Raw genomic sequence first — 1,153,433 nt, forward strand, 5'->3', positions numbered from 1 at the left:
GTGTATCCACCTCTTACTTAGGTGTAGTATGCCTATACCTAACCTTAAATGGGACACATGTTAACCTATAAGTCACTCCTATGGCAGGCCTTAACAATCCTGAAGGCAGAGTGCTTGGTTTTATGTGAGATGGTGCTCTGGCATGAGCTGAGCCTGTCTGCAGTAGTCGGAACAACTTCCTTCTACCATTTCCAGATATCGCCATACAATATACTCTTAAGTGCATTATGAACCTCGCGGTTAAATGCTATCTTTGGTTTGGCTTTATCAAAACATGTCGAGTAAGGTGTCATACGAATTGGAATACTAACCCCTCGCCAATTCTGGCGACGGGGTTAGCATTCCACCCTCCTAGAGGGACACGACATGTACAGAACCTGAAACCCGGGTAAAATCAGACATAGCCTCAGCTCCACAAAATGGACGCTGCCACCACAGACACAAGTCTGCCCTCCTGCTGCTGGGAGTCCTTCCAGCTTGGGAGACGTGGACAAAGGGTTTCCTGCCAGGGGAGGTGCGAGCACCACCCCAGACAGGATTTTGTGTATTGGTCAGCTAGGGCTTGAAAAGAAACAGACATGCCTGAGGCTCACAAGGAGCCTCGGTGCATATGCCAGTTCAAACCGGTCCTGGGGCACACCAGCCCCAGACCTGGGGCGAGCTGGACAAAGGATTGGGGGTGTAACCACCCCCCGTCCTGGTCCCACCCTTAGGGAGGGACCTAGCAGGTAGTCCGGCCCCTAGAATCCGCTTAAAGGTAGGAGCTGTGTCCTAAGACTTTAGACATCCTGGAATCAACTTGAAACTAAGAAGAAGACGGGAACTTCGACGTTCTGCTGCACAGAAGACTGAAGGAAATCTCCCCTATGGTCAGGGAGTGACCATCTTGCTAACGCAAGCACCATCCAGCGAATCGACGTCTGCTTTGCCGCCGCCTCCCGCCTGAGCCCGAGCCCAGAGACCAACAAGGACTGGACCTCCAGACCTCTCACCGCCCGATCCACAGTCCCTGAAAAGAAGGAACCCGTGGAGGCACCGAGACCCGTGGAGCCAGCCATCTTGAAAGACACTCGACTAGCTGAAAGCGCAACAACAGAGGCTCCCTCCAAGTTGTGCTTTGGGTCCTGAGAAGCCCAACATCCGAGCAGCATCTGCACTAAGGGTGAGCCCTCCAGCATCTCCACGATCTGCGTGGGGCCCCTCTGCACTTCGCGACTCGACGCGCCTAACCGGTTACTGGTCCGTTGACTAGTGGCCATCTTGGCGACCATCTTGAAAAACTACGATGCTGGTCTGGTTGCTCCAGACTGGCCCCTGCTTCCCTCCAAAGGAGCAGCCCCTCTGACCTTGCTGGTCAGAGCTAACAGCTTTCTTCGATTCCTGCGACTCCTGCTTTTGCCAAGGCTTGTTTGCTTCTTCTGAGTCGCTGACACCGCCGACAGCGAGAACCTGCGTGGGAAAGCTCGTGAACCGACCTTCAAGGACCACGTGGCTGCAGAGACAAGCTACACCTCTTCACCTGTTTGCACCCGACATCGCCTGGTACCTACCTGGTGCCACGCCGGTCACTGGCTAGTGACTGTGAACACTGTCCCCTCTGCTTACAGGTCTTCTACACTTCCGATCCATCCTTGGATCCACCGCATCTCTTCTGGACCGACCGCCTGCAGCATCTTTGTCGTCAGGCTCCATTGAACAGATAGACGAAACCCGACGCACTTCGAGCCCTATGCACCCGCTTCCTGTGGGTGAGGTAAAGCTGGCACTCCGGTGCACAAGTGTAGAGTAACATCTCTAATGTCTAGGTTTGACGTCTTGAATTCGTAGTCCAACCAGAAGACCCTTCTAGCAGTAACTTTTGAACAATTACGCACCCATTGAAAACCTATGGGCGCCCGCGTGTAACTTTCCTCACTGCACACGCGACCCGTGGACCTCCTGGTCACTAACTAAAGTTAGCTCCTTGTAGGCCCAGCGATTCTAGAGGCCCTAGGCCTTCTCCCTTTCCTGTTCGTGGTACTTATACCACTATTTTAGTATATGGTTTGAGCGGCCACCAGGGCCTATCCATATAAAGTGCAAGTTTCGTATATTGTAATACTTTCTTGTTTAACGATTTGTGCTTCTGTGCTCATAAAGAGTCTAGGGGATACTTTGAGTAATAAATACATATATATTTTGAATATATATCTGTGTGGTGCCCTTTCATTGGTATAAAGGGGGGTTACATATGGTAAAACAGCTTGCTTAACGCGCCTAAACGAGTTTAGCCTCAAAGACTGCTTAGCCTACGCTACCACTAGGGCAGCTGATCCGAAAAGGTTGACTTACAACCACACCATAAGGGTTGCTTGGCATGGTACAAGGTGGTCACTTTAACTAGTGAACATCATATACCAGGCCAACTTCTCACACACCTCCACAAAGGATTCTCGACATTCAGGAAATGATTCCCTTGTTTTTCAATGGAGCGGTCGTTCCAGTACTGAAGGTCCTTCGTCTGCTCGGTCTGTTAGCTTCCTGCATTCTGTTGGTCAACCATGCACGCTGGCACATGAGGGTGCTCCAGTGGTGTCTCCGCAGGCAGTGGTATCAACACAAAGGAGATCTCAGGGAGTCTGTGAGGATCTCCAGAGAAGCTGCAGCGGATCTGTCTTGGTGGAGCGTGGAGGGCAATCTGTCTCAAGGAAAGCCCTTCCATCTTCCTCCATCGGTGGCCACAGTGATAACGGATTCATCCAGTTTAGGGTGGGGTGCGCATCTGGGGGATCTGGAGATTAAGGGTCTTTGGTCTCCAGAGGAGAGGTTGCTTCACACCAACCCTCTCGAATTGCGGGCGATACGTTTGGCGCTCAAGGCCTTCCTCCCTTCCCTATGCGGTCAGTCGGTTCAGGTTCTGGCGGACAACACTACTGCGATGTGGTATGTCAACAAGCAGGGAGGAGTAGGGTCACATTGTCTCTGCAGAGAGGCTCTGCGTCTCTGGTCCTGGGCTCAGGATCATCGGATTTGTCTGATGGCAAATCATCTGGCCGGAGTTCTGAACGTGCGTGCAGACAGTCTCAGTTGGCAGTTCTCCGCCGACTGCGAGTGGAGGCTCCATCTGGAGGTGGTTCGTCACGTCTTTCGGAGGTGGTGAACTCCTCGGGTGGACCTGTGTGCCACTCACGAGAACGCTCACTGCCCGTCTTTCTGCAGTCTCCAGTATCCGATGCAGGGAGCTTTGGGGGACACGTTTCAGTTGAGATGGGACTCACAACTCCTTTAAGTGTTTCCTCCCATGCCCTTGATTCCTCGGGTTCTGAGGAAGATTTGCCAAGACCGGGCTCAAGTCATTTTGATTGCCCCGGATTGGCCAAGAAGGGTGTGGTATACAGATCTTCTCCACCTCTCCTCGTGCCCTCCGCTCCGTCTCCCTCTCAGGGCAGACCTCCTCTCGTAGTCGGAGGGGCAGGTTCTACACCCCTACCTCCAGAGCTTACCCCTTCATGCCTGGAGATTGAACGGGGCAACCTGAATTCTTTTGCTTTCCCGCCTGATGTGGTAGATGTAATTGTGCCTGCCAGACGTCATTCCACCAAATCTATCTATTCCTATAGGTGGTCTAAATTTGTTCTTTGGTGCGGAGAGAAATCTATTGACCCTTTGAGGGCTCGTTTATCCAACATCCTTCAGTTTGCTCATTCTCTTGCTCAGCAAGGCTTTGCTGTAGCCACTGTGAAGGGATATCTATCGGCTTTGTCGGCTTTCCTTTGCTTGCCGGATCAGCCGTCATTGTTTAAATCACCTATTGTTTTACGATTTCTTAAGGGCCTTACCAATAAGATTCCACCTACTCCTTTTATTGTGCCTCAATGGGACTTAAATCTTGTCTTAACTTACTTGATGGGTTCTCCCTTCGAGCCCTTGCACATGTGTTTCTTGAGGCTGTTGTCTTTCAAAACAGTCTTTCTCATTGCTATTACCTCGGCAACGAGGGTAAGTGAGCTTCAAGCTCTGAGTTCAAAACCCCCGTTCTTAACCATTCATGCTGAAAGAATGGTACTCAGGACCATGGCTGCTTTTCTGCCAAAGGTGGTAACTCTTTTCCATCTGGGGCAATCCATTACCCTTCCTACCTTCTATCCTCCCCCTCACCCTTCCGAGGAGGAGGAGCCGCTTCACCGCTTGGACCCTAAGAGGGCAGTGAGCTTCTACCTCGAAAGGACTAAAGACTTTCGAGTGGACGACCAGCTCTTCGTGGGTTTTGTTGGCTGCTGGAAAGGCAGAGCGGTGCACAAGCGCACCCTTTCCAGATGGATTATCTTGTGCATCAAGATATGTTACTCTTTGGCCGGTAAGGAACCTCCAGAGGGTATAAGGGGTCATTCTACTAGGGCTAAGTCTTCTACTTCTGCCATGTCTAGAGGTGTTCCTGTGGAGGACATGTGTAGGGCGCCAACTTGGGCCTCCCTCCACACTTTCGCGAAGCATTATTGCTTGGATTCCGAGGTGAGGCGGGACGGACACTTTGCTCGTTCCGTCCTTCAGGACTTTCTGTTATAGAAGGGTGGACACCCTCCTCCGGGAGTGGGACAGCTGTGGGAATATTTTCACAAGATGAAGAATCCACTGGCAGATGTATCCATCAGAAAAACCAGTTACTTACCTTTGGTAACGCTTTTTCTGGTGGATACAGTATCTGCCTGTGGATTCCTAACTGGCCCACCCGCCTCCCCGTTGTCCACCTTTATATACCTTAAAAGATGCTTTGTTTGACATGTTGTTTTATATTGTATCTTCTCTCTTTCTGGTACACTTATAGGAAATGCTTATGTTCTTTAGCTTTCCTTTTTGCATATGTACTATGTATATTTGTTCGGATGTTGTATACTATGTATATTTTGATTCTGTTGTCGGTCCACCTATTCGCCTCGGAGGCACGGAAAAAATGGGTGGAACTGGCATCATCACACCGACGTGGCTCTCTTATGGCTTCGGTGACGTCATACGGAGTCGCGAGCAGAGCCGTGATATTATAACGTCCACGTCGGCATGGAGAGCTGGGTAAAAAAATCTGTGGAATGCTGGCACAGGGGATATTCACAAGGTGAGGAATCCACAGGCAGAAACTCTATCCACCAGAAAAAGCGTTACCGAAGGTAAGTAACTTGTTCATTACAAGCTCATATTGATAGTTTTACCTTTTTTAGTGAGACAAAGGTCCCTAGAGAAATTAAAAGGTCCCTACATGGTTTGAGAGACCATTATAATGTGAGAAGTAGGTCTGTTATGCGCAGCGGGCTGCCTCCGGCAGGGAAGACCGTTTTTAGGACTGGCATGTCTGTTACCATCTCTTTCCAATAGACAAACAGTGAGCTCTTGCTTCATGTTAATCTTTGGGCATTTTTGCTTTCTTTAACTCTCTTTTTCATCATTCTGTCTTTATTGTTCCATTTCCATTTTCACCTTTATTTTATTTTCACTCCAGTTGTTCTCTTTCCACATATTCGTTCCATCTCCGTTTCATTTTCCTCTTTTCTCTACCATCCTTTGTTTCAATATTCTTTCCTATTTCATCGTTGTCCGTCAGGACTTGTAACAACTGACCGCGATGGGAAGGGAGGTTAGCCTTGAGCGCCAAACGTATCGCCCGCAATTCTAGAAGATTGATATGAGACAATCTTTCCTCTGGAGACCAAAGACCCTTGATCTCCAGATCACCCAGATGAGCACCCCACCCCAGGGTGGAGGCATCCGTTATCACTGTGGCCACCGTTGGAGGAAAATGAAAGGGTTTTCCTTGAGACAGGTTGCCCTCCACGATCCACCAAGACAGATCCGCTGCAGCTTCTCTGGAGATCCTGACTGACTCCCTGAGATCTCCGTTGTGCTGATACCACTGCCTGCGGAGACACCACTGGAGCGCCCTCATGTGCCAGCGTGCATGGTTGACCAACAGAATGCAGGAGGCGAACAGACCGAGCAGGCGAAGGACCTTCAGAACTGGAATAATCGCTCCATTGTGGAATAAAGGGATCATCTCCTGAATGTCGAGAATTCTTTGTGGAGGAGGAAATGCTTGACACACAGTAGTGTCCAGTACCGCCCCTATGAACAGGTTGCGCTGAGAGGGCACCAGGTGAGATTTGGGCACATTGATTGAAAATCCCAAGTTGAATAACAGCTGAGATGTTACCTGCAGATGATGATGCACCATCCCTGGCGACTCTGCTTTCAGAAGCCAGTCGTCCAAGTAGGGGAAAACCGGAATCCCCAACCTTCTGAGATGGGCAGCCACCACCGAAATCACCTTGGTGAAGACTCGAGGTGCAGTAGTAAGACCAAACGGGAGAACCGCAAACTGGTAGTGTTGCGACCCAACCGTGAAACGGAGATACTTCCTGTGCGACTTCATGATTGGGATGTGGAAATATGCTTCCTGCAAGTCGATCAACACCATCCAGTTTTCTTGCTGCAACACCTGAAGAACCTGTGCAAGGGTTAGCATCTTGAATTTCTCCTGCTTCAGTTAAAAGTTCAAGACTCTGAGGTCCAGGATCGGACGCAATCTGCCGTCCTTTTTGGGAATCAGGAAATACCGGGAGTAGCATCCCTGACCCCTTTCCTGCTCTGGAACCACCTCTACCGCACCATTTTGTAGCAATGCAAGAACCTCCTTCTGCAGAAGAAGCAGATAGTCCTCTGAGCAAAAACCTTGGCAAGGAGGGTAAGGGGGAGGAAACTCCCGAAAGGGAAGGGCGTACCCATTCTCCACAAGGTTTAAAACCCAAAGGTCCGTCGTGACCGATTTCCAACCTCACAGAAAGTGGGACACCCGACTGTAGGAGATTAGGGTCTGCTTTCTATGTTCACACCCACTTTTTGCTTTTGCTTTACTGGTTTTCGACTTAGATGTGGCTGTGGGCCTGCTAATCAGACCCGCAGCCCTGCTGTTCTCTCTAAATTAACACTATGTACTTTAGGTGCATAACCCAATTGGATAGGATCACCTTATTGGCCCCTGTACAGTGTACCTTAGGTACCCAGGGCATAGGTGTACCCTAGGCCTACCAGGGGCTGCAGCATGTATTATGCCACCCCAGGCCTTCCATTATGACACAACTGGCTGATCACTCAGCTGGGGCAAGGTCGTGTACCTATCAGCCACTCCTATGGCAGGCCTTAACAATCCTGGAGGCAGAGTGCTTGGTAACATGTGAGATGGTGCTCTAGCATGACCTGAGCCTGTCTACAGCTTTCGAAACCATGTCCTTATAGCTGTTCTATGATATAGCCTACCATATACTCTTAAAGTGCCTTATAATCTTAAACGGTTATGGTAACTATGGTTTGGCTTTATCAAAACATGTTGTGTAAGGTGTCTAACACTTTGGAATAATACCCCCATCCCATTTCTGGTGATGAGGATATTATCCCTCCCTTCTAGAGAGAGAAGACATGTTGAAACCTACTTACCCGGTTAAAATTAACCAGAGCCCCAGCATCACAAAATGGATGCTGCTGCCACGACACAAGTCTGACCTCCTGCTGCTGGGAGTGATCCCGGCACGGGAGGCTTGGACAATAGGTTTCCTGCCTTGGGAGGTGCGAGCACCACCCCAGACAGGCCTTAGTGTATTGGGGCAGGGAGGGATGAAAGAAACTAGACACTGCCTGGGGCACACAAGGCGTCCCAGGCATAGTCCAGTTCAAACCGGCACTGGGGCACTCCAGCCCCAGCTCTGGCGCGAAACTGGACAAAGGAAAGGGGGTGTAACCACTCCCCTTCCTGGTCCCACCCATAGGAGGGACCTTGCAGGTAGCCCAGCCCACTAGCCCAGTATATCAGTAGGTAGCTGAGCCCTGCAAATTAGATTATCCTGAATCTGCAACTTGAACAGAAACTCTGGACCTTCGACATTCGACCTCAGGAAGAAGACTGAAGAATCTCCCTTGTGGCCAAGGAGTGACCACCCTGGCTACCAGGCACCATCCAGCGACCGCTGCTTGCTTTGCGACTGATCCTACGAGGGACGACTGCAGAGACTGACCAGCGCCGAGACTTCCAGACTTCTCCGACCCTGATCCACATCCACAGCCAAGCTGAGATCCGTGGAGGCGACGAGAGACGTGGGACCGGCTACCTGGGAAAAGTGTATACAAACAGAAGGTATGAAACACACCCAACAGTGGAGCCCTCTATAGAACAGCACCTAACCTGCTATCCCTCCCATATTCATGTCCCTATATATTTGCTAGGGGTTTGTGTGCACACTGAATCGCACCCACTGTTACAATGCAAGTCCCCAACAGGACCTAACAATTTCAAAACAAAAGCACAGGTGCACCACACGTCAAAGACTCAGGAAGAACAATAATATAATTCATTCCCCACATCGAGATTCTTCAAAAACAGTTCCTTTTTATTCCAAGATTATAATAATTCATTTTAAAATACAAGATCATGGATACAATTTGATCTCAACAGCACAGCCGACGCGTTTCGTCCTTGAAGCGGACTTCTTCAGGGCGTGTATAAGATGCAAGACTAATCAATCCTATGCGGAAAGAATAGAGACAAAGTCAGATCCGTGATTTGTAGAGGATTCCCCTTTTCCTTATGTAAAATAAGATTATATCAGAACGTCGCATTTTCTAGGGTCACCATAATATTATCAGTCAGTCAAAGCTTTTATTTCGGTAAAATACCATAAAAAGACATAAATAGTAATATACGTTAAAACATGATTAGATAGACATTGTATAGAGTGTAATCCATTAAAACATTAGAACTATTACATAAAAGAAATTACACAATGAAGAAACAGGGTTTTTCCACCAAAACAAAATTGTTAAAAATTGTATCCGGGACCAAAAATGTACTCGCTACACCTCAGAGTTCTGTGGTAGCAAAGATGACAATACTAAAATCAGGGGAGTTGTGTGACAGGAATCATAAATTTGGACCTTGTAAACCACATGGAGAGAAGAAATTTGGCCATTGCAAACACTATCACTGGAGTAGTATCGTATTTCAAAATTCTAAACACCTCCTTGTGGTCCCTGAGACCCCTAGACTTGCATAACTGGACGATCCACTTTTTCCTTGCTGTAATGTATAAAGGGCAAAAAAGGACAACATGCAACTCTGTTTCGCAGGTGGCAGTACATAAAGGACACGTGCTTACGGGATCCGAAACATTGGACCATCTATGTGTAAGATCCCTCAGCGGTAGCGAGCCGTGTCTGAGCTGTATGTTATGTTATGTTATGTTAAATTAAATTTATTAAGCGCACGTACGCCCGTAGGCTTCATGGCGCTGTGCAAGACTAGCAAAACATAACATGTGACAGAAAAAAAGAAAATTTAACTAAGGATAAGCTTGCTTAAAGAGCCAAGTCTTAAAAGCCTGTCTAAAGGCTAACAGATCTTCGTGGAGTCTTAGTGGCAGTGGCAAGGAGTTCCACAGGGAGGAAGCTAGGAAGTGGAAAGATCCTCCTCCCTGACGTTGTTTCCTGATCCGGGGCACGACTAACAAATTCTTTTGGCCAGAACGGAGAGCACGGGAGGGAGTGTAACTGACCAGCAGGCAGCTAATGAATCCAGGGCCCTTACCTTGTAGAGCCCTGAAGATAATGCATCCCGCTTTAAATGCTGCTCTCTGCGCTACAGGCAGCCAGTGGAGACTGGCCAGTCCAGGTCTAATAGACTGCCACTTAGGAATTTTACAGATCAACCTGGCCGCTTGGTTCTGAACCAGTTGGAGTCTCTTGAGCTGCCCCGCCGGTAGGCCCAGATATAAACTATTGGAATAATCCAAACGGGACAGCACAAGAGCAATGATGACCTGAATCAGAGCAGGGTGGGTTAAAAGGTGGGCGATCTTCTTAATCTTGCAAAGTTGGAAGAAACTTGCAGATACCACAGTCCCTACCTGGCTTTTGAGCGAAAGATCTTCATTAAAAGTGATACCTAAGCTCTTAACTGTTTGGGATTTAGCTGGAGGATCTCCCATTTCTGGAGGCCAGAAGTGTGGTCCCCAATGCAGTTCACTCTTCCCAGGCAAAATCAGTTCAGTTTTGCCTGGGTTGAGTTTCAGATGATTTAAGCCCATCCATCTCTGAATGTGAACCATGACCTCCCGAAATTCGGTGGCAGCGCCAGGGGAGTCCAGACAGAAGATCAGTTGCAGATCATCTGCATAGTTAAAAATTAAGGCGCTAAACTTTTTTAATGAAAATAACAAGGGTCGTAAGTACAAATTAAACAAAAGTGGGGACAGGGACGAGCCTTGGGGGACTCCACATTCATTTTTGATTTTGGGCGCTGTAAAAGTTCCCAATCTCACTGCCTGGGTACGCTCCGAGATAAATGACTTCAGCCATCTAAGTGCCGAGCCTCTCAGGCCAGCCTGTTCGACACGGTCGACCAAGATGGTGTGGTCGACCGTGTCGAATGCGGCCGATAGGTCGAGAAGTACCAATGCTTGGTGAATGTCCCTATCTGCATTGCTTCTTAGTACATTCTGGACCGCCAGTGTCACCATCTCGGTTGAATGCCCTGGTCGAAACCCAGCTTGGTTATGCTCCAGATATCCAGTGGTTTCAACGAAGCTAGAAAGACAGCTAGCAACGTGTGCCTCCAGGATTTTTGATAGGAATGGCAGCAGGGATATCGGGCGGTAATTAGATGGATCGTGAGGATCAAGACTGGGTTTTTTGATCAGGGGAATCAATAGAGCATGCTTAAATCCTGCCGGTACCTTTCCCTGGTTAAGTGAGTCGTTAAGCAGAGAGAGGATCCCGTGAGGGATAGAGTGCCCAATCTCTGTAAAAATGTGGGGTGGGCAGATGTCATCGGGTGATCCAGACTTAACCCGTGCCAGGAGAGTTGAAAAAGTTTTAGCATCTATAGCAGGAAGGGTGTCTAATGTAGTGGGGTTATTAAAAATATCATCTAAAGGAGACGATTTAGGAGAGCTAGCAATGTTGCGTTTTATATTTACAATTTTCTCTCTGAAAAAATCATTCAGAGAGTCACACAACTTCTGGGTAGGGGCTATTGATGGGGCTGTCCTATCATCGTCACAGAGTTCGTTGACTATGTTAAAAATATCTTTAGTTTTATTTGAGGAATTTAAAATTTTTTGAGAAAAATAGTCAGATTTATGTTGGAGCAAGATTTTTTGGAACTCCTTTCTTGCGGTACAGTACACTGTCCTGGCTTGAGGGGAGTAGCTTTGTCTCCATTTCCGTTCCTTCTGTCGAACTCCCAGTTTAAGATCTTTCAGTTCTTGGGAGAACCATTTGTGTGCTTCATTTCCTCTAACATTAGGGACCCGTACTAAGGGGGCTGAGAGGTCAGCTGCGTTAAGTAACCAGTTAGACAGCGCTCTCTCGCTAGTGTCCAGATCATCGTACGGTGGTGGTACGGTTTTGTTTAAAATGTCAATAAATCCCGGAAGGTCCATAGATTTCCATTTGCGGAATTCTTTGCTCTTGCATGGCTTGGGTTTGACATTTCCGCCTACTTCTAGTGTGAAATAGATGATGAAATGATCCGACCAGATACATGAGCTGATGACTGGATTGGATAAAGATAGATTATGCGTCCATATCTGGTCCAAGCTATGACCTTTCTGGTGAGTGGGTACATGGATGTGCTGATTTAGATTCAGGTCTGTTAGCAAATCTATCAATTCAGCAGCTTGAGTATCTGTGCCTATGCTATCAAGCCAGTAATTTAGGTCCCCAATAAGGATGATTTTAGAGTAGCTGACTACATATGAAGCCAGCTGCTCTGCCAGAATGGATGGATATTTGGCCATGGATTGGGGGGGTCGGTAAATCAGGACCAGAATGAGGGACCCACTTTCAGTGTCGAGATTAATCACCAAGTTCTCAGTGTCCGGAAGGATCAAAGAAGGCAGTTGCCTGACCTGAAGGGATTTCAAGATTATAGCTGCTACTCCACCTCCGGCCTTCCCAGGTGTACGGTTGGCCGTCAGAATATAGTATTCTGCAGGAAGAGCCACGAGTACGTCGGGGAGGGAGTGAGGGGTTAGCCAAGTTTCAGCTAATAAGAAGATGTCAGGTTTTACCTCCTTCAGGAAAAGAAAAATGTCTATCTGGTTTTTGACCAGGGACCGAGTATTGAGGTAGTAGCAGCGCAAGCTGTGTTTTACAGAGGGTGCAGTTTGAGGCTCAGGAAAAGGTTGTTTTAAAGGCTGAGCATGAGGCACAGCATTGATGGAAGAGGAAAGCCCTAGGCTTTGAATGCAAGTCAATGTGCGTGGGGCTAGGGAGTGCTTACAGGGACCATCAGGATTGTGAGGGCGTAAAAGCAGGAGTTCCTGAGATGAGTATTTATAAAAATGGCCAGGAGGAGTGGGCTCGGGTCCCGGTCGGCCGCGGACGAGCGCAGACGGGCTTAACTCAGGCGCAACTCCGGCGCGCCTCCGTCGCGCCCGCTGCGCTCGTCCGCTGCGCTGACACATGATGGCCCGTTTAAGTAGGGGCGGTACTCGTGGGGGTGTGGCCAAGATGACCGTGGCCTCGCCTCACCCGAGCAGCCCAATCCAAGATGTCGGCCCCAGCTGCTGCGAGCCGCCGCTGTGTTCAGCGCTGTGCCGTGCCGGTGCACTCAGAAGGAGTGGAAGGTGAGCGTCAGGATTTCCGTGGGGGAAGAGATGAGCAGAGAAGATTAAAAGCGCGCCTCTGCGCTTTATGCAGGAGCGCAAGTTAAAACAGCGTCTCTTCCTGGGAAACAAGTCAGGTAGTGCAGCTTCCTTTAGCTACAGGCGCGGACCCCCTGCCACAGGGTCAGCCGCCTGCTAGTGCCAAAGGATTGCAATGAACAGTGCTCCTAAGTAGGGGCGGTACTCGTGGGGGTGTGGCCAAGATGACCGTGGCCTCGCCTCACCCGAGCAGCCCAATCCAAGATGTCGGCCCCAGCTGCTGCGAGCCGCCGCTGTGTTCAGCGCTGTGCCGTGCCGGTGCACTCAGAAGGAGTGGAAGGTGAGCGTCAGGATTTCCGTGGGGGAAGAGATGAGCAGAGAAGATTAAAAGCGCAAAGAGTTTCTTTGCCAAAGGTGGTTGGATAACGTCCAGAAAAACTTCAAACTGGGGACTAAACTTAATATCCAAAAAGGTGTCGGTAAGCCTACCCAGAGAGGAGTGGTATAACATTCCCTTCCGATATGATTTCAAGACCTCCCGCAATGATTTCTTCGAAAGTGCACGGCATGTCTCTTCCGGGGCGGACCATAGGTTCCCCATCCCAATGGAGTAGCAGAGGTTCTTTACATAGGTAAGCCAAGGGATCTTATCCGTTTTTCCCCTTGCCAATATATCACCAAGATCATACCTATAGCTTACCAGCTCGGGCGTTGACCAAAGACGTCTCCAAAACTGGAGAGGGCGATTCAGGGCAATCTCTTCTATGGGCACCAGACCCAGATCCCATCTCAAAGGAGTTAAAGGAGTGCTAACAGGTAGTTTCAGCAGTCTCCTAATAAAGGAATTCTCAATTGAAGAAAGGGAAGCGGGAATGGAATATCCCCATAGTTCAGCGCCATAGAGCGCCCCTCCTCTAGCTTGAGATTTATAGATTTCCATGGGGGGGCCCAAAGGTTTAAAAGAGGTGTTATTATACACCTTCAGGATACCCCCCACTGATTGAGCTAGTTTCAAATTAGCCTTCGCCAAATGGGACCCCCATTTCATTTTATCGTTAAGGGTCACCCCCAGATACTCAAAAGTGGCAACCCTATCCAGCTCTACATCTCCCATCTTAGGGTGGGGGCAGTTAAATGAATTGGAGCCGAAAACCATACATTTTGTTTTGGATAAATTCAGTTCCAAATCCCTGTTTTTACAAAAGGAGCAGAAGGCCTCTAATGTACGCTGGATGCCCATGTGAGATTTAGACAACAAAAGCGTGTCATCCGCGAACATTAGGGCCGGTACCTTACGCCCCGCCAGGACAGGGGAGTCCAAATTAGCGGTGCACAGGAGATACTCAATCAACCCATTGATGAAAAGGGAGAAAAGAGTGGGGGCCAGGACACAGCCCTGCCTCACACCCTTTTCAACCGGAAATGGCCCAGATATTTCCCCACATCTCCCATATCTCACCCTTGCATAGGTGCCTGAATGGAGGCGTTTGAATAAGTGTCAAAGATAGGGGGGAACACCCATCTCTAACAAAAGGGCCCATAATTTTTCCCTTTGGACCATGTCAAAAGCGGACCGAAGGTCCACAAAAATCAAGTAAAGATTACCAGCACCCATGCTGACTAACTTCCAGTAAATCAGCTGCAATCTAAATAATTGATCAATGGTAGAAACCTTTGCACGGAACCCCGCCTGGAGGGAGGTTAGAATTTGGTGATCCTCCATCCAGGACTGCAATCTGGTTAAAAGGACACGGGCAAACAGCTTCTGTAAAACATCAATCAAGCTTATGGGGCGGTAATTGGCTGGATCCAAAGGGGAAGATTTTTTATAGATGGGTATAATTTCTGCACCCAACCAGGTCTCCGGGATTCTAAGGCCCTGCAGAATGGTGTTAAAATATACACAAATATAAGGGGCCCAGATTTTTGGATCACTTCTGTACAGGTCACCAGGGATCCTGTCAAGCCCCGGGGCTTTCCCTACTGCTAGGGTGTTGAGGGCCAATTCTATTTCTGAAAGGGAAAAGGATCGGCTCTCAGGTTCTTCCTGGCCCAACTGGTCCATTGCAATATCCTTCAGCGGGGTACCCGGATCGGGACCTCCCCTAGAATTACTGACAGAAAAGAGGGGTTGGAAGTGGGCCAGCCAGACCTCCTCGCTGAGATTAGGAATAATTGCAGGGCTGCTGGCTACCGTGCCCGTTCGAACAATGTTCCAAAACGCCCTCGAGTCACGGTCTGCTATTGCTTGCATTAAATTTTGCCACCTTTGATCCTCCCACTCGGAATTTGCCTCCTTAATCAGATTTTTGTAGGAGGCCCTCGCCGCCCTGATACTAGACTGGGTGCCCTCTTTTACCTCTTTTATCAGGGCAGTCTTAGCCCGCCTACAAGAACCATTAAACCAGTGCTCAGGCCTAGGAGGCCTTGGTTTTGAGGCAGTAGGACTATAAAAAAAGCCAGCCAGGCTGTCAAGGAGATCCTCATGGATGTTCTGGAAATCTAGGAGGCGGATCTGCGGAATGTCCCCATTGGGGCTCAGAAGGTGGGAGACTGCCTCCAGAGAGGCGGTCACACTGCTGTATATAGCTGCAAGCTTTAGATCATCGGTCGCAACCCTTGCCCACCTAATCCGTCTGCCACCTGCCGCTAGCACCAGATTCTCGCTATTTAATGGTGATAGGTGCTTATGGATTCCACTGCCACCAATCTTATTTACCAATTCCAGTGACAGTAGATTGTGATCACTATCGACCCGCGGAATAACAGAGAAGGCTGCCAAGTGGGCCCAAAATTCCACGTTCACCAAAAGGTAGTCGATAGTCGAACAGCTCCCGGGTCTATTAAAAGTAAAAGACCCCGGCACGTCCGGGCAGAGTCTGCCATTGCAAGCCCTCAAGGAATGTGCAAAGGTAAGCTTATTGATCTCAAGTGCTAGAGGGGATAGACGTTTGGCAGGATAAATAATAAGGTCTGGGATTACGTAGTTTTCATCCTCGTCACAGGTGGGGAAGGGGATCCCAGGAAGGGGTTCGAAATGACAGTTAAAATCTGCACCTATTAATTTATGGGACGCAGGTGGAAGAGAATGTAATACATCATCCAAGGCGCCCAAAATCGACAGGCCCAACTGTACCGGGTGGGGACGGAGGTAGACATTTATTACTACCAGCGAATAACTAGCCGGGAAAGTAAGTATCAGACACAAAATGTCGGAGGACTTTGAGTCTAATAGCTTTACAGAGCAACCCAAGTGAGTTGCAACCCATACTACTAACCCCCCCGATGGTCTGCCTCTCACCCCTTGGACTGCAGGGACCGAAAACGATGCATAGCCCACCCTCCGTGGTATGGACCGTAACCATGTTTCTTGGAATATGCAGATGTCATAATTGTCCATTAGCTCTCCCCACTCGGGATCAGAGAGTTTGGACTCCAAACCAGCCACATTCCAAGACCCTACTAGAGGTCTACGAGTAAGTGTACGGGGAGGACTATCAGCCAGAGGTAGAGAGGAGGGGGAGCGGTGGGAAGCAGAATGCTCAAGGGGGCCCAACACGGGACGTCCCTCCATGTCGCTGAAGTTCAAGGGTGAAAAAGGGGTGGGCTCAGGACCACTCTCCGTACCAAGAGCGGCCATGGGGAGACCCGTCTCCGCACCGGGATCGTCCCTTCACAGGTTCCCCCCCATTAGCGTATGCCTTCCCTTGTTGAGCCTCAGGGGTGATGGTCAATCCACGGAGTTGAGCAGTGAGCACATCGAAACGGTTTTCGACCGGGATAATAAAGTAAGTGTTGTGAGAGGCTTGATGACAATACGGTAGTTCCACCGGATTTAAAACATTGGGGAGGGAGTAGAAATACCCCAAATGCGATGTGTCAATAGCTCCTGGTTTATGGTGCCCACCCAGCTCCAGAATATGACCTACTACTCTAGGGTCCCTAAAATTGATCAGGACACAATCCCCACCAATGTCCTTTGGACGAGTCCCTAGCCAGCTAACCCTCCGAACAAAGAGGATCTCCCCTCTCCCTGCTCCCTCCAGTGGTCTATTTTTGGACAACCAGTGGATGACTTTGTTTTTTAATTCATAGTAAGATTCCCCCTTACCATTTGTTAGTGGGGGAACTCCAGTGAGCACAGTCACATAAGGAGCTGCCTCGGGGGGAAGCTGTACGAGAGGAAGGGAACCATCCGGGCTCCGTGGGGCTCTGTTCCCCCCCCCAGAAGGAAAGGTCCTACCCCCGTCAGGACTCCGTAGAGCTAGGTCCCTACAGCTATGGGGCTGTTCCCGTGATGAAACAACAATAGGGGCTCGGGGAAAAGTCGGGGGCAAATGGGGACCAGCAGGGCGGGACGGGGCAGTTAGCTGCACCAATGGAGGCTGGGCTGTGACCGGAGCAGTATGGTTCGAGGGTAAGTTTGTCTGGCCTAGAGGGGTAGGGTTGTTAGACGTTACTTGGATACCAGCACCCTCCGTGCTACCCGAGTTATACAATAGATCATGATTTGTCTGCTTCTTCCCAATACCTTTGGTATTAACTAAAGATACCAGCCTGTCAATTTTGGATGACAGGGTTTTTAAAAGGAGGTTTAGGGACTGATCTATATGTGACTGTAGGTCTGTTAATAAAATAGTAACCCAAGTCGGAGGGTTAGAAATAGGAGGGTGATGGGTCAAGGCCGATGGAGCAGGACCGTCTGCAGGGGGGGCTGGAAAAAAACTCCTTTTTCTAGGTTTCTGTTTTTTTTTCCTTGGCTTTGCCTGCTTCCTGGGGGCCACTATAGAAACGAAAGAAGATGATGATGGGGCAACTTCCTCTTGTTCAGGCTCATCTAGTAGTGCCTGAGCACACGGTAATTGGGTAAACGAAGGCAACATAGAAGACATAGCTTCCGGATCCACCTGATATGAGGATAAATCAGCCAATCCATCAGAAGGGGGGGCCAAAGTAAATGCCGGGGTGTTGGACAACCGTCTTTCGGTATTTTCTATGGCTGTAGCCACCACCCCAATTGTCTTCTGCAGCATTTTATCTATCGCTGTAAGGCTGGGGATCGGCGGGTTGGAATTGACTAGCTGTCTAGTCATAGGGCGACTTGCTGTAGTTTTAGAATGTTTCCCCATAATTCCAATGAGACCTAGCAGCTAGTATGTTGCAATAGGAAACCCCTAACACAAATACCTAAAATCCACACAGAATAGGATAAAAGAATACACACTCTATGCACAGCTTAAGACTGAGAAATACATAAAAAATAAAAGGTAAAAATGTCAATAACCATTAAAGGTTAGTCCAGACTGACCCGAAATCCACAGCTAAGAGGTGCGGCCCAGCCCGGCCTCCTGCGTCCCTGGACAGCCACAGACGGCCCGCCCTCTGCCCGGGCTCAGCCCGGCGGCGCCCGCGCGCGTCCCGCGACGCGGAGGGCGTGCTCCAATTTGTAGCGCCTCCAGGCACGTCCAATGGGCGTGCACTTTCGCCCTGCCCCACCAGGTGCTGCTGGGAATAGTAGTCCCCCTCCTTGCCGGTTCTGCGGGTGTTGTAGCGCGGCAGCAGGAGGGAGACCCGGACACAGGCAGGTAGGCTGAGTGCGAAGTTCCCGGTATCAAAGGACAGGACAGGAGACAGGAGACCTCTGCTGACACGACAGTTCAGGTACGACACCCCCAATCTGACCAGGTCACGTCAATCCAACCATTTCTTTGTTGTATAATACGAAAATTATCGGTCTTCACAGCCGATATGAGGCTGTATCGAGCGCCCGAGTGTTCCGGAAATAACGGCTGGCTCGTTATTTTGTCTCAACCCGCCAGCCGTTATTTCCGGAACACTCGGGCACTCGATACAGCCTCATATCGGCTGTGAAGACCGATAATTTTCGTATTATACAACAAAGAAATTCCTGTCGAGCCAAAGCAGCATCCTGTCACAGCATAAAATTACATGAGCCATTTTATCAGGTCTAAATGGTGGAGAACAAATGACCTTTGTGTTGCTTGCTGAAACAGGAAAGACTTCTAAACACAGGGTATTCCATGTTTTAAGAGACAGAAAGGGCCTATTCTATCTTGTGCTGCTTACAAAAATGAACAAGTTTATACTCCCTTGTGCAGATTAAGGAGGACAAGTTGTTAGATACATATGACATGTGTCCTTTTTAAAAAAAAATTGATATGGTATAACTAGCTGCACAGAATACATAGAGAGTAAGGGCAGAGATCACTATTCGATGTAGGATAAAGATATGATGTCTAGGTGAAACTCATGAACCCGGATAATTATCCAACGAGATGAGAAATGTGTCCTTATTCCTCCCACAAACCGGACTTGGTACAGACCCCTCAATAGACCACTACATGCCGGATATCCGTTTAGAGATGTGATCTGCAACACATTGATAAAACAGTAGCGTTACTATGTTTATAGGAATTAAATATCGTAATGCATTCCTTTGTCTCCGGGTACAACGTTGGCTGTGTCTGGTGGATTAATACGTTCACGGTAGTGGCTGGCCTGTGTTCAACCTTATTGTCACACGTTCAAATCCCGCCGGGTACATTAATCCTTCTGAGGTCGATAAAATGAGTACCGTTGGGTAACAAACATCTATTATTCAGCACTAAGGTTGGGTGAACATGTGCTTTACAAATAGACATTATGCTATGCCATTGCCATTGATAAACTTTATTTCGGCTCTATGGCCATAAAAGCGACATAGATTATCACAATACACAATATAATAAAAGGAAAGATAAAAACACAGCCAGTCAATTCATATTTGGAAAATATTGCAAATACATTCAAATAAAACAGGAAAATATTTGGGCAAAATGGTTAATTATAAAAATTTCCTACGTGATATCCATACAGCATTAAGGAACCGGGAAACTGCAAAGACTATCGGGGGTTTGGTATCGTACTTTAAGACTCTCATTGCTTTTTCGCACTCTCTGAAACCAAGATTGTTGCATAAGGGCTTGATCCAACGTTTTCTTTGGGGTAAATATATTGGGCAAAAAAAGAAAACGTGTCTTTCATCCTCCAATATATGGTTACAACCCGGACAGGCAGTAGTATTGTTGGCATCCCAGCCAGATGTGAATGATCTGAGCGGGAGACAACCCATTCTCAATTGGCAATAAAGCTTCCTCACGGCCGGAGGACTAACCAGATCTAGAAACTCCTCTCTCCTGTAGTTGTCTTTAATTTGGAGGAACACAGCCGTCAGCCTGCCGATCTTAGGGCATTCGTAAAGGCACGCTAGATGGTAGTTATTAAACTGTTCGACCAATTTTACTTTGGATAGAGCCGGGCATGAGACCTCCGGAGAGGTCCATAATTCGGGAAGGCCAATCTTAGTGCAGATATCCCTGACAAATCTCAACCAGGGGACATTATGCTATGCAACTATAGTAGGCACCGTTTACATAGCAGGTCTGGCTCCTTCTTCTGCTCCTCCAATACATTTCTGAACAAGTCTGAATTGTAAAACTTTAAATTATCAAACTGACAATAATATCTGACATAAAATGAACTCTGACTCCCACACAAGCTGGTTTTTATGAACTCAAAGCATACCGTACAATAGCGCCCTTACATTTCGTCTGGTATTGAAAACAATGGTATAAAGAGGGTAACAGAAATTGCGAAAGCAGTTCACCGGGAACATGCAGTCATGTAGGATAAGGCGTTACTTTTTAGAAAAGCCATCTTTTGGAGCAAAAGGCCAACCCGATACGCATTAATTAGTTAGATATACAATCTAAAGGGTTATGTATATAAAACATTAAGGTAAGCTGTTTTACGTTGCACCGGTGGGTATGCACGGTTTTTCTTTACTGCACTATGCTTTGTTTGGTTGGACTTGTATATAGCGCGAACTCGACCATAAAGTATCACAGCGCTTTACATGAGCACAAGTTGCATTACGGATGGACACATTCATTTTATCTGAAAGAAACACGTTAGTTAGATTCCTCACCTTAGAATAACCCCAGGCGTCAGACTGGATCCGGAAGATTTTTGTAGCAATACCCCTTGCGCGTCGCTAGGCGTCATCTGCGGCTCCGCGTCCGCCGTTGGCGTCGTGCCCCGGAATGATGTCGTCGGAGTACTTAGACGCCGCCCTCGCGCGCTGACGTCAGTTCTTCTTTTTTCCGCTCCAGTAAGCGCCGATCCGGGAGAGCTACCCCTTTAGTCATTTTTTGACTAAATATTTTGACTCTTTTTGGTCACTTTCTCGACTCTGGTGCCGGTAGGATGCCTGGTTTCACGGCCTGCGACGACTGTCACCGACTGATGTCGGTGACCGATCATCACTGCCGGTGCCTGTACTGTTTGGGACTCGACCACGACGCGGAGTCGTGTTCCGATTGTATGGCCCTGACCTCGAAAGCTAGGCGGGAGCGGTCCCGTAAGCTTCTCGAGCTTTGCCACTCGGCTCCGCGCCCCTCTCGATCCCAAGCCAGGAGGAGGTCCAAGGATCGGTCGCGGAGCCGCACTCGACATCATCGCTCGTCTGGCTCGAAGTCTTCGGGTAAGTCGAAGCACTCCAAGAAGTCCAAGAGGCGAAACCGCTCTTCGGACTACCCTCGCCAGTCGCACGAATCGGCTGAGGGTCAGGGTGGTTCCACCCCCGTGGCTCCGCCGGAGCCGCAGGCGCCGCGCATGTCCCCATACCCGCCGGTCCCTGGGACTGACGCGACGCCGGCGGTGGTCAGTGCCTTCCTCTCGGCCATGAGGAGCCTGGCCCCGCCGTCGATGCCCGCTGGCGCGCCTTCGGACCCCGCGGACTCGACTGGGCGACCTTGCGCGCCGGCGGCTCCGGCCCCGGCGCCGTTGGAGGCTCCGGCCCGACGCCGCAGGTCCCCGAGGGGCCCAGGCCTGGGCCCCGTCGACGCCGGTCGACCTCGTCACGCCTCCTCCGCCGGCGTCGATACTGGTGCCACCTCCGACGCCGACTCCGGGTCGACGTCGATCCCTGGTTCAGCCCCTGTCCGGACCCGACGCCGGTGCGGCGCCGCTCGACGCCGCATCCGACGCCGCTAGAGACACATTTTGTTTATCGTCCGGCTCCGATCATTCCTCCTGTTTACCAGGAATCGGATGACGGGGGCGACTGGGAGGGGTCCGTGGACCCTTTGGCCCTTCAGGGCCAACTTTCGCAGGACTGGGCAGATGAACTGGGGGAGGCCAGTGGTTTGGATACCTCACCGGACACTGGATTCATCTCTCCTCCGACTGTGGCTTCGGAGGAGGGTGCAGCTTTTTCTGTGGTGCTGCGCAAGGCAGCCGCGGACCTTGGGCTTGAGCTGCCTGCCGTGGCTGTGAGGACTAACATCCTCACTGAGGTGCTTCAGTCTGCAGCAAGTTCCACTGAGCCTCTGCTGCAATTCAATGAGGCCCTCATTGACGTTCTGCAGGGCACCTGGTCCAAGTCCTCCACAGTCCCTCCTGTGGATAGGAACGTTGCCAGGCGCCACCGCCCTGCTCCGGGCGACCCCGGTTTTCTGTCCCAACAACCCACCCCGAGAGTCTGGTTATCTAGGCCTCTACCTCCCAATCCTACTTCCGTCCGCTCCTCTGGACCGGGATTCCAAGAGACTGGAACAGTTCAGTAAGAAGCTGTTCTCCTCGCTCAGTTTGGGCCTGCGGTCTTTGAACACCGCCTGTCTCTTGGACCGTTATTCCCACTCTCTGTGGGATACGATGGAGGATGTGCTGCCCCTGTGCCCGGAGGAGGCCGGGGCACGGCTTTCCTCAGCTCTGGCCGATGGGAGAGATGCAGCGCGCCATGCAATCCGATGTGGACTCGACACTACGGACTCGCTGGGTAGGGCGATTTCTACCACGGTGGCGCTTCGACGTCACGCCTGGCTGCGGTCCACGTCCTTTTCAGGGGATGTCCAGAACACTCTCATGGACATGCCTTTTGATGGCACCCGCCTTTTTGGTGAGAAAGCGGACAGTGCGCTGGCTCGCTTCAAGGACTCCCGGGCTACGGCCAAGTCCTTGGGCCTCTCGGCCCAGCGGCCACAACCTTCCGCTTTTCGCTCCTTTCGTGGCCAAGGAAGGGGCACCTCCTCATGTCCGCCTAGCCACCGGCCGCAGAACCAGCCTGCACGCGGTCGCGGATGTGGTTTCCGCCGAGGCGGTACTGGAGGACAACGCGGTCAGTCCACATCCACCCCGGCAGCATCCGCCTCCAAGCCTTCCTAGTCCGTGCTTTCAGGCCCATTCCTCGCCAGTGGGAGGCAGGGTTCGCCATCACCTGCTCCACTGGCGTACCATTACTTCGGACAGGTGGGTGCTGCAAATCGTCCGAAGGGTCTACTCCCTCCCCTTCGAGACGACCCCTCCAGCCATGCCGCCGCAGCACCAACGTATCTCGGAGGATCATTTGAATCTTCTGCAAGAGGAAGTTTCGGCCCTCTTGGCCAAAGAGGCCGTCGAGCACGTTCCGAGCCCAGAAGTAGGTCGTGGTTTTATTCCCACTACTTTCTGGTTCCCAAGAAGGGCAAAGGGGGCCTACGCCCTATCTTGGACCTCAGGAACGTCAATGCCTTCCTCCGGAAGGAACGGTCCAAATGTTGACTTTGGCTCAGGTTCTAGCTGCCCTCGACCCTGGAGACTGGATGGTAGTGTTGGACTTGCAGGACGTATATTTCCACATCCCCGTCCTGCCGGCCCACCGGCGTTACCTGCGGTTCACGGTGGGTCAGGAGCACTTTCAGTTCACCGTGGTCCCCTTCGGCCTTACCAGTGCCCCTCGGGTGTTCACGAAAGTGATGGCGGTGGTCGCAGCTCAGCTGCGCAGATCAGGGGTTCCAGTCTTCCCCTATCTCGACGACTGGTTGTTGAAGGCGGGCTCGCCCCAGGCTGTCGTCTCCCACCTCCAGACTACGGCGGATCTCCTACATTTGCTGGGGTTTTCCATCAACATGCCAAAGTCACACCTGAGCCCCTCTCAGAAGCTCCTCTTCATCGGAGCGGTTCTCGATTCGGCGCAGTTCCGGGTTTATCCACCGGAACAGCGGGTCCGGGATATACAGGCCCTGATTCCCATCTTTCGGCCTCTATCCTGGGTTTCGGTCAGGCTAGTGTTGCGGCTTCTGGGGCTGATGGCCTCCTGCATCCTACTAGTGCATCACGCCAGGCGGCGCATGCGGGCTCTGCAGTGGGACCTGAAGTTTCAGTGGGCCCAGCATCACGGCAACCTGTCCGACCATGTCTTGATCTCGGAGGGCACTGCACAGCAGTTGCAGTGGTGGCTCACGGACCGCGATTGGGTCACGGGCAAGAGCCTCTCCCTACCCCTGCCGGAGCATGTCGTAGTGACGGCTGCGTCCCTCCTGGGATGGGGTGGCCATATGGGAGAGGCGGAGATCAGAAGCCTCTGGTCTCCGGCGGAGTCTCGCCTCCACATCAACTTGTTGGAGCTGAGAGCGATCCGACTTGCACTGAAAGCCTTCCTTCCCTCTGTCCGGGGAAGTGTCGTGCAGGTGTTCACAGACAACACCACCGCCATGTGGTATTGCAACAAACAGGGCGGGGTGGGGTCGTGGACCCTTTGTCAGGAGGCCCTGCGCCTCTGGACATGGCTGGAACACCAGGGCATCACCCTGGTGGTTCAACATCTGGTGGGCTCTCTGAATGCCAGAGCAGACGAACTCAGCCGCCGGCGCATGATGGATCACGAATGGCGTCTGAACTCAGAGGTGGCGCAAGGTCTCTTTCAGCAGTGGGGAGAGCCTTGGTTAGATCTATTCGCCACCTCCGAGAACGTGTAATGTCAGCAGTTCTGCGCGTTGGAATTTCCAAGGCGGCACTTGCTCGGCGACGCTTTTCGTCGCGAGTGGAGTTGCGGTCTGTTGTACGCCTTTCCGCCTATACCACTTCTGCCCAGAGTGCTGAAGAAGGTCAGGCACGACCGGGCCCAAGTCATCTTGGTGGCTCCGGATTGGGCACGAAGGTACTGGTATCCCGAGCTACTCAGTATGTTGACCGATCCTCCGATACGTCTGCCCTTCGGGAGGATCTTCTGTCGCAGCAGCAGGGGACGGTCCTCCACCCGAACCTGTCCAGCCTCCACCTCCATGCGTGGAGATTGAGCGGCGGCAGTTGATGCCATTTGACTTGCCTCCTGAAGTCTGTGATATCATTCTGGCAGCCAGGCGTCCCTCCACAAAGACGGTATACGCCTGCCGGTGGAACAAATTTGTGGCATGGTGCACAGCAAAGGCTGTGGATCCCCTTTCCGCCCCTCTTTCTGAGGTTCTCCTCTTTCTTCTTTCTTTGGCCCAGCAGGGCTCTGCCTTGGGCACCTTGAAAGGTTATCTTGCTGCCATCTCTGCCTTCTTACGGCTTCCTGATCAGCCTTCTCTGTTCAAGTCCCTTGTAGTTTCACGCTTTCTTAAAGGCATTACTCACACGTTCCCTCCTGTCCCTTTCGTAATGCCTCAGTGGGACTTGAATCTTGTCTTAACATTTCTGATGTGCGCTCCCTTTGAGCCTCTTCACAATTGTCCTCTTCGTCTTCTGACTCTTAAGACTGCTTTCCTGGTAGCCATCACCTCGGCTAGACGGGTGAGTGAGCTCCAGGCTCTATCGTCCAAGCCTCCTTTTCTATCTGTTCATCCGGACAAGGTTGTCCTTCGGCCTCGTCCTTCCTTTCTACCGAAAGTGGTGACCCCCTTTCATCTTGGGCAATCTGTCACCTTGCCCACCTTCTTTCCGCCTCCGCATCCTTCCAAAGAGGAAGAGCGGCTCCACCGTCTGGACCCAAAACGTGCGCTCTCCTTTTATTTGGACCGCACGAAACAGTTCTGGGTGGACGACCAGCTTTTCGTTGGCTACGTGGGTGCTAAGAAGGGGAAAGCTGTGCACAAACGGACCATCTCCCGGTGGGTCGTTTTGTGTATAAAAACCTGTTATTCCTTGGCGAAAAAGGACCCTCCTGTTGGGCTGCGAGCCCATTCTACTCGGGCCACAGCGGCCACTACTGCTTTGGGACGGGGAGTCCCTTTGCAGGACATCTGTCAAGTGGCGACGTGGGCTTCGCTGCACACTTTTGCCAGGCATTATTGCCTAGACAGCCAAGTCCGGAGGGATGGCTTCTTTGGCAGTTCTGTCCTCCAGGACTTTCTGGTGTGATCTTGGTTCGCAGACCCACCACCGGGGTTGGTATTGCTTAGGTATCTATTCTAAGGTGAGGAATCTAACTAACGTGTTTCTTTCAGCTGAACAAGTTACTTACCTTCGGTAACGATGTATCTGTAAGAAACATTAGTTAGTTAGATTCCTCACCGACCCACCCATCCTCCCCGTTCTGCGAACCAATATCTAGGGTTGAGGTTATCCCTTTCAGGGCCCTAGAATTTTTTGGCACCAGTGTCGGTCTCTTGCATGGCTCTGCGTTCCTGGCGCGGAAAGCTATGTACAAGAACTGACGTCAGCGTGCGAGGGCGGCGTCTAAGTACTCCGACGACGTCATTCCGGCGCACGACGCCAACGACGGACGCGTAGCCGCAGACGACGCCTAGCGACGCGCAAGGGGTATTGCTACAAAAATCTTCCGGATCCAGTCTGACGCCTGGGGATATTCTAAGGTGAGGAATCTAACTAACTAATGTTTCTTACAGATACATCGTTACCGAAGGTAAGTAACTTGTTCGTTAGGTAAAGGGGATATTAAGTGATTTGCCCAGAATCACAGGGTGCTTGAGCTGATGCCGAGACTCGAACCTGGTTGGTTCCCCAACTTCAAAGTCGGCCGCTCTAGCCACATCCTCTCCTTGACCTACAATGTAATTTTACCATTGCCAGCGACAATTATTAAGCTCAGAGCCTACAGTAGTCCTCTCTGTGCTAACCCCTAAGAGGTAGGGGAGCCCGCTTTTCAACATCCTGCGCAGCCTTTCCTGCCGGTGGTGTATTCTGCAACACGCAAGCAGCACATCACCCAGCCCCGCCCCTCTTACGCCTGCACTTCGGTGTTTACAACTAGGACAGAACGTCTTCTCTCCAATTCCATCCGCGTTGTCATGGGCGCCACCTGCCAATCACGATGTTCTGTAGACGCCCTCGCCCCGCCCATTCGCGGAACCCGCTGCCTTTAATAGGCAATATCAATCAGAAAAAATCTAATAAAATAATTAATTAATAAACGCGGTACCCTGTAGACCCATTTGGATATGATCTGAGAGATACAAAATAGTGAGACTACGGCGCACGCTCTTTCACAGTTCGGTTTTCAGAGGCTTTCGACGCGCCGTTAGAAGGATCACAGCCTTGAACGCCCCACTTTACCACCTTGGTCGGCTACAGTTTAGTTTTGCATTTAAATAAACACATCGTACAGTATCACACAAGAGCGGGCTAAACTACACAAGCACTTGATTAGGCACTTCAACTGGTTAAGACGCGTGTCCCAACATTCACCTAAAGTACCCAAGGCTACTGATACTGCAAGGGGGAGGACCCGAAGCTGTGTGTGACGCGCGGGTGCCATTGCCTCGCATTTTAAGCAGAAGACACAAGGGTGCCATTACGGTTGTCCCATGCTCGGAACCCCCCCCCACCCCCAAAAAAGCAAGACACATTAAAAAAAAGAGATCCCCCCAAAACAAGAGATGGACTAACACCAGTAAAGGGGCCAATAGCCTTAGGCGTGCCCAAAAGGGAACAAGCATTGGCATAGCCAATAGGTCTCGCCTTTGGGACCTTATAAGTATTTAGTTATGCAGCGCAATATCCTTACTGCAACAACATCAACTGTTGCATGGCTAAACACTTATAAGGTCCTAAAGGCGAGACCTATTAGCTATTTATTTAGGCTATCTGATGGATCTGCATGCATATAGGATAGATGGATAGATAGATTGTGACTGCCGCAGGGCTTGTAATTACATAAACAATTTTATTATCCGTTTACTGATCTAATGTTTTCAAGGGCCTGCGTCGTCAATAGCTCCGAAAAGGTAAATTGCCAACATTTAAGAACGCTGCATAGAGCCCTTGTAGCAGAAAAAAGAGGGGTACATTTTCCACTCTATCTGTACTGTAGAAAGAGATATAAAAAAGCGTTCACCCCACATGTAGTGTCTACAGTTATTACAGCAGAAAAAACACATTGCTGAGATTAACGACAAAATCAGCCACACATTACAAGAGCACCAAGTAAGAAGGTGTAACCAAACCAATTCATGTTTACGTTTTATATTCTCTCAGCTCAACACAAAAACAAAGGGTTCTGGAGCATTAACAACAAATGTTTTCTTCACACGCAGATATGACCTCGCACGCCAGGCTTTTATTGCATTTGCTGTGACTCGCTGCTTTCCTATTTTTTCGTCATAAAATGCTAAATCCACAAACCCAGAAATATAAATAGCTGCTGCCTTGGAAACGAGAGGGTATTCTCGTTTTTCGCGGTACTGACCCCAGCGTGGTATTTTGGTTAGTGCGACGTGAAGTCGTTGCACGGGAATGCTATTAGACTGCTTGGAAATATTTCTGCGGTTTGTTTTGGTTCTGGCTGGCGGCGCCTCGGCCAAAAATTAAAGATAAAGGAAGAGACTGCGTCGTGGAGCATGAGGCAGAGGAGGGCTGTAGAGGGGAGAAAGCGTGCGGGGGGGAGAGAGAGAGCACAAGGGAGGGGTAGAGGAGAGAGAGCACACAGGAGGGGTAGAGGAGAGAGACAGTCCAAGAGAGGGAGAGAGGCAGTCACAGAGAGACGCAAGCCAGGCAGTGGTTAGTGAGAGAGGCAGAGACAGGCAGCGGAGTGAGATAAAAGCATAAAGAGAGAGCGAGAGCGAGAGGAGCGAGGCCAAGTAGAAAAGACAGGCAGACAGAAAGTCAACGGAAGAGAAAGAGACAGGCAGTCAAAGAAAGAAAAAGAGACATTCAGCGGAAGAAAAAAATGAAACGGGCAGAGAGAGCAATTCAAAAAGAGAGGGCGGGGCAGAGATGGACCGTGGAAGAGTGAGACTGGCAAGGTAGAAAAGAGAGACATCGGAACAGAAAGAGACAGGCAGTCAGAGAGACTATCTGGGGCAGACAGTGGAAGAAAGAGGGGCAGAGACAGTCAGGGGAAAAAAAAGGGAATCAGCAGAGGCAGATAGCGGAGCAGAGAGGGAGGGAAATACAAGGGAAACGATAGAGTGGCGGTGACAGAAACAGTGCAATGCACAGAGACAGGGAGACTGATACACAGAGCGAGGCAGATGCGGACTGTGGAGAGATAGACAAGGAGACACAATGAAAAAGATAGAGACATTCAGGGGGGAAGACAGAAGCGGAGAATGACAGTGGGAAAGAGGGGCGCAGACTGAAGCACAGAGAGGCAGATAGCGACAGCTGAAAAAGAGAGAGAGGCTCAGTGATCGGAGACGCGATCAAGGGAGCAGAAAGGAAACTGATTAGAAGGGAGGGGGTAGTGTGAAAACAGCGGGGAGAGAAGGGAGGGTGTAATAAAAAACAAAGAAGCCAAAGCTATAGAGAAGGGAGGGGGGAGTGGGAGCAGCTGTGCACGTGCATGTGATCGTGCACTCAAGGTTTAGGCCAGCCAAAACTGTGGGTAGCACTTTGAAAATCCCACATATAAAATGGCTCTTCGAGCCTTTGGCTCAGCGAGACCTAAAAAGGAGGACATAAAGCACGCTTAGTCAATAGCAAGTAGTAGACTTTGGAAGACACACTCAATAACAAATAGGAAAACGGAGGCGGGGACTCACCTAGTAAAGCATATACTGCATATCTCAACGAGACAGCGCATGCGCTGCCTAGGCGAGACCTAAAAAGCAGTATAATAGTACATAAAATAAAGTAATGGATACATTTGAAAACCCACTACACAACAATTGCATAATATAATTTTTTTCCATTGCTTCGATGCGTACAAACTTTGGTTTGACTGTTTTGCCCATGTTCATCCGTTTTATTATCTGCCTTTTTAGGTCTCGCAAAGGGCAGCGCATGCGCTGCCTCTCCGAGGCATGAAGTAATTTCTATGTTGGGTGAAACTCCGCCTATTGGCAGCTAATATGTCCTGTTGATCACCATTTGTTTAACATTGTATTGCTCTTTCTTATCTTGCTTATGGTTGGCTCACGATGCGAAACGTCACTTCCGCTTTGCTCCCGTTTTGCAGGAAGCAGCACCGACCAACTACAGTGTAGGTACGCTGCTGGGCTGTTATTATTCCATTTAGGGACTACTTTTATTGCAGCTTTGTACCCGCGTGTGCTTTTCTGCCTGTTGCTGCTTGCGCAATGCGCCCGCTTTTGTATTTATGCAAATGACATAGTTAATTACAGTACAGCGCCCAAACGCGGTAATGTTTAAAACACACAAGCTATGTCCGGACCATGCGCCAGCTTTTGTATTTATGCAAATGAACTATTTATTTACAGTACAGCGCCCGAACGCGGTAATGTTTAAAGCACTCAGGCTCTGTCCGGAGATTGGTGTTCAGCATTCAAAATAATCACAGGGTGTACCAAATTAAACACACCACGCAGTTTGCAAGCAATCACCACTGGCTATTGCATTTGTGTTAGAAAATGCCTCGGGTAGAATCGTCTCGGAAGTACACATGCACAAGTGACCCGGAAGAAACATGCCGACGACAGAAGTGTCTTTATATGTAACCTTTCCTTCTGAGGGATCAGTTTTATGGCCCCACTCAGCCTCCATATACACTGACCCATGGTGGGCAAGAATCAGTAGAGGTGACCCCCTCCCGATAGAAGCCATCACACACAGCCCCGCGGTGGGGTGAACTTTCGTGCCTTCTGACAGGCCAGTCACTTGCTCCCCACTGAGCCCCGAGACACATCCCCACATTGAGCAAATGTCCAGGCCTCTGAGAGGCCAGCCCCCCTCCCACTCGTCTCATCACCTTGTGGGGGCAAGTATCCCCTTCTGAGAGGTCATCTCCACAGAGCCACAAAATACACGCACCCATGCAGAATTTCTGCAAAAACGTTGCTTTATGTAAAGTGCCTTGTGGCGCCTTCCTGTTTAAACTTCAATTAAATCACAGCTGGAGGGGGCTTGAGCCGCCATTGTTCACATGCGCCCATATTGATAATCTAAAAGAGCATCCATATGTTCTGTTTTAGTAAACCAGTGCTTTTGTTTAGTCTTGCATGGCATAAGAAGCGGCATGCTGCGAGGGGCCATCGTGTAAGTAGAACTTTTTATTTCTTTCGCATGAAGCCTTTCTCTTGTTATGTTAGCCTGCACTGTAGTGAGACGCGTTCGTGTTTTGTTTGCTCTGGTTCATTTTCCATGTGCAGACTCTTTAATCACTGACGCCATGCTCGGTGTTTACTTTAGATGGCTATATTAATATAGAAACCCCACTTCCAACAATAGGTCTCGCATTTTGTGTATGGGCAGCACAGCAGAGGTAGCCCCCCTGTTGACCGATTTATTTCGATTACAAAAAGCCACACCAGTCTACCCTATTACAAGTAACCTGATAATTGCCATGGTGCCGGTTACGCAAGTTATCGGACCATTACAATTACATATTTAGTGTGACCACCTCATGTCCACTGCATGTTGTCCAGCGTGTTTTACCCTTTATTTTTCCCCTTCTGGAAGCAGGCAAATTTGTGTGTCTGATTGGTGAGTGGGGGAATGTGAGAACGGGTGGATGGATGTGTGAATGCATTGATGGATGAATGAAGTAGTGGCTGAGAGCATGGTTAATTAATGAACTCATGAATGGGTGGTGTGCTGTGACAAGACTGTCCGCTCAACAACAACAAAAAAGCATTTGCAATAGGCCTCGCATTTATGCGAGTCTAACCTATTGGCATTGTAAATAACAATGCGTTTTTGTTTATGTTTCAAAAACCAAACCATAAATAAAAGGCATTGTCATTTACAATGCCAATAGCTCAAACTCACGTAAATGCGAGACCTGATGCATTGCAAATGCTTGTTTAGGGACTGGAAGCACAAAAGGCAATTGATCAAAGTCTTGAGAAGTCATCAGCAGAAGAGGCAAGTGTCTCATGTTAATATTTCAATAGCTCAGCTTATGGAATTCATGAAACCCATTATATGCTAAAGTTTGTAAAATTTTAACAAAATTGGACTCCTTTGAACAAGAGCGACACCCCAAGTTATAATTTCTATGAGCAATTTTTATCAATGTTATCATGCATCTTTGTTTCCGATAGAGACTTAATCACTCACTCAACTCTAACTTTCTGTCTGTGACTCACACTTTCACTCACTTAGTCGCTCACTATTAGTCACTCACTAACTCTTATTCTTTCTCAGGGGATATCCATTGCTAATCATAAGCTCTGAATAGTCCAGCCAACCTGTGGTGACCCAGGAGCAGTACTTTCAAAGTCACATCCACTTCTCCTTACTTTGGAAAGGCCAAGAAGCATATGTGACAGACAAGTTAGATTTCTGCAACTTTAAAAACAGGCTATATTGCCAATCTTCATTAAATTACTTTAAAATTTAGAAGGAGAAAATGTTCACAACCTTAAAAATCTCTTAAGCTAAAAGACAAGTCATCTTTTAAAAACATCCTTCACAATCACTTTTTACTTCTTTTTGATGTAAGATAGGGAGTATAGCAGTGTAGCCTGAAATCATTGGAGTCATATAAGTCCCCTCTGGCACGCGGACATCAGTTTCTTCTTTTCTGTGCTGCATCGCAGATCCAGAGAAGCTGTTTTTATCTTACTTTGACAGTTTTTGTCATTGGGAACAGTGAGACGTTTTTTCTTCTTGTCTTTATGCTTTAAGACTTGTGAGTCCTGTAGTCAGCAAATATCTGTTACAGACCCACAAACGGTTTGTATGTGGTGTTTGGGCAAACACCATGACACAAGGATTGCGACTCCTCCCAAAAGCTGAAGCCAAAGGTGCTAAAAGAACACTGTATGAAGTTTACAGCAGTGTGTAAGTCGCGCTCTTCGGAGACTTCCCGGCCTGGGTCTTTGTCATCCCAGAAGGAAGTCCATTTGCGGGTTTGGTCTAGAAGTCAGAGCCGGTCCAGAGGTTGACGTTCTCCAGAGACGTCAAAAAGTAGGAAGCGGTTGAAGTCTCAGTATCCCCCAGTTTCACCACTTGGTGTTTCTGTCTCCAACGGCTCCTCCCACTCAACGGTTAAGGAGAGTTTACGCAACTTTGCACTGCATCTCCCTGTCTTTTGGGCAGCAGGTGAGTCGATGGACCAGATGAGGGAGTATTATAACTCTTTACACCTCATCTTTGGGACACCATCTCCTTTTGGAGTGCCTCTGGGCCCCAAGGAAGTGAGTTTGGTGCTGCCGGAAGGTTCAACCTCAGTGACGGTTGGGCTATTAGAGTCATTGAGTCAGTGCAGATCGGCTTTGTCCGGCTCCGCTTCGGCGCAGGTATACAGTCCTTCGGGATTCCCACTTCCACCTTCTGTGTTTGATCAGTTGACTCCGATATAGGTGGCGCAAATCGAAATCATCTCTCCTTCTCCTACCCATGTTGAGGCATCGCATTCTCAGTGTCAGACGGCATTGAATGCAGTCGACAGTACAGACTGAGGGGAATGTGCTGTTGTTGGTTCCTTCTGAGAGGAGACTTCTGAGAGTCACCTTGTGTCGGTTCAGACAGGGCTTTTTCAGCCCAGTTCTGATAGTTTTACATCTCAGATGGAAATGTAAAATGGCATTGGTGGAGGTCATAGACACTATCAGGATGTCACTGGCTAGAGGGACCCCCACTATGCTGGTGCTCCTGGATCTGTCAGCTGCCTTCGACACCATCTCTCACCGCTTCCTGCTGGACAGGTTGCGGGAGATAGGTGTCAAAGGCCGAGCTTGGACCTGGCTGCAGAGCTTCCTTAAAAACAGAACACAATGTGTCCAATTAGACAAATTTGTCTCTCAGAGCACGGCAGTAGATAAGGGGGTCCCGCAGGGCACTATCTTAAGTCCCACCTTATTCAACATCTATGTGGCTCCGCTGGCTACCATTATTAGATCTTGTGGTTTTGAGACAGTCTCGTATGCGGATGACACGCAAGTGATAATCCCCATCGAGGCGGAAGCAAGAGTAAAGTTCAAGGCCTGTATGCTCAAAATCGCTACTTGCATGAGCGAGAATTTCCTGCAGCTAAACTCCAATAAAACTGAGATCTTCCTATTCGGGAAGGCCACGGAAATATGGTCCTCGGACTGGTGGCCACCGGAACTGGGTGAGGCACCAAACCCAACCTTAGAGGCCCAGAACCTGGGTTTATTGATTGACAACATGCTTTCGCTGGAGGAACATGTGAAATCAGTATCAGGCACCTGTTTGGCATCATGCAGATGCTGAGGAAGATTTTCCCTTGGATCCCTGTGCAGGCCAGAAAGACCTTAGTACAGGCATTACTAGTCAGTAGACTAGATTATGGTAATTCACTACTAGTAGGAATTAGGGAGGACCTAGCAGCTAGGCTACAAGTAGTGCAAAATACAGCGGCACGACTGGTCCTTAACAAACCAGTGCATACCCCCTTCCGCCCTCTTTTGCAACCGCTGTACTGGTTGCCTATGAGAGAGAGAATTGTTTAAGGTCCTGCTGATGGTGTTTGGAGCCCGGCAGGGAACTGGCCCGCTCTACTTAAGGAGGAAGAAAATAGACTGTATACCTCCACGCCTACTAAGATCCAGCAATCAGAATCTGCTTCGTCCGTGTAAAATCAGGGAAGGCAAAATTGGAGGGCGCACCTTCTCTCATCTAGCCCCTCTTCACTGGAATCGTCTGCCGGATGAGTTTCGCGCCTGCTCCTGTTTGGGACAGTTCAAGAAGCTGTTAAAAACCTGGCTGTTCTAAATCTGTAACTCTGTCCTAGCCACCAGCACTGTGCCGCCAAAAGAGCAGAGAGATCCCTGTAGGGATGATTCGTTGCGCGATATAAATCCTAATAATAATAATAATAATAATAAAGAGCTGGATATCTGCTCTTGGAGAGGCTAGTGGGCTAGAATCTTCACCTGCTTTGGGGTTACTTTCACCCCCTAGTCTCGCTACGGAGGCAGGTTCCTTCTTCGCATATATGCTGAGGAGAGTAGCTACAGTTTTGGACTCTCTGCTACCTGTTGTGCAGAAGTCAAGAAGAGACGGGGGAAGAGCCTGTTCTTCTGTACAATTAGGCCCTGTTTGATATTTTATTAGGAACTTGGGCCAAGCCTGAGTCAGGTGTCTTAGTGGATTGGGCTATCGCTCGCAGACATTTGTCTGCTCCTGGGGACCCAGTTTGCCTCCTTAGATATCCTTCCGCTCATAGCCTGGTGGTTCAGGCTGCAACATCGGCACATGATGTGGATTCTGTGCCTGAGAGTCCAGTAAATAGGAATTCTAGGAGTCAAGATGCATGTGGCAAACACATCTTTGCTTCTGGCAGCCCTGCCTTGAGATCCACCAACATTTATTGCGTGTTGAGGCATTTTTCCCATGCTTTGTGGGATTCTTTGCAGAATATGTTGCATTCTCTTTCGGATAACCTCCATTCTGAGATTGATGGCTTGATTAGAGATGGTCAACACACAGCTAAGCTTTCAATTAGGTGTGCAATGGACACTACAGATTCTGTAGGACGAGCCATGGCATCTGCAGTGGTGCTACAGCGTCGTGCTTGGGTGGCAGCTTCAGGTTTTTCAGAGGCTGTACAGTCAACTTTTGTCGAGATGCCATTTGATGGTGCCCATCTCGGCGGGTCTCAGGCTGATGCAGCATTAAGACGCCTCCCTTATACGCGAAGGAATACAGAGTCGTAATTCCTAATTCTCTATTTATATGCTGTTTGTGCTATACAAGGATTCTATAGGCAATGCAAGCTTTTTCTTTATCAAGAGTTAAGACTTCTTAGTGCATTGTCATGTCCACTTTTAGTGCACCAGATAGTGTTCCTGCGAGGAGCAGATGTTTTTGTTTCAATGCCATCTTTATTAGGGATGTCTAAAGGATGATTGTGCCTGTTTTTAGGTCTCGCCTGACCAGCGCTTTAGCGCTGCTCTGGCGAGACTTATAGTAAGCGCGTTTTGGAAGTGCAAACAGTGGCTTTGCAGGCCTCCAACTACAGTGCATGTGACCCGTCCGGGCGCGCGCACCATTTGGAGTCCTGCAACCACTTGTTTGCTTTCACTTTAGCCGTGATTCATCGCACCATTTGGCAGCCTGCGTGCCCGCCCCCACTCCCCCTCCCACTCCGTCAGCTTCAGTGCGCGCTTGTTTAGGTTGTGCCTACGACGCTTGTAAATCATGCCTTATCTCCTTACATTTGCTGTGCATTTAAAGATCAACGCCAAATGTTACCAGCAGTTTTGGAGGTGCCTTCCCCTCTTTCCTTGTACTGCTGCTGGGTCTTTAAAGTACAATGCTGTCAAAGTAAACTTTGTGTAAGAATTAACACTGCCTCGGCTGTGGGAGCGCGTGAACTTCAATGCTCAATTATTATTTACAGGAGCACTTTACAGAAGTGCCTGCGCTGTTAAATCCTGGCTGAAAGCTTTGGTTGTGTGCGCGCAGACACATCTGCTAGAGGTTCGCAGTGGTATAGGCAATGTACTATATGTATGTGATCGCATTTTCCCCAGGCCGTCCGATCTAGCACCACCTCCAACCCTCCGCTGGTTGTTTACCTGAGTCCAGTCCCTCCCTTCCTCCTCTCACGTCTCTGCTTTTAACTCCCGCCCTGTCTCCTTTGTGTTGCTGCTCATTAACGCCCCCCTCCTCTAATACCCCAACCTTGTTGCTTGTTCCAAGCATGTCATTGCATGTGGAAGTTGTTAACAGATGCATGTGTCTGCTGTAAATTAAACAGCTTTTCGACATGCCCTTACGTGTTAATCTTTGAACATATGTCTCATCATAGTATGTTCTTCTACTACGTATCCCCACTGTAGCAATTATTTGACCTTTTAGCGCTTTCCCGTAACACTTGGTGATCTTGTAAACCCTAATGTTCAGCATGCACTTTCAGTGCTGGTTATTAATAGAGCGTACATTTTCGGCGTTTTTTTTTCAGGGACTTATATGCTATGTGAGTGCATGTTCAATTTATAAGGAGATGTTCAACATGATCATAAACTTAGATCTTGTGAACACACTTTAGGCATGCTATTAAACATGGGGGTTGTGAAAATGTTCAGCTAGTCACGCATGGCACGTTTATCTTAAGAGCATATTTTCGGCTTGTTTTACGTGGATTATCTAGAGAGATCTTACCACGTCGAATGTGGAGTTTATACTGAGGCTTTTAGCTGAAGAAGATTCTCTGAGAACTGGCCCCCAAAGAATCGCATGCTAAGAAACCCCGCAGTGTACATGCAGGGGCATGCGAGCATAAAAGCCAGGGGTTATTTGGTGTAAGCAGGCAAAAATGTATTTATTTGGAAGTAGGTTGTAACCAAAATGTGCCACTGGCCTACAAATCACAGTTCGAAAGCAGCAGCATTCATAATTGTGGATATGTCACGGCCCGGAGAAGGTTAATGAGAGGGTTCAATAACACGGACATTCCAGGGCTTCTACATTTCAGTTACAGCTCCTGTCTGGCTCCATTCCCCAGTGATGAATTGTGCCACCTAGGAAATGAAGCACAGTGCCCCTTAATAATTAATATTGGAAACATTCTATTTGCTTGATTTGTAAAAAAAAAAATAACTGCCAGGGCTCTTCTTAGAAGGCTACTGCACCCCGCACCACGCAAACCCGACAGCACTGCCATTGACAGTACCAACATAACACCTAAGCAGCAATATCCTACAAGTTTAACAATTCAGAGATTTCCAGCTTTCCAAAGCTATAATAACTGCATGAGAGGCTGGTATTATTCATGCCCAGTGTATGTTCACATAATAGACACAGATGATGTGCTCACCTCAGAATTAAAAAAGACAACCTCACCATGTGCTGGGCTGTCACTAGAGCCAGTGCTGACAATTATCTGCCAGTGCCGCGCACCGGAAACCGCTGACCCAAATTAAGCTTCTCTGCTTTTTGAACACTATGCATTAAATACAGTAATTATTGGAGTCACCAGCTATTGCCTGCTTATAGTTATTTGCAGGGGATTGGACTGTTGCTTGGAATGCCCTGACTTTGCTGAACACGTTACATGGAAACAAAAATCTGCACTGTTTTATGTGCTGGTATTCATTTACAAATCCAATACTATGAGATGGTCTGACTATTGAGTGGAACTGACATCATTTAAATTAATTGTTTGAAAATGAATCATACCTAGACATTCTGAAAATAAGACATGTACCTGCCACTCACGTACTTACTACGTAGGACGCCCCTGCATTAAAGGCGCTGTTAACTCGGTGACCGCCGGCCTCTCGTGACATTATTAGCTCTAGACGACTTCATGGATTCCGTTGTGCACATACTAAGCAATGTATGCTAAAAGGGTGAATACCTACCTGCCAGTTGCTGGTCATTTTCTGCCATTTGAACCCCAGGTTCATAAACACAAGAAATAATAACATTGTAACTAACTCAGCTATGTGTTCTAGCCCGGCTGATGAGGAGCAACACAACTATGTTTTTAACATTCAAATCTCAACAACCAAAAGCCACTTTCACTCCACTTACAGTGAGAACACGAGTTTGCACTACCCGACGACACTCAATGCACAAGCTTTTGCAATACAATAGGTCTCGCATTTACGCAAGTTTAAGCTGTTGGCATTGTAAATGTAAATGACAATGCCAATAGCTTAAACTCGCGTAAATGCGAGACCTATTGCATTGCAAATGCTTGTTTCTTTTACCTCTGAGGATGAGCTTCACGCTCAAGAGGTTTATAGAAAGAGAAGTGTCACCCGGTTGAGAAGTTTTTCTGCTCACATGCTTCTTTGAAGCATTTCTGTATGGTGAATTAGCATTGCTTCTGTCTTTAAGTATTTCTGATAGAGACGTATTGTTATGCCAGTTATGAGACCTGGTATATAGTGTGTATATCAATTTTTCCATTACTATTATTTTACTTTACAGGATAAGCAGCGTGCAGTGCTTTTTCTGATGGATACATCTGCCAGTGGATTCCTCACCTTCTGAATATTCCCTGCGCCAGCAACATTCGGTAACATTTGTAGCCCTCCACGCCGACGAGGACGACGTCACAGAAGCACGGCTCCGCTCGCTGCTCCGCTGACGTCACTGAATCCATAAGAAGACCTCGTCGGCGTGATGATGTCAGTTCCCTTTTTTCTGCTCCGTCGACGCTAACGGTTTTCTGCGACTCTCCATAGCTTTGGCTAGTTACTTTGTTTTTCTGCTGGTGTCTCTCTTTCTTCTTGCTTCCTGTTAAAGATGTCGACAAAGAAGTCCGGATTCAAGCCGTGCAGGGAGTGCGGTAAGCACATGTCTATCACGGATCTGCACGAGGACTGTGTCTGGTGCCTGTCGTCGGATCTCAACGTCGAGGGATGCTCTTGCTGTCGAAAGATGAGTACTAAAGCTTTAAAAGAAAGAGAAGCCAAGTTGTTTATTGCTAGAATGAAAAAAGAAAAGAGAGGTTGAAGACGATCCAGATCGAGGTCAAGGTTGAGGTTGGTGTTGAAGTCGGGGCATGCTTCGAAGTCCAAGAAGCAGAAAAAGCGGCATGGTTCTCGACACCGTTCGGATAAAGAAGCGGCTCCGAGATCTACTTCGCCTACTCAACGTCGTAAGGACTTTGTGTCTCCTTCTCCTGTCTCTATTCCTGCCTCTTCTGATGGCCTGACCTCGCCTGCGGCTTCACCGGAGCATTCTCCGGCTCTGGCGCCATCTCCGACGCCGGCTCATTCTCCGGCTCCAGTTGAAGAAGATCCGGCTCCTGATGAGTCTTCGACTCCGCTGGCTCCACGGTCGGCACCGATTGACCCGAGTCCGGTTATGCCTCAGTCTGAGCCATATCCCCCCTTTCCAGGCCCGGGTCAAGATTCATCGCATTATTTGAATGCGATGTATGGAGTCTTCACTGGAGCGATGTAGCCCTCTGGAGCACCTTCGGGTCCCATGTGTCCAATGGCTTTCAATCTGGGGGTTCCTCAAGCATACGCTCAGGCTCCACTCATGCCTTTTTTCCCAGCGACGCCGTCTTGGCATTTCCCGGCGCCGAGGACATCGACGCCGCTTCCATCTTCACCTACTCCAGCTCGACCTCGTTCGACTCTAGCTGCTCCTCCAGATCCGTGTTCGACACCGGCTCCGGCGCCGTCGGAGTCGGTTGCGGCGCCGCCGACGCCGGTCGTGAGGATTAGGTCCAGGAGAGAAGCTCAAAGAGTCCTGGAAGAACAAAGGTACCATGTTGAGGAGATGGAAGAGGGTGAACTCATGGAGTCTGATTGTTATTGTTATTGTTATTGTTAATTCAATCTTGTGTAGCGCATATATACCGGCAGGTCTCATAGCGCTCAGACAGAGGAAAAAACAAGACAACGGAAACAGGCTGGGTCCTTAGATGCTAAAAGATTTCACACCAGATCAAACGCTTCTCTGAAAAGGAGGGTGTTAAGTTTTCCACGGAAGGGAAGAAGTCTAGATTCCTTCCGTAGCTCTCCGGGCAACTGATTCCAAAGTTGAGGCAGGAGGATCGAAAAGGCTCTGCCTCCTTTAGATGCGAGGTTAAAACGAGGACATATTAGTCTACTGGCTTCTGCTGAGCGCAGCACCCGTCCAGGCACATATTTGAGTACACGTTCTTTTATGTACTCAGGGGCATGTCCATAGAGGGCTTTGTGTGTGATACACAGACCCTTGAACTTGGCTCTTTGCCTAATGGGTAACCAGTGCAGTTCACTCAGCAGAGGGGTAGCATGAGCTCTTCTAGGTAATCTAAAAATGAGCCTGGCTGCATTGTTCAAAACTATCTGCAGTTTATTTGTCAACTTCTGAGGTAACCCAACATATAGTGCCTTTCCATAGTCAAGTCTGGAGACTATCGTAGCAGCTACTATTGTCTTCATGGTCGAGACCGAGAGGAGGGGAACAAGTTTCCTCAGCTGTCGCAGCAGACCGACACAAGTACCGACCACCACGTTAACCTGGTTAGTCATAGAAAGCTCAGAGTCGATCTTTATACCCAGGCTTTTCACCACAGGTGCTGGCATGGGGGGGGGGGTCCTAACTCCTGAGGCCAAAAAAGATCATTCCAGGGGTTACCTTTAGTTGAAATGGCAAGGACCTCAGTTTTATCAGGATTGATCTTTAAAGAGTTAGCCGCCATCCAGCCTACCGTGAACCTGAGTATGCTCTGAGCAGACTGTTGAGCAAGGGTCGAGTTCTCAATCCGTAGGATAAGCTGAGTGTCATCCACATAGTTGAACACTCTGCAGTCCATTTTGGCTAGCGCGGTCACCAGGGGCTGCAGGTATATATTAAAAAGAAGGGGGGATAGTGCGGATCCTTGAGGGACCCCACAAGATATGTTGCCCTTGTCTGATACCTGCTCGGCCAATTGGACCCTCTGCGTTCGTCCTGATAGAAAGGATTCTAGCCATTATGGACCTGTCCTTGAATGCCCAGGTCTGCCAAACGAGAGAGTAGTTTTTGGTGGCAGACAGTGTCGAACGCCGCTGACAGATCTAATAAAATCAGGGCGTTCGATTCTTTAATATCGGCTTTTCGTCTGAGTTCATCCACGACCGACAGCATAACCATCTCAGTACTATGATGGGCTCTGAAGCCTGCCTGGTGGACCTGGAGAATCTCATGCTTTTCCAGAAATGCTGAAAGAGTTATCAGAACATGTTTCTCTAAGACCTTCGCCAGAAAGGGAAGCTGAGAGATAGGCCTATAGTTCTTAAGTATGGTCCTGTCAGCACCTGTTTTTTTTTTAAGTGGAATAACTCTGGCCTCCTTCATATTAGCAGGGACCTGACCGATTGTCAGGGATTTGTTCAGGAGCATAAGAATCTGATTCTTTAACGCAGGAAATGCCATTCTAAAGATCCGAGGAGGACAAGGGTCAATAGGGGAGCCAGACTTGGTCCCGTAGGCTAGAAGAGAAAGAGTACTTGCTTCCAAGAGCGGAAAGCTGGAGATGGAATTGCCCTTAAGAGGAGAGGAAGTAGGCGGTTCCGAGGTGCCTGTAGTGATCCGAATGTCTTTAATCTCTAGAAGGATGCCAGCTACTTTCTGCAGAAAGAAGACCTGAACAGCGTTGCAGTCAAAAGGTGTGGCTGCAGGATTGATGTCAGGCTTTTTGCTAAGTTCTTTCAGAATCTTAAAGGTCTCTTTTTGGATGTTCGGTGCGCTGGCAATACGCTCCGCATAGTATTCGGCTTTCCTGGATGTAATGGCCTTTTTGTACAATGTAAGGAGGGATTTATAGGTAGTTAACTCGGCTGGGTCATAGACTTTCCGCCAACGTCTTTCAGCTTGACGGAGGCTTTGTTTCCTTTCCCTCAAAGATTCATTGAACCAGGGGGCCCCCTTCTGTTTGTGTCGAATACTTTCCGCACGCTCTGGAGCCACTTGATCAATAGCAGCCTGTAAGGTGTTAGTCAGGGTAATGCTTTCTAGATCAATGTTGCCTGTGTAGAGAATGGGAGGAGATGGCCTCTGTAATATCGCCCCTAAAGTCTCGGCCTGGATTTTATTCCAGCTCCGTGATGATTTGTTTGAAGAGTTGAAAGAGGCTAGTGGCCTGGATTTATCACCAGAGTGTGAGATTACTCCTCTAGCTGATACTCCCTCTAAAGATGTGGCCCCCTACCACACGGTTATTAGAAGAGCAGCGGAGCTTTTGGATCTACAGCTACCAACTGCTGAATTCAAGCCTAACATCCTCACTGAGGTTTTACATTCTCCCTCCACTGTGTCAGAGCCCTTACTACCATTTAATGAGGCCATCACTGAACCAGTCATGGAGGTATGGCGAAAGCGCTTTTCAGCTCCTGCGGTCTCTAAAACTTTGGCTAGAAGGTACAGGGCGGCTCCAGGAGATCCAGACTTTCTTACTTCCCATCCTTCACCGGAAAGTCTGGTGGTTCAGGCTGCTTGCTCTAAGAGGTCTTCAGGTGCCATTCCTCAGGTCCCTAGTGACAGGGATGGTAATAAGCTTGACCAATCAGCCAAGAAAGTCTTCTCCTCGGCAAGTATGGCCTTAAAATCGACATATGCCACCTGTCTTTTGGGCCGTTATATCCATGCTCTCATGGATTTCGCTAAGCAACTGGCCCCTAAGTTATCTGAGGAGGACAGACAGAACTTTAATGAGGTGCTGTCGGACACTCAGGCGGCTGCATGTCAGGTTATCCAGAGTGGTCTGGATACTGCGGACTCTGTCGCTAGAATTATGGGCTCTTCTGTTACCACAACGAGGAGTGCGTGGCTGAAATCATATGAGTTCTCCCCTGAGGTGCAGGCAACGCTTCTGGACCTGCCTTTTGACGGTTCTGGGCTTTTTGGAAAAAAGGCTGATGCTGCACTAGAGAGATTTAAGGAAAGTAAAGCCACAGCCAAATCTCTGGGTCTGCAGACACAACCTAGGGGTTCTTTCAGGAGGTACAGAGGCTTTGGAAGGTCGAACTTTCGGACCTACAGGCAGCCCCAGCAGCAGCAGCAGCAGCAACAGCAACAGAACAACCTGTATATGAGATACAGGGGCAGAATCAGAGGTCATGCTCAAGGTCGGCAGCTCTCCTCCTCCTCTTCCTCTTCCTCTTCCTCCATCCCTCCCACCACTGCAAAGCAGCCCTAAATCCAACATTCTGGATCATGTTGGTCCTGTTGGGGCCGGATTACCCATTTTCTACAAGATTGGGAATCGGTCACTTCAGACCTTTGGGTTCTAGATCTTGTAGAAAATGGGTACGCCCTTCCCTTTCGGGAATTCCCTCCGAATTACCCTCCTTGTCAAGGTACTTTATCGGAGGACCACCTTCTTCTCCTGCAGGAGGAAGTCCTTTCGTTATCTAAAAAAAGTGCGATAGAGGTGGTTCCGGAGCAAGAGAGGGGTCAGGGATGCTACTCCCGGTTTTTCCTGATTCTGAAAAAGGATGGCAGGCTACGTCCAATTCTGGACCTCATGATCTTGAACCTTTTTCTGAAGCAAGAGAAGTTCAAGCTGCTCACCCATGCGCAGGTTCTTCAAGCGCTGCAACAGGAGGACTGGATGGTGTCGATCGACTTGCAGGATGCGTATTTCCACATCCCCATCCTGAAGTCGCACAGGAAGTATCTCCGTTTTACGGTAGGGTCGAAACATTATCAGTTTACGGTTCTTCCGTTTGGTCTTACTACTGCACCTCGAGTCTTCACCAAGGTGATGGCAGTGGTGGCAGCCCATCTAAGAAGGTCGGGGATTCCAGTTTTTCCCTATCTGGCCGACTGGCTGATCAAAGCGGAGTCGCCAGAGAAGGTGCTTCATCATCTGCAGGATACAACCCAGCTGTTGTACTAATTGGGTTTCTCGATAAACGTGCCCAAATCTCACCTGGTGCCCTCTCAGCGCAACCTGTTCATAGGGGCGGTACTGGACACTACTGTGTGTCGAGCATTCCCACCTTCACAACGGATTCTCGACATACAGGAAATGATTCCCTTGTTTTACAATGGAGCGGTCGTTCCAGTCCTGAAGGTCCTTCTTTTGCTCGGTCTGTTTGCTTCCTGCATTCTGTTGGCCAACCATGCATGCTGACACATGAGGGCCTTCCAGCGGTGCATCCGCAGGCAGTGGTATCAACACAAAGGAGATCTCAGGGAGTCTGTGAGGATCTCCAGAGAAGCTGAGGCGGATCTGTCTTGGTGGAGCGTGGAGGGCAATCTGTCTCAAGGAAAGCCCTTCCATCTGCCTCCATCGGTGGCCACAGTGATACTGGATGCATCCGCTTTAGGGTGGGCTGCTCGTCTGGGGGATCTGGAGATCAAGGGTCTTTGGTCTCCAGAGGAAAGGTTGCTTCACATCAACCTTTTGGGGTTGCGGGCGATACGTTTGACACTGAAGGCCCTCCTCCCTTCTCTATGCGGTCAGTTGGTTCAAGTCCTGATGGACTACACTACCGCGATGTGGTATGTCAACAAGCAGGGAGGTGTGGGGTCGCGTTGTCTCTGCAGAGAGGCTCTGCGGCTCTAGTCCTGGGCTCAGGATCATCAGATTTATCTCATGGCAAATCATCTGGCCGGAGTTCTGAACGTGCAGTTTTCTGCCGACCACGAGTGGAGACTCCATCTGGAGGTGGTTCGCCACGTCTTTCAGACATGGGGAACTCCTCGGGTGGATCTGTTTGCCACTCACGAGAATGCTCACTGCCCGTCATTCTGCAGTCTCCAGTATCTGATGCAGGGGGCTTTGGGGGATGCGTTTCAGTTGAGATGGGTCTCACATCTCCTTTACGCGTTTCCTCCCATACCCTTGATTCCTATGGTTCTGAGGAAGATTCGCCAAGACCGGGCCCAAGTCATATTGATCGCCCCGGATTGGCCAAGAAGGGTGTGGTATACAGATCTTCTCCACCTCTCCTCGTGCCCTCGGCTCCGTCTCCCTCTCAGGGCAGACCTCCTCTCGCAATCGGAGGGGCAGGTTCTACACCCCCACCTCCAGAGCTTACACCTTCATGCCTGGAGATTGAACGGAGCAACCTGAATTCTTTTTCTCTCCTGCCTGATGTGGTAGATGTAATATTGTCTGCCACAAGTCATTCCATTAAATCTATCTATTCTTATAGGTGGTCTAAATTTGTTCTTTGGTGCGGTGAGAAGTCTATTGACCCTTTGAGGGCTCGTTTATCCAACATCCTTCAGTTTGCTCTTTCTCTTGCTCAGCAAGGCTTTGCTGTAGCTACTGTAAAGGGAAATTTGTCGGCTTTGTCGGATTTCCTTTGCTTGCTGGATCAGCCTTCTTTATTTAAGCTGCCTATTGTATTACGATTTCTTAAGGGCCTTACCAATAAGTTTCCGCCTACTCCTTTTATTGTGCCTCAATGGGACTTAAATCTTGTCTTAACTTACCTTGTGGGTTCTCCTTTCAAGCCCTTGCACAAGTGTCCCTTTAGGCTGTTGTCTTTCAAAATGGTTTTTCTCATTGCTATTACTTCGGCAAGGAGGGTAAGTGAGCTTCAAGCTCTGAGTTCGAAACCTCAGTTCTTCATCATTCATGCTGAAAGAATGGTACTCAGGACCAGGGCTGCTTTTCTGCCTAAGGTGGTAACTCCCTTCCATCTGGGGCAGTCCATTACCCTTCCTACCTCCTATCCTCCCCCTCACCCTTCAAAGGAGGAGGAGCGGCTTCACCGCTTGGACCCTAAGAGGGCGGTGAACTTTTACCTCGATAGGGCTAAGGACTCTCGAGTGGACGACCAGCTCTTCGTGGGCTTTGTTGGCTGCAGGAAAGGCAGAGCGGTGCACAAGCGCACCCTTTCCAGATGGATTATCTTGTGTATCAAGATTTGTTACTCCTTGGCCGGTAAGGAACCTCCAGAGGGTATAAGAGCTCATTCTACCAGGGCAAAGTCTTCTACATCTGCCTTATCTAGAGGTGTTCCTGTGGAGGACATTTGTAGGGTGGCAACTTGGGCCTCCCTCCACACTTTCGTGAAGCATTACTGCTTGGTTTTCGAGGTGAGGAGGGATGGACACTTTGCTCGTTCTGTCCTTCAGGACTTTCTGGTATAGAAGGGTGGACACCTTCCTCCGGGAGTGGGACTGCTGTGGGAATCTTTTCACAAGGTGAGGAATCCACTGGCAGATGTATCCATCAGAAGAACAAGTTACTTACCTTCGGTAACGCTTTTTCTGGTGGATACAGTATCTGCCTGTGGATTCCTCACCGACCCACCCTTGTATACCTACAATAGTGATGATGTTTCAAAATTCATTTATTACTGTCAAAGGAAGAGTGATATTTCTTTTGCCTTCCTGTGTTATCTTCACACTGTGTGTGTTATTTTGTGTATTATGTTCTATGTATACTGTATATGTATTGCTGTCAGTCCGTCTGTGTGCCTCGAAGGCACGGAAAAAAGGGCGGAACTGACGTCATTACGCCAACGAGGTCTTCTTATAGATCCAGTGACGTCAGCGGAGCCGCGAGCGGAGCCGTGCTTCTGTGACGTCATCCTCGTCGGTGTGGAGAGCTACAAAAGAGTTTGAATGTTGCTGGCGCAGGGGATATTCACAAGCTGAGGAATCCACAGGCAGATACTGTATCCAGCAGAAAAAAGCGTTACCGAAGGTAAGTAACTTGTTCTTCGCTACTTAAGCGGAATGCATGTTCATAGTGGGTGCTTCACTTTATTAAAGCGTTGCACTGGTAAGCTCAGAGTTTATGGGCCTGATTACGACTTTGGCGCAGCAGAGACGGCGCAATGCCACCTCCACTGCGCCAAAGCCGTGCATGTACTGCTGACCATATTAGGAGTCAAAAATGTGTAACTCGTATTACGGTGGGCGGCCCTATGCAATTCCCATGGCAGCACCTGGAAAAACAGGCACCGCAATGGAAACAGCAAAAAAGTTCCAGCACGGCATGGACTTGGACATCCAGGCCGTGCTGGAACTTTGTGGTGGTACAGATAGGGGACACATGTGTGCCCTTTTTTGGCGGGTGTATCTGGGCTAGAGTATAAATTTTCGTTAATTAGGATAAAAAATCCAATTGATGCAAGTAGATTGGATGATCAGGATCAGCTTTTTGTATTTTTTATTAGTAGCTGCAAAAGAAGAAAGGATGGCACAGCCAACACGTGTTTCGCCCCCTAATTGGCCATCAGGCCTGGGGCTTCCTCAGGGCTGTACATATACAATGTGAAACCAAGGGTTGAATTAAGACACAGTGTGGTAAGTCATGTGTATATCATGTACATAATAGTGGGTGGTAAGTATATAAACAAAGCGTGGGGGGAAGAGAGAAAAATAAGTTTAGGAAGAGAGAGTGGAAATAAAGTGAGAAAAGGATCAGGGTTGAGGTGCGGCGGATTGACAAAATTAAGGAAAGTAGGTTTTGTGGTGTGATTAAGAGCGGAAGTGTATAGGTGAGGGAGGTAGAAGTATAGTAGCATAACTATTCTACTATACTTCTACCTCCCTCACCTATACACTTCCGCTCTTAATCACACCACAAAACCTACTTTCCTTAATTTTGTCAATCCGCCGCACCTCAACCCTGATCCTTTTCTCACTTTATTTCCACTCTCTCTTCCTAAACTTATTTTTCTCTCTTCCCCCCCACGCTTTGTTTATATACTTACCACCCACTATTATGTACATGATATACACATGACTTACCACACTGTGTCTTAATTCAACCCTTGGTTTCACATTGTATATGTACAGCCCTGAGGAAGCCCCAGGCCTGATGGCCAATTAGGGGGCGAAACACGTGTTGGCTGTGCCATCCTTTCTTCTTTTGCAGCTACTAATAAAAAATACAAAAATCTGATCCTGATCATCCAATCTACTTGCATCAATTGGATTTTTTATCCTAATTAACGAAAATTTATACTCTAGCCCAGATACACCCGCCAAAAAACTTACTTCAATTTAGGGGGAAAAGGGGCCTCTCCCCCTGTTTCTGGGCAAGAACTAGTATAAGAAGGATACTTGCTTATTAAATGACGAGTAAGGGATGAGGATTTTTTCCCCTCACCTACATACAACGACACATGTGTGCCCCCCTGAATGTATCCCCATGGGGGTTGCCATTGGGGCCCTGTATGCCTCCTTTATTTCTTCACCGCCAGACTTTTCATGGCGGTGGTCCCCATAAAAAGGCTGGTGGTCCAGGAACTGGTAATATACTGAGCGAGATTTTGCCAACAACTGTTCCCTGGAGCACCTAACGGTCCACCTCCACAACAACTTTAGGAGTCGAATACAGCGGATGGTGGTTTGCCACTGTAGGAAAGTAGGATCCGCTTCTTATGGTTACCCCCACTTTTTGCTTCATATTGCACTGTTTTTGACTAGTCTGACTGGGATCCTGCTAATCAGGACCCCAGTCTATCTGCTTTCTCCCTAAAATGTTATGTAATGTACTTAGTTACACTCCAGATTGGATACTGGGGTCCCTAGTATATGGTACACATTTACCCAGGGCATAGGTACCCCAGAGGCCTCCCCTGCTTAAGCATGTATTATGCCACCCATGAGATGCCATGCAAAATGGATCTAAAGGCCTGCCGTTGCAGCCTGTGTAAGTTGGTGCAGGCACCACTTACTTTAGATATAGGTTTACTATATCTAAGGGTCACTACACTTAAAACCTATAAGTCACCCCTATAGCAGGCCTTGACAATCCTAAAGGCAGGGTGCTTGGTTCTAAGTCAGAGGGTGCCACTGCATGAGCAGGACACCCCTGCAGCCTACGGAGTCCATTCTGCCAGGTTGTTAGTGCAACAGTCATTTACGACATATGGAGTGGCATTATGCGACCGCGTGATGACCAACTCTAAAACGGCTGAAAGTAATTCTATTGTGTTTGGTGTAAACATTTTGGAATTGTACCCCCACACTGGTAACCGGTGTGGGAGTTATAATTCCATATGGTGTAAGGGTGTGTTTCCACCATTCAGTAACGAGCTTTGTGAGGTTCCTGGTGTTTCAGGTAGCAGCCTTCTAGTCCCCGGCAGCCCAAAATGGTTGCTGCCGACCATAGACACATTTCTGCCCCCCTGCTGCTGAGCCAAGCTTGAGCAGGGGAAGGCAGAACAATAGGCATCCTGTCACAGGGAGGTGTGACCACCTCCCAGACTGGATTTAGTGTATTAGGCCTGGGTGGGTACGCTTACTAGCAACTGAAAGTGCCCATGTGCATAGTCCAGTTCAGACCAACCCTGGGATCCGTTGGCTCCTGCTCTGGCGCGAAACTGGACAAAGGACATTGGAGTAACCTCCCCACTGTCCACCGAATCTGTCCAACCCTATCCCCTGGGTACAAAAGGGCTTACCTGGCTGTAGGACCCAAAGGAGTCACTCCCCTGCATTTGCAGGCACTGTAACGCAACTGGCCGGTCTGCTGCTCCTGAGCTCCTGCAGACTCCGAAGGCTCCAGCAACACAGGAGGTGGGTTTCCAAGTCCTTCGAGGTGCAAGTTGTCCTCTCACCAAGTTTGAGGTCAGAATCCCTCGTAGGGGCTGCAATACCCGTACCCCTGTGCACCCTGCACTTTTGCAAATGCATTTGCTTGTTGGCGTTCCCAAAACAAGTGCACTGGGCTCTGAGGGGCCCGACCTCTGGCATCAGTTTCACCAAAGTACTTCAACCTCCATGCACCGCATGATCTGTAGGCTGTTGCTTTGTAAATATGCTCGAGGTCCCCTCGTGACTCCTGTGCCTCCAGTCTGTGGGTCCTCTTGAGGGTCAACACTGCTTTTCCTCAGCTCCACTGGTTGCTCCAGGCTTGCTCTGACTCCCTTGTGTGTGGTGAGTCTCCTGGACCTTGCTGGTCCGAACCGTAACCTTTCTTGACCATCTCCGTGGGTTGCTGCTGCCAAGGCTTGTTGTTGCTCCAATCGACCCCTCAGCACTCGACATCCTTTGTCGGACAGCTGGAATCCGGCTCCTTGTCGTCCTTGACATCTCCTGGTCCGGGTTGCTGCAGAGTCAAGAACCCCTCAGCACACCAGAAGCACCCTACATCGGTGGGCATTTGTCTACCGAGCCCCTGGTCACTCCTGAGTAACCAAGACTCTGTCCCCTCTGCTCTCAGGTACTCTTCAGCAAGAATCCACCTTTGGGTTCCAACTGCCACTTTTCTTCCTTCCAGCAGTGGCTCATCTTCGAAGTCGTCTATTGAGTTCGGCAGCGGTTTCCGGCGCCTTTTAAGCCCTATGCACCCGGCTTCCCTGGGATAGGTAACTCTGGTATTACGGTATCCAGGGGTGGGGTGGCTCTCCAACCTCCTAAGTTCACAGGGTTTCTTCGAAGTCCACTCAGCAGGGTCCTTAAACTTTAAAACTGCAACCACGACCCTATCATAGAATTGTATGGCACACGTGGTCGTGTTTCCACACTGCACCTGGCCCCCGTTGGGTCTCTACTTACTCACTTTGGGTGGTTCCTTGGGGTTCCAGCGAATCTACATCCTCTAGATACTGTTTTGACACAAGTCGTGGTTCTTATACCACTATTTTAGCATATGGTTTGGTCTCCCCCTGGAGCTCACTGTGTAGTAGTGCTACTTACGTTTGTTTCTGTGCCACAGTGTTGTGTGCTTTGTGTTTATCTGCTTGTAGCAGAGACTATGAGGTATTTAGAGTGTGTTATAATAATAAATACATATACGTACATATACATATACAACTACTGTGTGGTTCTTCTTTCATTTAACCAATACAATAAGGTTGCGTTCTGGTAAAACAAGCTGCTTAACATTCCTTCAAGACTAAGCCTGAAGGCTGCTCTCCACAGCTACCACTTGGATAGCTGTCTAATGTTATCTTTGACCTCTTAAATCACCATAAGGGTTGTTTGGGCTGGTACAAGGTGCCCACTTTGGTGGACAGCACATATCAGGCCAACTTCTCACAGCCACCGTGAGTCTTCCGGTCCGCTAGACTCGAAATCACACTCTTGGTTTCCTCTTTTATTGGAGGATATATGTAATTCCTCTATTCAGTTTTGGATCATGGTGGTTATGTGAACTCTGTGTCTAAAGTTATTTAAGAGGTAGTGTTCAAAAATACTTTACCTTCAGGCTGTTTTTGGCCATGTCTTACATAGTAGGAGAATTTTGAGCTTTCTTAAAACCTCTTTTTCTCTTCATTTTCCTGCAATGTTCTTAGCATTATTCTGTCTGGAGGTCAGATGTTCCCTGTCTCCTTGAAGAAATGTGTTCCTTCTCTAGTATGCATCTGTTATTCTCTGTACTTTTTAGCCCCTGAAAGACCATGGTGCGAGCATATGGTCTGTTGCTTCTTGAAGGAGCAAGTGTTACTGTGAGTGCTTTCTGCTGGCGAGGGTTCATTTTTTCCATGTTTTCTTTTAAGTAGTATCAACTTGTTAAGACACTTTTGTCAGACAGTATTAACTTTATGTTTTATTAATGGCGTGATATTCTATTTGATGATATATCGTATGGTGTTGTGTGGCAGTTCCGTTTATCTCTTACGTATACAGGGTATACATATATGTGTGCATATGTGTCACGCATGCTTGGATTTAGTTTGTCTATATGAATATATATATATATATATATATATATATATATATATATATATATATATATATATATATTAAGAAAGATATTTTTTACTAAAAAAAAGGAAAGATTTTATTGTGGGATGCAATTGCTTCCTTTTTCACAGTTAGTTTTGGTGTATGGTACCTTATACATATATCTTTACATATGTACATATGTATGTGTTTGAGTATGTGTTATGTAATGGGGTTTACATGTATGCGTGAAGCCAGGTTATATAGTTCTGACATAAATGATCAATATCTTTAGCAGATTGAAATCTGTTTGGGTGTAATTACATCTTTACTATCATTATGTAAACCTTTAGGTGGTCATTTTATCAACAACATGCAAACCTTTTGGTGGTCATTTTGTCTAAACAATATTTTTTGTTCCAGGGATGTACTATTGTTCATCTTTCTTAGTACATGGATTAAGTCTCAAGACCTTGCAATGATAGTTTGTTCATCTTGGTTTTAATGAGCTTGAGTTCTGGAAGTCCTTCTTTCTGGATTTATTGGGACAGGTCTTCTTCAAATATTTCTTTATTAATGTAGAGAATGCAGTTGCATGGCTTTTGTTTTATCCTTGGCCCTTCTGGTCTAGTAGTATTCCTTCCCTTTGGGAGTTATTTACTAACGTCTGACTGTTGTCAGCTGTTCTTGCTCAGGGTTTTATCCTGTTCCCCTTAAGGCTCTGTTATTTCGTGCCTGTGGGGTTGTTCCTTATTTTTATCTGGTATTGGACCTTTCATAGATTCACTTGCCTGAATTATCTCGTTATCGAGGTGGATGTCTTACAGTAAATTTATAATAGTAGAAATTCAGTTCCTCATAGGCAACAATGCATTGCACAGTCACTGCAGTAGCCCATCTATATCCTTTAGTAAAAAAGAACCAAAGTTGAAACACAGCCAATCAGACACCAGAACCCTCTAGAACACTCCACAGGCAGGCAAGACCCTCAGATTTTCTACCGCACGTCGTTGTGATAGGGAGTCTCCCTGAGCTCTGCTCAGTTTTTTCTCTTCATATTGGATTTCTGTGAGTTCATGATGATGGAATCTTCTAAAAAGGACTCTTCAGGCCTTGTGGGTCATGTGGAAAGTAAAGGCTGCATTTTGCAGATCCCACAAGGATTCTATTTACTGCCTGTACCCTCTTCATAAGGGAAAGGACTGTAGAAACTGCAGAAAACTAGGAAGGCGGATTGCTATCTGCAGAACACAAGTAAGGCAGATTGCTAAGTGCTATAAAGACTAAAATCAAAATCCTCTGTACTATCTGATGAGGAAGGCAGTGTTAGTTCCCAGGCGTCAGTCCAGCTCTCTAAGAAAAGAGATAGATCTGTGAAATCCCCTGAGGGACATAAAAAAGCTTCAATAAAGAGCCATCATGAGTCTGAACATACTACCTCTAAAAAAGGGAAGCTTCCATTCCCTTCTGAGGAAAAATCTACCTCAAAAAACGCTTCAAAAACTGCCTATAAACACCCTAAGGCTCAGTGAGATGCTATCATGGCTTCTTCGTCATTGAAAAAGACCTCATCAACGACACAACCACCGTTAGAGTTTGTCTCTCGCCTCAACGCTTGCACTGGGAACAGAAGCTTCAACAAAGGTTTTGCCGTTGTCGACGACACCCATTACATCGTCAATGCCAATCTAGTTGTCGGTGTAGGAGAGTAGGGTCTGCTTTCTATGTTCACCCCCACTTTTTGCTTTTGCTTTACTGGTTTTCGACTTAGATGTGGCTGTGGGCCTGCTAATCAGACCCACAGCCCTGCTGTTCTCTCTCTAAATTAAGACTATGTACTTTAGGTGCATAACCCATTTGGATAGGATCACCTTATTGGCCCCTGTACAGTGTACCCTAGGTCAATCAATCAATCAATCAGTGACATTTATAGAGCGCACTACATACCCGTAGGGTCTCAAGGCGCTAGGGGTGGGGGGGTGCCGCTACTGCTCGAACAGCCATGTCTTCAGCTTCTTCCTGAAGGAGAGGTGGTCTTGGGTCAGGCGCAGGTCGGTCGGGAGGGAGTTCCAGGTCTTGGCGGCCAGGTAGGAGAAGGACCTTCCTCCTGTAGTCGCTCTTCGGATGCGGGGGACGGCGGCGAGGGCGAGGTTGGCTGATCGGAGGTGGCGTTTGGGAGCGTAGAAGTTGACTCGGCTGTTGAGGTAGCTCGGGCCTTGGTCGTGTAGGGCTTTGTGTGCGTGGGTGAGGAGGCGGAAGGTGATTCTTTTGTTGACGGGGAGCCAGTGAAGGTCTCTCAGATGTCCGGAGATGTGGCTGGTTCGTGGGATGTCGAGGATGAGTCTGGCTGAGGCGTTCTGGATCCGCTGGAGTCTCTTCTGGAGCTTGGCGGTGGTACCGGCGTAGAGGGCGTTGCCGTAGTCCAGTCGGCTGGTGACGAGGGCCTGGGTGACGGTCCTCCTGGTCTCGGTGGGGATCCACCAGAAGATCTTCCGTAGCATGCGTAGGATGTTGAAGCACGCCGAGGAGACGGCGTTGACTTGCCTGGTCATGGAGAGGGAGGAGTCCAGGATGAAGCCCAGGTTGCGTGCATGGTCTGTCGGTTTGGGTGCGGTGCCCAGGGCGGGAGGCCACCAGGAGTCGTCCCAGGCGGAGGGTGAGGAGCCCAGGATGAGGACCTCCGTCTTGTCCGAGTTCAGCTTCAGGCGGCTGGTCGTCATCCACTCGGCTACGTCCTTCATCCCTTCGTGTAGGTTGGCTCTGGCGGCGGCGGGGTCGTTGGTCAGGGAGAGGATCAGCTGGGTGTCGTCGGCGTAGGAGATTATGTTGAGGTTGTGTTGCCATGCGATGGCCGCGAGGGGGCTCATGTAGACGTTGAAGAGGGTGGGGCTCAGCGAGGATCCTTGAGGGACGCCGCAGATGACATCGGTGGCCTCTGACTTGTACGGTGGTAGACGGACCCAGGTACCCAGGGCATAGGTGTACCCTAGGCCTACCAGGGGCTGCAGCATGTATTATGCCACCCCTGCCCTGGCCTTCCATTATGACACAACTGGCTGATCACTCAGCTGGGGCAAGGTCGTGTAATCACTCCTTGCTTAGGTGTAGTATTCCTATACCTAACTTACATATAGACACATGTGTACCTATCAGCCACTCCTATGGCAGGACTTAACAATCCTGGAAGCAGAGTGCTTGGTAACATGTGAGATGGTGCTCTAGCATGAGCTGAGCCTGTCTGCAGCTTTCGGAACCATGTCCTTATAGCTGTTCTATGATATAGCCTACCATATACTCTTAAAGTGCCTTATAATCTTAAACGGTTATGGTAACTATGGTTTGGCTTTATCAAAACATGTCGTGTAAGGTGTCTAACACTTTGGAATAATACCCCCATCCCATTTCTGGGGATGAGGATATTATCCCACCCTTCTAGAGGGAGAAGACATGTTGTAACCTACTTACCCGGTTAAAGTTAACCAGAGCCCCAGCATCACAAAATGGATGCTGCTGCCACAGACACGAGTCTGACCTCCTGCTGCTGGGAGTGATCCCGGCAAGGGAGACTTGGACAATAGGTTTCCTGCCTTGGGAGGTGCGAGCACCACCCCAGACAGGCCTTAGTGTATTGGGGCAGGGAGGGATGAATAGAATGAGACATGCCTGGGGCACACAAGGTGTCCCGTGCATAGTCCAGTTCAAACCGGTGCTGGGGCACTCCAGCCCCAGTCCTGGCGCGAAACTGGACAAAGGGAAGGGGGTGTAACCACCCCCCTCCCAGGTCCCACCCATAAGGCGTGACCTAGCAGGTAACCCAGCCCCCCAGATTTGGACAAGAGTGGTGGCTGGGCCCCAGGAAATTAGATTATCCTGAACCTGCAACTTGAACAGAAACTCTGGACCTTCGACATTCGACGAAAGAAGAAGACTGAAGAATCTCCCTTGTGGCCAAGGAGTGGCTACCCTGTGCAAACAGGCACCATCAAGAGACTACCCTTTGCTTTGCTAAAGTTCCACGAGGGACCAACTGCAGAGCCCGACCAGAGCCTTGACTTCCAGACTTCTCCGACCCTGATCCACATCCACAGCAGAGCTGAGATCCGTGGAGGCGACAAGAGACGTGGGACCGGCTACCTGGGAAAAGTGGCTAGTATCTTCAAGCGCAGCTTCTGAGGCACTCTCGAAGTTGTGCACCGGGGATTGAGAAGCCCCCACCCCAAGCACCATCTGCACCGAAGATCAGCCCCCCACACTCCACGAGTCCTGCGTGGGGCCCTTCTGCATTTTCCTGCTTGCCGCGTCTGTCCGGTTGCTTGCCCGCTGGCTAGTGGCCTTTGTGACGACGCATCCTGTAATCTTCAGCGCTGGTTTGGCTCCTCCAGACTGGCTCGTGCTCCTTTGAAAAAGAGAAGCACCCCAGACCTTCCTGGTCTGCACCAGAAGCAAGTCCTCTGTTCTTTGTGGGTTCCGCTTGCCAAGGCTTGGTGAGTCCTAGTCCAACTTCGACGCCGCCGATAGCAAGAGCCTTCGTGGGACAGCTCGCCTCCTGGTCCTGGTCGTCCTCGACGTTCCCTGGTCCTCGTGGCTGCAGCGACAAGCTTCACCTTCACCTGCAATCTTCACAACATCGCCTGGTTCCTTCCTGGTTCCACGTGGTCACTGGCTAGTGACCTTGACTCTGTCCCTTCTGCTTGCAGGTCTCCTCTCTTCTTGATCCCAGCCTTGGGATCCACCGGACACTCTTCACTGACTGCCTGTCAGCAACTTTCCTTCAGGCATCCATAGAAGTCCACGACGAAACCCGTCGCAAGTTCACACCTATGCACCCGCAGCCCGTGGGCTAGGTAACTTGGGTACTTCGGTGCTCACAAGGGTAGTGACTATCCTAAGGTCTAGTTTCCGAGTCTCGACTTTCTAGCTATACCAGAAGTGTCCTTAAACTGTTTATATCTAACTACTAGTAATTCTATCGACTTTTACGCATTACGCGTGAGTGTTTCCACTCTGCACCTGAATCCCGTGGGCCTCCCACTTCCTAACTGTTGCTAGTGTAGTATAGCCCCAGCGATTCCCTAGGCCTAGGCCTATTCTATTTCCGTGACAGTGGTCCTTATACCACTTACTTAGTATATGGTTTGCGTGGCCCCTAGGGCCTAACTGTATTACTTACCTGTGTGACTTAATGTATGCTTAAATAAGACTGTGTTGTACTTACCTCTAATCTCATAAAGAGTGCTGAGGGTTTGACTAGAATAAATACACTTTATTTTATATATATATCTGTTGTGGTGTCCTTTCATTTGGTATTCAAGGGATTATATATGGTATCACAGCTGGCTTCACATGCCATTCAGAGTTTAGCCTAAGACTGCTCTTGTCCATGCTACCACTAGGATAGCTGGTCTATAAGGTTGACTTTACAACCAATCACCATAAGGGTATTTGGACTGATATAAGGTGTACACTAGAACTAGTGACATCATACATCAGGCCAACTTCTCACATTGGTGAGCAGCGGTTGGGATCTGAGCTTGCTGTTGTAATACCATTGTAATCTTGAGATACTAAATTGAAAGATCACACAGATATTGTCTAGGTACATATAACATAGATTATAATACTTAAGTCCTACTGGACTTAGTGGTTGTAGGTTGAAGGGAGTAACACACCCTGACTACAACTGCCAGAGAGGTTTAGTAGAAACAACTAGTGTAGGTAGGTGCACACACCACACCCTCACTAGATCTTGTCTCTGGGAAGAGATCAAGAAGATGCTCTCTCGGGAGGGGCAGACCTGCAGAAGACCCCCTCTAGATATGATACCCTAACTTTTCAGGAGATGAGACAATTGTGTACCTCCAGAAAGATAAAACAGGGTGCAAACCCTACCCTCCTTCAGCTAAGACAACTCCTAGAGAAGTATGATGCTCTTAAAGCCTCACAGGCCGGTACCCTAGGTACAAAGGAGGGTCTACCCACCACAGATGAGTCAGATGGGGCTTCAGATGAAGAGGTAGACAGCCAGGGCCAAGTAGGAAGACTTAGCCAGGCTAACCTAAGCTTACATGGGAGTTTGCATGGGGTCCTCCCATACAGACCCCCAAGTGGGCTTACACAGAGAAGCAGGAGGGACAGATCCCCTTCAAGGGAATCCATCCACTCCCATGTCTCTAGCATCTCTAGTGCTTCCTCCCACAGGGGAATGACTTCCCCTGAGAGAAAGGAGCATGAGGCCAGAATGAGGGAAGCTAATCTGAGGATTCAGAGGGAAGAACTTGCCCTTGCCAAGGAGAAGCTTGCTCTGGCTAGAGAGCAAAAGTTAAGTGGGTCAGAACCCACTGGTGGCAGCAATATCCCTAAGGATAGAGACAGGCACTATGATAATAGAAACCTGAGCAAGATTGTCCCTCCCTACAAGTGTGGGGATGACATCCACAAATGGATAACTGCTTTGGAGAGAGCTTGCAAAGTACAGCAGGTACCCCAAAGTCAGTGGGCAGCTATCTTGTGGCTCTCCTTCTCTGAGAAAGTTATAGACAAGCTCCTCACAGTTAGTAATGAGGATGCAGACAATTACACTGTCCTGAAGAGTGCTCTGATTGATGGGTTTGGCCTAACCACTGAACAATACAGGTTGTTGTTCAGGGATACCCAGAAGACACAGACTCAGGACTGGACTGACTTTGTAGATTGTGCCACTAAGGCTCTGGAAGGCTGGCTAGTGGGAAGTAAGGTTAAGGACTATACAGGATTGTATAATTTGATCATGAGAGAACAAATCCTTAACAACTGTCAAAACCAGCTACTGCATCAACACCTGATTGATTCTGATCTGACTTCTCCCCAAGAATTGGGAAAGAAGGCAGATAGATGGGTCAGGACTAGAGTTAAGCAGAAAAACCAGAACCAGGGTGGTGATCAGAAAAAGGCAGACCAGAAGGGTAATGATCAGAAACAAAAAGACCAGAAGTCTTCACCAGGCCCCCAAAAGGCTCAGGGGGAGGGTGGTCCCAAAAAGGATAAAAAGAAAGATGGCCAAAAGAAACCATGGTGCAGCTATTGTAAGTCCAACTCACATTGGTTTAGTGAGTGCACCAAAAAGGATAAGCCCCCAGCCACCATTGCCCCTAAGGCAACTGTACCCCCTAGTCCAGCTGTAAGTGGTGGTTCCCAGCAAAAGGGTGTAGTAGGGTTAACCCTGGGAGCTGAGGAGGATTCTGGCCTAGTCAGGATACCTACTCAGGCTGTTCTGATCTGTGATGGGGACTTAGCTTTGTCCTCTACTGTAGGCCCCAGTAACTTGGGCAAGTACAGACAGACTCCTTTTATCAACCAAAGAATGGCTCAGGCCTACAGGGACACTGGGGCTAGTGTCACAATGGTGACACCGGCCTTTGTGGACCCTGGACAGATCATACTAGGTGAGAATTACCTAGTGGCCAACGCTAGCAATGCCACTACCTCCCATAGTGTGGCTATTGTTAACTTCTCATGGGGAGGGGTAACTGGCCTCAAGAAAGTTGTTGTTAGTTCAGACCTTCCTGTAGAGTGTTTACTGGGCAATGATCTTGAAACTTCAGTTTGGTCTGAAGTGGAGTATAGGACCCATGCAGAAATGCTGGGGATAGATGCACATGTCCTTGCTGTGACCAGGTCACAGGCCAAAAAGTGCACCACTGAACAAGTGCTGGATCCTGAAACTATGGACCAGTCACAACCCAAGAGAAAGAGCAGTAGGGTTAAGGCTGTGCCTTCCCCCCTGCCTCAGGTGGTGGATCAGCCCTCCCAGGAGGATGATTCTGAGAGCCCTGAAGGAACTGTCCTAGAAGAACTTGAACCTGATCAGGTTGAGTTTCTTGGGACAGGGGGACCTTCAAGGGCAGATCTGAGGCAGGCTCAATTAGACTGCCCCTCTCTTGAACCCCTCAGACAGCTGGCTGCTGCTGAGGCTGCAGGGAATGCTCAAGGTACAAAACAAGAAAGAGTATGTAGTTCCTAAAAAGAGTCGTGAGCAGGTAAGAGAGCCAAAGTAACTATTACTACGGAAGTAGTCCAACTGATATTACAAGGGGATAGGGGAATTCCCTTGTTTGGAACTAGGGCCCTCACACACCCAGCCAGCTAGGTGTCATGCTTCATCATTGGGCCTGCTCCTCGTCGGGTCGGCGCTGCAATACCCGACGGGCACCCAATGAGGGGCTCTTTGGCGGAGATCTTTTGTTCCACGCCGTATGGTGTAGTGGGGGTGAGGGGCCCAAAGTGAGTAAATGTGGTGAGTGCAGTGATTAAAAAAGGTAAGGGAATCCAATAAGAGACCTTTATTCAGATAGGTTCCCTGCCTCATTAAAATGAAGGTCGAGTGGCGTATATGTGGCTGTGATAAATAAAATCATTTACGCTCTACTCGTATTTGTACAGGTCAACATGTTTCTTGCCTTGCTCGTCAGGAGGATCGAATGGCAATTCATCAGGACCAAGTGACATACATCTGCCCATCAAGGAGAGGTGGAAGCACCTACCTCCCAACTAATCAAACTGTGGGAGAAGTGACCACAATGATGGAGGACGACCTACAATTGTAGGAGTCATACCTCAGCAGTTGCCGGCGGGTCATGGGACACCTATCATGTAGTGTCCCCAAGTCGTTGATGGTTTCACTTAATTTCTGGCACCAAATGTAAAGGACGTGGCCCTGCCCTGCCTCTTCCTGGCAATGACGGGCACGGACGGTCCAGCCCTCGGCCCGGACCTCGCCAGGTCGCCACCCGCACATGTCCCAATGCTCAAGGTACCCATAGAGTGTATTGGGATGAAGGGCTACTGTATTCAGAGGCTAGAGACCCTAAGCCTGGTGCGTCCAGGAGGTTGGTCATACCACTGAAGTTCAGAGGCTTCCTTCTTACCTTGGCCCATGATATTCCCCTTGCAGGACATTTAGGCCAGAACAAGACTTGGGACAGGCTTGTCCCTCACTTTCACTGGTCCCATATGTCAGAAGATACTAAGGAGTTTTGTCGCTCCTGTGTCACCTGCCAAGCCAGTGGCAAATCAGGTGGCACCACAAAGGCCCCCCTCATACCACTACCTGTGGTGGGGGTTCCCTTTGAAAGAGTGGGCATAGATATTGTAGGACCAATGGACCCACAAACAGCCTCTGGGCACAGATTCATACTGGTGATAGTGGACCATGCCACCAGGTATCCAGAAGCTATTCCCCTGAGGACCACAACAGCTCCTGTTGTGGCAAGGGCCCTGCTTGGAGTATTCTCCAGAGTGGGCTTTCCAAAGGAGGTCATTTCTGACAGAGGTGCCAACTTCATGTCAGGATACTTGACTGCAATGTGGAAGGAGTGTGGTGTGAACTACAAGTTCACCACACCATATCACCCACAGTGCAATGGGCTTGTTGAGAGATTCAACAAGACCCTAAAGGGAATGATAAAAGGTTTACCAGACAAGCTTAGGCGAAGATGGGACATCCTTTTACCCTGCCTTCTGTTTGCTTACAGAGAGGTCCCACAAAAGGGGGTTGGCTACAGCCCTTTTGAGCTTTTGTTTGGGCATCCTGTAAGAGGACCCCTGTGTTTGGTAAGGGAAGGATGGGAGAGACCTCTCAGACAACCCAAACTTGACATACTGGATTATGTACTTGGTCTCCGCTCCAGGATGGCAGAGTATATGAAGAAGGCTTCTAAAAACCTTGAGGCAAGCCAAGAACTCCAAAAAGCTTGCCATGACCAAAAGGCTGTACTGACTGTTTACCAGCCAGGACAGAAAGTGTGGGTGTTGGAGCCAGTGGCCCCAGCAGCACTCCAAGACAAATGGTCTGGACCCCACACTATTGTTGAGAAAAAGGGAGAAGTCAGCTACTTGGTGGACCTTGGGACTCCCAGAAGCCCCCACAGGGTGCTTCATGACAACAGATTGAAGGCATATGTTGACAGGGCAGACACGGGGCTACTCATGGCTACAGATGAGGGGCAGGAGGAAGAGATTGACCCTCTCCCAGACCTGTTGACTCAGAACCCTGATGATGGCTCAGTTGATGGTGTGGTCTTTTCTGACAGCCTCACTGTCCATCAGCAACAGGACTGCAGGCAAGTTCTGCAGTCCTACAGACATATGTTCTCTCTGACCCCAAGTCAGACAAACTGGTGCACCCATGAGGTGGACACTGGTGACAGTCTGCCTGTGAAGAGTAAAATCTACAGGCAACCTGACCATGTCAGGGACTGCATAAAAGTTGAGGTACAAAAGATGGGTGAGCTGGGAGTCCTTGAACCTTCAGAGAGCCCTTGGGCTAGTCCTGTAGTCCTTGTGCCAAAGCCTCACACCCAAGATGGTAAGAGAGAGATGAGGTTGTGCGTGGATTACAGAGGTCTCAATGCTGTCACTAGGACAGATGCCCACCCAATACCTAGGGCAGATGAGCTCATTGACAGACTGGCAGCTGCTAAGTTTTTGAGCACATTTGACCTGACAGCAGGCTACTGGCAAATCAGACTAGCTGAGAGTGCAAAGGCCAAAACTGCTTTCTCGACCCCAGGAGGACATTATCAATTTGTGGTAATGCCCTTTGGTTTGAAGAATGCACCTGCCACTTTCCAAAGGTTGGTGAATCAAGTCCTTACTGGGTTGGATGATTATTGTGCAGCTTATCTTGATGATATTGCTGTCTTTAGCTCCACCTGGGAGGATCACCTGGTCCACCTGAGGAATGTTTTAGAGGCCCTGCAAAAGGCAGGCCTCACTATCAAGGCCACTAAGTGCCAGATAGGGCAGAGCAAGGTTGTATACCTGGGCCACCTAGTTGGTGGGGGTCAGGTTCAACCACTGGAGAGCAAGATCCAGACCATAAAGGACTGGACTCCTCCAACTACCCAGACTCGGGTCAGAGCTTTCTTGGGCCTGACTGGGTACTACAGAAAGTTTGTTAAGAACTATAGGTCCATTGTGACACCACTTAATGACTTGACCTCCAAGAAGATGCCAAAGAAAGTTCAGTGGACAGTAAGCTGTCAAAAAGCATTTGATGACCTGAAGCAGGCCATGTGCAGTGCACCTATTCTGAAAATTCCAGACTACTCCAAAGAGTTCATTGTCCAGACAGATGCTTCTGAGTTAGGTGTGGGAGCTGTTCTTTCACAACTGAATGTAGATGGTCAAGATCAGCCCATTGCTTTTATAAGTAAAAGGCTGACCCCTAGAGAGAAACGTTGGTCAGCTATTGAGAGGGAGGCCTTTGCTGTGGTTTGGGCCCTGAAGAAGCTGAGGCCATACTTGTTTGGCACTCACTTCAAGATTCAGACAGACCATAAGCCCCTCTTGTGACTAAATCAGATGAAGGGTGAAAATCCCAAACTTCTTAGGTGGTCCATTTCCCCACAGGGGATGGACTTCACAGTGGAACATAGACCTGGGACTGACCATGCCAATGCAGATGGACTCTCCAGATATTTCCACTTAGAACATGAAGACTCAACTGGTCAAGGTTAGTTTAATGTCCCTAAGTTTGGGGGGGGGGGGGTTGTGTAGGAGAGTAGGGTCTGCTTTCTATGTTCACCCCCACTTTTTGCTTTTGCTTTACTGGTTTTCGACTTAGATGTGGCTGTGGGCCTGCTAATCAGACCCACAGCCCTGCTGTTCTCTCTCTAAATTAAGACTATGTACTTTAGGTGCATAACCCATTTGGATAGGATCACCTTATTGGCCCCTGTACAGTGTACCCTAGGTACCCATGGCATAGGTGTACCCTAGGCCTACCAGGGGCTGCAGCATGTATTATGCCACCCCTGGCCTGGCCTTCCATTATGACACAACTGGCTGATCACTCAGCTGGGGCAAGGTTGTGTAATCACCCCTTGCTTAGGTGTAGTATTCCTATACCTAACTTACATATAGACACATGTGTACCTATCAGCCACTCCTATGGCAGGCCTTAACAATCCTGGAGGCAGAGTGCTTGGTAACATGTGAGATGACGCTCTAGCATGAGCTGAGCCTGTCTGCAGCTTTCGGAACCATGTCCTTATTGCTGTTCTATGATATAGCCTACCATATACTCTTAAAGTGCCTTATAATCTTAAACGGTTATGGTAACTATGGTTTGGCTTTATCAAAACATGTCGTGTAAGGTGTCTAACACTTTGGAATAATACCCCCATCCCATTTCTGGGGATGAGGATATTATCCCTCCCTTCTAGAGGGAGAACACATGTTGTAACCTACTTACCCGGTTAAAGTTAACCAGAGGCCCAGCATCACAAAATGGATGCTGCTGCCACAGACACGAGTCTGACCTCCTGCTGCTGGGAGTGATCCCGGCAAGGGAGACTTGGACAATAGGTTTCCTGCCTTGGGAGGTGCGAGCACCACCCCAGACAGGCCTTAGTGTATTGGGGCAGGGAGGGATGAATAGAATGAGACATGCCTGGGGCACACAAGGTGTCCCGTGCATAGTCCAGTTCAAACCAGTGCTGGGGCACTCCAGCCCCAGTCCTGGCGCGAAACTGGACAAAGGGAAGGGGGTGTAACCACCCCCCTCCCAGGTCCCACCCATAAGGCGTGACCTAGCAGGTAACCCAGCCCCCCAGATTTGGATAAGAGTGGTAGCTGGGCCCCAGGAAATTAGATTATCCTGAACCTGCAACTTGAACAGAAACTCTGGACCTTCGACATTCGACGAAAGAAGAAGACTGAATAATCTCCCTTGTGGCCAAGGAGTGGCTACCCTGTGCAAACAGGCACCATCAAGAGACTACCCTTTGCTTTGCTAAAGTTCTACGAGGGACCAACTGCAGAGCCCGACCAGAGCCTTGACTTCCAGACTTCTCCGACCCTGATCCACATCCACAGCAGAGCTGAGATCCGTGGAGGCGACGAGAGACGTGGGACCGGCTACCTGGGAAAAGTGGCTAGTATCTTCAAGCGCAGCTTCTGAGGCACCCTCGAAGTTGTGCACCGGGGATTGAGAAGCCCCCACCCCAAGCACCATCTGCACCGAAGATCAGCCCTCCACACTCCACAAGTCCTGCGTGGGGCCCTTCTGCATTTTCCTGCTTGCCGCGTCTGTCCGGTTGCTTGCCCGCTGGCTAGTGGCCTTTGTGACGACGCATCCTGTAATCTTCAGCGCTGGTTTGGCTCCTCCAGACTGGCTCCTGCTCCTTTGAAAAAGAGAAGCACCCCAGACCTTCCTGGTCTGCACCAGAAGCAAGTCCTCCGTTCTTTGTGGGTTCCGCTTGCCAAGACTTGGTGAGTCCTAGTCCAACTTCGACGCCGCCGACAGCAAGAGCCTTCGTGGGACAGCTCGCCTCCTGGTCCTGGTCGTCCTCGACGTTCCCTGGTCCTCGTGGCTGCAACGTCAAGCTTCACCTTCACCTGCAATCTTCACGACATCGCCTGGTTCCTTCCTGGTTCCACGTGGTCACTGGCTAGTGACCTTGACTCTGTCCCTTCTGCTTGCAGGTCTCCTCTCTTCTTGATCCCAGCCTTGGGATCCACCGGACACTCTTCACTGACTGCCTGTCAGCAACTTTCCTTCAGGCATCCATAGAAGTCCACGACGAAACCCGACGCAAGTTCACACCTATGCACCCGCAGCCCGTGGGCTAGGTAACTTGGGTACTTCGGTGCTCACAAGGGTAGTGACTATCCTAAGGTCTAGTTTCCGAGTCTCGACTTTCTAGCTATACCAGAAGTGTCCTTAAACTGTTTATATCTAACTACTAGTAATTCTATCGACTTTTACGCATTACGCGTGAGTGTTTCCACTCTGCACCTGAATCCCGTGGGCCTCCCACTTCCTAACTGTTGCTGGTGTAGTGTAGCCCCAGCGATTCCCTAGGCCTAGGCCTATTCTATTTCGGTGACAGTGGTCCTTATACCACTTACTTAGTATATGGTTTGCGTGGCCCCTAGGGCCTAACTGTATTACTTACCTGTGTGACTTAATGTATGCTTAAATAAGACTGTGTTGTACTTACCTCTAATCTCATAAAGAGTGCTGAGGGTTTGACTAGAATAAATACACTTTATTTTATATATATATCTGTTGTGGTGTCCTTTCATTTGGTATTCAAGGGATTATATATGGTATCACAGCTGGCTTCACATGCCATTCAGAGTTTAGCCTAAGACTGCTCTTGTCCATGCTACCACTCGGATAGCTGGTCTATAAGGTTGACTTTACAACCAATCACCATAAGGGTATTTGGACTGATATAAGGTGTACACTAGAACTAGTGGCATCATACATCAGGCCAACTTCTCACAGTCGGCACCTACATTGTCGACAGTGCTACCAACGACGACTCTGTCGCCATTGTCGGCGTCTCTACCATCGACGGTGCCTCCATCGTCGATGATACCTTCATCGTCGACACCTCCACCATCGACGACAACTAGTTCGTCGATGACGACATCTTCATCGACGATATTTATGCCATCAACGGCATCGACGATTATGACTCCATCATTGACCAAATTTTTTTTCTACATCAACAGTGTCTGTTTCATCGTCGATTAGGATTTCGACGACTCCTCAAGCAAAGAGACCTTCCTCATTACAGTTCACGCCGGTTTTGTCATCCAGATTCTCGTTGACGATCCCATCGTCGAGAGGGTTTTATCAAGATCCATCTTACATCCTCACTTTGTCTCCTTGTCAATTTTTGGAGAAATCTGAAGATGATGGTGGGCCCGATTCACAGAACTAACTTAAGACAAAATCCTAAACTTACTACCATTTTGGTATTCACAGAAGGCACTTACTCATTTCGGTATTCACAGAAGTTAGGAGTCCTAACTTTAGGACTCCTAAATGCCTTCTGTGAATACAGAAAGTCTTAAAGTTAGGATTTTTCTCAGTTTAGGAGTAGTAAAGTTAGGACTCCTAACTTTAGGACTCCTAACTTTAGGACTCCTAAATGCCTTCTGTGAATACCAAAAGTCTTAAAGTTTGGATTTTTCTCAGTTTAGGACTCCTAAAACTGAGAAAAATCCTAACTTTAAGACTTTCGGTATTCACAGAAGGCATTTAGGATTCCTAAAGTTAGGAGTCCTAACTTTACTACTCCTAAACTGAGAAAAATCCTAACTTTAAGACTTTCGGTATTCACAGAAGGCATTTAGGAGTCCTAAAGTTGGGAGTCCTAACTGTACTACTCCTAAACTGAGAAAAATCCTAACTTTAAGACTTTCGGTATTCACAGAAGGCATTTAGGAGTCCTAAAGTTAGGACTCCTAACTTCTGAGAATACCAAAATGAGTAAGTGCCTTCTGTGAATACCAAAATGAGTAAGTCTCTTCTGTGAATACCAAAATGGTTGTAAGTTTAGGATTTTGTCTTAAGTTAGTTCTGTGAATCGGCCCCGGGATGTTTGGTCCGGCCCGCAGACCTTCGCAACTTCATGTAAAATCTCAGGAAGAGCAGGATGAAGATGAGTATTATGGGCCACAATGTCATCAATCTATGGATAGGTCACAGGTGCCACACCAGGAAACAGTGATTTAATTGCCTGTTGCATTGGTTCAGGGTCTAACAGCTATGTTGCACGATAACCATACACGTTTCCCTACAGCAGCAGGAACTGTGGAAAAAGAAAGGTCTGCGGCACCTGTTTTGAACTCTGGAACAGTCTCAGTGCCCCCTACTGAGTCACAAGATTCTGTACCTGTGCCACAAGACTAGATGCCCCAGGATGACGATGATGACCCTGAAGAAAGCGAAATTCCTAAAACCCTTACTATTATGGATGAGTGGGAAGATTATCTAATCCCTACAACTTCTTCGCCAGCTCCTCAAGCAATTGACTCTCCACCTGAAGATATTTGGGGATTCCATGCCTTAATGGAAAGAGCGGCAAATCGTTTTCACCTACCAATGCCTGTTAAATATTCTGTCTATTTTTTATATTATTTTAGAGATCAGAATAGGAAATCTGTATGTGCAGTTCCAATTATAGCCCATATTTGGGAGGAAGGAATAAAAATCAAGAAAACGCCATATTCTGTGCCGGCAATCCTTCCCAGGATTGATAAAAAATATAAAGCCCCTGACAATGCGCCAGCATGCTTAGGGGGACAACCGAGACCAGATTCTGTAATTATCCAGGCTGCGCAACGAAGATCACGGAATCCCTCTGTGCCCATTACTGCGCCGCCTGTTAAGGATGGAAGACGTTTAGACAACAGTGGAAAGAGGTTCACCACCGCTGGTGCGTCAGTGCATGCAGCAAACTCCCTAGCAATCCTAGGAAGATGTGACTGTCAAATCTGATCTGATGTGGCATCATATCTTTTTTTTGCCTGACGATAAGAAACAGGCGGCAAGAAAGATTCTGCTGTAAGGTGAATGGTCAGGCTCTGAGATTATCGCTATATCTATGGATATGGCTTCTCTGTCTTTTAGATAACTAGCTGAAGCAGTGGTTCTCCGTCGCCAAGGAAGGCTCAAGTCTACTAACGTCCGTCCAGAGGTACAAAGTAACATTTTAACATGCCGTTCGATGGGGATGCTCTATTTGGGAAACATTTCCTTGAGGCCTTATAAGAGATTAAAAAGGATACTGACACAGCTAAGGCATTAGATATGCTCAAGTATAGGAAAACACCCTTTCAAGGAGCCTGTGGTAGAGGATCATATTCCTTTTGAGGGAGCTATCAAAAGTACCAACCACAATCATATCAATACAGATATGGCTATCAGCAACAGCAGTCGTATCGATCCCCATCATCTCCTGCATACTCCAGACAGCAACCCAGGAGAAAGAAACCTTCTCAGGCCAGAGATAATGCTAGAAAGCAGTGACAACTTCCCAGCACCTGCTATGACTCTGCTAGAAGTGATGATCAAGGAGAAGGATGAATATAGACTTAGAGTCAGTGCTATATTTAAATCTGTCCAGCCGGACAGGAATGCTTTTAATTTATAAAATTGAACAAAATCAATAAAGTGGGACCCAAGCCTGCATCCTACTAAACATGCAAAAAGAGCAAAAAAATTAAACTTAGAACATGAAGACTCAACTGGTCAAGGTTAGTTTAATGTCCCTAAGTTTGGGGGGGGGGTTGTGTAGGAGAGTAGGGTCTGCTTCCTATGGTCACCCCCACTTTTTGCTTTGGCTTCACTGGTTTTCGACTTAGATGTGGCTGTGGGCCTGCTAATCAGACCCACAGCCCAGCTGTTCTCTCTCTAAATTCACACTATGTACTTTAGGTACATAACCCAATTGGTAAGGATCACCTTATAGGGCCCTGTACAGTGTACCTTAGGTACCCAGGGCATGGGTGTACCCTAGGCCTACCAGGGGCTGCAGCATGTATTATGCCACCCCTGGCTGGCCTCCCATCATGACACAACTGGCTGATCACTCAGCTGGGGCAAGGTCGTGTAATCACCCCTTGCTTAGGTGTAGTATTCCTATACCTACCTTATATATAGACACATGGGTAACCTTTCAGTCACTCCTATGGCAGGCCTTAACAATCCTGAAGGCAGAGTGCTTGGTAACATGTGAGATTGTGCTCTAGCATGAGCTGAGCCTGTCTGCAGCTTTCGGAACCATGTCCTTATAGCTGTTCTATGATATTGCCTACCATATACTCTTAAAGTGCCTTATAATCCTCACGGTTATAATAACTATGGTTTGGCTTTATCAAAACATGTCGTGTAAGGTGTCTAACACTTTGGAATACTACCCCCACACCATTTCTGGTAATGAGGATAGTATTCTCCCCTTCTAGAGGGAGAAGACATGTTGAAGACCTACTACCCGGTTAAAGTTAACCAGAGCCCCAGCATCACAAAATGGATGCTGCTGCCACAGACACAAGTCTGACCTCCTGCTGCTGGGAGTTATCCAGCGAGGGAGGCTTGGACAATAGGATTCCTGCCTTGGGAGGTGCTAGCACCACCCTAGACAGGCCTTAGTGTATTGGGGCAGGGAGGGATGAAAGAAACGAGACACTGCCTGGGGCACACAAGGTGTCCCATGCATAGTCCGGTTCAAACCGGTGCTGGGGCACTCCAGCCCCAGTCCTGGCGTGAAACTGGACAAAGGGAAGGGGGTGTAACCACCCCCCTCCCTCTTCCCACCCATGGGAGGGACCTAGCAGGTAACCCAGCCCCCCAGATTAGTATAAGAGTGGGAGCTGAGTCCTTAGGACTTTTGATTATCCTGAATTGAAACTAGACACGAAACTCTGGACCTTCGACATTCGACAAGAAGACTGAAGAATCTCCCTTGTGGCCAAGGAGTGGCCACCCTGTGCAAACAGGCACCAACAAGCGACCTGCCGTTTGCTTTGCCCAAGTTCTACGAGGAACCGACTGCAGAGCCCAACCAGAGCCTTACCCTCCAGACTTCTCTGACCCTGATCCACATCCACAGCCAAGCTGAGATCCGTGGAGGCGACGAGAGATGTGGGACCGGCTACCTGGGAAAATTGGTGAGTAGCTTCCAGCGCAGCTTCTGAGGCATCCTCGAAGTTGTGCTCTGGGGATTGAGAAGCCCCAACCCCGAGCACCATTTGCACCGAAGATCAGCCCTCCACACTCCACGAGTTCTGCGTGGGGCCCTTCTGCATTTTCCTGCTCGACGCGTCTGTCCGGTTGTTGGCCCGTTGGCTAGTAGCCTCAGTGACGACGAACTCTTAACTTTCCACCACTGGTTTGGCTCCTTCAGACTGGCCCTTGATTCCCTGTGAAAGAGAAGCACCTCAGACCTTCCTGGTCTGCACCTGACGCGAATTTCCCATTCCGCGTGGGTTGCCTTTGCCAAGGCTTGTTGACCTCAATCGGGACGTCGACTCCACCATCAGCAAGATCCTTTGTGGGACAGTTCGTACCCTGGTTCTGGTCATCCTCAACGCCTCCTGGTCCACGCAGCTGCAGAGACAAGCTTCAAGCCATCACCTGTGTTCTGCACGACATCGCCTGGTTCCTTCCTGGTTCCACACGGTCACTGGCTAGTGACCCAGACTTTGTCCCCTCTGCTTGCAGGTGTTCTTCCTTCAAGATCCACCCTTGGATCCACCGGACATCTTCCTCCTGGCCGTCTGCCAGCATCTGTTCTTCAGGCATCCATAGGATCCATCGACGACACCCGACACATCTTCACACCTATGCACCCATCTCCTGTGGGTGAGGTAACGCGAGTACTCCGGTGCTCCAGTGGATATTGACTATCCAAGTGTCTAAGTCTCTAGTTGCTTCCTCCCAGTTACTTCGGAAGTGTCCTTATTCTTCCTATTTCTAATTACTACATTCCCATTGACTTTAATGTAACCCGCGTGTGTGTTTCCACACTGCACACGCTTCCCGTGGGCCTCCCACTTCCTAACTATTGGTAGGGTAGTGTAGCCCCAGCGATTCCCTAGGCCCTAGGCCTACTCCCTGTTCGTGACGTGGTACTTATACCACTTTCTTAGTATATGGTTTGCGTGGCCCCTGGGCCTAACTGTATTTTTCCTGTGTAACTTAATGTATGCTACTTAAGAAATTGTTGTGCTTAGACCTCTGAACTCATAAAGAGTGCTGAGGGTATATGTTAGAATAAATACATTCTAATTTTATATATATCTGGTGTGGTGTCCTTTCATTTGGTATTCAAGGGATTATAATGGTATAACAGCTGGCTTCACATACCATACAGAGTTTAGCCTAAGACTGCTCTTGTCCATGCTACCACTAGGATAGCTGGTCTATAAGGTTGACTTTACAACCAATCACCATAAGGGTTGTTTGGACTGATACAAGGTGTACACTAGAACTGGTGACATCATATATCAGGCCAACTTCTCACAACTGTGTGAAATTGTCTACATGGAATTGCTTAATTGATGTGGTGGATATTTTTTTTTCTTCCTTCTTTTTTCAATCTTTATTCTAGTAAATACTCTAAAAAAATGTTAGTCAACTCCTCACTTATTAGTGTATATAATTGATTTAGCGACACTAATTCAACCTACTGCCTTTGATTCTTAACTGCAAACAATAATCAATGCACGCCCTTATGGCAGCATAGAGTTTATCATTGAGTGAGATACGTTAAAAACAAAGAAAATTGTGATTTTTATATTGATTGCCAGTCACATGTTGTATGAGTGAAGATGAATGAATGAGTATAAATGGGGTGTTATTTTAGCATGAAATAATTTTTTCGCTATTTAATTGATCGTTAATAAAAACATATTTTATCTGTTTGGAGAGGTCTCGGGACTACGACTTAACCGCAGTAAGTCCCTGATCTTCCCACTGGCGGGACTGGCCTCGGTGCCCCCGGAGGATCTCCCAGACCTCGAGTTCCGCTGGGAACGGGAAGGGTTCCGTTATCTTGGGATACAGGTGGTCCTGACGAACACACAGGCAAAAGCCCAGAATGTGGACCGCATAATCGCTTCGTTACAGCAGTCGGTGTCATTTTGGAATACCCTGCCACTTTCATTGATGGGCAGGTTGGCCATCTCTAAGATGGTGATGCTTCCTAGGACGCTATACGTGCTTCAGAACTCATTATGCCCGTTGTCGCCATGAGTTTTCAATACTCTCAACACCTTACTTACGTCTCTGCTTTGGGCGGGCGGGCACAGTAGAGTAGCGCTCAGCAATATCGTTCGTAGCTATGAAGAGGGTGATCTGGAAGCTCCATCCTTCGACTTGTACTATTATGCGGCACAGCTACAACCTGGGCACGTTGGTTTTCAGACACGGACAATTGGGAGAAACGCCTCCTTTCTGGCAGTGTAGACACTCAGACACTGCAGGAAGCACTGATGCAGGGCAGGGGGTTGGACACGTCTCTTCCTTATGTCATAAGACACACAGCTGATATTTGGCAGCAGTTTGTTGAGAAGGTCTTAACAAGGGCGCCCTTTCATAGGGAGCTCCCGATCTGGATACTGGCCCCCTTCATAGCCGACCTCTTTCCCCATGAGACCTTCATCACGTACGAGCAGGCGGAGGAAAACTTTGGCCTTCCTCCGCCACTTCCTACACTTCCGGGGAATTCAGGATGTGGTGAAGGTCACCTGGCCTGAGTACCCAGACATCCCACCACCGACACACACCTTAGATATCATACTCTCCTGCAGTGCCGGCCGCAAATTGATTTCACTCTTGTACAAAGTGATGAAGCAGGACTCAACCCCCCTGGTACTGCCGTCTCGAAAGGCCTGGGAGAGGGACCTCGCAACCCAGCTAGAAGAGACACAATGGGCACGCATAGGCTCCCTCACACACTCGGTTTCATGAAACGCCAGGTTTAAGTTGGCACACTTCAACTTTTTACACCGCACTTATCTGACCCCGGTGTCCCTGAAACGCAACTCTGGTGACAGGGGAGATAGCTGCCCGAGATGTACCGCGGACAAAGCGGGCTTCCTACATTTAGCATGGGACTGTCCAATGATCCGGCAGTTCTGGTTGGAGGTGGTGGGAAGGATTGTGGCAGCCACTGGCCTTCAGATGACGCCTGGACCCTTGTATTGCTTGCTGGCACTGGTCTGGAAGCCTAAGAAAAAGAAACTCCAGTATAAGCTGCTACAATTAATGCTGGTGCTCGCTAGGCGTAGGGTAGCTATAATTTGGATGGGGCAAAGGGCCACAGAAGTGCCCATCTGGCTGAAAAACGTTCGTGAATAGTCCCTAGCCAAAGAGGTCCACATGAAACTCACCAGAAGGGATGAGAAGCTGCAAGAAGATCTACTAGCTTGGTGTGACATGTGTACCTCTGGGTTGGCTGAAGGGGAACTTTCTCCGCAAGATGTAACTGACAGCGAGGAGAGTGGGTTGGATGTAACCGGTGGGTCGAGTCATGACGGGGAGCGGGAAAGTCGACCCTGATAGTGTACGCATTAGACCTCAGTAATGTGCACGGATTCCCTTCTCAATGTGATATGAATGCTAATGATTTTCTCTTTTCTCCATTGTAAGTTTCCTTCTCGGATGCTACCTTTTGCCCTAAATGCCATTAGTGCTGTCAACGATATGCTTACATATGCTGATTTGATGCCAAATTGTTTTTTTCTTGTATTTGCAATCTATAAATTGAAAAATAAAGTTCATATAAAGAAAAAGTACTGGAATCCTGCACTGCCATACTGAAAAAGGGAAATTAAATTTAAGGTTTGTTAGTTGAATAATGAAAGACTCTACCCCTGTACAATTTAATAAAAGTTGTCAAATTAAAAACAACTTATTTTTGTAAAGAAAAACAGATATTGTTGTTTCTCCCCTTGTTTTCCATATAGTTTGTTTCAATCTTGTTATGTTGGTATCATTGTTGCCTTAAGTCTGTACACTAGATTAATTAGCCCTGCCTTAAGGAACTGTACCCTATTACCAGGGGGCCTCTGTCTTTACAATATTATTCAGCATTTCGTCCATCATTTGTTTACATAGCACTTTTCACCCTAAGTGGGATGGGTATGCCCAGACGTGGGTCCCTTGCTCACTCTGCCACTGGACTCAAGCTAGCCTAGCTGATGGAGGGTAATACCCAGAAACCGATCCCAGGATGCTTGTTTCCGGTCCAGGGAGGACCTGGCTTGGCAGTTCGGTCTGGTCTGTTCCCATGAGGCACAGGGTCAAGACTGATTTGCTTATGACTGGGTCTAAACTGGGGTGGCATGGTGAGCAAAAGTACAATGAATTTAACCCAGATCTCTTTACTTGGGGTGAATGTATGTCCTTACCCCGATGACTAGTGAAAGCACTGTCTTTTCAGCAGGCCTCAAACGCAACTTCAATCTGCTTACAAATGTTTTGTTCCCAGGGGCTAGCACACAGTTATCAGGAATCAGTTCTGCAACTATCTCCAAAAACTTTTTTTCTCAAAGCAATCCTAGACACCATCCAAGACAAGGCATTCTTATCTACAGAAAGGCAAGCACACCTTATTTCTCTGGCGACAAAGCTAACAGGATAAAAGTTTGCTTCTATGCGACTGATAACATCTCTGCTCAGCATGAGGTCCTCAGCAATTCTTATGGTACCTTATGCACGTCTCAGAATGAGACCATTACAGGAGGAGCTGGACAATCAATGGCTCCAAGTAACCGGCTCGTTCGACAACCTAGTGCAGATAACTCCAGTCATGAAAACAGCACTTCTCTGGTGGCAATCCTCTGGGAATCTCTCGACAGGGCAACTTTCCATTCTCTGATACCGGATTTCGTCCTCACTACGGACGCTTCTCTAGAAGGCTGGGAGGCTCACCTTCAAGACCTTGGGATAAGAGGCAAGTGATCCAAGGCACTTCTAAAGGATGCACCTCAATTTTCTGGAGTTACGAGCCATTTTCCTAGGCATTCCTTCCACAAATACGGGGTGCTACTGTCCTTGTAAGAACATACAATACTACATGCTTGCATTACCTCAACAAGCAGGGAGGCACATGCTCCCATATCCAATCGCTGGAATCACAGGAAATCTGCAAATGTGTTCTCCCACACCACATCTCTATCAAGGTGGAACATGGGTGCACAACAGTCTGGCAGATACTCTAAGCAGAACTTCTTATTCTTGCCACAAATGGGATCTAAATCAGATTGTTCTCAATTATATATTCGAGAGATGGGGTAAGCCCAACTTGGATCTCTTCGCCTCCAGAATGAACTCGAAGTGCCAATTCTTTGCCAGCGGTAAACCAGAAAGAGGATCATGAGGAAACGCTTTTCTAATAAGGTGGTTGGAGATCTTCGCTTACGCTTTCTCCCCTTACCCGTAATACCAAGGCTTCTGCTGAAAATGAAAAGGGAGCCTTGTCTGATCCTCGTTGCTCCGCATTGGCCACGCCAACATTGGATCACGGAGCTTCTTTCTTATCGCCATCCAGTGTCATTGACGCTGTTAACAATGAGCAAGGGCCAGATTCTCCATCCACATCCAGCATCACTACATCTGCATTTGTGGTTACTGAACTCAATGAATTTAATGATCTAAACCTACCACACGAATGTAGAGACATTCTATCTAAAACAAGGTCATTCTCTACTATTAAAACTTACAGTATCAAATCGAAATTATTCTGTTCATGGTGTCTTCAGAACAATGTGCAACCGTTTGAGTCTTCTCTAGATAAAATTTTGCCTTATCTTCTCTCCCTGGCTAAATCAGGCCTTATTTACACTTCTATTTAGGTACATCTTGTCACTGTTTCTACTCACAGACATTTCTCTGGAGGTTTTTCTCTTTGTTTATGTCGACTGGTAAAACAGTTCATGAAAGGTCTTTACAGAGTGGACACTCCTATTAGAGCTCCTCTTCCGGAATGGAGACTTAATTTAGACCGTACACAACTTATGAAACCCCCCTTTGAGCGTATACACAAAGCTGAGCTCAAGTATAGTTCCTGGAAAGTTTAATTAATGTTGGCTCACAATTCGAACGCGAGGTGGCGGTACAGGACTGGGACTCCAATATATTCCATTTTTGTCAAACATAACAAGTGCAGACATAGAGAGTGTCCATTTTGAACCAAGGGACGAATTCCCCAATCAGGAAAACACGATAGTTACTTGGATAAATCAACACATCGCAGAAGCTGTGCTCGTAGAAACAGAAACTTTCAATAACTGGGGCATAGTGGTTACGACTCCCGAGCAAGAAAAATATCCACAAATTCTATTTGATTTATCGAGCTCGGTTAAAGATATAATGAAAGAAAGGCAACCTCGAAGCATATTGACTGGAACCTTGAATAAACAACCGGATCAGAACTATAACATGGTAAGCACCAAGGAGGAGCAACCCCATATAGAACAATAAAAAAAGCAGAAGAACCTCATAAAAACCAATGTAGGGACAATTTTATGGGTCATCACAGTGGCACAAAGAGTTCCGCTCACCGTACCTGATGCAAAAGGGTATTCCGCTAACCTTTTGGGAGATCCTCTATTAAAGGTCAGAACAAATTCGTTAATAAAGGATAACACTGGTAACCCAGGCCAAACGCAAAGAATACATCAAAGTTTAAAACTCATTTCCTGGAATGTGGCTCGCTTACAAAAAACCCTTAGACAAGCAACAGCTACAAACAAATTGTTCGAAGGTGACATCCTATGCCTACAAGAAACCTAGGCAATTGAACCAGTACACTTGGAAGGGTATGCAGGTTACCACCAAACTGCTATCAAACATAACAATTATGGAAGACCATCAGGCGGGATCACGTTCTATGTCAAACACGCAATACAACTAACTGTTAGGAACTTAAACATCAACTCAAACATGCTACAAGTATTGCTAATGGAAGGAAAAAGCGACTTTGAAAACATTGCTTCGTTGCTTGTAATTAATGTATATTTAAACACACCAGCTCAATGGAAATTAAAAGTCATAAGATCTATGATAACAACGTTACAGGAAATTTTATGCAAATATCGGACATCGGCGAAAATGCTCGTGGGCGACTTTAATTTGCATCACATAGGAACAAAACAGCAAGAAAGAACTCACATAACTTGCGCCGAAAGACTCTTTAACAACTTCTAACTAGAATACAAACTTAATTCAGCTGAGTACTTACAGAAAAGCTTAGACCCAAACAACCAAGGGATACCCACATTTAAGAACCGCTCTACAATTGATTACATTTTCCTATGCAATCAGCTTGCTAGCAAAATTGAAAAGTTTGAAATTAAAACAGATGACACAAGTGACCATGCAATACTTCAGGTAGAACTCAATGTCTCTATCAAAGAACGAGAAAAAATCATAACGCTCTCCCAATCAACAGGCTCTGAAGAACATGCCCTAGTAAGAAAATGGAATACCAACCAGGTGATGGCTCTAAAGCATTGGAAAGAACAGAGGATAAACCTGGCGTGGCACCAAATAGGGAAAATTGGACTGAGTGGACAAATGACCTGAAAATATGCTTGAAGTCAGCTGAGCCCAACTCTAAGGAAATGACCCTTACACAATTTACGGACAATAATAAAAAATTAATTGAAATAACTCGCAATTTAAAAAGGGCAAAGAGAACGCATAAGAAAGTAGGCTCAAAAAATACATTGGACAAGTACAATGAGTGGCATAAAAAACAGAAACAACTGCTTTGGACAATTAAGCAAAACACGCTAGAAGAAGAGTGGCTTAAAATCCACAAATTAACGAAACCCCACAAACAACAACAACTCTGTTATGTTACTGGGTATTTGTTGAGCGTGTGGCTACTCCCAAGAGTGTCCCAGCGCTGTGTGCTGCTGGGGAACCCATCCTGGCTTTCCCTGTGAGATGGTCCCTACTGGGCATCTCCAAGGTGAAGACAAGGGGGAACAACCTTTACAACGCAACTTTTACAACGCACCACACTTACAACGCATTTTTTACAACGCAAAATCGATTACAACGCACTACACTTACAACGCATGACACTACAACGCATTTTTAAAAACTACCTTTACAACGCATTCCATTACAACGCCTACCATTACAACGCATAATATTACACTACACTATCCAACACTTACCCTACTGTTGCACCCCCTGGAGTTAGAATAGTAATTTTTACCCCTATACTATCCAACACTTACCCTACTGTTGCACCCCCTGGAGTTAGAATAGTAATTTTTAGCCCTATACTATCCAACACTTACCCTACTGTTGCACCCCCTGGAGTTAGAATAGTAATTTTTACCCCTATACTATCCAACACTTACCCTACTGTTGCACCCCCTGGAGTTAGAATAGCAATTTGTACCCCTATACTATCCAAAACTTACCCTACTGTTGCACCCCCTGGAGTTAGAATAGTAATTTTTACCCCTATACTATCCAACACTTACCCTACTGTTGCACCCCCTGGAGTTAGAATAGTAATTTTTACCCCTATACTATCCAACACTTACCCTACTGTTGCACCCCCTGGAGTTAGAATAGTAATTTTTACCCCTATACTATCCAACACTTACCCTACTGTTGCACCCCCTGGAGTTAGAAAAGTAATTTTTACCCCTATACTATCTAATACTTACCTTAAATGCAATTTACTATTATGCGTTGTAATGGTATGCGTTGTAAAGGTAGTTTTTAAAAATGCGTTGTAGTGTCATGCGTTGTAAGTGTAGTGCGTTGTAATGGATTTTGCGTTGTAAAAAATGCGTTGTAAGTGCATGCGTTGTAAAAGTGTGCGTTGTAACGACATACATCCGAAGACAAGCATCCCCGGCATTGATGGGGCCGTAAGTGGAGATTAAGCAAGCTATTGCCCAGAGTTGCTGAGTGGGATCCATGGTTAGAGTGGGCACCGAGGGGAGAATTATCGTGTCCGCTGACCTTGGTCCAAGACCCTGCCGCGTCGGGAATCAAAGCCTGGTCCCGGGACGACTTCTGCTTCCGGGTCTGCCGCCTCTAACCAGTGAGCCACACCACTCCACTCTGGCACTATATAGTAGAATTGGATAACAACAAAGTACCCCGGACTAATGCTGTACACGCCGATGCATGGGTGAGACATGTCGACGCAATATACGTGGATAAGGAAGATTTCATTAACTCTGGAAGCTCGAGGGTATACATAGAGAGCATGAATAACGACTTAGAATCCACGCTCAAAGAGCAGGACGTAAGAGCTGTGGAAAAAGTGATCAAAAAGATAAGGAAAGATGGGGCTCCAGGTCCTAACGGCCTGCCTGCCGCAATGTTCAGGGAAGACCCAACTTATTGGGGAAAAGTCTTATCTTCCTTATTCACCGAATGCCGATTACAGGGCAAGGTGCCAGACTTGCGGCGTGGGTCAATCTTACAACCCATATTCAAGAAGGGTGATAATACAGAACCGAAAAACTATAGATTAATAGCCCTTCTGGATATTGAGGGGAAAGCATATGCAAATACCCTGCTAACAGAACTAACCAGATGGGTTGAAGATAAAGAAATTCTCCCCTTCTATCAAACAGGTTTCCGCAAAGGCTGCCCGACAATCGATAACATCACGGCAATATCTTATCTAGGCCATCAAGCCAATATTAAGGAAAATAAACCAGTTTATGCCTGTTTTATAGACTACTCAGCAGCATTTGATGGAGTGCCCTGTTGCAAACTTTGGTCTAAACTGCGTAACTGGCAAATTCCATCTGGCCTCCTTAATGCCATTATTTCACTATATAGTAATACCTGGATCAGAGTCAAACTGGCAAAAAATATAACAACAAAAAAGTGCTTTACAAACCGGGGTTTAAAACAGGGATGCGTACTTGCCCCAACACGCTTTAATCTTTACTCAGCTGACTTGGGCAAGTCGCTCCAAAATGCTAATCTAGCAGTCCCAAAAATAGCCGTGAACAAAATTCAAATTTTACAATATGCAGACGATTTAGTGGTGATGGACCACACAAAAACAGGCTTACAAAGGGCCCTTAACGCTCTAAACAACTACAGTCTGAATAAGAATTAACGATAAATCCGGAAAAAAACAAAGTTTAGATCTTCGTGAAACGTATAAAAAAAACATTCCTAAAATGGCACGTGGGAAAAAAAACAATAACCGTCTCAAAGTTTTATAATTACCTTGGGTGTTGGTTGAGTGACACAGGAAAAGCCAATATGCACTTACATAAAATGAAATCCAAGGTCGAGTCCACAATATATGCTCTGCTTACCCAACCCATGGCAGGCGTATCTGCAGGAAGCAGTAGAGGATCTGGCCTTGGCAACACAAAATTGGAGCCACGAGGGTATAACCTACCCGATAATTAAAATGGCAATAAATAAACAATGTTATCGACTGTCAAGAGAAACTGACTTAATAAACTTCGAAAAAGGAAGAGGTAAAACTGGGGTGACAATAACTTACAACAACCACAAATTCCAGCCTTATCTTGATCAAGCATTGGGGAGAAAGGCCCTAAAAAACATCCAATGGGCAAGACTTGTACCTCTCCCAATTATCCTGGCTGGAAAATCTTGGAAAATAAAATCCGTTGCAGAGTATGTAACTTCAAAACAGAATCATTGCTACATTAGATATGCTGTTGCACGGGGCTGAGAAAAGGTGTTCGAACAACAAAAGAGGCAGTCTCAGCCATATTTTCTTGTACATTAACAACAGATTTGGCCAGAATCGGGAGATACATGCAGGTCGTTCGTGCCCGTCTTGACCAAGAAAATGGACTCGGACAATCTCAGAAAAATAGTCCTGAGGTGTACAAATGAACTTGATACTATGGTGATAATGTCTTTTTAAATGTAACTCATTTTTAAGTTTTATATATTGTTGATACTGCTTTATCTTTTTACGGAAAGGTAAAAGCCATAACTGTAATTTAATTCACCTTCTTCTTATTTTGCTATATTGCAAATGGTTTTAAGTAACTGTGCAATAAATAAATAAATACTTGGTTAAATACTTGGCTCTTACTTCAGCCAGGAGAGTCAGCGAAATTTAAGCCTCCACGATTAAAGAACCTTACTTTCGTTTTACAAATGACTATGTATTGCTTAGATCAAATCCAGTATTTATTTCCCCTTCCCTGGCCGAAAAAGCTCTTTATCCACTGGATATAAAGAGATGTCTCAAATTTTATTTATTACATACTAAGAACATCCGAAAATCTGATCAGCTGTTTGTCACCTATGGTTCAGAAAAGGCAGATACACTGCTGTAAACAAAAGCAACGATTGCCAGGTGGATTGCAGCTGCTATTCATTTCTGATGGATACATCTGCCAGTGGATTCCTCACCTTGTGAATATCCCCTGCGCCAGCATTCCATGGAACTTTTCTTTCCCAGCACTCCACGTCGACGTGGTCGGCGTCACAATGCATCGGCTCCGCTCGCGACTCCGTACGACGTCACCGGAGCCATAAGAAGCCCACGTCGGCGTGATGACGTCAGTTCCCTTTTTTCCACGCCGTCGACGCGCAACGGTTTTTTCCAGTGCTCTCTAGCTACTTCGTAGTTTAGCTGTGTTACTGTTTTAAAATTCGGCATGTCTTCGACGAGGAAGTCGGGCTTTAAGCCCTGTAGGGAATGTGGAGGTCTGATGTCCATGACTGATCCGCATCAAGACTGCTTGTGGTGCCTTTCTTCGGACCACGATATAAGATTGTGCGTGCTGTAGGAGGATGAATCCTAAGGCGCTGAAGGAGAGGAAGACTAAGCTCTTTATGAAGAAGATCGGTGAGGAGAAGAGAGGAAGAAAAAAAGAGAAGTCGAGGCGGGAGTCGTCGACTTCGAGGTCGTCGAAGTCGAAGAAGCATCACAAAAAGAGAAAGCATTCTTCTCGACGTGGGTCCTCGAAGTCCAGGAAGTCGAGGTCGACTTCGCCCCGTCGGCGTCGAAGCAAGGACTTGTCACCTTCTCCTTCTCCTTCGAAGTCTTTGAGAGGTTCTCCTTCGCCGAAGCGGGCTCCAGCTCAGTCCCCGACGCAGTCACCGGCTCCGTCTAAGGCATCGACTTCGGTTCGAGTGGAGTCGGAGGTCTCTGTGGATGAACAAGAACAGGAAGAGCCTGCTCCGGTGCCTAATGAATCTGCAGCTCTGGTGGAAGACACTGCGGAGCCGACGCCGGAGACTCCACAAAGGGATACAGGGTCTGCTCCTTATCCTCAATTCCCGGCTCCAGGTACCGATTCAACACATTTTCTGAATGCCATGTATGGTATATTTAATAGGGCGGCCTTCCCATCCGGAGCACCAACTGGTCCCGTGGGTCCGATGGCGTATACGCTAGGGGTGCCGCAGCATTATGCTCAGGCCCCCTTTTTGCCCTTTATGCCGATGGCGCCTTCGTGGCAGTTTCCGGCGCCGTCTGGGGATCCGACACGACTTCGGATGGACCATCAGACTTCGGAGCCTGCTTCAACGCCGCGACCGGCTCCGGTACCTCTGGCTCCACCGACGCCGCGTACGACGTCGACGACGCCGGCTCCCCGGATTTGATCAAGGAGGGAGGCCCAGAGGGTTTTGGAGGAAGGAAGATATAGAGCAGAGGTGGAAGAAGGTGAAGTCGACTCTTCTTCGGATGAGTTTGAGCGAATTGAAGAAGCAAGTGGTTTGGATACAACCCCAGAGTTGGAGCATACTTCTGCTAGATCTTCTCCACCTCAGGAATTGGCGCCCTATCATGTGGTGATTAAGAAAGCCGCAGAACTGTTGGATCTGCAGCTACCCTCTGTGGAGTACAAGTCAAACTTGCTTACGGAGGTGTTGCATTCTCCGTCATCAGCTTCGGAGCCTTTGTTAGCTTTCAATGAGGCCATCTTGGAGCCGGTCTTGGAGGTGTGGAAGAAACCTCTTTCATCTCCGGCGGTTTCCAGACAGGTGGCAAGAAGGTACAGGGTTGCACCAGGGGATCCTGATTTTTTGTCTACTCATCCATCTCCGGAGAGCCTAGTTGTGCAGGCTTCTTGTTCAAAACATGCTTCGGGTGCTTTCCCTCAGTCTCCAGCTGATAGGGAGTCCAAGAAAGTGGATCAGGCGGCCAAAAAGTCCTTCTCCTCAGGAAGTATGGCGTTGAAATCATCTAATGCCACATGCCTGCAGGGGCGTTATGTTCATGCCTTGATGGACTCTTTGGCCCCTAAGTTGCCTGAGGGGGATAAGTCGTTCTTCTTGGAGGTTGTTGCGGACACTCAGGCAGCTGCCAGACAGGTGATCCAGTCAGGGCTGGATACGGCGGACTCGGTGGCGAGGATTATGGGGTCGTCTATAGCCGCAAGAAGGCAGGCTTGGCTCCGTTCCTCTGGATTCTCGGCGGATGTTCAGGCCACATTGGTTGATCTGCCATTCGACGGACAGAAACTGTTTGGGGAGAAAGCAGACTCTGCCCTTCAACGATTTAAGGACAGCAGATTGACGGCGAAGTCCTTGGGTCTGCAGGCTCCTGCTAGGGGTTCAGCTTTTTGGAAGTTTAGGGGTTTCGGAAGAACATCCTTTCGCTCCTTCCGACAGCCCCAACAGCAGCAGCAGCAGCAACAACAGAATCCCCTCTATAGGTCCTATAGAGGGAAGCAAAGGGATCGGAGAGGTTCTGGTCGCAACCCCTCTTCTTCCTCCTCCTCCTCTGCTCCCAATGAGGCTTCAGGGAAGCAGCCCTAGATCCCCCATCCCGGATCATGTAAGTCCTGTGGGGGGTCGGGTGTCCTACTTTCTACGGGGTTGGAAATCTATTACAACAGACCTTTGGGTTTTGAACCTCGTAGAGACTGGGTACGCCCTTCCCTTGCGGGAGTTTCCTCCCCCTTACCCTCCTTGCCAAGGTTATTGCTCGGAAGACCATCTGCTTCTCCTACAGAAAGAGGTTCTAGCCTTGCTTCAGAAGGGTGCAATAGAGGTGGTTCCGGAGCAGGAAAGGGGTCAGGGATGCTACTCCCGGTATTTCTTGATTCCCAAAAACGACGGCAGATTGCGTCCGATTCTGGACCTCAGAATCTTGAACTTTTACCTGAAACAGGAGAAATTCAAGATGCTGACCCTTGTGCAGGTTCTTCAAGCATTGCAGCAAGGAGACTGGATGGTGTCGCTTGACTTGCAGGACGCGTACTTCCATGTCCCAATCCTGAAGTTGCACAGGAAGTATCTCCGTTTTACGGTTGGGTCGCAACACTACCAGTTTGCGGTCCTCCCGTTTGGTCTTACTACCGCACCTCGAGTCTTCACAAAGGTGATGGCAGTGGTAGCTGCTCATCTCAGGAGGTCGGGGATTCCAGTTTTCCCCTACCTGGACGACTGGCTTCTGAAGGCTGAGTCCCCAGAGATGGTGCAGCGTCATCTGCGGGTAACATCTCAGCTGTTATTCGACTTGGGTTTCTCGATCAATGTGCCCAAAGCTCACCTGGTGCCCTCTCAATGCGGCCTGTTCATAGGGGCGGTACTGGACACTACTGTGTGTCGGGCATTCCCTCCTCCTCAAAGGATTCTCGACATTCAGGAAATGGTCCCTTTATTCCACAATGGAGCGGTTGTTCCAGCTCTGAAGGTCCTTCGCCTGCTCGGTCTGTTCGCCTCCTGCATACTGTTGGTCAACCATGCACGCTGGCACATGAGGGCGCTCCAGTGGTGCCTCCGCAGGCAGTGGTATCAGCACAATGGCGATCTCAGGGAGTCGATCAGGATCTCTGGAGAAGCTGCAGCGGATCTATCTTGGTGGAGCGTGGGGGGCAATCTGTCTCAAGGAAAGCCCTTCCATCTACCTCCATCGGTGGCCACAGTGATTACGGATGCATCCACTTTAGGGTGGGGTGCTCATCTGGGGGATCTGGAGATCAAGGGTCTTTGGTCTCCAGAGGAGAGGTTGCTTCACATCAACCTTCTGGAATTGCGGGCAATTCGTTTGGCACTCAAGGCCTTCCTCCCTTCCCTTCGCTGTCAGTCTGTTCAAGTCCTGACGGACAACACTACCGCGATGTGGTATATCAACAAACAGGGAGGAGTGGGGTCGCGTTGTCTCTGCAGAGAGGCTCTGCGTCTCTGGTCCTGGGCTCAGGACCATCAGATTTGTCTGGTGGCAAATCATCTGGCCGGGGTGCTGACGTGCGTGCGGACAGTCTCAGTCGACAGTTCTCCGGCGACCACGAGTGGAGGCTCCATCCGTAGGTAGTTCGTCACGTCTTTCGGACGTGGGGGACCCCTCGGGTGGACCTGTTCGCCACCCGCGAGAACGCGCACTGCCCGTCATTCTGCAGTCTCCAGTTTCCGATGCAGGGGGCGTTGAGGGATGCGTTTCAGTTGAGTTGGGGCTCACGACTCCTTTACGCGTGTCGTACTTTTGAATTTGGGACCGCGTAGGAGGCAGGGCCCTACCCCTGTCTATCCCGGTATTAGCGAACCGCGAATGGTTAATGCGGTATGTACAAGTGCTTTGTGTAACGTTTTAGCTATGAATGCACTGTGTATACGCTATTATACATCACTACTTGGGTTCCATTTTAGAGCGGTGGCCATCTTATGGTTGCCCTCACATAGGCTACATAGCATGAAGCAAATACGGGCCTTTTAGAGCACATGTGCTTTCCTTTGACTTCTCTGTGACCTGGGCAGCTTGGCTCCGCTGCCCCAGGTCAGTCCGGTCTCACGAGCTCCCCGTCCTCTGGCCACCTGTGATTAGCATCAGGGCTTGACACACCATAAAGCCTTTTCATCCTACACAAGCCTCCAGCTAATCTCTTTCGCACCTGACTATTCCTGCTTTATGGCTTGTTTTCCAAACAGGAGATGCTCATGTTTATTGGGGCCTATCGATATCTGATGTGGGATCTGAGCCTTGCTGGGTAAATAATTGCGGGCTGGCTTAACTGGAATGTGGGATGGTCATCATGACTCTGCCTTTTCGTTTGAAATGTATACATGTATATGGCCATATCGTAAACCAAGGAATGCGTGCCTGAAGCATGATATTTTGTATTTAAGGAGAAGCCCGCTTCTGTGATTTTCAGCAGTCTCCTGAGAACATACACGCTGTTGTACTTCTAGGATACCTGTAATTGGTCTGCAGCCAATAAATTGATCTTTGACTTCACCCAGAAGACTCTGTGTTTCTGTAGGTCTGAAACAGGAAGAACCCGAAGTCATAGGGTGTGTTCCCCTGCACCGCTGGGCTTAAAATTCCCAGTACTTCAGTTGGCGCCCAACTCGGCGCGATTTCAGCGGTACCGGTCCAAGCCAGAGGTTCGTGAGGAGCTTCGTGTGGAAATTCTGGAGGAAGGCCGCCACTTCATCGACCCCTGCATGTCGACGTGGTCCAAAAGTCTTTTCTGCGAGGTTCTCCGCGTTCCGACGGCTACGAAGGACTGCTGCCCTGATTAATCGCCCTGTTTTGGACCCTTGACGATTTTTGGTAGAGCGAAACAATCGAGAGAGTCTTCTGGTGACGCCATTGATCATTGATATTCAGTTAAGTATAAGTGGAGCGTCTCCCAGTTTGAATTTGGTATCCTTCGGGATTATTTTGATTTGGAGTTTGCAAACCCCAAAGCCAGAGGACTCGTGTATTCACGAGACTATCGTAATCGATAATCCTTTGAAGTTGGGAACTAGACTAGTGAGCGAAGATGCCTGGTGCTAGTGTATTTGGTAATTGGTTTTGTTTAAGTTGTAGAAGGGATTTCCAGTTAGAGGATTCATGTCCGGTTCCTCCAATTGGTACTCCAACTTATGAGCTTTATGTAAAACATGGCGTGGGCCCCATTGCATATAATGAAGTATGGATCCGATACACCAGAAAGGACGGTGTTTATAAAAATGGCCCCAAAATGGTAGTTTCGATACAGATAACTTAGATAATTTGGAAGTTAAATTGTTTAAAAAGAAAGCCCGGCTGGTGATGTTTGATTCTTTCCGCCTATGGCGGAAGGAAGCCAAACAGAAGGAAATTAAGCTAGTCGAAAGAAATAAGAGAGAAAGAGGTATGTCAGTGATGCAAGCAGCTGTGCAATTTAAAGATAATGAGGAGGAACAAATGAAGGAACAGTTACATAGACAGCGCAAACTAGGGATTGATAAATGTTACCCTGTTTTGTCACCCCTTGTGTAAGATGAGACAAAAGAGAAAGAGAAAGATTCCCTAATGTCCCATTTGTTAAGTTCACCACCCCCATATGCGCAAAATGCAACAGCACCTCCACAGCTTGTAAATGTGCAGCCTCCAGTAAATATGCCGCAAGCCTTCCCACAGCCGCCAGCTCCTCTTCAGCTGGCTCCTATCCCTGCAGTGCAGCCCTCTCAAGGGCCGCCAGTTTTGTTACCTGTTGCCCCCGCGCATCCTGTGACTTTGCCTAGCACGCCAGCGGCTTCCCCTGGCGCTCCTTCTTACACTACCCAGGTACCTGTATCTGAATCTGTTTTTCTTCCCTCTGTTTATCCCCCCGTTTTCGCCTCAACCTCTCCTTCAGCACGACAACGACTAGCTAATGTAGTTACTAGTCTAATGTCGCCTCTCTTTGGGTCATCTAGTGCGACTCCTGCCTTACAGCATAAGCAATTGCGCAGTCAGCTGCCTGGTCCCGACGAGAAAGAGGTGTTAGATCATCTGGCGCGTAGGTGGATTGGTTTCCCTTTACTCTATAATGTGGAATCAGTTGTTACCGTTTTTCACCAATGGGATGCCCCAACACAGAGGTATGTCTTTGACAAAATGTGTGAATTCCTCTGTGAGGAATTGGAGGATAATGGTGCAAACCCAAACCCACAGGAATTGTGTCGAGTGCGATTTGATTTTGAAAAAGGTACAATTGTGGGCCCCAATGTAGATAAAGCAGTTGCAATTTTACTGTCCTTCAGAAATGGTGATTGTCAGCAATCGTTGTTTGAGCAGGATTTCCCTGTGGGGAAGAAGGTAAAAGCACGCCAATATCCAATGCGTGAGGTTCCTCCAGTTTGGAGACCTGGTGATTTAGCTGCTAACCCACCTGTTCAGCCATATTTTCAGCGTGTTTGGGTGCATGTCCCATGGAAGCGATCTGAGGTGTTAGCGCTTAAGCAGACATTGCCTGACCCCCGTAAAAACCCTACCGGTTATTATAAGGAGTTATCACAAACTGCAGAATCATGTGTAATGAATTTGGCTGACATAGATATGTTGTTTGGGAATGTTGTTCCACAGCCTTTATGGGGATCCATTCGTAATGTAGATCACGCTGCAGAATTGGGTAACACATGGGCTAATATCATTGCTGCAGATGCTGGACAAGTTGGTGGCGCGAAGCCTGACCCTTTGGTAGCAGAACTCCCTGGTAGAATTATCACATACATGAAGAGTATAATGCCCGCGATGCGCGTAAATTGGGATAAACTATCCGCATGTAAGCAGAAGAAAGATGAGACAGTGTCCGATTTCTTCACCAGGTTTGAAGAAACGTTTATCGATCACAGTGGTCAAGACATGAGCACTGAAGGTGGCCAACGGTTATTTGTTGATAAATTTGTGCAGAATCTACTTCCCCAGTTGTGTAAAAAATTAAAAGACTCAGAAAGTTCTTGGGCCGTTTCCTCTTCAGCACAAATACTGGCTACTGCACAGTATCATGAAAATAGAGACAAAGATGAGAAGGATAGAACAGATAAGAAAACGAAAGAACTGAAAACAAAGGTCCTCTTGCAGCAGGCTTATCCACCACGTGGAGGACAGAATAATTATAGGCAAACACAAGGTATCTATCCGCAGCCCCAACAATTTCAGAATAGTCAGCAAATGAATGGGTATTATCAACCACGAATCCCTGTAGGTCCCAACCAATGTTCATATTGCAAAGAGGAAGGTCATTTTAAATTTAGATGCCCTAAATTAATGCAGCGTAACAGTAATGCGTATGGTGCAAGAGGTAGAGGTGGTCAGCAAGCTCCTAGAGGCAGAGGGCGTGGAAATGTTCCCCAGAACGCACGTCCTCTTCCGCCTCAAAATACCATAAATAGCTTTGATCAGCAAGCCAACGCGACAGCTCAGTACTACAATAATGATTATTATGCAGAAGATGACAATGTAGAAGATAATGATTACTAGGACAGCCGTAGACAGAGAGAGGGAGTTGTTTCAGTGACAGTGGATCAGAGCGGACCTTATGTTAAAGTAACTACAGCAAATGTAACGGAGCCCTTTCTGCTGGATACTGGTGCTGCAAAGAGTTCAATTATGCATTCAAAACTCCCTGGCGCGCCTTTGTCTGGCGAAATGAATGTTTCAGTAGGTTTTTCTGGCGCCCCAGTTAGGAATCCGATTTCTAGTCCTATGTCACTTTCTGTTGGACCTTGTGAGCTAAAAGCACCCCTCATCCTAACGACAGGTTGTGGTGACAATTAGCTAGGATTAGATTTGCTAAAAAGATTGCATGCGACGCTATATTGTTCTCCCTCAGGAGTACAACTTACATTAGGCAAGAAAGTGATTTCCCCGATGTATTTTTTTAAAAATGCAATGCCACCTGAATTGTCATCCCTTCCGGATGTCCTTTGGGCTACTGGTCCCAATGATGTGGGTCTTTCGGAAATACCGCCATATGTGGTCACTTTAAAAGCCAATGTCAGATTGCCACGTATTCCCCAGTACAAGATCTCCAATGAAGGTCAGAAAGCATTGTTAGCAATTGTCAGTGATTTGATTAAAAAGGGTGTAATTGAAGAGACAAGGGGCAACGTTTGCAATAGTCCTGTTTTACCTGTCTTAAAACGAACGGACCCTTCACAACCACCTGTTTACAGATTTGTGATTGATCTTAGAGAGGTTAATAAGATTGTTGTGCCACAGTTTCCAGTTGTCCCTGATATAACTGCCTTGTTAACCATGATTCCAGCCTCCGCTGCATGGTTCTCAGTGATCGATTTAAAGAATGCTTTCTTTAGCATCCCAATTGCAGAGGAGAGCAGAGACATTTTTGGCTTTAGTTTAGGAGGTCGCAGCTTCCGCTTTAAACGCGCTCCCCAGGGCTACTGTGAAAGTCCATCAATATACAGTCAGGCTTTAAAAGCGCAGCTTGATGCACTTGTTTTACCGAGTGGCGCTATCCTTTTTCAGTACGTCGACAATTTACTAATCGCCGCGGATACTGAAAAGATTTGCAAAAACGCTACCTTGTCATTGTTGCGTCATTTGTCTGCATTCCATCACAAAGTGTCTCTCTCAAAGCTGCAATATTGTCGACAAGAAGTGACCTACTTAGGTCATCTCTTATCGAAGGAGGGAAGGAAACTGACCCCAGAAAGAATTCAAGCCATTACACAGTTGAGTGTGCCAAGAACACAGAGAGAAGTGCGTGCTTTCTTGGGCATTACTTCATACTGTAGGCATTGGATTCCTAATTTTTCCTTGTTGGCAAAACCTTTGTTAGCATTAACATGCAAAGACACACCGAATCCTATCCCATGGTCTGAAGAGTGTCAGAAAAGTTTTGTGGAATTGCGCAATGCATTGTGTTCAGCTCCTGTGTTGGGTACCCCTGACTACAGCAAGCCTTTTACATTGTATGTTCATGAGAAAGATGGTTGCGCATTATCAGTGTTAACACAACCTTTTGGCGACAGACCGCGTCCATGCGCGTATTTTTCGTCAACCTTGGACCTGGTAGTGAGGGCATTGCCAAGTTGTCTGAGAGCCACAGCCGCCGCAGCTATGTCTATTCGACAGTCTGCTGGCCTAGTAATGGATCATACATTGATTGTTATGGTTCCACATGCTGTGGACACATTGTTAAACAGGACCAAGACACAACACTTAACTAGTGCGCGATTATCTGGTTATGAGCTGACACTGTTAGCAAACCATATACACATAAAGAGATGCAACACATTGAATCCAGCTACACTATTACCAATTCCAGCAGACCTAGATGAGATTGAGCAACATGATTGTCTGTTCATAACAGAAGAAGAGACGAAAGGGAGAGTAGATCTTAAAGATACTCCCCTGACTGAGTGTGATGGTACTTTATGGGTGGATGGTTTGTGTTTTAAACTTCCGAATGGTGATACGACTGCTGCATATGCTATCACGACTTTGCACACGATTGTGGAAACTGCGCGTGTGCCACAAAATTCGGCTCAAGCAGCAGAATTGATTGCCCTTACAAGAGCATGCGTGTTGTCTGAAGGAATGAAAGTGAACATATATACGGATAGCCAGTACGCCTTTGGCGTGGCTCATAGTTTTGGGCGATTGTGGAAGGAACGTGGGTTCCTGACTTCGCATGGAGCTAAGATTCAGAATGGCAAGTTGGTGAATGATCTCCTTGAGTCGCTCACCCTACCATTACAAGTTGCGATTATGAAATGCAGTGCGCACAAGAAAATCACTGATGATGTTGGTCGTGGTAATGCGTTTGCTGATGAAACTGCGAAAGAAACAGCGAAAGATGTGAAGACTCGAATGTATGTTGCAGGCCCTGCCAGATGGGTTGGTGATGTTGGAATGTGTGAAAACACAATAGAGAGTGTAAAGTCCCTTCAAGCTGAAGCCACAGAGAAAGAGTTGAGCAAGTGGAGAGAAAGTATGGGTAAGTTGGATGAGAATGGTTGTTGGATTGATCTGTCAGAACATAGGCGATGGTTGTTACCTGATGCATATGTGCTTCCAGTGGTTACTATGGCACATGGAATGGCACATATCAGTACGAAAGGAATCTGTAAGTTGTTGGCTCCAGTATGGCAGAATGCTGGAATTCCTAAGTGTGCAGAGAATGTGGTCAAGAATTGTATGGTATGCTTGAAGTACAACCCTGGTAGGGGAACCCCAACTCCTGCTGGTCATTTTGCGCCTCCATCATATCCATTTGAAGTTTTGCAGCTAGATTTTATCCACATGGAAAGGTGCAACAACCTGAAATATGTGTTGGTGGTTGTCTGCGCTTTTTCAAAATGGATAGAGGCGTATCCCCTAAAAGACAACACTGCTCTATCCACAGCCAAAGCCCTTGTGAAGGAATTTTTCCCTAGGTTTGGAATGCCAAGAATGGTGTGGAGTGATAATGGGAGTGAGTTTGTGGGTCAAGTGATGAAGAATGTGTGTGAGGGAGTAGGGACAAAACAGAAATTCCACGCTGCAAATCACCCCCAATCAGCTGGATTAGTAGAGCGCTACAATGGCGCTCTAAAACTCAAACTGGCTAAAATCCAGGCGAGCTCAGGTCTTAAATGGCCTGACGCTCTGCCTCTAGCACTCCTGTCCACCAGAATGACCGTGCATTCACGAGTGGGACTTAGTCCCTACGAGGTCGTTTTTGGCCGCCCGGCCCATGTATGGGGTGTGCCAAGACCGACAAAATTCAGTGAAATCGAACATCCAGTACTGCTTGATTACTTGTATGAATTGACGGCTAAAGTACGTGTTTTACACCAACAGGTGCACGATACTCTTCCCCAGGCCTCTGAGGCTCCAGGACACCCTATCGACCCTGGCACGTGGGTTTTGGTGAAAAATTTCCAGCGCAAAAGCAACGATGAGCCTCGTTGGATCGGCCCTCATCTCGTACTTCTGTCTACAAGATCAGCTGTTCGAGTAAAGGGGAAGAAGAACTGGATCCACGGCGCCCACGTGAAAAGGATCCCTTTGCCTCTGCCGTGTGACCAGTGGTTCCAGGAGGGTATCGCAGACTCTGAAACAGACACTGTACCTCGTTTTGTGCCGTTCAGTGATGCACGCATAAAAGGCACAACTTCAGTACAACAGAGTGACGATATTTTGCAAGAAGCTGTGCCACCGTCAATTCGATTGGACACCACAGAGCCTGAACTCTTGTTTCAGATCAGACAGTACCTGGCCGTTTTCATTATAATCTAAGACCAAGGACTATGGACAAATAAATATTCTTTTTCTTTTGCCTTTTTATTTTTTGATAACCAGAGCTCTCCCATCTGAAGGACTTTCTTGATTTTTGTTTTTCGAACCACCATCCGGGTTCAGCCGCAGGGTCGCGGTGCCAAGACTTTGGGGTACAGGCTGAAGACGTTAGGTCAACGGTTCTGGTTGGTCTAGGGCGTTCCCTGGACTGACAGGCGTACTCCTTAGCAGAAGATACTCACCCGCCGCGAGCGGCACGATTAGAGGATGGAGTTTTTCAAGATGGAGAGACCCGCTGAGGAAATGAACTTTAAAGCAAGAATGTGTAAAATAATGAAGAGCAAACGTTTTGTATTTTTATGTCTGTTTGTATTATGTAGTATGGTAGTGTTTACTGTAGGATTTGTATTCTTCTCCTCTCAAGAGCCCATTGCACCCACTGTACAGCCTATACCTCCTCCTACTGTCTCCTCACACTCTTTTCACCCTCTGCCTGAACATGAACAAGCTAGACGGTCTGAGTTTGTAAACAACTTGTTTATTCAGCTCCTGCACCAGCACCAACTAGTCATGAATACAACCAATTGCTGGGTGTGTGGTTTAATGCCACATACCATTAATAAGGGTATTCCTTATCTAGTGCTGCCGTTTAGTTACAATGGATCGTCATGGGCATTCCAGACCATGTTTCTCTTTGCTCTAGATGCGTACTCCCCGCGACAACCGCGTTCCATCAGACCTAGTACAAATAATAAAGCCTTAATGAAAGGAGTTGCCGATATGAGCAGAGATATCGACGCATACTCATCTATACCCAAGGAGGAATTGAGAGCTTATGTAGGGTGGAACGTGACGGGGTATAGTATTAGTCTGGGTGAAAGACAGAGAAAAATCTCATCCCCAATCTGGGTCGTACCCCACATAGGTCGGTTCTGTTTACAAGGTAATGGTCAGAATCCTAGAGCTCAACTGGGAAGAAGTGACTGTACTGAAACGTACACTTTTCCGTCACAGTTTTTCCCTGCGTTTTTGGCTGCCAAGGGTACATATTTTATCTGCAATGACCGAGCATATACATGGTTGCCCCCTGATTTCTCGGGCACATGTTATATTGCAAATCTGCTACCGCCAACATTTACTGCCGCCTCTGACTATCACAAGACCAGAGTTGTGAGAGGCGTGATTAGTAAGGAGGATACTGCCGGTCAGGAAGCTGGAGATTTCTTTTTGGGTTTCCTGCCGTTTTGGGGACCTATGGTTAATAGTAGGAACCTGAGACAACTGACTCGTGTGGTTGAATCCACTGTTAATGTTACAGCTGGTGCCCTTGGTAATTTGACAGCTGAGCTCCAAGCGGATCGCCTCATGACTTTGCAGAACCGCATTGTTCTTGACGTCATACTTGCAGACCGCGGTGCGGTATGTAAGGTTATCCAATCTAGTTGTTGCATTTTCATACCAGATAACGCTCCAACAGTTTATCAAGCCATCTCCAAACTACATAAAATATCTGAGTCCATACACGTGGATAAAGGAGATTGGTCACTGGTGGGGTGGTTCTGGGAACTGATATCTGCCTGGGGTTGGAAAGTTCTGATGGTCATTGGAATGATCTTAGCCATCCTTTTCCTGTTCTGTCTGTGCATACAGTATGCTCCTGCGATATGTGGCCTCTGTGCTACATTATGTGTAAGGAAACCTGTATCGAGGGACGAGCTAAGTAATAGGATGATGCTACAGCAACATCTCCATGACTTCGTGAATATTGACCTAGACTCGGATTGAAATGAGTATAGTTATTGCCTATGTAAGGGCAAAAGGAGGGTCTGTCGTACTTTAGAATTTGGGACCGCGTAGGAGGCAGGGCCCTACCCCTGTCTATCCCGGTATTAGCGAACCGCGAATGGTTAATGCGGTATGTACAAGTGCTTTGTGTAACGTTTTAGCTATGAATGCACTGTGTATACGCTATTATACATCACTACGTGGGTTCCATTTTAGAGCGGTGGCCATCTTATGGTTGCCCTCACATAGGCTACATAGCATGAAGCAAATACGGGCCTTTTAGAGCACATGTGCTTTCCTTTGACTTCTCTGTGACCTGGGCAGCTTGGCTCCGCTGCCCCAGGTCAGTCCGTCTCACGAGCTCCCCGTCCTCTGGCCACCTGTGATTAGCATCAGGGCTTTGACACACCATAAAGCCTTTTCATCCTACACAAGCCTCCAGCTAATCTCTTTCGCACCTGACTATTCCTGCTTTATGGCTTGTTTTCCAAACAGGAGATGCTCATGTTTATTGGGGCCTATCGATATCTGATGTGGGATCTGAGCCTTTCTGGGTAAATAATTGCGGGCTGGCTTAACTGGAATGTGGGATGGTCATCATGACTCTGCCTTTTCGTTTGAAATGTATACATGTATATGGCCATATCGTAAACCAAGGAATGCGTGCCTGAAGCATGATATTTTGTATTTAAGGAGAAGCCCGTTTCTGTGATTTTCAGCAGTCTCCTGAGAACATACACGCTGTTGTACTTCTAGGATACCTGTAATTGGTCTGCAGCCAATAAATTGATCTTTGACTTCACCCAGAAGACTCTGTGTTTCTGTAGGTCTGAAACAGGAAGAACCCGAAGTCATAGGGTGTGTTCCCCTGCACCGCTGGGCTTAAAATTCCCAGTACTTCACGCGTTTCCTCCCATACCCTTGATTCCTCGGGTTCTGAGGAAGATTCGCCAAGACCGGGCCCAAGTCATTTTGTTCGCCCCGGATTGGCCGCGAAGGGTGTGGTATACATATCTTCTCCACCTCTCCTCGTGCCCTCCGCTCCGTCTCCCTCTGAGGGCAGACCTCCTCTCGCAGTCGGAGGGGCAGGTTCTACACCCCCACCTCCAGAGCTTACACCTTCATGCCTGGAGATTGAACGGGGCAACCTGAGTTCATTCTCTCTCCCGCCTGATGTGGTGGATGTTATTTTATCGGCCAGGCGACACTCCACCAAGTCCATTTACTCCTACAGGTGGTCCAAGTTTGTTAAATGGCGTGGAGAGAGATCCATTGACCCTTTAAAAGCACATCTTTCTGAGGTGCTCCAGTTTGCCCTTTCCTTGGCTCAGCAGGGCTGTGCTGTGGCCACAGTCAAGGGCTATCTTTCGGCCTTATCAGCTTTTCTTTGTCTACCTGATCGACCGTCATTATTTAAATCTCCGGTTGTACTGAGGTTTATCAAGGGCCTTACGAACATGTTTCCTCCCACTCCTTTTGTAATGCCTCAGTGGGACCTTAATCTTGTTTTAACCTTTCTGATGGGGTCCACATTTGAACCTCTACATAGCTGTCCTTTGAGGCTGTTGTCCTTTAAGGTGGGCTTTCTTGTAGCCATAACCTCGGCAAGGAGGGTGAGTGAGCTTCAAGCTCTTAGTTCTAAACCCCCTTTTCTTACATTACATGCTGAAAGGATGGTTCTGAGGACCAGGGCTGGTTCCTGCCAAAAGTTGTTACTCCGTTCCATTTGGGGCAGTCTGTTACTCTCCCTGTTTTTTATCCTCCTCCACATCCTTCCAAAGAGGAGGAAAGACTCCATCGCCTGGACCCGAAGAGGGCTGTGAGTTTCTATCTGGACAGGACTAAAGACTTTCGTCTTGATGATCAACTCTTCATTGGCTATGTTGGTCAGTCAAAGGGTAAAGCGGTGCACAAGCGCACGCTATCGAGATGGATCATCCTTGCCATCAAGATCTGCTACGCCCTGGCTGGTAAGACTCCTCCTGAGTGCATTAGAGCTCATTCGACTAGAGCTAAGTCATCTACATCTGCTTTGGCCCGGGGTGTTCCTGTGGCAGATATTTGTGAGGCCGCGACTTGGGCCTCCCTCCATACTTTCGCAAAGCATTATTGCTTGGACTCAGAGATGAGGAGGGAGGGTCATTTCGCGCGCTCTGTCTTGCAAGACTTTCTGATATAGGAAGGTGAACACCCTCCTCCGGGAGTGGGGACTGCTGTGGTAATCTATTCACAAGGTGAGGAATCCACTGGCAGATGTATCCATCAGAAGAACAAGTTACTTACCTTCGGTAACGCTTTTTCTGGTGGATACGGTATCTGCCAGTGGATTCCTCACCTTGTGAATATCCCCTGCGCCAGCATTCCACTGAACTTTTCTTTCCCAGCACTCCACGTCGACGTGGGCGACGTCACAATGCATCGACTCCGTACGAAGCCCACGACGGCGTGATGACGTCAGTTCCCCTTTTTTCCGCGCCTTCGACGCGCAACGTTTTTTTTCCAGTGCTCTCCAGCTACTTTGTAGTTTAGCTGTGTTACTGTGTTAAATTCAGTATGTCTTCGACGAGGAAGTCGGGCTTTAAGCCCTGTAGGGAATGCGGAGGCCTGATGTCCATGACAGATCCGCATCAGGACAGCTTATGGTGTCTTTCTTCTGACCACGACATGGAAGAATGCGGGTGCTGTAGGAGCATGAATCCTAAAGCGCTGAAGGAGAGGAAGACTAAGCTCTTCATGAAGAAGATCGGTGAGGAGAAGAGAGGGAGAAAAAAAGAGAAGTCCAGGCGGGAGTCATCGACTTCGAGGTCGTCGAAGTCGAAGAAACACCACAAGAAGAGGAAGCGTTCTTCTCGGCGTCGGTCCTCGAAGTCCAGGAAGTCGAGGTCGGCTTCGCCCCGTCGACGTCGGAGCAAGGACTTGTCACCTTCTCCTTCTCCTTCTAAGTCTCCGAAGTCTCCCTCGCCGAAGCGGGCTCCAGCTCGTTCCCCGACGCCGTCACCGGCTCCGTCTAAGGCTTCGACTTCGGGTCAAGTGGAGTCTGATGTTCCTTTGGATGAGCAAGAACAGGAGGAGGCTGTTACGGTGCCGGATGACTCTGCGGCTCCGGTGGATGATTCTGCGGAGCCGACGCCGGTGACTCCACAAGGGGATACAGGGACGGTCCCTTATCCCCAATTCCCGGCTCCAGGTACAGATTCCTCAAGCTTTCTGAATGCCATGCATGGTATTTTTAATAGGGCGGCCTTCCCATCCGGAGCACCAACTGGTCCCGTGGGTCCGATGGCGTTTACGCTAGGGGTGCCGCAGCATTATGCTCAGGCCCCCTTTCTGCCCTTTATGCCGATGGCGCCTTCTTGGCAGTTTCCGGTGCCGGCTGGGGATCCGACTCGACCTCGGATGGACCGTCAGTCTTCGGAGCCTTCTTCGACGCTGAGGCCGACTCCATCGGCGCCGCGTCCGGCGCCCCCGACTCCACCTATGGCGCCTCCGACTCCGGTACCTCTGGCTCCACCGACGCCGCGTACGACGTCGACGACGCCGGCTCCCCGGATCCGGTCGAGGCGGGAGGCCCAAAGGGTATTGGAGGAAGGGAGATATCGAGCAGAGGTGGAAGAAGGTGAAGTCGACTCTTCTTCGGATGAGTTTGAAGGAATAGAGGAAGCAAGTGCTTTGGATACCACCCCAGAGTGGGAGCATACTTCTGCAAGGTCTTCTCCTCAACAGGAATTGGCACCCTACCATGTGGTGATTAAGAAGGCCGCAGAGTTGTTAGATCTGCAGCTACCCTCTGTGGAGTACAAGTCTAACCTGCTTACGGAGGTGTTGCATTCTCCGACGTTGCCTTTCAATGAGGCCATCTTGGAACCAGTGTTGGAGGTGTGGAGGAAACCTCTTTCAGCTCCGGCGGTTTGCAGACAGGTGGCAAGGAGGTACAGAGTTGCACCAGGAGATCCGGATTTTTTGTCCACGCATCCTTCTCCGGAGAGCCTAGTTGTGCAGGCTTCATGTTCTAAACATGCTTCGGGTGCTTTCCCTCAGTCTCCGGCTGATAGGGAGTCAAAGAAAGTTGATCAGGCAGCCAAGAAGGCTTTCTCCTCAGGAAGTATGGCGCTGAAATCATCTAATGCCACATGCTTGCTGGGCCGTTATGTTCATGCCTTGATGGACTCTATCAAATCTTTGGCCCCTAAGTTGCCTGAGGGGGATAAGTCGTCCTTCCTGGAAGTTGTTGCGGACACTCAGGCGGCTGCCAGGCCGGTGATCCAGTCTGGGCTGGATACGGCGGCTCGGTGGCGAGAATTATGGGGTCGTCTATAGCCGCAAGGAGGCAGGCTTGGCTCCGTTCCTCTGGATTCTCAGCGGATGTTCAGGCCACGTTGGTTGATCTGCCATTCGACGGACAGAAACTGTTTGGGGAGAAAGCAGACTCTGCCCTTCAACGATTTAGGGACAGCAGATTGACGGCAAAGTCCTTGGGTCTGCAGGCTCCTGCTAGGGGTACAGCTTTTCGAAAGTCTAGGGGATTCGGAAGATCATCCTTTCGCTCCTTCCGACAGCTCCAACAGCAGCAGCAACAACGGCAGCAGAATCCCCTCTATAGGTCCTATAGAGGGAAGCAAAGGGGTCGGAGAGGTTCTGGTCGCAACCCCTCTTCTTCCTCCTCCTCCTCTGCTCCAAATGAGGCTTCAGGGAAGCAGCCCTAGATCCCCCATCCCGGATCATGTAAGACCTGTGGGGGGTCGGGTGTCCTACTTTCTACGGGGTTGGAAATCTGTTACAACCGACCTTTGGGTTTTGAACCTCGTAGAGACTGGGTACGCCCTTCCGTTTCGGGAGTTTCCACCCCCTTACCCTCCTTGCCAAGGTTATTGCTCGGAAGACCATCTGCTTCTCCTACAGAAAGAGGTTCTAGCCTTGCTTCAGAAGGGTGCAATAGAGGTGGTTCCGGAGCAGGAAAGGGGTCAGGGATGCTACTCCCGGTATTTTCTGATTCCCAAAAAGGACGGCAGATTGCGTACGATTCTGGACCTCAGAATCTTGCATTTTTACCTGAGACAGGAGAAATTCAAGATGCTGACCCTTGCGCAGGTTCTTCAAGCGTTGCAGCAAGGAGACTGGATGGTGTCGCTCGACTTACAGGACGCGTACTTCCATGTCCCAATCCTGAAGTCGCACAGGAAGTATCTCCGTTTTACGGTTGGGTCGCAACACTACCAATTTGCGGTCCTCCCGTTTGGTCTTACTACCGCACCTCGAGTCTTCACAAAGGTGATGGCAGTGGTGGCTGCTCCTCTCAGGAGGTCAGGGATCCCGGTTTTCCCTTACCTGGACGACTGGCTTCTGAAGACAGAGTCCCCAGAGATAGTGCAGCGTCATCTGCAGGTGACATCTCAGCTGTTATTCGACTTGGGTTTTTCAATCAATGTGCCCAAATCTCACCTGGTGCCCTCTCAACGCAACCTGTTTATAGGGGCAGTACTGGACACTACTGTGTGTCGAGCATTCCCTCCTCCTCAAAGGATTCTCGACATTCAGGAGATGGTCCCTTTATTCCACAGTGGAGCGGTTGTTCCAGTTCTGAAGGTCCTTCGCCTGCTCGGTCTGTTTGCCTCCTGCATTCTGTTGGTCAACCACGCACGCTGGCACATGAGGGCGCTCCAGTGGTGTCTCCGCAAGCAGTGGTATCAGCACAACGGGGATCTCAGGGAGTCAATCAAGATCTCCAGAGAAGCTGCAGCGGATCTGTCTTGGTGGAGCGTGGAGGGCAATCTGTCTCAAGGAAAGCCCTTCCATCTACCTCCATCGGTGGCCACAGTGATAACGGATGCATCCACTTTAGGGTGGGGTGCGCATCTGGGGGATCTGGAGATCAAAGGACTTTGGTCTCCAGAGGAGAGGTTGCTTCACATCAACCTTCTGGAATTGCGGGCGATTCGTTTGGCGCTTAAGGCCTTCCTCCCTTCCCTTCGCGGTCAGTTGATTCAAGTCCTGACAGACAACACGACCGCGATGTGGTATGTCAACAAGCAGGGAGGTGTGGGGTCTCTTTGTCTATGCAGAGAGGCCTTACGACTATGGTCCTGGGTTCAGGACCATCGGATTTGTCTGATGGCAAATCATCTGGCCGGGGTGTTGAACGTGCGTGCGGACAGTCTCAGTCAGCAGTTCTCCGCCGACCACGAGTGGAGGCTCCATCCGGAGGTGGTTCGTCACGTCTTTCGGACGTGGGGGTCTCCTCGGGTGGACCTGTTTGCCACCCGCGAAAACGTGCACTGCCCGTCATTCTGCAGTCTCCAGTATCCGATGCAGGGGGCGTTGGGGGATGCGTTTCAGTTGAATTGGGGCTCACAACTCCTTTACGCATTTCCTCCCATTGATTCCTCGGGTTCTGAGGAAGATTCGCCAAGACCGGGCAAAAAGTCATATTGGTCACCCCGGATTGGCCAAGAAGGGTGTGGTACACAGATCTTCTCCACCTCTCCTCGTGCCCTCCGCTCCGTCGCCCTCTGAGGGCAGACCTCCTCTCGCAGTCGGAGGGGCAGGTCCTACACCCCCACCTCCAGAGCTTACACCTTCATGCCTGGAGATTGAACGGGGCAACCTGAGTTCTTTCTCTCTCCCGCCTGATGTGGTGGACGTTATTTTATCGGCCAGGCGACACTCCACCAAGTCCATTTACTCCTACAGGTGGTCTAAATTTGTTAAATGGTGTGGAGAGAGATCCATTGATCCTTTAAAAGCCCATCTTTCTGATGTGCTCCAGTTTGCTCTTTCCTTGGCTCAGAAGGGCTGTGCTGTGGCCACGGTCAAGGGCTATCTTTCGGCCTTATCGGCTTTTCTATGCCTTCCAGATCAACCGTCACTTTTTAAATCTCCGGTTGTTCTGAGGTTTATCAAGGGCCTTACAAACATGTTTCCTCCCACTCCTTTTGTAATGCCTCAGTGGGACCTTAATCTTGTTTTAACCTTTCTGATGGGGTCCCCATTTGAGCCTCTACATAGTTGTCCTTTGAGGCTGTTGTCCTTTAAGGTGGTTTTTCTTGTAGCCATAACCTCGGCAAGGAGGGTGAGTTCAAGTCAAGATATACTTTATTCGGTTAAAAAACAATAACCATAAAAGTAGCAAAAATACAAATTCAATTAAAATAATTCAGTACATAGTTATTATTACAGAGGAGAAGTGCAAGAGAATTTCTGTATGGACGATTTAAAAATTATCCATCCATTGATTTACGCAATTTAAAAACATTTTAAAAAAATTCTGTCAAAGAAGCAACAGTAAAAATAGTGTCCATCCTTTGCAATTCTAAAAACGCTGGGCGGCATCTATTTATCTTCATCTCTTTGAGAATTGGGACGATAAATTTCCTACGGGGCAAGATATAAAATCTGCAGAAGAACAGCACATGAATATCAGATTGCGAAGATAATTCATCACATGGACATAAACACAGTTCATTAGAGCAAGAATTCATTTCTGGGAAAGTTAATAGTCTAAAAAGGATATTAAATCTGAAACGTGTAAGGCAAAATCTGTCATGAGTCTCCATGGAAAGGGATAAGTATGGTTGTAATTCAGCACCACTCAATGTCAACTGGTGGGAACACACGGTCTTTTTCTTTTTTTCCTCCCGTAATCTTTTTTCCCTGAGATGTTCCATACAGGTTTTTTTCAGTGATTTTCTAGAGATGTGTACCATTGAGAGTGGGTCCTCAAAATATTGTTGGCAGTATATATCGGTCAAAAAGGACTTCACATAGTTTAGCCATTTAAAGGCATTTACATGTTCAAGTTGTAACACATCCTGGAGTATGGCACGATTTACAACACACTCATTGACAGTCCAAACCCTGTGCCATAGTAGAATGGGCTGAGTTCTAATTATATCTGAGATATACGGCTGTCCCAACTCCTCGTGGCAGTTGAGGGTTGCAATACTATCGGGTACGGACAGCATGTACCGCATGAACTTCTTTTCAATTAATTGGATAGCATTTATATTGGCATACCCCCAGAGTCCTGCTCCATACACAGCCACCGATATGCACGTTGCATTGTAAACAGTTAAAATTTCCCTAAAGAGTTTCTTTCCCAATTTCTGTATGAAACTCTTCAAGGCCATTATTGTTTTTGAGAACAAGAGAGATCTTGCCCTAATCGCGTTTGTCCATGAGCCAGTCTCATGAAATAAGATGCCTAAATAAGAAAAGGCGGGCGTGTTTTCTATGCAGACGTTATTTATTAGGATAGTTTTCATCTTCTTCTTAGAACGTGTTCCGCAGTTCATGGTGTAAGTTTTACTACAGTTGATTTTTAAATCCAAACTGTGCATGAACTTATTGAAGGAAGTTATTAAGTTTTGGAGGGCATTTGGTGTTCGCGCCATTAAAACGGCGTCGTCCGCATAGAGGAGCACAGGGATACGCCTATTGCCAACAGCAGGCATATCCCTGCCCTCCTGCAGTAGACGGTCTTCTAACCCGTTTATATATATCAGGAATAGGAAAGGCGCCAGGACACATCCCTGACGTACTCCACGCCCTATCCCGAAAAATCTACTGCATTCCCCCCCTTTTCCATAGCGGACAGTGGCTGTAGCCCCAGAATACAGCTCCTACAGAAAACAAAGAATCGAGTCATCCACGCCCATCCTTTGCATCAGTTTCCATAATTTGTCATGAGACACGCAATCAAAGGCTGAAGTAAGATCGACAAAGGCAAAATATAAACGCTCTTTCTTTATCGATATATACTACTGCTGAACAAAAAATAGATTAAAGCACTGCTCTATAGTCCCTATGCCCCTTTGAAAACCAAACTGTAGGTCACTTATTACCCCATTCTCCTCCGCCCAGTTTTGTAATTTAACTAAAATAACTCTACCAAGGATTTTTATAGATGAATCGAGTAAGGATATTGGCCTGTAGCATGTGCAGTTTTGTCTGTCTCCCTTTTTATAAATGGGAACAATAATGGATGTAAACCATGACGGGCTTAAACCCTTTGCCAATGCTGCGTTAAAAAGCTGTACCAGAATGGGACCCCAAATATCACTGTTTGCTTTATACAGGTCAGCTGGGAACCCATCTGGGCCTGACGCCTTTCCACCCTTTGTGGCTTTTAGGCTCATTAATACCTCAGGCAACGTAACCACTATTTTTTCGGGAAACCCCCCTTTCTCCCGTTGGACCTCCAATGGTGTGACCGATACTTTTTGTACATCCATCCCTTTATCTTGTGGCAATGTAGAAACCTTTTGTGGGGGCTGTTCTGAACTCATATAGAGGGTGGAAAAATGGGTGACCCAATCGTCCTCACTGATTGCAATTTCTAAGCGGGCCTTGCTATTATCAAAAAGGAGGGGCGCATTAACCACCCTCCAAAATGCGTATGTATCTTTAGACTGTGAGGCTTCACATAATTGTTCCCAAACCATCCTCTTTATGTTATTCTTTCTTTGTTGTAGTGTAAGATTGTAACGGCGCCTTAAGTCTCTTATTAGGGTTGGGTTACGGGGTTCCCGGTGAATGGCATGTTTAAGCTCAGTCAGGGCTTTAGTGCATGCATTATCGAACCATCTTCTGTCATTTTTAGACCTATTTCTAAAAGCCACCCTTAAGCTCTCTTTAACGGTAGCAGCTATAATGTTAAAATGTTCAATTATATGATCACTCTTTGAATTTTCATCAAGGCAAATTCTAAAGCTATCTGAACAGGTAGTGACCAATTTAGCTAAGAATTCGTCGGGGACCACTTTACTCCACTTGAGGGAATACCCATTTTGTCTCCCCATCAGCACATCTGGGGCTGCCTGTATCTGCAAATTATCTTGTTGGCGTGCTGTAAATGGGCTATCAATTTCAAGTACTTGTGGGTAGAGATCGCTCAATGGCAATTCATAAATCTTATAGTTTGTGGCTCTAAATCCAGAGGTGTTTGAACAAATGATAAAATCAATAGTGGTCGATGCACCCCTTCCAATAAAGGTCGGGGCAAAAGATGTTGGGGACATGCCCAGTTCATTTACATATCCTAAATCACAATTAAATAATATCTCGTTCAACAAGTCCCCAGTTAGAGTGTGGTCAAAATGTGTGAGATTAACGTCTTGCTCTAACATTAAACCACAAATTCCCTTTTGACCCATTTTGCAAAGATGACAATTAAAATCCCCCCCCCATAAAATCATTACTTCTCTCGTCTTGCTAACTATCTCCCCTTGTAGATCCTCATTTAGCTTTTTCAAAATCTCCTGAACTGCAGTACGTGAGATGTTGTTATAAAAATTAACAATAACAAGACATATCCCAGATTTAGTATCTATGACTACTTTATGATAGAAGCTGCAGTTTTGGTAGAAACGAACCCTCTCATATGATAAAGAATTTGAGAGGTAGGTGATTATACCACCTTTAGGTCTCCCATGTGTCCCACCTACTGCGGGAGTACAATACGTTTTGTAGCCAGTTAAATGGATCGGGTTTATAATCCAAGTTTCTTGAAAGGCCAGGGTGAGTTAGCTTCAAGCTCTTAGTTCTAAACCCCCGTTTTTAACCTTGCATGCTGAACGGATGGTTCTCAGGACCAGGGCTGCTTTCCTGCCAAAAGTTGTCACTCCGTTTCATTTGGGGCAGTCCATTACTCTCCCTGTTTTCTATCCTCCTCCTCATCCTTCCAAAGAGGAGGAAATGCTTCATCGCCTGGACCCAAAGAGAGCTGTAAGCTTTTACTTGGATTGGACAGAACGAAGGACTTTCGTCTGGACGATCAGCTCTTCGTGGGTTATGTTGGACATTCCAAAGGAAGAGCGGTGCACAAGCGCACGTTGTCGAGATGGATTATCCTTGCCATCAAGATCTGCTACGCCCTGGCTGGTAAGACCCCTCCTGAGGGCATTAGAGCTCATTCAACTAGAGCTAAGTCACCTACATCTGCTTTGGCCCGGGGTGTTCCTGTGGCAGACATTTGTAAAGCCGTGACTTGGACCTCCCTCCATACCTTTGCAAAGCATTATTGCTTGGACTCGGAGATGAGGAGGGAGGGCCACTTCTCGCGCTCTGTCTTGCAAGACTTTCTGGTATAGGAAAGGTGGACACCCTCCTCCGGGAGTGGGGACTGCTGTGGGAATCTATTCACAAGGTGAGGAATCCACTGGCAGATGTATCCATCAAAAGAACAAGTTACTTACCTTCGGTAACGCTTTTTCTGGTGGATACAGTATCTGCCTGTGGATTCCTCACTGACCCACCCACCTCCCCGTTGTCCACCTTTGTGTACCATGAAAGAGGTCTTGTTGGGATGTTTTGATACTTTCTTGTACATTGGTAGGAAATGCTTGTTTGTTTAGCATTCCTTTTATTTGTCTGCTATGTATATGTATTGGTATTCTGTATACGGTGTATACTTGGAGTTGTCGTTGGTTCACCTGTTCGCCTCGAAGGCACGGAAAAAATGGGTGGAACTGACGTCATCACGCCGACGTGGGCTTCTTATGGCTCCGATGACGTCGTACGGAGTCGCGTGCGGAGCCGATGCATTGTGACGTCGCCCACGTCGACGTGGAGTGCTGGGAAAGGAAAGTTCCGTGGAATGCTGGCGCAGGGCATATTCACAAGGTGAGGAATCCACAGGCAGATACTGTATCCACCAGAAAAAGCGTTACCGAAGGTAAGTAACTTGTTCTTTGGTGGATACGGTATCAGCCTGTGGATTCCTTACTGACCCACCCGCCTCCCCGTTGTCCACCTTTGTATACCATGAAAGAGGTCTTGTTGGAATGTTTTGATACTTTCTTGTACATTGGTAGGAAATGCTTGTTTGTTTAGCATTTCTTTTTCTTTGTATGCTATGTATATGTGTTGGTATACTGTATACTGTGTATACTTGGGGTTGTCGTTGTTTCACCTGTTCGCCTCGAAGGCTCGGAAAAAATGGGTGGAACTGACGTCATCACGCCGACGTGGGCTTCTTATGGCTCCGGTGACGTCGTACGGAGTCGCGAGCGGAGCCGATGCATTGTGACGTCGCCCACTTCGACGTGGAGTGCTGGGAAAGAAAAGTTCCGTGGAATGCTGGCGCAGGGGATATTCACAGGTGAGGAATCCACAGGCAGATACCGTATCCACCAGAAAAAGCGTTACCGAAGGTAAGTAACTTGTTCTTCTGCCATTCTAAAGCAGGCAGGCCACTCAATTTCAAGCCTTAGGCTTATTCTACAAAAGCAGTATCATCCTCAGCGGCGCTCTTTGCAGGAGTGTCATTGGACCAAATTTGCTGCGCTGCAACATGGAAAAGTGTATATACATTTACGCGGCATCACTGCTTGGATATGGCTGCGAATGCGGAAGCGGCAGTAGGACAAGCAGGATCATGATATTGATATGTTTTGCATGCTCCTTTATAAACATTGGTATATGTGTGTGTGGGTGTGTTTGTGTGTATGTGTGTACAGGTATCTCTATTTATTTACATATCTGTTAGTTCTTTGTATGGTACCCACCATTCTCTAATGTTAAATTTGAATAATTATTCTTTGGTAACTGCTAGCTATTCTGATTCAAGCATGTGAATCTACGAAAGATCCAATTATAGATAAGGAAACAAGTTACTTACCTGTAACTTCAGTTATTCAGTATTGATATCTTTCATAGATTCACATGTGACCCACACTCCTCCCCGGAGAGGCTTCCCTTATTAAAATTATAAATACTCTTGTCACTTGTGCAGAAAAAATCTGAGGGGCCAATCCACAGAACTAATCTGAGACAAAATCCTAAACTTACTACCTTTGGTATTCACAGAAGGCATTTTGTAGTAGTAAAAAAGTTAGGACTACTAAGTTTACTACTACTAACTTCAGACAAAATCCTAAACTTACTACTTTTGGTATTCACAGAAGACATTTAGTAGTAGTAAAGTTAGGATTACTAAACAGTAGTAATTGCAGCACCACACATTGTCAACCACTGCTACTGCTGCACTCTGCATAGAAATGATTGGAGGCATCGACTTTAAATAAAACCCTTTAAAAACAAATGTTAAAATAAATGGTTTAAAATAAGTAAATATGATTTCATGTTAAAGTCTAAAAATAAAACATTTATTATTTAACTATATAATATTTTATCAACGTTTTTCAAATTCATAAAGCAATATAACTTTTTTTTAATAAAATATAAATATACTATCTTTACTTAATTCTGTACGTTACTTTTAATAAGTATTAATGCACAATAAATAATTGTTTTGCATTTAATGGGAATGTTTTTATTTGAACTTCAGAAAAATATTTTTAGTGCATTTAATATATTTAAATTTTTTTTTTTTTTTTTTTATGACTCTTTTTATTAACATTGCTCATACCATCAAACAATACAGGACATTTAGCACAATGCATGCGGTAAATTCCCAGTCTGTAGGACAATGACAGACCTTCAATGGCACAAGTGAGACAAATGACAGTGGATATTAAAGTCTCAATTCTCTCCTATCTGCCTGTACTTCCGCCATGGCCCCCATATCTATGTCCCGGTCCCATTGAGGTGGAGTCCGCTAGCCCCAGTCCCTTGCAATATTCCTCTTTGCCACCCCCGCCGCCAGTGCCAGCCAGATCTCCTTGTGTCTAGTCCAGTCAGAGTCACTTCTAATCATTAATAGTAGCCATCGGGGACTCCAGCGGCACCGCTGAACCCACCACAGTCGTCATCACGTCGACTACCTTAGTCCAGAAAGGGACTATCTGCGGGCATTCCCATAGGGTGTGGTAGAAGGTGCCCTCCTCCCCACATCCCAAAGGGCCGACTGAGTCCTCCCCCAGGCGTACAGATGGGCGCGGGGATAGTATACTCGGTGCAGGATCTTAAGCTGTACTAACCGGAACCTGCAACGGATTGCAATCTCCCGTGGGCTCTGTAGGGCGTCCTGACAGTCTTCATCTTCCAGTTCTCCTATGTCCCCCACCCATCTCTCCCGCAGCGTCGCCAGTGGGTCTGTCATGTTATTTATGAGTTTGCGGTATATTGTGGAGGTGGGCTTTTCCGCTATCGGGTCCAGGAGTAACCTATCCTCCATAGGGGAGTACTCTGGGATAGTCGTGCCGCGCACTATGTGAGCCCGCAAGGCGTGGGTGAGGCGTAGGTACTGGTAGTGTTGGGAGTCGTGTAGGTCATACTCTTTTTTAAGGTAGGCAAAAGATTGCGGGGCATCTCCCTTCCAAACGTCCCCCAGGTATTCAATGCCTATGAGTTTCCAGCCCCGGAACCCTGTCAAACGAGTCACATCCATCAGCTGGTCCCCGTGCCATAAGGGGGTTCTACCCATCAGGGAGCCTGACCACCCCAAAAATGTATCACCCCGGTGTGTGACGGCCAATCCTTTCCCTATTTACGGGCATACAACAGGGGCTCGCAGTTACCACCTGGCATAACCCATCGATCTGCTCTATAGGCCAGTTCCGACCGATCCGCGTAAACCCAGTCGTTTACCACCTGCAACTGGGAGGCCCAGTAATACAGCTTGACGTCCTGAAGGGCCAGCCCCCCATCAAAGGCCCCCCTCGTCAGCTTGGGCAACGCTATCCTGGGGTTGCCACCATCCCAGAGCAAGACATGTAGATCTTGCGCTATCCGCATGAACACCCCCGTTGGTATCGGGTATGGCGTGTTTTGCAGGATGTAAAGCAAGCGTGGCAATGCGAGCATTTTGAACATTGTCGCCCAACCCATAAGGGAGAGAGGTAACGACCTCCAGTGGTTCACATCGGTTTTAAGGCGCAATAGTTGGGGTTCCAGGTTCCTAGCGAAGAACTCCGCCCTGTCCCTTGTAATGTATAGTCCCAGATATTTAAATCCGTCTACAGCGATAGAAGCGGGACACCGGGTCGGGATTCTCGGTGGAGGGCCTGAGAGCGGGAAAATCACTGACTTTCCCCAATTGATCATATAGCCCGAATAGCTACCGAACAATTCAAAGAGGTGTAGAGCCTGTGCGATCGAGTGGTAATGCCTGGCCATGTATAACACAATATCATCGACGAATAAAGAAATACACTCCTCCCACTCATCACTCAATGCCAGGCCCCAGAACGAACTGTCCCTCCTAATGCCGTGCGCCAGCGGTTCCAGGGCTAATGCGAAGAGGAGGGGGGTGCGGTCTATTGTACGCCTTTCCGCCTGTATCACTTCTGCCCAGAGTGCAGAAGAAGATCAGACGCGACCGGGCCCAAGTCATTCTTGTGGCACCGGACTGGGCTCGAAGAGTTTGGTATCCCGAGCTACTCAGTATGAGCGTGGATCCCCCGATCCGACTGCCTCTTTGGGAGGATCTCCTGTCGCAGCAACAAGGGACGGTGCTCCACCCAAACCTGTCCAGCCTTCACCTCCTTGCGTGGAGGTTGAGCGGGCACAGCTGATTCCATTTGACTTGCCTCCTGAAGTCTGTAATGTGTCCCTCCACTAAAACGTTATACGCCTGTCAGTCAAAAAATTTGAGGCATGGTGCACAGCGAAAGCTGTAGATCCTCTTGCTGCCCCTCTTTCTGAGGTCCTATTCTTCCTTCTCTCTTTGGCCCCAGCAGGGCTCTGCTCTGGGCACTATCAAGGGCTACCTCTCTGCTCTTTCAGCCTTTCTTAGGCTGCCTGATCAGCCCTCTCTTTTCAAGTCCCCAGTTGTCAATAGATTTCTCAAAGGCATTACTCACCTTTTCCCTCCTATTCCTTTTGTGATGCCTCAATGGGACTTGAACCTGGTTCTCACATACTTGATGTGCGATCCCTTTGAGCCTCTTCATAACTTTCCTTTGCGGTTATTAACTTTCAAAACTGTCTTCCTGGTGGCCATCACCTCCGCTCGACGGGTGAGTGAGCTCCAAGCTCTTTCCTGTAAACCTCCTTTCCTGGCGATTCATCTGGACAAGGCTGTGCTTCGACCACGTCCCTCCTTTGTACCAAAAGTAGTCTCTGCTTTTCATCTCAGGCAAACTGTCACTCAGCCAACTTTCTTTCCGCCTCCGCACCCTTCAAGAGAAGAGGAGATGCTCCACCGTCTGGACCCAAAACGTGCGCTTTTGTTCTATCTCAACCGCACACAACAGTTCCGGGTGGATGCTCAGCTCTTTGTTGGCTACGTGGGTGCCAAGAAAGGCCAGGCTGTGCACAAGCGAACTATCTCCAGATGGGGTGTCTTGTGCATTAAAGCCTGTTACTCTCTGGCTAAAAAGGTCCCTCCGGTTGGGCTGTGCACCCATTCTACCAGGGCGACAGCAGCTACTACAGCATTAGGACGTGGTGTACCCATGCAAGACATCTGTCAGGCGGCCACTTGGGCCTCGTTGCATACTTTCACTAAGCACTATTGCCTTGACAGTCAGGTCCGGAGAGACGGCTTCTTTGGCCGTTCATTTCTCCATGACTTTCTGGTGTAGTCTCACTTTGTAGACCCACCACCGGGGTTGGTATTGCTTGGGTATGTATTCTAAGGTAAGGAATCTATCACTAACGTATCTCTTTCAGATGCACAAGTTACTTACTTGTGTAACAATAGGTCTGTAAGAGACATTAGTTAGTGATAGATTCCTTACCGCCCGCCCATCCTCCCCGTTCTGCAAACTGTTCTCTAGGGTTCAGGTCATCCCTTTCAGGGCCCTAGTTCTATTGCACCAGTAGTCGGTCTCTGGCTTGGCTCTGCGCTCCTGCCGCGGAAAAGTTGTGTACAGAACTGACATCAGCGATGCGTGGGCACATCTAAGTAGCTCGACGACGTCATTGCGGCGGCTACGACGCCAGCGACGTACGTGGAGCCGTACAACGACGCCTACCGATGCACAGGGGTACTGCTGACGAAAGCTTTCTGGATCCAGTCTGACGCCTGGGGATATTCTAAGGTAACAAATCTATCACTAACGAATGTCTCTTACAGATATATCGTTACACAAGTAAATAACTTGTGCATTAAGGACGAAAGAATAACTGAGATCGTTTTTAGTTAGTTAGAGAGACGTCGATGCAGAGATGCTGTGAGCCGTGGGTGCTGTCCGAAGAGTGGGTGATGCTGATGCAGAGGAGAGATGTTGTGAGATGCTGAAGAAGAATCAAATGCAGAATGTTCTATCCTAAATTAATTTGGGGTTAGATAAGAAGATCGTGGAAGAATCTCGAGGAGGAAGAGAGTGTCAGAGAGGGGTGCGGCGCAATCGTTGGTTCTAAAGAGGTCATCTATCCTGTCCTGAAGCCTTTGTCTCCTGAACTCTCCTGTGGGACCTTTACCAGCCCTTTGGCCAGAGGGCTGGTCTTCACACCATTCTTGGTAATTATAATTCTGATGGATACACCTGCCAGTGGATTCCCCACCTTGTGAATATCCCCTGCGCCAGCAACATTTGGAAACTTTTGTAGCCCTCCATGCCGATGAGGTCGAAGACGACGTCACAGAGGCACGGCTCCGCTCGCGACTCCGCTGACGTCACTGGATCCATAAGAAGACGTCGTCGGTGTGATGACGTCAGTTCCCTTTTTTCCGCGCCGTTGACGCTAACGGTTTTCGGGGACTCTCTCTGTAGCTTTAGCTGGTTACTTTGTTTTCCTGCTGGTATCTCTCTTTCTTCTTGTTTGCAGTTGGAAAATGTTGACTAAGAAGTCCGGGTTTAAGCCTTGAAGGGAGTGCGGTAAGCACATGTCGATTACGGATCCGCACGAGGACTGTATCTGGTGCCTTTCATCGGATCATGATGTCGAGGGATGTTCTTGCTGCCGCAAGATGAGCACAAAGGCTATGAAGGAAAGAGAGGCCAAGTTATTCATTGCCAGAATGAAAAAGGAGAAGAGAGGTCAAAGAAGATCGAGGTCGAGGTTGAGATTGAGGTCGGCGTCTAAGTCGACGTCGGGGCATGCTTCAAAGTCCAAGAAACACAAGAAAAAAAAGAGGCATGGTTCTCGACATCGTTCGGACATGGATGCGGCTCCGAGTTCGACCTCACCTTCTCGACTTCGTAAGTACTTTATGTCTCCTTCTCCTGTCTCTGTTCCTGCTTCTCCTGTTGGCCTGACCTCGCCTGCAGCTTCACCGGAGCATTCTCTGGCTCCATCTCCGACGCCGGCTCCATCTCCGGCTCCAGTTGAGGAAGTTCCGGCTCCGGGGCGAGTCTTCGACTCCGCTGGTTCCACCGTTGGCGCCGATCGGCCCGAGTCCGGTTATGCCTCAGCATGAGCCATATCCTTCCTTTCCAGGCCCGGGTCAAGATCCGACACATTATTTAAATGCAATGTATGGGGTCTTTACTAGAGCTTTGTACCCCTCTGGAGCGCCTTCGGGTCCCATGGGTCCAATGGCTTTCAACTTGGAAGTTCCTCAAGCTTACCCTCAAGCTCCCTTTATGCCATTTTTCCCGGCGACGCCGTCTTGGCATGTACCGGCGCCGAGGACAGTGACGCCGCTTCCATCTTCACCAGCTCCGGCTCGACCTTGTTCGACTCCGGCTGCTCCTCTGGATCCGGGTTCGACACCGGCTCCGGCGCCGTTGGATTCGGTTACGGCGCCGCCGACTCCTGTTGTGAGAATCAGATCCAGGAGAGAAGCTCAAAGGGTACTAGAAGAACAAAGGTACCAGGTGGAGGAGATGGAAGAAGGTGAGCTCATGGAGTCTGATGATCTGTTTGAGGAGTTGAAAGAGGCTAGTGGCCTGGACTTGTCACCAGAGTGGGAGATTACTCCTCCGGCTGATACTCCTTCAAAAGATGTGGCTCCCTACCACTCAGTTATTAAAACAGCGGCTGAGCTTTTGGATCTGCAGTTACCATCTGCTGAGTTTAAGCCGAACATCCTCACAGAGGTTTTACATTCTCCTTCCTCTGTATTGGAACCCTTGCTTCCATTTAATGACGCCATTATTGAACCGGTCATGGAAGTATTACGTAAGCCCTTCTCTGCTCCTGCGGTCTCTAATATTGTTGCAAGAAGATATAGGGTGGCTCCAGGGGACCCAGACTTTCTGACTTTCTATCCTTCTCCGGAGAGTCTGGTGGTTTAGGCTGCTTGTTCTAAAAGATCTTCAGGTGCCTTTCCCCAAGTCCCTAGTGACAGGGATGCTAAAAAACCAGACCAGTCAGCCAAGAAAGTCTTCTCTGCTGCCAGTATGGCTTTAAAACCGACAAATGCCACCTGTCTTTTGGGCTGATATATCCATGCTCTAATGGATTCAGCAAAACAACTGGCCCCTAAATTGTCAGAGGAGGATAGACAGAACTTTAATGAGGTGCTATCGGACACTCAGGCGGCTGCACGTCAAGTAATCCAGAGCGGCCTGGATACTGCGGACTCTGTCGCTAGAATCATGGGCTTTTCGGTTGCCACAAGGAGGAGTGCGTGGCTGAAGTCTTCTGAGTTTTCCCCTGATGTGCAGGCAACTCTTCTGGACTTGCCTTTTGACGGTTCTGGGCTTTTTGGTAAAAGGGCTGATGCTGCACTGGAAAGATTTAAAGAAAGCAAAGCCACGGCCAAATCTCTGGGCCTGCAGACTGCCTAGGGGTTCGTTTAGGAGGTACAGGGGCTTTGGAAGATCGTCCTTTCGTACTTACAGACAGCCCCAGCAGCAGCAGCAACAACAGCAACAGAACACCCTGTATAAGAGCTACAGGGGCAGAATCAGAGGTCGTGCTCGAGGTCGGCAGCTCTCCTCCTCCTCTTCCTCTTCCTCCGTCCCTCCCACCACTGCAAAGCAGCCCTAGATCCACCATTCTGGATCATGCTGGTCCTGTGGGGGGGCCGGCTTACCCATTTTCTACAAGATTGAAAATCGGTTACTACAGACCTTTGGGTTCTAGATCTTGTAGAAAATGGGTACGCCCTTCCCTTTTGGGAATTCCCTTCAAATTACCCTCCTTGCCAAGGTGTTTACTCGGAGGACCATCTTCTTCTCCTCCAGGAGGAGGTCCTAACGTTGCTAAAAAAAAGGTGCGATAGAGGTGGTTCCAGAGCAGGGAAGGGGTCAGGGATGCTACTGGTATTTCCTGATTCCAAAGAAGGATGGCAGGCTGCGTCCAATCCTGCACCTCAGGCTCTTGAATCTTTTTCTTAAGAACGAGAAGTTCAAGATGCTCACCCTTGCGCAGTTTCTTCAAGCGCTGCAACAGGAGGACTGGATGGTGTCGATCGACTTGCAGGATGCGTATTTCCACATCCCCATCCCGAAGTCGCACAGGAAGTATCTCAGGTTTATGTTAGGGTCGCAACATTATCAGTTTGTGGTCCTTCCGTTTGGTCTTACTACTGCACCTCGAGTCTTCACCAAGGTGATGGCAGTGGTGGCAGCCCATCTCAGAAGGTCGGGGATTCCAGTTTTCCCCTATCTGGACGACTGGCTGATCAAAGCGGAGTCGCCAGAGATGGTGCTCCATCATCTGCAGGATACAACTCAGCTGTTATACAAATTGGGTTTCTCGATAAAAGTGCCCAAATCTCACCTGGTGCCCTCTCAGCGCAACCTGTTCATAGGGGCGGTACTGGACACTACTGTGTGTCGAACATTCCCACCTCCACAAAGGATTCTCGACATTCAGGAAATGATTCCCTTGTTTTTCAATGGAGCGGTCGTTTCAGTACTGAAGGTCCTTCGCCTGCTCGGTCTGTTTGCTTCCTGCATTCTGTTGGTCAACCATGCACGCTGGCACATGAGGGTGCTCCAGTGGTGTCTCCGCAGGCAGTGGTATCAACACAAAGGAGATCTCAGGGAGTCTCTGAGGATCTCCAGAGAAGCTGCAGCGGATCTGTCTTGGTGGAGCGTGGAGGGCAATCTGTCTCAAGGAAAGCCCTTCCATCTTCCTCCATCGGTGGCCACAGTGATAACGGATGCATCCACTTTAGGGTGGGGTGCGCATCTGGGGGATTTGGAGATTAAGGGTCTTTGGTCTCCAGAGGAGAGGTTGCTTCACACCAACCCTCTCGAATTGCGGGCGATACGTTTGGCGCTCAAGGCCTTCCTCCCTTCCCTATGCGGTCAGTCGGTTCAGGTCCTGACGGACAACACTACTACGATGTGGTATGTCAACAAGCAGGGAGGAGTAGGGTTGCATTGTCTCTGCAGAGAGGCTCTGCATCTCTGATCCTGGGCTCAGGATCATCGGATTTGTCTGATGGCAAATCATCTGGCCGGAGTTCTGAACGTGCGTGCAGACAGTCTCAGTTGGCAGTTCTCCGCCGACCACGAGTGGAGGCTCCATCTGGAGGTGGTTCGTCACGTCTTTTGGATGTGGGGAACTCCTCCGGTGGACCTATTTGCCACTCACGAGAACGCTCACTTCCCGTCTTTCTGCAGTCTCCAGTTTCCGATGCAGGGAGCTTTGAAGGACGCGTTTCAGTTGAGATGGGACTCACAACTCCTTTAAGCGTTTCCTCCCATACCCTTGATTCCTCGGGTTCTGAGGAAGATTTGCCAAGACCGGGCTCAAGTAATTTTGATCGCCCCGGATTGGCCAAGAAGGGTGTGGTATACAGATCTTCTCCACCTCTCCTCGTGCCCTCCGCTCCATCTCCCTCTCAGGGCAGACGTCCTCTCGCAGTCGGAGGGGCAGGTTCTACAACCTACCTCCAGAGCTTACCCCTTCATGCCTGAAGATTGAACGGGGCAACCTGAATTCTTTTGCTCTCCCGCCTTATGTGGTAGATGTAATTTTGTCTGCCAGACGTCATTCCACCAAATCTATCTATTCCTATAGGTGGTCTAAATTTGTTCTTTGGTGCGGAGAGAAATCTATTGACCCTTTGAGGGCTCGTTTATCCAACATCCTCCAGTTTGCTCTTTCTCTTGCTCAGCAAGGCTTTGCTGTAGCCACTGTGAAGGGATATCTATCGGCTTTGTCAGCTTTCCTTTGCTTGCCGGATCAGCCGTCATTGTTTAAATCACCTATTGTTTTACAATTACTTAGGGGCCTTACCAATAAGTTTCCACCTACTCCTTTTATTGTGCCTCAATGGGACTTAAATCTTGTCTTAACTTACTTGATGGGTTCTCCCTTCGAGCCCTTGCACAAGTGTTTCTTGAGGCTGTTGTCTTTCAAAACAGTCTTTCTCATTGCTATTACCTTGGCAACGAGGGTAAGTGTGCTTCAAGCTCTGAGTTCAAAACCCCCGTTCTTGACCATTCATGCTGAAAGAATGGTACTCAGGACAAGGGCTGCTTTCTGCCAAAGGTGGTAACTCCTTTCCATCTGGGGCAATCCATTACCCTTCCTACTGTCTATCCTCCCCCTCACCCTTCCAAGGAGAAGGAGCCGCTTCACCGCTTGGACCCTAAGAGGGCAGTGAGCTTCTACCTTGATAGGACTAAAGACTTTCGAGTGGACGACCAGCTCTTCGTGGGTCTTGTTGGCTGCTGGAAAGGCAGAGCGGTGCACAAGCGCACCCTTTCCAGGTGGATTATCTTGTGCATCAAGATATGTTACTCTTTGGCCGGTAAGGAACCTCCAGAGGGTATAAGGGGTCATTCTACTAGGGCTAAGTCTTCTACTTCTGCCATGTCTAGAGGTGTTCCTGTGGAGGACATTTGTAGGGCGGCAACTTGGGCCTCCCTCCACACTTTCGCGAAGCATTATTGCTTGGTTTCCGAGGTGAGGCGGAACGGATACTTTGCTCGTTCCGTCCTTCAGGACTTTCTGGTATAGAAGGGTGGACACCCTCCTCCGGGAGTGGGACTGCTGTGGGAATCTTTTCACAAGATGAAGAATCCACTGGCAGATGTATCCATCAGAAAAACCAGTTACTTACCTTCGGTAACGCTTTTTCTGGTGGATACAGTATCTGCCTGTGGATTCCTAACTGGCCCACCCGCCTCCCCGTTGTCCACCTTTATATACCTTAAAAGATGCTTTGTTTGACATGTTGTTTTATATTGTATCTTCTCTCTTTCTGGTACACTTATAGGAAATGCTTATGTTCTTTAGCTCTCCTTTTTGCATATGTACTATGTATATTTGTTCGGATGTTGTATACTATGTATACTTTGATTCTGTTGTTGGTCCACCTGTTCGCCTCGGAGGCACGGAAAAAATGGGTGGAACTCGCGTCATCACGCTGACGTGGCTCTCTTATGGCTCCGGTGACGTCATACGGAGTCGCGAGCGGAGCCATGATATTATGACGTCCACGTCGGCGTGGAGAGCTGGGGAAAAAAATCTGTGGAATGCTGGCACAGGGGATATTCACAAGGTGAGGAATCCACAGGCAGATACTCTATCCACCAGAAAAGGTAAGTAACTTGTTCATTACATGCTCATATTGATAGTTTTACCTTTTTTAGTGAGACAAAGGTCCCTAGAGAAATTAAAAGGTCCCTACATGGTTTGAGAGACCATTATAATGTGAGAAGTAGGTCTGTTATGCGCAGCGTGCTGCCTCCGGCAGGGAAGACTGTTTTTAAGACTGGCATGTCTGTTACCATCTCTTTCCAATAGACAAACAGTGAGCTCTGGCTTCGTGTTATCTTTGGGCATTTTTGCTTTCTTTAACTCTCTTTTTCATCATACTGTCTTTATTGTGCCATTTCCATTTTCACCTTTATTTTATTTTCACTCCAGTTGTTCTCTTTCCACATATTCGTTCCATCTCCGTTTCATTTTCCTCCTTTCTCTACCATCCTTTGTTTCAATATTCTTTCCTATTTCATCGTTGTCCGTCAGGACTTGTAACAACTGACCGCGATGGGAAGGGAGGTTAGCCTTGAGCACCAAACGTATCGCCCGCAATTCTAGAAGGTTGATATGAGACAATATTTCCTCTGGAGACCAAAGACCCCTGATCTCCAGATCACCCAGATGAGCACCCCACCCCAGGGTGGAGGCATCCGTTATCACTGTGGCCAGCGTTGGAGGAAGATGAAAGGGTTTTCCTTGAGACAGGTTGCCCTCCACGATCCACCAAGACAGATCCGCTGCAGCTTCTCTTGAGATCCTGACTGACTCCCTGAGATCTCCGTTGTGCTGATACCACTGCCTGCGGAGACACCACTGGAGCGCCCTCATGTGCCAGCGTGCATAGTTGACCTACAGAATGCAGGAGGCGAACAGACCGAGCAGGCGAAGGACCTTCAGAACTGGAACAACCGCTCCATTGTGGAATAAAGGGATCATCTCCTGAATGTCGAGAATTTTTTGTGGAGGAGGAAATGCTCGACACACAGTAGTGTCCAGTACCGCTCCTATGAACAGGTTGCGCTGAGAGGGCACCAGGTGAGATTTGGGTACATTGATCGAAAATCCCAAGTTGAATAACAGCTGAGATGTTACCTGCAGATGATGATGCACCATCCCTGGCGACCCTGCTTTCAGAAGCCAGTCATCCAAGTAGGGGAAAACCGGAATCCCCAACCTTCTGAGATGGGCAGCCACCACCGACATCACCTTGGTGAAGACTCGAGGTGCAGTAGTAAGACCAAACGGGAGAACCGCAAACTGGTAGTGTTGCGACACAACCGTGAAACGGAGATACTTCCTGTGCAACTTCATGATTGGGATGTGGAAACACGCTTCCTGCAAGTCGATCAACACCATCCAGTTTTCTTGCTGCAACGCCTGAAGAGCCTGTGCAAGGGTTAGCATCTTGAATTTCTCCTGCTTCAGTTAAAAGTTCAAGACTCTGAGGTCCAGGATCGGGCGCAATCTGCCGTCCTTTGTGGGAATCAGGAAATACCGGGAGTAGCATCCCTGATCCCTTTCCTGCTCTGGAACCACCTCTACCGCACCATTTTGTAGCAATGCAAGAACCTCCTTCTGCAGAAGAAGCAGATAGTCCTCTGAGCAAAAACCTTGGCAAGGAGGGTAAGGGGGAGGAAACTCCGGAAAGGGAAGGGCGTACCCATTCTCCACAAGGTTTAAAACCCAAAGGTCCGTCGTGACCGATTTCCAACCTCACAGAAAGTGGGACACCCGACCCCCAACAGGCCTCACATGATCCAGGATGGGGGATCTAGGGCTGCTTCCCTGTAGCATCATCGGGCGCAGAGGAGGCTGAGGAGGTGGAGGGATTGCGGCTAGAACCACGCCGACCCCTTTGTCTTCCTCTATAGGATCTGTAGAGAGGATTTTGTTGCTGCTGTTGCTGCTGAGGTTGACGGAAGAAACAAAACAATGACCTCCCAAATCCTCTATACTTCCTGAAGCCAAACCCTTTTGACTGCGTCTGCAAACCTAAAGATTTCGCAGTAGCTCTGCTATCCTTGAATCTTTGCAGGGCAGAATCCGCTTTTTCCCCAAAGAGCTTTTCCCCATCAAAGGGCAAGTCAACCAAAGTGGCCTGAACATCCGCAGAGAAACCGGAAGAACGAAGCCAAGCCTGCCTTCTAGTGGCTATAGAAGATCCCATATATCTGGCCACGGAATCAGCCCTATCTAGGCCCGATTGAATAACTTGCCTAGCAGCAGCTTGAGTGTCTGCAACAACCTTCATAAAAGAGCCCTTCTCCTCATCAGGCAGTTTAGGAGCTAACTGCTTCACAGAGTCCATCAAAGCATGAACGTAGTGGCCCAATAAGCAAGTGGCATTCATTGATTTAAGCGCCATACTTCCAGAAGAGAAGACCTTTTTAGCCGACTGCTCGATCTTCTTTGAGTCCCTGTCAGCTGGAGCCTGTGGAAAAGCACCTGAAGATTGTTTTGAACAGGATGCCTGCACTACAAGACTCTCTGGAGAAGGGTGCGAGGAAAGGAAGCTCGGATCCCCCGGAGCCACTCTATATCTCCTCGCCACAGTTCTGGAAACCGCAGGTGAAGAAAGTGGCTTGCGCCAAACGTCCATAACAGGCTCTAAGATAGCCTCATTAAAAGGCAACAGAGGCTCAACAATGGATGAAGGAGAATGAAGGACTTCAGTCAAAAGTTTTGGCTTATATTCCACAGAAGACAACTGTAAGTTAAACAACTCCGCAGCCTTCCTGATGACCAAATGGTAAGTAGCCAACTCTTGAGGAGGAGAAGACCTGGAAGAAGAATGCTCCCATTCAGGAGTAGTGTCCAATCCACTTGCCTCCTGAATACCTTCAAACTCATCAGTGGAGTCACCCACTTCACCTTCCTCCACTTCCTCGGCCCGATATTGCTCTTCCTCTATAATCCTCTGAGCCTCTCTTCGAGACAGGATCCGCGGAGTCAGCGGCACCGAACGTGGAGTCGGCGGCACCGGAGGAGTCGGCGGCGCCAGACACGGTGCAGCTGGAGTCGGCGCCGGCGCCGTGGGAGGCTCCAATGAAGGCATGCGATCCAGTCGAGGCCGGGAGGAAGGCTCTCCAGACGGCGCTGGTAACTGCCATGATGGAGCCATAGGCAATCAGGGCATAAAATGTGCCTGAGCGTAGTGTTGCGGCACGCCCAAACTGAACGCCTTTGGACCCAGGGGACCTGAAGGTGCACCGGATGGGAAGGCTGCTCTCTGGAAAACATCATACATAGCATTAAGGAAATGCGTTGGATCCGCACCTCGAGTCAGGAAATGCGGGTATTGGTTCAAACCTGAATCCAGCCGAGGAGTAGCTGGAGCCGAAGCCAAAGAATCCTCTACTGGAGCCACAGGTTCACCTTCAAGCACAGGCGAAAGATCAACAACCTGCTCCGGCTCGGCGTCGGAAGCTGGAGAATCCACCGGCGCCGGAGACTGCGCCGGAGTTAACTTGGGTGAAGGTGACTTCTCCGGAGAAACACGAGGAGAAGGGGAAGGCGAAGGAGAGACGAAGTCCATACTTCGACGTCGAGGCGACGGCGACCTCTAAGCCTCACTCTTCGATGATTGGCGCAGAGAGCTATGCTTCCTCTTCTTCTTGTCTCTTCTCGACTTCGATGAGTGCGAAGTCGATGACGCCGGCTTTGACTTGTCTCTTTTCCGACCTCTGTCCTCCTTCTTCGCCTTAGCTATGAAAAGCTTTGCTTCTCTCTCTTTCAGTGCTTTAGGATTCATCTTCCTGCAGCTGGAACAGTCTTCCACATTGTGGTCCGACGAAAGACACCATAAACAGTCTTCATGGGGGTCAGTGATGGACATGTGACCCCCACATTCCATGCACTGCTTGAATCCTGATTTCCTCGACGAAAACATGAGTATTCCAGAAACAGTAACTCACAAGGAGACTACAAAGTGACAGGAGAGTGCTGGAAAACCGTTACGCGTCGACGGCGCAGAAAAAAGGGAACTGACGTCATCACGCCGAGGTGGCTCTCTTATGGCTCCGGTGACGTCATACGGAGTCGAGAGCAGAGCCGTGGTATTATGACATCCACGTCGGCGTGGAGAGCTGGGGAAAAAATTCCGTGGAATGCTGGCGCAGGGGATATTCACAAGGTGAGGAATCCACTGGCAGATGTATCCAGCAGAATGTTGTGTACAAACAAGCCAAAAAGAATCCACAAGTATATATTAATTTGTAATTAACCAAAGTATTACTGATGTTTATAACCTTAAACTAATAATATAATTTGTGTCCTATAAGTTGCATTGTGATTTACATGTAAAACCCATCATTATCTGTGAATGATTTTAAATCAGAAGTAAGGTTTCTTGTTGAAAAATACTCTAAAACCCAGGACTGGGTAAACTTTGTTTTAGATATTTATATAATGGGTCACTCCCAGTTGAGAAGCTTTGAATGAGAAGGGCATCCCCTTATGATGGAAGGCCAAATTGTCATGGTTTAGTGGGATGAGCTCTAAACAGAAAGTTATTGACGTTGATTCACCAAAATGCTTCAGATAGTGGAAGTGCCATCACATGTCCTTTGAACCTCCCCCAATGACATCGCAGGAAGTGACGTCACATAACCTTTGACCTTAGAGACATCAAAATAAGAGATGTTGTGATCTTTGAATCTGTTGGTGTTGCAGGAAAGTATCACTAAAGTTTAAAAAAATGCACAATAACTGATAATCGAAATCTCAAAATTAGCTAAAATGCATTTTAGATATCATCCAAATACAGACTGTCATGAAAGGCCAGTGGCGGAACCACAAAAAGTGAGGACCACAGTCATCATGCACCAGGGGAAAAGACATCACAGGTCAACTACAGTCATCATATTCCGAAACATAGCTTCAAAATCCTAATTATTGCCTCAAAATCAAAGACTAGGGGCCCGATTCACAGAACAAACTTAAGACAAAATCCTAAACTTAGTACCATTTTGGTATTCACAGAATGCACTTACTACTTCTGGTATTGACAGAATGAACTTACTACTTTTGCGATTCACAGAATAAACTTACTACTTTTGCTATTCACAGAATGGATTTAAGACTACTAACTTTACGTCCGCACTCGGGCCGGAAATTCCGGCCCGGAGGCGGAGCTTCCGGCACGGAGGCGGGGCTTCCGGGCCGGAGGCGGGGCTTCCGGGTCGGAGGCGGAGCTTCCGGCCCGGAGGTGGGGATTCCGGCCAGTGGCGGAGATATAAAATCTCCACCTCTGGCCCGGAAGCTCCGCCTCCGGCCCGGAAGCTCCGCCTCCAGCCCGGAAACCCCGCCTCCGGGCCGGAATTTCCGGCCCGAGTGCGGACGTAAAGTTAGTAGTCTTAAATCCATTCTGTGAATAGCAAAAGTAGTAAGTTTATTCTGTGAATCGCAAAAGTAGTAAGTTCATTCTGTCAATACCAGAAGTAGTAAGTGCATTCTGTGAATACCAAAATGGTACTAAGTTTAGGATTTTGTCTTAAGTTTGTTCTGTGAATCGGGCCCAGAATGCCCACATGCCAAGACAAATCTAAAATATGTCCAGGCATCCCCAGGCTAAATGATGACTCAGAACAGCCTTATCATTAAACAGAAGTTACCTTTGGATAGAACACGTTTAGGGTCACCTTATCACAGCCAGTCTGCTCCCAGGCTCCACACACCCAGACCCAGGTTAAAATGGCCCAACAAAAAATGCATATACTCATCTCGCACACAATTCTGAATTATTTCCCTTTCTCCTGTCATCGCTGCCTGTGTACACAGAAAACCTAAATGCCAATTCCGGGAGGAGAATGTATAGTTTATTAATTGATTTGTGTGGCATATATTTAGCCTGTCAATGGTAATAATTCATACTGTTTTATTTTATATACATCAGGAATAGCCACCATAACTCCATGAGGCCTTGATTTATGCCGGATCTTTCGATTAATCACTGACTGAGTAAATACGTTGCCTTTAGGTTAATTTTAGTTGAATAGGTTTTATTTGGCTACCATAAAAATCTACAGTATGGTTCCAGCGTTCCTGAACTTTTGTTTGACGCTGTACACTGTTTTAGTCATATACTTAACACGTGCCACAAACTGGATTGCCTAATGGTTCATTTTCAATTAGAGTGCACCTAGTCACATCTCGCTTGTGTGAACTATGTGCACACTGAACTTTCTCTCATGTGCGCACACGGACACCCCTCGCTTACGAACACCTGGCCTGCTGGTACCTACGTTCACAAAGCAACTTTTCATCGCTGTACATTTACTGCCCCCATTTTAAGTGACCGGCTGTAGGTCATTCTCTCACCTTTGTGCTCCTAGACACATCTCATATTCTTGAAAGCAAGACCACAATTCTCTGAAGCATGAGCGATGTAGTTGAAATGCAAGTTGCTTGCAATCCTAAAGCCATGCCTGAGTTAAAGAAGAACAGCAGGAGGATTGTGCAGATAAAAACCAGGAAAAAGCCAGGACATGCCAGATAAAAAGGGCCATGTGGGTGTTTTCAGCAATACCAAATAGCAGGTCGTTATGAGACGAAATTGCACCCCCTATTGTTTATGCTTTCTTTGCCCTGTGAAACTAGCACAAGGAGAAAAGCTGTCCTTGACCTTTAGCTTGTGAATACACTCAAAGGCAGTTTAAAAGGTTTTTGTGAAGTGTATGTCGAGCCTAAGCGGCATCCTGTCACAGCATAAAATTACATGAGCCATTTTATCAGGTCTAAATGGTGGAGAACAAATGACCTTTGTGTTGCTTGCTGAAACAGGAAAGACTTCTAAACACAGGGTATTCCATGCTTTAAGAGACAGAAAGGGCCTATTCTATCTTGTGCCGCTTACAAAAATGAACAAGTTTATACTCCCTTGTGTAGATCAAGGAGGACAAGTTGTTAGATACATATGACAGGTGTCCTTTTAAAACAAAATTGATATGGTATAACTAGCTGCACAGAATACATAGAGAGTAAGGGCAGAGATCACTATTCGATGTAGGATAAAGATATGATGTCTAGGTGAAACTCATGAACCCGGATAATTATCCAAAGAGATGAGAAATGTGTCCTTATTCCTCCCACAAACCGGACTTGGTACAGACCCCTCAATAGACCACTACATGCCGGATATCCGTTTAGAGATGTTATCTGCAACACATTGATAAAACAGTAGCGTTACTATGTTTATAGGAATTAAATATCGTAATGCATTCCTTTGTCTCCGGGTACAACGTTGGCTGTGTCTGGTGGATTAATACGTTCACGGTAGTGGCTGGCCTGTGTTCAACCTTATTGTCACAGGTTTAAATCCCGCCGGGTACATTAATCCTTCTGAGGTCGATAAAATGAGTACCGTTGGGTAACAAACATCTGTTATTCAGCACTAAGGTTGGGTGAACATGTGCTTTACAAATAGACATTATGCTATGCAACTTTAGTAGGCACCGTTTACATAGCAGGTCTGGCTCCTTCTTCTGCTCCTCCAATACATTTCTGAACATGTCTGAATTGTAAAACTTTAAATTATCAAACTAACAATAATATCTGACATAAAATGAACTCTGACTCCCACACAAGCTGTTTTTTATGAACTCAAAGCATACCGTACAATAGCGCCCTTACATTTCGTCTGGTATTGAAAACAATGGTATAACGAGGGCAACAGAAATTGCGAAAGCAGTTCACCGGGAACATGCACTCATGTAGGATAAGGCGTTACTTTTTAGGAAAGCCATCTTTTGGAGCAAAAGGCCGACCCGATACGCATTAATTAGTTAGATATACAATCTAAAGGGTTATGTATATAAAACATTAAGGTAAGCTGTTTTACATCGCACCGGTGGGTATGCACGGTTTTTCTTTACTGCACTATGCTTTGTTTGGTTGGACTTGTATATAGCGCGAACTCGATCAGAGCGCTTTACATGAGCACAAGTTGCACTACGGATGGACACATTCATTTTGTTAGGTAAAGGGGATATTAAGTGATTTGCCCAGAATCACAGGGTGCTTGAGCTGACGCCGAGACTCGAACCTGGTTGGTTCCCCAACTTCAAAGTCGGCCGCTCTAGCCACATCCTCTCCTTGACCTACAATGTAATTTTACCATTGCCAGCGACAATTATTAAGCTCGGAGCCTACAGTAGTCCTCTCTGTGCTAACCCCTAAGAGGTAGGGGAGCCCGCTTTTCAACATCCTGCGCAGCCTTTCCTGCCGGTGGTGTATTCTGCAACACGCAAGCAGCACATCACCCAGCCCCGCCCCTCTTACGCCTGCACTTCGGTGTTTACAACTAGGACAGAACGTCTTCTCTCCTATTCCATCCGCGTTGTCATCGGCGCCACCTGCCAATCACGGTGTTCTGTAGACGCCCTCGCCCCGCCCATTCGCGGAACCCGCTGCCTTTAATAGGCAATATCAATCAGAAAAAATCTAATAAAATAATTAATTAATAAACACGGTACCCTGTAGACCCATTTGGATATGATCTGAGAGATACAAAATAGTGAGACTACGGCGCCCGCTCTTTCACAGTTCGGTTTTCAGAGGCTTTCGACGCGCCGTTAGAAGGATCATAGCCTTGAACGCCCCACTTTACCACCTTGGTCGGCTACAGTTTAGTTTTGCATTTAAATAAGCACATCGTACAGTATCACACAAGAGCGGGCTAAACAACACAAGCACTTGATTAGGCACTTCAACCGGTTAAGACGCGTGTCCCAACATTCACCTAAAGAACCCAAGGCTACTAATACCGCGAGGGGGAGGACCCGAAGCTGTGTGTGACACGCGGATGCCATTGCTAGCCTCGCATTTTAATCAGAAGACACAAGGGTGCCATTACGGTTGTCCCATGCTGGGAAACCCCCCCCCCCCCCCCCAAAAAAGCAAGACACATTAAAAAAATAGAGATCCCTCAAAAACAAGAGATGGACTAACACCAGTAAAGGGGCCAATAGCCATAGGCGTGCCCAAAAGGGAAAAAGGAGGGTCATGAAGCATGCTTAGCCAATATCAAGTAGTAGACTTTGGAAGACATACTCAATAACAAATAGGAAAACGGAGGCGGGGACTCACCTAGTAAAGCATATACTGCATATCTCAACGAGACAGCGCATGCGCTGCCTAGGCGAGACCTAAAAAGCAGTATAATAGTACCTAAAATAAAGTAATGGATACATTTGAAAACCCACTACACAACAATTGCATAATATTATTTTTTCCATTGCTTCGATGCGTACAAACTTTGGTTTGACTGTTTTGCCCATGTTCATCCGTTTTATTATCTGCCTTTTTTAGGGACTGGAAGCACAAAAAGCAATTGATCAAAGTCTTGAGAAGTCATCAGCAGAAGAGGCAAGTGTCTCATGTTAATATTTCAATAGCTCAGCTTATAGAATTCATGAAACCCTTTATATGCTAAAGTTTGTAAAATTTCAACAACATTGGACTCCTTTGAACAAGAGCGACACCCCAAGTTGTAATTTCTATGAGCAATGTTTATCAATGTTATCATGCATCTTTGTTTCCGATAGAGCCTTAATCACTCACTCAACTCTAACTTTCTGTCTGTGACTCACACTTTAACTCACTTAGTCGCTCACTATTAGTCACTCACTAACTCTTATTCTTTCTCAGGGGATCTCCATTGCTAATCAGAAGCCCTGAATAAACCAGCCAACCAGTGGTGACCCAGGAGCAGTACTTTCAAAGTCACATCCACTTCTCCTTACTTTGGAAAGGCCAGAAAGCATATGTGACAGACAAGTTAGATTTCTGCAACTTTAAAAACAGGCTATATTGCCAATCTTCATTAAATTACTTTACAAATTTAGAAGGAGAAAATGTTCACAACCTTAAAAATCTCTTAAGCTAAAAGACAAGTCATCTTTTAAAAACATCCTTCACAATCACTTTTTACTTCTTTTTGATGTAAGATAGGGAGCATAGCAGTGTAGCCTGAAATCATTGGAGTCATATAAGTCCCCTCTGGCATGCGGAGTTGCGGACATCAGTTTCTTCTTTTCTGTGCTGCATCGTAGATCCAGAGAAGCTGTTTTTATCTTACTTTGACAGTTTTTTGTCATTGGGAACAGTGAGCCGTTTTTTCTTCTTGTCTTTATGCTTTAAGACTTGTGAGTCCTGTAGTCAGCAAATATCTGTTACAGACCCACAAACGGTTTGTATGTGGTGTTTTGGCAAACACCATGACACAAGGATTGCGACTCCTCCCAAAAGCTGAAGCCAAAGGTGCTAAAAGAACACTGTATGAAGTTGCCAGCAGTGTGTAAGTCGCGCTTTTCGGAGACTTCCCGGCCTGGGTCTTTGTCATCCCAGAAGGAAGTCCATTCGCGGGGTTGGTCTAGAAGTCAGAGCTGGTCCATAGGATGACGTTCTCCAGAGACGTCAAAAAGTAGGAAGCGGTTGAAGTCTCAGTATCCCCCAGTTTCACCACTTGGTGTTTCTGTCTCCAACGGCTCCTCCCACTCAACGGTTAAGGAGAGTTTACGCAACTTTGCACTGCATCTCCCTGTCTTTTGGGCAGCAGGTGAGTCGATGGACCAGATGAGGGAGTATTATAACTCTTTACACCTCATCTTTGGGACACCATCTCCTTTTGGAGTGCCTCTGGGCCCCAAGGAAGTAAGTTTGGTGCTGCCGGAAGGTTCAACCTCAGTGACGGTTGGGCCATTAGAGTCATTGAGTCAGCGCAGATCGGCTTTGTCCGGCTCCGCTTCGGCGCAGGTATACAGTCCTTCGGGATTCCCACTTACACCTTCTGTGTTTGATCAGCTGACTCTGACATAGGTGGCGCAAATCGAAATCATCTCTCCTTCTCCTACCCATGTTGAGGCATCGCCTTCTCAGTGTCAGACGGCATTGAATGCAGTCGACAGTACAGACTGAGGGGAATGTGCTGTTGTTGGTTCCTTCTCAGAGGAGACTTCTGAGAGTCACCTTGTGTCGGTTCAGACAGGGCTTTTTCAGCCCAGTTTTGATAGTTTTACATCTCAGATGGAAATGTAAAATGGCATTGGTGGAGGTCATAGACACTATCAGTATGTCACTGGCTAGAGGGACCCCCACTATGCTGGTGCTCCTGGATCTGTCAGCTGCCTTCGACACCATCTCTCACCGCTTCCTGCTGGACAGGTTGCGGGAGATAGGTGTCGAAGGCCGAGCTTGGACCTGGCTGCAGAGCTTCCTCAACAACAGAACACAATGTGTCCAATTAGACAAATTTGTCTCTCAGACCACGGCAGTAGATAAGGGGGTCCAGCAGGGCACTATCTTAAGTCCCACCTTATTCAACATCTATGTGGCTCCGCTGGCTACCATTATTAGATCTTGTGGTTTTGAGACAGTCTCGTATGCGGATGACACGCATGTGATAATCCCCATTGAGGCAGAAGCAAGAGTAAAGTTCAAGGCCTGTATGCTGAAAATCGGTACTTGGATGAGCGAGAATTTCCTGCAGCTAAACTCCAATAAAACGGAGATCTTCCTATTCGGGAAGGCCACGGAAATATGGTCCTCGGACTGGTGGCCACTGGAACTGGGTGAGGCACCAAACCCAACCTTACAGTCCCAGAACCTGGGTATATTGATTGACAACATGCTTTCGCTGGCGGAACATGTGAAATCAGTATCAGGCACCTGTTTGGCATCATGCAGATGCTGAGGAAGACTTTCCCTTGGATCCCTGTGCAGGCCAGAAAGACCTTTGTACAGGCATTACTAGTCAGTAGACTAGATTATGGTAATTCACTACTAGTAGGAATTAGGGAGGACCTAGCAGCTAGGCTACAAGTAGTGCAAAATACAGCGGCACGACTGGTCCTTAACAAACCAGTGCATACCCCCTTCGCCCTCTTTTGCAACAGCTGTACTGGTTGCCTATGAGAGAGAGAATTGTTTAAGCTCCTGCTGATGGTGTTTAGAGCACGGCAGGGAACTGGCCCGCTCTACTTAAGGAGGAAGATAATAGACTGTATACCTCCACGCCTACTAAGATCCAGCAATCAGAATCTGCTTCGCCCGTGTAAAATCAGGGAAGCCAAAATTGGAGGGCGCACCTTCTCTCATCTAGCCCCTCTTCACTGGAATCGTCTGCCGGATGAGCTTCGCGCCTGCTCCTGTTTGGGACAGTTCAAGAAGCTGTTAAAAACCTGGCTGTTCTAAATCCGTAACTCTGTCCTAGCCACCAGCACTGTGCCGCCAAAAGCGCAGAGAGATCCCTGTAGGGATGATTCGTTGCGTGATATAATTCCTAATAATAATAATAATAAAGAGCTGGATATCTGCTCTTGGAGAGGCTAGTGGGCTAGAATCTTCACCAGCTTTGGGGTTACTGTCACACCCTAGTCTCGCTACGGAGGCAGGTTCCTTCTTCGCATATATGCTGAGGAGAGTAGCTACAGTTTTGGACTCTCTGCTACCTGTTGTGCAGAAGTCAAGAAGAAACGGGGGAAAAGCCTGTTCTTCTGTACAATTAGGCCCTGTTTGATATTTTATTAGGAACTTGGGCCAAGCCTGAGTCAGGTGTCTTAGTGGATTGGGCTATCGCTTGCAGACATTTGTCTGCTCCTGGGGACCCAGTTTGCCTCCTTAGATATCCTTCCGCTCATAGCCTGGTGGTTCAGGCTGCAACATCGGCATGTCCACTTTTAGTGCACCAGATAGTGTTCCTGCGAGGAGCAGATGTTTTTGTTTCAATGTCATCTTTATTGGGGATGTCTAAAGGATGATTGTGCCTGTTTTTTCTTTTACCTCTGAGGATGAGCTTCACGCTCAAGAGGTTTATAGAAAGAGAAGTGTCACCCGGTTGAGAAGTTTGTCTGCTCACATGCTGCTTTGAAGCATTTCTGTATTGTGAATTTGCATTGCTTCTGTCTTTAAGTATTTCTTATAGAGACGTATTGTTATGCCAGTTATGAGACCTGGTATATAGTGTGTATATCAATTTTTCCATTACTATGATTTTACTTTACAGGATAAGCAGCGTGCAGTGCTTTTTCTGATGGATACATCTGCCAGTGGATTCCTCACCTTCTGAATATTCCCTGCGCCAGCAACATTCGGTAACTTTTGTAGCCCTCACACACGCCAACGAGGACGACGTCACAGAAGCACGGCTCCGCTCGCTTCTCCGCTGACGTCACTGGATCCATAAGAAGACCTCGTCGGCGTGATGATGTCAGTTCCCTCTTTTCTGCTCCGTCGATGCTAACGGTTTTCTGGGACTCTCCGTAGCTTTGGCTAGTTACTTTGTTTTTCTGCTGGTGTCTCTCTTTCTTCTTGCTTCCTGTTAAAGATGTCGACAAAGAAGTCCGGATTCAAGCAGTGCAGGGAGTGCGGTAAGCACATGTCTATCACGGATCCGCACGAGGACTGTGTCTGGTGCCTGTCGTCGGATCACAACGTCGAGGGATGCTCTTGCTGTCGAAAGATGAGTACTAAAGCTTTAAAAGAAAGAGAAGCCAAGTTGTTTATTGCTAGAATGAAAAAAGAAAAGAGAGGTTGAAGACGATCCAGATCGAGGTCAAGGTTGAGGTTGGTGTTGAAGTCGGGGCATGCTTCGAAGTCCAAGAAGCACAAAAAGAGGCATGGTTCTCGACACCGTTCGGATAAAGAAGCGGCTCCGAGATCTACTTCGCCTACTCGACGTCGTAAGGACTTTGTGTCTCCTTCTCCTGTCTATTCCTGCCTCTCCTGTTGGCCTGACCTCGCCTGCGGCTTCCCCGGAGCATTCTCCGGCTCTGGCGCCATCTCCGACGCCGGCTCATTCTCCGGCTCCAGTTGAAGAAGATCCGGCTCCTGATGAGTCTTCAACTCCGCTGGCTCCACGGTCGGCACCGATCGACCCGAGTCCGGTTATGCCTCAGTCTGAGCCATATCCCCCCTTTCCAGGCCTGGGTCAAGATCCATCGCATTATTTTAATGCAATGTATGGAGTCTTCACTGGAGCGAGGTAGCCCTCTGGAGCACCTTCGGGTCCCATGGGTCCAATGGCTTTCAATCTGGGGGTTCCACAAGCCTACGCTCAGGCTCCATTCATGCCTTTTTTCCCAGCGAGGCCGTCTTGGCATTTCCCGGCGCCGAGGACATCGACGCCGCTTCCATCTTCACCGACTCCAGCTCGACCTCGTTCGACTCCAGCTGCTCCTCCGGATCCGTGTTCGACACCGGCTCCGGCGCCGTCGGAGTCGGTTGCGGCGCCGCCGCTGCCGGTCGTGAGGATTAGGTCCAGGAGAGAAGCTAAAAGAGTCCTGGAAGAACAAAGGTACCATGTTGAGGAGATGGAAGAGGGTGAACTCATGGAGTCTAATGATTTGTTTGCAGAGTTGAAAGAGGCTAGTGGCCTGGATTTATCACCAGAGTGGGAGATTACTCCTCTAGCTGATACTCCCTCTAAAGATGTGGCCCCCTACCACACGGTTATTAGAAAAGCAGCGGAGCTTTTGGATCTACAGCTACCAACTGCTGAATTCATGCCTAACACCCTCACTGAGGTTTTACATTCTCCCTCCACTGTGTCAGAGCCCTTACTACCATTTAATGAGGCCATCACTGAACCAGTCATGGAGGTATGGCGAAAGCGCTTTTCAGCTCCTACGGTCTCTAAAACTGTGGCTAGAAGGTACAGGGCGGCTCCAGGAGATCCAGACTTTCTTACTTCCCATCCTTCTCCGGGAAGTCTGGTGGTTCAGGCTGCTTGCTCTAAGAGGTCTTCAGGTGCCATTCCTCAGGTCCCTAGTGACAGGGATGGTAATAAGCTTGACCAATCAGCCAAGAAAGTCTTCTCCTCGGCCAGTATGGCCTTAAAATCGACATATGCCACCTGTCTTTTGGGCCGTTATATCCATGCTCTCATGGATTTCGCTAAGCAACAGGCCCCTAAGTTATCTGAGGAGGACAGACAGAACTTTAATGAGGTGCTGTCGGACACTCAGGCGGCTGCATGTCAGGTTATCCAGAGTGGCCTGGATACTGCGGACTCTGTCGCTAGAATTATGGGCTCTTCTGTTGCCACAATGAGGAGTGCGTGGCTGAAATCATCTGAGTTCCCCCCTGATGTGCAGGCAACGCTTCGGACCTGCCTTTTGACGGTTCTGGGCTTTTTGGAAAAAAGGCTGATGCTGCACTAGAGAGATTTAAGGAAAGTAAAGCCACAGCCAAATCTCTGGGTCTGCAGTCACAACCTAGGGGTTCTTTTAGGAGGTACAGAGGCTTTGGAAGGTCGTCCTTTCGGACCTACAGGCAGCCCCAGCAGCAGCAGCAGCAACGACAGCAACAGAACAACCTGTATATGAGCTACAGGGGCAGAATCAGAGGTCGTGCTCGAGGTCGGCAGCTCTCCTCCTCCTCTTCCTCTTCCTCCATCCCTCCCACCACTGCAAAGCAGCCCTAAATCCAACATTCTGGATCATGTTGGTCCTGTGGGGGGCCGGCTTACCCATTTTCTACAAGATTGGGAATCGGTCACTTCAGACCTTTGGGTTCTAGATCGTGTAGAAAATGGGTACGCCCTTCCCTTTCGGGAATTCCCTCCGAATTACCCTCCTTGTCAAGGTACTTGCTCGGAGGACCACCTTCTTCTCAGGCAGGAGGAAGTCCTTTCGTTATTAAAAAAAAGTGCGATAGAGGTGGTTCCAGAGCAGGAGAGGGGTCAGAGATGCTACTCCAGGTATTTCCTGATTCCGAAAATGGATGGCAGGCTACGTCCAATTCTGGACCTTAGGATCTTGAACCTTTTTCTGAAGCAAGAGAAGTTCAAGCTGCTCACCCATGCGCAGAATCTTCAAGCGCTGCAACAGGAGGACTGGATGGTGTCGATCGACTTGCAGGATGCGTATTTCCACATCCCCATCCTGAAGTCGCACAGGAAGTATCTCCGTTTTACGGTAGGGTCGAAACATTATCAGTTTACGGTCCTTCCGTTTCGTCTTACTACTGCACCTCGAGTCTTCACCAAGGTGATGGCAGTGGTGGCAGCCCATCTCAGAAGGTCGGGGATTCCAGTTTTTCCCTATCTGGACGACTGGCTGATCAAAGCGGAGTCGCCAGAGAAGGTGCTTCATCATCTGCAGGATACAACCCAGCTGTTGTACTAATTGGGTTTCTCTATAAACGTGCCCAAATCTCACCTGGTGCCCTCTCAGCACAACCTGTTCATAGGGGTGGTACTGGACACTACTGTGTGTCGAGCATTCCCACCTTCACAACGGATTCTCGACATACAGGAAATGATTCCCTTGTTTTACAATGGAGCGGTTGTTCCAGTCCTGAAGGTCCTTCGTCTGCTCGGTCTGTTTGCTTCCTGCATTCTGTTGGTCAACCATGCACGCTGGCACATGAGGGTGCTCCAGTGGTGTCTCCGCAGGCAGTGGTATCAACACAAAAGAGATCTCAGGGAGTCTGTGAGGATCTCCAGAGAAGCTGAGGCGGATCTGTCTTGGTGGAGCGTGGATGGCAATCTGTCTCAAGGAAAGCCCTTCCATCTGCCTCCATCGGTGGCCACAATGATACCGGATGCATCCACTTTAGGGTGGGGTGCTCGTCTGGGGGATCTGGAGATCAATGGTCTTTGGTCTCCAGAGGAAAGGTTGCTTCACATCAACCTTTTGGGGTTGCGGGCGATACGTTTGACACTGAAGGCCTTCCTCCCTTCTCTATGCGGTCAGTCGGTTCAAGTCCTGATGGACAACACTACCGCGATGTGGTATGTCAACAAGCAGGGAGGTGTGGGGTTGCGTTGTCTCTGCAGAGAGGCTCTGCGGCTCTGGTCCTGAGCTCAGGATCATCAGATTTATCTCATGGCAAATCATCTGGCCGGAGTTCTGAACGTGCGTGCAGACAGTCTCAGTCGGCAGTTCTCTGCCGACCGCGAGTGGAGACTCCATCTGGAGGTGGTTCGCCACGTCTTTCAGACGTGGGGAACTCCTCGGGTGGATCTGTTTGCCACTCACGAGAATGCTCACTGCCCGTCATTCTGCAGTCTCCAGTATCTGATGCAGGGGGCTTTGGGGGATGCGTTTCAGTTGAGATGGGACTCACATCTCCTTTACGCTTTTCCTCCCATACCCTTGATTCCTATGGTTCTGAGGACGATTCGCCAAGACCGGGCCCAAATCATATTGATCGCTCCGGATTGGCCAAGAAGGGTGTGGTATACAGATCTTCTCCACCTCTCCTCGTGCCCTCCGCTCCGTCTCCCTCTCAGGGCAGACCTCCTCTCGCAGTCGGAGGGGCAGGTTCTACACCCCCACCTCCAGAGCTTACACCTTCATGCCTGGAGATTGAACGGGGCAACCTGAATTCTTTTTCTCTCCTGCCTGATGTGGTAGATGTAATATTGTCTGCCACACGTCATTCCACTAAATCTATCTATTCTTATAGGTGGTCTAAATTTGTTCTTTGGTGCGGGGAGAAGTCTATTGAACCTTTGAGGGCTCGTTTATCCAACATCCTTCAGTTTGCTCTTTCTCTTGCTCAGCAAGGCTTTGCTGTAGCTACTGTAAAGGGAAATGTGTCTGCTTTGTCGGCTTTACTTTGCTTGCCGGATCAGCCTTCTTTATTTAAGCCGCCTATTATATTATGATTTCTTAAGGGCCTTACCAATAAGTTTCCGCCTACTCCTTTTATTGTGCCTCAATGGGACTTAAATCTTGTCTTAACTTACCTTGTGGGTTCTCCTTTCAAGCCCTTGCACAAGTGTCCCTTTATGCTGTTGTCTTTCAAAACGTTTTTTCTCATTGCTATTACCTCGGCAAGGAGTGTAAGTGAGCTTCAAGCTCTGAGTTCGAAACCTCAGTTCTTCATCATTCATGCTGAAAGAATGGTACTCAGGACCAGGGCTGCTTTTCTGCCTAAGCTGGTAACTCCCTTCCATCTGGGGCAGTCCATTACCCTTCCTACCTTCTATCCTCCCCCTCACCCGTCAAAGGAGGAGGAGCGGCTTCACCGCTTGGACCTGAAGAGGGCGATGAACTTTTACCTCGATAGGACTAAGGACTCTCGAGTGGACGACCAGCTCTTCGTGGGCTTTGTTGGCTGCAGGAAAGGCAGAGCGGTGCACAAGCGCACCCTTTCAAGATGGATTATCTTGTGTATCAAGATTTGTTACTCCTTGGCCGGTAAGGAACCTCCAGAGGGTATAAGAGCTCATTCTACCAGGGCAAAGTCTTCTACATCTGCCTTGTCTAGAGGTGTTCCTGTGGAGGACATTTGTAGGGTGGCAACTTGGGCCTCCCTCCACACTTTCGCGAAGCATTACTGCTTGGATTCCGAGGTGAGGAGGGATGGACACTTTGCTCGTTCTGTCCTTCAGGACTTTCTGGTATAGAAGGGTGGACACCTTCCTCCGGGAGTGGGACTGCTGTGGGAATCTTTTTACAAGGTGAGGAATCCACTGGCAGATGTATCCATCAGAAGAACAAGTTACTTACCTTCGGTAACGCTTTTTCTGGTGGATACAGTATCTGCCTGTGGATTCCTCACTGACCCACCCGCCTCCCCGTTGTCCACCCTTGTATGCCTACAATAGTGATGATGTTTCAAAATTCATTTATTACTCTCAAAGGAAGAGTGATATTTCTTTTGCCTTCCTGTGTTATCTTCACACTTTGTGTGGTATTTTGTGTATTATGTTCTGTGTATACGGTATATGTATTGCTGTCAGTCCGTCTGCGTGCCTCGAAGGCACGGAAAAAAGGGCGGAACTGACGTCATCACGCCAACGAGGTCTTCTTATAGATCCAGTGACGTCAGCGGAGCGGCGAGCGGAGCCGTGCTTCTGTGACGTCGTCCTCGTCGGCGTGGAGAGCTACAAAAGAGTCTGAATGTTGCTGGTGCAGGTGATATTCACAAGGTGAGGAATCCACAGGCAGATACTGTATCCAGGTGAAAAAGCTTTACCGAAGGTAAATAACTTTTCTTCGCTACTTAAGCGGAGTGCATGTTCATAGTGGGTGCTTCGCTTTATTAAAGCGTTGCACTGGTAAGCTCAGAGTTTATAGGCCTGATTACAACTTTGGCGCAGCAGAGGCGGCGCAATGCCACCTCCGCTGCGCAAAAGCCGTGCATATACTGCTGACCATATTAGGAGTCAAAAATGTGTAATTCGTATTACGGTGGGCGGCCCTATGCAATTCCCATGGCAGCACCTGGAAAACAGGCACCGCAATGGAAACAGCAAAAAAGTTCCAGCACGGCATGGACTTGGACATCCAGGCCGTGCTGGAACTTTGTGGTGGTACAGACAGGGGGACACATGTGTGCCCCCCTGAATGTATCCCCATGGGGGTTGCCATTGGGGCCCTGTAGGCCTCCTTTGTTTCTTCACCGCCAGACTTTTCATGGCGGTGGTCCCCATAAAAAGGCTGGTGGTCCAGGAACTGGTAATATACTGAGCGAGATTTTGCCAACAACTGTTCCCTGGAGCACCTAACGGTCCACCTCCACAACAACTTTAGGAGTCGAATACAGCGGATGGTGGTTTGCCACTGTAGGAAAGTAGGATCCACTTCTTATGGTTACCCCCACTTTTTGCTTCATATTGCACTGTTTTTGACTAGTCTGACTGAGATCCTGCTAATCAGGACCCCAGTCTATCTGCTTTCTCCCTAAAATGTTATGTAATGTACTTAGTTACACTCCAGATTGGATACTGATGTCCCTAGTATATGGTACACATTTACCCAGGGCATAGGTACCCCAGAGGCCTCCCCGGCTTAAGCATGTATTATGCCACCCATGAGATGCCATGCAAAATGGATCTAAAGGCCTGCCGTTGCAGCCTGTGTAAGTTGGTGCAGGCACCACTTTCTTTAGATATAGGTTTACTATATCTAAGGGTCACTACACTTAAAACCTATAAGTCACCCCTATAGCAGGCCTTGACAATCCTAAAGGTAGGGTGCTTGGTTCTAAGTCAGAGGGTGCCACTGCATGAGCAGGACACCCCTGCAGCCTACGGAGTCCATTCTGCCAGGTTGTTAGTGCAACAGTCATTTACGACATATGGAGTGGCATTATCCGACCGCGTGATGACCAACTCTAAAACGGCTGAAAGTAATTCTATTGTGTTTGGTGTAAACATTGTGGAATTGTACCCCCACACTGGTAACTGGTGTGGGAGTTATGATTCCATATGGTGTAAGGGTGTATTTCCACCATTCAGTAACGAGCTTTGTGAGGTTCCTGGTGTTTCCGGTAGCAGCCTTCTAGTCCCCGGCAGCCCAAAATGGTTGCTGCCGACCATAGACACATTTCTGCCCCCCTGCTGCTGAGCCAAGCTTGAGCAGGGGAAGGCAGAACAATAGGCATCCTGTCACAGGGAGGTGTGACCACCTCCCAGACTGGATTTAGTGTATTAGGCCTGGGTGGGTACGCTTACTAGCAACTGAAAGTCTGCATGAGGGGCACATTTGGTGCCCATGTGCATAGTCCAGTTCAGACCAGCCCTGGGATCCGTTGGCTCTTGCTCTGGCGCGAAACTGGACAAAGGACATTGGAGTAACCTCCCCACTGTCCTAACCCTCCTCTGGGAGGGTCCACCGAATCTGTCCAACCCTATCCTGTGGGTACAAAAGGGCTTATCTGGCTGTAGGACCCAAAGGAGTCACTCCCCTGCATTCGCAGACACTGTAACGCAACGTGCCGGTCTGCTGCTCCTGAGCTCCTGCAGACTCCAAAGGCTCCAGCAACACAGGAGGTGGGTTTCCAAGTCCTTCGAGGTGCAAGTTGTCCTCTCACCAAGTTTGAGGTCAGAATCCCTCGTAGGGGCTGCAATACCCATACCCCTGGGCACCCTGCACTTTTGCAAATGCATTTGCTTGTTGGCGTTCCCAAAACAAGTGCACTGGGCTCTGAGGGGCCCGACTTCTGGCATCAGTTTCACCAAAGTACTTCAGCCACCATGCACCGCGTGGTCTGTAGGCTGTTGCTTTGTAAATATGCTTGAGGTCCCCTCGTGACTCCTGTGCCTCCAGTCTGTAGGTCCTCTTGAGGGTCAACACTGCTTTTCCTGGGCTCCCCTGGTTGCTCCAGACTTGCTCTGACTCCCTTGTGTGTGGTGAGTCTCCTGGACCTTGCTAGTCCGAACCGTAACCTTTCTTGACCATCTCTGTGGGTTGCTGCTGCCAAGGCTTGTTGTTGCTCCAATCGACCCCTCAGCACTCGACATCCTTTGTCGGACAGCTGGAATCCGGCTCCTTGTCGTCCTCGACATCTCCTGGTCCGGGTTGCTGCAGAGTCAAGAACCCCTCAGCACACCAGAAGCACCCTACATCGGTGGGCATTTGTCTACCGAGCCCCTGGTCACTCCTGAGTGACCAAGACTCTGTCCCCTCTGCTCTCAGGTACTCTTCAGCAAGAATCCACCTTTGGGTTCCAACTGCCACTTTTCTTCCTTCCAGCAGTGGCTCATCTTCGAAGTCGTCTATTGAGTTCGGCAGCGGTTTCCGGCGCCTTTTAAGCCCTATGCACCCGGCTTCCCTGGGATAGGTAACTCTGGTATTACGGTATCCAGGGGTGGGGTGGCTCTCCAACCTCCTATGTTCCACAGGGTTTCTTCAAAGTCCACTCAGCAGGGTCCTTAAACTTTAAAACGCAACCACGACCCTATCATAGAATTGTATGGCACACGTGGTCGTGTTTCCACACTGCACCTGGCCCCCGTTGGGTCTCTACTTACTCACTTTGGGTGGTTCCTTGGGGTTCCAGCGAATCTACATCCTCTAGATACTGTTTTGACACAAGTCGTGGTTCTTATACCACTATTTTAGCATATGGTTTGGTCTCCCCCTGGAGCTCACTGTGTAGTATTGCTACGTACGTTTGTTTCTGTGCCACAGTGTTGTGTGCTTTGTGTTTATCTGCTTGTAGCAGAGACTATGAGGTATTTAGAGTGTGTTATAATAATAAATACATATACGTACATATACATATACAACTACTGTGTGGTTCTTCTTTCATTTAACCAATAAAATAAGGTTGCGTTCTGGTAAAACAAGCTGCTTAACATTCCTTCAAGACTAAGCCTGAAGGCTGCTCTCCACAGCTACCACTTGGATCGCTGTCTAATATTATCTTTGACCTCTTAAATCACCATAAGGGTTGTTTGGGCTGGTAAAAGGTGCCCACTTTAGTGGACAGCACATATCAGGCCAACTTCTCACAGCCACCGTGAGTCTTCCGGTCCGCTAGACTCGAAATAACACTCTTGGTTTCCTCTTTTATTGGAGGATATGTGTAATTCCTCTATTCAGTTTTGGATCATGGTGGTTATGTGAACTCTGTGTCTAAAGTTATTTAAGAGGTAGTGTCCAAAAATACTTTACCTTCAGGCTGTTTTTGGCCATGTCTTACATAGTAGGAGAATTTTGAGCTTTCTTAAAACCTCTTCTTCTCTTCATTTTCCTGCAATGTTCTTAGCATTATTATGTTCCCTGTCTCCTTGAAGAAATGTGTTCCTTCTCTAGTATGCTTCTGTTATTCTCTGTAATTTTTAGCCCCTGAAAGACCATGGTGCGAGCATATGGTCTGTTGCTTCTTGAAGGAGCAAGTGTCACTGTGAGTGATTTCTGCTGGCGAGGGTTCATTTTCATGTTTTCTTTTAAGTAGTATCAACTTTTTAAGACACTTTTGTCAGACAGTATTAACTTTATGTTTTATTAATGGCGTGATATTCTATTTGATGATATATCGTATGGTGTTGTGTGGCTAGTTTTTCAGTTCCGTTTATCTCTTACGTATACAGGGTATACATATATGTGTGCATATGTGTCACGCATGCTTGGATTTAGTTTGTCTATATATATATATATATATATATATATATATATATATATATATATATATATATATATATATATATATATATATATATATATATACATACATATGTATGTATATACAGACACGAATCCCGATAATTTCATAGAGGCTGTCTTTGTAGGGCGGTCCTCGCACAGGGTATCGGCACCCTGTAATATTCAGTACCCTGTGGTAAACAAAAATCTTCTTTACCGGACTGAATTTCATACGGGATCTTGAAATAAAATAAAATAGCTCAGAATAACAAGAGGCAGAATCCGTGGTATAAGAGTTTCTAAATGGGCTTTATTCCATCAAAAAAATGGCCGACTCGAGTCGCGGCCTTCAGGTTCCGTCACCACGAGGGTTCAGGAAGTGAAGTACAATAATTTATTGACAGACATGCATTTTTATAATAAGTACATTACAATGAAACGAATGTAGAAGGCGTAACATTTGATAAGAAAAGTGATAAAACAGGTACGTAATCGAAACTAGGCGTAATAAGGAATAAAAGAAACATGATTGGTTAGGATTATCAGACATAGGTGGATCTATAAGATAATACTTGGCATAGATGCGCGCGCAGCAGCATGACGTATGATTGACGTGCAACTAGGGGGTGAAGGGGACTTGACATTTAGCTCTACATGTGGAGACGAGAAGTCTGGGGGGTCAAGTCAACCTAATCCCAAATCATATCTAACATCCTATGTTTAAAGAACTATGTTATCCACAAGGAAGGACTCTCGGACAGAATCTAGTCTATACTGACTGTGTGCGTGCACAAACGCCTAAGTGTCTATATGAGATGCGAGGGGCAGAAAACTTTCCATGGCAGCAGGGCTATGAATCATTTGCAGGAGGACGGAAAGGCCGAGTCCTTTGCTTGTGAGCTAAAGGAAATGTTTACCTAAATCACTAGACAGGAATGCATCGGCTGAAGAGCAAAATAGATAATTCGAAGGTGAAATACAGCTTCTTGGCAGGCAGGCGAAAACTGGCCGAGGCAGGCACCGTTAGCTGCACAGGGAGTAGGGCAAAGTTCATGGATACAGATGCGAGCTCAAGCTGAAGCTGTCAAAGACAGAGAGCAGGGAAAGGCTTTGAGGACAGAATCGGGCCTACTTGCCTGAACTGTAAAAATGGAGTAACTTAGCCATATAAAGTCGGTGGCCTTTCATACTTAGGAATCGAATATCCAGCCCATCGATGGCGGATCTGACAGAGAACATGTCGACGGTAGACACACATATGTTTGCGTCTTAGAAACCGGAACTAGAGGGAACATACATGTACTTGTAACATGCATATAGAACCATTGGGGTCCAAGATAGGGGACATAACTGATCAGGAAAATCCACATTTCCACATTCCCTCCTTGTCCCCTACTTGCCCTTCAAGAGATATCAATCTTCATCATTCCATCGATTTGCTCATGAAGCATCATTTCTTCTTCCTTCTTCTTCCGGCATTTTGAACGAGAACTGTGATATGGAATGCATGATGTGGCACACAGACCACAAATCGCTGGTCCACATTGTAGGCATAAACAACAACTGAAGAGCATAAGAAGGCCAATACCTAGGAAGGATAGAACTCTCCATCCCCAGGCTGATATCACACTCCAAAACCACCCGGACCACGTCCAAGTGCCTGGATTTTCGTGTATCTGGCTTACAATCTTATGAAGGCGTGTTATAGCTTGATATACAGATGGCGAATTTTCTGGTATGAATATGCAGCAGCTGGATCCGATGACCCTGCAAGCTCCGCCCCTATCGGCCAGGATGACGTCAAGGACAAGACGATTCTGGAGAACAACAATTCTCATCACTGATTGTTCCTCTGTCAGATTGCCTAGGGCGGCTATAGTCTCATTTACTACAGCTTCAAGAGTCTTGGTGAGTCTACGTATCAGCTTACTATTTGATATTGTACCTATATAGGGAAAGATACCTTTATTGAAATCTGCATACTTGTCCCATGCCGTCTCAGTATAATCGACAACTGGGAGATCTCTTCGCTCTCTATTGTGTACTAAATGAACATTTCGATAATAATCAGGGGGAGCTAGAAAAACAGGTGGCAGAAGGAATGCTATGTAACAGGTACCATCCCAATCTAGAGGCAAACGCATATATGCAGTCTGACCACATATAAAGTAAGAATGGCGAGAAGCTCTAAATGAAGATTTACCTTGATCACTATATTCTACTGTAGTAACGCATTGGCTATGGCCCATGTGTATGGAACCAACTTTTCTCACACATAATTCACCCTTAACTGGAAATACTGACATAGTGGGCAGAATTAGTTCAACTTCGGATTTGACATTCAAAATCATAAGATTAGGCGTAAAATTACCTAATTTATACACTTCATTTTCTAAATCAGTTCCTGTTCTACTGGGGTGACCCTCCTTATTAGGGTGACAGACTTCGAATAAAACTAGATTCAGATTTCCCCATATCCAATGTTGTTGATAAACTGCTGTGTCTGGGTCTATGGAATTTAATAAACTAAACCATGCTCCACAGGAGCCATTGTGTGTGAACGGATGTGGAAAGAAAGGCAGAACTCCTTTGTTATTCTGATAGGGAGGGAGTCGGCCACACACCCAACAATTGGTGGCATTACTAGTCTGATGGGAATGATGTAACATACTAATGAATGTGTTATTGCGCAGCGCAAGTCTATAGGACAACTCATGTGGGGGGAATTCACTAAAAGAATGTTCATCAGTTATATTGAAAGCACGTTTAGAAACAGGATAATACATATGCAACAATATACTTGCAGTAACTAAAAAACTCAAGAAAAACAAAATTAATAAAGTCACAATACAGTGGTTACGCAGTAATTTACAATAAGCATGTCGTTTCATTATGATTCTGGACTCTACATGATTCAGACCTAAGGGATACATGTCGGGACAGATTCAACCGCTTCACCTTGGAGAGGACTTAAACAATCAAATCGTCCGACAGTTTAGATCTGGACCTGAGTTTCTGCTTGTAAAGTTCGGTGCTACTGGCCTCAGCCAAAGGTAGCTTTGAGTCAATGGGGGAAGACACACGGGGAGTACTGTTTGTGTCAGGAGGAAGTCCATGAAATTTCTTTATATGGCTGGAATGCACCCAGCCTTTTCTCCCTTCGATCTTCACAGCTGTTCTGGTCGTCAGCAGGACCAACTTAGGACGCCTCCACCTTGGCTCCAGTTGAGTTTTCCGATCAAAATTCCTGACGAGAACATAATCGCCGGGAATTACATCATGAGGTTTCACCTCGGTGTTGTCGGGAAAAGCTGCGACTACCTGTGAACGACAAGATTGTAGTGCAGACATCAAGGAAGCCAGGTAATCTGTCAGCATATTACAATCAACATCAGTTATTTTACGGGGTATAGGCGTCCCCCACATATTCGGTGGTCTACCAAAGATCACCTCATAAGGGGATAGCCCTGTTCGAGAGTGTGCTACCATCCTCATGAAAAATAGCGCAACTGGTAAAGCTACTATCCAGTCCACACCTTTCTCCTGACATATCTTAGACAGTCTGATTTTTAAAAGTTGATTATGTCGTTCCACGAGACCTGCTGCCTCGGGGTGTCGGACACAGTGGAATTTCCACTGATATCCCAACAAAAGAGAGACATGTTTCATTAATTCGGATGAGAAAGGCTGGCCGTTATCTGAATATACAACACGTGGTAAACCGTACCGTGGGAAGAATTCTCGAACTAGCTGCTTGGCAGTAGTCGGGGCAGTGTAATCTGATACGGGATACGCCTCTGTCCAACGGGAGAGAGCGCAGACAACTACGAGAACATATTTGAATCCTCGACAACGTTCCATCTGAATATAATCCATCTGGAGGACTTCAAAAGGATGGTCAGGAGGCTGAAATCCACCCTGCTCTACGGGAACACTCTTTCCTGGATTAAACTGACAACATATCATACAGGTACGAACCTTTTGTTTAGCTGCTGCTCGTAAATGTTTGTTGAACCAAATGTGCTGAATGCTGTCTAGCATAGCCTTCTCTCCTAAATGTGCTGGACTGTGAACTGTAGCTATAATGGCTTGAACCATGGAATCAGGGAGAAACCATACAGATTTCTCCTTCGTCATCCATCCTTGATCTGTCTGGATCCCTCCTAGTTCAGTCCACTTCTTTATTTCTTCTGCTGTGGCATGTGTCTGTATATCAATTACGTCAAGTGCGGGATCCTTAATTGTCATACACTGTGTTGGTGTCTGAACTATTGGCTTTGTCATGTCTAATGTGCGATTCTGAGCAGTCTGTTTAGCTGTTCTGTCAGCTAAATCATTGCCTTGAGAAATGATATCAGTAACCTTCGTGTGTGCTTTACATTTCATAATCGATATAGCAGTGGGTAGATGTATTGCGTTTAACAAAGCATGAATGAGGGGTCCGTGCTGAATGTGGGCACCATGGGAAGTTAAATAACCTCTCTCTCGCCACAACACGCCGAAGTCGTGTACAACTCCGAATGCATAACGTGAGTCAGTGTATACATTAACTTTCTTATTTGTGGCTTGAATACAGGCTTGTGTTAGAGCAATAAGTTCTGCTGCTTGGGCGGACAAAGTATCTATACAATTTGTCTCAATAACTTCAGTGTCTGTTGTGACTGCATACGCGGCCACTAAATCTCCTGTACTTGTTCTCATGCACGATCCGTCTACATACAACGTCAGGTCTGGATCTAACAACGGAACGTCTGTCAAGTCTTGTCTAGGTTTCGTCTTTATTTCAATGATTTCAACACAATCATGAGCTAGTGGGTCTGTTCCAATTACAGGTAATAGTGTAGCAGGATTCAATGTATTACACCGTCGGATCTCTATGTGTGGTTGAAACAATGTCAATTCATAACCGGTAAGTCTTGCTATGGTCAAGTGTTGTGTTTGTGTTCGGTTCACAAGAACCTCTACTGCATGTGGTACTTGTACTGTCAATGGATGTCCTAATACTATGGCATCGCTTTGTCTGATTGCTAAAGCTGTCGCTGCCACTGATTTCAGACATGCAGGCAAAGCCTGAGCTACGGGATCTAATGTACTGGAAAAATAAGCACATGGCTTGCGTGATCCTGCTTGATCCTGAGTGAGTACTGACAAGGCAGTACCTTCGCGTTCTGTAACAAAGAGTGTAAAATGTTTGCTATAACATGGTGTTGCTAAAACAGGTGCTTGACATAAAGCTTTCTTTAAGCTTTCAAAAGCTTGTGTATGTTCCTGAGTCCAAGGGAGAACAGTCGATGTGGCTGCCTCCTGTGTGGTTAACTGAATGAGTGGTTTTGCTAGAAAAGCGTACTGAGGGATCCACTGCCTACAATATGAAGTGAGGCCTATGAAAGCTCGCACCTCCTTTTGTGTCTGGGGTATTGACATGTTAGCAATTAACTGGATGCGATCTGGTGTAAGCTGCCTTCCCTCCTTGGACAGCGAGTGACCAAGATAAATAACTCGCTGGACACAGAATTGCAGCTTAGAAGGAGACACCTTGTGCCCCTTGTCGGCTAGGAAATGTAAAACTGTCAGAGAAGCTTTTTCACATTCTGGCTCGCTTCTCGCTGTGATCAGCAGATCATCGACATATTGAAGCAGTGCAGTATTGACTGGCATGTGGATACTGTCAAGTTCTCTCTTCAGTGCTTGGCTGTAGATGCTGGGGCTTTCTGTGAATCCTTGGGGAGCGCGTGAGAATTTAAAGCTGCGCCCATTTAAACTGAATCCGAACAAATATTGGCTTTCCGGATCTATTGGGACGCTGAAAAAGGCATTCTTGAGATCGATTACAGTAAAGAATGTTGCTTCGGAATCAATTGCTGTCAACAATGATGATATATCAGGGACCACAGGGAATTGTGGTACAATGCACTTGTTTAGTTCACGCAAATCAATAACCAATCGGTACACTGGTGGGGCAGTAGGATCAGTTCGTTTAAGAATCGGAATTATCGGTGAATTACATACATTGGAGTCTGTTTCTACAACTACTCCCTGGACAATCAGCTCATCAATGATTTTCAGCAAAGCCACTACAGCATCATGCGGTAACTTGTATTGTCGCATTCGTGGTAGTACCACTCCTGCTTTCAGGGTGACTCGATAGGGTGTAATGTTCATGCAGCCAACATCCGTAGGGCCTTGTGCCCATAGATGTACTGGTAAAGTCTGTAGTCGGGGATCCATGTCTCTAGACACATAGTGACCTTTAAAATCACGTAAAAACAACCTTACTCCTTCCGGAGAACAACATATTATGGCTCCTAGTGCTTTCAGAGTTTTAATTCCTAACAGATTTTCTGGGCATGATTTAGTAAGCAATAAATCTGTAGTTCGTGTCAAAGGTCCTATCGTAAGTGGTAGAGGCTGTGATACTTCATTAACAATAGGTTTTCCTGAAAAACCAAGGGAAATATTTTGAGAGCCTGAGAGGGGTGCCCCTGGAACTTCACTACGTTTTATGGTTGTTCGACTTGCCCCTGTATCGAGTAAGAATTTTCTATCTTGACCTAATAATTCACTATGTACATAAGGTCCTTCTTGATCTACAGGAATCTCGATAAGCGGTAAGTCAACTTCCCTCTCTAGGCTTGTTCATGCGTAACGCTGATACTCAGGGTATTCATACTGTGCAGTCTGATACATTTGTCGTGTTGTGGTTTGTGTGGCAGTAGCAGGCAACGGCGGTGCAGCTGGCACAAACTGTATGGGTTGCTGTGAGGCTGGCATGGACTGTTGTTGAACTGGCATGGACTGTCCATGCTGCATAGCTCCTTGTTCATTCTGATCTTGTCTAACTAATCGTGGTCTCTCCTTTGCAATACCTGTAGCTATATTACGTTTCAGGACTGGACAATCGTGTACATAATGGCCCAGTTGTTTACAGTAATTGCAGCTTCCTTTTACAGGAACTGCAGAATCACCAGAATGTGTCACACCCTTTTTGTGACCATCTGCTGGTACTGTCTGAGAAACTAGCATTTTCATTTTTGTATCCTTCATGCGTCTATGCTCGTGTTCTTGTTCATCCCTAATTCTATTGTGATGATACTGTAACATTTGTAGCATTTGTGACGGAGTGTTACTTTGCCAGGTACTCTCGAATTTCAATATTCTATTCTTTACTGGAGGCAATGCATTTTCCACTAATTTTGTCACAAATAAATGTGGATATGAGTCACTACTTGCTTTTATACCACTATTTATACCAAAACATTTTTCAAATCGAGCATAGTAATCGCTTGTGTCTTCATCTTGCTTTTGTTTGCAGGCTGTGATTGCACCCCAATCTTCCTTTTTTGTAGTTAATAAACGTGGCAGTACCTGTACTAGTAAACCTGGTAACAGTTTAACTTTATCCCCGAGCCCTGAACCTGCAGTTCGGCCCCTTTCTTCCTCTGCTAATGCTGTCCAGTCTATCTTTTGGTCACCCACTTCCCACTCTTTTTCTTTCAGTTTTTCATAAATGCCAGCAGGCAAAAGCACCTTTAATATCGTCATAATATCAGGAAAGGTGTACTCTCCCATCAGTAACATGTCTTTAATTTCTCGGTGGAAACCTGCTGGGTCTTTGTCATGACTAGGTACTACTTTCTTCATTTCCAATAATTCCATTTTTGATATGGGTGTGTAAACAAATACACGGTGAAACTCATTGTCCTCGCCTTTTATTGGGTGTACTTCTCGTAGGGGATTTTGTCTATCCATATAGTACGGCGCTCTTTCTCTGCGGGGCAGCGAGAGAGAATCCGGACTTACAAAAAGGACATACTGCTTACGTGACACTAATATCTCTTTAATTAGCTTGTTACTAGAACCTCTCCATCTGTTTGTGAGTAGTTCCGTTAATATATCAGGTAAAGGACCAGGGTCAGCATGTTGGCTCTTATATAATATGAGGAGTTGCTGAATCATATAGATTCCAGCTAAACGTTGTTCATCTGTACTGAGATTAAAAAACGTGTGTGCTACGGTCTCATCACCGTATTTTTCAGGACTGTCAATCCAGTGAACGGCTGATCTGGCTAACTCTTGCTCATCCATGGAATCGAGGAAGTGGTAACCCCTTCGTTCTCGTAATATTTTATCTGCGGCTTGAAACGAATGTTCAGGAGACTTCAGATTTATTATAGGCGTCGGATACGTTCTGCTATTATTTGGGCATACTGAGTGTATGGGATCAGAAAAACATCTAGTATTTTCACAGGATCTTCCTCTGCCTACATAAGCTATGGTCTCTGACTGTCTTGCGGAATTCCCTGATTCGGACATTTCATCTTGCTCAAACTCGTCTGTTCCCAATCTCTCTTCATGAATACGCTCTATTTCTTTACGGATTTTTCGGCACATGGCTATTATACAATTTTGCTTATCGTGTCTCCCTTCTGATATATTCTGACTCCATTTTGTAAGAATAAGCATTGCATTCGGGTCTACCCCCGGGCGGTCTTGATTTCTGATCACACAGTTAATGAGGAAACGTAACAGCTCCCCCTGTATTTCTACTTTCTGGAATTCCATAGCTCTGTTAATACATCCTGGATCTCGTCCTGTTTGAACAAAATGATATATGTTATCTAGATGCGTAGTCATTCCTGGTAACCTTGCTAAATACTCTGCGGCTCGCCTGATACGTAATGATGCCAGGACCATTTCGTCCTCTTTACCAACCACTGGGTCATATCTACAGTTTACAAGGAGTTCCTTAAGCGTACGTTCACTTACGAATTTAGGTGTACGTGAATGTGCTGACTCTTGAAAAACAAGTTTATTTATTCTGGGTGGTGTAAAGGTAATGCTAGCACCTCCCGTGGCCCCATCTGGGGCGTCGGGTGTGAATGGGTTCGTTGAACGTGACACAGCAACTATGGGTGTCGATACCCCTGTAGAATCGACTGCGGAAACAGATGCGGAAACGGATGTGCTTGCTGACGCTTGCGTCGGGACTTGCTGTTGCACGGGGACAGATACCTGATCCTGACGTTGAACCCCTACACCAGACGGTCTATGTGGTGCGGCGTTAGCATATTCGGGAGCTGCGTCGTCTAGATATGAGGAAAGAAAAACATCTTCTGCGGTTCTGGGATGCCCTTGTGGATGTACCTTAATTGGAAATAATGGGGGTGGCAAGTCTTTTGGCATTTCTGGAGCAGCCTTAGGTAGTCCTTCGGCTAGAAGGGGATACATACCATTCATAAGAGCATTTCTTTGTCTATTTACTTGTTCTGATTTCACTCGGATACCTTCCTCAATTAATAGACTTTCTTGAGCTTTATTTGAACTTTCTTTACTCCTCTCTTCTTGTCTACGTGCTTTTTCTGTTCGTCTATGAGATTCTTTACGCCATAACTCAACAGCGTCTTTCTGTGACTGTCTGACCTTTCTTTTCCATAACTCTTCCTCCACTTTCATGATGCACTCTGCATCCCAGGTTCCCGCTACGGGCCACCTTTGACTTTCCGGCAATCCCTTGGTATAGTCTACCCATAGATCAAGAAACAATATGGCATCTAAGCCATGCTTATGGTACATGAAATGCCCTGGAGTGTCCCTAGGAGGAATAGGAACTGCTTCTTCAAGCACCCCTTTTCTGGTAGTAATCTGTCTTAACTTCGAGAAGAGCGGCATATTGACAACTGATCTGATACTTACTCTTGAACTCACCTAATACGAAAAACACAATAATGAACAGTGAACAATGAACACTCATTCATACCACAATATTTGAACACTTTAAACATTAAACATTAAACATTTTAACAACGACCGACAATGATGACAGTCTGCCTAACTAATCACCACGCTGAATTCTTGACAATAACTGCATACTTCGGAATACTTGATATACTGCTAAACAGTACATATACACTGCTAAACAGTGCAGACCGGATTTGTGTACCTAAATCCGTCTTGACCGGCACAACCTATGTGCGCGTCAACACGCCTCCCCGGCGATGGTACTCACCGAGTAGCTCCTTGAAACGGAAGGCCTCAGAGAATGGACGGGACTCAATGACTGCGGACAGCGGACCCTCTGGACATCGGGACTTCGAAAACCTGGTGGGCCTCTGTATACCTCGGATCTTGCTCTCTCAGCTAGGCTCTGGTCGGGATACTTCGCACTTCTCACCGCCTCGTCTGGGTTGATCGCAGCCTCAGTCGCCCCCGCTTGACCGGAGGGAGCTTACAGGAAATCCTGCTGGTACGCGTTTATGGTCCGTCCAGCTGTGGCAGGAGACCGGGCCTGCAACGCACCGCCGGCGCGTGAGATGAGAAAGTGTCCCTATTCGGGCGCCATTATGTGGTAAACAAAAATCTTCTTTACCGGACTGAATTTCATACGGGATCTTGAAATAAAATAAAATAGCTCAGAATAACAAGAGGCAGAATCCGTGGTATAAGAGTTTCTAAATGGGCTTTATTCCATCAAAAAAATGGCCGACTCGAGTCGCGGCCTTCAGGTTCCGTCACCACGAGGGTTCAGGAAGTGAAGTACAATAATTTATTGACAGACATGCATTTTTATAATAAGTACATTACAATGAAACGAATGTAGAAGGCGTAACATTTGATAAGAAAAGTGATAAAACAGGTACGTAATCGAAACTAGGCGTAATAAGGAATAAAAGAAACATGATTGGTTAGGATTATCAGACATAGGTGGATCTATAAGATAATACTTGGCATAGATGCGCGCGCAGCAGCATGACGTATGATTGACGTGCAACTAGGGGGTGAAGGGGACTTGACATTTAGCTCTACATGTGGAGACGAGAAGTCTGGGGGGTCAAGTCAACCTAATCCCAAATCATATCTAACATCCTATGTTTAAAGAACTATGTTATCCACAAGGAAGGACTCTCGGACAGAATCTAGTCTATACTGACTGTGTGCGTGCACAAACGCCTAAGTGTCTATATGAGATGCGAGGGGCAGAAAACTTTCCATGGCAGCAGGGCTATGAATCATTTGCAGGAGGACGGAAAGGCCGAGTCCTTTGCTTGTGAGCTAAAGGAAATGTTTACCTAAATCACTAGACAGGAATGCATCGGCTGAAGAGCAAAATAGATAATTCGAAGGTGAAATACAGCTTCTTGGCAGGCAGGCGAAAACTGGCCGAGGCAGGCACCGTTAGCTGCACAGGGAGTAGGGCAAAGTTCATGGATACAGATGCGAGCTCAAGCTGAAGCTGTCAAAGACAGAGAGCAGGGAAAGGCTTTGAGGACAGAATCGGGCCTACTTGCCTGAACTGTAAAAATGGAGTAACTTAGCCATATAAAGTCGGTGGCCTTTCATACTTAGGAATCGAATATCCAGCCCATCGATGGCGGATCTGACAGAGAACATGTCGACGGTAGACACACATATGTTTGCGTCTTAGAAACCGGAACTAGAGGGAACATACATGTACTTGTAACATGCATATAGAACCATTGGGGTCCAAGATAGGGGACATAACTGATCAGGAAAATCCACATTTCCACAACCCAATTTTCAATATTATGAAAAAAACGCCAGGACACCTTGAAAATGCAGTGTAGTAGTACTGACTGCACCAGCAACGCGTTTCAGCTTTCGCCTTGGTCACGCTGAGGTTAACGCAGAAACAGTATCTTTTTTATTTCTCATTGTAGTGCAATAAACATAGTGAAAGGACCAGTGCATTAAACAATACTAGTTCATTCCAAAGTTTTTAGCGACCATCTTAGAACTATAAATCATTGTCAAGTGCTGCTTTCATAAATGCCTATACATATACAATCTCAGTAAAGCAAAAGCCAAAGCACAATTACGCCCAAGTTGGCCAAAGTGTTTCTGACAAATTTCTGATCAACAACATAATTGGGCGTTGGATTCCATAGTGCTCTTGTCAAAATGACTGGCCTGATTTTTAATACACCTCACCTGAAAATATACAAAAGGAAGTTTTAGTGAAATAAAATTTAAGTTAAGTGTACAAAACTGTTTAAAAAGCAGAAAATTACAACACGAATCACAATAACTTCAGAGATCCCCACTCACAAAGTTCATTTTACATCTCATTTCACTCCGAGTTCCGATAATCTCTATACAATTTACAATCCTGATTATTAATTTCGTAAGTGTACCACAAATTCTTCACTTGAATTTAATCCCAACGGGGACATGGTCTCCAAATCAATAATATATCTAGATTCTAGTTGGCGTAATGTCAGTTGTCTATTTCCTCCCCTTACACCAATTGGGACTGCATCAATCACCACCATTCTCAACAATTCCTCATTCTGAAAATGCTGTTCAAAAAAATGTCTAGCAACTGGATATTGCCTATTGTTGTGTCGTATAGCTCTGACATATTCCAACACTCGTTTCTTTGCACAATGAATTGTGCTGCCAATATAGACCCTATTACAAGGACAAATCAGTGCATAGATACAATACGTGGTGTTACACGTTAGGGCCTTTTTAATTCTGAATTCCCTTCCACTGTTTGCCAAAATGAGTGTCCTACAATCAAAGCTGTTTCGGCATGCCTTACATTTTTTGCAACAACGAAAACCTGGGCAATTAGTGCAGATCTACTCATCCTTGCTAGTCACATAATTAGGGCACATTTCATCTCGGAGTGATTTACTTTTCTGAAATGTAATTTGCGGACAGCTACTTAGATACTTTTGAAGATTGGTGTCAGTTAATAGGACATGCCAGTTCTTTTTTAATATTTGGCGAATGTCTTGTGCTTGCCCTGAGTACGTGGTGATGAATCTCAGTGTTTCAGCATCTGTCTCACGGTTCTTATAGTATGTAGTAGTTCAGTACGTGTTACCAACTCCACTCGATCACATGCCTCTGAGATAGTTTTTTTATTGAATCCTCTTTCTTTGAAACAACGAATCATAATGGCCTTCTCCTCTTCATATAAGCTCACTGAGCTACAATTACGTTTTGCACGTAACAGTTCCCCATACGGGATACTATATATCAGTTTACGAGGATGAGCACTAGCAGCATTTAAAATACTATTCCCTGCAGTGGCCTTACGAAAGAGTTTGGTTTCAATGGAATTCTCCACAATCTGGACTTTCACATCCAAAAATTCAATTTCTGTTACACTTATGTTTTCAGTTAGGGCAATGTTAAACTGATTGTCATTCAACCTGCAAATAAACCTCTTGACTGACTCAGTATCACCATTCCATATGATGAAAATATCATCGATGAACCTGAGCCACAAGGCACAGCGATCAAAATCTGGGATTGATGACACTACCTGCTCCTCCCACCAGCCCATCACCAGATTGGCATAGCTGGAGGCGAAGCAGGTTCCCATCGCTGTGCCCTGTGACTGCCGGTAAATGACATCATCAAACATAAAGAAGTTATTCTTTAAGCAAAATTGAATCATGGCCAAAATCATCTCAGAATGTGACCATAATGAGATTGAGCGAGTTTTCAAATAATGTCTGACTGCTTGTAAGCCAAAATCATGATGGATGCACGTATATAAATTGCATACATCAAGGGTCACCAGAATATAATTGGGTTCCCAATGAATGCCAACAATGATTGTCAAAAAGTGGGTTGTATCCCTCAAATAAGCTGGTAAACTGACCACAAATGGTCTCAAATAGTGGTCAATAAAACGGGAAGTATTTTCTAATAAGGATCCAATTGAGGAGACAATTGGTCTCCCCGGAGGATTCATTGGATCCTTATGTAGTTTTGGCAATAGATAAAATATGGGAATACGGGGAAATTGGCATCTGAGATAGATATTTTTTACTAAAAAAAAAAGGAAAGATTTTATTGTGGGATGCAATTGCTTCCTTTTTCACAGTTATTTTTGGTGTGTGGTACCTTATACATATATCTTTACATATATACATATGTATGTGTTTGAGTATGTGTTATGTAATGGGGTTTACATGTATGCGTGAAGCCAGGTTATATAGTTCTGACATAAATGATCAATATCTTTAGCAGATTGAAATCTGTTTGGGTGTAATTACATCTTTACTATCATTATGTAAACCTTTAGGTGGTCATTTTATCAACAACATGCAAACCTTTTGGTGGTCATTTTGTCTAAACAATATTTTTTGTTCCAGGGATGTACTATTGTTCATCTCTCTTGGTACATGGATTAAGTCTCAAGACCTTGCAATGATAGTTTGTTCATCTTGGTTTAAATGAGCTTGAGTTCTGGAAGTCCTTCTTTCTGGATTTATTGGGACAGGTCTTCTTCAAATATTTCTTTATTAATGATGAGAATGCAGTTTCATGGCTTTTGTTTTGTCCTTGGCCCTTCTGGTCTAGTAGTATTCCTTCCCTTTGGGAGTTATTTACTAATGTCTGACTGTTGTCAGCTGTTCTTGCTCAGGGTTTTATCCTGTTCCCCTTAAGGCTCTGTTATTTTGTGCCTGTGGGGTTGTTCCTTATTTTTATCTGGTATTGGACCTTTCATAGATTCACTTGTCTGAATTATTTTGCCATCGAGGTGGATGTCTTACAGTAAATTTATAATAGTAGTAATTCAGTTCCTCATAGGCAACAATGCATTGCACAGTCACTGCAGTAGCCCATCTATATCCTTTAGTAAAAAAGAACCAAAGTTGAAACACAGCCAATCAGACACCAGAACCCTCTAGAACACTCCACAGACAGGCACGACCCTCAGATTTTCTACCGCACGTCGTTGTGATAGGGAGTCTTCCTGAGCTCTGCTCAGTTTTTTCTCTTCATATTGGATTTCTGTGAGTTCATGATGATGGAATCTTCTAAAAAGGACTCTTCAGGCCTTGTGGGTCATGTGGAAAGTAAAGGCTGCATTTTGCAGATCCCCACAAGGATTGTATTTACTGCCTGTACCCTCTTCATAAGGGAAAGGACTGTAGAAACTGCAGAAAACTAGGAAGGCGGTTTGCTATCTGCAGAACACAAGGAAGGCAGATTGCTAAGTGCTGTAAAGGCTAAAATCAAAATCCTCTGTACTATCTGATGAGGAAGGCAGTGTTAGTTCCCAGGCGTCAGTCCAGCTCTCTAAGAAAAGAGACAGATCTGTGAAATCCCCCGAGGGACATAAAAAAGCTTCAAAAAAGAGTCATCATGAGTCTGAACATACTACCTCTAAAAAAGGGAAGCTTCCATTCCCTTTTGAGGAAAAATCTACCTCAAAAAACGCTTCAAAAACTGCCTATAAACACCCTAAGGCTCAGTGAGATGCTATCATGGCTTCTTCGTCATTGAAAAAGACCTCATCAACGACACAACCACTGTTAGAGTTCGTCTCACGCCTCAACGCTTGCACTGGGAACGGAAGCTTCAACAAAGGTTTTGCCGTTGTCGACGACACCCATTACATCGTCAATGCTAATCTAGTTGTCGGCACCTACATGGTCGACAGTGCTACCAACGACGACTCTGTCGCCATTGTCGGCGTCTCTACCATCGACGGTGCCTCCATCGTCGATGATACCTGCATCGTTGACACCTCCAACATCGACGACAACTAGTTAGTTGACGGCGACGTCTTCATCGACGATATTTATGCCATCAACGGCATTGACGATTATGACTCCATCGTTGACCACTGTTTTTTCTACATCAACAGTATCTGTTTCATCGTCGATTAGGATTTCGACGACTCCTCAAGCAAAGAGACCTTCCTCATTACAGTTCACGCCGGTTTTGTCATCCAGATTCTTGTTGACGATCCCATCGTCGAGAGGGTTTTATCAAGATCCATCTTTCATCCCCACTTTGTCTCCTTGTCAATTTTTGGAGAAATCTGAAGATGATGGTGGGCCCAATTCACAGAACTAACTTAAGACAAAATCCTAAACTTACTACCATTTTGGTATTCACAGAAGGCACTTACTCATTTCGGTATTCACAGAAGTTAGGAGTCCTAACTTTAGGACTCCTAAATGCCTTCTGTGAATACAGAAAGTCTTAAAGTTAGGATTTTTCTCAGTTTAGGAGTAGTAAAGTTAGGACTCCTAACTTTAGGACTCCTAACTTTAGGACTCCTAAATGCCTTCTGTGAAGACCAAAAGTATTAAAGTTAGGATTTTTCTCAGTTTAGGACTCCTAACACTGAGAAAAATCCTAACTTTAAGAATTTCGGTATTCACAGAAGGCATTTAGGAGTCCTAAAGTTAGGAGTCCTAACTTTACTACTCCTAAACTGAGAAAAATCCAAACTTTAAGACTTCCGGTATTCACAGAAGGCATTTAGGAGTCCTAAAGTTGAGAGTCCTAACTGTACTACTCCTAAACTGAGAAAAATACTAACTTTAAGACTTTCGGTATTCACAGAAGGCATTTAGGAGTCCTAAAGTTAGGATTCCTAACTTCTGTGAATACCGAAATGAGTAAGTGCCTTCTGTGAATACCAAAATGAGTAAGTGCCTTCTGTGAATACCAAAATGGTAGTAAGTTTAGGATTTTGTCTTAAGTTAGTTCTGTGAATCGGCCCCGGGATGTTTGGCCCGGCCCGCACACCTTCTCAACTTCATGTAAAATCTCAGGAAGAGCAGGATGAAGATGAGTATTATGGGCCACAATATCATCAATCTATGGATAGGTCACAGGTGCCACACCAGGAAACAGTAATTCAATTGCCTGTTGCATTGTTGCAGGGTCTAACAGCTATGTTGCATGATTACCATACACGTTTCCCTACAGCAGCAGGAACTGTGGAAAAAGAAAGGTCTGCGGCACCTGTTTTGGACTCTGGAACCGTCTCAGTGCCCCCTACTGAGTCACAAGATTCTGTACCTGTGCCACAAGACTAGATGCCCCAGGATGACGATGATGCCCCTGAAGAAAGCGAAATTCCTAAAACCCTTACTATTATGGATGAGTGGGAAGATTATCTAATCCCCACACCTTCTTCGCCAGCTCCTCAAGCAATTGACTCTCCACCTGAAGATATTTGGGGCTTCCATGCCTTAATGGAAAGAGCGGCAAATCGTTTTCACCTACCAATGCCTGTTAAACATTCTGTCTATTTTTTGTATTATTTTAAAGATCAGAATAGGAAATCTGTATGTGCAGTTCCAATTATAGCCCATATTTGGGAGGAAGGAATAAAAATCAAGAAAACGCCATATTCTGTGCCAGCAATCCTTCCCAGGATTGATAAAAAATATAAAGCCCCTGACAATGCGCCAGCATGCTTAGGGGGACAACCGAGACCAGATTCTGTAATTATCCAGGCTGCGCAACGAAGATCACGGAATCCCTCTGTGCCCATTACTGCGCCGCCTGTTAAGGATGGAAGACGTTTAGACAACAGTGGAAAGAGGTTCACCACCACTGCTGGTGTGTCAGTGCATGCCACAAACTCCCTAGCAATCCTAGGAAGATGTGACCTGTCAAATCTGATCTGATGTGGCATCATATCTTTTTTTTGCCTGACGATAAGAAACAGGAGGCAAGAAAGATTCTGCTGTAAGGTGAATGGTCAGGCTCTGAGATTATCGATATATCTATGGATATGGCTTCTCTGTCTTTTAGACAACTAGCTGAAGCAGTGGTTCTCCATCGCCAAGGAAGGCTCAAGTCTACTAACGTCCGTCCGGAGGTACAAAGTAACATTTTAACATGCCGTTCGATGGGGATGCTCTATTTGGGAAACATTTCCTTGAGGCCTTATAAGAGATTAAAAAGGATACTGACACAGCTAAGGCATTAGGTATGCTCAAGTATAGGAAAACGCCCTTTCGAGGAGCCTGTGGTAGAGGATCATATTCCTTTTGAGGGAGCTATCAAAAGTACCAACCACAATCATATCAATACAGATATGGCTATCAGCAACAGCAGTCGTATCGATCCCCATCATCTCCTGCATACTCCAGACAGCAACCCAGGAGAAAGAAACCGCCTCAGGCCAGAGATAATGCTAGAAAGCAGTGACAACTTCCCAGCACCTGCTATGACTCTGCTAGAAGTGATGATCATGGAGAAGGATGAATATAGACTTAGAGTCAGTGCTATATTTAAATCTGTCCAGCCGGACAGGAATGCTTTTAATTTATAAAATTGAACGAAATCAATAAAGTGGGACCCAAGCCTGCATCCTACTAAACATGCAAAAAGAGCAAAAAATTTAAATTAGAGACTTGATCATCCCATTGCGAGATATAAGGTTAACCTTCAAAAAGTTTTTAAACACTGCCACTTTTTAGAGGCGATCACTGTTGTAGGAGAGTAGGGTCTGCTTCCTATGGTCACCCCCACTTTTTGCTTTTGCTTCACTGGTTTTCGACTTAGATGTGGCTGTGGGCCTGCTAATCAGACCCACAGCCCAGCTGTTCTCTCTCTAAATTCACACTATGTACTTTAGGTACATAACCCAATTGGTAAGGATCACCTTATAGGGCCCTTGACAGTGTACCTCAGGTACCCAGGGCATGGGTGTACCCTAGACCTACCAGGGGCTGCAGCATGTATTATGCCACCCCTGGCTGGCCTCCCATCATGACACAACTGGCTGATCACTCAGCTGGGGCAAGGTCGTGTAATCACCCCTTGCTTAGGTATAGTATTCCTATACCTACCTTATATATAGACACATGGGTAACCTTTCAGTCCCTCCTATGGCAGGCCTTAACAATCCTGAAGGCAGAGTGCTTGGTAACATGTGAGATGGTGCTCTAGCATGAGCTGAGCCTGTCTGCAGCTTTCGGAACCATGTCCTTATAGCTGTTCTATGATATCGCCTACCATATACTCTTAAAGTGCCTTATAATCCTCGCGGTTATGGTAACTATGGTTTGGCTTTATCAAAACATGTCGTGTAAGGTGTCTAACACTTTGGAATACTACCCCCACACCATTTCTGGCGATGAGGATAGTATTCCCCCCTTCTAGAGGGAGAAGACATGTTGAAGACCTACTACCCGGTTAAAGTTAACCAGAGCCCCAGCATCACAAAATGGATGCTGCTGCCACAGACACAAGTCTGACCTCCTGCTGCTGGGAGTCCTTCCAGCGAGGGAGGCTTGGACAATAGGTTTCCTGCCTTGGGAGGTGCTAGTACCACCCTAGACAGGGCTTAGTGTATTGGGGCAGGGAGGGATGAAAGAAACGAGACACTGCCTGGGGCACACAAGGTGTCCCATGCATAGTCCGGTTCAAACCGGTGCTGGGGCACTCCATCCCCAGTCCTGGCACGAAACTGGACAAAGGGAAGGGGGTGTAACCACCCCCCTCCCTGGTCCCACCCATAGGAGGGACCTAGCAGGTAACCCAGCCCCCCAGATTAGTATAAGAGTGGGAGCTGAGTCCTTAGGACTTTGGATTATCCTGAATTGAAACTAGACACGAAACTCTGGACCTTCGACATTCGACAAGAAGACTGAAGAATCTCCCTTGTGGCCAAGGAGTGGCCACCCTGTGCAAACAGGCACCAACAAGCGACCTGCCGTTTGCTTTGCCCAAGTTCTACGAAGAACCGACTGCAGAGCCCGACCAGCGCCTTGAACTCCAGACTTCTCTGACCCTGATCCACATCCACAGCCAAGCTGAGATCCATGGAGGCGACGAGAGACGTGGCTACCTGGGAAAATTGGTGAGTAGCTTCCAGTGCAGCTTCTTAGGCATCCTCGAAATGTGCTCTGGGGATTGAGAAGCCCCAACCCCGAGCACCATCTGCACCGAAGATCAGCCCTCCACACTCCACGAGTTCTGCGTGCGGCCCTTCTGCATTTTCCTGCTCGACGCGTCTGTCCAGTTGCTTGCCCATTGGCTAGTAGCCTCAGTGACGACGAACCCTTAACTTTCCACTTCTGGTTTGGCTCCTTAAGACTGGCCCTTGCTTCCCTGTGAAAGAGAAGCACCTCAGACCTTTCTGGTCTGCACCTGAAGCGAATTTCCCATTCCGCGCGGGTTGCCTTTGCCAAGGCTTGTTGACTCCAATCGGGACGTCGACTCCGCCATCAGCAAGATCCTTTGTGGGACAGCTGGTACCCTGGTTCTGGTTGTCCTCGACGCCTCCTGGCCCACGCAGCTGAAGAGACAAGCTTCAAGCCATCACCTGTGTTCTGCACGACATCGCCTGGTTCCTTCCTGGTTCCACACGGTCACTGGCTAGTGACCCAGACTTTGTCCCCTCTGCTTGCAGGTGTTCTTCCTTCAAGATCCACCCTTGGATCCACCGGACATCTTCCTCCTGGCCGCCTGCCAGCATCTGTTCTTCAGGCATCCATCGGATCCAGCGACGACACCCGACACATCTTCACACCTATGCACCCGTCTCCTGTGGGTGAGGTAACGCGAGTACTCCAGTGCTCCAGTGGATATTGACTATCCAAGTGTCTAAGTCTCTAGTTGCTTCCTCCTAGTTACTTCGGAAGTGTCCTTATTCTTCCTATTTCTAATTACTACATTCCCATTGACTTTAATGTAACCCGCGTGTGTGTTTCCACACTGCACACGCTTCCCGTGGGCCTCCCACTTCCTAACTATTGGTAGGGTAGTGTAGCCCCAGCGATTCCCTAGGCCCTAGGCCTACTCCCTGTTTGTGACGTGGTACTTATACCACTTTCTTAGTATATGGTTTGCGTGGCCCCTGGGCCTAACTGTATTTTTCCTGTGTAACTTAACGTATGCTACTTAAGAAATTGTTGTGCTTAGACCTCTGAACTCATAAAGAGTGCTGAGGGTATATGTTAGAATAAATACATTCTAATGTTATATATATCTGGTGTGGTGTCCTTTCATTTGGTATTCAAGGGATTATAATGGTATAACAGCTGGCTTCACATGCCATACAGAGTTTAGCCTAAGACTGCTCTTGTCCATGCTACCACTAGGATAGCTGGTCTATAAGGTTGACTTTACAACCAATCACCATAAGGGTTGTTTGGACTGATACAAGGTGTACACTAGAACTGGTGACATCATATATCAGGCCAACTTCTCACAACTGTGTGAAATTGTCTACATGGAATTGCTTAATTGATGTGGTGGCTATTTTTTCTTCTTCCTTCTTTTTTCAATCTTTATTCTAGTAAATACTCTAAAAAAATGTTAGTCAACTCCTCACTTATTAGTGTATATAATTGATTTAGCGACACTAATTCAACCTACTGCCTTTGATTCTTAACTGCAAACAATAATCAATGCACACCCTTATGGCAGCATAGAGTTTATCATTGAGTGAGATACGTTAAAAACAAAGAAAATTGTGATTTTTATATTGATTGCCAGTCACATGTTGTATGAATGAAGATGAATGAATGAGTATAAATGGGGTGTTATTTTAGCATGAAATAATGTTTTCGCTATTTAATTGATCGTTAATAAAAATGTATTTTATCTGTTTGGAGAGGTCTCGGGACTACGATTTAACCGCAGTAAGTCCCTGATCTTCCCACTGGCGGGACTGGCCTCGGTGCCCCCGGAGGATCTCCCAGACCTCGAGTTCCGCTGGGAACGGGAAGGGTTCCGTTATCTTGGGATACAGGTGGTCCTGACGAAAACACAGGCAAAAGCCCAGAATGTGGACCGCATAATCTCTTCGTTACAGCAGTCGGTGTCATTTTGGAATACCCTGCCACTTTCATTGATGGGCAGGTTGGCCATCTCTAAGATGGTGATGCTTCCTAGGACGCTATACGTGCTTCAGAACTCATTATGCCCGTTGTCGCCATGAGTTTTCAAAACTCTCAACACCTTACTTACGTCTCTGCTTTGGGCGGGCTGGCGCAGTAGGGTAGCGCTCAGCAATATCGTTCGTAGCTATGAAGAGGATGGTCTGGAAGCTCCATCCTTTGACCTGTACTATTATGCGGCACAGCTACAACCTGCGGCACGTTGGTTTTCAGACACGGACAATTGGGAGAAACGCCTCCTTTCTGGCAGGGTAGACACTCAGACACTGCAGGAAGCACTGATGCAGGGCAGGGGGTTGGACACGTCTCTTCCTTATGTCGTAAGACACACAGCTGATATTTGGCAGCAGTTTGTTGAGAAGGTCTTAACAAGGGCGCCCATTCATAGGGTGCTCCCGATCTGGATACTGGCCCCCTTCATAGCCGTCCTCTTTCCCCATGAGACCTTCATCACGTACGAGCAGGCGGAGGAAAACTTTGGCCTTGAACGGGGCCAATTCCTAAACTTCCGGGGAATTCAGGATGTGGTAAAAGTCACCTGGCCTGAGTACCCAGACATCCCACCACCGACACACACCTTAGATATCATACTCTCCTGCAGTGCCGGCCGCAAATTGATTTCACTCTTGTACAAAGTGATGAAGCAGGACTCAACCCCCCTGGTACTGCCGTCTCGAAAGGCCTGGGAGAGGGACCTCGCAACCCAGCTAGAAGAGACACAATGGGCACGCATAGGCTCCCTCACACACTCGGTTTCATGAAACGCCAGGTTTAAGTTGGCACACTTCAACTTTTTACACCGCACTTATCTGACCCCGGTGTCCCTGAAACGCAACTCTGGTGACAGGGGAGATAGCTGCCCGAGATGTACCGCGGACAAAGCGGGCTTCCTACATTTAGCATGGGACTGTCCAATGGTCCGGCAGTTCTGGTTGGAGGTGGTGGGAAGGATTGTGGCAGCCACTGACCTTCAGACGACGCCTGAACCCTTGTATTGCTTGCTGGCACTGGTCTGGAAGCCTAAGAAAAAGAAACTCCAGTATAAGCTGCTACAATTAATGCTGGTGCTCGCTAGGCGTAGGGTAGCTATAACTTGGATGGGGCAAAGGGCCCCAGAAGTGCCCATCTGGCTGAAAAACGTTCGTGAATGGTCCCTAGCCAAAGAGGTCCACATGAAACTCACCAGAAGGGATGAGAAGCTGCAAGAAGATCTACTAGCTTGGCGTGACATGTGTACCTCTGGGTTGGCTGAAGGGGGACAAAGCTAACAGGATAAAAGTTTGCTTCTATGCGACTGATAACATCTCTGCTCAGCATGATGTCCTCAGCAATTCTTATGGTACCTTATGCACGTCTCAGAATGAGACCATTACAGGAGGAGCTGGACAATCAATGGCTCCAAGTAACCGGCTAGTTCGACAACCTAGTGCAGATAACTCCAGTCATGAAAACAGCACTTCTCTGGTGGCAATCCTCCGGGAATCTCTCGACAGGACAACTTTCCGTTCTCTGATACCGGATTTCGTCCTCACTACGGACGCTTCTGTAGAAGGCTGGGAGGCTCACCTTCAAGACCTTGGGATAAGAGGCAAGTGATCCAAGGCGCTTCTAAAGGATGCACCTCAATTTCCTGGAGTTACGAGCCATTTTCCTAGGCATTCCTTCCACAAATACGGGGTGCTACTGTCCTTGTAAGAACAGACAATACTACATGCCTGCATTACCTCAACAAGCAGGGAGGCACATGCTCCCATATCCAATCGCTGGAATCACAGGAAATCTGCAAATGTGTTCTCTCACACCACATCTCTATCAAGGTGGAACAGGGGTGCAAAACAGTCTGGCAGATACTCTAAGCAGAACTTCTAATTCTTGCCACGAATGGGATCTAAATCAGATAGTTCTCGATTATATATTCCAGAGATGGGGTAAGCCCAACTTGGATCTCTTCGCCTCCAGAATGAACTCGAAGTGCCATTTCTTTGCCAGCGGTAAACCAGAAAGAGGATCATGAGGAAACGCTTTTCTAATAAGGTGGTTGGAGATCTTCGCTTACGCTTTCTCCCCTTACCCGTAATACCAAGGCTTCTGCTGAAAATGAAAAGGGAGCCTTGTCTGATCCTCGTTGCTCCGCATTGGCCACACCAACATTGGATCACGGAGCTTCTTTCTTATCACCGACATTTCTCTGGAGGTTTTTCTCTTTGTTTATGTCGACTGGTAAAACAGTTCATGAAAGGTCTTTACAGAGTGGACACTCCTATTAGAACTCCTCTTCCGGAATGGAGACTTAATTTAGACCTTGCACAACTTATGAAACCCCCCTTTGAGTCAATACACAAAGCTGAGCTCAAGTATAGTTCCTGGAAAGTTTAATTATTGTTAGCTCACAATTCGAACGCGAGGTGGCGGTACAGGACTGGGAAGAGCAGGCGAGCGGAGAGCGGCAAGCGGAGATCGAGCGAGAGTGAGAAACAGCCGAGAAGCAGTCGCTGCCCGAGGTCGCCCAGGGGGGCTTGGACCAGCCGCAGACCGTATCCTGTAGATCCAGTAGATCGCGGTACAAGGTACAAGGTACAAGGTCCGAAAAATTAAGGCCCGAGATCCTGCTTGCTCCTTACAGCCCTACAGCTGCTGCTGTTGCCTCCGCATTTGCTTTTTGCCTCCACATCGGCGCCGGGCGTCAGACAGCCTACGCAGCTCCCCATCAGACTTTGCAATACGGGCGGCTGGGCATCTGCTGAAGGGCCCCCGCTGGGGGAACGCTGGGATAATGCAAAGGGCCCCTGCTGGGAAGACGAGAAATGAGAAGCGGCGGAGAACGGTATAGAGTCACAGTAGAGAGCCACGCCAACACAGAGAGCCGCATTTTCTCTCCTCCGCTTTGCTTCACCTGTGCCTGTGCTGTGCTGACACGATAGGACACGGTAGGAAGACTGTATCTGCTTTTAAAGTGGTGAGCTGGCCGTCAGCCTTTATTGCCCTTATTGCCTCCATTGCCTCCATATATTCCATTGCTTCCATTGCCTCCATTGCCTACTAGTCCCACTAGGACCTCCACGGCTCGCCAGCATGCTTGGCGAGCCATCCTTGACCCCCTCTGTTGTGCAGACATCTGCTTTGAGGGGTAGCGTAGCCCCAGGACAGTGCTGCAGACGTGGAAAGCGGGGAGGGGAGATTGAGGCCGTTAGTGAGATGACCATAGCAGCCTAAAAAATCCCCCTATTTCCAACAGTCACCTGAAGCTGAAGCGGTGCGAGGAAGGGCATCGTATCTGAAATTGCAATTACTTCATTACTGAAACTGCCGCACATGTTTCTATTCTTGGTTTCCGGTGCCCCTCTGCTTAGCCCAGATTAGATTCAGGCATTAAGGCATTGGACTATCCCTGAGGGGGTGTTACAGTGGTCGAGCGGACGAGCAGACCAAGCAGACCAATCGGAGCAAGGGTGCAGATTTTAACTCTGTTGGGGTAGCAATCTAAGGTGGAGCGTGAGTGAGGCGGCAAGGTGTAAGATGATATAGAGAGCTTTTGGTTGATAACAGCGTGAGTATTCCCGACCTGCATCTAAACAATCGTCACTCGCCTTTAGAGCCCCTTAGTGTCTCCCTGCCGCACCAGCGCTCAGAGACTGATCGGAGTCTGCAGCCTTGGGAGAGTTTGAACAATAAACACAATAATTGAACAACAAATATAACAAACACAAAAATATATATACATACATAACAAAATATGAGGTCAAGAAGAGACAGAGTTCCTTGCCCCACAACAAAAAGGAAAAGAAAAGCGCAAGGAACGCCAGCCAAAAACAATTATAAAGCAAAAGTGGAGGGGGAGGCGCAAACATTAATATCACCAAACTTTCATATATTTACAAAAACAAACAAAGTTCGATGCAAGACTGACGTTTTAAAAGACCCTGCAGGGACAATGCTCACTAAACAAGATGGAGGAAATCAATTACCCTCACCAATAACACCAATTAACAAGAAAACTTGGGAAAAACAAGTAAAGGACATAAACGCAGCATTTGACATAAATGCCCTTGATAATCTAAATGACCCAAGTATAGCCGTGGGTCCAACCGAGGGTATTCCACGACAAGATACAACAGAACGACAAGGAAATCCATGTGGATTTATAACAGATTCTTAGTTAATTAGATCTAGAGAACAATCCCCCCTGGCCACAGAACGTCCATTCGAGGAACCGGAAAGCCCTTTCTGGAACAAAATACAGGAAACATTTATGAATACTGAGGCCCAACAACCTATAGATGTCCAGGTAAAAATTCTCAATCAGACACCAATGCAAGCATATCAAGAGGAAGCACATCAGTACATTAAGGTACTAGAAACAACTCTACAATCTGTAACATCACCGTTAACATTAAAGAATATGCCTAAAGGAGCGAACTTGAGCCAAAATCTTGAGTTTCAACCTCCACCGTCAACAACTAAAACAGCGTCAGTAACTGATTCAGGGACAATATGGGACATCTTCTTCAAAACATCACAACTCACCCTGGAGGCATTAAACTACCATTCAAACAAGATGGACGTACAAGAAGACTTGCTAAACTTCATGGCAAATGCAATCACAGGGATTGATCAAAAATTGGTTGATCTCAATTATCTAATCAGGCGAGCACAGGCATACGCGACCACAATAAATACGGAATGTGCTTGTGGTCCAACAATAGATAAATTGGCAACAATTCCGGAAATTCTAACTACCCTCATCGAGGATCTAAAGACCAGGGTAATTAACAACAATAAGTCTAACAACACGCCAGTAAGCCTTCAGCCCAATGATAACAAAGAGGAATTAAATAAGCCAAGCATAGATGTAGACTCAGCCAAGAAATCGCTAGTTACCATAGAAAATCCGAAGATGGAGGACAATCAACTAGCTTCAATCCAACTAACTCAATTGAACATGATCAGACGCATGAAGAAAAAACTAAAAAAACAAAAAAAAGGTGTAAAAACTATACAACTATGAAGATGCTGGGGACAGCTTACACACGGTCATAAAGAACAAGCAGCAATAACATTTAACCAGCAACAGGTTCAGCAAACAAATAAAAATCTATATCCAATTTTTCACAAGTATACAAAGGTAAACAAATATGCAAGTAACAGTATTGAGGCAGTGAAAAGTCCAGTCGAACTAGCCACCAGAGAATTGCAGAAGAAAGTTGAACAACCGGCCGTTAGAGAAATGCAGAAGAAACGTGAGCAAGAGGAGGTACCAAAGAGGGCTTATATGGATACAACAACTACTTGCTTGGACAAAACACTAAACAAACACCTCAAAAATATAAGGGGGCAAGGTATGACCCAGCCTCAAGGGGTTACATATAAGCTTCCAGGTGAAATAATGCCGGATGAAAGTAAATCCCTGCATAACGTAATATACAACAATAGCCACCTTGCGGACAGAAAAAACTCGAGTCTAAGCGTCTTTCAACCTCTTTATAAATCAAAAGGCAGACACAACATCATAAATAGGGGCAACCTATTAAGGCTCCTCCAATATATTCCATCTTTGTCAAACATAACAAGTGCAGACATAGAGAGTGTCCATTTTGAACCAAGGGACGAATTCCCCAATCAGGAAAACACGGTACTTACTTGGATAAATCAACACATCGCAGAAGCTGTGCTCGTAGAAACAGAAACTTTCAAAAATTGGGGCATAGTGGTTACGATTCCCGAGCAAGAAAAATATCCACAAATTCTATTTGATTTATCGAGCTCGGTTAAAGATATAATGAAAGAAAGGCAATCTCGAAGCATATTGAAAGGAACCTCGAATAAACAACCGGATCAGAACTATAACAATTTAAGTATCATGGTGAGCACCAAGGAGGAAGCAATCCCATATAGAACAATAAAAAAAGCAGAAGAACCTCATAAAAACCAACGTAGGGACAATTTTATGGGTCATCACAGTGGCACAAAGAGTTCCGCTCACCGTACTTGATGCAAAAGGGTATTCCACTAACCTTTTGGGAGATCCTCAATTAAAGGTCAGAACAAATTTGTTAATAAAGGATAACACTGATAACCCAGGCCAAACGCAAAGAATACATAAAGTTTAAAACTTGTTTCCTGGAATGTGGCTGACTTACAAAAAACCCTTAGACAAGCAGCAGCTACAAACAAATTGTTCGAAGGTGACATCCCATGCCTACAAGAAACCTGGGCAATTGAACCAGTACACTTGGAAGGGTATGCGGGTTACCACCAAACTGCTATCAAACATAACCATTATGGAAGACCATCAGGCGGGATCACGTTCTATGTCAAACACGCAAAACAACTAACTGTTAGGAACTTAAACATCAACTCAAACATGCTACAAGTATTGCTAATGGAAGGAAAAAGCGACTTTGAAAACAATGCTTCGTTGCTTGTAATTAATGTATATTTAAACACACCAGCTCAATGGAAATTAAAAGTCATAAGATCTATGATAACAACGTTACAGAAAATTCTATGCAAATATCGGACATCGGCGAAAATGCTCGTGGGCGACTTTAATTTGCATCACTTAGGAACAAAACAGCAAGAAAGAACTCACTTAACTTGCGCCAAAAGACTCTTTAACAACTTCTTACTAGAATACGAACTTAATTCAGCTGAGTACTTACAGAAAAGCTTAGACCCAAACAACCAAGGGATACCCACATTTAAGAACCGCTCTACAATTGATTACATTTTCCTATGCAATCAGCTTGCTAGCAAAATTGAAAAGTTTGAAATTAAAACAGATGACACAAGTGACCATGCACTACTTCAGGTAGAACTCAATGTCTCTACCAAAGAACGAGAAAAAATCATAACGCTCTCCCAATCAACAGGCTCTGAAGAACATGCCCTAGTAAGAAAATGGAATACCAACCAGGTGATGGCTCTAAAGCATTGGAAAGAACAAACAGAGGATAAACCTGGCGCGGCACCTAATAGGGAAATTTGGACTGAGTGGACAAATGACCTGAAAATATGCTTGAAGTCAGCTGAGCCCAACTCTAAGGAAATGACCTTTACACAATCTACGGACAATGTTAAAAAATTAATTGAAATAACTCGCAATTTAAAAAGGGCAAAGAGAACGCATAAGAAAGTAGGCTCAAAAAATACACGGGACAAGTACAATGAGTGGCATAAAAAACAGAAACAACTGCTTTGGACAATTAAGCAAAACACGCTAGAAGAAGAGTGGATTAAAATCCACGAATTAACAAAACCCCACAAACAACGACAACTCTGGCACTATATAGCAGAATTGGATAACAACAAAGTACCCCGGACTAATGCCGTACACGCCGATGCATGGGTGAGACATGTGGACGCAATATACGTGGATAAGGAAGATTTCATTAACTCTGGAAGCTTGAGGGTATACATAGAGAGCATGAATAACAACGTAGAATCCACGCTCAAAGAGCAGGACGTAAGAGCTGTGGAAAAAGTGATCAAAAAGATAAGGAAAGATGGGGCTCCAGGTCCTAACGGCCTGCCTGCCGCGATGTTCAGGGAAGACCCAACTTATTGGGGGAAAGTCTTATCTTCCTTATTCGCCGATTACAGAGCAAGGTGCCAGACTCGTGGCGCGGGTCAATCTTACAACCCATATTCAAGAAGGGTGATAATACAGAACCGAAAAACTATAGATTAATAGCCCTTCTGGATATTGAGGGGAAAGCATATGCAAATACCCTGCTAACAGAACTAACCAGATGGGTTGAAGATAAAGAAATTCTCCCCTTCTATCAAACAGGTTTCCGCAAAGGCTGCCCGACAATCGATAACTTCACGGCAATATCTTATCTAGGCCATCAAGCCAATATTAAGGAAAATAAACCAGTTTATGCCTGTTTTATAGACTACTCAGCAGCGTTTGATGGAGTGCCCCGTTGCAAACTTTGGTCTAAACTGCGTAACTGGCAAATTCCATCTGGCCTCCTTAATGCCATTATTTCACTATATAGTAATACCTGGATCAGAGTCAAACTGGCAAAAAATATAACAGCAAAAAACTGCTTTACAAACCAGGGTTTAAAACAGGGATGCGTACTTGCCCCAACACTCTTTAATCTTTACACAGCTGACTTGGGCAAGTCGCTCCAAAATGCTAATCTAGCAATCAAAAAAATAGGCGTGAACAAAATTCAAATTTTACAATATGCAGACGATTTAGTGGTGATGGACCACACAAAAACAGGCTTACAAAGGGCCCTTAACGCTCTAAACAACTACAGTCTGAATAATGAATTAACGATAAATCCAGAAAAAACCAAAGTTTTGATCTTCGTGAAACGTATAAAAAAAACATTCCTAAAATGGCACGTGGGAAAAGAGACAATAACCGTCTCAAAGTTTTATAATTACCTTGGGTGCTGGTTGAGTGACACAGGAAAAGCCAATATGCACTTACATAAAATGAAATCCAAGGTCGAGTCCACAATATATGCTCTGTGTAAGCTACAAGATAAAATGCAGAGCCCCTCCACCATCCCAATTAGAAAGGTGCTACAATCAAAAATAAGGGCAGTCGCGGGTTACGCCCAGCAGGCTTTTCCCGGAAAAATGAGCACAATGGTGGATAGAGCGCAGTGTCGGGCATACAAACGTATATTCAAACTACCGAAATATACTAGTAACACCGGGATTCGCCTGGAATTCGGCCTGGTGCACCAGAGCAAAGAATGCTTAGGTAAGCATGCAAAATACTACCACTCAGTGCTTAAGGCTCCGAACAGGAGTTTGAAGTACATGCTGAAATCCATCTATGACGGCTTACCCAAACCATGGCAGGCGTATCTGCAGGAAGCAGTAGAGGATCTGGCCTTGGCAACACAAAATTGGAGCCACGAGGGTATAACTTACCCGATATTTAAAATGGCAATAAATAAACAATGTTATCGACTGTCAAGAGAAACTGACTTAATAAACTTCGAAAAAGGAAGAGGTAAAACTGGGGTGACAATAACTTACAACGACCACAAATTCCAGCCTTATCTTGATCAAGCATTGGGGAGAAAGGCCCTAAAAAACATCCAATGGGCAAGACTTGTACCTCTCCCAATTATCCTGGCTGGAAAATCTTGGAAAATAAAATCCGTTGCAGAGTATGTAACTTCAAAACAGAATCATTGCTACATCTGATATGCTGTTGCACGGGGCTTTCAGAACCACGCCGGAAGATACTGAAGCCAATATGGCTGAGAAAAGGTGTTCGAACAACAAAAGAGGCAGTCTCAGCCATATTTTCCTGTACATTAACCACAGATTTGGCCAGAATCGGGAGATACATGCAGGTCGTTCGTGCCCGTCTTGACCAAGAAAATGGACTCGGACAATCTCAGAAAAATAGTCCTGAGGTGTACAAATGAACTCGATACTATGGTGATAATGTCTTTTTAAATGCAACTCATTTTTAAGTTTTATATATTGTTGATACTGTTTTATCTTTTTACGGAAAGGAAAAAGCCATAACTGTAATTTAATTCACCTTCTTCTTATTTTGCTATATTGCAAATGGTTTTAAGTAACTGTGCAATAAATGAATAAATACTTGGCTAAATACTTGGCTCTTACTTCAGCCAGGAGAGTCAGCGAAATTTAAGCCTTCACGATTAAAGAACCTTACTTTCGTTTTACAAATGACTATGTACTGCTTAGATCAAATCCAGTATTTATTTCCCCTTCCCTGGCCGAAAAAGCTCTTTATCCACTGGATATAAAGAGATGTCTCAAATTTTATTTATTACATACTAAGAACATCCGAAAATCTGATCAGCTGTTTGTCTTCTATGGTTCAGAAAAGGCAGATACAGCAGTGACCAAAGCAACGATTGCCAGGTGGATTGCAGCTGCTATTCATTTCTGCCATTCTAAAGCAGGCAGGCCACTCAATTTCAAGCCTTAGGCTTATTCTACAAGAGCAGTATCATCCTCAGCGGCGCTCTTTGCAGGAGTGCCATTGGACCAAATTTGCTGCGCTGCAACATGGAAAAGTGTATCTACATTTACGCTGCATCACTGCTTGGATATGGCTGCGAATGCGGAAGCGGCAGTAGGACAAGCAGTATCATGATATTGATATGTTTTGCATGCTCCTTTATAAACATTGGTATATGTGTGTGTGGGTGTGTTTGTGTGTGTGTGTGTACAGGTATCTTTATTTATTTACATATCTGTTAGGTCTTTGTATGGTACCCACCATTCTCTAATGTTAAATTTGAATGATTATTCTTTGGTAACTGCTGGCTATTCTGATTCAAGCATGTGAATCTACGAAAGATCCAATTATAGATAAGGAAACAAGTTTCTTACCTGTAACTTCAGTTATTCAGAATTGATATCTTTCATAGATTCACATGTGACCCACACTCCTCCCCGGAGAGGCTTCCCTTATTAATATTATAAATACTCTTGTCACTTTTGCAGAAAAAATCTGAGGGGCCAATCCACAGAACTAATCTGAGACAAAATCCTAATCTTACTACCTTTGGTATTCACAGAAGGCATTTAGTAGTAGTAAAGTTAGGACTACTAAGTTTACTACTACTAACTTCAGACAAAATCCTAAACTTACTACTTTTGGTATTCACAGAAGACATTTAGTAGTAGTAAAGTTAGGATTACTAAACAGTAGTAATTGCAGCACCACACATTGTCAACCACTGCTACTGCTGCACTCTGCATAGAAATGATTGGAGGCATCGACTTTAAATAAAACCCTTTAGAAACAAATGTTAAAATTAATGGTTTAAAATAAGTAAATATGATTTCATGTTAAAGTCAAAAATAAAACATTTATTATTTAACTATATAATATTTTATCAACGTTTTTCAAATTCATAAAGCAATATAACTTTTTTTATTAAAATATAAATATACTATCTTTCCTAATTCTGTACATTACTTTTAATAAGTATTAATGCACAATAAATAATTGTTTTGCGTTTAATGGGAATGTAGGTTTTTTTATTTGAACTTCAGAAAAATATTTTTAGTGCATTTAATATATTTAAATTGTTTTATTTTTTTTTATAACTCTTTTTATTAACATTGCTCAGACCATCAAACAATACAGGACATTTAGCACAATGCATGCAGTAAATTCCCCGTCTGTAGGACAATGACAGACCTTCAATGGCACAAGTGAGACAAATGACAGTGGATAATAAAGTCTCAATTCTCCCCCGTCTGCCTGTACTTCCGCCATGGCCCCCAAATTTTCCGACATTTTTTGGTGCATCCTGTGCTTTTATAGTTAGTTTCTTCGGCCCTTTGGCACCAGTCTATGTCCCGGTCCCATTGAGGCGGAGTCCGCGAGCCCCAGTCCCTTGCAATATTCCTCTTTGCCACCCCCGCCGCCAGTGCCAGCCAGATCTCCTTGTGTCTAGTCCAGTCAGAGTCACTTCTAATCATTATTAGTAGCCATCGGGGACTCCAGCGGGACTGCTGAACCCACCACAGTCGTCATCACGTCGACTACCTTAGTCCAGAAAGGGACTATCTGCGGGCATTCCCATAGGGTGTGGTAGAAGGTGCCCTCCACCCCACATCCCCGTGCACAAAGGGCCGACTGACTCCTCCCCCAGGCGTACAGATGGGCGCGGGGATAGTATACTCGGTGCAGGATCTTAAGCTGTACTAACCGGAACCTGCAACGGATTGCAATCTCCCGTGGGCTCTGTAGGGCGTCCTGACAGTCTTCATCTTCCAGTTCTCCTATGTCCCCCACCCATCTCTCCCGCAGCGTCGCCAGTGGGTCCGTCATGTTATTTATGAGTTTGCGGTATATTGTGGAGGTGGGCTTTTCCGCTATCGGGTCCAGGAGTAACCTATCCTCCATAGGGGAGCACTCTGGGATAGTCGTGCCGCGCACTATGTGAGCCCGCAAGGCGTGGGTGAGGCGTAGGTACTGGTAGTGTTGGCAGTCGTGTAGGCAAGCGGAGATCGAGCGAGAGTGAGAAACAGCCGAGAAGCAGTCGCTGCCCGAGGTCGCCCAGGGGGGCTTGGACCAGCCGCAGACCGTATCCTGTAGATCCAGTAGATCGCGGTACAAGGTACAAGGTACAAGGTCCGAAAAATTAAGGCCCGAGATCCTGCTTGCTCCCTACAGCCCTACAGCTGCTGCTGTTGCCTCCGCATTTGCTTTTTGCCTCCACATCGGCGCCGGGCGTCAGACAGCCTACGCAGCTCGCCATCAGACTTTGCAAAAAGGGCGGCTGGGCATCTGCTGAAGGGCCCCCGCTGGGGGAACGCTGGGATAATGCAAAGGGCCCCTGCTGGGAAGACGAGAAATGAGAAGCGGCGGAGAACGGTATAGAGTCACAGTAGAGAGCCACGCCAACACAGAGAGCCTCATTTTCTCTCCTCCGCTTTGCTTCACCTGTGCCTGTGCTGTGCTGACACGATAGGACACGGTAGGAAGACTGTATCTGCTTTTAAAGTGGTGAGCTGGCCGTCAGCCCTTATTGCCCTTATTGCCTCCATTGCCTCCATATATTTCATTGCTTCCATTGCCTCCATTGCCTACTAGTCCCACTAGGACCTCCACGGCTCGCCAGCGTGCTTGGCGAGCCATCCTTGACCCCCTCTGTTGTGCAGACATCTGCTTTGAGGGGTAGCGTAGCCCCAGGACAGTGCTGCAGACGTGGAAAGCGGGGAGGGGAGATTGAGGCCGTTAGTGAGATGACCATAGCAGCCTAAAAAATCCCCCTATTTCCAACAGTCACCTAAAGCTGAAGCGGTGCGAGGAAGGGCATCGTATCTGAAATTGCAATTACGGCATTACTGAAACTGCTGCACATGTTTCTATTCTTGGTTTCCGGTGCCCCTCTGCTTAGCCCAGATTAGATTCAGGCATTAAGGCATTGGACTATCCCTGAGGGGGTGTTTCAGTGGTCGAGCGGACGAGCAGACCAAGCAGACCAATCGGAGCAAGGGTGCAGATTTTAACTCTGTTGGGGTAGCAATCTAAGGTGGAGCGTGAGTGAGGCGGCAAGGTGTAAGATGATATAGAGAGCTTTTGGTTGATAACAGCGTGAGTATTCCCGACCTGCATCTAAACAATCGTCACTCGCCTTTAGAGCCCCTTAGTGTCTCCCTGCCGCACCAGCGCTCAGAGACTGATCAGAGTCTGCAGCCTTGGGAGAGTTTGAACAATAAACACAATAATTGAACAACAAATATAACAAACACAAAAATATATATACATACATAACAAAATATGAGGTCAAGAAGAGACAGAGTTCCTTGCCCCACAACAAAAAGGAAAAGGAAAAGAAAAGCGCAAGGAACGCCAGCCAAAAACAATTATAAAGCAAAAGTGGAGGGGGAGGCGCTAACATTAATATCACCAAACTTTCATATATTTACAAAAACAAACAAAGTTCGATGCAAGACTGACGTTTTAAAAGACCCTGCAGGGACAATGCTCACTAAACAAGATGGAGGAAATCAATTACCCTCACCAATAACACCAATTAACAAGAAAACTTGGGAAAAACAAGTAAAGGACATAAACGCAGCATTTGACATAAATGCCCTTGATAATCTAAATGACCCAAGTATAGCCGTGGGTCCAACCGAGGGTATTCCACAACAAGATACAACAGAACGACAAGGAAATCCATGGGGATTTATAACAGATTCGTAGTTAATTAGATCTAGAGAACAATCCCCACTGGCCACAGAACGTCCATTCGAGGAAGCGGAAAGCCCTTTCTGGAACAAAATACAGGAAACATTTATGAATACTGAGGCCCAACAACCTATAGATGTCCAGGTAAAAATTCTCAATCAGACACCAATGCAAGCATATCAAGAGGAAGCACATCAGTACATTAAGGTACTAGAAACAACTCTACAATCTGTAACATCACCGTTAACATTAAAGAATATGCCTAAAGGAGCGAACTTGAGCCAAAATCTTGAGTTTCAACCTCCACCGTCAACAACTAAAACAGCGTCAGTAGCTGATTCAGGGACAATATGGGACATCTTCTTCAAAACATCACAACTCACCCTGGAGGCATTAAACTACCATTCAAACAAGATGGACGTACAAGAAGACTTGCTAAACTTCATGGCAAATGCAATCACAGGGATTGATCAAAAATTGGTTGATCTCAATTATCTAATCAGGCGAGCACAGGCATACGTGACCACAATAAATACGGAATGTGCTTGTGGTCCAACAATAGATAAATTGGCAACAATTCCGGAAATTCTAACTACCCTCATCGAGGATCTAAAGACCAGGGTAATTAACGACAATAAGTCTAACAACACGCCAGTAAGCCTTCAGCCCAATGATAACAAAGAGGAATTAAATAAGCCAAGCATAGATGTAGACTCAGCCAAGAAATCGCTAGTTACCATAGAAAATCCAAAGATGGAGGACAATCAACTAGCTTCAATCCAACTAACTCAATTGAACATGATCAGACACATGAAGAAAAAACTAAAAAAACAAAAAAAAGGTGTAAAAACTATACAACTATGAAGATGCTGGGGACAGCTTACACACGGTCATAAAGAACAAGCAGCAATAACATTCAACCAGCAACAGGATCAGCAAACAAATAAAAATCTATATCCAATTTTTCACAAGTATACAAAGGTAAACAAATATGCAAGTAACAGTATTGAGGCAGTGAAAAGTCCAGTCGAACTAGCCACCAGAGAATTGCAGAAGAAAGTTGAACAACCGGCCGTTAGAGAAATGCAGAAGAAACGTGAGCAAGAGGAGGTACCAAAGAGGGCTTATATGGATACAACAACTACTTGCTTGGACAAAACACTAAACAAACACCTCAAAAATATAAGGGGGCAAGGTATGACCCAGCCTCAAGGGGTTACATATAAGCTTCCAGGTGAAATAATGCCGGATGAAAGTAAATCCCTGCATAACGTAATATACAACAATAGCCACCTTGCGGACAGAAAAAACTCGAGTCTAAGCGTCTTTCAACCTCTTTATAAATCAAAAGGCAGACACGACATCATAAATAGGGGCAACCTATTAAGGCTCCTCCAATATATTCCATCTTTGTCAAACATAACAAGTGCAGACATAGAGAGTGTCCATTTTGAACCAAGGGACGAATCCCCCAATCAGGAAAACACGGTACTTACTTGGATAAATCAACACATCGCAGAAGCTGTGCTCGTAGAAACAGAAACTTTCAAAAATTGGGGCATAGTGGTTACGACTCCCGAGCAAGACAAATATCCACAAATTCTATTTGATTTATCGAGCTCGGTTAAAGTATAATGAAAGAAAGGCAATCTCGAAGTATATTGAAAGGAACCTCGAATAAACAACCGGATCAGAACTATAACAATTTAAGTATCATGGTAAGCACCAAGGAGGAAGCAATCCCATATAGAACAATAAAAAAAGCAGAAGAACCTCATAAAAACCAATGTAGGGACAATTTTATGGGTCATCACAGTGGCACAAAGAGTTCCGCTCACCGTACCTGATGCAAAAGGGTATTCCACTAACCTTTTGGGAGATCCTCAATTAAAGGTCAGAACAAATTCGTTAATAAAGGATAACACTGATAACCCAGGCCAAACTCAAAGAATACATCAAAGTTTAAAACTGGTTTCCTGGAATGTGGCTGACTTACAAAAAACCCTTAGACAAGCAACAGCTACAAACAAATTGTTCGAAGGTGACATCCCATGCCTACAAGAAACCTGGGCAATTGAACCAGTACACTTGGACGGGTATGGTGGTTACCACCAAACTGCTATCAAACATAACCATTATGGCAGACCATCAGGCGGGTTCACGTTCTATGTCAAACACGCAAAACAACTAACTGTTAGGAACTTAAACATCAACTCAAACATGCTACAAGTATTGCTAATGGAAGGAAAAAGCGACTTTGAAAACATTGCTTCGTTGCTTGTAATTAATGTATATTTAAACACACCAGCTCAATGGAAATTAAAAGTCATAAGATCTATGATAACAACGTTACAGAAAATTCTATGCAAATATCGGACATCGGCGAAAATGCTCGTGGGCGACTTTAATTTGCATCACTTAGGAACAAAACAGCAAGAAAGAACTCACTTAACTTGCGCCAAAAGACTCTTTAACAACTTCTTACTAGAATACGAACTTAATTCAGCTGAGTACTTACAGAAAAGCTTAGACCCAAACAACCAAGGGATACCCACATTTAAGAACCGCTCTACAATTGATTACATTTTCCTATGCAATCAGCTTGCTAGCAAAATTGAAAAGTTTGAAATTAAAACAGATGACACAAGTGACCATGCACTACTTCAGGTAGAACTCAATGTCTCTACCAAAGAACGAGAAAAAATCATAACGCTCTCCCAATCAACAGGCTCTGAAGAACCTGCCCTAGTAAGAAAATGGAATACCAACCAGGTGATGGCTCTAAAGCATTGGAAAGAACAAACAGAGGATAAACCTGGCGCGGCACCTAATAGGGAAATTTGGACTGAGTGGACAAATGACCTGAAAATATGCTTGAAGTCAGCTGAGCCCAACTCTAAGGAAATGACCTTTACACAATCTACGGACAATGTTAAAAAATTAATTGAAATAACTCGCAATTTAAAAAGGGCAAAGAGAACGCATAAGAAAGTAGGCTCAAAAAATACACGGGACAAGTACAATGAGTGGCATAAAAAACAGAAACAACTGCTTTGGACAATTAAGCAAAACACGCTAGAAGAAGAGTGGATTAAAATCCACGAATTAACAAAACCCCACAAACAACGACAACTCTGGCACTATATAGCAGAATTGGATAACAACAAAGTACCCCGGACTAATGCCGTACACGCTGATGCATGGGTGAGACATGTGGACGCAATATACGTGGATAAGGAAGATTTCATTAACTCTGGAAGCTTGAGGGTATACATAGAGAGCATGAATAACAACGTAGAATCTACGCTCAAAGAGCAAGACGTAAGAGCTGTGGAAAAAGTGATCAAAAAGATAAGGAAAGATGGGGCTCCAGGTCCTAACGGCCTGCCTGCCGCGATGTTCAGGGAAGACCCAACTTATTGGGGGAAAGTCTTATCTTCCTTATTCACCGAATGCCGATTACAGAGCAAGGTGCCAGACTCGTGGCGCGGGTCAATCTTACAACCCATATTCAAGAAGGGTGATAATACAGAACCGAAAAACTATAGATTAATAGCCCTTCTGGATATTGAGGGGAAAGCATATGCAAATACCCTGCTAACAGAACTAACCAGATGGGTTGAAGATAAAGAAATTCTCCCCTTCTATCAAACAGGTTTCCGCAAAGGCTGCCCGACAATCGATAACTTCACGGCAATATCTTATCTAGGCCATCAAGCCAATATTAAGGAAAATAAACCAGTTTATGCCTGTTTTATAGACTACTCAGCAGCGTTTGATGGAGTGCCCCGTTGCAAACTTTGGTCTAAACTGCGTAACTGGCAAATTCCATCTGGCCTCCTTAATGCCATTATTTCACTATATAGTAATACCTGGATCAGAGTCAAACTGGCAAAAAATATAACGGCAAAAAACTGCTTTACAAACCGGGGTTTAAAACAGGGATGCGTACTTGCCCCAACACTCTTTAATCTTTACACAGCTGACTTGGGCAAGTCGCTCCAAAATGCTAATCTAGCAGTCAAAAAAATAGGCGTGAACAAAATTCAAATTTTACAATATGCAGACGATTTAGTGGTGATGGACCACACAAAAACAGGCTTACAAAGGGCCCTTAACGCTCTAAACAACTACAGTCTGAATAATGAATTAACGATAAATCCAGAAAAAACCAAAGTTTTGATCTTCGTGAAACGTATAAAAAAAAACATTCCTAAAATGGCACGTGGGAAAAGAGACAATAACCGTCTCAAAGTTTTATAATTACCTTGGGTGCTGGTTGAGTGACACAGGAAAAGCCAATATGCACTTACATAAAATGAAATCCAAGGTCGAGTCCACAATATATGCTCTGTGTAAGCTACAAGATAAAATGCAGAGCCCCTCCACCATCCCAATTAGAAAGGTGCTACAATCAAAAATAAGGGCAGTCGCGGGTTACGCCCAGCAGGCTTTTCCCGGAAAAATGAGCACAATGGTGGATAGAGCGCAGTGTCGGGCATACAAACGTATATTCAAACTACCGAAATATACTAGTAACACCAGGATTCGCCTGGAATTCGGCCTGGTGCACCAGAGCAAAGAATGCTTAGGTAAGCATGCAAAATACTACCACTCAGTGCTTAAGGCTCCGAACAGGAGTTTGAAGTACATGCTGAAATCCATCTATGACGGCTTACCCAACCCATGGCAGGCGTATCTGCAGGAAGCAGTAGAGGATCTGGCCTTGGCAACACAAAATTGGAGCCACGAGGGTATAACTTACCCGATATTTAAAATGGCAATAAATAAACAATGTTATCGACTGTCAAGAGAAACTGACTTAATAAACTTCGAAAAAGGAAGAGGTAAAACTGGGGTGACAATAACTTACAACGACCACAAATTCCAGCCTTATCTTGATCAAGCATTGGGGAGAAAGGCCCTAAAAAACATCCAATGGGCAAGACTTGTACCTCTCCCAATTATCCTGGCTGGAAAATCTTGGAAAATATAATCCGTTGCAGAGTATGTAACTTCAAAACAGAATCATTGCTACATCTGATATGCTGTTGCACGGGGCTTTCAGAACCACGCCGGAAGATACTGAAGCCAATATGGCTGAGAAAAGGTGTTCGAACAACAAAAGAGGCAGTCTCAGCCATATTTTCTTGTACATTAACCACAGATTTGGCCAGAATCGGGAGATACATGCAGGTCGTTCGTGCCCGTCTTGACCAAGAAAATGGACTCGGACAATCTCAGAAAAATAGTCCTGAGGTGTACAAATGAACTCGATACTATGGTGATAATGTCTTTTTAAATGCAACTCATTTTTAAGTTTTATATATTGTTGATACTGTTTTATCTTTTTACGGAAAGGAAAAAGCCATAACTGTAATTTAATTCACCTTCTTCTTATTTTGCTATACTGCAAATGGTTTTAAGTAACTGTGCAATAAATAAATAAATACTTGGCTAAATACTTGGCTCTTACTTCAGCCAGGAGAGTCAGCGAAATTTAAGCCTTCACGATTAAAGAACCTTACTTTCGTTTTACAAATGACTATGTACTGCTTAGATCAAATCCAGTATTTATTTCCCCTTCCCTGGCCGAAAAAGCTCTTTATCCACTGGATATAAAGAGATGTCTCAAATTGTATTTATTACATACTAAGAACATCCGAAAATCTGATCAGCTGTTTGTCTCCTATGGTTCAGAAAAGGCAGATACAGCAGTGACCAAAGCAACGATTGCCAGGTGGATTGCAGCTGCTATTCATTTCTGCCATTCTAAAGCAGGCAGGCCACTCAATTTCAAGCCTTAGGCTTATTCTACAAGAGCAGTATCATCCTCAGCGGCGCTCTTTGCAGGAGTGCCATTGGACCAAATTTGCTGCGCTGCAACATGGAAAAGTGTATCTACATTTACGCTGCATCACTGCTTGGATATGGCTGCGAATGCGGAAGCGGCAGTAGGACAAGCAGTATCATGATATTGATATGTTTTGCATGTTCCTTTATAAACATTGGTATATGTGTGTGTGGGTGTGTTTGTGTGTGTGTGTGTACAGGTATCTTTATTTATTTACATATCTGTTAGGTCTTTGTATGGTACCCACCATTCTCTAATGTTAAATTTGAATGATTATTCTTTGGTAACTGCTGGCTATTCTGATTCAAGCATGTGAATCTACGAAAGATCCAATTATAGATAAGGAAACAAGTTTCTTACCTGTAACTTCAGTTATTCAGTATTGATATCTTTCATAGATTCACATGTGACCCACACTCCTCCCCGGAGAGGCTTCCCTTATTAATATTATAAATACTCTTGTCACTTTTGCAGAAAAAATCTGAGGGGCCAATCCACAGAACTAATCTGAGACAAAATCCTAATCTTACTACCTTTGGTATTCACAGAAGGCATTTAGTAGTAGTAAAGTTAGGACTACTAAGTTTACTACTACTAACTTCAGACAAAATCCTAAACTTACTACTTTTGGTATTCACAGAAGACATTTAGTAGTAGTAAAGTTAGGATTACTAAACAGTAGTAATTGCAGCACCACACATTGTCAACCACTGCTACTGCTGCACTCTGCATAGAAATGATTGGAGGCATCGACTTTAAATAAAACCCTTTAGAAACAAATGTTAAAATTAATGGTTTACAATAAGTAAATATGATTTCATGTTAAAGTCAAAAATAAAACATTTATTATTTAACTATATAATATTTTATCAACGTTTTTCAAATTCATAAAGCAATATAACTTTTTTTATTAAAATATAAATATACTATCTTTCCTAATTCTGTACATTACTTTTAATAAGTATTAATGCACAATAAATAATTGTTTTGCGTTTAATGGGAATGTAGTTTTTTTTATTTGAACTTCAGAAAAATATTTTTTGTGCATTTAATATATTTAAATTGTTTTTTTTTTTTTATAACTCTTTTTATTAACATTGCTCAGACCATCAAACAATACAGGACATTTAGCACAATGCATGCGGTAAATTCCCCGTCTGTAGGACAATGACAGACCTTCAATGGCACAAGTGAGACAAATGACAGTGGATAATAAAGTCTCAATTCTCCCCGTCTGCCTGTACTTCCGCCATGGCCCCCAAATTTTCCGACATTTTTTGGTGCATCCTGTGCTTTTATAGATAGTTTCTTCGGCCCTTTGGCACCAGTCTATGTCCCGGTCCCATTGAGGCGGAGTCCGCGAGCCCCAGTCCCTTGCAATATTCCTCTTTGCCACCCCCGCCGCCAGTGCCAGCAGATCTCCTTGTGTCTAGTCCAGTCAGAGTCACTTCTAATCATTAATAGTAGCCATCGGGGACTCCAGCGGGACTGCTGAACCCACCACAGTCGTCATCACGTCGACTACCTTAGTCCAGAAAGGGACTATCTGCGGGCATTCCCATAGGGTGTGGTAGAAGGTGCCCTCCACCCCACATCCCCGTGCACAAAGGGCCGACTGACTCCTCCCCCAGGCGTACAGATGGGCGCGGGGATAGTATACTCGGTGCAGGATCTTAAGCTGTACTAACCGGAACCTGCAACGGATTGCAATCTCCCGTGGGCTCTGTAGGGCGTCCTGACAGTCTTCATCTTCCAGTTCTCCTATGTCCCCCACCCATCTCTCCCGCAGCGTCGCCAGTGGGTCCGTCATGTTATTTATGAGTTTGCGGTATATTGTGGAGGTGGGCTTTTCCGCTATCGGGTCCAGGAGTAACCTATCCTCCATAGGGGAGCACTCTGGGATAGTCGTGCCGCGCACTTTGTGAGCCCGCAAGGCGTGGGTGAGGCGTAGGTACTGGTAGTGTTGGCAGTCGTGTAGGTCATTCTCTTTTTTATGGTAGGTAAAAGATCTCCCTTCCAAACGTCCCCCAGGTATTCAATGCCTATGAGTTTCCAGCCCCGGAACCCTGTCAAACGAGTCACATCCGTCAGCTTGTCCCCGTGCCATAAGGGGGTTCTACCCGTCAGGGAGCCTGACCACCCCAAAAATGTATCACCCCGGTGTGTGACGGCCAATCCTTTCCCTGATAGTGGGCATACAACAGGGGCTCGCAGTTACCACCCGGCATAACCCATCGATCTACTCTATAGGCCGGTTCCGACCGATCCGCGTAAACCCAGTCGTTTACCACCTGCAACTGGGAGGCCCAGTAATACAGCTTGACGTCCGTAAGGGCCAGCCCCCCATCAAAGGCCCCCCTCGTCAGCTTGGGCAACGCTATCCTGGGGTTGCCACCATCCCAGAGCAAGACATGTAGATCTTGCGCTATCCGCTTGAACACCCCCGTTGGTATCGGGTATGGCGTGTTTTGCAGGATGTAAAGCAAGCGCGGCAATGCGAGCATTTTGAACATTGCCGCCCAACCCATAAGGGAGAGAGGTAACGACCTCCAGTGGTTCACATCGGTTTTAAGGCGCAATAGTTGGGGTTCCAGGTTCCTAGCGAAGAACTCCGCCCTGGCCCTTGTAATGTATAGTCCCAGATATTTAAATCCGTCTACAGCGATTGAAGCGGGACACCGGGTCGGGATTCTCGGTGGAGGGCCTGAGAGTGGGAAAATCACTGACTTTCCCCAATTGATCATATAACCCGAATAGCTACCGAACAATTCAAAGAGGTGTAGAGCCTGTGCGATCGAGTGGTAAGGCCTGGCCATGTATAACACAATATCATCGGCGTATAAAGAAATACACTCCTCCCACTCATCACTCAATGCCAGGCCCTAGAACGAACTGTCCCTCCTAATGCAGTGCGCCAGCGGTTCCAGGGCTAATGCGAAGAGGAGGGGTACAGAGGACACCCCTGCCTAGTGCCCCTTCGTAGCGGAAAGGCTCCGGACACTGCACCGTTCACTCTCACCCTCGCCATTGGTTGTTCATACAGAAGCCAAACCCAACTGCAGAATACGGGACCAAACCCCAGTCGCCGGAGCACCATAAACAAATAGGGCCATTCAATGCTATCAAAAGCCATTGAGGCGTCCAGCGCCATCAATGCTGTCTGGGTGGCCCCCACATCCTCTGTCATGTATAGCACTCCATAGAGGCGACGTAAATTGTGTCGGGTGCTTCTGGGAAATCCTGATTTGCAATAGACGCTATAACCTGATGCTCTTGATCTGTTTAATCTTGGGACTGCCATTTGTTGTAACACTGTCGCATGTGATGAGATGCTTCGTTGGGGTCACAATATCTTTTTTAGTGCCGTGGGGGAAAGGGAGATGAGGGCGGTCGGAAGTTCAGTGGGTTGTTACATTTGTTCTATGGAAAAGGCTTGTACTGTTTGTGATCCTTGATATCCGCCTTGGGCCCTCATCGGGGACCTACTGTGTACTATACAAACTGTTCAATAAACAAATAAAAAAACTTCTCAGCACATTAAACCCACACTGATGCCAGTGTGGGATTTAATGTAAAATGCACAACAGAGGGCATCTTAGAGATGCCCCCTGAAACTCGACCAACTTCTAGTGTCCCGACTGAGTGGCTGCTTAGGCTGCCATCAACAGACATGTTTCTGGACCCCTGGGTCGAGAGCCTGCTGCTCTCGGGGGCCTGAAACAATGCAGATCCTGGGACGAGGTGCCAAGCCTCCTCCTCCAGGATGGGCAGGGTTCACGAAGTGGAAGCTTCAAAGGCATGCCGCCTTTGTGAGCTTCCCCAGACCACTTGCTGCTTTCAGCAACTGGTCCCCACTGATTCTGCCCCTACTTTGGGTGGGAGAACCGGCGGGAAAAACAAGTGAGGGAGAGAGGTGTGCCCACCTCTGCTAACTCCACCCCTCAGGTGGGGGAGGCGAGGTGAAGCACAACTCTGAGTCCCCACCATCTTGAGGATGGGGGACCCAACCAACCAGGGACAGGCTCCTGCCCCCTCCCACTGGAGGGTGGCACAATAGGGGGTGTACCCAGCCCAGGGAAGGGACCCATTGGTCCCTGCCTTCTACCTACCTGTAACACTGTTAAATCTAGTATTTAGGGGGCACCCTGAACCTTGCTTCCGCAGATCCGGAAACGACAGAAAGAATATAAGAAGAAGGACCGAAGAACTGTGCAGAGCTAACAAGAGGATGACGCCCACTGACTTGGCCCCAGCCCTACCAGCCTGTCTCCACTTGAATCTGCTTCTGCAAAATCCCGGTGGATACTGCAGCCAACAACCTCAAAAACCCCGGAGGACCTGCCTGCCTTCACTTTCAAAGACTGCTTCTCCTGTGAACACCGGATTTGTTTAACTGCAACCTCTGGCTCCGGCCAGACACCACGAATCCAGCCCACTCTGTACCCCTCGAACCCCGCCCAAGCTGGAGTGGAAAAACACCACGAAGAGGTCTCCCTGGCGATTGAGACCCAAGATCTGGAGATCCCAGACTAGCCTCAAGACCCCAGCAGACGCCTGCATCCTCAATCCAGAGGATCCTCTCTACCGCGACCAAGAGCAGGTAATACTTTCCGACGCAAAAAGGCACCCCTGCACCCAACGCCCCACGGCCTTGTGTGCCCCAACCAACGGTGCTTAACCAACCCAAGACATCCCAACTTACCCCTCAAAGTGGTGGTTGCACCCAGAAGATCTTCGTCCCCAAGCCTGCAGTGTTTCTTTCGACCGGAGCCTCTCCACAGCAAACAACAGGGCACCCGGCGCCAAAACGGCACTCTGCACCTGGCCGCCCCAGTGCCGCTGAGGGTGCACCTTTTGTGCTGACCTGCAACCCTAATTGCCCTGAGCTAAACCCTAGGGGCCTGATTCACAGAACTAACTTAAGACAAAATCCTAAACGTACTACTTTTGGTATTCACGGAAGGCATTTAGTAGTAGTAAAGTTAGGATTTTCTCTTAAGTCTGTCTTAAGCCTGTCTTAAGTCTGTTTTAAGTCTGTCCTAAGTTTGTCTTAAGTCTGTCTTAAGTCTGTCTTAAGTCTGTCTTAAGACTGTCTTAAGTCTGTCTTAAGTCTGTCTTAAGTGTGTCTTAAGTCAAACTTAAGACAAAATCCTAACTTTACTACTACTAAATGCCTTCTGTGAATACCAAAAGTAGTAAGTTTAGGATGTTGTCTTAAGTTAGTTCTGTGAATCTGGCCCTAAGATTGGTCATGTTACCAAATCGTAATTTGGAAATAACATACCAAAATGCATTTTTCTGGTCTCAAAAAGCCGATTCTGCTAATCGGACCTTTTGCGACTGGAAAAATGCTTGATATATCTGGCTTTTAGTGTGTTGAAATATGATATGATATGAAAAAATGTTCCTTTTAAGGTGAGGAGCTCTTGGCAGGGCAGTGTGAAGGGAGAGAGAGAGCTCCCATCATATCAATACCTGCAACTCAGGCCAACCCATCAAGCTCACAAGGCTTTCCTAATGTCTGTGATGAGATCAAGATTCTGATTAAAACGACCATGCATTATGTAGACAAGCAAGTGGGCTCAATATGAAGAACTCTGTCACTGAAGTCACAGAAGATCATGTTGTGGGCCCTACCCAGGGGTCTCTCAATAAATGTAATAGACAAGGAGTTTACCAAATACTCCTGCCTGGACAGTCAGCCTCATCATGACTGGCATTCAGCCAGTTTGGTCCTCCAGGACTTTCTGGGCTAAATCTGTTCACAGACCCAACTCCGTGGAGCTATTGTTTGGATATCTATTCTAAGGTAAAGAATCTGGTGATATAAGTCTACCTTTGGCAGAGATTCTATCTAGCTGCAGATTTCTTACCGTATCTCTCATCCTCCCCTTTCTGCAAACATAATTGTCTGCATAAATTGACCATTGTAAGCTCTCAGTGTCTGCAGATTGATCTATCAGCATTCTGTAGTGGCTCTGTGCTTCTGGCACTGAAATGTCAGAAAAAGTAACTGATGTCAGTGCTTTGGGGTGGCGCCTATATAGGCACTGTGCATGCCACTTCTAGCATACAGAGGTACTGCTCAAGATTGTTTTGATCCAGTCTGCAGCCTGGATAATATTCTACGGTAAGGAGCCTGCATCTAGATAGAGTCTCTACCAGATAAGTTGTTACGAAAGCTAAGTAACTTGTTCATCAGGCATTTTGTTTTCAAACTTCCTGTCATTAAAGATTTTTAGACGTCTTTCCTCCCGTATGGACACCACCTCCTTCTTTTGAGCTCAGTGTGCTTTTATCAAAATGAAGCGGTCCAAACTTTGAACTTATTTACAACGCTTCTTTACAGCATCTTTCGTGGAAGACTCATTGTCTAATAGCAATCACCACAGTCCTATAGGTTAGTGAAATTGAAGCCCTCTCAGCTGTTAGGCAGCCTTTGGCAGTGTTTCACGCATAGATGGTGGTGAAGAGAACTAATGCTTTTTTTCCCAGATGTAGTATTCGATTTCCACTGGATATTGAACTTGTTAGTGTCCTAGTAGGAGCAGTGTCTTAGTTTGCCACCACAGACCTGCTACCTATCTTGTCCCAGCTTCCGAATTGGACCAGGTTTTCCTTTTATGATTGCTTTGGATAGGCTGCTGCATCAATTAGCATTTTTAAATATAAGATTCATTTCTTAAAATATGTTTTTAATCTAATCAAATATTTATGTCTTCCATCAAAGGTCACACAATGGAGAACAAGGTATTCTAATTGATTTGTTTTCTTTCTTGCTAACAATCATGATTTGGGTCTGACTTGCATAAATCTCTTACATAAGAACACATGTGTATCTTGTGTACACCTAAAAAAGCTGTGTAATAGTACATGAAATAAAGTAACAGACACATTTGAATACCCACTACGCAACAGTTGCATAATATTCTTTTTTTTTTCATTGCTTCGATGCGTAAAATCTGTGGTATGACTGTTTTGCCCATGTTCATCTGTTTCATCATCTGCCTTTCTTTAGGGACTGGAAGCACAAAAATCAATTGATCAAAGTCTTGAGAAGTCATCAGCGGATGAGGCAAGTATCTCAAATTCATATTTCATTAGCTCAGCTTACGGAATGCATGAAACTCTCTACATGCTAAAGTTTGTAAAATTTGTACAACATTGGGCTCTTTTGAACAAGAACGACACCCCAAGTTGTAAATGTTCATCAATGTGTGCTCACTAACTCTCATTCTTTCTCAGGGGATCTGCATTGCTAATCATAAGCACTGAATTGTCCCGCCCACGTGCGATGACCCAGGAGCAGTACTTTCAAAGTCATATCCACTTCTCCTTACTTTGGAAAGGCCAGGAAACGTATGTGACAGACAGGTTACATTTTTGCAGCGTTAAAAACAGGCTATATTGCCAATATTTATAAAATTACTTTATAATTTAGAATGAGAAAAGGGGCACAACCTTAAAAATCACTCAAGCGAAAAGCAAAGTTATCTTTTAAAAAACATCCTTCACAATTGTTTTTTTTTTCTTTTTGAAGTAAGATAAGAAGTATAGCAATGTTACCTGTATAGGCTGCAGCATTGAAACAATCTAAATAGAACACTGCACTTGTAATGGCCTTCTGACCTTAATTGTCCCAACATGCCCTGTGAGTGGCAGTTTATCAGTTTGTTTTTGACAAGCGAATCAGTAATATAGTGGTGTAGAAAAGTGCTCGTTTTTGCATGAGTACCCCCCACTTTTTACCTGACATCTGATGCAACCTGACTTGATGTGCCCTGGGTCTCTGCCAGTCAGGTTCCCAGGGCCTTTGTTCATTCCTAGGACTGTATCTTTGTACCCACAATTGGCACAACTCTGGCCCAGTGCCATACTTGGCACTGTTACCAAGTATGGCCTCTAAGGGCTGCAGCACCGTTTGTGCAGCCCTTAGAGGGCCTGTACCTTAATACTCACACATTGCCATTGCAGGCTGAGTGTTTTGGTGTTTAAAAAAGTGAAGAGTTGACATGTCACACATCCCTGTGTGCCATGCCTGCAACCCACTGCCTGAGGCCTAAGTAAGTCACCCCTCTAGCAGGGTGCACTAGCCCTAATGTGAGGGTACAGGGGCTTGAGCCCTGTACCCCTACTGTGTCTAAGCACATTCTTAGACATTGTAAGTGTAGTAAAGCCATAAAGATTATATGGTCTGGAAGTTGGTCAATACGAATTCCACACCTCCATAATGGCTTTACTAAAAACTGGGACATTTGGTAGCAAACTTCTCACCACACTAAACCCACATTGATGCCAGTGTTGGATTTAATGTGAAATGCACTCAGAGGGCATCTTAGAGATGCTCCCTGAAAATCAACCAGCCCTGGTGTGGTTTCCGAATGGCTGCCCACCATTTGCCACCACTAGACAGGTTTCTGTACCCCTGGATAGAGAGCCTCCGCTCTCTGGGTTCAAAACCAAAGCGCATCCTGTGCAGAGGTGTCATGCCTCCTCCCGCAGGATGGGCTGAGTCCATGAAAGGGGAAGGTTCAAAAGCCTGCCACATTTGGAAGCTGTCTCTGCCTTTTGCTGCCCCCAGGAACTGGCTCCCACCAATTCTGGCCCCTTTGTTAGCGGGAGAATTAGCAGGAAAACCAAGCTAGGAAGAGAGGTGGGCCCACCTTTACCAACCCCACCCCTTGGTAGGGGAGGCGAGGTGAAGCACACATCTCAGTCCCCTCCATCTTGAAGATGAGGGGACTCAGCCAATTAGGGAGGGGCTCCTGCCCCCTCCCACTGAAGGATGGCATAATAGGGGGTATATACACCACAAGGAAGGGACCCACACACCCCTTTAATGCCCTAAATCTAGGATTTAGGTGCAACCCTGAACCTTGCCTTCTCAGATTCGAGGAAGAAAGAAAAGGAAGAAAGAAGAAGGACTTAAGAGCTGTGCTGACCCAGGAAGAAAAAGATGACACCAACTGCTTTGGCCCCACCTCTACCTGCCTGTCCTGTGTACGATGTGCCTACAGCCAGCAACCCCCAGAGCCTGGAGGACTTGCCCTGCAGCCCTCTTACAGACTCTGTCTCCTGTGAGCACCGGATTTGCTCAAGCAAAGACTCACCCACAGAATCCGGATTCCGGCAACTCTGCTATTCTGCACCACTCTGCACCCGACAACCATGGCCGGAGTTCGAGTGGGCCAACACTACAAGGAGGTCTCCCCAGCGATCCTGACCTGGGATCTGGTTATCCGAGACCTCCCTCAAGCTTCGAGACAACGGTTGCAGCCTCATCCTGAAGAGTCCCCATGACCGGAGCTGGTAAAAAAATCTGACACCAGAATACATCCCTGCACCCGATTCACCATAGCCTTGAGTGTCCCAACTGACTGTGTCCAGGCATCACCCAAGATCCCAACTTACCTCTCCAGTTGGGGGTCACCTTCAGGAAGTCCCCCTGCCCCTGCCTGCAGCAACTTCACAAAACCAAAGGTCTCCATTGAAAAGCACAGGGTCCCTGATGCCCGTTTGCACCCTACAACCCAGCCACCCCAGTGCCCCTGGTGGTGCATCTCCTGTGCTGGTTGTTGGTCTCTGCAGTTCTGACCTTAACCCCCGGATGTTTGGTCCCACACCTGAGTGGCCAGCTTGTCAGCAGTCCCTAACCGAAGGCTCCCTTAGCCCCATTGACTAACATTGGGCCCCTGAACTCTGCACCTGGCCACCCCATTGCCGCTCGCGGTGAAACTCGAGTGCCCATCTATACCTTGGGGAACATTGGTCCTAATCTCCAGAACTCTCACTCCTAAGTCATATTTTTGCCTGGGAAAAGCTAACACTTTTCTCCCTTAAAAATCTATGTTGAGAGATTTTGGGCCTAAAAATGTTATGTGTTGAACTGTTGTTGCATGGAGGAAAAGAGAAATCAATTGCAAAGTATAAAAAGTTGCACTTATCTTGTATTGCGAGATCCTAAGGTGTAGTATCTGGTCATACCAACCCCAGTACGAAAAGTAACTTAAAATAAATATGAAAGTACTTACTGTATAATTCAAACTGCATTTTAAAAGTTGACCTTGTGACTAAGGGTGGGCGTAGTTCGCGAAGTAGCACTTCGCGAAGCTATGCAAAGTGAAGTTCGCACTACGCGAGCTACGCGTAGCACTTCGCGAACTGCGTAGTAACATGTTCGCACTGTGCAAGATGTTGTTTTCAATGATTGCACAGAGCGGACAAGCAACCGGCACTGTGCAATCATTGAAAATGGCATCTCGCACAGTGCGAGCTGTAGTTTTCTGCTGCTCGAGTAAATTTGTACTCGAGCGGCAGCTTTCTCAACGCGAACTGGTAGTTTCTCATCACGAGCGGTCGCGAGCATACGCGACCACTCGCAATGAGAAACCTGACCTCCTCGCGTTGGGAATCTCGCCGGGAGGTTTATTTTCCATGCTCGCGATCGCGAACAAGGAAAAAGTCTCGCCGGGATGTCATTTTGCTTGCTCGCGGTCGCCAACTTGTTGTTGAGGACCGCGAGCAAGCAAAAAATGACCGCAGCACTACGCAACACTACGCTACGCGTGTTCGCACTGTGCTACGTGCAGTTCGCGTAGTGCGAAGTAGCGCGAACTTCGCAAACTACGCGAGCGTAGCGTAGTGCTTCGCCCAGGCCTACTTGTGACACCTCCACCGACGTCGGCACCACCTCCGACATCGCCTGGCCCACCAGACGACATCGCCCCCGGTTTCATCCCCGTTGTGGAAACGGCGCTGGAACGGCATCGTTCGACGCCGATTCCGACGGGGAATTTTTATCCCTTTGTCCATCCTCCTTATTTTCGGCCTGTTCATCAGCCTTCGGAGGAAGGGGCAGACTGGGAGGGGTCTGAGGACCCTCTCACAGCGCAATGTGAGTTTGACCCAGACTGGGTAGAGGAGTTGGGGGAGGCCAGTGGTCTTGATACCTCTCCTGACCTTGGCATGCTCACTCCTCCTACCGTGGCTACGGAGGAGGGTGCAAGTTATGCAGTGGTGTTGCGTAGGGTGGCCAAGCCCCTCCACCTCGAGCTCCCTACAGTGGCCGTCAGCACTAACCTCCTGACAGAAGTGCTTCAGCTAGCAGCTACCTCTGCGGAGCCACTGCTCCCTTTAAATGATGCACTTACTGAAGTTTTTTTGGGAACCTGGTCCAGGCCCAACGCAGGGGCTCCTGTGGATAGGAACGTGGCCCAATGCCATCGGCCGGCCCCGGGCGATCCCCTATTCCTTTCCCATCACCCCACTCCTGAGAGCTTGGTTGTCTAAGTCTTTGCGTCTCCGAGCGCATTCCCTACCACACCTCCGGACAGGGAATCCAAGAAACTGGAGCAGTTCGGTAAGAAGATTCTTTCTTCCACCAGTTGTGGGCTGCGATCTGTGATCACCGCATGCCTCTTGGGCCATTATTCCCACTCTGTGTGGGATACGGTGGTGCAAGTGCTGCCTCAGTGTCCCGAGGAGGCCCGAACAGTGCTCTCTCTAACTATAGCTGAAGGGAAGGATGCAGCCAAGTTCACTATTCGATGTGGCCTTGACACTGCCGACTCACTGAGCAGGGCGATTTCTACGACAGTGGCTCTCCGTCGCCACGCATGGCTGAGGACTACTGGTTTTTCTGGGAATGTTCAGAACACTCTGATGGACATGCCCTTTGATGGCATTCGCATTTTTGGCAACAAAGCGGATAGTGCATTGGAGCGCTTTAAGTTTAAGGACTCACGGGCTACGGCCAAGTACTTGGGCCTTTCGGCCACATCCTCCTCCGCCTTCTGCTTTCCGCTCCTTTCGTGGCCACGGAAGGTGCGCCCGACACGTTCGCTTGAGAGCCACCGGCCCTCGGAGCAACAGTCCCAGTGCAGCCGCGGAAGTGGGACCCCCAAGCCGGGTCAGGGGGCCAGGAAGCGGGTCAGTCCACCTCCACCCTTGCCCCCACTGCCTCCAAACCTTCCTAGTCCGGTTTTTCAGGCCAATCAAATGCCAGTGGGCGGCAGGATTCGCCATCACCTCCCCCACTGGCCACCATCACGTCGGACAGGTGGGTTTTACAAATAGTCCGAAGGGGCTACTCCATCCACTTCAAGACTACCCCTGCAGCCATGCCACCCCAGTACCACCGCATGTCGGGGGATCACTTGGCACTTCAACAGGAAGTCGTCGTCCTCTTGGCCAAGGGGACCATAGAGCGCGTTCCTGCACCGCAAGTAGGACGTGGTTGTTATTCCCACTACTTTCTGATGCCCAAGAAGGACAAGGGTCTGCGTCCTATCTTGGACCTCAGGGACGTCAATCGCTTCCTCCGGAAAGAGAAGTTCAAGATGCTAACTCTGGCTCAGGTCTTGTCTGCCCTTGACCATGGAGACCGGATGGTAGCATTAGACCTGCAGGACGCATATTTCCATATTCCCGTCCTGCCGGCCCTCCGGCGTTGCCAGCATTTTACGGTTGGCCACCAGCACTTTCAGTTTACCGTGCTGCCCTTTGGCCTTACCAGCGCTCCTTGTGTGTTCACGAAAGTGATGGCGGTGGTCGCAGCTCATTTGCGCAGATCAGGGGTTCCAGTCTTCCCCTATCTTGATGACTGGCTGTTGAAGGCGGGCTCGCCACGGACAGTCGTCTTCCACCTCCAGACTACGGCCGACCTCCTGCAATTGCTGGGGTTCTCCATCAATGTGCCGAAGTCGCACCTCAGTCCGTCTCAGAAGCTCCTCTTCATCGGAGCGGTTTTGGATTCGACACACTTTCGAGTCTATCCTCCCAAACGGCTAGTCCAGGATATTTAGGCTCTGATTCTGATCTTTCGGCCTCTATCCTGGGTTTTGGTCAGGATGGCCCTGAGGCTGCTGGGCCTCATGGCCTCCTGCATCCTGCTGGTCGATCATGCCAGATGGCATATGCGGGCTCTGCAGTGGGCCTGAAGTTCCAGTGGGCACAGCATCAGTGGAACCTGTCTGATTACGTCCAAATCTCGGAGGGCACTGCACTACAATTGCAGTGGTGGCTCACAAACCGGCTTTGGTTCAATGGCAGATCCCTCTCCCTTCCCCAACCGGAGCACACAGTGGTGACGGATGCGTCCCTCCTGGGATGGGGCAGCCACATGGGAGAGGCGGAGATCAGAGGCCACTGGTCTCCGGCGGAGTCCAGGTTCCGTATCAACCTTCTGGAGCTCCGGGCGATCCGACTTGCACTGAAGGCATTCCTTCCCTCTGTCAAGAGGAGAGTAGTGCAGGTGTTCACAGACAACACCACCGCCATGTGGTACTGCAACAAACAGGGCGGGGTGGGGTCGTGGACCCTATGTCAGGAGGCTCTGTCCCACTGGACATGACTGGAACATCGGGACATTTCCCTGGTGGTTCAACACCTGGCAGGTTCACTGAACGCCAGGGTGGGCGAACTCAGCCGCAGGTGCATGATGGATCACGAATGGCGTCTTCACTCGGAGGTCGCACAACGTCTCTTTCAACAGTGGGGAGAGCCTTGGTTAGATCTATTTGTCACCAAAGACAATGCGCAATGTCAGCAGTTCTGCGCGTTTGAATTTCCAAGGCGGCACTCGCTAGGTGATGCTTTTCGTCGCGAGTGGAGTTTCGGTCTGTTGTACGCCTTTCCGCCTATACCACTTCTGCCCAGAGTGCTGAAGAAGATCAGGCGTGACCGGACCCAAGTCAAATTTTGTGGCTCCGGACTGGGCTCGAAGAGTTTGGTATTATGACCATCGAACCCCCTATCCAACTGCCTCTTTGGGAAGATCTTCTGTCGCAGCAGCAGGAGACGGTCCTCCACCCGAACCTGTCCATTCTTCACCTCTTTGCGTGGAGATTGAGCGGCAGCAGTTGATTCCTTTCGACTTGCCTCCTGAAGTTTGTTATGTCATTCTGGCAGCCAGGCGTCCCTCCACTAAGTTGGTATAAGCCTGCAGGTGGAACAAATTTGTGACATGGTGCACAGCAAAGGCTGTGGATCCCCTTTCTGCCCCTCTTTCAGAAGTCCTTTTGTTTCTTCTTTCTTTGGCCCAGCAGGGCTCAGCTCTGGGCACTATCAAGGGCTACCTTTCTGCTATTTCGGCCTTTCTCAGGCTTCCTGATCAGCCCTCTCTTTTCAAGTCCCCTGTTGTTAATAGATTTCTCAGAGGCATTACTCATCATTTCCCTTCTATTCCCTTTGTAATGCCACAGTGGGACTTGAACCTGGTTCTCACATATTTAATATGCGCTCCGTTTGAACCTCTTCACAACTGTCCTCTTCGTTTGTTAACTTTGAAGACTGCTTTCCTGGTTGCCATCACCTCTGCTAGGAGAGTAAGTGAGCTCCAGGCTCTTTCTTATAGACCTCCCTTTTTGTCTGTCCATCTGGATACGGTTTTGCTCAGGACACGTTCATCCTTTCTGCCAAAGTTTGTCACTGCCTTGCACATCGGGCAGACCATCACTTTGCCCACCTTCTTTCCGCCTCTGCATCCTTCCAGAGAGGAAGAGAGGCTTCACCGTCTGGAACCAAAACGTGTGCTCTTATCTTACCAGAATTGCACACAACAGTTTCGGGTGGATGTCCAGCTCTTTGTTGGCTACGTAGGTGCCAAGAAAGGTTGGGCAGTACACAATCAGACTATCTCTAGATGGGTCGTCTTGTGTATTAAAGCCTGTTATTCTCTGGCAAAAAAGGAACCTCCAGTGGAGCTGCGCGCCCATTCCACCAAGGCGACGGCAGCCACTACAGCATTGGGACGTGGTGTCCCCTTACAAGACATCTGTCAGGCAGCTACGTGGGCCTCGTTGTACACTTTTACTAAGCATTATTGCCTGGACAGCCAAGTCCGGAGAGACGGCTTCTTTGGCCGTTCTGTTCTTTGGGACTTCCTGGTGTAATCTTGGTTCGCAGACCCACCACCGGGGTTGGTATTGCTGGGGTATCTATTCTAAGGTAAGGAATCTATCACTAACATGTTTCTTTCAAATGCACAAGTTACTTACCTTCGGTAACGATATATCTGTAAGAAACATTAGTTAGTGATAGATTCCTTACCGCCCCACCCACCCTCCCCATTCTGCGAACTGATTTCTAGGATTGAGGTCATCCCTTTCAGGGCCCTAGTTTCTATGCACCAGTGGTCAGTATCTTGCATGGCTCTGCATTTCTGACTCGGAAAATCGTGTACAGAACTGACATCCGTGCGGGAGGGCGGCGTCTAAGTAGCTGCCGCGACGTCATCTCGGTGACCACGACGCCACCTTTCGACATGCAGGGGTACTGATGCCGAATATTTTCTGGATCCAGTCTGACGCCTGGGGGTATGTCTAAGGTAAGGAATCTATCACTAACTAATGTTTCTTACAGATATATCGTTACCAAAGGTAAGTAACTTGTGAGTTAGGTCCTTGTGTTAAGTCCCTGTAGCATTTTGTTTAGAATAAGTAAGTGTTACTGAAGTTAGGGGGGAAGTATCTAGAGCTGTTAGTGTAGGTTGTAGGAAAGTAGGATATGCTTTTATGGTTACCCCAACTTTTTGCCTGGTGCTGTGCTGTTTCTGACTAGTCTGACTGGGATCCTGCTAACCTGGAACCCAGTGTCTGTGCTTTATCCTTTAAATTGACTATGGTGAGTACTTAGGTACACCTCAGATTGGCTTCTGGTGTACCATTTTAAGTCCCAGGTATATGGTACTGAGGTACCCAGGACATAGGTACACCGGGGGTCTCCCATGGGCTGCAGCATGTATTATGCCACCTATGAGAGAGCACTCAGGTTGTGACTACAGGCTTGTCATTGCAGCCTGTGTAAGCTGGTGCTAGCACCACTTATGACAGATTTAGGTTTCCCTATATCTGAGGTCACTGTACTTAAAACCTATAAGTCACCGCTAAGGCAGGCCTTCCAAACCTGAATGCAGTGTGCTCGATTCTAAGTGTGAGGGTGCCTCTGCATGAGCAGAACACCTCTATAGCCATCGGAGTTCATTCTCCCGGGTTGTAAGTGCATCAGCCATTATGGTACATGACCATTCATCATTACGCGATGACCATCTCTATAACGGCTGTAACGAACCCTGTCATGTTTGGTAACAAGCATGTTGGAATCGTACCCCTACACTGTAAACGGTGTGGGAGGTATGATTCAATGCACTGTGAAACTCTTCCAGGAGGCCCTTAGTGCTCCCGGTACCAGTCTTCTAGACCCAATCAGCACAACATGGCTGCTGCCGACCAAAGACACGATTCTGCTCTCCTGCTGCTGAGCCAATGTTGAACAGGGGAAAGCAGAACAATAGGTATCCTGTCACAGTTAGGTGTGCCCACCTCACCTCCCAGACAAGGTTTAGTGTGTTGGTACTGGGTGGGAGTGCTTGCCAGCACCACTCAGTCTGCTTGAGGGGCACATTTGGTGCCCTCCTTGAATAGGTCAGTTCAAACCAGCTCAGGTAGCCATTGGCTCCCCCTCTGGTGCGAAACTGGACAAAGGACATGGTAGTATCCTCCCCACTGTCTAAACCCCTCCCCTGAGAGGGAGCCCTGAATCGTCCCAACCCTTGCCTTGGGGTACTTAAGGGCTTACCTGTAGATGGGTCCCTAGATTCATCTTGGGACAAGATTCATATCAAGACACCACTTCTTCGACCGTCTGGGTACTCTTGACTTCGCTGGACTATGCTCTGGGTATCGAGACTGCAACTGGGAAGACTCCTGCTTCTCCAGGTCTCGTCGCCCTAATTGTCTGCTGCAATACCTGTGCCTGTGCTCCATACAGGAACCTTCCAAGGCCTGTGAGCATCCAAGACACCGGAAGGAATCTCCCTTGAAGTGAAGGAGTCATTTCCATGCATCAGCAGGCACTGCAACGAAGCTGACGGTCTGCTTTCCTGGGCTCCCACGGACTCCAAAAGGTTAAGCAGCACAGGTGGTGGTTCTTCACATCCCTCACGGCCTGCCCTGTCCTCTAACCGAGTTTGAGGCCAGAATCCCTCGTCTTAACCGCAGGAACCAAACCTCTATGTGCCGCGTCGACTTGCCACTGCAAAGGCTTGTTGACTCTCTTCCTCAGATATCTTCATGCCTGTGAAGCCAGAAAAGTGAGGAAATATCGCAGACGAGCAGTCCTGTTGAAACAGTTCTCTGGTAAATGCAGAATCTGAAAGAAACAGTTAGTTATAGATTCCTCACCTTAAAATGACCCCCAGGTGTCAGACTGGATCCGGAAAGTTTTTGTCAGCAGTACTCCTGCGCGTCGGTAGGTGGCGTTGGTCGGCTCCGTGTCCAGCGTCAGCGTCGTGGTCGCCGGGATGGCGTCGCGGTACCTACATAGACGCCACCCTCGCTCGCTGACGTCAGTTCTTTCTTTTTCCGTGGCAGCAAGCCCAGATTCAGAGAGTGCAGTACCCCCAGTCACTTTTTGATTGAGTTTTTTGCGTTTTTGAGTCTTCAACCGGCTCCTGGTGCACGAGGGATGTCCGGTTTCAAGGCATGCGGTTCCTGTACTCAACTGATGTTGATGGCAGATCCGCACCACGTGTGCTTCTTCTGCCTGGAGCGCGACCATGACCACAAGTCGTGCTCCTACTGTCGAACCATGGGCCGAAGTCTTTGTGCGAGCAATCCCAAAAGCTCCTTGAGGCCCGGCAGTCGGCTTCGCGTCGCGCATGGTCCCGGTCGCATGGACGGTCGAGGGACCGATCGCGGAGTCATCATCACTCCTCTTATAAGTCTTCGCACACGGGTCAGGTAAGTCGAAGCATAAGAAGAAGTCGAAGAAGCATCATTGCTCTTCAACTTCCCCTCGTCTGTCGGCTGCCGCGACGCAGGGTGCGGGTGGTGCTCCTCCCGCGGCTCAATGTGCGGAGCCTTCAGGGTTGATTATGACCTTCCCTCCCTTTCTGGGACCGGGAGCGACCCCTGCCCAGCTTCGTCAATTTTACGAAGCGATGCACGCCATCTTTGGGCAGCCCAACTCTGCCGGCATGCCTTCGGGCCCCGCGGACTCGGCTGGGGGCCTTAGGCCTTCAATGCCGGCGGCTCCGGCCTCAGCACCGCAGGGCCCCATCCAGGCCTGGATCCGGATCGCCGCTGGTCGACCTCGTGACACCTCCACCGGCGCCGACTCCACTGGCACCAAGTCCGCAGCCGACGCCGGTGTGGACCCCGGCTTCCAACCCGGCATGGACATGGAGCTGGACCGGATGCGGCGCCAATGGGTACTTTTGTCCGTGTGTTCCACCCTGGCCATTTTCAGCCAGTTTGGCAGCCAGAGGAGGGTGAGGAAGACTGGGAGGGGTCTGGGGACCCTTTGACAGACCAGTTGGAGTACGATCCGGACTGGAGAGAGGAACTGGGGATGCCAGTGGTCTGGATACCTCCCCAGACCTAGGCATGGTGTCTCCTCGTACCGTGGCTACGGAGGAGGGAGCGTCATACGAAGTGGTGTTGCATAGGGGGGCCGACGCTCTGCACCTTGAGCTATCTACAGTGGCAGTCGGGACCAACCTCCTGACAGAGGTCCTTCAACAGGCAGCGTGCTCTTTGGAGCCCCAGCTGCCGTTAAATGAAGCCCTCACGGACATCCTTTGGGCACTTGGTCTAGGCCTAACACAGGGGCTCCTGTGGACAGGATGATTGCCTAATGCCACCGTCCGCCCCGGGCGACCACACTTTCCTCTTTCCACACCCCACCCCTGAAAGCTTTGTGGTTTAAGCCTCTACTTCTAAAGGCGCCTTCCCTAACGCACCACCGAAAAGGGAATAAAAAAAGCTGGACCACCTTGGGAAGAAAATGTTTTCATCTGCCAGCTTGGGACTGCTGTCGGTAAACACTGCATGTCTGTTGGGCCTCTACACCAACTCTGTGTGGGAAACGGTGGCGAAGGTGCTGCCTCAGTGCCCGGAGGAGGCCTGGGCCATACTCTCCCGTGCAGTTGCCGAGGGGAGAGATGCAGCGAAGTTTACCATTCGCTGTGGGCTAGATGCCGCCGACACACTTGGCAGGACGATTTCAAAGTCAGTATCCCTTCGAAGATACGCCTGGTTGTGTTCAACTGTTTTTTTCGGGGATGTTCAGTCCACCCATATGGACATGCCCTTTGATGGCTGGCACCTTTTTGGCGACAAGGCAAACAATGCGCTGAAGACCTTAAGGACTCTTAGGCTACGGCCAGGTCCTTGTGCCTCTCCACTGCCTGCCCTGCGCAGTCTGCTTTTCACCCCTTTCGTGGCTACGGATGGGGTGCCCCACTACGTCCCGCCCAGAGCCACAGGCCGGCGCATGCTGTTTAGCCCCAGCACAGCTGGGGACGTGGGAACAACCGGCGTGGTTCTGGGGGCCAGCGGGTGGGCCAGGCTACCACAGCCCCCTCTGCAGCAGTCTCCAAACATTCCTAGTCCGACCTTTCAGGGCCACCAAACTCCAGTGGACGGCAGTATCCGCCATCACCTCCCCCACTGGCGCACCATCACGTCGTACAGGTGGGTTTTGCAAAGAGTCCAAAGGGGCTACTCCTTCCCCTTCGAGACTACCCCTCCCTCCATGCCACCTCAGTACCATTGCATGTCGGAGGATCACCTGGCCCTTCTCCAACAGGAAGTTTCTGCACTCTTGGCCAAGGATTCCATTGAGTGCGTTCCTGCCCCAGAAGTAGGTCGTGGTTGCTATTCTCACTAATTTCTGGTTCCCAAGAAGGACAAAGGCCTGCGTCCTATCTTGGATCTCAGGGACGTCAACCGCTTCCTCCGGAAGGAGAAGTTCAAAGTGTTGACCTTGCCCAGGTCTTGTCTGCCCTAGACCGCGGAGACAGGATGGTAGCGTTGGACTTGCAGGATGCTAACTTTCACATCCCTGTCCTGCTGGCACACCGGCATTACCTGCGGTTCACGGTAGGCCACGAGCACTTTCAGTTTACCGTGCTCCCCTTTGGTCGTCCCAGCGTCCCTGGGGTGTTCATGAAAGTGATGGTGGTGGTCGCCGCTCACCTGCACAGATCAGTGGTTCTAGTCTTCCCATATCTCGACGACTGGCTGTTGAAGGCGGGCTCGCCCAAGTCTGTCGTCTCCCACCTCCAGACTATGGCCGACCTCCTGCATTCGCTGGGGTTCTCCATCAACATGCCAAAGTCACACCTGACCCCCTCTCAGAAGCTCCTCTTAATCGGAACGGTTCTGGACAGAACGCAGCTTCGGGTTTTTCCTCCAGAACAGCAAGTCTGGGATATTCGGGCTATGATGCTGATCTTTCAGCCTCTATCCCGGGTTTCGGTTAGGATGACCATGAGGCTGCTGGGTCTCATGGCCTCCTGCATCCTGCTGGTCGATCATGCCAGGTGGCATATGCGAGCTCTGCAGTGGGACCTGAAGTTCCAGTGGGAGCAGCATCAGGGGAATCTGTCCGATTGCGTCCAGATCTTGGAGAGCGCTGCACGACAATTGCAGTGGTGGCTCACGGACCAGTATTGGGAGATTGGCAGATCCCTCTCCCTTCCCCAACCAGAACAGACAGTGGTAACAGATGCATACCTTCTGGGATGGAGCGGCCACATGGGAGAGGCGGAGATCAGAGGCCTCTGGTCTCTGGCGGATTCCAGGCTTCATTTCAACCTTCTGGAGCTTTGGGCAATCCGTCTTGCACTGAAAGACTTCCTTCCCTCTGTCCGGGGAAGAGTAGTGCAGGTGTTCACGGACAACACCACCGCCGTGTGGTACTTACAACAAACAAGGCGGCGTGGGGTCGTGGACCCTATGTCAGGAGGCCCTCCGCCTCTGGACATGGCTGGAACATCAGGGCGTATCCCTGGTGGTTCAACACCTGGCAGGTTCACTGAACGCCACGGCCAACAAACTCAGCCGCAGGTGCATGATGGATCATGAATGGCGTCTTCACTCAGAGGTGGTGCAAGGTCTCTTTCAGCAGTTGGGAGAGCCGTGATTAGATCTATTTGCCACCAAAGACAATGCGCAATGTCAGCAGTTCTGCACGTTTGAATTTCCAAGGCGGCACTCGCTAGACGACACTTTCCGTCGCAAGTGGAATTGTGGTCTTCTATATGCCTTTCTGCCTATACCACTTCTGCCCAGAGTGCTGTCGAAGATGAAGCTCGACCGGGTCCAAGTCATTCTTGTGGATCTGGATTGGGCGCGAAGAGTCTGGTATCCCTAGCTGCTCAACATGGTCATTGATCCTCCGATCTGACTGCCTCTTCGGGAGGAACTTCTGTCTCAGTAGCAGGGGACGGTCCTCCACCCGGACCTGTCCAGCCTCCACTACCTTACGTGGAGATTGAGCGGCGGCAGTTGACGCTGTTTGACCCGCCTCCTGAAGTCTCTGATGTAATCTTGGCAGCCAGACGTCACTCCACTAAGACAGTATACGCCTGCAGATCGAATAAGTTTGTGGCATGCTGCACAGCAAAGGCTGTGGATCCCCTTTCTGCTCCTCTTTATGAGGTTCTCTTGTTCCTCCTTTCTTTGGCCCAGCAGGGCTCTGTTCTTGGCTCTCTTAAGAGCTACCTCTCAGCCATTTCAGCCTTTCTCAGCTACCTAATCAGCCTTCTCTTTTCCAAGTCCCCTGTTGTAAATAGATTTCTTAAGGGCATTAGTCATCTTATTCCTCCTGTTCCCTTCGCAATGCCCCAGTGGGACTTGAATTTGGTTCTGACATATCTTATGTGCGCTCCCTTTGAGCCACTACATAACTGTCCTCTACGACTTCGCACTTTGAAAATTATTTTTCTGGTGGCCATCACCTCTTCGTGCAGGGTGAGTGAGCTACAAGCTCTGTCTTCCATGCCTCCCTTTCTGGCTGTCCATCCGGACAAGGTCGTCCTTAGAACTTGACCTTCCTTTCTTCCCAAGGTGGTCACTCCTTTCCACATTGGCCTAACCATCACTTTGCCCACCTTCTTTCCGCCTCCTCATCCTTCGAAAGAGGAAAAGAGGCTCCAGCGTCTGGATCCAAAGCATGCGCTTTCTTTCTACTCGCACAAAACAATTCCGGGTGGATGACCAGCTCTTTGTTGGTTACGTGGGCGCTAAGAAAGGTTTGGCCGTGCACAAATGTACCATCTCCAGGTGGGTCGTTCTACGCATCAAAGCCTGCTATTCTTTGGCTAAGAAGGAGCCTCCAGTGGGGCTGCGCGCCCATTCCACAGGGCTACGGCAGCTACTACTGCTTTGGCACAAGGAGTCCCCTTAAAGGACATCTGTCAGGCAGCTACGTGGGCATCGCTGCACATGTTTATAAAACACTATCGCCTGGAGATCCAAGTCCGGAAAGACGGCTTCTTTGGCCATTCTGTTCTAAGGGACTTTCTGGTGTGAACTTGGCTCGCAGACCAACCTCCGGAGTTGGTATTGCTGGGGTATCTTTTCTAAGGTAAGGAATCTATAACTAACTTTTTCTTTCAGATGAACAAGTTACTTACCTTTGGTAACGATATATCTGTAAGAAACATTAGTTAGTTATAGATTCCTTACCGCCCCGCCCATCCTCCCCTTATTGCGAACTGATTTCTAGGGTTAAAGATATCCTTTCAGGGCCCTAGTTTTGTGCACCAGTGGTCTGTGTCTTTGATGGCTCTGCGTTTCTGGCACGGAAAGTCATGTACAGAACTGAAGTCAGCGCGCAAGGGCGGCATTTAAGTAGCTACCGCAACGTCATCCCGGCGACCACGACACCAACAACGGACGCGGAACCGACCGACGCTACCTTCCGACGCGCAGAGGTACTACTGACGAAGAAACTTTCCGGATCGAGTCCGACACCGTGGGGTAATTCTAGGGTAAGGCATCTACAACTAACTAATGTTTCTAACAGATATTATGTTCCTGAAGGTAAGTAACTTGTGCTTCAGGGACTTAATCGGCAAGAGGCGTATGCTGTTTGTCCTGTGTTAGCTAGGACAAATAAGGTAAGGCTGTGTTTTTCATTTTAACATTTTAAATCAACATTCTCCAAAGCAGCTATGATTTTACAGGAAATCTGACATGCTTTCCCATCCTCTACTATACCGCCCTGCTTTATGTGTAACTTTTTTTATCACTGCGTACATGCTTGCAAATCTGGGCTAAAAACAATACACATGTTGCAATGCTAACGTTGTAACCAAAAGGAACATTTATATTTCTCTAATTCAATGTTTTTTTATTAAGTACCAATTGCAGCACAAAGCAACAACAGTCACAGTGTTCAAATAAAAACAAGAGGTAAAATCCCAACAGACTGCTCCTATTCTCTCCGCTCTCCCTCTTCTGAAACTATGGAGTTTAATTGTAACTCTCTTCGCACCCCTCCCCCGCACCTAGGCTCCGCCTGCCAAACTCCAACAAGCATTTGCAATGCAATCGGTTTTGCATTTGTGAAAGTTAGAGCTATTGGTGTGATAAACAATATTGTATTTTACTTATATATTTTTTTGTTTGTAAAGGTGGAGAGTGTGTGTGTTTTTTTTAAACCTGATGGTAAAGAAACTGTGTTGAAAGACATGAAAAGAACCAATATGGAAAATGCTGAATTAGTGTGTGCATGTGCAATCAAATTATGTGGTTAGTGATTATGTGGTATGAAGTGTAGTGGTATTGCATGTCCTGGAGTGGCATGTATTGAGTGGAATTATGTGGTATGATGTGGAAATCTGTGGTGTGGATTGGATGTATGTGGTGTGTAGTGGAATTGTGTTGTGGACTTGAATTTTTTGCCATGGAATTATGTGGAGTTGAATTGTATTGCATGGAATTGTGTGGCATAAAGTGAAATTATGTTGAGTGTAACTATCTGGCATGGTGTGGAGTGTATTTATGTTGAGTGTTGCTATGTGGCATGGAGTAGATTTATGAGTGTACTTATGTGGTATGGAGTGTAATTTTGTAGGCTGGAGTGGAAATATGTGTAGAGGAATTATGTGGAGTTAAATTGTGTTGCGGAGTGTAATGAAATTATGTTGCAAGGGAGAGTAATGTGTATTTTGTTTTTTGGGGAGCGAACGGCTGGGAAGACAGCTTTGGTTCAGAATGTGCACAGAACGATTTTTAGGATTTTCTGCATTCAGGAGTATTCCTTGGCTGTTAAACTGACTGCTGTTTTAAGGCAATCATGATACAGGATTTTAGTGGTCCGGCCAGAGATTTTATATCTGTGTTAACACCTGAAGTGTGTAAGGCTTACGGAGGAAGAAAATTAGTTAAGCAGCAGGGAGGGACATGAGTTGGTGTGGGGATGGCAAGGCAGATAATGTTAAATACAAGTTTCACAAAGTGACTCCACATTTTGTAACAAGAGTTGCTGTGCCTCTGCGTTAAACGGACCTCTCTCTTTAAGGCAATCATGATATTGGATGTTACTGGTCCTGGGAGAGATTCTGGTCTCTACAGCTGAAGTGTGTAATGCTTAGGGAAGAAGACAAATACTTAAACACACATGGACAGGCGGGAGGTGGTGGAAATGACAACCCTTTTTTTTTTTGCAGTGGAATGATAATTTGATATACGAAAAAAGTAACATTCTGAAAAAAAGTGGTTATCAAAGGAATAAACAGGAAAAATATAATGTGTTAAAAGTAGGGAATTTCTGCTGTTATTGCACAATTTTTAAAGAAAACCCGACGTCTGCCACTCGTGTATATATATTTTTTAAAAACAGCTTGCACGAAGCAACAGGCAAGTGGGAAGAGCATGAAACGTAAATCAAAATAAAACAAGGTGGATGGGAAAGTAACGGGGCAGGGACAGCCGGTATGTGGCTGTTAAGGTGCCAATAATTTCAAGAGTGTACATTGTGAAGACGAAGGAGCTTTAACATACCTTGTCTCTCCTTCTCCAGCCATAAACGCTTCAAGCTCCCCAGCTGCTTCTCTTCATTCCAGGGCACGGTACATACTGTAGTACCTGCGTCTCATGCTGAGAGTGGGTGATAAACATATTTATTGCTCGTTGTTAACAGAAACAAATGTCGGCCACTTATCAGTTAATCATTTTCAGCTGTATAGATTGTGACGTAAAACCAATCTTGGATCCACGCTTTATAATTAATTGGAATTATTCTGCAATTATTACAACGCATGCGTAGGATTAACCAAAACGCAGCTTTAACAAAGCCCACAATAAAGAAAGCCGTGACGGCCTGGGACGCATCTCAGAGTGGTTGGAAGGCTGGCGGCATCAGCTTAAGAGAGAAGAACGAATTGCTTCATTACTCTATGTGCAGACCACAGCTAGACGGGCAATGTAGTTGTACTGTGTGTTTCCGAATACAGTGCCAGGAGTCTGTGAATAGGCAGCAAATGTTAAGACTAGTGTGAAGGGCTGAAATGTCTCCTTCCCTCAGCAGCGCTCCATGGAAGCCTGTTGGAGCGAATATGGAGCGAACAGAAGTGTGTTAAATTACCCAGTCTGGACGGGAGCAGTTGTGGGCATCCCAAATAAAAACTATACAGCTTGTGTAAAGTCTGTGAATGCGGAGCAGACGTTAACAGTATTGGGAGGGGCAGAAATGCCTTCTGCTCTCTGCAGTGCACAAAGCAAACTTGTCGGAGCAACTATAAGTTACAGTGCAAGCAGGATCGGTTGAAGGCGCGTAGGCAACAAAAGACCACATTTTGATAAAATGTAAAGGCCATGGGAAACATGTGCGCGCCATGCTCATACACGACAAAAAAAAGAATGTGAATTCGCCCATCAAATCCCACGACAAACAAGCATTTGCAATGCAATAGGACTCGTATTTATGCAAGACCTATTGCATTGGAAACGGGAGTGCGGGCGTCCAAGAAGGCACGAACGGAAGTGGGGTGGGTGAGGGGGGGGGTTGAGAAGTCACGGACTGCGGGAGGGTGTGTGGGGGCACAGGGAAGAAAATAGTGTTTGGAGTAAAGTAGCCAATAGCCAGGAACGAATACAAATGACAACATGGCCGTCAGGAGGAGGGGCTAACAAGCCTAAAACCAATCAGAAGGCAGCATTTAGGATCTAAGCCAATTAAAAATATGGGCAGAGAGTGGACGGAGCTTCCACAAAGCTACTACTCTATAGGGTATACTGCATGCCTCGCAAAGCGACAGCGTATGAGTTGCAATGCTAGGCGAGACCTAAAACACAGTCCCCGTCCGTCCGTAAGTGTAAAGCGGTTAAAAAACAAATGTAATCCAGTCTTGGAGCTTCCGCTGTATAAACTGGCAAACGGGCAGGTGTTAGGAAATTCCTACATGGTAGAAAATGGAATGGTTACAATATTTAATTTAAATAAAGTGATAGTTTGTTTACTACGTTTCTGTATGGAATTTTCTACTGCACATGTACTCATCTTAGTGTAGTCAAGCTACAAATAGCAATAGTCCTATGCAAATATGAACACTCAACTGGAGAAAGATACTTATATTGTTGCTTTAAAAAAGGTTAGTTAAGTTTCATTTTGTAAATTGCTACATGCAGTGACTAGTCTCAGACGGCAAAGTAAACATAAGTCACAACACTGTCCTGCTGAATCAGTGTTGTGAAAGTCAGAAACAGGTCCTGCCCACTTGTCACTGGCACTGAACAAAACAACTGTGTCGATATGCTCCTTGTGAAAGAATGGAATGCTGTAATCACAGTGAAGCTAGCCGATAGACAGAGAGAGAGAGAGAGACAGAATTTTAATAAACACAAAAGGCCATGGTTAACGCCAGACCTAATTAGAGGCCAAATTATTGGATAAAGTCTCAAAAGTGCATCCATGTCCTTGCATCAATTGCAGATTACGGCTTTCATGAATTCAGAAGAGTTTACAGAAGTTGGCCAAGAAATAGTACTCCTGGAAAATATTTGTGAACTGCATTTTAACATGAGCAAATATGTAGGTGTAGATTTGCTCATGCTAAAATCTGAGTGTTTTCAAGTTCTTTGCCTCCAACCACTTTTTTCCCAACCCTGGAAGACGTTTTATGTCTGCCATTGTCAGGAGTACATTTCCAACCTTTCTCAGCATGGGAAAAGATTAGAGAAGAGTTGGTGAAATCCCTTAAAACATGCAAGTTGGTAGGTTTGCACAGACTCAAAAGGGCATTCCAACCCTGGAACTGCTGCTTACGATTACCTTCATCCCCAGTATGTAGATCTGCTGAAATGTGGCAACATAAGAGAATTGCTAGTATTCGAACCCTACTATGGAAGGATCCCTGGCAAAATCAGAGAGGCTGTTTCAGAGCTCTTATATAATGAGAATGCGGCCATAATTTGTTGCCGCATTACATGGCTCAAAAGGAAAAAGTTGATTTTATTACAGAATAAGTAGATTTATGAAGCAACCAGTCCCATGGGCAAGTAGATATTTTATTGAATTCCATACCCCTGCACACTCCTCAGCCCATATGGGTTAGTGAAATTGAAGCCCTCTCAGCTGTTAGGCATCCTTAATCAGTGTTTCACGCATAGATGGTGGTGAAGAGAACTAATCCTTTTTTCCCCAGAGGTAGTATTGGAAGTCCACTAGATATTGAACTTGTTAGTGTCTTGCTAGGGGTGGGCGGAATTTGCGAAATTGCCTTTCGCAAAATTGCGCAAAACGGCAAAAAATCTCTGCGAACACGCAAAATTTCGCGTGCTCGCGGAGTTTTTGGGCTGCTTAATGCATTACTGAATTTGAGCTTCAACTCGGGCACCTGCTTTATTTATATCAGTAAGTGCTTCCTGTTGAGGTTTAATTTTTGCGACAGGAGCATCGTGCCAGAATGAATACTGCCCTGCATATTTACCCAAGAAGATGCCACCGTTTTGTGCAATACCTCTACTCAACTGGAGTACTGTCTACTGGCTAATCAGTAAGTGCTACCTCATGGGTAAATGTATAGTGCTTTTCCTACACTACAGCTGCGTAAAGGGCCAGAAGAGTTGTCTACAGCGACCATGTGTGTCTGTAACTTTGCCACCGCGCCGATGGGTGCCGGTGTCACTCGTGTGAGCTGTCCATCATAGTGGGGGAAAGGGCGGGAAGACGTTGCACACCGCTGGTGTGTGGGCTGGAGCCAAACAGGCGGGGCTTCCATGCAGGTCACATGCCTCTTGTTTATAAAGGGCCAGAGACCGATCAGAGCAGCAGATGAGGAGACAGAACCTCCTGGTTTCAGGAACTACACGGGGATTGCGCTCGAGAAACTCGTGGGTGCACAGAGCTCCATCAAGGATTACAGCAAATTGTTGACGGTAGATATGGGGAGAAAGCACACCTGCCTAGCCTCGACCGTGCTCACAAATGTTTTGTGCTGATTAATGCGTTACTGAATTTTAGCTTCAACTCGGGCACCTGCTTTATTTATAACTGTAAGGGCTTCCTGTTGCGGTTTAGTGACAGGAGCATCGTGCCAGAATGAATCCTGCCCTGCATATTTCCGTTCCACCGTGGACCGCGGAAGTTTCGACATTTTCGCATTCCGCGCGGAACGTGAAAATGCCGAAGTTTCGCAAGTTCCGCGAGCGGAACGGAATTTGTCGTCCACCCGTTGTCTTTGCAGGCGCAGTGTTATATTTCACCACTACAGACCTGCTTTCTATCTGGTCACAGTTTCCGAATTTGATTAGGTTTTCCTTTTATGATTTCTTTGGACAGGCTGCTGCATTAATCAGCATTTTTAAATAAAACATTAATTTCTTAAAATATGTTTTGAAACTAATCAAATATTTATGTCTTCAATTAAGGATCCCACGATGGAGATCAAGAAAAACGATTGATTTATTTTCTTTCTTGCTAGCGATCATGCTTTGGGTCTGACTTGCATCGATCTCTTACATAAGAACACGTGTATCTTGTGCACCCAAAAAAGCAGTATAATAGTTCATGAAATAAAGTAATGGACACATTTGAAAACCCACAACCCAACAGTTGCATAATATTTTTTTCCCATTGCTTCTATGCATAAAAACTTTGGTATGACTGTTTTGCCCATGTTCATCAGTTTTATTATCTGCCTTTTTTAGGTACTGGAAGCTCAAAAATCAATTGATCAAAGTCTTGAGAAGTCAACAGCGGAAGAGGCAAGTCACTCATGATAATATTTCATTAGCTCAGCTTATGGAAAGCATGAAGTCCTCTATATGCTAAAGTTTGTAAAATCTGTACAACATTGGGCTGCTTTGATCAAGAGCAACACCCCAAATTGTAAATTCTATGAGCAATGTTCATCAATGTGAGCTCGTATCTTTGTTTCCAATAGAGGCTCAGTCACTCCCTCAACTCTAACTTGCTGTCTGCCTCATCCTCAGTCGCTCACTATTAGTCACTCACTAACTCTCCTTCTCATTCAGGGGCTCTCCATTGCTAATCATAAGCACTTAATAATCCCACCTACGTGCGGTGACCCAGGAGCAGTACTTTGAGAGTCACATCCACTTAGCCTTACTTTGGAAAGGCCAGGAAACATATGTGACAGACATGTAAAATGTTTGCAGCCTTAAAAACATGCTAGACTGCCAATCTTTATTAACTTACTTTACATTTTTGAACGAGAAAAGAGTCACAACCTTAAAAATCACTTAAGCATAGTAATCTTTTAGAAACATCCTTTACAGGTTTTTACTTTTTTTTAAAGTAAGATAAGGAGTATAAGGCAACGCTGGGTGGCAGCAGACGGCTTGTGTTGAAGAGGCCGAAATCCGGCAACCTCGCAAGATGACGGCATGGCCTGTGGCCTGATGCCGCGGAGCACTGGTGACCAACGCAGGCCACGTAGCCCCGTCGGGGGTGCCTCGGACCCTCTGCCCCGGTGGCCAAGAAGCGAACAACCCAGCAGCGGAGTCTTCAGACCCCAGATGAGACCCTGACGCCCTGCTGCTGGCATGCGGGGACTGCAGCCTAGGCTCAAGACTCAAGGTTGGCACTGCCGGTGAGAGGGCCCCGCTGCAGCAGGAGCGGTTAGCGGGAGGCCTACCTGAAGTTGGTGTGGCGGGCGGCCCGAGAGAAGCCAGGCCGTTGAGACTCGAGCTCCAGCCGCAGACTTGAGGCCCGGACAAGCTGCGGCGACCTGCGCCCTGAGTTCCTTCCTGGGGGGCCTGCTGGGTGACGCCTTTCACTGCGGGAAGCGCTGGACGCGTGCTCGCTTGGGCGCTGCACAGCCCTCTGAACCTGATGCACGCTTGGACGTCACACAAAGGCCCAGGAAAGGCAGGTGGGCCCGGCGAACAACGGCCTGGACTCGGACCACTGAGGTGTGGCAGAGGAGACTACCTCTTGGGCCGGTGCTGTGCGGTCGGCTTTGGCTGTACGCGAACCCCCTTCTTCCCCGACAGACCGGTAATCAGTCGGGCCTGGGGGCTGGGGTTAACAGAAGGGGCGTGGCATCTCCCCTCATGGGCCACCCTGACAGTGCTAGATCTTCCCGGGGAGACCAAGGGAGTGCTGTAGACCCCAGGGCGACCCGCTAGCCATGACCCAGGTCCAGGCCCCACGCAACTACAGGCGGGCCGGGACAGACAATTACCAATCTCCACGCCCCTCCCATGGGTGGTGATCAGCAGCCTGGGGGAGTGATCTGATGGGACCACCAGGGCCTGAAGACAGAAGGTCCAAACTGGGTTGATGGGCACTCGGTACTATGAAGGTCCTCTACTGGGAGCATGCCAGACATTCAGTTTCCCCACAGAACCCTGCACCATGGCTCATAGAGGCCCATACCCGATCTGACCGCCCGACTTGTGGACCAAGGGCCTGGAGGAGCCCCAAGAGAGCTTGGTCACTCCTCTATCGCTCCACCCGGTCATGACTGGAGGGCACCCCTTCGCCTTGGCCCTCGCCCAGGGGCTTTAACCCAACACCCTGACAATCCTTTGATGCTCCCTGGCGTGCAGTATACCAGACAAAACAAGGATATTGAGACGGCTGACCCCCCAAGAACATCCCGCCATGCCTGTAGCTACCTGCGACGTGGCGTGGTGGCCTTAGAACACTGGACTTGATTGCCTCCTTTCCTTCCACACACACGTCAAAGAAACAGTGACTATTTCCCCTCCCAGACACAACAATCCATACTCCGAAGTAGCCAGAAAGGAGACAACCTGTGCCCAGCTGTCGCCATGAGGAAGGACCGAGGGCCCAAGCCTCCCTCAACACAGACCAAAATTGACCAATACACAACCAATGACCCCGAAACAGAGGCCAGGTCCAATGAGAAACCCACCCCAGCTGCCGTAGATCTCAACACTATCCTACAAGCGATCAGCGCCTCACAGTCCTCAGTTAAAAATAAGATTGGTGAGGTCCGAGTGGATATGGCTCACCTCCGACAGGATCTCCGAAACGCGATGACCCGTATCCCAGAAACTGAATCCCGCTTCTGATGGATACTTCTGCCTGTGGATTCCTCACCTTTTGAATATCCCCTGTGCCAGCATTCCACGGGAAAATTCTTTCCTAGCTCTCCCACGTCGATGAGGACGTCACAATGGACCGGCTCCACTCGCGGCACCGTATGACGTCATCGGAGCCACAAAAGGACCTCGTCGGCGTGCTGACGTCAGTTCCCTTTTTTCCGCGCCGTCAACGCTTAACGTTTTTTTCAGGACTCTCCATACTCATCGTGGAAAACTTTGACCCTTGACCCTGTCACCAGGCAGGTCGCTCCCCTCACTGCCACACAGCCCCCCTGTGTGCCCTGTGCCCGCTGCTGCTGCCGCTCGTAATTGGTTTGTGCCCCGTAATTGGTTTGTGTCTGCTTTTTTGATCCACTGCTATTACTGTGTATTTTTCTGCTGTCTTGACCCCGTTTTGCCTTGTGTCTCCCTTGTGCCCCATTTTGCCTGTGTCCCCATTTGCCTTCTGTGACCACCGCCCGCTCCCCCCTTCGTGTTTCCCGACGCTGCACCCCCTGCGGCCCCGCCCCCCTGCATTCCCATTCGCCACCCCGCTCCCGCCTCCTAGATGCTCCTCCCTCCCACATCCCCTCATATGGAGGCCGCGCAGCGGTAGAGAGAGCGACCCTTGACCCTGTCACCAGGCAGGTCGCTCCCCTCACCACCACACAGCCGCCCTGTGTGCCCTGTGCCCGCTGCCGCTCGTAATTGGTTTGAGCCGCGTAATTGGTTTGTGCCTGCTTTTTTGATCCACTGCTAATACTCTGTATTTTTCTGCTTTTATGCTGTCTTGCCCCGTGTTGCCTGTGTCCCCATTTGCCTTCTGTGACCCCTGCCCACTCCCCCTTCGTCCCCGCCTCCTGCATTCCCATTAGCTACCCCGCTCCCACCTCCCAGCTGCTCCTCCCTCCCACATCCCCTCATATGGAGGCCGCGCAGCGGCCGTCCCGATGGCACGCCGAAGGTGCGCCTAAGGCAAGCCCATCTGCCACCCGTCCGTGCCTGGACCGCAACCAGTGCCAGAACCCCTGGCTCCCACACACACCACGACGCCCGCCTCCGCTACGACTCCAGTACCCTCCACGCACTCAATGCCGGACGATCACGCACCTGCTGCCTGGCTGCCCCGAAGCACACCCAAGGACCCTTCTCCTGCCGGAACTGCAGCTTCACCAGCATCCGGACCGCATGCCCACCCACCGAAGGACCCAATTTCCTCAGATGCATCCAGCTCAACACCCGCTCCGCCCGCAAACACGCCTTTGAACTCTGGGACCTACTCTGCACCAACGTCCCAGCCGTCGAACTCTGGGACCTACTCTGCACCAACGCCCCAGACATCGCCTTCCTGACAGAGACCTGACTGACCTCCTCCTCGGCACCCGACATCGCCATAGCCATCCCGGAAGGCTACAAGATCACCCGCAAGGACCGCACCAAAGGAGCAGGAGGAGGAATCTCAAAATCTCGACAGACGCCGACGACACCCTCAGCACCGCCGAACACCTGCACTTCCAGATCCACACCGACCCCAACACCACCCTCAGAGGCACCCTCATCTACAGACCCCCCGTGTCCCGACTGCAGTTTAGCGACTCCATCGCCGACTTTATCAGTACACACAACCTCGCCTCCACGGACTACATCCTCCTCGGGGACCTAAACTTCCACCTCGAGAACCACAACGACTTCAACTCCTCCACCCTGATCGACAACCTCGGCAACCTCAGACTCAGACAACTCGTCACAACACCCACCCGCTCCGCTGGCCACACGCTTGACCCCCATCTTCTCAGCAAGCACCTACGTCTTCTTCGACCGCACCACCGAACTCCACTGGACCGACCACCGCTGCATCCACTTCACCTTCCGGAAACCCACCACACACCACCGCACCCAGCAGATGCCTCGCCGCAGCTGGAGCAAGATCACTGAGGACCAGCTAACCACCGCCCTCGCCCAGAGCCCACCCGCAGACCCGACCGACCCCGACGTCGCAGCCCGCAGCCTCAGACAATGGATCGACAACTGCGCCAACACCCTTGCCCCAATCAAGAAGCCCCCCAATGCCCACACCAGCAAGAGAGCCAGCTGGTTTACCGAAGACCTCCAGGCCTCCAAGCATACCTGCCGAAAACTAGAAAAAAGCTGAACCCGCGAAAAAACACCGGAAAGCTACACAGCCCCCAGGAACGCCACCCGCTGACAGCAACACCTCATCAGATCCGCCAAAAGGACCGCCTTCAGAGACCGCCTAGACAACAACACACACAACAGCAAAGAGCTCTTCAGCAACGTGAAGGAACTCTCCAACCCCAGCTCCAACACCAACGACATCCCACCATCACAAGATCTGTGCGACTCGCTGGCCACCTTCTTCTATCGCAAGATCGCAGACATCCACTGTAGGAGGGTAGGGTCTGCTTCCTATGGTCACCCCCACTTTTTGCTTTTGCTTTACTGGTTTTCGACTTATATGTGGCTGTGGGCCTGCTAATGAGACCCACAGCCCAGCTGTTCTCTCTCTAAATTCATACTATGTACTTTAGGTACATAACCCAATTGGTAAGGATCACCTTATGGGTCCCTGGACAGTGTACCCTAGGTACCCAGGGCATAGGTGTACCCTAGGCCTACCAGGGGCTGCAGCATGTATTATGCCACCCCTGGCTGGCCTCCCATCATGACACAACTGGCTGGTCACTCAGCTGGGGCAAGGTCGTGTAATCACCCCTTGCTTAGGTATAGTATTCCTATACCTACCTTATATATAGACACATGGGTAACCTGTAAGGGGGAACAACCTTTACATCGCGGTTAGGACACCGCGATGCAGTTACATCGCAATCGTTACAACGACTGCGATGTTACCACGCCATGCCATTACAACGCAAGTCTTTACATCGACTTGCGCTAGATGGCGTGCTAACATTACAAATAGTGTAGTTTACTATCCCAACACCTTCCCTACTGTTAAGTGGACTGGAGTTGGAATAGTAAATTACGCTTTTCTAATGTTAGCACGCCATCTAGTGCAAGTCGATGTAAAGACTTGCGTTGTAAAGGCATGGCGTGGTAACATCGCAGTCGTTGTAACGACCGCGATGTAACGGTACGCGTTGTAAAAACTCGCGTTGTAACATCGTACATCCACCTGTAAGCCACTCCTATGGCAGGCCTTAACAATCCTGGAGGCAGAGTGCTTGGTAACATGTGAGATGGTGCTCTAGCGTGAGCTGAGCCTGTCTGCAGCTTTCGGAACCATGTCCTTATAGCTGTTCTATGATATCGCCTATCATATACTATTAAAGTGCCTTATAATCCTCGCGGTTATGGTAACTATGGTTTGGCTTTATCAAAACATGTCGTGTAAGGTGTCTAACACTTTGGAATACTACCCCCACACCATTTCTGGCGATGAGGATAGTATTCCCCCCTTCTAGAGGGAGAAGACATGTTAAAATCCTACTTACCCGGTTAAAGTTAACCAGAGCCCCAGCATCACAAAATGGATGCTGTTGCCACGGACACAAGTCTGACCTCCTGCTGCTGGGAGTCCTTCCAGCGAGGGAGGCTTAGACAATAGGTTTCCTGCCTTGGGAGGTGATAGCACCACCCCAGACAGGACTTAGTGTATTGGGGCAGGGAGGGATGAAAGAAACGAGACACTGCCTGGGGCACACAAGGTGTCCCATGCATAGCCCGGTTCAAACCGGTGCTGGGGCACTCCAGCCCGAGCCCTCGCGCGAAACTGGACAAAGGGAAGGGGGTGTAACCACCCCCCTCCCTGGTCCCACCCATAGGAGGGACCTAGCAGGTAATCCAGCCCCCCAGATTAGTATAAGAGTGGGAGCTGAGCCCCTAGGACTTTGCATTATCCTGAACTGAAACTAGACACGAAACTCTGGACCTTCGACATTCGACAACAAGAAGACTGAAGAATCTCCCTTGTGGCCATGGAGTGGCCACCCTGTGAAAACAGGCACCATCAAGCGACCTGCCGTTTGCTTTGCCCAAGTTCTACGAGGAACCGACTGCAGAGCCCGACCAGTGCCTTGACTTCCAGACTTCTCCGACCCTGATTCACATCCACAGCCGAGCTGAGATCCGTGGAGGCGACGAGAGACGTGGGACCGGCTACCTGGGAAAATTGGCGAGTAGCTCTCAGCTCAGCTTCTGAGGCATCCTCGAAGTGGTGCTCTGAGGATTGAGAAGCCCCAACCCCGAGCACCATCTGCACCGAAGATCAGCCCTCCACACTCCACGAGTTCTGCGTGGGGCCCTTCTGCATTTTCCTGCTCGACGTGTCTGTCCGGTTGCTAGCCCGTTGGCTAGTAGCCTCAGTGACGACGAACCCTTAAACTTTCCACCGCTGGTTTGGCTCCTCTAGACTGGCCCTTGCTTCCCTGTGAAAGAGAAGCACCTCAGACCTTCCTGGTCTGCACCTGAAGCGAATGTCCCTTTCCGCGTGGGTTGCCTTTGCCAAGGCTTGTTGACTCCAATTGGGACGTCAACTCCGCCATCAGCAAGATCCTTCGTGGGACAGCTCGCACCCTGGTTCTGGTCATCCTCGACGCCTCCTGGTCCACGCAGCTGCAGAGACAAGCTTCAAGACATCACCTGTGTTCTGCACGACATCTCCTGGTTCCTTCCTGGTTCCACACGGTCATTGGCTAGTGACCCAGACTTTGTCCCCTCTGCTTGCAGGTGTTCTTCCTTCAAGATCCATCCTTGGGTCCACCGGACATCTTCCTCCTGGCCACCTGCCAGCATCTGTTCTTCAGGCATCCATAGGATCCAGCGACGACACCCGACACATCTTCACACCTATGCACCCGTCTCCTGTGGGTGAGGTAATGCTAGTACTCAGGTGCTCGAGTAGATATTGACTATCCAAGTGTCTAAGTCTTTAGTTGCTTCCTCCTAGTTACTTCAAAAGTGTCCTTATTCTTCCTATTTCTGACTATTACATTCCCTTTGACTTTAATGTAACCCGCATGTGTGTTTCCACACTGCACACGCCTCCCGTGGGCCTCCCACTTCCTAACTATTGGTAGGGTAGTGTAGCCTGAGCGATTCCCTAGGCCCTAGGCCTACTCCCTGTTCGTGACGTGGTACTTATACCACTTTCTTAGTATATGGTTTGCGTGGCACCCGGGCCTAACTGTATTTTCCTGTGTAACTTAACGTATGCTACTTAAGAAATTGTTTGTACTTAGACCTCTGAACTCATAAAGAGTGCTGAGGGTATATGTTAGAATAAATACATTCTACTTTTATATATACCTGGTGTGGGGTCCTTTCATTTGGTATTCAAGTGATTGTAATGGTATAACAGCTGGCTTCACATGCCATACAGAGTTTAGCCTAAGACTGCTCTTGTCCATGCTACCACTAGGATAGCTGGTCTATAAGGTTGACTTTACAACCAATCACCATAAGGGTTGTTTGGACTGATACAGGGTGTACACTAGAACTAGTGACACCAACTTCTCACATTGGTGAGCAGCGGTTGGTATCTGAGCTTGCTGTTGTGATACCATTGTAATCTTGAAATATCAAATTGAAGGATCACATTAGGTACTGTAAGGTACATATAAAACAAAATCTTAGAATACTTATGTTCTACTGAACTTAGTTGTTGTAGGTTGAAGGGCCTAGCACACCCTGACTATAACCACTAGAGAGGTTTTTAGTAGATACAACTAGTGTAGGTAGGTGCACACACCACACCCTCACTAGATCATGTCTCTGAGAGGAGATCAAGATGATTCTCTCTCAGGAGGGGTATTTCCTAGAAAGATACCCTCTAGATATGATACCCTAACTTTTCAGGAGATGAGACAAGTGTGTACCTCCAGGAAGTTAAAACAGGGGTCCAACCATACCCTCATTTATCTAGTGGAGATCTTAGAAGAGTATGATGCTCAGAGAGCCTCCCACGATGGTACCTTAGGTACAAATGAGGGTCTGCCCTCTACAGAAGACTCCCCTCACCACACTGATCAAGATGAGTCAGAAGGGACTTCAGGAGATGAGGTAGACAGCCTGGTCCAAGTTAGGAGACTTAGCCAGGCTAATTTAAGCCTACATGGGAGTCAGAATGGGATCCCCCCGTTCAGACCCTCAAGTGGACTTAACCAGAGAGATAGGAGAGGAAGATCCCCTTCCATGGAATCTATCCACTCCCATGTCTCTAATAGCTCCAATGCCTCTTCTCATAGTGGAATGACTTCTCCACAGAGAAAAGAGCATAAGGCCAGAATGAGGGAAGTCAATCTGAGGATTGAAAGGGAAGAACTTGCATTTGCCAAAGAGAGACTTGCTCTGGCCAGAGAGCAAAGGTTAAGTGGGTTAGAACCCACTGGTGGCAGCATTATCCCTAAGGATAGAGACAGGACCTATGAGAATAGAAACCGGAGCAAGATTGTCCCTCCCTACAAGTGTGGGGATGACTTCCACAAATGGATAACTGCGTTGGAGAGGGCTTGCAAAGTACAGCAGGTACCCCAAAGTCAGTGGGCAGCTATCTTGTGGCTCTCCTTCTCTGAGAAAGGTAGATACAAGCTCCTCACAGTTAGTGACGAGGATGCTGATAATTACACTGTCCTGAAGAGTGCTCTGATTGATGGGTTTGGCCTAACCACTGAACAATACAGGTTGTTGTTCAGGGATACCCAGAAGACACAGACTCAGGACTGGACTGACTTTGTTGATTGTGACACTAAGGCTTTGGAAGGCTGGTTATTGGGTAGTAAGGTTAAGGACTATACAGGATTGTATAATTTGATCATGAGAGAACAAATCCTTAACAACTGTCAAAACCAGCTACTGCATCAACACTTGATTGACTCTGACCTGACTTCTCCCCAAGAATTGGGAAAGAAGGCAGATAGGTGGGTCAGGACTAGAGTTAAGCAGAAATACCAGAACCAGGGCGGTGATCAGAAAAAGGCAGACCAGAAGGGTAATGAGCAGAAAGCAAAAGACCAGAAGTCTTCACCAGGCCCCCAAAAGGCTCAGGGGGAGGGTGGTCCCAAAAAGGATAAAAACAAAGATGGCCAAAAGAAACCTTGGTGTAACTATTGTAAATCCAATTCCCATTGGTATAGTGAGTGCACCAAAAAGGACAAGCCCCCAACCACCATTGCCCCTAAGGCAACTGTACCCCCTAGTCTAGCTGTAAGTGGTGGTTCCCAGCAAAAGGGTGTAATAGGGTTAACCCTGGGAACTGAAGTGGATTCTGGCCAAGTCAGAATACCAACCCAGGCTGTTCTGATCTGTGATGGGGACATAGCTTTGTCCCCTACTGTGAGTGCCAGTAACCTGGGAAAGTATAGACAGACTCCTTTAATCAACCATATGATGGCTCAGGCCTACAGGGACACAGGTGCTAGTGTCACAATGGTGACACCTACCTTTGTGGACCCTGGACAGATCATGCTAGGTGAGAATTACCTAGTGACCAACGCTAGTAATGCCACTACCTCCCATAGTGTGGCAATTGTTAACTTCTCCTGGGGAGGGTTAACTGGCCTCAAGAAAGTTGTGTTAAGTTCAGACCTTCCTGTGGAGTGTCTGTTAGGAAATGACCTTGAAACTTCAGTTTGGGCTGAAGTGGAGTATAGGACCCATGCAGAAATGCTGGGAATAGATGCACATGTCCTTGCTGTAACTATGTCACAGGCAAAAAAATGCAACACTGGACAAGTGCTGGATCCTGGGACAATGGACCAGACACAACCCAAGAGAAAGAGCAGTAGGGTTAAGGCTGTGCCTTCCCCCCTGCCTCAGGTAGAGAATCAGCCCTCACAGGAGGATGATTCTGAGAGCCCTGAAGGAACTGTCCTAGAAGAACTGGAACCTGACCAGGTTGAGTTTCTTGGGACAGGGGGACCTTCAAGGGCAGATCTGAGGCAGGCACAATTAGACTGTCCTTCTCTTGAACCCCTCAGACAGCAGGCCTCTGCTGAGGCACCAGGGAATGCTCAAGGTACCCATACAGTGTATTAGGATGAAGGGCTGCTGTACTCAGAGGCTAGAGACCCCAAGCCTGGTGCTTTCAGGAGGTTGGTCATACCATTGAGTTTCAGAGGCTTCCTTCTTACCTTGGCCCATGATATTCCCCTTGCAGGACACTTAGGCCAGAATAAGACTTGGGACAGACTTGTCCCTCACTTTCCCTGGCCTCACATGTCAGAAGATACTAAGGAGTTTTGTCGCTCCTGTGTCACCTGCCAAGCCAGTGGCACATCAGGTGGCACCACAAAGGCCCCCCTAATACCACTACCTGTGGTGGGGGTTCCCTTTGAAAGAGTGGGGATAGACATTTTTGGACCAATGGACCCCCAAACAACATCTGGGCACAGATTCATACTGGTGATAGTGGACCATGCCACCAGGTACCAAGAAGCTATACCCCCGAGGACCACAACAGCTCCTGTTGTGGCAAGGGCCCTACTTGGAGTATTCTCCAGAGTGGGGTTTCCAAAGGAGGTTGTCTCTGACAGAGGTGCCAACTTCATGTCAGGATATCTGACTGCAATGTGGAAGGAGTGTGGTGTTAACTACAAATTCACTACACCATATCACCCACAATGCAATGGGCTTGTTGAAAGGTTCAACAAGACCCTAAGAGGGATGATAAAAGGTTTACCAGACAAGCTTAGGCGAAGATGGGACATCCTTTTACCCTGCCTTCTCTTTGCTTACAGAGAGGTCCCACAAAAAGGAGTTGGCTACAGCCCTTTTGAACTTTTGTTTGGGCATCCTGTAAGGGGACCCCTATGTCTAGTAAGGGAAGGATGGGAGAGACCTCTCAGACAACCCAAGCTTGATATAGTGGATTATGTGCTTGGCCTCCGCTCAAGGATGGCAGAGTATATGAAGAAGGCTTCTAAAAACCTTGAGGCAAGCCAAGAACTCCAAAAAGCTTGGCATGACCAAAAGGCTGTGCTAACTGTGTACCAGCCAGGACAGAAAGTGTGGGTGTTGGAGCCAGTGGCCCCAGCAGCACTCCAGGACAAATGGTCTGGACCCCACACTATTGTTGAGCAGAAGGGAGAAGTCACCTACTTGGTGGACCTTGGGACTCCCAGAAGCCCCCACAGGGTGCTTCATGTCAACAGGTTAAAGGCATATGTTGACAGGGCAGACATGGGCTTGCTCATGGCTACAGATGAGGGGCAGGAGGAAGAGAGTGACCCTCTCCCAGACCTGCTGACTCAGAACCCTGATGATGGTTCAGTTGATGGTGTGGTCTTTTCCGACAGCCTCACTAACCATCAGCAACAGGACTGCAGACAAGTTCTACAGGCCTATAGACATATGTTCTCACTGACCCCAAGTCAGACAAACTGGTGCACCCATGAGGTGGACACCGGTGACAGTCTACCTGTGAAGAGTAAAATCTACAGGCAACCTGACCATGTCAGGAACTGCATAAAGATTGAGGTACAAAGATGTTGGAGCTGGGAGTCATTGAACCTTCAGAGAGCCCTTGGGCTAGTCCTGTAGTTCTTGTGCCAAAACCTCACACCCAAGATGGTAAGAGAGAGATGAGGTTTTGCGTAGACTACAGAGGTCTCAATGCTGTCACTAGGACAGATGCCCACCCAATACCTAGGGCAGATGAACTCATTGACAGATTGGCAGCTGCCAAGTTTCTGAGTACATTTGACCTGACAGCAGGCTACTGGCAAATCAGGCTAGCTGAGAGTGCAAAAGCCAAAACTGCTTTCTCAACCCCAGGAGGACATTATCAATTTGTGGTAATGCCCTTTGGCTTGAAGAATGCACCTGCCACTTTCCAAAGGTTGGTGAATAGAGTCCTTACAGGCCTGGATGACTACTGTGCAGCTTATCTTGATGATATTGCTGTCTTTAGCTCCACCTGGGAGGATCACCTGGTCCACCTGAGGAATGTTTTAGAGGCCCTGCAAAAGGCAGGCCTCACTATCAAGGCCACTAAGTGCCAGATAGGGCAGAGCAAGGTTGTGTACCTGGGCCACCTAGTAGGTGGGGGTCAGGTTCAACCACTGGAGAGCAAGATCCAGACCATAATGGACTGGACTCCTCCAATTACCCAGACACAGGTCAGAGCTTTCTTGGGCCTGTCTGGGTACTACAGAAAGTTTGTTAAGAACTATGGGTCCATTGTGACACCACTTAATGACTTGACCTCCAAGAACATGCAAAAGAAAGTTCAGTGGACAGTAAGCTGTCAGAAGGCATTTGATGACCTAAAGCAGGCCATGTGCACTGCACCTATTCTGAAAAGTCCAGATTACTCCAAAGAATTCATTGTCCAAACAGATGCTTCTGAGTTTGGTGTGGGAGCTGTTCTTTCACAACTGAATATAGATGGTCAAGACCAGCCCATTGCTTTTATTAGTAGAAGGCTGACCCCTAGAGAGAAACCTTGGTCAGCTGTTGAGAGGGAGGCCTTTGCTGTGGTCTGGGCCCTGAAGAAGCTGAGGCCATACCTGTTTGGCACTCACTTCAAGATTCAGACAGACCATAAGCCCCTCTTGTGGCTAAATCAGATGAAGGGTGATAATCCCAAACTTCTTAGGTGGTCCATTTCCCTACAGGGGATGGACTTCACAGTGGAACATAGACCTGGGACTGACCATGCCAATGCAGATGGACTCTCCAGATATTTCCACTTAGAACATGAAGACTCAACTGGTCAAGGTTAGTTTAATGTCCCTAAGTTTGAGGGGGGTTGTGTAGGAGAGTAGGGTCTGCTTCCTATGGTCACCCCCACTTTTTGCTTTTGCTTTACTGGTTTTCGACTTAGATGTGCCTGTGGGCCTGCTAATCAGACCCACAGCCCAGCTGTTCTCTCTCTAAATTCATACTATGTACTTTAGGTACATAACCCAATTGGTAAGGATCACCTTATGGGTCCTTGTACAGTGTACCCTAGGTACCCAGGGCATAGGTGTACCCTAGGCCTACCAGGGGCTGCAGCATGTATTATGCCACCCCTGGCTGGCCTCCCATCATGACACAACTGGCTGATCACTCAGCTGGGTCAAGGTTGTGTAATCACCCCTTGCTTAGGTATAGTATTCCTATACCTACCTTATATATACACACATGGGTAACCTGTAAGCCACTCCTATGGCAGGCCTTAACAATCCTGGTGGCAGAGTGCTTGGTAACATGTGAGATTGTGCTCTAGCGTGAGCTGAGCCTGTCTGCAGCTTTCGGAACCATGTCCTTATAGCTGTTCTATGAGATCGCCTACCATATACTCTTAAAGTGCCTTATAATCCTCGCGGTTATGGTAACTATGGTTTGGCTTTATCAAAACATGTCGTGTAAGGTGTCTAACACTTTGGAATACTACCCCCACACCATTTCTGGCGATGAGGATAGTATTCCCCCCTTCTAGAGGGAGAAGACAGTTAAAATACTACTTACCCGGTTAAAGTTAACCAGAGCCCCAGCATCACAAAATGGATGCTGCTGCCACGGACACAAGTCTGACCTCCTGCTGCTGGGAGTCCTTCCAGCGAGGGAGGCTTGGACAATAGGTTTCCTGCCTTGGGAGGTGCTAGCACCACCCCAGACAGGACTTAGTGTATTGGGGCAGGGAGGGATGAAAGAAACGAGACACTGCCTGGGGCACACAAGGTGTCCCATGCATAGCCCGGTTCAAACCAGTGCTGGGGCACTCCAGCCCCAGCCCTGGCACGAAACTGGACAAAGGGAAGGGGGTGTAACCACCCCCCTCCCTGGTCCCACCCATAGGAGGGACCTAGCATGTAATCCAGCCCCCCAGATTAGTATAAGAGTGGGAGCTGAGTCCCTAGGACTTTGGATTATCCTGAACTGAAACTAGACACGAAACTCTGGACCTTCGACATTCGAAAACAAGAAGACTGAAGAATCTCCCTTGTGGCCAAGGAGTGGCCACCCTGTGAAAACAGGCACCATCAAGCGACCTGCCGTTTGCTGTGCCCAAGTTCTACGAGGAACCGACTGCAGAGCCCGACCAGCACCTTGACTTCCAGACTTCTCCGACCCTGATCCACATCCACAGCCGAGCTGAGATCCGTGGAGGCGACGAGAGACGTGAGACCGGATACCTGGGAAAATTGACGAGTAGCTCTCAGCGCAGCTTCTGAGGCATCCTCGAAGTGGTGCTCTGGGGATTGAGAAGCCCCAAACCCCGAGCACCATCTGCACCGAAGATCAGCCCTCCACACTCCACGAGTTCTGCGTGGGGCCCTTCTGCATTTTCCTGCTCGACGCGTCTGTCCGGTTGCTGGCCCGTTGGCTAGTAGCCTCACGAACCCTTAAACTTTCCATCGCTGGTTTGGCTCCTCCAGACTGGCCCTTGCTTCCCTGTGAAAGAGAAGCACCTCAGACCTTCCTGGTCGGCACCTGAAGCGAATTTCCCTTTCCGTGTGGGTTGCCTTTGCCAAGGCTTGTAGACTCCAATCGGGACGTCGACTCCGCCATCAGCAAGATCCTTCGTGGGACAGCTCGTACCCTGGTTCTGGTCGTCCTCGACGCCTCCTGGTCCACGCAGCTGCAGAGACAAGCTTCAAGACATCGCCTGTGTTCTGCACGACATCGCTTGGTTCCTTCCTGGTTCCACACGGTCACTGGCTAGTGACCCAGACTTTGTCCCCTCTGCTTGCAGGTGTTCTTCCTTCAAGATCCATCCTTGGGTCCACCGGACATCTTCCTCCTGGCCGCCTGCCAGCATCTGTTCTTCAGGCATCCATAGGATCCAGCGACGACACCCGACACATCTTCACACCTATGCACCCGTCTCCTGTGGGTGAGGTAAAGCGAGTACTCCGGTGCTCCAGTGGATATTGACTATCCAAGTGTCTAAGTCTTTAGTTGCTTCCTCCTAGTTACTTCGGAAGTGTCCTTATTCTTCCTATTTCTGACTATTACATTCCCATTGACTTTAATGTAACCCATGTGTGTGTTTCCACACTGCACACACCTCCCGTGGGCCTCCCACTTCCTAACTATTGGTAGGGTAGTGTAGCCCCAGCGATTCCTTAGGCCCTAGGCCTACTCCCTGTTCGTGACGTGGTACTTATACCACTTTCTTAGTATATGGTTTGCGTGGCCCCCGGGCCTAACTGTATTTTCCTGTGTAACTTAACGTATGCTACTTAAGAAATTGTTTGTACTTAGACCTCTGAACTCATAAAGAGTGCTGAGGGTATATGTTAGAATAAATACATTCTACTTTTATATATACCTGGTGTGGTGTCCTTTCATTTGGTATTCAAGGGATTGTAATGGTATAACAGCTGGCTTCACATGCCATACAGAGTTTAGCCTAAGACTGCTCTTGTCCATGCTACCACTAAGATAGCTGGTCTATAAGGTTGACTTTACAACCAATCACCATAAGGGTTGTTTGGACTGATACAGGGTGTACACTAGAACTAGTGACATCATATATCAGGCCAACTTCTCACATCCAATACAGCTTCGACGCCGTCACCACCCCGGCAACTGCCGATACCCCCGCTCCCACGACCGCCACCCGCACCAACCGCCTGCTCGCCTGGACCAACATCTACGACAACGACACCATCAAGATCATGAAAACCGTCCACTCCGGATTCCCAGAAGACCCCTGCCCACACTACATCTTCAACAAAGCCAGCAGCACCCTCACACCCCATCTCCAGAAAACCATCAACATCTCCTTTGAGACCGCGACTGTCCCGGAGAGCTGGAAGCACACAGAGATCAACGCCTTACTCAAGAAACCCAAGGCGGATCCCAAGGACCTCAAGAACTTCCGACCCATCTCCCTGCTCCCGTTCCCGGCGAAGGTCATCGAAAAGGCCGCCAACAAACAACTGACCAGCTTTTTCGAAGAGAACAACATCCTGGGCCCATCCCAGTCCGGGTTCCGCAGCAACCACAGCACCGAAACTGCCCTCATCGCCGCCACCGACGACATCAGGACCCTGCTCGACAACGGAGAAGCCGCGGCCCTCATCCTCCTGGACCTGTCAGCCGCTTTCGACACAGTCTGCCACCGCACACTAAGAGCACGCCTCCACGATGCCGGAATCCAAGAAAAGGCCCTGGACTGGACCACCTCCTTCCTCTCCTGTAGAACTCAGAGCGTCCGCCTCCCCCCCTTCCGCTCCGAAGCCACCAAGATCATCTGCGGCGTACCCCAAGGCTCATCCCTCAGCCCAACGCTGTTCAACGTCTACATGGCACCGCTCGCCCACGCCGTCCGACGGCACGACCTCAACATCATCTCGTATGCCGACAACACCCAGCTGATCCTCTCCCTCACCAATGACCCCCACACCGCCAAAACCAACCTCCACGAAGGAATGAAGGCCGTCGCCGACTGGATGAGAAACAGCCGACTGAAGCTGAACTCCGACAAGACGGAGGTCCTCATCCTCGGTTCCACCCCCTCGGCCTGGGACAACTCCTGGTGGCTGACGGCACTAGAAGCATCCCCTACACCCACCGACCACGCACGAAACCTAGGGGTCATCTCCGACTCCACCCTCTCCATGACAAAGCAGGTCAACGCCGTCTCCTCCTCCTGCTTAAACACCCTCCGCACGCTTCGCAGGATCTTCAAGTGGACCCTCACCGAAAGTAGAAGGACGGTCACCCAGGCCCTCGTCAGCAGTAGACTGGACTACAGCAACGCACTCTACGCAGGAGCCCCGGCCAAACTACTGAAACGGCTCCAACGCATCCAGAACACCTCCGCACACCTGATCCTCGACATCCGCAGCCACATCACACCCCACCTGAGAGACCTGCACTGGCTCCCCATCAACAAGAGGATAACCTTCAAGCTCCTCACCCACGCACACAAGGCACTCCACGACACCGGACCAGCGTACCTCAACAGCCGACTCAGCCACTACACCCCCACCCGCCAGCTCCGCTCCGCAGACCGTGCCCTCGCCACCATCCCCCGCATCGGAAGAGTGACCGCCGGTGGCAGATCATTCTCCCACCTCGCCGCCAAGACGTGGAACACCCTCCCCATCCGCCTACGGCAGACCGAAGACCTCTTAACCTTCAGGAGACTCCTCATGACCTTGCTCTTCGAACAGTAGCAGCGTTTCCCCCCCCCCCCCCCCCCCTAGTGCTTTGAGACCCTCACTGGTATGTAGTGCGCTTTACAAATGCTATGATTGATTGATTGATTAGTTTGTTTCAGAATGGCTACTTCTAGGAAGACCGGATTCAAACCCGGCAGAGAGTGTGGCGGGCACATGTCAATCACGGACCCGCATGATGACTGCCTGTGGTGTTTATCCTTGGACCACGACGTCGAGGAATGCAGGAGCTGCAGGAAAATGAATCCGAAGGCGATCAAAGAACGTGAAGCCAAATTGTTTAGGGCGAAAGCCAAGAAGGAAAAGAGAGGTAGGAAGAGGACGAAGTCTTCGTCTTCTCACACTTCGAGGTCGAAGAAGCACAAGAAATCCAAGAGAAGACATACCTCTCGTCATCGTTCTTCGAAGGCCAGGGTCTCGAGATCGAGTTCGTCTACTCCAGCTGAGCGAATTCGGAAATAGGACTTTATCTCTCCAACTCCTTCCCCTTCGACGCCAGTACCATCTCCGGCTGCGGCGTCGCCGGTTTCAGAGGCTTCTTTGCTACATGAAGGTTCACCGGCTCCAGCGACGTCACCGGCGCCAGGTGGGACCTCTCCAGGCCATGTGACTTCACCTGAGCGGGCGCCGTCCCGGCTCCGCAGGCTTCAGCGCGACCTCAGGTGACTCCCCTACAGGAAGGTACGGATTCATATCCTCCTTTTCCTGCTCCCTTGGGCTGACTCTTCGCATTTTCTCAATGTGATATTTGGTTTATTTACTAGAGACTCGACTCCGTCCGGCGCGCCTTCAGGCCCCGTGGGTTCTTTGGCTTTCAAACTGGGTTTGCCTCAGTTCTATCCCCAGGCACCTTTCATGCCTTTTATGCCGTCGACTCCGGCTTGGCATTTCCCGACGCCGCGATCGTCCTCTCCGGCTCCCCGGACTCCTTCAGCTGCTGAGTCGGCTCCACCTCGAATTTGGTCGACATTGAGGTTTGACGTCGAGGTATCCTCCATCGACGCCGTTAGTGTCTTCTCCGGCTCCACGTGTGGCTCCACCAACGCCGTTGCCTAAGCAACGCTCCAGGAGAGAGGCTCAGAGATTGCTTGAGGAGGAGGAGTATTTACAAGATCAGGAGGAAGGGGAAATTGTGGGCTCTGTGGATGAGTTTGAGGGCCTTCAGGAAGCTAGTGGCCTAGATACTTCCCCTGAGTATGACTTACTGTGAGAAAGTGGCTCTGTATATACTGTTCCTTAATAGGTAAAGGGTGTACAGAGTCCACAGTCCCCAAGGGTTTGGCAGAGGCTAAAGTTAGATATAACCTTACTCTCTAAAGTGGTAGCTTGGTCGAGCAGTAAGGCAACATCAGAGGACAGTGTAAAGCATTTGTTGTACACACTCAGTCAGCAAATAGTCTCACACACTCAATAACTGAACTCTAGGCCAATGATATATATATAAAAAATATATGCTTGTTTTATTTTAGAACCAACAATAGGTATTAAAATATACTTTCTCAGAATGAGATGCTTTATATAAATACTTTTGCAATATGCAATTGACTTTTGTAAACAGTTACAAGTGGTTGCAATAGGCAACACTATTTTAAACACAATAATGCATTAAATTCAATGGAAGTTTCAAGTTATTTGCAACAGATTACTTTTAGGATTACTTTTGGAATTCCAGGACTGGATCCTAGATTCAGCCCTGGGTCAGTACTTAGAATCAAGTGATGAAAGTCGACTTAATTACTGTGATGATTTTTAAACAATATTTAGCTATTTTAAAAGTTGACACTTAGAAAATATTTCAGAGAATACAGTCAATGATTCCCTATGGAAGAACATTCAAGTTGCAGGTACAGTATGTTCTCGTTACTTTTGTAATCCAGTACTGGGTACCTAGACTCAGTACTGGGACCTTTATCCAAAACAGGTAAGTAATTACGTTTTCAGATATTATACGGTTTTTAAGGAATATTTAAAGATTACAGAAATTGACAAGAAATTTCATAGAAAAACAGTCAATGGTTTCCTATGGGAGAAAATTGGGTTACTGGTAAGTACAGTTGTAAGTATTTTTCAGAGTCAGTGCTGGGCACCAAGATCCAGCACTGGGAGCTCACCTAAGAGCAGGTGAGTATTTTCGTTTTCGTTACTCGGCTGATTTTTGGTGAATATTTTAAGATTTGAAAAGTCCACACTTAAAAGAAATTTCAGGAAAAAGCCAGTCAATGTTACCCCATGAAGAAAATAGAGTTATCGGTTTAAAGATAAGTACTCGACTGGCAGAGTTGAGGTTCTGGGCATAGACTCAGGGGTCCCCCAGGGTCAGGTAGGTACAGTTAGTTCACCCTCAGCGACACTAGGGCGGCCGGGTGCAGAGAGAGTTAGGCCCAATGTTATCCTATGAGGGATAGGGGGGCCTTGGTTGGTGGCTGCTGACTAGCAAGCCACGCGGCTGTGGGAGCTGAGCTCCTGGTCACTTACTCAGGGCAAGTGGGCAAGTAGATAGGTGTAGAGGTTGCACTGCCAGGGCCACTCGGGCGACTAGGTGCAGGGTGCTTTTGAGCCTTCGGGCGCTCAATTGATTTCAATGGGAAATCTCCGGTTTAGAAAAAGACTGCAAGCTCGGGGACGAGGATTCTTCAGATGCCACCACCACTTCAAGAGGTAAGTTGGGTAGTTGGAGGATAGGTAGGTACCCTGGGAGTGGGCACAGGGGGCCGCGGGGCGCGGCGTGCAGGGGTACCTTTTGGTGTCGGGAAATCTTACCCTCTGTTGATCGCGGTAGGGGGGGCACCTTGTTCTGAGGCTGCAGGCTTCTTCAGGAGGGTCTAGGGAGGTCCTTGGGTGCCGGACTCGGGGTCACAGTCGCCGTGGGGTCGTCCTCGTGGTCTTTGTCCACTCCGGCACCGGCCAGGCTTGGCTGGTGCAGAGCGTGCTGGGTTCGCGGTTCCGGGCTGATGCAAGGGATTAGAAGTAAGTTCTTGAGTAGAGCCTCTACTCATGGGAGTCCCAGGGGCTTAGAGTTGAAGGGTAGCCAGGTCCTCCGGGGTTTGTGAGGTTTCTGGCCACAAGAGATGCCGGGTTGGAGCAGGAGCAGGTTCGAGGGTCGACAGGCCGGTAGGGCTGGGGCCAAAGCAGTTGGTGTCTTCCTCTTCTCAGCAGCTGCAGGGCAGGTCTTCTTTCTTCTTGCTCTTCTTTGTATTTCGGAATCTGGAATCCGGGGAAGGAAGGTTAAGGGTGCCCCTAAATACTAGATTTAGGGGCGTTACAGGTAGGTGAAGGGCAGGGACCAATGGGTCCCTGTCCTGGGGTGGGTACACCACCTATCCTGCCTCTCTCCTGTGGGAGGGGGGCAGTAGCCTAATCCTGATTGGGTAGGGCTTCCAATCTTCAAGATGGCGAGAGCCCGGGGATGTGCTTCACCTTGCCTCCCCCACCTGAGGGGTGGGGTTGGCAGGATGGCACATCCCCTGTCCTTATTTGGGGTTTCCGGCCAAGCTTCCCGCCAGAGTGGGGGGTTGCAGTGGCCTGGGGAAGCTCACAGAGGCGGCATGCCTTTGAAGCTTCCCCCTGCCCATCCTGGGGGAGGAGATTTAGCACCTCGCCCAGGATGTGCATTGTGGCAGGCCCAGGAGAGCAGGGGCTCTCCTACCCATGTCTGCTGTGTGGCAGCCTAGGCAGCCTCAGAACAGACGTGGATTGTAGGTTAGGTTTTAGGGGGCATCTCTAAGATGCCCTCTGGGGTGCTTGCTACATTAAATCCCACACTGGCATCAGTGTGGGTTTAATGTGCTGAGAAGTTTGATACCAAACTTCTCAGTCTTCAGTGTTGCCATTATGGTGCTGTGGAGTTCGTGTTTGACGAGCTCCCAGCACCATGTACTCTTAAATGGCAGCACTGCACTTACAGTGCTTTGGAATGGACCTGGGTACTGTAGGGGCACAGGGCTCCTGCTCCTGTGTCCACACCATTGGCATAGGGCACCCAGCTAGAGGGGTGGCTGATATATGCCATGGCAGTGTAGGTGATGGGCATGGCACACAGGGATGTGTGCCATGTCGACTATTTGTTTTGTCTTGCACCCAGACACCCAGCCTGCAAGGTCAGTGTGTGTGTGTAAGGGTAAAGGGCCTCTAAGGGTGGCATAATGAGTGCTGCAGTCCTTAGAGGCCTTCCCTGGTCACAAGGCCCTGGGTACCTAGGGTGCCATTTACCAGGAGTTGACATGTGGCCAGGGTTTTGCCAATTTGGGTTTTGTGTTTTTAATGAAGGAACATAGGCCCTTGGCACCTGATTGGCAGGAGTCCAGGGCACACTCAGTCAAAGTACATTCAGCAATTCATCAAAAAGTGGGGGCATACCATGCAAGAAAGATGACACTTTCTCACAGTGCTCATCTGGGGGATCTGGCTGTCAAAGGTCTTTGGTCCCCAGAGGAAAGGTTGCTTCATATCAACCTTCTGGAATTGCGGGCGATACGTTTGGCACTGAAGGCTTTTCTCCCTTCCCTTTGCGGTCAGTCGGTTCAGGTCCTGACCGACAACACTACCGCGATGTGGTACATCAACAAACATGGAGGTGTAGGGTAGTATCGCCTCTGTCGAGAGGCTCTGCGGCTCTGGTCCTGGGCCCAGGGCCAACGGATTTGTGTGTTTGCAAATCATCTGGCTGGTGTGCTGAATGTGCGTGCGGACAGTCTCAGTCAGCGTTACTCGGCCGATCACGAGTGGCGGCTTCATCCGGAGGTGGTCCATCGCATCTTTCAGATGTGGGGATCTCCTCGGTTGGACCTGTTTGCCACTCACGAGAACGTGCACTGCCCGTTATTCTGCAGTCTCCAGTTTCCGATGCAGGGAGCTTTGGGGGATGCGTTTCAGATAGATTGGAGCTCACAACTCCTTTACACGTTTCCTCCCATACCATGGATTCCTCGAGTTCTGAGGAAGATTCGCCAAGACCGGGCCCAAGTTATATTGATCGCCCCGGATTGGCCAAGAAGGCCAAGAAGGGTGTGGTACACAGACCTACTTCACCTCTCGTCGCACCCTCCGCTCCATCTCTCTCTCAGGGCAGACCTCCTCTCGCAGTCACAGGGGCTGGTTCTACACCCCACCTCCAGAGCCTGCACCATCATGCCTGGAGATTGAACTGGGCAACCTGAGTTCTTTCTCTCGTCCGCCGGATATAGTGGATGTTATTTTATCATCCAGGCGACACTCTGTTTACTCTTCCAGATGGTCCAGATTTATTAAGTGGTGCGCAGAGAGACATTGATCTTTTGAAGGCCCGCTTGTCTAATGTTTTCTCATTCTTTAGCACAGCAAGGTTGTGCTGTAGCCTCTGTTAATGGCTATTTTTCGGCTTTGTCGGCCTTTTTATGTTTGCCAGACCAGCCGTCTTTATTTAAGTCCCCCATTGTCATGAGGTTCATTAAGGGCCTTACAAATACGTTTCCTCCCTCACCTTTCATTATGCCTCATTGGGATTTGAATTTAGTACTCACTTTTTAATGGGTTCTCTTGCCAGTTGAGGCTTCTTTCTTTTAAAACGGTTTTCTTGATTGCCATTACCTCGGCTAGGAGGGTAAGTGATCGCCAAGCTCTTAGTTCGAAACCTCCTTTCCTGTCCATTCATGCGAATAAGTTGGTTCTAAGGACCAGGGCTGCTTTGCTTCACAAGGTAGTTACCCCTTTTCATATGGGACAATCCATCACTTTACCCACCTTTTATTCCCCCTCACCGTTCCAAGGAGGAAGAGAGACTGCATCGGTTAGACCCTAAGAGGGCTGTCAGCTTTTATTTGGATCAGACTAGAGATCTTAGGCTGGACGATCAGCTCTTCGTTGGCTATGTTGGGAAAATGAAAGGGAAGGCAGTGCACAAGAGGACGCTTTCCAGGTGGATTATCTGGTGCATCAAGATTTGCTACACCCTGGCCAAGAAGGAACCGCCTCAAGGTATCAGAGCTCATTCCACCAGAGCTAAGTCTACTTCTTCTGCTTTGGCTAGAGGTGCTCCTGTTCTTGATATCTGTAAGGCAGCAACTTTGGCCTCCCTCCACACCTTTGCAAAGCATTACTGCTTGGACTCTGAGGTTAGGAGGGATGGCAATTTTACTCGCTCTGTTTTACAGGATTTTTGGGTTTAGTCAGGTGGACAACCTCCTCCGGGAGAGGTACGGCTTTGGGAATCTATTCAAAGGGTGAGGAATCCACAGGCAGAAGTATCCATCAGAATAACAAGTTACTTATGTAGGAAGGTAAATATCTGACTATGGTTACCCCCAACTTTTTGCCTAGTGTCTAGCTGGTTTTTCGACTTAGTTGGCCTGAGATCCTGCCATTCAGGGTCTCAGGCTGTCTGCTCTCTCTTTAAAATGGACTCCATGTACCCTAGGTACATACACAATTGGTAAGGATCACCTTATTGGACCCTGTACAGTATACCCTAGGTACCCAGGGCATAGGTGTACCCTAGGCCTCCCAGGGGCTGCAGCATGTATTATGCCACCCCTGGCCTGGCCTTCCAATCAGACACAACTGGCTGATCACTCAGCTGGGGCAAGGTCGTGTAATCACCCCTTGCTTAGATATAGTATACCTATATCTACCCTTAAAATAGACACATGTGTACCTATCAGCCACTCCTATGGCAGGCCTTAACAATCCTGGAGGCAGAGTGCTTGGTAACATGTGAGATGGTGCTCTAGCATGAGCTGAGCCTGTCTGCAGCTTTCGGAACCATGTCCTTATAGCTGTTCTATGATATAGCCTACCATATACTCTTAAAGTGCCTTATAATCTTAAACGGTTATGGTAACTATGGTTTGGCTTTATCAAAACATGTCGTGTAAGGTGTCTAACACTTTGGAATAATACCCCCATCCCATTTCTGGGGGTGAGGATATTATCCCTCCCTTCTAGAGGGAGAAGACATGTTGTAACCTACTTACCCGGTTAAAGTTAACCAGAGCCCCAGCATCACAAAATGGATGCTGCTGCCACAGACACGAGTCTGACCTCCTGCTGCTGGGAGTGATCCCGGCAAGGGAGGCTTGGACAATAGGTTTCCTGCCTTGGGAGGTGCGAGCACCACCCCAGACAGGCCTTAGTGTATTGGGGCAGGGAGGGATGAAAAGAATGAGACATGCCTGGGGCACACAAGGTGTCCCGTGCATAGTCCAGTTCAAACCGGTGCTGGGGCACGCCAGCCCCAGTCCTGGCGCGAAACTGGACAAAGGGAAGGGGGTGTAACCACCCCCCTCCCAGGTCCCACCCATAAGGCGTGACCTAGCAGGTAACCCAGCCCCCCAGATTAGTATAAGAGTGGTAGCTGGGCCCCAGGAGATTAGATTATCCTGAACCTGCAACTTGAACAGAAACTCTGGACCTTCGACATTCGACGAAAGAAGAAGACTGAAGAATCTCCCTTGTGGCCAAGGAGTGGCTACCCTGTGCAAATAGGCACCATCAAGAGACTACCCTTTGCTTTGCTGAAGTTCTACGAGGGACCGACTGCAGAGCCTGACCAGAGCCTTGACTTCCAGACTTCTCCGACCCTGATCCACATCCACAGCAGAGCTGAGATCCGTGGAGGCGACGAGAGACGTGGGACCGGCTACCTGAGAAAAGTGGCGAGTATCTTCCAGCGCAGCTTCTGAGGCACCCTCGAAGTTGTGCACCGGGGATTGAGAAGCCCCAACCCCAAGCACCATCTGCACCGAAGATCAGCCCCCCACACTCCACGAGTGTGGACTGCTTGCCGCGTCTGTCCGGTTGCTTGCCCATTGGCTAGCGGCCTTTGCGACGACACACCTTTGAGTTTCCACTGCTGGTTTGGCTCCTCCAGACTGGCTCCTGCTCCTCTGCAAAAGAGAAGCACCCCAGACCTTCCTGGTCTGCACCAGAAGCAAGTCCTCCATTCCTTGTGGGTTCTGCTTGCCAAGGCTTGGTAAATACTAGTTCGACTTCGACGCCGCCGACAGCAAGAGCCTTCGTGGGACAGCTCGCCTCCTGGTCCTGGTCGTCCTCGACGTCTCTTGGTACCCGTGGCTGCTGCGACAAGCTTCACTTCTTCGCCTGCAATCTCCCGACATCGCCTGGTTCCTTCCTGGTTCCACGTGGTCACTGGCTAGTGACCCAGACTCTGTCCCTTCTGCTTGCAGGTATCCTTCCTTCTTGATCCCGGCCTTTGGATCCACCGGACACTCTGTACTGACTGCCTGTCAGCAACTTTCCTTCAGGCATCCATAGAAGTCCACGACGAAACCCGACGCAAGTTCACACCTATGCATCCGCAGCCCGTGGGCTAGGTAACTTGGGTACTCCGGTGCTCACAAGGGTATTGACTATCCTAGGGTCTAGTTTCCGAGTCTCGACTTTCTAGCTATACCAGAAGTGTCCTAAAACGGCTTATTTCAGAACTGTACTATTTCTATCGATTATACGCATTACGCGTGAGTGTTTCCACTCTGCACCTGAATCCCGTGGGCCTCCCACTTCCTAACCTTGGGTAGTGTAGTGTAGCCCCAGCAATTCCCTAGGCCTAGGCCTATCCTATTTCCGTGACAGTGGTCCTTATACCACTTCTTTAGTATATGGTTTGTGTGGCCCCTAGGGCCTAACTGTATTACTTACCCGTGTGACTTAATGTATGCTTGAATAAGACTGTGTTGTACTTACCTCGAATCTCATAAAGAGTGCTGAGGGTTTGACTAGAATAAATACACTCTATTTTATATATATGTCTGTTGTGGTGTCCTTTCATTTGGTATTCAAGGGATTATATATGGTATAACAGCTGGCTTCACATGCCATTCAGAGTTTAGCCTAAGACTGCTCTTGTCCATGCTACCACTAGGATAGCTGATCTATAAGGTTGACTTTACAACCAATCACCATAAGGGTTGTTTGGACTGATATAAGGTGTACACTAGAACTAGTGACATCATACATCAGGCCAACTTCTCACATTGGTGAGCAGCGGTTGGGATCTGAGCTTGCTGTTGTAATACCATTGTAATCTTGAGATACTAAATTGAAAGATCACACAGATATTGTTTAGGTACATATAACATGGATTAAAAATACTTAAGTCCTACTGGACTTAGTTGTTGTAGGTTGAAGGGCCTAGCACACCCTGACTACAACTACTAGAGAGGTTTAGTAGATACAACTATTGTAGGTAGGTGCACACACCACACCCTCACTAGAATCATGTCCCTGAATGGAGATCACACTGATACTCCCTCAGGAGAGGAGAATCCTAGACAGATTCCCTCTAGATATGATGCATTCACTTTCCAGGAGATGAGACAACTGTGTACCTCCAGGAGATTAAAACAGGGTTCCAACCCTACCCTTAGACAGCTAGTGGAGCTTCTGGAGGCCTATGATGCTGAAAGAGCTGCCAAGTATGGTGCCATAGCTGTAGATAAGGGCCTCCCCTCCACAGAAGAGACCCCTGACTTAACTGATACAGATGAGCCAGAAGAGACCTCAGAGGAAGAGGGAGGTAGCAAGACCCCAGTCAGAAGACTTAGTCAGGCTAACTTAAGCTTGCATGGGAGCTTGCATGGGAGCTTCCCTTACAGGCCCCCAAGTAATCTTAAAAAGAGAGTTAGAAGGGGTAGATCTCCCTCAGGGGACTCTCTCCACTCCTATCACTCGAGAAGCTCCAATGCTTCATCCCACAGGGGGATGACTTCCCCCCAGAGGAGAGAGCATCAGGCCAGAATGAGGGAAGCCAATCTGAGGATTGAAAGGGAAGAACTTGCCCTTGCCAAAGAGAAGCTTGCTCTGGCCAGAGAGCAAAAATTGTGTGGGTCAGAACCCACTGGTGGCAGCAGCATTCCTAGAGATAGGGATAGGTCTTATGACCATAGAAACCTAAGCAAGATAGTCCCCCCATACAAGAATGGGGATGACATCCACAAGTGGATGACTGCTTTGGAGAGGGCCTGCAAAGTACAGCAGGTACCCCAGAGTCAGTGGGCAGCTATCTTGTGGCTCTCCTTTTCTGACAAAGGTAGAGACAAGCTCCTCACAGTTAGTGCTGAGGATGCTGACAATTACAAAGTCCTGAAGAGCGCTCTGATAGATGGGTTTGGCTTAACCACTGAGCAATATAGGTTGTTGTTCAGAGACACCCAGAAGACACAGACACAGGACTGGTCTGATTTTGTGGATTGTGCCACTAAGGCTTTGGAAGGTTGGTTAACTGGCAGCAAGGTGCAGGACTATACAGGATTGTACAACTTGATTATGAGGGAGCAGATCCTTAATAATTGTCAAAACCAGCTTCTCCATCAACACCTGGTAGACTCAGATTTGACCTCTCCCCAAGAATTGGGAAAGAGGGGAGATAAATGGGTCAGGACCAGGATTAGGCCTAAAAATCAGGGTGGTGACCAAAAGAAAGATACCACCAAGCCTCAAGAGAAGGGTGGGGATAAAACAAAAGAGAAATCTTCCTCAGGGCCCCAAAACTCCCCTCAGGGTGGTGGGTCCCAAGCTCCCTCCTCTACCACAGTTAAAAAGCATTACTGCCATGAATGTAAAACTCCTGGGCATTGGAAAACTGACAGCAGTTGGCCAAAGGCTAAAAACAAAACTGTTCCTCCAATTACTCCTGTAACACCACCTATTACTGTCAGCAGTAATCCCCCAGGTGGTGGGAGTGCCCCCAAAAATTTGGTTGGGTTTTCTTGGGGAACACAGGGGGACCCTGGCTTAGCCAATTCCCCTACAGCAGCTACTCTTGTCTGTGATGGTGGCATGGGGTTTGTCAACTTCACTGCCTGTCCCAACACTTTGGGTAGGTACAGACAGAAGCCCTACATCAATGGTAGAAAAGCTGAGGCCTACAGAGACACTGGAGCTAGCATCACTATGGTGACCCATAGGCTAGTTCCCTCTGAGCAGCTTTTGCCTGGTTTCTCATACCAGGTAACTAACATTGATGGCAGGCAGAACAGTCATCCCATGGCAGAGGTATGTCTCAGCTGGGGAGGTGTCAGTGGCCCTAAGAGGGTGGCAGTGTCCCCAACCTTGCCTGTAGACTGCTTACTGGGGAATGACTTGGAACTCTCAGCTTGGGCTGGAGTTGAACAAGACACCCATTCTAAAATGGTAGGCCTTTCACAAAAGGGTAGTGGGGTTGTGCCAGCCACAACCCCTGTCCAAATAGATTTCCTCCCTGAAAAGGTTGGAAGGGCAGTGGTAGCCACATCACAGGCAAAGACAGACTTCCCTGTAGAGATTGGCAGAGCTGTGACAGTCACAGCTCAAACCCAAACTGAGTGCCTCCCTGAAAAGGTTGGCAAGGCTGTAATGGTCTCAGCCCATACTCAGACTGACATAGGTGTAGTGAAGCCTGAAACTATGGATCACTCCACACAAACAGAGAGTAGTGGAGAGGAAGAAAAGTCTCCCTCTCCCCAGACATTAGGAAAAGGTCAGCCTCCTCAGGGATCTGACCTCACCCCTTGTGAAGGAACTGCCCCAGAGCTAGCCAGGCCTGGCCTGGCAGAGCCTCTGATGTCAGTGGCCCCTTCCAAGGTGAGACCCAGTCTGGTGCAGGTAGCCTGCCTCTTTCTACCCTGCCTCAGTCAGCCCAGGGCTGTAGAGGTCAGGGAGGCCAGTGGACCCCAAGAGGGCCCCTGTCCACAAGAACCCCCCCATCAAAAGAATGAGGGTTGCCTGGCTAGTAGCCCTAGCCAGGTGATGGTTAAAAACATTCCTGAGGGATCCCCTTTACAGGTAGTTAGGGACCTCCCCCAGAGGGATTCTGTTGGGCACAGGCAAACATGGGACCTTAGGGCCCCAAACCTGACCTGTCCCTCCAGTAAGCCCACAAATGGGACCCAGCCTCCAGCTTTAGGTAGACAGAGGCTGACCCTGAGAGCACAGTGCAACTCAGTTAAAGAAAGAAAGGCATCCATGGTGGAGGATGATTGGAGGAAGCTGAGGCCTCACTTTGAGGACACTCACTTCAGTACTCCATCTCAACACCAGCCTTTTACTTTGCAAAGACACACCCAAGGTAGAGATTCCCTATGGTGGAGACCCTATGATACCTTTAGGATGAGGGATTGCTTAGTGGACCATGAGACAGGGGTAACCATGCCAGTGCTGGTTCTTCCTTATATGGCCACTTAGGCAATATAGGCTTACCTGGTCAAGGACAGCCTTATCTCCTTTCGTTTGGGGGGGGGGGGGGGGGGTTGTGTAGGAAGGTGGATATCTGACTATGGTTACCCCCAACTTTTTGCCTAGTGTCTAGCTGGTTTTTCGACTTAGTTGGCCTGAGATCCTGCCATTCAGGGTCTCAGGCTGTCTGCTCTCTCTTTAAAATGGACTCCATGTACCCTAGGTACATACACAATTGGTAAGGATCACCTTATTGGACCCTGTACAGTGTACCCTAGGTACCCAGGGCATAGGTGTACCCTAGGCCTCCCAGTGGCTGCAGCATGTATTATGCCACCCCTGGCCTGGCCTTCCAATCAGACACAACTGGCTTTTTGCACTTTTCGGTTGTACGCTCTGAGGACAGGTTGTGGATTTCAAGAATATTGGAATCCTTGATATTTTTGTGCTCGAATTATGGAGCCGTTATTCTGGTCACCTGCATTATAAAGCTACATATGCTGTCGAGGTGACTCTTCCTGTCCTGAACTCTAACATGAGACGAAGCGATACTTTACTTTTACTATTGATACTCTTACCATTTGACTACTGTCTGTGAACTTATATTCTCCATACGTGCGGGACACAATTACGTTGCACCCTCTACTACATTGTTTGTTTAACGGAAGCCTGTTTTTTGCCTTGAAGAAGTTCCAGTGTGGAACGAAACGCGTTGGCTGCGAGTCTTTTTTACAAGAAAATTAAAGGAATATTTCAAAGATATTGTTTGGACTTGGACTTCTTACTGGTGCACCTTCCTCTTTTGCCTTTTTCACAACTGGCTGATCACTCAGCTGGGGCAAGGTTGTGTAATCACCCTTTGCTTAGATATAGTATACCTATATCTACCCTTAAAATAGACACATGTGTACCTATCAGCCACTCCTATGGCAGGCCTTAACAATCCTGGAGGTAGAGTGCTTGGTAACATGTGAGATGGTGCTCTAGTATGAGCTGAGCCTGTCTGCAGCTTTCGGAACCATGTCCTTATAGCTGTTCTATGATATAGCCTACCATATACTCTTAAAGTGCCTTATAATCTTAAACGGTTATGGTAACTATGGTTTGGCTTTATCAAAACGTGTCGTGTAAGGTGTCTAACACTTTGGAATAATACCCCCGTACCATTTCTGGTGATGAGGATATTATTCCCCCCTTCTAGAGGGAGAGACATGTTAAAATCCTACTTTGATGTTTAACTCTGACCAAAGCCTCAGCATCACAAAATGGATGCTGCTGCCACAGACACGAGTCTGACCTCCTGCAGCTGGGAGCCCTCCCAGCCAGGGAGGTCTGGACAATAGGTTTCCTGCTTGGGGAGGTGCTAGCACCTCCCCAGACAGACTTTAGTGTATTGGGGCAGGGAGGGCTGAAAGGAATGAGACATGCCTGGGGCACACAAGGTGCTCCATGCATAGTCCAGTTCAAACCGGTGCTGGGGCACTCCAGCCCCAGCTCTGGCGCGAAACTGGACAAAGGAAAGGGGGTGTAGCCACTCCCCTTCCTGGTCCCACCCATAGGAGGGACCTTGCAGGTAGCCCAGCCCACTAGCCCAGTATATTAGTAGCTAGTTGGGCCCTGCTAGATTAGATTATCCTGAACCTGCAACTTGAACAGAAACTCTGAACCTTCGACATTCGACGAAAGAAGAAGACTGAAGAATCTCCCTTGTGGCCAAGGAGTGGCTACCCTGTGCAAACAGGCACCATCAAGAGACTTACCCTTTACTTTGCTGAAGTTCTACGGGGGACCGACTGCAGAGCCTGACCAGAGCCTTGACTTCCAGACTTCTCCGACCCTGATCCACATCCACAGACGAGCTGAGATCCGTGGAGGCGACGAGAGACGTGGGACCGGCTACCTGGGAAAAGTGGCGAATATCTTCCAGCGCAGCTTCTGAGGCACCCTCGAAGTTGTGCACCGGGGATTGAGAAGCCCCAACCCCAAGCACCATCTGCACCGAACATCAGCCCCCCACACTCCACGAGTCCTGCGTGGGGCCCTTCTGCATTTTCCTGCTTGCCGCGTCTGTCCGGTTGCTTGCCCGTTGGCTAGCGGCCTTTGCGACGACACACCTTTGATTTTCCACTGCTGGTTTGGCTCCTCCAGACTGGCTCCTGCTCCTCTGCAAAAGAGAAGCACCCCATACCTTCCTGGTCTGCACCAGAAGCAAGTCCTCCATTCCTCGTGGGTTCCGCTTGCCAAGGCTTGGTGAATCCTAGTTCGACTTCGACGCCGCCGACAGCAAGAGCCTTCGTGGGACAGCTCGCCTCCTGGTCCTGGTCGTCCTCGACGTCTCCTGGTACCCGTGGCTGCTGCGACAAGCTTCACCTCTTCGCCTGCAATCTCCCGACATCGCCTGGTTCCTTCCTGGTTCCACGTGGTCACTGGCTAGTGACCCAGACTCTGTCCCTTCTGCTTGTAGGTATCCTTCCTTCTTGATCCCGGCCTTGGGATCCACCGGACACTCTGTACTGACTGCCTGTCAGCAACTTTCCTTCAGGCATCCATAGAAGTCCACGACGAAACCAGACGCAAGTTCACACCTATGCACCCGCAGCCCGTGGGCTAAGTAACTTGGGTACTCCGGTGCTCACAAGGGTATTGACTATCCTAGGGTCTAGTTTCCGAGTCTCGACTTTCTAGCTATACTAGAAGTGTCCTAAAACTGCTTATTTCAGAACTGTACTATTTCTATCGATTATACGCATTACGCGTGAGTGTTTCCACTCTGCACCTGAATCCCGTGGGCCTCCCACTTCCTAACCTTCGGTAGTGTAGTGTAGCCCCAGCGATTCCCTAGGCCTAGGCCTATCCTATTTTCGTGACAGTGGTCCTTATACCACTTCTTTAGTATATGGTTTGCGTGGCTCCTAGGGCCTAACTGTATTACTTACCTGTGTGACTTAATGTATGCTTGAATAAGACTGTGTTGTACTTACCTCGAATCTCATAAAGAGTGCTGAGGGTTTAACTAGAATAAATGCACTTTATTTTATACATATATCTGTTGTGGTGTCCTTTCATTTGGTATTCAAGGGATTATATATGGTATAACAGCTGGCTTCACATGCCATTCAGAGTTTAGCCTAAGACTGCTCTTGTCCATGCTACCACTAGGATAGCTGGTCTATTAGGTTGACTTTAAAACCAATCACCATAAGGGTTGTTTGGACTGATATAAGGTGTACACTAGAACTAGTGACATCATACATCAGGCCAACTTCTCACAACTTACCTACGGTAATGCTTTTTCTGGTGGATACAATATCTGCCTGTGGATTCCTCACGCTCCCACCGCCTCCCCTTTGTCCACCTGTTTCTACCAAAAAATATTTTAATTTAATATGTCTTAATCATGTTTATATTTTAATAATGAGAAATGCTTATTCTGTTGCTATTTCGCTATACCTTTATTGATTATGCATTTGTGAATTTATATACATGTATATATTTGGTATGCTATGTTTGCATTTGAAGATGTGTCGGTCCGCCCGTTTGCCTCGGTGGCACAGAAAAAATGGGTGGAACTGACGTCAGCACGCCGACGAGGTCCTTTTGTGGCTCCAATGACGTCATACGGTGCCGCGAGTGGAGCCGGTCCATTGTGACGTCCTCGTCGACGTGGGAGAGCCAGGAAATAATTTTCCCGCGGAATGCTGGCGCAGGGGGTATTCAAAAGGTGAGGAATCCACAGGCAGATATTGTATCCACCAGAAAAAGTGTTACCGAAGGTAAGTAACTTGTTTATATTTACCGTTGAGGACAACATTACCCAACTAAAGGAACAAGTGGCCCACCTACAGACCCACACTAAGGAGCTGCACAAAAGGGCGGGCTCACCGCTCTCTGGCTCCCAGACCTCCACTTGGAGCACCACATAGGCCCATAATTGCCAGGATCTTTAATTTCAAGGATAGAGATTCTATCCTGAGCGAAGCCTGCAAGCAAAAGACTTTGACTTACTGTGGCCACCCCATACTGATCTTCCCCGACTACACACAGGAGTTCCAGACCCAGAGCCGCTCATTCATTGAAGTGAAACAGAAACTGCACTCTTTGAATCTTAAATACAGGTTGCTCTTCCCAGCTCGGCTCCGAGTGGTGTTCTAAAACAAGACTCATTTCTTCGAGTCTCCTGAGGTGGCCTGGTCCTGGCTGACCGAGGAGTGCCCTCTCAGGATTGACACCTCGGCTCTGCCCTCAGGCGCCCGATTGGGGGTTGCCCGAGTGGGGTCACCCAAGCCAAACGGAAGATGCATACCTTCCCCCAGGAGGTGGGGAGTTCGCCGAAACATGTCGGACTCACCCACAGATTCTGGTTCACACTCTGGAGATCGGGTACAATTGATCCGGTTCCTTGGTCGGTACGGCTTCCAGAGGCACCTCTCCTAAAACTCTCCACATCGACTCCACTGAGTCGGACCTCTCTCGCAGTACAATGCTTCTGGTGTGACTGGCCCGACCGAGGTCTTGCTGTCCAGCTCGTTGCCAAAAAGGATACACTTATATATATGGTCATGGTTTATTAAAATCTGTAGACACTTTTGCCGAGATAATGAAATATCCTCATGTAAGGAGTGGTCCTCTACGCAACTCCAAACTCAAACGTTTTGGTTTGGTCAGTTAACTTTACCTTAATTGGAATGACAGATGTAGGAATCTGGCTCTGTATATGCTATACCAAAGTGAGGTATAGTGTGCACAGAGTGCAGTGGAACCCCAAAGGTAGGCAGAGGTGGTAAAGTTAGATAGAACCTTACTCTCTATTTGTGGTAGTGTGGTCAAGCAGTAAGGCAGTATCAGAAGACAGTGTTAAGCATTTGTTGTACACACTCAGTCAGCAAATGAATTCACACACTCAAAGACTGAACTTCAGACCAATTGTTGTTGTATAAAAATACTCTATTAATTATTTTATTTTCTAGAACGAAGCAAGCCTGGCACAGGTGAGCAATAAATACTTTACAGTAGTAATCCAATTGAAATAGAGTTTGATTGATAATTGTATATGCAGTTTGGTTTGATTTACAGTATGGATGCAGAGAAATGTAATACTTAGTAAATGCAGTAAATAGACTTGACTAGGCTTTTTGGTAAAATAGCAGGTAAGTAACTTTTGAGATTACTAGGCTTACACAGAGTAGTATACCTAGATACTACTCTGGGACATTTCCTGATAACAGGTAAGTAAAATCGTTTTTGTTAGATTATGCAATTTTAAAGAATTTCTTTAGTTTCTCAAACTCCACACTTAAAAACTTTTCACAGAAAAACAGTCAATGTTATCCTATGGAGGTAAATAGTGTTATCAGTTTTGAGGTAAGTATTTGGTAGTGGGAGTTGAGGTTCTAGGGGTAGACTCAGGGGTCACCCAGGGTCAAGGATGCACTCTAGTTATCCTGTATTGGGGTATCTTTCATAGATTCACATGCCTGAATCATTCCCCGTCGCTGTGGCGGGAGTCCCCGGTAAATAAAAACGTAGTGCCAAAATGTTAGTAGTAGTAGTAGGCCCAAAGAAAAGGCCTAAAGCCTATATCTTAGTAGCCTATCTACCTCATTATGCAAAAGAACCAAGAATTTGGTAACAACCAATCAGACACTAGCACCCTTCTAGAACCCTCTAAGCAGAGCCAGTTCTCCTCAGATTTTCACCGCACGTCGTGTGGAAGGGAGTCTCCCTGAGTGCCTCTCAGTTTTTCAACTTACTACAGTATGTCTGACAAGAAGGCCTTGTTTAAATCCTGCAGGACCTGCGCCAAGAAGAGGGTCCATGTTGATGATCAACATTTGGACTGCATCTACTGCCTCTACCCTAAACATGAGGCAAGAGATTGCAAGATTTGCCGCACCTTCCCTACCAAAACTCTTAGGGATAGGGAGCCAAGAGTGCTTTTGTGGCTGAAATCCTCCTCGGCTGAGGAGGATGACAGAGCCTCTACTTCTAGCAAGAGAGCTAGATCGCAGGACAGCTCTTCCAGTGAGGGGAAGAAGCGCCAGAAATCTCACCATTCTACTTCTGGTTCTGTTCAGAGGAGTCCCAACATTTCCTCTGAATCAGCGCACTCTCCTCAGGATTCTACGGTCAAAGCTAGGACACAGACTGTGAGTAAAAGCCTTTCAAAATCCCTGGCTTTCTCTCCTTCTACGATTTCTGTCACCTCGTCTGCTCCTTCATTGACGGATACAATCTTGACGATGGCCATTACCTCTCCTATTCTGTCAACGAGGATTACTATCCTCTCAAAAAAGCTCGTCGTCGACGTAGTCCTCGTCGACGAAGCCAGCATCGACGATACCATCGACGAAGCTTTCAACGTCGAAAAGAGAAGCGTCGACAAAGATCTCGTCGTCGAAAGTCCCGCCGACGATGATCCCGTCGATGAAGAGCTCGTCGACGAAAATCCCATCGACGAAGGCTCCGTCGACGAAGACCTCGTCGACGACGACCCCATCGACGACGACGATCCTGTCGACGATGATCCCGTCGACGAAGACGATTCCGTCGACGACGACGATCCCGTCGACGACGATTCCATCGACAAGTCTGTCGACGATAGCCTCGTCGACGACGACCTCGTCGACGATGGACACTAAAAACCTATTAACATCAAAGGAATCCATTTCTACTACAATGTCTGGAGATTTACCTGTTCAGTCTCCGACACTTGCAATGGCGCCCACTCATTCCACTCCTATTTCCACCAGGAGTTTCCAGCTAAAGACTTTTCAAAGACAGGAATGTAGCGACATATCACCGCTTATTCCCTCACATCTCCTAGAAACATATGTGCAGGGTGAGGATGATGATTATGAGGATGACGAGGACGAAGGGCCCTTTAGGATCGCTCGCCATCCTTCTGAACTGCACATCAAGTGTCAAGATGACGATGATGCTGAGGAGGCGGACAATTGAGCCAGACTGGCAGGCCTGGTGGCCGATTGATATGTTTCCTCCGTCCTGCTCCTCCCAAGCCGCCAAGAATTTGGGGGTTAAGATGGATAAGGGGCTAACATTTAAATCCCAGATCCTCGGGGTGTCGGGCACCTGCTTCGGCATCCTCAGGATGCTGCGGAGGTTCCTTCCCCTGCTGTCTGAGGAGCTTAGGAAACTGACAGTGCAGGCTCTGATCGGGTCCAGGTTGGATTATTCTAACATTCTTTACCTGGGACTGCCAGAGTATTTGCTGCAGCGGCTCCAAGTGGTGCAGAACGCTGCTGCGAGAGCAATCTTTGGATTAAATAGACGGGCCAGTGCATCTGGCTTGTTGAGAACCTTGCACTGGCTCCCTATCCGGAAGCGGATCGCCTTCAAGGCTCTGACTCTGGCCTACAAAGCTCTCCACGCGGTGGGAGCTAAGTATCTTCAAAAGAGACTGGTCTTTTATCAGCCGACCCGGTCTTTGAGGTCGGAATCTTTGTTTTTGGCGGTTGTTCCGCGCGTGAAGAGAGCTCGCCTGGGTGGCCGTTCTTTTGGACTACTGGCGCCACAGTTGTGGAACTCTCTGCCGCTCACTCTGCGGGGAGCTACCAGCCTATTAGCTTTTAGAAAAAGCCTTAAAACCTGGCTGTTTACCCAGTAGTTTGTTTTTCTTGCATGTATTTGTCTGGCATTCTGTTTTTTCTTTTAATGGTGTTATGTTATTGTGTTGCAGCCTTCCTTTTCCAAAAAAAGCGCCGGGACACTCTTTTTGAGTAGCCGTGCGCTATACAAAAGAATAAATAACATAACATAACATAACATAACAATTATCAGAGGCATTACTATCAGGAAGACATAGTCGTTCCGCATCATAGACCTTGCTACAGACAACCTCGTCAGAGCGAGATGTCACATCTGCCTCCGACTTTAATTCAAGACCTGCAAGCCATGCTTGCAGATTATAAGCAGCGTTTTCCACCGCAGCCAGTCATTCCACAGGTTCCGCGGACTGCGCCGCAGCCGGACCCATTGCCTTTGCCTGAAGATCCAGCCCCAACGCCTCAACTGCCTGATCCTCCACAGGACCCGCGTCAAGGTCAAGATTCAACCTCAGAGGAGGAATTTGAAGAGGGTGAGCTACCAGACCCAGCAGACCCTTGGGATTCTTATATAATCCCTATGCCTTCGCCACCCACCCCTCTACCATCTGATTCGCCTCCAGAAGATATAGGGGGGTTCCATAACCTTATGCAGCGAGCTGCGACCAGGTTCCATTTGCCGGTTACCATTGAGCAGTCTGACTGTTTTCTTCATGACTTTAAAGAGGAGTCAAGAAAGGTCACAAGAGCTATCCCTATCATTGACTACATTTGGAAGGAAGGAGTTAAAATTATGAAAAACCCAGCATCAGTTCCAGCGGTGCTTCCACGGATTGACAAAAAATACCGTGCTCCTGCCAACAGTCCTTCCTGTCTCATTGGCCAACCTCGGCCAGACTCGGTTATCTCACAGGCAGCCCAACAAAAATCTAAGAATCCGGCAGCACCTGTCACTACACCACCGTATAGGGAAGGACGACGCCTGGATTTAATTGGCAAAAAATTTTCAACGATGGCAGCTGCATCCATCAGGTCAGCCAACTCGTTGGTGATAATAGGGCGTTATGACCGCCAAATGTGGTCAGAAATGACAAGCTTTATTGACCTCATCCCAGAGGACAACAGACAAGACGCTCTGAAGATTTTGTTGGAGGGTGAGCGTGCAGCATCAGAGACTATCGACTGCGCTCTGGATATTGTAAATACTCATTTTCGCCAGTTGGCTGGGGCAGCTGTTCTCAGACGCCTGGGTTGGCTTAAGGCCACCACGTTCAGACCAGAAGTCCAGACAAAAATATTGGATATGGCCTATGATGGCGAATCGTTGTTTGGAAAGCATATAGATGACGCACTCCAAGCAATAAAGACCGATACTGATACCGCAAGATCATTGGGCTCCTTGCAGTACAAATGAGGTACCTTCAGAGGAGCAAGAGGCCGTGGATTTTCATCCAGAGGAGGTTATCACACCCAACAGAATAGGTACCAGCCTCAGTATCGACAATCAAATCAATCTTCCTACAGACAAACCAACACCTCTGGTTTCTCTCGTCAAGGCGGACGAAAAAGATCGCAGAATCAGGGAAGAGACACCACAAGGAAGCAATGATTTCTGCAGGGCGCCTTCCACTCCTTTTCCCCTCCCTGTGGGTGCGAAGATTTCAACTTTTGTGAGCAAGTGGCAAGAAATTACGTCGGACCAGTGGGTTCTGGTCCTGGTTCTCAACGGTCATACCTTAGAGTTTGTCACCAAGCCACCCAACACACCACCCAAGGGACCCCCTCCCCCTCGTCTTCACTTACTATTCAAAGAAGCTTTAACGATGCTCCTCAAGAATGCAATCGAGACGGTTCCTGCACTTCAAAAGGGGATGGGTTTCTATTCCCGCTTTTTTCTCATCAAGAAGAAATCAGAGGAGTGGCGTCCAATCTTAGACCTTCGCAATCTGAACAGATTCCTCAAGGAGCAGGGATTTCGCATGGTCACTCTGGCAGAAATTCTAAGTTGCCTCAACGAGGGAGATTTTCTAGCTTCTTTAGATATGGAAGACGCTTACTTTCACATCCCAATACATCCGAAGCATCGCAAGTATCTTTGCTTCACAGTGGCTGGCGCCCATTACCAGTTCAAAGTGCTCCCGTTTGGGTTAAAATCTGCCCCAAGGATATTTACGAAGTGCCTAGCTCCAGTGGCAGCAGCGTTACGATCCCAAGGAATCCAAGTCTTCCCATATTTAGACGACTGGTTGATAAAAGGTCCTACGGAAAGCTCAGTCAAGTCTGCCGTGACAACATCTCTTCATCTGTTCCACTCTTTGGGGCTTACGGTCAACAGGAGCAAATCTCAATTACACCCAAGGCAGATCATTCCTTTTCTGGGAGCTCTGCTAGATACCGTCCGCTGCAAGGCATTCTTATCTGACGAACGGCAGGTTCGTCTTCAAAAGTTAGCAATCCTGATTTCCAAAAGAAAGTCAGTTTCTGTCCGGATGTTCGCGTCGCTTCTAGGGATGTGCTCCTCTGCAATACTCCTCGTCCCTCTGGCACGGCTCCGGATGCGACCCTTGCAGGAGGAGTTACACCTTCAGTGGCAGCAGGCGATGGGTTCCTTCGACGACATCCTCAGAGTCACTTCAGGCATGAAGAGCGCTCTACGTTGGTGGTCCCACATACCCAACTTAGCAGAAGGGCTCACTTTCATACAGAAGATTCCAGACTTTGTCCTCACTACAGATGCTTCCATGGAAGGATGGGGAGGTCATCTCCAAGACTTACAGATACAGGGGAAGTGGTCTCCAGAGTACAAGAACAAACACATCAACAGTCTGGAATTGCGAGCAATTTTCCTGTCTCTGCAAGCTTTCCTTTCAAGGATTGCAGGTCTTCGGTTCTGGTTCGGACCGACAATACCACCAGCATGTTTTACGTGAACAAGCAAGGAGGGACAAGATCAGCAACTCTGTCCACAGAGGCTCAGGAGTTGTGGGAATGGGTCACACTCCACAACATAACCCTCAGAGCAGAACATGTCAGAGGTCTCTGCAATACATTAGCGGACACGCTCAGCAGATCCCAATCAGATTGCCACGAATGGGAGCTAGAGCAAGCTCAAGTGCTCAGAGTATTCAGAGCTTGGGGTACACCGCCACTGGATTTGTTCGCCACAAAAGAGAACAAGAAATGCCGCTTTTATGCCAGCAGATACCCTCAACAGGGGTCAAGGGGGAATGCCCTGTCCATGCGATGGTCAGGGATTTGTGCTTACGCTTTTCCCCCGATACCTCTAATACCGAGGGTCATACGCAAAATTAAGTTGGAGGGCTGTCGTCTCATCTTGATTGCACCCAGATGGCCACGCCAATACTGGTTTCAGGAGCTTCTATTACTATCCCAGGACCAGCCGATCCATCTTCTCCCGACGCCCACAATGCTGTCAAGGAACAGAGGTCAGGTTCTCCACCCAGACCCTCAGTCCCAACATTTACACGCATGGCTCCTGACTTCTTAGAATTTAAGGACCTGGATATCCCTCAAGACTGTAGGGATATTTTAACGAAATCACGAGCCCACAGCACGATAAAAACTTACTGTCTGAAATGGAAACGGTTTTGCTGTTGGTGTGAAGCAAACCAGGTGCACCCGGTGGACGCTCCTGCAGAACAGATCCTCCCTTATTTGTTACACCTGGCAAGATCTGGACTTTCTTTCCCTTCAGTCAAAGTCCACTTAGCTGCACTTTCCAGATTCAGAAAGGGTGCTCATGGCCCTTCCCTTTGTTCATCCTCTTTAATTAAGCAGTTTATGAAAGGACTTTTCCTGGAGTTTCCTCCGGTCAGACTTCCGCCACCAGAATGGGAACTCAACACAGTCTTAATGCAATTAATGAAGCATCCATTCGAGCCTATCCACAAGGCTGACCTCAAATTCCTTACCTGGAAGGTTGCTTTACTTCTGGCTTTAACATCAGCTCGACGAGCGAGTGAAATTCAGGCATTTACAATAAAGGAAACTTTTCTACACTTCACTCAAGACTACGTGCACCTCCGAACTAATCCAACATTTATCCCTAAGGTGCCGTCACAGTTTCATCTTAATGAACCAGTGACGTTAAAAAATGTCTTTCCTAACCCATCTACTCCAGTGGAACGAGCCTTACATTCTCTCGATATCAAGAGATGTCTTAAATTCTATCTTCAAAAAACAAAGAACCTTAGAAAGTCCGACCAATTGTTCGTGGCTTATGGCCAAACTACCCTGGGAAGGGCGGTGACAAAATCCCCCATTGCCAGATGGATAGCATCTACAATCCTTTTCTGCCATGACAAAGCTCACAGGCCATTGTTCCGGAAACCCAAGGCCCATTCCACGAGAACAGTAGCAGCGTCTACAGCATTGTTTGCTGGTGTGACTCTAGAAAATATCTGCCGTGCTGCGACATGGAAAAATGTCCACACTTTTACGAGACATTACTGCCTCCAATCTACGCATCGAGACAATGCAGCAGTTGGACAAGCTGTCCTGCTACATCTGTTTCTTTGAGATATTTTCAGGTACCTTTTTCATACTTTTAACATGTAATATGTTGATATCTTTTGGTATGGCAATGCAATGTTTTACAATAATGATTTGCTTTCATTTTAATGTTATTGCTTTACATGCTGTCTTCTCTTTATAGATTGCATGTTTCGAATTTTAAGATTCTTTTTCTTATACCTCTTGTTAACAAGCTGTGGATGCAACTAGGGAGTATCAGCACCAGTCTCCCACCATCCGCAAACGACTGTATACTTGGTATACTGCTCGCTATTCTGATTCAGGCATGTGAATCTATGAAAGATACCCCAATACTGGATAAGAAAACAAGTTACTTACCTGTAACTACAGTTATCCAGTATTGGTATCTTTCATAGATTCACATGCACCCACCCCCCTCCCCGTAGAGTCAGTTCTATTATATATTTTGGGACGTTTACTTCCCACTTGTGCTACGAAAATCTGAGGAGAACTGGCTCTGCTGAGAGGGTTCTAGAAGGGTGCTGGTGTCTGATTGGTTGTTACCAAATTCTTGGTTCTTTTGCATAATGAGGTAGATAGGCTACTAAGATATAGGCTTTAGGCCTTTTCTTTGGGCCTACCACTACTACTAACATTTTGGCACTACTTTTTTATTTACCGGGGACTCCCGCCTCGGCGACGGGGAATGATTCAGGCATGTGAATCTATGAAAGATACCAATACTGGATAACTGTAGTTACAGGTAAGTAACTTGTTTTCTTACACCCTCAGCAGCACTAGGGCGCCCGGGTGCAGAGTGCTGATGCACAATGTTATCCAATAGGGGATAGGGGACATCCGGTTAGTGGCTGCTGGCAAGCACGCCACTTGGTTGTGGGAGCAAAGCTCCTGGACTTTAGCTCAGGGCAAATGGGGAAACAAAGTTGCACCAAAGGTGGACCCTCAGCGGCACTCGGAAGGCCTGGTGCAGAGTGCTGTTTTGACGTCGGACACCCTGTTGTTTTCAATAGATAACCTCCAGTTTGGAAAGACACTGCAGGCTTGGGGCCGAAGGTCTTCTGGGTGCGACCACCACTTCGAGCGGTAAGTTGGGATGTTAGGGGTTGGTTAGGCACCGTCGGTTTGTGCACACAAGGCCTTGGGGCGTCGGGTGCAGGGGGACCTTTTGGGGCTGATCTTCGTACCAGCTCCTGGTCACAGTTAGGGGTCCTTCTGGATTTAGGCTGCAGGTGTCGGCTGGAGGTTTGAGGCGGGTCAGGGGTCGCCGGATCTCGGGTCAGTATCGCCGGGGTGACCTCCTCGTGGTGTTTGCCCACTCGAGCACGGGCTGTGGATGGAGGGTGCAGAGTGGGGCGGATCCGCGGGTTCCGGCCCGAGCCAGAGGTTGCAGATGAACAAATCCGGTGTTCACAGGAGACATAGTCTTTGTAGTTGAAGGCAGGCAGGTCCTCCAGGGTTTTTGAGGTTGCTGGCTGCAGGACACACTGGGATTTTACAGGAGCAGGTTCAAGGGGAAGACAGGCTGGTAAGGCTGGGGCCAAGTCAATGGGCGTCTTTCTCTTGTTAGCTGTTCTGTCCTTCTTTTTCTTCTTGCAGGTTTGAGGAAGCAAGGTTCAGGGATGCCCCTAAATACTAGATACAGTGGCATTACACCCCCTATTATGCCACCCTCCAGTGGGAGTGGGGCATGAGCCTGTCCCTGGTTGGCTGAGTCCCCCCATCTTCAAAATGGGGTGGACTGAGAGTTTTGCTTCACCTCGCCTCCCCCACCTGAGGGGTGGAGTTGGCAGGGGTGGGCACACCTCTCTTCCTCGCTTGTTTTTCCCGCCGGTTCTCCCACACAAAGTGGGGGTCAGAACCAGTGGGGATCAGTTGCTGAGAGCAGCAAGTGTCCTGGGGAAGCTTCACAAAGGGGCCAAGCCTTTGAAGCTCCCCCTTCAGGAACCCTGCCCATTCTGGGGGAGGAGGCTTGGCACCTCGTCCCAGGATGTGCATTGTTTCAGGCCCCAGAGAGCAGCAGGCTCCCGACCCAGGAGTCCAGAAACATGTCTGGTGGTGGCAGCTGAAAGCATCCCCTCAGCCTTGACACTAGTGGTAGGTTAGTTTTTAGGGGGCATCTCTAAGATGCCCTCTATGTGCATTTTTCATTAAATCCCACACTGGCATCAGTGTGGGTTTAATATGCTGAGAAGTTTGATACCAAAGTTCTCAGTTATTAGTGTAGCCATTAAGATGCTGTGGAGTTCGTAATGACAATCTCCCAGCATCATATACTCTTAATGGCACCACTGCACTTACAATGTCTAAGAATGGACTTAGACACTGTAGGGGTACAGGGATAATGCATTATAACAACAAGTGGCCTGCCCTGCGGCACACCTAGTCCTACAATACCGACACTAACAGGGTTTCCAATCCTTGCTGATTCCCTAGAGTGTGTTCCCTATCACTACTCAAAAGGTCATGGTGTATCAAATTAAAAGTGTCATAAAAACCATCATAGCACTACTTCTACCAAAAATTGGCTAGAAAAAATGTGAGGAAAGAGAAAAAGCACCTCACGGCAGTAACACCAAGGGGGTTGCTGGCTGGTACTCGCCAGCATACCCACTTATCATCATAGGTTGCTCTTACTCAATGTGAAAAACAAAAAGTGTAATGTTTTAATACACGAATCTCAACCCCAGTGAAGTGAGGTAGTGAAAAAATTAAAAACTACCAGTGCCTGGTGCTTTTATACGTGCCCTTTGGACCCCAGTGAGAATATGATAATCTAATTCTCACCATTAAAAACTGGTAACGCTTACTAGCTTGACGTAACTTTATTGAATGCTGTAAGCTCCCACGATTAAAAATGGTTTCAATCAAACCATAGTCAACTCTATAATGCCAACATGTTTCGTTGCAGTACCATCACGCAACTTCTTCAGGGTTGTTGGGGTTCCAAATCAACTTCACGTGCGATTCACCTAAAACCTCAAGAGGTTGCGAAGTCTTCTCATACCAGCAACCGTCTTCGGAATGGAACACGTGTCCTCTGATCACGTGCCCCTGGGGTGACTACCAAATGTCTTGTCCCCCATGCCGCGTCCCACCGGCGTCTGTGCAGCTCCAGACGGGGGTTGAGATTCGTGTATTAAAACATTACACTTTTTGTTTTTCACATTGAGTAAGAGCAACCTATGATGATAAGTGGGTATGCTGGCGAGTACCAGCCAGCAACCCCCTTGGTCTTACTATCGTGAGGTGCTTTTTCTCTTTCCTCACATTTTTTCTAGCCAATTCTTGGTAGAAGTAGTGCGATGATGGTTTTTATGACACTTTTAATTTGATACACCACGACCTTTTGAGTAGTGATAGGGAACACACTCTAGGGAATCAGAAAGGATTGGAAACCCTGTTAGTGTCGGTATTGTAGGACTAGGTGTACCGCAGGGCAGGCCACTTGTTGTTATAATGTATTGAGTGGGGGGGCGGCCTTGCTCGGTTTTTTCCCCCTGTGGCTCCAATTGTGTTATTGTACAGGGATCATGCACCTGTACCCTCACCACTGGTATAGTGCACCCAGCTAGAGGGGTGACTGATCTATGCCAGGGCAGTGGGTTGTAAGCATGGCACACAGGGATGTGTGCCATGTCGACTCTTTACTTTATTCTGCAAAAAAGACACGTAGCCTGCAAAGGCACTGTGTGAGTGTCAGGGTACAGGACCTCTAAGGGTGGCACAATAAGTGCGGCAGCCCTTAGAGGCCTTCTTTGGTTACAGTGCACTGGTTTCCTGTGGTACCATTTACCTGGGGCTGACTTGTGGCCAGAGATGCCAATTGAGTTTAGGCTTCAATGCAGTTTTGAGGAAAGAACATAGGCCCTGAGTACCTGATTAGCAGGAGCCCAGGGCACACTCAGTCAAAGCACACCAGCAATTCAGCAAATGGTGGGGGCAACCATGCAGAAAGAGGGCACTTTCTCACAACAGATGCTTTTGTTGTCGAAGTAAAGGGAGGGGAAAGAGAGGGGTGTTGGGACCTTTGTCCCGAGTTTTCGTTGATGTACCTTGTTTGTCACACCAGCACTCTTACTCTGCAGCATGACAGCCATGTATACAACTCACAGGATGACACTACAATGATCGCCTTGCAGCTAGAACATATCCCAACCAATCCCACAACCAGTTTAGGCCCCACAGGCTTTCAAGTTAACCCAAACCCAACATGACACTTACGGGGATCCCCTCCGAATATTATCATGGAATGTCAATGGGCTGCTCAACAGGGTCAAACGGACGTCAGTTTTGCTCTACTCCCTACGCTAGGCATCTGACATACGCCTGCTCAAGAGTCCCACCTCATGGGCAACAACTGTCCCTTTCTCGCAAGATACGGCTATGACAGAGGAGTGTGGCAATTCTATTGTGATGTAACCTCTTCTTTGTACTTATGCAAGCCACTAGTGACCCTTAGGGATGTTTTGTGGCCCTGAGTGGAACAATAGGATGGAACGCCCTAAACTTAGTGTCCATATACTCTCCTCCCTCGACGCTCACACTGACCTTGAAGCGAACCGCTGATCTTATTGCTTCTGTACCCCTGGGGATGACAGTGGTCGGGGCGATTTTAATGCGGTAATGCAACCAGACCTTGACACTACAGGCATACCCTCCACCACGAGGACCGTGCACAACAAACATCTAGCAAACTGGGCAAGTACCCTGGGCATCTCTGACACCTGGAGGACTTGGCACCCCCACAGCAGGCAATTCACTCTTACCTCCGCAGCACACCAAACCCACGCTCGAATTGATAGCGTTTTCATGCCTGCCCTTGACTGCCAGAAGATTAGAGATGTCACCATCCTTCTCAGGGGCATCTTGATCACTCACCTTTGCTCCTGAATGTGGGTGATCCCCCTGACTAACTCGGTCCGACGTGGAGGATGAATGCATGGTTCCTTCAAGACAAAGTCTTTAAGAAGGCAGTTGCGGCAGAGCTTCAGCTCTACTTTCTCACCAATGACGGCTCTGTCTCCTCTCCAGGTACCCTGTGGGAGGCAGGTAAGGCCACCATCTGTGGCTTCGCCAAAAGCCACCTCATACTCAAAAGCCTGGCCATGATAACCAGATTACCCTCCTGGAAGCCCAGGCAACCCTCCTTGAGAGGCGCCAGCCTGGAGAACGGGATGAGATTCAGACAAGGCAGCTAATACATTTGAGTAATGAAATCAAACAAATCTCCATGGAATCCGCTAAGCTACTATGGAGATCCTCCGTAGCTCAGGTGTATGGCTGGAGGGACAAGAACAGGAAATACTATATAGATTAGCCACATACCCCATGTCCAACCGCATAATTCCAGAGATTAGGGACTCGAAGGACCTCTTCCACCGATCTCCCTCCAGCAACGGCTCAGACCTTTGCTACCTACTATTGTAAGCTCTACTCAGCGCAGCGACCTGAGGTTTCCCTATCGGAGTTAATCCACCGGGAACGCCTCCGCCTCCCCCGTCTTAACGTGGCGGAATCAGCTGAAGTTGATCTCCCCATACCCCGGGAAGAAATCAATGAGGCCATTTCTGATGGATACATCTGCCAGTGGGTTCCTCACCTTGTGAATATCCCCTGCGCCAGCAGCAACATTCGGAAATGTTTCGTAGCTCTCCACGCCGAGGACGACGTCACAATAGCATGGCTCCGCACGCAGCTCCTCTGACGTCACTGGAGCCATAAGAGAGCCTCGTCGGCGAGATGACGTCAGTTCCCTTTCTTCCGCGTCGTCGATGCTAACGGTTTTCTGGGACTCTCCGTAGCTTGTCTAGTTGCTTTGTATTTCTGTATTGTGTTTCTGGTCTTCTCTTGCTTCTTTCCTGAAGATGTCGTCAAGGAAGTCAGGGTTCAAGGTCTGTAGAGAGTGCGGAGGACATATGTCCATCACGGATCCTCACGAAGATTGTGTCTGGTGCCTGTCGTCGGATCACGACATCGAGGGGTGCTCTAGCTGCCGTAAGATGAACGTGAAGGTTTTAAAGGAGAGATAGGCCAAGTTGTTCATGCCGAAGATGAGGAAGGAGAAGAGAGGTCGAAGGCGATCGAGGTCGGGTTCAAAGTTGACGTCGGGTCATGCTTCAAAATCAAAGAAGCATACGAAGAAGAAGAAGAGGCACGGCTCTCGATGCTGTTCAGATAAGGAGACGGCTCCGAAATCGACTTCTCCAGGTCCTCGGCATCGTAAGGACTATGTTTCTCCTTCTCCTTCGGTTTCGAATCCGGCTTCACCTGTTCGTCCGGCTTCACCTGCAGCTTCTCCGGAGCATTCTTCAGCTCCGGCTCTATCTCCGACGCATTCTCCGGCTCCAGTGGAAGAGGCTCCGGTACCTGATGAGTCGTCGACTCCATTGGCTCCACCGTCGGCGCCGATTGGCCCGAGTCCGGTAATGCCTCAGCCTGAGCCTTTATCGGGCCCTTACCCACCTTTCCCTGGCCCGGGTCAATACTTGAATGCCATGTATGGTGTCTTTACAAGAGCAATGTACCCCTCTGGAGCACCTTCGGGTCCCATGAGTCCAATGGCCTTTAATTTTGGGGTTCCTCAGGCCTATGATCAGGCTCCCTTTATGCCATTCCTTCAAGCGGCGCCGTCCTGGCATTTCCCGGCGCTGAGGACGTCGACGCTGTTCCCTTCATCTCCGGCTCCGTCAGCTCGACCTCGTTCGGCTCAGGCTGTGCCTCCGGATCCATGTTCGACGCCGGCTCCGGCTCCGTCGGAGTCGTATGTGGCGCCGCTGACGCCGGTTCCGAGGATAAGATCCAGGCGGGAGGGGCAGAGGATTTTGGAAGAGCAGAGGTATCGGGCAGAAGAAATGGAGGAAAGTGAACTTCAAGAGTCAGATGACTTATTTGAAGACTTAAGGCAGGCAAGTTGCCTTGATATGTCCCCAGAATGGGAGCTTTCTCCTCCTTCAGATGCTCCCTCTAAGGATGTGGTTCCTTACCACACAGTTATAAGGAAGGCTGCGGAGCTCTTAGACTTGCAGCTCCCAACGGCTGAATTTAAGTCCAATATCTTGACGGAGGTTCTTCATTCTCCCTCCACTGTAGTAGAACCTTTGCTTCCTTTCAATGATGCCATCACTGAGCCAGTTATGGAGGTTTGGCGTAAGCACTTTTCGGCTCCAGCAGTGTCAAAATCTGTTGCTAGGAGGTACAGGGCGGCTCCAGGAGATCCGGACTTCCTAACATCCCATCCTTCTCCTGAGAGTCTCGTGGTTCAAGCTGCCTGTTCGAAGAAGTCTTCTGGAGCATTTCCTCAAGTTCTTGGTGATAGAGAGTCAAAAAAGCTTGACCAGTCAGCCAAGAAGGTGTTCTCCTCGGCAAGTATGGCCTTGAAGTCCACAAATGCCACCTGTCTTTTGGGCCATTACATCCACGCCCTACTGGACTCTGCAAAACAGCTGGCTCCTAAATTGTCTGAGGAGGACAGGCAGAATTTTAATGAGGTCTTGTCGGACACTCAGGCAGCTGCACGTCAAGTTATTCAGAGTGGTTTGGACACTGCGGACTCTGTTGCAAGGATCATGGGCTCCTCGGTTACCACAAGAAGAAGTGCTTGGCTCAACTCGTTGGAGTTCTCTCCAGATGTGCAGGCAACACTTCTAGACCTACACTTTGATGGTTCTGGACTGTTTGGAAAGAAAGCAGATGTAGCCTTGGAAAGGTTCAAGGACAGCAAAGCCACAGCTAAGTCTCTGTGCCTGCAGGCGTAGCCTAGAGATTCCTCTTACAGAAGGTACAGAGGTTTTGGGAGGTCGTCCTTTTAGACCTACAGGCAGCCTCAGCGGTAGCAGCAGATGTATATACCCTGTATAAGACCTACAGGGGTAAGAACAGAGATCGTCCACGAGGTCGTCAGCCCTCCTCCTCCTCCTTCTCTACCTCCCTCCCTCTTGTCACAGCAAAGCAGCTCTAGATCCACCATTCTGGATCATGTTGATCCTGTGGGGGGTCGTCTTACCCATTTTCTGCAAGATTGGGAATCGGTCACTAGAGACCTTTGGGTTCTAAATCTTGTGGGAAATGGGTATGCTCTTCCCTTTCGGCAAGTCCCTCCAAATTACCCTCCTTGCCAAGGTGCTTGCTCGGAGAACCACCTTCGACTCCTGCAGGAGGAAGTCCTAACATTACTGAAAAAAGGTGCGATAGAGGTGGTTCAAGAACGGCAAAGGGGTCAGGGATGCTACTCCGGGTATTTCCTGATACCCAAGAAGGATGGCAGGCTACGTCAAAATCCTGGATCTCCGGATCTTGAACCTTTTTCTGAAGCAGGAGAAGTTCAAGATACTCACCCTTGCGCAGGTTCTTCAAGCGCTGCAACAGGAGGACTGGATGGTGTCGATCGACTTGCAGGATGCATATTTTCATATTGCAATCCTGGAGTCGCACAAGAAGTATCTCCGTTTTACGGTAGGGTCGCAACATTATCAGTTTGCGGTTCTCCCGTTTGGTCTTACTACTGCAACTCAAGTCTTCACCAAGGTGATGGCAGTGGTGGCAGCCCATCTCAGAAGGTCGGGTATTCCAGTTGTCCCCTATCTGGACGACTGGCTTATCAAAGCGGAGTTGCCAGTGAAGGTGCTTCATCATCTGCAGGTTGCAACTCATCTGTTGTACAAATTGGGTTTCTCAATAAACATGCTCAAATCTCACCTGGTGCCCTCTAGGCGCAACCTGTTTATAGGGGCGGTACTGGACACTACTGTGTGTTGAGCATTCCCACCTCCACAAAGGATTCTTGACATAAAGGAAATGATTCCCTTGGTTTACAATGGAGCGGTCGTTCCAGTCCTGAAGGTCCTTCGTCTGCTCAGTCTGTTTGCTTCCTGCATTCTGTTGGTTAACCATGCATGCTGGCATATGAGGGCGCTCCAGTGGTGCCTCCGCAGGCAGTGGTATCAGCACAATGGAGATCTCAGGGAGTCTGTGAGGATCTCCAGAGAAGCTGCAGTGGATCTGTCTTGGTGGAGCGTGGAGGGCAATCTGTCTCAAGGAAAGCCCTTCCATCTACCTCCATCGGTGGCCACAGTGATAACAGATGCATCCACTTCAGGGTGGGGTGCGCATCTGGGGGATCTGGAGATCAAGGGTGTTTGGTCTCCAGAGGAACGGTTTCTTCACATCAACCTTTTGGAATTGCGGGCGATAGGTTTGGCACTCAAGGCCTTCCTCCCTTCCCTTCGTGGTCAGTCGGTTCAAGTCCTGATGAACAACACTACCGCAATGTGGTATGTCAACAAGCAGGGAGGAGTGGGGTCGCATTGTCTCTGCAGAGAGGCTCTGCGTCTCTGGTCCTGGGTTCAGGATCATCAGATTTGTCTGATGGCAAATCATCTGGCTGGAGTTCTGAACGTGCGTGCAGACAGTCTCAGGCTCCATCCGTAGGTGGTTCATCACGTCTTTTGGTCGTGGGGAACTCCTCGGGTGGACCTGTTTGCCACTCTCAAGAATGCTCACTGCCCGTCATTATGCAGTGTCCAGTATCCGATGCAGGGAGCTTTGGGGGACGCGTTTCAGTTGAGATGGGACTCACATCTCCTTTACGCATTTCCTCCCATACCTTTGATTCCTCTGGTTCTGAGGAAGATTCGGCAAGACCGGGCCCAAGTCATATTGATCGCCCCGGATTGGCCAAGAAGGGTGTGGTATACAGATCTTCTCCACCTTTCCTCCTGTCCTCCGCTCCGTCTCCCTCTCAGGGCAGACCTCCTCTCGCAGTCGCAGGGGCAGGTTCTACACCCCCACCTCCCGAGCTTACACCTTCATGCCTGGAGATTGAACGGGGCAACCTGAATTCTTTTTCTCTCCCGCCTGACGTGGTGGACGTGATTTTGTCTGCCAGGCGTCACTGCACCAAGTCTATCTATTGCTATAGGTGGTCCAAATTTGCCCATTGGTGTGGGGAGAAGTCTATTGACACTTTGAGGGCTCGTTTATCCAACATCCTTCAGTTTGCTCTCTCTCTAGCTCAGCAGGGTTTTGCTGGAGCCACTGTGAAGGGTTATTTACCGGCTTTGTCGGCATTCCTTTGCTTGACGGATCAGCCGTCCCTGTTTAAATCACCTATTGTGTTACGGTTCATTAAAGGCCTTACCAATAAATTTCCGCCCACTCCATTTATTGTGCCTCAATAGGACTTAAATCTTGTCTTAACTTACTTGATGGGTTCTCCCTTTGAACCCTTGCAGAAGTGTCCCTTAAGGCTATTGTCTTTTAAAACAGTTTTTCTCATTGCCATTACCTCGGCAAGGAGGGTAAGTGAGCTTCAAGCTCTGAGTTCGAAACCCCCGTTCTTGACCATTCATGCTGAAAGAATGGTACTCAGGACCAGGGCTGCTTTTCTGCCTAAGGTGGTAACTCCTTTACATCTGGGGCAGTCCATTACCCTTCCTACCTTCTATCCTCGCCTTCACCCTTCCAAGGAGGAGGAGCAACTTCATCGCTTGGACCCTAAAAGGGTGGTGAGTTTTTACCTCGATAGAACCAAAGACTTTCGAGTGGATGACCAGCTCTTCGTCGATTTCATTGGCTACAGAAAAGGCAAAGCAGTTCACAAGCTCACCCCTTCCAGATGGATTATCTTGTGCATCAAGATCTGTTACTCTTTGGCCGGTAAGGAACCTCCAGAGGGTATAAGGGCTCACTCTATCAGGGCAAAGTCTTCTACATCTGCCTTATCTAGAGGTGTTCCTGTGGAGGACATCTGTAGAGTGGCAACTTGGGCCTCCATCCACACTTTTGTGAATCATTACAGCTTAGATTCCGAGGTGAGGAGGGACGGACACTTTGCACGTTCTGTCCTTCAAGACTTTTTGGTATAGAAGGGTGGACACCCTCCTCCAGGAGTGGGGACTGCTGCGGGACTCTATTCACAAGGTGAGGAATCCACTGGCAGATGTATCCATCAGAAGAACAAGTTACTTACCTTCGGTAACGCTTTTTCTAGTGGATACAGTATCTGCCTGTGGATTCCTCACTGACCCACCTGCGTCCCCGTTGTCCACCATTGTATACCTACAATAGTGATAATGTGATAAAATCTATCTGTTACTGTCAAAGGAAGTGTGTTATTTCTTTTGCTTTCCTGCATTGAACACTGTGTGTTGGTTTGAATATTATGTATTGTTGTCGGTCCGTCCGTGTGCCTCGAAGGCACGGAAAAAAAGGGCGGAATTGACGTCATCACGTCGACGAGGCTCTCTTATGGCTCCAGTGACGTCAGCGGAGCTGCGTGCGGAGCCATGCTATTGTGACATGGTCCTCGTCGGCGTGGAGAGCGCCGAAACATTTCCGAATGTTGGTGCTGGTGCAGTGGATATTCACAAGGTGAGGAATCCACAGGCAGATACTGTATCCCCTAGAAAAAGTGTTACCGAAGGTAAGTAACTTGTTCATCGTGTACAGCATCGGATAAAACTCCAGGCCCGACGGTCTTCCGGAGGAATACTATGCCGCCTACCGGGAGATACTCGTCCCACACCTCTCTGACTTATTCGCTAACACCGCTGAGAAGGGCTCCTTTCCCCCAGAAACAGACGCAGCTACCATCGTAGTTATTCCTAAAACACATCCACCTTCATCAAACTGAGCCAAATATCACCCAATCTCTCTCATTAACACATAGGTTAAAATATTTGCCCCTGTCCTGGCTCAGTGCCTGAGATCCTATCTCACCAAACTGATCCATCCCAAACAGTGTGGATTCATGCCATCACGGGGGACTAGGCACTGCCTCCGATGGCTCCTCCTGGCCCTAGCAAACCGCCATTTATTCACCCCATATCTAGCACTTCTAATTGATTTCGAGAAGGCCTTTGACTCTGCGGATTGGCAATACATGGAGGATGTGTTGGTTGAAATGGTTCTGGGCCAACATTTCCAGAGCTTGGTTAAGGTCTTGTACTCTAGACCTCAAGCACAGGTGCTCATCAGTGGGGCACTTTCCAAGATGTTCCCCATCAGCAGGGGCACGAGGCAGGGCTGCCCCCTCTCGCCCCAACTCTTCGCCCTGGCGATGGAGCCCCTGGCTTGCCTCATTTGGTCCGATGACCGAATTCAAGGATGGAAGTGGCAGGATTCAGAAGAAAACAAAATCGCCTTGTATACGGATGACATCCTGCTCTTCCTCGTGGAACTGGCTCAATCTGGGCCCCAATGCCTCTAGGCATTGCGCTCCTTTGGGCAGGTCGCCAAATTCCTCTACATGATCCAAAACACCCCATTCCACTTCCCACGGACCTGGTTCAAAGATCTGGACAATCTAACCACTAAGTTCCTCTGGGATGGGTGGAGACCACAAATGGCCTTATCCCAATGCCAGATCCCGCTCTTCGACAGAGGGCTGGTCTGACCCAGCATACAGAATCAAACAGAACGAGCTGGGCTTTCCCAGGATCCAGGCGATGATGTATGGGGGGGCCTATACCCAGAACTCTGCCTGTAGTGACACGAGCAGTTCTCCTGGCCTGGCCTGGCGCGCTTCCCTGCGCCATACCCAGTGGACGAACAAACTAACCCAATGCACACTGCTCTGGCAGTGCCCCTGGCTCAGGGAGGTTAGTGAACTAGAGGGGTTCTGGTCTTGGGACCTGATTGGTATCTCTCAGTTGAGGGACATGTGGACCAGCGACCATATGCGCACTTTTCGCGATCTGCAGACCCGCTACTCCCTGCATTCATCACAATTCTACAGATACCTGCAATTACGCCTTGCCCTCCATACGCATTTACCAAACGGAACAACACTGACAGAATACAGCCCTCTAGAAGCACAAACCATGATGGGAAACCTGGGAAGGGAAGGAGTCTCACATATTTACCGCTCCATAACGAACAACACCCCTACCACCCTGGGTCGGCTCTGGAGTCAATGGGAGGGCTGGGTGGGACTCCTTGAGGAAGAAGATTGGAGGGACGCAATGATGGCACCCAAAACCGTCACCACCTCATCCAGGCTCTATCTGGTCCCACTGTACTACCTGCTTGCTGCCTACTTGACCCCAAAATGTCTTCATACCTCTGGCTTGAAACCGACTCTCCTGCACTCGCTGCGAACAAGACCAAGCAGACTTCTTCCACATGGTGTGGACCTGCTCCCTCCTAACGCAATATTGGGAGACTATAGAAAGGGAAATCACAGAGGTCATGGGTTGGCAGGTCCCACATAATCCACTGAACACACTCCTGGGGATCACAGATGGGTTGGATGGATCCTGAGCTGACAAGCTATTCCTTTGCATGGCCATGATGGTGGCCAAAAGCGATATTGTTGCCCACTGGAAAAGCCCTATCCCACTTAATATAGCTAAATGGTGCAGAGGGGTGGATTGGTGCGCGGCACAAGAGAAAACTCTGTATGAAGCCAGAGAATGCCCAGCTAAACATTGCAAGGTTTTGGGCAAATGGTTGGGTCAGGTAGAATAAGCATGCTCTACCCCGCTGACTATGTAAACTGTATGTGGAATCATGGACTGCAAAGCGTACTAAACTCCAGAGACATAATTTGGTGACTACCTATCATTTCTGTGATGTGCTGTGTTTCAACTTTTCATTGATGTTCTTTTTCTTAAAAAGCAATAAAATTGAGTATATGTTAAAAAAAAAGATAAGGAATATAGCAATGTAGCCTGTATAGACATGCTAATTGATTGTGTTATTTCTTTGAGTCTCAAGCCGATGCGGCTTAAGACGCCACTGGGATTGGCGAAGGAATAGAGAGCCGTAATTCCTCATTTTTTGTTTATATGCTGTTTGGGCTATACAGGGATTACATAAGAGATGCAAGCTCTTTCTTTATCAATATTTAAGACTTATTAAGGTATTTTTATTGTCCACTGTTGGTGCACCAGATGATGTTCCTGCGAGGAGTAGATGTTTTTGTAACAATACCATCTTTATTGGGGATGACTAAAGGATGGTTGTGCCCTTTTTAGGTCAAGCTAGACAGCACAGCTGTCTCTTCAAGACCTGCTGTAATCGGTCTGTGTGCATCAAATCCATCCCCTTTCTTGACATTGCATTTCATTTGTCTATGTCAGTGTCCTTCCAAAATCCTTGCTCGCTAGTGGTCAGTCCTTCCTCTTTGTCCCTCCTTTCACTCTTCTGTTCCTCCCACAGAGCAGGGATTTAGCACTGGCTCATTCTGCCATGGTTTTTAATCTGTTCTCTGGGGGACTCTTTTTTGCTTGGTTTCCTGCTCTGTTACTGTTTGTCTGTGTTTAGCTTCAGATCCCTAGCTGCTTACATTCAAATAAAGCATTCTCTCATCCACCTCCTCTTAATGCAACAGTAGTGTTACTGTTGCCTTTTTTACTGCTGCCTCCCCCACCTGTGACTCCTGCTGGGTTATTTGTTGTAAGAATTGTTGACATTTAGCCAGCGCCCATTTCACGAGCAGGGCGCTGGTTTCCCGTTCAATCTAATATATTTTCTCTGCTCTCTCAGCTCCCCTCAATCAGTCAGCAGGCTCCTGTCTGGCTTGCCTCACAGCTGTGTTCATAGTTTACAATGCCCTACTGGTGTCCCAGCTTGGCTGTAATTGACTCTAATTGGATCATCTGTGCAGAGTGAATGCTTCATTTTCACCCTCTAACACACGCTCCTGAGAGACGTCCCTTTGATCACTTGTTTTACTTTAAGCTGCGAGTTGTAATGCACCAGTAAGTATCTGACGGTACAGAGGCATGAACACAAGCAGTAGGAAGGCAGAGAAAGTGAAGAGCACGCCTAAGCCTGAAGGAGTGTAGCGCTACTAATTTGCATAGCCCTGCCTCCTCATTGGTCTAAACATGCCATTCCTTCCTTCTAAGCATGTGCCAGCCTGGCATGGAAAAAGCCTTAATGACCGTTGTCACGTTTCTGTACACGACAAGCTCGGCTCCCATTGAACAAATGCCAAAATAGATTTTCGATAGATAAGCGAAGGAATGAAAAGGTGTGCATTTGTACAAAAAGATGGCTTGTTGGTCAGCAATAAGCACCAACTTTGGTTTTGATTATGAGATTTGCAAATAATTGTAATACTTTCTACTGCCTGCTTTAAGGATGATTTCAACCCCCTTCTGTTCTCTGCACACTGGCACTTTTCACTTTTGACTGTTGCCCAGGCAACAGCTTACTGATATTTGATGTGTACGCAAGCGTCTTGCAGTTGCAAGGCCTGACTTGAGGTTAAGACTAGGCCTGTCTCTAGGGTTAAGCAACGTTTGCACAATAGCTGATTATTATTGCACTTTATGTTGACAACACCATTTTAAAAACCCAGGACAAAGCTACTCCTACCCATTTGGAGGAGAGATAACAAGCACTTGCAATGCAAGAGGTCTCACATTTACGTAAGTTTAAGCTATTAGCATTGTAAATGACAATGCCTTTTATTTATGTTTTAAAAACCAAAAAATAAATAAAATACATTGTCATTTACAATGCCAATAACTCAAACTTGCATAACTGCGAGACCTATTGCATTGCAAATGCTTGTTTTCTTTTACCTCTGAGGGTGAGCTTTACGCTCAAGAGGTTTATTGAAAGAGAATTGTCTTCCGGTTGGCTGATCTGTTCACATGCTTCTTTGAAGCAGTTTGGTATGCTGAATTTGCATTGCTCCTGTCTTTCAGTATTTCTTATAGAGAAGTATTGTAATGATGGTTATGAGAACTTGTATATAGGGTGCATATCTGTTTTTTGCCTTACTCTGATTTTCCCTGTCAGGATTTTTGCTACTCAAGCGGAGTGCATGTTCATTTTGCGTGCTTCACTTTATTGAGTCTATGTTTTATATTCTTTCAAATACTCACACTCTTGGTTTCCTCCTTTATTTGAGTATATATGTAATTCCTGTGTTCAGATTTGGAGCATGGTGGTTATCTGAACTCTGTGTCAAATGTTATCTAAAAGGCAGTGTCTGAAAAGACTTTACCTTCAGGCTGTTTTCAGCCATGTCTTACATAGTAGCAGAATTTTAAACTTTCTTTAAAAAAGCTCTTCTTCTCTTTATTTTCCTGCAATGTTCCTAGCATTATTCTGTCTGGAGGTTAGATGTTGCCTGTCTCTCTATTAAAAAAAAAATATTTTTATTGAGTAGCTTGTAGCAAGAATATACATTGTCCCAGTAGATGGGGCGACTTAGACCTTTGTAGTATATAGCAATACAAGCATTTTACATAATAAAGAGTGCAATGTATAACAAACCCACAAAAACCCCTCCCCCTCTCGTCCCGGCACGTTAGGTGTTATTCTTGAACCCCTGCCATCTTAAACATCATATTTGTGGCTGCTCTATATACAGACCCAATTCTTGCGATCACTGGCAGCTCACGCAATTTGACAACAGGGTTACTACAGTTTCGGACGCCCAAGTAGGTATATAGTGAGCGGGACCCAAAAGTCCTTGGGCCGCGAGGGTAAGTCTTCCGCATAGGTCCCCAGTTGTTCCCTACACTATATCAAGTCCTGAACCCACTTTTTTACAGTTGGGGTGGTTTTGGCTCCCCAGCATTGCGCCACAGCCCACTTAGCCAACAGGGTCAAGACTGCTACAATGCGCCGATTACTTGACTTAAGATTCTTTGCCCAACCAAGTAGGCAAACATCAGGCACACACACCACATTTTCCAACACAACCTCCCAACCCTAGTCCAAAACGCGAATATTCCTGCACAGTGCCATGCAATATGCATCCTGCCCGCACCTCACACAGTAGACATGCTCCCTCAAACCAAACCTCCGCAATTGTATGGGTGTATAATATAACTGATGCAGGTATTTGAAGTGTATAATGCGGAGATTACAGTTCGCATTCAAGCGACCAGTCAGCTCACAACAAAACTACCATTGCTCCAGAGACAGTGCGGACCCTAGCTCCATGTTCCACTTAATGTATGAGCTATGTTCCATGTACTCCCTTTCTCGCAGTGACGCATTTTACAGCTTAGTTATCAGACCCTTATGCTCTTCCCCTGCTAGCACCGCCTGCAGTGCCAGCAATATTATTGGTTCCACTGGATAGTCAGGGTAAATGGCTCTGGCTGCCTTTCTCACTCTTACATATGAGAACCCCAGCATCATACTATGATCTTGTCCCCCTGCACATCCAGGAGCAAGCGGAACTGACCCTGCTTGTACAAGTCTCCCATCTGTTTGGTCCCCACTGCCTCCAGTGTTCACAGAGCAGCCTGCTCTTGTGTCACAGAGATTTCCGGGTTGTGCGGCCAACGGCAACGACGGAGCATATAGGTAGTCCAGCTGTGCACGTTTAGCAAGGGCCTTCCAGGCTCACATAGTACATTGAACAGGGTTGATTTCTGTCCTGGGACCACCCCCTCCGCCTGACAGTGCCTCCAAAACAAGTGGTACCGGAAGCACAGCATCGGCCTCAATTGTGGTATGTGGTTGGTACTGCTGCGGAAAGAACCAATAGTCCGCAAACTGTGCCTGCACGCACGTCGCCTGTCTCTTTGAGAACATTTGTTCCTTCCCTAGTATGCATCTATTATTCTCTGTACTTTTCTGCCCTTGAGAGATCATGATGAGAACATATGGTCTGTTGCTTCTTAAAGGAGCAAGTGTGATTTTCTTCCAGGGGATCCTCATCAATAGTTAATTTTAATGTTTTCTTTTAGGTAGTATCTGTAGGAAGCTGGCTCTTTACAAATCATACTAAGTATGGTATAGTGTGCACAGAGTCCAGGGAGTCCCCAGAGGAATAGCAGAGGCATAATTAGGTAAGTACTAGCAGCTCTCTTTGTGGTATTGTGGGCAAGCAGTTAGTCTTATCCAAAAGGTGTGTTAAGGATTTATTGCATTCACTCAATTAAGACTGAAGGCACACACTCAGAGACTGAATCCAGACCAATTGGGTAAGTATAAAAAAGGTTTTATTTTCTAGAACCAAGCAGGTCTTTGTAGAGGTAGGTAAAATATACTTTAAATCATTGAACATTTCAAAAAGTGCAATTGGGAATGGATTTGCAATCATTACAGGTTTGTATCGGTTCAAAAAGTAGTTTAAATTACACAGTAATTAGATTGGATAACTCTCTTGTTACTGTCTTCCCATACAAAACAAGAGTAGAACACAGAACATTTTGGGAACAAAAAGCTGTAACATTAGTTCCTATGTGAGAAAAATGTTTTTTACGGGTAAGTACTTGACTTACAAGTAGGACTTGTGGGGGTTAGGACCAAGGATCCCCAAGGTCCAGACAGGCTCTGAAATTGCACCACAAGTGGCACTAGGGCAGCCGGTTTCATAGGACAGAGGCCCAATTTTATCCAATGGGGCTAAGGAAGCCTTCGGTCAGGGGCTGCTTACGAGCAGGTCACTTGGATGTGGTAGCAAAGCTCCAGGGTTTAGGATCAGCACTGCAGGGGCCAACAATAATTACAAGAACTGCACCATGAGCCTCACAGGGACCGAAGGGGTGCAGAGCACCTAGGTGACTTTGGAGACCCTGTGGCTTTAAATGGAGATCTTCAGTTTGGTAAAGATGCTGCAGGCTCGGGCAGAGAGGCTTACTGGAGGTAACCACCAGCTGGAGAGGTAAGTTGGGATCATGGGGGATGCCTGAACACCGTCGGTTGGACCACCCTAGGCCTTGGGGCATCTGGTGCAGGGGTGTGTTTTGGTGTTGAGTTAGATGACTGCAGGGCAGGTCTTCTGGGCTCTGGGGGCTGCTGGCTGGTGAAATCGCCGGTGTTCTGGCTGTAGGCAGGTTGAAGTCGGGACAAGCTGGTAGGGCTGGGACCAAAGTAGTACATGTCCTCTTCTTCCTGGGTCAGCACAGTTCTTCGGTCCTCCTTCTTTCTTCCTCGAATCTTAGGAGGCAAGATTCAGGTTATACTAAATTTAGGGGTGTTAAAGGGGTGTGCAGGACAACACTAATGCATCGCTTCCTTGGGGTGGGTAAACCCCCTATTATGCCACCCTCTAGTGGGAGGGGGGCTGTAGGAGAGTAGGGTCTGCTTTCTATGTTCACCCCCACTTCTTGCTTTTGCTTCACTGGTTTTCGACTTAGATGTGGCTGTGGGCCTGCTAATCAGACCCACAGCCCAGCTGTTCTCTCTCTAAATTCATACTATGTACTTTAGGTACATAACCCAATTGGTAAGGATCACCTTCTAGGGCCCTGTACAGTGTACCTTAGGTAGCAAGGGCATAGGTGTACCCTAGGCCTACCAGGGGCTGCAGCATGTATTATGCCACCCGTGGCTGGCCTTCCATTATGACACAACTGGCTGATCACTCAGCTGGGGCAAGGTCGTGTAATCACCCCTTGCTTAGGTGTAGTATTCCTATACCTACCTTATATATAGACACATGGGTAAGCTATCAGTCACTCCTATGGCAGGCCTTAACAATCCTGAAGGCAGAGTGCTTGGTAACAAGTGAGATGGTGCTCTAGCATGAGCTGAGCCTGTCTGCAGCTTTCGGAACCATGTCCTTATAGCTGTTCTATGATATCCCCTACCATATACTCTTAAAGTGCCTTATAATCCTCGCAGTTATGGTAACTATGGTTTGGCTTTATCAAAACATGTCGTGTAAGGTGTCTAACACTTTGGAATACTACCCCCACACCATTTCTGGCGATGAGGATAGTATTCCTCCCTTCTAGAGGTAGAAGACATGTTGAAGACCTACTACCCGGTTAAAGTTAACCAGAGCCCCAGCATCACAAAATGGATGCTGCTGCCACAGACACAAGTCTGACCTCCTGCTGCTGGGAGTCCTTCCAGCGAGGGAGGCTTGGACAATAGGTTTCCTGCCTTGGGAGGTGCTAGCATCACCCTAGACAGGACTTAGTGTATTGGGGCAGGGAGGGATGAATGAAACGAGACACTGACTGGGGCACACAAGGTGTCCCGTGCATAGTCCGGTTCAAACCGGTGCTGGGGCACTCCAGCCCCAGTCCTGGCGCGAAACTGGACAAAGGGAAGGGGGTGTAACCACCCCCCTCCCTGGTCCCACCCATAGGAGGGACCTAGCAGGTAACCCAGCCCCCAGATTAGTATAAGAGTGGGAGCTGAGTCCCTAGGACTTTGGATTATCCTGATAACTGAAACTTGAACAGAAACTCTGGACCTTCGACATTCGACTACGGAAGAAGACTGAAGAATCTCCCTTGTGGCCAAGGAGTGGCCACCCTGTGCAAAGCAAAAAGCGACCTGCCGTTTGCTTTGCCCGAAGTTCTACGAGGAACCGACTGCAGAGCCCAACCAGCGCCTTGACTTTCAGACTTCTCCGACCCTGATCCACATCCACAGCAAAGCTGAGATCCGTGGAGGCGATGAGAGACGTGGGACCGGCTACCTGGGAAAATTGGCTACTAGCTTCCAGCGCAGCTTCTGAGGCATCCTCGAAGTTGTGCTCTGGGGATTGAGAAGCCCCATCCCCGAGCACCATTTGCACCGAAGATCAGCCTTCCACACGCCACGAGTTCTGTGTGGGGCCCTTCTGCATTTTCCTGCTCGACACGTCTGTCCAGTTGCTTGCCCGTTGGCTAGTGACCTCTGCGACGACGAACCCTTGACTTTTTACCACTGGTTTGGCTCCTCCAGACTGGCCCTAGCTTCCCTGTGAAAGAGAAGCACCTCAGGCCTTCCTGGTCTGCAACAGAAGCGAATCCTTCATTCTGCGTGGGTTGCGCTTGCCAAGGCTTGTTTTATCCAAACTCGACATCGACGCCGCTGACAGCAAGAGCCCTCGTGGGACAGCTCGCCTCCTGGTTCTGGTCATCCTCGACGCCTCCTGGTCACCCTGGCTGCTGCAACAAGCTTCACCTCTTCACCTGCATCTTCACGACATCGCCTGGTTACCCCAGTATTGGAACTTTCATAGATTCTCATGCTTTGTATCATTCCCCGTCTCCCATTCCGACTACGGGGAATGATACAAAGCATGAGAATCTATGAAAGTTATCAATACTTGGGAACCAAAGTTACAGGTAAGTAACTTGTTTTCTTGCTTCCTGGTTCCTTCCCGGCTCCTGGCTAGTGACCTAGACTCTGTCCCCTCTGCTTGCAGGTATCCTCCTTGATTCCATCCTTGGAATCCACCGGACACTCTTCACTGACTGCCTGTCAGCATCTTTTCTTCAGGCATCCATAGGAGTCGACGACGAAACCCGACGCAAGTTCACACCTATGCTCCCGCAGCCCGTGGGCTAGGTAACTTGAGTACTCCGGTGCTCACAAGGGTATTGACTATCCTAGTGTCTAGTTTCCAAGTCTCTAACTCCTAGTTCCTTCCGAAGTGTCCTAAAACTCTTAATTCTAAACATTACTATTTCTATCGACTTTAACGCATTACGCGTGAGTGTTTCCACTCTGCACCTGAGTCCCGCGGGCCTCCCGCTGCCTAGCAACTGATAGGATAATGTAGCCCCAGTGATTCCCTAGGCCTAGGCCTAACCTGTGTTCGTGACAGTGGTTTTTATACCACTTACTTAGTATATGGTTTGCGTGGCCCCTAGGCATTTGCCTCCCGCGGTCCCTTGTCTCTCCACTTGTGGGCCCTAGCGGAGGTCTATTTCTACAATCAAGAGTTCCCCTGGTTGCTCCAGGCCTGCTCTACAGTCTCTCCAAAGGAGACCTCTCCCAGACCTCGTGGGTCTGCACTGTAGCTGATTTGTTTATTCTTCGTGGGTTGCGGTTGCCAAGGCTTAGTGGATCCAATCCGGATACTAACACCGCAGCGACCCTCATCCGACGTGGGACAGTCGCCCTCCGGAAGCTGGCCTTCCTTGAAGCCTCCCGGAGCCCGTGGCTGCAGATCCAAGCGACAGCACCTCTAACCTGAAGCACCCGACATCGAAGGGCTCTTTGCTTTGAGCCTCCTGGTCACTGTGCCGTGACCCAGACTCTGTCCCCTCTGCTTTCAGGTTCTTCTCGACAATCTTCACATCTTTGATCTTCACGGCATCATCGACGCTTTTGGCTAGCAGCACTTTTGAACATTTTCCTATAGAAAATCAGCCCGCGACCCGACACCAGAATCGACCTATGCACCCGGCTTCCCTGGGGCAGGTAACAGTGGTACCTCGGTACTCTCGTGGTAGTGGGCTCCTCAAAAGCTTAAGTCTAAAGTTTTAACGTTGTACTCCTGCTAGAAGTGACTTTAATCTGTATAATTTAAACCGCAACATTCTCCGTAGGCTAACATTGAGATCCCGATAGCAGCTCTTTGCACTGCACGCGTCTCCCGTGGGTCCCCTTCCTCATAACTGTGGGTGGATTCTGAAGGGGCAAGCGATCCTGAATGCCCTAGGCATTGCCTGTAGAATTGTCGTGGTTCTTATACCACTTTTTTGATATATGGTTTGGTCCCTGATTTCTGTGCTATTTATTGTGTTTATAAATGCTTGTTTGAAGTGTAACTTTGCCACTAGTCACATAAAGCGACTGTGGGATTCTGTCTAGAATAAATACATATATTTTATATATATACCTGTGTGGGCTACTCTTTCATTTGGTTATTCAAGAGGTTATTATGGTAAAACAATAAGCTTAACACTCCTTCAAGACTTAGCCTGAAGGCTGCTCTCCACAGCCACCACTAGGATAGCTTTCTTAAAAGGTTGTCTTTACCTATCATCAATAAGAGTCGAATTGGACTGGTGCAAGGTGGCCACTATAACTAGTGACCAGCATGTGCCAGGCCAACTTCTCACACCGCTCTTCTCGGATCTGCTCTGGCTGGCGCGGAAAAAGAAAGAACTAAAGAACAAGTTACTTACCTTCGGTAACGCTTTTTCTGGTGGATACAGTATCTGCCTGTGGATTCCTCACTGGCCCACCCGCCTCCCCGTTGTCCACCTTTGTATACCCTAGAGGATGCTTTGCTTGACATGTTGTTTTACATTGTATCTTCTTCTATCTGGTACACTTATAGGAAATGCTTATGTTCTTTAGCTTTCCTTTTTGTATATGTACTGTGTATATTTGTTCGAATGTTGTATACTGTGTATACTTTGAATCTGTTGTCGGTCCACCTGTTCAGCTCCGAGGCATGGAAAAAATTGGGGGAACTGACGTCATCACGACGACTTGGCTCTCTTATGGCTCCGTTGACGTGCTGGGGAAGAAAAGTTCCATGGAATGCTGGCGCAGGGGATATTCACAAGGTGAGGAATCCACTGGCAGATGTATCCATCAGAAGTCAGCACGCGAGGGGGGCATTTAAGTAACTGTGGCGACGTCATCCTGGCGACCACGACGCCAACGACGGACGCGGAGCCGACTGACGCCACCTTCCGACGTGCAGAGGTACTGCTGATGAAAAAACTTTCCGGATCCAGCCTTATTCCTGGGGGTATTTATAAGGTACGTAATCTATAACTAACCTGTTTCTTTCAGATAAGTAGGAACGTGCCCCTTTTTGCATGGTTACCCCCCACTTTTTGCCTAACACATGAAGCGTTTTGACTTGGTGTGCCCTGGGTCCCTGCCAATAAGGTTCCCAGGGCAGTGTTCTTTCCCCAAAGCTGTACCTTTGTACCCACAATTGCTACCTCTTTGGCCACAGGTAATCCCCTTGTAAGAGGTACCATGGGTACTGAGAGCACTGTGACCAGAGAAAGCACCTAAGGGCTGCAGCACCTATTGTGCCACCTTTAGAGGCCTTGTACATTAACACCCACACACTGCCATTGCAGGTTGCGTGTTTTGGTACAGAGAAAAGTGAAGCGTCAACGCCATGCCTGCAACCCACCACCTGGGCCTAGCTAAGTCACCCCTCTAGCAAGGTGCACTTGCCCCCTGGTGAGCGTACAGTGGCATGAGCCCTGTGCCCCCACAGTATCTAAATCCATTAGTAGACATTGTAAGTGTACTAAAGCCATAAAGAGTATATGGTCTGGGAGTTGGTCATTACGAACTCCACAGCTCCATAATAGCTTTACTAAAACCTGGGAAGTTTAGCAGACCACTTCTCAGCACTTTAAACACACACTGATGCCAGTGGTGGGTTTTAATATAAAATGTACACAGAGGGCATCTTAGAGATGCCCCCTGCAAAACAACCAGCTCTGGTGTGCTTTCTGAATGGCCGCCGCCATTTGACACTACCAGACAGGTTTCTGGACTCCTAGGGAGATAACCTCCGCTCTCTGGGTCCAGAAACGAACCCATTCTGGGCAGAGGTGTCAGGCCTCCCCCCCAGGATGGGCTGTGTCCATGAGAGGGGAAGCTTCAAAGGCCAGCCACCTTTGTAAGCTGTCCCCGCCTTTTGCTGCCCCCAGCAACCGACTCCCTCCAGTTCTGACCCCAACTATGGGTGGGAGAATCGTTGGGAAACTGAGCTAGGAGGAGAGGTGTGTCCACCTTTGCCAACCCCACCCCTCAGGTGGGGGAGGCGAGGTGAAGCACTCATCTTAGTCCCCCCATTTTGGAGATGAGGGGACCCAAACAATTAGGAACAGGGCCATGCCCCTGTGTGAAGCCAGCTGTTATACCATTTGCAATCCCTTGAATACCAAATGAAAGGACACCACAACAGATATATTATTAAAAATAGAATGTATTTATTCTAGTCAAAATACCCTCAGCACTCTTTATGAGATTCGAGGTAAGTACAACACAGTCTTATTCAAGCATACATAAGTCACACAGGTAAGTAATACAGTTAGGCCCTAGGGGCCACGCAAACCATCTACTAAAGAAGTGGTATAAGGACCACTGTCACGGAAATAGAATAGGCCTAGGCCTAGGGAATCGCTGGGGCTACACTACCCTACCAACAGTTAGGAAGTGGGAGGCCCACGGGATTCAGGTGCAGAGTGGAAACACTCACGCGTAATGCGTAAAAGTCGATAGAATCACTAGCAGTTAGAAATAAGCAGTTTTAGGACACTTCTGGTATAGCTAGAAAGTCGAGACTCGGAAACTAGACCCTAGTATAGTCACTACCCTTGTGAGCACCGGAGTACCCAAGTTACCTAGCCCACGGGCTGCGGGTGCATAGGTGTGAACTTGCGTCGGGTTTCGTCGTGGACTTCTATGGATGCCTGAAGGAAAGTTGCTGACAGGCAGTCAGTGAAGAGTGTCCTGTGGATCCCAAGGCCGGGATCAAGAAGGAAGGATACCTGCAAGCAGAGGGGACAGAGTCTGGGTCACTAGCCAGTGACCACGTGGAACCAGGAAGGAAGCAGGCGATGTCGTGAAGATTGCAGGTGAAGAGGCGAAGCTTGTCGCAGCAGCCACGGGTACCAGGAGACGTCGAGGACGACCAGGACCAGGAGGCGAGCTGTCCCACGAAGGCTCTTGCTGTCGGCGGCGTCGAAGTCGAACTAGGACTCACCAAGCCTTGGCAAGCGGAACCCACAAAGAATGGAGGACTTGCTTCTGGTGCAGACCCGGAAGGTCTGAGGTGCTTCTCTTTGGCAGAGGTGCAGGAGCCAGTCTGGAGGAGCCAAACCAGCAGTGAAGATTCAAAGGTGTGTCGTCGCAAAGGCCGCTAGCCAACGGGCAAGCAACCGGACAGATGCGGCAAGCAGGAAAATGCAGAAGGGCCCCACGCAGGACTCGTGGAGTGTGGGGGGCTGATCTTCGGTTCAGATGGTGCTTGGGGTTGGGGCTCTTCAATCCCCGGTGCACAACTTCGAGGGTACCTCAGAAGCTGCGCTGGAAGATACTCGCCACTTTTCCCAGGTAGCCGGTCCCACGTCTCTCGTCGCCTCCACGGATCTCAGCTCGGCTGTGGATGTGGATCAGGGTCGGAGAAGTCTGGAAGTCAAGGCTCTGGTCAGGCTCTGCAGTCGGTCCCTCGTAGAACTTCAGCAAAGCAAAGGGTAAGTCTCTTGATGGTGCCTGTTTGCACAGGGTAGCCACTCCTTGGCCACAAGGGAGATTCTTCAGTCTTCTTCTTTCGTCGAATGTCGAAGGTCCAGAGTTTCTGTTCAAGTTGCAGGTTCAGGATAATCTAATCTCCTGGGGCCCAGCTAGAACACTTATAGTAATCTGGGGGGCTGGGTTGCCTGCTAGGTCACGCCTTATGGGTGGGCCCTGGGAGGGGGGTGGTTACACCCCCTTCCCTTTGTCCAGTTTCGCGCCAGGACTGGGGCTGGAGTGCCCCAGCACCGGTTTGAACTGGACTATGCATGGGAAACCTTGTGTGCCCCAGGCAGTGTCTCGTTTCTTTCATCCCTCCCTGCCCCAATACACTAAGGCCTGTCTGGGGTGGTGCTCGCACCTCCCAAGGCAGGAAACCTATTGTCCAAGCCTCTCGTGCCAGGATCACTCCCAGCAGCAGGAGGTCAGGCTTGTGTGGTGGCAGCAGCATTCATTTTGTGATGCTGGGGCTCTGGTTAACTTTAACCAGGTAAGTAGGTTTCAACATGTCTTCTCCCTCTAGAAGGGAGGGATAATATCCTCATCACCAGAAATGGGATGGGGGTATTATTCCAAAGTGTTAGACACCTTACACAACATGTTTTGATAAAGCCAAACCATAGTTACCATAACCGTTTAAGATTATAAGGCACTTTAAGAGTATATGGTAGGCTATATCATAGAACAGCTATAAGGACATGGTCAGAAAGCTGCAGACAGGCTCAGCTCATGCTAGAGCACTATCTCACATGTTACCAAGCACTCTGCCTCCAGGATTGTTAAGGCCTGCCATAGGAGTGGCTGATAGGTACACATGTGTCTATATATAAGGTAGGTATAGGAATACTACACCTAAGCAAGGGGTGATTACACGACCTTGCCCCAGCTGAGTGATCAGCCAGTTGTGTCATAATGGAAGGCCAGGCCAGGGGTGGCATAATACATGCTACAGCCCCTGGTAGGCGTAGGGTACACCTATGCCCTGGGTACCTAAGTTACACTGTACAGGGGCCAATATGCTGATCCTATCCAATTGGGTTATGCACCTATAGTACATAGTATTAATTTAGAGAGAGAATACAGCAGGGCTGTGGGTCTGATCAGCAGGCCCACAGCCACATCTAAGTAAAAAATCAGTAAAGAAAAAAGCAAAAAGTGGGGGTGAACATAGAAAGCAGACCCTACTCTCCTACACAACCCCCCCCCCCCCAAATTTAGGGACATTAAACTAACCTTGACCAGTTGAGTCTTCATGTTCTAAGTGGAAATATCTGGAGAGTCCATCTGCATTGGCATGGTCAGTCCCAGGTCTATGTTCCACTGTGAAGTCCATCCCCTGTAGGGAAATGGACCACCTAAGAAGTTTGGGATTTTCACCCTTCATCTGATTTAGCCACAAGAGGGGCTTATGGTCTGTCTGAATCTTGAAGTGAGTGACAAACAAGTATGGCCTCAGCTTCTTCGGGCCCAAACCACAGCAAAGGCCTCCCTCTCAATAGCTGACCAACGTTTCCCTCTAGGGGTCAGCCTTCTACTTATAAAAGCAATGGGCTGGTCTTGACCATCTATTTTAAGTTGTGAAAGAACAGCTCCCACACCCAACTCAGAAGCATCTGTCTGGACAATAAACTCTTTGGTGTAGTCTGGACTTTTCAGAATAGGTGCACTGCACATGGCCTGCTTCAGGTCATCAAATGCTTTTTGACAGCTTACTGTCCACTGAACTTTCTTTGGCATCTTCTTGGAGGTCAAGTCATTAAGTGGTGTCACAATGGACCTATAGTTCTTAACAAACTTTCTGTGGTACCCAGTCAGGCCCAAGAAAGCTCTGACCTGAGTCTGGGTAGTTGGAGGAGACCAGTCCTTTATGGTCTGGATCTTGCTCTCCAGTGGTTGAACCTGACCCGCACCAACTAGGTGGCCCAGGTATACAACCTTGCTCTGCCCTATCTGGCACTTAGTCATGCCTTTTGGTCATGCCAAGATTTTTGGAGTTCTTGGCTTGCCTCAAGGTTTTTAGAAGCCTTCTTCATATACTCTGCCATCCTGGAGCGGAGACCAAGTACATAATCCACTATATCAAGTTTGGGTTGTCTGAGAGGTCTCTCCCATCCTTCCCTTACTAAACATAGGGGTCCTCTTACAGGATGCCCAAACAAAAGCTCAAAATGGCTGTAGCCAACCCCCTTTTGTGGGACCTCTCTGTAAGCAAACAGAAGGCAGGGTAAAAGGATGTCCCATCTTCGCCTAAGCTTGTCTGGTAAACCTTTTATCATCCCTTTTAGGGTCTTGTTGAATCTCTCCACAAGTCCATTGCACTGTGGGTGATAGGGTGTGGTGAACTTGTAGTTCACACCACACTCCTTCCACATTGCAGTCAAATATCCTGACATGAAGTTGGCACCTCTGTCAGAAATGACCTCCTTTGGAAAGCCCACTCTGGAGAATACTCCAAGTAGGGCCCTTGCCACAACAGGAGCTGTTGTGGTCCTCAGGGGAATAGCTTCTGGATACCTGGTGGCATGGTCCACTATCACCAGTATAAATCTGTGCCCAGATGCTGTTTGTGGGTCCATTGGTGCTACAATATCTATGCCCACTCTATCAAAGGGAACCCCCACCACAGGTAGTGGTATGAGGGGGGCCTTTGTGGTGCCACCTGATTTGCCACTGGCTTGGCAGGTGACACAGGAGCGACAAAACTCCTTGGTATCTTCTGACATATGGGGCCAGTGAAAGTGAGGGACAAGCCTGTCCCAAGTCTTGTTCTGGCCTAAGTGTCCTGCAAGGGGAATATCATAGGCCAAGGTAAGAAGGAAGCCTCTGAACTTCAGTGGTATGACCAACCTCCTGGATGCACCAGGCTTGGGGTCTCTAGCCTCTGAATACAGTAGCCCTTCATCCCAATACACTCTATGGGTACCTTGAGCATTCCCTGCAGCCTCAGCAGCATCCTGCTGTCTGAGGGGTTCAAGAGAGGGGCAGTCTAATTGTGCCTGCCTCAGATCTGCCCTTGAAGGTCCCCCTGTCCCAAGAAACTCAACCTGATCAGGTTCAAGTTCTTCTAGGACAGTTCCTTCATGGCTCTCAGAATCATCCTCCTGTGAGGGCTGACCCAGTGCCTGAGGCAGGGGGGAAGGCACAGCCTTGACCCTACTGCTCTTTCTCTTGGTTTGTGACTGGTCCATAGTTCCAGGATCCAGCACTTGTTCAGTGGTGCACTTTTTGGCCTGTGACCTGGTCACAGCATGGACATGTGCATCTATCCCCAGCATTTCTGCATGGGTCCTATACTCCACTTCAGACCAAACTGAAGTTTCAAGATCATTGCCCAGTAAACACTCCACAGTAAGGTCTGAACTAACAACAACTTTCTTGAGGCCAGTTACCCCTCCCCAGGAGAAGTTAACAATTGCCACACTATGGGAGGTAGTGGCATTGCTAGCGTTGGTCACTAGGTAGTTCTCACCTAGTATGATCTGTCCAGGGTCCACAAAGGCAGGTGTCACCATTGTGACACTAGCCCCAGTGTCCCTGTAGGCCTGAGCCATCCTATCATTGATAAAAGGAGTCTGTCTGTACTTGCCCAGGTTACTGGGGCCTACAGTAGAGGACAAAGCTATGTCCCCATCACAGATCAGAACAGCCTGAGTAGGTATCCTGACTAGGCCAGAATCCTCCTCAGTTCCCAGGGTTAACCCTACTACACCCTTTTGCTGGGAACCACCACTTACAGCTGAACTAGGGGGTACAGTTGCCTTAGGGGCAATGGTGGCTGGGGGCTTATCCTTTTTGGTGCACTCACTAAACCAATGTGAGTTGGACTTACAATAGTTGCAACATGGTTTCTTTTGGTCATCTTTCTTTTTATCCTTTTTGGGACCACCCTCCCCCTGAGCCTTTTGGGGGCCTGGTGAAGACTTCTGGTCTTTTTGTTTCTGATCATTACCCTTCTGGTCTGCCTTTTTCTGATCACCGCCCTGGTTCTGGTTTTTCTGCTTAACTCTAGTCCTGACCCATCTATCTGCCTTCTTTCCCAATTCTTGGGGAGAAGTCAGATCAGAATCAATCAGGTGTTGATGCAGTAGCTGGTTTTGACAGTTGTTAAGGATTTGTTCTCTCATGATCAAATTATACAATCCTGTATAGTCCTTCACCTTACTTCCCACTAGCCAGCCTTCCAGAGCCTTAGTGGCACAATCTACAAAGTCAGTCCAGTCCTGAGTCTGTGTCTTCTGGGTATCCCTGAACAACAACCTGTATTGTTCAGTGGTTAGGCCACACCCATCAATTAGAGCACTCTTCAGGACAGTGTAATTGTCAGCATCCTCATCACTAACTGTGAGGAGCTTGTCTCTACCTTTCTCAGAGAAGGAGAGCCACAAGATAACTGCCCACTGACTTTGGGGTACCTGCTGTACTTTGCAAGCTCTCTCCAAAGCAGTTATCCATTTGTGGATGTCATCCCCGCACTTGTAGGGAGGGACAATATTGCTCAGGTTTCTATTATCATAGGTCCTGTCTCTATCCTTAGGGATATTGCTGCCACCAGTGGGTTCTAACCCACTTAACTTTTGCTCTCTAGCCAGAGAAAGCTTCTCCTTGGCAAGGGCAAGTTCTTCCCTCTCAATCCTTAGATTAGCTTCCCTCATTCTGGCTTCATGCTCTTTTCTCTGGGGGGAAGTCATTCCCCTGTGAGAAGAGGCATTAGAGATGCTAGAGACATGGGAGTGGATGGATTCCCTTGAAGGGGATCTGTCTCTCCTGCTTCTCTGGTTAAGCCCACTTGGGGGTCTGTATGGGGGGAGCCCATGCAGACTCCCATGTAAGCTTAAGTTTGCCTGGCTAAGTCTTCCTACTTGGCCCTGGCTGTCTACCTCCTGATCTGAAGTCCCATCTGACTCATCTGTAGTGGGTAGACCCTCCCCTGTACCTAGGGTACCAGCCTGGGAGGCCCTAAGAGCATCATATTCCTCTAGGATCTCTACTAGCTGAACGAGGGTAGGGTTTGCACCCTGTTTTAACTTTCTGGAGGTACACAATTGTCTCATCTCCTGAAAAGTTAGGGTATCATATCTAGAGGGGATCTTTCTCAGACCTACCCCTCCTGAGAGAGAATCTACTTGATCTCCTCCCAGAGACATGATCTAGTGAGGGTGTGGTGTGTGCACCTACCTACACTAAGTATCTACTAAACATCTCTAGTAGTTGTAGTCAGGGTGTGTTAGGCCCTTCAACCTACAACAACTAAGTCCAGTAGGACTTAAGTATTATAATCTATGTTATATGTACCTAAACAATATCTGTGTGATCTTTCAATTTAGTATCTCAAGATTACAATGGTATTACAACAGCAAGCTCTGATCCCACCGCTGCCACCAATGTGAGAAGTTGGCCTGATGTATGATGTCACTAGTTCTAGTGTACACCTTATATCAGTCCAAACAACCCTTATGGTGATTGGTTGTAAAGTCAACCTTATAGACCAGCTATCCTAGTGGTAGCATGGACAAGAGCAGTCTTAGGCTAAACTCTGAATGGCATGTGAAGCCAGCTGTTATACCATATATAATCCCTTGAATACCAAATGAAAGGACACCACAACAGATATTTATATATAAAATAAAGTGTATTTATTCTAGTCAAACCCTCAGCACTCTTTATGAGATTCGAGGTAAGTACAACACAGTCTTATTCAAGCATACATTGTCACACTGGTAAGTAATACAGTTAGGCCCTAGGGGCCACGCAAACCATATACTAAGTAAGTGGTATAAGGACCACTGTCACGGAAATAGAATAGGCCTAGGCCTAGGGAATTGCTGGGGCTACACTACCCTACCAACAGTTAGGAAGTGGGAGGCCCACGGGATTCAGGTGCAGAGTGGAAACACTCACGCGTAATGCGTAAAAGTCGATAGAATCACTAGCAGTTAGAAATAAGCAGTTTTAGGACACTTCTGCTATAGCTAGAAAGTCGAGACTCGGAAACTAGACCCTAGGATAGTCAATACCCTTGTGAGCACCGGAGTACCCTAGTTACCTAGCCCACGGGCTGCGGGTGCATAGGTGTGAACTTGTGTCGGGTTTCGTCGTGGACTTCTATGGATGCCTGAAGGAAAGTTGCTGACAGGCAGTCAGTGAAGAGTGTCCGGTGGATCCCAAGGCCGGGATCAAGAAGGAAGAATACCTGCAAGCAGAGGGGACAGAGTCTGGGTCACTAGCCAGTGACCACTTGGAACCAGGAAGGAAGCAGGCGATGTCGTGAAGATTGCAGGTGAAGAGGTGAAGCTTGTCGCAGCAGCCACAGGTACCAGGAGACGTCGAGCACGACCAGGACCAGGAGGCGAGCTGTCCCACGAAGGCTCTTGCTGTCGGCGGCGTCGAAGTCGAACTAGGACTCACCAAGCCTTGGCAAGCGGAACCCACGAAGAATGGAGGACTTGCTTCTGGTGCAGACCCGGAAGGTCTGAGGTGCTTCTCTTTGGCAGAGGTGCAGGAGCCAGTCTGGAGGAGCCAAACCAGCAGTGAAGATTCAAAGGTGTGTCGTCGCAAAGGCCGCTAGCCAACGGGCAAGCAACCGGACAGATGCGGCAAGCAGGAAAATGCAGAAGGGCCCCACGCAGGACTCGTGGAGTGTGGGGGGCTGATCTTCGGTTCAGATGGTGCTTGAGGTTGGGGCTCTTCAATCCCCGGTGCACAACTTCGAGGGTACCTCAGAAGCTGCGCTGGAAGATACTCGCCACTTTTCCCAGGTAGCCTGTCCCACGTCTCTCGTCGCCTCCACGGATCTCAGCTCGGCTGTGGATGTGGATCAGGGTCGGAGAAGTCTGGAAGTCAAGGCTCTGGTCAGGCTCTGCAGTCGGTCCCTCGTAGAACTTCAGCAAAGCAAAGGGTAAGTCTCTTGATGGTGCCTGTTTGCACAGGGTAGCCACTCCTTGGCCACAAGGGAGATTCTTCAGTCTTCTTCTTTCGTCGAATGTCGAAGGTCCAGAGTTTCTGTTCAAGTTGCAGGTTCAGGATAATCTAATCTCCTGGGGCCCAGCTACCACACTTATAGTAATCTGGGGGGCTGGGTTGCCTGCTAGGTCACGCCTTATGGGTGGGCCCTGGGAGGGGGGTGGTTACACCCCCTTCCCTTTGTCCAGTTTCGCGCCAGGACTGGGGCTGGAGTGCCCCAGCACCGGTTTGAACTGGACTATGCATGGGACACCTTGTGTGCCCCAGGCAGTGTCTCGTTTCTTTCATCCCTCCCTGCCCCAATACACTAAGGCCTGTCTGGGGTGGTGCTCGCACCTCCCAAGGCAGGAAACCTATTGTCCAAGCCTCTCGTGCCAGGATCACTCCCAGCAGCAGGAGGTCAGGCTTGTGTGGTGGCAGCAGCATTCATTTTGTGATGCTGGGGCTCTGGTTAACTTTAACCGGGTAAGTAGGTTTCAACATGTCTTCTCCCTCTAGAAGGGAGGGATAATATCCTCATCACCAGAAATGGGATGGGGGTATTATTCCAAAGTGTTAGACACGTTACACAACATGTTTTGATAAAGCCAAACCATAGTTACCATAACCGTTTAAGATTATAAGGCACTTTAAGAGTATATGGTAGGCTATATCATAGAACAGCTATAAGGACATGGTTCCGAAAGCTGCAGACAGGCTCAGCTCATGCTAGAGCACTATCTCACATGTTACCAAGCACTCTGCCTCCAGGATTGTTAAGGCCTGCCATAGGAGTGGCTGATAGGTACACATGTGTCTATATATAAGGTAGGTATAGGAATACTACACCTAAGCAAGGGGTGATTACACGACCTTGCCCCAGCTGAGTGATCAGCCAGTTGTGTCATAATGGAAGGCCAGGCCAGGGGTGGCATAATACATGCTACAGCCCCTGGTAGGCCTAGGGTACACCTATGCCCTGGGTACCTAAGTTACACTGTACAGGGGCCAATATGCTGATCCTATCCAATTGGGTTATGCACCTATAGTACATAGTATTAATTTAGAGAGAGAACAGCAGGGCTGTGGGTCTGATCAGCAGGCCCACAGCCACATCTAAGTCAAAAATCAGTAAAGAAAAAAGCAAAAAGTGGGGGTGAACATAGAAAGCAGACCCTACTCTCCTACACAACCCCCCCCCCCAAAATTTAGGGACATTAAACTAACCTTGACCAGTTGAGTCTTCATGTTCTAAGTGGAAATATCTGGAGAGTCCATCTGCATTGGCATGGTCAGTCCCAGGTCTATGTTCCACTGTGAAGTCCATCCCCTGTAGGGAAATGGACCACCTAAGAAGTTTGGGATTTTCACCCTTCATCTGATTTAGCCACAAGAGGGGCTTATGGTCTGTCTGAATCTTGAAGTGAGTGACAAACAAGTATGGCCTCAGCTTCTTCAGGGCCCAAACCACAGCAAAGGCCTCCCTCTCAATAGCTGACCAACGTTTCTCTCTAGGGGTCAGCCTTCTACTTATAAAAGCAATGGGCTGGTCTTGACCATCTATTTTAAGTTGTGAAAGAACAGCTCCCACACCCAACTCAGAAGCATCTGTCTGGACAATAAACTCTTTGGTGTAGTCTGGACTTTTCAGAATAGGTGCACTGCACATGGCCTGCTTCAGGTCATCAAATGCTTTTTGACAGCTTACTGTCCACTGAACTTTCTTTGGCATCTTCTTGGAGGTCAAGTCATTAAGTGGTGTCACAATGGACCCATAGTTCTTAACAAACTTTCTGTGGTACCCAGTCAGGCCCAAGAAAGCTCTGACATGAGTCTGGGTAGTTGGAGGAGACCAGTCCTTTATGGTCTGGATCTTGCTCTCCAGTGGTTGAACCTGACCCGCACCAACTAGGTGGCCCAGGTATACAACCTTGCTCTGCCCTATCTGGCACTTAGTCATGCCTTTTGGTCATGCCAAGATTTTTGGAGTTCTTGGCTTGCCTCAAGGTTTTTAGAAGCCTTCTTCATATACTCTGCCATCCTGGAGCGGAGACCAAGTACATAATCCACTATATCAAGTTTGGGTTGTCTGAGAGGTCTCTCCCATCCTTCCCTTACTAAACATAGGGGTCCTCTTACAGGATGCCCAAACAAAAGCTCAAAATGGCTGTAGCCAACCCCCTTTTGTGGGACCTCTCTGTAAGCAAACAGAAGGCAGGGTAAAAGGATGTCCCATCTTCGCCTAAGCTTGTCTGGTAAACCTTTTATCATCCCTTTTAGGGTCTTGTTGAATCTCTCCACAAGTCCATTGCACTGTGGGTGATAGGGTGTGGTGAACTTGTAGTTCACACCACACTCCTTCCACATTGCAGTCAAATATCCTGACATGAAGTTGGCACCTCTGTCAGAAATGACCTCCTTTGGAAAGCCCACTCTGGAGAATACTCCAAGTAGGGCCCTTGCCACAACAGGAGCTGTTGTGGTCCTCAGGGGAATAGCTTCTGGATACCTGGTGGCATGGTCCACTATCACCAGTATAAATCTGTGCCCAGATGCTGTTTGTGGGTCCATTGGTGCTACAATATCTATGCCCACTCTATCAAAGGGAACCCCCACCACAGGTAGTGGTATGAGGGGGGCCTTTGTGGTGCCACCTGATTTGCCACTGGCTTGGCAGGTGACACAGGAGTGACAAAACTCCTTGGTATCTTCTGACATATGGGGCCAGTGAAAGTGAGGGACAAGCCTGTCCCAAGTCTTGTTCTGGCCTAAGTGTCCTGCAAGGGGAATATCATAGGCCAAGGTAAGAAGGAAGCCTCTGAACTTCAGTGGTATGACCAACCTCCTGGATGGACCAGGCTTGGGGTCTCTAGCCTCTGAATACAGTAGCCCTTCATCCCAATACACTCTATGGGTACCTTGAGCATTCCCTGCAGCCTCAGCAGCATCCTGCTGTCTGAGGGGTTCAAGAGAGGGGCAGTCTAATTGTGCCTGCCTCAGATCTGCCCTTGAAGGTCCCCCTGTCCCAAGAAACTCAACCTGATCAGGTTCAAGTTCTTCTAGGACAGTTCCTTCATGGCTCTCAGAATCATCCTCCTGTGAGGGCTGACCCAGTGCCTGAGGCAGGGGGGAAGGCACAGCCTTGACCCTACTGCTCTTTCTCTTGGTTTGTGACTGGTCCATAGTTCCAGGATCCAGCACTTGTTCAGTGGTGCACTTTTTGGCCTGTGACCTGGTCACAGCAAGGACATGTGCATCTATCCCCAGCATTTCTGCATGGGTCCTATACTCCACTTCAGACCAAACTGAAGTTTCAAGATCATTGCCCAGTAAACACTCCACAGTAAGGTCTGAACTAACAACAACTTTCTTGAGGCCAGTTACTGGCGTACTTTAATATTCGGGACCGCGTAGGGGACAGGGCCCTACCCCTGTCTATTTTGGTATTAGCAAACCGCAAATGGTAAATGCGGCATGTACGAGTGCTTTATATATCGTTCTAGCTATGAATGCACTGTGTACACGTTATTCTGCTTCACTACGCGGGTTCCATTTTGGAAGCAGTGGCCATCTTGTCATTGCCCTCACATAGGCTATAATGGAGTAAATACGGACCTCACAGTACATGGGCTTTCCCTCTGACTTTTCTGTGACCTGGGCAGCTGGCTCTGCTGCCCCAGGTCAAACCGGTCTCACGAGCTCCCCTTCCTCCTCCACCTGTGATTAGCATCAGGGCTTGACCCGTCATAAAACCCTTTCATTCTATACAATCCTCCGGCTAATCTCTTCCACACCTGCTTGTTCCTGCTTTATGACTTGTTTCCCAAAACAGGAGATGCTCATGTTTATTGGGGGGTCTATTGACATCAAATGTGGGATCTGAACCTTACTGTGTAAATCATTGTGGGCTGGCCGAACTGGAAGGTGGGATGGTCATCATGACTCTGCTTTTTCGTTTGTAATGTATACTTATAATGGCCATATCGTAAACCAAGGAATGTGTGCCTGGAGCATGATATTTTGTACTTAAGGAGAAGCCCGTTCCTATGATTTTCAGCAGTCCCCTGAGAACATACACGCTGTTGTACTTCTAGGATACCTGTAATTGGTCTGCAGCCAATAAACGAATCTTTGACTTCACCCAGAAGACTCTGTGTTTCTGTAGGTCTGGAACAGGGTGAACCCAGAAGTCATAGGGTGTGTGCCCCTGCACCGCTGGGTCTAAAATACCCAGTACTTCAGTTTGGCGCCCAACTCGGGACGATTTCAGCGGTACCAGTCCAAGCCAGAGGTTCGTGAGGAGCTTCGTATGGAAATTCCGGAGGAAGGCCGCCACTTCATCGACCCCTGCATGTCGACGTGGTCCGAAAGTCTTTTCTGCGAGGTTCTCCGCGTCCCGACGGCTACGAAGGACTGCTGCCCTGATTAATCGACCTGTTTTGGACCCTTGACGAATCTGAGAGAGCGAAACAATCGAGAGAGTCTTCTGGTGACGCCATCGATCAACAATATTCAGTTAAGTATAAGTGGAGCGTCTCCTATTTGTTTTTGGTATCCTTCGGGATCGTTTGATTTGGTAATTTGGTACTTTGGAGTTTGCAAACGCCAAAACCAGAGGACTCGTGTATTCACGAGAATATCGTATTCGATAATCCTTTGACGTTTGGATCTAGACTAGTGAGCAAAGATGCCTGGTTCTGGACTATTTGGTAGATTATTCTGTTTGGGTTGTGGAAAATATTTCCAGCTGGAGGAATCATGTCCAGTTCCTCCGGTTGGAACTCCAACTTATGAGCTCTATGTAAAACATGGCGTAGGCCCCATTGCATATAACGAAGTATGGATCCACTACACCAGGAAAGATGGTGTTTTAAAATGGCCCCAAAATGGTAGTTTTGATACCGATATTTTAGATAATTTGGAAATTAAATTGTTTAAGAAGAAAGCCCGGCCGGCGATGTTTGACTCTTTCCGCTTATGGCGAAAGGAAGCCAAACAAAAGGAAATTAAGTTAGCGAAAAAGAATAAGAGAGAGAAAGGTATGACAGTGATGCAAGCAGCTGTACAATTTAAAGACAATGAGGAGGAGCAAATGAGTGAGCAATTGCACAGGCAGCGCAAGTTAGGGATTGACAAATGTTACCCAGCTTTACCACATTCTAAGCAGAATGAGTCCGAAGAAAAGGAGAAAGATCCCCTGATGTCACATTTGTTGAGTTCGCCACCCCCGTATGCTCAAACTGCCACGGCGCCTCCCCAGCTTGTAAATATGCCACCTCCAGTGCATATACTGCAAGCCTTGCCGCTACCGCCAGTTGCTTTGCAGCCGGTTCCTATCCCTGTAGCGCAGCCCTCTCAAGCACCGCCAGTTGTGCTTCCAACTGCCCCCGCACTTCCTGCGACTTTGCCTAATACAGCAGCTGCCTCCCCTGACACTCTTCCTTCCACCACTCCAGTACCTGTCTCTACATCCTCTTTTCTTCCCTCTGTTTTTCCCCCTGTTCTCGCCTCAGCTTCTCCTTCAGCGCGACAGCGCTTAGCTAATGTGGTTACTACATTAATGTCTCCTCTCTTTGAGTCATCTGGTGCGACTCCTGGTTTACAGCGTAAGCAATTGCGCAGCCAATTACCTAACCCCGATGAGAAAAAGGTAATAGATAACATGGCGCGTAGATGGATTGTTTTTCCTTCACTGTATGATGTGGAATCAGTTGTCAACGTTTTCCATCAATGGGATGCCCCGAAACAGAGATATGTGTTTGAGAAAATGTGCGAAATTCTCTGTGAAGAATTGGAGGATAGTGGTAAAAATCCGAACCCGCAGGAATTGTGTAGAGTGAGGTTCGATTTTGGAACTGGTATAATTGTGGACCGTGGAGTAGATAAAGCAGTTGCGGTTGTATTGTCCTTTAGGAATGATGATTGCCAACAGTCATTGTTTGAACAAGATGTCCTTGTGGGGAAAAAGGTAAAAGCGCGACAATACCCTATGAGAGAAGTTCCCCCGGTATGGAAGGAAGCGGTTGCAGCTGCCGGTGGTAACCCCGCTGTGGCAGCGCATTTCCAGCGTGTTTGGGTGCATGTTCCATGGAAGCGCTCTGAGGTGTTAGCGCTTAAGCAGTCCTTGCCTGATCCCCGTAAAAACCCAGCAGGTTATTATAAAGAGTTATCACAGACGGCAGGGTCATGCATTATGAATCTGGCCGACATAGACATGTTGTTTGGTAATGTTGTTCCACAGCCTCTATGGGGGTCAATTCGTAATGTAGATCACAATGCAGAACTAGGGGATACATGGGCTAACATTGTTGCTGCTGATGCTAGACAAACTGGTGGTGCGAAACCAGAACCTTTAGTAGCTGAACTGCCTGGTAGAATCATCACGTATATGAAGACAATAATGCCTGCGATGCGCGTAAATTGGGACAAGTTATCTGCATGCAAGCAGAAGAAAGATGAGACAGTGTCAGACTTCTTTACTAGGTTTGAAGAAACGTTTATTGATCACAGTGGGCAGGATATGAGTACTGAGGGTGGCCAACGGTTATTTGTGGATAAGTTTGTGCAGAATCTACTTCCTGACCTGTGTAAAAAGTTAAAAGATTCAGAAAGTTCTTGGGCTGTTTCTTCTTCAGCGCAAATACTGGCTACTGCACAGTATTATGAAAATAGAGATAAAGACGAGAAAGATAGAACAGAAAAGAAAACGAAGGAACTAAAGACAAAGGTCCTTTTACAGCAGGCCTATCCGCCACGTGGAGGTCAGAATAATTATAGGCAACCCCAAGGTGTCTATCACCAACCCCAACAGTTTCAGAACAATCAGCAAATGAATGGGTATTACCAACCACGTGTCCCTGTAGGTCCCAACCAATGCTCATACTGTAAAGAGGAAGGTCATTTTAAATACAGTTGCCCTAAATTGATGCAGCGTAACGGCAATATGTATGGCGCCAGAGGAAGGGGTGGTCAGCAAGCTCCTAGAGGCAGAGGGCGTGGAAGTGTTCCCCAGAACGCGCGTCCTCTGCCGCCTCAAAGTACCATCAATAGCTTTGATCAGCAAGCTAACGCGACTAGTAATACGGCCCAGTATTACAATAATGATTATTATGCAGAGGACGGTGATGCAGAAAGTAATGACTACTAGGACAGCCGTAGACAGAGAGAGGGAGTTGTTTCAGTGCCAGTGGATCAGAGTGGACCGTATGTTGAGGTGACTACAGCAAATGTAACGGAGCCTTTTCTGCTAGACACTGGTGCTGCAAAGAGTTCAATCATGCATTCAAAACTCCCTGGCGCACCTTTGTCTGGCGATATAAATGTTTCAGTAGGTTTTTCTGGCGCCCCAGTTAGGAACCCGATTTCTAGTCCCATGTCACTTTCTGTTGGACCTTGCGAGCTGAAAGCACCCCTGATTCTGACAACAGGTTGTGGTGAGAATTTGCTGGGATTAGATTTGTTGAAAAGATTGCACGCTACACTGTATTGTTCTCCTTCAGGAGTACAACTTACGTTAGGCAAGAAAGTGATTTCCCCAATGTATCTGTCTAAAAATACAATGCCACCTGAATTGTCATCCCTTCCGGATGCCCTTTGGGCTACTGGTCCCAATGATGTGGGCCTCTTGGAGATACCGCCCTATGTGGTGACTTTAAAGGCTAATGTCAGACTGCCACGTATTCCCCAGTACAAGATCTCTAATGAAGGGCAGAAAGCATTGTTAGACATTGTCAGCGACTTGATTAATAAGGGTGTGATAGAAGAGACAAGAGGCAACGTTTGCAATAGCCCGATTTTACCTGTCTTAAAACGAACGGATCCTTCACAGCCACCTGTTTACAGATTTGTGATCGATCTCAGAGAGGTTAATAAGATTGTTGTGCCACAGTTTCCGGTTGTCCCTGATATAACTGCCTTGTTAACAATGATTCCAGCCTCTGCTGCATGGTTTTCAGTGATTGATTTAAAGAATGCTTTCTTTAGTATCCCAATTGCAGAAGAGAGTAGAGACATTTTTGGTTTTAGTCTGGGAGGCCGAAGCTTCCGCTTCAAACGCGCTCCCCAGGGCTACTGTGAGAGTCCATCCATATACAGTCAGGCTTTGAAAGCGCAGCTTGATGCACTTGTTTTACCTAGTGGCGCTATCCTGATTCAGTACGTGGATGATTTACTAATTGCTGCGGATACTGAGAAGATCTGTAAAGAAGCCACATTGTCACTGTTGCGCCATTTATCCGCTTTCCATCACAAAGTGTCTCTCTCTAAGCTGCAATATTGTCGACAAGAAGTGACCTACTTAGGTCATCTCTTATCGAAGGAGGGAAGGAAACTGACCCCAGAAGAATTCAAGCCATTGCACAGTTGAGTGTGCCAAGAACACAGAGAGAAGTACGTGCTTTCTTGGGCATCACTTCATACTGTAGGCATTGGATTCCTAGTTTTTCTTTATTGGCAAAACCTTTGTTAGCCTTAACATGCAAAGACACACCGAATCCTATCCCATGGTCTGAAGAGTGCCAGAAAAGTTTTGTAGAATTGCGTAATGCATTATGTTCAGCACCTGTGTTGGGTACCCCCGACTACAGTAAGCCTTTTACATTGTATGTTCACGAGAAAGATGGATGTGCGTTGTCAGTGTTAACACAGCCTTTTGGTGACAGACCGCGCCCATGCGCATATTTTTCATCAACCTTGGACCCTGTAGCAAGGGCATTGCCAAGCTGTCTGAGAGCGACAGCTGCTGCAGCGATGTCTATCCGACAATCTGCTGGTTTGGTAATGGACAATACATTGATTGTTATGGTTCCACACGCTGTAGACACATTATTAAATAGGACTAAGACACAACATTTGACTAGTGCGCGATTATCAGGTTATGAACTTACACTGTTAGCAAATCACATACACATAAAGAGATGCAATACGCTGAATCCAGCCACGTTGTTGCCAATTCCAGCAGACTCAGATGAGATTGAGCAACATGACTGTCTGTTCAGAACAGAAGAAGAGACGAAAGGGAGAGTAGATCTAAAAGATACTCCCCTGACTGAGTGTGATGGCACTTTATGGGTAGATGGTTCATGTTTCAAGCTCCCTAATGGTGACACGACTGCTGCATATGCTTTCTGATGGATACATCTGCCAGTGGATTCCTCACCTTGTGAATATCCCCTGCGCCAGCAACATTCGGAAACTTTTGTAGCAGTCCACGCCGATGGGGTCGAAGATGACATCACAGAGACACGGCTCCGCTCGCGACTCCACTGACGTCACCGGCTCCATAAGAAGACCTCCTCGGCGTGATGACGTCAGTTCCCTTTTTTCCGCGCCGACGACGCCAACGGATTTCGGGAATCGTTACTGGTAGCTTTACCTGTTACTTTGTGTTTATTCCGAAGTTTCTCTGTCTTTCTTCGAGAATGTCGGCAAGGAAGTCTGGTTTCAAGCCTTGCCATGAATGTGGCAAACACATGTCCATCACTGACCCGCATGACGACTGCGTTTGGTGTTTGTCATCGGACCACGATGTTGAAGGATGTTCGTGTTGCAGGAAGATGAGCTCAAAGGCTCTTAAGGAAAGAGAGGCAAAGCTCTTTATCGCCCGGATGAAGAGAAAGGAGAAAAGAGGTAGAAGAAGATCCAGGTCGAGGTCGAGGTCGGCTTCCAAGTCGACTTCGAGACATGCTTCAAAGAGCAAGAAGCATAAGAAGAAAAGGAGGCATTCGTCTCATCACAAGGCCTCGACGTCGAAGTCTAAATCACCTGCTCGGCGTCGAAGGGAGTCAGTGTCTCCTTCTCCTGTTCCGGCTTCGCCTCCCGTTCCATCTTCTCCTGTGTTTTCTCCGGCTCCGGCTGATTCGCCGGTGCCGGCGTCCTCTCCGGCGCCGATGGCTTCTCCAGGTCCTGCAGGTCCTTCGGCTCCGTCTCCGACTCCGGCCCAGGATGAGGATGATCAGGCTCCGGGTGAGTCTGTGACGCCGCAAGTTCCACCGTCGGCGCCGGCAGGCCCGAGTCCGGTGTTACCTGACCAGTATCCGGCTTTCCCTAATCCAGGTCAGGACCCCTCGCAGTATCTCAATGCGATGTATGGGGTGTTCTCACGGGCCATGTATTCCTCTGGTGCACCTATGGGTCCGATGGGTCCGATGGCTTTTAATCTGGGAGTGCCGCAGGTTTATCCTCAAGCACCGTTTATGCCTTTCTTCCCAGCGACGCCGTCTTGGCAGATGCCGGCGCCGAAAACATCGACGCCGCTTCCCTCTTCACCGGCGCCGACTCGACCTCGTTCGACGCCGGCTGCTCCAGCTGATCCGCGTTCGACGCCTCTGCCGGCGCCGTCGGATTCGATCACGGCGCCGCCGACGCCGCAGGTGCGGATCCGTTCCAGGAGGGAGGCGCAGAGAGTGCTGGAGGAGAGGAGCTATCTTATGGATGAGGCTGAAGAGGGAGAATTGGTCGAATCCGATGAGGTGTTTGACGAGTTGAAGGAGGCAAGTGGGTTGGATTTGTCTCCGGAGTGGGAGATCACTCCTCCTTCAGATGAACCTTCTAAAGACGCGGCTCCTTATCATGCTGTAATCAGCAAGGCTGCAGAGTTGTTGGACCTTCAATTGCCATCTGTTCAGTTCAAGTCCAATATCTTGACTGAGGTGTTGCACTCTCCAACTGCGGTGTCAGAGCCGCTGTTGCCTTTTAATGAAGCAATATTGGAGCCTGTGTTGGATGTGTGGCGCAAGCCTTTTTCGGCTCCTGCGGTGTCCAAGGTGGTTGCAAGGAGATATAGGGTGGCTCCGGGGGATCCTGAGTTTTTTGTCATCACACCCTTCACCTGAAAGTCTGGTCGTTCAGGCTGCTTGTTCTGGACGTTCAAAAGGTGCGTTTCCTCAGGTCCCAGGGGACAGAGAGGCCAAGAAGGTGGACCAATCAGCCAAGAAAGTCTTTTCTTCAGCCAGTATGGCATTAAAGTCTTCTAATGCGACTTGTTTATTGGGGCGCTATATCCATGCGCTTATGGATTCAGCTAAAAAGTTGGCACCGAAGCTGTCGGAGGTGGATAGGGCAGGCTTCAGTGAAGTACTGTCGGATGCCCAGGCGGCTGCTCGCCAGGTTATACAGAGTGGCTTGGATACAGCAGACTCAGTTGCCAGGGTCATGGGGTCTTCAGTTGCCACCAGGAGGGGTGCATGGCTTAAGTCCTCCGAATTTTCTTCGGATGTCCAGTCGACCTTGTTGGACTTACCTTTTGATGGGTCTGGTCTGTTCGGGAAGAAGGCTGATGCTGCTCTCGAGCGCTTCAAAGAGAGTAAGGCTACGGCTAGTTCGTTGGGCCTTCAATCCCAGCCAAGAGGTACTTTCAAGAGGTACAGAGGTTTTGGAAGGGCGAGTTTTCGTTCTTATAGACCAGCCCAGCAGCAGCAGCAGCAGCAGCAGCAAAGCTCCAAGGGATATAGAGGAAGACTTAGAGGTCGCTCACGTGGCCGTCAACTCTCCTCCTCCTCTTCCTCTTCCTCAGCCCCTCCCACCACCGCAAAACAGCCCTAGATTCGACATTCCGGATCATGCTGGTCCTGTGGGGGGCCGGCTTACCCATTTTCTACAAGATTGGGAATCGGTTACTACAGACCTTTGGGTTCTGGATCTTGTAGAAAATGGGTACGCCCTTCCCTTTCGGGAATTCCCTCCAGTTTACCCTCCTTGCCAAGGTGCTTGCTCGGAGGACCACCGTCTTCTCCTGCAGGAAGAAGTCCTGAAGTTGTTTCAGAAAGGGGCGATAGAGGTGGTTCCGGAGCAGGAGAGGGGTCAGGGATGCTACTCCCGGTATTTTCTGATCCCGAAGAAGGACGGCAGATTGCGTCCGATACTAGACCTCAGAATCCTGAACTTTTACCTGAAACAGGAGAAGTTCAAGATGCTCACCCTTGCGCAGGTTCTTCAGGCGCTGAATCAGGAGGACTGGATGGTGTCGCTCGACTTGCAGGATGCGTATTTTCACATCCCCATCCTGAAGTCGCACAGGAAGTATCTCCGTTTCACGGTAGGATCGCAACATTATCAGTTTGCGGTCCTCCCGTTTGGTCTTACTTCGGCACCTCGAGTCTTCACAAAGGTGATGGCAGTGGTGGCAGCCCATCTCAGAAGATCGGGAATTTCGGTTTTCCCTTATTTGGACGACTGGCTGATCAAGGCGGAGTCGTCGGAGAAGGTGCTGTGTCATCTGCAGGATACAACTCGGCTGTTGTACAGATTGGGTTTTTCGATCAACGTGCCCAAATCTCACCTGGTGCCCTCTCAGCGCAACCTGTTCATAGGTGCGGTACTGGACACTACTGTGTGTCGAGCATTCCCTCCTCCTCAAAGGATTCTCGACATACAGGAAATGATTCCTTTGTTTTTCAGCGGAGCGGTTGTTCCAGTTCTGAAGGTCCTTCGCCTGCTCGGTCTGTTTGCTTCCTGCATACTGTTGGTCAACCATGCACGCTGGCACATGAGGGCGCTCCAGTGGTGCCTCCGCAAGCAGTGGTATCAGCACAAAGGGGATCTCAGGGAGTCGATCAAGATCTCCGGAGAAGCTGCAGCGGATCTGTCTTGGTGGAGCGTGGAGGGCAATCTGTCCCAAGGAAAGCCTTTCCATCTTCCTCCATCGGTGGCCACAGTGATAACGGATGCCTCCACCCTAGGGTGGGGGGCTCATCTGGGGGATCTGGAGATCAAGGGTCTTTGGTCTCCAGAGGAGAGGTTGCTTCACATCAACCTTTTAGAATTGCGGGCGATACGTTTGGCGCTAAAGGCCTTTTTCCCTTCCCTTACATAAGTGTCCCTTGAGGCTGTTGTCTTTTAAGACGGTTTTCCTCGTTGCTATCACTTCGGCAAGGAGAGTAAGTGAGCTTCAAGCTCTTAGTTCAAAACCCCCATTCTTGACTGTGCATGCTGAACGAATGGTTCTCCGGACCAGGGCTGCGTTTTTGCCTAAGGTGGTAACTCCCTTCCATCTGGGGCAGTCCATTACCCTTCCTACCTTTTATCCTCCCCCTCACCCTTCCAAGGAGGAGGAGAGACTTCACCGCTTGGACCCTAAGAGGGCGGTGAGCTTTTACCTGGACAGGACTAAGGACTACAGGATTGATGACCAGCTCTTTGTGGGCTTTGCTGGCTGCTGAAAGGGTCGTGCGGTGCACAAGCGCACCCTTTCAAGATGGATTGTGCTATGCATCAAGATCTGCTACTCCCTAGCTGGTAAGGAGCCTCCGGAGGGTTTAAGAGCTCATTCCACTAGAGCAAAGTCTTCTACCTCTGCTTTGTCTAGGGGTGTTCCTGTGGAGGACATTTGTAGGGCGGCAACTTGGGCCTCCCTTCACACCTTTGCTAAACATTATTGTTTAGACTCTGAGGTGAGGAGGGACGGACATTTTGCCCGTTCCGTCCTTCAGGATTTTCTGGTATAGGGGGATGGACACCCTCCTCCGGGAGCGGGGACTGCTGTGGAATCTATTCACAAGGTGAGGAATCCACTGGCAGATGTATCCATCAGAAGAACAAGTTACTTACCTTCGGTAACGCTTTTTCTGGTGGATACAGTATCTGCCTGTGGATTCCTCACTGACCCACCCGCCTCCCCGTTGTCCATCCTTCTATTCCAGTGACTCTATGACGGTAATTCTATTGATGATTTCAAATGTATTTATGACTGTCAAGGACATTGGGTTATTTCTAGTGCTTTGATGTTTCTTTTCCACACTGTGTGTGTTGATATGCATATTGTGTACTGTGTATGCTGTTTATGTACATATTGCTGTCAGTCCGTCCGTGTGCCTCGAAGGCACGGAAAAAAGGGGCGGAACTGACGTCATCACGCCGAGGAGGTCTTCTTATGGAGCCGGTGACGTCAGTGGAGTCGCGAGCGGAGCCGTGTCTCTGTGACGTCATCTTCGACCCCATCGGCGTGGACTGCTACAAAAGTTTCCGAATGTTGCTGGCGCAGGGGATATTCACAAGGTGAGGAATCCACAGGCAGATACTGTATCCACCAGAAAAAGCGTTACCGAAGGTAAGTAACTTGTTCATCACGACTTTGCACACGGTCGTGGAAACTGCACGAGTGCCACATAATTCGGCCCAAGCAGCAGAATTAATCGCCCTCACGAGAGCATGTGTGTTGTCTGAAGGAATGAGAGTGAATATATACACAGATAGCCAGTACGCCTTTGGCGTGGCTCATAATTTTGGGCGACTGTGGAAGGAGCGTGGGTTCCTGACGTCGCATGGAGCTAAAATTCAGAATGGCAAGTTGGCGAATGATCTCCTTGAGTCACTGACCCTACCGTTGCAAGTTGCGATCATGAAATGCAGTGCGCACAGGAAAGTCACAGATGATGTTGGACGTGGGAATGCGTTTGCTGATGAGACCGCGAGAGAAACAGCACAGAATGTGAAGACTAGAATGTATGTTGCAGGTCCCGCAAGATGGGTTAATGATGTGGGAATGTGTGAGAACACAATAGAGAGTGTGAAGTCGCTTCAAGCTGAAGCCACAGAGGAAGAGTTAAGCAAGTGGAGAGAAAGTATGGGTAAGTTGGATGAGAATGGTTGTTGGATTGATCTGACAGAACATAGGCGATGGTTGTTGCCTGATGCATATGTGCTTCCAGTGATTACTATGGCACATGGAATGGCACATATCAGTACGAAAGGTATATGCAAGTTGTTGGCTCCAGTATGGCAGAATGCTGGGATTCCCAAGTGTGCAGAGAATGTGGTCAAGAATTGCATAGTATGTTTGAAGTACAACCCTGGTAGGGGAACCCCAACTCCAGCTGGTCACTTTGCACCCCCATCATGTCCATTTGAAGTTTTGCAGCTGGACTTTATTCACATGGAAAGATGCAACAACCTGAAATATGTACTGGTGGTTGTTTGTGCTTTCTCAAAATGGATAGAGGCTTATCCTCTGAAAGATAACACTGCCCTATCCACAGCCAAAGCCCTTGTGAAAGAGTTTTTCCCTAGGTTTGGGATGCCAAGAATGGTGTGGTGTGATAACGGAAGTGAGTTTGTGGGTAAAGTGATGAAGAATGTATGTGAAGGGCTAGGGATAAAGCAGAAGTTCCACGCTGCAAATCACCCCCAATCAGCTGGATTAGTAGAACGCTACAATGGAGCCTTAAAGCTCAAGCTGGCCAAAATCCAGGCGAGCACCGGTCTTAAATCGCCTGACGCTCTGCCTTTAGCACTCCTGTCCACCAGAATGACCATACACTCACGAGTGGGGCTTAGCCCTTACGAGGTTGTCTTTGGCCGTCCGGCCAATGTATGGGGTGTACCGAGGCCCATGAAGTTCAGTGAGATAGAGCATCCAGTACTGCTCGATTACCTGTATGATTTGACTGTTAAACTGCGTGTTTTGCACCAACAGGTACATGATACTCTTCCCCAAGCTTCTGAACCTCCTGGACACCCTATCAACCCTGGTACGTGGGTGCTAGTCCGAAATTTCCAGCGCAAGAGCAACGACGAGCCTCGCTGGATCGGCCCTCATCTTGTTCTTCTTTCGACAAGATCAGCAGTGCGAGTGAAAGGGAAGAAGCACTGGATCCATGGTACCCACTGTAAAGTAGTCCCCTTGCCTCTGCCATATGACCAGTGGGTCAAGGAGGGTATCGCCGACTCTGAGACAGACACTGTACCTCATTTTGTACCATTCAGTGACGCACGCATAAGAGGCACAGTTTCAGACCAAGAAAGTGACAATATTCTGCAGGAAGCTGTGCCACCATCAAATCGATTGGACACCATTGAGCCTGAACTTTTGTTTCAAGACCAAACAGCACCTGGCCGTCTCCGCTATAATTTGAGACCTAGGCCCATGGACAAATAAAGATTTCCTCACTATTTCCTTTTTTAACATTTTTTGCTCTCCCATCTGAAAGACTTTCTTGATTTTTTGTTTTTCGAACCACCATCCGGGTTCTGCCGCAGGGTCGCGGTGCCAAGACTTTGGGGTACAGGCCGAAGACGCTAGGTCAACGGTTCTGGTTGGTCTAGGGCGTTTCCCTGGACTGACAGGCGTACTCCTTAGCAGAAGAAACTCATCCACCGCGAGCGGCCCGAGTAGAGGATGGAGTTTTTTAAGATGGAGAGACCGATTGAGGAAATGAACTTTAACACAAGGATGTGTAGAATTGTAAAAAGTAAATGTTTTGTCTTTTTGTGCCTTTTTACACTGTGTAGTATCATGATGTTTATTGTAGGATTTGTGTTTTTCTCCGCTCAAAAGCCCATTGAACCCACTGAACAGCCTATACCTCTTTCTACTGCCTCCTCTCACTCTTTTCACCCTTTGCCTGAGCACGAACAGACCAGACGATCAGAGTTCGTAAATAACTCGTTTATCCAACTCTTGCACCAGCACCAACTGGTAATGAATACGACCAATTGCTGGGTGTGTGGGTTAATGCCCCATACCATTAACAAGGGTATTCCCTACCTGGTGCTGCCGTATAGTTACAATGGATCGTATGGGCATTCCAAACCATGTTTCTCTATGCTCTAGATACATATTCCCCTCGCCAACCGCGTTCCATCAGACCTATCACCAATAATAAGGCTTTGATGAAAGGAGTTGCCGATATGAGTAGGGATATCGATGCATACTCATCCATTCCCAAAGAAGAGTTGAGACCTTATGTAGGATGGAACGCGACGGGGTATAGTATTAGTCTGGGTGAAAGACAGCGAAAAATCTCATCTCCAATCTGGGTCGTACCCCACATGGGTCGGTTCTGCTTACAGGGTAATGGTCAGAATCCTAGAGCTCAGCTGGGAAGAAGTGACTGTACTGAAACGTACACCTTCCCGTCACAGTTTTCCCCTGCGTTTTTGGCTGCCAAGGGCACATATTTCATCTGTAATGACCGAGCATATACATGGCTGCCCCCTGATTTCTCGGGCACATGTTATATTGCGAACTTGCTACCGCCGACATTTACTGCTGCCTCTGACTATCACAAGACCAGAGTTGTGAGAGGTGTGATTAGTAAGGAGGATACTGCCGGTCAGGAAGCGGGCGACTTCTTCTTGGGTTTCCTGCCATTTTGGGGACCTATGGTGAATAGTAGGAACCTGAGACAGCTGACACGTGTGGTTGAATCCACTATAAATGTAACGGCTGGTGCCCTTAGTAATCTGACAGCTGAGCTCCAAGCGGATCGCCTTATGACTCTGCAGAACCGCATGGTTCTAGACGTTATTCTTGCAGACCGCGGTGGGGTATGCAAGGTCATCCAATCCAGTTGCTGCATTTTCATACCAGATAATGCTCCAACAGTGTATCAAGCCATCTCCAAACTCCATAAAATATCTGAATCCATACACGTGGATAAGGGAGACTGGTCACTGGTGGGGTGGTTCTGGGAATTGATATCTGCCTGGGGTTGGAAAGTTCTGATGGTCATTGGAATGATCTTAGCCATTCTTTTCCTGTTCTGTCTGTGTATACAGTGTGCTCCCACGATATGTGGCCTCTGTGCTACCTTATGTATAAGGAAACCTGTATCGAGGGACGAACTAAGTAATAGGATGATGCTACAGCAACATCTCCATGACTTTGTGAACATTGACCTAGACTCGGATTAAGATGAGTATAGTGATTGCCTATGTAAGGGCAAAAGGAGGGTCTGTCGTACTTTAATATTCGGGACCGCGTAGGGGACAGGGCCCTACCCCTGTCTATCTTGGTATTAGCAAACCGCAAATGGTAAATGCGGCATGTACGAGTGCTTTATATATCGTTCTAGCTATGAATGCACTGTGTACACGTTATTCTGCTTCACTACGCGGGTTCCATTTTGGAAGCAGTGGCCATCTTGTCATTGCCCTCACATAGGCTATAATGGAGTAAATACGGACCTCACAGTACATGGGCTTTCCCTCTGACTTTTCTGTGACCTGGGCAGCTGGCTCTGCTGCCCCAGGTCAAACCGGTCTCACGAGCTCCCCTTCCTCCTCCACCTGTGATTAGCATCAGGGCTTGACCCGTCATAAAACCCTTTCATTCTATACAATCCTCCGGCTAATCTCTTCCACACCTGCTTGTTCCTGCTTTATGACTTGTTTCCCAAAACAGGAGATGCTCATGTTTATTGGGGGGTCTATTGACATCAAATGTGGGATCTGAACCTTACTGTGTAAATCATTGTGGGCTGGCCGAACTGGAATGTGGGATGGTCATCATGACTCTGCTTTTTCGTTTGTAATGTATACTTATAATGGCCATATCGTAAACCAAGGAATGTGTGCCTGGAGCATGATATTTTGTACTTAAGGAGAAGCCCGTTCCTATGATTTTCAGCAGTCTCCTGAGAACATACACGCTGTTGTACTTCTAGGATACCTGTAATTGGTCTGCAGCCAATAAACAAATCTTTGACTTCACCCAGAAGACTCTGTGTTTCTGTAGGTCTGGAACAGGGTGAACCCAGAAGTCATAGGGTGTGTGCCCCTGCACCGCTGGGTCTAAAATACCCAGTACTTCATTACCCCTCCCCAGGAGAAGTTAACAATTGCCACACTATGGGAGGTAGTGGCATTGCTAGCGTTGGTCACTAGGTAGTTCTCACCTAGTATGATCTGTCCAGGGTCCACAAAGGCAGGTGTCACCATTGTGACACTAGCCCCAGTGTCCCTGTGGGCCTGAGCCATCCTATCATTGATAAAAGGAGTCTGTCTGTACTTGCCCAGGTTACTGGGGCCTACAGTAGAGGACAAAGCTATGTCCCCATCACAGATCAGAACAGCCTGAGTAGGTATCCTGACTAGGCCAGAATCCTCCTCAGTTGTTCCCAGGGTTAACCCTACTACACCCTTTTGCTGGGAACCACCACTTACAGCTGAACTAGGGGGTACAGTTGCCTTAGGGGCAATGGTGGCTGGGGGCTTATCCTTTTTGGTGCACTCACTAAACCAATGTGAGTTGGACTTACAATAGTTGCAACATGGTTTCTTTTGGTCATCTTTCTTTTTATCCTTTTTGGGACCACCCTCCCCCTGAGCCTTTTGGGGGCCTGGTGAAGACTTCTGGTCTTTTTGTTTCTGATCATTACCCTTCTGGTCTGCCTTTTTCTGATCACCGCCCTGGTTCTGGTTTTTCTGCTTAACTCTAGTCCTGACCCATCTATCTGCCTTCTTTCCCAATTCTTGGGGAGAAGTCAGATCAGAATCAATCAGGTGTTGATGCAGTAGCTGGTTTTGACAGTTGTTAAGGATTTGTTCTCTCATGATCAAATTATACAATCCTGTATAGTCCTTAACCTTACTTCCCACTAGCCAGCCTTCCAGAGCCTTAGTGGCACAATCTACAAAGTCAGTCCAGTCCTGAGTCTGTGTCTTCTGGGTATCCCTGAACAACAACCTGTATTGTTCAGTGGTTAGGCCACACCCATCAATTAGAGCACTCTTCAGGACAGTGTAATTGTCAGCATCCTCATCACTAACTGTGAGGAGCTTGTCTCTACCTTTCTCAGAGAAGGAGAGCCACAAGATAGCTGCCCACTGACTTTGGGGTACCTGCTGTACTTTGCAAGCTCTCTCCAAAGCAGTTATCCATTTGTGGATGTCATCCCCACACTTGTAGGGAGGGACAATATTGCTCAGGTTTCTATTATCATAGGTCCTGTCTCTATCCTTAGGGATATTGCTGCCACCAGTGGGTTCTAACCCACTTAACTTTTGCTCTCTAGCCAGAGAAAGCTTCTCCTTGGCAAGGGCAAGTTCTTCCCTCTCAATCCTTAGATTAGCTTCCCTCATTCTGGCTTCATGCTCTTTTCTCTGGGGGGAAGTCATCCCCCTGTGAGAAGAGGCATTAGAGATGCTAGAGACATGGGAGTGGATGGATTCCCATGAAGGGGATCTGTCTCTCCTGCTTCTCTGGTTAAGCCCACTTGGGGGTCTGTATGGGGGGAGCCCATGCAGACTCCCATGTAAGCTTAAGTTTGCCTGGCTAAGTCTTCCTACTTGGCCCTGGCTGTCTACCTCCTGATCTGAAGTCCCATCTGACTCATCTGTAGTGGGTAGACCCTCCCCTGTACCTAGGGTACCAGCCTGGGAGGCCCTAAGAGCATCATATTCCTCTAGGATCTCTACTAGCTGAACGAGGGTAGGGTTTGCACCCTGTTTTAACTTTCTGGAGGTACACAATTGTCTCATCTCCTGAAAAGTTAGGGTATCATATCTAGAGGGGATCTTTCTCAGACCTACCCCTCCTGAGAGAGAATCTACTTGATCTCCTCCCAGAGACATGATCTAGTGAGGGTGTGGTGTGTGCACCTACCTACACTAGTTGTATCTACTAAACATCTCTAGTAGTTGTAGTCAGGGTGTGTTAGGCCCTTCAACCTACAACAACTAAGTCCAGTAGGACTTAAGTATTATAATCTATGTTATATGTACCTAAACAATATCTGTGTGATCTTTCAATTTAGTATCTCAAGATTACAATGGTATCACAACAGCAAGCTCAGATCCCACCGCTGCCACCAATGTGAGAAGTTGGCCTGATGTATGATGTCACTAGTTCTAGTGTACACCTTATATCAGTCCAAACAACCCTTATGGTGATTGGTTGTAAAGTCAACCTTATAGACCAGCTATCCTAGTGGTAGCATGGACAAGAGCAGTCTTAGGCTAAACTCTGAATGGCATGTGAAGCCAGCTGTTATACCATATATAATCCCTTGAATACCAAATGAAAGGACACCACAACAGATATATATATATAAAATAAAGTGTATTTATTCTAGTCAAACCCTCAGCACTCTTTATGAGATTCGAGGTAAGTACAACACAGTCTTATTCAAGCATACATTGTCACACTGGTAAGTAATACAGTTAGGCCCTAGGGGCCACGCAAACCATATACTAAAGAAGTGGTATAAGGACCACTGGCCCGGAAATAGAATAGGCCTAGGCCTAGGGAATTGCTGGGGCTACACCACCCTACCAACAGTTAGGAAGTGGGAGGCCCACGGGATTCAGGTGCAGAGTGGAAACACTCACGCGTAATGTGTAAAAGTCGATAGAATCACTAGCAGTTAGAAATAAGCAGTTTTAGGACACTTCTGCTATAGCTAGAAAGTCGAGACTCGGAAACTAGACCCTAGGATAGTCAATACCCTTGTGAGCACCGGAGTACCCTAGTTACCTAGCCCACGGGCTGCGGGTGCATAGGTGTGAACTTGCGTCGGGTTTCGTCGTGGACTTCTATGGATGCCTGAAGGAAAGTTGCTGACAGGCAGTCAGTGAAGAGTGTCCGGTGGATCCCAAGGCCGGGATCAAGAAGGAAGGATACCTGCAAGCAGAGGGGACAGAGTCTGGGTCACTAGCCAGTGACCACGTGGAACCAGGAAGGAACCAGGCGATGTCATGAAGATTGCAGGTGAAGAGGTGAAGCTTGTCGCAGCAGCCACGGGTACCAGGAGAAGTCGAGGATGACCAGGACCATGAGGCGAGCTGTCCCACGAAGGCTCTTGCTGTCGGCGGCGTCAAAGTCGAACTAGGACTCACCAAGCCTTGGCAAGCGGAACCCACGAAGAATGGAGGACTTGCTTCTGGTGCAGACCCGGAAGGTCTGGGGTGCTTCTCTTTGGCAGAGGAGCAGGAGCCAGTCTGGAGGAGCCAAACCAGCAGTGAAGATTCAAAGGTGTGTCATCGCAAAGGCCGCTAGCCAACGGGCAAGCAACCGGACAGACGCGGCAAGCAGGAAAATGCAGAAGGGCCCCACGCAGGACTCGTGGAGTGTGGGGGGCTGATCTTCGGTGCAGATGGTGCTTGGGGTTGGGGCTTCTCAATCCCCGGTGCACAACTTCGAGGGTACCTCAGAAGCTGCGCTGGAAGATACTCGCCACTTTTCCCAGGTAGCCGGTCCCACGTCTCTCGTCGCCTTCACGGATCTCAGCTCGGCTGTGGATGTGGATCAGGGTCGGAGAAGTCTGGAAGTCAAGGCTCTGGTCAGGCTCAGGCAGTCGGTCCCTCGTAGAACTTCAGCAAAGCAAAGGGTAAGTCTCTTGATGGTGCCTGTTTGCACAGGGTAGCCACTCCTTGGCCACAAGGGAGATTCTTCAGTCTTCTTCTTTCGTCGAATGTCGAAGGTCCAGAGTTTCTGTTCAAGTTGCAGGTTCAGGATAATCTAATCTCCTGGGGCCCAGCTACCACACTTATGCTAATCTGGGGGGCTGGGTTGCCTGCTAGGTCACGCCTTATGGGTGGGACCTGGGAGGGGGGTGGTTACACCCCCTTCCCTTTGTCCAGTTTCGTGCCAGGACTGGGGCTGGAGTGCCCTAGCACCGGTTTGAACTGGACTATGCATGGGACACCTTATGTGCCCCAGGCAGTGTCTCGTTTCTTTCATCCCTCCCTGCCCCAATACACTAAGGCCTGTCTGGGGTGGTGCTTGCACCTCCCAAGGCAGGAAACCTATTGTCCAAGCCTCCCGTGCCGGGATCACTCCCAGCAGCAGGAGGTCAGACTTGTGTCGTGGCAGCAGCATACATTTTGTGATGCTAGGGCACTGGTTAACTTTAACCGGGTAAGTAGGTTTCAACATGTCTTCTCCCTCTAGAAGGGAGGGATAATATCCTCATCACCAGAAATGGGATGGGGGTATTATTCCAAAGTGTTAGACACCTTACACGACATGTTTTGATAAAGCCAAACCATAGTTACCATAACCGTTTAAGATTATAAGGCACTTTAAGAGTATATGGTAGGCTATATCATAGAACAGCTATAAGGACATAGTTCCTAAAGCTGCAGACATGCTCAGCTCATGCTAGAGCACTATCTCACATGTTACCAAGCACTCTGCCTCCAGGATTGTTAAGGCCTGCCATAGGAGTGGCTGATAGGTACACATGTGTCTATATATAAGGTAGGTATAGGAATACTACACCTAAGCAAGGGGTGATTACATGACCTTGCCCCAGCTGAGTGATCAGCCAGTTGTGTCATAATGGAAGGCCAGGCCAGGGGTGGCATAATACATGCTACAGCCCCTGGTAGGCCTAGGGTACACCTATGCCCTGGGTACCTAAGGTACACTGTACAGGGGCCAATAAGGTGATCCTATCCAATTGGGTTATGCACCTATAGTACATAGTATTAATTTAGAGAGAGAACAGCAGGGCTGTGGGTCTGATCAGCAGGCCCACAGCCACATCTAAGTCGAAAACCAGTAAAGCAAAAAGCAAAAAGAGTGGGTGAACATAGAAATCAGACCCTACTCTCCTACAGATGAGATCGACTGGCTTTTCAGGGGATGTCCAGAACACCTTGATGGACATGCCCTTTGATGGCCGTCGCCTTTTTGGCAACAAAGCAGACAACGCCCTAGAGCGCTTCAAGGACTCGTGGGCTATGGCCAAGTCCTCGGGCCTCTCCTCCCATCTGGCGCAGTCTGCTTTTTGCCCCTTTCGTGGCTACGGAAGGGGTGCCGTGCTACGTCCCACCCATGGCCACAGGACGCAACAAGTTAACCAACCTTCGCGCAGCCGGGGACGTGGAAACAACCAGCGAGGTTCCGGGGCCAGCGGGGCGGGCCAGTCCACCAACACCCTCTCTGCTACAGCCTCCAAACCCTCCTAGTCCGACCTTTCAGGCCCATCAAACGCCAGTGGGCGGCAGGATTCGCCATCACCTCCCACACTGGCGCACCATCACTTCGGACAGATGGGTTTTGCAAATAGTCTGAAGGGGCTACTCCCTTCCCTTCAAGGCTACCCTCCAGCCAGGTCTTGTCTGCCCTCGACCCAGAAGACTGGATTGGAACGTTTCAAGGACTCATGGACTACGTCCAAGTCCTTGGGCCTCTCCACCTGTCCTGCTCAGTCTGATTTTCGCCCCTTTCGTGGCTACGGAAGGGGTGCCCTGCTAAGTCCAGCCCAGAGCCAATGGCCGCAGCAAGTTACCGTACCTTTGCGCGGCCGGGGACGTGGAAACAACTGTCTTGGTTCCGGGGCCAGTGGGCGGGCTTTCCACCAATCCCCCTCTGCAGCAGCCTCAAAACCTTCCTAGTCCGACATTTCAGGCCCCTCAAACTCCAGTGGGTGGCAGGATTCGCCAACACCTCCCCCACTGGCGCACCATCATGTCGGACAGGTGGGTTTTGCAAATAGTCCGAAGGAGCTACTTCCTCCCCTTCAAGGCTACCCCTCCTGCCAGGTCTTGCCTGCCCCCGACCCAGAAGACTGGATTGTAGCATTGGACTTGCAGGATTCTTATTTTCACATCCCCATCCTGCCGGCCCACCAGCATTACCTGCGGTTCACGGTAGGCCACGAGCAGTTTCAGTTCAACGTGCTCCCCTTTGGCCTTACCAGCGCCCCTCGGGTGTTCACGAAAGTGATGGCAGTGGTCGCAGCTCATCTGCGCAGATCAGGGGTTTCAGCCTTCCCCTTTCTGATGGTACATCTGCCTGTGGATCACTCACCTTATGAATATCCCTTGCGCCAGCATTCCGCAAAATTTTTGTCCTAGCTCTCCACGCCAACTAGGACGTCGGCTCCGCTCGCGTCTCGGCATGATGTCACCCGAGCCATAAGAGCGCCTCGTCGGCGTGATGACGTCAGTTCCCTTTTTTTCCCCGCCGTCGACGCGTAACGGTTTTCTAGCACTCTCCATATTTTGTGGAGTTACTTTGTTGTTCCTTCTGCTTTAACTTGCTGTAGCGATGTCGTCTCTCAGGAAGTCTGGGTTTAAGCCCTGTAGGGAATGTGGGGTCACATGTCCATCACTGACTCCCATGAAGATTGTTTATTGTGCTTGTCGTCAGATCACGACGTGGAGGACTGTTCCTGTTGTAGGAAAATGAATCCTAAAGCACTTAAAGAACGGGAAGCCAAGTTCTTTCTGGCTAAGGTCAAGAAAGAATAATGAGGGCGTAAGCGAGATAAGTCGAAGTCGTTGACTTTGCATACATCGAAGTCGAGAAAGTATAAGAAAAAAAGAAGATATGGATCTCGGCGCCATTCGACGAAGGGTAAGGCTTCGAGGTCGCCTTTGTGTACCCCTCGACTTCGCCGTAAGGACTTTGTATCTCCTTCGCCCTCTCCTTTGCCTCGTGCGGCTCCGGAGATGTCGCCTAAAGAACACCCCAGCGCAGTCTCCGGCGCCAAGGGATTCACCGGCTTCAGAACCTGAGCTGGTTCAGGATGTTCCATCTTCTCCTGTGCCTGAGAGTGAACCGGTGGATTCAGCAGTGGATCCGATCGTTCTAACGTCGGATACTCCCTGTTTGGATACTGGCTCGAATTCATATCCACAGTTCCCGGCTCCAGGTGCGGACCTGTTGCATTTTTGAAATGCAATGTACGGAGTGTTTACAAGTGCGGCTTTCCCATCTGGAGCAACTTCTGGTCCCGTGGGTCCGCCGGCATTCAACGTTGGCGTGCCCCATCACTATGCCCAGGCACCCTTCGTGCCCTTCATGCCGATGGCGCCGTCATAGCAATTTCCGGCGCCGAGAGTCTCAACGCCGTTGATAGAATCCTCGGCGCCGTCTGGTGAGCCTTCCTCTCGGCCTCGTGCGGATCTCTTGCCTCCTTCGGAATCTCCTTCGACGCCGGCTCCGGAGCAGTCGGCGCCGCGTATGACGCCACCGATGCAGCATTCACGGATTCGTTCAAGGAGAGAGGCACAGAGGCTGTTAGAAGAGGAGCAGTATCGCAGAGAAGAAGTAGAGGAGGGCGAATTGGAAGAGTCTATGGATGAATTCGAGGGAATTCAGTAGGTGACTGGTTTGGATACCTCTCCTGAGTGGAACTCTCTTCAACAAGGGCTTCTCCTCCTCAAGAGGTAGCTCCCTACCATTTGGTTATAAGGAAAGCTGCAGCGCTTTTGGAATTACAGTTACCTACTGCCGAATATAAACCAAATTTGGGGACAGAGGTTTTGCATTCATCTTCCTCCACAGTTGAGCCTCTGTTAACCTTTAATGAAACCTTATTGGAACCTATCCTTGAGGTTTGGCGTAAACCACTCTCTTCGTCTGCTGTTTCTAAGGCTGTGGCTCGAAAATATAGGACTGCACCAGGGGATCCAGATTTTCTATCTTCTCATCCATCTCCAGAGAGTTTGGTGGTGCAGGCATCGTGCTCCAAGCAATCTTCAGGTGCTTTTCCACAAGCCCCAGCTGACAGGGACTCTAATAAAATGGAGCAGTCAGCTAAAAGGTCTTCTCTTCTTCTAGCATGGCACTGAAATCGACCACTGCTACTTGTCTGTTGGGCCGTTATATACATGCTTTGATGGACTCGGCAAAACAATTGGCCCCCAAGTTACCTGATGAGGAGAGAGTTCTGTTAGACACTCAGACTGCGGCTAGACAGGTTATTCAATCAGGCCTGGATACGGCTGACTCAGTAGCCAGAGTTATGGGCTCCTCCATAGCTACAAGCAGGCAGGCTTGGCTTGGATCTTCTGGATTTTCCCCTGATTTCCAGCCCACTCTTTTTGATTTGCCCTTTGACGGGTCTAAGCTCTTTGGGGACAATACAGATTCGGCTTTACAAAGGTTTAAGGATAGCAGAGCCACGGCTACAAGAAATATCATGGCTTTGGAAGGTCTTCGTTTTGCAGCTTCCGTCAACCTCAGCAGCAGCAGCGGAATCCACTCTATAAGTCTTATAGAGGAAGAGCCAAAGGTCGCCAATGTGGTTCTGCCCGCAATCTCTCCTCCTCCTCTTCTGCCTCCCCCGCTCCCTCTGGTACCGCAGGAAAGCAGCCCGAGAACCTGGATCATGTGGGTCCTATAGGGGGTCAGCTGTCTCACTTTCTACAGGGTTGGAAATCGGTCACGTCAGACCTTTGGGTTTTAAACCTTGTGGAGAGTGGGTACGCCCTTTCCCTTTCAGCATTTTCCTCCTGCTTACCCTCCTTGCCAAGGTTTTTGTTCAGAGGATCATTTGCTTCTTCTACAGAAGGAGGTTCTTGCATTACTACAAAAAGGTGCGATAGAGGTGGATCTGATAGAGACATCTAGCTACAGATTCCTTAACTTGGAATATCCCCAGTTGTCAGACTGGACCCGGAATCTTTTTGCAGCAGCACCTCTGCGCGCCAGGGCACGACGCCACACGACCACGCCCTGACGTTGTCCACGTACGTGATGTCAGCGAGGTCATATAAGTCTCTCCCAGCGCGTTGACGTCAGATTCCTTCTTTTCCACTGCAACGCGGATCCGGAGTGTGCGGTTCCTCTGGCCTGTTTTCAGGCTTGCGGTTCCTTTGGCCTGTTTTTCAGGCCCTTTTACGATGCTTCGCATTGGGAACAGTGTCCGATGCCCTCGGGCTTTAAATCCTGTACTTCCTGTTCACGGCAAATGTCCGACCCACATCTTATTTGTATGTGGTGTCTGGGAGAGCAACACGACTCCACGGACTGCGAAGCCTGCCAACACCTTAAGCCAAAGTCCCGGTGGGAGGGCCGGATAAAGCTTCTTTCGGCACGACTGTCCAGGTCCGAGTCGTCTCATCCCACGGTCTCTTCAACGCAGTTTTGCCATTGATTGCCCTCTGGGGCCTGAGGCCGTCGTTCACCACTTCTTGGTTGGTTGCTGCGCAGGTCGCCGAGGTCCTCGACCTCCCTTTCATCTGTTGTCAGGGGCACTGGTTCCCAGAATATTCCGGACGTGCACCCCCGACAGTCGCCCTATTCGGGTGCAGGGGCGACTCGGGCCCAAATGGAGGCTTATGCCATGGCTTTGCAAGCCTCCCTTGGGTCCTCTCCCATCTCTGGGGCGTCCTCGGGGCCTCCGCTAACTGTGGGGTCCCCGACGGACTCGCCGGTGGGTTTGCCCCCGGCGTCAGATGGGCCTTTGCCCTCCAGGGATGTCAGAGATGTGGTATCGTCAGGGCGCAGCCCGGCTGGGTCCCCCTCTACGATCCCTTTGGCGTAGTCAGGGTGCTGCCCAGCTGGGTCCCCCTCTACGGCCCATTGCACCCCTGCCGCACAGTCCCGTCGGGCTCCCTGTGGCGTCACAGGTGGTTGTTGGTGCCCAAAGCATCGCTTTGTGCACACCTCGGCCTTCTGGGCAGACAGCTGCCTGCCCTGAGCCCGAGACGGCGCCGTCCAGGCGCCATAGACTCGCCTCCCCGACTTTGCCTCCACTTCTTTCTGTGGAGTGGGAGCCTGTTGCGGTTGAGGCTGAGATGGTGCCGTTGCGGTGCCGGAGTTTGGCGCCGGAGTTCGGCACCGGTGCGGCTCCGGAGGCTTGTATCCCCGGCTCCGGCGCCTTCTCCTTCTTCAGAAGGGGAGCTTATCGTGGATTCGGTGCCGGACGGAGTCGAGTCGGAGCTGGAAAAATCTCGGTCGGCGCCTGCTAAAGTGATTCTGGCGCCGCATCGACGCCGGGTTGTTGACTCTTCTCCGGAGGCGTCCGGAGAGAGTTTGGCGACGCCAGATGTATTCTTGCCTGTGCCTCCCATAGAGTATGTGAATCCGGCAGGGTCCCCACCTCCTCAAGAGTACCCACACCCGGCAGGCTCCGAGCCTCCTCAAGAGCCTCATCAGGACCCCCATTCATCTATGGGGCTCCCTTCAGTGGGGCATTGGTCGCACCCTCACTGTCTTGGGAGGGTTAGCTTACAGCCCTCACCTACTGATGAGCTACTGTCCCCTCCTCAGAGGCATACCGAGGCTGGTGCAGCTTTTCTCAGAGTGGTCTCTTTGGCCACTCGGATTTTGAACATGCAGCCCCTTTCGGCGCCCTTGTCTGTTGACCCTTTACTTGATGTCCTTCACCGTGGGTCAGGGAATGTGGAGCCACTTCTGCCCTTTGAAGCTTCTCTTTATGATGCTCAATTGGGCACCTTGGTTCGGCCAGCTTCTGGTGACCCGGTGTGCTGCACTGCGGTCACTAAATACAGTATGTGTCCTGGCTCGGGCTACCTCTGCCCTGTGGGACTCTGCAGTCTTTGTTCTCCACCAGCGCTGAAGGCGCTCGTGTTGACCTACTTCATCTTCTCCGGGATGACTGTGACCTTGCTGAGTTTACAATCCACTCCGCCTTGGATACTGCTGATTCCTTGGGCCGGGCTATGGCTGGTTCAGTCGCCTTGCGGCACCATGCTTGGTTATGGGATAGCGTCTTCCCAGAAAATATCCGGGAGAGACATGTTGATTTACCCTTTGATAGGGTTTTATTGTTTGACGCACACGCCGACTCAGCTGTTCAGCGCCTCCTTGTGCGCTTTCACCCCCCCCTTAGGCCTGTGTTCTTCAGGTGTTTGTTCTGGGGTGGTACCCTTTCATTTAGCATCCTTTTAATGCTTTATGTGTTTTAGGCATATAGTAAGCCTCAGGTCTTCTTTTTGCATGGTCGGAGTTGTTAACCCTTTCATTTCTCATCCTTTGGATGCATTATGCTTTTTAAACTGGCGGTTAACCTGCTTTGCCAATGTTCCACAGATTGTTCCTCTGACTGTGGCTTGCCATTATGAACGTGTTCCCCGTTGTTAGGGGGGTACATACTCTGTGTCGGGTACTTGTTTGCTATTATATAGCTCTGTTAAGTCAACTGGACCTACGAGTTCCATTGGTCTCTAGGCGCCCTCTGGTGCTCTTCTCTGCTGTTGTACGATGCTCAATGCGGTGCCTTGGCGTCATCTTTACGTCATTGGTCATCTTGCTTTATTCTCCTCCTTCGGAGGTTTTTCGGGGTGTTCAATACGCTTTAACGGCAGCTTCCGTCTGCTATTACGGTACCAGGTGTGTTCCTCTACAACGATGTCGTGGCTAGTTAACCTATTTTTTGCTATATATATCTGTAATTAGGTATATATACCAGTTCCATGGGTACTCTTCTTCCTACTCTTCAACTCTCTTCGAGGCTGTACGGTCTGGTCCGAAGTCTCCATGTTCCAGGGACTTTCCACTTATGCATGCAGCGTTACCAATAAGGCCCCTTTTTGTGTTCCGCTTGCTGGGGTAGTTTCCCAGTTTTACACTGCTCCCTTCTTCATGTTCAGTTACTGAACGATTCTCTCTTCTGGACAAGGGTTACTTTCCTTCCAGTCAGTGGGTGTGGTCTGACATTTTGCGATTATTCATCCGTTTCTATGCCTTAATACTTTGGTGCCTTTGCTGCACCTTCTTTCGGCTGTGCTATATTGTATCAGCTGGGCATGCGGGACGGCTCTTCTAATCTCAGTCGTCCTAGTTCTCCACCTAGCATATCTGTATTTCATGTGTTGGTTCTCACCTTGGTCTTGACGCGGCCTGGTCGAGCAGCCTTATGCTTATTTTAGCTACGCCACCTTATTTGAATTGTTATTTATAGAGCGCAGCGAATGCCGAGGCGTCTTGGCGCTAACTGTGATACATAGGTGACTGGAGCATCCTGACTCTAGATGCTTAAGTTTTAGCAAACAGCCAAGTTTTTAGTTATTTCCTAAACCTCATCCGATTTGGTTGAAGACGTAAGGTGGATGGCATCTGATTCCAGAGTTTTGCCGCACAGAGTGACAGTGTGCGGCCCCCCATCTTACCTTGCGTGTTTTTGGAACACAGACAAGGCCCTCTGTAGAGGATCTGAGAGTTCTTGCTGGAGAATACCTGGTGAAAAGTTTCCATACCTCCCCGGAGATTCCTACATAGAGGACCTTATGCACCAAACAAAGAGACTTAAAGTTGGCTCTTTGGTGGACAGGGAGACAATGTAGTGCTCTAATGGCCTCTGAGGTGGGGCGACCCTTAGGGATGTTCATAAGCAATCTGGCAGCTGCATTTTGCAATGATTGTAGCTTCTTCTCCTGTGCCTTATCAATTCCCATAAAGAGTGCATTGCAGTAATCTAATTTAGATAAAAAAAGTGCAACTACAACTGTCTTTTGGAGTACATATGCGATGAACGGGAAGATTTTCTTCAAAGTTTTTAAGAGGAAAAAGCAGGAGGAAGTTATTTGGTTGACGTGGGCCGACAGATTGAGCTGTTCGTCAAGGATCACCCCTAAGTTTTTGACTTTGGTAACCGGGGTAGGACAGACTCCCGCCTTTATGGGCCACCAATTAGTGTTCCATAACAACGGTCCTTTACCAAATTCTAAGACCTCAGTTTGTCCGTATTTATTTTCAGAAAATTTAAGCTCATCCAGTTCATGATATCTTTCAGACATGCATGAAAGCTGATGGCTACTGGCTCTGATGGTTTGGAAACCGAAATGGTGAGCTGCGAGTCATCGACATCCATTATCAAAGAAAAGCCATGTTTCCTGACTAAGTTAGCCAGTGAGGACACATAGATGTTGAAAAGAGTTGGTGACAGAGCAGATCCTTGCGGAACACCATACGGGAGTTGAAAAGTTCCAGACTGTATGTTCTCCCAATGTATGTTTTGTTCTCTGTTTTCTAGAAAGGAGGAGAGGAGAGTTAGTGCAGTATCCTCCACCCCCACATCTCTCTTCCGCTTCACCAACACCTTGTGGTTTACGGTGTTGAATGCCGCCGAGAGATCTAGTAGGACCAGGATCGCTCTGCCACCCCTGTCCATTATCCTCCATATCCCCTCCGTGGCTAGCACTAACGCTGTTTCTGTCGAATGACAGGGCCTAAAGCCATGTTGTCTGGGGTCCAGCAGAAGATTGTCTTCTAGGTAATGTATTAGCTCCCTGTTTACGGCTCTTTCCAGTATTTTAGCTGGTAGAGGTAGTCGGGAAATTGGCCGGTTATTTTTTGGTGTTAACGGTTCCAAGGCTGGCTATTTAAGAATTGGCCTTATGCAAGCCTTTTTCCAGGCATTGGGATATTTGCCCGTTTCGAGGACTTGGTTCAAGAGAGGGGTAAGATGTGTACTAACAGTCTTAGGTACCAAGTGGAGAACTGCTGGGGGACACGGATCGTTTGTTGAGCCAGATTTTGTGGATGTCAGAAGGTCATGGACCTCCTCCACAGTAAGTGCTCTGAAGCGTGCAAGTCTGCCAGTTCCTGCCCATACATTTATATTTAATGGGGTATTACCTGGCATAATAGTGGCCGAGTTTAGAAGGTCATCATAGATCACTTGTACTTTGCTTTGGAAAAATGTGGCCATCACATTGCAGAAAGCTTGGTCTGGTCTAAACTTGGCTGTAAGTTGGGGTTTAGCAAGTGTGTACACAGTTTTAGTCCCTTTGAGGAGTTTGTTGCATCTCCTATTTTAGTAGTGAAGTTTGCCCTTTTAGCTTTAATAATAGCTTGCTTATATTCATCGAGACATTGATTATAAGCTAGCTTATGCTCTGTACTATAGTCTGTCCTCCAGGTCCGTTCTGTCCTTCTAAATTTCATTTTTATTGTTTTTAGCTCCGGACTATACCAGGGTGCTGTTGCGGTTGCTCTTTTTTTTTTTGTTGAATATTTTTATTGGCATTTAAACACTCAGAAAACAATACAATCAACGACTATCCCCCGCCTGGGCATGTCAAAATACAATTTCCATCGCATAAATTTCCCAGCTATGAGTCCACAGTACATGGGTAAATCGTTGCTCCCCCCAGTCACCCTGCAGGATAATCCTTAGAGGCCCGCCCCCTGGCGGCCCCCCGTAGGCATAGATGTTGCGGTTGCTCTTATAGTGGTTTTGTTAATTACAGGAGCAGTACTATCTGCGGCTGTTCTGATCATATTGTTAAATTGGTTGGCTGCTATATCATTATCCCTATCTAATGCAGGCGGGCCCGAATTCAGCGCCTGTTCCAGATCATCCTTTTTTACCTCATTCCATTTCTGAACCCTCTGTTTTGTGGCGGGAAAGAATTGAGGTTAGGTAAGCGTCTCTGTAGGTGTTTGCTCTGCGCATGTTTCTGTGGTGGCCTGCGTCAGCGGGCTTAACATTGTTACTGTTTGCATCTGTTCCCCCTTTTGGGATTGGGTGTGCACTTGGTGTGTTTCTTGTCTCTGCCTGCAATTCTAAAAACATTGCTAATTTCTTTCTCTTGACCTTGGATTCTTGGCTGTAGCCTCTCCAGCCTTCCGTCCGTGGGCTAGCCTGGTAGGCTCTGGTTGCATGTTTCTTCTCAACCTTTGGTCGGTGTTCACATAGTGTGCCATTACGCTTAGAGTGGTCCTTCTCCCCCTCTCTTTCTTTTGTTCTGGTTTCGTTTCTACCTGTCAGGCTTATACAGGTATGGTGTAGCACCATTATGGCCTTTTTGGGATGTCTTACATCCCATTATCTTATGCTCTTTCGAGCTATTTGGGTTGCTGTCTGGCTGTTCCGCCACAGCCTTCCCCATTGTCCGTCACTCTGTTGCCGGCTCAAATGCTTGGCGCTTTCTGTTGTTCTGTCGCAGACCCACCTCCCCTTTGGGGTATGGCTGTGGCATCTATTCTAAGCTAAGGAATCTGCAGCTAGATGTCTCTATCAGATGTACGAGTTACTTACCTTCGGTAACGATGTATCTGGTAGAGACGTTGTCTAGCCGCAGATTCCTTAACGCCCACCCAGCCTCCCCATTTTGCGAGGACATTGCCAAGTGGGGTTCTCCGTTGGCCTCCCTTTTACAGTTGGCATTAGTGTTTTTCTCTCATGGTGCTCACATTGTGGTGTCCCTTTGAGATTTACCATAATACAGCTGACTCCCTCTTAAGGGTTTCTGTTACCATAATGCAGTTGACTCCCTCTCAAGTGTTTCTTGTCTGTAAAATGATGCCTTTTTGATTGACTTTCACCAGGAGATTCCTCTTCATTTTCTTATCTTCTCCTGCTGCCTTCCCGCCTTTCCTATTGGCTCAGGTTTCTGGTCTCCTGTACAGTAGTCTTTGGGGTTCTGTTCACCTCTGTCTCAAACCTCCATTACTTTAGGGGCAGTGCCTGTCTTTCATACCTTCCTGCGGTGGACTGTTGTTCTCTCTGTGCTCCGTTCTTGCTAGACGACACAGTTCTACATGGTACTGACAGCCTGTTTCTGTCTGTTGTTCTGCATGGTAATAACAGTCTGTTTCTATCTGTTAAGATATTCTTCCCTTGTTGCACTTGGGAAGGATCTTCGCTTAGCTTGCGGAGTTGTTTCTCACAGCTTTTTTCACTTACATGTAGGCAGTGTCTAATTCTGTCTTTTACGATGGTGTCTTGCACCATCCTCCTTATTTATTCACGGATTTTCATCCCTCGCACACTGTTCCCATACTTTCACAGTTTGTTTGTTGGTGGCTCCGCGTTGTGTCACGGAAAAGTTTCTCTGCTGAAAACTGACGTCAGCACGCAGTGAGGGACTTATATAACTTCGCAGACGTCACGTACGTGGACGACGTCAGGGTGGGGTCATGTGGCACCGTCCCCCGGCGCGCAGAGGTGCTGCAAAAAAAATGTCTGGATCCAGTCTGACGCCTGGGGATATTCTAAGTTAAGGAATCAGTGGCTAGACAATGTCTCTACCAGATACATCGTTACCGAAGGTAAGTAACTCGTACTTCCAGAGCAGTAAAGGGGTCAGGGTATGCTACTCCCTGTATTTCCTGATCCCCAAAAAGGACGGCAGGTTACATCAGATCCTGGACCTCAGGGTCTTGAATTTTTACCTGAAGCAGGAGAAATTCAAGATGCTGACCCTTCCTCAGGTTCTTCTGGCGCTGCAGCAAGAAGACTAGATGGTGTCGATCGACTTACAGGATGCGTATTTTCACATCCCCATTCTAAAGTTGCACAGGAAGTATCTCCGTTTTAGGGTGGGGTCGCAGCACTACCAGTTTGCGGTCCTCCCATTTGGTCTTACTACTGAATGACATCACACACACAGGCTGAGCAGCAGGGAAGGAGAAGACCAGAATATAACACCTCGAGTCTTCACAAAGGTGATGGCAGTGGTGGCAGCTCATCTCAAAAGGTCGGGGATTCCTGTTTTCCCCTATCTGGATGACTGGCTGCTCAAAGCGGAGTTGCTAGAGATGGTGCTTCATCATCTGCGGGTAACATCTCAACTGTTGTTCAACTTGGGTTTTTCAATCAATATGCCCAAATCTCACTTGGTGCCCTCTCAGCGCAACATGTTCATAGGGGCGGTACTGGACACTACTGTGTGTCGAGCATTTCCTCCTCCAGAAAGAATTCTCGACATTCAGGAGATGATCCCTTTATTCCACAACGGAGCGGTTGTTCCAGTTCTAAAGGTCCTTTGCCTGCTCGGTCTGTTCGCCTCCTGCATTCTGTTGGTCAACCATGCACGCTGGCACGTGAGGGCGCTCCAGTGGTGCCTCCACAGGCAGTGGTATCGGCACAACGGAGATCTCAGGGAGTCTGTCAGGATCTCCAGAGAAGCTCCAGCGGATCTGCCTTGGTGGAATGTGGAGGGCAATCTATCTCAAGAAAAGCCCTTTCATCTTCCTCCATCGGTGGCCACAGTGATAACGGATACCTCTACCCTAGGGTGGGGTGCTCATCCAGTGGATCTGGAGATCAAGGGTCTTTGGTCTCCAGAGGAAAGATTGTCTCATATCAATCTTCTAGAATTGCGGGCGATACGTTTGGCTCTCAAGGCCTTTCTCCCTTCCCTTCGCGGTCATTCAGTTCAAGTCCAGACGGACAACACTACCGCAATGTGGTATGTCAACAAGCAGGGAGGAGTAGGGTCGTTCCGTCTCTACAGGGAGTCGTTGCAGCTTTGGTCCTGGGCTCAGGACCATCGGATTTGCTTGATGACAAACCATTTGGCTGGGGTGTTGAACGTGTTTGCGTCAGTCGGCAGTTCTCCACCGACCATGAGTGGAGGCTTCATCCGGAGGTAGTTCGACACGTCTTCCGGACGTGAGGGACTCCTCGGGTGTACCTGTTTGCCACTTTCGAGAACGCACATTGCCCGTCATTCTGTAGTCTCCAGTTTCTGATGCAGGGGTGTTGGGGGACGCGTTTCAGTTGAGTTGGAGCTCTCAACTCCTTTACGCGTTACATTCCTCCCATACCCTTGATTCCCCGGGTTCTGAGGAAGATTCACCAAGACCGGGCCCAAGTCATATTGATTGCCCCGGATTGGCCAAGAATTTGTACACAGATCTACTTCACCTCTCATCGCACCCTCCGCTCCGTCTCCCTCTCAGGGTAGACCTCCTCTGGCAGTCGCTGGGGCAGATTCTTCACCCCACCTCCAGAGCCTGCACCTTCATGCCTGGAGATTGAATGGGGCAACCTGAGTTTCTTCTCTGGCGACACTCCACCAAGTCCATTTACTCCTACAGATGGTCAAGATTTGTTAAATGGTGTGGAGAAAGATCCATTGACCCTTTGAAGGCCCACTTGTCGAATGTTCTTCGGCTTGCTCTTTCCTTGGCTCAACAGGGTTGTGCTGTTGGCCACGGTTAAGTGCTATTTGTCGGCCTTATCAGCTTTTCTGTCTACCTTATCAACCGTCTTTATTTAAGTCTCCTATTGTTTTGAGATTTATCAAGTTACCAATAGGTTTCCGCCTACTCCCTTTGTTATGCCCCAATGGGCTCTTAATGTTGTTTTAACTTTTTTGATGGGTTACCCTTTTGAACCGTTACATAGCTGTCCTTTGAGGCTTTTGTCTTTTAAAACAGTCTTTCTGGTAGCCATTACCTCAGCAAGGAGGGTGAGTGGGCTTCAAGCTCTTAGTTCAAACCCCCCGTTTTGACCATACATGCTGAGAGGATGGTCCTCAGGACCAGGGCTGCTTTTCTGCCTTAGGTAGTTACTCCTTTTCATCTGGGGCAGTCCATAACTCTCCCTGTGTTTTATCCTCCCCCTCCCCCTTCCAAGGAGGAGGAGAGACTTTACCGCCTGGACCCTAAAAGAGCGGTGAGCTTTTATTTGGACAGGACAAAGGACTTGCGTATGGACGATCAGCTCTTTGTGAGCTACGTTGGACACTCAAAAATGCAAAGCTGTGCACAAATGCACTTTATCCAGGTGGATCATCTTGTGCATCAAGATCTGCTACACCCTTGCTGGTAAGGAACCACCTGAGGGTATTAGAGCTTATTCTACTAGAGCCAAGCATTCCACCTCTGCTTTAGCCAGAGGTGTTCCTGTGCTGGACAGTTGTAAAGCAGCGACCTGGGCCTCCCTCCACACTTTCGCAAAGCATTATTGCTTAGATTCTGAAATGAGGAGGGAGGGCCATTTTGCGCGCTCTGTCTTGCAGGACTTTTTGGTATAAGAAAGGTGGACACCCTCCTCCGGGAGTGGGACTGCTGTGGGAATCTATTCATAAGGTGAGGAATCCACAGGCAGATGTATCCATCAGAAGAACAAGTTACTTACCTTCGGTAACGCTTATTCTGGTGGATACAGTATCTGCCTGTGGATTCCTCACTGACCCACCCTCCTCCCCGTTGTCCACCTTTGTATACCTTAAAGGATGCCTTGTTTGACATGTTTTTTTACATGGTTTCTTCTTTCTATCTGGTACATTTATAGGAAATGCTTATGTTCTTTAGCGTTCCTTTTGATTACGTACTATGTATATTTGTTCGAATGTTGTGTACTGTGTATACTTTGATTCTGTTGTCGGTCCACCTGTGCGCCTCGGAGGCACGGAAAAAATGGGTGGAACTGACGTCATCGCGCCGGCAAGGCTCTCTTATGGCTCTGGTGACGTCATGCGGAGTCGCGAGTGGAGCCGACGTCCTTGTCGGTGTGGAGAGCTAGGAAATAATTCCACAGAATGCTGGCGCAGGGGATATTCATAAGGTGAGGAATCCACAGGCAGATACTGTATCCACCAGAACAAGCGTTACCGAAGGTAAGTAACTTGTTCATCTCAACGACTGGCTGTTGAAGGCGGGCTCGTCCCAGGCAGTTGTCTCCCACCTCCAAGATTACGGCCGACCTCCTACATTCGCTGGGGTTCTCCATCAATGTGCCAAAGTCACACCTGATTCCCTCTCAGAAGCTCCTCTTCATCGGAGCGGTTCTGTACACAATGCGGTTTCGGGTCTATCCTCCCGAACAGCGAGTCCGGGATATTCAGGCTATGATTCTGATCTTTCAGCCTCTATCCCGGGTTTCAGTCAGATTGATCCTGAGGCTGCTGTGTCTCATGGCCTCCTGCATCTTGCTAGTCGATCATGCCAGGTGACATATGGGGGCTATGCAGTGGGACCTGAAGTTCCAGTGGGCGCATCATCAGGGGAATCTGTCCGACTGCGTCCAGATTTCGAAGGGCACTGCACGGCAATCGCAGTGGTGGCTCACGAACCAGGATTGGGTCAACGGCAGATCCCTCTCCCTTCCCTAATCAGAATACATAGTGGTGATGGACGCATCCCTTCTGGGTTGGGGCGGCCACATGGGAGAGCGGAGATCAGAGGCCTTGGGTCTCCGGCGGTGTCCGGGCTCCAAAGCAACCTTCTGGAGTTTCGGGCGATTCGTCCTGCACTCAAAGCATTCCTTCCCTCTGTCCGGGGAAGAGTACTGCAGGTGTTCACAGACAACACCACCCCATGTGGTACTGCAACAAACTGGGTGGGGTGGGGCTGTGGATCCTATGTTAGGAGGCCCTCCGCCTCTGGACATGGCTGGAACATCAGAGCATATCTCTGGTGGTTAAGCACCTGGCAGGTTCACTGAACGACAGGGCCGACAAACTCAGCCGCAGGTGGATGATGGATCACGAATGGCGTTTTCACTCAGAGGTGGTGCAAGGTCTCTTTCAACAGTGGGCAGAGCCTTGGTTAGATCTATTTGCCACCGAAGAGAACGCGCAATGTCAGCAATTCTGTGTGTTGGAATTTCCAAGAAGGCACTCGCTAGGCGACGCTTTTTGTCGCGAGTGGAGTTGCGGTCTGTTGTACGCCTTTCTGCCGATACCACTTCTGCCCAGAGGGCTGAAGAAGATCAGGCGCGACTGGGCCCAAGTCATTCTTGTGGCTCCGGACTGGGCACGGAGTGTATTGTATCACGAGCTGCTCAAAATTTCTAATCGATCCTCCAACCCGTCTGCCTCTTTGGGAGGATCTTCTGTCGCAGCAACAGGGGACGGTCCTCTACCTGAACCTGTCTAGCCTCCACCTCGTTGAGTGGAGATTGAGTGCAGGCTGTTGACATCATTTGACCTGCCCCCCGAAGTCTGCGAGGTAATTCTGGCAGCCAAGCGTCCCTCCACTAAGACGGTATATGCCTGCCGCTGGAACAAATTTGTGGCATGGTGCACAGCAAAGGCTGTGGATTCCTTATCTGCCCCTCTTTCTGAGGTTCTTTTGTTCCTTCTTTCCTTGGCCCAGCAGGGCTCTGCTCTGGGCACTATCAAAGGCTATCTCTCGGCCATCTGTGCCTTCCTTCGGCTTCCAGGTCAGCCTTCACTTTTCAAGTCCCCGGTGGTAAATCGCTTCTTGAAAGGCATAACACCATCTCTTTCCTCCTATTCCTTACGTTATGCCTCAGTGAGACTTGATCCTGGTTTTAACTTATTTAATGTGCACTCCCTTTGAGCCGCTTCCCAACTGTCCTCTGAGGCTCTTGGGTTGTTCGGTGTATCAAAGCCTGCTATTCTCTGGCAAAGAAGGAGCTTCCAGTCGGGCTGCGCGTCCATTCCATCAGGGCAACGGCAGCAACTTCTGCTTTGAAGCTAGGAGTGCCTCTCAACGACATCTGTCAGGCAGGCTTTGCTGTACACATTTCCCAAACACTACTGCCTTGACAGTCAAGTCTGGAGGGACGGCTTCTTTGGCCGTTCTGTTCTCCTGGACTTTCTGGTGTAATCTTGGTTTGTGGACCAACCTCTGGGGTTGGTATTGCTGGGGTATCTATTCTGAGGTAAGGAATCTATAACTAACGTGTTTCTTTCAGATTAACAAGTTACTAACCTTCGGTAACGATATATCTATAAGAACCATTAGTTAGTTATAGATTCCTTACCGCCCCACCCATCCTCCCCGTTCTGCGAACTGATTTCTAGGGTTAAGCATATACTTTCAGGGCCCTAGTTTTGTGCACCAGTGGTCAGTGTCTTGCATGGCGCTGCACTTGTGGCGTGGAAAGTCGTATACAGAACTGGCGTCAGCGCGCGAGGTCAGCGTCCATGTAACTACCGCAACGTCATCCCGGCGACCATGATGCCTACGACGAACGCGGAGTCGACTGACGCCACCTTCTGACGGGCAGAGGGACCTGCTGACGAAAAACTTTCCGGATCCAGTCTGGCGCCTGGGAGTAATTCTAAGGTAAGGAATCTATAACTAACCTATGTTTCTGACAGATATATCGTTACCGAAGGTAAGTAACTTGTTGTCTAGGGACTTAATCCAAGTCGCTATCCTGACTTTTAGAAATTTGTAAAATACTCAATTCAAAAACTGAGTTGTACTGAAGTCAATTTTTTGATTCTTGTCTTGTGATCAGGTGTTGACTAAGTTAGTCCAATATTTGCAGAGCCTTAAACCCCACCCATGATGTAGGAAGCTGGCTCTGTGTACACTATACCAAAGTGAGGTATAGTGTGCAGAGAGTCCAGTGGATCCCCAGAGGTATAACAGAGGCTAAATTAGATAATTACTTACAGTTCTATTTGTGGTAGTGTGGTCGAGAAGTTAGGCTTATGAGGAGGTGTGTTAAACATTTATTATTGCATGGCTCTGCGTTTTCGGCGCGGAAAGTTGTGTACAGAACTGACGTCAGCGATCAAGGGCGGTGTCTAAGTAGCAGCCACGACGTCATCCCGACGATCATTAAGCCAACGATGGACACAGAGCCGACCGATGCCACCTTCCGACGCGCAGAGGTACTGCTGACGAAAAAAAAATCTGATCCAGTCTGACGCCTGGGGGTACTTCTAAGGTAAGGAATCTATAACTAATTAATGTGTCTTGCAGATATCTCGTTGCCGAAGGTAAGTAACTTGTTCTTTAAGTTACTTTTGTCATACAGTATTATCTTTAGGCAAGTTGTGAGAAGTTGGCCTGGCATATGCTGGTCACTAGTTATAGTGGCCACCTTGCACCAGTCCAATTCGACTATTATGGTAGATAGGTTTAAGATACCCTTTTAAAAAAAACTATCCTAGTGGTAGCTGTGGAGATCAGCCTTCAGGCTAAGTCTCTGAAGAATGTAAAGCAGCTTGTTTTACCTTATATTCTCTTGAATTACCAAATGAAAGGACACCACACAGGTATATATTTCAAATATATATGTATTTATTTCTAGACACACTCTACTAATCTCTTTATGAGATTAGAAGTCAGGAACACATTCAAATATCAACGTTTCACAATAAGGTAAGCACAAATATGGCTGGGGCCCTAGGGGCGTACCAGACCATATACTAAAAAAGTGGTTTAGGACAGTCGACTTGCAGAGGGACAAGGCCTGGGCCTGTAGAATCGCTGGGGCTTCACTAATGCAGCAAAAGCAGGTAAGTAAAAGACCCAAGGGAGACGCGAGCAGTGTGAGAACACAGCCGCAGGTTCCCTATTGATTTCAATGGAGCAAGTCGCGGTTGGATTTTTAAAGTTTTAGGGTACTTCGAGGAAGTCTACAAGCAAGCCACTTACAAGGTAAGTAATTTGAGGGCCAACACGCACTAGGCACCGGAGTGCACAAGTTACCTCACCCAGGGAAGCCGGGTGCATAGGTGTCTTTTGGTGTTGGGTTGTGTCGCTGTTTTCTATGGAAGCCAAAGAAGATTTGCTGCTTGCGAAGACTAGAGAAGTGTCCGGTGGAATCCAAGGCTGGATTCAAGATGAGGATTACCTGAAAGCAGAAGGGACAGTGTTCACAGTCACTTGCCAGTGACCCGGAGCCAGGAAGATGGATGCCCACGGAAGTCGGGTGATTTCAGGTGATCAAGGGTGTTTTCACTCTTTGCTCACGAGGACCAGGTGGCATTGACGATGACCAGCAGCTGGATTCAGAGTGTCCTACAACGTCTGCAGTTTATTGAGGTGTCGGCAACCGGATTGGAGTCAACAAGCCTTGGCAACAGCAAGTCTTGTGGAAAGTGAATATAGTCAATGGTGCAGACCAGCAAGGTCTGAAGGACTCACCCAGCAAGGGTAAGTGAAGGCAGGCCTGGAGCAACCAGGGGATTTCTTTGATTTGATCAGAAAGTCTTCAGAGAACCCGCAAGGGATCGCAAAGACGCCTCATGAGGAAATGCTTTACAGGAGCCCACGGTCACTCAGGACGGGGTAGGCCTCTGATTTTCAGTGCACGACCTGCTGGAGGCTTGGGCCACAAATGGTCCAATGCACAAGTTCGTAGAATGTCATGAAGGGGTTGCACTTGACAATAGTGCACGGTACACGGGTATTGCTGTTCCTCGTCACTCGTGGGGTCCACTCACCTCAGCTCTGCTGGGGACTCACAATGGCCGTCGAGAAGTCAGGATATGCACTTCTGGGGCTGCAGAGACTTCGGGCTCCAGCGGTAGCGGCAAAGATTGCGATCGTTGATTTAAAGTTTTGGTGCCTGCCAAGCAGGGGAGTCACTCCTTGACTCCAAGGGAGATTCTTCCATCTTCCAAAGGTAGTGGAATGTCGAAGGACCAGGATTCTTCTTGTAAAGCGTCGTCAAGGGATATCTAGTTTGCAATGGCAAGGGTTCCCTATCTTATACTAAAAGAAAGGGAGGGACTTGCGTTATGACCACTCCTCTGAGAGGGTCAGGGTAGGGGGTGGTTACACCCACTTCCCTTTGTCCAGTTTTGCGCAAGAGCAGGGACAGGTAGCCCCAGAACCGGTTTGAGCTGGCATATGCACAGAGGTGCCTACTGCTCCCCCAGTGCAGAACTTCAAAGCACTCTAGGAGTGCACCCACCCAGCCCCAATACACTAAATCCTGTCTGGAAGGTGGTGACACCTCCCTGTGACAGGATGCCTATTGTTGGGCCTCCTCCACTGTGAGTTTTAGTCAGCAGCAGGAGGGCAGCCCAGTGTCTGTGCTGGTGGCATCCATTTTGTGATGCCAGGGCTCTTTCAGATTTCTACCGTGTTTCCACAGTGGGTACATGTCATCTCCTCTAGAAGGGTGGGATCATACTCCCACACCAGTTACTGGTGTGGTGGTATGATTCCAAGTTGTTTGACACCAAACACAACATGTTTTGATGCAGTCATTCCAAAGTTAGCATTTACCAGTAGGTTATAATGCACTTAAGAGTATATGGTTTAACCGCATCCACAAACAGCCACAGAGAATAGACTCTGCCAGCTGCAGAGGGGCCCTGCTCATGCAGAGGCACCCCCTCACATTGTAAACCAAGCACCCTGCCCTCAGGATTGATAGGGCCTGCCTTAGGGGTGACTGATAGGTTTATATGTGTGTGTATGGTGAGATATAGGAACCTATACCTCAGTGAGGAGGGCTAACACTACCTCACCCAGGCTGCAGTAGCAGGCCTGTGGTGTCAGATTTAGTCTGCTTCCCAGGGGTGGCATAATACATGCTTCAGCCCCTGGTAGGCCTGTGAAGTACCTATGCCCTTGGTACCTAGGGTGCCATATACTAGGGGCTCATAAGGTACCACAGTATCCAATCACTAGTGCATCTAGTATGTGTGAGAAGTTGGCCTGGTATATGCTGCTCACTAATTCTAGTGATCACCTTGTACCATGCCAAACAACCCTTATGGTGGCGGTTGAAGTCAACCTTGATAGACCAGCTATCCTAGTGGTAGCGTGGACAGTGCAGTCTGCAGGCTAAACTCTTGAGGGCATGTGAAGCCAGCTGTTTTACCATATGTAACCTCCTTGAATATCAAATGAAAGGACACCACACTGATATACATTCAAAATATATATGTATTTATTTACTTAAAAGTATCCCCTATACTCTTTATGAGCACAGAAGCACATTCGTTTAAACAAGGCAGTGTTAAAATATACAAAAGTTGCACAATTATGGATGGGCCAGGTGGCCAGCTAAACCATATACTAAAATAGTGGTATAAGAACCACGAAGAGAAAGGAAGGAAGGCCTAGGGCCTTGGGAATCGCTGGGACGACAAGGAGCTAACTGTAGTTAGTGACCAGGAGGCCCACAGGATGCGTGTGCAGTGTGAAAAGTTACACGCGTGCACCTATTGATTTCAATGGGTGCGTAAAAGTTACAAAGTTAAAGGAAAAGGAGTCTTCCGGATGGACCAGAACCTAACAACTGGAAACCTAGACACTAGAGATGTTTCTCTACCCAGGAGCACCGGAGTGCCAGCGTTACCTCACCCACAGGAAGCGGGTGCATAGGGGTCAATGTGCGTCGGGTTTCGTCATGCAGGTCTATGGAGCCTGAGGATGAAGAAGCTGCAGGCGGCCAGGCAGGAAGAGTTCGGGTGGATCCAAGGGTGGATCTGAAGAGTAGACGACCTGTAAGCAGAGGGGACAGTGTTCAAAGTCACTAGCCAGTGACCGGCGTGGAACCAGGAAGGAGCCAGGCGATGTCGGTTGCCAACAGGTGAAGAAAGGAAGCTTGATTTTTGTAGCAATACCCCTTGCGCGTCGCTAGGAGTCGTCTGTGGCTCCGCGTCCGTCGTTGGCGTCGTGCGCCGGAATGACGTCATCGGAGTACTTAGACACCGCCCTCGCACGCTGACGTCAGTTATTCTTTTTCCGCACCAGACAGCGTCGATCCGGGAACAGCTTACCCCTTAGTCAATTTTTGACTAAACTTTTTGACTCTTTTTGGTCTTCTGTCGACTCGACTCTGGTGCCGGTAGGATGCCTGGGTTTAAAGCCTGTGACTCCTGTCATCGACTGATGTCGGTGACGGACCACCATCGCCGGTGCCTTTACTGCCTGGGGGCCGACCTCGACGCGGAGTCGTGCCCCGATTGTCAGGCCTTGTCCTCGAAGGCTAGGCGGGAGCGGTCCCCTAACCTTCTCGAGCTTCGGCACTCGGCTCCGCGCCGCTCACGGTCCCGGTCCAGGCGGAGGTCCAAGGACCGGCCGCGGAGCCGCAGTCACCATCATCGCTCGTTGGGCTCGAACTCTTCGGGTAAGTCGAAGCGATCAAAGAAGTCGACACCGCTCTTCGGACTCCCCTCGCCGGTCGCGCGACTCGGCCGAGGGTCAGGGTGGTCCCACCCCCGCGGCTCCGTCAGAGCCACAGGAGCCGCGTCCGTCTCCATATCCGCCAGTCCCTGGGACTGACGCGACTCCGGCGGAGGTCAGTGCCTTCCTCTCGGCCATGAGGGGCCTGGCTCCGCCGTCGATGCCTGCCGGCACGCCTTCGGGCCCCACGGCCTCAACTGGGCGACCTCGCGTGCTGGTGGCTCCGGCCCCGGCGCCGTAGACGACTTCGATCCCGACGCCGCAGGTCCCCGAGGGATCCAGGCCTGGATCTCTGTCGGCGCCGGTCGACCTCACGACGCATCCGACGCCGACACCGGTTCCACCTCCGGCGCCGTCTCCGGACGACGCCGTTCCCCGGTTTAACCCCTGTCTGGACCCGGCACCGGCGCGGCGCCGCCCGGCGCCGCACCCGACACCGATGGATGAGCGTTTCATCTACCGCCCGGCTCCGATCATTCCTCCTGTTTATCAGGAATCGGATGACGGAGGCGACTGGGAGGGGTCTGAGGACCCTATGGCCATCCAGGGCCAACTTTCACAGGACTGGGCAGACAAACTGGGGGATGTCAGTGGTCTGGACACTTCACTGGATGCTGGTTTCATCTCTCCTCCGACTGTGGCCTCAGAGGAAGGTGCAGCTTTCTCAGTGGTGCTGCGCAAGGCGGCCGAAGCCCTGGGGCTCGAGTTGCCTGCTGTGGCCGTGAGGACTAATATCCTCACAGAGGTGCTTCAACCGTCAGCAAGCTCCACAGAGTCTCTGCTGCAGTTCAATGAGGCCCTCATCAACGTTCTGCAGGGCACTTGGTCCAAGCCCTCCACAGTTCCTCCTGTGGATCGGAACGTGGCCTGGCGCCACCACCCTGCTCCGGGCGACCCCAGTTTCCTGTCCCAACACCCCAACCCCGAGAGCCTGGTTATCCAGGCCTCTACTTCCCAATCCTCCTTCCCGTCCGCTCCTCCGGATCGGGAATCCAAGAGGCTGGAACAGTTCGGAAAGAAACTGTTCTCTTCCCTGAGTTTGGGCCTGCGGTCTTTGAACACCGCTTGCCTCTTGGACCGTTTCTCCCACTCTCTGTGGGATGCGGAGGAGGACGTGCTGCCCCTGTTTCCAGAGGAGGCCCGGACACATCTCTCCCAGGCACTTGCTGACGGGCGAGATGCAGCGCGACATGCCATACGGTGTGGACTTGACACCACGGACTCGCTGGGTAGGGCGATTTCCACCACGGTGGCGCTCCGGCGCCACGCCTGGCTGCGGTCCACGTCTTTTTCGGGGATGTCCAGAGTACCCTCATGGATATGCCCTTTGATGGCGCTCGCCTTTTTGGTGAGAAGGCGGATAGTGCGCTGGCTCGTTTTAAGGACTCCCGGGCTACGGCCACGTCCTTGGGTCTCTCGGCCCCACGGCCGCAAACTTCAGCCTTTCGCCCCTTACGTGGCCAAGGAAGGGGCGCCTCCTCACATCCGCCTAGCCACTGGCCGCAGAACCAACCCGCACGCGGTTGCGGACGTGGGTTCCGCCGTGGCGGTACTAGAGGACAACGTGCCGGTCAGTTCACATCCACCCCGGCAGCATCCGCCTCAAAGCCCTCCTAGTCTGAGCTTTCAGGCCCATTCCACGCCAGTGGGCGGCAGAGTTCGCCATCACCTGCTCCACTGGCGCTCCATCACTTCGGACAGGTGGGTGCTGCAAATCGTCCGAAGGGGCTACTCCCTCCCCTTCGAGACGACCCCTCCAGCCATGCCACCGTATATCGGAGGGTCACTTGATTCTTCTGCGGGAGGAAGTTACGGCCCTCTTGGCCAAAGAGGCCGTCGATCGCGTTCCTGGTCCAGAAGTAGGCCGTGGTTGCTATTCCCACTACTTTCTGGTTCCCAAGAAGGGCAAAGGGGGCCTACGCCCTATCTTGGACCTCAGGAGCGTCAACACCTTCCTCCGGAAGGAACGGTTCAAGATGCTAACTTTAGCTCAGGTTCTGGCTGCCCTCAACCCTGGAGACTGGATGGGAGCGTTGGACTTGCAGGACGCCTATTTTCACATCCCCGTCCTGCCGGCCCACCGGCGTTACCTGCGGTTCACGGTGGGTCAGGAGCACTTTCAGTTCACCGTGCTCCCCTTCGGCCTCACCAGTGCCCCTCGGGTGTTCACGAAAGTGATGGCGGTGGTCGCAGCTCATCTGCGCAGATCGGGGGTTCCAGTCTTCCCCTATCTCGACGGCTGGCTGTTGAAGGCGGGCTCGCCCCAGCAAGTCGTTTCCCACCTCCAGACTACGGCCGACCTCCTGCATTTGCTGGGGTTCTCCATCAACGTGCCGAAGTCACACCTGAGACCCTCCCAGAAGCTCCTCTTCATCGGAGCGGTTCTCGATTCGGTGCAGTTCTGGGCTTATCCTCCGGAACAGCGGTTCCGGGATATTCAGGCTCTGATTCCCATCTTTCGGCCTCTATCCTGGGTTTCAGTCAGGTTGGTGCTGCGGCTTCTGGGGCTGATGGCCTCCTGCATCCTGTTGGTGCATTACGCCAGGTGGCGAATGTGGGCTCTGCAGCGGGAACTGAAGTTTCAGTGGGCCCAGCATCAAGGCAACCTGTCCGACCATGTCTTGATCTCGGAGGGCACTGCGAACCAGTTGCAGTGGTGGCTCACGGACCGCGATTTGGTCAGCGGCAGATGCCTCTCCCTACCCCAACCGGAGCATGTAGTAGTGACGGACGTGTCCCTCCTGGGATGGGAGGGCCATATGGGAGAGGCGGAGATCAGAGGACTCTGGTCTCCGGCGGAGGCTCAACTCCATATCAACCTTTTGGAGCTGAGAGCGATCCGGCTTGCACAGAAAGCCTTCCTTCCCTCTGTCCGGGGAAGTGTCGTGCAGGTGTTCACGGACAACACCACTGCCATGTGGTATTGCAACAAACAGGGCGGGGTGGGGTCGTGGACCCTTTGTCTGGAGGCTCTGCGCCTCTGGACATGGCTGGAACACCAGGGCATCTTCTGGCGGTTCAACATCTGGCGGGCTCTCTGAACGCCAGAGCAGACGAACTCAGCCGCCGGTGCATGATGGATCACGAATGGCGTCTGAACTCGGACGTGGCGCAAGGTCTCTTTCTGCAGTGGGGAGAGCCTTGGTTAGATCTATTCACCACCGAAGAGAACTCGCAATGTCAGCAGTTCTGCACGTTGGAATTTCCAAGGCAGCACTCGCTCTGAGACGCTTTTCGTCGCGAGTGGAGTTGCGGTCTGTTGTACGCCTATCGCCTATACCACTTCTGCCCAGAGTGCTGAAGAAGATCAGGCGCGACCGGGCCCAAGTTATCTTAGTGGCTCCGGACTGGGCACGAAGGTTCTGGTATCCCGAGCTACTCAGTATGTCAATCGATCCCCCGATACGACTGCCTCTTCAGGAGGACCTTCTGTCGCAGCAGCAGGGGACGGTCCTCCACTCGAACCTGTCCAGCCTCCACCTCCATGCGTGGAGATTGAGCGGCGGCAGTTGATGCCATTTGACTTGCCTCCTGAAGTCTGTGATGTCATTCTGGCAGCCAGGCGTCCCTCCACTAAGTCGGTATATGCCTGCCGGTGGAACAAATTTGTGGCATGGTGCACAGCAAAGGCTGTGGATCCCCTTTACGCCCCTCTTTCTGAGGTTTTTCTCTTTCTTCTTTCTTTGGCCCAGCAGGGCTCTGCTTTGGGCACCTTGAAAGGTTATCTTGCTGCAATCTCTGCCATCTCACGGCTTCCTGATCAGCCTTCTCTTTTCAGGTCCCCTGTTGTTTCACGTTTTCTCAAAGGCATTACTCACATGTTCCCTCTTGTCCCCTTCGTAATGCCTCAGTGGGACTTGAATCTTGTTCTGACCTTTCTGATGTGCGCTCCTTTTGAGCCTCTTCACAATTGTCCCATTTGTCTTCTGACCCTGAAAACTGCTTTCCTGGTAGCTATCACCTCGGCTAGACGGGTGAGTGAGCTCCAGGCTCTGTCATCTAAGCCTCCCTTTCTTTCTGTTCATCCGGACAAGGTTGTCCTCCGGACTCGTCCTTCTTTTCTACCAAAAGTGCTGACCCCCTTTCACATCGGGCAATCTGTCACGTTGCCCACCTTCTTTCCGCCACCGCATCCTTCAAAAGAGGAAGAGAGGCTCCACCGTCTGGACCCAAAACGGGCGCTGTCCTTTTATTTGGACCACACCAAACAGTTCCGGGTGGACGACCAACTTTTTGTTGGATACGTAGGTGCTAAGAAGGGGAAAGCGGTACACAAACGGACCATCTCACGGTGGGTCGTGTTGTGTATTAAACTTTGTTACTCCTTGGCAAAAAAGGACCCTCCTGTTGGGCTGAGGGCCCATTCCACCCGGGCCACAGCGGCTACTACTGCCCTGGGCCGGGGAGTTCCCTTGCAGGACATCTGTCAGGCGGCGACGTTGGCTTCACTGCACACGTTTGCCAAGCACTATTGCGTGGACAGCCAAGTCCGGAGAGATGGCTACTTTGGCCGTTCTGTTCTCCAGGACTTTCTGGTGTGATCTTGGTTCACAGACCCACCACCGGGGTTGGTATTGCTGGGGTATCTATTCTAAGGTGAGGAATCTAACTAACGTGTTTCTTTCAGATGAACAAGTTACTTACCTTCGGTAACGATGTATCTGTAAGAAACATTAGTTAGTTAGATTCCTCACCGACCCACCCAACCTCCACATTCTGCAAACTGACATCTAGGGTTAAGGCTATCCTTTTCAGGGCCCTAGATTTTTTGGCACCAGTGTCGGTCTCTTGCATGGCTCTGCGTTCCTGGCGCGGAAAGCTATGTACAAGAACTGACGTCAGCGCGCGAGGGCGGCGTCTAAGTACTCCGACGATGTCATTCCGGCGCACGACGCCAACGACGGACGCGGAGCCGCAGACGACGCCTAGCGACGCGCAAGGGGTATTGCTACAAAAATCTTTCTGGATCCAGCCTGACGCCTGGGGATATTCTAAGGTGAGGAATCTAACTAACTAATGTTTCTTACAGATACATCGTTACCGAAGGTAAGTAACTTGTTCTTTAAACCTTGTAGGGAATGTGGGGGCCACATGTCCATGACTGACCCCCATGAGGATTGTTTGTGATGTCTTTCTTCAGATCATGATGTGGAGGACTGCTCCAGCTGTAGAAAGATGAACCCTAAGGCCCTGAAGGAGAGGGAGGCGAAACTCTTCATGGCCAAGGCGAAGAAGGAAAGAAGAGGTAGGAAAAAGGAGAAATCGAGGCCGGAGTCGTCGACTTCACACTCTTCGAAGTCGAAGAAACATCATAAGAAGAGGAAGCATAGCTCTCGGTGCCGATCGTCGAGGAGTAAGGCTTCAAGGTCACCGTCGCCTCGACGTCGAAGCAAGGAAGTTGTATCTCCTTCTCCATCTCCTTCTCGAAGGTCTCCAGAGAAGTCACCTTCGCCGAAGCAGACTCCGGCGCAGTCACCGGCGCAGTCACCGGCGCCAGTGGAGTCTCCAGATTCTGACGCCGAACCGGATCAGGAGGAAGAGCCTTCTCCAGTACCAGCTGAACCTGTGGCGCCAGTTGAGGACACTTCGGCTCCGGTTCCTGGTACTCCTCGACCGGATCCAGAGTCAAACCCATACCCACAGTTCCTGACTCCGGGTGCGGATTCAGCGCATTTCCTCAATGCGATGTATGGGATTTTTCAAAGGGCTGCCTTCCCATCCGGCGCACCATCTGGTCCCGTGGGTCCTATGGCATACACTTTGGGAGTGCCGCAGCATTATGCTCAGGCTCCCTTTATGCCCTTCTTGCCGATGGCTCCTTCGTGGCAGTTCCCGGCGCCGTCTGGTGATACATCCCGGCTTCGTCTGGATCAGCCTTCTTCGGAGCCTCCCTCGACGCCGTTGCCGACTCCTTCGGCTCCACCCCCGGTGCCGCCGACTCCTCCGGCGCCGCCGACTCCACGTTCGGTTCCGCCGACTCCGCGTATGGCGCCGCCGATGCCGGGTCCTCGGATCCGTTCTCGAAGAGAGGCCCAGAGGATTTTGGAGGAGGAGCGATATAGGGAGGAAGTGTAAGAAGGTGAGGTTGGTGAATCAACTGATGAGTTTGAAGGCATTCAGGATGCTAGTGGACTTGATACTACTCCGGAATGGGAGCATTCTTCTGCTAGGTCTGCTCCTCCACAAGAGTTGGCCCCTTATCATTCGGTCATCAGAAAGGCTGCAGAGTTGCTGGACTTACAGTTGCCCTCTGCGGAATATAGACCAAACCTTTTAAGTGAAGTCCTACATTCACCATCATCGATTGTAGAGCCCGTGTTGCCCTTTAATTAGGCTATTTTAGAGCCAATGATGGACGTTTGGCGCAAGCCTCTTTCTTCGCCTGCAGTATCCAGACAAGTGGCAAGGAGATACAGGGTGGCTCCGGGGGATCCAAGCTTTCTTTCTTCTCACCCTTCTCCAGAGAGCCTTGTGGTGCAAGCTTCATGTTTGAAGCATTCGTCAGGGGCCTTCCCTCAAACACCAGCGGATAGGGATTCTAAGAAGACTGATCTGACAGCCAAAAAGGTCTTTTCGTCAGGAAGCATGGCTCTTAAGATTGATCAGACAGCCAAAAAGGTCTTTCATCAGGAAGCATGGCTCTTAAATCAACCAATGCCACTTGTTTATTGGGGCGCTATGTTCATGCGCCGATGAACTCTATGAAGTTATTAGCCCCTAAGCTGCCAGAAGAAGAGAAAGCCTCTTTTATGGAGGTTGTCAAGGACACTCAAGCTGCTGCAAGGCAGGTTATTCAGTCGGGCCTAGACACGGCTGATTCTGTGGCTAGAATTATGGGGTCTTCGATAGCCACTAGGAGGCAAGCTTGGCTTCGTTCTTCCGGCTTTTCTGCGGATGTTCAGGCCACGTTAATTGACTTGCCTTTTGATGGAGAGAAACTATTCGGGGAGAAAGCCGATTCCGCCTTGCAAAGGTTTAAAGATAGTAGGGTTACTGCGAAGTCTTTGGGTTTACAGACTCCTGCTAAGGGATTTGGATTCAGGAAATTTAGAGGATTTGGGAGGTCCTCATTTCGTTCCTTCCGGCAACCCCAGCAGCAGCAACAACAGCAGCAGCAGAATCCCCTCTATAGGTCGTATATGTAGGAGAGTAGGGTCTGCAATCCTATGATCACCCAGATTTTTTGCTTTTTGCTTCATTGGTTTACGACTTTCCCTGGCCGTGGGCCTGCCAATCAGACCCACAGCCTAGCTGTTCTCTCTCGAAATTAACACACATGTACATTAGGTGCATCCACTAATCGGAACTGGGCCGCCTTATCAGTCCCTGTATCAGCATACCACAGGTATCCAGGGCATCGGTGTACCCAGGGCCTACCAGGGGCTGCAGCATGTATTATGCCACCCCTGGATGGCCGCCCAAATCTGACACAACTGGCTGCACGACAGCTGGGGCAAGGTGGTGTAATCACCCGTTGCTGTAGGTGTAGTATTCCTATACCTAACCCTAGAATGGACACATGGATTCCTATCAGTCACTCCTATGGCAGGCCTTATCAATCCTGAAGGCAGAGTGCGGGGAATCATGTGGGATGGTGCTCTGGCACGAGCTGAGCCCGTCGACGGCTTGCGGAACCAAAGCCTAATAGCCGTTCCATGGTGACGCGGGCCAACTACCTTAAAATGCATTATAATCCTCGCGGTTATTTGCTAACTCTGGCATCGCATCGCATCACCCACACATGTCGAGTAAGGTGTCATACGGGCGCTGTCCTTTTATTTGGACCACACCAAACAGTTCCGGGTGGACGACCAACTTTTTGTTGGATACGTAGGTGCTAAGAAGGGGAAAGCGGTACACAAACGGACCATCTCACGGTGGGTCGTGTTGTGTATTAAACTTTGTTACTCCTTGGCAAAAAAGGACCCTCCTGTTGGGCTGAGGGCCCATTCCACCCGGGCCACAGCGGCTACTACTGCCCTGGGCCGGGGAGTTCCCTTGCAGGACATCTGTCAGGCGGCGACGTTGGCTTCACTGCACACGTTTGCCAAGCACTATTGCGTGGACAGCCAAGTCCGGAGAGATGGCTACTTTGGCCGTTCTGTTCTCCAGGACTTTCTGGTGTGATCTTGGTTCACAGACCCACCACCGGGGTTGGTATTGCTGGGGTATCTATTCTAAGGTGAGGAATCTAACTAACGTGTTTCTTTCAGATGAACAAGTTACTTACCTTCGGTAACGATGTATCTGTAAGAAACATTAGTTAGTTAGATTCCTCACCGACCCACCCAACCTCCACGTTCTGCAAACTGACATCTAGGGTTAAGGCTATCCTTTTCAGGGCCCTAGATTTTTTGGCACCAGTGTCGGTCTCTTGCATGGCTCTGCGTTCCTGGCGCGGAAAGCTATGTACAAGAACTGACGTCAGCGCGCGAGGGCGGCGTCTAAGTACTCCGACGATGTCATTCCGGCGCACGACGCCAACGACGGACGCGGAGCCGCAGACGACGCCTAGCGACGCGCAAGGGGTATTGCTACAAAAATCTTTCTGGATCCAGCCTGACGCCTGGGGATATTCTAAGGTGAGGAATCTAACTAACTAATGTTTCTTACAGATACATCGTTACCGAAGGTAAGTAACTTGTTCTTTAAACCTTGTAGGGAATGTGGGGGCCACATGTCCATGACTGACCCCCATGAGGATTGTTTGTGATGTCTTTCTTCAGATCATGATATGGAGGACTGCTCCAGCTGTAGAAAGATGAACCCTAAGGCCCTGAAGGAGAGGGAGGCGAAACTCTTCATGGCCAAGGCGAAGAAGGAAAGAAGAGGTAGGAAAAAGGAGAAATCGAGGCCGGAGTCGTCGACTTCACACTCTTCGAAGTCGAAGAAACATCATAAGAAGAGGAAGCATAACTCTCGGTGCCGATCGTCGAGGAGTAAGGCTTCAAGGTCACCGTCGCCTCGACGTCGAAGCAAGGAAGTTGTATCTCCTTCTCCATCTCCTTCTCGAAGGTCTCCAGAGAAGTCACCTTCGCCGAAGCGGACTCCGGCGCAGTCACCGGCGCAGTCACCGGCGCCAGTGGAGTCTCCAGATTCTGACGCCGAACCGGATCAGGAGGAAGAGCCTTCTCCAGTACCAGCTGAACCTGTGGCGCCAGTTGAGGACACTTCGGCTCCGGTTCCTGGTACTCCTCGACCGGATCCAGAGTCAAACCCATAACCACAGTTCTTGACTCCGGGTGCGGATTCAGCGCATTTCCTCAATGCGATGTATGGGATTTTTCAAAGGGCTGCCTTCCCATCTGGCGCACCATCTGGTCCCGTGGGTCCTATGGCATACACTTTGGGAGTGCCGCAGCATTATGCTCAGGCTCCCTTTATGCCCTTCTTGCCGATGGCTCCTTCGTGGCAGTTCCCGGCGCCGTCTGGTGATACATCCCGGCTTCGTCTGGATCAGCCTTCTTCGGAGCCTCCCTCGACGCCGTTGCCGACTCCTTCGGCTCCACCCCCGGTGCCGCCGACTCCTCCGGCGCCGCCGACTCCACGTTCGGTTCCGCCGACTCCGCGTATGGCGCCGCCGATGCCGGGTCCTCGGATCCGTTCTCGAAGAGAGGCCCAGAGGATTTTGGAGGAGGAGCGATATAGGGAGGAAGTGTAAGAAGGTGAGGTTGGTGAATCAACTGATGAGTTTGAAGGCATTCAGGATGCTAGTGGACTTGATACTACTCCGGAATGGGAGCATTCTTCTGCTAGGTCTGCTCCTCCACAAGAGTTGGCCCCTTATCATTCGGTCATCAGAAAGGCTGCAGAGTTGCTGGACTTACAGTTGCCCTCTGCGGAATATAGACCAAACCTTTTAAGTGAAGTCCTACATTCACCATCATCGATTGTAGAGCCCGTGTTGCCCTTTAATTAGGCTATTTTAGAGCCAATGATGGACGTTTGGCGCAAGCCTCTTTCTTCGCCTGCAGTATCCAGACAAGTGGCAAGGAGATACAGGGTGGCTCCGGGGGATCCAAGCTTTCTTTCTTCTCACCCTTCTCCAGAGAGCCTTGTGGTGCAAGCTTCATGTTTGAAGCATTCGTCAGGGGCCTTCCCTCAAACACCAGCGGATAGGGATTCTAAGAAGACTGATCTGACAGCCAAAAAGGTCTTTTCGTCAGGAAGCATGGCTCTTAAGATTGATCAGACAGCCAAAAAGGTCTTTCATCAGGAAGCATGGCTCTTAAATCAACCAATGTCACTTGTTTATTGGGGCGCTATGTTCATGCGCCGATGAACTCTATGAAGTTATTAGCCCCTAAGCTGCCAGAAGAAGAGAAAGCCTCTTTTATGGAGGTTGTCACGGACACTCAAGCTGCTGCAAGGCAGGTTATTCAGTCGGGCCTAGACACGGCTGATTCTGTGGCTAGAATTATGGGGTCTTCGATAGCCACTAGGAGGCAAGCTTGGCTTCGTTCTTCCGGCTTTTCTGCAGATGTTCAGGCCACGTTAATTGACTTGCCTTTTGATGGAGAGAAACTATTCGGGGAGAAAGCCGATTCCGCCTTGCAAAGGTTTAAAGATAGTAGGGTTACTGCGAAGTCTTTGGGTTTACAGACTCCTGCTAAGGGATTTGGATTCAGGAAATTTAGAGGATTTGGGAGGTCCTCATTTCGTTCCTTCCGGCAACCCCAGCAGCAGCAACAACAGCAGCAGCAGAATCCCCTCTATAGGTCGTATATGTAGGAGAGTAGGGTCTGCAATCCTATGATCACCCAGATTTTTTGCTTTTTGCTTCATTGGTTTACGACTTTCCCTGGCCGTGGGCCTGCCAATCAGACCCACAGCCTAGCTGTTCTCTCTCGAAATTAACACACATGTACATTAGGTGCATCCACTAATCGGAACTGGGCCGCCTTATCAGTCCCTGTATCAGCATACCACAGGTATCCAGGGCATCGGTGTACCCAGGGCCTACCAGGGGCTGCAGCATGTATTATGCCACCCCTGGATGGCCGCCCAAATCTGACACAACTGGCTGCACGACAGCTGGGGCAAGGTGGTGTAATCACCCGTTGCTGTAGGTGTAGTATTCCTATACCTAACCCTAGAATGGACACATGGATTCCTATCAGTCACTCCTATGGCAGGCCTTATCAATCCTGAAGGCAGAGTGCGGGGAATCATGTGGGATGGTGCTCTGGCACGAGCTGAGCCCGTCGACGGCTTGCGGAACCAAAGCCTAATAGCCGTTCCATGGTGACGCGGGCCAACTACCTTAAAATGCATTATAATCCTCGCGGTTATTTGCTAACTCTGGCATCGCATCACCCACACATGTCGAGTAAGGTGTCATACGAATTGGAATACGAACCCCTCGCCAATTCTGGCGACGGGGTTAGCATTCCCCCCTTTTAGAGGGGCACGACATGGAAGTAACCTTGAACCCCGGTTAAAGTTGACTCAAGCCTCAGCATCACAAAATGGATGCTGCCACCAGACACAAGTCTGACCTCCTGCTGCTGGGAGACCTTCCAGCGAGGGGAGCTTGGACAAAGGGTTTCCTGTCGAGGGCGGTGTTAGCACCATCCCAGACAGGGTTTGTGTATCCCAGGTAGGCAGGGCTGAAAGGAAGGTGATTGCAAGTGGCACCCCGGTGCTCACTGTGCATAGCCCGGCTCAAACCAGTTTCGGGGGCAACCCTGCCCCTGAGCTGGGGCGAAGCCGGACAAAGGATAGGGGTGTAACCACCCCCCTCCTGGCCCCACCCATAGGTAGGACCTAGTCACGGGCCAGCCCCTTTTCCTAGAATAAAGGTAGGAGCGAGTCCCCTTCCCAAATTGGATAATTCTGAATCTTGAACTACTTTCCACGAAAGGAACTCTTGACTATTTCTGAAGACTCTCCCTTGTGGCTAAGGAGTAGCCACCCTGCACCAGCAGGCACCACCTAAGCGCTTGCGGTTTGCTGTACGTCTCTCCCACGGATCAAGACTGCCCAGCTCGACGAGACCCGGGTTCCCTGCCATCTCTGACCTCTACCTACATCGTCAGCCCAGCTGAGATTCGTAGGTGTGACGAGACCTGCGGGACCGGCCATCTTCAGAACCTGCACGACGCTTATCTAGCACGCCCACCGAGGGACCCTCGAGTGAGTGCACCTAGGGTTTGAGAAGCCTTAACCCTGAGCGGCTCCAGCACCGAAGTCTGCCTCCCCAGCATCCACGAGATCTGCGTGGGGGCCCTTCTGCTCCTTGCTGGTCACCGCGTTGTCCGACCACTCGCCGACCAGCTTGTGGCCCTCTTCACGACGCACCACGACAGTCTTTCATCACTGGTCTGGTTGCTCCAGACTGGCTCTTGCTCCCCTTCAACAGAGGAGTACCTCGGACCCTCCTGTTCCACTCCCGACGCCATCTTGACTCCCCCGCGTGGGTTTGCCACTGCCAAGACCTGCTGCCCCACTCCTGGGCCCAGCATCATCGACAGCAGACACCTTCGTGGGACAGCTCGCCCTCCATCCTGGTCGCCGCCGCGCCTCCTGGTCCGAGGAACAGCCGAGTCCGACGTCATCCACCCACCTGGTCGAGGTGACTTCATCTGGTACCTTCCTGGTACCCCCACGATCGCTGGCTAGCGGTTGAGAACTGAGTCTTCTCTGCTTTCAGGTTTCCTTCATCACCGATCCAGGCTTGGATCTCGCTGAACATCGACACTGGTCGCCTACCAGCAACTTCTTCTTTCAGGCTCCTGAGACTACAACGAGGAGTCCCGACATCTTGCTGAACCCCACGCAGCCGCAGCCTCTGGGCTAGGTAACTCGAGCATCTCGGTGCTCCCTCGTAGGTTCACTCTACAAGTGTCCAGTTCCTTTTTCGTTTAGTCCCACTGATCGGATTCCTCCGGAATCAGTAACTTTAAACTTTCTAACCTCTCCCATTCCACTTGCAGTGTAAATGGTTTCGTGCCCTTCGGGCATTTGTGTAAATTGTGCAACCAGAAGTATTTTCCTAAGAGTTTTGTATTGTGCTTAGCTCCCTGACTCATAAAGAGCCAGGGTAGTCTTGTTATAAATAAATATCCTTTATTTTCATAACAACTTGCGTGGTGTCCTTTCACTTGGCGTTCAAGGGGTATATGTGGTGGTAAACAGCTGGCTTAACACGCCCTCTAGAGTTTAGCCTGAAGACTGCTCTTGTCCACGCTACTAGGATAGCTGGTCTATAAGGTTGACTTACAACCAATCATCAATAAGGGTCGTTTAGAATGATACACAGTGATCACTAGAATAGTGAGCACTACATATCAGGCCAACTTCTCACATTGGTGAGCAGCGGTTGGGATTTGAGCTTGCTGTTGTTTTACCACACACGTATCCTAAGAACATCAAGTTGAAAGATCACATAAGTACCCAGGTACATATAACTTAACTTAGAATATTCTGAGTTCTACTGAACCAGCTGTTGTAGTGTAACAGGGCTTAGCACACCCTGACTACAACTCTTAGCAAGGGATCAGTAGGTAAACACATAGTGTAGGTAGGTGCATCACTTACCCCTCACTAGAAAGCATGTCGGTCCACAGAGAGTCTGCAGAGACTCCCTTAGTGGTCATTGACCCTCCACAGGTCATGTCACGATATGCAGCTCTTAGCTTCACGGAGATGAGACAGCTGTGTGCCTCCAGGAAGCTAAACCAGGGTTCTAACCCTACCATCACATTTCTGATAGGTCTCTTAGAGACTTACGATGCTAGGAGGTCCTCTAACACAGGCCCCCCTAATGCTGATGGGAACATGCCTCCCTTAGAGGGAACCCTTGGTGACCCTGACCTCGACCTCCATGGTGAGGAGGAAGAGGAAGAAGAGTTAGCAGGAGACGAGGCAGACGGAGGTCCCGTAGTGGTCAGTAGGCTCACAAGGACCAACTTAAGCAGGCATGAGAATAGAACTGGGGGAGCCCCGGGCCCACGCTCAAGCAGGCTTAACCTTGGGAACGGACGAGCTAGGTCTCTCTCGAGAGGCTCTAACAGATCTGTTCGAACACATGTTTCTCAGGCATCTTCTCAGAAAGGAATGACGTCCCCTCAGAGAAGGGAGCACGAAGCGAAGATGAGGGAAGTCAATCTGAGGATCGAGCGGGAAGAACTTGCCCTCGCCAAAGAAAGACTTGCCTTCGCCCGAGAGCAGAAATTGAGTGGGTTAGATCCCACTGGTGGCAGCATTCTCATTAGAGAGAAAGACAGGGGTATAGATACTAGACACCTGAGTAAAATAGTGCCCCCCTTTAAACAAGGGGACGACATCCACAAGTGGATAACTGCTTTGGAGAGGGCTTGCACTGTCCAGTGCGTCCCCCCAAGTCAGTGGGCAGCTATATTGTGGCTCTCCTTTGAAGGTAAAGGACGAGACAAGCTCCTCACTACGAGAGCTGAGGATGCTAACAACTACCAAGTCCTGAAGAATACACTGATTGATGGGTTCGGCTTAACCACCGAGCAGTACCGGGTGCTGTTCAGGGACACCCAGAAAATTCAGTCTCAGGATTGGACTGACTTTGTCGATTGTGCCACTAATGCTTTAGAAGGTTGGTTGCTGGGTAGCAAGGTTACTGATTACACAGGATTGTACAATCTTATCATGAGAGAACAGATTTTAAACAACTGTCAGAACCAATTGTTGCATCAGCACCTTGTCGACTCGGATCTGACCTCTCCCCAAGAATTGGGAAAGAAGGCAGACAGATGGGTCAGAACAAGGGTCAAGCAGAACCAGACTCAGAACCAGGGTGGTCAGAAGAAAGCAGACCAAAAGGGTAGTAACAAGAACGAACAAAATGACCAGAAGTCTTCGAAAGGGTCCCAAACAAACCAAAGAGGGTGGGGGTCAGGCTTCACAAAAGAAGAAGACTCAAGAAGGCCAGTCAAAAAGGTGGTGCCAATACTGTAAAAGTAAGACTCACTGGTTTAGTGAGTGCACCAAGAAAGGAGGGCAAACTCCTGCCACTGCAGCCCCTAAGGCACCTGCACCCCCTAGTACAGTCAGCAGTGGTAGTGCGCCTCCCAAGGCATTAGTTGGGTTAACCTTGGGAACCGAGGGGGGTGACGACTTAGTCGACACACTCACTCAGGCCGTCCTTGTCTGTACAGGGGATATGGATATGTCCCCTGATGCCAGTCCCAATACTTTGGGCAAATACAGGCAGACGCCTTTGATCAATGGAAAAGTGGCTCAGGCCTACAGGGACACTTGTGCCAGTGTCACGATGGTGACACCTAACTTTGTGGACCCTGGACAGATCATGCTAGGTACCGATTACCTAGTGACCAATGCCAGCAATGTCACTACCAATCACAGTATGGCAGTTGTTGATTTCTCCTGGGGAGGGGTAAGTGGCCCAAAGAAAGTTGTGGTTAGTTCTGACCTCCCCGTAGAATGTCTGTTGGGCAATGATTTGGAAACGTCACAATGGTCAGAAGTGGAGCAGAGGACTCACATGGAAATGTTAGGCTTGCCAGCACATGTCCTTGCTGTGACCAGGTCACAGGCCAAAAGATGCCCCACTGAACAGGTGCTGGATCCTGGAAGAACGGACCAGACACCTTCCAAGAAAAGGAGCAGTAAGGGTAAGGCCTCGCCTTCCCCCTTGCCCCAGGTCGTGGATCAAGTCTCTGAGGAGGCTGACCTTAAAGAACTGAGGGAAACTGAGCCAAAAGAGCTTGAACCTGGTCAGGTTGAGTTTCTGGGCTCAGGGGGACCCTCCAGGGAAGACCTGGGGAAGGCACAGTTAGACTGCCCCTCACTTGAAACCCTCAGACAGCAGGCGGCTGCTGAGGCTGCAGGGAACGCCACAGGTACCCACAAAGTGTACTGGGACGATGGACTCCTGTACTCCGAGGCAAGAGACCCCAAACCTGGCGCGACCAGGAGGCTGGTCATCCCCTTGTCTCTGAGAGGTTTCCTTCTCACCTTGGCCCACGAGATTCCCCTTGCAGGTCACTTAGGCCAGAATAAGACTTGGGACAGAATCGTTCCACACTTTCACTGGCCCCACATGTCCGAAGATACGAAGGAGTTTTGCCGCTCCTGTGTCACTTGCCAAGCCAGTGGTAAGTCAGGTGGCACGACAAAGGCCCCCCTCATACCACTGCCGGTGGTGGGGGTACCCTTTGAACGAGTGGGGATCGACATTGTCGGACCAATGGAACCCCAGACAGCATCAGGGCACAAGTTTATACTGGTGGTGGTGGACCACGCCACCAGGTATCCTGAAGCTATTCCCCTTAGGACCACTACAGCACCTGTTGTGGCACGAGCCCTAGTTGGAGTGTTCTCCAGAGTGGGCTTCCCTAAGGAGGTTGTCTCTAACAGAGGTGCAAACTTCATGTCGGGATATCTGACTGCTATGTGGAAGGAGTGTGGTGTCAACTACAAATTCACCACACCCTATCACCCACAATGCAATGGGCTTGTTGAGAGATTCAACAGGACCCTAAAAGGGATGATTCATGGACTACCTGAAAAGCTTCGGCGGAGATGGGATGTCCTGATACCCTGCCTCTTGTTCGCCTACAGAGAGGTCCCGCAGAAGGGGGTTGGCTACAGCCCTTTTGAACTTCTGTTCGGACATCCTGTAAGGGGACCCCTTTGTTTGGTAAAGGAAGGATGGGAGAGACCTCTCAAAAAGCCGGCATCAAACATTGTGGACTATGTGCTCGGTCTCCGCTCGCGGATGGCTGAGTACATGGAAAAGGCATCTAAAAACCTTGAGGCGAGCCAAGAATTACAAAAAGCTTGGCACGACCAAAAGGCTGTCCTGACTGTGTATCAGCCTGGACAGAAGGTGTGGGTGCTGGAGCCAGTGGCCCCAGCAGCACTCAAAGACAAATGGTCTGGGCCCCACACAATCATTGAGCAAAAGGGAGAGGTCACCTACTTGGTAGACCTGGGAACTCCCCGGAGCCCCCACCGGGTGCTCCATGTAAACAGGCTCAAGGCATATGTCGACAGGGAGGGCATGGGCTTGCTCATGGCCACAGATGAGGGACAGGAGGAGGAGAGTGACCCTCTCCCGGACCTGCTCTCTCAGAACCCTGACGATGGGTCAGTAGATGGTGTTGTCTTTTGTGGCAGCCTCTCTGGACATCAACAACAGGATTGTAAACAGGTTCTTCAATCCTTTCGACATATGTTCTCTCTGACACCCAGTCAGACCAATTGGTGTACCCATGAGGTTGACACTGGGGACAGTCTGCCCGTAAAGAGTAAAATCTATCGACAGCCTGATCATGTCAGAGACTGCATCAAGACAGAGGTGCAGAAAATGTTGGAGCTGGGAGTCATTGAGCCCTCGGACAGCCCCTGGGCTAGTCCAGTAGTTCTCGTGCCAAAACCTCACACCCAGGGCGGTAAGAAAGAGATGAGGTTTTGCGTGGACTACAGAGGCCTCAATGCAGTCACTAAGACTGACGCCCACCCGATACCAAGAGCAGATGAACTTATAGACCGGTTGGCTTCGGCCAACTACTTAAGTACATTTGACCTGACAGCTGGGTATTGGCAAATCAGGTTAGCTGAGGAGGCCAAGCCCAAAACAGCATTTTCTACCCCGGGTGGGCATTATCAGTTCGTGGTAATGCCCTTTGGTTTGAAAAATGCACCTGCCACATTCCAAAGGCTGGTGAATCGAGTTCTCACTGGGTTGGACGACTTCTGTGCGGCGTATCTGGACGATATCGCTGTCTTTAGCTCCACCTGGGAGGATCACCTGGTCCACCTGAGGAAAGTGTTAGAGGCCCTGCAGAAGGCAGGCCTCACTATCAAGGCCACTAAGTGCCAGATAGGGCAGACACAGGTTGTATACCTGGGCCACCTTGTAGGTGGAGGCCAGGTTCAGCCATTGGAGAGCAAAATACAGGCCATCCAGGACTGGGCTCCTCCAACCACCCAGACTCAGGTTCGAGCTTTCTTGGGCCTGACTGGTTATTACCGGAAATTTGTCAGAAATTATGGATCCATTGTGACCCCGCTAAACGATCTGACAAGTAAAAAGATGCCAAAAAAAGTTCTGTGGACAGCAAGCTGTCAAAAGGCATTCGATGACCTAAAGCAGGCCATGTGCACAGCGCCTATCCTAAAGAGTCCAGACTACTCCAAAACATTCATTGTCCAAACAGACGCTTCGGAGTTGGGTGTGGGAGCTGTTCTATCTCAGCTGAATTTTGATGGTCATGACCAGCCCATAGCTTTTATTAGCAGGAGGCTGACCCCCAGAGAGAAGAATTGGTCAGCTATTGAGAGCGAGGCCTTTGCTGTGGTTTGGGCCCTGAAGAAGTTGAGGCCATACTTGTTTGGCACTCACTTCAAGATTCAGACCGACCATAAGCCCCTCTTGTGGCTAAATCAAATGAAGGGTGAAAACCCCAAACTACTTAGGTGGTCCATTTCCCTACAGGGGATGGACTTCACAGTGGAGCATAGACCTGGCACTGATCATGGCAATGCAGATGGGCTCTCCAGGTATTTCCACTTAGAGCAAGAAGACTCACCTGGTCAAGGTTAGCTTATTGTCCCAAAGTTTTGGGGGGGGGGTCATGTAGGAGAGTAGGGTCTGCAATCCTATGATCACCCAGATTTTTTGCTTTTTGCTTCATTGGTTTACGACTTTCCCTGGCCGTGGGCCTGCCAATCAGACCCACAGCCTAGCTGTTCTCTCTCGAAATTAACACACATGTACATTAGGTGCATCCACTAATCGGAACTGGGCCGCCTTATCAGTCCCTGTATGAGCATACCACAGGTATCCAGGGCATCGGTGTACCCAGGGCCTACCAGGGGCTGCAGCATGTATTATGCCACCCCTGGATGGCCGCCCAAATCTGACACAACTGGCTGCACGACAGCTGGGGCAAGGTGGTGTAATCACCCGTTGCTGTAGGTGTAGTATTCCTATACCTAACCCTAGAATGGACACATGGATTCCTATCAGTCACTCCTATGGCAGGCCTTATCAATCCTGAAGGCAGAGTGCGGGGAATCATGTGGGATGGTGCTCTGGCACGAGCTGAGCCCGTCGACGGCTTGCGGAACCAAAGCCTAATAGCCGTTCCATGGTGACGCGGGCCAACTACCTTAAAATGCATTATAATCCTCGCGGTTATTTGCTAACTCTGGCATCGCATCACCCACACATGTCGAGTAAGGTGTCATACGAATTGGAATACGAACCCCTCGCCAATTCTGGCGACGGGGTTAGCATTCCCCCCTTTTAGAGGGGCACGACATGGAAGTAACCTTGAACCCCGGTTAAAGTTGACTCAAGCCTCAGCATCACAAAATGGATGCTGCCACCAGACACAAGTCTGACCTCCTGCTGCTGGGAGACCTTCCAGCGAGGGGAGCTTGGACAAAGGGTTTCCTGTCGAGGGCGGTGTTAGCACCATCCCAGACAGGGTTTGTGTATCCCAGGTAGGCAGGGCTGAAAGGAAGGTGATTGCAAGTGGCACCCCGGTGCTCACTGTGCATAGCCCGGCTCAAACCAGTTTCGGGGGCACACCAGCCCCTGAGCTGGGGCGAAGCCGGACAAAGGATAGGGGTGTAACCACCCCCCTCCTGGCCCCACCCATAGGTAGGACCTAGTCACGGGCCAGCCCCTTTTCCTAGAATAAAGGTAGGAGCGAGTCCCCTTCCCAAATTGGATAATTCTGAATCTTGAACTACTTTCCACGAAAGGAACTCTTGACTATTTCTGAAGACTCTCCCTTGTGGCTAAGGAGTAGCCACCCTGCACCAGCAGGCACCACCTAAGCGCTTGCGGTTTGCTGTACGTCTCTCCCACGGATCAAGACTGCCCAGCTCGACGAGACCCGGGTTCCCTGCCATCTCTGACCTCTACCTACATCGTCAGCCCAGCTGAGATTCGTAGGTGTGACGAGACCTGCGGGACCGGCCATCTTCAGAACCTGCACGACGCTTATCTAGCACGCCCACCGAGGGACCCTCGAGTGAGTGCACCTAGGGTTTGAGAAGCCCTAACCCTAAGCGGCTCCAGCACCGAAGTCTGCCTCCCCAGCATCCACGAGATCTGCGTGGGGGCCCTTCTGCTCCTTGCTGCTCACCGCGTTGTCCGACCACTCGCCGACCGGCTTGTGGCCCTCTTCACGACGCACCACGACAGTCTTTCATCACTGGTCTAGTTGCTCCAGACTGGCTCTTGCTCCCCTTCAACAGAGGAGTACCTCGGACCCTCCTGGTCCACTCCCGACGCCATCTTGACTCCCCCGCGTGGGTTTGCCACTGCCAAGACCTGCTGCCCCACTCCTGGGCCCAGCATCATCGACAGCAGACACCTTCGTGGGACAGCTCGCCCTCCATCCTGGTCGCCGCCGCGCCTCCTGGTCCGAGGAACAGCCGAGTCCGACGTCATCCACCCACCTGGTCGAGGTGACTTCATCCGGTACCTTCCTGGTACCCCCACGATCGCTGGCTAGCGGTTGAGAACTGAGTCCCCTCTGCTTTCAGGTTTCCTTCATCACCGATCCAGGCTTGGATCTCGCTGAACATCGACACTGGTCGCCTGCCAGCAACTTCTTCTTTCAGGCTCCTGAGACTACAACGAGGAGTCCCGACATCTTGCTGAACCCCACGCAGCCGCAGCCTCTGGGCTAGGTAACTCGAGCATCTCGGTGCTCCCTCGTAGGTTCACTCTACAAGTGTCCAGTTCCTTTTTCGTTTAGTCCTACTGATCGGATTCCTCCGGAATCAGTAACTTTAAACTTTCTAACCTCTCCCATTCCACTTGCAGTGTAAATGGTTTCGTGCCCTTCGGGCATTTGTGTAAATTGTGCAACCAGAAGTATTTTCCTAAGAGTTTTGTATTGTGCTTAGCTCCCTGACTCATAAAGAGCCAGGGTAGTCTTGTTATAAATAAATATCCTTTATTTTCATAACAACTTGCGTGGTGTCCTTTCACTTGGCGTTCAAGGGGTATATGTGATGGTAAACAGCTGGCTTAACACGCCCTCTAGAGTTTAGCCTGAAGACTGCTCTTGTCCACGCTACTAGGATAGCTGGTCTATAAGGTTGACTTACAACCAATCATCAATAAGGGTCGTTTGGAATGATACACAGTGATCACTAGAATAGTGAGCACTACATATCAGGCCAACTTCTCACAGTATAGAGGAAGGCAAAGGGGACAGAGAGGTTCTGTCCGCAACCCATCTTCTTCTTCTGCCTCCTCTGCTCCCAATGAAGCTTCAGGGAAGCAGCCCTAGATCTCCCATCCTAGATCATGTGAGACCTGTGGGGGGTCGGGTTTCCCACTTTCTGCGAGGTTGGAAATCTGTCACGACCGACCTTTGGGTTTTAAACCTCGTGGAGAATGGGTACGCCCTTCCCTTTCGGGATTTTCCTCCACCTTACCCTCCTTGCCAAGGTTTTTGCTCAGAAGACCATCTGCTTCTTCTGCAGAAGGAGGTTCTTGCATTGCTACAAAAAGGTGCGATAGAGGTGGTTCCAGAGCAGGAAAGGGATCAGGGATGCTACTCCCGGTATTTCCTGATTCCCAAGAAGGACGGCAGATTGCATCCGATCCTGGACCTCAGAGTTTTGAATTTTTACCTGAAGCAGGAGAAATTCAAGATGCTGACCCTTGCACAGGTTCTTCAAGCGTTGCAGCAAGGAGACTGGATGGTGTCGATCGACTTGCAGGATGCGTATTTTCACATCCCAATCCTGAAGCCGCACAGGAAGTATCTACGTTTTACGGTTGGATCGCAACACTACCAGTTTGCGGTCCTCCCATTTGGTCTTACTAGCACACCTCGAGTCTTCACGAAGGTGATGGCAGTGTTGGCTGCTCATCTCAGGAGGTCGGGGATTCCGGTTTTTCCCTACCTGGACGACTGGCTTCTGAAAGCAGATTCACCAGAGATGGTGCAATATCATCTGCAGGTAACATCTCAGCTGTTATTCGACTTGGGTTTTTCGATCAATGTGCCCAAATCTCACCTGTTGCCCTCTCAACGCAACCTGTTCATAGGGGCGGTACTGGACTCTACTGTGTGTCGAGCATTTCCTCCTCCTCAAAGAATTCTCGACATTCAGGGGATGATCCCTTTATTGCACAATGGAGCGGTTGTTCCAGTTCTGAAGGTCCTGCGTCTGCTCGGTCTGTTCGCCTCCTGCATTCTGTTGGTCAACCATGCACGCTGGCACATGAGGGCACTCCAGTGGTGCCTCCGCAGGCAGTGGTATCAGCACAACGGAGATCTCGGGGAGTCGATCAGGATCTCCAGAGACGCTGCCGCGGATTTGTCTTGGTGGAGGGCAATCTGTCTCAAGGAAAGCTCTTCCATCTACCTCCATCGGTGGCCACAGTGATAATGGATGCCTCCACCCTGGGGTGTGGTTCTCATCTGGGGGATCTGGAGATCAAGGGTCTTTGGTCTCCAGAGGAAAGGTTGCTTCACATCAACCTTCTGTAATTATGGGCTTTACGTTTGGAGCTCAAGGCCTTTCTCCCTTCCCTTCGCGGTCAGATTGTTCAAGTCCTGACGGACAACACTACCGCTATGTGGTATGTCAACAAGCAGGGAGGAGTAGGGTCGTATCGTCTCTGCAGGGAGGCGTTATGGCTCTGGTCCTGGGCTCAGGATCATCAGATTTGCTTGATGGCGAATCATCTGGCCGGGGTGCTCAACGTACGTGCGGACAGTCTCAGTCGGCAGTTCTCCGCCAACCACGAGTGGAGGCTTCATCCGGAGGTGGTTCGTCACGTCTTTCGGACGTGGGGGACTCCTCGGATAGACCTATTTGCCACCCGCGAGAACGCGCATTGCCCGTCATTCTGCAGTCTCCAGTTTCCGTTGCAGGGGACGTTGGGGGACTCGTTTCAGTTGAGTTGGGCCTCACAACTCCTTTACGCGTTTCCTTCCATACTCTTGATTCCTCGGGTTCTGAGGAAAATTCGCCAAGACCGGGCCCAAGTTATTTTGGTCGCCCCGGATTGGCCAAGAAGGGTGTGGTACACAGATCTACTTCACCTCTCATCGCACCCTCCGCTCCGTCTCCCTCTCAGGGCAGACCTCCTCTCGCAATCAGAGGGGCAGGTTCTTCACCCCCACCTCCAGAGCCTGCACCTTCATGCTGGAGATTGAACGGGGCAACCTGAGTTCCTTCTCTCTCCCGCCTGATGTGGTGGATGTTATTTTATCGGCCAGGCGACACTCCACCAAGTCCATTTACTCAAATAGGTGGTCTAAGTTTGTTAAATGGTGTGGAGAGAGATCCGTTGATCCTTTAAAAGCCCATCTTTCTAATGTGCTTCAGTTTGCTCTTTCCTTGGCTCAGCAGGGTTGTGCCGTGGCCACGGTCAAGGGCTATCTATCGGCTTTTCTGTGTCTTCCAGATCAGCCGTCATTATTTAAATCTCCTATTGTATTAAGATTTATCAAAGGCCTTACTAATAGGTTTCCACCTACTCCTTTTGTAATGCCACAGTGGGACCTTTATCTTGTCTTAACTTTCTTGATGGGGTCCCCTTTTGAGCCCCTTCATAGCTGTCCTTTGAGGCTGTTATCCTTTAAGACGGTTTTTCTTGTAGCCATAACCTCGGCAAGGAGGGTGAGTGAGCTTCAAGCTCTTAGTTCTAAACCCCCGTTTTTAACCTTACATGCTGAAAGGATGGTTCTTAGGACCAGGGCTGCTTTCCTACCTAAGGTAGTTACTCCCTTTCATCTGGGGAAGTCTGTTACTCTCCCTGTGTTTTATCTGCCTCCTCATCCTTCCAAGGAGGAGGAAAGACTTAATCGACTGGACCCAAAAAGAGCTGTGAGCTTTTACTTGGACAGAACGAAAGACTTTCGTTTGGACGATCAGCTCTTCGTGGGCTATGTTGGACATTCTAAAGGAAAAACTGTGCACAAGCGCACTCTGTCCAGATGGATCATCTTAGCCATCAAGATCTGCTACGCCCTTGCTGGTAAGGTTCCACCTGAGGGTATTAGAGCTCATTCAACTAGAGCTAGGTCTTCTACCTCTGCTTTGGCCACGGGTGTTCCAGTGGCAGACATTTGTAAAGCCGCGACTTGGGCCTCCCTCCATACTTTCGCAAAGCATTATTGCTTAGACTCTGAGATAAGGGGGGAGGGCCACTTTGCACGCTCTGTCTTGCAGGACTTTTTGGTAAAGGATGGTGGACACCATCCTCCGGGAGTGGGACTGCTGTGGGAATGTATTCACCAGGTGAGAAATCCACTGGCAGATGTATCCATCAGAAGAACAAGTTACTTACCTTCGGTAATGCTTTTTCTGGTAGATACAGTATCTGCCTGTGGATTCCTCACTGGTCCACCCGCCTCCCCGTTGTCCACCTTTGTATACCTTAAAGGTTGTCTTGTTTGACATGTGTTTTACATTGTGTCTTCTTTCTATCTGGTACACTTATAGGAAATGCTTATGTTCCTTAGCTTTCCTTTTTCTATATGTACTATGTATATTTGTTCGAATGTTGTATACTGTGTATACTTTGAATCTGTTGTCGGTCCACCTGTTCGCCTCGGAGGCACGGAAAAATGGGTGGAACTGACGTCATCACGCCGACGTGGCTCTCTTATGGCTCCGGTGACGTCATACGGAGTCGCGAGCGGAGCCGAGGTATTAAGAGCTGGGGAAAAAAGTTCAGTGGAATGCTGGCTCAGGGGATATTCACAAGGTGAGGAATCCACAGGCAGATACTGTATCCACCAGAAAAAGCGTTACCGAAGGTAAGTAACTTGTTCGTTAGGTCAAATGTACTCAGATATTTGGCTGAGGCCAAAGTATCAATGAGCTCATCTGCCCTGGAAATTGGATAGGCATCAGTCCTGGTGACTGCATTGAGGCCTCTGTAGTCAACACAAAACCTCATTTCTTTCTTACCACCCTGGGTATGAGGTTTAAGCACAAGGACTACTGGACTAGCCCAAGGGCTATCTGAAGGCTCAATCACACCTAGTTCCAACATTTTCTGGACTTCAGTCCTGATACAGTCCCTGACATGGTCAGGTTGCCTGTAGATTTTACTCTTGACAGGCAGACTGTCTCCAGTGTCCACCTCATGGGTGCACCAGGAAGTCTGACTAGGGGTCAGGCTAAACATATGTCTGAACTGCTGCAGAACTTGTCTGCACTCAGTTTGCTGATGGTCAGTGAGGCTGCTTGCCAAAGCAACACCATCTACTGACCCATCATCAGGGTTCTGTGAGAGCAGGTCAGGGAGAGAGTCACTCTCCTCCTCCTGTTCCTCATCAGTTGCCATGAGCAAGCCTATGTCAGCCCTGTCCACATATGGCTTTAATCTGTTGACATGGAGAACCCTAGGGGGCTCCTGGGAGTTCCCAGATCCACCAAGTAGGTGACTTCTCCTTTTTTCTCAACAATTGTATGGGGGCCACTCCACTTGTCTTGGAGAGCTGCTGGGGCCACAGGCTCCAACACCCACACTTTCTATCCTGGCTGATAGACAGTCAGTACAGCCTTTTGGTCATGCCAAGCTTTTTGTAGTTCTTGGCTAGCCTCCAGGTTTTTGGTTGCCTTCTTCATGTATTCGGCCATCCGGGAGCGGAGACCAAGTACATAGTCCATCACATCCTGTTTGTGAGGTTTGAGAGGTAACTCCCAGCCCTCCTTCACCAAACATAATGGACCTCTTACAGGATGCCCAAACAGAAGTTCAAAAGGGCTGTAGCCAACCCCCTTCTGTGGGACCTCCCTGTATGCAAACAGAAGGCAGGGAAGTAAAAGATCCTATTTTCGCCTAAGCTTTTCTGGGAGTCCTTTAATCATTCCTTTTAGGGTTTTGTTGAACCTTTCAACTAACCCATTGCATTGTGGGTGATAGGGAGTAGTGAACTTGTAGTTTACACCAGACTCCTTCCACATTGCAGTTAGATACCCTGACATGAAGTTGGTACCTCTGTCAGATATAACCTCCTTAGGGAAACCCACTCTGGAGAAAACTCCAATGAGGGCTCTTGCCACCACAGGGGCTGTGGTGGTGCTGAGGGGAATTGCTTCTGGGTACCTGGTGGCATGATCCACTACCACCAGGATAAACCTGTGCCCAGATGCGGTTGGAGGGTCAAGGGGACCAACAATGTCAATCCCTACCCTTTCAAAGGGAACCCCCACCACAGTTAGTGGTATCAGGGGGGCCTTTGTTGTGCCACCTGACTTGCCACTGGCTTGGCAAGTGACACAGGAGCGACAAAACTCCTTGGTGTCCTCTGACATGTGTGGCCAATGAAAATGTGGAGCAAGCCTATTCCAGGTCTTGTTTTGGCCCAAGTGTCCTGCCAATGGGATGTCATATGCTAGGGTCAAGAGGAACCCCCTAAACTTCTGAGGTATTACCAACCTCCTGGTGGCTCCAGGGGTAGGATCTCTAGCCTCAGAATATAGGAGTCCCTCATCCCAATAAACTTTATGGGACCCACTAGCAATCCCAGCAGCCTCAGCAGTAGCCTGCTGTCTGAGGGGTTCAAGAGAGGGGCAGCACTGTTGCTCCTTACACAGATCTTCCCTGGAGGGTCCCCCTGCCCCCAAGAACTCAACCTGACCAGGCTCAAGTTCCTCAGGGGCAGTTCCTTCTTCAGGCACTGCTTCTCCTCCCTCAGGAAGGGAATCCGAGATCTGAGAAAGAGGGGAAGGCACTGCCTTAACCCTACTGCACCTCCTCTTGGGTAGCATCTGGTCCATAGTTTCAGGATCCAGAGCAGGTTCAGCTTTATGCATTTTGGCCTGTGACCTGGTCACAGCAAATAAATCTGCAGGTATGCCCAACATCTCAGCATGAGTCCATAACTCCATTTCAGACCAGGCTGAAGTCTCTAGATCGTTACCCAATAGACATCCGACAGGGAGGTCTGCACTGACTACTACTTTCTTGAGGCCAGTTACCCCTTCCCAGGAGAAATTCACAACTGCCAGACTATGGTTGGTCCTGACATTGCTTGCATTGGTAACCTGGTAAATTTCGCCCAGGATGATCTGTGCAGGGTCCACTAGATCCTCTGCCACCATGGTGACACTAGCACCTGTGTCTCTGAATGCCAAAGCCTGTTTGCCATTTATTATAGGCTGCTGTTTGTATTTGCCCAGATTAATGGGGCTCACTAGGAAGGACATGTCAAGGTCTCCCTCACAAACCAGCAATGCCTGAGTGGGTACTCTGATTAGGCCAGAGTCCACATCAGAATCCAGGGTCAACCATACTATACTCTTTTTCTGATTACCACCTCCAGCAGTAGCTGCACCATGGGGAACAGTTGCCTTAGGGGCAGGAGTGGTGGTGGTTTGGTCTTTGGACTTAGTACAATCAGAAGTCCCGTGCCCTTTCTGTTTACAGAATTTGCACCAGGGCATCTTTTGGCCTTTTCCCTTTGTAGACTGTGAATCCCCACCAGATGCAGATTTTTGGGGCCCTTGTGAAGACTTCTGGTCTTTTGACTTATCCCCACCTTTCTCAGAGCCTTTAGGATCCTGCTTCTTAGTGTCACCCCCTTGGTTCTAGGTTTTCTGCCTCACCCTGGTTCTGACCCATTTGTCTGCCTTCTTTCCCAATTCTTGGGGAGAGGTCAGATCAGAGTCCACCAGGTACTGATGCAACAACTGGTTTGGGCAAGTATTAAGGATCTGTTCTCTCATCATAATATTATACAATCCCTTAAAATCAGTAACTCTACTACCAACCAGCCAACCCTCCAGAGCCTTGGTTGCACAATCTACAAAGTCTGTCCAGTCCTGATTCTGTGCTTTTTGGGTGTCTCTGAACTTCAACCTGTACTGTTCAGCGGTTAAGCCAAACCCATCTATTAATGCACTTTTCAGGACATCATAATCATCAGCATCATCTTCTCTAACAGTGAGGAGCTTGTCTCTACCTTTATCTAAAAAGGAGAGCCACAAGATTGCTGCCCACTGTTTCTGGGGGACCTGTTGAACTTTACAGGCCCTCTCCATAGCAGTTATCCACTTGTGCATATCATCCCCACTCTGGTAGGGAGGAACAACCTTGGACAGGTTCCTATGGTCTGGGATATAATCTCTGATTCCAGGGACACTGTTGCTGCCACCAGGGGTTTCTAACCCCTCTTTCCTAGAAGCTCTCTGGAACTCAAAGGCTTCTTTATCTAATGCCAACTTCTTGGCCTTAAGGGCAAATCTTGCTTCCTCATACTGTAGCAGTTTGTACATTCTTTCAGTGGAGGTCTCTCTTCTAGTAAAGTATGAGCTCCTCTGATGAACAGGTTCTCTTCCAGAGTGATATGAGTGGTCAGATTCCCTTGAAGAGGACCTAACCCTATCTTCTACTCTGTCATTTCTCTTAGGGAGAATTCCTCTGTTCTGTTCAGATACTTCTGGATCTGGCCCTTCAATCACAGAGTCCTGGTCATCTTGATTTTCATCATCTGACCCAGACACTGTAATTGACCCACTCCCTGATTCAGATCTGTTAGCTCCTAGAGCCAACCTCAGATCATCTGCTGTCAGCAGATCGATCAGGCCTAGTGTGGAGGGACTCTGTCCTAGCTTCAGGTGTCTTGCAACACACATGGCCTTCAGGTCAAAGAAGGTCATGTCCTTATACTGAGGCTGGGTGGACCCAATGGCTCCATCCCTTGAGGACATTCTAGTGTTATGCAGTGTTGCACTACCTACACTAGTTTGTGGCCTACTGATCATAACTTGAGCTGTAGCAAGGGTGTGATATCCCTTCACAAACAACTCTAAGTTCAATAGAACTTAATGATACTAAGCTTGGCTTTTATATGTACCTTGAGTACCTTTAGTGGTTTTCAGTTAGTAATTCAAATAGAGATTTTCTGGTAAAACAATGGCAAGCTAGAATCCCACATGCTGCCCACCAATGTGAGAAATTGGCCTGGCATATGCTGGTCTCTAGTTATAGTGGCCACCTTGCACCAGTCCAATTCGAGTCTTATGGTAGATAGGTTTAAGACAACTGTAGGAAGGTGGATATCTGACTATGGTTACCCCCAACTTTTTGCCTAGTGTCTAGCTGGTTTTTCGACTTAGTTGGCCTGAGATCCTGCCATTCAGGGTCTCAGGCTGTCTGCTCTCTCTGTAAAATGGACTCCATGTACCCTAGGTACATAACCAATTGGTAAGGATCACCTTATTGGACCCTGTACAGTGTACCCTAGGTACCCAGGGCATAGGTGTACCCTAGGCCTCCCAGGGGCTGCAGCATGTATTATGCCACCCCTGGTCTGGCCTTCCAATCAGACACAACTGGCTGATCACTCAGCTGGGGCAAGGTCGTGTAATCACCCCTTGCTTAGGTGTAGTATTCCTATACCTACCTTATATATAGACACATGTGTACCTATCAGTCACTCCTACGGCAGGCCTTAACAATCCTGGAGGCAGAGTGCTTGGTAACATGTGAGATGGTGCTCTAGCATGAGCTGAGCCTGTCTGCAGCTTTCGGAACCATGTCCTTATAGCTGTTCTATGATATAGCCTACCATATACTCTTAAAGTGCCTTATAATCTTAAACGGTTATGGTAACTATGGTTTGGCTTTATCAAAACATGTCGTGTAAGGTGTCTAACACTTTGGAATAATACCCCCATACCATTTCTGGTGATGAGGATATTATTCCTCCCTTCTAGAGGGAGAGACATGTTTAAATCCTACTTTGCTGTTTAACTCTAACCAAAGCCTCAGCATCACAAAATGGATGCTGCTGCCACAGACACAAGTCTGACCTCCTGCAGCTGGGAGTGATCCCAGCCAGGGAGGCCTGGACAATAGGTTTCCTGCTTGGGGAGGTGCTAGCACCTCCCCAGACAGCCTTTAGTGTATTGGGGCAGGGTGGGCTGAAAGGAATGAGACATGCCTGGGGCACACAAGGTGTTCCTTGCATAGTCCAGTTCAAACCGGCGCTGGGGCACTCCAGCCCCAGCTCTGGCGCGAAACTGGACAAAGGGAAGTGGGTGTAACCACCCCCTCCCAGGTCCCACCCATAAGGCGTGACCTAGCAGGTATCCCAGCCCCCCAGATTAGTATAAGAGTGGGAGTTGGGCCTCAAGAGATTAGATTATCCTGAACCTGCAAAACTGAACAGAAACTCTGGACCTTCGACATTCGACGAAAGAAGAAGACTGAAGAATCTCCCTTGTAGCCAAGGAGTGGCTACCCTGTGCAAACAGGCACCATCAAGAGACTACCCTTTGCTTTGCGACCGTTCTACGAGGAACCGACTGCAGAGCCCGACCAGAGCCTTGACTTCCAGACTTCTCCGACCCTCATCCACATCTGCAGCAGAGCTGAGATCCGTGGAGGCGACGAGCGACGTGGGACCGGCTACCTGGAAAAAGTGGCTAGTAACTTACAGCGCAGCTTCTGAGGTACCCTCGAAGTTGTGCACCGGGGATTGAGAAGCCCCAACCCCAAGCACCATCTGCACCGAAGATCAGCCCCCCACACTCCACGAGTCCTGCGTGGGGCCCTTCAGCATTTTCCTGCTTGCCGCGTCTGTCCGGTTGCTTGCCCGCTGGCTAGTGGCCTCTGTGACGACGCACCCTGAAATCTTCTGCGCTGGTTTGGCTCCTCCAGACTGGCTCCCACTTCTCTGCAAAGAAGAAGCACCCCAGACCTTCCTGGTCTGCACCAGAAGCAAGTCCTTTGTTCTTCGTGGGTTCCGCTTGCCAAGGCTTGGTGAGTCCTAGTCCAACTTCGACGCCGCCGACAGCAAGAGCCTTCGTGGGACAGCTCGCCTCCTGGTCCTGGTCGTCCTCGATGCTTCCTGGTCCTCCTTGCTGCAGCGACAAGCTTCACCTTCACCTGCAACTCTTCACGACATCGCCTGGTTCCTTCCTGGTTCCACGTGGTCACTGGCTAGTGACCTTGACTCTGTCCCTTCTGCTTGCAGGTTTCTTCTCTTCTTGATCCCAGCCTTGGGATCCACCAGACACTCTCCCCTGACTGCCTGTCAGCATCTTTCTTCAGGCATCCATAGGAGTCGACGACGAAAACGACGCATCTTCACCCCTATGCACCCGCAGCCTGTGGGCTAGGTAACTTGGGTACTCCGGTGCTCATCAGGATAGTGACTATCCTAGTGTCTAGTTTTCAAGTCTCAACTTCCTAGCTACTCCGGAAGTGTCCTAAATCTATCTATTTCTAAACTGTAATATTGCTATTGACTTTTACGCATTACGCGTGAGTGTTTCCACTCTGCACACGAATCCCGTGGGCCTCCCACTTCCTAACTAACGCTAGTGTAGTGTAGCCCCAGCGATTCCCTAGGCCTAGGCCTATTCTATTTCCGTGACAGTGGTTCTTATACCACTTACTTAGTATATGGTTTGCGTGGCCCCTAGGGCCTAACTGTATTACTTACCTGTGTGACTTACTGTATGCATTAATAAGACTGTGTTGTACTTACCTCTAATCTCATAAAGAGTGCTGAGGGTTTGCTTAGAATAAATACACTTTATTTTATACATATATCTGTTGTGGTGTCCTTTCATTTGGTATTCAAGGGATTATATATGGTATCACAGCTGGCTTCACATGCCATTCAGAGTTTAGCCTAAGACTGCTCTTGTCCATGCTACCACTAGGATAGCTGGTCTATAAGGTTGACTTTACAACCAATCACCATAAGGGTATTTGGACTGATATAAGGTGTACACTATAACTAGTGACATCATACATCAGGCCAACTTCTCACAACAACCTTTTAAGGAAAGCTATCCTAGTGGTAGCTGTGGAGAGCAGCCTTCAGGCTAAGTCTCTGAGGAATGTAAAGCAGCTTGTTTTACCTTATAATCTCTTGAATTACCAAATGAAAGGACACCACACAGGTATATATATCAAATATATATCTATTTATTTCTAGACACACTCCAATAATCTCTTTATGAGATTAGAAGTCAGGAACACATTCAAATATCAACGTTTCACAATAAATCTGAAAGAAACACGTTAGTTATATTCCTCACCTTAGAATATCCCCAGGTGTCAGGCTGGATCCGGAAAGATTTTTCGTCAGCAATACCCTTGCGTGTCGCTAGGCGTCGTCTGCGGCTCCGCGTCCGTCGTCGTAATCGCCGGGATGACGTCGTCGGAGTACTTAGACGCCGCCCTCGCGCGCTGACGTCAGTTCTTGTTCTTCTTTTTTCCACGCCAGTAAGCGCCGATCCGGGAGGAGCATACCCTTTTAGTCACTTTTTGACTAAACTTTTTTGAACTCTTTTGGTTCTATTCTTGTCGATTTCGACTCTGGTGCCGGTAGTGATGCCTGGCTTTAAGGCTTGTGACTCCTGTCTGTGAGAAGTTGGCCTGATATATGATGTCACTAGTTCTAGTGTACCCCCTGTATCAGTCCAAAGAACCCTTATGGTGATTGGTTGTAAAGTCAACCTTATAGACCAGCTATCCTAGTGGTAGCATGGACAAGAGCAGTCTTAGGCTAAACTCTATATGGCATGTGAAGCCAGCTGTTATACCATTATAATCCCTTGAATACCAAATGAAAGGACACCACACCAGATATATGTAAAAGTAGAATGTATTTATTCTAACATATACCCTCAGCACTCTTTATGAGTTCAGAGGTCTAAGTACAAACAATTTCTTAAGTAGCATACGTTAAGTTACACAGGAAAATACAGTTAGGCCCAGGGGCCACGCAAACCATATATTAAGAAAGTGGTATAAGTACCACGTCACGAACAGGGAGTATGCCTAGGGCCTAGGGAATCGCTGGGGCTACACTACCCTACCAATAGTTAGGAAGTGGGAGGCCCACGGGAAGCGTGTGCAGTGTGGAAACATACACGCGGGTTACATTAAAGTCAATGGGAATGTAACAGTTAGAAATAGGAAGAATAAGGACACTTCCGAGGAAGCAACTAAAGACTTAGAGTACTCGCGTTACCTCACCCACAGGAGACGGGTGCATAGGTGTGAAGATGTGTCGGGTGTCGTCGCTGGATCCTATGGATGCCTGACGAACAGATGCTGGCTGGCGGCCAGGAGGAAGATGTCTGGTGGATCCAAGGATGGATCTTGAAGGAAGAGCACCTGCAAGCAGAGGGGACAAAGTCTGGGTCACTAGCCAGTGACCGTGTGGAACCAGGAAGGAACCAGGCGATGTCGTGCAGAACACAGGTGATGTCTTGAAGCTTGTCTCTGCAGCTGCGTGGACCAGGAGGCATCGAGGATGACCAGAACCAGGGTACGAGCTGACCCACAAAGGATCTTGCTGCTGGCGGAGGTGACGTCCCGATTGGCGTCAACAAGCCTTGGCAAAGGCAACCCACGCGGAATGGGAAATTCGCTTCAGGTGCAGCCCAGGAAGGTCTGAGGTGCTTCTCTTTCACAGGGAAGCAAGGGCCAGTCTGGAGGAGCCAAACCAACGGTGGAAAGTCAAGGGTTTGTCGTCACTGAGGCTACTAGCCAACGGGCAAGCAACCGGACAGATGCGTCGAGTGGGAAAATGCAAAAGGGCCCCACGCAGAACTCGTGGAGTGTGAGGGGCTGATCTTCGGTGCAGATGGTGCTCGGGGTTGGGGCTTCTCAATCCCCAGAGCACAACTTCGAGGATGCCTCAGAAGCTGCGCTGGAAGCTACTCACCAATTTTCCCAGGTAGCCGGTCCCACGTCTCTCGTCGCCTCCACGGATCTCAGCTTGGCTGTGGATGTGGATCAGGATCAGAGACGTCTGGAGGTCAAGGCGCTGGTCGGGCTCTGCAGTCGGTTCCTCATAGAACTTGGGCAAAGCAAACGGCAGATCGCTTGTTGGTGCCTGTTTGCACAGGGTGACCACTCCTTGGCCACAAGGGAGATTCTTCAGTCTTCTTGTCGTCGAATGTCGAAGGTCCAGAGTTTTGTGTCTAGTTTCAGTTCAGGATAATCCAAAGTCCTAGGGATTCAGCTCCCACTCTTATACTAATCTGGGGGCTGGGTTACCTGCTAGGTCTCTCCTATGGGTGGGACCAGGGAGGGGGGTGGTTACACCCCCTTCCCTTTGTCCAGTTTCGCGCCAGGACTGGGGCTGGAGTGCCCCAGCACCGGTTTGAACCGGACTATACATGGGACACCTTGTGTGCCCCAGGCAGTGTCTCGTTTCTTTCATCCCTCCCTGCCCCAATACACTAAGCCCTGTCTAGGGTGGTGCTAGCACCTCCCAAGGCAGGAAACCTATTGTCCAAGCCTCCCTCGCTGGAAGGCCTCCCAGCAGCAGGAGGTCAGACTTGTGTCCGTTGCAGCAGCATCCATTTTGTGATGCTGGGGCTCTGGTTAACTTTAACCGGGTAGTAGGATTTTAACATGTCTTCCCCCTCTAGAAGGGGGTAATACTATCCTCATCGCCTGAAATAGTGTGGGGGTAGTATTCCAAAGTGTTAGACACCTTACACGACATGTTTTGATAAAGCCAAACCATAGTTACCATAACCTCAAGGATTAGAAGGCACTTTAAGAGTATATGGTAGGCGATATCATAGAACAGCTATAAGGACATGGTTCCGAAAGCTGCAGACAGGCTCAGCTCATGCTAGAGCACCATCTCACATGTTACCAAGCACTCTGCCTCCAGGATTGTTAAGGCCTGCCATAGGAGTGGCTGAAAGGTTACCCATGTGTTTATATATAAGGTAGGTATAGGAATACTATACCTAAGCAAGGGGTGATTACACGACCTTGCCCCAGCTGAGTGATCAGCCAGTTGTGTCATGATGGGAGGCCAGCCAGGGGTGGCATAATACATGCTGCAACCCCTGGTAGGCCTAGGGTACACCCATGCCCTGGGTACCTAAGGTACACTGTACCGGGCCCTATAAGGTGATCCTTACCAATTGGGTTATGTACCTAAAGTACATAGTATGAATTCAGAGAGAGAACAGCTGGGCTGTGGGTCTGATTAGCAGGCCCACAGCCACATCTAGGTCGAAAACCAGTGAAGCAAAAGCAAAAAGTGAGGGTGACCATAGGAAGCAGACCCTACTCTCCTACACAACCCCCCCCCCCCAACTTAGGGACATTAAACTAACCTTGACCAGTTGAGTCTTCATGTTCTAAGTGAAAATATCTGGAGAGTCCATCTGCATTGGCATGGTCAGTCCCAGGTCTATGTTCCACTGTGAAGTCCATCCCCTGTAGGGAAATGGACCACCTAAGAAGTTTGGGATTTTCTCCCTTCATCTGATTTAGCCACAAGAGGGGCTTATGGTCTGTCTGAATCTTGAAGTGAGTACCAAACAGGTATGGCCTCAGCTTCTTCAGGGCCCAAACCACAGCAAAGGCCTCCCTCTCAATAGCTGACCAACGTTTCTCTCTAGGGGTCAGCCTTCTACTAATAAAAGCAATGGGCTGGTCTTGACCATCTATATTCAGTTGTGAAAGAACAGCTCCCACACCCAACTCAGAAGCATCTGTTTGGACAATGAATTATTTGGAGTAATGTGGACTTTTCAGAATAGGTGCAGTGCACATGGCCTGCTTCAGGTCATCAAATGCCTTCTGACAGCTTACTGTCCACTGAACTTTCTTTGGCATTTTCTTGGAGGTCAAGTCATTAAGTGGTGTCACAATGGACCCATAGTTCTTAACAAACTTTCTGTAGTACCCAGACAGGCCCAAGAAAGCTCTGACCTGTGTCTGGGTAATTGGAGGAGTCCAGTCCTTTATGGTCTGGATCTTGCTCTCCAGTGGTTGGACCTGACCCCCACCTACTAGGTGGCCCAGGTACACAACCTTGCTCTGCCCTATCTGGCACTTAGTAGCCTTGATAGTGAGGCCTGCCTTTTGCAGGGCCTCTAAAACATTCCTCAGGTGGACCAGGTGACCCTCCCAGGTGGAGCTAAAGACAGCAATATCATCAAGATAAGCTGCACTTTAGTCGTCCAGGCCTGTAAGGACTTGATTCACCAACCTTTGCAAAGTGGCAGGTGCATTCTTCAAGCCAAAGGGCATTACCACAAATTGATAATGTCCTCCTGGGGTTGAGAAAGCAGTTTTGGCCTTTGCACTCTCAGCTAGTCTGATTTGCCAGTAGCCTGCTGTCAGGTCAAATGTACTCAGAAACTTGGCAGCTGCCAATCTGTCAATGAGCTCATCTGCCCTTGGTATTGGGTGGGCATCTGTCCTAGTGACAGCATTGAGACCTCTGTAATCTACGCAAAACCTTATCTCTCTCTTGCCATCTTGGGTGTGAGGTTTTGGCACAAGAACTACAGGACTTGCCCAAGGGCTCACTGAAGGTTCAATGACTCCCAGCTCCAACATCTTTTGTACCTCAATCTTTATGCAGTCCCTGACATGGTCAGGTTGCCTGTAGATTTTACTCTTCACAGGCAGACTGTCACCAGTGTCCGCCTCATAGGTGCACCAGTTTGTCTGACTTGGGGTCAGTGAGAACATATGTCTATAGGCCTGTAGAACTTGTCTGCAGTCCTGTTGCTGATTGTTAGTGAGGCTGTTAGAAAAGACCACACCATCAACTGAACCATCATCAGGGTTCTGAGTCAGCAGGTCTGGGGAGAGGGTCACTCTCTTCCTCCTGCCCCTCATCTGTAGCCATGAGTAAGCCCATGTCTGCCCTGTCAACATATGCCTTTAACCTGTTGACATGAAGCACCCTGTGGGGGCTTCTGGGAGTCCCAAGGTCCACCAAGTAGGTCACTTCTCCCTTCTGTTCAACAATAGTGTGGGGTCCAGACCATTTGTCTTGGAGTGCTGCTGGGGCCACTGGCTCCGACACCCACACTTTCTGTCCTGGCTGGTACACAGTCAGCACAGCCTTTTGGTCATGCCAAGCTTTTTGGAGTTCTTGGCTTGCCACAAGGTTTTTAGAAGCCTTCTTCATGTACTCTGCCATCCTTGAGCGGAGGCCAAGCACATAATTCACTATATCAAGCTTGGGTTGTCTGAGAGGTCTCTCCCATCCTTCCCTTACTAGACATAGGGGTCCCCTCACAGGATCCCAAACAAAAGTTCAAAAGGGCTGTAGCCAACCCCCTTTTGTGGGACCTCTCTGTAAGCAAACAGAAGGCCGGGTAAAAGGATGTCCCATCTTCGCCTAAGCTTGCCTGGTAAACCTTTTATCATCCCTTTTAGGGTATTGTTGAATCTTTCCACAAGCCCATTTCATTGTGGGTGATAGGGGGTAGTGAATTTGTAGTTAACACCACACTCCTTCCACATTGCAGTCAAATATCCAGACATGAAGTTGGCACCTCTGTCAGAGACAACCTCCTTTGGAAACCCCACTCTGGAGAACACTCCAAGTAGGGCCCTTGCCACAACAGGAGCTGTTGTGGTCCTCAGGGGTATAGCTTCTGGGTACCTGGTGGCATGGTCCACTATCACCAGTATCAATCTGTGCCCAGATGCTGTTTGGGGGTCCATTGGTCCACCAATGTCTATCCCCACTCTCTCAAAGGGAACCCCCACCACTGGTAGTGGTATTAGGGGGGCCTTTGTGGTGCCACCTGATTTGCCACTGGCTTGGCAGGTGACACAGGAGCGACACAACTCCTTGGTATCTTCTGACATGTGAGGCGAGTGAAAGTGAGGGACAAGTCTGTCCCAAGTCTTATTCTGGCCTAAGTGTCCCGCAAGGGGAATATCATGGGCCAAGGTAAGAAGGAAGCCTCTGAAACTCAATGGTATGACCAACCTCCTGGATGCACCAGGCTTGGGGTCTCTAGCCTCTGAGTACAGCAGCCCTTCATCCCAATACACTCTATGGGTACCTTGAGCATTCCCTGCAGCCTCAGCAGCAGCCTGCTGTCTGAGGGGTTCAAGAGAAGGACAGTCTAATTGTGCCTCCCTCAGATCTGACCTTGAAGGTCCCCCTGTCCCAAGAAACTCAACCTGGTCAGGTTCCAGTTCTTCTAGGACAGTTCCTTCAGGGCTCTCAGAATCATCCTCCTGTGAGGGCTGATTCTCTACCTGAGGCAGGGGGGAAGGCACAGCCTTAACCCTACTGCTCTTTCTCTTGGGTTGTGTCTGGTCCATTGTCCCAGGATCCAGCACTTATTCAGTGTTGCATTTTTTTGCCTGTGACCTAGTCACAGCAAGGACATGTGCATCTATTCTCAGCATTTCCGCATGGGTCCTATACTCCACTTCAGCCCAAACTGAAGTTTCAAGGTCATTTCTCAACAGACACTCTACAGAAAGGTCTGAACTTACCACAACTTTCTTGAGGCCAGTTACCCCTCCCCAGGAGAAGTTAACAATTGCCACACTATGGGAGGTAGTGGCATTGCTAGCGTTGTTCACTAGGTAATTCTCACCTAGAATGATCTGTCCAGGGTCCACAAAGGCAGTTGTCACCATTGTGACACTAGCACCTGTGTCCCTGTAGGCCTGAGCCATCCTATGGTTGATTACAGGAGTCTGTCTGTACTTGCCCAGGTTACTGGGGCTCACTGTAGAGGACAAAGCTATGTCCCCATCACAGATCAGAACAGCCTGAGTTGGTATTCTGACTAGGCCAGAATCCACTTCAGTTCCCAGGGTTAACCCTATTACACCCTTTTGCTGGGAACCACCACTTACAGCTGGACTAGGGGGTACAGTTGCCTTAGAGGCAATGGTGGTTGGGGGCTTGTCCTTTTTGGTGCATTCACTATACCAATGGGAATTGGACTTACAATAGTTACACCAAGGTTTCTTTTGGCCATCTTTCTTTTTATCCTTTTTGCGACCACCCTCCCCCTGAGCCTGTTGGGGGCCTGGTGAAGACTTCTGGTCTTTTGCTTTCTGCTCATTACCCTTCTGGTCTGCCTTTTTCTGATCACCACCCTGGTTCTGTTTTTTCTGCTTAACTCTAGTCCTGACCCACCTATCTGCCTTCTTTCCCAATTCTTGGGGAGAAGTTAGGTCAGAGTCAATCAAGTGTTGATGCAGCAGCTGGTTTTGACAGTTGTTAAGGATTTTTTCTCTCATGATCAAATTATACAATCCTGTATAGTCCTTAACCTTACTACCCAATAACCAGCCTTCCAAAGCCTTAGTGGCACAATCTACAAAGTCAGTCCAGTCCTGAGTCTGTGTCTTCTGGGTATCCCTGAACAACAACCTGTATTGTTCAGTGGTTAGGCCAAACCCATCAATCAGAGCACTCTTCAGGACAGTGTAATTGTCAGCATCCTCATCACTAACTGTGAGGAGCTTGTCTCTACCTTTCTCAGAGAAGGAGAGCCACAAGATATCTGCCCACTTGTAGGAGAGTAGGGTCTGCTTTCTATGTTCACCCCCACTTTTTGCTTTTGCTTCACTGGTTTTCGACTTAGATGTGGCTGTGGGCCTGCCAATCAGACCCACAGCCCAGCTGTTCTCTCTCTAAATTCATACTATGTACTTTAGGTGCATAACCCAATTGGTAAGGACCACCTTATTGGCCCCTGTATAGTGCACCTTAGGTACCCATGGCATAGGTGTACCCTAGGCCTACCAGGGGCTGCAGCATGTATTATGCCACCCCTGGCTGACCTTCCATTATGACACAACTGGCTGATCACTCAGCTGGGGCAAGGTCGTGTAATCACCCCTTGCTTAGGTGTAGTATTCCTATACCTACCTTACATATAGACACATGTGTACCTATCAGCCACTCCTATGGCAGGCCTTAACAATCCTGGAGGCAGAGTGCTTGGTAACATGTGAGATGGTGCTCTAGCATGAGCTGAGCCTGTCTGCAGCTTTCGGAACCATGTCCTTATAGGTGTACTATGATATAGCCTACCATATACTCTTAAAGTACCTTATAATCTTAAATGGTTATGGTAACTATGGTTTGGCTTTATCAAAACATGTCGTGTAAGGTGTCTAACACTTTGGAATAATACCCCCATACCATTTCTGGCAATGAGGATATTATTCCTCCCTTCTAGAGGGAGAAGACATGTTGAAACCTACTTACCCGGTTAAAGTTAACCAGAGCCCCAGCATCACAAAATGGATGCTGCTGCCACAGACACAAGTCTGACCTCCTGCTGCTGGGAGTCCTTCCAGCGAGGGAGGCTTAGACAATAGGTTTCCTGCCTTGAGAGGTGCGAGCACCACCCCAGACAGGACTTAGTGTATTGGGGCAGGGAGGGATGAAAGAAACTAGACAGTGCCTGGGGCACACAAGGTGTCCCATGCATAGTCCAGTTCAAACCGGCGCTGGGGCACTCCAGCCCCAGCTCTGGCGCGAAACTGGAGAAAGGAAAGGGGGTGTAACCACTTCCCTTCCTGGTCCCACCCATAGGAGGGACCTTGCAGGTAGCCCAGCCCACTAGCCCAATATATCAGTAGGTAGATGAGCCCTGCAGAAATTAGATTAACCTGAATCTGCAACTTGAACAGAAACTCTGGACCTTCGACATTCGACCTCAGGAAGAAGACTGAAAAAATCTTCCTTGTGGCCAAGGAGTGACCACCCTGGGCAACCAGGCACCATCCAGCGACCGCTGCTTGCTTTGCGCCGAGACTTCCAGACACCTCTGACCCAGATCCATATCTGCAGCGAAGCTGAGACCCGTGGAGGTGACGAGGGACTTGGGACCGGCGACTTGGGAAAAGTGGCTAGTAACTGACTAGCGCGACTTCTGAGGCTTCCTCGAGGCTGTGCTTGGGGAATTGAAAAGCCCCCATCCCGAGCACCATCTGCAAAGAAGATCAGCTCCCCACACTTCATGTGTTCTGCGTGGGGCCCTTCTGCACCTGAGTTGCTCGACGTGTTGTCCGGTTGCTGGCCCGTTGGCTAGTGACCTCTGCGACGACGAACCTTTGATTTCATCTTGCTGGTCCGGCTCCTCCAGACTGGCACCTGCTCCTCTGTGAAAGAGAAGCACCCCAGACCTTCCTGGTCTGCACCATAAGCAAGTCCTCCATTCTGCTTGGGTTCCGCTTGCCAAGGCTTGTTGGGTCCTAGCCGACATCGATGCCGCCAACAGCAAGAGCCTTCGTGGGACAGCTCGCCACCTGGTCCTGGTCGTCCTCGACATCTCCTGGTACCTGTGGCTGCTGTGACAAGCTTCACCTCTTCATCTGCATCTGCACGACATCGCCTGGTTCCTTCCTGGTTCCTTCCCGGCTCCTGGCTGGTGACCTAGACTCTGTCCCTTCTGCTTGCAGGTATCCTTCCTTCTTGATTCCATCCTTGGGATCCACCGGACACTCTTCACTGAGAGCCTTTTGGGGGCCTGGTGAAGACTTCTGGTCTTTTGCTTTCTGCTCATTACCCTTCTGGTCTGCCTTTTTCTGATCACCGCCCTGGTTCTGGTTTTTCTGCTTAACTCTAGTCCTGACCCACCTATCTGGCTTCTTTCCTACTTCTTGGGGAGAAGTTAGGTCAGAGTCAATCAAGTGTTGATGCAGCAGCTGGTTTTGACAGATGTTAAGGATTTGTTCTCTCATGATCAAATTATACAATCCTGTATAGTCCTTAACCTTACTACCCAATAACCAGCCTTCCAAAGCCTTAGTGGCACAATCTACAAAGTCAGTCCAGTCCTGAGTCTGTGTCTTCTGGGTATCCCTGAACAACAACCTGTATTGTTCAGTGGTTAGGCCAAACCCATCAATCAGAGCACTCTTCAGGACAGTGTAATTGTCAGCATCCTCATCACTAACTGTGAGGAGCTTGTCTCTACCTTTCTCAGAAAAGGAGAGCCACAAGATAGCTGCCCACTGACTTTGGGGTACCTGATGTACTTTGCAAGCCCTCTCCAAAGCAGTTATCCATTTGTGGATGTCATCCCCACACTTGTAGGGAGGGACAATCTTGCTCAGGCTTCTATTGTCATAGGTCCTGTCTCTATCCTTAGGGATAGTGCTGCCACCAGAGGGTTCTAACCCACTTAACTTTTGCTCTCTGGCCAGAGCAAGTCTCTCTTTGGCAAGGGCAAGTTCTTCCCTTTCAATCCTCAGATTGACTTTCCTCATTCTGGCCTTATGCTCTTTTCTCTGTGGAGAAGTCATTCCCCTATGAGAAGAGGCATTGGAGCCATTAGAGACATGGGAGTGGATAGATTCCCTGGAAGGGGATCTTCCTCTCCTATTTCTCTGGTTATGTCCACTTGAGGGTCTGAATGGGGGGACATGTAGGCTTAAGTTAGGCTTAAGTTAGCCTGACTAAGTCTTCCAACTTAGACCTGGCTGTCTACCTCATCTCCTGAAGTCCCTTCTGACTCATCTTGATCAGTATTGTGAGGGGAGTCTTCTGTAGAGGGCAGACCCTCATTTGTACCTAAGGTACCATCCTGGGAGGCTCTCTGAGCATCATACTCTTCTAAGATCTCCACTAGATAAATGAGGGTAGGGTTTGAACCCTGTTTTAACTTTCTGGAGGTACACAATTGTCTTATCTCCTGAAAAGTTAGGGTATCATATCTAGAGGGTATCTTTCTAGGATATCCCCCTCCTGAGAGAGAATCATCTTGATCTCCTCTCAGAGACATGATCTAGTGAGGGTGTGGTGTGTGCACCTACCTACACTACTTGTATCTACTAAAACCTCTCTAGTAGTTGTAGTCAGGGCGTGCTAGGCCCTTCAACCTACAACAACTAAGTTCAGTAGAACTTAAGTATTCTAATATTTTTTTCTATATGTACCTTACAGTGCCTAATGTGATCTTTCAATTTGATATCTCAAGATTCTAATGGTATCACAACAGCAAGCTCAGATCCCAACCGCTGCTCACCAATGTGAGAAGTTGGCCTGATATATGATGTCACTAGTTCTAGTGTACACCCTGTATCAGTCCAAACAACCCTTAAGGTGATTGGTTGTAAAGTCAACCTTATAGACCAGCTATCCTAGTGGTAGCATGGACAAGAGCAGTCTTAGGCTAAACTCTGTATGGTATGTGAAGCCAGCTGTTATACCATTATAATCCCTTGAATACCAAATGAAAGGACACCACACCAGATATATATAAAAGTAGAATGTATTTGTTAGACCTGGCACCTTTGGGTGAGTTTCCCTTCCACTTTTTGATGGTGTGCCTCGATTGTTTTGCTGGTGTTGTCCGCTCAGGGCACTGCGCCACGGCTAATCCGTGCCGCAGTGCAAGTGCTCCCTAGGTAAAGTGTACCTGTAATTGATGTTCATGATTGGTTTATTGGATTCGCTGTCAGGCCCCAGTAAAGTGCACCAGGGGTGCCAGGGCTTGTGAATGCCAATGCTGCTGGTGGGCTTGCAGCGCTGGTTGCGCCACCCACAGAAAGCGGCCCTGTAAAATGTGTCTGGGGTCTGCCACCGCAGACCCTGTGCGCGGTCCGGGACCGTCGCGCTGACTGCGCAAGTGCCCCCACTTGCCAGTCCCTAAACCTTCCCTTACCTACATATTAGCCACCCCTCTGGTAGGCCCAAGGGCAGGGTGCATTGTAGGCATAAGGTAGGACATGCCCTGATGTGTGTGGCATGTCTTAGTAGTGAATTACAGCCCTTGTCGTTTTTCACTATTGAAGGCCACCTGCTCTCCATAGGCCAGAATGGGCTGCTGGGATCACGCCAACGCTGTGACCCCAGTGGACTCATAGAGCATGGTAGAATGTCAAGTTTAGTATGCCTGAACTCAGAATAATAAAATACTTCTTGTAGCCAAGTTTATTTTAATATCCTGGGTTTGTAAATACTACTTTTAGAAAGTTAGTATTTACTGACCTGACCATCTCAGTCCGCCTCTGCTGTGTGTGTGTGTTCTGCCTAGCAACAGTAAGGAGCAGGGTTGGGGAATCCCCAGAGACAGGTTGGCTGCCAGGTGGTGGGTAGAGAGATGACACCAGGATGGGTGGGAGGAGTACACCTTGACTCTTGAATAGACCTGTGCTCTGCCACCACAAAGCCGGCGCCGCCCCCTGTGGGGCGGCTGATGTCTCTGCCCTGCTGCTGAAAGGAAAGAGCAGAGTCACCATAACAAAGTGCTCCAGAACTGGACTGAGCCAGGCCCAGGCCCCCTGGCGCTAAAGAACAAAAGAATCATGGTATAAAAGTAGGAGCCTGGCTCCTAAGAAATCAGAATCCTGTTTACCACAAAGAACCTCTGCCCGACTAGAAGGAGAAGAAGACGCTGGAGGAGCTGGCCTGCTGCTTGCCTTGCTGAGAAAGGAGAGGAAGAGACTTACTGAAAAGACTTTGCTACTTTGTGCTTGAACATTCTCCAAGGGCTTGATCTGAGCTTGCCCCCTGAACTGAACCCCAGGACCAGTGGGTTCTCTGTGCTTTTGCTCGTCCTCCAATTCGAGCCGTGTGTGCATCCCGCTGGAAAGAGACTGCGCCCCTCATCGCCCCTCCTAGGGCCGTGACACTCAGAAGCTTGCCTGCCTCAAACCCGTGAGAGCCCCGCTCCGTCCAGAGCCGCTCTCTGTCCCCGGGCCAGGCCGCCTGCATCCCTGTCACCGCCTGCTACTGGAGCGCGCTGACCGCGCTATCACCCCTCCCGCCGGAAGCCGTCCGACGACTGTGATCTACGCCGGGTCATCCAGCTGCACTGACCGTGCCCTGCGACCCCGCTTCGCTATCCCCGGACATCTCAGGCCGCGCCGCCCCCGCTGTGGAGACCCTCCGGCACCGCCGTGCTAAAGGGTCACTGGCCGCGCCTGCCTACGTGCCCACACCTGCTGATTGAGGACCCAAGAACACTTCCCAAGCTGAGAATCGCACCGACCTGTGCCGACTCTCCACATCACGAAAGAAGTTCCAGTATCGGGCTCGGGGCCCGCAACGCCTTATTTCCCCGTTCACAGGAGCCGATCTCTGTGAGTACTGGAACCACAAGTAACATTTGCAAGAGACTACAAGGTCTCCATTGGAAGCTACGAACAAAGAACATTTGCCTGCTTTACAACCTGGTGGCCTAGCGAAAACGTTATTGGTCTTGTGATAAGTCTGCTGAGATATATATACCTATTTTTACATAAAGAAGCGTATTTTTATATATATCCAAGTCTGGTGTCCGTTTCTGGGGGGATTGATGTATTTACTGTGTGTATGATTGTAAGTGCTTAACCAACAAACGCCTGAGGAATCGCCTTGGCTGCTCACGCCACGCACCTAGAGGGTGAGCAAGGGTCATTCGCGAGGGGGTATCCTGCGCCCTGACGTGGAGGAGAGGGTTCCTGCTTGACACAAGGGCAACCTTGCGCCAACCAGAGATCCCCGACTCTAACATTGGTGGCAGCGGTGGGATTTCGGATTTGCACTTGTAATTTGCATACAGTGAATTATTAATCACCAGATAGTGAGAGCAGACCAAGTAACGCAGCCACAGGTTTTCATTTTTGGAACTTTGTTGAGACATCTGCCATTACTGCAACCATGCCTAGCTCACTCTCCGCTGGAAGAGCACTCTCTGTGATTTCTGGAATAGACGAGGTGGATTGGGAGAGACTGGAAGGCTACTCGATGGAGCAATTGAAAGGCTACAGTGTAAAATTCCGAGTTCCCCATGCTGGATTCAAGAGGAAGCCCCAGTACACCAAGGCGCTGAGAGCCTGGAAGGAGTCAAGAGAACCACGGAATGCGGGGGACATCGTTCCACCCGACAACCTTGAGGAGCCCAGCAGAGTCCGGTCGCCAGAGGAGCTGGCAGACAGGGCAGCAGACAGGGCGCATGCAATGGAGATGGCAAAGTTGGCAGGACAAATGGAAATGGAAAAGCAGAAGTTGGCCCTGGAGGCACAACAACGCCAAATGGATCATGATATAAGATTGAAGGAGTTGGAGCTGAAGGCGAAAAGTTTGGACACCGCTCCTTCTGGTGGCAGCACTCCACCGGTGCAGGTAGAGTCCAAGGTGTACATCCCCAAAGATGTAGTGAAGGAGTATTTTAGAAAGGATGACATAGGGCAGTGGTTTAGAGCCTACGAGGTGGCCATGTCCTCACACCGGGTCCCTGAGAAAGACTGGGGAGCGGGGTTGTGGGGAAGGTTCCTTGCTGAAGGGCGTGACACACTGTTAGATTTACCCTTAGATCTCCAAGCCTCATACCCCCATATGAAGGAAGCTTTAATGAACAGGTATGGGTTAACTCCGGAGCTATATAGACAGCGGTTCAGGGAGACGAAGAAGATCCCTGAGAGTACGTATGTGGAGTATGTGACCTTTTTCTGCAGAGCGCTGGATGGTTGGGTGAAGGGTAGCAAAGTGAATGATTATCAAGGGCTGCTTGATTTAATTGCATGGGAGCACTTGTCCAGTCAATGTTTTCCTGAGCTACGCCAGCACCTGATTGATAGGAAGCTGTCCAACCCGAGGAAGCTTGCTGAGGAGGCGGACCGCTGGCTCAGCACCAGGGTCCACAAGGGTCAAGTGGGAGACTCCGCCAAAGGTGGGCAGGGTCCCCAGCAGAAGAGTGGGGGGGACAGGGGTAAACAGAAAGGGTTCCAAAAAGGCCCCCAAAGTAATCCCCAAGGGAACCAGCAGAAGGGTTCTCAGCCTCCCCCACCCCCGCAGCAGAACGGGGCCCCGACAGGTAGACCTGTTCCAAAGGGGCCCTTCAATTGTTATAGGTGTGGTGACCCGGGTCACATTGCCTCTGATCCTAAGTGTCGCCTGTTTGGTAAGACCGCACCCACTGGTGCTCCACCCCGGCAAGTAGCTAATATTAACTTTGGGGAGGAGGTAGCAGTCCAGGAGGGTGGGGGTCCCGGGCAGATGACCCTAGTCTCGCTAGGAGACAGTGAGATGGTCCCTGTAACCTACCTGCCCTCTAACACTAAGAAATATGGGCAAGTAGTGACCATCAATGGAAAGAAGGTTGAGGCTCTTAGAGATACAGGAGCCAGCGTGACCTCGGTGAGGCAACACCTGGTGTCTCAAGAGCAGATTGTACCCAATGCCTACTGTAGGGTTGTCAATGCTGACAACATAGAGAGTCGTTGGCCAATGGCTCAAGTTCCCTTTGAGTGGGGGGAGGTCTCTGGTACTCTACAAGTCGCTGTGAGAACTGACATGCCTGTAGACTGTCTGCTGGGGAACGACCTGGAGAGCTCCCCTTGGGAAAAGGTGGAGAAGACCACGCATCTGAGGATGGTGGGTCTACCCGACTGGGCGTGCGTGACCACCCGGTCCATGGCAGCCAGTAAGGGTGTTGAGAGGGTCCTGGAGCCTGAGGGAAAGGTCCAGGAACCGGCCTTAGGGAGAAGGTGCAGGAGGCGCGGGAAGCCGGCCCCCGAAGTTCCCACGGCCCAGGAGGAAGCAGACCCTGAGGGGGATGCTCTGGAGCCTACCGGGGAACAGATTGCCGAACTGGGAGACCTGCCTGAGCTGACCCATTGGCAGCAAGAAGGAGGTCCCTCCAGGGAGGAATTCTGCAGGGAGCAGAAAGAATGCCCTTCTCTCATGGGTATGCGGCAACAGGCGGCAGACCAGGCCAATGGTGTTCAGGCCAAAACACATTACGTGTACTGGGAGAGTGACCTCCTGTATTCCGAGCCTAAGGCTGCTGAACCTGGGTCAGCCCGTGTGCTGGTGGTACCCCAGAAGTTCAGAACCTTCCTACTGGGGCTGGCTCACGATGTGCCGTTAGCAGGACATTTGGGGATGGACAAGACCTATGACAGGCTTGTCACCCACTTTTACTGGCCCCAAATGCACAAGAATTCAGATTCCTACTGCAGAACCTGTCAGACTTGCCAGGCAAGTGGTAAGAGCGGAGGGAAGCACAAGGCTCCTCTGCAACCTTTCCCTGTGGTCGGTACGCCATTCCAGCGAGTGGGTATTGACATTGTGGGGCCTCTGGACCCCAAGACAGCCCTGGGCAACAGGTTCATCCTGGTCTTGGTGGACCATGCCACCCGGTACCCTGAAGCCATCCCTCTGAGGACAGTGACGGCCCCCGTGGTGGGACGGGCACTGATGGGAATGTTCTCCCGAGTGGGATTCCCTCTAGAGGTGGTGAGCGACAGGGGGACCAATTGCATATCCACATATATGTAATCCCTGAGGAAGGAGTGTGGGGTAACTTACAAGTTCACCACTCCTTACCACCCCCAAGGAAATGGGTTGGTTGAGAGATTCAACCGAACCCTCAAAGGCATGATCATGGGCCTGGACGGTCCAATGAGGCGTAAGTGGGACGTCCTCTTGCCATGCCTGCTCTTCGCTTACCGAGAGGTGCCACAGAAGTCTCTAGGATTCAGCCCCTTTGAGCTTCTGTATGGTCACCCGGTAAGAGGATCTCTGAGTTTGGTAAAGGAAGGCTGGGAGCAATCTCCCAGGAAACCCCCCCAGAATGTATACAGTTACATGCTGGCCTTCCGAAACCAGACTCAGCGTTTCAGGCAACTTGCTGAGGCAAATCTGGAAGCCAGCCAGGAGGAGATGAAGCGGTGGTACGACCGGAATGCCACTCTGGTAGAGCTTCAACCTGGACAAAAGGTGTGGGTCTTGGCCCCAGTGGAGCCTTGTGCACTTCAGGATAAGTGGACAGGTCCATTTGAGGTTGTGGAGCGCAAAAGTCCTATCACCTACTTGGTGGACATGCAGTCTCCCAGGAACCCTTTGAGGGTCCTACATGTTAACCGCCTTAAGCCCCACTTAGAGAGGACCGAAGTGGGCATGCTGCTGGCCACTGATGATGGAATAGAAGAGGAGACCGAGCCTCTTCCTGACCTCTTAGTGGCCTCTGAGAAAGATGGGTCAGTGGATGGAGTTAACCTCTCACCCACCCTGACGCCCGAACAACAGGAAGATTGCCGCCACTTACTGGGGCAGTTTTCCGATAGGTTCTCCCTGGTTCCTGGTGTCACAGATTGGTGCGTCCATGATGTGGACACAGGAGACAGCTTACCTGTGAAGCACAAGGCTTACAGGGTAACTGACAGGGTCAGAGCTTGCATCAAGGAGGAGGTCTCCAAGATGCTTGCGCTAGGGGTGGTTGAGTCCTCCAGCAGTCCTTGGTCCAGCCCCGTGGTCTTGGTCCCAAAGGCTGCTGCACCGGGAGCCACACCTGAACTCCGGTTCTGTGTGGACTACAGAGGACTCAATTCAGTAACGAAGACTGACGCGCACCCCATCCCCAGAGCTGATAAGCTCATTGATCGGCTGGGGGCTGCCCGGTTCCTCAGCATGTTTGATTTAACGTCTGGGTACTGGCAGATCGCCTTGACCGAAGGGGCCAAAGAGAGGTCAGCATTCTCTACTCCAGATGGGCACTTCCAGTTCCGAGTCATGCCATTTGGAATGAAGAATGCCCCTGCCACCTTTCAGAGGTTGGTCAACCAGGTACTGGTTGGGCTGGATGCGTTCAGTGCCGCCTACCTGGATGACATCGCAGTGTTCAGTGCCACCTGGCCCGAACACCTGCGCCACCTCTGGGAAGTGTTGATGGCTCTGCGCCGAGCAGGCCTCACGATCAAGGCAAGCAAGTGCCAGATTGGGCAGGGTTCCGTGGTGTACTTGGGACACCAAGTGGGGAGTGGCAAGGTGGCACCCTTGCAACCCAAAATTGAGACCATCCTGGCTTGGGAACCCCCCAAGACGCAGACCGCAGTGAGGGCCTTCCTGGGGCTCACTGGGTACTACAGGAGGTTTGTCAAGGGCTATGGAACGATTGTTGCCCCCTTGACAGAGCTGACTTCCAAGAAGCAGCCCAGGAACGTGATTTGGACTGACACCTGTCAGAAAGCTTTCGACACCCTGAAGACTGCCATGTGCACGCGCCCGTGCTCTTGGCCCCTGACTTCTCCAAGGAATTCCTAGTGCAGACAGACGCTTCAGAGCATGGTGTAGGGGCTGTTCTCTCACGGATGACTGAGGAGGGCTGGGACCAACCCGTAGCCTTCATCAGTAGGAGGTTACTTCCACGGGAAAGTAGGTGGAGTGCAATTGAGCGAGAAGCATTTGCTGTGGTCTGGGCGCTGAAGAAGCTAAGACCCTACTTGTTTGGGTCTCACTTCCGGGTTCAGACGGACCACAGGCCCCTCAGATGGTTGATGCAAATGAGGGGTGAGAACCCGAAGCTGTTGAGGTGGTCCATCTCCCTACAGGGTATGGACTTTACGGTGGAACACCGTCCTGGTACAGATCACGCCAACGCTGACGGTCTGTCCAGGTATTTCCGCCTTAGTGACGAGGAACCCCCTGGGCAAGGGTAGTTCTCCCCACATTTCAGCTGGAGGGGACACGTGTTAGACCTGGCACCTTGGCGTGAGTTTCCCTTCCACTTTTTGATGGTGTGCCTCGATTGTTTTGCTGGTGTTGTCCGCTCAGGGCACTGCGCCACGGCTAATCCGTGCCGCAGTGCAAGTGCTCCCTAGGTAAAGTGTACCTGTAATTGATGTTCATGATTGGTTTATTGGATTCGCTGTCAGGCCCCAGTAAAGTGCACCAGGGGTGCCAGGGCTTGTGAATGCCAATGCTGCTGGTGGGCTTGCAGCGCTGGTTGCGCCACCCACAGAAAGCGGCCCTGTAAAATGTGTCTAGGGTCTGCCACCGCAGACCCTGTGCGCGGTCCGGGACCGTCGCGCTGACTGCGCAAGTGCCCCCACTTGCCAGTCCCTAAACCTTCCCTTACCTACATATTAGCCACCCCTCTGGTAGGCCCAAGGGCAGGGTGCATTGTAGGCATCAGGTAGGACATGCCCTGATGTGTGTGGCATGTCTTAGTAGTGAATTACAGCCCTTGTCGTTTTTCACTATTGAAGGCTACCTGCTCTCCATAGGCCAGAATGGGCTGCTGGGATCACGCCAACGCTGTGACCCCAGTGGACTCATAGAGCATGGTAGAATGTCAAGTTTAGTATGCCTGAACTCAGAATAATAAAATACTTCTTGTAGCCAAGTTTATTTTAATATCCTGGGTTTGTAAATACTACTTTTAGAAAGTTAGTATTTACTGACCTGACCATCTCAGTCCGCCTCTGCTGTGTGTGTGTGTTCTGCCTAGCAACAGTAAGGAGCAGGGTTGGGGAATCCCCAGAGACAGGTTGGCTGCCAGGTGGTGGGTAGAGAGATGACACCAGGATGGGTGGGAGGAGTACACCTTGCCACCACAAAGCCGGCGCCGCCCCCTGTGGGGCGGCTGATGTCTCTGCCCTGCTGCTGAAAGGAAAGAGCAGAGTCACCATAACAAAGTGCTCCAGAACTGGACTGAGCCAGGCCCAGGCCCCCTGGCGCTAAAGAACAAAAGAATCATGGTATAAAAGTAGGAGCCTGGCTCCTAAGAAATCAGAATCCTGTTTACCACAAAGAACCTCTGCCCGACTAGAAGGAGAAGAAGACGCTGGAGGAGCTGGCCTGCTGCTTGCCTTGCTGAGAAAGGAGAGGAAGAGACTTACTGAAAAGACTTTGCTACTTTGTGCTTGAACATTCTCCAAGGGCTTGATCTGAGCTTGCCCCCTGAACTGAACCCCAGGACCAGTGGGTTCTCTGTGCTTTTGCTCGTCCTCCAATTCGAGCCGTGTGTGCATCCCGCTGGAAAGAGACTGCGCCCCTCATCGCCCCTCCTAGGGCCGTGACACTCAGAAGCTTGCCTGCCTCAAACCCGTGAGAGCCCCGCTCCGTCCAGAGCCGCTCTCTGTCCCCGGGCCAGGCCGCCTGCATCCCTGTCACCGCCTGCTACTGGAGCGCGCTGACCGCGCTATCACCCCTCCCGCCGGAAGCCGTCCGACGACTGTGATCTACGCCGGGTCATCCAGCTGCACTGACCGTGCCCTGCGACCCCGCTTCGCTATCCCCGGACATCTCAGGCCGCGCCGCCCCCGCTGTGGAGACCCTCCGGCACCGCCGTGCTAAAGGGTCACTGGCCGCGCCTGCCTACGTGCCCACACCTGCTGATTGAGGACCCAAGAACACTTCCCAAGCTGAGAATCGCACCGACCTGTGCCGACTCTCCACATCACGAAAGAAGTTCCAGTATCGGGCTCGGGGCCCGCAACGCCTTATTTCCCCGTTCGCAGGAGCCGATCTCTGTGAGTACTGGAACCACAAGTAACATTTGCAAGAGACTACAAGGTCTCCATTGGAAGCTACGAACAAACAACATTTGCCTGCTTTACAACCTGGTGGCCTAGCGAAAACGTTATTGGTCTTGTGATAAGTCTGCTGAGATATATATACCTATTTTTACATAAAGAAGCGTATTTTTATATATATCCAAGTCTGGTGTCCGTTTCTGGGGGGATTGATGTATTTACTGTGTGTATGATTGTAAGTGCTTAACCAACAAACGCCTGAGGAATCGCCTTGGCTGCTCACGCCACGCACCTAGAGGGTGAGCAAGGGTCATTCGCGAGGGGTTATCCTGCGCCCTGACGTGGAGGAGAGGGTTCCTGCTTGACACAAGGGCAACCTTGCGCCAACCAGAGATCCCCGACTCTAACAGTATTTATTCTAACATATACCCTCAGCACTCTTTATGAGTTCAGAGGTCTAAGTACAAACAATTTCTTAAATAGCATACGTTAAGTTACACAGGAAAATACAGTGAGGCCCAGGGGCCACGCAAACCATATACTAAGAAAGTGGTATAAGTACCACGTCACGAACAGGGAGTAGGCCTAGGGCCTAGGGAATCGCTGGAGCTACACTACCCTACCAATAGTTAGGAAGTGGGAGGCCCACGGGAAGCGTGTGCAGTGTGGAAACACACACGCGGGTTACATTAAAGTCAATGGGAATGTAACAGTTAGAAATAGGAAGAATAAGGACACTTCCGAAGTAACTAGGAGGAAGCAACTAAAGACTTAGACACTTGGATAGCCAATATCCACTGGAGCACCGGAGTACTCGCGTTACCTCACCTACAGGAGACGGGTGCATAGGTGTGAAGATGTGTCGGGTGTCGTCGCTGGATCCTATGGATGCCTGAAGAACAGATGCTGGCAGGCGGCCAGGAGGAAGATGTCCGGTAGATCCAAGGATGGATCTTGAAGGAACAGCACCTGCAAGCAGAGGGGACAAAGTCTGGGTCACTAGCCAGTGACCGTGTGGAACCAGGAAGGAACCAGGAAGGAACCAGGCGATGTCGTGCAGAACACAGGTGATGTCTTGAAGCTTGTCTCTGAAGCTGCGTGGACCAGGAGGCGTCGAGGATGACCAGAACCAGGTTACGAGCTGTCCAACGAAGGATCTTGCTGCTGGCGGAGTCGACGTCCCGATTGGAGTCAACAAGCCTTGGCAAAGGCAACCCACGCGGAATGGGAAATTCGCTTCAGGTGCAGACCAGGAAGGTCTGAGGTGCTTCTCTTTCACAGGGAAGCAAGGGCCAGTCTGGAGGAGCCAAACCAGCGGTGGAAAGTCAAGGGTTCGTCCTCACTGAGGCTACTAGCCAACGGGCAAGCAACCGGACAGACGATTCGAGCGGGAAAATGCAGAAGAGCCCCACGCAGAACTCTTGGAGTGTGGGGGGCTGATCTTCGGTGCAGATGGTGCTCGGGGTTGGGGCTTCTCAATCCCCAGAGCACAACTTCGAGGATGTCTCAGAAGCTGCGCTGGAAGCTACTCGCCAATTTTCCCAGGTAGCCGGTCCCACGTCTCTCGTCGCCTCCACGGATCTCAGCTTGGCTGTGGATGTGGATCAGGGTCAGAGAAGTCTGGAGGTCAAGGCGCTGGTCGGGCTCTGCAGTCGGTTCCTCGCAGAACTTGGGCAAAGCAAACGGCAGATCGCTTGTTGTTGCCTGTTTGCACAGGGTGGCCACTCCTTGGCCACAAGGGAGATTCTTCAGTCTTCTTGTCATCGAATGTCGAAGGTCCAGAGATTCGTGTCTAGTTTCAGTTCAGGATAATCCAAAGTCCTAGGTACTGAACTCCCACTCTTATACTAATCTGGGGGGCTGGGTTACCTGCTAGGTCCCTCCTATGGGTGGGACCAGGGAGGGGGGTGGTTACACCCCCTTCCCTTTGTCCAGTTTCGCGCCAGGACTGGGGCTGGAGTGCCCCAGCATCGGTTTGAACCGGAATATGCATGGGACACCTTGTGTGCCCCAGGCAGTGTCTCGTTTCTTTCATCCCTCCCTGCCCCAATACACTAAGCCCTGTCTAGGGTGGTGCTAGCACCTCCCAAGGCAGGAAACCTATTGTCCAAGCCTCCCTCGCTGGAAGGCCTCCCAGCAGCAGGAGGTCAGACTTGTGTCCTTGGCAGCAGCATCCATTTTGTGATGCTGGGGCTCTGGTTAACTTTAACCGGGTAGTAGGATTTTAACATGTCTTCTCCCTCTAGAAGGGGGGAATACTATCCTCATCGCCAGAAATGGTGTGGGGGTAGTATTCCAAAGTGTTAGACACCTTACACGACATGTTTTGATAAAGCCAAACCATAGTTAACATAACCACGAGGATTATAAGCAACTTTAAGAGTATATGGTAGGCGATATCATAGAACAGCTATAAGGACATGGTTCCGAAAGCTGCAGACAGGTTCAGCTCATGCTAGAGCACCATCTCACATGTTACCAAGCACTCTGCCTCCAGGATTGTTAAGGCCTGCCATAGGAGTGGCTGAAAGGTTACCCATGTGTCTATATATAAGGTAGGTATAGGAATACAATACCTAAGCAAGGGGTGATTACACGACCTTGCCCCAGCTGAGTGATCAGCCAGTTGTGTCATGATGGGAGGCCAACCATGGGTGGCATAATACATGCTGCAGCCCCTGGTAGGCCTAGGGTACACCCATGCCCTGGGTACCTAAGGTACACTGTACTGGGCCCTATAAGGTGATCCTTACCAATTGGGTTATGTACCTAAAGTACATAGTATGAATTTAGAGAGAGAACAGCTGGGCTGTGGGTCTGATTAGCAGGCCCACAGCCACATCTAATTCGAAAACTAGTGAAGCAAAAGCAAAAAGTGGGGGTGACCATAGGAAGCAGACCCTACTCTCCTACACTGTCACCGACTGATGTCAGTCACGGACCACCACCGCCGGTTCCTCTATTGCCTTGGAACCGACCACGACACCAAGTCGTGCCTCGACTGCCGGGCCTTGATTTCGAAAGCTAGGCGGGAGCGGTCCCGCAAGCTACTCGAGTACCGGCAGCCACCACCGCTCGTCGGGGTCCAAGTCTTCGAAATCCGGTGAGTCGAAGCACAGCAAGAAGTGGAAGAAGCGACATCGCTCTTCCGACTCCCCTCGCCAGTCGCGTGACTCGGCTGAGGGTCTCGTCCGTCCCCATACCCTCCGGTCCCTGGGACTGATACGACTCCGGCGGAGGTCAGTGCCGTCGACGCCTGCGGTGCGCCTTTGGGCCCCGCAGGCTCGACTGGGAGGCCTAGCGAGCCGGCGGCTCCGGCCCCGGCATCGTCATCGACTCCGGTCCCGATGCCGCAGGTCCAGTCGGCGCCGGTCAACCTCACGACCCCTCCACCGGCACTGACTCCTCCGGTTCCCATCCCCGGCGCCATCCCCGGATGACGCCGTTCCCCAGTTTAGTCCCGGTCCGTGCCCGGCGTCGGAGCGGCGCCATCCGGCGCCGCACCCGACGCCGATGGGTGGCAATTTAATCTTACGCCCGGCTCTGATCATTCCACCTATATACCAGGAATCAGATGACGGTGACGACTGGGAGGGGTCTGAGGACCCTCTGGCCCGGCAGGGCAAGTTAAATCAAGACTGGGTAGACAAGCTGGGGGATGCCAGTGGTCTCGACATCTCCCCTGACACTAGCTTCATCTCTCCTCCGACCGTGGCTTCAGAGGAGGGTGCTGCATTTTCTGTGGTGCTGTGCAAGGCGGCCGAAGCCCTTGGGCTAGAACTGCCTGCTGAGGCCGTGAGGACGAACCTCCTCACCGAAGTGCTTCGACCATTAGCAAGCTCCTTGGAGCCTCTACTGCAGTTCAGTGAGGCACTCATTGACGTTCTGAAGGGCACCAGGTCCAAGCCCTCCACAGTTCCTCCTGTGGACCAGAACGTCACCCCACGCCCGAGAGCCTGGTTATCCAGGCCTCTACCTCCCAGACCTCCTTCCCGTCCGCTCCCCTGGATCGGGAATCCAAAAGTCTAGAACAGTTTGGGAAGAAGCTGTTCTCCTCTCTTAGTTTGGGGTTGCGGTCTATCAACACCGCGTGTCTTTTGGACCGTGACTCCCACTCCCTGTGGGATAAGGTGGAGGAAGTGCTGCCCCAGTGTCCGGAGGAGGCCCGGACACGACTCGCCCAGGCTCTTGCCAAGGGGCGGGATGCGGCACGGCATGCCATCCGATGTGGACTGGACACAACGGACTCGCTGGGCAGGGCAATGTCGATCACGGTGGCGCTTCGTCGCCACGCCTGGCTGCGGTCCACGAGTTTTTCCGGGGATGTCCAGAGCACCCTCATGGACATGCCCTTCGATGGCAGTCGCCTTTTTGGCGACAAAGCGGATAGTGCACTGGAGCGCTTTAAGGACTCCAGGGCTACGGCCAAGTCCTTGGGCCTTTCGGCCCCGCGCCCGCAAACTTCCGCTTTTCGTCCCTTTCGTGGCCAAGGAAGGGGTGCCCCCTCATGTCCGACTAGCCACAGGCCACAGAACCAACCTCCACGTGGTCGCGGACGTGGATTCCGCAGCAGCGGTACAGGGGGACAACGTGCCGGTCCGTCCACATCTACCCCAGCAGCATCCGCCTCAAAGCCCTCCTAGTCCGAGCTTTCAGGCCCATTCCATGCCAGTGGGAGGCAGAGTTTGCCATCACCTGCTCCACTGGCGCACCATCACATCGGACAGGTAGTTGCTGCAAATCGTCCGAAGGGGCTACTCCCTCCACTTCGAGGTGACCCCTCCAGCCATGCCACCGCGTTGCCACCGAATTTCGGGGGATTACTTGTAACTTCTACAGGAGGAAGTTACGGCCCTCTTGGCCAAGGGGGCCATCAAGCGCGTTCCTGGTCCAGAAGTAGGTCGTGGTTGTTATTCCCACTACCTTCTGGTTCCCAAGATGGGCAAAGGGGGCCTACGCCCTATCTTGGACCTCAGGAGCGTCAACGCCTTCCTCCGGAAGGAGAAGTTCAAGATGCTCACCTTAGCTCAGGTTCTGGCTGCCCTAGACCCTGGAGACTGGATGGTAGCGTTGGACTTGCAAGACGCTTATTTCCACATCCCCGTCCTGCCGGCCCCCGGCGTTACCTGCGGTTCATGGTGGGCCAAGAGCATTTTCAGTTTACCTTGCTCCCCTTCGGCCTCACCAGTGCCCCTCGGGTGTTCACGAAAGTGATGGTGGTGGTCGCAGCTCATCTGCGCAGATTGGGGGTTCCAGTCTTCCCCTATCTCGACGACTGGTTGTTGAAGGCTGGCTTGCCCCACGCACTCGTCTCCCACCTCCAGACTACGGCCGACCTCTTGCATTTGCTGGGGTTCTCCATCAATGTGCCGAAGTCGCATCTGAGTCCCTCCCAGAAGCTCCTCTTCATCGGAGCGGTTCTGGACTCGGCGCAGTTCCGGGCCTATCCTCCGGAACAGCGGGTCCGGGATATTGAGGCTCTGATTCCCATCTTTTGGCCTCTATCCCGGGTTTCGGTCAGGTTGGTGTTGCGGCTTCTGGGTCTGATGGCCTCCTGCATCCTGTTGGTGCATCACGCCAGATGGCGAATGCGGGCTCTGCAGTGGGACCTGAAGTTTCATTGGGCCCAGCATCGGGGCATCCTGTCCGACCACGTCCTGATCTCGGAGGGCACTGCGAGACAGTTGCAGTGGTGGCTCACGGACCGCGATTGGATCAGTGGCAGATCCCTCTCCCTACCCCAACCGGAGCACGTAGTAGTGACGGATGCGTCCCTCTTGGGATGGGGGAGCCACATGGGAGAGGCGGAGATCAGAGGCCTCTGGTCTCCGGCGGAGTCCCGGCTCCATATCAACCTTCTGGAGCTGAGGGCGATCCGACTTGCACTGAAGGCATTCCTTCCCTCTGTCCGGGGAAGTGTAGTGCAGGTGTTCACGGGCAACACCACCGCCATGTGATATTGCAACAAACAGGGCGGGGTGGGGTCGTGGAACCTTTGTCAGGAGGCTCTGCGCCTCTGGACATGGCTGGAACATCAGGGTATCACCCTGGTGGTTCAACATCTGGCGGGCTCTCTGAATACCAGAGCAGACAAACTCAGCCGCCGGTGCATGATGGATCACGAATGGCGTCTAAAATCGGACGTGGCGCAAGGCCTCTTTCGGCAGTGGGGAGAGCCTTGGTTAGATCTATTCACCACCGAACAGAATGCGCAATGTCAGCAGTTCTGCGCGTTGGAGTTTCCAAGGCGGAACTCGCTCAGGGACGCCTTTCGTCGCGAGTGGAGTTGCGGTCTGTTGTACGCCTTTCCGCCTATACCACTTCTGCCCAGAGTGCTGAAGAAGATCAGGCGCACCCGGGCCCAAGTCATCTTGGTGCCTCCGGATTGGGCACGAAGATACTGGTATCCCGAGCTACTCAGTCTGTCGATCGATCCCCCGATACGACTGCCTCTTCAGGAGGACCTTCTGTCGAGGCAGCAGGGGACGGTCCTCCACCCGAACCTGTCCAGTCTCCACCTCCATGCATGGAGATTGAGCGGCGGCAGTTGATGCCATTTGACTTGCCTCCTGAAGTCTGTAATGTTATTCTGGCAGCCAGGCGTCCCTCCACAAAATCGGTATACGCCTGCAGGTGGAATAAATTTGTGGCATGGTGCACAGCAACGGCTGTGGATCCCCTTTCCACCCCTCTTTCTGAGGTTCTCCTCTTTCTCCTTTCCCTGGCCCAGCAGGGCTCTGCACTGGGCATCCTCAAGGGATACCTTTCAGCTGTTTCTGCTTTCTTACGGCTTCCTGATCAGCCTTCTCTTTTCAAATCCCCTGTTGTTTCTCAATTCTTTAAGGGCATTACTCACATGTTTCCTCCTGTCCCTTTCGTAATGCCTCAGTGGGATTTGAACCTTGTTTTGACATTTCTGATGTGCGCTCCCTTTGAGCCACTTCATAATTGTCCCCTTCGTCTTCTCACTCTTAAGTCTGCTTTCCTGGTTGCCATCACCTCTGCTAGACGGGTGAGTGAGCTCCAGGCTCTCTCTTCTAAGCCTCCTTTTCTTTCTGTTCATCCAGACAAAGTTGTTCTCAGGACTCGTCCTTCCTTTCTTACTAAGGTGGTAACTGCCTTTCACATCGGACAGTCTGTTACTCTGCCCACCTTCTTTACGCCTCTGCATCCCTCGAAAGAGGAAGAGAGGCTCTACCATCTGGACCCAAAGCAGGCGCTGTCTTTCTATCTGGACCGCACCAAACAGTTCCGGGTGGACGACCAACTCTTTGTTGGTTACGTGGGCGCTAAGAAGGGGCGGGCGGTGCACAAACGAACCATCTCTCGGTGGGTCGTTTTGTGTATCAAGGCCTGTTACTCCTTAGCTAAAAAGGAACCTCCTGTAGGGCTGAGGGCCCATTCCACTCGGGCCACAGCGGCGACCACTGCCCTGGGCCGGGGAGTCACCTTGCAGGACATTTATCAGGCAGCAACGTGGGCCTCGCTGCACACATTTGCCAAACACTATTGCCTGGACAGCCAAGTCTGGAGAGACGGCTTCTTTGGCCGTTCTGTTCTCCATGACTTTCTGGTGTGATCTTGGTTCGCAGACCCGCCACCGCCAGGTGAGGAATCTAACTAACGTGTTTCTTTCAGATGAACAAGTTACCTACCTTCGGTAACGACATATCTGTAAGAAACATTAGTTAGTTAGATTCCTCACCGTCCCACCCATCCTCCCCGTTCTGCGAACCGATATCTAGGGGTGAGGTCATCCCTTTCAGGGCCCTAGAATTTTTGGCACCAGTGTCGGTCTCTTGCATGGCTCTGTGTTCCTGGCACGGAAAGCTATGTACAAGAACTGACGTCAGCACGTGAGGGCGGTATCTAAGTACTCCGACGACGTCAACCCGGCGATTACGACGCCGACGACGGACGCGGAGCCGCAGACGACACCTAGCGACGTGCAAGGGTATTGCTAACAAAAAATCTTTCCGGATCCAGCCTGACGCCTGGGGATATTCTAAGGTGAGGAATCTAACTAACTAATGTTTCTTACAGATATATCGTTACCGAAGGTAAGTAACTTGTTCGTTAAGCACAAATATGGCTGGGGCCCTAGGGGCGTACCAGACCATATACTAAAAAAGAGGTTTAGGAAAGTGGACTTGCAGAGGGACAAGGCCTAGGGCCTGTAGAATTGCTGGGGCTTCACTAATGCAGAAAAAGCAGGTAAGTAAAAGCCCCACAGGAGACGCGTACGGTGTGAGAACACAGCCGCGGGTTCCCTATTGATTTCAATGGAGCAAGTCGCGGTTGGATTTTTAAAGTTTTAGGGTACTTCAAGGAAGTCTACAAGCAAGCCACTTACAAGGTAAGTAATTCGAGGGCCAACACACACTAGGGCACCAGAGTGCACGAGTTACCTCACCCAGGGAAGCCGGGTGCATAGGTGTCTTTTGGTGTTGGGTCGTGTCGCTGTTTTCTATGGAAGCCAAAGAAGATTTGCTGCTTGCGAAGACTGGAGAAGTGTCCGGTGGAATCCAAGGCTGGATTCAAGATGAAGATGACCTGAAAGCAGAAGGGACAGTGTTCACAGTCACTTGCCAGTGACCCGGGCCAGGAAGATGAATGCCCACGGAAGTCGGGTGATTTCAGGTGATCAAGGGTGTTTTGACTCTTCGCTCACGAAGACCAGGAGGCATCGACGATGACCAGCAGCTGGATTTGAAGTGTCCCACAACGTCTGCAGCTTACTGAGGTGTCGGCAACCGGATTGGAGCCAACGAGCCTTGGCAACAGCAAGTCTCGTGGAAAGTGAATATAGTCAATGGTGCAGACCAGCAAGGTCTGAGGGACTCACCCAGCAAGGGTAAGTGAGGGCAGGCCTGGAGCAATCAGGGGAGCCTTTTGGTTTGATCAGAAAGTCTTCAGAGGACCCACAAGCCAATAGGCAAGCGATCGCGAAGACGCCTCGTGAGGAAATGCTTTACAGGAGCCACGGTCACTCGGGACAGGGTAGGCCTCTGATTTTCAGTGCACAACCTACTGGAGGCTTGGGCCACAAATGGTCCAATGCACAAGTTCATAGAACGTCGTGAAGGGATTGCACTCGACAATAGTGCATGGTACCCGGGTATTGCTGTTCCTCGTCACTCATGGGGTCCACTCGTCTCAACTCTGCTGGGGACTCACAATGGCATTTGTGAAGTCAGGAGATTTGCTTCCGGGGCTGCAGAGACTTCGGGCTCCAGCGGGAGCGGGACAGTTTGCAACCGTTGATTCAAAGTTTTGGTGCCTGTCAAGCAGGGGAGTCACTCCTTGACTCCAAGGGAGATTTTTCCGTCTTCCAAAGGTAGTGGAACGTCGAAGGACCAGGATTCTTCTTGTAAAGCGTCATCCAGGGATATCTAGTTTGCAATGGCAACGGTTCCCTATCTTATACTAAAACAAAGGGAGGGACTAGCTTTATGACGCTCCTCTGGGAGGGTCAGGGTAGGGGGTGGTTACACCCACTTCCTGTTGTCCAGTTTCGTGCCAGGACAGGTAGCCCCTGAACCGGTTTGAGCTGGCATATGCACAGAGGAGCCTACTGCTCCCCCAGTGCAGAACTTCAAAGCACTCTAGGAGTCCACCCACCCAGCCCCAATACACTAAATCCTGTCTGGAAGGTGGTGACACCTCCCTGTGACAGGATGCCTATTGTTGGGCCTCCTCCACTGCGAGTTTCAATCAGCAGCAGGAGGGCAGCCCAGTGTCTGTGCTGGTGGCATCCATTTTGTGATGCCAGGGCTCTTTCAGATTTCTACCGTGTTTCCACAATGGGTACATGTCGTCCCCTCTAGAAGGGTGGGATCATACTCCCACACCAGTTACAGGTGTGGGGGTATGATTCCATGTTGTTTGACACCAAACACAACATGTTTTGATGCGGTCATTCCAAAGTTAGCATTTACCGGTAGGTTATTATGCACTTAAGAGTATATGGTTTAACCGCATCCACAAACAGCCACCGAGAATAGACTCTGACAGCTACAGAGGGGCCCTGCTCACGCAGAGGCACCCCCTCACATTGTAAACCAAGCACCCTGCCCTCAGGATTCATAGGGCCTGCCTTAGGGGTGACTGATTGGTTTATATGTGTGTGTATGGTGAAATATAGGAACCTATACCTCAGTGAGGAGGGCAAACACTACCTCACCCAGGCTGCAGTAGCAGGCCTGTGGTGTCAGATTTAGTTTGCTTCCCAGGGGTGGCATAATACATGCTTCAGCCCCGGTAGGCCTGTGAAGTACCTATGTCCTTAGTACCTAGGGTGCCATATACTAGGGGCTCATAAGGTACCACAGTATTCAATCACTAGTGCATCTAGTATGCACTCCAAGTTGTTTTGAGAGTACAGAGAGACTGGGGCCCTGATTAGCAGGGACCCAGCCAGACTATAGCCAGAAACCAGTGTTAACATCAGAAAAAAAGTGGGGGCAACATAAGTGCAGATCCTACTCTCCTACACAAGTCATCTACTGTGTTTTATTATCTGATAGAGACATCTAGCCGCAGATTCCTTAACTCAGAATATCCCCCAGGTGCCAGACTGGAACCCAGAAAATGATTTTTCCCAGCAATACCTCTGCACGCCAGGAGGTGGCGTCGCCCGGCTCCGTCCTGACGTCGTCCATAGCAGGCGCCAGTGGAGCATTGGCCTGCTCATCCTGCTGCTGTGCCTCTATTAATTGGCCGGTTTAGCTTGTGTCCATCACCTACTGATAACTTGCTTTCACCGCCTTGTGGGGCCATGGAGGCTGGTGGCACGTTCGTTGGGGCTGTTTGCGGGGCTGCAGATATTTTAAGGATGTAGCCTCCCTCATTCTCTCATCCTTCAGAGACTTCGCTGGATATTCTCCACCAGGGCGCGGGGAACATGGACCCGGACCTTTTGCGGAGTCATTGTTTGACATTCTTCTCGGAACGTGGGCACGGCCCTCCACGGGAGACCCCGTGGATCGTGCTGTGGCACATCGGCCGGCTCCCACTAACCCCACCTGTTTGATCCTCCATCCTGGAGCTGGAGGACTTGTGCTTCAGGTGGCTCTCTCTGTTACTCCTGTTCCGTTGCATCCTCTCACTCGGGAGTCTCGGTTTCTGGAGTCGTGTGGCCGCGATGTGTTTGCATCTGCCTGCTCGGGACTCCGGTCTCTCTGCACATTGTCTTTATTTGCTCGGGCTACATTGCCCTTTGGGACGCTGTTGACCGGCTCTTCCCCTCCTTGCTGGGGATCACTTGTGCCGATCTGGCCCGCCTAATCAGTGATGGCCATGATATGGCACACTTTTCACTTCGGTCTGCCATGGACGCCACGGACACTGTGGTCGTACTATGGCCAGGCCAGTTGACAAAAGCCGCCACACGTGGTTGCGTGATGGCATTTTTCCAGGGCATGTTCAGGGGCGGCTTCAAGATATACCGTTTAATGAGGTCATTCTTTTTTTTGCCCAAGCTGATTCGGCAGTCGGGCGCCTACTGTATATGTGTCTCTTTTCTGTTACCCGTTGTGGGCCGCAGATGTTCTGGGTTGCATGGCTGCTCAGCCGTGTTGTTTTCTTATTCTGGTACAGCTGATTAAGCTGTGTTTACCTTTCTTTTGAGCCTCTGCCTACGAGCTTGTCTCAAGAGGGACCCTTCTTTTTGTAAGGTTGTGCCTTGCCCTATAGGGGGGTATTTGTTGGCGGCCATATTGCTACTCTCCTTTGCCCAAGTACCTTGGCGCAAGCTGCCTCTCCCTACTGTTGTAAGTAAGTAAAAAATGTATTGTATTAAAACCATTACAAAAATACATTCAAGTGTAAAGTTTGATTAAATGACTTTTCGATCAATGCACTGTTAAAAGGTTTTTAAATATCGGTGCAAATGTGCGCAAGTTAAAAGTACAAAGTGTTCAGAGTGTTTTTGCTGGGAGCCTGTGAAGAGTTATACGCTAGTTGTAGTAGCAAGTCTCTTTTGCTTGGATGCTACTAAAAATAGGAACTTGACAAGCTTTCCATTCAGTTGTGGATCCACTGGGTTGAAGCATGCGAGTACTGCTTGTCTCCGTGTGCGTATGCCTCGTTCGTTAAAATGAGTTTTTAGCAGGCCAACCCTTTCCTTTTTAAGCTTTACGCAGGAGCATATTATGTGTTCAATGTCCTCCTTTCCAACTCCACATAGCCGGCATGAGTTCCCGTAGTTCTTTCTCAGCCATGGTGGAAGATGAGGTGTGGCTGGCAGGATTCCAAGCCTGTGCTTTAAGAAGGCTTCTTTAGACTTCCTTGAGTACCCTATTTCAAAGTATGCCTGTGATCCAAATGATTTATAATTGGATAGAGTCATCCATGCATGACTCCTGTGTGCAAATGCAGCTTTGTCTTCTACAAAGGAGAGTTTCTTGACAACCTTATTAGTGATGCGTATAAAGTGCAAGTGTGTTGTTGGGATTTCCCATAGGTCGACTAATCCCGTTATGGCGAGCGATTCCTCCAGGTAGGCTTTAGCCGGCGAGGTAGGTATGCTCCACAGTTCCTGCCAGATCTGGTGATTCAGTGTGTTTGTGGTGGAGTTCTTACTTTTATGCCAGCACTTGATGTACGAACCTCGCCTTGTGAGGAGTTGCTTCGTTAGACCAAGTTCGAGCCGAATCTGTGCTAGCGACGTATAAGGTGGGAAGTTTAACATTACTCTGTATTCTTTTGTCATAGTGGTGTCCAGTGTGAGAAGTTGGCCTGATGTATGATGTCACTAGTTCTAGTGTACACCCTATATCAGTCCAAACAACCCTTATGGTGATTGGTTGTAAAGTCAACCTTATAGACCAGCTATCCTAGTGGTAGCATTGACACGAGCAGTCTTAGGCTAAACTCTGAATGGCATGTGAAGCCAGCTGTGATACCATATATAATCCCTTGAATACCAAATGAAAGGACACCACAACAGATATATATATAAAATAAAGTGTATTTATTCTAGTCAAACCCTCAGCACTCTTTATGAGATTAGAGGTAAGTACAACACAGTCTTATTTAAGCATACATTAAGTCACACAGGTAAGTAATACAGTTAGGCCCTAGGGGCCACGCAAACCATATACTAAAGAAGTGGTATAAGGACCACTGTCACAGAAATAGGATAGGCCTAGGCCTAGGGAATCGCTGGGGCTACACTACACTAGCAACAGTTAGGAAGTGGGAGGCCCACGGGATTCAGGTGCAGAGTGGAAACACTCACGCGTAATGCGTAAAAGTCGATAGAATTACTAGCAGTTAGAAATTAACAGTTTAAGGACACTTGTGAAGCAGCTAGAGAGTCGAGACTCAGAAACTAGACCCTAGGATAGTCAGTACCCTTGTGAGCACCCAAGTACCCAAGTCACCTAGCTCACAGGCTGTGGGTGCATAGGTGTGAACTTGCGTCGGGTTTCGTCGTGGACTTCTATGGATGCCTTAAGGAAAGTTGCTGACAGGCAGTCAGTGAAGAGTGTCCGGTGGATCCCAAGGCTGGGATCAAGAAGAGAGGATACCTGCAAGCAGAAGGGACAGAGTCAAGGTCACTAGCCAGTGACCACGTGGAACCAGGAAGGAACCAGGCGATGTCGTGAAGATTACAGGTGAAGGGTGAAGCTTGTCGCTGCAGCCACGGGTACTAGGAGACGTCGAGGACGACCAGGACCAGGAGGCGAGCTGTCCCACGAAGGCTCTTGCTGTCGGCGGTGTCGAAGTCGAACTAGGACTCACCAAGCCTTGGCAAGCGGAACCCACGAAGAACGGAGGACTTGCTTCTAGTGCAGACCAGGAAGGTCTGGGGTGCTTCTCTTTTGCAAAGAAGCTGGAGCCAGTCTGGAGGAGCCAAACCAGCGGTGAAGATTTCAAGGTGTGTCGTCACATAGGCCGCTAGCCCACGGGCAAGCAACCAGACAGACGCGGCAAGCAGGAAAATGCAGATGGGCCCCACGCAGGACTCGTGGAGTGTGGGGGGCTGATCTTCGGTGCAGATGGTGCTTGGGGTTGGGGCTTCTCAATCCCCGGTGCACAACTTCGAGGGTGCCTCAGAAGCTGCGCTGGAAGATACTCGCCACTTTTCCCAGGTAGCCGGTCCCACGTCTCTCGTCGCCTCCACGGATCTCAGCTCGGCTGTGGATGTGGATCAGGGTCGGAGAAGTCTGGAAGTCAAGGCTCTGGTCGGGCTCTGCAGTCGGTCCCTCGTAGAACTTCAGCAAAGCAAAGGGTAGTCTCTTGATGGTGCCTGTTTGCACAGGGTAGCCACTCCTTGGCCACAAGGGAGATTCTTCAGTCTTCTTCTTTCGTCAAATGTCGAAGGTCCAGAGTTTCTGTTCAAGTTGCAGGTTTAGGATAATCTAATCTCCTGGGGCCCAGCTACCACTCTTATCCAAATCTGGGGGGCTGGGTTACCTGCTAGGTCACGCCTTATGGGTGGGACCTGGGAGGGGGGTGGTTACACCCCCTTCCCTTTGTCCAGTTTCGCGCCAGGACTGGGGCTGGTGTGCCCCAGCACCGGTTTGAACTGGACTATGCATGGGACACCTTGTGTGCCCCAGGCAGTGTCTCGTTTCATTCATCCCTCCCTGCCCCAATACACTAAGGCCTGTCTGGGGTGGTGCTCGCACCTCCCAAGGCAGGAAACCTATTGTCCAAGCCTCCCTTGCCGGGATCACTCCCAGCAGCAGGAGGTCAGACTTGTGTCGTGGCAGCAGCATCCATTTTGTGATGCTGGGGCTCTGGTTAACTTTAACCGGGTAAGTAGGTCTTCTCCCTCTAGAAGGGAGGGATAATATCCTCATCCCCAGAAATGGGATGGGGGTATTATTCCAAAGTGTTAGACACCTTACACAACATGTTTTGATAAAGCCAAACCATAGTTACCATAACCGTTTAAGATTATAAGGCACTTTAAGAGTATATGGTAGGCTATATCATAGAACAGCTATAAGGACATAGTTCCGAAAGCTGAAGACAGGCTCAGCTCATGCTAGAGCACCATCTCACATGTTACCAAGCACTCTGCCTCCAGGATTGTTAAGGCCTGCCATAGGAGTGGCTGATAGGTACACATGTGTCTATATGTAAGATAGGTATAGGAATACTACACCTAAGCAAGGAGTGATTACACGACCTTGCCTCAGCTGAGTGATCAGCCAGTTGTGTCATAATGGAAGGCCAGGCCAGGGGTGGCATAATACATGCTGCAGCCCCTGGTAGGCCTAGGGTAGACCTACACCCTGGGTACCTAAGGTACACTGTACAGGGGCCAATAAGGTGATCCTATCCAAATGGGTTATGCACCTAAAGTACATAGTATCAATTTAGAGAGAGAACAGCAGGGCTGTGGGTCTGATTAGCAGGCCCACAGCCACATCTAAGTCGAAAACCAGTAAAGCAAAAGCAAAAAGTGGGGGTGAACATAGAAAGCAGACCCTACTCTCCTACATCCAGTAGTCGAGCGACCCTGCCTCTCAAAACCTCACTGCCATATGTAATTGATGATGGAATTTTTGCTTCCGCAACGCGGAGAAGAGGAGCGAATGTTGGTCCTCTCAGTTTTCTTTTAAGATGTCTTAGCGTGGTCGCAATCACCATTCCTTTCCTCTTAAGGGCTTTGAGCTGATTCATGAAGTGACCCCCCTTGTCGATCATAACACCTAGGTATTTATACACATCACATTTGGTAATTGCAGTTTTACCTAGTGACCAAGAGTGGGACCGTTTCCCATTTATTGTCAGTGTTTTAGTTTTGTCGATGTTGACTTCCAGATAATTCTCGCCGGCGTACCTATGCAGTGTGTTGAGTAGCCGTTGTAGGCCAACTTGAGCTTGGCTGTTTAGAACAACATCGTCCACGTAAGACATGCTCGGAGTGAATTTTCCTCCTAGTCGGGGGGCGTGCGCATTGCAAGCAGTAAGTGCTATTGTTAAATCTGCTGTGTAAAGGTTAAAGAGAAAGGGTGCGAAAACGCACCCCTGTTTAAGGCCTTTAGTTGTTTGAATGCACCTCGACAGATGAGCGCCGTTGCCAAGCTTGAAAAGAGCTGCCGGGATCTCATTCGGCCCGGGTGCACCATCCTTTTTCCCTTTACGTATTTGCTCTCTGATCTGGTCGGCATCGATCTCAATTTCTTTTGCCTCGTCGGTCGTCATGGTATGAGTTTGAAATACGGGTTGTTTGTCCATACTAGTGTTTAATCCAAGAACCTGTTGATTAAAGTGATGTTCTAATGAGGAACTTACTCACGTGGCCTCACACACACAGCACCCACAAGTTACTCAGACCCCACTAGTGCCTAATACAGATGGAAACTTGGGAGAGTCTGACCACACTATCCCTAAAAACTCTGCCCCAATAGGGAGAATATTGCAGGAGGGGATTGAATTGGTCTCATGGAATGTAGCTGGGCAGTCCTCCAAATTTCACAATCAGGAGTGGAGGCAATACATTTCCAGATTCCACATAATCTGCCTGCAAGAAACTTGGGTTGTGGACCACAATCCTTACCATTTAGCAGGATACAAATGCTTTGCTGTTCCTGCAAAAAAACTGGCCCCGGGAAGAGCAATGGGAGGGTTAATCACCTATGTGGACCTAAAGTTAGAAGGTTCATGGATTGATTTAAATTGGAACTCACCCAACATTCAAGCTATTGGGTTTAATGCAAGCAGGATAAACGCTGTCCTAATTAACGTATACAATGCTATAGCAGGGAGTGGGAAAGGGCAAATAATACACGACGTGGACACCTACCTGACCCGAGAACTGAGCCTAAGGAAGATAGGTAGGGAGCCATGTGTGGTTATAGCAGGAGACTTAAATTGTCACCTGTGTCCAAATTTGAGCCCATCAAAGGGTGCCTGGACCGGCTGCACACTGGCAAAAGGGGCGCACTTTGAACACACACCGGGAGGGCTGGAGTTACAGAGGGTCCTGGAAAACCATATGTTGAGGCATACATTAGACCTGATGGGTTTCAAAGATAGCTGTGAGGTCATACCTACATTTAAGGGGAGAGGGCAATGCTCTATTATAGACTACATAGTTGTCTCTCACCATTTTAGGGATTGGATAAATGATGTAGGAATTGAATGGAGCATATTCAGTGACCACAACCCACTAGTACTGAATATCAAAAATGGGTTTGCCCGAAATGTGAAGAAAAGGACCGAGGTTATTAGCACAATGAGGGCCACTGACCAAGGGAGACGCCTCAGATGGGCAAAAGTGGATGGGGAGGCCTTTTATAAATCTCTAATAGAGAAAGGCAAAGAGATGATTGAGGTGTGCTTAGATCCATCACTTAAAGGTCCTGTGGTGGTTAAAGCGTTCGAGTCTATGGCACACCTTATAGATGGTTTACTTAAATCATCTTCGAGACCGGTAGTCAAGACTTTCCCTAGATGGTTTGACAAAAACTGTTCCCGGGCCCACAAAGAGCTAAAAGAATGTTTAAAAATAGTTCCAAAAAACAAGAGGGATATTGCACAGTGTAGGATTGCATATAAAAAGGCAATCAAACAAAGGAAATTGGCATTGCAAACACAGGTATGGGAAGACTTGCGGGACGCAGCTGATAGAAGAGACTCAAGTGCATTCTGGAAAATAATTAATAAACCCTGTTTCCAGGACACTGCTGCCCCAGTAATTGGCACATTTATTCTCCCAGAGCAATGGTCCAAACACTTTGAACTACTGTACAATCACTCGAATGTGAACTCGAGGGGCGATGGAAATCTTTGCCCATGGGCATCTAATATTGAATTCTCGCTGGAGGAAATAGCAGAGGGCATTAAAGGTCTTACAAAAAATAAAGCCCCCGGCCCGGATGGAATCCCTCCCGACCTCTATTTAAGTAGGGTTGAGCTCTGGGCCCCAATTCTCACAAGAGTAATAAATACAGGAATAGCAACCGGTTTGCCACGATCTTGGTCTGAGGCTACAATAGTCCCAATTTTTAAAAAAGGGAAAAAGGACGACCCGCAGTGTTACCGCCCCATATCACTAATTGATGTGACTGCTAAAGTCCTGGGGCGTGTAGTTTTGAACCGCCTATTAGACTGGGCCACTGAACACCAAATAATCACGGATTTGCAATATGGTTTCAGGAGTGGAAAATCAACAACAGACCAATGCCTGAACCTTTACCTAATAGTGGCCAAATACACCATTGCAAGTGATCAGGCGGTATATCTGGGGTTTATGGACCTCTCAGCCGCTTTCGACCATGTCAACAGGGAAAAACTCTGGGCTCTGATGATTAGATTAGGGGTAGAGCAGGGCCTAGTGGATATTCTAAGAGCACTTCACTGGAACACTTCTGCTAAAGTGCGCTTTAACTTGGAGGGTGACACGACAGCATCCTTCCCTTGCACAAGTGGGGTGAGACAGGGATGCATCTTGGCCCCGTTCTTGTTCTCTCTATACATAAATGAGTTAGACCGAGCACTGTGTGAGATGAACGTGGACACCCCCAGACTAGGTTCCCGACCAGTTCCCGTGCTACTGTACGCGGATGACGCGGTACTTTTAGCCCGCACACCTAAAGGTCTTCAGAGCCTGCTAGACGGGTTCGTTAGCTTCATGGCCAGTTTAGATCTATCGGCCAACCTCACCAAGTCTTATGTGATGCTGGCTGGGTCTAAACCTTGCAAAAGATTTTCTTACAAAATAGGCACACATAAAATGGAAAAGGTTGAAACCTTCTCCTATCTGGGTATACTTTTTGATGGGCTTTTAAATTTTTAATTTTTAACTGAAGAGCGTAGGTCAAAGCTAGTGGTATCCACAGGGGCCATAATGAGCTATGGGCGCAGGCTGGGCAGGTGGTCCCCTGAGCAGGTTATGCACTTATATGGCTCCATCTGTTGCCCCAAAATATTATACGGGGCAGAAGTGTGGGGCTTTGTAGCTACCCAGCAAATACAGATTGAGGAGAATAAGTTTCTGAGAAAGATTCTCCAAACCTCTCAGAGTATATCGGCCTTTATTTGCCATGACGAATTGGGTAGAACATATATGGAAGATCTGATTAAAATCAGACCTATTATGGCCTGGCTAAAAATCTGGACCAATCCAGAGGCGGGATTGAGCAGACAAATACTCATTGACTGCATGAATAGGGATAAGGGAATGTGCATACCATGGCTGAACTACGTTAGAGTCACCCTGGAGAGTTTAGGGTGTATGGATCTTTTTTATAACCCGCTAACAATAATTCCCGAGGACAAAACCAGAATTAAAAGAATTTTCTTCGAAAAAGTGACCACACGAAGAGCGATCCTTGTGGAAAGTAAGCCTACAGTCCGCGCCCACATAATGGTAAAGACAGTAGAAGGTATGGAACCGTACCTTTCCCTCCTACACAATGCACAGGACAGGTTCCTAATTACACGATTTAGGTTCAACCTTCTACATCATCTACTGGCTGACCCGCTTGGTTTTACTGTCACAGTCGAAGAGAAGGGTACCTGCGGCTGCGACAATAGGTCTCCGCAGGATACCCTTCATTTCGTTTTATTATGCCCTTTTTATTCGATACCTAGACGTACATATTTAGTAAGGATTCTTAAACAAATGAAGTTTAGACATGCTAAGGTCGCTCTTTTATATTTACAAAGATCTGAGAACCCACTAGCACTGGCTTGTATTTTAAATTTTATTAAAGTTGCCATAAGACTTAGGAAAACCAAGGGACTCCCTTGATTTAAATGTGAATTGGGAATGAATTGATGATAATGGTCTCTGTGCAGTTATTGGGTTTGTAATGAACTGAATGTTGTTTTTTAACTGTATATTTGTACTTTTATGATATTTTTTAAATATCGAATAAAGGAATTAAATTGAAATTGAAGTGATGTTCTAAAAAGGATGTCCAGTTGTTTTCTTTTATGTATGATGTTAGACCACCATGTGCGGGTTGTAAAACTTTGTTTATCGTTGCCCAGAATCGTGCGCCGTTATTCCCATTGGAGTCATGATGGAGTTTAGCCCAAAGTTTGTTTTCTTGTGATTTTCTTATATCCCATTACAGTTTCCTGAGTTCGGCTTTTTTTTTGCGGAGCTGTTGGTGTAGAGCCTTATCCCCCGGCTGTCCCCTCAGTGACCTTAGTGTTTTTTTCATTGCTTTTTTTAGGCTTTTCAGGGTCGCCCTTTGCGCGCGTGTGGCCTTCCCTGCGATTGTTTGGTCGTTGGGCAGAGTGTGCCGGACTACAGATGAGTAGGAATTTGAAAACGTGGCCGTAAAGGTTTCCCAGATATGAATGTTGTTTCCCATAGTTTCATTAAGCTCATTTAATTGCTGTTTTGCTGCCATGAGAACTTCTCTGGAATTTGCTATTGATGACTTAACTCTCTTGAGGTTTATTGTGTGACATGCATGCGTTTCAACTGGGTTTGGGATTGATTTGTCCGGTGTAGCGTAAAGTGAGATTTCCTGAGGCCGGTGGTCACTGTCCCTTTGTCTCCTAGACAGTAGCCTTTTAAATTTTGGAAAAATGAGAGAGCCACTAGGGTGTAGTCAATTGTGGAGGTTACATGGCCAGAGTGAAAGGAGGCAGACGGTGGGGAATCGTCCACCAATCTGCCATTTAGTACACGTATGCCAATGTTCTCTAGATCATTTAGCAACTCCGACACACCCTTACCTTTTCTCCCTTGAGGGCTGTGCTGTTAAGTTGAAATGTTCCAATAGAAGGATTGTGCTTGGATGTCTTCATTTGGGGAGCTTCCTAATAAATGTTGATTGAAATCGCCTGACAGAATAAGGTTTGGAGTAGTGTGTGTACCCATCAGTTGGTAAAGGTGTTCAATAAGTGAATTTGAATCCTGCTTTTTCTTTTTTGGATTGATGTATGTGTTAATCAGCAGTACCTCCTCCTTTTTCCCACAGAGGTCTAATTGAATCTTTGTGGTATTTACAGATGGGTGTGGGGGAGGTAATTCCTTCGCACTATGAATTTTTGTTATTTTGATGTAGGTTGCCAGGCCGCCTGATAGACGGCCATAGCTGCTTTTCCTTAGGGCAGGAGTGTGGAAACAGGTGTATCCCTCTATTTGCAGAGGCTCCGCTTGCCATGTTTCCTGCAATAGGATAATGTTGAATGTTCTTATGTAACCAAGGAATTCAGTCAGTCGCCTTGTTGTTTTGCCCGTTGATGTTCCATGAGCATATCCTCAGAGGCGATATGCTTGAGTTTCTATGCCTCGTTAAATTTCTATGTCAGTGTAAGTGACCGGATATGTTAATAGTTCTAGTGATCCTGAGGAGAGATGGAGCAGCTACGCTATTATCTGCTATGCTCATTTGTATGTTCGATGCATGTTCATTTTGTGGTGGCCGTCCTCGGCCTCCCCTAAGTATGGACAAGGTTTTATGGTTTTTGCAGGTTGTCCCTTCTCTTGTTATGTTGAGTAGAGGAAATGGGTATCCATTGTTATGGAACATTGTGGCTTGGATCCCCCAGGTTTTAAAGATTTCCTGTTCTTCCAAGAGTTTGTTTGCTATTTGGATGGTCCTCCAGGTGGCTTTGGTGGATTCTGTTCTTTGCGTTTTATCCAACCTTGTAAATTCTCTTGAAAGCAGATCCGCAGAGCATAAGCCTTTCAGTGCTGGTATTGAGCTTAGAAGTTGGAGAATATTCCCTCTGTTTAGGATATCGAATGGTCCTTTTGATTAGTATTCTGGGATGAAGATAATGATGGTAGAGTTCCCTGCTTGGTCTACTGACTTTGTCCCCAAATGTTTTTCCATAGAGCTGATTGTGGAGTGCTGAGATGATACAATGGGGATATCGGGAATTATTGGCTCTTGATGCCTAGGGCCTGTAGAGCCTCCTGGGCCTTGATCTTAGTTTAACGAGAGACCCAAGTGCCCAGTTGAAACAGACCTCGACTCGTTAGGGCTCTCTGTGTTTCATTGCGCGATCTGAATGTGTTTTTGTTTGGTTGGTTTTCCTCTCCTGGTGCCTTAACTGGACCGTGACTAAGCGTGTGAACTGGCTGTTCAATTTGCATGGTAGGGGTACTAGGATTGATGCCCAATTTAAGTGGAAAGTGCAATTCTGATGGATACATCTGCCAATGGATTCCTCACCTTGTGAATATCCCCTGCGCCAGCAACATTCGGAAACTTTTGTAGCTCTCCACGCTGACGAGGATGAAGACGACGTCACAGAAGCACGGCTCCGCTCGCAGCTCCGCTGACGTCACTGGATCAATAAGAAGACCTCGTCGGAGTGATGACGTCCGTTCCCTTTTTCCCGCGCCGTCGACGCTAACGGTTTTCTGGGACTCTCTGTAGCTTCGGCTGGTTACTTTGTTATTCTGCTGGTGTCTCTCTTTCTTCTTGTTAGAAAATGTCGACTAAGAAGTCCGGGTTCAAGCTGTGCAGGAAGTGCGGTAAGCACATGTTGATCACGGATCTGCACGAAGACTATGTCTGGTGCCTTTCATCGTGATGTTAAGGGATGCTCTTGCTGCCGCAAGATGAGTACGAAAGCTTCGAAGGAAAGAGAGGCCAAGTTATTCATTGCCAGAATGAAAAAGGAGAAGAGAGGTCGAAGAAGATCAAGATCGAGGTCAAGGTCGAGGTCGGCTTTGAAGTCGACGTCGAGGCATGCTTCGAGGTCCAAGAAGCACAAGAAAAAGAAGAGGCATGGGTCTCGACATCGTTCGGATAGGGATTCGGCTCCGAGATCGACCTCACCTTCTCGACGTCGTAAGGACTTTGTGTCTTTGTGTCTCCTTCTCCTGTCTCTGTTCCTGCCTCTCCTGTTGGCCTGACCTCGCCTGCGGCTTCACCGGAGCATTCTATGGCTCCGGCTCCATCTCCGACGCCGGCTCATTCTCCGTCTCCAGTTGAGGAAGTCCTGGCCCCGGGTGAGTCTTTGACGCCGCTGGCTCCACCATCGGCGCCGATCGGCCCGAGTCCGGTTATGCCTCAGCCTGAGCCATATCCTCCCTTTCCAGGCCCGGGTCAAGATCCAACGCATTATTTAAATGCGATGTCTGGGGTCTTTACTAGAGCAATGTACCCCTCTGGAGCGCCTTCGAGTCCCATGGGTCCAATGGCTTTCAACTTGGGAGTTCCTCAAGCTTACCCTCAAGCTCCTTTTATGCCATTTTTCCCGGCGACGCCGTCTTGGCATTTCCCGGCACCGAGGACATCGACACCGCTTCCATCTTCACTGGCTCCGGCTCAACCTCGTCCGACTTCCGGCTGCTCCTCTTGATCCGGGTTTGACGCCGGCTCCATCGGAGTCGGTTACAGCGCCACCGACTCCTGTTGTGCGAATCAGATCCAGGAGAGAAGCTCAAAGGGTAATAGAAGAACAAAGGTACCGGGTTGAGGAGATGGAAGAAGGTGAGCTCATGGAGTCTGATGATTTGTTTGAGGAGTTGAAAGAAGCTAGTGGCCTGGACTTGTCACCTGAGTGGGAGATTACTCCTTCAGCTGATACTCCTTCAAAAAATGTGGCTCCCTACCACTCAGTTATTAAAAAAGCAGCTGAGCTTTTGGATTTGCAGCTACCTTCTGCTGAGTTTAAGCCGAACAATTCTCACAGAGGTTTTACATTCTCCCTCCTCTGTATCGGAACCCTTGCTTCCATTTAATGACGCCGGGCCCGATTCACAGAACTAACTTAATACAAAATCCTAAACTTACTACTTTTGGTATTCACAGAAGGCATTTAGTAGTAGTAAAGTTAGGATTTTGTCTTAAGTTTGACTTAAAACAAACTTAAGACAGACTTAAGACAGACTTAAGACCTGACTTAAGTTAGGATTTTGTCTTAAGTTTGTCTTAAGTCTGTTTAAGTCTGTCTTAAGTCTGTCTTAAGTCAAACTTAAGTCAAACTTAAGACAAAATCCTAACTTTACTACTACTAAAGGCCTTCTGTGAATATCAAAAGTAGTACGTTTAGGATTTTGTCTTGAGTTAATTCTGTGAATCGGCCCTGCCATAATTGAACCGGTCATGGAAGCATGGCGTAAGCCCTTCTCTGCTCCTGCGGTTTCTAAAACTGTAGCAAGAAGATATGGGCCGTTCCAGGGGACCCAGACTTTCTGACTTCACATCCTTCTCCGGAGAGTCTGGTGATTCAGGCTGCTTGTTCTAAAAGATCTTCAGGTGCCTTTCCCCAGGTCCCTAGCGACAGGGATGCAAAAAAACTTGACCAATCAGCCAATAAAGCCTTCTCCTCTGCCAGTATGGCTTTAAAATCAACAAATGCCACCTGTCTTTTGGGCCGATATATCCATGCTCTGATGGATTCAGCGAAACAACTGGCCCCTAAGTTGTCAGAGGAGGATAGACAAAACTTTAATGAGGTGCTATGAGACACTCAGGCTGCTACGTGTCAGGTTTTCCAGAGTGGCCTGGATACTGCGGATCCTGTTGCTAGAATCATGGGCTCTTCTGTTGCCACAAGGAGGAGTGAGTGGCTAAAGTCATCTGAGTTCTCCCCTGATGTGCAGGCAACTCTTCTAGACTTGCCTTTTGACGGCTCTGGGCTTTTTGGTAAAAAAGCTGATGCTGCACTGGAGAGATTTAAAGAAAGCAAGGCCACGGCCAAATCTCTGGGTCTGCAGACTCAGCCTAGGAGTTCGTTTATGAGGTACAGGGGCTTTGGAAGATCGTCCTTTCGTACTTACAGGCAGCCCCAGCAGCAGCACCAACAACAGCAACAGAACACCCTGTATAAGAGCTACAGGGGCAGAATCAGAGGTCGTGCACGAGGTCGGCAGCTCTCCTCCTCCTCTTCCTCCATCCCTCCCACCACTGCAAAGCAGCCCAAGATCCAACATTCTGGATCATGTTGGTCCTGTGGGGGGCCGGCTTACCCATTTTCTATAAGATTGGGAATTGGTTACTGCAGACCTTTGGGTTCTAGATCTTGTACAAAATGGGTACGCCCTTCCCTTTCGGGTATTTTTTCCGAATTACCCTCCTTGCCAAGGTACTTGCTCGGAGGACCATCTTCTTCTCCTGCAGGAGGAAGTCATTACGTTACTGAAAAAAGGTGCGATAGAGGTGGTTCCAGAGCAGGGAAGGGGTCAGGGATGCTACTCCCGGTATTTCCTGATTCCGAAGAAGGATGGCAGGCTGCGTCCAATCCTGGACCTCAGGATCTTGAATCTTTTTCTGAAGCAAGAGAAGTTCAAGATGCTCACCCTTGCACAGGTTTTTCAAGCGCTGCAACCGGAAGACTGGATGGTGTCGATCGACTTACAGGTTGCGTATTTTCACATCCCCATCCTGAAGTCATACAGGAAGTATCTCCGTTTTACGGTAGGGTCGCAACATAATCAGTTTGCGGTCCTTCCGTTTGGTCTTACTACTGCACCTCGAGTCTTCACCAATGTGATGGCAGTTGTGGCAGCCCATCTCAGAAGTTTGGGGATTCCTGTTTTCCCCTATCTGGACAACTGTCTGATCAAAGCGGAGTTGCCAGAGAAGGTGCTTCATCATCTGCAAGTTACAACCCAGCTGTTGCACAAATTGGGTTTCTCGATAAATGTGCCCAAATCTCACCTGGTGCCCTCTCAGCACAACCTGTTCATAGGGGCGGTACTGGACACTACTGTGTGTCGAGCATTCCCACCTCCGCAAAGGATTCTCGACATACAGGAAATGATTCCCTTGTTTTACAATGGAGCGGTTGTTCCAGTCCTGAAGGTCCTTCGTCTGCTCGGTCTGTTTGCTTCCTGCATTCTGTTGGTCAACCATGCATGCTGGCACATGAGGGCACTCCAGTGGTGCCTCCGCAGGCAGTGGTATCAGCACAAGGGAGATCTCAGGGAGTCTTTGAGGATCTCCAGAGAAGCTGCAGCGGATCTGTCTTGGTGGAGTGTGGGGTGCAATCTGTCTCAAGGAAAGCCCTTCCATCTGCCTCCATCTGCGGTCACGGTGATAACGGATGCATCCACTTTAGGGTGGGGTGCGCATCTGGGGAATCTGGAGATCAAGGGTCTTTGGTCTCCAGAGGAAAGGTTGCTTCACATCAACCTTCTGGAATTATGGGCGATACGTTTGGCGCTCAAGGCCTTCCTCCCTTCCCTTCGCGGTCAGCCGTTTCAAGTCCTGACAGACAACACTACCACGATGTGGTATGTCAACAAGCAGGGAGGAGTGGGGTCGCATTGTCTCTGCAGAGAGGATCTGCCTCTCTGGTCCTGGGCTCAGGATCAACAGATTTGTCTGATGGCAAATCATCTGGCCGGAGGTCTGAACATGTGTACAGACAGTCTCAGTCGGCAGTTCTCTGCCGACCACGAGTGGAGGCTCCATCCGGAGGTGGTTCGGCTCGTCTTTCGGACGTGGGGAACTCCTCGGGTGGACTTGTTTGCCACTCACCAGAACACTCACTGCCCGTCATTCTGCAGTCTCCAGTGTCCGATGCAGGGAGCGTTGGGGGACGCGTTTCAGTTGAGATGGGACTTACATCTCCTTTACGCGTTTCCTCCCATACCCTTGATTCCTCGGGTTTTGAGGAAGATTCGCCAAGACCGGTCCCAAGTCATATTGATCGCCCCGGATTGGCCAAGAAGGGTGTGGTACACAGATCTTCTCCACCTCTCCTCGTGCCCTCCGCTCTGTCTCCCTCTCAGGTCAGACCTCCTCTCGCAGTCGGAGGGGCAGGTTCTACAACCCCACCTCCAGAGCTTACACCTTCATGCCTGGAGATTGAACGGGGCAATCTGAATTCTTTTTCTCTCCCGCCAGATGTGGTGGATGTAATTTTGTCTGCTAGACGTCATTCCACCAAATCTATCTATTCCTATAGGTGGTCCAAATTTGTTCTTTGGTGCGGAGAGAAGTCTATTGACCCTTTGAGGGCTCGTTTATCCAACATTCTTCAGTTTGCTCTTTCTCTTGCTCAGCAGGGCTTTGCTGTAGCTACTGTTAAGGGATATTTGTCGGCTTTGTTAGACCTGGCACCTTGGCGTGAGTTTCCCTTCCACTTTTTGATGGTGTGCCTCGATTGTTTTGCTGGTGTTGTCCGCTCAGGGCGCCGCGCCACGGCTAATCCGTGACCGCAGCGCAAGTGCTCCCTAGATAAAGTGTTCATAATTGATATACATGATTGGTTTATTGGATTCCCTGTCAGTCCCCAGTAAAGTGCACCCGGAGTGCCAGGGCCTGTGAATGCCAATGCCGCTAGTGGGCTGCAGCGCTGGTTGCGCCACCCACAACAGCGGCCCTTTAAAATGTGTCCTGGGTCTGCCACTGCAGACCCCGCGTGCAGTCCCGTACTGTCCCGCCGGCTGGGCAAGTGCCCACACTTGCCAGCCTCCAGAACCTTCCCTTAGCCTCGTGTTAGTCACCCCTATGGTAGGCCCGCGGGCAGGGTGCATTGTAGGTGTAAGGTAGGACAAGCCCTGGTTGTGTGGCCTGTCCTAGTAGTGAATTACCGCCATATTCGTGGTTCACTATTGCAAGGCTACCTGTTCCCATTAGGCCAGATGAGCTGCTGGAATTATTACACCTTATAATCCCAGCAGGCTCAGGGAACATGGTAGAGAGATATGTTTCGTATGCCTGAACTCGGAATGATAAAATACTTCTTGTAGCCAAGTTTATTTTACTATCCTGGGTTTGTAAATACGACTTTTAGAAAGTCCGTATTTACTCGCTTAATCATTTCAGCCGCCTCTGCTGTGCGTGTATCTGACTGTCTGGGCTATGTGAGTGACAGGGCTGGGGGGATGACAGGTAGCGAATGGCAAGAGAACACCTTGGTGGGAGGTGGGGGTGCCCCTTGGACTCTGAATAGGGCAAGTGCTCCACCACCACAATGCTGGCTCCACCCCCTGGGGAGCGACTGATGACTCAGCCTGCACCTGGCCCAGGACGGGCGAAGCGCTGTCCACAAGGTGCTCCTGAAGGTACTTGTCCCCTGAATGCCGGCTCCACCTCCTGTGGAGCGGCTGATGTGCCGGCCCCTCTCCGTGAAAGCAGAAGTCAGAGTACCCCCAACAAAGTGCTCAGGACTGAGAACGGTTATGCAAAGGCCCCCCTGGCCTGAGAGAACAAAAGAAATGTGGTATAAAAGTAGGAGCCCTGCTCCTTGCAAATCAGAATCCTGTTTTACCACAAAGAACCTCTGCCCGACTAGAAGGAGAAGAAGACGCTGGAAGGACTGGCCTGCTGCTTGCCTTGCTGAGAAAGGAGAGGAAAAGACTTGCTGAATAGACTTTGCTGCTTTGTGCTTGAACATTCTCCAAGGGCTTGATCTGAGCTTGCCCCCTGAACTGAACCCCAGGACCAGTGGGTTCTCTGTGCTTTTGCTCGTCCTGAAACTCGAGCTGTGTTTGCATCCCGCTGGAGAAAAACTACGCCCCTCATCGCCCCTCCTAGGGCTGTGACACCCGGGAGCTCGCCTGCCTTTGACCCCGTGAGAGCCGCGCTCCGACCGGAGTCGCTCTCTGCCCCCGGGCAAGGCTACCTGCTCCTCTGCCACCGTCTGCGACTGGAGCGCGCTGAAGCGCTGTCACCCCTCCCGCCGGAATCCTTCCGACGATCGTGATCCTCGCCGGGTCATCAGCTGCACGGACCGTGCCCTGTGACCCCGCTTCGCTATCCCCGGAATACCCCAGGCCGCGCCGCCCCCGCTGTGGAGACCCCCCGCACCGCCGTGCTGAGGGTCGTTGGCTGCGCCTGCCTGTCTGCATACACCCGCTGACTAAGGCCCCAAAAGTACTCCCCGAAACACCGAGTCGCACTGACCCGTGCAGACTCCTAAATCAACCGCAACGTTCTTCACAGAGTTCCAGTATCGGGCTCGGGGCCCGCAACGCCTTATTTCCCCATCAACCAGAGCCGATCGTGCCAGAGGACTGGGCTTCCTTCAACGATCTCCTAGGTGAGTGAGAGCGAGCGCTTTTCCCCGTCCTCACCCCTGGGATCTCGAGCCCTCTGACAGTTACCGGGTTCCCGGTAGCCCCCACCGCACCGCACGCCCGTCTCGCCTCCCGCTGCCCCAGAGCCGCCGGGAAGAGCCGTGCACGGCGCAGGCGCGCCGCGGTAGGGTCCGGACCAAGTCGTGTGTGGAACCACGAAGGAACATTGCTAAAGACTAAAAAGTAACCATTTGACACTGCAACAAAGAAACCATTTGCCTATTTTAAACCTCAGGTGGCATGAAAACAACGTTATTGGTCTTGTGTTAAGTCTGCATATATATATACCTATTTTTACATAAAGGAGCGTATTTTCACATAACCAAGCCTGGTGTCCGTTTCTGGGGGGATTAATGTGTTTACTGTGTGCGGTTTCAATTGCTTAACTAACAAACGCCTGAAGAATCGCCTTGGCTGCTCACGCCACGCACCTAGAGGGTGAGCAAGGGTCATTCCAAAAGGGGTTATCCTGTGCCCTGACGTGGAGGAGAGGGTTCCTGCTTGACACAAGGGCAACCTTGCGCCAATCAGAGACCCCCGAGTCTAACATTGGTGGCAGCGGCTGGGATTTCGGACTTGCACTTGTAATTTGCCTACAGTGAATTATTAATCACCAGATAGTGAGTGCAGACCAAGTAACGCAGCCACAGGTTTTCATTTTTTTAACTTTGTTGAGACATCTGCCATTATTGCAACCATGCCTGGCTCACTCCCTGCTGGAAGAGCACTCTCTGTGATTTCTGGAATAGATGAGGTGGATTGGGAGGGACTGGAAGGATACACAGTAGAGCAATTGAAAGGCTACAGTGTAAAACTCCGAGTTCCCCATGCTGGATTCAAGAGGAAGAATCAGTACACCAAGGCGTTGAGAGCCTGGAAGGAGTCAAGAGACCCACAGAATGCGGGGGACATCATCCCACCCGACAACCTTGGGGAGCCCAGCAGAGTCCTGTCGCCAGAGGAGCTGGCAGACAGGGCAGCAGACAGGGCGCATGCAATGGAGATGGCAAAGTTAGCAGGACAAATGGAAATGGAAAAGCAGAAGTTGGCCTTGGAGGCACAACAACGCAAAATGGATCATTATATAAGATTGAAGGAGCTGGAGCTGAAGGCGAAAAGTTTGGACACCGCTCCTTCTGGTGGCAGCACTCCGCCGGTGCAGGTAGAGTCCAAGGTGTACATCCCCAAAGATGTAGTTAAGGAGTATTTTAGAAAGGATGACATAGGGCAGTGGTTTAGAGCCTATGAGGTGGCCATGTCTTCACACCGGGTCCCTGAGAAAGACTGGGGAGCGGGGTTGTGGGGAAGGTTCCTTGCTGAAGGGCGTGACACACTGTTAGATTTACCTTTAGATCTCCAAGCCTCATACCCCCATATGAAGGAAGCTTTAATGACCAGGTATGGGTTAACTCCTGAGCTATATAGACAGAGGTTCAGGGAGACTAAGAAGATCCCTGAGAGTACATATGTGGAGTATGTAACTTTTTTTGGCAGAGCACTGGATGGTTGGGTGAAGGGTAGCAAAGTGAATGATTATCAAGGGCTGCTTGATTTAATTGCCTGGGAGCACTTGTCCAGTCAATGTTTTACTGAGCTACGCCAGCACCTGATTGATAGCAAGCTGTCCAACCCGAGGAAGCTTGCTGAGGAGGCGGACCGCTGGCTCAGCACCAGGGTCCACAAGGGTCAAGTGGGAGACTCCGCCAAAGGTGGGCAGGGTCCCCAGCAGAAGAGTGGGGGGGGACAAGGGTAAACAGAAAGGGTTCCAAAAAGGCCCCCAAAGTAATTCCCAAGGGAACCAGCAGAAGGGTTCTCAACCTCCCCCACCCCCGCAGCAGAACGGGGCCCCGACAGGTAGGCCTGTTCCAAAGGGGCCCTTCAATTGTTACAGGTGTGGTGACCCGGGTCACATTGCCTCTGATCCTAAGTGTCGCCTGTTTGGTAAGACAGCACCCACTGGTGCTCCACCCCGGCAAGTAGCTAATGTTAATTTTGGGGAGGAGGTAGCAGTCCAGGGGGGTGGGGGTCCTGCGCATATGACCCTAGTCTCGCTAGGAGACAGTGAGATGGTCCCTGAAACCTACTTACCCTCTAACACTAAGAAATATGGGCAAGTAGTGACCATCAATGGAAAGAAGGTTGAGGCTCTTAGAGATACAGGAGCCAGCGTGACCTCGGTGAGGCAACACCTGGTGTCTCAAGAGCAGATTGTACCCAATGCCTACTGTGGGGTTGTCAATGCTGACAACATAGAGAGTCGTTGTCCAATGGCTCAAGTTCCCTTTGAGTGGGGGGAGGTCTCTGGTACTCTACAAGTCGCTGTGAGAACTGACATGCCTGTAGACTGTCTGCTAGGGAACGACCTGGAGAGCTCCCCTTGGGAAAAGGTGGAGAAGACCACTCATCTGAGGATGGTGGGTCTACCCGACTGGGCGTGCGTGACCACCCGGTCCATGGCAGCCAGTAGGGGTGTTGAAAGGGTCCTGGAGCCTGAGGGAGAGGTCCAGGAACCGGCCTTAGGGAGAAGGCGCAGGAGGCGCGGGAAACCGGCCCCCGAAGTTCCCACGGCCCAGGAGGAAGCAGACCCTGAGGGGGATGCTCTGGAGCCTACCGGGGAACAGATTGCCGAACTGGGGGACCTGCCTGAGCTGACCCATTGGCAGCAAGAAGGAGGCCCCTCCAGGGAGGAATTCTGCAGGGAGCAGAAAGAATGCCCTTCTCTCGTGGGTATGCGGCAGCAGGCTGCAGACCAGGCCAATGGTGTTCAGGCCAAAACACACTACGTGTACTGGTAGAGTGACCTCCTGTATTCAGAGCCTAAGGCTTCTGAACCTGGGTCAGCCCGTGTGCTGGTGGTACCCCAGAAGTTCAGAACCTTCCTACTGGGGCTGGCTCATGATGTGCTTTTAGCAGGACATTTGGGGATGGACAAGACCTATGACAGGCTTGTCACCCACCTTTACTGGCCCCAAATGCACAAGAATTCAGATTCCTACTGCAGAACCTGTCAGACTTGCCAGGCAAGTGGTAAGAGCGGGGGGAAGCACAAGGCTCCTCTGCAACCCTTCCCCGTGGTCGGTACGCCATTCCAGCGAGTGGGTATTGATATTGTCAGGCCTCTGGACCCCAAGACAGCCCTGGGCAACAGGTTCATCCTGGTCTTGGTGGACCATGCCACCCGGTACCCTGAAGCCATCCCTCTGAGGACAGTGACGGCCCCCGTGGTGGGACGAGCACTGATGGGAATTTTCTCCAGAGTGGGATTCCCTCTAGAGGTGGTGAGCGACAGGGGGACCAATTTCATATCCACATATATGAAATCCCTGTGGAAGGAGTGTGGGGTAACTTACAAGTTCACCACTCCTTACCACCCCCAAGGAAATGGGTTGGTTGAGAGATTCAACCGAACCCTCAAAGGCATGATCATGGGCCTAGACGGTCCAATGAGGCGTAAGTGGGACGTCCTCTTGCCATGCCTGCTCTTTGCTTACCGAGAGGTGCCACAGAAGTCTCTAGGGTTCAGCCCCTTTGAGCTTCTGTATGGGCACCCGGTAAGAGGACCTTGAGTTTGGTAAAGGAAGGCTGGGAGCAATCTCCCAGGAAACCTCCCCAGAATGTATACAGTTACATGCTGGCCTTCCGAAACCAGACTAGGCGTTTCAGGCAACTTGCTGAGGCAAATCTGGAAGCCAGCCAGGAGAAGATGAAGCGGTGGTACGACCGGAATGCCACTCTGGTAGAGCTTCAACCTGGACAAAAGGTGTGGGTCTTGGCCCCAGTGGAGCCTTGTGCACTTCAGGATAAGTGGACAGGTCCATTTGAGGTTGTGGAGCGCAAAAGTCCTATCACCTACTTGGTGGACATGCAGTCTCCCAGGAACCCTTTGAGGGTCCTACATGTTAACCGCCTTAAGCCCCACTTAGAGAGGACCGAAGTGGGCATGCTGCTGGCCACTGATGATGGAACGGAGGAGGAGACTGAGCCTCTTCCTGACCTCTTAGTGGCCTCTGAGAAAGATGGGTCAGTGGATGGAGTTAACCTCTCACCCACCCTGACGCCTGAACAACAGGAAGATTGCCGCCACTTGCTGGGGCAGTTTCCAGATAGGTTCTCCCTGGTTCCTGGTGTCACAGATTGGTGCGTCCATGATGTGGACACAGGAGACAGCTTACCTGTGAAGCACAAGGCTTACAGGGTAACTGACAGGGTCAGAGCTTGCATCAAAGAGGAGGTCTCCAAAATGCTTGCGTTAGGGGTGGTTGATCCTCCAGCAGTCCTTGGTCCAGCCCCGTGGTCTTGGTCCCCAAAGCTGCTGCGCCGAGAGCCACACCTGAACTCCGGTTCTGTGTGGACTACAGATGACTCAATTCAGTAACTAAGACTGACGCGCACCCCATCCCCAGAGCTGATGAGCTCATTGATCGGCTAGGGGCTGCCCGGTTCCTCAGCACGTTTGATTTAACGTCTGGATACTGGCAGATCGCCTTGACCGATGGGGCCAAAGAGAGGTCAGCATTCTCTACACCAGATGGGCACTTCCAGTTCCGGGTCATGCCATTTGGAATGAAGAATGCCCCTGCCACCTTTCAGAGGTTGGTCAACCAGGTACTGGTTGGGCTGGATGAGTTCAGTGCCGCCTACCTGGATGACATCGCAGTGTTCAGTGCCACCTGGCCCGAACACCTGCGCCACCTCTGGGAAGTGTTGATGGCTCTGCGCCGAGCAGGCCTCACGATCAAGGCAAGCAAGTGCCAGATCGGGCAGGGTTCCGTGGTGTACTTGGGACACCAAGTGGAGAGCTGCAAGGTGGCACCCTTGCAACCCAAAATTGAGACCATCCTGGCTTGGGAACCCCCCAAGACACAGACCGCAGTGAGGGCCTTCCTGGGGCTCACTGGGTACTACAGGAGGTTTGTCAAGGGCTATGGAACGATTGTTGCCCCCTTGACAGAGCTGACTTCCAAGAAGCAGCCCAGGAAAGTGATCTGGACTGACACCTGTCAGAAAGCTTTTGACACCCTGAAGACTGCCATGTGCACGGCCCCCGTGCTCTTGGCCCCTGACTTCTCCAAGGAATTCCTAGTGCAGACAGACGCTTCAGAGCAGGGTGTAGGGGCTGTTCTCTCACAGATGACTGAAGAGGGCTGGGACCAACCCGTAGCCTTCATCAGTAGGAGGTTACTTCCACGGGAAAGTAGGTGGAGTGCAAATGAGCGGGAAGCATTTGCTGTGGTCTGGGCGCTGAAGAAGCTAAGACACTACTTGTTTGGGTCTCACTTCCGGGTTCAGACGGACCACAGGCCCCTCAGATGGTTGATGCAAATGAGGGGTGAGAACCCAAAGCTGTTGAGGTGGTCCATCTCCCTACAGGGTATGGACTTTACGGTGGAACACCGTCCTGGTACAGATCACGCCAACGCTGACGGTCTGTCCAGGTATTTCCGCCTTAGTGACGAGGAACCCCCTGGGCAAGGGTAGTTCTCCCCACATTTCAGCTGGCGGGGACACGTGTTAGACCTGGCACCTTGGCGTGAGTTTCCCTTCCACTTTTTGATGGTGTGCCTCGATTGTTTTGCTGGTGTTGTCCGCTCAGGGCGCCGCGCCACGGCTAATCCGTGACCGCAGCGCAAGTGCTCCCTAGATAAAGGGTTCATAATTGATATACATGATTGGTTTATTGGATTCCCTGTCAGTCCCCAGTAAAGTGCACCCGGAGTGCCAGGGCCTATGAATGCCAATGCCGCTAGTGGGCTGCAGCGCTGGTTGCGCCACCCACAACAGCGGCCATGTAAAATGTGTCCTGGGTCTGCCACTGCAGACCCCGCGTGCAGTCCCGTACTGTCCCGCCGGCTGGGCAAGTGCCCCCACTTGCCAGCCTCCAGAACCTTCCCTTAGCCTCATGTTAGTCACCCCTATGGTAGGCCCGCGGGCAGGGTGCGTTGTAGGTGTAAGGTAGGACAAGCCCTGGTTGTGTGGCCTGTCCTAGTAGTGAATTACCGCCATATTCGTGGTTCACTATTGCAAGGCTACCTGTTCCCATTAGGCCAGATGAGCTGCTGGAATTATTACACCTTATAATCCCAGCAGGCTCAGGGAACATGGTAGAGAGATATGTTTCGTATGCCTGAACTCGGAATGATAAAATACTTCTTGTAGCCAAGTTTATTTTACTATCCTGGGTTTGTAAATACGACTTTTAGAAAGTCCGTATTTACTCGCTTAATCATTTCAGCCGCCTCTGCTGTGCGTGTATCTGACTGTCTGGGCTATGTGAGTGACAGGGCTGGGGGGATGACAGGTAGCGAATGGCAGGAGAACACCTTGGTGGGAGGTGGGGGTGCCCCTTGGACTCTGAATAGGGCAAGTGCTCCACCACCACAATGCTGGCTCCACCCCCTGGGGAGCGACTGATGACTCAGCCTGCACCTGGCCCAGGACGGGCGAAGCGCTGTCCACAAGGTGCTCCTGAAGGTACTTGTCCCCTGAATGCCGGCTCCACCTCCTGTGGAGCGGCTGATGTGCCGGCCCCTCTCCGTGAAAGCAGAAGTCAGAGTACCCCCAACAAAGTGCTCAGGACTGAGAACGGTTATGCAAAGGCCCCCCTGGCCTGAGAGAACAAAAGAAATGTGGTATAAAAGTAGGAGCCCTGCTCCTTGCAAATCAGAATCCTGTTTTACCACAAAGAACCTCTGCCCGACTAGAAGGAGAAGAAGACGCTGGAAGGACTGGCCTGCTGCTTGCCTTGCTGAGAAAGGAGAGGAAAAGACTTGCTGAATAGACTTTGCTGCTTTGTGCTTGAACATTCTCCAAGGGCTTGATCTGAGCTTGCCCCCTGAACTGAACCCCACTACCAGTGGGTTCTCTGTGCTTTTGCTCGTCCTGAAACTCGAGCTGTGTTTGCATCCCGCTGGAGAAAAACTACGCCCCTCATCGCCCCTCCTAGGGCTGTGACACCCGGGAGCTCGCCTGCCTTTGACCCCGTGAGAGCCGCGCTCCGACCGGAGTCGCTCTCTGCCCCCGGGCTAGGCTACCTGCTCCTCTGCCACCGTCTGCGACTGGAGCGCGCTGAAGCGCTGTCACCCCTCCCGCCGGAATCCTTCCGACGATCGTGATCCTCGCCGGGTCATCAGCTGCACGGACCGTGCCCTGTGACCCCGCTTCGCTATCCCCGGAATACCCCAGGCCGCGCCGCCCCCGCTGTGGAGACCCCCCGCACCGCCGTGCTGAGGGTCGTTGGCTGCGCCTGCCTGTCTGCATACACCCGCTGACTAAGGCCCCAAAAGTACTCCCCGAAACACCGAGTCGCACTGACCCGTGCAGACTCCTAAAGCAACCGCAACGTTCTTCACAGAGTTCCAGTATCGGGCTCGGGGCCCGCAACGCCTTATTTCCCCATCAACCAGAGCCGATCGTGCCAGAGGACTGGGCTTCCTTCAACGATCTCCTAGGTGAGTGAGAGCGAGCGCTTTTCCCCGTCCTCACCCCTGGGATCTCGAGCCCTCTGACAGTTACCGGGTTCCCGGTAGCCCCCACCGCACCGCACGCCCGTCTCGCCTCCCGCTGCCCCAGAGCTGCCGGGAAGAGCCGTGCACGGCGCAGGCGCGCCGCGGTAGGGTCCGGACCAAGTCGTGTGTGGAACCACGAAGGAACATTGCTAAAGACTAAAAAGTAACCATTTGACACTGCAACAAAGAAACCATTTGCCTATTTTAAACCTCAGGTGGCATGAAAACAACGTTATTGGTCTTGTGTTAAGTCTGCATATATATATACCTATTTTTACATAAAGGAGCGTATTTTCACATAACCAAGCCTGGTGTCCGTTTCTGGGGGGATTAATGTGTTTACTGTGTGCGGTTTCAATTGCTTAACTAACAAACGCCTGAAGAATCGCCTTGGCTGCTCACGCCACGCACCTAGAGGGTGAGCAAGGGTCATTCCAAAAGGGGTTATCCTGTGCCCTGACGTGGAGGAGAGGGTTCCTGCTTGACACAAGGGCAACCTTGCGCCAATCAGAGACCCCCGAGTCTAACATTGGTGGCAGCGGCTGGGATTTCGGACTTGCACTTGTAATTTGCCTACAGTGAATTATTAATCACCAGATAGTGAGTGCAGACCAAGTAACGCAGCCACAGGTTTTCATTTTTTTAACTTTGTTGAGACATCTGCCATTATTGCAACCATGCCTGGCTCACTCCCTGCTGGAAGAGCACTCTCTGTGATTTCTGGAATAGATGAGGTGGATTGGGAGGGACTGGAAGGATACACAGTAGAGCAATTGAAAGGCTACAGTGTAAAACTCCGAGTTCCCCATGCTGGATTCAAGAGGAAGAATCAGTACACCAAGGCGTTGAGAGCCTGGAAGGAGTCAAGAGACCCACAGAATGCGGGGGACATCATCCCACCCGACAACCTTGGGGAGCCCGGAAGAGTCCTGTCGCCAGAGGAGCTGGCAGACAGGGCAGCAGACAGGGCGCATGCAATGGAGATGGCAAAGTTAGCAGGACAAATGGAAATGGAAAAGCAGAAGTTGGCCTTGGAGGCACAACAACGCAAAATGGATCATTATATAAGATTGAAGGAGCTGGAGCTGAAGGCGAAAAGTTTGGACACCGCTCCTTCTGGTGGCAGCACTCCGCCGGTGCAGGTAGAGTCCAAGGTGTACATCCCCAAAGATGTAGTTAAGGAGTATTTTAGAAAGGATGACATAGGGCAGTGGTTTAGAGCCTATGAGGTGGCCATGTCTTCACACCGGGTCCCTGAGAAAGACTGGGGAGCGGGGTTGTGGGGAAGGTTCCTTGCTGAAGGGCGTGACACACTGTTAGATTTACCTTTAGATCTCCAAGCCTCATACCCCCATATGAAGGAAGCTTTAATGACCAGGTATGGGTTAACTCCTGAGCTATATAGACAGAGGTTCAGGGAGACTAAGAAGATCCCTGAGAGTACATATGTGGAGTATGTAACTTTTTTTAGCAGAGCACTGGATGGTTGGGTGAAGGGTAGCAAAGTGAATGATTATCAAGGGCTGCTTGATTTAATTGCCTGGGAGCACTTGTCCAGTCAATGTTTTACTGAGCTACGCCAGCACCTGATTGATAGCAAGCTGTCCAACCCGAGGAAGCTTGCTGAGGAGGCGGACCGCTGGCTCAGCACCAGGGTCCACAAGGGTCAAGTGGGAGACTCCGCCAAAGGTGGGCAGGGTCCCCAGCAGAAGAGTGGGGGGGGACAAGGGTAAACAGAAAGGGTTCCAAAAAGGCCCCCAAAGTAATTCCCAAGGGAACCAGCAGAAGGGTTCTCAACCTCCCCCACCCCCGCAGCAGAACGGGGCCCCGACAGGTAGGCCTGTTCCAAAGGGGCCCTTCAATTGTTACAGGTGTGGTGACCCGGGTCACATTGCCTCTGATCCTAAGTGTCGCCTGTTTGGTAAGACAGCACCCACTGGTGCTCCACCCCGGCAAGTAGCTAATGTTAATTTTGGGGAGGAGGTAGCAGTCCAGGGGGGTGGGGGTCCTGCGCATATGACCCTAGTCTCGCTAGGAGACAGTGAGATGGTCCCTGAAACCTACTTACCCTCTAACACTAAGAAATATGGGCAAGTAGTGACCATCAATGGAAAGAAGGTTGAGGCTCTTAGAGATACAGGAGCCAGCGTGACCTCGGTGAGGCAACACCTGGTGTCTCAAGAGCAGATTGTACCCAATGCCTACTGTGGGGTTGTCAATGCTGACAACATAGAGAGTCGTTGTCCAATGGCTCAAGTTCCCTTTGAGTGGGGGGAGGTCTCTGGTACTCTACAAGTCGCTGTGAGAACTGACATGCCTGTAGACTGTCTGCTAGGGAACGACCTGGAGAGCTCCCCTTGGGAAAAGGTGGAGAAGACCACTCATCTGAGGATGGTGGGTCTACCCGACTGGGCGTGCGTGACCACCCGGTCCATGGCAGCCAGTAGGGGTGTTGAAAGGGTCCTGGAGCCTGAGGGAGAGGTCCAGGAACCGGCCTTAGGGAGAAGGCGCAGGAGGCGCGGGAAACCGGCCCCCGAAGTTCCCACGGCCCAGGAGGAAGCAGACCCTGAGGGGGATGCTCTGGAGCCTACCGGGGAACAGATTGCCGAACTGGGGGACCTGCCTGAGCTGACCCATTGGCAGCAAGAAGGAGGCCCCTCCAGGGAGGAATTCTGCAGGGAGCAGAAAGAATGCCCTTCTCTCGTGGGTATGCGGCAGCAGGCTGCAGACCAGGCCAATGGTGTTCAGGCCAAAACACACTACGTGTACTGGTAGAGTGACCTCCTGTATTCAGAGCCTAAGGCTTCTGAACCTGGGTCAGCCCGTGTGCTGGTGGTACCCCAGAAGTTCAGAACCTTCCTACTGGGGCTGGCTCATGATGTGCTTTTAGCAGGACATTTGGGGATGGACAAGACCTATGACAGGCTTGTCACCCACTTTTACAGGCCCCAAATGCACAAGAATTCAGATTCCTACTGCAGAACCTGTCAGACTTGCCAGGCAAGTGGTAAGAGCGGGGGGAAGCACAAGGCTCCTCTGCAACCCTTCCCCGTGGTCGGTACGCCATTCCAGCGAGTGGGTATTGATATTGTCAGGCCTCTGGACCCCAAGACAGCCCTGGGCAACAGGTTCATCCTGGTCTTGGTGGACCATGCCACCCGGTACCCTGAAGCCATCCCTCTGAGGACAGTGACGGCCCCCGTGGTGGGACGAGCACTGATGGGAATTTTCTCCAGAGTGGAATTCCCTCTAGAGGTGGTGAGCGACAGGGGGACCAATTTCATATCCACATATATGAAATCCCTGTGGAAGGAGTGTGGGGTAACTTACAAGTTCACCACTCCTTACCACCCCCAAGGAAATGGGTTGGTTGAGAGATTCAACCGAACCCTCAAAGGCATGATCATGGGCCTAGACGGTCCAATGAGGCGTAAGTGGGACGTCCTCTTGCCATGCCTGCTCTTTGCTTACCGAGAGGTGCCTCAGAAGTCTCTAGGGTTCAGCCCCTTTGAGCTTCTGTATGGGCACCCGGTAAGAGGACCTTGAGTTTGGTAAAGGAAGGCTGGGAGCAATCTCCCAGGAAACCTCCCCAGAATGTATACAGTTACATGCTGGCCTTCCGAAACCAGACTAGGCGTTTCAGGCAACTTGCTGAGGCAAATATGGAAGCCAGCCAGGAGGAGATGAAGCGGTGGTACGACCGGAATGCCACTCTGGTAGAGCTTCAACCTGGACAAAAGGTGTGGGTCTTGGCCCCAGTGGAGCCTTGTGCACTTCAGGATAAGTGGACAGGTCCATTTGAGGTTGTGGAGCGCAAAAGTCCTATCACCTACTTGGTGGACATGCAGTCTCCCAGGAACCCTTTGAGGGTCCTACATGTTAACCGCCTTAAGCCCCACTTAGAGAGGACCGAAGTGGGCATGCTGCTGGCCACTGATGATGGAACGGAGGAGGAGACTGAGCCTCTTCCTGACCTCTTAGTGGCCTCTGAGAAAGATGGGTCAGTGGATGGAGTTAACCTCTCACCCACCCTGACGCCTGAACAACAGGAAGATTGCCGCCACTTGCTGGGGCAGTTTCCAGATAGGTTCTCCCTGGTTCCTGGTGTCACAGATTGGTGCGTCCATGATGTGGACACAGGAGACAGCTTACCTGTGAAGCACAAGGCTTACAGGGTAACTGACAGGGTCAGAGCTTGCATCAAAGAGGAGGTCTCCAAAATGCTTGCGTTAGGGGTGGTTGATCCTCCAGCAGTCCTTGGTCCAGCCCCGTGGTCTTGGTCCCCAAAGCTGCTGCGCCGAGAGCCACACCTGAACTCCGGTTCTGTGTGGACTACAGAGGACTCAATTCAGTAACTAAGACTGACGCGCACCCCATCCCCAGAGCTGATGAGCTCATTGATCGGCTAGGGGCTGCCCGGTTCCTCAGCACGTTTGATTTAACGTCTGGGTACTGGCAGATCGCCTTGACCGATGGGGCCAAAGAGAGGTCAGCATTCTCTACACCAGATGGGCACTTCCAGTTCCGGGTCATGCCATTTGGAATGAAGAATGCCCCTGCCACCTTTCAGAGGTTGGTCAACCAGGTACTGGTTGGGCTGGATGAGTTCAGTGCCGCCTACCTGGATGACATCGCAGTGTTCAGTGCCACCTGGCCCGAACACCTGCGCCACCTCTGGGAAGTGTTGATGGCTCTGCGCCGAGCAGGCCTCACGATCAAGGCAAGCAAGTGCCAGATCGGGCAGGGTTCCGTGGTGTACTTGGGACACCAAGTGGAGAGCTGCAAGGTGGCACCCTTGCAACCCAAAATTGAGACCATCCTGGCTTGGGAACCCCCCAAGACACAGACCGCAGTGAGGGCCTTCCTGGGGCTCACTGGGTACTACAGGAGGTTTGTCAAGGGCTATGGAACGATTGTTGCCCCCTTGACAGAGCTGACTTCCAAGAAGCAGCCCAGGAAAGTGATCTGGACTGACACCTGTCAGAAAGCTTTTGACACCCTGAAGACTGCCATGTGCACGGCCCCCGTGCTCTTGGCCCCTGACTTCTCCAAGGAATTCCTAGTGCAGACAGACGCTTCAGAGCAGGGTGTAGGGGCTGTTCTCTCACAGATGACTGAAGAGGGCTGGGACCAACCCGTAGCCTTCATCAGTAGGAGGTTACTTCCACGGGAAAGTAGGTGGAGTGCAAATGAGCGGGAAGCATTTGCTGTGGTCTGGGCGCTGAAGAAGCTAAGACACTACTTGTTTGGGTCTCACTTCCGGGTTCAGACGGACCACAGGCCCCTCAGATGGTTGATGCAAATGAGGGGTGAGAACCCAAAGCTGTTGAGGTGGTCCATCTCCCTACAGGGTATGGACTTTACGGTGGAACACCGTCCTGGTACAGATCACGCCAACGCTGACGGTCTGTCCAGGTATTTCCGCCTTAGTGACGAGGAACCCCCTGGGCAAGGGTAGTTCTCCCCACATTTCAGCTGGCGGGGACACGTGTTAGACCTGGCACCTTGGCGTGAGTTTCCCTTCCACTTTTTGATGGTGTGCCTCGATTGTTTTGCTGGTGTTGTCCGCTCAGGGCGCCGCGCCACGGCTAATCCGTGACCGCAGCGCAAGTGCTCCCTAGATAAAGTGTTCATAATTGATATACATGATTGGTTTATTGGATTCCCTGTCAGTCCCCAGTAAAGTGCACCCGGAGTGCCAGGGCCTATGAATGCCAATGCCGCTAGTGGGCTGCAGCGCTGGTTGCGCCACCCACAACAGCGGCCATGTAAAATGTGTCCTGGGTCTGCCACTGCAGACCCCGCGTGCAGTCCCGTACTGTCCCGCCGGCTGGGCAAGTGCCCCCACTTGCCAGCCTCCAGAACCTTCTCTTAGCCTCATGTTAGTCACCCCTATGGTAGGCCCGCGGGCAGGGTGCGTTGTAGGTGTAAGGTAGGACAAGCCCTGGTTGTGTGGCCTGTCCTAGTAGTGAATTACCGCCATATTCGTGGTTCACTATTGCAAGGCTACCTGTTCCCATTAGGCCAGATGAGCTGCTGGAATTATTACACCTTATAATCCCAGCAGGCTCAGGGAACATGGTAGAGAGATATGTTTCGTATGCCTGAACTCGGAATGATAAAATACTTCTTGTAGCCAAGTTTATTTTACTATCCTGGGTTTGTAAATACGACTTTTAGAAAGTCCGTATTTACTCGCTTAATCATTTCAGCCGCCTCTGCTGTGCGTGTATCTGACTGTCTGGGCTATGTGAGTGACAGGGCTGGGGGGATGACAGGTAGCGAATGGCAGGAGAACACCTTGGTGGGAGGTGGGGGTGCCCCTTGGACTCTGAATAGGGCAAGTGCTCCACCACCACAATGCTGGCTCCGCCCCCTGGGGAGCGACTGATGACTCAGCCTGCATCTGGCCCAGGACGGGCAAAGCGCTGTCCACAAGGTGCTCCTGAAGGTACTTGTCCCCTGAATGCCGGCTCCACCTCCTGTGGAGCGGCTGATGTGCCGGCCCCTCTCCGTGAAAGCAGAAGTCAGAGTACCCCCAACAAAGTGCTCAGGACTGAGAACGGTTATGCGAAGGCCCCCCTGGCCTGAGAGAACAAAAGAAATGTGGTATAAAAGTAGGAGCCCTGCTCCTTGCAAATCAGAATCCTGTTTTACCACAAAGAACCTCTGCCCGACTAGAAGGAGAAGAAGACGCTGGAAGGACTGGCCTGCTGCTTGCCTTGCTGAGAAAGGAGAGGAAAAGACTTGCTGAATAGACTTTGCTGCTTTGTGCTTGAACATTCTCCAAGGGCTTGATCTGAGCTTGCCCCCTGAACTGAACCCCAGGACCAGTGGGTTCTCTGTGCTTTTGCTCGTCCTGAAACTCGAGCTGTGTTTGCATCCCGCTGGAGAAAGACTGCGCCCCTCATCGCCCCTCCTAGGGCCGTGACACCCGGGAGCTCGCCTGCCTTTGACCCCGTGAGAGCCGCGCTCCGACCGGAGTCGCTCTCTGCCCCCTGGCTAGGCTGCCTGCTCCTCTGCCACCGTCTGCGACTGGAGCGCGCTGAAGCGCTGTCACCCCTCCCGCCGGAATCCTTCCGACGATCGTGATCCTCGCCGGGTCATCAGCTGCATGGACCGTGCCCTGTGACCCCGCTTCGCTATCCCCGGAATACCCCAGGCCGCACCGCCCCCGCTGTGGAGACCCCCCCGCACCGCCGTGCTGAGGGTCGTTGGCCGCCCCTGCCTGTCTGCATACACCCGCTGACTAAGGCCCCAAAAGTACTCCCTGAAACACCGAGTCGCACTGACCCGTGCAGACTCCTAAAGCAACCGCAACGTTCTTCACAGAGTTCCAGTATCGGGCTCGGGCCCGCAACGCCTTATTTCCCCGTCAACAGGAGCCGATCGTGCCAGAGGACTGGGCTTCCTTTAACGATCTCCTAGGTGAGTGAGAGCGAGCGCTTTTCCCCGTCCTCACCCCTGGGATCTCTAGCCCTCTGACAGTTACCGGGTTCCCGGTAGCCCCCACCGCACCGCACGCCCGTCTCGCCTCCTGCTGCCCCAGAGCCGCCGGGAAGAGCCGTGCACGGCGCAGGCGCCCCGCGGTAGGGTCCGGACCAAGTCGTGTGTGGAACCACGAAGGAACATTGCTAAAGACTAAAAAGTAACCATTTGACACTGCAACAAAGAAACCATTTGCCTATTTTAAACCTCAGGTGGCATGAAGACAACATTATTGGTCTTGTGTTAAGTCTGCATATATATGTATACCTATTTTTACATAAAGGAGCGTATTTTCACATAACCAAGCCTGGTGTCCGTTTCTGGGGGGATTAATGTGTTTACTGTGTGCGGTTACAATTGCTTAACTAACAAACGCCTGAAGAATCGCCTTGGCTGCTCACGCCACGCACCTAGAGGGTGAGCAAGGGTAATTCCAAAAGGGGTTATCCTGTGCCCTGATGTGGAGGAGAGGGTTCCTGCTTGACACAAGGGCAACCTTGCGCCAATCAGAGACCCCCGAGTCTAACAGGCTTTGACGGCATTTCCTTGCTTGCCGGATCAGCCTTTCTCTGTTTAAGTCACCTATTGTATTACGATTCCTTAAGGGCCTTACAAACAAGTTTCCGCCTACTCCTTTTATTGTGCCTCAATCTTGTCTTAACTTACTTAAATCTTGTCTTAACTTACTTGATGGGTTCTTCCTTCGAGCCCTTGCACAAGTGTCCCTTGAGGCTGTTGTCTTTCAAAACAGTCTTTCATATGGCTCTTACCTCGGCAAGGAGGGTAAGTGAGCTTCAAGCTCTCAGTTCAAAACCCCCGTTCTTGACTATTCATGCTGAAAGAATGGTACTCAATGTGAGAAGTTGGCCTGATGTATGATGTCACTAGTTCTAGTGTACACCTTATATCAGTCCAAACAACCCTTATGGTGATTGGTTGTAAAGTCAACCTTATAGACCAGCTATCCTAGTGGTAGCATGGACAAGAGCAGTCTTAGGCTAAACTCTGAATGGCATGTGAAGCCAGCTGTGATACCATATATAATCCCTTGAATACCAAATGAAAGGACACCACAACAGATATATATATAAAATAAAGTGTATTTATTCTAGTCAAACCCTCAGCACTCTTTATGAGATTGGAGGTAAGTACAACACAGTCTTATTCAAGCATACATTAAGTCACACAGGTAAGTAATACAGTTAGGCCCTAGGGGCCACGCAAACCATAAACTAAAGAAGTGGTATAAGGACCACTGTCACGTAAATAGCATAGGCCTAGGCCTAGGGAATCGCTGGGGCTACACTACACTACCAACAGTTAGGAAGTGGGAGGCCCACGGGATTCAGGTGCAGAGTGGAAACACTCGCGCGTAATGCGTAAAGTCGATAGAAATAGTACAGTTCTGAAATAAACAGTTTTAGGACACTTCTGGAGCAACTAGAAAGTCGAGACTCGGAAACTAGACCCTAGGATAGTCGCTACCCTTGTGAGCACCGAAGTACCCAAGTTACCTAGCCCACGGGCTGCGGGTGCATAGGTGTGAACTTGCGTCGGGTTTCGTCGTGGACTTCTATGGATGCCTGAAGGAAAGTTGCTGACAGGCAGTCAGTGCAGAGTGTCCGGTGGATCCCAAGGCCGGGATCAAGAAGGGAGGGTACCTGCAAGCAGAAGGGACAGAGTCAAGGTCACTAGCCAGTGACCACGTGGAACCAGGAAGGAACCAGGCAATGTCGTGAAGATTGCAGGTGAAGGGTGAAGCTTGTCGCTGCAGCCACGGGTACCAGGAGACGTCGAGGACGACCAGGACCAGGAGGCGAGCTGTCCCACGAAGGCTCTTGCTGTCGGCGGCATCGAAGTCGAGCTAGGACTCACCAAGCCTTGGCAAGCGGAACCCACGAAGAAGGGAGGACTTGCTTCTGGTGCAGACCAGGAAGGTCTGGGGTGCTTCTCTTTTGCAAAGAAGCGGGAGCCAGTCTGGAGGAGCCAAACCAGCAGTGAAGATTTAAAGGTGTGTCGTCACAAAGGCCGCTAGCCAACGGGCAAGCAACCGGACAGACGCGGCAAGCAGGAAAATGCAGAAGAACCCCACGCAGGACTCGTGGAGTGTGGGGGGCTGATCTTCGGTGCAGATGGTGCTTGGGGCTTCTCAATCCCCGGTGCACAACTTCACAGGTGCCTCAGAAGCTGCGCTGGAAGATACTCGCCACTTTTCCCAGGTAGCCGGTCCCACGTCTCTCGTCGCCTCCACGGATCTCAGCTCGGCTGTGGATGTGGATCAGGGTCGGAGAACTCTGCAAGTCAAGGCTCTGGTCGGGCTCTGCAGTCGGTCCCTCGTAGAACTTCAGCAAAGCAAAGGGTAGTCTCTTGATGGTGCCTGTTTGCACAGGGTAGCCACTCCTTGGCCACAAGGGAGATTCTTCAGTCTTCTTCTTTCGTCGAATGTCGAAGGTCCAGAGTTTCTGTTCAAGTTGCAGGTTCAGGATAATCTAATCTCCTGGGGCCCAGCTACCACTCTTATACTAATCTGGGGGGCTGGGTTGCCTGCTAGTTCACGCCTTATGGGTGGGACCTGGGAGGGGGGTGGTTACACCCCCTTCCCTTTGTCCAGTTTCACGCCAGGACTGGGGCTGGTGTGCCCCAGCACCGGTTTGAACTGGACTATGCATGGGACACCTTGTGTGCCCCAGGCAGTGTCTCGTTTCATTCATCCCTCCCTGCCCCAATACACTAAGGCCTGTCTGGGGTGGTGCTCGCACCTCCCAAGGCAGGAAACCTATTGTCCAAGCCTCCCGTGCCGGGATCACTCCCAGCAGCAGGAGGTCAGACTCGTGTCTGTGGCAGCAGCATCCATTTTGTGATGCTGAGGCTTTGGTTAGAGTTAAACAGCAAAGTAGGATTTTAACATGTCTCTCCCTCTAGAAGGGGGGAATAATATCCTCATCACCAGAAATGGTATGGGGGTATTATTCCAAAGTGTTAGACAGCTTACACGACATATTTTGATAAAGGCAAACCATAGTTACCATAACCGTTTAAGATTATAAGGCACTTTAAGAGTATATGGTAGGCTATATCATAGAACAGCTATAAGGACATGGTTCCGAAATCTGCAGACAGGCTCAGCTCATGCTAGAGCACCATCTCACATGTTACCAAGCACTCTGCCTCCAGGATTGTTAAGGCCTGCCATAGGAGTGGCTGATAGGTACACGTGTCTATTTTAAGGGTAGATATAGGTATACTATATCTAAGCAAGGGGTGATTACACGACCTTGCCCCAGCTGAGTGATCAGTCAGTTGAGTCTGATTGGAAGGCCAGACCAGGGGTGGCATAATACATGCTGCAGCCCCTGGGAGGCCCAGGGTACACCTATGCCCTCGGTACCTAGGGTACACTGTACAGGGTCCAATAAGGTGATCCTTACCAATTGGGTATGTACCTAGGGTACATGGAGTCCATTTTAAAGAGAGAGCAGACAGCCTGAGACCCTGAATGGCAGGATCTCAGGCCAACTTAGTTGAAAACCCAGCTAGACACTAGGCAAAAAGTTGGGGGTAACCATAGTCAGATATCCACCTTCCTACACTCAGGGCCAGGGCTGCTTTTCTGCCAAAGGTGGTAACTCATTTCCGTCTGGGGCAATCCATTACCCTTCCTACCTTCTATCCTCACCCTCATCCGTCCAAGGAGGAGGAGCGGCTACACCGCTTGGACCCTAAGAGGGCGGTGAGCTTCTACCTCGATAGGACTGAAGACTTTCGAGTGGACGACCAGCTCTTTGTGGGCTTTGTTGGCTGTAGGAAAAGCAGAGCGGTGCACAAGCGCACCCTTTCCAGATGGATTATCTTGTGCATCAAGATTTGTAACTCTTTGGCCGGTAAGGAACCTCCAGAGGGTATAAGGGCTCATTCTACCAGGGCAAAGTCTTTTACATCTGCCTTGTCTAGGGGGTGTTCCTGTGGAGGACATTTGTAGGGCTGCAACTTGGGCCTCCCTCCACACTTTCGCAAAGCATTACTGCTTAGATTCCGAGGTGAGGAGAGACGGACACTTTGCTCGTTCCGTCCTTCAGGACTTTCTGGTATAGAAGGATGGACACCCTCCTCCGGGAGTGGGACTGCTGTGGAAATCTTTTCACAAGGTGAGGAATCCAATGGCAGATGTATCCATCAGAAGAACAAGTTACTTACCTTCGGTAACGCTTTTTCTGGTGGATACAGTATCTGCCTGTCGATTCCTCACTGACCCAGCCGCCTCCCCGTTGTCCACTCTTCTATACCTACAATAGTGTTGTTTCAAGATTCATTTATTTCTGTCAAGGGAGGTGTGTTATTTCTTTTGCCTTCCTGTATTATCTTCACACTGTGTGTGTTGGTTTGTATATTATGTACTGTGTATACTGTGTATATATTGCTGTCAGTCCGTCCGTGTGCCTCGAAGGCACGGAAAAAAGGGCGGAACTGACGTCATCACGCCGACAAGGTCTTCTTATGGATCCAATGACATCAGCGGAGCCGTGCTTCTGTGACGTCGTCTTCGTCCTCATCGGCGTGGAGAGCTACAAAAGTTTCCGAATGTTGCTGGCGCAGGGGATATTCACAAGGTGAGGAATCCACAGGCAGATACTGTATCCACCAGAAAAAGCGTTGCCGAAGGTAAGTAACTTCTTCTGTAGCAGTTGAGTTCGACTCCTGGGTTGAACAATGGTACGGAGTAATGTGCCTTGCCCCGATTGGTTGCGGTGTTCTGCTATCGATGCTGTTGTTCTGTTTCAATTTGGCTTTAGTTGTTCTATTCCATTTGGAGACAGTTTGACTGCTGATTGAAGACCATGCTGCCCCGGTCAGCGGTGTTTCCACTTTAGTCCTATTTGCGTTTCCCTTGTTTCTCGTAGGATGGGTTTCCCATTGCTGGTTTGGCATTCCCTCAGCTTCGGGGACATAAACTATTGTTTGTTCTGTGAATAACGGGTACACTTTCGTAAGGCTAGGCGATGGTATTTTATTCCGACCTTTCCGCCTGAGTTGACGGCGAAGCTTGGCGTTCTGCTTTGGTGTTTGCACCTTAGGTAGCGGAATGGTCCTAGGATGCGGACTGCCTTCCTGACAAGTCGAGAGGTTGGTATCAGTTTTTTTTTCAATGATGGGATCCCTTTTTAATGGTTCATTGGACGTTGCTTCTTTTAAGATTGCCTTTGGTTTCTCTATAATTGGGCCCTTTGGTAGGCCATATATGAGAGATTGAGGGGAGTGTTGATAGTTTGTCGATAATGGGTCCGCAGCTGCAGATCAGTTTGGCTTCCTGCTGGGCTCTGCTGATTAAGAGATTTAGTTGGCCTAGTTTTTCGTCTATTTCCCCCACGAAAAGGGCCAAAGTATCTTGTAGTGACAGCTGCAGGTCCATTTTGTCTGACTGGTAATGTAGCACGTCGACAGTCCGTTGCATTGTGTTTAATAGAATGTCCCATGTGTTCGATACCTGTTTCCCCGGTTGATTTGAAGAAACTGAGGTCAGAGTGGATATTGGAGAGTTTTTGCATGGAGTTGAGTTGCTGGACACGATTTCTTTGATGTTTCCTTGTGTCACATCATGATTTGTACTGATACTGGCTGTGGGCGGTGTAGGAGAGTAGGGTCTGCTTTCTATGTTCACCCCCACTTTTTGCTTTTGCTTTACTGGTTTTCGACTTAGATGTGGCTGTGGGCCTGCTAATCAGACCCACAGCCCTGCTGTTCTCTCTCTAAATTGATACTATGTACTTTAGGTGCATAACCCATTTGGATAGGATCACCTTATTGGTCCCTGTACAGTGTACCTTAGGTACCCAGGGCATAGGTGTACCCTAGGCCTACCAGGGGCTGCAGCATGTATTATGCCACCTCTGGCCTGGCCTTCCATTATGACACAACTGGCTGATCACTCAGCTGGGGCAAGGTCGTGTAATCACTCCTTGCTTAGGTGTAGTATTCCTATACCTAACTTACATATAGACACATGTGTACCTATCAGCCACTCCTATGGCAGGCCTTAACAATCCTGGAGGCAGAGTGCTTGGTAACATGTGAGATGGTGCTCTAGCATGAGCTGAGCCTGTCTGCAGCTTTCGGAACCATGTCCTTATAGCTGTTGTATGATATAGCCTACCATATACTCTTAAAGTGCCTTATAATCTTAAACGGTTATGGTAACTATGGTTTGGCTTTATCAAAACATGTTGTGTAAGGTGTCTAACACTTTGGAATAATACCCCCAATCCCATTTCTGGGAATGAGGATATTATCCCTCCCTTCTAGAGGGAGAAGACATGTTGTAACCTACTTACCCGGTTAAAGTTAACCAGAGCCCCAGCATCACAAAATGGATGCTGCTGCCACAGACACGAGTCTGACCTCCTGCTGCTGGGAGTGATCCCGGCAAGGGAGGCTTGGACAATAGGTTTCCTGCTTGGGGAGGTGCTAGCACCTCCCCAGACAGACTTTAGTGTATTGGGGCAGGGAGGGCTGAAAGGAATGAGACATGCCTGGGGCACACAAGGTGTCCCATGCATAGTCCAGTTCAAACCGGTGCTGGGGCACTCCAGCCCCAGTCCTGGTGCGAAACTGGACAAAGGGAAGGGGGTGTAACCACCCCCCTCCCAGGTCACACCCATAAGGCGTGACCTAGCAGGTAACCCAGCCCCCCAGATTAGTATAAGAGTGGTAGCTGGACCCCAGGAGATTAGATTATCCTGAACCTGCAACTTGAACAGAAACTCTGGACCTTCGACATTCGACGAAAGAAGAAGACTGAAGAATCTCCTTTGTGGCCAAGGAGTGGCTACCCTGTGCCAACAGGCACCATCAAGAGACTACCCTTTGCTTTGCTGAAGTTCTACGAGGGACCGACTGCAGAGCCCGACCAGAGCCTTGACTTCCAGACTTCTCCGACCCTGATCCACATCCACAGCCGATCTGAGATCCGTGGAGGCGATGAGAGACGTGGGACCGGCTACCTGGGAAAAGTGGCGAGTATCTTCCAGCGCAGCTTCTGAGGCACCCTCGAAGTTGTGCACCGGGGATTGAGAAGCACAAACCCCAAGCACCATCTGCACCGAAGATCAGCCCCCCACACTCCACGAGTCCTGCGTGGGGCCCTTCTGCATTTTCCTGCTTGCCGCGTCTGTCCGGTTGCTTGCCCGTTGGCTAGCGGCCTTTGTGACGACACACCTTGAAATCTTCACTGCTGGTTTGGCTCCTCCAGACTGGCTCCCGCTTCTTTGCAAAAGAGAAGCACCCCAGACCTTCCTGGTCTGCACCAGAAGCAAGTCCTCCGTTCTTCATGGGTTCCGCTTGCCAAGACTTGGTGAGTCCTAGTTCGACTTCGACGCCGCCGACAGCAAGAGCCTTCGTGGGACAGCTGGCCTCCTGGTCGTCCTCGACGTCTCCTGGTACCCGTGGCTGCAGCGACAAGCTTCACCCTTCACCTGCAATCTTCATGACATCGCAAGGGTAGTGACTATCCTAGGGTCTAGTTTCCGAGTCTCGACTCTCTAGCTGCTTCAGGAGTGTCCTTAAACTGTTAATTTCTAACTGCTAGTAATTCTATCGACTTTCACGCATTACGCGTGAGTGTTTCCACTCTGCACCTGAATCCCGTGGGCCTCCCACTTCCTAACTGCTGCTAGTGTAGTGTAGCCCCAGCGATTCCCTAGGCCTAGGCCTATCCTATTTCCGTGACAGTGGTCCTTATACCACTTCTTTAGTATATGGTTTGCGTGGCCCCTAGGGCCTAACTGTATTACTTACCTGTGTGACTTAATGTATGCTTAAATAAGACTGTGTTGTACTTACCTCTAATCTCATAAAGAGTGCTGAGGGTTTGACTAGAATAAATACACTTTATTTTATATATATATATCTGTTGTGGTGTCCTTTCATTTGGTATTCAAGGGATTATATATGGTATCACAGCTGGCTTTACATGCCATTCAAAGTTTAGCCTAAGACTGCTCTTGTCCATGCTACCACTAGGATAGCTGGTCTATAAGGTTGACTTTACAACCAATCACCATAAGGGTTGTTTGGACTGATATAAGGTGTACACTAGAACTAGTGACATCATACATCAGGCCAACTTCTCACATTGGTGAGCAGCGGTTGGGATCTGAGCTTGCTGTTGTAATACCATTGTAATCTTGAGATACTAAATTGAAAGATCACACAGATATTGTTTAGGTACATATAACATAGATTATAATACTTAAGTCCTACTGGACTTAGTGGTTGTAGGTTGAAGGGAGTAACACACCCTGACTACAACTACCAGAGAGGTTTAGTAGAAACAACTAGTGTAGGTAGGTGCACACACCACACCCTCACTAGATCATGTCTCTGGGAGGAGATCAAGTAGATGCTCTCTCAGGAGGGGCAGGTCTGAAGAAGACCCCCTCTAGATATGATACCCTAACGTTTCAGGAGATGAGACAATTGTGTACCTCCAGAAAGTTAAAACAGGGTGCAAACCATACCCTCCTTCAGCTAGTACAACTCCTAGAGGAGTATGATACTTTTAGGGCCTCACAGGCCAGTACCCTAGGTACAAAGGAGGGTCTACCCACCACAGATGAGTCAGAAGGGACTTCAGATGAAGAGGTAGACAGACAGGGCCAAGTAGGAAGACTTAGCCAGGCTAACCTAAGCTTACATGGGAGTTTGCATGGGGTCCCCCCATACAGACCCCCAAGTGGGCTTACACAGAGAAGCAGGAAGGACAGATCCCCTTCAAGGGAATCCATCCACTCCCATGTCTCTAGCATCTCTAGTGTTTCCTCTCACAGGGGAATGACTTCCCCTGAGAGAAAGGAACATGAAGCCAGAATGAGGGAAGCTAATCTGAGGATTCAGAGGGAAGAACTTGCCCTTGCCAAGGAGAAGCTTGCTCTGGCTAGAGAGCAAAAGTTAAGTGTCCTGAAGAGTGCTCTAATTGATGGGTTTGGCCTAACCACTGAACAATACAGGTTGGTGTTCAGGGATACCCAGAAGACACAGACTCAGGACTGGACTGACTTTGTAGATTGTGCCACTAAGGCTCTGGAAGGCTGGCTAGTGGGAAGTAAGGTTAAGGACTATACAGGATTGTATAATTTGATCATGAGAGAGCAAATCCTTAACAACTGTCAAAACCAGCTACTGCATCAACACCTGACTGTTTCTGATCTGACTTCTCCCCAAGAATTGGGAAAGAAGGCAGATAGATGGGTCAGGACTAGAGTTAAGCAGAAAAACCAGAACAATCCTGGAGGCAGAGTGTGTGGTAACATGTGAGATGGTGCTGTAGTATGAGCTGAGCCTGTCTGCAGCTTTCGGAACCATGTCCTTATAGCTGTTCTATGATATAGCCTACCATATACTCTTAAAGTGCCTTATAATCTTAGACGGTTATGGTAACTATGGTTTGGCTTTATCGAAACATGTCGTGTAAGGTGTCTAACACTGTGGAATAATACCCCCATACCTTTTCTGGACATGAGGATATTATTCCCCCCTTCTAGAGGGAAAGACATGTTAAAATCATACTTCACTGTTAACCTCTGACCAAAGCCTCAGCATCACAAAATGGATGCTGCTGCCACGACACAAGTCTGACCTCCTGCTGCTGGGAGTGATCCCAGCCAGGGAGGCCTGGACAATAGGTTTCCTGCTTGGGGAGGTGCTAGCACCTCCCCAGACAGCCTTTAGTGTATTGGGGCAGGGTGGGCTGAAACGAATGAGACATGCCTGGGGCACACAAGGTGTTCCTTGCATAGTCCAGTTCAAACCGGCGCTGGGGCACTCCAGCCCCAGCTCTGGTGCGAAACTGGACAAAGGGAAGTGGGTGTAACCACCCCCTTCCAGGTCCCACCCATAAGGCGTGACCTAGCAGGTATCCCAGCCCCCCAGATTAGTATAAGAGTGGGAGTTGGGCCTCAAGACTTTAGATTATCCTGAACCTGCAAACTTGAACAGAAACTCTGGACCTTCGACATTCGACGAAAGAAGAAGACTGAAGAATCTCCCTTGTGGCCAAGGAGTGGCTACCCTGTGCAAACAGGCACCATCAAGAGACTACCCTTTGCTTTGCCCAAGTTCTACGAGGAACCGACTGCAGAGCCCGACCAGAGCCTTGACTTCCAGACTTCTCCGACCCTGATCCACATTCACAGCAGAGCTGAGATCCGTGGAGGCGACGAGCGACGTGGGACCGGCTACCTGGGAAAAGTGGCTAGTATCTTCAAGCGCAGCTTCTGAGGCACCCTCGAAGTTGTGCACCGGGGATGGAGAAGCCCCAACCCCAAGCACCATCTGCACCGAAGATCAGCCCCCCCACACTCCACGAGTTCTGCGTGGGGCCCTTCAGCATTTTCCTGCTTGCCGCGTCTGTCCGGTTGCTTGCCCGCTGGCTAGTGGCCTTTGTGACAACGCACCCTGAAATCTTCATCGCTGGTTTGGCTCCTCCAGACTGGCTCCTGCTCCTTTGAAAAAGAGAAGCATCCCCGACCTTCCTGGTCTGCACCAGAAGCAAGTCCTCCGTTCTGCGTGGGTTCCGCTTGCCAAGGCTTGGTGAGTCCAACTTCGACGCCGCCGACAGCAAGAGCCTTCGTGGGACAGCTCGCCTCCTGGTCCTGGTCGTCCTCGACGCTTCCTGGTCCTCGTGGCTGCAGCGACAAGCTTCACCTTCACCTGCAATCTTCACGACATCGCCTGGTTCCTTCCTGGTTCCACGTGGTCACTGGCTAGTGACCTTGACTCTGTCCCTTCTGCTTGCAGGTCTCCTCTCTTCTTGATCCCAGCCTTGGGATCCACCAGACACTCTTCACTGACTGCCTGTCAGCATCTTTCTTCAGGCATCCATAGGAGTCGACGACGAAACCCGACGCAACTTCACCCCTATGCACCCGCAGCCTGTGGGCTAGGTAACTTGGGTACTCCGGTGCTCATCAGGATAGTGACTATCCTAGTGTCTAGTTTTCCAGTCTCGACTTCCTAGCTACTCCGGAAGTGTCCTAAATCTATTGATTTCTAAACTGTACTATTGCTATTGACTTTTACGCATTACGCGTGAGTGTTTCCACTCTGCACCTGAATCCCGTGGGCCTCCCACTTCCTAACCTTTGGTAGTATAGTGTAGCCCCAGCGATTCCCTAGGCCTAGGCCTATCCTATTTCCGTGACAGTGGACCTTATACCACTTACTTAGTATATGGTTTGCGTGGCCCCTAGGGCCTAACTGTATTACTTACCTGTGTGACTTAATGTATGCTTAAATAAGACTGTGTTGTACTTACCTCTAATCTCATAAAGAGTGCTGAGGGTTTGACTAGAATAAATACACTTTATTTTATATATATATCTGTTGGAGTGTCCTTTCATTTGGTATTCAAGGGATTATATATGGTATCACAGCTGGCTTCACATGCCATTCAGAGTTTAGCCTAAGACTGCTCTTGTCCATGCTACCACTAGGATAGCTGGTCTATAAGGTTGACTTTACAACCAATCACCATAAGGGTATTTGGACTGATATAAGGTGTACACTAGAACTAGTGACATCATACATCAGGCCAACTTCTCACATTGGTGAGCAGCGGTTGGGATCTGAGCTTGCTGTTGTAATACCATTGTAATCTTAAGATACTAAATTGAAAGATCACACAGATATTGTCTAGGTACATATAACATAGATTATAATACTTAAGTCCTACTGGACTTAGTAGTAGTAGGTTGAAGGGAGTAACACACCCTGACTACAACTACCAGAGACGTTTAGTAGAAACAACTAGTGTAGGTAGGTGCACACACCACACCCTCACTAGATCATGTCTCTGGGAGGAGATCAAGTAGATGCTCTCTCAGGAGGGTCAGGTCTGCAAAGACCCCCTCTAGATATGATACCCTAACATTCCAGGAGATGAGACAATTGTGTACCTCCAGAGGAATAAAACAGGGTGCAAACCCTACCCTCCTTCAGTTAAGACAACTCCTAGAGGAGTATGATGCTCTTAAAGCCTCTCAGGCAGGTACCCTAGGTACAAAGGAGGGTCTACCCACCACAGATGAGTCAGATGGGACTTCAGATGAAGAGGTAGACAGCCAGGGCCAAGTAGGAAGACTTAGCCAGGCTAACCTAAGCTTACATGGGAGTTTGCATGGGGTCCCCCCATACAGACCCCCAAGTGGGCTTACACAGAGAAGCAGGAAGGACTGATCCCCTTCAAGGGAATCCATCCACTCCCATGTCTCTAGCATCTCTAGTGTTTCCTCTCACAGGGGAATGACTTCCCCTGAGAGAAAGGAACATGAAGCCAGAATGAGGGAAGCTAATCTGAGGATTCAGAGGGAAGAACTTGCCCTTGCCAAGGAGAAGCTTGCTCTGGCTAGAGAGCAAAACTTAAGTGGGTCAGAACCCACTGGTGGCAGCAATATCCCTAAGGATAGAGACAGGCACTATGATAATAGAAACCTGAGCAAGATTGTCCCTCCCTACAAGTGTGGGGATGACATCCACAAATGGATAACTGCTTTGGAGAGAGCTTGCAAAGTACAGCAGGTACCCCAAAGTCAGTGGGCAGCTATCTTGTGGCTCTCCTTCTCTGAGAAAGGTAGAGACAAGCTCCTCACAGTTAGTGATGAGGATGCAGATAATTACACTGTTCTGAAGAGTGCTCTGATTGATGGCTTTGGCCTAACCACTGAACAATACAGGTTGTTGTTCAGGGATACCCAGAAGACACAGACTCAGGACTGGACTGACTTTGTAGATTGTGCCACTAAGGCTCTGGAAGGCTGGCTAATGGGAAGTAAGGTTAAGGACTATACAGGATTGTATAATTTGATCATGAGAGAACAAATACTTAACAACTGTCAAAACCAGCTATTGCATCAACACCTGATTGATTCTGATCTGACTTCTCCCCAAGAATTGGGAAAGAAGGCAGATAGATGGGTCAGGACTAGAGTTAAGCAGAAAAACCAGAACCAGGGCGGTGATCAGAAAAAGGCAGACCAGAAGGGTAATGATCAGAAACAAAAAGACCAGAAGTCTTCACCAGGCCCCCAAAAGGCTCAGGGGGAGGGTGGTCCCAAAAAGGATAAAAAGAAAGATGGCCAAAAGAAACCATGGTGCAACTATTGTAAGTCCAACTCACATTGGTTTAGTGAGTGCACCAAAAAGGATAAGCCCCCAGCCACCATTGCCCCTAAGGCAACTGTACCCCCTAGTTCAGCTGTAAGTGGTGGTTCCCAGCAAAAGGGTGTAGTAGGGTTAACCCTGGGAACTGTGGAGGATTCTGGCCTAGTCAGAATACCTACTCAGGCTGTTCTGATCTGTGATGGGGACTTAGCTTTGTCCTCTACTGTAGGCCCCAGTAACCTGGGCAAGTACAGACAGACTCCTTTTATCAACCAAAGAATGGCTCAGGCCTACAGGGACACTGGGGCTAGTGTCACAATGGTGACACCTGCTTTTGTGGACCCTGGACAGATCATACTAGGTGAGAATTACCTAGTGACCAATGCTAGCAATGCCACTACCTCCCATAGTGTGGCTATTGTTAACTTCTCCTGGGGAGGGGTAACTGGCCTCAAGAAAGTTGTTGTTAGTTCAGACCTTCCTGTAGAGTGTTTACTGGGCAATGATCTTGAAACTTCAGTTTGGTCTGAAGTGGAGTATAGGACCCATGCAGAAATGCTGGGGATAGATGCACATGTCCTTGCTGTGACCAGGTCACAGGCCAAAAAGTGCACCACTGAACAAGTGCTGGATCCTGAAACTATGGACCAGTCACAACCCAAGAGAAAGAGCAGTAGGGTTAAGGCTGTGCCTTCCCCCCTGCCTCAGGTGGTGGATCAGCCCTCCCAGGAGGATGATTCTGAGAGCCCTGAAGGAACTGTCCTAGAAGAACTTGAACCTGATCAGGTTGAGTTTCTTGGGACAGGGGCACCTTCAAGGGCAGATCTGAGGCAGGCTCAATTAGACTGCCCCTCTCTTGAACCCCTCAGACAGCTGGCTGCTGCTGAGGCTGCAGGGAATGCTCAAGGTACCCATAGAGTGTATTGGGATGAAGGGCTACTGTATTCAGAGGCTAGAGACCCCAAGCCTGGTGCATCCAGGAGGTTGGTCATACCACTGAAGTTCAGAGGCTTCCTTCTTACCTTGGCCCATGATATTCCCCTTGCAGGACATTTAGGCCAGAACAAGACTTGGGACAGGCTTGTCCCTCACTTTCACTGGCCCCATATGTCAGAAGATACTAAGGAGTTTTGTCGCTCCTGTGTCACCTGCCAAGCCAGTGGCAAATCAGGTGGCACCACAAAGGCCCCCCTCATACCACTACCTGTGGTGGGGGTCCCCTTTGAAAGAGTGGGCATAGATATTGTAGGACCAATGGACCCACAAACAGCATCTGGGCACAGATTCATACTGGTAATAGTGGACCATGCCACCAGGTACCCAGAAGCAATTCCCCTGAGGACCACAACAGCTCCTGTTGTGGCAAGGGCCCTGCTTGGAGTTTTCTCCAGAGTGGGCTTTCCAAAGGAGGTCATTTCTGACAGAGGTGCCAACTTCATGTCAGGATACTTGACTGCAATGTGGAAGGAGTGTGGTGTTAACTACAAGTTCACCACACCCTATCACCCACAGTGCAATGGGCTTGTTGAGAGATTCAACAAGACCCTAAAGGGAATGATAAAAGGTTTACCAGACAAGCTTAGGCGAAGATGGGACATCCTTTTACCCTGCCTTCTGTTTGCTTACAGAGAGGTCCCACAAAAGGGGGTTGGCTACAGCCCTTTTGAGCTTTTGTTTGGGCATCCTGTAAGAGGACCCCTGTGTTTGTTAAGGGAAGGATGGGAGAGACCTCTCAGACAACCCAAACTTGACATAGTGGATTATGTACTTGGTCTCCGCTCCAGGATGGCAGAGTATATGAAGAAGGCTTCTAAAAACCTTGAGGCAAGCCAAGAACTCCAAAAAGCTTGGCATGACCAAAAGGCTGTACTGACTGTTTACCAGCCAGGACAGAAAGTGTGGGTGTTGGAGCCAGTGGCCCCAGCAGCACTCCAAGACAAATGGTCTGGACCCCACACTATTGTTGAGAAAAAGGGAGAAGTCACCTACTTGGTGGACCTTGGGACTCCCAGAAGCCCCCACAGGGTGCTTCATGTCAACAGATTGAAGGCATATGTTGACAGGGCAGACATGGGGCTACTCATGGCTACAGATGAGGGGCAGGAGGAAGAGAGTGACCCTCTCCCAGACCTGTTGACTCAGAACCCTGATGATGGCTCAGTTGATGGTGTGGTCTTTTCTGACAGCCTCACTGCCCATCAGCAACAGGACTGCAGGCAAGTTCTGCAGTCCTACAGACATATGTTCTCTCTGACCCCAAGTCAGACAAACTGGTGCACCCATAAGGTGGACACTGGTGACAGTCTGCCTGTGAAGAGTAAAATCTACAGGCAACCTGACCATGTCAGGGACTGCATAAAGGTTGAGGTACAAAAGATGTTGCAGCTGGGAGTCATTGAACCTTCAGAGAGCCCTTGGGCTAGTCCTGTAGTCCTTGTGCCAAAACCTCACACCCAAGATGGTAAGAGAGAGATGAGGTTTTGCGTGGATTAGAGAGGTCTCAATGCTGTCACTAGGACAGATGCCCACCAAATACCTAGGGCAGATGAGCTCATTGACAGACTGGCAGCTGCTAAGTTTTTGAGCACATTTGACCTGACAGCAGGCTACTGGCAAATCAGACTAGCTGAGAATGCAAAGGCCAAAACTGCTTTCTCGACCCCAGGAGGACATTATCAATTTGTGGTAATGCCCTTTGGTTTGAAGAATGCACCTGCCACTTTCCAAAGGTTGGTGAATCAAGTCCTTACTGGGTTGGATGATTATTGTGCAGCTTATCTTGATGATATTGCTGTCTTTAGCTCCACCTGGGAGGATCACCTGGTCCACCTGAGGAATGTTTTAGAGGCCCTGCAAAAGGCAGGCCTCACTATCAAGGCCACTAAGTGCCAGATAGGGCAGAGCAAGGTTGTATACCTGGGCCACCTAGTTGGTGGGGGTCAGGTTCAACCACTGGAGAGCAAGATCCAGACCATAAAGGACTGGACTCCTCCAACTACCCAGACTCAGGTCAGATCTTTCTTGGGCCTGACTGGGTACTACAGAAAGTTTGTTAAGAACTATGGGTCCATTGTGACACCACTTAATGACTTGACCTCCAAGAAGATGCCAAAGAAAGTTCAGTGGACAGTAAGCTGTCAAAAAGCATTTGATGACCTGAAGCAGGCCATGTGCAGTGCACCTATTCTGAAAAGTCCAGACTACTCCAAAGAGTTCATTGTCCAGACAGATGCTTCTGAGTTAGGTGTGGGAGCTGTTCTTTCACAACTGAATGTAGATGGTCAAGACCAGCCCATTGCTTTTATAAGTAGAAGGCTGACCCCTAGAGAGAAACGTTGGTCAGCTATTGAGAGGGAGGCCTTTGCTGTGGTTTGGGCCCTGAAGAAGCTGAGGCCATACTTGTTTGGCACTCACTTCAAGATTCAGACAGACCATAAGCCCCTCTTGTGGCTAAATCAGATGAAGGGTGAAAATCCCAAACTTCTTAGGTGGTCCATTTCCCTACAGGGGATGGACTTCACAGTGGAACATAGACCTGGGACTGACCATGCCAATGCAGATGGACTCTCCAGATATTTCCACTTAGAACATGAAGACTCAACTGGTCAAGGTTAGTTTAATGTCCCTAAGTTTGGGGGGGGGGTTGTGTAGGAGAGTAGGGTCTGCTTTCTATGTTCAACCCCACTTTTTGCTTTTGCTTTACTGGTTTTCGACTTAGATGTGGCTGTGGGCCTGCTAATCAGACCCACAGCCCTGCTGTTCTCTCTCTAAATTGGATAATATGTACTTTAGGTGCATAACCCCTTTGGATAGGATCACCTTATTGGCCCCTGTACAGTGTACCCTAGGTACCCAGGGCATAGGTGTACCCTAGGCCTACCAGGGGCTGCAGCATGTATTACGCCACCCCTGGCCTGGCCTTCCATTTTGACACAACTGGCTGATCACTCAGCTGGGGCAAGGTCGTGTAATCACCCCTTGCTTAGGTGTAGTATTCCTATACCTAACTTACATATAGACACATGTGTACCTATCAGTCACTCCTATGGCAGGCCTTAACAATCCTGGAGGCAGAGTGCTTGGTAACATGTGAGATGGTGCTCTAGCATGAGCTGAGCCTGTCTGCAGCTTTCAGAACCATGTCCTTATAGCTGTTCTATGATATAGCCTACCATATACTCTTAAAGTGCCTTATAATCTTAAACGGTTATGGTAACTATGGTTTGGCTTTATCGAAACATGTCGTGTAAGGTGTCTAACACTGTGGAATAATACCCCCATACCATTTCTGGACATGAAGATATTATTCCCCCCTTCTAGAGGGAAAGACATGTTAAAATCATACTTCACTGTTAGCCTCTGACCAAAGCCTCAGCATCACAAAATGGATGCTGCTGCCACGACACAAGTCTGACCTCCTGCTGCTGGGAGTGATCCCAGCCAGGAAGGCCTAGACAATAGGTTTCCTGCTTGGGGAGGTGCTAGCACCTCCCCAGACAGCCTTTAGTGTATTGGGGCAGGGTGGGCTGAAAGGAATGAGACATGCCTGGGGCACACAAGGTGTTCCTTGCATAGTCCAGTTCAAACCGGCGCTGGGGCACTCCAGCCCCAGCTCTGGCGCGAAACTGGACAAAGGGACGTGGGTGTAACCACCCCCTCCCAGGTCCCACCCATAAGGCGTGTCCTAGCAGGTATCCCAGCCCCCCAGATTAGTATAAGAGTGGGAGTTGGGCCTCAAGACTTTAGATTATCCTGAACCTGCAAACTTGAACAGAAACTCTGGACCTTCGACATTCGACGAAAGAAGAAGACTGAAGAATCTCCCTTGTGGCCAAGGAGTGGCTACCCTGTGCAAACAGGCACCATCAAGAGACTACCCTTTGCTTTGCCCAAGTTCTACGAGGAACCGACTGCAGAGCCCGACCAGAGCCTTGACTTCCAGACTTCTCCGACCCTGATCCACATTCACAGTAGAGCTGAGATCCGTGGAGGCGACGAGCGACGTGGGACCGGCTACCTGGGAAAAGTGGCTAGTATCTTCAAGCGCAGCTTCTGAGGCACCCTCGAAGTTGTGTACCGGGGATTGAGAAGCCCCAACCCCAAGCACCATCTGCACCGAAGATCAGCCCCCCCCACACTCGATGAGTTCTGCGTGGGGCCCTTCAGCATTTTCCTGCTTGCCGCGTCTGTCCGGTTGCGTGCCCGCTGGCTAGTGGCCTTTGTGACGACGCACCCTGAAATCTTCATCGCTGGTTTGGCTCCTCCAGACTGGCTCCTGCTCCTTTGAAAAAGAGAAGCATCCCAGACCTTCCTGGTCTGCACCAGAAGCAAGTCCTCCGTTCTGCGTGGGTTCCGCTTGCCAAGGCTTGGTTTGTCCTAGTCCAACTTCGACGCCGCCGACAGCAAGAGCCTTCGTGGGACAGCTCGCCTCCTGGTCCTGGTCGTCCTCGACGCTTCCTGGTCCTCGTGGCTGCAGCGACAAGCTTCACCTTCACCTGCAATCTTCACAACATCGCCTGGTTCCTTCCTGGTCCACGTGGTCACTGGCTAGTGACCTTGACTCTGTCCCTTCAGCTTGCAGGTCTCCTCTCTTCTTGATCCCAGCCTTGGGATCCACCGGACACTCTTCACTGACTGCCTGTCAGCATCTTTCTTCAGGCATCCATAGGAGTCGACGACGAAACCCGACGCAACTTCACCCCTATGCACCCGCAGCCTGTGGGCTAGGTAACTTGGGTACTCCGGTGCTCATCAGGATAGTGACTATCCTAGTGTCAATTTTCCAGTCTCGACTTCCTAGCTACTCCGGAAGTGTCCTAAATCTATCGATTTCTAAACTGTACTATTGCTATTGACTTTTACGCATTACTCGTGAGTGTTTCCACTCTGCACCTGAATCCCGTGGGCCTCCCACTTCCTAACCTTTGGTAGTATAGTGTAGCCCCAGCGATTCCCTAGGCCTAGGCCTATCCTATTTCCGTGACAGTGGTCCTTATACCACTTACTTAGTATATGGTTTGCGTGGCCCCTAGGGCCTAACTGTATTACTTACCTGTGTGACTTAATGTATGCTTAAATAAGACTGTGTTGTACTTACCTCTAATCTCATAAAGAGTGCTGAGGGTTTGACTGGAATAAATACACTTTATTTTAAATATATATCTGTTGTGGTGTCCTTTCATTTGGTATTCAAGGGATTATATATGGTATCACAGCTGGCTTCACATGCCATTCAGAGTTTAGCCTAAGACTGCTCTTGTCCATGCTACCACTAGGATAGCTGGTCTATAAGGTTGACTTTACAACCAATCACCATAAGGGTATTTGGACTGATATAAGGTGTACACTAGAACTAGTGACATCATACATCAGGCCAACTTCTCACAGGCTAGTCCTGTAGTCCTTGTGCCAAAACCTCACACCCAAGATGGTAAGAGAGAGATGAGGTTTTGCGTGGATTACAGAGGTCTCAATGCTGTCACTAGGACAGATGCCCACCCAATACCTAAGGCAGATGAGCTCATTGACAGACTGGCAGCTGCTAAGTTTTTGAGCACATTTGACCTGTCAGCAGGCTACTGGCAAATCAGACTAGCTGAGAATGTAAATGCCAAAACTGCTTTCTCGACCCCTGGAGGACATTATCAATTTGTGGTAATGCCCTTTGGTTTGAAGAATGCACCTGCCACTTTCCAAAGGTTGGTGAATCAAGTCCTTACTGGGTTGGATGATTATTGTGCAGCTTATCTTGATGATATTGCTGTCTTTAGCTCCACCTGGGAGAATCACCTGGTCCACCTGAGAAATGTTTTAGAGGCCATGCAAAATGCAGCCCTCACTATCAAGGCCACTAAGTGCCAGATAGGGCAGAGCAAGGTTGTATACCTGGGCCACCTAGTTGGTGGGGGTCAGGTTCAACCACTGGAGAGCAAGATCCAGACCATAAAGGACTGAACTCCTCCAACTACCCAGACTCAGGTCAGAGCTTTCTTGGGCCTGACTGGGTACTACAGAAAGTTTGTTAAGAACTATGGGTCCATTGTGACACCACTTAATGACTTGACCTCCAAGAAAATGCCAAAGAAAGTTCAGTGGACAGTAAGCTGTCAAAAAGCATTTGATGACCTGAAGCAGGCCATGTGCAGTGCACCTATTCTGAAAAGTCCAGACTACTCCAAAGAGTTCATTGTCCAGACAGATGCTTCTGAGTTAGGTGTGGGAGCTGTTCTTTCACAACTTAATATAGCTGGTCAAGACCAGCCCATTGCTTTTATAAGTAGAAGGCTGACCCCTAGAGAGAAACGTTGGTCAGCTATTGAGAGGGAGGCCTTTGCTGTGGTTTGGGCCCTGAAGAAGCTGAGGCCATACTTGTTTGGCACTCACTTCAAGATTCAGACAGACCATAAGCCCCTCTTGTGGCTAAATCAGATGAAGGGTGAAAATCCCAAACTTCTTAGGTGGTCCATTTCCCTACAGGGGATGGACTTCACAGTGGAACATAGACCTGGGACTGACCATGCCAATGCAGATGGACTCTCCAGATATTTCCACTTAGAACATGAAGACTCAACTGGTCAAGGTTAGTTTAATGTCCCTAAGTTTGGGGGGGGGTTGTGTAGGAGAGTAGGGTCTGCTTTCTATGTTCACCCCCACTTTTTGCTTTCGCTTTACTGGTTTTCGACTTAGATGTGGCTGTGGGCCTGCTAATCAGACCCACAGCCCTGCTGTTCTCTCTCTAAATTGATACTATGTACTTTAGGTGCATAACCCATTTGGATAGGATCACCTTATTGGTCCCTGTACAGTGTACCTTAGGTACCCAGGTCATAGGTGTACCCTAGGCCTACCAGGGGCTGCAGCGTGTATTATGCCACCCCTGGCCTGGCCTTCCATTATGACACAACTGGCTGATCACTCAGCTGGGGCAAGGTCGTGTAATCACTCCTTGCTTAGGTGTAGTATTCCTATACCTAACTTACATATAGACACATGTGTACCTATCAGCCACTCCTATGGCAGGCCTTAACAATCCTGGAGGCAGAGTGCTTGGTAACATGTGAGATGGTGCTCTAGCATGAGCTGAGCCTGTCTGCAGCTTTCGGAACCATGTCCTTATAGCTGTTCTATGATATAGCCTACCATATACTCTTAAAGTGCCTTATAATCTTAAACGGTTATGGTAACTATGGTTTGGCTTTATCAAAACATGTCGTGTAAGGTGTCTAACACTTTGGAATAATACCCCCATCCCATTTCTGGGGATGAGGATATTATCCCTCCCTTCTAGAGGGAGAAGACATGTTGTAACCTACTTACCCGGTTAAAGTTAACCAGAGCCCCAGCATCACAAAATGGATGCTGCTGCCACAGACACGAGTCTGACCTCCTGCTGCTGGGAGTGATCCCGGCAAGGGAGGGTTGGACAATAGGTTTCCTGCTTGGGGAGGTGCTAGCACCTCCCCAGACAGACTTTAGTGTATTGGGGCAGGGAGGGCTGAAAGGAATGAGACATGCCTGGGGCACACAAGGTGTCCCATGCATAGTCCAGTTCAACCCGGTGCTGGGGCACTCCAGCCCCAGTCCTGGCGCGAAACTGGACAAAGGGAAGGGGGTGTAATCACCCCCCTCCCAGGTCACACCCATAAGACGTGACCTAGCAGGTAACCCAGCCCCCCAGATTAGTATAAGAGTGGTAGCTGGACCCCAGGAGATTAGATTATCCTGAACCTGCAACTTGAACAGAAACTCTGGACCTTCGACATTCGACGAAAGAAGAAGACTGAAGAATCTCCCTTGTGGCCAAGGAGTGGCTACCCTGTGCAAACAGGCACCATCAAGAGACTTCCCTTTGCTTTGCTGAAATTCTACGAGGGACCGACTGCAGAGCCCGACCAGAGCCTTGACTTCCAGACTTCTCCGACCCTGATCCACATCCACAGCCGAGCTGAGATCCGTGGAGGCGACGAGAGACGTGGGACCGGCTACCTGGGAAAAGTGGCGAGTATCTTCCAGCGCAGCTTCTGAGGCACCCTCGAAGTTGTGCACCGGGGATTGAGAAGCCCCAACCCCAAGCACCATCTGCACTGAAGATCAGCCCCCCACACTCCACGAGTCCTGCGTGGGGCCCTTCTGCATTTTCCTGCTTGCCGCGTCTGTCCGGTTGCTTGCCCGTTGGCTAGCGGCCTTTGTGACGACACACCTTGAAATCTTCACTGCTGGTTTGGCTCCTCCAGACTGGCTCCCGCTTCTTTGCAAAAGAGAAGCACCCCAGACCTTCCTGGTCTGCACCAGAAGCAAGTCCTCCGTTCTTCGTGGGTTCCGCTTGCCAAGGCTTGGTGAGTCCTAGTTCGACTTCGACGCCGCCGACAGCAAGAGCCTTCGTGGGACAGCTCGCCTCCTGGTCCTGGTCGTCCTCGACGTCTCCTGGTACCCGTGGCTGCAGCGACAAGCTTCACCCTTCACCTGCAATCTTCACGACATCGCCTGGTTCCTTCCTGGTTCCACGTGGTCACTGGCTAGTGACCTTGACTCTGTCCCTTCTGCTTGCAGGTCTCCTTCCTTCTTGATCCCAGCTTTGGGATCCACCGGACACTCTTCACTGACTGCCTGTCAGCAACTTTCCTTCAGGCATCCATAGAAGTCCACGACGAAACCCGACGCAAGTTCACACCTATGCACCCGCAGCCCGTGGGCTAGGTAACTTGGGTACTTCGGTGCTCACAAGGGTAGTGACTATCCTAGGGTCTAGTTTCCGAGTCTCGACTCTCTAGCTGCTTCAGGAGTGTCCTTAAACTGTTAATTTCTAACTGCTAGTAATTCTATCGACTTTTACGCATTACGCGTGAGTGTTTCCACTCTGCACCTGAATCCCGTGGGCCTCCCTCTTCCTAACTGTTGCTAGTGTAGTGTAGCCCCAGCGATTCCCTAGGCCTAGGCCTATCCTATTTCCGTGACAGTGGTCCTTATACCACTTCTTTAGTATATGGTTTGCGTGGCCCCTAGGGCCTAACTGTATTACTTACCTGTGTGACTTAGTGTATGCTTAAATAAGACTGTGTTGTACTTACCTCTAATCTCATAAAGAGTGCTGAGGGTTTGACTAGAATAAATACACTTTATTTTATATATATATCTGTTGTGGTGTCCTTTCATTTGGTATTCAAGGGATTATATATGGTATCACAGCTGGCTTCAGATGCCATTCAGAGTTTAGCCTAAGACTGCTCTTGTCCATGCTACCACTAGGATAGCTGGTCTATAAGGTTGACTTTACAACCAATCACCATAAGGGTTGTTTGGACTGATATAAGGTGTACACTAGAACTAGTAACATCATACATCAGGCCAACTTCTCACAGGCGGTGGCTGTTTTTCGGGAATCTTCTGTGCGTAGGATGCTAATAGGTCCGCTCACTCCTGTGATCCTGAAGTACTGGGTATTTTAGTCCCAGCGGTGCAGGGGCACACACCCTATGACTTCTGGGTTTCACCCTGTTCCGGACCTACAGAAACACAGAGTCTTCTGGGTGAAGTCAAAGAATCGTTTATTGGCTGCAGACCAATTACAGGTATCCTAGAAGTACACCAGCGTGTATGTTCTCAGGAGACTGCTGAAAATCATAGGAACAGGCTACATCTTAAATAGGCCTTTTCTGGCCCCAAGCATACATTCCTGAGTTTTATGAAACGGCAATATACAAGGATATGTTACAAAGAAAAGGCAGAGTCATGATGACCATCCCACATTCCAGTTCGGCCAGCCCACAATGATTTACACAACAAGGTTCAGATCCCACATTAGATTTACAGATCCCCCCAATAAACATGAGCATCTCCTGTTTTGGGAAGCAAGTCATAAAGCAGGAACAGCCAGGTGCGAAAGAGATTAGCCAGGGGCTTGTGTAGGATGAAAAGGGTTTTATGACGGGCCAAGCCCTGATACGAATCACAGGTGGAGAGAGGAAGGGGAGCTCGTGAGACCAGTTTGACCCGGGGCAGCAGAGCCAGCTGCCCAGGTCACAGAGAAGTCAGAGAGGAAGCCCATGTACTGTGAGGCCCGTATTTGCTCCATTATAGCCTATGTGAGGGCAATGACAAGATGGCCACTGCTTCCAAAATGGAACCCGCGTAGCGAAGCAAAATAACGTGTACGCAGTGCATTCATAGCTAGAACGATATATAAAGCACTCGTACGTGCCGCATTTACCATTTGCGGTTCGCTAATACCAAGATAGACAGAGGTAGGGCCCTGTTCCCTACGCGGTCCCGAATATTAAAGTACGACAGACCCTCCTTTTGCCCTTACATAGGCAATCACTATACTCATCTTAATCCGAGTCTAGGTCAATGTTCACAAAGTCATGGAGATGTTGCTGTAGCATCATCCTATTACTTAGCTCGTCCCTCGATACAGGTTTCCTTACACATAAGGTAGCACAGAGGCCACATATCGCAGGAGCACACTGTATGCATAGACAGAACAGGGAAAGAATGGCTAAGATCATTCCAATGACCATTAGAACTTTCCAACCCCAGGCAGATATCAATTCCCAGAACCACCCCACCAGTGACCAATCTCCCTTATCCACGTGTATGGATTCAGATATTTTATGGAGTTTGGAGATGGCTTGATACACTGTTGGAGCATTATCTGGTATGAAAAATGCAGCAACTGGATTGGATAACCCTGCATACCCCACCGCGGTCTGCAAGAATAACGTCTAGGACCATGCGGTTCTGCAAAGTCATAAGGCGATCCGCTTGGAGCTCAGCTGTCAGATTACCAAGGGCACCAGCCGTTACATTGACGGTGGATTCAACCACACGAGTCAGCTGTCTCAGGTTCCTACTATTGACCATAGGTCCCCAAAACGGCAGGAAACCCAAGAAGAAATCTCCTGCTTCCTGACCGGCAGTGTCCTCCTTACTAATCACGCCTCTCACAACTCTGGTCTTGTGATAGTCGGAGGCAGCAGTAAATGTAGGCGGTAGCAGATTCGCAATATAACATGTGCCCGAGAAATCAGGGGGCAACCATGTATATGCTCGATCATTACAGATGAAATATGTACCCTTGGCAGTCAAAAACGCAGGGGAAAACTGTGACGGAAAAGTGTACGTTTCAGTACAGTCACTTCTTCCCAGTTGAGCTCTAGGATTCTGACCATTACCCTGTAAGCAGAACCGACCCATGTGGGGTACGACCCAGATTGGAGATGAGATTTTTCGCTGTCTTTCACCCAGACTAATACTATACCCCGTCGCGTTCCATCCTACATAAGGTCTCAGCTCTTCTTTGGGAATGGATGAGTATGCATCAATATCCCTACTCATATCGGCAATTCCTCTCACTAAGGCTTTATTATTTGTACCAGGTCTGATGGAACGCGGTTGGCGAGGGGAGTACGTATCTAGAGCATAGAGAAACATGGTCTGGAATGCCCATGACGATCCATTGTAACTATATGGCAGCACCAGGTAGGGAATACCCTTGTTAATGGTATGTGGCATTAACCCACACACCCAGCAATTGGTCGTGTTCACTACTAGTTGGTGCTGGTGCAAGAGCTGGATGAACGAGTTATTTACGAACTCTGATCGTCTGGTCTGTTCGTGTTCAGGCAAAGGGTGAAAAGAGTGAGAGGAGGCAGTAGAAAGGGGTATAGGCTGTTCAGTGGGTGCAATGGGCTTTTGAGCAGAGAAAAACACACATCCTACAATAAACATCATTATACTACACAGTGCAAAAAAGGCACAAAAAGACAAAACATTTACTTTTCACAATTCTACACATCCTTGTTTGAAAGTTCATTTCCTCAATCGGTCTCTCCATCTTAAACAACTCCATCCTCTACTCGGGCCGCTCGCGGCGGATGAGTTTCTTCTGCTAAGGAGTACGCCTGTCAGTCCGGGGAAACGCCCTAGACCAACCAGAACCGTTGACCTAACGTCTTCGGCCTGTACCCCAAAGTCTTGGCACCGCGACCCTGCGGCAGAACCCGGATGGTGGTTCGAAAAACAAAAATCAAGAAAGTCCTTCAGATGGGAGAGCAAAAAATGTCAAAAAGGAAAGAGTAAGGAAAAATCTTTATTTGTCCATGGGCCTTGGTCTCAAATTATAACGGAGACGGCCAGGTGCCGTTTGGTCTTGAAACAAAAGTTCAGGCTCAGTGGTGTCCAGTCGATTCGATGGCGGCACAGCTTCCTGCAGAATATTGTCACTCTCTTGGACTGAAGCTGTGTCTTTTAGGCGTGCGTCACTGAATGGTACAAAACGAAGCACAGTGTCTGTCTCAGTGTCGGCGATACCCTCTTTGACCCACTGGTCATATGGCAGAGGCAAAGGGACTATTTTGCAGTGGGCACCATGAATCCAGTGCTTCCTCCCTTTTACTCGCACCGCTGATCTCGTTGACAGAAGCACAAGATGAGGGCCGATCCAGCGAGGTTCGTCGTTGCCCTTACGCTGGAAATTCCGGACCAGGACCCACGAGCCAGGGTTGATAGGGTGTCCAGGAGGTTCAGAAGCTTGGGGAAGAGTATCATGTACCTGTTGGTGCAAAACACGCAGTTTAACAGTCAAATCATACAGGTAATCGAGCAGTACTGGATGCTCTATTTCACTGAACTTCGTAGGCCTTGGCACACCCCATACGTTGGCCGGGCGGCCAAAGACTACTTCATAAGGACTAAGTCCCACTCGTGAGTGTATCGTCATTCTGGTGGACAGGAGTGCTAAAGGCAGAGCGTCAGGCCATTTAAGACCGGTGCTCGCCTGGATTTTGGCCAGCTTGAGCTTTAAGGCTCCATTGTAGCGTTCAACTAGTCCAGCTGATTGGGGGTGATTTGCAGCGTGGAATTTCTGCCTTATGCCTAAACCTTCACATACATTCTTCATCACTTTACCCACAAACTCACTTCCATTATCACACCATACCATTCTCGGCATTCCAAACCTGGGGAAAAATTCCTTCACAAGGGCTTTGGCTGTGGATAGGGCAGTGTTATCTTTCAGAGGATAAGCCTCTACCCATTTGGAGAAAGCACAAACAACCACCAGTACATATTTTAGGTTGTTGCATCTGTCCATGTGAATAAAGTCCAGCTGCAAAACTTCGAATGGACATGATGGGGGTGCAAAGTGACCGGCTGGAGTTGGGGTTCCCCTACCAGGGTTGTACTTCAAGCATACCATACAATTCTTGACCACATTCTCTGCACACTTGGGAATCCCAGCATTCTGCCATACTGGAGCCAACAACTTACAGATACCTTTCGTACTGATATGTGCCATTCCATGTGCCATAGTAACCACTGGAAGCACATATGCATCAGGCAACAACCATCGCTTATGTTCTGTCAGATCAATCCAACAACCATTCTCATCCAACTTACCCATACTCTCTCTCCACTTGCTTAACTCTTCTTCTGTAGCTTCAGCCTGAAGCGACTTCACACTCTCTATTGTGTTCTCGCACATTCCCACATCATTAACCCATCTTGCGGGGCCTGCAACATACATTCTAGTCTTCACATTCTGTGCTGTCTCTTTCGCGGTCTCATCAGCAAACGCATTCCCACGTCCAACATCATCTGTGACTTTCCTGTGCGCACTGCATTTCATGATCGCAACTTGCAACGGTAGGGTCAATGACTCAAGGAGATCATTCACCAACTTGCCATTCTGGATTTTAGCTCCATGTGACGTCAGGAACCCACGCTCTTTCCACAGTCGCCCGAAATTATGAGCCACGCCAAAGGCGTACTGGCTATCTGTGTATATATTCACTCTCATTCCTTCAGACAACACGCATGCTCTCGTGAGGGCAATTAATTCTGCTGCTTGGGCCGAATTATGTGGCACTCGTGCAGTTTCCACGACCGTGTGTAAAGTCGTGATAGCATATGCAGCAGTCGTGTCACCATTAGGGAGTTTGAAGCATGAACCATCCACCCATAAAGTACCATCACACTCAGTCAGGGGAGTATCTTTCAGATCCACTCTCCCTTTCGTTTCTTCTTCCGTTCTGAACAGGCAGTCATGCTGCTCAATCTCATCTGAGTCTGCTGGAATCGGCAATAACGTGGCTGGATTCAGCGTATTGCATCTTTTTATGTGTATATGATTCGCTAACAGTGTGAGTTCATACCCTGATAATCGCGCACTAGTCAAGTGTTGTGTCTTGGTCCTATTTAATAATGTGTCTACAGCATGTGGAACCATAACGATCAATGTGTTGTCCATTACCAGACCAGCAGATTTTCGGATAGACATTGCTGCAGCAGCTGTCGCTCTCAGACAGCTTGGCAATGCCCTCGCTACAGGGTCCAAGGTGGATGAAAAATATGCGCATGGGCGCGGTCTGTCGCCAAAAGGTTGTGTTAACACTGACAACGCACATCCATCTTTCTCGTGAACATACAATGTAAAAGGCTTGCTATAGTCAGGAGTGCCCAACACAGGTGCTGAACACAACGCATTGCGCAATTCCACAAAACTTTTCTGGCACTCTTCAGACCATGGGATAGGATTCGGTGTGTCTTTGCATGTTAATGCTAATAAAGGTTTTGCCAACAAAGAAAAACTTGGGATCCAATGCCTACAGTATGAAGTAATGCCCAAGAAAGCACGCACTTCTCTCTGTGTTCTTGGCACACTCAACTGTGCGATGGCTTGAATTCTTTCTGGGGTCAGTCTCCTTCCCTCCTTCGATAAGAGATGACCTAAGTAGGTCACTTCTTGTCGACAATATTGCAGCTTAGAGAGAGACACTTTGTGATGGTAAGCGGATAAATGGCGCAACAATGACAATGTGGCTTCTTTACAGATCTTCTCAGTATCCGCGGCGATTAGTAAATCATCCACGTACTGAATCAGGATAGCGCCACTAGGTAAAACAAGTGCATCAAGCTGCGCTTTCAAAGCCTGACTGTATATGGATGGACTCTCACAGTAGCCCTGGGGAGCGCGTTTGAAGCGGAAGCTTCGGCCTCCCAGACTAAAACCAAAAATGTCTCTACTCTCTTCTGCAATTGGGATGCTAAAGAAAGCATTCTTTAAATCTATCACTGAGAACCATGCAGCAGAAGCTGGAATCATCGTTAACAAGGCAGTTATATCAGGGACAACCGGAAACTGTGGCACAACAATCTTATTAACCTCTCTAAGATCAATCACAAATCTGTAAACAGGTGGCTGTGAAGGGTCCGTTCGTTTTAAGACAGGTAAAATCGGACTATTGCAAATGTTGCCTCTTGTCTCTTCAATCACACCCTTATTAATCAAGTCGCTGACAATGTCTAACAATGCTTTTTGGCCTTCATTAGAGATTTTGTACTGGGGAATACGTGGCAGTCTGACATTAGCCTTTAAAGTCACCACGTATGGCGGTATCTCCAAGAGGCCCACATCATTGGGACCAGTAGCCCAAAGGGCATCCGGAAGGGATGACAATTCAGGTGGCATTGTATTTTTAGACAAGTACATAGGGGAAATCACTTTTTTGCCTAATGTAAGTTGTACTCCTGAAGGAGAACAATACAGTGTAGCGTGCAATCTTTTCAACAAATCTAATCCCAGCAAATTCTCACCACAACCTGTTGTTAGGATCAGGGGTGCTTTCAGTTCGCAAGGTCCAACAGAAAGTGACATGGGACTAGAAATCGGGTTCCTAACTGGGGCGCCAGAAAAACCTACTGAAACATTTATATCGCCAGACAAAGGTGCGCCAGGGAGTTTGGAATGCATTATTGAACTCTTTGCAGCACCAGTGTCTAGCAGGAAAGGCTCCGTTACATTTGCTGTAGTCACATCAACATACGGTCCACTCTGATCCACTGGCACTGAAACAACTCCCTCTCTCTGTCTATGGCTGTCCTAGTAATCATTATTTTCTGCATCGCCATCCTCCACATAATAATCATTATTGTAATACTGGGCCGTATTACTAGTCGCGTTAGCTTGCTGATCAAAACTATTAATGGCGCTTTGGGGCGGAAGAGGACGCGCGTTTTGGGGAACACTTCCACGCCCTCTGCCTCTAGGAGCTTGCTGACCACCTCTACCTCTGGCGCCATACGCATTACCGTTCCGTTGCATTAATTTAGGGCAACTATATTTAAAATGACCTTCCTCTTTGCAGTATGAACATTGGTTGGGACCTACAGGGACACGTGGTTGATAATACCCATTCATTTGCTGATTAGTCTGAAACTGTTGGGGTTGGTGATAAACACCTTGGGGTTGCCTATAATTATTCTGACCTCCACGTGGTGGATAGGCCTGCTGTAAAAGGACCTTTGTCTTTAATTCCTTCGTTTTCTTTTCTGTCCTATCTTTCTCGTCTTTATCTCTGTTTTCATAATACTGTGCAGTAGCCAGTATTTGCGCTGAAGAAGAAACAGCCCAAGAACTTTCCGAATCTTTTAACTTTTTACACAAGTCAGGAAGTAAATTCTGCACAAACTTATCCACAAACAGCCGTTGGCCACCCTCAGTACTCATATCCTGCCCACTGTGGTCAATAAACGTTTCCTCAAACCTAGTAAAGAAGTCTGACACTGTCTCATCTTTCTTCTGCTTACATGCAGATAACTTGTCCCAATTTACGCGCATCGCAGGCATTAGTGTCTTCATATACGTGATTATTCTACCAGGCAATTCAGCTACTAAAGGCTCAGGTTTCGCGCCACCAGTTTGTCTTGCATCAGCAGCAATAATGTTAGCCCATGTATCCCCTAGTTCTGCATCGTGATCTGCATTACGAATTGACCCCCATAGAGGCTGTGGAACAACATTACCAAACAACATGTCTATATCGGCCAGGTTCATAACGCATGACCCTGCCGTCTGTGACAACTCTTTATAATAACCTGCTGGGTTTTTACGGGGATCAGGCAATGTCTGTTTAAGTGCTAACACCTCAGAGCGCTTCCATGGAACATGCACCCAAACACGTTGGAAATGCGCTGGCACAGCGGGGTTATTGCCGACAGCTGCAACTGCTTCCTTCCATACCGGGGGAACTTCTCTCATGGGATATTGTCGCGCTTTTACCTTTTTCCCCGCAAGGACATCTTGCTCAAACAATGACTGATGACAATCATCATTCCTAAAGGAAAATACGACCGCAATTGCTTTATCTATATCGCGGTCCACAATTACACCAGTTCCGAAATCAAACCTCACTCTACACAATTCCTGCGGGCTCGGATTTTTACCACTATCCTCCAATTCCTCACAGAGAAATTCGCACATTTTCTCAAACACATATCTCTGTTTTGGGGCATCCCACTGATGGAAGACATTGACAACTGATTCCACATCATACAATGAAGGGAAAACAATCCATCTACGCGCCATGCTATCTATTACCCTTTTCTCATCAGGGTTAGGCAACTGACTACGCAATTGCTTACGCCGTAAACCAGGATTCGCACCAGATGACTCAAAGAGAGGCGACATTAACGTAGTAACCACATTAGCTAAACGCTGTCGCGCTGAAGGAGAAGCTGAAGCGGAAACAGGGGGAAAAACAGAGGGAAGAAAAGAGGATGTAGAAACGGGTACTGGAGTGGTGCAAGGAAGAGTGTTAGGGGAGGCAGCTGCTGGATTAGGCAAAGTCGCAGGAAGTGCGGGGGCAGTTGGAAGCACAACTGGCAGCCCTTGAGAGGGTTGCGTTACATGGATAGGAGCCGGCTGCACAGCAGCTGGCGGTAACGGCAAGGCTTGTATTATATCAACTGGAGGTGGCATATTCACAAGCTGGGGAGGTGCTGTGGCATTTTGAGCATACGGAGGTGGTGAACTCAACAAATGTGACATCAGGGGATCTTTTTCCTTTTCTTCTAACTCATTCTGCTTAGAATGTGGTAAAGCTGGGTAACATTTGTCAATCCCTAACTTACGCTGCCTGTGCATTTGCTCGCTCATCTGCTCCTCCTCATTGTCTTTAAATTGTACAGCTGCTTGCATTACTGACATACCTCTCTCTCTTTTATTCTTCTTCGCTAGCTTAATTTCCTTCTGTTTGGCTTCCTTTCGCCATAAGCGGAAAGAGTCAAACATCGCCGGCCGGGCTTTCTTCTTAAACAATTTAATTTCCAAATTATCTAAAATATCGGTATCAAAACTACCATTTTGGGGCCATTTTAAAACACCGTCTTTCCTGGTGTAGTGGATCCACACTTCATTATATGCAATTGGGCCTACGCCATGTTTTACATAGAGCTCATAAGTTGGAGTTCCAACCGGAGGAACCGGACATGATTCTTCCAGCTGGAAACCTTTTCTACAACCCAAACAGAATAATCTACCAAATAGTCCAGAACCAGGCATCTTCGCTCACTAGTCTAGATCCAAACGTCAGAGGATTATCGATTACGATATTCTCGTGAATACACGAGTCCTCTGGCTTTGGGGTTTGCAAACACCAAATCACCAAATTACCAAATCAAACCAAACGATCCCGAAGGATACCAAAACAAATGGGAGACGCTCCACTTATACTTAACTGAATATTGCTGATCGATGACGTCACCAGAAGACTCTCTCGATTGTTTCGCTCTCTCAAACTCGTCAAGGGTCCAAAACAGGTCGATTAATCAGGGCAGCAGTCCTTCGTAGCCGTCGGGACGCGGAGAACCTCGCAGAAAAGACTTTCGGACCACGTCGACATGCAGGGGTCGATGAAGTGGCGGCCTTCCTCCGGAATTTCCACACGAAGCTCCTCACGAACCTCTGGCTTGGACTGGTACCGCTGAAATCGTCCCGAGTTGGGCGCCAAACTGAAGTACTGGGTATTTTAGTCCCAGCGGTGCAGGGGCACACACCCTATGACTTCTGGGTTTCACCCTGTTCCGGACCTACAGAAACACAGAGTCTTCTGGGTGAAGTCAAAGAATCGTTTATTGGCTGCAGACCAATTACAGGTATCCTAGAAGTACACCAGCGTGTATGTTCTCAGGAGACTGCTGAAAATCATAGGAACAGGCTACATCTTAAATAGGCCTTTTCTGGCCCCAAGCATACATTCCTGAGTTTTATGAAACGGCAATATACAAGGATATGTTACAAAGAAAAGGCAGAGTCATGATGACCATCCCACATTCCAGTTCGGCCAGCCCACAATGATTTACACAACAAGGTTCAGATCCCACATTAGATTTACAGATCCCCCCAATAAACATGAGCATCTCCTGTTTTGGGAAGCAAGTCATAAAGCAGGAACAGCCAGGTGCGAAAGAGATTAGCCAGGGGCTTGTGTAGGATGAAAAGGGTTTTATGACGGGCCAAGCCCTGATACGAATCACAGGTGGAGAGAGGAAGGGGAGCTCGTGAGACCAGTTTGACCCGGGGCAGCAGAGCCAGCTGCCCAGGTCACAGAGAAGTCAGAGAGGAAGCCCATGTACTGTGAGGCCCGTATTTGCTCCATTATAGCCTATGTGAGGGCAATGACAAGATGGCCACTGCTTCCAAAATGGAACCCGCGTAGCGAAGCAAAATAACGTGTACGCAGTGCATTCATAGCTAGAACGATATATAAAGCACTCGTACGTGCCGCATTTACCATTTGCGGTTCGCTAATACCAAGATAGACAGAGGTAGGGCCCTGTTCCCTACGCGGTCCCGAATATTAAAGTACGACAATCCCAGATAGGAGAGGGGTCCAGCCCGCCTCCCCTAGAAGACGGGGAATCCGATGTGGTTGCAGAGGACTCTTTGAGAATGCCCTGGGCACTCCCTCTCTCAACGCCAGATGGCGGTTGGTCCGATTTGGTGGCCTCCTGATGTAATATAGGATTGTGGGGGGATTTGTGGGGGTCTAATTGAGACAAGATTTTAGAGTGGTGATCAAATTCTGATGATATGTTCAGATCTGAAAGAAACACGTTAGTTAGATTCCTCACCTTAGAATATCCCCAGGCGTCAGACTGGATCCGGAAGATTTTTCGTCAGCAATACCCTTTGCGCGTTGCTAGGCGTCGTCTGCGGCTCCGCGTCCATCGTCGGCGTCGTGCGCAGGAATGACGTCGTCGGAGTACTTAGACGCCGCCCTCGCGCGCTGACGTCAGTTCTTCTTTTTTCCGCGCAAGTAAGCGCCGATCCGGGAGAGCTACCCCTTTAGTGAACTTTTTTTTTTTTTTTTTTGAAAACCTTTATTGACAGTTCAATAAGAACAAGTATGGGCCTACAACCCCCCAGGGCCGGCCGCTAAGCAATCATAGCAATAACGACAAGTATAAACACAGGCAGCACTTCGGGGAGCAAAATCGTGCTGCTAATACTGTGAACAGCGTAAGTAGGGCACCAGGAGAAAGAGGTTTTCATTTTATGATGAAACAAAGCAGAAGGATCAGGTGACAAGCAATTTTAAAAACAACGATCACGGATATGCAGAGTAATGAACGTTAGCGATTTACAGCAATCTATTCGGCCAATGGCGCAAACACAAGAACATCAGGATGGGGAAAAACATAGTACACAGTTGTGCCCGCAGTCCCCCGCCAGAACTCCCCAAGAACACCCCGGAGGTTGTGAACACATGGAACGGCAACGAGGCATAGCAAAAGGAGATGTATCACGCTGATCCCAGAAAAAGAAAAACAAAAAGAATCAGAGAAGAAAAAGGAGGCCATGGAAAAAAGATGAAAGAATACAGAATCCCCTCCCCCAACCCCCCACCCTGCACCTCTGCAGATGAGTACGGCCCCCCCCCCCAGCAGTGTGCCTGTCGCCCTGGAACCAGACCCGAAATGTAGGAGAATAGGGAAAAAGAAGTAGGAAAGGACCCCCACCAGACGGGGGGGTAGAGAAAGTATTTATAAACTGGAAGAGGGCCTTCATAACAGACCCCCGGCTTCTCCCTCCCGCACGGTAAGGTTCCCCTAAAGTGAACAAGGAACAGCACAAAAACAATCTTCTCAAACCACGATGGGGAGCATTATGCACCTATTGTGCCAGTAGCCATGTCAGGAGAGCACACCACCCCAAGCCCGCCCGTCCACTAGGCGACCACCCCCGAGGGGCCAGCCTCATCCCTGACCACTCTGTGGAATTCTGCCCATGCCAACCCCTCGACCCAGCACCATACCCAATGTTCCTAGGCAGAGGAATGTCCAACAACGACAGAGAAGCGACGCACACAGGCGGGGTGGAAGTCTCTGAGCATCAACACAGTCCGCCGCGTGAGGAAACAGGCTGCCCAGTGCTGCCCCAGGATCTGCACTGCACGCAAGGTTCAGGAAGGCAGAAGCAGCCAAAGCAGACATTAGTTGCTGGAGTTGTCTCTGGGTCGCAGGAGGGCATGCACGGGATGAGGCCACCACATCCCACTCAGGTCCAACGCCTCCGGGACAGATCAGGCCCTCAGAAGGTCGAACACACTGTAGCACACTGGCCGGGGCGTCCAGTCGTGTACTAACCTCAGGGGTGGCCGCCACAGCGTCCTCCTGCGCGCAGTGTGGGTAGACTCTGTGTTCGTGCGGACAGGCGGGCCGCCACTGCCCCAACTCCGACGCCACACCATCGAGCTTACTCCCCAAGATCACGAACCCATGAACCAAGGAGGAGTGAAGAGTACCAAGAGCCTCGAGGAGGTCGCCGTACCCCAGCTCAGCTCTCTGTGATCTCGCCGCCACACTCCCAAAAATCGTACGCTCACAGGCCCGCTGCGGCCCAGCGGACAGGATGGTAGGCTTCATCGACCCAAGATGGCCGCCAAGTATGCCCGACCCTCACCGGGGCCGGGACCCCGGGACAAGCGTCGCGATGTCCACGTCGCGGGTGACCGGGTTCCGGGGGCAGGCAAAAAACTATCCGTGGTCACGGGCAACAGTCGTCCCCACCACGGACCAGCTCCCGTAGAAATCCGGGGGCGGCCCGCAATGATCGGGGCAGGATACGGACGGCGGCCGGGCAGCTCACCAGCAAGGCAGGGGCAGTCACCTAAGATCTAAGATTTGCACCCCCGGTCATGCACTCGGTCAGCTACACTGGGCAGTAGAAGTGACCACGCTGAAATGTAGGCCGAGTTTGGCACCGCTCCGGTGGGCCGACTCCACCCAGTCACCACCGGCCGCTGTTGTCGCACTGCCACCCGGCCACGGCGTCCACTCGATGTCCCGGCTCCAGGGCCGCACAAGCCGCAAAGTTCAGATGCAGTTTTCTCCGGCGATAGCACGGCTAGAAACCTCGGAGTCGCACAGTCGGGAGCCCCTCTCCTTCAGGAACACGACCACGTAGCACAGGTTGAGGATCTCAGGCAGGATATCCGTGCGGGATGCGGAGGTTCACGGAGCCGGGAGTCTACGCTGCCGTCCCGGTCGCCATCTTGGCTCCTCCCCTTTAGTCAACTTTTGACTAACTTTTTCGACTCTTTTTGGTCATTTCTCGACTCTGGTGCCGGTAGGATGCCTGGTTTCAAGGCCTGCGACGACTGTCACCGACTGATGTCGGTGACCGATCATCACCGCCGGTGCCTGTACTGCTTGGGCCTCGACCACAACGCGGAGTCGTGCTCCGATTGTATGGCCCTGACCTCGAAAGCTAGGCGGGAGCGGTCCCGCAAGCTTCTCGAGCTTCGCCACTCGGCTCCGCGCCCCTCTCGATCCCGGTCCAGGAAGAGGTCCAAGGATCGGTCACGGAGCCGCACTTCGACATCGTCATTTGTCTGGCTCGAAGTCTTCGGGTAAGTCGAAGCACTCCAAGAGGCGACAGCGCTCTTCGGACTCCCCTCGCCGGTTGCGCGACTCGGCCGAGGGTCCGGGTGGTTCCACCCCCGCGGCTCCGCGGGAGCCGCAGGCGCCGCGCAAGTCCCCATACCCGCCGGTCCCTGGGACTGACGCGACGCCGGCGGAGGTCAGTGCCTTCCTCTCGGCCATGAGGAGCCTGGCCCCACCGTCGACACCCGCTGGCACGCCTTCGGGCCCCGCGGACTCGACTGGGCGACCTCGCGTGCCGGCGGCTCTGGCCCCGGCGCCGTTGGAGGCTCCGGCCCCGACGCCGCAGGTCCACGAGGGGCCCGAGCCTGGGCCCCCGTCGGCGCCTGCGACCTCCTTACACCTCCTCCGCCGGCGCTGACACCGGCACCACCCCCGACGCCGGCTCCGGTCGACGTCGATCCCCGGTTCAGCCCCTGTCCGGTCCCGACGCCCATGCGGCGCCGCCCGACGCCGCATCCGACGCCGCTAGAGACACATATTGTCTATCGACCGGCTCCGATCATTACTCCTGTTTACCAGGTATCGGATGACGGGGGCGAATGGGAGGGGTCTGACGACCCTATAGCCCTTCAGGGGCACCTTTCTCAGGACTGGGCAGATGAACTGGGGGAGGCCAGTGGATTGGATACCTCACCGGACACTGGATTCATCTCTCCTCCAACTGTGGCTTCGGAGGAGGGTGCAGCTTTTTGTGGTGCTGCGCAAGGCGGCCGAAGCCCTTGGGCTTGAGCTGCCTGCCGTGGTTGTGAGGACTAACATCCTCACTGAGGTGCTTCAGTCTGCAGCATGCTCCACTGAGCCTCTGCTGCAATTCAATGAGGCCCTCACTGACGTTCTGCAGGGCACCTGATCCAAGCCCTCCACAGTCCCTCCTGTGGATAGGAACGTTGCCAGGCGCCACCGCCCTGCTCCGGGCGACCCCAGTTTTCTGTCCCAACACCCCACCCCCGAGAGTCTGGTTATCCAGGCCTCTACCTCCCAATCCTCCTTCCCGTCCGCTCCTCTGGACCGGGATTCCAAGAGACTGTAACAGTTTGGTAAGAAGCTGTTCTCCTCGCTCAGTTTGGGCCTGCGGTCTTTGAACACCGCCTGTCTCTTGGACCGTTATTCCCACTCTCTGTGGGATACGGTGGAGGACGTGCTGCCACTGTGCCCGGAGGAGGCCCAGGCACGGCTTTCCTCGGCTCTGGCCGATGGGAGAGATGCAGCGCGCCATGCAATCCGATGTGGACTCGACACTACGGACTCGCTGGGTAGGGCGATTTCTACCATGGTGGCGCTTCGACGTCACGCCTGGCTGCGGTCCACGTCCTTTTCAGGGGATGTCCAGAGCACACTCATGGACATGCCTTTTGATGGCGCTCGCCTTTTTGGTGAGAAAGCGGACAGTGCGCTGGCTCGCTTCAAGGACTCCCGGGCTACGGCCACGTCCTTGGGCCTCTCGGCCCCGCGGCCACAAACTTCTGCTTTTCGCTCCTTTCGTGGCCAAGGAAGGGGCACCTCCTCACGTCCGCCTAGCCACCAGCCGCAGAACCAGCCTGCACGCGGACGTGGTTTCCGCCGAGGCGGTACTGGAGGACGACGCGGTCAGTCCACATCCACCCCGGCAGCATCCGCCTCAAAGCCTTCCTAGTCCGAGCTTTCAGGCCCATTCCACGCCAGTGGGAGGCCGGGTTCGCCATCACCTGCTCCACTGGCATACCATTACTTCGGACAGATGGGTGCTGCAAATCGTCCGAAGGGGCTACTCCCTCCCCTTCGAGACGACCCCTCCAGCCATGCCACCGCAGCACCACCGTATCTCGGGGGATCATTTGAATCTTCTACAAGAGGAAGTTTCGGCCCTCTTGGCCAAGGAGGCCGTCGAGCGCGTTCCGAGCCCAGAAGTAGGTCGTGGTTGTTATTCCCACTACTTTCTGGTTCCCAAGAAGGGCAAAGGAGGCCTACGCCCTATCTTGGACCTCAGGAACGTCAATGCCTTCCTCAGGAAGGAACGGTTCAAAATGTTGACTTTGGCTCAGGTTCTAGCTGCCCTAGACCCTGGAGACTGGATGGTAGCGTTGGACTTGCAGGACGCATATTTCCATATTCCCGTACTGCCGGCCCACCGGCGTTACCTGCGGTTCACGGTGGGTCAGGAGCACTTTCAGTTCACCGTGCTCCCCTTCGGCCTTACCAGTGCCCCTTGGGTGTTCACGAAAGTGATGGCGGTGGTCGCAGCTCATCTGCGCAGATCAGGGGTTCCAGTCTTACCCTATCTCGATGACTGGTTGTTGAAGGCGGGCTCGCCCCAGTCAGTCGTCTCCCACCTCCAGACTACGGTGGATCTCCTGCATTTGCTAGGGTTTTCCATCAACGTGCCGAAGTCACACCTGAGCCCCTCTCAGAAGATCCTCTTCATCGGAGCGGTTCTCGATTCGGCGCAGTTCCGGGTTCATCCACCGGAACAGCGGGTCCGGGATATACAGGCCCTCATTCCCATCTTTCGGCCTCTATCCTGGGTTTCGGTCATGCTAGTGTTGCGGCTTCTGGGGCTGATGGCCTCCTGCATCCTACTAGTGCATCACGCCAGGCGGCGCATGCGGGCTCTGCAGTGGGACCTGAAGTTTCAGTGGGCCCTGCATCACGGCAACCTGTCCGACCATGTCTTGATCTCGGAGGGCACTGCACAGCAGTTGCAGTGGTGGCTCACGGACCGCGATTGGGTCACGGGCAAGAGCCTCTCCCTACCCCTACCGGAGCATGTCGTAGTGACGGATGCATCCCTCCTGGGATGGGGTGGCCATATGGGAGAGGCGGAGATCAGAGGCCTCTGGTCTCCGGCGGAGTCTCGCCTCCACATCAACTTGTTGGAGCTGAGAGCGATCCGACTTGCACTGAAAGCCTTCCTTCCCTCTGTCCGGGGAAGTGTCGTGCAGGTGTTCACGGACAACATCACCGCCATGTGGTATTGCAACAAACAGGGCGGGGTGGGGTAGTGGACCCTTTGTCAGGAGGCTCTGCGCCCTGGACATGGCTGGAACACCAGGGCATCACCCTGGTGGTTCAACATCTGGCGGGCTCTCTGAACGCCAGAGCAGACGAACTCAGTCGCCGGTGCATGATGGATCACGAATGGCGTCTGAACCCCGAGGTGGCGCAAGGTCTCTTTCAGCAGTGGGGAGAGCCTTGGTTAGATCTATTCACCACCGACGAGAACGCGCAATGTCAGCAGTTCTGCGCGTTGGAATTTCCAAGGCGGCACTCGCTCGGCGACGCTTTTCGTCGCGAGTGGAGTTGCGGTCTGTTGTACGCCTTTCCGCCTATACCACTTCTGCCCAGAGTGCTGAAGAAGATCAGGCGCGACCGGGCCCAAGTCATCTTGGTGGCTCCGGATTGGGCACGAAGGTACTGGTATCCCGAGCTACTCAGTATGTTGACCGATCCTCCGATACGTCTGCCCCTTCGGGAGGATCTTCTGTCGCAGCAGCAGGGGACGGTCCTCCACCCGAACCGGTCCAGCCTCCACCTCCATGCGTGGAGATTGAGCGGCGGCAGTTGATGCCATTTGACTTGCCTCCTGAAGTCTGTGATATCATTCTGGCAGCCAGGCGTCCCTCCACAAAGACGGTATACGCCTGCCGGTGGAACAAATTTGTGGCATGGTGCACAGCAAAGGCTGTGGATCCCCTTTCCGCCCCTCTTTCTGAGGTTCTCCTCTTTCTTCTTTCTTTGGCCCGGCAGGGCTCTGCCCTGGGCACCTTGAAAGGTTATCTTGCTGCCCTCTCTGCCTTCTTACGGCTTCAGCCCTCTCTTTTCAAGTCCCCTGTAGTGTCACGCTTTCTTAAAGGCATTACTCACACGTTCCCTCCTGTCCCTTTCGTAATGCCTCAGTGGGACTTGAATCTTGTCTTAACATTCCTGATGTGCGCTCCCTTTGAGCCTCTTCACAATTGTCCTTTTCGTCTTCTAACTCTTAAGACTGCTTTCCTGGTAGCCATCACCTCGGCTAGACGGGTGAGTGAGCTCCAGGCTCTATCGTCCAAGCCTCCTTTTCTATCTGTTCATCCGGACAAGGTTGTCCTTCGGCCTCGTCCTTCCTTTCTACCGAAAGTGGTGACCCCCTTTCATCTTGGGCAATCTGTCACCTTGCCCACCTTCTTTCCGCCTCCGCATCCTTCCAAAGAGGAAGAGCGGCTCCACCGTCTGGACCCAAAACGTGCGCTCTCCTTTTATTTGGACCGCACAAAACAGTTCCGAGTGGACGACCAGCTTTTCGTTGGCTACGTGGGTGCAAAGAAGGGAAAAGCTGTGCACAAACGGACCATCTCCCGGTGGGTCGTTTTGTGTATAAAAATCTGTTATTCCTTGGCGAAAAAGGACCCTCCTGTTGGGCTGCGAGCCCATTCTACTCTGGCCACGGCGGCTACTACTGCTTTGGGACGGGGAGTCCCTTTGCAGGACATCTGTCAGGCGGCGACGTGGGCTTCGCTGCACACGTTTGCCAGGCACTATTGCCTAGACAGCCAAGTCCGGAGGGATGGCTTCTTTGGCCGTTCTGTCCTCCAGGACTTTCTGGTGTGATCTTGGTTCGCAGACCCACCACCGGGGTTGGTATTGCTTGGGTATCTATTCTAAGGTGAGGAATCTAACTAACGTGTTTCTTTCAGATGAACAAGTTACTTACCTTTGGTAACGATGTATCTGTAAGAAACATTAGTTAGTTAGATTCCTCACTGACCCACCCATCGTCCCCGTTCTGCGAACTGACATCTAGGGTTAAGGCTATCCCTTTCAGGGCCCTAGAATTTTTTGGCACCAGTGTCGGTCTCTTGAATGGCTCTGCGTTCCTGGCGCGGAAAGCTATGTACAAGAACTGACGTCAGCGCGCGAGGGCGGCATCTAAGTACTCCGACGACGTCATTCCGGCGCACGACGCCGACGACGGACGCGGAGCCGCAGACGACGCCTAGCGACGCGCAAGGGGTATTGCTGACGAAAAATCTTCCGGATCCAGTCTGACGCCTGGGGATATTCTAAGGTGAGGAATCTAACTAACTAATGTTTCTTACAGATACATCGTTACCGAAGGTAAGTAACTTGTTCTTTGTGTCCGTTTGAGACCTCCTGCTCTGGGTTTATGACTGCCGGTCTTTGTTGTAGACTCTTGTGCATTTTGTACTTTCTTCCACATTTTAGGACTGATTAAGTCAGTTATGGCATTGCTCGTTGGGGAGGGAGTGGACTGAAGTCAGCAGGTAGTATGATCCTTGGCTCGCCATTCCACCTCCCCTTCTTGGAGGGCGGGCGGTCTATAGTTTTTTTTTGTTTTGTGTTTGCAAGTATTTTCTGGTGATGGCGTGATGACCACAGGTTGGGCCGCTAAAGTTTCCACTATGACTTGTTCTATGACTGGTGTAGTCAGTGATTGTTGTGGTGATTGTTGTGGGAAGAGGGGGAGGAGTGGTTCTTGAAGGCCCTGGATTTTGCCACTGGTGGAAAATATGGATGAATCTGGATCTTTTAAAAATTTGAATTTTTAAGATATTTTTGGTTGGTATAGGTGGGGGCGGCTGCTTCCTAGATTTAGTGCTAAGTTGTTGGCGGCTTCTGCTTCCTGACCCTCCTCCTCGGCTGTTACCAGAATTGGTTTTCCTTTTTCCTTTTGCTTAGCCTTACGGACGACAGCCTCTGGCTTCCCCCTTTTTCTGCCCGATCTCATATTTAGTATTTTAAAAGTACTTAAAGTCCACAAGCGGCTCTACTTTTCTGACTTTCCTTTCCCCTTGAGACACCCTTCCCAATCCTCTTTCCACTCCTTAGGGACCAGACGAAGGGAATATCTGTTATGTAAGTTGAAGGCAGTGCTGCCGGCTCCTGCCGTGCACCTCCGTAAAAGGGAGAGAAGGAGGGGGAAAGGGAAAAGAGGGGTTGACCGCGATGAATTTCACTATTTCACTGTTGGAGGTAAGAAAACACTTGTTTCACCTGCTGTGTTAAATAGGATGTTTTTAGCCGATTCCAGCTCCTGCTGCAGTGGAAGTAACTCTGCCGTTTTAAAGAATGATTCCTATCCTTAAGTTGTGACGCATAGACAAGTATAAAGGCAGCTCTGGCCACTTGAGATGTTTTGTGGCGGCTTTTGCCTCCCCAAAAATTGTATTCAGCTTCTGCCCCCCCCGCACCCCGCACCCCTAGGCTTCACGCGGCCCCCGGCTGCGTTGGGATTGCTCTTGGCTCCCGGCTGAGCTGGGATTTCTCTTGGCTCGCAGCTCCTTGCAGCAGACTTAACCCTACTGCTCTTTCTCTTGGGCTGTGTCTGGTCCATTGTCCCAGGATCCAGCACTTGTTCAGTGTTGCATTTTTTGGCCTGTGATCTGGTCACAGCAAGGACATGTGCATCTATTCCCAGCATTTCTGCATGGGTCCTATACTCCACTTCAGCCCACACTGAAGTTTCAAGGTCATTTCCCAACAGACATTCTACAGGGAGATCTGAACTCGCCACAACTTTCTTGAGGCCAGTTACCCATCCCCAGGAGAAGTTAACAATTGCCACACTATGGGAGGTAGTGGCATTGCTAGCGTTGGTCACTAGGTATTTCTCACCTAGCATGATCTGTCCAGGGTCCACAAAGGCAGGTGTCACCATTGTGACGCTAGCACCTGTGTCCCTGTAGGCCTGAGCCATTCTTTGGTTGATCAAAGGAGTCTGTCTGTACTTGCCCAGGTTACTGGGACCCACAGTAGAGGACAAAGCTATGTCCCCATCACAGATCAGAACAGCCTGAGTGGGTATTCTGACTAGGCCAGAATCCACTTCAGTTCCCAGGGTTAACCCTATTACACCCTTTTGCTGGGAACCACCACTTACAGCTGGACTAGGGGGTACAGTTGCCTTAGGGGCAATGGTGGTTGGGGGCTTGTCCTTTTTGGTGCACTCACTAAACCAATGTGAATTAGACTTACAATAGTTACACCAAGGTTTCTTTTGGCCATCTTTCTTTTTATCCTTTTTGGGACCAGCCTCCCCCTGAGCCTTTTGGGGGCCTGGTGAAGACTTCTGGTCTTTTGATTTCTGCTCATTACCCTTCTGGTCTGCCTTTTTCTGATCACCGCCCTGGTTCTGGTTTTTCTGCTTAACTCTAGCCCTGACCCACCTATCTGCCTTCTTTCCCAATTCATGGGGAGAAGTTAGGTCAGAGTCAATCAAGTGTTGATGCAGCAGCTGGTTTGGACAGTTGTTAAGTATTTGTACTCTCATGATCAAATTATACAATCCTGTATAGTCCTTAACCTTACTACCCAATAACCAGCCTTCCAAAGCCTTAGTGGCACAGTCTACAAAGTCAGTCCAGTCCTGAGTCTGTGTCTTCTGGGTATCCCTGAACAACAACCTGTATTGTTCAGTGGTTAAGCCAAACCCATCAATCAGAGCACTCTTCAGGACAGTGTAATTGTCAGCACCCTCATCACTAACTGTGAGGAGATTGTCTCTACCTTTCTCAGAGAAGGAGAGCCACAAGATAGCTGCCCACTGACTTTGGGGTACCTGCTGTACTTTGCAAGCTCTCTCCAAAGCAGTTATCCATTTGTGGATATCATCCCCACACTTGTAGGGAGGGACAATCTTGCTCAGGTTTCTATTATCATAGGCCCTGTCTTTATCCTTAGGGATATTGCTGCCACCAGTGGGTCCTAGCCCACTTAACTTTTGCTCTCTGGCCAGAGCAAGTCTCTCTTTGGCAAGGGCAAGTTCTTCCCTTTCAATCCTCAGATTGACTTCCCTCATTCTGGCCTGATGCTCCTTTCTCTGTCATTCCCCTGTGAGAAGAGGCATTGGAGCTATTAGAGACATGGGAGTGGATAGATTCCCTTGAAGGGGATCTTCCTCTCCTGCTTCTCTGGTTAAGTCCACTTGAGGGTCTGAATGGGGGGACCCCAGTCAGACTCCCATGTAGACTTAAGTTAGCCTGGCTAAGTCTCCTAACTGGTACCTGGCTGTCTACCTCATCTTCTGAAGTCCCTGTTGACTCTTCTTGATCAGTATTGTGAGGGGAATCTTCTGCAGAGGGCAGGCCCTCATTGGTACCTACGGCACCATCCTGGGAGGCTCTCTGAGCATCATACTCTTCTAAGATCACCACTAGATAAATGAGGGTAGGGTTTGAACCCTGTTTTAACTTTCTGGAGGTACACAATTGTCTTATCTCCTGAAAAGTTAGGGTATCATATCTAGAGGGTATCTTTCTAGGATATCCCCCTCCTGGGAGAGAATCAACTTGATCTCCTCTCAGAGACATGATCTAGTGAGGGTGTGGTGTGTGCACCTACCTACCCTAGTTGTACCTACTAAACCTCTCTAGTAGTTGTAGTCAGGGTATGCTAGGCCCTTCAACCTACAACAACTAAGTTCAGTAGAACTTAAGTATTTATAAGCTATGTTATATGTACCTTACAAATATCTTTGTGATCTTTCAGTTTGATATCTCAAGATTGCAATGGTATTACAACAGCAAGCTCAGATCCCACCGCTGCTCACCAATGTGAGAAGTTGGCCTGATATATGATGTCACTAATTCTAGTGTACACCTTGTATCAGTCCAAAACAACCCTTATGGTGATTGGTTGTAAAGTCAACCTTATAGACCAGCTAACCTAGTGGTGGCATGGACAAGAGCAGTCTTAGGCTAAACTCTGTATGGCATGTGAAGCCAGCTGTTATACCATTTGCAACCCCTTGAATACCAAATGAAAGGACACCACAACAGATATATTATAAAAATAGAATGTATTTATTCTAGTCAAACACCCTCTGCACTCTTTATGAGATTCGAGGTAAGTACAACACAGTCTTATTTAAGCATACATAAGTCACACAGGTAAGTAATACAGTTAGGCCCTAGGGACCACGCAAACCATATACTAAGTAAGTGGTATAAGAACCACTGTCACGAACACAGGATAGGCCTAGGCCTAGGGAATCGCTGGGGCTACACTATCCTATCAGTTGCTAGGCAGTGGGAGGCCCACGGGATTCAGGTGCAGAGTGGAAACACTCACGCGTAATGCGTTAAAGTCGATAGAAATAGTAGTATTTAGAAATTAAGAGTTTTAGGACACTTCGGAAGGAACTAGGGGTTAGAGACTTGGAAACTAGACACTTGGATAGTCAATACCCTTGTGAGCGCCGGAGTACTCAAGTTACCTAGCCCACGGGCTGCGGGTGCATAGGTGTGAACTTGCGTCGGGTTTCGTCGTTGACTCCTATGGATGCCTGAAGAAAGTTGCTGACAGGCAGTCAGTGAAGAGTGTCCGGTGGATTCCAAGGATGGAATCAGGAAGGAGGATACCTGCAAGCAGAGGGGACAGAGTCTAGGTCACCAGCCAGGAGCCGGGAAGGAACTAGGAAGGAACCAGGCGATGTCGTGAAGATGCAGGTGAAGAGGTGAAGCTTGTCGCAGCAGCCACGGGTACCAGGAGGCGTCGAGGACGACCAGAACCAGGAGGCGAGCTGTCCCACGAAGGCTCTTGCTGTCGGCGGCGTCGATGTCGAGTTAGGACCCAACAAGCCTTGGCAAGCGTAACCCACGAAGGATGGAGGACTTGCTTCTGTCGCAGACCAGGAAGGTCTGGGGTGATTCCCTTTCACAGGGGAGCGGGTGCCAGTCTGGAGGAGCCGGACCAGCAAGGCAAAATTGAAGGTTCGTTGTCACAGAGGTCACTAGCCAATGGGCCAGCAACCGGAAACACGTCGAGCAACTCAGGTGCAGAAGGGCCCCACGCAGAACACATGAAGTGTGGGGAGCTGATCTTCTTTGCAGATGGTGTTCGGGATTGGGGCTTCTCAATTCCCCAAGCACAGCCTCGAGGAAGCCTCAGAAGTCGCACTAGTCAGTTACTAGCCACTTTTCCCAAGTCGCCGGTCCCACGTCCCTCGTCGCCTCCACGGGTCTCAGCTTTGCTGTAGATGTGGATCTGGTTCAGAGGTGTCTGGAAGTCATGGCGCTGGTCAGTCTCTGCAGTCGTCCCTCGTAGGATCAGTCGCAAAGCAAGCAGCGGTCACTGGATGGTGCCTGGTTGCCCAGGGTGGTCACTCCTTGGCCACAAGGGAGATTCTTCAGTCTTCTTCCGTAGTCGAATGTCGAAGGTCCAGAGTTTCTGTTCAAGATGCAGGTTCAGGATAATCTAAAGTCCTAGGGACTCAGCTCTCACTCTTATACTAATCTGGGGGGCTGGGTTACCTGCTAGGTCCCTCCTATGGGTGGGACCAGGGAGGGGGGTGGTTACACCCCCTTCCCTTTGTCCAGTTTCGCGCCAGGACTGGGGCTGGAGTGCCCCAGCACCGGTTTGAACTGGACTATGCATGGGACACCTTGTGTGCCCCAGGCAGTGTCTCGTTTCATTCATCCCTCCCTGCCCCAATACACTAAGGCCTGTCTAGGGTGGTGCTAGCACCTCCCAAGGCAGGAAACCTATTGTCCAAGCCTCCCTCGCTGGAAGGTCTCCCAGCAGCAGGAGGTCAGACTCGTGTCTGTGGCAGCAGCGTCCATTTTGTGACGCTGGGGCTCTGGTTAACTTTAACCGGGTAGTAGGTCTTCAACATGTCTTCTCCCTCTAGAAGGGAGGAATACTATCCTCACTGCCAGAAATGGTGTGGGGGTAGTATTCCAAAGTGTTAGACACCTTACACGACATGTTTTGATAAAGCCAAACCATAGTTACCAAAACCGCGAGGATTATAAGGCACTTTAAGAGTATATGGTAGGCGATATCATAGAACAGCTATAAGGACATGGTTCCGAAAGCTGCAGACAGGCTCAGCTCATGCTAGAGCACCATCTCACATGTTACCAAGCACTCTGCCTTCAGGATTGTTAAGGCCTGCCATAGGAGTGACTGATAGGTTACCCATGTGTCTATATATAAGGTAGGTATAGGAATACTACACCTAAGCAAGGGGTGATTACACGAGCTTGCCCCAGCTGAGTGATCAGCCAGTTGTGTCATAATGGAAGGCGAGCCAGGGGTGGCATAATACATGCTTCAGCCCCTGGTAGGCCTAGGGTACACCTATGCCCTGGGTACCTAAGGTACACTGTACAGGGTCCACAAAGGTGATCCTTACCAATTGGGTTATGCACCTAAAGTGCATAGTGAATTTAGAGAGAGAACAGCTGGGCTGTGTGTCTGATTAGCAGGCCCAAAGCCACATCTAAGTCGAAAACCAGTGAAGCAAAAGCAAAAAGTGGGGGTGAACATAGAAAGCAGACCCTACTCTCCTTCAGTGTGTTCCTAGGAAGTCGGGTTTCAAGCCCTGCAAGGAATGCGGAGGTCACATGTCTATTACTGACCGGCATGATGAATGTCTCTGGTGCCTCTCCAGTGATCACGATGTCGAAGGTTGTTCATCCTGAAGAAAAATGAACCCTAAGGCGCTGAAGGAGAGAGAGGCCATGCTCTGCATGTCCAAGGTGAGAAAGGAGAAAAGAGGTCGTAAAAGATCGAAGTCGAGGTCGTCGACTTTGCATGGATCCAATAGAAGGCACATGAAGAAGAAGAGACATGGGTCTCGACGTCGATCGCCCAAGTCTCGAGCTTCGAAGTCGCCTTCTCCTGCTCCTCGACGTTGTACCAAGGAAGTTATTTCTCCTTCACATTCTGAGTCTCCACAGGCTTCTCCTGGCCGGTCTCCTGTTTTGGGTTCTCCGGTGCAGTCACTGGTTAATTCTCCGGCTTCGGATGGGGGTTCGAATCCGGTAGAGGAAGAGTTTCCTGCTGCTCCTGTGGCTCCACCTGTTACTCCAGTGGATCCGACTCCGGTGACTCCTTGTAAGGAAGTCGAACCGGCGCAGTTTCCTTCGTTCCCGGCGCCGGGATTGAATGCGTCGCACTTCATGAATGCGATGTATGGTATTTTTACCAGAGCCACATGCCCCTCTGGAGCACCTTCAGGTCCCATGGGCCCTATGGCATTTAATTTTGGCGTGCTTCAGCAATATCCTCCGGCCCCCTTTATGCCTTATATGCCGATGGCGTCGTCATGGCAGTATCCGGCGCCGAGGGTGTCGACGCCGCTTGGGCAGTCTCCGGCTCCGTCCGTGTCCCCTCTTCCAGGGTTCGTTCGAAGCAGGTCCCTGTCATGGAGCCTCCTTCGATGCCGTTGCCGGATCTGGCGCCGCCGCCACCGCAGCCGAGGGTGTGTTCAAGAAGGGAAGCTCAAAGGCTGATTGAAGAGGAGCAATATCGAACTGGTGACAAAGAGGAAGGAGAAATTTATGAGTCTGAGGACTTATTGGAAGATTTATGTGAAGCAAGTGGTTTGGATGTCTCTTCGGAAGTGGACTTTACTTTGCAGAAGGCTTCTCCTTCGAAGGATGTAGCTCCTTATCCTGTTGTTATCAAGAAGGCAGCTGAACTATTGGACCTACAGCTTCCTATGGCTGAATACAAGCCTAATCTTTTAACAGAGGTGCTTCATTCTCCTTCTGCTGTGGTGGAACGTCTTTTACCATTCAATGATGCTCCGACGGAGCCGTTATTGAAAGTCTGGAGTAATCCTCTGTCTACTCCTGCGGTTTCTAGATCTATTTCTAGGAGATATAGGCTGGCACCAGGGGACCCTTCACCTCAAAGTCTGGTATTTCAAGCTTCTTGTTTGAAGCATATCCACGCCCTCATGGTTCTGCTAAGCAGATTCTTCCTAAGCTTTCTGAAGAGGATTGGAACAATTTGAGTGAGGTCTTGATGGACTCCCAGGCTGCTGCTCGACAAGTAATCCAGTCGGGTCTGGACACTGCAGATTCAGTGGCAAGAGTGATGGGTTTGTCTGTTGCCACTAGGCGGCATGCTCGGTTAAGATCGTCAGGATTCTCACCTGCTGTGCAAGCTGCCCTTTTGGACCTTCCTTTTGATGGTTCTAAGCTCTTCGGGGAGAAAGCGGACTTGGCCTTGCAGAGATTTAAAGACAGTAAAGCCACGGCAAAATCTCTGGGTTTGCAGTCTCAGTCAAGAAGGTATGGTTACAGAATGTATCGTGGGTTTGGGAAGTCTTCCTTTCGTTCCCGTCAGCCTCAGCAACAACAACAACAGCAGCAAAACCCTCTGTATAAATCCTATAGAGGTAAAGGCGGAGTTCGCCTTCGTGGAGCTGGATGACATCCCTCTTCCTCCTCCTCCTCTTCCTCTACCTCCCCTCCCCTTCCAGGTAATGCAGGAAAGCAGCCCTAGATCTGCCATCCTGGATCATGTGGGTCCTGTGGGAGTTCGGCTTACCCATTTTCTACAAGACTGGAAGTTAATAATTTCGGACCTTTGGGTTCTAGATCTTGTGGAAAATGGGTACGCCCATCCCTTCAGGGAATTCCCTCTTCCTTACTCTCCTTGCCAAGGGTTTTGTGCAGAGGATCATTTGCTTCTCCTTTAGAAGGAGGTTCTTACCCTGTTACAAAAAGGTGCGCTAGAGGTGGTTCCGGAGCAGGAAAGGGGTCAGGGATGCTACTTCCGGTATTTCCTGATTCCCAAGAAGGATGGCAGGCTACGTCCTATCCTGGACCTCAGAATCTTGAATCTATTTCTCAAGTAGGAGAGGTTCAAGATGCTCACTCTAGCGCAGGTTCTTCAGGCGCTGCAACAAGAGGACTGGATGGTGTCCATCGACTTGCAGGATGGGTATTTCCACATCCCAATCCTGAAGTCGCACAGGAAGTATCTCTGTTTCACTGTTGGGTCGCAATATTACCAGTTTGTGGTCCTTCCGTTTGGTCTTACTACTGCACCTCGAGTCTTCACCAAGGTGATGGCAGTGGTGGCAGCCATCCCAGAAGGTTGGGGATTCCGGTTTTCCCTTACCTGGACGACTGGCTTCTGAAGGCAGGGTCTCCAGTGAGGGTGTGTCGTCATCTGCAGGTAACAACCCAGCTGTTGTTCAAATTGGGTTTTTCAATAAATGTACCCAAGTCACACCTGGTGCCCTCACAGCGCAGCCTGTTCATAGGGGCAGTACTGGATACCACTGTGTGTCAAGCGTTCCCTCCACCTCAAAGGATTCTTGACATACAGGAAATGATTCCCTTGTATTACAGTGGAGCGGTTGTTCCAGTTCTGAAGGTCCTTCGTCTGCTCGGTCTGTTCGCTTCCTGCATCCTGTTGGTCAACCATGCACACTGGCACATGAGGGCGCTCCAGTGGTGTCTCCGCAGGCAGTGGTTTCAGCACCACGGAGATCTCGGGGAGTCTGTGAGGATCTCCAGAGAAGCAGCAGCGGATCCGTCTTGGTGGAGCGTGGAGGGCAATCTGTCTCAAGGAAAGCCTTTCCCTCTTCCTCCATCGGTGGCCACAGTGATAACGGATGCCTCTATCTTAGGGTGGGGAGCACATCTGGGGGATCTGGAGATCAAGGGTCTTTGGTCTCCAGAAGAAAGGTTGTTTCACATCAACCTTTTGGAATTGCAGGCGATACGTTTGGCGCCCAAGGCCTTTCCCCCTTCCCTTCGCGGTCAGTCAGTTCAAGTCCTGACGGATAACGTTGCTGCGATGTGGTATGTCAACAAGCAGGGAGGAGTAGGGTCGTTCCGTTTTTGCAGAGAGGCTTTGCGACTCTGGTCCTGGGTTCAGGATCATTGGATTTGCTTGATGGCAAATCATCTGGCCGGGGTGCTGAACGGACATGCGGACAGTCTCAGTCGGCAGTTCACCGCCGACCACGAGTGGAGGCTTCATCCAGAGGTAGTTCGACACATCTTCCGGACGTGGGGGACTCCTCGGGTGGACCTGTTTGCCACTCACAAGAATGCGCACTGCCCGTCATTCTGCAGTCTCCAGTTTCCGACGCAGGGAGCGTTGGGGGCCACGTTTCAGTTGAATTGGGGCTCGCAACTACTTTACGCGTTTCCTCCCATACCCTTGATTCCTCTGGTTCTGAGGAAGATTCGCCAAGACCGGGCCCAAGTTATATTGCTCACCCCGGATTGGCCAAGAAGGTTGTGGTACACAGACCTTCTTCACCTCTCGTCACAACCTCCGCTCCGTCTTCCTCTCAGGGCAGACCTTCTCTCTCAGATGGAGGGGCAGGTTCTACACTCCCATCTCCAGAGCCTGCACCTTCATGCCTGGAGATTGAACGCAGCAACTTGAATTCTTTTTTTCTCCCGCCTGACGTGGTGGACGTTATATTATCGGCAGACAACACTCCACCAAGTCTGTCTATTCATACAGGTGGTCTAAATTTATTAAGTGGTGCGGAGAGAAATCTATTGATCCCTTAAAATCTCATCTCAGCCTAGGTGAGAGGGGAAGTTGCTTTTTCTCCCCGGGGCTTTGCTGTCGTGCCTTTGATATTTGCATTTTTTGCCACTCGCTCCTTTAATGTGATTTGTGCCTCACGGTGCCCAACTTCTCTTAACATTTTACGCTCTGCTTTTAATTTTCTGATGGATACATCTACCAGTGGATTTCTCACCTTGTGAATGTCCCTTGCGCCAGATTCCACAGAATTTTTCCCCAGCTCTCTACGCCGACATGGACGTGATAATACCTCGGCTCCGCTCGCGACTCCGTATGATGTCACCGGAGCCATAAAAGAGCCACGTCGGCGTGATGTCGTCAGTTCCCTTTTTTCAGCGCCTTCGATGCGTAACGGTTTTCCAGCACTCTCCTGTTACTTTGCTGTCTTGCAGTGGGTTACTGTTTCTGGATTTACCATGTCTTCGACGAGGAAGTCAGGTTTCAAACCTTGTAGGGAATATGGGGGTCACATGTCCATCACTGACCCCCACAAAGATTGTTTATGGTGCCTTTCATCGGACCATGATGTGGACGACTGCTCCAGCTGCAGAAAGATGAATCCCAAGGCCCTGAAAGAGAGGGAAGCAAAACTCTTCATGGCCAAGGCAAAAAAGGAAAGGAGAGGTAGGAAGAAGGAGAAGTCGAAGCCGGAGTCGTCGACTTCGCACTCTTCGAAGTCGAACAGGCACAAAAAGAAGAGGAAGCATAGCTCTCGGCGCCGATCGTCGAAGATTAAGGCTTCGAGGTCGCCGTCGCCTCGACGTCAGAGTAAGGAATTCATTTCTCCTTCGCCTTCCCCTTCTCCTCGTGTGTCTCCGGAGAAGACACCTTCACCCAGGTTGACTCCGGCGTAGTCTCCGGCGCAGTCACCGGCACCAGTGGACTCTCCAGCTTCCGACGCCAAACCGGAGCAGGTGGAAGATCTTTCTCCAGTGCCAGCTGAACCTGCGGCTTCAGTTGAAGATACTTCGGCTCCAGCTACTCCTCGACCGGATTCAGGGTCGAACCCATACCCGCATTTCCCAACTCCGGGTGCGCATCCGATGCATTTCCTCAATACTATGTATGGGGTTTTCCAAAGAGCTGCCTTCCCATCCAGCGCACCCTCTGGTCCCGTGGGTCCAATGGCGTATACTTTGGGCGTGCCGCAACATTATGCTCAGGCACCTTTTATGCCCTTCTTGCCGATGGCTCCTTCATGGCAGTTCCCGTCGCCGTCTGGATATCCATCTTCCCGGCCTCGACTGGATCATTTGCCTTCTTTGGAGCCTCCCTCGTCGCCGGTGCCGACTCCATCTGCGCCGCGTCCGGCGCCGCCTACTCCTCCGGCGCTGCCGACTCCACGTTCGGTCCCGCCGACTCCACGTACCGCCGCCGACGCCGTGCCTTCGGATCGAGGCTCAGAGGATTATGGAGGAGGAACGATATAGGGAGGAAGTGGAGGAAGATGAAGTTGGTGATTCCACTGATGAATTTGAGGGCATTCAGGATGTAAGTGGACTTGATACTACTCCAGAATGGGAGCATTCTTCTGCCAGATCTTCTCCTCCACAGGAGTTGACTCCTTATCATTTAGTCATCAGGAAGGCTGCAGAGTTGTTGGACTTACAGTTGCCCTCTGCAGAGTACAAGCCAAACCTTTTAACTGAAGTCCTTCATTCTCCATCTTCCATTGTTGAGCCCTTGTTGCTCTTTAATGAGGCTATTTTAGAGCCTGTTATGGACGTTTGGCGCAAGCCACTTTCTTCACCTGCAGTCTCCAGAAAAGTGGCAAGGAGGTATAGAGTAGCTCCGGGGGACCCGAGCTTCCTTTCCTCTCACCCTTCACCAGAGAGCCTTGTAGTGCAAGCTTCCTGCTCGAAGCAATCTTCAGGTGCCTTCCCTCAAGCACCAGCTGACAGGGACTCTAAAAAGATCGAATCAGCTAAAAAGGTCTTTTCATCTGGAAGCTTGGCGCTTAAGTCAACTAATGCCACTTGCTTATTGGGGCGCTACGTTGATGCTTTGATGGACTCGGTGAAGCAGTTAGCCCCTAAGCTGCCTGAAGAGGAGAAGGCCTCTTTTATGGAGTTTGTAGCGGACACTCAAGCTGCCGCTAGGCAAGTTATGCAGTCGGTCCTAGATACGGCTGATTCCGTGGCTAGGATTATGGGATCTTCAATAGCCACTAGAAGGCAGGCTTGGCTTCGTTCTTCCGGCTTCTCTGCTGATGTTCAGGCCACTCTAGTCGACTTACCCTTCGATGGGGAAAAGTTTTTTGGGGAAAAAGCTGATTCCGCCTTGCAAAGATTTAAAGATAGCAGGGTTACTGCGAAATCTTTGGGTTTGCAGACGCCGGCTAAGGGATTTGGCTTCAGGAAGTATAGAGGATTTGGGAGGTCATCCTTTCGTTCCTTCTGTCAACCTCAGCAACAGCAGCAACAACAGCAGCAAAATCCTCTCTATAGATCATATAGAGGAAGACAAAGGGGCCGGAGCAGTTCTGGTCAAAATCCCTCATCCTCTTCAGCCTCCTCTGCTCCCAATGAAGCTTCAGGGAAGCAGCCCTAGAACCCCCATCCTAGATCATGTGAGGCCTGTTGGGGGTCGGGTGTCCCACTTTCTGCGAGGTTGGAAATCGGTCACCACAGATCTTTGAGTTTTAAACCTCATGGAGAATGGGTACGCCCTTCCCTTTCGGGAGTTTCCTCCCCCTTACCCTCCTTGCCAAGGTTTTTGCTCAGAGGACCATCTACTTCTTCTGCAGAAGAAGGTTCTTGCATTGATACAAAAAGGTGCGATAGAGGTGGATCCGGAGCAGGAAAGGGGTCGGGGATGCAACTCTGGTATTTCCTGATTCCCAAAAGGACGGCAGATTGCGTCCAATCCGGGACCTCAGAGTTTTGAATTTTTACCTGAAACAGGAGAAATTCAAGATGCTAACCCTTGCACAGGTTCTTCAAGCGTTTCAGCAAAAAAACTGGATGGTGTCGATTGACTTGCAGGATGCATATTTCCACAACCCAATCCTGAAGTCGCACAGGAAGTATCTCCGTCTTACGGTTGGGTCGCAGCACTACCAGTTTGCGGTTCTTCCGTTTGGTCTTACTACTGCACCTCGAGTCTTCACCAAGGTGATGGCAGTGGTGGCTGCTCATCTCAGGAGGTCGGGGATTCCGGTCTTTCCCTACCTGGACGACTGGCTTCTGAAAGCAGAGTCCCCAGAGATGGTGCAACGTCATCTGCAGGTAACATCTCAACTGTTATTCGACTTGGGTTTTTCGATCAATGTGCCCAAATCTCACCTGGTGCCCTCTCAACGTAACCTGTTCATAGGGGCGGTACTGGACACTACTGTGTGTCGAGCATTTCCTCCTCCACAAAGAATTCTCGACATTCAGGAGATGATCCCTTTATTCCACAATGGAGCGGTTGTTCCAGTTCTGAAGGTCCTTCATCTGCTCGGTCTGTTCGCCTCCTGCATTCTGTTGGTCAACCATGCACGCTGGCACATGAGGGCACTCCAGTGGTGTCTCCGCAGGCAGTGGTATCAGCACAACGGAGATCTCAGGGAATCAATCAGGATCTCCAGAGAAGCTACAGCGGATCTGTCTTGGTGGAGGGTGGAGGGCAACCTGTCTCAAGGCAAGCCCTTTCATCTTCCTCCAACGGTGGCCACAGTTATATCGGGTTCCTCCACCTTAGGGTGGGGTGCTCATCTGGGGGATCTGGAGATCAAGGGTCTTTGGTCTCCAGAGGAAAGATTGTCTCATATCAATCTTCTAGAATTGCGGGCGATACGTTTGGCGCTCAAGGCCTTCCTCCCTTCTCTTCGCGGTCAGTCGGTTCAAGTCCTGACACTACCGCAATGTGGTATGTCATCAAGCAGGGGGGAGTAGGGTCGTACCGTCTCTGCAGAGAGGCGTTGCGGCTCTGGTTCTGGGCTCAGGATCATCGGATTTGCTTGATGGTGAATCATCTGGCCGGGGTCCTGAACGTACGTGCAGATAGTCTCAGTCGACCGTTCTCCGCCGACCACGAGTGGAGGCTCCATCCGGAGGTGGTTCGTCACGTCTTTCGGACGTGGGGGACACCTCGGGTGGACCTGTTTGCCACTCACGAGAATGCGCATTGCCCGTTATTCTGCAGTCTCCAGTTTCCAATGCAGGGGGCGTTGGGGGACGCGTTTCAGTTGAGTTGGGGCTCACATCTCCTTTACGCGTTTCCTCCCATACCCTTGATTCCTCGGGTTCTGAGGAAGATTCTCAAAGACCGGGCCCAAGTTATATTGATCGCCCCGGATTGGCCAAGAAGGGTGTGCTACACAGATCTACTTCACCCTTCATCGCACCCTCCGCTCCGTCTCCCTCTCAGGGCAGACCTCCTCTCGCAGTCGGAGAGGCAGGTTCTTCACCCCCACCTCCAGAGCCTGCACCTTCATGCCTGGAGATTGAGCGGGGCAACCTGAGTTCTTTCTCTCTCCCACCTGATGTGGTGGATGTTATTTTATCGGCCAGGCGACACTCCACCAAGTCTATTTACTCCTACAGGTGGTCTAAGTTTGTAAAATGGTGCGGAGAGAAATCCATTGACCCTTTAAAAGCCCATCTTTCCAATGTGCTTCAGTTTGCTCTTTCCTTGGCTCAACAAGGTTGTGCTGTGGCCACGGTTAAGGGCTATTTATCAGCCTTATCGGCTTTTCTGTTTCTTCCAGTTCAGCCGTCGTTATTTAAATCTCCTATTGTTTTAAGATTTATCAAAGGTCTTACTAACAGGTTTCCACCTACTCCCTTTGTAATGCCACAGTGGGACCTTAATCTTGTCTTAACTTTTTTTATGGGGTCCCCTTTTGAGCCCCTTCATAGCTGTCCTTTAAGGCTATTGTCCTTTAAAGCGTTCTTTCTTGTAGCCATAACCTTGGCAAGGAGGGTAAGTGAGCTTCAAGCTCTTAGTTCAAAACCCCCGTTTTTATCCTTACATGCTGAAAGGATGGTCCTCAAGACCAGGGCTGCTTTCCTACCTAAGGTAGTTACTCCCTTTCATCTGGGGCGTGTTTTATCCACCTCCTCATCCTTCCAAGGAGGAGGAAAGACTCACCGATTGGACCCTAAAAGAGCTGTGAGCTTTTATTTGGACAGAACGAAGGATTTTTGTTTGGATGATCAGCTCTTCGTGGGCTATTTTGGACACTCTAAAGGCAAAGCTGTGCACAAGCGCACTCTGTCCAGGTGGATCATCCTAGCCATTAAGATCTGCTACGCCCTTGCTGGTAAGGTTCCTCCTGAGGGTATTAGAGCTCATTCAACTAGAGATAAATCTTCTACCTCTGCTTTGGCCAAGGGTGTTCCTGCGGCAAACATTTGTAAAGCCGCAACTTGGGTCTCCGTCCATACTTTCGCAAAGCATTATTGCTTGGTGTGAGAAGTTGGCCTGGTATATGCTGTTTACTAGTTAAAGTGACCACCTTGTACCATGCCAAGCAACCCTTATGGTGTGGTTGTAAGTCAACCTTTTCGGACCAGCTGCCCTAGTGGTAGCGTAGGCTAAGCAGTCTTTGAGGCTAAACTCGTTAAAGCGTGTTAAGCAGGCTGTTTTACCATATGTAACCCCCCTTTATACCAATGAAAGGACACCACACAGATATATATTCAAAATATATATGTATTTATTACTCAAAGTATCCCCTAGACTCTTTATGAGCACAGGAGCACAAATCGTTAAACAAGAAAGTATTACAATATACAGAAGTTGCACTTTATATGGATGGGCCCTGGTGGCCCCTCAAACCATATGCTAAAATAGTGGTATAAGTACCACGAACAGGAAAGGGAAAAGGCCTAGGGCCTCTAGAATCGATGGGCCTACAAGGAGCTAACTTCAGTTAGTGACCAGGAGGTCCACGGGTCGCGTGTGCAGTGAGGAAAGTTACACGCGGGCTCCCATAGGTTTTCAATGGGTGCGTAAAAGTTCAAAAGTTACTGCTAGAAGGGTCGTCTGGATGGACTACGAACTTAAGACTTAAAACACAGACACTAGAGAGGTTTCTCTACACTTGGGCACCGGAGTGCCAGCTTTACCTCACCCACAGGAAGCGGGTGCATAGGTCTCGAAGTGCGTCGGGTTTCGTCTATCTGTTCAATGGGGCCTGATGACAAAGATGCTGCAGGCGGCCGGTCCAGAAGAGATGCGGTGGATCCAAGAGTGGATCGGAGTTGTAGAAGACCTGAAAGCAGAGGGGACAGTGTTCACAGTCACTAGCAAGTGACCAGCGTGGCACCAGGTAGGTACCAGGCGATGTCGGGTGCAAACAGGTGATGAGGGGTAGCTTGTCTCCGCAGCCACGTGGTCCCTGAAGGTCGACGACATCCAGGAGTTGGTTCACGAGCTGTCCCACGCAGGCTCTCGCTGTCGGCGACTCGAAGGAAGCAAACAAGCCTTGGCAAAAGCAGAAGTCGTGAAGAATGAAGAAAGCTGATTACTCTGACCAGCAAGGTCAGAGGGGCTGCTCCTTTGGAGGGCAGCAGGGGCCAGTCTGGGGCAACCAGACCAGTGTCGTAGATTTCAAGGTTCGTCGCCAAAATGGCCACTAGCCAACGGGCCAGGGACCGGGCAGGCGCGTCGAGGTGCAAAATGCAGAGGGGCCCCACGCAGATCGTGGAGATGCTGGGGGGCTCACCTTTGGTGCAGATGCTGCTCGGATGTTGGGCTTCTCAGGGCCCAAAGCACAACTTGGAGGGAGCCTCTGTTGTCGCGCTTGCCCCTTGTCGTGGGTCTTTCAAGATGGCTGGCTCCACGTGTCTCGGTGCCTCCACGGGTTCCTTCTTTGCAGGGACTGTGGATCGGGCGGTGAGAAGTCTGGAGTTCCAGGTCTTGTTGGGCTCTGGGCTCGGGCTCCGTCGGGAGGCGGCGGCAAAGCAGACATCGAGTAGCTGGTTGGTGCTTGTGTTAGCAAGATGGTCACTCCCTGACCATAGGGGAGATTTCCTTCTGTCCTCTGTGCAGCAGAGCGTCGAAGTTCCCGTCTTCTTCTTGTAGTTAAGTTGATTCCAGGATGTCTGAAGTCTTAGGACACAGCTCCTACCTTTAAGCGGATTCTAGGGGCCGGACTACCTGCTAGGTCCCTCCCTAAGGGTGGGACCAGGAAGGGGGGTGGTTACACCCCCAATCCTTTGTCCAGCTCGCCCCAGTTCCGGGGCTGGTGTGCCCCAGGACCGGTTTGAACTGGCATATGCACCGAGGCTCCTTGTGAGCCTCAGGCATGTCTGATTCCATTCAAGCCCTACCTGACCAATACACAAAATCCTGTCTGGGGTGGTGCTCGCACCTCCCCTGGCAGGAAACCCTTTGTCCACGGCTCCCAAGCTGGAAGGACTCCCAGCGGCAGGAGGGCAGACTTGTGTCTGTGGTGGCAGCGTCCATTTTGTGGAGCTGAGGCAATGTCTGATTTTACCCGGGTTTCAGGTACTGTACATGTCGTGTCCCTCTAGAAGGGTGGAATGCTAACCCCGTCGCCAGAATTGGCGAGGGGTTAGTATTCCAATTCGTATGACACCTTACTCGACATGTTTTGATAAAGCCAAACCAAAGATAGCATTTAACCGCGAGGTTCATAATGCACTTAAGAGTATATGGTATGGCGATATCTGGAAACGGTAGAAGGAAGTTGTTCCGACCACTGCAGACAGGCTCAGCTCATGCCAGAGCACCATCTCACATGGAACCAAGCACTCTGCCTTCAGGATTGTTAAGGCCTGCCATAGGAGTGACTTATAGGTTAACAAGTGTTCCATTTAAGGTTAGGTATAGGTATACTACACCTAAGTAAGAGGTGGTTACACCAACTTACCCCAGCTGAGTGATCAGCCAGTTGTGTCAAATTGTTAGGCCAGGCCAGTGGTGGCACAATACATGCTTCAGCCCCTGGTAGGCCTTAGATACACCAATGACATGGGTACCTAGTGTACACTGGTACAGGGGCTCACAGGGTGATCCAATTCCAATTGGTTATGCACCTATAGTGCATAGTGTCAATTTAGTAGAGAGAACAGCAGGCTGCGGGTCTGATTAGCAGGCCCACAGCCTCAATACGTCAAAAACCAGTGAAGCAAAAAGCAAAAATTTGGGGTGACCATAGGATAGCAGACCCTACTCTCCTACACTTGGACTCTGAGATGAGGAGGGAGGGCCATTTTGCGCACTCTGTCTTGCAGGACTTTTTGGTATAGGAAGGTGGACAGCCTCCTCTGCGAGTGGGACAGCTGTGGGAATCTATCCACAAGGTGAGGATTCCACTGGCAGATGTATCCATCAGAAGAACAAGTTACTTACCTACGGTAACGCTTTTTCTGGTGGATACAGTATCTGCCTGTGGATTCCTCACTGGCCCACCCGCCCCGTTGTCCACCTTTGTATACCTTAAAGGATGCCTTGCTTGAAAGGTTGTTTTATCTGGTACACTTATAGGAAATGCTTTTGTTCCTTAGCTTTCCTTTTTGTATATGTACTATGTATATTTGTTTGAATGTTGTATACTGTGTATACTTTGAATCTGTTGTCGGTTCACCTGTTCGCCTTGGAGGCACGGAAAAGATGGGTGGAACTGACGTCATCACGCCGACATGGCTGTCTTATGGCTCCGGTGACTTCATACGGAGTCGCGAGCATAGCCGAGGTATTATGACGTCCACGTCGGCGTAGAGAGCTGGGGGAAAATTCTGAGCAATGCTGGAGCAGGGGATATTCACAAGGTGAGGAATCCACAGGCAGATACTGTATCCACCAGAAAAAGCGTTACTGAAGGTAAGTAACTTGTTCATTACTGCTGCTATAATTGTTTTTACTGTGTGGATTGGATGTTAGTGACTCGTTTCATAGTTTAGAAAAAGGACCACTTACTTTCACTTTGCTCCACCCATACATTGAAGCTCGGAGGGACACTTCCTGCTTGGCCGTCATCTTGGGACAGGCTCGCTCTAGCAGTGGGGGGGAATTTGCAATAAAGCATGCGCGCTGTGCGGACGCAATTGCCTAGGTGAGAGGGGAAGTTGCTTTTTCTCCCCGGGGCTTTGCTGTCGTGCCTTTGATATTTGCATTTTTTGCCACTCGCTCCTTTAATGTGATTTGCGCCTCACGGTGCCTAACTTCTCTTAACATTTTACGCTTTGCTTTTAAATATTACTGCTGCTATAATTGTTTTTACTGTGTGGATTGGATGTTAGTGACTCGTTTCATAGTTTAGAAAAACAGACCACTTACTTGCACTTTGCTCCACCCATACATTTCAGCTCGGAGGGACACTTCCTGCTTGGCCGCCATCTTGGGACAGGCGCGCTGTAGCAGTGGGGGGGAATTTGCTATAAAGCATGCGCGCTGTGCGGACGTGCAGCGGGTGCGCCGCTGGTGCGCTGAAGGCGTGCCTAAGGCAAGCCCGTCTGCGCCCGTCCGCGTCCTGGTTGCGTCCAGCGCCAGCTGCGGTGCCCAGGTGCAGGCTGATCGCAGGACGTGGAGCAGGGAGAAACTAGGAAATATTGGTGAGTCCCTGAGCAGGTGTTCTCATGTTTGGTCCGTGCTGGAAAATATAGATAAAATCTGCCCCAGCTGTAACTTTGGTTTTCTTAACACGTGGGGCTCTTCTCCCCTACCCTATCGCATTTCTTCTACCCCTTTGGCCGGGCAAAATATCAACGCCGCTCTGATTAATGCGCGCTCTATGGTAAAGCACGCGTCAGACATATTTGAGCTTCTGGTTGACAACCAGCTCGATCTCTTATTTATTACCGAGACCTGGTTAAATGATTGCTCCGCCCCGGTTATTACACTGGCTATCCCTACGGAGTTTAAAATTGCCAGGATGGACTGAAAAATAGGGAGGGGTGAGGGGTTGCGGTTGTTTATAGGGAAAGCTGGGTTTTTATACAGACAAACTGCCAGGATTTTATGGAGAAAGAAGTGCTAGAATTCTCCCTCTCTATTTCACCTCATTTTCTGATGGGAGGCACACTTATATATCGGCCCCCTGGGTCCCCTAGTTCATTTCTTAAAATGCTGGACGAAGCCATTGTGCAGAGATCTTTAAAATATTCAAAATATATATTGCTGGGTGATTTTAACATTCATTTCGATTGTAGGGAAGCTCCCGATACTCTCACTCTTAATGAGCCATTGGAACTTTGCCAACTGTCTCAGTGGATTAAATCCCCCACTCATAGTGGGGGTCACATTATCGACGGGATTTGCTCTAATTTCCCGGTAATGGTTTCTGACCCTCTTCCGGTCACTTGGTCGGATCATTTTTTAATTCACTTTTCTTGGTCCATTCAGCCGCCTACTTTTACTATGAATGCTCCTGCGGTTAGACCTCCTCTGCGTATTGAACCGGCGGCATTTGGAAGGATCTTGGCCGATACTCGTCCGGGCACGCCAGGGAACTTACTAGCTGTGGATGGATTTAAGTTATGGCTGGCCGGAGCAGTGGAGAATTTCGCTGGTCCGCCTGGTCATAAAAGAGCTAGAAAGTCTCCATCCCAACCTTGGTTCTCTAATGAATTAAAGATACAAAAATCCGCTTGTAAAAAGCTTGAACGGGCCTGGAGACAGGCTTATAGCCCTCTAGCGAAATTAGCCCTTAGGAATGCTCAGAAGGACTATTACTCTATGGTGAAGGCTGTCAAGGGGAATTATTTTGCTGAGCGCATTGCCCAATCTAAAAACAATTCTAAAGAAATCTTTTCAATTGTTCAGAGTTTCTTGGATCCCAGGACTGAACAAAGGTCTTCTCCTGGATCCAATGATTGGTGCGAACAGCTTTCAGTTTTTTTGTCTCCGATAAAATTAAATCCATACAGGATAGCTTGGGGCCCGTCAGCCAGTCTCTGGTGACGCATCTTCATTCCAACGGGGCAAAGCCGGACATGGTCTGCCCGTCTTTGACTAGATTTTCTGGCGGCAATTGCGGACACAGTTAACCCGGAAGTGAACAATATTGTGAATATGTCCCTCCAGACCGCTATGATTCCACTCGAGTGGAAGCAGGCGAAACTTCTTCCATTGCTGAAAAAACCCTCACTTAATCCTGCAATCCCAGCTAGCTATCGTCCTATTTCACTCCTTCCGGCTGTGGCAAAGGTTTGTGAAAAAGCTGCCCATAAGCAACTCTCTGAGTTTGTTGAGACCTCGGGCGCCCTCCACTCTGCCCAGTCGGGCTTTAGGGCTTCCCACAGCACCGAGACGGCCTTGGTTGAGATGGCTGAGGCAATTAGAGACTGTCTGGATGCTGGCGGCAGAGCAGCATTAGTGCTTTTAGATCTCTTTGCCGCGTTCGACACCGTGCCACATCAATAACTCCTGGCACGGCTGTCCCACATTGGCATCCCTGGGCAGGTATGGAGGTGGATTGAATCCTTCCTCGCCAATAGATCGCAGCAAGTATGGCTGCCGCCTTTTTCCTCTACTCCTCAAAGTCTGAATAAGGGCGTCCCCCAGGGCTCTACATTGAGCCCTCTTCTTTTCAATGTTTATATGACGCCCCTGGTTTATTTAGCAGAGGAGCTGGGTGCTAGGATCATAGCTTATGCTGATGATACCCAGCTCCTCTTCACGTGGAGTAAAGCGGACTTCTCTCCGACCATTGCCAAGAATTGTCTCGCAGACGTATTTAAATGGTTAGTAAAGGCCCAATTGAAGTGCAATGAGGAGAAATCGGAACTGCTCTTCTATGGTGCCTTCACCCCTCACTTTAGAGAAGATATTTGGCCTGTGGGCTATCCTCTGCCGAATTCCTCCGGATGCCCAGCAAAAAACCTGGGGGTCTGGTTTGGTGAGGGCTTGAGATTTCTGCCTCAGATTAGTAAACTAGATCGTGTGTGCTTCAGCATTCTTAAACGCCTTAAGAAGTTTTTGCCTTTGCTTCCTAAAAAGGGTAAGGAAATGGTAACCCACGCGCTCATCTTGTCAAGGTTAGATTACGCTAACGCCTTGTACATTGGACTACCGGCTTACCAGCTAAAAAAGCTAAAGATTGTACAGAACGTGATGGCTAGAATTTTGCTGGACATGCCAAGTAGATCCAGTGCTAGTCAGAACCTTTGAGATCTACTTTGGCTCCCGGTTGAGCAGCGAGTACGGTTTAAGGCCCTGACATTAGCCCATGGTGCTCTTTACAAGACCGGGCCTCAATATCTCAGGAGGCATTTCTCGTTTTATGAGCCGTCTCGACAGCTTCGTTCGATGGGTCAATGCCTTGCTGTGGTTCCTAGGATTCGTTTGACTAGGCTAGGTGGCTGCTCTCTTTCTGTTAAAGCGGCCAGGGCCTGGAACACCTTGCCCTTGGAATTACAAAAAAAGGGGAGCCATAGGTTATTCAAAAAACAATTAAAAACTCTGCTATTTAAGTAATCTTCTGTTAGGTCTTTTCCTTCTCTATCATTTTTTGTTCCCCTTCCTCTTTTATCAGCTGACTTTCATGCCTGGACACTTTCTAGTAGCCGTGCGCGCTATAAAAAGAGGTTAACATAACATAACATAACATAACATCTATCTGATGTTCTTTGATTTTCTCTTCATTTGGCCCAGCAGGGTATTTGTCGGCTTTGTCGGCATTTTTGTGTTTACCTGATCAGCCTTTTTTATTTAAGTCTCCTATAGTCTTAAGATTTATTAAGGGGCTGACAAACATGTTTCCTCCCACTCTTTTCATTATGCCCCAGTGGGACTTGAAATTGGTGTTAACTTTTTTAATGGGTTAGTCTTTCGAACCGATGCATAGTTGTCCTTTAAGACTTTTAACTTTTAAAACGGTCTTCCTGGTAGCTATCACCTCGGCCAAGAGGGTGAGTGAACTCCAGGCTTTGAGTTCAAAGCCGCCTTTTCTGACCATATATGCTGAAAACATGGCACTTAGGACCAGGGCTGCTTTTCTGCCTAAGGTGGTGACTCCCTTCCACCTAGGTCAGTCCATTACACTTCCTACTGTCTATCCTCCCCCTCACCCTTCCAAGGAGGAGGAGAGACTTCATTGTTTAGATCCAAAGAGGGCGATTAGCTTCTATTTGGACAGAACAAAGGACTTCCGTCAGGATGATCAGCTCTTTGTTGGATATGCTGGTCGTATGAAGGGGCAAGGCGGTGCACAAGAGCATGTTATCACAATGGATCATCTTGTGCATCAAGATATGCTACTCCCTGGCTGGTAAGGAGCCTCCTGTAGGCATTCAAGCTCATTCCTCCAGGTCTAAATCATCTACTTCTGCATTGTCTAGAGGTGTTCCTGTTTTGGATATCTGCAACTTGGGCCTCCCTCCACACTTTCGCGAAGCATTACTGCTTAGATTCGGAAGTGAGGAGGGATGGCCACTTTGCGCGTTCTTTTTTGCCAGACTTTTTGGTATAGAAGGGTGGACATCCACCTCCGGGAGATGTACTGCTGTGGGATTCTATTCATAAGGTGAGGAATCCACAGGCAGATGTATCCATCAGAAAAACAAGTTACTTACCTTCGGTAACGCTTTTTTCTGGTGGATACAGTATCTGCCTGTGGATTCCTCACAGACCCACCCACCTCCCCATTGTCCACCCTTTTATACCATAAAATCTGAGGTTTTAGTTTCTTTGACGTATTATGTGTACTCAAGACTTTGTTACCTCTGTTTATTTACTATTGTCTTGTTTGAAGTGCAAGCTTTCTTCTTTCATCTGAGGCAGTTTTTATATATCTTTTCCCCACAACCTCTTAGCAACCCTGCTCCCCACCCTCCCACCCATGGAAACACTAACCTACTTCCCATGGCAAAAGCCATATGAGTGGCCCTACGGGGTGTAGCTAACAAACCAGACAAACCTATGTACTCTCCGTGCAAACAATACAAAATAAAATTAAACAACCTGTTATCCTAACTTCATTTTTCCCTTTTTTTCTCTCCTCCCTCAGTAGAAGAGGAGAAAAAAAAAATCCTACATCCTCTTCCTTCCTAGATAGTCCTCACTCATCCCCCGCCTCAGCCTGCTCAATAAACTTGTCTACCTCCTCCGGAAATCGAAAGGAGTGCATTTTATTGTTCAACATCACCTATAGAAGCGCCGGAAACTTTAACTGAACTGAAGCGCCTAGCTTCCTTAGTGACTCGATTCTTTTGCCTAACTCTCATTGCCTATTAGAAGTAACCACCGATAAATCAGATCTTACTTCAATCTTTAGGCCTTCTAGTTCGAGCGTTTTCTTCTGCAAAGCCTTGGCTAAAATATTCTCTTTTAAAGAATAAGTAAGAAAATGTACTAAAATACTCCTAGGTTTAGTATGATGTATATTAAGCCTAAAGGATCCCTATGTATCTTCTGGATGTCTCCAGCAATTTCTTCCTCAGTTTCTTCCAACTGCAGCTCCTTCTTGAGCAACTGAACCACAAAACCTTTAATGTCTCCCCCTTTCTTACCCTCAGGAACTTTCAGAATTTTCAGGTTATTTCTCCTTTGATAATTCTCTAACCTTTCAACTCTGTCCTCCTGCTCTGTCTTCCTGGACCTAAGTCCCCTTATTGACCTGCACTACTGCTTTCAAGTCTCTAACTTCTTCTTCAAGAGCCAAGGTGCTCCCGCTTAAATCGTCTATCTTTCGCTCCACTACATCACATACCGACTGAATGTCTTTTTGGTTCAGTTCTGAGGTTTCAAACCTATCTCTCATCTCTCTAGTAAGGGTAGTAAGGGCCGAAAATAACATACCTATGGGAGGATCCCCACTCTGTGGACCTGCCCTTACTTTATCTGCAAAACTCCGACCTCCCCTTTACTTCCTCCCTGATCTGTCACCACAAACTGCACCTCACCCTGCTCCACGCCCACGACGGGGAATGATTCAAGCATGTGAATCTATGAAAGATTCCAATATTGGATAACTGCAGTTATAGGTAATTAACTTATTTCTTCATTTAGATCTTTTTTTGAAAGTCTGTCTGGTATTATCATACCTTTTATTGTAGTTGTCACTATCTCACGCAATGATGTGATTCAAAAATCAGCTTGGTGTTGTTTTTCTGGGTTTTGTTTTAGTATTACCATGCCATTCATTACCATTGGTGAATGGTCTGTAGATTGTAAGTTGTTTAACTTTGCATGCTGGTTATACACCAGGGTGCAATGGTTCATGTAGCCCTGTGCTTCATTGATTCTTTTGGGGTTTTCTTTTAAATTCCATGTCTGGTATCAACATATCATCTGATGTTACTTCTATATTAATGTTTGGAAGATTTTGATATTTTTGGCACGCTGTTTCCACAACCAGTTTCTATAGTGACTTTGCGTTCTGGCGAGGAAGGTTTCACAGAGGAAACTGACTTCCGCTTGCTAGAGGAACTTGTTTGGCTCAACTGGCATCATGACCTCCGGCGCGTGGAGGTACAGCATTCAAAGTTAAGTAATCTGCGTCTAGACTGTGTCTCTGCCAGAAAATACATCTGAAAGAAACACGTTAGTTAGATTCCTCACCTTAGAATATCCCCAGGCGTCAGGCTGGATCCGGAAAGATATTTCGTCAGCAATACCCTTTGCGTGTCACTAGGCGTCGTCTGCGGCTCTGCGTCCATCGTCGGCGTCGTGCGCCGGAAAGAGGTTGTCGGAGTACTTAGACGCCGCCCTCGCGCGCGCTGATGTCAGTTCTTCTTTTTTCCGCGCCAGACAGTGCCGATCCGGGAAGAGCTTACCCTTTTAGTCACTTTTTGACTAAACTTTTGGACTCTTTTTTCTACTCTCGTCGACTCGATACTGGTGCCGGTAGGATGCCTGGTTTCAAAGCCTGTGACTCCTGTCACCGACTGATGTCGGTAACGGACCACCACCGCCGGTGCCTTTACTGCCTTGGGGCCGACCACGATGCGGAGTCGTGCCTCGACTGCCGGGCCTTGACCTCGAAGGCTAGGCGGGAGCAGTCCCGCAAGCTTCTCGAGCTCCGGCACTCGGCTCAGCGCCGTCCACGGTCCCGGTCGAGTAGGAGGTTGAGGGACCGGTTGCGGAGCCGCAGCCATCATCACCGCTCGTCGGGTTCCAAGTCTTCGGGTAAGTCGAAGCATAGTAAGAAGTCCAAGAGACGACATCGCTCTTCGGGACTCCCCTCGCCGAGCGAGCGACTCGGTCGAGGGTCCGGGTGGTACCACCCCCGCGGCTCCGTCTGAGCCGCAGGAGCAGTGTCCGTCCCCATACCCGCCGGTCCCTGGGACTGACGCGACTCTGGAAGAGATCAGTGCCTTCCTCTCGGTGGGCTCGACTGGGAGGCCTAGCGAGCCGGCGGCTCTGGCTCCGGCGCCGTCGTCGACTCCGGTCCCGACGCCGCAGGTCCCCGCGGGATCCAGGCCTGGATCTTAGTCGGTGCCGGTCGACCTCACGACCCCTCCTCCGCTGGCGCCGACACCGGTGCCACCCCCGGCGCCGTCTCCAGACGACACCGTTCTCCAGTTTAGTCCCGGTCTGGGCCCGGCGACGTCCGGCGCCGCATCCGATGCCGATGGGTGACCATTTCATCTTCCGCCCGGCTCCGATCATTCCTCCTGTTTACCAGGAATCGGATGACGGTGGCGACTGGGAGGGGTCTGATGACCCTTTGACCCGCCAGGGTCAGTTATCACAGGACTGGGCAGATGAGCTGGGGGATGCCAGTGGCCTTGACACCTTCCCTGACACTGGCTTCATCTCTCGTCCGACTGTGGCTTCGGAGGAGGGTGCTACCTTTTCTGTGGCGTTGCGTAAGGCGGCCGAAGCCCTTGGGCTGGAGCTCCCTACTGTGGCCGTGAGGACTAACCTCCTCACTGAAGTGCTCCAACCATCAGCAAGCTCCTGGGAGCCTCTGTTGCCATTTAGCGAAGCACTGATGGACGTTCTGAAGGGCACCTGGTCCAAGCCCTCCACAGTACCTCCTGTGGACCGGAACGAGGCCCGGCGCCACCGCCCTGCACCGGGCGACCCCAGTTTCCTGTCCCAACACCCCACGCCTGAGAGCCTGGTTATCCAGGCCTCTACTTCCCAGACCTCCTTCCTGTCCGCTCCCCCGGATCGGGAATCCAAGAGACTGGAGCAGTTTGGAAAAAAGCTGTTCTCCTCCCTTAGTTTAGGGCTGCGGTCTATTAACACCGCTTGTCTCTTGGACTGTTACTCCCACTCTATGTGGGATATGGTGGAGGACGTGCTGTCCCTGTGTCCGGAGGAGGCCCGGACGAGGCTCGCCCAGGCTCTTCCCGAGGGGCGGGATGCAGCGCGGTATGCCAACCGATGTGGTTTGGACACGACGGACTCGCTAGGCAGGGCAATGTCGTCCACAGTGGCGCTTCGTCGTCACGCCTGGCTGCGGTCCACGACTTTTTCCGGGGATGTCCAGAGCACCCTCATGGATATGCCCTTTGATGGAAGTCGCCTCTTTGTCGACAAAGCGGACAGTGCACTGGAGCGCTTTAAGGACTCCAGGGCTACAGCCAAGTCCTTGGGTCTCTCGGCCCGCGATCGCAAACTTCCGCTTTTCGTCCCTTTCGTGGCCAAGGAAGGGGCGCCCCCTCACGTCCGCCTAGCTACAGGCCGCAGAACCAACCTCCACGCAGATGTGGATTCAGCCGAGGCGGTAAAGGGGGACAACGTGCCGGTCCATCCACATCCACCCCAGCAGCATCCGCCTCAAAGCCCTCCTAGTCCGTGCTTTCAGGCCCATTCCACGCCAGTGGGAGGCAGAGTTCGCCATCATCTGCTCCACTGGCGTTCCATCACTTCGGACAGGTGGGTGCTGCAAATCTTCCGAAGGGGCAACTTTCTCCCCTTCGAGACGACCCCTCCAGCCATGCCACCGCAGTGCCACCGCATGTCGGGGGATCACTTGAATCTTCCACAGGAGGAAGTTGCGGTCCTCTTGGCCAAAGGGGCCTGGTCCAGAAGTAGGCCGTGGTTGTTATTCCCACTACTTTCTGGTTCCCAAGGAGGGCAAAGGGGGCCTGCATCCTATCTTGGACCTCAGGAGCGTCAACGCCTTCGGCCGGAAGGAGAGGTTCAAGATGCTCACCTTAGCTCAGGTTCTGGCTGCCCTAGACCCTGGAGACTGGATGGTAGCGTTGGACTTGCAGGACGCTTATTTCCACATCCCCGTCCTGCCGGCCCACCGGCGTTACCTGCGGTTCACGGTGGGTCAGGAGCATTTTCAGTTTACCGTGCTCCCCTTCGGCCTCACCAGTGCCCCTTGGGTGTTCACGAAAGTGATGGCGGTGGTCGCAGCTCATCTGCGCAGATCAGGGGTTCCAGTCTTCCCCTATCTCGATGACTGGTTGTTGAAGGCGGGCTCGCCCCAGCAAGTCGATGTCCATCAATGTGCCGAAGTCGCGTCTGAGTCCCTCCCAAACGCTCCTCTTTATTGGGGCGGTTCTGGACTCGGCGCAGTTCCGGGCTTATCCTCCGGAACAGCGAGTCCGGGCTATTCAGGCTCTGCTTCCCATCTTTTGGCCTCTATCCCGGGTTTCGGTCAGGTTCGTGCTCTCCCTACCCCAACCGGAGCACGTAGTAGTGACGGTTGCGTCCCTCCTTTGATGGGGGGGCCACATGGGGGAGGTGGAGATCAGAGGACTCTGGTCTCCGGCGGAGTCTCGGATCCATATCCACCTTTTGGAGCTGAGAGCTGAGAGCGATCCGACTTGCACTGAAGGCATTCCTTCCCTTTGTCCTGGGAAGTGTAGTGCAGGTGTTCACGGACAACACCACCACCATGTGGTATTGCAACAAACAGGGCGGGGTGGGGTCGTGAACCCTTTGTCAGGAGGCTCTGTGCCTCTGGATCTGGCTGGAACATCAGGGCATCACCCTGGTGGTTCAACACCTGGCAGGCTCTCTGAACGCCAGGGCGGACTAACTCAGCTGCCGGTGCATGATGGATCACGAATGGCGTCTGAACTCGGACATGGCGCAAGGCCTCTTTCGGCAATGGGGAGAGCCTTAGTTAGATCTATTCGCCACCGAAGAGAACGCCCAATATCATCAGTTCTGCGCATTGGAATTTCTAAGGCAGCATTCGCTCGGAGACGCTTTTCGTCACGAGTGGAGTTGCGGTCTGTTATACGCCTTTCCACCAGTACCACTTCTGCCCAGAGTGCTGAAGAAGATCAGGCGCAACCAGGCCCAAGTCATCCTTGTGGCTCCGGATTGGGCATGAAGATACTGGTATCCCGAGCTACTCAGTCTGTCAATCAATCCCCCGATTCGACTGCCTCTTCAGGAGGACATTCTGTCACAGCAGCAGGGGACGGTCCTCCACCCGAACCTGTCCAGCCTCCACCTCTGTGCGTGGAGATTGATCGGCAGCAGTTGATGGCATTTGACTTGCCTCCTGAAGTCTATGATGTCATTCTGGCATCCAGGGATCCCTCCACTAAAACGTTATACGCCTGCAGTTGGAACAAATTTGTGGCATGGTGCACAGCAAAGGCTGTGGATCCCCTTTCCGCACCTCTTTCTGAGGTTCTCCTCTTTCTCCCTTCCCCGGCCAGGCAGGGCTCTGCTCTGGGCACCATCAAGGGATATCTTTCAGCTGTTTCTGCCTTCTTACGGCTTCCTGATCAGCCTTCTCTTTTCAAGTCCCCTGTTGTAAATAGATTCTTAAAAGGCATTACTCACATGTTTCCCCCTGTCCCCTTTGTAATGCCTCAGTGGGATTTGAATCTGGTGTTAACCTATCTGATGTGCACTCCTTTTGAGCCACTTCATAACTGTCCTCTTCATCTTCTGACTCTCAAGACTGCTTTCCTGGTTGCCATCACCTCTGCCAGAAGAGTGAGTGAGCTCCAGGCTCTTTCTTCTGAACCTCCTTTCTTCTCTGTCCATCCGGACAAGGTTGTTCTGAGGACTCGCCCTTCTTTTCTTCCTAAGGTGGTTACTGCCTTTCACATCGGGCAGTCTGTTACCTTGCCCACCTTCTTTCCGCCTCCGCATCCCTCGAAAGAGGAAGAGAGGCTCCACCGTCTGGACCCAAAATGTGTGCTCTCCTTCTATTTGGACCGCACCAAACAGTTCCGGGTTGACGACTAACTCTTCGTTGGCTACGTGGGCGCTAGGAAGGGGCGGGCAGTGCACAAGCGGACCATCACTCGATGGGTCGTTTTGTGCATTAAGGCCTGTTATTCCTTGGCTAAGAAGGATCCTCCTGTGGGGCTGAGGGCCCATTCCACTCGGGCCACAGCGTCTACTACTGCCTTGGGACGGGGAGTCCCTCTGCAGGGCATTTGTCAGGCAGCAACGTGGGCCTCACTGCACACATTTGCCAAGCACTACTGCCTGGACAGCCAAGTCCGGAGAGACGGCTTCTTTGGCAGTTCCGTTCTCCAGGACTTCCTGGTGTGATCTTGGTTCACAGACCCACCACCGGGGTTGGTATTGCTGGGGTATCTATTCTAAGGTAAGGAATCTATCTAACGTGTTTCTTTCAGATGAACAAGTTACTTACCTTCGGTAACGATATATCTGTAAGAAACATTAGTTTGTTAGATTCCTTATCGCCCCACCCATCCTCCCGTTCTGCGAACTGATATCTAGGGTTAAGGTCATCCCTTTCAGGGCCCTAGTTGTATGGCACCAGTGTCGGTTTCTTGCATGGCTCTGCGTTCCTGGCACGGAAAGCTATATACAGAACTCACATCAGCGTGCGAGGGCGACGTCTAAGTACTCCGACGACGTCATCCCGGCGATCACGACGCCGACGACGGACGCAGAGTCGCAGATGACGCCTACCGATGCGCAAGGGTACTGCTAACGAAAAATCTTTCCGGATCCAGCCTGACACATGGGGATATTCTAATTTAAGGAATCTAACTAACTAATGTTTCTTACAGATATATCGTTACCGAAGGTAAGTAACTTGTTTGTCACCCCTAAGGCAGGCCTTGCAATCCTGAAAGCAGGGTGCTTGGTTATAAGTGTGAGCGCCACCCTGCGTGAGTAGGACACCCCTACAATTCCCGGAGTCCATTCTCCAGGCGCTGTAAGTGCATCTCCTGTTAAGATACATAGAGTGGCCATGCTTCATTATGCAATGGCTAACTCTAAACTAGCTGTAACGAACTCAGGCCTGTTTGGTATCAAACATGTTGGAATCATACCTCTGTATGATTCCATGCACTGGGGGACTTCTCCGGGAAGCCTCTGTACTGCCAGTACCAGTCTTCCAGAACCAGACATCAAGCTATGGCTGCTGCCAACCAGAGACTCAATTCTGTCCTCCTGCTGCTGAGCCAAGCTCAAGCAGGGGAAGGTAGGATAATAGGATTCTCCAGTATTGGATCTTTCATAGATTCACATGCTTGAATCATCACCGTCGTCGCAGTGGGAGTCCCACGGTATACATATAAAAGCAGCAGATAAAACTACCATAAGCTACAATGCAAAGAAGAGTCAGTGCAATAGCCTATCCATTTTGTTTTATAAAAAGAACCAAACTTGAGTAGCAGCCAATCAGGTGACAGCACCCTCTAGAACAATCCCAAGAGAGGCTAGGTTCCTCAGATTTTCTACCCCACGTCATGTGAAAGGGAGTCTCCCTGAGCTCTGCTCAGTTTTCTCTTGTTTATCCAGATTTCTAACCAGAATGTCGTAATCTTCAAATAAAGGTCTCTTCAGGTCGTGTGGATCATGCGGTAAGAAGAGGCTGCATGCTGAGGATCCACATAAGAGCTGCATCTACTGCCTTTATCCTCAACATAAGGTAAAAGACTAAAATCTGTAGAACTTTCTCTACAAAAACCCTCAAGGACAGAGAGGGTAATCTAAATATGACGTCATCTCTGAGGATGAGGAGAGCTCTACCTCACAGACTTCTAAGGAGACATCCAAAAGGAGCGATAGACCTCTTGAATCTCTGAGGTTTCCAACAAAAAGACTTCAAAAAGGTCTCGTCAGGATGATGCAGGCACCTCACAAAAAGGAAAGCTTCCATTTCCTATTGAGTAAAAAAGCCACAAGAAAAAAAAAAAGCACTCTTCTGTTCACTCTATGAAAATATCGTCTACGATGCTGATGACAACTTCATCCGTTCCTGTCATGTCCTCGTCTACGGCGCAGACTCCATTACCGTCAACGAAGCTGAAGACTCTTTATCCCACGCCTTGTCATAAGCATCCATCCACCTTACAGCTTACCCCTATGTACCCATCAAGGCATTTTTTGCAGAATCCAGCGATTGTTTTCCTTTACCACCTTCCACTTTTTTTAGAGGAGTCTGATGACGAAGGGGATGTTTGGGCCTGCTATTAGTCCTTCTCAATTACATGTAAAACATCAAGAGGAAGATGATGATGAATATGAGGGTTACTATCAACAATAATATCACCCTCCTCACTCAAAAATTCAGTATGTGGAACCAGTCAATGAGCCTATGACCCACCTTCCTGTTAATCTGGTACAAGACCTTCAGGAGTTACTACATGCCGATTGCACATGCTTTCCTTCAGTGGCTGTTCCTCCGCCTCCACATCCACCATCGCCTGTCGCTTCTCCACCATGTGCCTCTGTACCTGTGTCTGTGCCCTCTCCGGCGAGGGATACTTTGCCGAAACATCATCAGGTCACTTCAGATGAAGGAGAAATTGATGACAAGCAACCTAAAAAAGATGGGCAAACAGGAGATGAATGGGAGGACTACATTATATCGATGCCTGCGTCTCCTTCCCTGCAAACTGTAGAGTCTCCACCAGAGGAAATAGGCAGCTTTCACGCTCTATTAGAAAGAGCAGCGTCATGTTTTCAACTATCTTTATCAGTCAAGCAATCAGATTGCTTTCTCCATGATTTCAAAGATCTGTCCAGGAAATCTGTTAGATCTATACCTATTGTAGATCACATCTGGGAAGGAGGTGTAAAAGTAATGAGGACCCCTGCCACAGTTATCCCTGCCTTACCTAGGACCGACAAAAAGTATAAAGTTCAGGATGATGCCCCAGCCTGTCTAGTAGAGCATCCTAAGCCTGACTCTGTTATCTCACAGGGTGCTCAATGGAGATCAAGGAACCCTTTAGCGCCCATTACTGCTCCGCCTGACAGAGAAGGAAGGCGGATTGGATAACATTGGCAAAAGATTCACAACCACATCCGGTGCAACTATTTGTGCTGACAACGCTCTTGCGATTTTACCCGGGTACGATCGACAAATGTGGTCAGACATTGCTCATTTCTTTGATCTACTTCCAGAGGATAAAAGGATGAAAGCAAGAAAGATCATGCTAGAAGGGGAAAGATCTACATCTGAAATCATTGATGCTTCTATGAACATTGCTTCTTTGGCCTTTCGTCAGCTTACTGGAGATGCTGTACTCAGACGCAAGGGTTGGCTAAAAGCAACTATATTCCGCCTTGAGGTGCAAAGCAACATTTTGGACATGCCATTTCATAGTGAAACACTCTTTGGCAAACATATTGATGATGCTTTGCAAACCATCAAAACAGACACGGACACAGATAAAGCTCTGGGAACGCTCCTATATAGAAAGGCCCCCTTTCATGGAGTACGTGGCAGAGGAACCTATTCTTCTTGAGGAGGTTACCAGAGATATGAGCCTCAAACTTACACCGCTTTTTGATCTTCATACCAACAACAACAGCAATACCATGCACCACCACAGGTTGCCTATTCCAGACAACCTAGACAGAAGCAGCAAGTTCAACCCAGAGATTCTGGATGGAAGTAGTGACTCCACCTCGCCGTCTGCCGTTCTTCCTTTGTCTTTTCCACTGAAGAAAAATCCCCTTTTTCATTGCCTACATCAATGGCAAAAAATAACATCAGACAAATGGGTCCTGGATATAATAAACTATGGCCAAGCCCTAGAGTTTACCTCAACGCCACCTCATCATCCGCCTGAGAAATCAATACCACCCCATCTTCGATTCTTTTTGAGGAGGTTACCAGAGATACCAGCCTCAAACTTACACCTCTTTCCGACCTTCATACCAACAACAACAGCCATACCGTGCACCACCACAGGCTGCCTATTCTAGACAACCTAGACGGAAGCAGCAAGTTCAACCCAGAGATTCTGAATGGAAGCAGTGACGCCGCTCTTCCTTTTTCTTTTCCACTAAAGAAAAATCCCCTTTCTCATTGCCTACATCAATGGCAAAAATTAACATCAGACAAATGGGTTCTGGATATAATAAAGTATGGCTATACCCTAGAGTTTACCTCAACGCCACATCATCATCCGCCTCAGAAATCAATACCACCCCATCTTCAATTGTTAAAGAAGGAGGCTTTAAGAATGCATCAAAAAGGAGCTGTAGCATGTGTTCCACACTCTCAGAAAGGAAAAGGCTTCTACTCCCGCTTTTTCCTAATAAAGAAGAAAAAGTTGGGGGAATCTCAAATGCCTGCTGAAGAAGTCCTTTCGCATGGTTACTCTCCAGGAGATACTACAGCTATTGAACCATTCGGATTTGTTAGCAAGCCTAGTTTTGGAAGATGCATCTTTCCATGTCCCAATCCACCCCAAACATCAAAAATTGCTACGTTTCTCTGTGGCAGGCGCGCATTATCAGTTCAAGGTACTTCCCTTCGGCCTTCGTTCAGCTCCCTGGGTTTTCACCAAATGCCTAGCTCCTGTGGCAGCATACCTAAGAATGAAAGGCCTACAAATTTTCCCATACCTCGACGATTGGTTGGTGAAAGCTCCTTCTCTTCATCAAGCTTCAGAACACATTTCAGTCTGCCTACATCTCTTCCGCTCTCTAGGGCTTGCAGTCAATCTTCAAAAATCCATTCTAGCTCCTTCTCATTGGTTAACGTTCCTAGGAGCAACACTGGATACTCTCCAAAACAAGGCATTCTTATCAACAGAGAGAAGGAAAGCCATTCTATCTCTGGCTCATGACCTCTACAAAAAAAAGTTTGTTTCTGTCCGTCTCTTCAAATCCTTTCTCGGAATGATGTCTTCCTCCATTCTCATGGTACCTCATGCTCATCTAAGAATGAGGCCATTTCAAGAACATTTGGACACCCAATGGCTTCAAGTAACAGGTTCATTCGACTACATAATTCGGATAACTCCGATCATGAAAGAGGTACTTCTTTGGTCACAATCTCCCAGCAATCACTCTCTGGGACTGTCATTCCTTTCTCCTCTTCTAGAGTTTGTTCTGACCAGAGATGCATCTTTGGAAGGCTAGGGAGCGCATCTGCAAGACCTCCAGATAAGTGGCAAATGGAGTCTCTCTCTCTCCAAAATACATATCAATTTTCTGGAACTGCAGGCCATTTTTCTAGCCCTTCAATCATTCCTCCCAAGGATCAGAGCATCTTCAGTCCTCACACACACAGACAATACCACCTGCATGCATAATATAAACAATCAGGGAGGAACACGATCTCCAATTTGATCCTGGGAAGGTCAAATAATATGGGAGTGGACTCTACAACATCAAATAGCTATCAAAGCGGAGCATCTCCCAGGAGTAAAGAACAACCTAGCAGATACCTTGAGCAGGATAAATCAATCAAGCCACGAGTGGGAACTCAACCAACTGATTCTAGATCACATCTTCCAGTAATGGGGAACACCCAACTTGGACCTATTTGCGTCTCAAGGGAACTAAAAATGCTGCTTCTTTGCCAGCAGGGAACCACTGATAGGGTCATGGGGGAATGCTTTTTCTATGAGATAGGAATCTTTGTGTACGCTTTTCCTCCATGCCCCCTAATCTCCAGAGTATTGATGAAGATGAAACGGGAACCGTGCCAACTCATACTCTTTGCTTCGCATTGGTCACGCCAGCACTGGTTCACGGAGCTATTCCTGCTGTCTCAATCCAAACCATATCATCTTCGATTGTCAACCACTCTGCTAACGATGAACAAAGGGCAGATCCTGCATCCGCACCCAGCTTCTCTTCAATTGCATGCCTGGAACCTGAGTTCTTCTTTTTTCCGCACCAGACAGCGCCGATCCGGGAAGAGCTTACCCCTTTAGTCATTTTTTGACTAAAACTTTTTGGACTCTTTTGTCTACTCATCAACTCGAACTGGTGCCGGTAGGATGCCTGGGTTTAAAGCCTGTGACTCCTGTCACCGACTGATGTCGGTAACGGACCACCATTGCCGGTGCCTTTACTGTCTTGGGGCCGACAACGATGCGGAGTCGTGCTTCGACTGCCAGGCCTTGACCTGGAAGGCTAGGCGGGAGCGGTCCCACAAGCTTCTCGAGCTCCGGCACTCGGCTCTGCGCCGTTCCCGGTCCCGGTCCAGGAGGAGGTCGAAGGACCAGTCACGGAGCAACAGCCACCATCACCGCTCGTCGGGTTCCAAGTCTTCGGGTAAGTCGAAGCATGGTAAGAAGTCCAAGAGAAGACATCGCTCTTCGGACTCCCCTCGCCGGTCGCGCGACTCGGTCGAGGGGCCGGGTGGTACCACCCCCGCGGCTCCGCCGGAGCCGCAGGAGCCGCGTCCGTCCCCATACCCACCGGTCCCTGGGACTGACGCGACTCCGGCGGAGATCAGTGCCTTCCTCTCGGCCATGAGGGGCCTGGCTCCGCCGTCGACACCTGCCGGCACGCCTTCGGGCCCCGCGGGCTCGACTGGGCGGCTGTGCGAACCGGCGGCTCCGGCACCGACTTCGGTCCCGACGTCGCAGGTCCCCGTGGGATCCAGGCCTTGATCTCAATCGGTGCCGGTCAACCTCATCACGCCTCCTCCGCCGGCGCCGACACCGGTTCCACCCCCGGAGCCGTCTCCGGACGACGCCGTTCCCCGGTTCAGCCCCGGTCCGGGCCCGGTGCAGATGCGGCGCCGTCCGGCGCCGCATCCGCTGCCGATGGATGACCATTTCATCTTCCGTCCGGCTCCGGTTCTTCCCCCTGTTTATCAGGAATCGGATGACGGGGGCGACTGGGAGGGGTCTGAGGACCCTCTGGCCCACCAGAGCCAGTTTTCTCGGGACTGGGCAGATGAGCTGGGGGATGCCAGTGGACTTGATACCTCCCCTGACACTGGCTTCATCTCTCCTCCGACCATGGCTTCGGAGGAAGGTGCTACCTTTTCTGTGGCGTTGCGTAAGGCGGCCGAAGCCCTCGGGTTGGAGCTCCCTACTACGGTCGTGAGGACTAACCACCTCACTGAAGTGCTCCAACCGTCAGCAAGCTCCTCGGAGCCTCTGCTGCCGTTTAGCGAAGCACTGATGGACGTTCTCAAGGGCACCTGGTCCAAGCCCTCCACAGTACCTCCTGTGGATCGGAACGTGGCCCGACGCCACCGCCCTGCTCCGGGCGACCCCAGTTTTCTGTCACAACACTCCACCCCTGAGAGCCTGGTTATCCAGGCCTCTACTTCCCAGACCTCCCTCCCGTCCGCTCCCACGGATCGGGAATCCAAGAGGCTGGAGCAGTTTGCAAAAAAGCTGTTCTCCTCCCTTAGTTTAGGGCTGCGGTCTATTAACACCGCTTGTCTCTTGGATCGTTACGCCCACTCACTGTGGGATACGGTGGAGGACGTGCTGCCCCTGTGTCCGGAGGAGGCCCGGACATGGCTCGCCCAGGCTCTTGCCGACGGGCAGGACGCAGCGCAGTATGCCATCTGATGTGGTTTGGACACGACGGACTCGCTTGGCAGGGCAATGTCGTCCACGGTGGCGCTTCGTCGTCACGCCTGGTTGCGATCCACGTCTTTTTCCGGGGATGTCCAGAGCTCCCTCATGGACATGCCCTTTGATGGCGATCACCTCTTTGGCGCCAAAGCGGACAGTGCGCAGGAGCGCTTTAAGGACTCCAGGGCCACGGCCAAGTCCTTGGGTCTCTCGGCCCGTGCCCGCAAACTTCCGCTTTTCGCCCCTTTCGTGGCAAGGAAGGGGTGCCCCATCACGTCCGCCTGGCCTCAGGCCACAGAAGCATCCTTCACGCGGTCGCAGACGTGGATTCCGCCGAGGCGGTACAGGGGGACAACGTGCCGGTCCATCCACATCCACCGCAGCAGCATCCGCCTCAAAGCCTTCCTAGTCCATGCGGTCCATGCATCCTCCCCGTTCTGCGAACCGACATCTAGGGTTAAGGCTATCCTTTTCAGGGCCCTAGACTTTTTGACACCAGTGTCGGTCTCTTGCATGGCTCTGCGTTCCTGGCGCGGAAAGCTATGTACAAGAACTGACGTCAGCGCGCGAGGGCGGCGTCTAAGTACTCCGACGACATCATTCCGGCGCACGACGCCGATGACGGACGCGGAGCCGCAGACGACGCCTAGCGACGCGCAAGGGGTATTGCTGACGAAAAATCTTTCCGGATCCAGCCTGACGCCTGGGGTTATTCTAAGGTGAGGAATCTAACTAACTAATGTTTCTTACAGATACATCGTTACATCTTCAAGCCTTCACCATTAAACAGCCTTCCTTACGTTTCACAGAGGACTATGCGCTGCTACAAACTACTCCTAGATTCATATGAAAGATACCATCTCAGTTTCACCTTAATGAGCCCGTTATACTGCACACTTTTTCCCTGCTTCCTTCTTCACCGGCAGAGAAATCTCTTCACTCCTTAGATGTGAAACGATGCCTTAGGACAAAGCAGCTGCGCAGAATGGATCAACTTCTAGTATCTTATGGACCTGTAAAACTGGGTTCTGATATCTCAAATAGAACTATTGCACGATGGATCGCTGCTACTATTAGTCTGTGTCACGTTAAGGCGGGTAAACCGCTTACAACCAAGACCAGAGCGCATTCTACATGAGCAGTGTCCTCTTCGGCTGCTCTTTTCGCTTGTGTTCCACTGGACAAGATTTGCCTGGATCTGGCAACTTATAGCAAATCAGCCGTGGGACAGGCAGTCCTACGTCATCTATTCCCGTAAGGTAAGCCTCTACTATTAGAGGTGTATCTTATTTTGTTGCTTTGTGTAATGTACTTATATTTATGTCCACATTTATATATATATGGTTGATTCCTTACTGCATGATATCTTATGTATGCTTCTGTATTGTCATGTATTTTGTTACCCACCATCCTCTAAGGCTCAACAAGTATATATTTCAGTATTTCTATACATGCATGTTTATGAAACTGATAGTTATTCTGATTCAAGCATGTGAATCTATGAAAGATCCAATACTGGAGAAGAAATTGAGTTACTTACCTGTAACTACGGTTCTCCTGTATTGGTATCTTTCATAGATTCACATGCGACCCACCCTCCTCCCCGGAGAGGCTTCTCTTACTCCTCAAAGTTTATAGATTCACACTTGTGCTTGAAAATCTAAGGAACCTAGCCTCTCTTGGGATTGTTCTAAAAGGTGTTGTCGCCTGATTGGCTGCTAGTCAAGTGTGGTTCTTTTTATAAAACGAAATGGATAGGCTATTGCACTGACTCTTCCTTGCATTGTATCCTATGGTAGTTTTATTTACTGCTTTTATATGTATACCATGGGACTCCCACTACGATGACGGGGATGATTCAAGTATGTAAATCTATGAAAGATACCAATATTGGAGAACCGTAGTTACAGGTAAGCAACTCATTTTCTTCCTGTCACAGGGAGGTGTGACCACCTCCCAGACATGACTTAGTATATAGGGCCAGGGTGGTGGCACTTGCCAGCGCCACTAGACTGCTTTGAAGGGCACATTTTGTGCCTGCATACTCCAGTTCGAACCAGTTCAGGGAGCCGTTGGCTACGGCTCTGGCATAAAACTGGATAAATGACATGGGAGGGACCTCTTAATCATCCCAACCGTCTCTTTAGGGTACTTAAAGGCTTACCTGTGGGTGGTTCTTTTGATTTTTTTCGTCGGACAAGATTCAGATCTGAAACCACCTTATCTTCAATAGTATGGGCACTTTAGACTTTGTTGGACTTTGCTTTGGAAATGGAGACTGCATTGGGAAGACTCCTGCTGCTACTGGTCTCGCCGTCATGCCTGTCTTCTGCGTTGTCTGTGCCTGTGCTCCATACAGGTTCTTCTCCAGGCCTGTGGACATCCAAGACACCCAAAGGAATCTCCCTTGGAGTGAAGGGCTCACTCCCCTGTATGTGTTGCCACCAAAATGGAGCTGACCGGTCTGCTGTTCCTCAGCTCCCATGGACTCCGAAAGGTTCAGCAACACAGGTGGTGGTTCAGCAAGTCTGAAGCCAGTATCCCTCGTCTGAACTGCTGGAGCAGTACCCCTGTGCACCGCGTCGACTGGCGTTTCCAAAGCGTGTTGACTCTCTTCACAGAGATCTTCGGGCTTCAAGAAACTCCAGTCTCAAGTGTCTCTTGCTACCAAGACCTTCGTCCTCACCACATCATCTGCACCATGGTCCTGCATCATTGGTGAGCTTCTCGAGGTCCTCTTGTGATTCTTGTGCCTCCAGCCTGTGGGTCCTTTTGAGGGTCTTCTTTGGCGCCAGTGTGCTCCCCCTGTTTGCTCGTGGACTACTCTGACTTACCTGCTCGGGGTGAGTCCCTTGGACCTTGCTGGTCCCGACACAGCATTATTTTCGTCTGCCACGTTAGTTCCCGCTCCCAAGGCTTGTTGGAGTTCCTGCCGGACATCGGGGATCTTGACATCCGACATGGGACAGCTCATGAATGACTCCTGGTCTTCCACAGCATCGCCTGGTCCGCACAGCTACAGCGCAGTCAACTACTCTCCTGAACCTTCCGAAATTGGTGGTCATTCGTCTTCTGTGCCTCTTGGTCACTCCTGAGTGGCATAGACTCTGCCCCTTCTGCTTACAGATACCTCACATCCTGAATCCATCCTTGGGTTCCCATGGATTCTTTCAGCTTCTTCGGCAGCTACATCTTTACTGAAGTCCTCCATTGCGATCTTCTGCGGTTTCCGGCGTCACTTCACACCTGTGCACCTGGCTTCCCTGGTGTAGGTATCCTGGTTGCTCGGGTATCCATGGGTAGGGTGACTCTCCAACCTTCCATGGGGTTTCTTCAGGGTCCTCTGGGAAGGGTCCTTCTTCTTAAAACTGCAACCACAACTTCCCTATTGACTTGTGTTGATCACGCAGTCGTGTTTCCACTCTGCACACGGCCTTCGTGGGGTTCCTGGGTCCTTACCTTGCGTGGTTACTTGGGTCCCCAACACTTCTATGTCTTCTGGGTCTAGTCTCGACTTGGGTAGTGGTTCGCATTACACTTTCTTAGTATATGGCTTGGTCTCCCCCTGGAGACCACTGTGTATTTGTGCTACTTACCTGTTCTGTTGTTGAAGTATTTTGTGTATTGTGATTATATCTCCGGGTAGGAAATATTGCAATGTGTTAGTGAGTGTTTATAATAAATACATATCTTTATAACTACACTGTGTGGTTCTTTTTCACTTAACCTACACTATGTGATTAGTACTGGTAAAACAAGCTGCTTTACACTCCTGGACTAAGCCTAAAGGCTGCTTCCCACAGCTATCACTTAGAGAGCTTTCTATGGTTATCTAAGACCACTAAAAACACCATAAGGGTTGTCTGGATTAGTGCAGGGTGCTTCACTTTGTGCACCATATACTAAGCTAGCCTCCTACAGCAGTCAATTAGTAATTCACCATCTAATAGAGAGTTCACTTGTCTAATAGGAAGAACTACGAGGTTTTCAACCTGTCTATAGTAAGAGGCAATGAACATCATCTTCCAAATTCATCACAACTCAGTGCCCGTATATATGTTGGTGCTTTATGAGCACAAGAAAAGACCATGCACCCACAGTGTGTATAAAAGGTGACTCAATCAGGAAGGGTGAGACAGTGGGTCCTCCTGCCTCGAGGGCACAGCGTGTTGCAACAATACACAGTGAAACTCCTCCTCTTATATACAAAGTGTGAATACCGTTCCTCATACCATTGGTGAGATATCAACGCAACTCCCTCTTGTGTTAGTTGTACAAGAGCGCATCAACCAGTGATGCATCACATGCCTTTACTTCACTGTCAATACCACGCATGCATCATTACCACGCATGCATTGACAACAAACATGTTCACCACGCATATGGCTTTACCACGCATGCCTTTACTATGAAAATGTTGTTGTAAAGCCATGGTTGGTAAAAAAAGATGCATATTAAAAACATACACAAGTGCGCACAATCATGACTGTGGCTGTGTTTACCTACCTGCACCAATTGTATGGTGCACGTTGTCTGTTTCGTAGCTCCGTAGAGGTGGTAACAGCAGGGGAGTGAGTGCTGCCGTGTGCCTGTGTGCACTTGCTGCCTGCATATCCTCCAATGAGGTAACATGTTACAAGGCTGGCTGAGCCATTACCCCAGCATGATAAAGCTGTACCTAACCTTTAAACTGCCCCTGCAGCAACTCCCTTTTTCTAGCCCTGAGACCTAAAACCACCCCATGCCGCAGCCCCCTTTTCCTGACCCTAAAACCGCCCCCACATCAACCCCGTTTTCCTAGCCCTGAGCCCTAAAACCGCCCCTGCCCCTGTCATAACATGCATGACCATTACCATGCATCTTTTACAAAGAACATGCCTTTAACACTCAGATCTGATTTTGTACTAAAGGTGTGCGTGGTAAAGGCATATTTGTGGCAAATGATTAGTTGTAACGGACATGCGTGGCAAAGGCATTTCTGATGGATACATCTGCCTGTGGATTCCTCACCTTATGAATACCCCCGAGCCAGCATTCCGCGGAAATTATTTTCCCAGCTCTCCCACATCAACGAGGGCGTCATAATACCATGGCTCCGCTTGCGACTCCGTGTGACGTCATTGGAGCCATAAGAAGATCTTGTCTGCATGATAGAACGGAAATGCATGATGTTCTAATAGAGTGAAAATCATCCACTTACTGAACAAATTGTCTGACAGAGAGGGAGTCATAGCTCACTACCATCTGCTTCAACCAACGCTAGAAAAGTGCAGTTAAAGCATTATACAAAATCTCAGTCAAATATGCCAGGGTGTATTCTTTAAGAACCAGTAACAATCCTCTTCATAATAAACTCTGTGAAGCTGGTCCAATACAGAATCGAACAATAGCAGTATCGAGGCAAAATTTACCAAATTGTCATACCAGTTTATTTTAGGATAAATAAGACAGTATTGGAGTAACTCATAAAAATAAGCCTGAGTAAAAAATATCTAGTACCCCACACCCTTGCCTTCAACAAGAATGCGGTGGAACTAATCTCACTCAGTTTGGCACCATTGATTTTTTTTTGTTTAAATCTGTTTTTATTAGTTTTGGTTTTACATTTCCATGAATGACAGAATGCATTATATAACACCGACCATACATTGAACCATACAGCACTATCTCATAGACATTGCATTAAGCAAATATTTAATTCAGCATACATGTCGGTGGCAATGTGAGGTCAGTTACAAGCTGAACTTCATCTGGTAGTCCATTTTTCAAGGGCAAAAGTCACCATAAATTAGTGATGTGGTTCCATAGGCGTGTTGTACAGAGTCTTTTTAGGTCATTCAGCCTGAGCTATTGAACAGATGTTGGAAGTGAAAACAAACAAACTCCAAACCATTAACAGCAGCATAGACCGACTTTTATGTGAGCGTCCCTCACCCTCTCCCTGCCCTCTCCTTTGTTTCCCTAATGACCCATCCCATGGCACTGTCTAAACCGCCACCACCACCCTGTGACCACCTTGATGTCTACCCTCATTGTTAGATGGTGTCTGTGTGTGTGCATGATATCACAGCTCACTACTGGTGGGCTATCCATCACTCACTGCAAACATGCCTCCCACATTCTCAGGTTGTTCTTCCGGGTTGCCCCCCTCTGTTTGCATTAAGGCCTGGAGCAGCCCCTCCTACTGCACCGCTATTGGATCCTTCCGCAGCCCCAATGTTTCCTCCGGCCGGATGGCAATTCCTTCTGCTTTAGCCCATGCTAGGAGCGAGTACCTCCATGCCCTTATGTGCGGCGGGTCATGTGCCTTCCATCGTTTCGTTAGAAGCCGCTTAGTCACCACTAGGCCTAGGTCCAGAAAACGAGATGAGTCTTTCGTGGCCGGAGTTCTGCGGAAGTGGTGCAACAAGTAAACAGGCCATTGAAAGGGTATATCGCGGCCGGTGCATATGTGCAGTATCTCTCCTACTGCCCAACAATAGGTGTGTAGTTTGTGACAGTTCCATAGCATGTGTACCAGCCCAACCCCTGATTCGGAACAGCGAGGGCACCCGAAGTCTGTGCGGTGGAAGTATCTGTTAATCTTCTCGGGTGTGAGATATGCCCTGTGGACTTTGAACAGTTGTATTTGTCTGAACCGCATGTTCCTGGGTATGTGCCTTGGGCTTTTCATAATGTTTTCCCATTCTCTGTCTGCCAGTGGACGCTCCATATCTGCTTCCCATTTGTGGCGTAGTGGGTCTAGGCTTATCGCCGCGTGTGTACGAAGGGATGCGGCAAACGAGCTAATCAGATGTCTGCCGCGTCCCATAACATGGAGGTACTGTATAGTGAGATGTTGGCTCGGTTCCTTGCTCATGTCTCCCCATCTAGAGGTCAGTGTCGTGATCAGCGAGCAATGCCTCTGGAATTGTCCCGGCGGCAACCCCACCTCCTCCACCAGTGATTCATATGAGATGAGCGTACCATCCCGGTACAAGTCCCCCAGAGTCTGTATGTCAGCTTCGTGCCATTCCGTGAGTTCAAGAGGTGTGAGCACCCCAAGCCCGCTGGGGGAACCCCCAAGTGGTATGGCTGGCGCGTAGGGGACTAGTGATCTGGTGAGGTACATACTGCGGCTGTAACACTTATATGCCACCGCTAGAAGGAGCGGTGTTGGCGCCAAAGTTTTAGAGGCTGGATGAAAGAGCTTGATGATACAACCCAGAGCTAGGGGGGGAAGTGTGGTCGCTGTGTCTTCGCGACCTCTGTTTGCAAGCCAGTGGGCCACCCATTGCAACTGTGCAGCCAAATAGTAATGCTCAAAACAAGGCGCAGCAAGGCCCCCCTGATCAGTAGGCAGGTACAGTTTTGCTAAAGCTATCCTATGGCGAGCGTTCCCCCAGAGGAAATCTCTTAACAGTTTGGTGAGTGTGGTGAAGAAGGATGCTGGAACATACAGTGGTAGGTTGGCAAAGTAGTACAGAAGACGGGGAAGGATCACCATTTTGGAGAGAACTACCCTACCAGTGACTGTGAGTGGCAGCGCTTTCCAGAAATGTATTTGAGACTTGAGGCTGTCAAGGCTCATCCCAGATTACCGTCAAAGAGGTCCACTGGCTGGCGATATATCTAGATTCCTAGGTAGCGGAAGGTGTCAGCTTTCCATTGCACCCGTGTCCCGTCTAGATTGTAACCCGGGTCCTGAGTTTCCCCCCCGAATGCATAAAGGCAGGACTTGTTGGCGTTCACCGGAGTCCCTAGAGGGCGGCGAAGGCACACAATGTGTGCGTTAGCTGTGCTGGTGTGTTTTCAACATCCCTAACGAAGACCAGTAGGTCATCTGCGTACAGCGATACCTGATGCGTCACGTCTCCTAGAGGTATTCCATCTCCCAGCGTCGCCTGTAGTGCCGCTGCTAGGGGTTCAATTGTGAGCTCAAACAGGAGTGGTGAGAGTGGGCACCCCAGTCATGTGCCTCTATGCATTGGTATGGCGTCAGAGATGTATGGTCCCAGTCGCACCCTAACTGTGGGGTTTTTGTATAGTAAGTCAACCATTTGTAAAAATCCCAGGCCCATTTCATATTGTGTCAACACTGCCGCTAAGCAGGTCCACTCTAGACAGTCGAAGGCCTTCTCAAGGTCCAACATAAGGCATCCTGCTCTGGGCCACTCACGCACACCCTCCGACGCTACCCTAATGAATCTCCGCAATTTCAGAGAGCTACTGCGCACAAAACCATTTTGGTCGCTGTGTACCAGTTTGGGGACCACTTGCGCCAAACGTTCTGCCAATACTTTTGCGAATATTTTATAGTCCACGTTGAGGAGCGCCAGAGGTATGTATGAGCCCAGGCTATCGGGGTTCCTATCCGGCTTGAGCAGGTACACCAGGTAGGCCTCGCACATCGACGGAGGCAGTGGGTGTTCTTCTAGTGCTGTGGAGTAAAGTGTTTGCAGGTGTTGCACCAGGGACTCTTGCTAGGCGCCTTGTAGTACTCGGCCGGTAAGCCATCCGGCCCCGGCGTCTTTCCAAACGCCATTGACCCAATCGCCTCCCCAATTTCTTCTAGAGTGAGGGGACCATTTAGTGCCTCCTGGTGTGTTGCTGAGGCTGTAGGCATCTGGACAAGTTCTAGGAATCTCTCTAGGTCAGGGATGGAGTAGCGCCCCTTAGATTGATACAGTGGTGTGTAGTGGTCCGACATCACCCTGTGTATTTCACGTTGGGTGTATACCAGAGTTCCCTCTGGTGTGCGTATGGCACCGATTGGGGTATGATTGTTCTCCTGCTTCAGCAGCCAGGCCAGCAGGCGGCCCGCCCTGTCTGCTCTAGCATGGGTGCGAGCCGTATGGGCCGTATAGTTGTGCACCGTAGCCACTCCATGAGCTCTGCATGTCGCGTCCTAAGGTTCTCCAGCTGACCTGAGTGCTCGCCTCCACCCTCACCCCCCCCCGTTCGAACTGAAGCAACAGAGATTCTAGGCGAGTGAGCGACAATGTGAATTGTTTACGTATGTTCCATGTGGGTCCTAGGCAGTGGCCCCTAACAGCAATTTTGTGAGCATCTCATTTCACCAACGCTGTACCCGCCGACCCCTTATTGAGCTCAAAATACTCCAGGACTGCCGTCTCTAGTGATGAACGGAATTCTGGGTCCCCCAATGCAGGTGGTTGGAGTTGCTAAGTGGGTATGGGAGGGCGGTCAGGTTCCCAACTCAGCCGGAGCCTCACCGGGTTATGGTCGGAGTGAGTCTGTGAGAAGTTGGCCTGATGTATGATGTCACTAGTTCTAGTGTACACTTTATATCAGTCCAAATACCCTTATGGTGATTGGTTGTAAAGTCAACCTTATAGACCAGCTATCCTAGTGGTAGCATGGACAAGAGCAGTCTTAGGCTAAACTCTGAATGGCATGTGAAGCCAGCTGTGATACCATATATAATCCCTTGAATACCAAATGAAAGGACACCACAACAGATATATATATAAAATAAAGTGTATTTATTCTAGTCAAACCCTCAGCACTCTTTATGAGATTAGAGGTAAGTACAACACAGTCTTATTTAAGCATACATTAAGTCACACAGGTAAGTAATACAGTTAGGCCCTAGGGGCCACGCAAACCATATACTAAGTAAGTGGTATAAGGACCACTGTCACGGAAATAGGATAGGCCTAGGCCTAGGGAATCACTGGGGCTACACTATACTACCAAAGGTTAGGAAGTGGGAGGCCCACGGGATTCAGATGCAGAGTGGAAACACTCACGCGTAATGCGTAAAAGTCAATAGCAATAGTACAGTTTAGAAATCGATAGATTTAGGACACTTCCGGAGTAGCTAGGAAGTCGAGACTGGAAAACTAGACACTAGGATAGTCACTATCCTGATGAGCACCGGAGTACCCAAGTTACCTAGCCCACAGGCTGCGGGTGCATAGGGGTGAAGTTGCGTCGGGTTTCGTCGTCGACTCCTATGGATGCCTGAAGAAAGATGCTGACAGGCAGTCAGTGAAGAGTGTCCGGTGGATCCCAAGGCTGGGATCAAGAAGAGAGGAGACCTGCAAGCAGAAGGGACAGAGTCAAGGTCACTAGCCAGTGACCACGTGGAACCAGGAAGGAACCAGGCGATGTCGTGAAGATTGCAGGTGAAGGTGAAGCTTGTCGCTGCAGCCACGAGGACCAGGAAGCGTCGAGGACGACCAGGACCAGGAGGCGAGCTGTCCCACGAAGGCTCTTGCTGTCAGCGGCGTCGAAGTTGGACTAGGACTCACCAAGCCTTGGCAAGCGGAACCCACGCAGAACGGAGGACTTGCTTCTGGTGCAGACCAGGAAGGTCTGGGATGCTTCTCTTTTTCAAAGGAGCAGGAGCCAGACTGGAGGAGCCAAACCAGCGATGAAGATTTCAGGGTGCGTCGTCACAAAGGCCACTAGCCAGCGGGCAAGCAACCGGACAGACGCGGCAAGCAGGAAAATGCTGAAGAGCCCCACGCAGAACTCGTGGAGTGTGGGGGGCTGATCTTCGGTGCAGATGGTGCTTGGGATTGGGGCTTCTCAATCCCCGGTGCACAACTTCGATGGTGCCTCAGAAGCTGCGCTTGAAGATACTAGCCACTTTTCCCAGGTAGCCGGTCCCACGTCGCTCGTCGCCTCCACGGATCTCAGCTCTGCTGTGGATGTGGATCAGGGTCGGAGAAGTCTGGAAGTCAAGGCTCTGGTCGGGCTCTGCAGTCGGTTCCTCGTAGAACTTGGGCAAAGCAAAGGGTAGTCTCTTGATGGTGCCTGTTTGCACAGGGTAGCCACTCCTTGGCCACAAGGGAGATTCTTCAGTCTTCTTCTTTCGTCGAATGTCGAAGGTCCAGAGTTTCTGTTCAAGTTTGCAGGTTCAGGATAATCTAAAGTCTTGAGGCCCAACTCCCACTCTTATACTAATCTGGGGGGCTGGGATACCTGCTAGGTCACGCCTTATGGGTGGGACCTGGGAGGGGGTGGTTACACCCACTTCCCTTTGTCCAGTTTCGCGCCAGAGCTGGGGCTGGAGTGCCCCAGCGCCGGTTTGAACTGGACTATGCAAGGAACACCTTGTGTGCCCCAGGCATGTCTCATTCCTTTCAGCCCACCCTGCCCCAATACACTAAAGGCTGTCTGGGGAGGTGCTAGCACCTCCCCAAGCAGGAAACCTATTGTCCAGGCCTCCCTGGCTGGGATCACTCCCAGCAGCAGGAGGTCAGACTTGTGTCGTGGCAGCAGCATCCATTTTGTGATGCTGAGGCTTTGGTCAGAGGCTAACAGTGAAGTATGATTTTAACATGTATTTCCCTCTAGAAGGGGGGAATAATATCCTCATGTCCAGAAATGGTATGGGGGTATTATTCCACAGTGTTAGACACCTTACACGACATGTTTCGATAAAGCCAAACCATAGTTACCATAACCGTTTAAGATTATAAGGCACTTTAAGAGTATATGGTAGGCTATATCATAGAACAGCTATAAGGACATGGTTCCGAAAGCTGCAGACAGGCTCAGCTCATGCTAGAGCACCATCTCACATGTTACCAAGCACTCTGCCTCCAGGATTGTTAAGGCCTGCCATAGGAGTGGCTGATAGGTACACATGTGTCTATATATAAGGTAGATATAGATATACTATATCTAAGCAAGGGGTGATTACACGACCTTGCCCCAGCTGAGTGATCAGCCAGTTGTGTCTGATTGGAAGGCCATACCAGGGGTGGCATAATACATGCTGCAGCCCCTGGGAGGCCTAGGGTACACCTATGCCCTGGGTACCTAGGGTACACTGTACAGGGTCCAATAAGGTGATCCTTACCAATTGGTTATGTACCTAGGGTACATGGAGTCCATTTTAAAGAGAGAGCAGACAGCCTGAGACCCTGAATGGCAGGATCTCAGGCCAACTAAGTCGAAAAACCAGCTAGACACTAGGCAAAAAGTTGGGGGTAACCATAGTCAGATATCCACCTTCCTACAGAGTCCGCCCTAAGTATTCCGACACCTCGACAAGCGGGAGCAAGGACTGGGAGCCCACCACCCTATCCAGGCGTACATGTAAATCATGAACTGCAGAGTAATAGGAGTAGATACGGTCAGTAGGGTGTAGGACGTGCCATATGCCTAATAATGCCCAGTGTGAGAGCCATTCTGCAAGCGCCTGAGCATTTGACACCGCTGTTGTTTTTCGGAGGGGTGGGATAGACCTGTCTGTGAGTACATCGAGCACCGAATTGAAATCCCCACCCAGCAACCAGTGGAGACCTACATAGGGGGTCAACACAGTGGACAGTTGTGTTAAGAACAAGGACTGATCTGTGTTTGGGGCATATATTGAGCCCAGCAGTACTAAAGAAACACGTTAGTTAGATTCCTCACCTTAGAATATCCCCAGGCGTCAGACTGGATCCGGAAGATTTTTGTAGCAATACCACTTGCGCGTCGCTAGGCGTCATCTGCGGCTCCGCGTCCGTCGTTGGCGTCGTGCACCGGAATGACGTCGTCGGAGTACTTAGACGCCGCCCTCGCGCGCTGACGTCAGTTCTTCTTTTTTCCGCGCCAGTAAGCGCCGATCCGGGAGAGCTACCCCTTTAGTCAATTTTTGACTAACTTTTTCGACTCTTTTTGGTCACTTTCGACTCTGGTGCCGGTAGGATGCCTGGTTTCAAGGCCTGCGACGACTGTCACCGACTGATGTCGGTGACCGATCATCACCGCCGGTGCCTGTACTGCTTGGGCCTCGACCACGATGCGGAGTCATGCTCCGACTGTATGGCCCTGACCTCGCAAGCTAGGCGGGAGCGGTCCCGCAAGCTTCTCGAGCTTCGCCACTCGGCTCCGCGCCCCTCTCGATCCCGGTCCAGGAGGAGGTCCAAGGATCGGTCGCGGAGCCGCACTCGACATCGTCGCTTGTCTGGCTCGAAGTCTTCTGGTAAGTCGAAGCGCTCTAAGAAGTCCAAGAGGCGACACCGCTCTTCGGACTCCCCTCGCCGGTCGCGCGACTCGGCCGAGGGTCCGGGTGGTTCCACCCACGCGGCTCCGCTGGAGCTGCAGGCGCCGCGCAAATCCCCATACCCGCCGGTCCCTGGGATTGACGCGACGCCGACGGAGGTCAGTGCCTTCCTATCGGCCATGAGGAGCCTGGCCCCGCCGTCTACGCCCGCTGGCGCGCCTTCGGGCCACGCGGACTCGACTGGGCGACCTCGCGTGTCGGCGGCACCGGCCCCGGCGCCGTTGGAGGCTCCGGCCCCGACGCCGCAGGTCCCCGAGGGGCCCGAGCCTGGGCCCCCGCCCTGCTCCGGGCGACCCCAGTTTTCTGTCCCAACACCCCACCCCCAAGAGTCTGGTTATACAGGCCTCTACCTCCCAATCCTCCTTCCCGTCTGCTCCTCCGGACTGGGATTCCAAGAGACTGGAACAGTTCGGTCAGAAGCTGTTCTCCTCGCTCAGTTTGGGCCTGCGGTCTTTAAACACCGCCTGTCTCTTGGACCGTTATTCCCACTCTCTGTGGAATACGGTGGAGGACGTGCTGCCACTGTGCCCGGAGGAGGCCCGGGCACGGCTTTCCTCGGCTCTGGCCGATGGGAGAGATGCAGCGCGCCATGCAATCCGATGTGAACTCGACACTATGGACTCGCTGGGTAGAGCGATTTCTACCACGGTGGCGCTTCGACGTCACGCCTGGCTGCGGTCCACGTCCTTTTCAAGGGATGTCCAGAGCACACTCATGGACATGCCTTTTGATGGCGCTCGCCTTTTTGGCGAGAAAGCGGACAGTGTGCTGGCTCGCTTCAAGGACTCCCAGGCTACGGCCACGTCCTTGGGCCTCTCGGCCACAAACTTCCGCTTTTCACTCCTTTCGTGGCCAAGGAAGGGGCACCTCCTCATGTCCGCCTAGCCTCCGGCCGCAGAACCAGCCTGCACGCGGTCGCGGACGTGGTTTCCGCCGAGGCGGTACTGGAGGACGACGCGGTCAGTCCACATCCACCCCGGCAGCATCCGCCTCAAAGCCTTCCTAGTCCGTGCTTTCAGGCCCATTCCTCGCCAGTGGGAGGCCGGGTTCGCCATCACCTGCTCCACTGGCGTGCCATTACTTCGGACAGGTGGGTGCTGCAAATCGTCCGAAGGGGCTACTCCCTCCCCTTCGAGACGACCCCTCCAGCCATGCCACCGCAGCACCACCGTATCTCGGAGGATCATTTGAATCTTCTGCAAGAGGAAGTTTCGGCCCTCTTGGCCAAAGAGGCCGTCGAGCGCGTTCTGAGCCCAGAAGTAGGTCGTGGTTGTTATTCCCACTACTTTCTGGTTCCCAAGAAGGGCAAAGGTGGCCTACGCCCTATCTTGGACCTCAGGAACGTCGATACCTTCCTCCGGAAGGAACGGTTCAAAATGTTGACTTTGGCTCAGGTTCTAGCTGCCCTAGACCCTGGAGACTGGATGGTAGCGTTGGACTTGCAGGACGCATATTTCCATATCCCCGTCCTGCCGGCCCACCGGCGTAACCTGCGGTTCACGGTGGGTCAGGAGCACTTTCAGTTCACCGTGCTCCCCTTCGGCCTTACCAGTGCCCCTCGGGTGTTCACGAAAGTAATGGTGGTGGTCGCAGCTCATCTGCGCAGATCAGGGGTTCCGGTCTTCCCCTATCTCGATGACTGGTTGTTGAAGGCGGGCTCACCCCAGCAAGTCGATTTCCATCAATGTGTCGAAGTCGCATCTGAGTCCCTCCCAAACGCTCCTCTTTATTGGGGCGGTTCTGGACTCGGCGCAGTTCCGGGCTTATCCTCCGGAACAGCGAGTCCGGGCTATTCAGGCTCTGCTTCCCATCTTTCGGCCTCTATCCCGGGTTTCGGTCAGGTTCGTGCTCTCCCTACCCCAACCGGAGCACATAGTAGTGACGGTTGCGTCCCTCCTTTGATGGGGGGGCCACATGGGGGAGGTGGAGATCAGAGGACTCTGGTCTCCGGCGGAGTCTCGGCTCCATATCCACCTTTTGGAGCTGAGAGCGATCCGACTTGCACTGAAGGCATTCCTTCCCGTTGTCCGGGGAAGTGTAGTGCAGGTGTTCACGGACAACACCACCGCCATGTGGTATTGCAACAAACAGGGCGGGGTGGGGTCGTGAACCCTTTGTCAGGAGGCTCTGTGCCTCTGGATCTGGCTGGAACATCAGGGCATCACCCTGGTGGTTCAACACCTGGCAGGCTCTCTGAACGCCAGGGCGGACTAACTCAGCTGCCGGTGCATGATGGATCACGAATGGCGTCTGAACTCGGACATGGCGCAAGGCCTCTTTCGGCAATGGGGAGAGCCTTAGTTAGATCTATTCGCCACCGAAGAGAACGCCCAATATCATCAGTTCTGCGCATTGGAATTTCCAAGGCAGCATTCGCTCGGAGACGCTTTTCGTCACGAGTGGAGTTGCGGTCTGTTATACACCTTTCCACCAGTACCACTTCTGCCCAGAGTGCTGAAGAAGATCAGGCGCGACCGGGCCCAAGTCTCCCACCTCCAGACTACGGCGGATCTCCTGCATTTGCTGGGGTTTTCCATCAATGTGCCGAAGTCACACCTGAGCCCCTCTCAGAAGCTCCTCTTCATCGGAGCGGTTCTCGATTCGGCGCAGTTCCGGGTTCATCCACCGGAACAGCGGGTCCGGGATATACAGGCCCTGATTCCCATCTTTCGGCCTCTATCCTGGGTTTCGGTCAGGCTAGTGTTGCGGCTTCTGGGGCTGATGGCCTCCTGCATCCTACTAGTGCATCACGCCAGGCGGCGCATGCGGGCTCTGCAGTGGGACCTGAAGTTTCAGTGGGCCCAGCATCACGGCAACCTGTCCGACCATGTCTTGATCTCGGAGGGCACTGCACAGCAGTTGCAATGGTGGCTCATGGATCGCGATTGGGTCATGGGCAAGAGCCTCTCCCTACCCCTACCGGAGCATGTCGTAGTGACGGATGCGTCCCTCCTGGGATGGGGTGGCCATATGGGAGAGGCGGAGATCAGAGGCCTCTGGTCTCCGGCGGAGTCTCGCCTCCACATCAACTTGTTGGAGCTGATAGCGATTCGACTTGCACTGAAAGCCTTCCTTCCCTCTGTCCGCGGAAGTGTCGTGCAGGTGTTCACAGACAACACCACCGCCATGTGGTTTTGCAACAAACAGGGCGGGGTGGGGTCGTGGAACCTTTGTCAGGAGGCTCTGCGCCTCTGGACATGGCTGGAACACCAGGGCATCACCCTGGTGGTTCAACATCTGGCGGTCTCCCTGAACGCCAGAGCAGACGAACTCAGCCGCCGGTGCATGATGGATCACGAATGGCGTCTGAACTCCGAGGTGGCGCAAGGTCTCTTTCAGCAGTGGGGAGAGCCTTGGTTAGATCTATTCGCCACCGACGAGAACGCGCAATGTCAGCAGTTCTGCGCGTTGGAATTTCCAAGGCGGCACTCGCTCGGGGACGCTTTTCGTCGCGAGTGGAGTTGCGGTCTGTTGTACGCCTTTCCGTCTATACCACTTCTGTCCAGAGTGCTGAAGAAGATCAGGCGCGACCGGGCCCAAGTCATCTTGGTGGCTCCGGATTGGGCACGAAGGTACTGGTATCCCGAGCTACTCAGTATGTTGACCGATCCTCCGATACGTCTGCCCCTTCGGGAGGATCTTCTGTCGCAGCAGCAGGGGACGGTCCTCCACCCGAACCTGTCCAGCCTCCACCTCCATGCATGGAGATTGAGCGGTGGCAGTTGATGCCATTTGACTTGCCTCCTGAAGTCTGTGATGTCATTCTGGCAGCCAGGCGTCCCTCCACAAAGACGGTATACGCCTGCCGGTGGAACAAGTTTGTGGCATGGTGCACAGCAAAGGCTGTGGATCCCCTTTCAGCCCCTCTTTCTGAGGTTCTCCTCTTTCTTCTTTCTTTGGCCCGGCAGGGCTCTGCCCTGGGCACCTTGAAAGGTAATCTTGCTGCCATCTCTGCCTTTTTACGGCTTCCTGATCAGCCCTCTCTTTTCAAGTCCCCTGTAGTGTCACGCTTTCTTAAAGGCATTACTCACACGTTCCCTCCTGTCCCTTTCGTAATGCCTCAGTGGGACTTGAATCTTGTCTGAACATTCCTGATGTGCGCTCCCTTTGAGCCTCTTCACAATTGTCCTCTTCGTCTTCTCACTCTTAAGACTGCTTTCCTGGTAGCCATCACCTCGGCTAGACGGGTGAGTGAGCTCCAGGCTCTATCGTCAAAGCCTCCTTTTCTATCTGTTCATCCGGACAAGGTTGTCCTTCGGCCTCGTCCTTCCTTTCTGCCGAAAGTGGTGATCCCCTTTCATCTTGGGCAATATGTCACCTTGCACACCTTCTTTCCGCCTCCGCATCCTTCCAAAGAGGAAGAGCGGCTCCACCGTCTGGACCCAAAACGTGCGCTCTCCTTTTATTTGGACCGCACAAAACAGTTCCGAGTGGACGACCAGCTTTTCGTTGGCTACGTGGGTGCAAAGAAGGGGAAAGCTGTACACAAACGGACCATCTCCCGGTGGGTCGTTTTGTGTATAAAAATCTGTTATTCCTTGGCAAAAAAGGACCCTCCTGTTGGGCTGCGAGCCCATTCTACTCGGGCCACGACGGCTACTACTGCTTTGGGACGGGGAGTCCCTTTGCAGGACATCTGTCAGGCGGCGACGTGGGGTTCGCTGCACACGTTTGCCAGGCATTATTGCCTAGACAGCCAAGTCCGGAGGGATGGCTTCTTTGGCCGTTCTGTCCTCCAGGACTTTCTGGTGTGATCTTGGTTCGCAGACCCACCACCGGGGTTGGTATTGCTTGGGTATCTATTCTAAGGTGAGGAATCTAACTAACGTGTTTCTTTCAGATGAACAAGTTACTTACCTTCGGTAACGATGTATCTGTAAGAAACATTAGTTAGTTAGATTCCTCACCGACCCACCCATCCTCCCCGTTCTGCGAACTGACATCTAGGGTTAAGGCTATCCCTTTCAGGGCCCTAGATTTTTTGGCACCAGTGTCGGTCTCTTGCATGGCTCTGCGTTCCTGGCGCGGAAAGCTATGTACAAGAACTGACGTCAGCGCGCGAGGGCGGCGTCTAAGTACTCCGACGACGTCACTCCGGCGCACGACGCCAACGACGGACGCGGAGCCGCAGACGACGCCTAGCGACGCGCAAGGGGTATTGCTACAAAAATCTTCCGGATCCAGTCTGATGCCTGGGGATATTCTAAGGTGAGGAATCTAACTAACTAATGTTTCTTACAGATACATCGTTACCGAAGGTAAGTAACTTGTTCTTTTGGCCATTAAACGTCCCTCTCAGAAAGGTGTACCTGCCCTCCGGGTCTGTCACTATATCTGCACAAATGAACAGAGTGCCAGCTCTCACCCAAATTAATGTGCCCCTCGCGTGTGCCGAGTATGCCATGCCATATACTTGTCCCCTCCATCGCCTGTGCAATCTGTATAGTTCTGGCTGAGTCATGTGTGTTTCCTGCAGAAGGGCAATACCAACCAAGTGCCTCTGGAGGTATGCAAATATGGAATAGGGTCACGTGGGAGTGTACATGCCGCGTATGTTCCATGTGAGTATGTCTGTTTGTGTCATTTCTGATGAAGTTAATCGATAGTGGTTGCAGGGCCGGGCCGTGCCATGTGGTAGGGCGGTCTGGGACATGTATTAATAAGTCGGAGTGCTGCAACAAAAACAATGGAAGAACTAAAAACATAACATCTAGGGCGGACATTCTGAGATGTCCGTCCAAACCTCTGAAACAACTAAGTAGTATAAACTAGGTCAGTGTGTTGCCTGCTGTGGTGCGCGCACTAGTTATGTTGTGCTATGGTCATCCCCCCAATTCCTGCGTATGTGGTGTGCCATCTGTGTAGCCACCCACATTAACTAGCGAACCCCACAGGGCGCATCTCTAAGTGCCACTGCAGGCGGATGTGGTTCCTCTGGTAGTATGTGAACTGTGGACAATGGCGTACCCCTTGTTCCTAGGCCCTCTCTGCGCGAGGTGTATGTGGGAAGTAACCCTGTGGGCTCACCCTTTTATTTATCAGTAAGCGAGAACATAGGTGGGAACAGGCAATGTTCTACTTGTGTGGGCTGTCTGTGTCAGGGTCCATTACGCCGATTCTTTATCATATGATGCCGTCTGCAGTTTGTGAGGTTATTTCTGGTAGACCGGGGTCCTCAGAGATGTCCGTTGATGGCGACGTAGAGCCGCTGGACATCGATGCATCTCTTGTGTAGTGGTCTGAGCGTTCTTTGGGGTGTGGGGATCCGAGGGTTATAACTGCATCCAGGGCGTCCTGTCGTTCCTTCCTGATTTTCTCCAGGCGCGGTGTTGCTGCCCCCGGTTTTGTGTATCTCATAAGCCCCCGTCGTCCACGTCGTCTGTTCTTCTTGCTTCCTGGGTTGCCGCCATCCAGGCCCGAAGGCTGCACACCCGTCCATAAACCGGATTCTTCCAGCCAGTCCCATGTCCCCTCAGGAGAATCAAAGAAGAGGGTTCCTTCTTTTGTGACCACTCGCAGCCGAGCTGGAAACACCAATGAGTATGGTAGTTCCAGGACTCTGAGTTGACGCTTCACTGCTACATAATTGCTCCAACGTCGTTGCACCAGCGCAGTATAGTCCGGGAAGAGCATGACTTGGCTGCCGCTCACCCTGAGACCTTCCATCTTCCTCGTTTCATGGAGCACTGCGTCTCTGTCCCTGTAGTTGAGCACTTTAAATATGAACGGTCGTGGTCTGGCTCCTGGCTGGGGTTTCTGTGTCGGCATACAATGGGTTCTTTCTATCGCAAACTGCATTGACAATGTACCCTGGGGTAGAAGATCGTGTAGCCAGCTCTCCATGTATTGCTCTGGATTCCGTCCCTCCTCGCTCTCCGGTAGACCCACCATGCGGATGTTGTTGCGGCGGGAGCGGCCCTTCGCATCTTCTGCTCTGTCTTCCAGGGCATGAACGCGGTCTATCAAATCTTGCAGTACGGCTGTGTGGCTCTGCGTGACAGGCTGGAGCTCCTTTAGTGTTTGGCCTTGTGTGATGACTTTTCAGCTAATTTATACGATGGTCTGCATGGAGTAATGTGAAGTCTGAGGTGACCTTGTCTATCGGTGTCTCCAGGGAGGTCCTGGTGTGGTCCTGCGCAACACCGATTCTTTCCACTCCTGCAAGGACTGAGTCCATTTTGGCCACCAGGGCTGTAGTCGTTGGCTCTGTCTCCACTCTGGCAGACATGGTCCCTGGGTCCAAGTTGCCTGTGCGTAAGGGTCCCTGCTGTATCTTGGCACGCATCTGACCCATTACAAGTTGTGGCGCCATGGGCATTCGTGGGTAATTAACAAAGGGGGGTATGTATCTACAGCGGCATCACCCTGAGAACGTTTCGCATCCACGTGGGCCTCCCGAGAGACCAGGAGCACTTCGTCAAGGACCCGCACCTCCCACTGAGTGCCCAGGAGTCTCGCCAGTCACTCGTGCCAGCCTCGCTCGTTATGTAGTTGTCACAGCTCTGCGCCTCTCCCACCACTGCACAGGTACCTCATCGATCGTGGCCCCCCAGCCGGTGTTCGTTCAGTTCAGCCGTCCCTGCGGCTGCAGATCCGGGATTCTCTTGTCAGCGCTGTGGCGGCTCGGCGGGGTCCCCAACAATTTAGGCTGAGAAAGGACCAGCTACACCACAGTGATCCACCTCCTCCTGGGGTCGCTGGCCTGGGTCCGTGATTTAATCCGCCAAGTCGTCTGGTGAGCTAGGTGGCCGCCGCTGCAGTAGGAAACCCCGGCAGGCCCACTGAAGCCTGGCTCACCCCTGACGAGGTCCGCCCGCGGCAGTCAGCGATCCTGCAAATCCACCACCAGCCGCCGCTCCAGACCCCCTCTCAACTCCACCAGTTGTCACGACACTCCAGAAGTCCCCATCACAGAGGGAAACCCCAGCGGTCGCCTACCTCACATGGCTCCCTAGCCTCCTCGCGGACTCGCCTCCAGCAGGGGGCCGCACCAGGTGGTCCGCTCCTCTCTACAGGCACCACGATGCCCTACCAATCACAGGCAACAGCTCCTCGCATCTACTGTCTCGTCTCAGCTCCCCACGCCGTTCTCAATCCATGGTACAGTCACACAACTTGGCGCGGATTCCAAAATGGCGCCCGCCGGGAATGTCCGTTGCTGTCAGGCTCCCACACCGCTCAGCAACCACTAGGCCCCATGTGTGGTCACCGGCGCGATCCGTCTCGAGGCTTCCAGGGTCTCACAGCGCTTTGGTGCCTCTCACCTCTGTTAATTCTGGAAGACGTCTTCGTAACACCTAGCCCACAGCTCCCGCCGAGATATGTCCTCCGTCGGGGGCCCGTTCTTCCCTTCAGGCGACAGGGCACTCCGTTAGCCACCAGCACCAGCTCGGGCCCAGGTCTCCCCTTCAGGACCTCAGTTGCGGGAGCCCGCACACCTCTCCACGATCACAGGCCTCAGAATGCTCGCGGCTTCCCCCGGGTGATATCCGCTTACCGGCCGCCGGCTTCAGGAGTCTGCCTGCCACTCCCGAGCTGCAACAAGGGCCGCCCCGCTCAGTACGCTCTCACTGGTGTGGGTGTCCCCGGTCAGTGTCTACCGCTGTGGGCGCCGCCGGGAGCCTCAGTCGCGGCTGCAGCCCCTCTCTGCTTGTTTCCTCTGCGCGTTTATTCACCCTGGGCCGCACTCCTTCCCAGGACCGCAGCTGCAAGCCTGTTCGATAAACTGGTGCTTCTTTTGGCTTCACAGGTGCCTCCACTCAGTGTTTCGTCTGTCCCACTGGTTGCCGGCACAGAAGGCAGCACTTCAGGATCATTTTGGCTGATAATTAGGGAATATCGGCCGGAGCTCTACAGACTCGCGTCCGCCATGCTGGCTGGCTAGCCACACCCCCCCCTCAGTTTGGCACCATTGAAGTGAGGAGAGACATAGGGAAGACTGGCAGGAGTTGCTGAAAAATCTACTCTGCTGCTTCTGCAACACTAGACCGCCAACCATGGTCCACCATCTCGGGTGAACTGAATGTCTAATACTAATCAGTTGCATGGATTTAACCCTGTGATGCATGTGCACACCATTAACATATATATATATATATATAAATCCTGTTCAACCACTTGTGCCTACATGGAAACGATTGCCATGAGTCCAACCTGAAACCACAGACATCAGAATACATGTTCCTAATGTGGAGTAAGTTTAATACCCTTAGACAGCCATCTAAAAGGTGTAAAGATGTATATCTCACTAATAGTGATAGCCAGTATTAATGCATGATAGCGAACATAACTAGAATGACATACACTGTGACCCAACATTATTGCGATCTATTTGGATATATGCATGAATGTATTATATCCAAAGCAAAATGATATGATATGAAGTGGTCTTAATAACAAGAATGTCTACAGATTCAATATTGTTTTACTGCTGCTTTCCATGTCAATGTTATCATATAGACCACTCATAGTACTGTCTAGAATGTCCATCCATTTGCATTCCTTCCAATCCAGAAGTGCCGAGATGTTGCCCCCACTGCTGTCCAGGTTATGACCTCCACCACCTGCCAGTAGATTTGATTTTTGGTGTGCCCTCATTCCTCAAAATGTCATACCAGTGGGGATCCTTCTTCTTTGCACTTTAGTTGGTTTATTTGTTGGGCCATAGACTGTTTCACCATTTGGTTTGTCTGACCCACACATATCTTCATACAGTAGTATATACTGACATATACAACATTACGAGTATTGTAGTTTGAAAAGGATCTTACATTGAAAATTCTATTTTTGATTGCTCGAGTTTTAGTAAATTTGCAGGTAGTGCAACCACCACTTCTGTAGTGGTTTAGGACATGATGTAAGCCTCATAGTGTTCTAATGTCACGTTTCATGATAGTTTCTCAATGGGCCCTAACAACATAGTCCCTAACATTTTTGTTCCACTTAAAGGCAAACAAGGGAGGTTCATCACATGTTTCTTTAATTAAAGGCCAATGCTTCCTAATGATCTTTTGAATTGTATTACTGACAGGAGAGAATGAGCTCACCATCACCACTCTCTCTCTCTCTCGATTGCTCTCTCTGTCTAGGGGTCAACAAACTTTCCCTGGGACAAAATGAAGCCCTCTTCATGGCTCTGGGGATGATTTTCCTCAGTTACCCCTGTTCTAAAAGTTTTGATCCAAGTACTTCGCCTCTTTTAAGTAGTCTTCTTTGAGATGACAACTACAGCGTAGGCACAAGAATTGGTCATATGCTAAATTGTCTCTCAAGGCTCGGGCATGTTATATCTTAACAGGGAATTGGTATCTCTGGGCTTTGAGTATAGAGTAGTGTACAAAATACAGTTTCCCTCTTCTACCATGAGATCCAAATAGTTAATTGATATGGTGCTGTAGTTCACAGTGAAATATAAATCTTGACTTTGGGTATTTAAGTAATAAACTTTTTTAGGTCAGTCACACTTCCATGCCAGACGAGGAAGACATCGTCAACATGGTGCTTCCAAATGTTAATATTGGTCAAGTAGGGATTTTTTATCTTATTGCTCACATTATCCTAGAATCCTTCTACATAAGAATTAGCCACATTTGGAGCAAACAAGCAACCATGGCTACACCTTTGACTTGTAAGTAGTATTCCTTTTTAAACATAAAGTAATTCCTTTTGAGGGCCCCTCCTGCTAGATTAGTAATTTGCTCAAATAATGCGTTGTCCATAATCCTTTGGGATACAGTTCTCTTGATCACACTAATGGCCTCATCTTGTGGAATGTTGGTATACAATGACTCCACATCTAGAGTTACCAAAATGCCCATACTTTCCTCAAAGCTCTGACGATTTTAATTTGGGAACAGCATCTCTGATATATTGGTCAATGAATCTGCAAAGAGTATCTAGAACCAAACCACATCCAGATATGATGGGGCACCTTGGGGGACTGGGCAAACACTTGTGTATTTTGAAGTAGGGTGTAAATCACCGGTATTCTAGGGTGGGCTTTGTTAAGGAATGCAAATTATTTCTCATTAGCGTGCCTCCTCTAGAGCTTTGGAAGTAATACTCCTAATGTCTTCCTGAATTCTCTTCAGTGGGTCTAAGGTATGCCTATGGTGAGTATTAGGTAATGTCTGCAGTGTGGAAGCTGTCTGTGTATTTCTTGATCATAGTTCTTAGGGCCAGATGTATCAATATTGGGAATAGCGATTACCTAATTGTGATTCTCTGTGAATCGCAATTGCTTTTCCTAATGTATGAACCTCACAGAATTTCCCTTAGCGATTTTTAGTTGGTCGTAAATTGACCTATCTCATGAATATTAATGAGATAGGTTGTGAATTGCGACCTATTAGGAATAAAGAAAAACACGGGGATTGTGGCCTGCTGGGGGTCATCAGACCACCATGTCTGGGATTGCTTTCAAATAAACCAATCATGTTTTTTTAAAATGCAGGCCGTTTTCCTTGAAGGAAAACGGTTGCGTTAAAAGAAAAAAGAAAAAGTTTTATTTTCGTTTTTTAAGAGTAGGCAGTGGTGCGTGGGAACACTGCCTGCTCTTAAAATAAATTTTTACAAACATTCACAAAGGGACAGAGGTCCCCAAAGGACCCCTTCCTGTTTGCAAATGGGTTACCGCCTACTTGAAGTAGGTAGTAGAATGTGAATGTTTAGCAACCGCAGTTTTTGGTCTCTAAATATTCTTACAAACCACTGTGATTCAGTATTAGGAAGGGACGCCCTAAATACACTCCTTCCCAGTACCAAATTGGTATGTATTGGCAATTCCAAACTGCTATTCAGTAACAGGTTACCAAATCTCAATTTGGGAATTATACATAACAAAATAGATTTTTCCAGTCACAAAGGGCCAGATTTTGCTCATTGGGCCTTTTGCGACCGGACAAATGCACGATACATCTGGCCCTTATTGTCTTGAATTATGATATGATCTGAAAATGCTTTCCTTTCAAGGTGAGAAGCTCATGGATGGGCAGTGAGTCAAAGAAAGAAAGCTCCCATCATATCAATACCTTCAACTCAGGGCAGCCCTTCTAGCTCTCAAGGCTTTCCTATTGTCTCTGATGAAAGCAAGATTCTGATTCAAATGAATATTACAACAACTATGCACTACGTAAACAAGCAAGTGGGTTCAAGATCAAGAACACTGTCACTGAAGGCACTGAATTTCAAGTTATTGACCCTACCCAGGGGTCTCTCAATAAATGTAATAGACCGGAGTTTACCACACACTACTGCCTGGACCATCAGTCTCATCATGACGGGCATTCTGCCAGTTCGGTTCTCCAGGTCTTCCTGCTCTAAATCTTTTCACAGACCCAACTCCGGTGAGCTATTGCTTGGGTGTTTATTCTAAGGTTAGGAATCTGCGCATAGAAGTCCTATCAGATGAACAAGTTACTTACCTCTGGGCATGGAGCAACTGATAAGGTCATTTGTTCTACCCATCATCGAACGATTAAAAAACATAGAGCAACGCCTAGGGGACCTAGAATCTTTAATTATAAAACATCCGGGGCCATGTAAAGATCCTGTACACCCAGCTTTGCCCCCTCCTGCAGTATTAGTTCCATCTCCTACTTACACCAGGAAAAACGACATGGGAAGCTCTAATTGCCAGCATAGGGCCAAGTCCCCCCACACCACAGCTCAACAACACCATGGTCAAAGCGATGTGGGCGAACAAATAAAGGAAGTAACAAATTCCATCATAGAAACGATTCCAAATGAGAGGGGTGGGAACCAGCACTCAGCTAGGGCAAGAGACCGACCGGGCCACCTAGTCGATCTACCCCCAGAGGCGGTTCCATATGTGGTAGTGCTCACAGAAGTCCCGCCCCTGGAAAAGGGCAAAACTGAAGGCTTCTATGAACTAAAAAATAAGACCATGCACTGGCCTAGGTCTAACAGACCTCTCCCTTTCAACATCAATGGGGAGATACTGCATGTCCGGAGACTCACTTGGTTAGGGCGTAGAACCAAGGATCTCGAAGGGGATGTAATCATTATCAACTTCAGAGACCCTAGAGCAGTCAACTACATCTTAGACTACCCTCTGGGTAATACCTGTGGGTCCATAAATCCCCGTGAATTGTCATATTTTTACCCAAGACCTGTAGTCTCGTACAATGTGTATCCTAGGGCCCCAGTACGAACAACGACACACCTCCACACATTTTCTGCAATCTCTGCTCCCCCCGCTAAATATTGTAATACCTACGCATCCACATCTGCGACATACGGGAACGCATCAGAATGGGTTACGATGCGCCCTGGGAGTCACAGACATGGCCCATGGAAGGTGAACCATGGCCCACCATTTACTCCCCTTGAAGTCACAAATAGATTCGGGGTCCTATCAGGAGTCGATGATTGCGACTGACATAGGAGTTATCTTGACCACGGGCTTAGCACCCTGGTATTCCAGGCCGGGGACATGGATCCGATTCCCAAACCGCAGATTATTTGCCCACAACATTCTACCACTCCTGGGCTACCCCTGCCCCTACCTGAGACTCATATAGCGCCCCATGAACATGCTCCAGCAGTCGCAGATGAAACAGCAGTAAAGGCGCAGGGTGGTTGTCTAGCAGGACAGATTCTTCTGACACAGGGCTACCCATCTAAGGTACGAGATGATGTGGGGGATTGTGCCCTCTCACGGCCGGTAGAAAGCACTCTGCATGAGACTCCAATGACCGTACGTAGGGCTACGAGGTCATTGGAAATACTATCATGGAACGTGGCAGGGCTACCTAATAAATTGGGTAATAGTGACTGGGGAACCTTTATCAAAGAATATGACATATGCATGTTCCAAGAGACGTGGGCCAGAGAAAACCATTGCTACCCTGGGTTCGCAACTTTCAACGTCCCAGCCAGATGGGGTGGGAGGGGACGCCCGTCTGGTGGTTTATCAATATGGATCGCTTGCCATCTAGGCTGTATGGCTGAGATGGTAGAAACAAACTCATCCGACATCCTGTGTGTGGCTTTGCGTTGGCTCACTGGGATGGGCCTGACCTTGGTAAATATATATTCTAGACCGGTCGGAATTGCGGCCACCTCAAGGACAATGGAGGACTTAATGACTTTTCTCGATTCCCTCACTGGTTCAGAAACATTACTGGTTGGAGGGGACTTTAATATCCAGTTTGAACCATTACCGATTCACCTGGATGGGATTAGTAGTGAAGAGGATGATCTCTGGGAAATCCCAAGCATTGTAGGACCGCCAGTTAGGTCATCATCACCTCTACTTCTGCAAGTTCTAACACTGTCTCTGGCAAATTCACTTAGAGCATGCAATGGTAGGTTCCAAGGGGACATCCCGCCGCAACCAACTTTTAACAGACCAGGCCAGGAGTCCCGGATAGATTATATAATGATTAAACTCCAGGATTGGAAATTGGTCTTAGATTTTAAAATAGTCCCTAGGCCAGACAGTGACCACAATCCCCTAATCCTTTCACTAGCCGCTGACGGTTTTTTAAATGGTGCTGCTTTAGGAAACAGACTATCTGCCCCCAGTCTCACCTTATCTAGTAATAGGCGAAGAATAAGGTGGGACAAACTGCTAGAGAAACCGACTTGCATAAGGAGCATATACGAGCAAGTGGCATTCGCCCTTGAAAAAGTGGAAAGTCTCCTCTCTCAACTGCCCTCGCAAGATGGTTGTCTTCCCCTTGAGGACATTCACCAGACCCTCTGTGATAACTTAGCCGAGGTATTGAACCCTGTGGTCCAGGACAGGAAAGTGAGGAGAGAAAGAGCCTCATGGTTCAATGCCAGTTGTAGGGGAGCTAAGAAAGACCTCCTCAGAGCGTTTAAAAACAAGGAGGCCCCCTCGGTAATTAGGGAAAAGAGGGTTGCTTACAAGCTCCTCCTTGAAAACGCTAAAATCGACTGGGACTGGGAGAATTGGGCAGAAATTACAACTGCACTTAAAACCAGAGACTCAAGGAAATTTTGGCATATAGTCAAACATGGCTCAGCAGAACCTGTCATGGCTATCGAGGGCAACATTGCGCCCGAAGTTTGGGAGGATCACTTCACATCGCTTTATAGCAGGACCGGGCTAGACAAAATAGGAATCCAGGCCGGGACCATAGCCGCCCCAATCATGGATAATTCCTCTGAGATGGAAGATTTTAACTTGGAGGAATTGGAAATGGCAATCATTCGCCTTTCCACAGGAAAAGCGCCAGGCCTTGACAAGCTCCCAGGCGACCTCTTAAAGCATGAGGTAAAAATTTGGGCACCATACCTCTTGGTATTGTTTAACGCCATCATCCATGGGATGGCGGTCCCTCCAACTTGGCTCGGGGCGGAGATTGTGCCCATTTTCAAAAGGGGCTCACCTCTGCTCCCTGCCAATTATAGACCGATCAGTCTGATAGACGTTCCACAGAAGCTTCGCGAGGCTTCTACTGGATCGACTATTGGACTGGATCGAAGAGAGGGACATCCTGAGCCCCTTTCAGGCTGGGTTTCGCCAGAAGACCTCCACCATAGACCAGGTCTTTAGGCTGTCCCTTCTATACTGGAAAACAATACAGTTGGAGGGTGGCAGTCTCTATACTGTATTTGTGGACTTAAGGGCAGCCTTTGACCTGGTTCCACGCGGTAAGCTCTGGGAAGTGCTGGCGAATGTGGGGGTGCCAGCTGATCTCCTGACCATGATCATCCGCCTCCACACAAACACCTATGCTCGTGTGAGGTGTGGTAGACATGGAGCACTGTCAAATAAGTTTCCCGTTGACAGAGGGGTAAGACAGGGGTGCGTACTCGCACCAACCCTGTTCTGCCTCTTTGTCAACGGCGTTATTGATCACCTCAACGGGGTCCCCAATTTGGATGTCCCGAAGTTGGCGGGAAGGAGGGTCCCGGCAATTATGTTTGCGGACGACACCCTCCTTCTCTCCAAGTCACCGATGGGAATCCAGCGTGTGTTGGATGGATTTGGGGAGTTCTGTAGGGAGCATGGATTGGAGATCAATACTTTAAAGACTAAATTTATGGCCTTCAATCCGCCACCCAGGCTCCACCGCATCCCACGTATAGGGAATAACACACTTGAACGAGTAAACACCTTTGAATATCTTGGTGTTACCCTCAATGAGGAATTGGCGTGGGGTCCACACCAGGAGAAAGCCAGGCTGAAATTAGTGCAACACACCAGTGGAATACTAAGGATGATAGGGAAGAATAGGTCGACCCTTAAACCTATAGGCCCACCCCTTCATATTTATAGGGTACAAGCCAGAGGAGCAGTCATATACGGCAGCGAACTATGGGGTCACAAAGTCCTGGACAGCTTGGGAAAGGAGGAGAACAGATTCCTTAGGTGTTTAGTAGCTCTTCCTCCGAGTACACCCCTAGTGCCTCTGAGACTAGACCTAGGTATTAGACCCCTGGAGGAAGAGTTGGCGCTTCGTCCCGTGATCTATTGGTGTAGATTATGGACGGTGCCTGAACTGATTCATTACAGACAGGGTTTACAGGAAGTTCTTGGCTTCCCAAATTCGGGGAACATTGCCTGGCTCAAGTTTGTAAGGAATAGTTTGGTGAGCCTAGGTCTAGATGCACTTTGGAACGATCCTTGGAACGCCTGTTCAAAGTTTCCTAAAAAAACTCTTACCAAACTGTACTATGATTCCAAGGCTCCTTCACTTCGACCTTCAAAATCTTTAGGGTCGTTAACACATCAATTCCTTCACATGAAGACCACATATAGTTTTGAACTAGCCCTTGACAATGTTTACCCTGCAATAATCAGGAAGCTTTATTTGCAATGGAGGCACGGGTCCTTGCCAATTCATGCTCTTACTAGCCGTTGGTCCGCGTTGACATCCAGTATTTGCCCGGCATGCAGAGCAAGTGATGAAACCGAGCTGCATCTTATATTCTTCTGCCCGGGCTATACTGAGGCGCGCAGAAAATGGATCATTCCCGTTTGCAGGAATCTGGGTTTTACCAGATGCCACGAAGCCTTTAGAATTCTTAAAAGCGATATGGCTGCACACATTGTGTTTGCTGTGGCAAAATTTCTGGGGGCTTTATGGCACAAACGGAAGCGGTATTTAAAAATGTCACCATGATACGTTTTTGTACTCTGTTATAAGGCACATGATTATATGTAACTACCAGGTATCTAGCCCTGCGGCTGCACCAACAACTTTTAACCATTTTATCTATTGTTCTTAAATGTTTTTATATTCATTTTATGTACTTTTATGGAGATCCTCCGAAATAAAGTTTTTCTTGACTTGACTTGACTTACCTCTGGTAACACCTTATCTGATAGAGATTCTATCTAGCCGCAGATTTCATACCAACCTTCTCTTCCTCCCCTTTTTGCAAACGGATTTGTCTGCATAGATTAACCCTTGTAAGCCCTCAGTGTCTGCACATTGGTCCATCAACATTCTGTTGTGGCTCTGTGCTTCAGGTAAGGAAATGCCACAAAAAGTAACTGATGTCAGAGCGTTGGGGTGGCCCTATATAGGCACCGTGAACGTCACTTCCAGCATGGAGAACACTGATGCAGGCCAAACTAAGCCACCTACCAGCGCGGAGAGGTACTGGTCAAGATTTTGTTGATCCAGTCTGCTGTCTGGGGAATATTCTAAGGTACGGAGTCTGCGCCAAGAAAGCGTCTCTACCAGATAAGGCATTACCAAAGGTAAGTAACTTGTTCATCAGGAATCCTTTTTCAAAGTTCCTGTCCTTAAAGATTTTTAGAAGTCTTTCCTCCTGTAAGAACACCAGCTCCTTGGGAGCTCAATGTGCTTTCATCAAAATGATGTGCTCCAATGTTTGAACTTATTGACAATTTTTCCATGCAGCATCTTTCTAGGAAGACTCATTGTCTAATAGCAATCAACTCAACCCATCTGGGTTAGTGAAATTCAAGCCATCTCAGCTATTAGGCAGCCTTCTGCAGTGTTTCATACATAGATGGTGGTGAAGAAAACTCCTTCTTTTTTCATCATAGGTATTATTGGACTTCCACTGGATATTGAACGTGTTAGTGTCCTTATAAGAGCAGTGTCATATTTCACTACTACAGACTTGCTACCTACCTGGTCCCAGCTTCCTAATTTCATTAGGTTTTCCTTTTATGATTGTTTTGGGTAGGGTGCTGCATTCATCAACATTTTTTAATAAAAGATTAATTTCCTAAAATATGTTCTTAATCTGAACATATGTTTATGTCTTCAATCAAAGGTCCCACAATGGAGAACAAGGATTACATTTTATTTTCTTGCTATCTATCATGGTTTTGGTCCGACTTGCATTGATTCCTCACATAAGGACACATGTATCTTGAGCACACCCAAAAAACTGTATAATAGTACATTAAATAATGTAATGGACATATTTGAGAACCCACTACCCAACAGTTGCATAATCTTCTTTTTTTCCATTGCTTCAATGCGTATAAACTTTGGCATGGCTGTTCTGCTCATGTTCATCAGTTTCATTGTCTGCCTTTTTTAGGGACTGGAAGCACAAAAATCAATTGATCTAAGTCTTGAGAAGTCATCAGCGGAAGAGGCAAGTCTCTCATATTAATATTCCAATACCTCAGCTTATGGAATGCATGAAACGCATTATATGCTAAAGTTTGTAAAATTAGTACAACGTCGGGCTTCTTTCAACAAGAGCGACACCCCAAGCTGTAAATTGCATGAGCAATGTTCATAAATTTGAGCTCCTATTTTTGTTTCTAATAGAGGCTCAGTCACTTACTCAACTCTTGTTGTCTGTGACTCACCCTCTCACTTCCTCAATCGCTCACTATTAGTCACTCACTAACTCTCATTCTCTCTCAGGGGATCTCCATTGCTAATCATAAGCTCTGAAAAGTCCCACCCATATGCTGGGATCCCGGAGCTGTACTTCCAAACTCAAATCTACTTCGCCTTATTTTGAAAAGGCCAGAAAACATACGAGACAGACATGTTACATTTTTGCAGCATTAAAAAGAGTCTGTATTGCCAATCTTTATTAACTACTTTAAAATTTAGAAGGAGAAAAGGGTCAAAACCTTAAAAATCACTTCAGCAACAAGAAAAGTGATCTTTTGAAAACATCCATCACAAACGCTTTTGACTTCTTTTTGAAGTAAGATAAGGTGTATAGCAATGTGGCCCATATAGGCTGCAGCATTGAAACAATGTAAATAGGACGCTGCGTCTTGAAGGGCCCTCTGACCTCCAGTGTCCCACCATGCCCTGTAGGTGGCAGTTTATCAGTTCTGTTTGATGAGTGAATCATTAGTATAGTGGTATACATATGTTTTCCGATGGATACATCTGCCTGTAGATTCCTCTGCCAATGCACAGCATTCCACGGAAACTGTTCTTCTCAGCTCTTCCACGTCAACGAGGACGTTACAATTGAACGGCTCCGCATGTGAGTCCGCGTGACGTCATCGGAGCCATAAGAAGACCTCGTCAGCGTGCTGACGTCAGTCCCCTTTTTTCTGCACCGTCGACGCGTAACTTTTTTTTCCAGGCTCTCCATTTCTGGGAGTTTCTTTGTTGCGAATTGTCTTGACTATGTAGCAATCGAGGATGACTACGCCAAGAAAATCCGGTTTCAAGCATGCAGAGAATGTTGGGGCCAGCTGTCTTTCCCTGACCCCCATATAGACTGTTTATGGTGTCTTTCGTCGGACCACAACTTCGGCACATGTACTTCGTGCAGGCGTATGAATCCAAAAGCGCTGAAGGAGGAGGCCAAATTATTCATGGCCAGGGCAGAAAAGGGGTCACGGCAGGTCACGACAAATTCAATGTCGCCAACTCCACACACTTCAGGGTCGTTGAAGAAACATAAGAAAAAGCGGTGCCATGATTTTCGGCGTCACTCATCAAAGGATGCGACTCCGAAGTCAGTGTCTCCATGTTTTTGATAGTTAGTACAATTTTAAAGAATTTCTTTTGGTTTTCCAACTCCACACTTAAAAACTTTTCATAGAAAAACAGTCAATGTTATCTTAAAGAGGAAAATAGTGTGATCAGTTTAAAGGTAAGTACTTTGTTGCTGGAGTTGGTGTCCTGGGTTAGACTCAGGGGTCTCCCAGGGTCAAGGATGCACTCTTGTTGCACCCTCAGCGCCACTAGGGCGGCCGGGTGCAGAGTGCTGAAGCCCAATGTTATCCAAAGGGGGATAGGTGGCCTCTGGTTGGTGGCAGCTGATGAGCAGGCCACTGGGTTGTGGGGGCAAAGCTCCTGGACTTAAGCTCAGGGCAAATGTGGGTTTAGGCCAGCACAAAAGATGCACCCTCAGCAAAACTGTTGCGGCCGGGTGCAGTGTGCTGTTTTGATGTCAGAAGCCCTGTAGCTTTTAATGGGGAGTCTCCGGCTTGCAAAAGCACTGCAGGCTCGGGATGAAGGTCTTGTGGGTGCGACCACCACTTGGAGAGATAATTTGGGATCTTGGGGGTTGGTTAGGCACCGTTAGGGGCATTACAGGTAGGTATAAAGGTTGGGACCAGTGGGTCCCTTCCCCTCGGGTGGGTACACCCACTATTATTCCAGCACTCCAGTGGGAGGGGGGGCATAAGCCTTTCCCTGGTTGGCTGGGTCCCCCATCTGCAAGATGGTGGGGACTGAGAGTTATGCTTCACCTCACCACCCCCACCTGAGGGGTGGAGTTGGCAGAGGTGGGCACATCTCTCTTCCTCACTTGTTTTTCCCGCCTGCTCTCCCGCCACAAGTGGGGGACAGAAGCATTGGGGACTAGTTGCTGAGAGGAAGCTTTGCACCTGGTCCCAGGATGTGCCCAGAGCAGCAGGCTCTCGACCCAGGGGTCCAGATACATGTCTGGTGTTGGCAGCTGAAAGCAGCCACTCAGGCCTGGACATTAGTGGTAGGTCGTTTTTCAGGGGGCATCTCTAAGATGCCCTCTGTGTGTATTTTTTATTAAATCCCACACTGGCTTCAGTGTGGGTTTAATGTACTGAGAAGTTTAATACCAAACTTCTCAACTTTCAGTGCACCCCATTATGGTGCTGTGGAGTTCGTATTGACAAATTCCCAGCACCATATACTCGTAATGGCAGAACTGCACTTACAATGTCCAAGAATGGACTTAGACACTGCATTAGTACAGGGCTCATTCACCTGTACCGTCACCACTAGTATAGGGCATCCAGCTAGAGGGGTGACTGACCTATGCCAGGGCAGTGGGTTGTAGGCATGGCACACAGGGATGTGTGCTATGTCGACTCTTTACTTTGTTCTCCACCAAAACACGCAACCTGCAAAGGCAGTGTGTGAATGTAATGGTTCAGGGCCTCGAAGGGTTGCTCAATAAGTGCTGCAGCCCTTAGAGGTCTTTCCTGGTCACAGTGGCCTGGGTACCAGTGGTACCATTTATCAGGGGCTGACCTGTGGCCAGAAATGCCAATTGGGTTTTGTTTTTAATGCAGGTTTAGGGAAAGAACATAGGCCCTGGGCACCTGATTGGCAGGAGCCCAGGGTACACTCAGTCAAAGCACATCAGCAGTTCAGCAAAAAGTGGGGGCTACCATGCAGAAAGAGGGCACTTTCTCACACAGATGCCCAAGCTACTGCCCGCCAGGTGATACAGTCTGCTATGGACACGAGCCATTTGGTAGCCAGGGCGATGGGATCATCTGTGGCTACTAGGAGACACGCTTGGTTGCCTGATTCAGAGATCTCTTCTGATGTCCAAGCTCCTTTACTGGATCTGTCATTCGATGGATCTCACTTGTTTGGAGCTAAAGTGTATTTGGCGCTGCAGCGCTTTAAAAATATTAAAGGCACAGCAAGGTAATTGTGGCTTCAGTCTCAGCCCAGGAGCTTTGGACAGTTCAGCCAGTTTTAAGGCTTTGAGTGGAATTTGTCCTTTCGTGCCAGGCAGCAGCCGCTGAAGCAGCAACAACAGACTAATCCCTTATAAGAACCTAGAAAGGAAATGGCAGAGGTCACCTGCATGGTGCTGCGCGACAACGGGTCTCCGCCTCCTTTTCTGCCCCTCCAACTGGTGCGGCAGGGAACAAGCTCTAGCTCCACCATCCTAGAGCATACTTGTCGCATGGGATGACGGGTGTCCCATTTTCTACAACATTGGAGGTCTGTTACTACAGATCTCTGGGTGTTGAATATAGTAGAGAATGGGTATGCCCTACCCTTGTGGTAGTTCCCCCTCCTTTCCCTCTCTGTCAGAGCTTGTGCTTAGAAGAGCAACTTCTGCTTCTCCAGTAGGAGGTTCTGTCATTGCTGCAAAAGGGTGCGATTAAGGTGGTTCAGGAGCAGGAAAGGGGTCAAGGTTAATAGTCCTGGTACTTCCTGATTCCCAAGAGAGATAGCCGTTTGAGGCCGATCCTTGACCTCAGGGTTTTACATTTTTAGTTCAAACAGGAGAAATTCAAAATGTTGACCCTGGCTCAGGTTCTTCTTGCGCTGCAGAAAGAAGACTGGATGCTGGTGATCAATTTACTGGATGATTATTTTCACATTCCCATCCTGAAGTCGCATCGGAAGTATCTTCGTTTTACGGTAGGGTCTCAACACTACCAGTTTGCGGTCCTTCCATTCTGCCTTACTTCCGCACCTCAGGTCTTCACAAAGGTGATGCTTGTAGGAAGGTGGATATCTGACTATGGTTACCCCCAACTTTTTGCCTAGTGTCTAGCTGGTTTCTCGACTTAGTTGGCCTGAGATCCTGCCATTCAGGGTCTCAGGCTGTCTGCTCTCTCTTTAAAATGGACTCCATGTACCCTAGGTACATACACAATTGGTAAGGATCACCTTATTGGACCCTGTACCGTGTACCCTAGGTACCCAGGGCATAGGTGTACCCTAGGCCTACCAGGGGCTGAAGCATGTATTATGCCACCCCTGGCCTGGCCTTACAATCAGACACAACTGGCTGATCACTCAGCTGGGGCAAGGTCATGTAATCACCCTTGCTTAGATATTGTATACCTATATCTACCCTTAAAATAGACACATGTGTACCTGTGAGCCACTCCTATGGCAGGCCTTAACAATCCTGGAGGCATAGTGCTTGGTAACATGTGAGATGGTGCTCTAGCATGAGCTGAGCCTGTCTGCAGCTTTCGGAACCATGTCCTTATAGCTGTTCTATGATATAGCCTACCATATACTCTTAAAGTACCTTATAATCTTAAACGGTTATGGTAACTATGGTTTGGCTTTATCAAAACATGTCGTGTAAGGTGTCTAACACTTTGGAATAATATCCCCATACCATTTCTGGTGATGAGGATATTATTCCTCCCTTCTAGAGGGAGAGACATGTTAAAATCCTACTTTGCTGGTTAACTCTGACCAAAGCCTCAGCATCACAAAATGGATGCTGCTGCCACAGACACGAGTCTGACCTCCTGCAGCTGGGAGCCCTCTCAGCCAGGGAGGCCTGGACATTAGGTTTCCTGCTTGGGGAGGTGCTAGCACCTCCCCAGACAGACTTTAGTGTATTGGGGCAGGGAGGGCTGAAAGGAATGAGACATGCCTGGGGCACACAAGGTGTCCCATGCATAGTCCAGTTCAAACCGGCGCTGGGGCACTCCAACCCCAGCTCTGGCGCGAAACTGGACAAAGGAAAGGGGGTGTAGCCAACCCCCTTCCTGGTCCCACCCAAAGGAGGGACCTTGCAGGTAGCCCAGCCCACTAGCCCAGTATATCAGTAGGTAGCTGAGCCCTGCAGAGATTAGATTAACCTGAATCTGCAACTTGAACAGAAACTCTGGACCTTCGACATTCGACCTCAGGAAGAAGACTGAAGAAATCTCCCTAGTGTCCAAGGAGTGACCACCCTGGACAACCAGGCACCATCCAGCGACCGCTGCTTGCTTTGCGACTGATCCTACGAGGGACGACTGCAGAGACTGACCAGCGCCGAGACTTACAGACACCTCTGACCCAGATCTACATCTACAGCGAAGCTGAGACCCGTGGAGGCGACGAGGGACGTGGGACCGGCGACTTGGGAACAGTGGCTAGTACCTGACTAGCGCGACTTCTGAGGCATCCTCGATGCTGTGCTTGGGGAATTGAGAAGCCCCCATCCCAAGCACCATCTGCAAAGAAGATCAGCTCCCCACACTTCACGTGTTCTGTGTGAGGCCCTTCTGCACCTGAGTTGCTCGACGTGTTGTCCGGTTGCTGGCCCATTGGCTAGTGACCTCTGCGATGGCGAACCTTTGTTTTCACCTCACTGGTCCGGCTCCTCCAGACTGGCACCCGCTCCTCTGTGAAAGAGAAGCACCCCAGACCTCCCTGGTCTGCACCAGAAGCAAGTCCTCCATCCTGCGTGGGTTCCGCTTGCCAAGGCTTGTTGGGTCCTGACTCGACTTCGACGCCGCCGACAGCAAGAGCCTTTGTGGGACAGCTCACCTCCTGGTCCTGGTCGTCCTCGATGCCTCCTGGTACCCGTGACTGCTGCGACAAGCTTCATCTCTTCACCTGCATCTTCACGACATCGCCTGGTTTCTTTCTGGTTCCTTCCCGGCTCCTGGCTGGTGACCTAGACTCTGTCCCTTCTGCTTGCAGGTTCCTTCCTTCTTGATCCCATCCTTGGGATCCACCGGACACTCTTCACTGACTGCCTGTCAGCAACTTTCCTTCAGGCATCCATAGAAGTCAACGACGAAACCCAACGCAAGTTCACACCTATGCACCCGCAGCCCGTGGGCTAGGTAACTTGAGCATTTCGGTGCTCACAAGGGTATTGACTATCCAAGGGTCTAGTTTCCGAGTCTTGACCTCCTAGCTATACCAGAAGTTTCCTAAAACTGTTAATTCCTAATAACTTCTATTTCTATCGACTTTTACGCATTACGCGTGAGTGTTTCCACTCTGCACCTGAATCCCGTGGGCCTCCCACTTCCTAACCTTTGGTAGTATAGTGTATCCCCAGTGATTCCCTAGGCCTAGGCCTATCCTGTGTTCGTGACAGTGGTTCTTATTCCACTTACTTAGTATATGGTTTGCGTGGCCCCTAGGGCCTAACTGTATTACTTACCTGTGTGACTTAATGTATGCTTAAATAAGACTGTGTTGTACTTACCTCGAATCTCATAAAGAGTGCTGAGGGTTTGACTAGAATAAATACATTCTATTTTTATATATATCTGTTGTGGTGTCCTTTCATTTGGTATTCAAGGGATTACATATGGTATAACAGCTGGCTTCACATGCCATTCAGAGTTTAGCCTACGACTGCTCTTGTCCATGCTACCACTAGGATAGCTGGTCTATAAGGTTGACTTTACAACCAATCACCATAAGGGTTGTTTGGATTGATACAAGGTGTACACTAGAATTAGTGACATCATATATCAGGCCAACTTCTCAAAATGCTGTGGTGGCAGCACATCTCAGAAGGTTGGGTATTCCTGTTTTTCCCTATCTGGTTGACTGGCTGCTCAAAGCAAAGTCAACAGAGATGGTGTTGCATCATTTGGAAGTATCAACACAACTGTTGTTCGGCTTGAGGTTTTCCATAAATGTACCCAAATCTCACCTGGTACGCTCTTAGCGCAACCTGTTGATAGGGGCAATACTGGCTACTACTGTACATCATGCCATCCCGCCTCTACAGAGGATTCAAGGAAACTTTTGGTATTCACAGAAGGCATTTAGCAGTAGTAAAGTTAGGACTACTAACTTTAATACTACTAAATGCCTTCTATTAATAAGAAAAGTAGTAAGTTTAGGATTTTGTCTCAAGTTAGTAGTAGTAAAGTTAGTAGACCTAACTTTACTACTACTAAATGCCTTCTGTGAATACCAAAAGTAGTACGTTTAGGATTTTGTCCCAAGTTAGTAGTACTAACTTTACTGCTACTAAATGCCGTCTGTGAATATCAAAAGTAGTAAGTTTAGGATTTCGTCTCAGATTAGTTCTGTGAATCGGCCCCCTTGTGTGGCTTTGGTGCCTGGAGCACCATCACAACCCTAATTCGTGCTCCGACTGCCAGGCCATGAATCAGAAGTCTTTGTGGGAGCAGTCCTGAAAGCTATAGGAGGCCTGGCTGTCTGCTCCGTGTCATTCGAGGTGCCGGTCGAGAGGAAGGTCTCGGTACCGGTTGGGGATCACCACCGCTCGTCATCGAAGTCTTCTCACTCCTCGGTTAAGTCGAAGCACTAGAAGAAGGCGAAGAAGCATTGTCGCTCTTCACCTTCTCTCCGTCCGTTGGGTAACTTGAAGTGGGACCCGGAGCGTCGTCGTTCTCTGGCTTTGTCTTCGGAGCTTGCTTCTGGGACAGCTCCTCGCTTCCCTCCCTTTCCCGGAGCCTGGGCATCCCCTGCCTAGCTTCAAGCTTTTTTCGAAGCACTTTTGGGCAGACTGACTCCGCTGGCGTGCCTTCTGGCCCCGCGGACTCAGCTTAGATGCGGATCGACTCCGGTCGACCTCACGGTACCTTCCCAGGTGTTGATTCCAGTGATGACGCCACTGACGTTGGATGTGCCCCCAACCGGCATCGACCACAGCCTCACCCCGACTTGGACACGGTACCAGACCGACGTGGCTCGATGTCGATACTAGCGCCGGAGGGTACTTTCGTACTGCTGTTTTTTCCTGGTGTTCCCTATCACCTTGAGTGGCAGCAGAGGAGGGTGAGGAGGACTGGGAGGGGTCTGTAGACCCTTTAGCTGACCAGCTTGAAGAGCCGGACTGGCAAGAGAAACTGGGTGATGCCAGTGGTTTGGATACCTCCCCAGACCTTGGCATGCGCTCCCCCCTACCGTGGCTACAGAGGAGGGATCTTTGTACACAGTGGTGTTGCGTCGGGCGGCTGAGGACTTGGGCCTGGAATTTCCTACAGTTTCAGTTTCAGTCAGGACTTACTTCCTGACAGAGGGACTTCAACTGGCAGCGGCCTCTTCGGAGCCCCTGCTGCCTTTTAGTGAAGCCCTCACCAACGTTCTTGTGTGCACTTGGTCCAAACCCATCACAGGGGGCTCCTGTGGACAGGATGATTGCCCGACGCTACCGCCCGGCCCCGGGTGACCCACTTTTCCTCTCCCAACACCCTACCCCAGAGAGCTTGGTGGTCCAAGCCTCGTCTTTTAAGGGTGCATTCCCTACTGCTCCCCTAGATAGGGAATCGAAGAAGCTGGTCCACGTGGGGAAGAAGATGTTTTTTCACGCCAGCTTAGCGCTGCGGTCAGTGAACATCACATGCCTCTTGGGCCATTATACCCATACGGTGTGGGCTACAGTTAGACAAGTGCTGCCACAGTGCCCAGAGGAGGCGCGGGCTGTTCTCACCCGCTCAGTGGGTCAAGACGCAGATAAGTTCACTATTCGGTGTGGGCTCGATATCACTGACTCTCTGGGCAGAACGGCTTCCATGTCAGCAGCCTTAAGGTGCTACGTCTGGTTGAGGACATCTGGTTTAACTGGGGATGTCCAATCCACCCTTTTGGACATCTCCTTTGATGGCCGTCGCCTGTTCAGTGACAAGACGGACTCAGCGCTCGAGCTCTTCAACGATTCTAGGGCTACAGCCAAATACTTGAGACTTGCTGCCTCCTCTTTCCCAACACAGCCGCCTGGGTGCCCCACCACGTTCCACCCAATCTGGTCACAGGGCTGCGCAAGCTGCCCAGCCACTGCATGGCTGCGGATGTGGGACCCAGTGACGCAGGTCTGGGGACCAGTGGGCATGCCAGTCCACCCATGCCCCCCCCTGCAGCAGCCTCCAAATCCTCCTAGTCCAACCTTTCAGGGCCACTAGAGGCCAGTGGGCGGCAGGATTCTCAATCACCTTCACCACTTTCAAAGCATCACGTCGGACAGGTGGGTTTTGCAGATTGAAGGAAGTGGCCCGATTAGGGTCACTTGGGTCAGTAATGACAACCTCTCCGCCTTCCATACCACAATTAAAGAGTCAGTCAGACAGTAGAGAATACAAACCAATAACTGTTTATTAGTATACACTCAGAGCAGAGCCCAGTCGCTAGGAGTGCTGCAGAGGGACTGGAATCGACAAGCATATAGATACATTATGTACGTTTAGTAACTGAGCTAAAACGCGTCCATAGTGGAATCTTCCAGGCAGGTGCAGCTAGGCAATAGAAGACAAAGAAAAAAACAGTGGCGGAGCTCAGATCTTATACAAAGTTGCAAAGTCCAAGGTTGTTTCAGTCGGGCCCCCCACCAGACAAGTGGGAGAGGGCCTCTATCTAGTGAGAAAGCTATGCGCTAGGAGCAATTTACTCATGAAGGGAACAGACTGGAGCATTTCTCGGAATTAAACTAGATAGGTTTCGAAGAGCCCAAAATGGCGCCTGCAAAGAAAATTGCGCAGCAAATGCTAACTTACACAGAGCAATAGGCAAACATGAACATCTCTAGTTTAACAGATAGTCCGAAAGGGCTACTACCTCTGTGAGAAGTTGGCCTGGCATATGCTGGGCACTAGTTAAAGTGGCCACCTTGCACCAGTCCAATTCGACTCTTATGGTAGATAGGTTTAAGACAACCTTTTAAAGAAAGCTATCCTAGTGGTAGCTCTGAAGAGCAGCCTTCAGGCTAAGTCTCAGAGGAATGTAAAGCAGCTTGTTTAACCTTATAATCTCTTGAATTACCAAATGAAAGGACACCACACAGGTATATATATCAAATATATATGTATTTATTACTAGACACACTCAACTAATCTCTTTATGAGATTAGAAGTCAAGAACATATGTAAACATCAACGTTTCACAATAAGTTAAGCACAAATGTGGCTGGGGCCCTAGGGGCATACTAGACCATATACTAAAAAAGAGGTATAGGAATGTCGACTTGCAAGGGGACAAGGCCTAGGGCCTTTAGAATCGCTGGGGCCTCACTAATCCACCCAAGGCAGGTAAGTAAAGGACCCACGGGAGCCGCGTGCAGTGTGAGAACACAGCCGCGGGTTCCCTATTGATTTCAATTAAGCAAGTCGCGGCTGGATTTTTAAAGTTCTAGGGTACTTCAGGAGAGTCTACAAGCAAGCCACTTACAAGGTAAGTAATTCGAGGGCCAACACACACAAGCACCGGAGTGCACGAGTTACCTCACCCAGGGAAGCCGGGTGCATAGGTGCCTTGTGGTGTCGAGTCGCGGCGTCGTTTTCAATGGAAGCCAAAGAAGATTTGATGCTTGTGAAGACTGGAGAAAGTGTCTGGTGGAATCCAAGGCTGGATTCAGAAGAAGGAAGACCTGAAAGCAGAGGAGACAGGGTTCAAAGTCACTTGCCAGTGACCCAGGGCCAGGAAGATGGATGCCCACAGTCGTCGGGTGATTTCAGGTGATCATGGGTGTTTTGACTCTTCAGCCACGAGGTCCAGGAGGCATCGACGATGACCAGGAGCTGGATTCGGAGTGTCCCACAAAGTCTGCAGCTTCCTGAGGTGTCGACAACCAGATTGGAGCCAACAAGCCTTGGCAACAGCAAGTCTCGTGGTAAGTGAAGAAAGTCAGCGGTGCAGACCAGCAAGGTCTGAGGGACTTACCCAGCGAGGGTAAGTCAGGGCAGGCCTGGAGCAATCAGGGGAGCCCTTTGGTTTGATGAGAACGTCTTTGGGGGACCTACAAGCCAACGGGGAAGGGATCGCAAAGACGCCACATGAGGATTCACTTCACAGAAGTCCACGGTCACTCGGGACAAGGTAGGCCTCTGATTTTCGGTGGAAATTCTCCTGGAGGCTTGGGCCACACGTGGTCCAAAGCACAAGTTCGTAGAACATCGTGAAGGGGTTGCACTTGACAATAGTGCACGGTACCCGGGTATTGCTGTTCCTCGTCACTCGTGGTGTCCACTCGCCTCAGCTTTACTGGGGACTCACAATGGCCTTTGAGAAGTCAGGAAATCCACTTCTGGGGCTGCAGGAACATCGGACTCCAGCGGGAGTGGGAAAGTTTGTGACCGTTGATTCAAGTTTTTGGTGCCTGCCGAGCAGGGGAGTCACTTCTTGACTCCAAGGGAGATTCTTCAGTCTTCCAAAGGTAGTGGAACATCGAAGGTCCAGGATTCTTCTTGTAGAGCGTCGTCCAGGGATATCTAATTTGCAATGGCAAGGTTTCCCTATCTTATACTAAAGGAAAGGGAGGGACTAGCTCTATGACCCCTCCTATGGGAGGGTCAGGGGAGTTGGTGGCTACACCCACTTCCCTTTGTCCAGTTGCGCGCCAGAGCAGGGGCAGGTAGCCCCTGAACCGGTTTGAGCTGGCATATGCACAGAGGAGCCTACTGCTCCCCCAGTGCAGGACTTCAAAGCACTCTAGGAGTGCACCCACCCAGTCCCAATACACTAAATCCTGTCTGGAAGGTGGTTACACCTCCCTGTGACAGGATGCCTATTGTTGGGCCTCCTCCACTGCGAGTTTTGGTCAGCAGCAAGAGGGCAGCCTAGTGTCTGTGCTGGTGGCAACCATTTTGTGATGCCAGGGCTCTTTCAGATTTCCATCGTGTTTCGACAGTAGGTACATGTCTACCCTTCTAGTAGGGTGGGATCATACTTCCACACCAGTTGCTGGTGTGGGGGTATGATTCCAAGGCGTTTGACACCAAACATGACATGTTTTGATGCAGTCATTCCAAAGTTAGCATTTACCGCTAGGTTATAATGCACTTAAGAGTATATGGTTTAACCGCATCCACAAACAACCACAGAGAATAGACTCTGCCAGCTGCAGAGGGGCCCTGCTCATGCAGAGGCACCCCCTCACATGTAAACCAAGCACCCTGCCCTCAGGATTGATAGGGCCTGCCTTAGGGGTGACTGATAGGCTTATATGTGTGTGCAAGGTGAGATATAGGGAACCTATACCTCAGTGAGGAGTGCTAACACTACCTCACCCAGGCTGCAGTAGCAGGCCTGTGGTGTCAGATTTAGTCTGCTTCCCAGGGGTGGCTTAATACATGCTTCAGCCCCTGGTAGGCCTGTGAAGTACCTATGCCCTTGGTACCTATGGTACCATATACTAGGGGCTCATAAGGTACCACAGTATCCAATCACTAGTGCATCTAATATGCACTCCAAGTTTGTTTAGAGAGAACAGAGAGACTGGGGCCCTGATTAGCAGGGACCCAGCCGGACTATAGCCAGAAACCAGTGTTAACATCAGAAAAAAGTGGGGGCAACATAAGTGCAGATCCTACTCTCCTACACCCTCCCCTTCAAGACTACCCCTCCCTCCATGCCAACAGCACTCCATCGCATGTCGAAGGATCACTTGGCCCTTCTCCGCCAGGATGTTGCAGCTCTCTTGGCCAAGAGAGCTATCAAAAGGGTCCCTAAGAAGGACAAAGGCCTGCGTCCTATCTTAGACCTCAGGACCCTCAACCGCTTCCTCCGGAATGAGAAGTTCAAAATGGTCACGTTGGCTCAGGTCTTGTCTGCCCTCGATCCCAGAGAGTGGATGGTAGTGTTGGATTAGCAGGACGCCTATTTCCACAGCCCCGTCCTGCCAGCCCACAGGCGTTACCTACGGTTCATGGTAGGCCTTGAGCATTTTCAGTTTATAGTGTTCCCTTTTGACCTTACCAGTGCCCCTTGGGGTCCCAATCTTCCCCTATCTCGACGACTGGCTGTTGAAGGCAAGCTCGCCCCAGGCTGTCGTCTCTCACCTCCAGACTTCGGGGGACCTCCTGCATTCGCTGGGGTTCACTATATTCGTGCTGAAGTCACACCTGATTCCCTTTCTGAAGCTCCTTTTCATCTGAGTAGTTCTGGATACAGCCCAGTTTCGGGCCGATCCTCCCGAGCAGCGAGTCCAAGATATTCAGGCTAGGATACCGATGTATCGGCCTCTATCCCGGATTTTGGTGAGAATTACCCTCAGGTTGCTGGGCTTCATGGCCTCCTGCATCCTGCTGGTGGATCATGCCAGGTGGCATATTGGGGCTTTGCAGTGGGACCTGAAGTTACAGTGGGTGTGGCATCAGGGAAATCTTTCCGATGTCATCCAGATCTCGGAGGGGACTGAACGTCAATTGCGGTGGAAGCTCACAAACCAGGATTTGGTCAGCGGCAGATCCCTCTCCCTTCCCCAACCAGAGATCACAGTAATGACGGATGCGTCACTCCTGGGATGGGGCGGCCACCTGGGAGAGGCAGGGGTCCCTGGTCTTGGGTGGAGTCCGGTCTCAACATCAACCTTTTGGAGCTCCGGGCGATCCGTCTTGCACTGAAGGCATTCCTTCCTTCTGTCAAAGGAAGGGTTGTGCAGATGATCACAGACACCACCACCGCCTTGTGGTAGTGCAACAAACAGGGTGGGGTGGGGTCGTGGACCCTATGTCAAGAGGCTGTTCGCCTTTGGACATGGCTGGAACATCAGGGCGTTTCCCTGGTTGTTCAACACCTGGCATGTTCGCTGAACACCAAGCCAGATGAACTCAGCCGCTGGTGCATGATGGATCACGAATGCCGTTTTCACTCGGAGGTGGTGCAAGGTCTCTTTCGGCAGTGGGGAAAGCCTTGGTTAGATCTGTTTGCCACCGAAGAGAACGTGCAATGTCAGCAGTTCTGCGTGTTGGAGTTTCCAAGGCGGCACTAGCTCCGCAACGCTTTTCATCCCGAGTGGAATTTTGGCCTCCTGTACGCCTTTCCTCCTATACCGCTTCTGGCCAGAGTGCTGAAGAAGATCAAGCGCAACCGGGCTCAAGGCATTTTTGTGTCTCCAGACTGGGAACGACGAGTCAGTTACACCGAGCTCTTGAGCATGGCCATCGATCCTCCGGTCAGACGGCCTTTTCGGGAGGATCTTCTGTCGCAGCAGCAGGGGATGATCCTCCACCGAGCCGGTCCAGCCTCCACCTCCTTGCATGGAGATTGAGTGGTGACAGTTGACAGCTTTTGACCTTCCTCTCGAAGTCTGTAATGTCATCTTGGCAGCCAGGCGTCCCTCCACTAAAACGGTATACACCTATAGATGGAACACATTTGTGGCATGGTGCACAGCAAAGGCTGTGGATCCCCTTTCTGCCCCTCTTTCAGAGGTTCCGCTCTTCATTCTATCTTTGGCCTAGAAGGGCTCTGCTCTGGGCACTTTTAAAGGCTACCTTTCTGCCATCTCTGCCTTTCTGCGCCTTTCTGCGCCTTCCTGATCAACCTTCTCTTTTCAAGTCTCCAATTGTAAATAGATTTCAAAAGGGCATTACTCATCTCTTTCCTCCCTCTCCTTTTGCAATGCCCCAGTGGGACTTGAATCTTGTTCTTAATTTCCTTATGTGTGCTCCCTTCGAACACTACATAATTGTCCTCTTCGTCTTCTTACCTTGAAGACCACTTTCCTGCTTGCCATCATATCTGCTTGAAGGGGAGTGAGCTTCATGCTCTTTCCTCCAAGCCTCCTTTTCTTGCAGTTCATTTGGACAAAGTGGTCCTTCGCACAAGACCCTCTTTTCTGCACAAAGTGGTTACCTCTTTCCACATAGGTCAGACCATCAGATTGCCCACCTTCTTCCCACCTCTGCACCCTTCCAAAGAGGAGGAGAGACTCACCATCTGAACCCTAAACGTGCTCTGTCCTTCTTCCTTGACCACACTAAAGATGTCCGGGTTCACGATCAACTCTTCATGTGTTATGTGAGCACCAAGAAAGATCGGGCCGTGCACAAAACGTATTACCTCTCGATGGGTTTCCTATGCATCAAAATCTGCTATTCTTTGGCTAAAAGGAACCTCCAGGGAGACGGCCGCCTCTACTGCTTTGGGACGTGGAGTTCCGTTGATCGACATCTGCCAGGCAGCCACGTGGGCATCCCTGCACACATTCTCAAAACATTTCTGCCTGGATAGCCAAGTCTGGAGAAACTGGTCTGTTCTCCAGGACTTTCTGGTGTGAACTTAGTTCGCAGACCGACCTCCGGGGTTGGCATTGCTCGGGTATCTATTCTAAGGTAAGGAATCTAAAACTAATGATCTCTTTCAGATGGACAAGTTACTTACTTTCAGTAATGGTGTATCTGTAAGAGACATACATTAGTTATAAATTCCTTACCATCCCACCCATCCTCCCTGTTCTGCAAACTGACTTCTAGGGATAGGGACTCCCTTCCAGGGCCTTAGTTTTGTGCACCAATGGTCAGTGTCTTGCATGGCTCTGCGCTTCGGGCGTGGAATGTCGTGTCAGGACTAACGTCAGTGTGCAGGGGCGGCGTCTACGCGACATCATCCTGGTGACCACGACGCCGATGACGGACGCGGAGTCGACCAACACCACCGACTGATGCGCAGGGGTACTCCTACAGAAAAAATTCTCCGGATCCAGCCTGACGCCTGGGGGTAATTCTAAGGTGCGGAATCTATAACTAATGTATGTCTCTTACAGATACATTGTTACCAAAGGTAAGTAACTTGTTCTTCAATGGAAATTTCCCTGAGAGAGAACTAGGATTACAGGTAAGAGAACATTCCTTCCCTTTCAGGCGATCTCCATTGATAATCATGAGCACTGACTAGATTAGCAAGCTACTCCAGTGCTGGATATTTCATCGATTAACATGCTTGAATCATTTCTCATCTTTGAGGTGGGAGTCCCACGGTACCTTTCAAAGCAGAAGAAGTAGTCTACATTGCTTATAATGGCAAAAGACATGGAATTTTATAAAGAACCAAACTCCAGCCAATCAGGCGATAGCACCCTTTAGAACAATGCCTGCAGAGGCATCTTCCATCTAATTTTCTACTGAACATTGTGTGAAAGGAAGTTTCCCTAAGCTCTGCTCAGTTCTTCATCTACTACATTGATTTGAAGCAACCAGATTATTTCTGCAGTTTTATTTCTCAGCACTTGACCCTATCATGTCAGAATCATTGAAAAAATTAGTTTTCAGACCTTGAGGGACCTGTGGAAAGAAGAGGCTACACTCTTAAGACCCTCACATGGAGTGTATCTACTATATGGGCCTCATGTAGGTAGCCAAATACCGGTCGGTAACGGCCGATTTTCGGTAATTATACCGTTACCGACCGGTATTTTGGCTATTGATATGTAGGGGGACAATTTTTGGTTTCGGAATTTACCGAATCGGTAAAATTACCGAATCGGTAATAATACCGAATCGGTAATGTTACCGAATCGGTAACTTGTCCGATTCGGTAATTTTACCGATTCGGTAAATTCCGAAACCAAAATCGAGATGTAGGGGGAGTGTGTGGGTGTTTTTAAGAGTCGGTATTTACCACCAACTTATAGTTGGTGGTAAATAATTAATGTATGTGTATGGGCATTTTGAAGCGCGTAGCAGTGTGCAATGTGGCATACATACATGCCCTTAGGGCATGTATTTGTGCCACATGTGCACACATGGCCGAATCAGGGGTGCAACAGGGTGTCAATGTGACACCCTGCCACCCTTGCTTGTTCTCCCCCATTACCGAATCGGTATTTACCGATTCGGTAATGAGGCATACCTTCCCCTCAATGGGAAGGTATGCCTCATTACCGAATCGGTAAATACCGATTCGGTAATTACCGAATTGTAACGAATCGGTAAAAAATACCGACTCATTACCTACATACGAGTTACCACTTCTAAAATACCGATTCGGTAACGTTCGGTATTTTAGAAGTGGTAACTGGTATGCTACCTACATGAGGCCCCTATATATCATTCCCATAAGGAAACAAACTGTAAAATGCGTTGGACCTTTTCTTCTAAAACTCTCAAAGATGGAGAGAGGAGGCTGTTATTGTGGCTAAGGAAACTTTAATCTAAAACAACTGTCATTTCTGAGGAGGAGAACAGTGAGGAATTCAATACCTCAAAGGAAAGGTCAAGGTAAAGTGAGAGGTGAAGGGTCACCAGAGGCGCATAACAATGCCATTAAAAAGACTCACCATGAGTCTTCAAAAGGCACTTCTCCTAAAGAGAAAAAGGAAATATGCTCCTCAGAGGCCTCTAGATCAGAGCCTTCAAAACCTTCTTCATTCCTGGCATTACGTCCTGAGAAATCCTCTTCAGTGCCAGTCATGGCAAAATCTAAACTGGCAATACGATTCTCATTGACAACACCGTCATCAAAAATAAAAACATTGTCGACGTCAGTGATGATGATAACCACGTCGACAAAACCACCTATGTTACACCTTAAACCGGAACTGACAACGACATTGTCAACAACACCATAGAGAATGAACAAACTGTAGTGTAGTTCCTTAATACCCTTCATGCAGGACATGCGCTGTTTACGGATAACATAAACTGTGGGTCTGGTGGCAGACTGACTCTATACACCCCCGCCGAGAATGTTAGCCTATTTTTGCATTAGCTAGCTCGCAGTGCCACTAGAATCTCCTTTTATCAGAGAGATTAATTTTTGGCAACCTCAGAACACAACAAACCCTGATTCCTCAGACTCGTGGAAACAATATACTACTTTTCACCCAGTCAATCGCGCTTGCTCGTTTTCTCTCAGAGAGATACACAGAAGAAACAGTTGGGCGTGTTTACAATAAGAATTTATTGTACCGTTGTTCTTCTCATGTAAAATATATGTGCTGCTATAACTGTTACACAGTGGCAGAGATATAGAATCAGCAGTACAGTAAATAAAAATAAATAGTACAGCTCTACTATTTTTCAATAGTCATGAACATATACATGAATATAAAATGCATTTATAAAATAAAGTGCGTACCTCTAAGATGCCTGTCTAGATGTACCTAAGTGTACCTAGCATGTGAGTAGGTGCGAAAGAGCTAATAAGCCTAAGAGTCTAAGAGCCTAATAGTCTAAGAGTTTAAGAGCCAAGAATCCCTCTAGGATATAGTCGAAGTCCATTACATGAATAGAGAAAGTGTGGGACTTTGTCCTGGACTTGAGTTGGACACCCCGCAAGTCCACTGTCAGCTGGAGCGATGGCAAGTCAGAGCCGCAGCGTCTCTGGTCAGTGTTTCGGCCTTGAAGTCTCGATTCCCTCCTGCTTACTGATAGCAAGAGGTGCCGTATTTATACAGTCTATGTGCGTGTGTTAGCCATTGTTCAGTATGAGGATGACGTTGGAGATTAAACCTTTGTGCGTAGATAGGAGAGGTGGAGTATGCCCCCTGGAGAGTGTTCTCATAAATTATTCATATGTGCTAAGGATGACGTCTTAGCAATATCGATCAGGCAAAACTCACCCTTGTCATGGAACTAGGTGAAAGGTTTAGTCCTTAAAAGACGTCAGTCCTTATAAGGCGATCAGTCCTTATAAGGCATTCTGTCTTTATTTGGAGTTATGTCCTTATAAGGCTCGTTCATATGAAATGAAGGGGAGGTGATGTAGGGAAAGAGTACGATGTTCTCTAAACCTATATTAGGGTACCGATATGAAATATAACACCCACTCCACCTTATACTTAAAAACAATAATATACATTTTGAGATACGCATTTATAACAATATCAGTGCATAATATTATCAAGAAGTCATTTTAAAATGTTTCCAAAAAACGTTAAAATCATTTAGAAACAGTTTTTAAAAACGATGAAAAAATGTTCTTTGTTGAATTTCGACTTTTGTTGTAAAGTTCCGCAAATCACAGTTCTAAATGAGTTCGATCACACAAGTTGAACTACTGCAAGCGTAGTTAGAAGGCCATGCTTTCTAAAAGTGTCAATTTTTAAAAGTTAATTTGAAAAAGGGGAAAGAAAAGTTCTGAATTAGTTCCCAGCACACGGTGAGCCACATTTAGATTAGAAGTCCTGGCTGGGAGACATAACAGTATCGCTGCCTGCTACAGCAGGGGACAAACACTGCAATACCTCGCATAGTACGTCAAGTGTGTATAGATGAAACTCCTCGCTGCCAACAACTGTTGTGGAAGCAGCCGGTGCTGAATTCGATACCTCGGTGCCAATGCTGGAGCTGAAATTCAATTCAGTCGTGAAAGGCACCTGCGGTTCCTCAAGGAAGGCATGTGTCAAGAGGACAGAGTCGTGCATGGGACCACATGGGTTCCAGCCTGGAGTCTAAGTCCACTGGCGTCTCCATGTCAGGTGTCAGACAGATGTCTAACTCGCATTCCCAACCGCAGAACAGGCATCGGAAGACAGGTACGATGCAGTCATCAAAGACTGGTCTGAAGGATAAGAACCAAGAAGCACTTAGTTCTTGTAGGCGAGGTACACCGAGATGCTGTACCATGCGCTCACGGTAATATCTCTCCAGGAGAGATTTTGCAATGTCGCTGGTGGATGGTCCGTCCATTGCGCAGAAGGTAGACGATAATCAGGATTCCAGCTACAGTGACCAGGATCAGAGGTAGACCCCCGAAAATGCTTCCAAATACCGAGTGTATAAAGTTAGGAATAACTCAGAGGATTGTCTGGAAAGTGCTAAGGAATCCTGACTCTGTGGTCTTAAATAGGTGTACAATGCTGCTTGTATCTGACATGTTAAAGATACGTTCCACCATTTCTATGAAATGTCGGGGGCAGTTAGTACGAATTAGCGCCTGTATCTCTGTCGAGCTCCTAGCGACTTGGAGTGCAAAGGTTTCTCGAGCGGAGGTTAACGGCATGGTCTGCTGTTTAAGCATGGCTTTCATTCTGCTCAAAGCATCAAACTGTATCATAGAAACATTCGGTGAAGGCCGTTGCGGCACCTCCCTGACTGTATTTTTTCAGAGGAAACAATACTTACAGACAGCAAGTAACCCTGGTTTTCAGGGTGACCAGATAGGCGATGCCCGGGAGCATTCCACCGCAACCTTGATCGCTCAGAGTCAAGTAACTCCTATTCGAAAGTAGTGTGATCACGGCAGCTGGAGTTCATTTCATGTGGCAAGACAGATTCGCAATTGAACCGTTACAAGCTCTTTGCAAAATAATATCTTGGCACATGGGAGAGCCGCCTCAAGCGTTCTTGCAGTTAGTACCACTAAGAAACACTTCTCGATCCCCACTCCGGCATCAAAATCTATATGGTAAATCCCAGAATTTTCAATGTATTCTTTACCCAATTTTTCATATCTGCCTACCTGCCTTCGCTCAAGGCAATAGTGAAACTGAAAGGTTGTGACCGGGAGAATGATTTGGCCATGAAGTAGCCATTCTGTTGATGGTAATTCAGCCACTGTGAATGGTAGTCTATACAGTTTTTAAATTTGCAGCATTGTATATTTAGCTCCCCTTTGTGCCTTTTCTATCTGTGTATCAGTTTGATTGTATTCTGAAAACAGAGACGTCCTGTTTATAAAACACCAAGGCACAAAGCCTGCATGCAAAGATTGCAGCATCCAGCTCAATAACATAATAGAACATAATTGTGATTGGCCGTGTTGTAATATGGCTAAATCTTGTTCCAGTATGTCAATAGCAGAAGATACAATGTTGTCCAATGAATATATTCTGAAGGTCAAAGTTGTTAACCCATTATCTACCACAGCAAAAGCTTTTTCTAAGTTTATTCGGACTATTTTTTGTATTCTCTCGCCGGCTTCTTGCTGGGAAATCTTCCAGATTTCATTGTAGGCAGCATAAATGCCTGCATATATGAAATGTTTTTGACGTTGTTTCCTAGGTCCTTGTAAAAAGTCCCTTAGATCCATGTCATGTGAGAGTAAAGATAAGTGTTGTTTCACTTCTGCAAGTGTTGAGGTTTCTAGCCAATGTAGTCACAACTTCCCAACACTATAGGATGTCACTACCCAGGGATGTTCTCTCTGTACTTAACGTGGGTCTTTCCTATGCTTGCTGAGTCCCTTGGTGATGTTCAGGAACCGTTTATGACGTGTTTGTGTCTAATGGCCAAACCACCCACTCCTTCCAATTTGGGTCTTATCTATTGTACTTTCGTATGTCATCAACTGTTGCCCCTTCCTTTATAGAAGAATTCTGCCACCCTTGTGTTGGTGTAGGTAACCTTGGAGCGTTCAGGTCCGTTATCTTGCCTATTCCAAGACAGGATGTGTGTTGCACAGTCTCATTTAAAAGATTATATGCTGTGGAATGAGGCATGCTCTAAATAGTTTTTATCCAGAAATAAGGGGAAAGTAGAGGTTAAAGTTAGGTTCACCCTCCACTAATATACCTATCAAAAAACTACCTGAACGAGTCAAGTAGACAGGAACCTAACCAGGAGAGACAAAAGGTGTAGGAAACAATTTGATCCTTAAGGACACCGTTATCAGAAAGAAAGGGAAGTATTATCTCTTTCTATAGTCCCCTCACTCACCAGGGTTTCCCCACGGTGACATGCTTCATCATAGGGGTCCTCCCAGTCCTCTACGGACTGAGGCGTGCTACGACTTGCGGTGTTACGTAGGAGCACTAGAAATTTAGTGGACTATGTGTAGTGCAAGTGAAGTAGTGGTGGAGTGGGAAAATTAAAATAATCAGCTAGTGGGCTACAAAATAAACTTTATTGGTGCTCTAAGCTGAAAAAATTAAAAACGGGGTAATATGACAAGGGACCCTAACTATAATGGAAAGGTGTGCCTAGCATATCTTGAGGTCAACTAGTTTCGAGCTCCCCAGCTCTTCGTCAGGACTACACTGGGACCAGCCCAGTGTCGAGAAACTTGCCACTCCTAGTCAACCTTAATAAGGTGCAATAAGTGTGATGCCACAATAGTAAGGCATGCGTTTTAAAAAAAATATACATACGTAATGTACGTTAGCACAATGGTCTGTAAAGTACAAAATCACAGTTAATTGGGAGGAAAAAAAAAATATATGCATAGTGTAATACGTAATTGTCACTAAAGTTGTGAGCACACTACACCCAGGTGTATGCACACTTTCATGTCTGACGTGCCGCTAAGTGAAAGACAGACGAGATGCAATTATTCACTCCATGCCGGCGTGGTGATGGAAAAAGTGTGCTGAAATTAATAAATTATTAGGTCTGACTACATACACACAAAAACATACAACATAAAACATGTAACATACTTAAGAAAAAGCAACACTGTGCCTCATGGTCACTGGAGGGGATGCGGAGATCTCGTGCATCACACTTATTGCACCTTATTAAGGTTGACTAGGAGTGGCAAGTTTCTCGACACTGGGCTGGTCCCAGTGTAGTCCTGACGAAGAGCTGGGGAGCTCGAAACTAGTTGACCTCAAGATATGCTAGGCACACCTTTCCATTATAGTTAGGGTCCCTTGTCATATTACCCCGTTTTTAATTTTTTCAGCTTAGAGCACCAATAAAGTTTATTTTGTAGCCCACTAGCTGACTACGGCCGACCTCTTGCATTTGCTGGGGTTCTCCATCAATGTGCTGAAGTCGCATCTGAGTCCCTCCCAGAAGCTCCTCTTCATCGGAGCGGTTCTGGACTCGGCGCAGTTCCGGGTCTATCCTCCAGAACAGCGGGTCCGGGATTCCCATCTTTCGGCCTCTATCCCGGGTTTTGGTCAGGTTGGTGCTGCGGCTTCTGGGTCTGATGGCCTCCTGCATCCTGTTGGTGCATCACGCCAGATGGCGGATGCGGGCTCTGCATTGGGACCTGAAGTTTCAGTGGGCCCAGCATCGGGGCAACCTGTCCGACCATGTCTTGATCTCAGAGGGCACTGCAAGACAATTGCAGTGGTGGGTTACGGACCGCGATTGGGTCAGTGGCAAATCTCTCTCCCTACCCCAACCGGAGCACTTAGTAGTGACGGATGCATCCCTCCTGGGATGGGGGGCACATGGGAGAGGCGGAGATCAGAGGCCTCTGGTCTCCGGTGGAGTCCCGGCTCCATATCAACATTCTGGAGCTGAGGGCGATCTGGCTTGCACTGAAGGCATTCCTTCCCTCTGTCCGGGGAAGTGTAGTGCAGGTGTTCACGGACAACACAACCGCCATGTGGTATTGCAACAAACAGGGCGGGGTGGGGTCGTGGACCCTTTGTCAGAAGGCTCTGCGCCTCTGGACATGGCTGAAACATCAGGGCGTCACCCTGGTGGTTCAACATCTGGCGGTCTCTCTGAACGCCAGAGCAGACAAACTCAGCTGCCGGTGCATGATGGATCACGAATGGCGTCTAAACTCGGACGTTGCGCAAGGCCTCTTTCGGCAGTGGGGAGAGCCTTGGTTATATCTATTCGCCACCGAAAAGAATGCGCAATGTCAGCAGTTCTGCGCGTTGGAGTTTCCAAGGCGGCACTCGCTCAGAGACGCTTTTTGTCACAAGTGGAGTTGCGGTCTGTTGTACGCCTTTCCGCCTATTCCACTTCTGCCCAGAGTGCTGAAGAAGATCAGGCGCGACCGGGCCCAAGTCATCTTGGTGGCTCCGGATTGGGCACAAAGATACTGGTATCCCGAGCTACTCAGTCTATTGCTCGATCCCCCGATCTGACTGCCTCTTCAGGAGGACCTTCTGTTGCAGCAGCAGGGGACAGTCCTCCACCCGAACCTGTCCAGCCTCCACCTCCATGTGTGGAGATTGAGCGGCGGCAGTTGATGCCATTTGACTTGCCTCCTGAAGTCTGTAATGTTTTTCTGGCAGCCAGGCGTCCCTCCACAAAATCGGTATACGCCTGCAGGTGGAACAAATTTGTGGCATGGTGCACAGCAAAGGCTGTGGATCCCCTTTCCGCCCCTCTTTCTGAGGTTCTCCTCTTTCTTCTTTCCCCGGCCCAGCAGGGCTCTGCTCTGGGCACCCTCAAGGGATATCTTTCAGCTATTTCTGCTTTCTTACGGCTTCCTGATCAGCCTTCTCTTTTCAAATCCCCTGTTGTTTCTCGATTCTTTAAGGGCATTACTCACATGTTTCCTCCTGTCCCTTTCGTAATGCCTCAGTGGGATTTGAATCTAGTATTGACCTATCTGATGTGCGCTTCCTTTGAGCCACTTCATAATTGTCCCCTTCGTCTTCTGACTCTTAAGACTGCTTTCCTGGTTGCCATCACCTCTGCTAGAAGGGTGAGTGAGCTCCAGGCTCTCTTCTAAGCCTCCTTTCCTTTCTGTCCATCCGTACAAAGTTGTTCTCAGGACTCGTCCTTCCTTTCACCCTAAGGTGGTAACTTCCTTCCACATCGGACAGTCTTTTACACTGCCCACCTTCTTTCCGCCCCCGCATCCCTCGAAAGAGGAAGAGAGTCTCCACCATCTGGACCCAAAACGGGCGCTGTCCTTCTATCTGGACCGCACCAAACAGTTCTGGGTGGACGACCAACTTTTTGTTGGCTATGTGGGCGCTAAGAAGGGGCGGGCGGTGCACAAGCAAACCATCTCTCGGTGGGTCGTTTTGTGTATCAAGGCCTGTTATTCCTTAGGTAAAAAGGAACCTCCTGTAGGGCTGAGGGCCCATTCCACTCGGGCCACAGCGGCGACCACTGCCCTGGGCCGGGGAGTCACCTTGCAGGACATTTATCAGGCAGCAACGTGGGCCTCGCTGCACACATTTGCCAAACATTTTTGCCTAGACAGCCAAGTCCGGAGAGACGGCTTCTTTGGCCGTTCTGTTCTCCAGGACTTTCTGGTGTGATCTTGGTTCGCAGACCTACCACCGGGGTTGGTATTGCTGTGGTATCTATTCTAAGGTGGGGAATCTAACTAACGTGTTTCTTTCAGATGAACAAATTACTTACCTTCGGTAATGATATATCTGTAAGAAACATTAGTTAGTTCGATTCATCAGCGCCCTACCCATCCTCCCCGTTCTGCGAACCGATATCTAGGGTTGAGGTCATCCCTTTTCAGGGCCCTAGAATTTTTGGCACCAGTGTCGGTCTCTTGCATGGCTCTGCTCTCCTGGCGTGGAAAACTATGTACAAGAACTGACGTCATCGTGCGAGGGCGGCGTCTAAGTACTCCGACGACGTCATCCCGGCGATCACGACACCGACGACGGACGCGGAGCCGCAGACGATGCCTAGCGACGCGCAAGGGTATTGCTGACGAAAAATCTTTCCGGATCCAGCCTGACGCCTGGGGATATTCTAAGATGAGGAATCTAACTAACTAATGTTTCTTACAGCTATATCGTTACCGAAGGTAAGTAACTTGTTCTTCTGTACAAACGCATGTGAACTAGTTTTTGGTGGTGTTGGGCAATGTTCCCACTGATGGTACTCAAATATGTTCCTAGGTGAAATGGATTTGTGCAGGAAATGATGACCATAATGTTGAAAACAGTACAATTTGTCATAGTCTGAAGAACCCTCTAACATTTCATTATTAGAAAAGGCAGCAGTTTTCTCTAAATCAAACATGTTATTTACTGTTTCAGTGTCCCAATCATCAGAAAATGTACTGGAGGTCATTATATCACTTAATGATATTTTAAATACATGATTAATTGTTAAAAGTTCGGGCGGTCCGAATATGTTGAAATCAACTTTCTCCAGTATTGGGGTATCTTTAATAGATTCACACGCCTGAATCATTCCCCGTTGTCGAAATGGGTGTCCCACAGTACATAAAAATAGCAATATACATGCATATGGAAACCATATAATAGGTAACCTAGAACCAGGAAGTAAAGTAGCCAGAAGTCAAAAGGAAAAAATCCTCCACTTTCATGATACGTCCAAGTCATTATATATAGTCCAAACTACAGCCAATCAGGCAACAGCACCCTCCAGAATGTTCTCCTCAGAGGCTCATGCTCTTAGATTTTCTACCACACGTCGTGTGAAGGGAGTCTCCCTGAGCTCTGCTCAGTATTTCTTCATTTTATGATGTCTTCTTCAAAGAAATCTCTCTTTCGACCTTGTGAATCTTGTGGGAAGCTCCGGCTGTTTTCAGAAGATCCCCACAAGAAGTGCATTTACTGCTTGTATCCTGACCACCAGGTGAGAGACTGCAAGATCTGCAGAACTTTCCCACAAAAGACTCTGAGGGACAGAGAGGGGCATCTACTTCTGTGGCTACAGAAGATTAAAGATAAGGACAATCCCTTATCTGAAGTTGGGAGCATTGCCTCTGTCAAGACTACTTCCTCTAGGAAGAGGACAGCTGACACGGATTTATCTTCTCTTGGGGCTAAGGTGTCGAAAAAACAGCACCCTTCTAAGAGTGCTGAGTTGCCTTCTACTTCAAAAAAGGCTCCTCCACCTTCTAAGAGTAAAACTCTTCCATATACGCCCCCAAGAAAGACTATGAAGTCTCAGGCTTCAAAACAAGTGTCTGACAGAGATTTACCTCAGAAACGGGGTCCCTCGTCGATGAGCTCGACGGCAATGTCTTCGTCAACGACGCCTACCGTCGGCGCGGCAACAACTTCGACTGCTACTTTCTCGTCGCCGAAGCCGCAGATGATAATGTCGTCGGCATCATCTCCATCGATGCTGGGATCCGTCTCCGTGAAACCAGTCCCGTCGACGAAGGAGGTGGGATCTACCATCGACGTTCCTTCGTCGATGCTACAATTGTCTTCATGCATGGCTCTTCAGGTTTGGTCTTCGTCTACGTCCACAACATCGTCTACATCGTCTACGACACCGTCTACACAGTTGCCTCCGTCGAAAGCAACGCCTTCTTTGCTACAAAGACATGGATCTTCCTTGGAGGTTCTCTCTCCAATTCACACCTCCCCTTCTAAGGTTCCTCTTGTGTTACCTGAGCAGTTGCTGGATTATGGAGAAGATGATGAAGAATCGGATGAGGGTGATAGGTTTCGTACTGCCAGGAGCCCTTCTGAGCTCTTCATTAAATATCAAGATGTGGATGAAGAAGATAATTTCTGCCAGGAGTCTGTTCCTTCAGCTCCACATCCAATTCCTACGTCCCAAATGCCTTTGGCTCTTCTAAATAATCTGCAATACATGTTGGACGATTATTATCGCCATTTCCCTCCATCTGAATCGGCTTCTCCTATACCACCTACACCTGTTCCTCAATCTTCATCAGCATTGAGGTCACCCAGACCACATTCTCTGGTACCTTCCCATCACTCTCAGGACGCTCACACCACGGATGACGATAGAGAGCAAGGAGAACTGGAAGACAGATCACTCCTTACGGAATGGGACGACTACCAGCTACAAACTCCGTCTCCATCTACTCCTGCTCCGGTTGACTCTCCTCCAGTTGGCATCGGAGGTTTTCATCTTCTCATGGAGAGGGCAAAACAATGGTTCCTTCTTCCTATGGAAACAAAGAAGGATGATTGTTTCCTTTACGATTTTAAAGTTCAACCGAGGAAACAAATTTGGTCAATTCCTATTATTGACTTACTTTTTTTATAAAAAGGATACCGAGACAGCAAGATCTCTCGGAAACCGCCTTTTCGTGGCATTAGAGGCCGCGAATCCTTCTCTGGTCGAGGAAGCTATAATCAGCGAAGACAATACCAGTCCTATCAGAGTAACCAACGTTACTCTTCTCAGTGCCAACAATCCTTCAGGCAACAACCAACTACCTCTTATTCACAAAACGGAAGAAAGTCTTACTACCGCGGACGTGATACGTCTAAGAAGCAGTGACAACTGATACCTGCGTCCTGCTCTACCGCTTACCCCTTTAAAAGTTGGAGGAAGAATCTCCTGTTTTTACTCAAACTGGTCAGCTATAACAACAGATAAATGGTTCTTGGACATTGTGGCCAGAGGCCATATTCTAGAGTTTGTAAAACTTACTCCGAATTCTCCTCCCAAAGGACCACCTCTAGCTCACCTCACAGAGCTTTTTTCCCAAATACATTTGATGTTACGAAAAGGAGCGATCGAAGTAGTTCCTCAGTTGCAAAGAGGAATCGGTTTCTATTCCAGATTTTTTCTAATAAAAAAGAAATCGGGAGAATGGTGCCCCATTTTAGATCATCGCTCCCTCAACAAATATCTAAAAAAGTTATCCTTCCGGTTGCTGACTCTTCAAGAAATCCTTCAACTCCTCACGGCGGGGGATTACATGACCACCCTCGACCTCCAAGACGCCTATTTTCATGTACCAATTCTCCCCAGACACAGAAAGTTCTTGAGGTTCAGAGTGGCTGGCAGGGACTTCCAGTTCAAAGTCCTTCCTTTCGGACTACGTTCCGCGCCCCATGTCTTTAGCAAGGTCTTAGCACCGGTGACAGCACACCTTCGACTGGAGGGAATTCAGATTGTTTCTTATTTAGACGATTGCCTTATCAAGGTGAATTCTTTCACAATCGCAAACGCCCATACTCAGAGATGTCTGTCTCTTTTCCAATCTCTGGGCCTCTCTGTCAATTTTGACAAGTCTCACCTCGTCCCATCACATGGAGAACATTCTTGGGAGCCACCATAGACACTCTGCTGACACAAGCCTCTGTCTCAAACGAGAGGCAACTGAAACTTTGCAAACTCGCTCAATTGATGCGATCAAGAAGATGCGTTTCAGTCCGGCAGTTCATGCCACTTCTGGGGATTCTTTCATCCTGCATTCCCCTGGTCCCCAACTGCCGTCTCCAGATGAGACCTCTGCAAGAGGAGCTCAACAAACAGTGGTTACAGGTTTCAGGATCCTTCAACGATCTCATCCACATCAATTCTTTACGCTGGTGGACTTGCAAAAAGAACGTGACAGCAGGCTGCTCATTTCTAGTGGAAGCTCCAAGTTTCGTCATCACCATGGACGCCTCCCTCGAAGGATGGGGAGCGCACCTGCAAGGACTCACAGTCAGCGGCTAATGGGATGTTCAACAACGGACTTGGCATAGCAACCTCTTAGAGTTTCTAGCTATCTTCCTGGCCCTAAAGTCTTTTCGCACCATCATTCTTGGAGCATCAGTGTTGATCCGAACGGACAACACGACAAGTATGCACTACTTGAACTACCAGGGAGGGACAAGATCCGTTTTACTGTCTCAGCAAGCCCAGCAAATTTGGGATTGGGCGATCCGGCATCGGATAAGTCTGACAGCAATCCATGTCCCGGGAGTTTCCAATGTCCTCGCGGATTCCCTCAGAAGGTCGACAGTTTCCAATCACGAGTGGGAGCTCCATCAACCAACTTTGGATCGTATTTTTCAGAAGTGGGGTCGACCCGATCTGGACTTGTTCGCGACCAATCAGAACCGCAAATGCCCATTCTTCGCAAGCTGGTTTCCCCACAAAGGATCGTGCGGGAATGCGTTTTTGATTAACTGGTCGCGGATCTATGGCTAAGCTTTTCCACCGATACCGTTGGTTCCCAGGGTTCCCTGGAAAATGAAGAAGGAGTCTTGTCGCCTAAAACTCATAGCTCCCAGGTGACCTCGCCAGTTCTGGTTCACCGAACTCTTCCTTCTCTCCGAATGCGATCCCATTCAGTTGCAACCAATACCAAACCTTCTATCCATTCAGAACGGACAGATCTGCCACCCGGATCCTGCATCTCTGCGCTTAGCAGCCTGGCGCCTGAACACCTTGAATTCGCTCATTAAACATTCCTTCGGACTGTAGGGAAGTCTTGGCCAATGCTAGAGCGCCTTCCACAATAAAGACATACAGGCCCAAATGGAAACGATCTTGCCTGTGGTGTCAAGCCGCCAACATTCATCCAATCCATGCAAAACCGGAAAAATGTTGCCTTTCTTTTTACATTTGGCAAGATCAGGCCTTTCCCATTCTACTCTTAAAGTATTCTTAGCGGCTATTTCAAGATTCCGACAGGATGGTTCCAACTCCCTTTACTCCTCTAGGGTCATTCAGCAGTTCTTCAAAGGATTGTTTTGCATGTTTCCTCCCATCCACCGTCCACCTCCATCCTGGCATCTTAACTTTGTGCTCTCACAACTCATGCAACACCCCTTTGAACCTATTCATAGGACAGATTTGAAGTTTCTTTCATGGAAAGTGTCTCTGCTGTTAGCTCACACATCAGTTAGGCGGGTCAGTGATAGTCAAGCCTTCACTATTAAACCGTCTTTCCTTCAATTCACCAAGGACTCTGTAGTGCTACGCCCTAACCCCATTTTTATGCCTAAAGTACCTTCGGACTTCCATCTCAATGAACCAGTCATTTTAAAGACTTTCTTTCCTAATCCTCAATCACCTGCGGAAAGGGCTTTGCATACTCTTGATGTCAAGAGGTGTCTAAATTCTATTTACAGAGGACATCTTTAATACGGAAATCTGATCAGCTATTTATAGCTTATGGAAAGATGCGTACAGGACACCCAATATCCAAACAGTCCATTGCTCATTGGATTTCTGCTGCAATTTGTTTCTATCATCAGCATGCGGGCAAACCATTACAAACAACTCCGAGAGCACATTCTACTAGAGCAATCTCTTCCTCTACTGCTCTCTTTGCTGGTGTGCCTCTTCATCAAATCTGCAGAGCTGCTACGTGGTCCAGCAGGCACACCTTTACCAAGCACTACTGTCTGGAAGCTGCCAGCGATGCAGACACGTCTGTGGGACAGGCGGTTCTCCGTAATCTTTTTAAATAAGGTGAGCCTCTGTTCTTCCCTCCTCCTCTTTGCTATTTTCTTACATACAGATCTTCTATGATTGTTTATGCATATATATACGTAGATATATATAAATCTATATATGTATATATATGTATATAAATATTAGGCCTGGGCGAAAATTTCGTTCAGTTCGCGGAAATTGCGATAATTTGACATTTTCGCGTTCCGCGGAAAGCGCGAAAATGTCAAAATTTCCGCATTCCACAGCTTAGCGATAATTTGGTTCTTGCTCGCTCTGTAAAATAATACATTCTCGCGCGCGCGCGATCGCCTTACCTGAATCCCTGCGTTCGCCGACAAGTTTTCTTGATCCGGTCGCGTTCTCCATGAGATGTTGTATTGTTTTTAGCCATTTGCGCTGTCTCGCGACAGTTCGCGCCCGCAGTGATGTCATGCGTCGCGCGATCACTTCTTTTTTCTCGCGATCATGCACCGCGAGACAACTGAAAACAAGATGGCCGCGCACCGAGCAACCACATGGGTAAGTTGGCGAGCCGCAACCATGCAGAAAATCTCGCGAATATGCGGGAAAAAAACGTCCGCATCTTCACGATATTTCCGCGTGTTTGCGATAATTTTTAACATTTTCGCGATAATTTGCGAAAGTGGATTTCGCAAATTCCGCCCACCCCTAATAAATATCTATATCTGTAATTATATATTGCCTGTGATATGCATATGCTTATGTTGTGATGATAATCTCACTAGTATTGTTATGGATTTACTGCTCTCTATGATTCAGGCATGTGAATCTATGAAAGATACCCCAATACTGGAGAAGAACAAAAGTTACTTACCTGTAATCTGTGGTTCTCCAGTATTGGTATCTTTCATAGATTCACATGCATGCCACCCACCCACCTCCCCTCAGAGGCTCTTCTATGCTCTTTTCACTCTGGATCACACTTGTGCTAGAAAATCTGAGAGCCTGAGTCTCTGAGGAGAACATTCTGGAGGGTGCTGTCGCCTGATTGGCAGTAGTTTGGACTATATATAATGACTTGGACGGGTCATGAAAGTGGAGGATTTTTTCCTTTTGACTTCTGGCTACTTTCCTTCCTGGTTCTAGGTTACCTATTATATGGTTTCTGTATGCATGTATATTGCTATTTTTATATACCGTGGGACTCCCACTCCGACGACGGGGAATGATTCAGGCATGTGAATCTATGAATATATTGGAGAACCACAGATTACAGGTAAGTAACTTTTGTTTTTGTCCCATACTATACCATCGGGTATAGGAACTGCTGTATTGTTCACTGATGACAAGTCTCTTTGGTCACGATGTGATGAAGTATGTGGCTTCAGTAGGATATTGACCTTTTAGGGCTGTGGAACTTCATTGAAATTAGTGTCCATTGATAAGCATACTAAAAGTCAATACTAAGCCTAGTCAGAAAAGAAAAAACAATATCCCAGAAATTACCCAGAGTTCAATCCAAGGTGATACCAGGTATGTCTTTTGAAGAAAGAGAAGAAAGTTCTTTGCTTGTTGCTTATTTTTTAATTTTCAAAATAAAGAAAATGCAATACAATACAAAAAACAAAACAAAACAGTGGCGTGCAATCGACCATGTACATAGTGGGAACATGAGGCATATACAATTGTCTAAATCATTTATGTGGTATAATCAGTGATGACTTATAGATTTGACGAGACCACACCCAACTTCCATAGGTGCTCAATGAGGTATATCTCAACTTAACAACCAGGCAATAAAGAAACCCCATCTGGAATGTGTCATTACTTGCGGGTATCATTTCCTCTTGACCCCGGCTAGACCACACATTTCTATGTTTTATTCTAGAGACCCAACCGGCGATGCAGCAGCCCCAGCATCTTCGGCATTAGCGGAGTACTCAGAGTGCGCCCGAGCCCAGACAATAAATGGCTCTCATATTTCCTTAGGCCTGGAGGTACGTGGCATGAGCTCCCAGTACGTCGCTAACTGAGTTTGGCCATAAATGAAATGAAATGAATTTGTACTTGTAAAGCGCACTGCTGCCCCAGCAAAGGGGCGTCCTGGCGCTATACTCATACCGCTGTGGAACCCTTCCTGGCTTTTCCCTGTGAAATGTCCACTCCTGGGCACCCCCAGGGTGAAGCCAGGCATCCCACGCTGTTGGGGCCGTTGTGGAGATTAAGCAAGCTATTGCCCTGAGTTGCAGAGTGGGACCCATGATTAGAATAGGCACCAAGGCGAGAATTATCAGGTCCGAGGAAATTGAGCCCAAGACCCGCCGAGGCGGGAATTGAACCCTGGTCCCGGGCCAGACCACTGCATCAGGGTCTGCCGCTCTAACCATTGAGGTACAAAAGGGGGTGGTGATGGACGGAGCATCAGAGCCAATCAAACACTCACACCTAGTCAACAGATCTGGGTTTGATCCATCACCGTTCTTTAGCCCACTCTGCCACCCCAGTTCAGACATGGCCATATGCAAATCATTCTGACCCTGTGCCTCATGGGAACAGTCCAGCCAAAACTGCCAAGCCATGCCTTCCCTGGACCGGAAACAAGCTTCCTAGGACCGGTTTATGGCATTTCAGCCGTCTTCAGCCAGGCTTGCTTGAATCCAGTGGCAAAGTGAGCAAGGGACTCACGTCTGAGCATACCCTGCCAACTTATGGCGAACAAAGCGGTACAAAAGGGGGTGGTGATGGACGGAGCATCAGAGCCAATCAAACAATCACACCCAGTCAACAGATCTGGGTTTGATCCATCACCGTTCTTTAGCCCACTCTGCCACCCCAGTTCAGACCTGGCCATATGCAAATCATTCTGACCCTGTGCCTCATGGGAACAGTCCAGCCCAAACTGCCAAGCCATGCCTTCCCTGGACCGGAAACAAGCTTCCTAGGACCGGTTTCTGGCATTTCAGCCGTCTTCAGCCAGGCTTGCTTGAATCCAGTGGCAAAGTGAGCAAGGGACTCACGTCTGAGCATACCCTGCCAACTTATGGCGAACAAAGCGGTACAAAAGGGGGTGGTGATAGACGGAACATCAGAGCCAATCAAACACTCACACCCAGTCAACAGATCTGGGTTTGATCCATCACCGTTCTTTAGCACACTCTGCCAACCCAGTTCAGACATGGCCATATGCAAATCATTCTGACCCTGTGCCTCATGGGAACAGTCCAGCCCAAACTGAAAAGCCATGCCTTCCCTGGACCGGAAACAAGCTTCCTAGGACCGGTTTCTGGCATTTCAGCCAGGCTTGCTTGAATCCAGTGGCAAAGTGAGCAAGGGACTCACGTCTGAGCATACCCTGCCAACTTATGACAAACAAAGCAGTACAAAAGGGGGTGGTGATGGACGGAGCATCAGAGCCAATCAAACACTCACACCCAGTCAACAGATCTGGGTTTGATCCATCACCGTTCTTTAGCCCACTCTGCCACCCCAGTTCAGACATGGCCATATGCAAATCATTCTGACCCTGTGCCTCATGGGAACAGTCCAGCCCAAACTGCCAAGCCATGCCTTCCCTGGACCGGAAACAAGCTTCCTAGGACCGGTTTCTGGCATTTCAGCCGTCTTCAGCCAGGCTTGCTTGAATCCAGTGGCAAAGTGAGCAAGGGACTCACGTCTGAGCATACCCTGCCAACTTATGGCGAACAAAGCGGTACAAAAGGGGGTGGTGATGGACGGAGCATCAGAGCCAATCAAACACTCACACCCAGTCAAAAAATCTGGGTTTGATCCATCACCGTTCTTTAGCCCACTCTGCCACCCCAGTTCAGACATGGCCATATGCAAATCATTCTGACCCTGTGCCTCATGGGAACAGTCCAGCCCAAACTGCCAAGCCATGCCTTCCCTGGACCGGAAACAAGCTTCCTAGGACCGGTTTCTGGCATTTAAGCCGTCTTCAGCCAGGCTTGCTTGAATCCAGTGGCAAAGTGAGCAAGGGACTCACGTCTGAGCATACCCTGCCAACTTATGGCGAACAAAGCGGTACAAAAGGGGGTGGTGATGGACGGAGCATCAGAGCCAATCAAACACTCACACCCAGTCAACAGATCTGGGTTTGATCCATCACCGTTCTTTAGCCCACTCTGCCACCCCAGTTCAGACATGGCCATATGCAAATCATTCTGACCCTGTGCCTCATGGGAACAGTCCAGCCCAAACTGCCAAGCCATGCCTTCCCTGGAACGGAAACAAGCTTCCTAGGACCGGTTTCTGGCATTTCAGCCATCTTCAGCCAGGCTTGCTTGAATCCAGTGGCAAAGTGAGCAAGAGACTCACGCCTGAGCATACCCTGCCAACTTATGGCGAACAAAGCCGTACAAAATAGGGTGGTGATGGACGGAGCATCAGAGCCAATCAAACACTCACACCCATTTAACAGATCTGGGTTTGATCCATCACCGTTCTTTAGCCCACTCTGCCACCCCAGTTCAGACATGGCCATATGCAAATCATTCTGACCCTGTGCCTCATGGGAACAGTCCAGCCCAAACTGCCAAGCCATGCCTTCCCTGGACCGGAAACAAGCTTCCTAGGACCGGTTTCTGGCATTTCAGCCATCTTCAGCCAGGCTTGCTTGAATCCAGTGGCAAAGTGAGCAAGGGACTCACGTCTGAGCATACCCTGCCAACTTATGGCGAACAAAGCAGTACAAAAGGGGGTGGTGATGGACGGAGCGTCAGAGCCAATCAAACACTCACACCCAGTCAACAGATCTGGGTTTGATCCATCACCGCTCTTTGGCCCACTCTGCCACCCCAGTTCAGACATGGCCATATGCAAATCATTCTGACCCTCTGCCTCATGGGAACATTTCAGCCCAAACTGCCAAGCCATGCCTTCCCTGGACCAGAAACAAGCTTCCTAGGACCGGTTTCTGGCATTTCAGCTGGCTTCAGCCAGGCTTGCTTGAATCCAGTGGCAAAGTGAGCAAGGGACTCACGTCTGAGCATACCCTGCCAACTTATGGCGAACAAAGCTGTACAAAAGGGGGTGGTGATGGACGGAGCATCAGAGCCAATCAAACACTCACACCCAGTCAACAGATCTGGGTTTGATCCATCACCGTTCTTTAGCCCACTCTGCCACCCCAGTTCAGACATGGCCATATGCAAATCATTCTGACCCTGTGCCTCATGGGAACAGTCCAGCCCAAACTGCCAAGCCATGCCTTCCCTGGACCGGAAACAAGCTTCCTAGGACAGGTTTCTGGCATTTCAGCCATCTTCAACCAGGCTTGCTTGAATCCAGTGGCAAAGTGAGCAAGGGACTCACGTCTGAGCATACCCTACCAACTTATGGCGAACAAAGCGGTACAAAAGGAGGTGGTGGTGATGGACCTAGCATCAGAGCCAATCAAACACTCACACCCAGTCAACAGATCTGGGTTTGATCCATCACCGTTCTTTAGCCCACTCTGCCACCCCAGTTCAGACATGGCCATATGCAAATCATTCTGACCCTGTGCTTCATGGGAACAGTCCAGCCCAAACTGCCAAGCCATGCCTTCCCTGGACCGGAAACAAGCTTCCTAGGACCGGTTTCTGGCATTTCAGCCGTCTTCAGCCAGGCTTGCTTGAATCCAGTGGCAAAGTGAGCAAGGGACTCACGTCTGAGCATACCCTGCCAACTTATGGCGAACAAAGCGGTACAAAAGGGGGTGGTGATGGACGCAGTGTCAGAGCCAATCAAACACTCACACCCAGTCAACAGATCTGGGTTTGATCCATCACCGTTCTTTGGCCCACTCTGCCACCCCAGTTCAGACATGGCCATATGCAAATCATTCTGACCCTGTGCCTCATGGGAACAGTCCAGCCCAAACTGCCAAGCCATGCCTTCCCTGGACCGGAAACAAGCTTCCTAGGACCGGTTTCTGGCATTTCAGCCGTCTTTAGCCAGGCTTGCTTGAATCCAGTGGCAAAGTGAGCAAGGGACTCATGTCTGAGCATACCCTGCCAACTTATGGCGAACAAACCGGTACAACAGGGGGTGGTGATGGACGGAGCATCAGAGCCAATCAAACACTCACACCCAGTCAACAGATCTGGGTTTGATCCATCACCGTTCTTTGGCCCACTCTGCCACCCCAGTTCAGACATGGCCATATGCAAATCATTCTGACCCTGTGCCTCATGGGCACAGTCCAGCCCAAACTGCCAAGCCATGCCTTCCCTGGACCGGAAACAAGCTTCCTAGGACCGGTTTCTGGCATTTCAGCCGTCTTCAGCCAGGCTTGCTTGAATCCAGTGGCAAAGTGAGCAAGGGACTCACGTCTGAGCATACCCTGCCAACTTATGGCGAACAAAGCGGTACAAAAGGTGGTGGTGATGGACGGAGCATCAGAGCCAATCAAACACTCACACCCAGTCAACAGATCTGGGTTTGATCCATCACCGTTCCTTAGCCCACTCTGCCACCCCAGTTCAGACATGGCCATATGCAAATCATTCTGACCCTGTGCCTCATGGGAACAGTCCAGCCCAAACTGCCAAGCTATGCCTTCCCTGGACCGGAAACAAGCTTCCTAGGACCGGGTTCTGGCATTTCAGCCGTCTTCAACCAGGCTTGCTTGAATCCAGTGGCAAAGTGAGCAAGGGACTCACGTCTGAGCATACCCTGCCAACTTATGGCGAACAAAGCGGTACAAAAGGGGGTGGTGATGGACGGAGCATCAGAGCCAATCAAACACTCACACCCAGTCAACAGATCTGGGTTTGATCCATCACCGTTCTTTGGCCCACTCTGCCACCCCAGTTCAGACAAGGCCATATGCAAATCATTCTGACCCTGTGCCTCATGGGAACAGTCCAGCCCAAACTGCCAAGCCATGCCTTCCCTGGACCGGAAACAAGCTTCCTAGGACTGGTTTCTGGCATTTCAGCCGTCTTCAGCCAGGCTTGCTTGAATCCAGTGGCAAAGTGAGCAAGGGACTCACGTCTGAGCATACCCTGCCAACTTATGGCGAACAAAGCGGTACAAAAGGGGGTGGTGATGGACGGAGCATCAGAGCCAATCAAACACTCACACCCAGTCAACAGATCTGGGTTTGATCCATCACCGTTCTTTAGCCCACTCTGCCACCCCAGTTCAGACATGGCCATATGCAAATCATTCTGACCCTGTGCCTCATGGGAACAGTCCAGCTCAAACTGCCAAGCCATGCCTTCCCTGGACCGGAAACAAGCTTCCTAGGACCGGTTTCTGGCATTTCAGCTGTCTTCAGCCAGGCTTGCTTGAATCCAGTGGCAAAGTGAGCAAGGGACTCACGTCTGAGCATACCCTGCCAACTTATGGCGCACAAAGCGGTACAAAAGGGGGTGGTGATGGACGCAGCATCAGAGCCAATCAAACACTCACACCCAGTCAACAGATCTGGGTTTGATCCATCACCGTTCTTTAGCCCACTCTGCCACCCCAGTTCAGACATGGCCATATGCAAATCATTCTGACCCTGTGCCTCATAGGAACAGTCCAGCCCAAACTGCCAAGCCATGCCTTCCCTGGACCGGAAACAAGCTTCCTAGGACCGGTTTCTGGCATTTCAGCCATCTTCAGCCAGGCTTGCTTGAATCCAGTGGCAAAGTGAGCAAGGGACTCACGTCTGAGCATACCCTGCCAACTTATGGCGAACAAAGCGGTACAAAAGGGGGTGGTGATGAACGGAGCATCAGAGCCAATCAAACACTCACACCCAGTCAACAGATCTGGGTTTGATCCATCACCGTTCTTTGGCCCACTCTGCCACCCCAGTTCAGACAAGGCCATATGCAAATCATTCTGACCCTGTGCCTCATGGGAACAGTCCAGCCCAAACTGCCAAGCCATGCCTTCCCTGGACCGGAAACAAGCTTCCTAGGACTGGTTTCTGGCATTTCAGCCGTCTTCAGCCAGGCTTGCTTGAATCCAGTGGCAAAGTGAGCAAGGGACTCACGTCTGAGCATACCCTGCCAACTTATGGCGAACAAAGCGGTACAAAAGGGGGTGGTGATGGACGGAGCATCAGAGCCAATCAAACACTCACACCCAGTCAACAGATCTGGGTTTGATCCATCACCGTTCTTTAGCCCACTCTGCCACCCCAGTTCAGACATGGCCATATGCAAATCATTCTGACCCTGTGCCTCATGGGAACAGTCCAGCTCAAACTGCCAAGCCATGCCTTCCCTGGCCAGGAAACAAGCTTCCTAGGACCGGTTTCTGGCATTTCAGCTGTCTTCAGCCAGGCTTGCTTGAATCCAGTGGCAAAGTGAGCAAGGGACTCACGTCTGAGCATACCCTGCCAACTTATGGCGCACAAAGCGGTACAAAAGGGGGTGGTGATGGACGCAGCATCAGAGCCAATCAAACACTCACACCCAGTCAACAGATCTGGGTTTGATCCATCACCGTTCTTTAGCCCACTCTGCCACCCCAGTTCAGACATGGCCATATGCAAATCATTCTGACCCTGTGCCTCATAGGAACAGTCCAGCCCAAACTGCCAAGCCATGCCTTCCCTGGACCGGAAACAAGCTTCCTAGGACCGGTTTCTGGCATTTCAGCCATCTTCAGCCAGGCTTGCTTGAATCCAGTGGCAAAGTGAGCAAGGGACTCACGTCTGAGCATACCCTGCCAACTTATGGCGAACAAAGCTTTACAAAAGGGGTGGTGATGGACGGAGCATCAGAGCCAATCAAAGACTCACACCCAGTCAACAGATCTGGGTTTGATCCATCACCGTTCTTTAGCCCACTCTGCCACCCCAGTTCAGACATGGCCATATGCAAATCATTCTGACCCTGTGCCTCATGAGAACAGTGCAGCCCACACTGCCAAGCCATGCCTTCCCTGGACTGGAAACAAGCTTCCTAGGACCGGTTTCTGGCATTTCAGCCGTCTTCAGCCAGGCTTGCTTGAATCCAGTGGCAAAGTGAGCAAGGGACTCACATCTGAGCATACCCTGCCAACTTCTGGCGAACAAAGCGGTAGAAAAGGGGGTGGTGATGGACGGAGCGTCAGAACCAATCAAACACTCACACCCAGTCAACAGATCTGGGTTTAATCCATCACCGTTCTTTGGCCCACTCTGCCACCCCAGTTCAGACATGGCCATATGCAAATCATTCTGACCCTGTGACTCATGGGAACAGTCCAGCCCAAACTGCCAAGCCATGCCTTCCCTGGACCGGAAACAAGCTTCCTAGGACTGGTTTCTGGCATTTCAGCTGTCTTCAGCCAGGCTTGCTTGAATCCAGTGGCAAAGTGAGCAAAGGACTCACGTCTGAGCATACCTTGCCAACTTATGGCAAACAAAGCGGTACAAAAGGGGGTGGTGATGGACGGAGCATCAGAGCCAATCAAACACTCACACCCAGTCAACAGATCTGGGTTTGATCCATCACCGTTCCTTAGCCCACTCTGCCACCCCAGTTCAGACATGGCCATAGGCAAATCATTCTGACCCTGTGCCTCATGGGAACAGTCCAGCCCAAACTGCCAAGCTATGCCTTCCCTGGACCGGAAACAAGCTTCCTAGGACCGGTTTCTGGCATTTCAGCCGTCTTCAACCAGGCTTGCTTGAATCCAGAGGCAAAGTGAGCAAGGGACTCACGTCTGAGCATACCCTGCCAATTTATGGCGAACAAAGCGGTACAAAAGGGGGTGGTGATGGACGGAGCATCAGAGCCAATCAAACACTCACACCCAGTCAACAGATCTGGGTTTGATCCATCACCGTTCTTTAGCCCACTCTGCCACCCCAGTTCAGACATGGCCATATGCAAATCATTCTGACCCTGTGCCTCATGGGAACAGTCCAGCCCAAACTGCCAAGCCATGCCTTCCCTGGACCGGAAACAAGCTTCCTAGGACCGGTTTCTGGCATTTCAGCCGTCTTCAGCCAGGCTTGCTTGAATCCAGTGGCAAAGTGAGCAAGGGACTCACGTCTGAGCATACCCTGCCAACTTATGGCGAACAAAGAGGTACAAAAGGGGGTGGTGATGGACGGAGCATCAGAGCCAATCAAACACTCACACCCAGTCAACAGATCTGGGTTTGATCCATCACCGTTCTTTAGCCCACTCTGCCACCCCAGTTCAGACATGGCCATATGCAAATCATTCTGACCCTGTGCCTCATGGGAACAGTCCAGCCCAAACTGCCAAGCTATGCCTTCCCTGGACCGGAAACAAGCTTCCTAGGACCGGGTTCTGGCATTTCAGCCGTCTTCAACTAGGCTTGCTTGAATCCAGTGGCAAAGTGAGCAAGGGACTCACGTCTGAGCATACCCTGCCAACTTATGGCGAACAAAGCGGTACAAAAGGGGGTGGTGATGGATGGAGCATCAGAGCCAATCAAACACTCACACCCAGTCAACAGATCTGGGTTTGATCCATCACCGTTCTTTAACCCACTCTGCCACCCCAGTTCAGACATTGCCATATGCAAATCATTCTGACCCTGTGCCTCATGGGAACAGTCCAGCCCAAACTGCCAAGCCATGCCTTCCCTCGACCGGAAACAAGCTTCCTAGGGCCGGTTTCTGGCATTTCAGCCGTCTTCAGCCAGGTTTGCTTGAATCCAGTGGCAAAGTGAGCAAGGGACTCACGTCTGAGCATACCCTGCCAACTTATGGCGAACAAAGGGGTACAAAAGGGGATGGTGATGGACGGAGCATCAGAGCCAATCAAACACTCACACCCAGTCAACAAATCTGGGTTTGATCCATCACCGTTCTTTAGCCCACTCTGCCACCCCAGTTCAGACATGGCCATATGCAAATCATTCTGACCCTGTGCCTCATGGGAACAGTCCATCCCAAACTGCCAAGCCATGCCTTCCCTGGACCGGAAACAAGCTTCCTAGGACCGGTTTCTGGCATTTCAGCCGTCTTCAGCCAGGCTTGCTTGAATCCAGTGGCAAAGTGAGCAAGGGACTCACGTCTGAGCATACCCTGCCAACTTATGGCGAACAAAGCGGTACAAAAGGGGGTGGTGATGGACAGAGCATCAGAGCCAATCAAACACTCACACCCAGTCAACAGATCTGGGTTTGATCCATCACCGTTCTTTAGCCCACTCTGCCACCCCAGTTCAGACATGGCCATATGCAAATCATTCTGACCCTGTGCCTCATGCGAACAGTTTAGCCCAAACTGCCAAGCCATGCCTTCCCTGGACCGGAAACAAGCTTCCTAGGACCAGTTTCTGGCATTTCAGCCGTCTTCAGCCAGGCTTCCTTGAATCCAGTGGCAAAGTGAGCAAGGGACTCACTTCTGAGCATACCCTGCCAACTTATGGCGAACAAAGCGGTACAAAAGGGGGCGGTGATGGACGGAGCATCAGAGCCAATCAAACACTCACACCCAGTCAACAGATCTGGGTTTGATCCATCACCGTTCTTTAGCCCACTCTGCCACCCCAGTTCAGACATGGCCATATGCAAATCATTCTGACCCTGTGACTCATGGGAACAGTCCAGCCCAAACTGCCAAGCCATGCCTTCCCTGGACCGGAAACAAACTTCCTAGGACTGGTTTCTGGCATTTCAGCTGTCTTCAGCCAGGCTTGCTTGAATCCAGTGGCAAAGTGAGCAAGGGACTCACGTCTGAGCATACCCTGCTAACTTATGGCGAACAAAGCGGTACAAAAGGGGGTGGTGATGGACGGAGCATCAGAGCCAATCAAACACTCACACCCAGTCAACAGATCTGGGTTTGATCCATCACCGTTCTTTAGCCCACTCTGCCACCCCAGTTCAGACATGGCCATATGCAAATCATTCTGACCCTGTGACTCATGGGAACAGTCCAGCCCAAACTGCCAAGCCATGCCTTCCCTGGACCGGAAACAAACTTCCTAGGACTGGTTTCTGGCATTTCAGCTGTCTTCAGCCAGGCTTGCTTGAATCCAGTGGCAAAGTGAGCAAGGGACTCACGTCTGAGCATACCCTGCCAACTTATGGCGAACAAAGCGGTACAAAAGGGGGTGGTGATGGACGGAGCATCAGAGCCAATCAAACACTCACACCCAGTCAACAGATCTGGGTTTGATCCATCACCGTTCCTTAGCCCACTCTGCCACCCCAGTTCAGACATGGCCAAATGCAAATCATTCTGACCCTGTGCCTCATGGGAACAGTCCAGCCCAAACTGCCAAGCTATGCCTTCCCTGGACCGGAAACAAGCTTCCTAGGACCGGTTTCTGGCATTTCAGCCGTCTTCAACCAGGCTTGCTTGAATCCAGAGGCAAAGTGAGCAAGGGACTCACGTCTGAGCATACCCTGACAACTTATGGCGAACAAAGCGGTACAAAAGGGGGTGGTGATGGACGGAGCATCAGAGCCAATCAAACACTCACACCCAGTCAACAGATCTGGGTTTGATCCATCACCGTTCTTTAGCCCACTCTGCCACCCCAGTTCAGACATGGCCATATGCAAATCATTCTGACCCTGTGCCTCATGGGAACAGACCAGCCCAAACTGCCAAGCCATGCCTTCCCTCGACCGGAAACATGCTTCCTAGGACCGGTTTCTGGCATTTCAGCCGTCTTCAGCCAGGCTTGCTTGAATCCAGTGGCAAAGTGAGCAAGGGACTCACGTCTGAGCACACCCTGCCAACTTATGGCGAACAAAGCGGTACAAAAGGCGGTGGTGATGGACGGAGCATTAGAGCCAATCAAACACTCACACCCAGTCAACAGATCTGGGTTTGATACATCACCGTTCTTTAGCCCACTCTGCCACCCCAGTTCAGACATGGCCATATGCAAATCATTCTGACCCTGTGCCTCATGGGAACAGTCCAGCCCAATCTGCCAAGCCATGCCTTCCCTGGACCGGAAACAAGCTTCCTAGGACCGGTTTCTGGCATTTCAGCTGTCTTCAGCCAGGCTTGCTTGAATCCAGTGGCAAAGTGAGCAAGGGACTCACGTCTGAGCATACCCTGCCAACTTATGGCGAACAAAGCAGTACAAAAGGGGGTGGTGATGGACGGAGCATCAGAGCCAATCAAACACTCACACCCAGTAAACAGATCTGGGTTTGATCCATCACCGTTCTTTAGCCCACTCTGCCACCCCAGTTCAGACATGGCCATATTAAAATCATTCTGACCCTGTGCCTCATGGGAACAGTCCAGCCCAAACTGCCAAGCCATGCCTTCCCTGGACCGGAAATAAGCTTCCTAGGACCGGTTTCTGGCATTTCAGCCGTCTTCAGCCAGGCTTGCTTGAATCCAGTGGCAAAGTGAGCAAGGGACTCACGTCTGAGCATACCCTGCCAACTTATGGCGAACAAAGCGGTACAAAAGGGGGTGGTGATGGACGGAGCATCAGAGCCAATCAAACACTCACACCCAGTCAACAGATCTGGGTTTGATCCATCACCGTTCTTTGGCCCACTCTGCCACCCCAGTTCAGACATGGCCATATGCAAATCATTCTGACCCTGTGACTCATGGGAACAGTCCAGCCCAAACTGCCAAGCCATGCCTTCCCTGGACCGGAAACAAACTTCCTAGGACTGGTTTCTGGCATTTCAGCTGTCTTCAGCCAGGCTTGCTTGAATCCAGTGGCAAAGTGAGCAAGGGACTCACGTCTGAGCATACCCTGCCAACTTATGGCGAACAAAGCGGTACAAAAGGGGGAGGTGATGGACGGAGCATCAGAGCCAATCAAACACTCACACCCAGTCAACAGATCTGGGTTTGTTCCATCACCGTTCCTTAGCCCACTCTGCCACCCCAGTTCAGACATGGCCAAATGCAAATCATTCTGACCATGTGCCTCATGGGAACAGTCCAGCCCAAACTGCCAAGCCATGCCTTCCCTCGACCGGAAACATGCTTCCTAGGACCGGTTTCTGGCATTTCAGCCGTCTTCAGCCAGGCTTGCTTGAATCCAGTGGCAAAGTGAGCAAGGGACTCACGTCTGAGCACACCCTGCCAACTTATGGCGAACAAAGCGGTACAAAAGGCGGTGGTGATGGACGGAGCATTAGAGCCAATCAAACACTCACACCCAGTCAACAGATCTGGGTTTGATCCATCACCGTTCTTTAGCCCACTCTGCCACCCCAGTTCAGACATGGCCATATGCAAATCATTCTGACCCTGTGCCTCATGGGAACAGTCCAGCCCAATCTGCCAAGCCATGTCTTCCCTGGACCGGAAACAAGCTTCCTAGGACCGGTTTCTGGCATTTCAGCCGTCTTCAGCCAGGCTTGCTTGAATCCAGTGGCAAAGTGAGCAAGGGACTCACGTCTGAGCATACCCTGCCAACTTATGGCGAACAAAGCAGTACAAAAGGGGGTGGTGATGGACGGAGCATCAGAGCCAATCAAACACTCACACCCAGTCAACAGATCTGGGTTTGATCCATCACCGTTCTTTTAGCCCACTCTGCCACCCCAGTTCAGACATGGCCATATTAAAATCATTCTGACCCTGTGCCTCATGGGAACAGTCCAGCCCAAACTGCCAAGCCATGCCTTCCCTGGACCGGAAACAAGCTTCCTAGGACCGGTTTCTGGCATTTCAGCCGTCTTCAGCCAGGCTTGCTTGAATCCAGTGGCAAAGTGAGCAAGGGACTCACGTCTGAGCATACCCTGCCAACTTATGGCGAACAAAGCGGTACAAAAGGGGGTGGTGATGGACGGAGCATCAGAGCCAATCAAACACTTACACCCAGTCAACAAATCTGGGTTTGATCCATCACCGTTCTTTAGCCCACTCTGCCACCCCAGTTCAGACATGGCCATATGCAAATCATTCTGACCCTGTGCCTCATGGGAACAGTCGAGCCCAAACTGCCAAGCCATGCCTTCCCTAGACCGGAAACAAGCTTCCTAGGACCGGTTTCTGGCATTTCAGCCGTCTTCAGCCAGGCTTGCTTGAATCCAGTGGCAAAGTGAGCAAGGGACTCAAGTCTGAGCATACCCTGCCAACTTATGGCGAACAAAGCGGTACAAAAGGCGGTGGTGATGGACGGAGCATCAGAGCCAATCAAACACTCACACCCAGTCAACAGATCTGGGTTTGATCCATCACCGTTCTTTAGCCCACTCTGCCACCCCAGTTCAGACATGGCCATATGCAAATCATTCTGACCCTGTGCCTCATGGGAACAGTTTAGCCCAAACTGCCAAGCCATGCCTTCCCTGGACCGGAAACAAGCTTCCTAGGACCAGTTTCTGGCATTTCAGCCGTCTTCAGCCAGGCTTGCTTGAATCCAGTGGCAAAGTGAGCAAGGGACTCACTTCTGAGCATACCCTGCCAACTTATGGCGAACAAAGCGGTACAAAAGGGGGCGGTGATGGACGGAGCATCAGAGCCAATCAAACACTCACACCCAGTCAACAGATCTGGGTTTGATCCATCACCGTTCTTTGGCCCACTCTGCCACCCCAGTTCAGACATGGCCATATGCAAATCATTCTGACCCTGTGACTCATGGGAACAGTCCAGCCCAAACTGCCAAGCTATGCCTTCCCTGGACCGGAAACAAGCTTCCTAGGACCGGGTTCTGGCATTTCAGCTGTCTTCAGCCAGGCTTGCTTGAATCCAGTGGCAAAGTGAGCAAGGGACTCACGTCTGAGCATACCCTGCCAACTTATGGCGAACAAAGCGGTACAAAAGGGGGTGGTGATGGACGGAGCATCAGAGCCAATCAAACACTCACACCCAGTCAACAGATCTGGGTTTGATCCATCACCGTTCCTTAGCCCACTCTGCCACCCCAGTTCAGACATGGCCAAATGCAAATCATTCTGACCCTGTGCCTCATGGGAACAGTCCAGCCCAAACTGCCAAGCTATGCCTTCCCTGGACCGGAAACAAGGTTCCTAGGACCGGTTTCTGGCATTTCAGCCGTCTTCAACCAGGCTTGCTTGAATCTAGAGGCAAAGTTAGCAAGGGACTCACGTCTGAGCATACCCTGCCAACTTATGGCGAACAAAGCGGTACAAAAGGGGGTGGTGATGGACGGAGCATCAGAGCCAATCAAACACTCACACCCAGTCAACAGATCTGGGTTTGATCCATCACCGTTCTTTAGCCCACTCTGCCACCCCAGTTCAGACATGGCCATATGCAAATCATTCTGACCCTGTGCCTCATGGGAACAGTCCAGCCCAAACTGCCAAGCCATGCCTTCCCTCGACCGGAAACATGCTTCCTAGGACCGGTTTCTGGCATTTCAGCCGTCTTCAGCCAGGCTTGCTTGAATCCAGTGGCAAAGTGAGCAAGGGACTCACGTCTGAGCACACCCTGCCAACTTATGGCAAACAAAGCGGTACAAAAGGCGGTGGTGATGGACGGAGCATTAGAGCCAATCAAACACTCACACCCAGTCAACAGATCTGGGTTTGATCCATCACCGTTCTTTAGCCCACTCTGCCACCCCAGTTCAGACATGGCCATATGCAAATCATTCTGACCCTGTGCCTCATGGGAACAGTCCAGCCCAATCTGCCAAGCCATGCCTTCGCTGGACCGGAAACAAGCTTCCTAGGACCGGTTTCTGGCATTTCAGCCGTCTTCAGCCAGGCTTGCTTGAATCCAGTGGCAAAGTGAGCAAGGGACTCACGTCTGAGCATACCCTGCCAACTTATGGCGAACAAAGCAGTAGAAAAGGGGGTGGTGATGGACGGAGCATCAGAGCCAATCAATCACTCACACCCAGTCAACAGATCTGGGTTTGATCCATCACCGTTCTTTAGCCCACTCTGCCACCCCAGTTCAGACATGGCCATATTAAAATCATTCTGACCCTGTGCCTCATGGGAACAGACCAGCCCAAACTGCCAAGCCATGCCTTCCCTGGACCGGAAACAAGCTTCCTAGGACCGGTTTCTGGCATTTCAGCCGTCTTCAGCCAGGCTTGCTTGAATCCAGTGGCAAAGTGAGCAAGGGACTCACGTCTGAGCATACCCTGCCAACTTATGGCGAACAAAGCGGTACAAAAGGGGGTGGTGATGGACGGAGCATCAGAGCCAATCAAACACTTACACCCAGTCAACAAATCTGGGTTTGATCCATCACTGTTCTTTAGCCCACTCTGCCACCCCAGTTCAGACATGGCCATATGCAAATCGTTCTGACCCTGTGCCTCATGGGAACAGTCGAGCCCAAACTGCCAAGCTATGCCTTCCCTGGACCGGAAACAAGCTTCCTAGGACCGGTTTCTGGCATTTCAGCCGTCTTCAGCCAGGCTTGCTTGAATCCAGTGGCAAAGTGAGCAAGGGACTCACGTCTGAGCATACCCTGCCAACTTATGGCGAACAAAGCGGTACAAAAGGGGGTGGTGATGGACGGAGCATCAGAGCCAATCAAACACTCACACCCAGTCAACAAATCTGGGTTTGATCCATCACCGTTCTTTAGCCCACTCTGCCACCCCAGTTCAGACATGGCCAAATGCAAATCATTCTGACCCTGTGCCTCATGGGAACAGTCCAGCCCAAACTGCCAAGCTATGCCTTCCCTGGACCGGAAACAAGCTTCCTAGGACCGGTTTCTGGCATTTCAGCCGTCTTCAACCAGGCTTGCTTGAATCCAGAGGCAAAGTGAGCAAGGGACTCACGTCTGAGCATACCCTGCCAACTTATGGCGAACAAAGCGGTACAAAAGGGGGTGGTGATGGACGGAGCATCAGAGCCAATCAAACACTCACACCCAGTCAACAGATCTGGGTTTGATCCATCACCGTTCTTTAGCCCACTCTGCCACCCCAGTTCAGACATGGCCATATGCAAATCATTCTGACCCTGTGCCTCATGGGAACAGTCCAGCCCAAACTGCCAAGCCATGCCTTCCCTGGAACGGAAACAAGCTTCCTAGGACTGGTTTCTGGCATTTCAGCCATCTTCAGCCAGGCTTGCTTGAATCCAGTGGCAAAGTGAGCAAGAGACTCACGTCTGAGCATACCCTGCCAACTTATGGCGAACAAAGCCGTACAAAATAGGGTGGTGATGGACGGAGCATCAGAGCCAATCAAACACTCACACCCAGTCAACAGATCTGGGTTTGATCCATCACTGTTCTTTAGCCCACTCTGCCACCCCAGTTCAGACATGGCCATATGCAAATCATTCTGACCCTGTGGCTCATGGGAACAGTCCAGCCCAAACTGCCAAGCCATGCCTTCCCTGGAACGGAAACAAGCTTCCTAGGACCGGTTTCTGGCATTTCAGCCATCTTCAGCCAGGCTTGCTTGAATCCAGTGGCAAAGTGAGCAAGAGACTCACGTCTGAGCATACCCTGCCAACTTATGGCGAACAAAGCCGTACAAAATAGGGTGGTGATGGACGGAGCATCAGAGCCAATCAAACACTCACACCCAGTCAACAGATCTGGGTTTGATCCATCACCGTTCTTTAGCCCACTCTGCCACCCCAGTTCAGACATGGCCATATGCAAATCATTCTGACCCTGTGCCTCATGGGAACAGTCCAGCCCAAACTGCCAAGCCATGCCTTCCCTGGACCGGAAACAAGCTTCCTAGGACCGGTTTCTGGCATTTCAGCCATCTTCAGCCAGGCTTGCTTGAATCCAGTGGCAAAGTGAGCAAGGGACTCACGTCTGAGCATACCCTGCCAACTTATGGCGAACAAAGCAGTACAAAAGGGGGTGGTGATGGACGGAGCGTCAGAGCCAATCAAACACTCACACCCAGTCAACAGATCTGGGTTTGATCCATCACCGCTCTTTGGCCCACTCTGCCACCCCAGTTCAGACATGGCCATATGCAAATCATTCTGACCCTCTGCCTCATGGGAACATTTCAGCCCAAACTGCCAAGCCATGCCTTCCCTGGACCGGAAAAAAGCTTCCTAGGACCGGTTTCTGGCATTTCAGCTGGCTTCAGCCAGGCTTGCTTGAATCCAGTGGCAAAGTGAGCAAGGGACTCACGTCTGAGCATACCCTGCCAACTTATGGCGAACAAAGCTGTACAAAAGGGGGTGGTGATGGACGGAGCATCAGAGCCAATCAAACACTCACACCCAGTCAACAGATCTGGGTTTGATCCATCACCGTTCTTTAGCCCACTCTGCCACCCCAGTTCAGACATGGCCATATGCAAATCATTCTGACCCTGTGCCTCATGGGAACAGTCCAGCCCAAACTGCCAAGCCATGCCTTCCCTGGACCGGAAACAAGCTTCCTAGGACAGGTTTCTGGCATTTCAGCCATCTTCAACCAGGCTTGCTTGAATCCAGTGGCAAAGTGAGCAAGGGACTCACGTCTGAGCATACCCTACCAACTTATGGCGAACAAAGCGGTACAAAAGGAGGTGGTGGTGATGGACGGAGCATCAGAGCCAATCAAACACTCCCACCCAGTCAACAGATCTGGGTTTGATCCATCACCGTTCTTTAGCCCACTCTGCCACCCCAGTTCAGACATGGCCATATGCAAATCATTCTGACCCTGTGCCTCATGGGAACAGTCCAGCCCAAACTGCCAAACCATGCCTTCCCTGGACCGGAAACAAGCTTCCTAGGACCGGTTTCTGGCATTTCAGCCGTCTTCAGCCAGGCTTGCTTGAATCCAGTGGCAAAGTGAGCAAGGGACTCACGTCTGAGCATACCCTGCCAACTTATGGCGAACAAAGCGGTACAAAAGGGGGTGGTGATGGACGGAGCATCAGAGCCAATCAAACACTCACACTAAGTCAACAGATCTGGGTTTGATCCATCACCGTTCTTTAGCCCACTCTGCCACCCCAGTTCAGACATGGCCATATGCAAATCATTCTGACCCTGTGCCTCATGGGAACAGTCCAGCCCAAACTGCCAAGCCATGCCTTCCCTGGACCGGAAACAAGCTTCCTAGGACAGGTTTCTGGCATTTCAGCCATCTTCAACCAGGCTTGCTTGAATCCAGTGGCAAAGTGAGCAAGGGACTCACGTCTGAGCATACCCTACCAACTTATGGCGAACAAAGCGGTACAAAAGGAGGTGGTGGTGATGGACCTAGCATCAGAGCCAATCAAACACTCACACCCAGTCAACAGATCTGGGTTTGATCCATCACCGTTCTTTAGCCCACTCTGCCACCCCAGTTCAGACATGGCCATATGCAAATCATTCTGACCCTGTGCTTCATGGGAACAGTCCAGCCCAAACTGCCAAGCCATGCCTTCCCTGGACCGGAAACAAGCTTCCTAGGACCGGTTTCTGGCATTTCAGCCGTCTTCAGCCAGGCTTGCTTGAATCCAGTGGCAAAGTGAGCAAGGGACTCACGTCTGAGCATACCTTGCCAACTTATGGCGAACAAAGCGGTACAAAAGGGGGTGGTGATGGACGCAGTGTCAGAGCCAATCAAACACTCACACCCAGTCAACAGATCTGGGTTTGATCCATCACCGTTCTTTGGCCCACTCTGCCACCCCAGTTCAGACATGGCCATATGCAAATCATTCTGACCCTGTGCCTCATGGGAACAGTCCAGCCCAAACTGCCAAGCCATGCCTTCCCTGGACCGGAAACAAGCTTCCTAGGATCGGTTTCTGGCATTTCAGCCGTCTTTAGCCAGGCTTGCTTGAATCCAGTGGCAAAGTGAGCAAGGGACTCATGTCTGAGCATACCCTGCCAACTTATGGCGAACAAACCGGTACAACAGGGGGTGGTGATGGACGGAGCATCAGAGCCAATCAAACACTCACACCCAGTCAACAGATCTGGGTTTGATCCATCACCGTTCTTTGGCCCACTCTGCCACCCCAGTTCAGACATGGCCATATGCAAATCATTCTGACCCTGTGCCTCATGGGCACAGTCCAGCCCAAACTGCCAAGCCATGCCTTCCCTGGACCGGAAACAAGCTTCCTAGGACCGGTTTCTGGCATTTCAGCCGTCTTCAGCCAGGCTTGCTTGAATCCAGTGGCAAAGTGAGCAAGGGACTCACGTCTGAGCATACCCTGCCAACTTATGGCGAACAAAGCGGTACAAAAGGTGATGGTGATGGACGGAGCATCAGAGCCAATCAAACACTCACACCCAGTCAACAGATCTGGGTTTGATCCATCACCGTTCCTTAGCCCACTCTGCCACCCCAGTTCAGACATGGCCATATGCAAATCATTCTGACCCTGTGCCTCATCGGAACAGTCCAGCCCAAACTGCCAAGCTATGCCTTCCCTGGACCGGAAACAAGCTTCCTAGGACCGGGTTCTGGCATTTCAGCCGTCTTCAACCAGGCTTGCTTGAATCCAGTGGCAAAGTGAGCAAGGGACTCACGTCTGAGCATACCCTGCCAACTTATGGCGAACAAAGCGGTACAAAAGGGGGTGGTGATGGACGGAGCATCAGAGCCAATCAAACACTCACACCCAGTCAACAGATCTGGGTTTGATCCATCACCGTTCTTTAGCCCACTCTGCCACCCCAGTTCAGACATGGCCATATGCAAATCATTCTGACCCTGTGCCTCATGGGAACAGTCCAGCACAAACTGCCAAGCCATGCCTTCCCTGGACCGGAAACAAGCTTCCTAGGACCGGTTTCTGGAATTTCAGCCGTCTTCAGCCAGGCTTGCTTGAATCCAGTGGCAAAGTGAGCAAGGGACTCACGTCTGAGCATACCCTGCCAACTTATGGCGAACAAAGCGGTACAAAAGGGGGTGGTGATGAACGGAGCATCAGAGCCAATCAAACACTCACACCCAGTCAACAGATCTGGGTTTATCCATCACCGTTCTTTGGCCCACTCTGCCACCCCAGTTCAGACAAGGCCATATGCAAATCATTCTGACCCTGTGCCTCATGGGAACAGTCCAGCCCAAACTGCCAAGCCATGCCTTCCCTGGACCGGAAACAAGCTTCCTAGGACTGGTTTCTGGCATTTCAGCCGTCTTCAGCCAGGCTTGCTTGAATCCAGTGGCAAAGTGAGCAAGGGACTCACGTCTGAGCATACCCTGCCAACTTATGGCGAACAAAGCGGTACAAAAGGGGGTGGTGATGGACGGAGCATCAGAGCCAATCAAACACTCACACCCAGTCAACAGATCTGGGTTTGATCCATCACCGTTCTTTAGCCCACTCTGCCACCCCAGTTCAGACATGGCCATATGCAAATCATTCTGACCCTGTGCCTCATGGGAACAGTCCAGCTCAAACTGCCAAGCCATGCCTTCCCTGGACCGGAAACAAGCTTCCTAGGACCGGTTTCTGGCATTTCAGCTGTCTTCAGCCAGGCTTGCTTGAATCCAGTGGCAAAGTGAGCAAGGGACTCACGTCTGAGCATACCCTGCCAACTTATGGCGCACAAAGCGGTACAAAAGGGGGTGGTGATGGACGCAGCATCAGAGCCAATCAAACACTCACACCCAGTCAACAGATCTGGGTTTGATCCATCACCGTTCTTTAGCCCACTCTGCCACCCCAGTTCAGACATGGCCATATGCAAATCATTCTGACCCTGTGCCTCATAGGAACAGTCCAGCCCAAACTGCCAAGCCATGCCTTCCCTGGACCGGAAACAAGCTTCCTAGGACCGGTTTCTGGCATTTCAGCCATCTTCAGCCAGGCTTGCTTGAATCCAGTGGCAAAGTGAGCAAGAGACTCACGTCTGAGCATACCCTGCCAACTTATGGCGAACAAAGCAGTACAAAAGGGGGTGGTGATGGACGGAGCATCAGAGCCAATCAATCACTCACACCCAGTCAACAGATCTGGGTTTGATCCATCACCGTTCTTTAGCCCACTCTGCCACCCCAGTTCAGACATGGCCATATTAAAATCATTCTGACCCTGTGCCTCATGGGAACAGACCAGCCCAAACTGCCAAGCCATGCCTTCCCTGGACCGGAAACAAGCTTCCTAGGACCGGTTTCTGGCATTTCAGCCGTCTTCAGCCAGGCTTGCTTGAATCCAGTGGCAAAGTGAGCAAGGGACTCACGTCTGAGCATACCCTGCCAACTTATGGCGAACAAAGCGGTACAAAAGGGGGTGGTGATGGACGGAGCATCAGAGCCAATCAAACACTTACACCCAGTCAACAAATCTGGGTTTGATCCATCACTGTTCTTTAGCCCACTCTGCCACCCCAGTTCAGACATGGCCATATGCAAATCGTTCTGACCCTGTGCCTCATGGGAACAGTCGAGCCCAAACTGCCAAGCTATGCCTTCCCTGGACCGGAAACAAGCTTCCTAGGACCGGTTTCTGGCATTTCAGCCGTCTTCAGCCAGGCTTGCTTGAATCCAGTGGCAAAGTGAGCAAGGGACTCACGTCTGAGCATACCCTGCCAACTTATGGCGAACAAAGCGGTACAAAAGGGGGTGGTGATGGACGGAGCATCAGAGCCAATCAAACACTCACACCCAGTCAACAAATCTGGGTTTGATCCATCACCGTTCTTTAGCCCACTCTGCCACCCCAGTTCAGACATGGCCAAATGCAAATCATTCTGACCCTGTGCCTCATGGGAACAGTCCAGCCCAAACTGCCAAGCTATGCCTTCCCTGGACCGGAAACAAGCTTCCTAGGACCGGTTTCTGGCATTTCAGCCGTCTTCAACCAGGCTTGCTTGAATCCAGAGGCAAAGTGAGCAAGGGACTCACGTCTGAGCATACCCTGCCAACTTATGGCGAACAAAGCGGTACAAAAGGGGGTGGTGATGGACGGAGCATCAGAGCCAATCAAACACTCACACCCAGTCAACAGATCTGGGTTTGATCCATCACCGTTCTTTAGCCCACTCTGCCACCCCAGTTCAGACATGGCCATATGCAAATCATTCTGACCCTGTGCCTCATGGGAACAGTCCAGCCCAAACTGCCAAGCCATGCCTTCCCTGGAACGGAAACAAGCTTCCTAGGACTGGTTTCTGGCATTTCAGCCATCTTCAGCCAGGCTTGCTTGAATCCAGTGGCAAAGTGAGCAAGAGACTCACGTCTGAGCATACCCTGCCAACTTATGGCGAACAAAGCCGTACAAAATAGGGTGGTGATGGACGGAGCATCAGAGCCAATCAAACACTCACACCCAGTCAACAGATCTGGGTTTGATCCATCACTGTTCTTTAGCCCACTCTGCCACCCCAGTTCAGACATGGCCATATGCAAATCATTCTGACCCTGTGGCTCATGGGAACAGTCCAGCCCAAACTGCCAAGCCATGCCTTCCCTGGAACGGAAACAAGCTTCCTAGGACCGGTTTCTGGCATTTCAGCCATCTTCAGCCAGGCTTGCTTGAATCCAGTGGCAAAGTGAGCAAGAGACTCACGTCTGAGCATACCCTGCCAACTTATGGCGAACAAAGCCGTACAAAATAGGGTGGTGATGGACGGAGCATCAGAGCCAATCAAACACTCACACCCAGTCAACAGATCTGGGTTTGATCCATCACCGTTCTTTAGCCCACTCTGCCACCCCAGTTCAGACATGGCCATATGCAAATCATTCTGACCCTGTGCCTCATGGGAACAGTCCAGCCCAAACTGCCAAGCCATGCCTTCCCTGGACCGGAAACAAGCTTCCTAGGACCGGTTTCTGGCATTTCAGCCATCTTCAGCCAGGCTTGCTTGAATCCAGTGGCAAAGTGAGCAAGGGACTCACGTCTGAGCATACCCTGCCAACTTATGGCGAACAAAGCAGTACAAAAGGGGGTGGTGATGGACGGAGCGTCAGAGCCAATCAAACACTCACACCCAGTCAACAGATCTGGGTTTGATCCATCACCGCTCTTTGGCCCACTCTGCCACCCCAGTTCAGACATGGCCATATGCAAATCATTCTGACCCTCTGCCTCATGGGAACATTTCAGCCCAAACTGCCAAGCCATGCCTTCCCTGGACCGGAAAAAAGCTTCCTAGGACCGGTTTCTGGCATTTCAGCTGGCTTCAGCCAGGCTTGCTTGAATCCAGTGGCAAAGTGAGCAAGGGACTCACGTCTGAGCATACCCTGCCAACTTATGGCGAACAAAGCTGTACAAAAGGGGGTGGTGATGGACGGAGCATCAGAGCCAATCAAACACTCACACCCAGTCAACAGATCTGGGTTTGATCCATCACCGTTCTTTAGCCCACTCTGCCACCCCAGTTCAGACATGGCCATATGCAAATCATTCTGACCCTGTGCCTCATGGGAACAGTCCAGCCCAAACTGCCAAGCCATGCCTTCCCTGGACCGGAAACAAGCTTCCTAGGACAGGTTTCTGGCATTTCAGCCATCTTCAACCAGGCTTGCTTGAATCCAGTGGCAAAGTGAGCAAGGGACTCACGTCTGAGCATACCCTACCAACTTATGGCGAACAAAGCGGTACAAAAGGAGGTGGTGGTGATGGACGGAGCATCAGAGCCAATCAAACACTCCCACCCAGTCAACAGATCTGGGTTTGATCCATCACCGTTCTTTAGCCCACTCTGCCACCCCAGTTCAGACATGGCCATATGCAAATCATTCTGACCCTGTGCCTCATGGGAACAGTCCAGCCCAAACTGCCAAACCATGCCTTCCCTGGACCGGAAACAAGCTTCCTAGGACCGGTTTCTGGCATTTCAGCCGTCTTCAGCCAGGCTTGCTTGAATCCAGTGGCAAAGTGAGCAAGGGACTCACGTCTGAGCATACCCTGCCAACTTATGGCGAACAAAGCGGTACAAAAGGGGGTGGTGATGGACGGAGCATCAGAGCCAATCAAACACTCACACTAAGTCAACAGATCTGGGTTTGATCCATCACCGTTCTTTAGCCCACTCTGCCACCCCAGTTCAGACATGGCCATATGCAAATCATTCTGACCCTGTGCCTCATGGGAACAGTCCAGCCCAAACTGCCAAGCCATGCCTTCCCTGGACCGGAAACAAGCTTCCTAGGACAGGTTTCTGGCATTTCAGCCATCTTCAACCAGGCTTGCTTGAATCCAGTGGCAAAGTGAGCAAGGGACTCACGTCTGAGCATACCCTACCAACTTATGGCGAACAAAGCGGTACAAAAGGAGGTGGTGGTGATGGACCTAGCATCAGAGCCAATCAAACACTCACACCCAGTCAACAGATCTGGGTTTGATCCATCACCGTTCTTTAGCCCACTCTGCCACCCCAGTTCAGACATGGCCATATGCAAATCATTCTGACCCTGTGCTTCATGGGAACAGTCCAGCCCAAACTGCCAAGCCATGCCTTCCCTGGACCGGAAACAAGCTTCCTAGGACCGGTTTCTGGCATTTCAGCCGTCTTCAGCCAGGCTTGCTTGAATCCAGTGGCAAAGTGAGCAAGGGACTCACGTCTGAGCATACCTTGCCAACTTATGGCGAACAAAGCGGTACAAAAGGGGGTGGTGATGGACGCAGTGTCAGAGCCAATCAAACACTCACACCCAGTCAACAGATCTGGGTTTGATCCATCACCGTTCTTTGGCCCACTCTGCCACCCCAGTTCAGACATGGCCATATGCAAATCATTCTGACCCTGTGCCTCATGGGAACAGTCCAGCCCAAACTGCCAAGCCATGCCTTCCCTGGACCGGAAACAAGCTTCCTAGGATCGGTTTCTGGCATTTCAGCCGTCTTTAGCCAGGCTTGCTTGAATCCAGTGGCAAAGTGAGCAAGGGACTCATGTCTGAGCATACCCTGCCAACTTATGGCGAACAAACCGGTACAACAGGGGGTGGTGATGGACGGAGCATCAGAGCCAATCAAACACTCACACCCAGTCAACAGATCTGGGTTTGATCCATCACCGTTCTTTGGCCCACTCTGCCACCCCAGTTCAGACATGGCCATATGCAAATCATTCTGACCCTGTGCCTCATGGGCACAGTCCAGCCCAAACTGCCAAGCCATGCCTTCCCTGGACCGGAAACAAGCTTCCTAGGACCGGTTTCTGGCATTTCAGCCGTCTTCAGCCAGGCTTGCTTGAATCCAGTGGCAAAGTGAGCAAGGGACTCACGTCTGAGCATACCCTGCCAACTTATGGCGAACAAAGCGGTACAAAAGGGGGTGGTGATGGACGGAGCATCAGAGCCAATCAAACACTCACACCCAGTCAACAGATCTGGGTTTGATCCATCACCGTTCTTTAGCCCACTCTGCCACCCCAGTTCAGACATGGCCATATGCAAATCATTCTGACCCTGTGCCTCATGGGAACAGTCCAGCACAAACTGCCAAGCCATGCCTTCCCTGGACCGGAAACAAGCTTCCTAGGACCGGTTTCTGGAATTTCAGCCGTCTTCAGCCAGGCTTGCTTGAATCCAGTGGCAAAGTGAGCAAGGGACTCACGTCTGAGCATACCCTGCCAACTTATGGCGAACAAAGCGGTACAAAAGGGGGTGGTGATGAACGGAGCATCAGAGCCAATCAAACACTCACACCCAGTCAACAGATCTGGGTTTGATCCATCACCGTTCTTTGGCCCACTCTGCCACCCCAGTTCAGACAAGGCCATATGCAAATCATTCTGACCCTGTGCCTCATGGGAACAGTCCAGCCCAAACTGCCAAGCCATGCCTTCCCTGGACCGGAAACAAGCTTCCTAGGACTGGTTTCTGGCATTTCAGCCGTCTTCAGCCAGGCTTGCTTGAATCCAGTGGCAAAGTGAGCAAGGGACTCACGTCTGAGCATACCCTGCCAACTTATGGCGAACAAAGCGGTACAAAAGGGGGTGGTGATGGACGGAGCATCAGAGCCAATCAAACACTCACACCCAGTCAACAGATCTGGGTTTGATCCATCACCGTTCTTTAGCCCACTCTGCCACCCCAGTTCAGACATGGCCATATGCAAATCATTCTGACCCTGTGCCTCATGGGAACAGTCCAGCTCAAACTGCCAAGCCATGCCTTCCCTGGACCGGAAACAAGCTTCCTAGGACCGGTTTCTGGCATTTCAGCTGTCTTCAGCCAGGCTTGCTTGAATCCAGTGGCAAAGTGAGCAAGGGACTCACGTCTGAGCATACCCTGCCAACTTATGGCGCACAAAGCGGTACAAAAGGGGGTGGTGATGGACGCAGCATCAGAGCCAATCAAACACTCACACCCAGTCAACAGATCTGGGTTTGATCCATCACCGTTCTTTAGCCCACTCTGCCACCCCAGTTCAGACATGGCCATATGCAAATCATTCTGACCCTGTGCCTCATAGGAACAGTCCAGCCCAAACTGCCAAGCCATGCCTTCCCTGGACCGGAAACAAGCTTCCTAGGACCGGTTTCTGGCATTTCAGCCATCTTCAGCCAGGCTTGCTTGAATCCAGTGGCAAAGTGAGCAAGAGACTCACGTCTGAGCATACCCTGCCAACTTATGGCGAACAAAGCAGTACAAAAGGGGGTGGTGATGGACGGAGCATCAGAGCCAATCAATCACTCACACCCAGTCAACAGATCTGGGTTTGATCCATCACCGTTCTTTAGCCCACTCTGCCACCCCAGTTCAGACATGGCCATATTAAAATCATTCTGACCCTGTGCCTCATGGGAACAGACCAGCCCAAACTGCCAAGCCATGCCTTCCCTGGACCGGAAACAAGCTTCCTAGGACCGGTTTCTGGCATTTCAGCCGTCTTCAGCCAGGCTTGCTTGAATCCAGTGGCAAAGTGAGCAAGGGACTCACGTCTGAGCATACCCTGCCAACTTATGGCGAACAAAGCGGTACAAAAGGGGGTGGTGATGGACGGAGCATCAGAGCCAATCAAACACTTACACCCAGTCAACAAATCTGGGTTTGATCCATCACTGTTCTTTAGCCCACTCTGCCACCCCAGTTCAGACATGGCCATATGCAAATCGTTCTGACCCTGTGCCTCATGGGAACAGTCGAGCCCAAACTGCCAAGCTATGCCTTCCCTGGACCGGAAACAAGCTTCCTAGGACCGGTTTCTGGCATTTCAGCCGTCTTCAGCCAGGCTTGCTTGAATCCAGTGGCAAAGTGAGCAAGGGACTCACGTCTGAGCATACCCTGCCAACTTATGGCGAACAAAGCGGTACAAAAGGGGGTGGTGATGGACGGAGCATCAGAGCCAATCAAACACTCACACCCAGTCAACAAATCTGGGTTTGATCCATCACCGTTCTTTAGCCCACTCTGCCACCCCAGTTCAGACATGGCCAAATGCAAATCAGTCTGACCCTGTGCCTCATGGGAACAGTCCAGCCCAAACTGCCAAGCTATGCCTTCCCTGGACCGGAAACAAGCTTCCTAGGACCGGTTTCTGGCATTTCAGCCGTCTTCAACCAGGCTTGCTTGAATCCAGAGCTAAAGTGAGCAAGGGACTCACGTCTGAGCATACCCTGCCAACTTATGGCGAACAAAGCGGTACAAAAGGGGGTGGTGATGGACGGAGCATCAGAGCCAATCAAACACTCACACCCAGTCAACAGATCTGGGTTTGATCCATCACCGTTCTTTAGCCCACTCTGCCACCCCAGTTCAGACATGGCCATATGCAAATCATTCTGACCCTGTGCCTCATGGGAACAGTCCAGCCCAAACTGCCAAGCCATGCCTTCCCTGGAACGGAAACAAGCTTCCTAGGACTGGTTTCTGGCATTTCAGCCATCTTCAGCCAGGCTTGCTTGAATCCAGTGGCAAAGTGAGCAAGAGACTCACGTCTGAGCATACCCTGCCAACTTATGGCGAACAAAGCCGTACAAAATAGGGTGGTGATGGACGGAGCATCAGAGCCAATCAAACACTCACACCCAGTCAACAGATCTGGGTTTGATCCATCACTGTTCTTTAGCCCACTCTGCCACCCCAGTTCAGACATGGCCATATGCAAATCATTCTGACCCTGTGGCTCATGGGAACAGTCCAGCCCAAACTGCCAAGCCATGCCTTCCCTGGAACGGAAACAAGCTTCCTAGGACCGGTTTCTGGCATTTCAGCCATCTTCAGCCAGGCTTGCTTGAATCCAGTGGCAAAGTGAGCAAGAGACTCACGTCTGAGCATACCCTGCCAACTTATGGCGAACAAAGCCGTACAAAATAGGGTGGTGATGGACGGAGCATCAGAGCCAATCAAACACTCACACCCAGTCAACAGATCTGGGTTTGATCCATCACCGTTCTTTAGCCCACTCTGCCACCCCAGTTCAGACATGGCCATATGCAAATCATTCTGACCCTGTGCCTCATGGGAACAGTCCAGCCCAAACTGCCAAGCCATGCCTTCCCTGGACCGGAAACAAGCTTCCTAGGACCGGTTTCTGGCATTTCAGCCATCTTCAGCCAGGCTTGCTTGAATCCAGTGGCAAAGTGAGCAAGGGACTCACGTCTGAGCATACCCTGCCAACTTATGGCGAACAAAGCAGTACAAAAGGGGGTGGTGATGGACGGAGCGTCAGAGCCAATCAAACACTCACACCCAGTCAACAGATCTGGGTTTGATCCATCACCGCTCTTTGGCCCACTCTGCCACCCCAGTTCAGACATGGCCATATGCAAATCATTCTGACCCTCTGCCTCATGGGAACATTTCAGCCCAAACTGCCAAGCCATGCCTTCCCTGGACCGGAAAAAAGCTTCCTAGGACCGGTTTCTGGCATTTCAGCTGGCTTCAGCCAGGCTTGCTTGAATCCAGTGGCAAAGTGAGCAAGGGACTCACGTCTGAGCATACCCTGCCAACTTATGGCGAACAAAGCTGTACAAAAGGGGGTGGTGATGGACGGAGCATCAGAGCCAATCAAACACTCACACCCAGTCAACAGATCTGGGTTTGATCCATCACCGTTCTTTAGCCCACTCTGCCACCCCAGTTCAGACATGGCCATATGCAAATCATTCTGACCCTGTGCCTCATGGGAACAGTCCAGCCCAAACTGCCAAGCCATGCCTTCCCTGGACCGGAAACAAGCTTCCTAGGACAGGTTTCTGGCATTTCAGCCATCTTCAACCAGGCTTGCTTGAATCCAGTGGCAAAGTGAGCAAGGGACTCACGTCTGAGCATACCCTACCAACTTATGGCGAACAAAGCGGTACAAAAGGAGGTGGTGGTGATGGACGGAGCATCAGAGCCAATCAAACACTCCCACCCAGTCAACAGATCTGGGTTTGATCCATCACCGTTCTTTAGCCCACTCTGCCACCCCAGTTCAGACATGGCCATATGCAAATCATTCTGACCCTGTGCCTCATGGGAACAGTCCAGCCCAAACTGCCAAACCATGCCTTCCCTGGACCGGAAACAAGCTTCCTAGGACCGGTTTCTGGCATTTCAGCCGTCTTCAGCCAGGCTTGCTTGAATCCAGTGGCAAAGTGAGCAAGGGACTCACGTCTGAGCATACCCTGCCAACTTATGGCGAACAAAGCGGTACAAAAGGGGGTGGTGATGGACGGAGCATCAGAGCCAATCAAACACTCACACTAAGTCAACAGATCTGGGTTTGATCCATCACCGTTCTTTAGCCCACTCTGCCACCCCAGTTCAGACATGGCCATATGCAAATCATTCTGACCCTGTGCCTCATGGGAACAGTCCAGCCCAAACTGCCAAGCCATGCCTTCCCTGGACCGGAAACAAGCTTCCTAGGACAGGTTTCTGGCATTTCAGCCATCTTCAACCAGGCTTGCTTGAATCCAGTGGCAAAGTGAGCAAGGGACTCACGTCTGAGCATACCCTACCAACTTATGGCGAACAAAGCGGTACAAAAGGAGGTGGTGGTGATGGACCTAGCATCAGAGCCAATCAAACACTCACACCCAGTCAACAGATCTGGGTTTGATCCATCACCGTTCTTTAGCCCACTCTGCCACCCCAGTTCAGACATGGCCATATGCAAATCATTCTGACCCTGTGCTTCATGGGAACAGTCCAGCCCAAACTGCCAAGCCATGCCTTCCCTGGACCGGAAACAAGCTTCCTAGGACCGGTTTCTGGCATTTCAGCCGTCTTCAGCCAGGCTTGCTTGAATCCAGTGGCAAAGTGAGCAAGGGACTCACGTCTGAGCATACCTTGCCAACTTATGGCGAACAAAGCGGTACAAAAGGGGGTGGTGATGGACGCAGTGTCAGAGCCAATCAAACACTCACACCCAGTCAACAGATCTGGGTTTGATCCATCACCGTTCTTTGGCCCACTCTGCCACCCCAGTTCAGACATGGCCATATGCAAATCATTCTGACCCTGTGCCTCATGGGAACAGTCCAGCCCAAACTGCCAAGCCATGCCTTCCCTGGACCGGAAACAAGCTTCCTAGGATCGGTTTCTGGCATTTCAGCCGTCTTTAGCCAGGCTTGCTTGAATCCAGTGGCAAAGTGAGCAAGGGACTCATGTCTGAGCATACCCTGCCAACTTATGGCGAACAAACCGGTACAACAGGGGGTGGTGATGGACGGAGCATCAGAGCCAATCAAACACTCACACCCAGTCAACAGATCTGGGTTTGATCCATCACCGTTCTTTGGCCCACTCTGCCACCCCAGTTCAGACATGGCCATATGCAAATCATTCTGACCCTGTGCCTCATGGGCACAGTCCAGCCCAAACTGCCAAGCCATGCCTTCCCTGGACCGGAAACAAGCTTCCTAGGACCGGTTTCTGGCATTTCAGCCGTCTTCAGCCAGGCTTGCTTGAATCCAGTGGCAAAGTGAGCAAGGGACTCACGTCTGAGCATACCCTGCCAACTTATGGCGAACAAAGCGGTACAAAAGGTGATGGTGATGGACGGAGCATCAGAGCCAATCAAACACTCACACCCAGTCAACAGATCTGGGTTTGATCCATCACCGTTCCTTAGCCCACTCTGCCACCCCAGTTCAGACATGGCCATATGCAAATCATTCTGACCCTGTGCCTCATCGGAACAGTCCAGCCCAAACTGCCAAGCTATGCCTTCCCTGGACCGGAAACAAGCTTCCTAGGACCGGGTTCTGGCATTTCAGCCGTCTTCAACCAGGCTTGCTTGAATCCAGTGGCAAAGTGAGCAAGGGACTCACGTCTGAGCATACCCTGCCAACTTATGGCGAACAAAGCGGTACAAAAGGGGGTGGTGATGGACGGAGCATCAGAGCCAATCAAACACTCACACCCAGTCAACAGATCTGGGTTTGATCCATCACTGTTCTTTAGCCCACTCTGCCACCCCAGTTCAGACATGGCCATATGCAAATCATTCTGACCCTGTGCCTCATGGGAACAGTCCAGCACAAACTGCCAAGCCATGCCTTCCCTGGACCGGAAACAAGCTTCCTAGGACCGGTTTCTGGAATTTCAGCCGTCTTCAGCCAGGCTTGCTTGAATCCAGTGGCAAAGTGAGCAAGGGACTCACGTCTGAGCATACCCTGCCAACTTATGGCGAACAAAGCGGTACAAAAGGGGGTGGTGATGAACGGAGCATCAGAGCCAATCAAACACTCACACCCAGTCAACAGATCTGGGTTTGATCCATCACCGTTCTTTGGCCCACTCTGCCACCCCAGTTCAGACAAGGCCATATGCAAATCATTCTGACCCTGTGCCTCATGGGAACAGTCCAGCCCAAACTGCCAAGCCATGCCTTCCCTGGACCGGAAACAAGCTTCCTAGGACTGGTTTCTGGCATTTCAGCCGTCTTCAGCCAGGCTTGCTTGAATCCAGTGGCAAAGTGAGCAAGGGACTCACGTCTGAGCATACCCTGCCAACTTATGGCGAACAAAGCGGTACAAAAGGGGGTGGTGATGGACGGAGCATCAGAGCCAATCAAACACTCACACCCAGTCAACAGATCTGGGTTTGATCCATCACCGTTCTTTAGCCCACTCTGCCACCCCAGTTCAGACATGGCCATATGCAAATCATTCTGACCCTGTGCCTCATGGGAACAGTCCAGCTCAAACTGCCAAGCCATGCCTTCCCTGGACCGGAAACAAGCTTCCTAGGACCGGTTTCTGGCATTTCAGCTGTCTTCAGCCAGGCTTGCTTGAATCCAGTGGCAAAGTGAGCAAGGGACTCACGTCTGAGCATACCCTGCCAACTTATGGCGCACAAAGCGGTACAAAAGGGGGTGGTGATGGACGCAGCATCAGAGCCAATCAAACACTCACACCCAGTCAACAGATCTGGGTTTGATCCATCACCGTTCTTTAGCCCACTCTGCCACCCCAGTTCAGACATGGCCATATGCAAATCATTCTGACCCTGTGCCTCATAGGAACAGTCCAGCCCAAACTGCCAAGCCATGCCTTCCCTGGACCGGAAACAAGCTTCCTAGGACCGGTTTCTGGCATTTCAGCCATCTTCAGCCAGGCTTGCTTGAATCCAGTGGCAAAGTGAGCAAGGGACTCACGTCTGAGCATACCCTGCCAACTTATGGCGAACAAAGCGGTACAAAAGGGGGTGGTGATGAACGGAGCATCAGAGCCAATCAAACACTCACACCCAGTCAACAGATCTGGGTTTGATCCATCACCGTTCTTTGGCCCACTCTGCCACCCCAGTTCAGACAAGGCCATATGCAAATCATTCTGACCCTGTGCCTCATGGGAACAGTCCAGCCCAAACTGCCAAGCCATGCCTTCCCTGGACCGGAAACAAGCTTCCTAGGACTGGTTTCTGGCATTTCAGCCGTCTTCAGCCAGGCTTGCTTGAATCCAGTGGCAAAGTGAGCAAGGGACTCACGTCTGAGCATACCCTGCCAACTTATGGCGAACAAAGCGGTACAAAAGGGGGTGGTGATGGACGGAGCATCAGAGCCAATCAAACACTCACACCCAGTCAACAGATCTGGGTTTGATCCATCACCGTTCTTTAGCCCACTCTGCCACCCCAGTTCAGACATGGCCATATGCAAATCATTCTGACCCTGTGCCTCATGGGAACAGTCCAGCTCAAACTGCCAAGCCATGCCTTCCCTGGACCGGAAACAAGCTTCCTAGGACCGGTTTCTGGCATTTCAGCTGTCTTCAGCCAGGCTTGCTTGAATCCAGTGGCAAAGTGAGCAAGGGACTCACGTCTGAGCATACCCTGCCAACTTATGGCGCACAAAGCGGTACAAAAGGGGGTGGTGATGGACGCAGCATCAGAGCCAATCAAACACTCACACCCAGTCAACAGATCTGGGTTTGATCCATCACCGTTCTTTAGCCCACTCTGCCACCCCAGTTCAGACATGGCCATATGCAAATCATTCTGACCCTGTGCCTCATAGGAACAGTCCAGCCCAAACTGCCAAGCCATGCCTTCCCTGGACCGGAAACAAGCTTCCTAGGACCGGTTTCTGGCATTTCAGCCATCTTCAGCCAGGCTTGCTTGAATCCAGTGGCAAAGTGAGCAAGGGACTCACGTCTGAGCATACCCTGCCAACTTATGGCGAACAAAGCTTTACAAAAGGGGTGGTGATGGACGGAGCATCAGAGCCAATCAAACACTCACGCCCAGTCAACAGATCTGGGTTTGATCCATCACCGTTCTTTAGCCCACTCTGCCACCCCAGTTCAGACATGGCCATATGCAAATCATTCTGACCCTGTGCCTCATGAGAACAGTGCAGCCCACACTGCCAAGCCATGCCTTCCCTGGACTGGAAACAAGCTTCCTAGGACCGGTTTCTGGCATTTCAGCCGTCTTCAGCCAGGCTTGCTTGAATCCAGTGGCAAAGTGAGCAAGGGACTCACATCTGAGCATACCCTGCCAACTTCTGGCGAACAAAGCGGTAGAAAAGGGGGTGGTGATGGACGGAGCGTCAGAGCCAATCAAACACTCACACCCAGTCAACAGATCTGGGTTTAATCCATCACCGTTCTTTGGCCCACTCTGCCACCCCAGTTCAGACATGGCCATATGCAAATCATTCTGACCCTGTGACTCATGGGAACAGTCCAGCCCAAACTGCCAAGCCATGCCTTCCCTGGACCGGAAACAAGCTTCCTAGGACTGGTTTCTGGCATTTCAGCTGTCTTCAGCCAGGCTTGCTTGAATCCAGTGGCAAAGTGAGCAAAGGACTCACGTCTGAGCATACCCTGCCAACTTATGGCAAACAAAGCGGTACAAAAGGGGGTGGTGATGGACGGAGCATCAGAGCCAATCAAACACTCACACCCAGTCAACAGATCTGGGTTTGATCCATCACCGTTCCTTAGCCCACTCTGCCACCCCAGTTCAGACATGGCCATAGGCAAATCATTCTGACCCTGTGCCTCATGGGAACAGTCCAGCCCAAACTGCCAAGCTATGCCTTCCCTGGACCGGAAACAAGCTTCCTAGGACCGGTTTCTGGCATTTCAGCCGTCTTCAACCAGGCTTGCTTGAATCCAGAGGCAAAGTGAGCAAGGGACTCACGTCTGAGCATACCCTGCCAATTTATGGCGAACAAAGCGGTACAAAAGGAGGTGGTGATGGACGGAGCATCAGAGCCAATCAAACACTCACACCCAGTCAACAGATCTGGGTTTGATCCATCACCGTTCTTTAGCCCACTCTGCCACCCCAGTTCAGACATGGCCATATGCAAATCATTCTGACCCTGTGCCTCATGGGAACAGTCCAGCCCAAACTGCCAAGCCATGCCTTCCCTGGACCGGAAACAAGCTTCCTAGGACCGGTTTCTGGCATTTCAGCCGTCTTCAGCCAGGCTTGCTTGAATCCAGTGGCAAAGTGAGCAAGGGACTCACGTCTGAGCATACCCTGCCAACTTATGGCGAACAAAGAGGTACAAAAGGGGGTGGTGATGGACGGAGCATCAGAGCCAATCAAACACTCACACCCAGTCAACAGATCTGGGTTTGATCCATCACCGTTCTTTAGCCCACTCTGCCACCCCAGTTCAGACATGGCCATATGCAAATCATTCTGACCCTGTGCCTCATGGGAACAGTCCAGCCCAAACTGCCAAGCTATGCCTTCCCTGGACCGGAAACAAGCTTCCTAGGACCGGGTTCTGGCATTTCAGCCGTCTTCAACCAGGCTTGCTTGAATCCAGTGGCAAAGTGAGCAAGGGACTCACGTCTGAGCATACCCTGCCAACTTATGGCGAACAAAGCGGTACAAAAAGGGGGGGTGATGGATGGAGCATCAGAGCCAATCAAACACTCACACCCAGTCAACAGATCTGGGTTTGATCCATCACCGTTCTTTAACCCACTCTGCCACCCCAGTTCAGACATTGCCATATGCAAATCATTCTGACCCTGTGCCTCATGGGAACAGTCCAGCCCAAACTGCCAAGCCATGCCTTCCCTCGACCGGAAACAAGCTTCCTAGGGCCGGTTTCTGGCATTTCAGCCGTCTTCAGCCAGGTTTGCTTGAATCCAGTGGCAAAGTGAGCAAGGGACTCACGTCTGAGCATACCCTGCCAACTTATGGCGAACAAAGGGGTACAAAAGGGGATGGTGATGGACGGAGCATCAGAGCCAATCAAACACTCACACCCAGTCAACAAATCTGGGTTTGATCCATCACCGTTCTTTAGCCCACTCTGCCACCCCAGTTCAGACATGGCCATATGCAAATCATTCTGACCCTGTGCCTCATGGGAACAGTCCATCCCAAACTGCCAAGCCATGCCTTCCCTGGACCGGAAACAAGCTTCCTAGGACCGGTTTCTGGCATTTCAGCCGTCTTCAGCCAGGCTTGCTTGAATCCAGTGGCAAAGTGAGCAAGGGACTCACGTCTGAGCATACCCTGCCAACTTATGGCGAACAAAGCGGTACAAAAGGGGGTGGTGATGGACAGAGCATCAGAGCCAATCAAACACTCACACCCAGTCAACAGATCTGGGTTTGATCCATCACCGTTCTTTAGCCCACTCTGCCACCCCAGTTCAGACATGGCCATATGCAAATCATTCTGACCCTGTGCCTCATGCGAACAGTTTAGCCCAAACTGCCAAGCCATGCCTTCCCTGGACCGGAAACAAGCTTCCTAGGACCAGTTTCTGGCATTTCAGCCGTCTTCAGCCAGGCTTGCTTGAATCCAGTGGCAAAGTGAGCAAGGGACTCACTTCTGAGCATACCCTGCCAACTTATGGCGAACAAAGCGGTACAAAAGGGGGCGGTGATGGACGGAGCATCAGAGCCAATCAAACACTCACACCCAGTCAACAGATCTGGGTTTGATCCATCACCGTTCTTTAGCCCACTCTGCCACCCCAGTTCAGACATGGCCATATGCAAGTCATTCTGACCCTGTGACTCATGGGAACAGTCCAGCCCAAACTGCCAAGCCATGCCTTCCCTGGACCGGAAACAAACTTCCTAAGACTGGTTTCTGGCATTTCAGCTGTCTTCAGCCAGGCTTGCTTGAATCCAGTGGCAAAGTGAGCAAGGGACTCACGTCTGAGCATACCCTGCTAACTTATGGCGAACAAAGCGGTACAAAAGGGGGTGGTGATGGACAGAGCATCAGAGCCAATCAAACACTCACACCCAGTCAACAGATCTGGGTTTGATCCATCACCGTTCTTTAGCCCACTCTGCCACCCCAGTTCAGACATGGCCATATGCAAATCATTCTGACCCTGTGACTCATGGGAACAGTCCAGCCCAAACTGCCAAGCCATGCCTTCCCTGGACCGGAAACAAACTTCCTAGGACTGGTTTCTGGCATTTCAGCTGTCTTCAGCCAGGCTTGCTTGAATCCAGTGGCAAAGTGAGCAAGGGACTCACGTCTGAGCATACCCTGCCAACTTATGGCGAACAAAGCGGTACAAAAGGGGGTGGTGATGGACGGAGCATCAGAGCCAATCAAACACTCACACCCAGTCAACAGATCTGGGTTTGATCCATCACCGTTCCTTAGCCCACTCTGCCACCCCAGTTCAGACATGGCCAAATGCAAATCATTCTGACCCTGTGTCTCATGGGAACAGTCCAGCCCAAACTGCCAAGCTATGCCTTCCCTGGACCGGAAACAAGCTTCCTAGGACCGGTTTGTGGCATTTCAGCCATCTTCAACCAGGCTTGCTTGAATCCAGAGGCAAAGTGAGCAAGGGACTCACGTCTGAGCATACCCTGACAACTTATGGCGAACAAAGCGGTACAAAAGGGGGTGGTGATGGACGGAGCATCAGAGCCAATCAAACACTCACACCCAGTCAACAGATCTGGGTTTGATCCATCACCGTTCTTTAGCCCACTCTGCCACCCCAGTTCAGACATGGCCATATGCAAATCATTCTGACCCTGTGCCTCATGGGAACAGACCAGCCCAAACTGCCAAGCCATGCCTTCCCTCGACCGGAAACATGCTTCCTAGGACCGGTTTCTGGCATTTCAGCCGTCTTCAGCCAGGCTTGCTTGAATCCAGTGGCAAAGTGAGCAAGGGACTCACGTCTGAGCACACCCTGCCAACTTATGGCGAACAAAGCGGTACAAAAGGCGGTGGTGATGGACGGAGCATTAGAGCCAATCAAACACTCACACCCAGTCAACAGATCTGGGTTTGATCCATCACCGTTCTTTAGCCCACTCTGCCACCCCAGTTCAGACATGGCCATATGCAAATCATTCTGACCCTGTGACTCATGGGAACAGTCCAGCCCAAACTGCCAAGCCATGCCTTCCCTGGACCGGAAACAAACTTCCTAGGACTGGTTTCTGGCATTTCAGCTGTCTTCAGCCAGGCTTGCTTGAATCCAGTGGCAAAGTGAGCAAGGGACTCACGTCTGAGCATACCCTGCCAACTTATGGCGAACAAAGCGGTACAAAAGGGGGTGGTGATGGACGGAGCATCAGAGCCAATCAAACACTCACACCCAGTCAACAGATCTGGGTTTGATCCATCACCGTTCCTTAGCCCACTCTGCCACCCCAGTTCAGACATGGCCAAATGCAAATCATTCTGACCCTGTGCCTCATGGGAACAGTCCAGCCCAAACTGCCAAGCTATGCCTTCCCTGGACCGGAAACAAGCTTCCTAGGACCGGTTTGTGGCATTTCAGCCGTCTTCAACCAGGCTTGCTTGAATCCAGAGGCAAAGTGAGCAAGGGACTCACGTCTGAGCATACCCTGACAACTTATGGCGAACAAAGCGGTACAAAAGGGGGTGGTGATGGACGGAGCATCAGAGCCAATCAAACACTCACACCCAGTCAACAGATCTGGGTTTGATCCATCACCGTTCTTTAGCCCACTCTGCCACCCCAGTTCAGACATGGCCATATGCAAATCATTCTGACCCTGTGCCTCATGGGAACAGACCAGCCCAAACTGCCAAGCCATGCCTTCCCTCGACCGGAAACATGCTTCCTAGGACCGGTTTCTGGCATTTCAGCCGTCTTCAGCCAGGCTTGCTTGAATCCAGTGGCAAAGTGAGCAAGGGACTCACGTCTGAGCACACCCTGCCAACTTATGGCGAACAAAGCGGTACAAAAGGCGGTGGTGATGGACGGAGCATTAGAGCCAATCAAACACTCACACCCAGTCAACAGATCTGGGTTTGATACATCACCGTTCTTTAGCCCACTCTGCCACCCCAGTTCAGACATGGCCATATGCAAATCATTCTGACCCTGTGCCTCATGGGAACAGTCCAGCCCAATCTGCCAAGCCATGCCTTCCCTTCCCTGGACCGGAAACAAGCTTCCTAGGACCGGTTTCTGGCATTTCAGCCGTCTTCAGCCAGGCTTGCTTGAATCCAGTGGCAAAGTGAGCAAGGGACTCACGTCTGAGCATACCCTGCCAACTTATGGCGAACAAAGCAGTACAAAAGGGGGTGGTGATGGACGGAGCATCAGAGCCAATCAAACACTCACACCCAGTCAACAGATCTGGGTTTGATCCATCACCGTTCTTTAGCCCACTCTGCCACCCCAGTTCAGACATGGCCATATTAAAATCATTCTGACCCTGTGCCTCATGGGAACAGTCCAGCCCAAACTGCCAAGCCATGCCTTCCCTGGTCCGGAAATAAGCTTCCTAGGACCGGTTTCTGGCATTTCAGCCGTCTTCAGCCAGGCTTGCTTGAATCCAGTGGCAAAGTGAGCAAGGGACTCACGTCTGAGCATACCCTGCCAACTTATGGCGAACAAAGCGGTACAAAAGGGGGTGGTGATGGACGGAGCATCAGAGCCAATCAAACACTCACACCCAGTCAACAGATCTGGGTTTGATCCATCACCGTTCTTTGGCCCACTCTGCCACCCCAGTTCAGACATGGCCATATGCAAATCATTCTGACCCTGTGACTCATGGGAACAGTCCAGCCCAAACTGCCAAGCCATGCCTTCCCTGGACCGGAAACAAACTTCCTAGGACTGGTTTCTGGCATTTCAGCTGTCTTCAGCCAGGCTTTCTTGAATCCAGTGGCAAAGTGAGCAAGGGACTCACGTCTGAGCATACCCTGCCAACTTATGGCGAACAAAGCGGTACAAAAGGGGGAGGTGATGGACGGAGCATCAGAGCCAATCAAACACTCACACCCAGTCAACAGATCTGGGTTTGTTCCATCACCGTTCCTTAGCCCACTCTGCCACCCCAGTTCAGACATGGCCAAATGCAAATCATTCTGACCCTGTGCCTCATGGGAACAGTCCAGCCCAAACTGCCAAGCCATGCCTTCCCTCGACCGGAAACATGCTTCCTAGGACCGGTTTCTGGCATTTCAGCCGTCTTCAGCCAGGCTTGCTTGAATCCAGTGGCAAAGTGAGCAAGGGACTCACGTCTGAGCACACCCTGCCAACTTATGGCGAACAAAGCGGTACAAAAGGCGGTGGTGATGGACGGAGCATTAGAGCCAATCAAACACTCACACCCAGTCAACAGATCTGGGTTTGATCCATCACCGTTCTTTAGCCCACTCTGCCACCCCAGTTCAGACATGGCCATATGCAAATCATTCTGACCCTGTGCCTCATGGGAACAGTCCAGCCCAATCTGCCAAGCCATATCTTCCCTGGACCGGAAACAAGCTTCCTAGGACCGGTTTCTGGCATTTCAGCCGTCTTCAGCCAGGCTTGCTTGAATCCAGTGGCAAAGTGAGCAAGGGACTCACGTCTGAGCATACCCTGCCAACTTATGGCGAACAAAGCAGTACAAAAGGGGGTGGTGATGGACGGAGCATCAGAGCCAATCAAACACTCACACCCAGTCAACAGATCTGGGTTTGATCCATCACCGTTCTTTTAGCCCACTCTGCCACCCCAGTTCAGACATGGCCATATTAAAATCATTCTGACCCTGTGCCTCATGGGAACAGTCCAGCCCAAACTGCCAAGCCATGCCTTCCCTGGACCGGAAACAAGCTTCCTAGGACCGGTTTCTGGCATTTCAGCCGTCTTCAGCCAGGCTTGCTTGAATCCAGTGGCAAAGTGAGCAAGGGACTCACGTCTGAGCATACCCTGCCAACTTATGGCGAACAAAGCGGTACAAAAGGGGGTGGTGATGGACGGAGCATCAGAGCCAATCAAACACTTACACCCAGTCAACAAATCTGGGTTTGATCCATCACCGTTCTTTAGCCCACTCTGCCACCCCAGTTCAGACATGGCCATATGCAAATCATTCTGACCCTGTGCCTCATGGGAACAGTCGAGCCCAAACTGCCAAGCCATGCCTTCCCTAGACCGGAAACAAGCTTCCTAGGACCGGTTTCTGGCATTTCAGCCGTCTTCAGCCAGGCTTGCTTGAATCCAGTGGCAAAGTGAGCAAGGGACTCAAGTCTGAGCATACCCTGCCAACTTATGGCGAACAAAGCGGTACAAAAGGCGGTGGTGATGGACGGAGCATCAGAGCCAATCAAACACTCACACCCAGTCAACAGATCTGGGTTTGATCCATCACCGTTCTTTAGCCCACTCTGCCACCCCAGTTCAGACATGGCCATATGCAAATCATTCTGACCCTGTGCCTCATGGGAACAGTTTAGCCCAAACTGCCAAGCCATGCCTTCCCTGGACCGGAAACAAGCTTCCTAGGACCAGTTTCTGGCATTTCAGCCGTCTTCAGCCAGGCTTGCTTGAATCCAGTGGCAAAGTGAGCAAGGGACTCACTTCTGAGCATACCCTGCCAACTTATGGCGAACAAAGCGGTACAAAAGGGGGCGGTGATGGACGGAGCATCAGAGCCAATCAAACACTCACACCCAGTCAACAGATCTGGGTTTGATCCATCACCGTTCTTTGGCCCACTCTGCCACCCCAGTTCAGACATGGCCATATGCAAATCATTCTGACCCTGTGACTCATGGGAACAGTCCAGCCCAAACTGCCAAGCTATGCCTTCCCTGGACCGGAAACAAGCTTCCTAGGACCGGGTTCTGGCATTTCAGCTGTCTTCAGCCAGGCTTGCTTGAATCCAGTGGCAAAGTGAGCAAGGGACTCACGTCTGAGCATACCCTGCCAACTTATGGCGAACAAAGCGGTACAAAAGGGGGTGGTGATGGACGGAGCATCAGAGCCAATCAAACACTCACACCCAGTCAACAGATCTGGGTTTGATCCATCACCGTTCCTTAGCCCACTCTGCCACCCCAGTTCAGACATGGCCAAATGCAAATCATTCTGACCCTGTGCCTCGTGGGAACAGTCCAGCCCAAACTGCCAAGCTATGCCTTCCCTGGACCGGAAACAAGCTTCCTAGGACCGGTTTCTGGCATTTCAGCCGTCTTCAACCAGGCTTGCTTGAATCTAGAGGCAAAGTTAGCAAGGGACTCACGTCTGAGCATACCCTGCCAACTTATGGCGAACAAAGCGGTACAAAAGGGGGTGGTGATGGACGGAGCATCAGAGCCAATCAAACACTCACACCCAGTCAACAGATCTGGGTTTGATCCATCACCGTTCTTTAGCCCACTCTGCCACCCCAGTTCAGACATGGCCATATGCAAATCATTCTGACCCTGTGCCTCATGGGAACAGTCCAGCCCAAACTGCCAAGCCATGCCTTCCCTCGACCGGAAACATGCTTCCTAGGACCGGTTTCTGGCATTTCAGCCGTCTTCAGCCAGGCTTGCTTGAATCCAGTGGCAAAGTGAGCAAGGGACTCACGTCTGAGCACACCCTGCCAACTTATGGCAAACAAAGCGGTACAAAAGGCGGTGGTGATGGACGGAGCATTAGAGCCAATCAAACACTCACACCCAGTCAACAGATCTGGGTTTGATCCATCACCGTTCTTTAGCCCACTCTGCCACCCCAGTTCGGACATGGCCATATGCAAATCATTCTGACCCTGTGCCTCATGGGAACAGTCCAGCCCAATCTGCCAAGCCATGCCTTCGCTGGACCGGAAACAAGCTTCCTAGGACCGGTTTCTGGCATTTCAGCCGTCTTCAGCCAGGCTTGCTTGAATCCAGTGGCAAAGTGAGCAAGGGACTCACGTCTGAGCATACCCTGCCAACTTATGGCGAACAAAGCAGTACAAAAGGGGGTGGTGATGGACGGAGCATCAGAGCCAATCAAACACTCACACCCAGTCAACAGATCTGGGTTTGATCCATCACCGTTCTTTAGCCCACTCTGCCACCCCAGTTCAGACATGGCCATATTAAAATCATTCTGACCCTGTGCCTCATGGGAACAGTCAAGCCCAAACTGCCAAGCCATGCCTTCCCTGGACCGGAAACAAGCTTCCTAGGACCGGTTTCTGGCATTTCAGCCGTCTTCAGCCAGGCTTGCTTGAATCCAGTGGCAAAGTGAGCAAGGGACTCACGTCTGAGCATACCCTGCCAACTTATGGCGAACAAAGCGGTACAAAAGGGGGTGGTGATGGACGGAGCATCAGAGCCAATCAAACACTTACACCCAGTCAACAAATCTGGGTTTGATCCATCACTGTTCTTTAGCCCACTCTGCCACCCCAGTTCAGACATGGCCATATGCAAATCATTCTGACCCTGTGCCTCATGGGAACAGTCGAGCCCAAACTGCCAAGCTATGCCTTCCCTGGACCGGAAACAAGCTTCCTAGGACTGGTTTCTGGCATTTCAGCCGTCTTCAGCCAGGCTTGCTTGAATCCAGTGGCAAAGTGAGCAAGGGACTCACGTCTGAGCATACCCTGCCAACTTATGGCGAACAAAGCGGTACAAAAGGGGGTGGTGATGGACGGAGCATCAGAGCCAATCAAACACTCACACCCAGTCAACAAATCTGGGTTTGATCCATCACCGTTCTTTAGCCCACTCTGCCACCCCAGTTCAGACATGGCCAAATGCAAATCATTCTGACCCTGTGCCTCATGGGAACAGTCCAGCCCAAACTGCCAAGCTATGCCTTCCCTGGACCGGAAACAAGCTTCCTAGGACCGGTTTCTGGCATTTCAGCCGTCTTCAACCAGGCTTGCTTGAATCCAGAGGCAAAGTGAGCAAGGGACTCACGTCTGAGCATACCCTGCCAACTTATGGCGAACAAAGCAGTACAAAAGGGGGTGGTGATGGACGGAGCATCAGAGCCAATCAAACACTCACACCCAGTCAACAGATCTGGGTTTGATCCATCACCGTTCTTTAGCCCACTCTGCCACCCCAGTTCAGACATGGCCATATGCAAATCATTCTGACCCTGTGCCTCATGGGAACAGTCCAGCCCAAACTGCCAAGCCATGCCTTCCCTGGAACGGAAACAAGCTTCCTAGGACTGGTTTCTGGCATTTCAGCCATCTTCAGCCAGGCTTGCTTGAATCCAGTGGCAAAGTGAGCAAGAGACTCACGTCTGAGCATACCCTGCCAACTTATGGCGAACAAAGCCGTACAAAATAGGGTGGTGATGGACGGAGCATCAGAGCCAATCAAACACTCACACCCAGTCAACAGATCTGGGTTTGATCCATCACCGTTCTTTAGCCCACTCTGCCACCCCAGTTCAGACATGGCCATATGCAAATCATTCTGACCCTGTGCCTCATGGGAACAGTCCAGCCCAAACTGCCAAGCCATGCCTTCCCTGGAACGGAAACAAGCTTCCTAGGACCGGTTTCTGGCATTTCAGCCATCTTCAGCCAGGCTTGCTTGAATCCAGTGGCAAAGTGAGCAAGAGACTCACGTCTGAGCATACCCTGCCAACTTATGGCGAACAAAGCCGTACAAAATAGGGTGGTGATGGACGGAGCATCAGAGCCAATCAAACACTCACACCCAGTCAACAGATCTGGGTTTGATCCATCACCGTTCTTTAGCCCACTCTGCCACCCCAGTTCAGACATTGCCATATGCAAATCATTCTGACCCTGTGCCTCATGGGAACAGTCCAGCCCAAACTGCCAAGCCATGCCTTCCCTCGACCGGAAACAAGCTTCCTAGGGCCGGTTTCTGGCATTTCAGCCGTCTTCAGCCAGGTTTGCTTGAATCCAGTGGCAAAGTGAGCAAGGGACTCACGTCTGAGCATACCCTGCCAACTTATGGCGAACAAAGGGGTACAAAAGGGGATGGTGATGGACGGAGCATCAGAGCCAATCAAACACTCACACCCAGTCAACAAATCTGGGTTTGATCCATCACCGTTCTTTAGCCCACTCTGCCACCCCAGTTCAGACATGGCCATATGCAAATCATTCTGACCCTGTGCCTCATGGGAACAGTCCATCCCAAACTGCCAAGCCATGCCTTCCCTGGACCGGAAACAAGCTTCCTAGGACCGGTTTCTGGCATTTCAGCCGTCTTCAGCCAGGCTTGCTTGAATCCAGTGGCAAAGTGAGCAAGGGACTCACGTCTGAGCATACCCTGCCAACTTATGGCGAACAAAGCGGTACAAAAGGGGTGGTGATGGACAGAGCATCAGAGCCAATCAAACACTCACACCCAGTCAACAGATCTGGGTTTGATCCATCACCGTTCTTTAGCCCACTCTGCCACCCCAGTTCAGACATGGCCATATGCAAATCATTCTGACCCTGTGCCTCATGCGAACAGTTTAGCCCAAACTGCCAAGCCATGCCTTCCCTGGACCGGAAACAAGCTTCCTAGGACCAGTTTCTGGCATTTCAGCCGTCTTCAGCCAGGCTTGCTTGAATCCAGTGGCAAAGTGAGCAAGGGACTCACTTCTGAGCATACCCTGCCAACTTATGGCGAACAAAGCGGTACAAAAGGGGGCGGTGATGGACGGAGCATCAGAGCCAATCAAACACTCACACCCAGTCAACAGATCTGGGTTTGATCCATCACCGTTCTTTAGCCCACTCTGCCACCCCAGTTCAGACATGGCCATATGCAAATCATTCTGACCCTGTGACTCATGGGAACAGTCCAGCCCAAACTGCCAAGCCATGCCTTCCCTGGACCGGAAACAAACTTCCTAGGACTGGTTTCTGGCATTTCAGCTGTCTTCAGCCAGGCTTGCTTGAATCCAGTGGCAAAGTGAGCAAGGGACTCACGTCTGAGCATACCCTGCTAACTTATGGCGAACAAAGCGGTACAAAAGGGGGTGGTGATGGACGGAGCATCAGAGCCAATCAAACACTCACACCCAGTCAACAGATCTGGGTTTGATCCATCACCGTTCTTTAGCCCACTCTGCCACCCCAGTTCAGACATGGCCATATGCAAATCATTCTGACCCTGTGACTCATGGGAACAGTCCAGCCCAAACTGCCAAGCCATGCCTTCCCTGGACCGGAAACAAACTTCCTAGGACTGGTTTCTGGCATTTCAGCTGTCTTCAGCCAGGCTTGCTTGAATCCAGTGGCAAAGTGAGCAAGGGACTCACGTCTGAGCATACCCTGCCAACTTATGGCGAACAAAGCGGTACAAAAGGGGGTGGTGATGGACGGAGCATCAGAGCCAATCAAACACTCACACCCAGTCAACAGATCTGGGTTTGATCCATCACCGTTCCTTAGCCCACTCTGCCACCCCAGTTCAGACATGGCCAAATGCAAATCATTCTGACCCTGTGCCTCATGGGAACAGTCCAGCCCAAACTGCCAAGCTATGCCTTCCCTGGACCGGAAACAAGCTTCCTAGGACCGGTTTGTGGCATTTCAGCCGTCTTCAACCAGGCTTGCTTGAATCCAGAGGCAAAGTGAGCAAGGGACTCACGTCTGAGCATACCCTGACAACTTATGGCGAACAAAGCGGTACAAAAGGGGGTGGTGATGGACGGAGCATCAGAGCCAATCAAACACTCACACCCAGTCAACAGATCTGGGTTTGATCCATCACCGTTCTTTAGCCCACTCTGCCACCCCAGTTCAGACATGGCCATATGCAAATCATTCTGACCCTGTGCCTCATGGGAACAGTCCAGCCCAAACTGCCAAGCCATGCCTTCCCTGGACCGGAAACAAGCTTCCTAGGGCCGGTTTCTGGCATTTCAGCCGTCTTCAGCCAGGTTTGCTTGAATCCAGTGGCAAAGTGAGCAAGGGACTCACGTCTAAGCATACCCTGCCAACTTATGGCGAACAAAGGGGTACAAAAGGGGATGGTGATGGACGGAGCATCAGAGCCAATCAAACACTCACACCCAGTCAACAGATCTGGGTTTGATCCATCACCGTTCTTTAGCCCACTCTGCCACCCCAGTTCAGACATTGCCATATGCAAATCATTCTGACCCTGTGCCTCATGGGAACAGTCCAGCCCAAACTGCCAAGCCATGCCTTCCCTCGACCGGAAACAAGCTTCCTAGGGCCGGTTTCTGGCATTTCAGCCGTCTTCAGCCAGGTTTGCTTGAATCCAGTGGCAAAGTGAGCAAGGGACTCACGTCTGAGCATACCCTGCCAACTTATGGCGAACAAAGGGGTACAAAAGGGGATGGTGATGGACGGAGCATCAGAGCCAATCAAACACTCACACCCAGTCAACAAATCTGGGTTTGATCCATCACCGTTCTTTAGCCCACTCTGCCACCCCAGTTCAGACATGGCCATATGCAAATCATTCTGACCCTGTGCCTCATGGGAACAGTCCATCCCAAACTGCCAAGCCATGCCTTCCCTGGACCGGAAACAAGCTTCCTAGGACCGGTTTCTGGCATTTCAGCCGTCTTCAGCCAGGCTTGCTTGAATCCAGTGGCAAAGTGAGCAAGGGACTCACGTCTGAGCATACCCTGCCAACTTATGGCGAACAAAGCGGTACAAAAGGGGTGGTGATGGACAGAGCATCAGAGCCAATCAAACACTCACACCCAGTCAACAGATCTGGGTTTGATCCATCACCGTTCTTTAGCCCACTCTGCCACCCCAGTTCAGACATGGCCATATGCAAATCATTCTGACCCTGTGCCTCATGCGAACAGTTTAGCCCAAACTGCCAAGCCATGCCTTCCCTGGACCGGAAACAAGCTTCCTAGGACCAGTTTCTGGCATTTCAGCCGTCTTCAGCCAGGCTTGCTTGAATCCAGTGGCAAAGTGAGCAAGGGACTCACTTCTGAGCATACCCTGCCAACTTATGGCGAACAAAGCGGTACAAAAGGGGGCGGTGATGGACGGAGCATCAGAGCCAATCAAACACTCACACCCAGTCAACAGATCTGGGTTTGATCCATCACCGTTCTTTAGCCCACTCTGCCACCCCAGTTCAGACATGGCCATATGCAAATCATCTGACCCTGTGACTCATGGGAACAGTCCAGCCCAAACTGCCAAGCCATGCCTTCCCTGGACCGGAAACAAACTTCCTAGGACTGGTTTCTGGCATTTCAGCTGTCTTCAGCCAGGCTTGCTTGAATCCAGTGGCAAAGTGAGCAAGGGACTCACGTCTGAGCATACCCTGCTAACTTATGGCGAACAAAGCGGTACAAAAGGGGGTGGTGATGGACGGAGCATCAGAGCCAATCAAACACTCACACCCAGTCAACAGATCTGGGTTTGATCCATCACCGTTCTTTAGCCCACTCTGCCACCCCAGTTCAGACATGGCCATATGCAAATCATTCTGACCCTGTGACTCATGGGAACAGTCCAGCCCAAACTGCCAAGCCATGCCTTCCCTGGACCGGAAACAAACTTCCTAGGACTGGTTTCTGGCATTTCAGCTGTCTTCAGCCAGGCTTGCTTGAATCCAGTGGCAAAGTGAGCAAGGGACTCACGTCTGAGCATACCCTGCCAACTTATGGCGAACAAAGCGGTACAAAAGGGGGTGGTGATGGACGGAGCATCAGAGCCAATCAAACACTCACACCCAGTCAACAGATCTGGGTTTGATCCATCACCGTTCCTTAGCCCACTCTGCCACCCCAGTTCAGACATGGCCAAATGCAAATCATTCTGACCCTGTGCCTCATGGGAACAGTCCAGCCCAAACTGCCAAGCTATGCCTTCCCTGGACCGGAAACAAGCTTCCTAGGACCGGTTTGTGGCATTTCAGCCGTCTTCAACCAGGCTTGCTTGAATCCAGAGGCAAAGTGAGCAAGGGACTCACGTCTGAGCATACCCTGACAACTTATGGCGAACAAAGCGGTACAAAAGGGGGTGGTGATGGATGGAGCATCAGAGCCAATCAAACACTCACACCCAGTCAACAGATCTGGGTTTGATCCATCACCGTTCTTTAGCCCACTCTGCCACCCCAGTTCAGACATGGCCATATGCAAATCATTCTGACCCTGTGCCTCATGGGAACAGACCAGCACAAACTGCCAAGCCATGCCTTCCCTCGACCGGAAACATGCTTCCTAGGACCGGTTTCTGGCATTTCAGCCGTCTTCAGCCAGGCTTGCTTGAATCCAGTGGCAAAGTGAGCAAGGGACTCACGTCTGAGCACACCCTGCCAACTTATGGCGAACAAAGCGGTACAAAAGGCGGTGGTGATGGACGGAGCATTAGAGCCAATCAAACACTCACACCCAGTCAACAGATCTGGGTTTGATCCATCACCGTTCTTTAGCCCACTCTGCCACCCCAGTTCAGACATGGCCATATGCAAATCATTCTGACCCTGTGACTCATGGGAACAGTCCAGCCCAAACTGCCAACCCATGCCTTCCCTGGACCGGAAACAAACTTCCTAGGACTGGTTTCTGGCATTTCAGCTGTCTTCAGCCAGGCTTGCTTGAATCCAGTGGCAAAGTGAGCAAGGGACTCACGTCTGAGCATACCCTGCCAACTTATGGCGAACAAAGCGGTACAAAAGGGGGTGGTGATGGACGGAGCATCAGAGCCAATCAAACACTCACACCCAGTCAACAGATCTGGGTTTGATCCATCACCGTTCCTTAGCCCACTCTGCCACCCCAGTTCAGACATCGCCAAATGCAAATCATTCTGACCCTGTGCCTCATGGGAACAGTCCAGCCCAAACTGCCAAGCTATGCCTTCCCTGGACCGGAAACAAGCTTCCTAGGACCGGTTTGTGGCATTTCAGCCGTCTTCAACCAGGCTTGCTTGAATCCAGAGGCAAAGTGAGCAAGGGACTCATGTCTGAGCATACCCTGACAACTTATGGCGAACAAAGCGGTACAAAAGGGGGTGGTGATGGACGGAGCATCAGAGCCAATCAAACACTCACACCCAGTCAACAGATCTGGGTTTGATCCATCACCGTTCTTTAGCCCACTCTGCCACCCCAGTTCAGACATGGCCATATGCAAATCATTCTGACCCTGTGCCTCATGGGAACAGACCAGCCCAAACTGCCAAGCCATGCCTTCCCTCGACCGGAAACATGCTTCCTAGGACCGGTTTCTGGCATTTCAGCCGTCTTCAGCCAGGCTTGCTTGAATCCAGTGGCAAAGTGAGCAAGGGACTCACGTCTGAGCACACCCTGCCAACTTATGGCGAACAAAGCGGTACAAAAGGCGGTGGTGATGGACGGAGCATTAGAGCCAATCAAACACTCACACCCAGTCAACAGATCTGGGTTTGATACATCACCGTTCTTTAGCCCACTCTGCCACCCCAGTTCAGACATGGCCATATGCAAATCATTCTGACCCTGTGCCTCATGGGAACAGTCCAGCCCAATCTGCCAAGCCATGCCTTCCCTGGACCGGAAACAAGCTTCCTAGGACCGGTTTCTGGCATTTCAGCCGTCTTCAGCCAGGCTTGCTTGAATCCAGTGGCAAAGTGAGCAAGGGACTCACGTCTGAGCATACCCTGCCAACTTATGGCGAACAAAGCAGTACAAATGGGGGTGGTGATGGACGGAGCATCAGAGCCAATCAAACACTCACACCCAGTCAACAGATCTGGGTTTGATCCATCACCGTTCTTTAGCCCACTCTGCCACCCCAGTTCAGACATGGCCATATTAAAATCATTCTGACCCTGTGCCTCATGGGAACAGTCCAGCCCAAACTGCCAAGCCATGCCTTCCCTGGACAGGAAATAAGCTTCCTAGGACCGGTTTCTGGCATTTCAGCCGTCTTCAGCCAGGCTTGCTTGAATCCAGTGGCAAAGTGAGCAAGGGACTCACGTCTGAGCATACCCTGCCAACTTATGGCGAACAAAGCGGTACAAAAGGGGGTGGTGATGGACGGAGCATCAGAGCCAATCAAACACTCACACCCAGTCAACAGATCTGGGTTTGATCCATCACCGTTCTTTGGCCCACTCTGCCACCCCAGTTCAGACATGGCCATATGCAAATCATTCTGACCCTGTGACTCATGGGAACAGTCCAGCCCAAACTGCCAAGCCATGCCTTCCCTGGACCGGAAACAAACTTCCTAGGACTGGTTTCTGGCATTTCAGCTGTCTTCAGCCAGGCTTGCTTGAATCCAGTGGCAAAGTGAGCAAGGGACTCACGTCTGAGCATACCCTGCCAACTTATGGCGAACAAAGCGGTACAAAAGGGGGAGGTGATGGACGGAGCATCAGAGCCAATCAAACACTCACACCCAGTCAACAGATCTGGGTTTGTTCCATCACCGTTCCTTAGCCCACTCTGCCACCCCAGTTCAGACATGGCCAAATGCAAATCATTCTGACCCTGTGCCTCATGGGAACAGTCCAGCCCAAACTGCCAAGCCATGCCTTCCCTCGACCGGAAACATGCTTCCTAGGACCGGTTTCTGGCATTTCAGCCGTCTTCAGCCAGGCTTGCTTGAATCCAGTGGCAAAGTGAGCAAGGGACTCACGTCTGAGCACACCCTGCCAACTTATGGCGAACAAAGCGGTACAAAAGGCGGTGGTGATGGACGGAGCATTAGAGCCAATCAAACACTCACACCCAGTCAACAGATCTGGGTTTGATCCATCACCGTTCTTTAGCCCACTCTGCCACCCCAGTTCAGACATGGCCATATGCAAATCATTCTGACCCTGTGCCTCATGGGAACAGTCCAGCCCAATCTGCCAAGCCATGTCTTCCCTGGACCGGAAACAAGCTTCCTAGGACCGGTTTCTGGCATTTCAGCCGTCTTCAGCCAGGCTTGCTTGAATCCAGTGGCAAAGTGAGCAAGGGACTCACGTCTGAGCATACCCTGCCAACTTATGGCGAACAAAGCAGTACAAAAGGGGGTGGTGATGGACGGAGCATCAGAGCCAATCAAACACTCACACCCAGTCAACAGATCTGGGTTTGATCCATCACCGTTCTTTTAGCCCACTCTGCCACCCCAGTTCAGACATGGCCATATTAAAATCATTCTGACCCTGTGCCTCATGGGAACAGTCCAGCCCAAACTGCCAAGCCATGCCTTCCCTGGACCGGAAACAAGCTTCCTAGGACCGGTTTCTGGCATTTCAGCCGTCTTCAGCCAGGCTTGCTTGAATCCAGTGGCAAAGTGAGCAAAGGACTCACGTCTGAGCATACCCTGCCAACTTATGGCGAACAAAGCGGTACAAAAGGGGGTGGTGATGGACGGAGCATCAGAGCCAATCAAACACTTACACCCAGTCAACAAATCTGGGTTTGATCCATCACCGTTCTTTAGCCCACTCTGCCACCCCAGTTCAGACATGGCCATATGCAAATCATTCTGACCCTGTGCCTCATGGGAACAGTTTCTGGCATTTCAGCCGTCTTCAACCAGGCTTGCTTGAATCTAGAGGCAAAGTTAGCAAGGGACTCACGTCTGAGCATACCCTGCCAACTTATGGCGAACAAAGCGGTACAAAAGGGGGTGGTGATGGACGGAGCATCAGAGCCAATCAAACACTCACACCCAGTCAACAGATCTGGGTTTGATCCATCACCGTTCTTTAGCCCACTCTGCCACCCCAGTTCAGACATGGCCATATGCAAATCATTCTGACCCTGTGCCTCATGGGAACAGTCCAGCCCAAACTGCCAAGCCATGCCTTCCCTCGACCGGAAACATGCTTCCTAGGACCGGTTTCTGGCATTTCAGCCGTCTTCAGCCAGGCTTGCTTGAATCCAGTGGCAAAGTGAGCAAGGGACTCACATCTGAGCACACCCTGCCAACTTATGGCAAACAAAGCGGTACAAAAGGCGGTGGTGATGGACGGAGCATTAGAGCCAATCAAACACTCACACCCAGTCAACAGATCTGGGTTTGATCCATCACCGTTCTTTAGCCCACTCTGCCACCCCAGTTCGGACATGGCCATATGCAAATCATTCTGACCCTGTGCCTCATGGGAACAGTCCAGCCCAATCTGCCAAGCCATGCCTTCGCTGGACCGGAAACAAGCTTCCTAGGACCGGTTTCTGGCATTTCAGCCGTCTTCAGCCAGGCTTGCTTGAATCCAGTGGCAAAGTGAGCAAGGGACTCACGTCTGAGCATACCCTGCCAACTTATGGCGAACAAAGCAGTACAAAAGGGGGTGGTGATGGACGGAGCATCAGAGCCAATCAAACACTCACACCCAGTCAACAGATCTGGGTTTGATCCATCACCGTTCTTTAGCCCACTCTGCCACCCCAGTTCAGACATGGCCATATTAAAATCATTCTGACCCTGTGCCTCATGGGAACAGTCCAGCCCAAACTGCCAAGCCATGCCTTCCCTGGACCGGAAACAAGCTTCCTAGGACCGGTTTCTGGCATTTCAGCCGTCTTCAGCCAGGCTTGCTTGAATCCAGTGGCAAAGTGAGCAAGGGACTCACGTCTGAGCATACCCTGCCAACTTATGGCGAACAAAGCGGTACAAAAGGGGGTGGTGATGGACGGAGCATCAGAGCCAATCAAACACTTACACCCAGTCAAAAAATCTGGGTTTGATCCATCACTGTTCTTTAGCCCACTCTGCCACCCCAGTTCAGACATGGCCATATGCAAATCATTCTGACCCTGTGCCTTATGGGAACAGTCGAGCCCAAACTGCCAAGCTATGCCTTCCCTGGACCGGAAACAAGCTTCCTAGGACCGGTTTCTGGCATTTCAGCCGTCTTCAGCCAGGCTTGCTTGAATCCAGTGGCAAAGTGAGCAAGGGACTCACGTCTGAGCATACCTGCCAACTTATGGCGAACAAAGCGGTACAAAAGGGGGTGGTGATGGACGGAGCATCAGAGCCAATCAAACACTCACACCCAGTCAACAAATCTGGGTTTGATCCATCACCGTTCTTTAGCCCACTCTGCCACCCCAGTTCAGACATGGCCAAATGCAAATCATTCTGACCCTGTGCCTCATGGGAACAGTCCAGCCCAAACTGCCAAGCTATGCCTTCCCTGGACCGGAAACAAGCTTCCTAGGACCGGTTTCTGGCATTTCAGCCGTCTTCAACCAGGCTTGCTTGAATCCAGAGGCAAAGTGAGCAAGGGACTCACGTCTGAGCATACCCTGCCAACTTATGGCGAACAAAGCGGTACAAAAGGGGGTGGTGATGGACGGAGCATCAGAGCCAATCAAACACTCACACCCAGTAAACAGATCTGGGTTCGATCCATCACCGTTCTTTAGCCCACTCTGCCACCCCAGTTCAGACATGGCCATATGCAAATCATTCTGACCCTGTGCCTCATGGGAACAGTCCAGCCCAAACTGCCAAGCCATGCCTTCCCTGGAACGGAAACAAGCTTCCTAGGACTGGTTTCTGGCATTTCAGCCATCTTCAGCCAGGCTTGCTTGAATCCAGTGGCAAAGTGAGCAAGAGACTCACGTCTGAGCATACCCTGCCAACTTATGGCGAACAAAGCCGTACAAAATAGGGTGGTGATGGACGGAGCATCAGAGCCAATCAAACACTCACACCCGCATTCTGACCCTGTGCCTCATGGGAACAGTCCAGCCCAAACTGCCAAGCCATGCCTTCCCTGGAACGGAAACAAGCTTCCTAGGACCGGTTTCTGGCATTTCAGCCATCTTCAGCCAGGCTTGCTTGAATCCAGTGGCAAAGTGAGCAAGAGACTCACGTCTGAGCATACCCTGCCAACTTATGGCGAACAAAGCCGTACAAAATAGGGTGGTGATGGACGGAGCATCAGAGCCAATCAAACACTCAATTCTGACCCTGTGCCTCATGGGAACAGTCCAGCCCAAACTGCCAAGCCATGCCTTCCCTGGACCGAAAACAAGCTTCCTAGGACCGGTTTCTGGCATTTCAGCCATCTTCAGCCAGGCTTGCTTGAATCCAGTGGCAAAGTGAGCAAGGGACTCACGTCTGAGCATACCCTGCCAACTTATGGCGAACAAAGCAGTACAAAAGGGGGTGGTGATGGACGGAGCGTCAGAGCCAATCAAGCTTCCTAGGACCGGTTTCTGGCATTTCAGCCATCTTCAGCCAGGCTTGCTTGAATCCAGTGGCAAAGTGAGCAAGGGACTCACGTCTGAGCATACCCTGCCAACTTATGGCGAACAAAGCAGTACAAAAGGGGGTGGTGATGGACGGAGCGTCAGAGCCAATCAAACACTCACACCCAGTCAACAGATCTGGGTTTGATCCATCACCGCTCTTTGGCCCACTCTGCCACCCCAGTTCAGACATGGCCATATGCAAATCATTCTGACCCTCTGCCTCATGGGAACATTTCAGCCCAAACTGCCAAGCCATGCCTTCCCTGGACCGGAAACAAGCTTCCTAGGACCGGTTTCTGGCATTTCAGCTGGCTTCAGCCAGGCTTGCTTGAATCCAGTGGCAAAGTGAGCAAGGGACTCACGTCTGAGCATACCCTGCCAACTTATGGCGAACAAAGCTGTACAAAAGGGGGTGGTGATGGACGGAGCATCAGAGCCAATCAAACACTCACACCCAGTCAACAAATCTGGGTTTGATCCATCACTGTTCTTTAGCCCACTCTGCCACCCCAGTTCAGACATGGCCAAATGCAAATCATTCTGACCCTGTGCCTCATGGGAACAGTCCAGCCCAAACTGCCAAGCTATGCCTTCCCTGGACCGGAAACAAGCTTCCTAGGACCGGTTTCTGGCATTTCAGCCGTCTTCAACCAGGCTTGCTTGAATCCAGAGGCAAAGTGAGCAAGGGACTCACGTCTGAGCATACCCTGCCAACTTATGGCGAACAAAGCGGTACAAAAGGGGGTGGTGATGGACGGAGCATCAGAGCCAATCAAACACTCACACCCAGTCAACAGATCTGGGTTTGATCCATCACCGTTCTTTAGCCCACTCTGCCACCCCAGTTCAGACATGGCCATATGCAAATCATTCTGACCCTGTGCCTCATGGGAACAGTCCAGCCCAAACTGCCAAGCCATGCCTTCCCTTGAACGGAAACAAGCTTCCTAGGACTGGTTTCTGGCATTTCAGCCATCTTCAGCCAGGCTTGCTTGAATCCAGTGGCAAAGTGAGCAAGAGACTCACGTCTGAGCATACCCTGCCAACTTATGGCGAACAAAGCCGTACAAAATAAGGTGGTGATGGACGGAGCATCAGAGCCAATCAAACACTCACACCCAGTCAACAGATCTGGGTTTGATCCATCACCGTTCTTTAGCCCACTCTGCCACCCCAGTTCAGACATGGCCATATGCAAATCATTCTGACCCTGTGCCTCATGGGAACAGTCCAGCCCAAACTGCCAAGCAATGCCTTCCCTGGAACGGAAACAAGCTTCCTAGGACCGGTTTCTGGCATTTCAGCCATCTTCAGCCAGGCTTGCTTGAATCCAGTGGCAAAGTGAGAAAGAGACTCACGTCTGAGCATACCCTGCCAACTTATGGCGAACAAAGCCGTACAAAATAGGGTGGTGATGGACGGAGCATCAGAGCCAATCAAACACTCACACCCAGTCAACAGATCTGGGTTTGATCCATCACCGTTCTTTAGCCCACTCTGCCACCCCAGTTCAGACATGGCCATATGCAAATCATTCTGACCCTGTGCCTCATGGGAACAGTCCAGCCCAAACTGCCAAGCCATGCCTTCCCTGGACCGGAAACAAGCTTCCTAGGACAGGTTTCTGGCATTTCAGCCATCTTCAACCAGGCTTGCTTGAATCCAGTGGCAAAGTGAGCAAGGGACTCACGTCTGAGCATACCCTACCAACTTATGGCGAACAAAGCGGTACAAAAGGAGGTGGTGGTGATGGACGGAGCATCAGAGCCAATCAAACACTCCCACCCAGTCAACAGATCTGGGTTTGATCCATCACCGTTCTTTAGCCCACTCTGCCACCCCAGTTCAGACATGGCCATATGCAAATCATTCTGACCCTGTGCCTCATGGGAACAGTCCAGCCCAAACTGCCAAACCATGCCTTCCCTGGACCGGAAACAAGCTTCCTAGGACCGGTTTCTGGCATTTCAGCCGTCTTCAGCCAGGCTTGCTTGAATCCAGTGGCAAAGTGAGCAAGGGACTCACGTCTGAGCATACCCTGCCAACTTATGGCGAACAAAGCGGTACAAAAGGGGGTGGTGATGGACGGAGCATCAGAGCCAATCAAACACTCACACTAAGTCAACAGATCTGGGTTTGATCCATCACCGTTCTTTAGCCCACTCTGCCACCCCAGTTCAGACATGGCCATATGCAAATAATTCTGACCCTGTGCTTCATGGGAACAGTCCAGCCCAAACTGCCAAGCCATGCCTTCCCTGGACCGGAAACAAGCTTCCTAGGACCGGTTTCTGGCATTTCAGCCGTCTTCAGCCAGGCTTGCTTGAATCCAGTGGCAAAGTGAGCAAGGGACTCACGTCTGAGCATACCCTGCCAACTTATGGCGAACAAAGCGGTACAAAAGGGGGTGGTGATGGACGCAGTGTCAGAGCCAATCAAACACTCACACCCAGTCAACAGATCTGGGTTTGATCCATCACCGTTCTTTGGCCCACTCTGCCACCCCAGTTCAGACATGGCCATATGCAAATCATTCTGACCCTGTGCCTCATGGGAACAGTCCAGCCCAAACTGCCAAGCCATGCCTTCCTTGGACCGGAAACAAGCTTCCTAGGACCGGTTTCTGGCATTTCAGCCGTCTTTAGCCAGGCTTGCTTGAATCCAGTGGCAAAGTGAGCAAGGGACTCATGTCTGAGCATACCCTGCCAACTTATGGCGAACAAACCGGTACAACAGGGGGTGGTGATGGACGGAGCATCAGAGCCAATCAAACACTCACACCCAGTCAACAGATCTGGGTTTGATCCATCACCGTTCTTTAGCCCACTCTGCCACCCCAGTTCAGACATGGCCATATGCAAATCTTTCTGACCCTGTGCTTCATGGGAACAGTCCAGCCCAAACTGCCAAGCCATGCCTTCCCTGGACCGGAAACAAGCTTCCTAGGACCGGTTTCTGGCATTTCAGCCGTCTTCAGCCAGGCTTGCTTGAATCCAGTGGCAAAGTGAGCAAGGGACTCACGTCTGAGCATACCCTGCCAACTTATGGCGAACAAAGCGGTACAAAAGGTGGTGGTGATGGACGGAGCATCAGAGCCAATCAAACACTCACACCCAGTCAACAGATCTGGGTTTGATCCATCACCGTTCCTTAGCCCACTCTGCCACCCCAGTTCAGACATGGCCATATGCAAATCATTCTGACCCTGTGCCTCATGGGAACAGTCCAGCCCAAACTGCCAAGCTATGCCTTCCCTGGACCGGAAACAAGCTTCCTAGGACCGGGTTCTGGCATTTCAGCCGTCTTCAACCAGGCTTGCTTGAATCCAGTGGCAAAGTGAGCAAGGGACTCACGTCTGAGCATACCCTGCCAACTTATGGCGAACAAAGCGGTACAAAAGGGGGTGGTGATGGACGGAGCATCAGAGCCAATCAAACACTCACACCCAGTCAACAGATCTGGGTTTGATCCATCACCGTTCTTTAGCCCACTCTGCCACCCCAGTTCAGACATGGCCATATGCAAATCATTCTGACCCTGTGCCTCATGGGAACAGTCCAGCCCAAACTGCCAAGCCATGCCTTCCCTGGACCGGAAACAAGCTTCCTAGGACCGGTTTCTGGAATTTCAGCCGTCTTCAGCCAGGCTTGCTTGAATCCAGTGGCAAAGTGAGCAAGGGACTCACGTCTGAGCATACCCTGCCAACTTATGGCGAACAAAGCGGTACAAAAGGGGGTGGTGATGAACGGAGCATCAGAGCCAATCAAACACTCACACCCAGTCAACAGATCTGGGTTTGATCCATCACCGTTCTTTGGCCCACTCTGCCACCCCAGTTCAGACAAGGCCATATGCAAATCATTCTGACCCTGTGCCTCATGGGAACAGTCCAGCCCAAACTGCCAAGCCATGCCTTCCCTGGACTGGAAACAAGCTTCCTAGGACTGGTTTCTGGCATTTCAGCCGTCTTCAGACAGGCTTGCTTGAATCCAGTGGCAAAGTGAGCAAGGGACTCACGTCTGAGCATACCCTGCCAACTTATGGCGAACAAAGCGGTACAAAAGGGGGTGGTGATGGACGGAGCATCAGAGCCAATCAAACACTCACACCCAGTCAACAGATCTGGGTTTGATCCATCACCGTTCTTTAGCCCACTCTGCCACCCCAGTTCAGACATGGCCATATGCAAATCATTCTGACCCTGTGCCTCATGGGAACAGTCCAGCTCAAACTGCCAAGCCATGCCTTCCCTGGACCGGAAACAAGCTTCCTAGGACCGGTTTCTGGCATTTCAGCTGTCTTCAGCCAGGCTTGCTTGAATCCAGTGGCAAAGTGAGCAAGGGACTCAGGTCTGAGCATACCCTGCCAACTTATGGCGAACAAAGCTTTACAAAAGGGGTGGTGATGGACGGAGCATCAGAGCCAATCAAACACTCACACCCAGTCAACAGATCTGGGTTTGATCCATCACCGTTCTTTAGCCCACTCTGCCACCCCAGTTCAGACATGGCCATATGCAAATCATTCTGACCCTGTGCCTCATGAGAACAGTGCAGCCCACACTGCCAAGCCATGCCTTCCCTGGACTGGAAACAAGCTTCCTAGGACCGGTTTCTGGCATTTCAGCCGTCTTCAGCCAGGCTTGCTTGAATCCAGTGGCAAAGTGAGCAAGGGACTCACATCTGAGCATACCCTGCCAACTTATGGCGAACAAAGCGGTAGAAAAGGGGGTGGTGATGGACGGAGCGTCAGAGCCAATCAAACACTCACACCCAGTCAACAGATGTGGGTTTAATCCATCACCGTTCTTTGGCCCACTCTGCCACCCCAGTTCAGACATGGCCATATGCAAATCATTCTGACCCTGTGACTCATGGGAACAGTCCAGCCCAAACTGCCAAGCCATGCCTTCCCTGGACCGGAAACAAGCTTCCTAGGACTGGTTTCTGGCATTTCAGCTGTCTTCAGCCAGGCTTGCTTGAATCCAGTGGCAAAGTGAGCAAAGGACTCACGTCTGAGCATACCCTGCCAACTTATGGCAAACAAAGCGGTACAAAAGGGGGTGGTGATGGACGGAGCATCAGAGCCAATCAAACACTCACACCCAGTCAACAGATCTGGGTTTGATCCATCACCGTTCCTTAGCCCACTCTGCCACCCCAGTTCAGACATGGCCATAGGCAAATCATTCTGACCCTGTGCCTCATGGGAACAGTCCAGCCCAAACTGCCAAGCTATGCCTTCCCTGGACCGGAAACAAGCTTCCTAGGACCGGTTTCTGGCATTTCAGCCGTCTTCAACCAGGCTTGCTTGAATCCAGAGGCAAAGTGAGCAAGGGACTCACGTCTGAGCATACCCTGCCAATTTATGGCGAACAAAGCGGTACAAAAGGGGGTGGTGATGGACGGAGCATCAGAGCCAATCAAACACTCACACCCAGTCAACAGATCTGGGTTTGATCCATCACCGTTCTTTAGCCCACTCTGCCACCCCAGTTCAGACATGGCCATATGCAAATCATTCTGACCCTGTGCCTCATGGGAACAGTCCAGCCCAAACTGCCAAGCCATGCCTTCCCTCGACCGGAAACAAGCTTCCTAGGACCGGTTTCTGGCATTTCAGCCGTCTTCAGCCAGGCTTGCTTGAATCCAGTGGCAAAGTGAGCAAGGGACTCACGTCTGAGCATACCCTGCCAACTTATGGCGAACAAAGCGGTACAAAAGGCGGTGGTGATGGACGGAGCATCAGAGCCAATCAAACACTCACACCCAGTCAACAGATCTGGGTTTGATCCATCACCGTTCTTTAGCCCACTCTGCCACCCCAGTTCAGACATGGCCATATGCAAATCATTCTGACCCTGTGCCTCATGGGAACAGTCCAGCCCAAACTGCCAAGCCATGCCTTCCCTGGACCGGAAACAAGCTTCCTAGGACCGGTTTCTGGCATTTCAGCCGTCTTCAGCCAGGCTTGCTTGAATCCAGTGGCAAAGTGAGCAAGGGACTCACGTCTGAGCATACCCTGCCAACTTATGGCGAACAAAGCGGTACAAAAGGGGGTGGTGATGGACGGAGCATCAGAGCCAATCAAACACTCACACCCAGTCAACAGATCTGGGTTTGATCCATCACCGTTCTTTAGCCCACTCTGCCACCCCAGTTCAGACATGGCCATATGCAAATCATTCTGACCCTGTGCCTCATGGGAACAGTCCAGCCCAAACTGCCAAGCTATGCCTTCCCTGGACCGGAAACAAGCTTCCTAGGACCGGGTTCTGGCATTTCAGCCGTCTTCAACCAGGCTTGCTTGAATCCAGTGGCAAAGTGAGCAAGGGACTCACGTCTGAGCATACCCTGCCAACTTATGGCGAACAAAGCGGTACAAAAGGGGGTGGTGATGGATGGAGCATCAGAGCCAATCAAACACTCACACCCAGTCAACAGATCTGGGTTTGATCCATCACCGTTCTTTAACCCACTCTGCCACCCCAGTTCAGACATTGCCATATGCAAATCATTCTGACCCTGTGCCTCATGGGAACAGTCCAGCCCAAACTGCCAAGCCATGCCTTCCCTCGACCGGAAACAAGCTTCCTAGGACCGGTTTCTGGCATTTCAGCCGTCTTCAGCCAGGTTTGCTTGAATCCAGTGGCAAAGTGAGCAAGGGACTCACGTCTGAGCATACCCTGCCAACTTATGGCGAACAAAGGGGTACAGAAGGGGATGGTGATGGACGGAGCATCAGAGCCAATCAAACACTCACACCCAGTCAACAAATCTGGGTTTGATCCATCACCGTTCTTTAGCCCACTCTGCCACCCCAGTTCAGACATGGCCATATGCAAATCATTCTGACCCTGTGCCTCATGGGAACAGTCCATCCCAAACTGCCATGCCTTCCCTGGACCGGAAACAAGCTTCCTAGGACCGGTTTCTGGCATTTCAGCCGTCTTCAGCCAGGCTTGCTTGAATCCAGTGGCAAAGTGAGCAAGGGACTCACGTCTGAGCATACCCTGCCAACTTATGGCGAACAAAGCAGTACAAAAGGGGGTGGTGATGGACGGAGCATCAGAGCCAATCAAACACTCACACCCAGTCAACAGATCTGGGTTTGATCCATCACCGTTCTTTAGCCCACTCTGCCACCCCAGTTCAGACATGGCCATATTAAAATCATTCTGACCCTGTGCCTCATGGGAACAGTCCAGCCCAAACTGCCAAGCCATGCCTTCCCTGGACCGGAAACAAGCTTCCTAGGACCGGTTTCTGGCATTTCAGCCGTCTTCAGCCAGGCTTGCTTGAATCCAGTGGCAAAGTGAGCAAGGGACTCACGTCTGAGCATACCCTGCCAACTTATGGCGAACAAAGCGGTACAAAAGGGGGTGGTGATGGACGGAGCATCAGAGCCAATCAAACACTTACACCCAGTCAAAAAATCTGGGTTTGATCCATCACTGTTCTTTAGCCCACTCTGCCACCCCAGTTCAGACATGGCCATATGCAAATCATTCTGACCCTGTGCCTTATGTTAACAGTCGAGCCCAAACTGCCAAGCTATGCCTTCCCTGGACCGGAAACAAGCTTCCTAGGACCGGTTTCTGGCATTTCAGCCGTCTTCAGCCAGGCTTGCTTGAATCCAGTGGCAAAGTGAGCAAGGGACTCACGTCTGAGCATACCCTGCCAACTTATGGCGAACAAAGCGGTACAAAAGGGGGTGGTGATGGACGGAGCATCAGAGCCAATCAAACACTCACACCCAGTCAACAAATCTGGGTTTGATCCATCACCGTTCTTTAGCCCACTCTGCCACCCCAGTTCAGACATGGCCAAATGCAAATCATTCTGACCCTGTGCCTCATGGGAACAGTCCAGCCCAAACTGCCAAGCTATGCCTTCCCTGGACCGGAAACAAGCTTCCTAGGACCGGTTTCTGGCATTTCAGCCGTCTTCAACCAGGCTTGCTTGAATCCAGAGGCAAAGTGAGCAAGGGACTCACGTCTGAGCATACCCTGCCAACTTATGGCGAACAAAGCGGTACAAAAGGGGGTGGTGATGGACGGAGCATCAGAGCCAATCAAACACTCACACCCAGTAAACAGATCTGGGTTTGATCCATCACCGTTCTTTAGCCCACTCTGCCACCCCAGTTCAGACATGGCCATATGCAAATCATTCTGACCCTGTGCCTCATGGGAACAGTCCAGCCCAAACTGCCAAGCCATGCCTTCCCTGGAACGGAAACAAGCTTCCTAGGACTGGTTTCTGGCATTTCAGCCATCTTCAGCCAGGCTTGCTTGAATCCAGTGGCAAAGTGAGCAAGAGACTCACGTCTGAGCATACCCTGCCAACTTATGGCGAACAAAGCCGTACAAAATAGGGTGGTGATGGACGGAGCATCAGAGCCAATCAAACACTCACACCCAGTCAACAGATCTGGGTTTGATCCATCACCGTTCTTTAGCCCACTCTGCCACCCCAGTTCAGACATGGCCATATGCAAATCATTCTGACCCTGTGCCTCATGGGAACAGTCCAGCCCAAACTGCCAAGCCATGCCTTCCCTGGAACGGAAACAAGCTTCCTAGGACCGGTTTCTGGCATTTCAGCCATCTTCAGCCAGGCTTGCTTGAATCCAGTGGCAAAGTGAGCAAGAGACTCACGTCTGAGCATACCCTGCCAACTTATGGCGAACAAAGCCGTACAAAATAGGGTGGTGATGGACGGAGCATCAGAGCCAATCAAACACTCACACCCAGTCAACAGATCTGGGTTTGATCCATCACCGTTCTTTAGCCCACTCTGCCACCCCAGTTCAGACATGGCCATATGCAAATCATTCTGACCCTGTGCCTCATGGGAACAGTCCAGCCCAAACTGCCAAGCCATGCCTTCCCTGGACCGAAAACAAGCTTCCTAGGACCGGTTTCTGGCATTTCAGCCATCTTCAGCCAGGCTTGCTTGAATCCAGTGGCAAAGTGAGCAAGGGACTCACGTCTGAGCATACCCTGCCAACTTATGGCGAACAAAGCAGTACAAAAGGGGGTGGTGATGGACGGAGCGTCAGAGCCAATCAAACACTCACACCCAGTCAACAGATCTGGGTTTGATCCATCACCGCTCTTTGGCCCACTCTGCCACCCCAGTTCAGACATGGCCATATGCAAATCATTCTGACCCTCTGCCTCATGGGAACATTTCAGCCCAAACTGCCAAGCCATGCCTTCCCTGGACCGGAAACAAGCTTCCTAGGACCGGTTTCTGGCATTTCAGCTGGCTTCAGCCAGGCTTGCTTGAATCCAGTGGCAAAGTGAGCAAGGGACTCACGTCTGAGCATACCCTGCCAACTTATGGCGAACAAAGCTGTACAAAAGGGGGTGGTGATGGACGGAGCATCAGAGCCAATCAAACACTCACACCCAGTCAACAAATCTGGGTTTGATCCATCACTGTTCTTTAGCCCACTCTGCCACCCCAGTTCAGACATGGCCAAATGCAAATCATTCTGACCCTGTGCCTCATGGGAACAGTCCAGCCCAAACTGCCAAGCTATGCCTTCCCTGGACCGGAAACAAGCTTCCTAGGACCGGTTTCTGGCATTTCAGCCGTCTTCAACCAGGCTTGCTTGAATCCAGAGGCAAAGTGAGCAAGGGACTCACGTCTGAGCATACCCTGCCAACTTATGGCGAACAAAGCGGTACAAAAGGGGGTGGTGATGGACGGAGCATCAGAGCCAATCAAACACTCACACCCAGTCAACAGATCTGGGTTTGATCCATCACCGTTCTTTAGCCCACTCTGCCACCCCAGTTCAGACATGGCCATATGCAAATCATTCTGACCCTGTGCCTCATGGGAACAGTCCAGCCCAAACTGCCAAGCCATGCCTTCCCTGGAACGGAAACAAGCTTCCTAGGACTGGTTTCTGGCATTTCAGCCATCTTCAGCCAGGCTTGCTTGAATCCAGTGGCAAAGTGAGCAAGAGACTCACGTCTGAGCATACCCTGCCAACTTATGGCGAACAAAGCCGTACAAAATAAGGTGGTGATGGACGGAGCATCAGAGCCAATCAAACACTCACACCCAGTCAACAGATCTGGGTTTGATCCATCACCGTTCTTTAGCCCACTCTGCCACCCCAGTTCAGACATGGTCATATGCAAATCATTCTGACCCTGTGCCTCATGGGAACAGTCCAGCCCAAACTGCCAAGCAATGCCTTCCCTGGAACGGAAACAAGCTTCCTAGGACCGGTTTCTGGCATTTCAGCCATCTTCAGCCAGGCTTGCTTGAATCCAGTGGCAAAGTGAGAAAGAGACTCACGTCTGAGCATACCCTGCCAACTTATGGCGAACAAAGCCGTACAAAATAGGGTGGTGATGGACGGAGCATCAGAGCCAATCAAACACTCACACCCAGTCAACAGATCTGGGTTTGATCCATCACCGTTCTTTAGCCCACTCTGCCACCCCAGTTCAGACATGGCCATATGCAAATCATTCTGACCCTGTGCCTCATGGGAACAGTCCAGCCCAAACTGCCAAGCCATGCCTTCCCTGGACCGGAAACAAGCTTCCTAGGACAGGTTTCTGGCATTTCAGCCATCTTCAACCAGGCTTGCTTGAATCCAGTGGCAAAGTGAGCAAGGGACTCACGTCTGAGCATACCCTACCAACTTATGGCGAACAAAGCGGTACAAAAGGAGGTGGTGGTGATGGACGGAGCATCAGAGCCAATCAAACACTCCCACCCAGTCAACAGATCTGGGTTTGATCCATCACCGTTCTTTAGCCCACTCTGCCACCCCAGTTCAGACATGGCCATATGCAAATCATTCTGACCCTGTGCCTCATGGGAACAGTCCAGCCCAAACTGCCAAACCATGCCTTCCCTGGACCGGAAACAAGCTTCCTAGGACCGGTTTCTGGCATTTCAGCCGTCTTCAGCCAGGCTTGCTTGAATCCAGTGGCAAAGTGAGCAAGGGACTCACGTCTGAGCATACCCTGCCAACTTATGGCGAACAAAGCGGTACAAAAGGGGGTGGTGATGGACGGAGCATCAGAGCCAATCAAACACTCACACTAAGTCAACAGATCTGGGTTTGATCCATCACCGTTCTTTAGCCCACTCTGCCACCCCAGTTCAGACATGGCCATATGCAAATAATTCTGACCCTGTGCTTCATGGGAACAGTCCAGCCCAAACTGCCAAGCCATGCCTTCCCTGGACCGGAAACAAGCTTCCTAGGACCGGTTTCTGGCATTTCAGCCGTCTTCAGCCAGGCTTGCTTGAATCCAGTGGCAAAGTGAGCAAGGGACTCACGTCTGAGCATACCCTGCCAACTTATGGCGAACAAAGCGGTACAAAAGGGGGTGGTGATGGACGCAGTGTCAGAGCCAATCAAACACTCACACCCAGTCAACAGATCTGGGTTTGATCCATCACCGTTCTTTGGCCCACTCTGCCACCCCAGTTCAGACATGGCCATATGCAAATCATTCTGACCCTGTGCCTCATGGGAACAGTCCAGCCCAAACTGCCAAGCCATGCCTTCCTTGGACCGGAAACAAGCTTCCTAGGACCGGTTTCTGGCATTTCAGCCGTCTTTAGCCAGGCTTGCTTGAATCCAGTGGCAAAGTGAGCAAGGGACTCATGTCTGAGCATACCCTGCCAACTTATGGCGAACAAACCGGTACAACAGGGGGTGGTGATGGACGGAGCATCAGAGCCAATCAAACACTCACACCCAGTCAACAGATCTGGGTTTGATCCATCACCGTTCTTTGGCACACTCTGCCACCCCAGTTTAGACATGGCCATATGCAAATCTTTCTGACCCTGTGCCTCATGGGCACAGTCCAGCCCAAACTGCCAAGCCATGCCTTCCCTGGACCGGAAACAAGCTTCCTAGGACCGGTTTCTGGCATTTCAGCCGTCTTCAGCCAGGCTTGCTTGAATCCAGTGGCAAAGTGAGCAAGGGACTCACGTCTGAGCATACCCTGCCAACTTATGGCGAACAAAGCGGTACAAAAGGTGGTGGTGATGGACGGAGCATCAGAGCCAATCAAACACTCACACCCAGTCAACAGATCTGGGTTTGATCCATCACCGTTCCTTAGCCCACTCTGCCACCCCAGTTCAGACATGGCCATATGCAAATCATTCTGACCCTGTGCCTCATGGGAACAGTCCAGCCCAAACTGCCAAGCTATGCCTTCCCTGGACCGGAAACAAGCTTCCTAGGACCGGGTTCTGGCATTTCAGCCGTCTTCAACCAGGCTTGCTTGAATCCAGTGGCAAAGTGAGCAAGGGACTCACGTCTGAGCATACCCTGCCAACTTATGGCGAACAAAGCGGTACAAAAGGGGGTGGTGATGGACGGAGCATCAGAGCCAATCAAACACTCACACCCAGTCAACAGATCTGGGTTTGATCCATCACCGTTCTTTAGCCCACTCTGCCACCCCAGTTCAGACATGGCCATATGCAAATCATTCTGACCCTGTGCCTCATGGGAACAGTCCAGCCCAAACTGCCAAGCCATGCCTTCCCTGGACCGGAAACAAGCTTCCTAGGACCGGTTTCTGGAATTTCAGCCGTCTTCAGCCAGGCTTGCTTGAATCCAGTGGCAAAGTGAGCAAGGGACTCACGTCTGAGCATACCCTGCCAACTTATGGCGAACAAAGCGGTACAAAAGGGGGTGGTGATGAACGGAGCATCAGAGCCAATCAAACACTCACACCCAGTCAACAGATCTGGGTTTGATCCATCACCGTTCTTTGGCCCACTCTGCCACCCCAGTTCAGACAAGGCCATATGCAAATCATTCTGACCCTGTGCCTCATGGGAACAGTCCAGCCCAAACTGCCAAGCCATGCCTTCCCTGGACTGGAAACAAGCTTCCTAGGACTGGTTTCTGGCATTTCAGCCGTCTTCAGACAGGCTTGCTTGAATCCAGTGGCAAAGTGAGCAAGGGACTCACGTCTGAGCATACCCTGCCAACTTATGGCGAACAAAGCGGTACAAAAGGGGGTGGTGATGGACGGAGCATCAGAGCCAATCAAACACTCACACCCAGTCAACAGATCTGGGTTTGATCCATCACCGTTCTTTAGCCCACTCTGCCACCCCAGTTCAGACATGGCCATATGCAAATCATTCTGACCCTGTGCCTCATGGGAACAGTCCAGCTCAAACTGCCAAGCCATGCCTTCCCTGGACCGGAAACAAGCTTCCTAGGACCGGTTTCTGGCATTTCAGCTGTCTTCAGCCAGGCTTGCTTGAATCCAGTGGCAAAGTGAGCAAGGGACTCAGGTCTGAGCATACCCTGCCAACTTATGGCGAACAAAGCTTTACAAAAGGGGTGGTGATGGACGGAGCATCAGAGCCAATCAAACACTCACACCCAGTCAACAGATCTGGGTTTGATCCATCACCGTTCTTTAGCCCACTCTGCCACCCCAGTTCAGACATGGCCATATGCAAATCATTCTGACCCTGTGCCTCATGAGAACAGTGCAGCCCACACTGCCAAGCCATGCCTTCCCTGGACTGGAAACAAGCTTCCTAGGACCGGTTTCTGGCATTTCAGCCGTCTTCAGCCAGGCTTGCTTGAATCCAGTGGCAAAGTGAGCAAGGGACTCACATCTGAGCATACCCTGCCAACTTATGGCGAACAAAGCGGTAGAAAAGGGGGTGGTGATGGACGGAGCGTCAGAGCCAATCAAACACTCACACCCAGTCAACAGATGTGGGTTTAATCCATCACCGTTCTTTGGCCCACTCTGCCACCCCAGTTCAGACATGGCCATATGCAAATCATTCTGACCCTGTGACTCATGGGAACAGTCCAGCCCAAACTGTCAAGCCATGCCTTCCCTGGACCGGAAACAAGCTTCCTAGGACTGGTTTCTGGCATTTCAGCTGTCTTCAGCCAGGCTTGCTTGAATCCAGTGGCAAAGTGAGCAAAGGACTCACGTCTGAGCATACCCTGCCAACTTATGGCAAACAAAGCGGTACAAAAGGGGGTGGTGATGGACGGAGCATCAGAGCCAATCAAACACTCACACCCAGTCAACAGATCTGGGTTTGATCCATCACCGTTCCTTAGCCCACTCTGCCACCCCAGTTCAGACATGGCCATAGGCAAATCATTCTGACCCTGTGCCTCATGGGAACAGTCCAGCCCAAACTGCCAAGCTATGCCTTCCCTGGACCGGAAACAAGCTTCCTAGGACCGGTTTCTGGCATTTCAGCCGTCTTCAACCAGGCTTGCTTGAATCCAGAGGCAAAGTGAGCAAGGGACTCACGTCTGAGCATACCCTGCCAATTTATGGCGAACAAAGCGGTACAAAAGGGGGTGGTGATGGACGGAGCATCAGAGCCAATCAAACACTCACACCCAGTCTACAGATCTGGGTTTGATCCATCACCGTTCTTTAGCCCACTCTGCCACCCCAGTTCAGACATGGCCATATGCAAATCATTCTGACCCTGTGCCTCATGGGAACAGTCCAGCCCAAACTGCCAAGCCATGCCTTCCCTCGACCGGAAACAAGCTTCCTAGGACCGGTTTCTGGCATTTCAGCCGTCTTCAGCCAGGCTTGCTTGAATCCAGTGGCAAAGTGAGCAAGGGACTCACGTCTGAGCATACCCTGCCAACTTATGGCGAACAAAGCGGTACAAAAGGCGGTGGTGATGGACGGAGCATCAGAGCCAATCAAACACTCACACCCAGTCAACAGATCTGGGTTTGATCCATCACCGTTCTTTAGCCCACTCTGCCACCCCAGTTCAGACATGGCCATATGCAAATCATTCTGACCCTGTGCCTCATGGGAACAGTCCAGCCCAAACTGCCAAGCCATGCCTTCCCTGGACCGGAAACAAGCTTCCTAGGACCGGTTTCTGGCATTTCAGCCGTCTTCAGCCAGGCTTGCTTGAATCCAGTGGCAAAGTGAGCAAGGGACTCACGTCTGAGCATACCCTGCCAACTTATGGCGAACAAAGCGGTACAAAAGGGGGTGGTGATGGATGGAGCATCAGAGCCAATCAAACACTCACACCCAGTCAACAGATCTGGGTTTGATCCATCACCGTTCTTTAACCCACTCTGCCACCCCAGTTCAGACATTGCCATATGCAAATCATTCTGACCCTGTGCCTCATGGGAACAGTCCAGCCCAAACTGCCAAGCCATGCCTTCCCTCGACCGGAAACAAGCTTCCTAGGACCGGTTTCTGGCATTTCAGCCGTCTTCAGCCAGGTTTGCTTGAATCCAGTGGCAAAGTGAGCAAGGGACTCACGTCTGAGCATACCCTGCCAACTTATGGCGAACAAAGGGGTACAGAAGGGGATGGTGATGGACGGAGCATCAGAGCCAATCAAACACTCACACCCAGTCAACAAATCTGGGTTTGATCCATCACCGTTCTTTAGCCCACTCTGCCACCCCAGTTCAGACATGGCCATATGCAAATCATTCTGACCCTGTGCCTCATGGGAACAGTCCATCCCAAACTGCCATGCCTTCCCTGGACCGGAAACAAGCTTCCTAGGACCGGTTTCTGGCATTTCAGCCGTCTTCAGCCAGGCTTGCTTGAATCCAGTGGCAAAGTGAGCAAGGGACTCACTTCTGAGCATACCCTGCCAACTTATGGCGAACAAAGCGGTACAAAAGGGGGCGGTGATGGAGGGAGCATCAGAGCCAATCAAACACTCACACCCAGTCAACAGATCTGGGTTTGATCCATCACCGTTCTTTAGCCCACTCTGCCACCCCAGTTCAGACATGGCCATATGCAAATCATTCTGACCCTGTGACTCATGGGAACAGTCCAGCCCAAACTGCCAAGCCATGCCTTCCCTGGACCGGAAACAAACTTCCTAGGACTGGTTTCTGGCATTTCAGCTGTCTTCAGCCAGGCTTGCTTGAATCCAGTGGCAAAGTGAGCAAGGGACTCACGTCTGAGCATACCCTGCCAATTTATGGCGAACAAAGCGGTACAAAAGGGGGTGGTGATGGACGGAGCATCAGAGCCAATCAAACACTCACACCCAGTCTACAGATCTGGGTTTGATCCATCACCGTTCTTTAGCCCACTCTGCCACCCCAGTTCAGACATGGCCATATGCAAATCATTCTGACCCTGTGCCTCATGGGAACAGTCCAGCCCAAACTGCCAAGCCATGCCTTCCCTCGACCGGAAACAAGCTTCCTAGGACCGGTTTCTGGCATTTCAGCCGTCTTCAGCCAGGCTTGCTTGAATCCAGTGGCAAAGTGAGCAAGGGACTCACGTCTGAGCATACCCTGCCAACTTATGGCGAACAAAGCGGTACAAAAGGCGGTGGTGATGGACGGAGCATCAGAGCCAATCAAACACTCACACCCAGTCAACAGATCTGGGTTTGATCCATCACCGTTCTTTAGCCCACTCTGCCACCCCAGTTCAGACATGGCCATATGCAAATCATTCTGACCCTGTGCCTCATGGGAACAGTCCAGCCCAAACTGCCAAGCCATGCCTTCCCTGGACCGGAAACAAGCTTCCTAGGACCGGTTTCTGGCATTTCAGCCGTCTTCAGCCAGGCTTGCTTGAATCCAGTGGCAAAGTGAGCAAGGGACTCACGTCTGAGCATACCCTGCCAACTTATGGCGAACAAAGCGGTACAAAAGGGGGTGGTGATGGATGGAGCATCAGAGCCAATCAAACACTCACACCCAGTCAACAGATCTGGGTTTGATCCATCACCGTTCTTTAACCCACTCTGCCACCCCAGTTCAGACATTGCCATATGCAAATCATTCTGACCCTGTGCCTCATGGGAACAGTCCAGCCCAAACTGCCAAGCCATGCCTTCCCTCGACCGGAAACAAGCTTCCTAGGACCGGTTTCTGGCATTTCAGCCGTCTTCAGCCAGGTTTGCTTGAATCCAGTGGCAAAGTGAGCAAGGGACTCACGTCTGAGCATACCCTGCCAACTTATGGCGAACAAAGGGGTACAGAAGGGGATGGTGATGGACGGAGCATCAGAGCCAATCAAACACTCACACCCAGTCAACAAATCTGGGTTTGATCCATCACCGTTCTTTAGCCCACTCTGCCACCCCAGTTCAGACATGGCCATATGCAAATCATTCTGACCCTGTGCCTCATGGGAACAGTCCATCCCAAACTGCCATGCCTTCCCTGGACCGGAAACAAGCTTCCTAGGACCGGTTTCTGGCATTTCAGCCGTCTTCAGCCAGGCTTGCTTGAATCCAGTGGCAAAGTGAGCAAGGGACTCACTTCTGAGCATACCCTGCCAACTTATGGCGAACAAAGCGGTACAAAAGGGGGCGGTGATGGAGGGAGCATCAGAGCCAATCAAACACTCACACCCAGTCAACAGATCTGGGTTTGATCCATCACCGTTCTTTAGCCCACTCTGCCACCCCAGTTCAGACATGGCCATATGCAAATCATTCTGACCCTGTGACTCATGGGAACAGTCCAGCCCAAACTGCCAAGCCATGCCTTCCCTGGACCGGAAACAAACTTCCTAGGACTGGTTTCTGGCATTTCAGCTGTCTTCAGCCAGGCTTGCTTGAATCCAGTGGCAAAGTGAGCAAGGGACTCACGTCTGAGCATACCCTGCCAACTTATGGCGAACAAAGCGGTACAAAAGGGGGTGGTGATGGACGGAGCATCAGAGCCAATCAAACACTCACACCCAGTCAACAGATCTGGGTTTGATCCATCACCGTTCTTTAGCCCACTCTGCCACCCCAGTTCAGACATGGCCATATGCAAATCATTCTGACCCTGTGACTCATGGGAACAGTCCAGCCCAAACTGCCAAGCCATGCCTTCCCTGGACCGGAAACAAACTTCCTAGGACTGGTTTCTGGCATTTCAGCTGTCTTCAGCCAGGCTTGCTTGAATCCAGTGGCAAAGTGAGCAAGGGACTCAAGTCTGAGCATACCCTGCCAACTTATGGCGAACAAAGCGGTACAAAAGGGGGTGGCGATGGACGGAGCATCAGAGCCAATCAAACACTCACACCCAGTCAACAGATCTGGGTTTGATCCATCACCGTTCCTTAGCCCACTCTGCCACCCCAGTTCAGACATGGCCAAATGCAAATCATTCTGACCCTGTGCCTCATGGGAACAGTCCAGCCCAAACTGCCAAGCTATGCCTTCCCTGGACCGGAAACAAGCTTCCTAGGACCGGTTTGTGGCATTTCAGCCGTCTTCAACCAGGCTTGCTTGAATCCAGAGGCAAAGTGAGCAAGGTACTCACGTCTGAGCATACCCTGACAACTTATGGCGAACAAAGCGGTACAAAAGGGGGTGGTGATGGACGGAGCATCAGAGCCAATCAAACACTCACACCCAGTCAACAGATCTGGGTTTGATCCATCACCGTTCTTTAGCCCACTCTGCCACCCCAGTTCAGACATGGCCATATGCAAATCATTCTGACCCTGTGCCTCATGGGAACAGTCCAGCCCAAACTGCCAAGCCATGCCTTCCCACGACCGGAAACATGCTTCCTAGGACCGGTTTCTGGCATTTCAGCCGTCTTCAGCCAGGCTTGCTTGAATCCAGTGGCAAAGTGAGCAAGGGACTCACGTCTGAGCACACCCTGCCAACTTATGGCGAACAAAGCGGTACAAAAGGCGGTGGTGATGGACGGAGCATTAGAGCCAATCAAACACTCACACCCAGTCAACAGATCTGGGTTTGATCCATCACCGTTCTTTAGCCCACTCTGCCACCCCAGTTCAGACATGGCCATATGCAAATCATTCTGACCCTGTGCCTCATGGGAACAGTCCAGCCCAATCTGCCAAGCCATGCCTTCCCTGGACCGGAAACAAGCTTCCTAGGACCGGTTTCTGGCATTTCAGCCGTCTTCAGCCAGGCTTGCTTGAATCCAGTGGCAAAGTGAGCAAGGGACTCACGTCTGAGCATACCCTGCCAACTTATGGCGAACAAAGCAGTACAAAAGGGGGTGGTGATGGACGGAGCATCAGAGCCAATCAAACACTCACACCCAGTCAACAGATCTGGGTTTGATCCATCACCGTTCTTTAGCCCACTCTGCCACCCCAGTTCAGACATGGCCATATTAAAATCATTCTGACCCTGTGCCTCATGGGAACAGTCCAGCCCAAACTGCCAAGCCATGCCTTCCCTGGACCGGAAACAAGCTTCCTAGGACCGGTTTCTGGCATTTCAGCCGTCTTCAGCCAGGCTTGCTTGAATCCAGTGGCAAAGTGAGCAAGGGACTCACGTCTGAGCATACCCTGCCAACTTATGGCGAACAAAGCGGTACAAAAGGGGGTGGTGATGGACGGAGCATCAGAGCCAATCAAACACTCACACCCAGTCAACAGATCTGGGTTTGATCCATCACCGTTCTTTGGCCCACTCTGCCACCCCAGTTCAGACATGGCCATATGCAAATCATTCTGACCCTGTGACTCATGGGAACAGTCCAGCCCAAACTGCCAAGCCATGCCTTCCCTTGACCGGAAACAAACTTCCTAAGACTGGTTTCTGGCATTTCAGCTGTCTTCAGCCAGGCTTGCTTGAATCCAGTGGCAAAGTGAGCAAGGGACTCACGTCTGAGCATACCCTGCCAACTTATGGCGAACAAAGCGGTACAAAAGGGGGTGGTGATGGACGGAGCATCAGAGCCAATCAAACACTCACACCCAGTCAACAGATCTGGGTTTGATCCATCACCGTTCCTTAGCCCACTCTGCCACCCCAGTTCAGACATGGCCAAATGCAAATCATTCTGACCCTGTGCCTCATGGGAACAGTCCAGCCCAAACTGCCAAGCTATGCCTTCCCTGGACCGGAAACAAGCTTCCTAGGACCGGTTTCTGGCATTTCAGCCGTCTTCAACCAGGCTTGCTTGAATCCAGAGGCAAAGTGAGCAAGGGACTCACGTCTGAGCATACCCTGCCAACTTATGGCGAACAAAGCGGTACAAAAGGGGGTGGTGATGGACGGAGCATCAGAGCCAATCAAACACTCACACCCAGTCAACAGATCTGGGTTTGATCCATCACCGTTCTTTAGCCCACTCTGCCACCCCAGTTCAGACATGGCCATATGCAAATCATTCTGACCCTGTGCCTCATGGGAACAGTCCAGCCCAAACTGCCAAGCCATGCCTTCCCTCGACCGGAAACATGCTTCCTAGGACCGGTTTCTGGCATTTCAGCCGTCTTCAGCCAGGCTTGCTTGAATCCAGTGGCAAAGTGAGCAAGGGACTCACGTCTGAGCACACCCTGCCAACTTATGGCGAACAAAACGGTACAAAAGGCGGTGGTGATGGACGGAGCATTAGAGCCAATCAAACACTCACACCCAGTCAACAGATCTGGGTTTGATCCATCACCGTTCTTTAGCCCACTCTGCCACCCCAGTTCAGACATGGCCATATGCAAATCATTCTGACCCTGTGCCTCATGGGAACAGTCCAGCCCAATCTGCCAAGCCATGCCTTCCCTGGACCGGAAACAAGCTTCTTAGGACCGGTTTCTGGCATTTCAGCCGTCTTCAGCCAGGCTTGCTTGAATCCAGTGGCAAAGTGAGCAAGGGACTCACGTCTGAGCATACCCTGCCAACTTATGGCGAACAAAGCAGTACAAAAGGGGGTGGTGATGGACGGAGCATCAGAGCCAATCAAACACTCACACCCAGTCAACAGATCTGGGTTTGATCCATCACCGTTCTTTTAGCCCACTCTGCCACCCCAGTTCAGACATGGCCATATTAAAATTGTTAGACCTGGCACCTTGGCGTGAGTCTCCCTCCCTCTTTTTTGTCGCTGTGCCTCATGTGATTTTATGGTGTTGGCCGCTCAGAGCGCTGTGCCACTGCCAACCAGTGTCGCAGTGCGAGTGCTCCCTTTGTAAATTGTATATGTTGGTTGGATTCCATGATTGGATTGTTTGATTTACTATCAGACCCCAGTAAAGGGCGCCAGGAGCGCCTGGGCAGGTAAAGGCAAACACCGCTGGTGGGCTTGCAGCACGGGTTGTGCCACCCACAGAAGCGGTCGGTAAAATACGTCTAAGGTCTGCCATCGCAGCACCTGCGTGCATTCTGGTACTGACACGCCGACCGACAAGTGCCCACACTTGCCGGTCCCTGAAACCTTCCCTTAGCTGCATGTTAGTCACCCCTCTGGTAGGCCCACGGGCAGGGTGCGTTGTATGCCTGAGGTAGGACAAGCCTAGATGCATGGCATGTCCTGGTAGTGAATGACCGCCATTTTGTTGTTCACTGCTGTAAGGCTACCCTGTTCTCATAGGCCAGTATGGGCGGCCTGGATTGTTACACCCTATGATCCTAACCGACCCAGGGAACATGGTAGGAGATCGAGTTTAGTATGCCTGAACTCGGAATAATAAGGTACATCTTTTCGCAAGGTTTATTTTAATATTCCGGGTTTGCAAATGCCGCTTTTAGAAAGTCGGCCTTTGCTTGCCTAAACATTTCAGCCGCCTCTGCATGATGTGTATCTGATGTCTGGCTGGTGTGAGTGACAGGGCTGGGGGAACCCAGATGGGCAGGGCTAGGTAGCCTGGTATGAATAGGACGATCGACAGGTAGATGGGTGGGAGGAGTGCTCCTAGGCTCTGAATAGGACAGTGCTCCGCTACCTCAATGCCGGCTCCACCCCCTGTGGAGCGTCTGATGACTCTGCCCTGCACTCTGAAAGAAGAAGCCTGCATCACGCAAACAAAGTGCTCAGAAACCGGACTGAACTAGGCAAGGGCCCCCCTGGCCTGGGAGAACAAAAGATTTGCTGTATAAATGGAGGAGCCCTGCTCCTGAGAAACTAGATCCGCTTTTGACCAAGAAGAATCTCTGCCTGAGGAGGAGGCACCGGGAAAGCTGTAGGAGGAAGACTGTCCCTATCCTGGGGGATTGGCCTGCAGTGGTGTCCTTGCTGCCAAAGGAGAGAAGAGAAACTGTTGCTGAAGACTTTTACTTTACTTTTACTTTCAAGACTTGTGCTTTTCCAAAACGATCTCCAAGGGCTTGGAACTGAGCTTGCCCCCTGAACTGAGCCCCAGGACCATTGGGCTCTACCTGATCTTCACTCGCCTGCTGCTGGACTGTGGTGTCCTTTCCCTCGCCGGAGCTGTGACCCTCGTGCCCAGTCCCTCCCTGAGCCGTGACCAGGACTGCTTAGCCGCCCCCGCCTTGGGAAGAGCCTCGCTCGATCGGAGCCGCTCCCCCTACGCTGTGTTGGGCTGCCCCGTCACCTCGCTCGTGGAGGCTCGCTGTGCACCTTCACCCTCCCGCCGGAATCGGCGTTGTGAGCATCTCCAAGCCTCGGACAGCCCGGACGCATCTGCGTGCCCGGCTGCCCCGCTTTGTTCACCCGCCACCTGCAAACACCCCGCTCTTGTCGTGAGCCTAAAGATCAGACACCCTCGTGAAGTGTGGGAGCCCCGGACGCCGCCTCGCTCTTCTGTCGAAGAGCCGCTGAAATCCCGCCCCCGCCTTTGCGTCAAGAAACAAGGTACTGTACTTACGAACTCGACCGCGAGCTCGCATCGGATCCAGGGTCCGCAACGTTCTTATTTCCCTGTCATCTGCTGTGTGCTTCCTGGGCGCTGCCTCAGCCGCAAGTACGCTGAGGCCTACAGTTACCTTGTGCCCGCCTAAAGAACTTTCCATAAAACCAAGAGAACTTTACCGTATTTCCAAGAAGTGTGGCCCCATCAGTTCAACGTTACTGGGCCTTGTATTTGAATCTGCTGAATCTACATAAAAGCTTATTTTTATATACTTCCTGATTGGTGTCCGTTTGTGGTGCATGCAAGGGGTTTACTGTATGTGTAATTGCATTTGCTTAACCGTGTACGCCTGAGACTTAGCCTAGACTGCTCGCGGCACGCACCTAGAGGGTGAGCAGGGGTTATTCTGGGGAGTCATCCTTCGCCCTGACAAGAAGTAAAGGGTCCCTGCTTGTTGTGGGTTCACACCTGCGTCAACCAGAGCCCCCTCATTTCTAACATTGGTGGCAGCGGTGAGGATTTACGGATTTGCATTTGTGGTTTGCGTATAGTGAATCACTGATCAACACGTAGTGAGAGCAGACCAGTAACACAGCCACAAGGCTAGCATTTGTTTTTGTTTTGCCAAGAGTCTCCGTTGTTAGAGCCATGCCTGGTTCACTTTCCGCCGGAAGGGCGGCTTCCATAATCTCTGGATTTGAAGACGTAGATTGGGAAGAAGACGCGCTTCTGAATCGTACCAATGAAGACTTAAAAGGTCTTTGCTCCAAGTTCAGGATTGCCCAAACTGGATTGAAAAAGAAGGAACAATTTGTGAAGGCGCTGAGGGCCTGGTATGAGTCAAAGGCACCAGAGAATCAGGTGGAAGTGGTTCCACCAGAAAGTGTCCATGAGTTTGGCAGATGCCTGTCGCCAGAAGAGTTGGCGGACAGGGCAGCAACCCGGGCACACGAGGTGGAAATGGCAAAACTTCATGGGCAGATGGATATGGAAAAACAAAGATTAGCCATGGAAGAAAAGAAACTACAATTAGAGCATGACATGAAGCTGAGGGAGCTGGAGCTGAAAGCAAAAAGTTTGGAGCTTAATCCCTCTGGTGGCAGCACACCGCCAGTACCGGCGGAACCAAGAGTTTATATTCCCAAGGATGTAGTGAAGGAGTTCTTCAGGAATGACGACATCGGGCAGTGGTTCAGAGCCTACGAGGTAGCCATGTCTTCCCACCGGGTCCCTGAGAAAGATTGGGGAGCGGGGTTGTGGGGAAGGTTCCTGAGTGAAGGGCGGGACACACTGTTAGATTTACCTGTTGATGTTCGTAATTCTTATGCCCATATGAAGGAAGCATTGATGGCTAGGTATGGGTTGACCCCTGAGTTATATAGACAGAGGTTCAGGGGTTGCACTAAGATTCCCAATAGTACGTATGTGGAGTATGTGACTTTCTTTTGCAGAGCGCTGGATGGTTGGGTAAAGGGTAGTAAGGTGAATGATTATCAAGGGCTTCTTGATCTAATGGCATGGGAGCACTTGTCCAGTAATTGTTTTCCTGAGCTACGCCAGCACCTGATAGATAGTAAGCTGACTAACCCGAGGAAGCTTGCTGAGGAGGCGGACCGCTGGGTCAGTACCAGGGTCCACAAGGGTACCGTGGGAGATTCCGCCAAAGGTGGGCAGGGTCCCCAGCAGAAGAGTGGGGGGGACAGGGGTAAACAGAAGCAGTTCCAAAAAGGGCCCCAAAATAATCCCCAAGGGAACCAAGGGAAGGGTTCTCAGCCTCCCCCACCCCAGAAACCGACCGGGGCCCCGACAGGTCCTCCTGTTCAGAAGGGGCCCGTGAGATGTTACAGGTGTAACAATTTGGGGCATTTTGCCTCTGATGTGAAGTGTCCGATGTTTGGTAAACCAGCACCCACTGGTGCTCCACCCCGGCAGGTGACTAGTGTAGCCTTGGGGGAGGAGAGGGATGTCCAAGGTGGGTGGGGTCCCGCAGAGATGTCCCTGGTCTCGCTAGGAGACCGTGAAGTGGTCCCTCCAACCCAGCTGCCTGAGAACACTAAGAAGTACAGGCAGTGGGTGACCATAAATGGCCATAGGGTGGAAGCTCTTAGAGATACAGGAGCCAGTGTGACAGCTGTCAGGTGTCACCTGGTGTCTCAGGAGCAGGTGGTCCCCAATGCATTCTATCCCGTTGTTGCCGCTGACAACACAGAGAGGCACTGCAAGGTGGCTCAGGTTCCCTTCGAGTGGGGGGGGGTCTCTGGTACTCTTCAGGTAGCTGTGAGGCCCGCCATGCCTGTAGACTGTTTGTTAGGGAACGATTTGGAGAGCTCACCTTGGGCTAAGGTGGAGCGGAGTGCTCACCTGGAGATGTTGGGTATGCCGATTGGGCATGTGTCACCACACGGTCCATGGCAGCCAGTAGAGGTGCTCAAGAGGTCCTGGAGCCTGAGAGGGAGGCCCAGGAACCGGCCTCAGAGAGAAGGAGCAAGGGGCGCGGGAAGCCGGCCCCTGAAGTTCCCACGGTCCAGGAGGAAGCAGACCTTGAGGGGGATGCCCTGGAGCCTACAGGGGAGCAGATAGCTGAACTGGGAGACCTGCCGGAGCTGACCCATTGGCAGCAGGAAGGGGGTCCCACCAGGGAGGACTTTTGCAAGGCACAGAAGGAGTGCCCTTCTCTCGTGGGTATGCGGCAGCAGGCTGCAGACCAGGCCGCAGGTGATCAGTCAGGATCGCATTTCGTTTACTGGGAGAACGACCTCCTATATACAGGGCCTAAGGTTGCTGAGCCTGGGTCAGCCCGTGCGCTGGTGGTACCCCAGGACTTCAGAGCCTTCCTACTGGGGCTGGCTCACGATGTGCCATTGGCAGGGCATTTGGGGCAGGACAAGACCTTTGAAAGGCTTGTCACCCACTTTTATTGGCCTCAAATGCGCAGGAGTTCAGATACTCACTGCAGGACATGCCAGACTTGCCAGGCAAGTGGAAAGAGTGGAAGGAAGCAGAAGGCTCCACTCCAGCCATTCCCTGTGGTCGGTACCCCATTCCAGCGAGTGGGGATTGACATTGTAGGGCCACTGGACCCCAGGACAGCGATGGGCAATAGGTTCATCCTGGTCCTGGTGGACCATGCCACCCGGTACCCGGAAGCCATTCCTCTAAGGACAGTGACGGCCCCCGTGGTGGGACGGGCACTGATGGGAATTTTCTCCCGAGTGGGATTCCCTCTAGAGGTGGTGTCTGACCGAGGTACCAATTTCATGTCCAAGTACATGAAATCTCTTTGGCAAGAGTGTGGTGTAACCTACAAGTTCACCACACCTTACCACCCCCAAGGAAACGGGTTGGTTGAGAGATTCAACCGACCCCTCAAAGGCATGATAATGGGCCTAGAAGGACCCATGAGGCGCAAGTGGGACGTCCTCTTACCATGCCTTCTCTTCGCTTACCGTGAGGTGCCACAGAAGTCTCTGGGGTTCAGTCCCTTTGAGCTTCTGTATGGTCACCCAGTCAGAGGACCTCTAAGTCTGGTCAAAGAAGGCTGGGAGCAATCTCCCAGGAAGCCTCCCCAGAATGTATATAGTTACATGCTGGCCTTCAGGAATCAGACTAGGCGATTCAGGCAACTTGCTGAGGCAAATCTGGAAGCCAGCCAGGAGGAGATGAAGCGGTGGTACGACCAGAATGCCACTCTGGTAGAGCTTCAGCCTGGACAGAAGGTATGGGTCTTGGCCCCCGTGGAGCCGTGTGCGCTCCAGGATAAGTGGACCGGTCCCTTTGAGGTGGTGGAGCGCAAGAGTCCTGTTACCTACGTGGTGGACCTGAAGTCTCCTAGGAACCCCTTAAGGGTCCTACATGTCAACCGCCTCAAGCCCCACTTGGAGAGGTCCCAAGTGGGCATGCTCTTGGCAACAGATGCTGGAATGGAAGAGGAGACAGAACCTCTTCCTGACCTCCTGTCAGCCAAGGAGCAAGATGGGTCAGTGGATGGTGTCATCCTCTCTTCCTCCCTGACCCCTGAGCAACAGAATGATTGTCGTCAGTTACTGGGACAGTTTTCTGACCTGTTTTCCCTGGTCCCTGGTGTCACTGATTGGTGCGTCCATGATGTGGACACTGGAGATAGTCCACCTGTGCGGCACAAGGCCTACAGGGTGACTGACAGGGTGAGGACATGCATCAAGGGGGAGGTCTCCAAGATGTTTGCACTCGGGGTAATTGAGTCTTCTAGCAGTCCTTGGGCCAGCCCCGTGGTCTTGGTCCCAAAGGCTGCAGCGCCGGGAGCCACACCCGAACTCCGGTTCTGTGTGGACTACAGAGGACTCAATTCGGTCACTAGGACCGATGCACACCCCATCCGCAGAGCTGATGAGCTCATCGATCGGCTAGGGGCTGCCAACTACCTCAGCACATTTGATCTAACGTCTGGGTATTGGCAGATCGCCTTGACCGAGGGGGCCAAAGAGAGGTCAGCATTTTCCACCCCAGATGGGCACTACCAGTTCCGGGTTATGCCATTTGGGATGAAGAATGCCCCTGCCACCTTCCAGAGATTGGTCAACCAGGTGTTGGCTGGGCTGGATTCGTTCAGTGCAGCCTACCTGGATGACATCGCCGTGTTCAGCTCCACGTGGGAGGAACACTTGCGTCACCTCTGGGAAGTGTTGATGGCGCTGCGGAAGGCAGGCCTCACGATCAAGGCGAGTAAGTGCCAGATCGGGCAGGGTTCCGTGGTGTACTTGGGACACCAAGTTGGGAGTGGCCAGGTGGCACCCCTTCAGCCCAAGATAGAAACCATCCTAAATTGGGAGGCGCCCAAAACCCAGACAGAGGTGAGAGCCTTCCTAGGTCTCACCGGGTACTACAGGAGGTTTGTCAAGGGGTATGGCAACATGGTTGCCCCCTTGACAGCGCTGACTTCGAAGAAGCAGCCCAGGAAGGTGATCTGGACTGACACCTGTCAGAAAGCTTTTGAGGCCTTGAAAACTGCTATGTGCACGGCGCCCGTGCTCTTGGCTCCCAACTTCTCCAAAGAGTTTATCGTTCAGACAGACGCTTCAGAGCATGGTGTGGGGGCTGTCCTTTCACAGATTAATGAAGAGGGCCTAGATCAACCCGTAGCCTTTCTTAGCAGGAGGTTACTTCCACGGGAACAGAGGTGGAGTGCTATTGAGCGTGAGGCATTTGCTGTGGTCTGGGCGCTGAAGAAGCTAAGACCCTACTTGTTTGGGTCTCACTTCCGGGTTCAGACGGACCACAGGCCCCTCAGATGGTTGATGCATATGAGGGGTGAGAATCCAAAGCTGTTGAGGTGGTCCATTTCCCTACAGGGGATGGATTTCACGGTGGAACATCGCCCTGGCACGGATCACGCCAATGCTGACGGTCTGTCCAGATTTTTCCGCCTTAGTGATGAGGAACTCCCTGGGGTAGGGTAGTTCTCCCCACTTTTCAGCTGGAGGGGACACGTGTTAGACCTGGCACCTTGGCGTGAGTCTCCCTCCCTCTTTTTTGTCGCTGTGCCTCATGTGATTTTATGGTGTTGGCCGCTCAGAGCGCTGTGCCACTGCCAACCAGTGTCGCGGTGCGAGTGCTCCCTTTGTAAATTGTATATGTTGGTTGGATTCCATGATTGGATTGTTTGATTTACTATCAGACCCCAGTAAAGGGCGCCAGGAGCGCCAGGGCAGGTAAAGGCAAACACCGCTGGTGGGCTTGCAGCACGGGTTGTGCCACCCACAGAAGCGGTCGGTAAAATACGTCTAAGGTCTGCCATCGCAGCACCTGCGTGCAGTCTGGTACTGACACGCCGACCGACAAGTGCCCACACTTGCCGGTCCCTGAAACCTTCCCTTAGCTGCATGTTAGTCACCCCTCTGGTAGGCCCACGGGCAGGGTGCGTTGTATGCCTGAGGTAGGACAAGCCTAGATGCATGGCATGTCCTGGTAGTGAATGACCGCCATTTTGTTGTTCACTGCTGTAAGGCTACCCTGTTCTCATAGGCCAGTATGGGCGGCCTGGATTGTTACACCCTATGATCCTAACCGACCCAGGGAACAAGGTAGGAGATCGAGTTTAGTATGCCTGAACTCGGAATAATAAGGTACATCTTTTCGCAAGGTTTATTTTAATATTCCGGGTTTGCAAATGCCGCTTTTAGAAAGTCGGCCTTTGCTTGCCTAAACATTTCAGCCGCCTCTGCATGATGTGTATCTGATGTCTGGCTGGTGTGAGTGACAGGGCTGGGGGAACCCAGATGGGCAGGGCTAGGTAGCCTGGTATGAATAGGACGATCGACAGGTAGATGGGTGGGAGGAGTGCTCCTAGGCTCTGAATAGGACAGTGCTCCGCTACCTCAATGCCGGCTCCACCCCCTGTGGAGCGTCTGATGACTCTGCCCTGCACTCTGAAAGAAGAAGCCTGCATCACGCAAACAAAGTGCTCAGAAACCGGACTGAACTAGGCAAGGGCCCCCCTGGCCTGGGAGAACAAAAGATTTGCTGTATAAATGGAGGAGCCCTGCTCCTGAGAAACTAGATCCGCTTTTGACCAAGAAGAATCTCTGCCTGAGGAGGAGGCACCGGGAAAGCTGTAGGAGGAAGACTGTCCCTATCCTGGGGGATTGGCCTGCAGTGGTGTCCTTGCTGCCAAAGGAGAGAAGAGAAACTGTTGCTGAAGACTTTTACTTTACTTTTACTTTCAAGACTTGTGCTTTTCCAAAACGATCTCCAAGGGCTTGGAACTGAGCTTGCCCCCTGAACTGAGCCCCAGGACCATTGGGCTCTACCTGATCTTCACTCGCCTGCTGCTGGACTGTGGTGTCCTTTCCCTCGCCGGAGCTGTGACCCTCGTGCCCAGTCCCTCCCTGAGCCGTGACCAGGACTGCTTAGCCGCCCCCGCCTTGGGAAGAGCCTCGCTCGATCGGAGCCGCTCCCCCTACGCTGTGCTGGGCTGCCCCGTCACCTCGCTCGTGGAGGCTCGCTGTGCACCTTCACCCTCCCGCCGGAATCGGCGTTGTGAGCATCTCCAAGCCTCGGACAGCCCGGACGCATCTGCGTGCCCGGCTGCCCCGCTTTGTTCACCCGCCACCTGCAAACACCCCGCTCTTGTCGTGAGCCTGAAGATCAGACACCCTCGTGAAGTGTGGGAGCCCCGGACGCCGCCTCGCTCTTCTGTCGAAGAGCCGCTGAAATCCCGCCCCCGCCTTTGCGTCAAGAAACAAGGTACTGTACTTACGAACTCGACCGCGAGCTCGCATCGGATCCAGGGTCCGCAACGTTCTTATTTCCCTGTCATCTGCTGTGTGCTTCCTGGGCGCTGCCTCAGCCGCAAGTACGCTGAGGCCTACAGTTACCTTGTGCCCGCCTAAAGAACTTTCCATAAAACCAAGAGAACTTTACCGTATTTCCAAGAAGTGTGGCCCCATCAGTTCAACGTTACTGGGCCTTGTATTTGAATCTGCTGAATCTACATAAAAGCTTATTTTTATATACTTCCTGATTGGTGTCCGTTTGTGGTGCATGCAAGGGGTTTACTGTATGTGTAATTGCATTTGCTTAACCGTGTACGCCTGAGACTTAGCCTAGACTGCTCGCGCCACGCACCTAGAGGGTGAGCAGGGGTTATTCTGGGGAGTCATCCTTCGCCCTGACAAGAAGTAAAGGGTCCCTGCTTGTTGTGGGTTCACACCTGCGTCAACCAGAGCCCCCTCATTTCTAACATTGGTGGCAGCGGTGAGGATTTACGGATTTGCATTTGTGGTTTGCGTATAGTGAATCACTGATCACCACGTAGTGAGAGCAGACCAGTAACACAGCCACAAGGCTAGCATTTGTTTTTGTTTTGCCAAGAGTCTCCGTTGTTAGAGCCATGCCTGGTTCACTTTCCGCCGGAAGGGCGGCTTCCATAATCTCTGGATTTGAAGACGTAGATTGGGAAGAAGACGCGCTTCTGAATCGTACCAATGAAGACTTAAAAGGTCTTTGCTCCAAGTTCAGGATTGCCCAAACTGGATTGAAAAAGAAGGAACAATTTGTGAAGGCGCTGAGGGCCTGGTATGAGTCAAAGGCACCAGAGAATCAGGTGGAAGTGGTTCCACCAGAAAGTGTCCATGAGTTTGGCAGATGCCTGTCGCCAGAAGAGTTGGCGGACAGGGCAGCAACCCGGGCACACGAGGTGGAAATGGCAAAACTTCATGGGCAGATGGATATGGAAAAACAAAGATTAGCCATGGAAGAAAAGAAACTACAATTAGAGCATGACATGAAGCTGAGGGAGCTGGAGCTGAAAGCAAAAAGTTTGGAGCTTAATCCCTCTGGTGGCAGCACACCGCCAGTACCGGCGGAACCAAGAGTTTATATTCCCAAGGATGTAGTGAAGGAGTTCTTCAGGAATGACGACATCGGGCAGTGGTTCAGAGCCTACGAGGTAGCCATGTCTTCCCACCGGGTCCCTGAGAAAGATTGGGGAGCGGGGTTGTGGGGAAGGTTCCTGAGTGAAGGGCGGGACACACTGTTAGATTTACCTGTTGATGTTCGTAATTCTTATGCCCATATGAAGGAAGCATTGATGGCTAGGTATGGGTTGACCCCTGAGTTATATAGACAGAGGTTCAGGGGTTGCACTAAGATTCCCAATAGTACGTATGTGGAGTATGTGACTTTCTTTTGCAGAGCGCTGGATGGTTGGGTAAAGGGTAGTAAGGTGAATGATTATCAAGGGCTTCTTGATCTAATGGCATGGGAGCACTTGTCCAGTAATTGTTTTCCTGAGCTACGCCAGCACCTGATAGATAGTAAGCTGACTAACCCGAGGAAGCTTGCTGAGGAGGCGGACCGCTGGGTCAGTACCAGGGTCCACAAGGGTACCGTGGGAGATTCCGCCAAAGGTGGGCAGGGTCCCCAGCAGAAGAGTGGGGGGGACAGGGGTAAACAGAAGCAGTTCCAAAAAGGGCCCCAAAATAATCCCCAAGGGAACCAAGGGAAGGGTTCTCAGCCTCCCCCACCCCAGAAACCGACCGGGGCCCCGACAGGTCCTCCTGTTCAGAAGGGGCCCGTGAGATGTTACAGGTGTAACAATTTGGGGCATTTTGCCTCTGATGTGAAGTGTCCGATGTTTGGTAAACCAGCACCCACTGGTGCTCCACCCCGGCAGGTGACTAGTGTAGCCTTGGGGGAGGAGAGGGATGTCCAAGGTGGGTGGGGTCCCGCAGAGATGTCCCTGGTCTCGCTAGGAGACCGTGAAGTGGTCCCTCCAACCCAGCTGCCTGAGAACACTAAGAAGTACAGGCAGTGGGTGACCATAAATGGCCATAGGGTGGAAGCTCTTAGAGATACAGGAGCCAGTGTGACAGCTGTCAGGTGTCACCTGGTGTCTCAGGAGCAGGTGGTCCCCAATGCATTTTATCCCGTTGTTGCCGCTGACAACACAGAGAGGCACTGCAAGGTGGCTCAGGTTCCCTTCGAGTGGGGGGGGGTCTCTGGTACTCTTCAGGTAGCTGTGAGGCCCGCCATGCCTGTAGACTGTTTGTTAGGGAACGATTTGGAGAGCTCACCTTGGGCTAAGGTGGAGCGGAGTGCTCACCTGGAGATGTTGGGTATGCCGATTGGGCATGTGTCACCACACGGTCCATGGCAGCCAGTAGAGGTGCTCAAGAGGTCCTGGAGCCTGAGAGGGAGGCCCAGGAACCGGCCTCAGAGAGAAGGAGCAAGGGGCGCGGGAAGCCGGCCCCTGAAGTTCCCACGGTCCAGGAGGAAGCAGACCTTGAGGGGGATGCCCTGGAGCCTACAGGGGAGCAGATAGCTGAACTGGGAGACCTGCCGGAGCTGACCCATTGGCAGCAGGAAGGGGGTCCCACCAGGGAGGACTTTTGCAAGGCACAGAAGGAGTGCCCTTCTCTCGTGGGTATGCGGCAGCAGGCTGCAGACCAGGCCGCAGGTGATCAGTCAGGATCGCATTTCGTTTACTGGGAGAACGACCTCCTATATACAGGGCCTAAGGTTGCTGAGCCTGGGTCAGCCCGTGCGCTGGTGGTACCCCAGGACTTCAGAGCCTTCCTACTGGGGCTGGCTCACGATGTGCCATTGGCAGGGCATTTGGGGCAGGACAAGACCTTTGAAAGGCTTGTCACCCACTTTTATTGGCCTCAAATGCGCAGGAGTTCAGATACTCACTGCAGGACATGCCAGACTTGCCAGGCAAGTGGAAAGAGTGGAAGGAAGCAGAAGGCTCCACTCCAGCCATTCCCTGTGGTCGGTACCCCATTCCAGCGAGTGGGGATTGACATTGTAGGGCCACTGGACCCCAGGACAGCGATGGGCAATAGGTTCATCCTGGTCCTGGTGGACCATGCCACCCGGTACCCGGAAGCCATTCCTCTAAGGACAGTGACGGCCCCCGTGGTGGGACGGGCACTGATGGGAATTTTCTCCCGAGTGGGATTCCCTCTAGAGGTGGTGTCTGACCGAGGTACCAATTTCATGTCCAAGTACATGAAATCTCTTTGGCAAGAGTGTGGTGTAACCTACAAGTTCACCACACCTTACCACCCCCAAGGAAACGGGTTGGTTGAGAGATTCAACCGAACCCTCAAAGGCATGATAATGGGCCTAGAAGGACCCATGAGGCGCAAGTGGGACGTCCTCTTACCATGCCTTCTCTTCGCTTACCGTGAGGTGCCACAGAAGTCTCTGGGGTTCAGTCCCTTTGAGCTTCTGTATGGTCACCCAGTCAGAGGACCTCTAAGTCTGGTCAAAGAAGGCTGGGAGCAATCTCCCAGGAAGCCTCCCCAGAATGTATATAGTTACATGCTGGCCTTCAGGAATCAGACTAGGCGATTCAGGCAACTTGCTGAGGCAAATCTGGAAGCCAGCCAGGAGGAGATGAAGCGGTGGTACGACCAGAATGCCACTCTGGTAGAGCTTCAGCCTGGACAGAAGGTATGGGTCTTGGCCCCCGTGGAGCCGTGTGCGCTCCAGGATAAGTGGACCGGTCCCTTTGAGGTGGTGGAGCGCAAGAGTCCTGTTACCTACGTGGTGGACCTGAAGTCTCCTAGGAACCCCTTAAGGGTCCTACATGTCAACCGCCTCAAGCCCCACTTGGAGAGGTCCCAAGTGGGCATGCTCTTGGCAACAGATGCTGGAATGGAAGAGGAGACAGAACCTCTTCCTGACCTCCTGTCAGCCAAGGAGCAAGATGGGTCAGTGGATGGTGTCATCCTCTCTTCCTCCCTGACCCCTGAGCAACAGAATGATTGTCGTCAGTTACTGGGACAGTTTTCTGACCTGTTTTCCCTGGTCCCTGGTGTCACTGATTGGTGCGTCCATGATGTGGACACTGGAGATAGTCCACCTGTGCGGCACAAGGCCTACAGGGTGACTGACAGGGTGAGGACATGCATCAAGGGGGAGGTCTCCAAGATGTTTGCACTCGGGGTAATTGAGTCTTCTAGCAGTCCTTGGGCCAGCCCCGTGGTCTTGGTCCCAAAGGCTGCAGCGCCGGGAGCCACACCCGAACTCCGGTTCTGTGTGGACTACAGAGGACTCAATTCGGTCACTAGGACCGATGCACACCCCATCCCCAGAGCTGATGAGCTCATCGATCGGCTAGGGGCTGCCAACTACCTCAGCACGTTTGATCTAACGTCTGGGTATTGGCAGATCGCCTTGACCGAGGGGGCCAAAGAGAGGTCAGCATTTTCCACCCCAGATGGGCACTACCAGTTCCGGGTTATGCCATTTGGGATGAAGAATGCCCCTGCCACCTTCCAGAGATTGGTCAACCAGGTGTTGGCTGGGCTGGATTCGTTCAGTGCAGCCTACCTGGATGACATCGCCGTGTTCAGCTCCACGTGGGAGGAACACTTGCGTCACCTCGGGGAAGTGTTGATGGCGCTGCGGAAGGCAGGCCTCACGATTAAGGCGAGTAAGTGCCAGATCGGGCAGGGTTCCGTGGTGTACATGGGACACCAAGTTGGGAGTGGCCAGGTGGCACCCCTTCAGCCCAAGATAGAAACCATCCTAAATTGGGAGGCGCCCAAAACCCAGACAGAGGTGAGAGCCTTCCTAGGTCTCACCGGGTACTACAGGAGGTTTGTCAAGGGGTATGGCAACATGGTTGCCCCCTTGACAGCGCTGACTTCGAAGAAGCAGCCCAGGAAGGTGATCTGGACTGACACCTGTCAGAAAGCTTTTGAGGCCTTGAAAACTGCTATGTGCACGGCGCCCGTGCTCTTGGCTCCCAACTTCTCCAAAGAGTTTATCGTTCAGACAGACGCTTCAGAGCATGGTGTGGGGGCTGTCCTTTCACAGATTAATGAAGAGGGCCTAGATCAACCCGTAGCCTTTCTTAGCAGGAGGTTACTTCCACGGGAACAGAGGTGGAGTGCTATTGAGCGTGAGGCATTTGCTGTGGTCTGGGCGCTGAAGAAGCTAAGACCCTACTTGTTTGGGTCTCACTTCCGGGTTCAGACGGACCACAGGCCCCTCAGATGGTTGATGCATATGAGGGGTGAGAATCCAAAGCTGTTGAGGTGGTCCATTTCCCTACAGGGGATGGATTTCACGGTGGAACATCGCCCTGGCACGGATCACGCCAATGCTGACGGTCTGTCCAGATTTTTCCGCCTTAGTGATGAGGAACTCCCTGGGGTAGGGTAGTTCTCCCCACTTTTCAGCTGGAGGGGACACGTGTTAGACCTGGCACCTTGGCATGAGTCTCCCTCCCTCTTTTTTGTCGCTGTGCCTCATGTGATTTTATGGTGTTGGCCGCTCAGAGCGCTGTGCCACTGCCAACCAGTGTCGCGGTGCGAGTGCTCCCTTTGTAAATTGTATATGTTGGTTGGATTCCATGATTGGATTGTTTGATTTACTATCAGACCCCAGTAAAGGGCGCCAGGAGCGCCAGGGCAGGTAAAGGCAAACACCGCTGGTGGGCTTGCAGCACGGGTTGTGCCACCCACAGAAGCGGTCGGTAAAATACGTCTAAGGTCTGCCATCGCAGCACCTGCGTGCAGTCTGGTACTGACACGCCGACCGACAAGTGCCCACACTTGCCGGTCCCTGAAACCTTCCCTTAGCTGCATGTTAGTCACCCCTCTGGTAGGCCCACGGGCAGGGTGCGTTGTATGCCTGAGGTAGGACAAGCCTAGATGCATGGCATGTCCTGGTAGTGAATGACCGCCATTTTGTTGTTCACTGCTGTAAGGCTACCCTGTTCTCATAGGCCAGTATGGGCGGCCTGGATTGTTACACCCTATGATCCTAACCGACCCAGGGAACATGGTAGGAGATCGAGTTTAGTATGCCTGAACTCGGAATAATAAGGTACATCTTTTCGCAAGGTTTATTTTAATATTCCGGGTTTGCAAATGCCGCTTTTAGAAAGTCGGCCTATGCTTGCCTAAACATTTCAGCCGCCTCTGCATGATGTGTATCTGATGTCTGGCTGGTGTGAGTGACAGGGCTGGGGGAACCCAGATGGGCAGGGCTAGGTAGCCTGGTATGAATAGGACGATCGACAGGTAGATGGGTGGGAGGAGTGCTCCTAGGCTCTGAATAGGACAGTGCTCCGCTACCTCAATGCCGGCTCCACCCCCTGTGGAGCGTCTGATGACTCTGCCCTGCACTCTGAAAGAAGAAGCCTGCATCACGCAAACAAAGTGCTCAGAAACCGGACTGAACTAGGCAAGGGCCCCCCTGGCCTGGGAGAACAAAAGATTTGCTGTATAAATGGAGGAGCCCTGCTCCTGAGAAACTAGATCCGCTTTTGACCAAGAAGAATCTCTGCCTGAGGAGGAGGCACCGGGAAAGCTGTAGGAGGAAGACTGTCCCTATCCTGGGGGATTGGCCTGCAGTGGTGTCCTTGCTGCCAAAGGAGAGAAGAGAAACTGTTGCTGAAGACTTTTACTTTACTTTTACTTTCAAGACTTGTGCTTTTCCAAAACGATCTCCAAGGGCTTGGAACTGAGCTTGCCCCCTGAACTGAGCCCCAGGACCATTGGGCTCTACCTGATCTTCACTCGCCTGCTGCTGGACTGTGGTGTCCTTTCCCTCGCCGGAGCTGTGACCCTCGTGCCCAGTCCCTCCCTGAGCCGTGACCAGGACTGCTTAGCCGCCCCCGCCTTGGGAAGAGCCTCGCTCGATCGGAGCCGCTCCCCCTACGCTGTGCTGGGCTGCCCCGTCACCTCGCTCGTGGAGGCTCGCTGTGCACCTTCACCCTCCCGCTGGAATCGGCGTTGTGAGCATCTCCAAGCCTCGGACAGCCCGGACGCATCTGCGTGCCCGGCTGCCCCGCTTTGTTCACCCGCCACCTGCAAACACCCCGCTCTTGTCGTGAGCCTGAAGATCAGACACCCTCGTGAAGTGTGGGAGCCCCGGACGCCGCCTCGCTCTTCTGTCGAAGAGCCGCTGAAATCCCGCCCCCGCCTTTGCGTCAAGAAACAAGGTACTGTACTTACGAACTCGACCGCGAGCTCGCATCGGATCCAGGGTCCGCAACGTTCTTATTTCCCTGTCATCTGCTGTGTGCTTCCTGGGCGCTGCCTCAGCCCCAAGTACGCTGAGGCCTACAGTTACCTTGTGCCCGCCTAAAGAACTTTCCATAAAACCAAGAGAACTTTACCGTATTTCCAAGAAGTGTGGCCCCATCAGTTCAACGTTACTGGGCCTTGTATTTGAATCTGCTGAATCTACATAAAAGCTTATTTTTATATACTTCCTGATTGGTGTCCGTTTGTGGTGCATGCAAGGGGTTTACTGTATGTGTAATTGCATTTGCTTAACCGTGTACGCCTGAGACTTAGCCTAGACTGCTCGCGCCACGCACCTAGAGGGTGAGCAGGGGTTATTCTGGGGAGTCATCCTTCGCCCTGACAAGAAGTAAAGGGTCCCTGCTTGTTGTGGGTTCACACCTGCGTCAACCAGAGCCCCCTCATTTCTAACAAAAATCATTCTGACCCTGTGCCTCATGGGAACAGTCCAGCCCAAACTGCCAAGCCATGCCTTCCCTGGACCGGAAACAAGCTTCCTAGGACCGGTTTCTGGCATTTCAGCCATCTTCAGCCAGGCTTGCTTGAATCCAGTGGCAAAGTGAGCAAGGGACTCACGTCTGAGCATACCCTGCCAACTTATGGCGAACAAAGCGGTACAAAAGGGGGTGGTGATGGACGGAGCATCAGAGCCAATCAAACACTTACACCCAGTCAACAAATCTGGGTTTGATCCATCACCGTTCTTTAGCCCACTCTGCCACCCCAGTTCAGACATGGCCATATGCAAATCATTCTGACCCTGTGCCTCATGGGAACAGTCGAGCCCAAACTGCCAAGCCATGCCTTCCCTAGACCGGAAACAAGCTTCCTAGGACCGGTTTCTGGCATTTCAGCCGTCTTCAGCCAGGCTTGCTTGAATCCAGTGGCAAAGTGAGCAAGGGACTCAAGTCTGAGCATACCCTGCCAACTTATGGCGAACAAAGCGGTACAAAAGGCGGTGGTGATGGACGGAGCATCAGAGCCAATCAAACACTCACACCCAGTCAACAGATCTGGGTTTGATCCATCACCGTTCTTTAGCCCACTCTGCCACCCCAGTTCAGACATGGCCATATGCAAATCATTCTGACCCTGTGCCTCATGGGGACAGTTTAGCCCAAACTGCCAAGCCATGCCTTCCCTGGACCGTAAACAAGCTTCCTAGGACCAGTTTCTGGCATTTCAGCCGTCTTCAGCCAGGCTTGCTTGAATCCAGTGGCAAAGTGAGCAAGGGACTCACTTCTGAGCATACCCTGCCAACTTATGGCGAACAAAGCGGTACAAAAGGGGGCGGTGATGGACGGAGCATCAGAGCCAATCAAACACTCACACCCAGTCAACAGATCTGGGTTTGATCCATCACCGTTCTTTGGCCCACTCTGCCACCCCAGTTCAGACATGGCCATATGCAAATCATTCTGACCCTGTGACTCATGGGAACAGTCCAGCCCAAACTGCCAAGCTATGCCTTCCCTGGACCGGAAACAAGCTTCCTAGGACCGGGTTCTGGCATTTCAGCTGTCTTCAGCCAGGCTTGCTTGAATCCAGTGGCAAAGTGAGCAAGGGACTCACGTCTGAGCATACCCTGCCAACTTATGGCGAACAAAGCGGTACAAAAGGGGGTGGTGATGGACGGAGCATCAGAGCCAATCAAACACTCACACCCAGTCAACAGATCTGGGTTTGATCCATCACCGTTCCTTAGCCCACTCTGCCACCCCAGTTCAGACATGGCCAAATGCAAATCATTCTGACCCTGTGCCTCATGGGAACAGTCCAGCCCAAACTGCCAAGCTATGCCTTCCCTGGACCGGAAACAAGCTTCCTAGGACCGGTTTCTGGCATTTCAGCCGTCTTCAACCAGGCTTGCTTGAATCTAGAGGCAAAGTTAGCAAGGGACTCACGTCTGAGCATACCCTGCCAACTTATGGCGAACAAAGCGGTACAAAAGGGGGTGGTGATGGACGGAGCATCAGAGCCAATCAAACACTCACACCCAGTCAACAGATCTGGGTTTGATCCATCACCGTTCTTTAGCCCACTCTGCCACCCCAGTTCAGACATAGCCATATGCAAATCATTCTGACCCTGTGCCTCATGGGAACAGTCCAGCCCAAACTGCCAAGCCAAGCCATGCCTTCCCTGGACCGGAAACAAGCTTCCTAGGACCGGTTTCTGGCATTTCAGCCGTCTTCAGCCAGGCTTGCTTGAATCCAGTGGCAAAGTGAGCAAGGGACTCACGTCTGAGCATACCCTGCCAACTTATGGCGAACAAAGCCGTACAAAAGGGGGTGGTAATGGATGGAGCATCAGAGCCAATCAAACACTCACACCCAGTCAACAGATCTGGGTTTGATCCATCACCGTTCTTTAGCCCACTCTGCCACCCCAGTTCAGACATGGCCATATGCAAATCATTCTGACCCTGTGCCTCATGGGAACAGTCCAGCCCAATCTGCCAAGCCATGCCTTCGCTGGACCGGAAACAAGCTTCCTAGGACCGGTTTCTGGCATTTCAGCCGTCTTCAGCCAGGCTTGCTTGAATCCAGTGGCAAAGTGAGCAAGGGACTCACGTCTGAGCATACCCTGCCAACTTATGGCGAACAAAGCAGTACAAAAGGGGGTGGTGATGGACGGAGCATCAGAGCCAATCAAACACTCACACCCAGTCAACAGATCTGGGTTTGATCCATCACCGTTCTTTAGCCCACTCTGCCACCCCAGTTCAGACATGGCCATATTAAAATCATTCTGACCCTGTGCCTCATGGGAACAGTCCAGCCCAAACTGCCAAGCCATGCCTTCCCTGGACCGGAAACAAGCTTCCTAGGACCGGTTTCTGGCATTTCAGCCATCTTCAGCCAGGCTTGCTTGAATCCAGTGGCAAAGTGAGCAAGGGACTCACGTCTGAGCATACCCTGCCAACTTATGGCGAACAAAGCGGTACAAAAGGGGGTGGTGATGGACGGAGCATCAGAGCCAATCAAACACTTACACCCAGTCAACAAATCTGGGTTTGATCCATCACTGTTCTTTAGCCCACTCTGCCACCCCAGTTCAGACATGGCCATATGCAAATCATTCTGACCCTGTGCCTCATGGGAACAGTCGAGCCCAAACTGCCAAGCTATGCCTTCCCTGGACCGGAAACAAGCTTCCTAGGACCGGTTTCTGGCATTTCAGCCGTCTTCAGCCAGGCTTGCTTGAATCCAGTGGCAAAGTGAGCAAGGGACTCACGTCTGAGCATACCCTGCCAACTTATGGCGAACAAAGCGGTACAAAAGGGGGTGGTGATGGACGGAGCATCAGAGCCAATCAAACACTCACACCCAGTCAACAAATCTGGGTTTGATCCATCACCGTTCTTTAGCCCACTCTGCCACCCCAGTTCAGACATGGCCAAATGCAAATCATTCTGACCCTGTGCCTCATGGGAACAGTCCAGCCCAAACTGCCAAGCTATGCCTTCCCTGGACCGGAAACAAGCTTCCTAGGACCGGTTTCTGGCATTTCAGCCGTCTTCAACCAGGCTTGCTTGAATCCAGAGGCAAAGTGAGCAAGGGACTCACGTCTGAGCATACCCTGCCAACTTATGGCGAACAAAGCGGTACAAAAGGGGGTGGTGATGGACGGAGCATCAGAGCCAATCAAACACTCACACCCAGTCAACAGATCTGGGTTTGATCCATCACCGTTCTTTAGCCCACTCTGCCACCCCAGTTCAGACATGGCCATATGCAAATCATTCTGACCCTGTGCCTCATGGGAACAGTCCAGCCCAAACTGCCAAGCCATGCCTTCCCTCGACCGGAAACATGCTTCCTAGGACCGGTTTCTGGCATTTCAGCCGTTTTCAGCCAGGCTTGCTTGAATCCAGTGGCAAAGTGAGCAAGGGACTCATGTCTGAGCACACCCTGCCAACTTATGGCAAACAAAGCGGTACAAAAGGCGGTGGTGATGGACGGAGCATTAGAGCCAATCAAACACTCACACCCAGTCAACAGATCTGGGTTTGATCCATCACCGTTCTTTAGCCCACTCTGCCACCCCAGTTCAGACATGGCCATATGCAAATCATTCTGACCCTGTGCCTCATGGGAACAGTCCAGCCCAATCTGCCAAGCCATGCCTTCCCTGGACCGGAAACAAGCTTCCTAGGACCGGTTTCTGGCATTTCAGCCGTCTTCAGCCAGGCTTGCTTGAATCCAGTGGCAAAGTGAGCAAGGGACTCACGTCTGAGCATACCCTGCCAACTTATGGCGAACAAAGCAGTACAAAAGGGGGTGGTGATGGACGGAGCATCAGAGCCAATCAAACACTCACACCCAGTCAACAGATCTGGGTTTGATCCATCACCGTTCTTTAGCCCACTCTGCCACCCCAGTTCAGACATGGCCATATTAAAATCATTCTGACCCTGTGCCTCATGGGAACAGTCCAGCCCAAACTGCCAAGCCATGCCTTCCATGGACCGGAAACAAACTTCCTAGGACCGGTTTCTGGCATTTCAGCCGTCTTCAGCCAGGCTTGCTTGAATCCAGTGGCAAAGTGAGCAAGGGACTCACGTCTGAGCATACCCTGCCAACTTATGGCGAACAAAGCGGTACAAAAGGGGGTGGTGATGGACGGAGCATCAGAGCCAATCAAACACTCACACCCAGTCAACAAATCTGGGTTTGATCCATCACCGTTCTTTAGCCCACTCTGCCACCCCAGTTCAGACATGGCCATATGCAAATCATTCTGACCCTGTGCCTCATGGGAACAGTCGAGCCCAAACTGCCAAGCCATGCCTTCCCTGGACCGGAAACAAGCTTCCTAGGACCGGTTTCTGGCATTTCAGCCATCTTCAGCCAGGCTTGCTTGAATTCAGTGGCAAAGTGAGCAAGGGACTCACGTCTGAGCATACCCTGCCAACTTATGGCAAACAAAGCGGTACAAAAGGGGGTGGTGATGGACGGAGCATCAGAGCCAATCAAACACTCACACCCAGTCAACAGATCTGGGTTTGATCCATCACCGTTCTTTAGCCCACTCTGCCACCCCAGTTCAGACATGGCCATATGCAAATCATTCTGACCCTGTGCCTCATGGGATCAGTCCACCCCAAACTGCCAAGCCATGCCTTCCCTCGACCGGAAACATGCTTCCTAGGACCGGTTTCTGGCATTTCAGCCGTCTTCAGCCAGGCTTGCTTGAATCCAGTGGCAAAGTGAGCAAGGGACTCATGTCTGAGCACACCCTGCCAACTTATGGCAAACAAAGTGGTACAAAAGGCGGTGGTGATGGACGGAGCATTAGAGCCAATCAAGCACTCACACCCAGTCAACAGATCTGGGTTTGATCCATCACCGTTCTTTAGCCCACTCTGCCACCCCAGTTCAGACATGGCCATATGCAAATCATTCTGACCCTGTGCCTCATGGGAACAGTCCAGCCCAATCTGCCAAGCCATGCCTTCCCTGGACCGGAAACAAGCTTCCTAGGACCGGTTTCTGGCATTTCAGCCGTCTTCAGCCAGGCTTGCTTGAATCCAGTGGCAAAGTGAGCAAGGGACTCACGTCTGAGCATACCCTGCCAACTTATGGCGAACAAAGCAGTACAAAAGGGGGTGGTGATGGACGGAGCATCAGAGCCAATCAAACACTCACACCCAGTCAACAGATCTGGGTTTGATCCATCACCGTTCTTTAGCCCACTCTGCCACCCCAGTTCAGACATGGCCATATTAAAATCATTCTGACCCTGTGCCTCATGGGAACAGTCCAGCCCAAACTGCCAAGCCATGCCTTCCCTGGACCGGAAACAAGCTTCCTAGGACCGGTTTCTGGCATTTCAGCCGTCTTCAGCCAGGCTTGCTTGAATCCAGTGGCAAAGTGAGCAAGGGACTCACGTCTGAGCATACCCTGCCAACTTATGGCGAACAAAGCGGTACAAAAGGGGGTGGTGATGGACGGAGCATCAGAGCCAATCAAACACTTACACCCAGTCAACAAATCTGGGTTTGATCCATCACCGTTCTTTAGCCCACTCTGCCACCCCAGTTCAGACATGGCCATATGCAAATCATTCTGACCCTGTGCCTCATGGGAACAGTCGAGCCCAAACTGCCAAGCCATGCCTTCCCTGGACCGGAAACAAGCTTCCTAGGACCGGTTTCTGGCATTTCAGCCGTCTTCAGCCAGGCTTGCTTGAATCCAGTGGCAAAGTGAGCAAGGGACTCACGTCTGAGCCTACCCTGCCAACTTATGGCGAACAAAGCGGTACAAAAGGGGGCGGAGATGGACGGAGCATCAGAGCCAATCAAACACTCACACCCAGTCAACAAATCTGGGTTTGATCCATCACCGTTCTTTAGCCCACTCTGCCACCCCAGTTCAGACATGGCCATATGCAAATCATTCTGACCCTGTGCCTCATGGGAACAGTCGAGCCCAAACTGCCAAGCCATGCCTTCCCTGGACCGGAAACAAGCTTCCTAGGACCGGTTTCTGGCATTTCAGCCATCTTCAGCCAGGCTTGCTTGAATTCAGTGGCAAAGTGAGCAAGGGACTCACGTCTGAGCATACCCTGCCAACTTATGGCGAACAAAGCGGTACAAAAGGGGGTGGTGATGGACGGAGCATCAGAGCCAATCAAACACTCACACCCAGTCAACAGATCTGGGTTTGATCCATCACCGTTCTTTAGCCCACTCTGCTACCCCAGTTCAGACATGACCATATGCAAATCATTCTGACCCTGTGCCTCATGGGAACAGTCCAGCCCAAACTGCCAAGCCATGCCTTCCCTGGACCGGAAACAAGCTTCCTAGGACCGGTTTCTGGCATTTCAGCCGTCTTCAGCCAGGCTTGCTTGAATCCAGTGGCAAAGTGAGCAAGGGACTCACGTCTGAGCATACCCTGCCAACTTATGGCGAACAAAGCCGTACAAAAGGGGGTGGTGATGGACGGAGCATCAGAGCCAATCAAACACTCACACCCAGTCAACAGATCTGGGTTTGATCCATCACCGTTCTTTAGCCCACTCTGCTACCCCAGTTCAGACATGGCCATATGCAAATCATTCTGACCCTGTGCCTCATGGGAACAGTCCAGCCCAAACTGCCAAGCCAAGCCATGCCTTCCCTGGACCGGAAACAAGCTTCCTAGGACCGGTTTCTGGCATTTCAGCCGTCTTCAGCCAGGCTTGCTTGAATCCAGTGGCAAAGTGAGCAAGGGACTCACGTCTGAGCATACCCTGCCAACTTATGGCGAACAAAGCCGTACAAAAGGGGGTGGTAATGGATGGAGCATCAGAGCCAATCAAACACTCACACCCAGTCAACAGATCTGGGTTTGATCCATCACCGTTCTTTAGCCCACTCTGCCACCCCAGTTCAAACATGGCCATATGCAAATAATTCTGACCCGGTGCCTCATGGGAACAGTCCAGCCCAAACTGCCAAGCCATGGCTTCCCTGGACCGGAAACAAGCTTCCTAGGACCGGTTTCTGGCATTTCAGCCGTCTTCAGCCAGGCTTGCTTGAATCCAGTGGCAAAGTGAGCAAGGGACTCACATCTGAGCATACCCTGCCAATTTATGGCGAACAAAGCGGTACAAAAGGGGGTGGTGATGGACGGAGCATCAGAGCCAATCAAACACTCACCCCCAGTCAACAGATCTGGGTTTGATCCATCACTGTTCTTTGGCCCACTCTGCCACCCCAGTTCAGACAAGGCCATATGCAAATCATTCTGACCCTGTGCCTCATGGGAACAGTCCAGCCCAAACTGCCAAGCCATGCCTTCCCTGGACCGGAAACAAGCTTCCTAGGACCGGTTTCTGGCATTTCAGCCGTCTTCAGCCAGGCTTGCTTGAATCCAGTGGCAAAGTGAGCAAGGGACTCACGTCTGAGCATACCCTGCCAACTTATGGCAAAGAAAGCGGTACAAAAGGGGGTGGTGATGGACGGAGCATCAGAGCCAATCAAACACTCACACCCAGTCAACAGATCTGGGTTTGATCCATCACCGATCTTTAGCCCACTCTGCCACCCCAGTTCAGACATGGCCATATGCAAATCATTCTGACCCTGTGCCTCATGGGAACAGTCCAGCCCAAACTGCCAAGCCATGCCTTCCCTAGACCGGAAACAAGCTTACTAGGACCGGTTTCTGGCATTTCAGCCGTCTTCAGCCAGGCTTGCTTGAATCCAGTGGCAAAGTGAGCAAGGGACTCACGTCTGAGCATACCCTGCCAACTTATGGCGAACAAAGCGGTACAAAAGGGGGTGGTGATGGACGGAGCATCAGAGCCAATCAAACACTCACACCCAGTCAACAGATCTGGGTTTGATCCATCACCGTTCTTTAGCCCACTCTGCCACCCCAGTTCAGACATGGCCATATGCAAATCATTCTGACCCTGTGCCTCATGGGAACAGTTTAGCCCAAACTGCCAAGCCATGCCTTCCCTGGACCGGAAACAAGCTTCCTAGGACCAGTTTCTGGCATTTCAGCCGTCTTCAGCCAGGCTTGCTTGAATCCAGTGGCAAAGTGAGCAAGGGACTCACTTCTGAGCATACCCTGCCAACTTATGGCGAACAAAGCGGTACAAAAGGGGGCGGTGATGGACGGAGCATCAGAGCCAATCAAACACTCACACCCAGTCAACAGATCTGGGTTTGATCCATCACCGTTCTTTAGCCCACTCTGCCACCCCAGTTCAGACATGGCCATATGCAAATCATTCTGACCCTGTGCCTCATGGGAACAGTCCAGCCCAAACTGCCAAGCCATGCCTTCCCTGGACCGGAAACAAGCTTCCTAGGACCGGTTTCTGGCATTTCAGCCATCTTCAGCCAGGCTTGCTTGAATCCAGTGGCAAAGTGAGCAAGGGACTCACGTCTGAGCATACCCTGCCAACTTATGGCGAACAAAGCGGTACAAAAGGGGGTGGTGATGGACGGAGCATCAGAGCCAATCAAACACTCACACCCAGTCAACAGATCTTGGTTTGATCCATCACCGTTCTTTAGCACACTCTGCCACCCCAGTTCAGACATGGCCATATGCAAATCATTCTGACCCTGTGCCTCATGGGAATAGTCCAGCCCAAACTGCCAAGCCATGCCTTCCCTGGACCGGAAACAAGCTTCCTAGGACCGGTTTCGCCCTAAGTTGGCAGGGTATGCCCAGACGTGGGTCCCTTGCTCACTTTGCCACTGGATTCAAGATAGCCTGGCTGATGAGGGTTATGAACCCGAAACCGGTCCCGGGATGCTTGTTTCCGGTCCAGGGAAGACATGGTTTGGCAGCTCGTGCTGGACTGTTCCCATGAGGCACAGGGTCAGACTGATTTGCATATGGCCATGTCTGAACTGGGGTGGTGGAATGAGCTAAATAATGATGATTGATTAAACCCAGATCAGTTGACTGGGGGTGAGTGTTTGATTTGCTCAAACGCTCCGTCCATCATCCCCTTTGGTATCGCTCTAACCATTGAGCCACACTTCTCCACTAAGTGACTTCCCGTAGCCAATCTTTAACTGTGGGTTTCCTTCTTTTACCCCAAACAATCACTATCTGTCTCCTGGAAAACAACAGAAGCAATGCGTGCAACTTACGCTTTTTGATGTGCGTGTTTTTGACATATTCTAATAGCCCCAACAGAGGGGAGGGGGCCCCCCCCAGACCCAGGATCTGATTTATGATTATGAAGTCAAAAATTTGAGACCAATATTCATCAATGACCGGACATTTCCACGCCATATGGAGGAATGAGGCATCAGCCCTCCCGCAGCGCCAACAACAATCAGTTTCTCTCAGTCCCATCCTATGCAGGCCAATTGGCGTTCTATAATATCGGTGTAAAAATGTAAAGTGGATTAGTCTAAGTTTGTAATTAGGTGAGAGTTCGGTCATTTGAGCACAACAATATGACCACTCGTCGTCTGTCAGCGGGAGGGGTAACTCGGCGTCCCATTTAAATAGCGCACTTGAGGTTGCCACAGGAGCATCAGTCTGCATGCATGTGTAAAGTCTGGTAATCAATTTGCGCGGCTACGGTGTAGTCAACAAATTTTCCAGGGCATTGAGAGTGGGCGGCTGGGATGGGAAATCTGAATGCAGCTTCCAGCAGGCCACCCTTAGTTTATGATACAGAAACACCTCTCCGAACGGTACCCTCTCACCATTCGCCGCTCTCGTATAGTCCCTGAACTTCCCTTTTGGGTACAAGTCCGCAAAAGTATGGAGTTTCAGCACCTGTGCAACTTTGCTACTTATCTCGTCTCGGACGTTAGGTAAAAGAAGATTTTGTGCAATGGGTATCGAGGGAGCATACAATAATTGCATCCCCGCTCTTCTCCGTAAACCCTCCCATGCCCATCTGAACGTTTCGGTAGTATCAATTCCATCCGTGGGTCGTTTGTAACTCTGATATACTGCCACCCGTAGCGGAACAGGCGCCACTGCATCTCTCTCCACAGCTACATGTGGTTGAAACAGCGTCTGATGAACCAAATATTGAAGAAATTGCGCCTGTGCCCCCTTATGCATACAATTTCATGTCCGGGGCCCCCAGCCCGCCCTGTTTAGTTGGTAACGACAACAGTTCCCACAAGATCCTGGCCTGGCAACCTGATCATACCAGCGAGATCAGCAGCGATCTCAAAGTCTTAAAAAAGGACTGCGTGAGTATGAGTGGCAAGTTCACGAACAAGTATAGAAACTTAGGTAGAATTATCATTTTGACCAATGCAATTTTACCAGCCAACGACAATGGGAGCCTGCCCCACAGAGCTACCTTTTCTTCCAGCCAGGTACCGCCATTCCATAATTTAAGTTCCAGAGTTCTTGTACATCTCGGCTTATTCAAACCTCTAAATATTTCACTGCATCACTTTCCCACTTTAACGGGTATTCCGAGCTTACTGCCCTGGTATTATCTGTGACAGGAAATATCACCGACTTTTTCCAAATTATAGATATGCCTGACAAACCACCAAATTTGATGAACTCCCTCAAGACTGCATCTAGGTTGCATTCTGGGTTCAATACATACAGAGTAACGTCATCCGCGTACAGCGATATTAAAAGACTGCGAGCACTAAATCCTATCCCCTTGTCAGTGTGATGTTGTCTAATGCGTGCGGCCAAGGGTTCCATTGCTATAGCGAACAACAATGGGGACAGCGGGCACCCCTGACGTGTACCTCGCGAAATCTGAAAAGGGCCTGAAATTAGATTATTTACTCGCACCCTGGCTGTTGGCTTGGTGTACAACAGTTTGATCCATCTGAGAAAGAGCGGGCCAAATCCCATTCTTTCCAGGATTCGGAATAAGTAAGCCCATTCGAGCAAATCGAAGGCCTTAGTGGCATCCAAGAATACCACCGCGGCTTGCACGTCAGGATGGAGGTAATGTAGAACTGAAAAAAACGTACGGAGGTTATGGGAGGTAGATCTGTCGGGTATAAAGCCCGATTGGTCCGGGCAATCACGGGGAGCAACGGCTGTAGCTTATTAGCAATTAGCTTAGCCAGAATTTTCACATCCACATTTATAAGGGACAGTGGCCTATACGAGTCCAGTTCGTTTCCAGGTTTCCCCGGCTTCAGTAATGTAATAATAATAGCTTCCCTCATGGATGGAGGCAAAATACCTGTGTCATGAGCCTCCCCAAATACCTCCAACAGCCTAGGCGCAAGCTCCTCAATGTACGTTTTATAAAAGGCAGTCGTCAGACCATCTGACCCAGGGACCTTGTCCAATGGCAAACTCATGATGACCCCCGTTACGTCTTCAAGTGTAATGGGCAGGTGCATTTATTCCCTATGTCTATCGTTAAACCATGCCAGCGCCACTGAATCTAAAAATTCCTGCATACTTTCAGGGCAGTCTGTCAGTGTGGCTGTATATAACTGCGCCTAAAATGAAGTGAACTCATCCAAAATAGCCGGGGAGCCCCTAATTGTGGCACCTTATTCGTTAGTGATTTTGGGAACAAAGGTTGTGGAACGTGGGACTCTAAGCATACCTGCAAGTGTGCGCCCCAGTCTACCCCCTTCCCCATATCTGCGCGCTTCCGCATATTTCCCTAAAAACTTTACTTCCCTTTGTGCTTCCCCTTCGTATTTCAACAATAGGTCCTTCAAATCCGCTAGTAGGTGAGGTAATTCAGTTTCCGATCTCGTTTGTATTTAGCCACCATTTTGTGTCTTTCTGCCATTTTGTGTTGCCCTCACTCAGGCGGCACGGTGAACGAAGAGTTGTTTTTCCTCAACCTACTGCAACGTGTCAAATAACCTCCTGCCTCTGTTTATAGCTGGTGTCAGGGTCCGGCCGACTCCACTAATCCTCGTCTGGTCTGACTGATCCCTGTTTCAACTATACGTTGGTTCGCACCATTCTTTCCTGACTTTATCTTATCCTCTGGCCTTCGCTATTCTTTACTCGTATTCTCTCATTTCACAACTGTCCTCTAGGCCATACAAATGTGTCCTGCCACCTGCAAGTCGACTTATAAACACTACCACTGATTAACTTGTGGGGAAGGGTGACAAACATGGTTGGGAGAGGGGCTTATTTGAGTTACTCAATATCTTGTTTTCACATTCTTCTCATTGGTTGACCCTGTATGCGTTGGGAGTGTTCTTTGTGAATATGTATGTTATAAAAGATTGTGCGCCACGAAGTAAACTGGCAGTCTCCTAAGAACATACAGAGTGTACTTCTGGGACAACTGTACTTAGCTGCAGCTAATAAATCTTATCTTCTACGCCTAACGGAGTGTCCCGTGTCTCTGTTCGACAAAGCAGGTGAACTCAGGAGATTAAGGCGTACCCTGCACCGCCAGGCCCCTAAGATCTTGGTTCTTCAATTGGCGCCCAATGTTGGGCGGCTTCAGAGGGAGCAGTTCTTGCCCGAGGATCGTGAGGAGCCCCGCAGGAAAATTCTGGAGGAATCGCGAACCATGTTAAGCGACCCCTGTATGTCGAAGTGGTCCGAAGGTCTTTTGCAGCGTGGTTTCTCCTTTCTGACGGCTGCTGATGACTGCTGCCCTGACTACCGCCCTGCTTTGGTCCCTTTGATGATGTTTGGTATCGCGAGACATTAGACGGGCCTCTGTTGGCATAAGAAGACACTTAGTTAAGTATTGGTGGGTAGCTCCAACTATTTTTTGTTTTGATTTGGGTCTTTGATTCGGCTATTGCAAAAGCCGAAGCCGAGGGGTGAGTACGTTTGTCCTATAGTATTTGATTGAACCCCTTGATGTTTGTAAATAGTCCAGTCAAATAACGATGCCTGGTCTGAATAAGTTTAAGAAGTTCTGTTGCTTTGGTTGTAATAGGGATTCCCGGCTGGAGAACGCTTGTCCGATTCCTCCGGTTGGAACTCCCACCTGAGTTTTATGCAAAACATGGTGTCGGCCCCATTGCCTTTAATAAGGCATGGATCCGATACACGAAGAACGATGGCGTTCTGCAGTGGCCACTAAATGGTAATTTTGAGCCTGACATATTAGACAATTTGGAAGCGATATTGTTCAAAAAGCAAGCCCGGCTGGCAATGTTTGACTCTTTTCGCCTCTGGCGTAAGGAAGCCAAACAGAAAGAAATTAAGCAGGCAAAACGAGATAGGAAAGCACAAAATATGACGATTATACAGGCTGCACAGCAGTTTAAAGATAATGAGATTGATAATGCAACGGAAATTTCAGAAAGACAGCATCGTATGGCAATAGATAGATGCTATCCGGTGTTGCCTAATTCCCCTTCTGATAAAAGTAAGGATCTGGAGGAAGACCCTTTGATGTCTCACCTATTGAGATTGCCTCCACCCTATGTACAAGGTGCTAATGCACCCCCGTTGTTACAACCTGTTCAGCTACCTGTTGTCCCCCCACCTGTTCCGGTTCTTCCACAATTGCCTCTTCCGGTATTGCCACCCCCACCTCTCGTGCCACCGATTCCTTTGTCTCCACCTCCTCAACCTCAATCTTCTTTGCCTTCGGCTCCCCTTATAACTGCCATTCTGATGGATACATCTGCCAGTGGATTCCTCACCTTGTGAATATCCCCTGCGCCAGCAACATTCGGAAACTTTTGTAGCAGTCCACGCCGATGAGGTCGAAGACGACGTCACAGAGGCACGGCTCCGCTCGCGACTCCGCTGACGTCACCGGCTCCATAAGAAGACCTCCTCGGCGTGATGACGTCTGTTCCCTTTTTTCCGCGCCGACGACGCCAACGGATTTCGGGAATAGTTACTGGTAGCTTTACCTGTTACTTTGTGTTTATTCCGAAGTTTCTCTGTCTTTCTTCGAGAATGTCGGCAAGGAAGTCTGGTTTCAAGCCTTGCCGTGAATGTGGCAAACACATGTCCATCACTGACCCGCATGACGACTGCGTTTGGTGTTTGTCATCGGACCACGATGTTGAAGGATGTTCGTGTTGCAGGAAGATGAGCTCGAAGGCTCTTAAGGAAAGAGAGGCAAAGCTCTTTATCGCCCGGATGAAGAAAAAGGAGAAAAGAGGTAGAAGAAGGTCCAGGTCGAGGTCGAGGTCGAGGTCGGCTTCCAAGTCGACTTCGGGACATGCTTCAAAGAGCAAGAAGCATAAGAAGAAGAGGAGGCATTCGTCTCATCATAAGGCCTCGACGTCGAAGTCTAAATCACCTGCTCGGCGTCGAAGGGAGTCAGTGTCTCCTTCTCCTGTCCCGACTTCGCCTCTTGCTCTTTCTCCTGTGTCTTCTCCGGCTCCGGCTGAATCGCCGGTGCCGGCGTCCTCTCCGGCGCCGATGGCTTCTCCAGATCCTGCAGGTCCTTCGGCTCCGTCTCCGACTCCGGCCCAGGATGAGGATGATCAGGCTCCGGGTGAGTCTGTGATGCCGCAAGTTCCACCGTCGGCGCCGGCTGGCCCGAGTCCGGTGTTACCTGACCAGTATCCGGCTTTCCCTAATCCAGGTCAAGACCCCTCGCATTATCTCAATGCGATGTACGGGGTGTTTTCTCGGGCCATGTATACCTCTGGTGCACCTATGGGTCCGATGGGTCCGATGGCTTTTAATCTGGGAGTGCCGCAGGTTTATCCTCAAGCACCGTTTATGCCTTTCTTCCCAGCGACGCCGTCTTGGCAGATGCCGGCGCCGAGGACATCGACGCCGGTTCCCTCTTCACCGGCGCCGACTCGACCTCGTTCGATGCCGGCTGCTCCAGCTGATCCGCGTTCGACGCCTCTGCCGGCGCCGTCGGATTCGATCACGGCGCCGCCGACGCCGCAGGTGCGGATCCGTTCCAGAAGGGAGGCGCAGAGAGTGCTGGAGGAGAGGCGCTATCTTATGGACGAGGCAGAAGAGGGGGAATTGGTCGAATCCGATGAGGTGTTTGACGAGTTGAAGGAGGCAAGTGGGTTGGATTTGTTGGAGATCACTCCTCCATCGGATGAACCTTCTAAAGACGCGGCACCTTATCATGCTGTAATCAGAAAGGCTGCAGAGTTGTTGGAACTTCAATTGCCATCTGTTGAATTCAAGTCTAATATCTTGACTGAGGTATTGCACTCTCCAACTGCGGTGTCAGAGCCGCTGTTGCCTTTTAATGAAGCAATATTGGAGCCTGTGTTGGATGTGTGGCGCAAGCCTTTTTCGGCTCCTGCGGTGTCCAAGGTGGTTGCAAGGAGATATAGGGTGGCTCCAGGGGATCCTGAGTTTTTGTCATCACACCCTTCACCTGAAAGCCTGGTCGTTCAGGCTGCTTGTTCTGGACGTTCAAAAGGTGCGTTTCCTCAAGTCCCAGGGGACAGAGAGGCCAAGAAGGTAGACCAATCGGCCAAGAAGGTCTTTTCATCAGCCAGTATGGCATTAAAGTCTTCTAATGCGACTTGCTTATTGGGGCGCTATATCCATGCGCTTATGGATTCAGCTAAAAAGTTGGCACCGAAGCTGTCAGAGGAGGATAGAGCAGGCTTCCATGAAGTACTATCGGATGCCCAGGCGGCTGCTCGCCAGGTTATTCAGAGTGGCCTGGATACAGCAGACTCAGTTGCCAGGGTCATGGGGTCTTCAGTCGCCACCAGGAGGGGTGCGTGGCTTAAGTCCTCCGAATTCTCTTCTGATGTCCAGTCAACCTTGTTGGACTTACCTTTTGATGGGTCTGGTCTGTTCGGGAAGAAGGCTGATGCTGCTCTCGAGCGCTTCAAAGAGAGTAAGGCTACGGCTAGGTCGTTGGGCCTTCAATCCCAGCCGAGAGGTACTTTCAAGAGGTACAGAGGTTTTGGTAGGGCGAGTTTTCGTTCTTATAGACCAGCCCAGCAGCAGCAGCAGCAGCAGCAAAGTTCCAAGGGATATAGAGGAAGACTTAGAGGTCGCTCACGTGGCCGTCAACTCTCCTCCTCCTCTTCCTCTTCCTCAGCCCCTCCCACCACCGCAAAACAGCCCTAGATTCGGCATTCCGGATCATGCTGGTCCTGTGGGGGGCCGGCTTACCCATTTTCTACAAGATTGGGAGTCTGTAACTTCAGATCTCTGGGTTCTGGATCTTGTAGAAAATGGGTACGCCCTTCCTTTTCGGGAATTCCCTCCAAATTACCCTCCTTGCCAAGGGGTTTGCTCGGAGGACCACCGTCTTCTCCTACAGGAGGAAGTCCTGAAGTTGTTTCAGAAAGGTGTGATAGAGGTGGTTCCGGAGCAGGAGAGGGGTCAGGGATGCTACTCCCGGTATTTTCTGATCCCGAAGAAGGACGGCAGATTGCGTCCGATATTGGACCTCAGAATCCTGAATTTTTACCTGAAACAGGAAAAGTTCAAGATGCTCACCCTTGCGCAGGTTTTTCAGGCGCTGAATCAGGAGGATTGGATGGTGTCGCTCGACTTGCAGGATGCGTATTTTCACATCCCCATTCTGAAGTCGCACAGGAAGTATCTCCGGTTCACGGTACTGGACACTACTGTGTGTCGAGCATTCCCTCCTCCTCAAAGGATTCTCGACATTCAGGAAATGATTCCTTTATTTTACAGCGGAGCGGTCGTTCCAGTTCTGAAGGTCCTTCGCCTGCTCGGTCTGTTCGCCTCCTGCATCCTGTTGGTCAACCATGCACGCTGGCACATGAGGGCGCTCCAGTGGTGCCTCCGCAAGCAGTGGTATCAGCACAAGGGAGATCTCAGGGAGTCTGTGAGGATCTCCAGAGAAGCTGCAGCGGATCTATCTTGGTGGGGCGTGGAGGGCAATCTGTCCCAAGGAAAGCCCTTCCATCTACCTCCATCGGTGGCCACGGTGATATCGGATGCATCCACTCTAGGGTGGGGTGCTCATCTGGGGGATCTGGAGATCAAGGGTCTTTGGTCTCCGGAAGAAAGGTTGTTGCACATCAACCTTCTGGAATTACGGGCGATACGTTTGGCACTCAAGGCCTTCCTTCCTTCCCTTCACGGTCGGTCGATTCAAGTCCTGACGGACAACATGACCGCGATGTGGTATATAAACAAACAGGGAGGTGTGGGGTCTCTTTGTCTCTGCAGAGAGACCCTGCGTCTATGGTCCTGGGCTCAGGACCATCGGATTTGTCTGATGGCAAATCATCTGGCCGGAGTTCTGAACGTGCATGCGGACAGTCTCAGTCAGCAGTTCTCCGCCGATCACGAGTGGAGGCTTCATCCAGAGGTAGTTCTTCACGTCTTTCGGATGTGGGGAACTCCTCGGGTGGACCTGTTCGCCACTCACGAGAATGCTCACTGCCCGTCATTCTGCAGTCTCCAGTATCCTATGCAGGGAGCGTTGGGGGACGCGTTTCAGATAGATTGGAGCTCACAACTCCTTTACGCGTTTCCTCCCATACCCTTGATTCCTCGGGTTCTGAGGAAGATTCGCCAAGACCGGGCCCAAGTTATATTGATCGCCCCGGATTGGCCAAGAAGGGTGTGGTACACAGATCTTCTTCACCTCTCCTCGTGCCCTCCGCTCCGTCTCCCTCTGAGGGCAGACCTCCTCTCGCAGTCGGAGGGGCAGGTTCTACACCCCCACCTCCAGAGCTTACACCTTCATGCCTGGAGATTGAACGGGGCAACCTGAATTCTTTCTCTCTCCCGCCGGATGTGGTGGACGTTATTTTATCGGCCAGGCGACACTCCACCAAATCAATATACTCCTATAGATGGTCTAAATTCATTTTCTGGTGCGGAGAGAGGTCAATTGATCCCTTGAAGGCTCGTTTGTCTAATATTCTACAGTTTGCCCTTTCTCTTGCTCAGCAAGGCTTTGCTGTGGCTACTGTAAAAGGATATTTATCTGCTTTGTCGGCTTTCCTATGCCTGCCGGATCAGCCGTCCTTATTTAAATCACCTATTGTGCTTAGGTTTCTCAAGGGCCTTACGAATAAATTTCCTCCTACTCCCTTTATTGTACCTCAGTGGGACTTAAATCTTGTACTGACTTATCTTATGGGTTCTCCCTTCGAGCCCTTACATAAGTGTCCCTTGAGACTGTTATCTTTTAAGACAGTGTTCCTCATTGCAATCACCTCGGCAAGGAGGGTAAGTGAGCTTCAAGCTCTTAGTTCAAAACCCCCGTTTTTGACTGTGCATGCTGAACGAATGGTGCTCCGGACCAGGGCTGCGTTTTTGCCTAAAGTGGTAACTCCCTTCCATCTGGGGCAGTCCATTACCCTTCCTTCCTTTTATCCTCCCCCTCACCCTTCCAAGGAGGAGGAGAGACTTCACCGCTTGGACCCTAAGAGGGCGGTGAGCTTTTACCTGGACAGGACTAAGGACTACAGGATTGATGACCAGCTCTTTGTGGGCTTTGCTGGCTGCAGAAAGGGTCGTGCGGTGCACAAGCGCACCCTTTCCAGATGGATTGTGCTATGCATCAAGATCTGCTACTCTCTAGCTGGTAAGGAGCCTCCGGAGGGTTTGAGGGGTCATTCTACCAGAGCAAAGTCTTCCACATCTGCCTTAGCTAGAGGTGTTCCAGTGGAGGACATTTGTAGGGCGGCAACTTGGGCCTCCCTCCACACCTTCGCAAAGCATTATTGTTTAGACACCGAGGTGAGGAGGGACGGACATTTTGCGCGATCCGTCCTTCAGGATTTTCTGGTATAGAAGGGTGGACTCCCTCCTCCGGGAGTGGGGACTGCTGTGGAATCTATTCACAAGGTGAGGAATCCACTGGCAGATGTATCCATCAGAAGAACAAGTTACTTACCTTCGGTAACGCTTTTTCTGGTGGATACAGTATCTGCCTGTGGATTCCTCACTGACCCACCCGCCTCCCCGTTGTCCATCCTTCTATACCAGTGACTCTATGACTGTAATTCTATTGATGATTTCAAATGTGTTTATGACTGTCAAGGGCATTAGGTTATTTCTAGTGCTTTGATGTTTCTTCTCCACACTGTGTGTGTTGTTATGCATATTGTGTACTGTGTATACTGTTTATGTACATATTGCTGTCAGTCCGTCCGTGTGCCTCGAAGGCACGGAAAAAAGGGGCGGAACTGACGTCATCACGCCGAGGAGGTTTTCTTATGGAGCCGGTGACGTCAGCAGAGTCGCGAGCGGAGCCGTGCCTCTGTGACGTCGTCTTCGACCTCATCGGCGTGGACTGCTACAAAAGTTTCCGAATGTTGCTGGCGCAGGGGATATTCACAAGGTGAGGAATCCACAGGCAGATACTGTATCCACCAGAAAAAGCGTTACCGAAGGTAAGTAACTTGTTCGTTCCTCTCCTGTATCGCCCAATACCTTGTCCACTGTCCTTATGTCTAATTCTCCTACTGTGCGCAAACGAATATCTGGTTTCTTGTCCCCTTTCTTTGAGACTCTAAACATGTCTCCAGCTTTTTCTCAAAGACAGTCTCGTAGTCAACTTCCAGGTTCCGACGAATGAGTGGTATTGGACTCTCTCGCTCGCAGATGGATCGAGAAGGGTCCCCAGTAGAGTGTGAAAGATATCATGGCCACCTTTCATCAGTGGGAAGCGCCCACGCAGAGATATGTATTTAATGTTATGTGTGACACTCTCGCTAAAGAATGGGAGGATATGGATTTGGGTTTACTTCCCCAGGGTTTGTTGGATGTTCAGGCTAATTGCGATAAAGGACTCATTGTGGGTTCTAAGGTTGAGGACGCTGTAAGGACACTTGTTACTTTTAGGTCGTTATTTTATTCACAAACTGTTCTTGATTCTGATCCTGCTGTTCGGCACACATTGAAACATTACCCAATGAGAGAGGTTCCTCCAATATGGAGGGAAGAGGTTGCGCAAGCAGGTAATAATCCAGCTATTCCCGCTCACTTCCAGCGTATATGGGTACATGTGCCCTGGAAGAGATCTGATGTTTTGGCCCTCAAACAATCTTTACCGGATCCCTGTAAAAACCCTGCTGGTTATTATAAAGAATTGTCTCAGACTGTTGATGCCTGTATTATGAACTCAGCGGATATTGACATGCTGATGGGAAATTTAGTCCCACAAGCGTTATGGGCTCGGATTCGTAGGGAGGATCACGTTCAAGAATTGGGTGGTACATGGGATGCTATAACTGCCTCGGATAGAGCACAAGTGGGTGGTGCTAAGCCTGATGTTTTGATCACAGAACTCCCTGGTAGGATTATTACTTTAATGAAAACAATGATGCCCGCTTTACGAGTTAATTGGGATAAATTAGCCGCGTGTAAACAGAAGAAAGATGAGAGTGTCTCCGATTTCTTCACTCGTTTTGAGGAGACGTTTATTGATCACAGTGGTCAGGATATGACTACGGAGGGTGGACAGCGATTATTTGTAGATAAATTTGTATTCAATTTGCTCCCCGATTTGTCACATAAGTTAAAAGACTCTGAAAGTTCATGGGCTGTTTCTTCCTCGGCTCAGATATTGGCTACTGCTCAATATTACGAAAACAGGGACAAAGAGGAAAAAGACAAGCAAGAGAAAAAGACTAAAGAATTAAAAACGAAGGTTCTTCTGCAACAAACTTATCCTCCTCGCTCTGCTCAGCGCCAGTTTCAACAGCCTCCCCAGTTTCAGAGGGTGTTCTTAAAACCTGAGCCCTATATTCCGCGGCCTTTGTTAGGTCCCAACCAATGCGCCTATTGTAGGGAGGAAGGTCATTTTAAGAATAGCCTCCCGGTTTTATTACAGCGTAATGGAGGACTATCTACTCAACGAGGTCGTGGTGGTTCCCAGTTAGCGCCCAGGGGTAGAGGTCGAGGTATGTCACCCCAGACACAGCGTTCCCCTCCACCTCCACATTCTATGAACTACTTTGATCAACAAAATACTCATTCTACACAGTATTACAATGATGATTACTATGTTGAAGGTGAGAATGACGGTCTTCACGCTAACTAGGACAGCCATAGACAAAGTAAGGGAGTTGTATCGATTCCAGTAGATCAGAATGGGCCTTATGTTAATGTCACTACAATGGGTGTTTAAGAGACATTTCTTTCAGATACTGGTGCGATGAGAAGTTCTATTATTCACTCCAAACTCCCTGGGGCACCTTTGTCTGGCTTAACAAACGTATCGGTAGGATTTTCTGGCGCCCCAGTTCATAGCCCGGTCTCTTGTCCTCTGCCTATTTCAATTGGTTCTTATGATTTGGAAGCTCCGCTTCTTCTAAAGACTGGTTGCGCCGAAAATCTGTTGGGTTTGGATTTATTGAAAAGACTGCATGCAACGATATATTGTTCTCCTTCTGGTGTACATCTTGTTTTGGGGCAGAAACTGACTTCCCCAATGTATTTGTCTAAAGATCAATTTCCACAGGAATTGCTCTCTCTCCCTGCAACACTTTGGGCTACGGGTCCAAATGATGTTGGCTGTCTTGAGATCCCACCCTATGTTGTTACCCTCAAGCCCAATGCCAAATTGCCACGCATCCCTCAATACAAAATTCCCAATGATAGTGAAAGAGCACTTTTTGCTATTATTTATGATTTGGTTCAGAAGGGTGTGGTCGAGGAGACAAGGGGAAATGTATGCAACAGTCCTGTTCTTCCGGTTCTTAAACGCACTGATCCTTCTCAGCCTCCTGTTTATCGCTTTGTTATTGATCTCCGGGAGGTTAATAAAAATGTTGTACCGCAGTTTCCTGTTGTTCCAGATATCACTGCCCTGTTAACTATGATACCTGCCTCGGCAGCTTGGATTTCTGTTATCGATCTGAAAAATGCTTTCTTCAGCACGTGGCTACCGATGGATTTTTCAGGAACATGCTATATAGCCTTTCTTCTCCTCCCTACATATACTACTACTTCGGGACATCACAGAAACAGATATGGCAGAGGGATTATTGATTTGACATTGAGGTGGGCTATTTTCGATTTTTTAAGGTTGAATTTGTAGCCCTCTGTGGCAAATCCCATAATAACGGTGCTTACCCTGGTCAAGTGCCTCCCTAAGTCGTCGTCAGTCAGATAAATATCATCCACATAGGACAATACTTCTTCATCACATTTTTGAAGTAACTCTGTTACTCTTGCTGAGAAAACACTGGGGCTGTTTTTATACCCTTGTGCTAGTCGGCAAAATTGTCGCTTGGACCCTAACGCACTGATTGCGGTCAGATACCTGCTTTCAGGTGCTATATTTTGGCAGAAAAATCCATTTGAGATATCAAGTGTGGTTTTGTATTTTTTGCGCACAACGTTATTCATTAATGCGGCACTATGCGCATTTTGGACAGCAAATGTCTTTTTGCATGAGTTTAAATGTCTGTAATCTAAAACTAAACGATATGTCTCAGGTTTAGAGACAGGAAACAAAGATTGTTTATTGGAGAGGTACATTTTTCAATGACCCCCTGGTATTCAAGTTGATCTAAGATCTCCCTGACCTGGTTTTTAGCTTCTTGCTTTATTGGATATTGTCTCTGAGCATTAGGTGAAACTTTTAATGGGATCACGTGATAGGTTGAGTTCTCATTAAGCCTGGGCAAAGCACTACGCTACGCTCGCGTAGTTTGCGAAGTTCGCGCTACTTCGCACTACGCGAACTGCACGTAGCACAGTGCGAACACGCATAGCGTAGTGTTGCGTAGTGCTGCGGTCATTTTTTGCTTGCTCGCGGTCCTCAACGTCAAGTTGGCGACCGCGAGCAAGCAAAATGACATCCCGGCGAGACTTTTTCCTTGTTCGCGATCAGCAACTTCAAGTTGGCGATCGCGAGCATGGAAAATAAACCTCCCGGCGAGATTCCCAACGCGAGGAGGTCAGGTTTCTCATTGCGAGTGGTCACTTATGCTCGCGACCGCTCGCGATGAGAAACTACCAGTTCGCGTTGAGAAAGCTGCCGCTCGAGTAAAAATCTACTCGAGCAGCAGAAAACTACAGCTCGCACTGTGCAAGATGCCATTTTCGATGATTGCACAGTGCCGTTTGCTTGTCCGCACTGTGCAATCATTGAAAACGACATCTGGCACAGTGCGAACAAGGTACTACGCAGTTCGCGAAGTGCTACGCGTAGCTCGTGTAGTGCGAACTGCACTTTGCGTAGCTTCGCGAAGTGCTACTTTGCGAACTACGCCCAGGGTTACTCGTAAGTACTCGTACCAGGCCACGCCCACTTTGCCCATCAATCTACAAACGCACTCCCTGGCGCGCTCTTGGATGGGGCTTGAAGTCCCCTTCACTCCTGGGGGTCCTTTAAGGGCCAACTAGCCTACCTTTTACCTCCAGTAAGCCCCACGCAATGGGATTCGTGAGAGGAAGACAATGGCCCTTCTTTCTCCACCAATCTGCAAACGCGCCCCCTGGCGCGTTGTAAGTTGGGGGATTAAGTCCCCTTAAATCCTGAGGGTCCCTGGGGTCCAACTAGCCCACCAGGTACCTCTAGCAAGCACCACAGAGCTGCGTTGCAGAGAGGTATAAAAAGGGGCGTGGCCTGGCCCACCTATCTGCGATGCATAGCAGTGGTGCTTACTGGAGGTACCTGGTGGGCTAGTTGGCCCCCAGGGACTCTCAGGATTGAAGAGGAATTAATTCCCCAACTTAAAACGCGCCACAGGGCGTGTTTGCAGTTATGTCACCTCAGGCCCCGCCCCCTCCCTTCACCACTGTGCAAACTCGCCCCGTGGCGCGTTTTAAGTTGGGACATTAAGTCCCCTTGAACCCAGAGGGTCCCTGGGGTCCAACTAGCCCACCAGGTACCTCCAGTAAGCGCCACAGAGCTGTGTTGTAGAGAGGTGTAAAAAGGTGTGTGGCCTGGACCACATCTCTGCAACACAGGCCTGTGGCACTTACTGGAGGTACCTGGTGGGCTAGTTGGTTTTTTACGAGTGAAATGTCCACCTAACTATAACATGTGTGAAACCTATGGTTTTTTAAGTGAATTTGCAAGGTTTTTTAAATGCTAATTCCTAACTATAACGTGTGTGAAACCTATGGTTTTTTCAGTGAATTTGAACGGTTTTTTAAATGCTAAGTTATGTATTTATTATTATATTTTTTATTTATTTATTTTACAATAAACTACGTCTTAAAAATTTTTTTTTATGGATTTTCCCCGTGCGCGCACCGCGATTTAAAAAAAAAAATTAAAATGCTTTTTTCTGCCTTCGGGGTCCTTCAGGGACCCCCTGACAAAGGCTAGGGGGTCAGGAACTCTCTACCCTGCCCCCTTCTCACGTTTGCCACCTTCCTTTTTCACTCTCGCACTCAAAACAAACAAAATGGCGGCCGACACTTCCTGATTTCGACCGATTCGAACGTTGACTGACATGTAACCACCAATCAGAATTACGCTCGCACACGTTAGGGTGCGCGCACGGTGCGCGGCTATAGATATTTATGTGCTTTTAACTCAATTTTCTCAGGAACTACTGAACAGATTGACTCCATATATGCAAAAGGCACTTCCCTGACCTGAGGACTACCTCTTTGCCAAATTTCAAGTAATTCTGTTCAGCCGTTCAGGCTGTACCTTCGACTAAAGGTCCTATGGGAAAATGCATGGGGAAAACGCGTTTTGGGACCCCCCTTTTTTCGCGGCCCCCGCTTGACGAATCCCCCCGAGACTTTCAGGGTAGGAGCTGAGCGGAGCGCCCCATTAGTTTTGAAAATTTCGCGAAGATTCGTCAACCGGCGCCAAAGTTATTCAAAATAGAATTTTCAGATTTCCTATGGAAACACGGTCCTAACTATAACTATCTACTGGCGACCGCCAGTAGATAATATATATATATATCGTTCCACAGTTGCGCCTAGAGCAAGGATGCACTCGAACAGCAGCTTGCTTGTGAAAGCCTTTATTTCAACAAAACCTGCAACCTGCATTCCAATTAAAGTTCCAGCCTGATGCATTTCAGAGCTCCTTGCTCCTTTCTCAAAGGCTCAACACTGAGTTTCACAAGCTGACACACCTTTGAATGATTAGTTACCCGCCCTCTAATGAGCATTGCCTTCTGGGATCTGTAGTGTGTGCCAAAAAATACCTGCCCAAATGGGTGCTGTGTCTCTCAGGTTGTTGCAGATTTTCAGCCCTCCAATGGGCCTCAGAGTGCAAGTTCGTTTTTCAATTTAAAATGCTGCTGTTCCACTTCTAGGTTCCTGCATGATTCCAACCTCGTGGCCCCCTTAATGTCAGGGTGGTGCAATCCTCCACGGCTGGGCTGCCGTGATAAACATCGTTCCACAAGTTGCCCCTAGAGCAAGGATGCACTCGAACAGCAGCATGCCAGACCCTAAAAGCCATATTCTTCGTTTCCCGGCCCAGGTCAAGATCCGTGCTATGTATGGGGTCTTTTCCAGAGCCATATACCCCTCTGGTGCGCCTTCGGGTCCCATGGGTCCTATGGCCTTCAGCTTGGGTGTTCCTCATGCTTACCCTCAAGCTCCCTTTATGCCATTTTTCCCGGCGACGCCGTCTTGGCATTTACCGGCGCCGAGGACATCAACGCCGCTCCCATATTCACTGGCGCTGGCTCGGCCTCATTCGACGCCGGCTGCTCCTTTGGATCCGGGTTCGATGCCGGCTCCGGCACCGTCGGATTTGTGGTACTGTAAATTTCGGAACCGTGTTGGAAGCATGGCCCTACCATGCCGACTTCAGTATCAGCGAACCGCAAATGTAAAATGCGGTATGTATGAGTGTTTTCGTCATGTTTCACTGATGAATTCACCGTGCATACGATACCACATATTGAACCCTTGGGTTCCATTTTAGAACAGTAGCCATTTTGTGGTTGCCCTCACATAGGTTGCGCACTAAGGCCATGCCTAGGCCTAAAGGACACGTACACCTTCTATGACTTCTCTCTGACCTGTGCAAACTGACTCCGTTGCCCGAGGTCAATCCTGTCCGGCCAGTTCCTTTTCTCGCGGCCTAATGTGATTAGCATCAGGGCTCGACCCAACATAAAGTCCTTGTTCGCACACGATCTCTGACTAAGCTATTTCACACCTGACTCTGTTTCCTACTTTATGGCTTGTTTTACGAGCAGGAGGTGCCCGTTTTATTGGGGTCCGCTGTTATCTGATGAGGGTTCTGAACCTTGCTGGGTAAAATGACTGTATGCTTAATGAACTGAAATGTGGGATTGTCATTATGGCTCTGCTGTTTCTTTGAAACTAAAATATGTGAATGACCACTTGTAAAATAGGGGCGGTGTTGCCCCCAAGCGTAATTTTGTGTATATAAGTAAAGACTTGTTTTTGGTTGGAGAGCAGTCTCCTGAGAACATACATCGTGTTGTACTTCTCGGATACCTGTGATTGGTCTGCAGCCAATAAATACGATCTTTGATTTCATCTAGAAGACTCTGTGTTTCTGTAGGTCTGAAACAGGAAGAACCCGAAGTCTTAGGGTGTGTTCCCCTGCACCGCTGGGTTCTAAAAACCCGGTACTTCAGTTGGCGCCCAACTCGGGGCGATTTCAGCGGTACTGGTCCAAGCCAGAGGTTCGTGGGGAGCTTCGTGTGGAAATTCTGGAGGAAGGCCGCCACTTCATCGACCGCTGCATGTCGACGTGGTCCGAAAGTCTTTACTGCGAGGTTCTCCGCGTCCCGACGGCTACGAAGGACTGCTGCCCTGACTATCGCCCTGTTTTGGACCCTAGACGATTTGGTAGAGCGAAACAATTGAGAGAGTCTTCTGGTGAAGTCATCGATACCTCAGTTAGGTATAAGTGGAGCGTCTCCCAGTTTGTTTGGTATCCTTCGGGATTTTGGTATCCTTCGGGATCGCTTTGATTTGGGACTTGCAAGTGCCAAAGCCAGAGGACTCGTGTATTCACGAGACTATCGTATTCGATAATCCATTGAAGTTTGAAACTAGACTAGTGAGCGAAGATGCCTGGTTCTAGTATATTTAGAAATGTGTTTTGTTTTGGTTGTAAAAGGGATTCCAGATTAGAGGATTCGTGTCCGGTTCCTCCAATTGGAACTCCAACTTATGAGCTTTATGTGAAACATGGCGTGGGCCCCATTACGTATAATGAAGTATGGATCCGATACACCAGGAAGGATGGTGTTTTAAAACGGCCCCAAAATGGTAGTTTCGACACAGAAATCCTAGATAACCTAGAAGTTAAATTATTCAAGAAGAAAGCCCGGCCGGCGATGTTTGATTCTTTCCGCCTATGGCGATAGGAAGCTAAACAAAAAGAAATTAAATTAGCAAAGAAAAATAAAAGAGAGAGAGGTATGTCGATAATGCAAGCAGCTTTGCAGTTTAAAGATAATGAAGAGGACCAAATGAATGAGCAGTTGCACAGGCAACGCAAACTAGTCATTGATAAATGTTACCCAGTTTTGCCGCCCCTTCAGCAAGAGGCGTTAAAAGAAAAGGAGAAAGACCCCCTAATATCGCATTTACTAAGTTCGCCACCCCCGTATGCGCAAAATGCTACAGCACCTCCGCAACCCTTAAATATACAGCCTCCAGCTAATGCACCGCAAGCTTTCCCGCAGCCGCCAGCTCTTCCTCAGCCGGCTCCTATCCCTGCAGCGCAGCCTTCCCAAGGGACGCCAATTTTGCTACCTACCTCTTCTGCGCTCCCTGCGACTTTATCTAGCACATCAGCTGCCCCCCTTGGTGCCCTACCTGCTACTACACCTGTATCTGTATCTACACCTGTTTTTCTTCCCTCTGTTTTTCCCCCGGTTCTTGCCTCAACTTCCCCTTCTGCACGACAACGAATAGCTAGTGCAGTCACTAGTCTTATATCACCCCTCTTTGGGTCATCTAGTGCGACCCCTGGTTCACAACGTAAGCAGTTGCGTAGTCAGCTGCCTGGTTCTGGAGAGAAAGAAGTACTGGACCACATGGCACAGAGGTGGATTATTTATCCTTCAAGATATGATGTAGAATCTGTTGTGAATGTTTTTCATCAGTGGGAAGCACCAAAACAGAGATACGTCTTTGAGAAAATGTGTGAATTCCTATGTGAGGAATTGGAAGATAATGGTTTAGACTCAGCCCGCAGGAGTTGTGTCAAGTGCGATTTGAATTTGGAAAAGGTACGATTGTGGGTCCCGATGTTAGGAAAGCAGTTGCGACATTGCTATCTTTTAGGATTGAGGATCCTTCTCAGTCACTGTTTGGGCTTGACTCCTCTGGTAAAAAGGTGCGACAGTAACCTATGAGAGAAGTCCCTCCGGTATGGAAGGAAGCTGTTGTGGCTGATGCCGCTAATGGTATTGCTGCTATGCCAGCTCATTTTCAGCGTGTTTGGGTACATGTTCCTTGGAAGCGACCTGAAGTTTTAGCGCTTAAGCAGACATTGCCTGACCCCCGTAAGAACCCCGCAGGATATTATAAGGAGTTATCACAGACTGCAGAATCATGTGTCATGAATCTAGCTGACATAGATATGTTGTTCGGGAATGTTGTTCCACAGCCTTTGTGGGGATTGATTCGTAATACAGATCATGCTGCAGAACTAGGTGACACATGGGCTAATATCATTAATGCAGACAATAGACAGGTTGGTGGTGCCAAGCCTGAGCCCGCGGTAGCAGAACTCCCTGGTAGAATAATTAACTATATGAAAACTTTAATGCCTGCAATACGTGTAAATTGGGATAAATTATCCGCATGCAAACAGAAGAAAGATGAAACAGTGTCCGATTTCTTCACCAGGTTTGAAGAAACATTTATCGACCACAGTGGTCAAGACATGAGTACAGAAGGTGGTCAACGGTTATTTGTTGATAAATTCGTGCATAATTTGCTTCCAGAGTTGTGTAAAAAATTAAAAGATTCGGAGAGGTCTTGGGCCGTTTCCTCTTCAGCGCAAATACTGGCTACTGCACAGTATTACGAAAATAGGGATCAAGATGAGAAGGATAGAACAGACAAGAAAACGAAAGAATTAAAAACGAAGGTTTTTTTACAGCAGGCTTATCCGCCACGTGGAGGTCAGAATAATTATAAGCAAACCCAGGGTATTTATCAGCAACCCCAACAGTTTCAGAATAATCAGCAAATGTATGGGTATTATCAACCACGTGTCCCTATAGGTCCCAATCAGTGTTCGTATTGCAAGGAGGAAGGTCATTTTAAAAATAATTGTCTTAGATTGTTGCAGCGCACGAATAATGCTTATGGCGCAAAAGGTAGAGGTGGCCAGCAAGCTCCAAGAGGTAGAGGGCGTGGAAATGTTCCCCAGAACGCGCGTCCTCTTCCGCCTCAGAATACGATAAATAGTTTTGATTAGCAAGCCAATGCAACTGGCAAGACAGCGCAGTACTATAATAATGACTTATGTAGAAGATGATAATACGGAAGGTAATGATTACTAGGACAGCCATAGACAGAGAGAGGGAGTTGTTTCAGTGCCAGTGGATCAGAGCGGACCGTATGTTAAGGTGACTACAGCGGGTGTAACAGAGCCCTTTCTGCTGGATACTGGTGCTGCAAAGAGTTCTATTATGCGCTCAAAACTCCCTGGCGCGCCTTTGTCTGGTGAAATGAATGTTTCAGTAGGTTTTTCTGGCGCCCCGGTTAGGAACCCGATCTCAAGTCCTATGGCCCTTTCTGTTGGACCTTGTGAGCTAAAAGCACCCCTTATCCTAACGACGGGATGTGGTGAAAACCTGTTAGGATTGGATTTGTTAAAGAGATTACATGCGACATTATATTGTTCCCCCTCTGGAGTACAACTTACACTGGGTAGGGAAGTGATTTCTCCCATGTATTTGTCGAAGAATAAACTGCCAGCTGAATTGTCGTCTCTTCCTGATGCCCTTTGGGCCACTGGCCCTAATGATGTGGGCCTTTTGGAAATACTGCCGTATGTTGTCACTTTGAAAGCCAATGTTAAATTGCCACGCATTCCCCAGTACAAGATCTCTAATGAAGGTAAAAAAGCGTTGTTAGCAATTATCTATGATTTAATTGAGAAGGATGTAATTGAAGAGACAAGAGGCAACGTTTGCAATAGTCCGGTTCTGCCTGTTTTAAAACGTACTGACCCTTCTCAGCCACCTGTTTACAGGTTTGTGATCGATCTTAGAGAGGTCAATAAGGTAGTTGTGCCACAATTTCCAGTCATCCCTGATATAACTGCCTTGTTAACTATGATCCCAGCTTCCGCTGCTTGGTTCTCAGTGATCGATTTAAAGAATGCTTTCTTTAGTATCCCGGTTGCAGAGGAGAGCAGGGATATTTTTGGCTTTTGTTTAGGAGGTCGAAGCTTCCGTTTTAAACGCGCTCCACAGGGCTACTGTGAAAGTCCATCAATATACAGTCAGGCTTTAAAGGCGCAGCTTGACGCACTTGTTTTACCTAGTGGTGCTACCCTTATTCAGTATGTTGACGACTTATTAATAGCCGCAGATACTGAGGAGATTTGTAAAGGAGCTACATCGTCATTGTTGCGTCACTTGTCTGCCTTTCATCACAAAGTGTCTCTATCTAAACTGCAATATTGTCGACAAGAAGTGACCTATTTAGGTCATCTCTTATCGAAGGAGGGAAGGAAACTGACCCCAGAGAGAATTCAGGCCATTGCACAATTGAGCGTGCCAAGAACACAGAGAGAAGTGCGTTCTTTCTTAGGTATTACTTCATACTGTAGGCACTGGATCCCGAGTTTTTCTTTGCTGGCAAAACCGTTGACAGCATTAACATGTAAAGATAGACCGAATCTTGTCCCATGGTCTGAAGAGTGTCAGAAATGTTTTTGGAAATTACGCAAGGCATTATGTTCAGCTCCTGTGTTGGGTACCCCCGACTATAGTAAGCCTTTTACATTGTATGTTTATGAAAAGGACGGTTGCGCATTGTCAGTGTTAACACAGCCTTTTGGAGACAGACCGCGTCCATGCGCGTATTTTTCGTCGACTTTGGATCCGGTAGCGAGGGCATTGCCAAGTTGTTTAAGAGCCACAGCGGCAGCAGCTGTGTCTATTCGACAGTCTGCTGCATTAGTGATGAATAACACATTGATCGTAATGGTTCCCCATGCAGTGGAGACATTGTTAAACAGGACCAAGACACAGCACTTAACTAGTGCTCGATTGTCAGGGTATGAATTGACACTGTTAGCAAACCATGTGCACATAAAAAGGTGCAACACGCTGAATCCAGCTACATTATTGCCAATTTCAGCAGACACAGATGAGGTTGAACAGCATGATTGTCTGTTCAGAACAGAAGAAGAAACAAAAGGGAGAGAGGATCTTAAAGATACTCCCCTGGTTGAATGTGATGGTACCTTATGGGTGGATGGTTCGTGCTTCAAGCTTCCGAATGGTGATACGACTGCTGCATATGCTGTCATAACTTTGCACACGATTGTTGAAACTGCACGTGTACCACATGGTTCAGCCCAAGCAGCAGAATTGATTGCACTTACAAGAGCATGCGTGTTGTCGAAAGGAATGAAAGTGAACATATATACTGACAGTCAGTATGCCTTTGGCGTGGCCCATAGTTTTGGGCGTTTGTGGAAAGAACGTGGGTTCCTGACCTCGCATAGAGCTAAGATTCAGAATGGTCAGTTAGTGAATGATCTCCTTGAGTCACTGACCTTGCCGTTACAAGTCGCGATTGTGAAATGCAGCGCACACAAGAAGGTTACCGATGATGTTGGGCGTGGTGATGCATTTACTGACTAAACCGCGAAAGAAACAGCAAAACATGTGACAACCCGAATGTATGTTGCAGGCCCTGCAAGATGGGTTGGTGATGTTGGAATGTGTGAAGACACGATAGAGAGTGTGAAGTCCCTTCAAGCTGAAGCCACAGAGAAAGAATTGAGTATGTGGAAAGAAAGTAAGGGTAAATTGGATGAAAATGGTTGTTGGGTTGATTTGTCAGAACACCGGCGATGGTTGTTACCTGATGCATATGTGCTTCCAGTGGTTACGATGGCACATGGAATGGCACATATCAGTGTGAAAGGGATTTGTAAGTTGTTGGCTCCAGTATGGCAGAATGCTGGAATTCCCAAGTGTGCGGAGAATGTGGTCAAAAATTGCATGGTATGTTTGAAATACAATCCTGGTAGGGGAACCCCAACTCCAGCTGGTCATTTTGCGCCTCCATCATATTCATTTGAGGTTCTGCAACTAGATTTCATCCACATGGAAAGATGCAACAATTTGAAATATGTACTGGTTGTTGTTTGCGCTTTTTCAAAATGGATAGAAGCATATCCCCTAAAAGACAATACGGCCTTATCCACAGCTAAAGCCCTTGTCAAAGAATTTTTCCTTAGGTTTGGAATGCCAAGGATGGTATGGAGTGATAACGGGAGTGAATTTGTAGGTCGAGTGATGAAGGATGTGTGTGAGGGACTAGGCATTAAGCAGAAGTTCCACGCTGCAAATCACCCCCAATCAGCTGGATTAGTAGAGTGCTACAATGGCACTTTGAAACTTAAGTTGGCCAAAATTCAGGCGAGCTCCGGTCTTAAATGGCCTGACGCTCTGCCCTTAGCACTCCTATCAACAAGAATGACTGTGCATTCGCGAGTGGGACTTAGTCCCTACGAAATAGTATTTGGCCGCCCGGCCAATGTATGGGGTGTGCCAAGACCAACAAAATTTAGTGAAATCGAACATCCAGTACTGCTTGATTATCTGTATGAATTGACGGCTAAATTGCGTGTCTTACACCAACAGGTTCACGATACTCTGCCCCAGGCCTCTGAAGCTCCAGGACACACTATTAATCCTGGATCGTGGGTGCTGATTAAAAATTTTCAACGTACGAAAAATGATGAGCCCCGTTGGATCGGCCCCCACCTCGTCCTTCTATCGACAAGATCAGCGGTTCGAGTGAAAGGGAAAAAGAATTGGATACACGGCATACATTGCAAGAGGATCCCTTTGCCCCTACCGTATGATCGGTGGGTCCAGGAGGGGATCGCTGACTCTGAGGCTGAGACTGTGCCTCGTTTTGTGCCTTTTAGCGATGCACGTGTAAAAGGAACAATTTCAGAGCAAGAAAGTGACGACATTCTGCAAGAAGCTATATCGCCGTCAATTCGATTGGACACCACAGAGCCTGAACTCTTGTTTCAAGACCAGACAGTACCTGGGAAAAACAGGTATAATTTGAGGCCAAGGACTATAGACAAATAAAAATTCTTTTCCTTTGATATTTTGGGATAGCGCAGCTCTCTCATCTAGGAAACTTTTCTATTTTTTATTTTTTGAACCACCATCCGGGTTTGGCTGTAGGGTCGTGGCGTCAAGACTTTGGGGTACAAGCCGGAGACGTTAGGTCAACGATTCTGGTTGGTCTAGGGCGTTCCCTGAACTGACAGGTGTACTCCTTAGCAGAAGATACTCATCCGCCGCGAACAGCACGATTAGAGGATGGAGTTTCTCGAGATGAAGAGACCCGCTGAGGAAATAAGTTTTAAGAGCAGAATATGTAAAATAATGAATAGCAAATGTTTTGTAGTATTATGTCTGTTTGTACTATCTAGCATAATGATGTTTTCTGTAGGTTGTGTATTATTGTCTTTCCAAGTGCCATTTGTACCCACTGTACAGCCCACACCTCCTCCTACTATTTTTCCACACTCTTTTCACCCTCTGCCTGAACACGAACAAGCTAGACGTTCTGAATTTGTAAACAATTCATTTGTTCAACTCCTGCTCCAGCACCAACTAGTTATGAACACAACGAATTGCTGGGTGTGTGGTTTGATGCCGCATACCATTGATAAGGGTATCTCATATCTAGTGCTGCCGTTTAGCTATAATGGTTCATCATGGGCATTCCAGACTAAGTTTCTTTTTGCGCTTGAAACCTACTCCCCGCGGCCACCGCGTTCCACTAGACTTAACTCGAACAATAAAGCCTTGACGAGAGGAGTTGCAGATATGAGTAGAGATATCGATGCATATACATCTATTCCCAAGGATGAGTTGCGAGCTTATGTAGGTTGGAACGCGACGGGGTATAGCATTAGTTTGGGCGAAAAACAGCGCAAAAGTTCATCCCCAATTTGGGTTGTACCACACATGGGTCGCCTTTGTTTACAAGGCAATGGACAAAATCCAAGAGCTCAACTAGGGAAGAGTGACTGTGCTGAAACGTACACTTTTCCATCACAGTTCTCCCCTGCGTTTTTGGCTGCCAAGGGTACATACTTTGTTTGCAATGATCGAGCATATACATGGTTGCCCCCTGATTTCTCGGGCACGTGTTATGTTGCAAATTTGCTGCCACCGACATTTACTGCTGCCTCTGATTATCACAAGACCAGAGTTGTGAGAGGCGTTGTTAGTAAGGAGGATACTGCCGGTCAGGAAGCGGGAGACTTTTTCCTGGGGTTCCTGCCGTTTTGGGGACCAATGGTCAATAGTAGGAACCTGAGACAACTGACTCGTGTAGTTGAAACCACTGTTAATGTAACGGCTGGTGCCCTTGGTAATTTGACAGCTGAGCTCCAAGCGGATCGCCTCATGACGTTGCAAAACCGTATAGTTCTAGATGTCATACTTGCAGATCGTGGTGGGGTATGTACTGTTATCTAATCAAGCTGTTGTATTTTCATACCAGATAACGCTCCGACAATTTATCAGGCCATCTCCAAACTGCATAAAATTTCCGAATCTATCCACGTGGATAAAGGAGATTGGTCGGTAATGGGGTGGTTCTGGGAACTGATATCAGCTTGGGGATGGAAGATCCTAATAGTCATTGGAACGATCTTAGCCATTCTTTTCCTGTTCTGTCTATGTATACAGTGTGCTCCTGTAATGTGTAGCCTCTGTCTTACATCATGTGTAAGGAAACCTGTATCAAGGGACGAGCTAAGCAATAGGATGATGCTACAGCAACATCTCCATGACTTTATGAACATAGACCTGGACTCAGATTAGTATAGTTATTGCCTATGTAAGGGCAAAAGGAGGGTCTGTGGTACTGTAAATTTCGGAACCGTGTTGGAAGCATGGCCCTACCATGCCGACTTCAGTATCAGCGAACCGCAAATGTCAAATGCGGTATGTTTGAGTGTTTTCGTCCTGTTTCACTGATGAATTCACCGTGCATACGATACCACATATTGAACCCTTGGGTTCCATTTTAGAACAGTAGCCATTTTGTGGTTGCCCTCACATAGGCTGCGCACTAAGGCCATGCCTAGGCCTAAAGGACACGTACACCTTCTATTACTTCTCTCTGACCTGTGCAAACTGACTCCGTTGCCCGAGGTCAATCCTGTCCGGCCAGTTCCTTTTCTCGCGGCCTAATGTGATTAGCATCAGGGCTCGACCCATCATAAAGTCCTTGTTCGCACACGATCTCTGACTAAGCTATTTCACACCTGACTCTGTTTCCTACTTTATGGCTTGTTTTACGAGCAGGAGGTGCCCGTTTTATTGGGGTCCGCTGTTATCTGATGAGGGTTCTGAACCTTGCTGGGTAAAATGACTGTATGCTTAATGAACTGAAATGTGGGATTGTCATTATGGCTCTGCTGTTTCTTTGAAACTAAAATATGTGAATGACCACTTGTAAAATAGGGGCGGTGTTGCCCCCAAGCGTAATTTTGTGTATATAAGTAAAGACTTGTTTTTGGTTGGAGAGCAGTCTCCTGAGAACATACATCGTGTTGTACTTCTCGGATACCTGTGATTGGTCTGCAGCCAATAAATACGATTTTTGATTTCATCTAGAAGACTCTGTGTTTCTGTAGGTCTGAAACAGGAAGAACCCGAAGTCTTAGGGTGTGTTCCCCTGCACCGCTGGGTTCTAAAAACCCGGTACTTCAGAATCGGTTACGGCACCGCTGACTCCTGTTGTGAGAATTAGATCCAGGAGGGAGGCTCAAAGGGTACTGGAGGAACAGAGGTATCAGATGGAAGAAGTGGAAGAAGGTGAGCTTATGGAATCAAACGATCTCTTTGAGGAGTTAAAGGAGGCTAGTAGCCTGGACTTATCACCTGAATGGAAGATTACTGCTCCTGCTGATGCTCCTTTAAAAGATGTGGCTCCCTACCACTCAGTTATTAAGAAGGCGGCTGAGCTTCTGGATCTGCAGTTACCATCCGCAGAGTTCAAACCGAACATCCTCACAGAGGTTTTACATTCTCCTTCCTCTGTATCGGAGCCCTTGCTTCCTTTTAATGACGCCATTATTGAACCTGTAATGGAAGTATGGCGTAAACCCTTCTCTGCTCCTGCGGTCTTTAAGGTTGTTGCAAGAAGATATAGGGCGGCTCCCGGGGACCCAGACTTTCTGACCTCCCATCCTTCTCCAGAGAGTCTGGTGGTTCAGGCTGCCTGTTCCAAAAGATCTTCAGGTGCTTTTCCCCAAGTACCTAGTGAGAGGGATGCAAAGAAATTAGACCAGTCAGCCAAGGTCTACTCTTCTGCCAGTATGGCGTTAAAATCGACGAATGCCACCTGTCTTTTGGGCCGATATATCCATGCTCTTATGGATTCAGCTAAACAACTGGCCCCAAAACTATCAGAGGAAGATAGACTGAGTTTTAATGAGGTACTTTCGGACACCCAGGCGGCTGCAAGTCAGGTAATCCAGAGCGGCCTGCTGGATACCGCTGATTCTGCCACAAGGATTATGGGCTCTTCTGTTGCCACAAGGAGGAGTGCGTGGCTCAAGTCATCCGAGTTCTCCCCTGATGTGCAGGCAATGCTGCTGGACTTACCTTTTGATGGCTCTGGTCTTTTTGGTAAAAAAAAGCTGATGCTGCACGGGAAAGATTTAAAGAGAGCAAAGCCACGGCCAAATCTCTGGGTCTGCAAACTCAGCCTAGGGGTTCGTTCAGGAGGTACAGGGGCTTTGGAAGATCATCCTTTCATACTTACAGGCAGCCCCAGCAGCAGCAGCAGCAACAGCAATAGAACACCCTGTATAAGAGCTACAGGGGCAGAATCAGAGGTCGTGCTCGAGGTCGGCAGCTCACCTCCTCGTCTTCCTCCCACCACTGCAAGGCAGCCCTAGATCCACCATTCTGGATCATGCTGGTCCTGTGGGGGGCCGGCTTACCCATTTTCTACAAGATTGGGAATCGGTTACTACAGACCATTGGGTTCTAGATCTTGTAGAAAATGGGTACGCCCTTCCCTTTCGGGAATTTCCTCCAAATTACCCTCCTTGCCAAGGTGCTTGCTCGGAGGACCATCTTCTTCTCCTCCAGGAGGAGGTCCTAACGTTGTTAAAGAAAGGTGCAATAGAGGTGGTTCCAGAGCAGGAAAGGGGTCAGGGATGCTACTCTCGGTATTTCCTGATTCCAAAGAAGGATGGCAGGCCACGTCCAATCCTGGACCTCAGGATCTTGAATCTTTTTCTGAAGCAAGAGAAGTTCAAAATGCTCACCCTTGCGCAGGTTCTTCAAGCGCTGCAACAGGAGGACTGGATGGTGTTGATCGACTTGCAGGATGCGTATTTCCACATCCCCATCCTGAAGTTACACAGGAAGTATCTCCGTTTTACGGTAGGGTCGCAACATTATCAGTTTGCGGTCCTTCCGTTTGGTCTTACTACTGCACCTCGAGTCTTCACCAAGGTGATGGCAGTGGTGGCAGCCCATCTCAGAAAATTGGGGATTCCAGTTTTCCCCTATCTGGATGACTGGCTGATCAAAGCGGAGTCGCCAGAGAAGGTGCTTCATCATCTGCAGGTTACAACCCAGCTGTTGTACAAATTGGGTTTCTCGATAAACGTGCCCAAATATCACCTGGTACCCTCTCAGCGCAACCGGTTCATAGGGGCAGTACTGGACACTACTGTGTGTCTGGCATTCCCTCCTCCTCAAAGGATTCTCGACATACAGGAAATGATTCCCTTGTTTTACAATGGAGCTTTCGTTCCAGTCCTGAAGGACCTTCGGCTGCTCGGTCTGTTTGCTTCCTGCATTCTGTTGGTCAACCATGCACGCTGGCACATGAGGGCACTCCAGTGGTTCCTCCGCAGGCAGTGGTATCAACACAAGGGAGATCTCAGGGAGTCTGTGAGGATCTCCTGAGAAGCTGCGGTGGATCTGTCTTGGTGGAGCGTCGAGGGCAATCTGACTCAAGAAAAGCCCTTTCATCTTCCTCCATCTGTGGCCACAGTGATAACGAATGCCTCTACCCTAGGGTGGGGTGCTCATCTGAGGGATCTGGAGATCAAGGGTCTTTGGTCTCCAGAGGAAAGATTGTCTCAGATCAATCTTCTGGAATTGTGGGCTATACGTTTGGCGCTCAAGGCTTTTCTCCCTTCCATTTGTGGTCAGTCGGTTCAAGTCCTGACGGACAACACTGCCGCGATGTGGTATGTCAAAAAGCAGGGAGGAGTGGCGTCACATTGTCTCTACAGAGAGGCTCTGCGTCTCTGGTCCTGGGTTCAGGATCATCAGATTTGTCTGATGGCAAATCATCTGGCCGGAGTTCTGAACGTGCGTGCAGACAGTCTCAGTCGGCAGTTCTCTGCCGACCACGAGTGGAGGCTCCATCCGGAGGTGGTTCGTCACGTCTTTCGGACGTGGGGAACTCCTCGGGTGGACCTGTTTGCCACTCACGAGAACACTCATTGCCCGTCATTCTGCAGTCTCCAGTATCCAATGCAGGGATCTTTGGGGGACGCGTTTCAGTTGAGATGGGACTCACATCTCCTTTACGCGTTTCCTCCCATACCCTTGATTCCTCGGGTTCTGAGGAAGATTCGCCAAGACCGGGCCCAAGTCATATTGATCGCCCCAGATTGGCTGAGAAGGGTGTGGTATACAGATCTTCTCCACCTCTCCTCATGCCCTCCGCTCCGTCTCCCTCTCAGGGCAGACCTCCTCTCGCAGTCACAGGGGCAGGTTCTACACCCCCACCTCCAGAGCTTACACCTTCATGCCTGGAGATTGAACGGGGCAACCTGAATTCTTTTTCTCTCCCGCCTGTCGTGGTAGAAGTGATTTTGTCTGCCAGGCATCACTCCATCAAGTCTATCTATTCCTATAGGTGGTCCAAATTTGTCCTTTGGTGTGGGGAGAAGTCTTTTGACCCTTTGGGGGCTTGTTTATCCAACATCCTTCAGTTTGCTTTTTTCTCTAGCTCAGCAAGGTTTTGCTGTAGCTACTGTGAAGGGTTATTTATCGTCTTTGTTGGGTATTCCTTTGCTTGCCGGATCAGCCGTCTTTGTTTGAATCACCTATTGTATTACGGTTCATTAAGGGCCTTACCAACAAATTTCCGCCCACTCCATTTATTGTTCCTCAATGGGACTTAAATCTTGTCTTAACTTACTTGATGTGTTCTCCTTTTGAACCCTTGCACAAGTGTCCCTTAAGGCTATTATCTTTTAAAACAGTCTTTCTCATTGCCATTACCTTGGCAAGGAGGGTAAGTGAGCTTCAAGCTCTGAGTTCGAAACCCCCGTTCTTGACCATTCATGCTAAAAGAATGGTACTCAGGACCAGGGCTACTTTTCTGCCTAAGGTGGTGACTCCTTTCCATCTGGGGCAGTCCATTGCCCTTCCTACCTTCTATCCTCCCCCTTCCAAGGAGGAGGAGCGGCTTCACCGCTTGGACCCTAAAAGGGCGGTGAGTTTTTACCTCAATAGAACTAAAGACTTTCGAGTGGATGACCAGCTCTTCGTGGGCTTCATTGGCTGCAGGAAAGGCAGAGCGGTGCACAAGCACACCCTTTCCAGATGGATTATCTTGTGCATCAAGATTGGCTACTCTTTGGCCGGTAAGGAACCTCCAGAGGGTATAAGAGCTCATCCTACTAGGGCAAAGTCTTCTACATCTGCCTTATCTAGAGGTGTTACTGTTGAGGACATTTGAAGAGCGGCAACTTGGGCCTACCTCCACACTTTTGCGACGCATTACTGCTTAGATACCGAGGTGAGGAGGGACGGACACTTTGCACGTTCCGTCCTTCAGGACTTTTTGGTATAGAAGGGTGGACACCCTCCTCCGGGAGTGGGGACTGCTGTGGGAATCTATTCACAAGGTGAGGAATCCACTGGCAGATGTATCCATCAGAAGAACAAGGTACTTACCTTCGGTAACGCTTTTTCTGGTGGATACAGTATCTGTCCGTGGATTCCTCACTGACCCACCTGCCTCCCCGTTGTCCACCCTTGTATACCTACAATAGTGATAATGTGATAAAATCTATCTGTTGCTGTGTAAAGGAAGTGTGTTATTTCTTTAGCTTTCCTGCATTGACTTCACACTGTGTGTGTTGGTTTGAATATTATGTACTGTGTATACTGTATATATAGTGTTGTCGGTCCGTCCGTGTGCCTCGAAGGCACGGAAACAAAGGGCCTCTTATGGCTCCAGTGACGTCAGCGGAGCTGCGTGCGGAGCTGCATGCGGAGCCGTGCTATTGTGACGTCGTCCTCGTCGGCGTGGAGAGCTACGAAAAAATTCCGAATGTTGCTGGCGCAGGGGATATTCACAAGGTGAGGAATCCACAGGCAGATATTGGATCCACCAGAAAAAGCGTTACCGAAGGTAAGTAACTTGTTCTTTTGGCACACTGGTCCGTCAGCATTCTGTTGTGGCTCTGTGCTTCTGGCGTGGAAATGTCACGTAAAGAAACTGACATCAGTGTGCTGGGGTGGCAAATATTTAGGCACTGCTAATGTCACTTCCAGCGCTAATGAAGTCGTCAACACCGATGTTGAGCTGTACAATGCCACCTAAAGGCGCGCAGGGGTACTACTCAAGATTTTTCAGCTCTAGTCTGATGCCTGCAAAATATTCTAAGGTAATAAATCTATGGCTAGATAGAGTCTCTACCGCATGGGTCTCCAACCTTTTCTGTATTGAGAGCTATTTATGGTCAATGAAAATCATTGTGAGCTACTGAAGGCTAAGTAACTCGCGGATTGTTACTAGATGCCCCCACTCCCAGCCTAATTAGCTTTAAGCCTAATGTCCATAAAGACAGATGCTATGGGTAGAACAAAATACTTTGACTTGGGGCACTATGACAGGGCTGCCATATGTGTGAGTGAGAACGTGGTTCTTTGGGGTTGTATGCACATGTGTGCATATGAATGGGATATATGTTTATAGGTGACTGAGAGACGTATGTACGTGTGGCACACGACATACCTTTCGCCATATGTGGCACCATTACATGTATAACATAAATGGGAAAAATTTAAAGTGCAGAAAAACGTTCTGCAAAAATTTTCAAAGTATGGAACATTTTTCTACACTTTAAATCTCTCTGACTTAAAATAATGGCTGTATTTTTAACTTATAAATATGGCACTGTATTGAGAATTAAACTGAAGAGTTAACTTTTTTATGTGTATTCCATAAAACTCATCATTTAAATTTCTCCCATTGCCATATTTATAACAGAAAAATACATGTGTTCAAATGGGAGTATATTTAAGCAAAAAAACATGCTTCATAGACTTTAAAAGGTATTTGGCTTAATTGGAAGTGGAGAAAGACATTAATACTTAATGTTTCAAAGAAAACGTTTTCTTCACTTTAAATTTCTCCCATTTGAAAACAAAAGTCTATTTTCCAGTTATAAATATGGCACATTGTCTACTGGCCACTGCTGTTTGTAAATGGTACATTTTGAAATGGGAGAATATATAAGTTAATCTTTAAGGTATCTTTTTATTTTCATTTAGCCCATTTAAAAGCATTCAGAAGCATCATTTTGTTCACACATTCTAATAGTTCAGTTCTTCAACTCTGTGACCGTGCCTGGCCCATAAATCAGACTGAGCACTGCTCATTATCAGGTCAGCTATCTGCGGCCTCATGATAATGATGTAAAGCAAACACAGCCTTCCCTAAACTTTTAAAGAAATATTTGACCCTGGGCTTATTTAAATAAAAAATCAAAGCTGTGAGCTACTTTGAAGGAGTCTGGGAGCTACTTGGAGCTAATGGTCGACTGGTTGGAGAAATCTGCACTACCAGATTAGGAGTTACCAACGGTAAGTAATTTGTTAGTTTTGACCGGATTAAATGCAATTGCCAATTTCTTTGTGAAATATATATAATTTCATGAAAATTACAAAAAACTATTAGTATTGCAGAATAGGTACTTAGCTAATCTCTCATTTGAAAATTTCATTCAAGGCCATACCTTTGCAAAAAGATTTAGGGCATCATATACTATTTTTTGCCATAGGGCAGTGCCTCAAGCCTCTCTTCTGGTCTGCCCTACAGCAAAAGACAGGGTCAGGAATGGGCAAAATCTATCAGATACGGTGCATTCCTGTCCTCTTTCCCTGCGCTGGTGCTCAATTGGCTACCATGTACCAACACATGGTGTTGGGTGTCTGCTTCTTTTTATGAAGGAAGGGGCACCTTCCTGCATAAAAGCAATGGAGGCAGATTTGTCTATGTGTGCAGCTGAATGCAGGACAGATCGAAAGAGTAAAGAATGAGGAGAAATAATGGTATTTCTCCTCATTGCACCTCCCCTATGCCTTCCCTGGGAGGCATAGGCTTTTGATGCATTACCAGGTTTACAACTTGTTGTAAGTCTGTAAATATGTCAAATGCCATGGGTGTTACTTGAGAACACCCACCGATGCTCATGGCATGCCTTCCCATCGTAGTCGCTGGGTTGCTTCACTCCATATCTAAAAGGCCATGAAAAGCAATGCAGGGTGGCTTTACGTGGCCTTGTAGATATGGCTAAGCCCTGTGCACCACTGGAACATCACAAAAAGTGATGATCTGAAAGAAACACGTTAGTTATAGATTCCTTACCTTAGAATTACCCCCAGGGGTCAGAATGGATCCTGAGAGTTTTTTCGTCTGCAATACCTATGTGCATCGGAGGGTGACGTTGGTCGGCTCCACATTCGTCGTCGGCTTTGTGGTTGCCGGGATGACCTCACGGCAACTACTTAGACGCCGCTCTCGCGCGCTGACGTCAGTTCTTTCATTTTCCGCGCCAGCCTGCGCAGATCCAGGAAGAGTGGTACCTTAGTCATTTTTTCTCGACTTTTGTCGATGTCTTGTTTTGAGTCTCCGACTCCAAACAGGTGCACGAGGGATGCCCAGTTTTAAGGCCTGCGGTTCCTCTACCTGATTGATGTCGGTGACGGATCCGCACCGCGTGTGCATCTTTTGCCTGGAGCGCGACCTTGACCCCAAGTCGTGCTCCGACTGTCAGCTGTTGACACCGAAGGCTTTGCAGGAGCAGTCCCGAAAGCCGCTTGAATGACGGCAGTCGGCTCCGTGCCGTTCGTGGTCCCGGTCTAGACAGAGGTCGAGGGACCAGTCACGGAGCCACCATCAGTCCGGCTTGAAGTCTACGCACTTGGGGTCAAAGTGTAGGAAGGTAGATATCTGACTATGGTTACCCCCAACTTTTTGCCTAGTGTCTAGCTGGTTTTTCGACTTAGTTGGCCTGAGATCCTGCCATTCAGGGTCTCAGGCTGTCTGCTCTCTCTTTAAAATGGACTCCATATACCCTAGGTACATACACAATTGGTAAGGATCACCTTATTGGACCCTGTACAGTGTACCCTAGGTACCCAGGGCATAGGTGTACCCTAGGCCTCCCAGGGGCTGCAGCATGTATTATGCCACCCCTGGTCTGGCCTTCCAATCAGACACAACTGGCTGATCACTCAGCTGGGGCAAGGTCGTGTAATCACCCCTTGCTTAGATATAGTATACCTATATCTACCCTTAAAATAGACACATGTGTACCTATCAGCCACTCCTATGGCAGGCCTTAACAATCCTGGAGGCAGAGTGCTTGGTAACATGTGAGATGGTGCTCTAGCATGAGCTGAGCCTGTCTGCAGCTTTCGGAACCATGTCCTTATAGCTGTTCTATGATATAGCCTACCATATACTCTTAAAGTGCCTTATAATCTTAAACGGTTATGGTAACTATGGTTTGGCTTTATCAAAACATGTCGTGTAAGGTGTCTAACACTTTGGAAAAATACCCCCATACCATTTCTGGTGATGAGGATATTATTCCCCCCTTCTAGAGGGAGAGACATGTTAAAATCCTACTTTGCTGTTTAACTCTAACCAAAGCCTCAGCATCACAAAATGGATGCTGCTGCCACAGACACGAGTCTGACCTCCTGCTGCTGGGAGTGATCCCAGCAAGGGAGGCTTGGACAATAGGTTTCCTGCTTGGGGAGGTGCTAGCACCTCCCCAGACAGACTTTAGTGTATTGGGGCAGGGAGGGCTGAAAGGAATGAGACATGCCTGGGGCACACAAGGTGTCCCATGCATAGTCCAGTTCAAACCGGTGCTGGGGCACTCCAGCCCCAGCTCTGGCGCGAAACTGGACAAAGGGAAGTGGGTGTAACCACCCCCTCCCAGGTCCCACCCATAAGGCGTGACCTAGCAGGAAACCCAGCCCCCCAGATCAGTATAAGTGTGGTAGCTAGGCCCCAGGAAATTAGATTATCCTGAACCTGCAACTTGAACAGAAACTCTGGACCTTCGACATTCGACGAAAGAAGAAGACTGAAGAATCTCCCTTGTGGCCAAGGAGTGGTCACCCTGTGCGAACAGGCACCATCAAGAGACTTACCCTTTGCTTTCCTGAAGTTCTACGAGGGACCGACTGCAGAGCCTGACCAGAGCCTTGACTTCCAGACTTCTCCGACCCTGATCCACATCCACTGCCGAGCTGAGATCCGTGGAGGCGACGAGAGACGTAGGACCGGCTACTTGGGAAAAGTGGCGAGTATCTTCCAGCGCAGCTTCTGAGGCACCCTCGAAGTTGTGCACCGGGGATTGAGAAGCCCCAACCCCAAGCACCATCTGCACCGAAGATCAGCCCCCCACACTCCACGAGTCCTGCATGGGGCCCTTCTGCATTTTCTTGCTTGCCGTGTCTGTCCGGTTGCTTGCCCGTTGGCTAGTAACCTTTGCGACGACACACCTTCTATTTTCCACTGCTGGTTTGGCTCCTCCTGTCTGGCTCCTGCTCCTCTGCAAAAGAGAAGCACCCCAGACCTTCCTGGTCTGCACCAGAAGCAAGTCCTCCATTCTTCGTGGGTTCCGCTTGCCAAGGCTTGGTGAGTCCTAGTTCGACTTCGACGCCGCCGACAGCACGAGCCTTCGTGGGACAGCTCGCCTCCTGGTCCTGGTCGTCCTCGACGTCTCCTGGTACCCGTGGCTGCTGCGACAAGCTTCACCTCTTCACCTGCAATCTCCCGACATGGCCTGGTTCCTTCCTGGTTCCACGTGGTCACTGGCTAGTGACCCAGACTCTGTCCCTTCTGCTTGCAGGTATCCTTCCTTCTTGATCCCGGCCTTGGGATCCACCGGACACTCTTCACTGACTGCCTGTCAGCAACTTTCCTTCAGGCATCCATAGAAGTCCACGACGAAACCCGACGCAAGTTCACACCTATGCACCCGCAGCCCGTGGGCTAGGTAACTTGGGTACTCCGGTGCTCACAAGGGTATTGACTATCCTAGGGTCTAGTTTCCGAGTCTCGACTTTCTAGCTATATCAGAAGTGTCCTAAAACTGCTTATTTCTGAACTGTACTATTTCTATCAATTATTTGCATTACGCGTGAATGTTTCCACTCTGCACCTGAATCCCGTGGGCCTCCCACTTCCTAACCTTGGGTAGTATAGTGTAGCCCCAGCGATTCCCTAGGCCTAGGCCTATCCTATTTCCGTGACAGTGGTCCTTATACCACTTACTTAGTATATGGTTTGCGTGGCCCCTAGGGCCTAACTGTATTACTTACCTGTGTGACTTAATGTATGCTTGAATAAGACTGTGTTGTACTTACCTCGAATCTCATAAAGAGTGCTGAGGGTTTGACTAGAATAAATACACTTTATTTTATATATATATCTGTTGTGGTGTCCTTTCATTTGGTATTCAAGGGGTTACATATGGTATAACAGCTGGCTTCACATGCCATTCAGAGTTTAGCCTAAGACTGCTCTTGTCCATGCTACCACTAGGATAGCTGGTCTATAAGGTTGACTTTACAACCAATCACCATAAGGGTTGTTTGGACTGATACTAGGTGTACACTAGAATTAGGGACATCATATATCAGGCCAACTTCTCACAGTCAAGTAAGTCGAAGCATAAGAAGAAGTCGAGGCTCTCAACCTCGAGCTTCCTACGGTGGCAGTCAGGAGTAACCTCCTGACTGAGATGCTTCAACCAGCAGCGAGCTCTTCGGAGCCCCTGCTTCCATTTAATGAGGCCCTCACCGACATCCTTTTAGGCACCTGGCCCAGGCCCAACACGGGGGCTCCCATGGACAGGATGATCGCCTGACGCCACCGCCCGGCTCCAGGCGACCTTACTTTCCTCTCCCAACAACCCACCCTGGAGAGCTTGGTGGTCCAAGCCTCCACCTCTAAAAGCACATTCTCTACCGTTCCACCAGGAAGGGAATCCAAGATGCTGGACCATTTTGGGAAGAACATTTTATCTTCCGCCAGCTTAGGGCTGCGTTCCAAAAACACTGCATGACTCAGTGTGGGATACGGTGGCGCAGTTGCTCTCTCAGTGTCCGGAGGAGGCCCGGGCAGTGTTCTCCCAGGCTGTCACCGCCGGGAGAGATGCAGCAAAGTTTACAATTTTTCTGTGGGCTGGACAACGCCGACACTTTCCATGTCAGTAGCCCTTCGTCGCTACGTCTGGATGAGATCGACTGGCTTTTTGTGGGATGTCCAGAACACCTTGATGGACATGCCTTTTGATTAGGGGTGGGTGGAATTTGCGAAATCCACTTTCGCAAATTATTGCGAAAATGTTAAAAATTATCGCAAACACGTGGAAATATCGCGAAGATGCGGAAGTTTTTTTCCCGCATGTTCGCGAGATTTTCTGCATGGTTGCGGCTCGCCAACTTACCCATGTGGTTGCTCGCGGGCGCGGCCATCTTGTTTTCAGTTGTCTCGCGGTGCACCGCGAGAAGAAAGACGTGATCGCGCGACACATGACATCACTGCGGGCACGAACTGTCGCGAGACAGCGCAAATGGCTAAAAACAATACAACATCTCATGGAGAACGCGACCGAATCAAGAAAACTTGTCGGCGAACGCAGGGATTCAGGTAAGGCGATCGCGCGCGCGTGAGAATGTATTATTTTACAGCGCGAGCAAGAACCAAATTATCGCTAAGCTGCGGAATGTGGAAATTTTGACATTTTCGCGCTTTCCGCGGAACGCGAAAATGTCAAATTATTGCAATTTCCGCGAACGGAACAAAATTTTCGCCCAGGCCTACATTTGATGGCCGTCGCCTCTTTGGTGACAAAGCAGACAACGCCATAGAGCGCTTCAAGGACTCATGGGCTATGGCCAAGTCCTTGGGCCTCTCCTCCCGTCCGGCACAGTCTGGCTACAGAAGGGGTGCCCCGCTACGTCCCACCCAGGGCCACAGGCCGCAGCAAGCTACCCAACCTTCGTGCGGCCAGGGATGTGGGAAACAGCGTCGTGGTTCAGGGGTCCAGTGGGCAGGCCAGTCCACCAACCCCCCCTAGGCAGCAGCCTACAAACCTTCCTAGTTCGACCTTTCAGGCCCATCAAACGTCAGTGGACGACAGGATTCGCCATCACCTCCCCCACTGGTGCACCATCATTTCGGACAGGTGGGTTTTACAGATAGTCCAAAGGGGCTACTCCCTCCCCTTCGAGACTACCCCTCCAGCCATGCCACCTCGTTACCACTGCATGTCGGAGGATCATCTGGCACTTCTCCAGCAGGAAGTTACGGCTCTCTTGGCCCAGGGAGCCATCGAACACGTTACTGTCCCAGAAGTAGGTCGTGGTTGCTAGCCCCACTACTTTCTGGTTCCCAAGAAGGACAAGGGCATGCGTCCTATCTTGGATCTCAGGGACAGCAATCGCTTCCTCCGGAAGGAGATATTCAAAATGTTGACGCATGCTCAGGTCTTGTCTGCCCTCGACCCGCAAGACTGGATGGTAGCATTGAACTTACAGTACGCTTATTTTCACATCCCCATCCTGCCGGCCCACTGGCGTTACCTGCGGTTCACGGTAGGCCACGAGCATTTCCAGTTTACCGTGCTCCCCTTTGGCCTTACCAGCGCCCCTCTGGTGTTCACAAAAGTGATGGCGGTGGTTGCAGCTCATCTGCTCAGATCAGGGGTTTCAGTCTGCCCCTATCTCGACGACTGGCTATTAAAGGTGGGCTCTCCCCAGGCAGTCGTCTCCCACCTCCAGACTATGACCAACCTCCTGCATCTGCTGGGGTTCTCCATCAGTGTGCCAAAGTCGCACCTGATTCCATCTCAGAAGCTCCTCTTCATTGGGGCGGTTCTGGACACAGCGCAGTTTTGGGTGTATCCTCCCGAACAGCGAGACCGGGACATTCGGGCTATGATTCTGATCTTTCAGTCCTTGTCCTGGGTTTCGGTCAAAATGTCCCAGAGGCTGCTGGGCCTCATGGCCTCCTGTATCCTGCTGGCCAATCATGCCAGGCGGCATATGTGGGCTCTACAGTGGGATCTGAAGTTCCAGTGGGCACAGCATCGGGGCATGCTGTCTGACTACATTCAGATCAAGGAGGGCACTGCTCAACAACTGCAGTGGTGGCTCACGAACTAAGATTGGGTCAGTGGCAGATCCCTCTCCCTTCCCCAACCCGACCACAATGTGGTGACGGATGCCTCCCTTCAGGGATGGGGAAGCCACATGGGTGAGGCGGAGATCAGAGGCCTCTGGTCTCTGGCGGAGTCCGGGCTTCACATCAACCTCCTGGAACTCCGGGCGATTCGTCTTGCACTGAAGGCATTCCTTCCCTCTGTCTGGGGAAGAGTAGTGCAGGTGTTCACGGACAACACCACCGCTATGTGGGATTGCAACAAACAGGGCGGGGTGGGGTCGTGGACCCTATGTCAGGAGGCCCTTCGCCTCTGGACATGGCTGGAACATCAAGGCATTTCCTTGGTGGTTCAACAACCTGGCTGGTTCTCTGAACGCCAGGGCAGATGAACTTAGTCGCAGGTGCATGATGGATCACGAATGGCATCTTAACTCAGAAGTGGTGCAAGTTCTTTTCCAATAGTGGGCGGAGCCTTGATTAGATCTATTCACCACCGAAGAGAACGCGCAATGTCAGCAATTCTGCACGTTGGAATTTCCAAGGCGGCACTTGCTCGCCGAGTGGAGTTCCGGTCTGTTGTACGCCTTTCCGCCTATACCACTTCTGCCCAGAGTGCTGAAGAAGATCAGGCACAACCGGGCCCAAGTCATCCTTGTGGTTCCGGATTGGGCACAAGGATACTGGTATCCCGAGCTACTCAGTCTGTCAATCGATCCCCCGATTCAACTGCCTCTTCAGGAGGACCTTCTGTCGCAGCAGCAGGGGACGGTCCTCCACCCGAACCTGTCCAGCCTCCACCTCCATGCATGGAAATTGAGCGGTGGCAGTTGATTAGGGGTGGGCGGAATTTACGAAATACACTTTCGCAAATTATCACGAAAATGTTTAAAATCTCCGCAAACACGCGTAAATATCGCGAAGATGCGAAAGTTTTTTTCCCGGCCGTTCCCGGTATTTTCTGCGTGGTCTTGGCTCGCCAACTTACCCATGCGGTTGCTCGCGGGGACGGCCATCTTGTTTTCACTTGTCTCGCAGTGCATGATCGCGAGAAGAAAGACGTAATCGCGCGACGCATGACGTTACTGCGGGCGCAAACTGTCGCGAGACAGCGCAAATGGCTACCAACAATCCAACATCTCGTGGAGAACGCGACCGGATCGGGAAAACTTGTCGGCGAACGTGGGGATTCAGGTAAGGCGATCGCGTGCACGCGAGAATATATTATTTTACAGCGCGAGCAAGAAACAAATTATCGCTAAGCTGCGGAATGCGGAAATTTTGACATTTTCGCGCCTTCCGCGGAACGCGAAAATGCCAAATTATCTCAATTTCCGCGAACGGAACGGAATTTTGGCCCAGGCCTACAGTTGATGCCATTTGACCTGCCTCCTGAAGTCTGTGATGTCATTCTGGCAGCCAGGCGTCCCTCCACTAAAACGTTATACGCCTGCAGGTGGAACAAATTTATGGCATGGTGCACAGCACAGGCTGTGGAGCCCCTTTCTGCCCCTCTTTCTGAGGTTGTCCTCTTTCTTCTCTCCCTGGCCCAGCAGGGCTCTGCCCTGGGCACCATCAAGGGATATCTTTCAGCTGTTTCAGGCTTCTTGAGGCTTCCTGATCAACCTTCTTTTTCAAGTCCTCTGTTGTAAGTAGATTCTTAAAAAGGCATTACTCACATGTTTCCTCCTGTTCCCTTTGTAATGCCTCAGTGGGACTTGAATCTGGTGTTAACTTATCTGATATGCACTCCCTTTGAGCCACTTCATAACTGTCCTCTTCGTCTTCTGACTCTAAAGACTGCTTTCCTGGTTGCCATCACCTCTGCCAGAAGAGTGAGTGAGCTCCAGGCTCTTTCTTCTAAACCTCCTTTCCTCTCTGTCCATCAGGACAAGGTTGTTCTAAGGACTCGCCCTTCTTTTCTTCCTAAGGTGGTTACTGCCTTTCACATCGGGCAGTCCATTACCTTACCCACCTTCATTCCACCTCCGCATCCCTCGAAAGAGGAAGAGAGGCTCCACCGCCTGGACCCAAAACGTGCGCTCTCCTTCTATCTGGATCGCACAAAACAGTTCCGGGTGGACGACCAACTCTTCGTTGGCTACGTGGGCGCTAAGAAGGGGCGGGCAGTGCACAAGTGAACCATCTCTCGGTGGGTTGTTTTGTGCATTAAGGTCCTTGGCTAAGAAGGATCCTCCTGTGGGGCTGAGGGCCCATTCCAATCGGGCCACAGTGGTTACTACTGCATTGGGACGGGGAGTCCCTCTGCAGGACATTTGTCAGGCAGCAACGTGGGCCTCGCTGCACATGTTTGCCAAGCACTACAGCCTGGACAGCCAAGTCCGGAGAGACGGCTTCTTTGGCCGTTCCGTTCTCTACGACTTCCTGGTGTGATCTTGGTTCACAGAACCACCACCGGGGTTGGTATTGCTGGGGTATCTATTCTAAGGTAAGGAATCTAACTAACGTGTTTCTTTCAGATGCACAAGTTACTTACCTTCGGTAACGATATATCTGTAAGAAACATTGGTTAGTTAGATTCCTTACCGCCCCACCCATCCTCCCCGTTCTGCGAACTAATTTCTAGGGTTAAGGACATCTTTTCAGGGCCCTAGTTTTGTGCACCAATGGTCAGTGTCTTGCGTGGCTCTGCGTTTCTGGCGCGGAAAGTCGTGTACAGAACTGACGTCAGCGCGCGAGGGAGGCGTCTAAGTAGCTGCCGCAACGTCATCCCGGCGACCCCGACGCCGATGACGAACCCGGAGCCAACCAACGCCACCTTCCGACGCGCAGAGGTACTGCTGATGAAAAAACTTTCCGGATACAGTCTGATGCCTGGGGGTAATTATAAGGTAAGGAATCTATAACTAATGAATGTTTCTTACAGATATATCATTACCGAAGGTAAGTAACTTGTGCTTTCGGCAGCACACAGGCTTGTAAATCAAGAAAAAGATTAGTTTGAGGAGAAATGTCTCCTACAAGACGTTTCACTCAAACTTGTCTTCTGTGGGTGAAAGTTAAACAAAAGTGCACAACTACAAAATGACAAAACATTACCAATTCACATACAACAATTTTCCAAAATTTTGTGAGATTATTATGTATGTTATTATGTTATCATGCAGCTATGTAATTTTGGGGATTTTGCTGAGCCCTACAATGGCGATACTTTTCCACCATTAGCAGTGATTAATGGTAACAGTGAAAGTTTTAGAAAACTTCTTACTCATTTTTATTTTTCAAAGACAACAATAGAATGTTTGCAAACCTTATATTCCTCATGTATCTGCTTTACTTCTTCTTTTTTTCCTATAGAACAAAATACCATTAATTCATCCAGAGGAACAGACAGGCAAAGTTAGTAAAATGGGTAGGTGTGGTAATCTATTACTTGCATATTTAACAGTCATTTTATTCACTTACTGTAAAAAATGTGTTAATTTATTATTGACTCACAATTTATGATGGGTACTTCTTCCTGCAGATTCCTCACCTGCGGAATGTCTGCAGGTGTCAGGCTGGATATGGAAACTTTTAAAACTATCCTGCTGCTGTAGGCGTCATTGACTCCATCTCAACAGTGGAAGTGAGGCCATGGTGATGCAGCCTTAAAGGATCCACTCCAAGGCATTGACGTCATTTCCATTTTTTTGTACCCTTTGACTCATATCTGGGGATCTCTCTAATCGTCTTTCACATTCTCCTCAGAGAAACTTGTCAAAAGAACAAGCACAGTGATTAGGTATATTCACATCCTCAAAAGTATGGGTTTAAACCCTCTCACAATTGTGATGAGTAAATGTCGATCACTGATATGCACCATGTTTGCTTGTGGTGCTTGGGGTATACCTCAAGGTCTTGAGAACTTTGTTGAAACATGCATCCATAGGCCATGAAGGAGCGTGAAGCTCAGCTGTTCATGACCTTCAACAAGCATAGGGCTCATCGCGCACTCTAGGTCAAGTTGTTAGTCTTGGCCCTTTCCATTTTCAAAGTTTTCTAAAGAAGAAAGAAGAAGGCATAAGAAGAGTGACATTTGGTCTCATCATCATAACATCACTCTTCTTCAAGAACTAAGCTACCCAATCTTCTCCGCCTGGGGAATCATCGTCACAGGCCAGATTTAGCAAAGATCATTCCCTCTGGGAAGCTACATAAGTGAAGCCACCTCTAGTTATGGCAGGCCCCTGCTCTTGCTCTGGCTTTCCTGGAGAGCACACCAACACTACATAAGACTTTACCTGAGTTCCAGGTGCTGGGTGCCTATCCAGGTTTCTTCCTGCATGCAATGCTGGAACTATTTTGTTTTTTCGCAGTCCCGTCTGGAGTGCCTTCTGTCCCTGTGGGACCTTTTGGGGCTCTGTTTGGGGTACCACCTGTGAATCTTCAATCAGTGCCATTTGTCCCCTCAGCTACTCTCGAAGTGCCTCCTGTGCTGTTTGTAGGCTTCCTGGTGCTGATTCCTAGGCTGAATCTTCTACTAGTTGACATTCATGTAGCCCTGATGCTGATGGCACATAGGGCGCCATTGTCCCCCAACACCCTCAGTGCTGGCTCCACCATTACTGTTGCTTCTGCCTCTGCCTCCTACCTAAAGAACACTCTGCACCTAAGACCAAAGAAATACTGTAGGAAAGTGCCCCTTTTTGCATGGTTACCCCCGCCGCTGTATGCCTGATATCTGATGCACTTTGACTGATTGTGCACTATGTCCCTGCCATTCTGATGGATACATCTGCCAGTGGATTCCTCACCTTGTGAATATACCCTGCGCCAGCATTCCACAGAATTTTTTCCCCAGCTCTCCACGCCGACGTGGACGTCATAATACCTCAGCTCCGCTCGCGACTCCGTATGACGTCACCGGAGCCATAAGAGAGCCATAAGAGAGCCACGTCGGCGTGATGACGTCAGTTCCCTTTTTTCTGCGCCGTCAACGCGTAACGGATTTCCAGCACTCTCCTGTTACTTTTTAGTCTCCTTGTGAGTTACTGTTTCTGGATTTATCATGTCTTCGACGAGAAAGTCAGGATTCAAGCCGTGTAGGGAATGTGGGGGTCACATGTCCATCACTGACCCCCCCGAAGACTGCTTATGGTGTCTTTCATCGGACCATGATGTGGAGGACTATTCCTGCTGTAGGAAAATGAATCCCAAGGCACTGAAGGAGAGAGAAGCAAAGCTTTTTATGGCTAAGGTGAAAAAGGAGAGCAGAGGTAGGAAAAAAGACAAGTCGAAGCCGGAGTCGTCGACTTCGCACTCCTCGAAGTCGGGAAGACACAAAAAGAAGAGGAAGCATAGCTCTCGGCACCGATCGTCGAAGAGTAGGGCTTCAAGGTCGCCATCGCCTCGACGTCGAAGTAAGGAATTTGTCTCTCCTTCGCCTTCCCCTTCTCCTCGTGCTTCTCCAGAGAAGTTAGATTCGCCTAAGTTGACTCCGGCGCAGTCTCCGGCGCCGGTGGATTCTCCAGCTTCCGACGCCGAGCCAGAGCAGGCTGTTGATCTTTCGCCAGTGCCAGAAGGTGAACCTGCGGCTCCAGTAGAGGATAATTTGGCTCCGGCTCCAGCTACTCCTCGAACGGATTCAGGTTCTAACCCATACCCGCATTTTCCGACTCCGGGTGCGGATCCGACGCATTTCCTTAATGCAATGTATGGGGTTTTCCAAAGAGCTGCTTTCCCATCCGGCGCACCTTCTGGTCCATCATGGCAGTTCCCGGCGCCGTCTGGAGAGCCTTCCTCCCGGCCTCGACTGGATAGCTTGCCTTCATCGGAGCTTCCCTCGACGCCGGCGCCGACTCCATCTGCTCTGTGTCTGAGGCCGCCGACTCCTCCGGCGCCGCCGACTCCTCGTTCGGTGCCGCCGACTCCGCGTACGGTGCCGCCGACGCCGTGTCCTCGGATTCGCTCTCGAAGAGAGGCTCAGAGGATTATAGAGGAAGAGCAATATCGGGCAGAGGAGGTGGAGGAAGGTGAAGTGGGCGACTCCTCTGACGAATTTGAGGGCATTCAGGAGGCAGGTGGGTTGGACACTACTCCTGAATGGGAGCATTCTTCTTCCAGGTCGTTTCCTCCTCAAGAGTTGGCTCCATACCATATGGTCATCAGGAAGGCTGCAGAGTTGTTGGACTTACAGTTGCCTTCTGCAGAATACAAGCCAAACCTTTTGACTGAAGTCCTTCACTCACCTTCTTCAATCGTTGAGCCTTTGTTGCCTTTTAATGAGGCTATCTTAGAGCCTGTTATGGACGTTTGGCGCAAGCCGCTTTCTTCACCTGCGGTTTCTCGTCCGTCGGGAAGTATGGTGCTTAAATCTATGAATGCCACTTGCTTATTGGGCCGCTACGTTCATGCATTGATGGACTCCGTGAAGCAGTTAGCACCTAAACTGCGTGATGAGGAAAAGGGCTCTTTTATGGAGGTTGATGTAGACACTCAAGCTGCCGCTAGGCCTAGATACGGCTGATTCTGTGGCTAGGATTATGGGATCTTCTATAGCCACTAGAAGGCAGGCTTGGCTTCGTTCTTCCAGCTTCTCTTCTGATGTTCAGGCCACCTTGGTCGACTTACCCTTTGATGGGGAAAAGATTTTTGGGGAAAAAGCGGATTCCGCCCTGCAGAGATTTAAAGATAGCAGGGCTACTGCGAAATCTTTAGGTTTGCAGACGCAGTCAAATGGATTTGACTTCAGGAAGTATAGAGGATTTGGGAGGTCATGCTTTTGTTCCTTCTGTCAGCCTCAGCAATAGCAGCAACAGCAGCACCAAAATCCTCTCTATAGATCATATAGAGGAAGACAAAGGGGTCGCCGTGGTTCTGGTCGCAATCCCTCCTCCTCTTCAGCCTCCTCTGCTCCCAATGAAACTACAGGGAAGCAGCCCTACATCCCCCGTCCTGGATCATGTGAGGCCTGTTGGGAGTCGGGTGTCCCACTTTCTACGAGGTTTGAAATCCGCCAGGACGGACCTTTGGGTTTTAAACCTTGTGGAGAAGGGGTATGCCCTTCCCTTTCGGGAATTTCCTCCCCCTTACCCTCCTTGCCAAGGTTTTTGCTCAGAGGACCATCTGCTTCTTCTGCAGAAGGAGGTTATTGCATTGCTACAAAAAGGTGCGATAGAGGTGGTTCCGGAGCAGGAAAGGGGTCAGGTATGCTACTCCCGGTATTTCCTTATTCCCAAAAAGGACAGCAGATTGCATCCAATCCTGGACCTCAGAGTCTTGAACTTTTACCTGAAACAGGAGAAATTCAAGATGCTAACCCTTGCACAGGTTCTTCAAGCGTTGCAGCAAGAAGACTGGATGGTGTTGATCGACTTGCAGGATGCGTATTTCCACATTCCAATCTTGAAGTCGCACAGGAAGTATCTCCGTTTTACGGATGGGTCGCAACACTACCAGTTTGCGGTTCTCCCGTTTGATCTTACTACTGCACCTCGAGTCTTCACCAAGGTGATGGCGGTGGTGGCTGCCCATCTCAGGAGGTCGGGGATTCCGGTTTTTCCCTACCTGGACGACTGGCTTCTGAAAGCAGGGTCCCCAGAGATGGTGCAACGTCATCTGCAGGTAACATCTCAGCTGTCATTCGACTTGGGTTTTTCGATCAATGTGCCCAAATCTCACCTGGTACCCTCTCAACGCAACCTGTTCATAGGGGCGGTACTGGACACTACTGTGTGTCAAGCATTTCTTCCTCCACAAAGAATTCTGATCCCTTTATTCCACAATGTAGCGGTTGATCCAGTTCTGAAGGTCCTTCGCCTGCTCGGTCTGTTCGCTTCCTGCATTCTGTTGGTCAACCATGCACGCTGGCACATGATGTCACTCCAGTGGTGTCTCTGCAGGCAGTGGTATCAGCACAACGGAGATCTCAGGAAGTCGATCAGGATCTCCAGAGAAGCTGCAGCGGATCTGTCTTGGTGGAGCGTGGAGGGCAAACTGTCTCAAGGAAAGCCCTTTCATCTTCCTCCAATGGTGGCCACAGTTATATCGGATGCCTCCACCCTGGGGTGGGGTGCTCATCTGGGGGATCTGAAGATCAAGGGTCTTTGGTCTCCAGAGGAAAGATTGTCTCATATCAATCTTCTAGAATTGCGGGCGATACGTTTGGCGCTCAAGGCCTTCCTCCCTTCCCTTCGCGGTCAGTCGGTACAAGTCCTGACAGACAACACTACCGCAATGTGGTATGTCAACAAGAAGGGAGGAGTGGGGTCGTACCGTCTCTGCAGAGAGGCTTTGCGACTCTGGTCTTGGGCTCAGGACCATCGGATTTGCTTGATGGTGAATCATCTGGCCGGGGTGCTGAACGTACGTGCGGACAGTCTCAGTCGTCAGTTTTCCGCTGACCACGAGTGGAGGCTTCATCCAGAGGTAGTTCAGCATGTCTTCGGGCGTGGGGGACTCCTCGGGTGGACCTTTTTGCTACTCTCGAGAACGCGAATTGCCCGTCATTCTGCATTCTCCAGTTTCCGATGCACGGGGCGTTGGGGGACGCGTTTCAATTGAGTTGGGGCTCTCAACTCATTAACGCGTTTCCTCCCATACCCTTGATTCCTCGGGTTCTGAGGAAGATTCGTCAAGACCGAGCCCAAGTTATATTGATCACCTTGGATTGGCCGAGAAGGGTGTGTTACACAGATCTACTTCACCTTTAATCGCACCCTCCTCTCCGTCTCCCTCTCAGGGCAGATCTCCTCTCGCAGTCGGAGGGGCAGGTTCTACACCCCCACCTCCAGAGCCTGCACCTTCATGCCTGGAGATTGAACGGGGCAACCTGAGTTCTTTCTCTCTCCCGCCTGATGTGGTGGATGTTATTTTATCGGCCAGGCGACACTCCACCAAGTCTATTTACTCCTACAGGTGGTCTAAGTTTGTAAAATGGTGTGGGGAGAGATCCATTGACCCTTTGAACGCCCATCTTTCAAATGTGCTTCAGTTTGCTCTTTCCTTGGCTCAGCAAGGTTGTGCTGTGGCCACGGTTAAGGGCTATTTATCAGCCTTTTTGGCTTTTCTGTGTCTTCCAGATCAGCCGTCATTATTTAAGTCTCCTATTGTTTTAAGATTTATCAAAGGTCTTACTAACAGGTTTCCACCTACTCCCTTTGTGATGCCACAGTGGGACCTTAATTTTGTCTTGACTTTTTTGATGGGGTCACCTTTTGAGCCCCTTCATAGCTGCCCTTTGAGGCTGTTGTCCTTTAAAACGGTCTTTCTTGTAGCCATAACCTCGTCAAGGAGGGTGAGTAAGCTTCAAGCTCTTAGTTCAAAACCCCCGTTTTTATCCTTACATGCTGAAAGGATGGTCCTGAGGACCAGGGCTGCTTTCCTTCCTAAGGTAGTTACTCCATGTCATCTGGGCCAGTCCATAACTCTCCCTGTATTTTATCCTCCCCCTCACCCTTCTAAGGAGGAGGAGAGACTTCACCGATTGGACCCTAAAAGAGCTGTGAGTTTTTATTTGGATAGAACAAAGGATTTTCGTTTGATTGATCAGCTCTTCGTGGGCTATATTGGACATTCTAAAGGCAAAGCTGTGCACAAGCGCACTCTGTCAAGATGGATCATCCTAACCATCAAGATCTGCTACGCCCTTGCTGGTAAAGTTCCTCCTGAGTGTAGGAGAGTAGGGTCTGCTTCCTATGGTCACCCCCACTTTTTGCTTTTGCTTCACTGGTTTTCGACTTAGATGTGGCTGTGGGCCTGCTAATCAGACCCACAGCCCAGCTGTTCTCTCTCTAAATTCATACTATGTACTTTAGGTACATAACCCAATTGGTAAGGATCACCTTATGAGGCCCTGTACAGTGTAGCTTAGGTACCCAGGGCATAGGTGTACCCTATGTGAGAAGTTGGCCTGATGTATGATGTCACTAGTTCTAGTGTACACCTTATATCAGTCCAAATACCCTTATGGTGATTGGTTGTAAAGTCAACCTTATAGACCAGCTATCCTAGTGGTAGCATGGACAAGAGCAGTCTTAGGCTAAACTCTGAATGGCATGTGAAGCCAGCTGTGATACCATATATAATCCCTTGAATACCAAATGAAAGGACACCACAACAGATATATATATAAAATAAAGTGTATTTATTCTAGTCAAACCCTCAGCACTCTTTATGAGATTAGAGGTAAGTACAACACAGTCTTATTTAAGCATACATTAAGTCACACAGGTAAGTAATACAGTTAGGCCCTAGGGGCCACGCAAACCATACACTAAGTAAGTGGTATAAGAACCACTGTCACGGAAATAGAATAGGCCTAGGCCTAGGGAATCGCTGGGGCTACACTACACTAGCGTTAGTTAGGAAGTGGGAGGCCCACGGGATTCGTGTGCAGAGTGGAAACACTCCCGCGTAATGCGTAAAAGTCACTAGCAATGGTACAGTTTAGAAAACGATAGATTTAGGACACTTCCGGAGTAGCTAGGAAGTTGAGACTTGAAAACTAGACACTAGGATAGTCACTATCCTGATAAGCACCGGAGTTCCCAAGTTACCTAGCCCACAGGCTGCGGGTGCATAGGGGTGAAGATGCGTCGTTTTCGTCGTCGACTCCTATGGATGCCTGAAGAAAGATGCTGACAGGCAGTCAGTGAAGAGTGTCCGGTGGATCCCAAGGCTGGGATCAAGAAGAGAGGAAACCTGCAAGCAGAAGGGACAGAGTCAAGGTCACTAGCCAGTGACCACGTGGAACCAGGAAGGAACCAGGCGATGTCGTGAAGATTGCAGGTGAAGGTGAAGCTTGTCGCTGCAGCCAGGAGGACCAGGAAGCGTCGAGGACGACCAGGACCAGGAGGCGAGCTGTCCCACAAAGGCTCTTGCTGTCGGCGGCGTCGAAGTTGGACTAGGACTCACCAAGCCTTGGCAAGCGGAACCCACGAAGAACGGAGGACTTGCTTCTGGTGCAGACCAGGAAGGTCTGGGGTGCTTCTTCTTTGCAGAGAAGCGGGAGCCAGTCTGGAGGAGCCAAACCAGCGCAGAAGATTTCAGGGTGCGTCGTCACAAAGGCCACTAGCCAGCGGGCAAGCAACCGGACAGACGCGGCAAGCAGGAAAATGCAGAAGGGCCCCACGCAGGACTCGTGGAGTGTGGGGGGCTGATCTTCGGTGCAGATGGTGCTTGGGGTTGGGGCTTCTCAATCCCCGGTTCACAACTTCGAGGGTGCCTCAGAAGCTGCGCTTTAAGTTACTAGCCACTTTTTCCAGGTAGCCGGTCCCACGTCGCTCGTCGCCTCCACAGATCTCAGCTTTGCTGTGGATGTGGATCAGGGTCGGAGAAGTCTGGAAGTCAAGGCTCTGGTCGGGCTCTGCAGTCGGTTCCTCGTAGAACGTGGGCAAAGCAAAGGGTAGTCTCTTGATGGTGCCTGTTTGCACAGGGTAGCCACTCCTTGGCTACAAGGGAGATTCTTCAGTCTTCTTCTCTCGTCGAATGTCGAAGGTCCAGAGTTTCTGTTCAGTTTTGCAGGTTCAGGATAATCTAAAGTCTTGAGGCCCAACTCCCACTCTTATACTAATCTGGGGGGCTGGGATACCTGCTAGGTCACGCCTTATGGGTGGGACCTGGGAGGGGGTGGTTACACCCACTTCCCTTTGTCCAGTTTCGCGCCAGAGCTGGGGCTGGAGTGCCCCAGCGCCGGTTTGAACTGGACTATGCAAGGAACACCTTGTGTGCCCCAGGCATGTCTCATTCCTTTCAGCCCACCCTGCCCCAATACACTAAAGGCTGTCTGGGGAGGTGCTAGCACCTCCCCAAGCAGGAAACCTATTGTCCAGGCCTCCCTGGCTGGGATCACTCCCAGCTGCAGGAGGTCAGACTTGTGCCGTGGCAGCAGCATCCATTTTGTGATGCTGAGGCTTTGGTCAGAGGCTAACAGTGAAGTATGATTTTAACATGTCTTTCCCTCTAGAAGGGGGGAATAATATCCTCATGTCCAGAAATGGTATGGGGGTATTATTCCACAGTGTTAGACACCTTACACGACATGTTTCGATAAAGCCAAACCATAGTTACCATAACCGTCTAAGATTATAGGGCACTTTAAGAGTATATGGTAGGCTATATCATAGAACAGCTATAAGGACTTGGTTCCGAAAGCTGCAGACAGGCTCAGCTCATGCTAGAGCACCATCTCACATGTTACCAAGCACTCTGCCTCCAGGATTGGTAAGGCCTGCCATAGGAGTGGCTGATAGGTACACATGTGTCTATATATAAGGTAGATATAGATATACTATATCTAAGCAAGGGGTGATTACACGACCTTGCCCCAGCTGAGTGATCAGCCAGTTGTGTCAGAATGGAAGGCCAGGCCAGGAGTGGCATAATACATGCTGCAGCCCCTGGTAGGCCTAGGGTACACCTATGCCCTGGGTACCTAGGATACACTGTACAGGGGCCAATAAGGTGATCCTATCCAAATGGGTTATGCACCTAAAGTACATAGTATTAATTTAGAGAGAGAACAGCAGGGCTGTGAGTCTGATTAGCAGGCCCACAGCCACATCTAAGTCGAAAACCAGTAAAGCAAAAGCAAAAAGTGGGGGTGAACATAGAAAGCAGACCCTACTCTCCTACACAACCCCCCCCCCCCAAACTTAGGGACATTAAACTAACCTTGACCAGTTGAGTCTTCATGTTCTAAGTGGAAATATCTGGAGAGTCCATCTGCATTGGCATGGTCAGTCCCAGGTCTATGTTCCACTGTGAAGTCCATCCCCTATAGGGAAATGGACCACCTAAGAAGTTTGGGATTTTCACCCTTCATCTGATTTAGCCACAAGAGGGGCTTATGGTCTGTCTGAATCTTGAAGTGAGTGCCAAACAGGTATGGCCTCAGCTTCTTCAGGGCCCAAACCACAGCAAAGGCCTCCCTCTCAATAGCTGACCAACGTTTCTCTCTAGGGGTCAGCCTTCTACTTATAAAAGCAATGGGCTGGTCTTGACCATCTACATTCAGTTGTGAAAGAACAGCTCCCACACCTAACTCAGAAGCATCTGTCTGGACAATGAACTCTTTGGAGTAGTCTGGACTTTTCGGAATAGGTGCACTGCACATGGCCTGCTTCAGGTCATCAAATGCTTTTTGACAGCTTACTGTCCACTGAACTTTCTTTGGCATCTTCTTGGAGGTCAAGTCATTAAGTGGTGTCACTATGGACCCATAGTTCTTAACAAACTTTCTGTAGTACCCAGTCAGGCCCAAGAAAGCTCTGACCTGAGTCTAGGTAGTTGGAGGAGCCCAGTCCTTTATGGTCTGGATCTTGCTCTCCAGTGGTTGAACCTGACCCCCACCAACTAGGTGGCCCAGGTATACAACCTTGCTCTGCCCTATCTGGCACTTAGTGGCCCTGATAGGGAGGCCTGCCTTTTGCAGAGCCTCTAAAACATTCCTCAGGTGGACCAGGTGATCCTCCCAGGTGGAGCTAAAGACAGCAATATCATCAAGATAAGCTGCACAATAATCATCCAACCCAGTAAGGACTTGATTCACCAACCTTTGGAAAGTGGCAGGTGCATTCTCCAAACCAAAGGGCATTACCACAAATTGATAATGTCCTCCTGGGGTCGAGAAAGCAGTTTTGGCCTTTGCACTCTCAGCTAGTCTGATTTGCCAGTAGCCTGCTGTTAGGTCAAATGTGCTCAAAAACTTAGCAGCTGCCAGTCTGTCAATGAGCTCATCTGCCCTAGGTATTGGGTGGGCATCTGTCCTAGTGACAGCATTGAGACCTCTGTAGTCCACGCAAAACCTCATCTCTCTCTTACCATCTTGGGTGTGAGGTTTTGGCACAAGAACTACAGGACTAGCCCAAGGGCTCTCTGAAGGTTCAATGACTCCCAGCTCCAACATCTTTTGTACCTCAACTTTTATGCAGTCCCTGACATGGTCAGGTTGCCTGTAGATTTTACTCTTCACAGGCAGACTGTCACCAGTGTCCACCTCATGGGTGCACCAGTTTGTCTGACTTGGGGTCAGAGAGAACATATGTCTGTAGGATTGCAGCACCTGTCTGCAGTCCTGTTGCTGATGGACAGTGAGGCTGTCAGAAAAGATCACACCATCAACTGAGCCATCATCAGGGTTCTGAGTCAACAGGTCTGGGAGAGGGTCACTCTCTTCCTCCTGCCCCTCATCTGTAGCCATGAGTAGCCCCATGTCTGCCCTGTCAACATATGCCTTCAATCTGTTGACATGAAGCACCCTGTGGGGGCTTCTGGGAGTCCCAAGGTCCACCAAGTAGGTGACTTCTCCCTTTTTCTCAACAATAGTGTGGGGTCCAGACCATTTGTCTTGGAGTGCTGCTGGGGCCACTGGCTCCAACACCCACACTTTCTGTCCTGGCTGGTAAACAGTCAGTACAGCCTTTTGGTCATGCCAAGCTTTTTGGAGTTCTTGGCTTGCCTCAAGGTTTTTAGAAGCCTTCTTCATATACTCTGCCATCCTGGAGCGGAGACCAAGTACATAATCCACTATGTCTAGTTTGGGTTGTCTGAGAGGTCTCTCCCATCCTTCTTTCACCAAACACAGGGGTCCTCTTACAGGATGCCCAAACAAAAGCTCAAAAGGGCTGTAGCCAACCCCCTTTTGTGGGACCTCTCTGTAAGCAAACAGAAGGCAGGGTAAAAGGATGTCCCATCTTCGCCTAAGCTTGTCTGGTAATCCTTTTATCATTCCCTTTAGGGTCTTGTTGAATCTCTCGACAAGCCCATTGCACTGTGGGTGATAGGGTGTGGTGAACTTGTAGTTAACACCACACTCCTTCCACATTGCAGTCAAGTTTCCTGACATGAAGTTGGCACCTCTGTCAGAAATGACCTCCTTTGGAAAGCCCACTCTGGAGAATACTCCAAGCAGGGCCCTTGCCACAACAGGAGCTGTTGTGGTCCTCAGGGGAATTGCTTCTGGGTACCTGGTGGCATGGTCCACTATCACCAGTATGAATCTGTGCCCAGATGCTGTTTGTGGGTCCATTGGTCCTACAATATCTATGCCCACTCTTTCAAAGGGGACCCCCACCACAGGTAGTGGTATGAGGGGGGCCTTTGTGGTGCCACCTGATTTGCCACTGGCTTGGCAGGTGACACAGGAGCGACAAAACTCCTTAGTATCTTCTGACATATGGGGCCAGTGAAAGTGAGGGACAAGCCTGTCCCAAGTCTTGTTCTGGCCTAGATGTCCTGCAAGGGGAATATCATGGGCCAAGGTAAGAAGGAAGCCTCTGAACTTCAGTGGTATGACCAACCTCCTGGATGCACCAGGCTTGGGGTCTCTAGCCTCTGAATACAGTAGCCCTTCATCCCAATACACTCTATGGGTACCTTGAGCATTCCCTGCAGCCTCAGCAGCAGCCAGCTGTCTGAGGGGTTCAAGAGAGGGGCAGTCTAATTGAGCCTGCCTCAGATCTGCCCTGGAGGGTCCCCCTGTCCCAAGAAACTCAACCTGATCAGGCTCAAGTTCTTCTAGGACAGTTCCTTCAGGGCTCTCAGAATTATCCTCCTGGGAGGGCTGATCCACCACCTGAGGCAGGGGGGAAGGCACAGCCTTAACCCTACTGCTCTTTCTCTTGGGTTGTGACTGGTCCATAGTTTCAGGATCCAGCAGTTGTTCAGTGGTGCACTTTTTGGCCTGTGACCTGGTCACAGCAAGGGCATGTGCATCTATCCCCAGCATTTCTGCATGGGTCCTATACTCCACTTCAGACCAAACTGAAGTTTCAAGATCATTGCCCAGTAAACACTCTACAGGAAGGTCTGAACTAACAACAACTTTCTTGAGGCCAGTTACCCCTCCCCAGGAGAAGTTAACAATAGCCACACTATGGGAGGTAGTGGCATTGCTAGCGTTGGTCACTAGGTAATTCTCACCTAGTATGATCTGTCCAGGGTCCACAAAAGCAGGTGTCACCATTGTGACACTAGCTCCAGTGTCCCTGTAGGCCTGAGCCATTCTTTGGTTGATAAAAGGTGTCTGTCTGTACTTGCCCAGGTTACTGGGGCCTACAGTAGAGGACAAAGCTAAGTCCCCATCACAGATCAGAACAGCCTGAGTAGGTACTCTGACTAGGCCAGAATCCTCCTCAGTTCCCAGGGTTAACCCTACTACACCCTTTTGCTGGGAACCACCACTTACAGCTGAACTAGGGGGTACAGTTGCCTTAGGGGCAATGGTGGCTGGGGGCTTATCCTTTTTGGTGCACTCACTAAACCAATGTGAGTTGGACTTACAATAGTTGCACCATGGTTTCTTTTGGCCATCTTTCTTTTTATCCTTTTTGGAACCACCCTCCCCCTGAGCCTTTTGGGGGCCTGGTGAAGACTTCTGGTCTTTTTGTTTCTGCTCATTACCCTTCTGGTCTGCCTTTTTCTGATCACCACCCTGGTTCTGGTTTTTCTGCTTAACTCTAGTCCTGACCCATCTATCTGCCTTCTTTCCCAATTCTTGGGGAGAAGTCAGATCAGAATCAATCAGGTGTTGATGCAATAGCTGGTTTTGACAGTTGTTAAGTATTTGCTCTCTCATGATCAAATTATACAATCCTGTATAGTCCTTAACCTTACTTCCCATTAGCCAGCCTTCCAGAGCCTTAGTGGCACAATCTACAAAGTCAGTCCAGTCCTGAGTCTGTGTCTTCTGGGTATCCCTGAACAACAACCTGTATTGTTCAGTGGTTAGGCCAAACCCATCAATCAGAGCACTCTTCAGGACAGTGTAATTATCTGCATCCTCATCACTAACTGTGAGGAGCTTGTCTCTTCCTTTCTCAGAGAAGGAGAGCCACAAGATAGCTGCCCACTGACTTTGGGGTACCTGCTGTACTTTGCAAGCTCTCTCCAAAGCAGTTATCCATTTGTGGATGTCATCCCCACACTTGTAGGGAGGGACAATCTTGCTCAGGTTTCTATTATCATAGTGCCTGTCTCTATCTCTAGGAATGTTGCTGCCACCAGTGGGTTCTAACCCACTTAACTTTTGTTCTCTAGCCAGAGCAAGCTTCTCTTTGGCAAGGGCAAGTTCTTCCCTCTGAATCCTCAGATTAGCCTCCCTCATTCTGGCTGCATGCTCCTTTCTCTCAGGTGAAGTCATTCCCCTGTGAGAGGAAGCATTAGAGATGTTAGAGACATGGGAGTGGATGGATTCCCTTGAAGGGGATCTGTCCCTCCTGCTTCTCTGTGTAAGCCTACTTGTGGGTCTGTATGGGGGGACCCCATGCAAACTCCCATGTAAACTTAGGTTAGCCTGGCTAAGTCTTCCTACTTGGCCCTGGCTGTCTACCTCTTCATCTGAAGTCTCCTCTGACTCCTCTGTGGTGGGTAGACCCTCCTCTGTGCCTAGGGCACCTGCCTGAGATGCCTTAAGAATGTCATACTCCTCTAGGAGTTGTCTTAACTGAAGGAGGATAGGGTTTGCACCCTGTTTTATTCCTCTGGAGGTACACAAGTGTCTCATCTCCTGGAATGTTAAGGTATCATATCTAGAGGGGGTCTTTTGCAGACCTGATCCTCCTGAGAGAGCATCCACTTGATCTCCTCTCAGAGACATGATCTAGTGAGGGTGTGGTGTGTGCACCTACCTACACTAGTTGTATCTACTAAACCTCCCTAGTAGTTGTAGTCAGGGTGTGTTACTCCCTTCAACCTACAACTACAAAGTCCAGTAGGACTTAAGTATAATAATCTATGTTATATGTACCTAGACAATATCTGTGTGATCTTTCAATTCAGTATCTCAAGATTACAATGGTATTACAACAGCAAGCTCAGATCCCAACCGCTGCTCACCAATGTGAGAAGTTGGCCTGATGTATGATGTCACTAGTTCTAGTGTACACCTTATATCAGTCCAAATACCCTTATGGTGATTGGTTGTAAAGTCAACCTTATAGACCAGCTATCCTAGTGGTAGCATGGACAAGAGCAGTCTTAGGCTAAACTCTGAATGGCATGTGAAGCCAGCTGTGATACCATATATAATCCCTTGAATACCAAATGAAAGGACACCACAACAGATATATATATAAAATAAAGTGTATTTATTCTAAGCAAACCCTCAGCACTCTTTATGAGATTAGAGGTAAGTACAACACAGTCTTATTTAAGCATACATTAAGTCACACAGGTAAGTAATACAGTTAGGCCCTAGGGGCCACGCAAACCATATACTAAGTAAGTGGTATAAGAACCACTGTCACGGAAATAGAATAGGCCTAGGCCTAGGGAATCGCTGGGGCTACACTACACTAGCGTTAGTTAGGAAGTGGGAGGCCCACGGGATTCGTGTGCAGAGTGGAAACACTCACGTGTAATGCGTAAAAGTCAATAGCAATAGTACAGTTTAGAAAACGGTAGATTTAGGACACTTCCGGAGTAGCTAGGAAGTTGAGACTTGAAAACTAGACACTAGGATAGTCACTATCCTGATGAGCACCGGAGTACCCAAGTTACCTAGCCCACAGGCTGCGGGTGCATAGGGGTGAAGATGCGTCGTTTTCGTCGTCGACTCCTATGGATGCCTGAAGAAAGATGCTGACAGGCAGTCAGTGAAGAGTGTCCGGTGGATCCCAAGGCTGGGATCAAGAAGAAAGGAAACCTGCAAGCAGAAGGGACAGAGTCAAGGTCACTAGCCAGTGACCACGTGGAACCAGGAAGGAACCAGGCGATGTCGTGAAGATTGCAGGTGAAGGTGAAGCTTGTCGCTGCAGCCAGGAGGACCAGGAAGCGTCGAGGACGACCAGGACCAGGAGGCGAGCTGTCCCACGAAGGCTCTTGCTGTCGGCGGCGTCGAAGTTGGACTAGGACTCACCAAGCCTTGGCAAGCGGAACCCACGAAGAACGAAGGACTTGCTTCTGGTGCAGACCAGGAAGGTCTGGGGTGCTTCTTCTTTGCAGAGAAGCGGGAGCCAGTCTGGAGGAGCCAAACCAGCGCAGAAGATTTCAGGGTGCGTCGTCACAGAGGCCACTAGCCAGCGGGCAAGCAACCGGACAGACGCGGCAAGCAGGAAAATGCTGAAGGGCCCCACGCAGGACTCGTGGAGTGTGGGGGGCTGATCTTCGGTGCAGATGGTGCTTGGGGTTGGGGCTTCTCAATCCCCGGTGCACAACTTCGAGGGTACCTCAGAAGCTGCGCTGTAAGTTACTAGCCACTTTTTCCAGGTAGCCGGTCCCACGTCGCTCGTCGCCTCCACGGATCTCAGCTCTGCTGCAGATGTGGATGAGGGTCGGAGAAGTCTGGAAGTCAAGGCTCTGGTCGGGCTCTGCAGTCGGTTCCTCGTAGAACGGTCGCAAAGCAAAGGGTAGTCTCTTGATGGTGCCTGTTTGCACAGGGTAGCCACTCCTTGGCTACAAGGGAGATTCTTCAGTCTTCTTCTTTCGTCGAATGTCGAAGGTCCAGAGTTTCTGTTCAGTTTTGCAGGTTCAGGATAATCTAATCTCTTGAGGCCCAACTACCACTCTTATACTAATCTGGGGGGCTGGGATACCTGCTAGGTCACGCCTTATGGGTGGGACCTGGGAGGGGGTGGTTACACCCACTTCCCTTTGTCCAGTTTCGCGCCAGAGCTGGGGCTGGAGTGCCCCAGCGCCGGTTTGAACTGGACTATGCAAGGAACACCTTGTGTGCCCCAGGCATGTCTCATTCCTTTCAGCCCACCCTGCCCCAATACACTACAGGCTGTCTGGGGAGGTGCTAGCACCTCCCCAAGCAGGAAACCTATTGTCCAGGCCTCCCTGGCTGGGATCACTCCCAGCTGCAGGAGGTCAGACTTGTGTCGTGGCAGCAGCATCCATTTTGTGATGCTGAGGCTTTGGTCAGAGGCTAACAGTTGAAGTATGATTTTAACATGTCTTTCCCTCTAGAAGGGGGGAATAATATTCTCATGTCCAGAAATGGCATGGGGGTATTATTCCACAGTGTTAGACACCTTACACGACATGTTTCGATAAAGCCAAACCATAGTTACCATAACCGTCTAAGATTATAAGGCACTTTAAGAGTATATGGTAGGCTATATCATAGAACAGCTATAAGGACATGGTTCCGAAAGCTGCAGACAGGCTCAGCTCATGCTAGAGCCCCATCTCACATGTTACCAACCACTCTGCCTCCAGGATTGTTAAGGCCTGCCATAGGAGTGACTGATAGGTACACATGTGTCTATATGTAAGTTAGGTATAGGAATACTACACCTAAGCAAGGGGTGATTACACGACCTTGCCCCAGCTGAGTGATCAGCCAGTTGTGTCAAAATGGAAGGCCAGGCCAGGGGTGGCATAATACATGCTGCAGCCCCTGGTAGGCCTAGGGTACACCTATGCCCTGGGTACCTAGGGTACACTGTACAGGGGCCAATAAGGTGATCCTATCCAAATGGGTTATGCACCTAAAGTACATAGTATTAATTTAGAGAGAGAACAGCAGGGCTGTGGGTCTGATTAGCAGGCCCACAGCCACATCTAAGTCGAAAACCAGTAAAGCAAAAGCAAAAAGTGGGGGTGAACATAGAAAGCAGACCCCACTCTCCTACACAACCCCCCCCAAACTTAGGGACATTAAACTAACCTTGACCAGTTGAGTCTTCATGTTCTAAGTGGAAATATCTGGAGAGTCCATCTGCATTGGCATGGTCAGTCCCAGGTCTCTGTTCCACTGTGAAGTCCATCCCCTGTAGGGAAATGGACCACCTAAGAAGTTTGGGATTTTCACCCTTCATCTGATTTAGCCACAAGAGGGGCTTATGGTCTGTCTGAATCTTGAAGTGAGTACCAAACAAGTATGGTCTCAGCTTCTTCAGGGCCCAAACCACAGCAAAGGCCTCCCTCTCAATAGCTGACCAACGTTTCTCTCTAGGGGTCAGCCTTCTACTTATAAAAGCAATGGGCTGGTCTTGACCATCTACATTCAGTTGTGAAAGAACAGCTCTCACACCTAACTCAGAAGCATCTGTCTGGACAATGAACTCTTTGGAGTAGTCTGGACTTTTCAGAATAGGTGCACTGCACATGGCCTGCTTCAGGTCATCAAATGCTTTTTGACAGCTTACTGTCCACTGAACTTTCTTTGGCATCTTCTTGGAGGTCAAGTCATTAAGTGGTGTCACTATGGACCCATAGTTCTTAACAAACTTTCTGTAGTACCCAGTCAGGCCCAAGAAAGCTCTGACCTGAGTCTGGGTAGTTGGAGGAGCCCAGTCCTTTATGGTCTGGATCTTGCTCTCCAGTGGTTGAACCTGACCCCCACCAACTAGGTGGCCCAGGTATACAACCTTGCTCTGCCCTATCTGGCACTTAGTGGCCTTGATAGTGAGGCCTGCCTTTTGCAGGGCCTCTAAAACATTCCTCAGGTGGACCAGGTGATCCTCCCAGGTGGAGCTAAAGACAGCAATATCATCAAGATAAGCTGCACAATAATCATCCAACCCAGTAAGGACTTGATTCACCAACCTTTGGAAAGTGGCAGGTGCATTCTTCAAACCAAAGGGCATTACCACAAATTGATAATGTCCTCCTGGGGTCGAGAAAGCAGTTTTGGCCTTTGCACTCTCAGCTAGTCTGATTTGCCAGTAGCCTGCTGTTAGGTCAAATGTGCTCAAAAACTTAGCAGCTGCCAGTCTGTCAATGAGCTCATCTGCCCTAGGTATTGGGTGGGCATCTGTCCTAGTGACAGCATTGAGACCTCTGTAATCCACGCAAAACCTCATCTCTCTCTTACCATCTTGGGGGTGAGGTTTTGGCACAAGGACTACAGGACTAGCCCAAGGGCTCTCTGAAGGTTCAATGACTCCCAGCTCCAACATCTTTTGTACCTCAACTTTTATGCAGTCCCTGACATGGTCAGGTTGCCTGTAGATTTTACTCTTCACAGGCAGACTGTCACCAGTGTCCACCTCATGGGTGCACCAGTTTGTCTGACTTGGGGTCAGAGAGAACATATGTCTGTAGGATTGCAGAACTTGTCTGCAGTCCTGTTGCTGATGGACAGTGTGGCTGTCAGAAAAGACCACACCATCAACTGAGCCATCATCAGGGTTCTGAGTCAACAGGTCTGGGAGAGGGTCACTCTCTTCCTCCTGCCCCTCATCTGTAGCCATGAGTAGCCCCATGTCTGCCCTGTCAACATATGCCTTCAATCTGTTGACATGAAGCACCCTGTGGGGGCTTCTGGGAGTCCCAAGGTCCACCAAGTAGGTGACTTCTCCCTTTTTCTCAACAATAGTGTGGGGTCCAGACCATTTGTCTTGGAGTGCTGCTGGGGCCACTGGCTCCAACACCCACACTTTCTGTCCTGGCTGGTAAACAGTCAGTACAGCCTTTTGGTCATGCCAAGCTTTTTGGAGTTCTTGGCTTGCCTCAAGGTTTTTAGAAGCCTTCTTCATATACTCTGCCATCCTGGAGCGGAGACCAAGTACATAATCCACTATGTCTAGTTTGGGTTGTCTGAGAGGTCTCTCCCATCCTTCCTTCACCAAACACAGGGGTCCTCTTACAGGATGCCCAAACAAAAGCTCAAAAGGGCCGTAGCCAACCCCCTTTTGTGGGACCTCTCTGTAAGCAAACAGAAGGCAGGGTAAAAGGATGTCCCATCTTCGCCTAAGCTTGTCTGGTAATCCTTTTATCATTCCCTTTAGGGTCTTGTTGAATCTCTCAACAAGCCCATTGCACTGTGGGTGATAGGGTGTGGTGAACTTATAGTTGACACCACACTCCTTCCACATTGCAGTCAAGTATCCTGACATAAAGTTGGTACCTCTTTCAGAAATGACCTCCTTTGGAAAGCCCACTCTGGAGAATACTCCAAGCAGGGCCCTTGCCACAACAGGAGCTGTTGTGGTCCTCAAGGGAATTGCTTCTGGGTACCTGGTGGCATGGTCCACTATCACCAGTATGAATCTGTGCCCAGATGCTGTTTGTGGGTCCATTGGTCCTACAATATCTATGCCCACTCTTTCAAAGGGGACCCCCACCACTGGTAGTGGTATGAGGGGGGCCTTTGTGGTGCCACCTGATTTGCCACTGGCTTGGCAGGTGACACAGGAGCGACAAAACTCCTTAGTATCTTCTGACATATGGGGCCAGTGAAAGTGAGGGACAAGCCTGTCCCAAGTCTTGTTCTGGCCTAAATGTCCTGCAAGGGGAATATCATGGGCCAAGGTTAGAAGGAAGCCTCTGAACTTCAGTGGTATGACCAACCTCCTGGATGCACCAGGCTTGGGGTCTCTAGCCTCTGAATACAGTAGCCCTTCATCCCAATACACTCTATGGGTACCTTGAGCATTCCCTGCAGCCTCAGCAGCAGCCAGCTGTCTGAGGGGTTCAAGAGAGGGGCAGTCTAATTGAGCCTGCCTCAGATCTGCCCTTGAAGGTCCCCCTGTCCCAAGAAACTCAACCTGATCAGGTTCAAGTTCTTCTAGGACAGTTCCTTCAGGGCTCTCAGAATCATCCTCCTGGGAGGGCTGATCCACCACCTGAGGCAGGGGGGAAGGCACAGCCTTAACCCTACTGCTCTTTCTCTTGGGTTGTGACTGGTCCATAGTTTCAGGATCCAGCACTTGTTCAGTGTTGCACTTTTTGGCCTGTGACCTGGTCACAGCAAGGACATGTGCATCTATCCCCAGCATTTCTGCATGGGTCCTATACTCCACTTCAGACCAAACTGAAGTTTCAAGATCATTGCCCAGTAAACACTCTACAGGAAGGTCTGAACTAACAACAACTTTCTTGAGGCCAGTTACCCCTCCCCAGGAGAAGTTAACAATAGCCACACTATGGGAGGTAGTGGCATTGCTAGCGTTGGTCACTAGGTAATTCTCACCTAGTATGATCTGTCCAGGGTCCACAAAAGCAGGTGTCACCATTGTGACACTAGCTCCAGTGTCCCTGTAGGCCTGAGCCATTCTTTGGTTGATAAAAGGTGTCTGTCTGTACTTGCCCAGGTTACTGGGGCCTACAGTAGAGGACAAAGCTAAGTCCCCATCACAGATCAGAACAGCCTGAGTAGGTACTCTGACTAGGCCAGAATCCTCCTCAGTTCCCAGGGTTAACCCTACTACACCCTTTTGCTGGGAACCACCACTTACAGCTGAACTAGGGGGTACAGTTGCCTTAGGGGCAATGGTGGCTGGGGGCTTATCCTTTTTGGTGCACTCACTAAACCAATGTGAGTTGGACTTACAATAGTTGCACCATGGTTTCTTTTGGCCATCTTTCTTTTTATCCTTTTTGGAACCACCCTCCCCCTGAGCCTTTTGGGGGCCTGGTGAAGACTTCTGGTCTTTTTGTTTCTGCTCGTTACCCTTCTGGTCTGCCTTTTTCTGATCACCGCCCTGGTTCTGGTTTTTCTGCTTAACTCTAGTCCTGACCCATCTATCTGCCTTCTTTCCCAATTCTTGGGGAGAAGTCAGATCAGAATCAATCAGGTGTTGATGCAATAGCTGGTTTTGACAGTTGTTAAGTATTTGCTCTCTCATGATCAAATTATACAATCCTGTATAGTCCTTAACCTTACTTCCCATTAGCCAGCCTTCCAGAGCCTTAGTGGCACAATCTACAAAGTCAGTCCAGTCCTGAGTCTGTGTCTTCTGGGTATCCCTGAACAACAACCTGTATTGTTCAGTGGTTAGGCCAAACCCATCAATCAGAGCACTCTTCAGGACAGTGTAATTATCTGCATCCTCATCACTAACTGTGAGGAGCTTGTCTCTTCCTTTCTCAGAGAAGGAGAGCCACAAGATAGCTGCCCACTGACTTTGGGGTACCTGCTGTACTTTGCAAGCTCTCTCCAAAGCAGTTATCCATTTGTGGATGTCATCCCCACACTTGTAGGGAGGGACAATCTTGCTCAGGTTTCTATTATCATAGTGCCTGTCTCTATCTCTAGGAATGTTGCTGCCACCAGTGGGTTCTAACCCACTTAACTTTTGTTCTCTAGCCAGAGCAAGCTTCTCTTTGGCAAGGGCAAGTTCTTCCCTCTGAATCCTCAGATTAGCCTCCCTCATTCTGGCTGCATGCTCCTTTCTCTCAGGTGAAGTCATTCCCCTGTGAGAGGAAGCATTAGAGATGTTAGAGACATGGGAGTGGATGGATTCCCTTGAAGGGGCTCTGTCCCTCCTGCTTCTCTGTGTAAGCCTACTTGTGGGTCTGTATGGGGGGACCCCATGCAAACTCCCATGTAAACTTAGGTTAGCCTGGCTAAGTCTTCCTACTTGGCCCTGGCTGTCTACCTCTTCATCTGAAGTCTCCTCTGACTCCTCTGTGGTGGGTAGACCCTCCTCTGTGCCTAGGGCACCTGCCTGAGATGCCTTAAGAATGTCATACTCCTCTAGGAGTTGTCTTAACTGAAGGAGGATAGGGTTTGCACCCTGTTTTATTCCTCTGGAGGTACACAAGTGTCTCATCTCCTGGAATGTTAAGGTATCATATCTAGAGGGGGTCTTTTGCAGACCTGATCCTCCTGAGAGAGCATCCACTTGATCTCCTCTCAGAGACATGATCTAGTGAGGGTGTGGTGTGTGCACCTACCTACACTAGTTGTATCTACTAAACCTCCCTAGTAGTTGTAGTCAGGGTGTGTTACTCCCTTCAACCTACAACTACAAAGTCCAGTAGGACTTAAGTATAATAATCTATGTTATATGTACCTAGACAATATCTGTGTGATCTTTCAATTCAGTATCTCAAGATTACAATGGTATTACAACAGCAAGCTCAGATCCCAACCGCTGCTCACCAATGTGAGAAGTTGGCCTGATGTATGATGTCACTAGTTCTAGTGTACACCTTATATCAGTCCAAATACCCTTATGGTGATTGGTTGTAAAGTCAACCTTATAGACCAGCTATCCTAGTGGTAGCATGGACAAGAGCAGTCTTAGGCTAAACTCTGAATGGCATGTGAAGCCAGCTGTGATACCATATATAATCCCTTGAATACCAAATGAAAGGACACCACAACAGATATATATATAAAATAAAGTGTATTTATTCTAGTCAAACCCTCAGCACTCTTTATGAGATTAGAGGTAAGTACAACACAGTCTTATTTAAGCATACATTAAGTCACACAGGTAAGTAATACAGTTAGGCCCTAGGGGCCACGCAAACCATATACTAAGTAAGTGGTATAAGAACCACTGTCACGGAAATAGAATAGGCCTAGGCCTAGGGAATCGCTGGGGCTACACTACACTAGCGTTAGTTAGGAAGTGGGAGGCCCACGGGATTCGTGTGCAGAGTGGAAACACTCCTGCGTAATGCGTAAAAGTCACTAGCAATAGTACAGTTTAGAAAACGATAGATTTAGGACACTTCCGGAGTAGCTAGGAAGTTGAGACTTGAAAACTAGACACTAGGATAGTCACTATCCTGATGAGCACCGGAGTACCCAAGTTACCTAGCCCACAGGCTGCGGGTGCATAGGGGTGAAGATGCGTCGTTTTCGTCGTCGACTCCTATGGATGCCTGAAGAAAGATGCTGACAGGCAGTCAGTGAAGAGTGTCCGGTGGATCCCAAGGCTGGGATCAAGAAGAGAGGAAACCTGCAAGCAGAAGGGACAGAGTCAAGGTCACTAGCCAGTGACCACGTGGAACCAGGAAGGAACCAGGCGATGTCGTGAAGATTGCAGGTGAAGGTGAAGCTTGTCGCTGCAGCCAGGAGGACCAGGAAGCGTCGAGGACGACCAGGACCAGGAGGCGAGCTGTCCCACGAAGGCTCTTGCTGTCGGCGGCGTCGAAGTTGGACTAGGACTCACCAAGCCTTGGCAAGCGGAACCCACGAAGAACGGAGGACTTGCTTCTGGTGCAGACCAGGAAGGTCTGGGGTGCTTCTTCTTTGCAGAGAAGCGGGAGCCAGTCTGGAGGAGCCAAACCAGCGCAGAAGATTTCAGGGTGCGTCGTCACAAAGGCCACTAGCCAGCGGGCAAGCAACCGGACAGACGCGGCAAGCAGGAAAATGCAGAAGGGCCCCACGCAGGACTCGTGGAGTGTGGGGGGCTGATCTTCGGTGCAGATGGTGCTTGGGGTTGGGGCTTCTCAATCCCCGGTGCACAACTTCGAGGGTGCCTCAGAAGCTGCGCTTTAAGTTACTAACCACTTTTTCCAGGTAGCCGGTCCCACGTCGCTCGTCGCCTCCACAGATCTCAGCTTTGCTGTGGATGTGGATCAGGGTCGGAGAAGTCTGGAAGTCAAGGCTCTGGTCGGGCTCTGCAGTCGGTTCCTCGTAGAACGTGGGCAAAGCAAAGGGTAGTCTCTTGATGGTGCCTGTTTGCACAGGGTAGCAACTCCTTGGCTACAAGGGAGATTCTTCAGTCTTCTTCTCTCGTCGAATGTCGAAGGTCCAGAGTTTCTGTTCAGTTTTGCAGGTTCAGGATAATCTAAAGTCTTGAGGCCCAACTCCCACTCTTATACTAATCTGGGGGGCTGGGATACCTGCTAGGTCACACCTTATGGGTGGGACCTGGGAGGGGGTGGTTACACCCACTTCCCTTTGTCCAGTTTCACGCCAGAGCTGGGGCTGGAGTGCCCCAGCGCCGGTTTGAACTGGACTATGCAAGGAACACCTTGTGTGCCCCAGGCATGTCTCATTCCTTTCAGCCCACCCTGCCCCAATACACTAAAGGCTGTCTGGGGAGGTGCTAGCACCTCCCCAAGCAGGAAACCTATTGTCCAGGCCTCCCTGGCTGGGATCACTCCCAGCTGCAGGAGGTCAGACTTGTGTCGTGGCAGCAGCATCCATTTTGTGATGCTGAGGCTTTGGTCAGAGGCTAACAGTGAAGTATGATTTTAACATGTCTTTCCCTCTAGAAGGGGGGAATAATATCCTCATGTCCAGAAATGGTATGAGGGTATTATTCCACAGTGTTAGACACCTTACACGACATGTTTCGATAAAGCCAAACCATAGTTACCATAACCGTCTAAGATTATAAGGCACTTTAAGAGTATATGGTAGGCTATATCATAGAACAGCTATAAGGACTTGGTTCCGAAAGCTGCAGACAGGCTCAGCTCATGCTAGAGCACCATCTCACATGTTACCAAGCACTCTGCCTCCAGGATTGTTAAGGCCTGCCATAGGAGTGACTGATAGGTACACATGTGTCTATATGTAAGTTAGGTATAGGAATACTACACCTAAGCAAGGGGTGATTACACGACCTTGCCCCAGCTGAGTGATCAGCCAGTTGTGTCAGAATGGAAGGCCAGGCCAGGGGTGGCATAATACATGCTGCAGCCCCTGGTAGGCCTAGGGTACACCAATGCCCTGGGTACCTAGGGTACACTGTACAGGGGCCAATAAGGTGATCCTATCCAAAAGGGTTATGCACCTAAAGTACATAGTATTAATTTAGAGAGAGAACAGCAGGGCTGTGGGTCTGATTAGCAGGCCCACAGCCACATCTAAGTCGAAAACCAGTAAAGCAAAAGCAAAAAGTGGGGGTGAACATAGAAAGCAGACCCTACTCTCCTACGCCCTAGGCCTACCAGGGGCTGCAGCATGTATTATGCCACCCCTGGCTGGCCTCCCATCATGACACAACTGGCTGATCACTCAACTGGGCCAAGGTTGTGTAATCACCCCTTGCTTAGGTATAGTATTCCTATACCTACCTTATATATGGAGACATGGGTAACGTTTAAGCCACTCCTATGGCAGGCCTTAACAATCCTGGAGGCAGAGTGCTTGGTAACATGTGAGATGGTGCTCTAGCATGAGCTGAACCTGTCTGCAGCTTTCGGAACCATGTCCTTATAGCTGTTCTATGATATCGCCTACCATATACTCTTAAAGTGCCTTATAATCCTCGCGGTTATGGTAACTATGGTTTGGCTTTATCAAAACATGTCGTGTAAGGTGTCTAACACTTTGGAATACTACCCCCACACCATTTCTGGTGATGAGGATAGTATTCCCCCCTTCTAGAGGGAGAAGACATGTTGAAACCTACTCACCCGGTTAAAGTTAACCAGAGCCCCAGCATCACAAAATGGATGCTGCTGCCACAGACACAAGTCTGACCTCCTGCTGCTGGGAGTCCTTCCAGCGAGGGAGGCTTGAACAATAGGTTTCCTGCCTTGGGAGGTGCGAGCACCACCCCAGACAGGACTTAGTGTATTGGGGCAGGAAGGGATGAATGAAACGAGACACTGCCTGGGGCACACAAGGTGTCCCATGCATAGTCCAGTTCAAACCGGTGCTGGGGCACTCCAGCCCCAGCTCTGGTGCGAAACTGGACAAAGGAAAGGGGGTGTAACCACTCCCCTTCCTGGTCCCACCCATAGGAGGGAACTTGCAGGTAGCTAAGCCCACTAGCCCAGTATATCAGTAGGTAGCTGAGCCCTGCTAAATTAGATTAACCTGAATCTGCAACTTGAACAGAAACTCTGGACCTTCGACATTCGACCTCAGGAAGAAGACTGAAGAAATCTCACTTGTGGCGAAGGAGTGACCACCCTGGGCAACCAGGCACCATCCAGCGACCGCTGCTTGCTTTGCGACTGATCCTACGAGGGACGACTGCAGAGACTGACCAGCGCCGAGACTTCCAGACACCTCTGACCCAGATCCACATCTGCAGCAAAGCTGAGACCCGTGGAGGCGACGAGGGACGTGGGACCGGCGACTTGGGAAAAGTGGCTAGTAACTGACTAGCGCGACTTCTGAGGCTTCCTCGAGGCTGTGCTTGGGGAATTGAGAAGCCCCCATCCCGAGCACCATCTGCAAAGAAGACCAGCTCCTCACACTTCACGTGTTCTGCTTGGGGCCCCTCTGCACCTGAGTTGCTCGACGTGTTGTCCGGTTGCTGGCCCGTTGGCTAGTGACCTCTGCGACGACGAACCTTTGATTTCATCTTGCTGGTCCAGCTCCTCCAGACTGGCACCCGCTCCTCTGTGAAAGAGAAGCACCCCAGACCTTCCTGGTCTGCACCAGAAGCAAGTCCTCCATTCTGCGTGGGTTCCGCTTGCCAAGGCTTGTTGGGTCCTAACTTGACATCGACGCCGCCAACAGCAAGAGCCTTCGTGGGACAGCTCGCCTCCTGGTCCTGGTCGTCCTCGACACCTTCTGGTACCCGTGGCTGCTGCGACAAGCTTCACCTCTTCACCTGCATCTGCACGACATCGCCTGGTTCCTTCCCGGCTCCTGGCTGGTGACCTAGACTCTGTAAAAACCAAAGGAAATGATGGACGGAGTGTTGAACATTGCAAGCACTCACCCCCAGTCAACTGATCTGGGTTTAATCCATCACCGTTCTTTAGCCCACTCTGCCACCCCAGTTCAGACATGGCCATATGCAAATCAGTCTGACCCTGTGCCTCATGGGAACAGTCCAGCCCGAACTGCCAAGCCATGTCTTCCCTGGACCGAAAACAAGCTTCCTAGGACCGGTTTCTGGCATTTCAGCCGTCTTCAGCCAGGCTTGCTTGAATCCAGTGGCAAAGTGAGCAAGGGACTCACGTCTGAGCATACCCTGCCAACTTATGGCGAACAAAGCAAAAACCAAAGGAAATGATGGACGGAGTGTTGAACATTGCAAGCACTCACCCCCAGTCAACTGATCTGGGTTTAATCCATCACCGTTCTTTAGCCCACTCTGCCACCCCAGTTCAGACATGGCCATATGCAAATCAGTCTGACCCTGTGCCTCATGGGAACAGTCCAGCCCGAACTGCCAAGCCATGTCTTCCCTGGACCGAAAACAAGCTTCCTAGGACCTAGACTCTGTCCCTTCTGCTTGCAGGTATCCTTCCTTCTTGATTCCATCCTTGGGATCCACCGGACACTCTTCACTGACTGCCTGTCAGCAACTTTCCTTCAGGCATCCATAGAAGTCAACGACAAAACCCGACGCAAGTTCACACCTATGCACCCACAGCCCGTGGGCTAGGTAACTTGAGTACTCCGGTGCTCACAAGGGTAATGACTATCCTAGGGTCTAGTTTCCAAGTCTCGACTTCCTAGCTATTCCAGAAGTGTCCTAAAACTGTTAAATTCTAATAACTACTATTTCTATCGACTTTTACGCATTACTCATGAGTGTTTCCACTCTGCACCTGAATCCTGTGGGCCTCCCACTTCCTAACCTTTGGTAGTATAGTGTAGCCCCAGCGATTCCCTAGGCCTAGGCCTATGCTGTGTTCGTGACAGTGGTTCTTATACCACTTACTTAGTATATGGTTTGCGTGGCCCCTAGGGCCTAACTGTATTACTTACCTCTGTGACTTAATGTATGCTTAAATAAGACAGTGTTGTACTTACCTCGAATCTCATAAAGAGTGCTGAGGGTTTGACTAGAATAAATACATTCTATTTTTATATATATCTGTTGTGGTGTCCTTTCAGTTGGTATTCAAGGGATTGCATATGGTATAACAGCTGGCTTCACATGCCATACAGAGTTTAGCCTATGACTGCTCTTGTCCATGCTACCACTAGGATAGCTGGTCTATAAGGTTGACTTTACAGCCAATCACCATAAGGGTTGTTTGGACTGATACAGGGTGTACACTAGAATTAGTGACATCATATATCAGGCCAACTTCTCACAAGGGGTGTTCCAGTTGCAGACATTTGTAAGGCCGTGACTTGGGCCTCCCTCCATACTTTCGCAAAGCAATATTGCTTAGTCTCTAAGATGAGGAGAGAGGGCCACTTTGCGCGCTCTGTCTTGCAGGACTTTTTGGTATAGGAAGGTGGACACCCTCCTCCAGGAGTGGGACTGCTGTGGGAATCTATTCACAAGGTGAGGAATCCACTGGCAGATGTATCCATCAGAAGAACAAGTTACTTACCTTTGGTAACGCTTTTTCTGGTGGATACAGTATCTGCCTGTGGATTCCTCACTGACCCACCCTCCTCCCCGTTGTCCACCTTTGTATACCTTAAAGGATGCCTTGATTGATATGTTGTTTTGCAATGTATCTTCTTTCTATCTGGTTGTAGGAGAGTAGGTTGTTGCAGCATGTATTGTGCCACCCCTAGCCTGGCCTTCCATTATGACACAACTGGCTGATCACTCAGCTGGGGCAAGGTCGTGTAATCACTCCTTGCTTAGGTGTAGTATTCCTATACCTACCTTATATATAGACACATGTGTACCTATCAGCCACTCCTATGGCAGGCCTTAACAATCCTGGAGGCAGAGTGCTTGGTAACATGTGAGATGGTGCTCTAGCATGAGCTGAGCCTGTCTGCAGCTTTCGGAACCATGTCCTTATAGCTGTTCTATGATATAGCCTACCATATACTCTTAAAGTGCCTTATAATCTTAAACGGTTATGGTAACTATGGTTTGGCTTTATCAAAACATGTCGTGTAAGGTGTCTAACACTTTGGAATAATACCCCCATACCAATTCTGGCAATGAGGATATTATTCCTCCCTTCTAGAGGGAGAAGACATGTTGAAACCTACTTACCCGGTTAAAGTTAACCAGAGCCCCAGCATCACAAAATGGATGCTGCTGCCACAGACACAAGTCTGACCTCCTGCTGCTAGGAGTCCTTTCAGCAAGGGAGGCTTGGACAATAGGTTTCCTGCCTTGGGAGGTGCGAGCACCACCCTAGACAGGATTTAGTGTATTGGGGCAGGGAGGGTTGAATGAAACTAGACACTGCCTGTGGCACACAAGGTGTCCTATGCATAGTCCAGTTCAAACCGGCGCTGGGGCACTCCAGCCCCAGCTCTGGCGCGAAACTGGACAAAGGAACGGGGGTGTAACCACTCCCCTTCCTGGTCCCACCCATAGGAGGGACGTTGCAGGTAGCCCAGCCAACTAGCCCAGTATATCAGTAGGTAGCTGAGCCCTGCTAAATTAGATTAACCTGAATATGCAAACTTGTACAGAAACTCTGGACCTTCGACATTCGACCTCAGGAAGAAGACTGAAGAAATCTCCCTTGTGGCCAACGAGTGACCACCCTGGGCAACCAGGCACCATCCAGCGACCGCTGCTTTGCTTTGCGACTGATCCTACGAGGGACGACTGAAGAGACTGACCAGCGCCAAGACTTCCAGACACCTCTGACCCAGATCCACATCTCCAGCGAAGCTGAGACCCGTGGAGGCGACGAGGGAGGTGGGACCGGTGACTTGGGAAAAGTGGCTAGTACCTGACTAGTGCAACTTACGAGGCTCCCTCGAGGCTGTGCTTGGGGAATTGAGAAGCCCCCATCCCGAGCACCATCTGCAACGAAGATCAGCTCCCCACACTTCACGTGTTCTGCGTGGGGCCCTTCTGCACCTGAGTTGCTCGACGTGTTGTCCGCTTGCTGGCCCGTTGGCTAGTGACTTCTGCGACAACGAACCTTTGTTTTTAACTTGCTGGTCCGGCTCCTCCAGACTGGCCCCCGCTCCTCTGAAAAAGAGAAGCACCCCAGACCTTCCTGGTCTGCACCAGAAGCAAGTCCTCCATTCTGCGTGGGTTCCGCTTGCCAAGGCTTGTTGGGTCCTGACTCGACTTCAACGCCGCCGACAGCAAGAGCCTTCGTGGGACAGCTCACCTCCTGGTCCTGGTCATCCTCGACTCCTCCTGGTACCCGTGACTGCTGCGACAAGCTTCACCTCTTCACCTGCATCTCCACGACATCGCCTGGTTCCTTCCTGGTTCCTTCCCGGCTCCTGGCTGGTGACCTAGACTCTGTCCCTTCTGCTTGCAGGTTCCTTCCTTCTTGATCCCCTCCTTGGGATCCACCGGACACTCGTCACTGACTGCCTGTCAGCAACTTTCCTTCAGGCATCCATAGGAGTCGACGACGAAACCCGACGCAAGTTCACACCTATGCACCCGCAGCCCGCGGGTTAGGTAACTTGAGCATTTCGATGCTCACAAGGGTATTGACTATCCAAGGGTCTAGTTTCCGAGTCTCGACTTCCTAGCTATACCAGAAATGTCCTAAAACTGCTAATTTCTAATAACTTGCATTTCTATCGACTTTTACGCATTACGCGTGAGTGTTTCCACTCTGCACCTGAATCCCGTGGGCCTCCCACTTCCTAACCTTGGGTAGTATATTGTAGCCCCAGCGATTCACTAGGCCTAGGCCTATCCTGTGTTCGTGACAGTGGTCCTTATATCACTTACTTAGTATATGGTTTGCGTGGCCCCTAGGGCCTAACTGTATTACTTACCTGTGTGACTTAATGTATGCTTAAATAAGACTGTGTTGTACTTACCTCGAATCTCATAAAGAGTGCTGAGGGTTTGACTAGAATAAATACATTCTATTTTGATATATATCTGTTGTGGTATCCTTTCATTTGGTATTCAAGGGATTACATATGGTATAACAGCTGGCTTCACATGCCATTCAGAGTTTAGCCTAAGACTGCTCTTGTCCATGCTACCACTAGGATAGCTGGTCTATAAGGTTGACTTTACAACCAATCACCATAAGGGTTGTTTGGACTGATACAGGGTGTACACTAGAATTAGTGACATCATATATCAGGCCAACTTCTCACATTGGTGAGCAGCGGTTGGGATCTGAGCTTGCAGTTGTAATACCATTGTAATCTTGAGATACTAAATTGAAAGATCACATAATATATTGTTAGGTACATATAACATAGATTATAAATACTTAAGTCCTACTGGACTTAGTTGTTGTAGGTTGAAGGGCCTAGCACACCCTGACTACAACTACTAGAGAGGTTTAGTAGATACAACTAGTGTAGGTAGGTGCACACACCACACCCTCACTAGATCATGTCTCTGGGAGGAGATCATGTTGATTCTCTCCCAAGAGGGGTAGATCCTAGAAAGATCCCCTCTAGATATGATACCCTAACTTTTCAGGAGATGAGACAATTGTGTACCTCCAGAAAGGTAAAACAGGGTTCCAACCCTACCCTCATTCAGCTAGTAGAGATCCTAGAGGAGTATGATGCTCGTACGGCCTCCCAGGCTAGTACCCTAGGTACAGGTGAGGGTCTACCCACTACAGATGAGTCAGATGGGACTTCAGAAGATGAGGTAGACAGCCAGGTCCAAGTTGGGAAATTAGCCAGGCTAACTTAAGCCTCCATGGGAGTCTGACTGGGTTCCCCCCATTCAGACCCTCAAGTGGGCTTAACCAGAGAAACAGGAGGGACAGATCCCCTTCAAGGGAATCCATCCACTCCCATGTCTCTAACAGCTCCAGTGCCTCTTCCCCACAGAGAAAAGAGCATGGGGCCAGAATGAGGGAAGCTAATCTGAGGATTGAGAGGGAAGAACTTGCCCTTGCCAAGGAGAAGCTTGCTCTGGCCAGAGAGCAGAAGTTAAGTGGGTTAGAACCCACTGGTGGCAGCAATATCCCTAAGGATAGAGACAGGCCCTAATATAAATCTGAGCAAGATTGTCCCTCCCTACAAGTGTGGGGATGACATCCACAAATGGATAACTGCTTTGGAGAGGGCTTGCAAAGTACAGCAGGTACCCCAAAGTCAGTGGGCAGCTATCTTGTGGCTCTCCTTCTCTGAGAAAGGTAGAGACAAGCTCCTCACAGTTAGTGATGAGGATGCTGACAATTACACTGTCCTGAAGAGTGCTCTGATTGATGGGTTTGGCCTAACTACTGAACAATACAGGTTGTTGTTCAGGGATACCCAGAAGACACAGACTCAGGACTGGACTGACTTTGTAGATTGTGCCACTAAGGCTCTGGAAGGCTGGTTATTGGGTAGTAAGGTTAAGGACTATACAGGATTGTATAATTTGATCATGAGAGAACAAATCCTTAATACCTGTCAAAAACAGCTGTTGCATCAACACTTGATTGACTCTGACCTAACTTCTCCCCAGGAATTGGGAAAGAAGGCAGATAGGTGGGTCAGGACTAGAGTTAAGCAGAAAAAACAGAACCAGGGCGGTGATCAGAAAAAGGCAGTCCAGAAGGGTAATGATCAGAAACAAAAAGACCAGCCAGAAGTCTTCACCAGGCCCCCAAAAGGCTCAGGGGGAGGGTGGTTCCAAAAAGGATAAGAAGAAAGATGGCTAAAAGAAACCCTGGTGCAACTATTGTAAGTCAAACTCACATTGGTTTAGTGAGTGCACCAAAAAGGATAAGCCCCCAGCCACCATTGCCCCTAAGGCAACTGTACCCCCTAGTCCAGCTGTAAGTGGTGGTTCCCAGCAAAAGGGTGTAGTAGGGTTAACCCTGGGAACTGAGGAGGATTCTGGTCTAGTTAGGATACCTACTCAGGCTGTTCTGATCTGTGATGGGGACATAGCTTTGTCCTCTACTATAGGTCCCAGTAACCTGGGCAAGTACAGACAGACTCATTTTATCAACCAGAGAATGGCTCAGGCCTACAGGGACACTGGAGCTAGTGTCACAATGGTGACACCTGCCTTTGTGGACCCTGGACAGATCATGCTAGGTGAGAATTACCTAGTGACCAACGCTAGCAATGCCACTACCTCCCATGGTGTGGCAATTGTTAACTTCTCCTGGGGAGGGGTAACTGGCCTCAAGAAAGTTGTGGTAAGTTCAGACCTTCCTGTAGAGTGTTTGTTGGGAAATTACCTTGAAACTTCAGTTTGGTCTGAAGTGGAGTATAGGACCCATGCAGAAATGCTTGGGATAGATGCACATGTCCTTGCTGTGACCAGGTCACAGGCGAAAAAGTGTAACACTGAACAAGTGCTGGATCCTGGGACAATGGACCAGACACAACCCAAGAGAAAGAGCAATAGGGTAAAGGCTGTGCCTTCCCCCCTGCCTCAGGTGGTGGATCAGCCCTCACAGGAGGATGATTCTGAGAGCCCTGATGGAACTGTCCTAGAAGAACTTGAACCTGATCAGGTTGAGTTTCTTGGGACAGGGGGACCTTCAAGGGCAGATCTGAGGCAGGCACAAATAGACTGCCCCTCTCTTGAACCCCTCAGAAAGCAGGCTGCTGCTGAGGCTGCAGGGAATGCTCAAGGTACCCATAGAGTGTATTGGGATGAAGGGCTACTGTACTCAGAGGCTAGAGACCCCAAGCCTGGTGCGTCCAGGAGGTTGGTCATACCATTGAGTTTCAGAGGCTTCCTTCTTACCTTGGCCCATGATATTCCCCTTGCAGGACACTTAGGTCAGAACAAGACTTGGGACAGGCTTGTCCCTCACTTTCACTGGCCTCACATGTCAGAAGATACCAAGGAGTTTTGTCGCTCCTGTGTCACCTCCCAAGCCAGTGGCAAATCAGGTGGCACCACAAAGGCCCGCCTCATACCACTACCTGTGGTGGGGGTTCCCTTTGAGAGAGTGGGGATAGACGTTTTAGGACCAATGGACCCCCAAACAGCATCTGGGCACAGATTCATACTGGTGATAGTGGACCATGCCACCAGGTATCCAGAAGCTATACCCCTAAGGACCACAACAGCTCCTGTTGTGGCAAGGGCCCTACTTGGAGTATTCTCCAGAGTGGGCTTTCCAAAGGAGGTCATTTCTGACAGAGGTGCCAACTTCATGTCAGGATATTTGACCGCAATGTGGAAGGAGTGTGGTGTGAACTACAAGTTCACCACACCCTATCTCCCACAGTGCAATGGGCTTGTGGAGAGATTCAACAAGACCCTAAAAGGGATGATAAAAGGTTTACCAGACAAGCTTAGGCGAAGATGGGACATCCTTTTACCCTGCCTTATGTTTGCTTACAGAGAGGTCCCACAAAAGGGGTTTGGCTACAGCCCTTTTGAGCTTTTGTTTGGGCATCCTGTAAGGGGACCCTTGTGTTTAGTAAGGGAAGGATGGGAGAGACCTCTCAGACAACCCAAACTGGACATAGTGGATTATGTACTTGGCCTCCGCTCCAGGATGGCAGAGTATATGAAGAAGGCTTCTAAAAACCTTGAGGCAAGCCAAGAACTCCAAAAAGCTTGGCATGACCAAAAGGCTGTGCTGACTATTTACCAGCCAGGGCAGAAAGTGTGGGTGTTGGGGCCAGTGGCCCCAGCAGCACTCCAAGACAAATGGTCTGGACCCCACACTATTGTTGAGAAAAAGGGAGAAGTCACCTACTTGGTGGACCTTGGGACTCCCAGAAGCCCCCACAGGGTGCTTCATGTCAACAGATTGAAGGCATTTGTTGACAGGGCAGACATGGGCTTACTCATGGCTACAGATGAGGGGCAGGATTAAGAGAGTGACCCTCTCCCAGACCTGTTGACTCAGAACCCTGATGATGGCTCAGTTGGTGGTGTGGTCTTTTCTGACAGCCTCACTGACCATCAGCAACAGGGCTGCAGACAAGTTCTGCAATCCTACAGACATATGTTCTCTCTGACCCCAAGTCAGACAAACTGGTGCACCCATGAGGTGGACACTGGTGACAGTCTGCCTGTGAAGAGTAAAATCTACAGGCAACCTGACCATGTCAGGGACTGCATAAAAGTTGAGGTACAAAAGATGTTGGAGCTGGGAGCCATTGAACCTTCAGAGAGCCCTTGGGCTAGTCCTGTAGTTCTTGTGCCAAAACCTCACACCCAAGATGGTAAGAGAGAGATGAGGTTTTGCGTAGACTACAGAGGTCTCAATGCTGTCACTAGTACAGATGCCCACCCAATACCTAGGGCAGATGAGCTCATTGACGGATTGGCAGCTGCCAAGTTTTTGAGCACATTTGACCTGACAGCAGGCTACTGGCAAATCAGACTAGCTGAGAATGCAAAGGCCAAAACTGCTTTCTCGACCCCTGGAGGACATTATCAATTTGTGGTAATGCCCTTTGGTTTGAAGAATGCACCTGCCACTTTCCAAAGGTTGGTGAATCAAGTCCTTACAGACCTGGATGACTACTGTGCAGCTTATCTTGATGATATTGCTGTCTTTAGCTCCACCTGGGAGGATCACCTGGTCCACCTGAGGAATGCTTTAGAGGCCCTGCAAAAGGCAGGCCTCACTATCAAGGCCACTAAGTGCCAGATAGGGCAGAGCAAGGTTGTATACCTGGGCCACCTAGTCGGTGGGGGTCAGGTTCAACCACTGGAGAGCAAGATCCAGACCATAAAGAACTGGACTCCTCCAACTACCCAGACTCAGGTCAGAGCTTTCTTGGGCCTGACTGGGTACTACAGAAAGTTTGTTAAGAACTATGGGTCCATTGTGACACCACTTAATGACTTGACCTCTAAGAAGATGCCAAAGAAAGTTCAGTGGACAGTGAGCTGTCAAAAAGCATTTGATGACCTGAAGCAGGCCATGTGCAGTGCACCTATTCTGAAAAGTCCAGACTACTCCAAAGAGTTCATAGTCCAGACAGATGCTTCTGAGTTGGGTGTGGGAGCTGTTCTTTCACAACTGAATGTAGATGGTCAAGACCAGCCCATTGCTTTTATTAGTAGAAGGCTGACCCCTAGAGAGAAACGTTCGTCAGCTATTGAGTGGGAGGCCTTTGCTGTGGTTTGGGCCCTGAAGAAGCTGAGGCCATACTTGTTTGGCACTCACTTCAAGATTCAGACAGACCATAAGCCCCTCTTGTGTCTAAATCAGATGAAGGGTGAAAATCCCAAACTTCTTAGGTGGTCCATTTCCCTACAGGGGATGGACTTCACAGTGGAACATAGACCTGGGACTGACCATGCCAATGCAGATGGACTCTCCAGATATTTCCACTTAGAACATGAAGACTCAACTGGTCAAGGTTAGTTTAATGTCCCTACGTTTGGGGGGGGGGGGTTGTGTAGGAGAGTAGGGTCTGCTTTCTATGTTCACCCCCACCTTTTGCTTATGCTTCACTGGTTTTCGACTTAGATGTGGCTGTGGGCCTGCCAATCAGACCCACAGCCCTGCTGTTCTCTCTCTAAATTTATGCTATGTACTTTAGGTGCATAACCCAATTGGTTAGGATCACCTTATTGGCCCCTGTGCAGTGTACCTTAGGTATCCAGGGCATAGGTGTACCCTAGGCCTACCAGGGTCTGCAGCATGTATTGTGCCACCCCTGGCCTGGCCTTCCATTATGACACAACTGGCTGATCACTCAGCTGGGGCAAGGTCGTGTAATCACTCCTTGCTTAGGCGTAGTATTCCTATACCTACCTTATATATAGACACATGTGTACCTATCAGCCACCCCTATGGCAGGCCTTAACAATCCTGGAGGCAGAGTGCTTGGTGACATGTGAGATGGTGCTCTAGCATGAGCTGAGCCTGTCTGCAGCTTTCGGAACCATGTCCTTATAGCTGTTCTATGATATAGCCTACCATATACTCTTAAAGTGCCTTATAATCTTAAACGGTTATGGTAACTATGGTTTGGCTTTATCAAAACATGTCGTGTAAGGTGTCTAACACTTTGGAATAATACCCCCATACCAATTCTGGCAATGAGGATATTATTCCTCCCTTCTAGAGGGAGAAGACATGTTGCAGCCTACTTACCCGGTTAAAGTTAACCAGAGCCCCAGCATCACAAAATGGATGCTGCTGCCACAGACACAAGTCTGACCTCCTGCTGCTGGGAGTCCTTCCAGCAATGGAGGCTTGGACAATAGGTTTCCTGCCTTGGGAGGTGCGAGCACCACCCTAGACAGGATTTAGTGTATTGGGGAAGGAAGGGTTGAATGAAACTAGACACTGCCTGGGGCACACAAGGTGTCCCATGCATAGTCCAGTTCAAACCGGCACTGGGGCACTCCAGCCCCAGCTCTGGCGCGAAACTGGACAAAGGAACGGGGGTGTAACCACTCCCCTTCCTGGTCCCACCCATAGGAGGGACCTTGCAGGTAGCCCAGCCCACTAGCCCGGTATATCAGTAGGTAGCAGAACCCTGCTAAATTTGATTAACCTGAATCTGCAAACTTGTACAGAAACTCTGGACCTTCGACATTCGACCTCAGGAAGAAGACTGAAGAAATCTCCCTTGTGGCCAAGGAGTGACCACCCTGGGCAACCAGGCACCATCCAGCGACCTCTGCTTTGCGACTGATCCTACGAGGGACGACTGCAGAGACTGACCAGCGCCGAGACTTCCAGACACCTCTGACCCAGATCCACATCTCCAGCGAAGCTGAGACCCGTGGAGGCAACGAGGGACGTGGGACCGGCGACTTGGGAAAAGTGGCTAGTACCTGACTGACGTGACTTCCGAGGCTCCCTCGAGGCTGTGCTTGGGGAATTGAGAAGCCCCCATCCCGAGCACCATCTGCAACGAAGATCAGCTCCCCACACTTCATGTGTTCTGCGTGGGGCCCTTCTGCACCTGAGTTGCTCGACGTGTTGTCCGGTTGCTGGCCCGTTGGCTAGTGACTTCTGCGACGACGAACCTTTGTTTTTAACTTGCTGTTCCGGCTCCTCCAGACTGGGCCCCGCTCCTCTGAAAAAGAGAAGCACCCCAGACCTTCCTGGTCTGCACCAGAAGCAAGTCCTCCATTCTGCGTGGGTTCCGCTTGCCAAGGCTTGTTGGGCCCTGACTCGACTTCGCCGCTGCCGACAGCAAGAGCCTTCGTGGGACAGCTCACCTCCTGGTCCTGGTCGTCTTTGACGCCTCCTGGTACCCGTGACTGCTGCGACAAGCTTCACCTCTTCACCTGCATCTCCACGACATCGCCTGGTTCCTTCCTGGTTCCTTCCCGGCTCCTGGCTTGTGACCTAGACTTTGTCTCTTCTGCTTGCAGGTTCCTTCCTTCTTGATCCCCTCCTTGGGATCCACCAGACACTCGTCACTGACTGCCTGTCAGCAACTTTCCTTCAGGCATCCATAAGAGTCGACGACGAAACCCGACGCAAGTTCACACCTATGCACCCGCAGCCCGTGGGCTAGGTAACTTGAGCATTTCGGTGCTCACAAGGGTATTGACTATCCAAGGGTCTAGTTTCCGAGTCTCGACTTCCTAGCTATACCAGAAGTGTCCTAAAACTACTAATTTCTAATAACTTGCATTTCTATCGACTTTTACGCATTACGCGTGAGTGTTTCCACTCTGCACCTGAATCCCGTGGGCCTCCCACTTCCTAACCTTTGGTAGTATAGTGTAGCCCCAGCAATTCCCTTGGCCTAGGCCTATCCTGTGTTCGTGACAGTGGTCCTTATACCACTTACTTAGTATATGGTTTGCGTGGCCCCTAGGGCCTAACTGTATTACTTACCTGTGTGACTTAATGTATGCTTAAATAAGACTGTGTTGTACTTACCTCGAATCTCATAAAGAGTGCTGAGGGTTTGACTAGAATAAATACATTCTATTTTATATATATCTGTTGTGGTGTCCTTTCATTTGGTATTCAAGGGATTACATATGGTATAACAGCTGGCTTCACGTGCCATACAGAGTTTAGCCTAAGACTGCTCTTGTCCATGCTACCACTGGGATAGCTGGTCTATAAGTTTGACTTTACAACCAATCACCATAAGGGTTGGTTGGACTGATACAAGGTGTACACTAGAATTAGTGACATCATATATCAGGCCAACTTCTCACACTGGTACACTTATAGGAAATGCTTATGTTCTTTAGCTTCCCTTTTTGTATATGTACTATCTATATTTGTTTGAATGTTGTATACTGTGTATACTTTGAATCTGTTGTCGGTCCACCTGTTCGCCTCGGAGGCACGGCAAAAATGGGTGGAACTGATGTCATCACGCCGACGTGGCTCTCTTATGGCTCCGGTGACGTCATACAGAATCTGAAAGAAACACGTTAGTTAGATTCTTCAGCTTAGAATATCCCCAGGCGTCAGGCTGGATCCGGAAAGATTTTTCGGCAGCAATACCCCTTGCGCGTCGCTAGGCGTCGTCTGCGGCTCCGCGTCCGTCGTAGGCGTCGTGCGCCGGAATGACGTCGTTGGAGTACTTAGACGCCGCCCTCGCGCGCTGACGTTAGTTCTTCTTTTTTCCGTGCCAGACAGCGCCGATCCGGGAAGAGCTTACGCCTTAGTCACTTTTTGACTAAAACTTTTTGGACTCTTTTCTCTACTCAACTCGAACTGGTGCCGGTAGGATGCCTGGGTTTAAAGCATGTGACTGCTGTCACCGTTTGATGTTGGTAACAGACCACCATCGCCGGTGCCTTTACTGCCGGGGGGCCGACCACGATGCGGAGTCGTGCCTCGACTACCAGGCCTTGACCTCGAAGGCTAGGCGGGAGCAGTCCCGCAAGCTTCTCGAGCTCCGACACTCGGCTCCGCGCCGTTCACGGTCCCGGTCCAGGAGGAGGTCGAAGGACCGGTCTCGGAGCCGCAGCCACCATCACCGCTCGTCGGGTTCAAAGTCTTCGGGTAAGTCGAAACACGCTAAGAAGTCCAAGAGGCGACACCGCTCTTCGGACTCCCCTCACCGGTCGTGCGACTCGGTCGAGGGTCAGGGTGGTCCCACCCCCGCGGGTCAGTCAGAGCCGCAGGAGCCACGTCCGTCCCCATACCCGCCGGTCCCTGGGACTGACACGACTCCGGCAGAGATCAGTGCTTTCCTCTCGGCCATGAGGGGCCTGGCTCCGCTGTCGACGCCTGCGGCGCGCCTTCGGGCCCCGCGGGCTCGTCTGGGCAGCCTAGCGAGCCGGCTGCTCCAGCCTCAGCGGCGTCGTCGACTTCGGTCCCGACGGTGCAGGTCCCCAAGGGATCCAGGCCTGGATCTCTGTCGGTGCCGGTCCACCTCACGACGCCTCCTCCGCCGGCGCCGACACCGGTTCCACCTCCGGCGCCGTCTCCGGACGACGCCGTTCCCTGGTTCAGGCAAAGTCCGGGCCCGGCGCCGGTACACCGCCGTCCGACGCCACATCTGACGCCGATGGATGACCATTTCATCTACCATCCGGCTCCGGCTATTTCCCCTGTTTATCAGGAATCGGATGACGGGGGCGACTGGGAGGGGTCTGAGGACCCTATGGCCCTGCAGGCCAATTTATCACAGGACTGGGCAGATGAGCTGGGGGATGCCAGGAGGAAGGTGCTGCATTTTCCGTGGTGCTGCGCAAGGCGGCCGAAGCCCTTGGGCTGGAGTTGCCTGTTGTGGCCGTGAGAACTAACCTCCTCACTGAAGTGCTTCAACCGTCAGCAAGCTCCTCGGAGCCTCTGCTGCAGTTCAATGAGGCACTAGTGGACGTTCTGAAGGGCACCTGGTCCAAGCCCTCCACAGTACGTCCTGTGGATTGGAACGTGGCCCGGCGCCACCGCCCTGCACCGGGAGACGAACTCAGCCGCTGGTGCATTATGGATCACGAATGGCGTCTAAACTCGCACGTGGCGCAAGGCGTCTTTCGGCAGTGGGGAGAGTCTTGGTTAGATCTATTCGCCACCGAAGAGAACGCGCAATGTCAGCAGCTGACATTTCTGATGTGCGCTCCTTTTGAGCCTCTTCACAATTGCCCCCTGCGTCTTTTGACTCTTAAGACTGCTTTCCTGGTAGCTATCACCTCGGCTAGATGGGTTAGTGAGCTCCAGGCTCTATCGTCTAAGCCTCCTTTTCTTTCTGTTCATCCGGACAAGGTTATTCTCCGGACTCGTCCTTCCTTTCTCCCGAATGTGGTGACTCCCTTTAAATCGGCCAATCTGTCACATTGCCCACCATCTTTCCGCCTCCGCATCCTTCGAAAGAGGAGGAGAGGCTCCACCGTCTGGACCCAAAACGGGCGCTGTCCTTTTATTTGGACCGCACCAAACAGTTCCGGGTGGACGACCAACTTTTTGTTGGATATGTGGGTGCTAAGAAGGGGAGGGCAGTACACAAGCGGACCATCTCGCAGTGGGTCGTATTATGTATAAAAGCTTGTTACTCCTTGGCTAAAAAGGACCCTCTTGTAGGGCTGAAAGCCCATTCCACCCGGGCCACAGCGGCGACTACTGCCCTGGGCCGAGGGGTCCCCTTGCAGGACATCTGTCAGGCAGCAACGTGGGCCTCGCTGCACACGTTTGCCAAGCATTTTTGCCTGGACAGCCAAGTCCGGAGAGATGGCTTCTTTGGCCGTTCTGTTCTCCAGGACTTTCTGGTGTGATCTTGGTTCGCAGACTCACCACCGGGGCTGGTATTGCTGGGGTATCTATTCTAAGGTGAGGAATCTAACGTGTTTCTTTTAGATGAACAAGTTACTTACCTTCGGTAACGATGTATCTGTAAGAAACATTAGTTAGTTAGATTCCTCATCAACCCACCCATCCTCCCCGTTCTGCAAACCGACATCTAGGGTTAAGGCTATCCTTTTCAGGGCCCTAGATTTGTTGGCACCAGTGTCGGTCTCTTGCATGGCTCTGCGTCCCTTGCGCGGAAAGCTATGTACAAGAACTGACGTCAGCGCGCGAGGGCGGCGTCTAAGTGCTCCGACGACGTCATTCCGGCGCACGACGCCTACGACGGACGCGGAGCCGCAGACGACGTCTAGCGACGCGCAAGGGGTATTGCAGACGAAAAATCTTTCCGGTTCCAGCCTGACGCCTGGGGATATTCTAAGGTGAGGAATCTAACTAACTGTAGGAGAGTAGGGTCTGCGCTCTATGTTCTCCCCCACTTTTTGCTTTTGCTTTACTGGTTTTCGACTTAGATGTGGCTGTGGGCCTGCTAATCAGACCCACAGCCCTGCTGTTCTCTCTCTAAATTAATACTATGTACTTTAGGTGCATAACCCAATTGGATAGGATCACCTTATTGGCCCCTGTACAGTGTACTTTAGGAACCCAGGGCATAGGTGTACCCTAGGCCTACCAGGGGCTGCAGCATGTATTATGCCACCCCTGGCCTGGCCTTCCATTATGACACAACTGGCTGATCACTCAGCTGGGGCAAGGTCGTGTAATCACCCCTTGCTTAGGTGTAGTATTCCTATACCTACCTTATATATAGACACATGTGCACCTATCTGCCACTCCTATGGCAGGCCTTAACAATCCTGGAGGCAGAGTGCTTGGTAACATGTGAGATAGTGCTCTAGCATGAGCTGGGCCTGTCTGCAGCTTTCGGAACCATGTCCTTATAGCTGTTCTATGATATAGCCTACCATATACTCTTAAAGTGCCTTATATTCTTAAACGGTTATGGTAACTATGGTTTGGCTTTATCAAAACATGTCGTGTAAGGTGTCTAACACTTTGGAATAATACCCCCATCCCATTTCTGGTGATGAGGATATTATCCCTCCCTTCTAGAGGGAGAAGACATGTTGAGACCTACTTACCCGGTTAAAGTTAACCAGAGCCCCAGCATCACAAAATGGATGCTGCTGCCACGACACAAGTCTGACCTCCTGCTGCTGGGAGTGATCCCGGCACGGGAGGCTTGGACAATAGGTTTCCTGCCTTGGGAGGTGCGAGCACCACCCCAGACAGGCCTTAGTGTATTGGGGCAGGAAGGCATGAAAGAAACTAGACACTGCCTGGGGCACACAAGGTGTCCCATGCATAGTCCAGTTCAAACCGGTGCTTGGGCACTCCAGCCCCAGTCCTGGCGCGAAACTGGACAAAGGGAAGGGGGTGTAACCACCCCCCTCCCAGGTCCCACCCATAAGGCGTGACCTAGCAGGCAACCCAGCCCCCCAGATTAGTATAAGTGTGGTAGCTGGGCCCCAGGAGATTAGATTATCCTGAACCTGCAACTTGAACAGAAACTCTGGACCTTCGACATTCGACGAAAGAAGAAGACTGAAGAATCTCCCTTGTGGCCAAGGAGTGGTCACCCTGTGCGAACAGGCACCATCAAGAGACTTACCCTTTGCTTTGCTGAAGTTCTACGAGGGACCGACTGCAGAGCCTGACCAGAGCCTTGACTTCCAGACTTCTCCGACCCTGATCCACATCCACTGCCGAGCTGAGATCCGTGGAGGCGACGAGAGACGTGGGACCGGCTACCTGGGAAAAGTGGTGAGTATCTTCCAGCGCAGCTTCTGAGGCTACTCGAGGTTGTGCACCGGGGATTGAGAAGCCCCAACCCCAAGCACCATCTGCACCGACAATCAGCCCCCCACACTCCACGAGTCATGCGTGGGGCTCTTCTGCATTTTCCTGCTTGCCGCGTCTGTCCGGGTGCTTGCCCGGTGGCTAGTAACCTTTGCGACGACACACCTTCAATCTTCCACTGCTGGTTTGGCTCCTCCAGACTGGCTACTGCTCCTCTGTGAAAGAGAAGCACCCCAGACCTTCCTGGTCTGCACCAGAAGCAAGTCCTCCATTCTTCGTGGGTTCCGCTTGCCAAGGCTTGGTGAGTCCTAGTTCGACTTCGACGACGCCGACAGCACGATCCTTCGTGGGACAGCTCGCCTCCTGGTCCTGGTCGTCCTCGACGTCTCCTGGTACCCGTGGCTGCTGCGACAAGCTTCACCTCTTCACCTGCAATCTCCCGACATCGCCTGGTTCCTTCCTGGTTCCACGTGGTCACTGGCTAGTGACCCAGACTCTGTCCCTTCTACTTGCAGGTATCCTTCCTTCTTGATCCCGGCCTTGGGATCCACCGGACACTCTTCACTGACTGCCTGTCATCATCTTTCCTTCAGACATCCATAGGAGTCGACGACGAAACCCGACGCAAGTTCACACCTATGCACCCGCAGCCTGTGGGCTAGGTAATTTAGGTACTCCGGTGCTCATCAGGGTATTGACTATCCTAGTGTCTAGTTCTCAAGTCTCGACTTCCTAGCTACTCCAGAAGTGTCCTAAATCTTATTAATCCTAAACTGTACTATTTCTATCGATTATACGCATTACGCGTGAGTGTTTCCACTCTGCACCTGAATCTCGTGGGCCTCCCACTTCCTAACCTTGGGTAGTATAGTGTAGCCCCAGCGATTCCCTAGGCCTAGGCCTATCCTATTTCCGTGACAGTGGTCCTTATACCACTTACTTAGTATATGGTTTGCGTGGCCCCTAGGGCCTAACTGTATTACTTACCTGTGTGACTTAATGTATGCTTGAATAAGACTGTGTTGTACTTACCTCGAATCTCATAAAGAGTGCTGAGGGTTTGACTAGAATAAATACACTTTATTTTATATATATATATCTGTTTTGGTGTCCTTTCATTTGGTATTCAAGGGATTACATATGGTATAACAGCTGGCTTCACATGCCATTCAGAGTTTAGCCTAAGACTGCTCTTGTCCATGCTACCACTAGGATAGCTGGTCTATAAGGTTGACTTTACAACCAATCACCATAAGGGTTGTTTGGACTGATACAAGGTGTACACTAGAATTAGTGACATCATATATCAGGCCAACTTCTCACATTGGTGAGCAGCGGTTGGGATCTGAGCTTGCTGTTGTAATACCATTGTAATCTTGAGATACTAAATTGAAAGATCACACAGATATTGTTTAGGTACATATAACATAGATTATACATACTTAAGTCCTACTGGACTTAGTTGTTGTAGGTTGAAGGGCCTAGCACACCCTGACTACAACTACTAGAGAGGTTTAGTAGATACAACTAGTGTAGGTAGGTGCACACACCACACCCTCACTAGATCATGTCTCTGGGAGGAGATCAAGTAGATTCTCTCTCAGGAGGGGTAGGTCTTAGAAAGATCCCCTCTATATATGATACCCTAACTTTTCAGGAGATTAGACAATTGTGTACCTCCAGAAAGTTAAAACAGGGTGCAAACCCTACCCTCATTCAGCTAGTAGAGATCCTAGAGGAGTATGATGCTCTTAGGGCCTCCCAGGCTGGTACCCTAGATACAGGTGAGGGTCTACCCGCTACAGATGAGTCAGATGGGACTTCAGATGAAGAGGTGGACAGCCAGGTCAAAGTAGGAAGACTTAGCCAGGCTAACTTAAGCGTACATGGGAGTCTGCATTGGGCCCCGCCATTCAGACCCCCAAGTGGACTTAACCCGAGAAACAGGAGAGACAGATCCCCTTCAATTGAATCCATCCACTCCCATGTCTCTAGCATCTCTAATGCCTCTTCTCACAGGGGAATGACTTCCCCCCAGAGAAAAGAGCATGAAGCCAGAATGAGGGAAGCTAATCTAAGGATTGAGAGGGAAGAACTTGCCCTTGCCAAGGAGAAGCTTGCTCTGGCTAGAGAGCAGAAGTTAAGTGGGTTAGAACCCACTGGTGGCAGCAATATCCCTAAGGATAGAGACAGGACCTATGATAATAGAAACCTGAGCAAGATTGTCCCTCCCTACAAGTGTGGGGATGACATCCACAAATGGATAACTGCTTTGGAGAGAGCCTGCAAAGTACAGCAGGTACCCCAAAGTCAGTGGGCAGCTATCTTGTGGCTCTCCTTCTCTGAGAAAGGTAGAGACAAGCTCCTCACAGTTAGTGATGAGGATGCTGACAATTACACTGTCCTGAAGAGTGCTCTAATTGATGGGTTTGGCCTAACCACTGAACAATACAGGTTGTTGTTCAGGGATACCCAGAAGACACAGACTCAGGACTGGACTGACTTTGTAGATTGTGCCACTAAGGCTTTGGAAGGCTGGCTATTGGGAAGTAAGGTTAAGGACTATACAGGATTGTATAATTTGATCATGAGAGAACAAATCCTTAACAACTGTCAAAATCAGCTACTGCATCAATACCTGATTAATTCTGATCTGACTTCTCCCCAAGAATTGGGAAAGAAGGCAGATAGATGGGTCAGGACTAGAGTTAAGCAGAAAAACCTGAACCAGGGCGGTGATCAGAAAAAGGCAGACCAGAAGGGTAATGATCAGAAACAAAAAGACCAGAAGTCTTCACCAGGCCCCCAAAAGGCTCAGGGGGAGGGTGGTCCCAAAAAGGATAAGAAGAAAGATGGCCAAAAGAAACCATGGTGCAACTAGTGTAAGTCAAACTCACATTGGTTTAGTGAGTGCACCAAAAAGGATAAGCCCCCAGCCACCATTGCCCCTAAGGCAACTGTACCCCCTAGTTCAGCTGTAAGTAGTGGTTCCCAGCAAAAGGGTGTAGTAGGGTTAACCCTGGGAACTGAGGAGGATTCTGGCCTAGTCAGGATACCTACTCAGGCTGTTCTGATCTGTGATGGGGACATAGCTTTGTCCTCTACTATAGGCCCCAGTAACCTGGGCAAGTACAGACAGACTCCTTTTATCAATGATAGGATGGCTCAGGCCTACAGGGACACTGGGGCTAGTGTCACAATGGTGACACCTGCCTTTGTGGACCCTGGACAGATCATACTAGGTGAGAACTACCTAGTGACCAACGCTAGCAATGCCACTACCTCCCATAGTGTGGCAATTGCTAACTTCTCCTGGGGAGGGGTAACTGGCCTCAAGAAAGTTGCTGTTAGTTCAGACCTTCCTGTGGAGTGTTTACTGGGCAATGATCTTGAAACTTCAGTTTGGTCTGAAGTGGAGTATAGGACCCATGCAGAAATGCTGGGGATAGATGCACATGTCCTTGCTGTGACCAGGTCACAGGCCAAAAAGTGCAACACTGAACAAGTGCTGGATCCTGGAACCATGGACCAGTCACAACCCAGGAGAAAGAGCAGTAGGGTAAAGGCTGTGCATTCCCCCCTGCCTCAGGTAATGGATAAGCCCTCACAGGAGGATGATTCTGAGAGCCCTGAAGGAACTGTCCTGGAAGAACTTGAACCTGATCAGGTTGAGTTTCTTGGGACAGGGGGACCTTCAAGGGCAGATCTGAGGCAGGCACAATTAGACTGCCCCTCTCTTGAACCCCTCAGACAGCAGGCTGCTGCTGAGGCTGCAGGGAATGCTCAAGGTACCCATAGAGTGTATTGGGATGAAGGGCTGCTGTATTCAGAGATTAGAGACCCCGAGCCTGGTGCATCCAGGAGGTGGGTCATACCACTGAAGTTCAGAGGCTTCCTTCTTACCTTGGCCCATGAAATTCCCCTTGCAGGACACTTAGGCCAGAACAAGACTTGGGACAGGCTTGTCCCTCACTTTCACTGGCCTCATATGTCAGAAGATACCAAGGAGTTGTGTCGCTCCTGTGTCACCTGCCAAGCCAGTGGCAAATCAGGTGGCACCACAAAGGCCCCCCTCATACCACTACCTGTGGTGGGGGTTCCCTTTGAGAGAGTGGGCATAGATATTGTAGGACCAATGGACCCACAAACAGCATCTGGGCACAGATTCATACTGGTGATAGTGGACCATGCCACCAGGTATCCAGAAGCTATTCCCCTAAGGACCACAACAGCTCCTGTTGTGGCAAGGGCCCTACTTGGAGTATTCTCCAGAGTGGGCTTTCCAAAGGAGGTCATTTCTGACAGAGGTGCCAACTTCATGTCAGGATATTTGACTGCAATGTGGAAGGAGTGTGGTGTGAACTACAAGTTCACCACACCCTATCACCCACAGTGCAATAGGCTTGTGGAGAGATTCACCAAGACCCTAAAAGGGATGATAAAAGGTTTACCAGACAAGCTTAGGCGAAGATGGGACATCCTTTTACCCTGCCTTCTGTTTGCTTACAGAGAGGTCCCACAAAAGGGGGTTGGCTACGGCCCTTTTGAGCTTTTGTTTGGGCATCCCGTAAGAGGACCCCTATGTTTAGTAAGGGAAGGATGGGAGAGACGTCTCAGACAACCCAAACTTGATATAGTGGATTATATACTTGGCTTCCCTCCAGGATGGCAGAGTATATGAAGAAGGCTTCTAAAAACCTTGAGGCAAGCCAAGAACTCCAAAAAGCTTGGCATGACCAAAAGGCTGTGCTGACTGTTTATCAACCAGGGCAGAAAGTGTGGGTGTTGGAGCCAGTGGCCCCAGCAGCACTCCAAGACAAATGGTCTGGACCCCACACTATTGAGAAAAAGGGAGAAGTCACCTACTTGGTGGACCTTGGGACTCCCAGAAGCCCCCACAGGGTGCTTCATGTCAACAGATTGAAGGCATATGTTGACAGGGCAGACATGGGCTTACTCATGGCTACAGATGAGGGGCAGGAGGAAGAGAGTGACCCTCTCCCAGACCTGTTGACTCAGAACCCTGATGATGGCTCAGTTGATGGTGTAGTCTTTTCTGACAGCCTCACTGTCCATCAGCAACAGGACTGCAGACAAGTTCTGAAATCCTACAGACATATGTTCTCTCAGTCCCCAAGTCAGACAAACTGGTGCACCCATGAGGTGGACACTGGTGACAGTCTGCCTGTGAAGAGTAAAATCTACAGGCAACCTGACCATGTCAGGGACTGCATAAAAGTTGAGGTACAAAAGATGTTGGAGCTGGGAGCCATTGAACCTTCAGAGAGCCCTTGGGCTAGTCCTGTAGTTCTTGTGCCAAAACCTCACACCCAAGATGGTAAGAGAGAGATGAGGTTTTGCGTGGACTACAGAGGTCTCAATGCTGTCACTAGGACAGATGCCCACCCAATACCTAGGTCAGATGAGCTCATTGACAGACTGGCAGCTGCTAAGTTTTTGAGCACATTTGACCTGACAGCAGGCTACTGGCAGATCAGACTAGCTGAGAATGCAAAGGCCAAAACTGCTTTCTCGACCCCAGGAGGACATTATCAATTAGTGGTAATGCCCTTTTGTTTGAAGAATGCACCTGCCACTTTCCAAAGGCTGGTAATTCAAGTCCTTACTGGGTTGGATGACTACTGTGCAGCTTATCTTGATGATATTGCTGTCTTTAGCTCCACGTGGGAGGATCACCTGGTCCACCTGAGGAATGTTTTAGAGGCCCTGCAAAAGGCAGGCCTCACTATCAAGGCCACTAAGTGCCAGATAGGGCAGAGCAAGGTTGTGTACCTGGGCAACCTAGTTGGTGGGGGTCAGGTTCAAGCACTGGAGAGCAAGATCCAGACCATAAAGGACTGGACTCCTCCAACTAGCCAGACTCAGGTCAGAGCTTTCTTGGGCCTGACTGGGTACTACAGAAAGTTTGTTAAGAACTATGGGTCCATAGTGACACCACTTAATGACTTGACCTCCAAGAAAATGCCAAAGAAAGCTCAGTGGACAGTAAGCTGTCAAAAAGCATTTGATGACCTGAAGCAGGCCATGTGCAGTGCACCTATTCTGAAAAGTCCAGACTACTCCAAAGAGTTTATTGTCCAGACAGATGCTTCTGAGTTGGGTGTGGGAGCTGTTCTTTCACAACTGAATGTAGATGGTCAAGACCAGCCCATTGCTTTTATAAGTAGAAGGCTGACCCCTAGAGAGAAACGTTGGTCAGCTATTGAGAGGGAGGCCTTTGCTGTGGTTTGGGCCCTGAAGAAGCTGAGGCCATACTTGTTTGGCACTCACTTTAAGATTCAGACAGACCATAAGCCCCTCTTGTGGCTAAATCAGATGAAGGGTGAAAATCCCAAACTTCTTAGGTGGTCCATTTCCCTACAGGGGATGGACTTCACAGTGGAGCATAGACCTGGGACTGACCATGCCAATGCAGATGGACTCTCCAGATATTTCCACTTAGAACACGAAGACTCAACTGGTCAAGGTTAGTTTAATGTCCCTAAGTTTGGGGGGGGGGGTTGTGTAGGAGAGTAGGGTCTGCTTTCTATGTTCACCCCCACTTTTTGCTTTTGCTTTACTGGTTTTCGACTTAGATGTGGCTGTGGGCCTGCTAATCAGACCCACAGCCCTGCTGTTCTCTCTCTAAATTAATACTATGTACTTTAGGTGCATAACCCAATTGGATAGGATCACCTTATTGGCCCCTGTACAGTGTACCTTAGGTACCCAGGGCATAGGTGTACCCTAGGCCTACCAGGGGCTGCAGCATGTATTATGCCACCCCTGGCCTGGCCTTCCATTATGACACAACTGGCTGATCACTCAGCTGGGGCAAGGTCGTGTAATCACCCCTTGCTTAGGTGTAGTATTCCTATACCTACCTTATATATAGACACATTTGCACCTATCAGCCACTCCTATGGCAGGCCTTAACAATCCTCGAGGCAGAGTGCTTGGTAACATGTGAGATAGTGCTCTAGCATGAGCTGGGCCTGTCTGCAGCTTTCGGAACCATGTCGTTATAGCTGTTCTATGATATAGCCTACCATATACTCTTAAAGTGCCTTATAATCATAAACGGTTATGGTAACTATGGTTTGGCTTTATCAAAACATGTCGTGTAAGGTGTCTAACACTTTGGAATAATACCCCCATCCCATTTCTGGTGATGAGGATATTATCCCTCCCTTCTAGAGGGAGAAGACATGTTGAAACCTACTTACTCGGTTAAAGTTAACCAGAGCCCCAGTATCACAAAATGGATGCTGCTGCCACGACACAAGTCTGACCTCCTGCTGCTGGGAGTGATCCCGGCATGGGAGGCTTGGACAATAGGTTTCCTGCCTTGGGAGGTGCGAGCACCACCCCAGACAGGCCTTAGTGTATTGGGGCAGGGAGGGATGAAAGAAACTAGACACTGCCTGGGGCACACAAGTTGTCCCATGCATAGTCCAGTTCAAACCGGTGCTGGGGCACTCCAGCCCCAGTCCTGGCGCGAAACTGGACAAAGGGAAGGGGGTGTAACCACCCCCCTCCCAGGTCCCACCCATAAGTCGTGACCTAGCAGGCAACCCAGCCCCCCAGATTAGTATAAGTGTGGTAGCTGGGCCCCAGGAGATTAGATTATCCTGAACCTGCAACTTGAACAGAAACTCTGGACCTTCGACATTCGACGAAAGAAGAAGACTGAAGAATCTCCCTTGTGGCCAAGGAGTGGTCACCCTGTGCGAACAGGCACCATCAAGAGACTAACCCTTTGCTTTGCTGAAGTTCTACGAGGGACCGACTGCAGAGCCTGACCAGAGCCTTGACTTCCAGACATCTCCGACCCTGATCCACATCCACAGCCGAGCTGAGATCCGTGGAGGTGACGAGAGACGTGGGACCGGCTACCTGGGAAAAGTGGCAAGTATCTTCTAGCGCAGCTTCTGAGGCACCCTCGAAGTTGTGCACCGGGGATTGAGAAGCCCCAACCCCAAGCACCATCTGCACCGAAGATCAGCCCCCCACACTCCACGAGTCCTGCGTGGGGCCCTTCTGCATTTTCCTGCTTGCCGCGTCTGTCCGATTGCTTGCCCGCTGGCTAGCAACCTTTGCGACGACACACCTACGATTTTCCACTGCTGGTTTGGCTCCTCCAGACTGGCTCCTGCTCCTCTGCAAAAGAGAAGCACCCCAGACCTTCCTGGTCTGCACCAGAAGCAAGTCCTCCATTTTTCGTGGGTTCTGTTTTAGTAGATACAACTAGTGTAGGTAGGTGCACACACCACACCCTCACTAGAATCATGTCCCTGAATGGAGATCACACTGATACTCCCTCAGGAGAGGAGAATCCTGGACAGATTCCCTCTAGATATGATGCATTCATTTTCTGATGGATACATCTGCCAGTGGATTCCTCACCTTGTGAATATCCCCTGCGCCAGCAACATTCGGAAACTTTTGTAGCAGTCCACGCCGATGGGGTCGACGACGATGTCACAGATACACGGCTCCGCTCGCGACTCCGCTGACGTCACCGGCTCCATAAGAAGACCTCGTCGGCGTGATGACGTCAGTTCCCTTTTTTCCGCGCCGTCGAAGCCAACGGATTTCGGGAATCGCTGTTGTTAGCGGCATTGATACTTTGTGTATTTTCGTTGTTTTTCCTGTCTTCTTTGAAGATGTCGACAAAGAAGTCGGGGTTTAAGCCTTGCCGGGAGTGTGGCAAGCATATGTCCATCACTGACCCACATGAGGACTGTAGGAGAGTAGGGTCTGCTTTCTATGTTCACCCCCACTTTTTGCTTTTGCTTTACTGGTTTTCGACTTAGATGTGGCTGTGGGCCTGCTAATCAGACCCACAGCCCTGCTGTTCTCTCTCTAAATTAATACTATGTACTTTAGGTGCATAACCCATTTGGATAGGATCACCTTATTGGCCCCTGTACAGTGTACCCTAGGTACCCAGGGCATAGGTGTACCCTAGGCCTACCAGGGGCTGCAGCATGTATTATGCCACCCCTGGCCTGGCCTTCCATTTTGACACAACTGGCTGATCACTCAGCTGGGGCAAGGTCGTGTAATCACCCCTTGCTTAGGTGTAGTATTCCTATACCTAACTTACATATAGACACATGTGTACCTATCAGTCACTCCTATGGCAGGCCTTAACAATCCTGGAGGCAGAGTGCTTGGTAACATGTGAGATGGGGCTCTAGCATGAGCTGAGCCTGTCTGCAGATTTCGGAACCATGTCCTTATAGCTGTTCTATGATATAGCCTACCATATACTCTTAAAGTGCCTTATAATCTTAGACGGTTATGGTAACTATGGTTTGGCTTTATCGAAACATGTTGTGTAAGGTGTCTAACACTGTGGAATAATACCCCCATGCCATTTCTGGACATGAGAATATTATTCCCCCCTTCTAGAGGGAAAGACATGTTAAAATCATACTTCAACTGTTAGCCTCTGACCAAAGCCTCAGCATCACAAAATGGATGCTGCTGCCACGACACAAGTCTGACCTCCTGCAGCTGGGAGTGATCCCAGCCAGGGAGGCCTGGACAATAGGTTTCCTGCTTGGGGAGGTGCTAGCACCTCCCCAGACAGCCTGTAGTGTATTGGGGCAGGGTGGGCTGAAAGGAATGAGACATGCCTGGGGCACACAAGGTGTTCCTTGCATAGTCCAGTTCAAACCGGCGCTGGGGCACTCCAGTCCCAGCTCTGGCGCGAAACTGGACAAAGGGAAGTGGGTGTAACCACCCCCTCCCAGGTCCCACCCATAAGGCGTGACCTAGCAGGTATCCCAGCCCCCCAGATTAGTATAAGAGTGGGAGTTGGGCCTCAAGAGATTAGATTATCCTGAACCTGCAAAACTGAACAGAAACTCTGGAACTTCGACATTCGACGAAAGAAGAAGACTGAAGAATCTCCCTTGTAGCCAAGGAGTGGCTACCCTGTGCAAACAGGCACCATCAAGAGACTACCCTTTGCTTTGCGACCGTTCTACGAGGAACCGACTGCAGAGCCTGACCAGAGCCTTGACTTCCAGACTTCTCCGACCCTCATCCACATCTGCACCAGAGCTGAGATCCGTGGAGGCGACGAGCGACGTGGGACCGGCTACCTGGAAAAAGTGGCTAGTAACTTACAGCGCAGCTTCTGAGGTACCCTCGAAGTTGTGCACCGGGGATTGAGAAGCCCCAACCCCAAGCACCATCTGCACCGAAGATCAGCCCCCCACACTCCACGAGTCCTGCGTGGGGCCCTTCAGCATTTTCCTGCTTGCCGCGTCTGTCCGGTTGCTTGCCCGCTGGCTAGTGGCCTCTGTGACGACGCACCCTGAAATCTTCTGCGCTGGTTTGGCTCCTCCAGACTGGCTCCCGCTTCTCTGCAAAGAAGAAGCACCCCAGACCTTCCTGGTCTGCACCAGAAGCAAGTCCTTCGTTCTTCGTGGGTTCCGCTTGCCAAGGCTTGGTGAGTCCTAGTCCAACTTCGACGCCGCCGACAGCAAGAGCCTTCGTGGGACAGCTCGCCTCCTGGTCCTGGTCATCCTCGATGCTTCCTGGTCCTCCTGGCTGCAGCGACAAGCTTCACCTTCACCTGCAATCTTCACGACATCGCCTGGTTCCTTCCTGGTTCCACGTGGTCACTGGCTAGTGACCTTGACTCTGTCCCTTCTGCTTGCAGGTTTCCTTTCTTCTTGATCCCAGCCTTGGGATCCACCGGACACTCTTCACTGACTGCCTGTCAGCATCTTTCTTCAGGCATCCATAGGAGTCGACGACGAAAACGACGCATCTTCACCCCTATGCACCCGCAGCCTGTGGGCTAGGTAACTTGGGTACTCCAGTGCTCATCAGGATAGTGACTATCCTAGTGTCTAGTTTTCAAGTCTCAACTTCCTAGCTACTCCGGAAGTGTCCTAAATCTACCGTTTTCTAAACTGTACTATTGCTATTGACTTTTACGCATTACGCGTGAGTGTTTCCACTCTGCACACGAATCCCGTGGGCCTCCCACTTCCTAACTAACGCTAGTGTAGTGTAGCCCCAGCGATTCCCTAGGCCTAGGCCTATTCTATTTCCGTGACAGTGGTTCTTATACCACTTACTTAGTATATGGTTTGCGTGGCCCCTAGGGCCTAACTGTATTACTTACCTGTGTGACTTAATGTATGCTTAAATAAGACTGTGTTGTACTTACCTCTAATCTCATAAAGAGTGCTGAGGGTTTGCTTAGAATAAATACACTTTATTTTATATATATATCTGTTGTGGTGTCCTTTCATTTGGTATTCAAGGGATTATATATGGTATCACAGCTGGCTTCACATGCCATTCAGAGTTTAGCCTAAGACTGCTCTTGTCCATGCTACCACTAGGATAGCTGGTCTATAAGGTTGACTTTACAACCAATCACCATAAGGGTATTTGGACTGATATAAGGTGTACACTAGAACTAGTGACATCATACATCAGGCCAACTTCTCACATTGGTGAGCAGCGGTTGGGATCTGAGCTTGCTGTTGTAATACCATTGTAATCTTGAGATACTGAATTGAAAGATCACACAGATATTGTCTAGGTACATATAACATAGATTATTATACTTAAGTCCTACTGGACTTTGTAGTTGTAGGTTGAAGGGAGTAACACACCCTGACTACAACTACTAGGGAGGTTTAGTAGATACAACTAGTGTAGGTAGGTGCACACACCACACCCTCACTAGATCATGTCTCTGAGAGGAGATCAAGTGGATGCTCTCTCAGGAGGATCAGGTCTGCAAAAGACCCCCTCTAGATATGATACCTTAACATTCCAGGAGATGAGACACTTGTGTACCTCCAGAGGAATAAAACAGGGTGCAAACCCTATCCTCCTTCAGTTAAGACAACTCCTAGAGGAGTATGACATTCTTAAGGCATCTCAGGCAGGTGCCCTAGGCACAGAGGAGGGTCTACCCACCACAGAGGAGTCAGAGGAGACTTCAGATGAAGAGGTAGACAGCCAGGGCCAAGTAGGAAGACTTAGCCAGGCTAACCTAAGTTTACATGGGAGTTTGCATGGGGTCCCCCCATACAGACCCACAAGTAGGCTTACACAGAGAAGCAGGAGGGACAGATCCCCTTCAAGGGAATCCATCCACTCCCATGTCTCTAACATCTCTAATGCTTCCTCTCACAGGGGAATGACTTCACCTGAGAGAAAGGAGCATGCAGCCAGAATGAGGGAGGCTAATCTGAGGATTCAGAGGGAAGAACTTGCCCTTGCCAAAGAGAAGCTTGCTCTGGCTAGAGAACAAAAGTTAAGTGGGTTAGAACCCACTGGTGGCAGCAACATTCCTAGAGATAGAGACAGGCACTATGATAATAGAAACCTGAGCAAGATTGTCCCTCCCTACAAGTGTGGGGATGACATCCACAAATGGATAACTGCTTTGGAGAGAGCTTGCAAAGTACAGCAGGTACCCCAAAGTCAGTGGGCAGCTATCTTGTGGCTCTCCTTCTCTGAGAAAGGAAGAGACAAGCTCCTCACAGTTAGTGATGAGGATGCAGATAATTACACTGTCCTGAAGAGTGCTCTGATTGATGGGTTTGGCCTAACCACTGAACAATACAGGTTGTTGTTCAGGGATACCCAGAAGACACAGACTCAGGACTGGACTGACTTTGTAGATTGTGCCACTAAGGCTCTGGAAGGCTGGCTAATGGGAAGTAAGGTTAAGGACTATACAGGATTGTATAATTTGATCATGAGAGAGCAAATACTTAACAACTGTCAAAACCAGCTATTGCATCAACACCTGATTGATTCTGATCTGACTTCTCCCCAAGAATTGGGAAAGAAGGCAGATAGATGGGTCAGGACTAGAGTTAAGCAGAAAAACCAGAACCAGGGCGGTGATCAGAAAAAGGCAGACCAGAAGGGTAATGAGCAGAAACAAAAAGACCAGAAGTCTTCACCAGGCCCCCAAAAGGCTCAGGGGGAGGGTGGTTCCAAAAAGGATAAAAAGAAAGATGGCCAAAAGAAACCATGGTGCAACTATTGTAAGTCCAACTCACATTGGTTTAGTGAGTGCACCAAAAAGGATAAGCCCCCAGCCACCATTGCCCCTAAGGCAACTGTACCCCCTAGTTCAGCTGTAAGTGGTGGTTCCCAGCAAAAGGGTGTAGTAGGGTTAACCCTGGGAACTGAGGAGGATTCTGGCCTAGTCAGAGTACCTACTCAGGCTGTTCTGATCTGTGATGGGGACTTAGCTTTGTCCTCTACTGTAGGCCCCAGTAACCTGGGCAAGTACAGACAGACACCTTTTATCAACCAAAGAATGGCTCAGGCCTACAGGGACACTGGAGCTAGTGTCACAATGGTGACACCTGCTTTTGTGGACCCTGGACAGATCATACTAGGTGAGAATTACCTAGTGACCAACGCTAGCAATGCCACTACCTCCCATAGTGTGGCTATTGTTAACTTCTCCTGGGGAGGGGTAACTGGCCTCAAGAAAGTTGTTGTTAGTTCAGACCTTCCTGTAGAGTGTTTACTGGGCAATGATCTTGAAACTTTAGTTTGGTCTGAAGTGGAGTATAGGACCCATGCAGAAATGCTGGGGATAGATGCACATGTCCTTGCTGTGACCAGGTCACAGGCCAAAAAGTGCAACACTGAACAAGTGCTGGATCCTGAAACTATGGACCAGTCACAACCCAAGAGAAAGAGCAGTAGGGTTAAGGCTGTGCCTTCCCCCCTGCCTCAGGTGGTGGATCAGCCCTCCCAGGAGGATGATTCTGAGAGCCCTGAAGGAACTGTCCTAGAAGAACTTGAACCTGATCAGGTTGAGTTTCTTGGGACAGGGGGACCTTCAAGGGCCGATCTGAGGCAGGCTCAATTAGACTGCCCCTCTCTTGAACCCCTCAGACAGCTGGCTGCTGCTGAGGCTGCAGGGAATGCTCAAGGTACCCATAGAGTGTATTGGGATGAAGGGCTACTGTATTCAGAGGCTAGAGACCCCAAGCCTGGTGCATCCAGGAGGTTGGTCATACCACTGAAGTTCAGAGGCTTCCTTCTAACCTTGGCCCATGATATTCCCCTTGCAGGACATTTAGGCCAGAACAAGACTTGGGACAGGCTTGTCCCTCACTTTCACTGGCCCCATATGTCAGAAGATACTAAGGAGTTTTGTCGCTCCTGTGTCACCTGCCAAGCCAGTGGCAAATCAGGTGGCACCACAAAGGCCCCCCTCATACCACTACCAGTGGTGGGGGTCCCCTTTGAAAGAGTGGGCATAGATATTGTAGGACCAATGGACCCACAAACAGCATCTGGGCACAGATTCATACTGGTGATAGTGGACCATGCCACCAGGTACCCAGAAGCAATTCCCTTGAGGACCACAACAGCTCCTGTTGTGGCAAGGGCCCTGCTTGGAGTATTCTCCAGAGTGGGCTTTCCAAAGGAGGTCATTTCTGAAAGAGGTACCAACTTTATGTCAGGATACTTGACTGCAATGTGGAAGGAGTGTGGTGTCAACTATAAGTTCACCACACCCTATCACCCACAGTGCAATGGGCTTGTTGAGAGATTCAACAAGACCCTAAAGGGAATGATAAAAGGATTACCAGACAAGCTTAGGCGAAGATGGGACATCCTTTTACCCTGCCTTCTGTTTGCTTACAGAGAGGTCCCACAAAAGGGGGTTGGCTACAGCCCTTTTGAGCTTTTGTTTGGGCATCCTGTAAGAGGACCCCTGTGTTTGGTGAAGGAAGGATGGGAGAGACCTCTCAGACAACCCAAACTAGACATAGTGGATTATGTACTTGGTCTCCGCTCCAGGATGGCAGAGTATATGAAGAAGGCTTCTAAAAACCTTGAGGCAAGCCAAGAACTCCAAAAAGCTTGGCATGACCAAAAGGCTGTACTGACTGTTTACCAGCCAGGACAGAAAGTGTGGGTGTTGGAGCCAGTGGCCCCAGCAGCACTCCAAGACAAATGGTCTGGACCCCACACTATTGTTGAGAAAAAGGGGGAAGTCACCTACTTGGTGGACCTTGGGACTCCCAGAAGCCCCCACAGGGTGCTTCATGTCAACAGATTGAAGGCATATGTTGACAGGGCAGACATGGGGCTACTCATGGCTACAGATGAGGGGCAGGAGGAAGAGAGTGACCCTCTCCCAGACCTGTTGACTCAGAACCCTGATGATGGCTCAGTTGATGGTGTGGTCTTTTCTGACAGCCTCACTGTCCATCAGCAACAGGACTGCAGACAAGTTCTGCAATCCTACAGACATATGTTCTCTCTGACCCCAAGTCAGACAAACTGGTGCACCCATGAGGTGGACACTGGTGACAGTCTGCCTGTGAAGAGTAAAATCTACAGGCAACCTGACCATGTCAGGGACTGCATAAAAGTTGAGGTACAAAAGATGTTGGAGCTGGGAGTCATTGAACCTTCAGAGAGCCCTTGGGCTAGTCCTGTAGTCCTTGTGCCAAAACCTCACCCCCAAGATGGTAAGAGAGAGATGAGGTTTTGCGTGGATTACAGAGGTCTCAATGCTGTCACTAGGACAGATGCCCACCCAATACCTAGGGCAGATGAGCTCATTGACAGACTGGCAGCTGCTAAGTTTTTGAGCACATTTGACCTAACAGCAGGCTACTGGCAAATCAGACTAGCTGAGAGTGCAAAGGCCAAAACTGCTTTCTCGACCCCAGGAGGACATTATCAATTTGTGGTAATGCCCTTTGGTTTGAAGAATGCACCTGCCACTTTCCAAAGGTTGGTGAATCAAGTCCTTACTGGGTTGGATGATTATTGTGCAGCTTATCTTGATGATATTGCTGTCTTTAGCTCCACCTGGGAGGATCACCTGGTCCACCTGAGGAATGTTTTAGAGGCCCTGCAAAAGGCAGGCCTCACTATCAAGGCCACTAAGTGCCAGATAGGGCAGAGCAAGGTTGTATACCTGGGCCACCTAGTTGGTGGGGGTCAGGTTCAACCACTGGAGAGCAAGATCCAGACCATAAAGGACTGGGCTCCTCCAACTACCCAGACTCAGGTCAGAGCTTTCTTGGGCCTGACTGGGTACTACAGAAAGTTTGTTAAGAACTATGGGTCCATAGTGACACCACTTAATGACTTGACCTCCAAGAAGATGCCAAAGAAAGTTCAGTGGACAGTAAGCTGTCAAAAAGCATTTGATGACCTGAAGCAGGCCATGTGCAGTGCACCTATTCTGAAAAGTCCAGACTACTCCAAAGAGTTCATTGTCCAGACAGATGCTTCTGAGTTAGGTGTGGGAGCTGTTCTTTCACAACTGAATGTAGATGGTCAAGACCAGCCCATTGCTTTTATAAGTAGAAGGCTGACCCCTAGAGAGAAACGTTGGTCAGCTATTGAGAGGGAGGCCTTTGCTGTGGTTTGGGCCCTGAAGAAGCTGAGGCCATACTTGTTTGGTACTCACTTCAAGATTCAGACAGACCATAAGCCCCTCTTGTGGCTAAATCAGATGAAGGGTGAAAATCCCAAACTTCTTAGGTGGTCCATTTCCCTACAGGGGATGGACTTCACAGTGGAACATAGACCTGGGACTGACCATGCCAATGCAGATGGACTCTCCAGATATTTCCACTTAGAACATGAAGACTCAACTGGTCAAGGTTAGTTTAATGTCCCTAAGTTTGGGGGGGGGTTGTGTAGGAGAGTGGGGTCTGCTTTCTATGTTCACCCCCACTTTTTGCTTTTGCTTTACTGGTTTTCGACTTAGATGTGGCTGTGGGCCTGCTAATCAGACCCACAGCCCTGCTGTTCTCTCTCTAAATTAATACTATGTACTTTAGGTGCATAACCCATTTGGATAGGATCACCTTATTGGCCCCTGTACAGTGTACCCTAGGTACCCAGGGCATAGGTGTACCCTAGGCCTACCAGGGGCTGCAGCATGTATTATGCCACCCCTGGCCTGGCCTTCCATTTTGACACAACTGGCTGATCACTCAGCTGGGGCAAGGTCGTGTAATCACCCCTTGCTTAGGTGTAGTATTCCTATACCTAACTTACATATAGACACATGTGTACCTATCAGTCACTCCTATGGCAGGCCTTAACAATCCTGGAGGCAGAGTGCTTGGTAACATGTGAGATGGGGCTCTAGCATGAGCTGAGCCTGTCTGCAGCTTTCGGAACCATGTCCTTATAGCTGTTCTATGATATAGCCTACCATATACTCTTAAAGTGCCTTATAATCTTAGACGGTTATGGTAACTATGGTTTGGCTTTATCGAAACATGTCGTGTAAGGTGTCTAACACTGTGGAATAATACCCCCATGCCATTTCTGGACATGAGAATATTATTCCCCCCTTCTAGAGGGAAAGACATGTTAAAATCATACTTCAACTGTTAGCCTCTGACCAAAGCCTCAGCATCACAAAATGGATGCTGCTGCCACGACACAAGTCTGACCTCCTGCAGCTGGGAGTGATCCCAGCCAGGGAGGCCTGGACAATAGGTTTCCTGCTTGGGGAGGTGCTAGCACCTCCCCAGACAGCCTGTAGTGTATTGGGGCAGGGTGGGCTGAAAGGAATGAGACATGCCTGGGGCACACAAGGTGTTCCTTGCATAGTCCAGTTCAAACCGGCGCTGGGGCACTCCAGCCCCAGCTCTGGCGCGAAACTGGACAAAGGGAAGTGGGTGTAACCACCCCCTCCCAGGTCCCACCCATAAGGCGTGACCTAGCAGGTATCCCAGCCCCCCAGATTAGTATAAGAGTGGGAGTTGGGCCTCAAGAGATTAGATTATCCTGAACCTGCAAAACTGAACAGAAACTCTGGACCTTCGACATTCGACGAAAGAAGAAGACTGAAGAATCTCCCTTGTAGCCAAGGAGTGGCTACCCTGTGCAAACAGGCACCATCAAGAGACTACCCTTTGCTTTGCGACCGTTCTACGAGGAACCGACTGCAGAGCCCGACCAGAGCCTTGACTTCCAGACTTCTCCGACCCTCATCCACATCTGCAGCAGAGCTGAGATCCGTGGAGGCGACGAGCGACGTGGGACCGGCTACCTGGAAAAAGTGGCTAGTAACTTACAGCGCAGCTTCTGAGGTACCCTCGAAGTTGTGCACGGGGGATTGAGAAGCCCCAACCCCAAGCACCATCTGCACCGAAGATCAGCCCCCCACACTCCACGAGTCCTGCGTGGGGCCCTTCAGCATTTTCCTGCTTGCCGCGTCTGTCCGGTTGCTTGCCCGCTGGCTAGTGGCCTCTGTGACGACGCACCCTGAAATCTTCTGCGCTGGTTTGGCTCCTCCAGACTGGCTCCCGCTTCTCTGCAAAGAAGAAGCACCCCAGACCTTCCTGGTCTGCACCAGAAGCAAGTCCTTCGTTCTTCGTGGGTTCCGCTTGCCAAGGCTTGGTGAGTCCTAGTCCAACTTCGACGCCGCCGACAGCAAGAGCCTTCGTGGGACAGCTCGCCTCCTGGTCCTGGTCGTCCTCGACGCTTCCTGGTCCTCCTGGCTGCAGCGACAAGCTTCACCTTCACCTGCAATCTTCACGACATCGCCTGGTTCCTTCCTGGTTCCACGTGGTCACTGGCTAGTGACCTTGACTCTGTCCCTTCTGCTTGCAGGTTTCCTTTCTTCTTGATCCCAGCCTTGGGATCCACCGGACACTCTTCACTGACTGCCTGTCAGCATCTTTCTTCAGGCATCCATAGGAGTCGACGACGAAAACGACGCATCTTCACCCCTATGCACCCGCAGCCTGTGGGCTAGGTAACTTGGGTACTCCGGTGCTCATCAGGATAGTGACTATCCTAGTGTCTAGTTTTCAAGTCTCAACTTCCTAGCTACTCCGGAAGTGTCCTAAATCTACCGTTTTCTAAACTGTACTATTGCTATTGACTTTTACGCATTACACGTGAGTGTTTCCACTCTGCACACGAATCCCGTGGGCCTCCCACTTCCTAACTAACGCTAGTGTAGTGTAGCCCCAGCGATTCCCTAGGCCTAGGCCTATTCTATTTCCGTGACAGTGGTTCTTATACCACTTACTTAGTATATGGTTTGCGTGGCCCCTAGGGCCTAACTGTATTACTTACCTGTGTGACTTAATGTATGCTTAAATAAGACTGTGTTGTACTTACCTCTAATCTCATAAAGAGTGCTGAGGGTTTGCTTAGAATAAATACACTTTATTTTATATATATATCTGTTGTGGTGTCCTTTCATTTGGTATTCAAGGGATTATATATGGTATCACAGCTGGCTTCACATGCCATTCAGAGTTTAGCCTAAGACTGCTCTTGTCCATGCTACCACTAGGATAGCTGGTCTATAAGGTTGACTTTACAACCAATCACCATAAGGGTATTTGGACTGATATAAGGTGTACACTAGAACTAGTGACATCATACATCAGGCCAACTTCTCACAAGGACTGTGTGTGTTGTTTATCCTCAGACCACGATGTGGATGGCTGTACCAGCTGTCGAAAAATGAGTACGAAGGCTCTGAAGGAACGGGAGGCAAAGCTCTTTATTGCCAGAATGAAGAAGGACAAGAGAGGGAGAAGGAGATCGAGATCGAGGTCAAGGTCTCGATCGAAGTCGAGGTCGGCGTCGAAGTCGACTTCAGGGCATGCTTCTCGAGCTAAGAAGCACAAGAAAAAGAGAAGACATTCCTCTCGGCACCATTCTGATAAGAGCACGGCGCCGAAGCCGAAGTCACCTGCTCGGCGTCGAAGGGACTCTGTTTCTCCTTCTCCTGTGCCGGGTTCGCCTGCTGGTCCTTCATCTCCGGTGGTCTCTTTGTCTCCGGCTTCGCCAGTTCCAGCCCAGGCTCCGACGCCGGTTCCATCCCCGGCTCCGGTTCCGTCTCCGGCTCCATCTCTGGCCCCGGAAGATCTTCAAGTCCCGGGTGAGCCTGCAACGCCGTTGATTCCACCGTCGGCGCCGGTTGGCCCGAGTCCGGTGGGGCCTGGCCAGTATCCTGCTTTCCCTGGGCCAGGTCAAGACCCGTCACATTACTTAAATGCAATGTATGGGGTATTTGCTCGTGCCATATATGTCCCTGGTGCACCTGCGGGTCCGACGGGTCCTTTGGCATTTAACTTAGGGGTGCCGCAAGTATATCCTCAGGCTCCTTTCTATCCATTTTATCCAGCGACGCCGTCTTGGAATCCTCCGGCTCCGAGAACGTCGACGCCGCTTCCATCCTCACCGGCTCCGGCTCGACCTCGTTCGACGCCGATGGTTCCGCCGGATCCACGGTCGACGTCGGCGCCGTCGGAGTCGATTACGGCGCCGCCGACGCCGAGGATTCGAATTCGCTCCAGAAGGGAGACTCAAAGGGTTATTGAGGAGCAGAGATACCTTCAGGAGGAAGCGGAGGATGGAGAATTGGTGGAGTCGGATGAGGTTTTTGACGAGCTTAAGGAAGCTAGGGGTTTGGACCTGTCTCCTGATTGGGAGATTACTCCGCCATCAGATGAGCCATCCAAGGACGTGCACCCTACCATGCAGTCATAAGGAGAGCTGCGGAGTTACTTGATCTCCAACTTCCAACAACGGAGTTTAAGTCAAACATCTTGACTGAAGTCTTGCATTCTCCCTCAGAGGTGTCAGAGCCTTCGCTTCCATTTAATGAGGCCATTGCAGAACCTGTGTTGGAGGTGTGGCGCAAACCCTTTTCTGCTCCTGCGGTGTCTAAGACTATCGCTAGGAGATACAGAGCGGCCCCAGGTGATCCAGAATTTTTGTCGTCTCATCCATCGCCTGAGAGCTTGGTAATTCAGGCGGCTTGTTCTGGGAAGTCTAAAGGAGCTTTTCCACAGGTCCCTGGGGACAGAGAGGCAAAAAGACTGGACCAGTCGGCAAAGAAGGTGTTTTCATCAGCCAGCATGGCTTTGAAATCGATTAACGCCACATGTCTTTTGGGACGCTATGTGCATGCGCTGATGGATTCGGCTAGGAAACTGGTGCCGAAGCTACCTGATGAGGATAGAGCTGGCTTTAACGACATCTTGGCTGATGCTCAGGCGGCTGCGCGGCAAGTGATCCAAAGTGGTCTGGACACAGCAGATTCTGTTGCACGGATCATGGGGTCGTCTGTGGCAACTAGAAGAAGTGCTTGGTTGAGAACTTCGGAGTTCTCTCAAGATGTGCAATCAACCCTATTGGATCTACCGTTTGATGGGTCTGGCCTCTTTGGGAAAAAGGCAGATGCTGCTCTAGAAAGATTCAAAGAGAGCAAGGCAACTGCTAAATCTTTGGGACTCCAGTCTCAATCGAGAGGGTCTTTTAAGAGGTACAGAGGTTTTGGAAGGACATCTTTTCGAACCTATAGGCAGACTCAGCAGCAGCAACAGCAGCAGCAGCAAGGTTCCTCGTCGAGAGGTTACAGAGGAAGAATCAGGGGTCGCACACGTGGCCGTCAGCTCTCCTCCTCCTCTTCCTCTTCCTCAGCCCCTCCCACCACCGCAAAACAGCCCTAGATCCGCCATTCCGGATCATGTTGGTCCTGTGGGGGGCCGGCTTACCCATTTTCTACAAGATTGGGAATCTGTAACTACAGATCTCTGGGTTCTAGATCTTGTGGAAAATGGGTATGCCCATCCCTTTCGGGAATTCCCTCCAAATTACCCTCCTTGCCAAGGGGTTTGCTCGGAGGACCACCGTCTTCTCCTGCAGGAGGAAGTCCTGAAGTTGTTGCTGAAAGGTGCGATAGAGGTGGTTCCAGAGCAGGAGAGGGGTCAAGGATGCTACTCCCGGTATTTCCTGATTCCGAAAAAGGACAGCAGATTGCGTCCGATATTGAACCTCAGGATCTTGAATTTTTATCTAAAACAATAGAAGTTCAAGATGCTCACCCTTGCTCAGGTTCTTCAAGCGCTGAATCAGGAGGACTGGATGGTGTCCGTCGACTTGCAGGATGCGTATTTTCACATCCCAATCCTCAAGTCGCACAGAAAGTATCTCCGTTTCACAGTAGGGTTGCAACATTATCAGTTTGCGGTCCTCCCGTTTGGTCTTACTTCTGCACCTCGGGTCTTCACGAAGGTGATGGCAGTGGTGGCAGCCCATCTCAGAAGGTCAGGGGTCTCGGTTTTCCCCTATCTGGACGACTGGCTGATCAAGGCGGAGTCTCCAGAGAAGGTGCGGCATCATCTGCGGGATACAACTCAACTGTTGTACAACTTGGGTTTTTCGATAAATGTGCCCAAATCTCACCTGGTGCCCTCTCAGCGCAACCTGTTCATAGGTGCAGTACTGGACACTACTGTTTGTCGAGCATTCCCTCCTCCTCAAAGGATTATCGACATACAGGAAATGATTCCTTTATTTTACAACGGAGCGGTTGTTCCGGTCCTGAAGGTCCTTTGCCTGCTCGGTCTGTTTGCTTCTTGCATTCTGTTGGTCAACCATGCACGCTGGCACATGAGGGCGCTCCAGTGGTGCCTCCGCAAGCAGTGGTATAAGCACAAGGGAGATCTCAGGGAGTCTGTGAGGATCTCCAGAGAAGCTGCGGCGGATCTATCTTGGTGGGGCATGGAGGGCAATCTGTCTCAAGGAAAGCCCTTTCATCTTCCTCCATCGGTGGCCACAGTGATAACGGATGCATCCACCTTAGGGTGGGGTGCTCATCTGGGGGATCTGGAGATCAAGGGTCTTTGGTCTCCAGAGGAAAGGTTGCTTCACATCAACCTTCTGGAATTGCGGGCGATACGTTTGGCGCTCAAGGCCTTCCTCCCTTCCCTTCGCGGTCAGTCTGTTCAAGTCCTGACGGACAACACTACCGCGATGTGGTATATAAACAAACAGGGAGGAGTGGGGTCTCTTTGTCTCTGCAGAGAGGCCTTACGTCTATGGTCCTGGGCTCAGGACCATCAGATTTGTCTGATGGCAAATCATCTGGCCGGGGTGCTGAACGTGCGTGCGGACAGTCTCAGTCGGCAATACTCCGCCAACCACGAGTGGAGGCTCCATCCGGAGGTGGTTCGTCACGTCTTTCGGACGTGGGGAACTCCTCGGGTGGATCTATTTGCCACCCGCGAGAACGCGCACTGTCCGTCATTCTGCAGTCTCCAGTATCCGATGCAGGGAGCGTTGGGGGACGCGTTTCAGCTGAGTTGGGGCTCACGACTCCTTTACGCGTTTCCTCCCATACCCTTGTGGTAAATATTTAATTACCGGTACTATTTTTTATGCGGTAAAGTCTAGTAAGAATAACTCAGTAAAAATAAGAGGCAGAATCCGTGGTATTAGAGGTTCTGAAAGGCTTTATTCCTCTACAAAGGAATTATGGTTCGAACCATAGGCTTCAAATTCCATCACCACGAAGGTTCAGGAAGGGAAGGCAATACATTATTGACAAGTAAAGATATTTATATGAAAAGCATTACATTAAGACAGATGCAGGAGGCGTAACAGCTGATAATACAGATAATGATACACATACGTAATGAAAAAAAGGCGTACATATAGGCGTAACTAGAAACGTCATTTAAACATGATGTCACAAGTGGGTGGATCCATAAGAGAATCCTGCAATGTCAGCAGAAATATTTGGCAGAGATGCGCGCGCAGCCGCATGACGTGTGATTGACGTGCAACTAGAGGGTGAAGGGGACTTGACATTTAGCTCTACATGTGGAGACAGAAGTCTGGGTGGTCATGTCAACCTAATCCCAAATCATATCTAATATCTTATGTTTAAAGAACTGTATTATCCAAAAGGAAAGGTCTCTAGGACGGAATCTATTCTATACTGACTGTTAGTGCGTGTACAAGTGTCTAAGTGTCTACATGAGATGCGAGGGGGCAGGAATCTTCCATGGTAACAGGGGCTATGAATTACTTGCATGAGGACAGTGAGGCCTGGCCCTTTGCTCGGTAGCTGGAAGAATGTTTACCTAAACTACTAGACAGGAATGCATCGGATGAGGAGCGGAGCAGATAATCTTGAAGGTGAAATACAGTTTTTGGCAGGCAACAGGCTGGATCAGGCACCGTTAGCCGCGCAGGGAGTAGGACAAAGTTCATGGATACAGATGCGGGCTCGGACTGGAGCTTTCAGAGGCAGAAGGCAGAAAAGGCTTGATGGCAGAATTCAGGGCCTACTCGCCTGAATCTGTAAAATGTGGAAAGTGAACCACATAAAGTCGGTGGCCTTTCATACTTAGGAATGGAATATCTGACCCATTCATGGCGGATCTGAAAGAGGACATGTTGACGGTGGACGCACATGTATTTGCGTCTTCATAACTGGAACTGGAGGGAACATACATGTACTTGTAGCATGCACATGGAGCCGTTGGGGTCTACGATAGGGGACATAACTGATCCTAAAATTCATATTTCCTCATTCCCTCCTTGTCCCCTACGGACCCTCAGGAGATATCGATCTTCATCAATCCATCAATCTGTTCATATAGCATCATTTGTTCTTCTTTCTTCTTCCGGGATCTTGAACGAAAACTTGGATGCGGGATACACGATGTGGCACACAAACCACAAATCGCTGGCCCACATTGTAGACATAAGCAGCAACTGAATAGTATGAAAAAGCCAATACCTAGGAAGGATAGGATCCTCCATCCCCAGGCTGACAACACGCTCCAGAACCAACCGGACCAAGTCCAGGTGCCTGGACTCTGGTGTATCTGGCTTATAATCTTATGAAGGCGAGTTATGGCTTTATATACTGACGGCGAGTTTTCTGGTATGAAAACACAGCAACTTGATCCGATGACCCTACAAGCTCCGCCCCTATCGGCCAGGATGACGTCAAGGACAAGACGATTTTGAAGCACAACAATCCGCATCGCAGACTGCTCCTCTGTTAAGTTGCCTAGGGCGGAAGTAGTTTCATTCACTACTGCTTCAAGGGTTCTAGTTAATCTACGTATCAGCTTACTATTAGTGACTGTACCTATATAGGGAAAGAAACCTTTATTGAAATCTGTGTATTGCTCCCATGCCGTTTCAGTGTAATCGACAATCGGGAGATCTCTCTGCTGTCTATTGTGTACTAAATGGGTATTTCTGTGATAGTCAGGAGGTGCTAGGAAAACAGGTGGCAGAAGGAATGCTATGTAACAGGTACCATCCCAATCTAGAGGTAAACGTATATATGCGGTCTGGCCACATATGAAGTAGGAATGACGGGAAGCTCTAAATGTAGACTTGCCTTGATCACTGAATTTTATTACAGTGGTGCATTTACTATGGCCCATGTGTATGGAACCATTCTTTCTTACACATAATTCTCCTTTAACTGGGAATACTGACATAGCGGGCAAGATTGGTGTAGCTTCGGATTCAACATTCAGAATCATGAGGTTAAGTGTAAAATTACCTAATCCATATACTTCATTTTCTAGATCAGTTCCTGTTCTTTTGGGAAGTCCCTCCTTGTTAGGGTAGCAGACTTTAAGCAAAACTAGGTTCAGGTTTCCCCATACCCAGTTGTCTTGATAAACTACTGAATTTGAATCTAGGGAATTAATCAAACTAAACCATGCTCCACAGGAGCCATTGTGTGTGAACGGATACGGAAAGAGAGGCAAAACTCCCTTATAGTTCTGATAGGGAGGGAGTCGGCCACATATCCAACAATTTGTAGCATTGCTGGTCTGATGGGAATGATGTAACATACTAATAAAAGTGTTGTTGCGCAGCGCAAATCTATAAGACAACTCATGCGGAGGTAATTCGCTAAAAGAATGTTCAGCAGTAGCATTGTAAACACGCTTAGAAATAGGGTAATACATATGTAGCAATACACTAGAAATGATGATCAGAAGACTTAGAAAAAACAAAATTAATAATGTCACTATGCAATGACTACGAAGCGATTTACAGTACGCATGTTTTCTAAGCTGTATCTGTCTATTTCTCTCTCTATTTCGGTCTAGAGGATACATGTCAGAGACAAATTCAACCGATTCACCTTGGAGAGGACTTAAACAATCAAATTGTCTGACTTGCTAGACCTTAGTTTTAGTTTATAGAGTTCGTTCTTTGTCTGTTCAACCAAGGGGAGCTTTGAGTCTGTTTGTGAGGGGATGCAGGGCTGAGTGTTCACATCGGACGGTAGTCCATAAAATTTCTTGATATGACTCGAGTGCAACCACCCTTTACGTCCCTCAATCTTCACGGCTGTCCTTGTTGTCAGCAAGACGAGTTTGGGCGACTTCCACCTGGGCTCCAGCTGGGTCTTCCGGTCGAAATTCCTTACAAGAACCAGGTCACCTGGAACCACGTCATGGGGCTTTACCTCAGTGTTATCGGGAAAAGCTGCAGCTACCTGTGAACGACAAGATTGTAGTGCAGACATCAAGGAAGCCAGGTAATCTGTCAGCATATTACAGTCAACATCAGTGATTTTACGAGGTATAGGCGTCCCCCACATATTTGGTGGTCTACCGAAGATCACCTCATACGGGGATAGCCCTGTTCGAGAATGTGCTACCATTCTCATGTAAAAGAGCGCAACTGGTAAGGCTACTATCCAATCGACACCTTTTTCTCTACATATTTTGGACAATCTAATTTTCAGAGTTTGATTATGGCGTTCCACGAGACCTGCTGCCTCGGGATGTCGGACACAGTGAAATTTCCATTGGTAACCTAACAGAAGCGAAACGTGTTTCATTAGTTCGGATGAGAATGGCTGGCCGTTATCTGAGTACACGACACGTGGTAAACCGTACCGTGGGAAGAATTCTCGAACTAACTGTTTGGCAGTAGTCAGGGCAGTGTAATCTGAAACCGGGTAGGCTTCTGTCCAACGGGAAAGAGCACAGACAACTACGAGAACATATTTGAATCCTCGACATCGTTCCATCTGGATATAATCCATCTGGAGGACTTCAAAAGCATGATCGGGAGGTTGAAATCCACCCTGCTCTACGGGGATGCTTTTACCTGGATTAAACTGACAACATATCATACAGGTACGTACTTTCTGTTTGGCTGCTGCTCGCAAGTGTTTGTTGAACCAAATGTGTTGAATGCTGTCTAGCATAGCTTTTTCTCCTAGGTGCGCTGGACTATGTATTGTGTTAATGATGACTTGAACCATGGAGTCGGGAAGAAACCATATAGATTTTTCCTTCGTCATCCATCCTTGATCCGTTTGGATCCCTCCTAATTCAGTCCATTTCTTTATTTCTTCTGGTGTAGCATGTGTCTGTATGTCAATTACATCAAGGGCGGGATCCTTAACTGTCATGCAATGTGTTGGTGTCGGAACTATTGTCTTTGTCGTGTCAGTTGTATGAGTCTGATTCTGAGCAGTCTGTTTAGCTGTTCTGTCAGCTAGGTCGTTACCCTGAGAAATGATGTCGGTAACTTTTGTATGAGCTTTGCATTTCATAATCGATATTGCAGTAGGTAGATGAATTGCGTCTAATAGAGCTTGAATGAGGGGTCCGTGTTGGATGTGGGCACCGTGAGAAGTTAAATAACCTCTCTCTCGCCACAGTACGCCGAAGTCATGGACGACTCCGAATGCATAACGTGAATCTGTGTATATGTTGACTTTCTTATTTTTGGCTTGGATACAGGCTTGTGTCAGAGCGATGAGCTCTGCTGCTTGAGCTGACAAAGTGTTAATACAATTTGTTTCAATGACTTCAGTGTCTGTTGTGACTGCGTAAGCGGCCACTAACTCTCCTGTACTTGTTCTCATACATGAACCATCTACATACAATGTCAGGTCCGGATCTGATAAAGGGATATCTGTCAAGTCTTGTCTGGGTTTCGTCGTGATAGTAATGACTTCAATACAATCATGTGCTAATGGATCTGTTCCGTTTACTGGCAAAAGTGTGGCAGGATTTAATGTATTACAACGTCTGATTTCTATGTGTGGCTGAAACAATGTTAATTCATAACCGGTGAGTCTTGCTATAGTCAAGTGTTGTGTTTGTGTGCGGTTCAAGAGAACCTCTACTGCGTGTGGTACTTGTACTGTCAATTGATGTCCTAACACTATGGTATCGCTTTGTCTGATTGCTAAAGCTGTTGCTGCCACTGATTTCAGGCACGCAGGAAGAGCCTGAGCTACGGGATCTAATGTACTAGAGAAATAAGCACATGGTTTGTGTGATCCTGCTTGTTCCTGAGTGAGTACTGACAAGGCAGTACCTTCGCGTTCTGTAACAAAGAGTGTAAAAGGCTTACTGTAACATGGTGTTGCTAAAACAGGTGCTTGGCATAAAGCTTTCTTTAAGCTTTCAAAGGCATGTGTATGTTCTTGAGTCCAAGGGAGGACAGTCGATGTGGCTACTTCCTGTGTTGTCAACTGGATGAGTGGTTTTGCTAGAAATGCATATTGAGGGATCCACTGCCTACAGTATGAAGTGAGGCCTATAAAAGCCCGCACCTCCTTTTGTGTCTTGGGTGGTGGCATGTTAGCAATTAACTGGATGCGGTCGGGTGTAAGCTGTCTTCCCTCCTTGGACAGCAAGTGCCCAAGGTAAACAACTTGCTGGACACAGAATTGCAGCTTAGAAGGGGACACCTTGTGCCCCTTGTCGGCCAGAAATTTTAAAACCGTCAGTGATGCTTTTTCACATTCGGGTTCGCTTCGGGCGGTGATCAGCAGATCATCGACATATTGAAGCAAGGCAGTGTTAACTGGCATGTGGATACTGTCAAGTTCTCGTTTCAGTGCTTGGCTATAGATGCTGGGGCTTTCTGTGAATCCTTGAGGTGCGCGTGTGAATTTAAAACTTCGTCCATTTAAACTGAATCCGAACAAATATTGACTTTCCGGATCTATTGGGACGCTAAAGAAAGCATTCTTAAGATCAATTACAGTAAAGAACGTTGCTTCTGAATCAATAGCTGTTAATAATGAAGAGATATCTGGGACCACAGGGTATTGTGGTACAATGCATTTATTTAATTCGCGCAGATCAATAACTAATCGATATACTGGTGGTGCTTTTGGATCCGTTCTTTTAAGAATCGGAATTATCGGGGAATTACATACATTGGAGTCGGTTTCTACAACCACTCCTTGTGCAATGAGCTCGTCAATGATTTGCAGTAAAGCCACAACAGCATCTGGTGGTAATTTGTATTGTCGCATTCGTGGTAGTACCACTCCTGTTTTTAGTGTGACTCGATATGGTGTAATGTTCATGCAACCAACATCAGTGGGGCCTTGTGCCCATAAATGTGTAGGTAAATTCTGCAGCCGGTGATCCATGTCTCTGGACACGTAGTGACCTTTGAAGTCACGTAGAAATAGTCGTACTCCTTCCGGAGAACAACATATTATAGCTCCTAGAGCTTTCAATGTTTTTATACCTAACAAGTTTTCTGGACATGATTTAGTAAGCAATAAATCTGTAGTTCGTGTCAATGGACCAACCGTAAGTGGAAGGGGTTGCGTTACTTCATTAATGATAGGCTTTCCTGAGAATCCAAGGGAAATATTCTGTGAGCCTGAGAGGGGTGCCCCTGGAACTTCACTGCGTCGTATAGTTGTTCTGCTTGCCCCTGTATCAAGTAAAAACTTTCTGTCTTCCCCTAATAGTTCACTATGTACATAAGGTCCCTCTTGATCTACAGGAACCTCGATAAGGGGTAAGCCAACTTCCCTCTCTAGGCTATTTCATGTGTAGCGCTGATAATCGGGATAGTCAGTTTGTGCATACTGGTACATCTGTTGCGTTGTTGCTTGTGTTGCAGCAATAGGCTGTTGCTGTGATGGTGCTACGGTCTGTTGTGGAGCTGCCTGTTGCGGAGCTGGCCTAGATTGTGCATGCTGAGGGATTTGTGGTTGGTTCTGATCCTGTCTAGGTGGACGTGGTCTTTCCTGGGTTCTACCCGTGGCGATATTATGTTTCAGAACTGGACAATCGTGTATATAATGACCTTGTTGTTTACAATAGTTGCATGTCCCTTTCGCCGGACCTGCGGAATCACCTTTTTTATGACCATCAGCTGGAACTGACTGGGCAACAAGCATTTTCATTTTCGTATCTTTCATACGTCTTTGTTCATGTTCTTGTTCTTCTCTAATTCTATTGTGGTGATATTGTAACATCTGTAACATCTGTGACGGGGTGTTACCTTGCCAGGTGCTCTCAAATTTTAATACTCTATTCTTAACTTGCGGTAGGGAATTTTCAACTAATTTTGTCACAAACAGATGTGGATATGACTCACTACTTGCTTTTATGCCACTATTTATACCAAAACATTTTTCAAATCTGGAATAGAAATCACTAGTGTCTTCATCTTGCTTTTGTTTACAGGCTGAGATTGCACCCCAGTCTTCTTTTTTCGTAGTTAATAAACGTGGCAGTACCTGCACTAGTAATCCTGGTAGTGCTGTAGTCTTTTCCCCAAGCCCTGATCCTGCAGCTCGGGCCTTTTCTTCGTTTTCTAATGCTGTCCAATCTATCTTTTGGTCTCCCACCTCCCATTCCTTTTCTTTGAGTTTCTCGTAAACACCGGCAGGCATTAATACTTTCAATATTTTCATGATGTCGGGGTAGGTATACTCTCCCATGAGTAACATGTCTTTTATCTCACGGTGGAAACCTGCTGGATCCTTGTCATGGCTGGGTACTACTTTCTTCATCTCTAATAATTCGATTTTAGTTATAGGCGTGTACACAAACACGCGTTTAAAAATATTATCTTCACCTCTGATTGGGTGTACTTCGCGTAAGGGATTCTGTCTATCTATGTGATACATTTTTCTTCCCATAGTGGGAACTGGAACATGTTCTGGGCATACGAAAACTATATACTGGTTTCGAAATTCTAGAATTTCTTTAATTAAATCAGTACCTGAACCTCTCCATTTATTCGTGAGTAATTCTGTCAATATGTCAGGTAGGGGTCCAGGATCGGAGTGTTGGCTCTTATATAATATAAGGAGGTGTTGAATCATGTATATACTAGCTAAACGCTGTTCGTATGGGGTAAGGTTCAGAAACGTGTGTGCTAGTGCATCTTCACTGTATTTACTGGGACTGTCAGCCCATTGTACTGCTGACCTGGCTAATTCTTGTTCATCCATGGAATCGAGCATATGGTACCCCCTTCGGTCTCGGAGTAATTTATCAGCAGCTTGGAATAGGTGTTCAGGAGACCTTGTATTTAACATAGGGGCTTGAAAATTTCTGTTACATTCTGGACGTACCGGATGTATCGGATCATTAAAGCATCTGGTATTATTAAAAGATCTTCCTTTACCTACATAAGCCATCGTTTCTAAGTGTCCTGTAGGCATTTCGTCCTCCTCTCCCTCTGATTCATGTTGATCTGACTCTAATCTTTCTGTATGTATTCGTTCTACTTCTTTGCGAATCTTACGGCACATAACTACTATACATGTCTGTTTATCATGTTTCCCTTGTGATATATTCTGGCCCCATCTGGTAAGTACTTGCATTTCCTCCTGATCTACCCCAGGCCTATCTCTGTTTCTGATCACACAGTTTATGAAGAAGCGTAACAGTTGTCTCTGTACATCCACTTTCTGGTATTCCATGGCTTCGTCAATACTTTCAGGGCCTCGCCCTGATTGGACAAAGTGATATATATTGTCTAAATGTGCCACCATTCCTGGTAGCGTCGCTAAATACCTTGAAGCTCGTCGTATACGTAGTGATGACAGCAGCATACCGTCCCGTCTACCGGGCACAGGATCATATCTACAATCCACTAGATGCTCTTTAAACAAGTCAGAAGTTGCTAGTTGGGGTGTACGTTCGTATGCTAAATCTCTAAGGGATAATTTATTTCCTCGGGGTGGCGTGGCAAAGATTTCTGTCGTACCTCCTATCGCACCGTCTGAGGTGCTAGGCACGAAAGGATTTGTTGGATGTAAGATAGAAACTGTAGATGTAGGAAAAGCGGTAGAAACAGATGGGCCTGTGGGAATGTGCGTAGGAGTTTGTTGTTGCGGGGATACAGACGGATGATCTTGGCGTTGAGCACCATCGGTGGGCGGTGTGTGTGGCGGAACATTAGCATATTCGGGAGCTACATCATCTAAATAGGAAGAAAGGAAAATATCTTTTGCTGTTTTGGGATGTGCTTTTATCGGGAGTAATGGAGGTGTCAAGTTCTTCGGTATTTCCGGGGTGGCCTGAGGTAACCCTTCGGCCAGAAGAGGATACATACCATTCATAAGAGTGTTTCGTTGTCTGTCTACTTGTTCTGCTTTTACTCGGGTACCTTCCTCAATTAATAAATTTTCTCGGGTTTTATTCGAATTCTCCCTACTTTTCTCTTCCTGTCTGAGCGCTTTTTCTGTACGTCTATATGATTCTTTACGCCATAATTCAATGGCATCTTTCTGTGACTGTCTGGCTTTATTTTTCCATAATTCTTCTTCTACTCTCATGATGCAATCTGCATCCCAGGTCCCAGCTGCGGGCCACCTCTGACTTTCTGGTAAATCTTTGGTGTAGTCCACCCATAAATCAAGAAATAATACGGCGTCTAGGCCATGTTTATGATACATAAAGTACCCTGGAGTGTCCCTAGGTGGAATGGGAACGGCTTCTTCGAGTACCCCTTTTCTGGTTTTGATCTGTCTTAATTTTGAAAAGAGCGGCATTTTTAGACCTTATTACTTGAACACACTTAATACAATAAACACAATAATGAACAATCATTCACACCACAATATGTAGAACGTATTAAACATTTAACGAACGATGATAACTAATAGAAAACTAGTTACTGACATCATACTAACACTAGATAATACTGAATTATATGCAAAACATACTAGATATACTGCTAAACAGTACAGATACACTGCTGAAACAGTGCAGACCGGATTTGTGTACCCAAACCCGTCTTGACCGGCACAACCTATGTGCACGTTTAAATGCCTCCCCGGCAACGGTACTCACCGGGTAGCACGGAACGGAAGGCCTCGGAACTGAACTGGACTGGACCGGACTGGACTCGACTCGACTGGACTCGGAACTTCGGAACCTGGTGGGCCTCTGTATACCTCGGATCTTGCTCTCTCAGCTAGGCTCTGGTCGGGATACTTCGCACTTCTCACCGCCTCGTCTGGGTGTTGATCGCAGCCTCAGTCGCCCCCGCTTGGCCGGAGGGAGATACAGGAAATCCTGCGGGTACGCGTTTTTTTTTGTCCGTTCAGCTGTGGCAGGAGACCGGGCCTGCAACGCAGCTCCGGCGCGTGAGATGAGAAAGTGTCCCTGTTCGGGCGCCAATTTATGTGGTAAATATTTAATTACCGGTACTATTTTTTATGCGGTAAAGTCTAGTAAGAATAACTCAGTAAAAATAAGAGGCAGAATCCGTGGTATTAGAGGTTCTGAAAGGCTTTATTCCTCTACAAAGGAATTATGGTTCGAACCATAGGCTTCAAATTCCATCACCACGAAGGTTCAGGAAGGGAAGGCAATACATTATTGACAAGTAAAGATATTTATATGAAAAGCATTACATTAAGACAGATGCAGGAGGCGTAACAGCTGATAATACAGATAATGATACACATACGTAATGAAAAAAAGGCGTACATATAGGCGTAACTAGAAACGTCATTTAAACATGATGTCACAAGTGGGTGGATCCATAAGAGAATCCTGCAATGTCAGCAGAAATATTTGGCAGAGATGCGCGCGCAGCCGCATGACGTGTGATTGACGTGCAACTAGAGGGTGAAAGGGACTTGACATTTAGCTCTACATGTGGAGACAGAAGTCTGGGGGGTCATGTCAACCTAATCCCAAATCATATCTAATATCTTATGTTTAAAGAACTGTATTATCCAAAAGGAAAGGTCTCTAGGACGGAATCTATTCTATACTGACTGTTAGTGCGTGTACAAGCGTCTAAGTGTCTACATGAGATGCGAGGGGGCAGGAATCTTCCATGGTAACAGGGGCTATGAATTACTTGCATGAGGACAGTGAGGCCTGGCCCTTTGCTCGGTAGCTGGAAGAATGTTTACCTAAACTACTAGACAGGAATGCATCGGATGAGGAGCGGAGCAGATAATCTTGAAGGTGAAATACAGTTTTTGGCAGGCAACAGGCTGGATCAGGCACCGTTAGCCGCGCAGGGAGTAGGACAAAGTTCATGGATACAGATGCGGGCTCGGACTGGAGCTTTCAGAGGCAGAAGGCAGAAAAGGCTTGATGGCAGAATTCAGGGCCTACTCGCCTGAATCTGTAAAATGTGGAAAGTGAACCACATAAAGTCGGTGGCCTTTCATACTTAGGAATGGAATATCTGACCCATTCATGGCGGATCTGAAAGAGGACATGTTGACGGTGGACGCACATGTATTTGCGTCTTCATAACTGGAACTGGAGGGAACATACATGTACTTGTAGCATGCACATGGAGCCGTTGGGGTCTACGATAGGGGACATAACTGATCCTAAAATTCATATTTCCTCACCCTTGATTCCTCGGGTTCTGAGGAAGGTTCGCCAAGACCGGGCCCAAGTCATATTGATCGCCCCGGATTGGCCAAGAAGGGTGTGGTACACAGATCTTCTCCACCTCTCCTCGTGCCCTCCGCTCCGTCTCCCTCTGAGGGCAGACCCCCTCTCGCAGTCGGAGGGGCAGGTTCTACACCCCCACCTCCAGAGCTTACACCTTCATGCCTGGAGATTGAACGGGGCAACCTGAATTCTTTCTCTCTCCCACCTGATGTGGTGGATGTTATTTTATCGGCCAGGCGACACTCCACCAAATCTATTTATTTATATAGGTGGTCTAAATTTGTTCTCTGGTGTGGAGAGAGGTCCATTGATCCTTTGAAGGCTCGTCTGTCTAATATTCTACAATTTGCCCTTTCTCTTGCTCAGCAGGGCTTTGCTGTGGCTACGGTGAAAGGATATTTATCGGCTCTGTCGGCTTTCCTTTGTTTGCCGGATCAGCCGTCATTATTCAAATCACCTATTGTTCTTCGTTTTATAAAGGGCCTTACAAACAAGTTTCCTCCTACTCCCTTTATTGTGCCTCAATGGGACTTAAATCTTGTACTAACCTATCTTATGGGTTCTCCCTTCGAACCCTTACACAAGTGTCCCTTGAGGTTGTTGTCCTTTAAGACAGTTTTCCTCGTTGCAATCACCTTGGCAAGGAGGGTAGGTGAGCTTCAAGCTCTAAGTTCAAAACCCCCATTTTTGACCATTCATGCTGAACGAATGGTACTCAGGACCAGGGCTGCATTTTTGCCTAAGGTGGTAACTCCCTTCCATCTGGGGCAGTCCATTACCCTTCCTTCCTTCTATCCTCCCCCTCACCCTTCCAAGGAGGAGGAGAGACTTCACTGCTTGGACCCTAAGAGGGCGGTGAGCTTCTACCTGGACAGGACAAGGGACTCCAGGATTGATGACCAGCTCTTTGTGGGCTTTGCTGGCTGCAGGAAAGGTCGAGCGGTGCACAAGCGCACCCTTTCCAGGTGGATTGTCTTGTGCATCAAGATATGCTACTCCCTAGCTGGTAAGGAGCCTCCGGAGGGTTTGAGGGCTCATTCTACCAGAGCAAAGTCTTCCACATCTGCCTTAGCTAGAGGTGTTCCAGTGGAGGACATTTGTAGGGCGGCAACTTGGGCCTCCCTCCATACCTTCGCAAAGCATTATTGCTTAGACACCGAGGTGAGGAGGGACGGACATTTTTCTCGTTCCGTCCTTCAGGATTTTCTGGTATAGAAGGGTGGACACCCTCCTCCGGGAGTGGGGACTGCTGTGGAATCTATTCACAAGGTGAGGAATCCACTGGCAGATGTACCCATCAGAAGAACAAGTTACTTACCTTCGGTAACGCTTTTTCTGGTGGATACAGTATCTGCCTGTGGATTCCTCACTGACCCACCCGCCTCCCCGTTGTCCATCCTTCTATACCGGTATTTCTATGCCTGTAATTCTATTGATGGGTTTCAAGTGTGTTTATTACTGTCAAAAGCATTATGTTAATTCTTGTGCTTTGTTATTTATTTTCCACACTGAGTGTGTTGATATGCATATTGTGTACTGTGTATACTGTGTATATATATTGCTGTCAGTCCGTCCGTGTGCCTCGAAGGCACGGAAAAAAAAGGGGCGGAACTGACGTCATCACGCCGACGAGGTCTTCTTATGGAGCCGGTGACGTCAGCGGAGTCGCGAGCGGAGCCGTGTCTCTGTGACGTCGTCGTCGACCCCATCGGCGTGGACTGCTACAAAAGTTTCCGAATGTTGCTGGCGCAGGGGACATTCACAAGGTGAGGAATCCACAGGCAGATACTGTATCCACCAGAAAAAGCGTTACCGAAGGTAAGTAACTTGTTCTTCCAGGAGATGAGACAACTGTGTACCTCCAGGAGATTAAAACAGGGTTCCAACCCTACCCTTAGACAGCTAGTGGAGCTTCTGGAGGCCTATGATGCTGAAAGAGCTGCCAAGTATGGTGCCATAGCTGTAGATAAGGGCCTCCCCTCCAGAGAAGAGACCCCTGACTTAACTGATACAGATGAGTTAGAAGAGACCTCAGAGGAAGAGGGAGGTAGCAAGACCCCAGTCAGAAGACTTAGTCAGGCTAACTTAAGCTTGCATGGGAGCTTGCATGGGAGCTTCCCTTACAGGCCCCCAAGTAATCTTAAAAAGAGAGATAGAAGGGGTAGATCTCCCTCAGGGGACTCTCTCCACTCCTATCACTCAAGGAGCTCCAATGCTTCATCCCACAGGGGGATGGCTTCCCCCCAGAGGAGAGAGCATCAGGCCAGAATGAGGGAAGCCAATCTGAGGATTGAAAGGGAAGAACTTGCCCTTGCCAAAGAGAAGCTTGCTCAGGCCAGAGAGCAAAAATTGTGTGGGTCAGAACCCACTGGTGGCAGCAACATTCCTAGAGATAGGGATAGGTCTTATGACCATAGAAACCTAAGCAAGATAGTCCCCCCATATCAGAATGGAGATGACATCCACAAGTGGTGACTGCTTTGGAGAGGGCCTGCAAAGTACAGCAGATACCCCAGAGTCAGTGGGCAGATATCTTGTGGCCCTCCTTTTCTGACAAAGGTAGAGACAAGCTCCTCACAGTTAGTGATGAGGATGCTGACAATTACAAAGTTCTGAAGAGTGCTCTGATAGATGGGTTTGGCTTAACCACTGAGCAATATAGGCTGTTGTTCAGAGACACCCAGAAGACACAGACACAGGACTGGTCTGATTTTGTGGATTGTGCCACTAAGGCTTTGGAAGGTTGGTTAACTGGCAGCAAGGTGCAGGACTAGTTTAGCCTAAGACTGCTCTTGTCCATGCTACCACTAGGATAGCTGGTCTATAAGGTTGACTTTACAACCAATCACCATAAGGGTTGTTCTGATGGATACATCTGCCAGTGGATTCCTCACCTTGTGAATATCCCCTGCGCCAGCATTCCACGGAACTTTTCTTCCCCAGCATTCCACGTCGACGTGGGCGACGTCACAATACATCGGCTCCGCACGCGACTCCGTACGACGTCATCGGAGCCATAAGAAGCCCACGTCGGCGTGATGACGTCAGTTCCCTTTTTTCCGCGCCGTCGACGCGCAACGGTTTTTTCCCAGTGCTCTCTAGTATGGAGGGAGGCCCAAGTCGCGGCCTTACAAATATCTGCCGTCCTTCTTGGGGATCAGGAAATACCGGGAGTAGCATCCCTGACCTCTTTCCTGCTCCGGAACCACCTCTATTGCGCCCTTCTGAAACAAGGCTAGAACTTCTTTCTGCAGGAGAAGCAGGTGGTCCTCCGAGCAATAACCTTGGCAAGGAGGGTAAGGGGGAGGAAACTCCCGAAAGGGAAGGGCGTACCCAGTCTCTACGAGGTTCAAAACCCAAAGGTCGGTTGTAACAGATTTCCAACCCCGTAGAAAGTAGGACACCCGACCCCCCACAGGCCTTACATGATCCGGGATGGGGGATCTAGGGCTGCTTCCCTGAAGCCTCATTTGGAGCAGAGGAGGAGGAGGAAGAAGAGGGGTTGTTTGGACTGATACAAGGTGTACACTAGAACTAGTGACATCATATATCAGGCCAACTTCTCACAATGTATGTATTACTAAACACTCTCTACTAACCTCTTTATGAGATTAGAGAACAAGGCACACAATATTATAGTACTAGAACGACAGTAAATATCACAATACACAGCGGGCTCCAGGGGGAGACCAAACCATATACTAAGAAAGTGGTATAACAACCGCGACTTGACTAGACACAGTGCCTAGAGCATGTAGAATCGCTGGGAACCCAAGGAACCACCCAAGGGGACCCACGGAGGCCGGGTGTAGTGTGAGAACACAGCCGCGAGCTCAAACAACTCTATGGGAAAGTCGCGGTTGGAATTTTAAAGATTAAGGACACTTAGAAGAGGACTTAAAACAAACCCTTTGGAACATAGAAGGTTCTAAGGCCAGCAGCCTTGAGCGTACTGAGGTACCCATATTACTTATTCCAGGAGAGCCTGGTGCATAGGCGTCAAGTGGTGTCGGAAACGCTTGTTGATTTCAATGGCGTGATGCGAAGAAGTGCTGCTGCTGGGAAGAACCTGAAAGCAGAGGGGACAGAGTCTGGTTCACTTCACAGTGACCAGGGGCACGATAGACAAATGCCCACCGATGTTGGGAGTTTCAGGTGAGAAGAAGTTAAGCTTGACTCTGCAGCCACGAGGACCAGGAGACGGCAATAATGACCAAAGTCCGCAGGTGAGCTGTCAAACAAAGGATGTCGAGTGCTGGAGGGTCAGTGTTTGGATTGAACACCAACGAACCTTGACAACTGCAACCCACGCGGTCAGAGGAAAGATGCTTCGGTGTGGACCAGCAAGGTCCTGGGGACTCTCCAAGCTCTGGAGAGTCAGGGCACGTCTGGAGCAGCCAGGAAAGCCCATGGAAAGCTAAGGATACCTTCACAGGGGCCCACAGGTCGATAGACCAGGGATCGCAAATCCAGGATGGGGTGACTTGACTGTCTCTCACCAGGTTTTTTACTCAGAATCCCTTGCAAACCTACAAAATTGTCAAAAAAACCCACATTTTCCTCACTTTTCTGTGGTGAAAAGTTCTTGAATCTGTGTGGATTCGAAAAATTCCAACTACCCCGCATTTCCCAAAGTCTTCCAAGAAAAATGGTACCTCACTTGTGTGGGTAGGCCTAGTGCCCGCGACAGGAAACGGCGCAAAACGCAACATGGACACACCACATTTTCACAGTGAAAAATGACCCTTTTTTTTCAAAGTGCCTAGCTGTAGTTTTTTTATCCTAGCTCTGCCGGCACCTAAGGAAACTTAGCAAACCTATACATTTTTGAAAACTTGACACCCAGGCAAATCCAGGATGGGGTAACTTGACTGGCTCTCACCAGGTTCTGTTACCCAGAATCCCTTGCAAACCTAAAAAATTGTCCAAAAAAACACCTTTTCCTCACAAAAGGTTCTGAAATCTGCGTGGATCCACAAAATTCCAACCACCCCGCATTTCCCAAAGTCTTCCAAGAAAAATGGTACCTTACTTGCATGGGTGGGTCAAGTACCCGCGACAGGCAAGTGCCCAAAACCTATCGAGGCAACATCAAATTTACCTATCACATACCAACCTGGTTTTGCAAGGTGGGTCCCATGAGTTTTTGGCCCGGGGCTCGGTGGCCATCTAGGGAAGCCTACCAAATCCACACATTTTTCGAAACTAGACACCCGGGGGCGTTCAGCGAGGTATGGATGGCATGGGTCCTCCAACATTCTCCTACCCAGAATCCACTGCAAACCTCAAATTTCGCTGAAAAAATCACTTTATTCTCAAATTTCTGTGTGGGAAAGTTCTGGAATCTGCGTGGATCCACAAATTTCCTCACACACAGCGTTCCAATAAAAATGGTACCTCACTTGTGTGGGTAGGCATAGTAGCTGCAACAGGAAATGGCCCAAATCATACTGTGGAGACTTCAAAATTACCTATAACAAAACTACCTGGTTTTGGGGGGGGGGTCACCTGGGGTTTTGGCCCCGGGCTCGTTGGCCATCTTGGGAAAGTGAGAAGAAGAAGAAAAACAGAAAATGTAGTGGAGGTTCCTAGGGATATTTATAGACCTAACACGGATTTCTTCCCCTACAAATACTATATGAAACAACAACTAAATCCGGTGGTCTGCTAGATGGGAAGAGGACCAAAATAACATATAACAGAAAGAGTACTACAAAGAGCCAGTAAACAGAGCAAAAGCACCCATACGAGAGATCGTATTCCCATCACTCACCAACGTGATCAGTATCATCATTTGGGTATCCTTCCTACCATCCACTATACCTCTTGATCATAGAGGAAATTGTGGTGGATTATGTCTCGACCAGGTCATAGAGGAAGGACAAAACGGAAGGACAAAAAGGCTCTCAGTTTGCAATGATCACAAATAGTAGGTGAAAGAGTTTAAGTGCAGTGTGTGAGAGTGAAGCTAAAAAAGGATTTAAAAGACAGAAAAAATATTTATTAGGATATCCCTTGTAATCCTTATTAAAAACAGTGCAAAAGCAGCTTGCAAAAATAATAGCTGCTTCAAAGTACGGTCGACATGTTTCAGCTTCCTGGACTCGTAGTCCTAGGCTTTCTTCTGATGGATACATCTGCCAGTGGATTCCTCACCTTGTGAATATCCCCTGCGCCAGCATTCCACGGAACTTTTTTCCCCAGCTCTCTACGCCGACGTGGACGACGTCATAATGCATCGGCTCCGCTCACGACTCCGTATGATGTCACCGGAGCCATAAGAGAGCCACGTCGGCGTGATGACATCAGTTCTCTTTTTACCGCGCCGTCGACGCGCAACGGTTTTCCAGCACTCTCCTGCTACTTTGTAGTCGTGTAGTGTGTTACTGTTGAAAAAAATTGCCATGTCTTCAACTAGGAAGTCGGGTTTCAAACCTTGTAGGGAATGTTGGGGCCACATGTCGATGACAGACCCTCATGAAGATTGTTTGTGGTGCCTTTCTTCTGACCACGACGTGGAGAATTGTTCCAGCTGCAGAAGGATGAATCCCAAGGCCTTGAAGGAAAGGGAGGCGAAGCTCTTAATGGCCAAGGCTAAGAAGGAGAAGAGAGGTAGGAAGAAGGAGAGATCGAGACCGGAGTCGTCGACTTCGCATTCTTCGAAGTCGAAGAAACACCATAAGAAAAGGAAGCATTCCTGTCGGCGCCGGTCTTCGAAGAGCAAGGCGTCGAGATCGACTTCGCCTCGATGTCGAAGTAAGGATGTGTCTCCTTCTCCATCTAAGTCTCTAGAGAGATCTCTTTCGCCAAAGCGGACTCCGGCGCGGTCCCCGGCGCAGTCCCTGGCGCAGTCCCCGGCGCAGTCACCGGCGCAGTCACCGGTTCCAGTGGAGTCTTCGGCTTTTGAGGCTGAGCAAGAACAGGAAAAAGAGCCTTCTCCAGAGCCGGATGATCCTGCAGCGCCTGTTGAGGACACTACGGCTCCGGTACCAGGTACTCCTCAGCTGGATCCGGGATTAATCCCTTATCCGCAGTTCCCGACTCCGGGTGCGGATTCGACGCATTTTTTAAATGCTATGTATGGGATTTTCCAACAGGCTGCCTTCCCATCCAGCGCACCTACTGGTCCCGTGGGTCCTATGGCATACACTCAGGGAGTGTCGCAGCATTATGCTCAGGCCCCGTTTATGCCCTTTCTGCCGATGGCGACTTCGTGGCAGTTTCCGGCGCCGTCTGGGGATTCATCTCGGCTTCGATTGGATCGACCTTCTTCGGAGCCTTCCTCGACGCCGTTGCCGACTCCCTCGGCTCCGCGTCCGGCACCGTCGACTCCGACTCCGGCGCCGCTGACTCCGACACCTCCGGCTCCACTTTCGGTTCCACCGACTCCGCGTACGGTGCCGCCGGCGCCGGTTCCTCGGATCCGCTCAAGGAGAGAGGCCCTGAGATTCTTGGAAGAGGAGCGTTTTAGGGAAGAGGTGGAAGAAGGTGAGGTGGATACTTTCTCTGATGACTTTGAGGGGATTCAAGAGGCTAGCGGTCTCGATACAACTCCGGAGTGGGAGCATTCTTTCACTAGATCCTCTCCACCGCAGGAACTGGCTCCTTACCATCTTGTAATAAAGAAGGCCGCAGAGTTGCTGGACTTGCAGTTGCCCTCTGCTGAGTATAAACCTAACCTTCTGACGGAGTTGTTACATTCGCCTGCCTCGACCAGTGAGCCTTTGCTGCCTTTTAATGAGGCTATTTTGGAGCAAGTTATGGACGTCTGGCGTAAGCCACTCTCTTCGCCGGCAGTCTCCAGGCAGGTGGCAAGAAGATATAGGGTGGCTCCTGGGGATCCAGGTTTCCTTTCTTCCCTCCCTTCTCCAGAGAGTCTGGTGGTACAGGCGTCATGCTCGAAGCATGTTTCAGGAGCTTTTCCTCAGACTCCTGCGGATAGGGAGTCTAAGAAGGCGGATCAAGCGGCTAAAAAGACCTGGTGCTTAAGTCCACTAATGCCACCTGCTTACTAGGGTGCTACGTTCATGCTCTTATGGACTCAATGAAATCTTTAGCCCCTAAGTTGCCAGAAGGTGATAAGGCGTCTTTTATGGAAGTGGTCACTGACACTCAGGCTGCTGCAAGGCAGGTAATTCAGTCGGGGCTTGATACGGCTGATTCGGTGGCAAGGATAATGGGGTCATCTATAGCCACTAGGAGGCAAGCGTGGCTTCGTTCGTCTGGCTTCTCTACGGATGTTCAGGCCACCTTGGTGGATTTCCCATTTGACGGACAGAGACTTTTTGGTGAAAAGGCTGATTCCGCCTTGCAGAGATTTAAAGAGAGCAGGGTGACGGCAAAATCTTTAGGTCTGCAGGCTCCTGCTAAAGGATTTGGGCTTAAGAAATTCAGAGGCATTGGGAGGTCTTCATTTCGCTCCTTTCGGCAGCCTCAGCAGCAACAGCAGCAGCAGAATCCCCTCTATAGGTGCTATAGAGGAAGACAAAGAGGACGGAGAGGTTCTGGCCGCAACCAATCTTCATCTTCTGCCTCCTCTGCTCCCAATGAAGCTTCAGGGAAGCAGTCCTAGATCCCCCATCCTAGATCATGTAAGACCTGTGGGGGGTCGGGTGTCCCACTTTCTGCGAGGTTGGAAATCTGTTACAACCGACCTTTGGGTTTTAAACCTCGTGGAGACTGGGTACGCCCTTCCCTTTCGGGAGTTTCCTCCCCCTTACCCTCCTTGCCAGGGTTACTGCTCAGAGGACCATCTACTTCTTCTGCAGAAGGAGGTGCTAGCTTTGCTTCAAAAGGGTGCGATAGAGGTTGTAGGAGAGTAGGGTCTGCTTTCTATGTTCACCCCTACTTTTTGCTTTTGCTTCACTGGTTTTCGACTTAGATGTGGCTGTGGGCCTGCCAATCAGACCCACAGCCCAGCTGTTCTCTCTCTAAATTCATACTATGTACTTTAGGTGCATACCCAATTGGTAAGGATCACCTTATTGGCCCCTGTATAGTGTACCTTAGGTACCCAGGGCATAGGTGTACCCTAGGCCTACCAGGGGCTGCAGCATGTATTGTGCCACCCCTTGTGAGAAGTTGGCCTGATATATGATGTCACTAATTCTAGTGTACACCTTGTATCAGTCCAAACAACCCTTATGGTGATTGGTTGTAAAGTCAACCTTATAGACCAGCTATCCTAGTGGTAGCATGGACAAGAGCAGTCTTAGGCTAAACTCTGAATGGCATGTGAAGCCAGCTGTTATACCATTTGTAACCCCTTGAATACCAAATGAAAGGACACCACAACAGATATATATATAAAATAAAGTGTATTTATTCTAGTCAAACCCTCAGCACTCTTTATGAGATTCGAGGTAAGTACAACACAATCTTATTCAAGCATACATTAAGTCACACAGGTAAGTAATACAGTTAGGCCCTAGGGGCCACGCAAACCATATACTAAGTAAGTGGTATAAGGACCACTGTCACGGAAATAAGATAGGCCTAGGCCTAGGGAATTGCTGGGGCTACACTATACTAGCCAAGGTTAGGAAGTGGGAGGCCCACGGGATTCAGGTGCAGAGTGGAAACACTCACGTGTAATGCGTATAATCGATAGAAATAGTACAGTTCAGAAATAAGCAGTTTTAGGACACTTCTGATATAGCTAGAAAGTCGAGAATCGGAAACTAGACCCTAGGATAGTCAATACCCTTGTGAGCACCGGAGTACCCAAGTTACCTAGCCCATGGGCTGCGGGTGCATAGGTGTGAACTTGCGTCGGGTTTCGTCGTGGACTTCTATGGATGCCTGAAGGAAAGTTGCTGACAGGCAGTCAGTGAAGAGTGTCCGGTGGATCCCAAGGCCGGGATCAAGAAGGAAGGATACCTGCAAGCAGAAGGGACAGAGTCTGGGTCACTAGCCAGTGACCACGTGGAACCAGGAAGGAACCAGGCGATGTCGGGAGATTGCAGGTGAAGAGGTGAAGCTTGTCGCAGCAGCCACGGGTACCAGGAGACGTCAAGGATGACCAGGTCCAGGAGGCGAGCTGTCCCACGGAGGCTCGTGCTGTCGGCGGCGTCGAAGTAGAACTAGGACTCACCAAGCCTTGGCAAGCGGAACCCACGAAGAATGGAGGACTTGCTTCTGGTGCAGACCAGGAAGGTCTGGGGTGCTTCTCTTTTGCAGAGGTGCAGGAGCCAGTCTGGAGGAGCCAAACCAGCAGTGGAAAATCGAAGGTGTGTCGTCGTAAAGGTTACTAGCCAACGGGCAAGCAACCGGACAGACGTGGCAAGCAGGAAAATGCAGAAGGGCCCCACGCTGGACTCGTGGAGTGGGGGGGCTGATCTTCTGTGCAGATGGTGCTTGGGGTTGGGGCTTCTCAATCCCAGGTGCACAACTTCGAGGGTGCCTCAGAAGCTGCGCTGGAAGATACTCGCCACTTTTCCCAGGTAGCCGGTCCCACGTCTCTCGTCGCCTCCACGGATCTCGGCTCAGCTGTGGATGTGGATCAGGGTCAGAGAAGTCTGGAAGTCAAGGCTCTGGTCAGGCTCTGCAGTCGGTCCCTCGTAGAACTTCAGCAAAGCAAAGGGTTAGTCTCTTGATGGTGCCTGTTCGCACAGGGTGACCACTCCTTGGTCACAAGGGAGATTCTTCAGTCTTCTTCTTTCGTCGAATGTCGAAGGTCCAGAGTTTCTGTTCAAGTTGCAGGTTCAGGATAATCTAATCTCCTGGGGCCCAGCTACCACACTTATACTAATCTGGGGGGCTGGGTTGCCTGCTAGGTCACGCCTTATGGGTGGGACCTGGGAGGGGGGTGGTTACACCCCCTTCCCTTTGTCCAGTTTCATGCCAGGACTGGGCCTGGAGTGCCCCAGCACCGGTTTGAACTGGACTATGCACCTTGTGTGCCCCAGGCAGTCTCTAGTTTCTTTCATCCCTCCCTGCCCCAATACACTAAGGCCTGTCTGGGGTGGTGCTCGCACCTCCCAAGGCAGGAAACCTATTGTCCAAGTCTCCCGTGCCGGGATCACTCCCAGCAGCAGGAGGTCAGACTTGTGTCGTGGCAGCAGCATCCATTTTGTGATGCTGGGGCTCTGGTTAACTTTAACCGGGTAAGTAGGTTTCAACATGTCTTCTCCCTCTAGAAGGGAGGGATAATATCCTCATCCCCAGAAATGGGATGGGGGTAATATTCCAAAGTGTTAGACACCTTACACAACATGTTTTGATAAAGCCAAACCATAGTTACCATAACCGTTTAAGATTATAAGGCACTTTAAGAGTATATGGTAGGCTATATCATAGAACAGCTATAAGGACATGGTTCCGAAAGCTGCAGACAGGCTCAGCTCATGCTAGAGCACTATCTCACATGTTACCAAGCACTCTGCCTCCAGGATTGTTAAGGCCTGCCATAGGAGTGGCTGATAGGTACACATGTGTCTATATATAAGGTAGGTATAGGAATACTACACCTAAGCAAGGGGTGATTACACGACCTTGCCCCAGCTGAGTGATCAGCCAGTTGTGTCATAATGGAAGGCTAGGCCAGGGGTGGCATAATACATGCTGCAGCCCCTGGTTACCTAAGGTACACTGTACAGGGGCCAATAAGGTGATCCTATCCAATGAGGTTATGCACCTAAAGTACATAGTATTAATTTAGAGAGAGAATAGCAGGGCTGTGGGTCTGATTAGCAGGCCCACAGCCACATCTAAGTCGAAAACCAGTAAAGGAAAAAGCAAAAAGTGGGGGTGAACATAGAAAGCAGACCCTACTCTCCGACACCCCAGGCCTGGCCTTCAATTATGACACAACTGGCTGATCACTCAGCTGGGGCAAGGTCGTGTAATCACCCCTTGCTTAGGTGTAGTATTCCTATGCCTACCTTATATATAGACACATGTGTACCTATCAGCCACTCCTATGGCAGGCCTTAACAATCCTGGAGGCAGAGTGCTTTGTAACATGTGAGATGGTGCTCTAGCATGAGCTGAGCCTGTCTGCAGCTTTCGGAACCATGTCCTTATAGCTGTTCTATGATATAGCCTACCATATACTCTTAAAGTACCTTATAATCTTTTTTTTTTTTTTTTTTGAAAACCTTTATTTCGAAATTCAGGACACAGCTATTCAGCCGACAGCCCGAAGGTTCGGCAGCATTGCAAGTTAGATACAGTAATGCGTCCCGGATACAGTACGAAGAGTAATGCAAAGGTCCAATTTTAAATAAACACAGAAAAAACACACAACAACCCCCAGCAAGGCAGAACATTGAAATCCCATGGCGAAAGCCCCCAGGGGAGGCAGGACCCCACTCATCTACTAATTATAAGACTGTGTGCGGAGGAAGAAGGGGAACAGCAGAGGCTCAGAACGGGTACCTAAACCAAAACTGTGCTGGAAGGTAGGTCAGGGGGAAAGCTGTTCCTCGGGCGGTTCCAGATCCGGGGCAAGACATATTCCCCCCCTATATTGGTTCCACCGCCCCCAGATGGCGTGCCACTTCCGGGGGCGACCTCTAGAGCAGTAGACCGTCTTCTCCCTAAACATGCTCCAATCCATGTTCTCCTTCCACGCGGTCAGTGTAGGGGGACCCGAGGAGCCCCATAATCGCGCGATATCCCTCTTAGCCACCATGTTACCCAGAGTCACCCATTGGGTCTGTGCCTCATCGAGATCAGTGGGCCCCCAAACGTTCAGGAGGCAACACCGCGCCTCCGGCTGTACCACAATGCCCGTCACCTCCCCCATAACTGCATGGACTCTCCTCCAGAACTCCACAACGACCCCACATTCCCAAATGATGTGCAGGAAAGTACCCACCATACCACATCCCCTTCTGCACAGGCCATCCTCCGAGAATCCCATGTGGACCAGCCGTGGCCCCGTAACATACACCCGGTGCAGTATTTTGAGCTGCACCAGCCTCAGACGCGACGGAATCGCAACCTCCTTAGGCGAAGAAACCGCTGACTGCCAGTCCTCATTATCCAACTCGAGGCCATCCCTGGTCCACTGTTCTCTCAGGCCCAATAGCAAGTCCGCCCGGACGTTTATCAACTTCTTATATATAAGCGAAATCGTGCTCTCGGGCATATGACCATCAAGGACTCGGTCCTCAAGGGGAGAGGACTCCGGCACCTTCTCACCCTCCACTAGGACTGATCGGAGGGCGTGACGCAGCTGGATATACCTAAAGTATTCTGAAGGCCCTAGCTCAAACTCAGTCTGCAACTCCTCGAAAGACTTCACCCTCCCCTTATGCAGCACATCCCCCACCTTGGATATCCCTATCAGATCCCACTTATCAAAGCCCTTCGTATGCCAGAGTCTTCCCAACCGTTCCGATTCAAACAATGGGGTAGCGAGGGTTAGCCTGTCCTTCCAGCCCAGCGAGTCGGTCGCCATCTTCCATACGCGCACCGCCACACCTGTGGGCCCCGTGAGGGACGAGTCTAGGGACCGCGAATACAACGCCCTGTAGTAGTTGCCGCCGCGCAGCAGCCACCTATCCATGGCATACCCAGGGCTGAGGGCCGGGCCGTAAAACCCATGGTTGATCGCGCTCAACTGCGTGGCTCAGTAGTACCGTCGGATGTCTGGGAGCGCAATGCCCCCATCGTACCATGGGAGCGTCAACTTTGAAATAGCTATTCGCGGCCGCCCATCCCATAGCAACGTCCTTTGGAGGCCTTCGACCTCCCGAAAGTATTTAGCCGGTACCCAGTCCAAGGTGTTCTGGAGGGCGTAGAGGAAGCGGGGAAGAGACATCATTTTGAACAGGGCCGCACGCCCAACAAGGGAGAGCGGCAGCCTCCGCCAACCCTCAACATCTCGTCTCAAGCGTGCCAAGGGGGGGAGCAGGTTCCTCTCATAGCGCACAGCAGGATCCATGGATATAAAAATCCCCAAATACACAAAACCTTGCTGGGCAACCTGTATCGAACATGTTCTAGGGATCGGTGGGACCTCGCCACTAAGAACGTACAAGTACGATTTGCCCCAATTAATCACAAGCCCTGAATTCCTACCGAACGATGCGAGGACGTCACAGACCACTATAAGGGACTTCTTAGGTGAGGCGAGATACAGCAGGATATCATCGGCATAAAGTGAAATACGGTCCTCGTGGTCAGGCGACCACCGAAGGCCCCGTATATCCGGGTGCCAACGTATCCACGCAGCCAACGGTTCAAGGGCGAGGGCGAACAACAGAGGCGACAGGGGGCAGCCCTGCCGCGTACCCCTTCCAAGCTGAAACGGAGCAGATGCCCGACCATTCACCACAACATTCGCTAGTGGCCCCTCGTACAGCAAACGGACCCAACTCACAAACCCGCGACCAAAACCAAACTTGGCCAGCACGGCCCATAAATATGCCCACTCCACCGTGTCAAAGGCCATCGTGGCATCGAGAGATGCCACAACAGCCGGTTCACGCAGCGTGCCCGCCCTGGCGATGACGCCATGAAGACGCCTAAGGTTCAATGCTGTGTTTCGGTGCGGGATAAAGCCAGATTGATCCGGGTGGACCAGATCGCCAAGTACTCTAATCAGACGGGTTGCCAGGAGTTTGGCCAGAATTTTCGGCTCAGCGTTGAGGAGTGAAATGGGCCGATAGGAGGCGCATCTATCTCGGGGCTTACCCTCTTTGTGTATGACCACAATCGACGCCAGCCGCTGATCCAACGGAAGGATCCCGTCTCCCCGCGCCTCCAAGAACATGGCGCGCAGGTGAGGGGCGACCCTATCCGGGAACAGTTTGTACAGGTCGATCGGCAGTCCGTTCGGTCCAGAGGCCTTACCCGAATTCAACACGCGAATCGCCCCCGCCACCTCGTCAACCGTGATGTCGCCATCCAAATCGTCCCTATCTATGTCAGAGAGGCAGGGCAACTCGATATCGCGAAGGAGATCAGACGAGTCCTCGGGCGGCCTGTCCGACACAGAGGAATAAACCCTATGAAAATACTCCGCGAAACACTCCACAATCCCTTCAGGTTCCACAATCACCTCTCCCCCCTCTCCAATCAACTCTGGCACCACTCTATTGACCCGTTCCTTCCTGTCCAGCCACGCCAGGAGCTTCCCCGCCTTATCTCCAACGTCATACAGACGGCCCTGTTGTTCCCTGCTGAGGGTCTTGGCGGCGTCCGTCACCAGGTCCCTATACTCCGCCTGCTTCAAGCAAAGCTCATGCAACGAGGACTCTGTGACCTCCTCCTCCATATCTCCTTCAAGGGCCGCAATCTCCTCCTCTACTCGACGCACTTCGCAATCCCTCCGATTCTTGGCAGTCACCACCAGGGAGAGGGCCTCCCCCCGAAGCACGGTCTTAAAAGCTTCCCACAGCGAGATCGCCGAGTCCACGGATCCCAGATTGTCCTTAAAGTAATTATCTACCTTCTTTACCAGGGCGCTGCGCATCTTGGGGTCTCGGAAATACCAAGGGTTAATGGGGGCCACCCTCCCTCCTCCCTCTCGACCGAGATCCAGCCGGATCCACACTGGCGAGTGATCAGAGATACCACGTGCCATGTGCCTCGCCTCGGATATCAACGAGGCATGTGCGGCCAAAGTGAGCAGGTAGTCAATCCTGGAGAGGCTACCATGCGCCCCGGAGTGAAACGTGTATTGACTCTGTGTGGGGTGCCGGAGCCTCCAGCAGTCTATCAGGCCAAACGTGTCTAGGAGGTCTGGAAGCCATTTCTGAGCCCCCCCTGTGTCCCTGGGCGGGTATCTATCCAGCAGTCCGGAACCCACAGCGTTGAAATCCCCTCCCACTACCAGCATGCCCCCCGGGAGAGTCAGCAAAGCCCTGCCCAATTCAGCAAATGTGGCGGCCTGCAGGGCCGGCGGGACATAAACCGAAACCAAAACCAAAGTCCTTCCTTCCCACCGCCCCGCCACCGCCACAAACCTCCCCCTATCGTCAACAATGGTGGAGTCCACCTCAAAAGGCAGCGATGCTCTAACGAGGATGCCCACCCCCCTGGACCCAGAAGAGAATCCCGAGTGTGCAATGAATTTATACCCCTTCCTATTCAGGGCATAGCACGTATTGCCTATGAGGTGCGTCTCCTGCAGCAGTACAACGTCTGGCAGTGAGCGTTTCAGAAATTGCAAAACAATCCCCCTCTTAATGCGATCCCCCAAACCATTAACATTCCAGCTTATAACACTTAGGCCTCTACCCCCCATCCTCAAACGGAAAGAGGCCCACCCCACACCCGAGGCGCCACCATGGAACAACCCTGAGGATAATCATCATGCCTTGCAGAAATAAACCCCCCAACAACAAACTCAAACTCCCCATAACTCCCCCCACCCTGCACCCCTGCTGCAGCTTAAAAAGCCCCCCCAACTTGCAGTGTGCCTGTCGCCCCACAAAAACAAAAATCTACAAAAAGTACCCCAAGGGAGGAAAAGAGCACCCCTCGTCCTCCCGCAACCCTCCACAGTTACTGCACTCTATCCAAATCTACAAATATGGTCAAATCAAGTCAGGCCGGCTTTGAGTTATCAGCCCTGTCCATCCCGGCCACTGTCTCCATGCTCAGCTGTGTCGTCCCCGGTCCGTCGCCGGGGCAAAGCGTCCAGCCATTCATCAGCCATAACAGGAGAGTCAAAAAAGAATGTCCGATCTTCATGCACCACCCGTAGTCTGGCGGGGAAAAGCATGGCATACTTTAGGTCCCGCTCCCGAAGCCTTCGCTTCACCCCCAGGAAACTCTGTCTCTGTCTCTGCACCTGCTGGGTAAAGTCCGGGTAAAAATTCACCGACGCATTCTGGAAGGGGACTGGGCCCGTCACTCTCGAAGCTTGCAGGATAGCGTCCCGATCTCGGAAATGAAAGAGCCGGGCGACAATCGGCCGCGGCGGGGCACCCGCCTTGGGCCGTCCGCCCGGCACCCTATGGGCCCTTTCCACCGCAAAAAACTTCCCAAGGCCCTTAGGCTTCAGATGGTTGAGGACCAGATCTTCCACAAGCAGGTCCGCCGAAGCCTCATCCGAGGACTCCGGTACCCCGATTACGCGCACGTTGTTGCGCCTGGACCGGCTCTCGAAGTCCTCCAGCCGGCGGGCGGCGAGGTCACTCTCGGCCCTCAGCTTCCTGACCTCGTTCTGCAGGTCCGCGACCTTACCAGTGAGGCCCGTGGTCTTGTGGTCCAGGTCCTTAACGCGCTCGTTTGTCTTGCCCAGGTCCGAGCGGATCAAGTTGACATCCACCAGGATGGCATCCACCTTATGCGCCAGGGCCTCGAATTGCCTTCCCATCGAGGTCTGCATCCCATCAAGCGCGCCCATGACATCCTGCAGGGAGAGCTCCGGGGTCCCAGACGAGTCCTCCTTTTGGGCATCCGGCGCCTGGCTCGATCCACTCGGCGATGTCTTCGGGAGGGCGTAGCGGTCCATACTATTAACTTGGGAGTACGTTCCCCGCCTGGTGGACTTAGTCTTCAGCCTATCTCCTTCTGCCTTGCCCGACATAATGGACTCCAAGCAGTCCAATGCAGTGAGGACCGTCCCCTCTCAGAGAGAGGTCTAAGGAGTGAGCAGGTCCGCCTTGTTCTTCCAAAATCGCCCACCGAGCGTCCCTGGGGTTATAGAACCACCCAGAGCACTACAGTGTCCGGGCAGACAAAGGGAACGAAACCGAAAGTGAAAGAGCGAGGGCCTCCGTCCGGTAGTTCACACCTCACCAGGCCGTTGTTGATCAACTAGGAGTCGGGCATCCTGCCAACTCTAGCCCCTGGCATCTCCGGGAGTTAGGCCGCAATCTTTCGCCAGTCATAAGTCCGGTTCCCGGTGGGCGATCCGGTCGCGGGTAGCATCAATCGCCTCCCTGACAACTCAGCAACACGGTGCCATGCATACCATCAGGATTTGAGTCAGGATAGTCGACGGAGGGCGCGAGGGTCTCGGGAGCTCTAAGCTCACGCGGCCATCTTGGTCAAGCGCTAGGCTCCTCACCTTATAATCTTAAACGGTTATGGTAACTATGGTTTGGCTTTATCAAAACATGTTGTGTAAGGTGTCTAACACTTTGGAATAATACCCCAAATACCATTTCTGGCAATGAGAATATTATTCCTCCCTTCTAGAGGGAGAAGACATGTTGAAACCTACTTACCCGGTTAAAGTTAACCAGAGCCCCAGCATCACAAAATGGATGCTGCTGCCACAGACACAAGTCTGACCTCCTGCTGCTGGGAGTCCTTCCAGCGAGGGAGGCTTGGACAATAGGTTTCCTGCCTAGGGAGGTGCGAGCACCACCCCAGACAGGGCTTAGTGTATTGGGGCAGGGAGGGATGAAAGAAACTAGACACTGCTTGGGGCACACAAGGTGTCCCATGCATAGTCCAGTTCAAACCGGCGCTGGGGCACTCCAGCCCCAGCTCTGGCGCGAAACTGGACAAAGGAAAGGGGGTGTAACCATTCCCCTTCCTGGTCCCACCCATAGGAGGGACCTTGCAGGTAGCCCAGCCCACTAGCCCAGTATATCAGTAGGTAGCTGAGCCCTGCAAAATTAGATTAACCTGAATCTGCAACTTGAACAGAAACTCTGGACCTTTGACATTCGACCTCAGGAAGAAGACTGAAGAAATCTCCCTTGTGGCCAAGGAGTGACCACCCTGGGCAACCAGGCACCATCCAGCGACCGCTGCTTGCTTTGCGACTGATCCTACAAGGGACGACTGCAGAGATTGACCAGCGCTGAGACTTCCAGACAGCTCTGACCCAGATCCACATCTGCAGCGAAGCTGAGACCCATGGAGGCGACGAGGGACGTTCGACCGGCGACTTGGAAAAAGTGGCTAGTAACTGACTAGCGCAACTTCTGAGGCTTCCTCGAGGCTGTGCTTGGGGAATTGAGAAGCCCCCATCCCGAGCACCATCTGCAAAGAAGATCAGCTCCCCACACTTCACGTGTTCTGCGTGGGGCCCTTCTACACCTGAGTTGCTCGACGTGTTGTCCGGTTGCTGGCCCGTTGGCTAGTGACCTCTGCGACGACGACGAACCTTTGATTTCATCTTGCTGGTCCGGCTCCTCCAGACAGGCACTCGCTCCTCTGTGAAAGAGAAGCACCCCAGACCTTCCTGGTCTGCACCAGAAGCAACTCCTCCATCCTGCGTGGGTTCCGCTTGCCAAGGCTTGTTGGGTCCTAACTCGACATCGATGCCGCCGACAGCAAGAGCCTTCGTGGGACAGCTCGCCTCCTGGTCCTGGTCGTCCTCGACGCCTCCTGGTACCCGTGGCTGCTGCGACAAGCTTCACCTCTTCACCTGCATCTGCACGATATTGCCTGGTTCCTTCCTGGTTCCTTCCCGGCTCCTGGCTGGTGACCTAGACTCTGTCCCTTCTGCTTGCAGGTATCCTTCCTTCTTGATTCCATCCTTGGGATCCACCAGACACTCTTCACTGACTGCCTGTCAGCAACTTTCCTTCAGGCATCCATAGGAGTCAACGACGAAACCCGACGCAAGTTCACACCTATGCACCCGCAGCCCGTGGGCTAGGCAACTTGAGTACTCCGGTGCTCAAGAGGGTGGTGACTATCCTAGGGTCTAGTTTCCAAGTCTCGTCTTCCTAGCTATTCCAGAAGTGTCCTAAAACTGTTAAATTCTAATAACTACTATTTCTATCGACTTTTACGCATTACGCGTGAGTGTTTCCACTCTGCACCTGAATCCCGTGGGCCTCCCACTTCCTAACCTTTGGTAGTATAGTGTAGCCCCAGCGATTCCCTAGGCCTAGGCCTCTCCTGTGTTCGTGACAGTGGTTCTTATACCACTTACTTAGTATATGGTTTGCGTGGCCCCTAGGGCCTAACTGTATTACTTACCTGTGTGACTTAATGTATGCTTAAATAAGACTGTGTTGTACTTACCTCGAATCTCATAAAGAGTGCTGAGGGTTTGACTAGAATAAATTCATTCTATTTTTATATATATCTGTTGTGGTGTCCTTTCATTTGGTATTCAAGGGATTACATATGGTATAACAGCTGGCTTCACATGCCATACAGAGTTTAGCCTAAGACTGCTCTTGTCCATTCTACCACTAGGATAGCTGGTCTATAAGGTTGACTTCTGATGGATACATCTGCCAGTGGATTCCTCACCTTGTGAATTTCCCCTGCGCCAGCATTCCACGGAAGTTTTCTTTCCCAGCACTCCACGTCGACGTGGGCGATGTCACAATGCATCGGCTCCGCACGCGACTCCGTACGACGTCATCGGAGCCATAAGAAGGCCACGTCGGAGTGATGACGTCAGTTCCCTTTTTTCCGCGCCGTCGACGCGCAACGTTTTTTTTCCAGTGCTCTCTAGCTACTTTGTAGTTTAGCGGTGTTACTGTGTTAAATTCAGTATGTCTTCGATGAGGAAGTCGGGCTTTAAGCCCTGTAGGGAATGCGGAGGCCTGATGTCCATGACGGATCCACATCAGGACTGCTTATGGTGTCTTTCTTCTGATCATGACATGGAAGAATGCGGGTGCTGTAGGAGCATGAATCCTAAAGCGCTGAAGGAGAGGAAGACCAAGCTCTTCATGAAGAAAATCGGTGAGGAGAAGAGAGGGAGTAAAAAGGAGAAGTCCAGGCGGGAGTCATCGACTTCGAGGTCGTCGAAGTCGAAGAAACACCACAAGAAGAGGAAGCATTCTTCTCGGCGTCGGTCCTCGAAGTCCAGGAAGTCAAGGTCGGCTTCGCCACGTCGACGTCGAAGCAAGGACTTGTCACCTTCTCCTTCTCCTTCTAAGTCTCCGAAGTCTCCCTCGCCAATGCGGGCTCCAGCTCATTCCCCGACGCCGTCACCGGCTCCGTCCAAGGCTTCGACTCCGGGTCAAGTGGAGTCTGATGTTCCTTTGGATGAGCAAGAACAGGAGGAGGCTGTTCCGGTGCCGACGCCGGTGACTCCACAAGGGGATACAGGGACGATCCCTTATCCCCAATTCCCGGCTCCAGGTACGGATCCCTCAGGATTTCTGAATGCCATGTATGGTATTTTTAATAGGGCGTCCTTCCCATCCGGAGCACCAACTGGTCCCGTGGGTCCGATGGCGTTTACGCTAGGGGTGCCGCAGCATTACGCTCAGGCCCCTTTTTTGCCCTTTATGCCGATGGCGCCTTCTTGGCAGTTTCCGGCGCCGGCTGGGGATCCGACTCGAACTGGGATGGACCGTCAGTCTTCGGAGCCTTCTTCGACGCCGAGGCCGACTCCATCGGCGCCGCGTCCGGCGCCGCCGACTCCACCTATGGCGCCTCCGACTCCGGTGCCTTTGGCTCCACCGACGCCGCGTACGACGTCGACGACACTGGCTCCCCGGATCCGGTCAAGGCGTGAGGCCCAAAGGGTGTTGGAGGAAGGAAGATATCGGGCAGAGGTGGAAGAAGGTGAAGTCGACTCTTCTTCGGATGAGTTTGAAGGAATAGAGGAAGCAAGTGGTTTGGATACCACCCCGGAGTGGGAGCATGCTTCTGCAAGGTCTTCTCCTCCACAGGAATTGGCACCCTACCATGTGGTGATTAAGAAGGCCGCAGAGTTGTTAGATCTGCAGCTGCCCTCTGTGGAGTACAAGTCAAACCGGCTTACGGAGGTGTTACACTCTCCGACGTCGGCTTCGGAGCCTTTGTTGCCTTTCACTGAGGCCATCTTGGAACCAGTGTTGGAAGTGTGGAAGAAGCCTCTATCAGCTCCGGCGGTTTGCAGACAGGTGGCAAGGAGGTACAGAGTTGCACCAGGAGACCCAGATTTTTTGTCCACACATCCATCTCCGGAGAGCCTAGTGGTGCAGGCTTCATGTTCTAAGCATGCTTCGGGTGCTTTCCCTCAGTCTCCGGCTGATAGGGAGTCAAAGAAAGTTGATCAGGCGGCCAAGAAGACCTTCTCCTCAGGAAGTATGGCGTTGAAGTCATCTAATACCACATGCTTGCTGGGGCGTTATGTTCATGCCTTGATGGACTCTATAAAATCTTTGGCCCCTAAGTTGCCTGAGGGGGATAAGTCGTCCTTCTTGGAAGTTGTTGCGGACACTCAGGCGGCTGCCAGGCAGGTGATCCAGTCTGGGCTGGATACGGCGGACTCGGTGGCGAGAATTATGGGGTCGTCCATAGCCGCAAGGAGGCAGGCTTGGCTCCGTTCCTCTGGTTTCTCAGCGGATGTTCAGGCCACGTTGGTTGATCTGCCTTTTGATGGACCGAAGCTGTTTGGGGAGAAAGCAGATTCTGCCCTTCAACGATTTAAGGACAGTAGATTGACGGCGAAGTCCTTGGGTCTGCAGGCTCCTGCTCGGGGTTCAGCTTTTCGAAAGTCTAGGGGATTCGGAAGCTCATCCTTTCGCTCCTTCCGACAGCCCCAACAGAAGCATCAACAACAGCAGCAGAATCCCCTTTATAGGTCCTATAGAGGGAAGCAAAGGGGTCGGAGAGGTTCTGGTCGCAACCCCTCTTCTTCCTCCTCCTCCTCTGCTCCAAATGAGGCTTCAGGGAAGCAGCCCTAGATCCCCCATCCCGGATCATGTAAGACCTGTGGGGGGTCGGGTGTCCTACTTTCTACGGGGTTGGAAATCTGTTACAACCGACCTTTGTGTTTTGAACCTCGTAGAGACTGGGTACACCCTTCCCTTTCGGGAGTTTCCTCCCCCTTACCCTCCTTGCCAAGGTTATTGCTCGGAAGACCATCTGCTTCTCCTGCAGAAAGAAGTTCTAGCCTTGCTTCAGAAGGGTGCAATAGAGGTGGTTCCGGAGCAGGAAAGGGGTCAGGGATACTACTCCCGGTATTTTTGGATTCCCAAAAAGGACGGCAGATTGCGTCCGATTCTGGACCTCAGAATCTTGAATTTTTACCTGAGACAGGAGAAATTCAAGATGCTGACCCTTGCGCAGGTTCTTCAAGCGTTGCAGCAAGGAGACTGGATGGTGTCGCTCGACTTGCAGGACGCGTACTTCCATGTCCCAATCCTGAAGTCGCACAGGAAGTATCTCCGTTTTACGGTTGGGTCGCAACATTACCAGTTTGCGGTCCTCCCGTTTGGTCTTCCTACCGCACCTCGAGTCTTCACAAAGGTGATGGCAGTGGTGGCTGCTCATCTCAGGAGGTCAGGGATCCCGGTTTTCCCTTACCTGGACGACTGGCTTCTGAAGGCAGAGTCCCCAGAGATAGTGCAGCGTCATCTGCAGGTGACATCTCAGCTGTTATTCGACTTGGGTTTTTCGTTAAACGTGCCCAAATCTCACCTGGTGCCCTCTCAACGCAACCTGTTTATAGGGGCAGTACTGGACACCACTGTGTGTCGAGCATTCCCTCCTCCTCAAAGGATTCTCGACATTCAGGAGATGGTCCCTTTATTCCACAGTGGAGCGGTTGTTCCAGTTCTGAAGGTCCTTCGCCTGCTCGGTCTGTTTGCCTCCTGCATTCTGTTGGTCAACCACGCACGCTGGCACATGAGGGCGCTCCAGTGGTGTCTCCGCAGGCAGTGGTATCAGCACAACGGGGATCTCGGGGAGTCGATCAAGATCTCCGGAGAAGCTGCAGCGGATCTGTCTTGGTGGAGCGTGGAGGGCAATCTGTCTCAAGGAAAGCCCTTCCATCTACCTCCATCGGTGGCCACAGTGATAACGGATGCATCCACTTTAGGGTGGGGTGCGCATCTGGGGGATCTGGAGATCAAAGGACTTTGGTCTCCAGAGGAGAGGTTGCTTCACATCAACCTTTTAGAATTGCGGGCGATTCGTTTGGCGCTCAAGGCCTTCCTCCCTTCCCTTCGCGGTCAGTCTGTTCAAGTCCTGACGGACAACACTACCGCGATGTGGTATGTCAACAAGCAGGGAGGAGTGGGGTCGCGTTGTCTCTGCAGAGAGCCTCTGCGTCTCTGGTCCTGGGCTCAGGATCATCAGATTTGTCTGATGGCAAATCATCTGGCCGGGGTGCTGAACGTACGTGCAGACAGTCTCAGTCGGCAGTTCTCCGCCGACCACGAGTGGAGGCTCCATCCGGAGGTGGTTCATCACGTCTTTCGGTCGTGGGGGACACCTCGGGTGGACCTGTTTGCCACTCACGAGAACGCTCACTGCCCGTCATTCTGCAGTCTCCAGTATCCGATGCAGGGAGCGTTGGGGGACGCGTTTCAGTTGAGTTGGAGCTCACGACTCCTTTGCGCGTTTCCTCCCATACCCTTGATTCCTCGGGTTCTGAGGAAGGTTCGCCAAGACCGGGCCCAAGTTATATTGATCGCCCCGGATTGGCCAAGAAGGGTGTGGTACACAGATCTTCTCCACCTCTCCTCGTGCCCTCCGCTCCGTCTCCCTCTGAGGGCAGACCTCCTCTCGCAGTCAGAGGGGCAGGTTCTACACCCCCACCTCCAGAGCTTACACCTTCATGCCTGGAGATTGAACGGGGCAACCTGAGTTCCTTCTCTCTCCCGCCAGATGTGGTGGATGTTATTTTATCGGCAAGGCGACACTCCACCAAGTCCATTTACTCCTACCGGTGGTCCAAGTTTGTAAAATGGTGTGGAGAGAGATCCATTGACCCTTTAAAAGCCCATCTTTCTGGAGTGCTCCAGTTTGCTCTTTCTCTGGCTCAGCAGGGCTGTGCTGTGGCCACGGTCAAGGGCTATCTTTCGGCCTTATCGGCTTTTCTATGCCTTCCAGATCAACCTTCACTTTTTAAATCTCCGGTTGTTCTGAGGTTTATCAAGGGCCTTACAATCATGTTTCCTCCCACTCCCTTTGTAATGCCTCAGTGGGACCTTAATCTTGTTTTAACCTTTCTGATGGGGTCCACATTTGAACCTCTACATAGTTGTCCTTTGAGGCTGTTGTCCTTTAAGGTGGTTTTTCTTGTAGCCATAACCTCGGCAAGGAGGGTGAGTGAGCTTCAAGCTCTTAGTTCTAAACCCCCGTTTTTAACCTTGCATGCTGAAAGGATGGTTCTCAGGACCAGGGCTGCTTTCCTGCCAAAAGTTGTCACTCCGTTTCATTTGGGGCAGTCCATTACTCTCCCTGTTTTCTATCCTCCTCCTCATCCTTCCAAAGAGGAGGAAAGGCTTCATCGCCTGGACCCAAAGAGAGCTGTAAACTTTTACTTGGACAGAACGAAGGACTTTCGTCTGGACGATCAGCTCTTCGTGGGTTATGTTGGACGTTCCAAAGGGAGAGCGGTGCACAAGCGCACGTTGTCGAGATGGATTATCCTGGCCATCAATATCTGCTATGCCCTGGCCGGTAAGACCCCCCCTGAGGGCATTAGGGCTCATTCAACTAGAGCTAAGTCATCTACATCTGCTTTGGCCCGAGGTGTTCCTGTGGCAGACATTTGTAAAGCCGCGACTTGGGCCTCCCTCCATACCTTCGCAAAGCATTATTGCTTGGACTCAGAGATGAGGGGGGAGGGCCACTTCGCGCGCTCTGTCTTGCAAGACTTCTGGTATAGGAAGGTGGACACCCTCCTCCGGGAGTGGGGACTGCTGTGGGAATCTATTCACAAGGTGAGGAATCCACTGGCAGATGTATCCATCAGAAGAACAAGTTACTTACCTTCGGTAACGCTTTTTCTGGTGGATACAGTATCTGCCTGTGGATTCCTCACTGACCCACCCGCCTCCCCGTTGTCCACCTTTGTATACCATGGAATAGGTCTTGTTTGAAATGTTTGTATACTTTCTTGTACTTGTAGGAAATGCTTGTTTGATTAGCATTCCTTTGCTTTGTATGCTATGTATATGTATTGGTATTCTGTATACTGTGTATACTTGGAGTTGTCGTTGGTTCACCTGTTCGCCTCGAAGGCACGGAAAAAATGGGTGGAACTGACGTCATCACGCCGACGTGCGCTTCTTATGGCTCCGATGACGTCGTACGGAGTCGCGTGCGGAGCCGATGCATTGTGACGTCGCCCACGTCGACGTGGAGTGCTGGGAAAGAAAAGTTCCGTGGAATGCTGGCGCAGGGGATATTCACAAGGTGAGGAATCCACAGGCAGATACTGTATCCACCAGAAAAAGAGTTACCGAAGGTAAGTAACTTGTTCTTTACAACCAATCACCATAAGGGTTGTTAGGACTGATACAGGGTGTACACTAGAATTAGTGACATCATATATCAGGCCAACTTCTCACATTGGTGAGCAGCGGTGGGATCTGAGCTTGCTGTTGTTAATACCATTGTAATCTTGAGATACTAAATTGAAAGATCACACAGATATTGTTAGGTACATATAACATAGATTATAAATACTTAAGTCCTACTGGACTTAGTTGTTGTAGGTTGAAGGGCCTAGCACACCCTGACTACAACTACTAGAGAGGTTTAGTAGATACAACTAGTGTAGGTAGGTGCACACACCACACCCTCACTAGATCATGTCTCTGAGAGGAGATCAAGTTGATTCTCTCTCAGGAGGGGTAGATCCTAAAAAGATCCCCTCTAGATATGATACCCTAACTTTTCAGGAGATGAGACAATTGTGTATCTCCAGAAAGTTAAAACGGGGTTCAAACCCTACCCTCATTCAACTAGTGGAGATCCTAGAGGAGTATGCTGCTCAGAGGGCCTCCCAGGTTAGTACCCTAGGTACAGGTGAGGGTCTACCCACTACAGATGAGTCAGATGGGACTTCAGAAGATGAGGTAGACAGCCAGGTCCAAGTTGGGAGACTTAGCCAGGCTAACTTAAGCCTACATGGGAGTCTGACTGGGGTCCCCCCATTCAGACCCTCAAGTGGACTTAACCATAGAAGCAGGAGAGGAAGGTCCCCTTCAAGGGAATCTATCCACTCCCATGTCTCTAATAGCTCCAATGCCTCTTCTCACAGGGGAATGACTTCTCCACAGAGAAAAGAGCATCAGGCCAGAATGAGGGAAGCCAAACTTAGGATTGAAAGGGAAGAACTTGCCCTTGCCAAAGAGAAGCTTGCTCTGACCAGAGAGCAGAAGTTAAGTGGGTTAGATCCCACTGGTGGCAGCAATATCCCTAAGGATAGAGACAGGACCTATGATAATAGAAACCTGAGCAAGATTGGCCCTCCCTACAAGTGGGGGGATGACATCCACAAATGGATAACTGCTTTGGAGAGAGCCTGCAAAGTACAGCAGGTACCCCAAAGTCAGTGGGCAGCTATCTTGTGGCTCTCCTTCTCTGAGAAAGCTAGAGACAAGCTCCTCACAGTTAGTGATGAGGATGCTGACAATTACACTGTCCTGAAGAGTGCTCTGATTGATGGGTTTGGCCTAACCACTGAACAATACAGGTTGTTGTTCAGGGATACCCAGAAGACACAGACTCAGGACTGGACTGACTTTGTAGATTGTGCCACTAAGGCTTTGGAAGGCTGGTTATTGGGTAGTAAGGTTAAGGACTATACAGGATTGTATAATTTGATCATGAGAGAACAAATCCTTAATAACTGTCAAAACCAGCTGCTGCATCAACACTTGATTGACTCTGACCTAACTTCTCCCCATGAATTGGGAAAGAAGGCAGATAGGTGGGTCAGGACTAGAGTTAAGCAGAAAAACCAGAACCAGGGCGGTGATCAGAAAAAGGCAGACCAGAAGGGTAATGATCAGAAACAAAAAGACCAGAAGTCTTCACCAGGCCCCCAAAAGGCTCAGGGGGAGGGTGGTTCCAAAAAGGATAAGAAGAAAGATGGCCAAAAGAAACCATGGTGCAACTATTGTAAGTCAAACTCACATTGGTTTAGTGAGTGCACCAAAAAGGATAAGCCCCCCGCCACCATTGCCCCTAAGGCAACTGTACCCCCTAGTTCAGCTGTAAGTAGTGGTTCCCAGCAAAAGGGTGTAGTAGGGTTAACCCTGGGAACTGAGGAGGATTCTGGCCTAGTCAGGATACCTACTCAGGCTGTTCTGATCTGTGATGGGGACATAGCTTTGTCCTCTACTATAGGTCCCAGTAACCTGGGCAAGTACAGACAGACTCCTTTTATCAACCAGAGAATGGCTCAGGCCTACAGGGACACTGGGGCTAGTGTCACAATGGTGACACCTGCCTTTGTGGACCCTGGACAGACCATGCTAGGTGAGAATTACCTAGTGACCAACGCTAGCAATGCCACTACCTCCCATACTGTGGCAATTGTTAACTTCTCCTGGGGAGGGGTAACTGGCCTCAAGAAAGTTGTGGTAAGTTCAGACCTTCCTGTAGAGTGTCTTTTGGGAAATGACCTTGAAACTTCAGTTTTGTCTGAAGTGGAGTATAGGACCCATGCAGAAATGCTTGGGATAGATGCACATGTCCTTGCTGTGACCAGGTCACAGGCCAAAAAGTGTAACACTGAACAAGTGCTGGATCCTGGGACAATGGACCAGACACAACCCAAAAGAAAGAGCAGTAGGGTCAAGGCTGTGCCTTCCCCCTTGCATCAGGTGGTGGATCAGCCCTCCCAGGAGGATGATTCTGAGAGCCCTGAAGGAACTGTCCTAGAAGAACTTGAACCTGATCAGGTTGAGTTTCTTGGGACAGGGGGACCTTCAAGGGCAGATCTGAGGCAGGCAAAATTAGACTGTCCGTCTCTTGAACCCCTCAGACAGCAGGCTGCTGCTGAGGCTGCAGGGAATGCTCAAGGTACCCATAGAGTGTATTGGGATGAAGGGCTACTGTACTCAGAGGCTAGAGACCCCAAGCCTGGTGCGTCCAGGAGGTTGGTCATACCCTTGAGTTTCAGAGGCTTCCTTCTTACCTTGGCCCATGATATTCCCCTTGCAGGGCACTTAGGCCAGAACAAGACTTGGGACAGACTTGTCCCTCACTTTCACTGGCCTCACATGTCAGAAGATACCAAGGAGTTTTGTCGCTCCTGTGTCACCTGCCAAGCCAGTGGCAAATCAGGTACCACAAAGGCCCCCCTCATACCACTACCTGTGGTGGGGGTTCCCTTTGAGAGAGTGGGGATAGACATTGTAGGACCAATGGACCCCCAAACAGCATCTGGGCACAGATTCATACTGGTGATAGTGGACCATGCCACCAGGTATCCAGAAGCTATACCCCTAAGGACCACAACAGCTCCTGTTGTGGCAAGGGCCCTGCTTGGAGTATTCTCCAGAGTAGGCTTTCCAAAGGAGGTTATTTCTGACAGAGGTGCCAACTTCATGTCAGGATATTTGACTGCAATGTGGAAGGAGTGTGGTGTGAACTACAAGTTCACCACACCCTATCTCCCACAGTGCAATGGGCTTGTGGAGAGATTCATCAAGACCCTAAAAGGGATGATAAAAGGTTTACCAGACAAGCTTAGGCGAAGATGGGACATCCTTTTACCCTGCCTTATGTTTGCTTACAGAGAGGTCCCACAAAAGGGGGTTGGCTACAGCCCTTTTGAGCTTTTGTTTGGGCATCCTGTAAGAGGACCCCTGTGTTTGGTGAAGGAAGGATGGGAGAGACCTCTCAGACAACCCAAACTGGACATAGTGGATTATGTACTTGGCTTCCGCTCCAGGATGGCAGAGTATATGAAGAAGGCTTCTAAAAACCTTGAGGCAAGCCAAGAACTTCAAAAAGCTTGGCATGACCAAAAGGCTGTACTGACTGTTTACCAGCCAGGGCAGAAAGTGTGGGTGTTGGAGCCAGTGGCCCCAGCAGCACTCCAAGACAAATGGTCTGGACCCCACACTATTGTTGAGAAAAAGGGAGAAGTCACCTACTTGGTGGACCTTGGGACTCCCAGAAGCCCCCACAGGGTGCTTCATGTCAACAGATTGAAGGCATATGTTGACAGGGCAGACATGGGCTTACTCATGGCTACAGATGAGGGACAGGAGGAAGAGAGTGACCCTCTCCCAGACCTGTTGACTCAGAACCCTGATGATGGCTCAGTTGATGGTATGGTCTTTTCTGAGAGCCTCACTGATCATCAGCAAGAGGACTGCAGACACGTTCTGCAATCCTACAGACATATGTTCTCTCTGACCCCAAGTCAGATAAACTGGTGCACCCATGAGGTGGACACTGGTGACAGTCTGCCTGTGAAGAGTAAAATCTACAGGCAACCTGACCATGTCAAGGACTGCATAAAAGTTGAGGTACAAAAGATGTTGGAGCTGGGAGTCATTGAACCTTCAGAGAGCCCTTGGGCTAGTCCTGTAGTTCTTGTGCCAAAACCTCACACCCAAGATGGTAAGAGAGAGATGAGGTTTTGCGTGGATTACAGAGGTCTCAATGCTGTCACTAGGACAGATGCCCACCCAATACCTAGGGCAGATGAGCTCATTGACAGATTGGCAGCTGCCAAGTTTTTGAGCACATTTGACCTGACAGCAGGCTACTGGCAAATCAGACTAGCTGAGGATGCAAAGGCCAAAACTCCTTTCTCGACCTCAGGAGGACATTATCAATTTGTGGTAATGCCCTTTGGTTTGAAGAATGCACCTGCCACTTTCCAAAGGTTGGTGAATCAAGTCCTTACAGGCCTGGATGACTACTGTGCAGCTTATCTTGATGATATTGCTGTCTTTAGCTCCACCTGGGAGGATCACCTAGTCCACCTGAGGAATGTTTTAGAGGCCCTGTAAAGGCAGGCCTCACTATCAAAGCCACTAAGTGCCAGATAGGGCAGAGCAAGGTTGTATACCTGGGCCACCTAGTCGGTGGGGGTCAGGTTCAACCACTGGAGAGCAAGATCCAGTCCATAAAGAACTGGACTCCTCCAACTACCCAGACTCAGGTCAGAGCTTTCTTGGGCCTGACTGGGTACTACAGAAAGTTTGTTAAGAACTATGGGTCCATTGTGACACCACTTAATGACTTGACGTCTAAGAAGATGCCAAAGAAAGTTCAGTGGACAGTGGGCTGTCAAAAAGCATTTGATGACCTGAAGCAGGCCATGTGCAGTGCACCTATTCTGAAAAGTCCAGACTACTCCAAAGAGTTCATAGTCCAGACAGATGCTTCTGAGTTTGGTGTGGGAGCTGTTCTTTCACAACTGAATGTAGATGGTCAAGACCAGCCCATTGCTTTTATTAGTAGAAGGCTGACCCCTAGAGAGAAACGTTGGTCAGCTATTGAGAGGGAGGCCTTTTCTGTGGTTTGGGCCATGAAGAAGCTGAGGCCATACTTGTTTGGCACTCACTTCAAGATTCAGACAGACCATAAGCCCCTCTTGTGGCTAAATCAGATGAAGGGTGAAAATCCCAAACTTCTTAGGTGGTCCATTTCCCTACAGGGGATGGACTTCACAGTTGGAACATAGACCTGGGACTGACCATGCCAATGCAGATGGACTCTCCAGATATTTCCACTTAGAACATGAAGACTCAACTGGTCAAGGTTAGTTTAATGTCCCTAAGTTTATGGGGGGGGGGGGGGGTTGTGTAGGAGAGTAGGGTCTGCTTTCTATGTTCACCCCCACTTTTTGCTTTTGCTTCACTGGTTTTCGACTTAGATGTGGCTGTGGGCCTGCCAATCAGACCCACAGCCCAGCTGTTCTCTCTCTAAATTTATGCTATGTACTTTAGGTGCATAATCCAATTGGTTAGGATCACCTTCTTGACCCCTGTATGGTACCCAGGGCATAGGTGTACCCTAGGCTTACCAGGGGCTGCAGCATGTATTGTGCCACCCCTGGCCTGGCCTTCCATTATGACACAACTGGCTGATCACTCAGCTGGGGCAAGGTCGTTTAATCACCCCTTGCTTAGGTGTAGTATTCCCATACCTACCTTATATATAGACACATGTGTACCTATCAGCCACTCCTATGGCAGGCCTTAGCAATCCTGGAGGCAGAGTGCTTGGTAACATGTGAGATGGTGCTCTAGCATGAGCTGAGCCTGTCTGCAGCTTTCGGAACCATGTCCTTATAGCTGTTCTATGATATAGCCTAACATATACTCTTAAAGTGCCTTATAATCTTAAACGGTTATGGTAACTATGGTTTGGCTCTATCAAAACATGTCGTGTAAGGTGTCTAACACTTTGGAATAATACCCCCATACCATTTCTGGCCATGAGGATATTATTCCTCCCTTCTTGAGGGAGAAGACATGTTGTAACCTACTTACCCGGTTAAAGTTAACCAGGGCCCCAGCATCACAAAATGGATGCTGCTGCCACAGACACAAGTCTGACCTCCTGCTGCTGGGAGTCCTTCCAGCGAGGGAGGCTTGGACAATAGGTTTCCTGCCTTGGGAGGTGCGAGCACCACCCCAGACAGGAGTTAGTGTATTGGGTCAGGGAGGGATGAAAGAAACTAGACACTGCCTGGGGCACACAAGGTGTCCCATGCATAGTCCAGTTAAAACCGGCGCTGGGGCACTCCAGCCCCAGCTCTGGCGCGAAACTGGACAAAGGAAAGGGGGTGTAACCACTCCCCTTCCTGGTCCCATCTGTGAGAAGTTGGCCTGATGTATGATGTCACTAGTTCTAGTGTACACCTTATATCACTCCAAATACCCTTATGGTGATTGGTTGTAAAGTCAACCTTATAGACCAGCTATCCTAGTGGTAGCATGGACAAGAGCAGTCTTAGGCTAAACTCTGAATGGCATGTGAAGCCAGCTGTGATACCATATATAATCCCTTGAATACCAAATGAAAGGACACCACAACAGATATATATATAAAATAAAGTGTATTTATTCTAGTCAAACCCTCAGCACTCTTTATGAGATTAGAGGTAAGTACAACACAGTCTTATTTAAGCATACATTAAGTCACTCAGGTAAGTAATACAGTTAGGCCCTAGGGGCCACGCAAACCATATACTAAGTAAGTGGTATAAGGACCACTGTCACGGAAATAGAATAGGCCTAGGCCTAGGGAATCGCTGGGGCTACACTACACTAGCGTTAGTTAGGAAGTGGGAGGCCCACGGGATTCGTGTGCAGAGTGGAAACACTCACGCGTAATGCGTAAAAGTCACTAGCAATAGTACAGTTTAGAAAACGATAGATTTAGGACACTTCCGGAGTAGCTAGGAAGTCGAGACTGGAAAACTAGACACTAGGATAGTCACTATCCTGATGAGCACCGGAGTACCCAAGTTACCTAGCCCACAGGCTGCGGGTGCATAGGGGTGAAGATGTGTCGGTTTTCGTCGTTGACTCCTATGGATGCCTGAAGAAAGATGCTGACAGGCAGTCAGTGAAGAGTGTCCGGTGGATCCGAAGGCTGGGATCAAGAAGAGAGGAGACCTGCAAGCAGAAGGGACAGAGTCAAGGTCACTAGCCAGTGACCACGTGGAACCAGGAAGGAACCAGGCGATGTCGTGAATATTGCAGGTGAAGGTGAAGCTTGTCGCTGCAGCCAGGAGGACCAGGAAGCGTCGAGGACGACCAGGACCAGGAGGCGAGCTGTCCCACGAAGGCTCTTGCTGTCGGCGGCGTCGAAGTTGGACTAGGACTCACCAAGCCTTGGCAAGCGGAACCCACGAAGAACGGAGGACTTGCTTCTGGTGCAGACCAGGAAGGTCTGGGGTGCTTCTTCTTTGCAGAGAAGCGGGAGCCAGTCTGGAGGAGCCAAACCAGCGCAGAAGATTTCAGGGTGCGTTGTCACAAAGGCCACCAGCCAGCGGGCAAGCAACCGGACAGACGCGGCAAGCAGGAAAATGCAGAAGGGCCCCACGCAGGACTCGTGGAGTGTGGGGGGCTGATCTTCGCTGCAGATGGTGCTTGGGGTTGGGGCTTCTCAATCCCCGGTGCACAACTTCGAGGGTGCCTCAGAAGCTGCGCTTTAAGTTACTAGCCACTTTTCCCAGGTAGCCGGTCCCACGTCGCTCGTCGCCTCCACGGATCTCAGCTTTGCTGTGGATGTGGATCAGGGTCGGAGAAGTCTGGAAGTCAAGGCTCTGGTCGGGCTCTGCAGTCGGTTCCTCGTAGAACGTGGGCAAAGCAAAGGGTAGTCTCTTGATGGTGCCTGTTTGCACAGGGTAGCCACTCCTTGGCCACAAGGGAGATTCTTCAGTCTTCTTCTTTCGTCGAATGTCGAAGGTCCAGAGTTTCTGTTCAAGTTGCAGGTTCAGGATAATCTAAAGTCTTGAGGCCCAACTCCCACTCTTTTTTTTTTTTTTTTTTTTTTTTTTTGGAAAAAGTTTTTATTGAACAATAATTCGGTTACAAGTATGGGCCTACAACCACCCGGGCCGGCCGCTAGGTACATAAGGAAATATACACATATCAAAGCTGCAATCCGTTCCCAGGGCACTGCCCCGCAGTGGCTCAAGATAGTCCTCGAGGAACAGCAAGCGTCAGTCCAACAATAACAGAAACAAAAAGAAAAACAATAAAAACAAAAGGCGAGTTACGAGGGATACCAGTGCGGTTCAGGCTGCCCCCGGGAGACTCCAGTCAGAACATTTGAGCAATCCGCTAAAGAGAGGAGTACCGGGAGGCCGGGGACGGAGGGGGGGGGGAGGGGGTCAAGGGAGATGAACGTCCATATGTGGTTGTTACAAAAAGCGCCAGGAGCCGTCAAGGGTCAGGGGGACATGGCGATATCAGTGTCTACCAGGGGGGGCGTACAGATGCCTCCGCGATACGCATTCCATTGACCCCAAATTCTACCCCATGCCCCCGGCTTGCCACGGGCCACATACACTGTCTTCTCCCGAAACATACACCAGTCCATATTCTCCTTCCATACAGACACGGTGGGCGGCCGTTGAGCGCCCCAATGTTGCGCTATATCCCTCTTGGCAATCATGTTCCCTAGGGCCGCCCACCGAGTCTGAGCCGCGTTGTAGTCATTGGGCTCCCACACATTCAGGACACAGCGACGCACCTCCGGCAGCAGCACAACCCCGGTGACCTGTCCCATAACCGTGTGGACCCGGCGCCAGTAGTCCGCCACCTCGCGACACTCCCAAAGGATATGAAGAAAGGTGGCGCTGAGCCCGCAGCCTCGTTTACAGAGTCCGTCGTCGGAGAATCCCATCGCGACCAAGCGCGGACCCGTAACATACACCCGGTGGAGAATCTTGAGCTGTACCAACCGGAGACGAGCCGGAATGGCAACCTCCTTGGGGGACGACAGTGCAGACTGCCAGTCTTCGTCGTCCAATTCAACCCCATCCCCAGTCCAAGCCTCCCGAAGGCGCACCAGGAGATCCGCCCGGTGATTAATCAATTTTTTATAAATTAAAGAAATAGTACTATCAGGGACATGTCCGTCAAGTACGCGGTCCTCGAGGGGCGAGGAAACAGGGATCTTGGTCCCCTCCCCGAAGACCGAGAGCAGGGCGTGTCGAACCTGGGCGTAGCGGAAGAACTCCCTGTCGGTCAGCTCGTATTCGGCCTGGAGCACCGCGAAAGTCTTGACCGCGCCCTTGTGCCACAGGTCCCCCACTTTGCTGATACCAATCGTGTCCCACTGGTCAAACCCCTTGGTGGTCCACAAGCTGCCCAGGCGGTCGGAGGCAAACAAGGGAGTAGCACATGTCATTCGCTCACTCCAGCCCGTGGCCGCAGTGGCAGCCCTCCAGGTCCGCACAGCAATCTTAGTAGGACCCGTAAGGGTCCGGTCAGCCAGGCGGGAATAAAGTGCCCTGTTGTAGTTCCCGCCGGGAAGCAGGAACTTGTCCATCTCATACGCCGGATTCAAGCCGGGCGCATACGTGGCGTGGTTAATGGCAGATAGCTGCGAGGCCCAATAGTACCTGCGAATGTCAGGAAGCGCGATGCCCCCGTCATACCAGGGGAGAGTGAGCTTGGCAAGAGCAATACGCGCCCGGCCGTTCCACACCAGTCTCCTCTGCAGGCTCTCCACCTCCCGAAAGTAGGCCACTGGGATAACGTCAAAGGAGTTCTGGAGTGCATAGAGGAACCTGGGAAGGGACATCATTTTAAACAGCGCGGCCCGACCCAGCGGGGACAGGGGCAGCCTGCACCACCGGGCCGTGTCCTCCCGCAGCCGCCGAAGTGGACGCAGAAGATTCTGCTCGTAGCGAGCCACCGGGTCCAGCGAAACGTATATCCCCAGGTACTTAAAGCCGCTCAGAGATATTTGAATCGGGAGCCGAGGCGGCAGGAGAGGAGGACCACCAGCGATGGGATAAACGCAGGATTTAGACCAATTGATCGTGAGACCCGAATTGTTCCCAAAGGAGGTCAGAACGTCAAAAAGGACGTTGAGTGACTGCCGCGGTGAGGTGAGGTACAGGAGAATGTCGTCCGCATACAGCGAGACCCGATCTTCAAAGCCCGGGCCCCACCGGATCCCTCTAAGCGAGGGCTCCCAACGGAGCCAGGCAGCGAGTGGCTCCAGGGCGAGAGCAAAAAGCAACGGGGACAACGGGCACCCCTGCCTCGTGCCCCTGCCAAGGGCAAAGGGCCGAGAGACCCGCCCATTCACCACCACTTGAGCCATGGGTCCCGTGTAAAGGAGCCTCACCCAGCCAATAAATCCCTCTCCAAAGCCGAATTTATCCAAGACGGCCCAGAGGAATGGCCACTCAATAGTGTCAAATGCCATCGTGGCATCCAAAGAAACCAGCACGGCCGGTTCGGAGAGAAACTCCGCCCTGGCGAGGACCCCGTGCAGACGCCGCAAGTTAAGAGCGGTGTTGCGGTGCGGGATAAAGCCGCATTGGTCCGGATGAATAAGGTCGCACACTACACTCAACAATCGATTGGCCAGGACTTTCGCCAGGATTTTAGGCTCCGCATTGAGCAGTGAAATAGGCCGGTAGGAGGTACAGCGGTCACGAGGCTTGCCCTCCTTGGGAATAACGACTATAGTGGCCAAGCGCTGGTCGGCAGGAAGGGAACCCGCCGCAAGAGAGTCGCGGAACATGCGGCCGAGGAAGGGCGCAAGCTTATCAGGACGCAATTTGTATAGTTCAATGGGCAGACCGTTAGGACCCATAGCCTTGCCCGAGCGAAGGGAACGAATCGCGGTCGCTATTTCATCCGACGATAAGGGGGCGTCCAACCGCTCCCGGTCCTCAACGGACAGGCCGGGCAGAGCAATATCTCTCAGTAGGAGGCGAGAGTCATCCTCGTCCCTGTCAGTCACCGGTGAGTACACCGCCCGGAGGTGATCAGCGAAGCATTCCACAATCTCATCTGGCTCAGTCACACACACACCATCCGTAGCACGCAACTCGGGGACCACACGATTCACTCTCTCTTTTTTGTCCAGCCACGCAATCAACTTACCCGCCTTGTCCCCCGCGTCATACAATCGGCCCTGCCGCTCCCTATACATAGTTTTGGCCGCGTCAGTGACCAGGGACCTATATTCGAACTGTTTCAGGCTAAGGGCATGTAGTCCGTCCGGAGTAACATTCGCCTCCAGGGCCGACTCCAGCCCCGAGATGTCAGTCTCCAGCTTTACCACCGCCTCGCTCCTAACCTTCTTGGCCACCACTATCTGGGCGAGGGCGTGTCCGCGTAGCACAGTTTTAAAGGCTTCCCAAAGGGACAACGCAGACGACACCGACCCCTCGTTTTCACTGAAGTATTGGTCCATGGCCTTAACCAGGCTGTCCCGAGTCACAGGGTCCCGCAGGTACCAGGGGTTAATGGGAGCTATCCGACCTGCGGACCGCGACCCGGTGTCAAAGAGAAGCCACAGCGGAGAATGGTCGGAGATACCACGCGCCAGGTGTCTGACCTCTCGAATCCGACCAGTCTGCGCCGCGGGCATGAGAAAGTAGTCTAACCTGGAGAGACTCCCATGCGCCCCCGAATGAAAGGTGAACTGGCACTGGGTCGGATGCAATAGTCTCCAACTATCCACCAAGCCGAAGGTCTCCAACATCCCACCCAGCCATGACTGGGCAGCGGGGAGGGTCCTAGGTGGGTGACGATCCAGTTCACCCGAAACCACAGAATTAAAGTCCCCGCCCATGAGCAGGAGGCCGTCCGGAAGGTCAAGCAGCATTCGACCCAAGTCAGTGAAGGTGGAGTTCTGGAGGCCCGGGGGGACGTAGACTGAAACCAGGGTAAGGGGCTGCCCCTCCCACCTCCCAGTCAAACACACATAGCGCCCCCTGTCATCAGAGACTATCCTCGTGATCTCCACCGGAAGGGAGGTTCGCAGGAGAATGCCCACCCCCCTGGAGCCAGTTGTGAAACCAGAATGGGCTACGAGGCGGTATCCCCCCCTGTTCATCGCATGGCAGACATTGCCGACCAAATGCGTCTCCTGGAGAAACACCACATCAGGAGTCAAACGACGCAAATATTGCAGTACAACACCCCGCTTAATACGGTCCCCCAACCCATTGACGTTCCATGACATAATCCTCAACCCGTCTCCCCCCATCCCATCCAATAGCTCAAGAGGCCCCCAGCCCGCAGCACCGCTCCCAAATATGGATAAAAATCAATACCTCGCCCTGTAAACAAAAAACACACAACTAAACAACCCCTCTTCCCCCCCAACCCCACCCCAAGTCCAACGCCCCCCACCCTGCACCCCTGCGGGCCAAAGACCCCCCCCAACTTGCAGTGTGCCTGTCGCCCCATTAACCCCATTCTACAAAAAGACCCCGGAGGAGGAAAGGGACCCGTACCCGCCCGCACCCCTCACGGGTCCTGGTAAAGCACAGTATGCAAAAGAAGTAAGACCCAACTGTACAGTGCCAAGCCGCAAAAAGTAAGGACCAAAGGTCAGTCTAAGGGGACCCGTCACCTGCGGTGCCCCCAGAGGGCCCGGGCCGGCCACCCCCGTCCGGCAGCGAGTCCAGCCAGTTACTTGCGGCCACAGGAGAGTCAAAAAAGGCTGTCCGCTCTCCATGCTCCACTCGAAGTTTCGCCGGGTAGATCATTGAGTACTTCAGGCCTAGCTCGCGGAGACGGCGCTTCACCCCTTGGAATCCCATCCGCTGTTTCTGGACCAGTTGCGTGAAGTCCGGATAAAAGTTGATGGTCGAGTTCTCGTAGCGGACCGGGCCACGGGTCCGTGAAGCCTGCAGAATAGCATCGCGGTCCCTGTAGTGGAACAGTTTAGCCACGATAGGCCTCGGGGGGGCCCCCGGCCGCGGCCGGCCGCCCGGAACTCGATGGGCCCGCTCCACAGCGAAGAATTTGCTTAGGCCAACCGGGGACAGCTGTTGCAGGATAAGTTCCTCGACCACGAGGTCCACCGGGCGGCTGTCGGAGGACTCCGGTACCCCAATGATGCGGATATTGTTGCGTCGGGCCCGTCCCTCGAAGTCCTCAAGCCGCCGGGCCATATGGTCGTTGACCACTCTAATGTCCCCAAGCGCGGCCCGCAGATCCGACACCTCCGCACCCAGGGTGGAGGTCCGTGCATCAAGGGCCTGGACCTTCTCGTTGGTTTTAGAGAGGTCGGCCCGAATCAAGGTGACGTCGATCGCGACAGTGTCGATCTTACGGGCCAGGGCCTCATATTGCGTCGCGATAGTTTCCCTGATGCCCTCGATGGCGCCCATAATGTCCTGCAGGGAAGGTTCCGCAGCGACGGTCGTGCCTCCCCCTGCAGCATCCGGGGAGAGGCCAGCAGCGCCAGGGGACCTCCTGCCCTGGGTATAGCGGTCCATGTTGTTGCTCTGGACCGCTCCCCCGCGCAGTGAAGCCTTGGTCTTGCGCCCCTCCGGACCCCCTTTGCCCGCCATATGAGCACAGTCACTTAATGGGACCTCCGATCAAGGGGTGCGCGGGTGCCAGCGAAAGGACCACAAACCGTCGGTGTAGGGGCCGGAGGCGTCAGACCCGCCAGTAGCAGATGAAAGCAAACCTCGGGCAGAGGCCCAGGAGGCACCTCGCCACCTTGAGCACGCACGCCAGCTGATCTCCTGAAGGCCAAAACCGAAACCGAAAGTGCTGAATCGGTAACTGGCACCGCGCTGAGGCCGCTGTTGTTCAATTGCAGCCCGGCCCCACGGGTCACCTTCACCCCGGCCACCTCCGTCGGGTGGGTCCCAAAAGTTCCGGCGACAATAACTCAGGAGTCCCAGGTCCGATTAGAGTTTTGAAAAGAGATATATGATCAGCTGGTCTTCATCTCCCAGATTCCATACACCAAATCAGGATAGTCTCAGGATATATTCCGAGGAGCAGAAAGGGTCCGGGGAGCCCTGTGCTCACGCGACCATCTTGGATGCGCGCTAAGCTCCTCCTCCCAACTCCCACTCTTACACTAATCTGGGGGGCTGGGATACCTGCTAGGTCACGCCTTATGGGTGGGACCTGGGAGGGGGTGGTTACACCCACTTCCCTTTGTCCAGTTTCGCGCCAGAGCTGGGGCTGGAGTGCCCCAGCGCCGGTTTGAACTGGACTATGCAAGGAACACCTTGTGTGCCCCAGGCATGTCTCATTCCTTTCAGCCCACCCTGCCCCAATACACTAAAGGCTGTCTGGGGAGGTGCTAGCACCTCCCCAAGCAGGAAACCTATTGTCCAGGCCTCCCTGGCTGGGATCACTCCCAGCTGCAGGAGGTCAGACTTGTGTCGTGGCAGCAGCATCCATTTTGTGATGCTGAGGCTTTGGTCAGAGGCTAACAGTGAAGTATGATTTTAACATGTCTTTCCCTCTAGAAGGGGGGAATAATATCCTCATGTCCAGAAATGGCATGGGGGTATTATTCCACAGTGTTAGACACCTTACACGACATGTTTCGATAATGCCAAACCATAGTTACCATAACCGTCTAAGATTATAAGGCACTTTAAGAGTATATGGTAGGCTATATCATAGAACAGCTATAAGGACTTGGTTCCGAAAGCTGCAGACAGGCTCAGCTCATGCTAGAGCACCATCTCACATGTTACCAAGCACTCTGCCTCCAGGATTGTTAAGGCCTGCCATAGGAGTGACTGATAGGTACACATGTGTCTATATGTAAGTTAGGTATAGGAATACTACACCTAAGCAAGGGGTGATTACACGACCTTGCCCCAGCTGAGTGATCAGCCAGTTGTGTCAGAATGGAAGGCCAGGCCAGGGGTGGCATAATACATGCTGCAGCCCCTGGTAGGCCTAGGGTACACCTATACCCTGGGTACCTAGGGTACACTGTACAGGGGCCAATAAGGTGATCCTATCCAAATGGGTTATGCACCTAAAGTACATAGTATTAATTTAGAGAGAGAACAGCAGGGCTGTGGGTCTGATTAGCAGGCCCACAGCCACATCTAAGTCGAAAACCAGTAAAGCAAAAGCAAAAAGTGGGGGTGAACATAGAAAGCAGACCCTACTCTCCTACACCATCCATAGGAGGGACCTTGCAGGTAGCCCAGCCCACTAGCCCAGTATATCAGTAGGTAGCTGAGCCCTGCTTAATTAGATTAACCTGAATCTGCAACTTGAACAGAAACTCTGGACCTTCGATATTCGACCTCAGGAAGAAGACTGAAGAAATCCCCCTTGTGGCCAAGGAGTGACCACCCTGGGCAACCAGGCACCATCCAGCGACTGCTGCTTGCTTTGCGACTGATCCTACGAGGGACGACTGCAGAGACTGACCAGCGCCGAGACTTCCAGACACCTCTGAACGAGATCCACATCTACACCGAAGCTGAGACCCGTGGAGGCGACGAGGGACGTGGACCGGCGACTTGGGAAAACTGGCTAGTACCTGACTAGCGCGACTTCCGAGGCTCCCTCGAGGCTGTGCTTGGGGAATTGAGAAGGCCCCATCCCGAGCACCATCTGCAAAGATGATCAGCTCCCCACACTTCACGTGTTCTGCGTGGGGCCCTTCTGCACCTGAGTTGCTCGATGTGTTGTCCGGTTGCTGGCCCGTTGGCTAGTGACCTCTGCGACGATGAACCTTTGTTTTCATCTTGATGGCCCGGCTCCTCCAGACTGGCACCCGCTCCTCTGTGAAAGAGAAGCACCCCAGACCTTCCTGGTCTGCACCAGAAGCAAGTCCTCCATCCTGCGTGGGTTCCGCTTGCCAAGGCTTGTTGGGCCCTGACTCGACTTCGACGCCGCCGACAGCAAGAGCCTTCGTGGGACAGCTCACCTCCTGGTCCTGGTCGTCCTCGACGCCTCCTGGTACCCGTGACTGCTGCGACAAGCTTCACCTCTTCACCTGCATCTTCACGACATCGCCTGGTTCCTTCCTGGTTCCTTCCCGGCTCCTGGCTGGTGACCTAGACTCTGTCCCTTCTGCTTGCAGGTATCCTTCCTTCTTGATCCCATCCTTGGGATCCACCGGACACTCTTCACTGACTGCCTGTCAGCAACTTTCCTTCAGGCATCCATAGGAGTCAACGACGAAACCCGACGCAAGTTCACACCTATGCACCCGCAGCCCGTGGGCTAGGTAACTTGAGTACTCCGGTGCTCACAAGGGTATTGACTATCCTAGGGTCTAGTTTCCAAGTCTCGACTTCCTGGCTATTCCAGAAGTGTCCTAAAACTGTTAATTTCTAATAACTTCCATTTCTATCGACTTTTACGCATTACGCGTGAGTGTTTCCACTCTGCACCTGAATCCCGTGGGCCTCCCACTTCCTAACCTTTGGTAGTATAGTGTAGCCTCAGCGATTCCCTAGGCCTAGGCCTATCCTGTGTTCGTGACAGTGGTTCTTATACCACTTACTTAGTATATGGTTTGCGTGGCCCCTAGGGCCTAACTGTATTACTTACCTGTGTGACTTAATGTATGCTTAAATAAGACTGTGTTGTACTTACCTCGAATCTCATAAAGAGTGCTGAGCGTTTGACTAGAATAAATACATTCTATTTTTATATATCTGTTGTGGTGTCCTTTCATTTGGTATTCAAGGGATTACATATGGTATAACAGCTGGCTTCACATGCCATTCAGAGTTTAGCCTAAGACTGCTCTTGTACATGCTACCACTAGGATAGCTGGTCTATAAGGTTGACTTCTGATGGATACATCTGCCAGTGGATTCCTCACCTTGTGAATATCCCCTGCGCCAGCAACATTCGGAAACTTTTGTAGCAGTCCACGCCGATGAGGTCGAAGACGACGTCACAGAGGCACGGCTCCGCTCGCGTCAGTTCCCTTTTTTCCGCGCCGACGACGCCAACGGATTTCGGGAATCGTTACTGGTAGCTGTTCTGGTTACTTTGTATGTTTTCTGGATTTCTCTGTCTATCTTCTAAGGATGTCGGCAAGGAAGTCTAGGTTTAAGCCTTGCCGAGAATGTGGCAAGCACATGTCCATCACCGACCCGCACGACGATTGCGTTTGGTGTTTGTCCTCGGACCATGACGTGGGAGGTTGTTCGAGTTGCAGGAAAATGAGCTCGAAGGCTCTTAAGGAGAGAGAGGCAAAGCTCTTTATCTCCCGGATGAAGAAAAAGGAGAAAAGAGGTAGAAGAAGATCCAGGTCGAGGTCGGCTTCCAAGTCGACTTCGGGACATGCTTCAAAGAGCAAGAAGCATAAGAAGAAGAGGAGACATTCGTCGCATCATAAGGCTTCGACGTCAAAGTCGAAATCGCCTGCTCGGCGTCGAAGGGAGTCAGTGTCTCCATCTCCTGTTCCGACTTCGCCTCCGGTTCCATCTTCTCCGGTGCCTTCGCCGGCTCCGGTTGAATCCCCGGTGCCGGCGTCCTCCCCGGCGCCGGTACCATCTCCAGATCCTGCAAGTCCTCCGGCTCCGTCTCCGACTCCGGCCCAGGATGAGGATCGTCAGGCTCCGGGTGAGTCTGTGACGCCGCAAGTTCCACCGTCGGCGCCGGCAGGCCCGAGTCCGGTGTTACCTGACCAGTATCCGGCTTTCCCTAATCCAGGTCAGGACCCCTCGCATTATCTCAATGCAATGTACGGGGTGTTCTCACGGGCCATGTATACCTCTGGTGCACCTATGGGTCCGATGGGTCCGATGGCTTTCAATCTGGGTGTGCCGCAGGTTTACCCTCAAGCACCGTTTATGCCGTTCTTCCCAGCGACGCCGTCTTGGCAGATGCCGGCGCCGAGAACATCGACGCCGCTTCCCTCTTCGTCGGCGCCTACTCGACCTCGTTCGACGCCGGCTGCTCCAGTTGATCCGCGTTCGACGCCACTGCCGGCACCGTCGGATTCGAACACGGCGCCGCCGACGCCGCAGGTGCGGATCCGTTCGAGAAGGGAGGCGCAGAGAGTGCTGGAGGAGAGACGCTTTCTGATGGATGAGGCTGAAGAGGGGGAATTGGTCGAATCCGATGAGGTGTTCGACGAATTAAAGGAGGCAAGTGGTCTGGATTTGTCTCGGGAGTGGGAGATCACTCCGCCATCGGACGAACCCTCTAAAGACGCGGCACCCTATCATGCTGTAATTAGAAAGGCTGCGGAGTTGTTGGACCTTCAATTACCATCTACTGAATTCAAGTCCAATATTTTGACTGAGGTGTTGCATTCTCCAACTGCGGTCTCAGAGCCTCTGTTGCCCTTCAATGAGGCAATTTTGGAACCTGTGCTGGATGTATGGCGCAAGCCTTTCTCAGCTCCTGCAGTCTCCAAGGGGGTTGCAAGAAGGTATAGGGTGGCTCCAGGGGATCCTGAATTTTTATCTTCACACCCTTCACCTGAAAGTCTGGTAGTTCAGGCGGCTTGTTCTGGACGGTCGAAAGGTGCATTTCCTCAAGTCCCAGGGGACAGGGAGGCAAAAAAGGTGGACCAATCGGCCAAGAAGGTTTTTTCATCAGCCAGCATGGCATTAAAATCTTCAAATGCGACTTGTTTGTTGGGGCGCTATATCCATGCGCTTATGGACTCTGCTAAAAAGTTGGCGCCAAAACTGTCAGAGGAGGATAGAGGAGGCTTCAATGAAGAGCTATCGGATGCCCAGGCGGCTGCTCGCCAGGTTATACAGAGTGGCCTGGATACAGCAGACTCAGTTGCCAGGGTCATGGGGTCTTCAGTTGCCACCAGGAGGGGTGCATGGCTTAAGTCCTCCGAATTCTCTTCGGATGTTCAGTCAACTTTGTTGGACTTACCTTTTGATGGGTCTGGTCTGTTCGGGAAGAAGGCTGATGCTGCTCTCGAGCGCTTCAAAGAGAGTAAGGCTACGGCTAGGTCGTTGGGCCTTCAATCCCAGCCGAGAGGTACTTTCAAGAGGTACAGAGGATTTGGAAGGGCGAGTTTTCGTTCCTACAGACCAACCCAGCAGCAGCAGCAGCAGCAGCAAGGCTCTCTGTCCAAGGGATATAGAGGAAGACTTAGAGGTCGCTCACGTGGCCGTCAACTCTCCTCCCCCTCTTCCTCTTCCTCTTCCTCAGCCCCTCCCACCACCGCAAAACAGCCCTAGATTCGACATTCCGGATCATGCTGGTCCTGTGGGGGGCCGGCTTACCCATTTTCTACAAGATTGGGAATCTGTAACTACAGATCTCTGGGTTCTAGATCTTGTAGAAAATGGGTACGCCCTTCCCTTTCGGGAATTCCCTCCAAATTACCCTCCTTGTCAAGGTGCTTGCTCGGAGGACCACCGTCTTCTCCTGCAGGAGGAAGTCCTGAAGTTGTTTCAGAAAGGTGCGATAGAGGTGGTCCCGGAGCAGGAGATGGGTCAGGGATGCTACTCCCGGTATTTTCTGATCCCGAAAAAGGACGGCAGATTACGTCCGATATTAGACCTCAGAATCCTGAACTTTTACCTGAAACAGGAAAGGTTCAAGATGCTCACCCTTGCGCAGGTTCTTCAGGCGCTGAATCAGGAGGACTGGATGGTGTCGCTCGACTTGCAGGATGCGTATTTTCACATCCCTATTCTGAAGTCGCACAGGAAGTATCTCCGGTTTACGGTAGGGTCGCAACATTATCAATTTGCGGTCCTCCCGTTTGGTCTTACTTCGGCACCTCGAGTCTTCACGAAGGTGATGGCAGTGGTGGCAGCCCATCTCAGAAGGTCGGGGGTCTCGGTTTTCCCTTATTTAGACGACTGGCTGATCAAGGCGGAGTCGTCGGAGAAGGTGCTGCTTCATCTGCAGGATACAACTCGGCTGTTGTACAAATTGGGTTTTTCGATCAACGTGCCCAAATCTCACCTGGTGCCCTCTCAGCGCAACCTGTTCATAGGTGCGGTACTGGACACTACTGTGTGTCGGGCATTCCCTCCTCCTCAAAGGATTCTCGACATACAGGAAATGATTCCTTTATTTTACAACGGAGCGGTTGTTCCAGTTCTGAAGGTCCTTCGCCTGCTCGGTCTGTTTGCTTCCTGCATTCTGTTGGTCAATCATGCACGCTGGCACATGAGGGCGCTCCAGTGGTGCCTCCGCAGGCAGTGGTATCAGCACAAGGGAGATCTCAGGGAGTCTGTGAGGATCTCCAGAGAAGCTGCAGCAGATCTATCTTGGTGGAGCGTGGGGGGCAATCTGTCCCAAGGAAAGCCCTTCCATCTACCTCCATCGGTGACAACAGTGATAACGGATGCATCCACCTTAGGGTGGGGTGCTCATCTGGGGGATCTGGAGATCAAGGGTCTTTGGTCTCCAGAGGAAAGGTTGCTTCACATCAACCTTCTGGAATTGCGGGCTATACGTTTGGCACTCAAGGCCTTCCTTCCTTCCCTTCGCGGTCAGTCTGTTCAAGTCCTGACGGACAACACGACCGCGATGTGGTATATAAACAAACAGGGAGGAGTGGGGTCTCTTCGTCTCTGCAGAGAGGCCCTGCGTCTATGGTCCTGGGCTCAGGTCCATCAGATTTGTCTAATGGCAAATCATCTGGCCGGGGTTCTGAACGTTCGTGCAGACAGTCTCAGTCGGCAGTTCTCCGCCGACCACGAGTGGAGGCTTCATCCGGAGGTGGTTCGTCACGTCTTTCGGACGTGGGGGACGCCTCGGGTGGACCTATTCGCCACTCACGAGAATGCTCACTGCCCGTCATTCTGCAGTCTCCAGTATCCGATGCAGGGAGCGTTGGGGGACGCGTTTCAGTTGAGTTGGGGTTCGCAGCTCCTTTACGCATTTCCTCCCATACCCTTGATTCCTCGGGTTCTGAGGAAGGTTCGCCAAGACCGGGCCCAAGTTATATTGATCGCCCCGGATTGGCCAAGAAGGGTGTGGTACACAGATCTTCTCCACCTCTCCTCGTGCCCTCCGCTCCGTCTCCCTCTGAGGGCAGACCTCCTCTCGCAGTCGGAGGGGCAGGTTCTACACCCCCACCTCCAGAGCTTACACCTTCATGCCTGGAGATTGAACGGGGCAACCTGAATTCTTTCTCTCTCCCTCCAGATGTGGTGGATGTTATTTTATCGGCCAGGCGGCACTCCACCAAATCCATATACTCATATAGATGGTCTAAATTCGTTCTCTGGTGTGGAGAGAGGTCAATTGATCCCTTGAAGGCTCGTTTGTCTAACATTTTGCAGTTTGCCCTTTCTCTTGCTCAGCAAGGCTTTGCTGTGGCCACAGTTAAAGGATATTTATCAGCTCTGTCGGCTTTCCTATGCCTGCCGGATCAGCCGTCATTGTTTAAATCGCCTATTGTACTTAGGTTTCTCAAGGGCCTCACAAATAAATTTCCTCCTACTCCCTTTATTGTACCTCAATGGGATTTAAACCTTGTACTGACTTATCTTATGGGTTCTCCCTTCGAGCCCTTACATAAGTGTCACCTTGAGACTGTTGTCCTCTAAAACGGTTTTCCTCGTTGCTATCACCTCGGCAAGGAGGGTAAGTGAGCTTCAAGCTCTTAGTTCAAAACCCCCATTCTTGACTGTGCATGCTGAACGAATGGTGCTCCGGACCAGGGCTGCGTTTTTGCCTAAAATGGTAACTCCCTTCCATCTGGGGCAGTCCATTACCCTTCCTACCTTTTATCCTCCCCCTCACCCTTCCAAGGAGGAGGAGAGACTTCACCGCTTGGACCCGAAGAGGGCGGTGAGCTTTTACTAGGATAGGACAAAAGACTACAGGATCGATGACCAGCTCTTTGTGGGCTTTGCTGGCTGCAGAAAGGGTCGTGCGGTGCACAAGCGCACCCTTTCAAGATGGATTGTGCTATGCATCAAGATCTGCTACTCCCTAGCTGGTAAGGAGCCTCCGGAGGGTTTGAGGGCTCATTCTACCAGGGCTAAGTCATCTACGTCTGCTTTATCTAGGGGTGTTCCTGTGGAGGATATTTGTAGGGCGGCAACTTGGGCCTCCCTCCACACCTTCGCAAAACATTATTGCTTGGACACTGAGGTGAGCAGGGACGGACATTTTGCGCGATCCGTCCTTCAGGATTTTCTGGTATAGAAGGGTGGACAGCCTCCTCCGGGAGTGGGGACTGCTGTGGAATCTATTCACAAGGGGAGGAATCCACTGGCAGATGTATCCATCAGAAGAACAAGTTACTTACCTTCGGTAACGCTTTTTCTGGTGGATACAGTATCTGCCTGTGGATTCCTCACTGACCCACCCGCCTCCCCGTTGTCCATCCTTCTATACCGGTATTTCTATGCCTGTAATTCTATTGATGGGTTTTAAATGTGTTTATCACTGTCAAAGGCATTATGTTATTTCTTGTGCTTTGTTATTTATTTTCCACACTGGGTGTGTTGATATGCATATTGTGTACTGTGTATGCTGTGTGTATGTTGCTGTCAGTCCGTCCGTGTGCCTCGAAGGCACGGAAAAAAGGGGCGGAACTGACGTCATCACGCCGAGGAGGTCTTCTTATGGAGCCGGTGACGTCAGCGGAGTCGCGAGCGGAGCCGTGCCTCTGTGACGTCGTCTTCGACCTCATCGGCGTGGACTGCTACAAAAGTTTCCGAATGTTGCTGGCGCAGGGGATATTCACAAGGTGAGGAATCCACAGGCAGATACTGTATCCACCAGAAAAAGCGTCACCGAAGGTAAGTAACTTGTTCTTTACAACCAATCACCATAAGGGTTGTTTGGATTGATACAAGGTGTACACTAGAATTAGTGACATAATATATCAGGCCAACTTCTCACAGTCGACGTCTCCTGGTCCCTGTGGCTGCAGAGTCAAGCTTCACCTCTTCTCACCTGAAACACCCGACATCGGTAGGCATTCGTATATCGTGCCCCTGGTCACTGTGAAGTGACCCAGACTCTGTCCCCTCTGTTTTCAGGTTCTTCTCAGCTCCGATCCAGGCTTGGATCACACCGGACACTTTTTCAATGGCGTGATGCAAAGAAGTGCTGCTGCTGGGAAGAACCTGAAAGCAGAGGGGAATGAGTCTGGGTCACTGTGAGAAGTTGGCCTGATATGTAGTGCTCACTATTCTAGTGATCACTGTGTATCATTCCAAAACGACCCTTATTGATGATTGGTTGTAAGTCAACCTTTTAGACCAGCTATCCTAGTAGCATGGACACGAGCAGTCTTAGGCTAAACTCTAGAGGGCGTGTTAAGCCAGCTGTTTTACCACCACATTTACCCCCTTGAACACCACGTGAAAGGACACCACACAAGTTGTTATGAAAATAAAGGATATTTATTTATAACAAGACTACCCTGGCTCTTTACGAGTCAGGGAGCTAAGCACACTACAAAACTCTTATGAAAATACTTCAGTTGCACAATTTACACAAATGCCCGAGGGGCACGGGAAACCATCTACACCAACAGTGAAATGCAAATGGTTAGAGTCTGGAGTTACTGATTCCGGAGTGATCCGTTCAGTGGGACTAAACGAAAAAGGAACTGGACACTTGTAGAGCGAACCTGCGATGGAGCACCGAAATGCTCGAGTTACCTAGCCCAGAGGCTGCGGCTGCGTGAAGTTCGGCAAGATGTCGGGAGTCCTCGTTGTAGTCTCAGGAGCCTGAAAGAAGAAGTTGCTGGCAGGCGACCAGTGTCGATGTTCAGCGAGATCCAAGCCTGGATCGGTGATGAAGGAAACCTGAAAGCAGAGGGGACTCAGTTCTCAACCGCTAGCCAGCGATCGTGTGGGCACCAGGAGGGTACCGGCTGAAGTCACCTCGACCAGGTGAGTGGATGACATCGGACTCGGCTGTTCCTCGGACCAGGAGGCGCGGCGGCGACCAGGATGGAGGGCGAGCTGTCCCACGAAGGTGTCTGCTGTCGATGATGCTGGGCCCAGGAATGGGTTACAACAAACAATTGATGGACGGAATGCTGACAATGCAGACATTCTCCCCCAGTCAAGAGATCTGGGTTAAATCCATCGTTCTTTTGCCCACTACACCACCCCAGTTTAGACATGGCCATATGCAAATCAGTCTTGACCCTGTGCCTCATGGGAACAGTCCAGCCCGAACTGCCAAACCATGTCTTCCCTGGACCGGAATCAAGCATCCTAGGACCGGTTTCTGGCTATCAGCCGTCATCAGCCAGGATAGCTAGACTCCAGTGGCGTAGTGAGCACGGGTCCCACGTCTGGGAATACCCATCCCACTTAGGGCGAAAAGCGTTACAACAAACAATTGATGGACGGAATGCTGACAATGCAGACATTCTCCCCCAGTCAAGAGATCTGGGTTAAATCCATCGTTCTTTTGCCCACTACACCACCCTAGTTTAGACATGGCCATATGCAAATCAGTCTTGACCCTGTGCCTCATGGGAACAGTCCAGCCCGAACTGCCAAGCCATGTCTTCCCTGGACCGGAATCAAGCATCCTAGGACCGGTTTCTGGCTATCAGCCGTCATCAGCCAGGATAGCTAGACTCCAGTGGCGTAGTGAGCACAGGTCCCACGTCTGGGAATACCCATCCCACTTAGGGCGAAAAGCGTTACAACAAACAATTGATGGACGGAATGCTGACAATGCAGACATTCTCCCCCAGTCAAGAGATCTGGGTTAAATCCATCGTTCTTTTGTCCACTACACCACCCCAGTTTAGACATGGCCATATGCAAATCAGTCTTGACCCTGTGCCTCATGGGAACAGTCCAGCCCGAACTGCCAAGCCATGTCTTCCCTGGACCGGAATCAAGCATCCTAGGACCGGTGTCTGGCTATCAGCCGTCATCAGCCAGGATAGCTAGACTCCAGTGGCGTAGTGAGCACGGGTCCCACGTCTGGGAATACCCATCCCACTTAGGGCGAAAAGCGTTACAACAAACAATTGATGGACGGAATGCTGACAATGCAGACATTCTTCCCCAGTCAAGAGATCTGGGTGAAATCCATCGTTCTTTTGCCCACTACACCACCCCAGTTTAGACATGGCCATATGCAAATCAGTCTTGACCCTGTGCCTCATGGGAACAGTCCAGCCCGAACTGCCAAGCCATGTCTTCCCTGGACCGGAATCAAGCATCCTAGGACCGGTTTCTGGCTATCAGCCGTCATCAGCCAGGATAGCTAGACTCCAGTGGCGTAGTGAGCACGGGTCCCACGTCTGGGAATACCCATCCCACTTAGGGCAAAAAGCGTTACAACAAACAATTGATGGACGGAATGCTGACAATGCAGACATTCTCCCCCAGTCAAGAGATCTGGGTTAAATCCATCGTTCTTTTGCCCACTACACCACCCCAGTTTAGACATGGCCATATGCAAATCAGTCTTGACCCTGTGCCTCATGGGAACAGTCCAGCCCAAACTGCCAAGCCATGTCTTCCCTGGACCGGAATCAAGCATCCTAGGACCGGTTTCTGGCTATCAGCCGTCATCAGCCAGGATAGCTAGACTCCAGTGGCGTAGTGAGCACGGGTCCCACGTCTGGGAATACCCATCCCACTTAGGGCGAAAAGCGTTACAACAAACAATTGATGGACGGAATGCTGACAATGCAGACATTCTCCCCCAGTCAAGAGATCTGGGTTAAATCCATCGTTCTTTTGCCCACTACACCACCCCAGTTTAGACATGGCCATATGCAAATCAGTCTTGACCCTGTGCCTCATGGGAACAGTCCAGCCCGAACTGCCAAGCCATGTCTTCCCTGGACCGGAATCAAGCATCCTAGGACCGGTTTCTGGCTATCAGCCGTCATCAGCCAGGATAGCTAGACTCCAGTGGCGTAGTGAGCACGGGTCCCACGTCTGGGAATACCCATCCCACTTAGGGCGAAAAGCGTTACAACAAACAATTGATGGACGGAATGCTGACAATGCAGACATTCTCCCCCAGTCAAGTGATCTGGGTTAAATCCATCGTTCTTTTGCCCACTACACCACCCCAGTTTAGACATGGCCATATGCAAATCAGTCTTGACCCTGTGCCTCATGGGAACAGTCCAGCCCGAACTGCCAAGCCATGTCTTCCCTGGACCGGAATCAAGCATCCTAGGACCGGTTTCTGGCTATCAGCCGTCATCAGCCAGGGTAGCTAGACTCCAGTGGTCCATGATCTCTTGACTTGGTAAGAGTATTCTGCATCATTCAGAAACTCTGTCCATCACCACCCCCTTTTTCCCAAATCGATTTTATCCACACTCAGTGTGGGAGGGTATGCTCAGACGTGAGTCCCTTGCTCATTGTACCATCAGGATTCAGGCAAGCCGGGCCGACGAAGGCTGTGATGCCAGAAACCGGTCCCCGGAAGCTTGTTTCCTTCCCAGTATAAGAATTGGCTTGGTAGTTTGGTTTGCCCTGTTCCCATCATGCACTGGGACAGGTACAGACTAATTTGCATGTAGCCAGGTTCTGAGCTGGGATGGTGCAGTGAGCTAAAAAACGGTGATGGATTAAAACCATGATCTCTTGACTTGGTAAGAGTATTCTGCATCATTCAGAAACTCTGTCCATCACCACCCCCTTTTTCCCAAATCGATTTTATCCACACTCAGTGTGGGAGGGTATGCTCAGACGTGAGTCCCTTGCTCATTGTACCATCAGGATTCAGGCAAGCCGGCCCGACGAAGGCTGTGATGCCAGAAACCGGTCCCCGGAAGCTTGTTTCCTTCCCAGTATAAGAATTGGCTTGGTAGTTTGGTTTGCCCTGTTCCCATCATGCACTGGGACAGGTACAGACTAATTTGCATGTAGCCAGGTTCTGAGCTGGGATGGTGCAGTGAGCTAAAAAACGGTGATGGATTAAAACCATGATCTCTTGACTTGGTAAGAGTATTCTGCATCATTCAGAAACTCTGTCCATCACCACCCCCTTTTTCCCAAATCGATTTTATCCACACTCAGTGTGGGAGGGTATGCTCAGACGTGTGTCCCTTGCTCATTGTACCATCAGGATTCAGGCAAGCCGGGCCGACGAAGGCTGTGATGCCAGAAACCGGTCCCCGGAAGCTTGTTTCCTTCCCAGTATAAGAATTGGCTTGGTATTTTGGTTTGCCCTGTTCCCATCATGCACTGGGACAGGTACAGACTAATTTGCATGTAGCCAGGTTCTGAGCTGGGATGGTGCAGTGAGCTAAAAAACGGTGATGGATTAAAACCATGATCTCTTGACTTGGTAAGAGTATTCTGCATCATTCAGAAACTCTGTCCATCACCACCCCCTTTTTCCCAAATCAATTTTATCCACACTCAGTGTGGGAGGGTATGCTCAGACGTGAGTCCCTTGCTCATTGTACCATCAGGATTCAGGCAAGCTGGGCCGACGAAGGCTGTGATGCCAGCAACCGGTCCCCGGAAGCTTGTTTCCTTCCCAGTATAAGAATTGGCTTGGTAGTTTGGTTTGCCCTGTTCCCATCATGCACTGGGACAGGTACAGACTAGTTTGCATGTAGCCAGGTTCTGAGCTGGGATGGTGCAGTGAGCTAAAAAACGGTGATGGATTAAAACCATGATCTCTTGACTTGGTAAGAGTATTCTGCATCATTCAGAAACTCTGTCCATCACCACCCCCTTTTTCCCAAATCGATTTTATCCACACTCAGTGTGGGAGGGTATGCTCAGACGTGAGTCCCTTGCTCATTGTACCATCAGGATTCAGGCAAGCCGGGCCGACGAAGGCTGTGATGCCAGAAACCGGTCCCCGGAAGCTTGTTTCCTTCCCAGTATAAGAATTGGCTTGGTAGTTTGGTTTGCCCTGTTCCCATCATGCACTGGGAAAGGTACAGACTAATTTGCATGTAGCCAGGTTCTGAGCTGGGATGGTGCAGTGAGCTAAAAAACGGTGATGGATTAAAACCATGATCTCTTGACTTGGTAAGAGTATTCTGCATCATTCAGAAACTCTGTCCATCACCACCCCCTTTTTCCCAAATCGATTTTATCCACACTCAGTGTGGGTGGGTATGCTCAGACGTGAGTCCCTTGCTCATTGTACCATCAGGATCCAGGCAAGCCGGGCCGACGAAGGCTGTGATGCCAGAAACCGGTCCCCGGAAGCTTGTTTCCTTCCCAGTATAAGAATTGGCTTGGTAGTTTGGTTTGCCCTGTTCCCATCATGCACTGGGACAAGTACAGACTAATTTGCATGTAGCCAGGTTCTGAGCTGGGATGGTGCAGTGAGCTAAAAAACGGTGATGGATTAAAACCATGATCTCTTGACTTGGTAAGAGTATTCTGCATCATTCAGAAACTCTGTCCATCACCACCCCCTTTTTCCCAAATCGATTTTATCCACACTCAGTGTGGGAGGGTATGCTCAGACGTGAGTCCCTTGCTCATTGTACCATCAGGATTCAGGCAAGCCGGGCCGACGAAGGCTGTGATGCCAGAAACCGGTCCCCGGAAGCTTGTTTCCTTCCCAGTATAAGAATTGGCTTGGTAGTTTGGTTTGCCCTGTTCCCATCATGCACTGGGACAGGTACAGACTAATTTGCATGTAGCCAGGTTCTGAGCTGGGATGGTGCAGTGAGCTAAAAAACGGTGATGGATTAAAACCATGATCTCTTGACTTGGTAAGAGTATTCTGCATCATTCAGAAACTCTGTCCATCACCACCCCCTTTTTCCCAAATTGATTTTATCCACACTCAGTGTGGGTGGGTATGCTCAGACGTGAGTCCCTTGCTCATTGTACCATCAGGATTCAGGCAAGCCGGGCCGACGAAGGCTGTGATGCCAGAAACCGGTCCCCGGAAGCTTGTTTCCTTCCCAGTATAAGAATTGGCTTGGTAGTTTGGTTTGCCCTGTTCCCATCATGCACTGGGACAGGTACAGACTAATTTGCATGTAGCCAGGTTCTGAGCTGGGATGGTGCAGTGAGCTAAAAAACGGTGATAGATTAAAACCATGATCTCTTGACTTGGTAAGAGTATTCTGCATCATTCAGAAACTCTGTCCATCACCACCCCCTTTTTCCCAAATCGGGCCCAGGAATGGGGCAGCAGGTCTTGGCAGTGGCAAGCCCACGCGGTAGAGTCAAGATGACGTTGGGAGTGGACCAGGAGGGTCCGGGGTACTCCTCTGTTGAAGGGGAGCAAGAGCCAATCTGGAGCGACCAGACCGGTGATGAAACTATCGTGGTGCGTCGTGAAGAGGGCCACAAGCCGGTCGGCGAGTGGTCGGACAACGCGGTGAACAGCAAGGAGCGGAAGGGCCCTCACGCAGATCTCGTGGATGCTGGGGAGGCAGACTTCGGTGCTGGAGCTGCTCAGGGTTAGGGCTTCTCAAACCCTAGGTACACTCACTCGAGGGTCCCTCGGTGGGCGTGTTAGATAAGCGTCGTGCAGGTTCTAAAGATAGCCGGTCCCGCAGGTCTCGTCGCACCTACGACTCTCAGCTGGGCTGATGATGTAGGTAGAGGTCAGAGATGGCAGGGAACTCGGGTCTCGTCGAGCTGGGCAGTCTTGATCCGTAGGAGAGACGTACAGCAAACCGCAAGCGCTTAGGTGTTGCCTGCTGGTGCAGGGTGGCTACTCCTTAGCCACAAGGGAGAGTCTTCAGAAAAGTCAAGAGTTCTTTTCGTGGAAAGTAGTTCAAGATTCAGAATTATCCAATTTGGGAAGGGGACTCGCTCCTACCTTTATTCTAAGAAAAGGGGCTGGCCCGTGACTAGGTCCTACCTATGGGTGGGGCCAGGAGGGGGGTGGTTACACCCCTATCCTCTGTCCGGCTTCGCCCCAGCCCAGGGGCAGGGTTGCCCCCGAAACTGGTTTGAGCCGGGCTATGCACAGTGAGCACCGGGGTGCCACTTGCAATCACCTTCCTTTCAGCCCTGCCTACCTGGGATACACAAACCCTGTCTGGGATGGTGCTAACACCGCCCTCAACAGGAAACCCTTTGTCCAAGCTCCCTCCGCTGGAAGGTCTCCCAGCAGCAGGAGGTCAGACTTGTGTCTGGTGGCAGCATCCATTTTGTGATGCTGAGGCTTGAGTCAACTTTTAACCGGGGTTCAAGGTTACTTCCATGTCGTGCCCCTCTAAAAGGGGGGAATGCTAACCCCGTCGCCAGAATTGGCGAGGGGTTCGTATTCCAATTCGTATGACACCTTACTCGACATGTGTAGGTGATGTGATGCCAAAGTTAGCAAATAACCGCAAGGATTATAATGCATTTTAAAGTAGTTGGCACGCGTCACCATGGAACGGCTATTAGGACTTGGTTCCGCAAGCCGTCGACGGGCTCAGCTCGCGCCAGAGCACCATCCCACATGATTCCCTGCACTCTGCCTTCAGGATTGATAAGGCCTGCCATAGGAGTGACTGATAGGAATCCATGTGTCCATTCTAGGGTTAGGTATAGGAATACTACACCTATAGCAACGGGTGATTACACCACCTTGCCCCAGCTGTCGCGCAGCCAGTTGTGTCAGATTTGGACGGCCATCCAGGGGTGGCATAATACATGCTGCAGCCTCTGGTAGGCCCTGGGTACGCCGATGCCCTGGATACCTGTGGTATGCTGATACAGGGACTGATACGGCGGCCCAGTTCCAATTAGTGGATGCACCTAATGTACATGTGTTAATTTCGAGAGAGAACAGCTAGGCTGTGGGTCTGATTGGCAGGCCCACAGCCAGGGAAAGTCGTAAACCAATGAAGCAAAAGCAAAAAATCTGGGTGATCATAGGATTGCAGACCCTACTCTCCTACAGTCACTTCACAGTGACCAGGGGCACGATAGACAAATGCCCACCGATGTTGGGAGTTTCAGGTGAGAAGAAGTGAAGCTTGACTCTGCAGCCACTAGGACCAGGAGACGGCGATGACGACCAAAGTCCGCAGGTGAGCTGTCCCACAAAGGATGTCGAGTGCTGGAGGGTCAGTGTTCGGATTGAACACCAACAAGCCTTGACAACTGCAACCCACGCGGTCAGAGGAAAGATGCTTCGGTGACGACCAGCAAGGTCCTGGGGACTCTCCAAGCTCTGGAGAGTCAGGGCACGTCTGGAGCAACCAGGAAAGCCCATGGAAAGTTAAGGATACCTTCACAGGGACCCACAGGTCGACAGACCAGGGATCGCAAATCCAGGATGGGGTGACTTGACTGTCTCTCACCAGGTTTTGTAACCCAGAATCCCTTGCAAACCTACAAAGTTGTCCAAAAAAACAAATTTTTCTCACTTTTCTGTGGTGAAAAGTTCTCGAATTTGTGTGGATCCGCAAATTCCACCTACCCCGCATTTCCCAAAGTCTTCCAAGAATAATGGTACCTCACTTGTGTGGGTAGGCCTAGTGCCCGCGACAGGAAACGGCGCAAAACGCAACGTGGACACACCACATTTTTCACAGTGAAAAATGACCCTTTTTTTTCAAAGTGCCTAGCTGTAGTTTTTTAATCCTAGCTCTGCCGGCACCTAAGGAAACTTAGCAAACCTATACATTTTTGAAAACTTGACACCCAGGGGAATCCAGGATGGAGTAACTTGACTGGCTCTCACCAGGTTCTGTTACCCAGAATCCCTTGCAAACCTAAAAAATTGTCAAAAAAAACACCTTTTCCTCACATTTCTGTGGTGGAAAGTTCTGGAATCTGCGTGGATCCACAAAATTCCAACCACCCGCATTTCCCAAAGTCTTCCAAGAAAAATGGTACCTTACTTGCATGGGTGGGTCAAGTACCCACGACAGGCAAATGCCCAAAACCTATTGAGGCAACATCAAATTTACCTATCACTTACCAACCTGGTTTTGCAAGTTGGGTCCCATGAGTTTTTGGCCCGGGGCTCGGCGGCCATCTAGGGAAACCTACCAAACCCACACATTTTTCGAAACTAGACACCCGGGAGCGTCCAGCGAGGTATGGCTTGCGTGGGTCCTCCAACATTCTCCTACCCAGAATCCACTGCAAACTTCAAATTTCGCTGAAAAAATCACTTTTTTCTCAAATTTCTGTGTTGGAAAGTTCTGGAATCTGCGTGGATCCACAAATTTCCTCACACACAGCGTTCCCACAGGTCTACCAATAAAATGGTACCTCACTTGTGTGGGTAGGAATAGTATCTGCAACAGGAAATGGCCCAAATCATAATGTGGAGACTTCAAAATTACCTATAACAAAACTACCTGGTTTTGGGGGGGGGGGCACCTGGGGTTTTGGCCCCGGGCTCGTTGGCCATCTTGGGAAAGTGAGAAGAAGAAAAACAGAAAATGTAGTGGAGGGTTCTAGGGATATTTATAGACCTAACACGGATTTCTTCCCCTACAAATACTATATGAAACAAAAACTAAATCAGGTGGTCTGCTAAATGGGAAGAGGACCAATATAACATATAACAGAAAGAGTACTACAAAGAGCCAGTAAACAGAGCAAAAGCACCCATACGAGAGATCGGATTCCCATCACTCACCAACGTGATCAGTATCATCATTTGAGTATCCTTCCTACCATCCACTATACCTCTTGATCATAGAGGAAATTGTGGTGGATTATGTCTCGACCAGGTCATAGAGGAAGGACAAAACGGAAGGACAACAACATTGGCATAGCCAATAGGTCACGCCTTTGGGACCTTATAAGTGTTTAGCCATGCAACAGTTGCATAACTAAATACTTATAAGGTCCCAAAAGCGAGACCTATTGGCTATGCAAAGCGGCCCTGCGGCCGCGAAAGTGAAAGTAATCGCGGTAAAGCGCGGCGCGCGCGCCCGCGCACATGCACTGTAGCTTTAGGCTGGCCTGGTAGCACTTTTTGGAGTCCTCTCAATAAGTCTTGCCAGACCAGCGCATGCGCTGTGTCAGGCGAGACCTAAAAAGGAGAAACAGGCTCTCAGTTTGCAATGATCACAAATAGTAGGTGAAAGAGTTTAAGTGCAGTGTGTGAGAGTGAAGCTAAAAAAGGATTTAGAAGAGAGAAAAAATATTTATTAGGATATCCCTTGTAATCCTTATTATTAAAAACAGTGCAAAAGCAGCTTGCAAAAATAATAGCTGCTTCAAAGTACGGTCAACATGTTTTAGCTGCCTGGACTCGTAGTCCTAGGCTTTCTTCAGGACCTAACTGGAATAAGTGTTGCTACTGCATTAAAAAATCAAGTGAACAATCAGTGATATAAAGTTGCTCTGTACTGACAGGATACAGTGGGTACATATAAAGTAAAATATGTATTGTAGTACTCAAAATGAAATAGTGAATCAAGTCCCTGACAACCCAGAAACTTGGTGTCTCATGTGGAAAATATAAATTAACCGCAATCAACCATATGTATATATAATATATACCAAACAATGACTCTTGAGAAACTACTTTTCGCATTTTTTTCACTTATTCCAGTTAGGTCCTGAAGAAAGCCTGCAGACTTTGGTCGTTGTCGACGTCTCCTGGTCCCTGTGGCTGCAGAGTAAAGCTTCACCTCTTCTCACCTGAAACACCCAACATCGGTGGGCATTCGTCTATCGTGCCCCTGGTCACTGTGAAGTGACCCAGACTCTGTCCCCTCTGCTTTCAGGTCCTTCTCAGCTCCGATCCAGGCTTGGATCACACCGGACACTTTTTCATCTTCCCGGCAGCCGCAATTCTTTGCATCACGCCATTGAAATCAACGAGCGTTTCCGACACCACTAGACCCCTATGCACCCGGCTCTCCTGGGATAGGTAACACGGGTACCCCGGTACTCTCAAGGGTGCTGGCCTTAAAACCTTCTATGTTCCAAAGGGTTTGCTTGAAGTCCTTAATCTTTAAAAGCTCTTTAGCTGCACTAGGATAGTTTTCAATAAAAGTTGTCTTTAACCTAATCATCAAATATCCCTGGCTCTAGTGGGCTTTTCTGCCCCCCCTGGTGCCAGAAACGCAAAAAAACGCAGGCGATCTATCTCCAGGGGGGCAGAAAAGTCTTAAAAATAATGTGCCCCCTAAGGGATTGCTTCCTTTAAATAAATAAAGAATTCCCTGGTGTCTAGTGGGGTGTTCTACCCCCCCCCCCCCCGGGGGAAGAAAGGCCAAATAAACGGACCGATCTGCCCCGGGGGGGGGGGGGGGGGGCAGAATACACATTTAAAAAACATATGCCCCCTGGAAGCGACCCTTGCCCAAGGGGTCGCTTCCATTTTAGTGGGCTTTTCTGCCCCTCTCTTGGGCCAGAAATGCCATAAAACCTGGCCGATCTGTCCCCAGGGGGAGCAGAAAAGTCTTTAAAATAATTTGCCCCTTGAGGAAGCGACACTTGCCCAAGGGGTCGCTTCCTTCACAAACAAAACACATCCCTGGTGCCTAGTGGGGGCATTCCTGCTGCACGATCGCGACGAGGTGCCTAATCGTGCAGCAGGAATGCCCTGCATTGAGACATCAGAGGAGAGAAAACACTCTTTCCTCTGCCCAGATGCTTCAATGTACAACAAATCCCCCCACCACACCGGAGCAGGAAACACTCACCTTGCTACCTGGACGCCTGGAAGCAAATGGCTTCCAGCGCGTCCGGGGCTTCCTGATGAAGTCGGCACGCGCTGTGCACGCTGACGTCATGGGATTGCCCGGGGGGGTCGGGGGTGGCAGCGGAAACTCTTCCGCTGCCACCCCCCTCTGTGGAGGCTAGATCGGCTGCCCATGGGGGAGCGGTAGTGCTTCCCCCATGGGTGGGTGTCATGACGGAACCGCTCCATCATGAGCACGCAAAGGGTTAATGGCATCTGTCAGGCAGCTACCTGGGCATCTATGCACAGGTTCACCAAACACTACTGCCTGGACAGCCAAGTCTGGAGAGATAGCTTCTTTGGCTGTTCTGTTCTCCAGGACTTTCTGGTGTGACCCACCACTGGGGTTGGTATTGCTGGGTTATCTATTGTAAGGTAATGAATCTATAACTAACTGTTTCATTCAGATGAACAAGTTACTTACCTTCGGTAACAATATATCTGTAAGAAACATAAGTCGGTTATAGATTCCTTACCGCCCCACCCATCCTCCCCGTTCTGCGAACTGACTTCTAGGGTTAAGGACATCCTTTCAGGTCCCTAGTTTTGTACACCAGTGGTCAGTGTCTTGCACGGCTCTGTGTTTCTGGCGTGGAAAGTCGTTCACAGAACTGACGTCAGCGCGCCAGGTCGGCGTCTATGTAGTTACCGCGATGTCATCCCAGCGACCACGACAAGGATGACGGACGCAGGGTCGACCGACGCCACCTTACGACGCGCAGGGCTACCGCTGACAAAAACTTTCCGGATCCAGTTTGACGCCTGGGGGTAATTCTAAGGTAAGGAATCTATGAATAACCTATGTTTCTTACAGATATATCGTTACTGAAGGTAAGTAACTTGTTCATTACTGACACACTAGAAAAACAAGTGAATTTTGAATCAACATATACATTTATTCCAAATAAGGGTTTGCGCAACGCACAACAGTTACACATCCCTGTGTGCCATGTCTACCAAGCACTGCCTGTGGCATAGGTAAGTCACCCCTCTAGCAGGCCTCACAGCCCTAAGGCAGGGTTCACTATACCACAGGTGAGGGCGCAGCTGCAGGAGCAATGTGCCTCCACAGTGTCTGTGCCATTCTGATGGATACTTCTGCCTGTGGATTCCTCACCTTTTGAATACCCCCTGCGCCAGCATTCCACGGAAATTCTTTCCTAGCTCTCCCACGTCGACGAGGACATCATAATAGCACGGCTCTGCTCGTGACTCCGAATGACGTCATCAGAGCCATAAGAAGACCTCGTTGGCGTGCTGACGTCAGTTCCCTTTTTTCTGCGCCGTCGACACGAAACGGTTTTTCTAGGGACTCTCCATTTTCTATGGTGATTACTTTGTTTCCTTGAAGATTTCTAATGGCTACTTCTAGGAAGTCCGAATTTAAGCCCTGCAGGGAGTGTCGCGGACACATGTCGATCACGGATCCCCATGCTGATTACCTTTGGTGCTTGTCTTCTGATCACAACGTCGATGAGTGGCGAAGCTGCGTGAAGATGAATCCGAAAACCCTTAAGGAACGTGAGGGTAAACTATTTATGGCCAAAGCCAAAAAGGAGAAGAGGGGTCGAAAGTGTATGAAGTCGTTGTCTTCTCATACTTTGAAGTCTAGAAAACGCAAGAAGTCAAAGAAGAGACATGGCTCTCTGCGCTGTTCGTCAAAGATCAGGGCTTCGAGGTCGCCTTCTCCAGCTAAACGGCTTCGAAGGAAAGACTTTGTATCTCCTTCTCCTACTCCATGTCCATGGGCGACGTCGGTTCAATCTCCGGCTCCGAGATCTACGGCGTCGAAGGGCCCTTCGATGCCTGAAGGTTCTCCGGCTCCCAGTATGTCTCCGAAGCCCAAGGAGTCGTCGCCAGTTCCTGTGGCTTCACCAGTGCGGGCGCCGTCTTCTCCGGCTTCGCAGGTTCCGGATCAGCCTAAGGTGATTCCTGTTCAGGAAGGTACAGATCCATATCCTCCTTTCCCAGGTCCTGGAACAGACCCTACGCATTTTTAAATGCGATGTTCGGCATGTTTGCCACAGCCTCTAACCCATCTCAGCGCCTTCGGCCTCTTGGGTCCTTTGGCCTCTAATTCGGGTGTGCCTCACCAGTATGCCCAGGCACCCTTCGTGCCATTCTTGCCGACGCCTACGGCGTGGCATTTCCCGGCGCCGATGTCTTCCACTCCAGTTCCTCGGACTCCTTCAGCCGTCGAGTGGGCGCCACCTCAAATTCGATCGATCCCGGGATTTGAACCTGAAGGTCCCTCATCGACGGCGATGCCGTCATCACCGGCGCCGCGTCTGGCACCACCGACGCCGATCCTGAAGCAGAGCTCTAGGAGGGATGCGCAGAGGCTCCTTGAAGAGGAGGAATATACAGGAACAGGAGGAAGGAGAGATTATTGAAGTTGTGGACGAGTTTGAAGGCTTGCAGGAGGCCAGTGGATTGGATACTTCTCCTGAGTATGTATCTCCAAAGGCTGGGGTATTGCAGGATGTTGCTAATTATCATGGAGTAATAAGGAAGGCAGTTGAGTTGCTTGATCTGCAACTACCTTCAGCTGAGGTAAAATCTAACATCCTGACTGAGGTTCTTAATACATCTTCTGCAGCTTCTGAACCTCTTCAACCCTTCAATGAGGCTTTAACAGAGCCTATTTTGGAAGTCTGGCAAAAGCCCTTGACTGCTCCTGCAGTTTCCCGGTCCATTGCAAGAAGGTACAGGCCTGCTCCTGGGGTTCTGGCATTTCTGTCTTCACATCTGTCACCAAAAGCTTGGTGGTCCAGGCTTCTTGTTCGAAGCAATCTTCTGGTTCATTCCCTACCACCCCGGGGGATACTAAAAAAATGGAGCAAGCGGCAAAGAAGGTGTTTTCTTCTGAGAGTATGGCTCTAAAGTCCACTAATGCTACCTGTGTATTTGAGAGGTATATCCATGCTCTGATGGACTCAGTCAAGCAGCTAGCTCCTAAATTGCCTGAAGAGGACCGGAATAATTTCTTGGAGGCCCTTTCTGATTCTCAGGCTGCGGCCCGTCAAGTGATACAATCAAGCCTGGACACTGCTGACTCTGTGGCTCGTGTAATGGGGTCTTCTGTAGCTACAAGAAGACAAGCTTGGCTTAGGTCGTCTGGATTTTCTCCTGATGTTCAGGCAACTCTGCTGGATTTACCCTTTTATGGGTCGAGACTGTTTGGCACTAAAGCTGACTCTACCTTGCAACGCTTTAAGGATAGCAGAGCGACTGCTAGATCTCTGGGCCTCCAAACGCAGCCTAGGGGATACGGCTACAAGCGGTATCGTGGATTTGGAAGGGCTGCTTCCTTTTGTGGCCGCCAACAGACTCAACAGAGCCAGTAGCAGAATCCTTTGTACAAATCATACAGAGGTAAAAATAGAGGACGTCTTAGGGGAGCCACCCGGCAGCAATCTTCCTCCTCCTCCTCTTCCCCCGCCACCGTTGGTGCCTCAGGAAATCAGTTCTAGATCCCCCATCTTAGAACATGTTGGTCCTGTAGGGGGTCGGGTGTACCACTTTCTACAAGATTGGAAATCGGTTACTTCAGACTGTTGGGTTTTAAATCTTGTAGAGAATGGGTACACCCTCCCTTTTTTAGAGTTTCCTCCTCCTTACTAAGGGTGGGCGTAGTTCGCGAAGTAGCACTTCGCGAAGCTACGCAAAGTGAAGTTCGCACTACGCGAGCTACGCGTAGCACTTCGCGAACTGCGTAGTAACATGTTCGCACTGTGCAAGATGTTGTTTTCAATGATTGCACAGTGCGGACAAGCAATCGGCAGTGTACAATCATTGAAAATGGCATCTTGCACAGTGCGAGCTGTAGTTTTCTGCTGCTCGAGTAGATTTTTACTCGAGCGGCAGCTTTCTCAACGCGAACTGGTAGTTTCTCATCGCGAGCGGTCGCGAGCATACGCGACCCCTCGCAATGAGAAACCTGACCTCCTCGCGTTGGGAATCTCGCTGGGAGGTTTATTTTCCATGCTCGCGATCGCCAACTTGATGTTGCTGATCGCGAACAAGGAAAAAGTCTCGCCGGGATGTCATTTTGCTTGCTCGCGGTCGCCAACTTGACGTTGAGGACCGCGAGCAAGCAAAAAATGACCGCAGCACTACGCAACACTACGCTACGCATGTTCGCACTGTGCTACGTGCAGTTCGCGTAGTGCGAAGTAGCGCGAACTTCGCAAACTACGCGAGCGTAGCGTAGTGCTTCGCCCAGGCTTACTCCTTACCCTCCTCGCCAGGGTAGGTGCTCAGAGGACCACTTACTGCTTTTGCAGCAGAAGGTTCTTACCTTGTTACAGAAAGGAGAGATAGAGGTGGTTCCAGAGCAGGAGAGGAGTCAGGGGTGCTACTCCCGGTATTTTCTGATCCCCAAAAAGGATGGTCGATTAAGGCCAATCTTGGACCTCACAATTTTGAATCTTTACGTCAGGCAGGAAAAGTTCAAAATGTTGACCTTGGCTCAGGTTCTTCTTGCGCTGCAACCGGAAGACAGGATGGTGTCCATCGATCTGCAGGATACGTATTTTCATCTTCCCATCCTGAAGTCGCATCGGAAGTATCTCCGGTTCACAGTAGGATCGCAGCATTACCAGTTTGCGATTCTTCCGTTCTGTCTGACTTCCACACCTCGAGTCTTTACGAAGGTGATGGCGGTGGTAGCAGCACATCTCAGAAGGTCCAGGGTTCCTGTTTTCCCCCACCTAGATGACTGGCTGTTGAAAGCAGAGTCTCAGGAGATGGTGTTGCACCACTTGCAAGCAACAACGTGTCTGTTGTTCAAGTTGGGTTTCTCAATAAATGTACCCAAATCTCACCTGTTGCCTCCTCAACGCTGCCTGTTCATTGGGCAATACTAGACACTACTGTGTGTCGGGCGTTTCCGCCTCCGCAGAGAATTCTCGACATTCAGGAGATGATTCCCTTGTTTTACGATGGACTAGTTGTTCCGGTCTTGAAGGTCCTTCGCCTGCTTGGTCTGTTTGCTTCCTGCATACTGTTGGTCAGTCATGCACGCTGGCACATGAGGACACTCCAGTGGTGCCTCCACAGGCAGTGGTTACAACACAATGGAGATCTTGGGGAGAGGGTCAGAACCTCCAGAGACACTGCAGAGGAGCTGACATGGTGGGGTGCGCAGGGCAACCTGTCTCAGGGAAAGCCCTTCTCCGCCAGTGGCTGCAGTGATTACGGATGCCTCCACTCTAGGGTGGGGTGCTCATCTGGGGGATCTGGAGGTCAGAGGTCTTTGGACTCCAGAGGAAAGGTTGCTTCATATCAACCTTTTGGAATTGCAGGCGATACTTTTAGCACTAAAGGCTTTGCATCCTTCCCTTCGCGGTCAGTCGGTTCAGGTCCTGACGGATAACACTACCGCGATGTGGTACATCAACAAGCAGGGAGGTGCAGGGTCGTATCATTTCTGTCAAGAGGCTCTGCGACTCTGGTCCTGGGTTCCGAACCATTAGATTTGTGTGTTGCAAATCATCTAGCCGGTGTGCTGAATGTTTGTGCGTTACTCGGCCGATCACGAGTGGCGGCTACATCCGGAGGTAATCCGTTGCATCCTCGAGATGTGGATATCTCCTCGGTTGGACCTGTTTGCCACTCACGAAAATGCACACTGCCCGTTGTTCTGCAGTCTCCAGTATCCGATGCAGGGAGCGCTGAGGGACGCATTTCAATTGGATTGGAGTTCGCAACTCCTTTACGCGTTTCCTCCCAGACCCTTGATTCCTCGGGTTATGAGGAAGATTCGCCAAGACCGGGCCCAAGTCATATTGATCGCCCTGGATTGGCCAAGAAGGGTGTTGTACACAGATCTTCTTCACCTCTCATCGCACCCGCCGCTATGTCTCCCTTTCAGGGCAGACCTCCTCTCGCAGTTGCAGAGGCAGGTTCTACATCCCCACCTCCAGAGCCTGCCCCTGCTTGCCTGGAGATTGAACAGGGCAACCTGAGTTCCTTTTCTCTCCCACTGGATGTGGTGGATGTTATTTTATCGTCCAGGCGACACTCCACTAAGTCTGTTTATTCCTCCAGATGGTCCAGATTGGTTAAATGGTGTGGAGAGAGGGCCATTGATCCTTTGAAAGCCCGTTTGTCTAATCTAGAGTTTTCTCTTTCTTTGGCCCAGCAAGATTGTGCTGTGGCTACGGTAAAGGGATATTTGGCGACTTTTCTATGTTTGCCGGATCAGCCGTCTTTATTTAAGTCCCCCATTGTTATGAGGTTCATTAATGGCCTTACTAATAGGTTTCCTCCCACTCCTTTCATTATGCCTCAGTGGGATTTAAATCTTGTTCTTACCTTTTGAATGGGTTCTCCTTTTGAGCCTCTTCATAATTGCCCTTTGAGGCTTCTCTTGTTTAAGACGGTTTTCTTGATTGCCATCACCTCGGCTAGGAGGGTAAGTGAGCTTCAGGCTCTTAGTTCTAAACCTCCTTTCTTGACCATTCATGCAGATAAGTTGGTTCTAAGGACCAGGGCTGCTTTCCTTCCTAAGGTGGTTACTCCTTTCCACATGGGACAGTCCGTTACCTTAACTACCTTCTATCCTCCCCCTCACCCTTCCAAGGAAGAGGAGAGACTTCATCGTTTAGACCCTAAGAGAGCTATCAGCTTTTATTTGGACAGAACAGGAGACCTGAGACTGGACGTTCAGCTCTTTGTGGGCTATGTTGGGAAGATGAAAGGCAAGGCTGTGCACAAGCAGACTCTCTCCAGGCGGATCATCTTGTGCATCAAGATTTGCTGCGCCTTGGCCAAGAAGGACCCGCCTGAAGGTATCAGAGCTCATTCCACTAGAGCTAAGTCTTCTTTTTCTGCTTTGGCTAGAGGTGTTCCTGTTATTGACATTTGTAAAGCAGCAACTTGGGTCTCCCTCCATACTTTTGCAAAGCATTACTGCTTGGATTCGGAGGTTAGGAGAGATGGCCATTTTGCTCGATCTGTTTTGCAAGATCTTTTGGTCTAGTCAGGTGGACACCCTCCTCCGGGAGAGGTACGGCTTTGGGATTCTATTCAAAAGGCGAGGAATCCACAGGCAGAAGTATCCATCAGAAGAACAAGTTACTTACCTTCAGTAACGCTTTTTCTGGTGGATATAGTGTCTGCCTGTGGATTTCTCACTGTCCCACCCGCCTCCCTGTTGTCCACCTGTTTCTACCAAAAAGATGCTTTAACTGTTTAACATGTGTTTTTTAAATATGGCGTAATCATGCTTATGTTTTAATAGTGGGAAATGCTTGGTCTATTGCTTTCTCTCTATGCTTTTATTGTTTATGCAATTGTAGATTTATATATAGTTTGTATACCATTCACAACGAAATCCAAGAGTTAAAATCATCCACAGGGACGGCGCAACACAGGATACAGACTCCATAGGCAATATTCAATCAAGAGTGTAGTTTATTCACACATCAGGTGTCCAGATGACGCGTTTCGACCGCTAGACATGTGGCCTTGTTCACATGGCGCGCTGATAGCAAATGGTGCATTTAAATACAAGTGGCAGCGATAGTATTTTTTCCATGTTAGTCAAAATGACTAGGCATTTTACATCATGTACTGACTGTTGGTAAATCCTTACTTTACTGCTGACAGGCAACATGACATCACAGATACTGAGAATACATTAACATGGTGAACAGACTATGCTCAACCTTCGTGTACTTCAAAATTAGTTGCTGTATGTGCGTGTGCAATAAAAACAGTAAGTGCAAGTAACAGTTGTTGACATTGTATGTCATTGTATTGGTATTAAAATGTCAATAAAAAAAACAAAAAAAAAAAACAACTGGTGTAAAGATTGTTACAAAGCAAATCGCACATTGAAAACGAGGTCAATCCAATAAATTAAACGCATGGAAGCACAAATAAATCCCCATAACTTCTAAGACCGCAGTGCATGCCCTAACACGTGGCGCCGCCGGAATGTGCATGTATCGAAGAAAATATAATAACCAAGTGTGTGGGATGGGCATAGATCAAATAAATGTTGATCAGCGGTCAACCCTGTATAAATACGGGTGCGCAGGCTTTAAAAGGTTTGATAATGTCATGCGGAACTGCATGAGGACTATTGAGATGCAGACATGATGACCGAAGGAAATTAAAAATGCTTAAATGCAAGTTAGACCGCCACTAGGAAAAATCTAGTAATAAGAGTGAGTGAGGGTAAGGCTTAAAGTACGGGGTGTATATGTACAACTTGAGGCAGACGTGTGTGTATGGTGCATGAATATACAGTGTTCGATCGTGTAGTGATGTGTCCCCTCAAGAACAAGAAAAACTGACATATATTGTTAAATATATTTGAAAAGAAACAAGGGCACCCAGAAGGTAATCAAGGACCTTGGGTAATAGTAAATTATACAAAACAATGGTCCTTAGAACATTCAAAGTAAGGGTGGAATAACTATAGTCCAGAATCGATACTATATTAGGGATGTCCAGCCGGACGATCCGTTTTAATTCTTCAATGAATTATAACATATAAGACAACATACTAATTGTGGGACACAATCCTCTATCCACTAGAGAGAAATGACATCAAAAAACAAATACAAACACATGAACAAAAGGGCATTTCAGGCAAGACGGAAAGAGCTTATTTACATTATCCAATGTTTAAAGCTTTTACAGAACAACATTTGCACTTTTTTACACAATGGATTAATGTGCAAGTTGTTAACTTAGGTCGACGACGTTTCGATCCTGTCGCAAAATACTAGGATCATCATCAGGACATGACTGTGTGCTGGCCTGATTATAAGAAATTGCCTGTCAACAAAGGGTTGATATAGAGGGAGGAGAAAAGAAAAATTTCAGAGAGTTGCGCAACTAAGCTGACATGCTAATATGTGGGCATGCGTCTGGTGATAGAAAAGGAAACACGAGAAATGTGCGTGTGGAAAATGGTCGAAATAGTGGACTAAGGAAGACGATTTAACAAGTGCCTACGTACAGAGAAAATGGTGGTACATCAACGGGGGTAGATAAACGGACAGGTGCTCATACTGCACGGCTAGAGAATGGTGCGGCGACGTGAGAAGAACGGAAGGAGCAAGCATTAAGTGTGCTTACGATGGGCTGCAAGCTAACATGATACTAGTAATGGTGGAGGAAGCACACGGGGTGTGCGTGAAAGGTACTGCCGGTATAGCTGAAAAGGTAGTATGGAAAAAATAGCCTAGCGAGTGCCTACAACTACAATACTCATGGTACTCAGGCATTAAGTGTGCTTATGAACGGTTGCAAGCATAGCATGCTACTAGTAATGGTGGAAGAAGCACGCGTGATATGCGTGAGAGTTACTGACGGTATAGCTGAAAAAGTGGTCTAGAATACACAGCTAAGCAAGTGCCTACAACTACCATAATCGTGGTAAGGAAGTGAGGCTGGATGATCAACTGGTGACTGGTGTGCTGCGGTGTGGCACTGAGAGCTGTAATAAAGTTACACGATAAGGAGCCAAAGAGAGCGCTCACCCGGTTCGTGATTATATCCGGGATTAGACGGTACGTTAAGACCGTAGGCAAGTGCAGACAGCTAGGCTCAATCGATTGTGCGAGAGCTAGAGGTATTCTGAAAAAAAAAATAATTAACGTAAGTGGAAGAGTACTCAGAGGAGTAGATGTGGCCAAAATTAGAGGGAAAATTACCTTGGTGAGGAAGGACCGAGGATATGGTCCGGGGGGGGTTGGGAATCCAACGGAAATGCGGTTTTATAGTTAGGCAGGGTGGCAATGCACTAGAAAGAAAATTGTACAAGATTGAAGGACAGGGCCAACAATCAATGCGGTCAAAGTGACGGGGAAGGGAGAAGGGAATTACGCTTACCTCAATAATGCCAGGTCATCAAGTGTAGCAGATCCGAGTGACAAGGAGGTAGGGAAATGCATCGGTTTAAATAGCGTGAGCGTGCGCGGCAGGCTAGAACGTGTAACCCCGGCGCCATCTTGGGAAGGACAAATTGAACACAGAAGAGAGACTAGAATGTGCTCGGAGCAATAGAGGGAGAAGGACACGCAAAGGGTTGAGAGCAATAGAGACAGAAGAGTTAGTGTGATGATGAGTGCGACAAAAATAATTTATAGGCTAAACAACTGTTACGAAGGCATATTAAAAACACTTACGCAAGAATTTACCAGGTAAAATATATTTTGGGAACTAATGTGATGAAATTAGGAGAGAAAAGCAATTGCAATTGTGAAACAAATGTAACACAAGGTCATAGTAAGGAATTACCACAATATTCATAATAAAAAAAGGAAAGAAGAAGAAGAACATCTTAAAAAGTACAGGGAATTAATACTAATTCGATTGTAAGCAGGTGCAACACATAATCATGGTGAGCTATTGCCACAATGTTCAAAATAAAACGAACCTCTAAAGAAGAACAGATACATGATACTAAGGTACAGGGGGTAGTTAAATGAGGTTGGTCCAGTCCTCATTCCGATTCAGACCCTCGTTGATGCTATTGGTACGGATAATCATTTTCAATTCCGCTTGCCTAAACTCCAGAAGGACTGCCACTCTGCCGGGGACCTCATTGCCCACAATCCTGCACTCCCAGGAGGGAGGAGAAACCACAGCTGACGCGCTCATAAGGCGCGGGAGAACACCGCTGCGCGGGACGCGCTTGCCTAAACTCCAGAAGGACTGCCACTCTGCCGAGGACTTCATTGCCCACAATCCCGCACTCCCAGGAGGGAGGAGAAACCACAGCTGACGCGCTCATAAGGCGCGAGAGAACACCGCTGCGTGGGACGCGCTTGCCTAAATTCCAGAAGGACTGCCACTCTGCCGGGGACTTCATTGCCCACAATCCCGCACTCCCAGGAGGGAGGAGAAACCACAGCTGACGCGCTCATAAGGCGCGGGAGAACACCGCTGCGCGGGACGCTCTTGCCTAAACTCCAGAAGGACTGCCACTCTGCCGGGGACTTCATTGCCCACAATCCCGCACTCCCAGGAGGGAGGAGAAACCACAGCTGACACGCTCATAAGGCGCGGGAGAACACCGCTGCGCGGGACGCGCTTGCCTAAACTCCAGAAGGACTGCCACTCTGCCGGGGACTTCATTGCCCACAATCCCGCACTCCCAGGAGGGAGGAGAAACCACAGCTGACGCGCTCATAAGGCGCGGGAGAACACCGCTGCGCGGGACGCGCGCGGGCCGCACCCGGGCCAAGGGCGGGTCCGTCCTTGCTCGTCAGAGCCCGGAGGAGACTGGACTGGGCCATACCTCCTTCACCTAAGGAGAGGCTGAAGCTATCCCTTAGGTGAGCATTGACCATCGCCTTATACTGACTTTACTAACTGTGTTACCCCTCATAGCACTATCGTTTTTGCTGTTTAAACCATGGTGAGGCGTACGAATGCACCGACAACTAAATCGGCCACAACGTGTATCGAAAATATGTTGGAGAGGGCTGTCAGCATCGTGAGCAATGAAATTCAGCTTACTGAGAGGCGCTTGTCTCTCGGCTTAGGGCAACTTGTACCACTCCCCGGGCTCATTGCTGAAGCAACTGATTTGACTGTAAGTGCCTCCGCTGCCCCTGTTTTGGCCTGTGAAGAGGCCTATGATGTCACTACACCTGATCTATCTGAGCCAAATTCTGTGACAAGTAACACTCTTATTTTAGGGGAAAGCGTAAAAGGAAACTAGGAAAGCCAGTAAGTGCGAAGAGGAAACAACCTACCCGTCCCTGTTCCTCTCGCTCTACTTTAAAATCATGGATTCATTCAACAACAACAACTCAATCACCTGTTGAGGTTCTCGTGCATGTTCCGCCGATTGAACTACCTACACACACGATCGGAATTCAAACTGAGAATTAATGTTTTTTTCCCTATATTGATAAAGATAATCAAAGTAGAGCAATTGACACCAGTTATTTAGCCACTGTTATCACTGACTGTATTAAGTCTGTCCTTGATAATTTTCTTCCCTCACTACATGATCGTATTGTTAATTTTCTGCCTGTTCAACAAGCACACCCTGTACCGCAGTGTTCGAATGATGTGCCTCAAGTTAATGCTAAGACACTCGACCTCACCAGTGTCAGTAGTAGGCAAATTACAAGCGATTCTATTAATAGTATGCCTACCTTTTACCAAAACACTCATGCACCACAACCCCTAATTCAGGGAGCGAATGACTGCGTAACCTGTAATAGGATTCACACTTGTCTTGATACGAGGGGTACTAGGGGTGCTAAAAGGCCATTGGACCATACTATTAAAACTAATGATGGTAAATTGATAAACAACACGACACTTGCCACCAATGTACCCACTAACATATCCCATAGTGACAGCCCGGCTAGGACCCTTCAAGAAGTTGATATTGATCCTAGCCATACAAATCATATTGAGGGTAATAATGTGGTATTAAATCTGCCCCCTGAGGCATGCCCATACGTTGTGATCTTAGCAGGGGTCCCTCCCCTGAGAAAAGACCAGACAGAGTCTTGGGAGCAATTACGCTGTAAATGCGTTGATTGGCTCACCAAACATAGGAGATTTAGACCTTCGATAATTGAGAACATCATTATGGTACGACGAGGGGGTTGGTTGGGAAAATCCCCCAAAATTATTAAGGGTGATTGTATAATTATTAATTTTCGGAGGCAATCGGTGGCTAAAACCATTTTGACATCACAGAGGGAACAGACTGGCCACAATACTAGCATATGCGCCTTGCCCCTAGGTTACTTTTACAAACCCGTATTTGAGACACCGCCCTGTAATTTGTATAGTTTCATCCCAACTTCCAATAGATTTTCATTACTATCTGGCCTGGACTGTCAAGATTGACTGCCTACTCAGGCAATGAACGAAGTAAGAATGGATGTATTAACTTTAGCACCAACCCTAAGAAGTCCTCGGCCCACCAAATCTGATTTACCAACCATAAGAAAAGATGATCAGACACTTAAAATATTGAGTTGGAATGTAGCCGGTCTGGCATCTAAGTTAAATTTACCAGACTGGAAAGAACTAATCCACTGTCAGGACATTGTCATGCTCCAAGAGACTTGGGCAACTCAGGAGTTGCATATGGAGGGTTTTGAATGTTTTAATACCTTGTCCCCCATTCCTATACTAGGCAGACCTGCTGGTGGACTCTCAACTTGGATAAATATTAAGGCAGGCGGTCGTTCTAGAATTTTGCCCACAAATAGTGACAAATTTCAAGTAACCCTCTATACTTGGGGGGGACTCCATTTACTTGATTAATTTTTATAATGATGATTTTAAAACAGTGCCCAATATGAACTTTTCTGTGTTGTTTAATTTTATCTTAAAATTACAATTAGCTAACTGTGGTACCCAAACTAAGGGCATATGTTTAGGCGGCGACTTTAACGTCAAAATCCCAAAGGATATTTATTCTGCTGTTTGGCCTGCCACTAATGCACCATTGAGCAAAAGAGGGGAACAGTTAATGAATCTCTTAAGTTCGCATAACTTTTTAAATGTTAGGCAGATTGCAGCTGTCCCCCCACCTGATGGATGCATAATCCCAATTTACAGAAGCCGAGGCTCCACCTCCACTATTGATTATATCTTTGTAAATACTCCCCTAGAAGGCCATGTATTAAGGGCTGAAGTAATCCCAACAATACAAGGGGATCATAACCCTATCAATTCAATTCAATTCAAATAGCTTTATTGCGGTTGAATTTACCATAAAAGCACATAACAGAAAATGAACAAAACGACAAAACAGGCAGTCCGTTTCATGGATGCAGTTACACAACATTACATGATTGTTAAAACATTTGTTCCTTTAAAAATATAAATAGTTCCAAAGATTTAAAAGGTGTCATAGCAATACTATTCCTAAAAAGAATAAAATATTTCTTGCTCTCTTAAATTCATTTTGGCTAGTCTTAAGTTAAAATAGCATTATTGATCAAATTCCTTCGAGCAATCCACATTGAATGTAAGAATTTGGCTACTGTGCAGACAATTAATGGATTGGTGTCTGTTTTTAATATCCTAAAAAAGGCCACATAATGTTTTATACCCAGGTTCTTGCACAACTGTATTATCCATGACTTCCTAATATAGGCATAAGCTGGGCAAAATAGGATGACGTGAACCGGGGTTTCATCCTCAGTAGTGCAGCCAGGGCAGGGGCGTACAGCTCCCCCCTTCCACCTATCAGAAATGTAAAAGAATGGCAATGTGCCGTATCTAAACTGTAGATAAAGTTTCTTAGCTAGTGTTGGTTGAATTAGATCGATCGCAGACTCAAAGCTATAAAAGGATTTTACATCCAGAAAAATATCGGTTAAGCTTGAGGATTTTACTGAGCGAAAAAGATTACTTAGGTTATTTTCCCTGACCGCACTAGTCACAATCTTCTTTGAAATAGCTGTGCAGGAAACTTCAGGATTAGACCAGAGTTCCTCAAAGCCATTCAATATAAGTGACTGTTTTACAAAGGCTAGCCAAGGAATCCTTCCGGAGCAAATAGAAGCCATGACAATTTTGAGTTCCTCCTTGTAGCTCACCAACTCCGGTGTACTCCAGAGACGCTTCCAATAAAGTAATGGTCGGATGGCAATAGCGTCTGCAATTGGACAGATATTAAGATCAAGTCTTAATGGGAGTAGAGGAGTGCTTTTTGGGAGGTCCAATAGTTGTCTAAGAAAGTTATTTTCAGTTATAGATAGGTTACTTGTTGATGTATGACCCCAAAGTTCTGCCCCATAGAGAGAGGAGGCCCTGGCTTTCACTTTGAAAATTTCAAGTGGGGCACTGACAATTTTAAGGGTACAACTCTTCTGTACTTTAAGAATACCCCCTGCTGCTTGCGTTAGTCTTAGATTGGACTTAGCCACTTGAGGACCCCAACCCATTTTGTCATTTAAAGTCACACCCAGATATTCAAATGTTGAAACCCTTTCAAGGGGTCTGCCACCCATCATTGGATGGGGGCAGTTAGCAGTTTTTGCATTAAAAGCCATGTACTTAGTCTTATTTATGTTGATCACCAGGTTTCTTTTTGAACAAAAATTGGAGAATTGGTCTAACACGCGCTGCATCCCCATTGGAGATTTTGAAAGCAGAAGTGTGTCATCCGCAAACATTAAGGCGGGGAATTTACGGGCGCCTATTTTGGGGGAGTCTATATCTTTTTTGCCCATGAGATCTTCGATAAGCCCATTGAGAAAGAGGGAAAATAGAGTTGGAGCAAGTACACAGCCCTGCCTAACACCTTTCTCAATCGGGAAGGCTCCAGTTAACTGGCCTTGTTTACCGAAGCGTACTCTTGCAAAGGTTCCAGCATGTAAGATTTTGAACTGGTGGCATAAATAGGGTGGAGCCCCCATTGATAATAAAATGGACCATAATTGTTTTCTATCCACCATGTCGAAAGCAGATTTTAAGTCGACAAAAGTAAGATAAAGACTACCCCCTTCCAGGGTCACATGCTTCCAATATATCACTTGTAACCGGAATAATTGGTCAATTGTTGAAATTTTCGCCCTGAATCCCGCCTGAAGTGGCGTCAAGATATTGTTATCACTAGACCAGCTCTCCAAGCGTTGTAACAATACCCTGGCATAGATTTTTTGTGTAACATCAATAAGGCTAATCGGCCTATAATTAGAGGGTTGGAGCGGGGAACCCTTCTTATATATTGGGATAATCTCCGCCCCAAGCCAAGTACTAGGCAAAGGTAGCCCCTCCAAAATTGCATTGAATAGAACCAGGAGATAAGGGGCCCAGACTGATAGTTCTTCTCTGAATAAATCACCTGGGATACGATCAAGCCCAGGAGCTTTGTTGGGCTGGATCCTGAGTATTGCCATCTTTACTTCCGTCAATGAAATTGTTTGCGCAGGCCAAATGGGGTTCACAGCCAAAGGACTCTGCGGAGCCTCCCGAATACAGGAGGGAGAGAGAGAGTAGAGATCTTTAAAATAAGAGGACCAAGCTTCCTCTGAAATATTAGGGATAATTGCAGAACCTCCTTCTGGATTCCCAGTATGGACAAGGTTCCAAAAAGACCTCGCATCCTTAGCCGCGAGGGCGGATGAAATAGCGGCCCAGCGATCAGCCTCCCATTCTGATTTAGCATTTTTTAACAATTTCTTGTAAACTTGTCTAGCCTGAATAATGTGCTGACTATTTCCTTGGTTTATAGCCAGTAGTAATGCTAATTTGGCGTCCCTACATCCTCTATTAAACCAAGGGTTGTCACCAAGACATGGTTTAGTTTTGATAGGACCTACTTTGTAAAAGGTATCCTTTAATAAAGAAACCATCTCACTATGGATAACAGTGATTGCAGTCATATCCATAGTATTAGGATCACTAAAGGCGTGGTTGGTCTTTTCGAGAAGGGGGACTACGTTTCTATATAAGTTTGGCATTAATTCCACAGAAGATTTCGCGGCTGCCCATCGAATTCTTCTCCCACCTTGTTCTAGCCTTAGATCACATCTGGGGGAACTGGTTTTGGCACTCTCCCCACAGGTTAGTTGGAAATCCAACTCAGTTGTCAAAGGATTGTGATCACTTTCGGAGCGCCGATAGACGGTAAAATCCAGGATGTTTGACCAGGATGTCAGGCTCACCAGAAAGTAGTCTATAACTGATGTATGCCCCAGGCCATTGTAAGTAAAGTAAGCAGGGATGTCGCTATTAAAGCGACCATTACAAGCTCTGAGGGAAAATGTGAGGGAGAGGGAGGTCAGTTGTAGGACTAAGGCTGACCAGTTTTTAGCAGGGTAGGCAATAGGGGGAGGAACTGACCAAATCTCATCCTCAGCCTTGGTCATTGTAGGAACCCCATATAATGGTTCAAAGTGACAATTGAAGTCGCCTCCAATCAACAACACTACATCGCCCCCCAATTTATGCAATAACGCAGTTAACATATCCAAGGTGTCAGAGGTACCACCAAGTTTTACTGGCCGCGAATAAATATTAATCAAGGCCAGCTTGGGTGTTCTCTTATGAGACATCAGGATGCACGTGAGATCAGGGCTGTTTGTCACTATTCTTTTCAACGTGAATCCAAGGTGGATGCCTATCCAGGTACACAACCCCCCTGACGGTCTACCTCTTGCACCTTTTACTGCAGGTTCTGCAAAAGTTACATACCCTGCTCTGTGGGTGGGACCTGTCGCCCATGTTTCCTGAAATAAACAGATCCCATGGGAATCCACAAAAGTGTACCAATCTGGGATATCTAGATTAGACACAAGGCCTGCTATGTTCCATGATAAAATTTTTAGGGAGCCTTTTGTATTTGGCAGCTTGGTTCCCACATTGCCCTCATGACGGGGGCCAGCAAGGCCATGTGTCCCAAAACCAAGTAAATTAAAATCTGCCTGTGCACTAGTATACTGAGATTGAGGCACCAACGTGCAATTAGGAATCATAGAGGATGGTCGATCGTCCCTAAACTCCCCGACTATTGTAAGCAAATTCTCATTAGGCACCACACCAACCTCTATAGATGACCTGGGGTTGGATAAAACTTTTACTACCTCTGGATGCTTATTTCTTATAGTTACAGAAACTTCATCATTTTTGTAAGCATCAATTTGGTAGGGCAGGGGACGACAGGACGACACAGGAAGTCAATCAACTTGGTCGAGCAAGCTGTATCGATTGTATAACGAAATACCCATCAATTCCCCCCTAGGCTGTCTACCCCTACTTCTAGGTGCAAGCTGCCAGGAGTCCTCTTGCTGTGGCCTCAGATCAAACCTCCCGTAATCGGGAGGAGAATAAATATGAGCTGTTGGATAAAAATAGTCTAACCTCCATGATTTGATCATTGTATTAGAGCTTGACTGTTGCCAACTGCATATATGATCAACTGCCCTAGAGTCCTCAAAATTAATAATTATACAATCTCCTCGCACATTTTTAAATCTGGAACCTACCCACCTCACTCTTCTAACATACAAAATTTTACTATAAATAGAACTAGGCAAAGATCTATGAGAATTCAGCCAGTGCATAGTCTTATTCCTAAGTTCCTCATAAGATTCCGATTTGTTACTCGGTAATTCCGGGACCTCCGTTAGAACAACAACATATGGAGCACAATCAGGAGGTAAGTTGATGCATGGTAGAGCTTGAGAGTTAATGTTTCCAGCAACATGCACCTTCCCTGGAATAGCAGAGTTTGGTAGGGATGCCGGTAGCAGCGGTTGAATGGGATGTACCTTGTCCACAGAATTAAGGCTATTGTTAGAGTCAATGATAAGAGAGCCCAAGGTTGACCCCTGTGAGTTGGACATTGGAGGTTGATCTTTTGCAATAATATCAGTTTGTGGGTATATAGCATTAAATGGAGGGGCTAGGGCTTTAACTTGGGTTTGTATGGCAAGTAGGTCTTTTGTAATGGCCATATTTTCCGCAAGTAAAGCCTCCATTTTCCCAAGTCTGGCATCTAAATATTGCAGCTTTTGATCCACAGGCTGGATAAGAGAGGATAAGACGAGACTCAGTTTTCCCACTAATGAGTCTAAATCCAGGGAGCATGAATTTACAAATAGTGAACCATTCTCAGCAGGGGTATCTATTAGGGTCCCAGGGGAGCAGGACTCCAAAGGTACCGTAGTCCGGGGAGGCGATTTGGTCGTGATTTTAGGATATTTCAATTTTCTTCCCCGTGACGAGGTGACAGCCTTCCTCTTCTTTGGGATAGCACCCTCCTTAGGTCTTGACTCCTTATCATTATTTGGGTTCAACTCAATTGGGGCCGTAGTTATATTGATGAACTGCCCACGTTGAGGTTGCGTGGGGTCATCGACCCGGGCGTCTGTACCGGTCCCAGTGTTCAATGTGGTTGTTGGATAGTCCTCAATAGCTACATTTAATTGAGTGGAAACAGGTGAACTAACATGAGCAGTAATACCCAAAGAGGATCTTCTTAGGAAGACCGGGTCTTGTGATAAACGACGCTGTGTCATTTCAATTTCGTGCTTCAATACCGATGCTGCCCTCGTTATGAATTGGTCGAGTGTCCCCGCTACCATCCCAACAGGTGTGGCTTTCGCAGCCCTTCTAGCAGCCATTTGTAAGGGGTGCTGACAGTTATTAAAGAAATTACAGCTACTTACTTAGAAGTGTAGTTGATGGAGGGGTGGCCCAGCCCAGCCTCTTCCGGCCTCGGACGGCCGTAGATGGCCCGCCCTCTGCCCGGCGCTGCCCGCGCGCGTCCCGCGACGCGGGAGCGGTGGCGGTGATTTAAGCGCCTCCTGGCGTGCAACGATGGGTCAGGTGATGTGTGTCCGCTAGGGCTGCTGGGGCGTGTAGTCCCGTCTCCCCACCGCGGCCGCGATAGATGATGACGCGGTGGCGGGAGACCGGGACAGCTTCAGGCAGCAGAGCAACGGAAGCAGGCAGCGGAGCCCACAGGTTCACTCAGCGAGGAAGGGACGAATTGCCAGGTAGGTGTTTGAAAGGAGAACCCGCTCTGTCGGAGCGGTGGCGGTGATTTAAGCGCCTCCTGGCGCGCAACGATGGGTCAGGTGATGTGTGTCCGCTAGGGCTGCTGGGGCGTGTAGTCCCGTCTCCCCACCGCGGCCGCGATAGATGATGACGCTGCGGCGGGAGACCGGGACAGCTTCAGGCAGCAGAGCAACGGAAGCAGGCAGCGGAGTCCACAGGTTCACTCAGCGAGGAAGGGACGAATTGCCAGGTTGGTGTTTGAAAGGAGAACCCTATCAGTTCTACACTAAGTTTTTCTCGCCGCCCACTGTACGATTGCACGCCTGGGGCATGTGATCTAACGGCATCTACTGATAAACTTAGAATTGTTTGGCGTAATATTGATAACAACGCCTTATTTGAAACAATGATAAAATCTCACTTGAACTTGGTCAACACATGTCTGATGTTCAGTACAAGCAATATAAAGGTAGTTGACCCTTTCTCAATGTTATGTTCCGGGATTAAAAAAAAAATATTGTCTAAACCGATTCGGACATCTAATCTTGATCCTGGTTGGTTTAACACGGATTGCTCTGCGGCCAATAGAGCATTAAGAAAGGCTCTTGTAAGTAAACCTAGAGTAAGCTCTCTTGTATCATCACTCAGGGGAAGTTACAAGAAAGCTATCACACGTAGAAAGGAGGAGCTTATCAATGACCATTGGGCTAATCTTTTGCAGGCAAATGCACTGAAAAACGGCAAGAATTTTTGGAAGGCAGTCAAAGATATGAAATCTGTGGGTAACATTTCTTCACCGGTTGGATGTAATATTTCCAGTGAATCTTGGGAGGCTCACTTTAGTAAGATTTATGCTTCCCTAATCCCTAACGAACCTGAAAAAGAATATATATTCACTACCGGACTACAGATCGAACTATCTGAGGTCAAAGAAGCTATAACCCAAAGTTTAGGGGGTAAAGCACCGGGACCAGATGGCCTTCCGATTGACCTTATCAAAAGTAAACCCGATTTTTGGGCACCACTTCTTACTAATGTTTTTAATAATCTCACTGATTCATTTATTCCTGATACATGGTCATATAGTACCATAGTCCCAATTTTTAAGAAGAGGGACCGGTCGAATCCGAGTTGTTACAGGCCAATTTCATTGATCGATAACACCCTAAAAATTCTGGGTAGGGTGATATTCAATAGGATCAATTTATGGGCAGAGGAAAGTCAGGTTTTGCATCCATCTCAGCTGGGGTTTAGGAGAAAGGTTGGCACGGTGGAACAGTGCCTCAATCTCCACTTGATTATTAGCAAATACACTATAGCTAAGAAAACACCAGTGTACCTGACATTCATGGATCTTACGTCAGCCTTCGATTTTGTCAACAGATCACGGCTGTGGCAAACTCTTTTAAATCTCGGGCTAGATGACCCATTAGTCTCCTTTTTGGCATACTTGCACAGAGACCTAAAAGCCAGGGTGCGCATAGGTAGGAATGGTGAGATGTCGAAGGCTATTGAAATTGGTAGGGGGGTCAGACAGGGTTGCGTCTTGGCCCCGCTCCTTTTCATATTATATATTAATGATCTAACCAAATCTCTCCTAATTTCAACTGAAGACGTCCCAATCATTAATGGAAATAAGATTCCCGCATTGCTTTATGCTGACGACGCTGTGCTAATGGGGCGCACTCCTAAAGCCTTGCGCGCCCTGGTTCATGGCTTTGTGGATTTTATGGCAACCTTGGACTTATGTACTAATTTTAAGAAATCATTTTTAATGTCATGTGGGTCCAAGAAATATTCCAATCTTTCAATCGTTTTATATTCTAATCAATTGTTAAGCACTTGCACTTTCCCGTATCTAGGTTTGGTATTTGCATCAAATGGTTTATGGAACGATCATATCGTTCATTGCAAAAGGAAATTTACTAACTCTATCAACACAATCCTTAGGCTACCCAAGCCTAAAAATATAGAGGTAGTTCCCTCCATTATTAAAATTTACAGATTACAATGCACACCAACCGCTACATATGGAGCAGAGGTATGGGGAACACTATTTGTATACCTATTCAGCGTGAAGAGAACAGATTTTGTCGCAAAATTCTGGGAGCTCCTTTCTTTTCTTCCACATATGCTAGCCATAGCGAGCTACACCTGCCTTATGTAGAAGATTTTATTAAGGCTCGCCCGACATTGTTTTGGCTAAGAATCTGGAAGAATTCGGCTGCACAATTGACCAGAGAGATAATTATGGATTGAGGAAAAGTAGGTCGCACACCGCTCGTCACACCAGCAAGTTGCCCCAAAGAAGAGAGATAATTATGGATTGTTTAAACTGTGACAGAGGGATGGACATACCGTGTCTGGTAGGAGTCCATAAAAGTTTAAATAGCCTGAATTTGGAACATCTTTTTTTAAATCCTTTAGATCACAGCTCCACCAATATTAAAATTATAGAAAAATTACTCTATGCTTCTTACAAAGAAACAAGACTAGCAACTGAATATAATAAAACCTCAGTTGCTAGATATATGCAAATTGAGTATGCAACCTCAGCTATGCCCAAATATCTTTTAAAACCTGTTGGTTGCTGGGAAAGGGGCTTATTTTTTAGGCTAAGGACAGACACAATGAAATATTTGTTGTCATTTCCCACTGGTTACACGGCCAACCTTGAACTCTCCTTCTGTCCATTTAATAATACCTCGAAACAATCAATGTTACATTTTTTATTTTTCTGTTCTCATTACTCATCCCCCACCAAAAAATTTCTGATTCCGTATTTTAAGTCACGATGTGTTACTGACTATAAGGTAGCTTACGGGATGGTGCTAGCTATTAACAATGATGAATTATGTTTTCGAGTTGGATCCTTTTTAAAAACGGCGGTACGCACTCGTAACACCATGTATTCAGTATAATTTTATTATTTGATGTGTTTGAATTACTAGCACTTTTATCCTGTACTATATTTTAACTGTACTTTTATGGATATGTTGTTTTTATCCGAATAAAGTTCATATTGATTGATTGATATTGAATTCCTCTTTGTTCAGGATTTTGGTAATGTCCCCACCTCTAGGTGGTTGCTTGATTGTTTTGACGATTGTCCATTTGAATTCATCTTCTTTGTGTCCCATTTCCAGAAAATGTTCAACCAGGGGAGCATTAGGAGTTTTGCAACGTACTCTACTTCTGTGCTGGCCGATGCGCAGTTTGACTTTTTGAGTTGTCTGGCCGATTTAGATCTTGTTGCAAGGACATGATATTAGATAAATGACATTGCTAGTATTGCAGTTGGAAAAATAATTCAACGTGATAGATACATTATTGAATACAAAAATGTTTCCTTCCATGGTTATACTACATACATTGCAATTACCACATTTTGCATGTCCGATTAGAGGCTCAAGGCCCCAGTGTGCATCAAGGGTTGACATTGGTTGGGGAGAAGGAAGCGCAGCTCTTACAAGATGGTCCTTGAGGTTCCGTTTTTTCCGGAAGGCAAACAAGGGACGCTCTAGTGAGAGGCTACCTGCATTGACCACTGGCCAGTGTTGCAAAATAGATTTGCGAATAGGGTTAGAAACAGGGGAAAAGGTGGGAATGCAAACAATACGATTGGTATTAGTTTTCATTCGAGGTGATAAGAGGGCTTCCCTCTGGCAATACCAAGCTCGTTTTTGTGCGTTCCGCACTAGTCTTTTCGGGTAGCCACGTGCTCTGAGTTTATTGGTAAGGGTGGATGCTTCGAGGAAGTAATCTTACTTTGAAAAACAATTGCGTCTGATACGCAGAAATTGGGAGTATGGTAGGGAGTCTCTTAGGGCTCGAGGGTGGTGGCTTTCGTACCGAAGTAGAGTATTCCTTTCTGTACTTTTCCTATAAAGTTTTGTGAGTAATTCCCCATTAGAGTGATATATAGTTAGATCAAGAAAGGGGATATGTGATCTGTGATACGTGTTGGTGAAGCTCAGGCCAGAGCAGTTATTGTTCAACCAATTTCTGCGTATCAGACGCAATTGTTTTGTATAAATTTATATATTGTTAAATGGCATATATGCGGACATAATGGATAACATTAATGGACCATGTATACATGTTAAAAATGTGTTGGTCCGCCTGTTTGTCTCGGTGGCATGGAAAACAAGCATTGGCATAGCCAATAGGTCTCGCTTTTGGGACCTTATAAGTGTTTAGCCATGCAGCAGTTGCATAACTAAATACTTACAAGGTCCCAAAAGCGAGACCTACTGGCTATGCCAATGCTTGTTTAGCTCACAATCTGTATAATATTTGCCCACCCGCTTATACATAGATGAATGAGCAAAGTGAACTGTAGAAAAATCACCAATGGCAGTGGTCATGGCAAATTTCTTCTCCTTTTTTTCACAATTTACTAACAAACACAATGTGCCTCAAGCTGTCTCGGTGCATCTATCAAAACAGAAGAAGTGTGCCACTTACTAATTGATTCCTGTGCGTTCAGTTATAGAAAATATATATTTGGCTTAATTTCACTAAGGCCCTAGGATTTGAAACTGTTATGCGCTAAATAGTAAATCGTGCTCACTGCTTGCAAAGTTACTGTATAAACAAATATATCAGTGTTTGTGCAGGGCACAGCCTCATAATCAGCTTTTTATATTTGGTATTGGATTTTCAGGATGTTTCTGACGTTAGCGATCCGGGATTTGTGCTTGTCTGACAAACATGACAAAATATTGAGCAATGTCAAACGAACGTATAAGCAAATGCCAAAATTATGCCAAATAATAAAAGCGCATGTTTTGGTTCAACGAAAGGCAAAGGGGGCATGCGTTAGAACAAGCAAATAGGTAAACATTGCAGAAAAATAATCTGGCACACATGTGAGGAAACGCCCCTTTGTCGAAAGGGTTAAAGTTCTCGCCCATAACATAACAAAATATGATGGCATACACAAAGAAACCCGTTTCTTAACTGGAAGTTCCCTGGTTCACTTTGTTTTTAAATTAATTGTTATTACATCAATATTTGTAGTGTTAAATTCTTTGGAAAGGCAAGTTGCCGAAAGCATTTAAAATAATTCTCAAATGTCTAGCTTTAATAAGAGTATTCTAAGTAGAATTCTTCCGTTTTTTTGGACACTTCTTTTAAGGTACGTTTACAATTGCAGTGGTCCTCGCGGCAAGAGAGCTTGCCAAATAACTTCACGACAGGGGATTTGTGATGGATTACTTCCACCCACAGCGTTTGTATACAAATATTGGTTTGGTCTCCACAGAAACAAACACTGGGATGAACAGCTTATAAAAGAATATTTTGGTATTTTCTTTGAGGGTGAAGCTAAGTTTAGTTGACATTCTGACATGTTCTCTTGCAGTCTTGCTATAATACTATCAGAGAAAGCATCGTCCCAAACAGGAAAATAAAAAAATCGGGAACCTCCCGCATGCATCTGCTTTATCTGCCTGTATGTCACACAGTTCCAGGTAGCACCTTATTACCAGGCCAGACCTTTGACACCGCATGACTCAGATCCCAACAGCCTCACACAGTACCTGTCATTCCGTTTCGTCTAATCGTCGCTCTTTATCTGGTTACACAACTGTGTCTTACTCACAGGTTGCTCTTGTATGCCCTCATGCGCACAACATGTGCTGTTCTTGTGCAATGGATGGGTTTCTTGACCAATACCAATACGGCTAAAAACTGTCAGCACACAGTGCTCGTCGTGGAGCCTAACAGAACAAGTAAAAGAAAAAAGTTTTAAAGCTGCAACTCACAGCCAGCCCTACATCCTTTATGTAGTGCCATAACACGGACTAAAACAACTTTGTATTGTCACGTCAGAATCACAATAAGTGTGTGAGAAGCAATCCAAGGAAAAGGTTTAAAAATGTGAATATTTTGGCATTGTATCTCATTACTTACACAAATAAGTGCCAGTTGTATACGGTGGCCGCTGAAACATTCCCCCGAAACGTGATTGTGCACGCTGCTTGTTGAATAAAAAATCCTTTGCAATGAGAGTACAATGATTTAAAACCATACACCAGCAAAGTCTTAAGGCGTCCATAAAGTTAACAGCACATAGGAATATGTTATGTTCGTTATTATGCCAGGTTGGCACAGGGAACAAAAAGAGGCAAAAGGCGCGTAATTTGGTGGAAGTGACATACCTAAAGGATCATGACACGGTCTAAGGACAAAGACGATCTAATGTTAACCTTTGAATTCCACCAAGCCAGCCCATGATATTGTCATTATTTAGAGGGTGTGGTGCATTTACCAACTGCTAGAAAGTCAAGCTTCACTCCTCAATGCTGGTACAAAGGGCCACTTGCATCGAGATACAGAAAGGCAGCAATTACAGGCTATGCCAAGCAGCCGTACGGCCGCGAAAGTGATCGCGATTGCGATCAAACATCAAAGCGGCCGTGCGGCCGCGAGAGTGAAAGTAATCGAGCAGAGCATCAAAGGGCTGGGTGAGAAGGGAGGGGGGAATGCAATGAGCAGAGGAGCAGCTGTGCACGCCATCGTGCACTCAAGCTTTAGGCCTGCCAAATCATGTGGGTAGCACTTTTGAAAACCCACTTACAAAATGTCTCAAAGAGACAGCTTTCGCTGTCTCAGCGAGACCTAAAAATGGATGGAACTGACGTCAACGAGGTCTTCTTATGGCTCCAATGACGTCATTCGGAGTCCCGAGCAGAGCCTTGCTATTATGACGTCCTCGTTGACGTGGGAGAGCTAGGAAAGAATTTCCACGAAATGCTGGCGCAAGGGGTATTCAAAAGGTGAGGAATCCACAGGCAGATACTGTATCCACCAGAAAAAGCGTTACTGAGGGTAAGTAACTTGTTCTTCTGATGGATACATCTGCCTGTGGATTCCTCACCTTTTGAATTACCCCTGCGCCAGCATTTCGTGGAAATTCTTTCCTAGCTCTCCCACGTCGACGAGGACGTCATAATAGCAAGGCTCTGCTCGTGAATAAGACTGTGTTGTACTTACCTCGAATCTCATAAGGAGTGCTGAGGGTTTGACTAGAATAAATACACTTTATTTTATATATATATCTGTTATGGTGTCCTTTCATTTGGTATTCAAGGGATTACATATGGTATAACAGCTGGCTTCACATGCCATACAGAGTTTAGCCTCAGACTGCTCTTGTCCATGCTACCACAAGGATAGCTGGTCTATAAGGTTGACTTTACACCCAATCACCATAAGGGTTGTTTGGACTGATACAAGGTGTACACTAGAACTAGTGACATCATATATCAGGCCAACTTCTCACAGTCGCGCCTGATCTTCTTCAGCACTCTGGGCAGAAGTGGTATAGGCGGAAAGGCGTACAACAGACCGCAGCTCCACTCGCGACGAAAAGCGTCTCCGAGCGAGTGCCACCTTGGAAATTCCAACGCGCAGAACTGATGACATTGCGCGTTCTCTTCAGTAGCGAATAGATCTAACCAACGCTCTCCCCACTGCCGAAAGAGGCCTTGCGCCACGTCCGAGTTCAGACACCATTCGTGATCCATCATGCACCTGCGGCTGAGTTCGTCTGCTTTGGCGTTTAGAGAGCCCGCCAGGTGTTGAACCACCAGGGTGATGCCCTGATGTTCCAGCCATGTCCAGAGGCGCAGAGCCTCCTGACAAAGGGTCCACGACCCCACCCCGCCCTGTTTGTTGCAATACCACATGGCGGTGGTGTTGTCCGTGAACACCTGCACTACACTTCACCGAACAGAGGGAAGGAATGCCTTCAGTGCAAGCCGGATCGCCCGCAGCTCCAATAGGTTGATATGGAGCCGGGACTCCGCCGGAGACCAGAGGCCTCTGATCTCCGACTCTCCCATGTGGCCCCCCATCCCAGGAGGGACGCATCCGTCACCACTACATGCTCCGGTTGGGGTAGGGAGAGGGATCTACCACTGACCCAATCGCGGTCCGTGAGCCACCACTGCAACTGTCTTGCAGTGCCCTCCAAGATCCGGACGTGGTCGGACAAGCTGCCCCGATGTTGGGCCCACTGGAACTTCATGTCCCACTGCAGAGCCCGCATCCGCCACCTGGCATGATGTACCAGCAGGATGCAGGAGGCCATCAGCCCCAGCAGTCGCAGCACCAACCTGACCGAGACTCGGGATAAAGGCTGAAAGATCGGAATCAGAGCCTGAATATCCCGAACCCGCTGTTCCGGAGGAAAGACCCCAAACTGCGCAGAGTCCAGAACCGCTCCGATGAAAAGGAGCTTCTGCGAGGGACTCAGATGCTACTTAGGCATGTTGATGGAGAACCCCAGCAAATGCAGGAGGTCGGCCGTAGTCTAGAGGTGGGAGACGACTGCCCGGCGCGAGCCCGCCTTCAACAACCAGTCGTCGAGATAGGGGTAGACTGGAACCCCTAATCTGCGCAGATGAGCTGCGACCACCGCCATCACTTTCGTGAACACCCGAGGGGCACTGGTGAGGCCGAAGGGGAGCACATTGAACTGAAAGTGCTCGTGGCCTACCGTGAACCGCAGGTAATGCCGGTGGGCCGGCAGGACGCGGATGTGAAAATATGTGTCCTGCAAGTCCAACACTACCATCCAGTCTCCAGGGTCTAGGGCAGCCAGAACCTGAGCTAAGGTGAGCATCTTGAACTTCTCCTTCCGGAGGAAGACGTTGATGCTCCTGAGGTCCAAGATAGGGCGTAGGCCCCCTTTGCCCTTCTTGGGAACCAGAAAGTAGTGGGAAAAACAACGCCGGCCGACTTCTGGCCCAGGAACGCGCTCGATTGCCCCCTTGGCCAAGAGGGCCGTAACTTCCTCCTGCAGAAGTAACAAGTGATCCCCTGACATGCGGTGCTACTGCGGTGGCATGGCTGGAGCGGTCGCCTCGAAGGGGAGGGAGTAGCCCCTTCGGACGATTTGCAGCACCCACCTGTCTGACGTGATGGTACGCCAGTGAAGCAGGTGATAGTGAACCCTGCCTCCCACTGGCGTGGAATGGGCCTGAAAAGTCGTACTACAAAGGCTTTGAGGCAGATGATGCTGGGGTGGATGTGGGTTTACCAGCTCTCTGTCCCCCTGCTCCGCCTCGGCGGAATCCACGTCTGCGACCGCGTTGAGATTGGGTCTGCGGCCTGTGGCTAGACGGACATGTGGGGGCACCCCTTCCTTGGCCACGAAAGGGGCGAAAAGTGGAAGTTTGCGGGCGCGGGCCGAGAGGCTCAACGACTTGGCCGTAGCCCTGTAGTTCTTAAAGCGCTCCAGCGCACTATCCGCTTTGTTACCAAAAAGGCGACGGCCATCGAAGGGCATGTCCATGAGGGTGCTCTGGACATCCCCGGAGAAATTTGTGGACCTCAGCCAGGCGTGGAGATGAATCACCACCGTGGTCGCTATTGCCCTACCTAGCGAGTCCGTTGTGTCAAGCCCACATCGTATTGAGTACCGTGCTGCATCCCGCCCCTCGGCAAGAGCCTGGGCGAGCCGTGTCTGGGCCTCCTGCGGACACTGGGACAGCACGTCCGCCACCGTATTCCACAAGGAGTGGGTGTAACGGTCCAAAAGGCATGCGGTGTTGATAGACCGCAACCCCAAACTAAGGGAGGAAAACAGTTTCTTCCCAAACTGTTCCAACCTTTTGGATACCCGATCTGGAGGAGCGGATGGGAAGGTGGTCTGGGAGGTAGAGGCCTGGATAACCAGGCTCTCAGGGGTGGGGTGCACCGACAGAAAGCTAGGGTCGCCCGGTGCGGGCAGTGGTACCGGGTCACGTTCCGGTCCACAGGAGGGACTGTGGAGGGCTTGGACCAGATGCCCATCAGAACGTCCGTCAGTGCTTCATTGAACTGCAGCAGAGGCTCCGAGGAGCTTACTGGCGGTTGAAGCACTTCAGTGAGGAGGTTAGTTCTCACGGCCACTGCAGGGAGCTCCAGATGAAGGGCTTCGGCAGCCCTGCGCGGCACCACAGAATAAGTAGCAACCTCCTCCATAGCCATGGAGGGAGGAGAGATGAAGCCAGTGTCAGGGGAGGTGTCAAGACCACTGGCATCCCCCAGCTCTTCTGCCCAGTCCTGACTTAACTGCCACTGCTGTGCCAGAGGGTCCTCAAACCCCTCCCAGTCGTCCCCATCATCTGACTCCTGGTAGACAGGCAGAAAGGTAGATGAATCTGTCATCCATCGGCACCGGAGACGGCGCCGGGCAGCCCCGCTCTGATGCCGGGTCCGGACAGGGACTAAACCTGGGGACGACGTCGTCTGAAGACAGCGCCAGGGGCGGCACCGAAGGGGTCGGCGCCGGCGGAGAGGTCGTAAGGTCGACCGGCGTCGACCGGGATCCAGGCGTGGATCCCACGGGGGCCTGCGGCATCGAGAAAGTCGACGACGGCGCCGGAGCTGCCGGCTCGCTAGACGTCCCAATCGGACCTGCGGGGCCCGAAGGCGCGCCAGCAGGCCTCGACGGTGGAGTGAGACTCCTCATGGCCACTAGGAAGTCTCGGATCTCTGTCGGGGTCGCATCAGGCCCAGGGACTGGAGGGTGTGGGGCCGGATGCGACTCCTGCGACTCCAACGGAGCCGCGCGGGTGGTGCCACCCGAACCCTCAGCCGAGTCGCGCGACCGGCGAGGGGAGTCAGAAGAGTGATGTCGCCTCTTCGACTTCTTCTTACTGTGCCTCAATTTACCGGAATGCGAGGACTTCGACCCCGATGAGCGGTGATGGCTGCGGCTCCGCAACCGGTCCCTCGACCTCCTCCTCGACCGGGACCTTGAGCGGCGCAGAGCCGACTGCCAGATCTCGAGCAGCTTGTGGGACCGCTCCCGCCTAGCCTCCGAGGTCAAGGCCCGGCAGTGGTGGTTACAGGCGTCGCACGGCTTGAACCCGGGCATCCCTACCGGCACCAAGACTCGAGGTCGACTCAAAATAGGAACCAAAAACGTTTAGTCAAAAAGTGACTAAAGGGTATGCTCTTCCCGGATCTGCGCTTACTGGCGCGGAAAAAAGAAGAACTGACGCCAGCATGCGAGGGCGGCGTCTAAGTACTCCGATGACGTCATCCCGGCGATCACGACACCGACGATGGACGCGGAGTCGCAGACGACGCCTAGCGACGCGCAAGGGTATTGCTGACGAAATTCTTTCCGGATCCAGCCTGACGCCTGGGGATATTCTAAGGTAAGGAATCTAACTAACGTGTTTCTTTCAGATACGCTCCAACGCTGTCCACCTTGTTACCAAAAAGGCGAATGCCATCAAAGGGCATGTCCATGAGAGTGTTCGGGACATCCCCAGAGAAATCAGTAGCCCTCAGCTAGGCGTGGCGATGGAGCGCCACTGTCGTTGAAATTGCTCTGCCCAGCGAGTCGGCAGTGTCAAGGCCAAACCTAATTGTGAACTTGGTTGCATCTCTCCCCTCAACAATAGCCTGAGAGAGCACTGTCCAGGGCTCCTACGGACACTACACTGAGGCAGCACTTGCGTCAGCGTACCCCACACAGAGTGGGAATAATGGCCCAAGAGACATGCGGTGTTCACCGACCGCAGCCCTGAACTGGTGGAAGAAAAAATCTCCTTGCTAAACAGTCTCTTGGATTCCCTATCCGGGGGTGCGGTAGGGAAGGCACTTTGGGACGTGGAGGCTTGGAAAACCAAGCTCGCAGGGGTTGGGTGTTGGGAGAGGAAAAGGGTGTCACCCGGGGCCGGACGACGGCGTCGGGCCACGTTTCTATCCACAGGAACCCCTGTGTTAGGCCTGGACCAGGTGCCCAAAAGAACGTCAGAAAGTGCATCATTAAAGGGCAGCAGTGGCTCCGCAGAGGTAGCCGCCGGCGGAAGCACTTCTGTCAGGAGGTTAGACCTGACAGCCACTGTAGAGCTGTTGGAGGTGTAGAGCCTCGGCTACCCTACGCAACACCACTGCGAAACTAGCGCCTTCCTCCGTAGCCATGATAGGAGGAGTTAGCATGCCAAGGTCAGGAGAGGTGTAAAGACCACTGGAATCCCACAGCTCCTCTTCCCAGACCGGGTCATACTCGCATTGGGCTGTGAGAGGGTTCTCAGACCCTTCCCAGTCCTCTCCTTCCGCCGAAGGCTGATCTACAGGCCGAAAATACCAGGGCTGGACATAGGGAAAGAAGGTTCCCATCGGCGTCGGAATCGGTGCCGAGGGAAGCCGTTTCGGCTCCATGTCCACATCGGGGCTGAAACCAGGGACGACATTGTCAAGTGCCCAAGGAAGTGTCGGAGGTGGTGCTTGTGGGGTCGACGTCAGTGGAGGTTGTAGGAGAGTAGGCTCTGCTTTCTATGTTCACCCCCACTTTTTGCTTTTGCTTCACTGGTTTTTGACTTAGATGTGGCTATGGGCCTGCCAATCAGACCCACAGCCCAGCTGTTCTCCCTCTAAATTCATACTATGTACTTTAGGTGCATAACCCAATTGGTAAGGATCACCTTATTGACCCCTGTATAGTGTACCTTAGGTACCCAGGGCATAGGTGTACCCTAGGCCTACCAGGGGCTGCAGCATGTATTATGCCACCCCTGGCTGGCCTTCCATTATGACACAACTGGCTTATCACTCAGCTGGGGCAAGGTTGTGTAATCACTGTGAGAAGTTGGCCTGATGTATGATGTCACTAGTTCTAGTGTACACCTTATATCAGTCCAAACAACCCTTATGGTGATTGGTTGTAAAGTCAACCTTATAGACCAGCTATCCTAGTGGTAGCATGGACAAGAGCAGTCTTAGGCTAAACTCTGAATGGCATGTGAAGCCAGCTGTGATACCATATATAATCCCTTGAATACCAAATGAAAGGACACCACAACAGATATATATATATAAAATAAAGTGTATTTATTCTAGTCAAACCCTCAGCACTCTGTATGAGATTCAAGGTAAGTACAACACAGTCTTATTCAAGCATATATCAAGTCACACAGGTAAGTAATACAGTTAGGCCCTAGGGGCCACGCAAACCATATACTAAAGAAGTGGTATAAGGACCACTGTCACAGAAATAGGATAGGCCTAGGCCTAGGGAATCGCTGGGGCTACACTACACTACCAACAGTTAGGAAGTGGGAGGCCCACGGGATTCAGGTGCAGAGTGGAAACACTCATGCGTAATGCGTATAGTCGATAGAAATAGTACAGTTCTGAAATAAGCAGTTTTAGGACACTTCTGGAGCAACTAGAAAGTTGAGACTCGGAAACTAGACCCTAGGATAGTCACTACCCTTGTGAGCACCGAAGTACCCAAGTTACCTAGCCCACAGGCTGCGGGTGCGTAGGTGTGAACTTGCGTCGGGTTTCGTCGTGGACTCCTATGGATGCCTGAAGGAAAGTTGACAGGCAGTCAGTGCAGAGTGTCCGGTGGATCCCAAGGCCGGGATCAAGAAGGAAGGGTACCTGCAAGCAGAAGGGACAGAGTCAAGGTCACTAGCCAGTGACCACGTGGAACCAGGAAGGAACCAGGCGATGTCGTAAAGATTGCAGGTGAAAAGGTGAAGCTTTTCGCAGCAGCCACGGGTACCAGGAGACGTCGAGGACGACCAGGACCAGGAGGCGAGCTGTCCCACAAAGGCTCTTGCTGTCGGCGGCGTCGCAGTCGAACTAGGACTCACCAAGCCTTGGCAAGCGGAACCCACGAAGAATAGAGGACTTGCTTCTGGTGCAGACCAGGAAGGTCTGGGGTGCTTCTCTTTGGCAGAGAAGCGGGAGCCAGTCTGGAGGAGCCAAACCAGCAGTGAAGATTCGAAGGTGTGTCGTCGCAAAGGCCGCTAGCCAACGGGCAAGCAACCGGACAGACGCGGCAAGCAGGAAAATGCAGAAGGGCCCCACGCAGGACTCGTGGAGTGTGGGGGGCTGATCTTCGGTGCAGATGGTGCTTGGGGTTGGGGCTTCTCAATCCCCGGTGCACAACTTCGAGGGTACCTCAGAAGCTGCGCTGGAAGATACTCGCCACTTTTCCTAGGTAGCCGGTCCCTTGTCTCTCGTCGCCTCCACGGATCTCAGCTCAGCTGTGGATGTGGATCAGGGTCGGAGAAGTCTGGAAGTCAAGGCTCTGGTCGGGCTCTGCAGTCGGACCCTCGTAGAACTTCAGCAAAGCAAAGGGTAGTCTCTTGATGGTGCCTGTTTGCACAGGGTAGCCACTCCTTGGCCACAAGGGAGATTCTTCAGTCTTCTTCTTTCGTCAAATGTCGAAGGTCCAGAGTTTCTGTTCAAGTTGCAGGTTCAGGATAATCTAATCTCCTGGGGCCCAGCTACCACTCTTATACTAATCTGGGGGGCTGGGTTGCCTGCTAGGTCACGCCTTATGGGTGGGACCTGGGAGGGGGGTGGTTACACCCCCTTCCCTTTGTCCAGTTTCGCGCCAGGACTGGGGCTGGAGTGCCCCAGCACCGGTTCGAACTGGACTATGCATGGGACACCTTGTGTGCCCCAGGCAGTGTCTCGTTTCTTTCATCCCTCCCTGCCCCAATACACTAAGGCCTGTCTGGGGTGGTGCTCGCACCTCCCAAGGCAGGAAACCTATTGTCCAAGCCTCCCGTGCCGGGATAAGTCCCAGCAGCAGGAGGTCAGACTTGTGTCGTGGCAGCAGCATCCATTTTGTGATGCTGGGGCTCTGGTTAACTTTAACCGGGTAAGTAGGTTACAACATGTCTTCTCCCTCTAGAAGAGAGGGATAATATCCTCATCACCAGAAATGGGATGGGGGTATTATTCCAAAGTGTTAGACACCTTACACGACATGTTTTGATAAAGCCAAACCATAGTTACCATAACCGTTTAAGATTATAAGGCACTTTAAGAGTATATGGTAGGCTATATCATAGAACAGCTATAAGAACATGGTTCCGAAAGCTGCAGACAGGCTCAGCTCATGCTAGAGCACCATCTCACATGTTACCAAGCACTCTGCCTCCAGGATTGTTAAGGCCTGCCATAGGAGTGGCTGATAGGTACACATGTGTCTATATATAGGATAGGTATAGGAATACTACACCTAAGCAAGGGGTGATTACACGACCTTGCCCCAGCTGAGTGATCAGCCAGTTGTGTCATAATGGAAGACCAGGCCAGGGATGGCATAATACATGCTGCAGCCCCTGGTAGGCCTAGGGTACACCTATGCCCTGGGTACCTAAGGTACACTGTACAGGGGCCAATAAGGTGATCCTATCCAAATGGGTTATGCACCTAAAGTACATAGTATTAATTTAGAGAGAGAACAGCAGGGATGTGGGTCTGATTAGAAGGCCCATAGCCACATCTAAGTCGAAAACCAGTAAAGCAAAAGCAAAAAGTGGGGGTGAACATAGAAAGCAGACCCTACTCTCCTACACAACACCCCCCCAAACTTAGGGACATTAAACTAACCTTGAACTGTTGAGTCTTCATGTTCTAAGTGGAAATATCTGGAGAGTCCATCTGCATTGGCATGGTCAGTCCCAGGTCTATGTTCCACTGTGAAGTCCATCCCCTGTAGGGAAATGGACCGCCTAAGAAGTTTGGGATTTTCACCCTTCATCTGATTTAGCCACAAGAGGGGCTTATGGTCTGTCTGAATCTTGAAGTGAGTGCCAAACAAGTATGGCCTCAGCTTCTTCAGGGCCCAAATCAAAATCACAGCAAAGGCCTCCCTCTCAATAGCTGACCAACGTTTCTCTCTAGGGGTCAGCCTTCTACTTATAAAAGCAATGGGCTGGTTTTGACCATCTATATTAAGTTGTGAAAGAACAGCTCCCACACCCAACTCAGAAGCATCTGTCTGGACAATGAACTCTTTGGAGTAGTCTGGACTTTTCAGAATAGGTGCACTGCACATGGCCTGCTTCAGGTCATCAAATGCTTTTTGACAGCTTACTGTCCACTGAGCTTTCTTTGGCATTTTCTTGGAGGTCAAGTCATTAAGTGGTGTCACAATGGACCCATAGTTCTTAACAAACTTTCTGTAGTACCCAGTCAGGCCAAAGAAAGCTCTGACCTGAGTCTGGGTAGTTGGAGGAGTCCAGTCCTTTATGGTCTGGATCTTGCTCTCCAGTGGTTGAACCTGACCCCCACCAACTAGGTGGCCTAGGTATACAACCTTGCTCTGCCCTATCTGGCACTTAGTGGCCTTGATAGTGAGGCCTGCCTTTTGCAGGGCCTCTAAAACATTCCTCAGGTGGACCAGGTGATCCTCCCAGGTGGAGCTAAAGACAGCAATATCATCAAGATAAGCTGCACAATAATCATCCAACCCAGTAAGGACTTGATTCACCAACCTTTGGAAAGTGGCAGGTGCATTCTTCAAACCAAAGGGCATTACCACAAATTGATAATGTCCTCCTGGGGTCGAGAAAGCAGTTTTGGCCTTTGCATTCTCAGCTAGTCTGATTTGCCAGTAGCCTGCTGTCAGGTCAAATGTGCTCAAAAACTTAGCAGCTGCCAGGCTGTCAATGAGCTCATCTGCCCTAGGTATTGGGTGGGCATCTGTCCTAGTGACAGCATTGAGACCTCTGTAATCCACGCAAAACCTCATCTCTCTCTTACCATCTTGGGTGTGAGGTTTTGGCACAAGAACTACAAGACTAGCCCAAGGGCTCTCTGAAGGTTCAATGACTCCCAGCTCCAACATCTTTTGTACCTCAACTTTTATGCAGTCCCTGACATGGTCAGGTTGCCTATAGATTTTACTCTACACAGGCACACTGTCACCAGTGTCCACCTCATGGGTGCACCAGTTTGTCTGACTTGCGGTCAGAGAGAACATATGACTGTAGGACTGCAGAACTTGTCTGCGGTCCTGTTGCTGATGGACAGTGAGGCTGTCAGAAAAGACCACACCATCAACTGAGCCATCATCAGGGTTCTGAGTCAACAGGTCTGGGAGAGGGTCACTCTCTTCCTCCTGCCCCTTATCTGTAGCCATGAGTAAGCCCATGTCTGCCCTGTCAACATATGCCTTCAATCTGTTGACATGAAGCACCCTGTGGGGGCTTCTGGGAGTCCCAAGGTCCACCAAGTAGGTGACTTCTCCCTTTTTCTCAACAATAGTGTGGGGTCCAGACCATTTGTCTTGGAGTGCTGCTGTGGCCACTGGCTCCAACACCCACACTTTCTGCCCTGGCTGGTAAACAGTCAGCACAGCCTTTTGGTCATGCCAAGCTTTTTGGAGTTCTTGGCTTGCCTCAAGGTTTTTAGAAGCCTTCTTCATATACTCTGCCATCCTGGAGCGGAGACCATGTACATAATCCACTATGTCAAGTTTGGGTTGTCTGAGAGGTCTCTCCCATCCTTCCCTTACTAAACATAGGGGTCCTCTTACAGGATGCCCAAACAAAAGCTCAAAAGGGCTGTAGCCAACCCCCTTTTGTGGGACCTCTCTGTATGCAAACAGAAGGCAGGGTAAAAGGATGTCCCATCTTCGCCTAAGCTTGTCTGGTAAACCTTTTATCATTCCCTTTAGGGTCTTGTTGAATCTCTCAACAAGCCCATTGCACTGTGGGTGATAGGGTGTGGTGAACTTGTAGTTCACACCACACTCCTTCCACATTGCAGTCAAATATCCTGACATGAAGTTGGCACCTCTGTCAGAAATGACCTCCTTTGGAAAGCCCACTCTGGAGAATACTCCAAGCAGGGCCCTTGCCACAACAGGAGCTGTTCTGGTCCTCAGGGGAATAGCTTCTGGATACCTGGTGGCATGGTCCACTATCACCAGTATGAATCTGTGCCCAGATGCTGTTTGTGGGTCCATTGGTCCTACAATATCTATGCCCACTCTTTCAAAGGGAACCCCCACCACAGGTAGTGGTATGAGGGGGGCCTTTGTGGTGCCACCTGATTTGCCACTGGCTTGGCAGGTGACACAGGAGCGACAAAACTCCTTGGTATCTTCTGACATATGGGGCCAGTGAAAGTGAGGGACAAGCCTGTCCCAAGTCTTGTTCTGGCCTAAGTGTCCTGCAAGGTGAATATCATGGGCCAAGGTAAGAAGGAAGCCTTTGAACTTCAGTGGTATGACCAACCTCCTGGATGCACCAGGCTTGGGGTCTCTAGCCTCTGAATACAGCAGCCCTTCAACCCAATACACTCTATGGGTACCTTGAGCATTCCCTGCAGCCTCAGCAGCAGCCTGCTGTCTGAGGGGTTCAAGAGAGGGGCAGTCTAATTGTGCCTGCCTCAGATCTGCCCTTGAAGGTCCCCTTGTCCCAAGAAACTCAACCTGATTAGGTTCCAGTTCTTCCAGGACAGTTCCTTCAGGGCTCTCAGAATCATCCTCCTGCGAGGGCTGATCCACTACCTGAGGCAGGGGGGAAGGCACAGCCTTTACCCTACTGCTCTTTCTCTTGGTTTGTGACTGGTCCATAGTTTCAGGATCCAGCACTTGTTCAGTGGTGCACTTTTTGGCCTGTGACCTGGTCACAGCAAGGACATGTGCATCTATCCCTAGCATTTCTGCATGAGTGCTATACTCCACTTCAGACCAAACTGAAGTTTCAAGATCATTGCCCAGTAAACACTCCACAGGAAGGTCTGAACTAACAACAACTTTCTTGAGGCCAGTTACCCCTCCCCAGGAGAAGTTAACAATAGCCACACTATGGGAGGTAGTGGCATTGCTAGCGTTGGTCACTAGGTAATTCTCACCTAGTATGATCTGTCCAGGGTCCACAAAGGCAGGTGTCACCATTGTGACACTAGCCCCAGTGTCCCTGTAGGCCTGAGACATTCTTTGGTTGATAAAAGGAGTCTGTCTGTACTTGCCCAGGTTACTGGGGCCTACAGTAGAGGACAAAGCTATGTCCCCATCACAGATCAGAACAGCCTGAGTAGGTATCCTGACTAGGCCAGAATCCTCCTCAGTTCCCAGGGTTAACCCTACTACACCCTTTTGCTGGGAACCACCACTTACAGCTGAACTAGGGGGTACAGTTGTCTTAGGGGCAATGGTGGCTGGGGGCTTATCCTTTTTGGTGCACTCACTAAACCAATGTGAGTTGGACTTACAATAGTTGCACCATGGTTTCTTTTGGCCATCTTTCTTTTTATCCTTTTTGGGACCACCCTTCCCCTGAGCCTTTTGGGGGCCTGGTGAAGACTTCTGGTCTTTTTGTTTCTGATCATTACCCTTCTGGCCTGCCTTTTTCTGATCACCACCCTGGTTCTGGTTTTTCTGCTTCACTCTAGTCCTGACCCATCTATCTGCCTTCTTTCCCAATTCTTGGGGAGAAGTCAGATCAGAATCAAGCAGGTGTTGATGCAGTAGCTGGTTTTGACAGTTGTTAAGGATTTGTTCTCTCATGATCAAATTATACAATTCTGTATAGTCCTTAACCTTACTTCCCACTAGCCAGCCTTCCAGAGCCTTAGTGGCACAATCAACAAAGTCAGTCCAGTCCTGAGTCTGTGTCTTCTGGGTATCCCTGAACAACAACCTGTATTGTTCAGTGGTTAGGCCAAACCAATCAATCAGAGCACTCTTCAGGACAGTGTAATTGTTTGCATCCTCATCACTAACTGTGAGGAGCTTGTCTCTACCTTTCTCAGAGAAGGAGAGCCACAAGATAGCTGCCCACTGACTTTGGGGTACCTGCTGTACTTTGCAAGCCCTCTCCAAAGCAGTTATCCATTTGTGGATGTCATCCCCACACTTGTAGGGAGGGACAATCTTGCTCAGGTTTCTATTATCATAATGCCTGTCTCTATCCTTAGGGATATTGCTGCCACCAGTGGGTTCTAACCCACTTAACTTTTGCTCTCTAGTCAGAGCAAGCTTCTCCTTGGCAAGGGCAAGTTCTTCCCTCTCAATCCTCAGATTAGCTTCCCTCATTCTGGCTTCATGCTCTTTTCTCTGGGGGGAAGTCATTCCCCTGTGAGAGGAGGCATTAGAGATGCTAGAGACATGGGAGTGGATGGATTCCCTTGAAGGGGATCTGTCCCTCCTGCTTCTCTGGTTAAGCCCACTTGGGGGTCTGTATGGGGGGAGCCCATGCAAACTCCCATGTAAGCTTAGGTTAGCCTGGCTAAGTCTTCCTACTTGGCCCTGGCTGTCTACCTCTTCATCTGAAGTCCCATCTGACTCATCTGTAGTGGGTAGACCCTCCCCTGTACCTAGGGTACCAGCCTGTGAGGCCCTAAGAGCATCATATTCCTCTAGGATCTGAACTAGCTGAAGGAGGGTAGGATTTGTACCCTGTTTTAACTTTCTGGAGGTACACAATTGTCTCATCTCCTGAAAAGTTAGGGTATCATATCTAGAGGGGATCTTTCTCAGACCTGCCCTTCCTGAGAGAGAATCTCCTTGATCTCCTCCCAGAGACATGATCTAGTGAGGGTGTGGTGTGTGCACCTACCTACACTAGTTGTTTCCACGAAACCTCTCTAGTAGTTGTAGTCAGGGTGTGTTAGTCCCTTCAACCTACAACAACTAAGTCCAGTCGGCCTTAAGTATTATAATCTATGTTATATGTACCTAAACAATATCTGTGTGATCTTTCAATTTAGTATCTCAAGATTACAATGGTATTACAACAGCAAGCTCAGATCCCAACCGCTGCTCACCAATGTGCGAAGTTGGCCTGATGTATGATGTCACTAGTTCTAGTGTACACCTTATATCAGTCCAAACAACCCTTATGGTGATTGGTTGTAAAGTCAACCTTATAGACCAGCTATCCTAGTGGCAGCATGGACAAGAGCAGTCTTAGGCTAAACTCTGAATGGCATGTGAAGCCAGCTGTGATGCCATATATAATCCCTTGAATACCAAATGAAAGGACACCACAACATATATATATATAAAATAAAGTGTATTTATTCTAGTCAAACCCTCAGCACTCTTTATGAGATTCGAGGTAAGTACAACACAGTCTTATTCAAGCATACATTAAGTCACACAGGTAAGTAATACAGTTAGGCCCTAGGGGCCACGCAAACCATATACTAAAGAAGTGGTATAAGGACCACTGTCACGGAAATAGGATAGGCCTAGGCCTAGGGAATTGCTGGGGCTACACTACACTACCAACAGTTAGGAAGTGGGAGGCCCACGGGATTCAGGTGCAGAGTGGAAACACTCACGCGTAATGCGTATAGTCGATAGAAATAGTACGTTCTGAAATAAGCAGTTTTAGGACACTTCTGGAGCAACTAGAAAGTCGAGACTCGGAAACTAGACCCTAGGATAGTCACTACCCTTGTGAGCACCGAACTACCCAAGTTACCTAGCCCACAGGCTGCGGTTGCGTAGGTGTGAACTTGCGTTGGGTTTCGTCGTGGACTCCTATGGATGCCTGAAGGAAAGTTGCTGACAGGCAGTCAGTGCAGAGTGTCCGGTGGATCCCAAGACCGGGATCAAGAAGGAAGGGTACCTGCAAGCAGAAGGGACAGAGTCAAGGTCACTAGCCAGTGACCACGTGGAACCAGGAAGGAACCAGGCGATGTCGTGAAGATTGCAGGTGAAAAGGTGAAGCTTCTCGCAGCAGCCACGGGTACCAGGAGACGTCGAGTACGACCAGGACCAGGAGGCGAGCTGTCCCACGAAGGCTCTTGCTGTCGGCGGCGTCGAAGTCGAACTAGGACTCACCATGCCTTGGCAAGCGGAACCCACGAAGAATAGAGGACTTGCTTCTGGTGCAGACCAGGAAGGTCTGGGGTGCTTCTCTTTGGCAGAGAAGCGGGAGCCAGTCTGGAGGAGCCAAACCAGCAGTGAAGATTCGAAGGTGTGTCGTCGCAAAGGCCGCTAGCCAATGGGCAAGCAACCAGACAGACGCGGCAAGCAGGAAAATGCAGAAGGGCCCCACGCAGGACTCATGGAGTGTGGGGGGCTGATCTTCGGTGCAGATGGTGCTTGCGGTTGGGGCTTCTCAATCCCCGGTGCACAACTTCGAGGGTACCTCAGAAGCTGCGCTGGAAGATACTCGCCACTTTTCCCAGGTAGCCGGTCCCACGTCTCTCGTCGCCTCCACGGATCTCAGCTCAGCTGTGGATGTGGATCAGGGTCGGAGAAGTCTGGAAGTCAAGGCTCTGGTCGGGCTCTGCAGTCGGTCCCTCGTAGAACTTCAGCAAAGCACGGGTAGTCTCTTGATGGTGCCTGTTTGCCCAGGGTAGCCACTCCTTGGCCACAAGGGAGATTCTTCAGTCTTCTTCTTTCGTCGAATGTCGAAGGTCCAGAGTTTCTGTTCAAGTTGCAGGTTCAGGATAATCTAATCTCCTGGGGCCCAGCTACCACTCTTATACTAATCTGGGGGGCTGGGTTGCCTGCTAGGTCACGCCTTATGGGTGGGACCTGGGAGGGGGGTGGTTACACCCTCTTCCCGTTGTCCAGTTTCGCGCCAGGACTGGGGCTGGAGTGCCCCAGCGCCGGTTTGAACTGGACTATGCATGGGACACCTTGTGTGCCCCAGGCAGTGTCTCGTTTCTTTCATCCCTCCCTGCCCCAATACACTAAGGCCTGTCTGGGGTGGTGCTCGCACCTCCCAAGGCAGGAAACCTATTGTCCAAGCCTCCCGTGCCGGGATCACTCCCAGCAGCAGGAGGTCAGACTTGTGTCGTGGCAGCAGCATCCATTTTGTGATGCTGGGGCTCTGGTTAACTTTAACCGAGTAAGTAAGTTAGAACATGTCTTCTCCCTCTAGAAGGGAGGGATTCTATCCTCATCACCAGAAATGGGATGGGGGTATTATTCCAAAGTGTTAGACGCCTTACACGACATGTGTTGATAAAGCCAAAACATTGTTACCATAACCGTTTAAGATTATAAGGCACTTTGAGAGTATATGGTAGGCTATATCATAGAACAGCTATAAGGACATGGTTCCGAAAGCTGCAGACAGGCTCAGCTCATGCTAGAGCACCATCTCACATGTTACCAAGCTCTCTGCCTCCAGGATTGTTAAGGCCTGCCATAGGAGTGGCAGATAGGTACACATGTGTCTATATATAGGATAGGTATAGGAATACTACACCTAAGCAAGGGGTGATTACACGACCTTGCCCCAGCTGAGTGATCAGCCAGTTGTGTCATAATGGAAGGCCAGGCCAGGGGTGGCATAATACATGCTGCAGTCCCTGGTAGGCCTAGGGTACACCTATGCCCTGGGTACCTAAGGTACACTGTACAGGGGCCAAAAAGGTGATCCTATCCAAATGGGTTATGCACCTAAAGTACATAGTATTGATTTAGAGAGAGAACAGCAGGTCTGTGGGTCTGATTAGCAGGCCCACAGCCACATCTAAGCCGAAAACCAGTAAAGCAAAAGCAAAAAGTGGGGGTGAACATAGAAAGCAGACTACTCTCCTACAATCACCCCTTGCTTAGGTGTAGTATTCCTATACCTACCTTATATATAGACACATGTGTACCTATCAGCCACTCCTATGGCAGGCCTTAACAATCCTGGAGGCAGAGTGCTTGGTAACATGTGAGATGGTGCTCTAGCATGAGCTGAGCCTGTCTGCAGCTTTCGGAACCATGTCCTTATAGCTGTTCTTTGATATAGCCTACCATATACTCTTAAAGTACCTTATAATCTTAAATGGTTATGGTAACTATGGTTTGGCTTTATCAAAACATGTTGTGTAAGGTGTCTAACACTTTGGAATAATACCCCCATACCATTTCTGGCAATGAGACACAAGTTGGACCTCCTGGTGCTCGGAGTCCTTCCAGCGAGGGAGGCTTTGACAATAGGTTTCCTGCCTTGGGAGGTGCGAGCACCACCCCAGACAGGACTTAGTGTATAGGGGCAGGGAGGGATGAAAGAAACTAGACACTGCCTGGGGCACACAAGGTATCCCATGCATAGTCCAGTTCAAACCGGCGCTGGGGCACTCCAGCCCCAGCTCTGGCGCGAAACTGGACAAAGGAAAGGGGGTGTAACCACTCCCCTTCCTGGTCCCACCCATAGGAGGGACCTTGCAGGTAGCCCAGCCCATGAGCCCAGTATATCAGTAGGTAGCTGAGCCCTGCAGAAATTAGATTAACCTGAATCTGCAACTTGAACAGAAACTCTGGACCTTCGACATTCGACCTCAGGAAGAAGACTGAAGAAATCTCCCTTGTGTCCAAGGAGTGACCACCCTGGGCAACCAGGCACCATCCAGCGACCGCTGCTTGCATTGCGACTGATCCTATGAGGGACGACTGCAGAGACTGACCAGCGCCGAGACTTCCAGACACCTCTGAACCAGATCCACATCTGCAGCGAAGCTGAGACCCGTGGAGGGGACGAGGGACGTGGGACCGGCGACTTGGGAAAAGTGGCTAGTAACTGACTAGCGCGACTTCTGAGGCTTCCTCGAGGCTGTGCTTGGGGAATTGAGAAGCCCCCATCCCGAGCACCATCTGCAAAGAAGCTCAGCTCCCCACACTTCACGTGTTCTGCGTGGGGCCCTTCTGCACCTGAGTTGCTCGACGTGTTGTCCGGTTGCTGGCCCGTAGGCTAGTAACCTCTGCGACGACGAACCTTTGATTTCATCTTGCTAGTCCGGCTCCTCCAGACTGGCACCCGCTCCTCTGTGAAAGAGAAGCACCCCAGACCTTCCTGGTCTGCACCAGAAGCAAGTCCTCCATTCTGCATTGGTTCCGCTTGCCAAGGCTTGTTGGGTCCTAACTCGACATCGACGCCGCCGACAGCAAGAGCCTTCATGGGACAGCTCGCCTCCTGGTCCTGGTCGTCCTCGACATCTCCTGGTACCCGTGGCTGCTGTGACAAGCTTCACCTCTTCACCTGCATCTGCACGACATCGCCTGGTTCCTTCCTGGTTCCTTCCCGGCTCCTGGCTGGTGACCTAGACTCTGTCCCTTCTGCTTGCAGGTATCCTTCCTTCTTGATTCCATCCTTGGGATCCACCGGACACTCTTCACTGACTGCCTTTCAGCAACTTTCCTTCAGGCATCCATAGGAGTCAACGACGAAACCCGACGCAAGTTCACACCCATGCACCCGCAGCCCGTGGGCTAGGTAACTTGAGTACTCCGGTGCTCACAAGGGTATTGACTATCCTAGGGTCTAGTTTCCAAGTCTCGACTTCCTAGCTATTCCAGAAGTGTCCTAAAACTGTTAAATTCTAATAACTACTATTTCTATCGAATTTACGCATTACGCGTGAGTGTTTCCACTCTGCACCTGAATCCCGTGGGCCTCCCACTTCCTAACCTTTGGTAATATAGTGTAGCCCCAGCGATTCCCTAGGCCTAGGCCTATCCTGTGCTCGTGACAGTGGTTCTTATACCACTTACTTAGTATATGGTTTGCATGGCCCCTAGGGCCTAACTGTATTACTTACCTGTGTGACTTAATGTATGCTTAAATAAGACTGTGTTGTACTTACCTCGAATCTCATAAAGAGTGCTGAGGGTTTGACTCAATAAATGCATTCTATTTTTATATATATCTGTTGTGGTGTCCTTTCATTTGGTATTCAAGGGATTACATATGGTATAACAGCTGGCTTCACATGCCATACAGAGTTTAGCCTAAGACTGCTCTTGTCCATGCTACCACTGGGATAGCTGGTCTATAAGGTTGACTTTACAACCAATCACCATAAGGGTTGGTTGGACTGATACAAGGTGTACACTAGAATTAGTGACATCATATATCAGGCCAACTTTTCACACAGGTGTTACAAGGTCAACCGGCGACGACCGGGATCCAGGCCTGACAGCGATGCTGGAACCGCCGACAGTGAAGGGCGAGGACCCCGAGTCGGGCCCGCGGGGCCCGAATGTGCGCTGGCGGGACCCAGCAGCCCAAAGAGGCGGGCCATGGTTGACAGAAATTCCTGCAGCTGGGCCGGAGTCACCGACGAACCTGGAAAGGGCGGGTAGGCCGATGGCGACTGTGTAGGCTCTGCTGGAGCCACGGGAGAGGCACCACCCGCAACATCAGCTGCATCGCGTGACAGGAAGCCAGAAAACGATGGCACTTCTTCTTGTGATGCTTCGCCTTACCTAACCCCGAGTGCAAAGACTTCGATCACGACGAACGATGGTGATGGCTCCGTGAACGGTCCATCGACCTCCCACGGGACCGGGACCTTGAGCGGCGTGGAGCCGACTGCCGGACTTCAAGCAACTTTCGGGACCGCTCCTGCAAAGTCTTCGGCACCATGGCCCGGCAGTCGGGGCACGATTTGGGGTCGTGGTCGCACCCCAGGCAGTAGAGACACACGCGGTGCAGGTTCGTCACTGACATCATGCGATGACAGTCACTGCAAGACTTGTAGTCGGGCATCCCTACGGCACCAGGAGTCGATCGACTCAAAAAAACAGAGACAAAAGGCCTCGAGCAACTCAGTCAAAAACTGATTGGGGGTACCGCTCTCTCCGGATCTGTGCTTGCTGGCGCGGAAGAACAAGTTACTTACCTTCGGTAACGCTTTTTCTGGTGGATACAGTATCTGCCTGTGGAATCCTCACCTTGTGAATATCTCCTGCGCCAGCAACATTCGGAAACTTTTGTAGCAGTCGATGGCGACGTCACAGAGGCACGACTTCGCTCGCGACTCCGCTGACGTCACCGACTCCATAAGAAGGCCTCGTCGGCGTGATGACGTCAGTTCCGCCCTTTTTTCCGTGCCTTCGAGGCACACGGACGGACTGACAGCAATATATACATAGTATACACAGTACATAATATACAAGCAACACACACAGTGTAGAGAATAAATAGAAAGGCAAAAGAAATAACAAACTGCCTTTGATAGTAACAAATACATTTTGAAACACCATCATATACTGAAGGTATACAAGGGTGGACAACGGGGAGGCGGGTGGGTCAGTGAGGAATCCACAGGCAGATACGGTATCCACCAGAAAAAGCGTTACCGAAGGTAAGTAACTTGTTCTTCTGATGGATACATCTGCCAGTGGATTCCTCACCTTGTGAATAGATTCCCACAGCAGTCCCACTCCCGGGGGAGGGTGTCCACCCTTTTATACCAAAAAGTCCTGAAGGACGGAACGAGCAAAGTGTCCGTCCCTCCTCACCTCGGAGTCTAAACAATAATGTTTTGCGAAAGTGTGGAGGGAGGCCCAAGTTGCCGCCTTACAAATGTCCTCCACAGGAACACCCCTAGACAAAGCAGAAGTGGAAGACTTAGCTCTAGTGGAATGGGCTCTTAAACCCTCTGGAGGTTCCTTACCAGCCAAAGAGTAGCATATCTTGATGCACAAGACAATCCATCTGGAAAGGGTGCGCTTGTGCACCGCTCTGCCTTTCCTGCAGCCAACAAAGCCCACAAAGAGCTGGTCATCAATTCGAAAGTCTTTTGTCCTGTCAAGGTAGAAGCTCACTGCCCTCTTAGGGTCCAAGCGGTGAAGTCTCTCCTTCTCCTTGGAAGGGTGAGGGGGAGGATAGAAGGTAGGAAAGGTAATGGACTGCCCCAGATCGAAGGGAGTTACCACTTTAGGCAGAAATGCAGCCCTGGTCCTAAGTACCATTCTTTCAGCATGTGTCAGATCTTGAGTTGCGATCTCCTCAGGAACAGATGACTAGTCCTCAAATCCCTCCTGCCAAACCCAGTGACAAGAGATTAACTATTGCCTCTGCATTCAGCCAAGGGGGAAAGGGGAAGTGGATGACAAAACAAGAGAGACTGCCTCTGGATACGGTTCTTCACTGAGCTTCCTATGAAGATACCTGAAATGACAAACACACTTGTTTAATATCTTCCCTACCTACTCTACTCTAGGTTATTGATCTATTGACTTTTACAATTACCTTTTAATACCAGGGAACTAGCCACTCTCTATCTAATTTGTTTTGTCTATTGTTTAATTGATCAGTCTTCAGAAATTCTGTATTGCTGTTCTTGACAAAGGAGATACTTCTCCAATCAAAGGTATAGATTGTACAGTCTTGAGCGACAGTTCTGTCTTTTATCTTTCCAAGAAAAAATAAATTGTAGTTGAAAACACTTGCTGCTTGAATTTTAGTTGCTTGCGTTTATATGAAAGTTCAGCTCATACATTTGTCAGAGGTTCCTCCAATGCTTTTTCTTTTCAGCCTTCACTTGACAGTTACAAAGTATTAAATACTCTTACTTCAGAGGAGAGAAGGTTTCTCTTGACTGAAACGCTTCTCCAGGATTCAAAAACTTCACAGCTCACACCGCCTTCTAACTCTGAAACAGCTCTTGCTGAGAAAACTCTGTGAATTTCAAAAAGGGGAACGTAAGACACTCAAAAACCCATTTGAAATGCGTACTGAATAACTTCCCTGAACATTGGAAGTCGAGCGCTGAATAATTTCAACGTGTGTTTTTCTCCTCAGGAAACACGGACACACAGGAGCACAAACACGACCGTTGCTGGGATTCTTTCAGTTGAAGTGCGCCGCGCGAATATCGCGCAGGCGCGTTGAAAACAAAGAAGTGTCTCGCGATCAGAACAACTAGACCGCAGACCTTCTTAAAAAGTGAAAGCTCATTACAAACCGCGGAAAACAGATTCTCTCAGACCATTGAGAATGGACTTGAGAGACGTTCTCCAGGTCGGAGCCAATCTTAACCAACGGGGATATTTGGTCAAGCACAGTCTATCTGAGAGGGAGACAGCTCTTTTGGAATATAAGTTAAAACAACACAATGGGGTCTTGACAGTACTCCCCACCAAAAGACGTCCCTTCCTTCTTGGCTTAGAAGGATTTTGTTTATGAAAGTCTCGAATAAGCCTTGGTGCATGAACATTGGTATATGGTTCCCAAGATCTTTCTTCTGGACCAAAATTCTTCCAACTGATCAAGTAATACAATTGACCTTTCCTAAAGGTGGAATCAAGAATCTCATGCACCTCAAACTCCTCCCCAGATTCTACTACAATAGGTTTAGGAAGTGAATGGGCTCTCAAATTTGGTGGGCTCTTTTTCAGCAAGGAAACATGAAATACCGGATGTATTTTGAGATAAGAAGGCAAGTGAAGTTTTACAGATACAGGGTTTATCATTCTGTTTACCTTGAATGGGCCTATGAATCTTGGTTGAAACTTACGATTCTCCTTTAGTCTAAGATGTTTAGTGGATAGCCAAACCTTCTCTCCTGATTTAAAAACTGGACACTCACGTCTCTTCTTATCTGCCTGAGACTTATAAGAGCTTTTAGACTTTTGTAAATTCTCACCAGCAAGCATTAAAGACTTTTGAACTCTATTTACCAATTCCTCTGCCACTGGTACGGAACCTTCTTCCTTCTCTAAAACTATACTTGGGTGTCGACCATAGTTTAAGAAAAAGGGGGAATAACCTGTAGAGGAGTGCTTAGCATTGTTATAAGCAAATTCAGCGGACCAAACTAAATCTGCCCACCCAGCTTTCTGATCCATCAAATAAAGTCTGAGGTATTGCTCAAGGTCTTGATTGACTCTCTCGGTCTGACCATCAGTTTCTGGATGGAAACTGGTGGAATAGCGAGCGTCAATCCCTAACCTTCTGGTAAAAGCCTTCCAAAAATGGGAAACAAATTGGGAGCCCCGTCAGAAACTAAAACCTTTGGGATTCCATGCAGTCTTACAATGTGCTGAGAAAATAATTGTGCCAGTTCTGGAGCTCGAGGTATATTTTTCAGAGGGACAAAATGAGCCATTTTAGAAAACATATCCACCATCACCAAAATTGTGTTAAACCCATGACAAGGAGGGAGGTCAACTATCAGATCCATCGAGACCGTATGCCAAGGATGAGGTGGAGTGGGCATTGGCATCAAGAGCCCTTGCGGTGCTCTCCGATCCGATTTTCCTTGCAAGCATCTCTCGCAGGTGGTAACATACTGCCGTATTTGAGCTCTCATGTTGGGCCACCAAAAATTCCTTTCCACCAGTTCTGAAGTCTTTTGTATTCCTTTATGACCAGCCATTAAATCATCATGACACATCTTCAAAGCTTTCTCTTGAAGCCCCTTAGTAGGAAGATACAAGCAATTTCTGAGGTATGGAAGACCATTCCGGATCTCTCTCTCCAACTCCTCATCTGCCCAGCAATTCATCTCTTCTTGGGACATTGCCTCCCGAATTTCTTTTGAAAAATCTGTATTGAGGGTGGCCACAATGATCTTTTCCTCTGGAATAATAGTCTGATTCTTTTGGTCAACTTCAGAGTAATCAGAATTTATTCTTGAAAGAGCATCTGCTTTTGCATTACTTGTACCTGGTCTGAAAGTTATTACAAAATTGAAATCTGCAAAAAATAGAGACCAACGTAATTGTCTGGCCGTTAATGTTCTAGCTGACTTGAGAAATTGGAGGTTGCGATGATCCGTATACACAGTGACCTTATGCACTGCGCCAAGCAAGTAATGCCTCCATTCTAAAAAGGCACCTTTTACGGCCAACAATTCTTTGTCAGCGATTGAATAATTGCATTCAGGAGGGGTTAACTTTCTGGAATAATAGGCCACAGGATGAAGTTGACCTGTATCTCGATGTCGTTGAGAGAGAATTCCTCCAATGGCAACGTCAGAGGCATCTGCTTCTACGTAAAAGGGCTCATCTGCCCTTGGATGCAACAGAATTGGCGCTTGCGTAAAGGATCTCTTCAAATAACGAAAGGCTTCTTCTGCTTCATTACTCCAGACAAACTTCACCCCTTTCTTCAACAATCTTGTGATTGGACTGACTTTATGAGAGAAATTTGGAATGAATCTCCTGTAGAAATTAGAGAACCCAATAAAACTTTGGATCTCTTTCACAGATGAAGGAGAAGGCCAATCTTGCACTACTCTCACTTTTGCATTATCCATACTTACTCCTTCAGGAGATAAAACAAATCCAAGAAATTCTACCTTTTCCACATGAAAGGCACATTTCTCCAATTTCACAAAAAGATGATTCTCAAGAAGTCTGGTTAAAATCGCTCTAACATGGGTTACATGCTCTTCCAGACTATCTGAAAAGATCAGAATATCGTCGATATAAACGACAGCTATCCGATCCAAAAATTCTCTGAGAACGTCGTTTACAAAATGTTGAAATGCAGCTGGAGCATTGCACAACCCATAGGGCATTACTAGATATTCAAATAACCCATAACGGGTTCGAAATGCTGTTTTCCACTCGTCACCTGAAGCGATGCGGATCAAATGATAAGCCCCTCGCAAATCCAACTTGGTGTAGATTTTTGCATTCTTGACCTGATCCAACAAGACTGAAATTAGTGGGAGCGGGTATCGATTCTTGATTGTGACTTGATTTAAGGCTCTAAAGTCTATACAAGTACGAAGATCCCCGTCTTTCTTCGGAATGAAAAATAAAGGAGACGAGACTGGGGACTTAGAAGGTCGTATAAACCCATTAGCCAAATATTTTTCCAAGTAACTCTTGAGATATTGATTTTCCGTTGCTGTCAAGGCGTAAATTCTACTGCAAGGCAGAATCGCCCCAGGTTCAATATCTATCTTACAGTCGTAAGGACGATGAGGGGGAAGTTTTTCGGCCTCTTTTTCATCAAAAACTGAAGCTAAATCCTCATACTCTCTGGGAATTTCTTTAGTTTCTAAAGAGCAAATTGACGCTGAATGACAAGCCAGTCCTTTGGCTGGTGATTCTTCCAATAACTGGACTTGCTCACAAAAACAATTTTCCTTGCAATAAGTAGAATTCATAGAAATAGTTCTCTTTTCCCAATCAATGTATGGGTTGTGTTCTGTTAACCATGGTAGACCTAGAATGAGCTGAAACTGAGGAGCATCAATCAGATTGAACGTTATTATTTCAGAATGTTCATTGAACCCAGTTAATTGGATAGATTCAGTTTCATGAGTAATGAGCCCAGAGGACAAATTTGTTCCATCCACAGCTCTGACCACTTCCACGACCTGCTTCTCAACAAATTTTAATCCAATTCTTCGAGCATATTTGATGTCACAAAAATTCCCCGTTGCCCCAGAGTCGATCATCACAGAAACTCCGTTCACTTCTTGATCACGGAACCTAGCAGTTACAGATACTACCAGATGGGGTGCAGAAGATTGTAAAGTGTTCACAACTTGCTGATAAAATGGAGCTGTCTTTAAATTCGCTTCACCCTGTGCAACTCCCTTTACAGGTGAAGCCGATCTTTTACCTGCTGAGAAACCTTTGGTTTTTTAGGACAATCCTTTACAAAATGACCAGAGAGACCACAGTACAGACACAGATGCCCAGATCTTCGTCTTTCCTTTTCTTCCTTGGATAGAGGACCTCTTATTGATCCTATCTGCATGGGTTCATCTACAGAAGAACTTTCAGAGGTCTTATTTCCTTCAGACTTCATTCGATCAAAACGAGGTGGGAGCGGACGGAAGTCTCTTCTCTTTTCACTTCGTCTCTCACTCAAACGATGGTCGATCTGAAGCACCAAATCAATTAATTCAGAGATTTCTGTGGGTCGTCTAGGAATCTGTGCCAAAGCGTCCTTTAGTTCATCTTTTAAACCTCTATAAAAGATTGCTGCTCTCTTGGCTTCTGGCCAACTTGATTCCACAATCAACTTATTAAATTGGGCTAGATAGGCCACCAAATCCCGATTGCCCTGCTTGAGCTCCAAAAGTTCATTGTCTGTGGCTTGTGAGGCTGCACGTCGATCAAATATTCGTAAAAATTCTTCCTTAAAGTCATTATAATTGTACAATTTAGGATCATTCTGCGTGACCAATGACATAGACCAGGCTGCTGCATCACCATTCAAATACGACAGTATGAAAGCCACCTTTGATTGATCCTCTGCAAAAATGACTGGCCGACACAAAAAATGCAAAGTGCATTGTGTCAAAAATATTTGCGTCTTTAGAGGGTCCCCACCAAATCTCTCAGGAGGCGCCAAGGGAATAATAGGTGAGACAGCATGTATAACCTGAGTGGAAATATCTGAAGGGGATAAATTACTGGATAGACTCGGTGAACCTTTATATCCAGAACCAGAAGCCACAAACTCTTCCAATCTTTGCTTGGTCTGAATAGTTTCCTGACTCGATCTCCTAACTTCTTCCCTTAAGGATTTATTCTCCTCTAAGGCACAATCTAGTTGTTTCTGCATTCCTTCTAAAATGGAACTTAGGGCCTTCAAATCTACCCCGTCTGCCATTCTGTTCAGGAGGAGATCTATAAACCTCAAAAGAGGTTTTTTAGGGCACTTCAATCTGTCAGATCTTGAGTTGCGATCTCCTCAGGAACAGATGACTAGTCCTCAAATCCCTCCTGCCAAACCCAGTGACAAGAGATTAACTATTGCCTCTGCATTCAGCCAAGGGGGAAAGGGGAAGTGGATGACAAAACAAGAGAGACTGCCTCTGGATACGGTTCTTCACTGAGCTTCCTATGAAGATACCTGAAATGACAAACACACTTGTTTAATATCTTCCCTACCTACTCTACTCTAGGTTATTGATCTATTGACTTTTACAATTACCTTTTAATACCAGGGAACTAGCCACTCTCTATCTAATTTGTTTTGTCTATTGTTTAATTGATCAGTCTTCAGAAATTCTGTATTGCTGTTCTTGACAAAGGAGATACTTCTCCAATCAAAGGTATAGATTGTACAGTCTTGAGCGACAGTTCTGTCTTTTATCTTTCCAAGAAAAAATAAATTGTAGTTGAAAACACTTGCTGCTTGAATTTTAGTTGCTTGCGTTTATATGAAAGTTCAGCTCATACATTTGTCAGAGGTTCCTCCAATGCTTTTTCTTTTCAGCCTTCACTTGACAGTTACAAAGTATTAAATACTCTTACTTCAGAGGAGAGAAGGTTTCTCTTGACTGAAACGCTTCTCCAGGATTCAAAAACTTCACAGCTCACACCGCCTTCTAACTCTGAAACAGCTCTTGCTGAGAAAACTCTGTGAATTTCAAAAAGGGGAACGTAAGACACTCAAAAACCCATTTGAAATGCGTACTGAATAACTTCCCTGAACATTGGAAGTCGAGCGCTGAATAATTTCAACGTGTGTTTTTCTCCTCAGGAAACACGGACACACAGGAGCACAAACACGACCGTTGCTGGGATTCTTTCAGTTGAAGTGCGCCGCGCGAATATCGCGCAGGCGCGTTGAAAACAAAGAAGTGTCTCGCGATCAGAACAACTAGACCGCAGACCTTCTTAAAAAGTGAAAGCTCATTACAAACCGCGGAAAACAGATTCTCTCAGACCATTGAGAATGGACTTGAGAGACGTTCTCCAGGTCGGAGCCAATCTTAACCAACGGGGATATTTGGTCAAGCACAGTCTATCTGAGAGGGAGACAGCTCTTTTGGAATATAAGTTAAAACAACACAATGGGGTCTTGACAGCATGAATGGTCAAAAAACGGGGGTTTTGAACTCAGACCTTGAAGCTCACTTACCCTCCTTGCCGAGGTGATTGCAATGAGAAAAACCGTCTTAAAAGACAACAGTCTCAAAGGACACTTGTGTAAGGGCTCGAAGGGAGAACCCATAAGATAAGTTAAGAAAAGGTTTAAGTCCCATTGAGGCAAAATAAAGGGAGTAGGAGGAAACCTGTTTGTAAGGCCCTTAAGAAATCGTAGAATAATAGGTGATTTGAACAATGACGGCTGATCTGGCAAGCAAAGGAAAGCCGACAAAGCCGATAAGTATCCCTTCACAGTAGCCACAGCAAATCCTTGCTGAGCAAGAGAAAGGGCAAACTGCAGAGTGTCAGATAAGCGAGCCCTCAAAGGATCAACTGACTTCTCTCCACACCAGAGTACAAATTTAGACCACCTATAGGAATAGATAGATTTGGTGGAATGACGTCTGGCAGACAAAATTACATCTACCACATCAGGCGGGAGAGAAAAATAATTCAGGTTGCCCCGTTCAATCTCCAGGCATGAAGGTGTAATCTATGGAGGTGGAGGTGTAGAACCTGCCCCTCTGACTGCGAGAGGAGGTCTGCCCTCAGAGGGAGACGGAGCGGAGGGCACGAGGAGAGGTGGAGAAGATCTGTATACCACACCCTTCTTGGCCAATCCGGGGCGATCAATATGACTTGGGCACGGTCTTGGCGAATCTTCCTCAGAACCCGAGGAATCAAGGGTATTGGAGGAAACGCGTAAAGGAGTTGAGAGCTCCAACTCAACTGAAACGCGTCCCCCAATGCTCCCTGCATCGGATACTGGAGACTGCAGAATGACGGGAAGTGAGTGTTCTCGTGAGTGGCAAACAGGTCCACCCGAGGAGTCCCCCACATCCGAAAGACGTGACGAACCACCTCTGGATGAGGCCTCCACTCGTGGTCGGCGGAGAACTGCCGACTGAGACTGTCTGCACGTACGTTCAGAACCCCGGCCAGATGATTTGCCATCAGACAAATCTGATGGTCCTTGTAGGAGAGTAGGGTCTGCTTTCTATGTTCACCCCCACTTTTTGCTTTTGCTTTACTGGTTTTCGACTTAGATGTGGCTGTGGGCCTGCTAATCAGACCGACAGCCCTGCTGTTCTCTCTCTAAATTAATACTATGTACTTTAGGTGCATAACCCATTTGGATAGGATCACCTTATTGGCCCCTGTACAGTGTACCCTAGGTACCCAGGGCATAGGTGTACCCTAGGCCTACCAGGGGCTGCAGCATGTATTGTGCCACCCCTGGCCTGGCCTTCCATTTTGACACAACTGGCTGATCACTCAGCTGGGGCAAGGTCGTGTAATCACCCCTTGCTTAGGTGTAGTATTCCTATACCTAACTTACATATAGACACATGTGTACCATAACAGTCACTCCTATGGCAGGCCTTGACAATCCTGGAGGCAGAGTGCTTGGTAACATGTGAGATGGTGCTCTAGCATGAGCTGAGCCTGTCTGCAGCTTTCGGAACCTTGTCCTTATAGCTGTTCTATGATATAGCCTACCATATACTCTTAAAGTGCCTTATAATCTTAGACGGTTATGGTAACTATGGTTTGGCTTTATCAAAACATGTCGTGTAAGGTGTCTAACACTAGGGAATAATACCCCCATGCCATTTCTGGACATGAGAATATTATCCCCCCCTTCTAGAGGGAAAGACATGTTAAAATCATACTTCCACTGTTAGCCTCTGACCAAAGCCTCAGCATCACAAAATGGATGCTGCTGCCACGACACAAGTCTGACCTCCTGCAGCTGGGAGTGATCCCAGCCAGGGAGGCCTGGACAATAGGTTTCCTGCTTGGGGAGGTGCTAGCACCTCCCCAGACAGCCTTTAGTGTATTGGGGCAGGGTGGGCTGAAAGGAATGAGACATGCCTGGGGCACACAAGGTGTTCCTTGCATAGTCCAGTTCAAACCGGCGCTGGGGCACTCCAGCCCCAGCTCTGGCGCGAAACTGGACAAAGGGAAGTGGGTGTAACCCCCCCCCTCCCAGGTCCCACCCATAAGGCGTGACCTAGCAGGTATCCCAGCCCCCCAGATTAGTATAAGAGTGGGAGTTGGGCCTCAAGACTTTAGATTATCCTGAACCTGCAAAACTGAACAGAAACTCTGGACCTTCGACATTCGACGAAAGAAGAAGACTGAAGAATCTCCCTTGTAGCCAAGGAGTGGCTACCCTGTGCAAACAGGCACCATCAAGAGACTACCCTTTGCTTTGCGACCGTTCTACGAGGAACCGACTGCAGAGCCCGACCAGAGCCTTGACTTCCAGACTTCTCCGACCCTCATCCACATCTGCAGCAGAGCTGAGATCCGTGGAGGCGACGAGCGACGTGGGACCGGCTACCTGGGAAAAGTGGCTAGTAACTTACAGCGCAGCTTCTGAGGTACCCTCGAAGTTGTGCACCGGGGATTGAGAAGCCCCAACCCCAAGCACCATCTGCACCGAAGATCAGCCCCCCACACTCCATGAGTCCTGCGTGGGGCCCTTCAGCATTTTCCTGCTTGCCGCATCTGTCCGGTTGCTTGCCCGCTGGCTAGTGGCCTTTGTGACGACGCTCCCTGAAATCTTCTGCGCTGGTTTGGCTCCTCCAGACTGGCTCCCGCTTCTCTGCAAAGAAGAAGCACCCCAGACCTTCCTGGTCTGCACCAGAAGCAAGTCCTTTGTTCTTCGTGGGTTCCGCTTGCCAAGGCTTGGTGAGTCCTAGTCCAACTTCAACGCCGCCGACAGCAAGAGCCTTCGTGGGACAGCTCGCCTCCTGGTCCTGGTCGTCCTCGACGCTTCCTGGTCCTCCTGGCTGCAGCGACAAGCTTCACCTTCACCTGCAACTCTTCACGACATCGCCTGGTTCCTTCCTGGTTCCACGTGGTCACTGGCTAGTGACCTTGACTCTGTCCCTTCTGCTTGCAGGTTTCTTCTCTTTTTGATCCCAGCCTTGGGATCCACCGGACACTCTCCCCTGACTGCCTGTCAGCATCTTTCTTCAGGCATCCATAGGAGTCGACGACGAAAACGACGCATCTTCACCCCTATGCACCCGCAGCCTGTGGGCTAGGTAACTTGGGTACTCCGGTGCTCATCAGGATAGTGACTATCCTAGTGTCTAGTTTTCAAGTCTCAACTTCCTAGCTACTCCGGAAGTGTCCTAAATCTATCTATTTCTAAACTGTAACATTGCTATTGACTTTTACGCATTACGCGTGAGTGTTTCCACTCTGCACACGAATCCCGTGGGCCTCCCACTTCCTAACTAACGCTAGTGTAGTGTAGCCCCAGCGATTCCCTAGGCCTAGGCCTATTCTAATTCCGTGACAGTGGTTCTTATACCACTTACTTAGTAAATGGTTTGCGTGGCCCCTAGGGCCTAACTGTATTACTTACCTGTGTGACTTACTGTATGCATTAATAAGACTGTGTTGTACTTACCTCTAATCTCATGAAAGAGTGCTGAGGGTTTGCTTAGAATAAATACACTTTATTTTATATATATATCTGTTGTGGTGTCCTTTCATTTGGTATTCAAGGGATTATATATGGTATCACAGCTGGCTTCACATGCCATTCAGAGTTTAGCCTAAGACTGCTCTTGTCCATGCTACCACTAGGATAGCTGGTCTATAAGGTTGACTTTACAACCAATCACCATAAGGGTATTTGGACTGATATAAGGTGTACACTATAACTAGTGACATCATACATCAGGCCAACTTCTCACTTTGGTGGCAGCGGTGGGATCTGAGCTTGCTGTTGTAATACCATTGTAATCTTGAGATACTAAATTGAAAGATCACACAGATATTGTCTAGGTACATATAACATAGATTATTATACTTAAGTCCTACTGGACTTTGTAGTTGTAGGTTGAAGGGAATAACACACCCTGACTACAACTACTAGAAAGGTTTAGTAGATACAACTAGTGTAGGTAGGTGCACACACCACACCCTCACTAGATCATGTCTCTGAGAGTAGATCAAGTAGATGCTCTCTCAGGAGGATCAGGTCTGCAAAAGATCCCCTCTAGATATGATACCTTAACATTCCAGGAGATGAGACAGTTGTGTACCTCCAGAGGAATAAAACAGGGTGCAAACCCTACCCTCCTTCAGTTAAGACAACTCCTAGAGGAGTATGATGCTCAGAGGGCATCTCAGGAAGGTGCCCTAGGCACAGAGGAGGGTCTACCCACCACAGAGGAGTCAGATGGGGCTTCAGATGGGGAGGTAGACAGCCAGAGCCAAGTAAGGAGACTTAGCCAGGCTAACTTAAGTTTACATGGGAGTTTGCATGGGATCCCCCCATACAGACCCACAAGTAGACATTCACAGAGAAGCAGGAGGGACAGATCCCCTTCAAGGGAATCCATCCACTCCCATGTCTCTAACATCTCTAATGCTTCCTCTCACAGGGGAATGACTTCACCTGAGAGAAAGGAGCATGCAGCCAGAATGAGGGAGGCTAATCTGAGGATTCAGAGGGAAGAACTTGCCCTTGCCAAAGAGAAGCTTGCTCTGGCTAGAGAACAAAAGTTAAGTGGGTTAGAACCCACTGGTGGCAGCAACATTCCTAGAGATAGAGACAGGCACTATGATAATAGAAACCTGAGCAAGATTGTCCCTCCCTACAAGTGTGGGGATGACATCCACAAATGGATAACTGCTTTGGAGAGAGCTTGCAAAGTACAGCAGGTACCCCAAAGTCAGTGGGCAGCTATCTTGTGGCTCTCCTTCTCTGAGAAAGGAAGAGACAAGCTCCTCACAGTTAGTGATGAGGATGCAGATAATTACACTGTCCTGAAGAGTGCTCTGATTGATGGGTTTGGCCTAACCACTGAACAATACAGGTTGTTGTTCAGGGATACCCAGAAGACACAGACTCAGGACTGGACTGACTTTGTAGATTGTGCCACTAAGGCTCTGGAAGGCTGGCTAATGGGAAGTAAGGTTAAGGACTATACAGGATTGTATAATTTGATCATGAGAGAACAAATACTTAACAACTGTCAAAACCAGCTATTGCATCAACACCTGATTGATTCTGATCTGACTTCTCCCCAAGAATTGGGAAAGAAGGCAGATAGATGGGTCAGGACTAGAGTTAAGCAGAAAAACCAGAACCAGGGCGGTGATCAGAAAAAGGCAGACCAGAAGGGTAATGAGCAGAAACAAAAAGACCAGAAGTATTCACCAGGCCCCCAAAAGGCTCAGGGGGAGGGTGGTTCCAAAAAGGATAAGAAGAAAGAAGGCCAAAAGAAACCATGGTGCAACTATTGTAAGTCCAACTCACATTGGTTTAGTGAGTGCACCAAAAAGGATAAGCCCCCAGCCACCATTGCCCCTAAGGCAACTGTACCCCCTAGTTCAGCTGTAAGTGGTGGTTCCCAGCAAAAGGGTGTAGTAGGGTTAACCCTGGGAACTGAGGAGGATTCTGGCCTAGTCAGAGTACCTACTCAGGCTGTCCTGATCTGTGATGGGGACTTAGCTTTGTCCTCTACTGTAGGCCCCAGTAACCTGGGCAAGTACAGACAGACACCTTTTATCAACCAAAGAATGGCTCAGGCCTACAGGGACACTGGAGCTAGTGTCACAATGGTGACACCTGCTTTTGTGGACCCTGGACAGATCATACTAGGTGAGAATTACCTAGTGACCAACGCTAGCAATGCCACTACCTCCCATAGTGTGGCTATTGTTAACTTCTCCTGGGGAGGGGTAACTGGCCTCAAGAAAGTTGTTGTTAGTTCAGACCTTCCTGTAGAGTGTTTATTGGGCAATGATCTTGAAACTTCAGTTTGGTCTGAAGTGGAGTATAGGACCCATGCAGAAATGCTGGGGATAGATGCACATGTCCTTGCTGTGACCAGGTCACAGGCCAAAAAGTGCAACACTGAACAAGTGCTGGATCCTGAAACTATGGACCAGTCACAATCCAAGAGAAAGAGCAGTAGGGTTAAGGCTGTGCCTTCCCCCCTGCCTCAGGTGGTGGATCAGCCCTCCCAGGAGGATGATTCTGAGAGCCCTGAAGGAACTGTCCTAGAAGAACTTGAACCTGATCAGGTTGAGTTTCTTGGGACAGGGGGACCTTCCAGGGCAGATCTGAGGCAGGCTCAATTAGACTGCCCCTCTCTTGAACCCCTCAGACAGCTGGCTGCTGCTGAGGCTGCAGGGAATGCTCAAGGTACCCATAGAGTGTATTGGGATGAAGGGCTACTGTACTCAGAGGCTAGAGACCCCAAGCCTGGTGCATCCAGGAGGTTGGTCATACCACTGAAGTTCAGAGGCTTCCTTCTAACCTTGGCCCATGATATTCCCCTTGCAGGACATTTAGGCCAGAACAAGACTTGGGACAGGCTTGTCCCTCACTTTCACTGGCCCCATATGTCAGAAGATACTAAGGAGTTTTGTCGCTCCTGTGTCACCTACCAAGCCAGTGGCAAATCAGGTGGCACCACAAAGGCCCCCCTCATACCACTACCTGTGGTGGGGGTCCCCTTTGAAAGAGTGGGCATAGATATTGTAGGACCAATGGACCCACAAACAGCATCTGGGCACAGATTCATACTGGTGATAGTGGACCATGCCACCAGGTACCCAGAAGCAATTCCCCTGAGGACCACAGCAGCTCCTGTTGTGGCAAGGGCCCTGCTTGGAGTATTCTCCAGAGTGGGCTTTCCAAAGGAGGTCATTTCTGACAGAGGTGCCAACTTTATGTCAGGATACTTGACTGCAATGTGGAAGGAGTGTGGTGTTAACTATAAGTTCACCACACCCTATCACCCACAGTGCAATGGGCTTGTTGAGAGATTCAACAAGACCCTAAAGGGAATGATAAAAGGATTACCAGACAAGCTTAGGCGAAGATGGGACATCCTTTTACCCTGCCTTCTGTTTGCTTACAGAGAGGTCCCACGAAAGGGGGTTGGCTACAGCCCTTTTGAGCTTTTGTTTGGGCATCCTGTAAGAGGACCCCTGTGTTTGGTGAAGGAAGGATGGGAGAGACCTCTCAGACAACCCAAACTAGACATAGTGGATTATGTACTTGGTCTCCGCTCCAGGATGCCAGAGTATATGAAGAAGGCTTCTAAAAACCTTGAGGCAAGCCAAGAACTCCAAAAAGCTTGGCATGACCAAAAGGCTGTACTGACTGTTTACCAGCCAGGACAGAAAGTGTGGGTGTTGGAGCCAGTGGCCCCAGCAGCACTCCAAGACAAATGGTCTGGACCCCACACTATTGTTGAGAAAAAGGGAGAAGTCACCTACTTGGTGGACCTTGGGACTCCCAGAAGCCCCCACAGGGTGCTTCATGTCAACAGATTGAAGGCATATGTTGACAGGGCAGACATGGGGCTACTCATGGCTACAGATGAGGGGCAGGAGGAAGAGAGTGACCCTCTCCCAGACCTGTTGACTCAGAACCCTGATGATGGCTCAGTTGAAGGTGTGGTCTTTTCTGACAGCCTCACTGTCCATCAGCAACAGGACTGCAGACAAGTTCTGCAGGCCTACAGACATATGTTCTCTCTGACCCCAAGTCAGACAAACTGGTGCACCCATGAGGTGGACACTGGTGACAGTCAGCATGTGAAGAGTAAAATCTACAGGCAACCTGACCATGTCAGGGACTGCATAAAAGTTGAGGTACAAAAGATGTTGGAGCTGGGAGTCATTGAACCTTCAGAGAGCCCTTGGGCTAGTCCTGTAGTCCTTGTGCCAAAACCTCACACCCAAGATGGTAAGAGAGAGATGAGGTTTTGCGTGGATTACAGAGGTCTCAATGCTGTCACTAGGACAGATGCCCACCCAATACCTAGGGCAGATGAGCTCATTGACAGACTGGCAGCTGCTAAGTTTTTGAGCACATTTGACCTAACAGCAGGCTACTGGCAAATCAGACTAGCTGAGAGTGCAAAGGCCAAAACTGCTTTCTCGACCCCAGGAGGACATTATCAATTTGTGGTAATGCCCTTTGGTTTGAAGAATGCACCTGCCACTTTCCAAAGGCTGGTGAATCAAGTCCTTACTGGGTTGGATGATTATTGTGCAGCTTATCTTGATGATATTGCTGTCTTTAGCTCCACCTGGGAGGATCACCTGGTCCACCTGAGGAATGTTTTAGAGGCCCTGCAAAAGGCAGGCCTCACTATCAAGGCCACTAAGTGCCAGATAGGGCAGAGCAAGGTTGTATACCTGGGCCACCTAGTTGGTGGGGGTCAGGTTCAACCACTGGAGAGCAAGATCCAGACCATAAAGGACTGGGCTCCTCCAACTACCCAGACTCAGGTCAGAGCTTTCTTGGGCCTGACTGGGTACTACAGAAAGTTTGTTAAGAACTATGGGTCCATAGTGACACCACTTAATGACTTGACCTCCAAGAAGATGCCAAAGAAAGTTCAGTGGACAGTAAGCTGTCAAAAAGCATTTGATGACCTGAAGCAGGCCATGTGCAGTGCACCTATTCTGAAAAGTCCAGACTACTCCAAAGAGTTCATTGTCCAGACAGATGCTTCTGAGTTAGGTGTGGGAGCTGTTCTTTCACAACTGAATGTAGATGGTCAAGACCAGCCCATTGCTTTTATAAGTAGAAGGCTGACCCCTAGAGAGAAACGTTGGTCAGCTATTGAGAGGGAGGCCTTTGCTGTGGCTTGGGCCCTGAAGAAGCTGAGGCCATACTTGTTTGGCACTCACTTCAAGATTCAGACAGACCATAAGCCCCTCTTGTGGCTAAATCAGATGAAGGGTGAAAATCCCAAACTTCTTAGGTGGTCCATTTCCCTACAGGGGATGGATTTCACAGTGGAACATAGACCTGGGACTGACCATGCCAATGCAGATGGACTCTCCAGATATTTCCACTTAGAACATGAAGACTCAACTGGTCAAGGTTAGTTTAATGTCCCTAAGTTTGGGGGGGGGTTGTGTAGGAGAGTAGGGTCTGCTTTCTATGTTCACCCCCACTTTTTGCTTTTGCTTTACTGGTTTTCGACTTAGATGTGGCTGTGGGCCTGCTAATCAGACCCACAGCCCTGCTGTTCTCTCTCTAAATTAATACTATGTACTTTAGGTGCATAACCCATTTGGATAGGATCACCTTATTGGCCCCTGTACAGTGTACCCTAGGTACCCAGGGCATAGGTGTACCCTAGGCCTACCAGGGGCTGCAGCATGTATTGTGCCACCCCTGGCCTGGCCTTCCATTTTGACACAACTGGCTGATCACTCAGCTGGGGCAAGGTCGTGTAATCACCCCTTGCTTAGGTGTAGTATTCCTATACCTAACTTACATATAGACACATGTGTACCTATCAGTCACTCCTATGGCAGGCCTTGACAATCCTGGAGGCAGAGTGCTTGGTAACATGTGAGATGGTGCTCTAGCATGAGCTGAGCCTGTCTGCAGCTTTCGGAACCTTGTCCTTATAGCTGTTCTATGATATAGCCTACCATATACTCTTAAAGTGCCTTATAATCTTAGACGGTTATGGTAACTATGGTTTGGCTTTATCAAAACATGTCGTGTAAGGTGTCTAACACTAGGGAATAATACCCCCATGCCATTTCTGGACATGAGAATATTATCCCCCCCTTCTAGAGGGAAAGACATGTTAAAATCATACTTCCACTGTTAGCCTCTGACCAAAGCCTCAGCATCACAAAATGGATGCTGCTGCCACGACACAAGTCTGACCTCCTGCAGCTGGGAGTGATCCCAGCCAGGGAGGCCTGGACAATAGGTTTCCTGCTTGGGGAGGTGCTAGCACCTCCCCAGACAGCCTTTAGTGTATTGGGGCAGGGTGGGCTGAAAGGAATGAGACATGCCTGGGGCACACAAGGTGTTCCTTGCATAGTCCAGTTCAAACCGGCGCTGGGGCACTCCAGCCCCAGCTCTGGCGCGAAACTGGACAAAGGGAAGTGGGTGTAACCACCCCCTCCCAGGTCCCACCCATAAGGCGTGACCTAGCAGGTATCCCAGCCCCCCAGATTAGTATAAGAGTGGGAGTTGGGCCTCAAGACTTTAGATTATCCTGAACCTGCAAAACTGAACAGAAACTCTGGACCTTCGACATTCGACGAAAGAAGAAGACTGAAGAATCTCCCTTGTAGCCAAGGAGTGGCTACCCTGTGCAAACAGGCACCATCAAGAGACTACCCTTTGCTTTGCGACCGTTCTACGAGGAACCGACTGCAGAGCCCGACCAGAGCCTTGACTTCCAGACTTCTCCGACCCTCATCCACATCTGCAGCGGAGCTGAGATCCGTGGAGGCGACGAGCGACGTGGGACCGGCTACCTGGGAAAAGTGGCTAGTAACTTACAGCGCAGCTTCTGAGGTACCCTCGAAGTTGTGCACCGGGGATTGAGAAGCCCCAACCCCAAGCACCATCTGCACCGAAGATCAGCCCCCCACACTCCACGAGTCCTGCGTTGGGCCCTTCAGCATTTTCCTGCTTGCCGCGTCTGTCCGGTTGCTTGCCCGCTGGCTAGTGGCCTTTGTGACGACGCTCCCTGAAATCTTCTGCGCTGGTTTGGCTCCTCCAGACTGGCTCCCGCTTCTCTGCAAAGAAGAAGCACCCCAGACCTTCCTGGTCTGCACCAGAAGCAAGTCCTTTGTTCTTCGTGGGTTCCGCTTGCCAAGGCTTGGTGAGTCCTAGTCCAACTTCGACGCCGCCGACAGCAAGAGCCTTCGTGGGACAGCTCGCCTCCTGGTCCTGGTCGTCCTCGACGCTTCCTGGTCCTCCTGGCTGCAGCGACAAGCTTCACCTTCACCTGCAACTCTTCACGACATCGCCTGGTTCCTTCCTGGTTCCACGTGGTCACTGGCTAGTGACCTTGACTCTGTCCCTTCTGCTTGCAGGTTTCTTCTCTTTTTGATCCCAGCCTTGGGATCCACCGGACACTCTCCCCTGACTGCCTGTCAGCATCTTTCTTCAGGCATCCATAGGAGTCGACGACGAAAACGACGCATCTTCACCCCTATGCACCCGCAGCCTGTGGGCTAGGTAACTTGGGTACTCCGGTGCTCATCAGGATAGTGACTATCCTAGTGTCTAGTTTTCAAGTCTCAACTTCCTAGCTACTCCGGAAGTGTCCTAAATCTATCTATTTCTAAACTGTAACATTGCTATTGACTTTTACGCATTACGCGTGAGTGTTTCCACTCTGCACACGAATCCCGTGGGCCTCCCACTTCCTAACTAACGCTAGTGTAGTGTAGCCCCAGCGATTCCCTAGGCCTAGGCCTATTCTAATTCCGTGACAGTGGTTCTTATACCACTTACTTAGTATATGGTTTGCGTGGCCCCTAGGGCCTAACTGTATTACTTACCTGTGTGACTTACTGTATGCATTAATAAGACTGTGTTGTACTTACCTCTAATCTCATGAAAGAGTGCTGAGGGTTTGCTTAGAATAAATACACTTTATTTTATATATATATCTGTTGTGGTGTCCTTTCATTTGGTATTCAAGGGATTATATATGGTATCACAGCTGGCTTCACATGCCATTCAGAGTTTAGCCTAAGACTGCTCTTGTCCATGCTACCACTAGGATAGCTGGTCTATAAGGTTGACTTTACAACCAATCACCATAAGGGTATTTGGACTGATATAAGGTGTACACTATAACTAGTGACATCATACATCAGGCCAACTTCTCACTGTCCTGAGCCCAGGACCATAGACGCAGAGCCTCTCTGCAGAGACAAAGAGACCCCACTCCTCCCTACTTGTTGACATACCACATTGCGGTAGTGTATGTGAAGGGAGGAAGGCCTTGAGTGCCAAACGAATCGCCCGCAATTCCAGAAGGTTGATGTGAATCAACCTTTCCTCTGGAGACCAAAGACCTTTGATCTCCAGATCCCCCAGACGTGCACCCTACCCTAAAGTGGATGCATCCGTTATTACTGTGGTCACCGATGGAGGAAGATGGAAGGGCTTTCCTTGGGACAGATTGCCCTCCACGCTCCACCAAGACAGATCTGCTGCAGCTTCTCTGGAGATCCTCACAGACTCCCTGAGATCTCCGTTGTGCTGATACCACTGCCTGCGGAGGCACCACTGGAGCGCCCTCATGTGCCAGCGTGCATGGTTGACCAACAGAATGCAGGAAGCAAACAGACCGAGCAGACAAAGGACCTTCAGGACTGGAACGACCGCTCCATTGTAAAATAAAGGAATCATTTCCTGTATGTCGAGAATCCTTTGAGGAGGAGGGAATGCTCGACACACAGTAGTTGCGCTGAGAGGGCACCAGCTGAGATTTGGGCACGTTTATCGAGAAACCCAATTTGAACAACAGCTGAGTTGTATCCTGCAGATGACATAGCACCTTCTCTGGCGACTCCGCTTTGATCAACCAGTCGTCCAGATAGGGGAAACCTGAAATCCCCGACCTTCTGAGATGGGCTGCCACCACTGCCATCACCTTCGTGAAGACTCGGGATGCAGTAGTAAGACCAAACGGAAGGACCGCAAACTGATAATGTTGCGATCCTACCGTAAACCGGAGATACTTCCTGTGCGACTTCAGGATGGGGATGTGGAAATATGCATCCTGCAAGTCGATCGACACCATCCAGTCCTCCTGATTCAGCGCCTGAAGAACCTGCGCAAGGGTGAGCATCTTGAACTTCTCTTGCTTCAGATAAAGATTCAAGATCCTGAGGTCCAATATCGGACGCAATCTGCCGTCCTTTTTCTGAATCAGGAAATACCGGGAGTAGCATCCCTGACCCCTCTCCTGCTCTGGAACCACCTCTATTGCACCTTTCTGTAGTAATTTCAGTACTTCCTCCTGTAGGAGAAGACGGTGGTACTCTGAGCAAGCCCCTTGACAAGGAAGGTAATTTGGAGGATATTCCCGAAAGGGAATGGCGTACCCATTTTCTACAAGATCTAGAACCCAAAGATCCGTAGTAACAGATTCCCAATCTTGTAAAAAATGGGTAAGCCGGCCCCCCACAGGACCAGCATGATCCAGAATCGCGGATCTAGGGCTGCTTTGCGGTGGTGGGAGGGGCTGAGGAAGAGGAAGAGGAGGAAGAGGAGAGCTGACAGCCACGTGTGCGACCCCTGATTCTGCCTCTGTATCCCTAATACAGAGAGCTCTGCTGTTGTTGCTGCTGGGTCTGCCTGTAGGAATGAAAGGTTGCCCTTCCGAAACCCCTAAATCTTTTAAACAATCCTTTTGACTAGGATTGAAGGCCCAAAGACTTAGCCGTAGCCTTGCTTTCTTTAAAACGTTCAAGTGCAGCATCTGCCTTTTTGCCAAAGAGCCCAGAGCCATCAAAAGGCAAGTCCAACAACGTTGATTGTACATCTGGGGAAAACTCTGAAGACTTAAGCCACGCACTTCTCCTAGTGGCAACAGAAGACCCCATGACTCTTGCTACTGAGTCAGCTGTGTCCAGTCCACTCTGTATCACCTGTCGCGCTGCCGCCTGGGCATCCGCCAGGACCTCATTAAAACCAACCCTATCCTCCTCTTATAGTTTTGGAGATAATTTCTTTGCAGAATCCATGAGCGCATGAATATAGCGTCCCAAAAGGCAAGTGGCATTAAGAGCCATGCTGGCCGATGAAAATACCTTTTTGGCCGATTGATCTAACTTCTTGGCCTCTCTGTCACTTGGAACCTGGGGAAAAGCACCTTTAGATTTCACTGAACAAGCAGCCTGAACCACCAGGCTCTCAGGCGACAGGTGAGAAGTTAAAAACTCAGGGTTCCCCGGAGCTGCCCTATACCTCCTGGCAACTGTCTTCGAAACTGCGGGAGCAGAAAAAGGCTTACGCCACACTTCCATTACAGGATCTATGATGGCCTCATTGAAGGGCAACAAGGGTTCCGAAACAGTAGTGGGAGAATGCAGCACCTCTGTCAAAATGTTCGACTTGAACTCAGTAGAAGGCAACTGCAGATCTAACAGCTCAGCTGCCTTCCTTATGACTGCATGATATGGTGCCACATCCTTTGAGGGTTCATCAGAAGGTGGAGTAATTTCCCATTCAGGAGATAAATCCAAACCACTAGCCTCCTTTAGTTCTTCAAAAACGTCATCAGACTCCACAAACTCTCCTTCTTCTGCCTCTTCCAAAAGGTACCTTTGCTCATCAAGCACCCTTTGAGCCTCCCTCCTAGACCGGATTCTTACAACCGGCGTCGGCGGCGCCGTGTTCGAATCCGACGGCGAGAAAAATGGCATGAAGGGGGCCTGTGGATAGGCTTGAGGCACCCCCAAACTGAAGGTTCTTGAAAATACCCCATACATTGCATTTAGATAATGCGTGGGGTCCTGACCTGGTCCAGGGAACGCAGGGTACTGATCAGGCATCACCGGACTCGGGCCAACCGGCGCCGGTGGTGGAATTTGCGGGGTCGAAGGCTCACCCGGTGCTGAAAGCTCCTCAACCGGAGCCGGAGACGAACCCAGAGCCGGAGATGGAACCGGCGTCGGAGAGGGATCCGGCGCCGGAGATGGAGCCGGTGAATGATCCGGTGAAGCAGAAGAAGGACCAACATGTGAATCTGGAACGGGCGAGGGAGACACAGAGTCCTTACGGCGTCGAGAAGGTGACTTCGACTTCGGAGCCGTACTCTTGTCAGAGTGACGTCGAGAAGAATGTCTCCTTTTCTTTTTGTGCTTCTTAGATCTTGAAGCATGCCCCGAAGTCGACTTTGACGCCGACCTCGATCTCGACCTCGATCCTGACCTCGTTCTGGATTTTCTCCTACCTCTCTTCTCTTTTTTCATCCTCGCGATGAAAAGCTTCGCTTCTCTCTCCTTGAGAGCCTTGGTGCTCATCTTGCGACAGCAAGAGCATCCATCCACATCATGGTCCGAAGATAGGCACCATACGCAGTCGTCATGTGGATCCGTGATGGACATATGCTTTCCACATTCGCGACAGGGCTTGATCCCGACTTCTTTGTCGACATTTTCACAAAAAAAGGACAGAGAAATGCAATAGAAATACAAAGTAACAGTGAAGCTACAGATAGAGATTCCCGAAATCCGTGGCGTCGACGGCGCGGAAAAAAGGGAACTGACGTCATCACGCCGACAAGGTCTTCTTATGGAGCCGGTGACATCAGCAGAGTCACGAGCGGAGTCGTGCCTCTGTGACTTCGTCTTCGACTTCATCGGCGTGGACTGCTACAAAAGTTTCCGAATGCTGCTGGCGCTGGGGATATTCACAAGGTGAGGAATCCACTGGCAGATGTATCCATCAGAAAAAAGTGACGTCAGCGTGCGTGGGCGGCGTCTAAGTAGCTGCCGCCATGTCATCTCGGCGACCACAACGCCAACGATGGACGTGGAGCCCCACGACGCCACCTTCCGACACGCAGGGGAACTGCTGACGAAAGCTTTCCGGATCCAGTCTGACGTCTGGGAGTAATTGTGGGAAGGTGGATATCTGACTATGGTTACCCCCAACTTTTTGCCTAGTGTCTAGCTGGTTTTTCGACTTAGTTGGCCTGAGATCCTGCCATTCAGGGTCTCAGGCTGTCTGCTCTCTCTTTAAAATGGACTCCATGTACCCTAGGTACATACCCAATTGGTAAGGATCACCTTATTGGACCCTGTACAGTGTACCCTAGGTACCCAGGGCATAGGTGTACCCTAGGCCTCCCAGGGGCTGCAGCATGTATTATGCCACCCCTGGTCTGGCCTTCCAATCAGACACAACTGGCTGATCACTCAGCTGGGGCAAGGTCGTGTAATCACCCCTTGCTTAGATATAGTATACCTATATCTACCCTTAATATAGACACATGTGTACCTATCAGCCACTCCTATGGCAGGCATTAACAATCCTGGAGGCAGAGTACTTGGTAACATGTGAGATGGTGCTCTAGCATGAGCTGAGCCTGTCTGCAGCTTTCGGAACCATGCCCTTATAGCTGTTCTATGATATAGCCTACCATATACTCTTAAAGTACCTTATAATCTTAAACGGTTATGGTAACTATGGTTTGGCTTTATCAAAACATGTCGTGTAAGGTGTCTAACACTTTGGAATAATACCCCCATACCATTTCTGGTGATGAGGATATTATTCCTCCCTTCTAGAGGGAGAGACATGTTAAAATCCTACTTTGCTGTTTAACTCTAACCAAAGCCTCAGCATCACAAAATGGATGCTGCTGCCACAGACACGAGTCTGACCTCCTGCTGCTGGGAGTGATCCCGGCAAGGGAGGCTTGGACAATAGGTTTCCTGCTTGGGGAGGTGCTAGCACCTCGCCAGACAGACTTTAGTGTATTGGGGCAGGGAGGGCTGAAAGGAATGAGACATGCCTGGGGCACACAAGGTGCTCCATGCATAGTCCAGTTCAAACCGGTGCTGGGGCACTCCAGCCCCAGCTCTGGCGCGAAACTGGACAAAGGAAAGGGGGTGTAGCCACTCCCCTTCCTGGTCCCACCCATAGGAGGGACCTTGCAGGTAGCCCAGCCCACTAGCCCAGTATATTAGTAGCTAGTTGGGCCCTGCTAAATTATATTATCCTGAACCTGCAACTTGAACAGAAACTCTGGACCTTCGACATTCGACGAAAGAAGAAGACTGAAGAATCTCCCTTGTGGCCAAGGAGTGGCTACCCTGTGCAAACAGGCACCTTCAAGAGACTTACACTTTGCTTTGCTGAAGTTCTACGAGGGACCAACTGCAGAGCCCGACCAGAGCCTTGACTTCCAGACTTCTCCGACCCTGATCCACATCCACAGCCGAACTTCTCACATTGTTGAGCAGCGGTTGGGATCTGAGCTTGCTGTTGTAATACCATTGTAATCTTGAGAAACTAAATTGAAAGATCACACAGATATTGTATAGGTACATATAACATAGATTATAAATACTTAAGTCCTACTGGACTTAGTTGTTGTAGGTTGAAGGGCCTAGCACATCCTGACTACAACTACTAGAGAGGTTTAGTAGATACAACTAGTGTAGGTAGGTGCACACACCACACCCTCACTAGAATCATGTCCCTGAATGGAGATCACACTGATACTCCCTCAGGAGAGGAGAATCCTACACAGATTCCCTCTAGATATGATGCATTCACTTTCCAGGAGATGAGACAACTGTGTACCTCCAGGAGATTAAAACAGGGTTCCAACCCTACCCGTAGAAAGCTAGTGGAGCTTCTGGAGGCCTATGATGCTGAAAGAGCTGCCAAGTATGGTGCCATAGCTGTAGATAAGGGCCTCCCCTCCACAGAAGAGACCCCTGACTTAACTGATACAGATGAGTTAGAAGAGACCTCAGAGGAAGAGGGAGGTAGCAAGACCCCAGTCAGAAGACTTAGTCAGGCTAACTTAAGCTTGCATGGGAGCTTGCATGGGAGCTTCCCTTACAGGCCCCCAAGTAATCTTAAAAAGAGAGATAGGAGGGGTAGATCTCCCTCAGGGGACTCTCTCCACTCCTATCACTCAAGAAGCTCCAATGCTTCATCCCACAGGGGGATGACTTCCCCCCAGAGGAGAGAGCATCAGGCCAGAATGAGGGAAGCCAATCTTAGGATTGAAAGGGAAGAACTTGCCCTTGCCAAAGAGAAGCTTGCTCTGGCCAGAGAGAAAACATTGTGTGGGTCAGAACCCACTGGTGGCAGCAACATTCCTAGAGATAGGGATAGGTCTTATGACCATAGAAACCTAAGCAAGATAGTCCCCCCATACAAGAATGGGGATGACATTCACAAGTGGATGACTGCTTTGGAGAGGGCCTGCAAAGTACAGCAGGTACCCCAGAGTCAGTGGGCAGCTATCTTGTGGCTCTCCTTTTCTGACAAAGGTAGAGACAAGCTCCTCGCAGTTAGTGATGAGAATGCTGACAATTACAAAGTTCTGAAGAGTGCTCTGATAGATGGGTTTGGCTTAACTACTGAACAATATAGGTTGTTGTTCAGAGACACCCAGACGACACAGACACAGGACTGGTCTGATTTTGTGGATTGTGCCACCAAGGCTTTGGAAGGTTGGTTAACTGGCAGCAAGGTGCAGGACTATACAGGATTGGACAACTTGATTATGAGGGAGCAGATCCTTAATAATTGTCAAAACCAGCTTCTCCATCAACACCTGGTAGACTCAGATTTGACCTCTCCCCAAGAATTGGGAAAGAGGGCAGATACATGGGTCAGGACCAGGATTAGGCCTAAATATCAGGGTGGTGACCAAAAGAAAGATACCACCAAGCCTCAAGAGAAGGGTGGGGATAAAACAAAAGAGACATCTTTCTCAGGGCCCCAAAACTCCACACAGGGTGGTGGGTCCCTGTAGGACCTGGGGTCACCAGGCCCTATGGGGCGGTAACGTGACACGAGCGGTCGGGCCACAAAAGGTCTGTGTGTTAAGCAACCATACACCACGCACCTCTCATGGACGGGAGACACACACAATAAGTGACGCCACACAGGTTAAATTATGCAAATACTTCAAGTTTATCCAAGTAAAGCCAGATAGATGCAGTTCATGAGATATCAGTGCAATGCGTGCGATGTAATACAATCCATCAAGGTATACAGGCCAGACATGAGATGTAACGGCAGTTCAGAATCTATACATTCACTTCATGAATATGGCGAGGCACGCTTCACTTCACAGCGCGGGACTCCCTAGGAGGGTTAACTACCTGTAGGGCCCTGGGGGTGATTATCGCGCTGTGCGCGTTAAGCAAGGTCTATCTCTGAACGGGGCATCTAGCACCGGGCAATACTCGTGAGGGGTGACACTGGATACTTCAACACGGAGCCTGTAGAACAAAGCGCTCCTCGTAATCAATGGCACTTAATACTTTGAAGCAGAGCACCTAAAACAAAGCGCTACTCGTAATCAATGACATGTAATACTTTCAAGCAGAGCAGGTAAAATAAAGCGCTACTCGTAATCAATGACATGTAATACTTTCAAGCAGAGCAGGTAAAATAAAGCGCTACTCGTAATCAATGACATGTAATACTTTCAAGCAGAGCAGGTAAAATAAAGCGCTACTCGTAATCAATGACAGGCAATACTTTCAAGCAGAGCAGGTAAAATAAAGCGCTACTCGTAATCAATGACATGTAATACTTTCAAACAGAGCATGTAAAATAAAGCGCTACTCGTAATCACTGACTCTTGGTACTTTGAAGCGGAGCATATAAATCCAAGCGCTCCTCGTAATCACTGATAGTCAGTACTTTAGGACGGAGCTTTCAGCGGGGAGCGCAACGGGACTTGAGGAGCGAGTCTCCAGGCTCCGGTGCAGTTCGTAGGGCACCGCGCTTCAGTACCGCTCGAGGGGGCACACAGAAAGGATCCCTCGGCGGGGTCTCTCCGTCGCGAAGGCAGGGGAGGACTCCCACGGAGGGGGGAACCCGGGCTAAGAGTGCGGTGCGGCTCCCAACCAGCAGGGGGCGCACCGGGGACGATCCCAGCCTCCGGGCTTACCTCGATCTCGGCGTCAGCAGGCGTCCGCTCCCACGATGATGGGGGAACTCGGCCCCGGCCTCGCACACCTCCTCACGCAGCTGCGACGGCAGCGACGGGTCCCCGGGCTTCTCCGCAGGCCTCGTGACACGGCAGAGCACTTCTCCTGGCCTCCAGGCCGCGGCGGTGAGCGCGCTGGCTTCGTCGTCACAGGGGGGGGCTCAAATTAAGGATGGGGGTTCTGTGCTCAGCGGAGCACGCTGCCGGGGGTCCCAGACCAGGGCAGGGAGCGCAGGGGTCACAGCGCTAATACCTGGTCGATCCCCGGTGGTTCTCCAGTCGGCTTTGCATCAGGGTTCAGGGGTCAGTCTGGACACGCAGTCTCAGTGCTTGGTGAATAGGTTTTAGAGTTCAGTCTGGACACGCAGTCTCAGTGCTTGGTGAATAGGTTTTAGAGTTCAGTCTGGACACGCAGTCTCAGTGCTTGGTGAATGGGTTTTAGAGTTCAGTCTGGACACGCAGTCTCAGTATTCAGTTTTGGTTCTCAGCTGTTAGATGAAGTCTGGTTGGCTCAGATGTATCTGGCGCCCTTAAGGGGTTCTGTTACAGGGGGTTAGGAATGGAGAGGGCGACTAGATCCTTCCTAGTCAGGCTGGGCAGAGAGTCTCTGGGTCCTCCTACTGCTGGGCAAGATCAGTGGGTTTCACAGGGTCCCTCACTCACTTAAGAGGCAGCACCTAAATCCTGTCACTCTCAGAGGCATAAGTCCCTGGCTAGGTCCTACCGCCTACACTCCTGGTGGATTCTTCCAGCTCTGCTTCACCCCAATGGCCAACTCACCACAAAAGTTTCCCTCCCTCTCTTAAGTAGCCCTAGGTCAGGTGACCTCTGGCCAAGGCGGCAAAAGAAAAACCACACCTCCCTTCTAGAAGGTTCCAGCACATTCCAGGAGCTTCCCCACTCTACCTATGGGACAAAAAGGCGGGCTGGAGTCGCAACATTGTTGTGGGGTTCCAGCCAGCTCCTGGCAGCTAGGGTGCTACTATGAAAGGCCACTCTGCAGTAGCAGGGGCCTGTGGCAGCCATCTTGGGAGAAGGGAGCACCTGCACCTTAACACTGATTGGCAATGAAAAGGCGCCCGGAGACCTAGTCCAACATAAAAATGAGGGTGGAAAAAATGAGGCACAATACAAAAATAGAAGGGGAGACACCCCTAGGGCTGACAGGTCCAACATGCGTCCCCCCCAGCCGAAAGAGGGGAGAGCTACCCAACCTCTAGGGAGTTCTCATCACTAAGGCGGAAAAACCTGGAGAGACCGTCAGCACTGGCGTGGTCAACTCCGGGCCGGTGTTCCACCCGAAAATCCATCCCCTGTAGGGAAATGGACCACCTCAACAACTTGGGGTTTTCGCCTCTCATCTGCATGAGCCAGCGAAGGGGCCGGTGGTCGGTCTGAATAAGGAAGTGAGTGCCAAAGAGGTATGGCCTCAACTTCTTCAGTGCCCAGACCACCGCGAAGGCTTCTCTCTCAATGGTGCTCCATCGCCGTTCCCGAGGGAGGAGTCTTCTGGATATGAAGGCCACAGGTTGATCTTGGCCCTCGGCATTGAGTTGTGAGAGCACTGCACCTATGCCGTGCTCTGAGGCATCTGTCTGTACAATAAATTCCTTGCTGAAATCTGGTGTTGCTAGTACTGGAGCGGTACACATCGCCTGTTTCAGCGTGTCAAAGGCTTCTTGGCATGCAGCTGTCCATATGACCTTGCGAGGTTGCTTCTTTGAGGTCAATTCCGTCAAGGGGGCTACGATGGTGCCATATCCCTTGACGAACCGGCGGTAATACCCAGTGAGGCCGAGGAAAGCTCGGACCTCTGTTTGGGTCTTGGGGGGCTCCCAAGCCAAGATGGTCTCTATTTTGGCCTGGAGGGGTTGCACCTTACCTCCGCCCACCAGGTGTCCCAGGTACACAACAGATCCCTGTCCAATCTGGCACTTGCTGGCTTTAATTGTTAGGCCAGCGCGTTGCAGCGCCTGCAATACCACCTGAAGGTGTTGCAGATGGTCCTCCCAGGTGCCACTGAAGACAGCTATGTCATCCAGGTAGGCCGCTGAGAAGGACTCCAGGCCAGATAGTACCTGATTCACTAACCGCTGGAATGTGGCCGGAGCATTTTTAAGCCCAAAGGGCATCACTCGAAACTGGTAGTGGCCCTTGGGGGTGGAGAACGCTGTCTTCTCCCGTGCTCCATCGGCCATGGCAACCTGCCAATATCCGGATGTCAGGTCAATGGTGCTGAGGTACCGGGCTGCTCCCAGCCGGTCCACCAGCTCGTCTGCACGTGGGATGGGGTGAGCATCTGTCTTCGTGACAGAGTTCAACCCCCGGTAGTCCACACAGAACCGAAGCTCCGGTGTCGTACCCGGTGGGGCCGCTTTCGGCACCAACACCACTAGACTAGCCCACGGGCTGCTGGAAGGTTCTATCACCCCCAGCTCCAGCATCTTTGCCACCTCACGCTGGATGCTATCCTTCACTCGGTCAGAGAGCCAGTAAGACTTGTTCTTCACCGGGGGGCTGTCCCCTGTGTCCACATCATGGGTACACAAATGAGTGATTCCAGGCGTGAGGGAGAACAACGAGGTGAACTGTCCCAGGACATGGCGACAGTCCCTCTGTTGCTCTAGGGTCAAGGATGGGGAGAGGACTACACCTTCCACCGAACCATCCTTCTCTTGTACCGCTAGAAGGTCAGGAAGAGCCTCACTCTCTTCCTCTTCGCTCCCATCCGTCACCATAAGGAGAGCAAGCTCTGATCGCTCATGGTGCGGCTTCAGGCGGTTGAAGCGGAGCACCCTGAGGGGCTGACGGGGGTTTTTTCATATCGACTACGTACGTGGTCTGGCCTCGCCGCTCCACAATGTCGAACGGGCCAGTCCACCGGTCCTGGAGGGCACAAAGCTCCCCAGGTTCCATAACCCACACCTTCTGTCCAACGTCTAACTCGACCGTCCGAGCGTTGCGGTCATACCACTCCTTCATCACGGTCTGGCTAGCCTCCAGGTTCTCTGTGGCTGCCTTCCACAGCTTGGCCATCTGGCTGCGGAACGCCAGCATGTAGCTGACAATGTCCCGGGGAAGCTTCTGTGAAGTCTTCTCCCACCCCTCTTTCACTAAACTGAGGGGACCCCTAACGGGATGGCCATAGAGCAATTCAAACGGGCTGAACCCGACTCCCTTCTGCGGTACCTCCCGATAGGAGAATAACAAGCAGGGGAGGAGGACGTCCCATTTACGCCTCAAGCCCTCTGGTAGGCTTTGGATCATCCCCTTCAATGTCTTGAAGCGCTCTACAAGTCCGTTAGTCTGGGGATGGTAAGGAGTGGAGAACTGGTAGGTCACCCCACACTCCTTCCACATGGCCTGCATGTAGGCCGACATGAAATTGGTGCCCCTGTCCGACACCACGACCTTGGGGAATCCCACTCGGGTAAAAATCCCCAACAGTGCCCGCGCCACCACCGGTGCAGTGATGGTCCTCAGAGGAATAGCCTCTGGGTACCTTGTGGCGTGGTCCACCAAAACCAAGATGAACCGGTGTCCCGCTGCGGTCGGAGGGTCCAATGGCCCAACAATATCGATACCAACCCTCTCAAAAGGGGTCCCGACCACGGGGAGCGGTTCCAACGGGACCTTCAACTTAGTCCCCGTCTTGCCACTAGCCTGACAAGACTTGCAGGTCTTGCAAAAGGTGTCTGATGCAATCCTCATCCTGGGCCAATAAAAATGGGGGACTAACCGTGCAAAGGTTTTGTCCTGACCCAGGTGTCCGGCTAAGGGTATCTCGTGCGCTAACTCCAGCAGAAAGGCCCGGTAACATTGGGGGACCACTATGGCCCTCGAAGATCCATGTACCGGCACCCTGGGCTCACTGTATAGGAGACCATCCTCCCAATACACGTGATAACCTCCCAGTTCCTGACTGGCCACTTGGGCTTCGGCCTGCCGCCGCATGCCTTCAAGAGTGGGGCACGCCATTTGTGCCTGACAAAATTCTTCCCGGGTAGGCCCTCCTTTCACATGCCAGTCAGCAAGGGTCGGCAAGTCCTCCACAGGAACGACATCTACCTCCGCGGACTCCGGGGGCACCTCTGCGGCCTCCCCATCCATCTCACGGGGCATGTCCTCTACCACCTTCTTCTTTCCACGTTTGGCTTTGGGTTGGGCCATGATTCCAGGCTCCAACCCAGGGTGAGTTCCATGCCGGGCAGCCATGGACCGCGTGCTGACGCAAGTCCACACTGGTAATCCCAGCATCTTGGTGTGAGCGTGAAACTCGACGTCTTTCCACTTGGTGTGCTCCAGGTCGTTCCCTAGCAAACACCCCACAGGCAAGGCAGGGCTCACAGCAACTCTCAGCAGGCCTCTGACTCCTCCCCACTCAAATGGAACACGAGCCACTGGATAGTGACTCATACTGCCGTCAGCCAATACGGCTGGATGGAACTCCTCGGGGACTACTTGGTCTGGGGACACCAGCCGCCGCACGACAGTGGTCATGCTGGCCCCTGTGTCCCTCAGAGCTTCCACCTCCTCCCCATTAATTCTCACCCTCTGCTGATATTTAGCAGTGTTCGGGGGCAGGGACACTACGGGGACCACCTCTCTATCCCCGAGTGAAACCAGTGTCAGGCCTGTCCACTCCCCTTCCCTATCTAAGGGCAGCTCCACCCCAAGCGCTATACTACTCACCCCAGGACTTTTCCCGCCCGTTGGGGCTGGTGGTCGCTTGCGACACTTGGGATCTCCCCTGTAGTGTCCAATCTCATCACACTCGTAGCACCGCACAATCCTAGGCTGCTGACTCCTGTCAGGGTAAGTGGGTCTTGTGGAATTGGACAGGGGTGGGGTTCCTACTCCCTTCCCAAACTTATTTTGGGGACCTTTCGAGAACTCCACCTTTTTATCTCCCCCCTCTTTCTTCTGGGGGAAACCCTGTCCGCCTTTCGAGCCATCTCCCCCGGGGCCCTTGTGAGACACCCGGGTGCTCACCCAAATATCTGCCTCCTCCGCAAGCTCACGGGGATCCATCAACTTGCGGTCCACCAGATGTTGGCGCAGCTCCGGAAAGCTCTTATCCAAGAGGTGCTCCCTTAAAAAAAGATCATACAACCCTTGGTAGTCCTGCACCTCGCTGCCACGCACCCAACCATCTAGTGCCTTCCTCGCATAATAAAGAAAATCTACCCATGTCTGTGTGGACAGCTTATGGCTGCCACAAAACTTTTGCCTGTACCTCTCGGGGTTGAGACCAAACTTTTTTAACAAGGCCTCTTTCATGGGGGCATACCTTACCTGATCTGCCTTCGCCAAATATAGCAGGGTGTCCCTAACATTGGGAGGTATATACCGGTATAAACCACCTCCCCAATTACTCTCGGGTACCCCATGGGCCGTCAAGGCTACCTCGTATGCCTCCAACCATTTCATGATGTCGTCCCCCACTGTGTAATTGGCGATTACCTCTTTAGGTAGGTAGAACTTTGACTCTTGAGGTTCCTTAGGTATGCTGCCACCATTGTCCTTATTGGACACGTTCAATTGGAGGGCGCGTAACTCCAGCTCTTTTAGCTGAAGCTCGTGCGCCAGCTTCTTTTCCACCATTGCCCATCTCTTGTTTTCCCTTTCCTGTTCTAATTTGGCTAATTCCCTTTCTTTCTCATGTTCCAATCTGGCCCTTTCCATTTCTTTCTCTTGTTCTAACTTGGCCAGTTCCCACTTTAACTGCCTCTCTTCCCTCCTGTCCTCGTACTCCTCTGGAGACGCGCTCCTCCTCAACCCTGTCCTACTACAGGCCCCAGAACCTCTCCCTGGGGGCACATTTTCAGACACATCTACGTTCAATATGTCGATCACTTCTTGGGCGCTCTCCTCCTGAGGTGCATCTGGCGCCTCATGTCCCTCATCCCCTCTCCCGTCTGGGTGGGCTTCTACCCATGCCCTAATGGCGGTGCGGAGTTCCGGTCCTTTCGCCCTCCGTACCCCAGGCACCCCCATCCCCTGCCCGAACTCCCTTAGTTGCTTCACTGAGTACCCCTCGAGGTCAGCTAACCGGAATTCCATTCTGGCAGGTGGGGACCTAGACACTAAGGAGAACAATTCCTAGGGTATAGGCAACAGTTATCAGCTAACCAGGCTCCTTGCACTCTCAACCTGGACAGTGGAAATAATAATGCAGCAATCAATGGTTTTCAAGCTCTGGAACAAATAGGCGTTTAATTGTGGCGCCCTCCGCCTCACGGAAGGGTGCTGTATGGTCACAGGTCCTAAGGATCCCACCGCTCGCCAACAATGTAGGACCTGGGGTCTCCAGGCCCCATGGGGCGGTAACGTGACACGAGCGGTCGGGCCACCAAAGGTCTGTGTGTTAAGCAACCATACACCACGCACCTCTCATGGACGGGAGACACACACAATAAGTGACGCCACACAGGTTAAATTATGCAAATACTTCAAGTTTATCCAAGTAAAGCCAGATAGATGCAGTTCATGAGATATCAGTGCAATGCGTGCAATGTAATACAATCCATCAAGGTATACAGGCCAGACATGAGATGTAACGGCAGTTCAGAATCTATACATTCACTTCATGAATATGGCGAGGCACGCTTCACTTATACCAGCGCGGGACTCCCTAGGAGGGTTAACTACCTGTAGGGCCCTGGGGGTGATTATCGCGCTGTGCGCGTTAAGCAAGGTCTATCTCTGAACGGGGCATCTAGCACCGGGCAATACTCGTGAGGGGTGACACTGGATACTTCAACACGGAGCCTGTAGAACAAAGCGCTCCTCTTAATCAATGGCACTTAATACTTTGAAGCAGAGCACCTAAAACAAAGCGCTACTCGTAATCAATAAACAGGTAGAAAGGTGCCTTCAAGGGATTTGTTTGGTAAATAATTTGTATAATTTCGATTCTTAATTAAAGGTAGGGCAGTTATATACCTACAAATTTATTAATTATCACTTTTTCAATACTTAAATCAGCTTAGTTTGTCAGAATCAGGATTGAATAAGGTGTGAGTGAATCATCACATATTAACCTGAATACAATAAATTCAATAAACCAAAAGGAGGAGAAACAAGCGGGTGTATATATAAAAATCGAATTTATATTTCTAGTTCAAAAAAGGGTACTTCAAATTACAACAATTAAATACAGTGAAAGGAAATATTTCAATATTTGATGCCTTCACTTTCAAATTGATCCAACACTTTTTCACAACAATATATAGCCATTTCTCTGGAAAACAGTGTGATTGTCGACGTTTCGGTCTTTAGGTTTTCTTTACCAAGACCATCCTCAGGACAATTTTATTTACAAGGTTGACCCCTAATAAAATAAAAGAACATTGTCTTAATTAACGAAAAATCAACACCCTAAATAACGATACTTCTCCTCCAAAAAGTATATGTTGTTTCCTTAGTGATATTCTTAATCATGCATCTAGGATATTACTCTAGACTTGTAGTCACAATTATTTTGCATTCCTATTGAAAAACATACTTGTTTTACATAAATGAATAAACAAAGCAATGATCCAGAACGAGTCATAATAAATAATGAAAAGCGTCAGCATAATACTATAAATCATTTAAACTCATTTCTCAGTTGTGCTTTTTGATCATTGTTGTCAGACATATAAAATGTAGGTTAGTCTTTATAAGCAATGGTAGTCCATTTTTTCTTATCCTCATCGTATTGATCTTAAATGTTGTCCCTATGGCTTTTTATGGGGGCAACATTTATAGAGGTTGTTAATAAACATTTTCAATCTATTCCAGACCTCAAGGTATATATATCTTAGTATCTTGACACTATCCCAGTACAAATAGTCAGGATATTTAGCTTAGTCCTGCCAAGAATATTGTAGTATTTACTATTTAACTGAAATGAGGGCACCAGAACATTAACGTGTCTTTGTTTGCAAAAATAGAAGAAAATAATGAAATCTAGTCATTATGTGATCTAATCTTTGTGCTAAAGTTGATACGACTTGTAAATACGTAACATGAGATGTGTTTGCACTTCTTCTAATGTTGTGAGCCCAAGAAGGTGATCAGGAGATATCAATAATGAATAAACATATTAATCTTGGTATTTCTAGTTCATAATAGGAACGAGCTTATCCAGATATTGAGAGACTGAAGTATATTAATCAATGAAGACATACCTCAAATCACTGCGGGTTATTTTATCCACTGAAAATCAAGCGGGACGTCCTAAATTCGTAACTAATCAGTATATTGTAGTCAAAGAAATTCAGTTGATTGTCAAAAAGCTCCCGTCTTAATCTAAGATCAAACATATATTCAATCAATTATTGGGTCAGCGGTAAACAAAGGATCTAGATTTTAGGCAGTGAGCTACTTAGAACATACCTGTAGGTTATTTAAATCTCAAAAGAGCCTCTGTGTGGCAAAACTACTCTTGTGTCTGTTTACCGACACCGTTAAACACTCAAGTGGTCATGAAGATGTCAGCGAATTAATCTAAAACGAAGAAAATATCTAATTTAGTTTGAGGTTAGAAGTTGGAGAAGGGTCTTACACTCCACTGCTTAACTACTTATAACATACCTGGCTGTTCTGAAGGTTTGAGTCTTGCATGCACGTCTGGACGTCGAACCAACTGTAGTGTTAGTGTGACGACAGCATTTATGCTGTTTAGATAGCGAAAAAGTACTTGGGGAAGTTTGTCAAATGACTAAAACGCTAAAAGGTGGCCATCTTTGAATGGAGTGATTGTTCTGTTCATTCAAGATCTTGAGTGCCAGTATATGTTAAAAATCACTTTGTCTTCTCGCATTGTGAATATTTCATAATGAATAATCAATTGGATTGGTTATTGTTGTTATTGATCGTATTGTATCGTCCAATATAGTTGGAACTGACCAAACATTGCCGTTTTTAGGAGTAATGTTACTTATAGTTCGATGTATAGAAGTGTTGAAATTTAGTCTTTCTAAACATCGATTTGTAAATTCATTCAAATAGTGATTTAAATATAGGATCAACGTGATTGCCCTTTAGTATGTTAAATGGGACGTTTACTCGACTTTATAAATTAATCAGAGTCATTTCACGACTCAATATTTTCTTTTTTTGCACTGATTTACTCTTAGAGCATAAAAAACTGCCTATACAAAACTAGAATATTTTATTTTGCAGCACTGATTTGTTCTTCGAGTATAAACAACTACCTATACAAATCTAAAATGTACATAACAATAGTCACTATGCTACAAATCGTATTTAAACGTGCGTTGTTAACCATAAACATGTTAAATCAATTAAACGATGAAACATTGCTATAGTCAAAATCTCTATTCCATACATCAACTTTGGTAGACTTCGTGAGAGAAAACACAAAATAATGATGGATCTGCTGTACACTGGAGAGAAGTATTTCATCAGAATAAATCTGTCAGACATAATCAAAAAATAGATAGTGACAAAGGGAATCGTACATACAGACTCATATGATTAATAGTCATTCTCTAGTGTAACCCTATTTCATTTGCAGTAGTTATGATCTTTTTATAAGTGGTCACTTGATGAATATTTAAGTGATACAGCCCAGAGTATGCCATTCCGTTGCTGAGTTCACAAGAGATTGCCAATTTAAGTCAATTAGGCCTTGAGGGAGGCTGGCTTAATGAAAAGGAAGCTGCTTTTCTAATTAATAAACCTCCTACAGTGCCAGCTATCTACATGCTTCCAAAGGTACATAAAGATCCCCTTAACCCTCCCGGACGCCCGATTGTTTCGGGATGCAATTCCATTCTTAAACCTTTGGCACAATATGCTGATTTTTTTATTAGACCTTTTGCAATAAATCAACCCTCCTATATAAGAGATACCACGGCTGTGATCAATATAGTGGAAAATTATGAATTTGACCCCCAACACGATCTCTTAGTCTCTATGGATATGGAGAGCTTGTACACCAACATACCACAGCAAGAGGTTCTAGATATACTAGAGAACCTCTTGGATACAAGACCCAGGCCACATCCAGTACCAACAAACTTTATACTGGAATGTGTACGCATCTCTCTATGTGAAAACTTTTTTCTGTTCCAAAATACGTTCTATCAGCAACAGAAAGGAGTAGCGATGGGGGCAATTTATGCCCCAGACATTGCCAACATCTATGTATCAACATTTGAGAAAGAACATATTTCACACCCTTCTAACCCGTTTTTGTCTAATATTAAAAATTGGCTTAGATACATAGACGACGTTTTTTTAGTTTGGCATGGCACACATCAGGAGCTCCAAACTTTCCATGAATGGTTGAATACTAGAAGTCCACATTTACAATTCACTATGGAATTTGATAGATGTGAGATGAATTTTTTAGACATTACGATCAAGAACGACACGTCTAATCATCTGTACACAACTTTATATACCAAACCGACTGCCAGAAATACTCTCTTAAAATACCAAAGTCATCATCCCCAAGCACTCAAGGATGGCCTACCATTTGGGCAATTTCTGCGTTTACGCAGGAACTGCACCTATAAAGAAGACTATTTCTCAGAGGCAAAGAAATTAAAAGAGAAACTTAAGGCTCGAGGATATCCATCCAAACTGCTCAAAAGGTCCATGAAACGTGCATGGTTCAACAATAGAGATGCACTACTGACAGTCAAGGATCGTCCTAAAAATCCCCAAATAGTCTGTGTTTCCACATTTGGAACTCACACAAATGTCATCCAAAAAATCATAAATAGATATTGGAGTCTCCTAAAAAATTTACCAGTTTTCGTTGAAAAACCCCTATGCTTTCAAAAGGGGTACCAACCTTCAAGACAGACTGGTTAGAGCATATGATGACAAACATCAAGACACAATAGACAATATGAGACAACTATCTCCCATTGTTGGTCATTATAAATGCAACATGTGTTTGGCATGCAATACCACTCAAACAACTAAAACTAGTGTCATTAACAACACGACTATCACCCTCAAAACCTTTTCGAACTGTAACACACCAAATGTGATATACTGCATACAATGTCCTTGCAACCTATACTACATTGGAAAAACAGTTCAACCAGTCAAAAAAAGAATTGTACAACATCAGTCTCGCATTAGATGTCGTACAGCAAATGCCCCCCTGGTAGAACACTACCAAAGCCAGGGTCACACCGAAAAAGAAATGCGCTGGTGGGTCTTGGAAGTAGTTAAACCAACTAAGAGACAGAATAATGTGGATCAACTACTAACCATCAAAGAGGGTAGACTTATTTGTCAGACTGATGTAGTAAACCGGGGACTGAACTCAGCGACGGAATGGCATACTCTGGCCTGTATCACTTAAATATTCATCAAGTGACCACTTATAAAAAGATCATAACTACTGCAAATGAAATAGGGTTACACTAGAGAATGACTATTAATCATATGAGTCTCTATGTACAACGATTCCCTTTGTCACTATCTATTTTTTGATTATGTCTGACAGATTTATTCTGATGAAATACTTCTCTCCAGTGTACAGCAGATTCATCATTATTTTGTGTTTTCTCTCACGAAGTCTACCAAAGTTGATGTATGGAATAGAGATTTTGACTATAGCAATGTTTCATCATTTAATTGATTTAACATGTTTATGGTTAACAACGCACGTTTAAATACGATTTGTAGCATAGTGACTATTGTTATGTACATTTTAGATTTGTATAGGTAGTTGTTTATACTCGAAGAACAAATCAGTGCTGCAAAATAAAATATTCTAGTTTTGTATAGGCAGTTTTTTATGCTCTAAGAGTAAATCAGTGCAAAAAAAAGAAAATATTGAGTCGTGAAATGACTTTGATTAATTTATAAAGTCGAGTAAACGTCCCATTTAACATACTAAAGGGCAATCACGTTGATCCTATATTTAAATCACTATTTGAATGAATTTACAAATCGATGTTTAGAAAGACTAAATTTCAACACTTCTATACATCGAACTATAAGTAACATTACTCCTAAAAACGGCAATGTTTGGTCAGTTCCAACTATATTGGACGATACAATACAATTAATAACAACAATAACCAATCCAATTGATTATTCATTATGAAATATTCACAATGCGAGAAGACAAAGTGATTTTTAACATATACTGGCACTCAAGATCTTGAATGAACAGAACAATCACTCCATTCAAAGATGGCCACCTTTTAGCGTTTTAGTCATTTGACAAACTTCCCCAAGTACTTTTTCGCTATCTAAACAGCATAAATGCTGTTGTCAAACGAACACTACAGTTGGTTCCACGTCCAGACGTGCATGCAAGACTCAAACCTTCAGAACAGCCAGGTATGTTATAAGTAGTTAAGCAGTGGAGTGTAAGACCCTTCTCCAACTTCTAACCTCAAACTAAATTAGATATTTTCTTCGTTTTAGATTAATTCGCTAACATCTTCACGACCACTTGAGTGTTTAATGGTGTCGGTAAACAGACACAAGAGTAGTTTTGCCACACAGAGGCTCTTTTGAGATTTAAATAACCTACAGGTATGTTATAAGTAGCTCACTGCCTAAAATCTAGATCCTTTGTTTACCGCTGACCCAATAATTGATTGAATATATGTTTGACCTTAGATTAAGACGGGAGCTTTTTGACAATCAACTGAATTTCTTTGACTACAATATACTGATTAGTTACGAATTTAGGACGTCCCGCTTGATTTTCAGTTGATAAAATAACCCGCAGTGATTTGAGGTATGTCTTCATTGATTAATATACTTCAGTCTCTCAATATCTGGATAAGCTCGTTCCTATTATGAACTAGAAATACCAAGATTAATATGTTTATTCATTATTGATATCTCCTGATCACCTTCTTGGGCTCACAACATTAGAAGAAGTGCAAACACATCTCATGTTACGTATTTACAAGTCGTATCAACTTTAGCACAAAGATTAGATCACATAATGACTAGATTTCATTATTTTCTTCTATTTTTGCAAACCAAGACACGTTAATGTTCTGGTGCCCTCATTTCAGTTAAATACTACAATATTCTTGGCAGGACTAAGCTAAATATCCTGACTATTTGTACTGGGATAGTGTCAAGATACTAAGATATATATACCTTGAGGTCTGGAATAGATTGAAAATGTTTATTAACAACCTCTATAAATGTTGCCCCCATAAAAAGCCATAGGGAAAAAATTTAAGATCAATACGATGAGGATAAGAAAAAATGGACTACCATTGCTTATAAAGACTAACCTACATTTTATATGTCTGACAACAATGATCAAAAAGCCCAACTGAGAAATGAGTTTAAATGATTTATAGTATTATGCTGACGCTTTTCATTATTTATTATAACTCGTTCTGGATCATTGCTTTGTTTATTCATTTATGTAAAACAAGTATGTTTTTCAATAGGAATGCAAAATAATTGTGACTACAAGTCTAGAGTAATATCCTAGATGCATGATTAAGAATATCACTAAGGAAACGACATATACTTTTTGGAGGAGAAGTATCGTTATTTAGGGTGTTGATTTTTCGTTAATTAAGACAATGTTCTTTTATTTTATTAGGGGTCAACCTTGTAAATAAAATTGTCCTGAGGATGGTCTTGGTAAAGAAAACCTAAAGACCGAAACGTCGACAATCACACTGTTTTCCAGAGAAATGGCTATATATTGTTGTGAAAAAGTGTTGGATCAATTTGAAAGTGAAGGCATCAAATATTGAAATATTTCCTTTCACTGTATTTAATTGCTGTAATTTGAAGTACCCTTTTTTGAACTAGAAATATAAATTCAATTTTTATATATACACCCGCTTGTTTCTCCTCCTTTTGGTTTATTGAATTTATTGTATTCAGGTTAATATGTGATGATTCACTCACACCTTATTCAATCCTGATTCTGACAAACTAAGCTGATTTAAGTATTGAAAAAGTGATAATTAATAAATTTGTAGGTATATAACTGCCCTACCTTTAATTAAGAATCGAAATTATACAAATTATTTACCAAACAAATCCCTTGAAGGCACCTTTCTACCTGTTCATTCATATTTGCCCGAGCCCTCAAGGGTATATTGGGTTGTCCACTGCACTTACCTTACTCGTAATCAATGACATGTAATACTTTCAAGCAGAGCAGGTAAAATAAAGCGCTACTCGTAATCAATGACATGTAATACTTTCAAGCAGAGCAGGTAAAATAAAGCGCTACTCGTAATCAATGACATGTAATACTTTCAATCAGAGCAGGTAAAATAAAGCGCTACTCGTAATCAATGACAGGCAATACTATCAAGCAGAGCAGGTAAAATAAAGCGCTACTCGTAATCAATGACATGTAATACTTTCAAACAGAGCATGTAAAATAAAGCGCTACTCGTAATCACTGACTCTTGGTACTTTGAAGCGGAGCATATAAATCCAAGCGCTCCTCGTAATCACTGATTCTTGGTACTTTGAAGCGGAGCATATAAATCCAAGCGCTCCTGGTAATCACTGATAGTCAGTACTTTAGGACGGAGCTTCCAGCGGGGAGCGCAACAGGACTTGAGGAGCGAGTCTCCAGGCTCCGGTGCAGTTCGTAGGGCACCGCGCTTCAGTACCGCTCGAGGGGGCACACGGAAAGGATCCCTCGGCGGGGTCTCTCCGTCGCAAAGGCAGGGGAGGACTCCCACGGAGGGGGGAACCCGGGCTAAGAGTGCGGTGCGGCTCCCAACCAGCAGGGGGCGCACCGGGGACGATCCCAGCCTCCGGGCTTACCTCGATCTCGGCGTCAGCAGGTGTCCGCTCCCACGATGATGGGGGAACTCTGCCCCGGCCTCGCACACCTCCTCACGCAGCTGCGATGGCAGCGACGGGGCCCCGGGCTTCTCCGCAGGCCTCGTGACACGGCAGGGCACTTCTCCTGGCCTCCAGGCCGCGGCAGTGAGCGCGCTGGCTTCGTCGTCACAGGGGGGGGGCTCAAATTAAGGATGGGGGTTCTGTGCTCAGCGGAGCAGGCTGCCGGGGGTCCCAGACCAGGGCAGGGAGCGCAGGGGTCACAGCGCTAATACCCGGTCGATCCCCGGTGGTTCTCCAGTCGGCTTTGCATCAGGGTTCAGGGGTCAGTCTGGACACGCAGTCTCAGTGCTTGGTGAATAGGTTTTAGAGTTCAGTCTGGACACGCAGTCTCAGTGCTTGGTGAATAGGTTTTAGAGTTCAGTCTGGACACGCAGTCTCAGTGCTTGGTGAATGGGTTTTAGAGTTCAGTCTGGACACGCGGTCTCAGCATTCAGTTTTGGTTCTCAGCTGTTAGATGAAGTCTGGTTGGCGCAGATGTATCTGGCGCCCTTAAGGGGTTCTGTTACAGGGGGTTAGGAATGGAGAGGGCGACTAGATCCTTCCTAGTCAGGCTGGGCAGAGAGTCTCTGGGTCCTCCTACTGCTGGGCAAGATCAGTGGGTTTCACAGGGTCCCTCACTCACTTAAGAGGCAGCACCTAAATCCTGTCACTCTCAGAGGCATAAGTCCCTGGCTAGGCCCTACCGCCTACACTCCTGGTGGATTCTTCCAGCTCTGCTTCACCCCAATGGCCAACTCACCACAAAAGTTTCCCTCCCTCTCTTAAGTAGCCCTAGGTCAGGTGACCTCTGGCCAAGGCGGCAAAAGAAAAACCACACCTCCCTTCTAGAAGGTTCCAGCACATTCCAGGAGCTTCCCCACTCTACCTATGGGATAAAAAGGAGGGCTGGAGTCGCAACATTGTTGTGGGGTTCCAGCCAGCTCCTGGCAGCTAGGGTGCTACTATGAAAGACCACTCTGCAGTAGCAGGGGCCTGTGGCGGCCATCTTGGGAGAAGGGAGCACCTGCACCTTAACACTGATTGGCAATGAAAAGGCGCCCGGAGACCTAGTCCAACATAAAAATGAGGGTGGAAAAAATGAGGCACGATACAAAAATAGAAGGGGAGACCACCCTAGGGCTGACAGGTCCAACAGTCCCAAGCTCCCTCCTCTACCACAGTTAAAAAGCCTTACTGCCATGAGTGTAAAACTCCTGGGCATTGGAAAACTGACAGCAGTTGCCCAAAGGCTAAAAACAAAACTGTTCCTCCAACTACTCCTGTCACACCACCTATTACTGTCAGCAGTAATCCCCCAGGTGGTGGGAGTGCCCCCAAAAATTAGGTTGGGTTTTCTTGGGGAACACAGGGGGACCCTGCCTTAGCCAATTCCCCTACAGCAGCTACTCTTGTCTGTGATGGTGGCATGGGGTTTGCCAACTTCACTGCCTGTCCCAACACTTTGGGTAGGTACAGACAGGAGCCCTACATCAATGGTAGAAAAGCTGAGGCCTACAGAGACACTGGAGCTAGCATCACTATGGTGGCCCATAGGCTAGTTCCCTCTGAGCAGCTTTTGCCTGGTTTCTCATACCAGGTAACTAACATTGATGGCAAACAGAACAGTCATCCCATGGCAGAGGTATGTCTCAGCTGGGGAGGTGTCACTGGCCCTAAAAGGGTGGCAGTGTCTCCAACCTTGCCTGTGGACTGCTTACTGGGGAATGACTTAGAACTCTCAGCTTGGGCTGGAGTTGAACAAGACACCCATTCTAAAATGGTAGGCCTTTCACAAAAGGGTAGTGGGGTTGTGCCAGCCACAACCCCTGTCCAAGTGGATTTCCTCCCTGAAAAGGTTGGAAGGGCAGTGGTAGCCATAGCCCAGGCAAAGACAGACTTCCCTGTAGAGATTGGCAGAGCTGTGACAGTCACAGCTCAAACCCAAACTGAGTGCCTCCCTGAAAAGGTTGGCAGGATTGTAATGGTCTCAGTCCATACTCAGACTGACATAGGTGTAGTGAAGCCTGAAACTATGGATCACTCCACACAAACAGAGATTAGTGGGGAGGAAGAAAAGTCTCCCTCTCCCCAGACATTAGCAAAAGGTCAGCCTCCTCAGGGATCTGACCTCACCCCTTGTGAAGGAACTGCCCCAGAGGTAGCCAGGCCTGGCCTGGTAGAGCCTCTGATGTCAGTGGCCCCTTCCAAGGTGGGACCCAGTCTGGTGCAGGTAGCCTGCCTCTCTCTAACCTGCCTCAGTCAGCCCAGGGCTGTAGAGGTCAGGGAGGCCAGTGGACCCCAAGAGGGCCCCTGTCCACAAGAACCCCCCCCCATCAAAAGAGTGAGGATTGCCTGGCTAGTAGCCCTAGCCAGGTGATGGTTAAAAACATTCCTGAGTGATCCCCTTTACAGGTAGTTAGGGACCTCCCCCAGAGGGATTCTGTTGGGCACAGGCAAACATGGGACCTTAGGGCCCCAAACCTGACCTGTCCCTCCAGTAAGCCCACAAAAGGGACCCAGCCTCCAGCTTTAGGTAGCCAGAGGCTGACCCTGAGAGCACAGTGCAACTCAGTTAAAGAAAGAAAGGCATCCATGGTGGAGGATGATTGGAGGAACCTGAGGCCTCACTTTGAGGACACTCACTTCAGTACTCCATCTCAACACCAGCCTTTTACTTTGAAAAGACCCACCAAAGGTATAGATTCCCTATGGTGGAGACCCTATGATACCTTTAGGGTGAGGGATTGCTTAGTGGACCATGAGACAGGGGGTAACAATGCCAGTGCTGGTTCTTCCTTATATGGCCACTTAGGCAATAGAGGCTTACCTTGTCAAGGACAGCCTTATCTCCTTTCGTTTGGGGGGGGGGGGGGGGGTTGTGTAGGAAGGTGGATATCTGACTATGGTTACCCCCAACTTTTTGCCTAGTGTCTAGCTGGTTTTTTCGACTTAGTTGGCCTGAGATCCTGCCATTCAGGGTCTCAGGCTGTTTGCTCTCTCTTTAAAATGGACTCCATGTACCCTAGGTACATACCCAATTGGTAAGGATCACCTTATTGGACCCTGTACAGTGTACCCTAGGTACCCAGGGCATAGGTGTACCCTAGGCCTCCCAGGGGCTGCAGCATGTATTATGCCACCCCTGGTCTGGCCTTCCAATCAGACACAACTGGCTGATCACTCAGCTGGGGCAAGGTCGTGTAATCACCCCTTGCTTAGATATAGTATACCTATATCTACCCTTAATATGTGGAGAAGTGTAGCTCACTGGTTAGAGGAGGCATACCCTGAAGCAGAGATCAGACCCGGGACCTGGGTTCGATTCCCGACGCGGCAGGGTCCAGAGCCCAATTGTCCACGGACTCGATAATTCTCGCTTCGGTGCCCACTCTAAGCATGAGTTCACACTATGCAGCTCTGGGCAACAAGCCTGCTTAATCTCCACAACGGCCCCCCGCGGCGGGATGCCTGGCTTTCACCTTGGGGATGCCCAGTACGGGTTATCCCTTACAGGGAAAAACCAGGACGGGTTCCCAATGCAAGCGCCAAGATGCCCGTAGGGTGATAGCTGCGCTCTATAAGTACATCAATCAATCAATCAATCAATCAATCATAGACACTTGTGTACCTATCAGCCACTCCTATGGCAGGCCTTAACAATCCTGGAGGCAGAGTGCTTGGTAACATGTGAGATGGTGCTCTAGCATGAGCTGAGCCTGTCTGCAGCTTTCGGAACCATGTCCTTATAGCTGTTCTATGATATAGCCTACCATATACTCTTAAAGTACCTTATAATCGTAAACGGTTATGGTAACTATGGGTTGGCTTTATCAAAACATGTCGTGTAAGGTGTCTAACACTTTGGAATAATACCCCCATACCATTTCTGGTGATGAGGATATTATTCCTCCCTTCTAGAGGGAGAGACATGTTAAAATCCTACTTTGCTGTTGAACTCTAACCAAAGCCTCAGCATCACAAAATGGATGCTGCTGCCACAGACACGAGTCTGACCTCCTGCCGCTGGGAGTGATCCCGGCAAGGGAGGCTTGGACAATAGGTTTCCTGCTTGGGGAGGTGCTAGCACCTCCCCAGACAGACTTTAGTGTATTGGGGCAGGGAGGGCTGAAAGGAATGAGACATGCCTGGGGCACACAAGGTGCTCTATGCATAGTCCAGTTCAAACCGGTGCTGGGGCACTCCAGCCCCAGCTCTGGCGCGAAACTGGACAAAGGAAAGGGGGTGTAACCACTCCCCTTCCTGGTCCCACCCATAGGAGGGACCTTTGAGGTAGCCCAGCCCACTAGCCCAGTATATTAGTAGCTAGTTGGGCCCTGCTAAATTAGATTATCCTGAACCTGCAACTTGAACAGAAACTCTGGACCTTCGAAATCCGACGAAAGAAGAAGACTGAAGAATCTCCCTTGTGGCCAAGGAGTGGCTACCCTGTGCAAACAGGCACCATCAAGAGACTTACCCTTTGCTTTGCTGAAGTTCTACGAGGGACCGACTGCAGAGCCCGACCAGAGCCTTGACTTCCAGACTTCTCCGACCCTGATCCACATCCACAGCCGAGCTGAGATCCGTGGAGGCGACGAGAGACGTGGGACCGGCTACCTGGGAAAAGTGGCGAGTATCTTCCAGCGTAGCTTCTGAGGTACCCTCGAAGTTGTGCACCGGGGATTGAGAAGCCCCAACCCCAAGCACCATCTGCACCGAAGATCAGCCCCCCACACTCCACGAATCCTGCGTGGGGCCCTTCTGCATTTTCCTGCTTGCCGCGTCTGTCCGGTTGCTTGCCCGTTGGCTAGCGGCCTTTGCGACGACACACCTTTGAACTTCCACTGCTGGTTTGGTTCCTCCAGACTGGCTCCTGCTCCTCTGCAAAAGAGAAGCACCCCAGACCTTCCTGGTCTGCACCAGAAGCAAGTCCTCCATTCTTCGTGGGTTCCGCTTGCCAAGGCTTGGTGAGTCCTAGTTCGACTTCGACGCCGCCGACAGCAAGAGCCTTCGTGGGACAGCTCGCCTCCTGGTCCTGGTCGTCCCCGACGTCTCCTGGTACCCGTGGCTGCTGCGACAAGCTTCACCTCTTCACCTGCAATCTTCACGACATCGCCTGGTTCCTTCCTGGTTCCACATGGTCACTGGCTAGTGACCTTGACTTTGTCCCTTCTGCTTGCAGGTACCCTTCCTTCTTGATCCCGACCTTGGGATCCACCGGACACTCTGCACTGACTGCCTCTCAGCAACTTTCCTTCAGGCATCCATAGAAGTCCACAACGAAACCCGATGCAAGTTCACACCTATGCACCCGCAGCCCGTGGGCTAGGTAACTGGGGTACTCCGGTGCTCACAAGGGTAGTGACTATCCTAGGGTCTAGTTTCCAAGTCTCGACTTCCTAGCTATACCAGAAGTGTCCTAAAACTGCTTATTTCAGAACTGTACTATTTCTATCGATTATACGCATTACGCGTGAGTGTTTCCACTCTGCACCTGAATCCCGTGGGTCCCCCACTTCCTAACTGTTGGTAGTGTAGTGTAGCCCCAGCGATTCCCTAGGCCTAGGCCTATTCTATTTCCGTGACAGTGGTCCTTATACCACTTCTTTAGTATATGGTTTGCGTGGCCCCTAGGGCCTAACTGTTTTACTTACCTGTGTGACTTAATGTATACTTGAATAAGACTGTGTTGTACTTACCTCGAATCTCATAAAGAGTGCTGAGGGTTTGACTAGAATAAATACACTTTATTTTATATATATATCTGTTGTGGTGTCCTTTCATTTGGTATTCAAGGGATTATATATGGTATCACAGCTGGCTTCACATGCCATTCAGAGTTGAGCCTAAGACTGCTCTTGTCCATGCTACCACTAGGATAGCTGGTCTATAAGGTTGACTTTACAACCAATCACCATAAGGGTTGTTTGGACTGATATAAGGTGAACACTAGAACTAGTGACATCATACATCAGGCCAACTTCTCACAGTAATTCTGAGGTAAGGAATTAATCACTACGTGTTTCTTTCAGATCTGACTGACCATGAAGGGAGGGAAGAAAGGCCTTGAGATCCAAAAGTATCACCCGCAATTCTAGAAGATTGATGTGACACAATCTTTCCTCCAGAGACGAAAGGCCCTTGATCTCCAGAACCTCCAGATGAGCTCACTACCCCAAAGATGAGGCATCCGTTATCACCATGGCCACCGAAGACAGAGGTTGAAACGGCTTCCCTCGAGACATGATGCCTCTGCAATGTCTCTAGAGATTCTGAACACATCCCTGAGATGCTGTGTTGAAAACACTGCCTGCAGAGCCACCACTGGAGTGCCTTTATGCTCCAGTGTGCATGTTTGACCAACAGCATGCAGGAGGCGAACAGACTGAGCAGGCCCAGAATCTTCAGGACCGAAACAGCTGCTCCATCTTGAAACATTGGAATCATAGCTTGTGTGAGAAGCTGGCTTAGTATATGGAGCACACTTATGTAACTGGGCCACCTGCACTAATCCAGACAACCCTTATGATGAGTTTAGTGGGCTTAGACAACCTTAGAACGCTCTCTAAGTGGTAGCTGTGGAGAGCAGCCTTCAAGCTTAGTCCAGCAGGAGTGTAAAGCAGATGGCTTCACCAGAACATAATCTTATTGCTATGGATTAAGTGGAAAAGAACCACACAGTGCATTTATAAAAATATGTATTTATTATCAGACGCTCACTAATGATAAAGCTAGATTTCTTCAAGTTTAAGCATTGCTCTGTTTTGTGTTTCAGACTGCATTTAAAATGGCACACAGATTTTGGTGCAAGTGAAAACACATGGCACATGAAACATGAAATGAGGCTTAGTCAAATGGCACTTTTGGTGCATGCAAAGTGAAAAACATGAAATGAGGCCTGGTCAAAATGCTATCAGTCTGAAATGCTTTCATTTAAAACCATGCTTAATTAATTAATCATGGATGTTAATGTGTTTAGTTTAGATTTAACCTCACTATAGAATGTACATTTAATTTAGAGAATGTTTTTTTTTACTTTTACAGTAGCACATAATTGCGCTGAATTAACGTGTTTTTGCAGTGTAGAGAAACTCGTAATTTCTGTTTCCTCTTTAGCTTTGAAGATAAGCATGGAATTTGTGTTCTCTCCTCCCACCTCCTTTTCCTTGTAATCTACACCCCCTGTTCCCGTCTCAAGAGACTTTGGCTTTGTTGCATATTGAGACAATGCATATTCAGTTCATAACACATCTTCTTATAATGTGTATTAATTAATCAACCATGCACCAACACTACAGGTGGGGCAAACGCAATTTGCATGAAAAGCTATCTAAAACATTAGAGCATGTTGCCATGAGTATGTATTAAATGTTTGCGTTTTGAAAATTTGCATTGGTGCATGTTTATGCTATGTTGTACATTGCACATTTCTGCATGTTGTGCACAAAAGATAGAAAAGCTGCTTTAAACAAATAGCTTTTGCTAGGTAATATTAATACAGAGTACTAGTATGAGGGAGGTAAACATAATGGGCTTTATTTCATAAATTAATATTATTTTGTGTTTGTTTTGTTTTTGGGCCGAAAATAAAATGGATGCCTAAGAATCCGGCATGGCTGAGAATTGTTAGCAGTGTGCTGAATGAAAGACGCATGCGCAGAAGATTGTACCAGCAGCATGAACTGCCATGTGCCTCAAGTGAAGACACATGGGTCAAGGCTAGGCCTGGGCTAAATTTCCGTTCCGCTCGCGGAAATTGCGATAATTTGACATTTTCGCGTTCCGCGGAGAGCACGAAAATGTAAAAATTTGCGCATTCTGCAGCTTAGCGATAATTTGTTTCTTGCTCGCGCTGTAAAATAATACATTCTCGCGCGCACGCGATCGCCTTACCTGAATCCCCGCGTTCGCAGACAAGTTTACCCGATCCGGTCGCGTTCTCCACGAGATGTTGGATTGTTGGTAGCCATTTGCGCTGTCTCGCGACAGTTCGCGCATGCAGTAACGTCATGCGTCGCGCGATCATGTCTTTCTTCTCGCGATCATGCACCGCGAGAAGAGTGAAACCGCATGGGTAAGTTGGCGAGCCGTGACCGCGCAGAAAATACCGCGAACGGGCGGGAAAAAAACTTCCGCATCTTCGCGACATTTCCGCGTGTTTGCGGAGATTTGTAACATTTTCGCGATAATTTGCGATAGTCGCTTTCGCAAATTCCGCCAACCCCTAGTCAAGGCCACAATGAACTGTACACTCCTGTCATCGTGCCAATGTACCAGTGTTTGTGGGAAAGTGTCTTCCCTGTGTGCGATGTGAAAGAGGGACAGAATATTGAGTGATACATGTTGTTGCAAGAAATTTTCATACTGATACACGTTATGTATATTGTTCTTAGCATTAAGCCCCTATTGTCAGAACCGGTATGGGTTGGATTTGCAATGAGAACAGGATGATGAGAGCCTCATGTCAACTATGCTAACCAATCACAGTGCACGTTTCTACTTAAACTGCAACATTATTAGTATAGTCAGCCAAGAATTAGAGTATAAATAATGACCCTTAGGGGGCGTATCAGTTTTAGGGCAAGAGAGGAGAAGAAGCAGATCTGACCAGACATCATATGGGTTAGGTACGTGAACGTCGCGGGTGCAGCCTGGGAGGAGATTGCGTCCGAGGAGAGAGAGAGGGAGGAGGGGGAAGAGAGGTATAGGCTAGCCTTGCACGTCATATTTTTGGCAAGGTAGATCACATTCCTCTGTGGTTTTGGGGCAGCCTCTCTGTGTGAGACACAGAGAGACAGATGATCAGACCATGGCAGAGAGAGCAGCTGATGGAACAGGTTTAGATTTAGAAGATAAAACATCAAGTTTATGCTTTGACTAACTAACTAGTTTTGAAAAGATTTATTTGTCTTATGCATTTATTTCTCTTTCTGGGAGATTTTTGCCAATTATTAATTATTGAATAGCCTTGCAAAACTCACTCTTGAATTATATTTTCCTGAACTCTTTAAAGAATTCTGTCTGACATTTGATGCCTCATTCCCTTCCTTTATGGAATGCCTTCTATTCAATCTGTAATATGTTCTGTATTAATTCTATTTTTTCAATTCTGTAACCTGATTGATATTTGACTAATGAATAAAGGGTCAGAGAACCTTAATTTTTAACTAGAAAATAAAACCCTTTAAAAATACTCGCAATTTTCTTTATTGGCTTAAATATTAATTGCGTTTTGATTTTTCATGTTTATGTAAAGTTTCCTGAAGGTGATACACGGTGGCAAAGGTCCATCACCTTTAAAGCGGTAAACTAGAGGTAAATGATGTTTTGCATTGGGAAATTAATGTGAAATTACCGCTAGATCACTAATACATTCATGTAGGAAGGTGGATATCTGACTATGGTTACCCCCAAATTTTTGCCTAGTGTCTAGCTGGTTTTTTGACTTAGTAGGCCTGAGATCCTGCCATTCAGGGTCTCAGCCCATCTGCTCTCTCTTTAAAATGGACTCCATGTACCCTAGGTACATAACCCATTGGAACTAGATCACCCTGTGAGCCCCTGTACCAGTGTACACTAGGTACCCAGGGCATTGGTGTATCTAAGGCCTACCAGGGGCTGAAGCATGTATTGTGCCACCCCTGGCCTGGTCTAGCAATTTGACACAACTGGCTGATCACTCAGCTGGGGTAAGTTGGTGTAACCACCTCTTACTTAGGTGTAGTATACCTATACCTAACCTTAAATGGGACACATGTTAACCTATAAATCACTCCTATGGCAGGCCTTTACAATCCTGAAGGCAGAGTGCTTGGTTCCATGTGAGATGGTGCTCTGGCATGAGCTGAGCCTGTCTGCAGTGGTCGGAACAACTTCCTTCTACCGTTTCGAGATATCGTCATACCAAATACTCTTAAGTGCATTATGAACCTCGCGGTTAAATGCTATCTTTGGTTTGGCTTTATCAAAACATGTCGAGTAAGGTGTCATACGAATTGGAATACTAACCCCTCGCCAATTCTGGCGACGGGGTTAGCATTCCACCCTTCTAGAGGGACACGACATGTACAGAACCTGAAACCCGGGTAAAATCAGACATAGCCTCAGCTCCACAAAATGGATGCTGCCACCACAGACACAAGTCTGCCCTCCTGCTGCTGGGAGTCCTTCTAGCTTGGGAGACGTGGACAAAGGGTTTCCTGCCAGGGGAGGTGCGTGCACCACCCCAGACAGGATTTTGTGTATTGGTCAGGTCGGGCTTGAATGGAATCAGACATGCCTGAGGCTCACAAGGAGCCTAGGTGCATATGCCAGTTCAAACCGGTCCTGGGGCACACCAGCCCCGGACCTGGGGCGAGCTGGACAAAGGATTGGGGGTGTAACCACCCCCCTTCCTGGTCCCACCCTTAGGGAGGGACCTAGCAGGTAGTCCGGCCCCTAGAATCCGCTTAAAGGTAGGAGCTGTGTCCTAAGACTTCAGACATCCTGGAATCAACTTAACTACAAGAAGAAGACGGGAACTTCAACGCTCTGCTGCACAGAGGACAGAAGGAAATCTCCCCTATGGTCAGGGAGTGACCATCTTGCTAACGCAAGCACCAACCAGCTACTCGACATCTGCTTTGCCGCCGCCTCCTGCCGGAGCCGGAGCCCAGAGCCCAACAAGACCTGGACCTCCAGACCTCTCACAGCCCGATCCACAGTCCCTGCAAAGAAGGAACCCGTGGAGGCACCGAGACACGTGGAGCCAGCCATCTTGAAAGACCCACAACAAGCTGCAAGTGCGACAACAGAGGCTCCCTCCAAGCTGTGCTTTGAGTCCTGAGAAGCCCAACATCCGAGCAGCATCTGCACCAAAGGTGAGCCCTCCAGCATCTCCACGATCTGCGTGGGGCCCCTCTGCACTTTGCAACTCGACGCGCCTGCCCGGTCCCTGGCTCGTTGGCTGGTGGCCATTTTGGTGACAAACCTTGAAATCTATGATGCTGGTCTGATTGCTCCAGACTGGCCCCTGCTGTCCTCCAAAGGAGCAGCCCCTCTGACCTTGCTGGTCAGAGTAATCAGCTTTCTTCATTCTTCACGACTTCTGCTTTTGCCAAGGCTTGTTTGCTTCCTTCGAGTCGCCGACACCGCCGACAGCGAGAGCCTGCGTGCGACAGCTCGTGAACCGACTCCTGGATGTCGTCGACCTTCAGGGACCACGTGGCTGCGGAGACAAGTTACCCCTCATCCCCTGTTTGCACCCGACATCGCCTGGTACCTACCTGGTGCCACGCCGGTCACTGGCTAGTGACTGTGAACACTGTCCCCTCTGCTTACAGGTCTTCTACAACTCCGATCCACCCTTGGATCCCCCGCATCTGTTCTGGACCGGCCGCCTGCAGCATCTTTGTCATCAGGCTCCATTGAACAGATAGACGAAACCCGACGCACTTCGAGACCTATGCACCCGCTTCCTGTGGGTGAGGTAAAGCTGGCACTCCGGTGCCCAAGTGTAGAGAAACATCTCTAGTGTCTGTGTTTTAAGTCTTAAGTTCGTAGTCCATCCAGAAGACCCTTTCTGCAGTAACTTTTGAACTTTTACGCACCCATTGAAAACCTATGGGAGCCCGCGTGTAACTTTCCTCACTGCACACGCGACCCGTGGACCTCCTGGTCACTAACTGAAGTTAGCTCCTTGTAGGCCCAGCGATTCTGGAGGCCCTAGGCCTTTTCCCTTTCCTGTTCGTGGTACTTATACCACTATTTTAGTGTATGGTTTGAGTGGCCACCAGGGCCCATCCATATAAAGTGCAACTTCTGTATATTGTAATACTTTCTTGTTTAACGATTTGTGCTCCTGTGCTCATAAAGAGTCTAGGGGATACTTTGAGTAATAAATACATATATATATTTTGAATGTATATCTGTGTGGTGTCCTTTCATTGGTATAAAGGGGGGTTACATATGGTAAAACAGCCTGCTTAACACGCTTTAACGAGTTTAGCCTCAAAGACTGCTTAGCCTACGCTACCACTAGGGCAGCTAGTCCGAAAAGGTTGACTTACAACCACACCATAAGGGTTGCTTGGCATGGTACAAGGTGGTCACTTTAACTAGTGGACATCATATACCAGGCCAACTTCTCACATTGGTGAGCAGCGGTTGGATTTGAGCTTGCTGTGTTTTACCTCTGTAATCTCTTAAAGATCATACAGGTACCTTTAGGTACATATAAAACAAGATTAGATATACTTAAGTTCTACTGAACTTAGTTGTTGTAGAGCAAAGGGAGTAGCACACCCTGACTACAACTACTAGATAGGTTTAGTAGGAAAACCCAAGTGTAGGTAGTTGTAACACATCCACCCACACTTAAGAGCAATGGCTGGGGCAGAGGGGTCCAATGTACCCATCTCTGTCGAGAGTGACCCCCAGAGGGCACCAACCATCTTTGCTACCCTAAACCAAAATGAGCTCAGGCAGTTGGCAAATATCAGGGGCCTTAAACAGCCCAGGAACCCTACCTCTGCTGAACTCAGAGAACTCTTACAGGCTGATGAAGATCAGAGAGCTCTCAAGAAAACCTCCCAGTTAGACCCCTTAGGGACAGGAACAGGAGGCCCTCCTTCTGAAGATGCCACTGAAGTACCCCTTTCCCACAGTCGCCCCTTAGTTGAGAATCTGACTACAGATGATGAGAATCAGCATAGGGACAGGGATGACAAAGGGGGTGAATCTGACAGTAGTAGCAGCTCAGATGGGAGAGATAGCCCAGTGCCAGGTGCCAGACCTGGCTCAGCTAACTTAAGGCTACTAGGGACTGATAATGGGTTCACCCCATTGGATCTCCCTAGTGGACTTAACCAGGGGTTTGGGAGGCAGAGGAATCACTCAGGTGACTCTAATGCTTCTCATGCCTCTAGAGGCTCTCAAGGTCACTCCAGAAGAAGGATGACCAGCCCTCAGAGGAGGGAGCATGAGGCCAGAATGAAGGAAGCTCAGCTGAGGATCAGGAAGCAGGAGCTAGAAGTAGCCATGATGGAAGAGAAACTGAACAAGGCTAGGCAACCTAGAGAGAGTGGGTCTATACCCACTGGTGGCAGCACTGTCCCTAGGGACAAAGATAGGGTCTTTGACAATAGGAACCTGTCCAAGGTTGTGCCCCCCTACAAAAGTGGGGATGATATCCACAAGTGGATGACTGCTCTTGAGAGAGCCTGCAAAGTGCAGCAGGTTCCTGAAGACCAGTGGGCAGCAATCTTATGGCTCTCCTTTGAAGGAAGAGGCAGAGATAGACTCCTCACTGTTAGGGAGGAGGATGTCAGAAACTACAGAGCCCTGAAGAGTGTCCTAGTTGATGGGTTAGGCTTAACCACTGAACAGTACAGGTTAATATAGATACCCAGAAGGCACAGACTCAGGACTGGTCTGAATATGTGGAACGTGCCACTAAGGCTTTGGAGGGTTGGTTGCCGGGAAGTAAGGTGTCTGATTATACAGGATTGTACAATTTGATGATGAGAGAGCAGATTTTAAGTAATTGTCAAAACCAGCTTCTCCATCAACACCTGGTAGACTCAGATTTGACCTCTCCCCAAGAATTGGGAAAGAGGGCAGATAAATGGGTCAGGACCAGGATCAGGCCTAAAAACAACCAGGGTGGTGACCAAAAGAAAGATACCACCAAGCCTCAAGAGAAGGGTGGGGATAAAGCAAAAGAGAAATCGTCCTCAGGGCCCCAAAACTCCACACAGGGTGGTGGGTCCCAAGCTCCCTCCTCTACCACAGCTAAAAAGCCTTACTGCCATGAATGTAAAATTCCTGGGCATTGGAAAACTGACAGCAGTTGCCCAAAGGCTAAAAACAAAACTGTTCCTCCAATTACTCCTGTCACACCACCTATTACTGTCAGCAGTAATCCCCCAGGTGCTGGGAGTGCCCCCAGAAATTTGGGTGGGTTTACTTGGGGAACACAGGGGGACCCTGGCTTAGCCAATTCCCCTACAGCGACTACTCTTGTCTGTGATGGTGGCATGGGGTTTGCCAACTTCACTGCCTGTCCCAACACTTTGGGTAGGTACAGACAGGAGCCCTACATCAATGGTACAAAAGCTGAGGCCTACAGAGACACTGGAGCTAGCATCACGATGGTGGCCCATTGGCTATTCCCCTCTGAGCAGCTTTTGCCTGGTTTCTCCTACCAGGTAACTAACATTGATGGCAAACAGAACAGTCATCCTATGGCAGAGGTATGTCTCAGCTGGGGAGGTGTCACTGGCCCTAAAAGGGTGGCAGTGTCCCCAACCTTGCCTGTAGACTGCTTACTGGGGAATGACTTAGAACTCTCAGCTTGGGCTGGAGTTGAACAAGACACCCATTCTAAAATGGTAGGCCTTTCACAAAAGGGTAGTGGGGTTGTGCCATTCACAACCCCTGTCCAAATAGATTTCCTCCCTGGAAAGGTTGGAAGGGCAGTGGTAGCCACAGCCCAGGCACAGACAGACTTCCCTGTAGAGACTGGCAGAGCTGTGACAGTCACAGCTCAAACACAAACTGAGTGCCCCCCTGAAAAGGTTGGCAAGGCTGTAATCGTCTCAGCCTATACTCAGACTGACATAGGTGTAGTGAAGCCTGAAACTATGGATCACTCCACACAAAGAGAGAGTAGTGGGGAGGAAGAAAAGTCTCCCTCTCCCCAGACATTAGGAAAAGGTCAGCCTCCTCAGGGATCTGACCTCACCCCTTGTGAAGGAACTGCCCCAGAGGTAGCCAGGCCTGGCCTGGCAGAGCCTCTGATGTCAGTGGCCCCTTCCAAGGTGGGACCCAGTCTGGTGCAGGTAGCCTGCCTCTCTCTACCCTGCCTCAGTCAGCCCAGGGCTGCAGAGGTCAGGGAGGCCAGTGGACCCCAAGAGGGCCCCTGTCCACAAGAACCCCCCCTCTCTCTTTAAAATGGACTCCATGTACCCTAGGTACATAACCCATTGGAACTAGATCACCCTGTGAGCCCCTGTACCAGTGTACACTAGGTACCCAGGGCATTGGTGTATCTAAGGCCTACCAGGGGCTGAAGCATGTATTGTGCCACCCCTGGCCTGGCCTAGCAATTTGACACAACTGGCTGATCACTCAGCTGGGGTAAGTTGGTGTAACCACCTCTTACTTAGGTGTAGTATACCTATACCTAACCTTAAATGGGACACATGTTAACCTATAAGTCACTCCTATGGCAGGCCTTGACAATCCTGAAGGCAGAGTGCTTGGTTCCATGTGAGATGGTGCTCTGGCATGAGCTGAGCCTGTCTGCAGTGGTCGGAAAAACTTCCTTCTACCGTTTCCAGATATCGTCATACCATATACTTTTAAGTGCATTATGAACCTCGCGGTTAAATGCTATCTTTGGTTTGGCTTTATCAAAACATGTCGAGTAAGGTGTCATACGAATTGGAATACTAACCCCTCGCCAATTCTGGCGACGGGGTTAGCCTTCTAGAGGGACACGACATGTACAGAACCTGAAACCCGGGTAAAATCAGACATAGCCTCAGCTCCACAAAATGGATGCTGCCACCACAGACACAAGTCTGCCCTCCTGCTGCTGGGAGTCCTTCCAGCTTGGGAGACGTGGACAAAGGGTTTCCTGCCAGGGGAGGTGCGTGCACCACCCCAGACAGGATTTTGTGTATTGGTCAGGTAGGGCTTGAATGGAATCAGACATGCCTGAGGCTCACAAGGAGCCTCGGTGCATATGCCAGTTCAAACCAGTCCTGGGGCACACCAGCCCCGGACCTGGGGCGAGCTGGACAAAGGATTGGGGGTGTAACCACCCCCCTTCCTGGTCCCACCCTTAGGGAGGGACCTAGCAGGTAGTCCGGCCCCTAGAATCCGCTTAAAGGTAGGAGCTGTGTCCTAAGACTTCAGACATCCTGGAATAATAATAATAATAATAATAATAAAAGGGATCTTATCATGCGCAAACATAGCCCAATGGGCGTCAAGGCGCCTAATTCCAAATCCAGCTCATAACAAAGCCCCTGCAGCTCAACCTGTGTAAGCTCTAGAAAAGCACCACGTTTTTAGGGCCTTTTTAAACAGCGCTAGAGAGGGTAAGGTCTTCATCTCCATCGGCAAGATGTTCCAGAGTTGTGGAGCAACGACTGAAAAAGCCCTGGCTCCCCATCTGGTGAGCTTAAAACGAGGGACAACAAGTTGGAATAGTCCCGAAGAGCGCAAACACCTTGTGGGGTGGTAACGGGTAAGCAGGGAGCTGATAGCGCCTTTAGATCCATCCTCGAGTGCTCTATAGGTCAGACACAGAATTTTGAAATAAATTCTGTGCTGAATAGGCAGCCAATGGAGGTCTCTCCTCGCAGCAGTAGCAGAAGAGGCCCTGGAAAGATCCAGGACAAAACGTGCAGCAGCGTTCTGCACGATTTGCAGTCGATGTATGAGGCCCTTGTTGGATTCCATGTAGAGAGAGTTGCAATAGTCCAACCTGGAACCAACAAGGGCGACTGCAATCTGCTTGCGTGCTTGAAGAGACAGATAGCTGCGAATTCTGTTGAGCGTCCTGATCACGCCCCAGCAGGTCGAAACAGTCCGATTCACCTGTAAGGACATCGAGAGTGAAGTATCGAACACTACACCCAGATTTCTGGCAGATTAAGAGGGAGTGGGGCAGGTACCAAGAGAGGAGGGCCACCACTCACTCGACCAGATATCTTGGTCCTTCCCAAAGATCAAGACCTCAGTCTTGTCGCCATTTAGCTTCAGGGAGTTGGTAACCATCCAATCTGCAACGTGTTGCATACAGGACCTGAAGCTAAAGGCAGATGTTATGACAGAGGACTGAGTGAGTGAGACCATGATCTGGGTGTCATCGGCGTATGATACCACCTCCATCCCCTGCGATCTTACTAGCCTAGCAAGGGGGGCCACGTAGATGTTGAACAGGGTCGGACTTAATGCCGACCCCTGTGGCACCCCACATTGCAAAGACTTTGCTGGGGAGAGGTGGTTGCCGAGCATCACTCTCTGTTCCCTATCAAGGAGAAAGGAGTTGAGGAGACTCAGGGCCGAGCCAGTGACACCTGCCTCCCTAAGCCGAGATGTTAGAATGGCAGGAGACAGAGTGTCGAATGCGGCTGTGAGGTCCAAAAGCACAAGAACAGTAGTTTGTCCAGCATCAACCTTGCGTCGGATGTTATCGACTACAGAGGTGAGGGCAGATTCTGTGCTATGATGTTTTCGAAATCCATGCTGGGTAATGTCAAGATACTCCGAAGCTTCAAGAAAAGAGGATAAATGGCGATTCAGGTGTGCTTCTAGAATTTTAGCAGGTGCAGGGAGCAGAGAGATGGGTCTAAAATTTTTCAAGAGGCCGGGATCGAGTGAAGGCTTCTTAAGGAGCGGCTTCACAATGGCCTTCTTCCATATTGATGGAAAAGTACCTTGAACAATTGCCTTGTTCATCACCTCAAGTAGGGGAGGAAAGAGGCTGTTCCTACACTCTTTTAGCTTTTTGAGAGGCAATGGATCTAGTGGAGAGGAGGATTTCGTCTTGTCTAGAAGAAGATTCAATCCCTCCAGAGACATAGAAGGAAAAACAGAAAGGAGGCTGGAAGGGACTATATCCAGTGTCTCAAAAGAACTTATGCCTGGAGGGAGATTTTCAACCAAGGAGAGACGTTGTACTTCCAAGGAAGTATGAATAGCAAGGATTTTTGTATGAAAAAAGTCTGCAATGTCGTCACAAAGACGTTGAGAGCTGACTACGGGATCTGGAAGTTGGAGGGAGCACAGCGAGTCAGCAATTTTAAAAAGCTCCCTAGAGGAGGTGAGTGAACTGGTAAGGTTGGAGAAGTATTCCTGCTTCTCCATTATCACTTTCTGCTTATACTCCCGTAGAGCAGACTTGTGGGCCTCCCTATCCATGGGATCCCAGGATTTCCTCCATCTCCTCTCACTGCTTCTGCAATCAACTTAACTACAAGAAGAAGACGGGAACTTCGAAGCTCTGCTGCACAGAGGACAGAAGGAAATCTCCCCTATGGTCAGGGAGTGACCATCTTGCTAACGCAAGCACCAACCAGCTACTTGACGTCTGCTTTGCCGCCGCCTCCTGCCAGAGCCCGAGCCCAGAGCCCGACAAGACCTGGACCTCCAAACCTCTCACAGCCCGATCCACAGTCCCTGCAAAGAAGGAACCCGTGGAGGCACCGAGACACGTGGAGCCAGCCATCTTGAAAGACCCACGACAAGCTGCAAGCGCAACAACAGAGGCTCCCTCCAAGTTGTGCTTTGGGTCCTGAGAAGCCCAACGTCCGAGCAGCATCTGCACCAAAGGTGAGCCCTCCAGCATCTCCACGATCTGCGTGGGGCCCCTCTACACTTTGCAACTCGACGCGCCTGCCCGGTCCCTGGCTCATTGGCTAGTGGCCATTTTGGCAACGAACCTTGAAATCTACGATGCTGGTCTGGTTGCTCCAGACTGGCCCCTGCTGCCCTCCAAAGGAGCAGCCCCTCTGACCTTGCTGGTCAGAGTAATCAGCTTTCTTCATTCTTCACGACTACTGCTTTTGCCAAGGCTTGTTTGCTTCCTTCGAGTCGCCGACACCGCCGACAGCGAGAGCCTGCGTGGGACAGCTCGTGAACCGACTTCTGGACGTCGTCGACCTTCAGGGACCACGTGGCTGCGGAGACAAGCTATCCCTCATCACCTGTTTGCACCCGACATCGCCTGGTACCTACCTGGTGCCACGCCGGTCACTGGCTAGTGACTGTGAACACTGTCCCCTCTGCTTACAGGTCTTTTACAACTCCGATCCACCCTTGGATCCACCGCATCTCTTCTGGACCGGCCGCCTGCAGCATCTTTGTCATCAGGCTCCATTGAACAGATAGACGAAACCCGACGCACTTCGAGACCTATGCACCCGCTTCCTGTGGGTGAGGTAAAGCTGGCACTCCGGTGCCCAAGTGTAGAGAAACATCTCTAGTGTCTGTGTTTTAAGTCTTAATTTCGTAGTCCATCCAGAAGACCCTTTCTGCAGTAACTTTTGAACTTTTACGCACCCATTGAAAACCTATGGGAGCCCGCGTGTAACTTTCCTCACTGCACACACGACCCGTGGACCTCCTGGTCACTAACTGAAGTTAGCTCCTTGTAGGCCCAGCGATTCTGGAGGCCCTAGGCCTTTTCCCTTTCCTGTTCGTGGTACTTATACCACTATTTTAGTATATGGTTTGAGTGGCCACCAGGGCCCATCCATATAAAGTGCAACTTCTGTATATTGTAATACTTTCTTGTTTAACGATTTGTGCTCCTGTGCTCATAAAGAGTCTAGGGGATACTTTGAGTAATAAATACATATATATTTTGAATGTATATCTGTGTGGTGTCCTTTCATTGGTATAAAGGGGGGTTACATATGGTAAAACAGCCTGCTTAACACGCTTTAACGAGTTTAGCCTCAAAGACTGCTTAGCCTACGCTACCACTAGGGCAGCTAGTCCGAAAAGGTTGACTTACAACCACACCATAAGGGTTGCTTGGCATGGTACAAGGTGTTCTGATGGATACATCTGCCAGTGGATTCCTCACCTTGTGAATATCCCCTGCGCCAGCATTCCACGGAACTTTTCTTCCCCAGCATTCCACGTCGACGTGGGCGACGTCACAATACATCGGCTCCGCACGCGACTCCGTACGACGTCATCGGAGCCATAAGAAGCCCACGTCGGCGTGGTGACGTCAGTTCCCTTTTTTCCGCGCCGTCGACGCGCAACGGTTTTTTCCCAGTGCTCTCTAGATACTTTGTAATCTAGTGGTGTATTCTTGTTAAAATCGGAATGTCTTCGACGAGGAAGTCGGGCTTTAAGCCCTGTAGGGAGTGCGGAGGCCTGATGTCCATGACGGATCCGCATCAGAATTGTTTATGGTGTCTCTCTTCTGATCATGATGTGGATGAGTGCGGGTGCTGTAGGAGCATGAATCCTAAAGCACTGAAGGAGAGGAAGACCAAACTCTTCATGAAGAAGATCGGTGAGGAGAAGAGAGGGAGGAAAAAGGAGAAGTCCAGGCGGGAGTCTTCGACTTCGAGGTCGTCGAAGTCGAAGAAGCACCATAAGAAGAGGAAGCATTCTTCTCGGCGTCGGTCCTCGAAGTCTAAGAGGTCGAGGTCGGCTTCGCCTCGTCGACGTCAGAGCAAGATCTTGTCTCCTTCGCCTTCTCCGGATAAGTCTTCGAAGTCTCCCTCTCCGAAGCGGACTCCGGCTCGTTCCCCGACGCCGTCTCCGGCGCCGTCCAAGGCTTCGACTCCTGGTCGGGTGGAATCTGATGTGGAGCAGGAGCAGGAAGAGTCTGTCCCGGTGCCTGATGACTCCGTGGTTCCGGTGGAGGATTCGGAGGAGCCGACGCCGGTGGCTCCACAGGAGGATACAGGGGCAGTTCCTTATCCCCAGTTCCCGGCTCCAGGTACGGATCCTTCGGGATTTCTGAATGCCATGTATGGCATTTTTCAGAGAGCATCCTTCCCATCCGGAGCACCAGCAGGTCCCGTGGGTCCGATGGCGTTTTCTCTGGGAGTGCCGCAGCAATATGCTCAGGCTCCTTTTATGCCTTTTATGCCGATGGCGCCTTCTTGGCAGTTTCCGGCGCCGGTTGGGAATCCGGCTCGACCTCGGATGGATGGTCAATCTTCGGAACCTTCTTTGACGCCGAGGCCGACTCCTTCGACGCCGCATCCGGCGCCGCCGACTCCACCTGTAGCGCCTCCGACGCCGATGCCTTTGGCTCCACCGACGCCGCGTACGACGTCGACGACGCCGGCTCCCCGGAATCGATCGAGGCGTGAAGCCCAAAGGGTTTTGGAGGAGGAAAGATTTCGTGCTGAGGTGGAAGAAGGTGAGGTCGACTCTTCTTCGGACGAGTTTGGAGGTATAGAGGTGGCAAGTGGTTTGGATACCACCCCGGAGTGGGAGCATGCTTCTGCAAGGTCTTCTCCACCACAGGAATTGGCGCCCTACCATGTTGTGATCAAGAAGGCCGCGGAGTTGTTAGATCTGCAGCTGCCCTCTGTGGAATACAAGTCCAATCTGCTCACAGAGGTGTTGCACTCCCCGACGTCGGCTTCTGAGCCTTTGCTACCTTTCAATGAGGCTCTCTTGGAACCAGTATTGGAGGTGTGGAAGAAGCCTCTGTCAGCTCCAGCAGTTTGCAGGCAGGTGGCAAGGAGATACAGGGTTGCGCCAGGAGACCCGGATTTTTTATCCACGCATCCTTCTCCGGAGAGCCTAGTGGTGCAGGCTTCATGTTCTAAACATGCTTCGGGTGCTTTCCCCCAATCTCCTGCTGATAGGGAGTCGAAGAAAGTTGATCAGGCGGCCAAAAAGTCTTTCTCCTCAGGAAGTATGGCATTGAAGTCATCAAATGCTACGTGCTTGCTGGGGCGTTATGTTCATGCCCTGATGGACTCTATAAAGACTCTGGCCCCTAAGTTACCTGAGGGGGATAAGTCGTCCTTCATGGAGGTTGTGGCGGACACTCAGGCAGCTGCCAGGCAGGTGATCCAGTCTGGGCTGGATACGGCGGACTCTGTGGCGAGAATTATGGGGTCGTCCATTGCCGCAAGGAGACAAGCTTGGCTCCGTTCCTCAGGGTTTTCTGCGGATGTCCAGGCCACGCTGGTGGATCTGCCCTTTGATGGACAAAAGTTGTTTGGGGAGAAGGCAGATTCTGCTCTTCAACGTTTTAAGGACAGTAGGTTAACGGCGAAGTCCTTGGGTCTGCAGGTTCCTGTGAGAGGTTCAACTTTCCGTAAGGTTAGGGGATTCGGAAGGTCATCCTTTCGCTCCTTCCGACAGCCACAACAACAGCAGCAACAACAGCAGCAGAATCCCCTCTATCGCTCCTATAGAGGGAAGCAAAGGGGTCGGAGAGGTTCTGGTCGTAACCCCTCTTCTTCCTCCTCCTCCTCTGCTCCAAATGAGGCTTCAGGGAAGCAGCCCTAGATCCCCCATCCCGGATCATGTAAGACCTGTGGGGGGTCGGGTGTCCTACTTTCTACGGGGTTGGAAATCTGTTACAACCGACCTTTGGGTTTTGAACCTCGTAGAGACTGGGTACGCCCTTCCCTTTCGGGAGTTTCCTCCCCCTTACCCTCCTTGCCAAGGTTATTGCTCGGAGGACCACCTGCTTCTCCTGCAGAAAGAAGTTCTGGCCTTGTTTCAGAAGGGCGCAATAGAGGTGGTTCCGGAGCAGGAAAGGGGTCAGGGATGCTACTCCCGGTATTTCCTGATCCCCAAGAAGGACGGCAGATTGCGTCCGATTCTGGACCTCAGAATCTTGAATTTTTACCTGAAACAGGAGAAGTTCAAGATGCTGACCCTTGCGCAGGTTCTTCAAGCGTTGCAGCAAGGAGACTGGATGGTGTCGCTCGACTTGCAGGACGCGTACTTCCATGTCCCAATCCTGAAGTCGCACAGGAAGTATCTCCGTTTTACGGTTGGGTCGCAACATTATCAGTTTGCGGTCCTCCCGTTTGGTCTTACTACTGCACCTCGAGTCTTCACAAAGGTGATGGCAGTGGTGGCTGCTCATCTCAGGAGGTCGGGGATTCCGGTTTTCCCCTACCTGGACGACTGGCTTCTGAAGGCAGAGTCCCCGGAGATGGTGCAGCGTCATCTGCAGGTGACAACTCAGCTGTTATTCGACTTGGGTTTTTCGATCAATGTGCCCAAGTCTCACCTGGTGCCCTCTCAACGCAACCTGTTTATAGGGGCAGTACTGGACACTACTGTGTGTCGGGCATTCCCTCCTCCTCAAAGGATTCTCGACATTCAGGAGATGGTCCCTTTATTCCACAGTGGAGCGGTTGTTCCAGTTCTGAAGGTCCTTCGCCTGCTCGGTCTGTTCGCTTCCTGCATTCTGTTGGTCAACCATGCACGCTGGCACATGAGGGCGCTCCAGTGGTGCCTCCGCAAGCAGTGGTATCAGCACAACGGGGATCTCGGGGAGTCGATCAAGATCTCCGGAGAAGCTGCAGCGGATCTGTCTTGGTGGAGCGTGGAGGGCAATCTGTCCCAAGGAAAGCCTTTCCATCTACCTCCATCGGTGGCCACAGTGATAACGGATGCCTCCACCCTAGGGTGGGGAGCTCATCTGGGGGATCTGGAGATCAAGGGTCTTTGGTCTCCAGAGGAAAGGTTGTTTCATATCAACCTTCTGGAGTTGCGGGCGATTCGTTTGGCACTCAAGGCCTTTCTCCCTTCCCTTCGCGGTCGGTCAGTTCAAGTTCTGACGGACAACACGACCGCGATGTGGTATATAAACAAACAGGGAGGAGTAGGGTCTCTTTGTCTCTGCAGAGAGGCCCTGCGGCTGTGGTCCTGGGCTCAGGACCATCAGATTTGTCTGATGGCAAATCATCTGGCCGGGGTGCTGAATGTGCGTGCGGACAGTCTCAGTCGGCAGTTCTCCGCCGACCACGAGTGGAGGCTCCATCCGGAGGTGGTTCGTCACGTCTTTCGGACGTGGGGGACTCCTCGGGTGGACCTGTTTGCCACCCGAGAGAACGCGCACTGCCCGTCATTCTGCAGTCTCCAGTTTCCGATGCAGGGGGCGTTGGGGGACGCGTTTCAGTTGAGTTGGGGTTCACGACTCCTTTACGCGTTTCCTCCCATACCCTTGATTCCTCGGGTTCTGAGGAAAATTCGCCAAGACCGGGCCCAAGTCATTTTGGTCGCCCCGGACTGGCCAAGAAGGGTGTGGTACACAGATCTTCTCCACCTCTCCTCGTGCCCTCCGCTCCGTCTCCCTCTGAGGGCAGACCTCCTCTCGCAGTCGGAGGGGCAGGTTCTACACCCCCACCTCCAGAGCTTACACCTTCATGCCTGGAGATTGAACGGGGCAACCTGAGTTCCTTCTCTCTCCCACCTGATGTGGTGGACGTTATTTTATCGGCCAGGCGACACTCCACCAAGTCCATATACTCCTACAGGTGGTCTAAGTTTGTAAAGTGGTGTGGAGAGAGATCCATTGACCCTTTAAAGGCTCATCTTTCTGATGTGCTTCAGTTTGCTCTTTCCTTGGCTCAGCAGGGCTGTGCTGTGGCCACGGTCAAGGGCTACCTTTCGGCCTTATCGGCATTTCTGTGCCTTCCAGATCAACCTTCGTTATTTAAATCTCCGGTTGTTCTGAGGTTCATCAAGGGCCTTACAAACATGTTTCCTCCTACTCCATTTGTAATGCCTCAGTGGGACCTTAATCTTGTCTTAACCTTTTTAATGGGGTCCCCATTTGAGCCTCTTCATAATTGTCCTTTGAGGCTGTTGTCCTTTAAGGTGGTTTTTCTTGTAGCCATAACCTCGGCAAGGAGGGTAAGTGAGCTTCAAGCTCTTAGTTCCAAACCTCCTTTTCTTACCTTACATGCTGAAAGGATGGTTCTCAGGACCAGGGCTGCTTTCCTGCCAAAAGTTGTTACTCCTTTCCATTTGGGGCAGTCTATTACCCTCCCTGTTTTTTATCCACCCCCTCATCCTTCCAAAGAGGAAGAAAGACTCCATCGCCTTGACCCGAAGAGGGCTATGAGTTTTTATTTGGACAGGACCAAGGACTTTCGTGTTGATGACCAGCTTTTTATTGGCTACGTTGGTCGTTCTAAAGGTAAAGCGGTGCACAAGCGCACGCTGTCAAGATGGATAATACTGACCATCAAGATCTGCTACGCCCTGGCTGGTAAGACTCCTCCTGAGGGTATTCGTGCTCACTCTACTAGAGCTAAGTCTTCAACATCTGCTCTGGCCCGGGGTGTTCCTGTGGCAGATATTTGTAAGGCCGCGACTTGGGCCTCCCTCCATACTTTCGCAAAGCATTATTGCTTGGACTCTGAGATGAGGAGGGAGGGCCACTTCGCGCGCTCTGTCTTGCAGGACTTTCTGGTATAGAAAGGTGGACACCCTCCTCCGGGAGTGGGGACTGCTGTGGGAATCTATTCACAAGGTGAGGAATCCACTGGCAGATGTATCCATCAGAAGAACAAGTTACTTACCTTCGGTAACGATTTTTCTGGTGGATACAGTATCTGCCTGTGGATTCCTCACCAACCCACCCGCCTCCCCGTTGTCCACCTTTTGTATACCATGAAATTAGTCTTGTTTGAAATGCTTATATTTTCTCTTGTACATTTGTAGGTAATGCTTGTTTGATTAGCATTCCCTTGTTTTGTATGCTATGTATATGTATTGGTTTTCTATATACTGTGTATACTTGGGTTTGTCGTTGGTTCACCTGTTCGCCTCGAAGGCACGGAAAAAATGGGTGGAACTGACGTCACCACGCCGACGTGGGCTTCTTATGGCTCCGATGACGTCGTACGGAGTCGCGTGCGGAGCCGATGTATTGTGACGTCGCCCACGTCGACGTGGAATGCTGGGGAAGAAAAGTTCCGTGGAATGCTGGCGCAGGGGATATTCACAAGGTGAGGAATCCACAGGCAGATACTGTATCCACCAGAAAAATCGTTACCGAAGGTAAGTAACTTGTTCGTCACTTTAACTAGTGGATATCATATACCAGGCCAACTTCTCACAATACAGATATCTCCTACCCGGAGATATACAAAATGCACACAATACTTTGAAATAAAAACAGGTAAGTGCCACAAATACACTGTGGTCGTCAGGGGGAGACCAAACCATACACTAAAATATTGGTATGCGAAACACGACTTGAGTCAAGACTATAACCAGAAGACGTAGAGGTGTCGTAACCAGGAGCCACACAGAGGCCGTGTGCAGAGTGGGAACACAACAGTGGGCTCAATACAACTCAATGGATAAGTCGGGGTTGCAATTTTAAAGAAGAAGTACCCTTCCTAGTGGACCCCTAAGAAACCCAGAGGAAGACAGAAGGTTGGAGAGCCACCCCACCCATGGACACCCTAGGAAACAGGATACCTACACCAGGGAAACCGGGGGCAGGTGTGAAGTGACATCAGAAACCACCGTCAAACTCAATGGAAGAGTTCAGGAAGAAGCCGCTGCTGGAGAAGGTGAAAGTGTCCTGTGGACCCAACGATGGATTCAAGGTGAGAAGTACCTGCAAGCAAAGGTGACAGAGTCTATGACACACAGGAGTGACCAGGATGCATGGAAGACGGATGCCCACCAATGTTGAGTGTTGCAGGAGAGATAACAGTGACATTGGAGCTGCAGTTGTGAGGACCAGGTGATGCTGTGGAAGACCAGGGGCCACGCAAACCATATACTAAAGAAGTGGTATACGACAGAGGGAAGAAATGCTTTCAGTGCAAGTAGGATCGCCCGTTGCTCCAGAAGGTTGATATGGAGCCTGGACTCCGCCGGAGACCAGAGGTCTCTGATCTCCACCTCTCCCATGTGACTGCCCCATCCCAGGAGGGACGCATCCGTCACTACTGTGTGCTCCAGTTGGGGAAGGGAGAGGGATCTGCCATTGACCCAATGCTGGTTTATGAGCCACCACTGCTACTATCTTGCAGTGCCCTCCAAGATCTGGACGGATTTGGACAGGTTCCCCTGATGCTGCACCCAGTGGAACTTCAGGTCCCACTGCAGAGCCCGCATATGCCATCTGGCATGATCGACCAGCAGGATGCAAGAGGCCATGAGGCCCAGAAGCCTCAGGGTCATCCTGACAAATCCCAGGATAGAGGCCGAAAGATCGGGATCCGAGCCTGAATATCCTGGATTCACCATTCGGGAGGGTAGACCCGAAAGAGCATCGTTTCCAGAACTGCTCCAATGAAGAGGAGCTTCTGAGAGGGAATCAGTTGCGACTTCGGTACATTGACGGAGAACCTTAGCAAATGCAGGAGGTCGGCCATAGTCTGGAGGTTGGAGATGACTGCCTGGGCGATCCCGCCTTCATCAGCCTGTCGTCGAGAAAGGGGAAGACTGGAACCCCTGATCTGCTCAGATGAGCTGCTACCACCGCCATCAGTTTGGTGAACACCCGAGGGGCGCTAGTAAGACCAAAGTGGAGCACGGTAAACTGAAAGTGCTCGTGGCCTAACATAAACCGCAGGTAACGCCGGTGGGCCCGCAGGACTGGAATATGGAAATATGCATCCTGCAGATCCAACGCTACCATCCAGCCTCCAGGGTCGAGGCCAGACAAGACCTGAGCTAGAGTTAACATCTTGATCTTCTTCTTCCGGTGGAAGCGATTGACGATGCAGAGGTCAAAGATAGGATACAGGCGCTTAACCTGGGAATGACAACTACAACCTTGCAGGAACGCGCTCGATGGCCCCCTTGGCCAAGAGGGCCACAACTTCCTGTTGAAGAAGTGCAAAGTGATCCCCCAACATGCGTTGGTACTTCGGTGGCATGGCTGGAGGGGTGGTCTCGAAGGGGAGGAAGTAGCCCCTTCGGATTATTTGTAAAACCCACCTGTCCGTAGTGATGCTGCGCCAGTGGGGGAGGCGATGGCGAATCCTGCCGCCCACTGGCATTTGATGGGCCTGAAAAAACGGACTAGGAAGGTTTGGAGACAGTGATGGCCGGGGTGGAGGTGGACTGACCCGCCCCCAGGCTCCCTGACCCACCTCGGCGGGTCCCACGTCTGCAGCCGCGCTAGGACTGTTGCTGCGCAGGCCTGTGGCTCTGAAACGAATGTGTCGGGCACCCCTTCAGTGGCCACTAAAGGATTGAAAGGCAGAAGGAGGAGAAGGGTGAGTGGCTGAAAGGCCCAAGGACTTGGCCGTAGCCCGTGAGACCTTAACGAATAAGTTACTTACCTTTGGTAACAATATATCTGTAAGAAACATTAGTTAGTTAGATTCCTTACCTTAGAATATCCCCAGGCGTCAGGCTGGATCCGGAAAGATTTTTCGTCAGCAATACCCCTTGCGTGTCGCTAGGCGTCGTCTGCGGCTCCGTGTCCGTCGTCGGCGTCGAGCGCCGGATTGACATCGTCAGAGTACTTAGACGCCGCCCTCGCGCGCTGACGTCAGTTCTTGTACACAGCTTTCCGCGCCAGGAACGCAGAGCCATGCAAGAGACCGACACTGGTGCCAAAAAATCTAGGGCCCTGAAAAGGATAACCTTAACCCTAGATGTCGGTTCGCAGAACGGGGAGGATGGGTGGGTCGGTGAGGAATCTAACTAACTAATGTTTCTTACAGACACATCGTTACCGAAGGTAAGTAACTTGTTCATCTGAAAGAAACACGTTAGTTAGATTCCTCACCTTAGAATAGCTACCCCAGCAATACCAACCCCGGTGGTGGGTCTGCGAACCAAGATCACACCAGAAAGTCCTGGAGAACAGAACGGCCAAAGAAGCCGTCTCTCCGGACTTAGCTGTCCAGGCAATAATGCTTGGCAAACGTGTGCAGCGAGGCCCATGTTGCTGCCTGACAGATGTCCTGCAAGGGGACACCTCAGCCCAGGGCAGTAGCCGCCGCTGTGGCCCAGGTGGAATGGGCTCTCAGCCCTACAGGAGGGTCCTTTTTAGACAAGGAGTAACAAGCTTTTATACACAACACGACCCACCACGAGATGGTTCGATTGTGTACTGCCCGCGACTGCTTAGCACCCACGTAGCCAACAAAGAGTTGGTCGTCTACCCGGAACTGTTTGGTGCGCTCCAAATAAAAGGACAGCGCCCGTTTTGGGTCCAGACGGTGGAGCCTCACTTCCTCTTTCGAAGGATGCGGAGGCGGAAAGAAGGTGGGCAACGTGACAGACTGCCCGATGTGAAAGGCAGTCACCACTTTCGGAAGAAAGGAAGGACGAGTCCGGAGGACAACCTTGTCCGGATGGACAGAAAGAAAAGGAGGCTTAGAAGATAGAGCCTGGAGCTCACTCACCCGTCTAGCCGAGGTGATGTTTACCAGAAAAGCAGTCTTTAGAGTCAGAAGACAAAGGGGACAATTATGAAGAGGCTCAAAGGGAGCGCATATCAAATATGTCAAGACCAGGTTCAAATGCCACTGAGGCATTACGAAGGGGACAGGAGGAAACATGTGAGTAATGCCTTTGAAGAAACGAGAAACAACAGGGGATTTGAAAAGAGAAGGGTGATCAGGAAGCCGTAAGAAAGCAGAGATACCAGAGAGATAACCTTTTAGGGTGCCCAGAGCAGAGCCCTACTGGGCCATGGAAAGAAGAAAGAGGAGAACCTCAGAAAGAGGGGCGGAAAGGGGATCCACAGCCTTTGCTGTGCACCACACCACAAATTTGTTCCACCTGCAGGCGTATACTGTTTTTGTGGAGGGACGCATGGCTGCCAGAATCACATCACAGACTTTAGGAGGCAAGTCAAATGGCATCAAATGTCGCCGCTCAATCTCCACGCATGGAGGTGGAGACTGGACAGGTTCGGGTGGAGGACCGTCCCCTGCTGCTGCGACAGAAGGTCCTCCTGAAGAGGCAGTCGTATCGGGGGATCGATTGACAGACTGAGTAGCTCGGGATACCAGGACCTTCGTGCCCAATCCGGAGCCACCAAGATGACTTGGGCCCGGTCGCGCTTGATCTTCTTCAGCACTCTGGGCAGAAGTGGTATAGGCGGAAAGGCGTACAACAGACCGCAAATCCACTTGCGACGAAAGGCATCCCCGTGCGAGTGCTGCCTTGGAAACTCCAACGTGCAGAACTGCTGACATTGCGCGTTCTCTTCGGTGGCAAATAGATCTAACCAAGGCTCTCCCCACTGCCGAAAGAGGCCTTGCGCCACGTCCGAGTTTAGACGCCATTCATGATCCATCATGCACCGGCGGCTGAGTTCGTCTGCTCTGGCGTTCAGAGAGCCCGCCAGATGTTGAACCACCAGGGTGATGCCCTGATGTTCCAGCCATGTCCAGAGATGCAGAGCCTCCTGACAAAGGGTCCACGACCCCACCCCGCCCTGTTTGTTGCAATACCACATGGCGGTGGTGTTGTCCGTGAACACCTGCACCACACTTCCCCGGACAACGGAAAGAAATGCCTTCAGTGCAAGTAGGATCGCTCTCAGCTCCAAAAGATTGATATGGAGCCGAGATTCCGCCGGAGATGAGGGTCCTCTGATCTCCGCCTCCCCCATGTGGCCCCCCCATCCCAGGAGGGACGCATCCGTCACTACTACGTGCTCCGGTTGGGGTAGGGAGAGGGATCTGCCGCGGACCCAATCGCGGTCCGTGAGCCACCACTGCAACTGCTTTGCAGTGCCCTCCGAGATCAAGACATGCTCGGACAGGTTGCCACGATGCTGGGCCCACTGAAACTTCAGGTCCCACTGCAGAGCCCGCATTCGCCACCTGGCGTAATGCACTAACAGGATGCAGGAGGCCATCAGACCCAGAAGCCGCAGCACCAACCTGACCAAAACCCGGGATAGAGGCTGAAAGATGCGAATCAGTGCCTGAATATCCCGGACCCGCTGCTCCGGAGGATAAGCTCGGAACTGCACAGAGTCCGGAACCGCTCCGATGAAGAGGAGCTTCTGGGAGGGACTCAGATGCGACTTCGGCACATTGATGAAGAACCCCAGCAAATGCAGGAGGTCGGCCGTAGTCTGGAGGTGGGAGATGACTTGCTGGGGCGAGCCCGCCTTCAACAACCAGTCGTCGAGATAGGGGAAGACTGGAACCCCTGATCTGCGCAGATGAGCTGCGACAACCGCCATCTCTTTCGTGAACACCCGAGGGGCACTGGTGAGTCCGAAGGGGAGCACAGTAAACTGAAAATGCTCCTGACCCACCGTGAACCGCAGGTAACGCCGGTAGGCCGGCAGGACGGGGATGGGAAAATAAGCGTCCTGCAAGTCCAACGCTACCATCCAGTCTCCTGGGTCCAGGGCAGCCAGAACCTGAGCTAAGGTGAGCATCTTGAACCTCTCCTTCCGGAGGAAGGCGTTGACTCTCCTGAGGTCCAAGATAGGGCGTAGACCCCCTTTGCCCTTCTTGGGAACCAGAAAGTAGTGGGAATAACAACCATGGCCTACTTCTGGACCAGGAACACGTTCGACGGCCCCTTTGGCCAAGAGGGCCGTAACTTCCTCCCGTAGAAGATTCAAGTGATCCCCCGACATGCTTGACTTAATACATGCAAGTCTTAACAAATTGTTCTCTACAGCCAACACGTGTTTCGTCGCAACCGGGAGGTCGTCCCGCGACTTTCTCAAGGTATTTATGTGGTGATAATTCCGACCCACATTGGGTTTCTGGGGAGGTGGCGTCACTGTTCAATATAATAAGTTGGTATATATATGTTTGTGTTAAACTCTTCTCAGAGCTCGTCGTGTTGTAGAAATTCACTTCCCCAACGCCACCGCTGAGTTTGGATGCAGAGTATGCTTCAGACTTTAGGAGGCAAGTCAAATGGCATCAACTGCCGCCGCTCAATCTCCACGCATGGAGGTGGAGGCTGGACAGGTTCGGGTGGAGGACCGAACCCTGCTGCAGCGATAGAAGGTCCCCCTGAAGAGGCAGTCGAATCGGGGATTGATGGACAGACTGAATAGATCGGGATACCAGTATTTTCGTGCCCAATCCGGAGCCACAAGGATGACTTGGGCCCGGTCGCGCCTGATCTTCTTCAGCACTCTGGGCAGAAGTGGTATAGGCGGAAAGGCGTACAACAAACCGCAGCTCCACTCGCGACGAAAAGCGTCTCCGAGCGAGTGCCACCTTGGAAATTCCAACGCGCAGAACTGATGACATTGCGCGTTCTCTTCAGTGGCGAATAGATCTAACCAAGGCTCTCCCCACTGCCGAAAGAGGCCTTGCGCCACGTCCGAGTTCAGACACCATTCGTGATCCATCATGCACCTGCGGCTGAGTTCGTCTGCTTTGGCGTTTAGAGAGCCCGCCAGGTGTTGAACCACCAGGGTGATGCACTGATGTTCCAGCCATGTCCAGAGGCGCAGAGCCTCCTGACAAAGGGTCCACGACCCCACCCCGCTCTGTTTGTTGCAATACCACATGGCGGTGGTGTTGTCCGTGAACACCTGCACTACACTTCCCCGAACAGAGGGAAAAAATGCCTTCAGTGCAAGCCGGATCGCCCGCAGCTCCAATAGGTTGATATGGAGCCGGGACTCCGCCGGAGACCAGAGGCCTCTGATCTCCGCCTCTCCCATGTGGCCCCCCATCCCAGGAGGGACGCATCCGTCACCACTACATGCTCCGGTTGGGGTAGGGAGAGGGATCTGCCACTGACCCAATCGCGGTCCGTGATCCACCACTGCAACTGTCTTGCAGTGCCCTCCAAGATCCGGACGTGGTCGGACAGGCTGCCCCGATGTTGGACCCACTGGAACTTCAGGTCCCACTGCAGAGCCCGCATCCGCCACCTGGCATGATGTACCAGCAGGATGCAGGAGGCCATCAGCCCCAACAGCCGCAGCACCAACCTGACCGAGACTCGGGATAAAGGCCGAAAGATCGGAAATAGAGCCTGAATATCCCGAACCAGCTGTTCCAGAGGAAAGACCCCAAACTGCGCCGAGTCCAGAACCGCTCCGATGAAAAGGAGCTTCTGCGAGGGACTCAGATGCTACTTTGGCACGTTGATGGAGAACCCCAGCAAATGCAGGAGGTCGGCCGTAGTCTGGAGGTGAGAGACGACTGCCCGGGGCGAGCCCGCCTTCAACAACCAGTCGTCGAGATAGGGGTAGACTAGAACCCCTAATCTGCGCAGATGAGCTTCGAACACCGCCATCACTTTCGTGAACACCCGAGGGGCACTGGTGAGGCCGAAGGGGAGCACAGTAAACTGAAAGTGCTCGTGGCCTACCGGGAATTGCAGGTAATGCCGGTGGGCCGGCAGGACGGGGATGTGAAAATATGTGTCCTGCAAGTCCAACACTACCATCCTGTCTCCAGGGTCTAGGGCAGCCAGAACCTGAGCTAAGGTGAGCATCTTGAACTTCTCCTTCCGGAGGAAGGCGTTGATGCTCCTGAGGTCAAAGATAGGGCGTAGGCCCCCTTTGCCCTTCTTGGGAACCAGAAAGTAGTGGGAAAAACAACGCCGGCCGACTTCTGGCCCAGGAACGCGCTCGATTGCCCCCTTGGCCAAGAGGGCCGTAACTTCCTCCTGCAGAAGTAACAAGTGATCCCCTGACATGCGATGCTACTGCGGTGACATGGCTGGAGGGGTCGCCTCCAAGGGGAGGGAGTAGCCCCTTCGGACGATTTGCAGCACCCACAATTCTGACGTGATGGTACGCCAGTGGAGCAGGTGATGGTGAACCCTGCCTCCCACTGGTGTGGAATGGGCCTAAAAAGTCGGACTAGAAAGGCTTTGAGGCAGATGATGCTGGGGTGGTTTGGGTTGACCAGCTCTCTGTCCCCCTGCTCCGCCTCGGCGGAATCCACGTCCGCGACCGCGTTGAGATTAGGTCTGCAGCATGTGGCTAGACGGACATGTGGGGGCACCCCTTCCTTGGCCACGAAAGGGGCAAAAACCGGAAGTTTGCGGGCGCGGGGCCGAGAGGCTCAAGGACTTGGCCGTAGACCTGTAGTCCTTAAAGCGCTCCAGCGACTTTGGCACATTGATGAAGAACCCCAGCAAATGCAGGAGGTCGGCCGTAGTCTGGAGGTGGGAGACGACTTGCTAGGGCGAGCCCGCCTTCAACAACCAGTCATCGAGATAGGGGAAGACTGGAACCCCTGATCTGCGCAGATGAGCTGCGACAATCGCCATCTCTTTCGTGAACACCCGAGGGGCACTGGTGAGTCCGAAGGGGAGCACGGTAAACTGAAAATGCTCCTGACCCACCGTGAACCGCAGGTAACGCCGGTGGGCCGGCAGGACGGCGATGTGAAAATAAGCGTCCTGCAAGTCCAACGCTACCATCCAGTCTCCTGGGTCCAGGGCAGCCAGAAAATGAGCTAAGGTGAGCATCTTGAACCTCTCCTCCCGGAGGAAGGCATTGACGCTCCTGAGGTCCAAGATAGGTCGTAGGCCCCCTTTGCCCTTCTTGGGAACCAGAAAGTAGTGGGAATAACAACCACGGCCCACTTCTGGACCAGGAACGCGTTCGACGGCCCCTTTTGCCAAGAGGGCCATAACTTCCTCCCGTAGAAGATTAAAGTGATCCCCCGACATGCGGTGGCACTGCGGTGGCATGGCTGGAGGGGTTGTCTCGAAGGGGAGGGAGTAGCCCCTTCGGACGATTTGCAGCATCCACCTGTCCGAAGTGATGGAACGCCAGTGGACCAGGAGATGACGAACTCTGCCTCCCACTGGCATGGAATGGGCCTGAAAGCACGGACTAGGAAGGCTTTGAGGCGGATGCTGCTGGGGTGGATGTGGATGGATCGGCACGTTGTCCCCCTGTACCGCCTCGGCGGAATCCACGTCCGCGACCGCGTGGAGGATGGTTCTGCGGCCTGCGGCTAGGCGGTCGTGAGGGGGCGCCCCTTCCTTGGCCACGAAAGGGGCAAAAAGTGGAAGTTTGCGGGCACGGGGCTGAGAGACCCAAGGACTTGGCCGTGGCCCTGGAGTCATTAAAGCGCTCCAGCGCACTGTCTGCTTTGGCGCCAAAGAGGCGATCGCCTTCAAAGGGCATGTCCATGAGGGTGCTCTGGACATCCGCTGAAAAAGACGTGGCCCACAACCAAGCGTGACAACGAAGCACCACCGTGAACGACATTGCCCTGCCAAGCGAGTCCGTTGTTGTGAGAAGTTGGCCTGATATATGATGTCACTAGTTCTAGTGTACACCTTGTATCAGTCCAAACAACCCTTATGGTGATTGGTTGTAAAGTCAACCTTATAGACCAGCTATCCTAGTGGTAGCATGGACAAGAGCAGTCTTAGGCTAAACTCTGTATGGCATGTGAAGCCAGCTGTTATACCATTTGTAATCCCTTAAATACGAAATGAAAGGACACCACAACAGATATATATAAAAATAGAATGTATTTATTCTAGTCCAAATACCCTCAGCACTCTTTATGAGATTCGAGGTAAGTCCAACACAGTCTTATTTAAGCATACATTAAGTCACACAGGTAAGTAATACAGTTAGGCCCTGGGGCCACGCAAACCATATACTAAGTAAGTGGTATAAGAACCACTGTCACGAACACAGGATAGGCCTAGGCCTAGGGAATCGCTGGGGCTACACTATACTACCAAGGGTTAGGAAGTGGGAGGCCCACGGGATTAAGGTGCAGAGTGGAAACACTCAAGCGTAATGCGTAAAAGTCAATGGAAATAGTAGTTATTAGAAATTAACAGTTTTAGGACACTTCTGGAATAGCTAGGAGTTCGAGACTTGGAAACTAGACCCTAGGATAGTCAATGCCCTTCTGAGCACCGGAGTACTCAAGTTACCTAGCCCACGGGCTGCGGGTGCATAGGTGTGAACTTGCGTCGGGTTTCGTCGTTGACTCCTATGGATGCCTGAAGGAAAGTTGCTGACAGGCAGTCAGTGAAGAGTGTCCGGTGGATCCCAAGGATGGAATCAAGAAGGAAGGATACCTGCAAGCAGAAGGGACAGAGTCTAGGTCACCAGCCAGGAGCCGGGAAGGAACCATGAAGGAACCAGGCGATGTCGTGCAGATGCAGGTGAAGACGTGAAGCTTGTCGCAGCAGCCACGGGTACCAGGAGGCATCGAGGATGACCAGGACCAGAAGGCGAGCTGTCCCACGAAGGCTCTTGCTGTCGGCGGTGTTGATGTCAAGTTAAGACCCAACAAGCCTTGGCAAGCGGAACCCACGCAGAATGGAGGACTTGCTTCTGGTGCAGACCAGGAAGGTCTGGGGTGCTTCTCTTTCACAGAGGAGCGAGTGCCAGTCTGGAGGAGCCGGACCAGCAAGGTGAAATCAAAGGTTCGTCGTCGCAAAGGTCACTAGCCAACGGGCCAGCAACCGGACAACACGTCGAGCAACTCAGGTGCAGAAGGGCCCCACGCAGAACACGTGAAGTGTGGAGAGCTGATCTTCTTTGCAGATGGTGCTCGGGATGGGGGCTTCTCAATTCCCCAAGCACAGCCTCGAGGAAGCCTCAGAAGTCGCGCTAGTCAGTTACTAGCCACTTTTCCCAAGTCGCCGGTCCCACGTCCCTCGTCGCCTCCACGGGTCTCAGCGTTGCTGTAGAGGTGGATCTGGTTCAGAGGTGTCTGGGAGTCTCGGCACTGGTGAGTCTGTGCAGTCGTCCCTCGTAGGATCAGTCGCAAAGCAAGCAGCAGTCGCTGGATGGTGCCTGGTTGCCCAGGGTGGTCACTCCTTGGCCACAAGGGAGATTCTTCAGTCTTCTTCCTGAGGTTGAATGTCGAAGGTCCAGAGTTTCTGTTCAAGTTGCAGATTCAGGATAATCTAATTTTGTAGGGCTCAGCTACCTACTGATATACTGGGCTAGTGGGCTGGGCTACCTGCAATGTCCCTCCTATGGGTGGGACCAGGAAGGGGAGTGGTTACACCCCCTTTCCTTTGTCCAGTTTCGCGCCAGAGCTGGGGCTGGAGTGCCTCAGCGCCGGTTTGAACTGGACTATGCATGGGACACCTTGTGTGCCCCAGGCAGTGTCTAGTTTCTTTCATCCCTCCCTGCCCCAATACACTAAGTCCTGTCTGGGGTGGTGCTCGCACCTCCCAAGGCAGGAAACCTATTGTCCAAGCCACCCTCGCTGGAAGGACTCCCAGCAGCAGGAGGTCAGACTTGCGTCTGTGGCAGCAGCATCCATTTTGTGATGCTGGGGCTCTGGTTAACTTTAACCGGGTAAGTAGGTTTCAACATGTCTTCTCCCTCTAGAAGGGAGGAATAATATCCTCATTGCCAGAAATGGTATGGGGGTATTATTCCAAAGTGTTAGACACCTAACACAACATGTTTTGATAAAGCCAAACCATAGTTACCATAACCATTTAAGATTATAAGGTACTTTAAGAGTATATGGTAGGCTATATCATAGAACAGCTATAAGGATGGTTCTCTGACAAAATTTCGAAAGTCAGAAATTCGACCTACACAAATATCGCAACACTAATATCGATGTCAAGAATATCGACATCCTATCTACAACATGGTAAGTACAAAAATATCGAAAATAAAATATAGATGTCAAAAATATCGTTTTTAATAATATCGTTTTTTTTTTGGTTATAAAAAATATGTAAAATAAACATAATAATAGTTATAAATAAAATAAACATAATTAAATATATTTCACAATGTTAAAAATTAATAATTAATAAATATAATTTAATAAAAAATTAATTAAACATAGACATATAATATAATATATATATACTTACTTAATAATGTTTTAATAATTATTTTCATAAATTATACATTATTTAAAAATGTTAACAATTGCAAAAACATTACACACATAAAACAATAACATAAATAAAAATTAAAGAATTATGTATAACAAATTAAAACTATTACATTTAATTTTAATATTGTTAAAATTAATTATATACTACATTAGCTAAAATAATAAAAAAAAATATTAAATAGCAGAGATAATAAAACTACTACTCCAGCTCCAAAAAAACCAACAGAAATGAAAATGTTGGATAGCGTAAGGGTAAAAATTACTATTCCCACTCCAGAGAGTGGAACAGCAGGGAAAGTGTTGGATAGCGTAGGGGTAAAAATTACTATTCCAACTCCAGAGAGTGCAACAGTAGGGAAAGTGTTGGATAGCGTAAGGGTAAAAATTACTGTTCCAACTCCAGAGAGTGCAACAGTAGGGAAAGTGTTGGATAGCGTAGGGGTAAAAATTACTATTCCAACTCCAGAGAGAGCAACAGCAGGGAAAGTGTTGGATAGCGTAGGGGTAAAAATTACTATTCCAACTCCAGAGAGTGCAACAGCAGGGAAAGTGTTGGATAGCGTAGGGGTAAAAATTACTATTCCAACTCCAAAGAGTGCAACAGCAGGGAAAGTGTTGGATTGCGTAGGGGTAAAAATTACTATTCTAACTCCAGAGAGTGCAACAGTAGGGAAAGTGTTGGATAGCGTAGGGGTAAAAATTACTATTCCAACTCCCGAGAGTGCAACAGTAAGGAAAGTGTTGGATAGCGTAGGGGTAAAAATTACTATTCCAACTACAAAGACTGCAACAGTAGGGAAAGTGTTGGATAGCGTAGGGGTAAAAATTACTATTCCAACTCCAGACAGTGCAACAGCAGGGAAAGTGTTGGATAGCGTAGGGGTAAAAATTACTATTCCAACTCCAGAGAGTGCAACAGTAAGGAAAGTGTTGGATAGCGTAGGGGTAAAAATTACTATTCCAACTCCAGAGAGTGCAACAGTAGGGATAGTGTTGGATAGCGTAGGGGTAAAAATTACTATTCCAACTCCAGAGAGTGCAACAGCAGGGAAAGTGTTGGATAGCGTAGGGGTAAAAATTACTATTCCAAATCCAGAGAGTGCAACAGTAGGGAAAGTGTTGGATAGCGTAGGGGTAAAAATTACTATTCCAACTTCAGAGAGTGCAACAGCAGGGAAAGTGTTTGGGATAGCGTATGGGTAAAAATTACTATTCCAACTCCAGAGAGTGCAACAGTAGGGAAAGTGTTGGATAGCGTAGGGGTAAAAATTACTATTCCAACTCCAGAGAGTGCAACAGCAGGGAAAGTGTTGGATTGCGTAGGGGTAAAAATTACTATTCTAACTCCAGAGAGTGCAACAGTAAGGCAAGTGTTGGATAGCTTAGAAGTTAAAAATATCATACTTATAAATAAAATAATTCTTTAAAATAATTAATAATTTAATTATTAAATAACTCAAAATTACTTACAAATACCAATAGATATTTATTAAAAACATAACTACCAATAAATAATTAATTAGCAATAAATTATTAATAAATACCAATAAATAATAATTAATGAATATTAATTACTAATTAAAAAATATTGAACAATTACATTTTTTAGACCAAAAAATAATTATCAAACACTAATTACCAATTAAAAGATATTAAACAATTACATATGTTTTATACACAAATTATTAATTATTATACATTATTCACCGATTATTAATTACTTATTAGTATATTAATTAGAAATATCAATAAATATTATTTAAACATATTTAATTACCAATTGATTATTAATCAACAATAAATTATTTTTCATAACCAAATTATTATAATTTAAAATATTTACCAATTAATAATTAATCTCCAATTAATTAATTATCAATACCCAACAACAAATTTAATAATTAATTAATTAGATTTCAATTAGTTCCAACACTATTCCCCTATAAACACACAAAACACTCAAATAATAAAATAATACAGTTAACATAATTATCAATTAATCAATTAATAAAAACTAATTACCAATTAATAATAATTAATTACCAATTAATACTTAATTAACAATAATATAATTATCAATACCAATAAATAAATAAAAATATTACTTAATTACAATTAAATTACTTCCCACCCTATTCCCCTATAATCCCACAACCCGCTAACGAATTTAAAAGCAAAAATTATTTTAAATTATTTGATAATTCCTAATAATTTATAATTAATTTCATATAATTAAATTACTTCCCACCCTGTTCCCCTATAAACCCACAACCCGCTACAGAATTTAAACGCTAAAATTATTTAAAATTAATTTATAATTCCCAAAAATGTATAATTAAATTCATATAATTAAATTACTTCCCACCCTATTCCCCTATAAACCCACAACCCGCTACAGTACTAAAACACAAAATTAACTTAAAAAAAACATTATTAACATATAAAAATTGTATACATATATTTTTAAACCAGTAGAACACTTAACAAAAAATAATTAACACATACGTATTAAATACATAATAAAACACATAGTAATATTATAAATATAGATATTAGTGACATGGGGCCATATGTAGAAAGCAAAATTGCGATCGCAAACGCCGAAATTCGCTGAAATTCGGCGTTTGCGATCGCAATTTTGCTAAGTGGGATGTAGGAAGGCAAATCTGCATGCAAAATAAGGAATCGCAAAATTTGCGATTCCTTATTTTGCAAATGCATTTAAGGAATCCCAAATAGCGATTCCTTAAATGCAATGTAGAAAGCACCCAAGTTGTGCTATTTTGGCTTAAGGAATCGCAAATTACCACCAACTTCAGGTTGATGGTAATTTGCGATTTCTTTCAATAATGCAGTTTTTTGCATTATTCAAAGTGCCATGTGGCACACATACATGCCCTTAGGGCATGTATGTGCACCACATGTGCACCCATGCTCATTACAGGGGTGCAAAAGGGTGTCATGTTGACACCCTTGCACCCTTGAAATTGCATTCTCAATTTGCGATTCTCTAATTGAGAATCGCAAATTGAGAATGTCTTCCCATTCATTCCTATGGGCCTTTTAGCCCATAGGAATGAATGGCAAGGTATTCCTTATTTGCGATTCTCAATTAGAGAATCGCAAATAAGGAATAGGTGGGATTCGCAAACAAAATTGCTAATCCTACCTACATAGCATTTTGCTATTCTCTAATTGCGATTCCCTAAAAATTGCAATTAGAGAATCGCAAAACACAGCCTACCTACATATGGCCCATGGATATTAGTAACATCGATATATTTCATATTGATATTACTAATTTCGATATTACTAACATCGATATAAATAAAATCGATATTACTTACCTTAGGGTCGATATTCTGTCCATAGATATTCTTGACATCGATATTCTGTCCCTTCGATATTCTAAACTCGATATTATTGTAGGTCGAAATTAAAGTTTCGATATTTAGACTGCTCACCATAAGGACATGGTTCCGAAAGCTGCAGACAGGCTCAGCTCATGCTAGAGCACCATCTCACATGTTACCAAGCACTCTGCCTCCAGGATTGTTAAGGCCTGCCATAGGAGTGGCTGATAGGTACACATGTGTCTATATATAAGGTAGGTATAGGAATACTACACCTAAGCAAGGGGTGATTACACGACCTTGCCCCAGCTGAGTGATCAGCCAGTTGTGTCATAATGGAAGGCCAGCCAGGGGTGGCATAATACATGCTGCAGCCCCTGGTAGGCCTAGGGTACACCTATGCCCTGGGTACCTAAGGTACACTATACAGGGGCCAATAAGGTGATCCTTACCAATTGGGTTATGCACCTAAAGTACATAGTATGAATTTAGAGAGAGAACAGCTGGGCTGTGGGTCTGATTGGCAGGCCCACAGCCACATCTAAGTCGAAAACCAGTGAAGCAAAAGCAAAAAGTGGGGGTGAATATAGAAAGTAGACCCTACTCTCCTACACCCCCCCCCAAACTTAGGGACATTAAACTAACCTTGACCAGTTGAGTCTTCATGTTCTAAGTGGAAATATCTGGAGAGTCCATCTGCATTGGCATGGTCAGTCCCAGGTCTATGTTCCACTGTGAAGTTCATCCCCTGTAGGGAAATGGACCACTTAAGAAGTTAGAGATTTTCACCCTTCATCTGATTTAGCCACAAGAGGGGCTTATGGTCTGTCTGAATCTTGAAGTGAGTGCCAAACAAGTATGGCCTCAGCTTCTTCAGGGCCCAAACCACAGCAAAGGCCTCCCTCTCAATAGCTGACCAACGTTTCTCTCTAGGGGTCAGCCTTCTACTAATAAAAGCAATGGGCTGGTCTTGACCATCTACATTGAGTTGTGAAAGAACAGCTCCCACACCCAACTCAGAAGCATCTGTCTGGACTATGAGCTCTTTGGAGTAGTCTGGACTTTTCAGAATAGGTGCACTGCACATGGCCTGCTTCATGTCATCAAATGCTTTTTGACAGCTCACTGTCCACTGAACTTTCTTTGTCATCTTCTTAGAGGTCAAGTCATTAAGTGGTGTCACAATGGACCCATAGTTCTTAACAAACTTTCTGTAGTACCCTGTCAGGCCCAAGAAAGCTCTGACCTGAGTCTGGGTAGTTGGAGGAGTCCAGTCCTTTATGGTCTGGATCTTGCTCTCCAGAGGTTGAACCTGACCCCCACCAACTAGGTGGCCCAGGTATACAACCTTGCTCTGCACTATCTGGCACTTAGTGGCCTTGATAGTGAGGCCTGCCTTTTGCAGGGCCTCTAAAACATTCCTCAGGTGGACCAGGTGATCCTCCCAGGTGGAGCTAAAGACAGCAATATCATCAAGATAAGCTGCACAGTAGTCATCCAGACCTGTAAGGACTTGATTCACCAACCTTTGGAAAGTGGCAGGTGCATTCTTCAAACCAAAGTGCATTACCACAAACTGATAATGTCCTCCTCGGGTCGAGAAAGCAGTTTTGGCCTTTGCATCCTCAGCTAGTCTGATTTGCCAATAGCCTGCTGTCAGGTCAAATGTGCTCAAAAACTTAGCAGCTGCCAATCTGTCAATGAGCTCATCTGCCCTAGGTATTGGGTGGGCATCTGTCCTAGTGACAGCATTGAGACCTCTGTAATCCACGCAAAACCTCATCTCTCTCTTACCATCTTGGGTGTGAGGTTTTGGCACAAGAACTACAGGACTAGCCCAAGGGCTCTCTAAAGGTTCAATGACTCCCAGCTCCAACATCTTTTGTACCTCAACTTTTATGCAGTCCCTGACATGGTCAGGTTGCCTGTAGATTTTACTCTTCACAGGCAGACTGTCCCCAGTGTCCACCTCATGGGTGCACCAGTTTGTCTGACTTGGGGTCAGAGAGAACATATGTCTGTAGGATTGCAGAACTTGTCTGCAGTCCTGTTGCTGATGATCAGTGAGGCTGTCACCACACCTTCAACTGAGCCATCATCAGGGTTCTGAGTCAACAGGTCTGGGAGAGGGTCACTCTCTTCCTCCTGCCCCTCATCTGTAGCCATGAGTAAGCCCATGTCTGCCCTGTCAACATATGCCTTCAATCTGTTGACATGAAGCACCCTGTGGGGGCTTCTGGGAGTCCCAAGGTCCACCAAGTAGGTGACTTCTCCCTTTTTCTCAACAATAGTGTGGGGTTCAGACCATTTGTCTTGGAGTGCCGCTGGGGCCACTGGCTCCAACACCCACACTTTCTGCCCTGGCTGGTATACAGTCAGCACAGCCTTTTGGTCATGCCAAGCTTTTTGGAGTTCTTGGCTTGCCTCAAGGTTTTTAGAAGCCTTCTTCATATACTCTGCCATCCTGGAGCGGAGGCCAAGTACATAATCCACTATGTCCAGTTAGGGTTGTCTGAGAGGTCTCCCCCATCCTTCCCTTACTAAACACTGGGGTCCCCTTACAGGATGCCCAAACAAAACCTCAAAAGGGCTGTAGCCAACCCCCTTTTGTGGGACCTCTCTGTAAGCAAACAGAAGGCAGGGTAAAAGGATGTCCCATCTTCACCTAAGCTTGTCTGGTAAACCTTTTATCATCCCTTTTAGGGTCTTGTTGAATCTCTCCACAAGCCCATTGCACTGTGGGTGATAGGGTGTAGTGAATTTGTAGTTAACACCACACTCCTTCCACATTTCAGTCAAATATCCTGACATGAAGTTGGCACCTCTGTCAGAAATAACCTCCTTTGGAAAGCCCACTCTGGAGAATACTTCAAGTAGGGCCCTTGCCACAACAGGAGCTGTTGTGGTCCTTAGGGGTATAGCTTCTGGATACCTGGTGGCATGGTCCACTATCACCAGTATGAATCTGTGCCCAGATGCTGTTTGGGGGTCCATTGGTCCTACAATGTCTATCCCCACTCTCTCAAAGGGAACCCCCACCACAGGTAGTGGTATGAGGGGGGCCTTTGTGGTGCCACCTGATTTGCCACTGGCTTGGCAGGTGACACAGGAGCGACAAAACTTCTTGGTATCTTCTGACATATGAGGCCAGTGAAAGTGAGGGACAAGTCTGTCCCAGGTCTTATTCTGGCCTAAGTGTCCTGCAAGAGGAATATCATGGGCCAAGGTAAGAAGGAAGCCTCTGAAACTCAATGGTATGACCAACCTCCTGGATGCACCAGGCTTGGGGTCTCTAGCCTCTGAGTACAGTAGCCCTTTATCCCAATACACTCTATGGGTACCTTGAGCATTCCCTGCAGCCTCAGCAGCAGCCTGCTGTCTGAGGGGTTCAAGAGAAGGACAGTCTAATTGTGCCTGCCTCAGATCTGCCCTTGAAGGTCCCCCTGTCCCAAGAAACTCAACCTGATCAGGTTCCAGTTCTTCTAGGATAGTTCATTCAGGGCTCTCAGAATCATCCTCCTGTGAGGGCTGATCCACCACCTGAGGCAGGGGGGAAGGCACAGCCTTACCCTACTGCTCTTTCTCTTGGGTTGTGTCTGGTCCATTGTCCCAGGATCCAGCACTTGTTCAGTGTTACACTTTTTGGCCTGTGACCTAGTCACAGCAAGGACATGTGCATCTATCCCCAGCATTTCTGCATGGGTCCTATACTCCACTGCAGACCAAACTGAAGTTTCAAGGTCATTTCCCAACAGACACTCTACAGGAAGGTCTGAACTTACCACAACTTTCTTGAGGCCAGTTACCCCTCCCCAGGAGAAGTTAACAATTGCCACACTATGGGAAGTGGTGCCATTGCTAGCGTTGGTCACTAGGTAATTCTCACTTAGCATGATCTGTCCAGGGTCCACAAAGGCAGGTGTCACCATTGTGACACTAGCCCCAGTGTCCCTGTAGGCCTGAGCCATTCTATGATTGGTAAAATGAGTCTGTCTGTACTTGCCCAGGTTACTGGGACCCACAGTAGAGGACAAAGCTATGTCCCCATCACAGATCAGAACAGCCTGAGTAGGTATCCTGACTAGGCCAGAATCCTCCTCAGTTCCCAGGGTTAACCCTACTACACCCTTTTGCTGGGAACCACCACTTACAGCTGGACTAGGGGGTACAGTTGCCTTAGGGGCAATGGTGGCTGGGGGCTTATCCTTTTTGGTGCACTCACTAAACCAATGTGAGTTTGACTTATAATAGTTGCACCATGGTTTCTTTTGGCCATCTTTCTTCTTATCCTTTTTGGAACCACCCTCCCCCTGAGCCTTTTGGGGGCCTGGTGAAGACTTCTGGTCTTTTTGTTTCTGATCATTACCCTTCTGGTCTGCCTTTTTCTGATCACCACCCTGGTTCTGGTTTTTCTGCTTAACTCTAGTCCTGACCCACCTATCTGCCTTCTTTCCCAATTCCTGGGGAGAAGTTAGGTCAGAGTCAATCAAGTGTTGATGCAGCAGCTGGTTTTGACAGTTATTAAGGATTTTTTCTCTCATGATCAAATTATACAATCCTGTATAGTCCTTAACCTTACTACCCAATAACCAGCCTTCCAAAGCCTTAGTGGCATAATCTACAAAGTCAGTCCAGTCCTGAGTCTGTGTCTTCTGGGTATCCCTGAACAACAACCTGTATTGTTCAGTGGTTAGGCCAAACCCATCAATCAGAGCACGCTTCAGGACAGTGTAATTGTCAGCATCCTCATCACTAACTGTGAGGAGCTTGTCTCTACCTTTCTCAGAGAAGGAGAGCCACAAGATAGCTGCCCACTGACTTTGGGGTACCTGCTGTACTTTGCAGGCTCTCTCCAAAGCAGTTATCCATTTTTGGATGTCATCCCCACACTTGTAGGGAGGGACAATCTTGCTCAGGTTTCTATTATCATAGGTCCTGTCTCTATCCTTAGGGATATTGCTGCCACCAGTGGGATCTAACCCACTTAACTTCTGTTCTCTGGGCAGAGCAAGCTTCTCTTTGGCAAGGGCAAGTTCTTCCCTCTCAATCCTCAGATTGGCTTCCCTCATTCTGGCCTGATGCTCTCTTCTCTGTGGGGAAGTCATTCCCCTGTGAGAAGAGGCATTGGAGCTATTAGAGACATGGGAGTGGATAGATTCCCTTGAAGGGGATCTTTCTCTCCTGCTTCTCTGGTCAAGTCCACTTGAGGGTCTGAATGGGGGGACCCCAGTCAGACTCCCATGTAGGTTTAAGTTAGCCTGGCTAAGTCTCCCAACTTGAACCTGGCTGTCTACCTCATCTTCTGAAGTCCCCTCTGACTCATCTGTAGTGGGTAGACCCTCACCTGTACCTAGGGTACTAACATGGGAGGCTCTCTGAGCATCATACTCCTCTAAGATCTCCACTAGTTGAATGAGGGTAGGGTTTGAACCCTGTTTTAACTTTCTGGAGGTACACAATTGTCTCATCTCCTGAAAAGTTAGGGTATCATATCTAGAGGGGACCTTTCTAGGATCTACCCCTCCTGAGAGAGAATCAACTTGATCTCCTCTCAGAGACATGATCTAGTGAGGGTGTGGTGTGTGCACCTACCTACACTAGTTGTATCTACTAAACCTCTCTAGTAGTTGTAGTCAGGGTGTGCTAGGCCCTTCAACCTACAACAACTAAGTCCAGTAGGACTTAAGTATTTATAATCTATGTTATATGTACCTAACAATATCTATGAGAACTTTCAATTTAGTATCTCAAGATTACAATGGTGTTAACCACAGCAAGCTCAGATCCCAACCGCTGCTCACCAATGTGAGAAGTTGGCCTGATATATGATGTCACTAGTTCTAGTGCACACCTTGTATCAGTCCAAACAACCCTTATGGTGATTGGTTGTAAAGTCAACCTTATAGACCAGCTATCCCAGTGGTAGCATGGACAAGAGCAGTCTTAGGCTAAGGCTAAACTCTGTATGGCATGTGAAGCCAGCTGTTATACCATTTGTAATCCCTTGAATACCAAATGAAAGGACACCACAACAGATATATATAAAAATAGAATGTATTTATTCTAGTCCAAATACCCTCAGCACACTTTATGAGATTCGAGGTAAGTACAACACAGTCTTATTTAAGCATACATTAAGTCACATAGGTAAGTAATACAGTTAGGCCCTGGGGCCACGCAAACCATATACTAAGTAAGTGGTATAAGAACCACTGTCACGAACACAGGATAGGCCTAGGCCTAGGGAATCACTGGGGCTACACTATACTACCAAGGGTTAGGAAGTGGGAGGCCCACGGGATTCAGGTGCAGAGTGGAAACACTCAAGCGTAATGCGTAAAAGTAAATGGAAATAGTAGTTATTAGAAATTAACAGTTTTAGGACACTTCTGGAATAGCTAGGAGTTCGAAACTTGGAAACTAGACCCTAGGATAGTCAATACCCTTGTGAGCACGGGAGTACTCAAGTTACCTAGCCCACGGGCTGCGGGTGCATAGGTGTGAACTTGCGTCGGGTTTCGTCGTTGACTCCTATGGATGCCTGAAGGAAAGTTGCTGACAGGCAGTCAGTGAAGAGTGTCCGGTGGATCCCAAGGATGGAATCAAGAAGGAAGGATACCTGCAAGCAGAAGGGACAGAGTCTAGGTCACCAGCCAGGAGCCGGGAAGGACCCAGGAAGGAACCAGGCGATGTCGTGCAGATGCAGGTGAAGAGGTGAAGCTTGTCGCAGCAGCCACGGGTACCAGGAGGCGTCGAGGATGACCAGGACCAGGAGGCGAGCTGTCCCACGAAGGCTCTTGCTGTCGGCGGCGTCGATGTCGAGTTAGGACCAAACAAGCCTTGGCAAGCGGAACCCACGCAGAATAGAGGACTTGCTTCTGGTACAGACCAGGAAGGTCTGGGGCGCTTCTCTTTCACAGAGGAGCGAGTGCCAGTCTGGGTGAAATCAAAGGTTCGTCGTCGCAGAGGTCACTAGCCAACGGGCCAGCAACCGGACAACACGTCGAGCAACTCAGGTGCAGAAGGGCCCCACGCAGAACACGTGAAGTGTGGGCAGCACAGCCTCGAGGAAGCCTCAGAAATCGCGCTAGTCAGTTACTAGCCACTTTTCCCAAGTCGCCGGTCCCACGTCCCTCGTCGCCTCCATGGGTCTCAGCGTTGCTGTAGAGGTGGATCTGGTTCAGAGGTGTCTGGGAGTCTCGGCGCCGGTCAGTCTCTGCCGTCGTCCCTCGTAGGATCATTCGCAAAGCAAGCAGCGGTCGCTGGATGGTGCCTGGTTGCCAAGGGTGATCACTCCTTGGTCACAAGGGAGATTCTTCACTCTTCTTCCTGAGGTCGAATGTCGAAGGTGCAGAGTTTCTGTTCAAGTTGCAGATTCAGGATAATCTAATTTTGCAGGGCTCAGCTACCTACTGATATACTGGGCTAGTGGGCTGGGCTACCTGCAAGGTCCCTCCTATGGGTGGGACCAGGAAGAGGAGTGGTTACACCCCCTTTCCTTTGTCCAGTTTCGCGCCAGAGCTGGGGTGCCCCAGCGCAGGTTTGAACTGGACTATGCATGGGACACCTTGTGTACCCCAGGCAGTGTCTAGATTCTTTCATCCCTCCCTGCCCCAATACACTAAGTCCTTTCTGGGGTGGTGCTCGCACCTCCCAAGGCAGGAAACATATTGTCCAAGCCTCCCTCGCTGGAAGGACTCCCAGCTGCAGGAGGTCAGACTTGCGTCTGTGACAGCAGCATCCATTTTGTGATGCTGGGGCTCTGGTTAACTTTAACCGGGTAAGTAGGTTTCAACATGTCTTCTCCCTCTAGAAGGGAGGAATAATATCCTCATTGCCAGAAATGGTATGGGGGTATTATTCCAAAGTGTTAGACACCTTACACGACATGTTTTGATAAAGCCAAACCATAGTTACCATAACCGTTTAAGATTATAAGGTACTTTAAGAGTATATGGTAGGCTATATCATCGCACAGCTATAAGGACATGGTTCCGAAAGCTGCAGACAGGCTCAGCTCATGCTAGAGCACCATCTCACATGTTACCAAGCACTCTGCCTCCAGGATTGTTAAGGCCTGCCATAGGAGTGGCGGATAGGTACACATGTGTCTATATATAAGGTAGGTATAGGAATACTACACCTAAGCAAGGGGTGATTACACGACCTTGCCCTAGCTGAGTGATCAGCCAGTTGTGTCATAATGGAAGGCCAGCCAGGTGTGGCATAATACATGCTGCAGCCCCTGGTAGGCCTAGGGTACACCTATGCCCTAGGTACCTAAGGTACACTATACAGGGGCCAATAAGATGATCCTTACCAATTGGGTTATGCACCTAAAGTACATAGTATGAATTTAGAGAGAGAACAGCTGGGCTGTGGGTCTGATTGGCAGGCCCACAGCCACATCTAAGTCGAAAACCAGTGAAGCAAAAGCAACAAGCATTGGCATAGCCAATAGGTCTCGCCTTTTGGACCTTATAAGTGTTTAACCATGCAACAGTTCATGGTGTTGCACCAAGGATATTGTGATGCATAACTAAATACTTATAAGTTCCCAAATGCGAGACCTATTGTCTATGCCAATGCTTGTTTTTTATCGTAGTGCACTGAGACATGGAGTGAAGGGGCGTGCGATCAGGAGGGGGAGAGGTAGCCTGGTCTGGGAGGGAAGATGTGACAGAGGGGGAGAGAGGAGTAACTGGAGGGAAGGGGCGGGATGAAGAGGGAGAGAGACGAAGAGTAGGAGGGAAGAAGTTGTCATGAGGAGGAAGAAAGGATTCTACTGAGGTCAGGGAGCGGGCTAAGGCAAAAGAGAGGTGAAGAGACGGATATGTGGTAAGGAGGGGACAGGACGCCACTGACAGGAAGGAGGGCAGGCTGAAGAGGGAGAGATGCTGTGAATGAGAGGAAAGGAGTATGGGGGAGAGCGCCACTGGAGGGAAGGGAATTAATATAAAGCATGAGGAGAGCATGGGGAGACAGAGGAAATGGAAGGAACGAGAGGTGGGCAATGAAGGGTGAATTAAAAGACATTTTGGGGCAGGGAGTCAGTGAGAGACGTGCGAGACGGAGACTGCGCAGAATATCTCACTTCTCGGCTGCGCGTGAAGTCATTAGCTTTGTATTGACAGTCCACGCCGCGAATGGTATAATCTTTGTCCGCACCGGGCGCCTAATCACAGCAGTAAAGAGGGCTAATTGAAAACTGTAGATATCAAGGTTTACTCCAACTTTGCAAACTTTACTCATGCCAGTTTTCCCCCTGGTGCAGATCTCCCCGAGTAAACGAGTGAGAAACTTTCCAGCACACCTGTGGATCAGAATAGTTTTCATCCCTTTACAGAGACTTTTTTCTTTCCGGCACCCCTGGAATACGGGTGTGTTTCATTTTCTGTCATTGGTTTCAGGGCGTGGGTTAAACTAGCAATGAAATAGCGCTCTACTGTGGACAGCAACACACCGCTCAATACAACTGCATGACATCCAGGATGTAGCAGGTAGAAGCGGGGCTTCAATGGGCGCATAGAGCACAGTTTGCAATTAACATATCTTCTCACTGAGTGGATCTTTTTAAACGTGCAGCTTTTCCGCGACTTTCCAAATCCCAGGAGGGCGATAGTCTGGACGGAATATACATTTTCTGGGCCAGACACAGGGCGCGTGGCGGTTGCTTTCACTCTCAGCGTCTACGGGTGACCCGGAGGAAGGCGAAGCTTGCTTCTTGTCTAGTGAGAGCCCTGTGCACTGATGCAAAGTTCAGGTCATTACTAGAGGTGTGTGTGTGTGCGGGGGGTGCAACGCAGTTTGTAACATGTAAACTCGCAGAGAATACGTTTTTACCTTTTCCACTGTGGGGGGATTGATTCGACCGTGAGACTTTCTCGTGGTGCACAAACAAACCTTGCACAGCTGATGATGGTAAACCCAGCTGCAGACTTGGGATATATCGAAACTTTACAAACATTGCAGGCCTAAACACAACGTGCCACTCCTATCATTTGCCACTTTGAAAAGACGCTTGATCTTACATTTGGCAGTAATATATGTACGTTCGTTTCCAGGGTGAGCCGCCACCTACAAACTGATTGTGAATACTAGTGGGTGCACGAGTTTGCACACGTTCGCTTTATTTTGCATTGAAATTGTCATTGTTCAAAACAGATTCACGGCTTTGACACCATCTGACTGAGAGAGGGCCTGTGTTTGTGCCTTTACGATTTTTAGGCTGACAAATGACACGTTTGAAACTCAATGTAAAAAAACAACGGGGACACAGAATTTCTCTGCTCGGTGCGTGCCCCGCCACTTTTAGGAATGCCACGAGATCTATCATTCATTTTCCGCTACAGAAATGAATGACAGCTTAAAGGAGCCCCTCGGCATCTGTAACTCTGGCTGAAAGCTGTTGACAATTTGCAGTGAGCAGCCGGTGGACCATGTTACTGGACGAATGCCATCTAGTGGTTACCATGCGTAATAGCAGTCGAAGTGTTTCAATAGCCTCAAGAAAGAAAAAGTGAAAGTGATCGTGATTACGATCGCTAAAAGACACATGGCGCTGCGCGCGTGCACGTTCACGTGCACTGTAGCTTTAGGCCACGGCAGCACTTTGAAAAAGCCCAGATATAAAATGTCTCTTCGAGCCTTTGGCTCACGAGACCTAAAAAGTGGGGGTGAACATAGAAAGCAGACCCTACTCTCCTACAGTCGTGTCCAAACCACATCGAATGGCATACCGCGCTGCGTCCCGCCCGCCGGCAAGAGCCTGGGTGAGCTGTGTCCGGGCCTCCTCCGGACACAGGGGCAGCACGTCCTCCACCGTATCCCACAGAGAGTGGGAGTAACGGTCCAAGAGACAAGCGGTGTTAATAGACCGCAGCCCTAAACTAAGGGAGAACAGCTTTTTGCCAAACTGCTCCAGTCTCTTGGATTCCCGAGGAGCTTGCTGACGGTTGGAGCACTTCTGTGAGGAGGTTAGTCCTCACGGCCATAGTAGGGAGCTCCAGCCCGAGGGCTTCGGCTGCCTTACACAACGCCACAGAAAAGGTAGCACCTTCCTCCGAAGCCACTGTCGGAGGAGAGATGAAGCCAATGTCAGGGGAGGTATCAAGTCCACTGGCATCCCCCAGCTCATCTGCCCAGTCCCGTGATAACTGGCTCTGGTGGGCCAGAGGGTCCTCAGACCCCTCCCAGTCGCCCCGTCATCCGATTCCTGATAAACAGGAGGAAGGACCGGAATCGGACGGAAGATGAAATGGTCATCCATCGGTGTCGGATGCGGCGCCGGTGCCGGGCCCGGACCGGGGCTGAACCTGGGAATGGCGTCATCCGGAGACGGCGCCGGGGGTAGAACCTGTGTCGGCGCCGGCGGAGGAGGCGTTGTGAGGTCGACCGGCACCGACTTAGATCCAGGCCTGGATCCCACGGGGACCTGCGGCGTCAGGACCGAAGTCGATGACGGCGCCGGGGTCAGAGCCGCCAGCTCGCTAGGCCGCCCAGTCGAGCCCGCGGGGCCCGAAGTGACGCCGGCAGGCGTCGACGGCGGATCCAGGCCCCTCATGGCCGAGAGGAAGGCACTGATCTCCGCCAGAGTCGCGTCAGTCCCAGGGACCGGTGGGTATGGGGACGGACGCGGCTCCTGTGGCTCTGGCGGAGCCGCGGGGGTGGTACCACCCGGATCCTCGACCGAGTTGCGCGACCGGCGAGGGGAGTCCGAAGAGCGATGTTGTCTCTTCGACTTCTTACCATGCTTCGACTTACCCGAAGACTAGGAACCCGATGAGAGGCGATGGTGGCTGTGGCTCCGTGGCCGGTCCTTCGACCTCCTCCTGGACCGGGACCATGAAAGGCACGTAGCTGAGTGCCGGAGCTCGAGAAGCTTGCTGGACCGCTCCCGCCTAACCTTCGAGGTCAAGGCCTGGCAGTCGAGGCATGACTCCGCATCGTGGTCGGCCCCAAGACAGTAAAGGCACCGGCGATGGTGGTCTGTTACCAACATCAGTCGGTGACAGGAGTAACAGGCTTTAAACCCAGGCATCCTACCGGCACCAGTTCGAGTCGACGAGTAGACAAAAGAGTCCAAAAAGATTTAGTCAAAAAATGACCAAAGGGGTAAGCTCTTCCCGGATCGGCGCTGTCTGGCGCGGAAAAAAGAAGAACTGACGTCAGCGCGCGAGGGCGGCGTCTAAGTACTCCGACGACGTCATTCCGGCGCATGACGCCGACGACGGACGCGGAGCCGCAGACGACGTCTAGCGACGCACAAGGGGTATTGCTGACGAAAAATCTTTCTGGATCCAGCCTGACACCTGGGGATATTCTAAGGTGAGGAATCTAACTAACGTGTTTCTTTCAGATAGGGATGACCTTAACCCTAGATGTCAGTTCGCAGAACGGGGAGGATGGGTGGGGCGTTAAGGAATCTAACTAACTAATGTTTCTTACAGATATATCGTTACCGAAAGTAAGTAACTTGTTCATCTGAAAGAAACACCTTAGTTAGATTCCTTTCCTTAGAATAGATAACCCAGCAATACCAACCCCGGTAGTGGGTCTGCGAACCAAGATCACACCAGGAAGTCCTGGAGAACGGAACGGCCAAAGAAGCCGTCTCTCCGGACTTGGCTGTCCAGGCAGTAATGCTTGGCAAACGTGTGCAGCGAGGTCCACGTTGCCCCCTGACAAATGTCCTGCAGAGGGACTCCCCGTCCTAGGGCAGTAGTAGCCACTGTGGCCCGAGTGGAATGGGCCCTCAGCCCCACAGGAGGTTCCTTCTTAGCCAAGGAATAACAGGCCATAATGCACAAAACGACCCACCGAGAGATGGTCCGTGTGAGAAGTTGGCCTGATATATGATGTCACTAGTTCTAGTGTACACCCTGTATCAGTCCAAACAACCCTTATGGTGATTGGTTGTAAAGTCAACCTTATAGACCAGCTATCCTAGTGGTAGCATGGACAAGAGCAGTCTTAGGCTAAACTCTGAATGGCATGTGAAGCCAGCTGTTATACCATATGTAATCCCTTGAATACCAAATGAAAGGACACCACAACAGATATATATAAAAATAGAATGTATTTATTCTAGTCAAACCCTCAGCACTCTTTATGAGATTCGAGGCAAGTACAACACAGTCTTAGTTAAGCATACATTAAGTCACACAGGTAAGTAATACAGTTAGGCCCTAGAGGCCACGCAAACCATATACTAAGTAAGTGGTATAAGAACCACTGTCACGAACACAGGATAGGCCTAGGCCTAGGGAATCGCTGGGGCTACACTATACTACCAAAGGTTAGGAAGTGGGAGGCCCACGGGATTCAGGTGCAGAGTGGAAACACTCACGCGTAATGCGAAAAAGTCAATAGAAATGCAAGTTATTAGAAATTAACAGTTTTAGGACACTTCTGGTATAGCTAGGAAGTCGAGACTCGGAAACTAGACCCTTGGATAGTCAATACCCTTGTGAGCACCAAAATGCTCAAGTTACCTAGCCCACGGGCTGCGGGTGCATAGGTGTGAACTTACGTCGGGTTTCGTCGTCGACTCCTATGGATGCCTGAAGGAAAGTTGCTGACAGGCAGTCAGGGAAGAGTGTCCGGTGGATCCCAAGGACGGGATCAAGAAGGAAGGAACCTGCAAGCAGAAGGGACAGAGTCTAGGTCACCAGCCAGGAGCCGGGAAGGAACCAGGAAGGAACCAAGCGATGTCATGAAGATGCAGGTGAAGAGGTGAAGCTTGTCGCAGCAGTCACGGGTACCAGGAGGTGTCGAGGATGACCAGGACCAGGAGGTGAGCTGTCCCACGAAGGCTCTTGCTGTCGGCGGCGTCGAAGTCGAGTCAGGACCCAACAAGCCTTGGCAAGCGGAACCCACGCAGGATGGAGGACTTGCTTCTGGTGCAGACCAGGAAGGTCTGGGGTGCTTCTCTTTCACAGAGGAGCGGGTGCCAGTCTGGAGGAGCCGGACCAGCAAGATGAAAACAAAGGTTCGTCGTCGCAGAAGTCACTAGCCAACGGGCCAGCAACCGGACAACACGTCGAGCAACTCAGGTGCAGAAGGGCCCCACGCAGAACACGTGAAGTGTGGGGAGCTGATCTTCTTTGCAGATGGTGCACGGGATGGGGGCTTCTCAATTCCCCAAGCACAGCCTCGAGGGAGCCTCGGAAGCCGCGCTAGTCAGGTACTAGCCACTTTCCCCAAGTCGCCGGTCCCACGTCCCTCGTCGCCTCCACGGGTCTCAGCTGGAGATGTGGATCTGGGTCAGAGGGGTCTGGAAGTCTCGGCGCTGGTCAGTCTCTGCAGTCGTCCCTCATAGGATCAGTCGCAAAGCAAGCAGCGGTCGCTGGATGGTGCCTGGTTGCCCAGGGTGGTCACTCCTTGGCCACAAGGGAGATTCTTCAGTCTTCTTCCTGAGGTCGAATGTCGAAGGTCCAGAGTTTCTGTTCAAGTTGCATATTCAGGATAATCTAATTTTGCAGGGCTCAGCTACCTACTGATATACTGGGATAGTGGGCTGGGCTACCTGCAAGGTCCCTCCTATGGGTGGGACCAGGAAGGGGAGTGGTTACACCCCCTTTCCTTTGTCCAGTTTCGCGCTAGAGCTGGGGCTGGAGTGCCCCAGCGCCGGTTTGAACTGGACTATGCATGGGACACCTTGTGTGCCCCAGGCAGTGTCTAGTTTCTTTCATCCCTCCCTGCCCCAATACACTAAGTCCTGTCTGGGGTGGTGCTCGCACCTCCCAAGGCAGGAAACCTATTGTCCAAGCCTCCCTCGCTGGAAGGACTCCCAGCAGCAGGAGGTCAGACTTGTGTCTGTGGCAGCAGCATCCATTTTGTGATGCTGGGGCTCTGGTTAACTTTAACCGGGTAAGTAGGTTTCAACATGTCTTCTCCCTCTAGAAGGGAGGAATAATATCCTCATTGCCAGAAATGGTATGGGGGTATTATTCCAAAGTGTTAGACACCTTACACGACATGTTTTGATAAAGCCAAACCATAGTTACCATAACCGTTTAGGATTATAAGGCACTTTAAGAGTATATGGGAGGCTATATCATAGAACAGCTATAAGGACATGGTTCCAAAAGCTGCAGACAGGCTCAGCTCATGCTAGAGCACCATCTCACATGTTACCAAGCACTCTGCCTCCAGGATTGTTAAGGCCTGCCATAGGAGTGGCTGATAGGTACACATGTGTCTATATATAAGGTAGGTATAGGAATACTACACCTAAGCAAGGAGTGATTACACAACCTTGCCCCAGCTGAGTGATCAGCCAGTTGTGTCATAATGGAAGGCCAGGCCAGGGGTGGCACAATACATGCTGCAGCCCCTGGTAGGCCTAGGGTACACCTATGCCCTGGGTACCTAAGGTACACTGTACAGGGGCCAATAAGGTGATCCTAACCAATTGGGTTCTCTTCCAGGGGATCCTCATCAAAGTCATAAGCACTGAATATTCCCGCCCATGTGCGGGGACCCCGGAAATAATAAAAATTATATATGAAGATCATATATATACAGCTCTGTATATGTATACACATATATTATTTTTTCCAAGCAAATGCAGCCCCCATAGAAGGCTAAACAATGTAGATACAATTATCCAATAATGCACCATAGGTATAAAAATACACCTAAATCTCTTTTTTTAAATTTTTTTTTAATGAGGTAACACACTCATAACAAAGGAAAAAAGAGCACTGTGCAAAACACAGAACCATCAAATATTGTTAGCCTGCAGGCTGCATTGCAATACAATACCATAGAGACTGAAAAGCCTTGTACAGGTAAAAACTGGCACCGTGCCTTTAAGGCAGCCCTGACTCCAATATCACATCATGCCTCAGGGGTGACAGTTGGGTCAGTTGTTCTTTCCGGCTCCTCCTGTCAGGACCCTGGAATTCAGCTCTCTTCTTTTTTGACTTTTCAGTCAAGAATTGTTACTTTTCCAGTAATTTTTTGGACTTCCTCTGGTATACTCTATCAGGGAAGCGTTTATCTTTGGTTTCTGACTAAATTTAACAACTTGTTCTGTCAGAAAAATGCCTTCTTTATTCATACCGTGTCCATCCTGTGGCAAAAAGAAGGCCTCTTCAGACCATCACGAGGTGTGTATTGTCTGCCTACCAGAGTCTCACTCTCCTGCAACCTGCCGTCACTGCAAGGACCTTTCAAAGAGGACTTTGAAAGAGAGAGAGAGAATTAGGCTTTATGGCCTTTCGGAGCGGTCGACGTCGAAGCAGCTGGTCCCTGTCTGTTCTCCATCGGCATCGGGCTCGGCGTCGAAGACTCCAGCGGCGGGATCGTCGCTGAGAGGTGAGGAGTCCAGGGGGAGTCATGCTTCCAAACGAAAGTCCACGTCGACGCTCGATCCGGCGGCGAAGCGCATTTGTTCGACGTCAAGAAAACATCCTTCAACGTCGAAGAAAACACCGTTCGACGTCAAGACATCGCTCAACGTCGTAATCGACACCAAGAGAGAAGTCGACATCGGAGGAAGAGCACAGGCGTTCGACGTCGAAATCAATGGTGACGCCGAGGCAAAGATCGGTGTCAAGAGATCCTGCAAGATCTTCGACCTCGAACCATGATTCGCCGTCAAGAGAAATACGATCCTCTTCGAAGGTACTGTCGACGCCGAGGCACAGATCATCGTCACATCAGTCGACGTCGAGGCGCGTACCTCTGTCGGAGTCGACGTCGAGGCGGGTGCCTCTGTCGGAGTCGACGTCGAGGCAGGAGCCTCCGTCGAGGTCGGCGTCGAGGCAGGAGCCTCCGTCGAGGTCGGCATCGAGGCAGGAGCCTCCGTCGAAGTCGACGTCGAGGCAGGAGCCTCCGTCGTCTAAGTTTTCCAGATCTCCGGAGAAGATGGTGACGTCGAGGCGAGATTCCCAGTTGGGTTCTAGACCTCCGTCCAGGACAAGCCCTCCGCAGACGACAAGGCTCTCGACGTCAAGGCAGGACACATCGCCGGTGATCCATTCGGCGTTCAGGTCCAGGTCTCCGGTGATAGGCCTATCACCGTCGAGACGGTCCCCCGAGGTGGGATACCAGAAGACGTCACACATTCGTCTGACGCTTAGGAAAGTATCAAGACGCAAGTCTCTTCATAGGGTGATATATACCACATCGAAGCACGATTCATCGCGTCCGATCTCCATTTCCCCTTCAGCCTCTCAAGATTCAAGATCCGGATCACCAGAACTGTTGGGTGTCTCTCCAGTTCCTCCGGTGGAGCATACATCTCAAGACGAGGGCCATGCTCTACCTCAGAGCCCCGTTAGGGAAATGCCTCCGAATCCTTCCATGATTCAGGCTGTTAAGGAGTCCTTAACAAGACTAAGAACTCTGGATCAAACATTACGACCAGCAAGATCCCATTCTCGAGGAAGAGAATTGCGAGGGCGCTCACGCTCGCCCAGAAGGCGATCCAGGTCTACCTCTCAGAGGAGAGAATCAATCAGATCGGGGAGAAGGCGACGGAGGTCTCCTTCATCTTCCCTGTCAAGCCGTTCGTCCAGAAGGGATTACTCACCCACACTCACAGATACTCCACCATCTAGAGTGTCGCCAGTGGACGATATCACCACTTTTCAGGATGTGCTGTGCAGAGGTGCGACTAAGTTGAACATTCCCTTGCCTGTTCAAGAAACCACCTCTTCCGTCATCTTCGAGACCCTTCATGAGAGAGCGGTGTCTCGTCCATTGTTGCCTTTAGTCCCTGGGTTGCTTAAACCAGTAATGGACATCTTCCTAACGCCAGCGTCTATCAAATCCACGCCGGCGCGGATTCTTGAAAAATACCGTCCAGCCCCCGAGGATCCTCTGTTTCTCAAGGCGGACCCTCCACCGGACTCGGTGATTACAGCTGCTGCGAGAAAAACGCATTCAGTGGTATCATCATCCACAGTGCCGCCGGATAAAGACAGTAAATCGCAAGACTCTTGGGGCAGAAGAGTATGTAGCTCGGCGGCCTCGAGTCTGAAAGTGGCTAGTGCCTCAGCGCTTCTGGGGCGCTACGACAGATCACTATGGGATTCCCTGCAGCGATTTATAGAAAAAGTGCCTTCCGAAGACAGGAAGGACTTCGAAGAGATCCTGCACGAGGGCAGTCTAGTTTCAAACCAAGTGATCAGCGCAGCAGCGGATGGAGCAACGTTGGCAGCGCACTCATATGCTCACGGGATTTCCGCCAGAAGGTCCTCTTGGCTGAGGCTGACAGCTTTGAAACCGGAAGCAAAGGCAAGGATTCTAAATCTGCCTTTCTCGGGTAGTTCGCTTTTCGGTTCTCATGCGGACGAAGAGATGGCTCGGATGAAGTCAGAACTCGACACCATGAAAGCCGTGGGCTTAGAGAAACGGAAGGAATTCCGTCGCCGTAGGGGAACCGACAGGCGTAGCTACTAGCAGAGGGTTCAAACCCCTCACTGGCAGAAAAACCAAGATCAACAAGGGCAAAAGAAACAGCAATTTCAGTCCCGTAGATCATCCAGGGGAAAGCAATGAGAGCCTGCTTCCTCCAATGCCGTCCATCGCTCCGGTGGGAGGAAGTATTGCACACCATCTCCCAGAGTGGCAATCCATCACAAAGGACAAATGGGTTCTGAATATACTGCGACATGGATACTCGCTTTGTTTCCGGAGTCCTCCTCCCTCGATCCACCCGGTACAATCATCTCAACACCTCAAGATGTTAAGAGAAGAAGTAGCGACCCTGCTGCTCAAATCAGCAATAGAAAAAGTCCCCAGGGCGCAGAGAGGAAGAGGAGTCTACTCCAGATATTTTCTGATCCAAAAAAGAAATGCAAAATCAGAGTTCAGACCCATCTTGGACTTACGGACACTAAACAAGCATATCAAAAGGGAAAAGTTTTGCATGCTTGCGCTTCACCAGATATATCCGCATCTCCGGCAAGGAGATTGGATGTGCTCGCTGGATCTGCAAGACGCGTATTTTCATGTTCCCATAGTACAGTCTCATCGGAAATTCCTAAGGTTCATGGTGGGGACCTCTCACTATCAATTCAAGGTCCTACCATTTGGCCTGATATCGGCCCCTCGAGTATTTACAAAATGCATGGCAGTAGTAGCGGCTGCACTGAGGCGCGAAGGAGTCTTCGTCTATCCCTATCTCGACGATTGGCCGATAAAAGGACCATCGCCTCAGAGTGTGCACTCACAGCTGGAACGCTGCCTGAACTTGTGTCACAGATTGGGGCTCAGGGTGAACTTCAAGAAATCCAACTTCACACCAACCCAAAGGATACACTACCTCGGTGCAACTATAGACTCCGCAGTAGGAAAAGTGTTTCCTTCGGAGGAGAGACGGTCATCCCTGATCTACAAAGGAAAGCAAATTATGACCAACAAGCTCTCTACAGCGCGACAGATTTCGTCTCTGCTGGGGGCCATGGCATCCTGCATATTCCAGGTGCCCAATGCCAGGTTGAGGATGCGTCCTCTCCGACAAGATCTGGAGGACAAATGGGACCAAAGGAATTCACTGTGGGTGGAACCAGTCTGTCTTTCCTCAGCGGCCAGGCAATCAATCAAGTGGTGGCTGAAATCACTCAATCTACAGGTGGGGCTTCCGTTTCATCAAGAACCCCCATCTCAGACGTTGATCACCGACGCATCCCTGGAGGGTTGGGGTGCGCATCTGGGATCCCTACAGACTCAAGGACGGTGGTCAAGCAGCGAAAGGTTGTACCACATCAACATGCTAGAGCTCAGGGCAGTCCACCTAGCCCTCAAAGCATTCCTGCCAGCTATCAGGACGAGTCCCATTCTAGTACAAACGGACAATACCACCACAATGTACTACCTGAACAAACAGGGGGGTACTCGATCCAGGACGCTCTCGCTGGAGGCTCAGTCCCTGTGGCACTGGAGCCTAGCAAGGAACATTTCAATAAAGGCGGTGCATCTGCCAGGAGAGCTCAACGTAAAAGCGGACTTGCTCAGTTGTCATTTTCAAGATCCAGACGACTGGGTACTCAACGACGAGGTAATAGAGGGCATCTTCAAGGAGTGGGGACGTCCGCAAATAGATCTCTTCGCGGACGAACACAACGCCAAATACCGAGGCTTCGCCTCAAGATACCATCGACCAGGATCCATAGGGAATGCCCTTTTGATCGATTGGTCAATGACATTTGTGTACGCCTTTCCACCGCTCCCGCTGATCCCCAAGGTGGTGACCAAGCTGCAACACTCGTCTGCCAAGATGATCCTCATAGCACCGGACTGGCCGAGGCAGTGGTGGTACACGGATCTCCTCCACATGTCGATCCGACCTCACAAGCGCCTGCCGTGCAGACCGGACTTCTTAACCAAGATGCAGGGGAAGATTTACCATCCCAGTCTTCCCTCGCTGAGCTTAACAGCATGGCTCCTGAAGTCCTCCAGTATGGCCATTTAAACCTTCCTCAGGAGTGTATGACCATACTGAAGGAGGCTAGGAGGCCTTCTACAAGACACTCTTATTTCTGTAAGTGGAAGAGGTTTTATGTATGGTGCATGCAACATCAGTATAACCCTACAAAATGTCAGGAGGAAGTGATTTTGCCTTATCTCCTTCACTTAGCCAGACTGGGGTTGAAATTTTCTTCCATTAAGGTTCACCTAGCGGCCATTACAGCATATAGGCGCTCCCCTTCGCAGCAGTCATTCTTCAAGCTGCAGGTGGTTAAGGATTTTTTGCAGGGGCTCAAAAAGGTTTATCCCCCAGTAAGGCCTCCCTCGCCTTCTTGGGAGCTGAACCTGGTTCTATCAAAACTTATGAGTTCACCTTTCGAGCCCATACATAAAGCTACTTTGCAGCACCTTACGTGGAAAACAGCTTTTTTGATAGCTATCACTTCAGCACGTAGGGTGAGCGAAATACAGGCCCTCTGTTCTAAAGAGCCCTACACTATTTTTCATCTGAATAGGGTAGTGATGAGAACTCATCCATCTTTTTTACCAAAGGTGGTGTCCGATTTTCATGTTAACCAGACTATCTCCTTGCCTAACTTTTTTCCCAACCCCTCATCGCCAGCTGAGAGACCGTTGCACTCTTTAGATGTCAAGCGCGTTCTAAAGTTCTACCTAGATAGGACTAAGGCTGTCAGGAAGGCTGACCACTTATTTGTTAACTATGGTGCTGTCCGCACAGGTTTTGCTGCATCTAAGCGTTCCATTGCTAGGTGGATTGTGTCAGCCATTATATTGGCTTATCAGCTGGCGCAGAAGCCACTGGCCGCTCGGCCTAAAGCGCACTCCACAAGAGGGAAGGCGGCTACTGCTGCTCTTCTCAATAATGTCCCACTCTCCGAGATCTGCAAGGCAGCCACTTGGAGATCTGTCCACACATTTACGAGGCATTATTGTCTGGATTCGGACACCAGAGCAGACACTCAAGTAGGGCAATCCTCCTTGAGGAATCTGTTCAATAACTGAATTTGTCAATGGTTTATTTCTCCATGTATAGTGCAGTTCTCAGTTGCCTGCAGGTGGAAGGTGGGCTTGCTATTCTATTCAGTGCTTATGACTATTGATGAGGATCCCCTGGAAGAGAAGGATAAGTTACTTACCTGTAATCCTAGTTCTCTTCCAGGGGTATCCTCATCAAAGTCATAAGCAACCCACCCGCCTCCCCAGGCAATTTTGAGTTTTGTATTATTTAACATGGAGGAAATATATCTTTGTATGTAGGACTACAGTCCCGCAAAGAACAACTGACCCAACTGTCACCCCTGAGGCATGATGGGATATTGGAGTCAGGGCTGCCTTAAAGGCACGGTGCCAGTTTTTACATGTACAAGGCTTTTCAGTCTCTATGGTATTGTATTGCAATGCAGCCTGCAGGCTAACAATGTTTGATGGTTCTGTGTTTTGCACAGTGCTCTTTTTTCCTTTGTTATGAGTGTGTTACCTCATTAAAAAAAAAAAAAAAAAAAGAGATTTAGGTGTATTTTTATACCTATGGTGCATTATTGGATAATTGTATCTACATTGTTTAGCCTTCTATGGGGGCTGCATTTGCTTGGAAACAATAATATATGTGTATACATATACAGAGCTGTATATATATGATCTTCATATATAATTGTTATTATTTCCGGGGTCCCCGCACATGGGCGGGTATATTCAGTGCTTATGACTTTGATGAGGATACCCCTGGAAGAGAACTAGGATTACAGGTAAGTAACTTATCCTTATGCACCTAAAGTACATAGCATAAATTTAGAGAGAGAACAGCAGGGCAGTGGGTCTGATTGGCAGGCCCACAGCCACATCTAAGTCGAAAACCAGTGAAGCAAAAGCAAAAAGTGGGGGTGAACATAGAAAGCAGACCTTACTCTCCTACACAACTCCCCCCCCCAAACTTAGGGACATTAAACTAACCTTGACCAGTTGAGTCTTCATGTTCTAAGTGGAAATATCTGGAGAGTCCATCTGCATTGGCATGGTCAGTCCCAGGTCTATGTTCCACTGTAAAGTCCATCCCCTGTAGGGAAATGGACCACCTAAGAAGTTTGGGATTTTCACCCTTCATCTGATTTAGCCACAAGAGGGGCTTATGGTCTGTCTGAATCTTGAAGTGAGTGCCAAACAAGTATGGCCTCAGCTTCTTCAGGGCCCAAACCACAGCAAAGGCCTCCCTCTCAATAGCTGACCAATGTTTCTCTCTAGGGGTCAGCCTTCTACTAATAAAAGCAATGGGCTGGTCTTGACCATCTACATTCAGTTGTGAAAGAACAGCTCCCACACCCAACTCAGAAGCATCTGTCTGGACTATGAACTCTTTGGAGTAGTCTGGACTTTTCAGAATAGGTGCACTGCACATGGCCTGCTTCAAGTCATCAAATGCTTTTTGACAGCTCACTGTCCACTGAACTTTCTTTGTCATCTTCTTAGAGGTCAAGTCATTAAGTGGTTGTAGGAGAGTAGGGTCTGCAATCCTATGATCACCCCAGATTTTTGCTTTTTGCTTCATTGGTTTACGACTTTCCCTGGCTGTGGGCCTGCTAATCAGACCCACAGCCTACCTGTTCTCTCTCTAAATTGACACACATGTACCTTAGGTGCATTTACTAATTGGAACTGGGCCACCTTATCAGTCCCTGTATCAGCATACCTTAGGTATCCAGGGCATAGGTGTACCCAGGGCCTACCAGGGGCTGCAGCATGTATTATGCCACCCCTGGCTGGCCACCCAAATCTGACACAACTGGCTGCACGACAGCTGGGGCAAGGTGGTGTAATCACCCTTTGCTTTAGATATAGTATTCCTATATCTAACCCTAAAATGGACACATGTATTCCTATCAGTCACTCCTATTGCAGGCCTTATCAATCCTGAAGGCAGAGTGCTTGGAATTATGTGAGATGGTGCTCTGGCATGAGCTGAGCCCGTCTGCAGCTTGCGGAACCAAGTCCTAATAGCTGTTCCAGGATGACGCGTACCATATACTCTTAAGTGCACTATAATCCTCGCGGTTATTTGCTAACTTTGGTATCGCATTATCAAAACATGTCGAGTAAGGTGTCATACGAATTGGAATACTAACCCCTCGCCAATTCTGGTGACGGGGTTAGCATTCCACCCTTCTAGAGGGACACGACATGTATGTAACTGTGAACCCCGGTTAAAATTAAGTCGAGCCTCAGCATCACAAAATGGATGCCACCACCACAGACACAAGTCTGACCTCCTGCTGCTGGGAGTCCTTCCAGCAAGGAGAGCTTGGACAAAGGGTTTCCTGTCAGGGGCGGTGCTAGCACCATCCCAGACAGGATTTTGTGTATCCCAGGTAGGCAGGGCTGAGAGGAAGGTGACTGCAAGTGGCACCCCGGTGCCCACTGTGCATAGGCCGGCTCAAACCAGTTCCAGGGGCACCCCAGCTCCTGAGCTGGGAAGAGACCGGACAAAGGAGAGGGGTGTAACCACCCCCCTCCTGGTCCCACCCATAGGCAGGACCTAGTCACAGGCCAGCCCCTTTTCTTAGAATAAAGGTAGGAGCGGGCCCCCTTCCCAAATTAGATCATTCTAAATCTTGAACTACTTTCCACGAAAGGAACTCTTGACTATTCTGAAGACTCTCCCTTGTGGCTAAGGAGTAGCCACCTTGCACCAGCAGGCACCACCTAAGCGCTTGCGGTTTGCTGTACGTCTGTCCTCCGGATCAAGACTGACCAAGCTCGACGAGACCCGGATTCCCTGCCACCTCTGACCTCTACCTGCATCATCAGCCCAGCTGAGATTCGTGGGTGTGACGAGACCTGCGGGACCGGCCATCTTCTGAAACTGCACGACGCTTATCCAGCACGACCGCCGAGGGATCCTCGAGTGAGTGCTTTTTGGGGTTTGAGAAGCCCTAACCCTGAGCAGCCCCAGCACCGAAGTCCAGCCCCCCCCCAGCATCCACGAGAACTCCGTGGGGGCCCTTCTGCTCTTTGGATGCTCACCGCGTTGTGCGGTCACTTGCCGTTGGCTAGTGGCCCTCCTTACAACGCACCACAACGTTTTCCCCGCTGGTCTGTTTGCTCCAGACTGGCCCTTGCTCCCCTCCAACAGAGGAGCACCCCGGACCCTCCTGGTCCACTCCAGACGCCATCTTGACTCCACCGCGTGGGCTTGCCTTTGCCAAGGCTTGTTGCTCCAATCCTGGACCCAGCATCGCCGATAGCAGACACCTTTGTGGGACAGCTCGCCCCGCCAGCCTGGTCGCCGACAACGCCTCCTGGTCCGAGGCACAGCAGAGTCCAGCGTCGCCCACTCACCTGGCCGAGGTGACTTCCTCCGGTGCCATCCCGGTGCCCACACAATCACTGGCTAGTGATTAAGAACTGAGTCCCCTCTGCTTTCAGGTCATCTCCAGCATCGATCCAGGCTTGGATCCCTCCGAATATCTTCACTGGTCACCTGCCAGCAACTACTTCTTTCAGGCTCCAGAGACTTCAACGAGGATTCCCGACGTCTTTTGAACCCTATGCAGCCGCAGCCCCTGGGCTAGGTAACCCGAGCATTTCGGTGCTCCAACGTAGGTTCACTATCGAAGTGTCCAGATCCTTTTTCGTTTTCAGTCTAGCTGGTCGGATTCGTCCGAAAACAGTAACTTTAGAAACGCTAGCATCCATAGACTTCTTCCCGCATCCCGCGTGAGAGTGCACACTCTGCACCCGATCTCCCTAGGCCTCCTGCTCCTAACCTTAGAGTTCAGTAGTGTAGTCCTAGCGATCCTGAAGCCTCTGGATCTGGTTACTCACCTGCTAGCATTTCGCATTCCACTTTTAGTGTATATGGTTTTTCGTGCCCCTCGGGCATTTGTGTAAATTGTGCAACTTGAAGTATTTCCTTAAGAGTTTTGTATTGTGCTTAGCTCCCTGACTCATAAAGAGCCAGGGTAGTCTTGTTATAAATAAATATCCTTTATTTTCATAACAACTTGTGTGGTGTCCTTTCACTTGGTGTTCAAGGGGTAAATGTGATGGTAAAACAGCTGGCTTAACACGCCCTCTAGAGGTTAGCTTAAAGACTGCTCTTGTCCATGCTACTAGGATAGCTGGTCTATAAGGTTGACTTACAACCAATCATCAATAAGGGTCGTTTGGTATGATACACAGTGATCACTAGAATAGTGAGCACTATATATCAGGCCAACTTCTCACATTGGTGAGCAGCGGTTGGGATTTGAGCTTGCTGTGTTTTACCACCCACGTATCCTAAGGACATCAGTTGAAAGATCACATAAGTACCCAGGTACATATAACTTAACTTAGAATACTCTGAGTTCTACTGAACCAGCTGTTGTAGTGTAACAGGGCTTAGCACACCCTGACTACAACTCTTAGCAAGGGATCAGTAGGTAAACCCATAGTGTAGGTAGGTGCATCACTTACACCTCACTAGAAAGCATGTCTGACCGCGGAGAGTCTTCAGAGACTCCCCTAGTGGTCATTGACCCTCCACAGGTCATGTCAAGATATGCAGCTCTTAGCTTCCAGGAGATGAGACAACTGTGTACCTCCAGGAAGCTAAAACAGGGTTCTAACCCTACCATCACATTTCTGATAGGTCTCTTAGAGACTTATGATGCTAGAAGGGCCTCTAACACAGGCCCCCCTAATCCAGATGGGAACATGCCCCCCTTAGAGGGAACCCTTGGTGACCCTGACCTTGGCCTCCGTGGTGAGGAGGAAGAGGAAGAGGAGTTATCAGGGGACGAGGCAGACAAAGGTCCAGTAGTAGTCAGTAGGCTCACAAGGACCAACCTAAGCAGGCATGAGAATGGAACTGGGGGAGCCCCAGGCCCACTCTCAGGCAGGCTTAACATTGGGAATGGACGAGTTAGGTCTCTCTCCAGAGGCTCTAACAGATCTGTTCGAACCCATGTCTCTCAGACATCTTCTCGGGGAGGAATGACATCCCCTCAGAGAAGAGAGCATGAAGCTAAGATGAGGGAAGTCAATCTGAGGATTGAGAGGGAAGAATTTGCCCTTGCCAAAGAAAGACTTGCCTTTGCCAGAGAGCAGAAATTGAGTGGGGCAGACCCCACTGGTGGCAGCATTATCATTAGAGAGAAAGACAGGAGTTTAGACACTAGACACCTGAGTAAAATAGTGCCTCCCTTTAAACAAGGGGATGACATCCACAAATGGATGACTGCTTTGGAGAGGGCCTGCACTGTCCAGTGCGTCCCCCCAAGTCAGTGGGCAGCTATACTGTGGCTCTCCTTTGAAGGTAAAGGTAGAGACAAGCTCCTCACTACTAGAGCTGAAGATGCTAACAACTACCAAGTCCTGAAGAATACACTGATTGATGGGTTTGGCTTAACAACTGAGCAGTACAGGTTGCTGTTCAGAGACACCCAGAAAATTCAGTCTCAGGATTGGGCTGACTTTGTCGATTGTGCCACTAAGGCTTTGGAAGGCTGGTTGCTGGGTAGCAAGGTTACTGATTACACAGGATTGTACAATCTTATCATGAGAGAACAGATTTTAAACAACTGTCAGAACCAATTGTTGCATCAGCACCTTGTTGATTCGGATCTGACCTCTCCCCAAGAATTGGGAAAGAAGGCAGACAGATGGGTCAGAACAAGGGTCAAGCAGAACCAGACTCAGAACCAGGGTGGTCAGAAGAAAGCAGACCCAAAGGGTAGTAACAAGAGTAAACAAAATGACCAGAAGTCTTCGACAGGTCCCCAACAAACCAAAGAGGGTGGGGGTCAGGCTTCACAGCAGAAAAAGAAGACTCAAGAAGGCCAGTCAAAAAGGTGGTGCCAATACTGTAAAAGTAAGACTCACTGGTTTAGTGAGTGCACCAAGAAAGGAGGGCAAACTCCTGCCACTGCAGCCCCTAAGGCACCTGCACCCCCTAGTACAGTCAGCAGTGGTAGTGCACCTCCCAAGGGAATAGTGGGGTTAACCTTGGGAACTGAGGGGTATGACAACTTAGTTGGCACACTCACTCAGGCTGTCCTTGTCTGTACAGGGGATGTGGATATATCCCCTGATGCCAGTCCCAATACTTTGGGCAAATACAGGCAGACACCTTTAATTAATGGAAAAGTGGCTCAGGCCTACAGGGACACTTGTGCCAGTGTCACGATGGTGACACCTAACTTTGTGGACCCTGGACAGATCATGCTAGGTACAGATTACCTGGTGACCAATGCCAGCAATGTCACTACCCATCATAGTATGGCAATGGTTGATTTCTCCTGGGGAGGGGTAAATGGCCAAAAGAAAGTTGTGGTTAGCTCAGACCTCCCAGTAGAATGTCTGTTGGGCAATGATTTGGAAACATCACTATGGTCAGAAGTGGAGCAGAGGACTCACATGGAAATGTTAGGCTTGCCAGCACATGTCCTTGCTGTGACTAGGTCACAGGCCAAAAGATGCCCCACTGAACAGGTGCTGGATCCTGGAATAATGGACCAGACACCTTCCAAGAGAAGGAGCAGTAAGGTTAAGGCATCGCCTTCCCCCTTGCCCCAGGTTGTGGATCAAGTCTCTGAGGAGGCTGACCTTAAGGAACTGAGGGAAACTGAGCCTAAAGAGCTTGAACCTGATCAGGTTGAGTTTCTGGGCTCAGGGGGACCCTCCAGGGAAGACCTGGGGAAGGCACGGTTAGACTGACCCTCACTTGAACCCCTCAGACAGCAGGCTGCTGCTGAGGCTGCAGGGAACGCCACAGGTGCCCACAGGGTATACTGGGATGATGGACTCCTGTACTCTGAATCAAGAGACCCCAAGCCTAGTGCAACCAGGAGGCTGGTCATTCCCTTGTCTCAGAGGGGTTTCCTTCTTACCTTGGCCCATGAGATTCCCCTTGCAGGACACTTAGGCCAGAATAAAACGTGGGACAGACTTGTCACACACTTTCACTGCCCTCACATGAATGAAGATACCAAGGAGTTTTGTCGCTCCTGTGTCACTTGCCAAGCCAGTGGTGAGTCAGGTGGCACAACAAAGGCCCCCCTTATACCACTACCTGTGGTGGGGGTGCCCTTTGAAAGAGTGGGGATTGACATTGTTGGTCCAATGGAACCCCAGACAGCATCAGGGCACAAGTTTATACTGGTGGTGGTGGACCATGCCACCAGGTATCCTGAAGCTATTCCCCTTAGGACCACTACAGCACCTGTTGTGGCAAGAGCCCTAGTTGGAGTGTTCTCCAGAGTGGGCTTCCCTAAGGAGGTTGTCTCTGACAGAGGTGCCAACTTCATGTCAGGATATCTGACTGCAATGTGGAAGGAATGTGGTGTCAACTACAAGTTCACCACACCCTATCACCCACAGTGCAATGGGCTTGTTGAGAGATTCAACAGGACCCTCAAAGGGATGATTCATGGACTACCTGAAAAGCTCAGGCGTAGATGTGATGTCCTGATACCCTGCCTCTTGTTTGCTTACAGAGAGGTCCCACAGAAGGGGGTTGGCTACAGCCCTTTTGAGCTTCTGTTTGGGCATCCTGTAAGAGGACCCCTTTGTTTGGTAAAGGAAGGATGGGAGAGGCCTCTCAAAAAGCCTGCATCAAACATTGTGGACTATGTACTTGGTCTCCGCTCCAGGATGGCTGAGTACATGGAAAAGGCATCTAAAAACCTTGAGGCAAGCCAAGAATTACAAAAAGCTTGGCATGACCAAAAGGCTGTCCTGACTGTGTACAAGCCTGGACAGAAGGTGTGGGTGCTGGAGCCAGTGGCCCCAGCAGCACTCAAAGACAAATGGTCTGGGCCCCACACAATCATTGAGCAAAAGGGAGAGGTCACCTACCTGGTGGACCTTGGAACTCCCAGGAGCCCCCTCAGGGTGCTCCATGTGAACAGGCTCAAGGCATATGTCGACAAGAAGGACATGGGCTTGCTCATGGCCACAGATAAGGGACGGGAGGAGGAGAGTGACCCTCTCCCGGATCTGCTCACTCAGAACCCTGATGATGGCTCAGTAGATGGTGTTGTCTTTTGTGGCAGCCTCTCTGAACATCAGCAAAAGGATTGCAAACAAGTTCTTCAATCCTTTAGACATATGTTCTCTCTGACACCCAGTCAAACCAATTGGTGTACCCATGAGGTTGACACTGGAGACAGTCTGCCAGTCAAGAGTAAAATCTACAGACAGCCTGATCATGTCAGAGACTGCATCAAGACAGAAGTGCAGAAAATGTTGGAGCTGGGAGTCATTGAGCCCTCAGATAGCCCTGGGGCTAGTCCGGTAGTTCTAGTGCCAAAGCCTCACACCCAGGGTGGTAAGAAAGAGATGAGGTTTTGCATAGACTACAGAGGCCTCAATGCAGTCACTAAGACTGATGCCCACCCAATACCAAGGGCAGATGAACTTATAGATAGATTGGCTTCCGCCGACTACTTAAGTACATTTGACCTGACAGCTGGGTATTGGCAAATCAGGTTAGCTGAGGAGGCCAAGCCCAAAACAGCATTTTCTACCCCTGGTGGGCATTATCAGTTTGTGGTAATGCCCTTTGGTTTGAAAAATGCACCTGCCACCTTCCAAAGGCTGGTGAATCAAGTTCTCACTGGGTTGGATGACTTCTGTGCAGCATATCTTGATGATATAGCTGTCTTTAGCTCCACCTGGGAGGATCACCTGGTCCACCTGAGGAAAGTGTTAGAGGCACTGCAGAAGGCAGGTCTCACTATCAAGGCCACTAAGTGCCAGATAGGGCAGACGCAGGTTGTATACCTGGGCCACCTTGTAGGTGGAGGCCAGGTTCAGCCATTGGAGAGCAAGATACAGGCCATCAAGGACTGGGCTCCTCCAACCACCCAGACTCAGGTTCGAGCTTTCTTGGGCCTGACTGGATATTACAGGAAATTTGTCAGAAATTATGGATCCATTGTGACTCCACTTAACGACCTGACAAGTAAAAAAATGCCAAAGAAAGTTCAGTGGACAGCAAGCTGTCAAAAGGCATTCGATGACCTGAAGCAGGCCATGTGCACAGCACCTATCCTAAAGAGTCCAGACTACCCCAAAACATTCATTGTCCAAACAGATGCTTCTGAGTTGGGTGTGGGAGCTGTTCTATCCCAGCTGAAGTTTGATGGTCATGACCAGCCCATTGTTTTTATTAGCAGGAGGCTGACCCCCAGAGAGAAGAATTGGTCAGCTATTGAGAGGGAGGCCTTTGCTGTGGTTTAGGCCCTGAAGAAGTTGAGGCCATACTTGTTTGGCACTCACTTCAAGATTCAGACCGACCATAAGCCCCTCTTGTGGCTAAATCAGATGAAGGGTGAAAACCCCAAACTACTTAGGTGGTCCATTTCCCTACAGGGGATGGATTTTACAGTGGAGCATAGGCCTGGCACTGATCATGGCAATGCAGATGGGCTCTCCAGGTATTTCCACTTAGAGCAAGAAGACTCACCTGGTCAAGGTTAGCTTATTGTCCCAAAGTTTGGGTGGGGGGGTCATGTAGGAGAGTAGGGTCTGCAATCCTATGATCACCCCAGATTTTTGCTTTTTGCTTCATTGGTTTACAACTTTCCCTGGCTGTGGGCCTGCTAATCAGACCCACAGCCTACCTGTTCTCTCTCTAAATTAACACACATGTACCTTAGGTGCATTTACTAATTGGAACTGGGCCACCTTATCAGTCCCTGTATCAGCATACCTTAGGTATCCAGGGCATAGGTGTACCCAGGGCCTACCAGGGGCTGCAGCATGTATTATGCCACCCCTGGCTGGCCACCCAAATCTGACACAACTGGCTGCACGACAGCTGGGGCAAGGTGGTGTAATTACCCTTTGCTTTAGATATAGTATTCCTATATCTAACCCTGCCACTCTTGAGGCTTGAGCCGAGAGTGAGAGGGAAGCGCTCATCGCTCCCTGTGAGTTCCTTTTAGCGTTTTACTGATCAAACAGCGATTTTTAAAATTGTAAACTGTACATTTTCTGTGTTCTTAACCTGGTCTGGGGGCTGCTAAAAACGGGGCTTTTAAGTGCTTTTATTTTCACTTCCTGATTCTTAACTCCGGTCCGATTCCACTAAGTCTGTGCTGCCATAAGTGAAGCTCACCTGTTCTCATTTCATTCAGTCCCGACGCGCCCGCCATCTTGGGTGTAGTGCAGGGAGCAGTTCTAGCGTCTGTCTCTCTTGCACTATATCTGGGGCGATGGCGCGAATGCGCAGCGGACGCGCGCAGCGGGCGCGCCGCCGGCGCGCCAAAGGCGAGCCAAAGGCAAGCCCGCCTGTGCCCGTCCGCGGCCGAACGGGGCCCGGGGCCCTACCCCCTGGTTCGCTTGTCCCCCGGGACATCCCGGCAGTCCACAGACAAAAGTTACATTACACTAAACAAGAACTATTATCCCTATGCCCTACACTGATAGATAGCTGCTTCCACACCGCGCAGGCGGACGCTCTACCCCTCATCTGCGAAACCTGCAAATGCACCTTCCAACCCTTGCTAAAGGAAAAACGGGCGACAGCGAAATTAAAAATGCTGCTATTAAACTGCAGATCTCTGAAGAAACATAAATTGGAAATACACGATCTATTGACGGAGAGTTGTCCGGATGTTCTATTTCTTACCGAGACATGGCTTGACGAAACTTCATCGCCCGAAATTCTCTAAGCCATCCCTTCTGGTTACTGCATACTCAGATTAGACAGAAAGAAACAGAGAGGGGGGGGCTTGCATTATTGCATAAAACACACTTAGAATGCACCCTAGGGAAGGCTTCGCTACCTAATAGCGAGGGTGGTTTTTTCACAATAAAGGCAGGAACTAAAAATATCATTAATGGGCTACTTATATATCGCCCGCCCGGAGGGGCAGCTCAGTTCGGCGACCTACTCACAGAACTAATCACCCAACCAGCACTTCGATACAAAAAATTTCTCATTTTAGGAGATTTAAACTAGGGGTGGGCGGAATTTGCGGAATTAACTTCCGCAAATTATCGCGAGAATGTAGAAAACCTCCGCAAACACGCCGGAAATATCGCGAAGACGCGGAAGTTTTTTGCCGCCTGTTCGCGGTATTTTTTGCGTGTTCGCGGGTCGCCAACTTACCCATGCGGTTGCTCACGGGCGCGGCCATCTTGTTTTCACTTGTCCCGCCCTCTGGCGTTGTGTACTTCCTGTTCCGGGTCGCGCAATGCATGTTCGCGGTCGATATTTCCTGTTCGCGATCGCTTTTACTTGATCGCGTTGCTTTTTGCTTGCTCAGGGAGAAAATATCGCGCGAACTTGCGCACGTGGTCGCAATGGGCGCGGCCATCTTGTTTTCCACTCTATTGCATGGTTCTGGGGCCTGATTTTCAATCCTCCCTAAATCTTTTCAATCCTTTGTTTATAGCCACTTTTTTTGGATCTTTATTACTTATTATTTCTCTAACTATTTTCCTGCCTCTATATTTTTGGTTTTTGTGTACTTTTTTTTTGTTTTTTAGCTACTTTTTCTCTTTGTATTGCCCGCTATTTATTTCCTTTACTCCTTTATTTATTTTACCTTTTCTTTCCCGCCCCGTCCCCAGAACCATGTCCAAGGGCAGGGCTGTTCGCCGGCGCAGCCAGAGCCGCGACCGCCTTCCTTGCGGAAGGCGGTGCCCACAAGGGGTGCATGCACGGGCCTTATTTGGGGAGGCGGAGTTGGCTGCACTAATTTTCTTTGTGCAGCGCCACCTCCCCTCAACCCTGGCAGCAGGTGGCAGGCCTGGGTCCGGGTACGGCCTCCGGGAGCGTCGGCAGCGGTGGGGGAAGGTGCGCCGGGCAGTGTCGCGCATCTCTGGGGTCCGGCGCACCCAGGCACAGCTGACGCACCGGTGGTCCGACATCCTGGACCGTGAGCAGGACCTGCTGGACCTGCTAGGAGTGGAGGTCCCGGGGCTTGGTGAGTACCTATTTAATTATTACAACTTTGTGTCTGTTCTTCTGCTCTATGTTATATATTGCGAATATCTTTTTTTCCTTCCAACCAGCTAGAATGTTGCTGCTTGCAATACATTCCAGGTTAATAACGTTTAAAAGTCTTCTGTGATTATGACACAGGTGCTCTTCTGCGCTACAACTAATCTTACTTGTTTGCAGCTTTGCGTTTGCGCTTGCTTAGCGTGATTCTTTACGAGTTTATTTTAGAGAAATTAAGTTACGTAATGCTACAGTGACTCACGTCCACTCCTTACTTTGTCCTGTCACTAATAGATAGGGGCGGATTGATACATAGGTTTAGGTACTTTGTATGAGCTTCTAATTGGTTAGTGGTATGCGTGATGCCCCCCTCACTCAGTTACGGGACGTGCTGCTAGTACGGCAGTCTTTAGAACCTTTCTAGTTTGTTCAATGAGTGGAGGTAGGCTTTGCAGTTACTTAGCAGTAGCAGATCAGCATCAATCAAACCAAAATTTGGTGTATACAAAAAATGTAGTCATGTTCATGTGTCCATGATTGGATCATACACATTGTTGAGGAATACAGTGGAAATGCATACTTAATGTACAATTGGCATGCCTGGAATAGGTGGGCTAGGTTGGGTGGTACGTTGTACTAATACTTAGGCTTACTTGTAACTTAGTTTTCTGGAATCAGAATGGAAGAATGGATTACTGTTGATAAATAGTAACTTAAGTAGTCGAACTGCGAATCCCCCGATATTACATGTTGACCAGATGAGATCGGTCAATGTAGTTATTGCAATTGTTTACATAAGTGTTTTTTGACCGTTGTTGAAAAATATTGTATTTGCTTAAGTTGACACCATCCATCAATGTTTGTCTCTTTCTTATATCTTTCCTGTTCATCAGCACCCAGGGGCAGACGGGCAGGGACTGGGCAGTCGGCGGGACAGGAACACCACCAGGAGGACACCGCTGAGGGCTCCTCTGCTGGCCCCAGTAAGTCTTCTTGTTTTTAATAATATTTCTTATTCCATAACTTTTACTGCCCCATTTCTCCCGAACTATAGTGTGTTTCCAAATGCTATTTTTTTACCACCAATTATCCTTCGATCTGTACGGTTTCAAAAAGCTTATCCCTGCCTCCGCTATGATGACTGAGTACTACTACATACTATCAGTCTGTCTGTCTGTACTGTAGTAGCTAGTCTTGCCCAGTTGGCCAGTGCCACTCTTTGTGAAAGGTTGTAATATAAAACTCATATTCACCAGTAGCTCGTACAATCCGTTGGGTCGTTGTCTTGTACTACTTTTTACTCTTGTTGATGTTTAGGCTTTGAAAATTCACAGCAACAACAGCCCTACCAGATTTCTTAATATTTTGATATGATACCCTATAGGACATACCACTGTTGTAGGGATCTTGCACATACATTTGCACCAGAAAATAGGATGTTGGTGATGGTAGGTTGGACCTTCCTTGCACACCTCAATCAGAAATTCCGCACCCACCACAATTCCACTGCTTGACTATAGTACTGTCTTGTCATACCTATTAGGTCTCGGAACCCTCCCCCCAAGATAACCAACAAGTAGACAACCCAGAACATAACACACCCAACCTCTGTCGTGGAAGCAATTCACATGCACACCCTTACTTTAATTTGCTCACTCGTGTAAGTTAGTCCACTCCACACCAAATACCACAAAGTCTATGTAAGTTTAAAATTTTTATTTCAATTTGAGAAGGTCTGTACACTGTTTTCTTAGCAGCACCAACCGGCAAATCAATAACATTAAAACAATATACATTGTTACACTTATACAGTTGGGAATTAAATCATGATAACTGAAGTGGTGGAAGGCAGCACCACCATCCCATAGCAATTTAGTTTATATACATTTATAAATGAAGATGTGAGTGAAGGGACCCCTCACCTCAGAAGAACCTAGTACTGGTAGTTGGTGCATCGTTCAGAAGCTCTGGTTCGTAGAAGGGAATCTTGCGTCTGTAATGCGAAAAAAGAAATAGTGTGCGTTAGTATATTGCAACTTGCAAGCATTTCTCAGCCGTGCCAAAAAGTGTAGCATCTATGGATAAGCAATATGGACTAACAGTAACAGTAGTACACCAGTTCTTCCTAAAAAAGTGGCTTGTTAATGTTTGTTGACCGCTTGTACGCAGCGCGTAGACTAGACAGTAGCAGTGTGAGGCAGGTCATGTGGGCTCAAAGGTGTCTTAAGAAGCTGCAAGGTAAAGGTAACGTCACATGTGCATGGCTAGGGCTAATCAAGCAAATGCTACAATGATCATATAACTTAGTGTCTACTCTACTACTACCTGATTTGTACTAGTGATTTATGTTAGTATTAACTCATTTTTCAACCTTGCTACTGATCAATAGGGGGGAGGTGTATATGTCGCCTAATAAATGTGTAATGTTTTCTAGGCGCACTACCGACCACCATTGCTGGGGCCAGCGAAGGCGACGCCGAGGGCGAGGATGCGGCAGTTGCAGATAGCAACGGAGGGGGAGTGGCAGCACCAGTGGCAGGCGGTGGTAAGTTAGATTCATAATCTTTAACTATTGTTGAACTTGACAGCACACTCACTGCAAAGGTGTACTGTATGTATATGTATACTGTACAGTTGTGAATTAGGGCCCCATTAGGATGGTGGGCGTATTGCCCCCGCCGGGCTGGCTGGAATTCACTGCCGTCACAGCAGGGGCAAACCTCCCGCCATCCCTGTAGAAAATATTCAGACATGTCCAGGCGGAAAAGGGTTCAATATGGCGGTGGTGTCTCTCTCACCACACCGGCAGCCATATAATCTGCATTTTGGAATGCCTTTGCGTGGCGGCATTGCCGTCCGCCACGGAAAGGCATGCACACATTGCAGAGTATGCTTGGGGGCCCCCATGGAGGGTACCTACCGATGCTATGGTACCCCCCCGACTTTCAAAGCAAAACGTGACAGGCTCCGTGCGAGGCCCGTCATGTTGTGCTTGGAAAAGCAGCACAACATTTTAGCATTGCTTTCAGCAAAGCCAACCAGAATTTAAATTTAAAAAAACAGGGTGCGCCCGCCACTGTGCCGGGCGCATCATCCCAATTAATTGCCCCCACGGGACCCCCACCCTTTTTAGCAGTCGGATGGCGGGCGGACAAAGTCCGCCCGCTATCCGATGTCGTAAGTAAGTATGAGTTCTTGGGGACGTTTGAAGAGTGAACTAGAAGACTAGAATTCCCTTTAATTGGTATAGGACTAGGAGCCGGAGTATTGAGTAACCAATGTCCTCATCTATCTGATTTCATTTTCAACTCCGCTTTGAAAGTTTTATGGAGAAGAGCACCTGGTGCACTGTTCAACTAAAAAGTGTAAGACAGGTGGAAGGAAGAAGGACGGGCGACATTTAAAATGTTATGTACTACTGTGCTTTATTTTATAGTGCTACTCTACCATGCCACTATGTGTATAAATAATTACCTTGGTCTACTGTTTTTCTAAGAGTATATTTTACAATTGTCTTTTTTTTTTCTTTTTGATACACAGCTACTCCGAAAGTCAACCGTAAGGAGTTGGCCGCCAAGGCACGGCGCCGGAAGCTGGAGGCAATCCAGCAGGAATACCGGCGGCTGGTGGTCCTAGCCGAGGAGGAGGAGGAGGCTGCTGCAGCTGTTGAAGGCTCCTCCAGTGCCCCGGGCCCCAGCCACCGCCCTCCAGCGGTACGGCGCCACCGCCGGGCGGCTGCCCGCCGCCACCGTGTCATCTCCGGTGCCCCCCCCCCCTACTGTGGCTGCAACTGCCGCGGCCTTAGACGCCGCGTCGCCCATTTAGAGGACCAGATGCGTGTCCTCCTCCAGTCCCGCCCCACCAGTTAGTCCCTGTCACTGCCCCTTTTTTAATTCCTGTTCGTTCTTCACTCGTTTGGGCGTTCTCTACTTCTATGGACAGTCGTTGGGGTTAGGGAGGTGGGTGGGTCAGCTTTTGTGGGTTTAGTTTATTTGTTAGGGTCAATTAAATATATTTTTCTATGTTACATGCAATGTTGTTAATGTTTTGTAGGTGGGGTAACTGTTTTACATCACACTGTTTCTTTGCTGGTGCATGGCCGCCCATAGCGTGTGTTTGATTTCAATAATTTGCTGACTGTATAAGACACAAACAGATAGATGCGACACACCTCACTCATTGACTGGTCCTACTATGCATTCTTTGGAGTAGTGTTTGAAACTGAAATCATTGACAACATGTCCATTATTGATTCTGCCTCCCCCAAACTTCTCTCTTACCGGTGCTTGATGTTTATGTCCAACTGTGGCACAGCACTGGCTGCATGGAGAAGATGGTTTCCTTTTTCATACATGCCATGATTGGGGTGGTGGTGGTAGTATAGTAGTAGTAGTATACACTGGCAGGGTGGCAGCATTTCCAAAAAAAGAAAAGGAGATAGTCAATCGCCTTTGAGAGACTGTTAGAGGAGTAGTTGAATGAAGTACATCACAGAATTTACCGAGCAACAATTATATGCTCAAATATTTGACAAAACAACTGAATGCTGGTTATTATGAGGATAGCCTACTAGACAGAGTTACAAACTATAGTTTTGTCGACTTGACTATGCCTACAGTCTAACAGTTAGTGCTGTATATGAGGAATGACAACAAACAAATCCAATCAATGCCGGCAATTCATGCTGAGGTATATGTTCCTTTGTTTAATAAAATAACCTCTGAAATATCCTACTCATGGGTGGGCAAGCAGAAGAAGATCATCGCTCTGCATTGAAATTGAAGTAGTGTTGCTTTCACCACATCCGCCCGAGCAAGTGTGTGATTAAGTATTGGTGTACATTTAATTTAGTTACACCTCGACAATAAGTCACACAGCCCGGGGGAAGAGGGTTAGGGTCCGTTGATTGGATGGGAAGGGGGATTTTGGGAAAGGTTTGACATAGAAAAACAGTATGCATACATAGACTAACAAACGACAATCATTGAAGACTACCATACCATATCCATTCCATATGTTAAGGTATAAAAAGGAAATGCATGCATGATGAGACCCGGATTACATACACTTCTATTTCTTGTTCTGTTCCGGCCTTAATACTTTAACAGATAGCAAATAGAAATTTTAAATATTGGTAGTGAAGAATCGTAAACACAGAGCAAACGTAATGATGATTGATAATAACAACTCCAAGAACACACTGTTGTAAAGAATGTATACAAGATATTAATCAAATTATTTAAAAGAAGTGAAAAGTGGATACTGTTACTGTCTTATCCTGGTCAAAAATGTGGACTGGTTTTTTGCATCTCGGCATTCCTCTTGCTCCTCTCGTCCATCAATCTTGGGTGTGTCGCCTCACCACTCGCCACTGCCCGGCTGGAATAAAAAGGTGATTGATTGGTAAGGTAATTAATATGCATTGTAATGTTTTACAAAGTTTTGGACAAGGCCCGGCCTGTAATTTTAGATTGAAAACCAAAGGGGATATTCAGAAAGAAAGTGAAAACAAATGCACAAGTGATGGTGTAGTGCAACAAGAACACTTTCCGAGGTGGCATGTATGCATATCCATCATCTCTACTGTAGTCTGTTTCCAGCATAGACCTTCAACAGTAACAGGAGAGATCAGGCCCACAGTGCTTACCATTAGCACATCCTACGTTAACACTTTAGAGTCCTTTTTTTTTCTCTCAAAGAGTTGGACAAACGCAAAGCACATTATCGATTCCAGACATAGCATTTTACAGTTAAAGTTAGTAAAATCAATGCACTGCAGTCATCCCACCGCTACACTCTATTCAACTTCTACACAGACATTTGGGTGTGCTGTGGTTGTTGTTCACGTGTTTACCTTTAGGCTTTTCTGTTTTATGCCACTCATGAAACATCCTCCTGACTTCATCATCAGCTCTGATACTTCTACTGACTGAAGATCGGCCTGCAGTACAAGTGTAATTTTTATAACACAACAAGAGTAGAAATATAAATATTACTGACTTGAGTCATTCTTTATTGTGTACAGAAAGATAGATTACCACTAGTACACTTTGACATCACTTTGTGCACAACAAACAACGCAAACACAAAGACCAATAGCTCAGAGTCAGGTGTCCAATGCATGCCATTAATTATCATCATTTATTACCTGTTCCTTCTCATCTTAAGTTAACGGGCCGTCTCTTTCGCCATCATCATGACGGACGGTGCTGTTAAGTCACAGTCATTTGCATTGCGCAGATTGAGTGAGTCCCCTTCCTGTATTGAATTAAAAGCAATGTATCACCAAGATGCAGGAGAAGTACACATTTCTTGTTTGCCAGAAGGGGAAAATTAGTAATTACTAGTGTGTTCTGTAGAAAGTTGATTAGTGGCAGTGCACAATTACATCAATTCATGCGCAACACACACCACAAAATCTACATCATTCAGTCTGCCATTCTGCGGCCAATGCATGGCATCAATCATTACCTGTTGCATCTCATCTCGTTAACGCTGCAGGCCGTCTCTTTCGCCATCATCATGATGGACGGTGCTGTTAAGTCACAGTCATTTGCATTGCGCAGATTGAGTGAGTCCCCTTCCTGTATTGAATTAAAAACAATGTATCACCAAGATGCAGGAGAAGTACACATTTCTTGTTTGCCAGAAGGGGAAAATTAGTAATTACTAGTGTGTTCTGTAGAAAGTTGATTAGTGGCAGTGCACAATTACATCAATTCATGCGCAACACACACCACAAAATCTACATCATTCAGTCTGCCATTCTGCGGCCAATGCATGGCATCAATCATTACCTGTTGCATCTCATCTCGTTAACGCTGCAGGCCGTCTCTTTCGCCATCATCATGACGGACCGTGCTGTTAAGTCACAGTCATTTGCATTGCGCAGATTGAGTGAGTCCCCTTCCTGTATTGAATTAAAAGCAATGTATCACCAAGATGCAGGAGAAGTACACATTTCTTGTTTGCCAGAAGGGGAAAATTAGTAATTACTAGTGTGTTCTGTAGAAAGTTGATTAGTGGCAGTGCACAATTACATCAATTCATGCGCAACACACACCACAAAATCTACATCATTCAGTCTGCCATTCTGCGGCCAATGCATGGCATCAATCATTACCTGTTGCATCTCATCTCGTTAACGCTGCAGGCCGTCTCTTTCGCCATCATCATGATGGATGGTGCTGTTAAGTCACAGTCATTTGCATTGCGCAGATTGAGTGAGTCCCCTTCCTGTATTGAATTAAAAGCAATGTATCACCAAGATGCAGGAGAAGTACACATTTCTTGTTTGCCAGAAGGGGAAAATTAGTGTGTTCTGTAGAATGTTGATTAGTGGCAGTGCACAATTACATCAATTCATTCATGCGCAACACACACAACAAAATCTACATCATTCAGTCTGCTATTCTGCGGCCAATGCATGGCATCAATCATTACCTGTTGCATCTTATTTTCAGTTAATGGCCAGTCTCTCTCGGCTCTGAAGGAGGATAGCTATAGAAGTCATCAGATTCATGGTCCACTTGTTTTGGAAGGACGAGGAAAGTTTGAATTTGTTGTTACCATCATCCAATCATCATTCATGAGGGAAATGGAATTGACCAGGAGATGCAGTATGATCGAGCAGAGGAGCTGGATTCTGAGGACTGTAGTGTCAAATGGCAGACACCTGAAACTTGTATCTTAAATTAGAAGATTAGAAGACGGTGATAATGCATTGGTTGAGATTCACAAGTTTATAACCGGAACAACAGACACAAACAAAGGGGGAAAAAAGGGAGGAAGACAGTAAGTGCGAGCCTAATTGTCAGGGAAGTATAGCTCGTCCTCAAACTCTGGGGGATCTTCCAGTAGTAGGTAATCATCTTTCTGATGGATACATCTGCCAGTGGATTCCTCACCTTGTGAATATCCCCTGCGCCAGCAACATTCGGAAACTTTTGTAGCAGTCCACGCCGATGGGGTCGAAGATGACGTCACAGAGGCACGGCTCCGCTCGCGACTCCACTGACGTCACCGGCTCCATAAGAAGACCTCCTCGGCGTGATGACGTCAGTTCCCTTTTTTCCGCGCCGACGACGCCAACGGATTTCGGGAATCGTTACTGGTAGCTTTACCTGTTACTTTGTGTTTATTCCGAAGTTTCTCTGTCTTTCTTCGAGAATGTCGGCAAGGAAGTCTGGTTTCAAGCCTTGCCATGAATGTGGCAAACACATGTCCATCGCTGACCCGCATGACGACTGCGTTTGGTGTTTGTCATCGGACCACGATGTTGAAGGATGTTCGTGTTGCAGGAAGATGAGCTCGAAGGCTCTTAAGGAAAGAGAGGCAAAGCTCTTTATCGCCCGGATGAAGAGAAAGGAGAAAAGAGGTAGAAGAAGATCCAGGTCGAGGTCGAGGTCGGCTTCCAAGTCGACTTCGGGACATGCTTCAAAGAGCAAGAAGCATAAGAAGAAAAGGAGGCATTCGTCTCATCATAAGGCCTCGACGTCGAAGTCTAAATCACCTGCTCGGCGTCGAAGGGAGTCAGTGTCTCCTTCTCCTGTTCCGGCTTCGCCTCCCGTTCCATCTTCTCCTGTGTTTTCTCCGGCTCCGGCTGATTCGCCGGTGCCGGCGTCCTCTCCGGCGCCGATGGCTTCTCCAGGTCCTGCAGGTCCTTCGGCTCCGTCTCCGACTCCGGCCCAGGATGAGGATGATCAGGCTCCGGGTGAGTCTGTGACGCCGCAAGTTCCACCGTCGGCGCCGGCAGGCCCGAGTCCGGTGTTAACTGACCAGTATCCGGCTTTCCCTAATCCAGGTCAGGACCCCTCGCAGTATCTCAATGCGATGTATGGGGTGTTCTCACGGGCCATGTATTCCTCTGGTGCACCTATGGGTCCGATGGGTCCGATGGCTTTTAATCTGGGAGTGCCGCAGGTTTATCCTCAAGCACCGTTTATGCCTTTCTTCCCAGCGACGCCGTCTTGGCAGATGCCGGCGCCGAAAACATCGACGCCGCTTCCCTCTTCACCGGCGCCGACTCGACCTCGTTCGACGCCGGCTGCTCCAGCTGATCCGCGTTCGACGCCTCTGCCGGCGCCGTCGGATTCGATCACGGCGCCGCCGACGCCGCAGGTGCGGATCCGTTCCAGGAGGGAGGCGCAGAGAGTGCTGGAGGAGAGGCGCTATCTTATGGATGAGGCTGAAGAGGGAGAATTGGTCGAATCCGATGAGGTGTTTGACGAGTTGAAGGAGGCAAGTGGGTTGGATTTGTTTCCGGAGTGGGAGATCACTCCTCCTTCAGATGAACCTTCTAAAGACGCGGCACCTTATCATGCTGTAATCAGAAAGGCTGCAGAGTTGTTGGACCTTCAGTTGCCATCTGTTGAGTTCAAGTCCAATATCTTGACTGAGGTGTTGCACTCTCCAACTGCGGTGTCAGAGCCGCTGTTGCCTTTTAATGAAGCAATATTGGAGCCTGTGTTGGATGTGTGGCGCAAGCCTTTTTCGGCTCCTGCGGTGTCCAAGGTGGTTGCAAGGAGATATAGGGTGGCTCCGGGGGATCCTGAGTTTTTGTCATCACACCCTTCACCTGAAAGTCTGGTCGTTCAGGCTGCTTGTTCTGGACGTTCAAAAGGTGCGTTTCCTCAGGTCCCAGGGGACAGAGAGGCCAAGAAGGTGGACCAATCAGCCAAGAAAGTCTTTTCTTCAGCCAGTATGGCATTAAAGTCTTCTAATGCGACTTGTTTATTGGGGCGCTATATCCATGCGCTTATGGATTCAGCTAAAAAGTTGGCACCGAAGCTGTCGGAGGAGGATAGGGCAGGCTTCAGTGAAGTACTGTCGGATGCCCAGGCGGCTGCTCGCCAGGTTATACAGAGTGGCTTGGATACAGCAGACTCAGTTGCCAGGGTCATGGGGTCTTCAGTTGCCACCAGGAGGGGTGCATGGCTTAAGTCCTCCGAATTTTCTTCGGATGTCCAGTCGACCTTGTTGGACTTACCTTTTGATGGGTCTGGTCTGTTTGGGAAGAAGGCTGATGCTGCTCTCGAGCGCTTCAAAGAGAGTAAGGCTACGGCTAGGTCGTTGGGCCTTCAATCCCAGCCGAGAGGTACTTTCAAGAGGTACAGAGGTTTTGGAAGGGCGAGTTTTCGTTCTTATAGACCAGCCCAGCAGCAGCAGCAGCAGCAGCAGCAGCAGCAGCAGCAAAGCTCCAAGGGATATAGAGGAAGACTTAGAGGTCGCTCACGTGGCCGTCAACTCTCCTCCTCCTCTTCCTCTTCCTCAGCCCCTCCCACCACCGCAAAACAGCCCTAGATTCGACATTCCGGATCATGCTGGTCCTGTGGGGGGCCGGCTTACCCATTTTCTGCAAGATTGGGAGTCTGTAACTACAGATCTCTGGGTTCTGGATCTTGTAGAAAATGGGTACGCCCTTCCCTTTCGGGAATTCCCTCCAGTTTACCCTCCTTGCCAAGGTGCTTGCTCGGAGGACCACCGTCTTCTCCTGCAGGAAGAAGTCCTGAAGTTGTTTCAGAAAGGGGCGATAGAGGTGGTTCCGGAGCAGGAGAGGGGTCAGGGATGCTACTCCCGGTATTTTCTGATCCCGAAGAAGGACGGCAGATTGCGTCCGATACTAGACCTCAGAATCCTGAACTTTTACCTGAAACAGGAAAAGTTCAAGATGCTCACCCTTGCGCAGGTTCTTCAGGCGCTGAATCAGGAGGACTGGATGGTGTCGCTCGACTAGCAGGATGCGTATTTTCACATCCCCATTCTGAAGTCGCACAGGAAGTATCTCCGTTTCACGGTAGGGTCGCAACATTATCAGTTTGCGGTCCTCCCGTTTGGTCTTACTTCGGCACCTCGAGTCTTCACAAAGGTGATGGCAGTGGTGGCAGCCCATCTCAGAAGATCGGGAATTTCGGTTTTCCCTTATTTGGACGACTGGCTGATCAAGGCGGAGTCGTCGGAGAAGGTGCTGTGTCATCTGCAGGATACAACTCGGCTGTTGTACAGATTGGGTTTTTCGATCAACGTGCCCAAATCTCACCTGGTGCCCTCTCAGCGCAACCTGTTCATAGGTGCGGTACTGGACACTACTGTGTGTCGAGCATTCCCTCCTCCTCAAAGGATTCTCGACATACAGGAAATGATTCCTTTGTTTTTCAGCGGAGCGGTTGTTCCAGTTCTGAAGGTCCTTCGCCTGCTCGGTCTGTTCGCTTCCTGCATACTGTTGGTCAACCATGCACGCTGGCACATGAGGGCGCTCCAGTGGTGCCTCCGCAAGCAGTGGTATCAGCACAAAGGGGATCTCAGGGAGTCTGTGAGGATCTCCGGAGAAGCTGCAGCGGATCTATCTTGGTAGAGCGTGGAGGGCAATCTGTCTCAAGGAAGGCCCTTTCATCTACCTCCATCGGTGACCACAGTGATAACGGATGCATCCACCTTAGGGTGGGGTGCGCATCTGGGGGATCTGGAGATCAAGGGTCTTTGGTCTCCAGAGGAAAGGTTGCTTCACATCAACCTTCTGGAGTTACGGGCGATACGCTTAGCGCTCAAGGCCTTCCTCCCTTCCCTTCGCGGTCAGTCTGTTCAGGTCCTGACGGACAACACTACCGCGATGTGGTATATAAACAAGCAGGGAGGAGTGGGGTCTCTTTGTCTATGCAGAGAGGCCCTGCGTCTTTGGTCCTGGGCTCGGGACCATCAGATTTGTCTGATGGCAAATCATCTGGCCGGGGTGCTGAACGTACGTGCGGACAGTCTCAGTCGGCAGTTCTCTGCCGACCACGAGTGGAGGCTCCATCCGGAGGTAGTTCGTCACGTCTTTCGGACGTGGGGGACTCCTCGGGTGGATCTGTTTGCCACTTTCGAGAACGCGCACTGCCTGTCATTCTGCAGTCTCCAGTATCCGATGCAGGGGGCGTTGGGGGACGCGTTTCAGTTGAGTTGGGGCTCACGACTCCTTTACGCGTTTCCTCCCATACCCTTGATTCCTCGGGTTCTGAGGAAGGTTCGCCAAGACCGGGCCCAAGTTATATTGATCGCCCCGGATTGGCCAAGAAGGGTGTGGTACACAGATCTTCTCCACCTCTCCTCGTGCCCTCCGCTCCGTCTCCCTCTGAGGGCAGACCTCCTCTTGCAGTCGGAGGGGCAGGTTCTACACCCCCACCTCCAGAGCTTACACCTTCATGCCTGGAGATTGAACGGGGCAACCTGAATTCTTTCTCTCTCCCGCCAGATGTGGTGGATGTTATTTTATCGGCCAGGCGACACTCCACCAAATCCATATACTCCTATAGGTGGTCTAAGTTCGTTCTCTGGTGTGGAGAGAGGTCGATTGATCCCTTGAAGGCTCGTTTGTCTAACATTCTGCAGTTTGCTCTTTCTCTTGCTCAGCAAGGCTTTGCTGTGGCTACTGTAAAGGGATATTTATCTGCTTTGTCGGCTTTCCTATGCCTGCCGGATCAGCCGTCCTTATTTAAATCACCTATTGTGCTTAGGTTTCTCAAGGGCCTTACGAATAAATTTCCTCCTACTCCCTTTATTGTACCTCAGTGGGACTTAAATCTTGTACTGACTTATCTTATGGGTTCTCCTTTCGAGCCCTTACATAAGTGTCCCTTGAGGCTGTTGTCTTTTAAGACGGTTTTCCTCGTTGCTATCACTTCGGCAAGGAGAGTAAGTGAGCTTCAAGCTCTTAGTTCAAAACCCCCATTCTTGACTGTGCATGCTGAACGAATGGTTCTCCGGACCAGAGCTGCGTTTTTGCCTAAGGTGGTAACTCCCTTCCATCTGGGGCAGTCCATTACCCTTCCTACCTTTTATCCCCCCCCTCACCCTTCCAAGGAGGAGGAGAGACTTCACCGCTTGGACCCTAAGAGGGCGGTGAGCTTTTACCTGGACAGGACTAAGGACTACAGGATTGATGACCAGCTCTTTGTGGGCTTTGCTGGCTGCAGAAAGGGTCGTGCGGTGCACAAGCGCACCCTTTCAAGATGGATTGTGCTATGCATCAAGATCTGCTACTCCCTAGCTGGTAAGGAGCCTCCGGAGGGTTTAAGAGCTCATTCCACTAGAGCAAAGTCTTCTACCTCTGCTTTGTCTAGGGGTGTTCCTGTGGAGGACATTTGTAGGGCGGCAACTTGGGCCTCCCTTCACACCTTTGCAAGACATTATTGTTTGGATTCTGAGGTGAGGAGGGACGGACATTTTGCCCGTTCCGTCCTTCGGGATTTTCTGGTATAGGGGGATGGACACCCTCCTCCGGGAGCGGGGACTGCTGTGGAATCTATTCACAAGGTGAGGAATCCACTGGCAGATGTATCCATCAGAAGAACAAGTTACTTACCTTCGGTAACGCTTTTTCTGGTGGATACAGTATCTGCCTGTGGATTCCTCACTGACCCACCCGCCTCCCCGTTGTCCATCCTTCTATTCCAGTGACTCTATGACGGTAATTCTATTGATGATTTCAAATGTATTTATGACTGTCAAGGACATTGGGTTATTTCTAGTGCTTTGATGTTTCTTTTCCACACTGTGTGTGTTGATATGCATATTGTGTACTGTGTATGCTGTTTATGTACATATTGCTGTCAGTCCGTCCGTGTGCCTCGAAGGCACGGAAAAAAGGGGCGGAACTGACGTCATCACGCCGAGGAGGTCTTCTTATGGAGCCGGTGACGTCAGTGGAGTCGCGAGCGGAGCCGTGCCTCTGTGACGTCATCTTCGACCCCATCGGCGTGGATTGCAACAAAAGTTTCCGAATGTTGCTGGCGCAGGGGATATTCACAAGGTGAGGAATCCACAGGCAGATACTGTATCCACCAGAAAAAGCGTTACCGAAGGTAAGTAACTTGTTCGACAGAATACTTCCGTCACCTGAGCCGCTGTCCTCATCTTCCTCTGTTGATTCATGCATTGTGTAATTCGGTGGTATGAAGTGCTGATTCATTTTGATCATTGTTAACCTCTCCACGTTTTTGGGAGATAGACTGGTCCTTCTCAAGGTTACAATGGAACCAGCAGCACTGAAAACACGTTCGGAAGAGACACTTGCGACAGGGCAAGCCAGATAGCTTATCGCCAGCCTGCTGAGCTGTGGCCATTCAGACCTTTTCCTATACCAATACTGCACTGGGTTTTGATCAACGTACACCTCTGTTGGGTCGTCCAGATAGGCCTGGACCATCCGCTCAATGTTCAGGGTTGCTGCTGATAAGCTTTTGTGCTGTTTTTTCTGTGCATCAGCACTGTGCTTACGGCCCATCTTTACATACCAATCTGATAATGATTGTACTCGGCTGAATGATCCAGTTATTGTTTTTGTAGTCGATGGTGATGGTGAGTGTTGTGATTGTGAGCCAACCGCACTGCCCTCAGCCGACGAAGTTGCACTTGATTCTGCATGGCCTGCTTCAGTATCAGTACTTGTTGTGGGTTGATGTGGCGGGCTTTTAATTAGCAGCCCTTCGTTTTCAAACTTGATGGCTGCTTCAGCTATACAACTTTTGTAGCGGGCAACATCAGTGTCGGAAAAAGAAAGGAATAGTCCTAATTTTGCACGTGGATCCAGAATTGTGGCACAAATGTAATGTTCTTGTGACAAAATTTTATTTTGTATCCTTACATTTTCTGATAAGCGCCTGGATAAGCTCTCCACCAAGTCATGGGCTTGCCTTCTGTCCTCTACACCTTTGTAGGATTCAGACACATTATTCAGCTCATGCTCTAGCATTTGCAACAATGGGATAGCTTGGCCCATTGTACAGTCCTCCTTGCTGACTTCACGTGTGAAGACCTCAAAAGAAGACAGCATCTCAGTCAGGCATTGAATTAGGGTCTATTGCTCCCTCTGAAGGGTCATGCCTTTAACACTAGCATCACTGCTTCTGTACTAGACATAATCATTGAGTGACCTCTGCTGTTCGCACAGACGATCAAGCATGTAATACGTTGAGTTCCAACGTGTTGCCACCTCCTGGATGAGTGCCTTGACTGGCATCCTACGCTCACGTTGGAGAATCCTCAGCTGCTTCCGAGCTTTAAAAGAATGGCTGAAATGAGTGCATATTCTTCGGCAGATGGACAGTAAATTGCTTACTATGGGTTCTTTTTTCAGAAAGTCTTGCACTATAATGTTTATGCAGTGTGCCAAACACGGAACCCTGAAATAGGAACCAAGTTCCATGGCCTTAAGTACATTACTGCCATTGTCTGTGGCAACAAAACCAATACCAAGCCCTCTGGGCCGCAGCCATTCCAAAACCTTGGTGCGAAACTCTTCTAAAATGTTTTCAGCCGTATGAGATTTCTCCATGGCGAACATGGCTACAGTTGCATGTTTCCGAGTACCTTCAAAAATCGCAGCTGTGTCAACAACACCTCGTGCAGATAGTTGATCTTTAACCCCCACAAAAGAGATCCAGTGTGCAGTGATGCACATGTAATCTGTGGCTTGGCAACTGGTCCACATGTCTGTTGTCAGGTGGATATTGTGCACAGCACTCTGCTGCAAACCGTGACCAACCAATCCCAGCACATCATGATGTAGTGCCGGAACAGCAATTCTTGCGAAATAGGACCGGCTGGGAACTTTCCATTTCGGGCAGATGGCAGACACAAATTCAAGGAAACCCACCCCTTCCACAAATGAAAAAGGAAGAAGGTCCAGCGCTAACATTTTAGCCAGCTTCGCATTGTACAATCGTGCCGTTGGGTGGTTGCGTTGGAACTGGCCTTCCAACCTAAACATGCTGTCAATGGTAGGCTGGCTTACTTTCCTTAGTGGTGCCATTAACCCACTAAGGCTCAACGACACAGATTGTCTCATTGAGGTACTCGCCGGTCGCCTTGGTGTCTCACCCACACTCTGAGTATGGCTCTTACTGCGGTGCCACTCTGATGTTACTGAGGAGGATGTGGGCGTTACCACTGCAGTGACTGCACTACTGGAGACAGGGCTAGAAATGCCTCCCTGTTCTTCACCTGCCACCACAATAATATCGCTCCCTGATTCCTGACCAACTTCAAAGGGTTTAGTTTTCCTACTTTCTTTTAACTTAAGTAGGTGATCCTCCCACACAATAGTGTGGTGTATTCTGAGATGACTTGCTTGTCCTCCGGTACCATAGTTTGTACCAAGCTTACCACGCCGAACACCTTGCCGACAAATTGCGCATATAGCAACGTTCTCCTCCTTGGCGCTAACAGAAAAGAAGTCCCAAACTGGGGAGGAGAACTTTCTGGCACTGCTGGATGTGCCACTTTCAACACCAGATGAACTTGAGGGGGTGCTTGAAAATATGTGACCCTGTCCACCTACACTGTGACTTTTACTACCACTTCCTACTGAGATGGTTGAGCTGGATGTAGGTCCCTGCCGGGCCTTGGAAAATATGGCAGCTGGAGGTAGTGGTGGTGTAACCTGTGTTGGTGAGATCCGTGCTACATCCCGCTCAGTAGCAGCCTTTCTGGATAGGGTGAGAATGTCGGTCTCCAATCCCTTTGGGGCGGGAGTAATGTGTGTGATGACTGGCTCGTCTTCATCAACATCATCACCCCCCTCTTCTACATCTACCTCCATAACTCTAAGTTTTTCTGGGACCTTCCTTTTCAGAAGCAATGTCTTGTGGCGTACTTCACTCTCAGACCCAGCTGGTGGGACCCAAGTGTCATCACGATCATCAGAAGCGGGGCTTGAAGAAGAAGATGATGGACTAAGCCTCCTTTTCCTTGCTGGTGGTCTGGAAGACAATAGATGTTCTGAAACAGTGGTTTGACTTCGCTCCGCTTTGTCTGCAGGAAGCTCGATTTCCTGAAATGCCCCTACGTCAGGAGCAACAACTACTATGGTGGGCTGTTGCGGCGGCTGCTGCTGTTCTGGTTGCGGCGGCTGCTGCTATTCTGGTTGCGGCGGCTGCTGCTGTTCTGGTTGCGGCGGCTGCTGCTGCTGCTGTTCTTGTTGCGGCGGCTGCTGCTGCTGCTCTTGTTGCGGCGGCTGCTGCTGCTGCTCTTGTTGCGGCGGCTGCTGCTGCTGCTCTTGTTGCGGCGGCTGCTGTTCTTGTTGCGGCGGCTGCTGCTGCTGTTCTTGTTGCGGCGGCTGCTGCTGCTGTTCTTGTTGCGGCGGCTGCTGCTGCTGTTCTTGTTGCGGCGGCTGCTGCTGTTCTTGTTGCGGCGGCTTGACACTGATATGCTGAGTTTGCGCCTGCGTTGAACTTGATTGTGTACTACTTTGCGGTAATGACATTTCTTCAACATCGCTGCCCGTTAGTAGACTGGCTACCTCTGCGACTGTAAAGCCCTTGGGCCTAGGTTGGTGGGGTTGCTGGACCGCTGTGCTGGTCCCAGCTTGGTTCCCGGACAACGCTTTGGTGCCAAAAAAAACCTTGGCCGGCACACCACCAGTCGTGGTTAATGGCACTTCCTTTTTCTGTTCCTTCTTCTCACCAGCAACTTTCTTGGTACTGGACCTGGTACCTTTCTTTGGGGCCATCTTCTTCCGATGTCAGGCAGGAGGCAGATGCACAACAAGTTCTGGTCACACGTGGGCGTGATGCGCAGCAGGACTTCTGTCTGGCTGGCAGTACAACGGGTAGCCAGGTGATGCCGATGACACCTCCTACTCTGTCTTTTGTGTACCTAAAAGCAAAGAAGACAGGAGAAGAACATCAGTGAAATGTTGCATTTGTTTTTGTGGTTCAGTTACTTAGTACTGTACTAGTGCAAACAAAAGATAGTCTAGCCATTTATGACTTTTTTTTAACTAGAGCTATGTTATACTACTAGTACTGTGTACAGCCACACACTACACTCTCAGGAAGGTGATGTCTAAAAATTCAACAGATCACATAGAAAACACTTGATCAATAAAGCTGTGGCTACCTGCTCTGATCCTAGTGGATGAAAAAGCAGGCCTGTTGGCAGACAAGGCCAGGCAAGCTTGCAGGCCTAGGCCTCAAAATGGCCACCAGCCACATGGCCAGGCCCAACAACATCAGCAAGGCCACCCCAAAAAACACACTTCCCCAACTCAATCCAATGCCATCCATGCCCAAAATGATGTCTAAATTCAACAGAGCACACAGAAAACAGTAGATTACTAAAGCTGTGGCTACCTGCTCTTGTAGCAGTGGATGAAAGCAGGCCTGTTGGCAGACAAGGCCAGGCAAGCTTGCAGGCCTAGGCCTCAAAATGGCCACCAGCCACATGGCGAGGCCCAACAACATCAGCAAGGCCACCCCAAAAAACACACTTCCCCAACTCAATCCAATGCCATCCATGCCCAAAATGATGTCTAAATTCAACAGAGCACACAGAAAACAGTAGATTACTAAAGCTGTGGCTACCTGCTCTGGTAGCAGTGGATGAATGCAGGCCTGTTGGCAGACAAGGCCAGGCAAGCTTGCAGGCCTAGGCCTCAAAATGGCCACCAGCCACATGGCCAGGCACAACAACATCAGCAAGGCCACCCCAAAAAACACACTTCCCCAACTCAATCCAATGCCATCCATGCCCAAAATGATGTCTAAATTCAACAGAGCAAACAGAAAACAGTAGATTACTAAAGCTGTGGCTACCTGCTCTGGTAGCAGTGGATGAAAGCAGGCCTGTTGGCAGACAAGGCCAGGCAAGCTTGCAGGCCTAGGCCTCAAAATGGCCACCAGCCACATGGCCAGGCACAACAACATCAGCAAGGCCACCCCAAAAAACACACTTCCCCAACTCAATCCAATGCCATCCATGCCCAAAATGATGTCTAAATTCAACAGAGCACACAGAAAACAGTAGATTACTAAAGCTGTGGCTACCTGCTCTGGTAGCAGTGGATGAAAGCAGGCCTGTTGGCAGACAAGGCCAGGCAAGCTTGCAGGCCTAGGCCTCAAAATGGCCACCAGCCACATGGCGAGGCCCAACAACATCAGCAAGGCCACCCCAAAAAACACACTTCCCCAACTCAATCCAATGCCATCCATGCCCAAAATGATGTCTAAATTCAACAGAGCACACAGAAAACAGTAGATTACTAAAGCTGTGGCTACCTGCTCTGGTAGCAGTGGATGAAAGCAGGCCTGTTGGCAGACAAGGCCAGGCAAGCTTGCAGGCCTAGGCCTCAAAATGGCCACCAGCCACATGGCCAGGCACAACAACATCAGCAAGGCCACCCCAAAAAACACACTTCCCCAACTCAATCCAATGCCATCCATGCCCAAAATGATGTCTAAATTCAACAGAGCAAACAGAAAACAGTAGATTACTAAAGCTGTGGCTACCTGCTCTGGTAGCAGTGGATGAAAGCAGGCCTGTTGGCAGACAAGGCCAGGCAAGCTTGCAGGCCTAGGCCTCAAAATGGCCACCAGCCACATGGCCAGGCCCAACAACATCAGCAAGGCCACCCCAAAAAACACACTTCCCCAACTCAATCCAATGCCATCCATGCCCTAAATGATGTCTAAATTCAACAGAGCAAACAGAAAACAGTAGATTACTAAAGCTGTGGCTACCTGCTCTGGTAGCAGTGGATGAAAGCAGGCCTGTTGGCAGACAAGGCCAGGCAAGCTTGCAGGCCTAGGCCTCAAAATGGCCACCAGCCACATGGCCAGGCCCAACAACATCAGCAAGGCCACCCCAAAAAACACACTTCCCCAACTCAATCCAATGCCATCCATGCCCAAAATGATGTCTAAATCCAACAGAGCACACAGAAAACAGTAGATTACTAAAGCTGTGGCTACCTGCTCTGGTAGCAGTGGATGAAAGCAGGCCTGTTGGCAGACAAGGCCAGGTAAGCTTGCAGGCCTAGGCCTCAAAATGGCCACCAGCCACATGGCCAGGCCCAACAACATCAGCAAGGCCACCCCAAAAAACACACTTCCCCAACTCAATCCAATGCCATCCATGCCCAAAATGATGTCTAAATTCAATAGAGCACACAGAAAACAGTAGATTACTAAAGCTGTGGCTACCTGCTCTGGTAGCAGTGGATGAAAGCAGGCCTGTTGGCAGACAAGGCCAGGCAAGCTTGCAGGCCTAGGCCTCAAAATGGCCACCAGCCACATGGCCAGGCACAACAACATCAGCAAGGCCACCCCAAAAAACACACTTCCCCAACTCAATCCAATGCCATCCATGCCCAAAATGATGTCTAAATTCAACAGAGCAAACAGAAAACAGTAGATTACTAAAGCTGTGGCTACCTGCTCTGGTAGCAGTGGATGAAAGCAGGCCTGTTGGCAGACAAGGCCAGGCAAGCTTGCAGGCCTAGGCCTCAAAATGGCCACCAGCCACATGGCCAGGCCCAACAACATCAGCAAGGCCACCCCAAAAAACACACTTCCCCAACTCAATCCAGTGATATCCATGCCCTAAATGATGTCTAAATTCAACAGAGCAAACAGAAAACAGTAGATTACTAAAGCTGTGGCTACCTGCTCTGGTAGCAGTGGATGAAAGCAGGCCTGTTGGCAGACAAGGCCAGGCAAGCTTGCAGGCCTAGGCCTCAAAATGGCCACCAGCCACATGGCCAGGCCCAACAACATCAGCAAGGCCACCCCAAAAAACACACTTCCCCAACTCAATCCAATGCCATCCATGCCCAAAATGATGTCTAAATCCAACAGAGCACACAGAAAACAGTAGATTACTAAAGCTGTGGCTACCTGCTCTGGTAGCAGTGGATGAAAGCAGGCCTGTTGGTAGACAAGGCCAGGCAAGCTTGCAGGCCTAGGCCTCAAAATGGCCACCAGCCACATGGCCAGGCCCAACAACATCAGCAAGGCCACCCCAAAAAACACACTTCCCCAACTCAATCCAATGCCATCCATGCCCTAAATGTGATTGAAAATGAAATATATTCAAAAAACAAAAGGAACAGTTGCTTCATCATGCACACACACACCCATGAGGCCATGCCCATGGCTAGCTCGGGCCTACTACTACAACCCACAAAATTAAAAAAAAATTTTTTAAAAAAAAGGAATGATGATAATTAATTATCAAAAATAAATTGTAGTTACACAACAACTGCAATGCCCACAATCAAACACAACAACCACTTACTTGTAAAATATCCTATTCCAAAAATCCTGAAATCCAATTGCAATGATGCAGCAGACAAAAAGAGTGATCTTTCCAGCTCCAAATCCAAAGGCAGAATGAGCAGGAGATGGACAAAGCACTGGGAGGAGCCTGCTGGACAGGAACAGGAAGTTGGAGAATCTGTGTCACTTCCTCCCCCTCTCCACCTTGTAAAAAAATGACTCCTTGCACAAAAAAGGAAAGCCAAATGTGAATGTAAGGAGTTCTTTTCATCCAAAATCAGTATTTGCAGATGGTTTCATGCTGCTAGAGCCGATATTCCTCTCCAAATTGTAAATTTTACGTTGTTGAGTTCTCGAGCTTCACATTACTTCCGCCGGCGTGTCGAAAACGATATGATCGCGTTCTCTTCTTTGTCCCTGTCGCGTTGGATATGACGTGTTCGCGGTCTCTTTCTCCTGTTCGCGTTCGATTTCATGTGCCCGCGTCCTCATTCTCTGGCTCGCGATGTAGAATGACATGTTCGAGATCTCAATCTTCTCATACTCGCGCGGTGCATGATCGCGAGAAGAAAGACGTGATTGCGCGACAAATGACGTGATCGCGTGAAAAATGACTTGAATGCGGCCGCGAACTCTCGCGAGACAGCGCAAAATGGCTACCAAAATCCAACATCTCGTGGAGAACGCGACCGGGTCAAGAAAACTTGTCGGAGAACGCAGGGATTCAGGTAAGGCGATCGCGCGCGCGCGAGAATGTATTGTTTTCCAGCGCGAGCAAGAAAAAAATTATCGCTAAGCTGCGGAATGCGGAAATTTTGACATTTTCGCGCTTTCCGCGGAACGCGAAAATGCCAAAATATCGCAATTTCCGCGAACGGGACGGAATTTTGGCCCAGGCCTAATTTAAACCTTCATTTCGATGTTGCTGATTGCAGGGAGGCACAAGACGTAGCAGAAGCATTGAAAGCCCTAGAATTTAACCTCCAATCCAATTCCCCCACACACCAACTAGGCCACCTTCTCGATCCTATCTTTGCCAACTGGGAGGGTGTAATCGTTTCCCCCCCGATCAGAACTATTTGGTCAGACCACTTTATTATTCCGTTCGATATAGAAAATACGTCCTCAGAAACAAGATCCAACAAACCCCTACCCCTGAAACGGAGAGATTGGAAAAAATTCAATCAAGAAGCATTTAATCTTGCCCTACTTGAAAAACCTCCACCCCCTAGTAACACCTTACAGGAGGCATGGAATAGCTATGAAACTTGGATGTCCAACGCGTTAGATACGGTAGCCCCCTGGACACATAAACCACCAGCAAGACATACCAAAACTGCCCCCTGGTTTTCTGAGGAACTTAAAATAGCCAAAGTTAAATGCAAAAATTTGGAAAGACAATGGAGGAAAAACTATAACCATAAAAATTTGGAAAGACAATGGAGGAAAAACTATAACCATAAAAGTAAGTCACTATATAGAACAGAACTTTATAAATATCATAAACTTATAAGAACAGTAAAAGGTGCCCACTTTAAGAGTAGAATAGAATTCGCCGACAATCCCACCAGAGAACTCTTTACCATCTACAAAGAGCTAACGGTCCCTACCAGACTCGAAGCGCAAGACACCTACTCCAGTGAATTATGTGATGCTATTGCTGATCATTTTGTTGGCAAGGTTGATAAAATACATGCCACTTTCACAATCAACACCGATGTCCCTAGTAAGCATGTAGCACCTACAGACAATCTTATCATAATACCTGGTCTGAAACATTTCAAAGTTCCCGAAAGACAGGAATTGCTGAACATTGCCTATAGCATACAATCCGGCTCCCCCTGTGACGTGTGTCCCCCTAAGCGCTGTAAGGGAGTCCTGGATAGCATGATTGATCAGATCACTCATATTGCCAGCCTCTCCTTCCAAGAATGCCATGTGCTTGATGCATGGAAAACAGCACAGGTCATCCCACTGAAAAAAAAACCCAATACCCACATCTCCCAACTTCAAAATCTTCGTCCCATCTCCCTCCTCCCCTTTTGCTCGAAAATTTTGGAAAAAGTGGTCAACGGCCAACTCATGACCTATCTAGAGGAGGAATCCCTTCTTCACCCCACCCAATCGGGTTTCAGAGCTGGCTACTCAATGGAATCAGCCGTCCTACACTCCACCGAATGCCTTAGACAGATGGCGGATGAAGGACAGACAGCAGCGTTGGTTTTACTTGACCTTAGTGCAGCTTTTGACACCGTGATGCACACCACGCTGCTGTCCCGCCTCTCTGATATGGGGGTGAAGGGATCCGCGATGCCTGGATAAAATCTTACCTAGATAACAGGAGTTTCCAAATGCACTGCCCACCCTTTAAATCTTCCCCCCGCAAGCTGACCCATGGGGTTCCACAAGGCTCCAGTCTGAGCCCAACTCTGTTTAACCTTTATATGGAACCCTTGGCCCATATTGTTGAAGCTTTTGGTGTGGATATTGTCACCTATGCTGACGATACCCAGTTAATGATCAAGCTTACGCTCGACCACACGGAAGATGCCACAAATTTCTCCAACTGCCTATCAGCAGTGGCAACATGGATGAACAACAACTGTCTGCGGCTTAATGGCGACAAAACGGAACTTTTAATCGTCGGAAAAGCCTCAAATACCTGGACGCATATGTGATGGCCTGCGGAATTGGGAAATTTTCCCACTCCCGCAGAATCTGTCAGAAACCTCGGAGTAATGATCGACTCCGATCTCTCTTTCAGGTCTCAGGTTAGCAAAGTAACGGGTAGATGCTTCAGCACACTAAAAACTCTCCGTAAAGTCCTTGACCTGCTTCCCATCAACACTAGAAAAACACTCGTCCATGCCTTAGTCACACCCCATCTTGACTACGGCAATATTTTGCTTCTAGGTTTAAGTAAAACAGGCCTACATCGTCTTCAGTGCGTACAAAACGCGGCGGCTCACCTGGTACTTAACCTGCCTCGCAGAGCATCTGGGAAGAATGCTCTAACTAAACTCCACTGGCTCCCGGTTAAGGAGCGCATTAAATTCAAAGCATTATGCTTCACACATCGCATCGCCCATGGCAAAGGTCCTAGATACTTACAAAAGCTCCTCACTATCCATCGCCCCACCCGGAATTTAAGGTCATCCGGCGCGATGCTGTTTAAACTTCCCCGCATTCGCAGAGCCAGAATGGGAGGTTGTTCGTTCAGGTACCTGGCCCCTAGGCACTGGAATGAACTACCGCTTGACCTCCGTATGGAACCTTCAGAGACCAGATTCCGTGGCAAACTTAAAACTTACCTATTTCCACCCAACTAATCCCCTTCTCCCCCCCGCCCCTTTCCGCTCTCGTGACTCATTGCCTCCTGTGACATAGCAACAATTCAGCGCGGGGACACACTGTTTTTAGTGCAGCCAGGCGCTTTAGAAATGGCTTTATTATTATTTATTATTATTAAAATGGACACATGTATTCCTATCAGTCACTCCTATGGCAGGCCTTATCAATCCTGAAGGCAGAGTGCTTGGAATTATGTGAGATGGTGCTCTGGCATGAGCTGAGCCCGTCTGCAGCTTGCGGAACCAAGTCCTAATAGCTGTTCCAGGATAACGCGTACCATATACTCTTAAGTGCACTATAATCCTCGCGGTTATTTGCTAACTTTGTTATCGCATTATCAAAACATGTCGAGTAAGGTGTCATACGAATTGGAATACTAACCCCTCGCCAATTCTGGCGACGGGGTTAGCATTCCACCCTTCTAGAGGGACACGACATGTATGTAACTGTGAACCCCGGTTAAAATTAACTCGAGCCTCAGCATCACAAAATGGATGCCGCCACCACAGACACAAGTCTGACCTCCTGCTGCTGGGAGTCCTTCCAGCAAGGAGAGCTTGGACAAAGGGTTTCCTGTCAGGGGCGGTGCTAGCACCATCCCAGACAGGATTTTGTGTATCCCAGGTAGGCAGGGCTGAGAGGAAGGTGACTGCAAGTGGCACCCCGGTGCCCACTGTGCATAGGCCGGCTCAAACCAGTTCCAGAGGCACCCCAGTCCCTGAGCTGGGAAGAGACCGGACAAAGGAGAGGGGTGTAACCACCCCCCTCCTGGTCCCACCCATAGGCAGGACCTAGTCACAGGCCAGCCCCTTTTCTTAGAATAAAGATAGGAGCGGGCCCCCTTCCCAAATTAGATCATTCTAAATCTTGAACTACTTTCCACGAAAGGAACTCTTGACTATTCTGAAGACTCTCCCTTGTGGCTAAGGAGTAGCCACCCTGCACCAGCAGGCACCACCTAAGCGCTTGCGGTTTGCTGTACGTCTGTCCTCCGGATCAAGACTGACCAAGCTCGACGAGACCCGGATTCCCTGCCACCTCTGACCTCTACCTGCATCATCAGCCCAGCTGAGATTCGTGGGTGTGACGAGACCTGCGGGACCAGCCATCTTCTGAAACTGCACGACGCTTATCCAGCACGACCGAGGGATCCTCGAGTGAGTGCTTTTTGGGGTTTGAGAAGCCCTAACCCTGAGCAGCCCCAGCACCGAAGTCCAGCCCCCCCCCCCCAGCATCCACGAGAACTCCGTGGGGGCCCTTCTGCTCTTTGCTGCTCACCGCGTTGTCCGGTCACTTGCCGTTGGCTAGTGGCCCTCCTTACGACGCACCACAACGTTTTCCCCGCTGGTCTGGTTGCTCCAGACTGGCCCTTGCTCCCCTCCAACAGAGGAGCACCCCGGACCCTCCTGGTCCACTCCAGACGCCATCTTGACTCCACCGCGTGGGCTTGCCTTTGCCAAGGCTTGTTGCTCCAATCCTGGACCCAGCATCGCCGACAGCAGACACCTTCGTGGACAGCTCGCCCCGCCAGCCTGGTCGCCGACAACGCCTCCTGGTCCGAGGGACAGCAGAGTCCAGCGTCGCCCACTCACCTGGCCGAGGTGACTTCCTCCGGTGCCATCCCGGTGCCCACACAATCACTGGCTAGTGATTAAGAACTGAGTCCCCTCTGCTTTCAGGTCATCTCCAGCATCGATCCAGGCTTGGATCCCTCCGAATATCTTCACTGGTCACCTGCCAGCAACTACTTCTTTCAGGCTCCAGAGACTTCAACGAGGATTCCCGACGTCTTTTGAACCCTATGCAGCCGCAGCCCCTGGGCTAGGTAACCCGAGCATTTCGGTGCTCCAACGTAGGTTCACTATCGAAGTGTCCAGATCCTTTTTCGTTTTCAGTCTAGCTGGCCGGATTCGTCCGAAAACAGTAACTTTAGAAACGCTAGCATCCATAGACTTCTTCCCGCATCCCGCGTGAGAGTGCACACTCTGCACCCAATCTCCCTAGGCCTCCTGCTCCTAACCTTAGAGTTCAGTAGTGTAGTCCTAGCGATCCTGAAGCCTCTGGATCTGGTTACTCACCTGCTAGCATTTCGCATTCCACTTTTAGTGTATATGGTTTTTCGTGCCCCTCGGGCATTTGTGTAAATTGTGCAACTTGAAGTATTTCCTTAAGAGTTTTGTATTGTGCTTAGCTCCCTGACTCATAAAGAGCCAGGGTAGTCTTGTTATAAATAAATATCCTTTATTTTCATAACAACTTGTGTGGTGTCCTTTCACTTGGTGTTCAAGGGGTAAATGTGATGGTAAAACAGCTGGCTTAACACGCCCTCTAGAGTTTAGCTTAAAGACTGCTCTTGTCCATGCTACTAGGATAGCTGGTCTATAAGGTTGACTTACAACCAATCATCAATAAGGGTCGTTTGGTATGATACACAGTGATCACTAGAATAGTGAGCACTATATATCAGGCCAACGTCTCACAGTGGTGTCACAATGGACCCATAGTTCTTAACAAACTTTCTGTAGTACCCAGTCAGGCCCAAGAAAGCTCTGACCTGAGTCTGGGTAGTTGGAGGAGTCCAGTTCTTTATGGTCTGGATCTTGCTCTCCAGTGGTTGAACCTGACCCCCACCGACTAGGTGGCCCAGGTACACAACCTTGCTCTGCCCTATCTGGCACTTAGTGGCCTTGATAGTGAGGCCTGCCTTTTGCAGGGCCTATAAAACATTCCTCAGATGGACCAGGTGATCCTCCCAGGTGGAGCTAAAGACAGCAATATCATCAAGAAGCTGCACAGTAGTCATCCAGGCCTGTAAGGACTTGATTCACCAACCTTTGGAAAGTGGCAGGTGCATTCTTCAAACCAAAGTGCATTACCACAAACTGATAATGTCCTCCTGGAGTCGAGAAAGCAGTTTTGGCCTTTGCATCCTCAGCTAGTCTGATTTGCCAATAGCCTGCTGTCAGGTCAAATGTGCTCAAAAACTTGGCAGCTGCCAATCTGTCAATGAGCTCATCTGCCCTAGGTATTGGGTGGGCATCTGTCCTAGTGACAGCATTGAGACCTCTGTAATCCACGCAAAACCTCATCTCTCTCTTACCATCTTGGGTGTGAGGTTTTGGCACAAGAACTACAGGACTAGCCCAACGGCTCTCTGAAGGTTCAATGACTCCCAGCTCCAACATCTTTTGTACCTCAACTTTTATGCAGTCCCTGACATGGTCAGGTTGCCTGTAGATTTTACTCTTCACAGGCCGAGTGTCACCAGTGTCCACCTCATGGGTGCACCAGTTTGTCTTACTTGGGGTCAGAGAGAACATATGTCTGTAGGATTGCAGAACTTGTCTGCCGTCCTGTTGCTGATGATCAGTGAGGCTGTCAGAAAAGACCATACCATCAACTGAGCCATCATCAGGGTTCTGAGTCAACAGGTCTGGGAGAGGGTCACTCTCTTCCTCCTGCCCCTCATCTGTAGCCATGAGTAAGCCCATGTCTGCCCTGTCAACATATGCCTTCAATCTGTTGACATGAAGCACCCTGTGGGGGCTTCTGGGAGTCCCAAGGTCCACCAAGTAGGTGACTTCTCCCTTTTTCTCAACAATAGTGTGGGGTCCAGACCATTTGTCTTGGAGTGCTGCTGGGGCCACTGGCTTCAACACCCACACTTTCTGCCCTGGCTGGTAAACAGTCAGCACAGCCTTTTGGTCAGGCCAATCTTTTTGGAGTTCTTGGCTTGCCTCAAGGTTTTTAGAAGCCTTCTTCATATACTCTGCCATCCTGGAGCGGAGGCCAAGTACATAATCCACTATGTCCAGTTTGGGTTGTCTGAGAGGTCTCTACCATCCTTCCCTTACTAAACACAGGGGTCCCCTTACAGGATGCCCAAACAAAAGCTCAAAAGGGCTGTAGCCAACCCCCTTTTGTGGGACCTCTCTGTAAGCAAACAGAAGGCAGGGTAAAAGGATGTCCCATCTTCGCCTAAGCTTGTCTGGTAAACCTTGTATCATCCCTTTTAGGGTCTTGTTGAATCTCTCCACAAGCCCATTGCACTGTGGGTGATAGAGTGTGGTGAACTTGTAGTTCACACCACACTCCTTCCACATTGCAGTCAAATATCCTGACATGAAGTTGGCACCTCTGTCAGAAATGACCTCCTTTGGAAAGCCCACTCTGGAGAATACTCCAAGTAGGGCCCTTGCCACAACTGGAGCTGTTGTGGTCCTTAGGGGTATAGCTTCTGGATACCTGGTGGCATGGTCCACTATCACCAGTATGAATCTGTGCCCAGATGCTGTTTGGGGGTCCATTGGTCCTACAATGTCTATCCCCACTCTCTCGAAGGGAACCCCCACCACAAGTAGTGGTATGAGGGGGGCCTTTGTGGTGCCATCTGATTTGCCACTGGCTTGGCAGGTGACACAGGAGCGACAAAACTCATTGGTATCTTCTGACATATGAGGCCAGTGAAAGTGAGGGACAAGCCTGTCCCAAGTCTTGTTCTGGCCTAAGTGTCCTGCAAGGGGAATATCATGGGCCAAGGTAAGAAGGAAGCCTCTGAAACTCAATTGTATGACCAACCTCCTGGACGCACCAGGCTTGGGGTCTCTAGCCTCTGAGTACAGTAGCCCTTCATCCCAATACACCCTATGGGTACCTTGAGCATTCCCTGCAGCCTCAGCAGCAGCCTGCTGTCTGAGGGGTTCAAGAGAGGGGCAGTCTAATTGTGCCTGCCTCAGATCTGCCCTTGAAGGTCCCCCTGTCCCAAGAAACTCAACCTGATCAGGTTCAAGTTCTTCTAGGACAGTTCCTTCAGGGCTCTCAGAATCATCCTCCTGTGAGGGCTGATCCACCACCTGAGGCAGGGGGGAAGGCACAGCCTTGACCCTACTGCTCTTTCTCTTGGGTTGTGTATGGTCCATTGTCCCAGGATCCAGCACTTGTTCAGTGTTACACTTTTTGGCCTGTGACCTGGTCACAGCAAGGACATGTGCATCTATCCCAAGCATTTCTGCATGGGTCCTATACTCCACTTCAGACCAAACTGAAGTTTCAAGGTAATTTCTTAACAAACACTCTACAGGAAGGTCTGAACTTACCACAACTTTCTTGAGGCCAGTTGCCCCACCCCAGGAGAAGTTAACAATTGCCACACTATAGGAGGTAGTGGCATTGCTAGCGTTGGTCACTAGGTAATTCTCACCTAGCATGATCTGTCCAGGGTCCACAAAGGCAGGTGTCACCATTGTGACACTAGCCCCAGTGTCCCTGTAGGCCTGAGCCATTCTCTGGTTGATAAAAGGAGTCTGTCTGTACTTGCCCAGGTTACTGGGACCTATAGTAGAGGACAAAGCTATGTCCCCATCACAGATCAGAACAGCCTGAGTAGGTATCCTGACTAGGCCAGAATCTTCCTCAGTTCCCAGGGTTAACCCTACTACACCCTTTTGCTGGGAACCACCACTTACAGCTGGACTAGGGGGTACAGTTGCCTTAGGGGCAATGATGGCTGGGGGCTTATCCTTTTTGGTGCACTCACTAAACCAATGTGAGTTTGACTTACAATAGTTGCACCAGGGTTTCTTTTGGCCATCTTTCTTCTTATCCTTTTTGGAACCACCCTCCCCCTGAGCCTTTTGGGGGCCTGGTGAAGACTTCTGGTCTTTTTGTTTCTGATCATTACCCTTCTGGTCTGCCTTTTTCTGATCACCGCCCTGGTTCTGGTTTTTCTGCTTAACTCTAGTCCTGACTCACCTATCTGCCTTCTTTCCCAATTCCTGGGGAGAAGTTAGGTCAGAGTCAATCAAGTGTTGATGCAACAGCTGGTTTTGACAGTTATTAAGGATTTGTTCTCTCATGATCAAATTATACAATCCTGTATAGTCCTTAACCTTACTACCCAATAATCAGCCTTCCAGAGCCTTAGTGGCACAATCTACAAAGTCAGTCCAGTCCTGAGTCTGTGTCTTCTGGGTATCCCTGAACAACAACCTGTATTGTTCAGTGGTTAGGCCAAACCCATCAATCAGAGCACTCTTCAGGACAGTGTAATTGTCAGCATCCTCATCACTAACTGTGAGGAGCTTGTCTCTACCTTTCTCAGAGAAGGAGAGCCACAAGATAGCTGCCCACTGACTTTGGGGTACCTGCTGTACTTTGCAAGCCCTCTCCAAAGCAGGTATCCATTTGTGGATGTCATCCCCACACTTGTAGGGAGGGACAATCTTGCTCAGGTTTCTATTATCATAGGTCCTGTCTCTATCCTTAGGGATATTGCTGCCACCAGTGGGTTCTAACCCACTTAACTTCTGCTCTCTGGCCAGAGCAAGCTTCTCCTTGGCAAGGGCAAGTTCTTCCCTCTCAATCCTCAGATTAGCTTCCCTCATTCTGGCCTCATGCTCTTTTCTCTGTGGGGAAGTCATTCCCCTGTGAGAAGAGGCACTGGAGCTGTTAGAGACATGGGAGTGGATGGATTCCTTTGAAGGGGATCTGTCCCTCCTGTTTCTCTGGTTAAGCCCACTTGGGGGTCTGAATGGGGGGACCCCATTCAGACTCCCATGGAGGCTTAAGTTAGCCTGGCTAAGTTTCCCAACTTGGACCTGGCTCTCTACCTCATCTTCTGAAGTCCCATCTGACTCATCTGTAGTGGGTAGACCCTCACCTGTACCTAGAGTACTAGCCTGGGAGGACCTACGGCCATCATACTCCTCTAGGATTTCTACTAGCTGAATGAGGGTAGGGTTTGAACCCTGTTTTAACTTTCTGGAGGTACACAATTGTCTCATCTCCTGAAACGTTAGGGTATCATATCTAGAGGGGATCTTTCTAGGATCCACCCCTCCTGGGAGAGAATCAATTTGATCTCCTCCCAGAGACATGATCTAGTGAGGGTGTGGTGTGTGCACCTACCTACACTAGTTGTATCTACTAAACCTCTCTAGTAGTTGTAGTCAGGGTGTGCTAGGCCCTTCAACCTACAACAACTAAGTCCAGTGGGACTTAAGTATTTATAAGCTATGTTATATGTACCTAACAATATCTTATGTGATCTTTCAATTTAGTATCTCAAGATTACAATGGTATAACAACAGCAAGCTCAGATCCCAACCGCTGCTCACCAATGTGAGAAGTTGGCCTGATATATGATGTCACTAATTCTAGTGTACACCTTGTATCAGTCCAAACAACCCTTATGGTGATTGGTTGTAAAGTCAACCTTATAGACCAGCTATCCTAGTGGTAGCATGGACAAGAGCAGTCTTAGGCTAAACTCTGAATGGCATGTGAAGCCAGCTGTTATACCATATGTAATCCCTTGAATACCAAATGAAAGGACACCACAACAGATATATATAAAAATAGAATGTATTTATTCTAGTCAAACCCTCAGCACTCTTTATGAGATTCGAGGTAAGTACAACACAGTCTTATTTAAGCATGCATTAAGTCACACAGGTAAGTAATACAGTTAGGCCCTAGGGGCCACGCAAACCATATACTAAGTAAGTGGTATAAGAACTAGGCCTGGGCAAAAATTTCGTTCCGTTCGCGGAAATTGCGATAATTTGACATTTTTGCGTTCCGCGGAGAGCGCGAAAATGTCAAAAATTCCGGTTTCCGCAGCTTGGCGATAATTTGTTTCTTGCTCGCGCTGTAAAATGATACATTCTCGCGCGCGCGCGATCGCCTTACCTGAATCCCTGCGTTCGCCGACAAGTTTTCTTGATCCGGTCGCGTTCTCCTTGAGATGTTGTATTGTTTTTAGCCATTTGCGCTGTCTCGCGACAGTTCGCGCCCGCAGTGACGTCATGCGTCGCGCGATCACGTCTTTCTTCTCGCGATCATGCACCGCGAGAACAACTCAAAACAAGATGGCCGCGCCCGCAAGCAACCACATGGGTAAGTTGGCGACCCGCAACCATGCAGAAAATCTCGCGAACATGCCGGAAAAAAACTTCCGCATCTTCGCGATATTTCTGCTTGTTTGCGATAATTTTAAACATTCTCGCGATAATTTGCGAAGGTTAATTCCGCCCACCCCTAATAAGAACCACTGTCACGAACACAGGATAGGCCTAGGCCTAGGGAATCGCTGGGGCTACACTATACTACCAACGGTTAGGAAGTGGGAGGCCCACGGGATTCAGGTGCAGAGTGGAAACACTCACGCGTAATGCGTAAAAGTCGATAGAAATGCAAGTTATTAGAAATTAGCAGTTTTAGGACACTTCTGGTATAGCTAGGAAGTCGAGACTCGGAAACTAGACCCTTGGATAGTCAATACCCTTGTGAGCACCGAAATGCTCAAGTTACCTAGCCCACGGGCTGCGGGTGCATAGGTGTGAACTTGCGTCGGGTTTCGTCGTCGACTCCTATGGATGCCTGAAGGAAAGTTGCTGACAGGCAGTCAGTGAAGAGTGTCCGGTGGATCCCAAGGACGGGATAAAGAAGGAAGGAACCTGCAAGCAGAAGGGACAGAGTCTAGGTCACCAGCCAGGAGCCGGGAAGGAACCAGGAAGGAACCAGGCGATGTCGTGAAGATGCAGGCGAAGAGGAGAAGCTTGTCGCAGCAGTCACGGGTACCAGGAGGCGTCGAGGACGACCAGGACCAGGAGGTGAGCTGTCCCACGAAGGCTCTTGCTGTCGGCGTCGTCGAAGTCGAGTCAGGACCCAACAAGCCTTGGCAAGCGGAACCCACGCAGGATGGAGGAGTTGCTTCTGGTGCAGCCCAGGAAGGTCTGGGGTGCTTCTCTTTTACAGAGGAGCGGGTGCCAGTCTGGAGGAGCCGGACCAGCAAGTTGAAAACAAAGGTTCGTCGTCGCAGAAGTCACTAGCCAACGGGCCAGCAACCGGACAACACGTCGAGCAACTCAGGTGCAGAAGGGCCCCACGCAGAACACGTGAAGTGTGGGGAGCTGATCTTCTCTGCAGATGGTGCTCGGGATGGGGGCTTCTCAATTCCCCAAGCACAGCCTCGAGGGAGCCTCGGAAGTCGCGCTAGTCAGGTACTAGCCACTTTTCCCAAGTCGCCGGTCCCCCGTCCCTCGTCGCCTCCACGGGTCTCAGCTTCGCTGTAGATGTGGATCTGGGTCAGTGGGGTCTGGAAGTCTCGGCGCTGGTCAGTCTCTGCAGTCGTCCCTCGTAGGATCAGTCGCAAAGCAAAGCAGCAGTCGCTGGATGGTGCCTGGTTGCCCAGGGTGGTCACTCCTTGGCCACAAGGGAGATTTCTTCAGTCTTCTTCCTGAGGTCGAATGTCCAGAGTTTCTGTACAAGTTGCATATTCAGGTTAATCTAATTTAGCAGGGCTCAGCTACCTACTGATATACTGAGCTAGTGGGCTGGGCTACCTGCAAGGTCCCTCCTATGGGTGGGACCAGAAAGGGGAGTGGTTACACCCCCTTTCCTTTGTCCAGTTTCGCGCCAGAGCTGGGGCTGGAGTGCCCCAGTGCCGCTTTGAACTGGACTATGCATGGGACACCTTGTGTGCCCCAGGCAGTGTTTAGTTTCTTTCATCCCTCCCTGCCCCAATACACTAACTCCTGTCTGGGGTGGTGCTCGCACCTCCCAAGGCAGGAAACCTATTGTCCAAGCCTCCCTCGCTGGAAGGACTCCCAGCAGCAGGAGGTCAGACTTGTGTCTGTGGCAGCAGCATCCATTTTGTGATGCTGGGGCTCTGGTTAACTTTAACCGGGTAAGTAGGTTTCAACATGTCTTCTCCCCCTAGAAGGGAGGAATAATATCCTCATTGCCAGAAATGGTATGCGGGTATTATTCCAAAGTGTTAGACACCTTACACAACATGTTTTGATAAAGCCAAACCATAGTTACCATAACCGTTTAAGATTATAAGGCACTTTAAGAGTATATGGTAGGCTATATCATAGAACAGCTATAAGGACATGGTTCCGAAAGCTGCAGAAAGGCTCAGCTCATGCTAGAGCACCATCTCACATGTTACCAAGCACTCTGCCTCCAGGATTGTTAAGGCCTGCCATAGGAGTGGCTGATATGTACACATGTGTCTATATATAAGGTAGGTATAGGAATACTACACCTAAGCAAGGAGTGATTACACGACCTTGCCCCAGCTGAGTGATCAGCCAGTTGTGTCATAATGGAAGGTCAGGCCAGGGGTGGCACAATACATGCTGCAGCCCCTGGTAGGCCTAGGATACACCTATGCCCTGGGTACCTAAGGTACACTGTACAGGGGCCAATAAGGTGATCCTAACCAACTGGGTTATGCACCTAAAGTACATAGCATAAATTTAGAGAGAGAACAGCAGGGCTGTGGGTCTGATTGGCAGGCCCACAGCCACATCTAAGTCGAAAACCAGTGAAGCAAAAGCAAAAAGTGGGGGTGAACATAGAAAGCAGACCCTACTCTCCTACACATCTCTTTTCAAGTCCCCTGTTGTAAATAGATTCCTCAAAGGCATTACTCACCTTTTCCCTTCTATTCCTTTTGTGATGCCACAGTGGGACTTGAATCTGGTTCTGACATATTTGATGTGTGCTCCCTTTGAGCCTCTTCACAACTGTCCTCTACTCTCCTAACTCTAAAGACTGCTTTCCTGGCTGCCATCATCTCCGCTAGGAGAGTGAGTGAGCTCCAGGCTCTTTCTTGTAAACCTCCTTTTCTGTCTGTCCATCCGGACAAGGTTGTACTCATAACCCGTCAATCCTTTCTGCCAAAAGTTGTCTCTGCTTTTCACATCGAGCAAACCATCACTTTGCCCGCCTTCTTTCCGCCTCCGCATCCTTCCAGAGAGGAAGAGAGGCTCCACCGTCTGGATCCAAAAAGTGCGCTCTCATTCTACCTGAGCAGCACACAACAGTTCCGGTTGTATGACCAACTCTTTGTTGGCAACGTTCGCGCCAAGAAAGGTCGGGACGTACACAAGCAGACTATCTCCCGATGGGTCGTCTTGTGCATCAAAGCCTATTATTCGCTGGAAAAGAAGGCACCTCCGTTGAGGTTGCACGCCCATTCCACAAGGGCGACGGCTGGCACTACGGCGTTGGGACATGGTGTCCCCTTACAAGACATCTGTCAGGCAGCTACGTGGGCCTCGCTGCACACTTTTACTAAGCATTACTGCCTGGACAGCCAAGTCCGGAGAGATGGCTTCTTTTTCCGTTCTGTTCTCCCGGACTTCCTGGTGTGATCTTGGTTCGCAGACCCATCACCGGGGTTGGTATTGCTGGGGTATCTATTCTAAGATAAGGAATCTATCACTGCTAATGTTTCTTAAAGATATAAACAAGTTACTTACCTTTGGTAACGATATATCTTTAAGAAACATTAGATGTGATAGATTCCTTACCGCCCCAACCATCCTTCCCTTTCTGCAAACTGATTTCTAGGGTTAAGGTCATCCTTTTCTGATGGATACTTCTGCCTGTGGATTCCTCACCTTATGAATATCCCCCTGCGTCAGCATTCCGGAATTTTTCGTAACTCTCCGCGCCAACGAGGTCGTCACATCGTCATGGCTCCGCACGCGACTCCGCATGACGACACAGGAGCCATAAGAAGACCACGTCGGCATGATGACGTCAGTTCATTTTTTTCCGCGCTACAAGCTAACGGATTTTCTGGGACTCTCCTATTCTTCTACTGCTACTTTGTTTCGAGACTTTTCTTGTTACTGTTTTCGACTATCTCTGTTCCTAGGAAGTCGGGTTTCAAGCCCTGCAAGGAATGCGGAGGTCATATGTCGATTACTGACCCGCATGATGACTGTCTATGGTGCCTTTCGAGTAATCACGACGTCGAAGGTTGTTCTTCCTGCTGGAAAATGAACCCTAAGGCGCTGAAGGAAAGAGAGGCTAAGCTCTACATGTCCAAGGTGAGAAAGGAGAAAAGAGGTTGTAAAAGATCGAAGTCGAGGTCGTCGACTTCGCATGGATCCAAGAGAAGGCACAAGAAGAAGAAGAGACATGGGTCTCGACGTCGTTCGTCCAAGTCTCGAGCTTCGAAGTCGCCTTCTACTGCTCCTCGACGTCGTGTCAAGGACTTTGCTTCTTTTTTACCGCCGGGCCGGTCTCCTGATGTGGGTACTCCGGTGCCGGTTGATTCTCCAGCTCCGGATGGGGATTCGAACCCAGTGGAAGAAGAGTCTCCTGCTGCTTCTGCTGTTCCTGTGGCTCCACCTATGACTCCAGCGGATCCAACTCCGGAGACTCCTCGTAAGGAAGTCGAACCGGCGCAGTATCCTTCGTTCCCGGCACTGGGTTCGGATCCGTCGCACTTCATGAATGCGATGTATGGTATTTTTACCACAGCCACATGCCCCTCTGGAGCACCTTCGGGTCCCATGGGCCCTTTGGCAATTAATTTGGGAGTGCCTCAGCATTATCCTCCGGCCCCCTATATGCCTTTTATGCCGATGGTGCCGTCATGGCAGTTTCCGGCACCGAGGGTGTCAACGCCAATTGAGCAGTCCCCGGCTACGTCTGGCGTCCCCTCTTTCAGGGTTCGGTCGACGCGGGTCGCTGTCACGGAGCCTCCTTCGACGCCGTTGCCGGAGCCGTCGACGCCGCGGATGGCGCCGCCGACGCCGCTACCGAGGATGTGTTCTAGAAGGGAAGCTCAAAGGCTGATTGAAGAGAAACAATATCGTGGTGACATAGAAGAAGGTGAAATTTATGAGTCTGAGGACTTATTGGAAGACTTGTGTGAAGCAAGTGGTTTGGATGTCTCTTCAGAAAGGGATTTTGCATTGCAGATCGCTTCTCCTTCAAAGGATGTAGCTCCTTATCATTTTGTCATCAAGAAGGCAGCTGAACTGTTGGATCTACAGCTTCCTATGGCTGAATATAAGCCTAATCTTCTAACAGAGGTACTTAATTCTCCTTCTGCTGTGGTGGAACCTCTTTTACCCTTCAATAATGCCCTGACGGAGCCGATATTAGAAGTCTGGAGTAATCCTCTTTCCGCTCCTGCAGTTTCTAGATCTGTTTCTAGAAGATATAGACCGGCACCAGGGGACCCTGATTTTCTTTCTTCTCACCCGTCACCTCAAAGTTTGGTGGTTCAAGCTTCATGTTCAAAACAGTCGGTAGGGTTTTTTCCTCAAGCACCGGCTGATAGAGACTCAAAAAAGCTTGAGCAATCGGCAAAGAAAGTTTATTAGCCGGCCAATATGGCATTGAAATCCACCAATGCAACTTGTCTATTGGGCAGATATATTCACGCCCTTATGGATTTTGCCAAGCATATTCTCCCTAAGCTATCGGAAGAGGATCGGAGCAATTTAAGTGAGGTCTTGATGGACTCTCAGGCGACTGCTCGCCAAGTAATCCAGTTGGGTCTGGACACTGTAGATTCGGTGGCAAGGGTGATGGGTTCGTCTGTTGCTACTAGAAGGCATGCTTGGTTAAGATCTTCAGGATTTTCACCTGATGTGCAAGCTGCTCTTTTGGATCTTCCCTTTGACGTTTCTAAGCTCTTTGGGGAAAAAGCTGACTTGGCGTTGCAGAGATTTAGGGACAGTAAAGCCACAGCAAAAGCCCAGGGTTTACAGTCCCAGTCAAGAGGGTATGGTTACAGATGATACCGTAGTTTTGGGAAATCTTCCTTTTGTTCCCGTCAGCCTCAGCAACAACAACAACAGCAGCAAAACCCTCTGTATAAATGCTAAAGAGGTAAAGGCAGAGGTCGCCTTCGTGGAGCTGGACGACATCCCTCTTCCTCCTCCTCCTCTACCACCCCTCCCCCTCCCGGTAATGCAGGAAAGCAGCCCTAGATCCACAATCCTGGATCATGTGGGTCCTGTGGGAGGCCGGCTTACCCATTTTCTACAAGACTGGAAATTAATAACTTCGGACCTTTGAGTTCTACATTTTGTAGAAAATGGGTACGCCCTTCCCTTCAGGGAACTCCCTCCTCCTTACCCTCCTTGCCAAGTGTAGGAGAGTAGGGTCTGCTTTCTATGTTCACCCCCACTTTTTGCTTTACGGGTTTTCGACTTAGATGTGGCTGTGGGCCTGCTAATCAGACCCACAGCCCTGCTGTTCTCTCTCTAAATTAATACTATGTACTTTAGGTGCATAACCCATTTGGATAGGATCACCTTATTGGCCCCTGTACAGTGTACCCTAGGTACCCAGGGCATAGGTGTACCCTAGGCCTATCAGGGGCTGCAGCATGTATTATGCCACCCCTGGCCTGGCCTTCCATTTTGACACAACTGGCTGATCACTCAGCTGGGGCAAGGTCGTGTAATCACCCCTTGCTTAGGTGTAGTATTCATATACCTAACTTACATATAGACACATGTGTACCTATCAGTCACTCCTATGGCAGGCCTTAACGATCCTGGAGGCAGAGTGCTTGGTAACATGTGAGATGGTGCTCTAGCATGAGCTGAGCCTGTCTGCAGCTTTCGGAACCATGTCCTTATAGCTGTTCTATGATATAGCCTACCATATACTCTTAAAGTGCCTTATAATCTTAAACGGTTATGGTAACTATGGTTTGGCTTTATCGAAACATGTCGTGTAAGGTGTCTAACACTGTGGAATAATACTCCCATACCATTTCTGGACATGAGGATATCATTCCCCCCTTCTAGAGGGAAAGACATGTTAAAATCATACTTCACTGTTAGCCTCTGACCAAAGCCTCAGCATCACAAAATGGATGCTGCTGCCACGACACAAGTCTGACCTCCTGCTGCTGGGAGTGATCCCAGCCAGGGAGGCCTGGACAATAGGTTTCCTGCTTGGGGAGGTGCTAGCACCTCCCCAGACAGCCTTTAGTGTATTGGGGCAGGGTGGGCTGAAAGGAATGAGACATGCCTGGGGCACACAAGGTGTTCCTTGCATAGTCCAGTTCAAACCGGCGCTGGGGCACCCCAGCCCCAGCTCTGGCGCGAAACTGGACAAAGGGAAGTGGGTGTAACCACCCCCTCCTAGGTCCAACCCATAAGGCGTGACCAAGCAGGTATCCCAGCCCCCCAGATTAGTATAAGAGTGGGAGTTTGGGCCTCAAGACTTTAGATTATCCTGAACCTGCAAACTTGAACAGAAACTCTGGACCTTCGACATTCGACGAAAGAAGAAGACTGAAGAATCTCCCTTGTGGCCAAGGAGTGGCTTACCTGTGCAAACAGGCACCATCAAGAGACTACCCTTTGCTTTGCCCAAGTTCTACGAGGAACCGACTGCAGAGCCCGACCAGAGCCTTGACTTCCAGACTTCTCCGACCCTGATCCACATCCACAGCAGAGCTGAGATCCGTGGAGGCGACGAGAGATGTGGGACCGGCTACCTGGGAAAAGTGGCTAGTATCTTCAAGCGCAGCTTCTGAGGCACCCTCGAAGTTGTGCACCGGGGATTGAGAAGCCCCAACCCCAAGCACCATCTGCACCGAAGACCAGCCCCCCACACTCCACGAGTCCTGCGTGGGGCCCTTCTGCATTTTCCTGCTTGCCGCGTCTGTCCGGTTGCTTGCCCGCTGGCTAGTGGCCTTTGTGACGACGCATCCCGTAATCTTCAGCGCTGGTTTGGCTCCTCCAGACTGGCTCCTGCTCCTTTGAAAAAGAGAAGCATCCCAGACCTTCCTGGTCTGCACCAGAAGCAAGTCCTCCATTCTGCGTGGGTTCCGCTTGCCAAGGCTTGGTGAGTCCTAGTCCAACTTCGACGCCGCCGACAGCAAGAGCCTTCGTGGGACAGCTCGCCTCCTGGTCCTGGTCGTCCTCGACGCTTCCTGGTCCTCGTGGCTGCAGCGACAAGCTTCACCTTCACCTGCAATCTTCACGACATCGCCTGGTTCCTTCCTGGTTCCACGTGGTCACTGGCTAGTGACCTTGACTCTGTCCCTTCTGCTTGCAGGTCTCCTCTCTTCTTGATCCCAGCCTTGGGATCCACCGGACACTCTTCACTGACTGCCTGTCAGCATCTTTCTTCAGGCATCCATAGGAGTCGACGACGAAACCCAACGCAACTTCACCCCTATGCACCCGCAGCCTGTGGGCTAGGTAACTTGGGTACTCCGGTGCTCATCAGGATAGTGACTATCCTAGTGTCTAGTTTTCCAGTCTCGACTTCCTAGCTACTCCGGAAGTGTCCTAAATCTATCTATTTCTAAACTGTACTATTGCTAGTGACTTTTACGCATTACGCGTGAGTGTTTCCACTCTGCACCTGAATCCCGTGGGCCTCCCACTTCCTAACCTTTGGTAGTATAGTGTAGCCCCAGCGATTCCCTAGGCCTATCCTATTTCCGTGACAGTGGTCCTTATACCACTTACTTAGTATATGGTTTGCGTGGCCCCTAGGGCCTAACTGTATTACTTACCTGTGTGACTTAATGTATGCATAAATAAGACTGTGTTGTACTTACCTCTAATCTCATAAAGAGTGCTGAGGGTTTGACTAGAATAAATACACTTTATTTTATATATATATCTGTTGTGGTGTCCTTTCATTTGGTATTCTAGGGATTATATATGGTATCACAGCTGGCTTCACATGCCATTCAGAGTTTAGCCTAAGACTGCTCTTGTCCATGCTACCACTAGGATAGCTGGTCTATAAGGTTGACTTTACAACCAATCACCATAAGGGTATTTGGACTGATATAAGGTGTACACTAGAACTAGTGACATCATACATCAGGCCAACTTCTCACATTGGTGGCAGCGGTTGGGATCTGAGCTTGCTGTTGTAATACCATTGTAATCTTGAGATACTAAATTGAAAGATCACACAGATATTGTCTAGGTACATATAACATAGATTATAATACTTAAGTCCTACTGGACTTAGTAGTTGTAGGTTGAAGGGAGTAACACACCCTGACTACAACTACCAGAGAGGTTTAGTAGAAACAACTAGTGTAGGTAGGTGCACACACCACACCCTCACTAGATCATGTCTCTGGGAGGAGATCAAGTAGATGCTCTCTCAGGAGGGTCAGGTCTGCAGAAGACCCCCTCTAGATATGATACCCTAACATTCCAGGAGATGAGACAATTGTGTACCTCCAGAGGAATAAAACAGGGTGCAAACCCTACCCTCCTTCAGTTAAGACAACTCCTAGAGGAGTATGATGCTCTTAAAGCCTCACAGGCAGGTACCCTAGGTACAAAGGAGGGTCTACCCACCACAGATGAGTCAGATGGAACTTCAGATGAAGTGGTAGACAGCCAGGGCCAAGTAGGAAGACTTAGCCAGGCTAACCTAAGCTTACATGGGAGTTTGCATGGGGTCCCCCCATACAGACCCCCAAGTGGGCTTACACAGAGAAGCAGGAGGGACAGATCCCCTTCAAGGGAATCCATCCACTCCCATGTCTCTAGCATCTCTAGTGTTTCCTCTCACAGGGGAATGACTTCCCCTGAGAGAAAGGAACATGAAGCCAGAATGAGGGAAGCTAATCTGAGGATTCAGAGGGAAGAACTTGCCCTTGCCAAGGAGAAGCTTGCTCTGGCTAGAGAGCAAAAGTTAAGTGGGTCAGAACCCACTGGTGGCAGCAATATCCCTAAGGATAGAGACAGGCACTATGATAATAGAAACCTGAGCAAGATTGTCCCTCCCTACAAGTGTGGGGATGACATCCACAAATGGATAACTGCTTTGGAGAGAGCTTGCAAAGTACAGCAGGTACCCCAAAGTCAGTGGGCAGCTATCTTGTGGCTCTCCTTCTCTGAGAAAGGTAGAGACAAGCTCCTCACAGTTAGTGATGAGGATGCAGATAATTACACTGTCCTGAAGAGTGCTCTGATTGATGGGTTTGGCCTAACCACTGAACAATACAGGTTGTTGTTCAGGGATACCCAGAAGACACAGACTCAGGACTGGACTGACTTTGTAGATTGTGCCACTAAGGCTCTGGAAGGCTGGCTAATGGGAACTAAGGTTAAGGACTATACAGGATTGTATAATTTGATCATGAGAGAACAAATACTTAACAACTGTCAAAACCAGCTATTGCATCAACACCTGATTGATTCTGATCTGACTTCTCCCCAAGAATTGGGAAAGAAGGCAGATAGATGGGTCAGGACTAGAGTTAAGCAGAAAAACCAGAACCAGGGCGGTGATCAGAAAAAGGCAGACCAGAAGGGTAATGATCAGAAACAAAAAGACCAGAAGTCTTCACCAGGCCCCCAAAAGGCTCAGGGGGAGGGTGGTCCCAAAAAGGATACAAAGAAAGAAGGCCAAAAGAAACCATGGTGCAACTATTGTAAGTCCAACTCACATTGGTTTAGTGAGTGCACCAAAAAGGATAAGCCCCCAGCCACCATTGCCCCTAAGGCAACTGTACCCCCTAGTTCAGCTGTAAGTGGTGGTTCCCAGCAAAAGGGTGTAGTAGGGTTAACCCTGGGAACTGAGGAGGATTCTGGCCTAGTCAGAATACCTACTCAGGCTGTTCTGATCTGTGATGGGGACTTGGCTTTGTCCTCTACTGTAGGCCACAGTAACCTGGGCAAGTACAGACAGACTCCTTTTATCAACCAAAGAATGGCTCAGGCCTACAGGGACACTGGGGCTAGTGTCACAATGGTGACACCTGCTTTTGTGGACCCTGGACAGATCATGCTAGGTTAGAATTACCTAGTGACCAATGCTAGCAATGCCACTATCTCCCATAGTGTGGCTATTGTTAACTTCTCCTGGGGCGGGGTAACTGGCCTCAAGAAAGTTGTTGTTAGTTCAGACCTTCCTGTAGAGTGTTTACTGGGCAATGATCTTGAAACTTCAGTTTGGTCTGAAGTGGAGTATAGGACCCATGCAGAAATGCTGGGGATAGATGCACATGTCCTTGCTGTGACCAGGTCACAGGCCAAAAAGTGCACAACTGAACAAGTACTGGATCCTGAAACTATGGACCAGTCACAACCCAAGAGAAAGAGCAGTAGGGTTAAGGCTGTGCCTTCCCCCCTGCCTCAGGTGGTGGATCAGCCCTCCCAGGAGGATGATTCTGAGAGCCCTGAAGGAACTGTCCTAGAAGAACTTGAACCTGATCAGGTTGAGTTTCTTGGGACAGGGGGACCTTCAAGGGCAGATCTGAGGCAGGCTCAATTAGAGTGCCCCTCTCTTGAACCCCTCAGACAGCTGGCTGCTGCTGAGGCTGCAGGGAATGCTCAAGGTACCCATAGAGTGTATTGGGATGAAGGGCTACTGTATTCAGAGGCTAGAGACCCCAAGCCTGGTACATCCAGGAGGTTGGTCATACCACTGAAGTTCAGAGGCTTCCTTCTTACCTTGGCCCATGATATTCCCCTTGCAGGACATTTAGGCCAGAACAAGACTTGGGACAGGCTTGTCCCTCACTTTCACTGGCCCCATATGTCAGAAGATACCAAGGAGTTTTGTCGCTCCTGTGTCACCTGCCAAGCCAGTGGCAAATCAGGTGGCACCACAAAGGCCCCCCTCATACCACTACCTGTTGTGGGGGTCCCCTTTGAAAGAGTGGGCATAGATATTGTAGGACCAATGGACCCACAAACAGCATCTGGGCACAGATTCATACTGGTGATAGTGGACCATGCCACCAGGTATCCAGAAGCAATTCCCCTGAGGACCACAACAGCTCCTGTTGTGGCAAGGGCCCTGCTTGGAGTTTTCTCCAGAGTGGGCTTTCCAAAGGAGGTCATTTCTGACAGAGGTGCCAATTTCATGTCAGGATACTTGACTGCAATGTGGAAGGAGTGTGGTGTGAACTACAAGTTCACCACACCCTATCACCCACAGTGCAATGGGCTTGTTGAGAGATTCAACAAGACCCTAAAGGGAATGATAAAAGGTTTACCAGACAAGCTTAGGCGAAGATGGGACATCCTTTTACCCTGCCTTCTGTTTGCTTACAGAGAGGTCCCACAAAAGGGGGTTGGCTACAGCCCTTTTGAGCTTTTGTTTGGGCACCCTGTAAGAGGACCCCTGTGTTTGGTAAGGGAAGGATGGGAGAGACCTCTCAGACAACCCAAACTGGACATAGTGGATTATGTACTTGGTCTCCGCTCCAGGTTGGCCGAGTATATGAAGAAGGCTTCTAAAAACCTTGAGGCAAGCCAAGAACTCCAAAAAGCTTGGCATGACCAAAAGGCTGTACTGACTGTTTACCAGCCAGGACAGAAAGTGTGGGTGTTGGAGCCAGTGGCCCCAGCAGCACTCCAAGACAAATGGTCTGGACCCCACACTATTGTTGAGAAAAAGGGAGAAGTCACCTACTTGGTGGACCTTGGGACTCCCAGAAGCCCCCACAGGGTGCTTCATGTCAACAGATTGAAGGCATATGTTGACAGGGCAGACATGGGGCTACTCATGGCTACAGATGAGGGGCAGGAGGAAGAGAGTGACCCTCTCCCAGACCTGTTGACTCAGAACCCTGATGATGGCTCAGTTGATGGTGTAGTCTTTTCTGACAGCCTCACTGTCCATCAGCAACAGGACTGCAGGCAAGTTCTGCAGTCCTACAGACATATGTTCTCTCTGACCCCAAGTCAGACAAACTGGTGCACCCATGAGGTGGACACTGGTGACAGTCTGCCTGTGAAGAGTAAAATCTACAGGCAACCTGACCATGTCAGGGACTGCATAAAAGTTGAGGTACAAAAGATGTTGGAGCTGGGAGTCATTGAACCTTCAGAGAGCCCTTGGGCTAGTCCTGTAGTCCTTGTGCCAAAACCTCACACCCAAGATGGTAAGAGAGAGATGAGGTTTTGCGTGGATTACAGAGGTCTCAATGCTGTCACTAGGACAGATGCCCACCCAATACCTAGGGCAGATGAGCTCATTGACAGACTGGCAGCTGCTAAGTTTTTGAGCACATTTGACCTGACAGCAGGCTACTGGCAAATCAGACTAGCTGAGAATGCAAAGGCCAAAACTGCTTTCTCGACCCCAGGAGGACATTATCAATTTGTGGTAATGCCCTTTGGTTTGAAGAATGCACCTGCCACTTTCCAAAGGTTGGTGAATCAAGTCCTTACTGGGTTGGATGATTATTGTGCAGCTTATCTTGATGATATTGCTGTCTTTAGCTCCACCTGGGAGGATCACCTGGTCCACCTGAGGAATGTTTTAGAGGCCCTGCAAAAGGCAGGCCTCACAATCAAGGCCACTAAGTGCCAGATAGGGCAGAGCAAGGTTGTATACCTGGGCCACCTAGTTGGTGGGGGCCAGGTTCAACCACTGGAGAGCAAGATCCAGACCATAAAGGACTGGACTCCTCCAACTACCCAGACTCAGGTCAGAGCTTTCTTGGGCCTGACTGGGTACTACAGAAAGTTTGTTAAGAACTATGGGTCCATTGTGACACCACTTAATGACTTGACCTCCAAGAAGATGCCAAAGAAAGTTCAGTGGACAGTAAGCTGTCAAAAAGCATTTGATGACCTGAAGCAGGCCATGTGCAGTGCACCTATTCTGAAAAGTCCAGACTACTCCAAAGAGTTCATTGTCCAGACAGATGCTTCTGAGTTAGGTGTGGGAGCTGTTCTTTCACAACTGAATGTAGATGGTCAAGACCAGCCCATTGCTTTTATAAGTAGAAGGCTGACCCCTAGAGAGAAACGTTGGTCAGCTATTGAGAGGGAGGCCTTTGCTGTGGTTTGGGCCCTGAGGAAGCTGAGGCCATACTTGTTTGGCACTCACTTCAAGATTCAGACAGACCATAAGCCCCTCTTGTGGCTAAATCAGATGAAGGGTGAAAATCTCAAACTTCTTAGGTGGTCCATTTCCCTACAGGGGATGGACTTCACAGTGGAACATAGACCTGGGACTGACCATGCCAATGCAGATGGACTCCCCAGATATTTCCACTTAGAACATGAAGACTCAACTGGTCAAGGTTAGTTTAATGTCCCTAAGTTTGGGGGGGGGGGTTGTGTAGGAGAGTAGGGTCTGCTTTCTATGTTCACCCCCACTTTTTGCTTTTGCTTTACTGGTTTTCGACTTAGATGTGGCTGTGGGCCTGCTAATCAGACCCACAGCCCTGCTGTTCTCTCTCTAAATTAATACTATGTACTTTAGGTGCATAACCCATTTGGATAGGATCACCTTATTGGCCCCTGTACAGTGTACCCTAGGTACCCAGGGCATAGGTGTACCCTAGGCCTACCAGGGGCTGCAGCATGTATTATGCCACCCCTGGCCTGGCCTTCCATTTTGACACAACTGGCTGATCACTCAGCTGGGGCAAGGTCGTGTAATCACCCCTTGCTTAGGTGTAGTATTCATATACCTAACTTACATATAGACACATGTGTACCTATCAGTCACTCCTATGGCAGGCCTTAACGATCCTGGAGGCAGAGTGCTTGGTAACATGTGAGATGGTGCTCTAGCATGAGCTGAGCCTGTCTGCAGCTTTCGGAACCATGTCCTTATAGCTGTTCTATGATATAGCCTACCATATACTCTTAAAGTGCCTTATAATCTTAAACGGTTATGGTAACTATGGTTTGGCTTTATCGAAACATGTCGTGTAAGGTGTCTAACACTGTGGAATAATACCCCCATACCATTTCTGGACATGAGGATATTATTCCCCCCTTCTAGAGGGAAAGACATGTTAAAATCATACTTCACTGTTAGCCTCTGACCAAAGCCTCAGCATCACAAAATGGATGCTGCTGCCACGACACAAGTCTGACCTCCTGCTGCTGGGAGTGATCCCAGCCAGGGAGGCCTGGACAATAGGTTTCCTGCTTGGGGAGGTGCTAGCACCTCCCCAGACAGCCTTTAGTGTATTGGGGCAGGGTGGGCTGAAAGGAATGAGACATGCCTGGGGCACACAAGGTGTTCCTTGCATAGTCCAGTTCAAACCGGCGCTGGGGCACTCCAGCCCCAGCTCTGGCGCGAAACTGGACAAAGGGAAGTGGGTGTAACCACCCCCTCCCAGGTCCCACCCATAAGGCGTGACCTAGCAGGTATCCCAGCCCCCCAGATTAGTATAAGAGTGGGAGTTGGGGCTCAAGACTTTAGATTATCCTGAACCTGCAAACTTGAACATAAACTCTGGACCTTCGACATTCGACGAAAGAAGAAGACTGAAGAATCTCCCTTGTGGCCAAGGAGTGGCTACCCTGTGCAAACAGGCACCATCAAGAGACTACCCTTTGCTTTGCCCAAGTTCTACGAGGAACCGACTGCAGAGCCCGACCATAGCCTTGACTTCCAGACTTCTCCGACCCTGATCCACATCCACAGCTGAGCTGAGAACCGTGGAGGCGACGAGAGACGTGGGACCGGCTACCTGGGAAAAGTGGCTAGTATCTTCAAGCGCAGCTTCTGAGGCACCCTCAAAGTTGTGCACCGGGGATTGAGAAGCCCCAACCCCAAGCACCATCTGCACCGAAGACCAGCCCCCCACACTCCACGAGTCCTGCGTGGGGCCCTTCTGCATTTTCCTGCTTGCCGCGTCTGTCCGGTTGCTTGCCCGCTGGCTAGTGGCCTTTGTGACGACGCATCCCGTAATCTTCAGCGCTGGTTTGGCTCCTCCAGACTGGCTCCTGCTCCTTTGAAAAAGAGAAGCATCCCAGACCTTCCTGGTCTGCACCAGAAGCAAGTCCTCCGTTCTGCGTGGGTTCCGCTTGCCAAGGCTTGGTGAGTCCTAGTCCAACTTCGACGCCGCCGACAGCAAGAGCCTTCGTGGGACAGCTCGCCTCCTGGTCCTGGTCGTCCTCGACGCTTCCTGGTCCTCGTGGCTGCAGCGACAAGCTTCACCTTCACCTGCAGTCTTCACGACATCGCCTGGTTCCTTCCTGGTTCCACGTGGTCACTGGCTAGTGACCTTGACTCTGTCCCTTCTGCTTGCAGGTCTCCTCTCTTCTTGATCCCAGCCTTGGGATCCACCGGACACTCTTCACTGACTGCCTGTCAGCATCTTTCTTCAGGCATCCATATGAGTCGACGACGAAACCCGACGCAACTTCACCCCTATGCACCCGCAGCCTGTGGGCTAGGTAACTTGGGTACTCCGGTGCTCATCAGGATAGTGACTATCCTAGTGTCCAGTCTCGACTTCCTAGCTACTCCGGAAGTGTCCTAAATCTATCTATTTCTAAACTGTACTATTGCTAGTGACTTTTACGCATTACGCGTGAGTGTTTCCACTCTGCACCTGAATCCCGTGGGCCTCCCACTTCCTAACCTTTGGTAGTATAGTGTAGCCCCAGCGATTCCCTAGGCCTAGGCCTATCCTATTTCCATGACAGTGGTCCTTATACCACTTACTTAGTATATGGTTTGCGTGGCCCCTAGGGCCTAACTGTATTACTTACCTGTGTGACTTAATGTATGCATAAATAAGACTGTGTTGTACTTACCTCTAATCTCATAAAGAGTGCTGAGGGTTTGACTAGAATAAATACACTTTATTTTATATATATCTGTTGTGGTGTCCTTTCATTTGGTATTCAAGGGATTATATATGGTATCACAGCTGGCTTCACATGCCATTCAGAGTTTAGCCTAAGACTGCTCTTGTCCATGCTACCACTAGGATAGCTGGTCTATAAGGTTGACTTTACAACCAATCACCATAAGGGTATTTGGACTGATATAAGGTGTACACTAGAACTAGTGACATCATACATCAGGCCAACTTCTCACACCAAGGGTTTTGCATGGAGGATCATTTGCTTCTCCTTCAGAAGGAGGTTCTTACCCTGACACAAAAAGGTGCGATAGAGGTGATCCCGGAGCAGGAAAGGGGTCAGGGATGCTACTCCCGGTATTTCCTGATTCCCAAGAAGGATGGCAGGCTTCGTCCTATCCTGGACGTCATAATCTTGAATATATTTCTCAAGCAGGAGAGGTTCAAGATGCTCACTCTAGCGCAGGTTCTTCAGGCACTGCAACAAGAGGACTGGATGGTGTCCATCGACTTGCAGGATGCGTATTTCTACATGCCAATCCTGAAGTCGAATAGAAAGTATCTCCGTTTCACGGCTGGGTCGCACCATTACCAGTTTGCGGTCCTTAAGAGTCTCCAGAGATGGTGTGTCGTCATCTGCAGGTAACAACCCAGCTGTTGTACAAATTGGGTTTTTAAATAAATGTACCCAAGTCTCACCTGGTGCCCTAACAGCGCAACCTGTTCATAGGGGCAGTACTGGATACCACTGTGTGTCGAGCATTCCTTCAACCACAAAGTATTCTCAACATACAGGAAATGATTCCCTTGTTTTAAAATGGAGCGGTTGTTCCAGTTCTGAAGGTCCTTCGCCTGCTTAGTCTGTTCGCTTCCTGCATCCTGTTGGTCAGCCATGCACGCTGGTACATGAGTGCACTCCACTGGTGTCTCCGCAGGCAGTGACATCAGCACAACGGAGATCTCAGGGAGACTGTGAGGATCTCCAGAGAAGCTGTAGCGGATCTGTCTTGGTGGAGCGTGGAGGGCAAACTGTCTCAAGGAAAGCATTTCCATCTTCCTCCATTGGTGGCCACAGTGATAACGGATGCCTCTACCCTAGGGTGGGGAGCACATCTGGGGGATCTGGAGATCAAGGGTCTTTGGTCTCCAGAAGAAAGGTTGTTTCACATCAACCTTTTAGAATTGCGGGCGATACGTTTGGCGCTAAAGGCCTTTTTCCCTTCCCTTCATGGTCAGTCAGTTCAAGTCCTGACGGACAACACTGCTGCAATGTGGTATGTCAACAAGCAGGGAGGAGTAGGGTCGTACCATCTCTGCAGGGAGGCGTTGCGACTCTGGTCCTGGGCTCAGGACCATCGGATTTGCTTGATGGCAAATCATCTGGCCGGGGTGCTGAACGTGCATGCGGACAGTCTATGTCGGCAGTTTTCCGCCGATCACGAATGGAGGCTTCATCCGGAGGTATTTCAACATATCTTACTGACGTGGGGAACTCCTCTGATGGACCTGTTTGCCACTCATGAAAACGCGCACTGCCCGTCATTCTGCAGTCTCCAGTTTCCGAGGCAGGGAGCGTTGGGGGATGCGTTTCAGTTGAGTTGGAGCTCACAACTCCTTTACGCATTTCCTCCCATACCCTTGATTCCTCGGGTCCTGAGGAAGATTCGCCAAGACCGGGCCCAAGTTATATTGATCGCCCCGGATTGGCCAAGAAGGGTGTTGTACACGGACCTTCTTCACCTCTCGTCACACCATCCGCTCCTTCTCCCTCTCAGGGCAGACCTCCTCTCTCAGATGGAGGGGCAAGTTCTACACCCCCACCTCCAGAGCCTGCACCTTCATGCCTGGAGATTGAACTGGGCAACTTGAATTCTTTTTCTCTCCCACCTGACATGGTGGACGTTATATTGTCGGCCAGGCGACACTCCACTAAGTCTGTCTATTCATACAGGTGGTCTAAATTTGTTAAGTGGTGCGGGGAGAAATCTATTGATCCCTTAAAAGCTCATCTATCTGATGTTCTTTGTTTTTCTCTTCATTTGGCTCAGCGGGGTTTTGCTGTGGCCACTGTAAAATGGTATTTGTCGGCTTTGTCAGCATTTTTGTGTTTACCTGATCAGCCTTCTTTATTTAAGTCTCCTATAGTCTTAAGGTTTATTAAGGGGCTGACAAACATGTTTCCTCCCACTCCTTTTATTATGCCCCAGTGGGACTTGAATTTGGTGTTAACCTTTTTAATGGGTTCGTCATTCGAACTGATGCATAGTTGTCCTTTAAGACTTTTAACTTTTAAAACGGTCTTCCTGGTAGCTATCACCTCGGCCAGGAGTTCAAAGCCGCCTTTTCTGACAATACATGCTGAAAGGATGGTACTTAGGACCAGGGCTGCTTTTCTGCCTAAGGTGGTGACTCCCTTCCACCTAGGTCAGTCCATTACCCTTCCTACTTTCTATCCTCCCCCTCACCCTTCCAAGGAGGAGGAGAGACTTCATCGTTTAGATCCAAATAGGGTGATTAGCTTCTATTTGGACAGAACAAAGGACTTCCGTCAGGATGACCAGCTCTTTGTTGGATATGCTGGTCATATGAAGGGCAAGGCGGTGCACAAGCACACTTTATCACAATGCATCATCTTGTTCATCAAGATATGCTACTCCCTGGCTGGTAAGGAGCCTCCTGTAGGCATTCAAGCTCATTCCACCAGGTCTAAATCGTCTACTTCTGCATTGTCTAGAGGTGTTCCTGTTTTGGCATCTGTAATGCCGCAACTTGGACCTCCCTCTGCACTTTCGCAAAGCATTACTGCTTACATTCCGAAGTGAGGAGGGATGGCCATTTTGCGCGTTCTGTTTTGCAGAACTTTTTGGTATAGAAGGGTGGACACCCACCTCCGGGAGAGGTTCTGCTGTGGGATTCTATTCATAAGGTAAGGAATCCACAGGCAGATGTATCCATCAGAAGAACAAGTTACTTACCTTCGTTAACGCTTTTTCTGGTTGATACAGTATCTGCCTGTGGATTCCTCACAGACCCACCCACCTCCCCGTTGCCCACCCACCTCCCCGTTGTCCACCCTTTTATACCATAAAAGCTGAGGTTTTCGTTTTTTGATGTATTATGTGTACTCAAAAGACTTTTGGTACCTCTGTTTATTTACTATTGTCTTGTTTGAAGTGCAAGCTTTCTTTATACACTGAGTGCATTTGTGTGAATTCTGTATACTATGTATACATTGTCTCTATGTCGGTCCGCCCGTTTTGCCTCTGTGGCATGGAAAAAATGGGTGGAACTGACGTTATCACGCTGACGTGGTCTTCTTATGGCTCCTGTGTCATCATGCGGAGTCGCATGCGGAGCCATGACGATGTGACAACCTTGTCGGCGCGGAGAGCTACGAAAAATTTCCAGACTTCTGGCGCAGGGGGATATTCATAAGGTGAGGTATCCACAGGCAGATACTGTATCCACCAGAAAAAGCGTTACCAAAGGTAAGTAACTTGTTCTTCAGGGCCCTAGTTTCAAGGCACCAGTGGTCAGTATCTTGCATGGGTCTGCATTCCTGGCGCGGAAAGTCGTGTACAGAACTGAAGTCAGCGCGCGAGGGCGGCGTCAAAGTAGCTGCCGCGACGTCATCTCGGCGAACACGACAGACGCCGAGCCGCATGATGCCACCTTCCGACGCGCAGGGGTACTACTGACGAAAGCTTTCCGGATCCAGTCTGATGCCTGGGGTAATTCTAAGGTAAGAATTCTCTCACTACTAATGTTTCTTACAGATATATTTTCTGATGGATACATCTGCCAGTGGATTCCTCACCTTGTGAATATCCCCTGCACCAGCAACATTCGGAAACTTTTGTAGCAGTCCACGCCGATGGGGTCGAAGTCGACGTCACAGAGACACGGCTCCGCTCGCGACTCCGCTGACGTCACCGGCTCCATAAGAAGACCTCGTCGGCGTGATGACGTCAGTTCCCTTTTTTCCGCGCCGACGACCCAACGGATTTTGGGAATCGTTACTAGTAGCTTTACCTGTTACTTTGTGTATTTTCGGAAAATTTTCTGTCTTTCTTCGAAGATGTCGACAAGGAAGTCGGGTTTCAAGCCCTGTCGAGAATGTGGCAAGCACATGTCTCTTACCGACCCACACGAGGACTGTGTTTGGTGCCTTTCATCCGACCACGATGTGGGTGGTTGTTCCAGCTGCCGCAAGATGAGCTCGAAGGCTCTCAAGGAGAGAGAAGCGAAGCTCTTCATCGCTCGGATGAAGAAGAAGGAAAAAAGAGGAAGGAGGAGGTCTGGATCCAGGTCGAGGTAGAGGTCGGCGTCCAAGTCGACTTCGGGGCATGCTTCGAAAAGTAAGAAGCATAAGAAAAAGAGGAGGCATTCTTCACATCATCACTCCCACAAGGTTCGGCTCTGAAGTCGAAGTCGCCTACTCGACGTCGGAGAGAGTCAGTGTCTCCTTCTCCGGTCCCGGCTTCACCTCCAGCTCCTTCTTCTCCGGTGACTTCGCCGGCTCCGGCTGAATCTCCGGTGCCGGTATCATCTCCGACGCCGGTTCCATCTCCGGCTCCAGCTGATTCTCCGGCTCCGTCTCCGGCCCCAGGTGAGGATCTTCAGGCTCCGGGTGAGACTGTGACGCCGCTTGTTCCACCGTCGGTGCCGCCAGGCCTGAGTCCGGTGCTGCCTGACCAGTATCCTGCATTTCCTGGTCCAGGACAAGACCCCTCGCATTATCTTTATGCCATGTACGGGGTGTTTTCAAGGGCCATGTATACCTCTGGTGCACCTGTGGGTCCGATGGGTCCGATGGCTTTCAATTTGGGAGTGCCGCAGGTCTACCCTCAAGCTCCGTTCATGCCATTCTTTCCGGCGACGCCGTCTTGGCAGCTACCGGCGCCGAGAACTTCGACGCCGCTTCCCTCTTCACCGGCGCCGACTCGACTTCGTTCGACGCCGGCTGCTCCAGCGAATCCGCGTTCGACGCCGCTGCCGGCGCCGTCGGATTCGAACACGGCGCCGCCGCCGCCGCTGGTGCGGATTCGTTCCAGAAGGGAAGCACAGAGAGTGGTGGATGAGAGACGCTTTCTGTTGGAAGAGGCTGAAGAGGGAGAGTTAGTCGAATCTGATGAGGTGTTTGAAGAACTGAAGGAGGCAAGTGGACTGGATTTGTCTCCAGAGTGGGAAATCACTCCACCATCAGATGAGCCCTCTAAAGATGCAGCGCCGTATCATGCGGTCATCAGAAAAGCTGCAGAGTTGTTGGACCTACAGTTGCCGTCCACGGAGTTCAGGTCTAATTTACTTACTGAGGTGCTGCATTCACCTACAGCGGTCTCGGAGCCTTTGTTACCCTTTAATTAGGCTATTATGGAACCTGTGCTGGAGGTATGGCGCAAGCCTTTTTCAGCTCCTGCGGTCTCCAGGGCAGTCGCAAGGAGATATAGAGTAGCTCCAGGGGATCCTGAATTTCTAACTTCGCACCCTTCGCCTGAGAGCTTGGTGGTCCAGTCGGCTTGTTCGGGGAGGTCAAAGGGGGCCTTTCCTCAGGTTCCAGGAGACAGAGAGGCCAAAAAGGTGGACCAATCGGCCAAAAAGTTATTTTCATCAGCCAGCATGGCTCTCAAGTCCACGAATGCGACGTGTTTATTGGGGCGCTATATCCATGCGCTAATGGATTCGGCAAAGAAATTGCGCCAATGCTGTCGGAGGAGGATAGGGCTGGCTTCAATGAAGTTCTGACTGATGCCCAGGCGGCTGCTCGACAAGTCATTCAGAGTGGACTGGACACGGCAGACTCAGTTGCCAGAGTCATGGGGTCTTCTGTTGCCACCAGGAGGGGTGCATGGCTGAAGTCCTCTGAATTTTCCTCGGATGTGCAGTCGACCTTATTAGACTTGCCTTTTGATGGGTCTGGCTTGTTCGGGAAGAAGGCGGATGCTGCTCTCGAACGCTTTAAGGAAGGTAAGGCTACGGCTAGGTCGTTGGGCCTTCAATCCCAGCCGAGAGGTTCTTTTAAAAGATATAGGGGCTTTGGAAAGGCGACTTTTCGATCCTATAGACCGTCCCAGCAGCAGCAGCAGCAGCAGCAAGATTCCTCGTCGAGAGGTTACAGAGGAAGAATTAGGGGTCGCACACGTGGCCGTCAGCTCTCCTCCTCCTCTTCCTCCTCCTCAGCCCCTCCCACCACTGCAAAGCAGCCCTAGATTCGACACTCCGGATCATGCTGGTCCTGTGGGGAGCCGGCTTACCCATTTTCTACAAGATTGGGAATCTGTAACTACAGATCTCTGGGTTCTAGATCTTGTAGAAAATGGGTACGCCCTTCCCTTTCGGGAATTCCCTCCAAATTACCCTCCTTGCCAAGGGGCTTGCTCGGAGGACCACCGTCTTCTACTGCAGGAGGAAGTCCTGAAGTTCTTTCAGAAAGGTGCGATAGAGGTGGTTCCAGAGCAGGAAAGGGGTCAAGGATGCTACTCCCGGTATTTCCTGATTCCGAAAAAGGACGGCAGGTAACGTCCGATATTGGACCTCAGAATTTTGAACTTTTACCCGAAACAGGAGAAGTTCAAGATGCTCACCCTTGCGCAGGTTCTTCAGGCGTTGAATCAGGAGGACTGTTTGGTGTCGCTCGACTTGCAGGATGCGTATTTTCACATCCCCATCCTGAAGTCGCACAGAAAGTATCTCTGTTTCACGGTAGGGTCGCAACATTATCAGTTTGCGGTCCTACCGTTTGGTCTTACTTCAGCACCTCGAGTCTTCACAAAGGTGATGGCAGTGGTGGCAGCCCATCTCAGAAGGACGGGGATTTCAGTTTTCCCTTATTTGGACGACTGGCTGATAAAAGCGGAGTCGCCAGAGAAGGTGCTGCGTCATCTGCAGGATACAACTCGGCTGTTGTACAAATTGGGTTTTTCGATAAACTCACCCAAATCTCACCTGGTGCCCTCTCAGCGCAACCTGTTCATAGGTGCGGTACTGGACACTACTGTGTGTCGAGCATTCCCTCCTCCTCAAAGGATTCTCGACATACAGGAAATGATTCCTTTATTTTACAGCGGAGCGGTCGTTCCAGTTCTGAAGATCCTTCGCCTGCTCGGTCTGTTCGCTTCCTGCATCCTGTTGGTCAACCATGCACGTTGGCACATGAGGGCGCTCCAGTGGTGCCTCCGCAAGCAGTGGTATCAGCACAAAGGGGATCTCAGGGAGTCTGTGAGGATCTCCAGAGAAGCTGCAGCGGATCTATCTTGGTGGAGCGTGGAGGGCAATCTGTCCCAAGGAAAGCCCTTCCATCCACCTCCATCGGTGACAACAGTGATAACGGATGCATCCACCTTAGGGTGGGGTGCTCATCTGGGGGATCTGGAGATCAAGGGTCTTTGGTCTCCAGAAGAAAGGTTGCTTCACATCAACCTTCTGGAATTGCGGGCGATACGTTTGGCACTCAAGGCCTTCCTTCCTTCCCTTCACGGTCAGTCTGTTCAAGTCCTGACGGACAACACGACCGCGATGTGGTATATAAACAAACAGGGAGGAGTGGGGTCTCTTTGTCTCTGCAGAGAGGCCCTGCGTCTATGGTCCTGGGCTCAGGTCCATCAGATTTGTCTAATGGCAAATCATCTGGCCGGGGTTCTGAACGTTCGTGCAGACAGTCTCAGTCGGCAGTTCTCCGCCGACCACGAGTGGAGGCTTCATCCAGAGGTAGTTCGTCACGTCTTTCGGACGTGGGGGACTCCTCGGGTGGACCTATTCGCCACTCAAGAGAATGCTCACTGCCCGTCTTTCTGCAGTCTCCAGTATCCGATGCAGGGAGCGTTGGGGGATGCGTTTCAGTTGAGTTGGGGTTCACGACTCCTTTACGCGTTTCCTCCCATACCCTTGATTCCTCGGGTTCTGAGGAAGATTCGCCAAGACTGGGCCCAAGTTATATTGGTTGCCCCGGATTGGCCAAGAAGGGTGTGGTACACAGATCTTCTCCACCTCTCCTCTTGCCCTCCGCTCCGTCTCCCGCTGAGGGCAGACCTCCTCTCGCAGTCGGAGGGGCAGGTTCTACACCCCCACCTCCAGAGCTTACACCTTCATTCCTGGAGATTGAACGGGGCAACCTGAATTCTTTCTCTCTCCCACCAGATGTGGTGGATGTTATTTTATCGGCCAGGCGACACTCCACCAAATCTATATACTCATATAGGTGGTCTAAATTTGTGCTTTGGTGCGGAGAGAGGTCCATTGATCCCTTGAAGGCTCGTCTGTCTAACATTCTACAGTTTGCTCTTTCTCTGGCTCAGCAAGGCTTTGCTGTAGCTACTGTGAAAGGATATTTATCGGCTTTGTCGGCTTTCCTTTGTTTGCCGGATCAGCCGTCATTATTCAAATCACCTATTGTTCTTCGTTTTATAAAGGGCCTTACAAACAAGTTTCCTCCGTCTCCTTTTGTTATGCCTCTTTGGGATTTAAACCTTGTATTAACTTATCTTATGGGTTCTCCCTTCGAGCCCTTACACAAGTGTCCCTTGAGGCTGTCGTCCTTTAAGACGGTGTTCCTCATTGCAATCACCTCGGCAAGGAGGGTAAGTGAGCTTCAAGCTCTAAGTTCAAACCCCCCATTCTTGACTGTGCATGCTGAATGAATGGTACTTAGGACCAGGGCTGCGTTTTTGCCTAAGGTGGTAACTCCCTTCCATCTGGGGCAGTCCATTACCCTTCCTTCTTTCTATCCTCCCCCTCACCCTTCCAAGGAGGAGGAGAGACTTCACCGCTTGGACCCTAAGAGGGCGTGAGCTTTTACCTGGACAGGACAAAGGACATCAGAGTTGATGACCAGCTCTTCGTGGGCTTTGCTGGCTGCAGGAAAGGTCGAGCGGTGCACAAGCGCACCCTTTCCAGGTGGATTGTCTTGTGCATCAAGATATGCTACTCCCTAGCTGGTAAGGAGCCTCCGGAGGGTTTGAGGGCTCATTCTACCAGAGCAAAGTCTTCCACATCTGCCTTAGCTAGAGGTGTTCCAGTGGAGGATATTTGTAGGGCGACAACTTGGGCCTCCCTCCACACCTTCGCAAAGCATTATTGCTTAGACACCGAGGTGAGGAGGGACGGACACTTTGCGCGTTCCGTCCTTCAGGACTTTCTGGTATGGAAGGGTGGACACCCTCCTCCGGGAGTGGGGACTGCTGTGGAATCTATTCACAAGGTGAGGAATCTACTGGCAGATGTATCCATCAGAAGAACAAGTTACTTACCTTCGGTAACGCTTTTTCTGGTGGATACAGTATCTTCCTGTGGATTCCTCACTGACCCACCCGCCTCCCCGTTGTCCATCCTTCTATACCGGTATTTCTATGCCTGTAATTCTATTGATGGGTTTCAAGTGTGTTTATCACTGTCAAAAGCATTATGTTAATTCTTGTGCTTTGTTATTTATTTTCCACACTGAGTGTGTTGATATGCATATTGTGTACTGTGTATACTGTGTATATATATATTGCTGTCAGTCTGTCCGTGTGCCTCGAAGGCACGGAAAAAAGGGGCGGAACTGACGTCATCACGCCGACGAGGTCTTCTTATGGAGCCGGTGACGTCAGCTGAGTCGCGAGCGGAGCCGTGTCTCTGTGACGTCGTCTTCGACCTCATCGGCGTGGACTGCTACAAAAGTTTCCGAATGTTGCTGGCGCAGGGGATATTCACAAGGTGAGGAATCCACAGGCAGATACTGTATCCACCAGAAAAAGCGTTACCGAAGGTAAGTAACTTGTTCGTTACCGAAGGTAAGTGACTTGTTTGTCAGCAGTACTGCGCACTGGAGTTTCCAAGGTGGCTTTTGCTCGAGTGGAGCTCAGGCGTGTTGTACGCCTTTCTCCCCATACCACTCCTACCCAGGGTTCTGAAGAAGATCAGGAGCGCCTGGGCCCAAGTCATTCTTATGGAAGCGGACTGGGCAAGGAGAGTCTGGTATCCAGAGTTCTGAGCATGAGTATCGATCCTCTGATGAGGCTGAACTTCGGGAGGATCTTCTGTCGCAGCAGCAGGGGAGGGTTTTTTACCTGAACCTGTCAACTCTGTGCCTCCATGCATGGAGATTGAGCGACGACAGTTGATTGCTTTTGACCTTCCTCCCAAAGTTTGTAATGTTATTCTGGCAGCCAGGCGGCCCTCCACTAAGATTTTATATGCCTGCTGTTGGCAGAATTTTGTTTTATACGGTTCAGGGAGGTCTATTGAGCCTCCTTCTGCTTCTCTTTTTTACTGCCCTTTTATTCATTCTAACCCTTGCTCAGCAGGGCTGTGCTTTGGGAACTCTCAAGAGTTACCTCTCTGCTCTGTCTGCTTTTTTGCGGCTGCCAGACCAGCCTTCTCTCTTTAAATCTCCTATTGTAAATAGATTTGTGAAAGGGCTGATCCATTTATTTCCACCTATGCACTTTGTTATGCCACAATGGGACCTTAATTTGGTCCTCACTTATCTGATGTGTGCTCCTTTCGAGCCTTTGCAGAATTGTCCCCTCCGACAGCCTTCTTAGGGGCTATTACATCGGCCCTGAGGGTGAGTGATTTGCAGGCATTATCCAGCTCACTTACTTGTTGTGAGAATGTGGCCTGATATATGCTGTCCACTAGTTCTAGTGGGCAGCTTGTATCAGTCCAATCTGAAAGAAACACGTTAGTTAGATTCCTCACCTTAGAATATCCCCAGGCATCAGGCTGGATCCGGAAAGATTTTTGTAGCAATACCCCTTGCGCGTCGCTAGGCGTCGTCTGCGGCTCCGTGTCCGTCGTCGGCGTCGTGCGCCGGGATGACGTCGTCGGAGTACTTAGACGCCGCCCTCGCGCGCTGACGTCAGTTCTTCTTTTTTCCGTGCCAGTAAGCGCCGATCCGGGAAGAGCTTGCCCCTAGTCATTTTTTGACTAACTTTTTTGACTCTTTTTGGTCTATCGACTCGACTCTGGTGCCGGTAGGAGGCCTGGTTTTAAAGCCTGTGACACCTATCATCGCCTGATGTCGGTGACGGATCACCATCGCCGGTGCCTTTACTGCCTGGGGGCCGACCACGACGTGGAGTCGTGCCCCGACTGTCAGGCCTTGCCATCGAAAGCTAGGCGGGAGCGGTCCCGTAAGCTTCTCGAGCTTCGGCACTCGGCTCCGCGCCGCTCTCGGTCCCGGTCCAGGAGGAGGTCCAAGGACCGATCGCGGAGCCACAGCCATCGTCATCGCTCGTCGGGGTCTTCGGGTAAGTCGAAGCACTCCAAGAAGTCCAAGAGACGACATCGCTCTTCGGACTCCCCGAGGGTTAGGGGTGGGCGGAATTTGCGGAATTAACCTTCGCAAATTATCGCGAGAATGTTTAAAATTATCGCAAACAAGCAGAAATATCGCGAAGATGCGGAAGTTTTTTTCCGGCATGTTCGCGAGATTTTCTGCATGGTTGCGGGTCGCCAACTTACCCATGTGGTTGCTTGCGGGCGCGGCCATCTTGTTTTGAGTTGTTCTCGCGGTGCATGATCGCGAGAAGAAAGACGTGATCGCGCGACGCATGACGTCACTGCGGGCGCGAACTGTCGCGAGACAGCGCAAATGGCTAAAAACAATACAACATCTCATGGAGAACGCGACCGGATCAAGAAAACTTGTCGGCGAACGCAGGGATTCAGGTAAGGCGATCGCGCGCGCGCGAGAATGTATCATTTTACAGCGCGAGCAAGAAACAAATTATCGCCAAGCTGCGGAAACCGGAATTTTTGACATTTTCGCGCTCTCCGCGGAATGCAAAAATGTCAAATTATCGCAATTTCCGCGAACGGAACGAAATTTTTGCCCAGGCCTACCGAGGGTCAGGGTGGTCCCACGCCCGCGGCTCCGTCGGGGCCGCAGGTGCCACGTCCGTCCCCATACCCGCCAGTCCCTGGGACTGACGCGACTCCGGCGGAAGTCAGTGCCTTCCTCTCGGCCGTCGACGCCTGTCGGCGCGCCTTCAGGCCCCGCAGGTTCGACTGGGCGACCTCGCGTGCCGGCGGCTCCGGCCCTGCGCCGTCGACGGCTCCGGCCCTGACGCCGCAGGTCCCCGAGGGATCCAGGCCTGGATCTCAGTCGGCGCCGGTCGACCTCACGGCGCCTCCTCCGCCGGCGCCGACACCGGTTCCACCTCCGACGCCGTCCCCGGACGTTGTCGTTCCCCAGTTTAGTCCCGGTCCGGGCCCGGCGCCGCTACCGGCGCCGACTGGTGAACGTTTCATCTACTGCCCGGCTCCGATCGTTCCTCCTGTTTATCGGGAATCGGATGACGAGGGCGACTGGGAGGGGTATGATGACCCTATGGCCGCTCAGGCCCAACTTTCTCAGTACTGGGCAGAGGAATTGGGGGATGCCAGCGGTCTGGATACCTCCCACGCTGGTTTCATCTCTCCTTCGACTGTGGCCTCGGAGGAGGGTGCAGTCTTCTCAGTGGTGCTGCGCAAGGCGGCCGAAGCCCTAGGGCTCGAGTTGCCTGCTGTGGCCGTGAGGACTAACGTCCTCACTGACGTCCTTCAACCGACAGCAAGCTCCACTGAGCCTCTGCTGCAGTTTAATGAGGCCCTCATTGACGTTCTGCAGGGCACTTGGTCCAAGCCCTCCACAGTCCCTCCTGTGGACCGGAACGTTGCCCGGCGCCACCGCCCTGCTCCGGGCGACCCCAGTTTCCTCTCCCAACACCCCACCCCAAGAGTCTGGTTATCCAGGCCTCAACCTCCCAATCCTCCTTCCCGTCCGCTCCTCCGGATCGGGAATCCAAGAGGTTGGAACAGTTTGGCAAGAAACTGTTCTCGTCCCTGAGTTTGGGACTGCGGTCTTTAAATACCGCTTGCCTGTTGGACCGTTATACCCACTCTCTGTGGGATGCGGTGGAGGACGTGCTGCCCTTGTGCCCGGTGGAGGCCCGGACACGGCTCACTCAAGCTCTTGCTGACGGTCGAGATGCAGCACGGCATGCCATACGGTGTGTGTGAGAAGTTGGCCTGATATATGATGTCACTAGTTCTAGTGTACACCTTGTATCAGTCCTTATGGTGATTGGTTGTAAAGTCAACCTTATAGACCAGCTATCCTAGTGGTAGCATGGACAAGAGCAGTCTTAGGCTAAACTCTGTATGGCATGTGAAGCCAGCTGTTATACCATTTGCAATCCCTTGAATACCAAATGAAAGGACACCACAACAGATATATATAAAAATAGAATGTATTTATTCTAGTCAAAATACCCTCAGCACACGTTATGAGATTCAAGGTAAGTACAACACAATCTTATTTAAGCATACATAAGTCACACAGGTAAGTAATACAGTTATGCCCTAGGGGCCACGCAAACCATATGCTAACTAAGTGGTATAAGAACCACTGTCACGAACACAGGTTAGGCCTAGGCCTAGGGAATCGCTGGGGCTACACTATCCAATCAGTTGCTAGGCAGTGGGAGGCCCACGGGATTCAGGTGCAGAGTGGAAACAGTCACGCGAAATGCGTCAAAGTCGATAGAAATAGTAATGTTTAGAAATTAAGAGTTTTAGGACACTTCGGAAGGAACTAGGAGTTAGAGACTTGGAAACTAGATACTAGGATAGTCAATACCTTTGTGAGCACCGGAGTCCTCAAGTTACCTAGCCAACGGGCTGCGGGTGCATAGGTGTGACTTGCATCGGGTTTCGTCGTCGACTCCTATGGATGCCTGAAGAAAAGATCCTGACAGGCAGTCAGTGACGAGTGTCCAGTGGATTCCAAGGATGGAATCAAGAAGGAGGATACCTGCAAGAGGGGACAGAGTCTAGGTCACCAGCCAGGAGCCGGGAAGGAACCAGGAAGGAACCAGGCGATGTCGTGAAGATGCAGGCGAAGAGGTGAAGCTTGTCGCAGCAGCTATGGGTACCAGGAGGCATCGGGGACGACCAGAACCAGGAGACGAGCTGTCCCACAAGGGTTCTTGCTGTCGGTGGTGTCGATGTCGAGTTTGGACACAACAAGCCTTGGCAAGCGCAACCCAAGCAGAATAAAGGATTCGCTTCTGTTGCAGACCAGGAAGGCCTGAGGTGCTTCTCTTTCACAGGGAAGCAAGGGCCAGTCTGGAGGAGCCAAACCAGCGGTGAAAAGTCAAGGGTTCATCGTCGCAGAGGTCACTAGCCAACGGGCAAGCAACCGGACAGACGTGTCGAGCAGGAAAATACAGAAGGGCCCCACGCAGAACTCGTGGAGTGTGGAGGGCTGATCTTCGGTGCAGATGGTGCTCGGGGTTGGGGCTTCTCAATCCCCAGAGTACAACTTCGAGGGTGCTTCAGAAGCTGCGCTGGAAGCTAGTAGCCAATTTTCCCAGGTAGCCGGTCCCACGTCTCTCGTCGCCTCCACGGATCTCAGCTTTGCTATGGATGTGGATCAGGGTTGGAGAAGTCTGGAAGTCAAGGCGCTGGTCGTACTCTGCAGTCGGTTCCTCGTAGAACTTCAGGCAAAGCAAACAGCAGGTCGCTTGATGGTGCCTGTTTGCACAGGGTGGCCACTCCTTGGCCACAAGAGAGATTCTTCAGTCTTCTTCCGTAGTCAAATGTTGAAGGTCCAGAGTTTCTGTTCAAGTTTCAGTTGTCAGGATCATCCAAAGTCCTAGGGACTCAGCTCCCACTCTTACACTAATCTGGGGGGCTGGGTTACCTGCTAGGTCCCTCCTATGGGTGGGACCAGGGAGGGGGGTGGTTACACCCCCTTCCCTTTTTCCAGTTTCGCGCCAGGACTGGGGCTGGAGTGCCCCAGCACCGGTTTGAACCGGACTATGCATGGGACACCTTGTGTGCCCCAGGCAGTGTCTCGTTTCATTTATCCCTCCCTGCCCCAATACACTAAGTCCTGTCTGGGGTGGTGCTCGCACCTCCCAAGGCAGGAAACCTATCGTCCAAGCCTCCCTCGCTGGAAGGACTCCCAGCAGCAGGAGGTCAGACTTGTGTCTGTGGCAGCAGCATCCATTTTGTGATGCTAGGGCTCTGGTAAACTTTAACCGGGTAGTTGGTCTTCAACATGTCTTCCCCCTCTAGAAGGGAGGAATACTATCCTCATCGCCAGAAATGGTGTGGGGTAGTATTCCAAAGTGTTAGACACCTTACACGACATGTTTCGATAAAGCCAAACCATAGTTACCATAACTGCGAGGATTATAAGGCACTTTAAGAGTATATGGTGGGCAATATCATAGAACAGCTATAAGGATATGGTTCCGAAAGCTGCAGACAGGCTCAGCTCATGCTAGAGCACCATCTCACATGTTACCAAGCACTCTGCCTTCAGGATTGTTAAGGCCTGCCATAGGATTGACTGATAGGTTACCCATGTGTCTATATATAAGGTAGGTATAGGAATACTACACCTAAGCAAGGGGTGATTACACAACCTTGCCCCAGCTGAGTGATCAGCCAGTTGTGTCATAATGGAAGGCCAGCCAGGGGTGGCATAATACATGCTGCAGCCCCTGGTAGGCCTAGGGTACACCTATGCCCTGGGTACCTAAGGTACACTGTACAGGGCCCTAGAAGGTGATCCTTACCAATTGGGTTATGTACTTCTGCCTTTCGTCCCTTTCGTGGCCAAGGAAGGGGCGCCTCCTCATGTCTGCCCAGCCACCGGCCGCAGAACCAACCTGCAGGCGGTCGCGGACGTGGATTCCGCCGAGGCGGTACTGGGGGTCAACGTGCCGGTCAGTCCACATCCACCCCGGCAGCATCCGCCTCAAAGCCCTCCTAGTCCGAGCTTCAGGCCCATTCAACGCCAGTGGGCGGCAGAGTTCGCCATCACCTGCTCCACTGGCGCTCCATCACGTCGGACAGGTGGGTGTTGCAAATCGTCCGACGGGGCTACTCCCTCCCCTTCGAGACGACCCCTCCAGCCATGCCACCGCTGAACCACCGTATGTCGGGGGATCATTTGCATCTTCTACGAGAGGAAGTTTCGGCCCTCTTGGCCAAAGAGGCCGTCGAGCGCGTTCCTGGTCCAGAAGTAGGTCGTGGTTGCTATTCCCACCACTTTCTGGTTCCCAAGAAGGGCAAAGGGGGCCTACGCCCGATCTTGGACCTCAGGAGCGTCAACGCCTTCCTCCGGAAGGACCGGTTCAAGATGCTCACTTTAGCTCAGGTTCTGGCTGCCCTAGACCCTGGAGACTGGATGGTAGCGTTGGACTTGCAGGACGCTTATTTCCACATCCCCGTCCTGCCGGCCCACCGGCGTTACCTGCGGTTCACGGTGGGTCAGGAGCACTTTCAGTTCACCGTGCTCCCCTTCGGCCTCACCAGTGCCCTTCGGGTGTTCACGAAAGTGATGTCGGTGGTCGCAGCTCATCTGCGCAGATCAGGGGTTCCAGTCTTCCCCTATCTCGACGACTGGCTGTTGAAGGCGGCCTCGCCCCAGCAAGTCGTCTCCCACCTCCAGACTACGGCCGACCTCCTGCACTCGCTGGGGTTCTCCATCAATGTGCTGAAGTCGCACCTGAGTCCCTCCCAGAAGCTCCTTTTCATCGGAGCGGTTCTCGATTCGGCGCAGTTCCGGGTCTATCCGCCGGAACAGCGGGTCCGGGACATTCAGGCCCTGATTTCCATCTTCCGGCCTTTGTCCTGGGTTTCGGTCAGGTTGGTGCTACGGCTACTGGGGCTGATGGCCTCCTGCATCCTGTTGGTACCTCACGCCAGGTGGCGGATGCGGGCTCTGCAGTGGGACCTGAAATTTCAGTGGGCCCAGCATCGAGGCAACCTGTCCGACCATGTCGTGATCTCGGAGGGCACTGCGAACCAGCTGCAGTGGTGGCTCACGAATCGCGATTGGGTCAGCGGCAGATCCCTCTCCCTACCCCAACCGGAGCATGTCGTAGTGACGGATGCGTCCCTCCTGGGATGTATGTCGTTACAACGCACACTTTTACAACGCATGCACTTACAACACATTTTTTACAACGCAAAATCCATTACAACGCACTACACTTACAACGCATGACACTACAACGCATTTTTTAAAAATACCTTTACAACGCATACCATTACAACGCATAATATTAAATTGCATTTAAGGTAAGTATTAGATAGTATAGGGGTAAAAATTACTTTTCTAACTCCAGGGGGTGCAACAGTAGGGTAAGTGTTGGATAGTATAGGGGTAAAAATTACTATTCTAACTCCAGGGGGTGCAACAGTAGGGTAAGTGTTGGATAGTATAGGGGTAAAAATTACTATTCTAACTCCAGGGGGTGCAACAGTAGGGTAAGTGTTGGATAGTATAGGGGTAAAAATTGCAATTCTAACTCCAGGGGGTGCAACAGTAGAGTAAGTGTTGGATAGTATAGGGGTAAAAATTGCTATTCTAACTCCAGGGGGTGCAACAGTAGGGTAAGTGTTGGATAGTATAGGGGTAAAAATTACTATTCTAACTCCAGGGGGTGCAACAGTAGGGTAAGTGTTGGATAGTATAGGGGTAAAAATTACTATTCTAACTCCAGGGGGTGCAACAGTAGGGTAAGTGTTGGATAGTATAGGGGTAAAAATTACTATTCTAACTCCAGGGGGTGCAACAGTAGGGTAAGTGTTGGATAGTATAGGGGTAAAAATTACTATTCTAACTCCAGGGGGTGCAACAGTAGGGTAAGTGTTGGATAGTATAGGGGTAAAAATTACTATTCTAACTCCAGGGGGTGCAACAGTAGGGTAAGTGTTGGATAGTATAGGGGTAAAAATTACTATTCTAACTCCAGGGGGTGCAACAGTAGGGTAAGTGTTGGATAGTATAGGGGTAAAAATTACTATTCTAACTCCAGGGGGTGCAACAGTAGGGTAAGTGTTGGATAGTGTAGTGTAATATTATGCGTTGTAATGGTAGGCGTTGTAATGGAATGCGTTGTAAAGGTAGTTTTTAAAAATGCGTTGTAGTGTCATGCGTTGTAAGTGTAGTGCGTTGTAATGGATTTTGCGTTGTAAAAAATGCGTTGTAAGTGTAGTGTGTTGTAAAAGTTGCGTTGTAAAGGTTGTTCCCCGTCCCTCCTGGGATGGGGGGGCCATATGTGAGAGGCTGAGATCAGAGGACTCTGGTCTCCCGGCGGATACTCGGCTCCATATCAACCTATTGGAGCTGAGGGCGATCCGACTTGCACTGAAAGCCTTCCTTACCTCTATCCGGGGAAGTGTCGTGCAGGTGTTCACGGACAACACCACCGCCATGTGGTATTGCAACGGGCGGGGTGGGGTCGTGGACCCTTTGTCAGGAGCCTCTGCGCCTCTGGACATGGCTGGAACATCAAGGCATCACCCTGGTGGTTCAACATCTGGCGGGCTCTCTGAACGCCAGAGCAGACAAACTCAGCCGCCGGTGCATGATGGATCACGAATGGCGTCTGAACTCGGAGGTGGGGCAAGGTCTCGTTCTGCAGTGGGGAGAGCCTTGGTTAGATCTATTCGCCACCGAAGAGAACGCGCAATGTCAGCAGTTCTGCGCATTGGAATTTCCAAGGCGGCACTCGCTCGGAGACGCTTTTCGTCGCGAGTGGAGTTGCGGTCTGTTGTACGCCTTTCCGCCTATACCACTTCTGCCCAGAGTGCTGAAGAAGATCAGGCGCGACCGGGCCCAAGTCATCTTGGTGGCTCCGGATTGGGCACGAAGGTACTGGTATCCCGAGCTACTCAGTATGTCCATCGATACCCCGATACGACTGCCTCTTCAGGTGGACCTTCTGTCGCAGCAGCAGGGGACGGTCCTCCACCCGAACCTGTCCAGCCTCCACCTCCATGCGTGAAGATTGAGCGGCGACAGTTGATACCACTTGAATGGCCTCCTGAAGTCTGTGATGTCATTCTGGCAGCCAGGCGTCCCTCCACAAAGACGGTATACGCCTGCCGGTGGAACAAATTTGTGGCATGGTGCACAGCAAAGGCTGTGGATCCCCTTTCTGCCCCTCTTTCTGAGGTTTTCCTCTTTCTTCTTTCTTTGGCCCAGCAGGGCTCTGCTCTGGGCACCTTGAAAGGTTATCTTGCTGCAATCTCTGCTTTCTTAAGGCTTCCTGATCAGCCTTCTCTTTTCAAGTACTCATATGTTCCCTCCTGGTCCATTCGTAATGCCTCAGTGGGACTTGAACCTTGTTCTTACTTTTCTGATGTGCGCTACCTTTGAGCCCCTTCACAACTGTCCACTTCGTCTACTGACTCTGAAAACTGCCTTCCTGGTGGCTATCACCTCCGCTAGGCGGGTGAGTGAGCTCCAGGCTCTGTCCCCTAAGCCTCCCTTCCTTTCGGTTCATCCGGATAAGGTTGTCCTCCGGACCCGTCCTTCCTTCCTTCCTGAAGTCGTGACTCCCTTTCACATTGGGCAATCTGTCACACTGCCCACCTTCTTTCCGCCTCCGCATCCTTCAAAAGATGAAGAGAGGCTCCACCGTCTGGACCCAAAACGTGCGCTGTCATTTTATTTGGCCCGCACAAACCAGTTCCGGGTGGACGACCAACTTTTTGTTGGATATGTAGGTGCGAAGAGGGGTAAAGCTGTGCACAAGCGGACCATCTCGCGATGGGTCGTGTTGTGTATTAAACTCTGCTATTCTTTGGCGAAAAAGGTCCCTCCTGTTGGGCTGTGAGCCCATTCTACCCGGGCCACAGCGGCGACAACTGCCCTGGGACGGGGAGTCCCCTTGCAGGACATCTGTCAGGCGGCGACGTGGGCTTTATTGCACACGTTCGCCAAGCACTATTGCCTGGACAGCCAAGTCCGGAGAGATGGCCACTTTGGCCGTTCTGTTCTCCAGGACTTTCTGGTGTGATCTTGGTTCGCAGGCCCACCTCCGGGGTTGGTATTGCTGGGGTACCTATTCTAAGGTGAGGAATCTAACTAACGTGCTTCTTTCAGATGAACAAGTTACTTACCTTCGGTAACGATGTATCTGTAAGAAACATTAGTTAGTTAGATTCCTCACTGACCCACCCAGCCTCCCCGTTCTGCGAACCGACATCTAGGGTTAAGGTTCTCCCTTTCAGGGCCCTAGATTTTTTGGCACCAGTGTCGATCTCCTGCATGGCTCAGCGTCCCTGGCGCGGAAAGCTATGTATAAGAACTGACATCAGCGCGCGAGGGTGGCGTCTAAGTACTCCGACGACGTCATCCCGGCGCACGACGCCGACGACGGACGCGGAGCCGCAGACGACGCCTAGCGACGCGCAAGGGGTATTGCTACAAAAATCTTTCTGGATCCAGCCTGACGCCTGGGGATATTCTAAGGTGAGGAATCTAACTAACTAATGTTTCTTACAGATACATCGTTACCAAAGGTAAGTAACTTGTTCAACAACCCCTTAAGGTGATAGGTTAAAGAAAACCTTTATTGAAAGCTATCCTAGTGGTAGCTATGGAGAGCAGCCTTCAGGCTGAGTCTTGAAGGAATGTAAAGCAGCTTGTTTTACCAGTCTATAAGCTCTTGAATGATCAAATGAAAGGACAACCACACCAGGTATATATTTAAAATATATGTATTTAGGTTAACACACACCCCTCTAGTCTCTTTATGAGACTGGAGTTCAAAGTACTTAAGGGGCATATGTATCAAACGATTTTTTAATCGCAAACGCTGCGATTCGCAAAATAACAGCGTTTGCGATTAAAAAATCGCTAATCGGGATGTATGAGCCAATATCTCATTGCAAAATTAAGGAATTGCTAATTTAGCGATTTCTTAATTTTGCGTAAGCATTTAAGAAATCGCAAAATGCGATTTCTTAAATGATATGTAACACGCACCCAAGTTGTGCGAATTATCCTTAAGAAATCGCAAATTACCACCAACTTCTAGTTGGTGATAATTTGCGATTTCCTTTCAAAATGCACGGTTTTGAATTTTACAAAGTGCCACGTGGCGCACATACATGCCCTTAGGGCATGTATGTGCGCCATATGCGCACACATACTCATTTCAGGGGTGCATCAGGGTGTCATCATGACACCCTTGCCCCTTTGAAATTATTCTCAAATTGCGAATCGCAATTTGAGAATTACTTCACATTCATTCCTATGGGTCTCCTGGCCCATAGGAATGAATGGGAAGGTATTCCTTAATTGCGATTTCGCAATTTGCTAATCGCAATTAAGGAATTTTAAGAAATCGCAAAAGTTTTGCGATTGTTTAAATACATCCCGTTTTGCAATTCTCAAATAGCGATTCTTTAAAAATCGCTATTTGAGAATCGCAAATGGAGATGTTGATACATATGCCCTCTAGTTACAAGATAGCAATCATCAGTAATAGCCCAAATACACGTTTGGGCCCTAGGGGCGTACCAAACCATATACAAAAAAAATGGTATAAGAACCACGACTATACTAGACACAAGGCCTAGAGCCTGTAGAATCACTGGGACCTCAAAGTACCACCCAAGGTATTGACACAGGGGACCCTCTGGGACTGTATGCAGTGTGTAAACACAACCGCGGGTTCCCGTTATCTTCTATGGGCAATGTCGCGTTGGAAATTTAAAGATTAGGGACCGTTCTAATCGAGTCAGGACCAAACACTTTTCGACTTAAGAAGTTCTAGGGCCAGCACCCACGGGAGCACCGGAGTACTCAAGTTACCTCACCCAGGGAAGCCGGGTGCATAGGTGTCTTTTGGTGTTGGGTCTCGTCGTCAATTTCAATGGAAGCCTGCAAAGAACTGCTGCTGCCGTGAAGAGGGGAAGTGTCCAAAGAGATCCAAGCCTGGATCGAGGCTGGAAGGAACCTGAAAGCAGAGGGGACAGAGTCTGGGTCACTAGTCAGTGACCAAGGGCAGGATGGACCAATGCCCACAGATGTCGGGTGCTTCAGGTGAGTTGATGGGTGTCTTGACTCTTCAGCCACGAGGTCCAGGAGGTGTCGACGAAGTCCACGAGCCGGATTCGAGCTGTCCCACAAAGTCTGTCGAGTGCTGCGGTGTCAGCGACCAGAATGGACCCAACAAGCCTTGGCAACAGCAATTCACTGAAATTTAGAGAAAGGACTGCGGTGCAGAACAGCAAGGTCTGAGGGACTCACCCAGCAAAGGTAAGTCAGGGCACGTCTGGAGCAACCAGGAAAGCCCAAGCAGAAAAGGAGTTGCCTTCGTAGGGACCAGCTAGCCAACGGGCTAGTGATCGCGAAGGAGCCTCGAGCGGGTGCACTTGAAGCTGGCCCACAGGTCACTCGTGGAGTGGAGGCCAACTACCTTCGGTGTAGGAGGTGTTCAAGGCTGGGGCTACTAGGAGCCCAAAGCACAACTTCGAGGAGGTCCAGGAAGATAGTGTTGCAGCAAAAGATCACGGTGTCCAGGAGTCCCGGTTCCACGTCACCCACGATAGCCACGGGCCTCAGCTCTGCTGTGGACTCAGGGTAGCCTCAGGGAAGTCTGGAAATCCACCTCTGGTGATGCAAAGACTTCGGCGTCTGGCGGGAGCTTCAGCGATGCAGACCGGTCAGTTGCTTCTTTGGTGCCTGCCAAGCAGGGGAGTCACTCCTTGACCCCAAGGGAGATTTCTTCAGTTTTCTAGTTAAAGTAGAACGTCGAAGGTCCAGGATATATGTTGCAGAGTTTCGTCCAGGGTAATCTAAAGTCCTAGGGACTGGATTCCTATATTTATAGTAAGTTTAGGGAATGGACTAACTCTGAGGCCCCACCTATGAGTGGGCTTGGAAAGAGGGGTGGTTACACCCATTTCCTTTGTCCAGTTTCATGTCAGAGCAGGGGCAGGTAGCCCCTGCAACTGGTTTGAGCTGGACTATGCACAGGGACACCAAGTGTGCCCCCAGTGCAGGACTTCAAAACACCAGAGAGTGCTCCCGCCCAGCCCCAATACACATCTGCCTGTCTGGGGAGGTGGTGACACCTCCCCTTGACAGGAAACCTATTGTCCAGGCCTCCCCTGCTGGAGTTTCGGTCAGCAGCAGGAGGCCATACCCGTGTCTGTGGCAGAGGCATCCATTTTGTGATGCCAGGTCTCAGGAAAGTCCTACTGGGTTTAGCCAGTGTGAACATGTCTCTCCCTCCAGAAGGGTGGAATGCTACCCCCGCCACCAGAACTGGCGGGGGGGGGGGGTAGTATACCAAAGCGTTTGACACCAAACACGACATGTTTCCGTGCAGCCATCCCAAAGTTAGCATTTACCGCGAGGTTATAATGCACTTAAGAGTATATGGTCAGGCTGTATCACAGAACAGCCATAAGGAAGAATTTCCGAAAGCTGCAGAGGGGCTCAGATCATGCTTGGGCACCCTCTCACAAAAAATCAAGCACTCTGCCTTCAGGATTGTCAAGGCCTGCCATAGGAGTGACTTATAGGTTTATATGTGTCTGTATAATGGTAGTGATATAGGTAAGCCTATACCACTGTAAGGGGTGCAAGCACACCCTTACCCAGGCTGCAGTAGCAGACCTGTGGTGCCATTTGGAGTGCTTCCCAGGGGTGGCATAATACATGCTGCAGCCCCTGGTAGACCTCTGAGGTACCTATGCCCTAGGTACATAGTATACCATGTACTAGGGGCTTATAAGGCACTCCAGAATCCAATCAGATATGTACCTAATGTACATGCAAACCATTTTACATAGATAGACTGGGGCCCTGAATAGCAGGATCCCAGTCCAACTAAGTCATAAACCAGCAAAACACCAGGAAATAAGTGGGGGCAACCATGTAGTCAGATTCCACCTTCCTACACTTGTCTTATGTCCTTACTGGACAAGGTGGTGCTTCACACCAGGTCATATTTTTTGCCAGAGGTTGCGACCATATTCCATCTGGGTCAGTCCATCACTTTGCCCACCTTCTTCGCTCTACCGCATCCCTCTAAGGAAGAGGAGCGTCTCCACCATCTGTACCCAAAAAGATTGTTGTCGTTCTATCTTGACCATACAAAAGAGTTCCGGGTGGACGACCAACTCTTCGTGGGGTATGTGGGAGCGAAAAAGGGAGGGGCAGTATAGAAAAGGACCATTTCTCTCTGGGTTGTTCTCTGCATTAAAATCTGTTACTCCTTGGTGACGAAGCCGCCCCCTGAGGGATTAAGGGCCCACTCCACTAGGGGAAAGGCTGTCGTACTTTAGAATTTGGGACCACGTAGGAGGCAGGGCCCTACCCCTGTCTATCCAGGTATTAGTGAACCGCGAATGGTTAATGCGGTATGTACAAGTGCTTTGTGTAACGTTTTAGCTATGAATGCACTATGTATACGTTATTATACATCACTACGTGGGTTCCATCTTAGAGTAGTGGCCATATTATGGTTGCCCTCACATAGGCTACATATCATGAAGCAAATACGGGCCTTTTAGAGCACATGTGCCTTCCTTTGACTTCTCTGTGACCTGGGCAGCTTGGCTCCGCTGCCCCAGGTCAGTCCGGTCTCACGAGCTCCCCGTCCTCTGTGATTAGCATCAGGGCTTGACACACCATAAAGCCTTTTCATCCTACACGAGCCTCCAGCTAATCTCTTTCGCACCTGACTGTTCCTGCTTTATGGCTTGTTTTCCAAACAGGAGATGCTCATGTTTATTGGGGCCTATCGATATCTGATGTGGGATCTGAGCCTTGCTGGGTAAATAATTGCGGGCTGGTTTAACTGGAATGTGGGATGGTCATCATGACTCTGCCTTTTCGTTTGAAATGTATACATGTATATGGCCATATCGTAAACCAAGGAATGTGTGCCTGAAGCATGATATTTTGTATTTAAGGAGAAGCCCGTTTCTGTGATTTTTAGCAGTCTCCTGAGAACATACACGCTGTTGTACTTCTAGGACGCCTGTAATTGGTCTGCAGCCAATAAACTGATCTTTGACTTCACCCAGAAGACTCTGTGTTTCTGTAGGTCTGAAACAGGAAGAACCCGAAGTCATAGGGTGTGTTCCCCTGCACCGCTGGGCTTAAAATTCCCAGTACTTCAGTTGGCGCCCAACTCAGCGCGATTTCAGCGGTACCGGTCCAAGCCAGAGGTTCGTGAGGAGCTTCGTGTGGAAATTCTGGAGGAAGGCCGCCAATTCATCGACCCCTGCATGTCGACGTGGTCCGAAAGTCTTTTCTGCGAGGTTCTCCGCGTCCGGACGGCTACGAAGGACTGCTGCCCTGATTAATCGCCCTGTTTTGGACCCTTGACGATTTTGGTAGAGCGAAACAATCGAGAGAGTCTTCTGGTGACGCCATTGATCATCGATATTCAGTTAAGTATAAGTGGAGCGTCTCCCAGTTTGAATTTGGTATCCTTCGGGATTATTTTGATTTGGAGTTTGCAAACCCCAAAGCCAGAGGACTCGTGTATTCACGAGACTATCGTAATCGATAATCCTTTGAAGTTTGGAACTAGACTAGTGAGCGAAGATGCCTGGTGCTAGTGTTTTTGGAAGATTATTTTGTTTGAGTTGTGGAAGGGATTTCCAGTTAGAGGATTCATGTCCGGTTCCTCCAATTGGAACTCCAACTTATGAGCTTTATGTAAAACATGGCGTGGGCCCCATTGCATATAATGAAATATGGATCCGATACACCAGAAAGGACGGTGTTTTAAAATGGCCCCAAAATGGTAGTTTCGATACAGATATCTTAGATAATTTGGAAGTGAAATTGTTTAAAAAGAAAGCCCGGCCGGCAATGTTTGATTCTTTCCGCCTATGGCGAAAGGAAGCCAAACAGAAGGAAATTAAGCTAGCGAAAAGGAATAAGAGAGAAAGAGGTATGTCAGTGATGCAAGCAGCTGTGCAATTTAAAGATAATGAGGAGGAACAAATGAATGAGCAATTACATAGACAGCGCAAACTAGGGATCGATAAATGTTACCCTGTTTTGTCACCCCTTGTGCAAGATGAGACAAAAGAGAAAGAGAAAGATTCCCTAACGTCCCATTTGTTAAGTTCACCACCCCCATATGCGCAAAATGCCACAGCACCTCCACAGCTTGTAAATGCGCAGCCTCCAGTAAATATGCCGCAAGCCTTCCCGCAGCCGCCAGCTCCTCTTCAGCTGGCTCCTATCCCTGCAGTGCAGCCCTCTCAAGGGCCGCCAGTCTTGTTACCTGTTACCCCCGCGCTTCCTGCGACTTTGCCTAGCACGCCAGCGGCTTTCCCTGGCGCTCCTTCTTACACTACCCAGGTACCTGTATCTGAATCTGTTTTTCTTCCCTCTGTCTATCCCCCCGTTTTTGCCTCAACTTCTCCTTCAGCACGACAACGACTAGCTAATGAAGTTACTAGTTTAATGTCGCCTCTCTTTGGGTCATCGAGCGCGACTCCTGGCTTACAGCGTAAGCAATTGCGCAGTCAGCTTCCTGGTCCTGACGAGAAAGAGGTGTTAGATCACCTGGCGCGTAGGTGGATTGGTTTCCCTTCACTCTATGATGTGGAATCAGTTGTTAACGTTTTTCACCAATGGGATGCCCCAAAACAGAGGTATGTCTTTGATAAAATGTGTGAATTCCTCTGTGAGGAATTGGAGGATAATGGTGCAAACCCACAAGAATTGTGTTGAGTGCGATTTGATTTTGAAAAAGGTACAAGTGTGGGCCCCAATGTAGATAAAGCAGTTGCGACTTTACTGTCCTTCAGAAATGGTGAGATTGTCAGCAATCGTTGTTTGAGCAGGATTTCCCTGTGGGGAAGAAGGTAAAAGCACGCCAATATCCAATGCGTGAGGTTCCTCCAGTTTGGAGACCTGCTGATCCAAATGCTAATCCAGCTGTCTTAGCACATTTTTAGCGTGTTTGGGTGCACGTCCCTTGGAAGCGTTCTGAGGTCTTAGCGCTTAAGCAGACATTGCCTGACCCCCGTAAAAACCCTACCGGTTATTATAAGGAGTTGTCACAAACTGCAGAATCTTGTGTAATGAATCTGGCTGACATAGATATGCTGTTTGGGAATGTTGTTCCACAGCCTTTATGGGGATCCATTCGTAATGTAGATCACGCTGCAGAATTGGGTAACACATGGGCTAACATCATTGCTGCAGATGCTGGCCAAGTTGGTGGCGCGAAACCTGATCCTTTGGTAGCAGAACTCCCTGGTCGAATTATTACCTACATGAAAACTATAATGCCTGCGATGCGCGTAAATTGGGATAAACTATCTGCATGTAAGCAGAAGAAAGATGAGACAGTGTCCGATTTCTTTACCAGGTTTGAAGAAACGTTTATCGACCACAGTGGTCAAGACATGAGCACTGAAGGTGGCCAACGGTTATTTGTTGATAAATTTGTACAGAACCTACTTCCCGAGTTGTGTAAGAAATTAAAAGATTCAGAAAGTTCTTGGGCTGTTTCCTCTTCAGCGCAAATACTGGCTACTGCACAGTATTATGAGAATAGAGACAAAGATGAGAAGGATAGAACAGATAAGAAAACGAAAGAACTGAAAACAAAGGTCCTTTTACAGCAGTCCTATCCACCACGTGGAGGACAGAATAATTATAGGCAAACACAAGGTATCTATCAGCAACCCCAACAATTTCAGAATAGTCAGCAAATGAATGGGTATTATCAACCACGAATCCCTGTAGGTCCCAACCAATGTTCATATTGTAAAGAGGAAGGTCATTTTAAATATAGTTGCCCTAAATTAATGCAGCGTAACAGTAATGCGTATGGCGCAAGAGGTAGAGGTGGTCAGCAAGCTTCTAGAGGCAGAGGGCGTGGAAATGCTCCCCAGAACGTGCGTCCTCTTCCGCCTCAAAATACCATAAATAGCTTTGATCAGCAAGCCAACGCGACTGGTAATACAGCTCAGTACTACAATAATGATTATTATGCAGAAGACGACAATGTAGAAGATAATGATTACTAGGACAGCCGTAGACAGAGAGAGGGAGTTGTTTCAGTGCCAGTGGATCAGAGTGGACCTCATGTTAAAGTAACTACAGCAAATGTAACGGAGCCCTTTCTGCGGGATACTGGTGCTGCAAAGAGTTCAATCATGCATTCAAAACTCCCTGGCGCGCCTTTGTCTGGCGAAATGAATGTCGCAGTAGGTTTTTCTGGCGCCCCAGTTAGGAACCCGATTTCTAGTCCCATGTTACTTTCTGTTGGACCTTGTGAGCTAAAAGCACCCCTCATCCTAACAACAGGTTGTGGTGAAAATTTGCTAGGCTTAGATTTGCTAAAAAGATTGCATGCAATGCTATATTGTTCTCCCTCAGGAGTACAACTTACATTAGGCAAGAAAGTGATTTCCCCGATGTATTTGTCTAAAAATGCAATGCCACCTGAATTGTCATCCCTTCCGGATGTCCTTTGGGCTACTGGTCCCAATGATGTGGGTCTTTTGGAAATACCGCCATATGTGGTCACTTTAAAAGCCAATGTCAGATTGCCACGTATTCCCCGGTACAAGATCTCTAATGAAGGTCAGAAAGCATTGTTAGCAATTGTCAGTGATTTGATTAAAAAGGGTGTAATTGAAGAGACAAGAGGCAACGTTTGCAATAGTCCTGTTTTACCTGTCTTAAAACGAACGGACCCTTCACAGCCACCTGTTTAAAGATTTGTGATTGATCTTAGAGAGGTTAATAAGATTGTTGTACCACAGTTTCCAGTTGTCCCTGATATAACTGCCTTGTTAACCATGATTCCAGCCTCTGCTGCATGGTTCTCAGTGATCGATCTGAAGAATGCCTTCTTTAGCATCCGAATTGCAGAGGAGAGCAGAGACATTTTTGGCTTCAGTCTAGGAGGTCGCAGCTTCCGCTTTAAACGCGCTCCCCAGGGCTACTGTGAAAGTCCATCAATATACAGTCAGGCTTTAAAAGCGCAGCTTGATGCACTGGTTTTACCCAGTGGCGCTATCCTTATTCAGTATGTTGATGATTTACTAATCGCCGCGGATACTGAAAAGATCATTGTTGCGTCAGTTGTCTGCCTTTCATCACAAAGTGTCTCTCTCAAAGCTGCAATATTGTCGACAAGAAGTGACCTACTTAGGTCATCTCTTATCGAAGGAGGGAAGGAAACTGACCCCAGAAAGAATTCAAGCCATTGCACAGTTGAGTGTGCCAAGAACACAGAGAGAAGTGCGTGCTTTCTTGGGCATTACTTCATACTGTAGGCATTGGATTCCTAATTTTTCCTTGTTGGCAAAACCTTTGTTAGCATTAACATGTAAAGACACACCGAATCCTATTCCATGGTCTGAAGAGTGTCAGAAAAGTTTTTGGGAATTGCGTAATGCATTGTGTTCAGCTCCTGTGTTGGGTACCCCTGACTACAGCAAGCCTTTTACATTGTATGTTCATGAAAAAGATGGTTGCGCATTATCAGTGTTGACACAGCCTTTTGGCGATAGACCGCGTCCATGCGCATATTTTTCGTCAACCTTGGACCCGGTAGCGAGGGCATTGCCAAGTTGTCTGAGAGCCACAGCCGCCGCAGCTATGTCTATTTGACAGTCTGCTGGCCTAGTAATGGATAATACATTGATTGTTATGGTTCCACATGCTGTGGACACATTGTTAAACAGGACCAAGACACAACACTTAACTAGTGTGCGATTATCTGGATATGAGCTGACACTGTTAGCAAATCATATACACATAAAGAGATGCAACACGTTGAATCCAGCGACACTATTACCAATTCCAGCAGACCTAGATGAGATTGAGCAACATGATTGTCTGTTCAGAACAGAAGAAGAGACGAAAGGAAGAGTAGATCTTAAAGATACTCCCCTGACTGAGTGTGATGGTACTTTATGGGTGGATGGTTCGTGTTTTAAGCTTCCGAATGGTGATACGACTGCTGCATATGCTATCACGACTTTGCACACGATTGTGGAAACTGCGCGTGTGCCACAAAATTCGGCTCAAGCAGCAGAATTGATTGCCCTTACAAGAGCATGCGTGTTGTCTGAAGGAATGAAAATGAACATATATACGGATAGCCAGTACGCCTTTGGCGTGGCGCACAGTTTTGGGCGATTGTGGAAAGAACGTGGGTTCCTGACTTCGCATGGAGCTAAGATTCAGAATGGCAAGTTGGTGAATGATCTCCTTGAGTCGCTGACCCTACCGTTGCAAGTTGCGATTATGAAATGCAGTGCGCACAAGAAAATCACTGATGATGTTGGTCGTGGTAATGCGTTTGCTGATGAAACCGCGAAAGAAACAGCAAAAGATGTAAAGACTCGAATGTATGTTGCAGGCCCTGCAAGATGGATTGGTGATGTTGGAATGTGTGAAAACACAATAGAGAGTGTAAGGTCCCTTCAAGCTGAAGCCACAGAGAAAGAGTTGAGCAAGTGGAGAGAAAGTATGGGTAAGTTGGATGAGAATGGTTGTTGGATTGATTTGTCAGAACATAGGCGATGGTTGTTACCTGATGCATATGTGCTTTCAGTGGTTACTATGGCACATGGAATGGCACATATCAGTATGAAAGGAATTTGTAAGTTGTTGGCTCCAGTATGGCAGAATGCTGGAATTCCCAAGTGTGCAGAGAATGTGGTCAAGAATTGTATGGTATGCTTGAAATACAACCCTGGTAGGGGAACCCCAACTCCAGCTGGTCATTTTGCGCCTCCATCATATCCATTTGAAGTTTTGCAGCTAGATTTTATCCACATGGAAAGGTGCAACAACCTGAAATATGTATTGGTGGTTGTTTGCGCTTTCTCAAAATGGATAGAGGCCTATCCCCTAAAAGACAACACTGCTCTGTCCACAGCCAAAGCCCTTGTGAAGGAATTCTTCCCTAGGTTTGGAATGCCAAGAATGGTGTGGAGTGACAATGGGAGTGAATTTGTGGGTCAAGTGATGAAGAATGTGTGTGAGGGATTGGGGGTTAAGCAGAAATTCCACGCTGCAAATCACCCCCAATCAGCTGGATTAGTAGAGCGCTACAATGGTGCTCTAAAACTCAAGCTGGCCAAAATCCAGGCGAGCTCAGGTCTTAAATGGCCTGAAGCTCTGCCTCTAGCACTCCTGTCCACCAGAATGACCGTACACTCACGAGTGGGACTTAGCCCATACAAGGTCATTTTTGGCCACCCGGCTAATGTATGGGGTGTGCCAATACCGGCGAAATTCAGCGAAATCGAACATCCAGTACTGCTTGATTACTTGTACGAATTGACGGCTAAATTGCGTGTTTTACACCAACAGGTGCACAATACTCTTCCCCAGGCCTCTGAGGCTCCAAGACACCCTATCGACCCTGGCACGTGGGTTTTGGTGAAATATTTCCAGCGCAAGAGCAACGATGAGCCTCGTTGGATCGGCCCTCATCTCGTACTTCTGTCTACAAGATCAGCTGTTCGAGTAAAGGGGAAGTAGAGCTGGATCCACGGCGCCCACGTGAAGAGGATCCCTTTGCCTCTGCCATATGACCAGTGGGTCCAGGAGGGTATCGCTGACTCTGAAAAAGACACTGTACCTCGTTTTGTGCCGTTCAGTGATGCACGCATAAAAGGCACAACTTCAGCACAGGAAAGTGACGATATTTTGCAAGAAGCTGTGCCACCGTCAATTCGATTGGACACCACAGAGCCTGAACTCTTGTTTCAAGATCAGACAGTACCTGGCCGTTTTCATTACAATCTAAGACCAAGGCCTATGGACAAATAAATATTCTTTTTCTTTTACCTTTTTATTTTTTGATAACCAGAGCTCTCCCATCTGAAGGACTTTCTTGATTTTTGTTTTTCGAACCACCATACGGGTTCAGCCGCAGGGTCGCGGTGCCAAGACTTTGGGGTACAGGCCGAAGACGTTAGGTCAACGGTTCTGGTTGGTCTAGGGCGTTCCCTGGACTGACAGGCGTACTCCTTAGCAGAAGATACTCACCCGCCGCGAGCGGCACGCTTAGAGGATGGAGTTTTTCAAGATGGAGAGACTCGCTGAGGAAATGAACTTTAAAGCAAGAATGTGTAAAATAATGAAGAGCAAACGTTTTTTATCTTTATGCCTGTTTGTATTATGTAGTATGGTAGTGTTTACTGTAGGATTTGTATTCTTCTCCTCTCAAGAGCCCATTGCACCCACTGTACAGCCTATACCTCCTCCTACTGTCTCCTCACACTCTTTTCACCCTCTGCCTGAACACGAACAAGCTAGACGGTCTGAGTTTGTAAACAACTCGTTTATTCAGCTCCTGCACCAGCACCAACTAGTCATGAATACAACAAATTGCTGGGTGTGTGGTTTAATGCCACATACCATTAACAAGGGTATTCCTTATCTAGTGCTGCCGTTTAGTTACAATGGATCGTCATGGGCATTCCAGACCATGTTTCTCTTTGCTCTAGATGCGTACTCCCCGCGACAACCGCGTTCCATCAGACCTAGTACAAATAATAAAGCTTTAATGAAAGGAGTTGCCGATATGAGCAGAGATATCGACGCATACTCATCTATTCCCAAAGAAGAATTGAGAGCTTATGTAGGGTGGAATGCGACGGGGTATAGTATTAGTCTGGGTGAAAGACAGCGAAAAATCTCATCCCCAATCTGGGTAGTACCCCACATAGGTCGGTTCTGTTTACAAGGTAATGGTCAGAATCCTAGAGCTCAACTGGGGAGAAGTGACTGTACCGAAACGTAAACCTTTCCATCACAGTTTTCCCCTGCGTTTTTGGCTGCCAAGGGTACATATTTTATCTGCAATGACCGAGCATATACATGGTTGCCCCCTGACTTCTCGGGCACATGTTATATTGCAAATCTGCTACCGCCAACATTTACTGCTGCCTCTGACTATCACAAGACCAGAGTTGTGAGAGGCGTGATTAGTAAGGAGGATACTGCCGGTCAGGAAGCGGGAGATTTCTTTTTGGGTGTCCTGCCGTTTTGGGGACCTATGGTTAATAGTAGGAACCTGAGACAACTGACTTGTGTGGTTGAATCCACTGTTAATGTTACGGCTGGTGCCCTTGGTAATTTGACAGCTGAGCTCCAAGCGGATCGCCTCATGACTTTGCAGAACCGCATGGTTCTAGACGTCATACTTGCAGACCGCGGTGGGGTATGTAAGGTTATCCAATCTAGTTGTTGCATTTTCATACCAGACAACGCTCCAACAGTTTATCAAGCCATCTCCAAACTACATAAAATATCTGAGTCCATACACGTGGATAAAGGAGATTGGTCACTGGTGGGGTGGTTCTGGGAACTGATATCTGCCTGGGGTTGGAAAGTTCTGATGGTCATTGGAATGATCTTAGCCATCCTTTTCCTGTTCTGTCTGTGCATCCAGTGTGCTCCTGCAATATGTGGCCTCTGTGCTACATTATGTGTAAGGAAACCTGTATCGATGGACGAGCTAAGTAATAGGATGATGCTACAGCAACATCTCCATGACTTCATGAATATTGACCTAGACTCGGATTGAAATGCGTATAGTTATTGCCTATGTAAGGGCAAAAGGAGGGTCTGTCGTACTTTAGAATTTGGGACCACGTAGGAGGCAGGGCCCTACCCCTGTCTATCCCGGTATTAGTGAACCGCGAATGGTTAATGCGGTATGTACAAGTGCTTTGTGTAACGTTTTAGCTATGAATGCACTATCTATACGTTATTATACATCACAACATGGGTTCCATCTTAGAGTAGTGGCCATCTTATGGTTGCCCTCACATAGGCTACATATCATGAAGCAAATACGGGCCTTTTAGAGCACATGTGCCTTCCTTTGACTTCTCTGTGACCTGGGCAGCTTGGCTCCGCTGCCCCAGGTCAGTCCGGTCTCACGAGCTCCCTGTCCTCTGTGATTAGCATCAGGGCTTGACACACCATAAAGCCTTTTCATCCTACACGAGCCTCCAGCTAATCTCTTTCGCACCTGACTGTTCCTGCTTTATGGCTTGTTTTCCAAACAGGAGATGCTCATGTTTATTGGGGCCTATCGATATCTGATGTGGGATCTGAGCCTTGCTGGGTAAATAATTGCGGGCTGGTTTAACTGGAATGTGGGATGGTTATCATGACTCTGCCTTTTCGTTTGAAATGTATACATGTATATGGCCATATCGTAAACCAAGGAATGTGTGCCTGAAGCATGATATTTTGTATTTAAGGAGAAGCCCGTTTCTGTGATTTTTAGCAGTCTCCTGAGAACATACACGCTGTTGTACTTCTAGGACGCCTGTAATTGGTCTGCAGCCAATAAACTGATCTTTGACTTCACCCAGAAGACTCTGTGTTTCTGTAGGTCTGAAACAGGAAGAACCCAAAGTCATAGGGTGTGTTCCCCTGCACCGCTGGGCTTAAAATTCCCAGTACTTCAAGGCGGCAACGACAGCCTTGGCTCGGGGTGTCCCAGTCCAAGACATCTGTCAGGCAGTAACGTGGGCATCATTGCATCATGCCGTTCTCAAAGTTGCTCAGGGATTTCTATCCCCATGTCCCTGCTCCTTCTTTTAGGCCTGTGGAATGGCCTGAGGAGGAAGGGGAAGACTGGGAGGGGTCTAAGGACCCTCTCACAGCTAATTGCGAGTATGAACAGGACTGGGCAGAGAAGTTGGGGGAAGCCAGTGGTCTGGATACCTCACCAGACCTTGGCATGCTGTCTCCTCTTACCGTGGCTACGGAGGAGGGCGCTAGTTATTCTGTGGTGTTGCGTAGGGCGGCCGAGGCTCTACACCTTGTGCGCCCTACTGTGGCCTGCAGGACTTACCTCCTGACAGAAGTGCTTCAGCCAGCAGCTACTTCTGCGGAGCCGTTGCTTCCCTTCAGCAAAGCACTTTCCAACATTCTTTTGGGCACGTGGACCAGGCCCACAACAGGGGCTCCTGTGGATAGGAACGTCGTCCAACGCCATCGCCCGGCTCCCAACACCCCACCCCCGAGAGCTTGGTTATCCAAGCATCTGCTTCTCCAACCGCCTTCCATTTCGCACCACCGGAGAGGGAATCCAATAAACTGGATCCGTTCGGAAAAAAGATTTTGTCTTTCTCCAGTTCTGCGCAGGGGTCCGAGAATACCGCATGCCTCTTGGGCCATTACTCCCACTCTCTGTGGGATACGGTGGCGCAAGTGCTGCCTCGGAGTCCGGAGGAGACCCGGACAGCTCTCTCCCAGGCTGTTGCAGAGGGGAGAGACATAGCTAAGTTCATGATTCGTTGTGGCCTAGACACCGCCGACTCACTGGGCAGATCGATTGCGATGACGGTGGTGATTCGTCACCACGTCTGGTTGAGGACAACTGGATTTTCAGGGGATGTCCAAAGCACACTTATGGACATGCCCTTTGATGGCCGTCGCCTCTTCGGTGACAAAGCAACCCGTGCGTTGGAGCGGTTTAAGGACTCACGGGCTACAGCAAAGTCCTTGGGACTCTCTGCAGTCCGCCCTCCTCCGCCTTCTGCTTTTCGCTCTTTTCGTGACACCGGAAGGGGTGCCCTGCAGCGTTCGCAACAGAGCCAGAAGCCTGCGCAGCAACAATCCCAGCGCTGCTGCGGACGCGGGTTCCGCCATGGCAGACCAAGGGGCCAGTGGGAGGGTCAGTTCACCTCTACCCGGCCACTACTGCCTCCAAACCTTCCTAGTCCAAACTTTCAGGCCCATCAACCGCCAGTGGGTGGCAGGCTTCGCCATCACCTCCCCCACTGGCGCACCATCACATCAGACAGGTGGGTTTTCAGAGATAGTCCGAAGGGGCTACTCCCTCCCCTTCAAGACTACGACTCCAGCCATGCCACCTCAGTACCACCGCATGTCAGGGGATCACTTGGTGCCTCTTCAGCATCAAGTTGCGTCCCTCTTGGCCAAGGGGGCCATCGAGAAAGTTCCGACACCGGAAGTAGGTCATGGTTGTTATTCCCACTACTCTCTGGTGACAAAGAAGGACAAGGGCCTGCGTCCTATCTTAGATCTCTTGAATGTCAATCGCTTCCTCCGCAAAGAGAAGTTCAAGATGCTCACTTTGGCTCAGGTCTTGTCTGCCCTCGATCCACAAGACTGGATGGTAGCGCTGGACTTGCAGGATGCTTACTTCCACATCCCGGTTGTGAGAAGTTGGCCTGGTATATGATGCTCACTAGTTAAAGTGATCACCTTGTACCATGCCAAGCAACCCTTATGGTGTGGTTGTAAGTCAACCTTTTCGGACTAGCTGCCCTAGTGGTAGCGTAGGCTAAGCAGTCTTTGAGGCTAAACTCGTGAAGCGTGTTAAGCAGGCTGTTTTACCAAATGTAAACCCCTTTTATACCAATGAAAGTACACCACACAGATATATATTGAAAATATATATGTATTTATTTCTCAAAGTAACCCCTAGTCTCTTTATGAGCACAGGAGCACAAATCGTCAAACAAGATTACAGTAGAATACACAGAAGTTGCACTTTATATGGATAGGCCCTGGTGGCCGCTCAAACCATATACTAAAATAGTGGTATAAGTACCACAAACAGAAAAGGGAAAAGGCCTAGGGCCTCTAGAATCGCTGGGCCTACAAGGAGCTAACTTTAGTTAGTGACCAGGAGGTCCACGGGTTGCGTGTGCAGAGCAAATAGTCACACGCGTGCTCCCATAGGTTTTCAATGGGTGCGTAAAAGTTACAAAGTTACTGCAAAAAGGATCTTCCGGATGGACTATGAACTCAAGATTGGAAACACAGACACTAGAGATGTTACTCTACACTGGGGCACCGGAGTGCCAGCTTTACCTCACCCACAGGAAGCGGGTGCATAGGTGTCGAAGTGCGTCGGGTTTCTTCTATCTGTTCAGTGGAGCCTGAAGACAAAGATGCTGCAGGCGGTCGGTCCGGGAGAGATGCGGTGGATCCAAGAGTGGATCGGAGTTGTAGAAGACCTGTAAGCAGAGGGGACAGTGTTCACAGTCACTAGCCAGTGACCAGCGTGGCACCAGGTGGGTACCAGGCGATGTCGGGTGCAAACAGGAAGAAAGGTGTAGCTTGTCTCTGCAGCCACGTGGTCCCTGAAGGTCGACGACGTCCAGGAGTCGGATCACGAGCTGTCCCACGCAGGCTCTCGCTGTCGGCGGTGTCGGCGACTTGATCGAAGCAAACAAGCCTTGGCAAAAGCAATTGTTGTGGAAAACGAAATAAGCTGATGGTTCTGACCAGCAAGGTCAGAGGGACTGCTCCTTTGGAGGGGAGCAAGGGCCAGTCTGGAGCAACCAGACCAGCGGTGTATTTCTTGAAGTTCGTCGCCAAGATGGCCACTAGCCAGCGGGCCAGCAACCGGTTAGGCGCGTCGAGTGGCAAAATGCAGAAGGGCCCCACGCAGATCGTGGAGATGCTGGAGGGCTCACCTTTGGTGCAGATGCTGCTCGGGTGTTGGGCTTCTCAGATCCCAAAGCACAACTTGGAGGGAGCCTCGGTTGTTGCGCTTGCAGCTTGTCGTAGTCTTTTCAAGATGGCTGGCTCCACGTGTCTCGGTGCCTCCACGGGTCTCTCTTTTTCAGGGACTGTGGATCGGGCGGTGAGAGGTCTGGAGGTCCAGGTCTTGTCAGTCTCTGGGCTCGGGATCCGGCGGGAGGCGGCGGCAAAGCAGACGTTGATTCGCTGGATGGTGCTTGCGTTAGCAAGGTGGTCACTCCCTGACCACAGGGGAGATTGGCTTCAGTCCTCTCTGCGGCAGAGCATCGAAGTTCCCGTCTTCTTCTTAGTTTCAAGTTGATTCCAGGATGTCTGAAGTCTTAGGATACAGCTCCTACCTTTAAGCGGATTCTAGGGGCCGGACTACCTGCTAGGTCCCTCCCTAAGGGTGGGACCAGGAAGGGGGGTGGTTACACCCCCAATCCTTTGTCCAGCTCGCCCCAGGTCCAGGGCTGGTGTGCCCCAGGACCGGTTTGAACTGGCATATGCACCGAGGCTCCTTGTGAGCCTCAGGCATGTCTGGTTCTATTCAAGCCCTACCTGACCAATACACAAAATCCTGTCTGGGGTGGTGCACGCACCTCCCCTGGCAGGAAACCCTTTGTCCACACCTCCCAAGCTGGAAGGACTCCCAGCAGCAGGAGGGCAGACTTGTGTCTGTGGTGGCAGCATCCATTTTGTGGAGCTGAGGCTATGTCTGATTTTACCCGGGTTTCAGGTACTGTACATGTCGTGTCCCTCTAGAAGGTTGAAATGCTAACCCCGTCGCCAGAATTGGCGAGGGGTTAGTATTCCAATTCGTATGACACCTTACTCGACATGTTTTGATAAAGCCAAACCAAAGATAGCATTTAACCGCGAGGTTCATAATGCACTTAAGAGTATATGGTATGACGATATCTGGAAACAGTAGAAGGAAGTTGTTCCGACCACTGCAGACAGGCTCAGCTCATGCCAGAGCACCATCTCACATGGAACCAAGCACTCTGCCTTCAGGATTGTTAAGGCCTGCCATAGGAGTGACTTATAGGTTAACATGTGTCCCATTTAAGGTTAGGTATAGGTATACTACACCTAAGTAAGAGGTGGTTACACCAACTTACCCCAGCTGAGTGATCAGCCAGTTGTGTCAAATTTGTTAGGCCAAGCCTGGGGTGGCATAATACATGCTTCAGCCCCTTGCAGGCCTTAGATACACCAATGCCCTGGGTACCTAGTGTACACTGGTACAGGGGCTCACAGGGTGATCCACTTCCAATTGGTTATGCACCTAGGGTGCATAGTGTAAATTTAGTAGAGAGAACAGCAGGCTGGGGGTCTGATTGGCAGGCCCACAGCCTCAATATGTCAAAAACCAGTGAAGCAAAAAGCAAAAATTTGGGGTGACCATAGGATAGCAGACCCTACTCTCCTACACAACCCCCCCCCAAACGCAGGGACATTAAACTAGCCTTGACCAGTCTCGTCTTCATGTCCTAAGTGGAAGTACCTGGAGAGACCATCTGCATTCCCATGGTCAGTACCTGGCCGGTGCTCCACTGTAAAGTCCATACCCTGTAGGGAAATGGACCACCTAAGCAGTTTGGGGTTTTCACCCTTCATCTGATTTAGCCACAAGAGGGGCTTATGGTCGGTCTGAATCTTGAAGTGAGTGCCAAACAAGTATGGCCTCAGCTTCTTCAGGGCCCACACCACAGCAAAGGCCTCCCTCTCAATAGCTGACTGTTAGAGTCGGGGATCTCCGGTTGGCGCAAGGTTGCCCTTGTGTCAAGCAGGAACCCTCTCCTCCACGTCAGGGCGCAGGATAACCCCTCGCGAATGACCCTTGCTCACCCTCTAGGTGCGTGGCGTGAGCAGCCAAGGCGATTCCTCAGGCGTTGTTGGTTAAGCACTTACAATCATACACACAGTAAATACATCAATCCCCCCAGAAACGGACACCAGACTTGGATATATATAAAAATACGCTTCTTTATGTAAAAATAGGTATATATATCTCAGCAGACTTATCACAAGACCAATAACGTTTTCGCTATGCCACCAGGTTGTAAAGCGGCCCAATGTTCGTTGTTCGTAGCTTCAAATGGATACTTTGTAGTCTCTTGCAAATGTTACTTGTGGTTCCAGTACTCACAGAGATCGACTCCTGCGAACGGGGAAATAAGGCGTTGCGGGCCCCGAGCCCGATGCTGGAACTTCCTTAGTGATGTGGAGAGTCGGCACAGGTCGGTGCGACTCTCGGCTTCAGACGTGTTCTTGGGTCCTCAATCAGCAGGTGTGGGCACGTAGGCAGGCGCGGCCAGCGATCCTTTAGCACGGCGGTGCTGGAGGGTCTCCACAGCGGGGGCGGCGCGGCCTGAGATGTCCGGGGATAGCGAAGCGGGGTCGCAGGGCACGGTCAGTGCAGCTGGATGACCCGGCGTAGATCACAGTCGTCGGACGGCTTCCGGCGGGAGGGGTGATAGCGCGGTCAGCGCGCTCCAGTAGCAGGCGGTGACAGGGATGCAGGCGGCCTGGCCCGGGGACAGAGAGCGGCTCGGGACGGAGCGGGGCTCTCACGGGTTTGAGGCAGGCGAGCTTCTGAGTGTCACGGCCCTAGGAGGGGCGATGAGGGGCGCAATCTCTTTCCAGCGGGATGCACACACGGCTCGAATTGGAGGACGAGCAAAAGCACAGAGAACCCACTGTTCCTGGGGTTCAGTTCAGGGGGCAAGCTCAGATCAAGCCCTTGGAGAATGTTCAAGCACAAAGTAGCAAAGTCTTTTCAGTAAGTCTCTTCCTCTCCTTTCTCAGCAAGGCAAGCAGCAGGCCAGCTCCTCCGGCGTCTTCTTCTCCTTCTAGTCGGGCAGAGGTTCTTTGTGGTAAACAGGATTCCGATTTCTTAGGAGCCAGGCTCCTACTTTTATACCATGATTCTTTTGTTCTTTAGCGCCAGGGGGCCTAGGCCTGGCTCAGTCCAGTTCTGGAGCACTTTGTTATGGTGACTCTGCTCTTTCCTTTCAGCAGCAGGGCAGAGACATCAGCCGCTCCACAGGGGGCGGCGCCGGCTTTGTGGTGGCAGAGCACAGGTCTATTCAAGAGTCAAGGTGTACTCCTCCCACCCATCCTGGTGTCATCTCTCTACCCACCACCTGGCAGCCAACCTGTCTCTGGGGATTCCCCAACCCTGCTCCTTACTGTTGCTAGGCAGAACACACACACACAGCAGAGGCGGACTGAAATGGTCAGGTCAGTAAATACTAACTTTCTAAAAGTAGTATTTACAAACGCAGGATATTAAAATAAACTTTACTAAAAGAAGTATTTTATTATTCTGAGTTCAGGCATACTAAACTTGACATTCTACCATGCTCTATGAGTCCACTGGGGTCACAGCGTGTAGGGACTCCAGCAGCCCATTCTGGCCTATGGAGAGCAGGTAGCCTTCAATAGTGAAAAACGAAAATGGCTGTAATTCACTATTAAGACATGCCACACACATCAGGGCATGTCCTACCTTACACCTACAATGCACCCTGCCCGTGGGCCTACCATAGGGGTGACTAACATGAGGCAAAGGGAAGGTTTGGAGGCTGGCAAGTGTGTGCACTTGCCCAGCCAGCATGACAGTACCAGACTGCACGCAGGTTCTGCAGTGGCAGACCCTAGACACATTTTACAAGGCCGCTTCTGTGGGTGGCACAACCAGTGCTGCAAGCCCACCAGCAGCATTCGTATTTACAAGCCCTGGCACTCCTGGTGCACTTTACTAGGGGCTGATAGTAAACCGAATAAGCCAAACATGGACACCAATCAATGTATACATTTTACCATAGGGAGAGCATATGCACCTTAGCACTGGTCAGCAGTGGTAAGGTGTCCAGAGTCATAAAACAGCCAACAACAGGTCAGAAAAAATACAGGAGGAAGGCAAAAAGTTTAGGGATGACCCTGCAAAAAGGGCCAAGTCCAACACAACCCCCTTCCAGCCAAAACGCAGGGTAGACCAATCACCACCGTGATGGTCTTCCCTGCTTGGGGCGATAGAACAAGGACCTGGCCCGCAACTGCAGGGGCAGACTCCATTTCTACGCCAATCTGAACCTATCGGACTACCTCTGTCCATACTCTCAGGGCCCACCAAGCCAATCCATGGGGAACCCTTCTCCTCACCTGTGGACACCACCTGTGCAGCACCTAACCTTAACTGGCCCACAGGTGTGTCCCAACAGACAGACAGCAAAATGCTACAGTGGCCACTGACAGTAGTCAGGGATGAGACCCAGGCCGTATGCTTCTCAGGGCTCTCAATCCTCTGTGGCGCCAGGGAGCGGGGGGCAGTAGCCCCAGGTGCTTGGCACCCTTTGTCCATTCTCCCCCTTGTCAGGCCTGGTATGACATCCTGGCACTGACCCACCAGCCCCAGGACTGTACCCGGCGGCTGGACCCAAGACTGTGGTGGCCTCTCCCACACCCAGTCCTTCTCCTTGGGGCTCTGTACCCTCCCACCTGGAGTGGTACCCCCTTCCAGAATTGCCAGGGCACCTGGGGCAGGTGTCCTGCACAATTCGCCCACCAGTTCAGGGGTTCTATCCGGCAACTGGGCGTCCAGGTCAGGGGGGACACCCTGAACCTGGCCCTCCAACCTGGGGTCTAAACCCTTCAGTTGAGCCGGGGTCAGAGGTGAGGACTCTCTCCCTCTGCACCCCCTTCCAGAGTACTGCCCACCCCCAACTGGTGTGGTACCCCCAGAAGCAACATGGGTCAGGACACTGATTACAGTGGTCCCACCCTCCAGGTCAGACAACACCTGAACCTGGCTTCCCAACCCTGGGACCAACCCACGCGGCTGAACGCTCGCCTGGCTCACCAGGACTTCCCGGGGAGCACGCATGGCCCCCCTGAGGGTGACACAGAACTCCTGTGTCGCGTGACAGTCTGCCTGGTGCTGATCTCCCGACCCCTGTCCATCCGACAGTGCCTGAAGATCCCCCAGGACAGAAGTGGTGTCACCATGGTCATTCACCGGCGACGCAGCCCTTCTGGCTGGCCCCTGACCCACTGGTTCTTCCACTGGGGACTCTTTCCCCCTCTCACCCCTCAATCTGGACCTCTGCACCCTCCCAAATGGAGCGGTACTGCCAGACACCAGGAATGATGGAGGTCTGATTACAGACACTCCTAGCTCACCAGACACTAGGGGATCCCGTACGACGGGCGGCCCATCAGGACAGCCTAGGCTCCCCGCCTGGTGTTCCCTTAAAGAACCATCCAGGCTCTGAGACTGGGTTTCGGGCACCTGGGGGCACGCAGCCCCACACTCACTCCTTCTCCACTGAGACAGGACGTGAGCCCCTACACCCCTCCCACTACCATGGGACCTAGCTGGGCTACTCTGCACCACTTCCACCACTCTGGGTTGGAAGATACCTGAGCCACTCCCCACAGGGTCACTCCCCAATGCCTCTCCAGACCCTCTGGAATCCACCAAAAGGTCTGCCTCCAATGTGGGCTCTCTGCGGTCAGAGAACTCACCCTCACACAGGTGTTGGCATAGCTCTGGAAAACAGGGACTTACAATATGCTCTCCCACAATTGGATCACACAGCCCCCTAGCGGGGTTAACCAAACTATCCTTCACCTTACCATCCAGTGCCTCACACACGTACTCCACACCACTCTCCTGAGACTGGCAAGACAGTATCTGACTGTCTCTGTCCCACAACCCACACTCTTCTGGGCGGTCTTCACACTCACCCACCAGGACTTCAATGTTGGGGGAACCCCTCTCCCTGTACCTCTCAGCTAGAGTCAGTAGAGTGTCCCTCCCTCCACTAGGACTATGAACCCCTGCACCAGTTACCCTAATCCCTTCAGGGATACTGCGCACTACTGGAGCTACCTCATGCCCTTGAACCTCCTGGTGTATGTTAACCCCCTCCTTCAAGTCAGGCGCCACATCTCTGGGTGTGCGTACTACTCTCTCAGCACTGTAAAACTCAATATTGCTGCCACCAGAGGGAGAGCGGTCTAAACTCTTGATCTTGAGATCCAACTCCCACATTTTTAGATCATGATCCATTTGGCGTTGTTGTGCCTCCAAGGCCAACTTCTGCTTTTCCATTTCCATTTGTCCTGCCAACTTTGCCATCTCCATTGCATGTGCCCTGTCTGCTGCCCTGTCTGCCAGCTCCTCTGGCGACCGGACTCTGCTGGGCTCCTCAAGGTTGTCGGGTGGAACGATGTCCCCCGCATTCCGTGGGTCTCGTGACTCCTTCCAGGCTCTCAACGCCTTGGTGTACTGGGTCTTCCTCTTGAATCCAGCATGGGGGACTCTGAATTTTACACTGTAGCCTTTCAATTGCTCCATCGTGTAGCCTCCCAGTCTCTCCCAATCCACCTCATCTATTCCAGAAATCACAGAGAGTGCTCTTCCAGCAGAGAGTGAGCCAGGCATGGTTGCAGTAATGGCAGATGTCTCAACAAAGTTCCAAAAATGAAAACCTGTGGCTGCGTTATTTGGTCTGCTCTCACTATCTGGTGATTAATAATTCACTGTATGCAAATTACAAGTGCAAATCCGAAATCCCAGCCGCTGCCAACAATGTTAGTGTCGGGGATCTCCGGTTGGCGCAAGGTTGTCCTTGTGTCAAGCAGGAACCCTCTCCTCCACGTCAGGGCGCAGGATAACCCCTCGCGAATGACCCTTGCTCACCCTCTAGGTGCGTGGCGTGAGCAGCCAAGGCGATTCCTCAGGCGTTGTTGGTTAAGCACTTACAATCATACACACAGTAAATACATCAATCCCCCCAGAAACGGACACCAGACTTGGATATATATAAAAATACGCTTCTTTATGTAAAAATAGGTATATATATCTCAGCAGACTTATCACAAGACCAATAACGTTTTCGCTATGCCACCAGGTTGTAAAGCGGCCCAATGTTCGTTGTTCGTAGCTTCAAATGGATACTTTGTAGTCTCTTGCAAATGTTACTTGTGGTTCCAGTACTCACAGAGATCGACTCCTGCGAACGGGGAAATAAGGCGTTGCGGGCCCCGAGCCCGATGCTGGAACTTCCTTAGTGATGTGGAGAGTCGGCACAGGTCGGTGCGACTCTCGGCTTCAGACGTGTTCTTGGGTCCTCAATCAGCAGGTGTGGGCACGTAGGCAGGCGCGGCCAGCGATCCTTTAGCACGGCGGTGCAGGAGGGTCTCCACAGCGGGGGCGGCGCGGCCTGAGATGTCCGGGGATAGCGAAGCGGGGTCGCAGGGCACGGTCAGTGCAGCTGGATGACCCGGCGTAGATCACAGTCGTCGGACGGCTTCCGGCGGGAGGGGTGATAGCGCGGTCAGCGCGCTCCAGTAGCAGGCGGTGACAGGGATGCAGGCGGCCTGGCCCGGGGACAGAGAGCGGCTCGGGACGGAGCGGGGCTCTCACGGGTTTGAGGCAGGCGAGCTTCTGAGTGTCACGGCCCTAGGAGGGGCGATGAGGGGCGCAATCTCTTTCCAGCGGGATGCACACACGGCTCGAATTGGAGGACGAGCAAAAGCACAGAGAACCCACTGTTCCTGGGGTTCAGTTCAGGGGGCAAGCTCAGATCAAGCCCTTGGAGAATGTTCAAGCACAAAGTAGCAAAGTCTTTTCAGTAAGTCTCTTCCTCTCCTTTCTCAGCAAGGCAAGCAGCAGGCCAGCTCCTCCGGCGTCTTCTTCTCCTTCTAGTCGGGCAGAGGTTCTTTGTGGTAAACAGGATTCCGATTTCTTAGGAGCCAGGCTCCTACTTTTATACCATGATTCTTTTGTTCTTTAGCGCCAGGGGGCCTAGGCCTGGCTCAGTCCAGTTCTGGAGCACTTTGTTATGGTGACTCTGCTCTTTCCTTTCAGCAGCAGGGCAGAGACATCAGCCGCTCCACAGGGGGCGGCGCCGGCTTTGTGGTGGCAGAGCACAGGTCTATTCAAGAGTCAAGGTGTACTCCTCCCACCCATCCTGGTGTCATCTCTCTACCCACCACCTGGCAGCCAACCTGTCTCTGGGGATTCCCCAACCCTGCTCCTTACTGTTGCTAGGCAGAACACACACACACAGCAGAGGCGGACTGAAATGGTCAGGTCAGTAAATACTAACTTTCTAAAAGTAGTATTTACAAACGCAGGATATTAAAATAAACTTTACTAAAAGAAGTATTTTATTATTCTGAGTTCAGGCATACTAAACTTGACATTCTACCATGCTCTATGAGTCCACTGGGGTCACAGCGTGTAGGGACTCCAGCAGCCCATTCTGGCCTATGGAGAGCAGGTAGCCTTCAATAGTGAAAAACGAAAATGGCTGTAATTCACTATTAAGACATGCCACACACATCAGGGCATGTCCTACCTTACACCTACAATGCACCCTGCCCGTGGGCCTACCATAGGGGTGACTAACATGAGGCAAAGGGAAGGTTTGGAGGCTGGCAAGTGTGTGCACTTGCCCAGCCAGCATGACAGTACCAGACTGCACGCAGGTTCTGCAGTGGCAGACCCTAGACACATTTTACAAGGCCGCTTCTGTGGGTGGCACAACCAGTGCTGCAAGCCCACCAGCAGCATTCGTATTTACAAGCCCTGGCACTCCTGGTGCACTTTACTAGGGGCTGATAGTAAACCGAATAAGCCAAACATGGACACCAATCAATGTATACATTTTACCATAGGGAGAGCATATGCACCTTAGCACTGGTCAGCAGTGGTAAGGTGCCCAGAGTCATAAAACAGCCAACAACAGGTCAGACAAAATACAGGAGGAAGGCAAAAAGTTTAGGGATGACCCTGCAAAAAGGGCCAAGTCCAACACTGACCAATTCTTCTCTCTGGGGGTCAACCTTCTGCTAATAAAAGCAATGGGTTGGTCTTGACCATCTACATTAAGTTGTGACAGCACAGCTCCCACACCCAACTCAGAAGCATCTGTTTGGACAATAAACTCTTTGGAGTAGTCAGGACTTTTTAGGATAGGTGCAGAGCACATGGCCTCCTTCAGGTCATCAAATGCCTTTTGACAGCTTACTGTCCACTGAACCTTTTTGGGCATCTTCTTGGATGTCAGATCATTAAGAGGAGTCACAATGGACCCATAGTTCTTAACAAACTTCCTGTAGTACCCAGTCAAGCCCAAGAAAGCTCGAACTTGAGTCTGGGTGGTTGGAGGAGACCAGTCCTTGATGGATTGTATCTTGCTCTCCAGTGGTTGAACTTGGCCTCCACCCACAAGGTGGCCCAAATATACAACCTTACTCTGCCCTATCTGGCACTTAGTGGCCTTGATAGTGAGGCCTGCCCTTTGCAGAGCCTCAAGAGCCTTCTTCAGGTGGATCAGGTGATCCTCCCAGGTGGAGCTAAAGACAGCAATGTCATCAAGATATGCTGCGCAAAAGTCATCCAACCCAGTAAGGACTTGATTCACCAACCTTTGGAAGGTGGCAGGTGCATTCTTCAGACCAAAGGGCATCACCACAAACTGGTAGTGCCCACCTGGGGTTGAGAATGCTGTTTTGGCCTTAGACTCCTCAGCTAATCTGATTTGCCAATAGCCAGCTGTCAAGTCAAATGTGCTCAAAAACTTAGCAGAAGCTAGTTTGTCTATGAGCTCATCTGCCCTTGGAATAGGATGTGCATCTGTCCTGGTGACAGCATTGAGTCCTCTGTAATCCACACAGAACCTCATCTCTCTCTTGCCATATTTGGTGTGAGGTTTGGGGACCAGAACCACTGGGCTACCCAGGGGCTCTCTGAGGGTTCAATGACACCCAATTCCAGCATTTTGTGTACCTCAGCCTTTATACAGTCCCTGACGTGGTCAGGTTGTCTGTAAAGCTTGTTCTTTACAGGCAGACTGTCACCAGTGTCCACCACATGGGTACACCAGTCAGTTTGGCTAGGTATTAGGGAAAACAGATGTTGAAATGATTGTAGAACTTGTCTACATTCAGTCTGCTGATGGGCAGTGAGGTTGCCTCCAAGGGTCACTCCTTCAACTGAGCCATCTTCAGGGTTCTGAGACAACAGGTCTGGGAGAGGGTCACTCTCTTCCTCCTGTCCCTCATCTGTAGCCATGAGCAAGCCCATGTCTGCCCTGTCAACATATGCTTTTAACCTGTTAACATGGAGTACCCTGTGGGGACTCCTGGGAGTTCCTAGGTCCACCAAGTAGGTGACCTCTCCCTTCTTTTCCAGGATTGTATGGGGTCCAGACCATTTGTCTTGGAGTGCTGCTGGGGCCACTGGCTCCAACACCCATACCTTCTGTCCTGGCTGAAACTCAACCAAGACAGCCTTTTGGTCATGCCAAGCTTTCTGTAAGGCCTGGCTTGCCTCAAGGTTTTTGGATGCCTTCTCCATATACTCAGCCATCCTGGAGCGGAGACCAAGTACATAGTCCACTATGTCTTGCTTAGGCTTTTTGAGAGGTAACTCCCATCCTTCCTTCACCAAACACAGTGGGCCTCTTACAGGGTGCCCAAACAACAATTCAAAGGGGCTGTAGCCAACCCCCTTTTGTGGGACCTCTCTGTAAGGAAACAGAAGGCAGGGTAGAAGGATGTTCCATCTTCGCCTAAGCTTTTCAGGTAATCCTTTGATCATACCCTTTAGGGTCTTGTTGAATCTCTCAACAAGCCCATTGCATTGAGGGTAATAAGGGGTGGTGAACTTGTAGTTGACACCACATTCCTTCCACATAGCTGTCAAGTATCCTGACATGAAGTTGGTACCTCTGTCAGAAACTACCTCCTTAGGAAACCCCACTCTGGAGAATACTCCCAGCAGGGCCCTGGCCACAACAGGTGCTGTAGTGGTCCTAAGGGGATTTGCCTCTGGATACCTGGTGGCATGATCCACTACCACCAGTATAAATCTGTGCCCAGATGCAGTTGGAGGATCCATGGGACCCACTATATCTATTCCCACTCTTTCAAAGGGGACCCCCACCACAGGTAGTGGTATCAGGGGGGCCTTTGTTGTGCCACCTGATTTGCCACTGGCTTGGCAGGTCACACAGGAGCGACAAAACTCCTTTGTATCTTCATTCATGTGAGGCCAGTGAAAGTGAGGGACAAGCCTGTCCCAAGTTTTGTTCTGGCCTAAGTGTCCTGCTAAAGGAATATCATGGGCCAAGGTAAGAAGGAAGCCCCTAAATTGCAGAGGTATAACCAACCTCCTGGTTGCACCAGGCTTGGGGTCTCTAGCCTCTGAATAAAGGAGCCCTTCATCCCAATACACTTTATGGGTACCTTGAGCATTCCCAGCAGCCTCAGCAGCAGCCAGCTGTCTGAGGGGTTCAAGAGAGGGACAGGATAACTGAGCCTGCCTCAAGTCAGCCCTTGAAGGTCCCCCTGTCCCCAGAAACTCAACCTGATCAGGTTCAAGCTCTTCAGGGACAGTTCCTTCAGGGTCCTCTAGATCAGCTTCCTGGGAAGGTTGATCATCACTCTGAGGCAGGGGGGAAGGCACAGCCTTGACCCTCCTGTTCTTCTTCTTGGTATGTGCTTGGTCCATTGTTCCAGGATCCAAGACCTGAGGTTCAGTAAGGCACTTTTTGGCCTGTGACCTGGTCACAGCAAGGACATGTGGTGATATACCTAACATCTCTGCATGTGTCCTGTACTCCACTTCAGACCATAGAGAACTCTCTAGGTCATTGCCCAACAAACATTCTACTGGGAGGTCTGCACTAACCACAACCCTTTTGAGGCCAGTTACCCCTCCCCATGAGAAGTTAACAACTGCCACACTATGTGAAGTAGTGGCATTGCTGGCATTGGTCACTAGGTAATTCTCACCTGGTATGTACTGTCCAGGGTCCACAAAGCCTGGTGTCACCATAGTGACACTGGCACATGTGTCCCTGTAGGCTTGAGCCACTTTTTCATTAATTAAAGGAGTCTGTCTGTACTTGCCCAGGTTACTGGGGCTCACAGTCAGGGACAAATCAATGTCCCCATCACAGATCAAGACTGCCTGTGTCAGGGTTCTGTCTAAGTCAGAATCTCCTTCAGTTCCCATAGTGATTCCCACTACACACTTTGTCTGGGGACCAACACTGCTAACAGTAGTACTGGGAGCAGGTGCCTTAGGGGCAACAGTGTTGGGGGCTCCACTCTTCTTACAATCACTAGTCCAGTGAGTTGTATTCTTGCAATGATTGCACCAGGGTTTCTTTTGACCTTCTTTCTTCTTCCCTTTAGGCTGGGACCCACCCTCTTTAGCAGTAGTTTGGGGCCCTGTTGAAGACTTCTGGTCTTTAGATTTCTGATCTCCACCATTCTGGTCTGTTTTCTTCTGATCACCCCCTTGGCCCTGGTTCTGGTTCTTTTGCTTAACCCTGGTTCTGACCCATTTGTCTGCCTTCTTTCCCAATTCTTGGGGAGAGGTCAGATCAGAGTCAACCAAGTGTTGATGCAGTTGCTGGCTTTGACAGTTATTTAAAATCTGTTCTCTCATCATCAAATTGTACAATCCTGTATAATCAGATACCTTACTTCCCAGCAACCAACCCTCCAAAGCCTTAGTGGCACATTCAATGTATTCAGACCAGTCCTGAGTCTGTGTCTTCTGGGTGTCTCTGAACATTAACCTGTACTGTTCAGTGGTTAAGCCTAACCCATCAATTAGGACACTCTTCAGGACTCTGTAATTTCTGACATCCTCCTCCCTAACAGTGAGGAGTCTGTCTCTGCCTCTTCCTTCAAAGGAGAGCCAGAGGATTGCTGCCCACTGGTCTTCAGGAACCTGCTGCACTTTGCAGGCTCTCTCAGGAGCAGTCATCCATTTGTGGATGTCATCCCCACTTTTGTAGGGGGGCACAACCTTAGACAGGTTCCTATTATCAAAGACCCTATCTTTGTCCTTAGGGACAATGCTGCCACCAGTGGGTATAGACCCACTCTCTCTAGGTTGCCTAGCTTTGTTCAGTTTCTCTTCCATCAGGGCTACCTCTAGCTCCTGCTTCCTGATCCTCAGCTGGGCTTCCTGCATTCTGGCCTCATGCTCCCTCCTCTGAGGGGTGGTCATCCTTCTCCTGGAGTGACCTTGAGAGCCTCTAGAGGCATGAGAAGCATTGGATTCACCTGAGTGATTCCTTTGCCTCCCAGACCCCTGGTTAAGTCCACTAGGGAGATTCAATGGGATGATCCCATTGTCAGTCCCCAGTAGCCTTAAGTTAGCTGGGCCATGTATAACACTTGGCACTGGGCTAGTTCTCCCTTCATCCTCACTCACTTCTGTATCCCCACCACTTTCCTCCTCTGTAGTATGATTCTCATCTAAGGGATGGCTATTGGAAAGGGGTACTTCAGTAGCATCTTCAGAAGGGGGGCCTCCTGTTCCTGACCCTAAGGGGCCTAACTGGGAGGCTTTCCTGAGAGCTTTCTGATATTCATCAGCCTGTAAAAGCTCCCTGAGTTCAGCAGAAGTAGGATTCTTGGGCTGTTTAAGGCCCCTGATATTTGCCAACTGCCTGAGCTCATTTTGATTAAGGGTAGCAAAGATGGATGGTGCCCTCTGGGGGTCACTCTCAACAGAGATGGGTACAGTGGACCCCTCTGCCCCAGCCATTGCTCTTAAGTGTGGGTGGATGTGTTGCAATCTACCTACACTTGGGTTTACCTACTAAACCTATCTAGTAGTTGTAGTCAGGGTGTGCTACTCCCTTTGCTCTACAACAACTAAGTTCAGTAGAACTTAAGTATATCTAATCTTGTTTTATATGTACCTGTAGGTACCTATGTGATCTTTCAATTGGTAACCAAGAGATTACAATGGTAAAACACAGCAAGCTCAAATCCAACCGCTGCTCACCAATGTGAGAAGTTGGCCTGGTATATGATGCTCACTAGTTAAAGTGATCACCTTGTACCATGCCAAGCAACCCTTATGGTGTGGTTGTAAGTCAACCTTTTCGGACTAGCTGCCCTAGTGGTAGCGTAGGCTAAGCAGTCTTTGAGGCTAAACTCGTGAAGCGTGTTAAGCAGGCTGTTTTACCAAATGTAACCCCCTTTTATACCAATGAAAGGACACCACACAGATATATATTGAAAATATATATGTATTTATTTCTCAAAGTAACCCCTAGTCTCTTTATGAGCACAGGAGCACAAATCGTCAAACAAGATTACAGTAGAATACACAGAAGTTGCACTTTATATGGATAGGCCCTGGTGGCCGCTCAAACCATATACTAAAATAGTGGTATAAGTACCACGAACAGAAAAGGGAAAAGGCCTAGGGCCTCTAGAATCGCTGGGCCTACAAGGAGCTAACTTTAGTTAGTGACCAGGAGGTCCACGGGTTGCGTGTGCAGAGCAAATAGTCACACGTGTGCTCCCATAGGTTTTTAATGGGTGCGTAAAAGTTACAAAGTTACTGCAAAAAGGATCTTCCGGATGGAGTATGAACTCAAGATTGGAAACACAGACACTAGAGATGTTACTCTACACTGGGGCACCGGAGTGCCAGCTTTACCTCACCCACAGGAAGCGGGTGCATAGGTGTCGAAGTGCGTCGGGTTTCTTCTATCTGTTCAGTGGAGCCTGAAGACAAAGATGCTGCAGGCGGTCGGTCCGGGAGAGATGCGGTGGATCCAAGAGTGGATTGGAGTTGTAGAAGACCTGTAAGCAGAGGGGACAGTGTTCACAGTCACTAGCCAGTGACCAGCGTGGCACCAGGTGGGTACCAGGCGATGTCGGGTGCAAACAGGAAGAAAGGTGTAGCTTGTCTCTGCAGCCACATGGTCCCTGAAGGTCGACGACGTCCAGGAGTCGGTTCACGAGCTGTCCCACGCAGGCTCTCGCTGTCGGCGGTGTTGGCGACTTGATCGAAGCAAACAAGCCTTGGCAAAAGCAACTGTTGTGGAAAACGAAATAAGCTGATGGTTCTGACCAGCAAGGTCAGAGGGACTGCTCCTTTGGAGGGGAGCAAGGGCCAGTCTGGAGCAACCAGACCAGCAGTGTATTTCTTGAAGTTCGTCCCCAAGATGGCCACTAGCCAGCGGGCCAGCAACCGGTTAGGCGCGTCGAGTGGCAAAATGCAGAAGGGCCCCACGCAGATCGTGGAGATGCTGGAGGGCTCACCTTTGGTGCAGATGCTGCTCGGATGTTGGGCTTCTCAGATCCCAAAGCACAACTTGGAGGGAGCCTCGGTTGTTGCGCTTGCAGCTTGTCGTAGTCTTTTCAAGATGGCTGGCTCCACGTGTCTCGGTGCCTCCACGGGTCTCTCTTTTTCAGGGACTGTGGATCGGGCGGTAAGAGATCTGGAGGTCCAGGTCTTGTCAGTCTCTGGGCTCGGGCTCCGGCGGGAGGCGGCGGCAAAGCAGACGTTGATTCGCTGGATGGTGCTTGCGTTAGCAAGGTGGTCACTCCCTGACCACAGGGGAGATTGGCTTCAGTCCTCTGTGCGGCAGAGCGTCGAAGTTCCCGTCTTCTTCTTAGTTTCAAGTTGATTCCAGGATGTCTGAAGTCTTAGGACACAGCTCCTACCTTTAAGCGGATTCTAGGGGCCGGACTACCTGCTAGGTCCCTCCCTAAGGGTGGGACCAGGAAGGGGGGTGGTTACACCCCCAATCCTTTGTCCAGCTCGCCCCAGGTCCAGGGCTGGTGTGCCCCAGGACCGGTTTGAACTGGCATATGCACCGAGGCTCCTTGTGAGCCTCAGGCATGTCTGGTTCTATTCAAGCCCTACCTGACCAATACACAAAATCCTGTCTGGGGTGGTGCACGCACCTCCCCTGGCAGGAAACCCTTTGTCCACACATCCCAAGCTGGAAGGACTCCCAGCAGCAGGAGGGCAGACTTGTGTCTGTGGTGGCAGCATCCATTTTGTGGAGCTGAGGCTATGTCTGATTTTACCCGGGTTTCAGGTACTGTACATGTCGTGTCCCTCTAGAAGGGTGGAATGCTAACCCCGTCACCAGAATTGGCGAGGGGTTAGTATTCCAATTCGTATGACACCTTACTCGACATGTTTTGATAAAGCCAAACCAAAGATAGCATTTAACCGCGAGGTTCATAATGCACTTAAGAGTATATGGTATGACGATATCTGGAAACAGTAGAAGGAAGTTGTTCCGACCACTGCAGACAGGCTCAGCTCATGCCAGAGCACCATCTCACATGGAACCAAGCACTCTGCCTTCAGGATTGTTAAGGCCTGCCATAGGAGTGACTTATAGGTTAACATGTGTCCCATTTAAGGTTAGGTATAGGTATACTACACCTAAGTAAGAGGTGGTTACACCAACTTACCCCAGCTGAGTGATCAGCCAGTTGTGTCAAATTTGTTAGGCCAAGCCTGGGGTGGCATAATACATGCTTCAGCCCCTTGCAGGCCTTAGATACACCAATGCCCTGGGTACCTAGTGTACACTGGTACAGGGGCTCACAGGGTGATCCACTTCCAATTGGTTATGCACCTAGGGTGCATAGTGTAAATTTAGTAGAGAGAACAGCAGGCTGGGGGTCTGATTGGCAGGCCCACAGCCTCAATATGTCAAAAACCAGTGAAGCAAAAAGCAAAAATTTGGGGTGACCATAGGATAGCAGACCCTACTCTCCTACACCGGTTCTGCGGGCCCACCAATGCTACCTGCGGTTCACTGTAGGCCACGAGCACTTTCAGTTTACTGTGCTCCCCTTTGGCCTTACAAGCCCCCCTTGGGTATTCACAAAAGTGATGGCGGTGGTCGCAGCTCATCTGCGCAGATCAGGGGTTTCTTTCATCCCCTATCTCGACGACTGGCTATTGAAGGCGGGTTCGCCCCAGGCAGTTGTCTCCCACCTCCAGACTACAGCCGACCTCCTGCATTCGCTGGGTTTCTCCATCAATGTGCTGAAGTCGCACCTGATTCCCTCTTAGAAGCTTCTCGTCATCGGAGCAGTTCTGGACACAACGTGGTTTCGCGTCTATCCTCCTAAACAGTGAGGCTGGGATATTCGGGCTATGATTCCTATCTTTCATCCTCTATCCCGGGTTTTGGTCAGAATGATTCTGAGGCTGCTGGGCCTCATGGCATCCTGCATCCTGCTGGTAGATCATGCCAGGTGACATATGCGTGCTCTGCAGTGGGACCTGAAGTTCCAGTGGGCGCAACATCAGAGGATTCTGTCCGATTGCGTCCAGATCTTGGAGGGCACTGCACCACAACTGCAGTGGTGGCTCACAAACCAGGATTTGGTCAATGGCAGAGCCCTCTCCCTTCCCCAACCAGACCACACTGTGGTGACGGACCCATCCCTTTTGGGATTTGGCGGCCACATGGGAGAGGTGGAGATCAGAGGCCTCTGGTCTCCGGCGGAGTCCAGGCTTCACATCAACCTTCTGGAGCTCTGGGCGATTCGTCTTGCACTGAAAGCATTCCTTCCGTCTGTGTGGGAAAGAGTAGTGCAGGGGTTCACGGACAACACCACTGCCATGTGGTACTGCAACAAACAAGGCGGGGTGGGGTCGTGGACCCTATGTCAGGAGGCCCTCATCAGAGCATTTCCCTGGTGGTTCAACACCTCACAGGTTCTCTATACGCCAGGGCAGACAAACTCAGGCGCAGGTGCATGATGGATCACGAATGACGTCTTCACTCGGAGGTGGTGCAAGGTCTCTTTCAACAGTGGGAAGATCTTTAGTTAGATCTATTCACCACCAATGTCAGCAATTCGGCTTGTTGGAATTTCCAAGGCGGCACTTGCTCGGCGACGCCTTTCATTGCTCCCACACTGCTTGACCTGGGCCCCTGCACTCTGCACCCTGCACCTCCTGTACCGCCGGAGGTGCAACTCGAGTGTCCATCTAGACATTGGGGAACCTTTGTCCTAACCCCCAAAACTCCCACTCGTAAGTCATGTACTTCCCTGAGAAACCGCTAACACTTTTTCTCCCATAGGAACCGATGTTAAGATATTTTGGGCCTAACATTTTTTAAGTGCTGAACTGATGTTTTTATGGAGAAAAGAGAACTAAACTGCAAAGTATGAAAAGTCTTACTTACCTTGTGTTGTGAGATCCTAAGGTGTGGTATCTAGGCATACTACTTCCAGTACTCAACGTTATCCAAAAGTAACTCAAAAGTAATCAGAAATTAGTTACTGTGTAATTTAAACTGTATTTTAAAATGATATAAACCTGTAATACCTGCAAATCCATCCTCAACCACATTTCTATGTAAAAGTTCACAATTGAAATTATATTTTAACTACCTGCTTGGTTCTAGAAATAAAATACAAGTATACCTTTTTTATACTTACCCAAATGGTCTGTCTCTGAGTGGGTGCCATCAATCTTGATTGAGTGAATACAATAAATGCTTAACACATCCTCTGGATAAGCTTAACTGCTCACCCACACTACCACAGAGGGAGCTGTTAGAACTTACCTAATTTAGCCTTTGCTATACCTCTGGGAACTCCCTGGACTCGGTACACACTATTGCTCACTTTGACCTAGTATGTACACAGCTAGCTTCCTACAGTTTTGTTTTGTATATCTTGTATACCTGTGAGAAGTTTGTTAGTTCACCCGTTTCCCCTCGAAGGCACGGGAAAAATTAGTGTAACTGACTTCAGCATGCTGACAAGGTCTTCTTATGGGTCCGATGATGTCACACGGAGTTGTGCGCTGAGCCATTCCATTGTGACACCCTCATTGACGCGGGAGAGCTGAGTAGAAAAGTTTTGGTAGAATGCTGCGCATTTGGGTAATACAAAAGGTGAGGAATCCACGGGCAGATACTGTATACACCAGAAAAACTTAACAGAAGGTAAGTAACTTGTTCTTTCCATTCACTTGTTCCAGTCCATTACCCTACTGACTTTCTTTCCCCAGCTGCACACCACGAAGGAGGAGGAGCGCCTTCACAGGCTTAAATCTAGGCAGACGGATAGCTTTTACCTACCAGTGCTTCGTTGGGTACTGCGCTTCCAAGAAAGGCAAAGCCGTCCAGAACCAAACCCCATGCAGATGGATCATTCTCTGCAACAAGACCTGCTAAGCCTTGGCCAAGCAAGAGCCCCCAAAAGGAATCAGGGCTCAATATACTACAGCCAAATTGTCAACTCTTGTGTGAGAAGATGGCTTGGTATATCATGTACACTTATGTAAGTGGGCACCTTGAACCAATCCAGACAGCCCTTATGGTGATTTTAGTGTTCTTAGACAACCTTAGAAAGCTCTCTAAGTGGTAGCTGTGGAGAGTAGCTTTCAGGCTTAGTCCCGAAGGAGTGTAAATCAGCTTGTTGTACCAGAACATAATCTTATAGGTATAGGTTAAGTGAAAAAGAACCACACAGTGTATTTATAAAAATATGTATTTATTATAGGACACTCACTAATAAATGCAGATATCTCCATGTCGTAGATATACACAATGCACATAATACTTTACAATAGAAACAGGTATGTAGCATGAAATACACAGTGGTCACCAGGGGAAGACCAAACCATGTACTAAAATAGTGGTAAGCGAACCATGACTCAAGTCAAGAGTACACCCAGAAGGTGTAGAAGTGGTGAGGACCCAAGGAACCACCTTAGGTAAGTAACCAAGAACCCCACGGAGAACATGACTGCTGGATCAATGCAAGTCAATGGGTAGGTAGCGGTTGCAATTTTAAAGAAGACGGACCCTTCCCAGTGGATCCTTAAGAAACCCTGTGGACGACAGAAGGTAGGAGAGCCACCCCAACCATGGATACCTTAGGAACCAGGAAACCTGCACTAGGGAAGCCAGGTGCATAGGTGTGAAGCGGCATTGGAAACTGCTGTCAAACTCCATGGAGGACTGCAGAAAGATGCCGCTGCTGGAGAAGGTGAAAGTGTCCGATGGAACTCAAAGGTGGATTCAAGATGTGAAGAACCTGAAAGCATAGGGTACAGAGTCTGTGCCACTCAGGAGTGACCAGGAGGCACGGAAGACGAATACCCACCGATGTCGAGTGTTGCAGGAGAACTGACTGTGCCTTGAAATTGCGGCTGTGTGGACCAGGCGACGCTGCGGAAGACTATGAGCCGTACACGAGCTGTCCCACGTTGGATGTCCAGAGTTGAGGAGTCGGTGTCCGGCCTGAGAACGAACAAGCCTTGGCAACTGCAACCAATGTGGAAGATGGAGAAGGTGCAATGTCTGGACCAACACGGTCCTGGAGACTCACCACAAGCAGGGCAGGCACCCAGCAATCAGGGGATCCCAAAGAATTCAAAGATGATCCTCTAGAGCAGGGCTTTCCAAACTTTTCATGTTGGTGACACACTTTTTAGACATGCATCATTTCATGACACGTTAATTCAGTTTTCCTAGCAAACCGGAGGTTAAATTAACTGCATATAACAGATAAGGACAAATACATATGTCATAGAAATAGTAAGTAATTAAATGTATGGGGACGCAAAATATCTCACAAAAACTTTTCATTGCTATTTTTAAAAATGTATGATTTGTACTAATTCCATCTGTGGAACAAAGCTAAATTTCTTGCAAGAAGTTACAAGATGCGTCCCACGTAGTTTGCAATCCATATATTGATTGCATGTGTTTCTGGAGTGTAATGGTTTCATCTCTTTTGAACACTAAATGACTTTATTATACATAATGGGATGCGTTTCGTATTGCCTATTTGCTTGGCTGGTTGACTTGGACCTAAAAAAGGTAAATTGGCCACATATGTTTTTTAACATGTTCCTAAACATTCCACAGTCAACATTAACGAGTCATAATAGACAATGCCGTGCTTCTGACTGTGAGAAGTTGGCCTGGTATATGGGGCTCACTAGTTCTAGTGATCCCCTTGTACCATGCCAAGCAACCCTTATGGTGATTGGTTGTAAGTCAACCTTATAGACCAGCTATCCTAGTAGCGTGGACAAAAGCAGTCTTAGGCTAAACTCTAAAGGGCGTGTTAAGCCAGCTGTTTTACCAACATATAATCCCTTGAACACCGAGTGAAAGGACACCACACAGGTTGTTATAAAAATAAAGTAAGTATTTATTTCTTCACAAGACACCCCTGAACTCTTTATGAGATCAGGGAGCTAAGCACATAACATAACTCTTAGGAAAACACTTTAAGTTGCACAAATTACAACGGTGCCTTAGGGACACGACAAACCATATATTAAGAAAATGGAATGCGAATCGTTAGAAGGTATGTAACTCGATCCAGAGGCTAGAGGACCGCTAGGACTACCCCACTAATACCTTAGGTTAGGAGCAGGAGGCCTAGGGGACACGCGTGCAGAGTGGGAACTCACACGCGGGATGCGGAACAAAGTCTATGGATACTAGCGGTTACAAAGTTACGGTTTCTGGACGTCTCCGACCAGCTAGGACTACAACGAAAGTGGAACTGGGCACTCTTGGATAGTCAATCCCTACTGGGGCACCGAAATGCTCACGTTACCTAACCCACGGGCCGCGGGTGCATAGGTGTAGAAAGGTGTCGGGTTTCCTCGTTGAAGTCTATGGCGCCAGAAGGAAAGATGCTGCAGGCGAGCTGGATGGAGGTGTCCGGATGATTCCATGGATGGAAGAAGGAAGAAAAAGACCTGAAAGCAGAGGGGACAGAGTTCACAGATGCCAGCCGGCAACTGGAGTGGAACCAGGAGGAACCAGAGGTCGTCGCGATGCTTCAGGTGTAGAGTCGACGCTGTACTCAGGAGCCACGTGGACCAGGTGGCGTCTTCGATGACCAGGGTGGAGGCACGAGCTGTCCCACGCAGGCTTCTCGCTGTTGGCGTTGAGAGACCCCAGGTTGGAGTCAACAGGCCTTGGCAAAGGCAACCCACGCGGTGAGTGGAAACAGCGTCTGGAGTGGACCAGGAGGGTCCAGGTCACTTCTTGTTTGCAGAAGAGCAAGCACCAGTCTGGAGCAACCAGACCAGCGGTATGATGTCACAGGTTCGTCGTCTAGGAGCCCACAGCCAGCCGGCAAGTGGGCAGACAACGCGTGGAGCAGCAACAAAGCAGACGGGCCCCACGCAGATTTCATGGAAGCTGGAGGGCGGATCTTTAGTGCAGGTGCTGCTCAGGAGTGGGGCTTCTCGGACCCCAAGCTTCTTCCTCGAGGATCCCTCGGAGGTTGGCTTCTCAGCGAAGTGCAGGTTTCTTCAGGATGTCCGGTCCCACGGGTCTCGTCGCACCCACGGAGCCCAGCTGTGTTGTGGTCGTAGGTAAAAGCTAGAGAGGTCTGGAAGTCCGGGTCCTGTCGGGCTCTGGAGTCTTGATCCGAAGATGGACAGCAAAGTGAACCGCAAGGTCGCTGGTAGTTGGTGCCCGCTTGCACGGGGTGGCTACTCCTTAGCCACAAGGCAGATTCTTCATGCGAAGGTCAAGAGTTTCTTCCGTGGAAAGTTGTCAAGAGTTATCTAATTTGGAAGGGGGCCTGCTCCTAACTTTATTCAGGGAAAAGGGACTGGCTCGCGACTAGGTCCTGCCCATGGGTGGGACCAGGAAGGGGGGTGGTTACACCCCCTATCCTTTGTCCGGTCTCGTGCCAGAACTGGGGCTGGAGTGCCGCAGGAACTGGTTTGAGCCGACATCTGCGCAGGAGCACCGGGGTGCCCCAGGCATGTCACCTTCCTTTCAGCCCTGCCTATCTGGATACACAAAATCCTGTCTGGGGTGGTGCTGGCACCTCCCCGGACAGGAAACCCTTTGTCCAAGCCTCCCTTGCTGGAAGGACTCCCAGCAGCGGGAGGGCAGACTTGTGTCTCAGTGGCAGCATCCATTTTGTGGAGCTGAGGCTTCGTTTAACTTTAACCGGGGTTACAGCTACTAACATGTCTTCTCCCTCTAGAGGGGTGGAATGCTACCCCCGTCGCCAGAACTGGCGAGGGGGTAGTATTCCAAAGCGTATGACACCTTACACGACATGTTTAGATAATGCCAAGCCAAAGTTACCCTAACCGCGAGGATTATAAGGCACTTAAAAGTATATGGTGTGGCACTATCATGGAAACGGCTAAAGGGATGGATCCCGAAAGCCGCAGACAGGCTCAGCTCATGCCAGAGCACCATCTCACACGGTTCCAAGCACTCTGCCTTCAGGATTGTTAAGGCCTGCCATAGGAGTGACTGATAGGAGATCTGTGTGTCCATTTTGGGTTAGATATAGGTATACTATATCTACAGCAAAGGGTGATTACACCACCTTGCCCCAGCTGTTTGTACAGCCAGTTGTGTCTGTTTAGATAGCCAGTCCAGGGGTGGCATAATACATGCTGCAGCCCCTGGTAGGCCTTGGGTACACCTCTGCCCTGGTTACAGGGACTCATGAGAGGGCCCAAATGTCAATTAAGTACATGGGTACAATTTAGAGAGAGAGAACAGCTAGGCTGTGGGTCTGATTAGCAGGCCCACAGCCAGGGAAAGTCGTAAACCAGTGAAGAAAAAAGCAAAAATCTGGGGTGACCATAGGATTGCAGACCCTACTCTCCTACACTGACCACTTTCTTTTTGGCCATATATGTGACGCCTGCTGATTTCAATTTTTCCTAATTCTTTTACCGCCTATGCACATACAACTCTACTGCGGATGTCGTTTCATTATTGCTGTTCAAGATTAAACTCGAAATGTTTCCTTGAAGTTCAAAATTTGAGCGCAGCCTCGTCTGCGCAGTTCTGTATAAACTTGAGTTTTGAGCTCAGATCTCCCAAGAAATGACACAAAAACATGGACAATTCACAGCAATAAAACATAACATGCAGCATAAATCTGGCATGTTTCAAACCGAAGTGAAGCTGGTTTCTGGGGAGTCCTGCGCTAACTGAACACTTCACAAACGTCTTGCAGCATTTGAATGACAATCAATACAATGTTCTATTCACAGTTTACTGGTAGGGCAAATGCAAGGCTAAAATGGCTAAGCAAGGCTGTGCATTTATACTATCCCCTGATGTTCTATCACCTTCACACCGCAGTATATTACTCACCGCCAGGCCCGCGGGAGAACAGCAGCGTGATGCTCCTCCTTTCCGCCCTCCGCAGGAACAGGTACTGTGTCACTACCAGGCGCAGTACTGTCTTGCTTGATGAATAGACCGCATCTCGTTGTTGTCGCACGACACACCCACACATGGCAGGCGACACAGTACCGTGTCGCGACACAGAGTTTGGAAAGCTCTGCTCTAGAGGACCCGCAGGCTGGAGGCACTGGAGTCGCAAGAGGACCTCGAGCAGCTCACCAAAGATGCAGGCCCATGGTGCAAGTGATGTGGTGAGGACGAAGATCTTGGACACTAGAGATGCTTGAGGTTGGGGCTACTTGGAGCCTGAAGATCATGGTGCAAGAAAGCCAACAAGCCTTTGCAACTGCAAGTCGACACAGTGAACATGGGTTAGGTTCCTGTGTCCCGGACGAGGGATACTGGCCTCAAACTTGGTGAGAAGACAGGGCAGGCCTTGAGGGATGTGAAGAAGTACCACCTGTGTTGCTGAGCCTTTTGGAGTCCGTGGGAGCCCAGGATCAGCAGGCCAGTCAGCTTAGTTGCGGTGCCTGCAGATGGAGGGAAGTGACTCCTTCACTTCAAGGGAGATTCTTTCAGGTGTTTTTGATGCACAGAGGCCTTGGAAGGTTCCTGTATGGTGCACAGGCACGGACTTTGCAGCAGACAAGCAGGTCGACAAAATCAGGAGCAGCAGGAGTCTTCCTAAAGGAGCTTTACGGTGCATGGAATCATGATAGGATTTGTTACAGCCAGTTTCGAGATGGCCATCCCGTAATGATCCGGTGCCCCTCTTAACGTTATATGGATGTCTCACTTACAACCTGGGAGAATGGACTCTGTAGGCTGTGGGGTGTCCTGCTCATGCAGGGGCACCCTTACACTTAAAACCGATCACCCTGTCTTCATGAATGAAATGCCTGCCTTAGTGGTGACTTTTAGGTTTTAAGTGTAGTGACCTCAGATAGGGGAACCTATACCTTTCGTAAGAGGTGCTAGCACTAGCTTACACAGGCTGCAATGGCAAGCCTATAGTTGCAAATTGAGTTGTTTCCCATGGGTGGCATAGTACACGCTTCAGCCTGTGGGGGACCCCTTATGTACCTATGCCCTGGGTACCTTAGTACCATATACTAGGGACTGATAAGGTTACACCAGTGTCCAATCTGGGATGTACCTACGTACTTACCGAACCAATTTAGGGGAGAAATCACAGAGGCTGGGATCCTGATTAGCAGGATCCCAGTCAGACTAGTCAGAAACAGCATTACATCAAGTAAAAAGTGTGGTAACAATCAAAGCAGATCCTACTTTCATACATCTTGCAAGACAGGTTCCAATTGCAGAAAATTGTAAGGCAGCTATGTGGGAATCTGTACATACCTTCTTCAAGCAATACTCCCTGGACTCTGAAGTGTGTAGGTATGGCCACTGTCCATCTGTCCTGGACGAATTCCTTGTTTAACCAACCATCAGGTATTCCTAGTTTTTTTTCCCTGAGCTGCACTTTCTACAATTCAAAATGCCTACTCAACCCTTCTTATAAATACTTGGTACTGCAACACTGTCGGAAAGTAGGATCTGCTTACATGGTTACCCCCACTTTATGCAGGTGTTATTCTGTTTTCTGACCAGTGTGACTGGGATCCTGCTAATCAGGACCCAAGTCACTGCGCCTCTTTCCTAAATTTGACAGTAGTAAGTACTTTAGTGCCTTCCCGGTTGGCTGCGGGTATACTTAGGCAAGTCTTTTGTATATGGTACTAAGGTACCCAAAGCATAGGTACAACAGCGGTCTCCCATGGGCTGCAGCATGCATTATGCCACCCATGAGAGACCACTCAAACTGTGAATACAGGCCTGGTATTGCAGCCTGTGTAGGTTGGTGCTAGCACGACTTACAATCGATATAAGTTTTCTTATATCCAAGGTCACTGCACTTTAAACCTATAAGTCACCCCAATGGCAGGCTCTTCAGTCCTGATGGCAGTGTGCTTGGTTACAAGTGTGAGAGTATCTCTGCATGAGCAGAACCCCTCTACAAACCCCAGAGTCGATTCTCCAGTCTTTGTTAGTGCGATCAGCCATTTAATACATACAGTGGGCATCAAGTCAAATACGAGATGTCTGTTTATATATTGGCTACAACGAAACCGGTAATGTTTGGTATGTATCAAACCTGTTGAAATCCTACCCCAACACCGATTCCAGTGTTGGGTGTAGTATCCCATGTACTGGCGGGACTTATCTAGGGTGCCCCCCTGTATTCCCGGTACCAGCCTTTTAGGGTCTAACAGTAAGCTAGTGCTGCTGCTGACAACAGAGACAATTCTGCCCTTCTCTTGCTGAGCTGAGCTCGAGCAGAGGAAGGTAGAACAATAGGTTTTCTGTCACAGGGAGTCGTGACCACCTTCCAGACAGGACTTAGTCAATTGGGCTGGGGGCACTGGACAGTGCCACCAGACTGCTTTGAAGGGCACATTTGGTTGCCTCCTTGCATACTCCATTTTGAGCTAGTTCGGGGAGCCGTTGGCCCCACTCTGGCTTAAAACTGGACAAAGGACATGGGAGTATCTTCCTCTCTGTCCAGCCCCTCCTCTGGGAGGGAACCTTGAATCATGCCACCCCTTTCACTAAGGTACCTAACGGCTTACCTTTAGCTGGCGCTTCAGATTCGTTGTGGGACAAGATTCAGATGCGAAACCACTTCAGTTTTAACTGCTCGGGCACCTTGGACTTCGCCTGGAACCGAGACTGCATCAAGTAAGACTGCTGATGCCGCTCGTCGCCTGGCTAGTCTTCTGCATCATCTGGGCCTGTGCTTTATACAGGTTCTTCTACAGGCCTGTGGGTATCAAAGACACTTGAAGTAATCTCACTTGGAGTAAAGGATTCACTCCCCTGCATCTGCAGGCACCGAAGCCAAGTTGACGGGTCTGCTGCTCCTGATGTCCTATGGACTTCAAAAGCCTCAGCAACACAAGTAGGGGTTCTGCAACTTCCTCCAAGCCTACTCTGTCTTATCAGCAAGTTTGAGGCCAGTATCCCTTGTCGGAACCTTTGGAACAGAACCACTGTCCACTGTGTTGACTTGCCATTGTCAAGGCTTGATGGCTGTGTCCCCCAGAGATTTTCAGGCTACAAGAAGCTCTAGCCTCCAATATCTCTTCCTGCCAAGATCTTCGTCCTCACTGCATTCTCTGCACTGTGGGCCTGCATCTTTGGTGTTCTACTCATGGTGTTCTTGCGACTCCTGTGCTTTTGCCCTGTGGGCCCTCTTGAGGGTCTTCTTTGGCTTCAGTGGGTTCTGCTGCTTGCTCAGGGTGGGCTCTGACTCTCTTGCACTCGGTGAGTCCCTCAGACCTTGCTGGTCCCAACGCTTCACCTTTTTTGTTTACCACGTCTTTTGCTACTGCCAAGGCTTGTTGGTGCTCCCGCCGCACACTTACCCCCTGGTCTTTTCTTCCGACGTCTGACAGCTCTTTAACGGCTCCTGGTCTTCCACAGCATTGCCTAGCCCTCACAGCTGCAGCGACAAGGTCTCCGTCATCTCTCCTGCACCTTCCATCATCCGTAGTCATTGGTCTTCCGTGCCTCCTGGTCCCTTCCGAGTGGCATAGACTCTGTCCCCTCAGCCTGCAGGTACCTCTCTCCAAGAATACATCCTTGGATTCCACCGGACTCTTTTACCTTCTTTGCCAGCAGCATCTTTACTCAAGTTCTCCGTTTTGGTCTACGGCAGTTTCCGACCTTACTTCGCACCTATGCACCCAGCTTCCCTGGTATAGGTATCCTTGTTCCTGTGGTATCCATGGGTGGGGTGACTCTCCAACCTTTTATCTTCTATGGGGTTTCTTTAGTGTCCACCGGGAAGGGTGCTTCTTCTTAAAAACTGTAATCGCAACTTTCCATTTGACTTGCATTGAGTACGTGGATGTGTTTCAACTCTGCACGCAGCCTCCGTAGGGTTCCTGGGTATGTACCACCAGTGGTTCCTTGTGTCCCCAGCTCTTCTGAGTCTTCTGGTGTAAGTCCTGAAATCGGTTGCAGTTCACATTCTACTTCTTTAGTATGTAGTTTGATCCACCCTGGAAACCACTATGTATTTGTGCTTAATTGCCTGTTTCTATTTGAAATATTGTGTGTAGTGTTGGAGATATACCAATTGTTAGTGTGTACAATAAATATAACTATTTTTATAACTACACTGTGTGTTTCTTTTTCGTTTAACCTACACTACATGATTAGTTCTGGTTCAACAAGCTGCCTAATACTCCTTCGGGACTAAGCCTGAAGGCTGCTCTCCCCAGCAACCACTTCGAGAGCTTTCTATGGTTGTCTAAGACCAGTAAAATCACCATAAGGGTTGTTTGGATTAGTCCAAGGTGATTCACTTAAGTAAGTGTGCACCATATACTAAGCCAGGCTCCTACAAACACTTACTGCTGATGTCAGTCCATCTGCTTGCCTTGAAAGCTTTGAAAAAATAGGTAGAAACTGATGTTGTCACTTTTTGGGGCCTGTATCAAGCCAGCACCCCCTACCACGACTTGAGCGCTTTTTAGTTTCCAGATTGTGAGAAGTTGGCCTGATGTATGATGTCATTAGTTCTAGTGTACACCTTATATCAGTCCAAACAACCCTTATGGTGATTGGTTGTAAAGTCAACCTTATAGACCAGCTATTCTAGTGGTAGCATGGACAAGAGCAGTCTTAGGCTAAACTCTGAATGGCATGTGAAGCCAGCTGTGATACCATATATAATCCCTTGAATACCAAATGAAAGGACACCACAACAGATATATATATAAAATAAAGTGTATTTATTCTAGTCAAACCCTCAGCACTCTTTATGAGATTAGAGGTAAGTACAACACAGTCTTATTTAAGCATACATTAAGTCACACAGGTAAGTAATACAGTTAGGCCCTAGGGGCCACGCAAACCATATACTAAAGAAGTGGTATAAGGACCACTGTCACGGAAATAGGATAGGCCTAGGCCTAGGGAATCGCTGGGGCTACACTATACTAGCAACAGTTAGGAAGTGGGAGGCCCACGGGATTCAGGTGCAGAGTGGAAACACTCACGCGTAATGCGTAAAAGTCGATAGAATTACTAGCAGTTAGAAATTAACAGTTTAAGGACACTTCTGAAGCAGCTAGAGAGTCGAGACTCGGAAACTAGACCCTAGGATAGTCACTACCCTTGTGAGCACCGAAGTACCCAAGTTACCTAGCCCACGGACTGCGGGTGCATAGGTGTGAACTTGCGTCGGGTTTCGTCGTGGACTTCTATGGATGCCTGAAGGAAAGTTGCTGACAGGCAGTCAGTGAAGAGTGTCCGGTGGATCCCAAGGCTGGGATCAAGAAGAGAGGATACCTGCAAGCAGAAGGGACAGAGTCAAGGTCACTAGCCAGTGACCACGTGGAACCAGGAAGGAACCAGGCGATGTCGCGAAGATTGCAGGTGAAGGTGAAGCTTGTCGCTGCAGCCACGGGGACCAGGAGACGTCGAGGACGACCAGGACCAGGAGGCGAGCTGTCCCACGAAGGCTCTTGCTGTCGGCGGCGTCGAAGTCGAACTAGGACTCACCAAGCCATGGCAAGCGGAACCCACGAAGAACGGAGGACTTGCTTCTGGTGCAGACCAGGAAGGTCTGGGGTGCTTCTCTTTTGCAAAGAAGCGGGAGCCAGTCTGGAGGAGCCAAACCAGCAGTGAAGATTTCAGGGTGCGTCGTCACAAAGGCCACTAGCCAACGGGCAAGCAACCGGACAGGCGCGGCAAGCAGAAAAATGCAGAAGGGCCCCACGCAGGACTCGTGGAGTGTGGGGGGCTGATCTTCGGTGCAGATGGTGCTTGGGGTTGGGGCTTCTTAATCCCCGGTGCACAACTTCGAGGGTGCCTCAGAAGCTGCGCTGGAAGATACTAGCCACTTTTCCCAGGTACCCGGTCCCACGTCTCTCGTCGCCTCCACGGATCTCAGCTCGGCTGTGGATGTGGATCAGAGTAGGAGAAGTCTGGAAGTCAAGGCTCTGGTCGGGCTCTGCAGTCGGTCCCTCGTAGAACTTTAGCAAAGCAAAGGGTAGTCTCTTGATGGTGCCTGTTTGCACAGGGTAGCCACTCCTTGGCCACAAGGGAGATTCTTCAGTCTTCTTCTTTCGTCGAATGTCGAAGGTCCAGAGTTTCTGTTCAAGTTGCAGGTTCAGGATAATCTAATCTCCTGGGGCCCAGCTACCACTCTTATACTAATCTGGGGGGCTGGGTTGCCTGCTAGGTCACGCCTTATGGGTGGGACCTGGGAGGGGGGTGGTTACACCCCCTTCCCTTTGTCCAGTTTCGCGCCAGGACTGGGGCTGGAGTGCCCCAGCACCGGTTTGAACTGGACTATGCATGGAGCACCTTGTGTGCCCCAGGCATGTCTCATTCCTTTCAGCCCTCCCTGCCCCAATACACTAAAGTCTGTCTGGGGAGGTGCTAGCACCTCCCCAAGCAGGAAACCTATTGTCCAAGCCTCCCTTGCCGGGATCACTCCCAGCAGCAGGAGGTCAGACTTGTGTCTGTGGCAGCAGCATCCATTTTGTGATGCTGAGGCTTTGGTTAGAGTTACACAGCAAAGTAGGATTTTAACATGTCTCTCCCTCTAGAAGGGGGGAATAATATCCTCATCACCAGAAATGGTATGGGGGTATTATTCCAAAGTGTTAGACACCTTACACAACATGTTTTGATAAAGCCAAACTATAGTTACCATAACCGTTTAAGATTATAAGGCACTTTAAGAGTATATGGTAGGCTATATCATAGAACAGCTATAAGGACATGGTTCCGAAAGCTGCAGACAGGCTCAGCTCATGCTAGAGCCCCATCTCACATGTTACCAAGCACTCTGCCTCCAGGATTGTTAAGGCCTGCCATAGGAGTGGCTGATAGGTACACATGTGTCTATATATAAGGTAGATATAGGTATACTATATCTAAGCAAGGGGTGATTACACGACCTTGCCCCAGCTGAGTGATCAGCCAGTTGTGTCTGATTGGAAGGCCAGACCAGGGGTGGCATAATACATGCTGCAGCCCCTGGGAGGCCTAGGGTACACCTATGCCCTGGGTACCTAGGGTACACTGTACAGGATCCAATAAGGTGATCCTTACCAATTGGGAATGTACCTAGGGTACATGGAGTCCATTTTAAAGAGAGAGCAGACAGCCTGAGACCCTGAATGGCAGGATCTCAGGCCAACTAAGTCGAAAAACCAGCTAGACACTAGGCAAAAAGTTGGGGGGTAACCATAGTCAGATATCCACCTTCCTACACAGATCAAGTTTGATGCCTCTGATTATTCTACAGGTGAAGAATCTGCAGGTATAGCTACCAGAAAGCTTGTTACCTCAGGTAACTAACATTTTCTTTCGACCCTTAAATCTTCTCATGTTTACTGCACTTGAATATTTTTGGAACTGATGGTGTTTGGTTTGAGCATTGCCATTTAAGTTCTCAGTGTCATCATGTTCAGTGACTGCTGCACAATGCCCTTGCAACAAATCGTAAACGTTTTCTGGGCTGCTAGCATTTGAGTGGTATATGCAAAGGTCTATTTGTGTGTCACCTATGTGTGGTTCCTGCTCTGGCAATTAGAGTGGCTTGAAATGCAGACCTGAAAATGGATTAAAGTCAATTGATGAGCAACAGAGCCACGAAGATTGTAAACATGTCTTTTAATTTTACAGTCCAAACATCTTTTACATCATTGGAAAAAGAGACATTAGATTCACCTTTTGGAATACTTTCTAACCTGCTCTCAGATTCGTAAGTACCCTTTGAGGTTATTTACAGTATAACATTATTTAATGATGTATAGATGTATAATGTTATTGATAAATGTTAAGAGTTTATCCGAAAGCGATTTATAGCCTCAGATTCCCTACCTTATATATTCCCAAGGCATCAGCAAGGATTTTGATTTTTTTTAGCAATTCCCTTGTGCACCTGTAGATGGTGTTGTTCAGCTCCATGTGGTGTTGTCATCGCCCATGCCGAAAGTGACATGCGCTCTTCCTATATAGGTGCTACCCCAGCTTGCTGACCTCAGCTCCTTCTTTTCTGCACCATCAGGGCGGATCCCTACGAGCTGCCCTCAATCATTTTTTTACTCATTTTTTTGACGTTTTGTCGATGTCGACTAGTGTGCCATTTTCTCTTACTATTTTTTCAGACATGTTCCCAGTGAAACCTACTGGGTTCCAGCTTTGTGGTGCCAGACAGCTCACTTGGTGGGTCTTGGTGTTGGATTAGGACCATGACTTCACAGCCTGAGCAGAGTACAAGACTGTGAACCCCATAGCCATCCCTGAGCAGGCCGTGAACACTTAGGAGACTCGTCAAGCAACTCCGCATCACTCCAGGTCTTGTTCACAAGGGAGAGCTCAAGGCCACCCTTGGAGTCACTCACGTCGATCTTTGTAGTGACTCCGGATTTCTTCAGGTTAATCTCATTAGAAGTTGAAGTGCTCTTCGACTTCTTCGCGTCACTCCCATTCTTTGAAAGATATGAGGGATCTGATGGAAACTTCTAACTGCAAATTCCTAACCTTTAAATTTCCTGGGCACCAGACTGGATACAGAAACTTTTGCTGAGCAATACCCCTTGCGTGCGGTACCTATATAGGCGCCACCTAGGCGCATGGACGTAACTTCCTTTTCTTTCAGTGCGGGTTAAGCAACGATCTTGAAAGAGGTACCACTCTGTCGCTTTTTGACAGGCTTTTTCTTGACTTTTTGTTGAGTACGAAAAATAATTCCTTTGTGTGGGAGGATGTCTTTGAGGAAGACAGGGTAAAAAGCCATGCGGTGCCTGTCACCGCATGATGTCGGTTACTGAACCCTACCTCGTCTGCCTCTGGTGTCTCAAGCATGGCCATGATTCGAAGACATGCTCGGACTGTCAGGCTATGGCTCCAAAAGCCTTGCGGGAGTGGGCTATGAAGCTCCTTACATGCCGACACTCCACACCATCTGGTGAGACTCCATGGAGATCTCGATCCAGATAAAAGAAGAGTAGCTTGTGAGACCGCTCCTGGATCCCAAAGTTGTCTTCGTCCCACTCAAGGTCTTCGGGACACTTGGGGAAGAGGCACAAGAAGAATAAGAAATACAAGTGGACTTCATCTTCACCTCGGGTGTCTGTCGAGGTAAGGAGCACCGACGCTCTAGGCACGGTTCTTCGGAGCTAGAGCCAGGGTCGGATATGTGCCTCCCTCCCTTTCCAGGAGCTGGAGCGACCCCCGCTCAAATAAAATAATTATACAAGGCCATGCACTGTGCATTTGAGCAGACTGACCCCTGTGGTGAGCCCTTCGGCCCTGTGGACTCGGATGGGGCCCCATCGGGCTCAACGTAGCCGACTCAGGTCACAGCGCCTGTGGGGTCTCGTGGATCTAATCCCGGTTTCGGGTCAATGCCGGTGGTACTATTGCGACCTCGTCCGGCATTGGACCCGAAGTCGGTGCTTTCGGTGCCTTCAGTGCTCACCAACGGTTCCAGCCACATGCTTTTCCTTGATGACACAGAGTCGGAACAACTTCGCTCAAGTTGACTGGACACTTCTCCATTACTGGCATTCTCTCTCCACCAACTGTGGCTACGGAGGATGTGGCATCCTATGCCATGGTGGTTAAATGGGCAGGTGAGGTCCTCGGACTAGATTTGCCCTCTGTTCAGGTCAGGACTAATCTCCTGACTGAAGTGCTTCACCCTGGGGCTTCCACATCCAAACCCCTTTTGCCATTTAACAAAGCATTGATTGATGTCCTTCTAGGCACGTGGTCCAAGACTAGTTCAGGGGCTCCTGTGAATAGGAAAATCGCACGCCGCCCTCGCCCAGCGCCGGGCGGCCCAAAGTTCGTCAGCCAACACCCCACTCCTTAAAGTTTGGTGGTGTAGGCCTCTGCATCCAAGGATCATGAATGGTATCTTCATCTGGAAGTGGTGCATGGTCTCTTCAGAGAATAGGGAAAACCTTCGTTAAATCTATTCTACCAAGAAAGTGGGGAGACGGAACCCGAAAAGATAGCTTGCCTTTTACATCATTCGTACTGAAGATTTCCGGTTGAACGATCAACTCTTTGTTAGTTTTATATGTGCAAAGAAAGGCAAGCCAGTTTACAAAAGAACCATCTCCAGATGGATTGTGTTCTGTGTAAGAACATTCCTCTTATTGTATAGTCACCTCCAAGTTTTTGGACTGATGCTGCTAGTTTTACAAATGAAAGTGCACTGAGGCCCGCTAACCAGACCTCAGTGCCAGCGCCCTAACCCTAAATCGTATATGGTGAATGGACATGCCCAATTGGAATAAACTAGCTTATCTGTATGTACCTAGTATATGGCAATAAGGGTACCAAGGACATGTACGTTTGAGAGTCACCCAAGGAATTGCAGCACTGGTTGTGCCACCTGGGTGTGACACAGGTAAAACAAGACTCCCAGTCCGCCATTGCAGACTGAATGAGCAGTATTAAACTGCTAACATGATTTTTCCATTTAAAGCAATGGCAAAGCCAAGACTCCCTGTAGGAAAGTAGGATCTGCTTTTATGGTTACCCCCTCTTTTTGCCTGGTGCTATGCTGTTTTTGACTAGTCTGACTGGGATCCTGCTAACCAGGACCCCAGTCCCTGTGCTTTCTACCCTAAATTTGTATGGTAAGTACTTAGGTACATCCTAGATTGGACACTGGTGTACCCTTATCAGTCCCTAGTATATGGTACTGAGGTACCCAGGGCATAGGTACACCAGGGGTCCCTCATGGACTGAAGCATGTATTTTGCCACCCATGAGGGACCACTCAAACTGTAACTACAGGCCTGCCATTGCAGCCTGTGTAAGCTGGTGCTAGCACCACTTACGAAAAATATAGGTTTCCCTATAACTAAGGTTACTGCAGTTAAAAGCTATAAGTCACCCTTAAAGCAGGCCTTTCAACCCTGAAGGCACTGTGCTCGGTTCTAAGTGTGAGGATGCCCCTGCAGGACCAGGATACCCCTACACCCTTCTGAGTCCATTCTCTCGGGCTGTAAGTGCATCAGCCATTACGATATGTAGAGTGGCCATGAGTCATTACGCACTGACCATCTATAAACTGGCTGTAACAAACTCTATCATGTTTGGTATCAATGATATCTGAAAGAGACAATTAGTTATAGATTCCTTACCTTACAATTACCCCAAGGTGCCAGACTGGATCCGGAGAATTTTTTCGTCAGCAGTACCCCTGCGCGTCCAAAGGTGGCGTCGGTCAGCTTCGCATTCATCGTGGCATCGCTGTAGCTACTTAGACGCTCCCTTGTGCGCTGACTTCAGTTCTTTCTTTTTGCGCGCCAGCCAGCGCAGATCCGGAGAGAGCGGTACCTCCAGTCACTTTTTGACTGACTTTTTTGGCAACTTTTGTGGACACCTTTTTTGAGTCTTTCGACTCCTGGTGCACATTTGGATTCCCAGTTTCAAGGCTTGAGGTCCCTGTCAAAAACTGATGTCACTGATGGATCGGCACCGCGTGTGCCTGTAGTGCCTGGAACGCGACCACGATCCCAAGTTGTGTTCCGACTGCCGGACCATGCATCCGAAGACTTTGCGGGAGAGGTCCTTGAAATCTTCTAGATTACCGGCAGTCCACTCCGCACCACTTAAGGTCCCGGTCGCGTGGGAGGTCAAGAGACCCGTCACGGAGCCACCACCACCACCACTCATCTCCAAAGTCTTTGCACTCCTCAGGTAAGGTGAAGCACAAGAAGAAGTCGAAGAAGCAACGTCGCTCTTCGACTTCTCCCCGACCGTCAGCCGACGTGAAGAGGAATGCGGGTGGTGCTACTCCCGCGTACGGAGCAGGAAGGTTCGACTCTGAGTTTCCCTCCCTTTCTGCGACCTGGAGCGACCCCTGCCCAGCTTCAAAGCTTTTACGAAGTGATGCATGTCATCTTTGGGCAGTCTGACTCTGCTGGCGCAGCTTTGAGCCCTGCAGACTCGGCTGGGGGCCCTTGGCCGCCGGTGGCTTTGACCTCGGCATCGCAGGTTCCCCTTGGATCCAGGCCTGGATCTGGATCGCTGCCGGTCGACCTCATAACACCTCCACCAGCGCTGATTCCACCAGCACCTCACCCACAGCTATCCCGGTTGTGACCCCAGCCGGCGTCGACCCCGGTCTCCACCCTGACCTCGACACGGTGCCAGACCGACGTCGACCGACACAGAATACTGCGCCGATGTGTACTTTTGTACCCCTGTTCCACCCTTGTTCTTTCAGGCCAGATTAAACACCAGAGGAGGGTGAGGAGGACTGGGAGGGGTCTGAAGACCCTTTAACTGACCTTTTGGAGTATGATCCGGACTGGAGAGAGGAGTTGACGGATGCCAGTGGTATGGATACCTCCCCAAACCTTGGCATGTTGTCTCCTCCTACCGTGGCTGCAGAGGGGGGAGCTTCTTACGTACTGGTGTTGCGTAGGGCAGCCGAGGCTCTCCAGTTACCTACGGTGGCAGTCAGGACTAACCCCCTGACAGAGGTGCTTCGACCAGGAGCGACCTCTCCGGAGCGCCTGTTGACGTTTAATGAAGCACTACCGACATCATTTTGAGCACCTGGTCCAGGCCCAACACAGGGGTTCCTGTGGATAGGATGATTGCCCAACACCAGCCCCTGGCTCCGGGCGACCCCTATTTCCTCTCCAAACACCCCACCCCTGAGAGCTAGGTGGTCCAAGCCTCGATATCCAATGGTGCATTCCCTAACACTTCACCTGATAGGGAATCCAAAATGCTGGACCATCTTGGGAAAAAGATGTTTTCTTCCTCCAGCTGGGGACTGCTCACCTCCCGGTAAACACTGCAATTCTGTTGGCCCGTTACACCCACTCTGTGTGGGCTGTGGTAGCGCAGGTGCTGCCCCAGTGCCCGGAGGAGGCCCGGGCTGTGCTCTCCCGTGCAGTTGCCGAGGGGAGAGACGCATTCAAGTTTATCATACAATGTGGGCTGGACACCTCCGACTCGCTAGGTAGGACGATTTCCACGTCACCCTTCGACGCCACGCCTGACTGAGGTCAACTAGCTTTTACGGGGATGTCCAGGCTACCCTGATGGATATGCCTTTTGATGGGCGTTGCCTGTTCGGCAACAAAGTTGACGACGCGCTAGAGCGCTTCAAGGACTCTCGGTCTACGGCCAAGTCCTTGGGCCTCTCCACCACCTGCCCTGCTCAGTCTGCTTTTCGCCATTTTCGTGGCTACTGAAGGGTTGCCCCACCATGTTTCGCCCAGAGCCAGAGGCAAGCTGCTCAGCCCCTGCGCAGCCAGGGATGTTGGACCCACCGTTGTGCATCTGGGGGCCAGCGAGTGGGCCAGCCCACCAGTGCCCCCTCTACAGCAGCCTCCAAACCCTCCTAGTGCAACCTATCTGAAAGAAACACGTTAGTTAGATTCCTCACCTTAGAATATCCCGAGGCGTCAGCAATACCCTTGCGCGTCGCTAGGCGTCGTCTGCGACTCCGCGTCCGTCGTCGTGATCGCCGGGATGACGTTGTCGGAGTACTTAGACGCCGCCCTCGCGTGCTGACGTCAGTTCTTCTTTTTCCGCGCCAGTAAGCGCCGATCCGGGAAGAGCATACCCTTTTAGTCACTTTTTGACTAAACTTTTATGAACTCTTTTGGTTCCATTTCCAGTCGACCTCGACTCTGGTGCCGGTAGGGATGCCTGGCTTCAAAGCTTGTGATGCCTGTCACCAACTGATGTCGGTCACGGATCACCATGGCCGGTGCCTCTATTGCCTAGGGGCCGACCACGATGCCGAGTCGTGCCTCAACTGCCGGGCCTTGACCTCGAAGGCTAGGCGGGAGCGGTCCCGCAAGCAGCTTGAGTTACGGCAGTCGGCTCAAGGTCCCGGTCGAGGAGGAGGTCGAGGGACCGGTCGCGGAGCCGCAGTCATCACCACTCGTCGGGGTCGATGTCTTCCGGTAAGTCGAAGCACAGCAAGAAGTCGAAGAGACGTCATCGCTCTTCTGGCTCCCCTCGACGGTCGCGTGACTCGGCTGAGGGTTCGGGTAGCAACACCTGCACGGCTCCGTCGGAGCCGCAGGAGTCCCATCCGACCCCATACCCTCTGGTCCCTGGGTGTGACGCGACTCCGGCGGAGATTAGGGACTTCCTCATGGCCATGAGGAGCCTGGCTCCGCTGCTGACGCCTGCCGGTGCGCCTTCGGGCCCCGCAGGCTCGACTGGGAGGCCTAGCGAGCTGGCGGCTCCGGCCCCGGTGCCGTCGTCGACTGCAGTCCCGACGCCGCAGAACCCCACGGGATCCAGGCCTGGATCCCGGTCAGCGCTGGTCGACTTTACGACCCCACCGCCGGCGCCGACCCCTCCGGTGCCGCCCCCAGCGCAGCCTTCGGACGATGCCGTTCCCCGGTTTAGTCCCGGTCCGGGCCCGGTGTCGGAGCGGCGCCGTATCCGACGCCGATGGATGGCAGGTTCATCTTCCACCCGGCTCCGATCCTTCCACCTGTATACCAGGAATCGGATGACGGTGACAACTGGGAGGGGTCTGAGGACCCTCTGGCACGGCAGTGCCAGTTATCTCAGGACTGAGCAGACGAACTGGGGGATGCCAGTGGTCTTGATACCTCCCCTGACACTGGCTTCATCTCTCCTCCGTCCGTGGCTTCGGAGGAAGGTGCTACATTTTATGTGGTGCTGCGCAAGGCAGCCGAAGCCCTCGGGCTGGAGCTGCCTGCTGTGGCTGTGAGGACTAATCTCCTCACTAAAGTGCTTCAACCACCAGCAAGCTCCTCGGAGCCTCTGCTGCAGTTCAATGAAGCACTGACTGACGTTCTGAAGGGCACTGTGAGAAGTTGGCCTGATATATGATGTCACTAATTCTAGTGTACACCCTGTATCAGTCCAAATAACCCTTATGGTGATTGGTTGTAAAGTCAACCTTATCGACCAGCTATCCTAGTGGTAGCATGGACAAGAGCAGTCTTAGGCTAAACTCTGAATGGCATGTGAAGCCAGCTGTTATACCATATGTAATCCCTTGAATACCAAATGAAAGGACACCACAACAGATATATATAAAAATAGAATGTATTTATTCTAGTCAAACCCTCAGCACTCTTTATGAGATTCGAGGTAAGTACAACACAGTCTTATTTAAGCATACATTAAGTCACACAGGTAAGTAATGCAGTTAGGCCCTAGGGGCCACGCAAACCATATACTAAGTAAGTGGTATAAGAACCACTGACACGAACACAGGATAGGCCTAGGCCTAGGGAATCGCTGGGGCTACACTATACTACCAAAGGTTAGGAAGTGGGAGCCCCACGGGATTCAGGTGCAGAGTGGAAACACTCACGCGTAATGCGTAAAAGTCGATAGAAATGCAAGTTATTAGAAATTTGCAGTTTTAGGACACTTCTGGTATAGCTAGGAAGTCGCGACTCGGAAACTAGACCCTTGGATAGCCAATACCCTTGTGAGCACCGAAATGCTCAAGTTACCTAGCCCACGGGCTGCGGGTGCATAGGTGTGAACTTGCGTCGGGTTTCGTCGTCGACTCCTATGGATGCCTGAAGGAAAGTTGCTGACAGGCAGTCAGTGAAGAGTGTCCGGTGGATCCCAAGGACGAGATCAAGAAGGAAGGAACCTGCAAGCAGAAGGGACAGAGTCTAGGTCACCAGCCAGGAGCCGGGAAGGAACCAGGAAGGAACCAGGCGATGTCGTGAAGATGCAGGTGAAGAGGTGAAGCTTGACGAGCAGTCACGGGTACCAGGAGGCGTTGAGGACGACCAGGACCAGGAGGTGAGCTGTCCCACGAAGGCTCTTGCTGTCGGCGGCATCGAAGTCGAGTCAGGACCCAACAAGCCTTGGCAAGCGGAACCCACGCAGGATGGAGGACTTGCTTCTGGTGCAGACCAGGAAGGTCTGGGGTGCTTCTTTTTTACAGAGGAGCGGGTGCCAGTCTGGAGGAGCCGGACCAGCAAGTTAAAAACAAAGGTTCGTCGTCGCAGAGGTCACTAGCCAATGGGCCAGCAACCGGACAACACGTCGAGCAACTCAGGTGCAGAAGGGCCCCACGCAGAACACGTGAAGTGTGGGGAGCTGATCTTCTTTGCAGATGGTGCTCGGGATGGGGGCTTCTCAATTCCCGAAGCACAGCCTCGAGGGAGCCTCAGAAGTCGCGCTAGTCAGGTACTAGACATTTTTCCCAAGTCGCCGGTCCCACGTCCCTCGTCGCCTCCACGGGTCTCAGCTTCCCTGGAGATGTGGATCTGGGTCAGAGGTGTCTGGAAGTCTCGGCGCTGGTCAGTCTCTGCAGTCGTCCCTCATAGGATCAGTCGCAAAGCAAAGCAGCGGTCGCTGGATGGTGCCTGGTTGCCCAGGGGGGGTCACTCCTTGGCCACAAGGGAGATTTCTTCAGTCTTTTTCCTGAGGTCGAATGTCGAAGGTCCAGGGTTTCTGTACAAGTTGCAGATTCAGGTTAATCTAATTTAGCAGGGTTCAGCTACCTACTGATATACTGGGCTAGTGGGCTGGGCTACCTGCAAGGTCCCTCCTATGGTTGGGACCAGGAAGGGGAGTGGTTACACCCCCTTTCCTTTGTCCAGTTTCGCGCCAGAGCTGGGGCTGGAGTGCCCCAGCGCCGGTTTGAACTGGACTATGCATGGGACACCTTGTGTGCCCCAGGCAGTGTCTAGTTTCATTCAACCCTCCCTGCCCTAATACACTAAATCCTGTCTAGGGTGGTGCTCGCACCTCCCAAGGCAGGAAACCTATTGCCCAAGCTCCCTCGCTGGAAGGACTCCCAGCAGCAGGAGGTCAGACTTGTGTCTGTGGCAGCAGCATCCATTTTGTGATGCTGGGGCTCTGGTTAACTTTAACCGGGTAAGTAGGTTTCAACATGTCTTCTCCCTCTAGAAGGGAGGAATAATATCCTCATTGCCAGAAATGGTATGGGGGTATTTTTCCAAAGTGTTAGACACCTTACACGACATGTTTTGATAAAGCCAAACCATAGTTACCATAACTGTTTAAGATTATAAGGCACTTTAAGAGTATATGGTAGGCTATATCATAGAACAGCTATAAGGACATGGTTCTGAAAGCTGCAGACAGGGTCAGCTCATGCTAGAGCACAATCTCACATGTTACCAAGCACTCTGCCTCCAGGATTGTTAAGGCCTGCCATAGGAGTGGCTGATAGGTACACATGTGTCTATATAAAAGGTAGGTATAGGAATACTACACCTAAGCATGGAGTGATTACACGACCTTGCCCCAGCTGAGTGATCAGCCAGTTGTGTCATAATGGAAGGCCAGGCCAGGGGTGGCACAATACATGCTGCAGCCCCTGGTAGGCCTAGGGTACACCTATGCCCTGGGTACCTAAGGTACACTGTACAGGGGCCAATAAGGTGATCCTAACCAATTGGGTTATGCACCTAAAGTACATAGCATAAATTTAGAGAGAGAACAGCAGGGCTGTGGGTCTGATTGGCAGGCCCACAGCCACATCTTAGTCGTAAACCAGTGAAGCAAAAGCAAAAAGTGGGGGTGAACATAGAAAGCAGACCCTACTCTCCTACAGAAATATCTGGAGAGTCCATCTGCACTGGCATGGTGAGTCCCAGGTCTATGTTCCACTGTGAAGTCCATCTCCTGTAGGGAAATGGACCACCTAAGAAGTTTGGGATTTTCACCCTTCATCTGATTTAGCCACAAGAGGGGCTTATGGTCTGTCTGAATCTTGAAGTGAGTGCCAAACAAGTATGGCCTCAGCTTCTTCAGGGCCCAAACTACCGCAAAGGCCTCCCTCTCAATAGCTGACCAACGTTTCTCTCTAGGGGTCAGCCTTCTACTAATAAAAGCAATGGGCTGGTCTTGACCATCTACATTCAGTTGTGAAAGAACAACTCCCACACCCAACTCAGAAGCATCTGTCTGGACTATGAACTCTTTGGAGTAGTCTGGACTTTTCATAATAGGTGCACTGCACATGGCCTGCTTCAGGTCATCAAATGCTTTTTGACAGCTCACTGTCCACTGAACTTTCTGTGGCATCTTCTTAGAGGTCAAGTCATTAAGTGGTGTCACACTGGACCCATAGTTCTTAACAAACTTTCTGTAGTACCCAGTCAGGCCCAAGAAAGCTCTGACCTGAGTCTGGGTAGTTGGAGGAGTCCAGTTCGTTATGGTCTGGATCTTGCTCTCCAGTGGTTAAACCTGACCCCCACCGACTAGGTGGCCCAGGAATACAAACTTGCTCTGCCCTATCTGGCACTTAGTGGCCTTCATAGTGAGGCCTGCCTTTTGCAGGGCCTCTAAAACATTCCTCAGGTGGACCAGGTGGTCCTCCCAGGTGGAGCTAAAGACAGCAATATCATCAAGATAAGCTGCACAGTAGTCATCCAGGCATGTAAGGACTTGATTCACCAACCTTTGGAAAGTGGCAGGTGCATTCTTCAAACCAAAGGGCATTACCACAAATTGATAATGTCCTCCTGGGGTCGAGAAAGCAGTTTTGGCCTTTGCATCCTCAGCTAGTCTGATTTGCCAGTAGCATGCTGTCAGGTCAAATGTGCTCAAAAACTTGGCAGCTGCCAATCTGTCAATGAGCTCATCTGCCCTAGGTATTGGGTGGGCATCTGTCCTAGTGACAGCATTGAGACCTCTGTAATCCACGCAAAACCTCATCTCTCTCTTACCATCTTGGGTGTGAGGTTTTGGCACAAGGACTACAGGACTAGCCCAAGGGCTCTCTGAAGGTGCAATGACTCCCAGCTCCAACATCTTTTGTACCTCAACTTTTATGCAGTCCCTGACATGGTCAGGTGGCCTGTAGAATTTACCCTTCACAGGCAGACTGTCACCAGTGTCCACCTCATGAGTGCACCAGTTTGTCTGACTTGGGGTCAGAGAGAACATATGTCTGTAGGATTGCAGAACTTGTCTGCAGTCCTGTTGCTGATGATCAGTGAGGCTGTCAGAAAAGACCACACCATCAACTGAGCCATCATCAGGTTTCTGAGTCAACAGGTCTGGGAGAGGGTCACTCTCTTCCTCCTGCCCCTCATCTGTAGCCATGAGTAAGCCCATGTCTGCCCTGTCAACATATGCCTTCAATCTGTTGACATGAAGCACCCTGTGGGGGCTTCTGGGAGTCCCAAGGTCCACCAAGTAAGTGACTTCTCCCTTTTTCTCAACAATAGTGTGGGGTCCAGACCATTTGTCTTGGAGTACTGCTGGGGCCACTGGCTCCAACACCCACACTTTCTGCCCTGGCTGGTAAACAGTCAGCACAGCCTTTTGGTCATGCCAAGTTTTTTGAAGTTCTTGGCTTGCCTTAAGGTTTTTATAGGCCTTCTTCATATACTCTGCCATCCTGGAGCGGAGGCCAAGTACATAATCCACTATGTCCAGTTTGGGTTGTCTGAGAGGTCTCTCCCATCCTTCCCTTACTAAACACAGGGGTCCCCTTACAGGATGCCCAAACAAAAGCTCAAAAGGGCTGTAGCCAACCCCCTTTTGTGGGACCTCTCTGTAAGCAAACAGAAGGCAGGGTAAAAGGATGTCCCATCTTCGCCTAAGCTTGTCTGGTAAACCTTTAATCATCCCTTTTAGGGTCTTGTTGAATCTCTCCACAAGCCCATTGCACTGTGGGTGATAGGGTGTGGTGAACTTGTAGTTCACACCACACTCCTTCCACATTGCAGTCAAATATCCTGACATGAAGTTGGCACCTCTGTCAGAAATGACCTCCTTTGGAAAGCCCACTCTGGAGAATACTCCAAGTAGGGCCCTTGCCACAACAGGAGCTGTTGTGGTCCTTAGGGGTAAAGCTTCTGGATACCTGGTTGCATGGTCCACTATCAGCAGTATGAATCTGTGCCCAGATGCTGTTTGGGGGTCCATTGGTCCTACAATGTCTATCCCCACTCTCTCAAAGGGAACCCCCACCACAGGTAGTGGTATGAGGGGGGCCTTTGTAGTGCCACCTGATTTGCCACTGGCTTGGCAGGTGACACAGGAGCGACAAAACTCCTTGGTATCTTCTGACATATGAGGCCAGTGAAAGTGAGGGACAAGCCTGTCCCAAGTCTTGTTCTGGCCTAAGTGTCCTGCAAGGGGAATATCATGGGCCAAGGTAAGAAGGAAGCCTCTGAAACTCAATGGTATGACCAACCTCCTGGACGCACCAGGCTTGGGGTCTCTAGTCTCTGAGTACAGTAGCCCTTCATCCCAATACACTCTATGGGTACCTTGAGCATTCCCTGCAGCCTCAGCAGCAGTCTGCTGTCTGAGGGGTTCAAGAGAAGGACAGTCTAATTTTGCCTGCCTCAGATCTGCCCTTGAAGGTCCCCTTGTCCCAAGAAACTCAACCTGATCAGGTTCAAGTTCTTCTAGGACAGTTCCTTCAGGGCTCTCAGAATCATCCTCCTGTGAGGGCTGATCCACCACCTGAGGCAGGGGGGAAGGCACTGCCTTGACCCTACTGCTCTTCCTCTTGGTTTGTGTCTGGTCCATTGTCCCAGGATCCAGCACTTGTTCAGTGTTACACTTTTTGGCCTGTGACCTGGTCACAGCAAGGACATGTGCATCTATCCCAAGCATTTCTGCATGGGTCCTATACTCCACTTCAGACCAAACTGAAGTTTCAAGGTCATTTCCCAACAAACACTCTACAGGAAGGTCTGAACTTACCACAACTTTCTTGAGGCCAGTTACCCCTCCCCAGGAGAAGTTAACAATTGCCACACTATGGGAAGTAGTGGCATTGCTAGCGTTGGTCACTAGGTAGTTCTCACCTAGCATGATCTGTCCAGGGTCCACAAAGGCAGGTGTCACCATTGTGACACTAGCCCCAGTGTCCCTGTAGGCCTGAGCCATTCTCTGGTTGATAAAAGGAGTCTGTCTGTACTTGCCCAGGTTACTGGGACCTATAGTAGAGGACAAAGCTATGTCCCCATCACAGATCAGAACAGCCTGAGTAGGTATCCTGACTAGGCCAGAATCCTCCTCAGTTCCCAGGGTTAACCCTACTACACCCTTTTGCTGGGAACCACCACTTACAGCTGGACTAGGGGGTACAGTTGCCTTAGGGGCAATGGTGGCTGGGGGCTTATCCTTTTTGGAGCACTCACTAAACCAATGTGAGTTTGACTTACAATAGTTGCACCAGGGTTTCTTTTGGCCATCTTTCTTCTGATCCTTTTTGGAACCACCCTCCCCCTTAGCCTTTTGGGGGCCTGGTGAAGACTTCTGGTCTTTTTGTTTCTGATCATTACCCTTCTGGTCCGCCTTTTTCTGATCATCACCCTGGTTCTGGTTTTCTGCTTAACTCTAGTCCTGACCCACCTATCTGTCTTCTTTCCCAATTCCTGGGGAGAAGTTAGGTCAGAGTTGTGAGAAGTTGGCCTGATGTATGATGTCACTAGTTCTAGTGTACACCTTATATCAGTCCAAATACCCTTATGGTGATTGGTTGTAAAGTCAACCTTATAGACCAGCTATCCTAGTGGTAGCATGGACAAGAGCAGTCTTAGGCTAAACTCTGAATGGCATGTGAAGCCAGCTGTGATACCATATATAATCCCTTGAATACCAAATGAAAGGACACCACAACAGATATATATATAAAATAAAGTGTATTTATTCTAGTTAAACCCTCAGCACTCTTTATGAGATTAGAGGTAAGTACAACACAGTCTTATTTAAGCATACATTAAGTCACACAGGTAAGTAATACAGTTAGGCCCTAGGGGCCACGCAAACCATACACTAAGTAAGTGGTATAAGGACCACTGTCACGGAAATAGAATAGGCCTAGGCCTAAGGAATCGCTGGGGCTACACTACACTAGCAACAGTTAGGAAGTGGGAGGCCCACGGGATTCAGGTGCAGAGTGGAAACACTCACGCGTAATGCGTAAAAGTCGATAGAAATACTAGCAGTTAGAAATTAACAGTTTAAGGACACTTCTGAAGCAGCTAGAGAGTCGAGACTCAGAAACTAGACCCTAGGATAGTCACTACCCTTGTGAGCACCGAAGTACCCAAGTTACCTAGCCCACAGGCTGCGGGTGCATAGGTGTGAACTTGCGTCGGGTTTCGTCGTGGACTTCTATGGATGCCTGAAGGAAAGTTGCTGACAGGCAGTCAGTGAAGAGTGTCTGGTGGATCCCAAGGCTGGGATCAAGAAGAGAGGAGACCTGCAAGCAGAAGGGACAGAGTCAAGGTCACTAGCCAGTGACCACGTGGAACCAGGAAGGAACCAGGCGATGTCGTGAAGATTGCAGGTGAAGGTGAAGCTTGTCGCTGCAGCCACGAGGACCAGGGAAAGTCGAGGACGACCAGGACCAGGAGGCGAGCTGTCCCACGAAGGCTCTTGCTGTCGGCGGCGTCGAAGTTGGACTAGGACTCACCAAGCCTTGGCAAGCGGAACCCACAAAGTACGGAGGACTTGCTTCTGGTGCAGACCAGGAAGGTCTGGGGTGCTTCTCTTTTTCAAAGGAGCAGGAGCCAGTCTGGAGGAGCCAAACCAGCGCTGAAGATTACGGGATGCGTCGTCACAAAGGCCACTAGCCAGCGGGCAAGCAACCGGACAGACGCGGCAAGCAGGAAAATGCAGAAGGGGCCCACGCAGGACTCGTGGAGTGTGGGGGGGCTGGTCTTCGGTGCAGATGGTGCTTGGGGTTGGGGCTTCTCAATCCCCGGTGCACAACTTCGAGGGTGCCTCAGAAGCTGCGCTTGAAGATATTAGCCACTTTTCCCAGGTAGCCGGTCCCACGTCTCTCGTCGCCTCCACGGATCTCAGCTCTGCTGTGGATGTGGATCAGGGTCGGAGAAGTCTGGAAGTCAAGGCTCTGGTAGGGCTCTGCAGTCGGTCCCTCGTAAAACTTCAGGAAAGCAAAGGGTAGTCTCTTGATGGTGCCTGTTTGCACAGGGTAGCCACTCCTTGGCCACAAGGGAGATTCTTCAGTCTTCTTCTTTCGTCGAATGTCGAAGGTCCAGAGTTTCTGTTCAAGTTGCAGGTTCAGGATAATCTAAAGTCCTGGGGCCCAACTCCCACTCTTATACTAATCTGGGGGGCTGGGTTACCTGCTGGGTCACGCCTTATGGGTGGGACCTGGGAGGGGGGTGGTTACACCCCCTTCCCTTTGTCCAGTTTCGCGCCAGGACTGGGGCTGGTGTGCCCCAGCACCGGTTTGAACTGGACTATGCATGGGACACCTTGTGTGCCCCAGGCATGTCTCATTCCTTTCAGCCCTCCCTGCCCCAATACACTAAAGTCTGTCTGGGGAGGTGCTAGCACCTCCCCAAGCAGGAAACCTATTGTCCAAGCCTCCCTTGCCGGGATCACTCCCAGCAGCAGGAGGTCAGACTTGTGTCTGTGGCAGCAGCATCCATTTTGTGATGCTGAGGCTTTGGTCAGAGTTAAACAGCAAAGTAGGATTTTAACATGTCTCTCCCTCTAGAAGGGGGGAATAATATCCTCATCACCAGAAATGGTATGGGGGTATTATTCCAAAGTGTTAGACACCTTACACGACATGTTTTGATAAAGCCAAACCATAGTTACCATAACCGTTTAAGATTATAAGGTACTTTAAGAGTATATGGTAGGCTATATCATAGAACAGCTATAAGGACATGGTTCCGAAAGCTGCAGACAGGCTCAGCTCATGCTAGAGCACCATCTCACATGTTACCAGGTACTCTGCCTCCAGGATTGTTAAGGCCTTCCATAGGAGTGGCTAATAGGTACACATGTGTCTATATATGAGGTAGGTATAGGAATACTACACCTAAGCAAGGAGTGATTACACGACCTTGCCCCAGCTGAGTGATCAGCCAGTTGTGTCTGATTGTAAGGCCAGGCCAGGGGTGGCATAATACATGCTGCAGCCCCTGGTAGGCCTAGGGTACACCTATGCCCTGGGTACCTAGGGTACACTGTACAGGGTCCAATAAGGTGATCCTTACCAATTGGGTATGTACCTAGGGTACATGGAGTCCATTTTAAAGAGAGAGCAGACAGCCTGAGACCCTGAATGGCAGGATCTCAGGCCAACTAAGTCGAAAAACCAGCTAGACACTAGGCAAAAAGTTGGGGGTAACCATAGTCAGATATTCACCTTCCTACACTTCGCCTGCTCAATCTGTTCGCTTCCTGCATTCTGTTGGTCAACCATGCATGCTGGCACATGAGGGCGCTCCAGTGGTGTCTCCGCAGGCAGTGGTATTAGCACAACGGAGATTCCAGGGATTCAGTCGGGATCTCCAGAGAAGCTGCGGCGGATCTGTCTTGGTGGAGCGTGGAGGGCAATCTGACTCAAGGAAAGCCCTTTCATCTTCCTCCATTGGTGGCCACAGTGATAACAGATGCCTCTACCCTAGGGTGGGGTGCTCATCTGGGGGATCTGGAGATCAAGGGTCTTTGGTCTCCAGAGGAAAGATTGTCTCATATCAATCTTCTGGAATTGCGGGCGATACATTTGGCGCTCAAGGCCTTTCTCCCTTCCCTTCGCGGTCAGTCGGTTCAAGTCCCGACCGACAACACTACCACGATGTGGTATGTCAAGAAGCAGAGAGGAGTAGGGTCGTAACATCTCTGTTGGGAGGCATTGCGGCTTTGGTCCTGGGCTCAGGACCATTGGATTTGCTTGATGGCGAATCATTTGGCCGGGGTGTTGAACGTGCGTGTGGACAGTCTCAGTCGGCAGTTCTCTGCCGACCACGAGTGAAGGCTTCATCCGGAGGTAGTTCGACACGTCTTCCAGACGTGGGGGACTCCTCGTGTGGACCTGTTTGCCAGTTTCGAGAACGTGCATTGCCTGTCATTCTGCATTCTCCAGTTTCCGATGCAGGGGACCTTGGGGGACGCGTTACAGTTGAGTTGGAGCTCTCAACTCCTTTACGCGTTTACTCCCATACCCTTGATTCCTCGGGATCTGAGGAAGAGTCGCCAAGACCGGGCCCAAGTCATATTGATCGGCGCGGATTGGCCAAGAAGGGTGTGGTACACAGATCTACTTCAGCTCTCATCGCACCCTCCGTTCCATCTCCCTCTCAGGGTAGACCTCCTCTCGCAGTCGCAGGGGCAGGTTCTTCACCCCCACCTCCAGAGCCTGCACCTTCATGCCTGGAGATTGAACGGGGCAACCTGAGTTCCTTCTCTCTCCCTCCTGACGTGGTGGATGTTATTTTATCGGCCAGGTGACACTCCACCAAGTCCATTTACTCCTACAGATGGTCAAGATATGTTAAATGGTGTGGAGTGAGATCCATTGACCTTTTAAAGGCCCACTTGTCGAATGTTCTTCAATTTGCTCTTTCCTTGGCTCAGCAGGGTTGTGCTGTGGCCACGGTTAAGGGCTATTTGTCAGCCTTATCGGCTTTTCTGTGTCTACCTGATCAGCCGTCTTTATTTAAATCTCATATCGTTTTGAGATTTATCAAGAGCCTTACCAATAGGTTTACGCCTACTCCCTTTGTTATGCCCCAATGGAATCTTGTTTTAACTTTTTGATGGGTTCCTCTTTTGAACCCTTACATAGCTGCCTTTGAGGCTTTTGTCTTTTAAAACAGTCTTTCTGGTAGCCATTACCTCTGCAAGAAGGGTGAGTTAGCTTCAAGCTCTTAGTTCAAAACCCCCGTTTCTGACCATACATGCTGAGAGGATGGTCCTCAGGACTAGGGCTGCTTTTCTGCCTAAGGTAGTTACTCCTTTTCATCTGGGGCAGTCCATAACTCTCCCTGTGTTTTATCCTCCCACTCACCCTTCCAAGGAGGAGGAGAGACTTCACCTCCTGGACCCTAAAAGAGCGGTGAGCTTTTATTTGGACAGGACAAAGGACTTACGTATGGACGATCAGCTCTTTCTGGGTTACGTTGGACGCTCAAAAGGCAAAGCTGTGCACTGGCTTGATTAATAAAACTCAGATCAGTTCCAATATAAAGGACGTGGACGCAACTGGTTCCTCTTTGGTGCCAATTGACCATTTTACATATTTGGAGAAGTCAGACACTCTCAAAATGTTGAATTTGATTAAATCTGGAGCTCCCAGTGACCCATGCCCAATTTGGATTACTAAGCAAGTCCCTGAAGTATATGGAACTGCACTCACGCCTTTGCTTAATGCGGTTCTGTCATCAGGAATATTCCCCAAAATATGGAAAAAAGCATCCGTCCTGCCGTTACTGAAAAAACATACTCTGGATCCTAAAGATCCCAACAATTATAGACCAATCTCTAGGCTTCCACTCCCAGCCAAATTATTGGAAAAGTAAATGAACAGCCAACTCACTGCTTTTCTTACTCTTAACAACTCTCTGGACCCATCGCAATATGGGTTTAGAGCTTTGCACAGCACAGAGCTGGCTTTGTTAAAATCCACTGGGGAAATCAGAGAGGCCGTGGATAGGGGAAGAAACGCTGTACTAATCCTACTGGACCTATCCGCGGCCTTTGACACGGTTCATCACAAGGTATTGATGAACCGGCTATCTGAAATTGGTGTAAAAGGTTCTTCTTGGAAATTGCTACAATCTTTCCTGTCGGATAGGTCACAAATGGAAGACCTAGACGGTAACACCTCAGAACCTTTCTCTCTTCCGTGTGGGGTGCCACAAGGTTCGGCTCTTAGTCCAACGCTTTTTAACATTTATGTGGCACCTCTGGCTGGAGTCATCAGGTCATTTGGATTTCAGCTTACCTCTTACGCTGACAACACACAAATTGTGTTGTCGCTGACAGAGGGAGCTGAAAAGGAGGCAGGGGATCGCTTCCATGACTGCATCAGTGCCATATCGACCTGGATGTCCGCCAACTACTTAAAACTTAATTCTGCCAAGACCAAGGTTTTAAAATTTGGCAACAATCCTCGGGTGTGGACACCAGAGCGGTGGTCGGTGTATCTAGGCCTTTGTCCAGTACCCACAAGAAAAGTTAAGAATCTCGGAATTGTGGTGGACAATAAACTTACTATGGGGGACCAAGTGAGTATGGTGACCTCAGCTTGTTTTATGGTCCTTAGAATAATCAAGAATATTAAATTCTTCCTGACTGAGAGTAATCTTAGGACAGTGGTGACAGCACTTAAAATGTCACGTCTGGACTATTGCATCAGTTTATATCTCAATGTCCAAAAGCAACACATGAACAGGCTGCAATTGGTCCAGAACGCGGCGGCTAGAATGCTGACCGGTACTCCTAAGTTCGTCTCGGTCAAGGGAGAACTTAAGAAATTGCACTGGCTCCCAGTAATGTTAAGAACACGCTTTAAGGCACTGTGTATTGTCTTTAAGGCCGTTAATGGAACAGGACCAGAGTATCTCAAATGTAAACTCTCATGGTATGTTCCAGGCAGAATACTACGTTCTACTAGGTCCGAACAAGTGCAAACTGCCCCTTTTAAAAAAACAAACTGGGGAGGTAGAAGCTTTGTTCACTGTGCTTCAAGAGCATGGAATGAACTTCCGTTTCAACTTAGAAATGCCCCAGATCTCCTTTTTTTCCATAAGGGCCTGCAGACATGGCTCTTTTCTCACTATTAGGCCTCAGTAACCAGTACTTAGCGCCAGGACACCCAAGGGTAATCGCGCTCTATAGGTATAAATAACATAACAAGCGCACACTATCCGGGTGGATCATCTTGTGCATCAAGATCTGCTACTCCCTTGCTGGTAAGGAACCACCTGAGGGTATTAGAGCTCATTCTACTAGGTCTAAGTCTTCTACCTCTGCTTTAGCCAGAGGTGTTCCTGTGCTGGACATTTGTAAAGCAGCGACCCGGGCCTCCTTCCACACTTTCGCAAAGCATTATTGCTTGGAGTCCGAAATGAGGCAGGAGGGCCATTTTGCGTGCTATGTCTTGCAGGACTTTTTGGTATAAGAAAGGTGGACACTAGGGGTGGGCGAAATTTGCGAAGTTGCCTTTCTCAAAATTTCGCAAAAACGGCAAAAATTCTCTGCGACCACGCAAAATGTTGCGTGCTAGTGGAGATTTTGGGCTGATTAATGCGTTACTGAATTTGAGCTTCAACTCGGGCACCTGCTTTATTTATATCTGTAAGTGTTTCCTGTTGAGGTTTAATTTTTGTGACAGGAGCATCGTGCCAGAATGAATCCTGCCCTGCATATTTACCCAAGAAGATGCCACCGTTTTGTGCAATACCTCTACTCAACTGGAGTACTTTCTACTGGCTAATCAGTAAGTGCTACCTTGTTGGGTAAATGTATAGTGTTTTTCCAACACTACAGCTGCGTAAAGGGCCAGAAGAGTTGTCTACAGCGACCATGTGTGTCTGTAACGTTGCAACCGCGCCGACGGGCGCCAGGGTCCCTCGAGTGAGCTGTCCGTCATAATGGGGGAAAGGACGGGAAGACGTTGCACACCGCTGGTGTGTGGGGCGGGGCCAAACCCGCGGGGCTTCCATGCAGTTCACATGCATCTTGTTTATAAAGGGCCAGAGACCGATCAGAGCAGCAGATGAGGAGACAGAACCTCCTGGTGTCAGGAACTACATGGGGATTGCGCTAGAGAAACTCATGGGTGCACAGAGCTCCATCAAGGATTACAGCAAATTGTTGACGGTAGATATGGGGAGACAGCACACCTGCCTAGCCTCGACCGTGCTCACGAATGTTTTGTGCTGACTAATGCGTTACTGAATTTGAACTTCAACTCAGGCACCTGCTTTATTTATATCTGTAAGTGCTTCCTGTTGAGGTTTCATTTTTGTGACAGGAGCATCGTGCCAGAATGAATCCTGCCCTGCATATTTACCCAAGAAGATGCCACCGTTTTGTGCAATACCTCTACTCAACTGGAGTACTTTCTACTGGCTAATCAGTAAGTGCTACCTTGTTGGGTAAATGTATAGTGTTTTTCCAACACTACAGCTGCGTAAAGGGCCAGAAGAGTTGTCTACAGCGACCATGTGTGTCTGTAACGTTGCAACCGCGCCGACGGGCGCCAGGGTCCCTCGAGTGAGCTGTCCGTCATAATGGGGGAAAGGACGGGAAGACGTTGCACACCGCTGGTGTGTGGGGCGGGGCCAAACCCGCGGGGCTTCCATGCAGTTCACATGCATCTTGTTTATAAAGGGCCAGAGACCGATCAGAGCAGCAGATGAGGAGACAGAACCTCCTGGTGTCAGGAACTACATGGGGATTGCGCTAGAGAAACTCATGGGTGCACAGAGCTCCATCAAGGATTACAGCAAATTGTTGACGGTAGATATGGGGAGACAGCACACCTGCCTAGCCTCGACCGTGCTCACGAATGTTTTGTGCTGATTAATGCGTTACTGAATTTGAACTTCAACTCAGGCACCTGCTTTATTTATATCTGTAAGTGCTTCCTGTTGAGGTTTCATTTTTGTGACAGGAGCATCGTGCCAGAATGAATCCTGCC

At 49.7% G+C, this 1,153,433-nt stretch overlaps 1 protein-coding gene across 1 annotated transcript; it reads left to right on the forward strand.

Moving 5' to 3' along the window:
- The first annotated feature begins 180,511 nt into the window (after window positions 1-180,511).
- Window positions 180,512-946,834, forward strand: LOC146805548 (uncharacterized). Its single transcript, XM_085623807.1, has 8 exons — window positions 180,512-180,638; window positions 187,316-187,476; window positions 188,919-188,975; window positions 210,841-210,897; window positions 245,414-245,434; window positions 537,307-537,363; window positions 713,684-713,738; window positions 946,118-946,834. The coding sequence occupies exons 1-8, from the start codon at window positions 180,512-180,514 to the stop codon at window positions 946,153-946,155; spliced, it is 573 nt and encodes a 190-aa protein (XP_085479933.1). The 3' UTR covers window positions 946,156-946,834.
- Window positions 946,835-1,153,433: the final 206,599 nt, after the last annotated feature.

The sequence above is a fragment of the Triturus cristatus genome, chromosome 8 (genome assembly GCF_964204655.1).
Source record: "Triturus cristatus chromosome 8, aTriCri1.1, whole genome shotgun sequence".
Taxonomy (NCBI): Eukaryota; Metazoa; Chordata; class Amphibia; order Caudata; family Salamandridae; genus Triturus; species Triturus cristatus.

What these genes read in the sequence shown, in the direction of transcription:
- LOC146805548 (XM_085623807.1), top strand. Translation starts at nt 180,512, where the DNA reads ATGAGCACAATGGTGGATAGAGCGCAGTGTCGGGCATACAAACGTATA. An exon ending in AGAAGTCATCAGCGGATGAG is followed by an intron (nt 188,976 to 210,840) that starts GCAAGTATCTCA and finishes TGCCTTTTTTAG; the next exon opens with GTACTGGAAGCTCAAAAATC. An exon ending in ACGAAGCAAGCCTGGCACAG is followed by an intron (nt 245,435 to 537,306) that starts GTGAGCAATAAA and finishes TGCCTTTTTTAG; the next exon opens with GGACTGGAAGCACAAAAATC.